We start from the raw sequence: 1,123,029 nt of genomic DNA, 5'->3' as shown, positions 1-1,123,029 counted from the left end.
CATGATGTGAATGTTGTTATGCTTGAAGTTGTCCTAAAGGCTCTTTACACTATCCGCATATTTTTGGAATCTTTTTTCTTTTTATTATTCTGATTGGATGTTTTCTTTTGCTTCCTTATATTCCAAATTGTTGATTTGATTCTCAGAATCCTCTACTATACTGTTGAATCCCTATAAATTAATCTTTATTTCAGTTAGTCTATCCTTGATTTCTGACTAGTTCTTTATTGTGGTTTCCATGTCCTTTTATATGCTGCTGAATTTCTCACTAAGTTTATCTACTTTTCCCCTAAGATCATTGAGCATCCTTAGAAACAGTGTTTTGAACTCTACATCTAGTAGATTTCTAGTCTCCATTTTGTTTAGTTCTTTTTTTGGAGTTTGTTCTGTTATTTAACATTTCTTTTATTTTTAATTAAATAAATAATCCCACTAATATAATCTTTCGAATTATTGCCATCCAGTAACATTTTTTCCCCCTGATGTCCTAAGGGCAATCATTAAAACATTAGTGTTTTGATTGCTAGAACTTGTTTGTATACTTTAGTTGATTAGTTGCAGCATTTTCTAGGTTTTATGTTACTTGTCTTGGCATGCATTTCATTTAAAAAAAAAAAATCTTCATGGATAATGATATGGTGATTGTAATTTTTAAAAATTATTAGTTAAGCAGTGTTTGGAAACTCCAACTTCCTGGAAACTTAACCTTTTCCAAGTTAAGTGAATCAGGTGTGCTCTATTATTTCCTTTGTTTCTCATTTTGCTCCATCATTGCATGGTGAATACTCTGTATTATTTTCAACCCCTGGAACCATCCTGATGAGACCCTACCCTGCAGGTGTTTTATCTGGCCTTGGCAGTACATTGTGTGTACATCATCTTTAGTGCCAGACAGAATGCTGCCTTACTAAGAATGAGAGCATTATTGTGTTTTGCTGTGTTACCAAATTAGAAAGGTTTGGTTCTTCTAATTCATCTGAACCATGAGTATTTTGGGTTTTGCATCACAGTGTTGTTAGGACTCAGCTGTGCCATTCTGTCTTGCAAACAACTGATCAAATAGTAGTTGTGTTCACCAGATTTGCTTTGGGTGTTTACTGTGTATAAGAACCTGCGTAGGGGCTCTGTGCTTACATTGTTGGACCAGGCAGCATAGATTGTATTGGGCACTTCCCATAACTACCGTACACAGTGTAGTGTTTGGCTCCAACTAATTAAACTAATTCACATAAAAAATGGAGAGGTACAGTCATCTGGGTGTGCTTTGGAAAGATAACAAGTAAAAGATTTTCTTTTTTTCTCTCTGTAAATCTGTTTTAAAGTTAGAACTGATATCGATTTATTAGAACAATACAATTTATAGACCTGGCTATATTTATTAGTCATTTTTGTCATTTCCCAAACTACATATTTATTGTGAACATGCACACATGTAACTATGGTAGACATGTAAACATGTTATGTGGTGTTTGTAAACATTTGCTGTCATAATTTTTTCATTTTTTGAAGAAATTAATATTGATAAAATACAACAAACAAGCAACTCTTTAATGGTAGACTGAAACCCTCTAGTAATGCAAGTAAATAACAGATAATGACATCACAGACTTCATCTTCTGGTCAGTAGCATAATAGGTATTGCAGAGTAACCAGACCCACCTGGGCATGGACTCCATCTCTAGAAATACCAGGACAGCTTGGTAGAGGACACACATGTGGTTTAGCTGCATAATGAAGGGCTTTTTCTGAGATCCTGAGATTGTAATTTTATGCTGCAATATTTGACTGTAAAAAAAAAAATAGGCTGGCCGAAACTGGTTTGGCTCAGTGGTAGAGCGTCTGTCTGTGGACTGAAAGGTCCCGGGTTCGATTCCGGTCAAGGGCATTACCTTGGTTGCGGGCACATCCCCGGTGGGGAATGTGCAAGAGGCAGCTAGTTGATGTTTCTCTCTCATCGACGTTTCTAGCTCTCAATCTCTCTCCCTTCCTCTCTGTAAAAAAATCAATAAAATATATATTTTAAAAAAAATAGGCTGGTCCTGGCCAGGTGGCTCAGTTGGTAGGAACAATGTTCTGTACGCCAAAAATATTGCAGATTGGATTCCTGGTCAAGGTACATATCTAGGCTGTGGGTTTGATCCCTGGTCAACGTTCATTTGGGGGACAACCAATTGATTTTTCTTTCTCACATTGATGTTTCTCTATTTCCCTCTCCCTCTCACTTTCCCATTTCCTCTATCTCTAAAAACAAACAAACAAAAAAACAAAACAAAACAAAAAAAACACCCATATTTTTGGATGAGGATTAAAAAAAAGAGTAGGCTAAAATCACTAATTACTCAAAAAATGAGCAGTCAAGTGTCTGGTGAATCTACTATGAACAAACATACAAATACCTCAGGAAAAATGTGTGTGTACAGCCCAAATGTACAATGTAATTGTCACTCTTCTACTTTGCTACATATAGCCTGACTGTTGAAAATGAAGTTACTGATAGTCTTTACGTTTGGAGAAGCTTGAGCTTGTTTGAATTTCTTCCTAGGAAGTTTCTGTGTACACTGTTGAATTCATAGTGAGTCATAAAACTGGAACCAGTTGTCATGGTTATGTTCCATTTCCCCTCAATCCTAACTTGAGATGCAGTAAAGGACTTAGGCAGGTGTTTCTTACTTTGCGGGCACTGGCTCCTTCAGTATTGTCTTGATTATTAAGTCTTTTTTGTGTATTAGTAGATTTCCACTCTCCCTTTGATCTTATCCTATCTAATAAAAGGAGAATATGCAAATTAATCATCACTCCATCATAAAGATGGTGTTGCCCATAGCACCCAGGGTGCTAGACTCCTGGCATCACCCCAGCAACAAGCCCCAGCATCCAGCATGCCCTGGCCCATGGAGGGAGGGAGGGCAAGTGGGTGTGCCCCTGGCCAGAGGCTGGCGGGGGCACGCGGCATGCTGGCATCATTGCAGGCTGGGCTGAGGAACCCCCTCCTCCCCATGCATTAATTTCATGCACCCGGTCTCTAGTTGATGATAAATACCTTATGATAGGCATAAAGCATTAAGGGTATTTGCTGGCCATTTCCAAGAAATGGCTACATTAACTTGTATGAGGAAACAGTAGTAATAATTTTAACATTTTTGTATCTTTTGTTCCTTAATGTTTTGATTGTATAATATTTTTTGCATACCACTTAATTTGTGATGTACATATTTATGTAAATCTCAGAATCTGTCACAATAGAAAAGAAGTAGGAATTACAATTGAAGGGAGTGTTAGGAGATAAAAGTCAACTCTAAATGTTTTATTCTCATCTCCACTAATTATTTTTTCAGAAAAAGCTAAAAACTCTGTTATAATGACTATATTTACTTATTTATACTTTTAATTAGGTTTTTCATATTTATTTTTGGGACATTTGCTTTTAATATTTCTTAATGTGGAAACTGTACAAATATTTAAAAAATAAAATTCATAATATAACATATGTTTTTAAACATTCACAAATTAACAGTAATTCTTTGAATTTTTATTAGGTTTTTAGGTTTTGGACAATTCTGTAAACATTTCTAAATTTCCAGGTGACTCACTAATAAAACAACATGTTAAGATAATGTCATAAAATTTATTATTTTTATTTTACCTTTCTCATTGATTTACCTTATTTTACATATGTATATATAAATAACCTGGATATACTGTTTTGTCACTAGCAGTGTGTAGGTTTTTGTTCATTTGGAAATTTGGCACAACATATAGGAAATTAATAGAGGTTTTCCTCCAATAAAAGAGATCTCATTTGATCTTATGTTCAAAACTATAAAATGCACTTTTTGTTTTATGACGTCTGAAATGACTAAATATTGCCGTTTGGAAAACCTGAGTCTTTGCACATGTTATTTCCAGAGTTTACCTCATTTAAACAGGCTTGCTTGGTTTTAGGTGGGAAGGAAGGGAAATTATTTAAATTCAGTTCATCCCTCTCCCATTAACTCCCCCCCCCCCCCCCCCGCCTGAAACCTTTATTTAAAATATTTGTCTTTCTTTATTTGGCAAAGCCACATATTCCAAAATAAGCTTCTGTGAAATATCTGAATTATTCTTCCCATCTTTGTTATGGCCAGCTTCATCACACATCTTCCTAGTTTCTCATAATTTCATAGGTACAAGCTAACGTGCAACATTAAAAGTCTAGGAACCTAACCTAACTCATATTCATGCTAAGAACCTAAAAACCTCATGAACACACATGGGGATGGACACACATATTCAGCAACAGAATTGCCTTCAGTGTTCATGGTATGGATAGTGTCCAGTGTGATCACTACTTGTTACGATGACTTGTAATTGTTTTTTCGGAATTTTGTTTCAGTGTTTGTCTCTCAGTATTTTTAACTTAAGTTAAAGAAAAAGCTGTTTCTAAATTGTATTTATTAATGATTTTTCTTACATGTTGTGCTGCTACTTTGCTAGTTTTGTGAGCTTAGTTGTGTTTGTTTACAGGTTGTAATTTGTTAATAAATTTTTAGAGTGTTGCTTGTTGTTGTTTTCTTTGTGGTTCATGGTTAATGTACAATCACTGGCCCAGTTAACTATCACCAGTGGTAGTAATAAATCCTCTCTAGTAAGCAATGTCTTCCCCCACATTTTAATTCTTATAAAATAACATATTATAATCCTGACATTTGTGTTTGCCATAGATTATACCAATAATTTAAGGTCAATGCAGGTAAGATGAGTGCCTTTTCAACTATTCTGATTTAATAAGTACACTTTTATTTGTGTAAAACCATTACAAAGTGGATGTCCCTATGGTGAATTTTCCAGATGATTCTGTCTGATTTTGTGAATCCCCCAAATTGTTTTTTTTAATTTCACAGACATTTTTTTTTTTAGCAGTTTTAGATTTACAGAAAAATTCAACAGTGAGTAAGAATCCTCAAATAATTTCTCTCTTCAACCCTCCAGGTTTCCCTTTTATTAATATATTGCTTTGGTGTGGTACATTTGAACCATATGTTGAATTGATATTGATACCTGATTACTAAAGTCTATAGTTTACATTAAGTTCACTCTGAGTTGTACAGTGTCGTGGGCTTTGACCAAAGCACAATGCTGTGTGTCCATTATAGTATTGCACAGAACAGTTTCATTGCCCTAAAATCCTCTGTGCTGCCCTCTTCATTTCTTCACTCCCCTAACCTCTGACAACCCCTGATCTTTACTTACTGTCTCTATAGTTTGCTTTCTTTCACTTAGCAATATGCATTTTAGGTTCTTTCACATCTTTTTGCAACTTGATATTCCATTTCTTTTTTTACCATGGAAAATATTCCATCACAAGGGTGTGCCGGTTGGTATATTTGTTCACCTACCGAAGGCTATCTTGGTTGACTTCAAGTTTTAGCAACGAGGAATAAAACTATTACATCCATGTGCAGGTTTTTGTGCAGGTTTTTGTGTGGACCTGCTCTTTAATGCAGTTGCTGGATGTATGGTTAGAATATGTCACATTTTGTAAGAAAATGCCACACTGTCTTCCAGAGTGGCTGCACCGTTCCCATTCCCAGCAGCAACGAGGGAGAGTTCCTGTTGCTCCACATCCTTCCCCAGTATTTGGTGCTGTTGGTGTTTTGATTTTCCATTCTGCTAGATGTGCAGTGGCATCTCATTGCCATTTTAATTTCCAGTTCTCTAGTGATCTGATGTTGAGGATCTTTTCATATGCTTATCTATTTTTAATTGATTTTTGTTGAAACCCTGCTAAAATGTAAGCACACTTCCCCCCTGCCTTTGTAAAATAGACTATTTGAACTTAACCATTTCCTTCTGATTCAGAGTAACCCCCTCAGACATGCCACCCTCAGCAGGTAGTGGAGGGTAGCAGGGCTTTTCTGTCTGTCACTAAATGGTCTGAGTTTTGGTGTTTGTTTTTGAAGTATTTTACCTTTCTGTTTCTAGGCTGTTGACCTTTATTTCTCTTCCAATTTCCTACCTCCAGTCTTCAGAAAACTTTGTAAAAATAGTTGTTAGAATTATGGGTGAATTAGGAGTACAACTGTTTGGGGATGAGGGGTGGTAGGGTGGTTTATTGTTTGAGCATTAAACATTTCTCTAGGCTGTCTGTGACCTTGCTAGCTTTATTTTTAGTTTCTAGAAGTGTTCCAGGTAGACCAAGTATGAAGTAGAGATTTATGCATAAACATGTTGTCATGTAGTTGTACAATATTTATTGTTAGAAGGGACGTAGCAGCAATTTCATGATCTTACCTTTTGTTTTTTGTTTTTTTTTCTTGCCCTGACCATTAATGAAGACTTGATTTCTTAAAGGTATAAAAGAAAAGAATTAGGTACAAAATTAATTAGGGACCAAAAAAAAAAAAGAAAACTTGCGGCTGGAGCCTTCCCACTCTTCCTTTAGTCCTTTCCTTCCTTTCTCCAGAGCAGATAGCCAGTGCTTACTAGTACTCTGACATGGTCACTGGTTCCTGTGGCAGAGCATACTTGAGTGTTGAGTATTTGCCCAGAGAATCCAGGTATTTACTTGGAAACTGAAATAAGAGCTTTGCCTGGACAGCATCAGCTGCATCTGGCCCAGACAGACTTGGGGATTCGCCTGGGATTTCGCAGCCTCTTGTTCACAGCCATCATGCCCACATGATGAGACAGGTGAGAAAGGGGATCAAGGAGCACACGTGTTCAGTACCTGTGCTGAACACATGATGGTCTCTATGATCAGAAAAGGGTGATGGTCAACTCTTGCCTAATTTTAATTTTCTAAGATCATCTCAGGACCTTCCATGTAAATTTTGAGAGATTCACCACATTGAGACCTGACATTGGGAGCAAATAACTTGGTTCAGTCCCCTCATCTCATAGGTGAAGAAACTGAACCCAGGAAGATTTTAAGGCATGTGTTCAAGGTCACATTCTGAACTGGGGAACAGGACCTACATCTATTTCTGATCTTGAAAAATGCAGATAAGGTGGAAGGAAAGTGAGCCAGGCAGCAAAATGCTTGTTAAGGAGCTTTAAGCCTCTGAAACATGGTAACAGATTATTTACCCAAGTTGATGATAGTTAAGAATAAGAAATATAAGATAAATTAACATCATAGGCCCTAGCTAGTTTGGCTCAGTGGATAGAGCATTGGCCTGCAGACTGAAGGGTCTCAGGTTCGATTCCAGCTAAGAGCACATGCCCGGGTTGCAGGCTCCATCTCAGTAGGGTTGCATGCAGGAGGTAGCCAAACAATGATTCTCTCTCATCATTGATGTTTTTCTCTCTCTCTCCCTCTCCCTTTTCTGAAATCAATAAAAATAAATATTAAAAATAAATAAATTGACATAGTAAGATTGGAACTAACATTTATAATGTTTGCTTTGGGCTAGAGACTTTTATTAAATCCATATGTTATTTCTAAGATGTATTTCCTATTGTTTGCTTTTTGCAGAGGAGGAAACGAAGACATAGAGTGACTTACTCTTGTAATTTGATTCTTAAGAAGTGGAAGGAATGGAACCTAGGTCATTTTCACTCCAGAGCCCATTCCTTTGTATTCTAGCGTTATTTTCAATAATGTTAAGTGAAAAAGTACTCGATTTTTGAAATGATTATGTTACACTCACTCATTTTTCAGAGGTTATTAATAACTCCTTCCCTTCCCTTTTCTGAAATGCTTAAACACACACACACACACACACACACAGCAATCTTTTAGCAGATGACTATGATATATCTGGTTACAGTATTTATGCTTATAACGATAGAGGGGAAAAGTGTTGTGTTGTGAGATTAAAATGAAGAAATGAAGTTGGGAATATTGTTGCCATTTGCTGTGTTTGAGAGTAAATACACCCCTACTTAATTCCACAGCAGGCTTTATGAAATGAGCCAATCATTCTGAGAGTTTCTACCACCAACTTAAGTGACATAAAGCTCTAAGTTATTTTAATTAGTAAGATTCCTTACGGTCTCTGCGCACTGGTGACAGGTCCAAAGCTGTGTGCATTGTCACTGTCAATTACTAGGAGAGCAGCCCCAGTATTATTCTTGGCTTTTGGTTCAATGTCTATATTTGATGCACTACTCCTGAGCTGAGTATAGTTTACAATGTCAAATGCCTTCAATTAGCACATTGTAAGTGTCTTCTTTAAATAAATAACTAATCATGGGATGACTCCTATATTCCATAACATAAATCCTAAACTATAGTATAAGTGATTATTATGAAATCAGATATGGGTGAATCAAGCTTCATTTGGGATTTTCAAAATACACTAAGCTATTTTTCAAACATCTTGAAATATATTTAGTAACATTTTCAAACATTTTATAAGCATATTTTTCCTAATTTCTAAACCCTTGCGTATTTTTTAAAATATATATATTTTTTTTATTGATTTCAGAGAAGAAGAGAGCAGGAGAGAGAGATAGAAACATCAGTGATGAGAGAGGATCATTGATCAGCTGCCTCCTCCTGCATGGGCATGTCCCACACAGGATCGAGCCTGCAACCCGAGCATGCACCCTTGACTGGAATTGAACCCAGGACCCTTCAGTCTGCAGACCAATGCTCTATCCAATGAGCCAAACTGGCTAGGGCAACCCTTGTGTATTTTAATAAAAATTTAATCTATTTGCTTCTGGTTAATTTGCACTCAACTTGTCCAAGTTATTTTTAAAGAACAATTTGTTTTCCAAAAAGCTCTATGAGCCCTTCTCTTGAATTTTGCCAGCCTTTAAAAGCCTTTTTCCCAATCATAACATTCCCCCCCAAAGATAAATGTGGATGAAATGTTTTAGTTCAGTTTACAGTGCAGAGCCCCTATTTCAAAAGCTAATCTAATTCTAATTCTTATCTAATAAAAGAGCAATATGCAAATTGACTGTCACTCCAAGACACAAAATGGCCACTCCCATGTGGTCAAAGATGGCTGCCCCCATGTGGACATAAGATGGCCAGCAGGGGAGGGCAGTTGGGGAGGACCCAGGCCTGCAGGGGAGGGCAGTTGGGGGTGATCAGGAAGGCAGGAAGGGCAGTTAGGGGTGACTGGGCTGGCAGAAGAGGGCAGTTAGGGGGCACCAGTACTGCAGTAGGGGGGGCATGCCTGCAGGGGAGAGCAGTTGGGGGGGGGGGGGGGATTAGGCCTGCAGGGGAGGGATGTTGGGGGGGACCAGGCCTGCCATGGAGGACAGTTGGATGGGACCCAGGCCTTCAAGGAGAGGGCAATTGTGGGCGATCAGGCGAGCAGGGAGGGCAGTTTTTTTTGGGGGGGGGGGGGGCAGACCTGCAGGAGAGGACAGTTGGGGGTAGGAATCAGGCTTGCAGGGGAGGGCAGTTGGGAGGGACCAGGCCAGCAGAAGAGGGCTGTTGAGGGAGACGAGGTCTGCAGGGGAGGGCAGTTGAGGGAGTACCAGGTCTGCAGGGGAGGGATGTTGAAGGTGATCATGCCTGCAGGGGAGGACAGTTAGGGGTGACCAGATTGACAGGGGAGGGCAGTTAGGAGTGACCAGGCCGACAGGGGAGATAGAGGCAATTGAGTTGGCTGGCGAGAAGTTAAGCATCAATTAGGCTGGCAGGGAAGTGGTTAGGGTGTGATAAAGCTGGCAGTGTTTAGGGGCAGTGGTTAGGGGCAGTCAGGCAGAGGCAGGGGAGCAGTTGGGAGCCAGCAGTCCTGGATTGTGAGCGGGATGTCCAACCGCCCGTTTAGGCCTGATCCTGGTGGACCTCAAGAGGTCCCAGATTGAAGAGGGTGCATGCTGGTCAGAGGGACACCCCCCTCCCTGTGCACAAATTTTATACACTGGGCCTCTAGTGTATTATAAGTTATTCTGCACTTACTGTAAGAACTAGCTTCATTTGTTTGTCTTCACTGGGAAGAGCTTGTAATAAGTGTGCTCTCTTGAAAACAGTGCACTGACATGCTATACTGTTTCCCCCAACTCACAGCACAGGTGACAAATGTGGGTTGATTAAACATACCAAATTAAGGTAACTACTTATTGGGAATCTGTCACATATGTGGAATATGTTTACATATCTTTGTACACATTGAGATATATATATAGATATAGAGACGCATAAAATGATTAAATTCTCTGAGGATCTCCTTTTTGTTTTTACTTGTATTTATTAATTCTAACAAGACATTACTGTATTCTGGATTTAAATTAATAAATTATTGTGAAATGACTTTAATTGTCCTCATCTCTCTTCAGAAATGTTTTCATCCTGAGATGTAGTTCAATAGATTTCTGTTGCTTTGCAGTAGGTTTTGAGATCAGCTTTCTAAAATTTTAATTGAACAGGTGGATTGTATGAAATCTTAGAAAAAGTAAGGTCATTGCAATGAAGGTAAAAGGAAATATGCTGACAACTAATTGAACAGAATGTCACACACAACAGAGACTCTGGAAAAGATGTGCAGACACATAGCAACAAAAGAATGGTGTGTGCTCAATGCAGCTAGAAGCTGCATTGGGAAATATTCACCTTAGAAGAACATGAATATTTTTCTTGGATTCCCATTAGGGAATTGTGTGAAATACATACTTGCTAATCACAAGAAATAACCTCTTCAGTTCCTATTCGTTTTTTTCTTTGAATTTTTTGAGTGTGGAATTATTAAGCAATGAAAACATTTTTTCTTTACTTTTTAAGGTATACCAATTTTTAATGTATTTTGTTAATGCTATAAACTCAGTATTTTAAAAGAGCTTTTTTAAAATATATATTTTATTGATTTTTTTTTTTTAAAGAAAGGAAGGGAGAGAGATAGAGAGTTAGAAACATCGATGAGTGAGAAACATCGATCAGCTACCTCTTGCACACCCCCTACCGGGGATGTGCCGGCAACCAAAGTACATGCCCTTGACCGGAATCGAAACCGGGATCCTTCAGTCTGCAGGCCGACGCTCTATCCACTGAGCCAAACCCGGTTAGGGCTTAAAAGAACTTCTATGTTGGATGAATTCCTTTTAAAAATTAGCAGCTAGCAGATCTCCCTCTTCATCCCCTCAGGCATGCCATCTTTACCTGTCTTTGTCTCCTAACCTCCAAGAGCCCTTCTTTTGCCTCTGTAAGTTGTTCAGGCAGAGGTAGCAGTCACCGCCGTCCTGGTGACTTGAGTTCGAGTTGCGATTGCCTTCTTGGAGCGAGTGCTTTTACAGTTGTTTCTTCCCAGCGGAGCCCTGCGAGGGCAGAGAGCACTCTCTTCCCTGCCTCCTCCCAGGGCTTCCTCCTGTAGGTGCTCACAGTCCGTGGGCAGGGAGACCGAATCACACAAGGTCTCCTTTCTTCTTTGTGACCCTGTAAACAAAGCTGTTCTGAAGAGCACTAACGTGAGAACACAGACCTGCGGCTAGATGATGGTCAAGCTTGTGTCTGAGGTCAGCTCTGAAGCAGAAAGCCCGGAGCAAATGTGGATGTCTGGTCTGTGGCCATGGTCTAAAGCAAGCATGTCAAACTCTTGGCTCACACACAACAGATATTTTTGTGGCCCAGCCAATATAACAGTATGTAAGAAATGTTTTAATAAAAATTTTGTAACTTAATTTTTACAATGCCCTGTTATACATAATTATTAACAAGGAACTACAACATTCACTAATGACTGATTACTACAATTGTGTTCAATTCATTTCCCTTATGTGCCTTATGCGCAGGCGCACGATTTCTCTCCATTAATATTATACTATCAGAGAATATTTTAGCAGCCGGTTGCCACGTCATTAGTCTTGGACTGACTTGTTTGGTGTGCGCAACAAGAAATATTTCACTTTTGGAGAACAAGGAAAATAGGTTCATTTGCATTACACTTACTAAATTGTGCAGTTACTCAGTTTCTGGTAAGTTAATGTTGAAGAAAAAATATTAATTTTTATTAAAATGTTCTATTATGTCAATGATTACTCATTTATTAGCCTTTTGTATTCAGCATGTTTCAATTGAAATAAACCCACGTTTCTATGAAAACTGAAGCTTTTGTTTTTTTTGTGGCCCACATAAACTTAAACCTTGTTTATCTGGCCCATATTATCCTTTGAGTTTGACATGCTTGGTCTAAATAAACACAAAACCTCACTTCCTTTCTTTCTTTCTTTCCTTCCTTTCTTTCTTTCTTTTTTTTTTTTTTTTTTTTTTTTTTTTACCTTAAAGCTACCTCATTGTGATGACTGGTTAAGGCACAGTCAATAAAGTGCGTTGCCTGATTTCTCGGGCGGGATGTGGCTTCTGGTGGCACAGCTCTGTCATTGCAGGGTCTCCGCAGTGTAGGAAACCCCTCTGCCTTCCAGGTCCACCTGTGGCTGTTAGCCCTCCTGCAGTGGTCTACAGGATCGCATTTCCCCACATATGAGCAAGCCTACTTCACAAATCAAAGGCGCTTCTCCATTTGCAGTTGAATATTAAGTTTACACATTTCGGATTGAAATTTGTACCACCTATTTTGACTTACACTTAATAGTAATGTCCTTTAGCTATTGACCTCAGGCTATAGAAAAATGAAAAAATAGATGTGAGATCTTTATTTTGACTATGTTCACAGAATGTAAATCTAATTTCTGATTTTTTTTTTCCTCTTAAAGTAGCATACACACACATCAGTCTGAACAACTGATAAGTAGGGACAGGTTTGCCTTTTAACCATGTTCATACTACTTAACTTATCCTGTCAGTTCCCTTGAAAAATTCACCTGTTTTTCTGTCCTAATTTGTTGCACCAAGTTGATATGTGGCACCTAAAGGTGAGGGAAATTGTGTTCAGATTAGGCAATGCTCTAAGACAGATCTATTTCAGAGCTGAAAAGGACCTTACAGATCACATAATCCAGTATTTCTCATCTTGAACTAGAGAAGCCATGTGTTCCATAAGGAATGTTTAAATTCTGTGTTTTCATTTAGACAAACAACTGTGAGTGTGTGTGTGTGTGTGCGTGTGTGTGTATGCGTGCGCGTGCACACTTGATGATCTCTGTGAATGGAGAACTATGAGGTTTCAAAGGTCACGTGACTTGGATCCAGGCATAGGATCAACATTCCTGTGGTCAGGGTGCAGCCTGGGGCTCTAGATGACAAGTATAGGGTCCCTCTTCACCACCTTGAACTCCCAATTAGATATATGGTGTATTAAGGGCATGACCATACTGGCAGTGTTATGTCAACTCCAGATTCACATGCGAGGCAGCTGGTGCCACGTATTTGAATAGTTGTATGTTTCTGGTATTCTTGGTACTATCTGAATTACAAGGCTGCTGTCACCGGAAGCTTTCACTCTAAGAGCACACATTAGCCAAGTCATCCTTGTCATTCTCTGAGTATTTACCATATATGGAGAGTGGTGGATTAGTAAGCTTTCTCTAGGTTAGACTGGATAATGAAATAATTTCAGTGCATTGGAATACAAAGGTATATTTGTTATGCACATGTCATGGGTAGGTCTGCTTTAACTATGATTCTGCTCCCTGCACTGTCTCATTTTGAGATTCCTGATAACTTCAGTAGCCCTTGTTCTCCTGGCATAAGAAAAAGAGCAGGAGGGGTCAGGAGCATTCAAAGGTCTTTAACACTCCCTTTTACAGGTTGCACATATCATTTCTTTTTTGTTCCACTGGCCAAAAGAAGTCATATGGCCAAACCCATTGTCAGTGGAACTGGGCAATATTCTTTTCTCTGGAAGATGTCACATGACAGTGGTTAGAGATGTAGAATCCTGTCCCAGGGAGAGTTAAATAAATAGGAACAGTAATACACTCTACCACAGTGGCCTCCTTCCATGCAACTGTTACCTCACTGGCACTCATCACTCTGGCTGACTGGACTGTTGGGTTTGGCTTTCTGTTTTTATATATTTTATTTTTCTTACTTAGAAGTTTTAGAATTGGAAGGCTGGAAAACTTTATGGTTGGGTGGACTTTTAGGGGTCTTACTTTTCTAGTAGAGGAACAGACATAGCAAGATGATTTGCCCAGTATCATAGGATGGAACTCTACAACACCCACATGTGAAATTGTTAGATCAGAATTGCTGTTTTGCTCATCATAAAAGAAATTTTTTCTTGTTAGTGAAGGTTTATGCCTTCTAGGAGACAGAAATAAAGGAGAATCGGTCTTTGTCAGTCTTTAAAGCAAAACTAGCTCAGTTTTCCATCAGTTTATTTCCAGCCACATTTGCATTAGAGACAAGTTAATCATGTCAGTGTAATTTGTATTAGATTTAAGTTAATCATGCACTATCAGTAGAGCACTGGGAGCTGATTAGTACTAGAGTGAGTCACAGTTCCTGCCAAAGCAGACCACATCTCTATTTTATAAACAGTTTTCACCTTGTCCTGATTTGACTTAAAAACACCTGTATGTAGTATGTGGCATGTTTTTTGTAAGGACAGTAGGTGGACAATTAGTACTGGAAACATTAAACTGGGTGTGAGCTCTTCAGTGGACATTCCATGGGCTTCTGACATTCTCATGATGCTCAACTGGTAAAAAACAAAAAAACAAAAATAAACAAACAAACAAAAAAAAACACAACACAGCACTTCTGTGGGAAATGTGGGCAACCTTTATTCAGCCACTGACTACTAGCACCTCATTTCTGCATTTCAGAGATTTCAAATTCCAAGGTCAGTGATAAAATAGATGGTAGTTATTGGGAGAGGTCCATGTAAGGGACTATGCTTGGGAGACAACAGGAAGAGGCAAAATGGGAACTGCCATTACTTTAGGGTGAAGATGGTTAGCTAGAGGCTTACAAATAAGATTTAAAAAGACCTCGGTAGGATGACTGACTCATTGATGTTTTTAACTCTCTATCCCTCTCCCTTCCTATCTGTAAAAAATCAATAAAATATATTAAAAAAAGAAAGAAAACTGTCTTGCATCTGGAGATGAGGCAAGATCATTCTGACTAAGTTTTGAACAGGCCTCTTTCTGTGGTTTGTTTTTTTTCTTACACTTCCTCTCACCTCCTAAAACATCTTCCTGAACATCAAGTGCCCAGTTCCCTTAGGTTTTCTAAAATGTCATGTTTTAATACCCAACTAAGCCTTCTCCATATTGCATCCACCAGCTCAGAGTGACGGTTTCCTGAGTGATAGGTTAGGAAATCAATCTGATTAAACTTGATCATACATGCAGACAATGGGGCACTTTGAGGATCCTACTTCTTCAGCTTGCATTCCCCAGTCTTTCCTCTCTCTTTGGCCACAATTTCTTATTAACCTAAGATACAAGATTTATATACATAAAGTTTTTAGATGATCAACTAGGGTGATTAGCAGGACACTTAGGGAGCTTTTGATAATGCACATGCCAAACCCCTTCCCTTGAGAGCCATTAATTGGTAGGTTTTGGAGTGATCAAGGTGTCTGAAGATTTAATAAGCTTCCTAGATCATTAGAATTCAACCATCTAGTTCTTTGCCTCCTGGTAAATAGCATTGGTGTAGGAAAGCCTGCTTTCCTCCTATCGTGTGCCCTTTTAACTTAGTGATACTCCCTACAGATTGAGTTGATTTTTTATTCTTAGAAATTTTAAGTGTCTATTCTCTTAGAAGAACTGAACAAATATTCTTTTTTATACTTACATGTTTTATTTTTAAATATATTTTTATTGTTGATAGTATTACAGATGCCTTCCATTTCTCTACCTTTTCCCACCTCCTTCCAGCCCTTATCACCCCCCTCCCTCCTGCAAGGTCTTCACTACCCTATTGCCTGTGTCTATGGATTATGCGCTATATAATAAAGAGGTAATATGCAAATTGACCATCACTCCAACACACAAGATGGCCACACTCATATGGACACAAGATGGTCATCACAAGATGGCTGGCAGGGGAGGGAAGTTGGGGGAGACTGGGCCAACAGGGGAGGGCAGTTGGGGGAGACTGGGCAAGCAGGGGGAGGCAGTTAGGGGCAATCGGGCTGGCAGGGGAGCAGTTAGGCATAGATCAGGCTGGCAGGGAGAAGTGATTAGGGGCAATCAGGCAGGCAGGCAGGCAGGGAAAGTGGTTGGGAACCAGCTGTCCCAGTGGGATCGGGCCTAAATGAGCAGTCAGACGTTCACCAAGGGGTCCCAGATTGGAGAGGGTGCAGGCTGGGCTGAGGAACCCAGTGTACAAATTTTATGCACCAGGCCACTAGTCTCTCTATATAAAAGCCTAATATGCTAAGTGTCCCTCCAACTTTTCAACTGTTTGACCAGTCACTATGATGTGCCCTGAGCACCAGAGGGCAGACGCTCCAACTGGTAGGTTAGCTTGCTGCTGGGGTCTGGCCAATTAGGACTGGGTGATATGCACCGGACAGGCCCTGGAGCCCTCCCTCCATCACTCTCAGGAGTTTCACACAGTTCCCAGAGGACCTCCAGGCAGGTCAGTGGACCTGGGATGTCTTGATGGGGATATAGTCATTGAAAACTGGTTAGAAAAACCTTGGAACCATTGTGCTCACACAGTAAGCTCCCATCCACAGCACTAGGGGCCTCTCCGGAGTCGAGGACTTAGTACTGCATTACAGTTAGGCTATACATCTGTCTTGGTGCCTTTATTGTAAACTCCAGAGTGAGGACCATGTTTCAGTCCTTTCTGAGTTCACAGGGCCAAGTGCCTGACAGACATGAACTGGGGAGTCCCACAGGCAGGGGACTTTTGTCTGCTTGTTTTATTTTATTCATCGATGGGACTTAAAACAGTGCTTGGCGTATGGTAGATCTCAATACACATTTAATGAAAGAATAAATGACACACAGAGATGCTCAGTAAACTGTAACCATTTGTTCTCTATGTGGCTGTGGCACATCCTATCTGTAAGTCACTACCTGGCTATTTTAAAGCAGGAACTTCACATTCTTTCCCTTTTGCTTCTAGTTCATTCCATTCCCATCTCTGATGACATTTGGGGCTTATTCACAAAATCCCAGACAGGACAAAACACTTCAATGATCCTTTGAAAAGATGAACTGCAGTTGCAATGAGCTCATCACCCTTTGGTGGGAAGTTAAATGCTTGGGTTGAACTCAGGTGGGTCTGGGTTCAGGTTATACTGTGGCAGATATTCATGAGATTCACTACTTTGGGAAAATATCCTATTATCTGAAGCCTCGTTTTTCTCATTTGTAAAATATAGATAAAACACTCCAAAGGGTGGATGTAGTATGTATAACACAAAGTACCATCTGAACAAGTGCTGAATTATTATTGTTAGTTCACCAAGGCTTTAGCTCAAATAAATGCTATGAGTAGAAAGGGGGGAAATGCTCCAGGAAAAATCAAGGCAAAAGAAATTAAAAATTGCTAAAGTCTTATCTTCAAAACTTGCCTCTGTGGTATGTCAAAGCGCTTGCTCCTGTTAGAGATGTAAGCTCTTCAGAAAGGGAAATAGAGGCCCTGCATTGCTGAGGGAGCTCTGGTCTCCATGGTAACAGCACATTAGATTCTGATGTGGGCACACCTGGTATTCTCAGGTTGCTCCACCATATGGCACCTCACATATTTCATCAAGAAAAAAAAGCCTACCTTGACCTCCCTTTACTGCACAGGCACCCCTCCCCCACAACACACACACAGTCTCTCTGTCTAATCCATGGCCACTGAAGCACACAAGCCCTGTAAATGCCATTGGAAACAGTTTTAAAAGCCACTCAATCTAACAAAGGGCCAGAACAGTTATTCTTGCTTCTGAGAAGTGCCCAGAGGGAGGTACCTGACAAGTACATTTGCTTTTTCTGTGAGACTGATGCAGAACCAGGTGGTTCCCCACCCCCACCCCAGGCTTGCTAATAAAGCAGCTCCATTCATAGCCCTGCCCCAAGCAGAATCACATCCCTGACCATGACTCATCTCATGACACCATTTGTAAGAGAGGCCTCTCCAACTTTCCCTACATAGAAATACCCATTAAATGCTCTGCTTTGAACTAGTTTAAAAGGAAAAAAAAGAAAGATTTCCTGGTAGGATTAAAAAAAAAGTGCAGACAGCCCGTAGTTGCCATGTGAAGAATTATGGCTGCTTAGCGATTTCCTGCTCTGCTTCAGAAACAGATGTTTAAAAACTCCATGTCAAAAGAGATGTCAGAAATTGGGGATAAAGTCACTGCTCTCTGCAGCATATCAAAGTCTTCCTTTCAATGGGCATCTTATTGATTTGGTCTTTTCACACCGCATTCTCTGGAAAGCCCATTTAAATTCACCAGCTGCTGCTCCTGCCTGCCTGCATGCAGCCACTGTGCCTTGTGCATGCTAGGCTTCATAAAGAGCCTTTGAAGACAATGTTTTAAAAAACCACAGTTAAGAAATGTTAAAATTCAGGTTCTAGAAATGTTGGCTTAGGTATGGTGCTCATGGTGTGTGTTTTCTTAAGTATCATGGTTGCATAGGCCACTGAGCAATAAATAATAATGAGCAAATGTATCTGTCCAACATGGGATGAGAGCTATGCCCTGTAAAGTTGTAGTATATGCTGTAAAACTGGCTCGGTGTGCAGGGCTTTAATCTACGGGAAAGGTATTCTGTTTAAAGCAATAAAATGTCACTGCAACCTTTTGGCAAACTCCCTGCTCTGTCTCTCGGCAGCTTCTGCACCCAGTTGATCATGAAGGAACTTTGAGATTGCCTGCTACCCCAAAAGAACCATAGGTCTTTTGGAACTTTCTTGACCTCTCTTAAACATGCCAGATATAGCCAGACTTCCAGTTCCAGCCAAGATGAGAGAGCCCCTTTATTCCAAGCTCTTCCCTCTTAAAATGAAAAGACCATGGATGTAACACAACAAACACCCTGAAGAGATTCTGAAAGGCAGAAAGAAGAGGGCAGACTCCCAGGACGCTCGGCTGGAGGAACAGCACAGTGACAGGTCGCCAGGGTTGCATTATTGCCTCTGTATATTACAGACAGGGTTCTACATGCATGTCCAACCTGGAATTGCCAGCAGGCACAGACCCAAAAAAATCTTCAACAAAAGCCTGCTCCCTACAGCCAAAAAGACAAGAAAGGGATGATCTAACAACAGAAATATTTCTGGCAATACTCACCTTACTCCAGTAGAACATCAGTAGGAAAACCACACCTCCATCCCTGGAACTGATCCCATCCCACAACCCTCTGCTCTGTAGCAGCCAGAGGGAGCAGTCAAATTCTCCTGCTCAGTACAGCTCAGCCTAATCTTCCCTCACCAACTTGGTAGAGACAGGTGGTTTTCTAATTCCCCAACTGGGTGCTGTTTGTGAGCCGAGTAGGTAGTTGATCTCCCATCCTCTGCACAGTGGAAGCAGGCGGTGCTTCAATTTTCCTGTTGGTAGTGTCAGTGGAGTCCAGTAGCTAGTAGAGCCACACACTTAACTGGGATCAAAATGGTAGAATGTAGTGGGAGGCAGGGTTAACTAGCATGCTGCTTCCACTTCTCCCTTTCCCTGGTGCCAGCAGGGCCCAGAAAGGGGCTGATCCTCTGCACCAGCCCTGCAGCAATAAAGCAGTGTGAGTCAGCTCTCCACTTCCCTATAGAGAACACTGAGCTCACATTCACCTGTGGAGGCAATGAGGGAGTGGGAGGTGTTTCCTGCTTTGGCTGGGAAGGTATCAGTGGTGTTGAACCACACATATCTATCTATCTATCTATCTATCTATCTATCTATCTATCTATATATATAAAAGGCTAATGTGCAAAATGTCCCTTCAGGAGTTTGATTGCTTGCTATGACATAAGCTGACCACCAGGAGGCAGTGCAGAACATTGCAGGTGATCCACAGTGACTGAGGAAGCAAGGGAAGATGGAGATAGGGAGGCAGGGAATTTGATTGGCCCTGATTGCCAGCCAGGCCTAGGGATATATATATATATGCCTAAGTGACCTGTGAATGGACCACCAGGGGGCAGATGCTCAATGCACAGACATGGAAACATGGAACAGACAGTTGAATCTCAGAGGGATGGAGAGGGAGGGCAGGAAGAGATTAACCAAAGATCTTATATGCATACTTGTGTCCTGGTGCATAAAATTCATGCATGAAGGGTGTACCCTCAGCCCAGTCTGCACCCTCTCCAATCAGACATCCCTCTCACAATCTGGGACTGCTGGCTCCTAACTGCTCACCTGCCTGCCTGCCTGATTGCCCCTAACTGCCTCTGCCTGTTTGCCTGATTACCTCTGATTGCCTCAGCCTGCCTGTCTGATCACCTCTAACTGTCCTTCCCTGCTGGCCTGATCTCACGCCCAACTGCCCTCCCCTGCCTGCCTGATTGCCCCTAACTGCTTCTGCCTGCTTGCCTGCTTGTCCCTGACTGCCTCGGCCTGCCTGCCTGATCACATCTAACTGCTCTCCCCTGCTGGTCTGATCTTGCCCCTAACTGCCTTCCCCTGCCAGCCTGATCTCATCCCCCAAATGCTCTCCCCTGCTGGCCTGATCTCACCCCCAACTGCCCCTGCTTGCCTGATCACCCCTAACTGCCCTCCCCAGCCAGCCTGATCTCACCCCCAACTGCCCTTCCCTGCAGGCCTGATCTCTCCCCTAACTGCTCTCCCCTGCTGGTCTGGTTGCCCCCAACTGCCCTCTCCTGCCAGTCAGATATCGCCACCAACTGCCCTCCCTGGTTGGCCTGATCATCCCTAACAGCCTATGCCTTAGCCCTGACCACCATGGCTTTGTCCAGAAGGAAGTCAGATGTCCAGAAAATGGCTCATTGACCCAGTCTAATTAGCATATTACCCTTTTAGTAGTATAGATAGATTAAATAGGATAGGATTGCTTAAATGGGATGGGGAGGAGTCTTTTTCATCAGGAGGAGATGCTCTTGGCAGACAAAAAGACATAATATCTATATCTGGACTTATAGCCAGCCATATGATCTATACTGCCAAACCAGTCATTAAAAAATTGAACTGCTTTCTTAAACCTTACACCAAATAGCTGTTGCCCTTAAAACCCCTTCTCATCCCCCACGTTAGGTTCTGCCTTTGCAATTCACCCAGATTAGGTTCTGATTGATTGGTTTCTATGCCAGTCAGTATCAAAAGATCTGCCTCCTAGGCAACCATTGGCTCCTCGCACTTCACCCTCACCCAGATTTGGTTCTGATTGGTCGGTTTCTATGCCATCAGCGTCAAAAGCTCCACGTCCTAGGCAGTCATTGACTCCATACACTTTACCCAGATTTGGTTCTGATTGGTCAGTTTCTATGCTAGTCAGCATCTCTGGGCCTATCAATGGGCCTGATTAGAGAGGTGGGGCTGATCAGCCAGGCCCTGAGAGAAAGAGAGAGGCAACGGCTGATCAATAGCTGCCTTGGAGGCTACAGATCAGACCCTGCTTCTCTATGGAGGGCTCTCTTTAGGCCTGATCTGCAGTCCCCTCAGCAGTCAATGCTGGGTCGCCATGGCAACCCAGCACTACCTTCTTGTAGGTTGAGCCTTTGGTCATTTTGGATGTTATAGACCCTGTTGTTTTTTTTTAATTATTATTATTATTATTATTATTATTATTATTATTATTTTAATTAGGACTAGCATTCATGAAATTTGTTCACATGGGGGGGTCCCCTCATTCCAGCCTGCAACCCCTCCAATCTGGGACCCCTTGAGAGATGTCCAACTACCAGTTTAGGCCTGATTCCAGGGTTTGGGCCTAAACTGGCAGTCAGACATCCTTCTCACAATCTGGGACCACTGGCTCCTAACTGCTCACCTGCTTGCCTGCCAACCTGGTCACCCCCAACTGCCCCCCCTGGCGGCCTTGTTGCTCCTTACTGCCCCCCCCACCCCATCATCCTAGTCACCCCCAACTGCCTCCCCTCACCAGTCTGGTTGCCCCCAAATGCCCCCCTGCTGGTCTGGTTGCCCCACACAGCCTGCTGTTCAGTCATTTGGTCACCCCTCACTACTCCCCCTGCCAGCCTAGTCACCTCATGCAGCCCTGTGCTCAGTCGTTTGGTCATCCCTTACTAACTCCCCTGCTGGCCTGGTCACCCAATGCAGCCCTCACTAACCCCCCTGACAGCCTGGTTTCCCCACACAGACTGTTCTGTTGTCTGTTCAATTGTTTTGGTTGCCACAGTCACTTAGGCATATATATATATATATATAAATCAGAGGTCTGGTGCACAGATCTGTGCACCGGTGGGGTCCCTTGGCCTGGCATGTAGGGATCAGGTCAAATCCATGCACCAGGCCTCTGACATCCCCCAAGGGGTCCCAGATTGTAAGAGGACACAGGCCATGCTGAGGGATCCCTCCAGTGCACAAATCCATGAACCAGATCTCTAGATTATATATATAGGCTCAAGAAGCTGAGTGAAACCCAACTTGGATAAACCCAAAGAATGTGAAATCCATGTCAAGACATATCATAATTAAATATGTAAAAGCTTAAAAGACACCCCCCCCACCCCCCAAAAAGAAAAAAATCTTGAAAGCAGCTAGAATGAAATAACACATTGTTTATAGGGGAACACTAATTTAAGTAACAGTAGACACCTTATCTGAAACCATGAAGACCAGAGGAGCATGACATAATGTTTTTCAAGTTTTGAAAGAACAGAACTGTCAACTACCAAATTTATATCCAGCAAAAATATCTTTCAAGAATAAAGGGGAAATAAAGACATTCTCAGACAAAGCAAAACTGAGTGATTTTGATGCTAATAAACCTATCCTTTTGGCATGACTAAGAAAAGTTTTCTCTAAGTCACATGTGTCAAACACAAGGCCCGCGGGCCAAATCCGTCCCGCCAGGCCTTGCAATGTGGCCCGCACCGCGCTGTCATCACTGCACTCCACTGCGTTTCCATCACAATGACAGTTTATGACTGTTCAGTAAACCATTCGGCCCGCGATTTAGGCTGGATTTTAGATTTTGGCCCCTTCTCTGATTGAGTTCGACACCCCTACAGTCTAAGTAAAGAAAATAATAGAAAAAGGCTTGGAATTTTCAAACATAAAAAAAGAACATTGGAATGGGTAAAATAGGGGCAAATAGATATCCTACTTCTCATGAGTTTCTTAAGACATTTTTGATGGTTGAAGCAAAAGTTATATAATATTCAACATATAAGGAAAAAATACTTAAGAAAAATTTATTTTAAAAATCTAAAACTGTGCATTCTGGAGCCCATTTGCTTTCTGGCTGCATACCTAAGTTTTTTGTCACTATACCTATGAGATTCAGGGTGAGTGGTAACCCCAAAGGGGGCTTAAGAAGTGTTGTGAAAGTCTGTTGGAGTTGCAGTCTGGCTCACAAGTACATCTCCTCTCTAGGAAGGACCTCAGAAGAATGGGGGGACTGTGGTGACTCACTGCATCAGGATAGACTATACCAACCAGGATGGACTCTGAAGCAGAGCACTTGTTGACTGACTTACTCCTGACTTGAGGGGGTATGTGGACTCGCTTTCCCAAAATACCCTCTTTTGGAATTGACTAGAGTCCCTCCTTGGGTAGCTGGGCCCTAAATGTGGGGAATCAGCCCTTCAGCTGCTCCATGGTCCTCTTTAGCCCCTACAAAGAAACCTGGGAGTTCTTGTGCAAATCACTTCTCAGCCCTCCTGTGGGACGTATGCAGATTAGGCCCCTTAGTGACCCTTCACAAACAACCATAGCCATAAATAACCCCAACTTTAAGACATGCTGAGGTCAATCTGCATGCCATTTGATTAAGTAATGCACAGAAAAGTAATGAGAAGTCCGTTGCATGATTGAACATAAATTTGAGAGACTGGCCAGGAAGAAATTGAAACCTTTCTTGGTTGTACTGTTATGCTACTTAGTGGCTGGAAAGGAAATTATTTGCTTGGGAAATCTCCACAGTGACATGACAAGATCACCGGTACTTTGCTAATGACCTCTGTGCTCTTTTGTTCTATAGTTTTTACTTAGTGTTCAAAATTTATAAGGTGTGACATGGTGGCAGGCTTGTTCTAAGCCATCAGCAGCCTCAGTCAGGAAGGTCTCTGAGCAAGTGAGGCTGTGACTGCTGAAGGGAGACATCCTCCTGGCACCTTTTAAGGAGAAACTTGGAATCATGGCCTCCTACCCAAGGGAGCTCTGAGGTCCAGCCCGAACATTTCCTGATTAGTCCATCCTGGTGGGAACGGCACCAGGTATTAGACAGGTGAGGTCAGACCAGATCTGTGTTCAGCAACCTTGGTACTTGAGTCCTGGCTAGGAAAGAATTCAAAGCTAAGACTCAAACTGTAAGAGAACATCCTATATAAGAAAAGCCTAGGTGGTGTTGCACATATCGTCTTAAGATGGCTGCTGTGATGTAATCACAAGATGGCTGACACCCCACATCATCACAAGATGGCCTCCCCCCTGTCACCACAAGATAGCTGCCACAAGATGGCCACCCCATGTGGTCACAAGATGACCACCACAAGATGGTTGCCCCCACATCATCACAAGATGGCTTTCACAAGATGGCCACCCCCATATCGTAACAAGATGGCTGCCACAAGATGGCCATACTCCACATCATCACAAAATGGCCACCATAAGATGGCTGCCCCATGTTATCACAAGTTGGCTGCCACAAGATGGCTGCCCCCACATTGTAACAAAATAGTCACCACAAGATGGCCAGCAGGGGAGGGTAGTTGGGGGTGACCAGGCCTGCAGGGCAAGGCAGCTGGGGGCAATAAAGCTGGCAGGGAAGTGGTTAGGAGGCGATCATGCAGGCAGGTGAGCATTTAGAAGCCAGCAGTCCTGGATTGTGAGAGGGATTTCCAACTGCAGATTTAGGCCCAATCCCAGGGTCTAAACCAGCAGTTGGACATCCCCCAAGGGGTCCCAGATTGGAGAGTGTGCAGGCTGGGTCGAGGGACACCCTTTCCCCATGCATGAATTTCATGCACTGGCTCTATTTTATTTAGAAAATTCAGAGGTAGAAGTAATTTGTTTCAGAAATGGGCTTAGAAAACAAATTATAGAGGCAAAGGAAGAGCCTTAGAGCTTAGAAGTGAGGAAGGTCAAGGTGACATGCCTTGGCGGGTATGGGGGTAAGATGGAGGAAGGAGCTCTGGGTCCTCAACCTCATCCGAAGGGTTTTATGTGGGAATTTTAGGGGAAGTTTCAGGGGAAGATCTCAATAGAATACTCAGCAAATGTCCAGGTGTGTCCTTTCAGGGTCTAGGTCTCCATTGATTGATTGATTGGTCAGCACCTAGGTTAGGGGTTCATTAATCAATGCTGCTTGTCCTGAGGTCAGCCTAGGTGTCTCTTGTCTGGTTTTGCTGCTTTTGGTGCCTGGAGCTGAAATACAACTAAAGCCTAGATTTCATCTCTAGGAGGAAAGGTCAGGACACCCATACCACATGACCAGCCCTAAGCAAGGGGAGGAAAGGTCATCCTGGGGATGAAATCCCACCCTATAATTGTCCTTTGCTAGGCACCCAGGGCTTTCTGCCCTGGTGACCTTCTTCACCTGGCTCATTGTCCTTGCTTTCCTCAGGTCTGTTTAACTGCCTACTGCACATCTATGCTCTCTTTAGTTTTGACCCTTGACATTCTCTGGGACCTGTCTATACTGGCCCCTGGCTGCTCTCAGTCATTGCCCATCCAGACAGTAGCCTCTTTGAGTCCCCATGGGGTCCTCCAGCTTCTTATTCTTTGCCCTCATTCATCTGTGCCCATCCAAAAATTTAATTTAGCCTTTCTGTAAGCCCACAATGATTGGTGAGCATCCTTTGTCATGCACACCTCACTGTGTGGACTTTAGGATGAGGGTGGGACAGCCTAGTAGTTAAAAGTGTTCATTCTGGAGCCCATGCTGCCTGGCTGGAGACCCCAGCATTTGGTCTCTGTAGGACTAGGGTAAGTGGTGACCCTTCTCAGCCTCAGGTCCTTATCTAGAAAACAGACATCATAAGAGTTCTTACAGCATTGTTGGGAAAATTAAATGAATTAATTCATGTAAAGCATTTAGAACAGGGCCTGATCCTTAGTAAGTGCTATGTATTTTTATTTTGCTAAGTTAATCTTTAAAAACTAAGCCAGCTTTTAAAAGCTGGGTTTGTAATTTTAGAAGTGTGCTATTGTGTTGTGCTTAGCGTGCCTGGCCACCCAGCCTGAGCAGGAAAGCTTAAATCAAAACCAGGTTTCAGGCAGGGGGAGGGAATTCCAGAGGTTTTTTTGACTAATTTTTGAAAAGCATTCTCTTCCCTAAAAATGTGGAACTTAATATCAACCCTGAAGCAGATGACTGACTCTTGAAGAACAAAGTTTAATAGAAGAAGTGCAAGAAATAGTGGTACCACTTTCTCTAATTCTTAGTCTCCTTTGTCAACTGACTCAGGGTCTGAAGAGTGTTCCTGTGCTGCAGGCGTCTCCTTGTGGCTGGGATTGGATTGCTCGGGGTTCATCGCTCCTTCTTAACCACAGGTGGCCTCTACACCCTGCCAAGGATGTTTGCATTCTTTGCAAGGAAGATAATTTAATTTGCAGGTTCTCATGCTCCAGGTTAGTTTCCTTTCTCTAGCAGGAGAGGGAAGAAAGAAGTTCTTCAAAATTGCATGTCTCTATTGAAAGCAGACAAATTCCTGAGCAAGGCCAGAAAACCACAGCCGTGGATGCACCCCCCCCCCCCCCCCCCAGAGAGCCCTGCCTCCCTGGCTACTAGCCACATTGTCTTGCCCAGGGGCCTTTGAGGGTCCACACTCAGCAGGACCACACAACCCACCTTCAGAACCCTGTTTGCTGTGTGCAGGCCACCCATCTGTGCTGCATCTGGGGCTTATGCCTCTGGCCTGGCCTGAGACTATTCTCTGTGATGATGGGAGGACCTGGCTCTTTGCCCCTACTTATCCTGGCCTCACAGCAGGGATCTCTGCAGACTCATCCTACAAATGCCTCCATGGAGTGCTGGGGGCTGTGAGAGGTGGATGTGGAAGAGTCATTTCCTCCTGAGGCCTGTAAGTGGTGGGGGTCAGAAGAGGCTTCCTGGAGAAGGTGACGCCTCACCTCCCTTTTAAAAGATAAGTAGGTGTTCACTGATAGATTGTGGGTCCGTGGGAATGGGAGGAAGAATTTCAGGGACAGAAAACCTGTGAGCACAGGTAAGGAGCCAGAGCAGCTCTGTGCAGGGTGAGGGTGCAGACCATCAGATGGTCTATAGCAGTGGCTCTCAACCTGTGGGTGGTAACCCACAGATTGAGAACTGTTAGCAGGATCGCCTAAGACCATTGGAAAACACAGATATTTACATTAAAATTCATTGACAGTAACAAAATTACAATTATGAAGTAGCAACGATAATAATTTTATGATTGGGGATCACCACAACATGAGGAACTTTATTAAAGGGTCATGAAACCCCAACCCATAAGCCTGCTCAGCTTTATACTAAAAATCATTTGTGCTGGCTTATCAAATTGCCCAAGGGTTTGCCTGTTTAAAAAATCTCCTAGACCCAAAGTCTCCCTCCTTTAGGTCCAGGAGATTTGAAAATCAATCTCTGACAATGACCAGCATTGCTAGGCTGGTGGCTTCTGTACTCAGAAGGAATCTGGAGGACCCTCAGGGGGAAACTTCAGTCTAGAGACAGGTGTTGAAAGGAAGCATATAAGGGTCTATAATTAAATCATGCTGACCGGCTTCTAGGATAAGCCAGACTAAACTAATTTTATCCTCCCTTGAGGCAGGAATTCCAAAGAGCCATGCTGGACAGATCCTGTAGTAATGAACGATTTTCCATTATGATTAATTAGCTAGACATTCACTTAATTAATTAATCAAGCATTGATTAAATGGTATCTATATGACAAGCACTGAACATCCCTCGGGGGATGCAAAGAAGATTGAAACATGGTCCCTGTGCTCCAAGAGCCCATGAGATGGATTCATAAATACATACCACCAACATCCTGTGATATGTGCGTATAACCTCAACTACAGACACAGAGAGGAAGACACTAACTTAATTAGCAAGGTGTTGGAGTCTTAAGAGGAGTGGGATTTTAATTGGTGGATTGGTGGACAGAGTTGGAAAGAACCTTCTAGGTAGTTGCAACAGCATTTTCAAAGGCATAAGTTTATGAAAACCATGGTATGATTGGGGCATGTCTAGGAGAGATTTTTCTTCCCAAGGACTGGAAGTGGCGTGGCAGTTGGGCATGAAGGAGCAGCCATGATTTTCTGCTCCATTACCACCACAGCAACAAAAACATGATGGTGGATGCTTTTCAGTTTTAGGGGCTTTTATTGATATGACCTCAGTCATGTCCAATTCAACAAAGGCACTATTTATTCTGTTTCAGGATTTTTGATCCCTAGCCTTCCTTTTTGGTTCTTTCTCGGTATTTCTTTCTCTTTGCTGACATTGCCCACCTGTTCTTGTATGCTGTCTACTTTAACTATTAGAGCCCTTAGCATATTAATCAGAGTTGTTTTAAATTCCTGTTCTGATAATTACAACATCCTTGCCATATCTGGTCTGATGCTTGCTCTGTCTCTTCAAGTTGTGTTTTTGGTCTTTCAGTACACCTTGGAATTTTTTCTTCATAGCCAAAAATGATGTATCAGGTAAGAGGAACTGATGTAAATTAGGCCTCCAGTGATGTGGCTGTGAGGTGAGGGGGACTGGAAGCTTCCATTGTCCTGTGACCAGGTGTCCGCCTTTAGTGAACTTGTGCCTGTGGACTGTGAGCTTCACAAGTGCTTCTCAGTTTTATCTCTTTCTTTAGGTGGGAGGGATGGCAGGAGTGTGCTGGAGTTGGATATTTTCCTCAGCAGGCCAGGTAGATGCTGATAAACCCTAGCAAGTTAGGTTCTGGTAAGGAGTCTTCCCGAGGGCAGTCTTGCTAAGAAGAACAGATTGCTGTGGAACATTCCAAAATGGCCCCCTTTTCCCTCCTCTGCTGGAAGCCCATGGGAATTTTTCTCCAATATTTTTTGTAGAACCTGGTTAAGTTCCTAGAGGTAAATCTCACATTATTGTGGAGACCTCACAACTAGGTCCCCTTGGATATTAAACTCTCAGGCTTGTCTGCACTGAGCCACCAGCAATTCATCAAGCACACTTCAGATCCCTGTGGATGTTTCTCTCTCAAGTCTCTGCTCTGGTTCCCCACGACTTCCTCATACCTGCTCATCTGTCTCCCCAGGCTTGGGGTGGCAGTGTATCCTGTGTCCCTGCCTCTCCTATGGATCCTAGAAGAGTTGTTGATTTTCAGTCTGTTCAGCTTTTGACTTGTTGTTAAGATGGAGTAGTGACTTCCAAGCTCCCTACATTCAGAACTGGAAACCAGCAGTGCTATCCTTTCCTTTAAACATGGGATATCAACACATTTGAAAAGATATTGAAATAGCACACACAGGCATACTCTTGTATAGTCTCAGAAATCTAAAAAAAAAAAAAAAAATAGGATACTGTGGGCAGGATTTTAAAAAAAAACTACCTTGGTCCTGGGGCCTTCATTTGCATTGACATTCATTTTCCTCAAATTCCTTATCCTCACACCCTAATTACAAATAAGAAAAAGTCATAGAAGTTAGTACTGTGTGTTGGGTGCTCGCTGTGTACCAGGTACTGTGCTAGGTGCTTCACCTGTGTTATTGCTAATCCCTGTCAACAACCCTGCATAAAAATAATCATTTAACCTATTTCCCATATTAAGAAACTGAGGCTCAGAAAGGTTGGGCACCTTGCCTAAGGTCACACAATTAGTCACTTAATAACCAAATTATAATAATATTTTAAATCACTATGGTTAAAACCTAACTGTCAGAGTCCTGTCAGACTTTGGTGACTAGTGAAATGCTTGTTGGCTTTGTAGACAGTAATTTTGAAAGACACTTGGGGTTGGTGGACTGTATGTGCATGTAAGATGACTTTGGGTCATGTTGTTATTATCTCATGGTTCATAGTCCTATTCCAAAATATCTTTTTTCAACCAAGGTAGTTTTTCCCAAAATATCAGAGTCCCTGATAAGTCTGCTTCACCCATTTTGAACCTTAGCATTACAATTTCCAACAATAGGATGCCTGACTTTTAGGTGACATCAATGAATTACGAACGGATTTATAATCGTGGGTTTCTTATTAGGCTAAAAGTTGTTTGGTTTTAATTTTTGGTAACCCCTCATTTAACCATTCTAAAAATCAAATTGTCTTTTTCAACCCAAATAAGCTATTTCCTTCTTAGATCCAAGAGCTTTTAAGCTTTGAAGATAAAAGGATGGGCTGTTTCGCAGTTCAGAACTTTCCATGACATGTTACTGAGACAGGAAGTGAATTTGCAACCCTCGATGGTCAGGTCCAGTCTGTCCTTTCTGGAGAGCAGTCTGTGCCTGCGCCTGCTTTCCTGGCCTGGCAGGACACTGAGTTAGAGTGGGCTCTGCTGGGACCCCGCACACCAGCTCTGAGGCAGAGTCTTAGGGGACCAGCAGCCCCGCTGGAAAATGGGGGACTTATGTTTGTCAGTGACAGCACTAAAAGATTAAAGACCTCATGTGGAAAAACTTGATTAAAATACAAATTTAATATATGAATGTTTTATCTTTTCAATGAAAACTGAAAAGTCCTAATCCACACATTTGTCATGCTCAGCAGAGCCTTAAGAGAGGTTAACATAGAACATTAAACATTATCTATTAAAGAATTATGTTTCACAATAATGACTAAAAGGAAAAAACATTAGCAAACAAAGGACACTATTCTTCCCCACAGTTAATTTCCATGCGCAAACAACACTATTTGTTACAAGAGGAGAAAAAAGGCAAAGTTAAAAGCTCTTAAAATTTAGGATATAATGGAATTGTTTCTTGTGAAATACTGTTTTAAGTCTGTTCCAAAGCGAGGTCAGAATGCCACCCCAAGGTTAGGAAACACAATGGACTCTACTTCTTAGTACAGTTACAGGGATGTGTTTATACAACATATTTGGGCCTTTAAAAGTTATTGAACACAAGACAAATTGACCAACTCACAGTTAATCCATCTTTTAAATGGCTACTAGGGCGCCATCTACCGGTGTGGCATTAAACAGGTCCCTGAAAAGCCACCTGTGGCCAGTTGTTGAACGAGGATAGAGTGTGACCAAGTCATGCCGAATCCAAATGGAAAACTATGGAGAGATGTGTGACAGCTCATGGACTCTGATAACTTCTCTCTGGTAATGTTTTAAGGGGCATGGGTCTTTTCAGTTGAATAAGCTTTAACGAGTTATCCACTGTGGCTGAAAGACTATGTTATACAGGGTTTGGCAAAAGTAGGTTTATATCAATAGTTGTAATGCAATAATACAATAATTAATAAACAATACAAGAATAAACTCGTTTGAGTATTCACAACTGTAAACCTACCCCTGTACAACTGTGTGTGTGAAAACAGAGATGTGGCACATAATACATGATAACCCTATTATTATTGTAATTAATATAATTCTAATCTCTTGCTGAAAAGGTGTTTATGTAGCTAATGAACTCGTCAGACAGTTCACGCATGTTTTGAAGGTATACATGGTGGTCCCTGGGCAGATGTGCCTAATAGAGAAGAGAGGAGTTGAGGGAATCAGACTGCCTGGGCCAGGTCCTACCTTCCCTGCCACTTCCAGGCTGAGTGATCACAGCAGTTTACTTAACTTCACTGAGAATCATTTTAAAAAATCTGTAAAATAATATTTGTACCTTAGTGGGGGTGAGGGTTACATGAGTTGGTACAACTAGAGCATTCTGCAAAGAGCAACCCTGGGACTGGAGGTGTTGGGGTGGGACAGAGTGACTTAGCGCATCATAGAGCTCACTGTTCTACAGTAAATGGAAACGTCCCCACTGCTGCAAGCCTCTGGTGAATTACCAGAGTTCTGGCAAAACTGATTTTGACCATGGATTGCCGGTTTTCTTCTAACATTTTTGCAGGAGAGAATTTTTGAAAGTTCTTATAAGGTTTATGTGTTTTTATTGAATCCTCACCAAAGGATATTTTCCCCATTGATTTCTAGAGGGAGTGGAAGGGAGGAAGAAGAGAGAGATTGAAGGGAGAAAGAAGGGGTGGGGTGAGGGGGATGAAAGAAGCATCAACATGAGAGACACAACAAGTGGTTGTCTCCCACTGGCTCATTGAGGACCAGGGATTGAACCTGCAGCTGAGGAATGTGCCCTTGACTGGGAATTGAACCCACGACCCTTTTGTCCACAGGCCGACACTCTACCCACTAAGGAAGATCAGTCAGGGTAGATTTAAGGGCAGACAGGACAGAGGCCTTCATGGAGGCGGTGGCAGTGGGAATAACTCTCACAGTTTGTGTGTATTGAGTGATTGCAGTTTGCTGATTTCTGTTGCACCCCCTTTTGTAAATACCTATCTTATAGATGATAAAACATTTAGAACAGTTTTTATCTGTACCACGCTTAATACCTTGCCCAACGCCACAGAGCTAACGTTTGGTTAGTGCAGGATTTGGAATCTTTATTAGTTTGACTTTAAAATTTATGCTCCTAATCACTACACTATATGTCTAGTAGCAGGCTCAATGACTATAGTAAAAAATAAATCTTTATGTAAGAAATACCTATTGATGATTAACTATGTGCCAGATACTTTTTGGTGGGGCTAAGAATATATCAGTGAACAAGATAGAAGAAGTTTTCTGTTCTCATAGAGCTAACATTCTAGTTGGCTAAACAAAATATGGAAGCAGAATGCATCTTATGTTAATTAGTAATCAATGGAAAATAAAGCCAATTAAGGAGAGGAAGAGAGAGGACCTTGCTAGAAAGAAGTATCTGAGTAAGAATCTGAAGTTTAGGATCTGAGTGAGGTTCTGTGCATATCTAGGCAAATAGCATTCTGGACAGAAGAAATAGCAAGTGCAAAGGTCCCAAGGCAGGAATGTGTCAGGTTGGTGTGAGGAACAGCAAGAGGCCTAGGACAGTGGGTGAAACTGAATGAACAAGGAAGAAGAATATAAGGAGACAGGGTCAGAGAGGTCATGGGAATCCAGGTTCCATGGGCCTTACAGGCCACTGCGGGGAGTTGAACTGTAAAGAGTGACATGATGAAAAGCCTTCCTGTGGCTTATGTGTTGAGAACAGGAGGACAAGGACAGAAGTGGGCAGCCACAGAGGAAGCTTTCCAGTCATCTATGAGAGGAGTGTGGCTTGGACCAGAGTGTTAGCAGGGGAAGTGAGTCAGGGCCAGATGCTTTGTAAATTTGAAGGCAGAGCTTACAGGTCAGCTGATGGCCTGAAGATGAGGAGTGAGGAAAGAATGTCCTTAAGGATTACTCCAAGGTTTGAGGCTTCAGCAACCGGAGGGCGAAGTTTCAGAGCAAGTGCTGTGTCTGGAAGTGTTGAGTTGAGTTACAGATTCAGCATCCTTGTGCAGCTCTCAAGTAGGCAGTTGCATGAACAAATCTGGCACTGGGGAGCACGTGGAGCCTGGGTGAGCACAGTAGTCTAGAGAACATGGCCAAGAAACAACCATTAGTTACCCAATGGTGAAATGGGGAAGGGGACAGAAATAACAGCTTCAGATACTCAAAAAGCACTGCCCTTTGTATCTCCCCACCTTTATCGTCCACCTTGTCTGACTACAGAATCATCCCTTCTTCGGTAATATGCACATCGAGGTCCTTGAATTCTATTAGTAATCATAAATAAGTGAGTAAAGCAATAAGCATGGGAAGCTGCAAGTGCCCGGGGTGTGCCAGTTCTGAGCTCCATACACGTTGTGCCATCTAGTGAGTTCAATGCACGTTGAGAAGGCAGGGAGGTCAGACATTCATTTTGAAAAGATTTTTATAAAAAAAAAAATTTAAACTTGATATTAATACTAGTAAATGCTTGAAATTTAAATGGGCAACCCTCAGTTTTGGTAAAATGAATTCAGGTGGACTAGCTCTCGCCCAGGGATGTTGCACAAGAGACTTCACTTTAATTCAAATGGAAAGAATTGGGAAGTAGGGAAGGAAGCAGAGCAGAACTCCTCCCAGTCCTCCCAGTCCAAGGTCAATGGCCAGCCATTACTCAGAGCTCTCCCCAGGCGTGACATGAACATAGCTTGCAAGAGAGGGCTCATAGACCCTACTTGGATTAATCTTTTCTTCCTGGGCACTTGCCATTCGACTGAGAAGAACTCACTCATGTCAGCATTTCTGAGTTAGATGAGAACTCTGCTCACTCTGCTCTTCCCAGGGCCGGGCCCACCGTTGCTACACACGGGAACCATCTTTCACTGGGTTGCCACATATGGTTGGCTCAACCCAACAAATCTTTCTCTGTAGCATCCTATTACTGCAATCTGCGGTTACAGTTTTTAAAGACTTAATAAATGGATGTGTTTTTTTATCCCCGAGGAAGGAAATGAAGATTGTCACTTGGCACTGCTTTCCACCATCGTGTTTTTGTTGCTGTGGTGGTAATGGAGCAGAAAATCACGGCCGCTCCTTCATGCCCAACTGCCACGCCACTTCCAGTCCTCGGGAAGAAAAATCTATTGTTTTTGCAAATTTTATTCAGACATTTGGATTTCTATTTGCTGAAACCACCCCCATTCTTTCTTTCTTTCTTTTTTTTTCTTTTCTTTTCTTCTTCTTCTTCTTTTTTTTTCCCTAACCAACCCATAGTTCTGTGATAGAAAAAACAAACCACTTTTCCCATCTCCATGAAATATCAGCTGCTATTGTATCTTTTCATTATATCTCCGCACCTCACTTTGTCATGGGATATTAGTTAAATAGATGCTATATTCTTGCCTATGTCTCATGAAACTTTACATTTCTTAAAAAAAAATTTTTTTTTAATGTTTATGGACCAAAGACAATGCTTACACCGCCCAAGTGGGGACTATGAACCCTCTCTTTATTGATGAGGCAGATAAGGCCAAACAATTTAAATATTTTGCTTAAAGCCCAACACAACCCAGCCCATGCTCATTCTTCACACAGCCTGCTGCCCTTCATGTGATCAATATCACCTCCCAGGAAGAATTGTTAAGTTTATGCATTTTGTACCAGAAACAGAATTTGAATCAAAGTATCTCATGCCTCTTTTTTTGCCAAATGTTTTTATACAGGTTGTGTCAACTACTAAAGAAATACTGTACACATTCCTGTGGCCAATTACATGAAGAGAAACAGGTTATTCAGGGCAGCTGAACCTAGGACTTCTTTTAAATTATTTATTTTTCAAAACTGTTACCCAGATTTAGAGTAGGTATGTTATACAACTTGTAAGTTTTTGATTGTACAACCAACTAATTATTAATGGATCATCTTGGTGCCTCCTGGGATGTAGGCACCTGCTTTGGGGGACCACTGACTTTGTAGTTACTGTGTCTGTCTCTTTGATTCTTATTTTTTTCAAGGCTTCCTCTGGGAACCCACCTGCACTCCTGATTGACACATTCATTCCTTAGATATGAATACCTTCTATCAGATTACAGTCAACTCTTTGCTTGGAGCCATTTTCTGTTTAAGGAGATTTTGTCACTTTACAGTTTACCTTAGTAATAAGATATCCTTCAGTTCTAAGTCTGTGGGGACAAGTCAGCTCACCACTGAACTTTCCATTTGCCACCTAACAATTTTCTCTTTGATAAACTTCTCATTCTTCTTATACATAATTTCTGTCCCCCGACCCAAGTTGTAAACACCCTGGTGCAGCTTGGAGACCACAGGGGCATCACAGATTGTTGATATAACTTTCTACATCTTTAGCTGGTAAAGGAGAAAACTGACATGCTATGTCTGTATAGGCCTTGCAGTTAAGCATAAAGGTACATGTGATTCCAACAATTAAAAAAGTATTAGCCTTCTGGGTTGTCCTTTGAGATAGTCCTGGGGGAGGGGTAAAAGGTCATCATACATGCCTTTGTTAGCACCCCCAGTGTGTGCCTCAGGACTACTGGAGGGGCACTCAGCCTCAACTTTGGCTCAGAGTTGCTTCAGATGAACTGACCCTTAGGTGTTGCCTGGACTGTCATTGACAGGAGGGCAAAGGCAAGATTGGGAAGCAAGAAGTGATCGTGTTGAAGAGGTCATAAGACTACGAGAAGGGGGAAGCCGTGCTGGTGCTGCCTATGGAAGAAAGGAAAGTTTGAGCCGCTATCACGTGCTGGGCACTGTTCTAGTGCTGCCCACCATGCACTTCTTAATCCTTGCAACACCACCAATTAGAAAACACCTGTGTTTCACACACATTGTTACTTAGAGAAGCTGAGTAATTGTTCAACATCACAGAGCTTACAGGTGCAGGGAGGATCTGGATTTGACCCCATGCTGTCTGACTGGGGGAGTCTAAAGATGGTCTAGCAGTGGCCCCTGTTCTGGTATCTTTTCTTGGCTCTCCTATTTTAATTAAATGGTATCTTTGCCCTATTATCCAGTAGAGCTCTCTTCTAATTATTATAGATGGGCTGGCAGTACGAAGGTGGTAATTAGTGAACATGGGCCACATCCCTTTGTGGCGATCTAGGTGAGCTCCGGCATCCTCTCTTGGGGACTCTGTCCAACACAGATGTGGAATCAATATTTGAGGGCAGGCCAGCTTATGGCTTTCTCAGGTTAGGTCATGCAAGGTCTTGTGTCTCATATCTAGGCATGTTGGGTTTTGCCTGGTTTTAGTCTGACAATAGTGGGAGACCATTTATGGGATATCAGACTCTCAGCAGCCCGTACCTGAGGCTATGATGGAAGACCACCAACATACGAAAGAACAGACTCTCTTTGTTGCTTAATTAGAATGCAAAAGGAGTGTGTTCTATTTTAAGAGCATCTCTCCTGTTAATTAAGGATTTGGGGCTGAGGGTGCACTTGCAATGACCTCAGTGAACTTTGCTCCCTGACAACAGACTTCAGCTTCTAGGGCATAGTCACCAATGGGGCTTTGGTGTGTTAGGAGGCTCTCATACACCTCATCCAAATTGCACACTTCAGTCACTGAAGGGAGCCTTAGGCATTTTGACTTTGTATGAAGCCTGCCCTCTGGTCCGTCTAAGGCAAAAAAAACTAATCTCTTCACTCTTTCAAGCTCCATAACAAACCTGACAAAATTTTAACTAATGAACAGTGCCAAGTGAGTGCTTTTGTGCTTTTGTGTGAGCTTATCCCATTGTGGGTTCAGGAGGACCAGTGGAGGGCGCTGGGCTTAACACTGAAAAGAAGCAGATGCCTATACTCAGAGCACTGTTTCCTTTTCTCTTCACATTTTACTGACCTTGTTTTGCAGGTCAGTAAGATGAGGGCCAGAGAGACTGAGTTACAGTTGTTGGCAAAGAAGCCAGGCGCTAAACCCAGGCCTGGTTCCCAGCCTTGAACTCAGAAGGATGTGCTAGCCATAGAGCAGAGGGCCAGTCATGCTAGCTGCTGCATGGCCATTGCTCATGAATCCTAGATTGGCCAACAATTTCTTGGCCAGCAGAGGACTTTATGTGTAGTTTGCACACATATTTCTGTATTGGGAACCATCATTTAGTTCTTTGCTCCATTGATGTTACCCCCATCAATCCAATCCTGAGTCAGGAAACCCAGTCAGGTTGTAGGGTCTGACAGATGTGACCAGCTTCACCTTCCTGTACCACATGGTACTTGTGCTCATATTGCTCTAATGAGAGGGAAATTGCAGAACACCAAAGAGCAGATACTGACTATGTGTTCCACTTCTCATTTTTTCCCCACTGAATTAATGCCAAGTACTACCCAGGTCATACTTGTGTGGCTCCAGCCTTCTCCCAAGGTGGGGTTCTTTAATGCTCTAAGCCAGTGGTTCTCAACCTTTCTAATGCTGTGACCCTTTAGTACAGTTCCTCATGTTGTTTTTGTTGCTACTTCATAACTGCAATTTTGCTACTATTTTGAATCATAATGTGGGGGAATATCTGTGTTTTCTGATGGTCTTAGACTCTACAGCAGCGGCTCTCTCAACCTGTGGGACACGACCATCAGAAAATACAGATATTTACATTATGATTCATAACAGTAGCAAAATTGCAGTTATGAAGTGGCAACAAAAATAATTTTATTATGGTTGGGGGTCACCACAACATGAAGAACTGTATTAAAGGGTCACGGTATTAGAAAGGTTGAGAACCAGCGCAGCTGGACCCTAGAGCGGGCATGGATCCCTTAGTGATGAGAGCAGGCACAGGATTTGCTATCACATCTCAACCCAGTTCTTGCAAGACTATCAGTGCTTTTTCCAGGAAAAGGATGTGTGGGAGTTACAGGACAGAAATTGTAGGAGCATAGTAATATCTCATCATAACTTTATTATCTTAATCCTTGATAAGTTTCTCTCCAATTCATTGACAAAAACATTCTCAAAAGAGCAAACATGAATAACTTCTAAAAGAGGGGATAGGGGTAACTGAGCAGGGAATTTGCCAATTATATTAGTCAGCTTGGGCTGCCATAACCAACTACCATGGACTGGAGCCCTTAACTGCAGACATTTATTGTCTCACAGTTCTGGAGGCTGGAAGTCCATGATATAGATTTGGTTTCTCTTTAGGCCTCTTTCCTTGGTTTGTTGATGGCTGCCTTTTTTTTTTTTTTTTTTTTTTTTTTTTTTTTGCAAGGACACCAACTGTATTGAATTAGCACCCACCCTAGTGATCTCATGATCTTAATCACCTTTCCAAAACCCCGATCTCCAAATGATAGTCACATTATGAGGTACTTGGAGTTAGGGCTTCAATATATGAATTGTGGGTGCACAGTCGAGCTCATCACACTGATGCTATACATCCTCCTTCTCTGATGCAGAGATGCGACTCCTCTGTTGGAAAGGACAGATTCTCTGGGTTTGTGAATGTTGTAGCCTTCCCAGGATAGGGAAGAGTCATCATCTGTTTTTTCATATCATGGAGAAAACTGGGACGAGTGAGGTGGCATGACTTGTCAATGTCACACAGAGTGAAGAGAGCTAGGACAAGCAGGGTCTCCCAGGTCCTCAGATCTCCCATGTGTCTCCAGTGACCTTTGCTTCCCTTGGCTTCCCAGCAGTAATGACAACCGCCGTGTTCACTTCACATCCTCTGGGGGAGTTGGGAGGAAAGCCCATAAAGTTCTAGAAGAAAAGCACAGAGCAGCACTTTTTAAAAGAAACATTTTTTTCTAAAGCAAAGGACTTTTGGGAAACTGGATCTCAGAGTGGCTGAGTGTGGGATGGTGGTAAGTGGAATCAGAACACTGAGTATTGTCCTGGCTCTACAGGAATCATCTGTATGGCTCTAGGAATTCACCTTGTCTATCGGGATTTGGGTTATAAAATGAAACCGTTGAAAATAATGAATGGCTTTCAAACTCACTTGATGGTGGGGCACTTCTCAGATTCCACAGAGTGGAAACCTTTCTCAGGAACCCAGGGTATAACATATTTAAAATGGGAGCTCCATTTGATGAATGTGCGGTAGAGACAGGAACAGGAATCCACTCATTCTGAATACTTCCCCAAACCCCAGCTTTCTGGGGACCCACAGTATTCCACATCCTCAGAAGCTCTAGACTGCTCACCAGGAGATGGCTCCCTAACCTCGTTTCTGAACTGTATTGTTTGGAGGAAAAGTGATCTTTAATTAAACTGGTTTATGGCCTGGATGAGACAACCCCTTCCCAGGCCCTCTGCAGAGAAAATGTCCAGGCAGCCTGAGTGCCTTTTTGTGGCCTTAGCTTTGGCTGTGACAGCACGCCACCTGACCAGGCCCCTCCTCAACCTCCACCTTTCTGCCTCCTGAGGAATTTGATTCTAGACTGAAACTGGAACTATGGATTCCACCTCCACAATCATCCCAGTGAGCTCTTCTTTACCTTAATGAGGCATAAGAACACAGAACAATTAATATCTAAGTATTAAAATCCAATAGAAACTTTTACATCTAATATGGTGGACTAGCTAGTATCAGGTCAACCCCCATTTTGAGAAGAGAAAAAAATGGGTGAAATATTTTTAGAAACTCTCTTGAAGATATCAGAGCCAGATATCAGTTAGCCAGGACTTGAGGAGTCAAAATGAAAGAGAGAAAGGGTAGAGAGGAGAGCCTTCAGTTCTTCTCCCCACTTGGGAGCATTTGCCAATATCTAAGTGCCAGTTGAGTGGCTGAGAAACTGAGTAGAACTTTGAACAGTTCCATAGGCAGGAAACAAACATTTCAGTTCAGGGACTTCCAAGGAGGATGGGGCTTGGTAAACTGAGGGGTTACTCCCAGGTGTAAGAGTGAATTGAAAATGGACCAGCCTTCACCAAGACTGAAACCAGGTTTGAATCGACTGGTCCATGCTGGATTAAGGTAGTCTGTCCCTGGCCCAGGTGCCTACCAAAAGCAAAAGCTACTTGGAGATCATGTCACCTAGAATCTCAGATTATGTTTATAATCTTACATTCAGAATATCTAGAATTACAAATAAATAGGTAAATCTAGGTTAGGATGTTGGCCAGAATGCTGTTACAGTGTTTCTGTAGCTGCGTGTGCTCTTTGTGAGTCTCTCACGGGGGCAGCTCTTGGACACAGATCCAAGTGCTACTAAGAATGATAGTAGCTGAGCTCAGTGTGAGCTCATGCTCCAATTTACTTTAAACAATGACCCTAAGGTGTTGATATTATTTTTCCCAGTGTACAGGTGAGAAAATGGGATGGAAGGTTTGACTGAGTCTGTCTGATTACATTGCCGGGACTCCGAACCACCAAGTGGCCCTGCTTCCGCTGATGTGTTTCTGTTCAGGATTGCTTGTAGGGTGATGTGCTTAAGGCTTGCCAACACAATCACTCATGTTTAAGCCCATATGTAGGCTGACATCTCCTATACTGAAGCATTTGGTTAGGAGTGTAATGTCAACTCTTAAACTGTTAGTGCTTGGTGACAGCTGCCCAAACACAGAATGAATTCTGTGGCCTCCTGGGTAGACTTTGTGGAAAGTGAAGGTGATGCCACCATGCACTTAGGGACCTGGATGTCTCCTGAGAGCCCATGGATTCCGGCCCTATCTCTGGCCTCTTGCTATGTCCGCTTTTCATCCCTCCAGGGAGTCAGGGCAGGAACTTGGAGCCCAAGAGAGCTGTTGGAGGAAAATCTTTTTTTTTTTTTTTTTTTTTTAATTTAAAAAAGGTTCCCACTGTTTAAAAATTATGTTGAAAGACTGCTTTTTAATACCCTCCTACTTGCAAGTCTCATACCCATAGAGGGCAACTGACATGTCAAGGTCATGGCAAAGATAAAGGCAGAGGCACAAACCTGGTTTCCCCAATGGCAAGGCTGGTATGTCTCCCCTGCAGGTCCCATTCATAAGGGTAGTGTTAGAATAAACTGGGCAGTGTATATTGACACTGACACAGAGGACTGAATGGATTGTCCTTTATATCAGACAGAAAAGAATGATAATAAGGCCCCCTTGGTAGTTATGGACTGCTAGTTACAACTCCATTTGAACAGTGGGTCTGGATGAAAGTCTAGAAAGTTCCTCGGAACTAGTTGGCCACCTAGCAAGACTACAAGCTCTGGTCCAGTATGCCTCCTGCCTTTTGTGGGGAGGAGGTTTTGAGGTCCAAGGCAAGCTGCTATGCCTTCAGGCAGGGTGGCCTGCATTAGTCTCAGCCTTCATATCTGCTCTCCTGACACCTGAGCCCCCCACTGGGCAGGTGGCCACCGTCACAGCCTCTTTGAGTTCTCCCTTCAGCCCTCCCCTAAACTCACTGGAGATCCAGCAAAATATCATGACTTTAACTTTGGGATTAATTAACTCAATTTGGGTTAAAAAATCTATTTTAGGGAGAAGAGATAGAATTAAAATTTGCTCCCCTTTCACTGGGTTTTGCTACTTGTTCACATGATGGATGACAGTTCATGGGTGACAATGCTGTGGTCATATTAAGAAGAAATAATTTCAGCTCTTATGAATTCCAACAGTATTGTTGTTCCCCCCTTTCACCTTTTAAAAAAATGAATTTATTGGGGTGACATTGGTTAATAAAATTATATAAGTTTCAGGTGTACAATTCTATAATACACCATCTGCATATTGTATTGTGTTCACCACTCCAAGTCAAGTCTCCTTCCATCACCATTTATTCCCCATTTATCCTCTTCTACCCTTTTTTTTTTTCTTTAATGACATTTACTATAAATTGCCTGGTACTTTAGATATTCAGGTTTGACTGTTTTTCCTTTACCAGATGTTGCCACTCTGGAGCAGGACTATGTCTTTTCATTTGCATCCGAGGGCACCAGCTTGAAACCTGGGCATCACCTCGGACACTCCAGTCTTGCTCACTTCCCACTTGCAACCAATTGCCACCTCAACAGTGTTGCTTGAGTCTATCCATCCTCACCACCACTGTTTCAGATGGCAATCATCTCTGCCAGCACAATGGACAAATGACAGGAGCCCCACACTGTTGTCTGTGCCAAATACTGAACTCCTGCTGACTGCATTGTTGCTCATCCATCTCCTGTCCATCTCATTTATATGAACAGCCCCATGTGGCATTTACTGTACCAGCATCAATGTGGTAAAGGAAACAGACTTGGTCATGTCATCAGGATCTCATAGACTTGCCAGGGAGACCGGTGATAACCAGGAAACAGATAAATCCTTGTCTTCTTACCACTGTGCTGTTCTCTAGACTAGGTGGTCAAGAGGGGGTGATATCTGGGCAGAGAGGGGTAAAGGCAGGGATTCAGTCAGGTGGTGGATAGAAAACCTGGGTGTGTGTGTGGGGGGGTACATGCTCAGCCTACTTTAGGAAGTCCTGAATGAGTGGAGCATGTGGACTTATAAACTGGGAGGAGCCTGGTGAGAGTTGAGGTTGGTGAGGATTTCACAGGAGTTGGTGCAGGATCTGGATGGCTGAGCATAAGGACTCAGGGTCAGACTACCCACATCCAAATCTGGGGTTTGACCCTCACTTTTCTGTGATTTGGGGCAAGAACCTTAGCTTCTGGTGACCTCTGTTTCTTCATCTATAAAATGGAGATTCTATGATAATAGGATTTCATCTCCAAAAGTGCTTTGAGGGTTGTAGAAGTTAATGTATGTGAAGCACTTGGAGCGGTGCCAGCTCATTGGTAAGCCAATCCTGAGAACTGAAGGATTTAAAGCAGAAAAGCAACATGTGTGGCCTGCTTTCTACTTCCAAAGCTCATTTGGTTGTCACGTGGGGAATGCAGGGCAATGACGCCAAGAGTGGAAGCCGAGAGACCAGTTGGCAGCTGGTACAGACTCCAGCTGTAGGCAGTGGTGACTGGCCCAGGGTGGGGGGGGGATGCAGGGAAGGGCAGGCTGGAGAGATGTCTGGAAAGAAGAACTAAGGACACTTGCTGATGGATTTGGTGAGGGGTGGGATGCAGTCAGGGGATCTGACCCCTTAGGTTTGTGGCTTCGGAACCTGGGAATGTGAGGAGATTGTGCTTTGGAGAAGTTTTAGTAACTTGTCCAGGTCACACAGGGTAGGTGGTGAAGCTGAGATTGCGGATCCAGGTTGTTCTGGCAACAGGGGCACAAGCCAATTTCTTGGGCTCACAGATCTGCTGGTCAGAGGGACCTTGGGGAGAGAGCCTGATGAGCCATCTGTCTTCCACAGAACAGTGACAGTGACACCTCCCTGCTTGGAGCCAGCACTCTCTGTTCCATGCCATGCAGAAACTGTTACCCAAAATTGCCATTAGGCTTTCTGAAAAGCCCTTCCCAGCTTTTTTTGTGACAAGCAACCTACCTCCTCAAGGCTCCCCTACCTCTTGTCACAAAGGTTACCTCAGGGCCAAGCACAGTCCAACCATTAGCTGACTGGGAGGGCGGTGGGAGCTGGTAGGGTAGGACAGCCCCTGGCAGCTGGGGGGAGGGGGGGGGAGGAGAAGCGGGGGAGGCACAGCACACAGCCTGCTCATCTTCCAGACCTCGGGGTGGAGTGGGGGGTGAGAACCATCTGCCTGGCGAAGCCCCATTGCAGTTTTCCATTTGTAAAATAGCACAACCTTCCAAGTCCACTGGGGTTTTGTTTTCCTGAGCTCTCTGTGAAGTGAAGAGGGCTGGGCAGGTGTCCTTCATCATGGCTCTCTTTCATCTCACATGTGGCCCCTCTGTCCCCATGCTCAGCTCGGCCCGTGTGTCCTTTCTCCAGCTTGTCATGACATATTCACTGAGAGGCTCTTTCTGGAGAAGGAATGGGAAAGGAAACAGGGGGAACGTGCTTATTAAAGCCGGACCTAGTGAATCTCAGGATTTCAATGGTATCAATGCATTTTATAATGATCTCTCATGAAAAATGAGAAATCCTGTTTTCCAGCTAGCTGCTGGAATTTTGCTGGTACATAGCAACAAAGCATGAATCTAGAATCTATTGCTAATTACAGTACTAATGATAACAATAATTAAATGTGAGTCTCAAAGCCAGGGTCGCCTCTGGCACAATCCATTTGAAAGAATGGTGCAGTTATCCAGGCAATACAGGCAACAGATCAATTTTGGGGGATAGTCAGTGTTCCGCTGATAACAAGCTTATTGTCTTCAACTGTCACCTGCCAATGGCCTTACAGAGTCTTTCTCCCCTTCCCAGATCTCAGCCATCTGTTAGAATGTCTCACTAATACTTGAAAACAATTCTGTGTGAGATGAGAAGGAAAAGTTATCCCTTTTACCCACATTTCACAGACTATTCATTTAGTCCCTCTACAGCTGGAGGGAACTCAGGGAAGTGACCCTGAGGAACCTCAGCATGTCCCACAGAACAGCAGGACCTAGGCTCTGTTTGGACCAGCCATGGTGACAATTACAGACCAAGTAAGGTTCATATTTTCCCTCTTTTTCTATCATTTCTAAACAAATACATGTTCATTGTGATAAATCTAAAAATATATACTTCAAAGCCCCAAAAGTCAAAAATCATTCACAATCCTAATACCTGGTTTATCCTGCTATGGAGGAAGGAAGGGCTTGATTTATAATTGCATAATCCTTGTCCACCCATGCTTGGCAATGGGTGCTATCAGGACAGAGTGCATCCAGAGGAAAGTGAGGGCCAGCCTGGGCTCAGCTGTGTGCTGTCTGGTCCCTGCAGGTCCATGCAGGGTTGTACTCACACTCAACCAGCTGAAGCCTCACCCAGACTCGGGCTGAGTGCATGGATTTGGCTTGTTGGAACGCTGGATGAAGTGGGGACTGTACTTTCCTTGCCAGACCTGCTCCTCTAATGTATGTTGAGGCATTACAAGGAGAGAGATATGAAGAAGCTAAGGTCTCTATTCTTAAGGAACTCACAATCCAGAGTTCAGATGCTTATATTCACTAGTTAGACGAAGCTCAGCAATGTTCTTCATTTTCACAGATGAGCAGACAGAGGTAGAGATGCGACATAGACATAAAAATCTGGATGGAGCAACTCCCAACTTTAAGATCAAATATCATGTGATATTTGTGGGACTCATCCTCCCAGATGGCCCCCAATGGTCCTCACCACCTGGTGTTTACACTTTATGTATTCTCTGCCCACACTGAGTCAGGGCTGGTCTGTGAGACCAACAGAGCTGGTTTCTACAGCACCCAGGTTTCTACCTTGTTCTCTTGGATCTCTCACTCCAGAGAAAGCCACTAACATATCCTGTGGACACTCAGATAGCCCCGAGAGAGGCCCACGTTGAAGAGAACTTTGGCCTCTCACTAGCAGCCAGCACGACCCTGCCAGCCATGTAAGTGAACTGCCTTGGAAGAGGAGCCTCCTGTCCCAGGGAGGCCTTCAGATGAGACCAGGCATCCTGTAGGGTCTTGCAGGACACATCCTGCCCCATGATGTCAGGAGGTGGCTCTGGCTGCATTAGTGTGGCCGTTGGCCTTGTCAGTGCAGGTGCCAGGCCTCTGCTCAAGCCACACCTCTCCCTCACTGCAGGCCGAGGAACTCACCTGATGCCTTTTCCCTCAGCATTTCCCCCATGGGTAGCAGAGAGGCAGTCTTGCTGTTGGAAAAAACACAAGGGCTTTTCTGCTCACCTTTGCCAGCAACACATGGGGAAAATGAAAATAACTAATAGTGAGAAGTTACAGAGATCACAGATGCTCATGATGTTAAAGTCCTGATCCCTCCTGTGACAGTATTTGTTAAGCATCTACCACGTGCCAGGTGCTGTTAGGGGCACTTGGGACACAGCAGTGAAAAAAGCAAAGGTGATCCCTGCTGTGGAACCAAGAAAACTGAGAGCAGAACATAACCCTCCCCCAGCGCCTCACTGGCACATTCATGGTTTAACTACAGCATTGGAGACACATTCTTTGCACCTCTGACCAAACCCATGCTGCTGGCAGATAGGGGAGCAGCAGTTTTCAACATCCTGAGGGATGGTACAGACTGAGTGGTTTGCTTCAGAGCCAGTCTGTGAGGCAGAAGCTGGGTTTCATAGAGCCCTAATTTCACTGGAATATTCTCAGATGCAGAAGGATTTTAAAATATTCAGGTTATAGATTTCATTTTCCTGGGGTTTTAATAGAAGATCCATGAGGGCTGAGATCTTCCTAAATTCATCAAAGAAACTCAGGCTCCCAGAAAAATGCCTGCCCATCACAGGTTTGATAAACTCTTGTTGAATCGAATGTCATTAACAAGCTCTGTGACTGGACCAGCTCCCTCCCAGTCCTCCCGAGGATGCTCCAGTGAAGACTCTTTGCACACAGAGAGGCTGAGGGAAGCTGGCCACTGGCCTGACCTCAGTGGCTGACTCTTCTTCTGGATCCAGGACTTCCTGATTCCTGAGTTTCTAGAGGTCTCCTCCATTCTTGATTATTTCTGTCACTGGGCCTGAGCACAGACCTGGCACAGAGTAGTTGCTCAGTAAATATTGTTTGATTGATTGAAGGAAAGAATAAATGAGTGATGTGGGCTCTGGTCAAGCCATAGTCAACGGCCAACCAAGATGAGCAAGGACATAGTCCTTCACTTGGGCCTGGGCTCAAGAATTGTTGGGTTCTATGTATTTTCTATAAGTCATGCTTAAACATGAAACCTGAGATTGGCTTCTGGATCCTCAACCCCTTGCCTCTTCCCACTTTCAGGCTGGAAATTGCCACTGGATGGCATGGCTGACAGGCTGGGCCCCTGTGAGCGTGCCACCAACACCTCTGGGTGCCAGGTATTTGCTTCCTGTGCATTTGAGGCCAGTGTTTGGAGTGGGTCCACTACTTAGCAGAACAGAACTGCAAGAGTGACAGGCAGCCTCCCGAGCCAGGAGGGCCTCCCTGCCCAGAACGTATGGTGCGTATCCAAGGGCTCTCAAGGTGCCTGAAGCCATGCCAATTTGCAGCAATTAAGCGGTAAGACCCAAGTGAATGGGTGTGCAATCTCTGCCTGACAGCCAGATGCCTGGGGTGGGAACAGAGGCCCAGCATACAGTGTCCAGCCTCATGCTGAAATCCAGCTGGTTGAAATAGTGACAAATCAATGGGAAAATAATAGTGATTTGATGCTAACGTGGCAGCTCACTCAAAGGGCTTCCACACATCATCTCTTTCCCCGACAATACTCCAGGAAGACAGGGACTTGGCCTGGCCTCTGCCTCCCGTTATCCAGACAGACAGCCTGCATAATAGAGCCTGGGTCTCAGCCAGAGAACGTCTGCACAAGTGGGCAGAGACACCCTGCTTTCTGGTCAAGGCCTTGCCTATGGCTTGCTCCTGTGCTCTGGAAGGGCCCACAGAGCTGGGCCCTGGGAAAGTGCTCCTCAAGTATCATCTGTTTCAAGCCTCATAGAAGCACTATGAAGTTGGATATTAGTATCCCCATTTCACAGATGAACAAGTTGAGGCTTAGAGCAGTCACACAGTCAGTCACAGACTGCAGTGGACATTTTCTTTGTTTTCTGCATCCCGCAAGGAAAAACGACAGGTTCCTGAGTGGAGGAGCTGGGGATGAAGAAATTAGAGAAAGAGACAAGAGGCAGAAATAGATTCATAAAGCTGGGAGCTAGGTGGGCGCCATCTCTCTGATGGAGAGACAATCACACTCACCATAGACGACACAGCATATTTATTGGTTTCCAAAGGGGAGTTTAAGGTCAAAAGGAATTTCAGGTGTGCCCAGGTCCTATTCATCAAGATCTGGGTAAGCTCCTCATTTTTTGGTACAAGATTTAGCATATCAAGATCTGGGTAAGTCAAGGTCCTATTTGTTCCTCATTCCAAGCACATGGATAAAGATAAGAAATCAGTACTGATAACAGGATTCTGCCAGTGCCCTCGGGCTCAGCTGATAAGAATTAAAAGAATGTCCATGTGCCTTCTCAAGTGGCTCCCTACAACAGACGGAGTGATCTGCTTGACACCCATGCCCACACTTTCAACAATCATAATCATTGACTCTTTTACAGATGAAAGTGGACATTATGGTTTGGTTTATATTCATTTTCCAGGGCTGCTGTAACAAAGGGCCACAAACTCTGTGGTTTAAAACAACAGAAATGTTTTCTTTCTCAGTTCTAGAGGCCAGAGGACCAAAGTCCAGGTGTCAGCCAGGTTGTGCTCCCTCAAAGAAACTCTAGGGGAGGATCTGTCTCGTGCTCTCATAGCTTCATATGTTGCCAGGAATCTGGTGTCCTTGGCCTGTAGAAGCGTAAGTCCAACCCTCCACCTTCACATGACATTCCCCTGAGTGTGTCTATCTTCACAAGGTTATCTTCTTTAAGGACCAAGTCATATCCACTTACTCCTATGACCATATCTTCATTTAACCAATTTTATTTGTAAGGATCTCATTTCCAAATCAGGTCACATTCAGAAGCACTGGGGGTTAGGACTTGAATACATCCAATTTGAGGGGACATATGCACTCCATAACAGGTGCGATAACTCTCTTTAATCTACATCAAACACAGGACAAGGTAGAGATAACTTGCATTTAAATCTGGATGGCGGTACATGACCCTAAAGAAAGGCATGCAAGCAACCCAACCACAAATAGCAATTTCTTAACCGAGCTGTGCAGTCAGTCTCTTCCCTGGACTGTACAACAACAGTCCTCTGTCTGCAGCCCTCGGGCCATCCTGTCCAGAGCCAGGACCTGGACCAGGGGCCTACAGAGACTCCGCAGACTTCCCAGTTTGACAAAATCTCCTCAGGTTGAATTTGATGTGTTGGCCATGAGCTCTCTTTCCAATAGTCGCCCCCCCTCCCCTCAAAAGAAAAAAAATAAATAAAAATAAAACGCTTATGAGGGCCAGGGTGCTTTGGAATAATGGGGACTTACCAGAATATCTATTTGAAGGGAAGAAAGGGATGACACCTGGAGCTTTGTCAGGAGCAGAAGAGGGCAGAGAAAGGGCAACTTAGAGTTGGTGACATCAGTTTATCTTATTAAGAAGTAATGAACAGTTTTGCTTGGCAATTAATTACCCGAGCCTTCTCCCTGGAGCTAGAAGAAATGGGAAATGCAAACGTAAAGACACCCATTGGAGAGAGTGCTGAGAACAGCCACGGCAGAGGCTCCTGGCTGAGCTGCACATTAGAATCATCTGGGGGGGGGGAGGGGGGATACGTTAAAAAATCCCAGGCCAGTGAGATGAGAACTATTCCACTGGGCCACCTCGGCCAAACCGCTGAGCTGCAGAGTCTCATCCAACATGGCCTTTGCAGTAATCTAATGGCAGGAGGAGTCAGAGACAGCGGGATAGACATAGCGGCCACTTCACCTCTCCTGAGGTTCTAGTACTGTTTTGCTCATCTGGAATAACCCAAGACAGCATTCATTGCCTGCTCCATTTCTTAGCCCTATTTTCTCTGGTGTTGGGGTGGAAAGAGGATTCTGAGAAAGTCATTTTGAGGAGTTCATTTTGAATGGCTATTCTACACAGAGAGACCTATACCAAAAATGTAAGACAGATTTTTATTATCAAGAAATCAGCACAGCAGACCTTCCTGACCTTCAGCCCCTTGCTGAGCCTTAAGCATCCCGATTGCAGAGGGTGGGGCAAAGTGCATGACATGAGACATTCATGAGGTCTCAGCAGGTTGAAGAAGGTCTGCTTCAGTTGTTACCTGGTCATCTCAAATTGTCCTTGGGTCAAGAGTGAAGCCAGTGTGTGGGAATGTCCCTGGTAGCAAGATGACTGTCTTGAATTGTCAAGAACCTTTCTGAGAATCTGTGCCTACAACAAGAAAAACCACACAGTCTCTGCTGATCGGGAACTGTTTCAACAGCTGGGTCTATGCCAGGGACCTGCAGAGTCAACTGAAAGCAGCCAGCTGGTTGGCATGAGTCTTTGTAAATGCAATGAGACGAGGCTGCTCAAGAAGTACACGAAGACCAAGGTCAGCCTTTACCTGTACCAAGGAAGGCCAGGCCAGCCTCTGGCACTGGTGTCCACCACACCTAGCAGCCCCTTGTGTGACAAATATTTTGTAGCTTTCCTTTATTCTCCTGAAGATAAACTCAGAATAAAAAACAAAACAAAACCTATACATGTATAAGTAAAGAAAAACTAAAGGGCAAGTGATTTATAATAACATATCACATTTAAAATATATAAAGGCTCAGAAATGTCTGCCCTAGAAGACCTAACAAGGGCATTAGAGGCTTGCACATACACGTAAAATCATTATGCACCTGGCAACAAATTCAGACCAAACTTTCCCAATGGCAAGTCATATGCTGTGAATAGAATTGTATGGTTAACATGTCTCTGAAATTGTGACCAATCCGGAAGAATTTTGAAAAAAAACTTGACAGTTGTATTCCTGAAATTTTCAGTATATTTAAGCAGATCAAAAAAAAAATTGCTACATTTTGTTTTGGTAAATTATGGAAAATGAAATTCTTTTTTAGACTTAGAAAATTATAAACATCAATGTCCTAAGAGAAAACTCTTCACTGTGTGGGACTTTCCTCACATTTTAGGGTCAGGATGTATAGAATTATTAGTCTCTGAATGCCAGTATTCTCCCCACTCCTTATCCCCCCGGCCCCCACCATGTCATTGTGACCATTAAAAAAGCTCCCCACCCCAATGAATGATAACACTGTCCCCATTGGGAATCCACCCAAGTGGATATCAAGTCTTACTTCCTAAACTTCAGCCCTAAGATGGTCCCAGGACTTGGATTTGCATTTTCCTTCTTTATTCTTCATCTTCCTCATTTTAAGAGGCTCCAGCAGCTCTCTGGCTCCATGGGAGCTGGGTAGCACTTCCCTGCTGTTGGTTCCCGCCTTTCTCTTCCTTGGCCTCACCATGAGGCCGCTCCTGCCTTCACTGCAGAGGAGGAGGCAATAGCAATAGTCTCTCCAATGACTACTGATTTCCATTTGGTGACCAGAAAATGGTAGTCTGCCCCACAGACTGTGGAGCAATTCCTATAAGCGAGGTTAGATGGCTTGTGAATGGCACTTCTGGATGTCACCATCAGTAATCTCCCAAATGCCTTCTCCTCCTAACTCACTAATTCGTGTTAGTTCTATGCTTTATGTTTGGCAGTCTCAGAAGTTTTATTCTTCGAGTTTCTTTGAGATGGACTAAATAGTATACATGAAATTTTAGTGTGCATAAGGATAACCTGGAAAGTATACAAATTGAAGTTCCCTAGGACTCACCCCCAGAGATTCAAATCCAATGAGCTGGAGTTAGGTTCAGAAACCTGCATTTTTACTAAGCAGCTCAAGGGGGTCTATGGCAGGTGGATGCAGACTGCACTTGGAGAAACACTGCTTGGTTAGGACAGGTGGTAGAAGTGTCAAATGTTTTTCATCAAAATAGGTCTGCTGTAAAGGAACCATTGTGATCACTAAGGATTCCAAAAGTGGGTATTCACTAGGCTCTTATACCTTCTCTGGGGCATCGATACACAATATAAGGAGGGGAGGTCTGTGGCAGAGACTCCTATTCTTTCTGTTCTCTTGTTAGAACTTATCCCAAATTTTTGCTGGGCACAGTCCACATGGAATGAAGACTACATTTCCAGCATTTTTTTTAGCCAAGTATGACCATGTGACCAAATTTTGGCCAATGGAATGTAAGCATAAATGGTGACTACAACTTCTAGGAAGGGCCCTTGTTAAGAGGGCTGTCCCTTTTCTGCTCTTTCTCTTTCCTGCTAGCTGGCATGGGGATAGACACACTCAGGAGGGCTTGGGGACTGGTCACACAGGGATGAGCTCTAAGACAGAAGTAGTCTGGATCCCTCATGGTCTCCATTAACTGCATTTGACTGCCACTTCTGCCTCTGGATGTAAGAGAGATGCAAACAGCTATCTGGTATAAGCCACTGTCATGGGTCTTAACTGAGGATTAAACAGCATTCATTCTGGGATCTTGCCTTTGGGAAGAATGGTCTTGTGGGAGGGTCGTGGACTCCTGCTGGCATCCCAGGGAGGAACAGTGGGACTGGCCACACTCCTACTCTGCCCGACCCTTCCACACCTTAGGGCCAAGTCAGAACTTGGGGGTGGGGTGGGATGGTGGTCAGAAGAAGAAAACAAGCCAGAGACCCCTGAAGGCCACTGGCTCGGGCTGGTGGTAAAGCTTTGATTCATTAGCAGGGTCTCAGATTCCTGTGTTAATGGGGGTTAATGTTCTCCACCAATATAACAAGAGCCAATGCCCTTGGCCTGAGTGGTAGCCATACGGCAGCAGCAGTTGCATCAGAAACCACAGGAGCTGACTGCTCAGAGAAGAGGAGGGTGGACTCCACATACAAAGAGGACTCATGGTGAGCACACATCACCAGGCCGTGAAGACCCCAGCAGCCACGGAGTGCAGTGGTTCCAAGTCCCACAGAATATTGGGGAATGAGAGCAAGGGAGACACTGAGGGCCCCAGGGACATGGCCTGGGGCATGTGAGCTCTGTGAGAGTGTGCAGGGACCTCTGCAGGGCATTCACAGCACCATATGTGGGAGATGCCATGGACAACAGCTCTGTTCCCTCCCGCCATGCACTGTGCAGACAGCTGTGCACCGAGTGCCAATGGTACATTGAAAACCAGGCCACTCTCTGGTGTGAAGAATGTACCTGTTTATCAAGGGCTTTGCTTGTTTTTCCTGCCCCTTCTGCCTGTGCCCATACTTGGTGGCAGCAGAGCCCACTCCTCCAGGGAGAAGGGTTTAAGGACTCATGGAGATGTGTGCTTGGCAGCTTCCTTTGTTCCTTTGCACGTGAACAGACATGCACATAGAAAAGGCCCCCTGCTTTATGAATGGAGTTCCTATGAAAACATAGCTTCTGCTGTTCTCTGTGTGGGACTTTCAGGAATGATACAGCTGGATTCAAGGGCAAGGCTTCACAGGGAGCTGCAGAAAGAGGTCACAGCTAAGGGAGATGGGGTGTGGGGAGGCTTTGCAAGCAGGCTAGGTTGGAGCACTTTTGTGGCTCTGTGCCAAGGGCAGTGGGGCTGGGGCTGGATGCTGCCTTCTGGAAAAGGGGTTTGGGTTCTCTGAACACTTCAGGAAACTATGGACTGTACCTCGTGGCTCTTTAGCTGAGCTATTTCAAGATGAACTTGCATTTGGGCTGATGGATTCCCCTTCGAACACACAGACCACAGGAATCTATTTTCATAGCTGGAACAAAAGAATCTATTCTACATAGCTAGCCTTCTCCTTTTTAGTTCTTCCTGTCCACCCCAGAAAGTCTGGGTCATACACAGAGGTCACCCAGTCCCCTGAAAAGCCACTCACTGGCTTTCCGAGCTTGTGACAGTAGCATCTGCTGAGGATTGCTCTTTCCTTTTCTTGGAACTGTCTTTTTTGGGGGTTAAAACTTCCAGGGAGCTTCTTTCAGGTTTCCTGGGATACCAGATGACTTCATAACCCTGATGAGGCTGAGAGGGTATGAAATGGTGATCAGAAGGAATATTTGCCCTGGAGATGCCTTCTGAGCCTGGCAGAGTACTTCATGTGCCAGCAAATGTGTCATCACACATGCTAGCCTGCCACATGCCACAAGCAAAGGTGTGAAGGAGATTGGGCCAGGCCAGAAGTCAGACTGAGTGCCAATCAGGACTCTTAATAAACAGGAAATGTGAGGTACCTCCTGCACAATGCCAAGTCTCTTCAAACTAGGAGAAGCTCGCATTTGTGATTCCCCTCACCTCCACACACACACACACACACACACACACACACACTTTGTTATTTATCTTCACATCCGATTTTACACAGACTAAAAGGAAAGATTATCTCAGTTCTAGTACCGATAAGTTTTCACTTGGGGCTTGCCACCTATCTCTCAGGTTCTCAGTTTTTTTCTGGTGAAAATGAGGGTGTTTAAGTGAGCATTCTGTGGGTTCCCTTTCAGTTCTAAATGTTTATAACTCCTACATTTATTCAAATTGATTTCTTGAAACAACACATATTTATAAAGTCAAGCACAATGATAAGCACTGGGGAGAAACTAAGAGTCAAATACTGACCCTGCTTCTGGTGAGACCAGAAGGGAAACAGACAAAGACGTCATTTTTTTGAGTACAGAGTAGTATAGAGTATACTAGGATAACACCTAAAGCACTGTGGGAGCACTGAGCAGAGTGGCCCACTAATTTTGATGAGGTCAGGAGTATGTGCTGCATCTGGGAGGATGGCCAGGCATCCTTGAAATCATGAGCCCTAAGGACAGAGGGAAACAGGTAGAGCCAGGAGGTGAAAAAGGGCAGAGAGCATTTGGGACACCAATACCAGCTGGGTGTCTTACAATCCAACTCAATTCTGTCACTGTCTACCCAGAGACAGCATCAGATAGGCCTATGTCCCACAGACCACCCTCTGCTTCCTACATCAATCACAAGTCCACTGTTATCTGAGCTTCTGACCAACTGGCTGTGAATCAGAGGTTCCCACAAACCCATCCTAAAGTTTTGTTAATTTGCTAAAGCAACTCTCAGAACTCAGGAAAATGCTTACCGATTAGATTACTGGTTTATTATAAAAGATACTAGAGACCTAATGCATGAAATTCTTGAAAGAGGTTCAGCCCCCCCAGCCATAGCGGCTGCCTCGGCCCTGGCAGCCCTGGCTTTGTTTAGAAGGTCACCTGGAAGATTGTTCTGCTGTCTGGTCTAATTAGCATATTTGCTTTTATCATTATAGACTAAAGGATTGGAATTAACAGCCAGATGAAGAGATACAATGAAGATAACGATGAAGCTCAGTCCCCTTGGAGTTGGTTTCCCAATACAGGAGCTCTCCAACTTCATCCTTTTGGGATTTAATAAAGCTCTCCAAGCTTCATCAGTGCATAGGCATGATCCATGAAACCGTCAGCCTTTGGGCATTGATTTGACTTCTGGCCCCATCATCCTTTCCTGGAAACCAGGGTGTGGGACTTAAAGTTTCAACAGTCCAATCATATGATTGGTTCCTCTGCTGACCAGCCCTCAGCCTTAGGGGGCTTTCCAAAAGTCACCCCATTAGCATAACAAAAGACACTTTATAACTCTTCTCTCATTACTAAGGAAATTCAGAGGATTTAAGAACTCTGCCAGGAACTGGATAAAGACTATATATATATATATATATATATATATATATATATATATAATAAATTACACTGTCAAGTTACACTTCTGAGAAAAGTCAATTATGATCAGAATGAGGGAAATATCAGGACCTGAGGCTAAGTATGAAGGAATCTTGGGCTCCACAGCAAAGTGAAAGGTCAGGTCTGTATTCTAAGATTATTGCATGGGCAGCATGGGAGCCATTTTGGATTATGCAAGAGTGAAAGTATGGAGACCCCGAGGCAAATGGTTTCAGTAATCCATGTGGAAACTTATAAGACACTGCCCTAAGCAGTGGGCAAAACAAGGAGGAACAGATGTGACAGGTACTTAGGAGGTAGAATTTCCAAGATTTGAGTGGCTGATGGGACTTAGTTAAATGGTAAAGTGGAGGAGTCAGGATGATGTCCAGCTTTCAGAAGACCAGCTGGAAAAGGCATAGAAGAGAAGAGCAGGTTCAGGGTATGGGATGGGCAACATGCCTCATTGTTTTGGAGTTTGCTGGGTCTAAGGGGACTAGAGGGCATGCAGGTGAAGGTGTCCATCAGAGATCTGAGAACCCATGTCTGGATATTGGGACACCGATTGGGACAAAAGACACAGATTTGGGGGTTGACAGCACATAGGGGTCCGTGTAAAGATGAAATTGGCCTGGGAGACTGTGTAGAGTGAGGTGAAGGCACTCCCAGGTCGGATCCTTTGGGAAATGTTAACATTTGAGGAGCAGTTTGGATAAGAGCAGTGGGCAAAGGAGACCAAGAAGGTGCAGCCTAGAAGAAGAAGGAAAAAAAAGAGTGACATAAAACTTAAGAGCCAGTTTCAGGAGAGAGAGGATTTGGCAGAAGCAGTTGACTTGAGTGATGGGCAGAGACCATTCAAGACTCCAGTGGGTGGAAGAGGAGCTCTGGCAGAGGAAAGAGAAGGGAGGGTGCTGATCTTCTCTGAATGTGAAGTCTACAGCTCGAGTGCTGTCGAATCAGAAGGCTGAACACATGCTCGGTGTTCTGCAGCAGCCTTGCCTGCCCTGCTTGTGCTCCGCTGCCAGCCTCACGCCTATCCCTTCACCTACCCCTTGCCCCCCAGATCTGAGAACTTTCCTGCTTCTACCCTGTAGAAACTACATTCGAGAGCACTATGGAAAGTTCCTTCCTAAGAACAGAGAAGTGAGGCTTGACCTCTCCTGTCTGGAAATTCTTGTCCAATTGACTTCTGCCAGGGAGAGTCAAGGCCAACACAGCCTCAAATCTCACTCCTCCCATTATCCCCCCCGCCCCCCCCCCCCCCCTTTCCATCTCTCTCTCACACGCACATTTATTTTGAAAAAAATGGGAAACCTATAGAAAAGTTTTTAGAATAGTATAGTAAATATATTGTTTACTGGATTCATCAATTAACATTTTGCCACATTCTCTCTCTCTTTCTCTCTCTCTCTCTCTCTCTCTCTCTCTCTCTCTCTCTCTCTCTCTCGCTTCTTCTCTCTTTCTCTCCTCCTACTCCTTCCTTTTTCCCTTCCTCCCCAGAGAAACCCCCCAGGAAGATCTAACACATTTATTAGCCATGCTAACTTTGGTAAGTAGTGGCAGCCAAATCTTTTCCTGGAAAGGGCATCTTTTACATTTTGAAGTTCATAAGAAACTTGAGGCATGTGAGTTAAGATGATGTGAATATTTTACTCCCCATCCTTCAGCAATGGCCTTAACATCCATTGATGATCCTTTCCTGAGTCAATTATTACACTGGTGAGAAAAATTCAATTTCTTCATTTCGTTTTGGGTATTATCAATAATTTATGGAGTTTTTATTCAGTACGTTTCAATCCATTACTATCATTTTTATTTTTTTTATGGCCTCAATGTGCTAAACTTGGTCAGTGAGAGTGCCTTCAAGCTGGCTCCCTTGTACTTTTGACATATCCCTATGGGTTGAGCACTTCTTTGCTTTCTAGAACTGAAAAACATTCTAAGCTCACCTGGTGTTCTCATTGTCCTTAACCTGGCAAGGGCTATTTCTTTAAGAAACTTCTAGTAGGGAATGATATTTAGGGAACAAAATGTAGGTGTTAGTGTATTTATTGCTACTGAGGTGTGATTGTTTTGAGATCTTTCAGTAACTTAAAAAAATGATTAAGGAGTTAATAGCCAAAGCTGATTGCCAGGCTTTATGCTAAACTATTTGTATGTATCATTATGTAATCCTTATAGCAACCCGGTGGTAAGTACTCTTGTTATTGTCATTCTATATTTAGTGAGTGCACATTTAGTAAACCAAGGGTGAGTGTGTGGAGTAACTTACTGAAATCAGAACCTAACTTGGCTCCAGAGTTCACACTTAACTACAACCCATTTTTTTGAGGGACTGAGATTTGTTTGGTAGTATCTTAACATTCATTATTACTGAACTCACAATAATCTATAAAGACAGGTGTTGCCATTTTACAGTTGGGACATCTGAGGCTCAGAGTAGGTATGAGATCTGACTTGGGCCATCAGCTAGTATGAAACAGAGAAGATTATGGCCTTCGGTCAGAGCCTCTGTGTCTGCTCCCTACCCAGTCTTCCAGTTGTCTTCTATTCTGGCTCTGGGAGGAATGTGGGGAGGGGGCCGGGGAAGGTGTAGCTAGGGGCAGTGCCCATGGCTCTGCTCTCACCCTGCAAGGCTTCCACTTCTGCCTTCTCACCCTCTCCCACCTCCTGGACCATGGGCAGGGCTGAGATGCAGAGGAGTGAGGAGTGCCTGGTCCTGGAATTCCTTGCCGGGGTGGCCATTTGTCCTGTTTGGATCAGAAATTTGCATGGGAAAATGGATTTCTGTGTGCTGGTGGTCACAGCTGGGAAGAACAGGTTGGGAGTAGAAGTTGAGGTAAAGGCCATGCTCATCACTCTGGGCCGCTCCGGAGGCTCCGGGGGCTCAGATCTAAGTGGGAAGACCCTCATGCTGTGGGTTACAGACTTGGGTTTGAATCCCATCTTTGTCCCTTATTATCTGTGAGATGCTGGGTTAGTTTTTTACTAAAAACCTCCAAGCCTTGGCGATCTCATCTGAAAAATGGGGACAATAGTACTTACCAACTTTGTTGGGAAGATAAAATGAGAGAAAACATATGAAGTTCTCGGCATAGACCTGATTAAATGTAAATGCTCACATTAATGACATCTGGCTTATTATTACTTCATTAAGGGAGGGGCCCGAGGCTGGAGCCATGGGGAGGAGACCTGTTACAACATTGCCATTTTTGCTGGCTAATGTGTCTCTAATTAGGTCGGTTTTCTGATAACTGAGCCAATGGCTTTTTAAAAAATTAATTACTTTTTAATAAAGCTTCAAGGGAGAAAGCAGTTTGGAGTTGCCTGTGCCCTAGTATAACTGGTTGCTGTCACAGACAGAGAGGACTGAGAAGAGAGAGGGAGAGGGCTGAAAGTGAAGGGCAGTAGGGGAGAGGGGAATAAAGGGGAGAAGGTTCCTTCTGAGCTGCCAGTCACTGCAGGGACAGCCTGTAGTCCCTATCCATCTCTGCTTGAGCAGTTTCTTGATGTCTCCACTTGGGGTCGACAGGCCTGGCAAACTTAAATAAAAAGAACTCTTCATCTTCCTCCAAATGGGTGCTTCCCTTCCCTCAGTCTTCCTTGTCTCAGCACGTGGTCATCTAGTCACCCACCTGTTTAGGCCAAAAACCTCACGGGCACCCTTAACCCCCTCATCCCTCATGCCTCCAAACCAAAATCAAGTCAGCATGTCCTGGCTGGCTCTCTCCAATGTCTCTCCTGAATTTGTTGATTTCTGTGAATGCTTAGGTGTGGCTGGCTTTCCCTTCTGGTGCAAGAGGCAGGCAGAGGGGCCAAACTGTCAGCAGTGCCCAGAAGCTGAGCTGGAGAGCGGGCTCAGCCCAGCTTCCCTTCCAAGTTATCACTCACCCAGTCCCATGTCTCAGCCTCTCTCCAAACAGAAATCAGAATGGCCTCCTAAAAACATAACTACCACTTTGCTCCCCAGTGTCACAGTCATTCATCCCACCTGGGATCCTTGTTGGTCCCTTGTTGGCTGGGAAGGACCTGCCTCAGGTGGTAGACATTTCCTAAGTGATAGTGTGAACAATAAACTCAGATTAGGCTCCAGTCACTTCCCCCAAAGGCTGTGCTGCACCACACAAAGGAAGGCGGGCCCTGGCGTCCTCCATCACATCACCTTGTTTTCACAGCGTCTCTCCCTTGCCGGCTGCTCATTTATTCAATAGCTTATTTCTGCTCCTCTCTTCTTAGAGCACAAATCCATCAGAGTCTGGGCCTGATCTTGTTCACGGCTGTTCCTGGCATGCAGCAGGTACTCAAACCTTTGTCGGGAGGACAAGTGCACAAGGGCACAAGCCATCCAAGGTCTTTCTTCTTCTGGGGGAGTAAACAATGTCTCTGCAGGTGGTTTTGAGTCTTCCTTTAGGAGCAGTTTTGAGGCTTGATAACCCTCCCGATTAGGAAATTCTTTCTGTTTGGCCAAGTTTACGTTCATTTTGACTGCAGCATCATTTTTCCAGCTAAAACAGCTGGGCACAGAGATTTGAAAGACAGTCATATCTGGGCTTCAGCCTTGACAATATTGGGAAGTTACTAAACTTCGTAGAGCCTCTGTTTCTGTGCTGTAAAATGAGGACTCTTACAGAGTTGTGATGATTCAATAAAATGATGCAGGTAAAGCACTTAGCACAATAAATGCACCTAGAAATGCCATGAAATTTTTTCCTATTGTTATAAGACCTTAAGGGGGGATATTCACAATGACTGGCTTCCTGGGGGATGGGCTGGAGTTTTTGTGGTCAGTACTTTAAAATAACCTCACTGGTGTCCCTCTCTGCTGACAATTGGGATACTGGGCCCCAGGATGCTGCAGTGACCCTTCCCCTTCCTCCTGTAACTGCAAGTGGCGCAGGAATACGGGAACAAGCCTCCCTGGCTGGCAGGAGACAGGAGCACTGTCCCTCAGGAGGCTGTGTGCCTATGTGTCACCACTCTGCCAGCCTGCCTGGTGGCTTGTTACTGGCCTGAATAAAGCACATCTGTTTGGGTCATTAGTTGCTGCCTTTTCAAGATAAAGAGAAACCACAATCCAGTTTGTTGCTCTTCATGGAAGCTATTTTTAGATTTCTGGCTTTACAACAACCTTGGTATTTCCGATTTTCTCCTACTCTTCCCCCACCCCCCTTTCTCCCTCCTTTTACATAAAGAGGATAAGCCAACTTAAAGTAATGAATAACCCAGCAGGGACAGAACAGTAAATATGGAGGAGCAAGCTCAGGATCTGAAGCCAAGAAAGGCCTAGGTCCAATCACACCACTTATAGCGGGGTGATCCAAGGATGTTAGTTAACCTCTTTGTTGGCAGTAGTCTCAGCTGTCAGTGACACCTTCAGGACAGAGTAGGGCTGGCCCTCCAAGTGGGCAGGGGGTGCTGTGTCCGGCCTGAGCTTACTGGCCCTGTGCTACCTTACCGGGGTGAAGGAGCAAGGCAGCCACGCAGGGACAGGCTCTCCAAAGAGAGAAAGCAGCTGGAGCCTCACAGGCACGCAGGGCAGATGGTCCCAATTAAGCAGCCTGCGCGTTCTGATGTTCTGCTCAGAGGGAAGATGAGGGCCAGTCACTCCCCAGGATGTTAATGCCGGCCTGGAACCACGAGGCTGTGTGCTTGCACTAGGACCTGTTCAAAGAGTGCCGACATGTAAGAGGGGAGACCTGCAGCTCAGGCAGCCAGCAGAGGCAGGGCCTTAGGGACACTAAGGACACGGGAGGCAGGGAACCTGTGGACTTACACGTAAGTCTAACGGCCAAACTGCCTGCACCAGGCTGTGGTCTGGATAGATGGCAGTCATGTGTGGCATGCCAACCTGCTTCAGGTAACCCAGGAAGGGAAGTAGAATCATGGCAAACACCCTCCCAGTAAAGAAGAGAGCTACAGGATAGGAGAGGGAAGAAGAAAGGGTAACCAAGATCCCACCTGCTGGCTTTGTTTAATCAAGTGCTGGTGGCAGCGAGGACATTGAGGACTTCTGCTGTCAGGCATCTGGGGGAAGGATGGGTGGAGGCATGTCTTGGAGGTGTAGGTGGAGTGGAGCCCTGGGGTCTTGCCCTAAGCATGGCTCACCCATGGAGGGAATGAATGCCATGCTATCAGGATGCTCCCTGCCCCAACTCACGCGCGCACACACACACACACACACACACACACACACACACACGCACTCCCCGGCTGTCTGATGGCCCCTGGGCTCCCCTTGCCCTGTCCATGGACTGCTCCCTCAGAGCACAGCTGGGCCCATTCATCTTGCTGTCCTCATACCCGGTCCCACGTCCAAACCTCAGTGAGCTCCAGCAGGATCTGAATCATAAACGTATAAGGGTCAACAAAGGCAAAGGCTAAAAAGAGATTTATTTGCAGTTGCTGGTGGGAAGGTCCCTGCTCAGGCAAGCTTCCTTTAAACCTGCATTTTCTGGGAAAAGCTTTTCCTGGTGCTGGACTTTCCACCTTAATCAAGAAGAAGCCTCCCTCTGCTGGTCACACTCAGTAATAGGCCCTGCCAGCCCTGCCAGCCAGGCTTCCCAAAGGAAAAGCTGACCAGGAAGATAATGTACAATTCTTTCGGTTTTAAAGGCTGCAACTTTCCACCCCCATAACTATTGTGATAGGGAATATAATCAATAATATTGCAATAACTATGTTTGGTGCCAGGTGTTCAGGAAATATTGGGCAATCAGTTTGTAAAGTAAATGATTGTCTAACCACTACACTGTATATCTGAAACCAATACAAAATAATATTGAAAGTAAATTGAAAGATAAACAAACAAACAAAGGCTATGACATTATTCCCCCCTTTTTTGTTGTTCATTTTTTTTTTCTAGTACCAGGCCTCCCCGACTCCTGCCAGTTCCAACTGTTGAGGCTGAAAGTTAACAATGAGTATTGAATATAATTCTATCTCTTAAGATAAGAAAAAAGTTAATAGTGATAGGAAATATAAAAGAACCATTAAACCCTCAAAACTCAAACTCATCACCAGGGTGATGAAGTTTTAGAACTGATCATTTATTTCTATGTAACAGAGAAATAGTTATCCTTTGAGGGGGCATATTTCTTCTCTCAAACAAGTGAATATGTTTATTAATAGATATTTGACAGGGAGGCATGTGCATTCCCTTGTGGGTTTGTAGGATTACATTTGAGTCTTTTGATAAGTCTATTCTCCCAGTTTGGGTCCATGTGGTTGGCAGCCCCAGAGCTTTGAGCCCTTGGAGAACCTTGACTTGTTCTTCATGTCCATTTTGAGAACTCAGATCAAGTTCTTATTCTTAAAAAAATTGTAAATAGCTGAAGACGGTTTGGCTCAGTGGTAGAGTGTCGGTCTGTGGACTGAAGGGTCCCGGGTTCGATTCCGGGCAAGGGCATGTACATTGGTTGCGGGCACATCCCCGGTGGGGGGTGTGCAAGAGGCAGCTGATCGATGTTTCTCTCTCATTGATGTTTCTAGCTCTCTATTTCTCTCCCTTCCTCTCTGTAAAAAATCAATAAAATATATTTAAAAAAAATTGTAAATAGAATTTCTAGTTTCACCTCCCCACATCTCAGTAGATGTGCTTGAACACCTGCTTTAGAACCACATCTCTTCAGGGTCTGGGAAGGGTTGAGTTATCCAGAAACTCTCACACCATGATCCCAACAACCTACCATCATCACCATCACAACCATCCTACATTCCGGGAAAGATCTATCTCCCTCATTCTGGGTTGGGCATGTCTTGAAGACCCTTATGAAACTGCCACCCATTTCATCTACTCAGTCATTAATTCTCCAAACATTTTTGGGAATGGCCTATTAAAGAAACACCATGTTGAGCTCTGGGGTAAAGGAAGGGGACAGAGTATTCAGACAGCCTCTCTGACTTTGTGGTCTGATGGCTTCCTCAGAACTGATCTTGAGATTCAGCTGCTATTGTGCATATAGAGCTCAGATGGGGGTTCACCCATTATGAGGATTCTGTGTCAGCAGGACACTTGTGGGCCATATCTATATCTCTATGAAATCTGTTACCGATTATAATACCTACCTGCTCCCATGACGTTTATTTTATTAGTATTTTTTTTTTAAAATTTTTTTACTTGATTTTTTTTACAGAGAGGAAGAGAGACGGATAGAGAGTCAGAAACAGCGATGAGAGAGAATCATCGATCAGCTGCTTCCCACATACCCCCCACTGGGGATGTGCCCGCAACCAAGGTACATGCCCTTGACCGAAATGGAACCTGGGACCCTTCAGTCCACAGGCTGACACTCTATCCACTGAGCCAAACCGGTTCCGGCTTCCATGACATTTAGATTGTCTCCCTAAGGATCACTGGGTGTGACCACACTAGCCAGTAACATTCAAGAATCAATGATCACATTAGAAATTATTAAAATTTTGATATCAGTATATCATAGCTAGTAGTAATTCTTAAATAATTGTATGCATTTCTAGATTGTATTTAATCAAATGTTTAAAAGTTATAAGTAAATAAAATGGCAGAATTGTGTTTTGGAAGTCTAAGAGATGTAGAAATGGCAATCGAACATTGCATGAGAGATCAAATTGACCATGAGAGCAAAATGACAACTTCACCAACAGCATGGAGAATGATTAGCAAGAAAAAAAAGTGACACTTGCACGGTTAATCAAACCTCAGAAACAGATGGATATTATCTAAGTATGGTCTTAGAGGCTCCAAGATAGGAAATAAGGACACCAGCATAAGTAAGGTGAAATATTGGGTAGAACCTGACACCTGATGAGTAGATACAGTGGTGCTTTACTAATAATCATGAGGCTGTTCTACCAAGCCATATGCCACCCCAGGTACAGCTAGTTAGTGTCATTATTGTCATTACTACAATAGCTGCCTCCTTGAGAAGTTAGGGTCTAGTAAGGAAAGTATACATGCATGCGAAATAAAAGCCCAGTACATCCATTAATATAATAGTCTGGAGTCCTGGTGCATGAAATTTGTGCACTTGGAGGAGGGGAGGGCCCTTCAGCCTGGCCTGTGCCTTCTGCAGCTGGGAGTCCTTGAGGATGTCTGACAGCTTAGTTCCACTCCCCTAAGTTGGCAGTCGGACATCCTTAGTTCTGCTATGGAAGTGGGAGAGGCTCTCGCCATCTGTGAGTCCAGCTTCTGGCTGGGCTTTTGGCTGAGGGGTGCTCCCCGTGTGGGAGTACACTGACCGCCAGGGGGCAGCTCCTGCATTGAGCATCTGCCCCCTGGTGGTCAGTGAACATTGTAGCAAACAATCATTTCACTGTTCGGTCGATTTGCATATTAGTCTTTTATTATATAGAATATTTGAGTACCTGACTATGTGATGCATAAGAGGAAATATCACTTGGGGACCAGGAGAAGAGGAAACATTTGTGTTTTGAAGAATAAATAGGGGTCCACAAGGCACAGAAGGGAGAGTTGTGTTCTGTGTAGAGGGAGCAGTGCTGAGGCTCAGATGATGGGAGAACATAGCAGGTCCAGGAGAGTGAAGGGTGTAGTTTGAAAGGAGAGAAGGGAGAGTGTGTGAGTCAGATAAAAAACAAGGCTAGTAAAGTAGGTAGTAAAAAGGCCATGTGTGCTGTGCTAAAGCGTTCAGACTCCAATTCATTGGTAATAAAGAATAATGCTGAAGGTTTACAGCAGGACAATAAGGAAGTGTCATGAGCACTGGCTAACTTCCAAATGAAGTTTTGCCCCAGGCAAGTGGGGCTACTGCTGCTGTCCTGGATGGGCTGGCATCACTTTGGATGCCAGCCTCCTATCACCCAAGCTCAGGAAGTAGCTTACACATGCAGTGGGATTTTTGGCTGGAGGTAGCCCACAAGAGTTCCTAGTGCTTCACTGATTGGCTGAGGAGGCTTCCAGAAACATTTGTCTGGGAGGCCCTTAAAATGCCTAGAGGTTCCAGACATGACTTGAGTCCTCAATCAGATCTCTTGTTCCTCTGACCAATGACTGGCCACTTGGTCTCTGGGGCATGCAGAGAGAGGGAATGAGGTCAGTCTGCCTGCCAGCTGACTTGGCATTCTGCTCCATAATTGAGTTTGGCCTGAAAAGCTGACACTCAGGCTGGGAAGGCCAGGTGGCCAGATGCTAAAGACCTGGGAGTTTCCAGGCTACAGTGTTCCTAGGGGGTGGGAGGAAGAAAAGGTAGTTCACACACCTTGCTGGTCTGATCACCCTTAAATAGAATCTAAGTTTGAATTTTATTTGAACTGTTTGCCAATGATATGACCTTTACTCATGATTTCACTTCCCCATGCCTCAGTTTCCTCTCAGTAAAGTCATATAACAAACTAAAGGCCTGGTGCAGGAAATTCATGCACAGAGGGAGGGGTGTGTTCTCAGCCCAGTCTGCACCCTCTCCAATCTGGGATATCCCTCTCACAATCCAGGACTGCTGGCTCCCAACCACTTGCCTGCCTCTGTCTTAATTTCCCATAACCACTCTGCCTGCCAGCCTGATCCCCCCCTAACCACTCCACTGCCAGCCTGATAATTGCTCTCTGGCTGACCTGATTGCCTGTAATCGCCCTCCCCTGCAGGCCTGGTTATCCCCAACTGCCCATCTCCTGCTGTCCTGGTCCCCCCCCAACTTCCCTTCCCTGCAGGCCTGAGTCCCCTTCAACTTCCCTCCCCTGCTGGCCTGGTAACCCCCAACTTCCCAAAACTGCCCTCCCTCACCAGTCATCTTGTGGTGGCCATCTTGTGTCCACATGGAGGCAGCCATCTTGTGTCTTGGAGTGATGGTCAATTTGCTTATTACTCTTTTATTAGATAGGATAGCTTCCTTATAATGTTCTAATGAAGATTAATTGCAATTTAAGAGAAGCATACATAAGATGCTTAGTCTAGAGACTAGTACCCATGAGTCAAAAAATTGATACCAATTACTAACTTATTTAAGGTATGTTCTACTTAATGATGAGCTTCCTCCTTTCCACAATTCTATGCCATCCCATCTGGCTTTGCTTCTCAATGTGCCTGGCAGCTGGCTATGACCCTTGTGAAATTTCTGGCTGCTCAGTGTTGCTGCCTGGAGAAGAAGAGCACAGCTTCAGCACCTCACAGGGTTCTGATCAGGTTTGGAAGCCTGAACTGACATAAAGTGTGACAAATGGTTCTTGAGCTTGAGTGTGGCACAGACGCTCTGAGGAGTGTAGTGTGTTCAGCCTCCTGCTGGCTGACATTCTGAGCTGAGGTCATGCAGGAAGGGGGCTCTCTTGGGGGCCCGGTTAGGAGCTGTGAACCTGTGAAGGCAGCAGGTGGGGAGGGCAGAGACAATTCTCTGTTTGCATTATACCCTCTGCCCAGGTTTAGGAAAATGTCATCCATGGTAGACACTGGGGGTGAGCTCAGGGGGTGATGCTGTTTTTGGAGGTCATTCTCAGCAGGGACATATACCAGCACCTGCAGGCCTTAGAGTTAAATTGGTGTGTTTTTCACCACCTCCTCTAGGCTATGCATTTAGTCCAAAGCAAGATCAAACTCACAGAAACACTAAGCTCTGAATTTGCCAGGTTCCAGCAGCATGCAAATAAGAAACAGTGATATAAGTGGAAGCCAATCACGATTAAATCCTGATCAATAAAAAGACTTTAATATTCAGAGGACAGGCCTTCTGAGTGCTAGTTAGTTTCCAGACTGCACAGATTCAAGCACAAAGGTAATGAGCTTTATAATAAAAAAGCTGTAAATTTGGGGAGGGGAGGGTGTAGGATTAATTCTATGTTTAAAGTTTTTCTGAACTGAGAGGCAATGCCTATAGATGTGTAGAGAGTGGGGGTTTTTAATTCGTGTGCCTTTGGCTGAGTCTTCACAACTCTGGGCCTTCGTGTTCTCACTAGAATAGGATGGGACTGAATTGGATGACTTCCACAGTCCCTTCCAGCTCACAGACCTCATGATTATGTGCAAGAGTCTGGGGGATGGTGGGAAGAATCAGAGAATCTTATCTTTTCCTAAGAGATTTTTAAATAAAAGGATGCAACAGTTTGGAAAATAACTTTTAGAATAATCAATAAAATATTTCAGCAAAGTTATTTATGTTTATTTCTAGTTTTGATTCTGCCAAATTACTTTTTAAAGCATCCAATTAGAATTTTTTAAAGTATCAGATCCTTCCAGTCCCTGAGCCCTAGGAACACGGTGTACAATGCAGCCCACAGACTTGCTTGCAGGCTGCACGTCTGCGTGCTTTCAAAAGTTGTTTTCATCATTCTGCCATGGCCTCACTTAGCTCTGACTTGTCCTTGCCAAACCTATCAGAATGACTCACATCCAGCCGGCCCCTTTTATCTGTCCATCCCGTAGGCCTTTCCCAAGAAGGGTTTTCTCGGGGAACACTTACATGCTTCGTATGTAAGACCTGGGGTCAGAGAAGCAACTGCAACAGAGAACTCTTAAAAGTTCAACACACACGCACACACCCCAACATGGAGCTTGGGGAAAAATAGCTCACCAAGCAGTTCCTGCCAGCCTTAATTTATGGAGTTCAGATAAGCCTTTCTCTAGAGCCCGAGTGTATACACTGCTGAGAAGCAGACAGGATGTGAGAAATGAATATGAGGAAGGTGTGCTCCATGACAGGAACTGCTGGTCCCAGCACAGAAGTGGATGGAGAAGCAGGCGGGCTTCTTGCTTAGGAAGACAGTAACAGGGGCCATGCAGATTGTGGAGCCCTTGATGTAGGGCTCTGGGCAAGTTGCCCCAGTTTCCTCATCTACCAACTAGAGGTAATGATACAGTAATTCCAACCTTATATGATTATTGTAAGAATTAGATAAGATCATATATGTAAGTAATTCAGCACAGTGTCTGGCCTGTACTGAGCATTCAGTAAATGTTAGGCATTATTTTTGTTAGTCTTCACAAAATCCCAGTGGAATAGGCAATATTAGACCCATTTTTTACAAATAAAAAAACTGAAGATCAGGAGAGTGTGCTAAGGTACCTAGTGGAACCAGACTCAGCTCTTCTCACTTCAGAGCTGCTTCTCTGCCTGCAGCACCTGGAAGGTTCTGACAACCCAGAATGACTCAGTATTAACAGATGGACGGGACCCCTCTGTCCTTTTCACTTCTCTTCAGAGCTTGCAGTTGCTGTTTCTCAGGAAAGGGTGAACCCAGCACCTAATGGCTTCAGCCCCTTCTCCCCGAACCCTGATCTGACTGTCCTGGGAGTAAAGTGCATTCAGCATCACAGAGAAGGCTTTAGAGATCATTTCAAAGGAATCCCTACATTTCTAGGAGAAGAAAATCAGGACCCAGAGAAATGCTCTGCTCCAGCTCCTTCCCACTCTCTTCTAAGCAGAAGGGGGCAGCTCTGATAAGACAGGGATGAAGCGCCCTCCCAGAGACCAGCCGCAAGGCCACACTCACCCTGCACTCATGCTGGAGCTTCTGCTCACATCCATAGGCTACAGCGAGTCACACACACCGACTCACCTTGATGGGAGCTGAGGTAATTGTGCAAACATCCAACCCACTCAGGGAGAAAGGCCGCGCTGGAGACCAGTAAGGAGGGGACTGTGGTGGCTCAAGGACGGATAATGATGACTTAGGCTAGGGTGATGGGTCCACATATGAACAAAAAAAGATGAATTTGGAAGATGTTTGGGTGCGAGAGTCAATATGTTGGGTGTGTGAAGGGGTTTTGGGGAAAGAAAGGCATCAAGAATAATTCTGGCCCTGTCTGGTGTGGCTCAGTTGGTTGAGCATTAACCCACATACCAGGTGGCCCCTTGGAATCCAGTCAGGGCACATGCCAAGGTTGTGGATTCAGTCCCCAGTAGGGGGCGTGGAGGAGGCAGCTGATGGATGTTTCTCTCTGGTCCATGTTTCTGTCTCTTCCTCTCCTTTCCTCTCTCAGGAATCAATAAAAACATATATGTTTTTTTTTTTTTTTTTTAAAGAATAATTCTGGGCTTGCAAAATTGGGTAGATACATGCACTGATGGGAGGACAACTGTGAAAAGTCAAGTTGTGGGGACTAGGGGTCTGTTTGGCCATGTCCAGTTAGGGTGCTGATGAAGTGTGCAAATGGGAACATCAGGAGGCAGCTGAATCAGGAAGCTAGGGTTCCAAGGAGGATCAAAGTTTATAATTAAGAATGTACCTGTTGTGCAGGTTTGGTGTCAACCCTGATGGGTACAGATAGAAGTGGGTGATTTGTCAACATCTTATGCCACAGAGATAGGAGAAACTATGCTTTTAAAATAGGAAAATTAGGAGGTAAATTAAAAATATATTGAAAGTTTTTGAATTATTTACAGTTTAAAGGTCTTTTGGAAGGCTTAGGAGCAAACAAATTAATTAGGTAGGCCTCAAGGTGGAGGGACAGCCTGCTACACAGTGAGGGGTTGGGAGAGTCTGAGTGGGGGTGGTGGTGGGGACAAGAGAGGGACCCCTTACAGGGAGGCTGGTCAGATAAGTGATATAGTAAGGGTAGTGGGAAGCCAGTGGGTCAGTCAAGGAAAGAAAGTATAAATATGGAAAAGGAGGCAGCTAGAATTTCTAGTTGAACTGGAGTTGGAGGTATTTGTCTGAAGTCAGTTTCAATAGCTAAAAATAAATACAGCTGTATTGTGTGCATGCATCTATCTAAATCTACATCATATATATTTACATCTATATCTCTATATGCATCTCTGATTCTGCCTCCATCTCTGTCTCTATCTCTGCACATCTTCCCAGCTCTGTTCACTGGGAGGTCTGAGAGCAGGAACAGCCAAGTAGCTGTGAGCACATTTAACACCCAGATCTTGGTTGCTAAATCTGGGAAGACAGCTTGAAGGGACTCCCAGTAGTAGAAAATGTGCATTACATGTAAAATGGTCATAACAGATGACCTGTTCAATAAAATAGGAAACCACAAAAACATATATATATCAATGGGAGAATATATATAACAGAACACAGGTAAATAAATGAAAAAATACATTGGTGGGGAACATAATATTTATGTAGTTTAAAAATAGCTCCCTATGAAATAGTTATTAATGACAAAGGGGAAATGGATGATATTATGAAGGAGAATATTCACTGCCATTAATCAGGTGATCAAAGTGAACATCGTCAATAATGGAACAATTATAAATTTTGTGTTACCTGATACCTGATAGGTTACCATAGAAAAACACAGTATCACATTTGTGACATTCCTGAAGATGTGTACCTGCATGTGATCATGAGGAGACATTAGGCAAACCCACCCATGTGACTCCTACAAAATAACTGCCTTGTCTTCTTCAAAAGCATCTAGGTCTTCAGAGTCAAGGACAACTGAAGGGGACTCAAGAGGCAGGACAGCTAAATACAACTCAAGTTTCAGAAATGAATCCTTTTTATAGAAAGGGTCAATTGGCGACACATGAACGAGGTCTTAGGTACTGATGAATCCACATTGATTTCCTGATTTTGATGTGTTGTGGTTGTGTAGGCAAATGTTCATAGGAAATACACATGCAAATGGTCAGTGGGTTGTGCATCAAATCAACTGTGATTACTTATTCTCAAGTATTTCAGAAGCAAAAAAAAAAATGTTCTTTGAACTGTACTGATAGCTCATGACTCTTATCCAAAGTATAAGGATATTTCATTTAGATTTCATAATCCCTTGAGCTGAAAGACCACTCAGTCTAAATCCCCCCAATTCCGTAGAAGAGGAACCTTAGGCTCAGAGAATGGTGTGCCCTCTCCAGATTCTGTGGCTACTTAGTGGTGGATCCAGATCTGTGTCCTGTGGCTCTGATTCTGGGATACTCAAGAGAAGAGGAGTCAGGACAGCAGGGTACTGGGAGCAGCTGCAGGACAAAAGCAAGGATCCTGACAAGGCTCCTGAAGAGGGTCCTTCAAATTGACACAGAAGCCCAAGAGCCCTTTCATAGAGGTCTGCTAACTTATTTTGCCTTCATTCTATAAATTCATTATAAATTAACATTTAGTTAAAAAATCAAAACAAAGTATACTCATTTAAAAATTCAAGCAATACAGAAAATGTAAAAAAGGAAGTTTAAAAAAAGTCACCTCAAGTCTCATACCCATGGAAAATCACCATTGTTGATTTAGGGCTCATGTCTTTGTAGATACCTCTTTAGGCATATACATTCTATACATGATTTTACATGAATATCACCGTTCTGCATGTCAGTGACACAGACCTTACATGAGTCTGATGCTCTGCTACACATCTGGTGGAGGCTATGGCGGTGGCTGGGTTGATTCTACTTGGCTAGCGCATCTGCCTTCCCAGTCATTAAACATTTTAGACCACACCATGTGGATGGGGCCACATGATCATTTTTAATGTTCCTCAATGTCATGTTTAATGGCTATTCATAAATTATATGACTGCACCATAATATATTTAATGAATACCTATTGACAGGTTTTTAGATTATTCTTTATTATCTAGCATGAATAACACTGAGGTATTCTTATGCATTTGTGTACTTATCTCACCATGTTCATCCAATTACTGAGTTTTCTTTAAGAATTTTTTTTTAAGTCAACACTTAACACAAAGGCAATGTGCTTTTTTCATGTTAATTCTAAGCAAGCTAGGATTCTAAAGCTGGTGAATTCATTTAAACTAGAGGAGACTTCAAAGGCTAGTTCTACTTCCTTATATCACTCTATAAAATTTTATAATGACAAAAATAATGTAATATTGCACTTATAGGTCATGACTCTTATACAAAGTGTAAGGATATTTCATTTAGATTTCATAAACCCTTGAGCTGAAAGACCAGTCATTGAGGTTCTCCTCTGTGCTGGGCTCTGTAACAAACAGTTTGTTGAATTCTGCCCTCTGAGTTAATTGCTCATATCTCAAATTCACAAGGAAGGACACCCAAGCACGGAGAAGTTAAGTAGCCTGCCCAGGGTCACAGAGCTAGTAAGGGATGGATCCAGGATGTAAACACAGGTTGTCTGTCTTCAAGTCATCCCTCTCCAAGGGGTGGGGCATGGCTCCCCCCAGAGTTTCTGGTACAGTGGCTGCCACCAGCCCAGGCAAGTCTCCTGAGGTCATGGGTATAAGCCCTTGGGAGCAGCTCTTACAAAATTAGGGGGATGGGTACATCTGCTGGTAAAGGATTTGAGCAGGACACCATGGGGGTGATTACAGATAAGAATTGCACCTCCGTGCTAGCTAGAGTTAGCAATTTCCCAAGGAAGGGCTATATATAATTGGCCCAGCTCAGGTCCTGCCCCTGGGGAAAAGTAGACATACAGAGATTCCTAGGCCTTACCATAGCAGAACCCCTTGGTGATGAGGCCTGGAAATGTATCTTTTTGCAAAAGGTCCTCGGGAGATTGTGATGATCAGCAAGCTTTGATCTATCACTTTAGCTATAAATACATATCAAGACACAAATGTCAGCCCTAGAGATTCTTACTCAAGTCTCTATGGTGGCTATCTCTGGCTGCAGACTACGTCTTTGAACTTGGTTCTTAGCTTGAGATTCCCCAGCTCCAAGGGCTCACCACTGCCCTACCCCCACAATGAACATGTAATTTTGTAGATGCCCATATATATTTTTTTGGGAAGAGGGGCTAATGCTTTCATAAGATTCTCAAAGAGTACTACCTTGAAAATTCTTAAGAATCACAGCTCTAGATGTAATTAAATGGATTAATCAAGCTTGACTGGATTGAGTTGCTTAACTAGCTCAAACAACATATCCAATACTTCCTCTACTGTCTGCATTTCTTTGCTCTTCCCACAGAGACCACCAATACTACTCTGAAAAATGCAATGCTATGTTTACCGACATCCCTTGATCTACTAGTTTGGTAGCTGTATACATTTAAAATATTTTTGGTGCAATGACTTCAACTTTATAGTCCATAATAGGCTCCTGGTGGTACCACTTTCTTTATTAATGCTCATAAATTATCTGTTCAATATTCAGGTTGGGATTATGTTAGTAATTGATATAATGCTTAAGAATTCTTTTTATTTTGCTCTCAGAAGCAGAGGTTTGGGTTAATCACACTCCTCCTACACTTCATCATTGGTTTCTACAGAGCCCCATCTCACTCACTCATTCATTCATTTATTCATGCATGCACTATTTTTTTAGCTTCCATTCTCTACTTTCTTTCTCCTTCCCCTCATATTCACCCATTCTAATGTGATGATGTATGTTGCTATTAGCATGTGCCCTACTAACATATGTTTCATAGACAGGCACGTAGTTAAGTGCACACAAGTCCCATAGCCCTCACTGTGTCCTGCTTTCTTGATGCATATTATGCTTAAAAGCTCTATTCAAGTTGCCCTGTGCACATTGCCTCCACCCCTTCTGACTCGGACAGAGTATTGCAGAGAGTGCTTCCTCCACTTGTGCCTGCCCACCCACAGAATGGCAGCCAGCATCTTGTGCAGGGCCCTGAGGACATGTAGGCAGATCTCTCTGGGGCACACACCTGCAGCGGCATTGCTGGGTCACAGGGTATCCGAATATTGAATTTGACAAAGTCCTGCTCTTCAGAATGGCTGCCCACTCTACAAACCTCTAGCAAGGAGGGCCCTGGAATTCCAATTTCTCCAAGTTGTGGCCACCACTTGGCATTATCCAGCTGCCTAATTTTTGCCAATCTGATAGGTGTAAACGACATCTTATTGCTATTTTAATTTGTGTTTCACTAGTTCCTGGTGAGTTTGAACATCTCTTCACATGCTTGCTATTCAGAAGTATCTGCCCTTCTGTGGTTTGCCTCTTCTGATCCTTTGTTCATGGAGGAGAGATAACGCAAACCTTTCAGTTGACTTGTAGGGTTTTTGCATATTCTGGATGCTGGTCAGTGCTGACAGGGCAAGCATCTTCTCCCAGTGTGCCATCTGTCTGAGAACCTTGTCCTTCTCTGAATAGAACCCTTCAATTTTGATGTATTTCAATCCACAAGCTTTGGCCTTTTGCCTCTCACTTTTGAGGTTTTGTTTAAAAAGTGCTTTCCGCTGAAACCGGTTTGGCTCAGTGGTAGAACGTCGGTGTGCGGACTGAAAGGTCCCTGGTTCGATTCCGGTCAAGGGCATGTACCTTGGTTGCAGGCACATCCCCGGTAGGGGGTGTGCAAGAGGCAGCTGGTCGATGTTTCTCTCTCATCAACATTTCTAGCTCTCTATCTCTCTCCCTTCCTCTCTGTAAAATATCAATAAAATATATTAAAAAAAAATGCTTTCCCACTTCTGGGCTACCAAGATCCTCTCTAGAGACTTTGCAACAACATCCAAATTGACATGACAGCAATGAAGCCTTGGTAGTTTGCTCCTTTGCAACCTTTGCTGCAAGCCTACCCTTGGTGTCTGGGCCAGGCAATGGGATCCAGACTATTTTCTATCATTTGCCACACAAACATGACCAGTGTTTGCTGTATTGTTTCAATATAGAATGCTTCCTCGCCTGGCTCCCTCAGCTGTCACACTGTCTCCTCTTTCCACAATGTCCTTTCCATTTCTCTTAACTAGATCTGGCCATCCTTTCAAGCCCACATCCACAAAAAACAAACAAAAACTTTGATGCATCAGGCCTTCTCCGACCCTTTCCCATCTACACTGTATTGAAGGTGCTTCACTATGTGGGTGCTGCTCTTGCCCTGGGGACAGGTGTCCATCTTTCATTTATTTGGCCTTTGGCTCCTGGGTCAATGGTCTCAGTAGGCACCTAATAAATACTCTCCAAATTCAAGCTGCTGCCAAAGACTGATTACTTAAGCCTCCAAAAGCTTTTAAAAAATGCATTCCTTCCTCTCCTTTTTCCAAGCCACATCCGTGCCTGGGTTTAATCATTACACGCTCAGACTTTTACAACGTTTTGTACCTTCTTTCTTCCTGGCAACTTGAACCCCAGTGAGAGCAGAGAGCGGCTGTAAAATCACATAGGCTCAGCGTCTCTGGGTTTAAAGGGACCAGGTCCAGCTTTAACCCATTGTGCCTCTGGGCATGAACTCCCTTTACAATGTCCACATTCCAAACAAATGGCTGCTCAGCCTCTGCTAGAATACCTGTAGCCACTGTGGAGTCATTATGTATCTCATAAGGTTGTTCATTCCCTTTTTCCCAGAAAGTACGCTTTTTTAAAAAATAAATTCTTACCAGAGGATATTTTTTCCATTGATTTCCACAGAGTAGAAGGGAGGAAAGAGGGACACACACACACACACACACACACACACACACACACACACACATTGATTAATTGCCACCTGCACACACTCCTACTGGGGTTAAGGAACCTGCAACCAAGGTAGGTGTCCTTGACCAGGAATGAAACCAGCAACTATTCATTCTGAAGGCTGATACTCTAACTACTGAACCAAACTGGTTAGGGCAAAAGTACCCCTTTAGTTAACTGCAGACCCTAATTAATTTGCATTGGGGCTACTGGTTGCTTGGTCTTGATTGCAAGTTAAGCCCAAACTTGTTACTTAGTAGCTTACAACTACTCATTGTAACTTTTCATTTTGGGACCATTCAGAATAACTCTTATGCCTCTTTTGGCAAATATGTCCCCAAAAACTGTGGTGCCAAGTAAATAATAGAATAGAACTATTTTCTCTCTCTTTCTGTATTTATTTCCTGTGGTTGCTGTAACAAATTATCACAAACATTGTGGCTTAAAACAAGAGAAATTTATCCTCTCACAGTTCTGGAGGCCAGAATTAAAAAATCAGTATCACTGGGCCAAAATCAAGGCATGGGCAGGGCTGTACTCCCTCCTGAGACTCTATAGCAGAATTCTGTTCCTTGCTTCTTCCAGCTTCTGGTGGCTGCTGGCATTCCTTGGCTACTGGCTGCCTCCCTTCAATCTTTAAGCCTACGTCTTCAGACCTCTCTGTTCAATCTTCACATCACCTTCTCTTTTGTATGTAGTCAAATATCCCTTTGCCCCCCTCCCCACGTTAGAACCCTCTGGATAATTGAGGATAACCTCCTCATTTCAAGATCCTAATTTACTCACATCTGAGAAGATTCCCCCCTTCTCTGCCCACCCAGGTTCCAGGGATAAAAATGTGGATAAAAGTATTTTTTAGTCTATCACACTCCCTCTTAAAATATAACACTTGCTTTAAGAGGGCCTAGCATCTCATTAGGTTTTCTGATGGTCACATCATACCACTGACTGTTACACTGAATCTAATGTCATTACAGATGCTAATCAATTGGCACTGGTGCTGCTGGCTCCTTGGCTCCAACTACAACACAGTATCCCAAATAAGTGACCCTCTATTAGCTTAAACCACTGTTCCAATTCTGTTGACTAGATCTATCAAAGAAACATTGCAATTTCTTCCAATTTAACTAAATCTGCTAAAATCCAGTAAGCAGGTGTTTAGTTTTATCAGTGAGGCTCAGTGGCCTGACTGAGAGTAGGGTCCGTGGCACGTCCTCAGGAAACTCTGTCCAGGCTCTGCTGTGTCCCTCCTGTTCCCCTCTGTGCTTCTTCCCACAGTCCTCTGCCGCTTTGGGCAGGATGTCTTGCATTGGGTAGAAGTTGGGAGTGAAGACTCCACATTTTCCAGGCTTTATTTACCATATTTTATACTCAGTTTTAGCTCCATGACTTTTGGTATATACTCTCACTTTCGAACCAAAGTTACACACTTCATCTGACAAGGGAGAGATTACTTAGAGCAGAGGTTTGCGAACTTGAGAGTGCTGGGTCCCAGGCCCAGAGCATCTGTAGGTCTAGGGAGAGATGCGAGAATCTGCATTTCTATTGTTCCCAGGTGATGCTGATGTTGTTGGCCTGGGAATGACCAATGTAAGTTCTATAACATCTGAACAGGTGATGTATAGTATAACTCCATTACACCTTCACATAAACAAAGATATCAGGATTTCCACTGCTTCCTCAAAGAATGTTTGGCAGCAAGTGTTTAATAAATGCTACATAATGATGAAGAGATGTCTTCCAGTTATTCCATGTCCATTCAAATTAAAAATTATTTGCAAACACAGCACAACTTGAATTAATGCTTACCACAAAGTCTAAAGCATAATTGGTATGTTTTTTCATCTGAATTATGTAGACTTATGATCACTCTCCTCACTCACTTCTGAGTCTCTACTCCCCAGGTTCATTCTAGTGCCCCAGGCACCTCTGTTTCTCTGACTGTCATAATGGCAGGCTGAGTGGGGTGGCTGCCTCCTGGGGAGTGACAGAAAGAAAGCCCCACCCCTCCCCACTGGTGGCCTTAGGAATGGCAGACGATGGACTCACGTCCCCAGCAAGTGCCCATGGAGAGACTTTCTTGAGGCCAGCTCAGTGTGAGCCTCCCAGGAGATCCTCATCCCTCTGGGCTCCTCCCTCTGGGTTCCTGAGGTGTCAGGGACATATCCTAACCTTGCTGATTTGGTTCAAAGGAGATATGTCTATCCATTTAGTTTGCAAAGTAAACGTTGTTTGTATTTCTCCCCACTTACCTTCTCCTTATTCTTTTTCTGATTCTGGTGCCAGCAGTTCTGTTCAGAACCACCTGTGTCCCACTGTTGCTTCAGCTAATGTGCCCCCCACATGGCACAAGGGACAGCGAATCAATCAGAGGGACCTCAACGCGGGGGAGCTGCCCGCTCCGGTAAAATCCCATCTTCCACATTTATCCTTTGTGTTTAGGAAGGAAAACACAAGGCTGGATTAGGGTCGCCATTTGGAGTTACAAGCTTTTTTAGATGTTTGTATGAAGATGTTTTATTTAACCAGTTTTGTTTCCATCATACCAAAAAAATAAAAAACTTCTAAAGTTTATAGTGCTTTAATTTACCTCTCTTGTTCATTGACCTTACATTATACATTTCTTTTTTTCCCCCCAGACAAAAAGCCTTTGTGAAATTCAGTGGGATGTATTCAATATATTTAAGTAAACCTGTGCATCTGGAACACATTTGTTCCTAGCAAAGTTGTCAGGTTTCTGGGAGAGGAAGCCACCGCCCCTGTTTGCGGGAATAGGTACCAGCAGGTGCAGATGGATGGCAGTGTTCTGTTGCTACGCAGCGGTCACCAACTGGTGGTCCGCCGACCACTGGTGATCTGTGAGGTTCAGAATGTTGGCAACCGCTGATTCAGAGCATAGTCAGCTGCATTGAATTCTCTGTACTTATCTGGCCTCACCTGCTTATCATTTTTATTGCATTTTTGTTCTTTTACACTTTAGCCAGCATGGATCTTGCCACCAATTTTTCTAAGACTCCCAAAGGGAAATCCCCTACCTCATAAGCCTCCCCCCGCCACCACCGAGGAAGATTACTATCATGAAATGGCTGGGCCATGTTAGGGAGCTGTTGCTGCCCGCCAGGGGGAGGAGTGGAGGTCAGCAGCATTGAGCTCTCTACCCGAAGACTGAGGCAAGGACAGATGGGCTGTCTCCGGTTCGGCTCGGCAGCTCAAGCTAGGGGTTGCAGTCAGAGGCCCTGGGCCTGCTGCAGAGCTGGGTGACAGGCGACAGCTTGGGCTCCGTGGCCTGCACTGCCTGGCAGAGTCCAAAAAGGCCGGTGCAGAGCAGAGGAAACGGCCTGGCTCAAATATTGATCTTCCTTGGAAGTGGCTGACTCGGTGCTGCTGTCCCAGGAGATGGGTCCTTCTCCCAGATGCCCTTAGCATTTCCACCAGCTGCAGCCCTGTGCTTCTATGGATTAAAAAAAAAAAAAAAAAAAGTCATATTTCTAAATGCCTAGCCAAAGGCCCCTATCTTCAATAGGAGAATCTATTTTTCATTGGGGTTCTTGAAATAAAAAATCATTGGAAGCAATTTCCTAAACTTGGCCATTTTTCCTGAGACGTGCACTGGGGACTGCAGCCCAGGGGTAACAAAAGTACTGAATGTCCACTGGGTAGGTAACTAGCTCTCTCCCCTCTGTGTGGGGATTTAAGGTTCATGTCCCCATCTGGAGTGGCTGGTGAAGTGCTGAGCAGTTCTGTTCCAGCGGCTGTGCTAAGTCTCATACCAAAAGAGCACGTTTAATTTTCCTGGCAACCCCATTGCCCTCACTTTACAGAGGACAACGTCAGGGCTCAGAGGGGCCCGGTAACTTGCCGAAACTTTCACAGCCAGTTGTCAAAGGCAGCCTGTCTCCTACTCCCCCACAAAGAGAGGGCACTGGTTCTCTGATCCTCCACCCATGAACCCAATTCCAGGATAGGTTTAACTCCTAATAGCGCCCTCACTGAAAGGAGTGAGAAGTGGGCAGAGTGGGTTCCCAAGCTGTTGCTCAATACACCCAGGGTCAGGATTCGCTGTCTATTAAACAAAGGGTGCAGCCCTTGCTTCGTCACACCATCAGTGTGACCAATGTTTCTCCAGTGTCCTAACATTTGCCCAGATTCTGGGGAAAAAGTAAGTTCAGGTGCTGTATTAGTTTGTTAGGGCCACTGTAGCAGAATATCATACACTGAGGGTTATACAAAAGAAATTGATTGTCCTGTAGTTTGAGGGCTGGGAGTCAAAGATCAAGGGCTGATTTTTGCTGAGGCCTCTGTCCTGGTTTGCAGATGGCCACCTTCTCTCTGTGTCCTCACCTGGTCTCCCCTGTGCCCAGGCTGTCTGTGTCTAAATTTCCTTTTCTTATAAGGTCACCAGTCAGAATGGACTAGGGCCCACTTTAAAGACATCATTTTAATTTAATTATTTCATCTCCAAATTCGGTTATATTTTGAAGTACTGGGTGTTAGGGCATATTCTAATTTTATTTTAATACTAGAGGCCCAGGGCATGAACTCATGTGTATATAGGGTCCCTAGGTTTAGCCTGCGTTCAGGACCATGTTCGACGCACCCCACTATGCCCCCACTGCCTGCCTCACCACGACGCTAGCTGCTGCCACCCCACAACACCCGTGATGCTTGCTGCCTGCAATGCTCACCTCTGCCGCCCTGCAATGCTCTGCGAAGCTCCCCGCTGGATGCTCACCACTGCTCACTGCCCACCACCCGCTGCCGCTCAGCAGTCCCCAGTCCCTCCCCGCTGCCACCCCTTGTTCATCGTGGTTCCCCATTCACAATACCAAAAGAGCACGTTTGGTGAACCTGCTGCGATCAGAGCTTGCAAGATGGGGGGAGGGACCCAGAGGTGGTCAATGCACCTCCCGGTGACTGGTGGAGTGGTCATTCCAGTTGTTATGCTTATGGTCCTGACCTTCTATTATATAGGATCGTTGGGGGGGCACAATTCGGCCCATAACAAGGGCTCAAATATGAGGCCCCACCCAGAAATCTAAGCACTGCTCTGCCACATGCAAATAAGGCAGCTTTTTATGTGTGCACATAGACTTCTTTCCTGAAAACAGACTGCCATGAGGAACTTGCCCAAACACTTTGTCCTCTGTTTATTCATTGCTTTTAAGAGCCATGAGCTTTAAGTTTGGCCCAAGCAAAATCATGTGTGAAATCCAGTAAATTTGAAGTCTTTATTGCTCAACTGCTTTTGAAAAATGTCTATCATAGAGGCCATTTTTTCCCCCTATCAAATCTCATTTTTTTTCCTATGAAACCAGCTCTGCAAGAAAAGGCCTAAGAAAGCGTAGTACCAGCTGGCCGCCACTAGATGACGCATTCCATCATGCTTGACTGTGGCTTCTTTCAATTAAAAAATGAAACCAACTGTTATGACCACAATGGGAAAATCAGGTGTGTGTATGTGTGTGTGTGTGTGTGTGTGTGTGTGTGTGTGTGTTTTGATAATCATAATTCATCTATAACCTAGGACTCCTAATTGAGTAAAGTGAAATGGTGATTATTGTTAGCATTTTTTGCTCCATCAGAAAAGTGAGGCATTCTGTGGCTCTTCTCTTTGGCATGGCCTGTGCCTCCAAATCCCTTTCCTCCCCTACACTCATACTCTTCCTAGGTGCAATCTCTTCCTCCCTGTCTCTGCTGAAAATAGTGGCTTTTCTGTGTGCAAAGGACTGAACCCACTGAGTTTTATAGAAAAATGTCAGAAACAGAGGTGCATCCATAGACAAGCAGACGAATGGATATGATATGGATGCTTATGAAGTCAGATTCTCCAGGCCACCTACTGCCAAGCTGTAAGTGCAATTCCCACAGACTCACATTCATTTGTTCTCCTAAAGCAGTGGTCGGCAACTCATTAGTCAACAGAGCCAAATATCAACAGTACAACAATTGAAATTTCTTTTGAGAGCCAAATTTTTTAAACTGAAACTTCTTCTAATGCCATTTCTTCAAAATAGACTCGACCAGGTCATGCTATTTTGTGAAAGAGCCACACTCAAAGGGCCAAAGAGCTGCATGTGGCTTGCGAGCTGCAGTTTGTTGACCACTGTCCTAAGCTATTGAGGGTGGGGGGATGGGGGACCCTCCCCTTGATGAGAGCCATACCTCCTTGGGTTGTGGAGGATGGTAAGGAAGGACAATAGGTGGCTTTGCGTTACTTGAAAATGTCTCTTAGATGGCTCCCTATTGCAGGGTCTGAAGTCTTGTCAGGCTCACTTTTGCCATCAAGTGCTGGTGTCCTTATGCTCACTAGGAAAGTAGGGTGATACAGTCATTTCCAATCCTGGCTCCACTTTTTTCTCTCTGTGTTGGATGGCCTTCAGTGGTCCCCCAAACCTCAACTTGTTCTTGGCCCCTGTCCACCCTACTCGGTGCCCCAGAGGCTTTTCTCCAGGGACAATGTGCAGCCCCCGGCCCAGCTCTCCTGCCCAATTGCTTCCAGCTGGGCTTGGCTGCCCAGGCTGGAGGAGAGAAAAGTCACAGTGTCTGTTCCTCTGCTCCATTCCTGCGGGTAGTGTGTGTGTGTGTGTGTGTGTGTGTGTGTGTGTGTGTGTAGGGGGGGCAAAGGGGGAAGGCTCCTCGGGGACCCCAGCTCCTATTAGAAGCTATACTAGACTATACTGAAACAGTCCACCTCATCAGGAAGAAGGCTGGAGGGTCTGGAACTGAAGCTCAGAGCCAGCACACAGGCCAGATGGAATGGCAGGACGAGATGGCTGTCAGTCCTATTTGCAGTGTGGAGACACTACTGAGATAATAATCTTTTTGTGTGTTTGTGACAGGGGAGTGGGACTGTTCTGCAGATGAAACTTGTGTTAATAAATTATCTCAATTCTCAATGCTTTACTAACTCTGTCTCCTGGGATAAGGTCCAGAAGCCCCTGTAGGGGACAGAATTTAGCACCGCTGTGCCTAGACTCAGAGAGCACCAGAGTGCTCAGAGGACCAGGCCTGCTGGGAACCAATTCTAGCATGTAATAATTACAAGAGTTGTTGGGACTTGGGTGGGTTCAACAAGGGTGAGCCATACAAATGCAGTTTACCTGTGGAAATGGCTAAAGGGCACTTCCCCCAAATCTGAAGAGGATTGTTAGCTGCCAGACAGCTCAGGGCATTTTATTGCCTCCTGTTGGCTGAACACCTGAACAGCTGTAGGCTATTCCCCAAACTGATAATGCTTCTGTATACCCTTTGAAACCTTACCCTTTGAAGTGTATATCTCCACCTTGCCTTGGGACAAATATTATTTAATAAAAGAAGGGTCCTGAGACAAGGAAAGGAGTCTTTAGATACTTCAGCTGAAGATCCACTGACCCCTAATGCCTTTCAAAACTATCTTTCTTCTCCGGACTCTTTAATCATCTATGAGTAGCACCTTTCTCTAGAATGCTGGCTGGGAAAAGAACCCTGGCACAGACCCTCTCACCTACTTTTGTGTAGACACTTCTGAATTTGTCACCCCTTCTTCATTAGCCTAATTCTCTATCCCCGTAGTCATTTGTTCCCTCTTCACAGGTCCTCTTTAATTTTCCCATGCCATCCCAAAATTACACTAGAAAGATTATTTCTTGGTAAATTCTTTTGTCATAAACACACATTGATTATGTTGGAATTTGTTTTTGTTTTGCTTTAAAATAGTATTTCATTACCAAAGTGTGTTTGACCTAAGATCAGAACTGGCTGCCTTTTTACGTGACCAGTTACTCATAATTTGTGTCTCCAGCGTTCTGCAAGTTTGCTCTCTTTGTCCTTATTGAATGCCATCTTGTTTTTGACAAGTCATTCCTCTGATGTCAGAAAGTCTTTGACATTTCAGCCACTGTGCAGAGAGGTTAATGTCTATTTCACGTCTTCTCCTTAGGTTCCCTGCAATGGGACACTCCTCAAGTCCCCTACTTCAGTTGTGGGTACAAATGTGAAATAGCTTATGCTCCAGATCTGATTCCATTGTAACGACTCCCCAGATCACCTGCCTGGACTGAGCCCTGTGACGTTGACCTCTCCTGGTCTATGGGATCACTGGGCTCCTGCTGACTAATTTCCTTTCCAGGTTAATCATGGGCCCAGTGCCATCTCATGTCCTGTGCCAAGGGGAGTCTGCTTCCGCTCGTGTTTATTATCTAATGACACCGGAGGGAGGAAGGCAAGATATTTCCAAACATCACGGGAGAGTGAGGCCCAGGTGACTGAGTGAGGTCAGAGTCTGCAGCAGTGGCAGCAGCCACAATTGGCAGGTGGGACCTGGGAGGGAGGTGTGGTGATTAATGATGGCCTGCCTCCTCCCAACTGGCTTTGACAGTATCCCTGCTCTGCCTGTGATTTCATCATGCACACCTTTGTAAATAATCCATTTAGCAACCAAATTACACACTGGGTAATTATAGCTTCTGGCCTACTGTCAGGAGTCCCCAGCACAACAACCTGCTGGAGGCGATAGCACTGCTGGGAGCAGGGCACACAGCTTCTGTTAGAGCCCTGATGAGTTATTTAGAGAGAAAGAGATAGGATGGGTGGGTGGGTTGCCTTGACTTATGTTAATTGTTTGTGTCAAAGCTGTGGGTCTTGTTGTGACAGTCCAAAAACTGTATTTGGACTCTTGATTAGCTCAGTATGCAAGCTCACTCTCCTTGTTCTTGTTGAATGCCAATATGGGAAGCTGGGCCCGAGCAGTTGTCTTTGAGGAGAAAACAATCTGGGTAAGATCAGATCCTGTGGTGTGAAGGAGGGAGTCTCTCTTCACAGGCCCTCACATCTTCCTTATCTCCATGAAGCTTTCCTTCTATGCATTCACTTCTCAAAATGAGCCTAGGAAACCCTGGCAGAGGGTATGAGCTGTACAGGTGAGTAGAGTAACAACAGGATTCGAGGTCTACATTTAAGGCCAGCCCATGCATTAAAAAATTAATTTAAGGGTTTATTCTGAGCCCTCCTGTGGTAGCTCAATAGGAAATTGTTTTCATAGGGCATGATGGGAAAGGAGGGGCACAAGGTGGGAGATGGCAGTAGTGATGGCTGATGGAAGTACCACTTGTGAAAGGAAAGTTAGCTATGATGCTTTTATTGATGCCCTTTACATTCACTTAGATCTGATGATTTTTACACCTCTGGAGACTGGAAGATTTCATCATGGGGAGCATGGAGAGCCCAGTGCTGTCTGACTTGTTACATTATAATCAATATGGGCCTAAGCAACCTGCTAGTCTAAGGCTGGAGTTCCCTCTGCAGACCAATGTTCCCCCGCTGCACACATTCATGAAAGGTAACAGTGTACATGGGATGGGAATGATTTAGGCACAAGTGCCCAGGCTTCCCCACCCCTGCCCATCACAGAGGGCTCTGCACCATAGGCGCCTCGCCTGCCTGGTCACCTGGAAAGGCTCCTCATTGTCAGAGTGCGGCTCTGATTGCTCAGCCTATGGCTGGGGAGGAATTCTTCAGGTGCATTTGAGGAGAAAGATGCTGGAGATTAAGGGAACTAGATGGGGAAGCAAAGGAAATTTTTAAGAATTTTGCTGTGGGCCAAGTATCTCTAGTACTGTGTTTAAGACATATATACAAAGAACTTCAATTATTTTGAAGTTACTCGGGTTGTTGGATGGAATTTTTTTTACTCCAACACTGGTCTGTGACCAGACCACTTGGCTCCTGGCTTCATTAGGGTCGTGGAAGTACATTATAATGAGCATGGAAAGGAACCATAACTTTCCTTGTCTTTCTGGAGAGCCTTTCTTGGATCCTGGGCATATCTAGGGATCAGGCTCTGATCTGAATCCAGAAGGCTCAGAAGGAACTGCGGGGGAACACTCATTTCTTTCTGAAGCCGCAATACATGTTCCATGAAAGTTCTTTAAGAGCCATGTCACTAGGGCCATGCTGACTATGCATCGAGGGGACTATGTTCATTGTTTCTCAATATGTTTCTGGAACATTTTGTCAGAATTCTGATCCCATTTTAAAATTTGCTGGAATGTTTCTTCAAATGCAATGAATAATTTGCTTAGCAATATTATTAGCATTTATCTGCATACTTGTTTCAAAATTAAAATGAGTAAGAATGAAAGGCCAAAGTCATCATGATTAAAACACTATAGAGTAATTTTACTGACTGGTCTCAAAATCCTGAGTGATCTGTTATTTGTCGTTGCATATTCATTCTCCTCATGCTTTTCTTGTGTCTTTAATGCTGTGGCAGAAGCACCCAGGTGCCGCAGAGCTGGAATTTGAAGGTATTCCTGAGCCTCAGGAAGATTAGACTCAAATGGAGGAGTCAGCCTGATGGATACATGTTGAAATTATACCAAACCCAGCAGAGGACTGCGCACAGACTCTGTCAGAGGTCTTGCTAAAACTCCAGGTATCAAGTTGAGTGGTGGGTTTTATTATTATGCTTACAATCATATAATATTATTGGCTTTATAGTTATATAAAATGCTGGATTCTTTTGAATGTGCTGAATATAACACTTTATTATTATTATTATTATTATTATTATTATTATATTAAAGACTGAATGTTATGGGCATAGCCATAGGCCAGGGGAAGAGACCCTGGTGCTCTGAAATCACTTTCTCTTCCTCATGAGAGAAAACTTGGGAGCAGTGGTGATCTTTCTTCCCAATAAGAGCTCCCATTTTCTTAGAATAAAGAGCTCTTAGGAGTTATCTTTTAGGGGTGTGGAAAGCTGAAAGTGCGAGTTGGGAAACATTCTTCATGAGGCTCCTGGAGGAATCCTTGGCTTAGGTGTCATGCATAAGTAAGATAATGAAACCCAAGTAGAGTCGTCCTCCTGGCTTCATGGACCCCCTGCCCATGAAGTGACACAAACCCTGCAAGAGCTGCCCCTTGCACTGAGGGAGAGGTTTGCCCTGTCCCTCCCCCAGGCAGCAGGCAGGCAGTGGGGTTGTAGCCATCTCTGTAGGGGACCACTTGGGTTTGCAACGTACTCTCACCTCTACCCCTGTGCACACTCCAGCACCCACACCTCACCTGAGGGTTCAGATCAGCACTACTGAGCACTGACTAAAAGAAAGAAACAGTTTTCACTCTTAGTCTTGGCAAGCTCAACTCAAATACTTTCTCATCGATTGCTTGATTGATTCAAGATATATATCTAAACTAGGGACACAGAGTTGAGTGAAAACCAGTTTATCCCCTCCAGAGACCCCAAGCTAGAAATCTCTCTGGCTTCTGCCTTACACTTTACACTCTTCTTTCCCCCCTCAAGGCCCTGGAGCTCTAGCTTTTCTCTGAATTCCTACAGCTCCATATTAACCAGGATCTTTGGGTGGCAAGAAGCAGATGGTAACTCAAGTGCTCTTACTGTTTAAGGCTGGACAAGACCTAAGGAGGAAAGGCATCTCTACCCCCAGCATCGCCAGAGGAAGGCTGGCCAGCTGCTCACCAGACCTGAATCTCCTTAGGGGCTGATGGCATCTGAGGCAGGTCTAAGGCAAGAAGTTTGTGCTGGCTGCTGTGTGAGATATCCTAGGCCTTGCTTCTGCTGCCCTGTGCTGTCAGCCGCTCACCCTCCCCTCTGCTCTGTGGCTGGTTTTTCTCTGCCTTCTGCTGCTTATGGATTTGCAGTGAGGACGGTGGACTGGGCCAAGCAGGCCAGTGCACCCCTCATTTGACACTTCTGAATTTCCCTTTATCACTCATTCTCTTTTATGCATAGACTTCCCTCTCCCATGCAGTTGTTAACCCCCTAAGGGCAGAAGCTATATTCTGATTTTGGAAGGCAGGAACTCACAAACTTGGCAGAATCACCTGAGGAATTTTTAAAAGATAGATTTCTCTGGAAATCATAAAGGCAAAAGATTCAAAATTTTCCCCACATTAGAACAGGATGAAATAAAACCCTTCTTTATGGCTTAAAACAAAGGAACAAACAGACCCATGAGCCAATCAGAAGAAATACTTAACAAGGGAAGAAATATTTGGAACACAGATACACGAGGACTGATGTTTTTAATTTGAAAAGTGCTTCTAATAAATGAAGTGGCAGAGCAAGAAAAAGAAATACCCATGACTAATAAACACACGAAGAATGGTCAACCTTACTCAGAAGTGAGGAAATGAAATCAGAACCAAGCCAGGCCATTTTCCCTGAATCTAGCAAAAATTGTAAAGTTTCATAATTTCCAGTGCTGATGGCAGTATAGGGGGCGAGCCACCCCTTAACAAGTCTGGAGGGAGTGACAAGTACAACTTTGGCACACCAGTGGGGCATGGTGGGGCAATGGTTCTCACATTCACTCAGAATCACACAATGAGTGTCTTAAATCTTCACCACAGGAGCCTTGCCTGCCTGGTCATGGGAAGGGCTAATCATTGTCAGAGTGCGGCTCTGATTGTATTTTAAAAACACAGATTCACAGAGCCTCCCACCCCTGATGTCACCATTTAAACCACATGTAATTAAGGGCAGCATTTTGAACTTTCCAATGAGACTGGGCTAGTGGACCTCATCAGAAGGTCAGCTTATATCAACATCACTTAAATGCGTATAACTTTGGCCCGGTAGTCCCACTGCTCAGAGCCAGCCCTGTGCCTTCCTTCACAACCAAAGGTCAGACAGACGAAGAAAGATCACTACAGCATTGTCTGTATGACAAATAACATAAACGTCTGTCAACAGAGAACCAGTTAAATAAATTGTGGTCATGTCCTTACATCCTTCAAAAAAGTCTAACAGGAGTTCCATTTGTCAGTGTAGCACAGTCTTGAGTTACATTGTGTGTTGGAAAAAGCAAGAAGCAGAAGACTATAATTAGGATGAACCTTTTCCATCAAATTTAAAAAGTAATATGCTACATGTTTTAGAAAATGAGTAAATTAATGGAAAATATACATGAAACTGATAAGTGATGCATGCCTATAGGGAAAGAAATGGAAAGAGAAGTTTTAATAATTTTATCTCTGATTTCCATGTGCATTGGTGACTTTCACTGAAAACTTCAATAACTCTCTTCTGAATAATAGGATTATGGGACAATTTGGGCTTCCCCTTTAAGGTTTTCTATAAAAAAAAAATTAAAAATTACAGATTTTCAAGCTATCCAGCAGATGTGGGGATAGAGGTGTTGGGGTGGGATGCTAGGAATTGGCTTGTCATGGGATTCTGCTGATCAGCCAGGTTTAAAAATCACTCCAGAAGCTTCTAGAAGAGAGCCTGGGGGGTGTGTGTGTGTGTGTGTGTGAAGTCTGGACAGCTGTAGTCCTTTTGTTTCCATGGCCGACCATGTGCAAAGGATAAGGCAACGCATGGAAGGAAGGTCAGAGACGGAGAGGAGCTGGGACCTTGGTGACATTTTCAGGCCATAGCATCAATCCTCTCCCACAGGAAGACAGCCTGGTCTCTAGACTTTTTGGTTATGAAGCCAATAAATCTACTCTCTTGTTGGAGGCGGCTTGAGATGGGTCCTCTGTCACATACAATATTAAGAGTCTTGACAGACTTTCATTAACTGAGACAAACATTATGTCTTTATCCCTCACAGCCTAAAATTACCTAATTTATAAAGTATTTAATGATATTTTCAAGACAAGTCCCTATCTGGCATCCTGAGCCACATCCAATTGCCAGTTATATTTCTACCTCTGAAAATAAACTGTCAAACCAAGAAGTATGTCCTTGAAATGCATCCTTCGTATTAGCAAAAAAATCATGTGTTTCCATTACCCTTTGTAATTTAACTCTTGAATGAATTTGTATTCAATAGATTAAGGGCATAATCAGGAAATATGTCATGTGATTTAACTTATATTTAGGTTTGTTCATTTGAAAAATATATGTTAAGGGCTCCTTATAAACCAGGAACCTTTTTAGGCACTGAGTGGCTAAACAATGATGAGCCAAAGAGATGGGCTCAGAGAGGTTATAAACTAACTGGAGGTCTGGTGCATGGATTCATGCGCCAGTGGGGTCCCTCAGCCTGGCCTGCGCCCTCTCGCAATCTGGGACCCTTTGGGGATGTTGGAGGTCTGGTGCAGGCCAGGCCAAGAGAGCCCACCAGTGCACGAATCCATGCTCTGGGCTTCTAGTATGCATATAAGTTCTTTGGTTAATCTCTTCCCACCTTCCCCTCTCCCCACTTCCCTCTGAGATTCATCAGTCTATTCCTTGTTTCCATGTCTGTGCATTGACCCTGGTCAAACGGCTGAATGGTCTCTTAGATTTTTATATATATAGGCTGGGGGCCCAGTGCATGAAATTTGTACAATAGGGGTAGGGGTCCTTCAGCCCAACCTGCCCCCTCTCACATACTGGGAGCCATCGGGGGATGTCCTACTGACGGCTTAGGCCCACTCCCCATGGAGCGGTCTGGCCTCCCTGTGTGGGAGGCAACTGGGCTGCTCAGGGGAAGGCGCCAGCCCCATCACCCCGCTGCTGCAGCCACTGCCAGTCACCACAGCCACCAAGGTGTTTTCACCAACACAGACTCCAGTCTCTTCACCGAGAAAAAGTGACAACTTTCTTTAGGCATTTTCAAGATGTGTCTTTCATAGGATATGCATTTCTTTCTTTCTTCTTCTTTATTTAATCCTCACTTGAGGAAATGTTTCCATTGACTTTTAGAGAATGTGGAAGAGAAAGTGAAAGCCAGAGAGAGACATCAATGTGAGAGGAATACTTTGATTGGCTGCCTCCTGCATGAGCCCTGATCTGGGCCTTGGCCAGGGAGGAACCTGAAACCTAGGTACATGCCCTTGATCAGAATTGAGCCCAGACCCTGCTGTCGGCAGGCCGAGACATTATCCACTGAGTCAAACCAGCTAGGGCAGGATATGACATTTCTTATCTCTTCAGCAGTGGGCCTTCATTTTTTCCTCCAGAAGTGTGGTGGGAAAACTCTAGATCACTTTTTTGGATTCTTATTACCCAAGTTACTAAGAATATCACTTGTGGCATATAGGAAATTTAGCCAATGGGCAGTCAGAAAAGGTGTTTACTCTATAGTTCATACCAATTGCGGGCTGGGCCCTGCCCAGGCCTAAAGCCTCTGGTGGAAACTTTAGGCCTGAGCAGGGGCCCTCGAGCTCCCTCTAATCACAGGCTCAGCCTCTACTCCCTGCGATCGCAGGCTCTTCCCCTTGGGCCGGGGACTCCCAGCTCCCTGCAATCAATTATAGGAGCAGACCCCCAATTCCCTGCGATCAATGGCAGGCTCTGCTCCTGAGGCTTTTGGCCTTGGGAAGGAGTGGACCCTCAGCTCCCTGCGATCAATGGCAGGCTCAGCTCCTGCCCCCTCGTTCTGATTGCAGGCTTGACCCTGCATAGGAGCCCCATGGCTCAGGCCCTTCCCAGCCTTACTTCACAGTGACCTGGGTGCCAAGATATTTCACAGGCACTTGGCACCTATGTATGCAAATTAACCACCATCTTTTGGGGTTAATTTACATACTCACTCTGATTGGCTATGGACATAGCGAAGGTATGATCAATTTACATGTTTGTCTATTATTAGGTAAGATAGGTGAGGCACACATTAAGCCAATAGCCAATAATTACACAGATAAAACTAGAAACACCAATCAGAAAGGATATATGCACCCCTATATTCATAACAGCACAATTTACAATAGCTAAGATTTGAAAACAGCCTACGTGCTCATCAGCAGATGACTGGATCAGAAAACTATGGTACATCTACACAATGGAATACTATACTGCCATAAAAAAGAAGGAATTCTTACCATTTGCAGCAACCTGGATGGAATTGGAGAACATTATGCTAATTAAAATAAACCAATCAATGAAAGAAAAATACCACATGATCTCACTCATTTATAGATAATAAAGAACATTATAAACCGATGAACAGAAGCATAGATACAGAGACAGTAAAGCATCAAATAGACTATTAAATTACAGTGGGAAGTTAGGGAGAGGTGGGGAGATAAGAGATTAACTGAAGGACGTGTATGCATGCATATAAACATAACCAATGGCCGAGACCAGTTTGGCTCAATGGATAGAGCGTCGGCTTGGGTACTGAAGGGTCCCGGGTTCGATTCTGGTCAAGGGCATGTACCTTGGTTGCGGGCACATCCCCAGTGGGGTGTGTGCAAGAGGCAGCTGATCGATGACTCTCTCTCATTGATGTTTCTAACTCTCTATCTCTCTCCTTTCCTCTCTGTAAAAAATCAATAAAAATTTATAAACATAACCAATGGACACAAAATGCTGGGGGGTTAGGGCATGTATGGGAGTGGGGTGGGGTGTACAATGGTATGATATGTACACATATAATACCTTAATAAAAAAATGAAAAAACAAACAAGAAATGTAAACGTTTAGATAACCATATGAAAGAAACGTACTGAGTACTATTAGAGAACATGGAAAGAGCGCCTAATCTTATCAAGAGGTTAGAAAAGACCCTTCTAAGAAATTACTTTAAGTAGAGAGCTAAAATAAAAGTTGAAATACTGTTAATTAGGCAAAGAATGGAGAGGAGAACATTCTGCACAGAAAGGATAGCATGTGCAAAGGCCCTGAGGCATGAAAGAACTAGGCTCATTTGAGAGCTAGTGACTGTATAAAAGAAATTTTTGTAGAAAAGGAGGAAACATATTCATGATTTCATTACCCTAGGTGGTCAGTGAAGTGAGTGAGTCTATTGCCAAGAGAAAGGCTAGAAAGACAGGCTGGGGTTGCATGCTCATGTTGTTAAGGATTCTATATTTTATCCTAAGTGAAGTGGGTACCATTGAAAGTGACTTAAAGCAAGAGTGACATCATCTGAGTTGTTTTCTTAAAATATCTCTTTGGCTGTTGTGTGCAGAATGGATAAGGGAGGCCACAGGTGGAAGCAATTGAGTCCAGACTGGGTTGTTGCAGAAATCCAGGCTGAAATTTTGGGGGCCTTGGATTCAGATGGTGGCTATAGGGAGAGACAATGGAAGGATTTGAGACATATCTTTAAGTAGAATCTATAAGGCTTGAGTATAGACTGGTCATGTATGTGTTGGGAAGACTGAGGGGGAGAACATTTAAGTCAAATAAGTCAAGGGGCTTGCAAAGGGACATTGACTATTAAGGGTTCATTTTAGGTTTGATTCATGCAGATACATTTTTCCAGGATAGGTAGAAATTTGGTCTCCCTGTCTCAGCTGATTGACCATACCATATGTTTTCCAAGACAAGCTTTTGTAAACTTGTCTAGAAGTCATCCAAAGGTGAGAAATAAGTTTCACTCCTTTTCTAGAAAAGAAGGGAAATAGAGCAGGCAAGAAGCCAGTGTTAACATTAGGAAAATCAGAGAGGAAAAATTGGGTATAGGGAATGAGAAATTCTCTCAAATCAGTTCCTCCTTGCTACCCCTGTCACTATCTTATTTTGGACCCTCACCATATTTCACTTGGATTTTTGCACTAGCCTCCTGCTCGTCTAGTCTCTTTAGCCCTGGGACGATTGAAGAATAGATGTGGCCAAGAGAGAAAGTCAAGTCCCACAGCCTCTTGGTCCTGGGAATATCCCAGAATCAAAGCTCTTTTATTTTTAATTTTCTTAAGATTTTTATTCCTATGGTATATGAGTTCTAGAGGCACCCAGGAGTCTCTTTTTAAATTTATTTATTTTTCAACTAATTATAGTAATGACTGTATAGAAGAAATTTTTAGAGAAAAGAAGGAAACATATTCATGATTTCATTATCCAAGTATGACAATGGTCTTTCTTCTTATAATTATTTTTTAATTTTATTTCACATATATAACCTTCAATATCACTATACCCATTCAGTTCAATGAGTTCTTATTGAGTGAACAAAAGGTTAGCACGTACGCATATTTCAAACAGTAAATATAGTGCATATGCCATGTTAAAATTAAGTTTTATAAATTTTAAATGGAATTTATATTTTTCTTAATTACCATTTAATGCTTGCATACTAATCAACATGTTAAGAATATAGTTTATTAAAACATTCACCAATTGGAACTGTAGGCTCTTCGCAAATAGAAAACAGAATAATTTTTTGTATCCTAGACCCTAACACAATACCCCACAGATGAAAGGTGCTCAGTGCATATTAGCTGAATAAGTAATGGCTCTTTGTTTCTAGTTTGGGAATAGCAATGTGCTTCAATAATCCTCTTTGCACCTACAGGTTTCAGCTTCTTGATCTTTTTCACCTAAGTGTTCTTAACAGAGTTAGAAAATGAGTATTTTTGCACCTGAGAGATATGTATGTGACTATCCTATCTAATAAAAGAGCAATATGCAAATTAACCATCACTCCACTACACCCACAAGTCATGCCCACCAGCCAAACAGAGCAAGGTAACCCCAGCCAAAATGGCTGCAGCCACAGAGAGCAGGAGGGAAGTTTGGGTATCCCTGGCAATGGAGGAAGCCAAGATTTCCACACACCTTGGCAGGCCCAGGCCTCCACTCAAGTGTACAAAGTTTCAATTATAGAAGGTAAGTAAATTCCAACAAAAATGGCAACAGCCACTGAGCTGGAAGAGCAGGAGGCTAGGGTTTTCCCTGGCAATGGAGGAAGCCAAGCTTCAGCAGCTCTGGCTGGCTCAAGCCTTCACTCCTAACCAGGCCAGGATTATATTCAATTATAGAAGATACATAAATTCAAACAGAAATGGCTGATGCCACGGAATGAGAAGGAGGCTTGGCTCCACTCTAGGCTACAAAGATTCAATTGTAGAAGATAAATAAACCCCAAGCTCCACTTGGGTTGCTGGGGGGCATGGCCAGCCTGCAAATCACCACAGACCTCTTGCCCAGGCCACCCCATTCCCCAAGGGAACACCCACTCTGATCTGGGACACCCTTCAGGGCAAACCAGCTGGCCCCCACCTGTGCACCAGGCCTCTATCCTATCTAATAAAAGAGTAATATGAAAATTGACCATCTCTCCAACACACAAGATGGCTGTCCCCATGTGGATACAAGATGGCCACCACAAGATGGCCAGCAGGGGAAGGCAGTTGGGAAAGACCAGGCCTGCAGGGGAGGGCAGTTAGGGGTGACCAGGCTGGCAGAGGAGGGAAGTTGGGGACAAACAGGCTGGCAGGGAAGAAGTTAGACATCAATCAGGCTGGCATGGGAGTGGTTAGGAATTGATAAGGCTGGCAGGCGGAGGCAGTTAGGGGCAATCAGGAAGGCAGGCAGGTGAGCAGTTGGGAACCAGCAGTCCCTGTGGGATCTGGCCTAAATGGGCAGTCGGACATTCCTCAAGGGGTCCCAGATTGGAGAATGCACAGGCTGGGCTGAGGGATACACACCCCTGTGTACGAATTTCATGCACCAGGCCTCTAGTAATATATAAATTTGTTAAAATGTAATTAAAATTATTTGGAACCAGAAGAATTTTTGTAACCTGTAGTTTAGAGTACTTTCATTCCCTTTGCATACGCTTAGGAACAATAACACCCATATTTGACCTACAAGAGGTTTAAAATACACTATGAGTTAGAATTTTCTAACTCTGATATGTGTGGGCAAAGAATCCTCTTCTTGGTGGTTAGTGTTGTACCTACCATAACACTTCCCTAATATTATATTTTGTAGCTGTGCTAAACATCACTGTATAAGCAGACCCATTTCACTCTAAACATGCCAATGTTGAGTGTTATTAGAAGTGGACTTGTGTCCCCCCAAAAGATGTTGAATTCCTAACCCCCAGGTCCCATGTATGTGTCCTTATTTGAAAATAGGATCTTTGTAGATGATCAAATTTATTTTTCCCCAAACTTTCAATGCTTTAAAAATCCTCCAATTCACTTATACACAGTAGATACAAATTAAAATAACAATGGGATATGATTTAATATCATAATTATTGGCAAGAATGTTGGAGATGGTAATTTTCAATACTTCAGCCTAGAATATAATGATACAACTAATTTAGAAAACATTATTGAGCATGAGTTTATTTTAATCCAATAATTCCACTTTTATTTATTTTTTTCTGTTCAATTATATGCTATTCTTTTTATTTATTTTTATTTTTTTATTTTTATTTTTATTTTTTTAAACATTTATTTATTTATTTTTACATATTTTATTGATTTTTCCCCCCTCCCTTCCTCCCACACATCCCCTCCATCCCCAGAGTTTTATGTCCATTGGTTGTACTTATATGCATGGATACAAGTCCTTCAGTTGATCTATTATCTCCCCCAGATCCTCATCCCCTCCCCACTGAAATTTGACAATCTGCTTGTTGCTTTACTGTCTCTGTATCTATCTTTTGGTTCATCAGTTTATAATGATCTTTATTATCCACAAATGAGTGAGGTCATGTGGTGTTTCTCTTTCATTGATTGGCTTATTTCACTCAGCATGATGTTCTCCAATTCCATCCAGGTTGCTGCAAATGATGAGAATTCCTTCTTTTTTATGGCAGCATAGTATTCCATTGTGTAGATGTACCATAGTTTTTGGATCCAATCATCTGCTGATGGGCACCTAGGCTGTTTCCAAATTCTGGCTATTGTAGATTGTGCTGCTATGAACATAGGGGTGCATATATCCTTTCTGATTGGTGTTTCTAGTTTCTTGGGATATATTCCTAGGAGTGGGATTACTAGATCAAATGGGAGTTCCATTTTCAGTTTTTTGAGGAATTCCACACTGTTCTCCACAGTGGTTGCACCAGTCTGCATTCCCACCAGCAGTGCACTAGGGTTCCTTTTTCTCCGCAACCTCGCCAACACTTGTCGTTTATTGATTTGTTGATGTTGGCCATTCTGACAGGTGTGAGATGGTACCGCATTGTTGTTTTGATTTGCATCTCTCGGATAATTAGTGACTTTGAGCATGTTTTCATGTGCCTTTTGGCCTTCCTTCTGTCTTCTTTTGAAAATATTCTATTTAGGTCCATTGCCCATTTCTTAATTGGATCATTCAACTTCCTTTATTTAGTTGTATCAGCTGTCTGTAGATGTTGGAGATTAAACCTTTATCAGTGGTGTTATTTGCAGATATGTTCTCCCACACCGTGGGCTTTCTTGTTGTTTTGTTGATGGTTTCTTTTGCTGTAAAAAAAGCTTTTTATTTTGATGTAGTCCCATTTGTTTATTTTCTCTTTAGCTTCCATTGCCCTAGGGGCAGTATCAGTGAAGAAGTTCTTTTGGCATACATCTGAGATTTTGCAGCCTGTGGATGCTTCTAGTATTTTTATGGTTTCCCATCTGATGTTTAAGTCCTGCATACATTTTGAGTTTATTTTTGTGTACGGTGTAAGTTGGTGATCTAGTTTCATTCTTTTGCATGTGTCTGCCCAATTTTCCCAACACCATTTATTGAAGAAACTGTCTTGACTCCATTGTATATTTGTGCCTCCTTTGTCAAATATTAATTGAGCATAATGATTTGGGTTGATATCTGGGTTCTCAATTCTATTCCATTGATCTATATGTCTGTTCTTGTGCCAGTACCAGGCTGTTTTGAGAACAGTGGCTTTGTAATACAGTTTGAAGTCTGGCATTGAGATCCCTCCTACTTTACCCTTCTTTCTCAGGATTGCTGTGGCTATTCGGGGTCTTTTATTGTTCCAAATGAACTTTTGGAGAGTTCTTTCTAGGTCAGTGAAATATGCCGTTGGTATTTTAATGGGGAGTGCATTGAACCTATAGATTGCTTTAGGAAGTATGGACATTTTGATGATGTTGATTCTACCAATCCATGAACATGGTACGTTCTTCCATCTCCTTACATCTTTCTCTATCTCTTTTTTCAGTGTCGTGTAGTTTTCTGCATATAGGTCCTTTACTTCCTTAGTTAAATTTATTCCTAGGTATCTTAATTTTTTTGGTGTGATGGTAAATGGAATTGCTTTTTTAATCTCTGTTTCTGTAGTTTCACTGTTGGTGTATAGAAATGCCATGGATTTCTTGGCATTAATTTTGTATCCTGCTACATTGCCAAATTCATTTATTAAGTCAATTAGTTTTTTAATGCAGTCTTTTGGGTTTTTTATGTACAATATCATGTCATCTGCAAATAAGGATAACTTTACTTCTTCTTTTCCAATTTGGATGCCTTTTATTTCCTCTTGTCTAATTGCAATGGCTAGTACTTCCAGTACTATGTCAAACAGGAGTGGCGAGAGTGGGCATCCCTGTCTTGTTCCTGTTCTTAGAAAGAATGGTTTTAGATTTTGCCCATTGAGTATAATGTTGGCTGTGGGTTTATCATATATGGCTTTTATTATGTTGAGGTATGATCCTTGTACTCCCACCTTGTTAAGAGTTTTTATCAGGAAAGGGTGTTGGATTTTATCAAATGCTTTTTCTGCATCAATTGATATGACTATATGATTTTTATCTTTCAATTTGTTTATGTGATGTATCACATTTATTGCTTTGCGGATATTGTACCATCCTTGCATTCCTGGAATAAATCCTACTTGGTCATGGTGTATGATCTTTGTGATGTTCTTCTGGAGTCGATTTGCTAGAATTTTGTTGAGGATTTTGGCATCTATGTTCATGAGGGATATTGGCCTGTAATTCTCTTTCATTGAGTTGTCTTTATCTGGTTTTGGTATTAGGGTGATGCTGGCTTCATAGAAGGAGTTTGGAAGTGTTCCTTCCTCTTGGATTTTTTGGAATAGTCTGAGGAGGATAGGTTTTAGTTCTTCCTTGAATGTTTGGTAAAACTCTCCTGTGAAGCCATCTGGCCCTGGGCTTTTGTTTGCTGGAAGCTTTTTGATGACTGTTTCAATTTCTTCCCAAGATACTGGTCTACTGAGATTTTTAGATTCTTCCTGATTGAGTTTTGGAAGTTTGTATTTTTCTAGGAATATGTCCATTTCCTCCAGGTTGTTCAGTTTGTTGGCATACAGTTGTTCGTAGTATTTTCTAACAATCTGTTGTATTTCGGTGGGGTCTGTTGTTATTTCACCTCTTTCATTTCTGATTTTGTTTATTTGGGTCCTCTCTCTTTGTTTCTTGGTTAGCCTGGCTAGAGGTCCATCTATCTTGTTTATTCTTTCAAATAACCAGCTCTTGGTTTTGTTGATCTTATGTATTGTTTTTTTGGTCTCTATGTAGTTTATCTGTGCTCTGATTTTTGTTATTTCCTTTCTTCTGCTTACACTGGACTTTTCTTGTTGCTCCTTTTCTAACTCTTTGAGTTGTAGAGTTAGATCATCTGTTACCCTTTTTTCTAGTTTTTTTGCAATAGGCTTGTAAGGATATGAACTTCCCTCTCAAAACTGCTTTTGCTGTGTCCCATAGATTTTTCATTGTTGTGTTTTCATTGTCATTTGTTTCCAGGATGTTTTTAATTTCTTCCTTGATTTCTCTGGTAACCCAGTCCTTGTTTAATAGCATGCTGTTTAATCTCCATGTGTTTGATTTCTTTGGATTATTTTTATTGTAGTTAATTTCCAGTTTTATGCCATTATGGCCTGAGAAGATACTTGATATGATTTCTATGTTCTTGAATTTGAAGAGACTTTGCCTATGTCCCAAAATGTGGTCTATCTTGAGAATGTCCCATGTGCACTTGAGAAGAATGTATATTCTGTGGCTTTGGGGTGCAGTGTTCTGAAGATGTCAATTAATTCCATCTGGTCTAGTGAGTCATTTAGGATTGATATTTCTTTGCTGATTTTTTGTTTAGATGATTTGTCGAAGGGTGACAGTGGGGTATTAAAATCTCCTACTATGATTGTATTGCTATTAATCTCTCTCTTAATGTCCTCCAGCAGTTTTTTAATGTATTTGGTTGCTCCTGTATTGGGTGCATATATATTTACCAAGGTTATTTCTTCTTGTTTGATTGTTCCCTTTAGTATTATGAAGTGGCCTTGATTATCTCTTATTATGTCCTTCACTCTGAAATTTAATTTGTCAGATATAAGTATTGCTACCCCAGCTTTTTTTTCATTTCCATTTGCCTGGAAAACTTTTTTCCATCCCTTCACCCTCAGTCTGTGTGCATCTCTTTTTCTGAGGTGGGTTTCTTGTAGATAATAGATGTATGGGTCTTGTTTTCTTATCCAATCTGTTACCCTATGTCTTTTGATTGGAGCATTTAATCCATTTACATTTAAGGTTATTATTGATAGGTACTCATTTGACGCCATTTTTATTCTATACCCGTGTTCCTTCTTCACTTCTTATTTCTTTATTTTTACAGTAGACCCTTTAGCATTTCTTGCATTGCTGGTTTGGTGGAGATAAATTCCTTCAGTCTTTTTTTGTCTGTGAAGCTCCTGATTTCCCCTTCAGTTTTGATTGATAGCCTTGCTGGGTACAGTATTCTTGGATTCAGACCCTTCCTTTGCATGACTTTGTATATTTCATCCCATTCCCTTCTGGCCTGATAAGTTTCTGTTGAGAAATCAGTTGCTGGTCTGATGGGGGTTCCTTTGTATGTAACTTTCTGTCTCTCTCTGGCTGCTTTTAAGATTCTTACTTTGTCGATATTGTTTGCCAATTTAATTATAATGTGCCTTGGAGTCTGTCTTCTGGGGTTCATTTTGCTTGGGACTCTGCGAGCATCTTGGATTTGTGTGGTTTTTTTCTTCTCTATTTCAGGAAAGTTTTCTGTCATTTTTTCTTGAAATACTTTTTCCATGTCTACCTCAGTTTCCTTTCCTTCTGGAACCCCTATTATTCGAATATTATTTTGTTTTGTATTGTCCCAAAGCTCCCGTAGGCTCTCCTCCTGCTTTTTAATCTTTTTTTCTAGAAGTTGCTCTACTTGGGTATTTTTTTCCATCTTATCTTCTAGCTCACTGATGCGATCCTCTGCTTCATCTAGTCTACTCTTGATGCTTTCTATTGAGTTCTTCATGGTAGCGATGTCATTTTTCATTTCTTCTTGGTTCTTCTTCAGTTCCTCATGGCTTTTCTTCAGTTCCTCATGGTTCTTCCTCATTTCTTCTTGGCTATTGTCAAATTTCTCTTCCATTCTTTTTAGCCATCCTATGATCATTACTCTGAATTCTTGCTCTGGTAGGCTGCTTGCCTCTGACTCGTTTACTTCCTTTTCTGGTGATGCCTGCTTTTCTTTCACGTGCGGACTATGTTTTTGTCTCCCCATGGCCTCTCTTTTCAGGATGTCTGGTTATGTGGTGTTCCTTCTCCTTTCCCTGGGTGACCGAAGAACTCCCTTGAATCCACGTGCTTGCACCGATTCGGGCTTCTCATATATGCTATTCTTTTTAAACTAAAACTTTTAAATTGCTTTTAATAACTCAGAGGTTATTTTATTCATAAATAATTTTAAGATAAAAGGCATGCAAAGTCTTTATAAAGATTCCATGTTACCTAAATAAAGGTAGTATTAAAAGTTAGCAGTGAGCCCAGCTGGTGTGGCTCAGTTGGTTAAGCGTCATCCATGCATAAAGAGGTCGCTGGTTCAATTCTCAATCAAGGCACCTTCCTGGGTTGTTGGCTTGATCCCCTTCTTGGGATGCTGGGAGGCGATCAGATGCCTTATTACGTGGAGAAATGTCACCTTTCTGCTTCACGCAGCGTTTCACGGCCTCTCTCTGGCGCAGCCAAGTCGCCCGTCACCACGCTGGTGCTTGGGGGCCATTATTAATAAAATAACGATGACTTGGACGGAAGAGCCTCGACACCGAGACCCAATAATTCCACTTTTAAATATATACTGGAGATTATCTAGTTCAAGTATATAGAGACCTATAAAGATGCCCAATAAAATTAGTACCTAAACTAACTTAAAATAACTATAATAATAAAATGTGTTAATTTCACAACAAAATTGATATGAGGTAACCCATTGACTTAAAGTAGATTTATACCATGCTTTGTGAGAAAGATATATTTCTAGTATGCTACACTCAAAATCTGTGTGTAAGCTGAACAATACAGGGTCTTCATTTTATTTTTTTCCTTTAGGTGATCAAATTAAGATGAGGTCATATTGGGGTTGTGTGGCCCCAATTCCAGTATGACTTGCCTTACCAAAAGGGGAAATTTGGACACAGAGACAGGTACACAGATCCAGGGAGAATGTCATGTGAAGATGAAGAGAGAAACTTGGTGAAGTATCTATACACCAAGAAAAGATTTCAGCAAGCCACCAGGAGCTAGGAGAGGAGATGGGAACAGATTCTCCTTACAATCCTCAGACAGAACCACTCTTCCAACATCTTGATCTTAAACTTACAGCCTTCAGACTTGTGAGACAATCAATCTCTATGTTTAAGCCACCTAGTATATGATACTTTGATGGAAACTCTAGCAAACTAATGCATATCCTAATATATAAAAACTCAGGGTCTGTAACATCCAAAGGCTTGACCAACTGGAAGTCAGCACTGACTGCCACTGGTGCAGGTGCAGCAACCCAGCATTGACTGCTGAGGAGACTGTGGATCAGGCTCAGAGAGAGGCCAGAAGAGAGGCAGGGTCTGATCCACAGCCACCGTGGCAGCTGTTGATCAGCTGTTGCCTCTCTCTTTCTCTCTGGGCTTTGCCAATAGCCATGCCTCTGTTTCTCTCTAGGCATCTGGAAGGGAGGGGGGTTGCTGATCAGCCTTGCCTCTCTGATCAGGCCCAGAGATAGGTCCAGGGATGCTGACTGACATAGAAACTGACCAATCAGAACCAAATCTGGGTAAAGTGTGAGGAGCCAATGGCTGCCTAGGAGACAGAGCTTTTGATACTAACTGGCATAGAAACTGACCAATCAGAACCAAATTGGCCAGCAGGTGAGGACAGTTGGGAGCTAGATCAATTAGCAGGCAGAGGAGGGCAGTTGGGGGCTAGATTAGTCAGCAGGAAAGGGCAGTTTGGGGCAACTAGGTTGTCAGGGAAGGGCAGTTGGGGATGAGATCAGGCCAGCAGGGAAGGGCAGTTAGGGGTGATTAGGCAGGCAGGCAGAGGCAGTTAGGGTGATCAGGTAGGCAGGCAGTTGAATAGTTAGGAGCCATTGGTCCCAGATTGTGAGAGGTATGTCTGACTGGCAGTTGGACATTCCTCAAAAGGTCCCTGATTGGAGAGTGTGCAGGCTGGACTAAGGGAACTCCCCCTCCATGCACAAATTTCATGTACTGGGCCACTAGTGTTTTTTATAGATACTTTCTTTTTCAACCTTGTGAATACCTGCTTTCATTTTTTATTTTATGATTTGAGAGAATGAGCACTTTATTAAGTTTGTTTGCTGTTGTACTTCTACTTTTTATTTGACTGTGTGTTTCCTGGGATAGAAGGAAGTTTCACACATGCATGGACCTGTGTCAATATGTGATCATTAGATGAAGAATTAAAGAATCAATTAATGGCCTAATTGAATATGATTCACTGAAATATTTGTCCTTTTAAGTCTGATCAAAGGAAGTATATACTTTGATTCCTTTATTTGCTGTCAGCACCTATGACTATTCTGAGTTTGCTGAAATATCTAAAAGCTTTGAGGAAATTCCTCATAGCCAGTTACTTTGCTCACACCATCTACAGTGTGTTTTGGAGTGCTTATTGCCTATGTGTTTGCCTTTCCCCAATAGACTCTACAATCCTTAGGGCACTCCATAATCTGAGGCACAAAAGTTCCTGCTCATAGTCAGGGCTCCAAACAAGCTTGAAAAATGAGCTTGGGGTAGTGAAGTGCACCAACAATTCATATTCAAAAGCATTCAGTGGGTTAAAAGTGAACAGTTCACTTCTATTGAATGTCTGAAAACTGATCCCACATTGTTCAGGTTATTATAGTAGATGAAGCCCCACATCTTGGATTTGTATCTCACAAAGTCTGATGTGGGTCAGCTGGCTTTTCTCCAACTCGGAACTATACCACTTGCAGAAAATGAGAGAAATGCAGGCCTCCAGGATAAGAAAAGAAGAGAGGAGGAGTTATACCAATGCTCAACTCCTCAGGAAATGAAAGAAGAAGTTTATATTCTCATATCATTGGTCAGCACAGTCACATGGCACCACCCTAAGATGGGAGGAGCACATGATGTAGAGTAATTTAAGCAAGCATCTCTGCCATAGCTTTCCCAAAAGACAACTGGCCAGATAAATGTATCTGTGTGTGAAAGGATGTTCATAATGAAAACTTATTTAAAAGTCACATTGAAACAATCCAGAGTTTTCACGTTAGATATTTGTAAGTTGCCAATTTTTCCATTTGAAGCAACTCTTTAGTTCCTCCTTTGGAGGACAGATGTGGAGATATGCGAACTGAAACCCACTGGCCAACCATAGCTAGAATTGAGCCTACATTTGAAAATTCAACCAAAATATTCATGTACATATGCAGGTGCTTGAACAGTATACAGGCCCCTTTGAGAGGGTGTATGCCACGGGCAGTTGGTTGGGGTGTGGGTTAGTTGAGTATTAGGAACTCCTAAAGCTCTGATCCCTGGACTTCTGACAACTTTATTCATCCCATGGGAGCTCAATAGGTAGAAGGATAATATATAAACATTTGTTTGTTTGAAAATTAGCTTCTAGGAGAAAGGGTTGAGAAGATAATATTCTATGTCATGTCAGATGATCTTGGTATCCAGAATGGAAAAACAGAAGGAGGGCTTACTACTGACATGCTGAAAATCTCAAGGAATCTGGTCTCAGGAGGCTTGCCAGGCAGTGTCCAAGATTTCCCAACTGGGGACTCACTGGGGCCTGGAGGGATTGCAGTGGGTAATTTCTCCTTGTTGTGGGGGAGGGCGTATGAGGAAGGGGCTTCCTGTTCTCAGTGTAGAGCTGTTGTTCAGCACCCACTTAGCATACAGACTGAGGATCCTGCACACATTCCAATTCCAAAAGCCCTTTGAAACTCTGTGTCCTCTCTTTGAAATGAATGGCAGCTATTGCCCAGCGGAAGTTTGTTATTTCACCCTAGGCCCTCAGTCACCTAATTATGGCTCTGATCTGGATGTCCTTTTAAAACTCACTTAACCAGGATGCAGTTGGTCTGGGCAATAGCAGAAGGGTCAGGGTTTAGGACTCTGAGTCAAATTTATCTATGATTAACTTTGTCAGCCCCAGGGGTCATGGCATTCTGTGACCCTGGAGTTTAAAAGGTGACAGTGTTGGTCTTTTCACAATTCTATCACAAGCCCAAGACTCCTAAAGCCAGAAGTGGTAACAATGAGAACATCTGTGCAGGAGTCTGGCTGAACATCACATTTTTTTTCTACATGTGATTGGGAAACAGTACAAAGTCAGGTCTCTTGTCATCTCATTTTATAGATTAAAAGACTGGAACTCAGGAGGTTAAATACCAGCCCAAAGTCAGATAATTAGCAGATGCTGGAGTCAGCTTCCAAATCCACACGCTTCTAGTGGGTGCCCAGCTTAAACCTCTCTTTTACAGACAAGGAAGGGGCTTCAGAAATACTATGGGACAGAACCCTTCTCCCCCAACCCCTGCCCACACACTTACCAAAAGTGACAAGTAAGAACCAAATTCTGGGGCTTGTGACTCAGTCTAGCTCTCCCCTTTCTTGCTGATTAAAGAATGTTTGCCAAGACCCCTCATCTTCGACAGGAGTAGCTGCATGTCCATTGTGCCAGGTCAAAGCTCTGGGGAGGAAAGTAGACATTTGTCCAGCAGCCTGAGGAGCATAATGACCTCTGTCCAGGAAGCCACACTTTCCGACTGGAAACCCCTCATGACCCTGGACTCCGATGGCCACCATTTCAAGATGAGTTGGGTTTAATAAAAAGAGAGCAGGAAAGTGAGAAGCATGAGAAGGGAGAAATGTTTATAAGACTACTTTCTAGTAGAGTTTGTAATATACTTGTCTTGGGTCAAACATGGTGACCCTCAGACACTGGGTCCTTTACACATCAAAGATGAGTGATAAAAGTTAGTCAGTGCTGTCAGAGGTGTGGAAGTCAAATCTATCCTCCACACTGTCATCAAAATGTCACTGGAGAAGCTGAGGGCAAAGAGCTGGGGACTGGCTTGGGGCTCACCTGTGGAGGTGGGCCAAGAAGGGCCCCTGATCCCAGTCTGGAGCCTTCTCCGGGATGGGCTCTGAGATACAAGAGAGATGGTGTGTTAGTTTCTTTAAAAATGACCAGGTAATGGGAGAAATGCATCCTGGTGCAGTTCTGGAGATGAAAAGCCTGAAATCCAGGTGTCCTCAGCAGAGGTGTTTCCTTCTGGAAGCCTGAGGGAGAGTCTGTCCCTCGCCTTTCTCCTAACCCCGGAGACTCCGTTCTTTCTTTGGCTTGTAGACACATCACTCAATCTCTGCCTCTGTTCCCTCCAGGACTTCTCTCCTCTATCAACTGCCTCTCTCTCTCTCTCTCTCTCTCTCTCTCTCTCTCTCTCTCTCTCTCTCTCTCTCTCTCTTTCTCTCTCTCTCTCTCTTTTTGTAAGGACACCAGACAATCTCATCTCCAGATCCTTAGTTTAATGGCATCTGCAAAGACCCTTTTTACAAATAAGGTCACATCCACAGTCGTAGGGGCTAAGACTTGGACATGCATTTTAGAGGGACATAATTCAACTGCTGTCATTGGTCATCTGGCCTGCAAAATCCCAGGCCTGCCAAAAAGAGCCAGTTAGGATGGCTTGCTCCTTTGGCTCTCCATGAGCTTGCTGCCTAAAGCAATCATTTGTCTCCATGATGAGGAACTCACTTTCATGAGCCAAGTTCCTTCTGACCTCTGGTTAGCTGGGGATCACAAAGAGGACTGCAACGGAGAGAAGTCGTGGAGTGAACCAGGCCTGCGAGGTGAGGGGCATGGGGGTTGGGATCTGAGAAAGGATCTGGGAGCATGGACTGGACGGAGCACCAGGCACCTTAATTGCATGTTGGGCTCTTGTCTCTCACGTGCCCCAGAACCTTCTGGTAACACACTTGAGCAAATTATCAGAGCCTGGTCTTGCCTGGAGGTAAGTACCCAAGGTGAGAAAATAAGGAAATTCAATAAAGAGTAAGAAAATCTTCAGTTGAGCCCCAAATTGCTTTTTGGAACACAGTCAAACAGATGGAGGTAGGAAGTGTTGTGCTTCCAGGTGCTGTGACAAGAGCTGAAATACCAACTGAGCACAGCCTGTGATCCAGACGTTGACAGCTGCTCCCCATCCCCATTGGTCTTTGCTTCAATGGAGTCCAGTGCCCTGAGACAGATGTCCCTTTACTTCCCTGTCCTCACCTACCTTCTTATCTCACTTCTTTAGCAGCATTGCCACTTCTCAGGAACCCCTGCTGTTTTCTCTCTCCCATGTGGAATGCTGGTGTGTGCAGCCCCTAAAGTCCCCTCAGAGGACTGGGAAATGGGGAGCAGCAAGAGGCCTTAGTACCTCCTCCTTCCCAATAATTCTTAGATAAGAGTTTCTTTTATCAGTATATTGAAGTATAATTTATACAAAATCAATGTTACGTGTATAGATATACTAGTAAGCTATTCAAATAATTGTATATAGTCACAATATGGAACATTGTGTCACCCCAAAAAGTTCTCTTACCTGCTTGGCAATCAAGAGCCTTCTCATAACCCAGGGGGCCTGGAGATGACTGATTGGATCTCCCCTGCAGTTTTGGTTTTTCCAGACTTTCTTATACATGGAACTATGCAGTGTCCTGCGTTTTGTGTCTGGCTTCTTTCATTCGGCACACTGCCTTCTGAGACTCCTCTTTCTTGTTGTTTTTATCAATAGCTCCTTCCTTTAAAAAAAAAATATTGGGCCAAAATACACAAATTTACAATCCTAACATTTGTAAGGTCCAGTTCAGTGGCATGAAGTGCATTCGTGTTGCTGTGCGAGCGTCACAGCCATCTGTCTCCAGACATTTTCCTAGGCTGAAGATGACCACCCTTCAGCCGTGGTCCTAGGAGATTCATGGATCCAGCACCCCACTTCCCCGGGCCTTGTGAGGTTCTCAGGCAAGATCAATTTCAGTTGTTTGCAACTAAGAATCCAGACGTATGCACCATGAGTAAAAAGTATCTGCCTGTAAAGAATCTATTTTATGGGTAAATTGCATTGTGAGTCCAATTGTAGTGACCACTGTGACTGGTCATAGTTTACTTGTGGGAGCTGTTAGCACAGCATCATGGGTTGGTGGCTGTGAGTTGTGGCCTGAGATTCATTCTGACTTTGAAGAGCCCGTCTGCAAGGACAACATATTATATACCAAGCACATTCGACTAGTTTCGTGGAGATGGGGAGGGAAGCAGAGATCAGGGAAGGAGAGGGAAAGCAGACTAAACCAGAGTAATAACCATACCAGAAACAGAGCATCTACTGCCCCCAGTCATGCTCTAAGTGTTTTCTGCTCAGTTACTCATTTTATCTATCCTTATGACAGGCTTATGGAGATAAGTGTCTTTTTTACTCCCAGTTAACATAGAAAGAGACCATGCCCAAGGGCACATTGCCACTAATGGTAGAATCAGAATTTAAACCTGCCAGCTCTTACAGTGACTGCTGACGACAATTAATTTCTAAGGGGTCTGCCCTGCTGGGTGGCACAGTCGGTTAGAGTGTCATCTCATACACCAAAAACAGTTGTGGATTTGATTCCTGATCAGGGCCACTTGGGAGGCAGCCAGTTGATGTTTCTCTCTCTTCCTCTCTCTTTCAAAAACCTAAAAAGATATCTTCAGTTGATTCTGAAGGTCAACTCAATTTTCTCTGTCCTTGAGGTATAATCAGATAACTAAAAACAACTAAGGAAATAAGATAAAAGCTGATACTACCTGCCAGGGCACTTGGAGTAATTTGCCTGATGTGATAATTTTCCCTCAGATATTATCAAGAATCTCTCTTTTACTAGTATAGGTGACTTCAGGGAAGACTTGATTGCGGGAGATTCTCAAAATGGTCTGAAGTGTCTCCAGCTCCTTCTGCAGCCAGACTCTAGGCAGAGGGAGCCCCACCAATTAATTTGTGGATAGGAAGCCTGCAGGGCATTTATGGCTCTTCACCCCAGTAAAAAAGTGAGGAGGGACCTGGCGGCCTTTGGGTGCTTATTGGAAGAAAGAACAGAATCATTTGCCAAGTTGTACCAGACCCTAGGAGCCCATTCTCATTGGGGCTGAAAGAGTGGCTCTGGTTGGCTGAGCTCTTGATTGGAAGAATCCAGAACCTTTGTTGCAATTCACTCCACCTCGTCTGTTTCTGCTATAGCACCTGGTGCTGAGATCTCAGAGCTTTAGGGTGTCATGCAGTTTAAGAGCTGGGGTCTGATATAGACGTTTAGGAAGGGAACTCAGGCTTCACCACTCCCAGTTGTGTCATCTCTATAAGTTTTTCATGCCTCAGTTTCCTTCCAATATAATAGTCATTACTTCATAAGGCAGCTATGAGCATTAAATGAGCTAAGGAGTTGGAAGCACTTGGCACATGGCATATGGTAACTGCTAGGGTAGGTGTTCAATATGTTATGTTATTATTAGAGTGGTTTCTGTGTGCAGCAAGAGTGCAAGAGCAAATGAATTAAATAATAAATATGAATAGCCCACACCTGTCTCATGCTCACTGTGAGTCCTCTGCCTCCTCTGTCCCACCTTCCTTGGTTTCTCCCCCTCATTCTTCAAGCCCCTGCTCAAGTGTTGTCTCCCAGACTGATCCATCCCCATAATATCCATTACTTAATTGTTCTTTTTTAAAAAAATTAATTCAGAGAGAGAAAGAGAGAAAGAGAGAGAACATTGATGTGAGAGATACATTGATCAATTGCCCCCCCCCCCCCCCCCCCGCCATGTTCCCTGACTGGGGACTAACAATGCTCCATCCAACTGAACCACCTGACCAGGGCTTAATTTTAATGTGACACCGCTGCTCACACTGGGACTGTTTCCTCTTCATTCTAAATAAGTTCCTAGGGGTTTGGGGACTAGGGACATTTTCTTGTCATATTCTCAGCAGACAATCTAGCTGTATAGTGTGGCTGAAGGAATAAGGAATTTTCCAGTCCCATCATTACCTTGGTTCTCAGGAGAAAGTCTACGAGCCTGGATTGAGCAGCCAGGGGCTGGAGAGGCCTCTGAATCCACAGGCGGTTCCCGCTTAAGGTCATGACCCTGTGAGCAGCAGAAGGCCTGCTGACCAACTCCTAAACTGCCAAGAGGGCTGAGGCATGAGCTTGCCCAGTGCTTGTCCCTGGATCTGGTCATTTAGAGCAAGAAAAAATAAGCTGGTCCTTAATGAAGGTTTCTCGAGATAGGTGTATTGAAATATACCAATGTAATTGGGGTTAGCATGGGGCAGCGGATCTCATAAATGAGAATGCCCATTCAGTCTCATTCTGCTGTCACTGTCAGCCTCAGGGACCAACAGCCTAGCTCTGTGTGGCTGACACTTTAAAAATTTATTTAATGCAAATGGTTACATTAATGCACAAGGTAAGCCATTGACACTATAAATAACTTAAGCTCAGTCCTGCTTACAAATGCAATATTGCACTGTCACCAGCTCTGGACGGGGTAGACACATGTACCTTATCTGCACCAATTCAAAGACAGGGTCCACAGGAGCCTCGCAGAAGGTGGCACACTTCACCACTAACCCCTCAGAAGAACTTTAAAATGTGTGTTATAGGCAGGGTAATGACTCCTAATGACATCCACATCTAATTCCTGGGACTTGAAATATGTTTCTTTACATAGCAAAGGGATTGGGCAGATGTGATTAAGTAAAAGATCTTGAGATGGGGAGATTGTCCTGGATTATCTGGATGGCCCAATGTCATCCTAAGGGTCCTTATAAGAGAAAGAGGAAGGGAGCAGAGTCAGAACCAGAGGAGCTGTGACATCAGAAGTGGAGGTTAAAGAGAAAAGAAATGTTTGTGAATGCAGGCAGCCTCTAGAAACTGGGAAAGGCAAGGAAATGTACCTTCTTCGAGAGCCTAAAGAAGAAACACAGCCTGCCTATGTCTTGATTTCAGCCCAGTGAAACCAACTCTGACTTCTAACTTCTAGAAAGTGAAATAATAAATGTGTTGTCTTAAGCCACTCAGTTGGTGGTAATTTGTTACAGCAGCAAGAAGAAATTAATATAGTAGGCAATTGCCCTAAAATTCTTCTAATGAAATCCATTCTTCATCATGCATTTCTTTCCTGCTTCCTTTGTTACTGGAGCAGGGTTGGGGGTAGGAGGGATGTCTTAGGAGAGATAGTGTAACCTCAGTGTTTCCACCCACCCATCTGTAGTACAGTTTACTGCTTAGCAAAACTTTCAACAGCAATTATTGTTACTTAAAACAAAACAAAACACCTCTCTCTCTCTCTGACTTTTTCTTTCTCTCTCTCAGTAGGTGATAGCTGGTAGGGGAGGAAAAGTGTCTTTTCTTAAAGGTATTACATTTAAAACTATTTTTGCATGACTATTATCTCCTATATCTCCACCTAGTGCTATTTGCTGTCTGTTCTGCCTGGTGAGACTCCAGCTTTTCACCCTGAACCACCAGCCTCTTTTCAATGTGGAAGACATAACATTTGTAAGTCACACTGGGGTAGAGTATTGGGCTTCCTGGGCTAGAAGAGGCTGGTTCAGTGACTGGATGCTTACCACATCTAGAAGTATCAAAAAGTATTTGTCAAAATGTAATGTTGCAAATAAACCTGGGGATCTTACTAACATGCAGGGTTGATTCAGTGGGTAGGGTGATGCTGAGATTCTGCATTTCTGACAAGCTTCAGGGGATGCCTGGGTGATGCTGATGCAGCTGGTGCAGGGACCCTCAGTGAGAACCACTGTGTCCAAGTTAGTCCATACCTCAAGACTGGTGGCCAACGTATCCAACCAGAAGTTCTAGAATGGATGGGTCCTATGGAAATGCTTACTCCACTGTTTGGATCATGAGGTCTATCCATGTTTTTGTTTGTTTGTTTGTTTGTTTGTTTGTTTATTCATCCTTACCTAAGGATATTTTATTTATTTATTTATTTATTTATTTATTTATTTATTTATTATTTTTTTTTTAGAGAGTGGAAAGGTGGAAGGGAGGTGGGAAAGAAAGAAACAATGATATGAGAGAGACACATAGATGGGTTGCCTTCCACATACACCCCAACCGGAGCTGGGAATCAAACCTGTAACCCAGGTGTGTGTTCTTGACCAGGAATCAAACCTTTGATGTATGGTCTGATGCTTTAACTACTGATCCATGTGGGAGAGGGATACCATGTTCTTTAATGATACTTTTTGGTGTGTAACATAATAAATATATATATTTGGTTTTGTCAGGTATGCTGCAGATGATGGTAGATGGAGGTTCCTAGATAGCTTAGGATGGGGACTGGCGGCTAGAAAGACCAAGGCCTGAGTAGAGGGTTGAAACTTTCATCTCCATCCTTTGACCTCCAGGGTAGGGAGAGGGACTGAAAGTTGAGTTCAATCAACAATGGCCAATAATTTAATCAATCAGGTCTCCAAGATGAAGCTTCTATAAAACCCCTAAACGATGAGGTTCAGAAAACTTCTCACCCTATCCCAAACTCCAGAAGGGATAGAAGCTCCTGTGTTCAGGACCCTGCTGGGCCTCACCCTATGTCCTTTTTTACCTGGCTCTTCACTTTTATCTTTTATAATAAACCTGTAATAGTAAGTGAAGCACTTTCCTGAGTTTTGTGAGTTGTTCTAGCAAATTACTGAATCTGAGGAGTAAGTCGTGGAATTCTAGGTTGATAACTAGTTGGTCAGAAGTCCAGGTGGTTCCTGGGGCTTGTGACTGGCATCTAAAGTGGAGTCATTCTTGTGTAATTGGCCCTAAACCTGTAAAGATGTGCTACCTCTACGTACTTAGTGTTGGGATTGAATTGAATTGTTAGATACCCAGGGGGTGTCCAGAGGATTGGAGAATTTGTTATTAAAAAAAACACCACACATTTAGTGTCAGAAGTGCTGGTAGTAAAACACTATGTTGATTTCATATTAATTGTAGGTGTATTTTTATGTTATAGAATTTTTATGAAATGAAAAAATGGGGCTAGCTGGAACTCAACAGGCAACAGTGACCTTGACAAGAAATCCCATGAGTCTGGGTCTCCATTTCCTCATCAAGAAAATGAGGGCATTGAATGAGGGTCAGAAAATTCTCTACTCTAGAGCCTACTTTCAATATCTCAGATCAAGGCCAAAGGATAAAATTACTGAAATTTAAAATTACTTGGCTTTGGGCCATTTATGAAGTCAGGAATGCAACCCTTATAGATGAAATGGTGCAATGAACTAATAGAATCTCTTTTTCTCTCAAGTTTATTTATTATAAAAACAGGATTATGAAATAGTAAGACCATTTAAGAGATTAAAAAATTTAATCCCATCCCAGCACTGCTGTATTTGTTTAACCGTGTTCCAATCATGCACATGGATGATCTTAGCATACACATACACTTGTAGTCAGTCTGCTTCTTCATCTAGTGTTTGAGCATAAAAGTACCACCAGCAACATATAAATAAACTAGTTTCACTTTGAAGTTACTACTATTGGCATTTAACTTTGGCTAATGTGGTAAGTATAATTGTTACCCCAGTGATGTCTTAAATTGTAGTTTTATATTATTAGAGATGTTGAGCATTTTTCCCATTTTTGTTTACTCTATGCATTACCTGAATTTCCATGTATGAAAATTGTCTGTTTATGTTTAATTGAGAAAACTACTGGAAAGTACGTAGGCCTGGCAACTAAGAACAATCTCAGTATATATAAGTTTGCTACCTCTTTGAGCCTCATTTCTTCTTGAGAAATAATGGGGTGGTGGAAGGTTGAACAAGACACTGTGTGACAAGGGCAGTGGCTGGCATATAGAAAGAGGGGCTCTTCTGGTCTTTGCACATCTGTCAGGGGTTGGTGGTCTTCTAAATTTAACTAATATCTACATTAAAGTGAACTTTCCATGAACACATTTGGGGGAAAAGTAAATCTTTGCTTGAATTCAGTAGCTCAGTTTTCCTCATGTAAAAATGGGGATAATAACATACTACTCATTGGGTCCTGAGGATGAAATGAGATGATCCAGGCAAAAACACTTAGCCTTGGATCTGGCATGCAGGAGATACAAATTAGCTTTATTATGTATTCTGTCACATTGATATTCAAAGAGACAATTATTTTTTACTTTTAATAACCTTTGCCAGGTTGATTTCCAAAAATTTGAAGTGGATATTATTTAAATTTAGAATAAAATTCTTACCTTTGAATTGAAAGGCTGATTTGCATTTTAAAAATCTCAAGCAACCACATTCTACTAAGCCTGTTCCCAAAGCTCTTATTTAAGAAACAAAGAAAATAATTGATGAAATAAAGGCATTTGCATAGTGCCAAACAGAAATAACTATGGTTGGGAAGAAACAATCTTTTTAAACATTCCTATTTGTTGATGTCAAGCACTGAGGGAATTTCATTCAACATTACAGAAAGATTTACAAGGAAATTTGGATTAACTATGAATGTTTAAAATTGAACACACACACACACACACACACATACATATTTTCATATGTGTCTGTAATAAAGGGACCCTATAGAGGGACCTTCTCTGTTCTTATGACACACAAACCAATAACACCACCTCATGCATCGTAAGTGCTTTATGACCTACAAAACATCTTCTCAAACATTTTTTAGTTTGAGTTTCACAATGACTCATGAAGAAAGCAGGTTTTACAATATTTTTATTTTAAAATAATTTTTATTTTTTAATTACAGTTGACATACATTATTATATTAGGTATACCCATCAGTGATTAGATATTATATAACTTACTAAGTGATCATCCCAATAAATCCCTGCACCTTTCTCACCCACCTCCTTAACTACCCTCTCATCTAGCAACCATCTAAACATTCTCTATATCTATGCGTATGCCTTATACCAGTCTTGATATGGCTTCTTTAAATCTTTATTTGTAGTACTTCCATTCAGCCAGATTTCATTGGTTCTGAATGACAGTTGTTCTATAGTTTAGTTGTGATTTTGATATGTAGGTATTATAACCTTTAGATTACAGTTGAGGACACTAATCCTCAAAGTTCTGACCTGATCAATATCCCAAAGCTGTAGCAGAACTGAGTCTGCCTATAGACCCATCAGTTTTTGGTCCAGGCCTCTGCTTTTCTCCATGTTACTAGTACTATTAAAACTCATTGGTCTTAAGGGAAGAGAAGATGGCTGGCAATAGGAAGGCAGGCTGCAAGATAGTGTGTGAGTGAGAGAACGAAAGCAGAGTGTGGACATGCAGGAAGTGTCTATTTGTGAGTGAGGGACAGCTATATTCCAAGGGACTGCTGGGGACTGCTGGACTGGGCTCCCATGACTGGGCAGCCTCCAAAGCTGCTGCAATCTCTCCTAGAGCAACTGGTACTGCCTCAGAGATGATGCCATCTTGAGGGGAGAGTGGCTGTGAACAGAAACCTAGCCTTACCTTCAAATGGGAAGAACTTGGATACCTCCAAGGACCCTACAACCACAACACTGAGAAACCAGCTGCAAATCCAGGAACACCAGGTCTCAAGCAGCACAAATATGTGGATGAGGACGAGCCCTGCACCTTCTCCTGGAAAGGTCAAATATTGCCTAGAGAAAGGTGAGGTCTGCTATCCAGGCTGAAGGGAGAAACACACGCAGTGGGATCTAGAATTTCAAAGAAAGTCTACACCCTACAAAATCTGCGGCCATTGGGGTCAGCATAGACCATGAATGTGGAAGAGGGCCCACAGGGCTGCTGGCAGAAGGGAACTCTGGAAGTCAGGGCTGTGCACAGAAAGGCAGCCTGAAGTTCTACCAGTATATCAGCTGTGCAGTGCCAGGGAAAAAGACATGAGCAGAGATGCACATAGTGCTGGGGGGAAAAGTTGCAAGTCTGCGCCCTTACTCTGGCTTTTTTTTCCTCTTTAAATCCTTGTTTTTGATTACTAAGCCCAGTGCATAGGATCTCACAATTAAAAACACTCCCAGAGACTGCAGGGGAAAGTTGTTTTTGTGGAATCTAAGTATCAGAACAGGGAGAAATGGTCAGAAAACCAGCTCTGGGGAAGTGCATTCCCCCAACCCAGTATTAAGTGCAGCAGCACAAACAAAATTGAAATTCTGGGTAGAAAGGACTTAGAGCCCCAAATGTCAATACAGAAACACTGCCACCCAGGGGTTGTATCACAAATTGTTTCTTGTGTAAATACAACTAAGGCAGGCTGAGAAACAAAGAAATACCACTTGCTTGAAAACAGGATTGTGGCTTACAGAGGAGAGGTGGAATACAGGGAACTTTAATACTATCCTGACTACCTGACAGGAAACAGGCATGCCAAAAAGAACAGTAAAGGAAGTAAATGACTTTCACTACTGCACATTTTTATTTTTTACTTAAGAAAATATTTTTTTTTCTCACTTGATTTTACCTATTTAATTATTGTATTTTTATTTTAATTAGTATTATTACTACTCTCAAAGACTCCATCAAAAAACTACTAGACCTAATAAATGAATTTGGCAATGTAACAGGATTCAAAATTAGTACCCAGAAATCTATTGAGTTTTTATACACCAATAATGAACTCACAGAAAGAGAAACAGAAAAAAAAAAAAAAAATCCAGTTTACCATTGCACCAAAAATATTAAAATACCTAGGAATTAACTTAACTAAGGATATAAAAGACCTATACTCAGAAAACTACAGGTCATTGAAAAAAGAGAGACATGAACAAATGAAAGAACATGAATTGGTAGAATCAACCTCATTAAAATGTCCATACTATCTAAAGCAACCTATAGATTCAACGAAATACCTATTATAATACCAGTGGCATATTTCAAAGACTTAGACACAGATTATAAAAAAGAAATTCTTACCAATGGCATATTTCAAAGATCTAGAATCAACTATTCAAAAATTCACCTGGAATAAAAACAGACCCAGAATAGCCATAGCTATTGAGAAAGAAGAACAAAATTGGAGGGGTCACAATACCAGATATCAAGCTATATTACCAAGCCACGGTTTTCAAAATTGCTTAGTACTTGCACAGGAACAGACATATAGACCAATAGAACAGAATAGAGAACCCAGAAATTGACCAAAGCCATTATACCTCATTAATATTTGACAAAGGAGGCAAGACATACATTGGAGACAAAACAGACTCTTTAACAAATGATGCTCGGAAATTTGGTCAGATACATGCAAAAAAAAATATTGAAACTAGATCACCAATTTATACCATACACAAAAACAAACTCAAAATGGCTAAAGGACTTGAATGTAAAATGGGAAATCATAAAAATCCCACCAGACTTCTTAGGCAGCAAAATTGCAGACATATGTCATAGCAATATCTTTACAGACACAGATCCTAAGGCAAGAGAGACTAAGGAGAAAATAAGCAAATGAAACTACATAAAAATAAAAAGCTTCTGCACAGCAAAAGATACCATCAACAAAGCAAAAAGAAAGCCCACTGCATGGGAGAACATGTTTGCCAATGTTATCTCCAACAAGGGTTTAATCTCCAACATTTATAAGGAACTCATACAACTTAATAAATGGAAGATAATCCAATCAAAAATGGGCAAAGGACCAAAATAGACACTTTTTGAAAGAGGACATTCAGAAAGCCAAGAGACATATGAAAACATGCTCAAAATCACTAATTATCTGGGAGATACAAATCAAAACAACAACGAGGTACCACCTCACACCTGTCAGAATGGCTATCATCAACAAATCAACAAATGACAAGTGCTGGAGAGGATGTGGAAAGAAAGGAACCCTTCTTCATTGCTGGTGGGAATGCAGACTGGTGCAGCCACTGTGAAAGACAGTATAGAGTTTCCTCAAAAATTAAAAATGGAACTGCCATTTGATCCAGTATTACCATTTCTAGGAATATATCCCAAGAAACTAGAAACACCAATCAGAAAGGATATATGCACCCCTATATTCATAGTAGCACAATTTACAATAGCTAATATTTGGCAACAGCATAAGTGCCCATCAGCAGATGAGTGGATTAGAAAACTGTGTACATCTACACAATGGAATACTATGCTGCTATAAAAAAGAAATTTTTACAATTTGCAGCAGTATGGATGGAACTGGAGAGCATTATGTTAAGTGAAATAAGCCAGGCAATGAAAGAAAAGTACCACATTATCTCACTCATTTATGGATAATAAAGAACATTATAACATGACAAACAAAAAGATAGATATAGAGGCAGAGAAGCATCGAACAGCCTGTCAAATTACAGTGGGAAAGCTGGGGAGTGTTGGGTGTAGGGTAGGTAAGAGATCAACTGAAGGACTTGTATGCATGTATATAAGCATAACCAATGGATGCAGGACATTGGGGTGGGGGTGAGGGCATGTGCTGGGGGGTAAAGGAGGGTGGGGGAAGATCAATGGGGGAAAAGGGAGACATATGTACTATTTGTAATACTTTAAACAATAAAATTAAATTTAAAGAAAAACTCATTGGTTTTTGTCAAACCACCAAATCAATGTAAATGTGAAAAGAACATTTCTGAACCTCTAAAGGAGGTTCAAAAGATAAGCATTGGCCAAGAGACAAGAATGTGCTGCCATGGAGGATGGTCAGCAGGTGTCTGGCCTGCTTCTACCTGGAGCTCCCACCATGATTTATTTGGTCACTTCACAGTGCACACTGTTAGGTTTTCAGGGATGTGGATGTGTGTTAAAGAGCCATCGGCTAAAAATGCTGATATGGCTAGGAAACAGTATACAAACCCATGCCCTGCAGAGGACCTCCTGCAGGTAAGGATGTTCATAGTCTCCAACTTGATATCTTCCTGTGGAGCCAGAAGAAGGACATACATGCACCACTGCCTGCCCAGTAGATGAGGACTAGGAGCACTCCTGTGGCCATGTGATTTAGAGTAACTTGTGGAACTAGCATCAAAAGCTCCAGATATGATAAAATTACTGGCAAATACTGACTCTTTCAGTAAAAGTTGGACAAACAGCCTTCTGAGATATACATTGTAAATATTGGTAACGGCATATCCAGAAATATGTTATGTCACAGGCAGAGTTCATTCCTGCCTTTATATTGTCCTCCCCTAGAAAGTCACCAAGGGTCACTTTGGGTGGTGCACTGCCTTTCTCCTACTGCACCCACCAGGGCATCTGCTCAAACCTCTGGACTGTGAGTCAAGGCCTGGGTGTAAGACAGGGCTCCACCATTGATAGTTTTGTGATCTTGGGCAAGGCAGTTTGCTTCCTTAACTGAAAATGGAGATAACAGTGTTGGTACATTGGGCCTCTAGTATGCGTATAAGTTCTTTGGTTAATCTCTTCCAGCCCCTTTCCCTCTGAGATTCCTCAGTCTATTTCCATGCTTCCATGTCTCTGGATCTATTTTGTTCATCAGTTTATTTTGTTTATTATATTCCACATAAAAGTGAGATCATGTGATACTTGTCTTTTAATGGCTTATTTCACTTAGCATAATACTGTATAACTCCCTCCATGCTGTCTCAAAGAGTAAGATATCTATTTTTTACAGCTGCATAGTTGTCCATGGTATAAATGTACCATAGTTTTTTTTATCCACTTACCAACTGATGGGCATTTAGGCTGTTTCCAGATCTTTGCTATTGTAAATAACACTTCCATGAACATAGGAGGGTATATATCTTTTCTAACTGGTATTTTGGGATTCTTAGGATATATTCCTAGAAGTGGATTGATGGGTCAAATGGCAGTTCCATTTTTTTTATATATATATTTTATTGATTTTACACAGAAAGGAATTGAGAGGGACAGAGAGTTAGAAACATCGATGAGAGAGAAACATCGACCAGCTGCCTCTTGCACCCCCCCCACTGGGGATGTGCCCACAACCAAGGTACATGCCCTTGACAGGAATTGAACCCGGGACCTTTCAGTCCGCAGGCCAACGCTCTATCCACTGAGCCAAACTGGTCCCGGTGGCAATTCTACTTTTAAATTTTTGAGGGAACTCCATACTGTTTTCTCTACATCCTCATCAGCACTTGTCATTTGTTGATTTTCTCATGGTAGCTATTCTGACAAGTATGAGGTTATACCTCATTGTTGTTTTAATTTGCATTTCTCTGATGATTAGTGACTTTGAGCATTTTTTCATATATTTCTTGGCCTTCTGTATGTCCTTTTTGGAGACATGTATACTTAGGTCCTTTGCCTATTTTTTAATTGGATTGTTTTTCTTCCTTTTGTTAAGTTGTATGAGTTCTTTATATATTTTGGAAATTAACATTTTAAAAGATGTATCATCAGCAAATATGTTCTCTCATACAGTGGAATCTCTTTTCATTTTGTTGGTAGTTTCTTTTGCTGTGCAGAAGCTTTTTATTTGTTTATTTTCTCTTTAGTTTCCCTGTCCTAGGAGATGTATAGGTAAACATATTATGAGAGTTGTCTGAGATTTTGATGCCTATGGTTTCTTCTATGAATTTTATCAAACTCTAACTACTTAATATCTGGGAGAAAACTTGTTTATTAAATCCTGAATAGTCAGATTTCTGTTACATGCAGTAGAATCAATCTTAAATGATGTGATATTATTTAATGATCTCAATGTGTTATTATTTATTTAACTAGCATTCTGTAACTCAAAAAAGTTGGGATTTTAAAAGAAAAACTCAAATTATGCTGTTTTTCATGTATGAGAGTGTATCTATAGGATAAATTTATAGAATTAGAACTACTAGTCAAGGGGCAGTGGTTTAAATTTTGGCAGGTGTTGCTGAATTTACTTCCATAGAATCTTATCAATTATTGGAGAATTCTTAAAGTGACTGAGAAAAGTCATCTACATTAAGACTTCAGAACATATATGATAAAAGTTTAACTCTTTTAGAATTTCTTTCAGTGAAGTAATTTTCTTTTCTCCTTCAGAAATAGAAAGGCTACAAAAGGCTCTATAACCAACCACAAAATACTGTAAAATTCTACCAATGATATTTCTGATAAGGGTTTAATCTTCAAAATTTACAGAGAACTCATACAACTTAACAAAAGGAAATAAGTTATCCAATAAAAAAATGGACAAAGGATTTAAACAGACACTTTTTGAAAGACGACATACCGAAGACATATGAAAACATGCTCAAAGTCACTAATCATCAGAGATGCAAATAAAAACAACAATGAGATACTATCTCACACCTATCAGAATGGTTATCATCAACAAATCTGAAGAAAAAATATACAAATAAAAAGCTTCTGCAACAAAGAACAACTGCTGGCGAGGATGTGGAGAAAAAGGAACCTTCTTGCACTGCTGGTGGGAATGCAGACTGGTGCAGCCACTGTGGAAGACAGCACAGAGTTTCCTTAAAAATTACAAATGGAACTGCCATTGACCCAGTAATTCCACTTCTAGGACTATATCCCAAGAAACCAGAAATACCAATCAGAAAGGATACACTCCTCTATGTTCAGAACAGCACAATTTACAATAGCTAAGATTTGGAAACAGCCAAAGTGCCTATCAGCAGATGAGTGGGTTTAAAACTGCAGTACATGCCGGGACTGGTTTAGCTCAGTGGATAGAGCGTCAGCCTGCAGACTGAAAGGTCCCGGGTTCGATTCCGGTCAAGGGCATGTACCTTGGTTGCAGGCACATCCCCAGTAGGGGGTGTGCAAGAGGCAGCTGATCGATGATTTTCTCTCATCGATGTTTATAACTCTCTATCCCTCTCTGTAAAAAAATCAATAAAATATATTTTAAAAAACAAAACAAACAAAAAAAAAAACTGTGGTATATCTACACAATGGAATACTATGCTGCTATAAAAAAGAAGAAACTTTTACCATTTGTAATAGCATGGATGGAACTGGAGAGCATTATGCTAAGCAAAATAAGCTGGTCGGAGAAAGATAAATACCACATGATCTCACTCATATGTGAGATATAATGATCAACATAATTTTATGAACAAGAATAGATTCAGAGACAAATAGTAGGGGAGGGAGGAAGGGGTTAGAGAGCAACCAAAGGACTTGTATGCATGCATATTAGCTTAACCAATGGACACAGACACTGGGGCAGTGGGGGTTTGCCTGGGGTGGGAAAGGCTGGGGGGATGTCAATTGGGAGAAAAGGAGATACATGTAAGACTTTAGACAATTAAAAAAGAAAAAGAAAATATACTATAAAATTCACTTACTAATTGAGAAGAATTATTTAAAAAATGCTAATGATTATGATGAGCATGAGGTATAAAACCTTTTTCCAGAATTGATCTTAGGACTACGTCAGGTATAAATCATAATCCTTTAGCTAAGGCCCTCATCTCCCCTCTTCTGACATGATAGGCGGTGATGGGGAATTTAATTAAATAAGCTATTTTGAGCATCTATTAGGTATCAGGCACCTAGTTTGGTTCTCAAAAGAGGTGGATACTATAGAGCAGTGTTTCCCAAACTTCTCTCATGATGAGAATCACCTGGTGGAGTTGTTAAAATACAGATTCCTGAATCCTAAAATTGAAAGTATATAATTTTACCTGTATGCTCCCAAAAATTCTAGTTTAGCACTTCTTAGTTGGGATTCAGGAATCTGTATTTTTACAACTCCACCAGGTGATTCTCATCTTGAGAGAAGTTTGTGAAAAGCTGCTATAGAGGGTTGAATTGTGTCCCCTCAAAAGATATGTTCAAGACCTAATTCTTGATACTTGTGAATGGGACCTTATTTGGAAATGATCTTAGCAGATGTCATCAAGTTCAGTTGAAGTAATAATGAGAGTGAAATGTAAGACCAGTTGTTTTTATAAGAGAAAGGAGGAGATCTGAACACAGAGACATAAGGAAGTAGGCCACATATAGATGGAGGCCATAATGGTATCACAGAAGAAAGGCTTCAATAGGCTCTATAAACAGGTCCAAGATACCAAGGGAAAGGATTGCCAGGAGCCACCAGAATCTAAAAATGGGCAAGGGAAGATCCTCTCCTAGATCTTTCAAAGAGAGCATGGCTCTGCTGACACCTTGACTGCAGAATTCTAGCTTCCAGAACTGTGAGGGAATACATTTCTGTTGTTTATAGAACACATTCTGTTGTTTATAGAATAACCAAGTACCAAGTTTGTGGTACTTGGCTATGGAAACCCTGGGAAACTAATATAGATACTAGAGTTGAGCCCCTTCTAGGAAGTGGAAAGGTCACTCTTTCCTTCATGCCCTTAATGATGTTCCTGGCATATATGTCTGTTATTGACCAAGTCACATATGGATCATTATTGGCCGTTTTCATGTCTATCTCCCCTCTAGTTTGAATTTCTTTACAGAGTTCCCATGTTATATTTATCTCCACTGTCAGAGCAGGGGAAAGTGTGCTTACTAAATATGGACATAGTTGATCTATTGACTGATCAATCATTCATATATCTATCTATCATCTCCTATTTTTGGAGGAGGAGGAAGCCTAATAAGGACCTAAGTGTTAAAAGGGTATCATCCATCGTACAGTGTGTACTCACTAATTGGCTGGCATCTATGGGCTTATGGCTCCTTACTTTTTTCTTTCTTACACTTCTCCCTGTCACCCAAGACAAGCTAGTCACCTTTACCTCCTTCATCTCTCTGTCCTTTGCAGTTTCTTCCCACTCTTCTACACCCTCCCTTATCACCTCTTACTTCCCTGTGATCCAATTCTCCTTGTGACCATAATTTCTAGCTCAATGCTGTTAATTTCCAGGTCTTCATCATGGGATCAAACACCTGAGTTTCAGATTCAGCTCTGCAACTTCCTACCGAAATATCTACTTGTTTCTTTTGGAAGTGCTGGACAAAATCTGTCCAAACTGATCTCAGAATTTTCTCCATCAAATCTGATCTTCTCCTAATGATTTCTACCTCAATAGTTTACTCTGTGATCTGCCTACTTGCTGACACCCAGGAGCCTAGCAGTCATCCACAATTTCTCTTTCTCCCTAACCTCCCACATTTTGCTCATTACCAAGTCTTACCAGCCAACCCCTTCAACATATCCAGAATCCATTAACTTTTCCCCACCACCACTGGGTTGAGGCTACTGTACACGCTCATTTGTACATACTGTCCCCTCCTCTCCCCCCTTTTGATCTGACAGACCCCACTCAATCTTCCAGTGTCAGTTTTTAAGTCCCACTTCCTTAGTGAGGCTTTCCAAAATCATCCACACACTTATCCTTCTCCTCTTCACATGCATCACCCCAGCAATTCTTGGTTTTAATATCTATATATTTTTTTATATTATAAACTTCCATTAAGATAGAGAACCTTTGTGTCTCCAGAGTCTAGCACAGACCCCCACATATAATAGAAGCACAACAAATATTTGTTTAACAACTGACGAATGGATGAATGAATGAATCTCTAGGGTACACAGTCATGAATGCAAATAAAATTTTATTTCTTTCAGCCATAGCTGATTTGCTCAGTAGATAGAGCATTGGCCTGTGGACTGAAGGGTCCCAGATTCAATTCCAGTCAAGGACACATACCCGGGTTGTGGGCTCTTGCACACATCCCCAGTGGGAGGTGTGCAGGAGGCAGCCAATCAATAATTCTCTCTCATCATTAATGTTTCTCTCTTTCCCTCTCTCTTACTTTCTGAAATCAATAAAACATATTTCAGTTTTACTGAACATATCAATAAAACATATTTCAGTAGTTACTTCAATCCTCTGTCAACTCAAAACTGGATTTTTACAGTGCCACCCTCATTGGCCTCTCATTGCTGCCTGCACTGCATAACACATCCAGATTATCTATTGCAAAGCATTGTTTTCCTCAGATAACTCCAAGAAGAAAATTTATTCATAGTTCCCCAATAAATTCAGAGCAAAGCCCAAAACCCCATGGCTATTCCAAGACCTGTAGTATATCTACCATAGATTCTTTAGGTGTTTGTCACTAGAGTTAAGGGGTGTGCTCATAAGCTTCTGTGGGCTAGTGTCTAATCATCATTGTTTATATGAAGAAATGCCTCCCTCAGCCCAAGCACACTATTTACAAATGAATTGAATTATGGTCTATTATTAGGGTTCAGTTTGAAGTGCATTGGTTAGACCTAAATATCATCTGTGGGAGGTTGCAAGCAGTCAACAAAGACAGGATTATGAGCTTTCAATAATCCTAAATTAGTGGCAGTGCTTCAAATATCAAATAAGAAGATAATTTATTTGCCTGATCTTTTCTTAAAAATTAGGAAGCCCATCACTCTTGAGCTTGGGAATATCTTAATCTGCCCCTTCTTGGTTTGCAGGATGTTGACTCAGCTTATGGAGGTGGGAAGAGACTTGCTGGTAAGATGTGGGTAGCTGGATAGGAGGTGTATGGAGGGCTTCTCTTAGTTTGGCCAACACTGGCTATTCTTTTACTGAAGACCTGTTTATTCCCAGGAGTTGCTGAGACCTGAGGGACAGATACATGACTGGCCTTTCCATGAGTGTGTCGAGATGTGGAGCCACCCAATGACCCTAAACCCCATCTTAGGACAGATCTTCCTGACTCATTTGCTGAAGGCCACCTTCTCCATCCCTCATCCTTCTCTTTTTCTATGACCTCAAACGTTAGATTTTTGAAATTCAGAATTTGTCTTTACTGTGCCTTGTGCTACCATCCCCAGCTGGCTGTCCCCAAATTAAGTGCTACTATGACCAAGCTAGTAACCCTACCTCAAGCAACACACACACACACACACACACACACACACACACAGAGAGAGAGAGAGAGAGAGAGAGAGAGCGCACTGTTTGGCCAGTGTTTCCATTGATACCTGGACACAGATGCTTAGACTCAAGTTTTGTAAGCTTCGCCCCAGAGCAGAAGTTGGGCACTAGGAGTCTGGAATTGCAGGCATCATACATACAAGGGTGAGAAATGCTGGATATGTTTCAGGATGACCTAATTGACTCTGCTCTGTTGAAAACGCTCAGGATTGCTTATAAAGTTTCCCACCCACAGCACCATGAAGGCACCACCTGGCACCAGATGTCCTCCTGGGCTTATTCCCACCTCCTAAGTTAGACTTGCATTGGAAGCCACACAGAGGTTTATTGTTAATGGTAATAGCACACATTGTTTCCATTTATTAAGCATCAAGTATGTGCTGGGAAGTGTGCTAAGTACATTTATTAAGCATTTCCTTCTTTAATCGTCACAACAAACCAATAAGGTAGCTACTGTTATTATCTCCATTTTTTCAGTGAAGAAAGGGAGGCTGATAAATCTTAAATAGCTTAATGCTAATTAAGGTCACTGAACTACTTAGCTAAGCTCTGTCTGGTATCTATTCCCAGCTGCACCTTTGTCCTGGCCTTCTTCTCTAGGCTCCTGGTCAGCACAATTTGTCCTCCTCCCTCTTCATCATCCCTGGGGCCCTCAGTTGTGACATCACCATTCCTTCCCTCTCTGACAAAGACAATTCTCTGCATCCAGCAGACTAAGACATGGGACCCAGGTCTACAGTGATCATTATACCTTCGTCTTTCCCTTAATTATGAGAGTGTGTATTATAAGAGAGAAAATGGGGTCCACTATGTTTGATTGCAATTACATAAGAAAACTATAAACATTGGTAGCAGGTCAATCCCTTATTTGTTAGTGTACCCATCACATTAATAAATTAGTTCTCTGCACAATTACCATGCATGCAATGAAAAGTTTGTCCTTGAGTGAAACCATGTTAGTTTTGTTAGATTAATTTTTATTTATGTACACCTCTAATCTCTAACTTATAGAATCTCATGTTTCCTGGATAGATAGGATTAACCATATTTACTCAGCCACAACTAAAATAAAGTGATGTTGGTGTGCATGACATACCTGTATTTTGTCTGGGAACTTTCCAGAGAGAGTCCATGGCCTGAGAGTTAGTAGAGGGAGGAACCTCTTTACTTCTTCTCTATAACCAGAAGGTCTGTAGAGAAGTGAAAGTGGACTAAAGCAGGGTGATTCCAATAGCAGCCTATCTAAGCAAGATGTGGAAGGGAAGTGTTTTCCATGATTCTGGTCCAAGCTTTTTCTGCTGGGGGATAAAAACCTTTGTAAATCTATATTATGATTCACGTTGACTAATTAGTCAGGTTTGAATAAGTTAATTTCATTTGTTATTATAGATATCTCATTATGAAGCAATTCAGTTCAGTATTTTATTCTTGGATGAGGACACAGCCTGAAGAGATGGCCACTGTGGCACAGATGGAAGCCACCCAGTCACAGTCTTTCCTAGAGAGCATGGGTGAGGCTGGCCAGGCTGCCCTCTGAATAGGGAATGTTGGATGAGTTACAACCCCTGGAAGGGATGGAGTCCTGTTTAGAGATGTCCTGGGTAAGATGTACCACTGAAAAGGGAGAAAATATAAGGGATCTCAACTAGAGGCAGAGCACTGAGGGGACCTAAGGTGGCTCACTTCCAGTTCATGTTTGTCCAATAAGGACTCAGGCATGTTTTTTGAGGGGCTTAAGGTCTGCTTCACTGAGCCCATACTTTAGGTATTGAGAATTAGGGATAACCTGATCCTTTAATCCTCCTTGATCCTGGGTAGGCCCTTTGTTAAAATAAAAGATTACAGATGTGTGTGAGAGAAATTAGGCTAACTGCACACCATCTTCAACTGTTCATTATTTTTCAGCTTTGGTCAAATTTCTCAATTGAAAGGGAAGCAGATGGCTTCCTGAAAATAAAAAAAGATTTTATCTCCTGAAGTTTTGCAGGCAGTTTGATGGGAAGTAGCTAAATCTGGTGTTTGAAAGATCCTCTCTGAAGATGCACAAGTCTTTTCTATATTGTCATGCAACAGACAGCCAAGAATCTGTGATGATTGTTGGGTAGGGCTTTGCCATCATTTCCATAGGGGACCTCTGAAGGAAGAATTAGATAATCTTGCAGATCAAATGATACTTGGGTTGTCGTCTTCTGAAACATCAGCTGAAGAAAATATTGTTTTGGGAGATGTGCATATTCTTTGAAATGTAGGATGAAAAACCACAATAGAATAACTTACAAGGGAGTCCTAAGTGGGTGGTGGAAAGATGCGATGGAGGCATGAACATGCTGCTGAGGCTGAGAAGTCAGGGCAGCATCAGAACTGGCCATGACCTGCCTCAGAGGCCAGCTGGAGATACAGGAAGTCTGAATGAGGATGGAGAGAGATGCTCAAAGGGAGGGACATATGGCAGTCTTTGTAATTCTAGGAGAAGCCAGAGGCAATCAAGGAGCTAAGGGGGCACCTGTTTCTTCATTTCCTAAATATCCCTCCCTTGAGCCTTCAATGGTACCAAAACCAACACTCCTGACCTTTGAATCAAAGCATTGCCCATGTGCTCACCTGTAAATATGTATTTGGGGAATAACTTAAGTGAGAGTAGGTGTTTTTTCCTGGGTCCATGATCAGTGCTTTATATACATGGACTTATCTGCCTCAGCTCAACAACCCAATAAGGTCATTTTTTATCCCAATTTTTCAGAGGAGGAAACTGAGGCCCAAGGGATAAGTAACTTATCCAAGGTCACAAGGCTAAGTTTTCTGAGTGGGATTTAAACCCTGGAACTTCTAATACACATTCTTAACACTATCTTGTCTAGACTGATATGTGGTCAGCATCCACATAAATATTATGAATGTTTTATGAGATTAGACAAGGTCAAGGGCTCTAAGTGGTCAGGTGTTTCCTACCTGACAGGCAGGTCCATGTGGAATCCCTGGGGGCGGAGAATAGGCTTGTTTGTCAGAGAGGGTCTTGGGAGGGGTGAGGGTGAGTGGTGGGTGAGGCCAGGGGCCAGGGATGGGAATGGAATGTTTCCTGCCCTCTTGGGAGACCAGGGCCAGACCACTGTTTTAACTTCCTTCTGGGTGGTCCACACCCAGTATTCCTTGTATTTTCCTTGGCAATAATCTAAATTAGTAATGTAGAGATTCTCAAAAGGATTCCAGCCACCAACACAAACATTTCAGTGAAAGATCCATTGCTTGAGAACTGGCCAAAGAAAAGCCATTTATAAGAAATGGTTCCATTACCCATGTAAGGAAAATGGGACAGAAGACAGGGTTGGGCATTCTTCCTTTCCCCTTTTTTACAATAACAGGGTGACTTCAAACATATGTGGAAGATAAAAATCACAGCTGATTTTTACTTTAATGTTGAAGTATGGGAAAATCTTTGATTTTTATCAGTCCTGGGGGCTGAAGATATGAAACTTTGCTAAATAGAGTGTACCCACTAAGCACATTTTATTAGTTCTATTGCCCAACAGTGCTTTCAATTTCTAAGACAGTAGCTTTAATGGGCCTCTGGGGGCATGCACAGCGGTCTCAGTCAATCCCATAATAATAGAAACCAGAAGCTAAAGTGCTGCTGTAACAATAATGACCAACACACAGGCTTTAGGATGAACTGTAAGGAGGATTCCCTGACAAGGAGTGTTCAGGTTCACCTCAGCCTCCCTCCTCAGCAAGCAGAACAGGCTCATTCTTCTTGTCAGCTTTTGCTGAGTTTGCTTCAGGCAGAGATGGATGAGGTGCCCTCTCTGCATCCTTTCCCAGCCTATAGTCGGAGAACATCCATACCGATCTAACCCAGTGGGAATTATTGCCTTTTACGTCCTGGGCTGACTGAGTAAAAATTCAACAAAGTTCATTCAACAAGCATTTACCTGGCAACTACCCTGTGTAAAGCCTCAGGAAATTTTGAAGATGGAAAGGATGAAAAATGGGCTATTGGTGTCACCCTGAAAGAACTGAGATCTAATGGGAGACAGAAGGATAAGCATGGAAACCTAAGGCCAAATAAAATAAGTAATATGTTAGAATTGCAGCCAAATGAGGGGGGTTGGAAGAAGAAATAATTTATGACAACTCATGGATAAATAAAAACTTCCAGAAGATGTGGTAGCTGGGATCACTCTTTAAAGATGGATGGGATTTTTGTTAACTGGAGAAGGTGAAAGGGCCCAAGGCTCAGGACACAGCATGAGAAGGGGCACAGCAGTATAGCCTTGTGGGTTTGCTTAGGCTCCTACTGAAAACAACAAAGCAAGAAGAGACATGGAAGAAAGAGGAAAAAAGAGTCAGAACACACATGGTCTTGAAAATCACACTCAAGAGTTTTGTCTTTACCCTGGGATGATGATGAAGTTTTGCAAAGAGGGAATAAACTAAACTTTAGAAAACTAACTGCAACTAAAAAAGAAATCGCCAAAAAATTGTAAAAATTAAAAAAGAGACCTTTTAGATATATATTGCATTTTATCCACAATGTCAAAGGAATCCTGTTTTCTAGATCTAAGACAGGAAGAGAGTTCCAATATGGGAAACTTCTCACTTAGATTGCAATGCCATATTATCCTTTGAGTCCTTTGATAGTCTGTAAAGTAAGATATTTAATGGAATTTCCCAAGGAGGTTCCATTCATATGTGGTCATGTGATAGTATTACAAGCAGAAGGCTGACTTCCAGGCCCAGAGCTTGTGAAATGCCTTTGTGTGGTTTGGCTTCACCTCTGGTTGCCTGCTTTATATCCACTGATTTCACAAGGGCTTTGGGTATTCTGAGGAAACCAGGTCAGCAGAAGCTGCCATGACAAGGCAGAAAGAAGACTAAGTTTCTGGGGTAATAAGGGGAGCGTATCTGTGCAAATATGCTGGCATCATCTTTGTCTCATTGGTTTTCATACAGATTGAGTCCTATTTGCAAGACCCTTGGAACCCATTTCATTTCTTTGGATTTATTTAAAAGAAAAATGTCCCCTGTACTCTTCTTTCTTGGTTGTCTTGCACAAACTTCACTCTGTCTTTGTTAGTTGAATGTATTGCACTTGCATTCATGTTGGGCATTAGGGTTTGGGTGGTTACCCTTGGAGAAAGCAAATCCCTTCTCCCTTTTAGCAGTCAGGGGTGCAGAGGCTTGGATGGACATGGAAACAAAGGCAAACAATCCTCTCGCACCATGTCACCAGTTCAGCTCTTCATGGATTTGTTAAACAAATACCAACTATCTGCTGTGTCAAGGACTGCCTCAGATGCTCAGAGAGAAAGTGCAGGAGAAGCTGGCATGTTCCTGCCCTTGAAGAAGTTCAATTTCAATACATAATTTGTGTGGTTAGTGAGTATCAGGTGGGGGAGGACAGGAGCTGTTGGGGGGAGTAGAGCTGAGTAATATGCCATGTGAAATGAGAGTGGTAAGGGAAGTCAGGGCCAGGCAGACAGAAGAGCAATGACAAGCGTCTGCAGGTGACAGAAGATAGGTGCATCTGAGGACCTGGATGAAATTCGGGCGGGTAAGCAGGGATGGCCAGAGATTATCATAGGGAGGAGGTAGAGAGAAAGCGGGGTCTGGCTCAGTGTGGACTTTGCTATTCATATCAGCAATTGTACAACTGGACCTAGAAGGATTCCTTTACCTCTCAAGCTTTCATTTCCTTTCTATATAATCATATTAGGGTAATAGACGGGGAAGATGAGTTTGATGGAATAATGACATATATGCAGAATGCTTGTATTGTATATAAGAAGTTGTTAATAATGATGGGCAATCTAGTATGCAGAGTTTAGTAACTCCAACTTACATAAGACACATCTCTCACCATATACCATAGGAAACATGCCCACATACACCACAAGCCAGCAAACAGAGCTTAATGCTCAGAAATGTTGGTTGAAGTAAAAGAAACTGTTGATGTTATAATAGTTGCCACAGATGGTGGGAGACAGTGAGAGCACAAGGAGAATTTCCTATGGGAGCCACAGAGTTCAGTTTGTGTGGGACGATAGAGTAGTCTAGTCTTAGAAATCATAATAGACCCAAACCAGCAATGTTCTAACTTCATCATGAATCTGTAATTCAAATGCAATAAGTTTCTAAATGGATTCATTCAAACCCAATTTATTTAACTTTTGTACATTTTAGACTCCATTTAGTAACTACAACTCAGCAAGGATATTGTTTATAAATTTATTGCCCATATATGGTTTCCATCCACTTAGACAGCATAAGGAAAAACCCCAAACCTTGTACATAGGATATTCAAAAATATTGAAGACAGTTTATCATTACATTGGCCTAAAGAGAACCCTAGTGAGCAATATATAAATATTAAGTTTATTTGTATTTCTCTTCATTTGTTTAAATTGTATGAAAATTATGTATACTCTAAAGAAAAGTATTAAAAATTAGCTTAAAGCTATTATAAAATGTTTAAAACAAAGCATAATTTAAAATGTTAAGGAGGTCTACACTTCATGTGGAAGAAAATCAGGCATTAAACAGAAATATTTCTTATTTCAACCCTTGTCATGGAAAAGCCTTTTAAGCTGTTTACTTATTCCTCAGTGAGTAAGACAATGTGAGTCTGTCTTCATATTTCTTTGAGCACAAAGGGTCTTGTATTGTGTTGTGCAACATAAATCCAATGAACATGATGATAGAATCACAGAATTATATACTTTCACTGTAAGGTGTGAGAGAGCCATTTTATAATCCTCTTTTGCCAAAGGGAAAACAGATTTCTAAAGAGGCAAAGTGACTGGCCTCAGATCTAGCTACAGCCAGAAGCCAGGTTTCTCTTCTTGTCTTAGGCTTGTTCTACTACGCATGTGCCCTGCCTGTGAGGAGCATGGTGTATACCTGTCCCAGAGCACAGCCCTGAAAGGTAAATTTCTATATAAATTTTTATCTGTGTGTATGTCTATGTGTGTGTGTTTAATTTTCATCTTGGGTCCTGGAATGTAGCTTTTCAAACTGCAGCGACTTAAAGATTCTTCTCAGTTACATTTGTATTGATTATAGTTGTAGTATATACATTTTACTTTAAGTTCTTAATGTGAAATATTTGGATAATCTTGCTTCTCAGTGTTAAAAGGTTGAAATGATAGAAACTACACAGATAAAACATATCCCAACTCCACAGGCAGCCTCATATTTACATGGCAGGGATGCATAGCACCAAAATATTCTGAAGTAAAAACAATTTAAATAAAAGACAAATTAATTTTATTTTAACCCTCAAAAGACACAACATGAAGTTGTCATTTCTCCCAATTCAGACTTTCCTTTCCTTTGATCACACACATCCTATATGCCAGGCACTGTGCTAAGAGCTTCACACACAGTCAGCACTTTTGTCTTGAGAGCTTGACACCTTGCAGCTGCCCAGGTTGGGGCAGCAAACAGATGACTGGGAGAGTCTGCAGGCCACTGTACACTAGGATCCAGCAACATAGGCTGCCCTGAGAGTGGGCACAGTGTCCACAAGCCCCCATTTGAGGCAGAGAAGCCCACTTTTGACTGTGTGGGCAGCAGTCCCCTGGGCAGGGAGTGGGTTCTTGGTGGTGGGAGAAGGAAATTTTGTTGAACCTTACTGTAATTTATTTTTATAAATTGTTATAACTTAACAATTATTTATTTTAGTTGTGGTAAAATATACACAACAAAATATGCTTTCTTAACCATTTTTAAGTGTATAGTCCAGTAGTGTTGAGTCATTTATGTTATTGTGTGGTCAGTCTCCAGAACTCTTTTAATCTTCCCAAACTGAAATTCTGTGCCATTAAACACCTCCTCCCAGGTCCCCCTTCCCTAGCCCCTGGAAAACCCTATACTTTCTGTCTTTGTGAACTGGACCAGTCTAAGAACTTTATATAAGCAGAAACATACACTGGTGTATGACTGCCTACTTTCACTTGATATAATGTCCTAAGGTTCATTCATGTTGTAACAAGTGTCAGGATTTCCTTCTTTCTAAAACTGATTATTATTCCATGATGTATGTTTATCACATTTTATTTACCTGCTCTTTTGTTGATAGACACATGGATTTCTTCCACATTTTGGCTATTGTGTATTCAACCCTATGGTTTTAATTGCTTTGTGAAATCTGAGGAATCATTATGGAGCAGCAAATATGAGGGCAAGTGCTACTTGGGAGCACTGATGTAGGACTGATCTTCATATATAGGACTGACAAGGGAGAGATAGGTCTAGCTTCAGAAAGCAAGACCCTTGTTCTCCTGCACCTTTCAAAGAGCTATTTTCCTCTAATATGAAATGCTGAAGTCATAAGCTGGACACTTACCACTTCCCAAGGGACAATGTATATCAAAATAAGGACAAACATATAAACATCATAAAGACTAATTTTTATGAATTCTCAAAACCTCACCATCTTCTTGAGCATAGCATGACTTTAGGATAGTAGTGAAGCAGAAGTATGGGTACACTGAGGGGTTCTGGACACAAATTTGTGTGTGTGTATTTTAAAAATTAATTTAATTTAATTATTGTTGAGAGTATTATAGATGTCCCCAAACACCACCCCCATTGTCTCCCTCTACTCATCCCCTTCCCACCCCAGGCCTTCACCACATTGTCTGTGCCCATGGACTATGCATATATGTATATAAATTCTTTGGTTAATCTCTTTCTATCTCCTCTCTCCTCTGAGTTCTGTCAGTCTGTCTCATGCATCCATGCCTCTGGATATATTTTATTCATCAGTTTATTTGGTTTATTAGATTCTACATATAAGTAAAATAATGTACTTGTCATTCTCTGACTGGCTTACTTCTGTTAGCATAATGTAAATTTTTATCTTAATCTTAACTCCAGGTTTCCCAGTTATTCCCCAGCCTCTGCACACCTGAGAAGAGCAGGCATTCATCCTTTCATTCCTTGGAAACCAAGACTTCCTAGCCACCACCTCTGCCCCTGATTAGTTGTGCAGTCTTTTCCTTCCTTTACTCATTCATTCATTTGACAGTTGTTCATCCACTGGCCATGATATTGGAGGTGCATATACAATGCTCCTGTGGTGAAGAAGCGCCTTCACCACAATGCTGTCATATCAGACACAAGCATCACTGCGGCTTTGCTATAAAAGGTGAGAAACTTGAGTCAACTTCAGCCTTTACAGTCATTGGGCTCCAAAATGGAAACCCAAGGCAAAGATTCTATAAAATCTAGAAAAAAAAAAAGAAGTACTTTTTCATAGCCTTCCGGAAGGCTCATGTGGAGAACTGAGCACCTTTAAGTGAAAAGGCATCATGGCCTGCTTCTCCTCCACTGTTGAAATAGATCTCTATGTCCCTTACCACACTTAAAATGCTTTTAAAGACATTATCCTAAACAAAAGTAGTATAGGTAGACATTGTTTGGTGGATTCTCTATTCTCAGGTATTCTCTATTCCCAGTAAAACTATCTATGTATGTAAAATCGTAATATGCAAATAGATCAAACAGCAGAACAACCAAACAACTGGTTGTTATGATATGCATTGACCACCAAGGGGCATACTTGGAACATGGTGGGCATCAGCAGTAGGCAGCAGAGCACAAAACATGGCAGGCATCAGCTGCAGTGGGATGGTGGAGCAGGTGAGTGCGGTTGCCAGACCAAGGCGGGTGCCAGTTGCTGTCATCTGGGTGAGCCTCTGTTGGTTACTGAAAATTCTTTGTTCCCATACACTGCAGTCCCACTTGGAGCTCACACCCACTGCCGGAGTCAGAGCCACTGCTCACACCGGCTGTGGGCACCCAGCACCAGCCCCGATTGCTGGGTGCTATCAGTGTGTGCATGTGGTGGCTGCTGGCCCCAATCACCCCTCAAGGGCTTCTCCACCTCCCCCTGCTCCTGAGGGGTGATCAGGGCAGCAGCTGCTGCAATCACCCACTTCTGGCTCTGGCTCCACTTGCACCTGCTGCTAGCACCAGTCCCAATCGCTCCACTGCCCAGCTCAATATAAATGACATTCTTCTTGAGAAGATAACATTATAAGTCCTATAGAGGTCGCAAGAAGAGGATTTCCTGAAAGGTCAATGAATGAGTAATAAAGATGGCCACATGGCACCACTGCTGTGTATCCAGAGGCTCCCAACACTGATGGGCCAATGAGGGTCCTACCAGTCATTATCTTTGTTATTCATTATCCTTGTTATTCATAGGGATTTTTTAATATATAACTCCACTCTCCCTATGATGCAAATTCAGGAGTCTGGTAAAGGGAACAATATAGTCCACTGGGAGTGGAGTGACTGTGGGGCTGAGGAAATAAGGCACTAGAAGGATTAGAGCCAATTCGTCCCAGAAGCTCACATCTCTTAGTACAAAGTAGGAGCTTGGAACCCTCTTTGTGGGACCATTGCCAAGTCGTGCCCATACTTCCATCTGCTCTGGAATCCTCTATGTCAGAACAGGTTCAATGGTTCTTTGACAAGTGCATTTCTTTGTGCAATTCTTTTCTAGGCTGTAGCCCCAATAGAATTGCCTAGAAGGGATCCTTGCTTGAAGAGTATTTCTGTTCCTAGACAGGAAATAGGGACACACATGGGAAGTTTTGTGTTGTGAATGTGGTTCATTCATTCTTAAAATCCACCCTCCCTCTGAGCAGGCTATGCACAGCAGCCATGGAAGAAGCCAAAGGAATGTTAACGGGACCTTTCAGATTCCACAGCCCTCTCCCTTCTTCCTGTCACAGCCAGTGGGTGCCCTCCTCTTCCCCTTTCTTGTTCTGGAAGGAAAAAAAAATCCCCTCTCCAGGTGGCTTTCACTTCCTGATTGGTATTTGGGAGTTGCTGAGTGTGGCCTCTGCCAGGAAGCTTGAAGGTGTTTCCAACAACTGTCTTCCAGAGGAGCTGCGAACTGCCATGGTTTCACTGCCATAGGCTTGGCTCTGTGAGGTGCCTCAGCCATCTGAGCCAAGTCCTCCACTCACTTCCCTACTGAAGGCCCTTCTCCTCCCCACAGGGAATGGAGGGCTGGTTTCTGCTGGTGTGCTTATCGCACTGGCTCATTTCCCACTGTGGTTACCAGACCATTTGTTCACTCTTCATTCATTCAGTGTTCCTTTAACAAACATCTACTGATGATCTACTTATAGGCCAGACACTCTACTAAGCTTTGAGGTTCAATGATAAATCAGACAGAGCCCTGTCTTTGAGGGACTCACAGTTTAGGGCTTTATCATTAAGGTGGAGTGGCAGGTGGGGAGAAGGGATGGCACATTCAAAAGAGTCATCCAATGTATGGACTACTTGTTGAGGGTGAACAGGGTTAAGGGAACCATGGTGGGACACTCAGGCCCCCTCCAGATAGAAATGGGAGAAGCCATCACTACCCTAGCCATAAGGGGCAAAGGGAGGAAGTAGAGTTTTAGAGCCAGTGAGGACTAGAGCCCAGAAGAGGATTCTGTAGAGAGGGCCCACCCTACAAGAGCTGTCCCCAGAAAAATTCAACCTCTTTTAGAATCATGTAGGGTGGAAGAGCGTGGTGGTGGTGGGTGAAAATGTCTTGACCTCTCCCTCTTCCCACCTTTTGTCTCCCTTAGCTGAGCCCAGTTGGTAGCCAGGTGGCCAGAGAGCCCACATGATGCAGACCTTAGAGTAGTGTCCAGGCCCAGAGCAGTCAGGGAAAGGTGGGGGCCAGGGACAAGGGTCAGCAGAGTGGCTATTGTGTGTCCCCTAACATGGGGGAAAGAGGACTGAATGTTCCCATATTAAAGCCCAAACATGTGCACCACATAGCCTGGAAGGGGTAGGCCTGGTGGGACCATTTGCTGGGCATCATTGCCAGATCCATCTCATACTAACAGTGACCACCTTCATGACCGTCAGCAAACGTGACCTCGCTGACTTCAGGGACCAAATGAAGTAGCAGTGGTGTGTTTGGGAGTTGGGCAGAGTACGAACAAATATTGGAAGAACTGCCATGAAACTGCTATATAATCACATAGAATATGATATGATCTTTGATCTCAAAAAATTATAATCTCACTTGAGAAAACAAAACTGTACAAAAAATAAACAATTACAACAAAGGCACAATCAGTCAAGGTGGAGGTCCAGCAGCAAGTTCTGGGTGGCAAATGCAGCTGGTTCCTCAGCCTGGCAGGTACCTGGGGCGGCCACCAGCAGTGGGTGGCATCACAGTATTCTGTGCTGCTCCTGGTAACTGCTACTTTTGGTGGACGTGCGCACGTGCACACACACACACACACACACACACACACACAAACAGATGCATGTATGCACATGTGCATGCACATACACACACATGAACACACATGTGTACACACACCTCAAGATCTATTTCCACTGCTACCTGATTACTTCATTAGCCCTTTTGGGGAGGGAGAGATGGAGGGATAGGAGGCAGATTGTCATTGTTATTGATGCAGGGCTCCTGTTTCAGTAGCCCTGTTTCTTCTGAATTCTGGGTTACTTTAAAAGAAAACAGTGGCCTGTCTTCCTTGCTGGATTCTTGGTGATTTTATTGACATTATACTGGACTTCATGATCATGGCTTATTCAAGAGAAAAACACCTCCATTTAATGTTTTCTACCTCCCCAGCATCTGACTGACCTTCATCCCATGATGGAGTGTGCAGAGGCCTATCAACAGCCAGGAGGGAGAAATTAGTTTGCCATCACTCTCCTTTCTCTGAGAGGTGTATGCCTCTATACATTCCTTCCCATGTCCTCCTCTTGACATTCAGTTCAACATCTTAATACCTGGGCTCCTCCAGGATTCCAGAATTCCTGCCATGAGGAAGAATTGAAATTACACAAATAGTACACATGTAATGGTTAAATATTTTAAGACAAAGGGGTTGTAACTATCAGTGCATGGGTCTTTCTGACTGGTAGAGAAATGTGAGAGCTCTGGAGAATAAGGGGGAGAAAACACTCACTATAGCATGTGCCCAGTACACATCTTGGTTCTCATCTTCAGAAGATAGCCAGAGGATTCCACCATCTGCAGAAAGTCACAGGTAGGATGGCTAACTGTTGCAGTGGTCCTATCAAAATGATCCTGGTATTTTATTTGTGAAGATGCTTAAAGATTCTCCACATTTTCAAGAATAGCAACTTTTCTTGGGCCAATGTAAAACTTAAAAGAGCAGGATTCAGAAGTGCACCAGAAAATGGTTGGTGACTCTCAGTCACATGATTTCTTGTACTCATTCATTTTCCACCAGCAAATATGGATCCCAAAAACCTGGCCAATGAATTCTGTGCATGAGATATTACCTGCTGGAGACTTGAGAAAGGTTAGTTCCATATGAGACCATCCTCTGTAGTGTCTTGCTTTCCATCATCTCCTTGCTCTTGTTTATGTCATAATCTCATTGATGTAGTCTCTATTTGAACTACCCTGAGCCTCACAAGGGGTATAGACTGGTGAGAAACACCTACTGAGGCACATCATATGTGTTCATTAAGGGACAAGATGTGTCTGGGCACATCATAAAGGAGATACAATGTTCGCATTCACATACAGTTGGGGCAATCTGTCTCTCATCGTCTACTCCAGGGCTGCCCTTCAGAATTACAGGTGGTTGGCTCAGAAGGTAGACATAACTTTCTGAGAATCTCCCAGCATTCTGCCATCTCCCCATCATTGCCACCTTACAATCCCAGAGCCTTTGATTCAATGTTTGGGTAATTAAATAGGTATTTGATGTAACCAGAAACTCCCTAGGAAGGCCATGTGACTCAAGTTTACTATGTTAATTTAAAACAATGGTCCAAAGCCCTTTCAAATTATCCAGGTCACATCTACCTATGCTGTCACCAAACCCTGCAGTGCATCATATATGAAAATGAGGGAAACAGGCCTCACTAGCCACCCCCTACAACCTCATTTGCATACCAGCCAAAATTTTGTGAGTAGGGCTGCATCCTCTCAGGCCTATACAATTTGTATGTCTTCTCTGGGCATCTCATATTCAGTAGGAGACAATGGCCACTTCACCTTTCATAAGACCCAGTTTTGAAAAACCTATCTGCTAGCCCAGACAAAGCAAGACTGATGGAGGAGGCAAGGGAAGTGATAACAATATATAAAATGAAAAAAATTGTAAACCACAGTTTTCCTGTTTTGGATAAGATGTCAAAAAAGCCTTCTTTAGTTATGGACATTTCTTTAAAATAAACAAAACCAGTGGGTCACATTCTTTTGTGAGTTTTTGCTATTCTCCTGTTCATTTTCACTATAAGAATCCATAACCAGGATCAAGACAGGTCTTCCCACGGAATATAAGAACAATAGAACTAATGGTGATAATAATACTTTATATTTATAGAACATTTTTCACCTTAAAGCCCTTTATAAATATTAACTAATTAATCCCATTAGCAACCAAGTACTTTGCTTGCTTCTAGTCATAAAGTCAGTAATGGACTGAATTATAAATCTCGCTGGGGAGTGATTTGACATCTTTTTCAAATACACAACCTTAGTTGAGATGCTTTTTTGTCCAATTCTCAAGTCAAATTTCAAAAATCACTATAAAAGAATGGAGAAAAAAAAAGAATTCAGAATGGAGAAAAAATAAAAAAGAATTCTAGTCACAGCCAATGTACCCCATGTCAGCCTACCTTTGTTGAAGGCAGGGCATGTTTTTAGCACTGAATTTTATCTATGGCCTTCTGGCTATAAGCCATGCTCTAGATGCTACCATCTCTGATGCTCAAACAGAAAATCCTAGAAATAAACACCCTTGGTTCTATTTCTATGTATTTAAAAATAAAACTGACATCAACACTAATATTGTTATGGGCTCTATTGCTTTGAGTGTATGTTTCTCTTCCCTTTTTGAAGCATCAATCAATATGCTAGTAAAAACAACGGGTAAAATATACTGCTCTCCTCTTTCCCACCCTCTCTACACTTCCTCTTTGTTTTAGCTTAGTTTCTGATAAACAGTAGTTGCTCAATAAATACCGAATGAATATGTGAAGCTTTGAGAACTTGAGGAGTTCAGTATTGTACAAAGCACAGGAATGCCAGCCAAAGTCACTGGTTCCCAAGGCATTCCCCTGCCCCCCAATGGCCTCTGCATCTGGAAAGGTGATTAACTAGGCTTCATATGTTCTAGGGCCCATCCTTTTTAACCTAGAAGCTGGGGTGGCAGTTTGTGGGCAGAAGCTGTCTTCCTCAGATGCTACAAGGGAAATACACAAAGGTCATAAAAGTCCTTACTCAATACAAAGGCAGATCAATGGGCCCACCTTTCATGTTTTCAGATCTGCCTGTAAGATACATATTGCTCTTCTTAGAGGCCCCTTCCCTTTTTTCTCCCATCTATGATTCTCTTTGATTTTTATTTTAAGCAGACTTTGCTTTAGAGCAGTTGACTGGGCAGTGGGTTACCCTGGGTGTTTAGTCAGACCCCATACTCCTTTAAGATGACCCTGATTTTGGAACAGATCTGGGAAATTGACAGAGATTCCAGTTAGTCTGGGTTCCTGGGCTACACAACACTGACCTGAATGGCCACTGAATAGTCCTCAAACTACCTATTGGGAATAATTCAAAGATGAGCCAAGCCCCTGGAATCCCTTCCACCGAGATAGTTCTAGGGCAGTGGTTGGCAAACTCATTAGTCAACAGAGCCAAATATCAACAGTACAATGATTGAAATTTCTTCTGAAAGCCAAAAACTGACATCTGCACATGGTCCACAAAGTTTCAATCACATTGTACGTGTGAGCCTGCACATGGTATTTGTGGAAGAGCCACACTCAAGGGGCCAAAGAGCTGCATGTTGCTCATGAGCCGCAGTTTGACTACCACTGTTCTGGGGGAAACCTCAGACATTTGAGAGTTTCAAGAATCTATCTAATTCAGCTCTGTCGTAAAACTGACTTAGCTATCAGCTGGGGGCCAGGGTGTGGATGGCCCCCCTGGGGTGGGCTACAATTTACTTCTCCACTTAGGGCCAAGTTCTTCTCCAACATCTCAGAGGCTGTGGTGCTTCTTTAGTTCTCCCAATTAAAACAGAACTCACTTGGTCCCACCACTTAGATGCCTTTATTTGCTAATCATCTAATAGATATTTTTTATTTTTTCATTTTTATTATTTTTAATTTAATTTTAATACTCACCTGAGGATTATTATTTTTTTTAATTTGAGAGAAAGAGGGAGGGAGGGAGAGAGAGAGAGAGAGAGAGAGAGAGAGAGAGAGAGAGAGAGAGAGAGAGAGAAAGGTGTGCCTTGACCTGGGATTGAATCCACAACCTGGGTATGTGCTCTGACTGGGAATGGAACCTGTCACCCTCTGGATTACTGAACAATACTCCAACCATCTGAGCCACACCAGCCATGGCTAATAGGTATTTCTTTTAAAAATATTTTATTTTATTTTATTTTATTTTATTTTATTTTATTTTATTTTATTTTAATTTTACTGTTTAAGATACATACATCTTTTTTCCCGCCCCCTCCCTACGAACCTCCTCCCTGGCCTCTCCTACCCTCTGGCACTTGCCCTTATCCCTTTATCCCCAGTGTCTTGCATCTGTTGGTTGTATTTATATGCATGCATACAAGTCCTTCCGTTGATCTCTTACCCCCTCAACCCTCCCCTACCTTCCCTCTGTAGTTTGACAGCCTGTTAGATGCTTCTTTGCCTCTGTCTATTTTTGTTCAACAGTTTGTAATGTTCTTATTATTCATAAAGAGTGAGATTATGTGGTATTTTTCTACACTGACTGGCTTATTTCACTTAGCATAATGCTCTCCATATCCATCCATGCTGTTGCAAATGGTAAGAATACCTTCTTTTTTTACAGTAGCATAGTGTTCCATTGTGTAAATGTACCACAGTTTTCTGATCCATTTGTCTGCTGATGGGCATTTAGTTGTTTCCAAATCTTAAGTATGGTAAATTGTGCTTCTATGAACATAGAGATGCATATATCTTTTCTGATTGGTGTTTCTGTTTTCATGGGATATATTCCTAGAAGTGGTATTACTGGGTTAAATGGCAATTACATTTTTAATTTTTGAGAAAATGCCATACTGTTCTCCACAGTGATTGCACCAGTCTGCATTCCCACCAGCATTGAAGAAGGATTCCTTTTTCTCCACATCCTCACTAGCACTTGTCATTTGCTGATTTGTCTATGGTAGCCATTATGACAAGTGTGAGATGGTATCTCATTGTAGTTTTGATTTGCATCTCTCAGATGATTAGTAACTTTGAGCATGTTTTCATATGTCTCTTGGCTTTCTGAATGTCCACTTTTGAAAAGTGTCTATTTTAGTCCTTTGCCCATTTTTTATTGGATTGTCTTTTGTTATAATAAATTGTATGAGTTCCTTGTAAATGGTGAAAATTAAACCCTTATCAGTGATAACATTGACAAATATGTTCTCCCATGCAGAGGGCTTTCTTGTTGTTTTGTTGATGGTTTCTTTTGCTGTGCAGACATTTTTTATTTTGGTGTAGTCCTATTGGTTTATTTTTCTTTAGTTTCCATTGCCCCAAGAGCTATATCAGTAAAGATATTGCTACAACAAATGTTTGCTATTGTTGCCTATGGCTTCTTCCAAGATATTTATGGTTTGTGGTCTAGTTTCTTTTTTTTTTTTTTTTTTTTTTTTTGCAAGTTTTCCCAATACCATTTGTTGAAGAGACTGTCTTGTCTTCATTGTATGCTCTTGCCTCCTTTGTCAAATATTAATTGATCATACTGGCTTGTGTTGATTTCTGGGTTCTCTGTTCTGTTCCGTTGGTCTATATGTCTGTTATTTACCAGGCAGTTTTGAGAACAGTGGCTTTGTAGTATAGCTTGATATCTGGTATTTTGATCCCTCCAACATTGTTCTTCTTTCTCAGGATTGCTGCAGCTATTTGGGATCTCTTTATTCCAGATGATTTTTTGGAGAATTTTTTCTAGGTCTTTGAAGTATGCCGTTGGTATTTTAATGGAGATCGCATTGAATTTATAAATTGCTTTGGGTAGTATGGGCATTTTAATCATGTTGATTCTACTATCCATGAAAATGGTATAATCTCCCATTTATTCATGTCTTCCTTTTTTTTTTTTTTTTTTTTTTTTTTTTTTAAGCATCCTAAACCTTTCTGAGTACAGGTCCTTTGTCTCCTTGGTTAAGTTTATTCCTAGGTATCTCAATTTTTTTGTTGCAAATGGTAAATGGGATTGCTTTTTAAATTTCTTTTTGTGAGTTCATTATTGGTACATAGAAAAGCTAAAGACTTCTAGGTGTTGATTTTGTATCTTGCTACATTGCCGAATTAATTTATTAAGTATAGTAGTTTTTTTGGGGGGGTTTCTATGTACAATATCATGTCATCTGCAAATAAGGACAGTTTTACCCAATTTAGATGCCTTTTTTTTTTCTTCTTCTTGTCTGATTGCAATGGCTAGTACTTTCAGTACTATGTCAAATAAGAGTGGTGAGAGTAGGCATTCCTGTCTTGTTCCTGCTCTTAGTGGAAATAGTTTTAGTTTGCCCATTGAGTATGATGTTGGCTTTGGGATTGTCATATATGGCTTTATTATGTTGAGGTATGATCCTTCTATTCCCACCGTGCTGAGAGTTTTTATCAAGAAAGGGTGTTGGATTTTGTCAAATACTTTTTCTGCATCAATAGATATGATTATATGATTGCTATTGTTTTTTTAATCTCTCAGTGATATTTCTTATTTGAAGTTTTGTACAGATAGGAGAAGAATTGCTAACACCTGTTGATCACTTAATCCCAGGCTCAGTGCAGCATTCTCGGAGACACTCTTATTTAAATAACTTAAGTACCAAAGCTACCCTGCAGGCAGCATAAAGCAAAGCACCTCAAATCCAGCATATCTGACACAGAACGAAAGTCTGGTTCTCCATCAGAATCCCTGTGTTTAGTGAATAGCACCATCTTTCTCCCAGTAGTGTGAGCCAGCCTCCATACTTGCCATGCTCTAATCCCATGTCCAAGGGCTATTGGCTTGACCTCCTAAGCATGTCTTGATTCCATCTGCTTGTTTTCCCTAGTCATGGTCAAACCTTTCTCCACTAGAACAGCTTCTTGAGAACAGGAACCTCTTCTGTCTTGTTTATTGCTCCATCAACAGGCCTAGAACAGTCCCTAGACACGGTAAGTCCAACAGAGTGAATGATTAAATAAATGAGTGAATACTGTGGCTTCCATCCCAGTGACTGCCACCACTTGCTTAGGTTACTGCAGCAGTCTCTTGCCTGGTCTCTCAACATCCACTCTTGGTCCCTCCAATTATGTCTACTCTATAGCCAGTTTGATTCTTTAAAAGCATACCTAATCACTTCCCTGCCTAATGGCCTGCTAGGTTTCACAGTTTAGACCACACACATACAAAGTCAATTATGGGTCTGCCCCACCCATTTCTCAGTGCTTTTGTTCAGGACATTTTTCTCCACCAACCCCACCCTCTATCCCTTCACCTAACATGGCTCCTACATATCCTTTCAATACTACCCATCCTCAAAGCAGTTTCTTTCTGTACCTTTTCCTGGCAGCTTGGTCAGGGTTTCAGGACCCTTTATCCTTTCCTTTTATATGACCTGTTATATAGTTGCAATTATATAACAACTAGAGGCCTGGTGCACAAAATTCATGCATGGGGGTCCCTCAGCCCAACTTGCACCCTCTCCAATCCAGGAGCTCTTAGGGGATGTCCTACTGATGTCTTAGGCCCCTCCCTTTTGTTCTCTGCTCTCTGTGGGACCTGGGGGCTTCGCCACAGCCATGGAGATGAAGCACACATGCCCTGCTGTCCACTCTCTGCCTGCTGCCACCATGCAAACAAAGCCCCAATGCCCTACAGTGTTTTCTGTTTGCCAGGCCTGGGGGCTTTGACAACACAGACACACTAAGGAAGCACCCATGCTCTGATGTCAGGACTCTGTCTGCCGAACCTGGGGGCATTCCTGCTGCTGCCTTGCTAAGGAATCCCCTAAGCCCTGCTATCGGGGATCTGTTTGCTGTGTCTGAGAATTTTCCTGCCACTGTTGGGCTAAGGAAGCCCCTATGCCCTGCTGTCTGCTCTTTGCCTGTCGCTGCCATGCAAATGAAGCTCTAATGCCCTGCAGTGTGCTCTGCCTGCCATGCCTTGGGGCGTTCCCACCACTGCTTTGCAAAATAAGCCCCCAAGCACAGCTGTCTAGGCTCTTTCTGTTGGGCCTGGGGCTTCCCCACTGCTACTGTGAAAGGAAGATCCCAAGCCCTGCTATCCAGGCTCTGTCTGCCAGGCCTGGGTGTGTTCCTGCTGCTGCCATGCTAAGAAAGCCCCCATGCCCTGCTGTCTGGGTTCTGTCTGTCATGTCTGGGGGCAGATCCAGCTTCAATGCTTGGTCCCCAAGAACCCCAGCAGGGCTGCAAGCCCAGACACTCCAGTGACGAGGTTGAGGGGACTGGTAGCTGCCATCTTGTGGCTGAGTGCTGTCATCTTTGTGATGGAGTGAGAGTTAATTTGCATATTACTCTTTTATTAAATAGGATTTCCTTTTTTTTTTTTTAAATAACCAATTGACTCCTCCATTACACAGGAGCACCCTGTGTGTGAGTACCAGCTCTGTTCTAGCTTCAGGCCTACCACAGATTATTTGCTGGAAGTCCTGGCCCACCTCCATTTGATTCTGCAGTTCCATCCTCCACCCTTCCCTGGCCTGGCTCATGCCTGGGAGGCTGATCCAAATGAACTGCATACCCTGGGCTCATCACCCCTTTGTCTCTAACTGGCTTTGGCCCAGGGAAGGCACCCACAGGAGATGGGAGAATGTCTGGAGAGAACTCAGGGTCTTGTTCCCTCCCCATGTGTGGGCTACCATTGCCAGTTGCTGTTCTCCTCTTCTACCTCTGCATTTCTCAGCAGCTTCCAACAACATGCTTACATTGGCTTTTCACTCTGTCCAATCCCTGAACTGGGTGCCCCACCTCCCTACTCACATCCTGGTAAAAAGTCTGATTTAACCTTCCCTAGTACCATTTGGATTGTGCTGTAACTCTCCTGCTAAGACCTGAAATGCCTGAGCAGTGATTTTGCTCTTGCCTCTTGGTCCATCCTCTCTCTAGATTACCCATCCTGGTTCTGCAGCTGACTTGTGCTGCCTGTGTCTGTCCATCCAGACCGGCCCTGTTCTGGTCTTCTTGGTGTACAAATCTGCTCATAGTTGCTGAAAATGGGCAAAACTGAGTCCTGAGGGTAGAGTGAAAACATTGCATTTTCTACTGTTCTTAATCCTTCTATTTCTCTCGAACCAGAATTCCTAGGCATTGTTGCCAAAATTCTCTTGTGTGAATCTTGTGGTTTTCCATACTTTACACAGACACACCACTGATGCTGTTTGCTCAGTTCTGGGAAGTGCAGAACCATACAGCTGTCTGGCTCCAGTGACTTCCAGCATTCTCCTCATTTCTCATGGTTTTTCTGGTTATGGCTTTCTCTGGTTATCTTTCAACCTCCCCTGGGCCACACTTGGGGTTTGAAGTCCTTGATTGTAATAAAGTTTTGTTTTTACAAAGCCTTTTCTTGTAGATATTCCCCAGTCCCATCTTCCTGCTGCATGTAAGTAACAGTGTCAGCACACGCAGAACCCAGATATCTCCCAATCCTTGATAACAACAGGACTTGAATCCAGGTTCACTTGGAAAGCTCCTGCACTGTTTGGGACACTGAAGCTTGGGGGAGAGGTAAATACAACAGCATTGTGGCCGTGAAAGTGACCCGGATCATGGTGGTTGTGGTGAGATGTCACATCCTGATGTCACAGTTGCTAGAATTCGATGGACCTGGTCCTAATGGCAGCTGTACCAGCCACTGGGCTGTCCAGGCACAGAGCTACCCAACCCTTGGAGTGCTAGATTCTCCCTAAACCTTGGGTTTCTCATCCATGAAATGAACTAAGCATATCTAGCATGCAGGGCTGTTGAGAGGGCCCAGTGATTAGTTATGCAGTCATATAATGGTGTTTTAGTCAACAATGAACTGCATATAGCACAGTGGTTCCAGAAGATTAAAATGGAGCCAAAAAGTCCTATCACCAATGACTTCACAGTCATCCCAACATATTACCCACATGTTTTCTGTGATGCTGGTATAAACAGACCTACTGTGCTGCCAGTCCTATACAAGTACAGCACATACAATTGCAGTAGTGGGCTATACCATATAGGTTTGTTAAGTGCTTCTATAATGTTTGCACATAGACAACATTGCCAATGACACATTTCTCAGGATGTATCCCATTATTGAGCAGCTCAGGACTGTGCTGGAAGATGCATATAGGACCTTAACTGGGCACTTAGTAAATACTCATAACAGCCTGTTCCCCTTCTTCCCCCTTCAGATTGTAAATATTCTCAGGTACCTATCCTAGGTTCTTTTTTTTTTTTTTTTTTTTTTTTTTTTTTTTTTTACAGAGAGGAAGGGTGAGGGATAGAGAGCTAGAAACATCGATGAAAGAGAAACATGACCAGCTGCTTCCTGCACAGCCCCCACTGAGTTTGTGCCTACAACCAAGGTACATGCCCTTGACTGGAATCGAACCCGGGACCTTTCAGTCCTCAGGCTGACGCTCTATCCACTGAGCCAAACCAGTTCCTGCTTCCAGGTTCTTTTTCTGTGAATGCCAGCCAAGTGTCTAAGTGGATATTCAGGTGCACTGAGAGAGGACTACCCCCACTGCAGGTACAATGAGCCCACAGCCACACAAATCAAACACATGCTACTTACTGAACAGCATTTACAACCCAGCTTTGTTGCCATGGACAACAGTGATTGTCCTATTAATCAGGATGCTGCTGTATTCTCTTTCACAATGAGGAGAAAGGCAACAAGTCCTAAAGAGGAGTGGGTATGAAGGGACTCATGGTACCAGAACATTCCCAATGCCAAATGTGAATGCTAATGCTGCCAGAGGAAGCCCACTGAGACTGGCATGCTAGCCAGGTGGCCTCATCGCCAACCCCTTGCCAGCTGGTCTGGGGACATCCCCCTCTACTGTTACTGCAGACGTTTGGAGTGGGCCACAGAGCCCAGAGCCTGACCTCTCAAATAGCCAGTGGCTGGGCCTTCGCCTCCTGTCTCAGGCTGCATTGAAGTGTTCTGACTGTAGTGCTGTTTCTCCCCACATACCACAGCAGACAAGGAGGGAATGAGATGGCCACTCCTCAGTCTGAGTCGGGACTCATCCAACTTCAGAGAAACAGCTGGCCCCAGACACATAGCTGGGCAGGGCAGAGCACTTCATCTGGGTAGTTCTGAAAAATATGTAGCCTTAGGAATTCTAGAATAAAGCAAAAGCATCCCCTCCTAGTAAATAGCACAGTGACAGGAACCTGAAGCTGAGATTGAGACCCAAATGTCAAGCAGAGTCTTCCTAGGACAACTTGTGAAGACACTGCCAGGGAGGGGATGAGTAGTCCAGGTGGAAGTCAGGAAGAGGGTCTTGTAGTAAGGGGATCCAGATGGGGCCAATGATCCAAACCCCAAAGGCAGCGAGAGGGCCAAAATAGGGGTGGGGGAGCTAGGACATAGGCAACATGGTGTGGGTGTTATGTGCCCTATGGAAAAGACACAGGAAGCAGGGCCTGAGGATATGAGAGACTGAAGCTGAGAAGGGAAGTGGTTCTTCTCTAGTTCACTCCTGCTGTCCACGCCTGCTGGAAAGAGAGATGTCCTCAGCTCATCACTGGATGGCTTGGGAGAGGGAATGCAAAGGCTGTAATGAATAAAGTGCCTCGTATCTGTCTTCCGCCTCCCTGGGGCCTGCAGAGCAGGAGTTGGCATGGAAACTGTTCTAGCTTCACTGTAGTGACAAGGGGTAATTTTAGGTCAAGAGCACTACCAGAATGGGGCGGGGGGGGGGGGGGGGCGGGGAGGCTGTGCTGTGGGGAGATGAGGCCACACTGCTCCAGAATGGGGATGCAGCCATTTGCTTTAGAATTCCCTCCCCTGCTCACCATCACCACCAAAAAAAGAAACATTTGTAAAAATCGGAACACCCAAAGGCCCACACTGGTGTCCAGCTGTACTCACTGCATCTCCACGTGGAGAGTCAGGCACCATGACTCAGGCAGAAGGAGGCGTGTGGGGGTCTGTGGACCCAGGTGTTTCTCAAGGCCCAGAGTTTAGCTGGGACCTGCCCTTCCACCCCAGACGCTTGCATTTCAATTGCCAGCCAGGCCTATGGACTGGACCTATGCATGAATTTTGTGCACAGGGCCTTTAGTAGATTTATAAACCAAAGCCACAGCTAGCAAGTGTGCTGATGAACTTGAGGTTGGGCTCTAGCTTAATAATCTGTCTTTGGCTATGAACAAATAAATAAGCAAGTGCCTCAGATGTATGGGCTTGGCAGAATATTTTGTGTGAAAGCATATTATTTCATAGTAATATACACTGAGTGGCCAGATTATTATGATCTCTGAATGCATAATACTATGGCCACTCCGTGTATTTTCTATATAATAAAAGGCTAATGTGCAAATTGTCCCCTTGACCAGGAGTTCAACCAGCAAGCAGGCTGACCAACTGCCCATGTCCCCTCCCCCGGCCAGGTTGGCCAGACCCCACCCATGCATGAATTCATGCACTGGGCCTCTAATACACACACACACACACACACACACACACACACACACACACTGAGTGGCCAGATTATTATGCGTTCAGAAATCATAATAACCTGGCCACTCAGTGTGTAATCTTTTCAAATGTCCATTATGTATTTGAAAAGTTATCTCTCCCACCCTCCCCCCCCCAAAAAAAAGAACACAAATAACCTGGACCTTATTTCATTTAAAAGACAAACAAGTCCAAGTATGAAAATTGGATTAACCCTTTAAAAAGAAACAGACATTTGAGGAGGCAGTTGTGATTTTTTTTTTCTTTAATAAAGTGACTTTAAGGTAGAATTTCAGCCCTAAAAGGCAGAGCAGTAGTTCAGAATCTGACACTTGGGGCTAGGGCCTGGGAAGAGAATATTTTCCAGCTGCTACTTAATCCTTTAACTCCATTTTCTCTTTCCTAAACATCCCCTTTAACCTATCAGCCTTTTAGCAACTCTTCCCTGAGTGGTTTTATATTCTGAGCTATTAATTGTCATTTACTTAGCACAATCACTTTGCCAGTGTTTGGCAAATCTGTTTAATATTGTTCTCGTAGATAGATCTTTCTTTACAAAATGTTATCAGGTGCCTACTCCAAGGACCATTTCCTGGATCCTCCCCCACCCCCCCTTCCCTGCCTCTCTGTAGCAAATATCTGATCAAGGATTTTCCTTAAGTTGTACCTCTTCCAACCCCCTCCAACCTCCACCCATCCCCTCGCCCATGCATTTTTGGTGCCTTTTTGTTTATCTGTGTCTTAAGTGCTGTGGGGGCAGAAAGTCTCAAAAGTTCAGCGAGGCCTGTTCCACCTGCCAAGGCCCTTCCCAGGGCATCAGGGATGGTGCCAGAAGGAAAGTGGTAATGAGGATTGTGGCCTCCATCAGAGGATCCTAGCTCTGCTCTCCACATCCCCAGGTTCTTATGACCTTTGAGAGGACCTCCCAGGGCGAAGGATATTGGTGTCTGGGGGAGCACTCCACACAGAACCAAGATGCCCCATTGGTGGTGCAAGGTCCTATTCAGGCACCATCCACCATCTCTCAGGTGAGCGGGGGCAGGGGAGTGGGCAGGCAGTGAGATCTGAGGGGCCTGAAGAAATGCCTTAGCTCCCACAGAAGACACCCAGTCATCACCCAGTCTTCAAAGACCTGAGAAAGGCATTCAGCACTGGTTGTTCTTGGTCTTGGTGTTGCAATGAATCACCACTTCCTCTTTGCTTTCCACTTTAAAATGAATGCATGAATAATACTCTTAATATTTTCTATTTTAAAATAAATGCAGCAAGTTAAGACAGACTGGTTGTTGTGTGGTTTCCATCAAATCTTTTCCCCTTAAAAAAAAAACCTCTCTCTCTCTCTCTCTCTCTCTCTCTCTCTCTCTCTCTCTCTCTCTCTCTCTCTCTCTCTCTCTCTTGCACACGCGCACACACACACACAGAGATAAGTAATTCCACTATCAAACTCTAATCCAGTCACATGGGAGGACAATGAAAACGCAGTATTGATTTTTTGAACAAGATTCCCTTGGAAGAAAAGGAAGACAAGAAAAAACTGAGTGGAAGTTTAAGCTTTTCCTAAACTGCTAGAAGATCCAATAATACTTAATTACCTCTTAGAATTTTTCAGGAACATTGGAAATATGAAATATGAAAGAGCAGAACAAAATTGTTTGTGGTGAAATAAACCAGGCTACCAGCTGTGTGTATGTGTGTTGTGAGTGTGAATGTGTGTGGGTGTGTGTGAGAGAGAGAGAGAGAGAGAGAGAGAGAGAGAGAGAGAGAGAGAGAGAGAGAGAGAGAGAGAGGAGAAAGAGGAGAGAGAGGGAGAGAGAAGGAGAGAGATAGGATGCCTATGGCATTCCTTTCGCTGCTGTTATTTGAGGCTGAGCAGAGGGTGGGACAGGGTGGAGTGCCCTCCGTGTGCAAATCTGAGCCCTGCCTTTTCTCAGGACTGCTAGGGAGGAGCATGTGGGTGTGATCGTTTTGTTCCTTTGAAAGAAAAAAAATGTACTCTGGGTAAAAATAGTATTTAAAAATTTTTTAAAAATAAAAATGCTACATTGGAGCTGATGACGTGGGAGCTGTTCTCCCTGGGTGGCACTTGAATGGGGAAGGCTGGCCTTCTTCTTGCTCCACCTGCCTTCCCCAGGCACCTCCCCCTGCCCTGTGTTTCCTCAGCAGCAGCATTTGGGTATTGAGTCCAAGACTTCACTTCTTTCTCCTGTCATTCACCTTTAGGATCTCAAGGGATTTTCCCTGCTCAGGACATTTCACAGGAGGCAGGGAGACCGTGCCTGAGCTGTGTGGGACTCAGCTGCCTCACCTCTGCTCCTATTTCTCTAAATAGCCCTCGCTGCCTTCTCCATTGCTTGTTGGAGTTTCTGCCTTTGGTTTCACTCCTATCCTATTTTTTATCCTATTTAGTCCCCTCTGATTTTACTTAAGGATGCTAAATCTTTTCATTACATCTCCTTGTTTCTAGTTTACAGGTATTATTTGTCTTATTTTCAGCAGCAGTATCTTCTTCATCGGAATATGGTATTTTAAGAAGGATTCAACTCTATCGGGAAAGAAGGTTTGTCCAGGAAACAATCTTTCTCCATTATGCTGGGCCAGGAGGTACCTGAACCTGTCCCTTCTTTGACCCCCAAAGTACTTTTTAAAAAATGACACTTCACTTTGAGGCAAGAATTGGCTCTTACAATTGAGACAGGATAGAAAGAAGTTAGGAAAAAATTCTGACAAATGGGTTGAGAAAGTAGGAGTAGACATCACAGGCTGATAAGATGTCAGATCATCTCATCAGAGTCCCCACCTCCATCCATGATCAAAGGGAAAACAGTTTAAAGCAAGAAATCCCTATGGTGGTTGAAAGGGCAGAGTAGGACTGACTCCATTTTGTACTGTGTCCTCCATCTTGTGTAATTATGTTCCCGACATGACCCCTTTCAGAGAAAAACCACAGAATGTGTCAGTTACCCAACCCACCCTTAAGTCAGCCAATAGAAATGCAGAGGGAAGTAACCCAGCTTAACTGGACCCTGGCCCTCACCCCACCAATCGAAACCAGCCAACTCAGTGGTCCGAGCATCACCCCACCACCCAACCCTAAGCCCTATAAAAAGGCTGTACTTTCAGAACTCAGGGCTCTTTGTATCCTGCCGCTGCATCGGTAGAGATGGAGAGACCAGGCTCAAGCTTGAATGAAGGCTCTTTGCTTTTGCATTGGACTAGGCTCCCTGGTAGTCCTTGGGGATCTTGAAATCTGGGCATAACAGTGGTCAGAGAAGTCAACAACAGGACTGGCTAAAACCAAATCAAGCCAAGATGGAGGAAAATGGACCAGAGAACAACCCAAAGCTTATTCATTATACATTTACTAGAGGCATGGTGCATGAAGTTTGAGCACAGGTAGGACCCCTAGGCCTGGCCAGTGATCAGGGCACATATGTGGGGCAACTGGTGAGAAGATTGCCTCCCCCCACTCCACTCCTGGTCACATCCATTTTGGCCAGCGCCACCCACTTGCCAGCTCTGCCCCCCACCGCCAGTAGTCTCCCTCTGCAGGGCAATTGGTGGGGCAATTGGGGGAGGGGTCCCTGCTCACACCCACCTTGGCTGTTCTGGAGCCTGCAGTCTGGGGGTAGCTTCTGCATTGAGCATCTTCCCCTGGTGGTCAGTGTGTGTCATAGCAACTGGTCGTTCTGCTGGTCATTCCATCATTTGGTCAATTTGCATATTAGGCTTTTATTATATAGGAGTATAATAAAAATTGACACCACAAGTAGAGGAGGGACAAGAAAGATGAACACTGTGATACTTCTGGAATGGACCATATTAGAACAACCCCCCTCCTCAACCAAAAGGTGGAGTCAGAACTTGGTACCATAAAGTTCAGAAATAACCCAGCTTGGAAACATATAGAATCCCAAGAACTGATGAACCTAGTGCACATCACACTCATAAGTTCACATGGCACCCCTGAGGTGGGCAAGCATGTGAGTGACAAGAGCACTGGAATGTGGGTGGCCAGGATGGAGGGGCAGGAACAGGAGCCCCATAGAGGAGAGACTATGGGGGACAGGGCCACCAAAATTGAGTAGCTGAACACCTAAGCCCTTTATGGTCCCTTCAGAGGTGGGACCTGGAGAAGCAGGAAAGGCAATCATTTGATTGTCTTCAATGTACTATTGTAGTAGTACTCATATACACAACCAGCCACGGCCATTAATCCTCTTCGGTTTATATTATCTGACTCAGATAAGGCCCCAGTTTTCTGCCACTTTATTGCATACTGTGCTCTCCTTTGTCATGGAGACCGAAGAGTGTGGGACACTTTTCAAAGGCCACATAGCATAATAGCTTGCCCTCCATCAGGAGAAGCTTATAGTAACATCAACCTCCCTGCTCAAAGGTGAATTGTGATAGTCATTTTCTGTGTTTTATAGTGCTCTAAGCATCACCAGCCATTTTCACCCTCAGCCTCATTCCCTCCCTACCACCCCTCTGAGAAGCAGATCTGGGGTAGCAAAATGAGTATGGGACTTTGGAATCAGACCATTCTGGCTGTAAACCCCAGCTCTTCCAGTTACTGTATTTTGAGTAAGAAACTAATGAGGCAAAATGTCCTCTGGAAAATGGGAATTATCACACTTACTTTACCAGGACAAAGAAGGCTTTGAGGCACATATGAAACTTTGGGGCAAATTAGAACAAGATGCTTTTTCCACAAGGTCTTTTAGTTCCATTTGCCAGAAAATGACTGTAGCCTATGATGACTATGATGTGAATGCTGCCTCTGAGATGGTATCCCTTTTTCAGTCCCAGGGAGACCCTGGCCTAGGATGGCAAAGGTACACGTGCTCTCTCAGCAGTCAGTAGGTAGAAAGCTCTTGTTTTCAGTCTGTCTCAGGAGGAAACCTGAGATGACAGGTAGGGCCAGGACCTAACCCCAACTCTGCTAACTTCTCCTCCAGCTCCCCTTCTTTTATGATTTAAATCTGCCTTCAGAAAATATTCCTATCTTTTAATAGGCCACCCAGCTATGCATTTTGACAAAAGTAAAAATATAGATACACTTGAACTTTCCACAGGAATCAGTCAGCTTTCTCTAAGCTGAAATACTGAATTTTGAAGAGCAAATAGTTCTCAGAAAGATGGTGAACTAGCCCAAAATGGGGATCCCAAACTTCCAGCTTCTGCCCACTCCATTAGTGATCTTGATGGAATGACTCAGCCTCTGGTGATTCAGATCCCTTATATGTAAAAATGGAACAATGCTCATAATTCTTGCAGAGATATTATCGGATAGAATTTATGAGCTTTTCAACGAACACTGAGAGCCAGAGGTAAATGATTCCATAGAACAGCAGGTTAGCATTGCTATTGTTATCAAAGAATTGTCGATGCTCATGTAAAAACAGTTTGAAGGTCTCTTTCAAAGAATCCTATCTAGTGGAAATAATTAAATTTGCCAAAAGAGGAAGTAAAAAGGACATGTAATGCTTCATTCATTCGGCCATTCAATAATTTTTCTTTGAGATTCTTCTGTGTGCCTAGCAAGGGGGTTGCAGAGATGAACAAGAAACACACAGGCCTTTCCTCTAGAACAGTGGGTGGCAAACTCATTAGTCAACAGAGCCAAATATCAACAGTACAATGATAGAAATTTCTTTTGAGAGCCAAATTTTTTAAACTTAAACTATATGTACGTACATTGTTATTAACTTAATTAGGGTATTTGGTATTTTGTGGAAGAACCACACTCAAGGAGCCAAAGAGCCGCATGTGGCTTGTGAGTTGCGGTTTGCCAACCACTGTTCTATGAGCTTATAGACGAATGGGTGTGTGACATGGAACCTAGAAAGAGCAGATGGAGATGTCCCAACATTATTGGAGGTAATAGAGAACAAGACGCATTTGCTTGAGTACCATTTTCCCTTTTACTTTGATCTTGCTGTCCATGGAGGAAGTTATTACGAGCATCTGTTGTTTTTCTGCCCAACATACAGCTCCTCTCTGGCAAAGCATCTGACCATTGACCACTCCTTACACCCAGCCCATGGGGTTGGGATGGGGAGACCTCAGTCCTGGGATTCAGCATATGGGTGTGTGTCCCAGAGTGGAGCAAGTAAGCTTTTCATCTGCCTGGCTACATGGCTGTTGTAGGAATAAGATTCCCAGATAAAATACAGAATGCTTATAGGATTTGATTCAAAGTTAAGTTTGTATTTAGGCAAATAAATAATTTCTTGTATGTGTCTCAAAAATTACTTGGAATATAGTTATACTAAGAAATTATTCTTTGTTTATCTGAAATTCAAATTTAATGGGGGCTTCTTATATTTTTACTAGAGCCCACCACATGAAATTATGCGTGAATAGGGTTCCTAGGCCTAGTCTGCAATCAGGGCCATGTCTGACACCCAGCAACACCCTGTGACACCCTGCAACTATTGTTGCTGCCACCCCATGACACTCACTTTGCTAGCCTCCACCACCCCAGGGTGCTCTGCAAAGCTCCCTGCCCCACAACGGTGCTTGATGCTCTGCGATGCTCCACAACTGTTATGTGATGCTCATTGCCATCCGGTGATGCTTGCCGCCACCACCCTGCAAGGCTCTGCAAAGCTCCCCACCCTGCAATGCTCCCTGACGCTTGCTGCAGCTGCATGATGCTCATCTCTGCTTGCTGCTGGACGCTCACCACCACTTGCTGCCCATAGTCCACAACTGCTTAATAATCCCCAGTCCTGCTTGGCTGCCACACAGCCAGTTTCTTGTGGTTCCCCTTTGGCCATCCAGCAATGGGCTGTACCTCATGGTGACTGGTTGTTTGGTCATCACAGTTGTCATAGACACTGGATTTTTATATAAACTGAGTGGCCAGATTATTTTAATCTCTGAACTCATAATAATCTGGCCACTCAGTGTGTGTGTGTGTGTGTGTGTGTGTGTGTGTGTGTGTGTGTGTGTATTAGAGGCCTGGTGCATGAATTCATGCATGGTGGAGTCCAGCCAGCATGGCCAGTGGGAGGGGACATGGGCCGTTGGCTGGCCTGCCTGATGATTGAACTTCTGGGCGAGGGAATAATTTGCATATTAGTCTTTTATTATGTAGGACTAGAGGCCCGGTGCATGAAATTTGTGCATGGGAGGGGTGTGTCCCTCAGTCCAGCCTGCACCTCTCCAATCTGGGACCCCTTAAGCAATATTTGACCATGCATTTAGGCCCAATACCACCAGGATTGGACCTAAATGGGCAGTTGTACATCCCTCTCACAATCCAGGACTGCTGGCTCCCAACTGCTCGCCTGTCTCTGCCTGATTGCTCCTAACTGCTTCCTTCTGCCTGCCAGCCTGATTACTCCCTAACCACTCCCCTGCCAGCCTGATCAATCCCTAACTGCTCCCTGGCAGGCCCAGTTTCCCCCCAGCTGCCCTCCCCTGCAGGCCTGGGTCCCCCACAACTGTCCTTCCCTGCAGGCCTGATCACCCCTAAGTGCCCACAACTGCCCTCCCCTGCAAGCCATCTTGTGGTGGCCATCTTGTGTCCACATGGGGGCAGCCATATTTGACCACATGGGGGGGGCCATCTTGTGTCTTGGTATGATGGTCAATTTGCATATTACTCTTTTATTAGATAGCATATACATTGAGTGGTCAGAATATTATGCATTCAGAGATCATAGTAATCTGGCCACTCTGTATATATAGATTAGCTAAATCTGGTAAGCCTATTCAAGAGGGACATTGAGAGCCCTCTCTGGGACATTTCTGAAATTATTAGCAAATAAGCACTTTTCCTCACTAGACTTGTGATAGTTGCTATTACCAATCTCTGGGAAAGTCTTCCTGAGAAAGGGCACGGCAGCCAAGCAGAGCTGAGATGGGAAGAAATGTGCCTGAAATACATGTAGAGTCTCTAGAGATCTAGCTGTCCTGATGGACCCCTAGCCTTTCCAGTCAGGTGAGCCTATCTTGTCCCTTTGCCTTTGTAATTGTTCTGAACATACATTCCCAGTTTTATACTGCTGCTCTAATTCCCACAATTTTAGGGACTTTCTATCAAAATCTTTCCCATTCCTCCAAAAAATCCAAATAATTTTAATCTCTCCAGAAATCATTCTCAGACTTTTCTAAACAGACTGCCCCCATGTTTACAGGTTTCTTTGTATCCTGGAATGTAATATATCTCCAGAAACTTTGCTTATTTAAAGCTGTGGATGCTCCTGGGCTTCAGTCTTTCAGTGTCGCATGAAACCTTGATAGTGTCCTAGAGTGGATTTATGTAACAGATGTGAGCAAAAGCAAGGGGCAGTCATTAGGAGTCAGCATGGTGTCTCTTGAAGTGGCAGCACATTTTGTAAAGCCCTTGTATGTGGAATCACATGTCTAGGCTTTGAGTCAAGACACTGTTACTGACCACCCCTCTGCCCTGGGTGTGTGAGTACTAAGGTGAGTACTCATGCAGGTCTCTTAGTACTCATTGTGAGTACTCCTGTAGCGTCTTGCATAAGTACTCGTTGTGAATACTCATACAGGTGCTCTCAATTCTGTTTCCCCATCTGTGAAGTATTGGGTTGTACAACATCTAACATGTGTTTCCAAGTCCATGGTTCAATGATGCAAAATCATGCTGATAGATCCAGGAATTTCATGGAGGAAGCATATCTGGATTTCAAGGGAATATTTTACAATATCTCTTTAGAAGAAATGTGAGAAAGAGAGAAAGAGAAATTCAATCACAGTGACAAAAGATTGGTACCCTTGTCAAAAGAACTCACAGAGACAGGAATTTTTAAAATGAGATGTGGCCTTTCGCAAAGCTATTCTGTAATCCTGGGCTATATCAACACCTTAAAGTAACTGAAAGCATGCTCACCAACTTTCAAGTGACACAGATCTGGGAGGAAGGACCAATAAGTCAGAAGATAGCAACAAGATTAAACGATTTTAATATTCTGAATTGATGCTTTCAAGCTAAATCAATGTATCTTTTCATTCACCCATCCATCATTTATTATCTATATATTATCTATCTATCTATCTATCTATCTATCTATCTATCTATCTATCATCTATCTATTTATCACTTGTCTTATCTATCTACCTATCTATACATCTATCCAGAAAAATAGACAGGCATTAAAAGAATAATATCCAGCAGGTTAAAAAAATGCACAATAGCAATGTGGTTCATGTAAAAATGACTAGGAAGGTCTGGTTTATGACCAACTGAATACTCATCAAAAATAAATGTCCAAAGAGCGAGTGCAATGTTCATTTGTATATCAACTGGCAGTGCCTCATTCAAAGAGCAGAAGAGTTTCCTGTGCTTTGTAATACTGTAATACCCCCGTCATTGTAATACTGGGACTTATATTGAGGAAGTCAGGATATGATGGAGAAGGTCTAGAAATAACCCATTCATTTGCTTATTCATAGATATATGCCTTTGTTCATTCAGCAAACATATTCAGCCTATGAGCAGTGGCTTTAAATCCTTTTTGACATAAGATAGGAATATAAATGAATGAGTGAATGAATGAAAGGAAAGACTTGAGTTCCTGCCCTCAAGGACCTCAGCCTGGGGAAGAGAAAGTCTGATAACATGGGAATTCCAGGCCCTCCAAAGCTGTGAAAGGAGCACTGGAAGTGAGGGTGGCAGAAAAGGAAAGGTGTGTGTGGAGGAGTGTGTTCATCGCACTCAGTCCCTAGCACTGCCATCTCTCCTTTTATTTGCTGATTCATTTATTTTCTCCTTTAATTCTTCATCATCAAGGAGGCAATAATTTTACTAGGTTAATGTGTATTCTTTGATTTTTATGAGTTCTTGAGAAGCAGTGTTGCTTCTTTGACTACACTTTTACATAATCAATATTGTACTAGTGACTGACTCTTTTTTGCTTTCTTAATTCAGTTCTAGGTTTTGAGATTATTGAGTATAAGTCAACCCTCATTATTCATAGATTCTTTATTTTCAAATTCATCTACTCACTAAAATTTATTTGTTGTCTCTGAATTAATAGTCAAGGAGCTTTGATGAATATTCATGGACCTGATACTTGGAGCAATGACAAATTTGGGAAATGATGTTCTCAACTGAGAAGGACCAAATTGACACTCTGCATTCTTATTCCAGTCCTTGTACTATTAACAAGTGACCATTTTGCAGCTGTTTAAAATAACCCCCAAGCTTAGTGCTGGAGTGTTAGATGAGCTTCCTTCAGGCATGAGTTATAGTGTTGTTGTCAATAAGTTCAATGTTAATCAATCAACAATTCAGATTAAATAAGGTGTCTTTAAATGGGAAAACACATAAATTAAGGTTATGTATTGATATTTGACAAAAATGTTGTGACCAGAAACTTGTAGGAACCTAACCCTTTATTTACCATAGGAGCAATGGTCAGTCTTCCCTAATTCCACAACTTTATGGGACAGAATGATTAATAAGAATAATTTCTGCTTCATGGCTTTTCACTGCTGCATAGTATTTCATGCCATATTTTATTTATTCATTTCTCTAGGGATGGGAGTGGCCTCCAGTCAGGGCTATGACAAGGATCTTCATGCAACTTCTGTTGGAGATCAGTGTGAGAATTTCTCTCCAGGCATTCTGAGAATGGACTTCTGGGTCCTAGGGTAACTGCATTTGACACTGCTGGATTACTCTAAAAAAGTGTTGTCCCCCCTGGCACTCCTACCAGCATCACATGAGGGTCCTATATCACCTCAGCCCAGCCATGACCTGCTGTCATCCAATTTGTAGTCTGATGAGGATAAAGTCTTAGCTCATAATAGTTTTTATTTTATATTTCTAATTAAATTAGTTACAGTATTTCTTCATTTGCTTATTATTTGAGTTTCCCCTTTGGTGAGTTGCCTATTTATATGTTTTGCCTATTTACCTATTAGGTTTTTTTTATTTATTTTCAAAAGTTCCTTATATATTTTACGAATCTGAACCTTATCAAGTTTAGACATTTTGAATATATTCTCCTGATTTGTCATTGGCCTTTTTACTGTGTTCATGAATTTTTCAGTAAGTGGAAATTTTAACATTAGCATAGTCAAGAAATGAAACATTGGGTAGATGGATGATGTGGTGTCTAGTTGTGAGGAAGGAGAATTTTAGGAGTGAGTTTTCATATGAAAGGCTATGTCATTGAAAGAAAGAGTAAAGGCAATTCAAATTCTTTTGGGGGGTGGAGGGAAATAAAATATTAATGGTATGATAGCTATTTTATCTTTAAGGCTGTATGTCAAAGAGTCTTTAGACTGAGTCCATCCCCAAGAGGCAAGGACTGCCCTTTGTTCTCAGAGATGGCCAAACAGGATAATTCAGGAATGCTGCATGGAACTGTGACCTTGATTGGGCAGCTAGAGTCAACAAGTTGCTGTCAACTCTGAGAGTCTATGAATGGCATGGAGATTGTTCTTAAACAAGCAATTCATTATTTCAGCACTAATGCTCACCAGTTAAGCTGGTCTTTCCAGTATCTGTCAAAAGTTAGTAACATTTTCTCACTGTACTTCATCCCCATCCCTTACCTACACAGGCGCTACTCATTAATCATATGGACATGGCATTAGGCAAGCTTTCTGTGACTTATTTCTCTCTTTCTCTTTTTTTTAAACTCAAAATTTAATGTAGACTTCTAGATATCTCCCTTCATTACAGGTCTGAATCTGGAGAGAAGTAAAAGGAATAGGGATGGTAAAGGGTTGAATATACCTCCGTGCAATTACGAAATGGGCAAAAGCATAGTTTATGTCTTTTATTCTTCATTGAATTCATTCACTCACTAATTATACATTGGTGAGTGCTTCATTCACGTCAGGCACTGGGCTCAGCATTGGAGGTTCAAGAGTGAGCAAAACACCCAGACTGTCCTACCTTCATGGAGCAGACTCACAGGGGCATCTACTTTATCCCAAATCTATTGTATAAAATACTCATATTTCTACCTATGTGCTCCCTTTAAAACCAATTAAATGAATAATAAAAATGCAAATTAGAATTAAATAAAAATACCGCTTTCATCTGTCATGAACATTTCATCTGTTGGTGAGCATCCAGAGGTTGACAGACACTATGTTGTTGGTGAGACCATGGATCAAAGGCATTCACCCATCGTTGGTGTGCATGCAGACTAGTAAAGTTACCATGGAAGGGAATTTGGCAATGTTCAACAAAATTACATGCATTTAACCCTTTAATCTAGCAAATTCAATCCTGGCAAAATATCCCTAAGATAGGTTGGCAAAAATACAGTAAGATTTATTTATAAAACAATTTATTACAGTACTTTTTGCAATACCCAAAGACTGGAAAAACAACACAAGTGTCCACCACTAGGAGACTAGTTGAAATCATGGCCTAGTCAAGTCTATGCAACGGAGAACCATGCATTATAAAAAGGAATGAGGGCCACCACCATTACATCCTACTATAGAGAGATCTCTAGGATATACTATTAAGTGAAGTGAAGAAAGCAAAATGAATAGTGTGGACAGCATGATACCTTATAATTTAAAACAAGGGAGATTGTATATATATATATATATACCTACTATAGTAAAACCTCAATATAACAGACTAATTCGGACTTGGGGGTGTCTGTTAAAGCCAAAAGTCTGCTATATAATAAAGTAGGTTTTTTGAATGGGCATGTTAAAAAATTAACAAATTAGTATATCTGTTTCTACTTATGTAGACACGTTTATCTACACTAATAAAAGAGAAACATGCAAATTAACCATCACTCTGCTATACCAAGCCATGCCCACCAGCCAAACAGAGTGAGTATGCAAATTAACCCATGAAAGATGGCAGGTAAATTTGCATATGCAGGTGGGGTGGGCAGCGCCATGGCCCACCCCTGGGGATCCGGGTCCATCGGGGGCTGGAAGAGGCTAGGTGGGCAGCACCATTTGCTGCTGGCAAGGTACCAGTCCATCGGGGCCATGGGAGGAGGGGTCCTGGTCCATCACAGGACCCGGGAGGGGCAGCAGCCTGCTTAGCCATGCCTGGGAACATCGCAGCATGGGGTTGCCGAGTCCCAGATAGGGCCCCTGGCCAGAGATTCACAGCTTTGTGGAGATCAACTCTACCAGGCAGCCCAGTGGCCATGTGGCTGGGCCACAGGGTGCCTGTTCAAGATGTGACACAGAGAAGAGGTGCAAGAGGAAATCCAGAGAATGGGATGGGAAGACTCACTTCCTCTGGGCTTTGTCCTTCTTTGTCTTGGTTCTTTTCTTTCAGGCCTGGAGCCCAAGCATTGCAGGAGAGAGGGACAGATGAAGGCCAAATGTGGAAGAAGAGCCACTAGGCCTGACTGCAGGGCTGCCTGAGAGGCAGCTACAGGGCGAGTGCCACAGCTTTGGCAAAGCAACTGGCCAGGAGGCAGGCATTCCAAGAGGCACTGAGCAGCACCTCGCCATCCCTCTATGAGGACACCTCACACAGGTGCTGCCTTCGCCAGCAGGCTCAGGTGGACATCTGCAAAAGCTACTGTAACCTCTAACATTCTGAGCAAAGAACTGACCCTGTGCCCCTCTGAGTACCAGGTTTGCTAGGAGTGTGCTGTCACCAATGCCACAGATCAAAGGCAAAAACCTAGCGAGGCGGGATGCACCAGAGGGGACTGGGGCTGGAGCAGGTGACCAGCGGGCAGGGATCTGCCTCGCCTGCAGAGAGGTTCTGCAGTGGCCCCAAACATGGGTGGGCCCGGCCAGGAATCAAGGGGCATGGAAGGACACCCGAGCGGGGGGGCACGGACCCGCAGCCCTGAGGCGGGGATAGAGGGGCAGTGCCACCTCAGTGGAGGTGTGCCACACTGCAGTGTACCAGACTATGTGATTCAGAGAAGCTCCCGGTGCTAACCAGCCTCGCCCAGGCAGCCTTCATATTTCAGAGGCAGTGACTCCTGCTCCTGCCTTAACCCAAAAGCAAACCAGCACCGCCCTTCCCCATGGCAGAGCATGCCTGGCGGTGAGTGTGAAGCCATCCACCTGCTCCGGAGAAGGGGGGGGGGGCAGTAAAGAATAGGGGCAGGGGGCTGGGAAGAGGAAAGAATGTGGAGGGTCTGCAATGAAGAGGTGCTTGAGAAAGAGGCTCAGAAGCCTGACAGAAGGTTTGTTCTGTCTGCCCGTCAGTTGCTCCTTAGGAAGGGCAAAGAGTATGGCTCTGAGGGTTCCCTGTGGACTGAGTCAAGTTCCACAGCCAACTGGAATTGGCCTCAGTGTCCTGGTCTGTAAAATGGATTAAGCGTGTCCCAGTGCCTTCATTGAGCTTTGATGGCCAATTAAGATACTATATAAGGAAAATGAGGGAAGAAGTGAGAAAGAAAAGGAAAGGCGAACAACACAGAAGAAAGTCTTTTTTACAGGAAGGAACCTGTAAACCCATTGTCACTTAAACAGGGAATATAGTCAATGTGTTGTAATGACGGTATGATGCCAGATGGGTACTGGAAATATCGGGGAACACTTTGTAAAGTATATGATTGTCTAACCACTATTCTGTAACTAATATAAAACCTGAAAAAATACAAAATAATACTGAATGTAAAGAAATGAAAATTGGAGTGAAATTTTTATAAATTTCAAAGTTTAAATAAAATCTGTAAAGGAAGGAAGAGGGAAAATAAAAATAGTGTTTTTCATTTTACCACTTTATTGTCTTTTCAGTACATGAAAAAGACAGTTGTCTTTATATGGTGCTTTTATACTTTTCTAAGTCATTATCTCATTTTAATTTCAGGGCAACTTAAAGACAAGATAATTATTCCCTCTTCTATTTAAAGAAAGGAAATAATGATGTCTGGTCCCAATGATTCAATTGTCAAACCCTTATTGTAAAGCAGGGTTAGTAAAATTTTCTGTGAAGGGTCATATCTATTCTAATAAAAGCCTTGGGGGTGATCAGGCCATTAGGGGAGGGTAGTTGGGGGCAATCAGGCTGGCAGAGGAGCAGTTAGGTGTCAATCAGGCTGGCAAGGAACAGGATCAAGCCTAAACCTGCAGCTGGACATTCCCTGAGGGGTCCCAGTTTGGAGAGGGTGCAGGCTGGGCTAAGGGACACCCTCCCCAGTGTACGAATTTCATGCACTGGGCCTCTGGTATAATTATAATTAAGCATATTGAAAGTTTAATTTCACAGAATAGTTACCTATATGTATTACTGTAATTTTAAATTTATGCATGCATTCACCCTGCAAGTAAATAAATGCACATGGCTGGGCATGGTTTAGCATATTTTTTTAAAACTCACCCCAAGACAACTGTGTTTACTGGTGGCAACTCTGAGATTTAAATATTAGAGTATAGTTGTAGATATGTAATATTTATTTATGTCAGCAAAATTATTGCACTGTTTTTTCCAACATATGGCCCACTCACTAAAATTTGTTAAAATAATAGTGAATTAATAACAAAAAAATAACCCACTAATTTAATTTTAAGCAAATCTTGTTAAAAGCATTTTAAAATTAACAGGATGCTTTCATATATGACATATGGGTCAGAAATTTTGTTTGTTAAATCTGAAGTCCATTAACTCAAGGTTCAAAATATGGGGAGTTTACTATATTTAAAAATTTTAATGGACCAGGCAGGTTGAGCCTTGACCTATGAACCAGGAAGTCATGATTTGATTCATGGTCAGGACATATATGTAGGTTGTGGGCTTGATCCCCAGTAGGGGACTTGCAGGAGACAGCATATTGAAGATTCTCTCTCATGATTGATGTTTCCATTGCTCTTTACCTCTCACTTCCTCTCTGAAATCAATACAAACTTTTAAAAAAATTTTAATGGAAGGATAGGTCAAAACTAATAAAATTGTCACCTATGTGGGAGGGAGGGAACAGGTGATGAAGAGGACAATATAAGATAGATTATCTGAATGGACTTTATCATACAGATTTGACTTTGGTGTCATCTGAATGTCTTATAAGACAAAATATAATAAAACTAGAGGCCTGGTGCATGAAATTCATGCACGGGAGTGTGTGTTCCTCAGCCCAGCCTGCACCCATTCCAATCTGGGACACCCCCTCCCCCAAGGGGATGTCCAACTGCAGGTTTAGGCCCCATCCTGCTCCCTTGCCAGCCTGATTGACACATAATGGCTCTTCTGCCAGCCTGATTGACACATAATGTCTCTTCTGCCAGCCTGATGGCCCCCAACTACTTTCCCCTGCTGGCCCACAATTGATCACCTACAATTGCCCTCCCTTGCAGGCCATCTTGTGGGGGCCATTTTGTGTTTACATGGGGGCAAGATCTTTGACCACATGGGGACAGCCATCCTGTGTGTTGGAATAATGGTCAATTTGCATATTATTCATTTATTAGATAGTATAGAGGCCTGGTGCATGTGTGTGGGGGGGATGGTTTGCCCTGAAGGGTGTCCAAGATCAGGGTGGGAGTTCCCTTGGGGCATGGGGTGGCTGGGGTGAGGGGCCTATAGTGGTTTGCAGGCTTGCCACGCCCCCTAGAGACCCAAGCGAAGGCCCTGATATCTGAGATTTATTTGTCTTCTATAATTGAAACTTTGTAGCCTTGAGTGGAGTCCAGGGCAGGCCAGGGCTGTGGAAAGCGTGGTTTCCTTCATCACTTGGGGCAACTCAAGCCTCCAGCTCTCTCCAGCTCCGTGGCTGCCACCATTTTTGTTGGGATTTATATATCTTCTATAATTAAAACTTTGTAGCCTTGAGTGGAGGCCAGGGCCGGCCAGAGTGGACAAGGAGCTTGTCTTCCTCCATTGTTGGGGAAACCCAAGCTTCCTGCTCACTCCTTGGCCACAGCCATCTTGGTTGTGTTAATTTGCAAACTTTCTTCTGATTGGCTAGTAGGTGTGGCTGGTGGGCATAGTGGAGGTACAGTTAATTTGCATGTTTCTGTTTTATTAGTGTAGATCACATGTGTCAAACACAAGGCCCGCGGGCCAAATCCGTCCCGCCAGGCCTTGCAATGTGGCCCGCACCGCGCTGTCATCACTGCACTCCACTGCGTTTCCATCACAATGACAGTTTATGACTGTTCAGTAAACCATTCGGCCCGCGATTTAGGCTGGATTTTAGATTTTGGCCCCTTCTCTGATTGAGTTCGACACCCCTAGTGTAGATTAATAAAAAGAAAATTACAGCATGGAAGTAGAACTGCTGCCAGTGCTTTCACCAATTCCAGAGCCAGGGTAGTGGCTGTCATTATCTGTTGCATGAGGAGTGGGCCTGGGAAGGAAGCAATCCTTGAGGTTGGTTGCTTGGGAGCGTCTTTGCCTCCCCACAGTCCCCCCTCAGGAATGACCATGGATAAAAGTAAGCTGATACAGAAAGCCAAGCTCATAAGCATGCTGAGTGCTGTGATGGTCTTTTTGCAGCCCTGAAGGCAATCACAGTTACGGAACAGGGACACAAGCTCTCCAATGAAAGGAGAAATTTGCTTGTCATTGCTGTGTCATCTCCAGCACTGAGCAGAAAACAGAGAGGAATGAGAAGCAATAGCAGATGAGCAAAGAGTATGGTGAAAAAATCAAGCCAAAACTGCAGGAGATCTGAAACAATGTTTTCAAGTTGTCAGACAAATATCTTATTTTTAATGCTCCACAACCAGAAAGTAAGGTGTTCTACTTGAAAATGAAAGCGAATCCTTTTAGATATCTTTCTGAGGTGGCACCTATAGAGATAATAATCAATCCATTTGAAGTTAGTAACAACGAAATACAGCTCACATATCCAGTTCCACTTGGCCCCGCACCGAATTTCTCAGTCTTTTACTATGAGATTCTACAGTCTCCTGAAAAGGCTTGCAGTCTGGCAAAAGTGGTGTATGATTAAGCAATTGCTGAACTGGATACACTGAATGAAGAGTCGTACAAACACAGTGCCCTGATCATGCTGTTGCTTAGGAACAATCTCACTTTTTGGCCATCAAAACTCAGGGGATGAAGGAAACTCTGGGAAGGGAGAGAACTAATGCCTGGTGGGGGTGAGAAGTGAAATTAGTGAATATTTTGGTGACCAGGCCTTGCTTCAAAGAGTTGAGAAGAACTTCCAGAACCATAGCTTTGTCTTCTTCTGGTTCTCAGCATGGCTATTACTCTTTAGTTACACCAAGATCTGAATCAAAAAAGTATTTTTAAATATCCATGACTTCTCCCTATATTACCACATCTTGATAATGCTTGTTAGTACCTGTCACCAGATCTCCCCAACTGTACTCATCCAGCCAAGTCCACAGATGTGTTTAAACAAGGCCTATCATTCAGGGAAGTTGCAGGAACACTACAACAGGGAGAATCCAAAACACAGAGCCTACCAGTCGCACAGTATCCCTGCTTTCTCTTTAACACTCCACATAACTGTGGTACCATCTGTTTGTCCATCTGCTGAAATGAGAAAAAACAAAACAAAACAAAACAAAACAAAAAACCACACTCATGCACTAACGAAAAAAAACCCAAAAGAATAAGTAAGTTCCTCTTTTCTAGCTGAACAAAAAAGTGCAACTAAATACTTGGTGTTTGAAATTGCAGTAGTGAATGTGGAACAAGCCTGTCTGTATATCTGGTAGCTCTTTCTTGCTTTGTTTTCCTTGCCAGTATTTTGTCTCACGTTTGCTTGTGTGATGGTTATATTACTTAGTAAGCACACCCATGGTTGTGAAAACAGTATAGCATAAAAGTAAAACTCTGGTTTTTCATACTAGATTGTGTATGTCGTTTAAACAGTTCTAGTTCCTACCTTATACAGAATAATTAGGAAACGTGTAAAAATTCAAAAGTAAAATAAAAAATTTTATTCATTAAACAAATAAAACTATACTTTCCAAAAATTCTAAAAGCAAAATAAAGGAATGTAAATGTATACAAATTTAGTGGCTTAAGCACAAACAGAAATTATTTCAGATGACTTAAAAAGCTAGTAATTAGTGTATACCTTTAGTGAGATATAATATATTATTCAGATACTCCTCAACTTACAATGGGGTTATGTCTTGATAAGCCATTATAAATTGAAAATATTGTAAGTTGAAAAATGCATTTAATAAATTTAACTTCCTGAGCATCAGAGCTTATTGTACCTCAAATCAGCTCAGAACAGAATTTCCAAAAAAATGCTGGCAACACAATACACTGTAAAGTGGTGGCTGATGGGGAGCTGCAGCTCACTGTCATTGCCCAGGATCACAAGTATCTTACTACGTATCACTACCTTGAAAAGAAATCAAAATTCAAAATTTAGTTTCTACTAAATACATATCACTTTCGCACTATCATAAAGTCAAGAAATCTTAAGTCAAACCAGGGACCATCTGTATATTCCAAGGACTAAAAGTATCCCAGAAATCTTAAACTATTTCCAACAGTATTATTGTTAATAATAACATTGGTATTATTATTTTGAAGTTATCATATATATGTGCACGAATTTCATGCACTGGGCCTCTAATATATACATATATGTATGTTATATGTATATATACATATATATATATATATATATATATATATATATATATATATATATGAGGCCCAGTGCATGAAATTCGTGCACAAGGCGTGGGGGGCGGGGGGGAAATATGCCCCACACCCCAGCCTGTGACCTCTCCAATCTGGGATCTTTAGAGGGATGTCCAACTGCCTGTTTAGGCCCGATCCCTCTCACAATTCAGGACTGCTGGCTCCCAACTGCTCGCCTGCCTGCCTGCCTGATTGCCCCTAACTGCTTCTGCCTGCCATCCTGATCATCCCCTAACCACTCCCCTGCTGGCCTGATTGATGCTTAATGCTCTGACCTGACTGTCTTATTGCCCCTAACTTCCCTCCTCTGCTAGCCTACTCACCCCTAACTGCCTTCCCCTGCCAGTCTGGTCACTAACTGCCCTCTTTGCCAGCTGGTAGCCCCCAACTGCCCTCTCCTGCAAGCTTGATACCCCCCCCCCCAACTGCCTGGGTCCCCCGCAACTGTCCTCCCCTGCAGGCCTGCTCATCCTCAACTGCCCTCTTTTGCCAGCCTGGTCACTCCTAACTGCCCTCCTGTGGAGGCTTAATAACCCCAAACTGCCCTCCTTTGCAGACCTGGTCCCTTCCAACTGTCCTCCCCTACTGGCCATCTTGTGACAGCCATCTTGTGTCCACATGGTGGCAACCATCTGTGTGTTGGAATGATGGTAAATTTGCATATTATCTCTTTATTATACAGGATACATATATACCAGTATAGCTATTGTGTGTTTTAACCATCCTATATAATAAAAGCCCAGAAACCATTAAGGTGGAATGACCAGGATGACCAACGACTAGAAGGTCAGCTGGTAATTATGACACACACTGACCCAGACCTTGCTGTGGTGCTCTGACAGCTCCGAATCCCATTCACCCACACCCTCAGACCCTGACAGCATGGAGAGGAAAGCCCCATTCCTTGCAAAATTGTCCATTGGTAAGCTTTCTGTCCATGCCCTGAGAGCCCAGAATCCTGTTCACCCACACCCCACACCCTGACCAATCTCATGCAATCACAAGATTAGCTATTGATTTGCCAAATGACCAGAATTTGTATTTTCATACCAATGATTTTGCTGAAGTTATAGACAGGGCATAGTTCAACTTTTATGGCTTGGTTTTTATCAAATAGAGAAGATTCCAATGCACATAATTATTATTATTGGGAGATTCTGCAATATGATGTGTTTAATAATTCTTCATAGAGAAAATGCCAAAAGGAGGGGAATAAAGTATTAGGTAGGCTGTTCATTGTGAGCTTTAGAGAACCAGAACGATATTACCATAGACTTTTGCTTCTGCAATAAGTTTTGCTGATCTGCAAACTGTAAGAGGTGTAATTTATGATATATTTCATGAAGCTGCTAAACATAGAGGATTATTAATCAATGACACTATCTGGAAAGATACAATTGAAGATGCTATCATCTTTAATATGCCCAAACAACTACAGCAACTTTTTGCATATATATGTGTGTGTGCTTGGATGTCCTTCTGATATAGACTAATTATGGGCTGAGAATAAATCTCATTTTATTAAAGATTTTTGTTGGAAATTACACCAAAGAGAAGGTGCCTGTGTGAACTGTGAAATACATACCATTAACGAAATTCAAGAAGTATTCACATTGCATGAAATGAAATGTTCACACTTCAAACTTCTGGACTATCCTTTACTAATGAATAAAACTATATGTAATGAATCATATGAGCGACAACAGGCAAAGGTTTTGATAAATTCTCTGAATGATGAACATTTGGCAGCCTTTTAGACTATAGCTTCAGCCATCGAAGATCAAACTGTACATCTCAAATGCTTTTTCTTGGATGGTTCAGGTGGTAGTGGGAAAACATATCTGTATAAAGTTTTAATACATTATATTAGAGGTCCTGGTGGTACTGTTTTACCCACAGCATCTACAGGAATTGCTGCAAATTTACTTCTTGGTGGAAGAACCTTTCATTCCCAATATAAATTACCAATTCCATTAAAAGAAACTTCAATTTCTAGACTTGATATAAAGAGTGAAGTTGCTAAAACCATTAAAAAGGCCCAACTTCTCATTGTTGGATGCATCATGGCATCCAGTCATGCTATAAACTCCTTAGATAGATTACTAAGAGAAATTATAAATTTTAATGCTGCATTTAGTGGGAAAGTTCTCCTTCTCAGAAGGGATTTTAGATAATGTCTCAGTGTTGTGCGATATGCTATGTGGTCAGCCATAGTACAAACGAGTTTAAAGTACTGTAGTGCAGCCCTAACCAGTTTGCTCAATGGTTAGAGTGTCAATCTAGATTCAAATCAAGTGTCCCAGGTTTGATTCTGGTCAAGGCCATGTACCTTGGTTGCAGGCACATCCCCAGTGGGGAGTGTGCAGGAGGCAGCTGATCGATGATTCTCTCTCATGATGTTTCTACCTCTCTCTCCCTCTCCCTTCCTCTTTGTAAAAAATCAATAAAATAGTTTAAAAAATAAAGTACTGTAGTGCTTGCAGATGTTTCAGAAGGCTGTCTCTTAAAACAAATATGAGATCAGAGGATTCTGCTTATAGTGAATGGTTAGTAAAACTTGGAGATGGGAAACTTGATAGCAGTTTTCAGTTAGGAATGGATAGTACTAAAATCCCCCATGAAATAATTTGTAATGGATCTATTATTAAAGCTACCTTTGGAAATAGTATATCTACAGATAACATTAAAATATATATTAACATGCAATTCTTTGTCCTAAAAATTAGCACGTTCATAAGTTAAATGAAGAAAGTTTGGATATACTCAATGAAGATTTTCACACCTATTTGAGTGATGATTCCTTTGACCAACAGATGATGCTGAAAAGGAAAATTTTCCCATCGAATTTCTTAGTATTACTACTTCGGGAATGCTGTGTCATAAATTAAAATTGAAAATAAGTACAATCATCATGCTACTTATAAATCTTAATAGTAAATGGGGTCATTGTAATGGTACTAAATTTATTATCAAAATATTGTGACCTAACATAATCAAAGCTGAATTATTAACAGGATCTGAGGAAGGAGAGATTGTTCTGATTCCAATAATTGATTTGTCCCCATCTGACATTAGCCTCCCATTTAAATTAATTTGAAGACAGTTTCCTGTGATGCCAGCATTTGAAAAGGACAATCTTTAGAAAGAGTAGGACTATTCCTACCTGAACCCATTTTCGGACAGGGTCAGTTATATGTTGCTTACTCTCAAGTTCGAAGAGCATGTGATGTTAAAGTTGTAAATACTTCATCACAAGGAAAACTAGTCAAGCACTCTGAAAGTGTTTTTATTCTTAATGTAATATACAGGGAGATATTAGAATAAGTTTAATCAATTTATCAGTCATATCAATGTTGTTTTTATATCATGTTTTTGTTGTCTTTATATCATGTCTTTGTTGTTATATCATGTTGTTATTGTTTATTTACTAATACATTTATATATTATTTTATTTTAATAAATCTTTATTGTTCATATTATTACAAATGTTCCTCATTTTTTTCGCCCTCCACTGCTCCCCTCCACCAGGTTCCCATCCCACCCTCTGTCCTTTCCCCACCCCCCATTATCTTCATCCATAGGTGCACAGTTTATGTTCAGTCTCTTCCCACATCCCCCATTCTTCTTTCCCCCGAGAATTGTCAGTTCACTCCCCTTCCATACCTCTGATTCTATTACATTCAACAGTTAATATTGTTCATCAGATTTTTTCAATTCCCTTGGTTTTTAGATTCACTTGTTGATAGTTATGTATTTGTTGTTCATTGTTTTTATCTTTGTTTTCTTCGTCTTCCTAAAGAACCCCCTTCAGCAATTCATATAATTCTGGTTTGGTGGTGATGAACTCCTTTAGCTTTTTTTTATTAGTGAAACTCTTTGATTCTGAGTGATAGTTTTTCTGGGTAGATTATTTTTGGCTGTAGTTTCTTGCTATTCATCACCTTGAATATTTCTTGCCATTCCCGTCTGGCCTGCATGGTTTCTGTTGAGAAATCAGCTGACAATCATATGGGTGCTCCTTTATAGATAACTACCTGCTTTTCTCTTGCTGCTTTTAATATTCTCTCTGTCTTTTGCTCTTGGAATTTTAATTATGATGTGCCTTGGTGTGATCCTCTTTGTATTCCTTTTATTTGGGGTTCTGTGCACTTCCTGGACTTGTAAGTCTATTTCTTTCACCAGGTGGGGGAAGTTTTCTGTCACTATTTCTTTCAGTATGTTTTTGGTATCTTGTTCTCTTTCTTCTTCTGGGACCCCCCAGAATTCTGATGTTGGTTCGCTTGACGTTGTCCCAGAGGTTTCTTACACTTTCTTCAACTTTCTGGATTTTCTTGTCTTCTTGCTTCTGCAGAGGAGTGTCTTCTGGCTCTTTATGTTCCAAATCTTTGACTTGATTCTTGTGATCTTCCATTCTGTTTTTAGGACTCTGTATAATAAATTTTTTTTTCAGACAATGTATTCTTATTTCTTGATGATCTCTTATTATTTCTAGTTGATCCCTTATTATTTCTAGTTGATCCATTTTCATATCCTCATAGGTCTTATTTTATTTTATTGGCCTTTACTAGGAAATTCTTGAAAAACAGGCCTTGCTGACACATATTTCTTCTTCAGATTTTGATAGGAGTTATCAAAATCTGAAGAAGAAATATGTATTTGTTTCTTAAGATTACTGTAACAAAAGTCCAATTATCTGAGTACTTTAAGTAACAGAAATTTATTATCTTCTGTTTCCGGAGTCTGGAAGTCCAAGATAAGATCAATGTGTCAGCAAGGCCTGTGCTCCCTCTGAAGGCTCTAGGGAAGGATCTGTTTCTGGCCCCTCCCAGCTTCTGGTAGCTCAGTGGCTGGTGGTAACATGATCCCGTCTTCACATGGCATTGCCCTTGCGTGTGTGTTTGTCTCTGTGTCCAAACTTCCCTTTTCTATACAGACACAAGTCACATTGGATAAGGGGTTCACACTACTCCAGTATGACCTCATCTTCACTAATTCTATTCAATGACCCTATTTCCAAATAAGTTCTCATTCTGAGATTCTTGGGGTTAGGGTTTCAACATATTAATTTTGGGGATATGTAATTTAATCCATAACAGAATGATATAATGAGAATAGCATCATTTGATAATTCTTAATGAAATAATGGACTTAGGCAGTGGCCATCAGTAACTGCTAAAACCACTAAGCAAAAAGTTTACCAGGAACCTACTGATTAATCTTAACATCACAAGTCACAAGACAACCAGGCATCAGGCATCAGGGTGCTTCCTGATATGATGCAACAGGAGGACACATTCTATGAGGTGTTGCCTATCCCGCTCAAAAAAAAAAAAAAATATATATATATATATATATATATATATATATATATATATATATATACACACACACACACACACATATATATATATATATATATATATATATATATATATATATATATATATATATCAGACCTTAATCTGAACAAGCCTTTAGATGTAAAATGTGAACTAACAGTTTAGAGGATTTACAAATGAGAAAAGAATGTATGAAATGGCACTTTGGGAATGCAATCAGCAAAATCCAAAATGTGAGAAATTCTATAGGGAAAAAGATCTGGTTTCTTAACAGATGTTTAGAAAAAAGCAAGGGAAACTTATAAATCAAAAGAGACTTTAAAAAGCATATGAACTGCCCTAGCCAGGGTGGTTCAGTTGGTTGGGGATCATTTTGTGCACAGAGAGGCTGTTGGTTCAATTCCCAGCCTGGGTTTTGGGCTCTATCCCCAGTAGTGGGTGTGCAAGAGGCAGCTCTCACATTAGTGATTCTCTTTTTCTCCCTCTCTCTGTTTAAAATCAATTTTAAAATATTTTATAAAAAGCATATGGAACAAATTCATTGTGTGCACTTCGTTTTGGTTTTGATTTGAATAAGCCAGTTGTGAAAAATAAAAACATGTGAGACAATCAAAGAAATTTGAACACTGATATTTCATGAAGGAATCACTAATTTTTTAGTGTGATTATAGTGTCAAACTCAAAATGAGTTTGGAAGTTTTGGTTGGAAATAAAAAGACTAATTCAAAGGTCTTAGGGTTGGCAAACCAGAAACAGATTTAGGCAATACTCAGTGCTCCTAAAAAGAGAAGAAAAAAGCTGGAGGTTCTTACAGTAAAAGCACATTCTTGAGCAGAATCAGTCCTACATTCTTAGCCTCTGATTGTTCTGAGACACTCAGCCTCTGGATGATCAGTGATCTGAATAATGGGTATCAGCAGTCTGGTTAACAAATGCCAGATAGTCTGGATATGTGAACATTCTTTCCTTAGTCCTTCAAGGGGTGCTTAGAGGGTTATCTGCAGGGTTTGTGTAGATCCAGGCATTGATGTAAGACTGGAAAGTTTAAAAAGTTTAAGTTCTCATGTTCATAAGAACAAGAATAGAAGCATTTTCTGATACCTCAACTGATTTGATTTTAGTAATTTAGCAGCTTGACTTCAGACTATATTTCTTCACTCTATTTTTTAAATATATTTTAATTGGGTTTGTTTTTAGTTTTTTTACAGAGAGAAAGGGTCAAGGATAGAGAGTTAGAAACATCAATGAGAAAGAAACATTAATCAGTTGCCTCCTGCACACTTGCCAATGGGGATGTGCCCACAACCAAGGTACATGCCCTTGACCAGAATCAAACTTGGGACTCTTCAGTCCACAGGCCAACACTCTATCCACTGAGCCAAACTGGTTAGGGCTCTTCACTCCATTCCTCAATAATTTTGCTGTGATTTTTTTTTAAAAAAGTCATTACATTTAGGGACACTACTAAAGTCTTTATGGATGAAAGTTATAGTGTCTTAGATTTGTTTCAAAATAACTGGGAGAATGGGTGGTATTATGAATGAAATGCCATTGGCCATGTGTTGAAGCTGGGGTGATGTTTACCTGGGGTTTTATTATATGATTTTTTCTCTACTTTCATATGTTTTACATTTTCTATAACAAAGTATTTAAAAATTGATAAGGTGGTGCTCCTCTGATAAAAGTCCTATCTCTTTATATTTCTATCTCTTTTCTAGATATTGTCCCATCTTATTATCAAAGTCTTAGCTCTCCATTTATTGCCTTTCTGAGCATTGTAATTATTTCTATCCCCAATGAGTCATCTCCACAGCTTATAAACATGATATACTATCTTCTATACAAAAAAAAAAAAGAAAGGAAAGGAAAGAATATTAGGAAAACTAATTAAATTCCTCCCTTGCCCTTCGTAACTCGTTTCATCCACCCAATTTTCTGTTGCCCTATACAGCCCAAACTTCTCTTCTTATGCACACACTTTCTAATTCCTCACTATCCATTTGCTCCTCAACTCACTGTAATCTGGCTGCTGCCAGAAACATGCTGTAAAGGTCATCACTGGCCTCCACTCCTGTGGTTATTTTTCTTTGTCTTGGCTGCATCGGGCACGGTTCCAAGTCTCTCTCCTACTGCCCGCTCTGGCCTTGTCCACCTGTCTTCCCCTATCTGGTATCTCTCTTTAAGAACACACAACAGTCTCTCCATGCCTTTCAGTTCCTCAAGCTCCATGGGCAGCCCGTTGTTTGTACTTTCATATGCTCATTGGCTCTTTTGTATCTCTTTCTTCTCAGCTCTCCTCATGGTTGGCTCATGTCACTGTTCCAGTCCTTATGATGGCCTTCATGATCACTCTGTGCAATTAAGACCCCCCACCAATCTTTTTCATGGCACCTTCTTTATTCCTTGTACAAAATCTGATTCGTAATCAGATGTTTACTTGTTTATTTTCTACTGGATTATAAGCTTCACAAGAAAAGGAACCAAATTTGTTTTGCTCACTCTTGTAAACAATGTCACAACATAAGCAAGCAACCAGTACAGTTCCTGGTACACAGAGGCCCTTAAAAATATTGGTTGAATGAAAACATGAAATGATACATTAATAAAAAGATTACCCTAATTAGTATTTAAAATTTCTCAAAGCACTGTAGGGGGAAAAAGCACACTAGCAGTGTTAAGCTATTCTGAGAGGATGGCAAGAACTTGGCATTTGAGCTGAGATCTGAAGACTGGAATGGAGCTATGCAAGAGAAGGGGGCAGACATAGTGAGAAAAGATCAGCAGACCCTGATGGAAAGCTGGATGTTTGAAAGGGGAAATTGCCTGTGATCAGAAATCCATAGCTCCCCCCACCACAGGGGTGTGTGTGTGTGTGTGTGTGTGTGTATGTGTGTGTGTGTGTTACTTCAGAGTAAGTGACCTAGTGCAGGAAAGTCCAGAAGTCAGTCTTGTTGGCTACATTTAGCCACTTATGTACCAGCAGCCAAGGCAGCTGAGCAAGTTCTCACTTTCCTGCTCCTTCAAAGCAGGAAGTATGGTTAATGCTTTAGTCAGCAGCCAGGACTGAGCTGGGACCACTGAGCTGGAAGAGGGCTTAATCTTAACCTCACATCTTCCCATGTGATACAAACCATGTTTACCCAAACAAAACCTCAAACACTGACTAATTCAGTTTGTCCAACAGACCTTCTTTGCTCAGCATCTAGGATTGAATCAGAGTTCAAACATGTCTTCCCGAAGGGCAGGTGTCAGGGCCAGGCATCTGAGTACCCCTTGGTCAGCAAGAGCCAAAAGAGGGTGAAATTCCAGGTACTTTAAATTGTCCCCAAAGGAATAAAGAACAGTTAAAGGGGTTCTGAAACTGGGTCACACACACACACACACACACACACACACACAAAATAAAGAATTTTTTTTAAAATATATAACCTGTCCTGTCCTTTGACCCAGTAACTCTGTTTCTAGGAACCTGTCCTAAGTAAATCACGAGAGGCAAATAAGGGGAGGATAGGATTATTAGACTGCTGAAATACTGTTTACAAAAGAAAATTAAAAAAAGGAAAATCCTAAATGTCTAAAAATATTATAGCATGCCTAAATGCACCATTACAATTATGGTTATAAATAAATTTTAATCACTTGGAAAATACTCATAGTATAACATTAAGTAAAAAAAATAAATAAAATTAATAAATAGCAGTGTGTACAGTATGAACTCAAGCGTTTGAGTTTCTGTATATACACGACAGATAAACAGATGCAAAGGAACAGGACTGGAGAGAAATCATAATTATAGTTAAATCAAGCTGGTGAATATTAATTTAATTTTTACACTTATTTTTGTTAATCCTCATCTGAGGATATTTTTTCCATTGATTTTTAGAGAAAGTGAAAGGGAGAGAGAGAGGGATAGAGAGAGAGGAAAATAGAAAGAGAATAAGTGAGAGAGAGAGAGAGAGAGAGAGAAACAAACCGAGAGAGAGAGGGAGTCATCAATGTGAGAGAGACACATCAACTGGCTGCCTCCCACACACACACACAGCCACCAAGGCTAGGTAAGGAACATGCAACCCAGGTTTATGCTCTTGACTCTAAATTATACCTATGATACTTTGGTGTGTGGGACAACACTCTACCACTGAGCCACACCAGTCAGGGTTTGTACTTAATTTTTTAACAAATACATAATATATAGTTATAAATAAACAATAAGAATATTTTTGATTTATTCATTTACTATTTTATTGTGGTAAAATATATATAGCTTAAATTTACCATTCTGATCCTCTTTATGTGTACAGTTCAATGGCATTACGTACTTCCACATTTGATGTACAACCATCCTTTCCAGAAAATTTTCCTCTTCCCATACTGAAACTCTTAGCTCATCAAATAGCAACTTCCCATTCCTCCTGTCTCCAGCCCTGGCACCCACCATTCTACTCTCGGTCTTTATGAAAGGAAGTTCTCTGGGAACCTCAGCTAAGTAGAATCATACAGTATTCACCCTGGCTTATTTTATTTAGCATAATGTATCAATATTTAAGGCCCATCCAGGCTGGCTTACTTTTGAAGCAGCTGGTGTGGTTTCTACATTCTGTTAAGCTGAAGAGCTCTACAGAGAGCTCCACCAAGGTCTTTGCATGGGACCTGGTGAACTCACATACTATGTTTGAAATGTGAAGGTTCCTCTCAAAGGGTCTCAGGAAGCGATGTTAAGCAACAGCATTGGGTATTAAATGCTCACATCCACTGTGCCTCCAGCAGCCTCAAGTAGCTGAGGATGCCAGGGTTTTGTATTAAGTCTTGAGAAGCTGTGAGTAGAATAAGCTAGGACTCTCATAGTAGAATAAGAAAGGCCTAAAAAGAGCTTTAAAATCAACTAGTAAAACCCTCTCATTTTACAGAGCTGAGGGAGTTGAAATCAACTGCCTCCCTGCGTGAAGGAGGCAAAAGTGTCACGACCTAAGACAAAACTGTTCTGAACAACTGAAGATTAAAAAGGATAAGTTTCCTTATCTTATGAAAAGGATAAGGTTTCATGTAAATACATTTATATAAAGAAGAATTTTAAATATGCCCCCTTTAAACCAGAAATTAATTAAGGATTCTGAAGAGTAAAATGTTGGGAGTGAAACATCTATGAATTTGAGATTTTGATAGCTCCTATTGTGTATTGTGGCAAGGCTAGCTGGGAGACAAGAAATCAGCAAACTCCCTGGGTTGACCAAACAGAGTCAGTCTGATTTTTACTTTAGTTCAGAAAAGGACCTGCAATAATCATGGTCCCTCTGAGAAAGAGAACTAGGAGGAGATTTACGATTTGTCATGAGAAATTGGCTCACACGACTATGAAGGTTGGAAAACTCCATGATCTGCCCTCTGTCAGCTATAGACCGAGGACAGCTAGTGATGTGATTCAGTCCCCTCTGAAGGCCTGAGATCCAAAGGAGCTGATGTCCAAAGGCAAAAGATTAGAGGACATGTCCCAGTTCAATCAATGAGACAAGAAAAAATAAAACAGGGACAAATTCCACCATCCTCCCCCTTTTGTTCTCCTCAGGTTCTTAATGGATTGGAGGATGCCCACCCACATTGGGGAGGGCCATCTGCTTTATTGAGTCTCATTTCAAACGTTAATCTTATCAAAATACCAAAATCTGTATTAGGGTTCTTCAGAGAAATAGAACCAATAAGATTTATTTATTTAAAAATAAATTTGACCCTTGACCACTTCATCACTTTTCACTTTTTTTTCTGTAGAACCCTGGACCTTCCAGAGGAGACAGGGAAGGAGGAGAAAGGGTGATAAAAAAAGAAAGGAGGGAGAAGAGTAGAGACAGGAGATCCTATCTACAAGAGTTTGCATCTGCCCAGAAGGAAAGAAGAAACAGGCACAAAAATCACTGTTTTAAAACTTACAAGTAAAGCACAAAGCCTTTTCTTACACACTGGTAGTTAGATGTGCCAAGAAACATCTGTGTTTCTATATTTCATGTTGGAAGGTAAGTCAATCCTCATTTTAACAGGTAGAAACATCTTGGTTATGACAAACCTCTACTTATTTCAAACTATATTTAATATGAAAAAAAAGACCTAGACTTTTGGAACTTTCCATGCATGATACTTTTCAAGATTAGCTGTAATTCTCTTCAAAACCCTAGTGTGTAGCCTTTGGCTCCTGCTCTCTTCTGACGGTGGCTGTGTGCAATTCCTTACACTCTCTACTTGAGCAGCAGCTGCCCCCGGGGAAGGTGTCTTTTCTACTACTCCCGGCCATCTGCTTGGCCTGGCTGAGAAGATACCCGGTTTCCTCCACCCACATGGTCTTGCAGCCAAAGACACAAAACGCAGGGAGTGGCTCAATTAAAAAACTGTGTATGCAAGGAAAGGCAGGCATTAAAGGACAACTCTGTTCTTGCTAAAAAGAAAAAATAAGGTGGTGGGGGGAGGAGGACACAGCATGTAAATATTTTATTTCAAGCTTTCTTGTGCTAATTAAGGGATATAGACAGTTGTTCTTAAAAGGTTTTAGCAACTACTCATTTTGAGTGGAATCTTCTTAATGGACTGATGTAAATAAGAAGGAATGTCCTGAAAGAGAAGACTCATTATACAGGCACAGCCCACAGCCAAGCTCTCTGCAGGCTCCTGCTGGCTGCCAGGATGTGAAGGGTGAGGTGGATGTGCCCAGAGGAGGTGTGGCTCTCAGAGGGCGTCTGTGTGACACAGTGCAGGCCATGGCAGTCACCAGGTGTGCACCTCAACAGTGCCATTTTCATTCTGGAACGTTCAAGTGTCTTATTATTTCTGAAAACATGTGCACCAGCTTGGCATCTAGCTGATTAGACAAAATAATGCAGGAGGGGAGTAAAATGTCAAGAGCCCACATTTTCTAATTTTATCTACTTTCTCTCCTTCTCTCCCCGCTTCACCTCACTCTTTTTCACCTTTCTCTCACTACCGTCCACCTGACCAATTTGGACACAGTTTGAACACTGTGCCATCTAAGCTGTCTCTCTAGGGTCAGTATTTGTCCGCCACTTAAGAATTCAGGATGCAGGGGATGTGCATCAGTGTCTCCTGGCTTGGCTGGAACCACCTGGCTTGGATGACGACTTTGGAATATGTACTCCAGAACGGAAATAATTTCTCTGTTCAGGACAATTGCCCTTGGCCTGAATTAGTCAGACAGGATCTTTGGGGGAAGAATGAGGGAAAGGAGAAGAAGAAAGACAAGCACACAGAGTGTATTAAGTAAACACAAGCTAAGGCATGGCTCAGCATCCCAGGGCAGTGACACCAGTGACATAGAAACTCCTAGGCCTGTTTTAAACACAGCCTGCTGGATGTGATAACAAATGATAAATATTGAGTTACTAGTGGCCTGGTGCACAAACTTCATCCACATTAAAAAGGGAATTAATTAGTGGAAATATCTTAATATTGCTATTTGCCCTTTCTCTATAATAGAAGTGTCAGAGATTAAAGAAAATTAGTAAAATGTATATGAAAATCTTCCTCCTATCAGAGTCTGGGACACGCCTTGGGACCCAGAGTCAAATCCCAGCCCACCTGTGCATGCCTCAAAATCGCTCAAGACCCAGACCCTGTTGGCCCCACCCCTGTCAAGTCCTGCAGGGTGGGGGGCACAGGTCCCCTGCAAAGCCCTGCCAATTGGATGACATGGCCTCAGATCTCCCTGACCCAGCCTCAGGTCCCCCGGCCCCTGCATTAGGGTTTGAGGGTGCAACAACCATTTAGCTCTTTATTGCATAGGATGTGTTGAAACTACTTCCAGTTGGCAGTATTTCTTTTAAGTTATTATTTTTGCTTTGTGGTGTCTTTGCAATTAAAAGATCTTTAATAACAAATTACAATTAGAAGTCTTCCTTAAGTCTCTAAAATAGGGGTGTCAAACTCAATCAGAGAAGGGGCCAAAATCTAAAATCCAGCCTAAATCGCGGGCCGAATGGTTTACTGAACAGTCATAAACTGTCATTGTGTTGGAAACACAGCGGAGTGCAGTGATGACAGCGCGGTGCGGGCCACATTGGAAGGCCTGGCGGGACGGATTTGACCCGCGGGCCTTGTGTTTGACACATGTGCTCTAAAATAAGAAGATTCAGGGCAATCTGATCTGGAGGAAGGAAAAGGTATTTTGGAGCCAGAGAAATCTGGATTCAAACCTCAGTTATCTGGCTTTTTGTTTGTGTGATCTTGATGGAGTTGCTCACAATCTCTAAACTTCAGATTTTTTAATATGTAAAACGGAGACAATCATACCTACCCAACAGGGTCATGGCATTGAAATGTACAGATACATTGTAAGTGCTAAAGAAATATACAAAATAATGATTAAATATGGATTAAGACTTAGAATATTCATGCCCAATTTAACAACCACAAAAATATCAAGCACCTATAAAAGGAAGTCTCTTAGTTAAAAAAACAATACCACATGAATAATTATAGCACTCTTTTAGTCCCATTCAGGCAATGTGTTCTGTGTTCTTGGTGGGGGGTGGGGAGTCCAGAAACCAGGTCTGGGTGTTGAGCGTAAACAGTCTTGGAAGTAGCTGGTCTTTCCTCTGTGGTCCTGTGAGCAGAGCCAGATGTCACACAGGCACGTAGGTAGGGGAGCATCAGGCTGTGGGAGTCCAGATGGGACAGGAGAAGTGTCTCTTACACATTGGGTAGGACTGCGGCTGTGACTTGTCATGAGACTCTAAAACAGTGGTTCTCAACCTTTCTAATGCCGAGACCCTTTAATACAGTTTCTCATATTGTGGTTACCTCCATAAAATTATTTTTGTTGCTACTTCGTAAATGTAATTTTGCTACTGTTAATGAATGATAATGTAAATATCTGTGTTTTCCGATGGTCTTAGGCTCTACAGCAGCAGTTCTCAACCTGTGGGTCTGGACATTAGAAATGTTGCCTAAGACGATCGGAAAACACATATTTACAATACATTACGATTCATTAACAGTGGGAAGCTCTTAGAGGAAATATTTGAACACCAAGAAAAAGGCACCAACTGAGTTAGGCCTCCTGGAGCACTGTCACTGGAAAACAATTCCCCTCGTTTTGTTTCCCTGGCTGCCTTCTTCGGAGGAGCCATGCGCACTCACGGCAGGGAAAGAGGACGAAAGGCCACGGCTGCGCAGAGGGGCTGAGCCTCCTGCCTGGTCTGAGGTTGGCTATCAGCGTGGTGGTGGGGAGGAGGCTGAGCAGTGGTCAGGTCACTGTGTCCTGGTCTACCTACCCCCCACCCCTGGCACTGACCCTGAAGAAGGTCCTCTGCCTCTGGCTCCAGTGGCTTCTCGGCAGATGAGGTTGAGGCTGCCGTGACAGCTACCTGGTAAGAATATGCTTACAATTTACGAGGCTGTGACTTCTTGAGCATTTACAGCTCAGGAAAAGGAAAAAGAAAAAGGAAAAAAAAAAAAAAAAAAACGTGAATGAAAGTGTAAGGTGCTATTTTAGGAAATAGTATTTTGGGTGGCTCTAAGGAAGTAATTTTGTGAAGTTTCAGACAGAAGCGACAAAAAAAGGACTGTATCAAATATAGAGCCCAGAAAGGGTTGGCAAGGCCACGCAGAGCGGGTTTGCCTGGGATCCTGTCACGAAGAGCCTGAGCGGCTCCAGGGCCAACTGCCAGGGCTCAGACTGTGGGGACTGGCTGCTACTTCCTCAGACCGGAAGCACAAAGGAAATATGTTTGGCTCCAAACCCAAGGACACAAAAGAGGGGAGACAGAGATAGACAGAGACAGAGGAGAGAAGGATTCTGAAAATAATTTGGCATTTTATTCATTTTCACTGAGTGCCTACCATGTGCTGGACATCAACAGCTAAGGATCAACTTTTGGCTTTAATGATAGTGGCCCCCTATTAGAAACACCTCCCAGGGGCCTGCAGCTCTCTATGGGGCACACATTGCTCCATTTAATCCTTACAACAGGGCTGTGAGCTGAGCTGCACCAGACAGTGAATCGGGGGGCCTGGGAGCAAGGATGTTGAAGCCGAACCACCAGGGTTCAAATCCTGTCTTGGCCACTTATCAACAGTGTGATCTTGAAAGTCACCTCTCTGTGGCTCAGTTTCTTCATCTTAGGAATAACAATAGTGCCTACCTTAGAAGATTGCTGTGCAGATCAAATTGGCTAATATTTATTAAGCACCTAGGTAAGTGATTAGCGTATAATAAGTGCCTTAAAAATGTTGACTATTATTACCATCACCCCCATTTTACCCAGGGAGGTGAACTTCCCCTGGTACGGAAGCTGGGCTCTGAGTCAGGGCTCTCTAAAATATCACGGCAACGCTCAGGCCGCTTATCCCAAAGCGCTCGTTATTTGGGGTAATTGTCAATGTTGCCTCTTCTAGAAGTATGTGCAGCATGTATCTGTCTCCTTAGGCCACCAGCAGGTAATTTATCTGCATGGAGTTCTATATTGTGGCCTGTGGACATATACCACCACCCACTGAGACCAGGCAGAGATGAGTGGCTAGAACTGGAGCTGTGCCCAGGCTTGGTGAGTTGTGGAGATCACAGCATTCCTGCATTTGCAGGCCATTCCAGACAGCTAGCCCCTCCAGAAACTTCCTTGTGCTCTAATGGGAACGATGTTTCTTGTTGCCTCCAAGTCTCAAAATTGCTATTTTTATAGACGATTTTAAAAGTACTAACCCTTGGCTCTAACCCCCCAATATTCTAAGTTAGTTGGTCTGGAGTTTGGACTGGGCATCAACATTTGTTCTAAGTTCTCCACACGACTCGAATGTGCAGCCAAATTGAGGACCACTAACTTGAGCTGTCCTCTGATAGATGTGACGGTGTCCTCAGACACCATTCTCTCCTTCCTAACCTCCGACAGGGCTGGCTCATGGACCCAAGCCAAAGACTGCATTTCCTAGCCTCCCTCACAGTAAGGTGTGGCTGTGTGATTTATTTCTGTGAATGACAATGAGGTGTGCCTCTTTTGGGTCTTGGCCACCTCTCTCCATTCAGTCCCTTTCCACAGGCTGGAAAGTAGCACGGAGTAAAATCCACAGCTTTGGCCACACTGACAAGAGCTTCTCTCCAGGCAATGGAACTATGATGTAGACATAAGCATTTCCAGGACCCCCCAGGGAGTTTTCACCCACCTTTCCTAAGTTGCCTCTCTCCCTGTATATTGTTACATGGGAAACAAATGAAATTCAATTGCTTTGAACCTCTGTGATATCAGGTCTTTTTGTTAAAGCAGCTAAGCCTATATATCCTAGAAAAGATCCAGTTGATTGCTTTTAAATAGGGATGGATGTCACAGTCACCTTAGGAACTTTTAAAAACTACAGATGCCCACGACGCTCCTCAGCTCTAGCAAGTCAACATCTCTGAGGACAGATCAAGACATCTGTAGTTTCTGTGTGGTTTTTGTTTGCTTTCAAATTCTTTATTCATTGCTAACAACAAAATAAAATCATTTTGACCAAATTAATTTGATAAAGACTCAAAGAATCAATTCGCCACATGCATAGGAAGTGGAATACCAACAGGCTAATCACTAAGAGAGATCAAGAGGAAATGTCAGGTGTGCCTGCTCACTGCCTTTCTTCTTTCCTTCCTCTAGTTATTATTGAGTATATACTACCTTATCTTCTATTATTTTTAAGACTTAATTTTTTTAGGTCAGTTTTAGTTCACAGTAAAATTGAGAAAACATAGAGATTTCCAATATACCTCTGCCCACCACATGCACAGCCTCCCCCATTGTCAATATACCCCTCTAGAGTGGTCTATCTGTACTAATTAATGAGCCTACATTGTCATATTATCATCACCCAATGTTCATAGTTCACATTTCAGTTCATTCTTGGTGTTGTTCATTTTATAGGCTTGGAGAGATGTATCATGACATGTATCCATCATTATAGTATCATAGAGTATTTTCATTACTCTAAACATCTTCTGTGCTTTACCTGTTCATCATCTCCCCAAATTTCTGCCCCATACAAGTCCTGGCAACCACTGGTCATTTCACTAGCTCCATTGTTTTGCCTTTTCCAAAATGTCATGGAGGTGGAATTATATAAAATACTAGAGGCCTGTTGCAGGAGTGGGGTCCCTTGGCCTGGCTGGCGAATGAGGCCTATTGGGGGGCCAGCTGCCCCCCAATTGGGGCCTATGTGGGGGTTGGCCAGCAGGAGGAAGGGGCCACAGGAGGTTGTTCTATTGGGGAGAGAAAAGGGGAAGTTGGCCGTGGGAGTGCCCTGACCACCAGGGGCAGCTCTTGCATTGCATCATAGTAACTGGTCAACCAGTCATTCTGGTTGTCCCGGTCATTTAGTCGTAATGGCCTCTTCAGCTTTTATGTATATCTAGATAACATTTTCAAATTGACTTCTTTCACTTAGCAATTTGCATGTAAATTCTATCAGGCCTTTCTTTGGATTTATATCTCATTTCTTTTTATTGCTAAACTAGAGTCCTGGTACACAAAATGTGTGCACTGGAGGGGGTGTCCCCTCAGCCTGGCTTGTGCACTCTCGCAGTCTAGAACATCTTGGGGGATGTCTCCCTGCTGGTTTAGACCCAGGGCCTGTGGGGATCGGGCCTAAGTCAGCAGTCGGACGTCCCTCCTGCAGTCCAGGACCCCTTGCTCCTTACTGCCCATTTGCTCACTGCTCCTTAGTGCTGCCACAGAGGCGGGAGAGATTCCCACCATCGCTGCTGTTCTTGCCAACCATGAGCCCAGCTTCTGGCTGATTAGCTCTGATGAGCACACTGACCAACAGGGGGCAAGTCCTGCATTGAGCGTTTGTCCCCTGACGGTCAGTGCACATCATAGACCAGTTGTTCTGGTTGTTTCGCTGTAATGGTCACTTAGGCTTTTATTATATAGACTAGAGGCCCAATGCACAAGATCTCCACACAACTTGAATGTGCAGCCAAGTAGGGGGAGGGTTCCCTCAGCTCGGCCTGCACCCTCTTGTAGTTGGACATCCTTAGCATTTCCATGGAGGCAGGAGAGGCTCCTGTCACCACCGCTGCGCTCACCAGCCATGAGCCCAGCTTCTGGCTGAGCAGTGCTCTCCCTATGGGAGTGCATTGACTACTAGGGGGCAGCTCCTTTGTTGAGTGTCTGCCCCTTTGTGGTCGGTGTATGTCATAGTGACCAGTCATTCTGCCATTCGATTGATTTTCATATTAGCCTTTTATTATATAAGATAACACTTCATTGTCTGGATGTATCACAATGTATTTATCCATTCATCTACTGAAGAACATTTTGGTTGCCTCCAAGTTTTGGCAATTAGAAATTCTAATGTATAAAAAGCCAGGGGTTATCACGACTGAAATAACTGGAGGGACGACTGAACAGCAGGTTGTGTGGGGCAACAAGGTTGGCAGGGGGGTGATCAGGCCTGTGTGTGGGGGGTTAGATTTGGGGACAACCAAGCCAGCAGGGGGTGGAAATTGGGGGCAATCAGGTCAGCAGGGGGAGGCAATTAGGGATAATCAGGCAGGCAGGCAGGTGAGAAGTTAGGAGCCAGTGGTCTTGGATTGTGAGAGGCATGTCCAACTGCTGGTTTAGGCCTGATCCCTGACATCAGGCCTAAACTGGCAGTCGAACATCCCCCAAGAGGTCCCAGATGGGAGAGGGTGCAGGCCAGGCAGACCACCCCTCCCCCCCCCACCATGCACGAATTTTGTGCACCAGGCCTCCAGTAAATTATAAACAAGCTTCTATAAACATCCATGTGCAGGTTTTTGTATGGTCCTAGCTTTTGAACTTATTTGGGTAAATACCCAGGAACAGGATTGCTGGATCAGAAATTTGTAATTCTTAAAACTCTATAGGTGAGTTTAATGCCTACCCTGGTGAGTCTCTGGGAGGGAATTAGTCAAGACCGTTTGCTCCCCTAGTCAGATACCCCAGGTCTCAGGCCTCTTGAGGTGAGACACACAGGGTACTAAGCCCAGGTCTGTGTGTACTCTTACTCCCTTCCCTTCTCCAGTAGCACCTCATATAGCCCTGGGCTTCTGAAGGGAACTCAGCATGGATTTGCCAGTTGATTCCAGTGAGCCAAGAAGTGAAGAGCCATGAAGAAGCAGAGAGGGGCATGTGGGAAGTCACCACGAACTCACTTCACGCAGCGGGACAGAACTGTCAAAGCAAGTTGTTCTCAACAGGCTGATATTTTGAATTAAAAAGAGGGCTTACAAGATGCATATATAACACATATGTCCTTTTTTAGTGTAAAGGGTTGATATAGAGACCTGTGATTGGGACATCAATTTATGGCTTAGGGGTATATCAGGCTCTTTGTATGAAGCCAGATAGACTGCTGAGCCTGTGCTGCCACAGCTTCTGGTTCTGGTGGCACCTGCAGGTCCTGGGGATGACAGGGGAAACTTTTCCAGGACTGAGGATGCTACATTCTCTTCCAAAATGGATAATTAGGCAAAGCATGCAGCATCTGTCTTCCCAAGATCAAATCTTCTTTCAAAGCCTTCACATATGTGAGCCACCCTACCCCCAATCTGGTGCTGGCTGTCAGGACTTGGACTTCAGAGTGCCCAAACTCAGATCACCCTCCAGAGTCCAGACAAACGGAACTGCTCCCAGGGCCTTCATCCAGCGCCCGCCCGTGTCTGCTCATACAAACAACCCAATTAACAAGACTATTGGCACTGCTGCTGCCTTGCAGGAGGCCTCCAGGCTGCTAATAACTGCATGTCTCATTGAATTGAGCCCTTTTCTAAATTGTGAAGGCCTACAGACACCAAGCTCCACCTGAACTGCATCTTCTGAAACTCAGATGCCTAATGCAGAAGCAATAGTAAAACTCTAATAGAGCAGAGATGACATCAAGAGAGAAAATATTGCCTTTATCTTCGTGAAAGTGTTTCCTAAACTCTGAAGGCCAGAGTGTCTGCTTTCAGGGCTGATGGCGGAGTCCTTGAATTTGTCCTGCCAGGTGACGTGGGAGTGAACCTCACCTCATGGTGTGTTATTTCACCGGCTGTAATCCAAGTGTCTTGAGGATAAGGACTGGTCTACAATTTCACTCTCAAGAACTATTTCATATTGGAAACTGATTGGCTGATACTTGGTGACATATGGCTTGGCCTCTGGGTCAACTTCTTCCCTCTGAGATTGTGATCAGATGTCTCAGTGCCTTTGAGGATTTGGCATCTCTCTGCCCAGAGTGTTCCCTCTGCTTCCAGGGCAGTGTGAATTAGCAAAGCTCATCCCAGAGACTGGGCCCTCGGGGCCTATTAATGCCGGGTTCTTGACGTGTTGTCCTCCACACAGAAATTAAAGTAGATTAAGAGGTGTGTAGGTTGAGAACTGGCACAAAACACTGACCTTATGCAAAGAGAACTGATGAAAGATCAGTGCCTGGACAAACGATTGAGCTCTCTCTCCACTCCACCCCTCCTGCCTGATATTCTAATCTGTCTGAACACTTCTTTATGACAAAGCCCTGAACTGTTGCTGAGAAGGAGGCTAAAGTTCACTGAAGACACATGCTAACAGAATAGGACAAGGCTAAAGGGAGAAAGCAGTTTGTGGTTCCCAGGACCACACCCCTTCAACAGGGCCCCTTGGAAGCTCCTTTTCATGGCGGCCCGTGGCGTCAGCCCTCAGCCCCATCCTGCTCTCTGTGTGCAGAGGCTTGACCATCACTAATCTATTTACCTGTTTCTCAGAATGTTGCTTTGTCCTAGCAGAACTTTATAGGAATGCCCTTAAATTAGCCAATGATTCATTGTCATTTTTGTTTCCTAAAATGGTAGCCATTTGTTTTAATGCCCTACCAGGAAATTCCTTAGCTCTCTATGCTGACAGCTAACCCAGATCTCACTAAGGACCCCTGCTTAGGGCCTGATGGACTAATCACAGTCTGGCTAGTGTCTTGTGGAGGAGGTGGGGAAGGGTGGTGGGTGGTCAATATAGGGCAGAATAACCACAGAACTCTAGGATCTGACAGGCATGAAATCAGATCTAGGCTCCATCACTTGCTAGCTTTGTAGCCTCTCTAAATCTGTATTTTATCTATGAAGTGGGAATAGCAATAGTCCCATCTCATAGGGGTCTTACAAAGATTATAGAGAAATATAGGGAAGGCAAATGTCCAACACTACAAGATAGCACTAGTGATTAAAACAATTCCAGCTTCATTATAATTCTATAATAATTATAATTGTTTTCAGGGGCACAGAATTTGATTCATCATGATATAATTGTTCCTTTCCTGTCCCCTGCTCCTGTTTTCTTGACCCAGAGCTCCCATTTTTTTCAACATATTTATCCATTCCCTTGTTTTATTTTCTATTGTCCCTATTTTAGCATGTGTATTATATTAACAATAGATTGCTTAGTTTGACTTTATAATAAGAGTACCATTCTCTATGTAGTTCCTGGAACTTACTGTTTTAGTTCAGTGTTAACAACCAGTGTTACATCCATGTTACTAACATTCACCTAGGTTGCGGTATATAACTGTGGTTCACTCATTTTTTCATTTTTATATAATATTCTATTATACAAATATAGTACTGTATAAGTTTAGACTCCTATTTGTGGGATTTTTGGTAAACCTCTCTATTGGGATATACTTCACATACCTATGCACAAGTCATCTATTTAGAGTATATAATTTATTGTTGTTGTTTTTTTCAGAGTTGTATAACCATCACAATTTTAGAACATTTACTTCATCCTAAGAGGAAAGAAACCTTGTATATCTATTAGCAGTTATACACCAGTCTCTCCAATCTCTCAGACCTAGCAACCAAAAATCTATTTTATGTCTGCATTGATTTGCCTATTCTGAGCATTTCTGATACATGGAGTCATATAATATGTGGCCTTTTGTGTCTTGTTTTTTTCATTCAATGTAATATTTTCAATGTCCATCTATGTTTTAGTGTGCACTGGTACTTCACTTTATTGTTAAATAATATTCCATATTTTACGTATTAATTTATGAGTTTACTAGAGACCCAGTGCATGAATTCATGCACCAGTGGGATCCCTTGGCCTGGCCTATGGGATCAGGCTGAAAGCAACTCTACAACATCTCCTAAAGGGTCCCATATTGCAAGAGGGTGCAGGCCAGGCCTAGGGACCCTCTGGTGCATGATTGGGGCTGGGGAGGAATGTTGGAGGTTGGCCAGTTGGGGAGGGATAGTGGGAGAGAGGACTACAGGGTATGTCTAGCTCATCTCACCAAGTCCCAGTCAGCTGGATCCCATCAGGAAGCTAACCTACCACTTGAAGCATCTGCCCCCTGGTGGTCTGTGCATGTCATAGCAACTGGTCAACCAGTGGACTGTCTGCCCCCAGGTAGTTAGTGTACGTCATAGCTAGAGGTTGAGTGGCCTTAGTATATCATTAGCATATTATGCTTTGATGCATTGAATGGATGACCAGAAGACAGAATGACCAGATAGTTAGCATATTAGACTTTTATTATAAAGGATGAGCATTTAGGTTGTTTGTTGAAATCCTTTGCTCTTACTAACAGTGTTATTGTAAACATTACACTACATTATCTCCTGGGAACACATGCAAGAGTTTCTCTGGGATGTATTCTTGGGGTGGACTGTTGAAATATAGGGAAGGCAAATGTCCAACACTAGAAGTTAAAGAAAATTGCCTCCCAAGAATTTTAACAGTTTACATTCCCTCAGCAAAATAAGAGATACCACTGAAGCACATCCTTGCTAATATTTGGTATGACCAGAATTGCTAATTTTTAAAGCTTGTTTATCTTGTTTTGTATTTTTAAGCAGTCAAACTGATGCTCTGTATTGGACTCATTGCTGATAATAAGATTCTAATGGAGATTCTCCCTCCATAATTATCAGTTGTCCTCTGTAATAGTTCTAGCTTTTATTTCCTGGCCAAACTCTCATGTTACTGTTAATGTTCTTTCTTCCTTCCCAGCTGGGCTCATGTTTCATCTCCTGGCTGGTCCCAAGTCCCACTTTACCTCTCCTCAGGCAGAGAACAGACAGGCTGTCCTGTGTGCTTGGCCCTAGTAATAAACACCTCACACATGCACACATGGCACACAATGCATTTCTACCTGGGCCTCTGGCCACGTCTAGATGGGAGGATAGCAGCACAATTAGCTGATTCGATTGCTCTAACCCAGAGAGGAATACCCTGCTCTTCACTGGCAAAAGCTCACCCTGCGAGTTCTGGGAAAGGAGGGACCTCACAGGTTTGCTTTTCTGCCATTATTCATCCCTCTCCTTTGTCCAATCCCTCAAATTCAAGTTGAAATGAATGAAACTAGAATTCCTGTGCACTGAATTTTCTGTTCTAACTTTTATTTTATATAAAAGAAATAATGTAGTTTGAACTGTATTTTTCTCTAGCTTCTTTCACTACATATAACTATTTCACTGTTGCTTCATGGATCAATAATTCATTGCTTTTCATTGCTGAGCAGTATTCATGATATGGCTGCACTACCATTTTTTACTCACTCATCTCTTGATGGAGATGGACATTGGGGTTGTTTCCATTTTTTGCTATTACTAATAAAATGAACATAAACATGCATGTTCCAGAATGTATTGTATGTGGACATATGGTTTTATTTTTTTCCTGGACAAATGCAGTGGCATGGCTGTGCCACATTATGTAGCTGTTTCAGGTGGTTAGGTCGATCCCACTATTTCATTGGGGCCAGAAGCCTACTTCAGCATTTTTTGGAGTACATGTTCTTAAAGGAAGTAAATTAAAGGTACTTGAGCTCTCATGCAGAACACTTAAAAAAATGTTTATGTTCGTACTTCATCCTTTTTTCTGCCTGCACAATTAATTGAATTATCCTCCTTCCCATGCAAGGATATTCAGCTATTGCCCTTGCAGATAAATAGGGTTGTTCCCTTTAGAGTAACAGCCTTCAGTCTCAAGGACTATATAGTCCAGGGGTATGAGTAGTCTAGGCTGAAAGCTTCAGGAAGATCTCCCCAGAACCTCCAAGCTAGGCTACAAGAGAACAGTTTTGGACATGGACTTATAGTCCTCATTGAAGCCAGCTCTGAGCCTCACTTCTGTTCTCATAAAACTTTCATTTTGTGAGACTATTCTGGATACACTAGTACATATCTGAAACCAGAGGAAATGTCTGGGTTTATGGTAAGCCTGTCAATAAGGGCAATTCAAAGATGTTTAAATTCCAGAAAGTTCTGTTAATTTTGGGGTTGCTTTGGACCCTTGCCACTACCCTCCCCTGAATGAATTTGTAACCAATCTAGGAAGGACATGAGTGCCTTTATCCTACCAATCAGAGACTTTATATGATGGACCTAAGGCGAAAGGTCCATCACTCTGCCTGCTCAGCGACAGCCTTGCCTCTATTTCATATCATGCACTAGCCACCATCACCTATCAAATACTTGCCAGACACATACTAACCATGACCTCATTTCAGCCTCACTGTATTCTATAACACATAGCTATTGTTCCCATTATATAGTTAAGGAAACTAACACTCAAAAAGTTTACCCAAGATCATTCCTCTAGTAAATGCAGAAGCAGGATTTAAAATCTAGCCTAAAGTATTATTAGCTGTTAATTTTCAAAAATAAATGACAGGCACCAAACCAAAGGCCCAGAAAGCTCAAAGGATACTAGGCAGTAAAGATACCAAAAAACTACACCTAAGCATATCGTACTCAAATTACAGAAAACAAAGACAGAAAGAACATCTTGAAAAAAAAGCCAGAGAGATAAAAAAAAAAATTTACTTTTAGAGGATCAAGGATAAGAATTATATTAGATTACTCATCAGAATGATGCAAGCAAGAAGAGAGTAAAATAAAATATTTATCTGATATTAGGAGAGCCATTCCTGCTTTTTTTGTTTGTTTGTTTGCATAACATATCTTCTTTTCTATCCTTTTACTTTAACCTGTCCATATTGTTATATTTGAAATAAATTTATTATACATAGTATACGGTTGGGTCATGTTTTTAATCTACTTTGCCAATTTCTGTCTTTTAATTGACATACTAAGATAATTTATATTTAATGAAGTCGTTGTTTTATGTTAGTACTTAAACCTGCCATTTGTATAATTCCTTCTAGTATGATCTAGGGGAATATTTTTACAAACTCTTTTGTAACTGCAGATATTTTGTAGTCCTAAGAAGAAATGAATCCTATGTTGTATCAGTTAGAGTTCTAGGAGGGTGTCTTGTGGCTAAAAAGTCTATTTTAAGGAATGGGTTTACACAGTTGTGGGGACTGGCAGGTCTGAAATATGTGGGACCAGCCATCAAACTGGAAACTCAGGCAGGAGGTAATGTTCAGTCATTAAAAAAAATATACATTTTTATTGATTTTAGAGAGAGGAATGAAGAGAGAGTGAGTTGGAGAGATAGAAACATCAATGATGAGAGAGAATCATTGATTGGCCACCTCCTGCATTCCCCCTCCTAGGGATCAAGCTAGCAACATGGGTATAGATTGGGAACCAAGAACTCCTGGTTCCCTAAGCCACACTGGCTGGGTTCTACAGTCTTTTTTTTTTTTTAAACAAGTTTTTAAAAATTGATTTGACAGAGAGAGAGAGAGAGAAAGAGAGAGAGAGAGAGAGAGAGAGAGGGAGGGAGAGAGAGAGAGAGAGAGAGAGAGAGAGAGAGAGAGAGAGAGATCAATTTATTATTCCACTTATTTATGCATCCATTGGTTGATTCTTGTATGTGCCCTGACCAGGTATCAAACCTGCAACCACTGCACTCTAAACGACTGAGCCATCCAGTCAGGGCAATGCTATGGTCTTGAGACAGAATTCCTTCGTCTCCGAAAGCCTTTGATTTTGCTTTTAAGGCCTTCAACTGATTGGATGAGGCACCATCCACATTATCAAGGGTAATCAACTTTCCTTGAAGACAAATAATTGTAACTATTTTAACCAATCAGGTTGCACTTCACAGATACTGGGTTTTTTAATAAATTGAAGTTAAGACCCTCCAGCAGCAAAAAGATTACAACTTGCTGAAGGCTCAGATGATGGTTAGCATTTATGTTTAGCACAGAATATTTTAAAATTAAGATATGCACATAGTTTTTTTTAGACAGAACACCATTTAATCCACACTTGCTAGACTTTTATATGCACTGGGAAAACAAATAATTTCTGGAACTGGCCTTAGTTTGAGATCTGCTTTATTGCAGTGCTCTGAAACTGACCCGGAATATCTTCAAGGTATTCCTATTTCTCACAGCACACCTCGTTTAATGTTTAGTCTAATAACGGGTACTATAGGCTAGCTGACTTGACACAAAAAGCTAACCATCACATACTTCATCCCTTTTTTTCTCTATTTAGCTAAATGTGAAAGCTTTTTTAGAGGTGAGATCACATCTTAGTTACTAGGACTTAGTAGGTTGTTTTTCTGTTCAAATTAAACATAGCAGGCTATGGAATTGTGAGGGGCTTTGACAGTCTCAGGTGTTGACCTAACATTCCATAAAGTGGTGGGGTGGGGCATTTTTTAAAATCCATAAGGTGAAACATAACTGAATGGTAATTTGGAATCTGAATCTTGTATTTGATATGTCTGGAGCATGTTAATTACTACCCTGTTTCCCAAAAAATAAGACAGTGTCTTATAATAATTTTTGCTCCCAAAGATGTGCTAGGTCTTATTTTCAGGAGATGTCTTATTTTTCCATGAAGAAGAATACGGTACACATTTATTGTTAAATGAAAATAAAGGAAATTTATTACCTGTATATGGTATGGTAATACAATAGTTGTCAACACAAACCAGACAAACTGTGAATCCTACAGTATCAAGAATTTACTCATTTATTCAATGAGAATCATATCATCATCTTCTGGAAGATCATCATAACAATCCAATTCCTGAATTTCCTGGTGAATTTCTTGTGACTCCATTTCTTTCAGAATCAGTGAACCAAATCTCTCACGTTTAGCAATCGCACTATCTTTAAATGAGTACTTTTTGTCAAGGTAGCCTGCTGGCAGTGCATTTGCAATGCAACTGTCAGTGATTTTCTCCCATGAATTCTTCACCCAAGTCACAACTTCTTGCAGTTTAGGTTTCACAAAGTTTCCACGCTGATTTCTCTCCATTCTATTTTCAATGTAGTCATTAATTTCCATGTGCAAATTGTATTTGAATGGCTTGTTTATTGCAATATCAAGAGTCTGGAGACAGGCCGTCATTCCTGTGGGAATCATTGTCTGATCTATTTTTCTTTGGTGAAGAAATGTCTTCATGTCTTTAGTGCGGTGAGTGCTGGCTGCATCCCAGACTAGCAGACCACTTTGGCTCCCTCACATAACAAGCGGCAGCATTAAATTGACCCACTTCCTTATAACTGCTTGTGTGGCCCAGGCTTTTTCAGTTTCAAGAATAAAAACACTCAAAACACGTTCAATCTTTTCCTTCTTGCCGTTAGAAATGATTAAAGGTGGGATTTTTGTGCGATCCAGACGAATTGCCAAAATACAGGAAATAAGTGCACTTTCGTAAGCAGTGGAGGGAATGTACACTACTCAATTGTTGTTTGAGATGGTTGGCCCATAAACACTGCAGTTTCATCCATTGCAATCATGTTGGAAAAATTGTATTTAGAGAAGTCAGCATCATCAATAAAGGACTTGAATGCAAGTGCTCCCTTAATAACTTGAATATCTTCCAACCTAAACAATGTTGTACCGGTAGATCTTCTTAAAGACAGAAGGAAATTATCCAGCCAGTGTTGTGATGCTTTGAAGTCTTCAGGGTCTATGTCAAACTGTGGTGCCATTACAAGGGCAAATTCTTGAATCTGAGTCCTATTCACAACCAAAGCCTTTGCTCTCCTGTCAACAACCCATTCACAGATCAGGTCTTCCAGCTCGGAAAATAATGGTTGCTGACCTGATCCACACTTGTGCTTTTTTAGCATTTCCCTTGTCCACTTGTTCAATGAGGTTACCTTACTCTGCTTGCCATTTTCGGACCAATCAGATACTCAACATCTTCTCTTTGCAGAAAGCAGTAAGAGTTTGGCCCCAAGAGTCTTCCACGATTCCTTTCTTGTACTCCACGGAGTAGCATTTTCTTTTTGCGCTCATTTCTAGGGGTAAAAAAAAGGAATTGGGGTATCAAGGTGGGGGGAGGGGGACCACTTAAAATGACACAGGAGGGTTAGAGGGGGGAATCAAAATGGCACAGGAGAATCAGAGGGGAGATTACCATTTTAGTAGCCCCTTTTGATCCTCCCGTGTCATTTTGATTGCACCCTCTGATCCTCCTGTGTCATTTTAAGTGATCCCCCTCCTCCCACCCCTGTGCCACTGAACACCTTCACCAGACATCCCCCCTACCCCTTTATCAGACAATTACCCCCTGGGGCCTGCCTAGGGACTGTCACTGGGCTTGCTGGGGCCTGGATCTGGGCTGGAGCAGGGTCTGCCACTGACTGAGAACCTTCAGTCATCATGAGGGCGGCCACGAGGTAGTGTCACCAGAGACAGACCAGCACTCAGCACCTTCGCCATGTCCCGTCCTCTTTAATCCTCCTGTTCTTCTACAGGCATCTCCGAAAGTCTCCTCCTCTCTCCCGCCCCGCGCTCACTGCTCACTCCGACCTCCGCTCCGCCTCCACACAGCAGTGACTGTTAGGACTCCGCATAATGTCACTTGTTGCTAGATGCCAGTCAGGGCGGCTCTAGCTACCAGTTTAAGGTAAATTAATTTTAATTATTTTCGGGGGGATGCCTTATATTTCACTCAGAAGGAAACCTGTAAGTAGGTCTTATTTTCAGAGGATGTTTTATTTTCGGGGAAACGGTATATTCTATATCCAAACTACTTTTTTACTATAATTGCTTTTGGGGGAAAAACACTCCCTGATCTTGGCTCTCTCAGTCAGAATCTGGTGCTACTTATGTTGTCTTTTTTAAAGGTAGCATAATTTTTTTTTCTAATACCTTCTGTAACAAACTGGACACTTACAAGTATGTGATGTGCATGATATCCTATAGAATAAAAGCATAGTATGCAAATTGTCCCCTCGACCAGAGCTTTTCCCAGAGTCCTACTAGAGGGTGGACTGGCTGGCAGGAGGAATGGAGGGAGACTCTAGGGGTGGCAGGTAACCAGGGGAAGGGAGGAAGGTCATGGCCAGCAGCCAATGGGGCCCTACCAGTGCATGAATTTCGTGCACTAGGCCTCTAGTTAAATTATAAGTTAGTGGGGCTTTAGAGCAAATGACCTGTCAACATTTGAAAATAGTGGTGGTCAATAACCTCTTTTCAAAGTAAGTTTTCTTCTAAATTTCAGTTGAAGAATAACTATGTGGCTTTGTGGATGTTAGTGCTTGCATTATAAATTATGCATATATTGTTCATAATATCTTTATCATGACAATAAAAAAATAACAACAGTGAACTCTTAGTCAATTCTTAACCCCCCAAAGTTAATAATTTCATTAGGGGAAGTAAAACCTTCTCATTTGAAGCAATTAGAGAATTCAAGAAAAATAAGTGACTAAATGCAAAATATATGCTATGAAAATTAAAGAAGGTACAGGATGCTGTGGAAGTGAGAGATACATTCCCTGTAACCAGAGACCTTGTAAAGGGACTAAGTGGAGGTAGAACTTGAGTGAGGATTTGAAAAAAGAATGAAGGCTTTGATTGGGCTGAAAGTGGAAAGAAGGTGTCCCAGCTAGGGTTAATGATGTGGGCAAAGGCGTGGGAAGCAGAATGTTGGATGGCAACAAGGAGGTGTGATGGATAAAAGAAACACTGACACTAAGGAGAAGGACGCTGCCTTAATGGTGTGATGTGGGTATGGGGGGGAGGGGGGGAAGTTGATCCACCCCAATCAATGCCTCCACTCGAATTTCACTGGATCTCAATGTCACCAATAGAATTGTGTTCCCCAACTAGTAAAGATTTTTCATTCTTCTTGAGATCCCAATAAAACTGCAAATAGTCCTTGTAGGAGGAACACCTTGATAAAGCCTCAGTTGGGATATTCTCTGATAAGAAGCTCCAGGAGGTTGTTGGGGTGTGGATAAAGCCAGGAGAAGAAGTGGAAAATTTCAATTTCACGGAGCCTACTTTGCTTGACTGCTTTGAAGAGAGCTTGGCAGTGAAGACCAGTTGGGACTTAAAGATAGAGACAGAGCAATGAGGGGAGTTGGGATTTAAAAGCATAGTCTGACCCCTGAGTGTAAGAAAGGTGAGGACCAGTCTGTGTAAAATATTTCACTTGGAGCCACAGAGCCTGAGGCATAGTACGGCTTTAATAAACCCCTGTTGAATGAATGGATGAGTGTATGATCAAGTGGATTAGAAAGCAGGCCCCTAGGATAGTCATTCTATTTCAGGAGCATGTCATTTTTTAGGTCCAACCCCTTCTGAGGATCTGATCCAGTTTACAGGTTTCTCTCCACACAAACTCCTCCCCCCCCAAAAAAAAAAAAAAAAACACATTTGCAGTATTATGCATTTCAGAGTATTCAGAGCCTTCTTCTGCCTCAGGGACAATCCATGAAACCTTCCTGATCATCTTCAGATATGTAAAGAAATGCTTTGAGGAAAAGGAACAAGTCTACAAGTTGGAGACTGGGAGAACTGATGTGTGGTTCCCATTCAAATCCAAGCCTGGAAGCAGGAGAAAACTGATGTCTTAGCTGGAGGACAGGGAGTGAATTACTCTTTCTCAGCCTTTTGTTTTAGGCAGGCCTTATTTAGACAAGGCACCCTTACATTGGGGAGGGTCATCTGCTTTACTCAGTTTACTGATTCAAATGTTAATCATCTCCAGAAATACCCTCACAGGAACACCCAGAATAATGTTAACCAAATATATGAGCACCCTGTGGTCCAGAAAAATTGACACATAAAGTGAACTATCACACTCTTCTTCAAAGGCTGTGGGTTGAATTACTAGAAAGGGGAAATATTCATTTTAGTTAGTCAAAGCAGTCTGAAGAAAACTCAAGGTAATGTTTCAATAGGCTGTTGTGTGACATTAAACTATTAATAAATCACCTGCTATGTATGAAATAAGCCTGGGTTATAGAAGAGGTCACTCAGGGGATATGGAGACCTGAAATGGAGAAAAAGGGGGAAGGGAGGGCAAGGGTTGAATGCAGCTTTTTAGAGCATCAACCAGACCCAGATTTTCTCCATGTACATGGTCATAATTTTTAATTTTTATTTTTAATTACAATTTACATTCAATATTAATTTGTATTAGTTTCAAGTGTACATCATAGTGGTTAGACAATCATATACTAGGTGTACCAGTTAATAATGTGGATTTTTTTCAATACACGGAGTTACACATATGTTGAGATATATGTGATTTAATATGTATGCTATTTTGTTGTATTGACAGCAAGCTTCAAAACTTCATATGTCAAATTTGCTGAAGGTGTTAACATCATAGATATTTTTACACTTAAAAATGTCTAATTTTATGCCAAAAAAAAAGCATTTGTAGGAAGTTTTAATTCATTACTTTATTTTGAAGAAAAAGTTATTATATACTTCAGGAAGCTTATGGTGAACATGCTCCATCTCAAGATACTTATGAATGCTGGTTTGAAGACTTTAAAAGTGATGATTTCTATGTGAAAGACAAAGAATGTCCAGGTCACCTGAAAAGTTTGAAAACCAACAATTACAAGCAATATTGTATGAAGATTCCTGTCAAACTCAAAAACAACTTGCAGAAAGATTAAATGTTGCTCAGCAAACAATTTCTGATCATTTACAAGCAATGGAAGAGATTTTAAAGCAAGGAAAATGGGTGCCACATCAACTGGACAAAAGACAAATGGAAGACTGAAAAGTCATCAGTAAAATGTTGTTTCAATGGCATGAAAGAAACTCTTCTTTGTGTCGAATTGTGACTGGCAATGAAAAGTGGATTTATTTTGAGAATTCCAAATGCACAAAATCATGGGTTGATCCAGGTCAACCATCAACATTGATTGTAAGGCCAAATTGCTTCGGAAAGAAGACAATGCTCTGCGTTTGGTGGGATCAGGAAGGTGTGGTGTATTATGAGCTTCTAAAACCAGGTAAAAACATAAATACTGATTGATACTGACAACAAACAATCAATTTGAACTAAGCTTTGAATGTTCCAAAAGACACAGCAAAGTAATTTTTCCTCATGATAATACACCATCACACATTTCAAAACCAGTTAAAGACACATTAAAAGATATTGCCTGAGAAGTATTAATCCACCTGCTGTATTCACCAGAACTTGTTCCTTTAGATTACAACTAGTTCTGATAAATGGCATATGCACTTTCTGAGCAGCACTTCAAAACGTATAAAGAAGTGGAAAATTGGGTCTCTGAATGGTTTGCCTTAAAACAAGAAAGTTCTATTGGGATGGTATCCACAAATTACCTGAAAGATGGGGGAAATGTGTAGCTAGCAATAGACATTATTTTGAATAAAGTGCTTTTGATGTTCCTCTTGAAATTACCATGTTTTCTTTGATTACAAAATCTGCCATTATTAACCTGTATACCTAGTACTTTACATTTCCCTCATAATTTTAAGTATCCACCTGGCACCATACCTAGTTATTATAATACTAGAGGCCCAGTGCACAAATTTGTACATGGGTAGGGTCCAGTCAGCCAGGCCCCAATCACAGTGGATTGGTGCCGGGCCTGCTGGGAGAAGGAGATGGTGGAAGGTTGGCTGGCACACTCACCCCAGTTGAAGCCTGATCGGGGACCAGCCAGCTGCGGGGAGGGACTGAGGGTGATTGGCTGAGGGTGATTGGGTGGAGGGGGCTGTTCGAGGCCAGCAGCCTGGGGCAGGGGCCATGGGTCTTGGCCGGCCGGCCTAGTCCTGATTGGAATTGGCGTTGGGGGGAGGCTGATTGGGGACAGAGCTGACTGAGGAGAGGGGCTGCAGGTTGATTTTGATGAGGCAGACTGATTGGGGAAGGGGCCAGCCAGGGGAAAGGAGAGTGGATTGGCCAGCTGCCAGCCCTCGATCAGGTTGGGAGAGGTCTATCAGGGACAGGGCCAGCTGGGGGAAGGAGCTGTGGGAGGTTGGCTGATCAGCCCCACCCCCATCAGGCCAGTTTGCTGGCCACAATGAGCATCATAGCGACCAGTCATTCAGGTTGTTGTGGCATTCAGGCCCCTGGCTGTTTATATATATAGATTATTGACTATATTCCCTATGCTGTACTTTACATCCCCATGACTATTTTGCAATGGGTGTGGCTGGGTTGCTCTATTTTAAGTCCCAGTGAGCTGGAGTATCTAATCTGGGACAACAACCTCTTCTCTGTGATTTATTTTTTTTTAAACCAGGAACCCAGATCTTTAAGCAAGTTTAAGTGGTCCCAGTGTCCTCATACTTGGCTGCACATTGAGCTCACTGGGAGAGTTAAAACAGACTGATTCCAAAAGTCTTGTGTCCATGTGGAACTTAGTGAGGTTGTTACCTGTTCTGTGGTTTGGAGGATGCCCTTTCTTGGGAAGTACATACTCAGTTTGTGAGGGGCAAAGGACCACCATGGCTCTAATCTTCAAATGGTGTGAATGTGTGTGTGTGGAGGGAGGGAGGGGGAGAGAGAGAGAGAGAGAGAGAGAGAGAGAGAGAGAGAGAGAGAGAGAGAGAGAGAGGAATGATAAAGCAAATAGGTTAAAATGTTCACAATAAAGGACAGATGGATATTCTTTGCCTTAAGAAGTTTGAAATTATTTCCAAATAAAAGTTAACAAAAAAATTTAAAATCCAAATCCCCCAGTTTCAGAGGGTTTAATGTGTCTGCAGTTCTGCAAAGTCCTGGGGTGACACCGGAGTGCCCAGGTCCTGGCGGAGAGGTGCCCCCACCTCCTCTCCAGGCTGCCAGGAACCTGCTTACACAGAGCTGACCAGTTTCTTAGACCCAGGTGGCTTGGTGCCCATTGGGGAAAGGACACATTTAGAGGTAAGCATCCTCTTTAGAGACCTTTGCAACATTGGGGTGTGCAGTGCAGCTGCCAAATTCTTATCACCCTCCTGTTTCCTACAGGCCCACCCATTGTGTGTGACAGCTACCATTTTCTAACTGTTAGCTGTTTGGGCTGGTTTTATCAAGTGGTTTTGCTGGGAAGCCCTGACAGAGGTCACTGGGGTCAGTGATCCTTTAACACCGGAGACAATGGCTGGGTGGGGCAAGCAGGCTCTGGAGAGAAAATGAGAGGCCTGTGAAGAGACCTGCCTTTCTCCTCCTGGACAGCAATTAGAGCTGAGCTGGGGGAAAGGGGTGAGCTCAGGTGGTAACTTGAGAAGTAGCCCCGGGGGACCCATGTTCCAACTGTATACTTTAGCTGAGAGCTGACTTGTCCTGCCCACTTTCAATTACCAGAAATGCGGCATTGTCTAATCTATCCATCATTCCTTTCACCTGCCCCTTGAGACCAGTGACATGCATTTGTGAGGTGAGAAGGGCAGCCTGAGCTGCATAACAGAGCCTTACTCTGGATGCCATTAGAAGCCCTTAGAGGCAGCTCACCTGGAGCTCATTAATGCCTCTTAAAATCAAGGTGGCAGGTGTAGCTGGCTCAGATCCTGCGTGTGGTCCACTAAGAGCCTCCAGATCTTTGTCGGCCCTGTGTCTTCCTCAGCCCCTCAGTGGTATGCTTACAAGATTCCATTTTTGTGTCTAGCAGACTTGGAGGCACTGTCTTTACAGAACAGATGCTCCCTGCTCTGTGACCTGGGGCAGGCTTCAGGACCCAGCAGGTGACAGGCTCCTAGAGGGTGGGGAGGCCCTGTTTCTGTTTCACTTTTGTTTGCTTTACCACAGGGTATGCAACCAGGAAGTGACTACATTGGACCAGAAGAAACCTGGGAGCGAGCAGTGAGAGTACATCGGCAGATATCAGAAGAGAACAGAGGTGGGTACTAGGGAGCAGAGCAGCAAGGCGGACCCAAGCACAAATCAGCAGAGGACAGATCTGAACAGTGAGGCAGGTATTGTGTCCCCACCAGGCAAGAAGCCACCAATAGTGCTCAGCACCCACCCCATCAAAGCAGGTGGAAGGGACACTGAGGAATGCAAAGACAAATGGGACAGTAAAACCTTCCCACAGAACTGGGTGACATAAGTACCGAGAACTATGGAGCAGTTAGTGGAGGACAGGGAAGGGACCGGGCAGGGCTGAGATGAGGTTGGGGCTTTGATTGGGCTGGATGAGGGGAGTGGGATTTTGCCTGTTGTCAGAGAAAAGCTCTGGCCTTGACAAAGGAGACCTGGACCCACCTCCTACACTGGCAGGTAGAACTGGCACAATCATTGAAGGCCGTCTGACTCTTCCCTTTAAATGACTTCCAAGAGTGATGCAGCTCGAAGAGATCTGGGGCTCTCACTGCTACCAAACCACCTTCTTTTTACTCTCCCTCAGGTTCACTCAAATACCAGTCGAGGCTTGGTTGGGGAAGTGAGGAGTTGGTCCAGGTCCCTAACACATTGCAGGAGCACAGGCCATGACATGGGGTGAAATTTTAGGAGGCAGCTTAGCAGCTCAGCTCATTTGAGAATGGCAGGATCTGGCTCTCCCAGGTAGGGCAGCTGCTGGCTCAGGATGGCTCTGATAGCCTGAGGATGAAGAAAAGCACAGCAAAGCCAGAAGGCCAGAAGCAAATCTTACTTTCCTCCTCTTCCCCCTCCCCTTCTCTTTGCATTAGAAATGCACTTGAAAGCTTTCCTAATTCACATGTCAGCCCTTTTATTCCTATTTGGGTCCATAGCTCATTCTTTTGTTGTTTGTACATCTTAAAGGGTTGCAAACTAACCCATTTCTCATGTGCATTCCATCACTGTAGCAAACTATCTTTTGGGGAAATGAAACCATGAGCACAATTCTTGGCTAGGGGAGCAGAGAAGCTGTGAGAGGCCAGCCCTCTGAGGTAGAGAAGAGTAACACCACCCCAACTGAAGGAACACAAGGCAGGGGATGGGGCAAGACTGGAAGCTGCACTGGGGGGAAGGGAGGCCAAGGCTCGCAGGCTGTGTACACACTTCCTATCTCAAGTCCAGGTGTTAAGAACAGAGGTGGGACCATACCTGTGACTGGGTGAGCACTGGGCTCAGTGGAACCCTGGGACCATGGAGGGTGGTGGGAGGGTGGTCATGTCTGTCTCAGGACTGTCTGCCAAGGTTGGAGAAGCAGCACCTCTTCAATGGCCCTGGCACTGGACACTGGCTTCTTACCTGTGACATGGTCTTCGATAGCTTTTTGCATGTGGGCAGGTCTGTGAGCTCCTTAAGGACGGGGCAGAGAGTGTTTTTCTTTTCTGAATCTCCCAGTGCTCAGGAGAGTGTGGAGCCTGCATAAGGCATTCAATAAAATAGGTGAAAAGGATTGCTTGCTGAACTGGTTCACCTTGAATATGATGCACCTCCAACAATGTTTAGAGCTTTGCAGTAGTGTCAGAGTAAGGCGGGAGGGCTCACAGCTGTCCAAGACTTGCTAAAAATGAGATGAAAAGAAGAAAAGACCAAAACATGTTGTTCTTGCTCACTGAGATTAGTACTGAATACCTTCTTTGTCATTTGTTTATGGTATATTTAAGGACCAAATATGGAAAAAATCCCCATTTTGCATCATTTCTCCAAGCCACTGGTGACTATTCTGGCCCTGGTTCCACTGTGAGAAATATTCTATTTTCTTCTCAATTTTAAAGCAGTGCAAGAGTCCTGAACCCATTTGTGGGGAAGGAGTTGGAGGGGCCATCCCCTCACACACTTCCTTCAGAAAATCCCTCTCTCATTATACATATTATACCTGACTGAATGTTCATTTAGGGCATGGTTATTCTGCCCTTAACTGGCCTCTGCTCTCTAAAATGTACTGCATTATTTAAAGCAGAGATGCCTCACAGAAATGGGCAGGATTGATGGAGCGGTCTTAATAAAGTTTCCTTCTCCTGGTTATTTTCTCAAGGTGTTAAAGCCCAGGCATGGTTTGATCCTATTTTTCCTGCTATTGATCTTTCCGCTTGCTCAGAGAGAATCGGACTCTCATTCCCTCCTCACGAGCTGAGCTGTTGCATTGGGGCAAATCTCACAGGGCAATAGAGCTGCTCTCAGCGAAGTTTCTCTGCTCACCATTCTCTGATGTGGAGCAGAAACCTGAGCTGCTGGTCCCCAATGCAGCAGGAGCTTTCTGTAGGAGCAGAGTGAAATACTAACCACACACTTTGCTTACGACTTCTCTAACATAAGCACATGCCATGTTATGAATAATAAAATCAGAGCCTTGTAACTCTATTTCTCTCGTAGCACAGAGAGTTTGCCTACAGGATCACACCAACCTTGGCGATATTTATGTAAGGCAGGCACAACCCCCTCTCTGGGGTCTCCTCCAGCCCCCATTTAAAGAGATGGGGTGAGAATTGCATTGCACCTCCGCCCTCCTGTCTCCGCAGCTTGGGCTGAACCTTGCCCAGTTCATTCTTCGTGTTGCCTCTTTACAAAATATACCGTGTGGGTGAGGATAATTAGGCAATATTAAAATTGCTTGCTTTACCAATTGAGAAAGAGGAAGCAAAACGCTCCCAAGAATAAATCTCAGAGGGATTAAATATGTCACACTAACTGCGTCTTGGCCATCTGCGCCTGTATCCTGGTCTCCTTTGCACTGGGGCCACCCCAAAGTCAGTGTCTGCCATGTGGGCAGGATCCAGCTGGTGACATTCAATCCATCACTGCCTCCAACATCAGGGGACACTTCCCTGGGGACTCAGGCAACTGGACAGCAGTGGCTCCCACAGATCAACAATGTCATGCCTATTTTATAGCAAGTTTCAGCCAGAACTTAGTGACTAAAAAGTTTCGTTCCTCTTTTTGTTATTTCTCACTTCCTCTTCCTTTCTTATCCAAAGTTCCCTTCCTTTCAACCTTTTTCTGACTTCAGTTGTTCTTCGAGCTCTGCTGGATCCACCTTCTTTATGCTTTCTCTTCTCAACTCTGTCCTTTCCATTTCTCTCATCACTTTTTTTTTTGTCATTCTTGTCTACATATATAAGCAAGGATGGCCCAAATTTTTAGTAACAAGATAACCCAATTTATAATCAGATTTTCTGACATGTGTTTTCAGTGACCCTTGCAAATCTCAAATCCCTGAAAAGCAATGAGGTGGCAGGTACAGAGAGAATGAGTCTCTGAACATTTGATAGTCAGAACAATTCCTCTTTATACTCTTTATAACAATGGCTTTGGTCAAGTCAAGTGTGAATGCTGTTTGTACATATTTTACTCTTTTGACTTAAAAAAGTAGTTAAATCTTAGATCGGATCCTGTCAGGATTCCTCAGCCTTCCTGGGCATGGCATTTGTTTGTGTTTATTCTTATTATCTGGACCATTTATTTATTTATTTATTTGTTTGTTTTTATTTTTTTTTATCAGAGACATACCAAAGCACAGAAGACCTCCAATAGAGGTCTTTTGAAAGCTGTGTCCATTCACTATCTCAGTATATCTCAACTGGTCATTTAAGAAGAAAGCTTTTTTTCTATTTAACTGATACTAGATATTCAACCCTCACTACCATTACTCCCCCCACCCCCACTGACACAGGAGGACAGTTTCAGGAAGCAGGGATGTTACTGGTCTTGTTTATGTGTAGCCCAGCCCTAGCACAGTGTCTGGGCAAATAGGGTTCAATGAATGTTTGTTGAGTGAATGAGCAAGCATGCCAACGGAGGTTGTCATGGAAGGTGCTAGAAAACCATATGCTGGATCAGGTGCTTCAGTGAATAACTGTCCATGTGGAACAAAGGGGAAATTCGCTGGAACAACAGGAGAAAATCAGAGAAAATCAAAATCATTGTGGTCTTGCCCAGATCCTTCAACTTACCAATCATCCAAAACATGCATTTCTATTTACTGTACAAAATATTTATTGCAGCTTTTACTCTGCCAAGCACTATGTTAACTCCTGTGATAACAAAAAAAAATGGGGCATGTCCCCGTCTTCAGAGAGTTTTTGGTGTAGCAAGGAAGCAAACAAAAATATTTTTAACTAAAATGTTCTACTTCCATGTATTGCATTGTACTGAATTGAATATATATTTTCAGAGTGGCTCAGTTGGTTGGAGTGTCATCTTGTGCACAGAAAGGTGGTGAGTTTTATTCCCAGTCAGGAAACATGCCCTGGTTGCAAGTTCAATCCTTGGTTGGGTGTGTATGGTAGGCAACAGACTGATGTTTCTCTCTCACATCTCTTTCTTTCTCTCTCTCTCTCTCTCAATAAAAAATAAATAAATAAATAAATAAATAAATAAAACTGAAAAGATAAAAATCTGATGCAGTCAATTTGAATTACTATTCTGTGTGTGTCGTTGTTTCCTACATGTTCGCACAGGCTTAGCACAAAGACAGCAGACCACTCTCATAGTCAGTACTCAGAGAAAACACTCTATGGTGGTTGAGTTCATATGCCCTTTTTTCTTTCAATTGTTTGCTCTTGAGTTTTGCGTATGTCAGCATCATTTCTCCCTAGCTGCACCCAGCTTCTTGGATGGGAGTTGTCACCAGTAACCTAGCAACCCCTCATTCATATTTGTCACAGAAAGAGTACTCATCGCATGAAGACCTGGCCAGTCTCACTCTCTGACCCCATTGTTACTTTAGAAAAAGGTCCCTTGTCCACAACTCTCTCTGAGAAACATGCTAGGATGTAACTAATGAGCCTGAAGTGGCCTATCTGCTGACAGCACGCTAATCAATGAGCTCATGTATTTGTGTTCCATTTCCTGCCCTGGCTACCAATGGTTCTTAGCAGAAGAATTGGAGGTCTGGCCTATTGCAGAAACCTGGAATCCTAGAGAGGGATACGATAAGAAAAAACTTGATTTTCCTAAATTAAATTACAGCAGACTCAAGAAAATGGGGAGAGAAACAAGGGGGGTTAACCAGTTAACAGCTGTGGGCAGAAACAAAAGACTATTTACATTCCTGAGTGGATGTTGAAACTTTGAGTCAAGTTCCAGGTGGCTGTTTCTGGTATTAGCTAGAGAGAATAGCCAACCATCAGAGGCCACTGCTCCTGCTTCAGTACAAACTTCTCACATCGTGGCCTATAGCCAATTAACAAACAACAAGTACTTCCTTTTGGACTATGCACCTATCCCAGGTTCCAGCACCTATCCCTGACTGGTCTCTGCCCCACCTTTTCTGGTCCCGCCCTTAGCCAATGTAAAGGCTTTCAAAACAACTTTCTTCTCCAAACTCATTGTATAAATGAGCCCCATCAGTCCCACGACGGCAGACATGTTCATCTTTTCCACCCAGGCCTGCTGGTGGCTCAGACTGTGAGGCCCAGGACCCGTCCTTCACTGGCTAGCATGTGGCTAAATAAACCCTTTCAGAAAAGCCTTCAGCCGTGAAGCCTTTTGCCTAACAAATAAGACCTTAGACAGCTAACATCTGCCTGTTGCTAGAACTCTTTCACGCTTTCCTCGCCGCCCCACCAAATGGCCACATAACTTGTGTCCAGTTGGAGGACAAAGAGCTGTCTGTCTCTGGAGAGCGCCGTTTCCAGTACTGAGCCCTTTGGTTTGTGAAAAATCTGTTTTTAGAAAGTTATTTCTTACATTGAGCTAAAACTCACCTCCTTACCACTTCCTTCCTAGTTACTTCCTTCTGCCCTCCCCTTGACATTTCCTCACTCTTTGCTCCTATTCTTTTACTAAAATAAATCTCATCCATTACTTCTTCCTCACAACTATAATATTTGAAGATAGTATCTCTTAGTTTTCTCCACACCAACGTAAACACTCAGAGCCTTCCAACATTTTATGTCTGCTGTTGTTTCTAAAGCCCTCAGCATCTACACCCTTCTCTAGATATATGCTATACATCTTACATTGCCTTGAATTGAAATATCTTTCAATTGTTCTTTGACCAATGTATATTGTTATTATTATTACTTATTATTTGACACTATATTTCCAATTAATGCAGCCTATAACTGTAATAGCTTTTTAAAGAAACCACATCACACTAGAAAATCTCCAGGTAATTTGAAAAGAGAAACTGCAATGAAACTAGGCTTTCCCCGTTATGCCAGTATGCAATCAATTTCTGGACCTAACTATGTTGACATAACATCTGCTATATAGACACAAGGGTGTTGTTTTCTTCAATGCTTCCAAGCTCGTTTCAACTTATTCCTCTAACCCCAGCCCTTCCTCTCTCCCCATCCCTGCCAACAAGAATGTGAGGTCTCCAGACTTAGTGGTCCCACCTGGACTCGGACAACATTTCTGCTTTTTAAATTCACCTCATGCCATGCACAGACTGTGGAAGAAGTCAATTTTTAATTGCTTGTTGGGTGGCTGAGTGAATGCATCATATGAAGCTTTATCACCAACAGTTCCTTCCCAGAACAGCTCACTGTCACCATTTAATGCAGAATCTCCTCACATGTTTTTAGATGACGATGGGTTTATTCTGGTCACAGAAACCCCCATACTTTCCGGAAGACTTGGGAGGAATTTTCTCTCTTTAAAGGAAGGGCTGGCTGACAATGCTTATCATTATAATTTCGTTCCTAGAACTGCTCTTTAAGCACCAGGATAGGAATATTATCATTCCAATATGTTGGCATAAGAAAAGATGGAGAGAAAAACACACCAGGCATAATGATAGCCTGAGGCACTAGCAGTTTATATTCTACAATGAGAACCATTCTGTGAGTGTGTTTGTCTTGCTCAAGACCAACCAAGCCTTGAGAAAATATTTTCAAGTCACCTAAACCAGCAAATATTGCTCCAAGAGAGGGGAGGGTGTGCAGAGTTTATTCTCCATCCCCATATCCATAATTGTCAGAGCAGTTCTTTTTTGAATATCATGTGGCTTCTAATACCACCACCATGGCAGCACCATTGAGAAAGCTGGCATTACTGATATTTTAATGAGTTCTGGAATCTGCTCCAGCCACCGGTGACTCTAAACTGAAAATATTTTCAAGGAAAGGCTGGTAATTACTGGGTGGAGTAATGTTTGTGCTCATATGAACCTTTGCCCAGGTTAGAACCAGGCTGCCTGAAACTAGCACGGTGGTCTGCACAACGAGGCCTCTTGTCTTTGGAAACCTGCAAGGGCTGTGCCTTATCTAGAAATGAAAAGGCAACAGGGGATTTTCTTAAACAGAGAGGAAATTGTCAGAGAGCCAGAAATAGATGTAGTTGGCTCTCGAAAGAAATAAAAAACGTAAACGATAGATGATTTTTTCATTTTATTCTCTGCTGTCCAGGCCATTCTGAACCTTGGGGTGGGAATTCTCAACATCTTGGCCAGTTGGGATGAACAAAAGGAGCTTAATTCCCTCTTCTATGAAATTTGCCCAAACCTTAGAGTCGATAAGACATTTGTAACATCAAGGGATATTAAATCATTAATTTGGAGTAAGGCTTACACTGGCTGTGCCTCAATATTTTTATTAGAAAGAAAGCAGGGAGTTTAATAAACATGTAATGCTGCCTCCTGCCCTGCAGTGGCCTTTAGACACTATGGAAGTTATCGGGACATGCCGGGCTAAATTGCAAGAAAGGGAAGCTGCAGGAGGGGTTTGGGATTCCTGTGTTTAAAACAGCCACCGCCTTTCTGTGCACTGCGTGGCTGACTATGTATCCTACGCTCTGGCAAGACCAGGGTTACTTACAGTGGTTGAAGATATAGCTTCGAGTTACGTGGGTTCAAATCACAGACACACCACTTCCTAGCTATGAAATGGTAAGCAACACACTTAAGCCTTCTGGGCCTTGGTTTTTCATACCATAAAAAGGTGATAATAATATCTCCCAAGTCTGCTGTAAGAAATAAGCCAATTAATGCCTATTAAGTTCTCAACACAAAACCTGGCCCGCAGTAAAATAATGAAATGCTTTCTAAAACGTTATCATTTTTAGAGTAGGAGCAGAGATACAATATAGTTTTGGCAACTTGAAGCTAAGCCCAAAGACCTGAATGTATTTAGTGAAATCTACTACATTGTCAGCCCCGCACTGTGCACCCTGCAATGTGTGAAGGGAAAAGCACACCGGCATCAACAGCTCTCCTCTGGGTTTTCTGTGTTCACAGAGTGCTGCTCATTAGGAAACTGAAGGAATAACCAGACTCCCCTTTTGGGGACTATGATGAAATCCTCAGCATGGGTCAATCAAACCTTGAAATGAACTCACAATACCATATTTGTGTTATTGCTTTCAAAATCCTCCAGCTCTAAAACATTTTTATAAGAGCTGTTGCAAGAAAGATCTGACTTTGAATATTCCTTTTCTCCCTGAATATTCTTGTCCACCCACTTTCTGCAGAGCTACTGAGCTGCCCAGTGCAAGGATATGCTGTGGGGCAGCAGTGAGTAAAAGCAGAAAGAAAGGTCTAGATATTCCACATGCTGATTGTTCTCCTTTGGGAAGGTGGAGAGCATGAGGCTGTGAGGACCAACAGGGCCACAGCATAGACTCCTGAAGATTCTTGTGTCTGTTTGGGAGCTAAATAAGTCTGGTGGTTTGGGGCAAATTATGGGTGGTTTTTATTTTGTTTTGTTTTTAGTTACTGAGTAAATTATTTAGAGGAACTGAAAAGAGAATTATGCTTGAGACTGGATCATGGATCATACAAGGAATATGAGAGAAAGAGAGAAGCCAAGACACACACAGACAGAGATTCCTCACAGGAACCCAGATCTGGTCCCTTTAGGACAGAGGTGGGAACCTTTCTCCTGCCAAGGTGGGCCACTTGGATATTGATAACATCATTCGAGGGCCATACAAAATTATCAGCTTAAAAATTAGCCTGCTACATTTGGTCAAACATTTAACTAACTCACCCCAATGCCTTGGCAGGGCCAGACCAAATGATTTCGTGGGCCTCCTGTGGCCCAAGAGCCGGATGCTCCCCATCCCTACTTTAGGACATAAGTCCCAAGTGGTTAACTTTGGGATGAACGAGCAAGGGAAAGAATCTAATATCACCCTTTCCTTAACAGTTAGAGCTTTTTGTTCCTAGACATAGGACACACTCTACTGAGTTCATCCTGAGTTGCAAACACCCTGTTTTCTGTGGGCATACGGACTATAGGGCCGGGTGGGGCTGACACGCACCCATTTGCCAGCCCTGGGTATGTTAGCATGATGAAGATCTCAGGTGCTCCTTGCTCCAAAGGAACGTTTGGGGTCTGCAAAGTCAGAGGCCCTCACAGAGCACCAGACCCCTTCCTCTGAATCTGGTCAGTTGGGCAGGATGACACAGGTCTTTACAAGTCCAAGCCTGTAATGTCAGTGGTCAGGATGACACTCAGAGAACACTAATAATTTAACTCAGCAGCTGAAAATGACACCCATAATTTACTTCTGGTTTCCAGACCTCCCTTAGCTCTCAAAACAGTTACTAGAGACCAGAAATGTCTGTAGACCCGTCTTGGTGTTTACTCCTTCCTGCCTGCGAGTCTGCCCCCTGAGCTGCCTCCTGAAGGGAAGGATGGGGAGGAATGGGAAAGGCCTGCTTTCCCTCAGCAGTGACCTCCAGGGACTTGACCTCTGTTAGCTGCTGCATGGGCCTTGGCAGAGTAAGTCCAACATGTAGAAATGTGAAGAAAGATGCCTCTGAGATATGATGCCTGTTTTCTTTCAAGGCAAGTTTCATTTGGACTAAAAACAAGAGTACTTCTCTCCTTTCCTGCTCCCACTTTAAACTTAGGGATGTGGGGTCTTCAGTCCTCAGCTGTGGATGTGGGAGGATGTTGTAGGAGCCACAGGTCCAGGAGGGAGAAGTGGCCAGCCTGTCCTCTCTGCCTAGAGGCTGACCACAATTTTGACTGGGACACAGCACAGAGGTGCTCTGAGTGCCTGACAGGCCAGTGCGAAGAATTTCACTTCTTAGTACCAGCTGGATCAGGCGGTCTCCAGAGAGAAAACCCAGTGCTCCTGACCATAGAAGAGAACGGAGGAAGCCCCCTTCCCACCTGTTTCCCATCTGAAGCTAGACCCTGCAAGGAATGGGGCACAGGTAGAATGACAAAGATGAGCCAAACATACTCTAGTTCCAGGCCACAGCACATAAGAAGCAGAGCCAAGCCAACCCGATGGGAAGAAAGACAGTGTGAGTGGTTCTGACACATCCCTCCTCCGGGCGGGCTCACAGCAGCTGCTCTTTGCACAGGGCGCCAGGCTGCTCTTACTGGTGTCCTTGTCTGCATGCTGGAGTGACCTGTCCAGAGCACATTGCTGAGTCTCCCCCGCCTGGAATAAGAGGGTCCGGATGACCCTTAGACAAACCATGACGGGTCTAGAAGGTGGGCTGACCCACATGACCTCCCCAGGGGGAGAAATGAGCGCAGCTCCAAGTACAGCCCCATCGGACACAGTGGGCATCACCAACACTGCTCTCTGGGCCCTGCAGGAAATATTGTTACCCAGCTGTCTTTAAAGCGAGTCCACTGCCTCGCTGTGCAGGAGCACAGTTTTACCACAAGGCAAATGGTTTGTCTGTTGGTCAGTCATTCACCATGTGCTTCCAAACATGGCCCTAGACATGATGACACTCAGGGACAGGCCATGACGTGGCTGTGGAAACACAGCAGACACAATGGGAGAGGTGCACGAGGCCTCTCCTGAGGGCTGAACCTCACAGGGGAGCGCGGGGGTTGTGCGGCTTTGACCAGGTCAGTTCTTATGCCTCTCCTTGTGTGAATGCCTCATGGAGCTGACAGTTTAAAGATATGGGTTGTGCCGAAACCGGTTTGGCTCAGTGGTAGAGCGTCAGTCTGCGAACTGAAGGGTCCCGGGTTCGATTCCGGGCAAGGGCATGTACTTTGGTTGTGGGCACATCCCCGGTGGGGGGTGTGCAGGAGGCAGCTGGTCGATGTTTCTCTTTCATCGATGTTTCTGGCTCTCTGTTTCTCTCTCTTTCTCTCTGTAAAAAATCAATTATATATATATATATATATATATATATATATATATATATATATATATTTTTTTTTTTTTAAATGGGTTGTTTTCCCACAGTAAGATGTCACCTCAGGCCTATTAGAATGGCTAGCAACAAAAAGAGAAGAGGATGTGCACTGTTGGTGGGAATATAAATTGATGCAGTCACTATAGAAAACAGTTTGGAGGTGCCTCAAAAAATTAACAACAGGATTAACATATGATCCAGCAGTACCATTTCTGGGTATTTATCCAAAGGAAACAAAATCATTGTCTTGAAAAGGTATCAGCAATTCAGGTTCATTGCAGCATTATTTATAACTAGAGGCCCAGTGCACAAAATTTGTGCACTGGGAAGGGGAGCTGTCCCTCACCCAGCCTGCATCCTCTCCAATCTGGGGCCCCTCGAGGGATGTTCAACAGTTGGACATCCCTTTCACAATCCAGGACTGATAACTCCCAACTGCTTGCCTGCCTGCCTTCGAGATTGCCCCTAGCCACTTTTGCCTGCCAGCCTGATCACCCCCTAACCACTCTCAAGCCAGCCTGATTGATGTCTAACTGCTCCCCTGCCAGCCTGTTTGCCCCCAACTTCCCTCCTCTGCTGGCCTGGTCCCCCCTAACTGCCCTCCCCTGCAGGGTTGATCACCTCCAACTGCCCTTCCTTGCAGGTCTGGTCCCTCTCAACTGCCCTCCCCTGATGGCCATCTTGTGGTGGCCATCTTGAGTCCATATATGGGCAGGATCTTTGACCACATGGGGGCAGCCATCTTATGTGTTGGAGTGATGGTGAATCTGCTTATTATTCTTTTATTAGATAGGATAGAGGCCTGGTACATGGGTGGGGGGCAGCTGGTTTGCCCTGAAGGGTGTCCCGGATCAGGGTGTGAGTTCCCTTGGGGCATGGGGTGACATGGGTGAGGGGCCTGTGGTGGTTTACAGGCCTCCCACACCCCCCAGCAACCCAAGAGGTGGCCCTGGTATCTGGAATTTATTTACCTTCTATAATTGAAACTTTGTAGACTTGAGTGGAAGCCTAGGCCAGCCAGGGAAGATGGAAAGCTTGGCTTCCTCCATTGCTGGGCGCAACCCTAGCCTGTTCTCTACAGCTCTGTGGCTGCAGCCATTTTTCTTGGGATTTACCTTCTATAATTGAAACTTTGTATCCTTGAGTGGAGGCCTAGGCCAGACAGAGTGTGTGGAAAGCTTGGCTTCCTCTATTGCTGGGGAAACCCAAACCTCTCTCTACTCTCTGTGGCTACAGCCATCTTGGTTGGGGTTAATTTGCATACTTGCTCTTATTGGCTGTGTGGCGTGGCTGTGAGTGTGGCTTGTGGGTGTAGCAGAGTGATGGTTAATTTGCATATTGCTCTTTTGTTAGGTAGGATATGGAAACAACAGAAGTGTTTACTATGGGTGATAAAGAAGCAATATGTATGTATGTATGTATGTATGTACCGTATTTTTTGGACCATAAGACACTCCGAACCATAAGATGCACCAGTTTTTAGAGAAGGGAAATGAAGAAAAAAAGATTCTGAAACAAATAGTGTCCTAAAATATTTTATGTGCATTAAAACCCAACATCACAGTCATAAACACATGTAATCAACCCTGTAAAGTAAACAGCAGCATTTAGAACCATTTTAGAGCCGGGCAAGCACACAGAGACCACACAGAGCCGGGCAAGTAAAAAAACTTTTTTTTTAAAGTATACGTGTAGGCTATATTTGGACCATAAGACGCAGGGACTTTTTCCCCCCACTTCTGGGGGGAAAAAAGTGCGTCTTATGGTCCGAAAAATACGGTATGTATTGTGGACGAAAGGAGCCATATCTAACCTGACAAGCTCAGGGGAGGCCTGCATGGCAGTCTTGCAAACTCAGAGACCTAAAGCAACCACAAAAGATGGTTTGAAAATTAAATATTTAACTACAAACAGGTTATAGTGGGTAGTCATGTCCTAGGCCAATATTTTCCCTGACAAAGATCAACTTAGATCTTCTTTACTGAGCCCATTTGCCTTTTTTGCCTCTAAGATAACATATCTGTGAGATGTCTGGTTAACTTGTAACTTCCGGAGCCCCTGGGTCACAACCAAATGTGGTAGGCTCCAGGACAGATGCCTCAAGTTACTTCATTATTATGTTAATTGTTTCTGTACTCACCTTAGTATGTGCCCATCCTTTTACTTTTTATCCAATCCCAGGGGTTTCCCTCTGTTTTGCTTTCTCCTGCCTCCTTAATCCATCACCAATGAATTTCAGGTAACCCACCTATGTCCCTCCTTTGATTGCAATGTATAAATAGAAATGTAACCCCCCATTCATTGGAGCACTATCTCAATGAATCACATTGAGTTACATTTGGATTAAGGAGGCAGAAGAAAGCAAAGTGGTGGGAAACCCCTGGGATTGAATAAAAAAAAAAAAGTAAAATGATGGGCACATACTTAGGTGGGTACAAAAACAATTAACATGATAAAGAAGGAATTTGAGGCATCTATCCTGGCGCTCACCACATTTGGTTGTGCCCCAGGGGCTCCAGAAAAAAGGGAAGTTACAAGTTAACCAGACATCTCACAGATATGTTATCTTAGAGGCAAAATGGCAAATGGGCTCAGTAAAGATCTAAATTGATCTTTGTCAGAGAAAATATTGGCCTAGGCCCTAGGACATAACTACCCACTATAACCTGTTTGTAGTTAAATATTTAATTTTCAAACCATCTTTTGTAGTTGCTTTAGGTCTCTGAGTTTGCAAGACTGCCATGCAGGCCTCCCCTGAGCTTGTCAGGTTTTCATGTGGCTCCTTTTGTCCACAGTATGTATACAGGAAATGGGGAAATACAGTAAATAATATATAAGTAATAATACAAGAATAGACTCTGTTTCACTCACAACTATAAATCTACTTTTGCTCACCCCTGTATGTATATACACAATGGAATATAATTCAGCCATGAGAAAGAAATTCTTTCATTTCAACAACATGGATTGGAAGGCATTACGTTAAGTGAAATAATAAGTCAGAAAGAGAAAGACAAATACTACATGATCTCACCTATGTGGAATCTAAAAGAAATGAAGGCATAGAAACAGAGGACATTGGTGGTTGCTTGAGGCAGAGGTTGGGGGGCAGTGAGGGAAATGGGTGAAGCCCAGGTTAGAACCATGGTTCTTTCAACCACTTAAGACCTGACTGCAACATCACTGGACACCAGCCACATGTTAATGAAAAAAAAAACCACAAACATTGAAACCTGTAAAGAATTTTTTAAAGAAGTTTATTTGAGCCTTATTGTCCACATATGCCGGGAAGCAGAACCTCAAGGGATTGACATAATGCTCCGAAGAATGGCAGGTTACATTTCTCTATTTATACACTGAAATCAAAGGAGGGACATAGGTGGGTTACATGAAATTCATTGGTGATGGAGTAAGGAGGTGGGAGAAAGCAAAGCGGTGGGAAACTCCTGGGATTGGATAAAAAGTAAAATGATGGACGTGTAGTACTCAGGTGAGTGCAGGAACAATTAACATGATAACGAAGGAATTTGAGGCATCTATCCTGGCGCCCACCACATTTGGTTGTGCCCCAGGGGCTCTGGAAAAAGGGAAGTTACAAGTTACCCAGACATCTCACAGATGTGTTATCTTAGAGGCAAAAAGGCAAATGGGCTCAGTAAAAAGATTAAAGTTGATCTTTGTCTGGGAAAATATCTAGGACATGACTACCTACTATAACCTGTTAGATATTTAATTTTCAAACCATCTTTTGTGGTTATCTTAGGTCTCTAGGTTTGCAAGACTGCCATGCAGGCCTTCCCTGAGCTTGTCAGGTTAGCATGTGGCTCTTTTCTTTCATACACGGAAATCCTCCACAGCCACTCCAGAGAGGGGCTCTGCAACTACTTCTGTTCTGAGTTCATCATTTTTTCTTTCCATATTTTACTTCATTTTGTCTGGCCATAATAGTAACACATAGTTATCACAGAAAGTTTGAAAAATAAAATATAAAGAAACAAACAGAAACCCTCACTGTTTCCAAAAGCCAGCTTCCTCCTGGATTTCCCTGACCCATTCGACCCTCTCCCTTCTCCTTCTCCAACCTCCCTGCTCTTAACCCTTGCTAGCAGAAGAGTTCTCCATTTACATTTTCAGGTCTTCCTATCTTAGGGGGGGAAATATTAGCAATCAAATTAGCATATTACAACCCAATTACTTTTCAATCACAAGCAATCCAAACCAGATTGGGGATATTCTTAATTTGCATAAATTTGGCAAAGGGTAAGAGGCACAGTGAGAAGCTGTGGGGTCTGATGTATGTCCAGGTAACACAGCCAGAATTACTGTGGAGAGGAGCATGGCTTGGAAACAACTAAAAAGAAGATGTAATAGGAGCATGTGGCCATTGAACAGCAAAGGAGCAGCGCCTAGCACTCTGCCCCAGGTGAGCCCTGTTCTGCCCAGACAGACAGGAACCATTTGATTTCTCAGGCTCCCTACCAGCCCCTGCCCACTGGAAGACAGTGTGGCTTCAGGGAAATAGTGTTTACTGAAGGGGTTCATTGGAGAGGGGCCATTTGCTGGCACTGTCTTCTCTGTATGTGAAGTTCACTCAGGCAGCCTGCGTAGGTCAAATGGATGTGCTAATAACTTTTGAGACTCTTCACCCCCAGCCTCCCAGGAAGTCATGTGGCTCCTAGGACAATATGTTCTAAATAAAATCTCTGGGCAGATGGCCTTAAGTGGACTAGCACATAGATGGATGTTCAATGTAATAGAATAATTGAATAGCTGCCACCCCAAGCAGGCATGTTGCTTAATTAATTAATTACCCTAAGATCCCAAGACTCTACTGTAAATCTACTACATGGAAAGAGCTATAGTAGGCGTTGCAAATCACAACCACCTTTTTTTTTCTTTCTTTTTTTTTATCAGCAGGAAAATGTATTCAAGAAAATTCCTTTTGAAAAATTCGAATCTAGATATAGACAGCAGGATTTCCTCAGAGAAGCAAAATGGATTTTTCAGTGTTACCCAGTGTTGGCTAGGTACAGGTTTCACCCTACCCCCATTCACCTTGAAACAGCATGATGCACCAAATTACATTCCCAAAGAGAAGACGAACTTCACAAAGTATTTGTGAGCACTGTGTGTTTGACTGAACACTGTTAGGGGTATGCAGAGAAATTTATAGAGCATAACACACACATTTCACATAAAATTTCTTACTGGAGATTTTTTACATTTTTTTGTTCTTGGCATTAAATATTTTCTTTTAAGTTGCTCATTGATTTAACCACCTTAGTCTGGGTTCAAACTCTGTTCCAGCACTGTGCTGAGAGCTCCTGATGTGGGAGCCACATCCATGAGTGGCAGGACCAGAGGGAAGTGGAAGTTGCTGTTAGGACTGGTGAAGGTGCAGACCTGTGTGGAAGGAGGGACCAGTGTAGAAGGCGGCACAGCTGAGGAGGGGCTTGCAGCAAGATGCCAGACTAAAGAGATGGGACCTTGCACGCACTCTGAAGGCACTTTGCCTTCATCTGTAGGGGACAGAAGTTTTACTTATTGATCCTATTTCCATCTACATTTTTTTTGTCCTGGCCTCCATATACTCAGGAAACATCAGACTAGCATCCTCCTGAAAGGAACCTGCAATATGTTTGAGGACAATGATATTTCAGCGTTGATCTTTCCTTGTTAGGTTAAATGGTCCCAAGATTTTAACCTTTCCTAATGAGACCTCTTTTCCATCTGCATTCTCTCTCTTCATGTGTGTCACTCTTTGTGGGCTGTCTCAAGTTCTTCCTTATTTTTCAAAAGGATAATAATCAGATGGCATGTGATTGCATACATGTTCGACAGGAAAGCATAACAAAGTAACTATTTCTCCTTTTCTCACATCCAGTTTTGTTTTTTGTTTTTAACACATTCTAGAATCAAGGTGGGATATTCCCCCACAGTAACATGGTACAGTTGGCATGTGGGCCAGCTTGGCATGACTGTTGTATCCAGGCCCCTTCCCTGTAGTTCTACCAGCCGCCTTCCCATCAACCGGCACAGTTTGGTCACAGCATATTGCTTGCCTTTATCCCTAATTACTATTAACCATTAACCATTTGGTTTTCATCATCTTAGCTTATATTTTACTTTAAATCATAAGTGCTGGATCTCTTGCCTTCTATCCCCCATCCTCAATAATCTGGTCCTCAAAAACAAGGTGCTGGATATGTTCTCATGAGTTGAACAGCACATCGACTAAAAGTTTTTGAAATGGCTGAAAATAAGCTCTCGCATCCTTTAATTGTCAATCACCAGTGTCAAACCTACTTTCTGACTATGTGTCATCCCTCTTTATAGACTCCTGTCACTTTGCATTTCTTAGGGACTATTCTGCTTTTGGGGTCTTTTTTGAAATGTTTCTGGAGTTATTTTGAACCTTTCAAAGATCATGACCTCAGGACCTCTTGATGTAGGACTTTCCATGATCCCTAAAATGATGAATATTAAATTGTTGCTTTTGCAAGGCTATCTTTTTTATATAAATTGAGAAAAATAAATTTCCTTTCTTGCTGGTGTAAATTTAGTTTATCTCATTTACCATGTTGAGAAGCTGTAATTGTGTTAATTAAGTTAAGCTTTCACACTGATTTGGAGGCCCTTACCAAGAGATGTTCTCAGAGACTACTGAGCAAGCTTGGGAGAGATGAAAAGTTAACAGTGATACGAAGACAGAAATATGTGTAAGCAGCCATTAGGTTAAGGAAATAGGTTTGCATATGAATTTTAACTATGAATTGTGAACGTTTTTACCATGTAATGTTCAATTGTGAGGCATTCAGAAAATGATGCTGCCTTTTTTTTTTTTTTTTTTTTAAATCCTAACTAGAGAAAAGTAGAAAAGGAAAGAGCACACGGGTGTTTTTCTCCTATAAAAAAAAAAGAAAAAAAAAAGAAAAGAAAAGGCTTAGCAAGGAGGGAGAAAATTCATTCACTAAAGATCACAATTAAATGGAGGATTAAACTTCACAAAGCGCCTCCAAATCTGTAGCGTGAGAGCCCCGCAGGGGTCCATGAAGGAGCAGCAGTGGTCCTACTGTGGAGGGACTGGGGCAGAAAGGGCTGAGGGAGGGTGTCTCGGGGTCCAGAGGTGGTAGCAGAACTGAAAATGCCTTTGTGCCCATCTTGTTGCCAGTACCACCTTCACTCAGCACCATTACTCTACCTGCGGGTACCCCCTTTCCTCTCCCCCCTCCCTACAACCTTACCTCATCCCCTCAGTTAATTCAAATAGAGCACCTGGCTTCCGATGAGCACTCAAAGATGTCACTATTATGAGGAAGAAAGGCAGAGTATTGGGCAGGCTCTCAAATGAACATGGCACCTCGGCACTTAGCCTCTGTCCTCTAAGAGCCACTGGCTAAGCACCGCCCCGAGGACCTGGGCATTGAACACATGTGCAGATGAGAGTGCCCAAGGAAGGGAAAGGCCCGAGTGGGGCAGAAGCCTCTGACAGCAGATGGGAGTGTGTGTATGGGGGGTGGTGGGGAAGGGGTCACTAAAGAGAGGACCCAAGGGAAGACAAGCTTGACTCAGCCACTGGCACCTTTGTGTCCACTGGCCCCAACAACTGGCTCCATGCCTATTACTGTTCACATTTAGGGTGATTTGTGAGGGTGGGAAAGGTCTGAGACAGACAGGAGGACACGGGGAGCTGTTCTCTGGCTGAGTTGGGCTGCGTCATTAGAGAACATGAATGCTGAAACCCAATCACCAGACTTGCCTGTTGTGCTGAGACAGATTCACAGGACAGCAGGTGCATCTGCGGCGAGAGCTGACCGATTGGATGAGGCAGTTCTCACTTAAGGAGATGAAGTATCAAACTTCAGGCCCCTCCCATCCTCCCTGTATCTGATTAGCTATAGGGAAAGGCACACATGGGATCCCCAAACAATGCCACACACTCTTCAGTACCCTAGTGAGGAAGCAACTAATATTTGTCCTCTGCCGAAAGAGAAAACAGCCAACACAGAGCATCCCAGAGCTGAGCTTGTAGACCATGTTATAAATATATACATGTTTATATTTATATTTTTTACACAAAGAATAATTACCAATTTCATATATCCAAGCAAGGCCTAGGAGGAAGACCCTCCCAGGACACTTCTTCCCCAGATATGTCCCTTCATCTGTGTCTGTCTTTCCAGACCTAAAGGGAATGGAGAGCTTTGCTGACAAGCCTCACGGTCCGTTTCAGTACATGAGGCTCTTATAGAGAAGACGTGGTCTGGACTGAGGCTATTTCATTATTGTTGTCATTTTTCAGAATGTCTCCTGGGCTGGTGACATATGGCTAGATAATAAAGAGTTGTTGGTGAAATTCTTTCAGGGTATGGTTAGAGAAAAAGAAAGAAACACACTATGGGATGGGGGTGAGAGAGTAATGGGAAGGTGGGGACTGGGCAACTCTGATTTTTTGCCTATAAAAAAAGGGGGACAGGAAAAAATATAGTATAACTCATCTAAAGTGAGGCAGATTGGATTCTAAACAACAGCACTTAACTCAGTAAAAGCCATCCGATTCAAACAGCCCTCAACACAGAGTAGAATAGAGTCATGTGTGAGGCAGAACACAATTGAGCTAGAAAGTGTCCCTCTTTATGAGGCTAACAGGCTAATAGTGGTGTTAAAAGTAGGGAAGGCTCTTTAACTACACTCATAAAGTTAGAGGAATCAAATATTTCCCAGAAGTACCCTGGCCAGTGTGCTCAGTGGTTATAGTTGGCCTGCCCATCAAAGGGTCTTGAGGTTCGATTCCCAGTCAAGGGCACATACCTGGGTTGCAGATTTGATCCCTGTCCTTGGTCAACCAATGGGTGAGTCTCTCTCACACTGATGTTTCTCTCTCTTCCTCCCTCGCTCACTCCCTCCTTTCCACTCTTTCTGAAAAGCAATGGAAAAAATAACCTCCAGTGAGGATTAACAACAACAATAAAAAAGACTTCTCAAAAGCAAAGAGGTAAGGAGAGAGGAAAGGGGGTTGGTAAAATGTTGATAATTGGTAAATGCTGGGGCTATGGTGCTGGTGGTGGAGGTCATTATCCTAGTCTCCTAGTCACTTGTATGCTTGGAAATTTCCCTTTAAAAGTTTTAAATGATGGAAAGGCAGAGGAAGGAGAAGAAAAGCTACACTTGTGTGCTTTATTTAAACAATTTCTGCCCTTCCTAGTGGAGTTATTTTGAGCATGTCAGAGACCAATAGTTCATTAGAAATGAGACAGAGGATGGCAAAAATGCTAAGAAGAGAATAGAATTACAGTGAGTAGGGTGGTGAGGATTCTGGAGTAGATAGGTGGGGGACCTTGATAGCCATAAGCAAGAGTGAAAGAAACCACTAGAAGAATGCCAGATTTGTTTGTTCTTTCAGCAAATATTTACTCTGTTTTGGCCCAGGACTAGATCCAGGGGACACAGCATGAACCAAGCAGGCAGTGTCTTTGTCCTCATGGTGCCCACATTCTAGGGAGGTGGCTGGCGAGGAGGGAGCAGGACTTCATGAACGTTCCATTCTGCCTGTCTGCTGAGGATCCCAGCTCCCTAACTCAGCCCCTGCTGCTGCTGCTGTTCACCCCTTGAGTGTTCTAACTGGGCAGCCATGAGTGAAGAAGGCCCTTAAGACAACAAAAGGGATGGGGAACTGAGTTCCAGCCACCAATGTCATCTTAGTTCTACTGAGACCTTAGGTCTTTCTCTCCCTTTCTTTTTAGTGGTTCATTAAAGCTGACCTACTTTCCTGGCCTACACACATTGGCCAAACTCTGAAAGGTTTGTTTAGCATCATAAGCACAGTATTGAAGAAAGTTGAACCAGCACGAAAAGTGGTGTGTGTGTGTGTGTGTGTGTGTGTGTGTGTGTGTGGAGGGAGAGGGGGCGGTGACTGTCCAAGACCTTTAGTGGATGCCTAAAACTGCAGATATCACCAAATCCTACATGTATTATGCTTGTTATACACACCTTTTCACTTCATGGCTTCTCTGTAACATTTCTGAATTGCCAGCATCACTGCTCCTGTGCTTTGAGGCGGTTACTAAGTAAAATAAGGGTCACTTGAGCATAAGCACTGCAATACCACGACGGACACACGACCACTGAGATGGCTACTAGGTGGCCAGTGGGTGAAGTGTATGCAGTATGGGGCATGGAACGAAGAAATGACTTACATCCCAAACAGATGAGGTGGATGCTGTGAGATTTCATCATACTGCTCGGAACTGTATGAAATTGAGAACGTGTGAATTGTTTATTTCTGGAATTTTCCTTTTAATATTTTGGACCCAGTTAAGAGTCGGTAAATGAAACCATGAAAAGCAAAACCTCAGAGAAGGGGGACTGCCACTCTATTGTATTTAATACCAATCAGAACCTCATGCTGGTGATGAGAACATTTCACCGAGGCCAGGGAGCTGCCACAGAGCAGTTTCCAAGTCCTGTCCTCCACACCTTGACCTTAATGTGATGCTCCTAACCTCCAAGAGGAGGCTGCCTCACACCTGCTAGGCACCCCAGCCTCTCTCTGTACCCACTGGTGAGGTGGCCCTCTTACCGGGAGGCTCTGCCCCTCTGCTGTACTTTTGTAAACCCTCCCTGAGGCTTTCCTGTTCAGCGAGGCTCTGATAGAATGAAAACGTGACCAGCTCCCCAAACAGGCAGTTCTGAGAAGGCATCTGCTACCAGTCTGCTTCTGCTGTGCTAGGTCCAGTGGAAATGCTCAAATTAGAGCTTGTCAGCCCATTGTTGAAAAACTGCAATGGGGCCCATTTAAAAGCACAAAAATGAAAAAATCTCAGGATGGAAAGACTGCTTTTATTTTTAACATCTCAGAGTTGACACCTCCAAACATCTATAAAATTGGCTGCTGGCCAGAAGTGGAACAAGCAGAGCTTCGGGCTATGGGTGACACCACTCACATAGTGGAAGGTGGTTTGGGGTCAAAGCATAGGATGGAGAGAATGCTTGGTTCTCAGTGCTCGGGCTTGGATGTAAAAAAGAATAGTATGAGTTATCAAAACCCATAGGAACCCCTGGGGGCACCTATGTTGGCTGGGGCACCCCCAGTGTCCTCTCTGCCACCAGTAGCTTTGTTGTGCCATTGGGTTCAGTGTGGGCAATGTGCTCTGCAGTATTTGGTCTCTTTTCTCCATTCCTGGCTTTGGTGTTTGGCTTGTGGTATGTAGGCTTCAAAGCTAGGCTCCAGCCTGGCTGGCTCATGACTCTGTCACCAGGTACCCAGTCCAAGGCCTTTCTCTCCCTTTCTTTACCCACACCCTGTTCTCAGGCAGGCTGCTGCACACCAGAGCTTTTCTGCTGCCTCCTCTCCTGCCTCTGGGCCACGTGTTCCTCCCAGACAAATGCTAAAGAGGCATCACACTTCTATATTTAGCCACATTGTGTAATATGTGACAATAATACTTTGTACTCAGGGTGCACCTTTTATCAGAGAGACTCCATTCACTCTGCAAACATCTTCAGCACAGCACCCCTGGGTGGAAGAAACATGCCAAGTTGTGATGCCTGAGGAGGGGGGCGTGGCCCAGATCTCCCAATTAGTCAGGAGCCTGTAAAGGACCATGCCCTGCTCCCTAAGTTTTAGGATTTTGTGTGTGTGCATGTGTGTGTTTCTTTCTTTCTTTTTTTTTTTTTCTCTCTTATTGTCTCAAGTCTTACATATGTCTTCCCCTTCCTCGACTGACCACCCCCAACCCAGGCATTCCCACTTTGGACAAGCCCCTACTACCCCAGTGTCCATGTCCATTGGCCATGCTAATACGCATGCATACAATACCTTTGACTGGTCCCTAAACTCTCGCTCTCCCCGCCCCCCCCCCCCCCCCCCCAGCAACCACCATTTGTTTCTGGATCTATTTTTGCTCATCAAATTATGTTGATCATTATATCCCACATATAAGTGAGATCATGTGATATTTATCTTTCTCCAACTGGCTTATTTCACTTAGATTATGCTCTCCAGTTCTGTCCATGCTGCTGCAAATAGTAAAAGTTCCTTCTTTTTTTATAGCAGCGTAGTATTCCATTGTGTAGATGTACCAAAGTTTTTTAATCCACTCATCTGCTGCTGGACACTTAGGCTGTTTCCAAATCTTAGCTATGGTAAATTGTGCTGCTATGAACATAAGGGTTCATATATTTTTTCTGATTGGTGTTTCTGGTTTCTTGGGATATAGTCCTAGAAGTGGGATTACTGGGTCAAATGGGAGTTTCATTTTTTATTTTTTGAGGAAACTCCATACTGTCTTCCACAGTGGATATGCCTGTCTGTGCAAGAGGATTCCTTTTTCTCTCCATCCTTGCAGGACTTGTCATTTGTTGATTTTTTGATGATAGCACTTCTGACAGGTGTGAGATGGTACCTCATTATTGTTTTGATTTGCATCTCTCAGATGATTAGTGACTTTGAGCATGTTTTCATATGTCTCTGGGCCTTCTGTATGTCCTCTTTCAAAAAATGTCTAGTTAGATCCTTTGTCCAAATTTTTGATTGGTTCATTTATTTTCCTTTTGTTAAGTTGTATAAATTCTCTGTAAATTTTGGAGATTAAACCCTTATCTGAAATAGCATTGACAAATATGTTCTCCCATGCAGTGGGCTTTTCTGTTGTTTTGCTGATGGTTTCTTTTGCTGTGCAGAGGCTTTTTATTTTGATGTAGTCCCATGTATTTATTTTCTCCTTAGTCTTCATTGATCTAGGAACTGTGTCAATAAAGATATGGCTATGATATATGTCTGCTATTTTGCTGACTATGGAGTCCTGTAGGATTTTTATGGTTTCTTGTCTTACATTTAAATCCTTTGGCCATTTGAGGTTTGTTTGTTTGTTGTTGTTGTTGTTGTTGTTGTTGTCATTTTGTATGGTGTAAGTTGGTGGTCTAGTTTTCATTTAATTTTGCATGTATCTGACCAAATTTCACAACACCATTTATTGAAGAGACTATCTTGACTTCATTGTATATTCATGCCTCCTTTGTCAAATATTATTTGAGCATAGTGGCTTGGGTTGATTTCTGCGTTCTCTATTCTGTTCCATTGTTCTATATGTCTGTTCCTTGTGCCAGTACCATGCAGTTTTGAGAACAGTGGCTTGGAAATATAGCTTGAAATCTGGTATTGTGATCATTCCAACTCTATTCTTTTTTCTCAGAATTGCTATGGCTATTCAGGGTTTTTTTTTTGTTTTTTTGTTTTTATTCCAGATGAATTTTTGGAGTTTGTTCTAGAACTTTGAAATATGCCATTTGTATTTTAGTGGGGATTGCATTGAATCTGTAGATTGCTTTGGGTAGTATGGACATTTTAATTATGTTGATTCTACCAATTCATGAACATGGTATGTTCTTTCATTTGTTTATGACTTTCTCTATCTCTTTATTCAATGTTTTGTAGTTTTCTGTCTTTTACCTCCTCGGGTAAGTTTATTCCTAGGTGTCTTAATTTTTTTGTTGCAATGGTAAATGGTATTTTCTTTTCTTTCTTTTCTTTTTTTTTTTTTTTTTTTTTTTTTTTTTTTTTTTTTTTTTTTTTTTAGTTTCACTTTCTGTGAGCTAATTATTGGTGTAAAAAAAAAAAAAAAAAAAAAGCCATAGATTTCTTGGTGTTAATTTTGTATCCTGCTACATTGCCAAATTCACTTATTAGGTCTAGTAGCTTTTCACTGAAGCATCTGGGGTTTTCTATGTACAATGCCATGCAATCTGTGAATGAGGACAGTTTTACTTCTTCTTTTCCAATTTGGATGCTTTTTTTTTCTTTTTCTTGTCTGATCACTATGGCTAGCACTTCAAGTACTATATGAACAGGAGTGGTGAAAATGGGCATCCATGTCTTGCTCCCATTCATGGGGAAATGAGTTTAGTTTTTGCCCATTGAGTATGATGTTGGCTGTAGGTTTGTCCTATAAGGCTTTTATTGAGGTATGATCCCTCTATTCCCACTTTGCTGAGAATTTTTATCAATAAAGGGTGCTGGATCTTTTCAAATACTTTTTCTGCATCGATTGATATGATTATGTGACTTTTGTCTCTCAATTGGTTTATATGATGTATCACATTTATTGATTTGAAAATATTGTACTATTCTTGCATGCCCAGAATAAATCCCACTTGGTCATGGTATATGATCTTTCTAATGTAATGCTGGACTGGATTTGCTAAAATTTTGTTGAGGATTTTAGCATCTGTGTTCCTCCTAAAGGATACTGGCCTGTAGTTCTCTTTTTTTGTGGTGTCTTTATCTGGTTTTGGAGTTATGGCAATTCTGGCTTCACAGAAAGAGCTTGGAAGTGTGCCTTCCTCTTGAATTTTTTGGGTAGTCTGAAGAGAATAGGTTTTCATTCTTCTTTGAATGCTTGATAGAACTCCCTATAAAGCTATCCAGACCAGGGCTTTTGTTTGCTGGAAGACTTTTGATCATTACTTCAATTTCTTCAGTGGTTATCAGCCTATTCAGGTTTTTTTATTTTTCCTGAGTTTTGGGAGCTCTTATTTTTCTAAAATTATGTCTATTTCATCTAGGTTGTGTGTTTTGTTTCAATAGAGTTGTTCCTAGTACTTTTTCATAATTCTTTGTATTTCTTTGGGATTAGTTGTTATTTTTCTTTTATTTCTGATTTTATTTGTGTCTTCTCTCTTTGCTTCTTGGTGAGCCTACCTAGAGTTTCATCACTCTTGTTTATCCTTTCAAAGAGCCAGATCTTGGGTTTGCTGATTTTTATATTGTTGTTTTTGTGTGTGTGTTTTTGTTTTGTTTTTTGGTCTCTATTTTGTTTATTTCCATTCCGTTCTTTATTATTCCCTTCTTTCTGCTTACTCTGAGCTTTTCCTGTTGCTCTCTTTCTAACTATTTAAGGTGTAGGCTTAGATAATTTATTAGCATTTTTTTCTCTCTACTTTTTTAGGTAAGCCTATAGAGCTATGTACTTCCCTCTTAAGACTGCTTTCACTGTGCCCCATAGATTTTGGATTGTTGTGTTTTCATTGTCATTTGTTGCCATGATGCTTTTTATTTCTTCTTTGATCTTTTTGGTAACCCAATCATTGTTTAATAACATGCTATTTAACCTCCAGGTGTTTGTTTTTTTTACATTATTTTTATTGTAGTTGATTTCTAATTTTATGCCATTGTGATTTGAGAAAATGCTTGATGTAATTTCTATCTTCTTGAATTTGAAGAGACTTGCCTGTGCCCCAATATTTCATCTGTCTTTGAAAATGACTCATGTGCACTTGAGAAGAATGTATATTCTTTGGTTTTGGGGTGAAATGTTCTGAAGATGTCAATTAATTCCACCTGATCTAGTGAGTCATTTAGGATTAATGTTTCTTTGCTGATTTTTTGTTTAGAGGATTTATCCAGTGGTGTTAAGGGGGTATAAAAGTCCCCTACTATGACTTAATTGCTGTCAATCTCTCCCTTGATATTTTCCAGAAGTCTTTTTATGTATTTGGGTGCTCCTATATTGGGTGCATATATGTTTACCATAGTTGTATCTTCTTGTTAAACTGCTCCCTTTAGTATTATAAAGTGGTCTTCCTTGTCTCTTGTTATGGCCTTCACATTGAGGTTTAATTTGTAAGATATAAGTCTTGCTACTCCAGCTCTTTTTTTTTTTTTCATTCACCTGAAAATCTTTTTCCATCCCTTCTCCCTCACTCTATGTGAGTCTTTTTTTTTTTCTTCTTTTTTTCTTTTTTTTTTCTGAGGTGGGTTTTCTGTAAACAGCAGATATATGGGTCATGTTTTCTTATCCACTCAGCTACCCTATTCTTTTGATTTGGGGCATTTAATCCACTTACATTTAAAGTTATTATTGATAGGTACTTGTTTCTTGGCATTTTTATTCTTTATGGCTGTGTTCCTTCTTTGCTTCCTATTTTTTTTCTTTTTACAACAGACCCTTTAGCATTAAACTCTCATAGTCCTATTTTTGTCTGTGAAACTCCTGACTTCACCCTCCCTTTTCATTGATAGCCTTGCTAGGTATAGTATTCTTGGATTCAGACCCTTGCTTTGCATGACTTTGTATATTTAATTTTATTCTCTTCTTGCCTGCAAGGGAGACCAGTTAGGGGTGACTGGGCCAGCACAGGAGGGCAGTTAGGGGAGCCCAGGCCTGCAGGGGGAAAAAGTTAGGGGAGACCAGGCTGGCAAGGGAGGGCAATTAGGAGCAATTGGGCTGGCAGGGGAGCAGTTAGGCATTGATAAGGCTAGCAGGGGAGTGGTTAGGGGGACATCAGGCTGGCAGGCAGAAGCAGTTAGGGGCAATCAGATAGGCAATCAGGCAAGTGGTTGGGAGCCAGTAGTTCTGGGTTGAGAGAGGGATCGGGCCTAAACAGGCAGTTGGATATCACTTGAGGGGTCCCAGATTGGAGAGGGTGCAGGCTGGGCTGAGGAAATGGGTCATGAGAGAAAGAGCAGATCCGATTCAGGTCTCAGGTAGAACAGCTTCCCAGGCAGAGGATGGGGACCAGGGACAGTGGGGAAGGTGGCCCTGCTGGACCAGAGGGCCCAGAGAAGAGAGAGCAAGAGACCAGCAGAACAATGACACTTCAGCTCTTGCCGGCATGTTGGTAATGTCCATGATCCACCAAACTACATTGTCAGCTGCTAATGAAACCAGAAGCAGAGTTCAGGTTGGGAAAGTGAGCTGGTTCCCACTCTGCCCTCAGCAGGGCTGGCCCAGGTCACTGGCACCTGCAGCAAGAAGGAAACTCAGCACCCAGACCACACTGCTCTGAGCAGCAGAGCACTCACCTGGTTCATTGTCCTAACTGCCCTTGAGCTGACACCTGCTCCCAGAAACCACATGACTTCTGCATTCTGCTTCTTCATATTTCACATCTTTGACTTGATTCTTAGGACCCTCTAGTCTGCTGTTGTATTCTTTATTTAAGTCAGTGTATGTTTAATTTCTAGTTGGTCCTTTTTCATATTCTTGAGGGTCTCACTAAATTTATCAGAGGTTTCTAGAAGATTCTTGAGTAACCTTAAAACCATGATTTTGAACTCTATATCTAGTAATTTGCTTTCCTTCATTTCTTTCACTTGTGACCTGTTTCTTTGTCTCTACATTTTGTCTGCTTGCCTGTGTTAATAAAGTGGCTTTGTGTGCTAGATGTCCTATAGGGCCCAATGGCTCAGCCTCCCTAATTACCTGAGGGATACTCTTGGTGCACTCATTTGTGGGCTGTGAGCACAGTCTTGTTGTAGTTAAGCATTGATTGCTGTTTGATATCACTGGTAGGGATTGACCTCCAGGCCAATTGGCTGTGAGGATCAGTTGTGTCTATAATGGGAAACCTTCTGTTCTGGAGACACCATCATGGGACAAGACTTGCTTCAGTGGGACTTTGGTTCTCACTGAGTCTTCCCCCTGAGTATGTCTCTTAAGGATGAGAATAGTTGTAATCTGGATGCTCCCACTCTGAACACTGGGTATACTGGCTCTTGGATCTCCAAAGAGATACAAAGTCAGCCCCTGCCTGAGGCCACCCAGCAGGAGCTATAGAAAGATCTGCAGATTCCTACTCTTTGTTTTGGGTTTGGAGATGCTCAGATACGGCCCAACTGTAAAGCAATGCAAGCTGCTGTCCAGTCTTGGACCTTCTTTATGTGCCTCTGGGGCTCTCTGACCCAGATGCAGTTTGTTAGGTTTTATATTGCAAAAGGGAATTACCAGGGTGGAGCAAACAGCAATGGCTGACCACCAGACTTTCCCCAAAGAGGTCCCTGGGTCTCTGTGTTTCACAGCACCTTGTAGGAACAATGATCACTGCAAGCATCTCTGAGAGAAAGCCGCCCTTGTGTTCTTTCCCTGATGCCAGTCAGTCCAGTTTCTCCCCAGGGTCTCACCCAGAACTGGAGTTCAGAACAGTCCAGAGCTTGAATCTCCTTTCCAATTGAAAAAGACAACAGCATACCCAGTTTCCAGTCTGTTTCCCTGCATGTCTCCATACTTCTGCATTTCCACACCTCTGAACCTCCACATCTCCTCCCAGTCTCAATGCACTTTTTTATTTCCTCTATATTTTCCACTCACTCATCCAGCCTTCCTGTGGTTCTGGATGATATCCATTTTGTCTTTTAGTTGTAGTTTTGATGTGGTTGTGCACAGCAGCAAGTTAAGGTGTTAGCTATGCCACCATCTTGGTTCTCCTCTCTAGGCAATCTCTAACCTTTCCATCCATGGATTGCCCACCAGCTGTCTTTAATTTTATAATTCCAGGTGGGTGTTATTCGATTCAGCTGTTCCTTCCATCTGCTTTGTGAGAAGACGCAGGACCTATCCACGTATTCAGCTGCCACCTTGTCTCTCCCTGGACAAACTTTTCAGGTTCCCATGGCTGGGGAGGCTGGATTATTGGTGTTCATGGGTTCACAGCTGAGGCAGCTGGTCCCTGGGCATTGTGGCTGTAATGTCCCAGGAGGTATCCAAAGTCTCCCCAGTTGAAGGTAAGGCTGGACTTCTGATCACAGTTACTCTCCCCTTCAAGGTCTCTGTGGCAGAGCAGCCACTCTGGGAGAGATTTCAGCTATAGTAGAAGCTGCCCAGCCATGGGAGTCTGGTCTACAAGACCCCAACAGTCCTGTGGAATATAACTGTCCCTCCCTCATAAATGCAGACACTCCCCTCACATCCACACACTCTCCTTTCACTCTTTCACTCACACACTATCTTGCAGCCTGCCATATCAACAACCACCATTTTGGATCTCCTGCTCTTTAGGTTTTTATTAAACTTTCTACTTCCTAAACTTTTAGAGCCTGCAGCTCTCCAAAAGTTGGTCCTCTCCTCCTGGCACAGCATTCCTCTGTTCACACAGACATCCCTGTGCCTAGACACACTTGTCACTTGACTTAAAACTTACCCATGCATCTCAATATAAATGCAGAAATGCTATCTTTGCTGTGGCCAGCGTTTGCCTCATGGTGGTATCTCAATGCTTGAGAGAGACATTTCTACCCTAATCCACATCTTAGCTAACTCAGGAAGTTGTGGGATCCCCAGAAAAAAGTATTCCAGAACTCTATAAAAGACTTAGCCCAAATTCCACCTATTTATAACAATGAGTGGATGATCAGATGCTCTCCAGGCGTCTTCAAACTACGGCCCGCGGGCCACATGCAGCCCGCAGAGGAGTCTGATCCAGCCCGCCAGGTTTTTTGGGCAGTGAGCGCAGCCGAGGTGTTACAGTAGGAATTAGTAGTTCATATAGTCCGGCCCTCCAGCTCTCTGAGGGACCGTGATCTGGCCCCCACTTTAAAAAGTTTGAGGACCCCTGCCAGAGAAGTGGCTGCACATAGCCAGTCCTGGGTTGAAAGTCACAAGGCTGGGGGAGAGATATGTTGCTCAGGCATGTCTTAAACACAAGAAGGATCTATCTTCTGAAAAAGAGCCAATAACATTATAAGTTAGGCATTCAAAACTAATTGCCCTTTTTTGGTTTATTCTATCATCACTGATAATTGACAATCCCGTTGCAGGGGATTCAGTAGTGGTGACATTTCTCACAGCTGAACAAACGCAGAAATGGCAGAAAGCAATGCTGACCAGAATGGGCTTTGGCTATAGGGTGTTCCATGTTAGGGTAGGATGGTTCTATGGGTAAAGACACAAGCTTTGTGTTTCCCAAAGATGACCACACCATTGGTCTTTAACCCAGTGTCTGACACATGGTTTCTAAACCCCTATAAATTCCTAAACAATAAGAGCACTAGGAACATATTTTTTTCTAAAGAGGTGACTCTAAGTGTGCTCCTGGGTAGCTCCTTGATGGGGTCTACTTGCCAAAAAGACCAAGCCATAATTGGAAACTTGGAATTTTCAGTCCTACACACTTCATTCAGAGACCCATGAATGAAGGGTTTAGGGAAGAGCTAGAAATGGACTTAATAATTGATCTACATGATGAAGCCTTCATAAATCCCAATAGTACTGGGTTGCTGGAAAGGTGATTCACCCAAACTCATGGGAACAGATTGTCCTTCCCTCAAGACACTCCCAGATCTTGCCCCATGCATCTCTTCATTTGGATGTTCATTTATATCCTTATCATATCCTTTAATAAACTGGTAAACTTAAAAAAAGAGATGCCCATATCAATATATAGTTGTCCTTTGAACAACATGGGTTTGAACTACATGGATTCACATATATGTGGAGTTTTTTCAATAAATACAGTTGACCTTTTGTATCCCTGGGTTTTGCATCCATGAATTCAACTAAATATGGATGGAAAATAATATTTTTGCATCCCCAACCATGGATTCCAAACCTGGGATCAAAAATAGTGTTTAAGTTGATTGAATCTGAGGACATGAAGGGCCAACTGTAAAGTAAAAAGTTAAACAAGAATTTTCAACTGCACGGTGATGGGCACCCATAAATTCCTATGTTGTTCAAGGGTCAACTGCACACCTCATTTCACAAGTGATAAATCTCTACTTCATGAAGAGCTGGAGTCTATGTCCTCTCCCATAGAACCCAGTCAGATACTTACAGCTTTCTCAACCACTAAAACGTGAAGGTGATGGGTGTGACTTCCATGTCTAAGGCACAGAAGGCAGTGCAGCTTCGGTTAGGTGTCTTGGATTGCTCCCTCTGTGAAAACTATGTCCAGAAGATACTAAGAAGCCCTGCAGAGAAGTCCATGAAGACAAGAGCTAAGTGTCCCCCTTCCTGCCTATTGCTGCTCCCCTAGTATGTGAGAGGACCATCTTAGGAGCAGATTGAATAGCCCTATCAAGTCTTCAGATGACTGTAACCCCAGCCAATTTAAGATTGCAACTGCATGAAAGACTCTAAGGGAGAGCTGCCAGGCTGAGTCCTTCCCAAATTCCCAATCAACAGAAGCAGAAATTACTACTGGTTGTTTCTTTAAGCCACTATGTTTTGGGGTTATTTGTTATATAACAGTAGCTAACTGAAACACCATGAAAAGATTCTAAACAGAAGGATGCTATGTGAAGATATAGGTGGGGGAAAATCAATGAGGCCACACTATTTATAGATTAGAGGGCAGGATGATCAGTTAGGGAAAATGGCGATAATCATACCTACTTTGTCAAGACATGATAACTGTTCTTTAAGATAGCAGGTGGGTTGTGCCTGACTCTGAGAAGAGGCTCCATCAGAGCTATTATTACTGTTATCACTAGGCAGGCTGGTCGAAGGTATTATGAGAGGCAGGAGTAGGAGGCATAGAAAAGGGAGAGCCACTTTTTAAGGTGGATATGTATGGCTCTCTTCCATTTATATTCTCCTTGCTCTGCACACTATATCATTTACAATAAAGTTTGGCTGAAAGAACAGAAAACCAAAAATAACAGTGGCTAGGTAAGACAAATGCTTAGGTTTCTCTGCTATTAACAGTTCAGAGATGGTTTGTTGACTCTATGGTGACCCAGGATCCTTATGATTTTTGCTTTGTTATATTCATCTTCCCTTCTCAAGGTCCTCTCATGGCTCAAAATGACTACAGGAGTACCATCCATTACATCTGAATTTCAGCCACTGGGAAAAAAGAAAGGACAAAGAAAAGCATGCCCCTTCCATTTAAGGACATTTACTAGAAGACTCACCAGTTCCACTTGCATCCCACTGATCAGAACTATCTGTAAGGGTTAGGGAGGCTAGGGAACATATACAGTCTCTCTCTCTCTCTCTCTCTCTCTTTCAAGGCAAAATAATCTGGCCACTCAGTGATTATATAATAAAAGGCTAATATGAAAATTGTCCCCTCAACCAGGAGTTTGACAAACAAGCAGGCCGGCCAACTACCCATGTCCCCTCCCCCTAGCCACTGGTAGTCCATGAGGTCCAAAAGTTTTGGTGACTTCTGATATAGAAAATCCAGGTCTGTTATAACCTGGAAGTTCAAAATCCAATTCAGCAATGACCATACTTCTGGGAGTGCAACATCCCACAGTTGTTTTGATGTTGCAATCATCCCTTCTCTTCCTTCTGCAAAGGCACCATAACATCTTACTAAAAAGGTTAAAGGGATTTAATGTTGTTTTAAGAATATTTGAAACAAATTTTTTAAACCCACTGACAAAATTGAAACAACCCTGGGGTTTGTAAGACATAAAGTGAAGATCATGAACTCTTTTAAAAAGGTACCATCTTTCTCTAATTTTTCATTATCTGATTTATTTATATATTTATCCTATATAATAAAATCTAATATGCAAATCTACCAAACAGCAGAACAACTGGTTGTTATGATGCACACTGACCACCAGGGGACAGATGCTTAATGCGGGAGTTGCCCCCTGGTGGTCAGTGTGCTCCCACAGAGTGAGCGCTGCTCAGCCAGAAGCCAGGCTTATGCTGGTGAGCGCAGCAATGGTGGCGGGAGCCTTTCCTGCCTTCGAAGCAGCACTAAGGATGTCAACTGCCGGCTAAGGGAACCCCCCTCCTGAGTGCACGAATTTTGTGTACTGGGCCTCTAGTATAATATATTTTTATTGATTTCAGAGAGGAAGGGAAAGGGAAAGAGAGATAGAAATATCAATGATGAGAGACAATCATTGATCAACTGCCTCCTGCATATCCCTTACTGGGGATTGAGCCACAACCAGGTATGTGCCCTGAATGGGAATCAAACCCAGGACTCTTCAGTCCAAAGTCTGATGCTCTATCCACTGAGCAAAACTTGCTAGGGCATCATTATCTGATTTATATAACTCTATTGAACAATAAACTAGATTCTTTTTCTCTAAAAATTTGTTTTCTTAAGTCAGAATAACCAAATCTAATTCCATCTGCAGTTCTGTAGCTTGTGAATTTATTTTGTCACTAGAGGTCTGATGCATGAAGATTTTTGCAAGAATGGGCCTTCCTTCCCCTGGCTGCCAGTAGCACCTTTGCTCTGGCTGGAACTGCCTTTCTGCTTTAGGCCAGAGCTGCCTTTCTGCCTTCCCATGCTCTCCAGAGGCCCAGAGCAGCTGGGGTAGTATGGAACGCCTGCATTGCCGCAATGGCAATGACATAAGCATCCCACCCCGCCCCTGGACACTGGACACCTGTGTATGCAATTAACTTGCTACCTTTGTTTGGTTAATTTGCATCCTCACTCCTGATTGGCTGGTGCATGCCACAAAGGTACAGCCAATTAGCATGTTACTCTTTTATTAGGTACACTCTTTTATATTGGCCACCATAGAATTAATTCAACAAGCCATTCCCTAAGACAATGTTACACTTTTTGATTTGGCTGCATTAAAATCTAAGGAAATATTCAAACTTTTTAATAAAGCATTCATTTTAGTTCTTCCTTCTTCCAGATATAAGAGTTCCTGGCTACCTCCTGAATTACTCCTATCTTCCAAAGCTGATTACAGTATATGTCATTTAAAGAAGCACAGTTATTCCAAGAAGGTATGAACTGCTCCTAAATTATGGCTTGTCTAAACACTCACAATATTACAATGACTTCCAGGTTGGAGTTTTACCCAGTCACGCTTGGTCAGTCATAGCATATTCAGAACACGTATTGTAAACAAAAAGTTCCATCCAGCTGCCAGCGGAGGGTGTGCCTCACAGGACTGGCATCAGGTTCACTTCAGGCAGCGGGCATTGAGAAAGAACAGGGTAAAGCCACGTCATCAGGTTAACAGGTGAATTCTAGCTCTGACTTTTAAATTTATTATTAGAAAAATATATATTTTCTTTCCTCCTCCCTTGGCTCCCCCTCTGCTGGTGTTTTTCTAAACCTAAAAAATGTATTTGGTCTTTACAACGCCTACATTCAAAACAGTCTTGCAACTCAGCCAAATTTTCTGCTGAGCCAGCCAGTGGCAAAAAACACCAGAGCTCACAGCAACCATAAACATGTGCGTGTGTGTGTATATGTGTTCATTGGGGTGTGTGTGTGTGCGTCCAAATGCAATTCAAACTCCCTAAAACATAACCCACATCCCCACCCCTGCACAAGGAACTGGATAAACAAACTCTGCACACAGAGCCCAAGGAAAGGAATTGTGTCTAGATTTAAATCTGCCCTCCCAGGTTTTCATTCTCTGATAATGAAAGAAGGTTGCATTAATTGAATATCAGGCTTCAGTGTGTGATTCCTCTTTATTATTTCCAGTTTTCCTGTTTTATGGGAAGGAAGTACTTCTCTATGTTTAATGAGTGCTAGAGATTTGGGATTCCTGATAGTTGGGTCCTACTAGTTAAGTACAGTTTCCGTGACACAGAGAGTTTGAAAGGAAGCATTTTCACCATTCTCGTGTCAGAAACCAGAGCCTGGGACAGAGCAGATTATGGAGGTATAGTTTTGTTGTTGGTCTTTGGGAGATAGAGTTGTGAAATCCCAGGCTAACCCCTGAGTGAAAATGACGGTGGTGATCTCTGTTCCACCAGCCTCTCACTCATACCAGCAGCATTCACTTCCTTATCTGTAAAATGAGGGTGTTGAACTTGAGTGCTGGCTCACCCACTATGTGACTCTACAAAGTTTGTTAGTATTTGGTTGGTATCACTGGAATGCCAGGTTAATAAACAACTTGATGGCTTAGCATTGAAAATGCCTTGTGGCACAGCTAAGGAAGATGCTAGAGGATTTATAGAGAGGATGACATCATTGGATAAATTGATTTGTTAATACAAGAAGAATTAATTCCAGGCAAAATTATGACCAGCCCCTGCATAATCCTTTTACCTTATCAATCTGAGGAAAGGATTTAAAACTAGTGTGTTCCGCCCAGCTGGTGTGCTCAGTGGTTGAGCATTGACCTATGAATCAGGAGGTCATAGATCAATTTCCAATCAGGGGACATGCCTGGGTTTCAGGCTCGATCCCCAATGTGGGGCATGTAGGAGGCAACCAATCAATCATTTTCTCTTATCATTAATGTTTCTATCTCTCTCTCCATCTCCCTTCCTCTCTGAAATAAATAAATATATACTTTAAAAAAACAACCAAAACCAATGTCTTTCAATTTAGATGGGTTTGAAAGTCATATTTTTTTGTCAAAGACATATGGGCACTTAAGTCTTATTTTCAATTCATCAGATGGAATGCAAATAATCTGTCTCCCTCCCACTGGAGCCCCCCCCCCCCTTAATTAGGAATTGCGCTCATGAATGAGGGACTCAGAGAGTGTATGTGTTTAGCAAGCAGCTTCAAGGTTCTCAAATCTGAATTCCTTATTTCTGGTGTTGAGGCTTTGCAGCTTTTAGAAGTCTCATCTCTCTCTGTCTCTCTCTCTCTCTCCCTCTCAAAGCTGATAGCCTGTTTTTCCTCAAAAAACGCATCCACACTTTCTGTGGCCACATCATGCTGAGTGGCACTGGGAACACATGTCCTGAGCCCCTCAGTGAGACAGCTCCTTCTGAAGAAGGCCCTCCTCCCAGAAGACAGGTGCCAGGAGCCCTGGTGGTCAGACAGTGGCTCTATCTCCCCCTGGTGAACCCAGGGCTGGCGCTGGAGAGGAGGGTATTATGAGCAAGCAGGGCTCGCCTCTCTATTTGTTTACATTCCATCTGATGAGATGGCTGGCAAACCTCTCCAATGTCTCAGCTGCATGGTGAGCACACTGGCCACAGGCTCTAATATGCTAAGAAGTGATGTGTGGAGCTCACGAGAGTATCACCTGCCTCCAGTCAGGAATTCATCTGTCCCAATGGCACCCAGAATATGATGGAAGGATTTCATAATCCGCCCAACCACTCCCAAAGGAATTTCCTTCTTCCTTTGCTAGGAAGATGGAGGAGAGCAGAAAAGACATGGCAGCACTAGGCACTAGGCATTTTAAACAGAGAGAGGCTTCTTGTAAAATACAGAAGGAATCACTATTGGATATGGCAGTCCAGGCTCATAAATTCAATATAAGAGGGGTGAGCTATGGTCACCAGCAGGGGGCGTGGAACTGCTCTTGGCTCCAGAGACAAAGAGAGTAGTAAATGAGATGGTTTGGTTTCTAGCCCAGGAAGGACTTCAGACTAGTTCTGACTCAGGCGCTGTTGTTATTGAAAGGTGTTGATTAGAGGAGTGTCTAAGACTAGAGAAATACTGAATCAGGCTGGGGCACTTAGCTGGCCACGTGGTGCCATAATCATGCACTTAGTGAGATTGTGCCTATGCTCTGAGCCATTTCCTGATACAAAACAAATATTTGAGTTGGAAGAGCTGAGTAAAGATGCAGAATGTTCTGTAGATTCTTCACATTTTCTCGACTGCTACTGGAAGCCTTAGAGAGCCTTATCAACACAAGAGCCTTGTTGCCATGGGTAGTTTACACTGAGAGCCAGGGACTTCATACATTAAGAATGTTCTCCCTGGCTAGCTTGCTGTCTCCACTTGCTCTTCTGTTTCATTTGTGTAATTAGTGCCTAGACAGAATTGTCAAAAGTGTGCCACTCAAAATTGAAGGGCCAGGGGATTATGGCCCAGGGACAGTCTCCTTCCCAGCCCCTTGGGCCATTCTGATGCTAGCCTGATAATCTCCAGCTCAGAAATGGGAGTGAGCAAATACATAGCTATTGCAAGGTTCAGGTACCAGTTCTGGCTCTGCAACAGACATGATATATAATCTAGGAAATTTATTTAAACTCTCTAGGCATTAGTTTCCTGACCTATAAAAATATGACTAAGGTTCCATCCAGCTAAACTTAAATATGTCTGGACTGACCCCAGGGTACTTTTGGGTTGTAGGAACAGCTCAAAGTCTGATCTGGGGTATGAGTCCTCTGGGGATGGGTGTGCTATGTCTTCTACCTAAGCCATAACTCGAGGCTTAGGGTGAATGGAGCCAGTCCTCAGTGCCAACTTCAAAATTTCACAGCCCCTTCATGCAGATTTTTAAGTCATACTCTTGGATCTTCTAACAATCACCAAACACCATCCAGATCTACTAAGAGGACAGGGAAATGCTTCACAGCTGTCATTTACTATCAGATTTCCATTTTTCCAAAACCCACATCTCTAGAACACATCCTCTCTTCCTCCTCAGAGATCAATTTTCCCCTGCCTTTTGGCATTATCTGCCATGTCTCAAATTTAATCAGCCTTTTCTCCCTTTGTCTTGGCAGTATAACCATTGAGTTTGACTCTTACTCTGAAGTTACGTGAGTCCTGTAATTCAAAGAGGGAACAGAGTGAGCAGAACAGGACTGATTAAGCATTCCCAGATTGGGCACAGTGGGTCCAATTCTCCAATTCTTATTTTGACATAACTCCCATTGAAATTCAATGCCCAGTAACAACTACAATCTTTATATATATATATATATATATATATATATATATATATATATATATAATCTCTCTCTCTCTCTCTCTCTCTCTCTATATATATATATATATATATAGAGAGAGAGAGAGAGAGAGATATATAGATATACATATAGGTATATATATATAGATATAGATATAGATATATATAGATATATATATATATAATTATGAACAAAGGTTTTTAAAAGGCTAGAGGGTAAGAAATGGGAATCTGTATCTCTGTATCAGCAATTACTCTGTGCCTATTAATACAATAGACCAATTGTCTATGGTTTCTCTGCTTAGCTGGCACAGGCAGGCAGCCTGTTCCCTCTTGTGCCCTCTCCTAGGCCTGCTCACTCATTGCTAATGGAACCTGGTCCCCTCCCCTAATGAGTTAGAGGGGAGCATGTGAAATGGAGGGTTGGAAAGATTTTATGTGCTGATAATCCCCTATGACTCATCACTGCTTCGTGCTTTCTTCACTTACAGTAGTTTGATACAATAAGTTATCTTGAACAAACACTGTACTATTTTGGTAATAAAAAGAGATACCAAGAGGTATTCAAATGCTGAGTCATCATGGGTGCTTGGAGAGATTTAGAGAACAAAGGAAAAATGGACAGCTCTGGTATCAACAGCAGGATATTCTGGAGATTAGTTCCCCCAAGATTGCCGCTCTTTACTCCAGATATAAGGACTGTAAGAGCATGCGACAGAAATGCTAAACACTCTAATAGTTCTCATCCTTGAGAAACAATTTGGGGAATAAAAATTAGTGACAGCTGGGCCCCACCAATTGAAACAGAATTTATAGAAGGTGAAATCCAGGCATCGGTATTTTAAAGACTCCCTAGATGGGCCCTGGCTGGGTAGCTTAGAGTGTTGTCCCTATATGCCAAGGTTTCAGGTTCAATCCCTGGTCAGAACACATATTAAGAATCAGCCAATGAATGCATAAATAAGTGGAACAACACATCAATATTTCTATCTCTCTTTCTCCCCCCCTCTCTCTCATCAATAGATAGATGATAGATAGATAGATAGATAGATAGATAGATAGATAGATAGATAAATAGATAGGTAGATAGAGGCTCCCCAGATCATATTGATACATAAGGAGGGCTAAAACACCAAATTATAGAAAGGACTATTTTTTTCACTAAATATGAAAGTTGATAGATGCCCAAACACTGAAAAGAGACTATTTTAGCATTAAATAAATAAGATACTGTTGCTATAATGTTGATAGTAGTAGCAATGAACACTTACTATTTCCAAACTGTGCACTAAGCACTTGATTTGCCTAGATGCTTTTCATTGAAGGATACCTGTTATTACCTCATTTTATAGCTAAAGAGACGAAAGCTTAGGGAGATGCAAGGCCAACATACCTCATGAGATCTAATATGTGAAAGGAAGATATGCCTAAGTAGTATGAAAAATGCAAAGACAACACATAGACTTGACCCTTAAGGTCCTACCTTCCAGTAGAGGAGCAAAGACATATATAAATGATTAAGATCTGAATGTGCCAACTGTCAGAGCTTCAAAGTGTGATAGAACCACAGAACCAAGAGAGAGGGAGAGAGAGGATTAGGAAAGGCTTCACAGAGGGGTTAAACTAAGCTTTGAAGAATGAGCCTTGGATGCTATATGCAGTGCTGGCTGGGGGTTGTGGCAAGAAGAGAAGATATCTTGGGGAGAAAGCACAGTGCACAGAAATCTAAGAAAGCATCTGAGAATTGGCAACTAGCCCAGTCTGATTAAGGTTAAAAAAAAAAAATAAAAAAAAAAAAGCTATGTAGTCTCTAAAGTTTACAGCAAAGGAAGGTGAGTTGCCATAAATTGTGGGATCTTAAATGGGATCTAGAAGGCCACAGGGCACCCCTGCAGGTGTCTGAGCAGGGTGTGTTTCATTCAGGAGGAGCCAGGCCAGCCCAGGCCTTCAGGAGCCTTGGGAAGTTCCTCTACAGGGAAGTGAAGCAGGTTCAAGCCTCTGGGCTCTCTGTGGATTGAAGGAGGAACAAATGCCAAAGATACCTGGGAAGATGTTTAGCAGATAGCCCTGTTTTATTTTGCTGGCGTTGATTCTACACTCTTCCTCAAAACTGTTATTATCAGGAACCACACCCTACTGGGTCAGAAAACATCAGGGTACTGATATGTCCTGCATGTTTTATTAGCTGTGGTTGTTGTTATAGATGTTTACTGTGAAAAAGAGGGAGGGCAGCTGTCTTCTCTATATAGATTGATTCCAGTTGCTCATGTATTTATTTAGATATTACACTAAGTGACCAGATTATTATGTCTCTGAATGCATAATAATCTGGCCACTCAGTGTATAACCTATATAATAAAAGGCTAATATGCAAATTGTCCCCTCAACCAGGAGTTCGACCAGCAGGCAGCCAGCCAACCGCCCATGTCCCCTCCTCCTGGCCTGGCTGGCTGGACTCCACCCACCCATGCATGAATTTATGCACAGATACACAGGGCCTCTAATATATATATATATATATACACACACACACACACATTCTCACACTGAGTGGCCAGATTATTATGCGTTCGAGATCATAATCTGGCCACTCAGGGTATATATTTTCATATATGTTTTCTCAATGTCTGTTATGATTCATGATAGTCAATTTTCCCTTTGAAGAACTAAATGAGAACATGAGATGCTGGCTAGGTGTGACTTCCTCATGTTTCCAGAAGGCAGAGCTTTTCAAACTTTCCACTGGTGAACATCCATTAGGAATTCGAATTATGGGGGTGTGGCCAATTGCAAACAATTAAAAAGAATAAATTTCTTTCATTTTGTGTTCTATCTTAAAATTTCATGTAAATTCTGCATTCCCATAAGATATCCATCCCTTCTTGTTACTCTGCACCAGGTTTACATTCCGACTCTGTGGAGCTCTGGCTCACCTCCCTTTAACAAGAGGCCTTGGTGATTGTTCCATCTAAAATGGAACAATTTATTTAGACCTGAGTCACACAAAAAGCAGCCTTAAATTGTCTATTTTGCTATGATCAAAGAAAACAACTTGTCTAACTTGCTTTTTTTTTATTGTATAGGTTAGACATTTACAAATGTTAACATATTTCATACTAACCAGTTGATTGGAAAATGCTCTTCAATTAAGTATCCTTTCATTTACAACAAGGTCCATAGAGTAGATCAATATTAAAGTCTAAGTATCAACAATTTTATGTTGCAAAATTTACATGTGGGCAAACTGAGGAGGAAAATGGAGTTTTAGAGAGGAGGCCTCAGTCATTTAATTGATATAGGTTGAGAGCAGGAAACGCCTTGATTGATTATCCTTGTGAAAATTGGGTACAGTCTGTAGAGCTACATCCTTATACACAATACCACCATTTGCTTCAAAGGGTATGAGTTCCCAAGTCTGTTTTAAGTTATTCCCAAGGTCCTGGCTTTCTCTCAAATCTTCAGCTTTTGATCACTAACACAGTCTTTTCAGTCTACCTTTAAAATATGTATATATATATATATATATATATATATATATATACACACACATACACATATAATTGATTTTTTACAGAGAGGAAAGGAGAGGGATAGAGAGTTAGAAACATTGATGAGAGAATATCATCAATCAGCTGCCTCTTGCACATCCCCTACTGGCAATGTGCCTGAAACCAAGGTACATGCCCTTGACTGGAATCGAACCTGGGACCTTTCAGTCCTCAGGCCAACGCTCTATCCACTGAGCCAAACCGGTTTCGGCTTAGCCTACCTTTTTTATTATTTTCCTTCTTTGGGCCTTTTACAGCTCATTCACTTTTATTCTATCTTGATGAAGGAGTTAAGAGATTTGATTTTCCCATCCTATTTGTCACTTCTTCTTGGTTTTATTTTTGTGATTGTTGTCTTCCCCCCCCCCCCCCCCCCCCCCCCCCCGCCCCAGAGATATTGCCTCTTTGATGGAGTATTAATGTCAGGTTTTCTTCTCACCAGTTCTTGGCTGCTGGCTCACTCACCTGTCTGTGGCAAGGTTGTATGTGGCAGGGCTAACCTTCCCTGGGAATACTGGCTCCTCACTAACAAAGCTTTCCTGCCTGGGAGCCTTAAAGGCTCTTTCTGCCCCAGACCTGCTCTGGGGCACCTACCTGACACCAATACTCCTCTTCCAAGGACTGCGTAGCACAGTAACCACCACGATTGGTGATGGTTTAGAATTTAGAATGGCTTAGGTAATGGAAATGGTATGGTAATGATTCATTCTAAATACCCTTCTTCGTGTCCCAAATGCCAGCCCAGCCCATTTCTTTCCTGCTCAAGCTAAGTTACTGCAGATACAATACATTAGTCACTTATTAAATAGTTCTTGATTTTGATACGCCTCTATCAGAGAACTGTAGTCACAGAAACACTCAAACATGAGCCAAGGAGAAAAAAGAATTATGGCAACTTCCCAACTCTACATATCCTACCATCCACTTCCTGTTTACTGTTCAAGACTTGATGAACCTGTATGTGCTGTTGCCCAGGGCACTTTAGAGTCACCTAAACCCCAAGTAGATGACTATTTGATATGGAGGGGAAGGAATTGCTACTCTCAGACCTTGAGGACAAGTTTAGGACTACCACCTTCCAGGATTATGTCCTGGCCCCTGGTGGGAAGCAGCTGGAAGGAAGGCAAAAAAGAAAGTACATCTGGATTGCCAATGTAGTCTCTAAAGTTTACAGCAAAGGAAATGTCACTCCAGGCAGTTGTTATCTGCTAGAATTTCCTGAACATAATAAACTGTCCTGAAGTGGACACCTTCAGGGGATCACTTTAGGGACAGTTAAAGCCACAGTTTGATCTGTTATCTGACAGTAGGGTTGGTATAGAAGAATGGTTGAGAGAGGGGTTGGAAGCAGGAAGGAAATTGGTGATGTCTTAGGAGAGGGACTTAGGGTACAGGAGAAGGGAAGAAGAAATAAACTCTTCAGTTCAAAGTCCTGGGGGATGGTTTGGTTCTGATCCTGTGCCCTAGCCAAGCCCTTCAATTTCTTGTGGGAGGGCAGAAGCTATTCCAGCAGCAGCTCTCGCACTGGCCCAACCTGAAACAAGAGCAGGGAGTTTGCAGGGCATCATGTGACATCCGAGAGGAGCAACCCAACAGATCCTGCCCAGTAGGGCTTTCCCCAGACTCTGTTCCCCACCAACTCCCAGTGTTCTGCTGAGTGCAATTGAAAATAATTACCCAAGATATTATGGGGAAAAGGCTGCCTTATTTATATTGTAACTGCCCACCATCAGCTTTTCTAGAAAGCAACTTCAAAGCTTTCTACCCAATAATAAAAAATTATGAATGATCATTTCTTTCCAAAAATAAATGCAATTTCATAAGGAATTTATCCAAACTAATGAAGCTTTGTTTCTGAGTTCCATGCCTGTGCTGGATGAACCAGTTAAATGGATCACATAGGGAGAGCCATTTACAGCAGGCCCATTGAACACTCTATGAAAGGGGGCCTGGTGTGATATTATACCAAGATTGTCTTGGGTAGCCAGGCCTTCTCTGGCACTTGTCAGAATGATTTACCATTTTCTACATGTGAATGGGATTTCTTGTTGTCTTGGTCACAGTTAACAGTAATTCATTTCAAGATAATGCCATATATATACATCAATGGTGATATCAGATTTGACCCCTTTATATCTGAAAAGAAGCACTGATGCCTCTCTTTGGAGGTCCTGTTTGGGTTATGAAGCAGCCCTACCCTGCTTTGGGCTTCCATACACTCACTTAATCCATACTTAGTGAAATCTACTATGTAGCAGATGCTATGCTGGTACTAGAGATACTCAAATGAGTAACTCAGACTTTTCTCATAGGGAGCTGGGAATCTGGGAGGAAAAATAAAACTGACCTGCTTGCCATGTAGGTGAGAGAGTTGTGAATTGGAAGGCATAACAAATAACAACTCTGAAAGGGTACATTGTTTAAATAAGCAGGTCTGGCTCTAGTTATAGCAAACAAAGTGCATTAGTTTCCTGTTGCTGTTATAACAAATCACCACAACATTGGGAGCTTAAAGCAACATAAACTTATTATCTTATAGTTCTAAAGGTTATAATTCCAACATGGGTCTCAATGGGCAAAAATCAAGATGTTGGCAGAGCAGGGTCCCTTTTCTGGAGGCTCTAAGAGGAAATCCATCTCCTTGCCTTTTCCAGCTTCCAGCGATGGCCCCCAGCTTCAGCTTGTGGCTCTTCCTTCATCTTCAAAGCCAGCAATGTCGCATTTCTCAGACCACCCTTCCTCAGTCATGCCATTCTCTACGAGAGGTTTTCCCTTTTTAAGAATGCCTCTGATTAGATTAAACCTGCAGGATAAACAAGGCTACTCTTACCATCTGAGGCCTTGACTTAATCACATTCACAAAGAAAACTAACTTAGTCATAGGTTCTAGGGGTTGAGGCATGGACATCTCGGGGGCCACTGTTCTGCCCCCCACACTGAGGACAGACTTGGCAGCATAGATAGAGTACATATTTATTTGGATTTCTTTTGGGTTTTTGTTTTTACAACCTTTATCTCTTGGAGTTCTGTTATATATATGAAAATACCATTTTCTGTGGTGGTGGATGCAGGGATGTGCTGGGTGGAGCCAAGAGGAGGGTTGTTTCAAACTGTCTTGATGGAATATGGAGTTTGAAAAAGAGAAACCAATTTTAGACTTATATTTGAAAGAAACACTTTAAGGTCATACTCTTTCTCTCATAATGTGAATCAAAGAAGGAAAAATTCAACCACAAGCACCCCACTCCTCCTTGGCCAGTGGAGCTAAGCAGAGAAAATGTATGGCCTCTGTCATCTGTCATGGAGTGGGGCCAGGAGGGTTGGGGTGCTTCTCTGGGGGTAATATTAGACTCTTAAAGGAGACTGCAAAGCATTGAGGTAGGCCAGAATAAAAGCCTTTTAACTGGTCTCCCACCCTTCAACTCTCCCCAATTTCTCCACCTAGTTGTGTGCACCTATGACAAGCCCTCTGCAATGAAGTATCCTGTTCATGGCTCAGCTCCCAGGTTGTGTTTGGCAGTGCCAGTTCAGGGCAGAGCCTCAGTAAACGTTTGTTGAATGAATCAAATAAATTGAATGACTGTTGTTTGTCATTCATGCTCAGAAACATGCCAAGGCTCCCTATTTATTATCCATTGAATAAAATCCACTTGTTTCAAACACCCTTTCTTCCCCCCCCCCCCCCAATTCCTTTCCTTTAGCTCTATGTCCCCATGTCCCTTTCTTTTCCAAGCCTGTATTAGTTTGCTAGGGCTGCCATATCAAGTACCACAGAAGGGGCGCTTAAACAACATAAATTTATTTTCTTACAGTTCCAGAGGCTGGAAGTTAGATATCAAGGTATCAGCAGGGGTGGTTTCTTCTGAGGCCTTTCTTTGGCTTGTAGCTGTTTGTCTTCCATCTGTATCTTCACATAATCAGCCCTCTGTGTCTGTCTTTATCCAGATTTGCTCTTCTCATAAGTTCACCAGTCAGATTGAATTAGTGCATAGCAGCCTTGTCCTAACCTAATCACGTATTTGAAGGCCTCATCTACAAATACAGCTACATCTGAAGACACATGGATTTGGGAAAACTCAATTCAGCCCATATCAAAGGCCCATCTCAGTACTTTCTCTATTGTATCCCTGATTTCTCTCTTTTCCTCATCTTCATGCTTCCATCTTCTCTCCATCAATGTTTTCCCACCTTGTACAATACACATATCAGTACACACAGACATCCTAGAAACCATCTCTTTGCTCTAAACAGGCATGGCAATAAATATTTTCCTTCTAGTACTCACCACTTTTACTTTGCATGATATTTCCTTCTGTAATATTTTATCCTGTTTTGTTCTCTCTTGTCTCATATACAAGGTGTGGCAGAAGTAGCTTTTCAGTTGTGAGTATGTGAAACACCGAGTTTATTCTTATATTATTATTATTATTATTAACTAGTGGCCTGGTGCACAAAATTTGTGCACATTAAAAGGGGATTAATTAGAGTAAATATTTTAAAATTGCTATTTGCCCTTTCTCTGTAATAGAAGTGTCAGAGATGAAAGAAAATTAGTAAAATGTATATGAAAATCTTCCTCCTGTCAGAGTCTGGGGCACAGCATGAGACCCAGAGTCAAGTTCCCCCCACCCACATGTGCCTCAAAATCATGCAAGACCCAGACCTGGCCAGCCCCACACCCATTGGGCTAGATCCAGACCCAGCCGGTTTCATCCTTGTCAAGCCCCGCTTTATAGGATTGCAGCCTCAGGTTCCCTGGCCCAGTGCATGTGGGTGCATGCTGAGGTCCTATGTCAAGACCCACCAGGCACAGGGAGCAGCCTGAAGTCCCCCAGCCTGTCACAGACAGGAGACATGGCCTGAGGTACCCCATCAAGCCCTGCCAGGTGGGGGTGTGGCCTAAGGTCCCCCAGCCTGGCACCAGGGTGGAGGGAGCAGCCTGAGGTCCCCTGTCAAGTCCCATAGTGAGGGGCTTGGGGGAAGTGCAGTCTCAGGTCCCTGCTGATGGCTCATTAAGGCTCGTTATGGGAACTCTGCCTCCACTGTGGGTGCAGCCATCTTTGTGGTGGAGTGATGATCAATTTGCATATTTCCTCTTTATTATATAGGATTATTGTATTATTTTTAATAATACAATATGAATAATTATAAAACTACTTTTGCCCCACCCTATGTGTAGTATATGTGCTATTTGCTCATCCAAAATGTAAACTCTTCCTGGACATGGTTTGATACAGTTGAACATAGTAAATGCTCAATGGATATCTGATGAATGAACAAAGACAGTGAAGATAACTATGAAGTAGTCTCTTGAGAATGAGATGAGTTAGGTATATTACAGATGAATTTATTTATCACTTGCTTGAAACACAGTTCTTTGAGGTAAAGGAACCAAAATTATGTGCAAGTTTGTGATTAATAAATGTTTTCTGGCAAGACTAATGTTCATACCAGAAAAGCTGACTGGTCCCATAGCATCATCCCTCAGAATGGCTCAGAGACAAGGGAAGTGAGTGTCATTGCTAAGTATCAGCTTTGGATCTAGGCTGCCTGAGTTTGATCTTGACTCTGTGACCCTGAAAAACCCACATAACTTCTCTGTGTCTCAGTTCCCCCATCTATGAGGAATAGTTAAAAGAAATTTTTAAAATTCTAAATGTCACCTCATAGTCTCTTGTGATACTTGGAACAGTGCCTGGCACATAGTCAGCACTTGGTAAATGTTAGCTGTTATTATCACCAGTAATTTCAGATGTTTTTAAAGTGCCACTCCTTCTGCTACTCAATAGAGATCATTATATTTCAGTGCATAAAAATGAAAATTTCTTAAACATGACACTTCTACCCCAGGCCTCACAATTAACACTGGATATAATTCTCTTCTCTGCTTTTCTGGACATTATGTGATGAAGGCAGGTAGAACTTGCTTGTGTCATGGTTAGGCCTTTGTGAAATGTGATAGCCAAGTCCTTAATTATTTCTAGAAATGTCAGAACACACTAGAGCAGTTGGGCTTGACAGTTTAAGGGCTAATTAATGCCAAACCCTGCTTCTTAGGTTGCCTCAATCACAATTCTTGGTCACTTATTTTCCTAAGTCTTATTTTAAAATGTCTTCTTACAGTTTCATAGAAGGTGGGAATGCCTTGTGCAACATCAGTGGGAAGGAGTTTTGGCAGGCCTGCAGCGGTGGAGGGGAGTTGTAAGTGTTCAGTTGTGGAACTGAATGGGGAACTTAACTGTGTGCAGGACACCTGCAGAAGTCATCCAGCCCAGCATTGAGTTTTTTTGTCTCAAAGGACACTTCCTTCTCTCCTCTCCCTTTTCCCTGTTTTAAATGAGAGCATTTTCTAAGGCCCCACTCTTGAGTACAAAAGCCTCATTAAAAATAAAACAAAAATATGTTAAGTTAAATAAGCCAGACACAAAAGGATAAATATTGTATGATTCCACTCATATGAAATATCTAGACTAGGCTACTTCATAGAGACAGAACGTGGATTAGAGGTTACCAGGAGCTGGAGTGGGGCAGAGGGAGTTACTGCTTCCTGGGTACAGAGTTTCTGTTGGAGGTAATGTGAAGGGTTTTAAAAATAGATAGTGGTTATGGTACACAACATTTTGAATATAATTAATGCCACTGATAGTATGCTTAGAAATGGTTAAAATGGAAATTTTATGTTATATATGCATATTTTAGCCCAATTAAAAAAATGTTCAGAAGCAAAATAAAAAGTCATTGTCCCCATGCCTTAGTTCATACAGAGGACTTTCCAGGCTCAGACTCTGTTGATGCACAAACAGAACCAAATACAAGTAGCTCAGAGCACACGAGATACTTGCTGTTCAGTCTCTGAGCCATTGCACATACTGTTCCCTCTACCTGAAAGGGCCTCTCCCTCCTGTCTATCTGGAAACTCGTGTCATCTTTAGAATTTGCAAGTCAGTTGTCCCTTCTCTCCCTGGCTTCTCTGACCCCCCTCCCTTTCCCTTCCAGGAAGAGCTGGTTACTCTTCCTTGGTGCCACACATTATATTGTGATTTATTTTCTTTTTAAAAATATGGTCAAAATACACACAGTAGAATTTACCCTTTTGAGTGTAAATTTCTGCCTGTTTTAATAAGTACAGTTAGTACCATAACCAACACCAACACAGCTGCATTACCTCCACAAGCCCCAGCCCCTGACAACTGTTCTGTTGTTGGTTCCTCTAGTTTAGCCTTCTCCAGATGTTGTATATATGAAAGATATACAGCACATATGGTCTGTTGTGATGATTTTTTATTTCTGTATCTGTCCTTTGTGCTAGACCTGAGTTCCTAATATCAGGGACCTTGCCTTCCTTATTCCTCTTTCCCGGAACCAAGCAGAGCATGTGGTCCATGGGACTGCCCTGTGCCTGTTGGTGAAATAAACAGATGAAAGCATGATGTTTTACCCTGTTTCTAGTAGTAACAAGCTGAGCATGGTGTCCTTGCTGGCAGATAATGGGCGGTCCCAAGTAGGAGCAGAAGCAGCTGGTAGCAAAATAGTCATAACCAAAAACCTCAAAAGGAGGTGGAGTCAGCCCAGCCCTTCCTTCCAGGTGACTGACAGGGAGCAGAATGGGGGAGGAAATTGGCACCTGGCTACCTGGTGATCACTGGTTACCCCTGAGCCAACCCCAAAAGGCCACACCCATCAGCCTTGGCTCTAGACTGGGCGTTCTGGTCCTCACCCAGGGAATCTCCTGTTACAGGTCACCTGCAGGACTTCAGGTCAGCCGACCTCAGAGCAGCCCAGAAAAATCCAAACCGCATTCCTCCTGGACATGATGAACAATAGCCTGGTGGGGGTAGAGAACACCAGACTGGGAAATAGGGCCCTCAGAACCAGCTACACTCTCCCCCATTCTTACCCACCCACCGCCTACAGCCACGTACAGGATCCTTTGCTTGCTCTAAGACCATCCTAAATTCAGGAGGAAAAGGCATGACAAGTGGCCATTTGAGTTACTATTTTTCACTATGGTTTTCTGTTTGCCCTCAAATATAGCCTTAATGCTAAAGTCCTGTGTTCTTGTTATTCTCTTTTCTTCCATGCTTTATTAAATCTTTTATTATTTCTTCATTCACAAATCCTTGAAGGTGGGACATAACCAGGTCTTCAGATCATTTTGGAAGCATATCCATTATTAAAAGAGATATCATAATAGAGAAAGGCCAGATGGTTAACAGTAAATAAATGTCTGTTAAATAAATGGATTAAATAATTCATGATCAACAAGTATAGATTATTGAAGCTAACTACATCTTTCTCAGCCCTCAGTTTGGAATGGTTGCTGCATCTAGATCAAGTTCTGGGGCAGAGATAGGAAGGAATAATTCATTCCTTATGGTTCTTGTCATTTTGGTTAAATAATTAATGGGCAAGAGGTAGACACTTATGGTTAAAATGGAGGCCTAGTGCATGAAATTCGTGCAAGGGTAGGGTCCCTAGGCCTGGCCGGTGATCAGGGCCAATCAGGGCCTTCTGACTCTCAGCCAGGGCCTTCCTTCATTCTGCACCACCCCCTGGTGGTCAGCATACATTATAGTGAGTGATCAAACTTCTGGTCTTTCAGTTGAACTCCTGAGGGGACACTTTGCATATTAGCCTTTTATGCACTTTTATATATATAGAACTGGAGGCCCAGTGCATGAAATTTGTGCAAGAGTAGTCCCTAATAGTTGCCAGTTGCCAGCTGGGGTCTCCCTTCCCCCAGCTGAAACTGTTTATTTCACCAATAGGAGGGGCTGTGAGTGGTTGGCCAGAAGGCCCTGCCTCCTGGTCGAATTCCCGGTTGAACTCCTAGTGTCGAGGAGACAATTTGTATATTAGGCTTTTATTATATAGGATGCCCTTTGGCAAATATGGCATGGATGCTAAATCTATTTATTATTATTGCAACAATTGAGAATAGCTTTTAAAATCACTTTATTAATTTCTTTTTCTATAGAAGTGAATTTTTAAAGAAGAAAAAAAAAAAGTCTTGTCATTAATCAGAAGACTGTTTTCCAGGCTTTTCACATTTGGAGTGACATTTCTTTTAAAATTTGTATCCCTTGCTTCATCAATCTCACAGACGTGTTTTGACTTTCACTTTATCTTTCAGCAATGTTTAGTCTGCAGGAATGAGGAAATAAATTGTCCCTGACATGTGCTGGTGGTCCTGATCTGGCTGTGCTGCTCCCAGAGGCTCTGCCTGCACGTGACTACAGTGGTGGCATAGAACCAGTGACAAGGCCCCTGATCCAGGTCCTCATCTCAGAACCACACCACTTGTGGGTGCATTTCATAGTAATGCATTATGCACATTAGATTTAATGTGTCAATCCCACAAACATGGACATAAATCCTGCAACCACAATCCTTGAGGACTCCTTAGGGCAGTGGTTCTCAACCTTTCTAATGCTGCAATCCTTTAATACAGTTCCTCATGTTGTGGTGACCCCCAACCATAAAATTATTTTTGTTGTTATTTCATAACTGTAATTTTGCTACTGTTAATAAATTGTAATGTAAATATATGTGCTTTCCAATGGTCTTAGGCTCTACAGCAGTGGTTCTCAACCTGCAGGTCACAACTCACAGGCTGAAGACTGCTAGTGGGGTTGCCTAAGACCATTGGAAAACACAGATATTTACATTACAATTTATTAGCAGTAGCAAAATTATAGTTATGAAATAACAACAAAAATAATTTTATGGTTGGGTGTCACCATAACATGAGGAACTGTATTAAAGGGTCGCAGCATTAGAAAGGTTGAGAACCACTGCCTTAGGAGGTGAAGGCATGTACCAACAATTGCTTGAGCCAAAAGAAACAGGTGAAGACACAGGGCCACTGCCTCTCCAGAAGCCTGAAACCATCACATGTCTGCAGGCACTTCCTGGTGTGACACAGGAGACTGTCACCCATGGTCCAGAGGCTCTCACCATCAGAGGTGGTCAGCAAGAGACTTGGAGAAAAAAACAGGTTGCATAGGTTTCTTACAAACAGAATGGGAATCCTGGTTCCACTCTGGATTGGCTATGATATGTTCCACAATTGTGACCTCTCTGAACTTTTTTTGGAATAAGAACTAATATCCTCTCAGGATGCTCAAAAATATTCCTTGAAGTATTATATATAAAGATTTCACAAAGCACGTACAAGGCACAATTCTTTTTCCTCCCCTTGCCCACCTCCAAAGAACAAAGGCCTGTCAAAGCTGGCTGTGTTACAAGGTGGTGCAATGCAGAACACCACTGTCAGACAGCAGAGGAAGCACATTTCAACAGGGACAGGAAGTCAGGAAAAGTCTGGAATGTGGCACATGAAACCTATGCTGGAGTTTAGAGATAAGCAGGGTAATGGTTGTACCTAGGAGCTCACTAAGACAGTGGGGGAGGCCAAAGAGATGAGAGGGCATTAAAAATCACCCTGGTCTCCCACCTTGCCTCCAGCAGCCCTGCATCTAATATGGATCCTGTAACTGGGACCTGGTGAGGCCACCTTGCTAGCAGAGCTCTTGTCTCCTTGATCAGTCCTGCACTGGCCAGGCACAGGGCTTGGCTTCTCCCCTTGCTCCTCTTTGAGACTGTTAGGCCTAAAACACTCCCAGCCAGATGTCCCAGGGGTTCACTGAGAGCAAATCAGTACACGTGGGAATGAGAGGCTATAAGAATAGGCAAATGGAAGTTTGTGGAAGTAGTCATTCATCAGGCCCTGGAATCTAATTTGAAAAGCCATCTGCCTTAGCCTTCCATCAGGATGCAGAGCAGGAGCAGAGAATGGCCTCAGAGGTACAACTCCTCCACCCTGAATAACATGCCAGCAGATGGTGACAAGGCGGGAGACATGTGTGGAATGGGGGAACAACCACTCTGACCAACACAGGGCAAGGGGCCTGGCTTCAGATCCATTTAATTACAGCTCCCACTGCCCTCAGGGGACCTCATTTCTCAATGTCAGGTCAAGTGAGCATCTTCACTCTGCTTCCTCTTTGCTTTGTGCTTTTGCTGCTCAACTTGAATGCTAGGCCAACCATTGAAATGTCTTTATGTCTCCAGAATGACTCTGTGGGTTATTTGTTGCACCGAGGTGACTTGCCTTATGCAAGAACCAGAAAATGCCTAAGAAGTGGGTGACTCTGTCATCTCAATCACAGAACTCAGAGGGTCATAATTTTACTTCAATTTACACCAAACTCAGACTTAATCATGGTAAGTCAAATAACTGTATGGCTGTTAGTTTCTCTACCTCATTCAATCACACAATCTGGTAACAGGCATGAGTTTGTAAAGGTTGCCAGGGTTTTTTGTTTGTTTGTTTGTTTGTTTGTTTGTTTTTGAATGAACAATTCTGAATGACTTGGAGATAGTCCCAATAAGATATTGATTTCCCTGGGGAAATTTTCTTCTGATGGTTGATATAGAGCTTGAAACCTTCAGACATATGCAGATTTTGAAAAAATTTTTTACCTGTAGCCATAGTTTTGTTGGTTTTACTCTAACAGTTCTGAGTATTTATTATATTAGCTTGAGGAAATTTGCTACCAATTTCTACACTTTTGTGCTCAGTCATCTCATTCTAAGACCTAATGTGAGTCCCCCACTGCCTCTGACCACATTTCTGGAAGCAAGAAATGAAATATGCAGTCAGTGTAATTGGGCACAGCTCCAGAACGCTTATCTTTTTCAGGGGCCATTGTAAAAGGATAACCGCTATAGTTCTCCAGTTAAGTGCTGGCATAAGGCTAATGACTAAGCTGCCACTGTCACCTCCCAGACACCCTTAGGTTTGTTAGCATGCAGCTAGTCAAAGAGATTAGAGGTCACAGAGACATGCTCTTCATTCCACACACCAAGAGTCAATCAGTGAAGTTGTATAAAATATTCAAAAAATTAAGAAATCCAGATGCAAAGTAAATTCAGCCAATATGAGCCTTCCCAGTCCTTTAGCTATTGGTCCAGAGCCAAGTCAAATTGTAGAATTCCTGTAAAACTGTTGTACTTGGACAGCCCTGGGCATTCCCCCTGTATATACCATGTGATTTGCTTTGGGGTGTGCCACTGCCCAGGGAAGCCAGATTGTGTGTTACTGGTAAACGTGTTTGGGAACAATAATGAGTCCAATAGAGGACTGAGGTCTGGGTTTGAGGGAGCAACTCTCAAAGCCAATGAGACAGATGGGCCAGGCTGGTCAAATGTAGCTTGGCTATAGTTTCCAATAGATATATTTTTGTTGTGGTTTTTCTTCATTTTCAGTATTAATAGTATGCTTCAGTGTATGCTTACAGAAAGGAAAAGACAGCAGGGCTGGAAAAGCTTTGGGGGGATTTGGGCAGTGCTGATGCTTGTACCCACTTGCCATCCCCAGCTGGTCTGGCCCCTCTGCAAGAGTTTGTTGGCTTTGATTCTAAGTGAGCATCACATGTTCAAAAAGTGGTTTTGAAGATGAGCTTTCTCCAGTCATTTGTTATACCACTTATTGTCAGAGTATAATAAGTAGTCCTTTTGGGTTGATTTGTGTCTCCCAAAAAGATATGTTCAAATCCTCACCTTGAGTACCTGCCAATGTCATTTTATTTACAACTCAGATCTTGGGAGGTGTAATCATGTTAAGATGAAGTCATTCTGGATTGGGGGGGTGGGGACCCTAACCCAATTACTGGTGTCCTTATTACAAAATCAAAATTTAGGCCCAGATAGAGAGAAGACCACATGACAACAGAGGTTGGGAAGAGAGAGATTGGAGTGCTGCATCTACAAGCCAAGGAACACCAAGCATTGTTGGCAGCTGCCAGAGCTGGGAAAGAGGCATAGAATGGAGCCTCCAGAAGAAACCAAACCTGCCATTCTGTTGAAGGGAACCTTGGTCTTCCAGAAGGATCAAGTCTTTGATCTTGAATTTGCAGCCTCCAGAACTATGAAAGAATAGATTTCTGCCTAATATGCGGCATCACATTATGGCAGCCCAAGCAGACTAATAGAATTTTAATTTCACACACAAGCCAACATAACTATTGAATAGAATAAGCTTTATTAGAGCCTCTATATGTCAAGGAGCATAATTTGGTCTCAATAATGGCAATGTGTGTTTGCGTGCTTGCTTGTTTGTTTTATAAGACTACTGTCTTCAAAATTTTTACTGGGTGTTTTTGGAATGCTCTTTAAAAAATTAATCAATGCATATGCATACAAATATATATTCATCCACTGAGTTGTATTTTTACAAAATATATCTGTGGAGTCATTAAAAATGGTGGCAGAGTAAGTGAATGCTACACAGACATGTTCCCAGGACCAAACTAGAATTACAACTAAAATAAAAAAAATAAAAAAAAAAGTCATCCTGAATAATTACTGAAGACTAGCTAGAGAGAACCCTGATAACCAAGGACAGAAAGTGGAGACTGCATAGAGACTGGTAGGAAGGGAAAAAGGGCTGGCAGGGCTCCCACAGACATCAACTGAAGCTCTGAAGAGATATCTCAGTTGTGGGGAGTTGCCTCTGAGATCTCTGAAGTTTAATTCCCCAGCTGGGCCCCCAGCAGAGAATGCCAGATCTGAGAAACATGCCCACATAACATCTGGCTGTGAAAAGCAGTAGGGTTGCTGTCTGCCAGGGAGAGATGGCTGGAAATGCAGTATGCAGTCATATTCTTAAAAAGCCAACACACAAAATTATGTGTGCAGCCACTTAGCTTGGGCTCTGACAAGGAAGGGCAGAGTGAACTGGAGCTATGAGAGCAGAAGCTGGGTTAGGGGTTGAGGGGTTAGAGCTTGGAAGGAAGACATCCCAATTTCTTGTGCTGAGCCATTCCCCCATTCTGAGGAGCTCAGCTTTCAAAAGCAGACCATTGCTATCCAGACAGTTTTTGCCAGGGAAAGACAGTTGCATCACCCTATTACAAAACCCCTGGCCCAATCCTGTGGAGTTTCTGAGGCCCATTAAGAAACTGAAAATAACAATTAGCCTCTGGGCAGAAGCAATTACCCCCCCCCCCCCCCCACACACACACACACACAAAACCCACCTCTTCTCTCCTCACACCTGTGGACAATTGTCTGAGGGCTACTCAAGACTGAATCCAATCAGTCTGCAGACAGAGGTGGGTATCTGAAGGCTTTGAATCTTTGCCTGATATAATTAGTTAGAAACAGCTTTTGATACTGTCCTTCACTAGATATTGAGAGTCATAGCAGATCTAACTAATACATAGTCACAAACACAAAAAGGCAGCTCAAATGAGGAGAAAAAAAAACAACCCAAAATAAAAGAACAAGGTAATTCTCCAAGAGATAAATGCAATGGAAATAAGAAATTTATTTGATATAGAGTTCAAAATAATGATGATAAAAATGCTTAACAATGAGAAAAGATACAATAAATATGAAAAAGAGCATTCAGAAATAAAGAATGACTTCATACTAATAAAAACATATTGGAAGGAATACACAGCAGATTAGAGGAAGCTGAGGATCAGATCAGTGAGTTAGAAGACAAGGTTGAAAATAATCACTTAATCAGAGAACCAAAAAAAAAAAGGAGGACAGCCTAAGAGAGCTGTAGGACAACATGAAATTTAACAATCTATATATTTAAAAACCTATTCAACCAGCCAACCAGCAGATTGGACAATAAATATGATGCACACTGACCAAGAGTGGGGTAGATGTTAAATATAGGAGCAGCCAAGCAACAGCAACTTTGTAGAGTGCCTTCTCACTCTAGGACCTCTCAGCCCAATGTTGGACTGCCAGTTTTGACCTGATCCTCACAGGCCAGGCCAAAGGACCCCACCTGCTGAAGGGACCTCCACTCACTTTGCAGATGCCCCAGGTGTGGCCAGCCAGGGAGGGATCACAGAAGGTTGTCTCCAGGGTATGTCTGGGCATCATGCCAGTCCCGCCCCACCAGCCACCTTCTAATTAATTTATTTTCAATGTGCACAAATCTGTGCACTGGGTCTCTAGTATTCACATAATGGGGATTCCAGAAATGGAAGAAAGTGAGCAAGGGATAAGCAATGAGTTTGAAAAAATAATGGCAGAAAACTTCCCTAACTTGGTGAAGGAAAAAGTCACACAAGTTCAGGAGGCATAGAGAGTCCCAAGCAAGAAGAACCCAAACAGGCCCCTGACCAGACAAACCAAAATCAAGATGCCAACAATTAAAGACAAGTAATAAAAATTAAAGGCAGCAAGAGTAAAGAAATTTGCAACCTACAAAGGAGCTCCCATAAAGCTGTAAGATTATTTCTCATCAGAAACTCTACAGGCCAGAAAGGAATGGCATGAAGTGTTCAAGGTAATGAAAAGCAAGGATCTGAAACCAAAATTACTATATTTAGCAAGACTATCATTCAAAATAGGTGGGTAAATAAATAAAGAGCAACCCAGAAAAACAAAACAAACAAACAAATAAAACACCGGAGGTGAAGGGAGGGGTGAGGGGGAGTTTATCACTACCAAGCCAACATTGCAAGAAGTGCTAAAGGAATTGATTTAATGAAAAGAAGAAATATTTAGAGAAACCTAGGCATACAGAATTAAAATGGCAATAAATAAGAACGTATCAATAATAACCTTAAATGAAAATATATTAAATGCTCCAATCGAAAGACATAGGGTAGCTGAATGAATACAAAAACATGATTCAAATATATGTTGTATACAAGGACCCACCTCAGAACAAATGACTCACACAGGATGAGAGTGAAGGGATGAAAAAAAAATTCCATGCAAATGAAAGATAGAAAAGCTGGAGTAGCAATACTCATATCTGACAAAATAGACTTCAAAATGAAGGCCATCACAAGAGACAACAAAAGTTACTACATAATACTAAAGGGATTGACTGATAGGAGCACCAAAATATATATATTTTTAAAAACTTCCACAAGACTTTAAGGGAGATATCAACAATAATACAGTAATTTAATACCCTGCTGATTTCACTGGATAGATCTTCCAGTCAAAAAATTCACAAAGGAAAAAGTGACTTTAAAAGACACAGTGGGTCAGATGGATTTAATTGACATTTATAGAACATTTTACCCCAAAGCAGCAAAATATACCTTCTTCTCAAGTGCACATGGGTCATTCACAAAGATAGATCACATGCGAGGACACAAAACAAGTCTTTACAAGTTTAAGACCATTGAAGTCATATCAAGCATCTTCTTATATCACAGTAGAATGAAATTAGGAATCAACTACAATAAAATTACCCAAAGACATTCAAACATATGGAGGCTAAATAGCATGTTATCAGACAATTAGAGGCCTGGTGCACAAAATTCATGCATGGTTGCAGTCCCTAGGCCTGCCCAGTGATCAAAGAGCAAATGTCTGTCATGGAAGGGCAGGTCCCAGTTGACCTCTGGGCCCTGGGCAGCATCTGGGCCCCCAGGTCTCTGTACACCCACCTCTGCCTGAGTCACAGTGCCTGAGTCCCCACACGAAGATGGGGTAAGCACTGCCAGGTGCTGTGGGATGGGGCGCAGTGTGGGCCTCTGGGCCACCCAACAGTGCCACAACAGAGCCAGGCAGGCAGTGCTCTCTCCCTGCCAGCCTAGGCAGACCAGCTCCTGCATTAACCCACAAGCCCAACTAGCCCCTGCAGTCCTGACAGCTGCAGCCCTACTCACCCAGAAGCCTATTGGGTCTATCAGCACTTCCACTGCTGCCTGCTGCCAGTGTCTCATCACTGATGACTGCCATGCTCTGTGCCACCCCATGGTGGTCAGCACACATCTTAGCAAGTGGTGGAACTGCTGGTTGAAGGGACAGTTTTCATATTAGGCTTTTATTATGTAGGACTAGAGGCCCAGTGCATGAAATTCGTGCATGGGGGAGGGAGGAGGTTCTTAAGCCCAGCCTGATTGGGCCTAAACTGGCAGTCAGACATGCCTCTTGCAATCCAGGACCTCTGGCTCCTAACTGCTCACTTGCCTGCCTGATTGCCCCTAATTGCTCTCTCCTGCCAGCCTGATTACCCCTAATTGCTCTCCCTTGCTGACCTGATCACCCCTAACTGCTCCCCTACTCGCCTGATCTCCCTTAACTGCCTCTTCCTTGGCCCCCACCACCGTGGCTTTGTCTGGAAGGATGACCAGAAGATGTCCAGTCTACCTAGTCCTATTAGCATATTACCCTTTTATTAGTATAGATTAGTCAGCTCAGACAGCCATAACAAAATACCATAAATTTGTGTGGCTTAAACAACAGAAATGTATTTTTCTCACAGTTCTGGAGGCTGGAATTTGGGGTCAGGGTACCACCATAGCATTGTCCCATACACCAGAAAGTGGTGGATCAACTTCCAGTCAGGGCACATGTCCAGGTTGCAGATTCAATACCCAGTCCAGTGAGTACAGGAAACAACAGAACAATGTTTCTCTCTCTCTCCCTTCTTCCCTCTGAGCTCAATTAAAATGAATGATAAATAATGTTCTCTAAGAACGGTTTTAAGAGAAAAGACATTAGTGATCTATGAAGTGAAAAACTCATTATAATACATATATACAGCATGACCACATTTAAAAAAATATGTGTTGATTCAGAGAAAGGGAGAAGAAGAAATAGATAGAAACATCAACAATAAGAATCATTGATCAGCTGCATTTCCTATCCCTCCTGTGGCTGCATGCCCCTACTGAGGATCAAGCCCAAAATTTGACCAGAAATCATATCGTAACCTCCTGGTTCATAGGTCGATGATCAACCACTGAGCCCCACCACCTGGGCCCCATTTTTATCAATACCAGGCACATGAAGTACATTGGCAAGATCTCACTCCTAGACGAAAGTCTGAAATTGCCCAAACTCCTTTGCAGCTAGGTTTCTGAATATGAATTTGTTTCTGCCAATTGGATGCACTTGTACAATATTTTGAAGGCAGAAGTGAAGCAGAGACATCTTCCCGCAGTTTGGGCTGTTTGCTGCTGGTGATCATGTTTGCAGAGATGTGGAGGTTTTCTGCAGTGGAATCCAGGCTGTATACATGCAGTTGTGGCAGAGGCAGTGCCCAGTGACCTGTTTTGTGGGAGTTGGAGGGCACTTGTGGGGGTAGCAGTTTCCTGATCCCCAGGTCACAGCTGTGCCAGTGTCCTAGAATTTAGTTGTGGCTGAGGGAGCATTTTCTCCCACTGGGCAGGAAGTCTTTCCTGGGGGCCCAGTCTAATACCCACTCCTCCAGCTTTCTGATGATTTCCCAGCACCAATTCCCTGTGCTAAATTCTTTCCTGCCTAAAATAGAAAGTATCTAAAAACATTTTGGGTCCGTTATTTTCAACAAAAACAATGCTGCACAGGGTCATGTCTGAGAAATGGGTGAAGTGTTGTGGAAAGCTCCCTTCTTTGTGGAAGGCTCTCAGCTTCCTCTTCTACAGAACGAGGCCAAAGATTATCTGTTCACAGTTACTGAAGACCATGGCATCTGTGTTTCCCAAAGATGGCCACATTTCCTATCCCTCCTGTGGCCTTGCTACTTTCCACCATATCCTCTCTCTTGAAATGGGGCTGTCCTCTGAATTCTAAGGCCAAGGCCAAAAAGGCAGGGCTTCAGCCCTGCCCACCCTACCAGGGTTTTCAGTTCTGGCCTCACCCATGCCAATTGGGGCTCTGTCTGGCTCAGGGCCTAGCCCTCCTGGCTTGCTTCCCCTTTTGTTTGTGGCCCAGCCTCTTGCATCACATCATGGCCCACCTGCTGGTGCTGCTAGGCTCAGTGGGTGGGGTAAGAGCCCAAGTTGGGCCTCACACCTCCTGGCTCCTGTGTGCCACTGTCCCCTGTGCCCCACGGCCCTTATTCCTGCTGCTGTTCCAACTGGCCAGATGCCCAGGTGCTGTGCATGGCCCACAGGGACTGCTGTGGCCACCAGGAAAGCCTCCCCACCCCATCCCTGACTCCAGGACCCTGATCCTGGGTCCACTTCTACCAAAGGAGACCTTTGCCCAAGCAGCTGCCCAAGACTGAGACCGAGCAACGTCAAGGTCTCCAGACCCCAAATTTCTGCCAGCCAAGGTGGTTGGCTGGCTAGCCCTGCCCTAATTGGGAGTGTTGGGGGCAATCTGGCCTGGATCAGGCCCATTTGCTGGCTGCAGTGGGTGCCATAGCGACCAGTCCTTAGGTCGTTATGGTCACTATAGCATTATGGTCTCTGGCTTTTTACATTGATATATATAGATATCTTTCATTGATTTCAGAGAGGAAGATGGAGAGAAATATAAACATCAATGATGAGAAAGAATCATGGATCAGCTGCCTCCTGCACACCTCACATTGAAGACTGAGATTACGCCCAGGCTGACAGGTAATCAAATCTTGACCTCCCGAGTCATAGATAGCTCTTGTTCTCATTTTAAAGGAGAGAGAATTGATACTCCAGAAGACGTCTTGCCCAAAACAGCCACATTACTCAGTGGCAGAGTCGAGGGGGGTGAGAGGGCCAGGTCTAAATACACACTCATGAGGCCTTTGTGTTAATTGATTCAGCTGGGGGTGTGGGGGGGCAGATTCTGTCTCTGGCTCTTCAAGTGGCACTTCCTCAAGGCCCTCAGATTCCCCTCCTGAAACCCCCCCCCCCCCCCCCCCCCCCCGCCATTGGAGCTGAAGAAGGCTAAGGATAGGAAAGACTTTCTGTGGTTCACCTGGGAGGGGACATCAGAAGGGGAGGGAGGGGCAGAGCTGGGAGTACCACAGGCCCTGGTGGGAGTTACAAGCAGTGATCTGGATGCTGATCACCTTGTCCCAGTGACTCAGGTGCATTTTTTCTCCAGAAGCACTGCAAGCATTGCCTTAGGCCTCGGGACTTGGGGTTGATCTCGACCGTTCTGTTCTGTGGTACAGGGTCCTCTCTGTCCTGGAAACTGGAGTTTGGGATTGAAGTTGGACCACCTGGGCAAGCCCTTTGCATTAGACCCTGAGCCCTTTTGTGTCACGGGTGACCTGAGTTCCAGGCACAGCTGACCTGTGTGTCCACAAGGGGGCTTAATTATCCTAGTTTGCTTGTTTCTGATAATTACTTGTCATCACTGAAGAGAGCTTTTTGGGGTGGGGTGGAGTGATTAGGGCAGCCAGATGGGAATGATCCATCTCCTGGACATCAGGGTGGGAGACTGGTCATGAACATTCCACCTCCCTCATGTGGAGCTCAAATCAAGGTTTAGGTTTTACAGTCAGACCCTCAGAACGGAGGGGATCTGACCCAGGCCCCCTGCCAGCAGGTGCTGGAAACACTGCCTTTCCAAGAGCCCAGCTGAGCATTGAGCCCCACTCATCATTCCTCAAGCTCTGGATTCCCTGCAGCACACCCCAAAGCTGCCATCTTTTTTTTTTTTTTTAATTGATTTTCCACAGAGAGGAAGGGAGAGGGATAGAGAGCTAGAAATGTCGATGAGAGAAAAACATCGACCAGCTGCCTCCTGCACGCCCCCTACCGGGAATGTGCCCGCAACCAATTTATATGCCCTTGACCGGAATTGAACCTGGGACCTTTCACTCCGCAGATCGTCGCTCTATCCACTGAGCCAAACCGGTTTCAGCAAAGCTTCCATCTTGTCTGCCAGTTTCCACTGTCTCTACATCACCCTCGGGGAGGGTGCTGTCGCCTCTTGCTCTCTCCCTGTTTCCTCTTCCCTTTCAGTCTTCTCCTGACAAAGAAGCCAGTGGGTCCTCACCTACAGCTCTGGCGCCTCCCCCTGCACTCAGGGGATTCCAGGTTCTTACGGGCCATAAATCCATGCAGGATCTGCCCCCCCCCCCCCCCCGCCTTGACCCCCTTTCACTCAGACTCTTGCTTGTCCTGCTGCCCCTCCATGGGCTGTCCCCTTTGCCAATGCTATTTTTCAGGCGTCTGCCTGCTCTCCTCCATCTGTCCACTTTCCCTCAATGAGCTTCCTTTAACCCCTCCCCTTGTAGAGCCCCTATGTGGCTTCATTCCCATGTATTCGTGGTGCCTGTGCCCTCTCATGCTCCACCTCACGTCTGTTCAAGGCTGTTTCCTCCCCACACTCCCCATCCTCTCCTGGCAGAATGTAAGCTTCGTAGGACAGGGCAGCTGGTTGCCTGCTGCTCTGGAGCACCGGGGCATGCCTAGGACACGCGGGAGATCAGTCAGTGATATGGGTTAAGTAAGATGCTCAGGTAGTGGTGTTAGGTGTAAAGGTCATTGGAAGGCAGACTCACTTGGAGCCAAGGTCCAGTGAGCTCTCTGCACAGTGCTCCAGCTGGGGTTTGGGAGCCAGTTGTTCCTTTTCTGGCAAGAAGGCAGGATGAAGAGAATGAAAAAGGAGCAGTGTATGTTTTTCCTCAGCTGTTTAAAAGCTGATGATCTCATTCCATTCTTAAAGCTATGAATAGAAACCCTTAGATCAACCCTGTGAGGCTTTCTGAGATTATCTCATATTCCATGGAAAGTACATGGCCTTCCTCTGCCACAAGGATGGTGCTTAGTAACCACCAGTTTTTAGTACTGTGATCCGTACACTAGTGGGGGGCAGCCTGCTGGGATCAACCCACTGTGGAAGCTTGCTCATCCTGATCAGCCTACTGGCCACACACTGACCACCAGGGGGCAGCTCCTTCATTGAGCGTCTGGCCAACTGGTTGTTCCGGTTGTTCCATTGTTTGGTCAATGGGCTTTTATTATATAGGATGAATGGGTTACCAATGAGATCAAGAAAGAAAAAAAAACAAAACTTCCTGGAAACAAATTAAAATGAACACACAACAACCACAAATTTCTGGGACACAGGAAAAGCAGTCCTGAAAGGGAAGTTCATAGCACTACAGGCCTACCTCAAAAAACAAATTAAAAAAATAATAAAACATTTAACCCTACAACTTAAAGAATTAGAACATGAACAGCAAGAAAAACCCAGAGTAAGTAGAAGGAAGGAAATAATAAAGATTTGAACAGAAATAAATGACACAGAGACTAAAAAAAAATAAATAAGTGAAACTAAGAGTTGATTCTTTGAGAAGATAAACAAGATTGATGAATCATTAGCCAGTCTCATCAAGAAAAAAAGTGAGAGGCCCCAAATAAATAAAATCAGAAACAAAAGCTGTGAAGTAACAACTGACACCACATACATACAAAGGATTATAAGAAAATATTATACTATGAACAGCTATATGCAAACAAGTTGGACAATGTGTTTGAAATGTACAAATTCCTATAAAAATACAATGTCCCAACACTGAATCAGGAAGAATCAGAAAACCAAATAGGCCAATAATAACTGATGAAATAGAAACATAAATAAACAAAACAAAACAAAAACTCTCAGCCATGTCCTGATCTGGATGGTTTCACAGGGAAGTTTTGCCAAACATTCAAAGAAGAATTAACACCTACACTCCTCAGTTACAAAAAATCCAAAAGGAAGGAACACTTCCAAGCTCTTTTCTGAGACCAGCATTATCTTAATTCCAAAACCAGATAAAGACACTACAAAGAAAGATAATTATAGGACAATATGCATAATGAAAATAGATGATAAATCCTCAACAAACTATTAGAAAATTGGATCCAGCAATATATTAAAAATATCATACACCATGACCAAGTGGGATTTATTCCAGGGATGCAAGGGTGTTACAATATTCACAAATGTTAGGCATCACATAAACAAATTGAAAGACAAAAATAACATTGTAATATCAATAGACACAGAAAAAGCATTTGACAAAATCCAACACCCATTTTTGATAAACACTTTTAGCAAAGTGGTAATAGAAGGAGCATATCTCAACATGATAAAGGCTATACATGACAAATCTACAGTGAACATCATACTCATTTGGCAAAAACTAAAACCATTTTCCCTAAGAACAGGAACAAGACAGGGATGCCCACTTTCACCACTCTTATTCAACATAATACTGGAAGTCCTAGCCACAGTGATGAGACAAGAAAAAGAAATAAAATGCATTGAAATTGGAAAAGAAGTAAAACTGTCATTATTCACAGATGACATGATATTGTACATAGAAAATCCTAAAGACTCCACCAAAAAAAAACTTCTAGAATTAATAAATAAACTTGGCAATGTAGCAGGATACAAAATAAAAACTCAAAAATCAATGACTTTTTTATACATCAATAATGAACTCTCAGAAATAGAAACTAAACAAACAATCCCGTTTACTATTGCAATAAAAAATTAAGTTACTTGGGAATAAACATCACCAAGAAGGTGAAATACTTGTACTCAGAATACTACAGGATTTTGGAAAAAGAGATAGAGGGCGATATAAACAAGTGGAAGAATATACCATGTTCATGGGTTGGTAAAATTAACATCATTAAAATGTCCATACTGTGCAATGCAATGTACAGATTCAATGCAATCCCTATTAAAATGCCAATGGCATATTACCCAGATTTAGAACAAATACCCCCAAAATTTATATGAACCAAAAAAGACCTCGAATCCTTGCAGCATCCTTGAGAAAGAAGAAGAAAGTTGAAGAAATCACAATACCAGATATTGAGTTGTACTACAAAGCCACTGTAATCAAAAGAGCCTGGTACTTGCACAAGAACAAGCAGATAGATCAATAGAATAGAACAGAGGAACCAGAAATCGACCTAAGCCATTACACTCAATTAAGATTTGACAGAGGAGGCAACAACATACAATTGAGTCAAGAGAGTGTTTCAATAAATGGTGCTGAGAAAGTTGGACAGATACATGCAAAAAAATGAAACTAAACCACCAACTTATACCATACACAGGAGTAAACTCAAAATGGATAAAAAACTTAAATGTAAGTCATGAAACCATAAAAATCCTAGAAGAAACTACACTGAGTGTTCAGATTATTATGATCTCTAAACACATAATAATCTGGCCACTGGATATATGAGACTTGGTGCATAAATTTGTGCATGGGTAAGGTCCAGCCAGCCTGGCCGGGGGAAGGGACATGGATGGTCGGCTGGCCTGCCTGCTGGTCAACTCCTGGTGGGGGGGACAATTTGCATATTAGCCTTTTATTATGTAGAACGTACACTGAGTGGCGCTTAGAGATCATAATAATCTGGTCACTCAGTGTATAGGCACCAAAATCTCAGATACCATTCATAGCAATATATTTATGGATACCCATCCTAGTGCAAAGAAAACTAAGAAGAACATAAGCAAATAGGGCTGCATCAAAATAAAAACTTCTCCACAGCAAAAGAAACCATCAACAAAATGAAAAAGGAACCCACAGTGTGGGAAAACGTATTTGGCGCCGAAACCGGTTTGGCTCAGTGGATAGAGCGTCGGCCTATGGACTGAAAGGTCCCAGGTTCGATTTTGGTCAAGAGCACTTACCTTGGTTGCAGGCACATCCCCAATAGGGAATGTGCAAGAAGCAGCTGATTGATGTTTCTGTCTCATCGATGTTTCTAACTCTCTATCCCTCTCTCTTCCTTTCTGTAAAAAATCAATAAAATATATATATTAAAAAAAAGAAAACATATTTGGCAATGATACATCTGATAAAGGGTTAATATCCAAAATTTACAAGGAACTCATACAACTTAACAAAAGGAAGACAATCAAATTTTAAAAACGGGCAAAGGGCCTAACTAGACACTTCTCCAAAGTGGACATACAGAGGTTAAGAGACATGAAAAATGCTCAGTTACTGATCATCAGAGAGATGCAAATTACAATAATAATGAGGTATCACTCACACCTGTCAAAATATGTACCATCAGCAAATCAACAAATGATAAGTGCTGGTGAGGATGTGGAGAAAATGGAATCCTATTACACTGCTGGTGGGAATTTAGACTGGTGCAGCCATTTTGAAAAACAGCATGGTATTTCCTCAAAAAATTAAATATGGAGCTGCCATTTGACTATATCCCATTTCTAGGATATATCCTAAGAAACCCAAGCCCTAGCCAGTTTGTCTCAGTGTATAAAGCAGCATCCTCTGGACTGAAGGGTCCTAGGTTCAATTCCAGTCAAGGGCACATGACTGGGTTGTGGGCTCGATAGCCAGTGTGGGGCATGCAGAAGGCCAATCAGTAATTCTCTCTCATCATTGATGTTTCTATCTCTCTTTCCCTCTCCCTTCCTCTCTGAAATCAATAAAAATATGTAAAATATTTTTTTAAAAGAAACCCAAAACAACAATCAGAAAGAAAGTATGTGCTCCTATGTTCATAGCAGCGCAGTTTACAATAGCTAAGATCTGGAAGTGCCTATCAGCAGAATAAAAAAAGCTGTCGTTATTTATACCATGGAATACTATGCAGCAGTAAAAAAGAAGGATCTCTTACCCATTGAGACAATAAGGAGGGAGCTGGAGATGGTTATGCTAAGTGAAATAAGCCAATAAGAGAAAGACAAGTATCACATGATCTCACTCATATGTGAAAATAAATAGAAAGTGTGCATCTCAGCACATGTATTTTTATTGTCTCAAAAGACTTAAACTTTTGAGAAAATAAAAACACAAAATTAATAGAGAAAAATAAAAATATATGTGAGTTTGTTATTTTAGAAAATGAAATAAAGAATTTCTATATTTCTGCAAAAATGTGACCCATGTTTACATCTTTAGCATCATATTTAACAGTGACTATGGAGTCACTGATCCTCTAAGAGTGCTACCAATCCCCAGCCAGTGCCCTGTGCTATCAGGAGTGTCTGCTTATCAGCTCTGGATGGAGAATGAAATTATCCTCTGACAGAATTTATGAGGCACCACTTTACTTAAAGGCAATCTGAAGAAAAGTTGGAGAGTTAAAACTTTGATTTAAATCCCCTGAAAATTACACATTGCTACCCATACCAGAGGACACACCTTAGTTTATGCTGACAACTATTTGGTGATTTTCTATGTGAGTGAAAACTCACCAGACTTGATATTTGGGGCTCAAGTTAATTTTATTTTCGACTTATTATCAGGCTGAAGGATTCATTTTTAACTGATTGTTCTGATTTTTACAAACATGATGTCATTTTCATTGACATCATTGGATAGTCTTAAAATTAGGCACTGAATGAGATTCAATGCTGCGTTTTGCACTTTCTTTCCTTCCATTGTTTTGTTTGGATTTTTTTTTGTTTGGTTTTATTTTCTGTCTATAACCAATTTAAAGAAGAACCAAAGGGCCCAGCCAGTGTGGTTCAGTGGTTGAGTACTGACCTATAAACCAAGAGGTCACAGTTTAATTTCCTGTTAGGGGACTTGTCTGGGTTGTGGGCTCAATCCCCAGTAAGGGGCATGCAGGAGGTAGACAACCAAATATTCTCTCTCATCTTTGATGTTTCTGTCTCTCTCTCCCTCTCCTTTCCTCTATGAAATCAATAAAAATATATATATTAAAAATAAAGAATCAAAGAGAAATTTTAAAAGTAATTCTATAAGAGTTTATATTATCAATGGGAAATATACATAATGTTTTTAAATGAAAAATATAGAATACAAAATCAACTTATGATTCTAAGTAAGAACATTTTTAATTAGCTTTTTTAAATTGGAGAGTTTTAACTTTACTTTATCAAAACAATTTTTAAACTAGATAGAGAGGACTTGTGGCATCTTCAGCCCTGAGAACTTCACGTGCCCTGGGATTAACAAGAGAGACTGAACTACCCCTCACAGTTCAGTTGCTGGGGCAGAAGGAAAAAGATAGTCTTAAATAGTCTTCCATTTCTGTAGAAAGTATGTTTTTCAGAAGATATAGATACATATTCATCATATATAAAACAAAAAATTCTGAGCTTAAAAATTGAACTGAAAAAGAAATACACAGAATGTCAATATCAGCATTGTTCTTTTGGGATATTATGAATATGAGTGATTTGCCCCTTTTTTCTACTCTTCTCTATTGCATATAGAAATATGTTGTTCTTTTCCATTTGTAATACATAATATAATTAATCCTTAAAATGATCTAAGAGCAAAGCTGATGCTATGAAACATGCCCACAGACAGCTGGGAAAGAACCATGGTTGATGGAATCTGCTGTTACACTATTGTCAAGGATGAGGAGTGGCCCAATTTGGTTGAAAAATGGTCCTACCAAGGCCAAAAGACAGGCCAGCAGCAGCAGGTGCTCCAGGTGAAGTCCCAGCTGGCCAATGGCCCAAGACCAACTTTCTCAAGGCTGAAGTGTCATAATGTCCAAATGGCACCATTCTTGTTGCATCAAGCTCATTTTGTCTTTAATCTTGCCTGATTTGCTGTGTTCAAATGAAATGCTGAGAATTTTTAGAGCAGAGAAAGCAATGAAGAGTCTGACTTCCCAATCTGTCCATCTGGATAGACACACTCTGAATCCAGAGAACTTCTAGCACCTTCACAGTTGAGAACTTTGTGTGCCCTGAAATTAGTGAGAGAAACGAACTACTTATCATAGGATATTTGACCTGACAAAATGAAAAAGATCATTTTTCAAATTAAAAAAATTAACCTTCCTTTATATTATTGAGTGCTTATAATATGTGGAAGAAGCTCATTGTAGGAAGTGCATTTGGCAGAGGATATACCTATAGAATGAAAACATCAGTCCTAGCAATATTAAAGACCCTGCTAGGAACTTTCATTCATTCATTCATTCATTCCAAATTTATTCATTCACATACACAAGCAATCATTAATATTAGCTGTGTACACAAATCCTTAAAGCAATGGTTCTCAAAAAAAAATGGGCCCTGGAACCAGCAGCATTGACATAATCTGAGAACATGTTAAAAATGCCAATTCTCAAACTCAACCCCAGAACTATTGAATTACAGTCTCTGGAGTCTAGCAATCTGTGTTTTAATAAACTCTCTAGGTCACATGTGTCAAACACAAGGCCCTCGGGCCAAATCCGTCCCGCCAGGCCTTGCAATGTGGCCCGCACCGCGCTGTCATCACTGCACTCCGCTGCGTTTCCATCACAATGACAGTTTATGACTGTTCAGTAAACCATTCGGCCCGCGATTTAGGCTGGATTTTAGATTTTGGCCCCTTCTTTGATTGAGTTCGACACCCCTACTCTAGGTAATTCCTAAGGCTGCTAAGGTTTGAGGGCCACAGTTCTTGTGTATGGATGTATCAGTTGAGGAGGAATTACTAATAAGCATTTCCATTAAAAGTGACAAGAATTATCTATGGAAGGAGCTTATTGTTCCAGGAAAGCACACTATGGGGGTTTTTCAAAAGCTATTTCCTTGCATCGAATGCCTGATTCTGTGTTTATTTTTGTGAAATTTAGTGATATCACTCTCAGGATGTCAGAAAATATGTGGTTTTTTCAGTCCAATATGGTATTAATTTGAAGTATTCTTTTCAATTAATTTCTAGAATAAGACAAAAGACCCAAATTAAAAATATCTTTATTCTTTCTGGCTGATGTTCTCTGATCAGAATGTCTTTGTTCTCTTATGAAATGGCTGTATGCCAGTCCTCATGGCCCAGTGTAGGTTTGCCAAAAGGTATCCTGGAAACCCTAAATAGCTATCAAAGATGTCATTAGATAGATAATAGATCTCCATAGCTCACTTAGAGCAAATAGTTTCTACCTACTTACAATGACACACACTTCTTTTTCTATTCTCTTCTTTCTTCCTAACTGCATCTTCCATAGTCAAGACAGTAGTAATTTTGCAAAGTAGGCCTCTGATCAAATTGAACAGGCCTGGACACAGCTGTGTGGGAAGCAAGGATGCCTGGGTTGGAAGCCACTGCCAGAATCTCCTGGGTGCAAAAGACTTGTTCTGCTGTATAATCAGTGTGTCTAGCATGTTTTCTGCTTCTCTGGAGAGAGATGTCCAAAGGGGCATGGCTGAGCAGTTAGCACAACCAAGCAGCTACAGCTGGCTACTTACTTCATTACCTCAAAAGGAATTTTGGATCTTGTCCAAAGTCTTGTTTGGGATAGGAGGTGCACAAACAATTCATTTGAGGCTGTTTTTGTTGTATCTGGGGTGGACATCCTTGTTTCAGGGTTCAACTGGAGGACTGAGGATCTGTTTCCACTGACTAATGCACATATTTCATTTAAATCCCATCACAGGAGAACCTAGTATGTATGACCAGTCACAACAGTGAAAAATAATATAACAACTTTCATTTATTGAGTGCATACAATGTGCTAGGCATTATGCTGTTTCTTAATTTAAGTTCATAGCAACTCTCTAGGTTTTACTACCTCTTTTTGTAGCTATGGAAATTATAGCTAAGAAAGTTCAATTTCTTCAGGATTTACAGCAAGTGAGGTGTAAGCACTGAGATTTAAATTCAACTCTGATTGGCCCTTTCATCCAATGGGTCCTCTCTAATGTTCCTATAGTAAAAAAACAGAACTATGACAGTTCATTCAGCTGAAGAACACACTGATTCTATCATCTATAAATTTACCCTGGCCAGGAATCAGATGAAGCTTAATGACTGCATTACTGAGATTTCTTAATTGAAAGGGAATTCACCAATATATGATAGATTCCAGAGCTGGCAATAAATTTCATCTCACTAATTCTGATTGTTAGTGGGTACCTGGACTGCTGTTTTGAGAAAAAGTTTGAGACCATATGTAAGGCCAAGAGTCAGTAGTGCTTTTATGTTTGAGGAATATGAGGTCTGGCCTCAAGCCACTAGAGGCAATTCCAATAAATCTATTGCAACATACTTACCATCTTTGGTGCATCCTGGTGGGTGTCAGGAGTCTTAAAATGTAGGCTCATACCTTGAATTTAAAGCATATGAATTTACATCAATAATTATAATAGAAAATTAAGTATTATGGAGATGGGCTCAGTAAAATGTGGTGGTGTTCACAGTTCTATGTAACATTGGGACAATGGAACACCAAAGTAGATGAGATTGGAATTAATGATACAGGATTGCTTCATTTTTAGGAAGACTAATTTTGAAAACCTGAACTCATTAAGTTATATAAATAAGATTCTCAATTATACAAAATAATTGTTGAGATGCTTTATTGTTTTATCTTAACAAAATTTTAGTTTTTAATTTTTAGTATTTTTATTTCTAAAAATTCCTTATTGTTGAGATTATTATAGATGTCCCCCTGCTTCTCCCTCCAACTGCTTCCCACCATGCCCTAGGCCTTCACCATACTATTGAGGTAAGGCATATATGCATATGTTCTTTGATTAATCTCTTTCCACCTCTCTTCCCTCTGTGATTTATCACTCTATTTTATATTTCCATGCCTTTGGTTTTATTTTCTTCCTAAGTTTATTTTTTTTCACTAGATTCCTTGTTTGTTTGTTTTGATTTTCAGATTCAACTGTTGATAGCTATATATTTGTTGCCATTTTATCATTCATATTTCTCCTCCTCCTCCTCTTTCTTCTTCTTATTATTCTTTTTCTTTTTCTTCGTTCTTCAAGAATACCCTTCAACATTTCATGGTTTTGTGGGAATGAACTTCTTTTGCTTTTTTCTTATCTATGAAGCTCTTTAACCCTCAGTTCTAAAGATAGCTGTGCTCAGTGGAGTAATCTTGGTTATAGATCCTTGCTATTTATCACTTTGAATATTTCTTTCCAGTCCCTTCTGGCTCAAAAAGTTTCTGCTGAGAAGTCAACTGACAGTTGTATGGGTTACCTTGTAGGTAACTAACTGCTTTTTTCTTGCTGCTTTTAAGATTCTCTCTTTATCTTTAACCTGTGGCATTTTAATTGTGATGTGTTTTGGAACCTTTGGGTTCCTCTTGTTTGGGATTCTCTGTACTTCTGGACTTGTAAGTCTATTTTTTTCACCATGTAGGGAAATTTCCTGTCATTATTTCTTCAAATAGGTTTTCAATATCTTACTTTCACTCTTCTCCTTTGGGCATCCCCATAATGCAAATCTTGGTATGCTTGAAGTTGTCCCAGAGGCTCTTTACACTATCTTCATTTTTTTTTTTTTTTTCCTTTTTGCTCTTCTGATTGGTGTTTTTTGCTTCCTCATTTTCCAAATTGCTAATTTGATTCTCAGCATCCTCTACTCTACTGTTGATTCCCTGTAAATTAGTCTTCATTTCAGTTAGTATATGCTTAATTTCTGGCTGGTCTTTTTTCATGTCTTTGATGTTCTCACTAATTTCCTTGAATTCTCACTAAGTCCCTTGAAGTTCTCATTAAGATCTTTTAGCATCCTTATAACCATTTTTTTTAAACTCTGTATCTAGTAGTTCGCTTGCTTCCATTTCGTTTAGTTCTTTTTCTGGAAATTTCTTCTGTTCTTTCATTTGTTACATGTTTCTTTGTCTCCACATTTTTGCTGCTTCCCTGTTGGCTTCTATGTATTAGTAAAGCTGCTATGTCTCCTGGAAGTGGTAAAGTGGTCTTGTGTAGTGGGTGTCCTGTAGGACCATGTGGCTCAGCCTCCCTGGTCACCTGAGCTGGGCACTCTAGGTGCACCCTTGTATGGGCTGTGTGCACTGTCTTATTGTAGTTGAGCCTTAATTGCTATTGGTGTTGCTGGGATGAACTGACCCCCAGGCCAGAAAAGAAAAAGCTAAAGAAGTTCATCACTGCCAAACCAGTATTATATGAAATACTGAAAAGTGTTCTTTAAGAAGAGGAGGAAGAGGAAAAAGTAAAGATAAAAATTATGAACCACAAATACATGTATATCAACAAGTGAATCTAAAAATCAAGTGAATAAAAAATCTGTTGAACAGAATAAACTGGTGAATATAATATAATCAGGGCCATAGAATTGTCAGTACATAGAGTGTACTGACAATTCTCAGGGGAAAAAGAGTCTGGGAGGTTCAGGAAGAAACTGGACAAAAAGAGTACATCTATGGATGAGAAATGTGGGGAGGAGGTAAGGGCAGAGTGTGGGGTGAGAACCGGTAGAGGGAAGCTATGGGGGCAGGGGGGAAGAGGAACAATTATAATAACCTGAACAATAAAGATTTGTTAAATTAAAAAAAAACTAAAAAAATTCAATCAATAAATATAACACAAAAAAAGATTGGCTGTAGAATTTTCTGGTGTTTGACATTTATATGTCAAGGCTGATATAGCTAAAATAATTTAAATATGTAATCCAAAATCTGTCATCTGATGGTGTATAAGTTCTTGATTTTCATCACACTTCCTTTGGAGCAACTAGGTTTTCAACTGTGTTGTTGATACTGTCAGTTCCCTGATAGTTGTGGTTTACCTGGGGACTGAGAATGGGAGAAGGAAAAGGATAATGAGTTTAAACAAAGTTGCATCAATAATAACCTTAGGAAAATGTCTTCTTTGTCAAGAAAAGTGAAGTATTAAACTTTGACTAGATCTCATACAGAGTGTTGGAAATCAATCTGATAAGGGTCAGTGCAGCTACAATCAATTGGTGAAACCAAGAAGGTTGTTACTATCAAGAACAGTATGGGTTCAGAATCAACTTGAGCAATATGCCATCAGCTAGATCCAAGGTCATGGTCACAGGCAACATTAGACCATTTGAATAGACAATGTGCAGTGATCTCTTATGAATACTTCACATAAACCACATTAAGCAGAGGGACCAATATTGGTTTTGAACAATTGTTTCCATATTCATGGGGCTTAGGAAAGTCAGGAGCATCCAGTTTTGATCCAAAAATATTTTTCTTCTCCTTATTTATAACATTTTTGTTGACTATATTCCTTATGCTGTACTCTACATCTCCATTACTATTCTGTAACAACCAATTTGTACTTTCCATTCCCTTCATCTTTTTCATACAACCCCCCCCCCCCCATACACACTTATCTGGAAACTGTCAAATGTTCTCTATATCTATGAGTGCTTCTGTTCTGCTTGTTTGTTTATTTTATTTTGTAGATTCAATTATTGATAGGTATGTATTTATTGCAATTTTATTGTTCATATTTTAAGGCTTTTTTCCCTTCTTCTTAAAGAATACTCTTTAACATTTTGTATATTACTATAATAGTTTGTTGGTGATGAACTCTTTTAGCTTTTTCTTGTCTATGAAGCTCTTTATCTGTCATTTGATTCTAAATAATAGCTTTCCTGGGTAGAGTAATCTTGACTTTAAGTCCTATTTTCATCACTTTGAATATTTCTTGCCACTCCTTTCTGGCCTGAAAAGTTTCTGTTGAGAAGTCAGCTGACAGTCTTATGGGAGATCCCTTGTAGGTAACTAACTGTTTTTCTCTTGCTGCTTTTAAGTGTCTTGCTTTGTTTTTAACTTTGGTATTATAATAAGGATGTATCTTGGTGTAGACCTCTTTGGGTTTCTCTTGTGTGGGACTCTGTACTTCCTGGACATGTAATTCTATTTCCAGGTAGGGAAAATTTTCTCTCATTATTTTTCCACATAGGTCTTCAATTTCTTGTTCTCTCTCTTCTCCTTCCAATAGCCCCATGATGCAAATGTTGGTATGTTTGAAGTTGTCCCAGAGCTCCTAATACTATTTTCACTTTTTTGGATGCTTTTTCCTTTTGGTTTTTCTAATTAGGTGTTTACTGTTTCCTTATTCTCAAAATCTCTGATTTGATCCTATATTTCATCTGCTTCACTGATGATTCCCTATAATATATTCTTCATTTCAGTTAATGTATTCTTCATTTCTGACTGATTCTTTTTTATGTTTTCTAATTTTGTTTTTATGTTCCCTGTCTCTTTGTGGAAGTTCTCACTGAGATAATTAAGCATCCTTCTAACCAGTGTTTTGAAATACGCATCTAGTAGATTGCTTGTCTCCATTTTGTTTCATTCTTTCTCTGGAATTTTCTTCTGCTCTTTCATTTGGGACATGTTTCTTTATCTCCTCATTTTGACCACCTCCCTATGTTGGCTTCTATGTATAATTAGGTAAGGGTGCTATGTCTCCAGGCTTAGCAGAGTGGCCTTATGTAGTAGGTATTCTGGAGGCTCTAATGGCATGGCCTCCCCGCTAACCTGAGCTGGGCATTCCAGGTATGACCCTGTGTGGGTTGTGTCCAGCCTCCTGTTGTAGTTGAGCCCTGAGTAATGTTGGCAATGACAATGGAAAGAACTTACCTCCAGGCTGATGGGTGGTAGAGACTGACTGTGACCATTAACCACCACTGGCCACTGTGGAGGATTACCTATGCAGGAGCTCATCTCTCAGAGCAGGACTTACTTCACTGGAGCTCTGAGGTCCACTGTGTGTTCCCCTTCAGTGTGTTGCTTGTGGAGGTTGTTGAGTGGTGCTTTGATGTGGTCTGAAGCCGTCCACTGGGTGCACTGGCTCTGGGGCCTGCTGGGGGTGCAGGCCATGATCAGCCACTACCTCTGTTCTGCCCAAGGCCACTAAAGTGATTTGCAGATAGCTGCTATTTGTGCTAGACAGAGCGAGGACAAGCTGTGAACCAAGGATCTCTCCTGATTGGGCCTATGGCCACTTAGCAAGAGGTACAGAGTACACTGAGGCCAGATGCTGCTTGTTTGAGAGATTTTAGGAAAGTCTAAAACATGATACAAGAGAGGCCATTTGTATGGTAAATCCACTAGAAACAGCTTGGGTGGGAAAAAGTCTCAGGGAATCACCAAGATAGGGTAAAACAGTTTGAGCCAGGTTGCTGGAGTCTCAGCTATGGTACCTGCCTGCCAGCTCTGTGTGTAGGGGAGGGGTCTGAGAAATGGAACAATGGCCTCTGCCAGTACTTTGGACAGAAAGCTGCCCTCCCCAGCTCTTGTCCCGATGCCACATAATTCAGCTCCTCCCTATATATCCCTGATCCCTTTAAAGCTGCTGCCCCAGTGCTGGAGCTCAAAGGAAGTGAATCTGAGTAAGTACATGCACAGGCCCTTTAAGAGGACCTGTCTGGTTTTTACAGCCAGAAATTATGGGGACTTCTCTTCCTGGCACTGGAACCTTCCAAATTTTTATCCGCCACATGTGGATGTGGAACAAGTTGGTTCCATGTCTCTGCCCCTCCTATCAATCTTGATCTTTTTCTTTAAATCCCTCATTGTAGGAAATCTATTCAGCTAGATTTCAGGCAGTTCTAAATTATCATTGTTCAGCCGAGACCGCTTTGGCTCAATGGATAGAGCGTCAGCTTGAGGACTGAAGGGTCCCGGGTTCGATTCCAGTCAAGGGCATGTACATTGGTTGCGGGCATATCCCCAGTAGTGGGTGTGCAAGAGGCAGCTGATTGATGACTCTCTCTCTCATCGATGTTTCTAACTCTCTATCTCTCTCCCTTCCTCTCTGTACAAAATCAATAAAATATATTTAAAAATAAATAAATAAATAAATAAATAAATAAATAAATTATCGTTGTTCAGCAGTTTAGTTGTAATTTTGATGCTGATTTTCAATATAATTAAAACAACACTAGAAAGAGACTGATGAGCAATTAATATTGCATCCCTTTCTATTGGTATTCTCAAAGGTTCATTTGAATTCTTTGTCTTTCAAGAGTGGAAGAAAAGCTTCTCAAAAAATGTAAGATTTTTAAAAATACATGGGAAGATGAAGGATAGATGGGACAGGATGTACTTATTGCCTTGGTGAAGTACATAGATTATGTCTGTACAAGACCAACCATATGGTAGAAAAGAACAAATTAAGGCTGCCAGATGTTTTATCTCCATAATATGAAAAATTCCTTTGATTAAATTTTTCACTTCCATTTGTGTGTTTGATGTTGAATAAAAAAAAGTCACAAATAGGAGACTATGAGAATAAAATGAAACGTGTGCAAAAATATAGCATCAGAAATGTTTTTTGATGATAATAAAGTTTCCCTTTAATGTTTAAAGTTTTCTTTCAAGCAAGATGTAATGGACTTTATATTTATATAGGATATATATCACCATGTTTTTGGCCTTCAGGAGCTGTTGATCTCTATGCCTAAAATCCAAAGAGGAGAGAGCTACAGACTGAATTTTCAAATCATAATCCTGGTGGTTATCTTGTAAAATAAGCCAGTAAACCAAAGCAGAAGCTAATGCAGGAAAACTAAAATTAAGGAGAAAAGATCATGCAGTCAGAGGAAATGCATGTATCACAGTCAGCAGAAGTAGGAAAATAGAGACACACAACTCTGATAGCCTGAAAAGGTCAGTTGATTGGAGACCTTTCTGTAGAAAAATTTGGATGCCAGGTTTGGGAGCATGTATTTATTTCTCTAGGCCTGGAGGAGCCATTCAATATTTATTTTTAATTGTTTTGTTTATTAGTTGTCAACAACAGAGTCCACTCTGCTAGTCCAAGCAGAAAAAAATTTATCAAACAATGTTAGTAGCTTATTGAATTTTTAGGTGAACCAAACAGCAAGTGCAGTTAGATAACAGGAAAACACACACTACCAACACTCCTCTGAGTTTTCAGAAACTGCCCATGTGGCCTTTGACAGAACAATGTAGCCACCTCCAAAGGTTACTCACTTTTGGTTCCACTTCTCTTGTGAAACCTAAGGTGCCTATGATTTATTGAGCTGAAATCATAAACCTGAGCCTTAGCTGCAAGGGAGTTTGGGAGAGGAGGTTTCTACTTTATGAAGGTGTTCACCCAAAATCTGCAAGGACATACAATGATATTGGGCAATCACTAATGACAAATGTCAACTACAGGAATGAGATGATGGTAGCTTTGCTTTAGGAAAATTAATTCAGCGTAATTTGTGTAGAAGGACAGAAGTAGGAAAAAGCTGGATATGAAGAAGACAAGTTAGGAACCTATTGCAATTGTCAAGGAAACAGTGACAAGATGTTTCACTATAATGCTAATGGTGGGAACATAAACAACAAGGAAGATTCTGGAATCACTAAAGAGTAGGATTGACTACATTTACCAACGATAGTGGATATCATCAACAGAAGAGGAGGTGCCATTCTGAAAAGGAAGGTTGAGTCCAGTCTGGGACACTTTGAATTTTGGGGAAAACAAGATACACCCAGGTGTACAAATCCAATGGGCAACTGGAAAGATAAATTTGGGGCTCTAGAGAGAAGTATCCAGACACAGGTATTAGAATCATTACAGAGAGATAATTGAAAAAATAGGACTCAGAGAGTATAGTTCAGTTATTCCTTTTGAAATTGTTGGGTTTTTTTGTTGTTGTTTTGTTTTGGTTTGGTTTTTTGGAGGGCAGAGGGGTAATATTCCTGATTGTCTACTAAAGTGATTTAAGGAGACCTTAATTCAGAGCTTTTCTCCCATAAAAGCATAAAAGAAAGCTTTACTCTTATTCAAATAACATCTTTCTGTTGGGAGGAACATAGCATCAGTAATATAGTTCTCCTTATAGCTATGTCCTGGGGTCTGGGTGACAGGGTGTATCATGAATAAGGAAAGGCAAGCCTTGTTTTCACGGTAGTCATTTTTCACCTGGTATGAGAAAAAAACTAATTACACACTGGTAGATCAAGGGTATACATCACAAAAGAGAAAGTTCCTGATTCTCTAACCTGAACAAGTCTCTGTGAGAAAAGGGGGGCTTGTTTCCAAGGATGTAAGTACCATAGAGCTCGCAGCACGGGGCCTCACTGTCCCACATTTCCACTTCCAGTCTCCTAACAACAAGGCCTTCTCTGAGGCCTCAGAGAAAGAGACCCTCTGCAGAGTGAATGAGAGGCTTGTTGCCCATAAAGAGTAAACTAAGTTGGGACCAGTATTTTCTTTTAAATCAAGGGACACTTTTGTTTTGAAGGACAAAACTGTCTCAGAACAGCCTGAGCTGCCCCGTGGGGAAGGAGCCTCGGCCTCCTGCTCCACTCTGATCAGACTGCAGGGCCCCTGGCACTGGCCAGAGTCAGGGTCGCCAACATCCCTGGAAGGATCCTGAAATGGGAGCCAATCACCTGCTCTGGATCATTAACTTGGACACCATGTCACAGGTGCCCTCCTTCCTTCTGAGAATTCACCTTCTGATGTGGAATCCTCTGAGACGATGCCAGAGAGAGATGGTCCTACACATTCAAATGGATACCCTGCTACAGAACCAACCCTCCCAACATTGCCATTCATTTTTTAAAGATGAGGAGGATCTGTAGTTGCCCAGTGGGGAGAGACCCACCAACACTGGGTCACTGAGACCAGTGGTGCTGCTTCTCTGTGAACACCATCCTGTTCTGTTCATGTTGACTAGTAAATGGTTGAGTCAGTCTTCAGAACTCCATCTTCCCTAGAGCACTGGAAGAAGCAGGGTGTCATTATTTAATACTAGAGGCCTGGTACATGAAATTCGTGCATGGGTGGGGTCCCTCCATCTGGCCTGCAATTCAGGGCCGATTGGGGCTGGTTGCCAGGGAAGGACTGCAGGAGGGACTGTAGGAGGGACTGCAGGAGGGCTCTAGGGCATGTCTCTCCACCCCTCACCCCCCCTGTCTCACCCAGTCCCAATCAGTTGGACTCCAGCAGCAAGTTGACATACTGGTCAGAGCCTCTGGCCCCTGGTGGTCAGTGCACATCATAGTGACTGGTCAGTTAACCATTCAGTCAGACAGTTAGCATATTAGGCTTTTTATATATAGATTGTAACTCATGGCTCGAAATGCTCAACAAGCACTTACCCTCCAGCCCCTGGTCTTAGAGACCTCATATCCTTCCAAGGTTCTGCTCACCCTCTTCAGCTGCCACATGAAGCAAATTGCATTGTGTGGGAGGAAACCCTTTGCTGGCTCCATGGGTGTGTCTTTACTTCGCTGCAGTTCCGATTACCCCAACATAAAAAGAGTCACCTCATTATCAGGTAACACCATCGTGGTAAGCCCCTGTTCAGCCTACTGCAACAGTTTTAAATAGGCCATGGGTCACCCTAGATTAGGGGTGTCGAACTCAATCAGAGAAGGGGCCAAAATCTAAAATCCAGCCTAAATCGCAGGCCGAATGGTTTACTGAACAGTCATAAACTGTCATTGTGATGGAAACGCAGCGGAGTGCAGTGATGACAGCGCGGTGCGGGCCACATTGCAAGGCCTGGAGGGACGGATTTGGCCCGCGGGCCTTGTGTTTGACACATGTGCCCTAGATGGTTTGGCTCAGTCAATATAGCCACAGCCTGCGAACTGAAGGGTCCTGGGTTTGATTCTGGTCAAAGGTACATTCTTGGGTTGCAAACTCAATCCCCAGTAGGGGGCATGCAGGAGATGGCAGATTGATTATCTCTCATCATTGATGTTTCTATCTCTCTCTCCCTCTGCCTTTCTCTCTGAAATCAATAAAAATATATTTACAAAAATAAAAATAAATAGGTCATGAATCAAACATCGCTGTTCTTCGTCCATCCAGTCCACTCATCCCCTCTTCTCCCCCTTCTCCCCCGGGCCCCACCCCCACCCCCCCACCCCCACCCCCCCCACCCCCCCCACCCCCCGCACACACACACTCCACCAGGGTCTATAAAATGGGGTCAGGATTTCTACTTCAACCAAGGGTGATGCTTCCACATGGCCCTCCTTCCCCACCCATCTCTGTCCCCAGTCCTGTGGGGTCTCTCCCTCCCTCCCCTCCCTGCTCTGCCCGTTCCTCCTGCAACCTTCTGTCTGCAGCCTCCTCCTTTCTCCTCTGGGGGGTGGAGCTCCCCAAAGGCTGTGCTGGGGAGGGAGGGTGGCAGGCCTGAGGTGGTACAGGAAAGTTAGCCAGTGTGGGTGAGGCAGTGCTGGCGTGGGGTGGTGGGGAGCTGTGCATGGGTGAGCCCAGACAGGGCCTCAGAGGAGAGCTGGGGTGAAAGGTCGTGGGGAGGAGGGGGAGGGGCGTGGAGCCTGTCCTGTGGGAGAGGCACCAGGCTCCTCTGCTGCCCCCACCCAGTAGCTTTTTTAGGCCCCTATGCAGCTGTCACCCACAGCCCCTCGCTGTCCCCCTCGCTGTCTCCCGCTTCCTTTCAAGTTTTGGACTTGGTTTCTCTGACTCAGCCCTGCCCCCTCTCTGCTGGTGGGCAGGTGGACCTAGCCCCTCCGCCCCCCGTAATGGTTCTACCCACTCTCCTGGAGTAGTTACTGAAACTTAACAAATAAAAAGAAGGAGCTCTAAAGAGTATAATTTGCTCACTGAACACCACAGCTGCGGAGGCTGTGCAGTTTTCGGCTCTGGGACCACATGTAGCAGCCTCCCGCACCGCCCAGTCCCTCCTGGCTCCTGCCCCTGCCCACCTCTCCCCCGGTGTTGAATCAAACCCTGGGACCTTCCTGATGGCTCTCACTTCACACCTCACTTTCCAGTCCAGCTCACTAGTGCCCTCAGTAAGTTAACTTATTGGTTGTTCAGTGCGCATCATAGTGACTGGTTGAATGCTTGAACTCCCAGCAGAACTCAGGTCAATGGGACAGTTTGCATATTAGGCTTTTATTATATAGGATCTTGGGCATCACAAATGTGTATTGCTCTAAACAGTAACTGACATTGTTCCTGAGACAGAAAGAGTCCTTCATGAGACAGCTCAAGCTGGGCAAACGTGGGGGTTTCCTTCAGGAGGCCGGAGGACTGAGGGAGTTCAGGATGGAATCTCAGCTCTGGTTAGACTCAAATGTCACACTGTCTCTTGGAGGGGCATTCTGCTGCCAAAGTTTTACAGATGGTTCTAGATGTAGCAACAGATTATTAAAGAAAAAGCAGAGTTTGCACTGCTTAGCAGAGTTTACACTTCTCAAGTGTTGACCTGGGTTGTGGGATGTCAGCTCTAGAGGACGTGGGACACTCACAAAGGCTGCCTTAGAGGAGCAGGAAGACAAAGGAAGAGGTGCCGTGACTCAGGCCTCCACACAGAAGGCCAGTTGTAATGCATGGCGCAGGTCGCCAGGAATAAGACAGTCCGTGGGTGTGAATCAATGTGTATTCTTTCCTTCCAAATGGGGGCACATTCTCAGGCCTTTCTGGATCTCTCGGGACCCTAATAGTGATTGCATTAACATGTTGACCTCATGGTGTCCCAGGGCACTAGGGGCTGAGATGGTGCTTCCATCAGCAGAGCCCTAGGGGAGAAAAAACTGTGATGTTTGCCGCAGAAGCCTTCGTCCTCCCATCAGGGCAGCAAATGCAAGGTCAGCTTTTCTACCCTTTAGGCACTAAGCTACGGATGTGAGTGCAAACGATTTTATCTGCTCATTTTCTTGAAAATAATGCAATTTAAGCCTCAAACCATTGCTCAGCCTCCTTACCCTTGGGCTGTGAGCACTGAATGGGGCTGTACAATATAGCAATAAAATAAAATAAAAGTTTCAAAATATGGGAAACCCCCACCCCAAACATCAAAAGACTTTCATTAATAGAGTAATGTTCATGGTGCATTATCTGCATACAACAATTCTATGATAAAAAAAGAAACCACAGACAAGTTTCTGACAGTGACACACAATTGAGCAGGTACTTCAGAAGGCATTGTACAAGATGACGGCTCCATGCTGTGATTTCCCCTGAAGGACCTCCCAGTGGGACAAGATGTGGAGGTGGAAGAACCCTAACTAATGTTGATCCTGACCCTGTGTTTGGCCTAAGCTAATGTGTGTGTTTATGTCTTGGTGTATATTTTTTTAACAGGAACATTTTAAAAACTTAAAAAAAAAAAAAAAAGAAAATAATGCAATTTATCTCAGATGTGCTTGGTTGCATCCTCAGAGGAAAGCTAAGATTGTAAAAGGAACCAAAGTTGTCAGAAGACTGGAATGAGAAATCTGATTTGTCAGTTTAATCAATGATTATATAGGAGGAAAAGAAAAAAGAAGTCTGGGGACTCTAGGACAGAGCTCCAGGATAGTAACCTCCAGCTGCTCCTTGCTTCACATCAGCCAATATCCAACAAAGATGTCATTTACTCACCAGCTCTGAGCCAATTTCCTTTCATGGGTTGTCTGACCCACTGGAAGTGGAGGTGGAAAGAATAAGACAAAGGACAAGATAAAATGAGCCCACTGACATTTCATCTTATCATGCTTGGAGGATGGTCTAGTTCTCTTGGTGGTCCCCGGCTCCTCCTGAGGATTTCCTGCTTTCCAGGACTTGTCCTTCTTCCTCTGTTGACATCTGTAGAAGTGTTTACAGACCACAGACCATGTTTCTGTTAACCCTCATTAGACCCCAGGCACGAGTAATTATTGTCCTCACATTCTCAGGGCAGAACCTGAGTTCCAGAGAGGTTAACAGACTTGTTTAACATCATACCATCCAAAGGAAGAAATAAAAAATCCTAGGATCTAGCATTTATTGAGCATTTATTACTTCCAGCTAAGAGCTTTATTGGCTTTATGATTTCATCGTCATAACAGCTCAGGGATATTATTGTCCCCAGTTTACAGAGGGGAAGCTGAGTCACAGAGAGTAGGGATGTCAGTATTTATCAGGGCAACTAGGCAGTCTGGCCTCAGAGTGCTGGCTCTTCACCCCAGGGTGTGTCTCTGCAACTAGAGTTCTGGTGAAGGCAGAATGTGAATGCATGTCCTAGACCACCTTTCCCAGTACACAGGGGATCTTGTGGAAATGCAGGTTCTGATCCAACAGGTTTAAGATATGGCCATGGTTCTGCATTTTTTAAGAAGCTCTGAGATGACATTGATGTTGATGGCTTGCCAATCCATGGTGAGTAATGGCCTTCTGTATCACAGCTATTTTTTATTGTTCTCTGACTACCGACATCCATTCACTTATCCCTGACTGTCACTGCCATTGCTTCGCAAACACTAATTCAGAACATCAGAAAGGCGGGGCGGGGGGGGAGGGTTGCACACCGATTCTTAGTGCTTTCTAGTGTAAATCAATCCATCCTTTCTCTTATGCTTTCAATTTACCCATTACTAAGGTGACCAGATTTTAACATTGGTAAAGCAGGACACCATTGACGGGGGTAGGAGGGGGTGGGTTCTTGATTAAAAATTTGGTCTATATGGAGCAACAAAAATTTTCATAGAATGCAAAAATAGTATTATAATATATTTTTTTAAATTTCAACATAAATGCAATTTACAAATATAATAAATAAAAAATATGTATAGTATTATTTTATTTTTTGACATATTGCTCATTTGAGTGAATTTTTTTTAGTAGATTGTAGTCATTGTTTAAAAGGTCATGAAATTTTTCACAAGAATTTGTTAAATTATATTTCACACATAAAATGGCTTTCAAAGTCTCAATACTTAATTGTAATGTAAGTCGGGTCACTTTCAAAACCGGCACTAGATTTTTTGCCACCACTATAAAATATAAATAATACGAGTACTGTCTGCTAAATTCAAGAACATTTATGTATTTATGAAATAAATAAATAAATAAATTACTTAAATTATCTGAATAGCTGATTTGTAATGACATCACTTGTTTAACTAGCTTACTAGCACACAATACGATGTGTATCATCTGAGAGACAGTTACAAAATGTTCTCGTCATTGTGAACTTTGATAAGCAGTTCTCAATAATCAGTTCTCAACAATTATTTGTTGTTATTGAAGTTTAACATTATAAAATTAATAAAAATAATATAAAACTCATATCCTGGCTAAATAGCCACATGGCCGCCGAAAACCGTTATATTTCCTTCCCGTTCTCCTGCTGTTCCCTAGCTTGTCTGTGCATTCTTTCCAAAAATCAGGACTTTTTTAAAACACCTTAGGACACGGGACAAATTGTTAAAAATCGGGACTGTCCCGCCAAAATCGGGACGTCTGGTCACCTTACCCATTACCCATGTAATTTACAGAAACAGGCTAGCAAATCTTGACCACTTGTTCTTTCTGATCACACCTGGATAGGTCAATTTCTCTGCCAATCACACCGTGTACATGCACAGAATTGGCTCTTCTGCTTCCACCCCACCCCTAGGGACACAACCAAAGACATTATTTTCTTGCCACAAGTCTGCTTAGCTAATAGGCATAAATTTGAGTCTTTTGGGGAAGGAACAGAATCACTTCTGATCTCACAAGCATAAGACTGAAGGAGCAGAGATGTTTTTCTCTCTCCCCTCAATCTCTGACTTATGTTTTCTAGCTGTTCTCGGCCTTGGCTGAAAAATCAGAACTCTTCAAAAAGAATCTGTTCACTATAAGGATTTTCAAAGATCACCTCCCTCTGTGATAAAGTTTCCCCTGACTTTTTTTTCTGCAATGTCAAAGAAAGCCTCACATTGAGGAGAACTAGAAAGGCATGATTCAGGGATGTTAAATGCTCTCAGGATTCCTTCTTGCAAAATCTTTGTTAATTGTACCCAGTATCTATAGTGATAAATTTAAAGAGACATGAAACAGCAGGATCCCAAAGACACTGGACTATTGTATTGTTCCATTAAGTGGAAACAATGGGGAGAGTCTTGAGCCTATCTCCAGGGCAACAGAAAATACCAGTCACAGTCAGGTGGACTTTCTGATGAATTTTTAAAAATAGAGTTTTATATACTTTGTTAATATAAGGATGGGAAAGTTAACACATAAGGGTTTATGTAAAATTGCAAACCAAAAAAATGTATCTTTGATTTTATCCTAAATTTTCTCTTTAGGTATTTTTTTTATTTGAGACAAAATAAAATTTCTCAGATCAGGAGAAAGACATCATGGTAGACCCAGAAACAACCTATCAGCAAAACAAAAATTAATATATTTTAGCACTGAAGTATGAGCAGATCAATTGGTAACATATTGTAGTCCACTGACATGCTGATGTGTGGTCTTAAAATTTCTGCAAAAGAAACCATAAACAAAACAGCAAGAAAGTCTACTGCATGGGAGGACATATTTACCAATATTATACCTGTTAAGGGTCTAATCTCCAAAATTTACAGGAAACTCATACAACTTAACAAAAGGAAGATAACAATTCAATAAAAAAATAAAAATTAAAAATAAAATGGGCACAGGACTGTGAACGAAATGAGCCACATGCAAACCTGACAAGCTCAGGGGAGGCCTGCATGGCAGTCTTGCAAACTCAGAGACCTAATATAACCACAAAAGATGGTTTGAAAATTAAATATTTAAACTACAAATAGGTTATAGTAGGCTGAGGCTGTTTTCAGGCTGTCCACACTCCCATGGTGACCCAGGCTCCAAGCCCCTCCTTTTTTCCCCCCAGCCCCTCCTTGAGTGGAGGTCAGGGAGGGCTGGAAGCTTGGCTTACTCCATCGCCGGGGACAACCCAAACACTTCAGCTCCATGGCTGCCACCATCTTTGTTGTGTTAATTTGCATCCTCACTCCTGATTGGCTGGTGGACATAGTGGAGGGAATGGCCAATTTGCATGTTTCTCTTTTATTACAATAGATGGTGTCTGCCATTCCACCATTAAAAGTTTATTCCTTTGGGTTTCATAGATACTTCTTTAGTCTCCATCCTGGGACAGGGTACATAGACTACACTGGTGGAAGGAGAAAAAGAGGCAGATCTGTAGGGAAATGGGGGTAATTATCAATGATCTCACTTGACCTACTGCCATCTTAAAACAATCTTATGGTAGAGAGTAAGGAGGCTCAAGAGTGCCTCATTCTACATCACATATCATAAATGAGAAACATTTTTACATGTTACCTGTTATATAGCCAACATAGTTCTGGGCCCATTAAGTTTTCAACACATACCTGATGGGCTTATTATAGATATTTAATTTTAAGAATTGTTTTAAGAACATTTTAGCATTAGAATCATTCCAAAGCATGGTCATCCATCATAAATTTAAAAAAAAAAAAATACAGCAAGTAAGTTTTCTTTTGCATTTTTTGGCTTAATGAGTAAAAATCATCCTTTTCATATTTTTACCTTCATTTTATTCGCTCATTTGTTTATTTATTCATTATATAGCTATTTTGTGTGCCTACTCAGCACTGTCATCTCTGCAGAGGATACAAGTTGAATAATACCCATTGGTCTATGTAAGGTCTGAGGCGCAGGAAACTGACCACCAAGATATTTTAAAGTAAAGTTTATTCCCCAGTAATGAGCGGGACTCATTATGGAGGTAGATAAATCAGAATTGAAGGAGTTGGGAGGGAGGGTGGACCCAGCTGGGCTGCCTCCTGGACATGGAGGATCAGCAGCATGTGGCTGGTCTAGGGGTCTTTTTAAGGGGAGGAACAGGACAGGGTTGGACCCAGGGCAGAACAGGAAGGGGTGGGCTCCAGGACACTTTGGCACGCGCTGATTGGTGGGGATGTCTCTGTGACAGATGCCAGTAATGTCATAACTCCACCCACCAGTTGGGAGGAGGGAGAACCTTATAGTCTAGAATAGGGGTGTCGAACTCAATCAGAGAAGGGGCCAAAATCTAAAATCCAGCCTAAATCGCGGGCCGAATGGTTTACTGAACAGTCATAAACTGTCATTGTGATGGAAACGCAGCAGAGTGCAGTGATGACAGCGCGGTGCGGGCCACATTGCAAGGCCTGGCGGGACGGATTTGGCCCGCGGGCCTTGTGTTTGACACATGTGGTCTAGAAACTTGAAAGGTGACTATGGAATCCAAAATGGGACTCACAACTTCTAGAATAGAAGGTCCTTGCCTTGCTGTTCTTGATTTTTAATCTCCTCCTCAAATTCCTGAATCCCACTCTGTCCATTAGATTTCATCTTGGGTTCCTAATTGAGGAAACCCTAAATAGCAGTGGCTTATACAAGACAGAACTTAATTCCTCTTTTAGGTAAAAAATCAGCTAGCCTCCAGGACTAATGTGGTACCCATGCTCCTTCCTTCCTCAGGGTTTGCCAACCTTACTTAATGACTTAATGATCTAAAGAAAGTAGCAGAAAGAAGGAAAAGGAAAAGAAGAGCATCTCTTCACACTTTCAGGAGGCTTCCTCTTTACCTCCCTGAGTTGAATTTAGTCTCATGGCCATCCCTCACTACGAAAGAGAATGAAAAGTTTCAGCTTTTCCCTATCAGGTTTCTCATCCAAAAGGGCAAGTCTGTTCTGGATGATAGGGTGATACTAACAATCTCTGCCACCAGCCACACACTGTGCCTAAGGCATTTCCTACTGTAAGTGCACCAATGCAAAGGTAATGACCCATGCCCTCTGGTGATGGAAACAAAAGCCAGTAAACCTGAAAGATATTATTCACATGACCAACATTCTTTCAACTGTATATACTGCAAGGTTCTAATCTCCACCTCAAATTCCTGAATCCTACTCCCATCTTTTTGTATGCTTACTTGTTACTATAAAATAGGAGTAAAATGGATGGGCAGCAGACACAACTATTAAAACCTTTCATGTATATAAAGACAAAACACCTGCAGAGGACACAACAAAGCCATAAAACACTAAAAGCTATAAAATTAGAACATATAAGTTTTTATAAAAAAAGGAACAAAACATCAAATTGGTTATATTGACGCTGGTATTTTAAATTTTCACTTATCCTGCTAATTGCAAAATCTTAAACATGGAAAATGGGGAATATAGTAATGTTACCATGAGAACTCAAATTTTTTAGACCATAACTTTAAGCTAACTTTGTGCCTTTAGTTTTGATGCATAAAATGAAGAAACAGAGCAGAGTGAAAAACATTGGCATGTGTAATACTCATGGTGACAAAATCCATGAAGGCTTTGACATTAATATCTGACATAGTTGTTTTGTTGTTGTTTTTTTTTTTTTTTTAAAAAAAAAAAAAAAAAAAAAAAAAAAAAGGACCAGCACAGGCCTGGCAGGCATGGCTCAGTAGTTGAGCATCCACCTATGAACCAGGATGTCACAGTTCAATTTCCTATCAGGGCACATGCTTGGGTTGTGGGCTCGATCCTCAGTGTGGAGTGTGCAGGAGGCAGTCGATAGATGATTCTCATCACAGGTGTTTCCATTTTTCTCTCCCTCTCTGAAATCAATAAAAATATATTTTTTAAGAGGACCAGCTCAGTCCTTACCTTCTGCAGATATTTGATTGGGGATTATTAAACCACCATCAAGCTTCCAGAGAAGAAAAGAGATATTTCCTCAAGTGAAGGAAAACCCTTCTCTAAGTTCTGCCCAAATCATACCCTAGACACATGGAGAGAACTTCTCTTTAAAACTGGGATTAGTGAAGGTTTAATTGTTTGTAGCCATCTTTCATTTGCTTTAACCCCATTGGGTAGCATAGGATCCTGTCCCAATTCTCTCTCTCCAAGTGTTTCTGGGAGTTTGTGTTCCCTGCACGCCCAGAAAAGCCTGGTTGAATTTTAGGGGGCAGCTGTGGTAGTGTTTCTTTTTTTCAGGCTCCTTGGTGTCCTGCCCTATCCTCCCCCACAGAGTGTCACATCTTCAGGCCAGTGACTGGTGGCCATATGGGCCCATGAGTGCTGTGCTTCCTCACCCTGCCAGATCTGATGGTTGCTCATGGGCTCTCCAGTTTCCCACCTCACTGATAGTAATCATAGGCTTCCAGCCAGCACTGCCTATAAAATCGATAGAAATGCTGAGACATGATTGAACCCTGAACATCTGAACCATCATTGATGGGAGCTGGAATCCAGTGGCAGACTCTTGTTTCTCAGCATTCTTTCCCTCACTATTCCATAGTAATAAAATTCATAGTTTTTATAAAATAAAATAAAGGCAACACTTTCTAGCTTCTCCTGCAGTTAAGTGTAAGAACTCATGCCTAAGCTCTGGCCAAAGAGATATAAGTGAAAATGGAAGAGAGGGGTCTAGCCTTTTTTTCTTCCTTCTTTCTGTTGGTGGGAATGTAATGTAGATGCAATGGCTGGAGCTCTAGCAGCAATTATAAGCCTTGAGATGGCCTGGAGAATAGAAACTATACATGCAAAAACAATCAAACAAAAAAGAGTTTGAGTTCTTCTGACAATTGACTCCAGATTTACAGAACTTAAGACAAAAAAATAAAAAAATAAAAAACTTTCTTGCTTAAGTCACTTTTACATGTTACTCAGGCAAATTTAATTCTAACTATATGCTACATTTATAGAGCTAGCCATAATCAAATAGTGACTACCGTGTTTCCCCGAAAATAAGACATCCTTCGAAAATAAGACCTACTTACAGGTTTCCTTCTGAGTGAAATATAAGGCATCTCCCCCAAAATAAGGCCACCCCTAGGCTCTGTCTCAGAATGCTATTGCTAAACATGAGAGATTTGGTCCACTGATTCTGAAAGAAATGGAGTCACAAGAAATTCACCAGGAAATTCAGGAATTGGATTGTTATGATGATGTTCCAGAAGATGATGACATGATTGTCATTGAATAAATGAGTAAATTCTTGATATTGTAGGATTCACAGTTTGTCTGGTTTGTGTTGACAACTACCATACTACCGTACCGTATACTGATAATAAATTTCCTTTATTTTCATTTAACAACAAATGTGTGCCGTATTCTTCTTCATGGAAAAATAAGACATCTCCTGAAAATAAGACCTAGCACATGTTTGGGAGCAAAAATTAATATAAGACACTGTCTTATTTTGGGGGAAACAGGGTAGGTGAATTGGTTTTTCATCTTCTAGGCTCCCTTTCATGATTCTTCTCATAGAGCACTCTGTCCCCTTATGCCCTCTGTCTGCCTCAGCACTAATGCCCTCCATTGAAGTGCCCATGCTCTGCAATTTTTCTAATCACTTTTCTATATGTACATACCAATCCTACAACCTGCCTGCTCTGGGATATGACAGGTGACTGAGTAGGTAATGTGATAATGAACTGTATACTATGTTTTTATTCTAATAGAGCATTCTAGTGGGGGTTAGAGTGACCAGACCACAGGAATGACTAACATAGATCTTCTAGTAGATAACTGGTAGGTATTTTCAGGCAGGCAGGCTTTAAAACATTTTATGTAAGAAATATAGTTCTGGCCAAAACCGGTTTGGCTCAGTGGATAGAGCATTGGCCTGCAGACTGAAAGGTCCAAGGTTCGATTCCAGTCAAGGGCATGTACCTTGGTTGCGGGCACATCCTCGGTGGGGGGGTGTGCAGGAGGCAGCTGATCGATGTTTCTCTTTCATTAATGTTTCTAGCTCTCTATTTCTCTCCCTTCCTCTGTAAAAAATCAATAAAAATAAAATAAAAAAGAAATATAGTTCTGCAAACTGTCAGGCTGCTCCAAGTTCATTCATAGCATGTCAGATTCAGTTAGTATTCTGAGATACTTAACTTTTTTCTTATATTACTTACTTGTATAAAACTTGTATCCTATATAATAAAAGCCTAATCTGCAAATTGACCAAATGTTGGAATGACCAGCAGAACAACTGGCCGCTATGATGTGCACTGACCACCAGGGGGCAGACACTCAATGCAGGAGCTGCCCCCAGCCTGCAGGCCCCAGGCCAGCTGAGGAGGGTGCCAGTGGAGGCTCCTGATCACCCCACCACCTGTAGAGGAAGGCAACCAGTGGTGGGGGGGGGGGGGGTGCCAGCAGGGAGCCCTGATCTCCCCCCCAGTTGCCCCACAGATTGGCCTTCATAATCAGCCAGGCCTAGGAACCCTACCTGCCTCTAGTTCAAAATAAAATACATGGGGGCTGGGTAAGAAGAAATATAAAAATTAACACTTTAAAACTTTTCAAGTTTTCAGAAATGACATTCTTTTGATTTTCCTATCATTTAAATTAGGAACAGTGTTTGAAAAAGGACCCTACATTTAACACAACAATGTTTGTTAAAAAGTCTTTGGTTCCTCCATAATCTCTATTAGCTAGTCCTCTACCATGTAAATAAGCATGCACTCTAAGGAAAAAAGAGTGTGTATCATACAGAAACACCACTTCTGGACAAGTCCCCTGGCTCCAGTTCTTCCAACAAAACTGCCATCCCAATGCTTATGATTTGGAAATTACCAGGCTACCATTGATTGACACAATATTATGCTTTTTGTTCCTTGAACCATAAAAGCAAAATCACTAATTAGTTATGAAATAGTAATGATTTGTTGTTATTTCAGTAGCTTATATTTAATAGGCTTTTCTCTAGCATTGCATAAGTCACAGCTTGCTAACAGTCAGGGAAACATATAAAGAGGAAATACAGGAGACCACTTGAGTCATCAAATACTGCCTGAATAAACATCCACTTTTCCTTAGCCACCACTGGTATCACTTCCACTAAAAATACAGTAATTTGAGCCTGTGTCCTGGACCCCAAAGGAACAGCTTATGACAGACATGTAATTGTAAACCAACTTCCTTGAAGATAGCAGTGCCTTGAAATGAAAGGCTGGCCTTGGAAAGTAGGCAAGCAAGTAACCTTATGGTAACCTCTTATCTTTCCTTTCAGTGCCTCTTACCATCCTCTTCCTCATCCCTTTTTTTCATCTCACTGCTATTTACAATTGTTCCCTGGCAGGAAATGAGTTTAAAAAAACAAACAAAAAAGCTATTAAAATATCTTGTTACTAATCATTATTTTTAAGAATCTTGTTACTTTCCCCTTTTAAGAAATGTCCCTTTACTGTATAATTGCTGTTGTTATTTTGGTTTGGAGTGTGTGTGTGTGTGTGTGTGTGTGTGTGTGTGTGTTTTCTAGGCCTTTACCCTCTAAGCTCACCAAGTTGGAGATCAAAGACCAGGACACAGAGTTCAGGGGCAGAAGCACACTTCTGGGCTGACTTGCACTCTCCTAGGCATGTAAGGGAGTGTAGTCATCTGGAGACATGACTGCCACAGTTAACTGGTAGTCTTCTTGTGGGAGGCAAGACAGAATGATTGAAACAATTAGAAAACAATGTCAATTGAAGATAACTAACGATGATGTCATGTTTGAAGTCAGTCCTTAAAATAACAATGTACATGACTAAAAATAGAGCTCAGGTGAGTAAGGAACTAGGTGGGTGGAGAGGTGTAAGAACTGGAAAGATCCAGTCAGGTGAGCCTACCCAACTTTAGAGAGAACTCTCAGAACTTCTGAAGGCTATTGTTTGGACCAGAACTTGATCTGATTAAGGTCTTTGCAAAGTTTCAATATTGAGTCATTCAGTACTGATTAAAAGGAAATGGACTCTTACGTATGTTCCTTCTTACTTCTCTACGAGTGGAAAAGCCACTCGGGTTACTGCATGGGAATGACCTTCACTCTCTTCTGTGCCCACCTGTAAGAGTGCATGGATTTTCTTCTTCAATAAAACCCTCTGAGTTACAAGGAGAGGAAATAACAACAAACACTTCCACCAAAAAACTATTAGAGGGAAATAAGTGAAAATAAAATGAGGTTTTAATCTTATTTCTAAACCACATTATGCATATACAATGTCTAATCCTTTTGTAAAATGAGTAATAATTTAGATGCACTGTACTCAATATTTAATTACCCATGGGTACAACATAAATTTATCCTTTTGCAAATGTAAAATTCTTGCTATTAGAGGAAAAATCCAGTCTAAGGTGAATAAAATTTTGCTTCTAATTCTAGATATAAATAAAGCTTCCCTCTATACATGATTTAAATGGTTGGGTTCATCCGTTTATGACTTTGTGTTCATTGAGATAGAGAGAAAATGTCCAGCATACTGACTGACCATAGTATGGAGTGCTCAATAAACATTAATTTATTATTTTCAATAAAGCTGTGTAATTAAGCTATAATCTGCAGTAATGCAGATTTATTGAATATTTCAAATTTTTCATTAACTCGGCCCATGTTTTTCCACTTAAGTGAGTTTAAATGTACAATGGGAACTATATGAAAATATTCAGTTTTTTAATTATATTGGACCCTCCCTAAAACTCTTCCTTCAAGGTTCTATATTAGAACTAGTTCTCCCTTGTGTACTTCAGTAGCCATATTATCTCAGTTATGATCTCCATTTGCAATTTATCATTATCTCACCAGTCAAACAGGTCTTCATAGACAGACAAAACCATTCTGCTTCTCAAAGTGGGGACCTTTTAGTGCATGTGGTGGATGTCTGTATGTCATTCATTTTTAAAGAAACTGCTTCCAACCTAGTTGATTTCTGTAATGGTTTTAACAGCTCTTACCTTTCCAACTTTCTTTAAGGATTGGTTAGCTGGCATCTTTGGACATCTGCAAGAGATTGCTGGCTCTCATTATAAATTAAATGTAGTAAACCAACTTATTTTAAATGCAATAGAGCTTTCAAACAAATTCTCTAGTTGCTCCTTTGCAAAGTGAAGGATTCTTTCACAAAGCCAATAATCACTTCCTAATGCATGGGTTTTGCAAATCTGGAATTTAACACATCAGATTTGTTAAAAACAGGTAACCCTTCTTTATTAGTTTCTCTAAGAGTTGGTCTGTTGGCTTAATTTTAATTGAAAGAATAAAAGAATCAAGGCCAGATTGCTCAAATCATGTTTTGGTTTGGGTAGGGTTGATGACTAATGTGTAAAGAGCAATTTGGTAAAAATGGGATGGAATGGAAGGTATGGGAGTGGGCTAGGGGGACTGTGCCCCCAGATCAATAAGTTCAAGATCCTAGCAGAGCTAAAGTTTGAATACCTTATATTTCCTTTTTAAATTTATCAGGCTCTTTGCAAGATTGCATCACACAAAAATAAACAAACAAAAATGCAGTATTTCACAACTGATTCTGTACAAGGAGTGGTAGCAACAAAAGAGGATGACTCCAGTACAGAGACATGTAGGCTGAACAAGGAAATGCCTAAGTTGATGTTGTAAAACAAAACCACGCACGTGGAAAAAGGACAAGTGAGTTGGAGAAGTGTGTTTTCCCAAACTGAAGAATAGAAAACTAAAAATAAGACCTCCTTCCTATCAAGAAAGGCTGGCTGTGTCCTTTATGGTTCCCCTTTGTGCCCCTCACTCCCATGCTTCCGTCTGGTGTGGCCGCCATCCAATCCTCCAGGGAGAAAAAGAATCTTGCTTTGTCCCTGCCAGACCTTCCAAGCAAATACAGCCTTTTGTTTCAGAGTTCTTTCACCTTCACAAAATGCTGAGACAGTTTCTACAAATCAGAGGAAATTTGATTGTGGGAGTGGGGGCAGGTTTGCAGAAAAAGAATTTACCTTCCTCCAACCAAGACAGGATACATTTCAAGTCGCCTCCTCTGGGATAAAGGCTGACATGTAGATGCTCTAGACCCTGCACACTTTCAGGCCTCCTTTCAGTGACTTTGTGCCAAGCAATGTAGGGAGTAAAGAGAAAAAAAATCTATCCCACTTAAATGCTTTGCCTCTCTAGCTGTCTAAGTTTTTCTCGAGATTTTTAGCTGAATGCTCTGTAAGGTGATGCATTTTCAAAAGGAAACCTCCAATTCTGACTGCTCAGCTCAGTCAACCTCGTTGAACTTCCTTTTCCAGTTCTCTGAATCCTCAGTGTGCCTTTCTGCTTGACACTGAGCACGAAGGCATTTCAGGGGATCAGTCAAAGGTAATAAAAGAGCTTTGGGCTTTTGTAGGTTAAAAGAATGCTGTTTTCAGAAATTGTGAACAAGAGAACTATTATAAAATTTTAATTATTTCTATGTATGCATTACAAATTCCTCCATCACTAGAATGTAATAACTAAAAACAGTCTTATAATAAAATGTAAATGAATTTCATTCCATGAAAATGAGACTTCAAAGAGCCAGGCAAACAATGGTATTTTTTTTTTCCTGTTGGCTCCTCAAACCTGCTGTCCCATCAAAACACAGAGGAATGTTGTTCCCATCATGTAAGACATAATCCTATATAATAAAAGGGTAATGTGCAAATTGTCCCCTCAACTAAGAGTTTGACTGGAGTTCGACCAGGGGACAGGGCCAGCCCACCAACCACCTGGAGTACCTCCCCCCCGGCCAGCCAGCCTCCCATATCCCCTCCCCATGGCCAGCCCAGCCTGATTGGCCCTGATTGGGGCAGGCTGGCTGGACCCCACCCCTGCATGAATTCATGAACTGGGCCTCTAGTATTAACATAACTTTCACCAGGGTCCCAAGACCCTAATTATGTAATATTCCAGGGTAAGTCCAACTACTTCAAGGATGTTGGAAAATCCCTTCCCCCTCCAAAAAAAAAAAAAAAACATCCAAAACTTTAAAAATATATTATACATTTCTATACCTCAATCAAAAAGGTAGACAGGTGGTGTGAATAATTTTTGGAGGTGGAAGCATTAATCATCAATTATATAAATACTAGAGGCCCAGTGCATGAATTCATGAACCAGTGGGGTCTTTCAGTCTGGTCTGTGGGATTTGGCTGAAACTGGCTCTCCGACATCCTCTGAGGAGTTTCAGATTGTAAGAGGGTGCAGGCCAGCCCAAGGGACCCCACCTGTGCACAGTCAGGGTCAGGGAGAGACATGGGAGGTTGACCAGCTGGGGAGGGACTGTGGGAGGGCTCCAGGGTATGTCTGGCCCCTCTCACTCAGTCCTGATCAGTCAGACCCCAGTAGGAACATCTGCCCCCCTGGTGGTCAGTTCACATCATAGTGACTGGTCAACCGGTAGACTATCTGCCCCACTGGTAGACTGTCTGCCCCCTGGTAAGTCAGTGCACATCATAGCAAGCAGCTGAGCAGCCTTAGCATATCATTAGCATATTATACTTTGATTGGTTGAACAACATACTGGTCGACCAGACACTTAGTATATTAGGCTTTTATTATATAGAACTAGAGGTCAGGTGCATAAAAATTTGTGCATTGGGGAGGAATCTCTCAGACCACCCTTCCCCTCCCACAGTCCGGGAGCCCTCAGGGGATGTCCTACTGACGATTTAGGTCCACTCCCCAGCGAACCTAAGCCTCAATCTGGCCTTTGTCTGGGGGAGGCTACTGTGCCAATCAGGGAAAGTGCCACCCCCATCACCCCACTCCTGCTGCCACTGCTGGCTGCAGCAGCTGCCAGCCCTCAGCCCTCACAGCCACCATGGCTACTGGCCCTCAGCTGCTGTGGTGTTTTCATCAACAGGGAATCCAGTCCCTTCATCATGAAAAAATGACAACTTTCTTTAGGCATTTTCAAGATGTCTCTTTCATTTGATATAACCTTCCTTTCTTCCTCCCTTCTTTCTTCCTTCCTTTCTTCCTTTCTCTTTCTCTTTCTCTCTCTCTCTCCCTCTCTCTCTCTCTCTCTCTCTCTCTCTCTCTCTCTCTCTCTCTCTCTCTCTCTCTCTCTATCTTTCCCTCTCTCTTTCTTTCCTCACCTGAGGATATTTTTCCATTGATTTTTAGAGAATGCGGAAGAGAGAGGGAAAGACAGAGAGAAACACCAATGTGAGAGGGACACATCAATTGGTTGCCTCCTGCATGAGCCCTGGCATGGACCTGAGAAGCCTGCAACCTAGGTACATGCTCTTGCCTGGAACTGTACTGAGACCCTGCAATCTGCAGGCTGAGGCTCTATCCACTGAGACAAACCAACTAGGGCAGGATATGGCATTTCTTAGCCCCTCCAGGAGCAGACCTCCATTTTTTCTCCCTCCGGGAGTGAGTTGAAAAAAACCCTAGATCACCTTCTTGTATTCTTATTACCCAAGTTACTAAGAATGTCGTGAATGGTTTACTGCAAGCTTAGCCAATGAGCAGTCAAAAAAAGGTGTTTCCTATGCAGCTCACATGCAGAGGCAGACCCTCACAGCAGCTGCAGCTTCCAGGTCCTCTCTAGCCCTTGCAGCTGCTGCAACTTTGTCTGGAAGGACATCCGGAAGACGTCTGGTCTAGTTAGCATATTACCCTCTTATTAGTATGGATATTTGTTCTTTGCCAATTGCCAAGAACCCAAAGGCCTGCATTCTGAAGGATGCTAGATTGTGCTTTGAAGAATGAAAGGCAAAAAAGTAAATAAACATTTATATACATTCAACTTCGACTTTTTAAAGGTTAATTATACAATTGAGAAACCTTTTCTTTTTCTTCCTGATTATACCTGGACCTTGGGCAATCATTCCTTAGTATCTTCCCAAGATGCTGAGTTCAGCAAGAGAGAGGATATGAGCAAATTCAACTGTTCTTGCTCAGCTAAAAATATTAATATGGTGTGTCATGACCTTATGATAAAACAATATGCAGCCACTAACTATGATACTTACAAAAAGTTGTGATGTTTGCAAAGTGTTTACAACCATGAAAAATAAAAGCAAGATTTAAAACTATATATACATTATGAGTCCAAATATTTTTTTAATGTAGAAAACAAGATTAATGGGAAGAAAGAGGAGTTAGTGTTATGAGTGGAATTTGTCAGGCTTTGTATCTTTTTCACATTTTTCATTTTTTCCTCCTCTGGTTTTCTTTTCCACATTTTTACTTAGGATAGATTACTTTTGTGTTTGTGATTTTATACTAAGTTTTAAAAGACAAATTAGTTTCTATGCCTTTTTTGGCCACAGTCACTCTTTTTTGTTGTTAATTCTCACCTGAGGACATTTTCCCATTGATTTTTAGAGAGAGTGGAAGGGTGGGGAAGAGATAGAGAGAAAGTGACATTGATGTGAGAGAGACACATTTATTGGTTGACTGGAATCAAGCATCTAACCCATGACCCTTCAATCTGGAGGTTGACACCCTATCCACTGAGCCAACCTGGGTAGAGCCACAGTCATTCTTAATTAACCTTCTTGCCGGTTTTGCAAAGTTAGAGTTAAAGATGCCCCTTAGGTATTGGTATAAACAGAATTCAAAGGACAGTTGTAGTCCTGACCCAGTTTCACAGAGAGTGTGGATCAGAGTCTAACTTAGATGGAGTCTGTCCAGATGCAGTACATAGTAGAGTGCATATTATATCTCTTAAATGGCCCTCATGATTACTTAGGATTACCTTTGAATGGGTAAACAAAGGACACTTTTTTCCTCTAGGAAAAATTAGATGGCTTAGAAGTGAACAATAGCTTAAAAGGAAAACAGGCAGAAAACAGAGAATAGTTCCAGAAGAAATTTGGTCTTTATTTCAGTAGAAGCTGAGCATCAGAAGAGCCTTAAAAAAAAAAAAAAATATATATATATATATATATATATATATATATATATATATATATATATATATGTGTGTGTGTGTGTGTGTGTGTGTGTGTGTGTGTGTGTGTGTATTATTGATTTTTTTTTTATAGAGAGGAAGGGAGAGGAACAGAGAGCCAGAAACATTGATGAGAAACATCGACCAGCTGCCTCCTGCACACCCCCCACAGGGGACATGCCTGCAACCAATGTACATGCCCCTGACTGGAATCAAACCCAGGACCCTCAGACTGTAGACTGCACTCTATCCACTGAGCCAAACTGGTTCCAATGAGACCTCTTTTTTGAGGTCAGAGAAATTTAACTGGGAGCTCTGCCGAAACTGGGACCAGAATTGAGGACCCAGCAGAAGCGGTGCTCTGGCATTCCGAAAGACCAGTGGCCCATTGCAGGAGTGGACAAAGATGAGTGGGGCTTGCAGGGAGCTGGGCAGCAATCAGGATGATGGTAGATAAAAACAAACAGTCCTGTTTATGAGGCTGGACAGAGCTGTCCACATCATAGAGGGTTGCATCACCTGAATCAAACCAGATTCTATTTTATTACCTCTGACAACCTGCCCATGGACAGATTGCTCCCCTGTCAATTATTATCTGGAAGAAAATTGTTTCCATCGCCACACTTGGCAAAGACTGGCCTGCGTGTGTACTAATATTGCTGGCATGACGATGATGACCTCCCAGGAAGAAAAAAATACAAGGAGGATGATAGATTTTTGGCCAAGGACAGAAAGAAGAATTTCAAGCTCTTAGGAGACAAAAGCAAGGACACAGGTCTGTGCTGTGGTGGCATACTCCAGGACATGGCTGCCACAAACATCAACACTATTTAAACTGACATTCCTTATTGCCACTGTTGAAGCTCCTTAAAATATTTTGGCAGGTAAGTTTGTCCCTGGATTTTTATCACTGTCTTTTTGGTAATCCTTTCCCTTATATGACCAACTTCTGTGGTCGTTGTAGGGGGTCATTTTGGCTGGTCCTGTCGACTCTACTTAAAATATGTCCAGACTCACCAACTCTTCTTACCTATTGTAGTTAACGGTAAAAATCTCCAGATGTATCTCCCTGCTCAAGCCTCTAACACAAGACCCATTCTCCATATAGGAGCTAGAGGGATTCATATAAGTGAAATGTTGGCACTGTTTTTGCTTAAATCCTCTTGTTCTCCCTGCATTAAAATCAAGCCACATTCTCTGCTGTGCTTCCAAAAACCTGCACAAACTACTTATTTCTGGATTCTCTGATGTCAGACTCTTCCAGCTCTCCCATGCATACCAAGCTCAAGCTCCTCTCTTTGTCTCTTCAACTCACCAAGCCTAGCTCCATCTCAGGGTCTTGGCATTTGCTGGTCCCTCTGCTTGGACAACTCTTACCTCTACTCTTTTATTAATTTTTATTTTATGTTTGATTTCATCACAGATATTTTTTAAAACTAAATGTTTTCAAATATAATTACCATTCACAAATACTACGTAAAATGATAATATTTTGCTAGGCAAAGTGACCACAGTGCTTTGCAAGCACGTTAAAATCTGTAAGACTACACAATGAAGTTGGGAATATCAGCAATCTTGACTAGGAAAGAATATAGCTGAGTGAACCTCCCTGCAAGAGGCCTCTTAATAACTTGACCAAACTACAGATTCTGACTTTCACTTTTCCCTTTACTCTTTATGTTGTTTTTCTTCTTGCCATTAGGACTGAGCACAAATGTTTTTCTTCAGAGAGGTCTTCTCATCTGAGCTAACCTCTCTTCCTATCACTTTGTCCCATCTCCCTATGTCATTTTATTCCTAATACTTAATGCAATCTAATTGGTTCTATACGTGTACACACACAGGGAGAGACTATATACAATATATATATATATATATATATATATATATATATATATATATATATATATATTGTTGTATTAATTTTATGAGTTGCATTAATTAGTACCAAAGACTGGGTGGCTTAAACAACAGAAATTACTTTATCTAGTTTTACTGAGATTTACAGCATTATATAAGTTTAAGGTATACAATATAATGATTTGACTTAAACACATCATCAACAGAAATTAATTTTTCACAGTTCTTGAGGCTGGATGTCCAAGATCAAGGTGTGGACAAGTTTGGTTTCTTCTGAGGCCTCTTTCCTTGGGTTGCAATTGGCTGCTTCCTCACATGGCCATCCTACTATGCAAACATCCTCGCTGTCTCTCTGTGTGTTCTAATTTTTTCTTAGGACATCACCAGTCAGATTACAATGGGGTCCCACTCTAATGGCCCCATTTTTAACTTATTTATTTCTGTAAAGGGCTCTCTCTTCAAATACAGTCACATTCTGATGAAGTTAGGACTTCAACATGGGAATTTTGAAAGAAACACAATTATTTATTTGCTTCTTTTGCTTACCCATTTATTTTTGTCTTCATACTAGAATTTCATTATCACAAGAGAAGGACTTTATCTTTTGCTCACAGCCCTGATGCTACCTACCACTGTGACATTTCAGGGGAAGTGCTAGGTGTTTGCATAAAGCAATGATCAGTCAGTGCTTTTGCACAATTTTTATTAACTTTCCCCAAACTATTCAATTTCTCTGAGAGATTTTTATCTTCTTAACTGCACTTACTAATAGATGCTCATTTATTAATAGTTTTTATTAATAGATTCTCCCATGAGATTGTCAATGTCATCACCTTCTAGTCCAAATCTAATAAAGCTGACATTTGAGTCCCATGAGCTGCTCATCAGTCATAAATATACAATTTCTATTAACCGTTTTAAAGTGTTGAAAGTATCTCAAGGATTTCTTTCTCCTCTCTGCCCCATCACCATCTTTTCAGATCCCTGCATGAAGAAACCCAACCTGGGAATCTCCTGGATCAACCCTTATGTATTTTGCCACTCCAAGTTTCTCAGATTTTATGAGGCACTAGAAAATGTCGACTGAACAAAACCTCAAAATGTCACCTTTCTCTCAGGACCATGTTTTTCTTTACTTGTCTGTGTGGGTCAAGTGAGTTTCAGACCCACCATCAGTCAGGTTAGTTGAGCTGAAAGCAAAGGCTGAAAGGAGACTGCTTTAGCTAGATAATCCATGGTGAATTGTCCATAAAGAATGATCCATTCCAAATGGTAGGTCCCTTGATGTGAAAGCTTTGTCATATCTTACAATTAACAAAAGTTTTTATAGAATGAAAACAAACATACTCATGGTACTATCAATAAAGGGTAAAAGAGGGAGCCAGGTCAAAGACAAACCAGCTAACTAAAGCATGGGTTTCACCAGGCAGCTGTTCTGGGAACCACAGCACACTCCTCAAAATAAAGGTACCAACGATTGATAATCAAGAATTTTAATTTCACACTCAGCCTTGTAAGAATCATTGCAAATTCAATTTCTTTGTAAATTGGAGACTTCACATATTTGATTTGCCACAGGGACTAGGACAAAATAGCACATGCACATGTGAAAAGAACATATACAATCTCAAGTATAATTGGAATTTAAATACAGTATTTGGAAGGAAAAACACCTCCAATGACAGCAAAACCTTCCCCCAAATAGTTTTATTTATTCCAAATGAATCATTTTATTCAGAATAAACTGGTCTCTTAATTTAATGGCCAGATGGTATCAGCTCCAAAGAGTCTCCAGGTGGGGGGCAAAGCACATTCAAGTTTCCAGTACTCACATTGTCTAAAGTGCCTTCTGAAAGAAAATTTGACTTTAAAATTTGACAAGTACATTTTTAAAAAATGGGCTTTGGGCCACATGCTTCCATCCTAGCAGGATGGAATTTGCAAGAAAAAGAAGAATAAAAAGTCACAAGACTTGTTCAGGCTACCAAGAATTTCATAGCATCAGAACATGTGCTTAAGCTTGTCATTGTTTTATACCAATAATGTTAGTGGTGTGAGTTGCTTTTAAATAAATGATAAAATTTTATTTTTACTTCTTTTACTATTTCATGATGCAGAGCTACCTATAATTATATTTGCACAGAAAGTAGGAACACCCTTCCAAACATAAGACAAACCCAAGAGTGGATTTGATGAACAAATTATAGCTTGAAAAGAAAGTAAACTCTAGGACCAGCATTTTATTAAGCCAATGCTTATTTCTAGGTTTCTAAAGTTACTTCTCTGTTTTTGCTATTTTATAAAGAAAAGTGCAGATGCAAGAACTCAGAAGAGTGACACTTATAAGTTCTTTTCTTCTGTCTAACTCATGAGCTCTTTTCTTCCTCTGTATTCTGGGACATAATGATATGACCTCATGAGTTGTCTTAAAGATTGTGTAAAGTATATAAAGCCCTATGATGCCTGACACATGGAAGTCACCAGAAAATTTGGGTGGATGAATATTCCATATTCTTTGCCCTTGTGCTACCTGATTAAAGCCATACGCAGTCTGAAAACTTACAAGAGTTTCACAAATCCATTCATGTCCATGATTTTGTAATTGCTGAATTCCCCTTGGGAAAGTCAGCTAAACAGCCCAGGAATAATTTACAAATGCAAAAGTTGAGAGTTAGGAGGATATAGAAAGGGTCAAGAACACTTATCCTGGACTCCTCCTTGGGGAAGAAACAAGAACCTATAAGGGGCCTGCTGCCATCCTCTGCCTCTTGTTCAGGGCATGGCATCTGTGTTGACTGGTCCTGTTTTTCCATTCATTTACTCTTTGGCAAACTCTGTGTCTGGGTATACTGACTCTGTCTCTTCCATTTCTCTTCCGTTTATGTTTGACTTGTATTCTATTGTATGTTCTTTGTTGAAAAGATCATGAATAATGGAAATTGCTGGGGTTCACCATTCAGACTACCACCTGTATGTTGAGAAAATCAAGTACATCTTTGTTCAGATTTCTGCAGTGTTTTGAAGATTTACAAAATAAAGCATTTAGGAGAAATCCCTCATCTTAGATTTTCTTTGATTAGAAAGTAACCTGTTTTCTCAATTTTGAAGTTGGTTTAGAACTCACCTGTGGTTTCATTTTCACACTCAATCTGATTGTTTGTGTTTAATAGATGGTAAGACTAAAATTCCACTAAATGAAATTGTGAAATGTGCTCTGGGACTTTACTAGATGTAACAGTATTTCTGTACTTCCCTCTTTCATAGGCTCTTGATCTCACAGAAACACATATATTCCTAAGTTTATGTCACTTGAGTGTAAGATCAGGAATGGGAAAGTGACAGAGGAAAAATAAACAGTAGGAAACATACAGAGGAACACTTCATAAAATCCTAGCCACAAAGACAAAATAAAAATCCCTCCCCACATAACCATCAGAAGGGCTCATACCCAGGAGCCAGTTAACAGTTGTGTCTACAAGTTAGAAACACGGAAAATCCCCACTGGCTGTATTTTCCTGGCTTACCCAAGACAATTAGAGGAATCTTGCAAAACAATATTTTCACAACAGAGAATGCTAGGTGAGTCCTAAAAGATGCAGGTAGGAGCCTTCCCAGTTTTTTTCTGTTTAACAATCCAACTTTGAGCAACTACTATGTACTGGACTCCAATAACATGCCAGGTAAGATTATGATTTTAGACATTTGTGCATGAAACTTCCTTTAAGTGAGAAGAACTTGGAAGAATCACTAGGTTGACTCCCTCTTTTCTCTCAGGTCTCAGCTCAAATGCCTTCTTTTCCAATATTTCTCTAACTATTCATTCTAGAGCTGCCTCCAGTCTCCTGTCCCATTCACTCTTTATTTCGTTACTCCATTTTAGTTTTATTTTCTTCAAAGATTTTTTTAAAATATATTTTATTGATTTTGTACAGAGAGAAAGGGAGAGAGATAGAGAGTTAGAAACATCGATGAGAGTCATTGATCAGCTGCCTCTTGCACACCCCCTACTGGGGATATGCCCACAACCAAGGTACATGCCCTCGACCAGAATCGAACCCAGGACCCTTCAGTCCCCAAGCTGACTCTCTATCCACTGAGCCAAACTGGTCTCGGCTATTTTCTTCAAAGATTTATGACAATGTGAAATGATCTCATATATGCATTTCTTTATTTGTGGAGTTTATTGGCCATATTCCCAACTAAAATACAAGCTACACTGGAGCTGGGCCTTTCGATGCACTCACAAGGTGTCTGAAACATAGTGTGCAAATGGAGGCAAAAGCAGAGTATATACCTACCAAAAAAGTATCATTCAAATGATTCACATGGCTGTCCCCAGTGTCATCCACTGGTCCTTCTGATGCTGTCTCTATGATTGAAGTTTGGGTGGGATAACAGACTACTTTGGGAGGACACTGAGTTTCTAAGGATCAGTAGCACTAGCCAGGTGATGAGTCAGGAAAAAGAGACACCAGGTGGAAGGCAAAGCTCATACAAAGGTATGAATGCCAGAAAGAATTTACCAAATTTCAGGTTTGCAAGTTTTTTTGTTGTAACTAAAGCAGGCATTTAAGGATGAAAGCAGGTTAAAAAAAATAAATGAGAGAAGGCACAAGTCAAATACCAAGTGAGGCAAGCTAAAGTATTGGGGGTATAATTGAGAGATTTTTAAGCAAGGAGACAAAAACTATACTGGTGATGATTAATCAGTGGCTTCTGAGTGAGTGAACCTAGGTCCAAGTCCCAGCTCCACTTCTTAAAAGCTACATGACCCACTGCCTGTGCCATCTCTAAAGTAGGAAAAGAACCCACCTCACATGCTTGTTGTGATCAAAGTTACTGTGCCCTGTACTAGACACAAAAAAGTGTGCAATTGATTTTAACTCTGATGATAATTATTTGTATTGATGTGATTTATTTATATATGTTAGAATCTTCTAGAATCAGTGCAGAATAGATGTAATAAACTTTCAGATTTCATGACCTGAAAAACATTTTTTAAACTTTATTCAAATACAGTTAATGCATAATAAACTGCTAATTTAAAGTATACGGTTAATAAGAAAATTTAACAATATTTGGAGACATATAATATATAGAATGCTAATTTGTAAAAAAGGAAAAATAATGATGATGACCTACGGTACTAACAACTGCTTCAAAAGCAATTATTTTAGCACCATAAAAGCAGGAAGAACATTCTCTCCAAACAAAAGGTGAACATTTACATTGAGGAGAAATTGCTTTATGAAAACTCAAAACATTATTTTCAACATTTTTTCATTGATCTCTGAGAACTCACAGTGTACTGGTGTGTTGGAACCTCTGATATTCGGATTTTATCATGGAGTATGAACCTAGATGTGGGGAGGCTATCTGGGTGGCAGTTGGTTCCAGGAAAAACTTGTGAAGAGATGAACTAAGGTTGAAAAAATAGGGGCAGAAATGTGGGTGATGGTTTAAAAAACACTCAGAGGGTAAAATCAGTAGGGCTTGGGTGTTGAGTGATTAGGGAAAAGTCAAGGCTAAGGTCATGGGGAAAAGGAGGCACAACGTGGGAGGGGAGGAAGTTTGGTGGAGAAGCAGGTGATGCTTTGGTTTGTAATGCGTTAACTTTGGAGTTGCTGTGAGACATTCCAGAAGAGTGGTCTAACAGGACAGCTGAGATGGATGGATCTGGAGTCCTGGGAAGTAATCTATACTTGAGATATAAAAGTGGACACCATCAGTTCAGTAGGGTATTTGAAGCCACTGGAGTAGAGGGAGTGCAGAGCAGAGAAGAGAGCAAAGGTGAGAGAAAGAAGAGCCATTGGTATTTTTCATTCCCTTCCCTCCAGGGAGTTTTAATGAGCAGTCAGGCAGAGAATCACTGTTGGAGGGAGCAGGTGAGATATTAAACTTGGTTAGTGACACCTCATGTTTATAGAGGTATTTAGAGGTTACAAAGTTCTTTTGCATATATAGTTTTTTATTAAATGTTTTCAATCATTCCCTGAGGTAGAAAGCATACCTAGGTAAGGAAACAGGATAAAATCAACAATTAAGAATCAGATGTAGTATAAAAGCTAGTGGAAAAGATGGAAAGGGAGCAAAGAGGTAGTTGGAAACCTGGAAAGGGAGATATTGTAGAAATAGTTTTTTTAAAAAATACAATGATAGTGAGCATTTCTAGAGTGACATATTTATTAGGCATTGTGCTAAATATTTTACAACTATTTCATTGGGCCCTGACAACAACTCTATGAAGAAGTTACTATTATTAACCATATTTTACAGTCGAGATGCTCCAAGTTTACACAGATTAAGTAAACTTGCTCACATTGTCATGAGTGGTAGAGTTGGAATCCAATCCCATGAGGTCTGACTCCAGACCTATCCAAGAGCAAGAGAGTGGCCAGTAGTGCCAAGGATTTACAGAATTGATCGAAGATGACCAGGCTTAAAATGTGTCCATGGAATTTGGCAGTTAAAAATCTTACCTTGAGAGTTAAGTGTGAGGAACAGAGTGGGTAAGGCTTCCCTATCCACTCATTCATGTGTGGTTGGGATAATTGTGCATCACACAACTCCAATTATGATAGGAGTCACTCCTCTGAAGTTGTGAGGTATACAACCAGCACAGCCTCATGCAGAGTCCTGAGTGGAGGTTAAATGGAATTTATGGGACATGGTCCCCTGTACTCTAAAAAAGCTGATGCTGAGGGAGAAACAAGGCGAGGTAGGAGATAGAGAAATGAGCCTGTATTTTTGTTTGTTGTTTTAAAATATGGGAGTGATTTGACATATTTTCATAATAAAGAGAAATTTGCCTGGGGTCATCCCAGCTTTTCTGAGGGATTATTTATTTTTTATTTTTTTGTTAATCCTTGCCCAATTATGTTTCTCCATTGATTTTTTAGGGAGAGTGGAGGAGAGAGGGAAAGACAAAGAGAACCATCGATGTGAAAGAGACACATCAGTTAGAGGCCTCCTACACGAGCCCCAACCAGGCCTGGGCCGGGGAGGAGCCTGCAACCAAGGTATGTGCCTTTGACCAGAAAGGAACCCGGACCTTTTGGTCCATTAGGCCAAACTGACAAGGGCTGAGGAATTATTTATAGTGCTCCTTTTCCTGGTTAGGACAGCATATTATGTGGTCATCCTAAAGAGAAGAACTTTGGGACAGGAGAGGCAGAAGAAGTAAGAGAGAGAAGGACAGTGTTTGTTGGAACAAGATTCTGAGACAGAAGGAGTGGCTCCTAGGCACATTAAAGAGCTGAATCTTGGAAGGAGGTTGCTAGGGCTTCCGTAAAGCAGGAGGGTGATGAGTTAAAAATAAGTTAGGGACTGGATACAAATTTGTGAGAAATCTTACTTGACTCCTTTTCTGGATAGTGTGGCTCAGTTGGTTGGAGTGCTGTCCCATACAACAGAAGGGGGCAGGTTTGATTCTGGGTGATGGCACATACACAGGATGTGGGTTTGATCTCCAATTGTGTGTGTACAGAAGGCAAGCAATTGGTGTTTCTCGCCCATCTCTCTCTCTCTCTGTTTGCCTTCCTCTCTCTCTCTCCAATAAAAAAGGAAGAATTGGTTCCTTTTATCTGTGAAGTAAGAGGCCATAAAGTCACAGTTTAGAGTTCAAATTCCATGTTCAGTTCACTTTACATTATTAGTCATGAGACTAACAACCTTTTCATAAGTCCCACAATCTTTGCATAAACATGGTTCCTTTGGTCTCTGTAAAAAAGGCAGACAAATGGAGATATATTTGAGCTAAGCATCAACAAATAGCTGAAAACACATGCTTGAACGGAAGTTGGTTTAGTCCTGTCACTATCACATATGAAAATGTTAGCATAGCTGGAAAATAGTGTGAGGCAATCCTACGCAAGTAACAGGTGAAGCATCCACCACTGTATCCCACTTCATTATGTTAACTAGAGGCCTGCTGCAGGAAGATTCCTGCAATAGGTCTCCTGCTGTGGTTGCTGCCCCACATACTTTCTTCCCTTCTCCCCCACCCTGCTTGTTTGCTTCTCCACAGCTTCGCTCCTCTCTGAAACACTTGGCTTCTTTCTACTCTGTCTTCAGTTTTCACTCTAGCCTGGATATGCAAATTAACTGCCATCTTGGTTGGGTTAATTTGCATACTCATCCTGATTGGCTGGTGGGCAGGGCTTGTGGGTGTAGCAAAGGTGCAGTCAATTTGCATGTTTCTCTTTTATTAAGTAAGATTATAATAGTAGCTTATTATTAAGAGCTTATTTTGTGCAAGAGTTTTGTTTTAAATGTATATATTTTAGTATAATATTCTAAATATACTTTTCCAAGTCTTTTTCTTATAGATGAGAAAATTAAGTCACACAGTAATATAGTAATTTAAGTCCAAAGCCCATATTCATAACTAATATGGTATTCTCCTCCCCTTCTATTTCACTAGAATCTGTTGATTTAAGTTCATTTCAGGTCTTCTCTTTTTAAGTCAAAGCTTGTTGTTGTGATAAATTAATCATGTCTGAGTCCTCCTTCAAAAGATGATACAGTAATCTGATCTGGAAGCTCCTGGCATTGTGGACTAGATGTCCAGGCAAATAGAGCAGTCTCTTCCTGCTGCTACCCTTGTAAGACTGTTAGTTAGCTCTCCTGTGAAATCTCTAACAGGCATGCTGGAGGAGGCAGATGCTGACTGGATTACTCAGTTTAGGGAACAAGATCATGAAATTGAACCATATAGGCAGTTGCTCAATGAGGCCTGACTTAAGTACTGAATCAGCATCAATAGAAGCTCCCTGTGGTGACTTCCTGGTCAATGTGACACAGTGCAAGGCTTCAAGATCAAGCACAAGGTTTCAGAAAAATCTCTCCTAGATTCCTTATTCGGCTCTTAAATCCTATCTAATAAAGAGGGAATATGCTAATTGACTGTCTCGCCCTCAAAGATGGCAGCACCCACAGCCACAAGATGGTGGCACTCAGCTCCTTTAGCCCCGCTGGGATGGCAGGCATGCAGTACTGCTGGGCCCACCCCCATGTGGGCCCAGCTGCTCCATGAGCCCGCCTCCAAAGTCCTCCAGTCCCGTCAGCCCCCCAGCCACCGAGGGCCAGCCCAAGGCACAGGCAAGCCTCAGATCGTGGCTATCCAGCCACCACAGGCTGCCCAAGGCTCAGATAACCAGGGCCAGCCGAGGCTTACGCTGCCAGCAGGGGCAGCAGCAGAGGTGTGATGGGGCATCACCTTTCCCTGATCGCCAGGTCACCTCCTGCCCCTGAGGGCTCCAGGACTGTGAGAGAAGGCAAGCTGGGCAGAGGGACTCCCCTCTGGTGCTTGAATTTTCATTCACCGGGCCTCTAGTGTTAACATAATGCACAATATGTTTATTGATAAACAGTAAAGTTACCCCCCTTGGTGAGTAGAAAAACACAATTTGAATAATGTGAAGTAATGATGAATGAATCAATCAATTAAAAAAAAACTAGTATAAAAATGACTATGGTGAAGGTTATCAAGGTAGAAGAAAAATAATTTATAGTTTATGCCACAAGATTAAAGAGAATTCTTTGCCTCCACTTATGTAATGCTTATGTATGCATAATTGTGTGGTTTTTTTAAAAAAAATTTAATTGGGTTGCATTTTATTACTCTGAGTATTCAAATTTTTTTTTCTTTCATTGACTAACCAACCCTATGATTGTGAGACAATAAGAAACAGAAATATTGATTGCGTTTTAGGATATCAATTTGATAATACATTTTATACTTGTTTGGGATATCTGACAAAATTATGTAATAAATCAACAGTTACATAAAGCCAGTAGGGATCATTCTGTCTTTTTGTTTCTTGGAAAATTTTAGAGGCAACTCATTCTTATGTACTCTTGAAAATTACAGAGAAAATGTGGCTGTTTCTCAAGAAGTTTCTATTTCCTCATTTGTTCAAAAAGAGGGATATGACATCATGTGTATAATTCTTTCTAGCTTGAGCATTGGCTGATTCAAAAGTATCAGCAAAAGTGGGGTCAAATCATCAAGGAAAGCATTATGGTATGCCAGTAAGAGGCAAACACAAAAGTTAGTTCTAGCAAAAGATAGTTTCTGACTTTACAGAATCACAGAACTGGAAAAACTTTAAAAGATTCATCTCTATAATACACTATTGACAAGGTTTCTTGGGTGTTATTAATTCATTATGCTAAGCTTTGGAGATACAAAGACCCTTAAAATTTCATGGTCATAACAGTGAGTCTAGATTCTAAAATTTATATATCATTGATATTACTTTTTATTTTAAAAATAAAAGAGAAAATACAAAATACATACTGGGTTAAATATATTATGCAATAGAGTCATTAATAGTCCTTGTTTTTGTGGAAGTTTGTTGGTAGGAGAGGGGATAGTGGGACAAGCTCTGTATTAGGAATAAGGTTGATCTCCTATTAAACTGGTAGCTTCTGATCTGTAATATAAATATTTGGGATTTGATCATCTCTAAGATCCCTGAAGCGCTTTTAAATTATCTGAATCCAAGAGGTCAAGCAAATGACAACTAACTCCAAAAATATAGACAAAATATTCTGTTGAAATTCAGAGACTTTTTCCCATTCTTCTATCAAAACAAATCCTATCTCAACATTCTCTAGTTTAAAACCTTTTATTGGCTTCCATTTGCTGTCAGAGTAAATCCAAACTAATTTACAAAACCTAAATTGCAAAGCCCTTAGTGATTGGCCTCCAGTTTCTCTCTTCTGCCCTTTTCTTATCTTATTCCTGCCCCACTCCCATGCAACATTCTGAATTTCAGCAATTTCCCCTCCCTGTACTCTTTCTCTGTAGTCTAGGTTTTGGCCCACCTGTTCTCTCTTCCTGACTATGTCATTGAATTGTGCACCTAAGAATATATAACAAAGTAAATTTTATATTATGTATATTTTACCATAATTTCAAAAATAAAAAATAAATTCACCCATGTAACATGTTTAATTCAATGGTTTTTCAGTATATTTATAGAATTGTTCTACCATAATCATAATCTAATTTTAGAATATTTTTTATCACCCCTCCAAAAGAAAAACAAACAAGCACCCATATCGTCCTGAGTAGTCACTTGGGGGCGAGATAACAGGCCATGGTTGTCATGTGATAGTCTTCTGGGACTTGACATAGAGAGTGACTTTAGAGATTTAGTTCAACCTCCTCAGATAAAGAAATGAAGGCTCAGGGAGATAGTGTGTTGGCAAAGGTCACACAGCTGATTTGTAAGACCCAAGACTTTTGATTTCCTGTGAAGTTACTTTTCCTAATACAAAAATGCTGACAGATTGATGCTGACAATAGATTAATGGGATTAAAAAGATGCTATTGGATTTAGATATTAAAAGGAATCAAGATGGCTGGTAGTTAAACGCAGGAACTCAACATCTCCCACAGCCACATCAAAATTACAAGTAAAATACAGAACAACCATCATTTAAAATAGCCTGAAATCTGGCTGAATAAAAGTCCTATAACTGAAGAAGTAAATAAAAAAAGAACATTGAGACTGGTAGGAAGGGTGAAGGCATTGAACAGGCTGTACCAAAACCTGCCTGTGATGTTTTTATAATCAGGAGGGATTTCTTTGCTACAGAAGTCTCCCATGAGAAGCAAGGGATTGAAATCACACACTAGCCTCCCAAGGCCAGTGTCCCAGAGTTGAGAAGAGTAACTTCATGCTGTAAAAAAAATTATTGGGAATTATGACTGAGTGACACAGAGGGTGCTAGAGATCCAGGCAGTTCCTCTTAAAGGGCCAGTGCACAAACTTACACAGTCTGCTTTCTCTGAGCTCCAGAGTCAAGCTGCGACTTTGGGGGATCCAGGGCATACAAGAAGGAATTGGATTGTCTAGCATCAAGACAGGAAATCAATGGCAGCTTTCTCCCGGACATGAGTGCTCACAGGAGTCATTTTTCCTGTGCTGGGACCTCACCCATTGCACAGTTTACTGGAAGCTATATATGAGCTTCCATCAGTGTGTCCCCCACTGTCCCTTCCATCCTGCTGATTCCCTGAGACCCTGTCCCATCCAATTAGCAGGCTCACCCAAGCTGTTTTCAATGGATTTTACATATGAATGACCTGTCCAGGCTCAGCCTTCATACTTTGCTAAATTCTCTCAAAGAAACAGCAATAAAAAGCCCAAGACCTGGCATGAATATCAGCCTGCCTTGCATCACAGTTGAGCTTCCCCGGGCACTTCCAAGCTCAATACAAGTAGCAGCCATTTGCAGATTTCTCTGTAGCTCCTGCCAGATGGCCCCAGTCAGTGGCTGACTTTGCATCTCCCAGGAGACCCAAGAGCCAATGTACCCAGTGGGCAGCTTCAGCTCATACTAGGTTTACAACTCTACATATCCACAAGTTACACACACAAGGGTCAGACTAAGTGAGCAGCACAGCTCCACTGAAGCAAATCCTGCTCCATAGGGATGTCTCCTACACAGCATGTGTGTAGCTGTTCCACCATAGTCACAGCTAGTCCTCACAGCTAATTGGCCTAGAAGTCAATTCCTCCCAGCAACACCAACAGCAATCAACTACAACAAGACTGTGCACACAGCCCAGGTGATTGGGAGGTTGAGCCACTGGACCCTACAGGACACCTACTACACAAGGGCACTCTACCAATTCCAGGAGACATAGCAACTCTACTTAAAGCATAGACACAAACACAGGAAGCAGCAAAAATGAGGAGACAAAGAAACATGTGACAAATGAAAGAAATGGGTGCAAGCAATTTACTGGATACAGAGCTCAAAACAATGGTAATAAGGTTATTCAAGGGACTTAGTGAGACTTTTGATAATCTTAGTGTGAATTTCAAATGATCAGTCAGAAATTAAGCATGCAATAACTGAAATAAAGAATAATTTATAGGAAATCAATAGTAGAGTAGAGGATTATGAGAATAAAATCAATGATTTGGAATATGCAGAAGCAAAAACACACTCAAACCTAGGTGGTTTGGCTCAGTGGATAGAGCATTGATCTGCATACTGAAGGGTCCCAGGCTCAGTTCTGGTCAAAGGAACATGCCCAGGTTGTAGGCTCAATCCTAAGTGGGGAGCATGCAGGAGGCAGCTGATCAATGATTCTCTCTCATCACTGATGTTTCTATCTCACCCTCCCCTTCCTTCTGAAATCAATAAACATATATTAAAAAATAAAACACCCAATCATAAGAGCAAAAATAAAAAATATGAAGATAGTGTAAGGATCCTCTGGGACCAACTTTAAGTGTACCAACATTTGCATTAGGGGGTGCCAGAAGGAGAGGGGAGAGAGCTGGATATTGAAAAACTATTTGAAGAAATAATGACAGAAAACTTCCCCTACATGGTGAAAGAAATAAACTTACAAGTCCAGGAAACACAGAGAGTCTCAAACAAGTGGAACCCAAAAAAGCCTACACCCAAACACATCACAATTAAAATGCCAATGTTTAAAAGCAGCACAAGGAAAACAATTAATTTCCTACAAGGGAGTGCCCATACAACTGTCAGCTGACTTCTCAGCAGAAACTTTGTAGGCCAGAAGGGATTGGTAAGAAATATTCAAAGTGATGAATAACAACCAAGATTAATCAATCTAGCAAAGCTATCTATAATAATAAAAGCATAATATGCAAATTGACTGAAAGGCCAGCCAGTGGAATGACCATCTGGATGACCATGCTATGACACACACTGGTGCCAGGCCAGCCAAAGCGGGTGCGATGTGATTAGTTGGGGACCCCACGATCACCCCATGATCATCACATAGAGGGAGGCCCAGGCCACTGACCTGAGGGCTGAGGTGGGTAGGTGGGGCCTCCCTCTGCAGGACATGATCAATTGCCTCAAAGAGGGAGGCCCAGGCTACCTGGCAGCAGTGCTGCGGCAGGTGAATGTGCCTCCCTCTTTGGGGAATCCCATCACAGAGCCCCAGCTAGGCGGGCAGGAGCTCCCAGACTGTGAGAGGACACAGGCCAGGCTGAGGGCCCCCTCCCTCCCCCCCCCCCCCCCCCCCCCCCGCCCCTAGTACAAGAATTTCGTGTTCTGGGTTTCTAGTCATTTATAATTGAAGGCCAGATAAAGCCCTTCCCAGACAAGAAAAAGCTAAAGGAGTTCATCACCACCAGATCAGTATTACATGAAATGTTAAAGGATATTCTTCAAGAAGAGAAAGAAAAAGAAGAAAAATATTAAAAATATGGAGAATAAAATGGCAATAAATACGTATCTCTTAACAATTGAATCCAAATATAAAAATAAATAGATAAGAAATGTAATGAACAAAATAAACTGATGGATAAAATAGAATCAGAGACATGGAAACATGAAACAGACTGACAAATCTCAGAAGGAAGAAGAGATCTAGAGGAGATTAACCAATGATCTTATATGCATCCTAGAGGCCTAGTGTATGAATTTGTGCATGGGTGGGACCCCTTGGCCTGGGTGGCCGGCTGCAGGAGGTTGGCTGTGGGAGCAAACTGACCACCAGGAGGCATATATATATCCTAGAGGCCCAGTGCACAAAATTTGTGCATGGGTAAGATCCCTAGGCCTGGCTAGTGATAAGGGCCAATCTGTGGGGTGACTGGGGGGGCAATTGGGGGGCCCCTGCTTGCACCTGCCTTGGTCAGCCTGGTGCCGGCTGCTCGCTGACCCCACCACCACCACCACCACAGGTCAACTCCCTCTGTGGAGTGACTGGTGGAGTTTGGGGGGCCCCCACTGGCACCCACCTTGGCTAGCCTAGGCCTGTGGTATGGGGACAGCTCCTACATTGAAAGTGTGCCCTCTGGTGGTCAGTGCATGTCATAGCAACCAGTCATTCTGCCATTTGGTCAATTTGCATATTAGGCTTTTATTATATAGCATTATCTAAGAACACAGACAATAGGGTGGTGAAGGCCTGGGGTAGAGTGGGAACTGACTGGAGAGGGGCAATATGGGGAATATAAGGAGACATTTGTAATACTCTCAACAATAAAGATTTAAAAAAGAAAGAAGATGTTATTATTCCCTGCTGTGGACAACTGTGCTCTTTCTGCAGCCTCCTGGCTCACCTGTTTGAGTCTGGAGGCAGAGAGTAAAGATAAGAGAATCTACATAGTGTTCAGTAATTCTCTCATGCCCTAACTCAAATGAATGAAGAGTTACAATGAGTTTTACTAAGAATAAGGTCTCAGCCATTTTATAAGAGTGATTGGAAACACAGCTAGGTACAGTGACTTTACTTTTGAAAAATGTGGTCTCTTCTAGTAGTGCACAGGTAGCTGGCAGCAAACAGGAACATCGTGTTGGAAATGTCAAGGTCATGGGCTCCCTTGGTGGTTGTTATACCCTTGCTGCATGGCCCTTGGAAAGCAGCAAAAGAGGTGTGAGTTGAAGCTTGCATAAGTCCTGCCATGTTATGCCCCTTGCCTTCCTACTTACTGTAACATGGAGCCCAACAAACCTCGGACAGGGCAGTCATTGGATTAAAGTTGGTGTGAGGGGTATGTTGAGGACTATATGAGCAAGAACCTTCTAACTGTGTTCCAATATCCCTTCTTAACTCATTGGTCAATTGAAGCATTTTTTAAAAGCAATCAGAGAGTGTTTAAGAACAAAAATTGAAGCATTTTCAACTGTCCTTATTTCTGAAGGACTGGGAAGGGGGCTCTTTGCTTGCTTATCATGGTGAATGAGGAACCAAGTACTAAGGCCAAGGAAAGTCATGTAGCTAGGGACTCTGAAATGTTCAAAGTCCTGAAGCCGAATTGTGGTGCGATTGGGCCTTTATTTCCTTTGTCCTTTGGTTTCTCTGGGTATTTGCTGTATCCTTTTGCCAGGTTACCAACCTAACTCACCATGGAATGAGGTAGGTTGGAGGAGTGCTTGGAATTTACCAGACTACTTAAGAGGCAGGCACTCTACATGTCCTGTGAGCTTTTATCCTGAATAGACAAACCTGATTGGTTGCTATGGGGAATGACAAACTGTCAGACAGTGAGTCCCCTGTGCACAGTGCCTGGATTATCCATTTTTACACTCCTGATGCCTAGCAGTGCCTGGCACAATTGTTTGCTGAATGAAGGAGTAGTAACATTTCATATTAAATGATGCATTATTACTTACAAAGTAATCTATTTTCCCAGCATGAAGTCATTCTACTTTAAAAGTGGAAGGTAGGCAAGACTGTCTTACAGGTGAGGTCACATAGCTATAGGTTGGAGAGGTGGCTTTCAGACTCCAAGTCTGCTGGCATTTTTACACATGTGTGTTATTGAGACTGACCTTCCTAAGATATGCTGCCAAAGCACTAAAAGAGATATGAATATGGGTTCAAAGAGACATTTGTGTTTTCTGCATTTTGTTCCTAAATCTGGAGTAGACATATTCTTTATGTGTTTGGAATGGTATTATTTGGTGCTATCTGCTAATCACTGCAGGTATATAGGTTTTCAATTGCATTTTGAATTAAATAGAATTTAGAGGCTGGCCTGGTAAACTAGTGAATCATCACTTAATTTGTAGTAGCTATTTCCTGATGTAGATTTGGCATTACAGTTTTTGGTAATTTCAATTAGATCGTAGCTCTATGGCCCTGGGTCTTCAGGAAACATGTGTTCAAACATTTTCCCCACTTAATAAGATCCATGTTCCTGTTGAACTTGTACAGCCTCATTGGAAATCAATGGTTGCCTCTGAACTTCCAAATGTAATGTTGAGACTCAGGAAATCACTACACAAAATGCTTTCAGATTGCAGGATGTGGAGAGCTCTCTGTCATTAAAACAAATGATTCTGCTTAGAAGTAAATCATATTATAAATCTGTATGTATATTGTATATGAGGGAACTTCTCTGTGCAAAATGATTTCCCCCCGCCCCCCTTATCCCTCTTTCCCCCTGCCGCCCCCAAATAATTCTCCAGGTCACACCTAACTTCTGGGCCACAGCTTGGAAAAAGCTAGCTTTCCTTTCCTAGCAACTGTTACTAGGAGGGGCGTGGCTTCGAAATTGGGCGAGGGAGCGTGAACTACACTTCCCGTGATGCTCCGGGGTGGCCTCCGTAGTGATGCACTCGGTGTCCGCGAGGGGGACGGGGGCGGCGGCCGCTAGTGGGGGGCGAGCTCCCGGAGTCCCCGACTCGCGTTCAGGCAGCTGCAGCCGCCATGTTGGCTTGAGGGGCGATGACAGGAGGCGGCTGCGGCGTTTGGCACTGAGAAGTGGAGGCGAGACAAAGCTCTGAGAGGAAGCCGTTCCGGACCGAGGAGAGGGAGGACCGGCCTCTTCCGGGCACCGGCTGGAGTCGGTGTCGCGGGACCTCGCCAGGCCGGGGAGGGGAGGGGAGGCCGGGGAGGCGAGCGGAGCCGCGAAGACGATGCGCCCCGAGAGCCGCTGCGGCCCGGAGGCGCCCGCGGCCTGAGCCCCGAGGGGCGGTGGGTCCCTGCCCGGCCCGAGCTCCCTCCCGTCCCGCGCGTGTCGCCGCGGGCTTCGGGCCTTGGCTCCCAACGAGTTAAATGCCCTTGAGCGAGGCTTCGGGCGGCCCGGACCCCGGCCCCGGCGGCGCGAGGTAAGCCGTTCCCCCGCCAGCCACTCAGCGCTCACGCGTCCATGTGTAGCCGCATAGTTATCTGTGAGCCTCCGGCGCGGCATTGCTGCTTCATGAGGACTGGACTCGGGCGCGAGTGTGAATCACTGCCGGCCCACGAAGGAGGAAGGCGCATTTAACCCCCTCCCACCGCTCCATGCCCGTGTGTCACTCGGCTCTGTCCACCTGGCGCGGCCGGTCCCGCGGCCACTGCTGCTGACGCCGCGGCTGCTCCCTCCGTCCCTGCGCTCCGGCCCCGCTGCGGGCACCGCTCCTCCGCGCAGACGCCCGGCCAGGCCGCGACTTGGGCTCCCAGAGCACTTAGTTTTTGGAAAAAGCACATCACGAACGAATCGAGATCCTTAACGGCGATTTCTGTGGCCTGAAGACCTCTGCACCTTTTGGTTGTGTTTTTGTTTTTGTTTCTTTGTTTCTTTCTTTCTTTTTTTTTTTTTTTTTTTTGCGTGAACGTCTGGGTGTATATCAAGTGGCAAGATGTCCAGCAATGTCCCGGCGGATATGGTGAGTGACGGCTAAGTTACGACACCCTTTGATTTAATTGTGGTTTCCAATCTTATTTAATCAGAAGGGATGCCGATGCGGGGCGAGTTTGCAGGGGACTGTAGAAAAGCCGTCGTGCTGGGAGGTTTGGAGAAGTTGGAGCTTCTGGTTTCCTCCTTTTAGCAAGTAGTGCTTTTAGTATGGGGTTTCTCGTTTGGCTGCGCTTTTCTAATTACTGAAGGCGATGGAGAAGTGGAGGAGTAGGGGAAATGTAACGAGGCAGCTTTAAGTGGAGAAGGTCGCTTTGCTAGGAGCCTCTGAACAGTGTATCTTGTATCCTCAAGCTTCGGAAAACGTCAGTGACGATGGGCAGAGCCGAGGGCGGGTGTCCCCCCAGACACCGAGGTTGATAGGAAAACGGAATCCGTGACACGGACGAGCTCATTAATGCACTGGGCGCAAACTTGATCTTTGCGAGAACCGTGTCGTGTATCTCGTCGAGAAAAAGTCCACGAAAGTTTGCAGACTTTTTTGAAGTCTGGTGAACAAGTATGGCAACAAATATTAAGATGTTTGGGGATTTTCACAAATCTAGGCTCACCGTGTATTGGGATTTTTAATGAATATTACAGGACTTTTAGTACCAAATATTTGTAGTACCTATTACATCATTGGACTTTTAAACGCTAAAGAACACATTATTGAGCTTTGATCCTTTACTGTTGAGAACTCGAAACAAAAAGTATTCTTTAACGTTGCTTTTCTTTTTGTTTGTAAACGTTAAGTTTGGGAGTTTGTTGACCAACAGAAGTAGCCATGTAGACTTACCCTGCTGGAGGTGGGTTTGTGTGAGTGTGAAATTACATTTTGCAGTCCTGGGGACAAACATAATGCAATTAACAAGAGATGATTAATCTTGTTTATAGAAGAATTGCTGTCAACATAGTTACATTCCATTTGAGTGTTCATGTATTCCAGCCAAAAAAGTAAAATTGAACTTTGTTGATTACATTTTAAAATCTCAGATGTTTCTATAGGAGCAAACCTCAGTTACAGATTTCAAAATAATTAAAAAAATTAAATGACCCCAAGTGGTGTATTTTGACCTTGATTTAAAGACATTCTGCTTATGCTGGATTTCCATTTAAGGTGCTATTTAAATGTGAAGGAACCACAACATTCTGTCTTTTGGGTGACCACGCAGCAACCTTACACTCTCCTTCCTGAGTTTTAAAAGTCTTGCTTTGTCCTTTTGTTTTTCCCTTTCCTCCTGCTGTGCACACAGAAGAATATTCTTCTGCCCATTAAGGAGATAACTGGACATGGTTTCCTCTGCCCCTCTCTAGAAGTTTCCTGGAGAGGTCTCTGGACTGAGCTGGGAAATGCTGTTTCTGGTTTGGTAGGTGCTTGGGCTCATCACCTCCAGCAAAAATTTGGTCTCCATAAGGCCACCATTTTATATCATCCTGCACCTTGCAAGATACGTGCACTATTGTATCAGAGAGTTAGAATGAAATAGATTTGTGTCATTAAAACAGTACCATTACTTTCTTTAGTCCCAGTGATGATGAAAAGCTGAAATGTGCATAGCATCAATCACATTGAAATGATTTGGGAAATACTGTTTCCATGTCAGAGGGAAGGTTTGGAAGCTAATGTATGTTTGGATCACGGGACTGGGAAATAGTGGCAAGGTTTATATTAATAGCTGCAATTATAAAATGTAATTATTTCTGTTCTAGACTTTATTTTAAGGCCTTAATGATTCTGTGGTGCTTTGAGATCCTTTGATTAAAGGTGATATGCAAGGGCACAGCAGTATTATTATATAATAAACATATAATAACTTGATGCTGTTTCATCAAGGTACAGTTTAGATGAGATTGTTATGCGTATTTCCTATGTCTTGTTTTCTAGTGTTGAACTTGTTGAAGGTCCATAGATTCCCCCCCCCCCATGTTAGAAAGTCTTTTAAGCCTTTATTTGCTATTACTTCACATTTTAATTTAAGAAATACCTTCATTTGATATGCTCCTAGAATTCTTGACTTTTTGAAATATAACATGGTAAACACTGGTTAGAAGTTGTTGATTAAGTGCTTCATATTTTTAAGCTCTTCATAGCAGTAATGGCAGTTAATTTGTTTTTATTTCTGACTTGAAATGAGAACAATTTTACCATTGTGAAAAGCCTCAGCCTTCCCACCCCCACCACTTTCTACAATCTGACATTTTTCTAGCAGCATAACTCTAAGTTGATCAGGATATGTGCTCTTGCAGGTACGAATACATACATTTTTGCTAGGTGCAATAAAATTTTCACTGTTTTCTAAGTGCTGACAGCTAGTATGAGCTACTTAGAAACAATGTTGCGCTCTTTTCCATGATAATGGTGCTTGTCAGTTGTATAGAAAAATCCTATTTAGAAGATGAGGTGGGCCAGTGAAGTTGCAACCCTGCCATGTTTTCATTAGAGATAATTTATTCTTGAGCTACAGTAATTGCTAAATCAATTGATGTTTTTGGAAAGTCTTGTGGCAACGATTGTGAGTCACTTTAAAGTAGATTTTTAGCATCTTTATTTTATAAATATAACTCACATTATAAAATTTATTTTTAAACATTCAGTAAATTTTTGTGATTATCATCGGGATTCTCTTTTTATATTCCAAATTTAGCAAGTTGATTTTTCAGAAGGGGAGTAGCATTCCTAGGGCATGGATTTGCTGTACTGTTTCAAAAAAATAATTTGCAGTTGATGCTTTTCCTATTAACATTCTATAAATATGTTCTATAAATAACATACATGTGTTTTCATAAAATATTGACTTTTCTTTTGCTAAGAGTGATTGAGTTTGAACTGAGGTTTATTTCCAGCATAATAACTTGTGAAAAAAATCTGAGAATATCTGAACAGAATATTATAATACATTGTATATAAGTGATTCACTGCCTTTTTCCCCCCCAGCCAAATCATAGGTCATGATGGGACAGCATTCATTGTTTATAATTGTAGCGTGAATGATGTTAATGACTGTAGGTTTTCTGAAAGATAATGTTTACTCTATTTGTTAGTAATAAGGCCTAAGGCTTGGTAGATAGCTAGTACTTTTATTTTCTGGATTAGGAAAGTTATTAATAAATAGTATTTATAAAAGTATTATATAAAACATTAGAGTTACTATTTAGTGCTTTGGACTTAAAATTGTACTTGATGATATCTATAAAATTGTAAATTCTACCTGAGAGAAATTGATAATTAGAGAATAATGGCAAAGCAATTTTGGTATTTGGAACATTTTAGCTGATAAATTAGTTTAAAAAGCCCTGTATCCTTTTGAACTGTTAATGTAGAAATTGTAGCAGATGTAAACATTTTAGTCTGGGGTTAAATGAGATAATGATAATTTGAATTTTTTCAGTACTTAATGATTTTATTGCAATGTTATATCTCTTCCATTTATTTGTGGGAGAAATAAATATTGGAGCCCTCTGGTGGACAGGACATTACTAAAATGAATTTCTTTTCAAAGTGAACTTTTATTACTCTTCCAACTTAAAGTAGAATGACAGGTATAGAACATATTAGGAGAAAAGGCCATGCTAGAAAAAGGTCCAGAGAATAGAAAATTGTTAACTTTGACAAAAGAGTATATGCCCCAAATTTTCCATTTACTTATAGTTCCTTTTAATTTTTCTTTCTCTTGCTAGAGCACTTATTTTAAGACTAAGTTGAGAGGTTTTATGAATGAAGCTACAGGGTACCAGTTCTATATATAAGTGTGTGATTATGAACAAACAGCTTAATAAATTATGAGTCTCAAATGGAAACTTTCTCTAAATTGTTTTACTCGAATTGTCTTGTATTTGGTATTCTGAATTATTTGTTTTTATTAACACAAGTAGCAAATTATTTCACTCAGCTTTCAATGCCCTTTCTGGCTCTGAATCCTCCAGTTCATGTCCCTGTCCTGTGAAAATAATTTTTAGTTCATCTTTCCTGTAAAACATTTTCTATCAGTATATTTGAGATTCTTTTATGATGCCAAATTTATATAGATATGTATCTTATATTTATATCTCTTGTACTTTCTAATGCAGAATAGACATTTAAAAACTGGTTGAGTGATTTCTTGACTCATGAAGCATTACTTTGTTGCTTATGGAAAAAGTAGATTTGTTCCATACAACAACAACTACTACTACTACTACTACTACTGGTGTTAAATATGAAGTCTATGATGTTTGCTTCTATTACTACTTTGAGTATTAAAAATATTTTAATATTAAGGTTTGAAGTTATTTAAATTAGTGGATAACGTACTAATGGCTCCAGTGGTTTTCATAATTGGAACAGTAAATGTATTTTTTAAGAGACTGAAGTATGTGCTTCTTAAATATGCTTTTCTAAGAATTCTCATTTGTGGGTAAAGTTGAAAGAGACTATAAAATTCATGGTAATAGGAATCTCTGGGTGAGAGATTCTGAATCAGTAAATTTTTGAATATATGAAGGTTGTTTTTGGAAATATCCCAATTTAATAATTTTGAATGACTGTCTTGTTAATCCTAATATGTATGCATCTTGTGGTGGCCATCCTGTGTCCACATTAGGGGCAGGATCTTTGACTACATGGAGGCAGCCATATTGTGTGTTGGAGTGATGGTCAATCTGCATATTACTCTTTTATTACCGTATTTTTCGGACCATAAGACGCTCCGGACCATAAGACGCACCAATTTTTAGAGAAGGGAAATGAAGAAAAAAAGATTCTGAAACAAATAGTGTCCTAAAATATTTTATGTGCATTAAAACCCAACATCACAGTCAAAAACACATGTAATCAACCCTGTAAAGTAAACAGCAGCATTTAGAACCATTTTAGAGCCGGGCAAGCACACAGAGACCACACAGAGCCGGGGCAAGTAAAAAAACTTTTTTTTAAAAGTATATGTGTACGCTATATTTGGACCATAAGACGCAGGGACTTTTTCCCCCCACTTCTGGGGGGAAAAAAGTGCGTCTTATGGTCCGAAAAATACGGTAGATAGGATAGAAGCCTGGTGCATGGGTGGGGGCCAGCTGGTTTGCCCTGAAGGGTGTCCCAGATCAGGGTGGGGTTTCCTTGGGGCATGGGGCGGCTTGAGCGAGGGGCCTATGGTGGTTTGCAGGTCGGCCACACCTCCCAGAGACCCAAGCCGAGGGCCTGGTATCTGGGATATATTTACTTTCTACAATTGAAACTTTGTAGCCTGGAGAGGAGCCAAGCCTCCTGCTAGCTCCTTGGCAGCAGCCGTTTCTGTTTGGATTTGCTTACCTTCTATTATTGAAACTTTGTAGCTTGAGTGGAGCTTGGACCAGCTAGGGCAGGCAGAAAGCTTGGCTTGTTCCGTTGCCAGAGAAACCCAAGCCTCCTTCCTGCTCTCTGTGGCTACAGCTATATTGGTTGGGATTAATTTGCATACTTGCTCTGGTTGGTGGGCGTGGCTTGTGTGTAGCAAAGTGCTGATTAATTTGCATATTACTATTTTATTAGGTAGGATTATTATAGGCTAGAGGCCTGGTGCACAGATTCGTGCACCAGTGGGGTCCCTTGGCCTGGCCTGTGCCCTCTTGCAATCTGGGACCCCTTGGGGGATGTTGGACTGGTGGTTTCTGCCCAATCTGTGTAGGCCAGGTCGAGGGACCCTTCCTGTGCGTGAATCTGTGACCCAGCCTCTAGTATACATATAAGATCTTTGGTTAATCTCTTTGTACCCCCACCCCCACTCCCTTCCCTCTGAGATTCATCAGCATGTTCCATGTTTTCATGCCTGTGTGTTGAGTGTCTGCCCCTGGTGGTCAGTGCATGTTATTATTACTGGTTGAATGGTTGAATGGTCACTTAGACTTTTATATATATAGATTATATAGTTACTTTTAAAAATGCTTTTTAAAAGTATGTATACTTTATATTGAGATAAGAGCAAAGGTTCACTGTAAAAGTATTTAGAAGAGTTGTATAACTCTAAGCTGCATTATGTCTTTTTATTTTACAAAAGATTAATATTCTAGATGCCGATGTTTTTCAGGTTGACAAAAGCTATCAATAGTATGCTACATGAAATCAAATACTAGGTTGTTTCTTCAAGGCAAAATTGACATTTCAACCAATAAATGAGAAAGTACCTTCTTTTTAGAAGAAACTAATGTTATGGAGAGAATATATTTGAAAACATGTTTAGATATTTCCAGTATGTTGAAAGTCTTCCTTACAGAGAATTTCAGTGGGTTTTGAATCCCATTGTTTTTGAAACATAAAAAGTAACACATTTTGCTTAGTTTGCTAAAATATGTGACATAAAAAAATTTTAATAACATTGACATCAGGTAACTGACTTTTAATAAAAGCTTGTGCTTATCCGGTGATAGAATATAAAAGTGATATGATTTAGTAAACCAGTAAGCCACAAACTTTATTATATTGATTTATGCCTCTTAGTGAGCTAGGTTTTTCAGTTTTGACTATTTCAGCTCTTAAAATCAAATGTCAAAATATATTGAACTTTGCAAATTGGGAAACCAAGATTTTAAAAAACAAGCGTATTCAATAACAGTGCTTTCACTTAACATATAAATAGTATTTTTAGTGATTGCAAGATTAAAACAAATTAGTATTTTGAATAATTAACATTAATATAAATAAATACATACTTTATAAATGAATATGCATATATCAGAGGTATATGCTCAAGTACTTTATAGTTGGAATTTTCAGTCAAAAAATTTCTTGAAACCATTGCATAAGATAACAAAATTGTCGAGTATTTTAAGTTCTTGTGCTTGATAATTATAGTTTTTGTTTGTTTGTTTCTTGCTTTGTTGAGCAATTATATTTTTCTGTGGTCAATATGCCTACTTATCCCTCTCTATTTACAGTTGCTGACTCTTATTTGCTCTGGTGTGGAAACCAGAAATTCAAAGTTTATTAGAATAAAGTGTGTTAAAACTGAGGAAATAGTGTCTGAATAGAATTTTCAGGAGACACCCTTTGGCAGAATGCATCTTTATTTCACGGACAACCAATAGATCTATTTACTTGAGGGGCTTATTTAAATTTTTTTTCCGTTAAATTTCTTTATTAAGGTATTACAGGTGTCCTTATTCCCCTCTCCCCCAACACCCCCATTCATGCCCTTGCCCTTACCCCGTTGTTGTCTGTGTCCATTGGTTAGGTTTATATGCATGCATCAAGTCCTTTGGTTGATCTCTTCCCCCTTACTCCCACCTTCCCCTACCTTCCCTGAAGTTTGACATTCTTATCCATGTTTCTCTGCCTCTGGATCTGTTTTTGTTCATCAGTTTATGTTGTTCATTATTTTCCATAAATGAGTGAAATCATGTGATATTTATCTTTCTCTGCCTGGCTTATTTTACTTAGCATAGTGCTCTCCAGGTCCATCCATGTTGTTGCAAATGGTAAGAATACTGCAGCGTAGTATTCCATTGTGTAGATGTACCACAGTTTTTTAATCCACTCAGTCTGCTGATGGGCACTTAGGCCGTTTCCAAATCTTAGCTATGGTGAATTGTGTTGCTATGAACATAGGGGTGCATGTATCCTTTCTGATTCGTGTTTCTAGTTTGTTGGGATATATTCCTAGAAGTGGGATGACTGGGTCAAATGGGAGTTCCAGTTTTAGTTTTTTGAGGAAACTCCATACTGTTCTTCACAGTGGCTGTACCAGTCTGCATTCCCACCAGCAGGATTCCACATCTTCCCCAGCACTTGTCATTTGTTGATTTGTTGATGATAGCCATTCTGACAGGTGTGAGATAGTAGCACATTGTTGTTTTGATTTGCATCTCTCGGATGATTAGTGACTTTGGACATGCTTTCATATGTCTCTTGGCCTTCCTTCTGTCTTCTTTTGAAAAGTATCTATTTAGGCCAATGCCCATTTTTTGACTGGGTTCTTTATCTTTTGTTAAGTTGTATGAGTTCCCTGTAAATGTTGGAGATTAAACCCTTATCAGTGACATCTTTGGCAAATATGTTCTCCCATGCAGTGGGCTATCTTGTTGTTTTGTTGATGGTTTCCTTTGCTGTTCAAAAGCTTTTTATTTTGTTGTATTTTTATTTTCTCTTTAGTTTCCATTGCCCTAGGAGAAGTATCAGTGAATTGCTTCGACATAGGTCTGCAATTTCACTGCCTGTGGATTCCTGTAGTATTTTTATGGTTTTCCCTCTTATGTTTAAATTCTTGATTCATTTTGAGTTTATTTTTGTGTATAGTGTAAGTTGGTGGTCTAGTTTCATTTTTTTTTTTCTTGTATCTGTCCAATTTTCTCAACACCATTTATTTAAGAGACTGTCTTGACTCCATTGTATGTTCATGCCTTCTTTGGCAAATATTAATTGAGGATAGTGGTTTGGTTTGATTTCTGGGTTCTCTATTCTATTCCAGTGATCTATATGTCTGTTCTTGTGCCAGTACCAGGCAATTTTGAGAACAATGGCTTTGTTATACAGCTTGATATCTGGTATTGAGATCTTACCTACTTTGTTCTTCTTTCTCAGGATTGCTGCAGCTATTCGGGGTCATTTTTTATTCCAGATGAATTTTTGGAAAGTTAGTTCTAGATCTTTGAAATATGCCATTGCTATTTTAATGGGAAATGCATTGAATTTATAGATTGCTTTGGGTAGTATGGACATTTTAATGATGTTGATTCTACCAATTCTTGAACACAGTATGTACTTTCATCTGTTTATGTCTTCCTTTATCTCTCTCTCTCTCTTTTTTTTTTTTTTTTTTTTTTAGTGTCCTGTAGTTTTCTGTGTATAGGTCTTTTACCTCCTTAGTTAAGTTTATTCCTAGGTATCTTAATTTTTTTGTGTGTGATGGTAAATGGGATTGCTTTTTTTGTATCTCTTTCTGTAAGTTCATTATTGGTGTATAGAAATGCCATAGATTTCTTGGCATTAATTTTGTATCCTGCTACATTGCTACATTGCTGAATTCATTTATTAAGTCTAATAATTTTTTTAAATATATTTTATTGATTTTGTACAGAGAGAAAGGGAAAGAGATAGAGAGTTAGAAACATCAATGAGAGAGAGTCATCAATCAGCTGCCTCTTGCACACCCCCTACTGGGGATATGCCCGCAACCAAGGTATATGCCCTTGACCGGAATCGAACCCGGGACCCTTCAGTCCCCAAGCTGACACTCTATCCATTGAGCTAAACCGGTCTTGGCAAGTCTAATAATTTTTTATGGAACCTTTAGGATATTCTATGGCAGTATTATGTCATCTGTAAATAAGGATAGTTTACTTATTTTTTCCAATTTGGAGGCCTTTTATTTCTTTTTCTTGTCTGATCGCAATGGCTAGTACTTCCAGCACTATGTCGAGCAGGAGTGGCGAAAGTGGGCATCCCTGTCTCATTCATGCTCTTAGGGGAAATGGTTTTAGTTTTGCTCATTGAGTACGATGTTCGTTGTGGGTTTGTCATATATGGCTTTTATTATTTTGAGGTATGATCCTTCTATTCCTACCTTCTTGAGAGTTTTTATTAAGAAAGGGTGTTGGATTTTGTCAGATGCTTTTTCTGCATCAATTGATATGACTATGTAATTTTTATTTCTCAATTTGCTTATGTGATATGTCATGTTTATTGATTTGTGAATATTGTACCATCCTTGTATCCCCAGGATAAATCCTACTTGGTCATGGTGTATGATCTTTCTGATATACTGCTGGGTCCTACTTGCTAGAATTGTGTTGAGGATTTTGGCATCTGTGTTCATGAGGGATGTTGGCCTGTAATTCTCTTTCATTGTGTTGTCTTTATCTGTATTTGATATTAGGGTGATGCTGGCTTCATAGAAGGGGATTGGAAGTGTTCCTTCCTCTTGAATTTTCTGGAATAGTCTGATTAGGATAGATTTTAGTTCTTCCTTGAATGTTTGTTAAAACTCCCTTGGCCCCGGGTTTTTGTTTGCTGGAAGCTTTTTGATGACTGTTTCAATTTCTTCCATAGTTATCAGCCTATTGAGATTTTTCAAATCTTTCTGAGTTTTGGAAGGTTGTCTTTTTCTAGGAATATGTCCATTTCCTTCAGGTTGTCTAGTTTGTTGGAATAGAATTGTTCATAGTATTTTTATTTTTTAACAATCCTTTGTCTTTTTGTGGGGTCTGTTGTTTTGCCTCCTTCATTTCTGATTTTATTTATTTGGGTCCTTTCTCTGTGTTTCTTGTGAACTTGGCTAGAAGTTCATCAATCTTGTTTATCTTTTCAACAAACCAGCTCTTATTTTCATTGTTCTTTTGTGTTTGTTTGTTTTTGTTTTGTGTTTTTTTTTGTCTCTATGTCATTCATTTCTGCTCTGGTCTTTATTATTTCCTTCCTTCTGCTCACTGTGGGCTTTTCTTGTTGCTCTCTTTCTAATTCTTTGAGTTGTAGAGTTAGATGATTTATTACCATTTTCTTCTTGTTTTTTGAGGTAGGCCTGTAGAGCTATAAACTTCTCTCTCAGGACTGCTTTCATTGTGTCCCATACCATTTGCATTGTTGTGTTTTTATTGTCATTATTCTCCAGGACGTTTTTAATTTCTTTTCTTTTTTATCTTATTGGTAACCCAATCATTGTTTAATAGCATGCTATTCAGCTTTGAAGTGTTTGAACTTTTTGGAATGTTTTTATTGTAGTTTATTTCTAATATTATGCCATTGTGATCTGAGAAAATGCTTGATATGATTTCAATCTTCTTGAATTTGGGGAGACTTTGCTTGTGCCCCAATATGTGGTCTATTTTTTAAAATATCTCATGCGCACTTGAGAAGAACCTATATTGGGTGGCTTTGGAGTGAAATGCTCTGAAGATGTCAATTAGTTCCATCTGCTCTAGTGAGTAATTTAGAATTGCTGTTTCTTTGCTGATTTTTTGTCTAGAGGATTTATCCAGGGATGTCAGTAGTGTATTAAAGTCCCCTACTATAATTGTATTGTTGTCAGTCTGTCCCTTGATATCTTTCAGGTTTTTTTTTTAAATATATTTTATTGATTTTTTTACAGAGAGGAAGAGAGAGGGATAGAGAGTTAGAAACATCGATGAGAGTGAATCATTGATCAGCTGCCTCTTGCACACCCCCTACTGGGGATGTGCCTGCAACCAAGGTACATGTCCTTGACTGGAATCGAACCCGGGACCTTTCTGTCCGGAGGCCAACACTCTATCCACTGAGCCAAATTGGTCTCGGCTTTCAGGAGTTTTGTTTTTGTTTTTGTTTTTTTTAATGTATTTGGGTGTTCCTGCATTGGGTGCATGTCTGTTTACCAGAGTTATATCCTCTTGAACCGATTCCTTTATTACTATGAAGTGGTCTTCCTTATCTCTTCTTAGGGCCTTTACTTTGAGGTCTATTTTTTCAGATATAAGTACTGCTACCCTCAGCTTTTTTTTTTCTTTTCATTTCCATTTGCCTGAAAGCTGTTTTTTCATCCCTTCACTTACAGTCTGTATGAGTGAGGTGCTTATTTTTTGGCATTTAGCATGTTTTGCAGAGATGTAAATTCTTGATAGTTACAAGCTATGTAGATGATTAAAAATTGAAATTACATGTGTATAGCTTTAATTTATTCTCATAGGGGAGAGAAGCTAATGGTGGTTCTGTACTTGCTATTCACCAGACATGCTTGTCATTTTACATGATAACATTTCCTATAATCCTCAGTGACCAGGGTAAATACAGTTGGTATATATTATACTATATACCGTGTTTCCCCGAAAATAAAACATCCTCCGAAAATAAGACCTACTTACAGGTTTCCTTCTGAGTGAAATATAAAGCATCCCCCTGAAAATAAGGCCCTCCTAGGCTCTGTCTCAGAATGAAAATTAATTTACCGTAAACTGGTCGCTAGGGCTGCCCCGACTGGCATCTAGCAACCAGTGACATTACACGGAGTCCTGAAGTCACTGCTGTGTGGAGGCGGAGCGGAGGAGGTCTGAGTGAGCATTGAGCGCAGGGCGGGAGAGAGGAGGAGACTTTTGCAGATGCCTGAAGAAGAACAAGAGGATTAGAGCAGATGGGATGCAGCGAAGGTGGTGAGTGCTGGTCTGTCCCTGGTGACACTACCTGATGCTCTCGGCCACCCTTATGATGACTGAAGGTTCTCAGTCAGTGGCAGACCCTGCTCCAGCCCAGATCCAGGCCCCAGCAAGCCCAGTGACAGTCCCCAGGCAGGCCCCAGGAGGTAAATATCTGATAAAGGGGTAGGGGGGATGTCTGGTGAAGGTGTTCAGTGGCACAGGGGTGGGAGGAGGGGGATCACTTAATGACACAGGAGGATCAAAGGGGGCAATCAAAATGACTCAGGAGGATCAAAAGGTGTTACTAAAATGGTAATATCCCCTCTGATTCTCCTGGGCCATTTTGATTCCCCCCACCTTGATACCCCAATTCCTTTTTTTTTACCCCTAGAAATGAGCACAAAAAGAAAAATCTACTCCGTGGAGTACAAGAAAGGAATCGTGGAAGACTTTTGGGGCCAAACTCTTACTGCTTTCTGCAAAGAGAAGATGTTGAGTATCTGGTCTGAAAATGTGGAGCAGAGTATGGTAACCTCATTGAACAAGTGGACAAGGGAAATGCTAAAAAGCACAAGTGTGGATCAGATCGGCAACCATTTTCCGAGCTGGAAGACCTGATCTGTGAATGGGTTGTTGACAGGAGAGCAGGAGCTTTGGTTGTGAATAGGGCTCAGATTCAAGAATTTGCCCTTGTAATGGCACCACAGTTTGACATAGCCCCCAAAGACTTCAAAGCATCACAACACTGGCTGGATAATTTCCTTCTGTCTTTAAGAAGATCTACCGGTACAACATTGTTTAGGTTGGCAGATACTCAAGTTATTAAGCGAGCACTTACATTCAAGTCCTTTATTGATGATGCTGACTTCTCTAAATATAATCTTTCCAACATGATTGCTATGGATGAAACTGCAGTGTTTATGGGCCAATCATCTCAAACAACAATTAAATAGCTGGGTGCCTCCTCAGTGTACATTCCCTCCAATGCTTATGAAAGTGCACGTGGTTCCTGTATTTTGGCAATTTGTCTGGATGGCACTAAAATCCCACCTTTAATCATTTCTAACGGCAAGAAGGAAAAGATTGAACGTGTTTTGGGCATTTTTATTCTTGAAACTGAGAAAGCCTGGGCCACACAAGCAGTTAAGTGGGTCGATTTAATGCTTCCGCTTGTTATGCGAGGGAGCCAAAGAGGTCTGCTTGTCTGGGATGCAGCCAGCACTCACCGCACTAAAGACATGAAGACATTTCCTCACGAAAGAAAAATAGATCAGATAATAATTCCCGCAGGAATGACGGCCTATCTCCACACTCTTGATATTGCAATAAGCAAGCCATTCAAATACAATTTGCATGGAAATTAATGACTACATTGAAAATAGAATGGAGAGAAATCAGCGTGGAAACTTTGTGAAACCTAAACTGCAAGAAGTTGTGACTTGGGTGAAGAATTCATGGGAGAAAATCACTGACAGTTGCATTGCAAATGCACTGCGAGCAGTTTACCTTGACAAGAAGTACTCATTTAAAGACAGTGCTATTGCTAAACATGAGAGATTTGGTTCACTGATTCTGAAAGAAATGGAGTCACAAGAGATTCACCAGGAAATTCAGGAATTGGATTGTTATGATGATGTTCCAGAAGATGATGACATGATTGTCATTGAATAAATGAGTAAATCCTTGATACTGTAGGATTCAGTTTGTCTGGTTTGTGTTGACAACTACCGTACTACCGTACTGTATACAGATAATAAATATCCTTTACTTTCATTTAACAGTAAATGTGTACCGTATTCTACTTCATGGAAAAATAAGACATTCCCTGAAAATAAGATCTAGCTCATCTTTGGGAGCAAAAATTAATATAAGACACTGTCTTATTTTCGGGGAAACAGGGTATATATACTCTCTGGGTTCGAATTATTTTAATGAAGGTAGATTGTTTTATTGCTAAAATTAAAGGGAGTTTTCTTTATAGTCTTTGGAACTTTGAGATCTCTTCTGTATCTCATATATAGAAAAGAATTTTTCCCTATAAACTTACCACTTTAAATGCAAAAACTATATTGTTTTTATATGTAAAGTAGATTGATATGCAATGATTTACTGCTTTTAGTATTTCGTTTTTGTCTTTATGCTATAAGTGCTTATGTATGATGCAAATTTTCTATTGATTTGTTTAAATCTATTTATGGTGTAAATAAAATACATGCATGGGCAATTTTCTATTATTAGATTTTGAGAAAGAAATGTTCTTTCCACTAGAGAAAATTGTTCAAGTTATGCATTATATTTTTGTGAATTTAAATTAAGATGGCAATTCATCGTTTCTAGACAAAATGTTCTCTCATGATACATGTTTAATTTTTGTTACTTTCAAATAAAATTAGTGCCTTTGCCTTAGAAATATTCCTGCTTCTTTAACCTGCCTCTTTCATTTAGTAATATATCAGGAACAGCTACCATACCTATAATTTTAGAACCACATGATTTTGAATGGATTCTTATAGATGTATCGATACATAAATTGTTTAGCTGATTCCATAGTCATGGATATTTAAAAGCTATTATAAATGAAATAATGCATATTTTAAAACATATCTCTGTACTTGTCAGATAATTTTCTTAGGATGAAATTCTTAAGAATATAGTTGCTGTGCGTTGGATATGTGTTAAAAATTTGGTGGGTTGGAGGAGACACATATTTACTAATTTTAAAATATCCTTGAATTTCTGGAAAACCTCACTTCATTATGCATTATCTTCTTTATGCTAGATTATATTTCATTTACAATGTTTGCAATTTTCATGAACAAGATTAACTAGTAATTTAATTTCTTGTAAAGTCTGACAGATTTAGGCATCAGGGTTATGCTGACTTCATAAAATAATCTGGAAGATGTATTTTTACTCTTTGGAAGTGTTTATGAAGATTGATTTTATTTCATCCGTAAATGTTTGAAAGAATTCGCTAGTGAAGCCACTTGGAGTTTTCTTGGGGAATATTTATTCAATTTCGTTATTACATATAGGACTTTTCACATTTTCTATTATTGTCAGTTTTGACAAATTTTGATTTTCAAGAGATTTGTCCATTTTATCTAAATTTTCTTATTTGGCTTAAAATTTTTCACAATATTTTTATTATCTTTTTGATGTTTGTAATAGTATCCGCTTTGTAAAATCTGTTGGTAATTTTGTGCTTTCCGCTTATCAAGTCAGTTTTTTAAAGCCAACTTTTAGATTAAACATTTTTTTTAATTTTCTATTGGGTACTAATTTTACCTTTATTCTGTTTTTTTATTTTTAATTAATTTGCTGTTATTTTTCAAGTTTTTTTTAAATTATTGATTAAGGTATTACATATATGTGTCCTTATCTCCCTTTTGCCCCCCACCCCACTCCCACTTATGCCCTCACCCCCCTGGAGTCTATGTTCATTGGTTATGCTTACAAGTTTCTTGAGATGGGTACTCAAATCATTAGTGATCAGTCTTCTTTTTTTCATTTATGCATTTATGTCTGATATTTCCATAGAAATGCAACTTTAGCTGAATCTTACAAGTCTGATATATTTTTACTTATCACTTAATTCAAAATATTTTGAAAATTCCACTGTGATTTCTTCTTTGATCCATGGATTATTTAAAAATAGTATAATGTACAATATCTAAGCATTTGGGGATTTTTTTTTAAGCTATATTTTTGTTGTTGACATTCAGTTTAATAGTACTGTGGTTTTAGGATTATTTTTTCTATGATTCTAATCATGAGTAACTTGTTATTCATAGATAATTTTAGAAAATTGAGTGTGGTGTGTTTAATATTTAAATTAAATTTGTTAATTATGTTCAAAGCCTTATTTTGGGGAGTTTGTAATTTAGAGAAGTGTGTTAAAATCTTCAACTGTGTGAGGATTTTTCTCTATGTTTTTTTAGTTACTTCCAATTTTGCCTCATATATTTTCATGCTAAGTTAATGGCTGCAAATAAGTTTACGATTATTGTTCAGCATCTCTTGATTACATCATTTTCTTTTGTGCTTAATTTAATCTCATGTTATTTTGTACAGTAACATACTGAATAGGCTTGTGGCCTGGGAGTAATAGGCTACAACGTATGGCCTAGGTGTGCATTAGGCTATGCCGTACAAGTTTGTGTAAGTATACTCTGTGATGTTCACACACATTTCTCAGAACCTATCCTGTGGTTAAGAGGCACCTGATTGTATTGTGAGCTTATGCGTGGCTTTTATTGTAATTCCACATGGCATTTGTAGAGTATCTTTAATCTATGGTTTGCTATCTTTTTTTCACTTTGGGAATTTTCTAAGCTGGTATTCTTTAAATGTTGTTTCTATTTAAATTCTCTCCTTTACTTCTGCGACTACAGTTACATGTATGTTAGGTCATTTCACAGTTTCCATCCTCCCTTCCCCCACTGTGTATCAGATTTGATATTTTTCACTGATCTATCTTCAAGTTCACTTATCATTTCTTTTCTGTTCAATAGCCAGGTATACCCAATTATTGAGTTCCTAAGTTTGGATTTTGTATGTTTAGTCTTAAAATTTACACAGATTCAAGTTCTTATGATGTTTTCATCTACTTTTTGGTTATATTAATCATTGTTGTAATATTCTTATCTGATGACTCTAATATCTAGATCATCCATGAGCCTAGTTTTAGTTGTCTGGGTTTTTGATCATTTGATCCTGTTTTGTAGAATGCCTGGTAATGTTTTATTAACATTGTGATGAAAAATTATAAAGGATCAGAATGGTATTATCTTTCTCTCGATAGGATTTCATATTCTCTGGCAGGACAGTTAAAAAATCATGGATCACTTTCATTCATCAGTGATTGATATGACATAAGGCAGAATTCAGGGCAATCAAAAGATTCAGATAGACTCATTCCTAGTGCATAGGGCTCATGAGGTTTCACTTGAAAGTCTGGAGTATTTACTAAGATTTATCTTTTTTGGCAGGCCCTGAATTCCAAGTGGTGTGAAGCTGATACAAGCTGTGCTTAGCTTTTTTAGCTTCTTTGCAGCATCTTTTCATTGAGATTTCCGTCTGTCAGTTCTGTTGTCTGTGATTCAGCATATTCCTTCTGGAAGAGCAAAACTGAGCAGAATATAGGGCTCATTCTTTTATCTGGGAGCTTCAATTTCTGGCTACTGTGGTAGTGCATAATTTCAATTTTTGTCTTCCTTACCCAGTGAAACTGATACCAGGGCCTGGATGTTATTTTCTGTGTGGCTCTGTACCCTGTATTGGTAATTGGCACATAACTCGAGGGGAAAAAGTAGGGATCTTCTCAATGTGTTCCCTTCTCCAGGAGCTCTTGACCCCTAATGACCTGGCACTCATAATTGCTCTCTCCATATCTCAAATAGCAGGGGTTTTTTTGTTTGTTTGTTTATTAGTTTTGTATTTTATTTCACTTTCATAGTTGTTTTTCAGTGGGAAATTTGGTCTGATATTGCTATTCTTTCATAGCTTGACCTAATTGCCCTTTTTTTTTTGTATAGCTAGAATTAAATAATTAACAATGGCACCATCAGCCAAACAGTTTGCTTAAGTTAGATATCTAGGAGTCATCCTTGATTCCTTTCTTTCCCTCATCCCCCAAATTCAATCCATTTCAAAATACAATATAAAATTCTCTCATTACTTTGTAACTATAAATAGACTGTTATAATTAATTATGTATATTTGAATATATTATATGTGTAAAATATATATTTTAAGAAAACTTTGAACCTTATTTGTCTTGTCCAATAAGGTACCTGTGGCTAGTATAACTGAGGAACTGAAATTTTTTTAGTCACCTGGTTAATGGCTACTATGTTGTACAGTGCAATTATATGTAGTTTACATAAATCTTTCAGTGGACTAAAGAGATCTCTGATTTTTGTGTGAAAAGGGGCTTGTATCCCAAATGGTCCCTGATTGCTAAGATTTAGGTTTTACATTGTGATTTTTTTTGTTCTCTCAATGTCAGCATCTATTTTTTGCTATTGTATTATTACATCCCCTGGCTCTTTCCACTCCAGGAGTGGCCTCTTTCCACTTCGGCCCCGCCTTCCCACACTGCCCAGAGGCCCTGAGAGATGGGGGGGGGGGGGGCCCGCAGAACACCTCCGTCTTCGCCATGGCGCCTATGTATGCAAATCAACCACCATCTTTGTTGGGTTAATTTGCATATTACACCTGATTGGCTGGTGGCGTAGCAGAGGTACAGTCAACTCACATGTTTATTATTATGTATGACTAGAGGCCCAGTGCATAAAATTTGTGCACGATGAGGGGGGGATGTCCCTCAGCCCAGCCTGCACCTTCTTCAGTCAGGGACCCCTCAGGGGATGTCCCACTGCCTCTTGCAATCCACGATCGCTGGCTCCTAATTGCTTGCCTGCCTGCCTGCCTGCCTGCCTGATTATCCCAACTGCTCCCCTATTGGCCTGATTCCCCCTAACTGCCTCTGCCTCACCCTGCACCCGGGACCCATGATTCTCTTCTCTGGCTGGTCATGGTCACCCAGGACCTGGGCTTCCCTCTCTCTGGCCTGCTGCAGGCACCCAGGACCTGGGCTGACTTTGCCCTGGCCAGTCGTAGCTGAAGAGGACTGTGGGCGGGCGGCTTTGCCCCAGGCCGCAGCCACAGGTACTGATGCCCAGAACTGTGGGGTGGGCAGCTTGTCCCTCTCCTGGGCCATAGGTGCAGACTCAGCTGCTGGCGCCCAGGACTGTGGGCACCATGGGGACCATGGGGCATGTGGTTTGTCCCCCTCCCAGGCCACAGATGCAGACACAGCTGCTGGCACCTGGGACTGTGGGGACCGTGGGACCATGGGGCATGCGGATTGTCCCTCTCCTAGGCCATAGGCGCAGCTGCTGGTGCCCAGGACCATGGGACAGGTGGCTTGTCCCTCTCCTGGGTTGTAGCCTAGCTGGTCCCCATTCCTCTCTCCTGAGCTTATTTGTGCCTGGCTGGTCTCTATTCCTCTTCCCCGGTTGTGAGTATCTGAGCTGTTATGGCATGATGATCATTTGCATGTTAGCTCTTTATTATATAGGGTTGTTATCAAGTTTATATATATTTTTTTAAAGAATGTTTTTATTGGGTTGTGTTTTTTGTTTGTTTTTTGTTTTTAGAGAGAGAAAGAGAGAGAGAGAGAGAGAGAGAGAGAGAGAGAGAGAGAGAGATCCATTGTCTGCCTCCTGCATGCCTCCTACTGATGACTGAATCCACAACCTATACATGTGCTCTGACCTGGAATTCTACCTGTGACCTTTAGGTGCATGGGATGATGCTTAATCCATTGAGCCACATCAGTGATGCCAGAATCCTCTTTTTAAAAAACAAGATACTCGCCAGGACTGGTTTGGCTCAATGGATAGAGTGTCGGCTTGGGGACTGAAGGGTCCCGGGTTCGATTCCGGTCAAGGGCATGTACCTTGGTTGCAGGCATACCCCCAGTAGGGGGTGTGCAAGAGGCAGCTGATCGATGACTCTCTCTCATCGATGTTTCTAACTCTCTATCTCTCTCCCTTCCTCTCTGTACAAAATCAATAAAATAAATATTAAAAAACAAAAAAACAAAAAACAACGAGATACTCTAAGAACCTGGGAGTCATCACTGACCTCTCTTTAACCCCCAGTAAGAATGTGAAATTAGCCCTCAGAAAAGAAGAGAGGGCTAAAAATATAAATTAGTGTGGGCATTTAATTGAAGAAAAATAATACCAATATGAGAATACATGAATTCACCCAGAGAGGGAGGGCAGCCTATAAATACAGTGAAGAATTTTAAAAGTGACTAAAGTAATAGAATTACAGGAAAAGGAAAAAAAAATAATATATATTATATATATATATATATATATAAAATCTTGAAAGACATTCAAGGAGAAACTCAGGGAGGAGGAGTGGTTGGGTAAAGTATATACTGAAGGGCGGTGAAGAATAAGGATAAAGTCCAGCTTGTGTAATCTGGTGAAGGTTGTATCTTAACTCATCAAGTGTGGTCAAATAGTTTTTTTTGTTTTAATTACTAGTTTTCTTTCATATTGAAGTGTTAGGCATAGAAGAATTAAGTATGTCCACTTTTTTTGAAGTTATTACTGTTTTTGCAGTTCCTGTGTTCATATCTAACTTTTCTCAATACTTTCTATTTGTTAAAATGTTTTGTTTTGTTCCTGTACATAATCTGGACAAGTATTAATAATATTTAATTTTTGCTCTGAGATTGAGCTTTTTAAAATCCTGCAGAAGTACAGGACCTAATAGGATTGTTGGTTCCATAGCAACCATTTAGCTCATGTTTTGGTGCAGGGTTTACAAAGAGATGTTGTGTCTTGTTAAATTCTCTATATCTAGAGCACATGTGTCAAACACAAGGCCCGCGGGCCAAATCCGTCCCGCCAGGCCTTGCAATGTGGCCCGCACCGCGCTGTCATCACTGCACTCCGCTGCGTTTCCATCACAATGACAGTTTATGACTGTTCAGTAAACCATTCGGCCCGCAATTTAGGCTGGATTTTAGATTTTGGCCCCTTCTCTGATTGAGTTCGACACCCCTAATCTAGAGAAAGACATTTTACTAAAAAATTGGAACATCTTGCCTTTCAGAGATGTTGTCAGAATTCCAGCTGGCACAGGAGGCAGCAAAAGTAAAAGGCTCTTTCATTTCCCTGAGTACTGTCTACCTTACTCTTTTTAGACTTAGGACAGACAGCCAAGAAAAATAAAAAGATGGGAAAACATTTTCCTTAAATATTTTTATTATGAAGTAGATGTGAGTTTACTCTTAAGTTTTTTATGGTGCAGATGTAAGCTTATTATTATATCTTTTATTTTCAAATTTGCCAATACATGAGTCATTTGTGAAATGTCATTTCTTTAGAATCATTAGATATACAGCTGAAGTCTTCTTGGACCAGTTCAAGTGGCCATCCCAGTTGGACAAAAGGGAGAGTAGTCTTTCCTGAAATTGTAAAATTATTTTGTTGATTCCTAGGTGAGTTGAATGACTATGTAAATAATAGTTACCTGTGAAGTACACCAAAGATAATCACAAGGACAAAAAGATATCCCAGAATAGGTACATTAGATAGTACTAGTACAAAGGCAAGAACTATAATTCCCTTTTGCTCTATTTGAAAACAGTCACATATGTGGTCATTTATTATTAATTTTTACTAAAGAGTTAAGTTTTTAAGATTGTCCTTATTTTGTTAGTCTTAGCATCTGATAGTTTTAAAAAATAAACTATTTAGATTAAGGAAAAGTAATCATAATAATGCAATATCAAGTAGGTTAATGTGATTGCCACTCAGCAATGGGTGAAATGTAACTTATCTCTGTAGTGAATTGAATGACATTTATTTTTTCTGTGATCTCTTGATATACTTGACCTTTTCTAAAGGGAACTGTTTATTTGGCTTGCCTTATTTTGCCCTTTCTTGGCCATAGTCTATTTATTTTATATATTTGTACTTAGATACAAACCTTTTTTATTGTCTTATTTTAATTGTGTTACTGACTAGAAAAACAATAGGATTATTGTAAAATAGGAAACATTTTAAAACACATAATGCCATTTATAAAATTTTGTTACTAATATAAATGTTGTGAATGTTTTATTCTCTTACCTCTATCTAGACTTGGTGGGGGGAGTGCTTGTACAGTTGATGATTCATTTTTATATGTTTTGATCTGGGGAAGTTTTAAAGATCAAATTAATGTGTAGGCAGTTTATATTTATTCACTCATTAGAAACCTTTAAGTCTTTTGAGTTTTTCCAAATAATAAAATTGGCTTCTTTTAAACACATCTCATCTGTACCATTTTTCCTTTTTAAAATGCAATGTTCTTTCTGGGGATTCTATAGAGTCTAATATGGATGTGCCAGTGACAAGAAACATTTTGTTAATTTTAATTCATGAATCCCTCCTAACGTTAAAGCAAAATAAACATTTGCCTACACAAGAGTGTGTTATTTCAGTAGAATCAAAAGGAGGGGGAGTTTGAGCTTATGTATATTGGAGACTTGCAGAAATGATTATTTTAAAAGTCCTTGGGTCCTCATAGAAGGAATTTTTTTAAAGCTCCTTGCCCCTCATTAATACATTATATTGTCTATCCTACTTATAGATTTTGAAATACATATATATGGTATATAGATACAACATCTATATATGATATTTTTAAAAATAATCATACACTTTAACAAGTTTTATAGTTTATTTACTCCCCCTTCCACCTGTCTAAAATAAAAATAAAAATTAAAATCTCTAAATGTATGATTTATAAAATTTATACATTTTGTTTATAAAGTCAGCCAAATAAGTTAGGACCTCTCAGTCAGATTCTTCTAATCTCTGGTACATCTCTTTTGTAGTGTCACTAACATACCACTATCACTAAGGTCTTCATTAGAGAACCTTCTTTACAGAAACAAAACAAAATTCCTGGTGCTGGAAGTTAAGAAACATTGTTAGGCTTATCTAAACACCATAAATCATTCTATTAAGCTGACATGTAGAATCTGTGACATTTCTGAAGTGGTTGAATTTTACCCTTGCAATTGTCTATAGAAAAATTTGGGGAGTAAGGGATGAGGAAAATGAATTATTCTTGAGTTATCACCTGTGATAGAGGTCTAAGGTCTTTTAATCAGCTTTGACATTAGTGAATGTTGCTCATTAATTCTTTTGAGAGGAGGTCCTTGGATTCTTTCAAAATTATCTCTCTCCAATTTGCTAATATGATTCTCTCTCTCAACCTTTCTCTCTCTCTCTTGTTGTTTTTAAATGATGTCCTTTTTGGTAGAAAGAATACTTTTTATCTTAAAAAACTGCTTATGAAAAATCTTTATAATTTGTAGTACCTTAGTATTTTAATTCATTATTATAACTAAACAGTAATTATCCAAGATTGGTTGCTGAAAACATAATGCTTTTATTAGATCAAATCTAATTCCATGAATAGGTAGGTTAATTTTTTTTCTAGATATATGGTAGTACTGTTATAGCAATCTCCTTAGTTTATGCTCTTGGCTTACTCTTTCATTCATAAGCAGCTGTATTTCTTATGAACTCTATAATTATGTTTTTTTATTCCAGGATTTCTACAACTTTATTTAGCCTTTCTCTTCCATCTTACATTATTTTTCATTTTCTGTCCCAAAGCTAAATTACTAGTTTTACAGTTGGATTTAACTTATTTCTTTATGTACTAGAGGCCCGGTGCATGACATTCATGCACTGGCTGGGCGGGCGGGGGGGGGTGTTGTCCCTCAGCCTAGCCTGCGCCATCTCACAGTCCGGGACACCCCCCAAGGGGTCCTTAGCAATGCTGCAGAGGTGGGAGAGGCTCCTGCCACCCCTGCTGCATAGTCATATACTTCACAAAGTACTCTCCCCCCAATATTTCCAATACCCACCTAACACAATACATAGTTATTACAATCTTATGGATTATATTTCCTCTGCTGTACTTTTCATCCCTATGTCTGTTTTGTAACTACCAATCTGTACTTCTCAATCACTTTACCGTTTTTACCAGTTGAGTTAACTCTTTTAGATTATAACATTGAATCACTTGGGTGGGATTTTATAAGCATTGTTTTTACTTTTATGAAAAATTTCAGACAAACACGGAAGTGGAGAAAATAGTATAATGAAACCCCTTATACTCATGTCCAAGATTTAACATTATCAACTAATGGTCAATAATTTTTTTATCTGTTATCTGCTGTATTTGCCTTTCCTGGATTATTTTTATTCAAATTCCAAATATTATATATGATGTTTTATGTATATGTATAAGATATACACCTCTTTAAAAATAACCCTTCAGCCATTCTAGTAGGTAATAATATGTATTCAGCCCTGCTGAATCCCTAAGTTCCATCCACCTTTCTGATGAAACTTCTCACATTTATGACATGCTGGACTTAGCTTCCAGCAATTTAAAAAAAATTTTTTTTTTAAATATATTTTATTGATTTTGTACAGAGAGGAAGGAAGAGAGATAGGGAGTTAGAAACATCGATGAGAGAGAGTCATCGATCAGCTGCCTCTTGCACACCCCCTACTGGGGATGTGCCCGCAACCAAGGTACGTGCCCTTGACCGGAATCGAACCCGGGACCTTTCAGGCCCCAAGCCGACCCTCTATCCATTGAGCCAAACCGGTTTCGGCTCCAGCAATTTTTTTTATTGATTTTTAGGGAGAGAGAGAAAAAAAAATCAATATTATAGTGAAACATTTATCAGCTGCCTCTTGCATGTCCCTACCAGGGACTGAGCCCAAAACCTGGGTATGTGCCCTCAATGGGAATCAAACTGGCACAGGATGACTCTCACTGAACTGAGTCACACCAGCCAGAGCTAGAATTGAGTTTTGAATTGGCTAAATACTGTGCCAGCTTAAAAGTGAGGGTTTACATGGAGTACAAAATACAGGAGATGAAGAATAGGGAGTGACTTTCAATAAATGAATGGAGAGAATTGTGGACTTCAGGACATAATCCTATGGTTCCCTGGAGAAAATCCTTGAGGGCCACAAGGATTAAACTAGACTCTATAAGATTAGATGGGAGAGCATTCCAAGGATGGAACTAGTATAATTTCAACCGATATTGGAGAAGACATTTTGAAATGAGATGCAAAGCCAGAGTAGTGGAGGAACTTTTGTATACTGAAATGGTAGCATGAAGGCACATGCATATTTGAGAGAAGGAAGGAATGCTTTTAGCTGGAGGAAAAACCCACCTTCAAAAAATAAAGGTTACTCTATTAATAATGACTATCAATAAAGGTATTTATCTTATACTAGAAGCCCGATGCACAAAATTCGTGCACGGGGGAGAGGGTCCTCTCAGCCCAGCCTGCACCCTCTCCATTCCGGGACCTTTTGGGGATGTCCAACTGCTGGTTTCAGCCCAATTCCAGGAATCGGACGAAGACCTGAAGTTGGGCATTTCTCTCATAATCTGGGTCTGCTGACTCCTAACTGGTCCCCCTGCCGGGCTGGTCACCCCCAACTGCCCCCTCCCTGCCACCCTGGTCACCCCTTAGTGCCTCCCTTACATGTCTGGTTGCCCCCAACTGCCCCCTCTGCCGGCCTGGTCGCCCCACACAGCCTGCTGGTCAGTCGTTTGATTGTTCCTTGCTAACCCCTCTGCCAGGCTTGTCACCCCATGCAACCTGCTGGTCAGTTATTTGATTGTCCATCACTATCCCCCCTGCTGGCCTAGCACCCCATGAAGCCTGCTGTGCAGTCGTTTGGTTGTCCCTTGCTAACCCCCCTGCCGGTCTGGTTGCCCCATGCAGCCTGCTGTTTGGTTGTTACTGTGAGGGCATTGTGACCAATTTGTATAGTACCCTTTTATTAGTATAGATAACAAGAAATCTGGAGAAAGCTACTCTGAGTCTGGTGTAACAGCTTAATGATGTCAACAAGCTGCCAGGTTTTTTTTATTATTAGAGACTAGATTTTCACCTTTGTGCTAGTTGCCTGTGGTTTCAAGATAGCTATGTGGTTATGGATATCACAGCCTGGTCAAAGGCAGAGGGCAAAGGATGGAGTGGAGGGCATAGCAGTGACAGCCCAACTACCATTTTCCTTCAGCTCTCTTATCAGCAAAGGATACAATTTCCTAGAAGACCCATCAGTCTTTCTTGTACCCATTGTTGAGAACTAAATCACATAGCCACTACTGTTGCAGTGGAATTTGTTATAGTTCTAATGTCTTCTTTTATTAAACATTACTTCTTTTTAAAGTACTGTTACTTAGGAAGAAATAAAATGATCTAATATGGCATGTATCTATTAATATCCTCTATAGCACTTTCCCACAAGTTGTCTTTTGTTCATTTCTTCATTTACATATCCAGTGTGTCCATAATAGGTATTAATTTGTTATTTTTCTGAGTGCATGATTAATACCATGGAGAGATTCTTATATTATTTGGGGAACACAAAAGTATATTTACATACTATTGAGCATTGTCACACATTGTTAAAAACATTAATATTAATAGTCTTTACCGTATTTTCCAGCATATAAGACGACCCCCTAATTTTACAGCTAAAACATAGGTTTAGGCCTATATTCGCTGTATAAGACTACCCCCCATTTCAAAGAAAAGACTTACTTTGCCGTCAAGATCTGCAGGTAATTTTTGTGCAATTTTGGTCTTTTGCCCCCGATTTTCAGTTTACTTTTTTTCGTTTCAAAAGTCGTCTTATACGCCGGAAAATACTAGATATTAGAGATATTTTCTTAATTCACTTTTCTAATAGCAAAAGAAAACTTCAAAATTTCTAACTTGAACTGACGACTATATATAACTTTAGAGATCATTGAATATAATTACTACCTCCCTAATAAGGGAACATAGAAAATAGTATGCTATTTTACATTTTTATGAAAAGTTTACAGAATACATTAAAATATATGTCTCATTTGAGCTTCAAAACAAATTCTGAATAGGTAGGCTATTATCTGTATGTAAGCCCTAGTTTTGTGATCAGGAATGTGACTTTGGGTAAATCATCTGCAAAATGAGAAAAGGAGAGTAGTATGAGTATCATTTGCATTAAAATATAGGAAAACATTTTTGCAAACAGTATGAGCTGGCCAGTGTGTCTCAATGGTTATGTATCAATCTTGGAACAAGAAGGTCACAGTTCAATTCTTGATCAGGTCACATGGCCAGATTGCAGGCTCAGTCCTCAGTGTGGGGTGTGCAGGAAGCAGCCAGTCACTGATTCTTTGTCAGCCTTGATGTTTCTTTCTTTCCCTTTCTGTCTGAAATCAATAAAAAAAATATTTTTAAAACACACAAAAAGAACAGTATGAAACAAAAGTTGGTAGTAGTGGTATTAAAACTAAGAAACTTAGCATCCAGGACAGTCAGGTATATAGTATGTCCAGGATGTCACAGTTATTAAGTGGTAGGACTGATAACCAAACCCAGGCTACATCGTAAACTGGAAAAAATCTAGGGTTTTGAGTAATAACATATTAGAATGTCTTCATAACTTTGTGTTTTTGGACAGGCAATATCGTACTTTTTTTTTTTTTAGAAACAATACAATAAATTGGTAGTTATTTTCCTTATTCTGAAATTCGTGCACTGGTAGGGTCCCCATCAGCTGCCGACTGCTGGCCGGGGCCTCCCTCCCTTATGGCTGCATGCCACCGCAGCTGCTGGCCAGAGCCTGCCTCCCTTCCCCTGGCCGGCCCCGCCCCTTGTTCGAACTCCTGGACAAACTCCTGGTACAGTTTGCATATTACACTTTTATTATATGGGACTAGAGGCCCGATGCACAAAAATCTCCTTCAGGCCTTGTCCTCCCTTCCCCCGGCACCTGGCTTCCCTCTGGCACCTAGAATCCAGGCTTCCCTCCAGCCACTGCCAGGCACCAGGGACCAGTGCTTCCCTCTGGCTGCTGGCAGGCACCGAGGGCACAGGTTTTCCTCCAGCTGCCACCGGGCACCTGGGACCCGGGCTTCCCTTGCAGCACTGGCTTCGTCCAGAAAGACGTCCAGTCTAATTAGCATATTGTTATTTTATTATTATAGATTATTATAGATAGTAAGATCATGCTTTATGTTTATAAATTGGACAAATATATATGATACAGAATGCATTGAGTATACATAAAGACATAAGCAGTGTGTGGCGCCATTTAATAACTTTGCTAAGTTAATTTGCTAGTTATACATTAAATATTTAATATTAAAACTTGTATCCTAACCGGTTTGGCTGAGTGGGTAGAATATCACCCTTGTACAGAAGGGTCCTGCATACTATTCTGACCATAGCCATGTACCTTGATTGTAGGCTCAATCCCCAGTAGGCAGCTGATTGATGTTTCTCTCTCATTGGTGTTTCTAACTCTAGTCCTCTCTCTTCTTCTCTGTAAAATATATATTTTTTAAAGTTGTATAAAGACTAAAATAGATCATTAATTAAAGCTGCCTACACAGTGACTTCTTTTCTATCATTTTTTTCTTTAGCAAACTCTTTCAGAATTCCATTATATATGCCTGATATCTCCTGAAAGTACTATAAAAGCTATTTAGTACACATTTGTTAATGATAATTGTGGTTTTACCCACTACAAAGAATTTATAAATGCATAATCCATTAAAAATAAAGAATTCTATTAAAAATTTAGAAAGTATAGAAACTATTTTTTAAAGTTGAAGAAAAATCACCCATATTGTTCCCACCCAAAGATGACCAGTGTAAATATTATGGTTTATTTGTTGCTAATCTTACAAGTAGTAATTGTTAAAAGTAAATCTTGACGGCAATTTTGCCATCTTTTCTTCAGAGTTCTTTAGATCCACCTTCCCCCAAACTACACTATACTAAGCAAAGCTGGTTATTTAGTAGCTCAAATACAGCCCTCAAGGAAGCAGTGGTGCAAACTTCCACTTGACACTATGTTCACAGTTACTAAACTAATTTATACTTCAATGTACAACAATAAAAAGTTACTATCACTACTGGAGAAAAAAGAGCTCTAAAAATTAATAGAATTGATATGGCATGCTGGATGTAGAATTGTGGTTAAAAAAACTAGGTGGGGAGGAGAGAGAAAGGGTAAAAGCAATGAGAATTGAAGTATGGAATACTGATTCACAGAACTCAGAAAAAGTATAAGGAGCTAAACTAGCAAAGCTAGATTCTTGTCCAGCTCTCCATTTTATTATGGGCTGAGAGTTAGGCCATATCCTATCTAATAAAAGAGTAATATGCAAATTGACCATCACACCAAGACACAAGATGGCCACCTCCATGTGGTCACAGATGACTGCCCCATGTGGATACATATGGCCACCATAAGATGGCCACCACAAGATGGCCTGCAGGGGAGGGCAGTTGTGGGATGTTAGGGGTGACCAGGCCAGCAGAGAAGGGGGGGTGACCCAGGCCTGCAGGGGAAGGTACAATAGTTGTGGGTGATCAGGCAAACAGGGAGGGCAGTTAGGGGTGGCTGGGATGGCAGAGGAGGGCAGTTGGGGGAGACCAGGTCAGCAGGGGAGGGCAGTTTTGGAAGGGGGGGGGCCTAGGACTGCAGTGGAGGGCAGTTGGGGCAACCCAAGCCTGCAGGGGACAGCAGTTGGGGGGTGGCAGACCTGCAGGGGAGAGTAGTTTTGGGGGATCAGTCCTGCAGGGAGGGTAGTTGGGGGGGGTGGGGAGGGACAAGGCCTGAAGGAGAAGACAGTTGGGGGGACACAGGCCTGCAAGGGAGGGCAGTTGGGAGGGGGGAAGGCCTTCAGGGGAGAGCAGTTTTAGGGGACCAAACCTGCAGGGGAGGGTGGGGGGGGGGGGGAACAAGGCCTGCAGGTTGTGAGAGGAATGTCCAACCACCCATTTAGGTCCAATCCCATTAGGCCTACACTAGCGGTCGGACATCCCTTAAGGGTCCCAGATTGGAGAGGGTCCAGGGTGGGCTGAGGGACAACCCCCTTCCCCCCCCAAATGAATTTTGTGCACTGGGCCTCTAGTATGTTTGTATGTATGTATGTATATATGTATATGTGTATGTATGTGTGTATGTGTGTGTGTGTGTGTGTATATAGCTAAGCAACCATCTGACCAGTAACTATGATGTGCAGTGACCACCAGGGGGGGCAGACCTTAACAGGAGCTGCTGAGCTGTAGTGACTTGGAACGATGGTTTTTGGGTGATACACCCAGAACCAGAGAAGAGGGAGCCCAATTTCAGGGTGCATCACCCAAGAACTGCCCTCCCACAGTCTGGGACCCCCCCTGGGAATGTCAGAGAGCCAGTTTCGACCCGATCCCTGCAGGCCAGGCCTAGGGACTCTTCTTGCAGGAGGGACCCCACTCATTCCACAGACCTTTGAGCTATGGCAGCGCCCCAGGTGCCCATCTCGCCCAGTCCTGCCCCGCTGGCCACCTTCTAATTTTCTTACAATGTGCATGAATCTGTGCACCGGGGCACTAGTATTGTATAAAAGCCAGGATTAGGAGAATCCAAAGCTCCTGACTTCCAGTTTATTTGTTATTCTCCTATACGTAATAGAGCAAAAAGTAGCAGTGACTTTATAGAAAGTGAATTATATAAATGTCGACATTCATTATATGAAATTTGTGTATTCTCTTTAACAGTTGAATCTCTGTGGGGGGAAAATGAGAATAACAGAAACTTTCTAATTCAAAAACCTGAATTCAAATTCTGACCAGTTTCTTTTTGATATCATTGCTCTTTGTGATTTCATCGTTTTAAGGAACACTACATATTAAGTGATATAATATAGTATATATTAAAATTTAATTGGGAAACATAGCTACACAGTAGGTAAAAAAGAGGTGATTATTGTAAGACCTAAAAACTGCTCCATTGATGCACAAGCTACTGCATAAACTATTGCTAATTATAAAACAAAACAGAATTATGAGTATGAAGATGTGTCACTGGGTTAAGGGAGATGACATAGCCAAGGCCAATATATCTTTTCAGTCAATGACCATGTGATATACACAGAAGCAAATTTTGGAATAAACAAAATGTTTTTTATTTATTTATTTTTTTTTTCACATCAGACGGGTCATGTGCCAAAGGTGTAACAAGGTTAATGGGCGGCACACCTCACACAGCCGCGTGAACACCCAATCATCACGCTTATGAACTCCGAAAGGATCTAACAAAATGTTTTTTAATACAGTCAGTATTTAAGCTAAAGAACTCCTCACTTAGTATTCACAATGAAGAAAATATTTTGGTACAGTTTTAAAAGGCATTAGACTGGAGTCAATAAATACGTATAGGGTGACCTCCCCAAAAAAATGTATACACACACTTGGAGTAATTTTAAAGGCAGTGTTTATTAAAAAATGCATTTCATTTTCAAAATTGAGCTGCCAGCTGTTAAAGTGTGTATACAATTTTTGGGGACACCCCGTATAAGGCACCCTTTTACCACCACCTCAGTATCCAGCCTTACTCTTTGCTCATGACAGACATGGATAATTAACCACAACTAGAGTTCCCCAGGAACATTGTCTGTGTCTCAACAAGTTAAAGAGCTTAATCCTGTGATTCTTAACCAAGATGATTTTGCCTAAAAGAGATCTGTGGCCATGTGTGGGGATATTTTTTTATTGCCATGATTTGGTGGAGGGCAGGGTCTGTTAGGTATGATATTATATATCTAAGAATGCACAAAACAGCCCCCACAACAAAGAATTACCCAGTATGAAATATCAATCATGGTGAAGTTGAGAAACCTTAACTTAGCCTAAAATCTTGGACTCAGAAATTGTTAGATCTATATTCAGTCTTCCAGTTCACTTCGCAAGATTTTTAATTTCAGTCTCAGTTTCCTCATCTGGAAATAAAAAAAGACAATATCTGCTTTATATAATTTTAGTTTCCACAGTTCCTGACAAACGGTATTGTTATTATCACCGCCAACAATAATATCAAGCATGTCAAGAATTATTAGAGTGGTAAAGTTTGATGAGTACTATAAGACTTAGAGATTTTCAATTTCTTTGCTAAATTCCCCTGTTTGAGCAGTAGTAATTCACATATACTTTGTGTAATAGCTGTATTACAGCAGAGTGAGACCACTAGAAGTCTTTTGTTTTCCATGTATTTTTTAACTATACAGCTCTGGCTACCTAATTCAGATTTGCATGATTGAAATAATAAAAGTTTTCAAGACTGAAAAATTTGTAGAATGGTTGCAGACATTCCGAGTACCTTGGGTCTTTGGAATGAGGATTGTTCCTTCCTAAGGCTGTGTGCTGAGCAATAGCTACTGCTTCTTGGGATCAGTTCTTCAGTAGTTTCTGGGGCTTGTTAAGATTGTGGTTGATCATGGAAATCATGGTGTTTTCTCTCTTTCTCTCCAAGGGCCCCCAATGATTTTATTGATGCAATTAGGGAGGATGATCAGCTGGTTCAGTACTTGTTCTGTGCCTTCATTAAACATGTATCTGGAGTCCGGCCAGTGTTGCTCAGTGGTTGAGCATCAACCTACGAACCAGAAGGTCACGGTTCGATTCCCAGTCAGGGCACATCCCTGGTGTGGGACGTGCAAAAGGTAGCTGATCAATGGTTTTCTCTCATATTGATGTTTCTATCTCTCTCCCTTCCTCTCTAAAATCAATAAAAATCTATTTTAAGATCACACAAAACACGTATAATGATAGTAGCACAAATACATACTCTCTGTGAAAAACTGGCTAATGATGAGAGAAAACAGCAAGAAGTGAAGACATAGAAGGAGTGCAAGGCTTTGTGATTCCTGCCCTTGAGGAGTGTACTGTCTAATCAAGGAGATATAACTTACACATTTAACACTCAAAGGATTTATAGACCTAAATGTATGGCAGATCTCATATATAAGGTAGTAAATAATTGAGCAAGGTTAAGAAAAGGACAAATCAAAGATAACCATTTCATTTGATTGAAGATAATTACTACTTAACATATAAATATGAGACTTATGGCACTTTAAGGTCTTATAATTTACAGTAAATGTCCATACTTGTTTTATTGGATCTTTGCAGTAGCCAAAAAGATAAAGTAACAATTATTAAAGTGCCTGCCAAATGCATATATATGTGATATAAATTAAGTTATAGATTTGAAAATATATTGGGAAATGCACGTTAGAATTAGAAGAGTAATAGTTTGTCTCCAGCACTAGCCTGGCCAGGAGACCTTGAAGAAGGGTATTCACTTGATGCCCTGTTTCCCCCAAAATAAGACAGTGTCTTATATTAATTTTTGTTCTCAAAAATGCGTTAGATCTTATTTTCAGGGGATGTCTTATTTTTCCATGTGCTAGGTCTTATTTTCGGAGAATGTCTTATTTTCGGGGAAACACAGTAGAACCTTCCTATAGAGACATTGCACTCCTTTAATTCTAAAGTTCTGTCTGAACTCCTTAAACATACTTTTTTCACAAACTAAGCCTGTTTTCTTTACTGTCAGTATTACGTTTCTTTCACAAGTTAGCAAAGCATGTAGAACACTTTTCTATCTCCTTTTTCTAATCTGAAGACATGTCAGGGTGTTTTTTGTTGTTTTTAAATCCTCACCAAAGAATATGTTTTTATTGATTTGAGAGGAAAGGACAGAGAAACATCGATTGTTTGCCTCCCCTTCGTGCCTGGCCAGGGATCAAATCCACAACCTACGTATGTGCCCTACCCAGGAATTGAACCCACAGGGCATGATGCTCCAACCACCTGAGCCACCCAGGCATATCTGATGAAATATCTTTTATATAAAAACCAATAAAATATGGAAAATAAGAAAAATACATCACAAAGTGTTTTACTTTTTTAGCCTATTTAATAGGTTGTGTTTTTATAAGGTATTTATATTAATTAATTTATAAATAATTGATTTATAAATATGTTAACTTTATTTCATGGCACTGTAATTGAAATGTCAATGGTTAAAGAAAAGAGACACTTAACAAACTGTGTTCTCTTACATAACAGGTAGTCCTTGCCCTCAAATTTTTTTCTAACTCTTCCTATAATTTCCCTAAATGTAGAATATGAATACCTTGGGAAATATCAGCTGAATTTTGAACAGCACTTAATGAAAAAGCTGAAAGAATTTGCATATACCTTTCAGTGGAATGATATTACCACTTGTGATCAGAATTTAAGTCATGAGAAGGATTCAAGATTAATTCATTTTCTTTTTTGTCACCTAAATGAACTTTAGCTAAAAAAGATAGGAAATATATGAAAAGATATGTAATCTATCTACCAACTTTGAAGTTCTTGGATAGTATATGAAAAGACATTTTTAAATTTTTATTGTAGACCTTCATTTACACATCTTAAGGTTCAAATAAATTAAAAATCTAATCAGTGCAGTAACCATCTGAGGAAGGGCAGAGATTTCTTTGAGTAGGCAAAAAATTAGCCCTGACCGGTTTGGCTCAGTGGATAGAGTGTTGGCCTGTGGACTGAGGGAGTGGGGAGGGAGTCCCAGGTTCGATTCTAGTCAAGGGCATGTACCTTGGTTGTGGGCACATCCCCAGTAGAGAGTGTGCAGGAGGCAACTGATCAATGCTTCTCTCACTTTGATGTTTCTAATCCTCTATCTCTCACCCTCTTTCTTCCTCTCTGTAAAAAAATCAATAAAATATATATTTTAAAAATTAGGTAGTATATACATCTATATATAACCTAAATATAAAAAAGCCAGTGACCGGAACGTCCAGTGGCTATGATGCCCACTATGACCAGCAAACCAGTCCGATCTGAGGTGGGGACAGCTGTCCTCTATCCAGCCCTGCCCCAGATGGACCCGCCCCACCCCAGTTGTCCCCCTGGCCGGCTCCACCCTAATAGGGGGCAGGACCAGCCACCCAACCTTCTGCAGTCCCTTCCCATGGCCGGCCCTACCCTCAATCAGTCCTCACCAGATGGGTTCCCAACACCCAGATCAGGGTCAGGGACAGCCAGCCAACTACCCATGGCCCCTCCTCCAGCCCTCTGGCCCCTGATTGGCTCCCCCAACCCGATTCATGGGCTGGGCTAGCTGGCCCACAGCCCCTCCCCCTTGGCCAGCCCCACCCCCATCAGCCTCCACCAGCTCCATCAGCCTGTGGCCCTTCCCCCCAGCCAGCTCGACATCAATTAGGGCAGGGCCCACTGGCCAATTGCCCATGGCCCCTACCCCCAGCTGGCCTGGCCCTGATTGACCCCAGACAGGGCAGGCTGGCTGGCCAGGCCAACCTCCCACCGTCTCCTCCCCCTCTCCTTGACAGGCCTGGCCCTTATCCCGTCAATTGGGGCCGAGCTGGCCAGACCCTGAATTCGTGCACTAAGTCTCTAGTTAATAACCTAAATCTAAGGGTTATTCAGATTATCTCACTCAAGGTAAAGGCACCTTTTATATCAAGTGGATCTTCGATTATTTTGAAAGTTTTAAAAATCCTGTATAATAAAAATGTAATATGCAAATCAACTGAACAGTGGGATGACCAGTCAGTTGGGGGTGGGGCCAGCGAGCAGGTGGCACCAGGCCAGCCAAGGCACATCCCAGTAGACAGAAGGAGGGGATGGTGATGGAAAGGTGGAGGTGGCAGCAACCAGCAGAGGTGGAGGGGGTGCAAGGGGTTATGCTGGCTGGTGCATCCCCTAATCGGCCTCCCAGTCTCCTCCCACAGAGGGAGGTTGCTGGTGGCAGCAGCGGTGGGGTGATGGGGCGGCACTGTCCTTTGATTGGCCCACCTGGTAGCCTCCCACAGAGGGAGGCCAGACTGCGGCTTAAGCTGTTAGTAGAACATTCCCCGGAGAGCTTCCAGACTATGAGAGGGCACAGACCAGGCTGAGAGACAATCCCCCTGAGTGCACACATTTTTGTGCACTGGGCTTCTAGTTCTTTATTATAATTGTTGACTGCAAAGATAGGTGATTTGTATATACTTTTTGACAACTTTCTGGCAGATAATAGTCAAGTGTCTTGTTTAGAGGACAGTAAGTGATCATTTAGGTTTGAGGGAGGCTTCTGAAGGACTTGCCTCTTTAAGTTATGGAGTCTTTGATATCTATCTAATAATAAGGTAATATGCAAATTAGTCAGGACACCATTATGTAAGACCAATCAGCAGGCTGCGTGCGCAGCAGGGGCAGGTGGGCAGAGACTTACAGCATCAGGGATGAGGACGGGGAAGATGGGGACCATTGGAGGGCTGCCTGTACTCCCCACACGGTGGTGGGGCTGTGAGTGCTCCCGATGGCCACTGCCGCTTGTCCAGAAGGACCACAGATTCCTTCTGTCAAGTGGCAGCAGAGCTGTTCTGCCGGGAAACCTCTGCACTGGCAGCAAAGGCAGCTGAGGGAAAGTCCAAGGTCCAAGGTTCAGAACTCCTGGCTCGGCCACACCCCACCTTGGCCTCTGGCACCACAGGTCAAGGGTTCCGAGAAAGGCAACTCCTTCCTGTGGTTCCTCATATTTCCAGGCCATCTCCATCAACCCGCAACGCCCCTCAGGTCAGTGTCAGGAATCAGTGGAGGCCTCCAGGTATCTGGGCAATCAATGGAGGGAATTTCCTCTAGCGGCTGGACCTAGTGTCCAGGGCCAGAATTAGACCTACACCCTCCCCTTCATCCAGGAGAACCCTGGACGATGTGGTCTGTCCATCACCGGATGAGTGCACCCGATTGGTTAAGCACTGAGAAGCTCATGGCCGATGGCCACTGCCGCTTGCTTAGTGCCATCCCGGGCCTCTGGCAATCCGCCCATGGCCACTGCCAGTTGCACAGGGCTGGCCCGGGGTTTCAGCAAGTTGGCGATGGCTGCTGCCACTGCGAGAGCCCAAGGCTCAGGCAATGAGGGCTGGGCAGGGCTCGGGCAGGCCAAAGTAGCTGCGATGGCTGAGGCTCAGGCAGCCTTGCAGCTGGCAGTGGCAGCAGCAGAGGTGTGATGGGGGTGTCGCCTTCTCCTGATCACAGGGTGGCCTCCTGCAGAGGGAGGCCAGAGGCAACAGTAGCTAGGGGCTGATGAGTCAGTGCCATCCCTTGATCAGCTAGTCACTTCCCACAGACCTTGGCAGGGAGCAGGCCTAAGCTGTCAGTAGGACATCCCCTGAGGGCTCCCAAACTGTGAGAAGGGGCAGGCCAGGCTCAGAGACCCCTCCCCAAATATCGTGCACTGGGCTTCTAGTAACAGCTATAAAAACAAGTTCAGTCTGGCAGTTGTAGTTGCAGGCAAGATTCATCCTTGTCCTACCAGGGCCTCTCTAGTCTTGAAGAAACTGTAGCAGCCAAGAAGGTCACCCTAAAAGTTTCATGTGAAAGTTTTCTTAAAATTGTTAGTGATGACATGTTTTATTAGACAAATTTCTTTTACTTCCTGGAAGATTTTGAATTAAGTTTTAAAAGAATGCACAAATAAGCAACCTGTATATTTGGCAGTATGTGTAGTTTTCATAGTTAAGAATATTTGACTTTCTATAGCAGGAGTGGGGAACCTTTTTTCTGACAAGGGCCATTTGGATATTTATAACATTATTCACAGACCATACAAAATTATCAACCTACTCATTAGCCTACTGTATTTGGTCAAACATTTAATTTACCTCTAATGCCTTGACCAAATGATTTTTGTGGGCCTCATACAGCCCTTGGGCTGGACATTCCTCGCCCCTGTTCTAGAGTAATATGACTGCCTTATAATTACAACTTTTAAAAAACTTTTCATTATATAAAGTTTCAAACCTTTTTTTTTTTTTTTTAAGTTTCAAACATTCATTAAAATAGGAAAAATAGTCTAAAAGACCTCTATGTACCTATCACCATGCTTTAAAAATTAATAGCATATACTATTTTTTTTATTCACCTGAGGACATGTTCATTGATTTTGATGAGAGAGAGAGAGAGAGAAAGAGAGAGAGAGAGAGACAATCAGTTGCTTTCAGCATGCATCTTGACTAGGGCTAGGGATTGAACCCACAATCTAGGTATGTGCCCTGACCGGGAATTGAACCTTTGACCTTTTGATGTATGGGACAGTGCTCCAACTAACTGAACCACACTAGCCAGGCTATATCATTTTTAGCTCTGTATCAGATGATTTTCTTATCTCCATTTCTTTTATATCTTCTTCTGGAGCATTCTCTTGTTCTTTAATTTGTGGGTTGTTTCTTTGTCTCATTTTGACTGTCTGTTTGGGTTTGTGACTGTGTTTTAGGTAGATCTGCTACACCTCTCAATTTCTAGTGCAGGACAATGTGAAACGCTTTTTCTGTCTAATCAGATCAGGCAAAAACTCAAAGCCTCCAGATACTGCCTCTGCCTCCTGATAGGATTTAGTCTTACATTGCCCTCAGGCAATTATCCACAGGTGTAGGGAGTGTTTTGTTTTGTTTTGTTTTTTAGTAGGGTGGGGCAGTTGCTTCTGACTGGAGGCTATTATTCTCAGTCTCTTATTGAGCCTCAGAAACTCCTCACTGTGGTGCAGGGTGTTTTTCAATAGGGTTGGTCAACTGTCTTCCCCCCCAGGTAAAGTCGCCCTTATAGCTAATTCCTGTGTGATAAAAATGTCCTTCACAGCATGAGGGAATGACTCAGCATAGGAAGCCAGGATGTCTGCCTTCTGAGTTCTAACCCCTAAGTCCCTGATCCTGGCTTCTGCACACACACCTCCAGTCTACTCTGCCCCCCCCCCCCCCCTTCCCCCGTCAGAGCACAAGAGGAGTTACTCTTTAGGGAATTTTGTGCATTGGCTCTTTAAGAGGGTGCCTAAATTTCCAGCCATCTCTCCATGGCAGGCAGTAACCCCACTGTTTTTCACAGCCAGATGTTATGTGGGTATCCTTCTCAGTTGTGGTGCTCTCTGCTGGGACGCCCAGCTTGGGGATAAGACCCTGGAGTTCTCAGTGGCAATCCCCCACAGCTGAGATATCTCTCTGGTACTTCAGCTGCTGTCTGTGGATGCCTGGCCAACCCTTTCGAGCCTCTGCCTCTCCTGCCAGTCTCTTTGTGGTCTCTACTTTCTATCCTCAGTTATCAGGATTCTCTCCCACAAGTCTTCCATTGATTATTTAGGAAGTTTTTTGTATTTTAGTTTTAATTCCAATTTGGTCCTGGGATTGTGTCAGAGCAGCATCCACTTACTCCACTGCCATTTTTAATCTATTTTTATCATTCTTACTACATCTAGACACCACCATCCTTCTTCACCAATTATTTTTTATAGAGTATTTTAAAACAAATATCCCAGTTATCTTGTAATTTCCTCTTAAATTTTGTAGATATGAATCTCTAAAAGATAACATCTATAATCATGACTTCATTATATGACAGTAATTCCTTGGTAAACACTTAATCCCCAGTCCATATTCAAATTTCCTGATTAATAGTTGGTTTGTTCAAATTGACATCTAAAAAGGGTTTGCACATTACATTTGATTGTCACTTAAGTCAGTGGGCAATGTTAAAATATGTACACAGATAATAATTTAATAAAAATAAATAAATAAATAAATAAAATAATAAGTCAGTGGTCACCAACCTTTTGGATCTTGAGGATCACCAGTGGTCTATGGACCACCAGTTGACGACCACTGAAAATATCTTTTATTCTTGAGGCTCCCCCTCTCCTTATCCCCCTTTCTCTCTCCTATGCCTTTGATTTGTTGGAAGAAAAGGACTTATATCCTATAGAATATACTACATGTTAAATTTGGTTAAGTTTTGCTTTTTCATAGTGTCATTTATTTTTTTTTCTCTGTTCCCCAGTTTTCCTACAAACTTAGAGACTCAATTAGATTCAGGTTCAATGTAATTTCACTTCTTAAAGATTGCGATATAATTCTCACATAAGAATTCACCCCTTCAAAGTATATAATTCACTGGATGTTTAGAATATTCATAAAGTTTTACAAATATCTGCTTGAGGTTATGTATTGATTGGTTGATGAAAATGTGACTACAGACTCACAACCTAACCCTGTATTTCCCCTAAAGATGTAATGGTTCAGTATTCTCTAGTTCAATCTTCACTGGACTGTGTAGAATGGAACTACTGTGAATAACAAGAATCAACCATACCTGAGGACTGGAATTATTGGGTTGTAGGATAAATTTATGTTTAACATTTTTTGGAGGGCTAAACTGTTTTCTAGAGTGACTACACCCTTTAACATTCCCAACAGCAATATTTGAGAATTCCAAATTCACCACATCTTTGCCAACACTTGGTTGTCTTTTTAATATATAATAGCAAACCTAGTGGGTTTGAAAAGGTATCTCATTGTGGTTTTGACTTTTATTTCTTTGATGATAAACTAATGATGTAAATCTTTTCATGCACTTATTGGTCAGTGTACTTTCAATTTAAAATATGTAATTTTGAGTTGATGTAGTTTGTGATAAGTTTATTTACATTATTGTAATAACATGTATGAGAATTTAAGGTTCAGTTTTTGTACGTTTATTTTATTAGTTTTATAAGAATTCTTAAGTAATTGAAAAGATTTTCCATCAGGTGGTTGAAATAGCTAACAGGTAAAAAGAGTCTATTCAGTTATGCAATTTAAAATCTAAAGAATTAATGGGAAGCTACTAATAAGTGGTATATTTTGATAGATTTATAAATTGAATATAAATTAAAGGTAACTTTAAAAGCTAGTACTAACTTTTTGAATTTATAATTTTCACAAATCAAGTATTAATTTAATAAGCCAAAATGGAAAACTTCTAAATATAATTTTCTGTGTACAAAAAATTATTTGTGGCACACAAAAGCAACCTCTGTGGGCTCAAAAGCAACTCACATTATTTTATTTATTAGGATATCTTTAAAATGCCTCCTCCTTTGCAATGGATCTTATCATCAGTTCTCTTTTCTGTCTTTTCCATATCCATCATAAAAATTGACCAGCGGAACTAAATTATTTTTGATGTCATTGAAAATAAAAACTTTAACTTATTTTAAAAAACAAAACTCCAACCACCACTACAACCACTCATAAAACTTTTAAAAAAGTGTCCTCAGTATTGGTTTTACATCTCATCCAAAGCTCTGACATCGTAGAGACTGTGAAGTTTTAGTTTAACTTGTGCATGGACCAGTTTGCTTGGAGCAATATTGGACAAGTTATTTATTTGGTAGAAGTATAGTTTCAAGAATTTCGGTATGATTCCCAAGGAATTGTTTTTACTTTTTATTTTTAAAGAAATATTTATTGTTGACAGAATTACAAATGTCCCTCTTTGTTCCCCCCATTGTCCCTCTCCACTGGGTTCCTGCCCTGCCCCAGGCCTTCACCACCCTATTGTCTATGTTGATAAGTAATGCATATATGCATATAAGATCTTTGGATAAGCCCTTCCTGTCGCCTCTCCCCCCCCCCTTCCCTCTAAGATTTGTCAGTCTCTTCCTTGTTTCCATGCCTCTGATTCTATTTTATTCATCTGTTTATTTTGTTCATTAGATTTCTTGTTCATTTTTTTATTTTTAGATTCAATTGTTGATATATATGTATTTGTCATTTTATTGTCCATATTTTTTATCTCCTATTTTTCTTTGTCCTCCTCTTCACCTTTTTCTTCTCCTTCTTCTCCTTAACATTTAATGTAATTCTGATGTGGTGGTGATGAGCTCCTTTAGCTCTTCTTTGTCTATAAAGCTCTTTATCTGCCGTTCAATTATAAATAGCTTTGCTGGGTAGAGTAATCTTGGTTGTAGTTCCTTGCTCTTCATCATTTTGAATATTTCTCATCAAGCCCTTCTGGCCTGCAAAGTTTCTGTTGAGAAATCAGCTTACAATCATATGGGTGCTCCCTTGTAGGGAACTAACTGCTTTTCTGTTGCTGCTTTTAAGATTCTCTCTAACTTTAACCTTTCGCATTTTATTTATGATGTGTATTGGTGTGGGCCTCTTTGGGTTCCACTTGTTTGGGATTCTCTGTGCTTCCTGGACTTGTAAGTCTATTTCTTTCACCAGGTAGAAGTTTTCTGTCATTATTTATTCAAATAGGATTTTAATATTTTGCTCTCTCTCTTCTCCTTCTGGTACCCCCATTAATGCTTGAAGTTGTCCCAGAGGCTCCTTAGACTATCTTCTTTTTTTTTTCTTTTTTGCTTCCTCATATTCCAAATTGTTGATTTCATTCTCAGAATCCTCTATTCTATAATACTTTTGAACCCCTGTAAATTGTCCTTTATTTCAGTTAGTGTATGCTTACCAGTAATTTCTGACTGGTCCTTTTTTGTGTCTTTGAAGTTCTCACTAAAGTCCTTGAAAGTCTTACTCCCTTGAAACTCTCATTAAGTCCCTTGAAGCTCTCATTAAGATCTTTAAGCAGCCGAAACCGGTTTGACTCAATGGATAGAGCATCGGCCTGCGGACTGAAAGGTCCCAGGTTCGATTCCAGTCAAAGGCATGTACCTTGGTTGCGGGCACATCCCCAGTAGGGGGTGTGCAAGAGGCAGCTGATCGATGATTCTCGCTCATCGATATTTCTAACTCTCTATCCCTCTCTCTTCCTTTCTGTAAAAAATCAATAAAATATATTTTAAAAAAAAGATCCTTAAGCAAACTTAAAACCATTGTTTTAACTTTATATCCAGTAGTTTGCTTACTTCCATTTCTTTCACTTGTGACATATTTCTTTGTCTCCTTATTTTGGCTGCTTCCCTGTGTTTGTTTCTATACTTTAAGTAGAGTTGCTATGTCTCCTGGAATTGGTAGAGTGGCCTTGTGTAGTAGGTGTCCTGTAGGGTCCAGTGGCTCAGCCTCCCAATCACCTGGGCTGTGTGCACAGTCTTGTTGTAGTTGATTGCTGTTGGTGTTGCTGGGAGGAATTGACTTCTAGGCCAATTAGCTGTGAGGACTAGCTGTGACTATGGTGGAACAGCTGCACACATGCCGTGTAGGAGACATCCCTATGGAGCAGGATTTGCTTTCAGTGGAGCTGTGCTGCTCACTTAGTTTGACCCTTGTGTGTGTAACTTGTGGATATGTAGAGTTGTAAACCTAGTATGACCTGAAGCTGCCCACTGGGTACATTGGCTCTAGAGTCTCCTGAGAGAAGCAAAGTCAGCCACTGACTGAGGCCACCTGGCAGGAGATACAGAGAGATTTGCAAATGGCTGCTACTTGTATTGCAGGGGTGGGGGAGGCTCAGCTGTGAAGCAAGGCAGGCTGATGCTTGTCCCAGGTCTGGGCCTTTTATTGATAGGTGTGGGTCCTACAGATGCCAGCTGCTGTTTGTTTGAGAGATTTTAGCAAAGTTTGAAGGCTGAGCCTGGACAGGCCATTCATATGTGAAAGCCACTGCAAACAACTTGGGTGAGTCTGCAAATTGGATGGGGTAGGGTCTCAGGGTATCACCTGGACATAGAGAAAAGTGTGGGCAAGGTGATGGAAACTCAGATATGGCTGCCAGTAAGCTCTGTGATGGGGAATATCCCAGCACAGGAATAATAATCCCTATGAGCACCTTTGTCTGGGAGAAAGCCTTTTAGAAGTTCCTCCCAGGATGCCAGATAATACAGTTCCTCTCCATATGTTCCTGGTTCCCCTCAAGCTGTTACCCCAGTGCTGGAACTCAGAGAAAGCAGACTGTGTAAGTTTGTGTGCCAGCCCTTGAAGAGGAACTGACTGGGACACCAGCAGCCTCCATGTCACTTAGCCACAATCCCTGCTGGTTTTTACAACCCAAAATTATGGGACTTCCCTTTCCAGTTCTGGAACCCTGGGAATGGGATCTGGTGTGTGGCTGGGACCCCTTCCTCCTCATGAGAGGCCTCTGCAGAGACAATCTTTCTCCTGATTAAAAATAATGATACATATGGGTGTCAGATTAGCCTGTTATGCATCTCCCACCCCTCTTACCTGTTTCAATGTACTTTCTTCTTTACTTCTCTAGTTGTAGGACTTCTATTCAGCCAGATTTCAGCTAGTTCTGAATGTTGGTTGTTCTGTATTTCAGTTGTAATTTTGATGTGGTTGTGAGAAGCAGCAAATACTCGTGTTTACCTACCCTACTATCTTTGTTCTCTGCATATTGTTTTTAAGCAGAAATGATTCCTTTAAAGTTAAGGCTGTAAGTCATGGGAGAAGAAAGTATTGTCCCTAATTTGTGGGTTATGTAGTGTGACCACAGCCCTATGTTTTCTGCTGCTCCACAGTTGTTCTGTTCACTTATACCTTGATTAAGGGCTAGATTTTTATTTCACACTTGTGCTTCCATAAATGGTAACTAAAGTATCCAGGATTGTTGACCTAAATTGTCTGCAAGTTATGGGATCAACAAATTGTTCATTCTTCGCACCTTCAAGGATTTTTCTTTATCGCCCCTCTTCTTTAGAGACTATGTTTCTTCATTTCTTTTACTTTAATTTGAATCATTATTGAGCTTTCTTCTCTTCTTTCTCCAGTCCTTCACCCATTCCTATTCTTTTCTTCACAGAAAAACTAGTCTAAAAATAGGCCCATACACAACAGTGAATCTTTGTGATTTGAACCCATATTAGTAGCTTCTTTGAATCTTTGTTTCTTGGGGCAAGATGGAGCTACCAAGATTTGTATTGCCAAGATCAGTGGCCGAGGAAAATTGACAGAAAATGAACAGATGAAAATGTCAAGCTATAACCTTGCCCCAGTAAATATAACGTATAAGACAATATTAAAAACTGAAATAAAAATTTAATTCAAGCCCTGGCCTGTGTTTCTCAGTGATTAGAGCATCCGCCTGTGCACCGAAAGATCACAGGTTCGATTCTGGTCAATGACACATACCTGGGTTGCAGGTTTGATCTCCGGCCGCCATTGAGGCACGTATGGGAAGCAGCCAGTTGATGTGTCTCTCTCACATTGATGTTTCTCTCTTTTTCCCCCCCTCCCATCTTTCTAAAAAAATCAATGGAAAAATATTCTTGAGTGAGGATTATTAATAACAAAAAGTTAATTCATTATATTTCTGGAGTGATTAGAAGTCATGGCAATATTTGCCCTTGCAGTTAACTTCTTGACCAAGATTTTTGTTTTGTGTTATTTTTTGTTTGTTTTAAGCCAGACAACTCATTTTTATTAATTTTTTATTTATTTAGGAAACATATTTTGAAATAGGGAAGTCTATATGCTTCAGCTTATCCTGGGGCTCTGACTATATAGACTAGGGGTGTCGAACTCAATCAGAGAAGGGGCCAAAATCTAAAATCCAGCCTAAATCGCGGGCCGAATGGTTTACTGAACAGTCATAAACTGTCATTGTGATGGAAACGCAGCGGAGTGCAGTGATGACAGCGTGGTGAGGGCCACATTGCAAGGCCTGGCGGGACGGATTTGGCCCGCGGGCCTTGTGTTTGACACATGTGATATAGACGGATCCTGAAGTAAATTCTGTTTATATCATAAAAGGCCTGTGGTCGTGAAGCCACTAAGGATATCACAACCAAATATGGACTCACCAGGAGGTGCATTGATGGGTCCTATGGAGGCCGCAGCAGGTGGTACTTCTGGAGGGTCTCGGGGCGCCAGCAGCATCTGAGGAGCATCGGGGGCCGCCAGCAGTGTCTGTAGATATGGCCCTGATGGCAGGTTAGGCCTAGGGGACTCTACATGCACAAAATTTAATCATGTGCTTTGCCTCTAGTAAATACTTCTGTGAGCAATTCCTGAAATAACAATGACTTAGTCTTCAGGAGAACCTTAAAATATGAGATGAATCATTTGAAGTAAAACCATGATGTACTTTAAAAAATTTGGATTCTCCTTATAAACTACCTAAAACTTTGTAATAGTCCTGGTCAATTGAACAGTAGTTAAAAAGCACAGACCTTGGACCCAGAGTTGGTTGGAGTCCCTGCTCAGCTACTTCTTAGCTGTTGGCCCTTGGACCAGTATTTAGTCTCTATTATAGTTTCCTTCTCTGTAAGCATGGATGTAATAATAGCAATTTTCCTGTCGGTTGCTGTGAGGATTAAATGAGACAATGTAGGTAAAATAGCTAAAAGAGAACATGGGTGTTTGTGATGATTAATAATGTTACTATTTTTCACTGCATATTAGGTATACTTTAGTTATGTTCTGAGGTTAAATAAATTTAGGAATTCCCTGGGAAACTAACTGCCATATATAGCCTTTTTCCGTAGAAATGTAATCCAGGTTACAAACAATGGATTTATAAATGTGAAGATTTGGGACATAAAAGCTTACTAGTATACATTAAAATTGGTTAGTATCCAAAGTATTCAGTATTTGCTATATTAAAGCCATTAATAGTAGAGTTGTTCCTGGAAGGCATTAAGTTCTGTGCACATAAAAGCTTATAAAAAATGATCAAAACCATTAACTTTATTCATGAGTGAATAGTATGAATACTGGAATATGAAATGAATGTTTCAAGTCTTATCACTTAAGAGTGCCAAGAAAAGACTATATTGGCTCCAATAGGAAATAATCATATCAGTAACTTTGGGTAGAATTCTGCCTTTGGTTTTTTGCTGCCTGGATACAATTAGTTCTTCCCCACAACTGCTGTAAAGAAACATAATCAGATGCATAGCCAATTTCATGATCTCAGAAGCACATATGGGAAGTTTACCTGCTGGTTTCTATTGCTTTGGTAGGTCTTGAATATTAAAGCATTCACATAGTAGGTCCATGATAAGTGCCTGGTAAACGTTTGTTGCATGGATGAGTTATAGTGCATAGGATTGATTAGAACAAGATGCATGAAATACGGGTACAGAATGCCCAAGAAAAACCAATTAGTGGTTTACTTAACGAGTGATAAGGGTCTAAAATAGGATATTGACAGATGAATATGGTTGTGGGGAGAATAGAGACAGAAGGAAAAATATTAACAAAACCTGGTAACTCTGGCTATAGAAAAATAGTTGTGATCAAAATACCATTTAAAATCATCACTAGCAGCCTCACCTGTTGAAGAATCCATTTTCTTCATTATCTTCTAATTTCTAGAATCATTATTGATTTTCTAAATTAAATTAACGTTTACCTGGGTTTCCACCTGGAAAAGAATAAACTAGGCCACAAAAGGCCAGCATACACATTGGTATGTCCATATACGTATATGTATAGAGCTATTACATATTCCCTTACCATTGTTGAGTTGCTTTTGAAGAAACGGGGGGAAAATAATTTTACTATATTCCTTAAGAAAACATTTTATGCTGTAGTCATACTTTCTGAAAATAAAAATCTGATTATTTTAATGAGAAGTCCAGAAACTCATACCTTTGTCTGAGTTAGAATTAGAATACTGAATTATTATTGATATAACGGCAATTTTTGAAATTCTTCGCATATTGTTGCAATTGTGTTAATAGACACAAATGTAGGCTATTTCATTGATTAAAAATTAGCACATTGGCCGAAACCGGTTTGGCTCAGTGGTAGAGCGTCAGTCTGCGGACTGAAAGGTCTCGGGTTCGATTAAGTCAAGGGCATGTACCTTGGTTGCGGGCACATTCCCGGTAGGGGGTGTGCAAGAGGCAACTGGTCGACGTTTCTGTCTCTCTATCTCTCTCCCTTCCTCTCTGTAAAAAATCAATAAAATATATATTTTTTAAATTAGCACATTGTTCAGCATATAGTCCAAATCAAAGAATTGTCATACATAACTGACCTGAATAAATTTACTTGGATTTCCAACTGTTTTCTGGTTTCTTTATAACTTGAGATAATATTTCTTTAGCTCAAAAGCTAAGTCTAAATATGCAAAAAGAATAATGTGGTATTTTCTAATTCAGTGTGAAGATTCTTTATTTCCTGAATTGTTTCTTTTGTAATGATGCATTCTGCTCTTTTCATATCCATGTCTTTAGATAATTGTCTAATCTGCTCATAACAATCTTTCCTGTTTATAAATATTCCATCTTTTTGCTGTTTGTTAATCATTTACTTTTTCCCAGAAGTTCATCTGTTTTTCTGCTTAACAATTTCTTTGTCAAATTTTTACTTTTAGTTTTAATTTATACTTTACTACTCTGTGGTTCTCTTTATTTCTGATGTTTGCTTTCTGTATTATAATAAAAGGTTTTGTGCTTATGGATTTATATTCTATAACCACTTTTTATGAGCAGTCAGTGTTTTCTTAAAATGAATAGCACCAGTGATTATATTTATTAACATTCTTAGCTTAGATGGTATGTGCTGCATAGTTGCAGGATTTTATGCTCTTTTACTGGTAATTGTATTTAATATTACATACTGATGCTGATACATTTGTTACATTCGCCCATTTTATTTCTGCTTGTACAGAGCTCTGCCTCTGAATAATTTGTCATGCTGATCCTAAGTAAGCTGATAGATTATTTATTATATATTGTTTAATAAACAATAATTAATATAACACAATTGCATTCAAGTGTGAATTCATGAGTATTCAAGAGATATTAATTTATAAATGAGAACCTCAATCTTAAGAACACATGAGGTCATAGCTATCTGGAACACCACTAAAGACAATATCCGTAGTCACAGGTTGATACAGATTGCCTGTGCAAGCTGAATAGGTCTGCAGAACACAGGCAGCTTAAACAATTGTTTTCTTCATAGTCAGACAGAGTGTATTCTTCTTAACTAGGAGAGCTTGCTATCACTTTGGAATAATGAGTGGACTGTCGAGAATGGTAAAGAATAGGATGATTTTTTTTTTCCCCCTTCTTCAGGCCAGCTGATTTTCATTATTATCCTGGGGTCTGTTTCAGTGCCTGTATTTCATGATAGTTGTGTGTGGGAAATAATGTGTGATCACCCACTTTGTATAACAGTAAAACATGTTACAGTGTATGTTATCATGGTAATTATTGGTAGATTCACTTCCTCATTGTACTTAAAGTATTCTATTACCTTTACATTATTGAAATATTTTAGGAATGTTGACTACAGTCTGAAATATTCTGGTACATTATTCATTCATCTTCCAATATGTTAAATACCTGCTATTTTTCAAGCACGGGTAACTATATGATTAATTTAAAATGTATACTGGTGGTGGTTTTTTTTTTTTGTTCTTTTGTTTTTTAATCTAAAAGCAGGTTTTAATTAGGAAACAAAACTCAGCCAAAGGCATGTCATTTCCAAACCAGTCTATAGCCACACATGCAAGAAACTGCTGTTTGTTATAAGTTATCAATTTCTGAAAGAACAGAACTATTAAGGAGTCTTAAGATTGATTTTCCACCCATCAAAGTGCATTATTTAATTGCAGAGTTAAGAAACACACGTAAACTGTTGCTTCAATAAAATGCTATAATATGTGTAGAATGGCCTTATAATTTATTGTCGAGATTGAAATACTTTTGAGGGCCCTGTTCATAATAGTGAGAAAGCAAGTATAAATCAGAAATGTCCCAGGCAAACATAGATACATAGGGTCTCCCTGATCCTCCCCTGTGATTGGGTAGGAATTCTGAGGGAGGAATGAGCGATGTAGGCCAGAGTGGTCACATAGGCTTCAAAGAGGCGTTAGAACTTCAGTGAGGAAAATCCTTCTTGTGATTTTTGCCAGGATATAAGTATATTCATATATAATGAATATATCAATTTGGATGGTTTAGAAATTTGGGTAGGGAAATATTAGTAGTTGGCTTGGGCTGAGAAGTTTGGGTTATGAACTATTATACATGATCTTCATAAGTTACTTAAACTTAGTGTCTCAGTTTGCCATCAACAACATGGAGATAGCAGTACCTATCTCATAAGGTTGTACAATTAATTGTGTCCTCCTAGAAAGTACTGTGTTAACTACCTGTGGCACACTGACAGAATTTTAAACTGTTGAAAGTGTTTGGAATGTGCAGAATGGATTGGGATGAGGGAGGCAGAAGAGGGGATTTTTAAAGAATTTAGTTAAGTGATGAAGAGGAGATGAGAAAAGTAAGTTATGACTCTGAGCTTCCAAGCCTGCATGCCTGGGCAACCAGGAAAATTTAGCAAAAACAGTAAGTCAGGAGGGTTACCATTATTTAGAGACTAAACCGACAGACATCTTCCAAGGATTCCCAGAATGGAGAAGGTGCAGGCTAGGCTGAGGGCCCTCTTTCCTGCGCACAAATTTTGTTCACAGGGCCTCTAGTATGCTATTGATATGCTAAGGTTGCTCTACCACTTGCTATGATGTGCACTGACCATTAGGGGACAGACAGTCGATCGGTCAACGAGTTGCTATGATGTGCACTGACCACAAGGGGGCAGTTGACTGGTCGACCAGCCACTATGATGTTCACTGAGCACCAGGGGGCAGATACTCTGACTGGTAGATTAGCTTGCTCCTGTGGTCTGGCCAATCAGGACTGAGCCAGATGGGCTGGATATGCCCTGGAGCCCTCCTGCAGTCCCTTCCTGGCTGGCCAACCTACTGCATCCTTCCCTGGCCCCTATCGTGCACCAGTGGGGTCCCTCGGTCTGGCCTGTGCACCAATGTGGACCCCTTGGGGAATGTCAGAGAGCCGGTTTTGGCCCCTATCCCACAAGCCAGGCTGAGGGACCCCGTGGTGCATGAATTTGTACACCAGGCCTCTAGTTAGGAACATATATATATATAGATAGATATATAGATATATAGATATAGATATAGATATAGATATAGATATAGATATAGATATAGATATATATACACACACACGCATATATATATATATGATTGACATATATATATAATGTTTATATAGCTACACTAATAAAAGCAAAACTTTCAAAATAACCATCTGCTACACCTACAAGCCACACTCACCAGCCAATCAGGCGTGAGTATGCAAATTAGCCCAACCAAGATGGCAGCCATCCACAGAGCAAGCAGGAGGCTTGGGTTTCCCTGGCGATGAAGGAAGCCAAGCTTTCTGCCTGCTCTGGCCTGCCCTGGCCTCTGCTCAAGGCTACAAAGTTTCAATTATAGAAGATAAATAAATCCCAGATGCCAGGGCCTCTGCTTGGGTCGCATGGCAAGCCTGCAAACCACCACTGGCCCCTCACCCAGGCCACCCCACACCTCAGGGGAACCCCCACTTTGATCTGGGTCACCCTTCAGAGCAAACCAGCCAGCCCCCACCTGTGCACCAGGCCTCTATCCTATTTAATAAAAGAGTAATATGCAAATTGACCATCACTCCAACACACAAGATGGCTGCACCCATGTGGTCAAAGATCCTGTCCCCATGTGAACACAAGATGGCTGCCACAAGATGGCCAGTAGGGGAAGGCAGTTGGGAGGGATCAGGTCTGCCAGGGAGGGCAGTTGGGTGCTATCAAGCCTGTAAGGGAGGGCAGTTGGAGGTGATCAAGCCTTCAGGGGAGAGCAGTTGGGAGGAACCAGGCCTGCAAGGGAGGGCAGTTGGGGGGGGACCACACATGCAGGGTAGGGCAATTAGGGGTGACCTGGCCTGCAGGGGTGGGCAGTTAGGGGTGACCAGGCCTGCAGAGGTGGGCAGCTAGGGGCAGTCAGACCGCAGGGCAGCAGTGAGGCATTAATCAGGCTGTCAGGGGAGTGGTTAGGGGGTGATCAAGCTGGCAGGCAGAAGTGGTTAGAGGCAATTAGGAAGACAAGCAGGCGAGCAGTTGGAAGCTAGCATTCCTGGATTGTGAGAGGGCTGTCCGGCTGCCTGTTTAGGCCTGATCCTACTAAACGGGCAGCTGAACATCCCTTGAGGGGTCCTAGATTGGAGAGGGTACAGGCCGGGATGAGGAACACATACCCTCATGCACAAATTTTGTGCACCTGGCCTCTAGTATATAAATAATTATATATCAAATTCCCATTCTCTAAAAAAATGTTTGCAGAGCTTAAGTTAAATAAAAATGAGAAATTGATAATAATTTAGAATGTGATTGAAATAAAAAACAGAGTTATTTATACTTTAAAATTTCAAGGTTTATATTAAGAGCATCATTGTCTTCTTTCAGATCAATTTGCGCCTCATCTTGGTTAGTGGAAAGACAAAAGAGTTCCTGTTTTCTCCAAATGACTCTGCTTCTGACATTGCCAAGCATGTGTATGACAATTGGCCAATGGGTGAGTGGTTTTCCCAATTGAGAATGAATACTGTTACTTCTTCATGCCCTTACCTTATTTCACAAACATTTTGATAAAGTTTTACATATATAAGAAATAAAAGAACAAACTAATTGAGGGTATAAGAGTTAAAGGTAAAGGGGACCACTGTAAAGGTAAAGCTACCTCACTGCAAAATGGTAAAGGAGCCATAATGCCAACTCCCTGTTTTTGACTTAGAACTGCTTGATGTAAATGAAAACTATTTTGTAAAAGTAAAACACAATGTAGCAAACATACACTTTCATTTATGCTAAGACATAACATAAAGGGAAAGAAAAACTACCTTAACAGATTATAATACTTTCTCTTTGGTCTATTCTATATATAGCCTATTTAAAATTGAGTTTAACATGAAGTTAATTTCTAATTCATGTCACTTCATATGTTTTCTGAACATATGAAGGTATTAATGCTGAAACCGGTTTGGCTCAGTGGATAGTGTCAGCCTTCGGACTGAAGGGTCCCAGGTTCGATTCCGGTCAAGGGCATGTACCTTGGTTGTGGGCACATCCCCAGGAGAGGGTGTGCAAGAGGCATCTGATCAATGTCTCTCTCTCTCTCTCATCATTGCTTCTAACTCTCTATTCCTCTCTCTTCCTCTCTATAAAAAAATCAATAAAATATATATTTTAAAAAAATAATATGTGGAATTCATATAGAGGAAGAAATCCTTATAGATTCCTTAGTGTGCTGACTTAAATTATTTTTATCACAATGTTTATTTTTAAAAATAGAAACATGAAACCCAATTAAAACTCTTTATCCGTATTAACTCATATATTTAACTAAAATAGATCCACGAGGAAAATGCAAAAATAACTCTAAACCCAATAATATTCAAATTAACAACATTACTGTGCCCTATGATGTATTTTTGTAAAAACCAACTTAAGGCTGAAACCATAAGTATGGTACTGTTGAGATGGCATGCATGTGTTCTTGCTTGGGGATTGAGGACCCAGTCACCACAAAACCTCCATTCACACAGTGTACCAAATTGTCATTCAGCCTTCACTCAGCAACAATTGATTGATTATGTGTTAAGTCAACCTCTGTTATTTCATTGTTAGCTCCTTGACAATTAAAGTTAAGTCCTACTTGGCACCAGTTCAATCATGAACTTAAACACATACATGGTTTTAAAATCCCAAGGCTGTATACTTGGTTATAAAGTGATTATTTGAATTATATAGAATATTTCTTCCAGATTATCATTAAAATGAAAACACAATTTAAAAATTCTTGAAGAGGACTTTCAGATCCTAAGAATATGTCTTTGTGGAGTCATAGATCTGAGTTTAAAAAACACTGTGACAAATACTTTAAAATAACTAGATCTTTCTTCCCATTGGTAACCAAGGGGCAATCAAGACAACGTTAGTCCTGAATCAGGGAGCTACTGAAGCTAAAGGTTATAGGAAGAAGGAATTTCAGAAAAGATGAAGTGGGCTAACCTTGGGGCTTAGGATATTGGAATTTCTTCATTGCCAGGAGCCAGGCAGGAAAGATAGCTGTCAGTATGAAAAGCATTTTTAAATGCTTATTTATTAGTGATGTTTTAATAACAGCATTATCTTTGTGATTTTGGAGGAAAAGGAGAGTAAAAAATGACATATATGGATATTATAGAAAAGATCAAACAAGACAAAAAAACAAGTAATCAGTCTCAAAAATTTTTTGAGGGCAACATTTTAATTTGAGCTAAAAGAAATACTTTTACCTTCATAATTATTTGATTTGGGTATTAAAATTAGTTTTAATTCCTTAGAATGTATTGACTAATGGTAAACAAAGGTACAACCCAAGTGCAGGTCTTTGCTATAAGTAGTTAGTTTCCTAAATGAATGAACCATCTACAACATTGGAAATTTATTATATCAATCCTGTGGTATGTACATAAAAAAAGTTAAAAAAAAATTTTTTTTTTTTTTTAGAAGAGGAAGGGGAAGGAAGAGAGTGAGAAACATCTATGTGAGAGCAAAACATACATTGGCTACCTCCCACATGCCTCCTACCCAAGATCAAGCCTGCAAACATGGCATGTGCCCTGACCAGAAATCGAACCAGTAACTTTTCAGTTCATGGGACAGTGCCTAACCAACTAAGCCACACCAGTCAGGGCAAAAGTTTTGAAACCGACCTTTTCTTAGTTTGTCAGTTATACTCAGCAATTTTAGACAACGTAGGGAATAAAAATAATTTTTATTTTCTATAAAATATTTGTTAAAAATCCATTTCTACATTGTATTACATAAATGCACCAAAAATCAACAAATGTAAATATTTATTGATGCTAGTAATAAAACTGTAGTAAAAATGAAATCAAGAAAATATTTTGCACAATATATTTTTGGAAGGAATTGGGTTTTCTTGGTATAATCTTATGCAGTGTAGTGGAATTTTGTTAATAGTTGGATAGTGCCACACATAGCTGTTACTGAATCAGAGATTCAAAATATAATTTACTAAAATATGTTTTTATAGCTGAAATTGCTCCTTGAAGCTTTGTTTTTCAGTTCTCTAAATTTCAAATCCTTTGAGAGGGAAGGGAATTAACATATTAAATCAGTGGTTTTATGCAGAAATCAGGACACTGTGTAAGATAATGAAATTGGGGGGGCTGGATAGGGGCTGGGAAGAGTTGAGAATAGGGGAAAATGGGAGATATCTGTAATACTTTCAACAATAAAAATATATTAAAACAAAACAAAAAGATAAATATGTGGCTTCAAGTTTTTGCAGCACAAAAATACTTTAAATATTTTTAGAATATGTTTTCCTGTGAACTGGACATTTGCTGTAATTTGTCTTTTATATCTATAAAATATTTACATCTTGACCATATATATTCTAATAAACTATAATTTGGGGTGTGATGGATTCAGAGTAATCCAAACAAAAGTGTTCAAGGCTTATTTGACCTTTTTTCTAGAAGATGAGGCATCTAGGAACTCTAGAGTCAGAAGGAGTGAAGGCATGCCTGGGGGAGGGAAGAGGGACAGAAGGAAAGGCTAGGGGAAGGGGGAGAGGGGAAAGGAAGGCGGGAGAAATTACATTCATTTTTTACTACCCAGTTTGTTGTGCTGAGTCACTGAGAGGCACTGGTTTTATCAAATTCATATTCATTATTTTGCATGCACACAAAAATGGCAACAAGAAAGTACTCTACTTAGCCCCATTCTCTGCTATCACTTCCTCCTCAGGATTTTTTTAAAAAGATAACTTTATTGATTTCAGAAAGGAAAGAGGAAGGAGAGAAACATCAGTGAGGAGAGAATCATTGATAAGCTGCCTCCTGCATGCACCCTACTGGAGATCAAACCTGCAACCCAGGGAATATGCCCTGACCTGGAGTCAACCAGTGACCTCCTGCTGCATAGGTCACTGAATCTCACTGGCTAGGCTCTTGGGGATATTTTAAACTAGTGTACGTGTTGAGAGTTATCATCTCATAATAGGATCTTCTATAAGAAACAAACACATTATACTAGAATTGTTGAGAGAGATGATGGAAATCTCAAATCTCTAAAAATCAGAGCTTAATTATATCCACAAGCTAGAGAAAGTTACTAACCCTATACCCTATCACATGCCAGTGTCCTTATACCATGTTAACATGTAGTGTTTCACAAGTTACACACTAAAATGAACTATTCTATTATTCATCCTGCCCACATATCTTCTAATAAATGGGATGTGTTTGTTTGTTTTCAAGTTTCTCTTAAGTATTTTGGGTAAAGTGAATTAAAGTTGTGTCTTCTGTAGTATTATATTTATCAAATGGCTTAAAAAAGACAATAAAGTAATAATTAGTCACCATTGTCCAAAGTAAATACAATTTTTTTGTGATTCTCTTTTAATATTGTTCTCCAGTTTTAGTAAGATTCAATTTTTTGTTATTCTCTATAGCAATATATTAATTCTTTTCAAAATCTATGTGAAACATTGTTTTTAGTCTCATATATTTTAACAGGTACAAATATTAGAATATTAAAATATCCTCTGTTAATTACTGGTAATTGAAATTAATTTTCAAATGGTGTTTCTCTTCACCTGGGATTAGATTTTTTACAGCTTGTTTTTTTTTTTTAATTTTTAAACTTCAGGACTCTATTTTGGCACATGTTAGTGTTCTTAAAAAGCAAAAACTAGTCTTTCTGCAGCTCTGGCTATTTAAGGCAAAGAACTAGCAAGATCTGAGACCACAGTGATTACATGAGTAGTGCCTGCTTTTACTGAAGTGGAAGCTCCAAGTGTCTTCCTTGATGTATCCTATTTGATTTGATCAGAAGTTTAGAATAATGCAGTAGTATTTTAATTTTGTGTTGAAATAATTAACAAGTTCACTGGTTCTTTTCAGACTGGGAAGAAGAGCAGGTCAGCAGCCCAAATATTCTACGACTTATTTATCAAGGACGATTTCTACATGGAAATGTCACATTAGGAGGTAATAGTTCACCTTTCTAATGGGATTTAATGTCTGTCTCATGGCATCATTATCCATTTGTTTATTTAATGATAATGTGTGATTTTACTAAAAAATTTTAACTTCAAACTTAATGTGAATTCTGCCTAGTTTTTTATGTCCACTTCTTTATATTTTGCATTCTGTTACATTTAATTTTAGCATTATAATGTTTACTACCTTGTGAAATAAACTCTGTTCTTAACTATTTTACAAATATAATTTTATTTACTTCTGGATAATATAATTTAAATATAATATTTAAAGTTAAAGTCAGACAATAGGAATCATTTATAATTGGTTTTCAAATATAATGATGAAGGAATGTTTTCAGTTTCACTTTAACTGTTGTAATGGCCATTCATGTGAGAATAATGAGTAACAGAGTCAGTGTCATATAGCGGCTGAAAGAGCCAGACAGTCCACGGCGCACCCTGGCTCCCTGCTCACCGGCTGTGTAACCTTGGCAACTGACTTAACTGCTTTGTGTCCCAGTTTCTGATAGTAAAATGGAATAGCCATAACACCTACCTCCCAGGTTTGGGAGGGTTAAATTTTAGTGCGAAGCTTTTAGAACAGTGTTGGGCACTTAATAAACACTTGTTAGTAATTACTATTCTTTCCATGTGACTGGAGAAATGTAGCTCAATGGTGCCCCCTTATGGGTACATTTTCTACCATCATTAGGGTTTGTTTTGTTTTTAGTACATGTATTTCAAAAATATTCTGATGATTAGAAATTTGTAGGCAAATGAATGACCTACTTCAGCGGTTGCCAACCATTGGTTCATGGAGGTCTGAAAGGTTGGCGACCGCTGATCTACTTTAATATGTCTTTGTTTAAATTACAATCTGACTTTTTTCTCTAAAACTAACATGAAATGTTTAATTTGTTTTTCCTTGAAGGTAGAATATTTTCATTTTTCTTCAGCATGTACTGATTCCTATGTGCCAAAACTGTGCTAACCAATTGAAGATATATCAGTAAAGGGTAAATAAGAGAGGATCTCTTCCTTCAAGGTGCTCTAGTAATACATAGGAACAGATAAAAATCCACTATTAAAATACTGTGTGATCAGGGCTAGAGTAGCTATGTGCAAATGATGAATATAATAATATCAAGTAGGTAGAACATTTCAGGATATATATTCACAAATAACCACGTTCCAGTGGCAGTGTAATAACTGGCTTAAGGGTTGCTGCTACCTACTAAGAGATATCTGCTATTTCAAATATAATTGTTTTGGCTTGTAGTTCTTTTTATAGCTCTTTGGGCAGTTACATGGACCAACTCTTAGTGTAAGAATTGACTATTCATTCCCTGGCTGATTGGACATTCATTAAGGATGGGACCATGCTTTAGTTTCTTTTTGAGTGTCTGTGTCTCACATAAGCTCTTGTACTGTTGATGAGTAAATTTTGAGTGAAGTTAATTTCTTGACTACATAAATGAATCTTGAGACTCGGTTTCCCTTTAAGAGCAATTTCCCACCAACTGAATTCTTTATTTTTTTCTTTGCCCCACAATTCCAACTTCATATTAAAGATTGTGGAATTCGTGTTAAAATCAAACTTGATTAATTTCCACATAAGACTAAATTTTTACCAATATTTTTTGGAAATTTTTTGAATAATTAACAGCCGACTCATTGTTATTATTGTCAATACTGTGGTGCTGCTAGTGTTTTCAAAAACAAAATAAACCATCTTTGGCTTTAATGATTTAGGCAAATAGCATTGGAGCATAACCTTGACCCTTCAAGTTGGTCAGTATTTCTGGGCGTTTGAGAAAGGTTGAGTAATATTCAACTATTTGGTTTTTTGGTTGCAACTTTTCTTTTTAGTCTTCTTTGTCCTTGAATGTGGATAATGAAGAAGACAGCACACAGAGTCATAGCAACTGTCTTCCCATATTCTAATGCAAGTGTAGGGAAGGAAGACTTCGGCTATGACTTGCTCTCTAGCCCGGTGATTTAGATGTTGGACCAACAGCTGGAAGTCAAAGGCAGACAGCTTTCTATTCGGTGCCAAAGAGAATATTTGAACAGTGGCGCTGCCTAAAGACATTCAAGTAGTGGGTGAATACAGCCATGCCATGAGGAGGGTCAGTCATTATGTTAAACCAGGAGACCTGGGCATTCTCTGCCACTGTTGAGATTTTGTGGTTTAAGTTTCAGGTTTAAATTTTTGTTAGCAAGTTTCTTAAAACATAGCCCCGGACCCCTTTTTTTGTTCTCAGTTACATAGAATTTCAGTCTACAAAAAAAAAAAAAAGGTGTGATAACAGCCTTACTAATTGGGGATAAAGAAGGTCAGCTACAGGTTTGACGTTCAATACACTCCAGATCAGTGTTTCCCAAAATGTGGATGAGCTGGTGAGCTTGAGACTCCCTTAGATACTCTTAACAAACATGTTTCTGCATGTCCTCTCTCCCTTCCCCCATCTCCCATCTTCTACTGAATTGAAGTCCTGGGTGATGTTCATGTGAAGGTTGAAAGCCTCTGTTCTGGATATTGCAGTTTCATAGCAGAAAGAAGAAGCATCCGCAGTGAAGGAAATACAAACATTTTGGATCCTTGTACCCTCTTCCTTTAGCTTCTTTGATGCTATTAGTTAGTATCAGTACCTATTCTTTCTAGTCAAAGTAAAATGGAGAAGAACCATAGCCTCCTCAATCCAAGTTTTAGCTTCAAATGGCAAGCTTCTCAGCAGCTTTCCAGGCCTGTCCAACATTTCTGTAAATTGCCATCTCAGTTCTCTGCCCTCTTTCCTGAGATCCATTTTCTCAAAAGGTTGAAATTAATGATGGCCATGATAACACATACTGATTGTTGTTGTTTATTGTACCAAACCTCGAACCAAGTACTGTCCTTGGATTGTTTAATTTAATCAATAGAACCATTAAGGGGCAGGTGATAGAATTACTATTTCCAATTTAGGTGGAGGAAATTGAGGCTTAGGGAGGGGAGCTCAATATATTACACACAATTCCTTTCACACAGTTGGTGAATAGCAGAGGTGTGATTTTTACTTCAGGTCTTGGCATACTAGAGTTTACAAGACAATATGACAGTGATGTACAGCTGGGCATGTGTGCATATTAAATTAAGTCAGTCTTTCCCAATACATTTAGTGAAATTTTTAATAATATGACATCTTATTTGCATCTTAATGTTAAGTCAGGTTTAGGAGAATATCCAAAAAAGGCCCTCCTTTTTCCATTATCAAGTGTATTTATGGGCCATCATGCTTCATTTGAATTTCAGAAGTTAAAAGAATAGACCAAATAATGGCTGGCTAATTTTAAATAAGGTGGAAACTCACCTTGATTATATGAAATATTAAGATTGAAGATAAGCCGGGGCCGGTTTGGCTCATTGGATAGAGCGTCGGCCTGCAGACTGAAAGGTCCCGGGTTCGATTCCGGTCAAGGGCATGTACCTTGATTGCGGGCACATCCCCAGTAGGGGGTGTGCAAGAGGCAGCTGATCAATGATTCTCTCTCATTGATGTTTCTAACTCTCTATCCCTCTCTCTTCCTCTCTATGAAAAATCATTAAAATATATTTATAAAAAAAAAGATTGAAGATAATTGTGACTCTTAAATCCACAAGTTGAATATCGTCCAACAGAGCAGGATTTAAAAGACAGATAGCAAACAGGAGGATAGAATACTTGCTAAGTAATGGTCTAAGCCTGCCTCCCATTTGTAATTAGTGAAGAGCAAGTATCGGGTCTAGTAATAATTAATGTCGTTTTTAACATTCGTTTAAAATCTTGCTTGGCGTTGACTTGTATTGGCATAACCTTCAAACACGTGGTATCTACAGAACGTGTGAAGTGCAATTAACAAGTTTTGCTTGAAAAAGTTTGTGTTTGGTTTGGTTTTTGTTGCAAAACTAGGGCTAAGAAGATGGCGGATAAAGAGCATATTTGGCACTGCATGCTTTACGAGTTCCAATTAGGAAGAAAAGCAAGTGAGTCTGCAAAAAACATCTGTAGTGCTCTTGGTCAAGATGCAGTTAGCGCCAGAAAATGCCAGCTTTGGTTTGAGAAATTTCGCGAGGGAAATTTTTCGTTAGATGACAAGAGTGGTCGAGGCCGTGTGTCCAATTTTGATCAAGAAGCTCTTCAAGCTCTTTTGGTGCAAAATCCTCAAATTACCCAACAAGAGCTTGCAACAACTTTAAATTTTTCTAAAAAAAAAACAATTTCCAATCAATTGCATGCACTTGGCAAAGTCCAAAAGTTTGGAAAATGGGTTCCTCATGAGTTGACCGACAACAACCATAATCAAAGAGTCACAATTTGCAGTTCGCTCCTCTCTCGTCAAAACCATTTGCCGTTTTTAGAGCAAATTGTTACCGAAGATGAAGAATGGGTGCTGTATGTTAATTTGAAAAGGTGGCCTCAATGGTTGGACAAAAATGAGGCTCCGCAGCCCACACCACAACCTGACTTGCATGCGAAAAAAGTGATGTTGTGTGTTTGGTGGAATTTTAAAGGAATTCTTCATTATGAACTTTTACCATCTACCCAAACCATTACAAGTGCAGTGTATAGTGCCCAATTGGAAAGGTTAGCCCAAGCTTTAAGAGAAAAAGAACCCGCGCTGATTAATCTGAAGGGCGTAATTCTTCACCACGATAACGCACGACCGCATACTGCAAGAATCACTGCTGAAAAACTGCGCCAGTTGGAATGGGAAGTTCTCCCTCAACCTGCATATTCTCCTGATATTGCCCCTTCCGATTACCATTTGTTTCGTTCTTTGCAAAACTTTCTTCTTGGAAAAAAATTTAATAATGAAGAATGCCTCAAAAATGCATTGACCGAATTTTTTGCATCAAAATCACAAGAATTTTACAACAGAGGGATTAAAATGCTTCCTGAGCGTTGGGCACAAGTAGTAGAAAACAACGGCAACTATATTGTTGATTAAATTTTGTTGTATTGTTTAAATAAATTCGATTTTAAAAAGTATTAGAAAACGACATAATTATTACTAGACCTAATAGCTTGGGATGTCAGAACTCAGAGGTCACAATGATGGAAATAACTCTAGAAGTTAGATATGCTGGATCTTCTAATTCTATACACTGAATAACAAAGGAACATACCATGAAACTTGATGTTTTATGTAACCCTATACTGTTTTTCATAGTGGCTACACCAATTTACAGTCCCACCAACAGTACCCTAAGGGTCCCCTTTTATCTACATCCTCGCCAACACTTGTTATTTCTTGTCTTTTTGATGACAGCCATTCTGACAAGGTGTGTGATGATATCTCATTATGGTTTTTATTTTCATTTCCCTGATATTTAGTGATGTTGAGCATCTTTTCACTTGTTTGTTAGCCATCTGTGTGTCTTCTTTGGAAAAGTGCCTTCTCAGGTTTTCTGCCCATTTTTAAAATGGATTATTTTTTTAATGCTGAGTTTTATAAGTTTTTTAAATATTTGGGATGTTAACTCCTTATTAGGCATATCATTTGCAAATATTTTCTCCCATTCAATAAGTTGCATTTTTTTTCATAAAAAATATATTTTACTTTATTGAATTTCAAATTTTAATCAGATTTCTTTCAGTAAAACTAGAGTACCTCCAAGTGACAATATGTAAGTACTAAGAAATAATAAGGTCCATTGCAATTGTCTGAAGATCCTTAATATTTTGGTAATTGAATAATAGTTCTTTATTTTTTTTATTTCTTTATTGATTAAGGTAATACATATGTGTCCTTATTCCCCCATTATCCTCCACCTCCCATTCCTGCCCCCAACCCCTCCGTTGTCTGTGTCCATTGATTAGGCTTATATGCATGCATGTAAGTCCTTTTGTTGATCTCTCCCCCTTATCCCCACTGTCCCCTACCTTTCCTGAGATTTGACATTCTGATCGATATTTTTCTGTCTCTGGATCTATTTTTGTTCATCAGTTTATGTTGTTCATTATATTCCACAAATGAGTGATATCATGTGATATTTATATTTCTCTGACTGGCTTATTTCACTTAGCATAATGCTCTCCATCTCCATCCATGTTGTTGCAAATGGTTTATTTTGTTCATAGTTTTCTTTGCTGTGCAAAAGCTTTTTATTTAATATAACCCCATTTATTTATTTTTTCATTTTGATGCCCTTGCCTCAGGAGACACATCCAAAAATGTATTTCTAAGACCAATGTCAAAGAGTTTGTTTTCTTCTAGGAGTTTTATGGTTTCAGGTCTTAAATCAAATCTTTAATCCATTTTGTATTGATTTTTTTTATATAGTGTAACAAAGTGATCCTGTTTAATTCTTTTTCTTGTAGGTATCCAGTTTTCCCACCACCACTTATTGACAACTTTTCTCCATTGTATATTCTTGCCTCCTTTGTTGTAAATTTAATTGACTATATAAGCATAGTTTTCTTTCTATGCACTTTATTCTGTTCCATGACCTATATATCTGGTTTTGTGCCAGTACCATACAGTTTAGATTACTATAGCTTTATAGTATAGTTTGAAATCACAAAGAGTGAAGTCTCCAACTTCAATTTTATTTACTTTTGCTCTGGTCATTATTACTTCCTTCCTTCTACTAACTTAGGGCTTTGTTTGCTTCTTTTTCTACTTCCTTTAGTATAAGATTAGATTATTAAAGATTTTTCTTGTTTCTTGAGGTAGGCCTATATTGCTGTAAACTTTACCCTTAGATTGGCATTTGTTGCATCCTATAGATTTTATAACATTTCCATTTTCATTTGTCTCAAAAATTTTTTATTTTTTATTTTATTTTATTTTTTTAATATATTTTATTGATTTTTTACAGAGAGGAAGGGAGAGAAATAGAGAGCTAGAAACGTCGATGAGAGAGAAATATCGACCAGCTGCCTCTTGCACACCCCCTACTGGGGATATGCCCACAACCAATGTACATGCCCTTGACCAGAATCAAACCTGGGACCTTTCAGTCCGCAGACCGACGCTCTACCGCTGAGCCAAACTGGTTTCGGCTCAAACATTTTTTAAATTTCCTCTTTGATTTCTTCATTGATCCATTGGTTTTTTGGTAGCATGATATTCGATCTTCACATATGTTCTTTTCAGTTTTCCTCTTTTTCTGGTTTCATGTCATTGTGGTCAGAAAAGAAGCCTGATATGATTTCAGTCTTTTTAAATTTATTGACATGTTTGTGGGCTAACATTTTATCTATCCTGGAGAATGTTCATGTTCATTTAAAAAGAATGTGTATTTTACTGTTTGGGAATGGAATGTTCTGTATATATCTATTAAGCCCATCTAGTCTAATGTTTCCTTGTTGATTTTGTCTGGATGATTTGTCCATTGATGAAAATAGGATGTTTTAGTCCTCTACTATTATTGTATTACTGCCAATCTCTCTCTTTTTGTCTGTTAATTTTTGCTGTATATATTTAGGTGCTCCTATGTGTTACTTTCTCTATGTGTTACTTTCTCTAGTTGGATGATCTCTTTATTATTATGTCATAACCTTGTGTTTTGTTACAGTGCTTATTTTTTTTTAAATATATTTTATTGATTTTGTACAGAGAGGAAGGGAGAGAGATAGAGAGTTAGAAACATCAATGAGAGAGTCATCAATCAGCTGCCTCTTGCACACCCCCTACCGGGGATATGCCCGCAGCCTAGGTACATGCCCTTGACCGGAATCGAACCCGGAACCTTTCAGTCCCAAGCCGACGCTCTATCCATTGAGCCAAACCGGTTTCGGCTGTTACAGTGCTTATTTTTTAAGTAAAGCTACCCAGTTTTCTTTTCATTTCCGTTTGCATGGAAAATATTTTTCCATCTACTTTCAGTTCGTGTGTATCTTTAGATCTGAAGTGAGTCTCTTATAGGTAGCATATGTGTGCATCTTTTTTTATCCATTCACCCATCCTATATCTTTTGAATGGAGCACTTAGTCCATTTATATTTAAAGTCAATTATTGTTAGGTAGGTTCTTATTACCATTTTGTTTTCATACTTGCTTTATAAGAGGTTCGTCTACTACCTTTATTACAGGTTTGCCCTTATTAGTGAGATTTTCTTTCTTTTATATATTTTCTTGTTTCTAGTTTTGGATTTTTCAAGCTTGAAGAATTCTCTAACATTTCGTATAATGCTAGTTTGGTGGTGATAAACTCCTTTAACTTTTGCTTGTCTGAGAAACTATTTCTCCTTCAATTCCAAATGATAACCTTGCCTGGTAGAGTATTCTTAGTTGTAGGTTTTCCCCTTTTATCATGTTTAATATATCATGCCACTCCCTTCTGGCTTGCAAATTTTCTGTTGAAAAATCAGCTGTAAGTCTTAAGAGAGCTTCCTTGTAGGTAACTGTGTTTCTCTTACTGCTTTTAAGAGTCTCTTTATCTTTAACATTTAAAAAATATATAGTTCTATTGATTTCAGAGAGGAAATGAAAGGGGGAGAGAGATAGAAACATCAGTGATAAGAGAGACTCATTGATAGCTGCCTCCTGCAGGCCCCATACTGGGGATTGAGCCCACAACCCTCGCATGTGCCATGACTGGGAATCAAACCATGACCTCCTGGTTCATAAATCAACACTCAACCACTGAGCCATATCAGCCAGGCTATCTTTAACTCTTTTAACATTTCATTTATAAGATATCTTGATGTGAGTCTCTTGAGTTCATTTTGTTTGAAACTCTCTGTACTTCCTGGACTTTGATGTCTTTTCCTTCACAAGGTTAGGGATGTTTTCAGCCATAGTTTCTTCACATAGGTTTTCTGTCCCTTTCTCTTCCCTCCCTCTGAGATTCATATGGAATGAATTGTTAATATGCTTGATGTTGTCCCAGGTGACCCATATGCCATCCTTATTCTTTTTAATTCTTATTTTTAAATCTCCCAGTTGGGTGATTTCCACTATCCTGATTGTTGATACATTTTTCTGCATCATCTGATCTGCTGTTGATTCCCTTCAGTGTATTTTTCATTTCAGTTGATATAGTCTTCAGTTCTGATAGGTTTTTTTGTTTGTTTTTTTTTAATCATTTTTATGTATTTGTAGAAGTTCTGCACTTATATGCAGAGTTTGATGCGCATCTTTATGATTGTTACTTTGAAGTCTTTAGTATATAGCTTCTAGTACGTAATGCAAAACAACAGTGATGCATTTTAGTTTAGTTCGGTTTCTGGGGTAATGTCCTTTTTGTGTGTTTGTATCATACGCTTTTGTCTCTTCAGTTTGTCTGTTTCTATGCATTAGGTAGATGAGTTACATCTCCTGGCCTTGAAAAAATGACCTTATTGAGAAAAGGTATACTGTGGGGCCCAGAGGTGGAATCCTTTCTTGTCACCAGAGCCAGATGCTCCAGAGATGTGACTAGTGTCGCCTTCAGTTGTGGTTGGTCCCCAACTGCTATGTACCCACTGGCAGGCGAGGCTGGTCCCTGGCCCATCTGGCTGTGGCCTGGCCACAACTGTTATGGGCATGCTGGTGTGCAGGACAGTTTTTTTGGTGCGAATGTCTTCAAGGCCCAGCTTCAACTACCGGAGACACACTGTACTGTGCTGATGCTGACTGAGGCTGTTCACCAGATGTAGCAGAGCAGGAGTCCCTTTGGAAGGTGGGCAGCTATATGAGTCTTCAGGGAAACACCAGAGTGGAATGAACATTCTTAGCAAGGTTAAAGGAGAATATCAGAAATGACACCTGCCAGCATCAGACCAGCTAGGTGGAAAGAGAGTTTAAAGGGGGGGGGGGGAATGGTGCCCATCAGCACTCTTGTCCCTGGAGAAAGTTTCAGTAGATCCCTATCCCTTCAGCACATGCCCTCAAATTAGTCAGTGTACCACCTTCATATATGGCCCAGGTACTTTTCAAATTGCTACCTTTGTGCTCATTTCCTAAAGCCCTTTGACTCTCCTAGGAGTAAGCCCTACTGGTTTTCATATTTTATGTGGGCTCCTCTTCCTGGTGCAGGTCCTATAGCTAGAACCTCTCCCTCTTCAGAGGGGCACATCACAATTGTGATATTCCTCCCATTTGTGGGTCACCATACTGCAAATGGGGATAGGGTAAGTCCTGACTATACTGAGTCTCTGCCCCTCCTACCCTTCTTAATGTGGCTTTTTCTTTATATCTGTAGTTGTAGAAAATCTTCAGGTCATTCTTTATATTGTTGTAGTTTTGATATCAGGGCAAGGAGGTGAGCTTAGGATCTTCCTACTCCACCATCTTGAACCTCAATTCTGAGCCTTGCTCTTGAATGCCAATTTAGCTTATCTGTGAGATGTTGTTTCTTGCTGTTAGTGCATTGTCCCTGTAACCTTGTCCCTTGTGCATTGTTTCCAGATCACCAAGTCACTGCCTTCCAAATAATTTTTTTATTCCTTTTCTTCTCTCTTCTAAAGATAATTCCCAATATTAACCAGTTATACATTTTCTTTTGTCACCTTCCTTAAACAGTGTGGTTTATGTATCAAGCTAATGGCCGTATCTGAACTTCTGAATTGTAAAAATTGTTTTCAATAATATTAACCTTATTTCATTTTTTAAGAGATATTCTATCCTGGACTCAGTTTAACCTGTTGTGGAGGTCATACAAAAACCAAAAAGTGTGTTAAATGGTTTCAGTTCTGGTTAGTGATTTCGATCAGTTGATGAATATGTAACAAATTGTCTTCTACTTTCACACAGCATTAAAACTTCCTTTTGGCAAAACAACAGTGATGCATTTGGTGGCCAGAGAGACATTGCCAGAGCCAAACTCTCAAGGTAAGCCAGGCACTGGAGAAGGTTCTCACTTGAGCCACAGAGACAAGCATTAAAAAATGGCTCAGTTTTGCCCTAGCTGGTTTGGTTCAGTGGATAGAGCATCGGCCTGCAGACTGAAGGGTCCTGGGTTCGATTCCTGCCAAGGGCACATGCCTGGGTGGCGGGCTCAGTCCCCCAATGGGGGCATACAGGAGGCAGCCGATCAATGGTTTTCTTTCATCATTGATGTTTCTATCTCTCTATCCCTCTCTCTTCCTCTCTGAAATCAATAGAAATAAATATATATAGTTTTTAAAAGGCTCAGTTTTTCTTGAACAAGAATTCTTAGGGAAAGGAAGTTTTCATAGTTTATGAATAGAATGTGTTGAGCAAATAACCAGACATTCTGGAAATAGACTAAAATTAAAAGCATTTATTATAGCTTTTTAATTGCAAAAAAATGCAAACATTAAAAAAACACTATTATAACTCTTGGGTTGGGTGCCTTTCTTCCCACTTCCTCCTACCTCCATTTGAAGCGTTATTATAAACGAGGTTTTTCTTCATTTTCTCCAGGTCAGAGGAATCGTGAGAAGACTGGAGAGAGTAATTGTTGTATAATCTTGTAAACACTGTCTGCTAAATGTGATGTGATGTCGTCCTTGTCTTTCATGCTGCTGGGACAGAAGAGACCCGACATTGCTTCAGAAACCCTTAGAAAGTCTGCCTGTAAAGCCATGGAACTGAGTGATCACATGACACTGTCATATTCTCTCATGAAAGTAAAAAGAACCGAGAACATTTTTCACTATGATTTTCTATTCCTAGAATTTTTGTTTATGTTGAGCAGTTTTAAAATACTGGTTTTTGAATGCAGTCAGTCTCCAAGGGAAAAGTTAACCAAGTTATTTTTCATAGCAAAAGCCTTTCTGCTGCAACAAAAATTTTATCACCAGAACTAACAAATCAACTGTTCCAAAACAGTTTGCACTAAAAAAGTTTGACCTTATTTTTTTCATCAGCAGAATTTATAGTGTACTTTATTGTATCTAGAAATACTCATGTATACAATTCCACACTGGAAAACACTCAGCAGTTAATGTAGTTAATTACTGGGCCAACTGGAGAGAGGGGGAAAATGGAAAAAAAACTAAAATGGGTGAATTCTACCCAAGTCAGCCTGAACTGGCATGGACACTAACCTGGGTGTGACGATCTTCACCGCAGCAAGTGAAGAAACACATGTGCCTGGTGTATGAAGCACTCAGTGGTGAGCTGATGAGCAAATTGTTTTCCTTTCACACGTGCACTCTTCAGTCATAAGTAACCGAGTGCTAGTTCACACAGCACAAAGGGGGTGAGTGTGCTTCCTAGCCTTAATGTGGAGGGGTAAATTCTAATCACTCATAGACTTTCATGATTGGGCAGAAATATTAGAAAACCTCATTTACTGTTCAATTTTATGTATTTGAATATTAGTAGATGGAATTTTTTCATAATTTTTGCTCCTCTATAATTGTGTCCAGTGTCAGACTTACTCATTAGAGAGTTCAGATGAATTCTTAAAATTTAAAAATTCTTCATAATAACTGACGTGTTTCTTTATGTAGTTTGCATTTGGTATCAGTGCTTGCAATTGTATTAAAATCAATTATTTCATTTTAAATCAATAATTTAAAAATGGATATGCTAAAAACAATTTGCACAGCACTAAAGCATGAGCTAGTTTCATCTAAACATGTAAAAATATAAAAGATTTTATATTTTTTCACTGGGGAGAAATTTTCTTCCTAGATGAAATTACAAATATGTGTAGATTATATTTAATAAAAAACTTATAAAATACCTAACTATAGAACTTAAATATAGATTGGCTTGTAGTATATAGAACAATAATCCATATTAATAACTTTAGCCTTTATAAAATGAAGTTGCAGGCTGACGTGTTCTGTACTTAAATTTAAGTGTCCACGATCCTTACAAACATTAAGTGTAAAGGGTTTCAGATTGTCAGCTTTAAAGATAATCAGATTATTTTATTCATTGTTAATGCATTGATGAAAAGGCTTTATATGCAGTAGGTCTACGAAAATATTGTTCATACTGATAGAATTAAATTTGTATAGAGCAGAGTTTTAAAAATGAATGTAAATAGCACTAAACATTTTTTTCTGCAACCTGTACTTATAGATTCTTTCTGTAAACTAAATAAAAAAGTGTATTTCGGTGGTCATTCTTAAAGGCCTTGATTGGGTTAATAATTGTTTTAAGTGCTGTCATTCATGTTATTTGTCTTCTACTTTTCTTTCTTAATCTTTAAAATTTTGTTTAATTACTATTCTGTTGTTAGTTTTGAGAGTTATTTACAGTGTATTTTAGATATTTAACCTGGTTTATTTGAGCACAGTCAAAATAATGGTTAGAATTATGTAGTCTCTGTTATCACTAAAATGTTATATTCAAGAGATGTTAAATATTTATATGCTTTGTCGACTAGCTCAAATGTGAGTTCTGTTAGTGTTGACTAAAGAAGAATCTGGTAATTACTTAATTGGGCAATTTAGTCATGTATGGATCTTCTTTTGTGAAACAAACTACTGGTAATTATTTTTAATACCTAGTTTAATTCTATTTACTTTTCTGTTTTTCCATAGTTAAAAACTATCAGCTAATTGTGATTGAATTTTTACGATTGCTAAAAATATTCTCTACTGGTTTTTAATATATTATCCTGTGTGCTCCCACATTATTCATTTCCCTCTCACAAGACCTCAATTTAAAATTTGCAAAATGGATAAACTTGTTTATTATTAGAAAAAGAATTATGTCACTTAATATGTAATATCATTGTTGTGCAAATAAAAAAAAATAAAAAACAACAGTAAAATTATATACTGAAAACGCCAAAAATATAGATGCCTTAATAGTATATTCATAAAAATACTCACTTATCTCTTTAAATAGTCCTTGGACTGCCTGATGTCTGAAATATGATTAGTCATAGCCATGGCTACTACTGAAGGTCCCTCTGTCAAAACAACAGCTCACTTACCAAAAGGTGAAAGCTGCATAGACCCACTAATGTAAATAAAGCCTGAATTGTGGGCCTGTGACTCTGCCCAGCGCTTGGTATCTATCACACCTCTTTTACATAAATTATCCTAGACTTTAAGTGTTCTGGACAAGGCTCAGTTTTCCTTCACTATTAAACCTCAGCATGTCTCCTTGATCTGAACTATTTGCTTTCTCTTCAAGATAAGTTGTATCTTATCCTGTCATGAAAAACATATTGTAGTATCTCACATTATCATTCACATTAAATGAGGTTTTCTCATAACAAATATTTATCCTTAGTTTTATGTCATCTTGACCTTTGTTACAGTAATTTCTGTTAGTTGATTGTGGTAAACAATGTTTAATGTGAAAAGAAATTAAAAATTTCTTCATCTGTTGTAGAATACTTCCTTTAAATTATTTCTATTCATAATTTTTGTGTATTTTCCTGTTCTTTATCTTTCTACTGTTTTTCTTCCTTCTCTTCAATTTACTTTATTACATTCTTCAGTAAAACCAGTATTGTGTGTGCCAGCCTTTATTCTTTTAGAAAGAGAAGCAATCAACCAAAATTTAGTGTGCCATCTTTAATGGTAACTCAGTCATGTCTTCAAGTTTTCCACTAACATTTCTATAATGATATAGTCTCTTGTTAGCCAAACAGTGATTTGGGTGAGATGAGGGCTTGAGAGAAGAGTATAAAATCTAGAATTATGATGGACACACTAGTGCAGATTGCTGCCCATTATCCAGGCACCCTTTCCCCAGCCTAGGCGGAAAGGGGATGTCACTCACTCTACAGTTCAAGCGATACCAAAGGAGTTGGTTGAGTAAGCGCGCACACAGGTCTTACAGTGATTCTGGGAGGGATTTTACAATAGTTTTACATATGACATCCCTTGTTTTCAGATAGAGTTCAACATTCAAATATTTAGTATCTGATTTTTATTTTCTACAGACTTTTCTTGAGCCTTATTTTGATTATGTCTACAATGTAATGAGAAATTTCACTCTATTTTAATTTTTTTTTTAGAGAGAGAGAGAGGAAAGGAAAGAGAGAAATACAATATCAATGAGAGAGAGAAACATTGGATGATGCTCAACTGAGAGCCACACTGGCCTGGGCAACTTTGCCGTATTTAAATAATATGAAGGAACAGATTCTAGAAGTAGAAACTGACCAGCAGAGCTAGAACCTCAAGGTTCCAATTGGTGTTGCATCTGTCCAGACATTCCATGTGGATGTTTATTCAGTTCCCAGTGGATTGCCTTAACTCACTGTTCAGTTTAGCATTCAGCAGCCTTATCTCACTGTTTAGTTTTTCACTGGGGGCATTGCTTTCCTGAATTCCACTAATTTGCATGCTGCCTCCCCCCTCTCCACTTCTTCACACACTTTCTCAGATGCCCTTTTGATCAATTGAACAGTTCATTTTGACTAGCATTCATTTGTCCTCAGATTTCAGAATCCCATGAGATTGCTGGGCTTTGAAGTCAGGCCTGGTTTCAAGCTGGGTGACTTGGAACAAATTACTTAATCTTTGGACTTCTATTTTGTTGATATCTATACTAATAAAAGAGTAATGTGCAAATTGGTTAGGACACCCTCACAGCAATGACCGAAGAGCAGGCTGTGTTGGGGGACCAGGCCAGCAGGAGGGGTAGTGAGGGGCAACCAGGCTGGTGGTGGAGGGCAGTTGAGGATGACCAGGCTGGCAGAGGGGGGCAGTTGGGGGTGACCAAGCCGGCAGAGGAGACAGTTGGGGGTGACCAGGCTGGCAAGGGGTGGCAGTAAGGGATGACTAAGCGACTGAATAGCAGGCTGCATGGGGCGAAAAGGCCAGCAGGGGAGTTTGTGAGGGACAACCAAATGACTGAAGAGCAGGCTGCATGGAGCAGCCAGTCTGGCAGGAGGGTTAGTGAGGGACCACCAAATGACTAAACAGCAGGCTGCATGGGGCATCCAGGCCAGCAGGGGGGTGGGCAGTGAGGGGCTATCAGGCTGGCAGGAGGGGCAGTTGGGGGTGACCAGGCCTGCTCAGGGTGACCTGGCCGGCAGGGTGGGTTAATGAGGGATGACCAAATGATTGAACAGCAGGCTGCATGGAGTGGCCAGACTGGCAGGGAAGGTTAGTGAGGAATGACCAAATAGCAGGCTGTGTGGGTTTACCAGGCCACAGGGGGGCAATGATGGGTGACCAAGCTGGCAAGGGGGAGGGCAACCACTATAGAGAACAGTATGGAGTTCCTTCAAAAAATTAAATATGGAACTGCATTTGACCCAGTGATCCCGCTTCTGGGAATATATCATAAGAAACCCCAACACAAATCAGAAAGAATGTATGCATTCCTATGTTCATAACAGCAAAATTATAATAGCTAAGATCTGGAAATAGCCCAACTGCCCATCAGTAGAGGAGTGGATAAAAAAGCTGTAGTACATTTATACCATGGAACACTATGCAGCAGATTAAAAGAAGGGTTTCTTACCCTTTCAAACAGCATGGAGGAACCTGGAGAGTATCGTGCCCAGGGAAATAAGTCAGAGAAAGACAAGTATCACATGATCTCACTCATATGTGGAATCTAAGTAACAAAATAAACTGATGAATGGAGTGGATCCAGAGACATGTAAGCATGGAACAGAGTATGGAATCTCAGAGGAAGGCAGGGGAGGGTAGGTAGATGGGAATTAATCAACCAAAGACCTTGTATGCAAATATGTATAAAAAATAGACACAGACAATAAGGTGCTGAACGCCTGGGGTGGGGAAAAGGGGGGGAAAGCTGGAGGGGATAAATGGGGGGGGGGGGTGAAGGGACATATGTAATGCTTTCAACAATAAAGAATTATTAAAATAATAAAAGCCAATTCTCTGCAGAAGAAGGAGGAGGGGGAGGTCATGATACAGTCTGAAGATGGCTTGTTCAATATCTCAAGCCCTTTCTAGAGCATTCCTTCAGGTGCAGCATAAGTGAAAGCAAAACACCCCCTTCCCTGACTCCCTTGCAGCTGGAGTTCCAGCTATAATTTAAATGTCTCCTCCTGGCTGCACACAGGTTCAATTTTGATTCACCTTGAGGTTTGTGGAGCAGGAAACTGGCACAAACCCTTTATTTCGCTGGTCTGGAGTTTGGGTGGCAGGGGTAGGGGTGGGATTTGGAAGCAATAGCAGCATCTTAATCTGACAGCTTTCTGATCACTACAGAGGCTTCAGCCCAGTTTTGCCAGGTGGTTAAGGGGCCAATTCTTGGAGGCTCAGCTTATTTTTTCTGCTTTTTGAATATCATGTACTGTTTAAGTTCTTTCTGCTTTAACTAGTTAGCATGGCTCCTGGATTTCGCAGTCATTAACTCTGGGCAATATGTTACTCAGCTTTAATTCTCACTTTCCCCCAAAACCTATCACTCTGGTTTCCTTTCTGGTCCCAGAAGTGCACCCTTTTCATCTCTGCGTTGAGCCTTACTTGCCCCCTCGCTCCCCCATGTCATGTAACGATCCCCTGGGTCCTGTAATTCAGACCTCGGGCAAGCCAGGTCTCCGCTGGGGCTGCTCTGACCCACCCGTGGTCTCCGCTAGTCCTCTCACCAGTCTAAATAGTGTAGTTTCTTTAGAAAGGAATCGGAATGGTTATATCAACTTGAATAAATTGTCACACCTCTGAGACCTTCAAAAGAACAAGGTTACTTTTTCCAAAACAACTTACTGTACACCCAAGCTGAAGCAGGTTTCTGATTGTTGGTGCTTAATTGCTGGAGTATGGTGTCAGCTCTTCCACCAAACTGTGACTGTTGACAAACTAGTCCTTGGTCTCCTTTGCAACAAAACGTAAGGTTGGACCACCTGAGCACTGCCTTCTTTTTCAATTCTAATGTTGTTGAAACTTAAAGAACAGCTTCTTCCCAATCCAAAAGTGCCCAGACCATTTTGACCCTCTCTTAAGCACCTTTCACTAAAACTCCTGACACCTTTCCCCTTGGTTGGCCAATCACATGTGGATGGTTTCCTGTCACTGGTGGGAAGCAGTTGGTACAGCTGGCAGAGCCAGGCTCCCAGTGATGAGAAGCACCAGCCCTCTTCACCGAGGCAGCTCCTTCTCCCAGCGTGCTCACCGGCTTGTGGGCAAAGTAAACAAGTTGCACATATTCAATTAGCTGCCTGTCAACCCAGACCTCCCCGCCAAGCTAAGGCCTAGTGGGTGAGAGTCCAAAACAAGTTTTTGGCAGAAGTCCCAAAGGAAGCCTGCACATTCCCACGCACAGCACAGAGCACTCGCAGCACTGGGCCTCACTGTGGGCTCTGGAGCTTGGGGTGAGTGCCCGGGCAGATGAACTAGGCCAGTGTGACAGCCCTTCTGCTTCAGAGAAGCCGGCTGGTCTGATCCCCATACTACAGAGGCTATGTCATCAGGGAGATCAGGTTCCTGGAGGAGGAAACTTGGGCTCCGAGTCCATCCCAGGGTATACGAGTTCTGGGAGATGCTCACTGCTCCTGCCCTCATCTGTCCGTGCTTTTAGCCTGTTCTTCATCCCACAGCCACAGCCCATTCCTTGAACCACCCACAGCAATGCCTTCCTACCTGGAGACTGGGGTCTCACCTTTAATAAAGGATAATGTAAAGAGTGGCCAGCTGACAGATGCTTCTGTTTATGACATGGCTTCACACGCTCATCCTAGAAGTTGTGGGTGCTGCTTTAAAAAAATAAAGCAGGTAAGCAATTTACTTGAGTCAGGAATGACTCCAGACTTATCCTGTTTCCATCTGCTTTGACCTCTTCAATCACTGGTCCCTTCCTACACACACACACACACACACACACACACACATATGCCTGGCCCATACTTTGTGGCTTAGAGACCTCACACTGGCCTGTTCATCTGTTCATTTACACTCCAGCCTGGCATCTCCTTGGTGCCTTGTTTCTACAATAGTAATTATCATTCACACCCCACACTGCTCACATCCCCAGGCACCCCCCCAAAACTGAGTCCTAATTTACTTACCTCTCTTGACCCCCATTTTCCAAGAGAGGTAAATTAGGCAGCTCCTGAATGTTGGCAGACTTTGGACATAATTATTGATCCCATAATTACAAAAGATCTTTGTAATTTTTTCAGAAATTTTCACTTTTTCCGGAAAGTTTCTTTTTCTTTATGAATTCTTTTGACGTACTAATCAGATAAGCACCCAACAGTCTGATCCTTGGTTGCCTGGAAACTCTCAGCTCTGCTTTATACCCATTTGCAGCAGCACCTTAGCCTGCTTTTCTTTATTGTCTACACAGCTGACCAGGCTCTATATGACCCCTGTTGCTAAGGTGGAAAAACACAAGCTCAAAGTCTGGTTCTGAGTCCCAGACCTACCATAAACTAGTCACATGAATGTGGGCGCTCATGTGAACTCCAAACATCAGCTTCTCCAAGTGAAAATACCTCGTCTCCAAGTGGGTTTTTCATTAATGAAATTTGATGAGCTGATATCTGCACAGAACCATACACAGGGAGAGATGTGAATTTTCTTCCCTTTTTCTTTTTAAGTGGACTTATCCTGGCTTCTTTTTTTAATTTTTTTTTTTTTCAGAGAGGAATGGAAAGGGAGAGAGAGATAGAAACATCAATGATGAGAGAGAATCATTATTGTCTGCCTCCTGCATGCCCCTACTGGGGATTGAGCCCAAGTTCCTGTTATGTGCCTTTGACAGGAAACAAACCTGGGACCTTCAGTCTGCAGACCGACACTATTCACTGAGCCAAACAAGTCCATCCTGGCTTCTTAATACTTGTGGATGCATGGGAGGCAGACCATCCTGAACAAAGAAGTTAAAATTGGGGGCTTGACCCACAACTGCTAAAATGCCTGGATTTTAAGCAACAGAATGTTCAGAACCTAGTGCTTGACAGGGTGGGGTTGGAGCCTGAGCCACAAATACAAATTTGTTCTCTGGTCTCAGTTTCCAAAATTTTGCTGGAGATCCCCAGTCCAGCTCCCAAGTAAAAAATGTAGCTGTAAATAGCTGAGAACGGGCTCCAAGAGCATAAAAAGCATGAGGGCCAGAACGAATGTGTGCCCGGCCCGGAGACTGGTGCTGAGCACTTAAAAATATTCGTCTGCAAATAAGTTTGTGCTTTTAAGTTTGAGGCACATAGTGTGAAGCTTGTTTCTTCTCTTCTGAAGTTTTATTTTGGGTGTGCATTCCTTTAAGCAAATGACCACTTCAGCAGCACTGAGAAAGAATGAATCCATCGGCTGAAACCGGTTTGGCTCAATGGATAGAGCGTCGGCTTGGGGACTGAAGGGACCCGGGTTTGATTCTGGTCAAGGGCATGTACCTTGGTTGCGGGCATATCCCCAGAAGGGGGTGTGCAAGAGGCAGCTGATCGATGACTCTCTCTCATTGATGTTTCTAACTTTCTCTCTCCCTTCCTCTCTGTACAAAAATCAATAAAATATATTTTAAAAAAAAAAGAATGAATCCATCGGAGGTAGACTGAGGCACTCTGCGCAGAGCAAGCAACAGGCCTTATTCCTGTCACTTACAAACCTATGCAGTCTTGTCAGGAAGAGACAGTGAAAAGGGAACAAGAAACTTAGGAGAATCAAGTCCAACAAGCGTTTATGGGCCGGGGAACCACATGTCCCAGTGATGCCTGTTGTCTGGGCACGTTTTCCCTCTATTTATTGGTACACACTCCAACAGTTTCCTAGAGCTGCCATAGTAAAGTACCATAATCCGGGTTCCTTAAGCACAGAAATTTGTTGTCTCACTGTTATGGAGGATGGAAGTCCAAAGTCAAGGTGCCAGCAGGTTGATTCCCTCTGAGGCTGTGAGAAAGAATCTGTACTTTGCCTCTGACTTAGCTTCTGGTGGTTGCTGGAAATCCTTGATGTCCTTTAGCTTCTTTATGCACCACCCCAATCTCTGCCTTCATGTTCACATGGCATCCTCCCTGTCTGCATGTCTGTGTCCAAATCTTCCCTTTTTAAGAACATAGTCATATTAGATGAGGAGCCCCAGCCTACTCCATTAGAACCTCATCTTCTAATTACATCTGTAATTATCCTATTTCCAAGGACACATTCAGAAGTCCTGGGAGTAAGGACTTCAACATATTAATTTATAAGGAACACTTGTGGCCCAATGCACAAAATTTGTGCACCGGGTTGGGGGGTGTCCCTCAGCTCGGCCTGCACCCTCTCCAATCTGGGACCTCTCAAAGGATGTCCTACTGCCAGTTTACAGGGATCGGGCCTAAATTGGCAGTCAGACATCCCTGTCACAATGTGAGACTGCTGGCTCCTAACTGCTCACCTGCCTGCCTGCCTGATTGCCCCTAACCACTCTGTATGCCAGTCTGCTCACTCCCAAATGTCCCTCCTCCCCCCGCTGGCCTGCTTGCCCCCAACTGCCCCCCTGCTGGCCTGCTCACTCCAAACCGCCCCTTCACTGTCCTGATCACTCCCAAATGACTCGCACTGACTGCCTGCTTGTCCCCAACTGTCCCCCCCTGCTGGTCTGCTCACCCCCAACTGCCCCACCACCAGCCTAATCACCCCTAATAGCTCCCTCCCATTGGCCTGACCACCCACAACTGCCCTCTCCTCTTGGCCTCTAATTGCCTCTACCTTCAGAAGAATGTCCAGAAGGTCTCCCGGAAGGTTTCCCAGTCTAATTAGCAAATTACCCTTTTATTAGTATAGATAGAAGCTTGGTGCATAGGTGGTAGCTGGCTGGTTTATCCTGAAAGGTGTCCTGGATCAGGGTAGGGGTCCCCGTGGGGCTTAGAGCAGCCTGGGTGAGGGGCCTGTGGTGGTTTGCAGCCTGGCCATGCCCACATGGGGTGAGGATCCCTCCTGGGGTGGCTGGCCAGCCTGGGTGAGGGGCTGAAGGCTGTTTGAAGGTTGGCCACATCCACCAACAGGGACTCTTACTTGATGGGGGTATGGCTAGTCTGGATAAGGGGCTGAGGGCCCTTTTCAGGATGGCCAAACCCCTTCAGGGTGGGGGTCCCCACTGGGGTGCCTGGCCAGCCTGGGTGAGAAGCTAATGGCTGTTTGCAGGCTAGCCAAGCCCCCCAACGGGACCCTCACCCCATGGGGGTGTGGCCAGCCTGGGTAAGGGGCTGAGGGCCATTTTCAGGCTAGCTATGTCCCCAGGTGACCCAGGCCCCCAGCCACTCCTTGAGCGGAGGCCAGGGCAGACTGGAAGCCTGACTTGCCCCTGGAGACCCAGGCCCCCAGCCTCTCCTTGAGTGGAAGCCAGGGCAGGCTGGAAGCCTATCTTACCCCTGGTGACCTAGGCTCCCAGCCACTTCTTCAGCAGTGGCCAGGGCAGGTGGGAAGCTTGGCTTCCTCCATCGTTGGGGGCAACCCAAGCCTCCTGCTTGCTCCAGCTCCATGGTGGCCACCATCTTTGTTGGGTTATTTTGCATACTCATCCTTGATTGGCTGGTAGGTGTAGCAGAGGGACGGTCAATTTGCATGTTTCTCTTTTATTAGTGTAGATAATTCCACCCATAACATCTATGTGGTACACTTTTGCTAGATGCTGAAAGATAGAAAGATATGTTGATACACAGCCTGTGCTTGATTTATACACAATCCAGAGTGGACACACCCAGTAGAGTATTCTGAAAACTGGGATATAGTTGGCGAGTGGTACATGGGAACATGAGTCAAGTTCCAAAGGAGGAACCTTAGAGAAATGACATTTGATTATTGGGTTGAGAGGCAATACCTTTAAATTGCATCCTAGTGAAGCTGAGGGAGAGTTTAGAAAGATCTGGGGCTGCATTTACCACTTTTAAAGTCTGGCATTTGTTTGACATTTTTAGTCATCTTCAGTGTATCTTCAGTCTACCTAGAATATACTGGTAAGCTGTACAGCTGATGTTAAATCCAATACACTGTGAAGCGTAAGTAGTCTGACCTAGAATATTAAAGATACCTGTTTTTTTAAATTGATTTTAGAGTCTGCCAGCATGGCTCAGTAGTTGAACATTGACCTGTGAACCGAGAGGTCATGCTCAGAGCACATGCCCGGGTTGTGTGCTGCATCTGCAGTAGGGGGCGTGCAGGAGGCGGCTGACTGACGATTGTCTCTCATCATTGATGTTTCTCTCTCTCTCTTCCTTTCCCTTCCTCTCTAAAATACATAAAAATATATAGTAAAAATTTTTATTTTAAAGGTGGGAGAGAGGGAGAGAGAGAGAGAGAGAGAGAGAGAGAGAGAGAGAGAGAGAGAGAGAGAGAATGTGCCTTGGTCAGGAATTGAAACTGAGACCTACCCATGCAGGGATGATGCTCCAACTAACTGAGCCACACCAGCCTGGGCTGGCCTAGAACTTTAAATGAAAATACTTGAAGTTTCAAATAATAAGTCATGGTAGACTATAATTCTAGTTTAAATAGTTTAGGAAATTTATTGAATTACCAGTAAGTCTGTAATCAATGTTTATAAAAGTTCATGAAAAATTGTTTTCCTAATGTGGTTTATTAATATTGTGTTGTGTTTAATAAAGGAAGCATTAATTCTCATAAAATAAATAGTAAAATTATATAAAAATACTGAATTATGGGCAGAATTGTGTTCCCTCAAATTTATGCTTTATGTTGAAGAATGAGACTGTATTAGGAGATAGGGTCTTCAAAGAGGTGGTTAAAATTACAATAGCCTTTGGATAGGCCCTACTTCAATATGACCAGTGTCTTTTTAAGAAAAGGAGATTAGATCATACAGAGAAAGACCCCTGGATGCATGTGCACACATAGAGAAAAGACCCTGTGATGACATAGGAAAGGCACAATCTGCAAGCCAAAAGAGAGGCCTGGGGAGAAACCTGCTAATTTCTGAATCTTGAACTTCCAGCCTCCAGAACTGTGAGACAATAAACTTCTGTTGGGGAGAATCCGAGATGGCTGCCCGGGTAGGCAACTAGCCGCAGCCGCACACAACAATTTCAATAAAATACAACTAAAATATAAAATGGACATTACCCAGGACTACAGGAAAGTCAACTGACTGGAAATTCTACAACAAGAAGCAAGGAGAAAACCAGAAGGAAGCGCGGAGGAGCTGTAAAAGCCCAAGGTACGGAGACACGCGGCGCGCGCGGAGAGGACAGAGCCGGAGAGGAGGGAGGCCGAGTGCCTGGCTGGCGGTCCCAAGCGGGAAGGAGAGAAAAGCTCCGACTGTGCTGGGCCCAGCTCCAACTGCTCTGAACCCCAATTCTAGGCCAGACCCCGGGGACCCAGGCTCATCCATAGGGAGCCGGGCTGTAAGGCAAGACTCCGGGGAAGCGGCAAAAGGAGGTCCCGGAGGCGCGCACACTGCGCGCAGAGAAGGGCCGGCCGGCTGTGCCGCGAGATTGCCCTGACGGGAAGGAGACAGGGGCTCCAGACTGCACTGAACGCCACCTCCAATCCCACTACCAACTGAACTGAACCCCAATACCGGACTCATTGGGGGAGAGCATAGACAGTTTGGCAGCAGGCGAAAATCGAGGGCACCTTTCTCTCAGAGGCGCTTCCAACAAGTACTGAAGGACCCTGAGTCTCAGGAGTCCCATAGGGCGGGGCTGACGGATGCCAAGGCTGAAGGCTCCACACTGAAACCCCGCCCCATCAGGAAAGCTGCCTGTGAAAATGCCTAAACCAAATAGATCACAAATGAAAGAAATGGAGGACAAAAAGCGACTGGATATAGAGTTCAAAACCACACTTATAAGGTTGTTCAAGAATCTCCTAGAAAAGGCCGATAAAATAAACAAGACCTATGAGGATATGAAAAGGGATCAACTAGAAATAATAAGGGATCAACAAGAAATAAAGAATACATTGTCTGAAATAAATACTATTTTATGGAGTCCTAAAAACAGAATGGAAGATCGCAAGAATCAAGTCAAAGATTTGGAACATAAAGAGCCAGAAGACACTCCTCCGCAGACGCAAGAAGGCCAGAGAATCCAGAAAGTTGAAGATAATGTAAGAAACCTCTGGGACAACTTCAAGCAAACCAACATCAGAATTATGGGGGTCCCAAAAGATGAGAGAGAGCAAGATATCAAAAACATACTGAAAGAAATAGTGACAGAAAACTTCCCCCACCTGATGAAAGAATTAGACTTACAAGCCCAGGAAGCGCACAGAACTCCAAACAAAAGGAATCCAAAGAGGACCACACCAAGACAAATCATAATTAAGATTCCAAGAGCAAAAGACAAAGAGAGAATATTAAAAGAAGCAAGAGCAAAGAAGGTAGTTACCTATAAAGGAGCACCTATACGATTGTCAGCTGATTTCTCAACAGAAACCATGCAGGCCAGATGGGAATGGCAAGAAATATTCAAGGTGATGAATAGCAAGAACCTACAGCCAAAGATAATCTATCCAGCAAAGCTATCACTCAGATTTGAAGGTCAGATAAAGAGCTTCACTAATAAAAAAAAGCTAAAGGAGTTCATCAACACCAAACCAGAATTATATGAATTGCTGAAGGGGGTTCTTTCAGAAGAGAAAGTAAATAAAGATAAAAATTATAAACAACAAATACGTAACTATCAACAAGTGAATCTAAAAACCAAGGAAATTAAAAAAAAAATCTGATGGAACAATATTAACTGTTGAACATAATAGAATCAGAGGTATGGAAGGGGAGTGAACTGTTTATTCTTGGGGAAAAGGGGAGAGGTGGATGTGGGAAGAGACTGAACATAAACTGTGCACCTATGGATGAGGACAATGGGGGATGGGGAAAGGGCAGAGGGTGGGGTGAGAAGAGGGGGGAAAGGAACATTTGTAATAATATGAACATTAAAAATTTATTAAAAATAATAATAATAAAAAAATAAAAGATGCTGCTCCATTAAAAAAACAAAAAAAAAAAACCAACTTCTGTTGGTAAAGCTCCCACACTGTTATTCATGTACCATCTTCAGGGTTCCTCTTTGTTTGCTGTTTGCCTGTTTGTATTTGGTATTATTGATTTCTTAATGTTTAATTAAAAATAATAAATGACTACCTCCTCTTCCTACCCAAACCTAATTTCCTCTCCCAGGTAGCTCTCGTTACAGTTTGGAGTGTGTGAGTATATATGCTGGGAGGATTCTTTTATATATATATATAAATGTTATGATATTGTCCATGTTATTCTGCAAATTTTTTCTTTTACTTTCCATATGATTCTGAAGTATTCTCTATTTCAACATTTTCCTATTGATATACTTTTAAATTGTTTCCAGTTTAAATAGTGTAGTTTCTTTAAAAAGAAAGAGGAATGGTTATATCAACTTGAATAAATTGTCATACCTCTGAGTATTGCCAAAATAAGCAGTCTTTAGTTTCTAAAGAATTCAGCAAAGCCATACTCTTTAATTTCATGATTTCAATGAAAAAATAAATAAAAGACTTCCAATAGAACAATGTTACTTTTTTCAAAACAACTTACTGTACACCCAAGCTGAAGCAGGTTTCTGATTGTTAGTGCTTAATTGCCTAGGAGGTGGATTAAATGTTGCTGATAAGGTTGGTGGAACTGTGCTTCTTTAATCCTTAGCTATAATCATATGAAGGTACAAACTGATCATTTTAATTTTATTGTGCCTTGGTATGGGCCTGATTCTTTTCCGTAAAGTCAAAAAAAAAAAAAAAAAAAAAAAAAAAAAAAAAAAAAGCTGGAGATGCTGGGAAGTCAACCTAGAAACACTGCCCCCAGAGGCTAATTCACAAATTGACTTTAGTGTAATAAAAACAAAGCAAAACCTGCCTAAAAATCAGGACTGGATCATAACAATAGAGGAAGCGAATGACCTTTATTACTGCAAATTTTATTTAAATTTTTAAAATTTTATTATTATTTCTTAATTTTTAAATTTTTGTTTTCATTATTTGCAATGTTTACTCAAGAAACTATTTTTTTCTTTTTCCTCACTTGATTTTATCTTTATAATTATTACATTGTATATGTAATCAACATTATTACTACTACTAATTTACCTTTTTCATCTTATTTTCTTTTGTTTATTTTTATTATTTTCATTTCATTTTAATATATATATATATATATATATATATATATATATATATATATTTTATTTCAGGATTACTGTTCTACAGTCTTTATCTATCTTTTCTTCTCCAACGCTTTATTCTATCTCAACCCTACCTTTATGCCTTCACTCTCTTTCCGACCTTTTCCTTTGGTACCCCGTTTATCTTAACCCTTTCCTGCTCTAGATTTTCCCTATTCCTTCTGTCTACCCCCTCCTAAAATTTCACCCTACTTGTATATATCTAATTTCCAACTCCCTGCTCCAAGCCCATTCACACCTCCCTCGCAGTTGTCCTAAAAACAAAACAAAACAAAAAAAACAAAACAAAAAAAACAGTCTTTCTCTCTAACTCTTTGAAATTGTATGTTGAATGTTAACTATACTAAAGTTGTATGCTTTTTTTTATAAGATTGATTTGCCTATTCTTTTTGTTTGATTGTATGTTTTTGTTAGCTGGGTTCTAGTCACCTTTATTGGTGGTTATTAATATCGCAAACACATTTCTATTCAGTGCCTTGTTGTACCTGGTTATGTTGTATTTTGTGCCTTTAAATCAAAGCAGGAGAGAGAGAACTACATAACCAGACATCCTATTATAAAAAGAGAGATCATGGGGAGACAAAAAAACAACCCGTATATGAAAGAAAAGCAGGCTTCACCAGAAAAGGAAGTAAACGAGATAGAGGCAAGCAAACTACCAGAGCAAGAATTCAGAGTAATGATCATAAGATGGCTAAAAAGAATGGAAGACAAACTTGACAATATGAGTAAGAACCAAGAGGAAATGAAGAAGAACCAAGAAGAAATGAAAAATGACGTCGCTACTGTAAAGAACTCAATAGAAAGAATCAAGGGTAGATTAGAAGAAGCAGAGGACCGCATCAGCAAGCTAGAAGACAAGATGGAAAAAAATACCCAATTAGAACAGCTTCTGGAAAAAAAAATTAAAAAACAGGAGGAAAGTCTAAGGGAACTTTGAGACAATACAAAACAAAACAATATTAGAATAATAGGGGTTCCAGAAGGAAAGGGAATTGAGGAAGGCATGGAAAACGTATTTCAAGAAATAATGACGGAAAACTTTCCTGAGATAGAGAAGAAAAAACCCACACAAATCCAAGATGCTCGCAGAGTCCCAAGCAAAATGAACCCCAGAAAACCGACCCCTAGGCACATTATAATTAAGCTGGCAAACCACCAACGACAAAAAAAGAATTTTAAAAGCAGCCAGAGAGAGACAGAAAGTTACATATAAAGGAATCCCCATCAGACTAGCAACTGATTTCTCCACAGAAACTTATCAGGCCAGAAGGGAATGGGATGAAATATACAAAGTCATGCAAAGGAAGGGTCTGAATCCAAGAATACTGTACCCAGCAAGGCTATCAATCAAAACTGAAGGTGAAATCAGGAGCTTCACAGACAAACTCTATGCTCAATTAATATTTGACAAAGAAGGCACGAATATACAATGGAGTCAAGACAGTCTCTTCAATAAATGGTGTTGGTAAAATTGGACAGATACATGCAAAGGAATGAAACTAGATCACCAACTTACACCATACACAAAAATAAACTCAAAATGGATACAGGACTTAAACATCAGACGGGAAACCATAAAAATACTAGAAGCATCCACGGGCAACAAAATCTCAGACATATGTCAAAAGAACTTCTTCACTGATATTGCCCCTAGGGCAATGGAAGCTAAAGAGAAAATAAACAAATGGGACTACATCAAAATAAAAAGCTTTTTTACAGCAAAAGAAACCATCAACAAAACAACAAGAAAGCCCACTGTGTGGGAGAACATATTTGCAAATGTTACCACTGATAAAGGTTTAATCTCCAACATCTACAGACAGCTTATACAACTAAATAAAAGGGGAAGATGAATGATCCAATTAAAAAATGGGCAATGGACCTAAATAGAATATTTTCAAAAGAAGACAGATGGAAAGCCAAAAGGCACATGAAAACATGCTCAAAGTCACTAATTATCCTAGAGATGCAAATCAAAACAACAATGCGGTACCATCTCACACCTGTCAGAATGGCCAACATCAACAAATCAACAAACGACAAGTGTTGTCGAGGTTGTGGAGAAAAAGGAACCCTAGTGCACTGCTGGTGGGAATGCAAACTGGTGCAACCACTGTGGAGAACAGTGTGGAGTTTCCTCAAAAAACTGAAAATGGAACTCCCATTTGACCCAGTAATCCCACTCCTAGGAATATATCCCAAGAAACTAGAAACACCAATCAGAAAGGATATATGCACCCCTATGTTCATAGCAGCACAATCTACAATAGCTAGAATCTGGAAACAGCCTAGGTGCCAACTGCAGATGATTGGATCAAAAAACTTTGGTACATCTACACAATGGAATACTATGCTGCCATAAAAAAGAAGGAATTCTCATCATTTGCAGCAACCTGGATAGAACTAGAGAACATCATGCTGAGTGAAATAAGCCAGTCAATGAAAGAGAAATACCACATGGCCTCACTCATTTATGGATATTAAAGAACATTATAAACTGACAAACCAAAAGTCAGATATAAAGACAGTAAAGCAACAAGCAGACTGTAAAATTAAAGCGGGGAGAGTAGGGAGATCTGGGGGAGATAAGAGATCAACTCAAGGACTTGTATACATGCATATTAGTACAACCAATGGACACAAAACTCTGGGGAAGGAGGGTATGTATGGGAGGGGAGGGCGATGTTAAAATATGTACACAGATAATAATTTAATTAAAAAAAAAACAAAAAAAACAAAGCCAAAGTCCAGCAACTGACAGTTGTTGGCACCAATTCAACACCAACAGGAATCCCCGAATCAGGGTGGAAAGGAAACTTGTTCAGGGCAAACGGATAGAGCATAGCTGTGAAAACAGCACTGCGGTGGCACAGCTGCATTGTGACGCAGCGAGACTAACCACCGGTTGTGAGGCTGCACTAGAACCAGGCAGCCCTGGGGCCTGGCCCATCTTCAGTGAAGCAGCTCTGCTCCGTCATGGTCGGCTCCAAGATGGACTGGTCATCTCTGCTCTGGTGAGACATCTTCCTAGCCAGGGCTCTTCTCAAGCGGTGGGGGAGTGGGGGAGGAGGGGCTGACTTATCTGTACACTAGAGGCCGGATGCATGAAATTCGTGCAAGGGGCTCAGTTCTTGCAGTCCTGGCTGCCACATTGGCCCTCACAGCAGCCCCTCCTGCCTTGAGGTCCTGCCCCCCACCCACTAGTTGTTTTGGAAGGTTGTCCCAGAAAGTCATTTCTCTGTCCAGTCTAATTAGCATATTAGCTCTTTATTATATCGTATATAAAATCCCAGTAACCAGAACAGCAAAACAACCAGAATGACTGGAATAACCAGAATAATCAGAATGACCAGTGGCTATGACACACAATACAGCAGCCAACAAGCCTGATCTGGGCCCCAATCGACCCTACTCCCAGGTGGCCCAGCCCCAGATCCGTCCCTACTACTCCAATCTGGGGCAGGGCTGGCCAGCCAACTGTCTTCAGCCTCTCTCCCCAGCTGGCTCCACCACAAATTGGCCCCCAACACCCCAATTGGGGGTGAGATCAGCTGGGGTAGGCCAGCCAGACCCCACCCATGCATGAATTCATGTACTGGGCCTCTAGTATTGACAGAAGTTCCCACTCCTGGTCCCTGATTAGTTCATCCTCATGCAAATAAGAATGGTAATCATTTGATTGGTAAAAGGCACTGTCATTATTGGTCAGGATAGAGCTGCCTACTGGTTGAAATAGGGTTCCAGGAAACCTTTATAAGGGCTGGCTCAGATGGCAAAACCAGTTTAGTGGCAGGGAGTTTAGTGCAGAGGCAGGCTTCTCTATGAGTGCAGTTTTCATGAGAAGACCCTTTGCAGTAATACCTCCTAGACTCTACTTTTGTAAAGTTATTATTATTTGAGCCCAGTTAGATTCTAGGAGCCCTTCTTACTCCTCAGGTTCACAGTCCTGAAGAGACCAAGAGAGGTAATAAACTGGACTATGTGGCAGGAGGGGAGAAGTGGATGAGGAGCATGAATACCCTAATATCCATCGACTTCCCTTTCTTCTTTTTTTAAAAAATATATTTTTATTGCCGAAACCGGTTTGGCTCAGCGGTAGAGCGTTGGTCTGCAGACTGAAAGGTCCCGGGTTCGATTCTGGTCAGGGGCATGTACGTTGGTTGTGGGCACATCCCCAATAGGGGGTGTGCAAGAGGCAGCTAGTCGATGTTTCTCTCTCATCAACGTTTCTAGCTCTCTATCTCTCTCTCCCTTCCTCTCTGTAAAAAATCAATAAAAATATATTAAAAAAAAAAAAAATATATATATATATATATATATATATATATATATATATATATATATATATTTTGACTTCAGAGAGGAGGGGAGAGAAAGAGTGAGGTAGAAATGTGTCAATGATGAGAGAGAATCATTGATTGGCTGCCTCCTGCATGCCCCAACTAGGGATGGAGCCCGCAACCTGGGCATGTGCCGTGACTGTGACCTTCTGGTTTATAGGTTGGTGCTCAACCACTGAGCCATGCCTGCCAGGCTACTCCTTCTTTAAAAAAACACAGTTCTTATTGATTTTGAAGAGAGAGGAAGAGAGGAGAGGGGAAAATATCAATGGCAGAGAAACATCTATCTGCTGCCCCCTGCACTGGGAATGGAACCAGCTGCATCTTGGTGCTGGAATGGTCACCTGACTAAATTTTAACCAATGAAATATAAGAAATGTCATGTATGACTTTCATAAATTATCCTTAAAAGGAAAAGGTGTGTTCTTCCTCTCACTTATTTCTTCCTGCTGGCAGGAATGTGCTTGTGATGGGCTGGAGCCCAAGAAGTCATCTTGAACCATGAAGTAAAAGTCAGTCCTATGTTGAGAATGGCAGACCAATGATACAGGAGATTAGTTCAGCTAGTTCCTTGAAAAGAAATACACTTTTTAAAAAAAATGTTCTTTTTTTATTTTTTGAGAGACGGGGAAGGGAGAGGAAGAGAAACATCGATTGGTTGCCTTCTGCATGTCCCCTACTGGCAATCCAGGCTACAACCTGGGCATATGCTTTGACCAAGAATTGAACCAGTGACCTTTCAGTGCACCAGACAATGCTCAACCAACTGAGCGACACTGGCCAGGGCAAGAAATACACTTTTATAGCACTTAAGTTACTGATATATGGTTGTTGTATTTTTTCCTCATATGTAGCCAAACCCAATCTTTACTATTATACGTTGGGATCGGAAGTAGACGTAGTATCTCAGGACCTTGAAGGTCACTTGTTAGGAGAAAATAGGGTGGAAGGTATTATGTTCTACCACAGAAACAGAGCTGAGCATCTGAAATCTGCCATTCCTGACAACACACTGAATTCACAAACTTTCTTCTATCTTTCTTAGGGCAAAATTAAATCCAATGAGAGAAGCATAGGACTCAGTAGAGCAGGATAAGAAAAAGTATGTTCCCTGGGGAAGTAGATCCCAGATTCCTTTTACCTACATTTCTAGCATATGGTTTTTGTTGTCCTGAGAGGAGACTCTGGACACAGAAAAGATGACTTCAGTGTTAAAAAATTATGTTCAGTTTTTTTAAGTAGCACATTCTAAAACCCAAGTTTTCTTAGCCTTTTAAGTTAAACTTAACAGATCTTAAGATTTTACTTATAAATCTTTTTAGATTCATGTAATTGTTTACAAGAAGACTTTGGAATTACTTAATTGAGTTCCCTTGGATACTTCTTAGTACATTTATAATGAAAATATATTTAATTTTCTTTTTAAGCTTCGTATAATAAAGCTTTTCCAGACACTTAATAATGCTTGCAAAATTAATAAGTCAACACTTATACATGTGGTGGGAATTAAAGTCCCTTAAACTGGGGCCACTGGCTGCATCAGACAGCCCCACAGAGCCCGGCAGTTCAGGAGTGGCCTGGCATTGCACACTTCAGGAGAGAGTGGGGATGGATGAGAAGGCAGCTGTGCCCATAAAAAAACAGAGCAGGCTTGGATGACCAGGGGCAAAGTGCAAACCTGCCCAAGTTGCCCGTGCAGTTGGCTCTGCCTCAGGCCACCCCTCGGACAGAATGGCCTGCATGTGCCTGATCCACACATCAAACTTAGAGAGTCCTCCTTCTCTGTCCCTCTTTCTTTTCAGACTCTGCCCACCATGCAAGGCAAATTCAAGACCTCTGTCCTTGACTACTCAGGTCCCACTAATGGCCCCATCTTGGAACTTTGGTTTGTGCATTCTCTCTCTTCTTCCTCTCTAAATATATATATATCTTGTCAAGCAATTCACACATTTCTTAAAGGCCAGTAAATCTTACCTTTAAATTTTTTTGTTTGTTTTTATTGATTTTTAGAAAGAGAGGAAGGGAGAAGAATAGAGAGATAGAAACATTAATGAGAGAGAAACATCATCAATCTGCTGTCTCCTGCATGCCCCCTACTGGAGCTCAAGCCCACAACAAGGCATATACCCTGACCAAGAACCTCTTGGTTCTTGAGTCGACACTCAACCACTGAGCCACACTGGCCAGGTCTTACCTTTTTTTTTTTTTTTAAGGCTCATATTACTTACCACAGAGATAGTCACATGGTAGAAATAGCACTCAGCACACACTCATTTATTGACGGATCCCATAGTAATCCTGTGGGGTAGAACCTATAAATCACATTAAGACAGTCCCACATAGGCCTGGCTGGTGGTTTGAGCATCAGCCTGTGCACTGAAGAGTCGCAGGTTTGATTCCAAGTCAAGAACACCTACTTGGGTTGCAAGTTTGTTCCCTGGCCCCTGTTGGGTGTATGTGGAAGGCAATCAATTGATGTGTCTTTATCTCATAAATGTTTCTCTCCTTTCCTCCCTCCCTTCCACTATATCTAAAAGAAGTGGGAAAGTATCCTTGGGTGATAATTAACAAAACAAACAAACAAACAAAAAACACACAAACAAAACAAAGAAAACACACACACAAAGCAGTCCTGCATAAACTATATGATATTGTGCAGCAGTGGTTAGTTCAAGCTTCAATGCTAGAGAAATCAATTATCCTTTTTGAGAATCCGCACTCCAGAAATACTGAGTCAATATCTAAGCATGATATCCCAGCACTTCTTATGCTGTTGCTCTCCCCTCAACATTTACTGAAAAAGAGATCTGGGCAGGATCAGGAAGTCGCCCTCTCTTGGTTTATGTGAGCCCACAGTTGGGAGGGTCAAACTGATGAAGGGGCATCTGTGTTCAAAAGAAGCTTGGCAGGAAGAATTCATATTGTTCCTTTCCAGTTGCCACAGTCTCCTGATGAACCTCTCTGAGGGAGTCCCTTAAGTCCGTAGAACTCCACAGCAAACGCGAACACCTTCCGGTCAAATGCCTTCAAGTGACAAGTCACTTGGCCTCCAAGAAAACAACCTTAGGGAATGACTTCAAATGGACTCTCTCTGTTCCATATTCTATTCAGTGCTAAATAGCATTTACCCAAACCTGATATGTACAAGGCAATTTCACTTCCTCATTCGATCCTCAATAATGCCTGTGACAGATTTCATCTTGTCACCATTCTGCAACTGAGGAAACTGCAGCCTGGTGTTTTTCTTTGCAGCAGTTTTTGCATCTGATGCTGATAGTTTGTTGACAAGCCTTCTCCCTTCCTGTCATCTCTCAGCAATAACATACAATATTGCTTTGTTTGGCAACCAGAGGACACCCATACCTAACAAGATTAGGACTAGAGGACATTCCTTCAAACTTCTGAATTTGGCCCAAATCACAGGAAAGTGTTTGAAACCCGATCCAGAGGATTCCTTATTCTTTGGTGGAACAGCTTGGAGGTCAAAAGAATGCCGCGGGTGTGGACAGATATTTAAGGAATAATAGTGCCAGCTCCGAGGCCAGCATAGAAGCCTTCTAGCTTATGGCGAGCACATCTAGTAATTAGTCATATTTAACTTGATTGTTACTTAGGAAGAAGGAAAAAACTAAAGTATGCTTTGTTTTGGATGATATGTCAAGTCAGAAGTCTGGGAAACTTGAATCCTGTCACAGCTCAGCGATGGCTCCATCCTAGGCATTCTCCCACCCAAACCACTCCATCAGCAGCTTTGCTCTCCTGCATACACAAAGCCAGGTGCCCAAGCACCCATGTTGTCACTGATTCCACAGAGGAGGCTCAGTCCATAATGGGACAATGATGCATCCTTGCAGGGAAATTCAGAGGCTGCAGGGGCTGAACACGGTAAGGGAGAGGCTACGTCTGGCTGGGTGGGTTGGGGAGGAAGCAGAGGCCCTGGGGTCAGTATGGAGACTCCAATCCCTGAGAAGGGGGCCCACAGATTCCCACTTCAGCCAAGTCCAGGCAGTGGGGGCAGAGCATCCATCTGACTTTGTCTTCTCCATTGTGGCCAAAGCCGGGAAGTGTGGTCCGCTCCAGTGGCTCTGGCTATGGAGCTGAGAGCCCTCCGTGGCAAGGCTGACGGGACTGAAATGTTTGTCCTCTCACAGGGCGTGGAAACCAGAGAGAAGCCAAATGCTTGTGCCCCAAGTCTGCATCAGGAAACAGTGACAATGGCTATTCTTCCTGTCCAGGTATTCCTGTTGCTCAACAAACAGCTAAGGTCTTAAAGCCACTTTATTAACCGGGACCTAGTGGGGTGAAAGAGTAAGCAGTGTGCTTATGATCTTCAAAGGCTCCTCTGAGGAGTCGCTGTGGCTTACTGATAGGACAAGTGGGCTGTCCCTCCTGTTGCTGGAGGCAGTCAGCATTTGCCTGTGCTAGATGCCCCTCCTGCTGCAGCCCATTTGGCTACCACATTTGCTTATTAACAGGAATCTGTGCTCATGCCTTCAACAGGAAAAAATAGGCCTGGGTAGAAACATTAGCTTGTTACTACCCCCCCCCCCCAAAAAAAAAAAAAAAATGGTTCCATGATGAATCTTAGCTCATAGGAGTTGAGATGAGCAGAGCTGGGCCTCTTTATTTTCAATGTGCTCACAATCACCTGGAGGTCTGGTTGAAATGCTGGTTCAGAGGTGGGTGCCTGACCTGAGATTTTTTTTATTTTTATTGTTTAAAGTATTACATTTGTCTCCTTTTTCCCTGCACCCCCACCTGCCCCCCGGCCACTCTGACCTGAGATGTTTAATTTCTAATATGCTTTCAGTGGATGCGAAGGCCATTGCTCTGTGTGTGGAGCGCACTTTGAGGAGCAAGCACTGTGTTACACAGAGTCTTCACAAATGCTGTTCCCTCCCCCAGGAAGGATGCCTGCCTCTGGGCACGCCAAAAATGTCCCTTAAATCCTATCAAATCAGAGAGAGAGAGAGAGAGAGAGAGAGAGAGAGAGAGAGAGAGAGAGAGAGAGATTATAAGTAGTTGTAGGCAATGTTAATAATACCTGAGAGCTAGTTTTATTATAGAAGACTTGACCTTTTGCCCTTCAGGGTTGACCTATGATGTTGGGACAATTGCTAGTGACATTAGATCTCTCTCTTCCTTCAGACCCTTGTGTCAGAATGGAACTGTTTCTCTGCCTAAATGCAGCCTTCAGGGTGGGGAATGGTGGGATGAGGTTGGAGGCAGTGCTATAGGTGCAACCTGAGGGCAGCATGAAAAACACCGTAAGCATTCTGGCAGACAAAGGAGGCCATGCCGCAATGTGACTTCCTGCACCCAACTCCCTTGGGTGCTTGCTTACGATGCAGATTCCAGGGACCCACTTCAACCTTGCCTCACTGACATCTGTAGGTCAGCTGGGAATCCTTTTAAAAGCTGGTTTTGAGCCTTGCTTTCCTCTCGGGAAGCCAGGGAAGACCTTGGTGTGAGCAGGAATGGCAGGGAGGCGTCTGCGTGTGGGCAGCTCCCCCGTTAGCAAGGAACCCTGGGGCATCTGTATTTTTCCCCAGAGACGCACACCTAGAGCTCCAGCTAAGGATTTGGCTTTCTTTCCTGATGGTAGATGATGAAGCTCTTTTTTTCCGTGGAAAGCCATGCACACTCATGAGCAGCCCCTTCCTAGAGCTTTAAGATGAGCCAAGAGGTGATGTCCCATCTTTAACATGCCACATACCCTGAAAATATGGAGGCATTTCTACAAACAGTACCCAAATAAGCAACAAAGTGGGGAGCATAATGCTGACAAGAGAAGCTTCTCAGGCTGGGGGGATCTGGTGGACAAATGTCGGGAGGCCTCTCCAAGGTGCTGAGCCGCCTGGAAGTGCTGTGTGACCAGCTTGTGAGGAACGTTGTTGGCAAAGAGCTGCCAAGATCTAGACCAGACCTGCTGCTGCATGCGACGCTGGGTACTTTGACCAACATCTAAGGTGTTTTCTACACTCACAGGAAGCCACTGCCCTCTTTCCCCCATGAATGAATCGAGGACTATATCAGGATTAGAAAAGTGTCTGAGGGTTTTTCTTAAAGTTTTAAGGGTCTGAAAATCCTGCAGCTGGCTGGGAGCCAACTTTGATTACTTTAAATGCATAAAAGGATATATTTAAGCATCTGGCCAAGAAATCCACCTAATCTGTCTATAGCGTAATTGGTTTGGGAAGAGCTGGAAGACAAATTGAGGCTGGTGGGTGTAAATAGAAGAAAAAGTGGCAGAAGGGGAGCCAGATGGATGAGCTCAGATATGAAACACAAACAAAAGCTGCTTGGGAGGGCAGAGGACTCATTTGCATCTGGGCCCGGAACTGGACTAGGAGGCTGGCTTCCAGAGTCTGCCCCCAAATAGCAGGAACCGACATCAACATATCCACACAATTGTGCAATCCTTGAGCATATTGTGACAGGTGGCCCCAAACTGCCCTTGTTAGTGAATCAAGAACACAAACAAATCATAAAAATTGGAGAATTTATACTCAAGGCTGAGGCAGGGGTATGAGCAGAGCAAAGGTCGAAGGCAGATGACTTCGTGGTCACTTTATATCTTGTTGCCTTTGCCTGTGGCTGCAAGCAGAGCACCATTCACGTGGCGGGCCATCAGAGGACACTGATGGCAGCAGGCGCGTGTTGGGTGGCAAAGACAGCTCCTTGTCTAATAGAGCCTCGGGGCACCAAGGAGGGAACCAGGAGTTAAAAATGTTGATTGCTAAACCAAAGCTCATTTTTTTGGAAAAGTCAATAGGTGTGACTTCTATCTTTACTCAGCAGATACATATAATGAAAAATAAAATTTGCATTGGCTTAAAAAATACTTAAAGCATTTCCAAGAGTATCAAGAAGAGCCTGGGACACACCATAGCCAGTGCTGCTACTAGTAAGTGGTCAGAGTGTTGGCCTGCACACTGTAGCATCTCTCTGGTTTGATTTCTGGTCAAGGGCATGTACCTGGGATTGCAGGTTGGATCTCCATCATAGGGAGGCAACCAATTGATGGGAGAGAAATCACATCAATTTCTCTCTCTCCCCCTCCATCCTCCCTTCCATTCTCAATGGGGGAAAAAAAATATCCTTTGGTGAGGATTAAAAAAAAAAAAAGAAGAGTCTGGGACAGGCCATGGCAGTGAGAGAGGACACTGAGCCAGGAGCTCTAACAGCACAGCAGTAAATAATGCTGAGCCAGAATGACCCAGTTCATGCCGGTTGTCACAGGGTAATCATTCAGAGCACCCTCTCACTCTAAAGTGTCTCAGTTTGGTTGAGAAATAAAATCACCACTCTAATGAAAGTGAAAATGAAATGAAGAGCAAAAGCTTGTCTTGTGAAAGAAGCCAGACCCAAAAAAAAAAAAAAAGGTACACATTACAAGATTTCATTATATGACTTGTCCAGAATACGCAAACACATGGAGATAGAAAGTAGATTCATGGTTGCCAGGGACTGGAGGTGTTTGGGGAGATATGGGGAGTGACTATGAATGGGTAAGGGATTCCTTTTGAGGGTAAGAAAATTGTCCTAAAGTTGATTGTGGTGATGATAGCAAGATTGTGAATATACTAAAAACCATTGAATTGTATGCCATATAAATTATAGCTAAATAAAGTAGCTATGTTAAAACAAAGGTTTAAAAGGAGTTAAACCACAGAAATAGAAGGGGAAAACAGAAAAGCTTGCACTGTCTTTCTGCCAGTGAGCACTCTGCAAAGGGCCACCGGTACCTCCAGAAAGAGGCTTTTCATTTTGAGGGGTGTGGTACCTCTGCTTGTCCTCTAGAGGGCCCCTTGCACACAGCTCCTGCAGGTTCACAGCCTTGTTGGAGCAAGAAAGAGTGTGAGGTTCTCCAGTGTCATTGCTGAGAATCCAGGTATGCCAAATGGCTTTTTCAATGGTCAAGGGTGTTGGTGGGTGACCAGAATCTCAAGGTGGAGACAGGCAGGTACCTTAGGAGCAACAATGATTAGTTGGAGGGAAGGTGGCACACAGTTCTGAGTGGGACTTGTCCCATCTCAGTCAAGGTCATGCCTTTTGTCTGTGGGTCTCCATTTAGATGAGGGGCGGGGGAGATTACAGGGCGAGGGTGGAGCTAGGTGTGGAGATAGGAGTTTGTTCCCCAGAGGAATTAAGTCCATCATCTCACACATGAGTGGGTCAGTCCTGCCCACTTAGGTCTGGAACCCTAGAAAGCAAAGGACAACCACAAAGTGTTCACCTGACAGGAATACCCCTCAGCCAGATCCTTTGAAAAGATGATGGAACCTAGATAGCACTCCATTCCCAATCTGTCTACTAGCACTGGGATCCTTATTCAAGGGAGTTGAACTTGAAATCTGTGAGAAGTCTGAAAATTTATTTTGTACATTTTTATATCCTCAACCCCAGGAAGAGGGGCTAGCTCTCAGCAGAAGCTGTTTGGGTGGATGTATGGATGGGTGCATGGGTGGACAATACACATAGGCTCAGATGAGCAGAAAAGGCAATGTGCAATGTAGTGTCCCAGCCCAAGGCCCTGGTCACCAACAGAGGGCACTCTCTGCCTGAAAAAGCAAAGCTAGTTCCAGGGCCAGAGAAGTAGGTGATTGGGGGTAATAGAGATCTGGGCTCACTGCAATCCCAGAAGCAGAGAAATGGGGTGTCCTAACCTAGGAGCTGGGGCCTCCAATGTCCACACAGTTAGGGCAGGGAGGAGATAGACTTGTTCTCCTGTGTGGGCCTTTTCTCAGCATTAGAAAAGAAAGCCTAGCCCTCAGGTGAGTATAGCATCAATGTGAAGTTTTTTTCATCACTCTATCCCCAAGTGTCCAGCACAACGACTGGCACAGTAAGGCACATGGTGCTTCTCAAATGGAATGAATGAATGAATCTAGGAAAACTAGATCTTTGCTGGGCCATACTATTTTAGACTACAAATGCATGCATCCATTAATAGACTACCTTTCTGGCCTCTATCTAGTCTATGTCAGAAACAGGATTACACATAAATTCTTGCAAACCACCCAGTGATTTGTCCACCAGACACAGCTGAGTACTGACAATGGTGAGCCTAACTAGCTTCACAAGGAGGAAGGCTTCTGGGAGATCCATCCCCACTCCCAAAATCATGTGTACAAACACAGGACGACACAAAGAAGGAACAGTATGGAAACTCAGAGCACAGCTTTTCACAGAGGCCAGCCTGCTAGGCCACAGTGAGAGTGTCCATCTGACACTTGAGAGTCAGATGGGTTGTTGGGCTAAGAGGGGAGTCCAGGAATGAGTGACATGGAGCTGGAGAATCTGCTATTTCAGAGCAGCTCAGGAAACCTGCCAAGAAGAGGGCAGTGAGGACTGCATGGGAGGGACAGCAAGAGGGGCTGCCCCCGGGGGCCAAAGGCTCAGCACAAGCCCGCCTTCAGCCTCCCACTGAGGACAGCAGTCTTGATGCCCAGGAGGACAATCAAGAACAAATGTAAACAAAGTGAGTCTCTCATAGCAGCCTATTCTGCCAAAGAGCTGGTAATTGCAGCCCGGGAATCATTGAAGAAGAGAGTCTGGAAGGTTTCTTTTTCCTTGTAGATTTGGAGTTCTCTGTAAGCTCGAGAGCTGTTGAAAGCACTTGTGAACTTGTTATTTCTTGTTTTAAATTCTTCTGGGACGAACTCCACAGAATCTTAGGATGTTAGAGCTAAAGGGGGGAAGGCTTAGACCAGGGGTCTTCAAACTTCTCTCATTATGAGAATCACCTGGTGGAGTTGTTAAAACACAGATTCCCGGATCCCAACTATAAGAAGTGCTATCAGGAATCTGTGTTTTAACACCTCCACCAGGTGATTCTCATAATGAGAGAAGTTTGAAGACCCCTGGTAGACCTTCAAAGTCTGCCCCTTTATTTAGAGTTAGAGAAAGTGGTGGCTGGTGACTAACTCCCACCCCAACACACACATTCAATCTCTCTCTCCCTCTCTCTCCCTCTCTCTCTCTCTCCCTCTCTCTCCCTCTCTCTCTCTCTCTCTCTCTCTCTCTCTCTCTCTCTCTCTCACACACACACACACACACACACACACACACACACGAGTAATAAAAGAAAACCTGCCCTATGTTAAACACCAACTAAAAGAGATCACTTTGGCATCTCATTTATGGCTTCTCAGCTCACACCTGGAGGACCAGCTCTGACCCATGGTTGGAGACCACAGTGGAACTCTTGTCAGCATTTTGCCATTCAGTGTGGACTGAGAATGAGATGCCTCTCTGAGTCTTGGAGACTTGGAAATTGTTCTTAGACTGAAACTATATAGAAAAAATCACACATAAAGGATAGGAGTAGCCATCTGTGGGAATTATTGGTCAAATGTGACCAAAGAAATTGGAATCAGTTAAAAATTAAGGTGGATCCAAGATGGCTGCCCAGGTAAACACCTAGCCGCAGCCACACACAACAATTTCAATAAAATACAACTAAAATATAAAATGGACATTACCCAGAACTACAGGAAAGTCAACTGACTGGAAATTCTACAACGAGAAGCAAGGAGAAAACCAGAAGGAAGCGCAGAGGAGCTGTAAAAGCCTAAGGTATGGAGACATACGGCGCACGCGGAGAGGACGGAGCCGGAGAGGGGGGCAGCTGAGTGCCTGGCTGGCGTTCCCTAGCAGGAAGGAGATAAAAGCTCCGACTGTGTTGGGCCCCAGTTCCAACTGCTCTGAACCCCAGTTGTAGGCCAGACCCCAGGGACCCAGGCTCAAACAGAGGGAGCTGGGCTGTAAGGCGGAACCCCGGGGGAGCGGCGAAAGGAGGTCCCAGAGGCATGCACATTGCGCGCAGAGAAGGGACGGTTGGCTGTGTCGTGGAATTGCCCTGGTGGGAAGGAGACAGGGGCTCCAGACTGCTCTGAACACCACCTCCAATCCCACTACCAACTGAACTGAACCCCAGTTCTGGGCTCATTGGGGGAGAGCCTAGACTGTTTGGTAGCAGGCAAAAATCCAGGGCACCTTTCTCTCAGAGGCGCTTGCAGTGAGTACTGAAGGATCCTGAGACCCAGGAGCCGCATAGGGTGGGGCTGATGGAAGCCAAGCCTGTAGGCTCTACCCTGAAACTCTGACCCATCTGTAGCTGTGAAATGCGACAACGAAATAGATCACAAACGAAAGAAATGGAGGACAAAAAGCGACTGGATATAGAATTCAAATCCACGCTTATAAGGTTTTTCAAGAATTTCCTAGAAAAGATCAATAAGACCTATGAGGATATGAAAGATCAACTAGAATTAATAAAGACTCAACAAGAAATGATAAGGGATCAACAAGAAATAAAGAATACATTGTCTGAAATAAAAAATATTATATAGAGTCCTAAAAACAGAATGAAGATCACAAGAATCAAGTCAAAGATTTGGAACATAAAGAGCCAGAAGACACTTCTCCACAGAAGCTAGAAGGCAAGAGAATCCAGAAAATTGAAGATAATGTAAGAAACCTCTGGGACAAATTCAAGCGAACCAACATCAGAATTATGGGGGTCCCAGAAGATGAGAGAGAGCAAGATATCAAAAACATACTGAAAGAAATAGTGACAGAAAACTTCCCCCACCTGGTGAAAGAATTAGACTTACAAGTCCAGGAAGCACACAGAACTCCAAACAAAAGGAATCCAAAGAGGACTACACCAAGACACATTATAATTAAAATTCCAAGAGCAAAAGACAAAGAGAGAATATTAAAAGCAGCAAGAGCAAAGAAGGTAGTTACCTATAAAGGAGCACCTATACGATTGTCAGCTGATTTCTCAACAGAAACCATGCTGGCCGGACGGGAATGGCAAGAAATATTCAATGTGATGAATAGTAAGAACCTACAGCCAAAAATACTCTACCCAGCAAAGCTATCACTCAGAATCAAAAGCCAGATAAAGAGCTTCACTAATAAAAAAAGCTAAAGGAGTTCATCAACACCAAACCAGAATTATATGAATTGCTGAAGAGGGTTCTTTCAGAAGAGAAAGTAAATAAAGATAAAAATTATGAACAACAAATACGTAACTATCAACAAGTGAATCTAAAAACCAAGGAAATTAAAAAAAAAATCTGATGAACAATATTAACTGTTGAATATAATAGAATCAGAGGTATGGAAGGGGAGTGAACTGACGATTCTTGGGGAAAAGGGGAGAGGGGGATGTAGGAAGAGACTGAACATAAACTGTGCACCTATGGATGAGAACAATGGGGAGTGGGGAAAGGGCAGAGGGTGGGGTGGGAACCTGGTGGAGGAGAGCAATGGTTGGGGGGGGGAGGGACAAAAAGGAACATTTGTAATAATATGAACAAAAAAATTTATTTAAAAAAAAGGGGCAGCTGATCGATGACTCTCTTCTCATCGATGTTTCTAACTCTCTATCTCTCTCCCTTCCTCTCTGTACAAAATCAATAAAATATATTTTTTTAAAAAGCAAAACCAAAAACAAAAACAAAAAAAACTAAAGGTGACTCGTGAGGTGATCATGCAGTAAGCAGGGTCCTGACCGTGCTGTTGAGAGAATGGTGGTAGAATCCTGGTGACTATGCAGCCAGAAGCCCTGTAGGGAGAGAGGAGGTTGAGAAGCCAAGCAGACTGTGCACCCAGGGGAGTGAGGTGCTCCCAGATGTCCCAAGGCTGCCCAGCCAGGCTACTCCCAGAGTTGGGCTAGGAGAAGGGGGTCCCTCTGTGCCTGAGCCGGTGATGTTCCTGAAGATGGGCCACTACCTGCATTACATGGTCTGCCCTATGCCCTGGGCCAGTGGTGTCCTCCCTTTCTCGGTTTCACTTCTCACTGTGAATAGGTAACCTCTTACTCTGTGGGTGGTGACAACTGGAATGTAACTAGTAAGAGAGAAACCCAGACAAGGAGCTGCAGTTCCCCCTCTCAGTTTCCCAGGGAAGCCTGCACAAAGCACCATAAATTTGGTGGCCTGAACAACAGGCATATATCCTCTCACAGCTCTGGAAGCCACAAGTCCAAAACCAAGCTGTTGGCAGGGCCATGCTGCCTCTGAAGACTCTAGAGGAGGATCCTTTTTTCCTTTTCCAGCTTCTGGTGGCCCCAGTGTTCCATGGCTTGTGGCCACATCACTCCAGTCTTTGTCTCCATCTTCACAAGGCCCCTTCTCCTATGAGTCTGGGTCTCAAACCTCCTCTGCTTTTCTCATTAGGAACCTGTTGGTGGATTTAGAACCCACCCTAAATCCAAGATGATTTCATCTCATAAGCCTAATCTTAGTTATATCTGCAAAGACACTTTCCCAAAATGAGGTCACATTCACAGGTTCTGAGGTTAGGACTTGGGCATATCTTTTGGGGATCACAGTTTAACCTACCACACTGATGCACATCAGGGTCCCTGGCCTACCATGCAGTACCAGCCTCTGGAAGGTGCAAACTTTCTCAGGGATAGCCAACCATGGCACCTCCTGGGGCAAACTGATTTCACCAAGGAATCCCCTGGCTGTCCCAACTTGCTCTTATTTTTAAATTGATTTTTCTGACCAGCTCAGTTCTGTTATTGCATCAGAAAAACACCTGTAAGGGCCTAACTAACCCCAGCCTCCTCTCAACCTTGAGAACCACATCACCTGACAGACAGGTCCTACTTTACCAAACAGTGCTGGAACTTCTTCCTCTGTAGTTACCACCTCAGCAACTATCTACACAGAAGATTCTAGTGAAGGTTGGGTATAGAATCAAAAGGGGCCATGTCGAAGCCATTCATAGTAGCTATAATTTCCTCACCTTTTCCCCAAGGGAACCATAAAGAGGCTTTGGCCTGACACTGCCAAACCTAGGTTTACCTTCTGCTTTGGCCGTCAGCCCTGACAGTGTAGGCTGGCACCTAGGTAATAAGAAATACCATGCTGCTGATGTGTGTGTGGGAAGTGTTGGGTTGGCTGGAGTATAACTGTCTGGATCTCCTAGGTCAGGTGAAATGTAGACTAAAATAAATGGTGGTGGAATTAGGAAAGAGAGTCCTAAGATACCTTTAATTGTGTAGTGTGGGTGAAGTGGAATGTTGCCTAGGTCAATTGAGATTCTTGATGGATTATTAGATCCTGTTTCATGGAGAAATAGTAACTGCATAATTACTAGGGCTGAGATGACAAAGTAAAAATCAAAGAATCTAGAGGAAGTGGCTTTATTAGATGACAGCCCCCTCAGATTCAGTCTGGGAAGCTGGTCCTGTTGCACTTCAGAAGGATGCTTGTCCCCATAGTAGAATATTCCCTCTGAACACTGTGGCATCATTGTGAGTAATAAAATGATTCCACTATTTCATGTTCTATAAAGGTAAAAGAACCATAGGATAGGCCTTGTCCTGCATGAATAAACTAGCAGATACAAAATATAGATGCTCCATTGGTTTGTAAATAGAAAATAATTTAGCCATAATTTACATATCAGGTTACAATGAAAAGGCAGCTATTGTGTCTGATGTATAGTGTATGTCTAGGAGTAGCCCTGTTAGAATTTTAAAAATTAAGCAGATTCCTAAGAAATAGCCAAAATTTCATCATACTGAGAGGGTAGGGCAAAAGTAGTTTTAAAGTTGTGAGTATGTGAAACACAGTTTATTCTTATAATATTATTTATTAATTATTGTATTATTTTTCATATGAACAATTGTAAACTTGCTGTATTTGATGAGGTTTATAAATCCATAAATTGTTGATAATTTGATTAGTGGGTGAGATTTTCAGATATTGGTCATCAATGTTCTCATAGTTGAAATGGAATGATGATTTTTCTTGTCATTGGTCATGGTTATATTTCATATCAGAATAATGACTTGTGTTTAACTATTGTTTCTGAGGATTAAAAATTTTATGGGTGTGGTGGACATTGTTTGGAGAGCAGTTCCAAGGGAGGCATCAGCAGAAACAGCTCCGAGGCCAGAATGACAGTGCAAATTTTTGTAAAGCACAGCAGGCTAATACTGGGGTTCAGCAAATGAAGCTTCACTAAAGAAAAACAATATAAAGTGCATCTGAGGGTTTGAATGGGAAAGATAGACAGGAATGCACCTGGGAGGGTTTTGGTGGAGCCCAGGAAGTCAGTAAGAGGCTAGGGAGCAGAGGCGTGAAGACTAGGATCCCTGCTTCTTGCTGGAGCCAGCCTGGGATCAGGAAATGAGTCACCTGAGGCACCTGGGCTAGTGGGCAGGACACCTCTGAAGTGAGAGCCCTGGCTTTCACTGACGGGAATGCCTTGTTCAATAACTGTTTTCTGAGTGAGCTCATTGGCAAGTCATCTGAAAGGATGGGCAAGCCCAACTCTGGCAGGGCTCTGTCCACCAGGAGCCAAGATCTCTGCAGCTCAGTCATGGGCTTTTCGGTGGCTTCTGTGAGTTTAGGTTGTACTTTTCCCTCCCTCATCTGTCTCCTAAGGAAACCAAGAGGATTATCTTGTTCATCTTTCCAAAGCTATTTGTAGGCCCTCTACAGAACACACTAGAGCTTACTGTACTAGTGATAGTGTATTTTGAATTTACATATCTATTTTCTCTTGAGAACTTTGGGCAGGCTTATCAATGGATGATGGAGTGGATTTTCTTACAGTATAGTTCAACTTTCACTTATTTGTCTCCAAAGACATATAATGTGAACTCTACACACAGGATCTTAATCAGAATCATTTACTCACTGTGTTAGTTGTTTTATTATTGAGTTGAGGGAGTTCATGATATGTACTAAGTCCTTTGTCATATACCCAATATATAGCTTACCTATTATCTTTTCCAATTGCGATTTTTGATGAGAAGCACATTTTATAAAGTCCAATTTATCAATTGGCTTGTGTTCTTTGTGTCTCATCTAAGTAATTTTTTGCCTATTCTAAGGTTGAAAAGATATTCTCCTGTGCATAATTCTACAAGCTTTATAGTCTTGGCTTTTTCATTTAGGTGTACAGTTCATAATTAACTTGGGAGTATGGTATGAAGTAGCATCAACATTTATTTTGTCTATGTGGACATCCAGTTGTTCAGCACCATTGGTTGAAAAGCTTTCCATTCCCCACTGAATTGCTTGGGCAGTTGTAGTGAATACAAACTGAGCATATAATTTGGGGTCTGTTTTTAGACTATATTTGATTCCATTGCTGTATAAACATATCTTTCTGCCAATATCATGCTTTTTTTTTTCTTCTTTTATTAGCATTTATTTTATGTTGAATTTACTCGCAGGCCATACGTTTTTGTTTCCTTGATTTCTTCTGGGAACCTCTTAATTCTGTGCAGCTCCTCTTCTGGTTTAGGAAGCACCTGCTCTGTCTAGAAAGGATCCTCTCAGTGTGGCAGGGAGAGCTCATGCGGGTTAATTAAGAAAGCATGGTCTCTTCCTGAAAACAGCCTGAGGTAACCTGAGATGGCAAAATTCTCTTTTGCGCTACTGATCTTGTGTCCAGCCCTTCTGTTTGGTCTGGGCACAGCTACCAACTCCATTATTGTAATGGCAGAATGACACACATTGCTTCTGTAAAGTGACCTCCTTGTGGTAGGCATACCCTTGATGTTCACTGTGTTCTTAGAGTGAACATGAAGATTTGAACCTCCTGATTGGCATGATTTTGTGGAATTTTCTGACTCAAGTGAATAGCAAACCATTTTCAGAGGTTACCTCTGGCCATTTTTGGGAAGAGACTATACTTTCTTAATTAATGTACTATTATAGTTATTCTTGAAATCTTGTTCAGAATTATTATTACTTTATAGTTTATGGCTATTTACAGTAAAATTTTAGTCTTGTTCAAAATTGTTTGGCTATTCTAAGTCCTTTGTGCATTTTTATAATTTTTAGAGTGAGCTTACAAATTTCTACAATGAAAGCCTTCTTGGATTTGTATGGGATTGCATTGAATCTATAGATCAATGTGGGGAGAAATGAAGTCATAACAGTATTGCCTTTCAATCTATGTACATGATGTATGTTTCTATTTATTTGGATGCTCTTTAATTTCTCTCAGAAATATATGTAAAGGTGTTGAACACATTTGTTCAATTTATCTCTACATATTATATGTTTATATCAATAGTAGTGTGGGTTTATTAAATTTCATTTTCTGTTTATTGTTAAAATATAAAAATATATCTAATTTTTGTATATTAGCTTTGTGTCTTACAACATTACTAAATTCACTTATTATTTCTAGCAACTCTTTGGAGGGTAGGGGTGGAGATTCCTTGGGATTTTCTATGTATGCAATCATGTCAACTGTGAATAAAGAGATTTTTGCTACTTTTTTTACACTCTTACACCTTCCCTTATTATACAGTCTAGGCCTTTCAGTATTATGTTGAAAAGTGGTGTGAATGGAAATCCTTACCTGATCCCCTGGTTTAGGGGAAACATTAATTTTTGCATCATTAATATGGTTTTAGCCTAAGTTTTTTAAAGATGTCTTTTGTCAGATTCTCATGGTTTGGACAGCATTCCTCCACTTCCATTCACATGTTGAAGCCCTAACCCCCAGGACCTCAGAATCTGGCTATATTTGGAGATTGGGTCTTTAAAGAGGTAATTCAGCTAAAATGAGGTTTTTAAGAGTAGACTCTAATTCAATGTGACTGGTGTTTTTACAAGAAGAGTAAATTAGGTCACAGGCATAGAGTGAAGATCATGTGAGGACACACAGAGAAGATGCCTCTGCGAGCTAAGGAGAGAGGCCTTCAGAAACCAACCCTGCTGACACCTTCATCTTGGACTTCCCTCCTCAAGCACTGTGAGGTAATGCTGTCACTTAAGCTGCCCATTTATGGTGCTTAGTTATGGTGGTCCTATAGAAAGTTAATGCATAGTTTGAGGACTAACTCACTCCTAGTTTGCTCAGAGTATGTGTGTTTTTTAAATTAAAAACAGGTTCTGATTTTTGTCAAAATTTTTTTTCTTTTTTGCTTCTACTGAAATGACATTTCTCTGTATTTTGTTAATGAGGTGAATTGCATTAATTAATTATTAAAATAATAACCCAACCTTTCATTCCTGGGATAAACCCCAATTGGTCATGATATGTAGTCCTTTTACATATTGCTGAGTTTGATTTGCTAATATTTTATCAAGGGGTTCTGGGATTAGGTAGTGGTGTTTAGGAGGAATATTCATTTCTGTTTAGGAGGAATATTCATCTGTATTTATTTACTTATAGTGAAATTGTTATATTGTTTTGATATCAGTGTGTATCATTCAAGGTTGAATCAGAGAAACAGAGCCAATAGGAGCTATATAAAGAAATTTAGTGCCAGGAATATGCGACTGTGGGGGCAGAGGAGGCAAATGTGAAATCCATAAGGCTGCAGGAATGGAGGCTGGAACTCTGGGCGTGAGCTAAGGCTGCTTCCACTGGTGCAAGTTCTGCTTCAAGGAAGCAAAAAGACTCTGCTCTTCAGGCCTTTCAACTTATTGAACCCACTCACCCAGAGTATGTAACATTATATCTCTTGCTTTAAGTGAACTGACTTTGACTAGATTTACAAAATTAATGACCAGCAAACTTTGTGTAGCCAGACAAGTCATCACAGTGTCATACTGCTTCATTAAGTGAATTAGAAAGCATTTCCTCTTTCTATATATTTTTTATATAGAAATATAATTCATAGCCTGGCTGGTATGGCTCAGTGATTGAGCATCGACCTATGAACCAGGAGGTCATGGTTCAAGTCCCAGTTAGGGCACATGCCACGGTTGCAGGCTCAATCCCCATTGGGGGGCACACAGGAGGCAGACAATCAATGATTCTCTCTCATCATTGATGTTTCTATTTCTCTCTTCCTTTCTATTCTTCTCTGATATCAATAAAAATAATTTTAAAAAGTAACTCATATACCATAAAATACATTGTTTTTAAATGTACAATTTTGTGGTTTACTAAAGATTTACACACAATTGTACATTTATGTAGCATCACCACTACCTAATCCCAGAACATTTTCCCACCCCAAAAAGAAAGAGTGCCTCCTCCATACTTCCTTCCCTGCTGTGGGAGTGTTCCCTGCAGTGAAGGGACGATGGAAAAGTTCTGGGGTTGAGTGGTGGTTTTGGCTACACAACAATCCGAATGGAGTTAATGCCACTGGATTATACTCTTAAAGTGGTAAGTTTCAGGGTATGTGTATTTTACCCCAATAAGAAAACAATAAATACAATCAAGGGTGCTTCATTCCTTATGTTATAGATGAAGGATACAAAGTACAGATATCAAGGAACTTGCTCAGAGTTGCTCAGAGGCAAAATTAGAATCTCACACAGAATGAGCTCAATTTGATATATTGTCTTTTTCCAAGACACTTACTGAGGCAATGTTTTAATAGCATTAAGTTGTGGGAACACTTAAGTGCCTGGTGTGGTTCAGTTGTAGATAACCCAGTCAGTATGATGTGAAGCCATTAAGATTACATTTCTCAAGACTTTTTTAAGGCATGGTTAAATTATTTTCAATTTATTTATACATCATGTGGAAAATTGGCCTATACAAAAATAAGTTTACATTAAGACCACAGTTTTATGTTTTAAAATTTCACACATGTATAGTTTAAGTATGTTTAAGCATAAATATAAGGGATTATATCCAAATTATAATGAGGCTATTTTGGGATTATAAAACTTGAAGTGTTTTTTTTCATACTTTTCCTAGTTTCTGTATTAGTTACCTAATTACTGAATAACAAATTATCCCCAATCTTAGTAACTTAAACATTACACAGTATATATTCTCTCTCTCAGTTTCTGGGAGAATCTGAGAGCAGTTTGACTGGATAGTTGTGGCTTGTGATTTCTCTTTATGATGAGTCAGGTGTTGGCAAAGGCTGCAGTCATTTGAAGATTTAACTTGGTTTGCAGGGTCTGCTTCCAATGTGTCCTGTTCACATGGTGGGCAAATGGGTTCCTTTCCACAAAAATCCTTAAGTGTCTTTACAACATGGCAGCTGACTTCCCCTAGAGCACCTGTTACCCCCCTCCCACCCACCCTGAGACCGAGACCGAGGGGGAAGCTACGACGCCTTTTATGACCTAGCCCCAGATGTCACTCACAGTCACTTCCACAATACTCTGTTAGACACACAAATGAATCCTGATTCATGAGAGCAGACCACACAAGGAATGAATTCCAGGAGGTGAGTATCACCTTGGAGGTTGGCTACCAGATTTTCAAACTTTCTAAATGAACTATGAGGGGAAAATGAAGTATTGTGATTAGAGGGGTAGATTCTGCGACCAGACTGCCTAGTTCAAATCCTAATTCATCCACATATAATGGTTTCATCAAATATCAAAATGTATATAATCTTGAGTTGATACTTAACCAATATGTGTTATATCCCCTTCATTTATTAGTGAGAATGAAAATAGTAACCAGTTCACAGAAATATTGTGAGCATTCAATGATCAGATATATGCGAGCATACCATCTGGTTCATAATAAGTGCTATAAAAAGCCTTAACTATTATTATTTTTTTTATTTTAAAGTCATAAAACTGATTAAATGGAATAATTATTTAACAGTGATATAGTATGATTTCAATCACATAAAAATCTATATATGTATTTTAAAAGTTTATTATCTTTTTTTTTATGATGATGGCACCAAAAGCTAAGAAGGAAGACCTTGCCCCTCTCAAAGCTGAAGCCAAAGCAAAGGCTTTGAAGGCAAAGAAATTAGCCCTGAAAGACATCCACAGACACACAAAAAAAAGAAAATCAGCACTTCACCCATCTTCTGATGGCCAAAGACACTAAGGCCCCAGAGGCACCCTAAATATCCTCAGAAGAGTACACCCAGGAGAAACAAGTTTGATCACTATGCCATCATCTAATTCCCCCTGACTACCAAGTCAGCCCTGAAGAAAATAGAAGACAACAATACACTTGTGTTCATTGTGGATGTCAAGGCCAACAAGCACCAATCAAACAGGCTGTGAAGAAACTCTATGACATTGATGTGACCAATGTCAACACCCTGATCAGGCTTGATGGTGAGAAGAAGGCATATGTTCGGCTGGCTCCTGACTATGATCCTTTGGATGTTGCCAACAAAATTAGAATCATCTAAACTGAGCTGAGCTGCCTAATTCTAAATATAAAATTTTTACACTGTAAAAATAAAAAATAAAAAGTTCATTATTTTGTTAATGTCATTGGTCTCTGGTATTATAGGGTCATGGTATTATAGGGTGTGACTTATAATATTTTTCTTTTTCTTTCTACTTTTATGGTATTCATATTTTTGGTTGGGAGCCTTATTTGTTTTATAATCAGAAAAAAAATAAATCACTTCATAAACACTCATTGTGTAACAGCAAATACTCAATTGTTGCATATGTTTACATCAACAAACATGGAGACTAACTACATTGAAAGTGATCTAGTCAAAATGTAAATACTAGTTTCCTTTATCTCAAACTTAAAAGGAAAACCTCAAAGCCAATGTCAGGAAAAAAAGGCAAGCTTTATCTACTTTGGCTACATTTTTCCCCATCAAGGTGAGTGTGGGCAACCCTGAACTTGGTTATAGTGCTATCAGATATCTGAGTTTGTTCTCAACACTTTAAATCTGTGCAGTAATAAATGGTCTTGGCTTTTTCTTTTTTTAAAAAAATATTTATTTTATTGATTACTGAGAGAAAGGGAGAGGGAGAGATAGAAACATCAATGATGAGAGAAAATCATTGATTGGCTGCTTCCTGTATGCCCCCTACTGGAGATTGAGCCAGGAACCCAGACATGTGCCCTCGACTGGAATGGAATCAGGGACTTTTCAGTCCACAGGTCCATGCTCTATCCACTGAGCCAAACCAGCTAGGGCTTGGAGTTTTTTTTGTTTTGTTTGTTTTTTTCAATGGTCTTGTCACATCTCATGCTGGGCTAGTTGCAGTGGGAGAGCTGAAGTCACAAAGTCGTTAACATAGGTCCCTACTTTCAAACTCAATTTTAGTTGGAAAGACAGGGTGTTACAAAATGATCTAAACCAACTTGGTTTCACGGTCATCAGGTCCTTTCTGGTGGATGACAGTGGCTTCCAGTGATTAGAGATGCATGGAGGAATACAGATGCCTCCCACCCAACCATCTCCCTACCAGGTGGTATGTAATAATGACAGCAAGTCTTAGGCCACATTCTGAAATGTGAGCCAACTTTTGTTTGCTAACAAGTACAAACACCATGCTCTCTGTTCTTTCAGACATTCCAACAAACATCTTTCATGAAAGTTTGACCAGAGGCAAATGTGACTGTGTTCTGACAATAGATCAAATCAATCACACCAAATGGTAGAAGACTCCAGCAAGTTAAAAACCCAGGAATGAGTGGGGTTTAGACCTCAGTTTCTATTCTTCCCAAGAGAGGACATGCATGGCTGTCTAAGTCTTTCTGGCGCATTGTACAAACCTAGCTTGATCATTGCTCGTTCTTTAAATGAAAGCTAGCCTACATCCCTTATCCAAGGATCAAGTCCTTTGGTAGAGAATTAAGTAAGGATGTTTGAAGTAGGGCAGCCCCCTCTAGACTGTTGAGACTTGTCAGGGTTTTTAAAAATGTTCACTAATCACTCTTAATGTATGAGTTCCTCATTAAGATATTTCAACTACTAATTAAAATTAATTTACACACATATTATACCGTTAGAGACAAATATGAAGTAATTATAATATAGTGTGATAAGAACAGATACAAGTTTGCATGAGGCATTCTGAGAGCCCACATATGGAGCTGGGCTGGGTAAGGGTGGGGTTCATTGTAAGGGGGTTAGAGAAGCTTTCAGAGAAGGCGATCTTTACCAGAGCTCCACAAAATGACTGGATATTCATCAAGAAGGCCAAGGTGAGAAAGGGATGCCATGTGGAGGGAGGTGGCAAGAAAGAGCCCAGAGGGTCCTAGGCTTGGAATAGGCATGATGTGGGAATCACAGCGGAGAGGGTGGCAGTAATGGAGATGAGAAAGGTAAGGGAGTGCAAGTCTGAAAGTTCACCCCAGCCTGAGAAGTGTGGATTTGATCCTATGGGTATCAGGAAACCACTATTCCTTTTTTAATGCTCATCCTCCCACCTCCCCTTTGGCAACTATCAGTTTGTTCTCTGTATCTACGGGTCTGTTTCTGTTTGTTTGGTTTGTTCATTTGTGTGATTTTTTAAAATTCCACTGATGAATAAAGTCATATGGCATTTGTCTTTCTGTCTGACTTATTTCATTTGGCATAATACTCTCAATGACCATCCATGTTGTCACAAATGATAGAATTTCTTTCTTTTTTATGTATATGTTTCACATCTCTATCCAATCATGTATTGATGGACATCTAGGTCGCTTCCATGTCTTGGCTATTGTAGATAATGCTACAATGAACATAGGGGTACATATATCTTTTCAAATTAGTGTTTTTTCATTAGAAAATTTAAAGTAGGATATAAACTACATGATCAGATTTCTATTTTCCAGGGATATCTCTAGCAGCACACAGAGGGAAGGTGGAAGAGAAAAGGAACTGGAATCAGAGTGGCAAGTTAGAACTTAGGGTAATGGTTCTGGCAAGAGACATGAACGACAGTGTTTGGGAGGGAGCTACTAGTATAATAAAATTACCTTATTGAACACTTATTCTGAGCCAGGTTCTATGCTAAGCAAATTCCTCATAACCTTACAAGGTTGGTACTGTTATAATCTCCATTTTAAAAATAGAGGCCCAGATAAGTTTGTCAAATACCAGACACCCAATTATATTTGCATTTCATATAAACAAGGAGTATTTTTAGTATAAATATCTTATACTTTGCACATACTTTTTTATATTTAGTATAAATATGCAATACTTTTTGGAATTTGGCATCCTAGGCCCAGAAAGCTGAAGTGAGTTGCTCAAGGTGTGTTAGCTGCCAAATTGCAGCACCGGAATTGGAACTGGGGCAGGCTGCTGAGAGCTGAGCTGGGCTCCATGGTGCCTCCACTGCACAGGGAAAGCAGGGCGGGATCTCCACCCGCCCATGGGAACCTTGCCCAAGCAGTTGGAGTTAATCACCAGGGAGCCCTTCCTTTGCCCTTTAATCTTCCTGTTCTCTGGGGGCCTATTACTTAGAAGAGGTAGCAAAACTCCCCTAAGCCTTAAATCTTAATGCTTAGAACAAAACGGATGCCCTGTGACTAAGTAACTACCTCTCCCAACTTTCACTGCCTGGAGGGATCTGAAGGCATGTAAGGATTTCCAGTTCCATCAGCAAATGAGCGCTATAATTAGGAGCTTACTCAACTTGATCTTCACACAATGTGCACTCACTGCTCTGCTTTCATGTTGCTACCAGTCTGGGATATAAAACATAATTAAGCAGAAATGTTTAACAGATTTAATAAGGTTTCACCGGAGGCACAAAAGACAACTGTATTTTTAACATTGGAATGTTTCACATATTCAGCAAATGAATCCCAGGTGTGGGCAGTACAATGTGGTCCAGGGTGGGATTACTATCCTTAAGAGTTTTGTGAAGAAGGCAGATATGAGAAACAGACCCAGAACAATTGGGATGTGGAGGGGGCTGTGGGAGTCCAGAGCAGGGAGCTCATGTGCCCTGGAGGGAGATGGGCTCATGAGGGCCAGGCTCTCAGACTTGCCCATGGGCATCACCTCAGAGTGTGTTAGCAATGTGGTACATGCCCACTCCCCACCCTCTGTGCCAGACCTACAGCATCAACTTGCATTTTAACAAGATCTAAGGATGACTCCTTTGCACATTAAAATTTGAGAAGTGTTGCCTTGAAGAACACCAGAGATGACACATAAAATGAATCAGAAAGGATAAATAATTTTCCAAGTGGGGTCTAAAGATGGCATTGGAGAGAGGAATAGCGTAAGCAAAGGCATAGAGTATGAAGAGAAATTATAGTAGCCCTCCTCCCCTTTGTCTATGGGATATATTCCAAGACCCCAGTGGATGCCTGAAAACCTATATATACTGTTTTTTTATCCTGTGCATACACATCTTTTCACTTAAAGAGAGTATTTTATGGTTTCTCTTGGGCAAATCCGAATTGCTGGCATCACTACTCTTATACTTTGAACCCTTATTAAGTAAAATAAGTGTTCCTTAAACACAAGCACTGTGAAACCACAACATGATAGAGCAGGATAGTGTGAGAATTCATCACTCTATTCAGAATGGAGCACAATCTAAAACATAAGAATTGTTTATTTCTGGAATTTTCCATTTAATATTTTTGGATCAGGGTAAAAGTGCAGAAAGCAAAACCACAGATAAGGAAGGGACTCCTGTATTTAGGAAACCACACAAAGCTTTGGTATGATGGTACATTGGGGAGTGATTGATGGATAGGGGACTGGAAAGGCTGGCAAAGACAGCCTTAGAGAGGCAAGATCAAGGATAGCTTGAGGGGAGAAGCAGAGTTTGCCACCTCAAAATATGCCTTTGGGAGGATATCAATTGTTTTAAGTTTGTTATTTTAAGAAACAAGAGGCAAGAAGAACCTTTGCCCTCCCTAACCACCTAAAAGAATTTAGATAGAGGACCTGCTCCAGTAAGGGAGCCATCTTCATTGATAACTATATTTTTATATAAACTAGGTGTGATAAAAGGGAGGGACCTAGCAAGACCCCTTTGATCAAAGTCCTCTCTGTGTCCCACTGTTAAAGTTGGCTCAGGAAACATTTGCTTAGCAAACATTTGCTTTCCATCTCCATGTGAATTGCCTTCCTCTCCTTTGAAGTCCCAAACCACAACAGCGCCCCCCATACCGCATTCCCTTTCTCCTTAGCTCAAGATAGCAAATAAGCCTTAACTGCCCCATTTGTCTTCTGACCCCCTATCTTCTTATTGAACCCCTATATATACATATGCAGCAAATTTGGTTATTTCTCCTGTAACCTGTCTCATGATTAATTTGATTGTTATTCCAGCGGAAGAACTTGGTAGGATAGAAGGAAAATTATTTTTTTCTTCTTTACACTTTTTTGCTTCATCAGAAGGGTTTGATTTTTTTTTTTAAGTAAAAATTTTCAGCAGTTTATGAGCCAAATACAGTCCCAGCTTTCTAGTACTTGGATCTCATCACCTTAAAGATGCCTGAGAAAGTGATGAACCATGGAGAGGAGGAAGTGGAGACTTTTGCATTCCAGGCAGAAATTGCTGAAGTCAGATGACTTGGAGGACCTCTTGGCAGTCAAGCACTTCTATGTAGAAGATCAGTTGGAATCTGGGGCTTTGCTATTCACCCCCCATTGGGCTCCCTTTGACTTCTTTGAGAACAAGAAGAACAACATAAACTCTATGTTCATTATTTATACATCTATACATATAAAAGCCAAGTGACCAGAATGTCAGAACAACCAGAATAACCAGTTGCTTTGACTCACACTGTGGCCCCTAATCATTCCCCCCCCTCATTGGGGGTGGGGCTGGCAGGTCAACCTCCCACATCCCACATCCCTCCCCCCAGCTGGCCCTGCCCCAATTTGCCCCAATCAGGGTGGTCTGGCCAGATACCACCTGTGCATGAATTTGTGCACCAGGCCTCTAGTGTGTTCATAATGGACAGCTATGATGAGTTGATATCAGAGTACCTGAACTTTATCTGTGGTGTAGTTGACTCTAAGGACTTGCCTCTGAACATCTCCCAAGAAATGCTCCAGCAAAGTAAAATCTTGAAAGTCATTCATAATATATATATATATATATATATATATATATATATATATATATATATATATAATTGATTTTTTTACAGAGAGAAGAGAGAGGGATAGAGAGTTAGAAACATCGATGAGAGAGAATCATCCATCAGCTGCCTCTTGCACACCCCCTACTGGGGATGTGCCCACAACTAAGGTTCATGCCCTTCACTGGAATCGAACCTGGGACCTTTCAGTCCGCAGGCTGATGCTCTATCCATTGAGCCAAACCGGTTTTGGCCATAAAAAATATTAAGAAGTGCCTTGAGCTCTGCTCTGAGCTGGCAGAAGACAAGGAGAACTATAAGAAAATCTATGAAACATTCTCTAATAACCTAAAGCTTGGACTCCATGAGAACTCAACTAGTCAGCAATGCCTTTCTGAGCTTTTGCACTATCACACGTCCCAGTCTGGAGGTGAAATGACTTCTCTTTCAGAATATGTCTTTCATATGAAGAAGATATAGAAGTCCACCTATTATATCACTGAGGAGAGCAAGTTGCCAGCTCTGATTTTGTGGAGCGACTTGGAAATGGGGCTTTGAAGTAGTATATATAAAGGAGCCCATCGATGAATACTGTGTGCATCAGCTCAAGGTGTTTGAATGATAAAGCTTGGTCTCAATTATCAAGGAGGGCCTGGCACAACCTGAGGATGAAGAGGAGAAAGAGAAAATGGAAAAGATCAAGGCCAAGTCTGAGAACCTCTGCAAACTCATGAAAGAAATCTTGGATATGAAGGTTGAGAAGTGACAGTCTCCAATAGGCTTTTGTCTCCACCCTGCTGCATTGTGACTAGCACCTATGGCTGGACAGCTAACATGGAGTGTATCATGAAAGCCCAGACACTTTAGGATAACTTTATAATGGGCTACATGATGGCCAAAAAGCACCTGGAGATCAACCCTGACCAACCCATTGTGGAGACTCTGCACCAGAAGGTGGAGGCAGACAAGAATGACAAGGCTGTCAAGGACCTTATGGTGTTACTGTTTGAAACTGTGCTGCTCTCTTCTGACTTTTCACTTGAGGATCATCAGACCTACTCCAACTGCATCTACTGCATGATCAAGTTAGGCCCCGGCATTGATGATGATGAAGTGACAGCAGAAAAACCCAGTGCTGCTGTACCTGATGAGATAGATTCTGAGAGTGATGAGAATGTCTCTTGCATGGAAGAAGTAGATTAAGAGTTTACTTGCAGACCTTGTATCCTCTATGACAGTGGCTCTCAACCTTTCTAATGCTGAAACCCTTTTGTTCAGTTCCTCAGCAGCGGTTCTCAACCTGTGGATCATGACCCACAGGTTGAGAACCACTAGCAGAGTCACCTAAGACCATAGGAAAACACAGATATTTACATTATGATTCATTAACAGTAGCAAAATTACAATTATGAAGTAGCAATGAAAATAATTTTATGGTTGGGGGTCACCACAACATGAGGAACTGTATTAAAGGGTCACGGCATTGGAAAGGTTGAGAACCACTCTCTGGGTAGTGTCTTCATGGCTCTCCCAGCAGCCCTGCATGGCCCTCGTCCACCTGGTTTCCTCTAACTGATGTTTAGTAGTTTTTTCTCTCCTGTCTTTGGCTAAGGCAGGATATAATGGTCTCAAGTCTTCTCTTCTCATATTTGACATTAGGTCTGAATGTTGTGTATTGTTGGTTTTTAAATTTTTGTTTTGAAATTAAAGTTTGCAAAATAAAGAAGACGCAGTTTTTAATTTTTTCAAGCATACAAAATATAAATAAAAATTATAAAACAATTAAGGTAAAGTACAAATTAAACATTACAGATACAGCCTTCTGTGTATTCCCATTCACCTTCATTCTATTCACCTCCCTTCTTCCTGGACCTAACTATTAGTTTGAGTTTGGTGTTTCTCATGCATGCTTTTAGTTTTTATATAATATTTAGATACAGAAATAATATTGTTTTGCATGCTAGGTAAAGATATGTATTTTAAGGTAACTTTTCTTACTCAACATTATGTTTGAAATCTATCTGTAGTAATACTCAAGGCTTTAGTTAATTCATTTTTAACTATCATATAGTACAGAATATCTATATCACTATTTATCTGTCTAGTCTCCTAATGATGGACATTTTGTTTCTGCTATAAACAATATTTAAATGAGGGTGTTATGGATCTCCTGTGCACATATTTGAGTTTCTCTGAGGAACATTTCTAGGAATGGAGTTGCTGGGGCATAGAATGTACACCCCTTCAGTTTCACTGGACAGATTGTTTTCTAAAATGCTTGTACCTACTTACACTCCTACCACGAAAGTATAAAAGTTCCTGTTTCTCCACATCCTAACACTTGATATTGTCACACTTAACATTTTTTGCCAATTTGATGATAGTGGAATGACATCTCATCTTCAGTTCCTCAGTTACTACGTAGAGCATGTTATCAGGTCCCTCTTTTGTAAATTTTCAGTTAATATCAATTGCCTGCTCACCTATTGGGTTGGTTGACTCAAATCGATATGTAGAGTTAATATTTTCTGGAAACAACTCTTTTATTAGTTTTCTGTATTTATAATTCTCTCAGATTTTGGTTGGCTTTTTCATGTTGTTTATGGTACCTTTTCTTGTATGCAAGTTTTCCAATTTCCTTTTTATTTTCTGTGCATATCTTAGACTTTATTTCCTATGCATATGTCCTATATTTTTTCCCTCTAAGAGTTTTTTTTGTTAATATTTTTTATTGATTTTTTTACAGGGAGGAAGGGAGAAGGATAGAGAGCTAGAAACATCGATGAGAGAGAAGCACCGACCAGCTGCCTCCTGCACACCCCCTGCTGGGGATGTGCCCGCAACCAATGTATATGCCCTTGACCGGAATCGAACCTGGGACCTTTCAGTCCACAGACCGACACTCTATCCACTGAGCCAAACCGATTTCGGCTCCCTCTAAGAGTTTTAAAGTTTTGTTTTCCACATTTGAGTCTAATTTTATTTTCTCATATTGACAATCAGTTGTCCCATGGCCACCTATTGACTAGTCTATCCTTGCCCTATGAATTGTAGTGTTACTACTATCAGAGACCAACATTACCTGGGTGCATGTTCCATTGCTGTCCTGTCCCACCAGCCTGTGTGTCTCCTGCTCCTATTGCAAACAGTCCTATTGAAAGAGCTTAATGATAAGGAATGACATCTGAGAAGGTGACATTTCCAATAGTCCTGGTGATTTTGACCCTGTGTTCTTGCGCACACACTTCAGAGTTGTCCTGTAAAGTTACACACAGCAGTCACTGAAGTAATGATTTTCATTTCACTGAACTTATATAATAATTCGAGAGAGATTTGGCATTTTTAAGATGGTCATCCCATCTATTGTACTATTAAGGAATAGCTTTTCATTTATTAGGTCTTATGTCTTTCTATAAAATGTTATTATTTTCTAGTAAAGGTCATGGAATTTTTAGATTTTTTTCTTCAATATCTTACCTTATATTTTCAATTGCTATTATAAATTATTAATTTAAATTATACTCTAGTTTTTTTGGGATTTGTTTTGCAAATGGTTTGTGCTTTCAGAACAAGTAACTTACTAGTTGACCATTATTATTTTAAAATATTGATTTCAAAGAGGAAGGGAAAGGGAGAGAGAGATAGAAGAATCGGTGATGAGAGAGAATCATTGACAGGGGGGTCAAGCCTGCAATTCAGGCATCTGCCCTGACCAGGAATTGAACAGTGATCTCTTGGGTCATAGATTGATGCTCAACCACTGAGGCACATTGGGTGGGCTTGACCATCTATACTAATAAAAGGGCAATATGCAAATTAACTGTCACTCTGCAACAAAGATGGCAACACCCATAGCCACAAAGATGGCAGCACCAGCAGGAGTGATGGAGCTGGCAGGAGCAAGCTGTAATGGACGGGACATTTGGCTTTCTTTGTCATCCTGGCAATGAAGGAAGCCAAACCTCCTGCACACCCTGGCCAGCCACTAAGGGCTGGCCTCTGGGCAGTGGCCACAGAGCTGGCCGGAGCTGGCAGGATGCGTGGCTTCCTTCATCACCCCAGCAAACCAAGCCTCCCACATGCCCTAGCTGGCCACTGAGGGAGTGTCAGGTCCTGTCAGTCCCACCAGAGTACCCAGTCCTTTGAGCCCCATTGCTTGCTTCCTTTTCATTTCTGTGACCCCTGGACTGGATGCAGAAGCCAGAGCATGGGGAGCATCAGGAATGCTGGGATTCGTGGTTCTGGTGCACAGGAATGCTAGGAATCATAGTTCTGGTGGCAGACGCATTACAAGATCTCCTAGATACTCCAGCAAAGTGAGCCTGGAGCAAGTTACTGTTGTGGTTGGGGGAATGGAGGGAAAGCAAAGGTGAGAGACCTAAGTCAGAGTGCCAAGGAAAAATTAAAAGAAAGATATCCTGCAACTTCTAGGAAATCTCCACCAATGGAGCCAAGGGAAAAAAAAAAAAAAAAAAAAAAAAAAAAAAAAAAGAGCTCTATTATTCTGTGAGCACCAAACTAGACTGGGCTGGGGTTTCATACAATTTGCTCATATGACTGCATATGAGCAAATTGTATGATAGATAGGAACTTCACTCTTTCATGTACCCAGGCAGATACAATGCACAACATGCACGTTTTCACTGAAGAGGACTTAACAGCACCGTTTGCTATACACCCTTAGGTAAATCACCTTTTTGGTGGCCATCTTTGTTAGTTAATTGCCACAATCAAGAGTAAAAATTAAAACTTTTCTATCTTTATGACAAGCAGGTCCTTACAACTTGGAGCAAGGCAACTATTTATAATAATAAAAGTGTAATATAAGTGAAAATCAGGTAGGCAGAGTGGTTAGGGGCAATTAGGCAGGTGGCAGAGGTGGTTAGAGGTGATGAGGCAGGCAAGCAGAGTGACTAGGGGGAATCAAGCAGGCCAGCATGTTAGGAGCCAGCATTCCCAGATTGTTAGAGGGTGCAAGCAGGGCACCCCTTCACCCCACCCATGCAAAATTTCATGTACCAGACCTCTAGTTATTTTATAAATATGAGTTGACCATTACAGGTCCTGTTGCTGATTTGCCTGTCCAGTGCTCAACTAATGCAGGCTCTTGCATTAATTGAGCACTGGACAGGCAAATCAGCAAATATTATACTAACTCATTTGCTCTGGCCCATTTTATAAATCATTTATCTCCTAGTTCTGTTGTGTGGCTGTTAACCCCTTCTGCTCTGGAGCAGTTTCTTCTTTCATCCTTGAAAAATCTATATTGCTTTACTTTGCTTTGTGAGTTATAGATACACAAGAGAGTCATCTGAGAAAGCTATGCTGGATCAGTGAACTGGCTCAAAAGGTGAGGACTAAGTAAAGATGGTTCCTTCCATCTCCCAGATAAGCTCACAGGCTTATAGCACATTAACTGCCCCAAATCCATATAATCATGCACTTAAACAAATAGAAAGAGACCCACCCCCTACAGAGTCTTTGATATTTACTTTAGCTTTCCTGAGAATATAAAACACTAGAGTGAGGAAAAGTATGTTTTGTTTTGGCCACAGCCCTATCCTAGGAGATAATCCAGACTCACATCTGTCAAAAGAAATAATGTCACTCCAATCAATTTAATAAATACAATTTTTTTAAAAGGGAATATCAAGAATATCAAGTCCACTCTTGTCCTGCCCTCCCCACACTGGCACTGCCTGCATTTTCTCTTCATTTCCTTCATGTATTAGTTTCTTATTGTTGCTGTAATGAGTCACTAACAACTCTATAGCCTGAACAGCATACATTTATTTTGTGATAGTTCTGGAAGTCAAAAGCCCTATGGATCTCACAGCTAAAGTCAAAGTCAACAGGACTGCATGTTCTTTAGGAGCCTAGAGGGGAGAACTTGTTTCCTTACCTTTCCACCTAGAGAGATGCATTTCTTGGCTCATGGATCCTTCCTCCATCTCCAAAGCCAGGGATGACCAGGTGCACTGCTCTAACTCTGCCTCCCTGGTTGCATCTTTCTCCTCCCTGATTACCTTGAGCCACCGGGATATTCTAAGATACCGTATTTTCCGGCGTATACGACAACTTTTGAAACGAAAAAAAGTCAACCGAAAATCTGGGGTCGTCTTATACGCTGAGTATATCCCGAAAAATGTCTCGATATGCCACTAAACAAATTTTCCAACTTGATCCCGAAAATCGTCTGGATATGCCGCTTAACGAATTTTCCAACCCGATCCCGCACCAATCACTGAAAGGCTGCTCAAACTGCCTCTCTAACTCAGCCAATCCAAGCAGGCTTTTTATGCATGCAAATTATACATGTTCTGTACCCGAAGCTACACTGTGTTCTAGTAAAAAGCCTGCTCAGATTGGCCAGAGTCAGAGAGGCGGACTATTATAATCTTTGAACCTTTGCTTGTTGTGATTGACTCACCGTGGTACATTCACATACAGGACACATACAATGAGTTAAAAGGTACTGTAATGGAACATTCTGTGTGTAGCTGAAGCTACAGTACTGTATAACTCCATCTTAAAAGATTAGTGGGTGTACAACAAATGGCTGGTAGAAAAGAACCCATCATGGCTCCAGCAAGAAGAAGGAAATTTGAAGCCAGTTTCAAACTGAAAGTTGTAAACTTTGCAAAGGAACACAATAACTGTGCTGCAGCAAGACAATATGGAGTAACAGAAAAGATGGTCCGAGACTGGAAAGCAAATGAAGATGCATTAAAGAGTATGCCAAGGAGTAAGTGTGCATTAAGAAGAGGCACCCCTTATTGGCCAGAACTCGAAAAGCATGTAGCAGACATGGTTCTTGAGCATCGTTAAATGGTTATGTAGTGACACAAAACAAAATACGTATGTTTGCACTTCAGTGGGCCAAATCTAACCCACATAACAGCAAAGGATTTAAGGCCACTCTATCCTGGAGTACTAGGTTCTTGGAAAGGCACAATCTGGTACTGAGGCAAAAGACCAAAATTGCACAAAAATTACCTGCAGATCTTGACGGCAAAGTAAGTCTTTTCCATCAATATGTAATACAACAGCGCAAGAAATATGGCTATGCATTAAATCAGGTCGGAAATATGGATGAAACTCCTATGAATTTTGGTATGGTTGGAAATAAACTGTTAATCCAAAAGGTGCAAAAACAGTGTTAATTAAAACAACAGGACGTGAGAAGTCCAGTTTTACAGTGGTACTAGCATGTACAGCTGATGGTGCCAAACTAAGATCAATGATTATTTTAAAAAGAAAAACAATGCCGAAAATCAAGTTCCCTGTTGGAGTTTTTGTACATGTGAATGAAAAGGGATGGATGGATGAAGAAGGGGTAAAGCTATGGCTTGATAATGTATGGAGTAGGCGACCAGGTGGACTTCGTCAAGACATAGCCTACTGGTGTGGGATATGTTCAGGGCTCATTTAACTACCAGCACAAAGAACAGGCTGGCAAGAATAAACACAGATGCTGCAGTTATTCCTGGAGGATTGACATCATTGGTACAGCCACTGGATGTGTGCCTAAACAAGCCATTTAAAGATCACATTAGAGAACAGTGGAATGAGTGGATGGTTAGCGGCGAAAAGTTATTCACAAAAGGAGGAAACATGCGTGCGCCACAATTGGATGTTTTGTGTAACTTTGTCATAAAAGCCTGGAATGATATTACTGAAGAAACAGTAATCAGGTCTTTCAAGAAGTGTGGCATATCAAATTCTTTGGACGGTATGGAGGATGACTTCTTGTGGCAAGATGAAGGGGAAGCCGAAGCTGAAGCCACACCATCTGATTCGGAATTTGATCCACATGATGACTGTCTTACAAATGTACCACTAGAGCAGCGTTTTTCAACCACTGTTCCGCGGCACACTAGTGTGCCGCGAGATGTTGCCTGGTGTGCCGTAGGTGCAGACAAGACAAGAATTTTATAATTTTTCACTATTTTGTTTACTTAATATTTCATAATAAAGTAATTATAAAATACTTTGTGTTTATTTGATTCCTATTCAAGAGAATTACTTTATATATAGTCAATATAGGCACAGAGTTAAATTTTTTAACATTTTCTAATGGTGGTGTGCCTCGTGATTTTTTTCATGAAACAAGTGTGCCTTTGCCCAAAAAAGGTTGAAAAACACTGCACTAGAGGTCATTGATGAACTTATGATGTCAGAAGAAGAACATGATGAGGATTTTGAAGGATTTTAAGCTCACAATGCTCCTCTGCCTAGAAAAACCTCTTATCATCCCAGTCAGTCACAAACAAGCGTTTTCTGCAAGTTCTTCATGTAATTTTCTTTCCAAGTGATGCCATCATTGTTAATGTTCTCTTTTGGATTTCTTGTTTCTCAGCCAAGTTCATGGCATTGCCATTTGTGAAGAGACCTTCCATTTATCGTATCAATGTACTGTATATTACGGTATGTTCGGAAAATGTCATTCATTAAAAATTTAATTTAAAAAAGAATTGGTGTTGCCTCGGAAGTGGGGGGGTAGTCTTATACAGAGAATATAGGCCTAAACCTATGTTTTAACTGTAAAAATTAGGGGGTCATCTTATACTCCGGAAAATACGGTAATCGCCCATCTCAAAATCCTTAATGTTATCAAATCTGCTAAATGCCATTTGCCATGTGAGGTCACACATTCCCAGATTTCAGAGGTTAGGCTCTTGATATCTTTGAGGGGCACTATTCTGCACACCACCCTCTTAGACCAATGATTTTAAATTAAAAATTGTGACTCTTTAGAGACTCACAGAATCAATTTAGTAGGTTGAAATCAACATAAAAAAATCAGAGTAGTTTACCTCTAGTAAGATTAAGTATTGTTTCATTAAGGTTTCATACAATTTCACTCATATATGGAATATAAAACTGAAACTTATAAACACAAACAGCAGTGCGGAGGTTGCCAGATGGGAAGGGAAAGAGGAAGAAAGAAGTCTTAATATGAGGTGATAGGAAAAGATTTGACTTTAAGTGGTGGGCACATAAATACTATATACAGATTTTGTAACTTAATAATCCACACATGAAACCTATATGTTCATGTTGATTAATGTCACCCCAATAAAATTTAAATTATAAAAAAGAAGTGCCCCTAACTGTGGCTTTGGTCTCCACCTAAGTTATCAGAGAAAAATATTCAAAGCATTATTATAAATAAACAATTTTAACCAGCATCTCCATTCAGTTTGCCATTTACAATTCAGAATAATTATAGTGGCACAATTTGAATCAAGGAAGACATATAATAAGTGCATTTATTTTTAGGAGGCTGCTTCAGTTTCATGGGGGAAAAACAGATAGCTAAGAAATACAGTATAATAAAAAGAGGTAAAATTCATAGTCTAGGCCAGAAAATTTAATGCATTCTGATATGAATAAGTATACAGTGCCAGGCTGAAGATTTCTAGCCCATCTTGAGTGGTTGATACACTGACTCATTTCAGTGTATTGCTGGTTCCATCAGGGATGGATTCTTAAGGGCTGCCACGTACAATCAGAATGAATAAAATTCACATCACAGATTCTATTATGAGGATTCCAGCCTCTATTGAGCTGTGTGTGCAACCATGAAGGAGACACTGGGGCAATGAGTAGAAGAGGCAGCTTGTCTAGAATAAAACCTCATATGTCTGAAATAGAATATAATGGCCTCTAAAAATAGGTGCTAAGAAACCATTCTGTCAGGAAATAATATATCACAGAGTTAAGCTTTCCACTTAATGAACTTCAAAAAAGCTTTTCTTTTTCTCCGCTGTGATCTAAAGTGGGGGAAAGCCCTTCAGCATGTGGAAATGTGAGAACTCAGAATTTAGACATGGGGATCCTGAGCCTTCTTTGTCTAGGTCATTTTTTAAAAACGACATTGAATTAGCAAGAGCAATGAGATCCTTTAGCTCAATGTAGAGTCTCTTATGTTCTTGGACCAGGATTCTGGGGACTGGGTTCCCAGAAAACCAGTACCTTCAGGAAAATATTCACTCCCCACCTTCAACCAGTGCTTTCATCCAAGAAGTGCTGTAAAATTATTATTTGGAGTGGAAGATGGTTCAAACATTGACTGCTGCTGATGGTGACTGAGAGGGAAGGAGCATAGGTGAAAGGATAGGGTAAGAGGAAGTGTTCCAGACTGAACTGTGTCCCCCCAAATTCCCATGTTGAGACTCTTATCTTGCAATGTGACTATATTTGGAGATTCAGCCTTTAAGGAACTAATTAAGGTTAAATGAGGTCATAAAGGTGGGTCTTAATTCAATAGGACTGATGTCCTTATAAAAAAAAAAAAAAAAAAAGGGGGAAAAGACACTAGGTCACTCAGAGAAGAGGATGTGTGAAGTCAGAGCAAGAGGACAGACGTGTACCAGCCAAGGAGAGAGCTCTCAGGAGAATCTAATCTGCCCACACCCTGATCTTGGACTTCCACCCTCCAGAACTGTGAGAAAATTAACCTCCTCTGTGTAAGCCTCCAGTCTGTGGTGTTTTGCTTTGACAACCCCAGGAGACTAATACTGTAAGTGACATTTATTAATCATCCATTAGGTGACAAACTTAATACATGCAGTTAAGTTTGTAAATATTTCTCTCTTTTCCACGTCAAGCGCAGCTAGAGAGTGAGTCCAGTTTCTATGAGTAGTGAGAATTGATGTCATAGGAGTTGTCCTATGCTTTAAAGATGGGAATTCCAGAAAATGTCTCTCAGGAAGAAAAGAGAAGGGGTTTGAGGAAAGCCTTAGGTTGCTTTTGTATAGTTTTGTGTCACCTGCAATAATGCTTTCTTCCTTTGGCAAGAAGGTATTAGTTAGAGGATGTCTGAGACAAACGCAGCAGCGTGCTGTGGCAGCTGCCCTTCAGAGCTGTACTAAAGTTGGCCTACTTCCTGGGAGCATGTTCCCTGTCCTGTCCGCTGTGCATGTGGCAGTCTTCCACTCATAATGTGTGCGTCAGCCAGGGCACCTAATCAGCATGAGCTTTGTGACCCTGACGTTAAATGACACTTGTTTCCTGCAAATTGTAATCAAAAGGAATAGAAAGTGCTGGCAAATAAAACATTTTGTGTTCTTTTTCATTAGCACTTGAAATTGAGGGATTTTTTTTCTAATATGTTTTTGCATTCTGCAAACTCAACCAAATACAATGGATGTGTCTGTGGAAATTAATGATGTAATTAAAGAATTTGTTCCCCCTGGATCATTTGCTGGTGGTTACAGATGTTCTTCACTTCTTTTTCTCAACAGAGTTAATGAAGCCCAGGTTGATTTTATGTAAATAAATGATGCAATGCTCATGAAGATAAGATATAAATAAGAACCACAAACTAAACTTTTTTCCAATGGTAAAGACTCAGCTTCTGATTATTCTAAAACCCCCCTTTTTGGGGGGAGGAGAGAGTAATTATATTTTTGAGGTTGTTTGTTTTTCTGGAAGAAATGACATTTAAATAATTCTGAGTATATTAACTTAACTGTATGTTAGTGCCAAGGGATCAAGCTTGCAATGCTCTTCAGGTTTATAATTATACATAGGATGTGACAATTTGTACTTTCTCTAAGAAAGTTCCCAGGGCTCTGTCAATAGGCAGCAATAGCTTTCCATGTATGTCAGTTTGAGTAGATGTCAAGGAACAGCAAACCCACAACAGAATAGTCCCTCTCGTGTCCTCATAATTAGAGAGAGGACACAGTGGGTCTGCCTAATTCATCCATCATGGAGCAAGGATGGGAATGGAAATGTCTTACTGATCAAAATAGCAGAATTAGATCCATCTGCTTCAGAGCCCTCTCCTCAACACATCCAGAGAGTTCCTCTAACTGGGAAAATTAAAAAGATAAAAGGAAACCAAATGAGAACTAAAAGATGTTAACTATCTGTCATTTACCTAAAATCACAATATATGATATATAGTCAGATATCTATCCTACCTAATCAGAGTGAGTATGCAAATAAACCCAGCTAAGATGGCTACAGCCACTTAGAGCAGGGGGAGGCTTGGGTTTCCCAGGGAATGGAAGAAGCCAAGCTTTCCACCTGCCCTAGCCAGCCTAAGCTACAAAGTTTCACTTATAGAAGGTAAACAAATCCAAACAGAAATGGCGGCAGCTGCGGAATGAGCAGGAGGCTTGGCTCTGTTCCAGGCTACAAATTTTCAATTGTAGAAGGTAAATAAATTCCAGATCCAGGGCCTCCGCTTGGGTCGTCAGGTGGTGTGGCTGACCTAAAAACCACTACAGGCCCCTCACTCAGGCGGCCCCATGGTCCAAGGGAACCCCTAGCCTGATCCTGGACACCCTTCAGGGCAAACCAGTTGGCCCCCACCTGTGCACCAGGCCTCTATCCTATCTAATAAAAGAGTAATATGCAGATTGATCATCATTCCAACACACAATAGCTGCCCTCATGTGGTCAAAGATGGCTGCCCCCATGTGGACACAAGATGGCCAGCAGGGGAGGGCAGTTGGGAGGCACCAGGCCTGCAAGGGAGGGCAGTTGAGAGGGACCAGGCCTGCAAGAAAAGGGAAGTTGGAGGTGATCAACCCTGCAGAAGAGGGCAGTTAGGGGTGACCAGGCCAGCAGAGAAGGGAAGTTAGGGGCAAACAGGCTGGCAGGGAAGCAGTTAGACATTAATCAGGTTGGCATGAGAGTGGTTAGGGGGAGATCAGGCTGGTTGGCAGAAGTGGTTAGGGGCAATCAGGAAGGCAGGCAGGTGAGCAGTTGGGAGCCAGTAGTCCTGGATTGTGAGAGGGATGTCCCAGATTGGAGAGGGTGCAGGCTGGGCCTAGGGATATCCACCCCCCTGCCCCATACATGAATGTTGCACACCAGGCCTCTAGTATAATATAAAAGCCCAACGACAATTACAGTGGAACGACCAGAATGACAATCACTATGATGCACACTGACCACCAGGGAGCAGATGCTCAAAGCAGGAGCTTCCTCCTGATGGTCAGTGCACTCCCACAGCAGAAGCATCCCTCAGCCAGAAGCCAGACTCAGCCAGAAGCCAGGCTCAGCCAGAGTGCCATGGCTATGGCTGGAGCCTCTCCCACCTCCAGGGCAGTGCTAAGGAGCAGTAAGCCAAGGAGCGAGCAGGCAGGCAGTTAGGGATCCCAGATTGAGAGAAGGTACAGGCCAGGCTGAGCGCCACCCCCGCCCCCCGCCCCTTGCACAAATTTTGTGCAACGGGCATCTAGTATATCATAATATCTAATATAATTCACTGAAGTTTAACTAAAATATAACCAACTTTACAATGATTTCAAATAATAGCTACATTTTTAAAATGGCTCTGCTGCCAGCCTCTTCTCCCTGACCCACACCTGTGGCCCTCAGCCAGGTGCCGGAGGGGCTGCCCTCCTGGTCTTGTCACTCTTCTTTCACCAGCCTGATTATGTGTCTGCTGCCCCTCTCGGTCTCTGTCTCATCCAGATTTCATGCCAATGTGGTCATGCCATTTGTTCTAACAGATCATATAACAGAGGTGAGCCATAATTATTTTACCCTCGTTTAATAGGGGTGGGAAATGAGGCCAGAGACGCTACAACTTGCCCAAGATTCTGTTAGGCAAGGGCTAACATTCAAAATTCCAAGCCCCCAGAACCTTTCTTCACACCAGATGCTCTTATCTTATAAGAACAATTGAAAGATGCTAATTAAGAAAATGCTAATTAACAGTGCACCTTGGGAAACCAACAGCACATATAGGAATGTCCAAAAGAAATGTACATTTGCATAGACACGATGTATCTTCTTAGAGATTGTAAAACCATATTCTCAGGATGTTTTTACTGAGATTCGAGGAATGACACTTGCTTAAGATGACTGTTTCAGGAGTCCCAGAAACCCTGAAGTCCTGTGGGTTGTACTTTGGATTTGCCATCTGTTTTCCGGCAGATGTGTCAGCATTTCAAGGCAGCAGGAGAAAAGGCAGAAAATTAACTAGAAGAATATAATGCCCTTATTTAATAGCTGCTTTCATGAAGTTAACATCAGGTTCTTTTTTGGCCAGCAATGACTAATTCTTATAATGATTCAGTTTCCTTTTGCCACAGCTTGTTGATACAGTTTTCTTACATAATCTTTTGTCAAAACTTTTCTGTTAAACATACACACAAACTAAGATAACAAATATATAGGAAAATTTTAGCCATTTCCATGGAATGAGGTTAAACTCAGGGCCTGATTTCACCTTCACCTTAAACTAGGCTACTGCCAACAAGGCCCAACTCTATCAGCCAAGCAAAGTATTATCCTATCAGAACGAAGCTGACGGTCCTTTCTCAATTGAGAGAGGGCACTCTGGAGGCAGCTGTGTTTGCCATGGCTCCAAGGTTCATGGGTTGATTCATCCCCATAACCAGAGATTCACAGCTCACACTCTGCTAAATTCCCTTAAAGCTGACCTTTGGAAATAAGTTCTGAGATGGAGACATTCTCTGCTTATACACGGTGAGATTTTTGGTGGAGAGAGTGGGTATACCCTCTGTGGTCTGTTTTTCCTACAACTAACTTTAGTCCAAATGGTACCCTGTTTCCCCAAAAATAAGACAGTGTCTTATATTAATTTTTGCTCCCAAAGATGCGCTAGGTTTTATTTTCAGGGGATGTCTTATCTTTCTAAGCGCTAGGTCTTATTTTCGGGGAAACACGGTATCTAGACTCCAGGGAGGGGTCAAAGTGAGCCTGCTGCCTCCTGCAGGCTTCCAGGGCTCTGGATGATTTTGAGCTGCCACACCCTGTGCTGCATGGCCTCTTCCTAGAAATGTGATATACTGTATGGTGTTGGCATTTTCCTTGGCATAGAAGCCATGCATATCTATATTGAGAAGAGGACTGAAGCTTGCTGGAGGAAAAAAGGCCCTGAGTTTACAAATTCTTGTTCCCACTTGGAGTCCAGAGTCCTTACACCAATGAGGAGGTTTAAATAAATATTTTGCATGATATAGACAGGTCACATTGTTCTGGGGGATCAAAATAAATCCACACATTTTTCTCCTCAAGATCTACTTCTCACTCCTGTTTTATGTGAATTAATCTTTGATTGCAGCTCTGCTGCACATGCCCTCCCTTTGGGACCACAGCTGCCATTGCATTCTCTGCTCAGGACACTGTTGGCTACCTCACCCAAGGGGAGAGAGGACTGAGAAAACCATAGCAGTGGCTCTTATAACTGGAATCAGCTCTCCACCCTTCACTCATGTTTCATTGACCAAAGCAAGTCAGGTGGCCACACTGGTTATCTGTTGGGTTAAGCATAAGGCTCCTCCAGGCAAAGCTAGTGTGTATTTGTGAACAATAAAACAATCAGTGATGTTAATTAAATGTTAGACTCATAATTTCCAACACTTTCAGTTCACAAGAGTTTTGCTAGGCCAGAGACCACCCAGCTTGCTCACCCTCAGGTGTCACCAAAATCACTATTTACTTGGGACTGGTGTCTTTTGAACTATATCTATTTTGACTAATTTTTTTCCTTTAGTAACATAAATAATAAATAAATATATTCTTCTTTTGAAATATACAGACAATAAAAATAGAACAAGAAAAGTCTGCTAGTTCCTAAAATAATTAAAAATTGAACTACCATATGACTCAGCCATCCCACTTCTGGGTATATCTCCAGGAGAAAGGAAAGCAGAGTTGGGAAGAGATATTTTCTTTCTTTCTTTCTTTCTTTCTTTCTTTCTTTCTTTCTTTCTTTCTTTCTTTCTTTCTTTCTTTCATATATATATATATATACACAATAGTTTGCCTTTGACTCTATTTGTGATGACCTTCACCATTAGAAACTCTTTAACTTTTATATAGTCAACTTTGTCAGATTTGCCTCTATGTTTTCTTGTGGACACTTTGTTGTCTCGGTACCATTTATAAAAATTCCCTCCTTTCTGATTCCACTGCAGTGTCATTTTGTTCTTACCAAGTGTCCATAAATACATAGGACTTGGCTGAGCATCATGTTTTTCCATTGTTTGATTTTGTCCATGCTGGTGCTGATACCATGCTGTCTTTGACTATGCTATATTTTAACATCTGGTAGATCATGCACTGTTGCATTTTTCTTCTTAGAGAATGTCTTGGTTATTTTTTATCTATAATATTCCATATTTATTATAGTATCAGCTTTGTCAAGTTACACAAAGTGATATTGCTATTTTTTATTGGGACTATACAATGCTACAGACTACTTTGGGAAGAATTGATGTCTTTACAATACCAAGAACTATGAAGGGTCTGAGAATTTATCTTGTGTGAAGCTAACATAGTGGTGCTTTCCAGCTATGAGCCTGGCTCAGGGCTTCTGGCTGAGCAGCGTTCCCCTGTGGGAGTGCACTGACCACCAGGGAGCAGCTTCTGTGTTGAGCATCTGCCTGCTGGTGTTCAGTCTATTTGCATATTAGACTTTTATTGTATAGGATATATTTTGTTGATATTGTTGTTGTAGTTAATCCTCACTTGAGAATATTTTCCCACTGATTTTTAGGGAGAGGGAAGAAAGAGGGAAAGACAGAGAAAAACATCAATGTGAGAGAAACACATGGAATGGTTGACTCCTGCATGAGCCCCAAACAGGGCCCAGGCCAGGGAGGAGCCTGCAACCAAAATATGTGTCCTTGACCAGAATCTAACCCAGGACCCTTTGATCCACAGATTGATGCTCTAGTCACTGAGCCAAACTGTCTAGGGCCCAGGTATTTTAAATTTTTAAAAATTGTTAGTGGCTTAATATTTTTAATCTCACTTTAAAAAACTCAGTTGCCACCGAAGCCGGTTTGGCTCAGTGGTAGAGCGTCGGTCTGCGGACTGAAAGGTCCCGGGTTCGATTCCGGTCAAGGGCATGTACCTTGGTTGGGGACACATCCCTGGTAGAGGGTGTGCAAGAGACAGCTGGTCAATGTTTCTCTCTCATAGTCGTTTCTAGCTCTCTATCTCTCTCCCTTTCTCTCTGTAAAAAATCAATAAAATATATTTTAAAAAAATAAAAAATAAATAAAAAATAAAAAACTCAGTTGCCCATACACAGAAATGCAACTGATTTTTATTAATTGATGTTGCACTTAACAACCTTGCTACATTAGCTAATTCTAATAGTTATTTATTGATAATTTAAAATTTTCATGTATACAATTATGCCATTTGTAAATAATGGTAGTTTTCTTTCTTTCTTTCTTTCTTTCTTTCTTTCTTTCTTTCTTTCTTTCTTTCTTTCTTTCTTTTTTTCTTTCTTTTTCTTTCTTCTTTCTTTCCTTCTTCCTTCCTTCCTTCCTTCCTTCCTTCCTTCCTTCCTTCCTTCCTTCCTTCCTTCCTTCCTTCCTTCCTTCCTTCCTTCAACTCAAGACTTCTGGCTAAGCAGTGATCCCCCTGTGAGAGCGCACTGAGCACCAGGGGCAGCTCCTGCATTGAGTATCTGCTCCCTGGTGGTCAGTGCGTGTGACAGCTACCAGTCGTTCTGCCTTTTGATCAATTTATCAAATATTAATTGAGCATAATGGCCTGGGTCAGTCTCTAGGTTCTCTGTTCTCTTCCGTTGGTCTATATGTCTGTTATTGTTCAAGTACAAGACAGTTTTAAGAACTGTGGCTTGGTAATATAGCTTGATATCTGGTATTGTGATCCCTCCAACATTGATTTTTCTTTTTCAGGAATGTTTTGGCTATTTGGGATCTTTTTTTTTTTTATTATTATTAAAGATGAATATTTGGAGAGTTTGATATAGGTCTTTGAAATATGCTGTTGGTATTTTAATGGGGAGTGCATTGAATTTATAAATTGCTTTGGACATTTTAATGATGTTGATTCTACTAATTTATGAACTCAGTATATTCTTCTATTTGTTTATGTCTTCCTCTATCTATTTCTCTCTCTCTATTTCTCTCTCTCTCTCTCTCTCTCTCTCTCTCTCTCTCTCTCTCTCTCTCTCTCTCTCTCTCTCTTTTTAATGTCCTGTAGTTTTTTTGTTTTGTTTTTGTTTTTATTACAGGTCTTTTGCCTCATTAGTTCAGTTTATTTTTAGGTATCTTAATTTTTTTGGTGTAATGGTAAATGGATTTTTTATTTTTTTATTTTTTAAGTTTCTCTTTCAGTGAGTTCATTTTTGGTATATAAAAAAGTTATAGATTTCTGGGTGTTAATTTTGTACCCTGCTAAATTGAAAAATTTATTACTAAGTCTAGTAATTTTTTGATGGAGTCTTTGGGGTTTTCTATGTACAGTATCATGTCATCTGCAAATAAGGACAATTTTACTTCTTCTTTTCCAATTTGGATGCCTTTTATTTCTTCTTCTTGTATGATTGCTATGGCTAGCATTTCCAGTACTATGTTGAACAGAAGTGGTGAAAGTGGGCATCTCTGTATTATTCCTGTTCTTAGGGGAAATGGCTTTATTTTTGCCCATTGAGCATGATGTTGGCTGTAGGTTTGTCATACAAGGCTTTTACTCTGTTGAGGTATGATCCCTTTATTCCCATTTGCTGAGAGTTTTTACAAGAAAGGGTGTTGGATTTTTGTCAAATGCTTTTTTTGTATCAATTGATATAATTATATGTTTTTTATCTCTCAATTTGTTTATGTGATGTATCACATTTATTGATTTGTGGATATTGTACCATCCTTGCACCTCTAGAATAAATCTCACTTGGTCATGGTGTATGATCTTTCTAATATAATGCTGGATCTGATTTGCTAGAATTTTGTTGAGGATTTTAGCACCTATGTCCATCAAGGATATTGGCCTATAGTTCTCTTTCTTTGTGATGTCTTTATCTGATTTTGGAATTAGGATAATGCTGTCTTCATAGAAAAGCTTGGAAGTGTGCCTTCCTTTTGAATTTTTTGGAATAGTCTGAGGAAGATAGATTTTAGTTCTTTGAATGCTTGGCAGAATGCCCCTGTAAAGTCATCTGGACCAGGGCTTTTGTTTGCTGGAAAATTTTTTATCATTGCTTCAATTTCTTTGATATGTATCAGTCTATTAATATTTTTTTATTCTTTCTGATTGAGTTTTGGAACCTTGTATTTTTCTCAGAATTTGGCCATTTCATCTACTTTGTCCAGTTTGTTGGAAAAGAATTGTTCATAGTATTTTTTCCATAATCCTTTGTATTTATATGGGGTTGGTTGTTACTTAACTCTTTCATTTCTGATTTTGTTTATTTGGATCTTCTCTCTTTGCTTGTGTGTGAGCCTGGCTAGACATTCATCATTATTGTTTATTCTTTCAAAGAACCAGCTCTTGGTTTTATTGATCTTTTGTATTTTTTTTTGTCTCTATGTCATTTTTTTCTGCTCTGATCTTTATTATTTACTTCCTTCTGCTTACTCTGGACTTTTCTTGTTGGTCTCTTTCTAAATCTTTGAGTTGTTGGATTAGATAATTTATTACCATTTTTTCTTGTTTTTAGAGGTAGGCTTGTAGAGCTATGAACTTCCCTCTCAAGATTGTTTTCACTGTGTCCCAGAGAATTTGGGTTGTTGTTTTTTTTATTGCCATTTGTTACCAGGATGCTTTTTAGTTCTTATTTGATCTCTTTGGTAACCCATTCTTTGTTTAATATTATGTTATTTAGCCTCCAAGTGTTTTATTTTTTGTTCATTGTTTTTATTGTAGTGGATTTCTACTTTTATGTCATCATGGTCTGAGAAGATGCTTGATATGATTTCAGTCTTCTTGAATTTGGAGAGACTTTGCTGGTGTCTCAGTATGAGGTATGTCTTTGAAAATGTGTGCACTTGAGAAGAATGTATATTATGTATCTTTGGGTTGAAATGTTCTGAAGATGTCAATTAAGTCCATCTAATCTAGTGAGTCATTTAGGATTGATGTTTCTTTTCTGATTTTTTGTTTAGAGAATTTATCCAGTGTTTTCAATGGGGTAGTAAAGGCCCTACTATGACTGTATTGCTGTTGATCTCTCCCTTGATATCTTCCAGAAGTTTTTTTGTTTGTTTGTTTTGTTTTTATGTATTTGGGTGCTCCTGCATTTGGTATGTGTGTGTGTATATATATATATATATATATATATATATATATATATATATATATATCAGAATCATATCCTCTTATTGAATTGCTCCCTTTAGTATTATGAAATGGCCTTTCTTATCTCTTGTTATGGCCTTCACTTTGAGGTCTATTTTGTCAGACATAAGTATTGCTACCCAAGATTTTTTTTTTCATTTCCATTCACATGAAATATTTTTTTTCCACCCCTTCACTATCAGTCTGTGTGAGTCCTTTATTCTGAGGTGGGTCTCTCATATCCAGGAGATATATGGGTCATGTTTACTTATCCATTCAGCTGCTCTATGTCTTTTGATTGGAGCATTCAATCCATTTATATTTAAGGTTATAATTGCTAGGTAGTTTTTGTTGCCATTTTATTCTTTTTTTTAATTTTTATTTTTAAAATTAAATTTCTTTATTGATTAAGGTGTGACATAGGTGTTCTCATTTTCCCATTACTCTTCCTATACCCCCCATTCATGCCCTCACTCCCCTGTTGTCTGTGTCCATTGGTTAGACTTTTATGCATGCATACAAGTACTTTCATTGATCTCTCCCTCCACACTCCCCTACCTTCTCTCTGAGGTTTAATGGTCTGATTGATGTTTCTCTTTCTCTGGATCTATTTTTGTTCATCAGTTTAGGTTGTTCATTATATTCCATAAATGAGTGAGATCATGTGATATTTATCTTTCTCTGACTGGCTTATTTCACTTAGCATAATGCTCTCCAGTTCCATCCATGCTGTTGGAAATTGTAAGAACTCCTTTTTTGCCACAGCATAGTATTCCATTGGTAGATGTACCACAGTTTTTTAATCCACTCATCTGCTGATGGGCACTTAGGCTGTTTCCCAGTCTTAGCTATTGTAAATTCTACTGCAATGAACATAGGGGTGCATATATCCTTTCTAATTGGTGTTTCTAGTTTCTTAGGATATATTCCTAAGAGTGGGATTACTGGGTCAAATGGAAGTTCCATTTTTTAGTTTTTTGAGGAAATACCATACTGTTCTCCACAGTGGCTGCACCAATCTGCATTCCCAGCAGCAGTGGGTTCCTTTTTCTCTGCATCCTCATCAGCACTTGTCATTTGTTGATTTGTTGATGATAGCCATTCTGACAGGTGTGAGGTGGTACCAAATTGTCATTTCAATTTGCATCTCTTGGATGATTAGTGACTTTGAGCATGTTTTCATATGACTCTAGGACTTCCTTCTGTCTTCATTTGAAAAGTATCTACTTAGATTAGTTACCTATTTTTTGATTGGGTTGTTTATCTTCCTTTTGTTAAGTTGTATGAGTTCCCTGTAAATGTTGAAGATTAAGCCCTTATCATTGATAACATTGGCAAATATGTTTTCCCAAGCAGTGAGCTTTCTTGTTGTTTTGTTGATGGATTCTTTTGCTGTGAAAAGCTTTTTATTTTGATGTAGTTCTATATGTTTATTTTCTCTTTAATTTCCATTGCCCTAGTAGCAGTATCAGTGAAGACATTTCTTTGGCATATCTCTGAGATTTTGCTGCCTGTGGATTTCTCTAGTATATTTATGGTTTCCTATCTTATGTTTAAGTCCTTTAATCCATTTTGAGTTTACTTTTGTGTATGGTGTAAGTGTTTCATTTTTTTGCATGTATCTGTCCAATTTCCCCAACACCATTTATTGAAGAGACTGTCTTGACTCCATTGTATGTTTATGCCTCTTTTGTCAAATATCAATTGAGCATAGTGGCTTGGGTATTTTTCTGTGTTCTCTATTCTATTGGCAACAGGTGTGAGTGCCATGCAGGAATGTGGCGTGTGGGAACAAAGAATTTTCAGTAACCACCGAAGGCTTGTCCTGATGACAGCAACTGGTGCTCCACCTTAGTCTGGTGTCCCCACTCACCTGCTCCACTGTCCCACCACGGCCAATGCCCACCATGTCTTGCACATACCTCTGGTGTTCATCACACATCATATCAACCATTCATTCCATTGTTCTGGTTGTTCCGCTGTTCAGTCTATTTGCATATTAGCCTTTATTATATAGTATTTGCTGAGTGCTGGAACTTGTATTTGTAAACAATTTTGTAAAATAATTTGAGGTTCCCTTCTGCCAGGTGCCTGAGGTCAATAACAATCTGGAAACATTTTAATGTAGTTTTAGGAGTTGACATGATTCAAAGGGACTCAGAAGGGACTCTCTACATGTATTTCACCTTATTCTTAGGATTTAGCCCTCAAGGTTGCAGCTCAAGGCAGGAGAAGGTCCCTGCAACCCTTTCAACCTTGGTAGCACCTGGGCCCCCATTCTTGTTTAATCAATCTCTGATGCTGTGAAAAGACCCTCTCAACCTCCCAGTGACCCCACTATAAAACTGGAAAATGTCCCCAAGGAAAAATCAGCCTAAAATTCAAAAGAGAAAATAGGCTCACTTCTCTGGGTTTTTCTTATCCACTCATGAATGATCTAGTACTCTTCACTATCTCTTGCTTGTGTTCAAGCAGATACTTTTAATTTTGTCTACCTTATTATCAGCAGATGAATAGAGCTGAGTAGTCTATTATCAGAAGCTTCAATTAAGGTTTAAAAAATGTATTTATTTATTTATTTTAAAATTGTGATGAAGTATATGTAACATAAAATTTACCCTTTTTTTTTTTTTTTTTTTTTTTTTTTTTTTTTTTTTACCATTTTTAAGTGTACACTTTAGTGGCATTAAGTATATTCACATTATTATACAATCCTCACCACTATCCATTTCCAGAGCTCTTTTCATTTTTCCGAACAAAAATTCCATACCCATTGCAAAAGACCCCATTGTCACCTTCTCTGAACCTCTGGCAACTACCATTCTACTTTCTGTCTCTATGAAGTTGACACCACATGTAAGTGGAATCATACAGCATTTGTCTTTTTATGATGGCTTATTTCACTTAGCATAATGTCTTCAAGGTTCAAACATGTTTTAGCAAGTGTCAGACTTTCCCTCCTTTTTAAGGCTGAATAACATTAATTTTGTTATACTGTACCACATTTTATTTATCCATTCATCTATTGACCACCACTTGGGATGCTTCCATCTTTTGGTTGTTGTGAATAATGCTGCTATGAATATGAACTAATCTATGTGAGTCCCTGTGTTCCATTCATTTGGATATATATTCAGAAGTGGAATTTCTAGATCATATGGTAATTCTGTTTCATGTTTTGATTTTCTATAGCTGCACAATTTGACGTTTTCACCAAGAGTACAGCAGGATTCCAATTTCTCTCCATCTTTGGGAACACTTGTTATTTGTTGTTGTTATTTTCTTTTAAATAGCTATCCAACTATTTCAGTGATTATATTTTTAGAGTTTCATTTTTTTTTCAATTTCTCTTGATTTTATTTAATAATAAATTCGTGCACCAGTGGGGTCTCTTGGCATGACCTGTGGGATCGGGCTTTCTGACATCCCCCGAAGGGTCCTGGATTGCAAAAGGGAATAGGCCAGGCCTAGGGACCCCACCAATGCATGATTGGGACTGGGGTGGGACATGGGAGGTTGCCAGCCGGGGAGGAACTTCGGGAGGGCTCCAGGGTGTTTCCAGCCCATCTCACTCTTTCTTTCTTTCTTTCTTCTTTCTTTCTTTCTTTCTTTCTTTCTTTCTTTCTTTCTTTCTTTCTTTCTTTCTTTCTTTCTTTCTTCCTTCCTTCCTTCCTTCCTTCCTTCCTTCCTTTCTTTCTTTCTTTCTTTCTAAATAAATCTTTATTGTTCAGATTATTACAGGTTTTCCTCATTCTCCCCTCTTCCCCCATAGCTCCCCTCCACCTGATTCCCAACTCCAACCCATGCCCTTACCCCTACCCCTGTCTTCATCCATAGGTGTAAGATTTTTGTCCCCTCACCCCTCAGACTGAGAATAGAAAGGGATTGGACAAACAACTCACTCAGTTTCAATTGGCGGGACCCTAGCAGCAAGCTAACCTACTGGTTGGAGCATCTGCCCCCTGGTGGTCAGTGCACATCATAACGAGGGGTTGAGTAGCCTTAGCATATCATTAGCATATCATGCTTTGATTGGTTGAATGGCTGACCAGATGACTGGACACTTAGCATATTAGGCTTTTATTATATAGGATTTTTAAATATAGTTATTTGTTATCTTGGATGTGATATTTCTCTATCTCAACTTTTTGCATATCTTTTTCACTTGTCCCTTGTATACCTTATTTCACTAATGGTGCATTATTTTTCTTCTGTGTTTAGTTGTTTTATTTTTATTATTCTTATGAGTCATTCATTTTCCTTAAACATTTTTCTGAGAATTTGAGATTTCAGTTGATAAATTTCTCCAGGAAGGACTCATGTTTGCTTTTTCTCAGTTCCTGGAAAGAGCTGGTTTAGATTTAATCCTGGCTTGATGTCACTCAGAATCACAAGTAGTATGAACTTGTACCAACATATACATGGGGGTCAGGTTCAGATTATGAATTCTCAGAGAGGCTTTTACTCTCTAATGAACATCGGTTTGAGATAGGCAGGTTTCCCATTATTCCCTTTGTATATGGACTCATATATCTTTTTACTCTAAGTATTGTTCTTGGGACCCCAATTGAATGCAGAATGTTTTCTATTTGATTTACTAATATAAGAAGGCTCTCAGCTTTATTTTTTTGTTTGAACCTTAATTAAGGTAGAAGATGTTTTACATTCCTTGTGGTAAAATGGACCACAGCAAAGGTATAATTCCCTCTCAAATTAACTTGTAGATTAAAAGAAATTCCTTTCAGCATTCCACAGTTATGCATGAGGAAGGAAGAAAATTTGATAAAATGATTCCAAGAATGAATCTGTGTGAAGAGAAAGAATTTAAGAGAAATGGAAAAAGGAAAGAACGTACCTACTTGGTATGAGCTCCATTATAAAGCTGTCCGAGGGAAATGGTATAATACATAATTAGTAGAAGATCAGAGGGTGAGGCAACATGCTCAGAGGCAGACCCTATAGATGTAAACTTAACAAATAATAAAGGATTTAACATAAGTCAATAGAAAAGGGATGAATTATTCAACAATTGATGTTGATAAACTGGCTATGTGGTGGGAATATTTATATTTTCACTTCATTGCATTCATTAGAATAAATTTGGGATAAAATCGCAATTGAATATAAAAGAAGCTGTAAAATCATGTTATATGAGTGACTCACTTATCTCTAGTCAGGAAAAGCTTTCTAATGACAAAGGAAACTATAGAAATAAACCAAGAAAAGATAACTAGATAAAAAATAGATACAAGAATGTTTGTACAGCAAAATAGCAACATTAAAAAACTGTCATCTAGGAAAAATCTTAAATAGTACAAAAAATAAAAAAATAAATTCTTCTGTCCTTATGACATATGACATAACTTCATTATTTTAAAATATTTTAGTTTCTGCTTTTTTCCTAAACTGTCTTGTTTGCTACTCAAAATGCTACTTATAAACCCAGAATTACTCCCTGTAGATCCAAGTCTCAATGTTACGACTTCCTTTGGCCTGAAGAAATGCTGGTATAGGTCTGATGGCAATAAATTGTCTCAATTTTTGGAAAATGTCTTTATTTCACTTTTAGGATATTTTTGCCAAATGCTGAAGTCTGGGCTGACCATATAACTTTTGGTTTTTGTTTGTTTTTTAAAAAGTAATCCATTGTGTGTGTCAATGGCATTTTCTTCACATTTGTCTTGCTTCTTAGATCTGTAAATAGAGATATTCATCAAATTTGGATTTTTGCAATTACTTCTTCAAATACCTTTTTCTGTTAAGTGTGTTTTAGGCAGAAAAAGAGTTTATTTTTGGAACAAATAACACATTACTCTGTTTAGAAATGTGAGGTCATTTGGGGTAATCATTTAAACATAAGGATTTTAGCTTCCTCTGCTATAGGAGAGGAAATTAGGATCTTTACCTTGTGAAATTTATTTGAGAGTTGAACAGAATTGTGCTTTAAATTAGTATTTCCCAAACTTTTGACATATGTGTATCCCTTCTATTATTTTCGTAATGCCTAGTACCCCTCGTACTCATGAGAACGTAGAATTAGGTGCAGCTAAGCACAGTGCAGTGCATATCCCCACCCATTTATAAGTAAATGCTGGACCTTATTTGGTTTAAATCATTTCTCCAGGAGGCCCTGGTTCAAATGTACACATAACTTTGTTAACATCCTAAGACTCGTTTGTTGAATTACCTGGCAAAGAACATGGAATGTGTATAATCTTTGGTTGTGTCTGGAGGAAGCACAGGAAGTTCCCAGCATGGCACCAGGGTTTCTGGAGAATTGGAAAAGTGCAGTGAACATACATATTCCAACATGCATTTATCAGAAACCTGCTTTTCCCCAGTCACTGACCTTTGGGCAGAACTGGTTTATTCATCCTTATTATCAAACTAGAGGCCTGGTGCATGAAAATTCATGCACTGGAGAGGGTGTCTCTCAGCCCAACCTGCCCCTTTTCACAGTCTGGGAGCCCTCAGGGAGTGAGAGATGACTGGGTGATCAGGGGAAGGCGATGCACCATCACATCTCTGCTGCTTCCACTGCTGCAGTGCAAGCCTTGGCTGGCCCTTGGTTACCTGAGCCTCAGGTGGCCCTGGGCAGCTGGGCAGCCACCATTTAAGGATTGCCTGAACCAAGGGCCAGTCCTGGGCAGCTAGGCAGCTGAAGTCTGAGGCTTGCCTGCACCTTGGGCCAGCCCTGGGTGGCTGGGGGGGCTAAGGAGACTGGGGGACTCTGGAGGTAGGCAGCCAGATCCGCCTAGGGGTGGGCCTGGCCTTTCCTCATGCTTGCTCCTCCAGCGGGCTAAGGGCACTGGTGCTGCCATCTTGTGGCTGTGGGCACCACCGTGTTTGAGGGTGTGGCAGTCAATTTGCATATTCCCTCCTTACTGGCTATGGGCACTACCATCTTTGTGAGAGTCAATTAGCATATTCCCTCTTTATTAGATAGGATGTGTACAACACATGAGAAAATGTACAAAATAAGTAATCTCCATGTTGTTATATACTCTGCCACAGCAAAAACAAAACAGTAGAACAGATGTACTGTCAGAAATAATGTCTTTTGGTTTTCTTGATATTATTGGTTTAATCTGACAAGCATTTACTTTAAACCCTGGTGCTTTGTCTATGCATAATTTTCAGCACCAGGAAAACAACAGTTTCAAAACTGTAAGAGGAAACAAGTTTTCTAAGTTACCAGTTTAATTTCTTTATGTTGCTCAGAAAGCTCACAACAGTCTGGAAAAGAGGCTCATTGTGAGGGAATGTGCCTCTGTATTGGAGGAGAATGCTCCTGTTGGTTTTCTGATGATTATTTGCAGTGGGCAGGTGGAAAGCACTCCTGGAAATGAGTTGGACTGAATGAGGTCTGCTGGAAGGAAGATGAGCAGGTTAGGGGGTTAGTGATGACACAGGTTACAAGGCTAGAAAAGAAGATACAGCTTGGGGAAGAGAATGAAATTTTGCCACAATATGAGTCTGCATACTCATTTGCTCATTATTCATATGAGTATCTGAGCATATCATTAGCATATTATGCTTTGATAACGAAAGGGCAGGGTGGGGCTAACTCCTCAGAATGAGAGGGCAGGGTGGGGCAGGGCTAACTCCTGACTCTATTTTGTATTGTGGGGCAGGGCAGACTATCCTCCATTTTGTAACTGTACGCTAGCCCTCACCCAACCAATCAGGGTCAGCCAAAGCAGTGTCATCATATTGTCATCATATACCCCTATAAAACCCCCTGATCTGTTGAAGCTCTCTCTCTTCCGCCACATTGCTGTCGGTGTAAGTGGGACAGAGCCCATACTAGCATGGAATTCAGGTTTTCTGCTATTACACGGGACTCAGCTCCCTGGTGGTCTTTGGGGATCATGAAATCTGGGCATAACAATTGGTAAGTGGCTGGCAGATTGACCAGATACTTAGCATATTAGGCTTTTATTGTATAGAATTATAACCTTTTCCTAAACTAATACCCTGTGGTTATATGCTGTATAAATTGCTAGTGTAATTATAAGAGTATCATGACCAGTAATAATGAGACCTCTTTACTGACCAAGGACATTTGGCTGGCAGGAGGTGTGGAAAGGATCCAAATGCCATGGACACTGACTGATCTATAGGTTTTGGTTTTCCTACAAAGTCAGGAGGAGACTGTCAGGATGAATCTGACAGCTCATCTCCCCCATGTCACAGATTACTGGATTTCTATAGGTTGTACTCCTTCCTTTTTTTTTTTTTTTTTTTTTTTTTTTTTTTTTTTTAGCAAAGAAACAACGAAGAGGTTGCTGGTGAGGTGAGTAGTGTGGGATTTGTGTTCAAATTCCTGTCATCTCTGGGACAGTGACTCTGGGAAGAAAGCCGCTTGACTAGCTCTCTGGCCAGGTGTGCTGCTCCTTCCCTCTAGGGCACATGTGTCAAACACAAGGCCCGAGGGCCCAATCTGTCCCGCCAGGCCTTGCAATGAGGCGCGCACCGTGCTGTCATCACTGCACTCTGCTGCGTTTCCATCACAATGACAGTTTATGACTGTTCAGTAAACCATTCGGCCCGCGATTTAGACTGGATTTTAGATTTTGGCCCCTTCTCTGATTGAGTTCGACACCCCTACTCTAGGGGTACTGGCAGATGCTGGCTTTGGGGCCTTTCCTGGCAAAGGGCAAGGATACGTTATTTATAAACAGCAAAGGCACAACAATAAAAGAAAAGAAAAAGGCATTTGTATAATAATATTTTAAAACCCATTGAAGTGCCTCCCATATCTTTTACTTTTGGAAAAATAAAACTGGTGCTGGCTTGCTGGGCTCGCCGTCCGGGCTGGGCGCGGTACTGCTCGCCTCGCCTGCAGGGTCTGGGCAGCAGGGCCCTCAGGTTGCCAGAAATGGAAAGGGGGCGGGGCTCGGTGCGGGGAAACCCGGATGGCGCCACCTCCGCACCGCGCGCCCTCCCGCCCCCGCCGGCCGCGCCTCTCATTGGTTCTCTGGTGACGTTGACCGCGCGGGCCGGGCTGCCGGGTCCGAGGCGGGCGCGCGGCTGAGGAAACCGGGCGCGGGTCTCGCCGCCGCTCCATTCAGTCCGCGCAGGCAGGTGTGAGGGTCCACGCGACGGGCGGCGCGGCCACCGCCTCCGCTACCCGTTACCGCTCCAGCTCCCGCGCCTTCCTCCGAGCCTCGCCACCCCCGCGTCCGCGTCCGCCAGCTCGGTGAGTGCCCGGCCCGCCGCCCAGGGCAGCGCCGGGTCCGGTCCCCTTGGGCCCCGGGCGCGGGGGGCCGTGGGAGGGCGGCCCGGGCTTCACCCTGGGCGCCGGCATCCTCCGCGTGGCCGGGGCAGGGCGCGCGCGCCATTTTGCGTCCCTCAGGCGCGGCGTGGCGCATGATGCAACCCGAGGTAGGAGCGCGGCACCTGGCGCCCGCGGGCCGCGCGTGGAGCCGCGTGGTGGACGGACGGGTCGGGGCGGAGCTGCTCGGGCGAACTCTTGTACGTGGCGCGGGCACCGCACTGCGACCCGCCACGCGGCCCGTGACGTGACATTCGCCGCGGGCGCCAGGCCCCGCGGTCCCCGGGTCCCCGCGCAGGTGGCCCGCTGGGGGAGCCGCGACGCCCCCCTCTTCTCCCCAGAAACTCCGGAGGCGCGCCGCACCCCTTACTTGGGGCCCTGGGTTTTCCCAGGGAGGTCCCCTCTGGGTGGGCTTCCTTGTGACCGGACTTGGCCTGGAAAGGCCGAGTTCTCCTGTAGCATCCCGAGATCGAAGCTGGGGGAAGTTCGTCGGGCTTCATAACGACCTGACCTGTCTTCTCAGCATGTTCCTTGTAGGTCCGGCATTCCTTCCTTCCAGGATTGTGGGCGCGCAGAGCGGCGTGCCTCCAGCTCCTTCCCTTCTCCGTGCGCGTGGGACCAGCGGGAGTCCGCTTTGACTTGTGTGAGCGGGACAGCCAGACCCGTGCCTGCTGGAAGGAAACTCTGCTTCTCAGGCTCGCATGTGGAAGTCACCTGGAGTTGGGTTTATTCCAGATTTAGTTCCAGGAGGAGATGGTTGGGGGTTCAGCCCGAGGTATAGTCCCTAAAATGTGCTCTTAAAAATGTAACCAGTAGGACTACATATATTAGCCTCCGGCTAAATTTTCGAATTGTGGTTAGTATGAATTTTAGGTTATTTATGATTTGTCTTAACATTTCTTGGCTTTTTTGTTTGGTTCAGCTTTAAAGAAACCATGGTGGGGTTGCCTCCCTGACATTTTTAGTTGGTTTCAGTGGAACTATTATTTTTATATGAACACATCCTTTTGTATTTAAAACAAAAGGTCTTATTTAAATCACACAATCAGACATTTAGGGGATAAGGTCAACAATGGAATAAAATAGTTTTTAAAGGTTTAGCATAGTAAAGTTATGTTTAATCATTATACATAAAATTTAAAAGATGTCACAGGCATTTGATTAAACAAACAGGACAAAATTTAATAAAGGTCAGAAATGTACCCACATGTTTGAATCTGGATTTGAGCCACATTGGGTGCTGTTAGGTGTTATAATTATTTGCTTTAGAAGGAAAAAAAGGCTTGAAGGACAAGATTGCTGACTTCAAGAGCTTGAATTTTAATTACATTTGGTAGAAGGTTCTATTCCTTGATAGGATTAAATGCATATTTTACTGTTTTTCCCTAGTTTTTTTTTTCTTTTTTTTTTTTTTTTTTTTTTTTTTTTTTTTCTACTAAGGCCAGTAACTATGTTGGAGGGCCTAGCATTATGTCTAATTGAATTAATCCCTGTCGTGAGCAAGGGAGCATTCCTGAAAAGAGTCACTCACAGAAGTTTGTATGGGCATATTGCCACTTGACATAACTGTCATGGCTGACAGTGACTCCACATTGGATTGTCAAAGGGTGTCCAATTTCTATTCATTACTAACTATGTATTTGGAGGGCAGATTTGAAACAGGCATTAAGTGTATTTTTGTTACTGAGAGAAATATTGCCTGCAGTTGGCTGAGCCAAAGGCACTTTCTGAGATGTCCATCATTCTACCTGGTCCTTGATTCTCACTCCAAGTGGGACTTGTGGTGGGGCCCTAGTGTTTTTCTTTATTTTTATTAAAGTTTTTTTAAAAATTGATTTTGGAGAGAGGAAGAGAGGGGGGCATGAATTGAGAGAGAAAGAAAAAGAGAGGAAGAAAGCGAGAGAGAAAGAGAGAGAAACATTGATGTGAGAAACATCGGTTACTTCTCATACCTGTCCCAACTAGGGACCTGCAACTTGGTTTTGTGCCCTGACCGGGAATCGAACCTGCCACCTTTCTGGGTACGGGACCATGCTCCAACCAGTTGAGCCACACCACCAGGCACCTCGTATCCTTCTGTGTGATCGGGGCCCTCTACCTCTGTAGAGGGTCCCCTAGGACACGAGGCCTTTGCTTTTACTTTGAGTGAGGGTAGGGAACCATTGGAGGCTCTCATGATTTTCTCCTGAATAGAGAAGATATAAGGAGTTGCAGATATGGAAGCAGGGAGACCCATTCAGAGACTTGCAACTAATTCTGGAATAAAACCTTCTCTAGGCTATTTCTTCACAGGGGAGAGTGGCCGTAAGTAGTTTTGGTGAGAGGTGAGGGCAGTTTGGACTCGAGTAGACATACGAAGAGGTTGGATTCTGCTGCCCTGTAGATTTTAAAGGTAGACTCAACAGGATTGGCCACTGGAATCCCTGTGAGGTGTGAATGAGGTCTGCTATGAGTTTAAGAGGAATAGAGTTGCCACATTAGCAAGATGGGGGAAGCTGAGGAAAGAGCAGGTGGGGAAGGACTGAATCATAACTGCCACTCCACCCACAAGGGACAGGGCTGAAGATCTACCTTCTTGGGGCCCTTCCTAGGCTCGGTGCCTGGTAGCCACCTGCCCCAGATTCTCACCTAACTCTCATGCCTCCTCATGTCTGACCAGAGGTTCTCTGTGCCGGCAGCCCCCCTCTGCTCCCCTGCCGCCGCCTTTCAGTGGCTAGCTTGGTTGTGGGTTTGTCCTGTTGTCAGGATAGAGATCCTTTGCCACTTGGGATTCTAAAGCCACGGGGTGTATCTGCTTTTTCATTTCTGGGCCTTCAGGACCACCTTTAAGGGCTTTCTTGAGCCTTAGGCAATGGCATTGGATCCCAGGCCAAGGTTTCATCCATCTCAAGTTTTAGGTGTCTTCTAGCCAAGAAATATAGTAATAGGATCTTCAGTGGCAGAATATCTGCCTTGTAAACTATAGGAATTCTCTTTCTTTCTCCATAATCCCTGTTCACACCACAACTCCAAAGCAGTTTTGAAAATAACTACCCCTGCAGTTCAAAGGGAGTTATAATTTATCATGGAAGGATTAGTGTGCTTGCCACCTGAGAATCTGCTAGAAGAACAAGCAGCAAATTGGTTGAACAATTCAGTGGGCAACTATGTTCCTTTCACTCCAAAGGCACTCACTCCATCAGATATCCAGTGTCCGCCAAGCTGTGGGTGAAGCATGTACCTTACATGTCGCTCAGAATTTGTTCATCCCAGAACCATAGGCTGGAGGAATGCCATTTCTGGGCATCAGACTACACCCAGTGACCTCCATTTCGCTCCCCTCTCCCCCCGTTACTGTTATACATTTGCTGCAAGGCCTGGAGTTAGAGTGGTGTGCTGAGGGAAGAGCCTTCACAGCTTCAGTGTGCTGAGATGAGCTGCCATGGCACAAGGGCGCGTCTAGGAGCCAAGGGCAGGCGGTACCCGTGGTGGGGACAGTGCAACCTTAGGCTTTGCGGCTGTCGCTGTGTGCAGCCTCCAGAAAGTCCTCGAGACTGTAGATTGGGGAGGGTTCTGTGAAAGAATAAAGGGACTAGACTAAGTCAATATATTTAGATTCCTTTCATGAAATATGTTCTTTCATGAAGTAAGCCTACTGTTCTGTGATGGTAATTTAGAAGTCCAGCTCAGGGAAACCTTTAAAGGCTAAGGTGAGAGGGACTTACATGGAGATAGGAGGAAGAGCCTTCCTTCCCTGAGTAGGACCGGGTACATTTATGCATCATCTCTTCCTTGTTCCTGATGGGCTTTTCTCTCTTTCCTGTGTTTTTGTGTGGAGAGGGGATGGCAGTTTGATTCCTTAACATTCTGTATTCCTCCAATAGTGCTTTCTTAACAAGATTCCGTCGGTTCTTGACTGTGAGAACAATCAAATATGTTTCCACTTGTTTAAGAGTGGGTCCTACACTGCCTGCGTGCTCCATGCACAGTGGGCTCCGCAATGTAGAGAACATCAGTGCTGGGCTGAGCTGCAGGGGAGCAGCCTGAGCTGGTCACAGGGCCAAGCATGATTGGGGCGGAGGAGATGGTGTAGGCCTTCCCGCAAAAAGGGTGGATCTCAAACTGGGCTCCACTTATAGGCGGAGTGCCTGTTCTAAGATCTCTCTCAGAGCCACGTTTAACTTTTCCGTGCTGCTTGCATAATAATTGACTTCTAGTGCTTTCTTTATAGGAGTGAAGTAATCCACTTGCACACTTAACACAGCTTCTGGCACAGATGAAGTGCTTGATATAAACGTTAGCTGTTTTACTGGAAAGAGCTCAGTTCTTTGATTTAGATGTAGAGAGAAACCATATTTATAACAACTTTATCTTGCTAGCCCCTTTTGCCAAGGTGTTAACATGTAGTCCTGTTACCTTGTTGTGTCTGCATTGCAGGGGCAAGTAGTGCCAGGCTGTTGTGAGGACATTGATCCTCTGCTGATCTCAGTCTAGGATCTCTGGATATGGCCCTGTCTTGTACATTGTCCCCTGTGGGCCCGGAGGGCTCTCTTTACCACTGACCTTTCCTCTGCTGATCTCGGTCTAGAATCTCTGGATATGTCCCCTGTAGGCCTGGAGGGCTCTCTTTACCACTGACCTTTCACAGTTGAGATCATGGAGGGCTTCCTGTGGCCTTTTTGCCACATATCTGGGATTGGGCCTCTTGAGATCTCTCAGCCCCATTCTTAGTGCTTGCCTGCGCATGTGTGGGAAAGTATGTGTTTGTGTATTTTTTTGGGGGTATTTGCCCTCATAGTCATCCTGACCCCCCAACAATTTGTCCAAATTACCCTGAGGGCTTTGGGTTTAAAAATCAAAGCCCGATACTTAGGGCCATCTCTGTTTTCCACCTGACTTCTCCTGGGAGGTGGTAACGTGCAATCCTCTAGTGCCTTGAGTTGGGGGTGCATTACTGGGGACAGCAGAAAGAAGGGGAGGGTTACAAAACTGTCTCACCATATTTCTCCATACTGTTCTGTTACCTTCCTATCTGCGATGAAGGTGCTGGAATTGATCTTGTGAAGTTGGCGTGCAGATATGTTCTGTTTCTCGTATCTTCTGATCTGCCTACCAAGCACCATTAACCAGAGTCTTGTACACAAATGGGAAGGAAGGCAGCGCCCTGGGCTGGTGGAGATCAGGAATCATAAGCACAAGCTTAGGACTCATTGTGCACTCTGCACTTTGTTTCCATTTAGTCCTCGCCACCTCTGAGGAGTTTGGGGCTGCTGTTTTGACTGACGGGGAAACAGAGGCACTGAAGTGATGTAAGCTGCCTGCAGGCACACAGGTAGGTAGTGAGTTGCAGAGCAAGGAGCTGATTCTGGGGGCCTGGCCTGAGTCCTACCCAGCAAGTGTGCTGTAGGGCCGTGGGCATCAGCCTCACCGGGGGCCTCGGCCTCCTTGGGACTGTGTTCTGCACGCCATGTGCCTGGGGCAGGGCTGGGCACCCAGGTTTCAGCGTAGGAACCTGAAGGCCCTTGTCCCCACCCTCCTCCTCACTGAGTGAACCTGGGAAGTGCAGGGGTCTGCTGCTCTGCCGCTGGACAGCGCCCTTCTTTTTCCCTCTGTCCAGTTCTCTGTGGTCTTTGAATGCAGGTCTTTCCCCTTGAGCCCCAGCAGCAGAGCTCTGGGCACAGCTGGCACTATGTCCCTGGGACAGCGGTGCTGGGCAGTGGCCAGAACCCGGAGCTGGCATGTGTGAGAGAGGCTGCACGGCATTCTTTTTGGGTCAGTAGCTTGGCATTCACATTCCCAGAGTCAAGCTGGATGGGGGACTTCCTGCCCAGGCCCCGGGGAGCCCAGTTCCATTTGTCTACACCTGGTCATCTGCATGTGGGGACAGCCGTGGGCAAGGATCTTGTGGGAGCTGGACTCTATAGGGAAAAGTTGCTTCCAGACTGTACTCCATCCTTTTCAGGACCAGTGCTAGAGAGGCCCTGCCCTCAGACCACCACCTTGCTGATCGCTGTCGTGTGGGAGGTGGGGAATTCCCTCCTTCCTTGGGAAACACTTCTTTGACCTCACAACGCATGGGCCATCTCTGCTAGGGCGACTCCCCAGCAAGCCCATCCCTTCCTGCCTTTCAACCTACTTTCTCTCCCCCCCCCCCTTTTTTTTTTTTTAAACTTTTGTTAGCATTTATTTTATGTTGAATTTACTCCTGAGCCATACATTTTTGTTTCTTCAGCTTTTCTTCTATGCAACTCTCTCTTCTGGTTTGGGGACCATATGCTCTTTTTCAGTGAGGATCCTCTCCATGTGGCCGGGCGAGCTCCTTATGAGCTGATCCCCCATGAGCTCTGTAAGTTCTGTTACCTCTTGGGGGCTTTGTTCGCCTGGATGAGCTCAATGGACCTTAGAGTCTACATCACATGAGTCAAACACAAGGCCCGCGGGCCAAATCTGTCGCGCCAGGCGTTGCAATGTGGCCCGCACCGCGCTGTCATCACTGCACTCCGCTGCGTTTCCATCACAATGACAGTTTATGACTGTTCAGTAAACCATTCGGCCCACGATTTAGGCTGGATTTTAGATTTTGGCCCCTTCTCTGATTGAGTTCGACACCCCTAGTCTACATCTAAATCCCGCAGTTCAGTATTGCTCTCTGCATTTTAAACCATGTGTAGTAAAATTCGTACAGAAAAAGTGAAAGAAGAAGAGAAAATCACTATTCCAGCACAAAAGCTAGTGCCAGGTGGAGAGCTCATGGAAGGTGCTGGAAGATCCAGCTCAGGGTGTTCTGGTCACCGTAGTCTGCACTCACACACCCAGGCAGCAGCCCAGAGCCAGGACAGGGCTGTGGGGAAGAGAGGGTTCCAGATTGGAGCCAACCCAACTTAATGCCGCTGCCCACCACTCGGGCTGCTGCCCACCTCAGCAAGTGAACTGAATGACCGCAGGGTGAGGCAGGGTGTAGGTCATTATTAAATACCCAGAACTTGTTCAAAACCGGAGAAGTGTTGCAGGTCCTCTCTTGTCTGGTCTATACCCCTTGCTCCCGAGACTTACAAAGGGCAAGGATGGGTATGGGCCCTTGGTCTGGAGAAACACAGCTGGCTCTTGGCAAACATCTCATAATTATGGGCCCGTGCAGGAAGAAGAGGTGACATTCTAAATTGTGTTTTGCTTTTTGTTAGTGACTGCTCCATTTCTAGGGGAAGGTTTAAGAACTGTGTTTGAAGTGTGGCTCTTCCTCTGCCTTTCATGTATGAAGGTCATCACCTGCAATAACTGAGTGGGGCTCCACTTTTTCCTGGCCAGAAAAGGATCTTCGCTGAGTGAGTCTTGTTTCGGGAACGATTCTTTCTTAGAAGTGCTGTTGCGTTGTCCACGGCTCCCAGTTATCTGTATCTCAGTTTCCCTGAGCTGGTAATGCACATTGTGTATGAAAAGAGACCTCTGAAGGTCATGATCAAAAGCCTCAAGTATTTTTTCAGGTGTTTGTTTTTTTCTCCCTCTGCACCAGACCCTCCCCTTGAAGGAGCTGGCCTTGAGAGTGACTGTGGCGGACAGCCGCCCAGGCTGCGCACACCCCGCTGGGACACGGAACACCTAACCTGGACAGGCCAGGATGGCAGGGCTCTTCTTCAAAGAAACCCTTTGAAGTGCAAAGATTTCCTTTCCTGAAAAGAAGGGAAATTGAAATTGTTCTGTGCAGACAATGTTCTCTTAGATCAAAGGGGGAGTGGGGCTTATAAAGGAGATCCACAGTAGACCTACTGTGGCATGGTGAAGATGTGACTGTGTTGATGTCAATGTCCACTGCCCGGAGTGTGAGTTGGTGAGTTGATATTTTCCTTTAAAAAAAGTTTTTTATTTTTTATTTTTTTTATTTTTTATTGAGGTCCTAAATCTAGACCTGACAATGTTATATTTTTGTCTCTCTTCTGTGTTTTTATATTGTGTTAAGCATTTAGAAAGACCTGTTGGGAAATTATGACACCTCCATGATGGAAAATTTGGTGGCTAATAGAAATGGCATTTTCAAAGGACATTTGATCTAATAGGAAAATCTTTACTGTTCAAAGTGAAAAATATCTGGATGGAAATTTTCCTATTGAGTGTTATCTTAATACGATACATGTATTTACACAGAAAGAAGTGTTTGAACGGCTTTTTGTCTTGCTTAGAAAACAAATATTCTTTAACAAGGTTATGTATATAATCCTGAAAATAATTGTAAATAAAGGGAATTGATTCTACAGAACAAGAGCACCGGGACATAACAACTAGAATTAGACAATTTGCCTCCTTTATTAAAACCTACAAATCTCTGTCCTTGTTTCTCAGAAACTTCTTTTATTTACTATACTTTCAATGAAAATAAACTTAGTGTAAGAATTCAGGATACTTAATTTACAGTCTCCTAAAAATTTATCTCTAAGTTATAAATATCATTACCACTATTAGTATTTGAGAAGATTCCTCCAAAACTTGATTTTATGCTGTTGTTAATGGTAATATTCTGTGAAATAAGGGGTTCTTTATCATTGTCATTATATAACATGTCCCCTTGAACCTACAAACTTAATATTTTAGCAGTTAGTTTGTTTTTTTTTTGTTTTTTTTTTTAAACCACAGCTTTTGTTGAAAGACATGTCTTTTCCCCTAAATGGCAATGTTGGCAGGCATTAGGCAAAAACATTTCTTAATTTTTTGAGTAATCTGTACTGAACTGAGAAGAATGTCTTCCTAGTCTGCATTTGATACAATCAGAATTTGGGAAAATTACCAGATAATTTTCCCTAGGACTTGGGCCTTGTTACTGGAAGCTCTCTTGGGTCTATGGTCTGGTGAGATAAGTGCATAGCTTCCTTGGGTGATTTTGAGTGGGGGCAGAGCCTGGGCATGGGGGCTGTGGCGGGAACACATTCCATACAAATTCGGGCACTTTCCTGTTACTCTGGCTGCAGGCCTGTTAGCATCTTGCCTGAGGATATGCACGGGAGTTCTTGTGGAATCACTCTGGAGAGCCTTTGAGTTGATGGGAGATGAATGTGAACGTTCTGGGTTGTCTGGCTGTGACACCCAGCTGGCCCCTCAAAACCCCAGCAGGGGTCTCTCCCACTAGGTGTGTGGCTGTGCAGTAAGGAAACACCATTTGCCCTGAAGAGGAGGCCTCCCTGGAGCCATGAGAGAGGGAGTGAAGCTTCCCTCCACACTTAGCAGCCCTGCCCCACATTTAAATGAGTGACTCAGAAATTGTAGTCCTCTTCCCTTCTTCTGTAATTGCTGCTAGACTGTCTGGAGCTTACAGGACTTTATTACTTGTCTGGTCATGGGAAAGACTCCTTGAAAACTTTGTGCCCTGAAGGCCACATACCTTCTAGGTTTAGACCTCATGAAAGGCCTGGACCTGCACATGCAAACTGTACATGGGTAAAAAAAAAAAAAAAAAAAAATGTGTAAACCCAGGGACAAGACTAACCATGTTATATTTGTTTCTGGAAATTTAGCACACAAAACAGGAGACATTTTCTCTGTATAGTGCATCTTGGGCGACTTTTGTAATTTGCCTCTTCATTATTGATATCTCTTCATCTGTATCTAAAAAGCATATAGGTAGGTATACACAAGGGTTGGACAGACATGGAAATATAGGCAGGTGTTAAGGATAGAGAAAATACATTTTAGTGAGTCTATAAGTTCAATAATTTACATAATGTAATAGGGTCTTTCAAATCCTAAAGTCAAACTTCAGATGTCTTTAAACAACCTAGACCAGGACATACATACACACAACCCCCTTAAGCCTGCATACCATTTACTTACTAATACATTTGGTTCTGGATAATAGGGATGAGTTGCTAACGGTAAAAAGGCAGGCCCATCTGGGTCCCAGAAGTGCTGGCCTCTGCCAACAGGGGAGACCTGCTTTTGAATAGTCAGGGAAGAACTTGGCTTCATTTGTCTGTCATTCAATTAAAAGCTTTGTGCCTCCTGTGTATATTTGCACTGGGGAATTTGAGGTAAGCGAAGTCTGAAAAGCAGACAGTGGTCCTGCTTCCCCAAGTGCTTTACTGAAAGTGTTCTGAAAGTATCGGGAAGTCTCCCAAAATTCCGTGATCTAAGTGGGATTCTTGTACTTTCTCACAGGGGAAGAAGTGGGGAGAAGTAATGGGAATGTGGTGATACTGCATTCAGTTTTATGTGATTTTTATTTTTACTGGGTTGTCTGGTCATTAATTCATATGCTCATTAGAAGGCTTTCTGTTAAGTGACATGGAAACATCATTTACATTGTTCTTCAAAATGTGGAACTCCTGACCCTTCTGTAGAGGGTGGAGAGCCAGGACCGGAACTTCTGGGGAGAGCTTTGGGTGGGTGTGGTCGGATGGATGGGACTGATCATGTGCTTTCACACTTTGCATTCTTCATGTAGTCCCCTTATGAAGTCCCACCATACCATTGTTTCTTTGGGAAAATCAGGTGTAATTTATGGCACCTCATGTGGAAGTGTAGAGGGTAGCTTATAGTCACCTTGTTTACACCTTTCAGTCTCTAGGAACTTGTGCTTTTTTTATGTCTCACCAGGTGTGTTGAGCAGTGTATTGCATGAGTGGAACTTTGCAGTTGGGCCTGTGAATAATTGTGCTGCTTATAACATTCACCTTGGCAGAGAGGAAAATCCACCAGCCAAGGGAAGGTGTCTTGATAGTTCAGCAAAGCAGCCAGGGAGGAATTGAAGCCCCTTTTTAAGGTGTGCAAAAAGGCTATAACCGCCGAAGCTGGTTTGGCTCAGTGGTATAGCATCGGTCTGTGGATTGAAAGGTCCCAGGTTCGATTCTGATCAAGGGCAAGTACATTGGTTGCGGGCATATCCCTGGTAGGGAGTGTGCAAGAGGCAGCTGGTCGATGTTTCTCTCTCATCGACGTTTCTAGCTCTCTCTCTCTCTCCCTTCCTCTCTGTAAAAAATCAATAAAATATATTTAAAAAAAAAAAGGCGCAAGGAACCCCTCCCTCCATGTGTGTTTGTGGTTGTCTGAGTCGGGTGAGGTAACCCATAGATCAGGACGGTTTCGTGAATGTGCTGGGGAGCCGGATATGGTGAACATGCTTGATGAAAGGTGCTTAGAGCCTGCAGTCCTCTGTCCCCTGCTGCCTGGCCCTGAGGTCCTTCTGGGACCCAACACCTCCTCCTCTCAGAGTGCCCCCTGGCTTGCCCAGGATTCCAGAGACCTTTATACCACCAGGCTGTCTATGGACGAATGTGATCCTAGGCCAGACCGAGTAGGCAGTTTTTGCTTTTAGACTTGGAAGACATTGCATTAGGATATTATTTCCTTTGGGGTCCAGCCCAAAGCAGGAAATCGGTGACATTCCATGATTTTGTATTCACTACAGAGCTTTGGGTGGCTTGGTGTCCACACTATACACATGGACGCTGGGTGGAGAACAGTACTAATCTGATATAGTAGAAACAGGATGATGACAAAGATTTTGACTGAGAAGTGCCACTTTGCCTATGTTAGCCCAGAAATGTTGAGCAGGGCTACTGCTAAAAGAAAAGGCCCTGGGCCCAGTGTCCAGACTCTCCTCTTCCTTGGAATGCTCCAGAAGAGCCATGCTAGTCAGAGTGTACATTTCCTCATGCCTCTGGCAGTGAGCAGCGTTGGGTCAGGTCATTCCTAGTCTTGATGCAGCCTCCTGGCTGCTTATGGACAGGTGGGGTCAGGAACTTCCTCCCTGGGCAGCTGGTGGCTGGTAACAGCCCCTTGACAACGGTAACCTTTTGTGTGTGGCATCTGCTGCTGAGGTTTTGGAAAATTGGGATAGGCCCTGAAAAGTTTCAGTCCCAGACTATCTCACCAGGGAGGAAGCTTGAGGGAGGTTACTTTTCAAAAGGACCAGACAGCCATACACATAAAAATATATACAGGCCCCACCCAAGGGAAAAGAAAGCAAGCTGGCCCGTGTTTACACCCGCTGGAATTTAGGATGAAGCGCTTCTGTAGCAGTGCTTCTAAAAGGAGTCCTCTTCTGCCAGAAACATTTCTTTTGGAAAATCCAGAGTTCCTGTCTTTGCTTCTCCCTTCCTTTTCTGACACACACTTTGTCTGCCTAGTGCACATGTGTCAAACAAGGCCCGCGGGCCAAATCCGTCCCCAATGTGGCCCGCACCGCGCTGTCATCACTGCACTCCACTGCGTTTCCATCACAATGACAGTTTATGACTGTTCAGTAAACCATTTGGCCCGCGATTTAGGCTGGATTTTAGATTTTGGCCCCTTCTCTGATTGAGTTCGACACCCCTAGCCTAGTGGGATAGAGACACAAGTGATGTGAGAGAGAAGGGGAGGGGTCTTGCCTGCTCTCAGGTACACATGCAGGAATAAGGGCTATCATGACTCTTGTGAACTAAACCGCTTTTGATGGGCTGAGACCGGAGCCCATCCAAGGGGGTGCTGAAGGACCACTGTTCTCTGTATTCTGGGTTAGACCAGCCTGGAGACGAAAGGGGGAACCCTGTTAAGGGCACTCTGCCCAAGCCCTTTAGATTTGCCTTAACAGACCCGACCCCTTGATGGGAGAGCCTTCTTATTTGGATATGAAGATGCGTATTTATAAAAATAACACGCCCTTGCATTGAGTTCACAGAAGGTTCAAAGGAAGACAAAGGATGGCAAGTAGTCAGGTTTGCAAAAAAGGCTTCACTTGTGATGCTTCAAAAATCTGCTCTGTGGACAGAAATCCGATAAGGGTTATATTACAGAGAAGGGGAACGTTCTGATCTGTCAGTCCCAAGGAAACCTTTGCTTTTGTTTGGGGGTGGAGAAGAGTTCATATGAGGGGTGACAAAGATTTGGGACTTCCCAGTCTGGCAATACCCAGAGAAGAAGTGACCACAGTGTAAGACTCTTGAAGGCTGTGGCAGGTCGATCCATAGATTTATCACCCAGCTTTGGAAGTCAGAGCTTGTCCCTTGCCTGGATTCTCAAATATTTTTAGAATAAATAGAAAGCAAACAGTGCTTTCCACAGCCCATGATAAACTGACAACCAGCGGGAGCAAAGGTGTGAAAAGGAAGAGGCTCGGGAAGAACGTCCTTATTGGTAGCATGGGGGAACCAGGGGTGCTGGGGTTATCTCCTAACAGCGCTGTACCAACATGTCTGCTCACAAAGATTGCCTTGTGGGCTTTCCCAAAGATAGGACTCTTGGCCAGAGAAGACCATGTTTGACTAAGATATTATTTCTTATGTTTTTGGCATTTCAGAGAGGAGCAAGTTGTCATTGTAAAGTGAGTTGCAGCCCAGGATGGACACAGCCCTCTCATCTGAATTTGGAGCCCCACTTGGAACTGAATTCCTGGAGTTTTCTGTGCTCTTTCTGGGATGTCTTCTTCTAGCCCATTTCTCCCTTACTCGGGACCTCCGTGGGCCAGTCCCCAGTTCCTACTAAGCCTGGCATTTTGCATGTTTGATCTGAAATTGGTATTGTTGCTATCAGCCTTTAGAAAATGGGGAGAACTGGAGACCCAAGAATCAATGACATTGCCAGTGACACTAATTTTAAGGCCAGATTGATGGGATTAATTAACTCCCTGCTGTTGGAGGATTGGCCCACCTCATCTGAGAGAGAGGTGTGGTTCTTTCTGCCTGCAGAAAGCATCCTGTTTCTTGACTGCAGTACCAGGCATTCATGCCCTTATTCACAGAGCATTAGGCAAATTGAGCATTAATGATGTTCGGTAAGAATTAATAAGAAGTATATCTTCAGCTCTCAAGGGGGATAGGTCCTCCTTAGGAAGTTGTAAGGCAGTGGCAGGTGACCATTGCTGGCACCAGTGTCCACCATGAGGACAGAAATACATCCCTCTGGGCCAAGTTTGAAAAAATTAGTATTAAGAACATGGACTCCATTTGGAATTTAAACTTTTCAGGCATCGGTAGGGAAAAACTTTTGGTTAAATTTGTACACATAGCAGATCCAAAAGCTTAATACAGCCTTTATTGTGGCTACCCTTGATCTGTTTGCAGATTCTAAATTTGGGGACTTTTAGCAGCATGGAAAGTTGACATTGGCAAAGCACACCTAGTTTTCTTTGTAAAAATTCAAAATATACTGGGGTTTATTCTAGAGGCAGGATACAGTGCTGTATTTTTGAAAATATAGGTCGTCTTTTTTTTTTTTTTTTTTAAGTTTGTTGTTTTGATAAGGCATCCCTGGGATTTCTTCCAGCACAGATCAAGGGAAATTGGCACAGGGTTGAATAATACTTTTATGTATAAATAAGAAAATCGTGGTATTCTTAGATGTTTGTTTAAGTGCTCCCATAACTAAAGAACAGTTGCAACTATTACACAAAGGGGCTTGGAAAAATGTATCTGAACTGGCTTGGCTTCAGTTTGGGAAGTGGTAGCCTAATTCTTCTCAAACTGCATCTGACCATGTGCTTCGTTGGGAGGGAATCAGACCATGTGCTTCATTAGGAGGCATAGCAGATGTTTTTGTTCACATGCTTGCTGGAGGCCCCACACAGTTACTGGTGATTCCTGCTGCAAATAAGCAGCTGGCAAACCGGTAAAATGGCAGACAGCTTTTGAGAGGTGGTGAGTGCTGTGAAATATGAAGATACACCTGAGACAGTATCGTTATATAGGTTTCAAAGCAAAGCTCGCCAGGAAGTGTAGCATTCGTTCCTGTATTCATTCATTCAGCAGTTACTGGTTGGGTGCATGAGGTGCTAGTACCAAGTTACCTGAGGGCTGCCTTCTGGGGGATCCTCTGTAGATACTGTGAAGGTGCAAGCAGTTGGCTGAGAACCCCATTCCTTTATGATGAAGCCAACTACAGAGAGTGCCAATGTCTGCCCACTACTTCCATTCCCCGGAAAACGAAGGTCCTACTGTTAGGCTAACCCTGCTCACAATTGCCTCTTGGTTTATGTAGGCAGTCTTAGGTCTGTCATCAGTCCTCACCCCATCATCTCTGAAATATTTCATTTTTGTTGGCCAGATTCTCTACTTTTATTTACAGGTCCCCAAACTTTCATCTATATGAAGCCCTTCATGTTTGGAAATGCCCTTTTTTGTTATTGTTCATGTTCTTTCTCCCCTATTTTTGTATATTTTTCTATGTTTTTGTGTCTGTCCTTTCTCTCCAGTCAAACGACAAGCCCCTGTAGGGCAGGGACCACCTTGCATTGTCTGTCGCCTGCAGTTCCTACCTGTGTGTGTGCAGTGGACACTCAGTACACAACCCTTGGATAAAGGATTCTGGGGACTCCGGTATATTGGGCTTCTCTGGGTGGGGGTGTGATCCGCATTGGGTCAGGTGGTACAGCTCTGGTGCCTTTCCCACCTACCTTTGTTGTCTGTGCCACGCTCTTTGACCTTTCCTTTGAAGAAGGTTTTGAAGCAACATTATACACGTAAAGATCAGCAAAGAAGAATGGATGATTCCTGGGCAGAAATGCAAGTTAAAAGGCAGGAAGTGAGGATACGTAGTAAACGGGTTTGGAGAGGATGAACGGAAAGAAATGTCCTTGAAATTCTTTTTTAATCATTTGTTTTTAGAGACGGAAAGTGGGACACGGAAAACAAACATTTTTATTCAATGTACATAAAGTTTGGCAAAACAAATAACTGGGCTTTGTGAGTGTCCAGATGGCCGGGCAGTCTTTCTCTGTCGAGTTCAGAGTAAAGTAAGTGGAAGAAGCTGCCCCTGTGGTGAAATGCAAGGTAAAATTCCACATTTGGGATTGAGAGTCAACATATGCCAAGGCCTCTGGGTGGGGTGGTGCCGTCCAGGGGAGTGACCCACAGCCTGCAGTGTGTGACTGGCTGCTTTTTAAAGGGGGCACATCAGTGAACAGTCCCTGGCTCGGAGAGGAAACGCTGTGATCCAGGGCTGTGGTTGCTGCCCGGCCCCGACACCCCCCTCAGAGGACTGTGGTTGTTAGCGCTACAGAAACGGGGATAGTTACATATTCACAGATAAAAATCTGGTTAAAAACTCGGTCATTATTAATTTTATTGTTTATGTTTATTACTTATATTTCTATTTCTTAATAGTTTTAACTTAGTGTAAGCATTTCTAGGGAATTGCCTTCAAATTGTCCGAGTTAGTACAGATGGAAATCAAACAATAAGCTTATTTTTATATTTTAAGCCCTATATTTGTATAGTTATTTGTCAGTTACAGAACACCATCATATAATATAAAAATCTACTTATTTAGAGTTCCTGCTTAATCTCCAAAGCATTTTATGAGTTGGCTATTAATAAGATTTCTTAGAGATGAACAATTGGTAATAATAAGAGCAGCAAGCATACAGCACTTACTGTGTGCCAGGTTCTATATGTGCATTGCATATGTTTATTCATTTGAACCTTCCCAAACTCTGAAGTTACTATTATCATTAGTCTCATCTTACAGAGGGGAAAAAAGGAAGCTCATTAAGTAACTTGCCAACCATATTTTGAATCGTTTTACCTGAGATTTTAGCCTCTGTCTTGCTCTTCACCATGGGGAGCAGGCAGGGATGGGGTAGAGAGGTGTACATGAGATAAGTATCATTATTCATTTTTAGATGGTAAGACTGAAACAGAACTAGGGTGACTTGCCCAAGATGGCACAGCCAGGGGCAGGCAAGTTTCCTGATTCCTCCTCAGATCAGTGAGCAGATGCAAAATGAATCACATGAAAAAAATGTGACACTCAGGGAGTACTTACTCAACAAACTCAATAACGTAGCTTGATAGGAGTGGCCAGGCCTTCCCACCCATGTGCCCTGAGCCATGGCATTCTTCTCCATGCACGGAAAGGTCAGAAGACTTATCTCGTTTAACTGAATTTGTGAAATGTGACTGCAATGTCTGTGGATAGATTAGCTGGAGGCCTTGCTGTATTCACGGTTGGGCTTAGTCAGTCACAGAGGTGGATCGTGGGAGGACCTGGCCCAGTGAAGTGGCTTTGGGATGAGGCCACACCAGCCACTTAGAGCCCTGAATAGCATCATTGAGGTTCTCTGAGGCTCAGTCTTCTCATTTATAAAGTGGGAATTGATTGTTGGTTTTCTGTGTATGTGGAAAACTTAACAGTGTCTGCCACATATCATCTGTGCAGATTTTAATATATTACATTGAGGATTGTGTTTTTTAATTTTTATTTCTTTATTGATTAAGGATCACATATTTGTCCTCAACAACCCCCCATTCCAATTCTCCCCCCCCCCCCCCTTGTGCCCCCATTCCCCTATTGTCTTTGACCACTGGTTAGGCTCATATGTGTGCGCATAAGTCCTTTGGTTGATCTCTCCCTTTTGTCCCCACCCTCCCTTTGAGGTCCAACAGTCTGACCCATGACTCCTTATCTCAGGGTCTGTTCTTGTTCACCAGTCTATGTTGTTCACCATTTCCCCTAGATGAGTGAGACCATGTCCTACTGGAAATATAAGAATCAAAAATGAGACAAGCAATAATCGTTACACTAAAAGGCATATGAATCAGTCTGTGGTGAGCTTCTTTCTGGGCCACCAGTTCTTTTGAAACCCAATTTCAATGTCAAACAGTTCCTTATGTATACATGTCAGCAATGATATTTTAGTTCTGGATGGGGATTGTGTTTTTATAATGCAGTGTGTTGTTGTAACTGGTTACTAGAATCTGGGCATTTTTTATTCTAGGGGAGGTCTGTGTAACTCACTGTAGAGGGAAGAGGGCGAGCCACTAGATGGCTGAAGGCCCCATCCAGCTGTATGAGTATACAATAGAGGCATTGTACCTTGCAGTGGCCTGGACTGCCAGCATTCCTCAGGTGATATCAGCATCATGGCCATCCAGAGCTCACTGCCCATAACGCTTTGCCATTAGGGCCCCTGCAGGGAACAGATGGTGTTCTCAGAATAGGTAGTCTGAAGTGAGTTAATAAAGCTGCTGTTCAAGAAGCCTGTGGGTGTGAGAGCGGACCCTGAGTAGCCCTAGAACCTTAGGCATAGAGGGTGCAGAAGAGAGTTGGTGACCACAGCTTCTGTCAAGGAGGTCACCCCTGCCCCTCTCCTGCCAGTGCCCAAATTCCTAGGAGCCCTAGTGGGAAAGGGTGGAGAGTGGCCCTGGGGCAAATGGGATGTCACTTCAGGCCTCGGAGAACAAAGACCAGCTACATGAGTTGTGTAGCCCCACATTTTGGGTTGTTTCAGACAAGTCTCAGTTCTTAATGTGTAGTCGACATGATCAGACAGAGGCCCATTTTGAAAGCATTTAAGCTGATGGCTTCTTTGGTTAAATTTCTTTAATTATTTGGAGCAAGTTTGTCTAAGTCATTTGGAGTATTTGGACTTCCATGGTAAAATAAAAGCACAGATTAGATCAGGGCTTAGGAAACTGGTCTGAAAAGGATGAGAGAAAATATATTAAGCTTTTTGGGCCACAGGTAGTCTCTGTCAAATAATTGGTCTATTCCTCCTCTTCCTCTTCCTCCTTTTTTGAAACAAACAAACAAACAAAAAAACAATGAAAACCATTCTTTTTTTTTTCCAGTTTGATTTTTCTCTCTCTATTTATTTATTTATTTATTTATTTATTTATTTTAATATATTTTATTGATTTTTTTGCCCCCCTCCCTCCCTCCCATACATACGCTCTTTCCCCAGAGTTTTATGTCCATTGGTTGTACTTATATGCATGTACACAAGTCCTTCGGTTGATCTATTATCTCCCCCAGATCTTCCTCCCCTCCCCACTGTAATTTGACAGTCTGCCTGTTGCTTTACTGTCTCTATATCTATCTTTTGGTTCATCAGTTTATAATGATCTTTATCATCCACAAATGAGTGAGGTAATGTGGTGTTTCTCTTTCATTGATTGGCTTATTTCACTCAGCATGATGTTCTCCAATTCTATCCAGGTTGCTGCAAATGATGAGAATTCCTTCTTTTTTATGGCAGCATAGTATTCCATTGTGTAGATGTACCATAGTTTTTGGATCCAATCATCTGCTGACGGGCACCTAGGCTGTTTCCAAATTCTGGCTATTGTATGATAGATTGTGCTGCTATGAACATAGGGGTGCATATATCCTTTCTGATTGGTGTTTCTAGTTTCTTGGGATATATTCCTAGAAGTGGGATTACTGGGTCAAATTCGTGGTTAGTACAAATATGGGCCAAATGCCATAGTTTGACAACTTGTAGACTAGATATTTTGTTTCCCTAAGTATGTTGTGTGACAGATGATTTTAGTACATGCATACACATTTCCATCTTAATGGTGTAAGTGCAAATGCATATTAGAAAAAATATATGTACAGGAAACATCCAGTGGTCACTACTCATAAGGCTCTGGCCATAGGGTCCCTGTAGAAAACAGCAGGCCTATTATTTGGGTGATGGGGCTGGCCCATGTCTGGTCTCGGATCACTTTGGTGCTTCATTTATGAGAGTAATACAGGGTTTTCTGAAAGAAAATTTAAATAATTGAAGGGCGGGTGCCTTTAAGAAACAACGTTATGAATAATAGAATGCATGTTTCCCTATACAACAAAAATGGACGAAGGCAGTATGCAAATAGGCTGGTGTGGAATGTACTAGGTCATGTAATCAATCCCTTATTACCAGCTTCTTGATTATTTCATATTTCATGCTAGAGGCCCAGTGCATGAATTTGTGTACGGGTCCCTCGGGGTGGCCTGCGGGTCCCTCGGGGTGGCCTGCGGAGATTGGGCTCCAGCTCACTCCCCCAGCCTTGCAGCCCCACAGCCCCACCTTGGCCTGACATCACCCCCTCACCTGCTCCATTATCGAGTCCAGCTCCCTCAGCACCTGGGAGCCCTGCTCCCCCTTCCACCCCCCACCCCCATGCCACCTCTGCTGCTGGTCACTGTCTGCAGGGTGATTGGTGGGATGATCAGGGCCCCACCCACATCCACTTAGCCTGGCACAGCGCGCTCATCTCCACTATACCTCCGAAGTCCTGCTCTTGTCAGGGCCCATTGGGGCTAGCAGCACCTCCACTGCAGCCCACTGCCAGCGCTGTGTCGCTGATGCCAGTCATGTCCTGCACTTCCCCCTGGTGATCAGTGCATGTAATAGCGAGCAGTAGAACTCACGGTCAAACCAATGCCCAAGGGGACAATTTGCATATTAGGTTTTTATTATATAGGATGTAGCCTGTTGGGACCATTTCATGCAGATGAAAATGTTCTCCAGAAGAAATCTTGTATGAGTTTGGCAGAAAAAATGGGAGGACAGAATCATCTTTCAATTACGTCCCCACTGCTAACTGGCAGATGTGTGTGGTTTCCTGCTTCCTGTGCCTCCTTCCCTGGGGGGGAATAGTCTCCTGGGGGGAGCCTTTTGCATCATAAATCACTCCCTGCACATTGCATTTCCCTGACTGTTTATATATAGAATTGCAGTGACACAGCCAAGCAATTTAGCCCCAGGAGAACAAATTAAAGCTATCAAAGCACAGAAACTCAGAACCCAAAGCTTGCAAGTGCTTGCTTAATTCCATTTGGTAATCCTTGGGCTGGTGCAGGCAGGCTCCTCTGAACCTAGCTGCCGCTGGCCACATCTAAGTCTGCTTCAGAGCAGCCGCGCCCTGGGACATGGCCATTGGTGGGAAGACGGGGCAGGCTGACGCCTGCCTGCAGGAAGTTGTACTAGAGCTTGTCAATGCCCAGGAGAGTAGCATGAACTCACCTGTCAGGTGTGCCTGGGCAGACAAAGGGTTGCCTCCAAGCCTTCTGAGCATTCCAGACCTTCAGTGCAGGAAGCATTCCCAAATGTGTCTCCTGTACATCCTGCTTCCCAAGCTGGGCAGGTTTCCCCCCTGCCTCACTGTGTGTGTTCCTTACTGGTCTTAGAAAATACTGTGTTGGAGCTAAGATACTTTGTTAAATTTGTTACTACCTGTGATCCTTTGCCTTCTGATTACCTATGAAAGCTGTCCCTTTTTTCTCTGAGATCCTGAACCATGTGTACACAGAGTGATAGGAGTCCCCTCTCTCGTCTCGTGTTTGTCATCTAAACCAGCCAATGCTGCAGTCTTCTTCAATTTCATTATTCTGTGTCCTGCTGCCATGGAATATTTTAGCTGTGAATTAAAACTGGAGTTTATGTTCACACTGGAACTGGAGATATGGCAGCACCAGGAGCCAGTTTCATGTTCCTGAAACTCAACTCGAAATGGGTCTTCACAGAACAGCTGCCGTGCAGCTGGAGCGGGCATCTTCTTATCCACTGCGCCAAAGCTCTAATGGTTGGTTTGGGGGTAAGCGGTAGAGTTTTGACTTGAAGCAGAATGAAAGTATGTGAGACAAAGTGCTTCTCGAGCAACTGAACTTGTGTAGAAATTATTGTGTCTCCCTTGGCACCTAATAGAAAAACTATACTTTGGTCCCTTATGAATAGAGCACTTCTTTTCTCTTTCCCTCTCCTCCTCTTCCTTCCTCTCTTCTCCCTTTTCCTTCCCTTCCCTTCCCTTCCTTCCCCTCCCCTCTCCTCTCCTCTCCTCTAGTAAATTTCCTGTTGAGTTGGTAATTTTTTCTCCCTGATAAGCATTGTAGAACCACAATGGCTGTCTAGATTATGCTATCTTTCAAACAGCTTTTCTGTTTAAATGTTATTGCTGCCTTAGAGAGTAGACAGAAACTGGTCTCAGTACAGGTGAAATCAGGGTGGACATTGGCAACTGAGAGGAGAGGTGGGACACCCCCTCAAGTAGACACTGCACTCCATTTGTGAGTTTGCCTGGGAGCCATTGGCAGCAGCTGTAGAAACCACTGTCATCAGGCAAAGATACGTATAACTGAGAGACTGGTAAGTGGGAATGTATTGTGCGGTCATAGAGCTATGGAAGTCAGAAAGTGTGTGTAAGGTGGAAGTGAAGTGGAACATCGTATGAAAAGTATTTTGGTTTCTGGTACCATCCATGCCTGCCCCTTGCTATTTAACAAGAGTCTGGTGATTTTTTTGTATAAAGCCAAAGTTCAGAGTTTCAAGACTGGTAGGCTAAGGGACAGGGGAAGATCACTCCTCGGAAAACCTTTTTGGAGTCACCATCCTCACGGTGTCACATGGCGTCAGGGTCACACCCTGACGGTTTCCGTGTGCTCCTGGAAACCCATCAAGGCTGGTATTGGAATGCCGCTTGCTGTATTTATGAAATAAATGACATTGAATTCTTTAGGCATGAGGTGTATTAGCATTCTCTTACTGTTTTTAGCAAGTGAATTTTCAAATCTGAAAAAAATTGAATTAATTGGTCGAACATTCTTGGATTAAAGAGAGGCAGTGTTAATGAATTCATTTGCCAGGCCATTGATCCTGATGAGTTCACCCAGACCAGTTACAACCTTTCTTTCTTTAAGACTTGTAAATTGAAGGGAAGTGCTTCCAGGACAGGACTGTGAATAGAGCAGGGATCACACCGGGCTGCTACGGGCTGCTTCAGCGAGCCTGAAGGAAGTCCCGCTGCCTTCCTGACTTGAGTGGGTGCTAGGCTTGGCTGTGCTCACATCACTGGGCAGCCCAGCAAGCAGCAGTTCTCAAACTGTTGGGCCTCAAAGCCTCCTCACTCCTGTAGACTATTGAGGGCTCCCCAGAGTTACATGTATCGGTATTTATCACATCACAAATATTTATGTATTAATCCACTTAAAAATGACATCAATGAAACCTTTTATCTTAACACAAATAACATTATAATGAAAATAACTATTTTTCAAAACAAAAGAATTTAATAAGAGTGTTGTCTTAAACATTTACACATTTCTTTACTGTTTAGCTTAATAGAAGGCAACTGGGTTCTTATGTCTGCTGTGCATCAATCAGTGTTGATGTATTACTTCAGATGAAATATGTAAAGATGGCCTCAAGAATTCTTGGGAAGCAGGAATACTTTAGTAGCCTTTCCAGATAATTGTGGTTATTCTCTTGATACTACATGAAAACTCACAGGCAGTGGTAGGTTACACTGTGGAATCTGAAACCACATCAGTGAGCTTTTGTGCTGAAAGCTACATAGGCCTGTCCTGCCATTTGAGTTGTCTGTCACCTGGGTATGATCTGTTTTACTGCATTACTGCATAGTTGAGCTATGCAGATCTGACAAGTTGACACATTTCATCATGTCATATATTTTTCTGAAAATCACATTTGTTAATATCACCACCAATGTCATGAGAAACCCCTTTAAGCTTTGGAAAGTGTTGAGCTCTTGGTGCTGGATGCTCGTTTTCCAGGGTTCTGATTTTTGTGTGTGTTAGCTAGAAAGCTCTAATTTTATTATTGACAACAAGATTACCAGTTGTTTGCCTTCCAGATTCTGCTACTTTCGCTCCAGAGTTTTCTTCTTAAGGTACAGATTCAGTCAGGGCTCTTGGCTGCCCCTTGTTATGGAACCTAACATATTCACAGGTTCCTGGAATTAGGGTTTGGCCTTTGGGGCCATTATTCTAGCTGGCACACTCAAGCCTCCACAGTTTTACATTTAGGCCCCCTCCTCCCTTATATCGGGTAAACTCGTCCTCTCTAAACATCACCTCATTGCAAAAGCCTTTCCAGAGGCTCTACGTGGGCCAACTTCCTACTCTTCTACCAAGACAGAGCCTCACATATGAATCCACACCTGGGCGCAGTCGCACAGTAGGGTGCCTGTGTGAGTCTCCTCTGTTAGACTGTGAACCTGAGCCTTAATCATCCTTGTTTTTCTCAATTGCTTTGTGGTACTTGGAAATGCTAGAGTATCAAAAAATAGCAAAATATTGATGATTTTGGGCTATCTTTAAGTGAATGCTGAGTTTCTTTGTTGCGATAATGTCATAGTTATGTAGGCTAGTGTCTTGGGATTTACCATGGTCATTATTATAGCTCATTAGCAAATGGTTCAAACAAAAGCATGTATTTCTACAAAGATAAAGCAAATATGGCAAATGTTAAATATTGGTAAATGCAGATGGAGAGTATATAAATGTTCTTTTAACTTTTCTATAGGGTTGGACCTTTTCAAAATAGAAAATGGAAAAGAATGAAATTCTAACGTGGAATGAATTGCATGAATGTGTCGGTTGGGATTGCTGGGAAGCTGGCTCGCTGCTGGTGAAGTGTTAAAACTAGCTGTTGATTGAGTCTTCATTGCATTTTGGCATAGTGATAATCCTCTCTGGGTCCACATTCGGTGCAAGTCATCTTAAGGAAGCCTATTGAAACCTCTGCAGCTCCTGAGTGTGTATGTGCAAAATAGAAATGATAAGATTGAGAAAGCAGAGGACTTTCTGTGCCACTCTTCCTGGAGGTTCTTCCTAACATGCCCTCACTGCATTCAGACAGTGGCACCTCCAGTCACAGACCCCATTCCTTCTGGGATTGCAGGCCACTCCACCAGGCACGTCAGTGGTGCACATACTACTTTTAGAACAGTCTGTGGCCTGTCTGGGTGTCTGCTCGGTGTCACCCGGTAAAAGAGAGCTCCCTCATGAAATGGTTGACTATACAGAATGGAGTGACTATTTCCTGAGGGAACCATCTAAGGTTTTCTGCCCCCACTGTTCTTGGTTTTCATTGCCAGTGTCAAGAAAGGTTTCACTCCCCTGTGTGGTCCCTAGCAATACCCTGGATTTGTGGAAATAGTCTGTGTTGGAGGATGCTGTTATAGAGGCCCAGTGCATGAAATTCATGCACAATTAGGGTCCCTAGGCCTGGCCAGCGATCAGGGCCCATCTGTGGGGCAACTGGCAGGATGGTCGAGCTCCCACTCCCATCTACCTTGGCCTGGCGCTGCCCGCTCGTTGGCCACATCCCCTGTCGCTACTGCTGGTCACCTCTCTTTAATGGTGACCAGTGGGACGATTGGGGGGTGAGGGTTCCCCACTCTCACCTGTCTTGGCTGGCCTGGTGCCATCTAATCGGTAGAACCGCCGCCACCACCACCGCCTGTTAGGGCCTGCGGGCTGAGGGCAGCTCCTAAGCGTCTGCCCTCTGGTGGTCAGTGCACATCATAGTGACTGGTCATTTTGCTTTTCAGTCAATTTGCATATTAGGGTTTACATAGATAGATGTAAAAGTCTAGGTGACTGAACAACCAAACGACTGGTCACTATGACGTGCACTGACCACCAGGGGGCTGACGCTTAACACAGGAGCTGCTCCCTGGTGGTAAGTGCACTCCCACAGTGGGATCAACAGGTGCCAGATGCAGGGCTTATGGCTGGCAAGTGCTGCTGCAGCCTCTCCCAATCAGGACTGACTGGACGCAAGCCTGTGGCCAATGCACTGGGGCCGGGGTAAGTGGAGCGGCAGGCAGGAGAAGTAGGTAGCATTGGACTGCCAGATTTGGCCCAATCTCCACAGGCCATGCCAAGAGACACCACTGGTGCATGAATTCGTGCACCGGGTCTCTAGTTCAAAATATGATCTTCCATTTATAGAGGTGAGATGTGGTAGCATGCCTGGGTTCAAGGCCATCTTATCAGTTTCCTGTCTTCTGAATTGCCCCATTGATGCCACTGCCTGGTGGTGTTTCACCCTGTGTCTGCCTACTGTAGTGTGACCCTTGCCTCCCCACTTTCATCTGATCTTCAGTTTGTGTTACAGCTGGGAGTCCTTCCTGTTACTGAGCCAAATGGGATCATTCCTCTTGTAACAGCCACAGGCATGGAGATTCTGGGGCCAAAAAGATTCTGTCTAATGTCTCTTCTTTGTCTCTCAGGAGCCTGAAGCCCCCAGCTCATCCCTACTGAGACAGCCTTACTCCAAGACCCAGGTGATCATCGGGTGGCAAGGTGACAAATCCTCGAATCATATTCCAGGTATAGTCTGCCCATCAGCACCCCAGCAGGATGGTCGTCACTTATGTGCTAGAATATGTTAACTTAGATCTTTAATTGGTTGTTGACTTTTTATTTTTATTTATTTATTTTTAAAAAATATATTTTATTGATCTTTTACAGAGAGGAAGAGAGTGGGATAGAGAGTTAGAAACATCAATGAGAGAGGAACATTGACCAGCTGCCTCCTGCACATCCCCCACCGAGGATGTGCCCGCAACCAAGGTACATACCCCTGACCGGAATGAAACCCGGGACCTTTCAGTCCGCAGGTTGACGCTCTATCCACTGAGCCAAACCGGTTTCGGCGGCTGTTGACTTTTTAAGTGAACTGAAAACTAAAACCCTCCGTTGTTGTTCTTTTAAAATTTAGAGCTGCTGTGCTTTTTCAAGATCACTTAGTACTTCCATCTCATCAGAAAACAGGCTTGCTTTTTCACAGTGGTAGGTTTCTTAAATTTCTACATTTCTTTTAAACAGAACTCGATTTTTAAAAAAAGAGATTTAAAAATATTGATATTTTTCTTTAGAGAGGAAGGGGGAGGGAGAGAGAGAGACATCAATGATGAGGGAGACATTGATCAGCTGCTTCCAGCATGTCGCCTACCCAGGATGGAGCCCGAAACCTGGGCATGTGCCCTGACGGTAAATTGAACTGTGACTTCCTGGTTCATGGATCGATGCTCACCCACTGTTTAACACTGGCCAGGGCAAACAGAATTCTTAATACCTACAAATGGTAAGGCCTCTGCGCAAAGGCCTCATCCACAAGGTGTGCTCCTGTGCAGATGGCTAGTGCCTCGTGGTAGGCAGCATGTGGAGGGCCTATGCCCCGTGCGATGGCTGCTGGCCACTCCATGATGGTGTGCACAGTGTGCTAATGACACATTGGGCTGTGTTTCTGTCTGGAGGACTTTGCATTTCTCAAGGTAACAGGCAGGCTCCAATTTTTTTCTTGCTCCTAAACTTTTACTCTTGCTCCTATTTCTCTGCCTCTTCTATTTTTCACTCTTTTACTTAAGAATTATTTTGCAGCTTGTTCTGGGGTTTAGGTGCTATAAATATCTGCTGTAGATCAGTGTGTTTCATGCAGGTCCTTGGGTTCCTAGAGTCCTGAGGGGGCATTGGAGCCAGGAGGGGGTGGTGGGGTTTGGGGATGTCAAGACTAGCTAGTGGGTCTTGGCATACCATTGCTCTTTAAATTAGAATTGCTCTTGTTTTATCTGACTCTTGTATTTGGTTTTGGCATAGGATGCAGTGAGGGGAAAACGTTTTTCTATTAAAATATTTGAAAGCCCTAGCCGGTTTGGCTCAGTGGATAGAGCATCGGCCTAGAGACTGAAGGGTCTTGGGTTTGATTCCAGTCAAGGACATGTACTTCAGTTGTAGGCTCCTCCCTGGCTGGGGCCCTGGTCGGGCTTGTACAGGAGGCAACCAAGCGATGTGTTTTTCTCACGTCGATGTTTCTGTCTGCCTTTCTCTTTCTTCTACTCTCCCTAAAAATCAGTGGAAAAATATCCTCAAGTGAGGTTTAAAAAATATTTGGAAGCTCTTTTTTCAGTTATTCTTCAATTAAGAAAAATGATTTACCACAGGGACTTCATCATTGTCATTATTTTATTTACCACAAAAAAATGGAGGTTGTTTTTTAGGTGTGTGTTTGTATAAAGAATGTCACCTGATTTTTATGCTGCTCTCACATTCTTACATTCCTCGGGAGCCATTCTTAGCCTTCTTCTCAAGTGTGTAGCTATATTAAGAATGCTCACGTAATCAGGGATCAGCAGCCCACAGGGCCTTTCATCAGAGGAACTTTGGGGGGGATCTAGCCAGTGCCCTTTGCCACACGTCAGCATCTCTGAGCAGCTGTCTGCAGTAGAAGGAAGGAGGGGATCCCACAGCTCCTAGTTCCTGGGGGTTTTCAGCTGTAAGCAAGCACCTTATTTTTGAGGCTGTTGCAACCTTGTAAATGTCAGATGCAAAGGTGCAGAGTTACCAGGTGAAGCAGGGCCCTGCTTGCACCCCCATATCCTCACTAAACAACAGGAGTCCATCTGCCTCGGGAGAAATGTGTTGTGGGAACCTGGATTCTTTCAAAGCCGCCCAGGGTCTACAATTGTCTGAACCCAAGCAGCAAGGGGCAAATTCACTCATCTCATACCTGTGCTTGACACAGCCAGTGTTTAAGGAAATGGAACCCACAGTCTTATCCCCAGAAGCAGGGTCAGGGCTGAGAGGCACAGCTCTGCAGAAAAACATTATGTGTCATGATAACTGAGGCTTTTGACTAGATGCAGAGATGTCTCCAGGTGGATTTTCAGACTTTCTGCCTCTGTCCTGAAATTGACTGTTTTCCTATGAAAGTAGTAGCCTCTGCGACAGACAGTCAAACCTTCTCCTTGCCCCATGGAGCCGCATCAGCCTTCAGCCTCCCCGCCCTGACACTGCTTCCAGTTCCTTAAATACTGTGGGTTCCAGTTCCTTAAACACTGGCTGTGTCAAGCACAGGTGTGAGATGAGCGAATTTGCCCCTTGCTGCTTGGGTTCAGACAAATACAGACCCTGGGGGCTTTTAAAGAGCCCAGGTTCCCACATCACATTTCCCTCAAGGCAGATGGACTCCTGCTGCCCAGTGAGGACATGGGGGTTTAGCAGGTCCCTGCTTCAAGTCTAAGTCTGGACCATTTATTTATTTATTTATTTATCCTAGTTTTAGCCTCCTCTCCTCACCCCACACTTTTGGTTCAGTTCTGCCGTGTGAGTTTTCCGTGCTCTGTAGTTTCTGCCTGCACAGGGTTTCTCCTATGAACTAAAAGAGCTGTGGGTGCTCAGAGAGAAAGTGTGGTACAGTCAGCGGCCACGCTGGCCCCGGTGTGTGCGCTCAGGCAGGAGGGCCTCGGTGGTATTCTGGTTGGGGAATTCTGAGACTGAAAACATTTTAGCCATAAATCATAATAAGGGACCTGGTCACTCTCCGTGTTGCGATTAGAGGGGGTGAAAGGAGTGGCAGCGATGAAACACCCTGTTCTTTCTCTTTGCAGATTTAATCAGCAGAATGGGATGCAAGGTGCTGTTCAGCCTTGGTCAGCAGATGCTGAGGCGGAAGGTAGTGGACTGTAGCCGCGAGGACAGCCGGCTGTCCCGCTGCCTGAACACCTTTGACCTGGTGGCACTGGGGGTGGGCAGCACGCTGGGAGCCGGCGTGTACGTCCTGGCTGGAGCTGTGGCCCGTGAGAACTCTGGCCCTGCCATTGTCATCTCCTTCCTGATCGCGGCACTGGCCTCCGTGCTGGCTGGCCTTTGTTACGGCGAGTTCGGTGCTCGTGTCCCCAAGACCGGCTCGGCATACCTCTATAGCTACGTCACTGTCGGGGAGCTCTGGGCCTTCATCACAGGGTGGAACCTCATCCTTTCCTACATCATTGGTGAGTCATCAACTTCTGTCATTCCCACTTCCCTACTTTGCTCCAAATAGACCAAGTCTAGCTTCTGAGGAGACCCTCCTTGCCTGACCGTTATCCATCCTCTTTCTTTTTCCTTTATGGAAGGCAGAGGCACCACTGGTCCTCCAGCTGCTCTTGGTGCTTATGGTCAAGTGTGCTGGGGTGTAGAGGGGACAAGCCAGGCCAATAAGGAGGTCGTTCCTGTTCACCTGGGAGACATAGAACCATGGGATGTTTCTAATTAGTTAAAAAGGATTTAGTCTCTTTTAGTGATCTTTTTTTGACTTCAGTAAAGTCATCATGGACATAGAAAGATGGGGGAATGTAGAAAAGCATGAAGAAGAAAGTAGAAATTACCCAGTCTGAGAACTGGTAGATAGTAATTCTCTCATTCATTCATTCTCTCAACAAATATTTATTGAGCACTTGCTCTGTGCAAGGCATTTTGCTAGATACTAGGGATGTAATGAAGGAAAAAGATAGTCTCTGTGCATGAGAATTTACTCTCTAGGGATTTAACCATTGTTCATATTTTTGTGAACTTAAATGCATATTATTGGCACAGTATCTCTATGTATAGAACAATAGGTAGTCAATATTCCTCACAGTGTTAACTGTTTTTCCGTAGTAACATTCCTATGGTTGTATACCATTGTATTGAAACAAACACCTGAATAAAAGAATAACCAAAGGATTTGCATGGCCAGTTCACAAAAGTAGAAATACAAATAGCCATTAAACATTCCATTTATGTTTCATCAGGCTTTTTTTGTAATATTATCAAAAGACAGTAAGATGTGGTAAGTTGAGCCTGTGAGTCCTGGGAATACTGTGTGTAGTACTGTTCTGTCTGCTCAGAACCAACCTGGCTTACTCTTCCAACTTCCAAAATAAAATTCATAACAATGAAACTTGTCAGCGCAAATGCTCACACAAGCTGAGGCCTCTCGGGGGGAATGCAGCTATTTTAGATGGGCTGTTGTTTTCCAGAAGGTTTTCCAGGGCATGACACAGGAGAGCGCTTGAGGCCTGATACTTCTAGAGTACAGATGATGCTTCTTTGCCAGAGTGCCATTGGCTTGTGTGGGGCCATGCATGTGTCACGTGTCACTCTAGGAACTGCTCACCCTTAGCTGCTGGCGAGGGCAGTTTTTCCAGTCAACATGGGGTTTGAAAGCCTTGACTCAGAGCTGGGGGTGGGTGGAGGAGGCCAAGCAGCCCCTCGGCCATCAGGGTGAGGTTCAGAGCCCCGTAAGCAATGAGCTGGCCTCTGGGGGAGATAGGAGACCATGTTTCCTCACTGGGTTGTGGCCTTGATGGACAGAGCTGCTCAGCACAAAGAAATGTGGTTTAATTTTTGAGTTGTTGGGAAACTACTTACCATAAAACCAAATAGCAAAATTTAGTCTGCAGATCACCCTGCCAAATTCTTGGGTGTGATCCAGACCAAAATCACCTGTAAGGCCCCCTTTGAGAAGAAAGTAAAGGAGCCTGCTATATGTGACTATTGGAATTTTAGTGACATTTCCTGAGGAACAGCAGGAACTTTATTCACATTGAGAGAGAGGGAGAAGGAGAGCACACAGTCAGCTGTTGTTGGCATTGGGAGTGCTGTCGCCATTTGTGTTCCTCGTGGCTGGGGTCCAGGGAGAGAACATTTGTGTTCCTCGTGGCTAGGGTGCAGAGAGATCATCGGTGGAAAATGCATTTTCCCTCCAGGCCCTAGAAGATTCCTTGAATTTTTCACTTCACTGTGAACCCTGGTTGACCCTCTTCTGAGTATGCATGCTCATGCTGAGGTCTGCTTGCTGCAGAATCCCATGTGCCATTTGAGATCCGTATGGATGCATAAACATACAGCTTAAAGACAAATATTTTGTTAATTGCTTTCTTTCACGTTCCTCTGATGTGCGTTGTTTTGTGACAGGTACTTCAAGTGTGGCAAGAGCCTGGAGTGCGACATTTGATGAGCTGATTGGCAAACCCATTGGGGAATTCTCTCGGACACACATGACTCTGAACGCCCCTGGAGTGCTGGCCACAAACCCAGACATCTTTGCTGTGATCATAATTCTCATCTTAACAGGTACACCCACACAGTGAGAGAGCCACCAGGTTGAGGTAGGGGTCCAAGAAGGCAGGTTTCTTCTTGGGATTTCTAGAAAGATCAGGTTTTCTTCCTTTTCTCTTTCTCACCACCCATCCTCATTTTTATTTTATAATTAATACAGACTTTTTTTTTTTTTTTTGTCCTAATGGCTTATGATGGTTTCACAATAGGGCTGGCCTATTTAATAGCTGCCAAGTTGTGTGTCATTTAGCTAACAGAGAACCTCAGGTGTTTATGTGATTATTGAGTATCATTTTTTTTAGTACTTCACGCTTTTTGTGCAAGTGACTCAGGAATACACTGGACTCCTGATGACTATTGGGAAGGGAAGTTGGTCTGTCTGGCACATTAACAGGTGTCTGGGTGTCAGAGACGTCTCAGTTGGTTTTACACATACTGGTGGTCAAAACACCCCTTAAGCAAATAAATTTTATGACAAAATTGTGGGTACAGAATTTAAAAATGCCTGATAGTGTTTGCCCACAGCTGATAGCAGCCCCTTCTACATGCATCTGTGTTTTAGCCACTGGGTGGCAGTTTTGCTGACATAAACATTAAGCTGATGAAGTGCAGGTAAGTAATCTTTTGCAGTTAGAAAACCTTACAAGGGTTTTAAAAATAACCCATCTAATTTTGTCCACTATGTAATTAAAATCATTTTGCATAAGCCAGACTCAGCAGTATTTCTGGTCCAGTGATAGGAACATGTATCAGAAATTAAGTTTGCACTACTCAGATTTTCATAAATATGAGAGGGAGGGACACAAAAGGAAAGATACAGCAAAGTGTGGTGTGTTCCGTTCCCTATGATGAATCACTCTATTCTCTTTTAGTATCTGCATTTCAGACTTCAGTCTGTTATGTGAGTCTCTTTTATTATAGAACTAAAGGCCCGGTGCAAGAAATTCATGTACTTGCGTGGGGAGGTACGGGTAGGGGGGAGGTTTCCCTCAGCCTGGCCTGCACCTTCTCGCAGTCAGTCGGACATCCTTAGTGCTGCCACGGAGGCGGGAGAGGCTCCTGCCACCACTGCTACACTTGCCAGCCATGAGCCCGGCTTCTGGCTGAGCGGTGTTCCCTCTGGGACTGACCACCAGGGGGCACTCCTGCATTGAGCATCTACCCCCAGGTGGTCAGTGTGCATCATAGCAACCAGTCATTCCACAGTTTGTCGATTTGCCTATTAGCCTTTTGTTATATAGGATGTATAAAAGACATACTGCAGAGCAACGATCTCAAATCATACATTGTGTAGTGTGTTCACTGGGTACCTTTTCATGCCTCTTTTCTTGCTGACAGTTTGCACAGAACTCACCAGGTGGCAACTTTACCCCAAGGTCATCTTGCGATGTCATGTGATTCCTGGGCATTTTTATCACCTGGTGTGTTTTTTAATGTGGATTTATGAGCTAAAGCTAGTCTGGCTTAGTGCTTACGGGGTGGCAGTTCCACAACCACAGACACTGTCATTGCTGATATTGCTAACATCTATAAGGCAATATGAATAATTTCTGGATCTGAAAAGCTCATTCTACCAAGAAAGTGAGTATAAAGTGTCTCCTTCTTGGAGAAACTAAAATCCTGCTCTTGAGAGAGGTTCTCAGTAAAATACTTTAATGAGGGGGAAGGTGCAGGGAGAGGTGCTCACTTCATCGCCTGGGGTGCTTTATGTCCTTGTCTCTGCGGTCTGGTGTCCCTGGATGGCGTCCTTATAGCATTGCTAAACGTCTTGATCACTGCCTCTGGAAAGATCATGAGTTTGGCCCCATCCCCAGAAGCTCACAGAAATCTTTAGAATTTGATGCCATGTGGGTTCTTCTTAAGCCATCGCCCTTCTTCCCGTCCCCATCCCAGGAAGGATTTGCCTGGTATGAGGTTAATGCTCCCTGTTTCCTGTGTATGCACATTTTCAGGACTTTTAACTGTTGGTGTGAAAGAGTCAGCCATGGTCAACAAAGTATTCACTTGTGTCAATGTCCTGGTCCTGGGCTTCATCGTCGTGTCAGGCTTTGTGAAAGGCTCGCTTAAAAACTGGCAGTTCACGGAGGAGTATTTGCACAACAACTCGGGTCGCCTGTGCTCCAACAAGTGAGTTGCTCCCTCTGCCCGTCCCTCGGCCTGTGGCAGTTGGTGTATATGGGGGATGGGACTGGCTAGAACCATACGAGTCTTTTTTTCAGTAAAGTGATTTAATTTATTAATTAAAAATTTATTAATTTTTTTGTAGCTGAGGATGTTTTATTGGTTTAAAATAAGTTTTATTTCCCGCAACTAGATAGAACATGGTATGACAAGGACACTGATGGTTAAAACAGTCTTCATTCTAATTCCATCATGTACATAGTTGAGGATCATTGTCAGACTCACTAAATAATCCATTTTTTTCTCATATTCTGTTTCATGACCTTCTTCTCAGTTTTGTGATCAGAAAAGGTTTTCTCTGTAATACCATGGTGATACCACTATATTTCGAAATGTTTAATAACCCAGAAAAAGAAATATGTAGAACTTCTATCTAAGTTTTTCAGAAATACTGAAGTATCAAACAGTGATTTTAGTAATCTCTTTCTCCCACACTTGACTTGGGTTGTATCAGCCCTGAAAAGCCGTGGCCCCATCCCCCTGACCTTCTCTGGCTCAGGACCCTCAGGGTTAGAGGCAGGTGATAGGCGGGCTCTCTTTTTTAGGCTGTGGTTGTAGAACTCCACTCACGAGGGTGTCCACGTTCTTTGTGATTCACAGAGCCCATGGGAGTGGCTGCAGTGTGGACTGTGGACCACACTTTGCTGACTTACGTGTCCTGGGCTGCCTTTTTTGTACTAGGGTTGGTGGTTTATTTCAGTCGATGACAAGCTTCCGTTTCAGCCTAGTGACAATTTTCCCCACATCTATCACTTGTGCATTTCTTGGGGTTTCCCCCAGGTTGCTACTGAACCACTGGAAGTCCCACAATTAGGGTCTTCATGCTTCACGTCCAGTGGTTCCATGGCAGCTTCTGGAACTGAGAAATGTAAGTATCCTAGAGGAATCAGTAAAAGGCTTAATCCCCATTAGGAAATAATTGAGTCCAAATTGTCTGTTTATTCATTAGCTCGTTGATAAACCCAACTGAAAGCAAATTTGCCAAAATGAGTTGCTAACTCAAACTCAGTGCATCAGTGCTTATAGCGTTGGAATATTTTTCTATTCTTGTTCTCAAGTTAGGAGGTGAAGCAGTTTGGGCGGAGGAAGTTGGGGAGACGTGACCAGCCTTGCCCTGGGGGCTCAGTGCTAAGTGACAGGAAACCTGCAGCCAAGCGAAAAATGTGGCCGCAGAGGAGGGCTGGAGCTGCATTTCTCAGACAGAAGGAGCAGGTTGCTCTTCAGGTGGCTGAGGCTTACGAGTAGTTGGTGAGAGGCAGGGCCTATGATAGACTGATGCCAGAGACTGCCGCCCACACAAGTCCTGGCAAGAGCAAGAGCGGAGCGCCACTGTTCAAACTTAGATGTAGTGTTTACTTTAGAGCAGCGTTTTTCAACCGCTGTTCCTGGTGTGCCATAGGTGCAGACAAGACAAGAATTTTATAATTTTTCACTATTTTGTTTACTTAATATTTCATAATGTAATTATAAAATACTTTCTTTGTGTTTATTTGATTCCTATTCAAGAGAATTACTTTATATATAGTCAATATAGGCACAGAGTTAAATTTTTTAACATTTTCTAATGGTGGTGTGCCTCGTGATTTTTTTCATGAAACAAGTGTGCCTTTGCCCAAAAAAGGTTGAAAAACACTGCTTTAGAGTCACAGGTTTTGACCGATTGGGACTGTTTTCTGGATCTTTAAGGACTTTGAGGTTCACAAAATATGCTTCAGTAAACTACCAATCCCAGCCCCTGAGTTCACCTGTGCTGACACCAGCCTCCGCCTGAAGCATCCCACCTGTTTACTTTGTGTGTGGGGGTGCTTAGGAAACATGGTTTTGTTGACTGAAGTTAAGCAGCTTTCAAACCTCAGTGTCTTTGGAAATGCTTGCTTTGAGACCCGAGTTACTGGCAAATACGGAGACTTGCCATTCGTTCCTACATCTGGGGCCCCTGCATTGCCTGGCTCCATTTCTTTCTCCAGGATTCTGTGGGAGAGGCTGCATTTGTTGGTCTCTCTCTCTCTTTCCTGTCACAGTCCCTATATTCCATCCCCTCCCCATGTCTATATTTAGAAGAGTCTTCTGGAAAGGGCATTGTGTGCACCGTTATGGTCCAGGCCACACCAAGTGAAGGCCTGTTGTCCACAGTCAGACACAGTGGCTGGCGACAGCTGCCAGGGGTCATGGCCTGAGGGTCTGGAGCAGTGGTCAAAAGTCAGGTGATGGCTGTTTGCAATGGCTTCTCTTTGGGACCATGAAGCTAGTGTTGTGATCTTTGCTGTGGCTCTTTTTTTTCTAGTGAAACGAAAGCAGGGGATCCCGGTATTGGTGGGTTCATGCCCTTCGGGTTCTCCGGAGTCCTGTCAGGAGCAGCGACCTGCTTCTATGCCTTCGTGGGCTTTGACTGCATTGCCACCACAGGTACGCCTGCTCGCTGTCGGGAGCTTTGCCCCGCCCTCCAGCTTTCCAGACAGGCCAGCCTAATTTACCCATCGGTCACTATTTTCCTTCCTCTGGGCTTATGCCAGTCATCAAGCTTCCACACCTGAGTAATGTGTAGATTGTAGTTTTCCGCTGATCTTTCCTGCCCTTATCACTTCCCCAAGTCGCAGTTCCTGGCAGGAAACTACATCCTGAATGTGACTAACCCTTCTACTAGAATGGGATAATGACAGACATGGCTACAACCTGACTTCCTATCTGTGCATCATCTGGGAGGAAAGAAGCCATTAAAAATATTATCATTCAATATTTTTAATATTGTTAAATAGGTTAGGCTCCATTGTACTTCTCAAATCTGTCTGCCAAAGGAAACAAGTCTTTTCCGTGGCAGAACCATGATGTAAAGGCCAAGAGCACCATCTAGGACCTAGGGGTCATCTGGTCTGTGTTGCAGAGGGCCACCCGGTGTTTCCAGAGCCCAGGGAGGCATTTGTGGTGGCACTGACTCCCTGGACACTGAAAGGCCTGGGGCCTCATGGTTTGTGGTTGTCCCTCCTGGCTGCTTCTAGGTGAAGAAGTCAAGAACCCCCAGAAGGCCATCCCCGTGGGCATCGTCGCCTCCCTCCTGATTTGCTTCGTCGCCTATTTTGGGGTGTCAGCTGCCCTCACGCTCATGATGCCATACTTCTGCCTAGACAAGGACAGCCCCCTGCCTGAGGCCTTCAAGCACGTGGGCTGGGATGGCGCCAAGTATGCGGTGGCCATTGGCTCCCTATGTGCTTTGTCTACGAGGTGAGGATTTTCATCTTCTGGGGTTGATGTCAGGGGTGGTGGGCCAGGTGGACACGCAGGTCCGCTGTTAAAGGTACTCTTTTCCCTGGAAATGGAGCCAGTGCCCCAACCCTGATTATCTGGCTTCTCTTTGTTGCTATTAATCACCCAAGAGTCATTTGTGTTACTGATCTTCTTGAAAAACTTTTTAACATCATCTGCTCATCATCTGTCTTTCTGTCCCTGACTTTGGCACTGGACCAGGCCAGCTCTGTAAACACTGTATTTTGGCCGGGGCCGGTTTGGCTCAATGGATAGAGCGTTGGCCTGTGGATTGAAAGGTCCCGGGTTCGATTCTGGTCAAGGGCATGTACCTTGTTTGCGGGCACATCCCCAGTAGGGGGTGTGCAAGAGGCAGCTGATTGATGATTCTCTCTCATCGATGTTTCTAGCACTCTATCCCTCTCTCTTCCTCTCTGTGAAAAATCAATAAAATAAAATAAAAATAAATAAATAAATAAACACTGTATTTTGGCCTGTTTGGCCATAACATGGAGGTAAGCTTGAAAAAGGAAGCAAGTGCCTTTTAATGAGAGACATTTGGCTTCTTGTATTTCCTATTAGCCCATATGAACATTTACTATAGTACTATTTGTAAATGTTGATTTACCATAGAGACATCCTCGTGAATGCTGGGCTGCTTTTATTTTCTGTTTGAATCAGCTGGAAATAATTGTAGGGATAAATGTAAAATTTCATTTCCAGAAAAACAATGACTAGTTTGTGCTGGTTTGTTAGGCTTTTCCTATTCTTAGATTTATGCATACTCAGAGAAGTGCTTTTTCTGGGGTTGGTGAATGGAATTTTGATTTATATAGCTTGGTGGTGGCAGTCCTGGTGAGAGTCCAGGTCAACTGGGCTGGTCACATCCTGGTGCCTTAGTTCCTGGGAAGCTCTTCTAAACCGATGCCTTTTCTCCCATCTAGCCTTTTGGGTTCTATGTTTCCCATGCCTCGAGTTATCTATGCCATGGCTGAAGATGGACTGCTATTTAAATTTTTGGCCAAAATTAACGATAGGACCAAAACACCAATAATCGCCACAGTAACCTCAGGTGCCATCGCTGGTAAGAACTGGGACTAATTTCACACACTAATATTTCAACAGTTGAGTCATTATTATTCCCTAGGGAAGCATCCTGAATTTTACTGCTGTCTGTGAGGAATTTTAATTTTTTCTTTCTAGCCTTAGACCTGGTTTATTGTAAGGTAACTGCCCTTCCAATACAAGGCAGAGGCCAGTGCTCCAGAGGATGTGATGGAATTCCCAATAAGTTTGAATTCCTCTGTTATTATTATCCTCTCATTGGCCCAAGCTTAGGATACACATGGTCCCTCAAAGCCATTAGTCTTCTCCTTTTCTGAATGTCCCTGAGTAGATTTTGGTAAGATGACATCTTGCATTTATAAACCAAGTGAGAGTTTGTGTTATTACTAGAAATTTAGTGTCCTTGTATCTTAGCCTGTGAATTCCCTGGGAAACGAGGATCCCTTATGATTGGTGTTGTAAAAATGTACCACTTTGCCCTGGCCAGTGTGGCTCAGTTGGTTGGTGCTATGTCCCATGCACCAAGGGGTGGTGGGTTCAATTCTTGGTCAGGGCACATTAGCTGGGTTGCCTGGCACTTGAGCCTATGTGATGATCCAGAGGCCCCAGATTAAGGAATTGGGGGAGGGACGTGTGTGTGTGTGTGGTGCGGGGCTGAAATTTATTTGCACTGCATGCTATTTATTGTATCCTTGCCTCCTTTAATGACTCCATTTTGTAGAAGGAAAGGCAGTGTGATTCCATTGTACAGAGGTGGAAGTGGAGGCACAGAGAGGTGAAGGCAAAATGCATACCCATAGTGTAGATTTGGCTCTTGGTTCCTGGTTTGTTTTTATGCCACAGAGGCTGGCTCCTTCCAGTGTGTGAGAAGAGCATCGAGTCATTTGGTAAATTAGGACACGTGACACCAGCCAGTTTGTACCATAGGGACTTGTCAAATGGCCATTGGTAGGATATTTTATCATCTTAAATGAATGAGTTGTAATTAGTAGGATTTATGCCCTTAGCAAAGTGTGCTTCATTTTGTGGATTAGCACTACATAATGGAAGAAAGCTAGCTTCTTATTATTTACTAAGTTTGCCCTGTAATTAGTAAATTACATTTCTTTTTTATTTGTTTTGCTTTTTGTTAATCCTTAGCCAAGGATATTTTTTTCCATTGATTTTTAGAGAGAGAGGAAGGGAGAGGAGGAGGAGGTTAGGGGAGAAAGGAGAGAGAGATAGAGAAAGAGACAAAGACATCGATGTGAGAGAGACACATCTATTGTTGGCTCCTGTACATACCCCAGTCGAGGCTGGGGATTAAACCTGCAACCCAGGTATGTGCCCTTGACCCTTCAGTGTGATGCTCCAGTTATTGAGACACCCAGGGCCAGGGCTATAATACATTTTTTAGAGTGATCGCAGTGATCAGGCTATGGGGCACCACATGTCAGAATATAACCACTATATTTAAGGGATTAAGGCACTGGAAACCATAAAGATTTTTTTCAGTATTTACATGTAATTTGATTATATAAAAGAATGGCTTTAATTTCCTTCTTATGCTGATTAAAGGAGATGAAACTATCATCTTTAAAGTGACTACAAAGTACATTCACTAAACTTTTTTGTGTGTGTGGAGTGTAAATAAGTATTAGGTTTTCTAAAATCACCTCACATTGAAGAAGCTTGTCTTGATTTCTCTGAGTGGGAATGCAGGTGCTTGTGGCGGATGGGTGGCGGATGGATGGATGGATGGATGGATGGATGTATGAATGATGAATGGGTAAGTGGATAGATGTAAATGGTTTGTCTATAATTTGTCAGCATAATATAGAAGAAGAAACACTGGACTCGGAGTCATAATAACCTAGTTCAAATTCTGACGTTTGCATCTAGCTTTGTGACCTTAGGTAACTCTCCCAACCTTGTCTGAATTTCAGTTTCTCCATCTATAGTGTAGGGGTAGCTTGCAAAGTTACCATCTTGAGGACTGTGTACATGACTTAATCCTGAGCTTTTCTTCCTTTAAGCATCTTTTCATGGAAGGGCCTGGGGTTGGGGAGCAAGAAAAAGAAGCACCTCTGTATGCTGTGGATTACAGATGGGTGGTGGGTCTGGATGTCAGTATGTATAGAGGGCCATCCATGGATCCTGATGTTTGTCTCCTCCCCAGCTGTGATGGCCTTCCTCTTTGACCTGAAGGACTTGGTGGATCTCATGTCCATCGGCACTCTCCTGGCTTACTCTTTAGTGGCTGCCTGTGTGTTGGTCTTACGGTATGTATGGCCTTTCTGGGTTCCATGACAGAAATGCACATGAACCCTCTTAACCTCTTAGCAGTTCAAATTATTGGTTTATACAGTGCAAATTTTAGGTTGTTGATAACTCCTTTGGAAACTTCCCACGAGAGGGTGGGATATGGTGGTTGAGAACCTTCTTATGGAAAATATCCATGAAAAGATTCAGGGGTGGCCCCACTTCCTTTTATAATGTGCCCTCATTTTTCTGGCTGGATTTTGGGGAGAATAGAGACAGGTTATAGCCAAGCTGCTGGGCCTAGATCTTGGGATCAGCTTTTTTGAAGGTTTTGGTGGTGATTTCAATGTGATCCAGTTTCTTGGGACAGGGTCGGCTGGGGTCTGGCCCTTTTTGGGAGTTGGGAGAATCCAATGAAACTTAGGTCCCGGTAATGACTTTCAAAACTCAGGTTACTGCGATGCTTCATTGCACGCTGCTGGAGAGAGGAGTCCCATTATACAGTGTGGGATGGCTGAGGTTGATGTCCAGGAAGACTTTCCAGGTTTTGGTGATTAAAGCAGTCTGGGCTTAGGCTTGTTGTATCGGCTACTCCAGGACACCCCCTCAAAACATACCTCCTGGTGCCAATTTTTCTTTGTTTTGGAAAGACAGGACTCTGCTTCCCAAGTCCCAGAAATTGCCCAAGGTAGCATTCATCATGAGAACATGTACTCATGGAGACTCAGTGTTGACCACCTGATGAGAGCCTCCATATTTCCTTCTAGGCATTTATACTTACAGGCCACTGATCCCATTTCACATGTGCTCAGCATCTAATGTATGGGTTGAGTCTTGATAGCGATTGTATAGGATCAGCTAAAACTAGTTTACGTCCACTTATTGCTTCCCGGTTCAATGCTGGAATCTTCCCCAAGGTCCTACCACCTTCTCTTCTTTTTTAAAAATATATTTTATTGATATTTTACAGAGAGAAAAGGAGAGGGATAGAGAGTTAGAAACATTGATGAGAGAGAAACATCGATCAGCTGCCTCCTGCATACCCCCTCCTGGGTATGTGCCCACAACCAAGGTACATACCCTTTACCGGAATTGAACCTGGGGTCCTTGAATTTTCGGGCCAACGCTCTATCTACTGAGCCAAACCAGTTAGGGCCGTACCACCTTCTTAATTGACCTCACAGTGTTACAGTAAGTGAATCAGTGAAAATATAGTGAATATCTTTAAGCTTATTCTTAGACTGTATGCAAAGTAATTCATAAGGCATTCTATTTTTTAAAACTGGTGGAAAAGATTTGAGCTTTGTTCATTTTGGGTAGGAGGATAAGGAGCCTCATTTAAAATGACTGGGGTAGCTTGTATCTTGAAAATCATGCCACTGAACTCTATAGATTTACTTATGCCAAGGCATTGGAGTTTTAAATAAGTTGATCCAATTAAGTCTCACAAACAATAACTCAAAGCCATCAGCCTGCAGACACATTTCTCCAGCTCTCTGCACCAAATAGGATCCTGATGTTATTGCTTTCTATTTCTGTCTGTGCATTTAGTTCCCTGCAGCCTGCTTTTGTTGGAAGTGGCCTAATATCTTCAAGTTTCCAAGGGCTAGTGCTACTCTCAGAGCCAGAGAAACCATCTCAAGACATTTCTCTGGGCTGGTTTATGGTGGAGGTCAAGTTGTCTCAGAGCAGAGACACCAAAGAAGGCCATTGCCAGAAGGCGAGACCCAGTTCTCCTGTTTCCACTTTGCCAGAGAAGACATCCTGACCATCTTCTCACATTTGATGCCTTGTGTCCTGGGAAATTTACCTTTGAAGGCTTAGTAAGAACTTGAATTATTGCTTGTTCTTTTGCTTAATGAAAACATATCATGTTGGTCACATTTGTCTGCAGGTATCAGCCAGAGCAACCTAACATGGTATACCAGATGGCCAGAACTACTGATGACCTGGATCAAGTAGACCAGAATGAATTAGTGAGCACCAGCGATTCCCAAACAGGCTTTTTACCAGGAGCAGAAAAATTTTCTTTGAAGACTATACTTTCACCCCCAAACATGGAGCCCTCCAAATTCTCTGGGCTAATTGTGAACATTTCAACCAGCCTCATAGGTAAGAGCCTGCCCTTCCTTGGAATGTGTCTGGGGTCCTGCTTGTTGGCATGGTTTCTTGTTGCTGGGTATGGGGGTGGGTGTTAGAAATCCTGCTGCTGGATGCACTGTGCTATCGGTTATTCTGTCCTCATTGCAGGTGATGCCTGCAGAAATAGAGCCTTCCTCTCCATAGGTTTTGGGGAGAGCTGAGGATATCATGGGAACTTGAGAAGTGGTTAAGATGCATCTGTCTTACTCTCTTTCTGTCTTCAGCAATTCTTATCGTCATCTTCTGCATCGTGACTGTGCTTGGGAAGGAGGCTCTGATAAACGTGGAGTGGTGGGCCATCTTTATGCTCATTGTCTCTGCCATCCTCTGCTCAGTCATCACAGCCATCATCTGGAGACAGCCTGAGAGCAAGACCAAGCTCTCGTTTAAGGTGAGCTGCTCTGCCTTGAGGTTCTGCAGGGAGCTGCCTGATGGGACAGAGCCTGCATGGGCTCTCCTAGGTGTTTGGCCGGAGGTGCTTCCTGAACAGCCTCAGGAACATGGGCCCATGGGCACAGACTGGGCCTGGTGGGGACCTGACCCTCGCTCTCAATGGTGTAGCTCCACCTTCTCACAAATGCCTTCCAGGTGGGTTGTATATCATCACCAAGCCTTGGAGGTTCACTTTCAAATATTACAAATAGTAGGATAGTTCAACTTTAGAGGTAAAGTAGAATCCTTCTTTTAGCCCCTGCTTTAATGGGAACATAGCAGGAGTAGAAAATAAGAATAGAGCTTTCTTTGGCAATTAGTTGCTTAGACCCAAGCTCCTGCCTGTTAGAGTTTGCCTGGATGAGGGTGTATTTATGTTGGAGGAGTTGGGGGTGCAGGGGTAGGATTGGCACTCACTTCCTCTTCCCTTATATAAAGATGGTAGCCCATATAGATCTCAGAGGTCCATATAAGTGTCAGGTGCAGGATGTTTTCTAGGTAGTTTTGTTAAATGATGCAAACAGGTGCTAACTCCATCTCTGCTGCAGAGCTGACGCTGCCATCTTGTGTCTGCAGGTGCCCTTCCTGCCAGTCCTTCCCGTCCTGAGCATCTTCGTGAATGTCTATCTCATGATGCAGCTGGACCAAGGCACCTGGGTCCGGTTTGCGGTGTGGATGCTGATAGGTATGTCCCATATTCCAGTGTCTCCTGAGAACTCCCACCCCTACTGCCCACTCATGTCCCTGCTACTCACTTGGCAGATGGCTAATGTCTTTGAATCCCCTCAGTTCAGATTTCAAAACAGTAGAAACACAGATAGTCAACAATTTTCTCTCAGATAACAAGGAGCTCCTGGTAGGTCGTGGATCCTTCCTTCCTTTTCAGATACTTTTCATTTTAATAGCCTCTTGCCTGAAGTAGTTATGTTATTGGGCAAAATCTTGAGGTTAACAAGAGCAAGGCTATGAACATGAGCCTGCTGTCAATAAAGCACCAGTGCTTCTCACCCCCAGTGCGAAAGTCAGGACCTCACCTCTTTTCATGGGCTGTGGGCGCTGGTAGGGCCTGCAGGGGCGTGGCTGTCATCTTGTGGGTGTTGGTCCTGCCTGGGACTGAAGGTGGCCTGGCCTCTGGGCCTCTGCCTCTGAGGATGGCAGGAGATGGATCAGGTTTCTTCCTCAGTGTCCAGTCTGAGTGCTGATGAAGAGCAACTGGTTTTGACCTATATCCCTCAGTGTCCTTGCCAAACGCAGAAATCTCAGGACCAGGTTCTGCTAAACCTCTCAGTTCTGGGCCACACCTTGGGGTAGACGGCTGCTGCTGTGCCATCTCCAGGGTGGTACTTTGCTACTCCATTCTCTGCAGACCCCTCACTCCCCTCAGAGTCTAGCCTGTGTTTAGTTGGACAGGCATCTCCTAAAGAGTCATTCTGTGAGTGCTGGCTCAGTCTGCGCTCAGCCCACTGTGCCCATTCCTGGAGACTGCAGAGCCAGGCGCTTACTTCCTGCCACAGGTGCAGGGACTGCTTGGCTTGGCTTCTGGGCATTCCCTACTTCCTGTGCTTTTGGGAGCTGAGTTAAGTCCCTCCTTTAAGGACCATTCTCCTTATGTCACCAGCAAAAGGGTGGCCCCAAGGCACGTGGGTCACAGTCTCTGGGTAGTAGTTAGAATCACAGATCTCTGGACCGGGCTGGTTCGTATGGTACACACATTCTCAGGTGACCCGAATGCCTCCTGCAGTGGGAACCACTTACACAGAGAAAACGAGCAGCCGGGACTGTGCAGATAGCACAGAGATGCACCCTGGCAGGCAGAAGCGCAGCTGCCGCAGTGTCTGTCTTGTCCCCCTTGGTGGCCACAAGCCCCCCAACCAGGTGGTCAGTGGATGAAACTAAGGGATTAATGTCCCTCCCAGGGGCCCCCAACAGCAGTTCCCCCTGCTCAGGTGCTTCCCTGGTATGAGGCTCTCTCCAGAGGGCCACCTTTGCTGTACCTGTTTGAAGAGTCATGTTGTTTCTTTAAGATTTAAAGTGTAGAGAGTGAGGGCTCAGCTCAGAGCAGGCAGCGTGGCGAGGCTTTGCTAGGCCCTAGGCTGCACTGTCTGCTTCCTCGGACCCCATCTGTTCTGTTCACTGCTTTCTGCTCTTGACCTGCAGGCTTTGCCATCTACTTTGGCTATGGACTGTGGCACAGCGAGGAGGCATCCCTGGTCACTAAACAAGCAAAGACTGCTGATGGCAGTTTGGACCACTGCAAATGACGCACAGCCTCATCCACCGGAGGTGACAGCAGCCTTGAGGGATGCCCACAGAGCACCCAGAAGCACCTCGCTGTCTCCGCCAATGCAACAGGACCCACTCACAATCACAAGGCCCCCGAGCAGCAGAAGGTGCATGGTGCACTGAGTCCTCAGCCCACATCACGATGGGCCTGCCCTGTCTTGCTCTAGGGCAGGCTCACCAGGCTGGTTACTTCTGACAGCTCCCTTCCAGGGCCGCTTGGCTGTGGCTGGCCACAGCGTCTCCTAATTTCCCTCTGAACGAAGAAAGCAGCTCCTCCTGCGTGCTGCTGTGGCCCCAGGCGGGATGGAGATCTCATTACTGGACATCCAGGTCTCTGTCCTCAGGCACCCTCTGGTATTGAAAATGCTGTTACTCCAGACTCATAGTAGCCATTTCTCCACTCAGCCTGGAACAGCCTCCCATAAATGATGAGCACCATAAATAGTATGCCTCCACAGGTCCAACCCTGAGCCAAAGGACAGCTTACTCCAAAAAAAAAAAAAAAAATGTTTTTGTTCCTGCCCCTGCCCTCTGAGTTGCTTCCAGAAGGGGTCTTAGGACTGTGATCCCTTCTCCACTCTGTCACCTTGACAGAGCTCAGCCCACTCTGCCCTGGACCCAGGGCATGTAATTCTGGGAAGACAAGCAGAAGGGAGCGCCACTGTGGGAAGGAGGCAGGGCTCGGGGGCCGGCTGCACTCCAGGACGCGTATGCATGGGGGACCTCCTTCAGCCTCCAGGCCTAGCCTGTTCTTGCTGCTCTGGCATCTCACTGCTGCTCTGTGTCCTGAGCAACTGGAACGTGACAGTTTATGGAGGATTGGCCTCAAATTAGCAGTGCTCAAAACACCCTTTTCCGTGGGTCTGCTGTTCACTGAACCCAGTCCTCTGATGCTTGCAGGCTGGTGTCTGGGGTCTGTAAGGTCCCCAGGACAGGTGTCCACTCGTTCTGAGGCGAGACTGTTCCTCCCCACACTTGTGGCTCCTGCCACGATCTCGTTGGCCCTTCTCTCAAGTCAATCAGATGGAGGCCTGTAGTTGCTGTGAATCACTCCACCAAATAAGTTGGTGCTTAACATTAACTTGGAAAATGGCCAAATGATTAGCCTGTGCCATCAGTGTATTGTTGAGCGTGTGGGGCCCGCACTAGACAGTTGGGGCATATTGTGTACTTGTTGTCCAAATGCCCTGAGCTTGTGTAGAGGTTTGGAACCCGGCCCGACCGCCTGCTCCATAAGTCTCTACAGTGAGCTGCTCTCTGCGACACTCCCAGGCAGAAGCTGGAGAAAACAAACACCAGTCCCTTTGTCCTCGTCAGAGTGTAGTCCAGGAGACAGGAGGCCCTTGTTGACGGAGGTAGAGGGAGACAGACATTTCACACAACTCAGAACATGTAAATGCTGCTTTTAAGGCTTATCTTCCCATTTCTTCCCCTCTGGCCTCTGGCACAAATCTGACAAAAAGAAGCTGGTAAGTTGGTAGCACTTGTCTTTTGTCCTGCCCCAGAAGATTCTTGGACAAAAGTTTAAGAGTTTGTGAAGCAGCCAGATGGCTAGGCTGGCCACTGGAGGACGGCCGGGCGGTCAGCCTGCCCAGGGCTGGGCCAGTGGTCAGACCCCAATGGATGATCCCCAGAGTTCAAAGCTTAGATTTCCAAGGAAAGGTATTTAAATTCATGTAGATTGGTGCTGTAAACTATAATACTTTGATAAATATTAACTTATTTTGTTTGGGTTTGGTTGTCTGCTGTTCTCTTGGGGCCTGTTAGCTGTTTGCTCCATGTGGCTGATATTTTTCCATGTAAAGAACTGGAGGGAAGGTGTGCCTAAGAGAGAATTGTTTTTCCCCCTTCTCTTTTTGACTGAAATTTCCATGAAAGACAGTGCCCAACAGACTGTGATTACAGTTGACTTTTTCACTAGCAACACCCATTGTTCTGCCAACTGAAAAGGTGAGTTTCTTGTTCTGCCTCCCGGATAAGAACCTCCCAAGAGCACCTCCCCTCCTTCCGCAGCCCAGAGCCAGGCCTGCTCCCAGAAGGCTCAGGGGCAGGGTGGGAGAATCCCTGCACCCTCCCGTCAGGCAGAGCCCCAGTGCAGGGCAGGGCCTACGAGGATGACTCAGACACAGTGCACGTGGTCCCTGCACTCCCTGAGAGTAGTTCTCTTCCGTGACAGGGCCATGACGTAGGGATGGTATTGGAGCTAACCTCTCAGTGTGAATAGACTTACCACATCTCTCATCCTGCCCCTGAAATACAAAAAGAAAATCCACCAAAAGTGCCCCTCCCACCAGGCAAGAGCAGGATTGTCAGTTTTGCAGCTCGGCCGGTGTTTTCCTACATAGATATTTCACACATCTAGAGACACCCTTTGGGGATGTTGTGTGTACTCATCTGTGCCCCTGCCCCAATGCTGAGGAGGGAAAGACCCTTTAGGATGAGTAAGTGCCACTTCCTGCCTCTGCTTTCCCATTAGCAAGTTTCCATGGCCTGACAACTCACAATTGGAGCCCCAGGGCCTCTGCTGAAGAGGGAGGGTGGAGGGGTTTCCAAGGAAACAGCCAGGCTCCTGGGACCTTCCAGGAGGGAGACCCTTGGCCTCACCCTGCACAACAGCTCACACTCCTTCACCCCAACTCTGAGCTGGATTTGTTTTTCCAAACCAAGGAGTAGTGATAGAGCCATTTTTCCAGGCTGTTTTGGAAGGACTGTTGACAGAACCCCTCATATCTTGCCCACCTTTGGTTTTATCCTATTGAGTTAGCAGGCAGTCAGCCAACTGGTCTCATGTACTGATGTGTGTTTTGGACATCACAGGTTTGTCTCCTGCTGTATTCCCGCCCCAGCTCCCAAGGCCCTGACACACTGCCCTCTGCGCCTGAGGCATAGCCTGGGTTCACACTTGAATGAGGCACTGGCCCTGCCTGGTCCTTGACCACTGCGTTGGTTCTGCTTGCGTGGGGATGGGAAGGTGGATTCTGCCAGGTATCCCGTCCACCCCCACCACTAAGGCAATCTGAATTGACTGGGTTTTGCTATCCCAATAGGATGGCCTCCAGCCTAACATTGGAGACAGATCTTTGAGTCAGGGAGGGAGGCTGGGTTCCTTGGGTGAGTGTGGACACACCTCATGGAGGCCCTGCCCAGTAGGTAAGCTCACTGGCATTTTGGGGACCTCTGCTTAGTTTTGTACCAGAACCTGCCCTTTCTGATTTGAATGTCCCACTGTTACACATTCCGATTTGAATGCCCCACTAATACAAGCCATCACCATGAAGACAGGCCCCATGACCAGTGTGTTCCAGGATGGATGGAAAGTGCGTGATGCGTATGTGCGGGACTGGTTAATTCCCTTCCAGTGGAACTAAATGTGTTATGTACGGTCTAAATTATATCTGTTTGCCATCATCAGGAGAGTATTGTACTTAAAATTCTTTGGGGAGAGGAGATGGAGATTTTGTCAGACTCCCCTGGACTTTCTGGTAATGAACTGCTTTATTATCATACAGTGATGTAAGAAGCTACATCATTATGATGCCTGAAAATTAGTCTAAAAAATGTCAGCTGACTTTCTTCTTTTTCACTATAATCCAGAGTCTCTGTGCCCATTGCTTCGCTGTAGTAGCGCTCTCTTTCAAGGGCACATGGACTGACCAAGGGGCTCAGGCGCAGTTACCGAGGAGCCACCCTGGATCGTTCTCCAGATGTTGAGCTTGAGATGGACGACCTTGGCCGTGAAGCCTGGGCGGTTTTCTCAGGGTGTGAGAGTGTCCGCAGGCTCAGGAAGCAGGGCTAGGAAGATGCACTCAGGCTTTGCTAATGTAGTAACGAGGTATGATCTTGTGTTTCCTGATGACAGACTTTAATTTGAGAACTTATTCTCCCACTTGAGAAACTATAATATATATTTAAAATAAGTTTCCTGTTTAAGTTGTGCCTTTCAGCATCACTGGGTGCAAGGAGCACCAAGGGTGATGATCCCCAGGAGGGCTGGCTTATTATCAAACCTGAAGAGCTATGGTTTCTCCAGTACATGTTTTCTTCTATTGAACATGGAGCCATTATTAAATGAGTTTTGTTTTTTATTATGTAAATTGTAAAATATTTTTTGTTTGATGCTCTATTTTTCTAATAGTTTTCTTAAAATTATGATACTAGAGTTAAATTTTAATGCTAACTGTAAGTCAGGTTGGTCTCTGCTGGTCCTTCCTGTTTTCACTTTAAGAACAAGCATAGATGTTGTCCATCATTTTTTTAAAATGTGAAACTCTGTATCCTGTTTTTGCTGACACTGCATCGACAACGTCTTACTGTACTTTATGTTGTAAAATCGAACTGTTTTGTGATACATTATCTCATGCTTCTGCAAATTCTAATAAATTCTGTCTATAGCTTCAGTGTGCCCGGTGTCCATCTTAAGAATTCTAGCAGCTTTTGGCCAGGTCCCCAAGAGAAGCAGTGCCCCACGGAGAGTTTTTGCTTCTTTAGTAACTTTCTGCCTCCCCACAGACAGGTGTTCTATCGCCTCCTTCAGCCATTTGGTGGGAATCCTTATTCCAACAATTAGCTGGAAAACCCAGAGCCAGATCCCAGAGCCCTCATTTGTGATCCTCTGTCACTGTCTTCCCACCTCCCACCCTCCAGATGTGGCTTGGGTTTGGCCCCAGAAGTTTCATTTGCTGAAGGACTTGGGTGTCGGATGCAGCTAACCCCCCCACACCAGGACGTCCCTCCACACCCGCCATTCCTTAGGGAGGACGGGCGCATGCAGGGCAGGGAGAGGGTGGGGAGAATTGTAGCTGCTCTAATACTTGATCTTGACCCCATTCCCCCTTGAGAAAGGATCATTTTTTTGCAAGGGAGGCAAATTCAATTTGACCTTAGCTCTCAGACACGGACATGCAGTGATGCATTGATCACATGGGAAAATCTGCTGCGGGAGAGACAAGGCCTAACCTGTGCCTCATCTCAGCTGATGACAGTGCTGGAGGGGACACCCAGGAGAGCAGAGAGGAGGGCAGGGAGTTGCTGTTGGGCCTGGTGCTGGCAGCCAGTCATGAGGAATAAAATACTGATGACCAGGCACTTCACCTCCGGTGAGCGGCTACATGGTAAACTGGAACACAAACCCGATGGTGTGGAAGTGTCCCCAACATGTCCCCAGGGTGTGCGGTGTCTGGGGACACGAGCAGGCAGGAGTCCATTGCATCCCTCAGGGCAACTTCTCAGAGGTCTCTAGTGAGCCCAGTCCCTGGCCTTCAGGACCAGTGGGTGTCAGTGATCCAGAGAGCCCAGAACTGGGACAGGACTATGGTGACGGGATGCCTGTGTCTGCTAAGCACTGGCTTGAGCTGAGCACATGGTGAAGCCTCTTACAGCAGTGCCACACTGCCACCTAGCGGCCTGCCACAGAGTTCCAGCCTTTTCTTAGGAAAACCTTGAGCCCCAGAAAGTATCCAGTTTGCAGACCTGAGGAGTCACCTGAAGCACCTTCTCCAGGCACAGTTTGGTTATAATACACTTCTGGTGAATCTACAGCTGAGCCAACAGCTTGGAATTCACAGTAACAAGAAATCCTGTAAACGCTCTTCACCAGGTGACAGTCAGGGATTCGGTCACTCTAGCCTAGCCTGGCTCAGGCCCCAGAGCAAGGCAGGGTTGGGATACCTACTGGTGGTCACAATGCTGGCCCCTCTTCGAAGGGCACAGTTTTGTTTGTGCAAGTCAGGCCTGTCCACCAAACCATCAATACAGTCGTTGAAAAATGCACTGAGACAAAAGCTCAGGGACCAAGCTGGCAGCACCTTTGCTAATGAGCCGAGCCCTTTGGCCTGCTTTTCAGCACCTAATCCTAGAGGAATCAGGTTGAGTAGGGAAACGGAGAAGCTGTGCGGGTCACCCTTTCCCATGGATACGTTAACATTTTACTTCGCAGAACAATGAAGTTGGCCCCGGTGGGGTAGCTCAATCTGTTTGAGTGCCGTTCCAATACACCAAGGTTGCGGGTGTGATCCCAGAACAGGGCACATCCAAGAAGCAACCAATGAGTGCATACATAAGTGGAGCAACAAATTGATGTTTCTCTCTTTCTCTCAAATTATTAAAAACATTTTTTAAAAACACAATGAAATCACTTGTTGAGTGTCTGCCGGTCGTCTGTAGTCACTGAGAGGGGATGCAATACACCCCCTGCTACACTAACCTGGGTGCAGAGAAGACGGAAACTACCTCCCAGAGAGTAGCAGCTGTGCACAGCCAGCTGGTTGTCTGTGCAGTGGGTGCCCTAGCATGCTGCATCCAGGCAGGATCCCGTGTCACTTGCAGATTGTGACCACAGCTTAGAGCTGTGCAGCATCCCATCCCCCATGTCTTCGCAGGAAGAGCCTCGGAGGCTTGGTGAGCCAGGTGAGGAGGAGAACAGAGCTGAGCTGGCTGAACCAGGGAGCCTGTTGTTTTGTTTTTAAGAGGTTTAGAGAAGCAGAGTGGTTACAAAAGATATTAAGCAAACGTACGTGATTTAATTGCCCTTGTCTTAACAACTTTGGGTGTTTTTTGTGTATATTTAAGCACTTGATCCAAACACTCCAGTGGGCAGAACACTGATTCTTGATAACGTTGTGCAGTCCCAGAGACCTGGTTTGATGCCTATACTCGGAGGCAGCACCAGCTGTGCAAACAGGTGAGACACCTTGTTTTATTGTGCTTTTGATTTATTGCACCTCACAGATGTTGCATTTTTTTTAAAAAAATCGAAGGCAAGGCCCTCTACTAGTTAAAAGATTACAACTTGCTTTATTGCAATATTTGCTTTATTGTAGTCTGGAACTGAACCCGAATATCTCAGCAGTCTGCCTGTCCCCATTTCTGGGTTTCTACCTGAGCATCGCTCCTTCCCGTTGAGATGAGTGACCCAAGTCCCACGCAGGGAGAGCAGGCTGTGCAACGCTCCTTGCACAGAGGAGGTGACTAAGTGGTTGACTTTAGAGGTCTCTTCTGCCTGCTGCAAATCAGCTGTGAGAGGGGATAGTTCTCTGCAGACAGGAGGAAGCGGCTCGGTCTTCACTTCCTGCACATGCCAGAGGCCTCTTCCTGCTCAGTAAAGGTGAGACCTCACGTGTGGAGGAAATGAAATGAAGGTGGTTGTTATAAAAGTGGAGGACACAAGACACTCTAAAGGACAGGCTGGTACAGGTTGACAAGTGAATCGATAAATGGGTAGTCACTATCAACAATCTGGAAGCTGTGTGACTTAGAGGGGATTCTGTGGTCCTTGTAAGTCTGGAAGTGACTCAAGGGGATTTGTCATCCGTGAAAGCTCTCTTGTTCAGCAGCTGTTCAGGATGGCAGACTTGCTATAGTCTCACAAAAGTCCCCACCACTCCTGCATGCCCTGCAAAAGCACCACAGGGAACTGGACAACTAGGGGTCTCCCTTGCAGCCTTAAGCAGGGACAGGCCGGCCAAGCTGGCTGCAACCCAACCAGAAGTCAGGATTGGGGAGCAAGAGCTTTCAGGTTGAAACAAATGTGCTGGCTGCACAGAGTATTGTAGGAGAAGCCACAGAGCTTTGAAAGCCTAACGGGTCATCTGTGAACGACAAGAACTGCAGACTGTGACCATCACACCAGGAGGGCTCCTTGCTGCTAAAGAGAGAGATCTATGGCCATCCCGGCATGAACTGACAAGATTTAGGACACATCAAACTTTTGTTGGGGGTAGAATCATAACCCCGTCCAGGGCTGAATTTGAAATTGATGGTAAAGGGATTGCACTCAATCTTTTGTGTCCCTTTCCCACTGACTCCAGCCCACCCAACCTACTAAAAACAGCTGGGCTGAGCAGAGTCACTGAATCCCTCAAAGCCAGGGCCAGGCTGCTGGAGATCCTGGCCTGCAAACATGGGTGTGGAGGCCTCAGACCTATTGAATCAGGGCAAAAGGTCTGGAGACTCAGTGGCTGACCCTGGCAAAACACAGAAGGAAAAAAAAAAAAAATCCAGCCTGCCAAAACCATCCCTGGCTGCTACAGATCCAGCCTGAATTTCCTCAGGCCAAGAGTTACATCAAGTGTGTGTCACAGGAGCTCCCTCAAATTAACTTTAATACACTTCAAACACAAATATGCAATACAGAAAGTGGAGGGGCCAGGTAAGGAATGTGTGACCCCGTTCAATCACCCAGTGTGCCAGTCCATCAACTCCTTCCCCTCTCTGACACTCAGCCAGAATCCTGCCCCTGCTTGGGGGCCTGGCAATAGGGAAGGACACACACTCAGCTCCCAAATACCAAGAAAAGGTCGGTGAGGTTTGGTGGGTCTGTCTGAGGCAGGCGGAGCTGCAGCATCTGTAAGGGGAAACAGATGACAGGACTTCCATGTTGAGATAGGTCCAAGTCTTGATAGCATGCGGGAGTGGCGAAAGGGAGCACAATGGCTGCCACCCCTCATGTTCCAGGACAACAGCCAGATGTGATGGGAGTCCATGAAGAAGGATGAGGCCATGGCAATGTAGGAACTAGCTCAAGTCCCAAGGTGAGGGCTGGTTGGGACAGAGCTCCAGTCCACCTGAGCGATTATTTAGTGCTAAACACCACACACCTTGGCCACAATACGCTAACACGCTGTAGTACATCTTAACAGAACACTGGAATCGGGATTGCTGTGTGACTGCATTTAGCAGGTGTCCCTGTGGATGCAGTTCCTAATTTGGAGAGCTGAGCTACCTTTGAAACTGTGTTTTCAGGTGGTGCCACTAAAAGAAGACATAACTAAACTGTATACTTTGTGAACGTGGCATAATCTACTCTAATGAAATGCCCAACTCAATATCACAGCATCATGCAGAGCCATGGAAGGAGAAATGTTTCTTTGGTGGGCATCTACTGTGTAAGTCCCCGGATGGGCCAATGCCATCGAAGGTTTGCTAGAAACAAGGTGGACCTTAAGCCAGGAAGCCCAACCTGACTCAGGCAGGGAGCACAGACCAGGTGTGTCTTCATGCAAGCGAAGCAGGCAGGCCTTTGGGCACGCTGACTCCTTCCTTCTGTGGGCCGTCTCTCCCCATCACAGATGTCCCTGCGTGAGTTCACTTGCCTTGGCCCTACTCAAAGACTGCCCAGTGCTCAGGACAATTTCCAGGGGCCTTAGGGGGGAAAGTACAGGGTCTCTGTCACAAACAGGAAACAAAGGCATCATTATCATTATATCAATTGTTCAAGCTACTTCCCTGTCGGGTGTCATGCTCCTAACCTTCCACAGCACTACGGGAATACCTCTCACATTCTAATTCTACCATTTCAGAGACAGATGCCAGTCCAGTAGCCAGTGGCCGCTGGCTGGCAGTTTCAGTGGGCTCCTCTGTGTAGAAGGACCTTTGAGTCTAAGATGGGAGCACTGTCAGTCTCGATCATCATTGCTCGATGATCCTGCAGAAAATACACCTGGGTTCCTGGAGGATCGTGTGATGGTCTAGCTCAGCGTGAAATTCGTCCCCCAGGACGGAAGAATTGGTTTTCTGGAAGCCCCTGCTAGAACCCCTGAGCCACCTCAATGTACAGTGATGGGACTGAGTTACTGTACTGAACTGAAGGGGAGGCTGCTATGAATGGGGGCCTGAAGGTCACATCCTTGGATTGACCATTTGCAGCATCAGATCAGAGCAAACCACATAGAATGCCAGAGCTTCCCTACTCTAGGCTTAGTCAGGGCATAGATCCTGTCAGCAGTTTTCCTTCTTGAGGCCTCAGGGAGAACGGTCTTGGTCAACTCCAAGGTCATCCTCACCCTCCCTCCAGAAGGGCATGCTGTTCCATATTTTCCCCAAGGGTAAAATAGCTGAATGACAGATTCCCAGATGCCAGTTAGGAAAAAAAGCAAAACTTGTGTTTACAAGACTATAGATGATTCACTGTCATGTCGAAACATCCAAAATGCTGCTAAAGCCCGCAGGGTTTCCCTTATCCACTCCTGACAGGAGCATTAATAATTAAAACCTGCAAATTATTAACGGTGACTAAGAAGCTGATTGTTCCAAAGGCAGTTACTGTTCACAAGTCGCTGGTGTTTGTGTTAAACATAGTACCACTTGGTGGCAGGTCGAAAGGCGCTTCTTCTCAGTATCTTTTTTTTCTTTTTCTTTTCTATTTTGGGTAGAAATATTCCTGGGAAGCTAGATAGAAATGCATTTTCATTTCCCAAGTATTTTTAGGCACAAGTTAGAAAACTGCTGACCTTCGCCAAAATATGTCAGCATTTCATGTTATAAAAAATGCAATTTAGAACCACCACATGTGCAGATACGTACCCTGACATACATATACACATCAGGGCAATACTCGATGATTATTCAGTATAGATTCCAAACTGAATGTCACTAACCTGAAATTCTGCAGTGAAAATTTATCGCTCAAAAGCAGTTGGCATTTCTTTCTTTTGGCTCTAACTATGGCCAAACGTTTGCACATCAGACACTAATGTGAACACTTCCCTCGGTGCCAACACTGGGGAGGAGCAGTGGGCTCCGGAGGGTGCCGCTGTGCAGCTGCTAAGCATGCGCAGGGCTGGCCGGTCCAGACTCCCACCAGGTGGCCCCGCAGGCAGGGTGCGTGAGGGCCACAGCTTGCGGGCCGCGGGGCGCTGTCATCTGGGAGTGGGGCCCACTTTGGCGGGCGAGGAGGGTACGGAGGAGGAGCCGCGGTAGACAGGGGACGTGGGGGCGAGTTTAATTGGGCTCGTCGGGTCCCCAGTTTGGAGCTTCCAGAGCAACTCTTCATTGGTGCGGCTCAGCCTCTTCTTCTCCTGGGCCTCCTTCTCCGCATATTCCTGCAGATTGGCGTTCTCCTCGGACAGCTGTCTGCACGGGGAGAAGACAGTCATGCCACAGGGCCTCAGCCGGCCAAGGCCAAGACTGCCTGTGGGACAATGGGGATAAGTCGGACCCCAACCCACAATCTTGGTTAAACCACTATTGCTGCTTGTCCCGCTTCCACATAGATTCTCAGAGCCTCCCTGCCAGTAGCAAATCTGCTCCATCCCTTTGCCCCCGCACAGGCACTGTGACAGAGAGCCCTGCAGGCATGGGCAAGAGATGGCCTCCCATCCCGCTGCATCCAGCCTGATGCCTGGCCAGGTCTCAGGAGCTGGGGCTCAGCCCTCATGTACAAAAATAGCCTCCCACTGGCTGATGAAGCCCCAAAGGCTGTTTTACTGCACACTGACCACAGAGGGGTTATCTCCACATCCTTCTCTGGCAGTTGGGGACCTCACAGCAGGGGACCAAGATGGAGACATGTCACCAGGAGCAGCTACATTCCCCTATATGGCTTCTCTCCGGCACGTTCCATCTCTGCTGTCCTCTGCGAGGGCCACCCTTCACTGCCGGGGCCAGGCTGGCCCATGGCGACAGCTCAGCAGCCAAGGGAGACAGGGGTCTGCTCCACGGAGCTGGCTGCGCACAGGGTGGCGCACATGGTGGCTTCCTTTTCCCTGGGAGCACCTGGCTGGCCCCTCCAAAATCCGCTCTGGGAGCAAACCTGAGCCACACCCAGCCGCATTGGGGCTCCTGCAATATGCTCTCCGACGGTTGGGGAAGCCTCACAGCTCAGAGCAGTGAGGTAAACTGGACGTTGGGACAAAAACAGGACACTCACGCTCAGCAGCAAAACCACTTTGTGGGTGACACCTGGTTTGTGAGTTTGGACACCTGGTCTACCTACCTCGTGACAACAGTATTCTGGTCAATCCTTGCTCTGAGATCTTCGTTCTGCTGCTGGAGAACTTGGATTTTCTCCTCCAGGATAATGTTCTTCTCGGCCTGGAAAGGGTGCAGTGTTAGGAGGTTCCTGGCAGGGCCAGCTGACAGGAAGTGCCCTTGGAGAATTATCAAGAAGCATGTTTTGCAACTACAGTGTGTAGTGCACTGGTGGGTTGTAAAATCAGGTTAGAGGGATGTGCTCAGCATTTGTTGAAAACAAAATAAAGCAGAAGAGAAAATACCAGAATGTGCTATATATAGTAAAAGTAAGTATAGTTATATATATTTTAGATATATAGTTTTATTTTACAAATAGTATGCACATACATACAGTGTGTATGTATATACTGGAATCCTGTGTAGAAATATTTTTTATGGTGAATGTCTCCAGGCCGTTGCCATTGTTAGAGATATGCCATGATCAGCACCGGGACCTAGTCTGGCTAACGGGTACCATGGTCCTTACCATCCCTTGCTGGGTGCACCCTATGACATTCTAAATGAATGGAGATACAGAAACTCGGACACATTTTCTCTTCTGAGCCTATGGGCAGCCAGGAATGCAAATCACAAGACAATCTTGGTGCATTATCAGAAAAAGCACAGCATTCAGGGCTGTTACTGCCCCACAATTCCTACCATTCTCTGTCAGAGGGTCTCACAGGGCCCAAGACCTAGCTGAAGTACAGTTCCATTCTAATATAAAGTTTAAAATAAATTATTTTTTGAAAAGAATGTGACAAGTCATATATTAGTGTAGTTACTCTTTAAAGAAAACTTTAACCTCTCCAAGAATAAGGGTTAGGAATCAGAGCCAAAGAATAGATCTCTATCCCTGCTCTTCATCAAGACACTTTGACACTTTCACCCAGCCCCACCACACTCCCCTACCACACACACACACACACACACACACACACACACACACACAACTGCTTCTGGAATGAGAAGTTATGAATGCCTGCAGAATGACTAAAACATGGCTAAAAACAGCCACATCAACATCTAGGCTTGTCAGTGATTGAACAACTGGATGCAGATGGCCCAGCCTAGAGGAGGAGGGTTGCTATACTCATGTTGGTTTGACTATAGGCAGGAGCAGGAGGGCAGGACTCTGTCCCTGAGCCTCCCAGTGGTCTTAGTTATGGTCTTTCTGGGAAGCTCTGGGCTGCTGAATGGTGCCACGTGGCCAACACTAGCCAGGATGCTGGTAACAGACACTTCCCTCCAGGTCTGTCCCCTCCTAACTGAGGAGCACCAGTGCAGAAAGAGGTGTCTGCAAACGGGGACAATGCTAGGTAAGAGAGGGACGTGACAACTGAATGTGAAACTGAGGCCTCCACCAGCTCCTGATTAGGATAACCAGCTCCACGGATATTTCAGAACAATGGAGAACTTCAATAGCTAGACCAGCTGATCGGTAACTGAGATGGTAAAGATTTGCTCCCTAAACGTGTACAGATGTCTCGGGTATGTACACGTCTATAGATAAAAAGCTCTGGAAAGTGTTAACAGTAGAAGTATATTTTAATTTTCTTATTTCTGTTTATCTTATTTCTTTTTAAAAAATATATTTCTATTGATTTCAGAGAGAAAGAAAGATATAGAAACATTGATGATGAGACAATCATCGATCGGCTGCCTCCTGCACACCCCCTACTGGGTATCAAGCTCACAACCCGGTCATGTGCCCCAACTAGGAATCACCCTAACTGTGACCTCCAGTTTCATAAGTCAATGCTCAACCACTGATGGCCAGGGCTATCTAATCATTTTCTATAATGCACATATTTTCCTTTTATAGTATAAAAATTTGTTTTACATATAGCAATTTATAAAAATGAATAAAACATAACAATTTATCTGAGAGCCTTGGGTCAAATTCTATTTCAGGATGGTATCTCCTTGGAAATCGGCTTCTCTGCTACTAACTTTGGACAACCATCTTCTCAAGCCCTGGCATGGCCCTTGTGCATAAAGGTAGAGAATGAACTCTGGAGTGCTCTGTTCCCCAAAAGGGGTGCCCTTTGCTGGTTCTGTGGGAGCCAGGCTGAAAGGGGAGGCAGAGAGTGATGGGAGCTCTGGGCTGCGGCTCCCTCCCGCCTGGGTTTGGCCACTGATTGGCTTAGTGAGATGCCCTGTCCCAAGCCCCTATCTCTAACTTGTGAAAGGAGACTTCCAGCATCTCCTTCACAGCCCTGCTGTGTGTGGTGTCTGGCACACATCAGTGATGCTCCTCTGTGCTGGCTCATCACACGTGCCCCGGGGAGGAGTGAGGAAACCACCTCAGAGCCAGGGGGTGGGGATGGAGGCTGCAGAGTTGTACAAAATGAGGCCACCTCTGAGCTTCCTGGCTACCTGAGAAAGGCCCTGAGACTCAAGGATAGAATTCTCCACTCAGGTGGAAGCATGGGGTTAAAGGCTCACGTCCTGAATGGTGTCAGTGTTGAAATCAACGATGACAGTAAGGCTGTTAGGCTCTTACCCCGAAACAGACCAACTCACCAGCTTTTCCAGCTCAATAATCTTCTTTTCCTGCTGGTGTATTTGCTGATTCTTCATCTCTAACACCTGCTTCAAACTCTTCATGTCTTCTTCCAAGTGTTGATAGGGAGCCAGTGCAACCTACGGAGCAGAGAGCAGCAAGCTATTTTCCCTGCAAAGGCCGCTGCTCACCAAAGGCATGGATCTCACTAAAGCTAGTCTTCTTTAGCCAGCTGCCCAGTAGGCACTGGAGCATGAGGGAGAGAACATCAGCTCACACTGCCCTCCCTGGTCAGGATGCCCACTGGTGTCCCACTGGGAATGCAACTAAAGGCCCAGCTCCCTGGGAAAAGAAGAGAGGAAGCCATCACCATGGGGAGTGTGGGGCTGGAATGGCTGGTGCTACCAGCCCATCCCCAGAGGGAGCTCCTGCCGTGAAAGGAGTCAGGTCAAAGTTGGCTTTGGACAGCCACTCAGAACACCTGGTTCAGCAGGTGGCAGGGATTCCCCGGTGCTCCCTGTACCTGTGGAGAGCCCCCGCCCAGCATAGGAACAGAGCAAAGTGGTTTTAAAAGCAGAAAAGGCATTTTAGAAAAAGAAATGTTAGATGTTGCCAGATGTGACAACAACAGCAAAAAACCCATAGTAAAGTGGGTTAAGCTTGAATTTTAAATAAACATTATATTTAATATAAGTTTCGAAAGGGACATCCTTAAACTAGCAAAGTTCACTTCTCTGTAAAGCAGAGTTAACTGGGTGTGATGTGCTTTACATGGCAACTGTACACAGAGGGGAGAGATTGTGCCAGCTCTTCCGGCAAAAACTCGCTCAATCTACTACCGTGTTTCCCCGAAAATAAGACATCCTCTGAAAATAAGACCTAGCGCATGGAAAGATAAGACATCCCCTGAAAACAAGACCTAGCGCAACTTTGGGAGAAAAAAATTAATATAAGAAACTGTCTTATTTTCGGGGAAACAGGGTAACTCGGGCCTCAGTGGAGCCTCCCGGTGCCAGCCTCAGGGAGCTAGAGAGACCATGGAGAGGGGGTCCTGGCGGGGCCAAGCATGTCCCAGGAGCTCGGGCACAGTGGCGGGAGCCGTGTGCAGTGTGGCAGGAATAACATTCAGATGGAGAAACCCCACGGTTTCCTGGAGGGGCCTGACCAGCTGTCACTTTGGCAGCAGATTAGCCAGAGGCCCTGTCACGGGGGAGACTGCTGAGGAGCCACAGAGCCCTGCTGAGCCCTGGGTGCTGGAAGCCTGGGAAACTCGACACCTCCAGCTGCTCTTCAGTGTTCTTCTGCAAAGCCTCCTCGAAGCGTCTGGCTCGGTCCCGCAGAGACTGGCTCTGGAAGGTCAGCGTGTCCACCTGGTCCTGCAGTAACGACACAAGGAGCCCAGCTCGGTCCTCAGTGGACACTGCAGCCTGGGGAGCGGTGATGAGATGGCCTGTGCACATGCCATGGGCATCAAGCTGGGGCAGGTACTCAACATGGTGACAGACCTCCCATGTCTGTCTTGCTCATGTTCCAGCTGGGGTTCTCGCTGCCCCCTTCCCCCCCCCCCCCCCCCCCCCCCATTTTATACCCCAGCTCTCCCCTGGCTCTATCGGCCAGGTCCCTCTCTTTCCAATCACCAAGCTCCGCTTGGCCTCCCTGGGCCTCAGGCCTGGGGTGTGTGTTCCTGATGTGAGCTGAGGCCATCCTCCCTTTTCAGACTGTCTGTGCCCTCAGTTTAGAGCTTTTTCTTAGACCCATGGTCAGCAAACTGCAGCTCACAAGCCACATGCAGCTCTGTAGCCCCTTGAGTGTGGCTCTTCCATAAAATACCACGGCCTGGGCAAGTCTATTTTGAAGAAGTGGTATTTGAAGTTGTTTAAGTTTAAAAAATCTAGCTCTCAAAATAAATTTTAATCGTGTACTGTTGATATTTGGCTCTGTTGACAAATGAGTTTGCCAATCACTGGCTTAGACCATGCTCCCGGCCCCCAGCTCACACCAGCCACAAGGCAGCCTCCGTGTGCCAGCTGAGGGAAGGTGTGTCTGAGGGGGCACCACACCCCTTCCCTGGCTCACCCCTCCCTGGCAACCCTAGCAAGAACTGGCCATCAAAGTTCTCTGCCCAATGGCACCGTTTCTGTAACATTAGAACCTGTGGAATTCCAGTGAACTCTTCTCTCCAGAGAAATAGCCTCGCCCCAGCCCACATAGGAGTGAGGGGTTGTAAATTATGGAATTCTAACAGTAACACTGCAATGTATGAAGTGCCTGGCTTAGCTGCTTTCTTCATCATGGCAGACAAGCCTGTTTGGCAAATCAGCTTTCGTTTTTTCCTTGTCCTCTTTTTTTGTTTCTTCATTTCCAGTTACTTCTGTTTCTTTCTTTTTTAAAAAAAAATATATATTTTGTTCATTTTTTACAGAGAGTAGGAGAGAGTGATAGAGAGCTATTATAGAAACGTAGGTGAGAGAGAAACATCGACCAGCTGCCTCTTACACACCCTCTACCAGGGATGTGCCCAAAACCAAGGTACATGCCCTTGACCGGAATCGAACCTGGGACCTTTCAGTCCGCAGACCGACGCTCTGCCACTGAGCCAAACCGGTTTCGGCCCAGTTACTTCTGTTTCATTGTAAGAAACAAAATCCCCCAAAGTGTCATTGAAAGCAAAGGCTGGTGTATTAGGGCAATGCAGTAGGCAGTGGGAGTCTGCACCCACAGACCCTGGCTAACGTAGGCAGTGGTGCTCTGCACCGTGACTGCCACACTGCCGGGCCTCCCCAGGCCGGGCTCCAGCTGCGTCAGCGCCGTCAGAGGTTGCACTTCTTTCAAGCCTCTCTTCCTCCATCAGAAAGCAGAACAGCAAAAGTGCATCAGGCAAATGCCATCTGGGATGGCTCTCAAATATCAAACTGGTGTTTCTGCCATATTCTCTGTGACTCAATTCCAACCCACAGGCCCACGCAGTGGCAACCATTGGATGGTACAGCCTGTTTCCAAGTTGGATTGGCTCCTGTGTGTCAGGATGAGGCACAGAGACCCCATGGGTGACCTGGCCCAGCACCGGCCCCTTAGGAGCTAACCAGCGGCATGGTAACAACAGTGAGGATGATAAAAATAAATATAACAAGTAATAATAATATAAGCCACTATCAGAACAGCAAGAGCTGCTACTTATTAGCATTTGCCAGGAGCCAACCTGGTGCTGCACACTTCACACACGTCACTCCTTTGGGAAGGTGCCGTCAGCATCACGTCACAGGCGAGTAACCCAGGCTCGCAGAGCTCGCACACTCTCCATGGTTTCAAAGCTAGTAAGAGGGGGTGCCATGGGATTTAAGCCCACGAGTTCATGTCTCTTACCACAGCCTGCTTCTCTAGCGCCAGTCACTGGAGGAAGTGGCTCTAGCAACTCCACCCTCCTTGTACCAAACAGCCTCCAGCCCAAATGGGTTCTGCTATAGGGCGCTACCCATGAGGTGGCAGGGGCAGAATGAAGACGCACTCTCAGTGAAACAAAACTCCACCTCTCTGCAGTTTGGGGCTGGTGGGTCTGTTACATTACGGCCTGCTTTCCCTTCCCGGGTGTGCGTGCCTAGGGACAGCGCACCTGATGCTGTGAGAGGCGGTGCATGAGGAAGGCATTGGGGGTAGATTTGCCAAGGATCAGCCCTGTGAGGACTGCGTGTTGCAGGCCCATCGATGGGCTCACTGCAGGCTGTTTCCTGTTTAGGAAACGTGGAATAGTTCACTCCGTAGTGTGGCACTGGTGTCGCACAGTCTGGATGCTGCCTAGGCGGGCCGCCTCTGTGGGATGCATGCTGCCAGGAGAGTCAGCCATCAGAGAGGCAACACTCCTGGCTCTGTATTAGCTAAGGTAATCAATGATGTTCATGTTATTGTCATCACCATGTCCAGGTGTGAGTGTCCCCAGTATTTAAAAATGAACCTTGCTCTGATGGAGATGCCCACAGCTGGGAGCGGAAGCACCCTCGCTGCCCAGGCAGCTGCTGCCCGGGGCTGTGGGCGGCCATCATCTTCTCACAGAGCAGCTGGCCAGGGTCTCTGGAAGGAGGAGGGAGGTGCAGGGGATCTGGGGCTCCTTCAGAAGGAAGCCAGGCTGCTCCCTGGCATGAGACCCACATGCGGTGCAGGTTGGCAGTGGATGAGGGGAAGGTTCTTTCCATCTCACCCACCTCTAGGTGATTGAAGTCCTTTGTTTTACCCCCAGACACATCTTACGACCTCCGCCCTACACAGCCCTCCTCACACCATTCCCTGCCTAGCATGCACTCCTCCCAAGTTTCCCCTTTCTCACACACAGCGCAGTGACTCCTCCGACCACAGCTAGTGAGGCTCAACATTGGGTCTCCGTGGCACGCACTTACGGTATTACACACTCGGTGCAAGGATGTGCTACCTTTTGTGGTTGTCTCCCAGTCTTTCTGCCACGACCCTCTGAGTAGACAATGAATTCCTTAGGGCAGGAGAACGTCTTACATCCCTCTATATTACAAATGTCTGTGGACAGGACTAACGATGCTGCCATTAGCTTGACTTCAGGGTTACGGAGATATTAACCTGTAATGACAGCCGCAGCTTTTCAAAATTGTCTTCCAATTCTTTCTTTTCCAGCTCGTGGGTAGACATCAATCCTGGAGAGAAGACATCGAATTGTTAAGTTAGCCTTTCTTCTGAAAAGGATCATACAAGACTCTGGCCAGACTAAATGAGAAACTCGGGTGGGTAGGGACACTGGTATACAGCAGACTTGAGCCTGAAGAGACTTCTCATTACTTTGGAACTGTATGTGGAGTTATTTAGAAGAGAAATAAAGAGGGGGGCGGGGGGGCGATAGGAGAAAGGGAGAGAAAAAGAGGGAGAGGTAAACAGAGCAAACACACACTCATTTCTATACCCTGCTCTTCCACCACCCTGTTCAAGTCAGCACCTCCATCCATTGTCCTTATTGATTCTCCAAGTTTTCCTAATGGGAAAGCAACTGGGTGATAAATGTTCAGTCTCCATCCCTTCCCCTACCAGGGGCACTCTTTCTTTCCACCACAAAGCAGCCACCTGGGCTGCAGGAAGAAGCGTTCAGAGCGCTGAGCTGTGAGCAGCCCCCATGCTGCCCGGGCTCGCTGGAGAACAACATGTGAATGGGCCAGCGCTGTGTTGAGGCCTTTGAGCCACACTCTGAAAACCACAAATCCTAGGATTTGTTTGAGCAAAGAATCGATATGAAGACATTCAGACAGAGGAGGACTAATTGGATTGGTTCCTCTTGGAGAGTTTGGAACCATTCTATTCTGAGCAAAGTGTCATTCCAGTAACAATTTGCAAGTGAGGCAGAAAGAGATGCCATGTAAGACTTATTAAGCAAATGGATTCTCTTTTCCTCCAGATGGGAACAATCTTATTAACTGGGTGAAGCCCAACTTATTCTGGCTACACAAGCAATTTGTTTGCATGTTACAACTGGAGGGAGGAGAGATCTCATTAATCAGCCTGGGCCACACATGCTTCGGACGGGAGAGTACAGAGACCAACAAAAACCATTCTGGCTTGCCAGAGCTGCAATTAAGAAAGGCTTTTGGTTTTCATTGATCCAAGTCTTTGAAGGTCTTGGATCAATGGAGAAGGTCTGATGATGGAGAAGGTCTCTAAGAAATCTAGTTGGTATAGCTAAAATTTACATTTGGAAAAATTTAATTTGTGCTGATTTAATTAAGATAAAGCCATGTGGCTTTCTGTCTAAATTTCTGGTTTTAATAGCCATTGAACACATTGCCCTGACCATAATAATGTTTTTACTACTATTATATGTGTTATATTGGGTCGGCAACTAAGTAATTGCGGATTTCACACATATATGGCTTCAGTTGAATTTTTAGGTTTGCAGACGTAGTACAAATGTAAAACACATTTTGTTATTTGATAGTTGGCTATTCAGCTGTTAATCAGTAAAAAAAAGTTTTTTGATCTGTTTTGTAGTTTTCGTTTGGCGTTCGTTGAAAAATGGAAAATCAAAAGGAACATTTTCGTCATATTTTGCTTTTTTATTTCCGCAAAGGGAAAAACGCATCGCAAGCTCATAAAAAGTTATGTGCTGTTTATGGTGACGAAGCCTTAAAAGAACGGCAGTGTCAAAATTGGTTTGCCAAATTTCGTTCTGGTGATTTTTCACTCAAAGATGGAAAACGCTCTGGCCGTCCAGTTGAAGTTGATGACGCCCTAATCATTGCAGAGAAGCTTCATGTATCACATACATGCATTGAAAATCACTTAAAACAACTTGGCTATGTTCAAAAACTCGATACATGGGTTCCTCATGAACTGAAAGAATCACAGTTAACGCAACGCATTAGCAGCTGCGATTTGCTAAAGAAACGTAATGAAAATGATCCATTTTTAAAACGACTGATAACTGGCGATGAAAAATGGGTTGTTTACAACAATATCAAGCGGAAAAGATCGTGGAGCAGGCCAGGTGAACCAACTCAAACAACATCAAAAGCTGATATTCATCAAAAGAAGGTTTTGTTATCAGTTTGGTGGGATTACAAAGGAATTGTCTACTTTGAACTCTTACCACCCAACCGAACGATCAATTCTGATGTCTACATTGAACAACTAATGAAATTAAACAATGCAGTTGAAGAAAAGCGGCCCGAATTGACAAATCGAAAAGGTGTTGTATTCCATCATGACAATGCAAGGCCACACACATCTTTGGTCACTCGGCAAAAATTAATGGAGCTTGGTTGGGATGCTTTGCCACATCCACCATATAGTCCTGACCTTGCACCATCTATCTGATTACTTTTTGTTTCGATCTTTACAAAACTCCTTGAATGGTAAAAATTTCAATAATGATGATGATGTCAAATCGTACCTGATTCAGTTTTTTGCTAATAAAAACCAGAAGTTTTTTGAACGTGGGATTATGATGCTGCCTGAAAGATGGCAAAAGGTCATTGATCAAAATGGGCAATACATTACAGAATAAAGTTATTTAGTTCCATGAAAAAATTGTCTTTGATTTTCTTTTAAAAATCAGCAATTACTTAGTTGCCGACCTCAATATATAATGCAAAGGCCTCTGATGTGGTGTCTAAGCAAGGGTTTGCTAGTGAGAAAAATCTACCAGGTCTATTTTATGAAAATCCAGGAACAAAAGGCAAAAATGTGGCTCACTGCATCATTTCCTCTCACATTCGCAGTCAGAGACTGTTTTTCTGCAGCACAATGATGGGCTTTAGGACATTTCCAGATGGTCCCAATACCCCAAGAAAGAGGCAGGGAGTATCTCTTCTGGACATGGTATATACCATGGCTGACAACTATGAACCCATAACATATTTAACTGTTTTGAGGTCATAACACTCTGCCCACACCCAACACTGTGCTCCAAGATAGTGGTTCTCAAAATGTGCTGCATATTAGAATCATGTGGGGAGCTCTAAAAAGTCCTGATGCCCAGGCTGCACCCCAGAGCAATTAGAGTGGAATTTCTGAGGTGGGATTTACTCATCAGTGTTGTTTTTTTAAACTCCCAGGTGGTCCCAATGGGTAGCCCAAGGTGGGAGCTAGCACATGTGCTGTGTCTGCCCAGACGTCTTTGCTGGCTGCCAACATTTTTCCTGTGCAACTAATTGGCTCTAAGGCTTCCGTTCTGTAAACAAGTAAAATAACTGGTTGATAGTTTGGTGTGTGGGATGTTGTTGTTCAGTTTCATTTCTCCACTGATGACTCTCACTGTTACTCCCATCTTTATGTTCTATGTAAATCTTAGCGAGCGCTCATTATGGACTATGTAGGACAGAGTGGACACATGTGGTGGTGGTACTCTTAAACAGTTAGCATTTCTTCCAGATGAGATGGTCTGTCCAAGAGTCAGTTTACTATTTTGAAACAGTGCATTGGGAGGAGAAAGGGAGGCGGAGTGCCCTCTTGAATTCCCCCAGAAGAAGACATGTGCCTACCTTACATCTACAAATAAAATCAGTTGTTTGAGCAGCATTGCTATGAATCAATACATATTTTAAATGAAAGTTTACTTTTGTCATTCCTTTTTTATGTTTCCTTATATCATTTTTATGTCCCTCTATTTGTTGTGATTTTTATCTTTTTAATGGCAAAATTGCCTGGTAGCCAGTTAGGTATGTGGTGCAAATGTGTATGGCAAGAATGCTTGCGGGAAAGATGTCTATGGCAAAGACATGAAAATACCTACAACAGGGGGCGCTGCACTCTGATGGCACCTCAAATTAGTTCTCAGGAAACGACCTCCGTTGCTCCTTGCTCGGGCTGCTTCCTGTACTAACAGTGTTGGGGCTGGAGCTTCAGGGAGCGTGACATGAGTACAGACTATGGCACAGCAAGCTCAGGGTCACAAAGCACATTTAAAGATAGTGAAACAGCCAAAACCTGTTTGGCTCAGTGGATAGAACATCGGCCTGTGGACTGAAGGGTCCCAGGTTCGATTCTGGTCAAGGGCATGTACCTTGGTTGTGGGCACAACCCCAGTAGGGGGTGTGCAAGAGGCAGCTGGTCCATGTTTCTCTCCCATCGATGTTTCTAGCTCTCTATCCTTCTCCCTCCCTCTCTGTAAAAAATCAATAAAATATATATTTTTTAAAAAGATAGTAAAACATGCTCTGGCCAGGTGGTTCAGCTGGTGGGTATGTCATCCCCTACACAGAGAGGTTGTGGGTTCAATCCAGTGTGGGTGAGTACGGGAGGCAACTGAATGATGTCGCTTTCTCTCTTTTACTTTCTCTCTAAAATCAATAAAACATATCCTTGGGCATGGATTAAAACAAAAACAAAACAAATAAAACATGATGCTAATTCCTAAAATTTTTAGTTTATTAATTTTAAATTTATTGATCTATTGTTAAATGTCTGGGAAAAAAGTGAGGGGGAAAAACTGAAAAATAAGTTGCATATAAGTATAAATGCATGTTAAAAGTATAAAAACTTCTTTCACAAAGTCAAAATCTCAATAGTATTTAGTAAATGTTGCTGCTGCTGTTATAACCTACATAGAACCCTAAGTACCCAAAGATAACCCTAAATTACCACAAATATAAAAAGATGGATCCGGAGACTTTACTCCAGCCCCTGGTGACCTTGGTCTTTGCGCTCAAGCTGTGAACCCAGATCCCACCCGTGGCCTGAGAACATCTGGGCACGGGAAAGGGGTGTCCATGGGCCTACTGTGTAAGGCCACGGCGGCCCGGGGTTCCCACGCCTATGTGGGATTGGTGGGTCTTAACCACGACTCCCCGTCACACTCATTCCAGGAGCTTTATAAAACCTAGATGCCCAGCTGCACCCCAGACCAGCTGCCTGGGGGCCGGAGTGGACCTAGGCGGGGACCAGCCTCCAGTCACAGTGCCCAGGGATTCCACCATCTAGGCAAGGCTCAGAGTAACTGCCGCAGAGGAAAGGAGTGCTCCCTGGATCCTGGTTTTCCTTCTTTTCTTTCCACAGCAAGCAACACAGAGAGCACGCCAGGGACGAAAGGAAGGAAGGAAGGAAAGTGGGACAAGCAAGCAGGAGGTGCTCCTGTGCCTTGGCAGGAGGTCGGGCTCCCAGGGCCCACCGTGCCGGCCACACGCCTTGAGGACGGCAGCTACCTTGGACTTTGTGGTCGTGGTCATCCTGCAGGGTCGCGATGGCCACCCTGTGGTCACTTTCCATCTGTAGGAGAGCAGCCTCGTGGCTGGCGGTGATGTCTTCCACCTGCGGGAGAACCACAGTGCCGGTCACAGGGACGGAGGGTGCAGTGATGCCCTCACTGTCCAGAGAACGGATGGAACTCACTGGGTAGAAAGGTCAGTGGCTCAAAACTCAAGGAAACGTCACTCAGCTGCGGTGACAGCCACCCTCACCCCGTGTGGAGGGGGAGAGCGGGGATTTGGCGGGGATATGGCAGCCCCTGGAGGGAGGCTCTCTGCAGGAGGGTGGAGGCTCCTGTGGGAATGGCTGCTTGAGGCCCCTCTTTACCATCCTGGGCCTGGCATGGTCCATCCACTTTTTATATGAGGTTTTCATAGAATCTTTATCCAAGGCATTTCAGTCTCTTGAAAAAATAAATCCTGGTTAAAAAAAATATAAGTATATATTTTTTCAGCTTCATTATTGTATCAGTTGAGCTGATATTACCCTGTTTGTAGATAGAGGTACCCACACATTATTTGGATGTTTGTTACCCAGTTCAGTTTGAAGAAAAATCTTTGATCAGTCCTTGGTGTGATTCTAATTTATAGGCTCTGACACAAATGACCATATTCCAGAAGAGTCTCCTGTGTCTCGGGCGGAGAAGATGCCCTGTCAGGCAATATGACATTATGTCTGAAGCTGAACATCACCCTTCTGGTTTGTTGGGAGGCAGGTCTTTGATTTAATGGTGACTCAATGCCATGCTCAATATAGTAAGCATGATGTAAGGGCACGGTCTCTCTGTTACAGCCCCTCACAGGTGCTTTTATGAATGAAATAAAGATTGCCTAACTCTGAAAGGCCATATGCAACAAGAGGAAACCAATATGAACCAATGAGCAAGACTTGGGCATAAGAATCCTTGCTCTTCAGTAAAGGTTCTATACATCTTCATGGTTTTTGAAGACTGTTCCCTCTACGGGGAAGGAGCTGTTCACTATTGGCTTCCTCCTCTTGTCAGAGTATTAATCCCCCTGACTGCTCCTCCGGGGCTCCTGGCTTCTCTCCAGAGTATGGCCTCACTCTCTGAAGCAGCTTCAGCCTGAGGACACCCTGCAACCCTCTGAGGGCCTTTGAAAGGATTCAGACAAGTCGAAGGAAGGAAAACACCAGATCATCTGATTCATTTTTAGTCCCTGGCAAGCTTAGATGGGAGGAAGCATCCTTCTCTTAGGGCACATGTGTCAAACACAAGGCCCGCGGGCCAAATCCATCCCGCCAGGCCTTGCAATGTGGCCCGCACCGCGCTGTCATCACTGCACTCCGCTGCGTTTCCATCACAATGACAGTTTATGACTGTTCAGTAAACCATTCGGCCCGCGATTTAGGCTGGATTTTAGATTTTGGCCCCTTCTCTGATTGAGTTCGACACCCCTATCTTAGGGCCTTAAGCTACTGGGGACCACTCCTTCCTTCTCCAGGAAGACAGAGCTCCGGCTGCGCATGGAGGAGGAGACTGTGGCTGTGCCCCCCACTGGTCGGTGGTGTGGAGAAGCAGCTGTTCCCGTGGCAGGCTCCATTCCGCAGGGGCTTACAGTTGTGTTGGGCTGAGCAACAGCACAGCAAAGGGTCGGAGAGCCACCCTCTAGATCACATGTGTCAAACACAAGGCCCGCGGGCCAAATCCGTCCCACCAGGCCTTGCAATGTGGCCCGCACCACGCTGTCATCACTGCACTCCGCTGCGTTTCCATCACAATGACAGTTTATGACTGTTCAGTAAACCATTCGGCTCGCGATTTAGGCTGGATTTTAGATTTTGGCCCCTTCTTTGATTGAGTTCGACACCCCTACTCTAGATGGGCAAGGTGCAACTATGGGCTTCCTTTACTCAGCCATTTGCAACACACAACCATCTGACAACTTACATAGAATGAAGATGCACGTGCTTTGTGTTATCTCTGCTTTACTCATTAAACCCAAATCAGATTAACCTCCCATCTACTCCCATCCCAGACACCTATTCCTGGCTGCTGGGACAGAGGGGGCTGCCCATGTCACGCTCTCCAGGGTTCTCTTACGGACTTTCCTTCCCTTCCCTTCAGTGCCTGCTTACGTAGCCTGGGTATCTACTTACTCGGAGTGGGCAGCCAGCCAGCCCAGAGCGCCCAGTCCCACTCCATCCCATTCCAGGACATGCCTGCAGCCCACCACGTGAGCAGGAGTTCAGGAGGCCCCCACCTTCGCACAGCGCCTCGGCCCAGGGTACCGAGACTCTGGGCTGTGCTGGCAGGGCTCTGGAGCTGGAAGACCGAGGGATCCTGGAACTCTTTTTGTTTGAGGGAGTGTGGCTGCTGCTGGTGGCAGCTGTGCGCCTGTCGTGCAGGAGGACTAGGGATGTAATGGCAGAGGATGAACCAGTGCAGTGCTGGATGCTGAGGCTGCCAGTTAGTCTGAAAGCATGCTTTCCTTCAGAAATGAAGTCCTGAATATGAAGTCCAAGGAGGAAGGAGGACTGCTCCCCCGGAGGGAAAGGCACCTCTGCTCAGACTTTATTGAGCAGAGTCCACAGTGACTTCAGGGCCAGGTCAGGGAGGAGGACAAAAGGCCACAGGGTCTTGGGGGAATGGGGTCAAAGGTCACATAATTGACCATTGAATGTCAGGCTCTGTGGTTGAGCATCTTTGGGAAACAGTAGACAGCCCAGAGAGGAGAACTGGAAGGCACTGTGTTTGGGCAAAAAGGGACAAGCCTGTGTGCTTCCAGTGAAAATCCGTTCTGTGTGCTTCGAGATGGGGGCTCTGGCAACTTGGCTTCTCTTCATGCGGAGCTAGCTATGGCACACGTGCTGATTTTGATTAAACACCTTATGATCATTTAGAAATAAAAATCAGACCCAATCTTTAGCGGCGCTTAAGAAAGCCCAAGGGCCTGTGTCTGGGGACACTGCATTTCGAGTCAACTGACGAACAACCCGACCCACCAGCCATTCTGATGCAGTTACTGTGGCATGAGGATGAGGAGGGGTGCTTTGCCAGTGACTCCCATGTGCGGGCAGCGGTGAGCAGACGGCTGGTTTGTCAGAGGGAGACCCTGCGGCAGTCAGAGGTGTGCGTGTCTCAGCACACGAGCTCCCAGTCTGAACGAAGCCACAGGGGCTCCTGCGCTGCTGGTGTGGGTGCTGGGCGAAGAGGCCAGGCTGGTTGACAGTTAAGCTAGTGGAGCCCAACTGCTGACAGATGTCACTCTCCATAGAGTCACCACTGCCAAATGCAAAATTGTCCCAGATAAAGAAGCCTGGGAGTGGGTAGTCCGACCTGGAGAGCTGAAACCGCAGACCTCACAACTCTCCCTCACAGCCGTGCGAATGTGGATTCTACTGCATGAGAAGGGGTGACGTCCTGCCTCTCCTCCCTCACTGCCTGCCCTCTCTCAGGCTGACCGCCCATGCTCAGCAGCGGGGGCCAAGTCAGGCCTGAACGATACACAGATTTCAATCACCCATCCCCCCAGTTGGTGGGTGTCTGCAGGCAAGGTTTACTCAGACCTATAGCACTCAGATGTTATTCTACCAGAAAATGTTCCCTATCCTCACAGCTAGAAGTAAGCTCTCAATTCTAAACACGTCTCTGCTGCTCACCCAGGATCAGTTTCCTCAGAACTTCCCTGGCCATCGCCTGAGGCATGGTTGAAGCAAGCCCATGGTTTATAAATCTGGGTGCCTCTGGCAGGAAGGACCCTGACGTGTGCCTGGTGTGCCATGGGCACTCCATAGATATTCTTGGCTCAGGTGAATGGGTAAGTAGATGAATCGCTTTAAGGATCAAGAAGAACAGAACTCAGAGGCATTATAAGATAAAGCCCTTTTTAAGTGTTCACAGGGAGCTTCTGCAACTCATTCTCAATGTCAGGGCCTTCCTTCCTTCAATCCTGCCCAACACAAAATCTCCAAAACGCTGCTGTGTCCCAGCTTAAAGCTGAGGTGAGGGCTCATCTACCGCTGTGCTTCTGCTCACAGGACACTGAGGGGTGCTGTGTCCACGCCGAGCCCCACCCATGGATAGGCTCTGCCCACCAGTGGCCTCAGCTGCGTGGCTTCCAGACATGGCACCGCAAGGGAGCTTTCACCCCGAGGTCCCCTCAAAGCACCTTCTCCTGCCTGGCAGCCACCTCCTGCCCGCCCTCCCACCTCTTGGCACCTTCTCAGCCAACGCAGAGCCTTGAACCAGAAGTCTCTTAGTGAATAAGGTTATAAACATGTTCTCTGTGAAAAACTGGGAGCTAATGGCCCAGGGATACTGAGGCACAGAGCCGCTATTTGCAGTGAGTTTGGGATGTATCTAAGGCCATGCTAACCCTGCAGACAGCCACAGGGACAAACGTCTGCTTACAGAAGTTATGCTCTTCGAGCTCAGGAGACAAGATGCTGGAAACCTGGTTCTCACATTAGCACCAGTGGTAACTTTAGCTGTAACCTAGTCTGTTTCCTGGTCTCTATGTCTAAACTGCCTTAAGCAGGCAGGTGTGTCTGGTTTCCACAGAAAAGATGCTGAGTGGAATAAAATGCGTCAAATGGAATGTTTTTTAATTACAACAATAGTGCTTATTATTACTCTGAAATTCTCCTTGTGCCCATTAGGCTCACAAGCCTCTGGGGTCTGTCACCATCCAGCGTGTCCACTTGGAAGCAGTGGGAGGGGGCCAGCATTAGCAGACCACGAGAACCAATACACCACTTAGAAGGTGGGTATTAAGGCAACAGAACCTTGGGGACTGAGAGAGAACGGAGTGGAACTAGCTCTCATGGAAGCAGAGTCTCTGGTCAGGGCACACAGTGATGGACAAGGGGCTCCAGCTCCTACCTGCTGCCCCCTGACAGGCTCCCTGGGAATCATCCTTTACTCGTTCCAGATGAACTGCTCTCTCTAGTAAGACTGCTGGGCCAGTGCTTTTTATTCAGCAAGTTCAAACCTACGGCTTGCTCAGTGCAGGCACATTCAGGTACCAAAATCCTAGCAGTAAACCTGGCAGACAGTTCTCACTTGGTGCTTGTAAGGATGGCCATGGAGTGTCTAGAAGGAGAACTTTCTAGGCAGGAGGGAGGAGCATGCTTGGCAGAACAAGAAGAGAGAGGCCAGAAAGGCAGGAGGGGAAGAAAGAAGGCAACAGAAGGCAGAAATGAAAGCAGGGAGGGAACTTTACAAGTAGCTCACCTACGGACAGGACTTCGGGCTCAAGTAGCATTGCTCCCCCACCACCTTCCACCTGGACATCCCAACAGCAGAGAGAGCGCAGCGCAAACACGGACCTGCTCTTGGTGCTGACACCGGATCCGCAGCAGCTGGGCTCCGTGCTCCTCCTGAAGGCGTGTCATCTCTGCCTGGAACTGCAGCTGCAGCCGCCCCTGCAGGTCCTGGAGCTCGGCCTGCTGCTGCCAGCCCAGCTTCCTCACCTCGTCCTCAAACCACCTCTCCAACTCCTCCTTCTCCTTCTGTAGCTTCTCACACCTGGCTGTGGTGAAGGCTGGGGACAGAACAGCGTCTTTGTAAGAATTGGAGAGGAGGCACCAGAAGGTTTCAGCGTCCACAGTAGAGCATCAAGGTTAATGTCACAACCGGGGCAAGACACTCTTGCTTTGGAAGAGCCTCACTGTTTGTAAAGGGCTTTCCCATCTACTGCACGGCACATGCGGGAAGCCCAAGTCACCTGTTGAGAATAGAAAGGGCTGCGGAGGCAAACTTGGGCTTTCTAACTGCCAGCCCCATGGTCCTGCCGCTAGAGGAGGGCTCCTCTGAGGGCCCTGGACTGTGGGCATCAACATCCTTGGGGGTTTGTCCAGCAGGGATTCTCCCAGGGACACTATGGGGAAGCAGCCCAGGACCTAAATGTTTCAGAAGATCCTCGGTGGGCAATTCCTCTGCCCATTGGGGCTCAAGAGAGACATATGCATTCCTGGGAACTGAGACAGGACAGGATAAGCACCAGGTTAAAGGCTGCTCTCCCCAGGCTGAAATGCTGAACTGGACACTCACAGAGAAAGTCCAGGTCTCCACTCAGGGGTGAGGCTGCACAGTAACCAGCATAGGAGACCTCCCTGTCCCCCTCCTGTGTGCTTCCCAGGCCGCCAGCAGAGGACAAGCCAATGACAGCAGCCCACTGAGCCACTGATTCTTCGCATCTGGGCCTCCCTTGGGCTGTGGGCAAGGGCAAACTGCTTTCATTTGCAAGATCTCTTTCTCAACTGCACACTGCTTCCCTGAGGAGAAAAGCACCTTGGCATCTACTATGTTAGGTCACAGGGTGCTTATTTCGACACTCATGGCACAGACGTCCAGGTGCAGGCACACGTCATACGGTCCACAAGGATGGTACTGCCGTGCTCGCCCTCCTGTGTGCATGCTGCAGACACCATCACTTCAAAATCGAGTGAGCAGGTGTACCGGCTGGTTCGTGATAACCTGCACTCCAGGTGCGGGCTATGGTCAAACATACATGCCCATGGTATATGTCTTTGAAACAGGCTTTGAAACACCCTGACCAGAATTCCCGCTGTAAGGAGGAGCTAATTCAAGGGCTTCTTGGACGCATTTGACACTAAAAGAGTTTGTTAATTAGCACAGAGGTGACTTCAAAGCATTTTCCCCTGATGAAATGAGTGCGGGTTGGATGGTAGGCACCTTGCCCTGTGTGGACAGTGCAGCAGCCTAACACTGTCGCCAGTGGTCTTTTTGGTCAATTGCCCCAGTGTTCCTGGCCCCCTTGTGTGGGGGAGACTGATCCACGTCTGGTGAAGTTGTAGCAGGATCTGCCACTGTAATCAGGGTGAACTGAGGGGCGGGTGCTGCTGCTGCTTCCGCCGGGAGGCAGTAAGTGGAGGCACTGAATGCGGAGAATTTCAAAGCCATAATCACTGACTTGAATTGCCACCTCGTGTCAGCAATTCTAAAGAATGTTGGTGAAAAATACTCAGAACTATCCTTTGTTGGTCTACGTCCAACAATTGCTACAACTACCATTGAGGTTTTTCACAATAATTTTCATATTAAAAAAAACAAAACACAGAGAAAACTTGGAAGTATGGCCTGAGAACAAACTTGTACAAATGACCTCCTCCCCACCCCTCCTTCCCAATCATTTGAGAATAATATGCTTGACCTGCCACCAACCCCAAATTTCTTAGTATATATTCCCTACCAACAAAGACCTTCTCCATGATTGTAATTCAGTCATCAAACTCAGGGAGTCAATATCAATCCAATGGCGCCACCAATGCTCAGGCCCACATAAGTCCCACTGATTGTCCTAGTAATGTCCTTTCCATGAAAAGGACCCAGTCCTGAGCCAAGTCCTGTCTCCTTGCTCTCTTTTGATCTAGGACAGTCCTCGGCATTTCCCTGGCGTTCGGGTCATAGACACTTTTAAAGAAGACAGGCCAACTGTTCCACCGAAAGTCTCTGATTTGGTGTGTCTGATGTTCCCACATTAGACCCAGGTCCTGCATGTTTGACAGAAATGTCAAAGAAGTGATGCTGTGTGTACTTTTCATTTGAATGTTAATGAATTTTTAATTGTTGATGTAGATTCAGGAAAATCATGCTTAGTATAATCATCATCATTGCAGGATTATACTGGAAATGATTTTGTCGTAGAGAGGAAGGAGTGTTACAAATGGACTGGCCATTTCAAATATGTTAAATACTATATAGATATTATTGTCACATCCCTTAGGTGAGGGGAAGATTGCTGGGAGTACACTGGGCTTCCCACCACGAGCAGCATAACAACATCTTGCTGGCTTACTAATAAATGGGGACATGATTAGCAGAGTCAGGCTGAGGCTTTCTGATACCTGGCAGTGTGGTCATCGTGGGGGTCAGCATCCTCTTCTACCTCTGACCACTGGAGGCTACCGTCCCAATGAAAAGAACCCTCAGGCCAAGTGGCTCAGGCCTGCAGACAGGGGCATGGAGTGCCAGGGCAGGTTTCTGGGTGTCTGGGGCCTCTTCGGAGGTGCTTTTGCTTTTGTAATTCATATTAACTAACTTCATAGTGACCCCCACTTACCCCCAGCCCCAGGTAGTGTATCATGCCATGGTCAATGGGATAAAACTAAAGCAGTGACAACAATACGTCTTCTTGTGTTTAAAATAGGTCTGCAATACATTGCCCAGAGAGGAGACACACATGGTCAGGAAACACGAAAATAGATGGTTAGTACCAATCATGATAAAATACATGCAACTGAAGCAATACATTTTTTAAATCTAAAAAACCAATAAAAATTAAATATTCTGGTAATATAGGAAGGGTCTGAGGAAACTGACATTCAGTGGACTATTGGTGGGAACACGGTCGATAAGCTGCTTTGAGGGCACAGTTTCTTTAAAACTTTCAATGATAGAATTGGTATTCTGGCCAGTATGGCTGAGGGTCAGAGCACCAGCCTACACACCAGAGGGTCTGCAGTTTGGTTTGATTTCCAGTCAAGGATATGTTCCTGGGCTGCAGGTTTGATTACCGGCCCTCAGGGTGCATGTAGAAGGCAACCAAACCAACCAATTGATGTGTATCTCTAATCTCTCTCCTCCCTCCCTTCCCTCCTCCCTTTAATTCTCTAAAAAATCAATGAAAAAATATCCTTAGGTGAGAATTAACAACAACAACAACAAATAAAAATAAATGATAGATTTGTAGCTTAGGAAGTGACAACTAAACAGTAAAGGATTTCTTTTGGGGAGTGATGAAATGTTTCAGAATAGATTGTTATGACAGTTGCACAACTCTGCAGACACACTAAGAACCACTAGTTGCACATTTTAAATGGGGTAAATTGCATATAGCACAAGAACTATATCTTACAGTTTTTTACAAAAAACGAAAATTTAAAAAATAACATGACAAAAACAATGCTTTAGAGGATAAATTTAGATGTTTTTAAAGAAGGAAAACTATTCTTATTATTTAAAACTCTGCACAACAGTGGTAAAAATATATGATGGCAAAATAAAACAAAAATGAAAAACATCACTATGCTGTGACACACACACACACACACACACACGACGGATATAGGCAAAATGTAATGGAACCTAAGATGGAATAAAACAAATAAAAAGATTATAAAATGAATAAAAACAAATCAGTTACATTGGAGAAAAAAAAATAACATGAAGGTTTTAACCCAATAATTTCACAAGTGCACACAAGAACATTTGGTCAAGAGTTACTATAGTGTGATTTGCCTTAGGGAACTATTGGGAAGTTAAATAAATGATAATGAATCCAATATACAGGAGTGGGCAAAAGTAGATTTATAGTCATAATACAAATAAATAATAATATAAGAATATACTCTGTGCTTCACATACTCACAACTGTAACCCTGCTTCTGCCCGGCCTATATGCATAGAACAAATCCTATACATAATGGGCTATAGGCAACCAGTAAAAAAAAGGTAATTTTTTTGTGATATCGTGGAATGATATCTGTAATATATTATTAAACAAGAAAGACAAGGTACAGAAATAGTATGCTTACATAGTTCTATTTGTAATGAAAATTTATCTATCTTTCTGTCTCTCCTCCCTCAGGAGTTTGTGTGCCTAAGTTACAGGACTCATTGCCCAGTGGACATCTGCAAATATATATATTTAACAACATTCTATTGTTGGTTTACAAGCTTTATGAGTAAAATCATTTTTCACATTACTACTATAATTAAGGAGAGACAGGGTTTGTAAAGGTTATTGTATCTGGAGGTCAGAATTGCCCTGACTCTTCTCCTGCAATATTAGTTATGTCAGTGGCAGGATAATTCATGGGCCTGGCTCCCAATTTGGGGGCTGGGAGGCCATTGGTTTTCATCCTTGAGCTGCCCCTGAATGTGCTGCTTTCTTAAATAAATCAGGAACAGCTGAAACCGGTTTGGCTCAGTGGTAGAGCGTCGGTCTGCGACTGAAAGGTCCCAGGTTCGATTCCGGTCAGGGGCATGTACATTGGTTGCGGGAACATTCTCAGTAGGGGGTGTGCAAGAGGCAGCTGGTCAATGTTTCTCTCTCATTGACATTTCTAGCTCTCTATCTCTCTCCCTTCCTCTCTGTAAAAAATCAATAAAAATATATTTTTAAAAATAATAATAAATCAGGAACAGTGTAGGCCTGTTTTGCTATCTGTAAAGTGGCAAAGTAATCCATATTTTACAGATAGCCCAAATCTCCAAATTCCCAACTGCTATTATTAGTATGTATGAGAAAGGTGATGTTGATCTTCAACGATGACCCCATGCTAAGCCCCAGGCCTGCAGAAGATGCTGGATAAGAAGAGCAGCTGGGGCCCAAGAGGAAGAGCTGTAATAACAGAGTCCCTAAAGAAATAAATATCCACTTGCCTCTGGTAAATCTTCAAAGATGTATCTAGTCAGTAATTTTGTAGTCAGAGATCAACAAAGATTAATTTAATGATTTTAGACAACCTTTGGAGTCTTATTTTTTTCATGTGAAAATGGTACTTTGCTGTAAGAGGCCAACAAAAGTAATGAATTCCTAGAATCCAAGTTGCTGAGAAAATAATTTCTAAAATAACAGGATTGTGACTGGCCAACAGAATATATCACTCCTAATTCATGAGCATGAGTTTAGAAAACAAAAGCAGAATTAGAATCTGTTGTATAGTTTAAATATTTGAATGTATATATATTAGAGGCCTGGTTAATGGAATTTGTTCAGAGGGGGTGTATCCCTCAGCCCAGCCTGCACCCTCTCCAATCTCCCTAAATGGGCAGTCAGACATTCCTCTGACAATCCAGGACTGCTGGCTCCCACCTGCTCACCTTCCTGCCTTTCTGATTATCCCTAACTGCTTCTGCCTGCCAGCCTGATCACCCCCTAACCACTTCCATGTCAGTCTGATTGATGCTTAGCTGCTCCCCTGCCAAACTGTTTGCCCTCAACTTCCCTCCTCTGCCAGCCTGATTTCCCCTAACTGCCCTCCCCTGAAGGCCTGGGTCCCCCCCCCCCCCCCCAACTGCCCTTCCCTGCAGGCCTGGTCATCCCCAACTTCCCTCCTCTGCCAGTCTGGTCACCCCTAACTGCCTTCCCCTGAAGGCTTGATCTCCCCCAACTGTCCTCCCTTGCAAGCCTGGTCCCTCCCAACTGCCCTCCCCTGCTGGCTATCTTGTGGTGGCCATCTTGTGTCCACATGGGGGCAGCTATCTTGTGTATTGGAGTGATGGTCAATTTGCATACTACTCTTTTATTAGATAGGATGTATGTGTGCATGAATATTCATACTGTGTGTATATGATGTTAAAATACTTAAACATTATTACAGCTATATTTAGAACATCCCAGACATATCTACCTCAAAGACACCAGCCTGCCAGGCTATGAGTGTAAAGCACGACCAGACAACAGCCCTTGGGACCACAACACACAATTGCCATGGAGTCGTTTGTAACACAGGCTTAATTTCAACCACAGTTTACAAATCAAGTGAGAAGGAAAAACTCAGTAAGATCAAGTTATTTTAAGAAGACACTCCAAAAGTCTGGGAATAACTACAAGTTTTTATTGGTTTACCAATGAGGTAGTAAGTTTGGTGGTTAACAACACTAGACTTAAACTGGAGAGAAGAATCTGGACCTACAGATCATGATAAAGACATAAAAAAATGATATTATATTGCCTCTTATGTCCCAGAGTATGCTTTAGATATAACATTTACAATAAATCATTGAATATGATGACAAGATACTGTTCCACTAAGTGGAAATATTATGATGTCACTTTTAAGAGCTGAATGCCCCCTATCCCCCAACCCCATTCCAGGACCTCAAAACAGCCTTTGGAGAGGATTTTTACAAATTTTAATTAAGTTAAAATGAGGTCATTAGAGGAGATCCTAATCCGGTATGATTGGCATCCTAATAAGAAATTAGGAATTAGGACACAGATCCCTAGAGACAGAAGAGGATGTGAGGACACAGGGGGAAGGGCCTCAGAAGTCAGCCCTGCCAACAATTTGATCTCAGATTGCTAGCCTCTGGTACTGTGAGAAAATAAGTTTGTGTTATTTGGGTCTCCCAGCCTGTGGTCTAGTCGCTGTTGCTACATATTGCTGACAAGTGATCTCACAGTTAGGTAAATGATTAAATTGTTTCTTTAGGAGATGCAAATAAATAAAAGGGTAGAATTCAAGGAAAAAAATTTAACTTAAAAATTACCCATTAGTTCACTGAACCAAGAAAAAATGGAATTTCCAAGTGTAAAATCCTTCTTCTACTGTAGTCCTGTGACTTCTTTATACTCTGTTGGGAATTTCCCATGTCTTCCCACCTAACACTTTGGTGGCTACCTTACACTCTCATGTTGAGATAGTATAAATCATATGCCCTTTTGCTGGATATTAGTTTGTGTTATGTATAATATATGTTTAATTAGGCTAAATGCCAGAAGCCAATTCCAGCATATCATAATTGCAAGAGTTTCATCGAAAGGTTGATGGCACTTGGGAACTCTACAAGGGCTGAGTCACATATGTTATAGCCTGTTGGAAATGGCTAAAGGCATTTCCACAAACCTGAAAAGGAGGATTGCTTGCTGCCAGGCAGCTCAGGGCATCTAATCTACATGTTATTGCCACCTGGTGGCCAAACACCTGGACAGCTGAAGGCAATTCCCCAATCTGACAATGGATTCTGTACCTAACCCTACCCTTTGATGTGTTAATCTTCACCTTGCCTTAGGACAATTTGTGTTAATAAAATACAAGGGGAACTGAGAGAAGGAGAACTTGGTTTCTTTAGCCAGGCTCCTCTGCGCCCCCCCACCCCCCCCACCCCCAAATGCCTTTCAAAATTATGTTTCTTCTCTGGACTCTTATTTAATTTATGCACAGCTACTGCTTCAGGTTTCCTGAACCCTTCTAGATGCTGGATCAAGACCCCTGGTATTAGCTAAATTCACAGGGGTTAAAGATTACTAGCATCTTTATGCTGTGGTTTTATTGTCTCTCTTTTTCTATTTTTTGATGGCAGCGATCCTGTAACAAATGGGCACTGACCAGGAGGAGCTATGATACCTAAAATGCCCTCTAGTGATGCTACCTTTGTCCAGACTTGACAGATCTCAGCGACAGGCAGGAGACAAGGGAACACACTACCTGGGATCCAGGCCACATTGCCCTCTGCAGCCCAACCCTCTTTTTCTTTCCTTAGGTCCTTTTTTTGGGAAATGTCATGAGGAGGGGCTGAAAATGGACTATGAAAGGATCATGGACCAAGAGTAGAAGTGGGAGTGAAAGAGCCATGTCTGCGGGCCCTGGGGGAGCTTGTGCCATGGAGACAGCAGCTCATGTTTGTAGTGCTTCCTGGGACACCTCGCTCCTCCTAGACAGGCAGTTACCCACTGTCACCCACCTGCCTAGTGTCCTTAGGTAGCCTAACCTCCATGTGCAAGGAGCAGGCAACAAACTGACCCAAGGCCTCCAGGAGTGGGCCAGGCCCTAAAGAGCAGGTGCTGGCGCCCGGCCCATGCGTCTCTCATCTCCACCCGATGGCGGTGAGAGCAGCCTGGCCGGGCTCTGCCAGCCCAAGGAGGAGGCAAGGTGTTGGCATATCACCCTTCACGCACTCACTGTTTTGAACTGAATCTCCTCACCTGTCTCCCTTGCCAGTGGGAAAGGATTGTGGCCAGATAGGCAGGCTGACAGTTAGCAGAGTAATTGAATGTGCCCAGACACACTGTCATGGAGGCAAACAAATGAGAAAGTGTTCGCATGCACAATTGTAGATTAAAAACCTCTTGAGCTAACCGCAGTGAAAAAGTCAAAGAAGGGTAAAGCTGGAAGCCTGGGCAGAGAAGGAGGGAGGAAGTTCTGGGTGGAAGGAACTGTCAGTAGTGGGGACAATTTCAGCATACAAGGAATTGAAACACAACCCCCCTGGAGTGTCTCTGACAGGCCAAGTGGAGCAGCTGAGACAGGCAGCGCCATGTCCCAAAGGGCCTGTGGTCCCAGGCAAGGAGCCAGGGTTACACTCTGGTGACAGTGGGAAGCCCCGGACAGTGTTCAGGCTTTCCCAAGGCCCCTATGCTGCAGCACCAGCACAGAGGCAGGAAGCGAGGAAAGCCCAAGGCGAATTTTCTGGTGTCTTGGCAGGTCTGATGGTGACTGGGAGCTCAGCTCCTGAGGGGTAGGGGCGAATTCACTGCGAGGTATGAAGTATGTGGAGGCAAAGCCACCTTGATTTGCTCCTGGGTCAGATGAGAGAGGCAAAGGAAAGACCAGAATTAAGGAGGCCTCAGGTTACCAGTCAGAAGTGGGGTGTCATTTAGGGGGACTGAACAAAGGAGGAAGAGTCCAACTGGGGAGAAAACCACACATAGACGGGGTACACCTCTGCTGTTCTAATAGAGGAATTCATGGACATCTAAGAGCCCAGGGCCCGCAGTGCTGCTGTGGGACGCTCCGCAGGTCCAGGGTGCCCAGGGAGGGCCTTTCTAGATGTTGTCAATTAGTATGAGAAATGGGAAATTCAGGACTACTCTTTCTGACACTCATTTAAAGTGATTAATGGGATTGCATTTCACAGGGTTGCTGAGGTCTGCTTTATAAAAGTGCCAAAGTCTTAAAAGCATGCGACCTTGGAAGAGACTGTCTCATCCCATGCTGAGGCATTTCTTACCTCTGAGCGGAGGATGTTGGACACTTCTATGGGCTGAAATGTGTTCTCCTAAACCCCCAGCACCTCAGAATGTAACCATATTTCAAGATGAGATCTTTTTTAGGTGACTGTAACCAAGAGCCAGCAGGGATGTGTGTGCTCAGAGGCCGAGAGGACTCGGGAAGCAGAAGGGCACCCGCAAGCCGTGGAAAGAGGCCTCGGCAGAAACCTTTAATCTTCCTGAAAGTTTCAAGCTGGGTAAAGCAGGCATCTTTTTCTGTTTTTGTCTTTTTAATCCTCACCGGAGGATATTTTCCCATTGATTTTTAGAGAGAGTGGAAGAGAGAGGGAAAGAAAAAGAGAAATATCGATGTGAAAGAAACACATCGATTAGTTGCTTCCTGCAGGAACCCAACCGGAACCTGGGCCAGGGAGAAGCCTGCAATTGAGGTATGTGCCCTTGACCAGAATCAAACCTGGGACCCTTGGTCCTGAAGGCAACACTCTATCTATTGAGCCAAACGGGCTAGGGCTAAAGCAGGCATCTTTGCTCTGATTTTACCAGTATAGGGTAGCCAACAGAAGCTCAGAGGGTTTAGAATCTTGTCTGAGGTAACACAGCTGGAAAATGAGATCCAGGACTCCAGCCAGGTGTTCTGAAACCCAGGTGTTCTGAAACCCAGGTGTTCTTCTGAAACCCAGGTGTTCTTCTGAAACCCAGGTGTTCTGAAATCCAGGTGTTCTGAAACCCAGGTGTTCTTCTGAAACCCAGGTGTTCTGAAACCCAGCTGTTCTGAAACCCAGCTGTTCTGAAACCCAGGTGTTCTTCTGAAACCCAGGTGTTCTGAAACCCAGGTGTTCTGAAACCCAGGTGCTCTGAAACCCAGGTGTTCTTCTGAAACCCAGGTGTTCTTCTGAAACCCAGGTGTTCTGAAACCCAGGTGTTCTTCTGAAACCCAGGTGTTCTTCTGAAACCCAGGTGTTCTGAAACCCAGGTGTTCTTCTGAAACCCAGGTGTTCTTCTGAAACCCAGGTGTTCTGAAACCCAGGTGTTCTTCTGAAACCCAGGTGTTCTTCTGAAACCCAGGTGTTCTTCTGAAACCCAGGTGTTCTGAAACCCAGGTGTTCTTCTGAAACCCAGGTGTTCTGAAACCCAGGTGTTCTGAAACCCAGGTGTTCTGAAACTCGGGGAAGCCCCTTTGACTGTTATGACTCTATTCTGCTTTATGTTTTGGAAGAAGCAAAAAAAAGAAAGAAAAAGAAAAAGAAAAACAGTTACAAAGATCCCAATTAGTGGAAGATTCCATTTCATAATAAATAAATACTTTGTGCCACTTTTATGTGTTCTTTAAGACAAAGGATGAGTATTTCAACAAATGGCTAACGACTGACCCCATGTGTGAACATAATGGTAATGCTTCTTGGACTGGGATGGGAAAAGTACAGGGATGATTTATGGGGACAAAGGAGGGAAGAGGAAATGGATTTAAGAGGTTGGTTATAATGATAAGTTTTGAAATGAATAGAAAATGCTGTCTACATGAGAACTAATAACTACAGCCCATAAATAGGAAATGGCTTTCTGGGGAAATGGCTTTGCATCAGCTTGTTTCCCCCTTTCCTCCACATTAACGTGGGCTTGCAGAGTTCTAAAAGCATCTCCAGGCACCGGCTCCCCCGGCACGCTGCCTGGGGGCCGCCCGGAGGCCAGGTAATGGCTCCACATGGGCGCCCTGAGTATTTACTGCTCTGAATTTTTTTATCTTGTAAAAATCGCATTAAAGGTGACCCTATTTGTTACATTAATTGTACCAGTGACATCATACACATGTAGAACATTCCTTTTCGACAGGGCTTTTAAAAACTTCCCCTAAAACACTTAAACAGAAAGGTAAGTGGAGGTCCTGCACCCTTTTCACGGTGGAAGTGACACTACGGAGGTCTAAACACTGAACTCCTATGGCCTTGTTACTGAACAGACTTCCCAGCGGGGCCTATCCCACAGCATGCTGTGAATGAATCCTCCAGCCATAGTTTGCAGCCCCGTGGCTCTCCATATTGGATATCTAGCACGGGGCTGCTAGATAATACATTTTAAGGCACTTGTTGGTCATAGCCTTAAATGTTGTAATTCTCTCTTTAACAATGTCAAAATCATGGCCCAAGAATTCTGTGCTCTCCCTTATACCATTGTAATTAACCTAGTCATTAAAACAAGAAAGGAGTAAAGGGAAGGCCAAATATTGCAGGCATCTTATTTGGGCAGCTTTACACCCCCTAGGCCACATGTGTCAAACACAAGGCCCGCGGGCCAAATCCGTCCCGCCAGGCTTTGCAATGTGGCCCGCACCGCGCTGTCATCACTGCACTCGCTGCGTTTCCATCACAATGACAGTTTATGACTGTTCAGTAAACCATTCGGCCCGCGATTTAGGCTGGATTTTAGATTTTGGCCCCTTCTCTGATTGAGCTCGACACCCCTACCCTAGGCAGTCACTGGTCCATTCCCAGCAGATCCCTGGGGAAAGTATTGGGTCGGGGGGGTGGGGGGGGAGATAGACGCATGCCCAGTGAAGTTGGGGTGACATGGGAAGGTACCTTCCTGTCAGTCACACCTGGGCATAGGTCATTGGCCAGAATGCACACGACCACTTCAGGGGCATGAAATGTGGGATACTTAATCCCCTCTACAAAGCAGTTTGGTCTCTTGCCTCTTGGTTGACTCCAGGCTTTTGGGCGTCTTGCATTCTCCCATGTAGCCCACAGCCATGGGACCCCACACGCAATGAACTGATGGGCCACACTAAGTTGATGTTTTGCCAAGTCTGGCTGTAACACGGAACAGGAACTCTGGACACTGGCTCTGACTTTAGCTTCACTGAAACCCCATCTACACTTCTTCCACAGCTGGACTAAGGGAAATTGGAATATGGAAACCCAGGGATGTATTTACATCAAATTAAAATCACTTTTCCTCCCATGAGAGCCTCAGAAAATTATTTTTTCTCAAGGTACTATAAGGACTCTACCCCCAGCAGTCAGTGGGAAAGGAATACCCCCTTTTCCAATAACAGCTCCAGGCCTATGATTGTTTTTTGTATAAGGGTTTAATGCTTTCAATTTTACACAGGAATAAAGGGTTAATATTTTCAACGTATAAAACTTCATTTTTAAAAAGATGTTTATTTCCCCATGAATGCATCCCAGCCTCTCTCCATAACTTCTAAGTACATCAAATTATCTCCAAGGCACAAAATGGTCCACCTTGAAAGGTTTCTACCTATTAACTTTCAGACACAGACATGGAAGAAGCAGAGTTTATAGGCGATCTACAGTAGCCCAAGTGTGTTTATGATTAACAGATATATTTGCCTAATGCCCTGGCTGGACCCAGTGCTGCCTTCGCCTATGGAATCTCATCACCAAGCACAAGGCCAGGGGGATTTCCACAAAAACTCACAGACAGGGCAAAGCCAGGCCCTCCCTCCCCGTCTTCGAGGAGACAGGCCCCTGGGACTGCAGCATGGGGAAGCGCGCACACCCCTTTCAGAGTTCCCGGTCTTTCTCACCTTGAAAGTGGGGTTGTTATATTGTAGTTCAGTGGTTGACAAACTCATTAGTCAACAGAGCCAAATATCAACAGTACAACGATTGAAATTTCTTTTGAGAGCCACATTTTTTAAACTTAAACTTCTAAGGCCACTTCTTCAAAATAGACTCGCCCAAGCTGTGGTATTTTGTGGAAGAACCACACTCAAGGGGCTAAAGAGCTGCATATGGCTCGTGAGCTGCAGTTTGCCAACCATGGTTCTAGTTGATGGGTTTTGGTCCCCACTGCATGGAAGAGCCCATTTAATTGCTTAATGATTCCTCCTGTGATGTGTCTAGAATATCCACCTCACTGTTTCCATGAAATCATTCCATCTACTCTGGTAGGTGTGACGCTCCTGTGCAGGACAGTACCTCCCCCTAAGCCTTGGGTTCCTCACCTGCAAAATGGGGATCACACCAGGACTTACCTCCTAAATCTAGAAGATTTAAATAGGATAATTCAGAGTAGGTTCTTAGCATCCTGCCTGCTTCCATTAGTCATTTGGTGCTAGCTATGGGTTGTTTTTGAAGGGTCCATAGAATTGCTGCAGTTTTACAAATGGAGCCATTGCCCAGTCTTCCTGAAGGCCAGGGTGGAATAAAGCATAAGACACAAATGTATCTGGATGGGCCCAACCTGACTACCAAGGTTCAGGCTCTGTGCAGACACTGCAGCCTCACTAAGCACTGTTTCCGTGTAGTTGATTGGCCTGCAGCAGCTCTAAGGATGTTTGAGGAAACAGTTATCGGATAAGGACCAGTGAGCACAGTCCTGAGTCTCAGAGACCTGAGAATGACTGCTTGTGTCCAATCCAAAGCCTGAAATAACTGTCCACCTTGTATTACAGGCACAGGGTGGCCAAAGGTGCCCCTGCCAGCAAAGTCTGTGCGACAATAACCTTCATCAGAACCCTGAGGAAGACAAGTTCTCCATTTAGTTATTGTCTGGTTAGAATAATACATGCCTGTTTTCTTAAATACTACAGACCCCAGACAGGTATGGTCCCAATCAGGGCGGATCAGGGCTGGGCCTGTTGGGAGGAGGGGATAGCGGGAGGTTGGGCAGCTGGCCTGCCTGGATCAGGGCCTGATCAGGGCTCCCAATCAGGGCTGGGCCAAAGGCTAGCAGGCCCTGATCCTGATCAGGGTGGGGCCAAGAGGGAGATGGGCTGCAGAAGGTTGGCCAGCCAGCCCCACCCCCATTTGAAGTTGGGTGGTGATCAGGGGTGGGACTGGCCAGGGGAAGGGGCTGCAGACAGATCAGGATGGTGGGGGCCCATTGGGGATGTGGCTGGCCAGGAGGAGGGGATTCAGGAGGTTGGTTGGTATCTCTGCCCCCTATTGTGTTGGAGGGGTGTGATCAGGGGTGGACTGATGGGGGCGGGGGGGGGAGGGAGGAGGGATGGGAGGGGCCTGTGGGCCTATCATGGTGGAGCAGGCTGAATGGGGGCTGAACTGGTGGGGGCGGGGGGAGAGAAGGGGTACTTGGCTGGCAGGCCCAGCTCTTGATTGGGGTGGAAGAGTCCCATCAGGGGCAGGCAGGCACGGGGGAGGTGTCACGAGGTTGGCCACTGGCCCTACCCCCTGATCAGGCAGGTATGCGTCCACAGTGGGTATCATATTGACCAGTTGTTAGTTTGTTATGGCTGAGAGGTGCACTTCCGGTGACTGATAGTTTGGTTGTTTTGGTCATGACACCTTTTGGTCTTTTATTATTATGATAATCAGAGAAGTAAGAAGGGGCTTCATATCACACTAGGTACCAGAAGATGCAAACATTTCTTTCTCTGTCACAGTTTTCTAGGAAAAGGCCTCGGGCAGAGAGGATGGGTTGACAGCACAGGGTCTGACCTCTCACATGCCCGTTGCGCTACTAAGAACCCATGTCAGGAGGGCAATCGAGCATCACAGAAACTCTGAGAAGTAGGTGCGATTCCTGCTTAAAGTCCCCATTTTATCCAAGAGGAGCCTGAGCAGCAGAACCAAGTCAGTCCAGATCCATGGCTTTCTCACCATCATGCTCATAACTGCCACCTGTCCTCTCCTAAGCCAGTGCTTCTCAGACTGAGCGGCATCAGAATCATGTGCGGGTATCAAAACATAGGCTGCCAGGCCCACCCAGAGCTAGATTCAGTGGGTCTGAGCATCTGTGCTTCTAATAAGTACCCAGGTGGTGCTGCTACTGGTGGGGCAGAGACCACGGACCGAGAAGCACTTCTGTAAGCAAAGACAATGCTGCTTAAACTTTGACAGACTACCCTGTTAACATGCAGACTCCGGTTCAGAGGCTGAGGAAGAGCCTGACAGCGCATTTGGACCACTAGTCGCAAGGCCCTGGTGCTCAGTGCTCAGCCCCCAGAACCCTGTCTCCCCACCTGCATCTGAAGCAGAGGGAAGACAGCATCTGCCACTAACTACAGGACCTGCTCGTTGCTGCCATTCTAAAGGTAGGCCTACCTGTTCTCTCAGCCAGCGTGAGCTCCCAGTGCGGACCTGAGCCTGGATCTGCAGACTGAGCTCTGAGGGTGTGTCTTTTTGGAGAGTTAGAGTCCCACTGAATTTCCTTTCAGATTCTTGCATGTGGCTTCCCATCCTCCTCAATCATATATATATAGTGACACCTTGTCCCCCTGCCCACATCATGCACCCCAGGCAGTAAGGAGGCTGGCCCTGCTCACAGCTATTCTCTCCTGCCCAAGTCCTTCCTGGCTCCATCATTGTGACAGAGGAAGCGCTCCTGGGCTCCCCCTGCTGGGATAAATGAGAAAGAAACAGGATTTGGGGATAGAAGAGGGAAATAGAGTGGATGGCAGAGCAGGAATAGAGGTGTTTGCATTGACGTTTTGATAAGAAGAAGAATCTGTAGAAAAGTACTATAAATTTGGACCTAAATGCTGAGCCCGCTGGGTGCAGGGAGCTGAGAAACAAGAACGAGGAGCTGATGCCTGAGATACCTATTGGATGGAGAGGCAGATATTAAAATAGAACAAAACAAAAACTCTCTCTCTGAATAGGCAAGCGAGGCAGAGCACTTATAGGAAAAACAGGCAGGGTCTCCATTCAAACATCTGTTGGACAGCTCGTAACCCTGGGCAAAGCAACCACTGGCTTGCTGAATCTCATATTCCCATCTGTAAAACAGGCACAATACAAGCTAACTTGCAGCAGGGTTATTGGGGGAACCAGAAACCATGAATTTACACTTCCAGACAACCCACAGGCCTGCAAATACAGCTTTGATTATGAATGTGTGGGTAGTCCTCAACATCTGGTGAACATCCCAAAGCAGGAAAGCCTGGCATGCCTCTAGTAAGTGATGGGAAAAAATTCATTTAAATGTACAAAATGGCACAACATTATTTTTATTTAGTCTGCGGTATTATTTTATTTAGTAAGTACAAAAGTATTTTGAGAGTTTTTCTTGTAAGCTCTGTCACCCCAAGTAATTTTCCCCCCGGGGCCTTAAATCCCTGGAATACAATCTCTTTCCCATGGATTCAGGACACAGACCTTGACTCACCAGCACAGCCTGAACCCTGATGGACCTTGGTCTGCTGGCAGGAAGGGAGAATCAGATGGGTAAAGAAACAATGACAGCAATGTGACTGTGAATCACTATGAACCTGTGTATGGAAGCAGAGAGGTGCTCTGAAGCAGGCATTCCTCTCAGGAGAAACGGCCCTGCTGGGGCATTAAGGAGGTGACGGCAAACTTTAGTTTTCCAGGAAGCTTCGGAAGTGGGTGGGTGGGAGAGGGAGAGGTCAGTTCAGGAGGAGGCCATGAAATGGGCAAAACTGCGGTGGAGAATGTGGAGAGGGGGCAGCAGGGGTACATCTGGGAAGGCTGTGCTAAAATGTTTGAATTCTACTTGTCTTAAGAATGATAGAAAGTCACGGAAGGATCTTTCTTTATCTTAGTGTCATTATTGTTTTTTAATCCTCACCCAAGGATATTTTTTCCATTGATTTCTAGAGAGAGGAAGTAGGGAGGAGAGAGAGACACACACAAACACACACACACACACACACACACACACACACACACTGTGAGAGACACATGGATTGGTTACCTCCCACACATGCCCCTACTGGGGCTGGGTAACCTGCAACAGAGGCACATGCCCTTGACCTGGAAGAGAACTCACCACCCTTTGGTCTGTGGGCCAACACTCTAACCACTTAGCAAAACTGGCCAGAGTCTTATAGTGTTTTGATTTTTATATTTTGCATGTGAATAAAATTTTAAGCAACAGGAAAGGAATACCGAGAACAGTAATTTCCCCTTCCTCCCAAGACCCCCTAGCTAGGGACAGCCAGTGTTCTTGTCATAGGTAGACATGTGTCTGGTTACTGATGGATTTTAATCATCAAAGTGACAAGAGGATGGATGTATGGGCAAGCAGAGAGGTAAAGGGTCTAGTGAGGAGGTTTTTGCAAAAAACTAAATGTGGAGGAGAGAACAGAATTAGGAAAAACTTCCAAATTCTAATTAACTGGACTTGGTGACTCACTGGACATCAAGATGAGGGAGAGATGGAGTCGGTGATAGTGTCCAGCTTTCTGGATAGTTTACTCTGTGGATTGTGGCATCAATAACTGAGCTAAAATTGGTAGTTGAGCCTGCTGTCTCCCATCCCTATTTCTGTCTTTTATTGATAATATACTTCAAGTTTTAATTCAAATGATTCCACATTCCAGCCTCCCTAGTAACTCCTTGTGGCCCCATGATTCTGCTGGTGTCAATGGGATGTGAAGAAGTGACATGGCAACATCTAAGTCATGTTCCACAAGGAAGCTGCTTACCATCTGCTCGCTCTCCTTCTCTTTCCCTCTGGTTGAAACGTACTCCTGCCCACATCAGCCTCGACCACACAGGAAGGGACAAAGGCTTTGGGAACAGTGGAGCAGAGATGCATAGCCATCCTGGCCTAGTACATGAAAGAAAAATATCCCTCTATCTTATTTATTCCATAGATAAACTCCTTGTATTGAGGACCACTTTGTTATGGCAATTTAGCTCCTACCTGAACTAATTGATATATAGAAGTAGAGATTTTTTGTTTTGTTTTACTCTGAGGTGGGAAGTGTGGGACAGGTGGAGATAAAATTGTTTGACCATGAAGAGCTGTATTGCCTGTGGAACACTAAGAGGTGACCTTAAGAGCGACCAAAGCCAGAGATGTGAATTTCGGAGGGAGCAGCATAGGCAGTAGTTAAAGCCAGAGCAGTAGATGAAATAGACAGAGATCATGGGAAATGAGAGGAAAAATAGTGAAGAACAGCATCTAGGACAGAAATTTGTAGGAGAGACACATTTACTTTATTTTTATATTATTTGTTAACATGCCTGTTTTCCCAACTGATTATGAACTCTTTGGATTCATGGATCATAGCTTTTTCATACCTAAATAAAATGTCTGGAATACTTTATCCAGAATAGGTATTCAAAATTCTCTTAAGAATGGTGCTCTTGAAATACTTAACATTTTACATTTTAGCAATAGATATACTTTCAATTTTCCTGTTCATTACTATAGACATAGTCCATCCGAGTCTGTCTTTAGGTGCTGGGATTTAGAGGAAAGAGCAGGTGGGCCAGGTAGGACTGTGACAAACTTGAGAGAGTTTGTGTCCAGGTGAAGAGGCAGCTGCCATTCAGTCAAAAGAACAACAACACAATAAAAATGGGCAAAAGCCACTTCACAAAAGAAGATACCCAAATAACTAGTTAGCACAAAAAGTGCCCCAAATCAATAGCAATCAGGGAAATGCAAATTAAAACCATAATGAGATATCCCTCACACCTAGGAGAGTGTCTAAAACAACAACAACAACAACAACAACAACAACAAAATTACTGACAATAGTGAATGTTGGCAAGAATATGGAGAAACTGGAACTCTCAAACATTGTTGGGGACAGTGCAAAATGGTACAACCACTTTGAGAACCACTTGGGTGTGTCTCCTAATGTTAAACTCACATCTGTCCTATGACCTGGTCATTTCTCATGTAGGAATTTACCTGAGAGAAATGAAGCCATCTCTGTCCCCAAAAAGACTTGTGCAAGGACATCCATAACAGCAAAAAGAGTGGAAAGAACCCATCAGCAGATAAATTAATTTTGGTATATTTGTGCAAACAGAACTCGACTCAGAAATACAAAGGAACAGAATACTGATATGCTCAGCAACATGAATGAATCTCTTATGTGGTACAAAAGCATCCAGACACAAAGACTCTACACTGTCTAACCCCATTTATATGAAAGCCAAGGACAGGCAAAGCTAATCTATGGTGCTAGAAGTAAAAAAGTGGTCCCTTCAGAAAGATGGAGGAGGCAGAATTGCCTGGAAAAAGGCACAGGGAACTTTCTGGAATGATGTAAATGTCCAATATCTTGTTTGAGTGGTGATTACATGAATGTGTTCATAGTCAAAGATCATCAATTTATTTAAACAACAAAATAGTCTTTTATATTATTTATCAACATATTTCTTGTAGCTCTAAGTCTATCATTTTGAAAGGGTGTTTTCTTTGGATATGGGGTTCTAGGTTGATATTTTCCCCCTCTTACAGCACTTTAAAAACATCATTCTACTGCCTCTGATCCAATAGCATCAACTGTCACTCACATCCTTGTTCCTGGCATGTAATGTGTTTTTATTTAATATTTCATCTTTAGTTTTTCTTTTTAGCAATTGACTATGATGTGCTCAGATGTGATTTTTCTAGTTGTATTTATCCTGTTCGGGGTTCACTGAGTTTCTTGGTTCTGCAGATTGTTCTTTTAAAGCCAAATTTGCAATGTTTTGGTTATCATTTGTTTTTCACATATTTTTTCTCCCCAATCTCTCTCTTCTCCTTTTGTCAACCCAGTTATGCATCTATTGGACTGCTAATGTAATCCTACAGGTCACTGACACTGTTCATTTTGTAAAAAAAAACACCCCAAAACCTTTCCCCCTCTGTTCTTTTGATTAGATGTCTGTTGGTGTCCTTCAGTTCCTGATCTTTTCTTCTGAAATCTCCAATCTTCTGTAAAGCCCATCCAGCAGGTTTTCATCTCAGAGATTCCACTTTTGTTAGAAATTCTCTAACATTTCTATGAGATTCTTTTTATATATATATAGATTTAACATCTCAGTTTATTTATTATGTTCCTCTTTTTCTAGAAGTGGTTGAATATCTATATATATAAAAACCCTAATATGCAAATAGATTGAATAAGGGAACAACTGAACAACAACCAGTTACTATGACATGTGCTGACCTCCAGGGGGCACGTGCAGAACATGGCGGGTGTTAACAGCAGGCGGCAGAGTGCAGAATATGGTAGGCATTGGTCATGGTGAGATGGTGGAGCAGGTGAGTGGGGGTGCTGGACCAAGGCGGGGCACTGGTTGCTGTCATCAGGGAGAGCTTTTGGTGGTTACTTAAAATTATTTGCTTCTTATGTGCCCAGTCCTGCTAGGTGCCTGCACCTGCTTCAGGCATATGGCGCTGGCTCTGAGCGCCCCCTGAAGGTTTCTCCACCTCCCCCTTCTCCTGAGGAGAGATCGGGGCAACAGCTGCTTGCACCTGTTGATGGAGCCGGCCTCACTCACACCCGCTGCTGGCACTGGCCCCAATTGCTCCATGCCATCAGCAGGTAGGAGCAGGGCTGGTGCTATCATCAAGTGGGAGCAGTGATGGCGGGAGCAGGACTGCCAGCAGATGGGGGATCAGAGGCTGCAGTGGGAGGGGCCAAGTGGGGGCAGTGGGAGGGGCTGGGCAGGGACATGGAGGATGGGCCAAGACTAGCCCTTATGCCCACTGTAGCCTCCTGGCCCACAGTTCCTTTCAAGGTGTACAAATTTATGCACTGGGACCCTAATGTACATAATAGTTTTTAAAATTTCCTAATGCTAGTTGCAACATCTGGGTTGTTTCAATACCTGTTTCAATTGACTTCTTTTTTTGTTTCATTATGGGTCCTGCTCTCTGTATGACTAATTTTTTTTGACAACGTTAATATTTTTATTTGTAATGAATTCAGAGTTCCCAAAATACATAGAAAGTTATAGTGATGAGTTTCCCTCCGCCATACTGTTTCACCCATCTGGTTCCAGTCCACCCCCCACACACATATACAGATAACCACTGTTCACAAATGTCATGTTAAGAACAGCTTGCATAGTTGCTATTGCAGTAGGCTGTGATAGAGAAGAGTATACACAGATTCAATAAATAATCTGGCCCTTCACCCCACGTTCATTTAGCCAGGCATTTAAGAGAATTCTGCCATATTGGCCTTGTTGTATCACCTTATCCCCGTATTTCTGGATCAATTAAACAATAAGTTACGTAGGAACAGCATCCACAATCATAGAATCCACATCATGTTCTTTCTGAGCTGTTGATCCATTGGTCTCCTTTACCTTTGTGCTAGTTTAGTTATTTGAGCATAACTTTAATACATTTACCAGTCATGTTTCTCCTCACAACAGAACTTGCCTTTCTTCAGAAGCTATAGGTGATTCAGGCATTACTTTGGGTTGGATTGGGTTGTGCTATTTCAACGAGTAGAGATGAGAAAAACATCTGCCTTCTCTACCACATCCTCTAATTAAAGAGACAGACAGTAAGTAATTCTTAAATTCTCCTTAGAAAATTCTCTCTTCTTCCACCAAAAATGGATAAAATTTGACATTTCAGTAATGTATCTGATAATGAGTCATTTTCTAACATTCAACACAAGACATTCTAGGAATCTTGCTTATTAAATAATAACATACTTTGGTTGTAGCCCTTTAAATAAGAGAATTTGAAAGCTGTAACTGTATAACCAATTACCCCAAAACTTAGTAGCTTACACCAACAATGTATTTTAAAATTACAGGTTCAACATTGTGGATAACACATTGTAGGAAGTTTGTATTGTGGAGACTTTCTTAAACTCCTTTGGTTTGGTCAGGTGTGGTTTTCTTCTTTATTAGAGTCTTTCAATTTCAGTTTTCTTTAGTCTTAGAGAGACTTTTATTCTAGGTCATGATCTTTACTCCTTATGCAGGACCTTTCTCAGGTCTTCACTGTTTGCTCAAGGTGCTCAGAGAAATGTCTCCGTCACCCCCACCCGTGCTGGGCTGGAATCCCACCTCCTGGCACTGCATGACTTCTGGTACCTCCATTCAGCTCCCAGTCTGCAGCAGCTGCCCTCTGCCAGGCTTCTCTGTGCAGGCGCGGCCCACCCTTCATCTAAGAACAAAGATACCCCCTCCATCCCCTGCAAATTCCTGGGGGCCTGCTCTGCTCAGCTTACTCTTCTCCAGTGGTTGGCCCCGAAATTACTTTAATAGCCTCGAACACTGGCATCTGCCTCTGCAGGTCAGTGAGATGGTGGTTATTTCCTGGAACACCTCTCCGTGCTGTGGTCTGGTCAGAGCCCCAGGCAGAGAGCTGGGGCTAATGTGGGACTCGGTGTGTTTCCCTTCTCTTGTGGTGTCCAGTGCTTGGAAACAGCTGCCTCATATAATTTTTCTGTTTTACAGCGGTGTGGAGTGCAGCCCTAGTTATTCTGTTATGGCTGTACAGAAGTCTAGGCATAAGTAGTTGGTAAAAGCATCCAGGTGATTGTAATAGGCTTCCATTTGCTCCCATGGAGATCCCTGACTAAAAATTAAGGTCCTAGAAAAGCAAGAGTCACTCCATTGTTATTTGTAGCACATGACTGATTTGGGGCCAGTAAGTAGTCTTCCGATTACAACTTTAGCTTTCTAGATAGATCCACTTATAAAGAGATCTATTTCTCATTATAAATTAACAAATTGATATTTTTGTTTTCTCTATCAGGCTCTAGTATAAGATGTTTCCTTGACAGTCAGAGTCACTCTTGGTGCACTACTCTTGGTGTACTAATGAATAAAACAAAACCTGGGCCACAGTGACTCCACCAAGGTCAACACCACACTGTGCTGCCAGCCTGGTCTCTCCATCTGGAACCATGACGTGATTAGCTAAACTGGCCACATGCCTCACCACCACCTTATATTTTTATTTTAAGAAAAGTTGTGTTACAGAGTCCTGAGATGATGACCAGGTTCATTATTGCTGAAATTTAGGAAGTCTTTACATAGTTACTTACAATATAGAATTGGTCTAGTTATCATATTTTTTCACCAGAATTCATTTCCCTAAGAACTGACAGTTGGCTGAAAGACTGTAGTTTTGATTTTTTTTTAAAGTGACCTGCATATTGCATAAGCATATATTGCAACTTATATATTATTTTGTTCAAATAAGCTGCCAAATTAAGCAAAGATTGATAGTACTTGTGAATAACTCTGTGACCTTGGTGGTATCTGAATGAATAAAAATAGTTCATAGTGGCATTAGACAAGAAAATTCAAATGTGAACCCTGATTAGTTTACAAACCCTCCTCTGAACTTCAGACCTCTAGAGCCTCACTCAATTCACTGGATTTAAATTACCTGGGTACATGTCCATCTCTCCAATACCCAGGCACACTCTGAGGTCAGAGACTGTGTCGCATTCCTATTACTCCTGGCACAGTGACGGGGATGTCTCCTGCGTTCCATCAAGTGTACAAAATGAAGCAGTAAATGTTCCACATTAAATGTGATTTGCCCTGGGCTGATCAAGATACAAAGAAAAACAGAGGGTGATCCATGTGCATGAGACACTCACAAGGGGAGGTGATTGCATCTGCATAATTTGTGTGATTGTCATTGAAAATACACGCTTTGCAAGATGCTCTCCGGCAATTTTCACGTTAGATGTGTACAGTATGTCATGTCTCTCCCTTGCTTTTTATTATCTTCCTGAGACACCGACTGAGACCGTACAATCGGAAGACAGCATGTGGTCACGGTGGAGTGAGGTAAGGACCCAGCTCTGTTATTCCTCACAGTTATATGACGTGGGCTTCTCTTTCATTCTCTATAAACATGATTTATTCATCATTAAAATGGTGGTTGTATTATTTAGTTTACCTTTCTCCTAGGGTTGTTGTCAAAATCAAATTAAATAATATGTGAAAGGGCCTTGTAAACTGTACACCACTGTAAATATTAGATTTATGAAGTCACCATTTTATGGAGACAGCTGACGCGGAATTTCAAGAAACTGTTTGTCCTCAGGGGAAGACAGTGGCAGCCCTTGGTATCCTAAGTTATTCCAGGCAGTCAGTTCATGGTAGTTAGGGATAAAATCCACAGATTTAAAAATATCAATGTTAACATATATCAGAAAGTAGAATTATCTTTATTCATAAAGGATTAAATATGTTAGAGAATCACAAAATAGACATCTCCATATAAAATAACTAAAATGTGGTATGTGTATAGATGTCAAAAAATTTTATAAATATAAAAAATGTGTTGCTGCCAATTGGAATGAATCATTGTCTCAAAGAGAGTAGCAGTTTTAAAGTCTTGTAGTTGATAACCTATTTCCCATGGCAACCGAACTCAGTCTCTGGTACATTTAAGGGAGTTTGCAGTTTTGAAGTTACTATGCATGGGTAAGCACCTAATTGGAATAGAAACTGAAAGGACTTCAGAAAATCACATTTATTGAAATAAATCTAATCATGGCAGTTGACATCACTGGTGTGAACATTTTCCAGCTCAGAACAAATCTTTTCCCTACAGGAGAAGCAGGCAATTCCCATACCTGGTTGTGCTGAGTGGTCAATCCTTCAGAGAAAGCAGTATGTTTGGAGCTGTGTCATCACACTCAAATTTCTGACAGCAGGCTAAATCTACTAGATCTCACTTTCTTTAAGATAACACTCCCTGACTCCCTGCAATAGAGGCTAGGACAGAGATGGTATGTATGTCCCTCCGCCCACCTCCACTAATGTTGTTACACAATGAGAAGACTCAACTCTGCTGATCAGATAATTTTGCATTCTACAGATTTTGATATGCTGTGTTTTTATTTTCACTCAAAGTCAACATATTTTCTACTTTGCCTTGGGGTCTCCTCTTTGACCAAAGTATTCCTTAAAAATATGTACCAGGTATTTTCATAGTATTAATTTATAGCCTAATTCTGTTAGTCCTAAACATTTTGTATTATTTCAATTCTTTTGTGTTATCTGAGGTTTGTTTTATGGTTCAGAATATGGTCTATGCTGCTCAATGTTCTGTGTGCATTTGAAAAAGATGCTGTTGTTGTTGGATGGGCTGCTCTCAGTGCCAGTTAGGTCAAGGTGGTTGATACTACTGTTAGGTCTTTTATTCCCCTCCTGACTTCCTGCCTGCTTGTTCTATCGATACTGAGAGAGGAAAGTTGAAGTCTCTAGCCATAACTGTGTGTGTGTCTATTTCTCATTTTAGTTCTATCAGATTTTGCTTCACGTGATTTGAAGCTCCATTGTTAGGTACACAGATATTTAGTATTGTTATGTAATGGTCATCTTCATCCCTACTAATATTACAGGTCTGAAGCTTACTTTGTGTGACGTTGACATAGACACTCAATTTTTCTTTTGATTGGTGTTAGCATAGTACATCTTTCTACCGTTCCTTTTACTTTGAAGTTATCTGACTTTATAATTGAAGGGTTTAACTTGCATGCTTAGAAGAGATATTTTTGTAAATAAGAAAATGTCCATTATGTTTGTGATCCCAAGATTAATTTTCTTTTCTGGGGTAACTTCTTAAAGTTTGCATTTTGACTTAGCTTTTTAAAGCTATGAGAGGAAGGAAGATTGAAGAATCTAATTTGAGGTATAGGAATTGGTACCATATTAAGTCCCCATTAGTCTGCCTAATACTCTGCTAGATCCTTTGCTCTCATCACTGAGTGTGACAGGATTATTTTCCCCATCTTACTGATAGGCAATTACTTAATGACCAGAGCAGAGGCTGCTAGTGGTCCCCCATTTTCATTCTCCCCTTCTTCCACAATAATAACATAATACCTGAGTAAGGTATTAGAGTACATTTACCAATCTTTTTTAATGAAAGTTGTCTTGTACTTCTGGCCAATGAGATCCAAGCTGAAGTGTAATTCCTGGAAACTTTCCCCCAAAGAGAGCACTCTCTGGTTCTTTGCTCATTCCTTCCTCCACCCTACTACCTGCAGTGCCGATACGATGACTGTAGCACCACTGCCATACCAGACCACAAGGACAAGGGCCACAGTCTTGGGCACTAGAACAGTGAGCCATAGCATCCTGGGCCCCTATGCACTCTGTGGAGCACAATTCATACTTGCCCCTGGGTATTCCTCCTGACTTCTATATAAGAGAGAAATAAAAATCTACCTTGATTAAGCTTCCATTCTTAGGGAAGTTTGTTTTCTGTCCCTGAACCTAACCCTAATGAGTTAGTCTGGCACCAATGAACATTATAAGTGTTATATAATCACAATCTACTCCATGTTTGGACAGATCCATGCCAGCATCTGTTACGGTTTTGTGACAAAGTCATACAGAATTGGAAGAAAAGGCTATTTTATTTAACTGATTTTTTTCAATTTACTAAATTAAAAATTACAAAAATTTGGTGGTGGGGCTGAGATGCCATGGAAAACTTACATGTTGTGTGTAGAAGATTTAGACTTGGGTTAAGATTGGATTCTGTCCTACCAGTTGTATGCTCTTAGGGAAGTTACTTAATCTGTCAGGGCCTTAATTTTCTATAAAATAAAGATACCAACACCTACTTCATTGAGTTGTTAGAATAAATAAATAAAATATATGTGACAGAGCTTGCTAAGTACTAAGCACTATGTAAATATCAGGGGTTATAATTATAAAATTGCAAGAAAAGTTATATGTATAACCCGGAAAGGTAAAGTCATCGCACATACAAACTCACAATGGTGTTTGTATGTATGTGTGGGTTACTAGTTACAAATGAGAATTCACTGAAAAATCCATTCTAGTTAGTAACTTAGAAACATAAAAAAAAAAACAATTTGTGGCATATTGTCACAAACATAGATTCCTATCATATCATCACATCAAAGCTGTCAGAATCTTTTTTTTTTTTAAATATATTTTATTGATTTTACACAGAGAGGAATTGAGAGGGACAGAGAGTCAGAAACATCGATGAGAGAGAAACCAACCAGCTGCCACTGGGGATGTGCCCACAACCAAGGCACATGCCCCCTACCGGAATCGAACCCGGGACCTTTCAGTCCGCAGGCCGATGCTCTATCCACTATCCACTGAGCCAAACCGGTCCTGGCAGAATCTTTTAATATCTCTTATTTTATACTACAAAACATCTCATTTTTTACTTTATTTCAATAAGTTGACTCTAGTCAAAATGTAGATTAACCTTTTAAGTTTCTGTACAATACCCAAGAAACTCTGCCAGAATGATTGCTTTGTTCAAAATTGCTTTCTGTTTTAAAATTATTCATACTAAGTGTTATTAAGGTGTTAAATAGGGATAAGAAAGAAAAGTCCATCTTTAGTCTGACAAAAAGGTAAAAATCCAATGGACCTGGCTTGGGGTGGGAATAGCCAGAGTTCAGGTTATAACAAGTTCTAGAGAGGAAGTGGGTTAAGAGAGGGTGATGAAAGCCACGTGTGGAAGCAGACAGCAGCCTTGGGGACTGGGGCTAGTGGTAGGTAAATAAGACCAGGAGGGCAGTTGAAGGACTGAGAACTTCAAAGACGAGAGGCACTTTCACACCAAATTCAGGCAGTTGCAGCTGTGAGCAGCCCCGAGGAAGGAATAAGGCAGGAGGCGTGTACTGGAATTAGTGCTGGTCCAACTCAGGTCTGCATGTATCTCTCCACAGCACTTGTGTCTGGTTGGGAGAACCTCAGGGCCAACCAGGAGTGTTAGCCAGAGGCTCCATCTGAACTACCTATGCACTGCATATTTCTCTGTCTGGTGGAATTCATCTCATATATATTTTTAAGGCTCAGATTTTCTAATAGTTCAGTTTTGTTGGAGAGAGGATCATAAAGATCCACCTGGTGGCAATTAACAACGTGAAGCCTAAGGTCTCGAAAGGAAACCTGCTTCTAGAAAGAACATCTTATAAATCTATTTCAGCATTTACACCTATAAGAGCAACCCTTCACTTATTCAATATTTGACTTCCAAATCTAGAGAATGACTATGAAAAAATCAAGGCTCAGATTTTAAAATTTATAATTTTTTGGAAATTCTAAAATATGATAAAAAAAAATTCAAATGTTAAACCTCTTACTAGCATTTCTGCTCCTCCTTCCCTGGATGTGGTGCTGGATTCTGGCTTCCCTTCACCCCTCAACCACTTAGCTTGGGGAAGGCTTTTCCAAGCACAGATCCAGTAAGGCCAACTCCAAAGACAGGGCAAAAGCCATCATCCCTGGAGGGTGACTTAAGAATAAAGCTTTCAGGAGGATAACCAGAGATCCCTTTCTCCACAGAGGATAACAGTGTAACACACTGACAACAATTTTTAGCCACTCCACAAGGGACTCTACTCTTGGACCACAAAAATATCATCCCAAAGTACACGCTGGTATTATCTGTTTCTTGTCAGGTGTGTGTATGTGTGTGTATGTGTGTGAGAGTGAGAGAGCTAGAGATTTAATTTCCTCTATATGGCAACCCTAGATTCAAAGAGATTAAATACACCATAATCTTTTACCTTTATTGACAGAATAAATATAAAAAAGGACACTTCACATACAGATGAGTTTAGAACAAACATCAAATCCTATCAAAATGATTGGTCCACACTTTTGAGACTATATTGCAGGGAAATAATACAAGAGGAAAAAAGTAACTTGCAAGTAGTACACTAGTTCTTGCATAATAGCAAAAAGTGGTAAAACCCCAAATACTCAAATGGGAAGTGTAGTTGTGAGGGCTCTGATCAGAGTATGTCAGAGGTTAAAGTTCACTCGCCATACACATGTGTATAGACAATGACACAGCAGTATTATTATGTTAAAGGCCCCTTTGCCCTATGCATGTGTGAGGGCAATGACTCAGCAGTAGCACTATATGTACTGCCCAAGCACACCCTTATATAACCTGCTTATGTTAATACAGCACAGACATCATTAATTAGCATGAGGCCTCTTTCGTTTGAGTGAGTTTATAAGGTGCCCCTGACCAGCCAGTTGTTGGCTGCTTTGTTCATAATAAAGCATGTCCCACCTACCTGTGGCCACCCATGTATTCTTCCAATTTCCGGTGTTCAAAGGGGTCAAGTCTTTGGCTGACATACTGGACCCGACAGGAGCTTACTCTAGTTTACAAGTATGATAGAATGTTTTATAACTATTAAATGTCAAGCACAAAGAAGTTTTTTTAACCATGAAAAGATGAAGAAACACATAGTTTCTCTTTCTGTAGGTGTGCAAAATGAGCAATGCCTAAAAATGATCGTGGCACCCGTTGGTCCAGGGCACATTTACCGGGGTAGCAGGTTTCAGTATGTGCTCAATAATTATTCCTCTCCTCACTACATGCATCTACCCAAATTTTAATCATCCTGCAAGGCTCATCTCAGACAGCTGATCCTCCACAGCCTTTGGTTGTAAGCTTGAGGACATGAGTTGAGTCTTAGTCACATAATGGTACAGAGCACTGGGCCACAGCTGGCCCACATGGTGCCTTGTGCACAAAGAAAAAAGCATTTCTACATGTGGGTGGTGGCAGCCCTACGCCAGCTGGGGCGCAATGGGCTGCAGTGGGGCTGCCTTCTAGCCCCCTTTCAGAGGAATGCCCTATTGCAGGCTACCACCTACTTTTTGCAGCTTCCTCCCCTCTTCCAAGTCTGAATTTACAGCCTTTAGAAATTCCTCATTTCTATTTAGAGATAGGCTTGCCCGTCTCTTTGTCTACCATCATCTGTAAGTCAGGTTTGTAAGCTTAATACTATTTTCCTCTCGAGGGAGTACCTTGCAGGTCAAGACACTAGAATTTATGAACTTCAGTTAACACTGGGCCCATATTCCCCTGGCTTTCTACCCTCACAAATGCAGTAGCTCAGGCACTTGCTGCCTAAGTGTCTTCTGGGGCTGGATGCTGGGCTGAGTGGCCCAGGCCACAGGCTGCCAAGGCCTTCCACCCTTTCCCCCTTTTTCATTTGGCAGGCGATTTCTGCTTCTATTCTTAGCACTAATACAGAAATGAAATAAGACAAATACAAAAAACTCAATGTAATCTTTGTGTGGTTCTTGCTGCATTCAGAAGCTTCTGGGAAAGACAGAGGGAAGCTGCATTGGATTTGGCCCACCACATCCAGCTGGGTCAGGGTGCACACCCCCAGATCCAAAGCTTGGCCACAGGGGTGCAGACATCTCTCTGGGGAGGGATTCACCCTAGAGTGAAAGATAACCCCCTCTGTTTTTGGGTGGAAGGTACTGCTAACCTAATACCTTGTTTCCCCGAAAATAAGACGGTGTCTTATATCAATTTTTTCTCCCAAAGTTGCGCTAGGTCTTATTTTCAGGGGATGTCTTATCTTTCCATGCGCTACGTCTTATTTTCGGAGGATGTCTTATTTTCGGGGAAACACAGTAGTTCTGAGTCACCTTTACAGGCTGGAGGAAAAGGTGCTGGATGGCTGGGCTGCTCTGTCCCTCTGCTCCCAAAGGGGAACACCCTGCATGCATGGGCTGTTCCAGGACTACACTGGGTGGAGGACAAATGCTCATTGGGAAGAGAAGAATGGGGAATAGACTACATTTATCTCACTTTTGCTGACTGCTTCTTGGGGGAAAAGAATAGCAGGTTCTCAAAAGAGAAATGGGATCAAGAAAGAGAAGATGGAAAATACTTGGTCTGATCTTTGGCTTCAAGTGAAAGCCCCAGGGTCTGGGGACCGTCCTGTCAGTTGTGAGGTCTCTCATGGTTCAGACTGAACAACACCATCCTATCGGCAGACCAGGAGTTTCAGCATTTAATCCGCCCAAATTTGTGTCACTGATCTAGTGCTCTATCAGAGAGTACTTGTGGCAGGGCAGGCAGCCGCGGAGCACTTGCATCTTTCAGAGCGCCTCATGAAACCCACCACAGCTGGGCTGTGCTCTTGGCGCTCTGCCTGCCCGGGGGGCCTACATGGAGGGCTTCCTGTCACAGCACAAGCAGATGGATGGATGGGCTGCCATCTGCAAGGAGCAGAGTCAGGGACCTGATTAGCTCCACCATGAACTGTTGGGAAGCTGTCTTTATAACCAGAGACGTAAAAAGTATGGCTCCCTGCAGGGCTGCAACAGCCCACTGTCGTGCTGGTGAGACACTTCATTTGTCTAGGCAGCTTTGCTGGGCTTATTACATGAGGCATAATCGCTTTTGTTATACATTCTCAGGTATCAGGAAGCAATACTCTGCCCGCTCCTCATTTTCAATGCCTTACTTACCAACTTCATCCCTGATGTTTGCAAGTTCGATTGACAGCTCTTTTTCTTTCACAAGGGCACTTTCATTCTGAAAAAACAAAATGGACACTGAAAGTCCCCTAGTTTTATGCTAGATAAGCACTTCCTCATGTTTAATTAATGAATCATATTAAGCAAATATTTATAAGCCTAAAACTTAAGGAGAAAATTTTCTCATTATGTAAGCATATAAAAATATACAAAGCCAAGTCTTATTCATTTGGATCATGTTCAAAATGTAAATCTTGCAATATAATATTAATGAAATCCCTGGTTGTGCTTTTCTCCATATTGCTCTTGTATAGATCACCCTTCAATACTTTTTGCATCTCTATGTCTTTCACATTAATCTATTGTTATGTATTATTATACATTGTTAATTATCACTATTATGATATTTTTTTACTATGAAAACATGCACATCGTATTTCTCTGAGGAGCAAATTCTTATTTTACTAACTGCCTTCTTAAACTTGCCCTTTCATCCAAAGATGCACGGTCAGCTCCCTAATGAATAATGAGCAAAACACATAACATAAAACATTTCTCTTTGTAATTAGAGCAACAATAAAATATAAAGCTCCAGAGTTGGTTGTATGTGTGTATGTGTGTTGAATTCTGTATCAATAGAATGAATAAGAAGAAATCTTTCACTTGAAGTATCAAATAATATAAAGTATATAATTTCTAACTAAATAACTGCTAAGCTGGTTGCAAATCAATACATTTTATGACAAAAAAGAGAAGTAGTTGAAGCAATGTTGAACATATAATCTTCATTGTTGAATTACCATAAATATTCACCTTTCTTATGATTTTACTACTACTACATTAATTAAGAAAGATGTGCCATATAAATTCTCTTCAAGTGAGAGATCCCAAGATATAAAGTCTCTGTCATTCTGTAAAATGTACTCCCCTCCCAAAGCAAACATTTCTAAGGAGGAGATAGTGGCTAAACTGTGTACCAAATATCTAGCAGCACTATCACCGTGGCCTTGTGAATGCTCTTTCTTTATTAACCCCCTTTCACTCTGGTTTTAGCACCTGCATCAGATTTGAACAGACAGTTTTCATAATCTTGTTTCTGTGTCTGTTGCGTTTAGACCTCAGTAACACCTGTGTCACTTTGGATTATAGGAAAGGTTTCAGTTTATCCAAAAAGCACTTATTAGCCAAAGTCACAATTTCATAATGTTAAAATAAAACCTTATTTGCAGAATAAGCTGAGAGCTATTTTGGCCAGGTATCAACAATCATTTATTAGCTCATGGTTCTCTTAGGAACAATGTAGGATTGAGAGACAATGGACCCCATCTCATACGTGAAGCTCTCGCCTCCCAGCCCAGCCCAGAGCATTCTTGTCTCTCAGAATTTGAAGGCTAGAAACCCCACCTGCAGCGGTGTGCTTTCCTAATCACTGAGCCTTGCTGCCTCTATGACAAGACCATAGTATAGGGTTGTCATTATGGCTTATAAATTAATATACGTGAAGTAGTTAGAATGGTGCCTGGCACTTAGCAAGCACTCTACAGGGGTTATTTGTTATTATAACTCCTCTGTTTCCTTTTACTTTAATTATAACTAGATAGCATCCTATAGATAATAGGTGCTTTTCATATTAACAATCAAAATGTGTTTAACATTTTTATGCCAATCTCATACTTTTTAAAAAAATTTTTACAGCCAGAACCGGTTTGGCTCAGTGGATAGAGCGTCAGCCTGTGGATTGAAATGTCCCGGGTTCGATTCCGGGCAAGGGCATGTACCTTGGTTGCGGGCACATCCCCAGTAGGGAATGTGCAAGAGGCAGCTGATCGATGATTCTCTCTCATCGATGTTTCTAACTCTCTATCCCTCTCTCTTCTTCTCTGTGAAAAATCAATAAAAAAATATATTAAAAAAAATTTTTTTACAGCACTTTCTTGGCTGCATCCTGATTCTACTCCAAGCTCAAAGACAGAACAGAACAGGAATGTGTTTTAAACAGGCTGATCACAGTAATTATATGCTTGTTCTATACAATATGGCCAGCTGACATACATTCAATTTGTTACTACTAGTTGAGAAAATCTGGTATTCTGGAGAGGGTAAATTCCAGTATGTACTCTACAATAATCATAATCTAATGGGAAAAAAACAGCAACTTGTTTCTACTGCCCAGAATAATTCTGAACACTAATATTCGTAGTTCCTAAGCAGAGCCAGTGGATCAAAATACTGTACTTTTCAGACCAGAAATCGCATCACTCAAATATTCACTCTCAGAGTGCAGAGAGGTGTGGGCACCGAGAGGTAGTGAGGCAGTGAACAAGGAGAACTTAAAAAACAACAAATGAACTTGTATTTCTAACCCAAAGCCGATAGTTCCCTCTGCTCCAGCTGGTAGCCCTTGGAAAAGAAGCCCCGAAGGGAATGTGAACAAGCCTGGGGGATCTCCCTGTCATACCAAACCCTGGACACTTTCTGGCCACAGGGGAATCAGAGGTTTGGGGAAGGAGAGCCCTGAAGGCTCTCAGCAGGGAGGAGGACAGGCCTGAGCTGGGGACAGTGCTGACTGCCATGGAGATGGTCCACAAAGACTCTGGACTTGATTGCTTTGGTGAAAAGCTAATTCTGATATCTGTGGCCAGGCTTGTCTCACTATCTTTGTTGTAGGAGAAACACAAGTGAGAAGGAAAGAAGCAAGAAAAGAACGGGAGGGAATGGGAAGAGAGAAAAGAAGGAAGGGGGAATAGGCAGGAAACAGGTGAGATTGGAGACCCTGCATCTGCTCAGGGAAGCAGAGGCGGCTGAGAGAGACTGAGAATGAGAATGATCTTATCCGCTCTCGTTCCCACCTTTTTACAAGGGCAGGTGATAAAATCAACCAGTTTGAAACTACAGTCATCAAATGGCTTACCTAGGAAGGGTCAGCTACCTAAAATAAGCAACAAACAGGATGGCTCAAATGTTAATATTAACATGAACCTCCCCAAACACTTTCTAAATGCCAGACACTGCACCTGGTAAGCCCTATCCCTCATGACACCTCCAAATTCAGCCAACAGGTCCTGGGTTTTTATTTGCCTTTATGGAGGACAAAAATGGGGCTGTGTGGTCACGTAACCAGTTAAGAAGTGTTAAATACAGGAAGAAAAAGAAGAAGAAGAAAAAAAGAAGTGGCAAATACAGGAGCTTCAACCCAGAGTATACACTCTTCATCAAATATTAACACACCGAGATTCTCCCCTCCTATCCATGCTTATTTAGATGTAACATCAAGGTTCAAATTGTATTGCTCCTCAGACGGGCTCCTAACACTTCTTACCATGAAGATTTCCATATGATGGGAGAGAGGCAGAGTCAGCTTCTAACCACTGTTTCAATAAAAAATTCCCCAGCTCTATTCACACCTCACCCACCACCTGAACGACTTGTTTGTCCTTGATGTTGATCTGTCTGTTGTGTGTCAGGACCTTTGCAGTGTAGCCTGCAAGGGGCTGTAACTTCTGAGAGGGTAGCTATCCAGCTTTCTCAGTTGGCTTTCCCCAGCCCTCTCTGATGGCCTCTGGGTGACTACATTGCTGCTGGACTCTGGTGCGGCAGGCTCTGCTGCCAATGGCCAGCCTGTGCAGTTTGGTGGCAGGCCTTCCTAAGTGCTTCTTCTCGGAATGCCCACTTTTCTAATTTTTGAATTCTCTGCATCAATGATGTTAGCTTTTGTTTTCCGCTGGCCAAACCAGAATGACAGGTGCTGCCCTGCCATGCAGTGGCCAAGGCTGTGACTGCAGGGACACTGTCCTGGGCAAGCAGTGAGCTTAAAGGGGCCTTCACTCTCTACTCCTTGCCTCAAAAAGTTGTTCTCCAACAGCAGATAAACTGATCCCAACAGCTGCTTTGCTAGGCCCTCAGGTTCTGCTGGACACCCAGGACTGAGGCTGTCCCTAAGGCTCCCTTGGAAAGGATCTCATGCCTCAAGCCCCTTTGGTGCCCCAGCTGAGCCAGGTCCACGGTGGTGACACGGGGGATGACTGGAATATGAGCCAGGCCTCCTCTTCGAAAATTCCTACCTGCTGCCAAGCACAGGCACTCCTGCTTTCACTCCAAAGGGCTAAAAACAGAGCTCAGGATTAACCATACTACTGATACAGTCCAGAAATCGCCAAGTCCAAGAAGGCCACCCGCTAAGGCTACTGTTTACCGTGTGACAGGCTTAACTGGAACAGACCCTGGAGAACATTCATCTAAGCCCATACCAGCAGCTGTGTCTTACGAGCTACCTCTCATATTTGGTCACGACCTCTGCTTTGCACTCTGAGTTCTTTATTCTCTCCAGTGTGGTACACTGCAGCCACAGAGGAATCCAAATGAGCTGACTTGAGCCCTCCAGTCTTCCCTCCATGAACCCTCAGAAGACCCCCGAGAGTCTGCTGGAGTGTAGCCCACAGTGCTCAGATATCATTCCTAAGGGGCTGCTCACAATTGCTGGGTGTTACAGAAGCCTGGCAAAACATAGGACCTGCTATGCATTCCATTACCTTCAAGCAACCGGATGTGTGGCCAAGCCCAGGCAAACCTGCCACATGCTCTTATTTTAACCTGTGAACTTCGTGGTAATAGGATGTGAACAAGTCTCTCCTTGTTAACATCATCCACGCGATTCCTAGTGGGCATCAGGAGCAAAGCCCCTCCTTGAATTAGAAACCAATAGAACAGACCCCAGCCACTTTGGCTCAGTGGACAGAACATTGGCCTGCAGACTAAAGGGTCCCAGTTTTGATTCTGTCAAGGACACGAATCAAACCCAGTTGCAGGCTCCCACCCTGGTCCGGGGCATGCGGGAGGCAACCAACTGATGTGTCCTTCCCTTTCTACTCTCTCTAAAAATAAATGGAAAAATATCCTTGGGTGAAGATTGTAAATCATCATCATCATCAGAACAGCCTATTTATTATTAAAACTGAACGTTGGGTGAATCTGAGGTGCTTTCATCCCAACCAAACCAGAAATAGGAAATTTATACAAAACAACACATTTTATTGAGAGCCCACTAAGTGCCAGGCAGACATGTCAGGCAGGATATTTCTGCCTTCAAGGAGCCTTTGAATCTCCCAGAGTCAGTGAAGAAGTGAGCAATTACAAAGCTGCATAATACAACTCGGGCTGAGGGGAAGATGTCTGAGACTAGAGCATGAACAAGCAGGTGCATCTGAAAGGTGCACCCCAGGCAAAGGCCAGGGGAACTGGTGACAAAACAGCACCAGGGGCTATTTCTGGGAACCTGTCACCCCAGCAGAGGGGCCCTTCTCTTCCTCACCAAGGTTCCGCCTTTGGTCTGAGTCTCCCTGCAAGGGTTCTTGGTTGGCTACACGGTTACTGATGACAATTACACAAAACTCTGTCGTTCTGTTTTTATCAGCTCCTCTTCCCCACCTGATATTTTTTTTTATAGGTAGGCATATATATGTAAAATTTAAACATGTACATGTAAGTCAAACGACTCCCAACTAATTTTTCCTATCTTTTTAGTCAGCCCTCAAATCAGTGAAAATCAGGAAAATTCAGCCACATGAGCTGAGCTCCTTTTCCCAGGCTAAACAAAGATCCAGACAGGAAGCTGAAGAAGAAGTCTACAGAATTCTGGTCTTTGAGGAAACATCCTGATTCTTTCTGTTGTGAATTTTTGAAATTCAAAGGGACACACTCATGAAATTACAAAGAGGTTAAGAAATGTTTCATTCTTCCCAGAAACAGTATTGCTTTTCACTCCGGGTTCCAGGAGTTCAGGTTATGGTTTAATTCTGTGAGTTAGAACTGGGTCATGTAGGAAAACATTTTCTTTTGTATTTCAAGACAAGCAGCCACAAGAGGACACATCAGCTCTTCTAAGTCTCCAGCACTGTTTTCAAACAACATTTTCAATATCAGTTTTATGGAAATTGTCAAGTTTCATAACATAGCACTGTGGAAATTCCTTTGGGAGGTGCCTGACCTTTTGTCTTTTATTTTGGTTATTATGGCTTTGAGGTAGCACTGATGCCATGCTTTGACTTAATCAAGGAGTATTATTATATTATTACTTTCACATACAATTATCACAGGCCACTGTATTCTTGTATCTGCCTCTCTATGTGGAAATGAAATTCAATATAAACTGGTCCATGGGACTGTTTTATTCATATTGATATTCTCAAATACATGTCAATGTCTCCTTGTGTGAAAAACCAGCAAAACGTACCTTGTTTTAAAAAATTAGAATGACTACGTTTAAAGGTGCTTCGCTGCAGCCTTTGCCTTGTGCATGGTGGGGAGTGCCCGTGGTGACAAAATGACCAGCTTGCCCAAGAAGCTGCCGTTAATCAGGGGGTGTCATGCCACATCTGGATTGCTAATGATCAATTAGAGATGACAGAAACTTCCTGGGTCCCACAGACCCACTTGTAATTGCTGAGTGCAAAAAATTAATGCTGGGAAATTGTGGATCTCAGAGTGAGAAAAAAAAAAAAAAAAAAAAAAAAAGGAAACTTAGCCAGGACCATGATTTTTAATCCATTTTGTACCACTTAAGTTACTTGACCTTTCTGGATTCTATCTTTCTCTAGTCACTTTCCCAAATTCACTGTTGTCAGACCACATACACATACCTGAGAGGGACAGGAGGTGCCTTCTCCCAACTCCCACCACTACCAAGAATTCAGAGTAAAGGTATATAAGATTAGCTTCTGACATTATAGGCAACCCAGAAAAGATTAAGGTAGAGATATGCCAATTAACCCCAAAGAAACAAAGCAGTAACTAAACCGGCCAGGTGAGTTCTGGTGAAAAAAGCAAAGCAAAGGGAGCTTAGGAAAAGCAGTGACCAAGGTAATAACAATCACACAGACTCTCAATTACATTGATTTCAGGCTAGAGGGGGTGATAGAACAAGGACACACCTGGCTCTGAGGTCACTGAATGCCTACCACATGTGTCAAACACAAGGCCCGCGGGCCAAATCCGTCCCGCCAGGCCTTGCAATGTGGCCCGCACCGCGCTGTCATCACTGCACTCCACTGCGTTTCCATCACAATGACAGTTTATGACTGTTCAGTAAACCATTCGGCCCGCGATTTAGGCTGGATTTTAGATTTTGGCCCCTTCTCTGATTGAGTTCGACACCCCTAGAACAATGTGGCTCAGATTCCATTCCTTTATCAAAGCTTCTCATGAAGCTAGATATTGACTTTAAAAGAAATAACATGTTTCTCAGGCAGATGAGCATTCAGTTGCTTGTTTTTCCACTGTTAAAAAACATGGTGGCATTCTGGTTTATACATCTAGGTTATTTCTCTTAATAACTCCACATCCATAAGAACAAGCAACTCTGGAAGGTTAAGGGTGAGGAAGTCTGAACCCACAGAACTGCTGGCTTGATCCAGAGGCAGGCTGAGTCTGCAGCTTAATGGACTCTTTGGGATCTACCTGGGTGTCCCAAAGTTCTTCCTGGATGATACATTTCCTTTAAAAATACCTGTAGAACACGTCTTTCTACAAATTGTTGCTCTGTTCTGTGGTTAAAAAAGGGCCCTCTAATACATTTGTCCAAAAGTAACCTCACAGGGTGAGCTGATCATAAATACCTAACTGAGCAGGTCATGGTGGGTAATCACTCCCCAGGCCTATAAAAATGTTTATCTGTGCCTTAGTAAACCCTGTTCATTGCTCTTGTGCATCTGTATTAACACACTAGCGGCCTGGTAAACGGATTTGTGCACTGGTGATGTCCCGTGGCCTAGCTTGAAGGGATCAGGCCAAAACCAGCTCTCTGACACCCCCAGAGGGATCCCAGATTGTTAGAGGGTGCAGGCCCTCTAACAATCCGGTGTCTGCTCTCAGGTGGAGGGACCTCACCGGTGTATAATCAGGACCAAGGAGGGACGCGGGAGGGACCACGGAAGAGCTCCAGGGCATGTCCGGACCATCTCACCCAGTCTGGATCGGCCAGACCCCAGCAGCAAACTAGCCTATTGGTCAGAGTGTCTGCTCTCTGGTGGTCAGTGTACATCATAGCAACTGGTTGGCCGGTTGAAAAAGCAGTCAGACACTTAGCACATTAGGCTTTTATTATATAGGATGGTCCAACTAACTGAGCCACCGGGCCAGGCCAAGTAATCCTCTTCTTTAGGCCTCTTGAGGCAGAACCACTCTGAGCATTTAATCTTGGGGACTATCCTGTACCTTACTTTCTCCCACCCTTATTGTAATCTTCAACACATTTCCTCCTTAATTCCAAAGGCATAAGAAAAACTGAAAAACTGTCATTCTCTGTTAAAAAATTATTTTAGCCTAGCTGCTGTGGCTCAGTGGTTGAGCATTGACCTATGAACCATGAGGTTACAGTTCGATTCCTAGTCAGGGCACCTGCTTGGGTTTCAGGCTTGATCCTCAGTAGGGGGCCTGCAGGAGGCAGCTGATCAGTTATTCTTATCACTGATGTTTCTATTTCTCTCTCCCTCTTTCTTCCTCTCTCATAAATCAATAAAAACATTTTAAAAAGTATTTTTATTTCTCAAACTTAAGATTTTAATTTTGCATACATATAAAGTCTGAGGAAATGTTCATTTTTTTTTTTTTTTCTTTTCTAAGGGTTTTTAAGCTGGGCTAAAGTAACCAGAAACAACTTTACCAACAATTTTATCAGGCCTCTTTCAATGACAATGAGATGAACTAAAATATTTTATTATGGGATTTAAAGGAGTATTGATTTCCAGATTTGGAGATTGAATGGAAACCCATAATAATCCTAACATACAATGCCTCGCCCAATAGGAAACATTGAGTGAACAGACGATTTGGGCATACTGCCTGTGAAGTTATTCTGAAAAGAGGGCAACTAAGTAAAATAATAATTTTAAAAAATTTAACAAAAGAAAGCCCTCAATTCCTAAAGTGAGCACTCCACTCATGAATATATATCTACAAAATTTCCATGAAGAATACTATTCTAAAATATGGCAAAGAGAAGTCATGGAATGATGCAGTATAAGCTTTTAATTTTTCATCAGTAAAAAATAATTTGCACTAGGTTGAATATTTCAAAATTAGAATATTTGAAAGTTACTTAAATATTACACTGCTAAAGAGATGAAATAACTTTTTAATATTTTTATTAACTTAAAAAAGGAAGGCAGAGAGATGGAAACATCAGTGATGAGAGAGAATCATTGATCAACTGCCTCCTTCACACCCACTATGGGCTACCGAGCCTGCAACCCAGGCATGTGTCCTGACTGGGAATTGAACCGCGATGTCCAGGTTCAACCACCGAGTGACACTGGCCAAACTAAAAAGAATGACACAGGGTTAATTATTTTCAAGAACTTGCTTTGAAACAAACAAAATATATTTTAAAGTGGTTTCATAAAATTATAACTTCTATTTTTAAAAATTTTGTATGAGGTTTAGGAATAGGAACACAATATTGTACATGTAGCACATCTGTCCCTTGTTATAAAGCTTTCTTCAATGCCTTTTTGTGACCATTCCTTTTGAAAGTCTTAATCACTTAATGTTGGATATGCAAACCACTGAGTGAAAATGTCTTATATTTCTATTTTTTGTTAAAAGCATATAAATGCGTATATAAATATTTTAGTCCATACTCATGGTAGCAAAAGCTAAACCCATTGAAACAGTTATTTCTATAGGAACAAAAGTACTAGGTGAGTTTTCCAATAACAGTTTAATTTTCCTATATGGTACATAACCCGACTTTAGGTCACAGTTATAAACAGACTGATAACTAAGACATTCCCAAGTGACTCCTTGTAATGAATTTTATATTAAGCCATATATTTCCTTCACCTGGTCACATGCTATATCTTACGCCATATATTTCCTTCACCTGGTCACATGCTATTTCTCAAGCTATCTCTATAGCTGATGATTCCCACCACTGTTAACTCCCATTTCATGCATCTTTGAGAAACTCCAATAAGCATGAGAATATATCACACAGACAAGATTTCTGGCTAACATATTTCTAGTAGTAAAATTAAAAGCATATCCTAATTCATCTGCAAGCTCATAAACAAATGTCTAAATCAAAGAAAGGCTTTGTATTGAACTGTCACACAACTCTCACTCTCACGTGTATTGTACTTCCAGTTCCCTGGCTGTGAATTTCCTGCCACTGAAGACTGGAACACAGACTCTGCGCTTAGTATTCTCTATGCTCTTCCCTCCAGGTGATGCAAAGAAGCCCAGAGAGAACTGTACTGCGCTTTCTTCTCCGCACTTACGAATAGAAATTAAAGGTTGGCTGCTGTTTGTAAAGAGAGAGAGAGAGAGAGAGAGAGAGAGAGAGAGAGAGAGAGAGAGAGAGAGAGAGAGAGAGAGAGAGAGAGAGAGAGAAGTAAACTTTCCAAGTTAGCAGTTGGCGGAGAAAGACATGTCTAGCTAATTTAAATTCCTCACTAAAATACCTTCAGTCTCACAGGTGCTTTAAAATGGACTGAGAATATCTCAAGGATTTCTTGGCACCTTGGGTTTCAAGATGTTTGAGCAGAGCCTGACTGTTTCAGGGAAATGCAACAGTTCCAGGTGGGACTGCAGGACACAGAATTATGTAAGGCTCTGCAGAGTGGGGAGACCAGGGCGCTGGAACCAGTAAGGGCAGCCTCCTGCTCAGCAACAAAGCGCACACCCCGGTGAGGGGAGCAGAAGGGGCGGTTCCGGCTTTCCCTCTACCCTTTCGAAAGAGGAGAGGGGAGGAGAGAGAGGGAAGGCAAAGTACCGTTTTGTCCAGGCACTGAAGGCAGATATAAGGCTTGCAGCAGCAGTGGCCCATCCCGGCAGGTTGGCTGGCAGGGAGACCTCCTTCATTCAACGTGTCAGTGGCAATTCCTAAGGCGAGGCAATGGCTCAAATGAAAGGGGCGCGCGGCTGGGAGCTGTCACAACTTCCATGTGGTCCCCTGGGCTACCCTATTTCTCCTAATAACTTCAGGAATCCCAGAGCCAGAACGGCAGTCGGAGGAGGGGCTCCAATCGCGGTGTTGGGATCCTGCAGCGGGGAGAGGCGGCGCGGGAGCCCGGAAGGGAGGGGGAGAGCTGAGGGAGAGTCCTTTTGCCTGGGGAATCCTCGGAATGAAGCAAATCAATAGTCGCATAACAATAGAGCACCCACCCCTGGCCATCTCCCGGTGAGGATGGCCAGCCCGCCCCTACCAGGAAGGCGTGGAGGTGGGGGCGGAGGCTGCCACTCCCATCCCTGCCCAAGTGCGGATGCGCCTCTGCACCACGCAGACTCGCTCGGAGAGGACACAGGGAACACAAAAGGAGCCCGGCGTGCAGGGGGCAGTATGCGCTGAGGATTGTGGACAGGGCTGTCAGGGGCATGGCTCTGCTCAGAACGCGGCTTTAGATTTTCCTGAGAAGTGAACATATAAACATGATGTATCTGGCCTTTCCTTTCCTGTAACTCCTCCTCCCAGGGTATTGGTTGCCTCTGGGGACCACCAATTGCTCATTTTCAAATTTGTGTGCCATGAGCACCTTTTGCCTTATTTGATGAAAATTTTATATTAGAAATACTAGAGGCCAGGTGTATGAATCTATGCATGGGTGGGGAAGGGAGGCTGGATTGAGGGGGGGTGGCTGGCCAGGGAGAGGGGCTGCAGGCAGGCGGTTGGTCAGTGGCCCTGCCCCCCTCCCCCACTTTGAACTCCCAGTTGAGAGAACAATTTGCAATTAGGCTTTTATTATATAGGATAATTGTGAAATTGCTTGCCTACATAGACAGTCACAGACCTTTTAAAAGTGGCTTAAGCAATTAAACTTGGGGGTGGGGGACAAACATTCCCCCGGGGCATAGCAACAGAAAAGCCTTAGAGGACTGGACTTTTCTGGGCAATATGTAATCTTGAAAACAGTTAACAATAAAAAGGGTTTATTGTTTTTTCTAAAGAGACATGGCATTTAAAACATGTATTTGTGTAATCTTGAAAGTAAAAGATGTGAATAATAATATTTACAAGATTAACTTTGTATTTCCTGATACTTCAAAGGAGAAATCCTGAAATGTATCATCTGCAGAAACATACAATTGCATTTTTACCCATTAAGTTTGCCAAAGACTCTTAAGTAGACAATTGTTAAATCTATCTAATTTTACTAATTTGAGATTATCTAACCAGATTTTAATTAAGTAGCACAGACTATTTAGATTTGCTTATAGAGATGGCAAGGATATTTGGTGATCAAATAAGAACAGACTACAATGTCTGCCCTAAACTTGAAAGAATAAACTCAAATCTTCCTTTTAAACTAACAGGTAAATTATCATAGTCCAGTGGTCGGCAAACCTCGGCTCCCAAGCCACATGCGGCTCTCCCACAAATACCAGGCGCTTGCGCACACATACAGTGTGACTGGAATTTCGTGGCCCACGTGCAAAAGTAGATTTTTGGCCTGGGTGAGGCTATTTTGAAGAAGTGACTTTAGAACTCTCAAGGGGCCAAAGAGCTGCATGTGGCTCTCAAGCAGCAGTTTGCTGACCACTGGCATAGTCCATTAGGAGGGCAGTGAAGTATGGTAGCAACCATATTTAGGTAAAAACTGCCATTTGAATTTTAACCCTGCTATTTTGGCTTCGGCACTCACTTACTTGCTTAAACAATAGGGTAGTGGCCTCAGCTTCCAGATTGAGACCTGGAGGCTAAGGCAATTTTCCTGTGCCTGTGGACCAGGACCATATGAGATTGATTCCCACTGACTCAGTAGCTTCAGGAGTAGAAACTGCAGATAACCTTTAGAGATTAACCACTGAGCTCTGCTTCTGTACTACCTGCTTTTGTAAGATAGGGCCACATTCCAATGTCCAGAAGGCTGTGGCTGGAACGACCCTGTGGCTGTTCCCAGCCTTTAGAATTTAGAATTTAGAACAAAGGAAAATTTTTGTGGTTTGGACCTTTAAAAGGACTGCCTATACCTAAAACAGTGCAGTTGTGTGGACTCCACCTGCATGTGGTGCTCTTGTGGCCATCCTGGCCAGTTCAATAAATCCTTGCCTGCTTTTTAAAAATCAATTAGCAGCCTCCAGTGGTCTTATTTTGAACTCAGGGTTTGACCCCACAACAGGCAGCATGCCTGTCCCTGTCAACATTTTATTTATTTATTTATTTATTTATTTATTTATTTATTTACTTTTTTATTAATATATTTTTTATTGATTTTGTACAGAGAGGAAGGGAGAGAGATAGAGAGCTTGAAACATCGATCAGCTGCCTCTTGCACACCCCCCACCGGGGATATGCCCGCAACCATGGTACATGCCCTTAACCAGAATTGAACCCGGGACCCTTCAGTCCCCAGGCCGACGCTCTATCCACTGAGCCAAACTGGTTTCGGCCCTGTCAACAATTTAAATGTCCATACATTTTTAGCCATCCTTTCCACTTCTACAATAATACACACAAAAATATGCAAGGGTGTATGTGTGAGGATATTCAATTTAGCATCATTTATAACAGCTTAGAAATGGAAAATACTCTAGAAACACAACTCCTTCCCACTGTATGGAAAGGTGGCACATTGTTGAGAGAGAAGCAAAATTATATTTATATTTAAAGGGTGGCCCCAAACAATGTATACACACTCTGAATGATTATAAGGTCACTGTTTATTAACATACAGTTCAATTTAAAAATGTAAAAGAATCTACAGATATAAGTACTAGCAGTCTGATCTCTGTATCCATGTCTGTTCAATTTTGTTTGTTTATGTATTTTGTTCTTTAGGTTCCACATATAAGTGAAATCATATGATATTTGTCATTAACTTATTTCACTTAGCATAATACTTTCTAGGTCCATCCATATTGTCACAAATATTAAAACCTCATTCTTATGGCTGAATAGTATTACATTGTATATATGTACCACAACTTCTGTATCTATCCACTTGTCTATTGAAGGGAACTGGTGTTGCTTCTGTAGTTTGGCTACTGTAAATAACACTGCTATGAATTTAGGAGTGCATGTATTCTTTGGAATTAGTGTTTTGAGGTTTTTTTGGTTTGTTTGTGTGTTTTTTTCAGATTTATAACCAGAAGTAGAATTGCTGGGTCATAAGACAGTTCCTTTTTAATTTTTTAAGGAACCTCCATACTGTTTTCCATAGTGGCTGCACCAACCTGCATTGCTACCATACTGTTAGTTTTCTTGTATCAGGACTCAAACTAGGTATATATATCATTAAGTGTCAAATCTCTTAGGCCTCTTTTATCAACAGCAGCCTTCCCTTTCTCCCCCAACTGCCTCCCCACCCAAGTCATTGACTTGCTCAGAAATAGAATGGGTTGGCTTGGAGAATGTCCCACACTCTGGATTTGCCTTTTTGCTTCCTGATAATGTCATTTCACTTTTTCTTACATCCCCAAAAGTGTAATCTAGCTCTTGAGGCTGGATGCGACTCAGGCTCTATTTATTTGGGCAACAGTACCTGAGATGTAAGGCTGTGGGCATTGTATCATATCCCAGCAGGAAGCACAGGATGACTGGACATTCCATTGGTACTGAAGCGATTGTGGATCAGAAGTGAGAATCTCATCTTCTCCATCATAAAGTTTCCCATCAACCTTTCATCTAATGACTTCACTTGCTAATGATTACTACCTGAATCAATTCTTTCATATAAGTTGCAACATGATGTTCTGATTCCATCATCCATTTGCATTTATTAACTGGAATTTTTATATAAGAAAGGAATTTTTTGTTATCAACTAAGGTGATGTCAGTTCTCTGCAATACAGTTTATACAGGAAAGACAGGATTGCTTAGTCCTTTCCTTTTAAGTGTCAATTTTCTGAAAAGACTTGGTGTTGCAATGGGATCTGATGAGATTGTTCGCTTTCTCTCACTTTTTCAAAACATCATTATGAGCTCATATTTTTATGTTAATATATACAATATGTTTTAATCAATTGCAGTTATTCCTTTTACCAGTAGATGCTCAGTTTATCTCATTTTTGGCCAATGGGAGTGCCTTCTTTAAAATTTTTTTTTTTTAATTAATTTCAGAGAGGAAGGAAGAAGGAGAGAGAGATAGAAACATTAATGATGAGAGAGAATCATTGATTGTCTGCCTCCTGCACAACCCTCTCTGGGGATTGAGCCTACAACCCGGGCATGTGCCTTTGACCAGAATCAAACGTGGGACCCTTCAGTTCGCAGGCTGTCATTCTATCCACCGAGCCAAACCAGCTAGGGCAGGAGTGCCTTCTTGTTGGTTCCTGTGTCCTTTGACACAACTCATTAGTCCACATTCCATGCTTTCTGACACAACCTGATTGTAGGCTCTTCTTGAATATTTCTTGCTAAAGATCTAGGAGCAGCTTTCCCCTCCAGGATCCTTGGTTTCTTCTAGTTGAAAATGGAAATTAGATACCACAATCCAGGACTGTTTGCTATCTTTTATTTTTAATCCTCACCGGGGGTATTTTTTCAATTGATTTTTAGAGAGTGGAAGGGAGAGGGAGAGACAGAAACACCAATGTAAGAGAGAAACATCAGTTGGTTGCCTCCTGCATGCCCCTGACCACAGCTGGGAGCCTGCAACCGAGGTTTGTGCCCTTGACCAGAATTGAACCCGGATCCCTTCAGTTCCCAGCCGATGTTCTATCCACTGAGCAAACCAGCTAGGGCTGTTTGCTATCCTTTAAGGACTACCTGGTAGGGATGAGAGTTCCCTTGAAAGAAGTGATTTTTCCCATAGACAAAATATCCTTGAAAGAGATCTCAGAAAAACTCAGATGGGGCCATAGGATGGAGTGAGGGAGTAACAGCTCCTGTTCAGGGGCCGTTAGAAGTGGAAAAATGCCCAATGAACTTCACTTTGAGGGAGATAAACTGGATTTTATAACATGGTAGCAAAACAAGGTTTAGGTGGGAAGGTGCCACCTAAGGAATCCCCAAAGTACTTAGATATCTGTAAAACAAACAAACAAAAAACCCTGAACTTCTTCATGACATATAAGATGAAGGTTTAGACTATTGTGATTTGGCATAAAATGAAGCTGTGACCTCCAGGCCGATGAAATCTGGAACATTCTTGTTTTTAATATTTTTAAAAGTTTGAGACTGTTTTTATTCTGACACATTTTATTGCATTGGAAGAGGAATGAGCATTAGAAGTAATATGAAGGTCTATTGGTATCTCTTCAGAGAAAGCTTTATAAACAGTGCATGTTTTGGAGCAATGACTAATAATGAACAATAATTGATCATTAACAGATGCTAGACACCATGCTTAAGTTTTGCATGAAGTAGCTCGTGTAACTCTCACAAACCAGTGTGAAAGTAAGCCCTATTATCACCCCATTTTTTTTTTTTTTACCTAGAAATTGTATATCTAGGATTTCGCTTTGAAGATACATCTCTAACAATGACGGGCTGTTCATTATAACATTGTTTTTGGTTGGAAAATATTAAAAAACAACCTAAACACACATAGAAGAAATGTCCAATAAATTATGGTATATTTATGCAATGGAGTACTGAGCATTTTTTAAAAAAGGAATAAAGAAGATTTATATGAACTTATTTGGAATGAGTTCTAGAGTATGTATACTGATCAGGGAAAAACAAGCAAGCAAACAAGATGCAAAAGAATATACTGTAGGGTAAGAAAAAACATAAGGAAATAAACACTTTGTAAAAAGAAGGACAGACCAGCAATGAATCCCACATACAAAGGGTTAGTGGGAATGAAGTAGAAAGAACGAGGGAACAGAAGCAAGTGCCTCTTCTCTTAAGTTTATTATCTCGGGTGTTCTTGTGTGTTAAAGTAATGTATGACATACTCATTACAATGAGAAATAATTAAAGTCAACTTAAAATGGAATACAAACAACCTTTTTTTTTAAACAAATAAATAATATACTCACATTAAAGCAAATGGAGAAAAAAAATTAAATAACTTTGAAAAATATTATGTTTACTCTATATTATAAGGCTATATTAGGCTATTAAAATTTAGTTTACCCAAAGGACTAAAAATGAAGTGAAAATCAAGTCACAAACTGAAAGAAAATTATTCTAATACATGTAAGTAATAAATAATTACTATCCAGAATATGTAAAAAGTATTCTAATTGTTAAGAAAAAGACAATAATGGAATAGACAAAGGAACAAAAGGTATTAAGAAGTAATTCTCAGAAGAGGACCCATAAACATACAAAAATATAGTCAATTCTTAAATATTAATTAGTAAAATGTAAATCAAAGCCACAATGAGATACACTAGCAAACTGGCAAAAATTGAGTGTGATAATATCTGTTGGTCAGAATGTGGAATACAGGGTGTAAGCATCATAGCAGGTAGAAGTACAGAATAAATTAGTACATCTACTTTGGAGAACAACATGGCAATATAACAAAGTTAAAGACATATACATACTTTGACTCAGTAATTCCACTTCTGAATATTTACCTTAAAGAGTAATGTGTGTACATGCATATAAGCTGACATGTTTAGGAATATTCAGCTCATTTTTGTTTATTTGTTTGTTCTTATATATTTTGTTGATTTTTTTATAGAGAGGAAGAGAGAGGGATAGAGAGCTGGAAACATCAATGAGAGAGAATCATCGATCAACTGCCTCTTGCACACCCCCTACCGGGGATGTGCCCGCAACCAAGGTACATGCCCATGACCGGAATCAAACCTGGGACCTATCAGTCCATAGGCCGATGCTCTATCCACTGAGCCAAACCAGTTTCAACTTCAGCTCATTTTTAATAGTGAAAAGAGAAAAGCAACTCTCTTTTAACTTAATACTGTATATCTAAATTATGATATACACTGAGTGGCCAGATTATTATGATCTATGAATGCATAATAATCTGGCCACTCAGTGTATATCCTATATAATAAAAGGCTAATATGCAAATTGACCCAAGTCCCCTCCCCCTGGCCAGGCTGGCCGAACCCCACCCATGCACAAGTTCATGCACCAGGCCCTGGCCCTTATTGTGTGTGTATGTGTGTGTGTGTGTGTGTGTGTGTGTGTACACAATGCATGGCCAGATTAGCATTCAGGGATCATAATAATCTGGCCACCCAGTGTAGTACTACAGTGGGATTCCAAAAACAGAAAATGAATGAGTGAGATTCACATGAATCAACATGGAAACATCTCAAAAGCAAAAGTTTGTATGTGGGATGATATATACAGTATGCTATTTGTATAGATGAAAAAACTTGAAAAAACAACAACAATGTTATATAGTTTATGTTATAAATATTTATGTGGTCAAAATATTAAGAAAAAATCTTGGGAGTTGCAGAAATGAGATTTCAGGATGGCAGTCAGAGATTCCCACTGTTTGGTATTCACACTGCCCACCTGTGCATCCTGTCCCACCCTGTGTATGGGTTGGTCTGTGTCATCAGCAGCACAGTCTGACGGGAATAATAACATGTCACCTCCAAATTAGGTTACAAAGACCATGGCTTCCATCTGTGGCACTCCATTTCAATCTCTGGTCTGTTGCTATGGGGGAACAACAAGTTGCCATGTTGTCAGCAGCCTGAGGCTAGGGCCATGAGGTGATGTAGCCTGCACCAGCGAGGAGCGGAGGTCTGCCAATGGCAGTGACAGGAGGCGGCTTCCAGCACCAGTGGAACCTGGAGATGATCGCAGCTCTGAGGACAGCCTGGCTGCCACCTGGTGACAGAGCCAGAGCCAGGACCACTAGCTTCTGCCAGCTGCATCTCTCCTGGCTACCTAACCATCAGAAGCTGTGTGAGGCAATAAAGGCCCGTAGTTCTTAGCTGCTGTGTTTTGTGGTAATTTGTTATGCCACAAGAGATAAGTAACATAAAGTAGTTTATTCTTAGAGCCAGGGAGAGGTACACAGAGGGGTTCAGCTTACAAAAAATACTTTATTTTTGAAATAAGGCAAATGCAGCAATATGTTAAGGTCTATTAAACTTAGATAATGAGCACATGTTGTCATGATCTAATTTTTATGCATTTCAGTGTTTGCAGTGTCTCACAGGCAGGATAGGGCTCTGCAGTGCTGTGCCACCCTGGTAGCAGGACATCGTCCACAGCCAGGGCAAACCTGCAGTGGGTGAGGCTTCTGCTCTCTCGCTACTAAATGTTCCAGGTCTTTTTTGAAAGCATTAACAAGTCACTTATTCTCTGCAGGATTAAAACATAGAACTTCAGAAGCTAACTCTCTTGGGTGGGTTGTGCTATGTACTTTGGGTTTCTGTTACAATAACTGAGAAACAGTATTTAACTTCACATTTTCATTTTAAAAATTGGCCGAAACCGGTTTGGCTCAATGGATAGAGCGTCGGCTTGGGGATTGAAAGGTCCCGGGTTCAATTCCAGTCAAGGGCATATACCTTGGTTGCAGGCATATCCCCAATGGGGGTTGTGCAGGAGGCAACTGATCAATGACTCTCTCTCATCAATATTTCTAACTCTATCTCTCTCCCTTCCTCTCTATAAAAAATCAATAAAATATATTTAAAAATTTTTTTTAAAAAATTGTGATGCTAGCCCTGCCCATGTGGTTCAGTGATTGAGCACTGGCCTATGAACCAGGCAGTCACAGTTTGATTTCCAGTCAGGGCACATGCCTGGGTTACAGGCTCGATCCCCAGTGTGGGGCATACAGGAGGCAGCTGATCAATGATTCCCATCATCAATGTTTCTATCTCTCTCTCTCCCTCTCTCTTCTTCTCTGAAATCAATAAAAATGTATTTATATATTTAAAAATAGATGAATAAATAAAAAAATGGTGATGCTAATAAATGTTCTAAAAGCCCTCATATTTGGATAGTAAAGAAATCAACTACAGGTTGTCAATATTATTTAAAGCTGAACATTTTGTATAGATCCTGGTAAAATTATTTCATTAAGAAACAATTCAAGCCCTAGTCAGTTTGGCTCAGTGGATAGAGCGTCGGCCTGCGGACTCAAGAATCCCAGGTTCAATTCCGGTCAAAGGTACATGTACCTTGGTTGCTGGCACATACTGAGTGGAGAGAGTGCAGGAGGCAGCTGATTGATGTTTCTCTCTCTCATTGATGCTAACTCTCTATCCATCTCCCTTCCTCTCTGTAAAAACTCAGTAAAATATATTTAAAAAAGAAGCAAATTAAAATGCAAGCTACTTAACTTGATTATAAATGCTGATTATTCAAATGAAATTAATTAGTCACAAATTTCTGAAGAACATTAAATTACTTCCCAGTGCTAGAAAAATGGGTGACTTTAGTTTTTTACTAGATATATGCTGGATTATTTTCTTTTCTGGGAAATATGGAAAGCAACTGAAGATTTATTGGTCAGTGTCTAAAGAAGAGCAGGAACTCTGTAGTTCCACGATCAATATAGGAATAGTAACAATAAGAAAAACTTCTTAAGATTTAATGACTATACCTACACAATTTTTAAAAAAAATGACTATACCGGCATAAAAAATTATCATTACTGAGCAGTCTGCAGTGACCTCTCATTTGGGGTTAGGGACCCCAGAAGGGGCTTTCGCTAAGGCAGAGGAAAACCCAGCTTTTCTGTTTATTAGATAAAATGCTACTTTGAGCATATGTTCTTCTTTTTGCCTTGCCAATTCTGTTTTGTAATGAGCAAAGCTCTAAGGGGAAAAGGATAAGGCACATCTGTTTTCTACCCAACCTTTATGTCTTTCTCATTCTGTTTTAAATCTAGGTTTAAACTCTAGAAGTGGTTCAGAAAAGCTGATGAGGCATGGGGCTGACTCTCCCTGCCTCCCACAAGGGCCAGTAACAGACTGGCGTTGGAGTACTCAAGCTCTTTACTTGTAGACAGGACAGTTCTGTGGAGTGATCGGAACATCGGAACATAAATTACCCCACAGAGTCATCCAGTGTTGTAGAGAGCATTGATGCTTTGAAGGGACAATGAAAGATCAGGGCAATCAAACATTAATCAAAATAAAGTATGAACATGCCTTCTGAGGGATGTGGGAGAAAGGACAGTAGCAGACACTGACACTCAACATATGGTACTAAGCACTAAAATGCACCCCTGTAGAGCAGAATAGCCCCCAGAGTAGAGGGAATCCTGGCCCAGGTTCAAATCAAAGTGGATCCGCAGAGTCCATAGACCTCAGTGATCTGCAGAGTCCATCTATCTCAGAGCACAAGTTCCTTAATTCATAAAGGTGTGATCAGAATGGATGTTCTTGGTAAGTGGCAGAGCCCTCACATTGGTCCCACCTGTAGGGTAACAACAATTGTGATAGGAATGTCAAGTAGCAGCTTAAGGAACTGTCTACCCAGGTAAAATAGTAAGTGACAAACACCATTATATCCTAGAAGGAATAGCAGAGGTTAGTGCCACTCTCAACTTAAAGGATGCATGGCTGGTGGTCCTCATTCTATCCCCATTCATTCTCTGTCTGGCCTCTGACAAAACCGGATAGGTCCTGGTGGAAGACACTGCTCCAACACAAATGTGACCAAACAGCAGGCTCAGTGTTCCTAGGGGGTGCCCTTTACTAGAGCAGCTGAACGCAGCCTCTGGTGTGTGCTGTGTGGCTATTAAGTAGGCAACTGGATTGTTCCCCCTGTCAATCAAAACGGAGGCTGAGATAGTTAACCCCACCTGGGATGAACATTATTTATTGAACTTTGCCTCAGGGTCATGTGAACGCTTTTGCTCTCTGTCATAGTCAAGTCTGAGGGAACAATGGAGGCCAGCTGAACATTTGCAGAGTGTTACACTGGTCCACCGCATTGATGAAATCGTGTTAATCCAACTGCATTAGCAAAAAGGTGGCAAGAGCACTGAAGGCCTTGGTAAGACACCTGTGCTCTGGAGGTGAGTGATAGACTCTTTGGTTGTACAGGAGCCCAACACATCGATCAAGTTTTCAGGGGTTCAGTGGTCTGAGGCAAGGCAGAACACTTCCTCCAAAGTAAAAGACAAATTGTGTGATACCTTGCACTTTCTAACACTAGGGAAGAGATATAACAAAAGGCAGCTTTGCGTTTTGGAGGGAGTATATTCTTCACTTGAGAATAAGATTGTGTGACCCATTTGCCAAGTGATGGGGAAGAGCTCTCAGCTATGACACCAGTGGCCTTGCCTCCAATTCGGTCTCCCTGTCCATTTGCTTTCAAAACATGACTCTGCTCAGATCACCCTCCATACAGAGACTTCTTTTCACTCTCAGAAAAAGACTAGGATCCCCATCAAAGCTTAGGGGGTTCTGCAAGGTCTGGCTTGTCAACCACCTCTCTGGCCTTCTCCAGCTCCTTGGGTGTGCGTGTTCCTCCCCTCCACAGTGATTTGTTTGCTTGTTTGTTTTTGTTGTTGTTAACCTTGTTGTCAAGTGGATATTTTTTTTTTCCTGAGAATATTTTTCTACTGATTTTTAGAGAGTGGAAGAGGGGGGGAAAGATATATAGAGAGAAACATCGATGTGAGATACACATCAGTTGGTTGCCTTCTGGAAGCATCTTGACCAGGGTTGAGAATCAGCCCACAACTGAAGTACATGGCCTTAACCAGAATCAAACCTGGGACCCTTCAGTCCATGGGCCAATACTCTATCCACTGAGCCAAACCTGCTACGGCCTCTCCACAGTGATCTTTTACATGCAGCCAACCCCCATCCCCCTTAACCCCCCGCGCCCCCTCACCCTCTTCTCCCCTGCCCCCCCCTGCACCTGGCCAATCTGCTTGCAATATTGTTCCCTGACCTTTTTCATCTATCTAAGAGCACAAGTTCCTGATCTCCCAGACTAGGTTTCAGTCTCCAATACCGCATTTTTGTATTTATTTTTGTGTTGACTTGATAAATTCCTTCTTCAGAGTCAGAGCTCCATGAGCACACAGACATGTCTGTTCTGCTCTCTGCTGTGTTCCCAGTGTTGAGCACATTTTCTGGTCCAGAGCAGGCACCCGAACAGTCATTATCACAAAGTGGTAAAGTACTCAAAGCACACTCACCATGTTATCTCCTCTCACCCTCATCAGTCTCATTTTACAGATGAGAAAATGGAAACATGGATTCTGAGCTGATTAGTAGCATAGTGATAAACATGGCTTGAGTGGTAGCGAGAGCTTGCCTCAGATCTCTATCCTTTTCTGACCTACTTGTGTGACTTCTCTCTGCCCACACATGGGGTTGTGATGAGAATTAAACAGGAAAGGTATAGTGAGCCCCTCCCCACATGCTTGGCACATGGTAAGCACACATAAATGTTAGCGAATATTAATAACGGACAATGTATGAGTCCTCTTAGTCCCAACCCCTCTAGGTAATCCTTATTCTCTGGCAGGTCATTTTCTATACTGCAACTGTGCTCTTTCACTGTATCTTCTGATTATATACCGTAGTTTTCGGACCATAAGATGCACTTTTTTCCCCCCAGAAGTGGGGGAAAAAGTCCCTGCGTCTTATGGTCCTAATATAGCCTACACATATACTTAAAAAAAAAAGTTTTTTTACTTGCCCGGCTCTGTGTGGTCTCTGTGTGCTTGCCCGGCTCTAAAATGGTTCTAAATGCTGCTGTTTACTTTACAGGGTTGATCACATGTGTTTATGATTGTGATGTTGGGTTTTAATGCACATAAAATATTTTAGGACACTATTTGTTTCAGAATCTTTTTTTCTTCATTTCCCTTCTCTAAAAACTGGTGCGTCTTATGGTCCGGAGCGTCTTATGGTCCAAAAAATACGGTAATGTCAAACCTTTTGCTTTATTGTGTTAGAAATTCTAGCCATTCTCTTCTCCTGCTTACTACAGTTGCAAGCTTTCTCCTTGCTATGTCCAGTTTACTTTAGATGGCCCAGATTTGTTCCTGGCATAGAACTTCCTCTCTCTTCTTTAATTCCAGCACCACCTGTACCTGGGCAGAAACCCAAAAACCTGGCCCAGGACCCAGATGTAGATTACTAGCAGCGGAAAGGATTCTAGACAGCTGCAGGCTGCAGTTTGGAAGCCTCTATCTCTTTCTCTCTATGTGCAATCCTCCTAAAATCAATGTGCATTTTCTTTGAAGGAATGCAAAGGCAAAGCCACTAAAATTCTGCAGCACACCAAAAAATGTATTTTTTCCCGACCTGACAAAAAAAAAGTATACTTTTGATTCATTCACACCAAATGGCTATTGTGCTGGCTTTTTAATTTGACAGTTTAAAGGAAAAAGGTCAGTGCCCCTGACTAAAATGTCAGGTGTTGCATGTTTCAAAAATGTTTATGGCACACCAGTTGAAAACCACTGTTCTAGCAGAACTTAAACTTGCAAAAGGAGGTTAACAAGACCTCTAGCACAGTATAAGTCCCTGGATAGGCCAAATCCAACTCAAAGAGAAGACACTGCTCCACACTGTTCCCTTCCTCCTGGGAACTCCCCACTTTAAACTCATCGTTGTATTTCAAGATACAAACAATATAACAATACAAACTCACCGGAGTACGTCAGTTCATGGTCTGACACTATTCTCCAGTGTCAACCAAGAGTAGTCCGCCCAGCATCAGGGCTGGTTTTGGACACTCCAGTGCAGCATTACTATGTCCCTCTTAGGTTCTCTACCTGTTCTGCCATGGGACAGGGCACCCTGTGCACTGAGATACTAGTGACCTGAGAGGCGGTGTGGAACAGAGTGGGGAAGAGCACAGCTGAGGGCCAGATGCCTTCAAACCCTGGCTCTGCTGTGTGGCCTTGTCCACGTAGTCTCCGAGGGCCTTACCTGGAGGCTGGAACATATCGCCCGCTCAAAAAAATGAGTACCCACATTCCTTTCTATGTTCATTTATAATATTTTTTAAAATGTCTGTTACAGATATAAACTACACAATTTCAAAAGTATAATTTCCTTTTTCTCTGAGTGCCTTTATCTCTAACCTTGATCTACTTTTCTCAACAGCAGAAAATGTAACTTGGTTGCTTTTAGGTAAAGAGTTAAAGTCCTGTAATTTCTCAGTTTAGGTTTACATAAATCAGCCACTTTCTAGTTTGAAATTTCCCTGCTAGGTTTAATTCTCTCTGACTGTACCCTGAGTGGATTCCTAGCCCTAGGGGCTCATGTCACTTGCCACAGGGATTTGTTGGTTTCAGGCTATCCTGCCACCTGACTCCTGGCCATGCAGCTTGTGAGCTGGGGTCATCTAGAAAGGCTCTGGGGATGTGGCCCTCACATCTCTGCTGCTGCTGTGTCCATGCACACCTGCAGGGCTGCAGTCTCTGGCTTTGTCTTCACAGAGTCCTGCGAGGACTGTGGTCTCTGGTTGTCAGGTCCGCACAGGCTCCTGTGCCGTCTCCTATCAGTGATGCTCTTCACCCTCTGAAGCTTTCAAGAGACTCGTTTTGCCCCCACCATCCTCCAACATCATCTTCTCTGCCACTGTCAACCCTTTTATGAGAGCTCAGTGGGGTAGGCAAGGCAAGGGTCCCCACCACTTTGGGATCCCCCAAGTTATGGGGTCCACTGGGCTTAAGTTCCTCCTCTAGGATCCAGTCTGTAGCAGATGCAAACAGACTAAGGCTGAAATCTTGACATTCTTCTGGAATATTTTTTCTCCTTCCCAGCTTAGATGATTTCCTTCTAGTTTAGAAATACCAGGAAGTTAGAGATTGATTTCTACCCAGATTCATTGTATTTTTCAAATCTTTTTCTCTCTCAAGTTTTTCAGGTGAAGCTGAAACATTCACCTTGTTGAGCTCTGAGCCTTGTGGCAAGGGGTGCCCTGTGACTGGTTGTTCAAGTCAGAGGCTGGGCAAAAGCACATCCATGGCTGCTCTGAATGTTACTCATCACTAACACGTCACACATTATCTTGTCACAGAGACAACCTATTTCCATGAAGAAGTGAGAACTCACCCCACCAAACACTAAATATATTTGTATTTCTTATAAATTTTAAATGAACAAGACTCAAAGAACAACAGGGAAGTGACCACATAAATTGCGATCATTTTTCAAAATAATTAAAGTAATTTTTAATACTTTAAAAATTAACATACAGTGATCCCGTGTTGTGTATGTGACTTTTTGTGTGCCTAGTTCTAGAAATTTTACAGCAGATATAGATTTACGTAACTATTATATGTCATGGCCAGGACTAGAACAGGTGCACCACTCCCTCAAAACTCTCTCGCACTCTGCCTCCCATCCCTGATCCCTGGCAACTACCAACCATTATATTTTGTCTTTTGCAAAATCTTTCATAAATGGAATAAAAAGTGCATAAGCTTTTGAAACTAGCTTCTTTCACTCAGCACAATGCCTTTGAGAATCATCCAAGTTGTTATGTGTGTCAGTAGCTCAATCATTTGTAACATCTGTGAGGTCTGTAGGGATATCCTCTCTTTCATTCTGATGCTTGTCTTTTTTTCTTTCTTCATTTTTACCATAGGTCTATTAATTTTATCGATCATTTCAAATAACCAGCTTCAGTGATTCTGTCTATTATTTTTTAATTTTGAATGTCATTGATTTCTCCTTTTATCTTTATTACTGATGCATAAAAATTCCTGCACTGTAAGGGGGGTCCCTTAGCCTGGCCTGCCCCCTCTCACAGTCTGGGAGCCCTCAGGGTTGGGAGGCAACCCAGCAATCAAGGGAAGGCAACACCTGACTTGAACTGGATGTTAGTTGTCTATGATACCTCTGTATGACACTTCTGCTACTGCCACTGTGTGGAGTGCAAATCTTGGCCTGCCCTGGTTATCTGAGCCTTGGGCAGCTCTGGGTGGCTGGGCAACCATCATCTGAGGCTTGCCTGTGCCTCAGGCCAGCTCTGGGCAGCAGGGCAGTCTCTATCCGAGGCTTGACTGAACCTTGGACCAGCCCTGGGTGGCTAGGGAGATGAGGGGACTGGGGAACTCTGGAGGCAGACAAGCAGAGTGGCCAGGCCTACCTAGAGATGGGCCCAGCTTTGCCATGTGCCTGCTGCCCCAGCAGGATTGAGGTGACTGGGCCCTGACATCTTTGAGGGCAGGGCAGTCAATTAGCATATTTCCTCTTTATTGGCTGTGGATGCTGCCATCTTTGCAACAGTGTGAGGATCAATTAGCATATTCACTCTTTATTAGATAGGATTTCCTTTCCTTTGCTTGCTTTGGGGTTATTTTTGTGCTATATTTTTTGCTGTAAGCATGCACTATAATCCCTCTGCATCCATAGGGGACTAGTCCAGGACTGTTACAAATATCAAGATCCATGGATGTTCAAGTTCCTTATATAAATGGTGTAGCATTTACATATAACCTACTCACATTATCCTGTACACTTTGAATCATTTCTACATTACTTTAATGTCTAATACAATGAAAATGTTATGGAAGTAGTTGTTATACTGTGTTGTTGAAGGCATAATGACAAGAAAAATCTCTACATTAAGGTGACCAGATGTCCAGCTTTTGGCGGGACAGTCCCGATTTTTAACAATTTGTCCCGTGTCCTGCAGCTTTTTAAAAAAAGTCCAGATTTTTGGAAAGAATGCACAATAAGCTAGGGAATGGCGGGAGAACGGGAAGGGAATATACAGTTTTCAGAGGTCATGTGGCTTTTCAGCCAGGATATGAGTTTTATATTATTTTTGTTAATTTTATGATGTTAAACTTTAATAATAACAAATAATTGTTGAGAACTGCTTATCAAAGTTTGCAATGTTGATCACTTGTTAGAATTTGACCACCATTGTTTGGATTTAATGAAAATGGCATTTTTTGGGATTGGCAATGACGAAAACATTTTGTAACTGTCTCTCAGACGATACACATTGTACTGTGTGCTAGTAAGCTAGTTAAACAAGTGATGTCATTACAAATCAGCTATTCAGATAATTTAGGTAAGTAATTTATTTATTTATTTCATAAATACATAATTTTTTTTGAATTTAGCAGACAATACTTGTATTATTTATATTTTATAGTGGCGGCAAAAAGTCTAGCACCGGCCTTGAAAGTGACACTTACAACTTACGTTACAGCAAATTCAGAGGAAAAATAATACAAGTTAGTATTGTTATTATTTAGAAAGAAATTTAGGATTAAAATTAAAATAATTTTTAAAATATAGTTACTTTATAACAATCAAATTAATTTAATTTATAAACTAACAATAAAATATGTTAATGTAATTATGTACCTACTTACTGTGGTTTTGAGCAATATGTATATAATAAATTATAATATAATATAATATAATATAATATAATATAATATAAACCAAATTTTTATCAAGAACCCCCCCCATCAATGTTGCCCCGCTTTACCAATGTTAAAATCTGGCCACCTTACTGTAACAGGGGAGGTCCCACACAGGAACAATAACCCCTGCGAGCACCCCTGAGTTCCTGCTGTCCCTGAGTTCCTGCCCCAATGCCAGACAGTCCAATTCTTCCCTGTATGTGTCCAGGTTCGCCAGAGCCACCTGGAACTCAGAGGTGTTGAGTCAGAGTTTGTGTGCTGGCACTTTAAAAGGAACACTTGTGTCTCTAGCAGCCTCCATGTCACTCAGCCACAATCCCTGCTGGTTTTTACAGTTCATAGTACAGGGACTTCTTTTTCCTAACTCTGGAACCCTGGGCTAAGGTTCTAGGACTCTTTGTTCCTCATGGGCAGCCTCCACAGAGACCATCTCCTAATTAAAAAAGCAGCACACCTGGTTGTTGGATCAGCCCATTTTGTGCCTCTTTCCCTCCTACCAGTCTCAATGTGTTTTCTCCTTTACTTTTCTAGTTGTAGAACTTCCATTCAGCCAGCTTTCAGGTGGTTCTAAATGATGGTTGTTCTATATTTTAGTTGTAATTTTTATGTGGTTGTGGGAGGCAGTAGACCTACACTGTCATTTTGAATCTCCCAGCCTTTCAGTTCTTAAGTCTAATTTTATACTCTTTAATATTCTTTTACTTTTCCTTTATCTAAGCATGTCTTACTTTACCTTCATTTCTAAAGAATATTATTATTGGACATATAATAGAATTCTATACTGATGGTTCTTTTCTTCTAGCATTTTGAAAATATTCTACTAGATTCTGGCCTTTATGGTTTACAACAACAACAAAAAAACTGCAATTATTTGAATTGTTGTTCCTTTATAAGTAATGCATCATTTTTCTCTGAATGTTTCAACGTTTTGTTTCTTTACTTTTAGTTTTCAGAAGTTTGATTGTGGTGTGTCTGGGCATGGATTTCATTGGGCTTATCCTGTTTGAAGTTCACTGAGCTTCTTGAATCTGTAGTTTTATTTTCACCAAATTTGGGAAATTCAGGATCATTACTTCTTCAAAAATTGTTTCAACACACAATCTCCTTTTTTTCTTTTTATGTAATCTGTCAGGTCCCTGGGTCTTCTCTGTTGTTGTTCTTTTAAAATCTATTTCTTTTCAGTTGTTCATATTAGACACTTTCTAGTTTCTATTGCTGGACCTTCAATTTTACTGACTCTTTGCCATCTCCATCCAGTCAGTTTCTTATTTTAGCTATATTTTCCAGTTCTAAAAATTTCCATTTGATTCTTCCTTCTATTTCCTTGATAATATATTACATCTTCCCATTCATTTTAAGAGTACTTAACTCACCGAAACCAGTTTGGCTTAGTGGTAGAGCATTGGTCTGCGGACTGAAAGGTCCTGGGTTCGATTCTGGTCAAGGGCATGTACATTGGTTGCGGGCACATCCCCAGTAGGGGGTGTGCAAGAGGCAGCTGATTGATGTTTCTCTCTCATCGACGTTTCTAGCTCTCTATCCCTCTCTCCTCCTCTCTGTAAAAAATCAATAAAATATATTAAAAAAAAAAAAGAGTACTTGACTTTACTTCTTGGAGCACTTGAAAGATGGCTGCATTTAATGTTTTTGTCAAGTAAATCCAACTTTAGTGTCATCCTGAGTTTATTATCTGTTGGCTGGATTTTCCCCATACAAGTTGAGATTTTCCTATTTCTTTGTATGCTGAGTGATTTTACATTGTATCCTGAGCATTTTGAAGATTACATTATGCAAGTCTGGGTATTATTTAAATCTTATAGAAAATTGATAGTAGGCAATTAATCAAGTGGAGTGCAGGCTTCTAGTTTCATCATCCTTCTGTGGGCTGTGCTTCTGGTGTCAGTTCACATTTAAAAGCCTTTGAAGTGCTATTAGGATCTGTGCACGTGTGACCAGATCTGAGTCTACATAGAGTGTTAGGGTAAGAGTCACACATGTGCAGCTCAGGGGTAGACCTAGGTGCTCATAAACACTTAGAAAAATTCACCTTTAGATTGCTCTGCCAAGTCCCCAAACCTTTACTTTCCCTACTAAATTCTGTAGGCTTTTCAGATTTTTTGAGATTAAAGCAACAGGGTTCTCGGAATTACAAAAGGAATTGCAAAATTCAGTTCCAAACAGAATCAGTTTAAACTGTGAACAACTACCTTCATGCTTTCTCTGTCTTCTAGAGAATATTACTTGTCCTGAAGTCTGCTTGTCAGATTAATATAGCTATTCCAACTTCCTTTTAATAAGTGTTAGCATGTGTATCTTTCTCCATTCCTTTATTTTTTCTTTATTTTTCTTTATTTTTTTATTTTCTTTATTTGGAATCTTTATATTTAAATTGAGTTTATTGTGGACAACACATAGTTGGGTTCTTAAACAATCATTTATGACAATCTCTGCCTTTTAATTGGTATGACTGGACCGCTCACATTATTGATATAGTTGAATTAATATCTATTATATCTTTGTAACTTTTCTATTTACGGCATTTCTTCCCCCCCCCCCCCTTTCCTATCTCCCTTTCCCTCTGCCTCTATGCTTGTAAAATAAACATAGTTTTCTGGCTATGTGTTTCCTTCAAACTGAAACAAAAAATGGGAAAATTTCAGAAATGATACCACCTCCTATCTATTTTGTCAGCACAGTATTTAGGAGAATATTTCTAGAGAACATTGTCATGTAGCAGGGTCTCAATATTTTTTGCATTTTAAATGTTTTTCTTTCTGTTCCTGATAGAGCTCTGTAGGGGCTGAATTACAGATATAGGTGGTTTGACTCTTAGGTTTGTGCAATACATAAGTGCTTTTGTGAATTAGGTCATAGGCAAACTGCTTGCAGTGTACCACATTAATCTCATTCTTGCTGTCTTAGTAATTTGATTGTCAGGAATAAAATGAAAAACGAAAGTTGTGTGTTTTTCATTTCAAACCTCGTTTCAATTGCCTTTGGGCATGGGTGGGTCTGCCGCTCACACTTCAGTGAACGGGGAGGGAACAGCACCTGCTCAGTGAAAAGGTCCCTGGAACTGGAGGAATGCTCAGCATGTGCTTCCATCTCTGGTCACAGATTGTCACTTCCACACGACGCCCTGTAGATGTCACCATTGCCACTTCTCACAGAGTAAAGTGCCTGCTTCACAGTGGGCAGAAGGGAGGCCAAACTTTGCTAAACCATTAGATTGTCAAGGAGCCAGGATAATCTGTTGCCCATACCTGTGTGCAACCAAATTTGCCAAGTTATAGGTACTTCCTCAAACTTTCTTATGTTCACCCACTGTCTGGTACCTGTTGTTGCAGAGCACTCTCACCTTTTGGCAGTTCTCTTTCCTTGGCTTCGATGCTAGGGGTTCGTCCTTTCAACAACACCTTTTCTCACCAGTTCTTGCTTCTTTCTCCTTTGCTCCTTCCCTGGTCCCTACAGGGCTGTGTCCTGTGTCTTCGCTCTTCTGTACACAATATCCTGTCAACCTCATCCTTTTTCATGTCAGATCTCCCATGTTGATTTTCTAGAGCTTCCTTTCTCTCTCCTGACATCTAACCTCACATTTAACCCAATAATCATAACTCTCCAGCGTTGTAGAGCAGAAAGGGTGCTGGAGATCAACATGGGGGTCAGGGGGGCTCCCCCAGTGTGGACAGTGTGAAGGGATGCTGCTGAAACACAACCAGCACAAGCAGGGTGGTAAGAACCACGCATTAAGTTAAGAGCAGCAGAATTTCAGAGCCACACATTAACTCTAAATAATGAAAGCCCCTCCCACCTGAAATTCCTGGGAGGATGGCACACAGGACATTCCTGAAATGTGGGATGAGATTCCAGGTGGTTTCTTCTGAGTTTCAAAGGGACAGGTGATATTTGAGTTAAAAGTATTTTTTTTAATGAAAAAATGCCCTTATCACCTCTGGAGAGTTTGTTGATGCTCAAAATGTATAGTCCCATCGAAGATATTTAACAAGAGGACCCATGACCCCTTTAAATAATTCTGAGCTATAAACACACACAGGTCCTAGGTTCTTTCTTTTTTTCTTTTTTTTTTTATAAATATATTTTATTGATTTTTTTACAGAGAGGAAGGGAGAGGGATAGAGAGTTAGAAACATCGATGAAAGAGAATCATCGATCAGCTGCTTCTTGCACACCCCCTACTTGGGATGTGCCCGCAACCAAGGTACATGCCCTTGACCGGTATTGAACCTAGGACCTTTCAGTCAGGAGGCCAACACTCTATCCACTGAGCCAAACTGGTTTCGGCAGGTCCTAGGTTCTTAACACTCCAGTTTTGTGATTCTGCTCAGGAGTTGTTGGGGTGAGGTTTTGTCACTTACTACCTGGGCCCCAGAATCAGTTCATGACCCTAAGCCTCACTCTTATATCTGTCCTCCCCTTTCCATCAACACCCAGATCCTCCTTCTGGCCCTTTGCAGCAAGGGTTCAGGAATCTGAGAAGAGGCTGTTACATAAATGGATAGAAACTAGATAAGAAATATAAATTTGGAAGGCATTTTGGGGGAGCCAGATGAAAACCAGTGAAGTGGCTCTCTGAATGTCTAGACTAGGGGTGTCGAACTCAATCAGAGAAGGGGCCAAAATCTAAAATCCAGCCTAAATCGCGGGCCGAATGGTTTACTGAACAGTCATAAACTGTCATTGTGATGGAAACGCAGAGGAGTGCAGTGATGACAGCGCGGTGCGGGCCACATTGCAAGGCCTGGCTGGACGGATTTGGCCCGCGGGCCTTGTGTTTGACACATGTGGTCTAGACCCACAGCTTTTTATTTAGACATTTTGGCTTTTAGCAAAGTAGATATACATATCAAAGGTAAGGTTTGGTAAACAATAAAGGATTACCAGGTTAGGGGAATTGCCCTAAGCTGTTTGGCAGCAGGTAGATCTTCAGCCCTACTGTAGATGTCCATCAGCCTTTTGACCAACTTCTCACATTTATTATGCTAACTACTGTTCTTAACCTCCTGCACCTTCCACCTCTCACCTGGATTATTAGTTATTTTGGCAGAACAACCTAAGTGTTTCCCTGCCTGGAATTTTCTTTCTACCCACCTCATCCTGCTACTACATTTGTCTTCCTCAAATGCAGCTCCAAACATTTTTGTACCATGTCAAAAACTCTTGGTGCATCCCAATTGCATCAAATAAAGTTCCTTCTCTTTAGATTGCTCTGCCAAGTCCCCAAACCTTTCTGCCCCATTTCCAATTCCTGGCAGTCCCACACTCCAACCTTTAGGCAAATTAAGACTTCCCAGCACTGTCCTGCCCTTCCCCAGGACCCTGTCACCTGCAGTGTTGGATCCTCCACCTCTAAGGACTGAAGTCTTACTTACTTTTAAAGGCCAGTGCATGAGGGGGGCCTGGGGCCCTGGCTGGAGGAATCCTCCTTTCTGCCGTGATCTAACAAATGTCTCTTCTCCAGACTTGGAAGTCAGGGACTGAGACCTCATTTTCAGATCTCCCCTTTAACAAATGGGTGTTGAATTAACCAGGATGGCTAGGGTAGGCAGTGAGGTGTCTGTGGATCAGAGGTAATTCAGAGTGTACGATACTGAGGGAGGTGGGGTGGGAGATGTGGAGGGAGGATCTCATCATAATTCATTAGAGGGAACCAGGTGCCTTACATAAAGGGCCCCATGTTCCCAGGTTTAACCTGGATGAAAAGGTATAGCACAACCCACTACATGCACCTTTTGGAAAGTAGATGGCAACTGCAGGCAAGGAGAGGGCTCAGCCTCATCAGGCAGCCACTCCCTCTGTGCTGGCAATATCCTGAGAAGCTGTAGGAGATGGTGATGTCCTTAGAAATTCACTCAGGTTTTAAATGCTACACAGCAACTGGCTACTTAAAAATAGTTTTCCTAAAGAGGAAAATTGAACATATTCTCTAAACTGTGGTAGTCATAGCAGGTACATTGAAATTGGGCTACACCAATGAGCAGGCACCCTGCAATGAGCTCCCTGAAAAGGAGCGGGGCATTTTCTGGCATTTAAGTGGCAGCATTGCCACAGTTAGAGGAACAGAATCAAATCACAAATGCCAGGGCCCCTTCACTCTAGTCTTGTCCCTGAAGTTGGACCTTTAGTCACCACATTTCATAGTGAGAAAAAGGTGAAGATAGGGCATATGTAATAATTAACCAAGCTGCTAAAATTATTATTAGCATTATGAAGATTGAGGCATGAAGAAAAACTCCATCCTTGTTCTAATGAGCCTGGGAACGTAAACTATTTTGAACTTTCCAGTTCTGCATCAATTCCTGGATCTACCTCTGATCATCCCGCAAAGGACTCATGTACCAAGGTGTTATAGTAATATATAGAAATGTTTTAAAAATGTCTAAAACTGTTTAAAAGGCTTTGAAAGGTTTGAGTTAGCTTTCTTGAAACTTAAAGCGTGATATTAAGGACACATTCCCCACTGCCCTGAAGCGTGTGTAACTCATAGAAAAGGATTTGATCTTCAATTACTGACTTAGAAGTGATTTGCTAAGATAACCATATGTGTGAGTGATGCACTCTCCCTAGATAACCACATGTAGCCCCTCGTCCTATTTGAGGTTGACATGTGTGCATTGACGTAATTCACTGATCACTACCTGAACTGCTGCGGGTACAAAACAGGCTTTAAAAATGGGTCCTGACGAGCCAACAGTGCCCACCTGTCAAGAACACCATAAAGACAAATGATGCCGCTCCATGCTCCTCTCCCTGCCAGATGACAGAAGGACAGCTAGTACCTCCCAATGAGACATGACCAAGCTCTTCGTTGAGGAATGCTGGCCCCCTGCATCCTGACTGGGCCAGCTCAGCTGCCAGACCCCAGAGGCAGCACTACCGGGATCCTGTTTAAGCCTGTACCTGCAGCATCAGGAACTTTTGTGAGTAAAAAAGTGCTATGTGATTGGCAACTGCATATGTTTCATGTGGTGTAATTCCTCTGGCAGTTAGTTGAGTAGTTTTGTGTATGCTTAAAATTGAAGTTAAAGCTTCTGGTCTTTTTGGCCCTATCCCTGCCCTTGGTCCTGCTTATGTAGAGTAGCCTCTTTACTAGCATCTACTTGAATGTCCCGGCACCTGCATGGGTAAAGTTTATCAAAAGGGCTGACTTAGATAAACACCCCAGATCCTTTGCCAGGATCTACTTGGGACACAAGGTCATCTGACTATCCCCCAAGAACTCATACTTACATTCACCTGACATCCATTATCCAACCACCAGGCATGACCAGACCTCCTGGCGTCAGTCACTCAGACCACCTGGCATTCATCACCCTGATAGCCTGGCATCTGACTGATAACCATTCTGGACCATCCTAGGGCTAAGAATGCAGGATTCATTTTGCTCAAGAATGTACTTTTTACTATAAAAACTTTTAACGTTTCTTTCTTCTTTGGAATATTTCTGGGTATTTGCCTAACCGTGTTTCCCCTTTGCAAAATCTAACACCCTTGAATACATCTCTATCATTTATTTCTAGCAAAGCCTCCCAGCTCTTTGAATTCCTTTGAAAATAAAAACACTGAAGTTTAGGAAAGTTAAAAAACTGATCTGTCACGGGAAAAAGGTTCTGGAGTTGAGGAAACCATATCTCCTATCTCCTCAGGCAATAATTATTTTTGAAACTTATTGTTCCTTCAACTTTTTTTTTTCTTTGAGAGAGGTTTACAGCATTTAATTTACTTAAAAATAGATTTCCAGTGCATTTAAGTAGAGACATTGGTACTAGTATTTGTCAGAGGACATGGGTCTAGATGGGTTGAATAGTGTGGCCTTGCAAGGTAGCATTCCCACTGCGCTCTGCTGCCTCCCTGGCCTGTAGGAAACGACACTGGCTTCTGCATGTTAGAATATTTTAAAGGCATGCACTTTACTACAGACCACATTTACCCAGCTGCCCAGGAGGGTCTGGGAAAAGCCTGAGGCCGCCTTTACAGAGGAGCAGGTGGAACTCATCTTCCTTCTCCCAGGGTGTCTCTCTGCATGGCCATGGGTCATGCACTGCTTAACGAAGGAGACATCTTCTGAGAAACGTGTCCGTGGGTGATTCCGTGGTGGTTGGAACATCCCAGAGTGCACTTACACCTAGATGGTAGTGCGCACTACTGTGACTGTGTGACTATTCTTTTACACCACCGGCAATGTAGAGGATTTGTTTACGTCACCATCACCACACACACTTGAATAATTGTGGCGTTAGCCTTAACTGTTGGCTTTTCTTTTTGTAACACAAGTGCCTGACTTAAGCTTGGATTGCCGAGACATCCATTTCAAGGAAGGCTATCTGAACAAACACACTGCCACTCACTAGATGAAGAGCCAGGCTGCCTCCCCTCAGTCAGGATCTTTGTTTTAGATTTTGGTTGATTTGAACAACTGAACATGTGGGCTACTTGTTTTTTTCTCTTCCCACTTCAAATTCTGGCTCTTCTGTTTAAATTCACAAATAAAGAATAATCCATAGGAAACCCTAGGTCCGTCCTTAATGCCAATATAAGCAGAGCCCCAGGTACCACCCTCTCCCCTACCCCCACAAACAACTTCAACTTCATACACCTCAGGACCTGCAAGTCATACACTGTTGCTGTTCTCTTACAAAGTTTCCTAATGGTTATCAATGAAGGACCTCTTGAAATGATAAGAACCATAAGGGTGGGTCCAATTGTAACATTGGTTTAGAAAGCAGAGATGTTCATGAGAAGTTCATGGCCTAGGTGAGTGCCCCCAGCTATTTCTAGATGGTAACATTGCTATTGCTAGAAGGAGAGGCACAAAACAGGTATGTGTTGCACTTTGACTTACATTGGCTATGAAGTCACTAAGTGATAGGATTTTTAAATCTCCATTATAATTTTATGGGGCCACCATTATATATATGGTCCATCATTGACTAAAATGCAGTTATGCCAAGCATGAATATATTCAAAAGAAGTGTCATTTAATTAAAAAGAAAAAAAAATTATGATGAAGAATAAGAGAGTTGAAATGAATGGGGACAACTTGTTTCTACCTTAAGTATCTATTCTTAGCTTATTACTTCATTATAAAATTTATATTGTCATCAATGAAGTCCCAGGATTGAGAATCTTTCATAAAAGTAGATAAAAATAGCCTTTGCAGTTTTGAGTTTTATTTCCCACCCTCTATAATGTTTTCCATTTTTGACACCCTAGATCAGGAGTTCATATTACTTCAAAGCCCTGTTTATATTGGTAATATTGTGGTATTTGGGGAGTTATGCTAAAAATTTCCTTAAGTTAGAGTCCTAAGAGTAAAAGCAAATACTCACACCAGCCACATACTTACTTATGTGAAGCAAAACATTATTTCAGAACAACAATCATTGGCACAATTTACTTCACTAACATTTCCCACCAGGTTATATGCTGAACAAATGTCAGAAATGCCAACCTAAATGCTCACATTTTCTCTAAATTTTTAGTTTTTCAACATAAAATTAAAGGAAGAAAAGATAATCACAGGGCCCTGCTTATAAGGGGGAGGGGAACAAAACAGTATATTTAAATGGGCATTTTTAAGATTTAGGGAGCAACAAAGAGCTTACTATTTCCCATTTTGATCAGGTGTAATTACTGCTCTGAGAGCTTCACTCAGTGGGGAAGTCTCTGAAGCACCAAATTCTTTGGCTGATGGGCACGAGGCTTCTCTGCTGCTTTTGGAGCGCTAGGGCAGACATGCAGGCTGGTGATTTACTGAGTTTAAAATCTAAATGTGTTAAATGGCTAAAGCAAGCAAACCTTTATTTTACAACAGGATTCTATCTCTGTCTCTTTGCTTCTCCCCTTCTACACACACAGACTGCTTCTAACAAAGAGCCCATCTCAGGGCTTCTACTGGTAAGCAAGGGCAATGAATCTGGGCCATCTTCACAACCAGGAGCTGGCGATCTGTTTTAGATGAATCATTGCACTTTTATAAAAAGTCCTCATGTCCCTAGAACTCTATCCACTGAACATTAGTTCATTCCCCAAAAGTTTAAAGAGAGGGAGGGAGCATCACTTTGCAAACATCAGGCTCTAGGCATCCCCTTCCCACACACGTTCTTCCTCCCTCGTTATTCATCCCAGATTGTGACCATTTTCCATCTGGGCTTTCAGGTCTCCTTTTTAGACCACTTCTTTCTGAGTCACAATAACTCACCTGAACACATATCATTTTCTTATAGCAATTGGTGAAAACTCACCTTAGGTCATTTTCTGTTCAAATCCTCTTTGCTTAATTTCTGGATTATTTTTTCATTTTTTGTTTTTTCCAATTATGTTTTCCCCCTTAACTACATCAAGAGCACTTTGAAGGCTGGGGAAGAGGAAGAAGTAGCATCATAACATTGTGAAAAAAAATATGGTGTGGGATATATTGTGGCCCATAACTTTCTATTATGCTGTCTTAGGAAGGCTGCACAATCTCCCTGGGCCTCAATTTCCTCAACTGTCCCATGAGAATAATACCTATATCAGGTAGAATTGTTGAGAGGGTTAAAAAATATGTGTAAAGTACTTAAGCCATAGGAGATGGTCAATAAACAGGAGTGATATTTTTTTGAACCCTCTGTAGAACCTTTCATATGGTAGAGGCATAGCTGATAAAAAGCTTTTACTAACATAAGTGAACTGAAGCTGAAAAGTTGAAGTTGAAATATAGAAGAATTATATTTAAAAACAGGTACCCCCCCCCCCCAAATACTAGTAAGTCACCTAACAGCAAAATGTACATAAATATTAAGTAGAGATGATGCATATTTGGGTATTATTCTTTCTACCATTCTAAAATTTAGAAATCCTATATAATAAAAGGCTAATATGCAAATTGACCAAACAGCAGAATGACCGGTTGCTATGACATGCACTGACCATCAGGGGGTAGACACTCAACACAGGAACTGCTCCCTGGTGGTCAGTGCACTCCCACCAGGGGAGCACTGCTCAACCAGAAGCAAGGCTTACAGCTTCTCCTGCCTCTGCAGAAGTGGGATATCCCCCAAGGGGTCCTGGACTATGAGACAGTACAGGCTGGGCTTTAGGAACACTTCCAGTGCATGAATGTTGTGCACCAGGTTTATAGTTTATAATAAAAGATCATATAGTGAAAGTACACACACACACACACACACACACACACACACACTTTGGGAAGAAAGAGACTAATATATAAATTTTTATTAAACTTAGAAAGTACACAAATGTTTGACATTAATTTTCATGCCTTTTTTGCATAAACTAATAATACATTAAAACAATGAAAAGCACCATCTACTGTCACATTCATAAAGTTAATGATAAAATGACACAGATTAATGTAAAAGTACTTAATAACTATAATAATCTCATTAAAAATAAAATGAAAATAAACACACCCTCAAATATAACTTAGATAAAAGTTGATGCTACAGGGTGAGACACACCACTTAATAAGGGACCACCAACTGAATGTTTTCCAAGATTAGCCACCAGGGGCTGCTAAAGAATAGTGTTCTTGGGAAAGAGATCCAAGATGATGTTAGCCTCACCTCCTTCTAGGACCAAACTGGAATTACAACCAAAATATAGAATAATCAACCTGAAAACCAATTGAAGACTAACTGAAGTCTGACAACCAATAACCAAGGATTTACAGAAGAAGCTATGAGACTGTAGAAAGGGCAGAGACATGAAAAAAGCTCATAAATGTGGTGGCTGAGGTTCCAGAAGGATATCTCAGCTGCAAAGGTTCCCCCTGAGAAGTGTGGAATCTCAACCCCAAGCTGGGTCCCCCAGCTCAGAGAACCAGAGCTGGGAAGAGGTGCCCACATAACATCTGGCTATGAAAATCTATGGGGATTCTGTCCACCAGGGAGAGACACAGACACCCTCTTGCTGGAAAGACACAGGCACCCTCTTGCTGGAAAACAAATCAGTTTCACTAAAAAAGAGATGTTGACAGGAAGCCAGGAAGGCTGGTCAACAACCTTAATTGCTCTAACCTTTAGTTGAGATATTGTTAGCTGAAGCAGAATCTAGCTTGTTTGTCCCATGAAAGTTTCTGTTATTTCCTGCTATTGGCTACATGTAAATTTCTGTTTATGTTGCCTAAGATGTTTTCCCCAAAGCCTCAATAAAAGGGGATGGCAGGGCCAGAGCAGGAGTAGTTCTCCCACTAGAGTTGGACTACCGCCTGGCTCCCCATATCACCAAATTGAATTTCTTCAAGTCTCTTTTCATTTGTGTACGCCCTTCTCTAGAACCTGAACCCTGAATTGGAACTCTTTCTCTGTGGGCCATGAAAGAGAGTCCTATATCTGGCGCCTTAAACTCGGGGCTTCTGGAGGAGAAGGTATTTTTCACCTAACAGCGAAGGGAGAAAATTACGCCGGAAAAAGGTGTGGAAGATTCACCAGAAAAAAGGTGAGGGACATTCACCGCACTCAAAGCCCACGGCCAGCTGCAGAGTCGCGAACTGTAAGGGTGGGAACATCTTTTTCAGTCAGGCTAATGGGGAAGAATTAGGTTATAAAGTAAACTTTATTAGAATTTTTGAATGCTTAAGGAATTAAAAAATTTTTTTCAGAAAGTATTCTTTTATAACCTAATTCTTAAAGGACCAGCACACAAAAGTTCATTTGCAACCCTGGGCTCTGGCAAAGAGAAGGTAGAGAGGACAAGTCATGTGAGGAGAGACTGGGATTTGGGCTTTGGGCTAGCCACAAGGGTAACTATGTTGAGTCTCTCTCTTGCACCACAGACACCATCTTTGTTGAGTGGAGTACATCCCTCAATGTAGCATCCACCTGGGGAAGAGCAATAGCTCCACCCTCTGGACTTCCTGTAGGCCCACACTATAGAGCTTGCACCCTGTTGAGGAGTCAGCTGCCTGGGCCTGGGTATAGAAGTCTGGGAAGACTCAGGGGGTGTCAATGACTAAGTTGTGTGGTTTTGGGGTGGGAACCATTCCTCCCACTTGTGAACTTGACAAGTGCCTCCCCATCATGGGCTCTTGATGACCCCCTCCTCCTGAATCCTGGTCACTCCACCCTTTCTAAGGTCTGGGCAGAATCAAGGACAGATTGAGTTGTGTGACTCTGAACTGGGGCCCACTCCCTCCACTGTCCCCCAAACCTGACCTGTATTTTCCAGTCACAGGTGATTCACTGGCACTGTTTCACCTACTCCCAATACCAGGCAGCAAGAGAAAAATAACATCATTCCATTTGATCCTCAGAAATGCGAGTCCCTGAGAGTCACACTCATTATCACACTACCTGTTGGTTCTGGACTCAGATATTAGCAAATTCATTTGGCAAGAGGGGAGAACCAGGCCTAGCCTCAGGGGAAGAGCTGTCTTGAACCAGAGTAAGCAGGAGGCTGGTGCGGGCACTCAAATGTTGTGTCTTAGAATCTCTGGACACTGGACTCAGGCTGTGAGCTGACAACTTTCACAGCTATCCTGCCAGGAGTTGTAAAACATGGGGCAGAAATGAAAGATTCTTATCCAGCATCTGAGTCCTTTTTCTAGTGACTTCCCCTATACTGAGACTTAATGGCATCAGCATATTCTGGAAAAAGTATAAAGCAGCAGTGCAATAGCTGGACTAGAAAAGTACTTATATTCTTATAGTACACCCAGGCCAAAACCTTTATGTACATATAGAATTAAATGAGTGGTTTTTGCTGTTTTTAAACTATATATTGTATCTCATTCATGTTGATCCTAATTGAGAGTAAAATATTTGAGGGTAGGACTTTGTCAGAGTGCCTTGTATTAAAAAAAAATGTTTTATTGAATATTTGTTCAAAGTACCTTCCACATTAATTCACAACATTATCACGATACTCTTGGGGAGAGTTATTAGTCCTATTTGAAACTGAGGTGACAGACTCACACAGAGGTGACTGAATTAATGGGAGTCTGAACAACAGCAAGGATATTATTCCTTTTGTTGATGATGATGAGGCTTAAAGAGAGCCAGACACTTGCTGGAAATCCATAGCTAGACAAAGGTGGAGGTGGAGCCGACCCCTTGCTGGCACTGAACCCTCTCCACTGTGTGGGGCTTTGCAGATGAATATACTACAGTGTAGAAAAGACACGTGTAGAGTTCCAGCAGGATCTCCTAACCAGAAGAATAAAAAAGATTTTGCCGTTTCAGGCTGGCTAGAGAGGCCATGCTCTTCATAGTGGGGATGCTTGGCTATGACCATTTCTCATCCTATATAATAAAGAGGTAATATGCAAATTGACCATCATGCTCTCACAAGATGGTTGCCTATGACCAGGCTGGCGGGGGGGGGGGGGGGGGGAGGATTAGTGAGGGATGACCAAACAACTGAACAAGCAGGCTGTGTGGGGTGACCAGGATGGCAGGGGGTTAGTGAGGGGCTACCAGGCTAGCAGTGGGTGGGGGCAGTTAGGGGTGACCAGGAAGGAAGGCAAGTGAATGATTAGGAGCCAGCAGTCCAGGATTATGAGAGGGATGTCCAACTGTCAGTTTAGGCTCAATCTAGAATTGAGCCTAAACCATCAGTCGGACATCCCCCAAGGGATACTGGATTGGAGAGGGTACAGGCTGGGTTGAGGGGACACCCACCACCCCATGCATGAATTTTGTGCACCAGGCCTCTAGTTTATAATAATGAAAGTGTAATATGCTAATTAGACCAGCTGTTCTTCTGGACATCTTTCCGGATGACCTTCCAAATGAAGCTGGGGCTGCGAGGGCCAACGAGGCCACCATACTGCGAGGGCCAAGCCCATTGCACTAATTTAGTGCATCGGGCCTCTAGTACATAAGAAAAATGCATCAGCTTCCCACATGAGTGACGTTGAGCATCTCAGGATCATTGATCCTTGTCATAGAAGCTCCATCACTGGAGTTTCCAGGTGCCTCTGTCTCTGTTTTCCAGGTGCTTACCTCCTGGTCTCATTTGGTATTACAAGAAATCTCTCAAATCAATCTTCTTAAACTACATAGGATGTATGACAACCTGTGAGGGAGCTGCTGATGTTCAATTACAGGCTTTTTAAAAAATTTAATTTAATTTAATTTAATTTTTATTTTTTTAACATGTCCATTTTTTCTTCTGGGGTTTACCTGGAGAGAGAGTTGAAAAGAAGACATGTGTGGGAGGTAAAATGCCATGGTCATTTGGGAGACCTGTCTGGAGTTGCTGTTTATGATTTACTGAAAAGAAAATGAACTACATATCTATCATCCATCTTGCTGAAATGCCAGGCATGTGCAGCTCCAGCAGTGGAGAGGGCCTGTGGGGATCCTTGCAAACCTCTACTCTGGTTTGAGAGCCATGTATATGCTGCAGAGAAATGAAACTCATGGTCTATGGGCCAGCAAGGAATTTTCCTGGGACACACAAAAATATAAAACTACAAGAACCAACTCTTAATTTTGGCATTAAAACTCTCTTCTCCATGATGCCATAAATGAGGTCCAAAAGTTCCAATGGGAAAACACAGCTCATATTACCAGTATGTTATATCAATGTCCATGTATGTGAAACTCTATCAAGGATTTGCTATAACTGTGAATGATACATGAAAGGAGTAACCCAGAGTAGGTGGAGTTACAATGTGAATATTATCATTGATTTTCAATGAACAACCCCATTTTTCTTCTTTACTAAAGACCTGACAGACAGTGGAAAACATACATCCAGCTGAAGAACAAAAGACATGCCACCTTTCTCTAACAAGAAAAATGCTCAATATTTGTCATGGAGGGAAGGCCTCTTTGGCACCTCAAAAATGTGTTTGTAGCTTAATTCTTACAGGTGGATAAACAACAGCCACTTCAGTGGCTGTAAAAGGTTGTTTAAGGTTGACAAACAGTACTAGACCAATATGAAATTCAGATTGGTCCGTTACTGCCAGTGGTAGCAATCTGGTTAGGAAAGAGACTAAAATCACTAGTAACTGAAATCTAGTCATCTTGTCCTTTATTAAAACAGATTGGTAATCAGTTCTTTCTGCTGAAAGCTTTAAGCAAAAGAGATCTGAGCAACAGAAAAGGACAGATCGGGTTTCTTACACTGGGGATTAGGGGAGGGCAGATGGGTTCATAAAAGGCCAATCCTCCACACTTTAAGGTTCAGATGATAAATAAAACCAGTAGACATGGTTCTACTTAACATTTCTGATTTTCTTCTTTAAATTAGCCAGGAATTTGGCTGGCTCATTTTCTTTTTCTTTCTTTCTTTCTTTTTTTTTTTTTTTAAATCCTCACCTGAGGATATTTTTCCATTGATTTTTAGAGAGCATGTGAGAAAGAGGGAAAGACAGACAGAAATATCAATGTGAGAGAAACATATCGATTGTTTGCCTCCTGCATGATCCCCAACCAGGGCCCAGACAGGGGAGGAGCCTGCCCTTGACCAGAATCAAACCCAGGACCCTTCAGTCTGCAGGTAGACACTCTATCCAATGAGCCATACTGGCTAGAGCCATTAGTCCATTTTCTTATATGGCATTTTTACCTTTTCCATTTATAGATTCCATTTATAGTTTCACACATTTCCATATGTGAAACTTAAAATGTCCTTTGGGTTTTTAATATGCTAATACACAATATTTAACCCTCATTGGTCAAAGTTCAATCCCTAACCACGCACTAACCCCCAAACATGCCTTGGCTACCTCAAGGTGAATCACCAAAGTCTCACTGAGACCCCAGCTTTTACTAGCCACTGTTCCAGGTTGAGGGGAGGGAAGCTCAGCTATACCATGGCCAATAACACACTGTTCCGGATGGCCCTGGAGCCTCTGGACATGTACTTGCTGAGAAGGAGCCAGCTCTGCCTGCATTTCTGGACACAACCCAGGGAGCAGGGAAGCCTCCCCAGCCCCATCTGCCCTGGGAGCACTGGGAGGGGCTCTGTGGAGATGCCCAGGCCCATCCCACTAGCAGCAGCCCTGTCTCCCTGAAAGGCAGATAGTTCAGAATCTGGCTGTCTCATCTCTGCAGTGCAAACAATCATGGGCTCCATTTTCTTCAAAAACTTCACCTTCAAAATGTTCATTTATGTCCTTTTCTTTCCTTTTGACACAATTTTCCCTTTTGGAATCAGGTTACTAAATCATTCTTCCCAAACTAATTTCTTTCACAGGTCACTATAAACTTGGCTCCCAAACATGCTGCCAGATATTTCATGACCTTCTGAAAAGCAAATGGGAAACCCAAAGTAATACACTCATGTGTGTGCAAACACACACACACATACACACACACACACTCTCTCTCATATACACACACACACACACACTCACACTCACACACACACACACACTCTCACACACACACACACACACATACACACACACACACACTCACACACCCCAATGTGACCACCCTCTGCCCAAACTAAGAGCCCTTCAACATTCATCAAATGTGGCCTCACCTTTCCAAAGAAGTGCTGAGTGGACACAGCGAGCGCCTGGAAGCCACAGATGGCCCGTCTCAGCTCCCGCTGCACAAGGCCCAGCTGCCTGGCCTGCTGTTCACTCCTCTCCTTCAGCCGCTGAACCAACTGCCTCTCGGCTTCACGGGCCTGCAGGTCCGGCTTGGGAGAAAAGCCATGTCGGGGAACTGTGCTCCTCTGCTTGGGGTATCCTATTTAAAAAAAAAAAAAAATAGTCACTTGTGAAAAAACCATGCAGCCCCAAGGGGACAACGCTCTTTATTACAGGATTTCTTCAAGAGCAGGTGGCCAACAAAGAATGGTCATGGTTTGTCACTATCAGTATTAGAAAGAAAAAACAGACAGGGACTTAAAATATTTGCTCTGCTTATGTGGTTTTAGGTGCAAGTTTCATGCTTGGAAAAAGAGTCACAGGCCAAATTGCCCAATTCCTTCCAGCTTCCTCCATTTCCTCCAGGTCTGCTTAGAGAGATTAGAGTAGATGGTTTATATTCAAGGGAATTACTCTTGGAAAATGTCTAATGGGAAATAAATCAACCAGTGTAGGTTAAAGTCATGGTTGTAAGGTAGTAACCTTTTAATTGAGCATCAGGGAGTACTGCCCACGTGCCCTTGCCTCCCTTTCTGTAGTCATCTAGTGACCCTTTCTTTGATGTCTGATGCAAGTCATGCCTCTGATGGCCTCGGCTCCAGGGTTTTCTGGCTTTAAATTTCTACAGCATCAATGTCCTCCAAAATATTCCCCCAGGTGACCACTCACACCACCTCCACAACTCTTGGTCCAGTCCAAGCCGCTCCTCTTCATCTCTCATTGCACAGATTATAAAGGATAATTTTTATAAAAATGGAACATCTCATGGCTTGTGTTGACCCTTTCTTCCAATTATTTTCCACTGCAGTAAGACAATGCTCATTCCTTCCCCTGGCCCAGGAAGCCTCTGAGATCTGGTTCTTGACAGGCAAATGCTGGGGCATATGAACGGGCAGGGTGATGGAATGCAGGGAAAGGAATGTGAAACTCTGCCTGGGGTTGGGGACAGGATGGGGAAAGGCTTTAAGGAGAAGTTACTATTAGGCTGAAGCTTAGAGGCTAAAGACAAGGTCCCCAGGAAGAGCACAGACAAGCACTGTATCATGGTCCAAGGCCCTGGGTAAGCCAGGGTCTTCCTCAGAGCTGCTGTCACACCCAGAGAACATCTACTTTGCATGATGTACTTACTTCCCCAAAGTGCACTCTTTCCTTTGCCCAAGTAGATCCTGGGGCACATGACAGACACTGACCACACAATCACAAATACCTTTAATACCTCAAACATTCCTTTGTCTCTTCTTGCTCACCTTCAACATACTATGGAGTAACACATAAAGCAAATCAATACCTGATTCAGACAGAGCAGAGAAATGGGCTTGGAACACACAAGTGGCCTCATCTTTTAAGGAGAAAAGGTGGTTAATTGCTCTAACTACTTCTGATTGGTAATTTCACGGTATCCAAGACAGTTTTAATGATATCTTCCTCCTATTAAGAAATCATCCGAGATTCCATTGTGGCCTCACATATGACATATCTTAAACTGGATGGCTTAAAAGAATAATAGAATGTGAACTTATTGCTTCTTTAAAGCTGTCTTTATGACAGTAACATACATAATATTCCAGAAAATTCACTTGCACATTGTAGGAAATCAATGTTAATATGTACTTGATTTCAATATTCTCAATACTGAACATAAAAGAAAAACAACTACCAACAAATTATGTGAGATTTACTGTGTGTATTAAACTCTAACACACAGTCTAAGACCCCAGTTGGGCTCTTTTCAGATTACTGTTTGCCATTTTATTGCTATGGCTGGTGTTTTCATCAAACACTCCAGTGTTGTAATTATTGAGGTACCAGGTGCCTGACACTGATACTATAGGAGATATTTCTTTTAGAAATCTGAAGGAAATCATAAGCACACTTCTAGCTCAATGAATTAAAGCTATGAAAAGCATAGTTTTTTTGTGCTCTTGAACTAATGTGAATAAATGATGAGATAAATTATCCAGACCATTTCTTTCATTGTATCTTACTGAACTAAATATGCCACAGTGAGTAATACCTCAATATCTATTTGTATAGTTTCACATATACAAAGTACTTTTCTCACCATGACTTACTTATTTACAAATGCTCAGGACATAGATCATGCAGTGTCTTGATTCCCCCAAATGCTTTCCCCTGTAGGCCTGGTCACCCCCAAATGCTTTCCCCTGCAGGCCTGGTCATCCCTAACTGCCCTCCCCTGCTGGCCTGGTCACCCCTAACTTCCTTGCCAGCATAGTTGCCTCTACCTGGCCTCCCCTGCCAGCTCAATTGCCCCTAAATGCCTCTCTTGCTTACCTGGTAAGCCCTAACTGCCCTCTCTTGCAGCCCTGGTTCCCCCCAACTGTCTTCCCCTTTAGGCCTTGTTCCTCCCAACTGCTTTCTCCAGCAGGCCTGGTTCCTCCCAACTTCCCTCCCCTGCTGGCCTGATTGCCCACAACTTCCCTCCCCTGCTGGCCATCTTGTGGCAGCCATCTTGTGTCCACATGAGAGCAGCCATCTTGTGTGTTGGAGTAATGGTCAGTTTATATATTACCTCTTTATTAGATAGGATTACTATCAATATCATCATCATTATCATCATCATCATTATTAGGTTAGCAAGTATATATTCAACTAGGGGTCCAGTGCACAAATTCCTGCACCAGTGAGGTCCCTCAGCCTGGCCTGTGGGATCAGGCCAAAACTGGCTTTCTGACATCCCCTGAGGGGTCCTGGTTTGCAAGAGGGTGCAGACCAGGTCAAAGAACGCCCCCCACCCCCCCACCCTCCCACCCCCCATGCTGAGAAGGGAACATGGGAGGGCTCCAGGATGTATCTGGACCATCTCACTCAGCCAGCCCATCTGGCTCATTTGGCCAGACCCCAGCAGCAAACTAATCTACCTGTCAATTGTCTGACCCCTGCTGGTCAGTGCATGTCATAGCAAGTGGTTAAGCAGCCTTAGCATATCATTAGCATATTACGTTTTGGTTGGTTGAACGGCTGACTGGTTGACCTGACACTTAGCATATTAGGCTTTTATTATATAGGATGGTAAATGGACAATACAAAATGATTTCCTGAAATTCTATTCTTGGTGCTTAAGGAAATCAATGTTTGCCACCCCAAAATATGCCTTTTGGAATATTGATTATTTTAAGCTGGCTTTTATGGAACAAAAGACTCAGAAAGAACCTTTGACCCTCTTCCTTTACCCATCTATGTCTAAAGAAATGTAGGTAAAGAACCTGCTCCAGGAAGTGAGCCATAACCAGATAATTGCAGTTTAATCTGAACCAGGTGTGATAGACAGGGAGGGAGTAAGGTCCCTTGGCTCAAAGTCCTCTCTATGTCCCATTGTTAAAGTTGGCTCAGGACATATTTGTTACCAAACATTCATTTCCATATCCATCTGAGTTTCCCTCCTTCCCCACTTTCTCCTTAGTTCAAGATGACATTTAAGTCTCAACTGCCTAATGTTTTTTTTTTTGGGTCTCATACCTTTTGGCACCCTCAAATGTACATCTGTAACATAACCTTCTGACATTTTTTCTCATGTTGACTTGATTATTAGCCCAGCTAGAAGAACTTAGAAGGTGGGGGAAAAGTTATATTTTGGGTCCCCACAGTGCTTACTTGATATTGATGTTATTACTACACTGAGGCTGGGTGCATAAAATTCATGCACAGGTAGGGTCCCTAAGCCTGGCTTTCCGGCTGCTGGCAGGGGCCTTCCTTCATTCCGTGTCACCCACTGGTGGTCAGTGCATGTCACAGAGAGCGATTGAACTCCCAGTTTCCTGGCCAAACTCTCAAGGGGACATTTTGCATATTTGCGTTTTATATATATATAGACTTCATTTACAGACTCAATAGACTTCTATTGAACACCAGTACACTCAGTCCACATTACTATTCCTAGGATCAACAAACAAACATTTGAGCTAAGATACAGGCTTCCCTGAGAACATCAGCTTTTGGTATCAACACACCAAGCAAAAGTTTAGCTGATTTGTGGCACAAAACCAATGCTTGCTTGGGACTCGTGGCTGGCTGCACATGTGCCACCCAACCAACATCCCAGCATAGAGTAAGGCTCAGAGTGCAGTGCAAAGACTGTAGGAAGGAAGCATGGGGAAATAAGCTGAGACTGTAGGAAACACGGAGAAATAGGCTGGCCATGGAGAACTCTATTGCTTTTAGAGGAAAAGGGTCCTGCCCTTTTTAAACATATCAGATGAAACCTTATCTAGGTCTAATCAGGATTTTACCATCAGTAGCATAGTTTTGGTCCTCACTAAACACAGTGTTCTTTCTTGTGCTGTCACTTTTTGATATGTGTTTCTTTATCTAACATCATGAAGTATTACTCTGTCACTTCCCTGCCTGCTCTATGAGAGGCCATCCCCAGATGGTGTGCAGCAACAGCTGCCCAGGCTCACCTATGGTCTTGGGGATGGGGAACTTATGTTGAAAAATGACTGACACACAGCCAGCTTCACCCGTTTCATTCAAATGTAAGGAGGATTTTGTTTACTTCTGCTGTCTTCTCTTAAAAGTTAGCACATAATGAAGCTAAATAATCTGTTTAGGAAGCAAGATGAAAAACTTGTGGTAGCAGTGAACACAGGGGACGTGTAGGAGTGAGTGGTTGGCACTGGAGGGGATGCGGTGATGGAGGCTCTCTTCTGACCTCTCACACACATTTCCCCGGGAAGAGCCACAATGCAACTTTAAATGAGAGGCCCACTATGTCCTCTGAGGACATGTCCAGATGCTAAAAAGTTTTGTTCTCACTTCCTTCCATGTTCCTTGCGGTATTTACATTGCTTCCGGGGTAGAGGAAGGTTCCCAGCAGGCAAGCATGCCCCTGACCTCCCCCTGCAGTCAGGCAGCACAACTTACATGTGAGTGTTTAGGATCTTTTTAAAAAAATCAAAACTCTGGCCTCCCACACTTCTTCTAATTTCCACTCAGTTGAACTAGGGCACTGACATTAGTGAATGAAGACCTTCAAAATAAGGTCTATGATGGTTTTAGAGTCTTTAGTTGAAGTGAAAAAGAGAGTAGAAATAACAGTGCTTTTACTGTTTGCCCCATGGAAACTTCCCAGCTGTTGCAGAAGCTTATCCTCAGTGCTTCTCTTTGATATGAAATATAGGAGTGGAAATGCCGTGTCTTTCCATGACCTACAAACAGATCTGATTTCATAAGTATACTTCATGCTATGTGCTTTGGAGGGGACTAAAATGCTTGGCAGCTTTTACTGAGCACCTACTGTACTCCCAGGATTCTTAGCAGGTAAGCCCACTGCTGATCTTTTCTCCAACGTCTCTGACCGATCTCATGGGTTCGGGGACACATGCTAAATCTAGAACATCCTGTTATCTCAATCTTGCCCCAATTACAATTTCTCTGTTTCCATCTTACTGGCTCCATAATTCTTGTCAGGGGCAGGGGGACTATGATAACTGCAGTGAAAACTGGCAACTTACAGGGAAAAGCCAGTAACCTTATATTCTCACAAGGTTGAATACAAGCCATGTGCGTGCAGAGGCTAAGCATTGGGGAGAAGAACAGCCTGTAAAGTGGAAAGGGAATATTAAAAATTCATCTGAAGCCATCTGGACACTATCCAGGGATTCTAATGGATATAAATCTTGGTTTAATCTTAAAGCTGGAAGTGTAACTGACATAACAACGAACAAAAAGCAGCATAGAAACCTGTGTATTTATACCAGAGAAGGCCCATGACCATAACACTTTCAAACAAGAAAGAAGAGAATCACAGGATACAACTTTGATAGCCTTAGGAAAAGCACTGCTTGAGAGTGGTCAACATCCTAACAGAAGCCACCCTGCTTCTTGCAGACTGGACCTCATACATAATGGACATCCACAGAGCACGCAGAGCGGTCTTCCCCAGCAGCTGGTGAGATGAGCCCCAGGCTAATCGGGACCTTCCTAATGCAGCTGGCCAGCAAGATCCAAAATGAGCAAACTTTCCAAGTGGCATAATTTTGTCCAAGAAAAAAGCTCAATAATATTTATAGAGATAAAGATATCTAGTACTCAACAAGGAAAATTTACAATGCCCGGCATTGGAAAAATCCTCAGACATGCAAATAAACAGAGATATACAGCCCATATGGAGGAGAACATGCCCTCAATGGAAGCCCACCAAAAAATGATACTGATGATTAAAAACTGTTACAACTACATTCCACATGTTCAAGAGTCTAGAAAAGCATTTGAATATATCAAGTAGAAACAAAGAAGATAAGGAAAAAAAGACCTAAGTAAAAATTCTAGAGATTAAAAACTCAAATGTTTGAGGGGATTAGGTCAATTATATACCATCTGAGTAGATTAAATACTGCATAATAAAATATTAATGTCATCTGAAATTAATATTGAATATCAACTGTAATTGAAAGATAAAAATAAAAAATATTAATGGAATGAAAGTTCATAGATTATTCATAGCCCCAAATTAGAAACAATCCAAATATCATCAACTGATTAATGGGTAAACAAAAGTTCATATATCCATGTAATGGAATATTAGTCAGCTAAAAACAAGAATGAATTACTGATTCATGCTCTGACTTCAAAAGCATCATGTTAAGTGAGAGAAACAAATACAAAAGGCCACACATTATATAATACAATTTATATGAAACATTCAGGATAGGAAAATCCAACTGGAAGCAAAACTGTGGTAGTCAGGGGATGGGAGAAGTGGGGAGTGGGGAATGCCTGCTAATGGGTACTGCTTTCTTTTGGGAGTGATGAAAATTGTCTGGAGTTAGTGATGACAGTTGCACAATCTTGTACCACTGAACCATACACTTTCTTTTTTTTTTCTTTTTTTAATTTTTTTAAATATATTTTATTGATTTTGTACAGAGAGGAAGGGAGAGAGACAGAGAGCTAGAAACGTCGATGAGAGAGAAACAACGACCAGCTGCCTCCTGCACACCCCCTACCGGGGATGTGCCCGCAACCAATGTACATGCCCTTGACTGGAATCGAACCTGGGACCTTTCAGTCCGCAGACCTATGCTCTACCACTGAGCCAAACCGGCTTCGGCTGAACCATATACTTTCAAAGAGCAAATTTTATGCTATGTGAATTATAGCTCAACTAATAACAAGACTCAATAAAGTTACTTTATAGGCTCACTTGAACATGGGGGCATTTGGTTGCCATTTTATCAAAGTACCAATGTCAAAATACTTGCACTAGAATGTCCTATGTCCCTTTAAAATATATTTTCTGATATTAAGATCCTTGGAGTCAAGGAGAATAAATGCTCTGATACGTGGCTGCTCTAAGTGTGTTACCATTAATCTTCACAATACTCTATCGTATGGACTTAATTGCCATTTTACAGAAAAGGAAACTGAGGCTCAGAGAACTAGGTCATACTACACATGAGCCAAGATTTGAACTCAGTTCATTCTATTCTTCCGGCAACATTAGGAAAGTGAGAAGGCAATGAAGTACACGCATTGGCAGATGCAAGCAGAGATCTGGCAGAGGGGGCTGCCACAGAGTTGATGGAAGGGAAGTTTCAGGAAGAAAGGAGTGATCAGAAATATCAAATGACATGAAGATAAGATAAAGAAACAGGACATGTCCGTGTAACTCATGGCCTTTGCAGAAGCAGGGTCAGTGGGATTGTGGGAGCAGCAGTGGGTGGAGGGTCATTTTAAGCAAAGGGACAGAGACAGGGAGCATGAGCTCCTATTTCCCAAACCTGGCTACAAAGGTGGGGAGAAAGATGTGTTAGAAATATGTCAGGGGGAGCTTGTTGTGCTGGCTTGTTCTGTTTTGATGATGATATTAATGACAGAAGATACAGCCACTGTCGTCAATGAACTTATAGATCAACAGGGGAGGGAATTTCTCCTCAAACTGACCACCCAGAAAACACTCCTGAGCCAGATGACTGACGCAGGCCTTTGGTATTCTGTAATCTGAAGGAGGGAGTGTCATCCTCAGAAATGGATGAAGAAAACAAGGAGGGTATCCTGGGAACAAAACCTTCCCTCCGGGTCTCTCCACTACGGTTATGTGGCATTTACAGGTTATCATTTGCCCAGGCTAGCTTGAAATTCACCAATATTATCTGGACTCCAATATTTCTGCCACCTCGTGTATATACTCTGCTGCTATGAACTGAATGTTCATGTCCCAATAAATTCATATGATAAGCCCCTAATCCCCAGAGTGGTGGTGTTTGGAGTTGGGGCCTTTGGGAAGAATGGAGTAATGAGAGTGGAGTTTTCACTAATGGACTTAGTGCCCTTATAAGAAGTGGCATAAGAGATAATCTCTCTCCCTCACATGAGGACACAGCAAACAGGCATCTATCTGCAAACTAGGAGGGTGTTCTTCCCAGGAACCACATCAACTGCTACCTTGATCTTGGATTTCCAGCCTCCAGAAGTATGAGAAATAACTTTCTGCTGGTTAAGCATACCAGTGTGATATTTGTTATAGCAGCCTGAGATGAGATCCCAGCATGTCCTTGAGTGCGAGTGGGATCTGTGGCTATGATGAGATGCTGATAACGTGATTATGCTACATTATACAGCCATGCATTATTTAACAACAGGAATATGTTCTGAGGAATGTGATTTTCTTGCGAGAACATCATAGAGTGCATTTACACAAACCTAGATGGGCTAGCCTACTGCAAACCTAGTCTCTATGGCACAGTCCATTGCTCCTGGCTACAAACATGGACAGCATATTGCTGTACTCAGCGCCGTCGGCAATTGTAACACAAGGTAGGTATTTGCGCATCTAAATATAACTAAACATAGAAAAGGTACAGTAAAAATATGGCATACAATTTCTTTATACAACTGGTCTTTATACAGAAGGTCTATTACACCAGCATCACTATGAACATATGAGTGATGCATTGTGCTATGATGGTACCACAGCTATGAATTCACTGGGCGATAGGAATTTTTCAACTCTGTGGGGAAGCACAGGACTTGGTTGGAATGCCTGTAAACAAGGATTCTCTGAAAGCCAGAGGCTTCTGAGGGGACCTTATGGAAGATGGCAGCCCCTACCTTGACTTTTTCAAACAAGTCTGATTCCCCAGGGTGTTTTGTTAGAATCTCTGTTTAGTCTTTAAAGATTTGACCTTGTAGAAGCATATGCTTTCTCAAGGAAACTTACCCTGCTGATTGTATCTAGAGGTTAATTTTAGTTCAAGCTGTTGTGACAATAAAAGCCTAAGACGGCAGGAGAATAGAACTGCTTTTTACTTCTAAAGCAAACTAGTCCCTTAGCTTCTCTTTCACAGAAATTTGTGTCAGAGTAATCTGTCCATCTCTCGCTCAGGATCTGCTGGTCAGCCCTGGCAGCCGGTGCCCCATGAGGAGGCCAGGACACAATAAAACGCGGCAGAATCCTCAGAAATAGAGGAAGAAAACAAAAGTAACTGCAATAAGTTATTGGAGCCCGCTTGGGACTTCAAATTTGAGGGAATTCTTTCTCAGCTAAGGTTTCATAATGGGACAATAGTTGTCCACAGAACAGCATCAATTTAGCACAGAGCTGAAACAGTTATTAAAAGCATGTGGTGCCTCTGTTACAGAAGTACAACTAAAAATCTTATTAAAATTATGATTTATAATCCTTGGTTCCCTAATGCTGGAACACTAGACCTTAATTTCTGGGAACAAGTGGGCAGGCATTTAAAGAGAAATCAGGCCCAGGGAAAACAAGTGCCCTTATCATCACTAATTATGTGGACTCTTGTTCAAGCTACATTATGCCCACTTTATATGACGATCAAACCCTACAGAGCCACAGGAGGACTTACCACCGCCACTCCTCCTGAAGCAGAGCCTGTAGAGCCTGTAACACCTAAAGCTCCGCCGCTGGAGGAAATATTTTCTGATCCTCCGCCTCCGGTGCGGGAAGGCTCATCAACTAGAAGGAGATCCTCAGTTATGGGGTCCTGTGCCAGGCAAGCCATGTTAGGAGAGCTTTTAGCTTGCCCAGTTATCAAGATCAACAAGGTAGTAGAATTTATGAGCCACTCTCTTTTAATACCTTTAAAGAAATAGGGAAAAGTCTTAGAGAAAAGGAGGCTAACCGTCGATTTACTAAAGGACGCCTTAATGCCATGTCTGAAAATTATCACATGACTCCTTGGGACTGACAGATTTTGGCCAAGACAACTTTAGACACCAGTCAACATTTACTATGGAGAGCAGAATATAATGAGATCTGTGTCCAGGCTGTTCATGGGTGTTCACTAGCCACCCACACCAGAGTCCTCTGGGCCATACCTAGCTGTAACTCCCGGGGACTAAAAAACAGCTTCTGAAAGATCCATGGAAAGGACTCTGGTTTATTAGGTCTTGTCTGTAGGTTGTGCACGCCTATTAACTAATGTTGTTCATAGAGTGTCTCTATTAATTGTTATTGTGTATCTTTGTTGTTTAGTTTTATTGGTTTAAACTTAGATAGGGCACATTTCACTTTACTAGGGGCCCCAGCCACTTGTAACAGGCTGAGCTCATAATAGGGATTACAGGAACTTCCCAACAGCTGCCGAGAATTCATCAGTAAGGATATAGAATACTCGAACAATGCTATCAGCCACTTGATCTAGGGTATATGTGGAATCCTCCACAAGGAACAGAAGTTTACACATTCTTTTTAAATACATATGGAATATTTATTAAGACAGACCTTGTTGTTGGTCATAAAGTAAGTCTCAATAAATTTAGAAGGACTGAAGTCATTCAAAGTATGTTTCCAACCACAACAAAATTAGAAATAAAATCAGATCTCCTTCTGCAAACAAAGAAAAAAATTCATGTCCTACCTCACTCTATATATAAAAATGAACTCTAATGGACCAAAGACTTAAATATAAAACCTGTAATTCTCAATTTTTTAGAAGAAAGGGTAGGAGATAATCTTGTGACTTTTGGTTATGTGAAGAGTTTTTAGATAACACCAAAACACGGTCTAGGAAAAAAAAAAATTATAAATGAGATTTCATGATAATTAAGAACATCTAATTTTCAAAAAGTATTGTTAAGCCAAAACCGGTTTGGCTCAGTGGATAGAGCATCGGCCTGCATACTGAAAGGTCCCAGGTTCAATTCCAGTCAAGGGTATGTACCTTGGTTGTGGGCACATCCCCAGTTAAGGGTGTGCAAGAAGCAGCTGATCAATATTTCTCTTTCATCGATATTTCTAACTCTCTATCCCTCTCTCTTTCTCTCTCTATGAAAAATCAATAAAATATATTAAAAAAAAGTATTGTTAGAATGCAAAACAAATCACAGATTGTGAAGGGAAATTGCAAATCACATAGCTGAAAAAGTAGAATACAGAATATATAAAAACTTAAAATTTAATAAGACAAAAAATAAAATGGCAAAAGGTTTGAATAAAAATTTTATCAAAGTGTATACACAGATGTCAAATAAACAAAAAAAGATGATCAATACCATAACATAATTGATTATTGAGGAAATACAAATTAAAGCCACAACAATATTCCACTGTGTCACTGTGCTTAGTTACCATGTCTTTAATTGAAAAGCTTGACCATTCCAAGTGTTGGCAAGGATGTCGAGAACCTGGGCTTTCACCACTATTAATGGGAGCATAGAATGGTAAATAATTTTGGTAAACAGTTTAGAAAACTTTTTAACATTTTAAGGAAAGAGAAACACGGAGCTGTCATCTAACTCAGGCATTCAACTTCCAGGTGTTTACCAAGAAAAAATGAAAGCAAGTAGCATGTCAAGACATGTACAAATGTGCACAGCGGCTTTTTTAAGTTCGTCCAGAGGTAATGGATTTCAAAATAACCATGCTGAGTAAAAGAAGCCAGATAAAGGTAGACTAGATATTATGTGACCCCCCACCCTTTTTTTTTTTTAATAAAACTTTAGAAAATGGGAACTAAGCTGTAGTGTCAGGCGGGACGGGTGGGGTGCAGAGGAGCAGGTGGGTAGGACTACAAAGAGCCCTAGAACGCTTTAGGGATGGAATCTGTCTGCTCTCATAACAGAGGCGAGGGCTTCACAGCTATACACCCCTGTCAAAACTTACCAAATTATTCACTTTAAACACGTGTAGTTTAATATTTATTAATTATATCACGATAGAGATGTTTTGAAACTATATCACCACAAGCTTTCTTCTGTTTAGTATTTCTTGGTATAAATATTTCAGTAATTTTATTTTAAACATTTTAGTATTCTTATATTTTAAGTGTGTACTTTGTGAACATTTGAAAGCTAGGTTTTACTGAATACAATATGCACTTAATACGTACTTACTGACTATTCAATAACAAGTCCAATATGGTAATCTCAATCTTTGATTTAGTCTAGAGTTTTGTTCATGCATATTCATTATGAAAATTTTTAGTTTATTTCTAATATTTTATTCTTTTGATTTCTCTCATGTCCCTCCTCCCTTTCTTCCTCCCCCTTTTTCCTCTACCTGTTTTTTCTTTTTTTTTCCATTTTGCCTTCATTTGCATTGATTGAAAATACTTTGACCCCTCATTGCAACTTTTCCCACTCTTTTAGAATTATATACTCTATTTTATTGGTTATCTTGGAAATTTTAATATACATATTTTAACATAAAGCCTAAAAGTACACAATACCTTTACTTCCCCTAGAATATAAGGACCTTACACATGGTGGCTTATTTGTATGTGTATGTGTAATAATTTCACTTTTATTCTCCTAAGTAGACAAAAGTCCTATGGTATTTTATATTTCTTTCTTTTAAAATATATCTTTATTGAATTCAGAGAGGAAGGGAGAAGGAGAAAATGATAGAAACATCAGTAATGAAAGAGAATCAATGATAGGTTGCCTCCTGCACGCTACCTATTGGGGATTAAGTATGCAACCCTGACTGGGAATCTAACTGGTTACCTCTTGGTTCCTGGCTCCATACCATGCTGGTCATGCCTTATAGCATTTTAAATGAAATTTTCAGATGACAGGGGTAGCATGGAATCCAGCTCTCAAATTTTGGCAGGGCAGATATGGGGCAAGAAATTCCCAAGGGTGGGCCGGTTCCTCTCCCCACCTTCTCAAGAGCCAAAGCTGCAATGGGCCAGGCTCCTCCTGCAGGATGAGCTTTCTTTTTCTTCTTAACTCAACCAGGGGGATGCTGCCCTTTACAACTTTCAGATTTACCCAGGTCCTCCATCTGATCTCCCACCCTCTCTTGTGGCTTTGACTTATTTCCTATACTTTTTTTTATTCCTCACCTGAGGACATGTTTTTATTAATTTGGAGAAAGAGAGAGAGGGAGAAAGAGGGAGAAAGGGAGGGAGGGAGGGAGGGAGGGAGGGAGGGAGGGAGGGAGGGAGGGAGAGAGAGAGAGAGAGAGAGAGAGAGAGAGAGAGAGAGAGAGAGAGAGAGAGAAACATCAATGTGAGAAATATTGATTAGTTGCCTCTTGCATGTGCCCTGACCAGGAACTGAATGTGCAACCCAGGCATATGCCCTCACTGGGAATTGAACCTACAATCTTTTGGTGCATGGGACCATGCTCCAACTAACTGAGCTACCTGGCCAGGGCTCTACACATTTTTAATTAATGAGAAATATTAATATGTTTTCTATTCTCCAAGCTTTCTGATTAATAGTGCAGTGACTAAGAATGTAGTTTTGGAATTTTGAGTATTTGGGATTCAAATCAAGACTCTACTACTTATTTCCTGTGGCTTTGGGCAAATTAATAAAAATCTATGTACCTTGATTTTCTTACATACAAAGGGAGGGGCAGTGATAGCACCTGCCTTACAGGTTATTGTTGCACTAAATACATTTATACAGTTAAAGAGCTTAGGACAGTCCCTGGAATACGGTAAGAACTCAGGCATGAGCTGTTGATATTGCTACTATTTTTGTGCTTGAAGAAAATGTTCTAAGGTTACATTGCATTCTATTACACAAAAGAGTTAATGCCTTATGATATGAGACATGGATTTCCATAATAAATAATTTTCAACTTTCAAGTGACGTTAGGTAGCTTATTTGTGTCTGATTATAAAGAAATGGCTTCCTCGTTGACAAAATAACAAGTACTTTATATGCATTGTTGTTCTGTTTTTCTTCCTTTTAAAAATTATCATCTCTTATGGTTAGAGTTTCAAAGTCTGTTTTTCAATTATAAATTATTTCTACATGCTGTTGGATCAGCACACAGAGAAGCTTCTACCACTTAAACGTAGCATGATAACACTTTGTTTTTTTTTAAGAGAAAATGATGCCATCAGCTGGTTCATTTCATTGAGAGTCAGAACACATCAGTGTATGTATGCCAGCCCCCAGAACAATCCTGCATATCACACGTGCTAGCATTGCTCCATTAATAACACTTGAACAAATAAATTTCAAGTTCAAATTTTCTCCCCAATAACACAGTTCACAGTTCCCGATTACCTGGTGAATGGAGCTTGGTGGTTGAAGCTGCTGCTCTCTTAGGAGATGAAACAGCAGGTTTATTAGCATCTTGGTCTTTTTGTAGTTCTTTCTTTGTTCCTATATATAGTTTAAAAAAATAGAAAGAAACAGAAAGAAAGCAAATTAATTACACAAGCCATTTAGTAACTGTGGAACACTAACACAAGCCGTTTGTGGAAAGGGATGTTTAACAAAAGGCAAACAGAGCAAAGTCCTATTTCAATGATTTGCTGCTCTGGTCAGACCCCCTGTGCTTCAGGGACAACACACAGCAAAGGGAATTCAGCTGGAGGGGTCAGGGGACTAAGCACACTGCTGCCTCTGATTTGATGAGAAAATCCCTATCTTGGGAGGTTGCGGCACCCCAATGACCCTGTTGAAGTATGTGGGAATTAATATTGTCCTGTCCTTAGCCACCAACATGACCTGCCTGCCTCTTTCTGTAGAAACTAATTTTCAGAAGACTGAGAAGGAAGCTGTCGCTGAACTAAGTACTGATGGCTTCAGCATCATCGAGGACCCAGCCATGGGGGCCGTGGCCTGCCTCTAATTAATTTCCATGCAGCTGGTCCGCACAGGTGACCTGCGAAGCCTCTCTGCTGCAGCTGAGCCTTTGTGGAATCAGAGCTAGTCCCAGCAGAATGGGGTGTGGTGATATCTCAACAGCAAGTGGCATCTAAGAACAGCTCCTCAAATCATGTCCGGGGCACATGGAGCCTTTCTCCCTGTGTGCCAGGCATGGACACTCACCTTCACCAGAAAGTCAAAGAACAATGGATGGAAAATTAGAGAAATAACACAGACCTGGATGGACCTAGAACTGCCTATACTTTAGCAGAGTTCATTATGTCATTTCAAAACCAAACCTTGGTGATGGCTCCTTAGATGCTGAGCACAAACCTCCAACTTCCCCCCAGGCTCTACAGGTAACCACTGCAGGCAATCTGGTGATTATTCTTCCAGATCTTTTTCTAGGTATTTATAAATATATCCACACATATACAAACACAGTTATTAATTAACTAAATGAATCACATACTGCAATTTCTTTTTACCTACCACAATTTTTAAGGATCTTTTTCAAATCATTTATTTATGGGTCTTTTAAAAATGTCACATTGCATTAATGGGCAAAGATGTACCATAATTCATTTACCTATCTCTCTTCGCTGAAAATTTAGATCACTAGCAAGTTTTGGCTATTAAGGTGGCTAAATGTGCTATAATAAAGATTATTCTACCTGTTTCTTTGCACACTCCTACTGGTGTCTTTCCAGGACAAATGCATAGCAGGGCCTTTGCTCATTTACAAAATTGCGAGATGCAGTCTACTGTCCTCTGAAGGAGCTAATCCACATGCCCAACCAAGAGAGCATGAGAGAAGCTCTTTCCCTACTGACAGTAAAGTCTCAGCACTTAACTTTTGCCAGATACTTAAAGTATCTTCATATCAGTCATGTGCATTTTCTTATTTGAAAATTGTCTAATTAAACCTTTTGCCCATTTTTCTTATATTTTCCATACTTTCACTTTCAAAAACTTATTTATAGTATCTTTTACTGGACTGTTGTTTTCTGCAGTTTTAATGTGTTCAAATATGTTAATTTTCCCTGTCCAGTTTTTAGAGCACTATTAAAAGTTATTTGTATGTCTGTGTGCATGCAAGGTTGTGTGTGTGTGTGTGTGTGTGTGTGTGTGTGTGAGAGAGAGAGAGAGAGAGAGAGGGAGGGAGGGAGAGAGAGGGAGAAGGAGAGGGAGAGGAAGGAGAGGGAGAAGGAGAGGGAGAGGAGCTTAGGCAGGGATAATTTATGGTGTTTGGGGAAGGAGGCAGGTATTTGGATCCTATCTCCTTCTCTCTTGTTCTTCTCTGGCCTGACTGGGGCACTGCCTCCCTCACACCATTGCATCTGCCTCAGCCCCTCTCCATCCTAATCCACCTGCCTTCAGCTTTTCCATCACAGACCTGTCTTCATCTCTTCTGTTTTAATGCCTTTGGAGACTTTGTTTTAGTCTTGTTGGTTTGAATCTTCTAAGGCTTGAATTCTCTTTCATAGCCCCCCATTTTTCTTCCCACTCTCAATATGCTTTGTGGCATGTAGTAACATATTGTCTTTCACATCTCAGTAATGGCGCCATCCACTCACTGTGCTCAGGTTAGAAATGCCAGGAGTTACCTTGATTGGTTTCTTTGCTTCTTGCCTCCACTCAGCCTGTCAGCAAAGGTGATGGCTGATTTTATATGTCAACATGACTGTGTGATGGGGTGCCCAGATATTTGGTCAAATGTTATTTGGGATGTACTTGTGTTCTGGGTGTTTCTAAATGAGAGTAACATCTGAATCTGTGTGAGTGTGCCGCAGCAGTCTGCTGAAGGCCCGAATAGAACAAAAGGCTAACAGGGAAGGATCTTCGCCAGCCTGGTTGGCTGAGCAGGACATCAGGCTTCTTCTGCTTTGGACTTTAACTTACCCCATTGGCGGTCCCAGGTCCCAGATTGTTGCCTGGAGACTTTGGGATTTCTCAGCATCCATAATCACATGTATATTTAGTAAATATATAATATATAAATTCTGTAAAGAATACATATTTCACAAGATATGTGATCAGAGCTGGGGCCCTGCCAGCAGGCAAGGGGATCCCAAGGCAGGTGCTGGACGTGGAGGCCACGGGAGCATAGGCTGCCAAGGAGACAGAACTGAACCTCACATCACCCTGTTTGGCCCCAGAGGATGGCTAGTTAGCCAGAGATGGGTAAGATTCCTCAGGGAAGGAACAACCTGAGACAGGCACAGTCAAAGAGTGGCCATCAGGAGAGAATTTGGGGGTCAAAAGAAGTGGGGCACAGACCTTAACCCCCCCCCCCCCCCGCAACTTTGCAGAGGTCTGAACCCTCACCCCTGCTGAGGGAGGTCTCCTGCTCCCGTGCCTGTTTAGCTTCCCATGCCCAGCTCAAATTGGGACCTGGGTAATAGACAGAGACTTGGCTGACACCCCTCTCTGCAGAACCCAACCCCAGCTCAATCCTGCTGTCACTCTCCTCTGAGCACATGACACAGATGGGGTAACTGCAGCCATGTCAGTTCTATTTTTCTCTTCATCTTTTGCATTCCTTAAAAAAAAATAATCTTAAAAAAGCCACACCCAAAGTTCCGCCTCTGTACCTTTCTAGATCATTCTGTAAAAGGCTTTAAATAAAAACAGAATCTTGCCCCAACCTCCATATGCCCATTTCATACTCATCATTTTAACCATTTTAAGTGTTTTTTTCCTAGTATCTAACTCCATATATCAAAGTAACATATGTTTATACTGTTATTTCTTGATATTACATTTTAGACCTATTTTAATAACTTCCTATTATGAAAAATAACAATTTAGCTCTCTGTAGGCTCCCTCATCAGTACAGTTGTACCATAATTTTTGGTTAAGTAAAAATTCATTGTTCAACTTGTTACAAATACATAAATACTAGAGGCCTGGTGCACGAAATTCATGCATGGTGTGGGGGAGTGGTCCCTCAGCCTGGCCTGTACCCTCTCCAATGTCGGACCTCTCAGGAATGTCTGATTGCTTCTTGCAATCTGGGACTGCTGGCTCCTAACCACCTCTGCCTACCTGTCTGATTGCCCCTAACTTAAGGTGACCAGACATCCCGCTTTTGGCGGGACAGTCCCAATTTTTAACAATTTGTCCTGCATCCCGCTGCATTTTAAAAAAAGTCCTGATTTTTGGAAAGATTCCAAAAGATTCTTTCCAAAACTCGGAACTGTTTTAAAACTCCTCAAGACAAATTATTAAAAATCGGGACTATCCCACCAAAAGCGGGATGTCTGGTCACCTTACCCTAACTGCTCCCCTAACAGCCTTATCGCCCCTAATTGCCTCTGCCTTACCCCGCACCAGGACCCAGGATTCCCTCCTCTGGCCAGCCGCAGGTACCTAGGACCCGGGCTTTCCTCCCTCTGACCAGCTGCAGGCACCCAGAACCTGGGCCAGCTTCTCAGGGGCCACCACAGCCGCAGGGGACCATGGGTAGGTGGCTTGGCCTGGGCTGCAGCTGCAGGGGCCTGGGACTATGGGGCTTGTGGCTTGTTCCTCTCCTGGGCCACAGGCCCAGCTGCTGGTGCCTAGGACCATTGGGTGGGCGGCTTGTCCCTCTCCAGGGCTGCAGGTGCAGGCACAGCTGCTGGTGCCTGGGACTGTGGGGCAGGTGGCTTGTCCCTTTCCAGGGTGGCAGCCTGGCTGGTCCCCATTCCTCTCTCCCCAGTCTTAGTGTGAGGGTATGACAACCATTTGCATATTAGCTCTTTATTATATGGGATTATTCACAACTGGGCAATTTCCTTACTTGTATGACTTTTTGTTTTCCCTGGACTTACTAGCTTCCTTGGTTTGTATTTGCTTAGTTTTCTATGTATATTTTGCTGATTCTCCTTAAAACTTTATCAGAGGACAGCTTTCTTCTCACAATATGCAAAAGGTTTTGTTTTGGTTTCCTGGAGCCCTCGATTCTCGACGGGACTGATCATCTCTAGGGCTGTTCAGAGCTGCCATTTGGAATGCCTGTTCATCAGCATTCTGAGAAACTCCTTTGCCTCTCTCCTCTGTCCCTTTTTGCTGGACCCCTCATGTCTTCCTCTTTCTTGGTCTGTTTCCTTCTTTTGGTAGAGCATGTTGTGGGATTTTTTGATTGTTTTGTTTTGTTTTTAGTTTACAGAGAAAGGTATATGAGAGGTAAATTATTGGAAATATTCCATGGCTGACATCTTGATACAATTGTTTGGCTTAATCTAGAACTTTAATGTGGCAATCATTTCCTTCAGATCTGTGCGGCATTTAGCTTTGCTCTTAGTTTCCAGAGTTGCTACTGAGATGTTCGATATCATTCTAAATGTCAGTCATTATATGTGATCTGTTTGCTCTCTTGGTATCTTTCTTTATCCTTAGTGTTGTGGAGTGTCATGCCAATGTGCCTTGGTGTGGGTCTTTTTTCATTTATGATACTGGGCACTTGGTAGGCTCTTTCAGTCTACAAACCTCATCCTATAGTTCTGGAAATTTCCTCAAATATATATCCAACCTATGTATTATGTCTCTTTTTGGATATCTCCTATGCACATGAAAGTCAATATACCTACGATTGAACTGCTTGTCACCTAGCAAAACTTTTTCAGTTCTGTCTTCCCTGACTCAATAAAGTGTGTCTTTTGCTCAAGCCAGAAATGTTGACTTCAGCCTTGTCTAATCCCTCTTTCTTGCTTCTCTACATGCAATAAAATGCTAAGTGTTGTGAAATATGCACCTTGCTTTTCTCTTAAATTTAGTCCATTTCTTTTTTGATAGTCATTGCAGCTTGTTCATGCAGACCAGAGTCACTGCTCTTGTGGAACTTTGCAGCAGCCTCCTGCTTCTTCTTTTCTCCAGCTAGCTCTGCCCCATCTCATCCTTCAGAACTCAACCTAGAGATCTCTGGATGCTGCTATTATGTTCTGTGGCCACGGCTTTATTACACTACTGGATGCCTGGTACATGAAATTTGTGCACGGGTAAGGATCCCTTCAGCTCAGCCTGCATCCTCTTCAATTTGGGACCCCTCAGGGATGTCTGACTGCCAGTTTAGGCCAATCCTGGGGATCCCGCTCACAATTCAGGACTGCTGGCTCCTAACTGCTCACTTCCCTGCCTGCCTAATTGCCCCTAACTGGCCCCCTTGCCAGCCTGATCACCTCTAACTACCTTTGCCAGCTGACCTGATCATCCCTAACTGCCCTCCTTACTGGCCTGGTTGCCCCCAACTGCTCCCCCCTCCCCCCTCAGCTGGCCTGATCACTCCTAACTGCCCCCCTGCTGACCTGGTCACCCCATGCAGCCTGCTGTTCAGTTGTTTTGTCATCCCTCACTAACCCCTGCTAGCCTTGTTGCCCTACACAGCCTGTTCAGTCATCTGTTTGGTTGTTTTGGATGTGAGGACCCCTGGCTCTTTATATATACAGATCAGCTGAATGCCTTTTATTTGTACAGATTCCCTATTAGACAACACAGCACATGAAAATTGCCCACTCAGATAATGTTAGTAGATCAATGAGGTGGTTATTATTACTAATAATGTTCTTCCTTGCTAGAAAATGAAATCAACCTTGCAAGGAGGTGAATTCCTGACATTTGGAAACCTTTTATTTTCTCATTTCTCCTCCAGTACCTCTCTCCTCACATAATAGGCATGTCCTAAGTGAGTAACGAGAAACTGTATTACACACTGCTGGCCACAAAACTAGTGAACTCCCAAAAATGATGGATTTGTAGAAAGGAAATAATCCAGTTCTCCAGGGGAATTGAGACACTGCATGATCTATGTCCTGAGCATTTGTAAATAAGTAAGTCATGGTGAGAAAAGTACTTTGTATTGATATATGTGAAACTATACAAATAGATATTGAAGTATTACTCACTGTGGTATATTTAGTTCAGTAAGATCCAATGAAAGAAATGGTCTGGATAATTTATCTCATCATTTATTCACATTAGTTCAAGAGCACAAAAAAACTATGCTTTTCATAACTAAGATTTTCCTAATATAAATAAAAACACACACAGTCTACTAAGTATTAAATGATTCCCATCATGTTAGTACCAGTAGTTTTACTCCAAAGACTATGTCATCCCTCTTATTTTCTGAACTATTCATTCTTTGAAAGCTTCTAAGCATCCATTTATTCATTTATTCATTCATTCACTCATTCATTTATTATATAGTTATGGAGTGGCTCCATTGTACTTGATATGGTATTAGCTGTTGTAGAATCCAAGGTGAAAAGACAAAATCCTTATCTGCAGAAATTCACCAATTAGTGGGATGTGTAAATAAACAATGACAAAATAGTGGAGCAGTCCAGAGGTCGGGATAAGGACTTCCCTCTAGGAACATGAAGACAGAGCCAGGTAGGGCTTCACAAAAGGTTATATTTGAGTTCAAATGTGAAATATTGCCAAGAAAAAGGCACAATAGCAGAGGGTCATGTGTAAAGATATAGTATATTCAGAAATAGGAGGTAGGTTATGAGATTGTATATTAGAAATAGTAGGTGGGTTATGAGATTGGAGGAGGGTTTTCGTCTTGAGTCCAGCCTACCTTAAACTCTAGCCTTCTATGATCTTGAACTTCATCAGACCAAGGAAAATTTCTTACTCAGTTTCCCTCTGACATATCTGAATTCCTCTGAAAATCCAATTAAAGGCTAAATAAGATTGATGTTCAATTTAATACTTATTATATTATTTATATAGTTTTTTTCTTGCTTTCTTTTTTATAAATGGGAAACTGCAATTGAGGTTGCCAATTAAGGGAAATGATGATTAATGAACAAATAGGAAGTAACCAAGAATGTAACCTGTTTTGGGCTGCTAACTCTTATAGTTCAAACTAAGGTATCTATCTAAGATGACAGGTCAAGAATCACTCATCAAATGGAAACACATATTTAAATGAGTCATTTCCTTATTTATAAAAAGGACATGTACTCATTGTAAAAAAGTGAGAAAATACTTTTTCTTCATTTCACCATATCCTCACCCAGCAATAACCACTATGAACCTATTAAAAATGTATTATTTCAACTCCTATTATGTATATTTATATTTTTCTTAATAAAGTATAATAATACAGTTTTAAACACTTTTATTGTAAAATATAATACTTTAAACTTATTTGTATAGTTTAGCAAATAATTATAAAGCAAATATTCATGAAATTATACCCAGGTGAAGAATAAGAACATTCAAGCTAATGAAGAATTAGAACAGTAATGGCCACTCCTGAAGCTTGTGTCTCAAGCTTCTTCTTTCCCATTCAAGGAAACCACTGGCACTATAATTTGGTCAATTCTTGCTTTTCTTCATAGTTTTGCTACTCTCAGGCACCTTTGAATAATTCCTGAAGTCTATTTGTAAACTTTATATCATTGAAATCATACCATGTGTATATTCTTGTCTTGAAATTTTTATGAAAAATTGTGTCTGTAATATCCATCTGTATTTGGGCAGCATGTAGCCCTAGTTCACTCTCATTGCCAACAGCGATCCACTGTATGCACGTCTTAATGTATCCATTATTCTCCACGAATGGAAGTGTGAATTACTTCCACTTCCAGTTTTTAGCAAATACAAGCAATGTTTCTTTGAACATACTTGTGCATATCTCCTAGTGAAAAGGTGGTGAAAGGCCACTGAGAGCATGGAGGAGGGTAGGCTGGAAGGGGTTAGACTCATTTCAGATAGGCAGGTTGGATGGTTATTGATTAGCAAAGTGTGGGGCCCAAAGTTGTTCTCAATAGAAACATGCAGAGGGTTTAAATATGTAATATATGAAAACTTTGCAGTAACCAAGAAAGGTGTCTGTCTTTTCCAGTTATCTTAGAAAATAGATGACTGGCATTAATCTCTTTCTGTTATGTTTGCATTTCTTGTACCCTTCTCCCCTATGATGAAATACAATGGTATTTCACCAATGTAAGACAGCCAATAGAATATAAAAGAAGTAGAGAAAGAAATGAAGTTTTCAATAGTGACATGTAATAAAAAGTTCCAGACTCATCGTGTTAAGAGATTGGGTTACATCATGGCAAAAATGTGTATAACAATGCATCAATATTGCAAAGTAGGCTGTTCTAAACACCAAAATGTCTGAAGTCACAATGGAAGCTCTAAAAGACTACTCATATTTAATGACTGCTGGACTAGCTCCCACGACTCTCCCAGGCTGACAGGCAGAGTGGGCAAAATACCAGGGCGTGACCTTTCCCATAAATGTGTGTACATATTCAGGAGGGAGGGTTTGGTTATGTGCCCTACTTTTGCAGAGCCACCATGGAATGAAAGGTTTCAGATCAGCCTGTAGATAGCTTGTGGCCCAGGGCCAGGGTAAGTCTGGCATTTTATGAATTCTCCTCTGGTATTCCGGGTGTGGATGTCCTAGATTGCTTCCCAAATTATCTAAAACATGACTATTTTTTCTGTTGTTTCTTTTGGTAAAAATTTTTGTTATTGAAAATATTACATATATTCTCCTTTTCCCCCATTGGTCCCTTCTTGCTGTTGTTTCAGTGAAAGAAAGTGAAAGGCAGAGCAAAGAAAGATAATTGTTTCTTTCCCCATACAGGGATCATTCTGCAGCATTTCAATTATAATTGCTAAATAGCACCCTAGGTTACAAAACTGGTAACAGAGAATGAGTTTTAAACTCAAGTGGCCTAAAAAAAATCAAACTATGTCAATGAGTTGCTTAAGGGACAAGCTTTGTGTAATGATTGTAACTCAGGTAGACTTATCAGTAAAACTGGAAACTGATGAAGTAACTGTGATTCTGCAATTTTTTCCATGCTGTCTGTCTTTTGACCACTTTACAGCCTGTAAGTTCACCCATAAAAGGATTGGAACATAAGAGGGGTACGTTTTCAAATTGACAAGGTATCTAATTGTTAGCAGCCTTAGACCAAGACTGCAAGTGGAGGGGGTCTTGGGAACCTGCACTGCTAATCAAGAGGGAATTTATGTTGCTTAAAATTATGGAATGCTGTCTCCACCATTATTGCTATATGGCAACTTCTACTGACCCTTCAGGTCTGCCTGTGTGTTTCTGCACACTATGCTGTTTCTACACAACATGCCTTTATTGTACACTCATTTCCCTTTCACAGCTCTTAGCATAACTGTAATTAACTAATTGAATATCCTATCTAATAAAAGAGAAACATGCAAATTGACCATACCTCTGCTACCCCCAACAAACCATGCCCACCAGCCAATCAGGAGCAAGTATGTAAATTAACCAAACCAAGATGGCAGTTAATTTGCATATGTAGGCACAAAGCAAAGACTGAAGACAGAGTAGAAGGAAGCCAAGTGCTGCAAAAGGGAGCAAAGCTGCAGAGAAGCAATCAGTGCAGTGGAGACAAGAGGGAAGAAAACAGGGTGGCAGAGAAGGGAGGGAGGCAGTTGTGGTGATGAAGAAGGGAGGGAAGCAGGCGGGTAGTGAAGAAGCCCACAGGAAACCCTATTCTTGCAAGAATCTTCCTGCAACAGGCCTCTAGTATAAGTATAAGCTCCTGTTTTACCATCAGCTCCATCCCTCATGCTTCCCCAGGCATTCAGCAGTGTTCAACTTAAAGAAGGTGCTCAGTAAACATGTGTTGAGTGAGTGGATACCCATCCAAATTTCACTCATCAGTGCCTGGGATGACTGAGAATGTCTGTGAGGTTACAGCTCATGATTCTCAGTGCTTCCTGGCCTGTGCGTGGGACTAGGTACCTCCCCACTGCTGGCCAGATAGAACAGCAAACAGGTACATGACTCTGAATGGTGAAATGCATGGCTCCACACATTCCATACACCAACTACAGTATATTTTCTGTCTTTGTGACTTCATGCAAAGGAATGGGTCTCAAAATGATTTCTTTAATTTTTCTCTCCCAAAGATTCTTCCTCACAAATTTACTCTCCTATTATCTTCTCTATCCCAATCTATTGCAGTTTCCCCTGTTGGCTTCACAATGACAAATAATTGAAGCTGTAACTGCATTTGAGACTCAACTTCAGGGAGAAACAGTTGATACTGCACAGTAACCCCAAACAACCTGATGCAACCTGACTGCTTCAAACATGCCTCCTGCAGGTCCCACTCCAGGGAGGTTTCTGGATGCTCCTGAATCAACATGGACTTCCACATTGTGAGGTGCCACGACTCATTCATTATCAGGAAAACAACACACTCTTAGAGCTATTAACATGGAAGGAGCTTGTGTTATATGCAAGGGTAAGAACCACACCCAAATCATCTAGACGCGACTACCCAGTGGTCATTAAAGCAGAATGTTTAAGGTCTGAAAGCTCTTCCTCAATTTCTTCATTTAAGATGTGCCCAGAACCCAGTTGCTGTGCCTCAGTGAACTGAGTGTCATCCCATGCACCAAGTCATTGGTTCGATTCCCAGTCAGGGCACATGCCCGAGTTGCAGGTGTGATCCCCAGTGTGGGGCGGGGCGTGCAGGAGTCCCATCAATGATTCCCTCTCATCATTCACATTTCTATCTCTTCTCCCTCTCCCTTCCTCTCTGAAATCCATAAAAATATATGATTAAATGTGCCCAGAAAGGAGAGATGATGCTTGGCCAGTCTGGAGGGAGGGCAGGGAGGATCTGTTAGAGCAGCTTTTTCTGGCCCATGTGCACATGAAAGTGCTCAATAAACACATGTTGATGATGTGGATGAAATGCTTCTATTTTAAATTAGAGTATGCCCCAAAATGCCAAAATTTGTGGAATTGAATGCAGAAATAAAACCCTGCTTTTAAAGTAGTAAAATTAATTTTTCTGTAGTCAGTAGCATAGCAGCCTCACTAGTCCCTGGGATTCTCTCCCCCCTCCCCCATAGAGAGGAACCAAAATAGTAAAACACAAGCTGTTCATTTTCTATATAACCACAGGAAATCCTTCTATACCTTAGGCCTTGTCAATATGACAGAATGAGAGGGCTTATTGACCAAGAAGTAATCTATCTTCAGATTACTGTTTTCATCTGAAAATATTTTCCTATTTGTTACAACAACTACAAACCAGTTTGAGGTAAAATCAACGATTCATGTAAAATGCATGGATCAATGCCCAGGAGAGTTTGTGCTTGATATGTGAACAACAGGAGAGCTCTTCATGAAAATTTGGATGGAAAACAAAGGGAAAAACAGTGAAAGACCAAGGCTAAGTTGCTAAAATTCTTGGGAACCTTCCATTTACATAGCCACGCAGAGAGTGTTTAATACATATTTTTACTATTAGCATTAAACCCACAATACTTTCCATTGCCATCATATTGGTGTCAGTGGGGCAATAATCACTATTAAATTACAGGAAGACAATATTTTCAGAGTGGGTCATATTTTATACCTCCAAACATGTTTAAACACAGCTCTCAACCTGTGTCTGAAAACCCAGGGAAGGGGGGACATGGACAGACTACAGAATTATTACAGGTGATCTGGGAAATCATATGTGAGGTCACCAGCATTTTCCTAGAAAGAAGAACTCAGACTCCAAGAAGTATTTCCAATGGTAGTTATTTCAATGACTGTAATTAGTTGGCCTCCCTCTGAGTAAGGGCACCTAAGCAGCAGTGTCAGCCACAGTTAGGTACATAGGTTTTAAGTCAGATGATGTGGATGAATGCCTGCTCTGCTTCATAGAAGCTATAAGACCCTGGGTAAGGGGTTTACTTAATTCCTCTAAACCCCACTTCCTCCAGAACTAAACAAGGTAGAGTACACCAATCCCTAAGCATATTGAGCGGTACACAGATAGTCCCCAGATGTTTATGGCCATTGACCACTCTGCTCTTCCACTGTGTGAATTACACATGAATATCTTTTACCCATTTTTCAAATTAAGTTGTATTTTTTCCTATTGATTTTAGGCATTCTTTCAATTGCATATATATTAATACTTTGTTGTAGCATTTTCTATCTGTTTATCATCCTTTTTACCTCCATAATGTCTTCTGTTGTCTTTTTATGTCTTTCACAAAAGTTTTAAATGTTTGTGTAGTTGAATCTATCATTTTAAAAAACGTTTCCAGGTTTCATGTCATGTTGAGAAAGGCATTTCCTATTCCAACATTTTAAACTAATTTCTAATTATTTCATTGTCAGAAAAGATATTTTAAAAACATACAATTAAAATTATTGTCTATTAGGTTGTTCACCACAATTTTTTTTAGTCAAAAGTTTAAAATCTTAACAATTTGTGCTAGAAAATAAATTTCTCTTTGGATAACTTGACAGGCTCTTCTTCCCCTGATTTCATTTCTTGGTTTGCTCTCGTGGTCAGGAAACTCCAAACCTAGGATTTTCTCTTTTGTGTTACTTGGATTTTTATTCCTGTACCTATGTATTTTATGATCCCTTTACTGCATGCTATCTTGGATCTTTTCTGAAATTAGAAAGTCATTAAATACAAAATAAATTAAGAAATAATTAAATAAATGAAAACAGACAGGGATAAAGTAAATAATAAAACCTATTTATTTTTAATTTAAGCTTTCTCAGGTCACTAGTTTCTCAATTCATCTTACTATAAATTCTTGGTCTGCTAGAATGAACTGGACTCCAGCGGGTAAGATTACAAATATCTTGCTCTCGCTCTAATTATTCATTTACAAATCCGTGCACCTTATTCTGAGCCCCTCTAGGGTAAGGGCAATTCTGATTATCCTCGAATCCAAGTCACCTGTGGCGTAAAGCGAGCACTAAGGTGTTCACTGAATAAACGAATCAGAAAGAAAGTATCTCACAAAAAAAGTATCTCACACCAGGAATCAAGTTTAAGGAGGCAGCCCCAGGACACCCAGGGTATGTCCTATTGTGGGCATATGTGGCACCTAAAATCCTGGATGACAGCAATGAGCAGATGACCCAAAGGTGCCAGAGTTTGCCACACGAGGCTGCAGTCACCAAGGGGAGGAAGCAAAGCCTCACAGTTCGGTTGGCACGACCCAAGTAATTAAAATAACTCAAACACCTCACAGTGCCCAGAAATTCAATTATTTGGGATTTAACTGTATCCTGCGTGCCTACCTTCTACTTTTTTAATTAGCTTGATGATGAACAAACTAGGTAATGTGGAAGCTGACTTCGTTTTAGAAACTAGATTTCATTTAAATTAAAAATTCAAACCACTGGCGTAGATGAAATGCTAAAATTCACTAATAAAATTTCTATTAACAATAATTTTGAAATACAAGGAAGCCTCAGGTGCTGGAGTTAGATTAAAAGAAACGTCCTAAAATCTTTAATATAGAGTTTCCTGCTTTGTTTTCCCAGTTCACACCTGATAACTCAATTCCACTTTCTCTGGGTTTTTCCATGGTGGTGTGGTCTCCTTATCTAAGGCAGCGGAACAAAACAAATTATTGTCCGGCCTTCACAGATCTTGCTCTACAGTGAACTGGGTCCAACATCCATTCTTTCTCCCTGTTAATGTGCCTTCCTAGGTGCTGAAGCTGGAAGGCTAAAAACACCCTTGGACTCTGCTGCAGGTGCACAGTCACCTGTGCATGAGGTAGGGGAGGAGCCAGCGGGGTGGGAGCCACACCTGGGTTGCTCTGGCAGTTTTTGCTGACAAACATCATTGCTTGTCCTATATTTGCATCAGCTGCGTTTCCTGTGTCCTGTCACCAGCTTCATAGGTGTGGAGGGGCAGGGCATGTTCTGGATCCAGCATATAAAGTGTGGGTCAGCCCTGCTGAGGTAGCTGTTGATCCCTGGATTCCAGCTTTGGTGACACAAGCATCCTGAGTCCCCGGAGAGGCAGCGGGTCCCCTTGGGGCTCTGGGACTCTCTCCTGGAGGCACAGCCCGGATCTTGCTCCCACAGCCCTTCCAATGATTTTGTCAGCTTCTGCTTCCCCAAGACAAATGCTGATCTGGCCTAAAATAGCTTGATTCTTGTTTATTTTACCATCAAAAGAGTTAGAGGCAGTTGTGATGACTTAAACATGAAAAATGAATGTGCCTTAAAAACAATGGTATTATAATTGGTATCATAATTATTACTAACTTTAAATGCCATTTAAAACTCACTTATATCATCCCATCTAAATAACTGATGTGCACAGAGACATTCCAAAGACATTTAATGCAGAAAGTCTTACCAGCAGGCGTGGCTGTGGATTTTGGTGCTGGAAGCAAACTCCTGCGGGGGGCAGTGCTGGAGGCAGCTGGAGGGGCAGCGCGGCTGGCTCCCTTGGGCGCATCTTTGGAAGGCAGGGCTGCTTTCAGGGCTGGCTGCTCTTCATTCCCAAAGACTGAACCTGCAGGAGGCAGATAGTGGGCTAATTATAACTTCATGAAAAATGGATGGGCCCCACTGCCATCTGCAGTTGCCAACCAATCCCACTTTGGAACTCGACCTCTCAGTGAGTAGCCCTGAGAAGCAATTTTCCGGGGCCAGCTGTGAAAAAAGTTCCCTTCAGACACCACATAAAAGCCTGCCATTTACATCTCCGGGGAAGGGGCTCCACAAAAGTCAAGAGCAGCCCCAGTCCAGAGACTTTACACAAATGCACACACAAGCCTCCCCCCTTCCCCCCACTCACACTTCTCCACACACACACACACATACACACACACACACACACACACACACACCTATATCTATAGCTATGTGGCTGTGTAACTATACATGATATGCGCTTATCTGGTAACTCTAACCCTTTCTTAGAAACCCATGTGAGGGGCTCAGGAGGAGTGAGAATAGGACTTAAACATGCTCCACTAGGCAGTTTATGCAGAGCTCCCTTGGACATAGCTAATTCCATCTTCAGAATAAGAGGCTTGGGATGAAAGGATACAGAGAATCTCTTTGAAACTCAAGAAACTTTTGCTTGAAAAGCTGAAGCCTCACCAAACTGAAAGGACACCGAATTAAAGCCTAGGTTATTTCCAAGACAGAAGACATTTATATATAATTTCTGTTTACTATTCAACACAGAAGCAGACTCTCTATAAGATGGTGTATTTGTGACTGACTGCTCTGACACTCCGAACATATGGCAAATTGGGGTATGTGTCAGGTCTAAATGCACAATGCAATTGTGGCCTAAACTCTTCTAGATTTTTCCAAACCTACAGACAGTGACACCAACATCTAGTTCCCTTTAAAGGAAAAATCTTCTAAATACACCTCTGCGTACAGCTGAGAGGCCTAATTTACTAAATTAAACAGAGAGTCTTAAGGTACTAAGATTACTGCTTGTTTGGGATAAAGCCATCCAGTCATAGGAACACGACCGTTTCCGTGGAAAATAAGCAATGACAGCTGAAAGAAGTATACAGAAAAGATTAACTTTTTTTGTTTTCATCATTTTAAAAGAATAGTCATCACATTCTATTTAGACAGAGCCTACATGAAAATAACGTTACTAAAATGGCTTTAATGTTCAAACCATCCAGGAATTGTATTAAACTACTTAGAGTAAGAATTTCAACCACCTTCCCCCTTCTGAAGACCTGAAAGTCTGTTTGAAAATGGGTGAAATCTGTTTTGTTTCTAAAGAAAAATGTATTTAGAAAGGAAAAATAAAGAACATGCCATTTCCTAACACAGAACCCACCAGATACCTCTTTTAAGACATTGTGCAAGGATTTAAAGAGCTCTAAACAGTGCTAGCAGAATGCCTTTGATCTATGTAAACAGAACAAATGAATTAAAACTCTACCCAAAGGATGTGCACTGAGCGGTGAATGTCAGATAAGAAAGCAAGCACATGTTTGACCCCCGTCAGGAAAAGGGGCACTGTCACCTGCAGAACAGTGAATGTTCTCTTCTGAATCAGAGCAGGCTCCCCAGTCCATCCTGGAGCCTGACATTCTTCGGGGGGTTGTAGGACACTTCAGATGGACCAGGAACTCAGCCATGAGTTCCCATGGAATTACATCATGTTTAGACCACTGCAGACAGTACTGCTAAAATAATCTATTCACCAAAACGTGTAGTAGAAGCTGAATTGAGCACAAAACCTTTCACATAGACTTTTAAAAAAAAAAATATTTTATTGATTTTGTACAGAGAGGAAGGGAGAGAGATACAGAGTTAGAAACATCGATGAGAGAGAGAGTCATCTATCAGCTGCCTCTTGCACACCCCCTACTGGGGATGTGCCCGCAACCAAGGTACATGCCCTTGACCGGAATCGAACCCGGGACCTTTCAGTCCCCAAGCCGACACTCTATCCATTGAGCCAAACCGGTTTCGGCTCATATAGACTTTTAACAAGCCATTAACATATCTCAAGAAGGGAATTGTTTTGTGTCATTTGTAAAGTTCAAATGTCTTTTTATCAAACCCTCTTGCCACCAGCATAATTCTCATACATGAAATTTATTATTCAATGAACATGTCCATTTTGAGATTTGGCAACTTCCAGGCTGGGAAAGAAATCTGTCTGAAGTATGAAGTGCTAAGAGAGTAAAATAAAATAACATAATAAAACTCTATTCCTGTACATTGTTATGGGACACAGCTGGCAATGAATGGTACCACTCTTTGAAGACCAGCTTAAGAGTGCCAGGAATTAAAAAAAACATTACTGTTAGAAAATGGCAAGTGAAAAGTACTTGAGAGACCTCGGGTCAAGATTTCAGAGTGGTAAACCTGTGCGCACCTCCTCCCCACCGACCACATCAGAATTAAGGGGGCATGAGGGGTGCGGAGAGAGACTGGACAAAAATCGAACACCTATGGATGAGGACAATGGTGGTGGTGGGGGGTAAAGGCATGAGGTGGGATGGGAACCAGGTGGAGAGGAACTATGGAGAGAAAAAAGAAGAACAACCGTAATAATCTGAACAATAAAAACTTATTAAAAAAAAAAAAAAGAATGGCAATGAGGACAAACACTAACCAAACCACAGGGAGATTCTTATGAGAATGGCTGGAGAAGCAAAGAAAAGCTGTTATTAATAGTATGAGGCACTACAGTCAAATTTAAAAAAAACACATTTCACAGATTTTGAATATGTACCCATGTCATAATTATGAAACTATTCTCTTCACTGATATTTTTAAACAACCCCAGGCAATCAAGCTGTATAATGTCCTGGCTGCATGATTGCCTAACTGATGCATATTTCATTGATTGATTTGGCAGCATTTATCACTTGGTAGCAAAATTTAGTTTAATTATTAACATTATCTAGGAATGTTTTATTTCTCATCTTCTGCATATTTTAGCTCAGGTGTTTGTTATACTTCTCACATTAAAGAGCTGAAGTCTTACCATTATAGCCGAGCTCTTTCCTTGTCACATGAAATATGCCAGCTTCAATACTAGGCAGGGGCCCAGGACAGAGAGGGTCTGCTGTCACATACTTGACTTACATTCCAGTGGGGGTGACATCCAGACCACAAACAGACATGGAGTCAAAGAAGTCATCACAAACTGTGATTAGTAAGAAAGAAACACAAGGGGCAGAGCTGAAGGAAAATCTCAAGGGTGAAAGAGAAAAACCTGCATTAGGTGGAATGGCTCAGGAAGATCTCTTGGAGGAGGTTACATTGAGTTAAACATTTCTCTCAGCTGCACACTGGCCTCTTGGCCTCCTTTATCCTTTCTTATTAATGCCATCATCAGTGTTCTATAAAATTAGAATTAAAGCATCTCTCTTGCACCTCTCACTAGTATCAATCAATGCAGTTAGTGTGGCTCCTTCTCCATAATGGACTTCAACAGCAATTCTTTATCCATCTCCCCGGAGACCTGGATCCTAATGAAAAGAGAAACCTGTGAAACAAGCATTTCACTACTCCCACTTCACCTAAAGCAAATGGTAACTTCTCGGTGGCCTAAGAATCCTTCTGAATGCAGCAGCCAGGAGTTCAGTAAGAGATTCCAGCCCTGGACCAGAGGACACATGCTCCTCTGTACTCAGCATCCTCATCAGTTGACAGGATACACTTCTATAGATGGAAGGCAGTCCCTGCTGGGAGGCCTCAGCTGTTGAGCTCTTCCAATTGGACAATATAGCAAGGTCTTAAGAGTAATAATACAAGTACCATATAGGAAAGTCATGGATACCACAGGCTCTGACCAAATTCAACATCAGATTGAAAAGTTATTAGTAATATTCTCTTTAAAAAGTTAAAAAAAAAAAACCTCTGATGAAATTCCTTATTATTTATGTATTTATCCTCTGTTATTAAATTAATCTACCATAATAATTAAATGAGAAAATGCAGATACAGCACTTTGCAAAATGCCCAGTGCTCAATAAATGTTAGTGGTCAACACCAGCACAAGTACCAGCATCAGCAGAAGCAGCTCTTTCATCAGCTGTCATGTCTGCAACCTCCTTTTCAGCCCCACACAAGTCCAAATGGCACCCACTTTGAGATCCTGTCCCCTTAAGACATCTTCAAGGCCACTTGATCATTGATAGGGACTGATGATTTCTGCAAATAGCCAGTACTGATGCTAACAGTCATCTCTGCCTTCACAAGGTCTTACTGATTCAAGTGGCAGTCTTCCAAGTGCCCCAGGCGTAGGCATCACTCCTCCAAATCCCATTCTTTGGACAATGATCACAGAAGAGAAGGAAATCTTTGTCCCCTTACTTTCTGTCTTGCTCCCTCCTGGGCACACTTCTCTTTGAGTCCATTCTAATATATAGCAAAGAGGGTCCTCATTCTTATTTGTACTCTGGGAATGGGGTGTAAGGACACAGGTGAACTGGTAAAATGAGAGTCATAGTCCAGGGGCACAAATGTGAAAGAGAAATTAGACCTTTAAGAATGGTGCCTTCCTTCATCTGAGAGTGTGACATTCTCTGACATGGGCAAGTTTCCCAGTCCCTCAGAGCCCAGTCAAATGCCATCTACTCTACAATACCGCCTCTCAATTCCCCTCTAGGTCACAGAACTACTTTAAGAAAGACAAAGCTGGTTAACAAAGAAATAAAAGGCCAGAAGTGATAATACCCTCTCAAAGACACGGAAGTAATAATGAAAGATGAAAGCCAGCATCACTCAGCTCAAGACTTCTGAATCTTCACCATCCTCAAGGTCTCCTTCTGATTTGAAAAATTCTCTTTAATATCCACCAAGCCACATTCCCAAAGAAGAGAACACAGTCAAATATTGATGGAAGTTAGTTACTTAAAAGACAAAGGACTAATATGACATATCAAAAGCCATGTGAGTAATGAAAAGCAACTTTTATATCAATGAGACCAGTTGTAGTAAATCCCTTCTCCCCATCTGAAATACCTAAAGCTTGAGCAATCCAGAAAAGTCTGGTTCATTGATGTGTGAGTCTTCTAGTAGTTGATACCTTGGGGAAAACGTTTAAAATGAAGCATTTTGATTATATGCTTAATATGAGAGCTGTTAAAAGATATCATCTGATTATAACTTGATTTAAATTCTGGTATAGTTATTAATATGGTACCAAGGGCTTACATATCACCTTTTATTAAAAGAGTAGTTAGAAAATGTAGATGTTCATTTCTATAGCTTGGACTTAGTGGTCTAATATAGTCTCCTTGTGTTTCACAGATCCATTAAATTAATTGTTTTGAGAAGACTAAGGGACTCACGGATTACTCTGTCAAATGCAGATTTAATGAGCCACATTTTAGCTGTAAACCCAGTTCAAATACTAAGAAATCAAGTCAAATGTTGAAATATGGATCATCCTAACTAATCCCCAAACTCCTTTTCTGTATAATTATACACATCGAGGGCTGCTGGGCTGAAGGGGATGTACCATCCAGCTGGATTTCTTATGCTCTGAAAAAGAACCCTTTCCATTCAGTAACTTCTGGGAAATGTGAAATCTTTAAGAGGAGAAGAAGTTGAGGAAATGAACAGCAAATGACTTTATAGAGAAGTGTCAGCTAGTAAATCAACTTAATATTCATCACTTGAACTCCAACAATTTTCTCTTCCCTCCTGGGAGCTATAAAATTCTCTCTCTTCAGAGTTCAAAAGGATAGTCATGTTTCTTTTTGTTGTTTATCCACACATGGGTTTTGTTTCTAAAGAACAACTTCAGGGCTCTTTCCCTTTACCCCAGAGTTCGCAACAGGACAGTGTCCATGCCGTGGACTAGATCAGCCCTGTGCACTGTAGGATGGGGTGGCAGCATCCCTGGTCTCTACCCAGTAGATATCTCCCTCCAGCTCACGTCCAAGTTGTGACAATAAAACAATGTTCTTTGACAGACATTACCAAACTAGAGGCCTGGTGCACGAAATTCATTCACTTGCGGCAGGGGTCCCTCAGATCATGGCCACTCTGGGACAGCCATTAACTATTCTTGATCAGTGTCCTCATGTGGGAGAGGCTCCCGCCACCACTGCTGCACTTGCCAGCCATGAGCCGGCTTCTGGCTGAGTGGTGCTTCCCCTATGTGAGCACACTGACCAGCAGAGGGCAGCGCCTGCATTGAGCATCTGCTTGGTCAGTGTGCTTCATAGCGACCTGTTGTTCTGTCAGTCTTTCTGCTGTTTGGTCTATTTGCATATTAGGGTTTTATTATATAGGATGTCCTTTAGGGGCAAAACCACTCCAGCTGGGAACTACTTCTCTAACTGAATGAAAGACCGATTTAATAAAAATACAGTGAAAAGTGAGATTAGTAACATCTAAAATCCTGCTGGGTTTAGCTTGATTGATAATTCTTGAACAACACCTGATAGCTAATTTTTGATTAATCTTTTAAATGAATGAGGGTTGTATAAATATGTTATTGGCAATATTTAACAGTGCTTTAATGACTGTTTAATAGTCAGAAACCTCTCCTGCTTTCCATATTTATTGTATTACCCTAGTCAGTCTCAGTCAGAAACTGGGAACAGGGTTAAAATATTCCTGATTTTGACAGTTTTTTAAAAAAAATATTTTATTCATTTTTTTTACAGAGAAGAAGGGAGAGAGGAGAGAGATAGAGAGCTAGAAACGTCGATGAGAGAGAATCATCGACCAGCTGCCTCTTGCACACCCCCTACTGGGGATATGCCCACAACCAACGTACATGCCCCTGACCGGAATCGAACCTGGAACCTTTCAGTCCACAGACAGATGCTCTACCGCTGAGCCAAACCGGTTTCGGCTGATTTTGACAGTTTTGATCTAAAACTTTGAACCTGCAGGAGCTGAACTAAAGTCCAAATAAAAATATCTTGTTCACATGAATAGCAACTGATTGCAATTGAAATTCTATGGAGAAAATCCCAATAGAAGACAGATGGTGGATGCTTAGTGAGTGGTTTAAATTATAGTTTTATGGAGAATATCTCATTTGTTGGAAGAACCTCGGCTTCTGTAGTAAAGTTTTAAAGCACCAAAGTTATTGGACTCATAAATAAAAACCAATAAAAATGAGTTCTTTGTTTTGGCTATCTGTGCCTTTCTGGCTATTAGTTCCCATGACTGGGGTCATGGTCACTGAGCCCTGTGCTAGGTTCTGCCCCAGCGCCGAGACCATGGCCACTTTGGGACAGTCATTAACTATTCTTGATCAGTGTCCTCATTTGTAACATCAGGGGCATAAGCCCCAGTGGGACTAAAAAAATCACGTACGTGGTATGTGATACATGGAAAGCTTCCCTCTCCGGGCCTCTGAAAACCATGTGTTCTCGCTATTTAGTTTATAAATATAATTATTTTTTCAAGTCCATTCTAATACAAAAGTTTGACATTGTAAGCCCTATTGTCACGCATTGTTATTTCTGGCTAGTACCCACTGTGCCAACCATCATCCATGCAAAATAAAATCGCAATTGTTTAAAAATCTATCATAAAACCACTCAAGTGAATATTATGCAAACTGCTTTTTGCAAATGACCATAAATGGCCTAATAAATGAAGTTTACAACCCTTTTAAATACTTCAGTTTTTGTGAGATAGAAGCAAAGGTTTAAGTTGATCACTCCCTTGGGGAAACTGCTCATGGAAGGTGTCAACAGCCTCTCACTCAGCCTAAAGCAGGGAAGCTGGGCTCTATCTGGGTCTGGATTTTATGAATCTCTGACACCAAGCTCATGAGCTTCAGCTCATCTGCAAGTCCCTCTCCCACTTTCGGTGCTTTCCCCTTGAGGCCTGCCAACAAAGGCTAGGTCTTATGCTGGATGAAGGGGAGGGTGCAAAGCAGGCACAGGCATCTGCACCCCGTCCGCTCCCGCCAAACGTGCAGCACACGCCTGCCTTCCCTCCTCTTGCAGCCCAGCCCGAGCAAGGCCAGCTAATGACTTCTTTTGTGCTTTGTAGTTTTCATTTTTTTTTAAATCAATGAAGTTGAAGAATTTTTGTATAAATCGAAAGTGACTATTCATATCTATTGTTCATAGAGCTTAAAATTCATAAATAGAGGTTTAAAGCAGAAGCAATTTAATCAAAAGCAAAATCTGGATTTGTCATTCTGAGAGCTTCTCCTTAACTAGGTGGCAGTAGTAGCTTTGGGCAGGTGGGTACAACTAAGATGACTGAACTCTACTTTGTTTTCCATCCTGAAAAGTAAGATGCCAAAGGCTGTGTGCACAGAAAGGAAAGAATGGGCCAGGCTGCTGCCTTGGAGCTTAAGCAAAAGTGGAATAAATTATTTTCTAAAATGTTTATGAAGTGTAATAGCTGCTAAGGTCTCCTTCCATAAGGAGACTTCTGGGTAAACTGTTTGGCAGCAGATAGGAAAAAAAAAATCATTGGCTATTCAAAGGAGAAAATATTTTATTTTAAATAATGGCAAACTCTGAACATAAATGTAATCAAGATGTGTGTGTCGGAAGCAGGATTCTAAGGTGTCTCCAAAGAGCTGGCTCCCCAGTGCACACGCCTTGCACAGTCACCAGGGGGATGGATGTGAAGGACTTGCCTTCTGTGATTAGGTTATGTCAGGCACATGACCTGAGGAAAGGGAGGCTGTATGGGTTCGCCTGACCTAATTACACAATCCCTTTAAAAGTGCAGTGTCTTTATTTCAGACAATGTTTTCTTCATTTCTTGTTGATCCCTTATTATTTCTAGTTGCTCCCTTTTCATATCCTCACAGGTCTCATTTATTTTATCGGCCTTTTTTAGGATATTGTTGAATAACCTTATAACTGTAGTTTTGAACTCAATGTCCAATCTTTTCTTTTCCTCCATCTCCTTCCTTTGTGTCCTTCTTCTTGTCTGCATTTTAGTTGTTTCCCTGATTTGATGGAATAGCTTTGTGTGCTAGGTGTTCTGGTAGAGCCCAGTAGCACAGCCTTCCCAGTTACCTGCAGTGGACAGTCTTGGTGTAGCCCTTTGTGGGCTGTGTGTGCAGTCTTGTTGTTAAGCCTTGCTTATTGTTGGTATCACTGGGAAGCGTTGATCTCCAAGCCAATTGGCTGTGAGGATCAGCAGTGTCTCAGCTAGGAGGGTTTCTGTACTCTGCTTGAATAGGGCGGGGTCTCGGGGTGGCGCAGACAATCTTTGGTTCCCTGTCAGTCTCGCCTTAGAAAAGTCCTGTTCGTGGAGAGTTTTAGAAGATTGGTTGCAGGCGCGCACGCACCTCTTTGGTAAAGGCGCAGATAAGCTTTGGATTCCTGCAAGTCCCTCCTTAGAGAAAGCCAGCCTCTGGGAGAGCTTCTGTGCTCAGCCACAGGTAGGGCGGAGTCTCGGGTTGGTGCAGACAAACTTTGTTTTCCCTTCAGCTCCTCCCCAAGTCCCGCAGTAATGGCCTCTGGCTTCACACACCTCCAGGAGATCTCTGCCCTCTGCCTGACAGTCTGGCCTCTCCCTTTCTGGGGCCGTTTATCAGAGCAATAGGGTGATTCTGTTTTTCTCTCGGACAAGAAAGCCAGCCGCGTTAGCTGTTCGCCCTCTCCGCTCCAGGAGTAAGCCAGTAGCGAACTCAGCCCGGCCCGCCCTCTCTGAGTGCCGGGAGTAAGCCAGCAGCAATCTGGTCTGGCCCTTCCTCTCCGCACCGGGATTAAGCCAGTGCCTTTTCGCGCACACAGTTCTCCGTACCTTCACAGTTCCTGAGGTTCAGCGTGCCTTCTCTCTCCTTCCCAGATGGCAGAGCCTCCTCTCAGCCAGCCGTCTGGCGCTTCAGGGCAATGCCTCCCCTGTTTTTTAGTTCTAAATTCAAATTTGTTGTGGTAGGCTGCATTCGGGTGTCTACCCTATGCCGCCATCTTGGTTTCTCTCCTAAAACAGACTGGAAGATCGCAAGAATCAAGACAAAGATTTAGAACACAAAGAGCCAGAGGACACTCCTCTGGATAAAAGAATCCAGAAAGTTGAAGATAGTGTAAGAAACCTCTGGGACAATTTCAAGCGAACCAACATCAGAATTATGGGGATTCCAGAAGAGAGAGAGCAAGATACCGAAAGAGTACTAGAAGAAATAGTGACAGAAAACTTCCCCCACCTGGGGAAAGAAATAGACTTACAAGTCTAGGAAGCCCGCAGAACCCCAAACAAAAGGAATCCAAGGAGGACCACACCAAGACATATCATAATTAAAATTCCAAGAGCAAAAGACAAAGAGAGAATATTAAAAGCAGCAAGAGAAAAAAAAGCAGCAGGTAGTGACCTATAAAGGAGCACCCATAAGATTGTCAGCTGATTTCTCAACAGAAACCATGCAGGCCAGATGGGAATGGCAAGAAATATTCAAGGTGATGAATAACAAGAACCTACAGCCAAAAATAATCTACCCAGAAAAGCTATCACTCAGAAACAAAGGACAGATAAAGAGTTTCACAAATAAAAAAAAGCTAAAAGAGTTCATCACCACCAAACCAGAATTATATGAATTGCTGAAGGAGGTTATTTAGGAAGAGGAAGAAGATAAAGATAAAAATTATGATCAACAAATACGTAGCTATCAACAAGTGAATCTAAAAACCAAGGGAATTTAAAAATCTGATGAATATTAACTGGTGAATATAATAGAATCAGAGGTATGGAAGGGGAGTGGACTGACGATTCTCAGGGAAAAGGGGAGAGGGGGTGTGGGAAGAGACTGAACAAAAACTGTGCACCTATGGATGAGGACAATGGGGGATGGGGAGAGGACAGAGGGTGGGGTGGGAACCTGGTGAAGGGGAGCAACTAAGGGGGAAGAGGATCACATTTGTAATAATCTGAACAATAAAGATTTATTTAAAAAAAAAAAGAGTTAACACTGGTCTCACTTCACTGGATCATTTGATATTAATGTTCAGAGGACTTTAGAAATTTTTTTTTAAATTTTAAAATAAAAATAAAATGATCAAAAAAAAAAGTGCAGTGTCTTTAGGTACAGGCAGAACAGAAAGTAAAAGATAGATTCAAAGGATTCAAAACTGTCTGGAGCTTGAAGGTGGAAGGGACCAGCAGCAGGAAATGTTGGCAGCCTCAGGTTGCTGAGTGTAATTCCTGACTGACAGTGATGAGAAAAGGGTATCTCAGTCCTACAATCGCAAGGAAATGAATTCTGCCAGCAACAGAGCTGGGATGTAGACTCTTCTCCGGAGCCTGGAGATAGAACTGGACCCAACCAATACCTTGAATTCAGCATATGAGACCCTGAGCAGAGAATTCAGCTCTGCTATATGTGAGCTAATAAGCAGCTGTTTTAAATCACTAAATTGGTGGTGATTTGTTAGGCAACAACAGAAAACTCCTATAGACTAAGGGTGCTTCAGCTTGGGAAATGTGAGCAGAGCTGGTCTAGCTTAGTGTGAGGGGATGGGCCACAGGGGAAGGAAGGCTACATCAGAGGTGGAGACAGATGGAGAACACTCAGCCACAGTGCCCCAGGGAGTCCTGGAGGCTGTGGCGACCCTTGAGGCCGCCCATAGTGGGAAGCACAAAGTCCCACCACATATGTTAGACTGTCTCACAGAAATGTCTCAGTGTTCTTGAATGGAAGTTTCCTAATCTATAAAGTGTTTTCTGGGTCAAATTTAAAGAAATAACTCAGATAAAGCATCCAGCAGAGCCCATGACACATAGAAGATACTCAACAAATGTTACTTTCCTCTCCTTTCCAGTCTCTTTGCCATACTCCTCTTTCAAAAATACAAGAAGATTATTTGCTCATTTGCTAACCTTCTAGTAATCCCCCACATCTTATGAAGTGAAATACAAGCTCCCTGGATATAGAGGAGGCCACTCTCTCCTTGCATCTAAAGGTCCATAATATTCAACTATTGATAATGCTGTGACTGCCCTGCTGAGGTTTGGCGTTGTTACCTTTAAACATGTGGCTCTTTGTTTCCCCAATGCCTTTCCCATTCCTTCCTGCCAGGTGAAGTCTGCTTCATTCTTCAAAATCCAGCTCTGGTGTTGCAACTTTAGTCAACCATTCTGGGAAGGTAATATTATATTGCTCTGATGTACTGGTGTCCTCTGCACATATATTTACATTTGTACTTGCCATATGGCAGTGATAAAGACTTTGGGAAAGATCCTGAGGGCACCAGAAAGCCACTGAAGGGTTTTAATATAAAGGAATTATGTGGGTGTGTACATGATCACCAGGGCTAAGGAGTGGGAAGATAGCTTAGAATGAGACAAGGCTGGTAGCAAAGAAGTGATCTGAAGCTGTGTCAGTGTATCAGTGAGATGAAATAAGGGGACTGGATAAGCAATATCCATTGCCAATAGCACCAGGGTACATAAAGCTGTTTTGCCACAATGAAGGCCTGACCAGAAGGAGGCAACTTCAGAGAGAAAAAGCTTACAAGCAGGTGAGAGAGGCCCATCACTGGTTTGAAAATACCTGCTGGATAAATCTTCAATGGGCTAAGACATGCTAAAGAGCCTGGCTTTGGACCAACTCTAGGGCATGGTGGGATTCTGACTGAGGTATGAGGAAAGTTATTTCAATGAACATAAAGCTAGTTTAGGATAAATTAGGAATGGAACAAATTGTGAAATAAAAAACAACTTAACTGTCCCTTTGTAGTGGAGATGCTGTTTTGCAATGTGTCAAACATTTTGAAACACTGGAATTAAATCTTCTATTTCTTTCCCTCTCTGTTTTTAGCAAATGCAATAGCAGTCTATTCTGCTCACAATTATTCTCAAAGTCAGACACACGCACAGATCTGAAAAGACGTAGGACATGAGCAAACGATGGCAATAAAAGGCACTGCCCTCTCCTCTTACTGGTGCTCTGCTCTCTTCGCCCCCTGTCCAGGCCTCCTGCCCTGAGCAGTCAGCACTGGGCTCAGGCTCCCTCACCTTTCCCTGCAGGATCTGGCCCCAAGGACCACTTCAGTGCCTCAGAACTGACCAGCTCCTCCCTGAGAAGCTGGCCTCGGGCAAGATGTCCCAAGGTTAGCCACCAGATTCCTGTCCCCCAAGTTGCTGTCTGGCAGGCACAGAGACACACCCCTACCAGTCACTGGGCTGATGCTCAGTTCACTGCCTCCGACTGCCATTTTGATAAACTCTGGCCCCAGCTGCACAGCTGGAATATCCAGAAAGTACATTCTGTTTCTGATTATTGCTTGATCATATGCTAATACACCAGACCCCTTCCAAGAGTAGGCTATTGTCACTGCCCAGGCCTGGAAGACATAGGAACTAACATCGACCAAAGGGCTAATGCCTATCATTAAGTATGCACCTACATAGATGAACTTGTGTAATCTGTGCAATCTTATGCTTATTTTGCAAAAGCGGAAACTAAGGCTAATTTGCAGCAGGCAGTAACTGTGACTCAAGTTCTAGTTCGTTCAATGGTTCAACCCAGCCTGCCCAGAAATAGAAGTCTGCTCCTGACCCCAGTAGTCTAGTGGGGACCTGTAGCTGTGGATTTACCTTCTAGATTTCTCCCCTTACTGGGTCCTCTCACAACTTCCAGCCACCCCCCTCCCCAGAGTCTGGCTGGCAACTAACAACAGATAGCCCTGCCACCCAGAGAGGAGTTATGAGTCCACATAAATCTTGGGATTTCCCAAGTTTGGTTCTCAGAGATGCCTTTACTCTGTGATATTTCTTACTTAGTCTTTGACTTTACTTTCTAGACAAATATAAAACCATCATAGAACAATGCCACCAAATGACCCCAAAGAAATTTAGAACCAGAAGTTTAGAACCAAAATATGGGTGAGCTCCTTTTCCTTTGGGTGTAAATAGTCAGAATTTCCTTTCTGGGGTGACAGTTGGACAGATGGACCAGAAGGGGCTGCATGCAATTCCAAAGGAAACCTTCTAACAGAGGAGGGAATCCTCATTTAATCTTGTCTGAAATGGAAAAGCCCCAGGATTACCTCAAAAACAAAGCCTGGCTGACGCTTACCTCTTACCCCTTTCTCGCTCTCCCCAATCTGGACCCTTCCATTTTTATTCTGCTCAGAACGCTGGAGATGTGTCCCCCTTAGCCACATCTGCCTACCTCTGCCTCCAGCTGTGCACAGTGCAGTCACAGTGGCTGCATTTGGAGATGTTCACTGGGGAACTACTTAATCCTGATGCAAATGGGCACTGGGGGCCAAAACAATTTTGCTTGTAAGCTAGGGGACACTCAGAACTTGATGTCTTTCAGGAAAATGTCACAGCACATTTAATTCAAATATAAAATTTTGTGAAAAGAAATGTTTAAGTGGTGGCACGGGTGTTACAACTTTGAAACTACTGAACAGGAGAGACAGAGAAAGCAAGGAAGCAAGTGGTCCATGATTGTATAGTTTGATTACTAGCTCAGCTGGTGGTTATATATTTCTGGATCAACAGCACAAGAAGTTAAAAGTGTGCAGGATGAGGCGAGGTGGAGGTAATCTGAGCTGGCAGTGTTTTCATATTCCTGCTAAGTGCCACTCTATTTTCTTGTTACAAGGAAGGAATCACTGGTGCAAACAGAAAGCTAAATGGATTGGAGGTTTAGGAGATGGAAGAGGCACTTACTTTTAAACTGGGTTGGGATTGGAAAATTCTTCCTTGAGTAACTAATGGCTTGTTTCTCAGGGTGGAAATACCACTGTCTGTGCAAATGAAACACGGAGGAGGCTGAGTGCTTTCCACACACCTGGCTTCCTCAAAGCATCGGCCATTGGTCATGTGGCGGGACCAGTCTCCCCAGTTAGAAACCTGGGCCATTAAGACATGTAAATGTGTCATCACAGTGCTGTACACCCGAAACTAATGTCATATTGTATGTTGACTGTAATTGAAAGTGAATTAATAACTAATAACTACATAAAGGTGTACTTCACCACGGTTCCCAACCTCATCATACCAACCCATGGTCAAAAACTGCTGCCTATTCCTGCATGAAGTACTTCCTACGTCCATTCCACCCCATAACCTGGTTTCAGGGCCAGGCCATCCATCTCTGTTTATTTGTTGGTTTATTCACTTATTCACAGATTCATATATTCTTCTCATTCAACAGAACCCCTCTGTGCCTGGGAAAGACCACACCATGGAAGTACTAGTGGAACTAAATATTTAGCAAAGAAGACATGAAACATTATTATTCACAGTTAGGCCTGCAGTAGTCTCCCCTTATCCGGGGGGATGCATTCCAAGGCCCCAGTGTATGTCTGAAACCGTGGCTAGTACTGAACCCTACACAGTCTATGTCTTGTCCTACACAACAAAACTTGTCACTTAAAGGAAGCACTACCACAGCTTCTCTGTGACACATCTGAATTGCCAGCATCACTGCTCTTGCACTTTCAGGCCACTGTTACGCAAAATATAAGCGACTTGAACACAATTGACAGGGGCAGAAATAGAAAATTGGGGACTAGTTATAACTGTAAAACATATTAATCATCCTCTGTTAACCATGGTTGTTTTATTCTAATTAAAAAAGTACATTCTAACCTGGCTGGGAGTTGCATGTAGGAACTTGGAGCTCATCTGGAAATGCAGCCCATCCTCCCCTTCAGGGAGCTATCATCATGGAAGGATTAACAACCTTGTTGCAGAAACCAGCACAACCAGATCCTTGAAGACCCCCAACCCTTTGCATATTGCTCGTCTTTTGAAGATTCTGCAGGCCTTTGTAAATCTCCAGCCTGCCTTACCTGTAAACTGCCCATTTGGCATAACTTTTTGCCAAATTCTCATATAGTCTTTTTCCTTCTACCCAATATAAGCAGCTGGCTTATGGTGGAGGGCAGAGCAGATTTTTATGGAGACCTGCTGCTCTCCCATACTGCTGGCAGTATTGGAATAATACTGTCCATGCTGAATTGGCTCAAGTAGTGACAGGTAGCATGTACCCACTGATTGGTTACATAATCACTGGACCATAGCAGTTGATCTGATAACCTATAAAGCTACTAAGTGACTAATGGGCTGGAACTTATTTAGGGTTACCCTTTTGGCAGGATATTCTCTGCTTAACTCATCAAGAAAGTTTCTTGCATCACCTAAAACTTGACTTCTATTTCAAACCAATGTGCCCTTTCCAGCCACTCATATTTTCTCAGCACACAATTCCCACAATGTCCCTCACTCAGGATGACCAGGTCTCCGCTCCTGTAAGAGGCTGAATCCCAAAGGCTTATGCTTATATATTGTCATTATTATTGTTGTTATTATTATATTAATGGCATAGTTATTATATATTATTATGTGTTAACTGGGCCTACTTTAAAAGCTCAGTCAGAAAACACATGTCAATTTTATAGTCTTTAAAATGGACATTTATCTTTTGCTCTAACTAATCTGAGACTTGGGAGGACCTCCCCACTCTTTTGGAATCTACCCAAGAGGATTGTCACACCTTTAACATCAGTTTGGACAAGAAGTGACACCCTAAAGTAGTGTTTCCCAAACTTCTCTCATAATGAGAATCACCTGGTAGAGTTGTTAAACAACAGATTCCTGAATCCCAACTAAGAAGTGCTAAACTAGAATTTTTGGGAACATATAAGTAAAATTGTATACTTAATTAGTGTTCATCATGAGAGAAGTTTGGGAAACACTGCCCTAAAGCATGGTGGGTAAATGAATTTTATTTCCATGCCAAGCTTGGAGTGCCAAGTTCAGAAGGATTCCAAAAGCTTTGTTCTAATTTTTCACTAAAACCTTAAAACAGCATGGTAGTTCCTCAAAAAGTTAAACATAAAATTAGTATATGAACCAGTAATTCCACTTTGGAATGAAAAACAGGGACCTGAACAGATATTTTACACTCATATCATAGCAGCATTAGTCACAACAGCCAAAGGTGGAAGCAACTCAAATGTCCATTGACAGATGAATAGATAAACAAAATGTGCTATATCCATACAATGGACTATTATTTACCTGTGAAAAGGAATGACATTCTGATACTTGCTATAATATGGATGAATATTGAAGACATTATGCTCAGTGACTGCCCAAGGGGAAATATATATATATATATATATATATATATATATATATATATATATATGTAAAATCTAATCAAAGGGTAATATGTAAATTAACAACTACTCTATCACAAAGATGGCAGTACCCAGTTGTCTCAGCCCTGCCAGAGTCCCCCAGTCCTGGGGGGGGGTGGCACTGAGACTGGGCAGAATGAACGGCCTGGCAGAATGCTTGCCTCATCACTGTGCCCGGCTCGGGGCAGCCACCCGGAGCCAGAGTGGACACGGACACGGACACGGACACGGACACGGACACGGACAGGGACAGGGAGGCTGGCCCACAGCCTCTACAGCTGAATGTAGGCCTAGAGAGGAGATGGTGGGCCCGCCTCCTGCGAAAACAGCGTGGCTCCCAGCAGCGCACTGTGGTTCCTACCAGCTCCTGAGGAAGCAGCGGGCAGCCCGATATCGCACGATGGGCTACTATATATATAGTTTGATTCAACTTACTGAGTTCCCTAGAGTAGTCAAATTTATAATCAGGATGGTAAGTGCCAGGGGCTAGGGTGAGGAGAAATGGGGAGTTGTTGTTTAATGGGGACAGAGTTTCAGTTTGAAAAGATAAATTCTGAAGATGGATGATGGTGATGGTTGTACAAAATGTGATTGTACTTAATGCTATTAAACTTTACACTTAAAAATGAATAAAATGGTTACTTTTAAAAAAAGCAAGCAAGCAAAGAAACTGAAAATCTGCATAACACCTTAGATAGTAGGCATTATCATTATTATTATTGCTATCCGAATTTCATAACTGAGAAAGCTGAGGCTAAGTGGGAGTACACCTTGGCTCTTATTATTTTTTTTTAAATCCTGACCCAACGATATTTTTTCCATTGATTTCTAGAGAGTTGAAGGGAGAGAGGAGGGGGAGAGAAACATTGATGTGAGAGAGACACATTAATTGGTTGCCCCTCGCATATACCCCAACCAAGGCTACGGAACCTACAACTGAGATATGTGCCCTTGATCAGAAATCAAACTCATGACCCTTGAGGTCTCACCGCTGAGGAAAAACAGCCAGTGAGTCTCAATTTTATGCTACACTAGTGACCTGTTGCAGGAATATTCCTGCAAGACTTCCAGCGGGCTTTCCTCCCACCACCACCGCCACCTCTCCCTCCCGCCCCACCACACCCACCACTGCCACCATCTCTGTGGCCGCGAGCTGCCACCACCACTGCACGCTGCTGCTGCTGCAGGCCCTGCCCTGCCCACACCACCTGCTATGCCTGCCACTCTGCTGCCTCCCACCACCACCGCCACCTCTGTGGCTACAGGTGCCTCGCCCCACCCCGTCCTGCACTCGCTACCAGTGCTTTCCCTCCAGCAGTTGCAGCTGCCTTACTTTCCACTTTCCCTTCCTCTTCCTTCTATGCAGTCTTCAGTCTTCACTCCTCCCTCCCTCTGCAAATGCAAATCAACTGCCATATTTGTTGGGTTAATTTGCATACTCACTCTGATTGGCTTGAGGGCATGGCTTGCGGGCATGGCTTGCGGGCATAGCAGAGTGATGGTTAATTTGCATATTACTCTATTATTAAGTAGGAGGATGTTCAGACTAATTTTGCCAGAAAATATATGCCCTCGATAATTTTCATCACAATCTTACTCACAAATTTAAGTTATAAATCACCATCTAGTCACTTTCTTCTTTTTTTGCACTTTGAATTTTTCATGGAGTACAAGAGAACTGGTGTCCAAATCATGCTTAGAACGTACCCTGGGTGACATAATAGCATCCTTTGTGCTACCCTGGAGTTTAAAGTTGTTCAGTTTGGACGCTTTGCTCAGATCTGTGGAAATCTCATATCTCTGAGCACTGAAGTGTTCTCCCCCACTTTTCAGTTTAACCTAGGGATGTCGAACTCAATCAGAGAAGGGGCCAAAATCTAAAATCCAGCCTAAATCGCGGGCCGAATGGTTTACTGAACAGTCATAAACTGTCATTGTGATGGAAACGCAGCGGAGTGCAGTGATGACAGCGCGGTGCGGGCCACATTGCAAGGCCTGGCGGGACGGATTTGGCCCGCGGGCCTTGTGTTTGACACATGTGGTTTAACCAGTAGGTGTTAAACTGAAATTTCTTGGCAATAAAAAAATTAGAAAGTTTTGGTACTTCACCCAAGAAACTTGCAACATTTATTAAATTTGTAAAGTAGTTTCTGTGAAGAAGACTGAAGATGACAGCACTGATAAATATTTTATTGAGAAGATATATTTCAACTATTATAAAATGTTTGAAATTCTAATATCAAAAGCATTTCCTCCCTTCCATCACCTTTAATTATTTATTTTATTAAATTTGTCTTAATGTTGACATTATTGCAGGAGTTTCCCTTCCAAAGGACAGAGAGGAGGAAAAGGGGAGAACCTTCACATTACAGCAACTGGAACACCGCATTCTCTCTCTCTGTGGTCAGTGCTTCCCTGGGGAGTGGAGCTCATGTGAGATGTGCAGAGATGATTTGGAGGGAAAACTCAGCCATGCAGGAGACATGAAGTGACTTCATTATTTCCAAAGATGTGTTAAGACAATGGGTGACTCCCCATTCTTCAAGTACATGAGAAACACAGTGTTCCAAATAGCTGTAACCAATAGCCTGTTCTGATGCCATTAAAAAAGGTATGTTGATATAGATGCTCATTAATGTTCCTGTTCAAAATCATACTACTTAACTTTGGGATTTGGATAATGGAACGAAATGTTCCCTTGATCAGAGAAGTAAGAGCAAAGATCATCCCAGCATAATCCAAGTATTTCAACATAAAAATTTTTCCCTCCTTTTTCACTGTTTGGAGTACTATTTGCCACCTATTTCCCCCTCTTCATTCTATACAAACTTCTCAATGTTGTCTTTGCTTGATTTTATTGGTTAAAAACCCAAGGCCCTTAGGCTACACTTACTCAGAAACTTGCTCTTAATAAAATGAGGGTTGGGGGGAAGGAAGCCAGAGCCAGGTCACCTCCACAGTCTGGTCACATCTGGGGTTCTTTGTTAAGAACCTTCATAAGTGAGTGCAGCTGGAGAAGGATGTCCTGGGTTAGCCAGCCCTCTGCCTGGTCTCCAAGGTCCCTGCCTTACAGCAGTGTGATATCCAGGCTGGGGTACTCGGGGCCTCTCTCTGCTTTCGGAAACTCTCCTTTGGGGAACTCTGAATTATCTGTGTGATGTCAGTTGCATTCTCAGGCTTCTGCATACCATTCTCCTCCCCTGCATCCTTCATGAGCCATCCTTCCAAAAAAAATCTCAATTATGGGAAGTTATTTCCCACCCACCTCTGCTATTTTTGCCACATTGACTTGCCTCCCTGCTGCTATTCTCTCAATATTTAAAAAATGAACTCACTTAAAAAAAAACTTAAACCTATTTTTATAATGGATTTTATATCACAACATAAACACATCAGTGTCCTTTTCCATAAATACAGGATAACTATTAAATGAAATGCTAACAAAATCATATTAAAATCAAGCTCTAATCCTAAGATCACTCTCTCTGTAGGGACTTTAAAGAATGGCAGCAGCAACAAAGGTTTTTCCTTGATTCATGATAAGGATGAAAGGAAAATCGATGCAGGGTCCAAGTTGTCACGTTTAGAGTCCCTTTGACCTAATGCAGTTCTGGTTACTCAGTGCCAAGCTTTGGGAAATGCTTTCCTTCAGTATCAACCTCTGCTTGGAACACACTTTAGGCTTCCTGGCTCACCCTAAACTGATCTCTCCCAAGGATTCCCTTTTTCTATTCAGCCTTATCCTGCCTACATATGTATTCTTCCATGTAAACTCCATTTCTATGGAGTTTCGTTGGAAGAAAGTTTGACCATTTCTTCTCTCCTCATTCCAATTCAAACCGTTAATTATCCACTGCTTTCCTGTGATACCATTCTACCGTGTTTCCCCAAAAATAAAACATCTTCTGAAAATAAAACCTATTTACAGGTTTTCTTCTGAGTGAAATATAAGGCATCCCCCCGAAAATAAGGCCCTCCCCAGGCTCTGTCTCAGAATGAAAATTATTTTACCTTAAACTGGTTGCTAGGGCCGCCCTGACTGGCATCTAGCAACCAGTGACATTACCTGGAGTCCTGACATCACTGCTGTGTGAAGGCGGAGTGGAGGTCAGAGTGAGCAGTGAGTGCAGGGCTGGAGAGAGGAGGAGACTTTCGCAGATGCATGTAGAAGAACAGAAGGATTAGAGTGGACAGGATGCGGCTAAGGTGGTGAGTGCTTGTCTGTCTCTGGTGACACTACCTGATGCTCTCGGCCACCCTTAAGATGACTGAAGGTTCTCAGTCAGTGGCAAACCCTGCTCCAGCCCAGATCCAGGTCCCAGCAAGCCCAGTGACAGTCCCCAGGCAGGCCCCAGGGGGTAAATGTCTGATAAAGGGGTAAGGGGGATGTCTGGTGAAGGTGTTCATGGCACAGGGGTGAGGGGAGGGGGATCACTTAAAGTGACACAGGAGGATCAGAGGGGGCAATCAAAATGACACAGGAGGATCAAAAGGGGTTACCAAAATGGTAATCCCCCCTCTGATTCTCCTGTGCCATTTTGAATCCCCCCTCTGATCCCCCCTGTGTCATTTTAGGTGATCCCCCTCCCCCCACCTTGATACCCCAATTCCTTTTTTTTACCCCTAGAAATGAGCACAAAAAGAAAAAGCTACTCTGTGGAGTACAAGAAAGGAATCGTGGAAGACTCTTGGGGCCAAAATCTTACTGCTTTCTGCAAAGAGAAGATGTTGAGTATCCTATTGGTCCGAAAATGGCGAGCAGAGTATGGTTACCTCATTGAACAAGTGGACAAGGGAAATGCTAAAAAGCACAAGTGTGGATCAGGTCAGCAACCATTATTTTATGAGCTGGAAGACCTGATCTGTGAATGGGTTGTTGACAGGAGAGCAAAGGCTTTGGTTGTGAATAGGGCTCAGATTCAAGAATTTGCCCTTGCAATGGCACCACAGTTTGACATAGCCCCCAAAGATTTCAAAGCATCACAACACTGGCTGGATAATTTCCTTCAGGGAAGTGAACTGTCTTTAAGAAGATCTATAACATTGTTTAGGTTGGAAGATACTCAAGTTATTATGTGAGCACTTGCATTCAAGTCCTTTATTGATGATGCTGACTTCTCTCAATACAATCTTTCCAACATGATTGCTATGGATGAAACTGCAGTGTTTATGGGCCAATCATCTCAAACAACAATTAAATAGCTGGGTGCCTCCTCAGTGTACATTCCCTCCACTGCTTATGAAAGTGCACGTGGTTCCTGTATTTTGGCAATTCGTCTGGATGGCACTAAAGTCCCACCTTTAATCATTTCTAAGGGCAAGAAGGAAAAGATTGAACGTGTTTTGGGCGTTTTTATTCTTGAAACTGAAAAAGCCTGGGCCACACAAGCAGTTATAAGGAAGTGGGTCGATTTAATGCTGCTGCTTGTTATGCAAGGGAGCCAAAGAGGTCTGCTAGTCTGGGATGCAGCCAGCACTCACTGTGCTAAAGACATGAAGACATTTCTTCATGAAAGAAAAATAGATCAGATAATGATTCCCGCAGGAATGATGGCCTATCTCCAGACTCTTGATATTGCAATAAACAAGCCATTCAAAGACAATTTGCATGGAAATTAATGACTACATTGAAAATAGAATTGAGAGAAATCAGTGTGGAAACTTTGTGAAACCTAAACTGCAAGAAGTTGTGACTTGGGTGAAGAATTCATGGGAGAAAATCATTGACAGTTGCATTGCAAATGCACTGTAAGCAGGCTACCTTGACAAGAAGTACTCATTTAAAGACAGTGCTATTGCTAAACATGAAAGATTTGGTCCTCTGATTCTGAAAGAAATGGAGTCACAAGAAATTCACCAGGAAATTCAGGAATTGGATTGTTATGATGATGTTCCAGAAGATGATGACATTGAATAAATGAGTCAATTCTTGATACTGTAGGATTCACAGTTTGTCTGGTTTGTGTTGACAACTACCATATTACCATACTGTATACAGGTAATACGTTTCCTTTATTTTCACTTAACAATAAATATGTACCGTATTCTTCTTCATGGAAAAATAAGACACCCCCTGAAAATAAGACCTAGTGCATCTTTGGGAGCAAAAATTAATATAAGACACTGTCTTATTTTCGGGGAAACAGGGTAATAATACTCCTTGACTAAGTCAAAGCACGACATCAGTGCTGCCTCAAAGCCATAATAACCAGGTCAGTATGATACACACTGACCACCAGGTGGCAGACGCTCAATGCAGCAGCTGCCATGGTGCACACAGAGAAAGGACACCAGATGGGACCATAGATCTGGTGCTGACAAAGCAACACTCAACTTCCCCCAAGTGGGACACAGGCCCTGCCACTACCCCAGAGCAATAGCCCACCAAATTGCAGCTGATGCTGCCATGGAGCAAAATGTGGCCCACAGCCCCGCCCAGCCCACAAACAGTAGCTGTGGATGCCAAGTAATGACGTCAGGTTTTCGTTGACATTCTGAAGCTGAAATTGTTGAGAGACTATGTCTGAAGACCAACCATTGCCACAACATACCTCCAAAACTAAAGAAGTTGGCATTGTCATCAGAATGTATCTAAAGACCAAATATTGGCACAATGTATCTCTGAAGCAGAAAGAGACTTTGTTGACAGAATATGTCTGAAGAACAGTCATCGACAAGTACTACCAATACTGGTCGGAACTGCCTTCGCAGAGAAAATGAAGTAAATGAAGATGCAATTATTGAACACAGTTGTGGTGGAGTGACTGTTACATATCAATTTTGCCTATTCCTAAATTTCTCTAATGGAAAATTTAGTTGATGCTGTAGCAAAGGCTAAGCTGTCCAAATGTTATAAATTTTCCAGAATACTTGGCATATTAAATTAATAATAAATGAAGATTCTGACAGTAAAAATTTCATGGAAAATATTAATTGTTACATCATGTTGTTATTTTTTATTTATTAATCAATTTATAGATTATTTTCATGTAAATTTTACTTATTTTCTTTCATCTCTAACACTTCTATTATAGAGAAAGGGAAAATAGTGATATTAAAATATTTCTTCCAATTAATTTTTTTCAATGTGCACAAATATGTGCACCAGGCCACTAGTTATAATATAAAAACAAATAAGTAATGTCTTTAAAGAAGCTGGTACAGAAAGAACAGGAAGAATGAGGTATCTGTGGTCAGGTGAAAGAATTATAATTTTTTTCTGAAAGTTTGGATTTTATGTGTAGAGTTTTCAAAAAACTGCCATATCTATTGGCTCAACAAAGAAAGAAAACAAATTAAAAGATTTGACCCGAAACTGGTTTGGCTCGGTGGAGGGAGCATTGGCCTGGGAACTGAAAGGTCCCAGGTTCGATTCCGGTCAAGGGCATGTACCTTGGTTGTAGGCATATCCCCACTAGAAGGTGTGCAGGAGGCAACTGATTGATGTTTCTCTTTCTCATCGATGTTTCTAACTCTCTATCCCTCTCACTTCCTCTCTGTAAAAAAAAAAAAAAAAAAAAAATATATATATATATATATATATATATATATATATATATATATATATTTTCTTTTTTTTTTAAGGATAGATTTTAGATTAAAAAAAAAAGAACACTTTTCATAAAGTGGAATCCTAAGAGATAAAAATTGCATTTGTTTTCTGCGAATGTTCATTTTAATCATACAAGATCACTTAGAACCACCTACTGAAATTTTGATATTGCAATGAGAATCCAGTTGAAATGCATGTTTTATTTATTTTGACCTTACACTTCTGAAGCTTGCTTTTTTTTTTTTTCCTAGCATTCCAGCTGTTATTTGTGCAACAGATGTGGGAGCAAATGTCCTCCACTTTGTAAACAAGGTTCTGATCTTTGATGTCACGCTAACTCTTTCCATCTTCATCACAAACAGCATTAACTGTTCAGAAACCACGTTACATCAGGCAGTTGTGATTTTGCTAAAGTTCTTAGAGTTGAGAAAGACTATAAGTTAGGCCAGAGTTGTTACCATCTCCTATCCCTTTGGGGTCTGAGTTTACAATTACCTCCATGATTTGAGAATAAACCGTGAGAGGTCTATAGAGAGCTTCAAGAATTCAGAAACCATGTGTAAAATAAGTATGTTTCTGAGACCAAAGTCCATAGGTACTTTTTTCAGATTTTCAAAAGAATCTTGAAGTTTCCCAAAATTTAAGAACCTCTTGAGTTCCATCCATATCTGTCTGTTCTGGTTAGTTCTGTCCCCAGAATCCAGCAAGTGGCCTGATCCCTGAGCTTCCTCAAGCACACAGAGGAATACATGTGCTATCTGATCTGTACTCTGCTGTAAGTCCCACACCCACTAGATCATGATGGCCTCACACTGGCCACCAAGACCATTTTTTATATACCACCCAACCCAGTAACTGTCCTGTGTTAGTTCTCAGTATTTGCTGAATCTAATTGAAGTGAACAAATTAAAAAGATTTCTTATGTACTAGCATAGGCCATGTAAGTATATATAAATTGAGAACTGAACCATAGACATGATTGAGTGTAATTAGTCACCAAACCAGATTCCCAGACAAAGATGTGGACAGACTGGCCCTCAGGGATCCTCTCCTACCTCTGCCCCATTATTTCTCACACATGAATATTCTGGATAAAATACAACAAAATAATTTTCAATGACATAGTTGAGCTGAAACCAAGAAAGGGAAATCTCCAGCTGTAAGAAGTCAAGAAGGAAGCAAAATCATAGAACTAAGTAGGAGTGAAAGCCAACCAACTCATGGGACACTCCCTTCTTGTCTGGCATCTTGACAGCTTCATGGGTGCCCAGTGTAGGCTAGAGGCCACAGGGAGCTGTAGACTTGTGAACATGCCTAAAATCAAGACATGGAAGGTTCAGAGGATTCCCCCTTTGGCTTAGAGAAGCAGCACAGAAACTGGCTATCTGCTTTGGGCCTGGGTAGCAGGGTCACCTGAAAAATGGAAGCCCTCTAGGGCTGCAATTGGGTAGATTTTTGGGCACAGGAAACCCAGGCTGAGAAATGATCATAACAATGGATCCAGACCAAATGAGAGCCCCCTGGGATCCTGTTAGAGACACAAAATCATCTGCTAGGATGTGTCTATGATACAGAGCACTGGAACATGAGTGCACAGCCATTCAATTAAAAAATGTTAAAAACCCTTCAGTCACCTCCGGTGCTCACAGTGCTATATAACTTGACACAGATACCTAAAATTAAAGCAAACCAGAATATTGGAAATGTAAAAAAAAAAAAAAAAAAAAAAAAAAAAAAAAAAAAATGGCTTTCAAATAACTCTTGGATCAATTAAACTACTAAAACTATTACCAAGGAAAATAAAAAGGAAAATAAAAATTTAAAGACTACAAATAAAAACAGCTGACCTTCAGGAATAAGCTTATTTTCTGTGTATCATCTTTCTACCTTTCTCCTGCTCTTTCCAACAGATAATGAGACTTGACAATTGGCTACATTCCAGGACTCTGATGGGGACAAACCTGAAACTGACCAATGTTAGGCACAGACTGCAGGTCTGAAGGCTCTGCACCTCCCCGGCACCAGTTCCTGCTTAAAAGTTTTCTCCCTCTTCTCTCTTCCTCCACTGTAGACCCTCCTGTGGCCAGCCCAGCCCAGCACCAGACATTTGCTCAGTGTGTATTGTCTTTCGTTGTTTCCATTTCCCATAGGGCTAGTGGTCATGTATTATGCCCAGGTGAATGTCAGACCCTGAATGAGCGATGGATGAACAGATTATTCTGACACGTTTCTGTGAAAGAGAGTGCTAAGGCATTATTTGGCTGTCACTGCCAAGTAGCCCTGTTTGTTTACCTCCTTTGGCTTTTATTGTCATAACAGCTTGAATTAAAATTAACCTCTAGAGACAATAAGCAAGGTAAGCATCCTTGAGAAAGTATATGCTTCTACAAGGTTGGGTCTTTAAATACTAAACATAGAGATTCTAACAAAGCACCTGAGGGATCAGACTTGTTTGGACAAGTCAAGGTAGGGGCTGCTGCCTTCGGCAAGGTCCCCTCAGAGGACCCCAACCTTTTGGATAATCCTCCTTACAGACATTCCAACCAAGTCCTGTGCTTTACCACAGTATTATACTTTTTTAAATATTGTATTGGATTTGGGTTTGCATGTTGAAAAGAGTAAAGCAGAACATGCTTCACTAGTGCTGCTTATCAGAACCTATTTAAGTCTCTTCTGACAAGGAAAGATTAGTATTCTACATCATTCATCCCAGTTTTCTTGGTTTGGTATGCTGGGGCTTGAGCCCTCGGTGATCCTGTGAGAAAAGGTGATTGACTACAGTCAAGATTCTGTGTCCTTGTAGTCCCAGAAAATAATGTGGCCAAGGAGTCAATCTCACCCAAGTTATTTAATTAAAGCTATAGAATATAGCCAAAGGTATATTCAGAGAAATATATGCCTTCTGTGACAAGATAATAAATGAATTAAATAATCAAGAGAAAAGGTTATAGAAAATGCAAAGAAATATTGCCCATTGAAAGTGAAAAGACTGATTTAAAAATTAGAAAAAGTCATAAATTAGGAAAAAGAAAAAAATGGTTGATTAATAAATTAGTGTGGTTTTGTTTGTTTGTTTGTTTTAGGAAACAAACCCAATATACCACACAAACCTCTAGGTAAGCAAGAAAAATGCAAATATGTAATATCTCTATCTCTATCTCTATCTCTATCTCTATCTCTATCTCTATATTTATAAAAGGCTAATATGCAAAGTGTCCCCTTGGGAGTTCAACCTGGAAACTGGAAGTTTGATAGCTCACTATGACATGTGCTGCCCACCAGGGGACAGCATGGAGCGAAGGAAGGTCCCAGCTGGCAGCCAGAAGGCCCCAAGTGGCCCTAATTGTCAGCCAGGCCCAGGGACCCTACCTGTGCATGAATTTCATGCACTGGGCCTCTAGTTGGATATAAGAGATGAAGACAGAGATACAGATAAAACTTGAATTGTGTGCTAAGGAATTAGGAGATTGGGAGAAGTGGATAATTTTGTAGGAAAATATGTATAGAAAATAACTGGAATACCTAAATAGAAAAAAATCATTTAGAAAATTTTCAATTACTGATTTTTAATAAGCTCCTGGCTAAGATGATTCCACAAGTGAAGTAGAAAGAATTAGTATGCCATTAATTAGTTCCAGAGTACAGAGAAAAATAATTCAATGTTATAAAACCTATTTAATTGATTGTATCAATAAGTAAGGAGAAAAATCACAGAAGTGTGTCAATTATTGGTTTAAAGATTTTTCAAAAGCCAATATTTATTCCTAATTGAAAATAAAGACTGAATAAAAATAGAATAAAGATAATTCCTTAAAAGTATAAAAGCATGTGTTTCATATCACCAACTAAACCATTGAGATTAATAATCACTAGAAGGTTGGGGTCCTCTGAGGGGACCTTGCCGAAGGCAGCAGCCCCTACCTTGACTTGTCCAAAAAAGTCTGATCCCTCAGGTGCTTTGTTAGAATCTCTATGTTTAGTCTTTAAAGACCCAACCTTGTAGAAGCATATACTTTCTCAAGGATGCTTACCTTGCTTATTGTCTCTAGAGGTTAATTTTAATTCAAGCTGTTATGACAATAAAAGCCAAAGGTAATTAATAATAGAAGAAATATAAGGGATAATAAATGTAAAAAGAGAGACCTTATAATAAGGAAATTGGTCCACTGTATCAATTAGCATTTTGTATAACCTTTGATCCACTTTGAGGACTCAATCTGCAAAACGCATCAGTGGATAGAGCATTGGCTTACGGACTGAAAGGTCCCAGGTTTGATTCCGGTCAGGGGCATGTACCTTGGTTGTGGGCACGTCCCCAGTGTGGGGTGTGCAGGAGGCAGCTGATCGATGTTTCTCTCTCATCGATGTTTTTAACTCTCTATCCCTTTCTCTTCCTCTCTGTGAAAAATCAATAAAATATATTTAATTTAAAAAAATCACTAGAAGCTTCTCAGCAAAGCCGAAAATGAGATAAAAGTATTAATTAACAACAATATTATTTAACTAGAGGCCCAGTGCATGAAATTCGTGCATGGGGGTTGGGGAGAGGGCCCCTCAGCCTGGTTTGTACCCTCTCCAATCTGGGACCCCTTTGGGGATGTCTAACTGCCTCTCACAATCTGGTACTGCTGGCTTCTAACCGCTCACATACCTGCCTGCATGATTGTTCCAACCCTTCTGCCTACCTGCCTGATCACCCTTAACCACCTCTGATTGCCTGATTACTCCTAACTGCTCCCCTGTGGCTTGATTGCTCCTAACCACCTCTGCCCCCCCTCCCCCCCCAGGACCCAGGATTCTTGCAGAGGATGTGAGGAATAGAAGAAGAGGTAAAAGGTTGTACTATCACCAGAGATATATGCTATATAAATGCCAACGGTAAATGCTAAGTATTATATAGCATGAAGTAGACAAATCCATAAAGTAGAGAGTCTATGGGGAGAGCTCAGCAGGCGATAAAGGTGGCATTACAATTCAGTGAAATAAAGACCTATTTTCTAACTGTTTGTACAATTGGCTAGTTATCTAGCTACAAATCAAATTTGACCTCCTTCCTTAGTTTTCCACCAAAATAAGTACCAGGTAAACTGAAGATTTATATCTTAAAGACTAGAGGAAAATAAAATGTGGCTGAGCAAAAACCAAGACGAAAATCAAAATAAACAAATAATACCAGGAATGAAAAAAAATCTTTATTAGCAACATTTAAAAAGACAAAACAAAAAACAGAATTAATGACCAAGGTATATACATTTTACTCTAAAAGGTAAAGAAATTAATGAAAATCCTACTGTAAATAAAATCAATATAAACAATAATACATGTGGGAAAAATATATGCAAAATATAAGATACAGCCCAGCTGGCATGGTTCGGTGATTGAACATCGATCTATGAACCAGGAGGTAATGGTTCGATTCCAGGTCAGGTCACATGCCTGGGTTGCAAGCTCAATCCCTAGTGTAGGGTAGGCAGGAAGTAACCAATCAATGATTCTCTCTCATCATTGATGTTCCTCTTCCTCTGTCTCTCTCATCCTTCCTCTCTGAAATCAATAAAAATATATTGAAAAAAATAAAATATACCCAATGGCTTATTGGGCCTAAAATAAAATTTAATAAGTTAATAGAAAGATGAATATCCAAATAGAGAAATAAGCAAAATATATACAGGTAATTAATAATAGAAGAAATATAAGGGATAATAAATGTAAAAAGAGAGACTGATGATTAATTAAAGAAATGCAGATGGAACCTGAGGGTATGTGGAAAGAGGCAAACTCAGCTGTGCTGGGAAAAAGCACAGTGACCTTATAATAAGGAAATTGGTCCACTGTATCAATTAGCATTTTGTATAACCTTTGATCCACTTTGAGGACTCAATCTGCAAAACGCATCATACTAGTATATGTAAGGTCACAGTATCGCTAATAATAGTGGAAAACCCCCTCCTGATAGACACATGCGCAAAATAAAAAAGCAAAACTTAAACAGAGACTTTAGTTTCTAGTCCAGAATGTAAGGAACTTGGAATTCATCACTCCTACCCACACAACAAGAAAAAGCTGAACAAACTTAAAATCAGCAGCTCTTTTTAGATTCATCAGAAACCGAGGTCACAGAACAAACCCACAGAGACAGGCTGGCAGACACAGAACCACAATGCACTAGACCACATGTGTCAAACACAAGGCCCGCGGGTCAAATCCGTCCCGCCAGGCCTTGCAATGTGGCTCGCACCGCGCTGTCATCACTGCACTCCGCTGCGTTTCCATCACAATGACAGTTTATGACTGTTCAGTAAACCATTCGGCCTGCGATTTAGGCTGGATTTTAGATTTTGGCCCCTTCTCTGATTGAGTTCGACACCCCTACACTAGACAGAAACTCAGAAGCAGAAACCTCTATAGAAACCAGTATTTGGGAAAGAAAACCTACACTGTAATTGAGGAGCTGCCGGAGGCTTGGTGGGACCATATTTGAGAATTAAAAATTCCAAGGGGGCTTAGTCTTAGGAGGACCCTCCCCACTTTTCCATGAGTTTTACCTCCAGGAGACCTACCAGGTTTTCACAGTGAAGTTCAGAAAACTATCCCCCTATGCTTTTGGCAGAGAGAAGGGAAGGAAAGGCATTTTGAAATAAGCACACAGCATTCTGTTCTTCTAATGAGGTCTGTCTTCAAAAGAAAGTGTTTCACCAGAAACTAACCAACTGCTGCTAGAAATATAAGCATTAAAGGTACTTCCGGTAGGTCTCAGATGAAAATAAAGAACATGTTATTGGAAACTGGAGGAAAAGTGGTTCTTGTTATAAAGTGGCAGAACACTTGGCTTAACTGTGTTCTGCTGTCTTGTGGAAGTGATGAACTTATAAGTGATGAACTTGATGTTTTCTAAACAAAGTGCTGAAGGTGAGAGCCTGCTGAGCTCTCCTTGTGGCTTAGAGAAAAATACGAGGAGAAAGATAATTTGAAGGAAGAAGTGTTAAGCAAAAAGAAACCAGAACCAGAAGACATGAAAAATTCCCACTCTATTCATATTGCAAAAAATTTAGAAAGCATGAGCTGGAGAGAACACCAACGTGGTGGCTAGACAACCACTGCTAATGAGATGAAGTGGCCAACTTGTAGATGCAATTAACTATCTCAGTAGAAATACCACCAGCTGGGTGTTGGGACTGAAAGGGACAGAGAAGGGATGAATGAAGGAAGACTGCTGTGTTTCTGGGATTCTACGGGAAGGAAGTGGGCAGATGGAGTTATTCAGCTGTAAACATGTGCTATCATGCAAGGGAAAGGAAGAATGATGCCAAAGGCAGTTCAAGGCTGGCTCCATCTTGATACCAGAGTGTAGGGACTGCTACCCACGTGAGCATGGGGGATGTGAGGCTACTATCCAGTAAACCCAGAGCATTAACCAAAGAAGATAATCCTCCAGCCTTAAAATCTAATAGTTAGTGAAGCAAACTCATACACAGTAGGGATCCTGGAAGTAAAATTCATAAAAGTATGCATTCCCCTAAGACTGGGTCCCCCTGGAGCTTTTATCCTGCTAGATTTAAGATTTGCTTGGTACATGTGGCCATTTTTTCTTTCTCATTTTTTCCTTTTTAAAGTGAAATGTCAGTACTATGCCTGTCCCACCATTGTATTTTGGAATAATATAATGTATTACCTGATTTCATATATTCACAGATGTAGGTGAATTTTACCCCACCATAAATCATATATTGAGTCTCATTCATATCTGATTCAGATGATATTTAAAGGAGAGTTTGGACTTAAAGTTAATGTTGGAATGGGTTAAAACTTTTAGAAATTTTGAGGTGGGGGTGAATATATTTTAAATGTGAGAAAGACATGAGTTTTGGGGGCCAGAGGATGGACTGTTATGAGTTAAATTGTGTCTCCCCAGAATTCATATGTTTGAAGTACATTATCTGGATATAAAGTCATTGCAGATATACTTAATTAGAGTAGGGTGGGCCCCTAAACCACTGATGTCCTTATATAAAGGGGGAATTTGGACACAGACATTCACACAGGAAGAATACTATGTGAAGATAAAGATAGCACTAGAAATAATGCATCTACAAAACAAAGAACACCACAAATTATCAACAAACCACAAAAACTAGGGCAAAGGCATAGCATAGAGTCTCTCTCAGAACTCTCAGAAGGATCCAGCCCTGCTGATTTCCTGGATCTTAAACTTCTAACCTCCAGATCCGTGAAACAATAAATTAAAAATAAGCCTCTCAGCTTGTGGCACTTGACTATGGAAGCCCTAGAAAACTAATAATATAATGATCAAGAGGGATTTATTCAAGAGATGTGAGGCTGGTCTAACATTTGGGAAAAATCAATCAACATAATTTAGCACATCAAAAGGCTTAAGAAGAAAAATTATATACATGTTGGAAAGCATTTGGTAAAATTCAACAATGATTCATGATAAAAATACACCTCAGCAAACTAAAAATAAAGGGGTTGCCTTTATTAATTTAATAAAAACCATCTACACAAAACCTACAGTTAACATCATGCTTCATGGAGAGAAAATGGGTATTTTCCTGCTAAGATCAGGAACATGGTAAGGGTGTTCACTATCACTACTTCTATCCAACACTCTACTGGAAGTCCTAGCTAATGCAATAGAACAGGAAAATGAATAAAAGATATACAAATGGGGGTAGAATAAGTAAAACTGATTTTGTTCACAGATGGTATAGAAAATCTCAAAGAATCAAAAAAACGTCTGAAAGTAATAAATAATTATAGCAAAATTGCAGGATACAATGTTATCGATAATATACAAAAGTCAATTGCTTTTGATTCTACCAATGAACAATTGGAAATTGAAATAAAAAACATAATACCATTTACATTAGCACACACATAATTAAATCATAGGTATAAATTTAACAAAATATGCATATAAGATCTCTATGAGAAAAACTCTAAAACACTGATAAAAAAATAAAAGATCTTTAAAACAAATCTTTTAATAGGAAGACTCAATATTGTCAAAATGTCGGTCCTTCTTAACTTGATCTATAGAGTCAATGCAATACTAATAAAAATCCCAGCAAGTAAATTTGTAGATATTAACAAGCTGATTTTAAAGCTTATAAGAATCTAGAGGCCAAAGAATCATGCAATAGGCCTTCCTTCCCCTGGCTGCTGGCACCGGTTTTCCTCTGGGCACCCGGGACCCAGGCCTTTGCTCTTGCTGCCACCTTCCATCTTCGCTCCAGCAAGAGAGCCACTCATATAGCTCCCTCTGCCCCCTGCCCTGTCCCTCATAGCAGGCATTCTGCCCTGCCCGACCACTCTACACCTGCACATGTGCTTCCTAGAGGCCTGGAGCGGCTGGGGGGAAGGGCCACCTCCATCTTTGTCAGGTTAATTTGCATACTCATTCCTAATTGGCTGGTGGGTGTCATGAAGTGATGGTCAATTTGAATATTTCTTTTTTATTAGTGTAGATGGCAAAAGACGTAGAATAGTCAACTCAATATTGAAGAGGAAAAACAGAGGACTGACATGACCCCACTTTAATACTATAAAGGTATAGTAATCAATATCATGTGAAAAAGAACAGATAAATAGATCAATGGAATAGAAAAGTGATCCACATAAATACAGTCAACTGATCTGTGACAAAAGAGCAAGGACAATTCATCAGAGAAAAAATAAACTTCTCAGCAGATGGCACTGGAACAACTGGATATCCAAAAAGGCAAAAAATAAACAAAAAAACCCCCCCCACACACAACAAACAAAAAAAGGAATCTAGACACAGACCTTTCACAAAAATTAATCCAAAATGGATCATAAATATAATTCAAAGTGCAAAACTATAAGACTCCTAAAAGATAACATAGGATAAAGGTAGCATCTAGGTAACATTGGATTTGGAAATGATATTTTATTTATAACATCAAAATTAAGATATAAGAAAAAATTATAAGTTTGGGGAGAAAATATTTTAAAACACCTATTTTATAAAGTACTTATTTCCAAAATATACCAAGAATTCTTAGACTTTAACAGTAAGAGAACAAATGACCCAATTTAAAAATGGGCAGCCCTAGCTGGTAGCTCAGTGGTTAGAGCATTGGTCAAGGACTGAAGGGTCATTGATTTGATTTTGGTTAAGGGCAGGTACCTCGGTTGCCCACTTGATCCCCAACTCTGGTCAAGGTCAGTGTCAGCATGGGAGGCAACCAATCACTGTGTCTCTCTCACATTGATGTTTCTCTCTCTGTATCTCTTCCCTTTCCTCTCACTCTCTCTAAAAATCATGGGGGTGAAATATCCTTAGGTAAGGATAAACAATGACAAAAAAGGAAAAAAATATCTGAACAGATACCTCAATAAAGAAGGTCTACAGATGGCAAATAAGCATATGAAAAGTTGTTCACATTGTATTGCCATTAGATTTCAAACTAAATTAACAATGAAATTGCTATCCATCTTTTGGAATGGAAAAAATCCAAAACACTGCCACACCAAACATAGGTAAGGGTGGTTAAATAGAAACTCATCCACTGCTGGTGAGAATGCAAATGGTATAGCCACTTTGGAGACAATCGGGCAGTTTCTTATAAAATTAAACGTACTCTTACCATAGATCTAGCAATTGTGCTCTTTTGCATTTACCCAAATGAGTTGAAAACGTACGTCTACACAAAAACTTCCATAAAAATTTTTTAGCAGCTTTATTCATAGTTGCCAAAACTTGGAAGCAACCAAAATATCCTTCAATGGGTGAAAAGATAAATAAACTGTGGTACATATTATACTTAAAATGGAATATTATTGAACAATAAATATAAATGAGCTATTAAGCCACAGAATACATGGAGAAACCTTAAATGCATTAATGAGTGAAAAAAAATCAATCTACACACAGTATGATTCTGAGTATATAGTGAACTGAAAAAGGCAAAACTATGGAGACGGTAAAAATTGCAGTGGTTGCCAGCTGTTTGAATGTTGGAGAGGACAAAGAAATGGACAGGTGAGGCACAGGTTTTCTTTTTTGTTTGTTTGTTTTTAGGCAGTGAAACTATTCTGTATGAAACTATAATGGTGGATACCCATCATTACATATGTGCCATATCCATAGAACACTCGATACAAAGAGGGAATCTTGATGTAAACTATTAAATTTAGTTATTACTCTGTCAGTATTGGCTCATCAATTGTAACAAAGGTACCATACTAATGCAAGGTATCTTACCCTATGATTAATAGAGTAAATGAGGGCAAGGGGGAGGGGTACATGGGAACTCTCTGGATTTTCTGTTTGTCCTATATAATGAAGAGCTAATATTCTAATTAGATAGAACAGCCGAACAACCTTCTGGCCGTCCTTCCAGACAACCTTCCAGATGAAGCTGGGGCTGGGAGGGCTGGGAGGGCTGTAAGAGCTGAGCTCCTTGCGTGAATTTCATGCATTGGGCCTCTAGTTTTTCTATAAAGTTCGATCTATTCACAAGGATAGTCTATTAATTTTTTAAAAGAACAAACCAAATGAAATAAATAATTAAATAACTCTGACACAATCTAAATGTTTTTTCATTAAGGGACTGTTTTAGTTAAATAGTGGTGGAATCACACAGCTGGACACTGTGTAATCATTAAAGAATGATACATGGTTATATTCATCAGTGAAGAATCACCTACTGGATAGATCGTATATGGCAGAACTGCTCACATGATATGAGCTGATCTCTGACATAGTCACATCAATCTTTGTTCACTTATACAGAACAATGTCTGCCAGGACCTCCAGTGGAATATGCAGGCAGTGGTGAGAGAGGGCAAGAACCTGAGTCCCTAGCACACAACTGTACATAGTAGGTATTCAACTAATATTGCTAAAGTGAAAAACAAGTCAATTCTTTTGTGTGGTTTTCTGTATTGTTTGAAGTAAAACACACACACACACACACACACAAAACATGAAACCATATTATCCTTATAATGGGATGGGGACTGGAAGCTATTTTCACTTTAGAAAAGTCAGCCCATATACTTCAGGGGAAAAAATCATGATTGGCTCTTGACAACGTTTGAAGTTCACTGAATAACTGCTCAATTCCCCATTTTATCTGACGAATGTGGGCCCAGTTCTACATGGGTTTTCTTTTGCACTGCACCTACAAAAATAATTGCCTATTACTTCTCTCCACTGTGTGAGGAACAGCAGTGGCAATATTCCATTTCAACCTCTCAAATGTCCTTTTCAGAGGAGAATAACTTCTGAAATGGGAACGGCTAATTTTTTTCCTTCCTAGAGCATTCAAAGGAGTTGTTTTCCTTCTTTTCCTGTCACCATCCAGGCCCGATGGTAGATTTATCTCTCTTTTCTGAATTATGGTGGAAATGTTTCCTTGGAAATAGCAATTTCTTAAACAGAATTAAAAAGCCAAGATTGGATCACCACTAACACAAAGTGTCGATGGGTAAGTGAAAACACAGAGTCATGTCTCCCGGCACACACTCTGAATTACAGCACCACGTGGCCTCTCCAGCACAGTGCTCTTAACCACCAGTGATAGTAAAGCTGTTTAGTTTTGTGCTTCAGATAATCAAATTTAAAAGGCATCAAAGCTGGCATAATTTTACCTATTTTTAGGTATGGGTAAATTTACCCTGGGCACACTGTCTCAGTCCCAAGAAATCATCAATGGCATCCTTTGTCTGTCCTTCCCTCAGTGTCTGGGTCAAGTCCAAATCTTTGTCACCTACTGTGGGGCCCTGTCTAAGAACACGGGACAGTCAAGGCAACTCTAAGCATGGGCCCAAGGGGTGCTCAAGGCCAAGATACTATGATGCAAGCGCAAGGTCTCCATAAGCCTTACACTGCGCAGATGTGCCCTTCTGTAGCCAAAATATGGTTGATGTCACTGTTGGCAACTAGCCTTCTTTGTCTCTGGAGTAATATACTGGCCAGTTCATCACTGAAAGAGAGAGTAGACAAAAAGAATTTAGCTCCTATGTGTGCAAGAGAGGCTAGAGAGCTCAGACGGAGCTAAGAGCTGGTACTGCTATGACATAAGGCTACTACCTAGTAAGAGCTGGCAGAGAACTCAGATATAGCCACCATGTTAACCAGCCAGTGTGCTGGGCAGGGGAGACAGGAGAAGATGCTGAGTCAGAGAGGCTATGGAGGCTGAAGCTCTAAGGGAGAGCTCAGGGACTATTGCTATTAAACCTGTACGTCTAGGGGCAGCATGTGGCTGCTCCGATAATAACTGGGTACCGAGACTGCTACTATTGTGTAGGAAATATGTATTTACCAGCTGGTGTATGGCTGCCTACTAGGATTGCTGTGAAGGACTGTCTTGTCTGGTGGCCACTGGCTTCTGCAGTGAAGACTCATTCTTACTAGTATATCCCCACACTTTCTCATGGCTTCTCCATCTAAGACCCAGCATTCAAGACGGTCCAGTTCCAGGCAGAGGGGCTCGGACCCAACACTAGTTACAGGTGAGCAGAGGATAAAGGAGAAACTCTTCCCTCTCAGGCATACATCCCCTAAACTCTAAGGGTCCCCACGTTACCAAGTTCCTAGCAGTTGGTATAGTGGGCAGGGTTTGAGATGGAACCTGCCCTGGTGTAGTTGGGAAGAATTTAGAAGAACACATGGACCCAGAGCAAGTTAGAGCAGCAGTGCTGAGCAGTGATCTGCTGGCTCTGACACCTACCCTTCACCATGCCAGGCTCAGGATGCTTTCGTGTCACCAAAAACATTTTTTAAAACATGCAGAGACAAAACTCTCAATATGTTACCAGGAAGGGGGCCTGGCCTCAGTGGGTTTGTCTAGGTCCCTTAGTAATGTGTGGGTTCTTGCCTTGATAAATAAAAAAATTCACAACACGAGTCCAGGTGATTTTGAGAGTACATTTATTAAACCTGGGGACAGTGAAACAAGGAAGGGCTTAGGATAGAACTGTGGTCAGCAAGCTGCGGCTTGCGAGCCACATGTGGCTCTTTGGCCCCTTGAATGTGGCTCTTGCACAAATACCACAGTCTATTTTGAAGATGTGGCGTTAGAAAAAGTTTAAGTTTAAAAAAAATTGGCTCTCAAAAGAAATTTCAATCATTATATTGTTGATATTTGGCTCTGTTGACTAATGAGTTTGCCGACCGCTGGGATAGAAGAAGCAATAGGAGAGAACTAGGCTGGGCTGCCCTAGCTCACTAGGAAGTTGAAGAGGGGGCCTGGGAGGCAGGTTCAGGGGGTTAGCCTGGGCTGAGATGCTGCTGACCGTTGCTCCCCTGGTTGCAAGTCTCGTGGGGACCCTTAGAGTTTAGGGGATGTATGCCTGAGAGGGAAGAAAGGTGTGGGCATGCTTCTGGGAGAGAGAGGAAATGCTGGACCCTTCTTTTTGAGAGGTTTTAAAAGCTGGGAGTTTAGGGAAGTTCTTAGGGGAGGTCTCAGTAGCATATTCAGAAGCTTTTCCAGGTGTGCCCTTTCAGGGTGGTGGTGTCCACTGACTGGTTAGTGCCGGGGCAGGGACCATTAGTGATTGCAGCTGGTCCTGGTGTCACCCACTTGGTTTTGCTGCTTTTCTGGGCCTGAAGCTAAAATACAGCTGAGGCCTAGAGGTTATCTCTAGGGAGGAAAGGTGAAGGGGTCTAAACTGCATGACCAGCAATATGCCAGGGAGGAAAGGCCAACCAGGGACGAGTCCCATGCCATTTTCCCCATTGTTAGGCACCTGCGGCTTTCTGTCCCGGGACCTTCCTTATCTGGCTGTAAATTGCTCAGCCACTTTGTTCAGCTAGTTGTCTCAGTTTCCCCATTCTACTTGCCAAGGACTTTTCCTAGTTTCTTACTATCCTGCCTCAAATAAATGCCCAGGTTGCAGGCTCAATCCCCAGTAGGGGGCATAAAGGAGGCAACAGATGGATGTTTTCTCTTATTAATGATTCTTTTTTTTTAATGTTTTACTCAAATTTTTATTTTTTAAAAATGTATCTTTATTATTGAAAGTACTAGAGGCCTGGTGCATGAAATTTATGCATAGGGGGTGTCTCTCACCATGGCCTGCACCCTCTCATAACCTGGGACCCCTTGGGTGATGTCTGACTGCCAGTTTGGTTTAGAGGTTAGAAAAAAACCTCATGAGAGGAAAAACAAAAGAGGCCACTCCAGTGAGGGTGGGTTCTGAGGAGCTAGGGTTAACTTTCTGCATGAAGATTTGCCAGGCCATGGAAGAGGGGAGGAAGGAGTGAGAGTGTGTGTGTGTGAGTGTGTGCATGTATGTGTGTGTGTGTGTATGTGTGTTTGTGTGTGTGTGTGTGTGTGTGTATGAGAGAGAAAGACACAGAGAGAGAGTGAGAGAAGAGAGAGAAAGAGAGAGAGAGAGGCTCTTCTTCCTCCCCCCTCTCCTCCCCCCTCATTCCCTGTTCCCCATCATGTGGTCAGGCCTGCCAGCCAGATGACAGACCAGGAGGTTGGCCGGCAGGCCCCAATTAGGTGATCTGGTGGCTAGTGCGTGTCATACTGAGAAGTTGTTCTGGTTGTTTGGTTGTTCATAACCGCCATAATGGTAACTTAGGCTTTTATATATATAGACTAGAGGCTCAGTGCATGAATTCATGCATGGGTGGGGCCCCCCTAGGTGGCAGTGGGAATCGGCTGAAACCCGAAGTCCAATGCCTCTTGCAGCTCCTACTTGCCATTCCTGCTCATCCACTGCACCTGCTATGGGCTTGTGCCCAATCAATCCCAATTGGGAGAGGCTCGCACTGCCACAGCAGGATTCACCAGCTGTAAGCCCTGCATCTGGCAGTCTCCCAAGAGGGGTGGCCTGTGGGATCAGGCTGAAACTGGCTTTCCAACATCCCCAGAAGGGTCTCGGTTTATAAAAGGGTGCAGGCCAGTCCGAGGGACCTCACCAGTGTGCGATTGGGCCAGGGAGGGACCATGAAAGGGCTCCAGGGTATGTCCGGCCCATCTCACCCAGTCTCAATCGGCCAGACCCCAGCAGCAAGCTAATCTACTAGTTGGAGTATCTACCCCCTGGTGGTCAGTGCACGTCATCGCAACTGGTCAACCAATTGACTGTCTGCCCCCTGGTGGTCATTGCACATCATAGCAAGCCGTTGAATGGCTTTAGGGTATCATTAGCATATTATGCTTTGATTGGTTGAATAGTTGACCGATCACAGGACAACCAAACACTTAACATATTAGGCTTTTATTATATAGGATTACAGATATCCTGCCTTTTTTTCCCATTGACTCCCTTTACCCTGTATCTGTCCATCCCAGGCTCTCACCACACTATTATTGGTGTCCATGGTCTCATTTAATCTATGTTTCTCTTCCCCTCTCTCTTCCTCTCTCTAAAATAAATAAAAACATATTTCTTAAAAAAAGCAATTCTAAATTCAAATGAAAAATGTTTCTTCCTCTCTTTAATATAGACATTTCTCCTAGAATAGTAAATGTCCCATGTTGTGAAAAAAGAATTTTCTACCTACTTGAAATAAAGCAAAAAGCAAACAATAATTAATTCTGAATCCTTGGTAATGTGGGGAAATCCAGGTAGTATTAACACTCTCTCCCCTCCTATTGTCATATCTACTGAGGTAGAAGTGAGAAAAATGTGGATAGAACTGCTCAGTTAATTCAGGTAACAAAACAAACAACAGACAAACAACAACGACAAAAAAGGCTACTGATCCAACCAATCACCATTCCTTGAATTCTTTTTGCTTTGACTACCTGATTATAGCTGGATTTTGCATTAATAGTACAGTTCAAAAACATTGTATATTAAGCAGATTAGAAACCTGTAGTGTCCTGAAATGGAAGTTGGGAATCTCGGTTCTGGTTTGAATTCTCAACAGCTATTTATTTATATACATAAAAAGCTAAGTGTCTATCCATCTGACCTGTAGCTATGGCATGCACTGACTACCAAGGGGCAAATGCTCAACACAGGAACTGCCATGACATGCACTGACCATTTAAAAATAAATGGTACCACAGACCTGGTGCTGACAAACCAACTCCTGGCTTCCCCCAAGTGGGACTCAGATCCCACCACCACCCCAGAGTGACACCCCACCAAATCATAGACAATGCTGCCAAAACCCCATGATGCAAAACATGGCCCACAGCCCAGCCCAGCCTGGAAATGGTGTCTGTGGGCACTGGGTAATGATATCATGTAGCAATACCCGGTTTCCTCTCTCTAGTGACTACTATCCTTGGAGTTTCTTCAGCTCAGAAACCTGGCTTGCTTTATAGCCAGGTGCAAACATTTTATAGTTTAACCAAATGCTTTTAAAGCATTTTCTATGCCTCATCTCGTTTGATCCTCACAGAAGTCCTGTAGGTAGATAGGAGACTTTGTGGATCCTATTTTCTTTTCATTAGCAATAACAATATTAAAATATTTATTCTAATTAATTTCCTTTCAAGGTGCTCAAATCTGTGCAACAGGATACTAGTTTATGATAAGCTCTAAGGTTCCTTCCAGCTCCAATATTCTTGGAGTCTATCTTATATAATAAAACCCTAATATGCAAATTGACAGTGGAACAACCAGTCACTATGACATGCACAGACCACCAGGGGGCAGATGCTCAATGCAGGAGCTGCCCTTGGTTGTCAGTGCGCTCCCACAGCTGGAGCTCTGCTCAGCCAGAAGCCAGGCTCTCAGCTGGTGAGTGCAAAGGTGGTGGCTGGAGCCTCTCTCACCCCTCTGTGACAACATTAAGGAGTCAGTAAGAAGCAAGCAGGTGGGCAGTTAGAAGAAAGGGGTCCTGGATTGCAGAGGGATGTCTGACTGCTGGTACAGGCCTAAACCAGCAGTCAGACATCCTCCAAAAGATCCAGGATTGTGAGAAGGCACAGGCTGGGATGAGGATCCCCCCTCCAACCTGCTGCAAGCATTTTGTGCATCGAGCCTCTAGTGATCATATAGACTAGGTTCCAAAATGACACCTGCAAGACAAAACAGTCCAATAAACATATTCTACTTGGCTCATGTACTATTTTCAGAAATCATGGAAGCAATTAACAATATTTGGAACTGAAGGACTTCAACAAAAATCTGAATTTCTGGCTTTTATTTCTTTCAAAACAGAGGTTCTGGAAATACTGACTCTCCAGTTTGCCACAGTCTCCCTGTTCTTTAATGTCTTTACAACTTTCAGGTCAAATGTCAGTTGCCATCAGTCAATAAGCTGTGTCACTGTTTCTCTTACGTTTGATTGAAAAGAAAGTGAAATATTTCATTGCAAAAGCCAAAAAATGGAAGGCAGATCCAAAAAGCTAAATGTGCCACAAAAATGTGTAAGTAAATATTCTACACTTCCACATGAAAATGTTAGGTATCTAATATGCAAATGAGCATGAAAGCACACAACATAGGACACCATTTTGAAATGAGCTACAATAAAAGTTGGCACAGGAATGATTTGGGATGAAAACTTAATCAAGTAAGAAAAACAATTTTGTTTGTATTTGAAACTATCAGACTTGTTTCTGAATGTGAACGAAATAGCTGCTGTAATTGAATAATGACTTAAGTGAAAAGCTGTTCAGTATTCACCTCTTATATTGTATATGGTGAGTTTATAAAACTGCTTATTGAATGTAGGTATAATTAGGTATTTTGAACAGACAGAAATAACCTTTGGTAAATATAAGTATAATCTGAAACATGGTTGTTCACAGTATTGAAGAATTGGTTGAAAATTTACAGGAAAAATTACATGAAAAAGATAAATTGTAATATTTTCTATTACAGCCAATGAGAGAATGTAAGCCATATTCATTGGTGAAGAGAACTTTGATGAGATTGAAAAACTGTTGGATGAAGTGATCATTAAGTAGAAAGCAGCAGGAAATTATTTATTTTGGTGGATTGGGAAACTTTTTAAAGGTATATTTCTTAGAACCTTTAATGCTTTAATGTAGTAAGCAAGTCTAAAGATAGTTCTCCTTTGGTGGTAATTTCATACATGTTATGCTACATAACATTCAATAACATTTATAAGAATAATTTAATTCAATTCATTAAATCATTCAATGAAATTTTTGCACTAAAAACTTAAAAACAGAACATAGTAACATTATGAATTACATACACTTCTATGGCTTAAACCATGCTAATTCAATACATGGCTGCATGGACCAGATGTACAATATGGTATCCAGCTATACTATCTAATGTGGTGGTGCTGTAGTATTTTGTTGTGTTAAAAAGAAAAAAAAATCTTCTCTTCATGTAAGCAAAATGCTGATGGTGGAAAGTGTTTCAGAGATTTGGAATTCTTGGATGCTGCTGCAACATATCAAATACTTTGAATACTCTATAATAGGGGTGTCGAACTCAATCAGAGAAGGGGCCAAAATCTAAAATCCAGCCTAAATCGCGGGCCGAATGGTTTACTGAACAGTCATAAACTGTCATTGTGATGGAAACGCAGCGGAGTGCAGTGATGACAGCGCGGTGCGGGCCACATTGCAAGGCCTGGCGGGACGGATTTGGCCCGCAGGCCTTGTGTTTGACACATGTGCTCTATAAGGTCATGAAGAATCTGTAATATTACTTTTTAATTTGAGAAAGGATGTTTCATTAGGATGTTCTAAAACTGGAGAGAATGATGATGATGAGACATGGGCTAATATTAACTCAGTGGAACTGAGCAAGTATAACCAGCAATATGCCATTTTGGAAGTCACAGCCCTAATCCTAAAGGACATATCTATTCCAGGTTGATTTCATTGTTACACTAGAAGCATGAAGTAATGAACACAGAATTTATTGGAGAGAAGGTGCAATTTCTTACTTATTTAGACTGTTGACAAATTGTTGAAAAATTACACAGACTATTATCCCAGATTAATTATTCTTAATTTATACCATGTTATCATTCTTGTTTCAAAAGGCAAACTAGGTATTTTGGTAACAGAAATTATTCTTTCAGTCAGCACATGAACACAGTAGTAGTTCATAATAAGCAAAACAGTTAGACTTTCTGTCATCACCTAATCAGAACCAGTAAAAACATTTTGATGCTAATTTGGTAAGACAAGAAAACTAAATAGAATTCATTTCAGTTATTTAAGTCCTGTCACTGATGTCTATCCCTTATGGCTCAGAAAAACTACTCAGATGTCTCTTTCTAATCATGTTTCCTGAATTAATCTTTTAGCTGGTGGATCATGATGTGATCACTAAAAGAATATTGCCCTCAATTCTGTGATCATAAAGACAGATGGGAACAGGGGTGGAAAGGGCACATAATTGCACTGTTGTGATAAGAAAATGTTAGGATAATACACACAATTATTAAAAAATATATGAAATTATTTTTTAAATCAGTTTGGGGACTAGTCAAGATGCAAAATATGATCATACTTTAATGTATGTCTTCTGCTGTAACATATGCCAATGACAGATTTAAAATATATATAGAAGTAACCATGGTCACCAAATGAGGACGAAGTTGGGAGTCAGAATTGGAAGATAAAGGGAAGCCATGGGAAAGGCCCATAGGCTCCCACTTTGGTTCCTATGGAGACAAAGACACACTGCAACCCACTCCACGGTGACCATCAGGAAAGGAGCAGCCTTGCCAAGAACACTAGACAAACTTGCCGCTCACTGCAGATCAGAGACTTGGAGGAAGCAGACACAGCCTGCTCACTGCTACCTGGCGACTCCCTACACTAGCACTGTGATTGGATCAGTTAATGTCAGCATGGCACAGGAGTCGTGTGAAGACTCTTTCTAAGTTGAAGGACCAGAGCTTGGCAGACACAACCGCTGAACAGGGAAAGTAAACATGGCAGAAAAGTTAGAACTGATAGTAACAATCATATAGGCCTGTACATAAAGGCTGCAAAACATACAATGCTAAGAAAGGCAGACAACAAAATAGATAGGAATTTACTGTGAATTAATTCATTTTATGGACTAGTATGACAAAGATTTAAAAATAAGTGTGTTTAGGATATTTAGAGAAATAAATGAAAGCATACTCATTAAACACACACACACACACACACACACACACACACACACACACACACACACACACCAAGATATTATGGAATGGAAAAAGGGAGAAATGAAACATATGGATACAGAAGAGAACTAACTGGAATAAAAGAAAATTTTGGAAATGAAAATTTGGTCACTTAAATAAAAGCAGTTCAGATGGGATTAACTCTAGACTTGACAGAGGAATTGAGATTTAATGAATTGTTAGAATTCTGAGGAATTTACCACGGTGCAACACAGAAAGACAAATAGGTACAAAGAACAGTTAAGGAAATTGGAAGATAGACGAAGAGTAGGAGAAATATTTGAAAAGATAATGTCTGAAATGTTATAAGGTACCCAGGACTGAATCACACAAAGGACGTGAAGGGCCTTTTTGAAGTAAATTATGAAATGCTACAGAAAAATATAAAAGATCAATTGAGTCAATGAAAAAATATAGCATGTCTATAAAAAAGAAAACTTAATATTAGTCCCCCCCCCAACCATTCTATTAACCCCCAAAATAATTGTAACAAAAGTCTTAAGTTTGATCCTAAAATTCATAGGTATTATATGTAAGAAAAAGGTCCAAAAATAGGCATGATGATAATAAAGAAAAAAGAGTAAAATAAGTTTCTCTGCCAGATCTCAAAGTTAGTCCAAAGCAATAGTAATTATGACAGAGACTGGCACAGAGAAAATCAGATGGGGAAGGTGGAGCTCAGAACAACCCTACGCATGCATAGGTAGCAGTGAGGTGGTAGTGAACCTTGGCATGTACAGACAATTCAATAAATAGTTATGCTAGACATACAAATCAAATTATAATTTGCAGGAGAAATAAAAACTGTATAAGAAAAGTGAAACCTCAAACCTTATAAAAATATATTAGGGAAAAAACATAGTTCAGGAAGAATTTCTAAAGAAATGCAAAGAGAACAAGCCATAATGGAAAAGATTAATAAATAGATTAAAGTTAAATTAAAATGAGAGTCCTCTATGCAAAAAAAAAAAACAAATCCAAAAAAAACCTATAAGTAAAATGCATTTTTGATATTCATATAACCAACAAAGGATTAGTAATCAGAATATATTTAAAAGCTTAAAATACATTTTTAAAAAACTGAATAAAAACGTGGGAAGTATGTAAATCGGCAATTTATAGGAGGAATCTTAAACAGAAACAAATTTATATATGAAATAGGTTCTCACACAAACTAATAAGCAGGAAAATGAAAATTAAACCAATAAGGTACTATTTATACCCTTTAGCTGGCAAAACCAGAAAAATCTGACAATGACAACTGCTGGCAAGGACAGAGATTGAGCTGCCCACAGAGCCAGGGAACATGAATTGAAACATCACTTGGAATGGCTTTTGGCCAAATCTGGTTAAAGAAAGAACTATCCACAAACCTTAGGACCCAGCAATTCTACTCAGAAAGTTTCTCATTAGTGGTTCTCATTGGAGTCATGGAACAGAATGATTTGTGGGATTATGTTCTCAACTATGCACAGGTGAGGCGCCACTTCATAGCGGTGACGTGGGGCACCATGGCTTCATTCTCTAGGGGCACCCGGAGTGAAGAAGGTTGTGAGGGACATTCACAGCCCTGTTGTTGGAAATAGTGTTAATCAACACTATGTGTTAATCAACAGGAGAATGGATATACACATTGTAGTATATACCAGAACACTGTATGATGTTATCAGGAAAAACTCCAGCTATATGATATAGGTCAATATAGCTAAATTTTAAAAAATAATGAAAAAAATTGCAGAATATTACATAGTCTGATATCATTGGTGTAAAACCTTAAGATATGTGAAAAACAATAGTACTATATTTTAAGTGCAGGTACAAATATGTGCAGAAAAATATAAAGCAAATTCAAGGGACAGCTAAGCTGCAGAATTATGCTGGAAAAGAAGATTGGGGTTGAGGGGATGTTCATAGGAAAATTCAACTCAACTATAATGTGTTACCTCTTTACATAGCAAATTATGGAAAATATTAATATATGTTAAACTGTTGTGGCTGGAACATGGGTATTGGTATTATTTCCTATAATTTCTGCATGTTTATGAAACATTTTAACATATATTAATATTTTACTTTAAAAAGCAGACTAAAGAAATCCATGAAATCCTAGCCTTCAAATTTCTCTGGACCTGTAAGATCCGCATTATTTGTGACCTGTGTCATCTCATCTGGGTTATTTTGAGAGTTTCTCTGAGTCAGGGTTTGCGCATCTCAAAGTCATCTTCCTAGCTTCCCTGCAGCCAGAGCGATCTCTCCAAAACAGAATCTGACCCCAGTCACATTTCAGAGGTCCCACCTTCAGGCTCCACATCCGGCTCACAGGCCTTCTTTGTTGCAGACAGAAACCCATGTCCAGCTTTGTCTCCCAGCCTCCCATCAGTTCATGCTTCCAAAATGCCAATTTCTTTTCCCCCCATATTTTGTTAATATATTTTATAGATGTATTTTTGTTGACAGTATTACAAATGCCTCCTATTTCCCTCTCCCCTCCGCCCCCCCCCCCCCCCCCCAGGTCTTCACCACCCTATGTCCATGGGTTATGCATGTAAGTACATATGTTCTTTGGTTTTTTGCTTTTGTCATTTTGCTCAGGTTGTTTCCCTCATGAAACACTGCTCAGGCCTGGCCTCCACCTGGATGACCTCCTTGATTGACCTGGTTGGGTTGGGTACCCTCTTCCAGCCTCCATAGGACCTTCGTCGTTCCTGTCTTTTGGATTTTGACACTGAAGGAGTGTGATTTATTGACTATTGTAGCTCTTAAGAGTTAACACAATGTCTGGCCAGAAATACTTAACCTAACTGAAAGGTGGGCTTTATATTTACTGCTATTTCCCCCCTTTCTGGCTCTCCCTAACTGATGTAGTATTTCATTTCACTAATAAAACAAAAAATAAGCTCAGGTCACTCACTTATCAGCTCCTACATTGTTTTGCAACCTTAGAGAGCTGGCCAAAGTATATGTTAAAAGAATTTTTGCAGTTAGAAGGCTGGAAACAATCCCTTCTCAATTTTCTGCTTCTTGGCCTAAAATATAAACTTATGATATTGACTCATTATCCTCAAAAAGTAAATCCTGGTGAAAATATAATATGCATTTTTTAATTGTATTATCTCTTGCAATATTTCCTGAGGCACCTTCTTTCCCAGCCCTTCTCTTCATACCCAGGGTGTCCTACTGTCATTCTCTTACATCTTAATTTATCATGTCTGAAATTTACCATACAAGGTCCAGAAGCTATCACACAGTTTTTCAGGGTCTGCAAAGCAGATTCTCATTCAGTATGGGCCTAAATTAATAGAATTAGACTGTAGAGTGGTGTTCCTAGTTATAGTTTAGTTTGCTTGTTTATTACAACAGAGATAATGTATCAGTTTGGCAACTGATAACAAACTATAATTACTTAATTTGACTGATTTACTGCTCAGTAAAAATTTTTCAAGTACCATCAATGCAGTAATAAAATATTTCAGCACAAAGCAAATTTTGAGATTTATGACACCCTTGTGGACTTCCATGCTGACACATCTCTTCCCAGATTTATTTAGTCCCTGGGAAATAATTCTCAGCATTATCCCCACCACATTGCCGACAAGTATTTTTTGCAGATGCCACACAAAGTGCTATTCTACATGGTACTGAAGACTTCGCTATGGAAAAGAGAAATATATGAAAAAGGGGGTGATTATATACTTGCAGTCATTACCAGCTATCACACAACCACATCCATTAAAAAAGATAGGAAACGTACCCTGGACTGTTTCTCTTTCTTTCTAGCCTTGGATATGAAGGCTCTGATAAAGTGTTAATAATTAGCTCCTCTCCCAGGATTCAGCACTCAGTCCAGCTGTGGTTTCTTGGGCAATCCAGCCAGGTACCCCATTGCCCCAGCTCACCATTTGCACTTTAGGTAGCCCTCCAAACACTGAAGAAGAACTTTCCAGAGGTAGAAAGAGCACAGACACATATCCTAGCTGCCAGGATGTCAAAATCTCAGTTAAGCCAGTACCCAGGGAGACAAATTTTAATTACCACCTTTTACCTAACAAAAGCTTCTCATCACTGTTTTCATATCTCCAATTCCACTCCTAAATCTTATTCCCTGTGAGCCAATTGTGTATTGAAGACAAAAACAAAACAAAACAAACAAACAAAAAAACCCCACAAACATTTGCATATTGGAAATTCTAGTACCAGCTATGGAATGTTGAAGCCACCCAGAGACTGACATTCTTCACATTTCCCCATTTTCTGCTGCTTATAGTGGTTTAAAGAGACACTCTCAAACTGAAAGTGGATTTCTGAACCCCCAGCTTCAGCATAACTAATAACACAACTTGAGTGAGCTGCAGCACTGTGAGATTCTGGAGGCACGGGTCTTGAACGCTCGTCTTAGAATGCCTGTGACTGAAACAAACCTCCAGGCTTCCCGCAGACCGCCATGTGGCAGCTGGAAGAGGGTGCTGCCTGCTTTTCGGCACAGGATGCCAAAAGAGTTGAGGAAAATTGTGTGACACCATAACCAATAAAGAAATTTGAAAAAAGAGCTCTTCTTTAATGAGCGTGCCTAGGTTGGCAAACTGAGAGTACGGTATGTCCCATGAATCTAGCTGTTTGGATTAAAAGGGAAAGTCACATAGTTGCCAAAGTCCACTATGGTGATCATGAAGTAGGTCACAGTGAATGTCCCCAGATTAACTGGTCAAGGTTCACAGTCCAGAAGTGCCTGGAAAGCAGCCCTCTGCTCACAAAGTGCCGTCACACTGTCACTCTGATTACCTCCAAAGGGCTTGAATGACAACGAACTAGCTGAAAGACACAAATGCTCCAGCTTGAGAATGACAGCAGAGTCATTGGGGAAAATGCCAAGTGAGTGCATCTTCTCCATTCAGCAGCACAGAACTGTGTCCAATCCACGCACCACAGTGAACACAGTGTGGCTGTCTGTGCTTGCCTATGCCTACCACCCACAGACCCCCAGCTCCCCTGGGAGTCACTGCCAAAGCCACAGAGAGGCCAATTTCCCAACCACCACCACAGCATAGAGCTTGGCAGAGGTGGCAGAGCACATGGAGCCTGGAATCTGGAGCTAGATGACCTGGGTGTGAGCCCCAGCTCTGCAACTTGCTAGTTCATAAATCTGCCCAGCTTACTTCAGCTTCCTCTGTCTCAGGTTTCCCATCGGAATACTAGGGTTAAAATAATATTTACCTCATGGGTGGTAGAAGCGTTGGGTTAATATGTGAAAAGCTCTTGGTATTATAAATGCCATGTAAGAGTCAGGCATCAGACACTATGTTGCTTTTGCTATCACTAGAGCACATGAAAGAGAAAAGAGTGGCCCTGAAGGTTTTCCACTCCATAAGGACAATGGCTTGGGGTCCACATCAATTGTGAGATGGAACTTCTCAGCTTAAGTAAATGGACAATCAATTATAGTTCAAGCGAATTAAAATAAAAATGAACAAAAGGCATATGGCTGAGCAATATAAAGAGGAAAACATTAGTCAAGTAAGTTGGCAAGGTAAATAATTAGAGGTGGAAAATCTCTTCTTCTCCACTGAATTGACTTTGCAGTGGTCCCCTTGGCTGGGCTAGAGAAAATTACTTTCATAGTTTTATGGCATAACTAAAGTAAGGATAGATTCATAGCCTTAATATTGTGAGGATAACATGAAGAATGGCTTTGAGAGTTGAACACATGGGAGCATGTCTCTCTGTGGTGTGAGATAAATATTAAAAATTGTAATTGTCTTTTCCTTAGGAGCAAAAAAGATCTCTGCAACAAAACAAATCACTTTTGGTTTCTATCCTCTGAAGAAATTTCTGAAGTTACCAATAATGAATCTTAATGTTTGTGAAAGCCCTGAACATTCTTTCCCATCCTGTGTATCAGAACCTTCCAGAAATGAGATAAACATGAAGTTGACAAATGCATCCTGGCAGTTAAGGCCCCTAGCGGTTCCAGAACCTCTGCACTTCCCAGTCTCACAGGGTCCTGAGCTCTGGCTGAGGGACAGAGAGGTGCTTCTGCAGGGTCAGAGCTGACTTGCATCTTATCTGGCCACTGGTGCTTCCCAATCTACTGTTTTCTGAATTTCAGAACTAAATGTTGTTCTTTTACCCTAAAATGGCTGTGTAGGGCATTCCAGGAATTTCAGGGCTGAGCAAGGAATGCTAGAACCACAGGGTGGCAGTCACACACACAGGTGTCACAAGATGATGCTTTTTGACAGGCTTGCATACAAGGGAAGTCCCTCACAGCACACAATGGTCCAGAGGCAATCACACAGTTTTACAGGTTCTGCAAAACAGATTCTCAATGGCTAAATGTGTGTTTACTTAGGTTATGTATAAAACAACTGGAAGTGTAAATATTTAAATTTGGTGTTCGTCAGCTTTTGAGCTAGTAAGTCTCAACTCTTAGCTCATTGCTATAATCTGGCTTTCAGGCCAAATGGAATCTAAGACATATATTTTCCTGACTAGTATTATTTATGCTAAATGGCTAAATCATTTAACCTACAACCTATTGATTCTTTTGCTGCTTAATCCCTTCATTTTTCTGAACCTAGTTCCCATATCTGAAAAGTCAGCCACCTCCTCGTGTTTACGGCTCTTCTCCTTGGCATCTGAGATTGAACTAAATCCCAGGGAAGATGCATGGAAAGCCCCCGAGATGTTTGATAAAACATCTGCCTTGCCAAACTTGTATCCCTGGGCGGCGAAAATCAGTAATCAGTAACTTTTCCCAAAGCTCTCCGGGTGATGCCAATATTCTGGAAGCTTTCATGGGAAATGCAAGATGTGATCTCTGCTCTCAAGAATTTTCATGTTGTTTCATTGAAACAAAGCAAATGCACTTTGGGAACAAGAGAGAGGTTCAAACAAAAGAAAATTATGAATAAAGCCTGAGGACTTTGTCTGTGGGGCAATGAGGAAAGTGCCATGAGCTCTATCAAAGATGTGTGTAGAGCAGTAATGAGGAATTAAGGTTGGATGAGTAGGAAGGGTTGGAGTAAGATGTTATTACAGATACCTACATAGAATATATATTTAAATCTCTCTGAGTAAACTATAATATGTAGTTAAGATAGCAACTGAGAAATTTTAGTAACAAATAAGGGAAGAATAATAATATCTTACATTGGCAGAGTAATCAATTATGTTTTCAATTATATTTAATATTTCATCTTATAAACCCTGTGAGATCTATAATCTAATTTTATTGATGAAGCAGTCATTAACTTGCTCAAGGAAAGGAAGGAAATGAACACTTGTGGAAACTCTTAATGAGAATATGGATAAAGTACTTCCAGAAAATTATTTTACTTAATCATATCTAATTTCAACAGCTTATACACAGTTGAAATTGTTAATTTCTAGTTCATGATACAGTCTCAGATGGCTAAGAAACTTGTCAGCAATCACATAATAGTGAGGAAGGAATAAATTACAAATATCAACTCAGTTTTGCTCCATATCTAGTACTATTTTCACTGCAATGAAACTGAGCATGTTTAAGAATTGTATTAATTCTTTTAGTTTCAATGACATTACATAATATGAAAGGTGAAGAAATCAAAACGAGAAGGTAGAGATGAACTAATGTGGAAATGAATCTTTGTATGCATATCTGGGTTTAAACATCTTTATTTGAGGGATAGCATAATAAAACCAGAGAGGGGACTCAATGCATTCAGAGGGACTATAGAAATGGGAAGCTTGTCAAATATCACCTTGGAATGTGGTAGAAGGAGGTAGACATTCTAGTTTCTTCTAATAATTAGTAAGTTTATTATTGAAGACTTTAGGGCAATATAGATTTTTAACATTTATATAAACAGGTCCAGAAATTAAACTAAATGAAATTAATTTTGGTGACAGAAAAAAGTACTTTGCAATAGAAACTTAGTATCTTTATGAAAACATGTTTCTAAATTTGTGATATGAGGAAGACTAGGAATGAATAAGCCTAAGTTTAATAGTGACTAACATTTATTTAGTTATAACTATGGGCCACACCTACAATTATAGTTTTACAAATATCTCATTTTATGCTCAAAGCAGTGTTCTTTAGCCCAGCTGGTATGGCTCAGTGGTTGAGTGTCGACCTATGAAACAGGAGATCACAGTTTGATTCCCAGTCAGGACACACACCCGGGTTATGGGCTTGATGATCAGTTGGGGACATGCAGGAGGCAGCCCGTCAATAATTCACTATCATCATTGTGATGTTTCTTCTATCTCTCACTTTCTCTCCATTCCTCTTGGAAATCAATAAAAATATATTTTAAAAAATAAATTACCAAAAGTAAAAGAGAGGAGAGAGTTCAATCATAGAAGAGGTAAGAATTTTTGAGGCAGACTTAAAATCAAGTGGATACAAATACAGTTGCTTTTCAATTAGGCTCTTAAGACCTATTAGGAGAACATGATTTATGGAAAATTATACTTTCATCAGAAGACAGGGGCAGGGGTACACTAATGAGTCAGAAGGCCTACCCTGAGATATCCCCTCTCACATGTGTTGTCCCACCAACTAAGTCTGATATCCTATGGCCAACCCTGCCTCCCTGAGTGTAACAAACTGGACCAGAGGTGGTCAGCGGACTCAAGGCAAGCCTTTGCATAAACAGGCCAGTGACTTGAGATTTAGAGCAAAAATATGAGTGAGATAATCGGAAGCTAAAGAATACAGAAAATAGATGATGAATGACTGTGTCAAATGTTGCAGATTTACCTGAAGATACAGACACATGTCCATGGATGCACAGAGAAGTCCAGTCTCTCAGGAAAAAGCTTAGGCATGCCCTTTCCCAAATGAGTGACCTTAACACCTTAAGCCTTGCCAATGTAGGCCTGCAACTGGCTGTGCTTTTAATGAGACACAACTTCTGCCTTTACCCTATGTCTCACTGTCCTTTCTTTACCTTAGGGACGTTAGTTTCTTCTCGATTAAAATCAAATTGTGACTAGCTTTGTTTTCATGTGACCCACCTATGTGACTAGAGGTATTGGGTTACATGATACATTGTTCATGCGCTTCCCAGACACACTTCCCCGAGAGTGGAGAGATCAATCAGCCACAGCAAAGTGGTTATGAAAGCCAGCCTTCGAGGAATAACTTCCCTCTCCAATATTAAAGAGGCATAAATTATTCAACCCCCTTAGAAAAGGGTTTTACAGAGTTTTCAAAGTCATTACAAATCATTTTTCTTTATTGAAGAGTGACTTACTTTGGAAACCAACCAAAGACAAAGTGGTTATTTGCCCAAATTTAGGATCTAAAAAGCTATCTTATCACTTAACACATACCCTGTTTCCCCGAAAATAAGGCAGTGTCTTATATTAATTTTTTCTCCCAAAGTTGCGCTAGGTCTTATTTTCAGGGGATGTTTTATCTTCCCATGCATTAGGTCTTATTTTCGGAGGATGTCTTATTTTCGGGGAAACATGGGTATTATGTTCTTGGTTTTGAATAAAGTTGTCCACCTCAAATGCCTACATAGTATTGATGCCTAAAAGGAAAGCAACTATTACTAGTTCCTAAGGAGTTTATTTATAACCCATCCATAAAATTTTTCCTCAGCATAAGAAAAATATTCTTACAGATATTTTAAAATAAAAGGGCCTAATTATTTTTTATATAGCAATTGAGATGAACTAGAAAATATGGAAATCCAATGAACTGGTAAAAAAAATTCATGGGTACAATTTTAAGCAATAGCTTACTTATAAGAACCATTGTCCAATCAAATGTATTTTCAATTTTCCAAACAAGGATTCAAAAAAATGACCAAATTTTTAAAGTTTGTTTTAAATTTTTCAGAAAGATACTTAATTCTTATGTTTTTTTTTCTAGAAAATTCCATGGGTTGAAGACACATAGCATTCTAGCACAATATTTATTTTGCTGAGAGTAGATATATGAATTTTAGAAGACTTATTTGAAAAGCCCTCCTCAGCATGGCCAATACCTCAGTTATCCCATGCAACACAAAGTTGTGGGTTCAATTCCTGATCAGGGCACATACCTAGTTTTCAGTTTCAGGGCGCATACAGGAGGCAAATCAATGTTTCTCTCTCACATAAGTTTTTTTCCCCCTCTCTCTTTCCAGTTCTTCCTCTTAAAATCAATGAACATAATCTCGGGTAAGGATAAAAAACAAACAAACAAACACAAACCCTCCCCAGTCATCCATACTGACGCTTCCCCTTCTCTTCTAAGGAGGAACCTCCCCATAGTTATTACCTCAGCTACTGCTAAATACTTCCAGAAGCATTGCCACCAAACAACATCTTTTGATAAAGTATAGGTCAGTAATTGACTAAAATCTGAACTCCCTTGAAGTTTAAATTTGCTCATTTCTTTCCAGGTCCATACAGTCACTTTGTGTCTTACCACGCTAACCCCTCCTAAGCAATCCTCTGCATGTGTTAATGTGGAGATAATTTGTGGGCTGTAATCAAGGCATATTCTTTCTTCTCCTTAAGTCTTCTCTTTCCCTTCAGGTAGGAGAACTGACTTGACTGACTCTTTATGAATCAGTGATCAGAATCCCTCTGTTATTTCATATTTTGAGCTTTGGTCTACATTATATTAAACTATTAGATATAAATAAAGCACACTACCATAATTTCAGAATGTTTGGATAAAGATTCTCAGTCAACAGCACAGTTTTCTGTAACTAACTAGTGATCTAGGAAGCCCAGGTGGACTTGGAGAGTTCACATATCTGCTGGAATTTTACATCTATCTCAGAATCCACTTCTATGGCTGAGACAATTTCTTTAAATTTTAATGCTTCTCTTTAAATTACCTAGCCTGATTGAATATTATTCCCAGTGGACCACTGGATGCCACACGGTCCTAGGAGGCCACCAGATTTCCCTGCATTATCATGTCAAGTGTGATTTGGTCAATTAAACCCTTCAGCCCCTGGCGCCTTTCACTCAACAAGGAAGAGATAAGGTATTGGGAAACTTCAAACCTACATGTATAAATAGAATGTCTTAAATATATCTCATACAGCAGCAATTTTCAACTTTTTTAATCTCATGGCACACAAACTAATTACTAAAATTCTGCAGAACGCTAAAAATATACTTTTGCTGTTATGATAAAAAAAATAGATATAATTTTTATGCATTTAACTCGGTCAGCTGTTGTTGTGTTGGCTGTTGTCATTTTATTTTTATTTTTATTTGACAGTCTAAGGAAAAGTGGTCAGTGCCCCTGGTTAAACAGTCAGGTACTGCATGTTTTAAAAATTATTGTGGCATACCTGGTGAAAACTGCTGTCCTACAGCAATACGAAGCCCGTTTAGTCCATTAGACCAGTGGTTCTCAACCAGTCTGAAGAAAATTTTCATTGTCATCTTTAGGTTAAGAAAGTACAGGCCAGGCATACTGCTAACCACCCTCTAGTGGGATATAGAATAGGAACAAATATCAATAGTGCCAAGGTTCAGAAATCTTGTTTTACACCATAATTTCTAATTTCATTTTTGAAATTCTTAAAGTATCTCTTGGGAGTTCAAAAATTTTTAAATTCTTTAACATTAATTGCAATTTATTTTAATTTTGGAAAAAAAATAAGCAATATGATCATTTGTCAGAAGGTAACCAAACAAAAGTTGTCAAGGCAGCCGGGACCGGTTTGGCTCAGTGGATAGAGCGTCGGCCTGTGGACTGAAAGGTCTCAGGTTTGATTCCAGTCAAGGGCATGTACCTTGGTTGTGGGCACATCCCCAGTGGGGGTTGTGCAAGAGGCAGCTGGTCGATGTTTCTCTCTCATCGACGTTTCTAACTCTCTGTCCCTCTCAATTCCTCTCTGTGTAAAATCAATAAAATATATTTAAAAAAAAAAGTTGTCAAGGCAATAAAATTTAACACATTTGAGTTTCATGGACATTGATATTAATGTTTTAGCCAGTTCAATAATTTAAGATTTTATAGGATTTATGTTGCTCAACATTGACTATGATTGCTCTGTAAGCCAAATGCCAAATAGTTAAGTTCTATCAATAGAAAACAAACTAACTGGTTGAATGAGCTGTCAGGAAGGACCACAGCCCAGCTTCTGGGCTTTCCAGATGAGAACATAGCTCGAGGACCATTTTGCTAACACTCTTGGATCCTGGAAGACTCATTGTCATTATATTCAAGATTTTGGATCCTTTTATTCCAAGAAGAAAAGGAGGGAAAAAAAGCAGTATATACAGGGATTAAAGAAATTCTGGGAATAATGGTTGAAGATTTCCTTGCCTCTAGATTCCTCCATAGCAGAGGGGCTTCTCCATTCTACTGTAGGCAGCTTGTGACAGCACTTCCACTGGTCCAGCCTGGAGCTGACAGGGACCATCCAGCCTGTGTGTCCTTGCTGGATATTTTAAAGTGTTTTAGGACCAGAAATTCCAATTACTATTCCTCCCACTCTGAAATCTGTTTCAGAGTTGATAAATAAATTTCATTATATGTGTCAGTTTCACTTTATTAATAAAGCATTGTTTAAAGGATCCTGAGCTCTGTGGGACAGTGTTCTGAGATCAATTAATGAAGGATTGGGATAAGAGTAATGGCTGATAGATTTCCTACAACTTTCACAAGTAAGAATTTAACATATCACCCAATCTTAGAGTCTATAATGTTTTTCTTTAAATTATGGTTATTATTTACATTTCTTTTCCATTTTTTTTCTTCTTTAAGTAAAACCATTTTCTCTCTTCACTCTTCTACCTACAGTTATTCTCTTTGTGGTTATATCCAGTCTTATGGCTTTAAGTGTGACTTAATGGTTAATGATTTATCTCAACACAGAATTCTCCCTAAAACTCTAGACTTGCCTATTCTAGACTTTTCTTGCTCGCTTCCCTTATATGTCTCTTAGGCATTCCAAATGCAAGATTTTAAAGAGTGAACTTCTGATTTTCCCCTTGAACCTGTTTCTTGTCCCAACATGATGGCCATAGGACAGTGAGGATGATTTCCAGGCAAATCATGGGCAGAAATGACCCACTGCTCCCTGCTCTCAAACTTGGGCATGGAAGAGATCTGAGCATCTTCCCACCGTCTCTAAGGCAAATAGAAGACAGCTGAGAGGAAAGAGCCACCATGCCAGCTGACAGCCATGAGGCTCCTAGAGAAGACATGATGGTCTTGGAGAAGCAGCAGCGCTGGTAAAAGCCAGGATATGGAGACAGCCCAGCCAAGCCCTGGAGCAGGACTCTGTACCTCCTGCACAAAGAAAACAGACAAAGGAAGCCATGTGCGGGGCATATGACAATAATGCTGGTATCAAACACCAAGCAGGACAAGACAGCTCAGAAAACTCAGAAGACAGAGGAACTGGACAAACCAGAAACTCTTGCTAGGATACATGCACTTTCTAACCAAAAGCCCAGTGTAGCCAGAGGAAAACCATTTAGGGCATTTCAAAACTTCATTACAATAAAGTGGAGGAAATGCTTTGAACTGAGCATTATAAAAAACACACACAAAACATTGTCAACCCCGTAGAAACTGAGCAATAAGTTTGTGCTTCTTTTCTCCACAGAAATGCTGGTTCATGACTAAGCTGAGAAAAATGAAGGAAAACATGTTTCTCTTTATGACAAATTTGAGACTGAAAGTCTCAAACCCAATAATTATATAAAGGGAACATATAAATCTACGTGGCTATTGAGTGAAAAAGCCAACCTAACTCTGTTACAGTTGTACTTCAGTGCTTACCCAAATTATAAATTAAAATTTGTGATATTTAAATAAATGTTCAGCAGCCACAACAGGATGCAAGCAAGTCTCGGATGGAAGTTTCAAGAAAAAAATAAAGCACATTGCTGAGACTGTGCTGAGACCAGCACAGCTGATCTCTGTACAATCAGTGTTTGCTGGCCTCCTGCACATAAAGCCTATTGTCTTGCTCTAAGGTAATTGTTAATAAGTTCAATGTATCCCACAATCTAACAAAACACTAGGGACACTGTAGCCCTCTGCTGCCCCAACGCTTCCCAAAGTCATCGGCACTCTGCACAGGCAGTAATGGGAGACAGCTACACAGGCTGCTTCCTTTGTTACCATCCCCAAGCAATTGTTTTCCAGCACACACATGAAGTGGGGAACATACATTGTCTAATGCCTATTGCAATAGAGCACTGTCATTGTCTGCTCTGTTCCCACCTATGGCTGTAATTATAAAGGGGGAAGCAAATCCACCTTCTGAGGGTCAATGAAGTTAAAGCCCTTTCCTTTATAATCATCCATAAATATTTATGCTTTACTGTCCATTAGTCCTCACATTTCAAAAGTAATACATATATTCCTATAATACGTCTTTCATTATTCCAAGAATGAATTTATACTTTGTGTTTACAACGTACAAATAATATTAGACATCAGCATTAATTTTTCTGTTTTACATTGTTTTCAGCTTATAATAAATTACTGTAATTTTTTGAAAGCATATTAAATAATGATATATTAAGAACCTCAAAATTAAGATTCTCAAAGTCTTGGATATATATGTATAATTTACCCCACTGATTCAAACTATCCAATTGATTTATGGACATGGTATTGGCTGAAAATGTAATTGAGGGATAAAGAGGCTGGATGATTGTCAGCAAATAGACTGGTGGGCTGCTTCAATTTAGGGGCTGGAAAGAAGCTGGCCAGCATTTTACATTGACTCTGAAAATAAATTTTATAAACATAAATATCACAGAACTTAATTTTCATGAAGTACTGACCATAAATAATCTCATTTGCCCTTCAATTTATTTCACCCAAGTTCTGCAATACTATGAAGAAGGGACCAAGGTTCACATGACCATGGGGGTTTAGCAGAAAATTATAATTTGCTGTAAACCCAATTAAACAGGAGTCCCTAATCAATGGGGGCAATATTTTTGTTAGGTAAATTGAGGGTAATTTTAGAATACAAAACAGGATGACGTTTGGCTAATATTTTACTCACATATTATATTACTATTTTTACAGTCCAAATCCAATCCTATTTCCATGGAATAAAATACTTTCAAATTCCATAATTCAATATGGACAACCATGGCCAATACTAATGAACAGATCATGCTAGTGACTGTTCTGGCTCTGCTGGCTCCCTGTTTTTTGTTTGTTTGTTTTTAATTTGAGGCTTAACCAGTGTGAAGGATTTCTCAAGGGCAAAATGGCAAACTACCACGAAGCCCTCCTTCTTTTGTTGTCAGGAAATTGGTTTCTTGATTCTCTCAGAGGTAAACAGAATACATTAGGAGTGCACCCAAACATGAAATATGTCACATTATGCAAAATAATTGGTGTAGGCATATCACAATGTGCTCAGGTGGCATGAAAACATCTGGAATCAGTGAAGCACATTTTCTAATAAATTTTTAAAAAGCTGATTTAAAGAGAAAATGAGAGTGAAACAACAGCTAACTTGTAGGCATGTTGTTTCAAATTAATATAAAATCAAGTGAAATAAGACTGCCTTTGCAAGCACAATGGCATAGTTTGCAGCATGCCTTGAGAGAAAAGAGTTGTAAATATCTCTATTCCTGGAACAGAACAAGAATATATTCTCTAAATATTCATATAAGGAGGAGAGATAAAACATCTCAATTAAATTCTGAGTTTAGGTCTAACAGGCTAACATAAAGTAACATACAAAATATATGTTTTTGCAATTTTAATTTCAAGAAATAGATCAATGGAAAATTTTTAAAATGTAAGTTTACTTGAGCCACAAATTAAAATTAAAAGAGCAATATAATATCTTTGAATGTAGTACCAACCCAGTTATAATATTTTCAGAAGGGTTCAAATAATTTATCATCTTGACCTTCTCTGCAAGAGAATCAATATATTGTTTCCATCCTAGTCAGTCATTCACTCTAAACTATGATTTTCCCTAAGGAAATGAAAGACAGTACTAAAGACCCTAATATCTCTGATTAATTACTAAACACTTGTACTCATATGAGAAAATTACAGACAGCTGGGCAAGAGACCAAATACCTAAATGACAAATACATAAATGAGCTTTATAAACAAATATATGAATGAGAATGTGAGGGTAAACCAACACTTAAATATTTAGTATCACACAGACTTCTGGATTTTATTTAGTTTATTTCCTTCAACCATTAACATTTAAGCCTAAAGAAAACAAAATAAATCTTTATTTAAGAGCCATTTAATAAGGACTACAGAATTCAAACCCACAGCACTTTTACTGTAGTTAGTAGTTACTCCCATATCCAGAGGCTTGAAATGGCCTAGTACCAGCAACTTTCCCTGGTACTTTCCCTTTCTTTTTGCAAACAGACACATTCTTAAGAGTAGAATGGCTGACTTTAAGAAATAAAAATTGAGAATACAGATACTGATTTTAACACGTTACAACAATATCAGTAAAGAAAGAAAAGTAAGTTTTTACAAATTTTTATAACAAAAACAACAGGTACAATGTTGGAAGCTGCCCCTTGCCTTCACTAGCAGAAAAGGGTGGACGAGGGGTCCGGAAGGCTGATCAACCTTGAGGCTCCGGTAAGAGTCAGAGCCAGATACCCACTGTTTAGATGGGACTCGGGCAGCTGAAGCAACTTCCACCTTTTAGTCTCATGTAAATCCTTACTGATAAGATAGTTTACCTGTTACTGGAAATTGCTTGCTTAAGGGCTATAGGTGGATCCCAATCCTGAATAAAAGGGTGGGAGCAAAGCGGAGTCCTCTCTTGGGCTTCCACCTGGCCCAATTCCCAAATTAGTATTTTCTTGTCTTGTCTCTTTCAGTTGTGATTCTGTGTGCTAGTCTGTGACCCACACTAGCTTGAAAATATCTCTTTGTCCCTAATATAGTACCTGTCAATTAGTAGATACTCAAGTTTTTGTTGATATAAACAATCCCCTTGCCTGAGGTCCTTCTTGTAATTTTATCTCCTTGAATGACTTCAAGCTTGAGTGTGCAGTTGAATCTTATTGTAATAAATTATCATGCTAATTTAAGTCAGAGTCAAGAGTGCTAAATTAAAGAACACACTGAACTGGACACTGCCAACATTTAATTCTCCGTGAAATATCAGGTCTGACTAATCTTTTAATTCATTACACCATTTTATTCAGTTTATTAAATGGTTCAATTTGCTGAGTGACTTTTCTTTTCACAGGCCACAGAGCATTCACACAGTAAATCCTTGAGGTATTAAATGCTAAATAACTAAATCATGAATCACTCTGGTTTTGTTTTGGCCAACCACTTTCATGATGCTAAAAAGCATAGCATGTTTAAGGGGAAGTGATCTTAGAGATGAGCACGTTCTGCACCTATTCTTTAAAAATGACAGGTCTGAGGCCCACACTAGTGCTGGAAACCAAATCAGTTTCACTGAAAAAGAGATGTTGACAGGAAGTCAGGAAGGCTGGTCAACAACCTTAATTGCTCTAACCTTTAGTTGAGATTATGTTAGCTGAAGCAGAATCTACCTTATTTGCCCTGTGTAAGTTTCTGTTATTTCCTGCCCAGGGGCTACATGTAAATTTCTATTTATGTTGCTTAAGATGTTTTCCCCAAAGCCTCAATAAAAGGGATGGCAGGACCAGAGCAGGAGTAGTTCTCCCACTAGAGTTGGACTACCGCCTGGCCCCCCAAATCGCCAAATTAAATTTCTTCAAGTCTCTTCATTTGTGTGCGGCCCTTCTCCAGAAGCTGAACCCTGAATTGGAACTCTTTCTACGCGGGCCGTGAAAGAGAGTCCTATATCTGGCGCCCAACGTGGGGCTTCTGGAGGAGAAGGTATTTTTCGCCTAGAGCGAAGGAGGAAAAATACACCGAGAAAAGGTGTGGAAGATTCACCAGAAAAAAGGTGTGGAAGATTCACCAGAAAAAAGGTGAGGGGAATTCACCGCACTCAAAGCCCACGGCCAGCTGCAGAGTCGCGAACTGTAAGTAGGGTGGGAACATCCTTTTTAACCAGGCTAATGGAGAAGAATTAGGTTATAAATATAAAGTAAACTTTATTATAGATTTTTGGTTTGTAAACTTAAAGAATGTGGTTTCTTGTTCAAATTAAAATCTTTGTTTGTATTTGGAATTTAAAATCTGTAATAACAAATGAGACTCCACTGCTGAAACCGCCTCTGGTGCGGAGAAATTCAAAGGTGGCAGGAGAGGGCAGAGCCATCTGCTCTCCGAAAATGAGATTACTTAATGCTGTGTTTAAAAGTTATAAAAGAACTTACAAGTTGGGTGTTATCTTGGCCAAATTGGGTAATAGTTATTACTTCAGAGAGCAAAAAAGAAAGAAAAAATTTAAGACCTGTCTTTATCTTTTAAGCATGAAAAAATGTGTGGCCAGATCTGTTGAAACTTCTCCCAAAGTAAGCTTGATGTGGGGGAAGGGAGAGACCAGGCAATCCTATAAGGAAGACCACTCTCCCAGTAAGCTAAGGAATGTGGTAACTTGCATTTGAATGGCTACAAACTTCCTCCAACTCCTGTGGCAAAAAATTTTTTTGGAAGTTGTCTTAATTATATAAATAAAAAATAAAGTCTAAATTTGCCTCATAAAAAATCTAGAGGACAGAATTGAAGCTCTTAATTGATTATGTCTTGTATTTTTCTTAGAAATGTAAAGTGTCATTAATCTAGGACATGCAATATATATTTGATTTGCCAGCTTTAAAAGTTCAAAGTGCAAGTTAAATTGGAAGAAATTATATAGTTGTAATTAAAATACCTAAAGTATAACTTGTTTTTGAGAAAATAAAAAGTGTGTTTTCTCTAAAAATTAGGAATTAAAAATAAGTTGCTTATTATTGGTCTAATTAAAAAAGAGGATTAATTCTGTGATCTCAACCAAATATTTTCTATGCAAAAACTAGTCTAAATTTAATTGATATCTTAAGATAATAATAAAATTATAAGTATTATAATATTTAAATCATATATGGATATAGATATTTGTTTGATGGGTTTTTTCCATGTTAAAATTTCAAGGCCTTAACAGAGATGATTCTTGGAAAGCTCCAAGGTCCCGGAGAAATACAAGAAATTTATTCTCTTCTTAAATGATTTAAAACAGATTTAATAAACTTAAAATTGCATGGAAAGCCTTATCAAATAAAAATTAATAAATATAAATATTTTAGAAGGTTTATAGGCATGTATTGTTAATGGCAAAGGAAAGCAGTTAACTTTCCTGGCGCATGGTAAAGAAGACGTATAGACGCCTGACACCTGAGAATGTCTTTCTTGCCATGTTAGCAGTATTCATCTGTACGGTAATATTACCTGGGACAAATGTGGAAGTGTTTAGGACTTAGGTTCCTGACCGTTCATGGGTAAAAGTCCTTATGTGGGCTGATCCCTTGCCAATGTAGTCACCAATAATACTAAGCACCTTGGTCATCCAGGAAGAAAATGGGTGGGGCAAGGAAGTATAATTACACAGGTGTTGCCACCCAGCTTCCCTTTTTGTATGACACAAAATCAAACCAATGCTCCTTTGTGTGTAAAATTAAAGAGAGGTTTCTGGCTTGCACCAAAGTAGAGGAATATCACTACTTGCTCCTGGGAGAGGTGCAGAGAATGTAACTAAGACCTTGTCTATACAAAAAAAATTGACAGCCAGTTTGAATTTGAATTGCCATTGGCTTAGAACAAAGAATATCCTTGCATGGTATTATTCTACAATGTCATTATAATTTTTGATATTTTACAACAGCATATTGTACAATTATTCCAAACAAAATTAAAAATTTAATTTTTGAATGTTTGGCAGCAATTCAAAAGGACATGAAAGGATTTAATCCCTTCCACTGTGTGGAGGGCCTCACTGGGAAGGCACTTGAGCATTCTATATTGGCCTTTCTTGCCTTATTTGAGAAGAGGGACCTCTTGTCACAATCCAATTGCCCACAGCTGTTGCCAGAGTTTTCAATTCATACTGAGGTTAAAGCCTCGTGGTGGCCGGTACCATGAATCTGTCTCTCACACAATGGCGTGAGCTGGGACCTCCGTGGAGAAGAAACCTGGGTTCCCCAAGATATGTGATATGTGATCAATGCCGGGGCCCTGCCAGCAGGCGAGAGGATCCCAAGGCAGGTACTGGGCATGGAGGCCATAGGGGCATAAGCTACCAAGGAGACAGAACTGAACCTCACAGCACCCTGCTTGGCCCCGGAGGATGGCTGGTTAGCCAATGACGGGTAAGATTCCTCAAGGGAGGGACAACCTAAGACAGGCACAGCCACAGAGGGTCATCAGGAGAGGACTTGGGAGCCAACAGAGGTGGGGCACAGATCCTCACCCCCCAACGCTCCAGGGGCTTGAACATTCGCCCTTTTGAGGGATGTCTCCTGCCCCATGGCTGCTTCGCGCTTCCCATACCCAGCTCAGATTGGGACCCAGGCAACAAACACATTTGGTCCAGCTCAGATTGAGACTCAGCTACAAACAAGAGACTTGGCACCACTCTTATTGAGACCCAAGCAACAGAGAAATGGCTGATGGCGACTGTCCTACATCTAAATCCAGCCTAAATCTAGGAGTGCTCAGGGCTTTCTCAAGGATGCATATAATCTTTTCCATTAATATTTACAGAGTAAACTAAAATTGTTGTTAAAGTACTAATTTGACAGTAAAATAGTCAAGTTTTCAAATTAATTTAAATTGGCTAAATAAAATGAGTTAATATTCAAGAAAATTTAATTGTACAACAGGCTGTTCCTAAAGTATTAACGAAAATTTCTATTGGTAGTCCATTTCATGGTAAAATTGTTTAACATACAATAAACCCTAAAGCAGTCAGTTTTAGTACAAAAAATTAAAATTTAAAAGTTATCAAAACAGCATTATAAAAAATTTTTTCAAAAGCCTCCTAATAATTAAACAGAAAACAGGGGGATAGTGGAAAATACCATGTAAGAAAAAATGTCCTGTAAGTAAATTACATCTAGAAAAATTTTTCTTCTTTTGAAAACCAATTTTCATTTGTAATGATAACAGTAAGATAGCCATGAAAAACACACATAGTACCAAAATAAGTCAAAGAAAAATTGTTTGGGCAAAAAAATTAAAAGTATCCCAAGTAAAATTTATAGAAAATATTCCTTTATTAATTTTGGTCGAGATATGTTTGTATATTTTCAGAAAACAACTCCAAGACCATGTGGATTCCTGCAACAGAGAAGAATTGATGGGAATACTCCAGCCATAAAGACAAGAGGAAAAACAGACCAGAGATGGAAGATGCTGACGACACCTTGCCATACTAGCAGTCAGCAGATGTGCGTCGCTGCAGGTTGTCCAGGACCAAACCAGACACTAGCTTGAAAATAGTGAAGTGATCTGTCAATGTCACACATGGCATCAATAGCAAAACAGTCATGAGATTCCAGACATGGATCCCTACTAATAGATATTGTGTCCATGACACAACAACCACCCTTGGTCTCCAAACTTCATGGCAAAGGCTGCTGCTGTTTCTCCATGTGCATTCTCTCCTTCCATCTTAGTACCGTTACCCCCTATTTCAGTGGAGCCTGTGACACCTGGAAGAAAGAAGACATTTCCCAGCCTCCTTTGCAGCTTGGTAGAACCAAATGTCTCAGTTCTGATCCCTAAAATGTAAGCAGAACTGTAATGTGCATCTTTTAGAAACTGCTTTGAAAAGAAGGAAACTAGCCCACATTTGGCTGCTCTTCCTTCCCACTGACTCACATACTGGCATAATAGCTCGATTTCAAACAGCCATTTAGAGCAGAAGGAAGAAACCTATATTTCTCAGTTGGCAGAGAAATATAATAGAAGGAGCTTGGGTCCCTAACGCCAAGTCACACAAGCCCTCCAGATTCCTTTCACATGAGAGAAAAATTAATTCGATCTTGTTTAAGCCATAATTATGTTGGATTTTCTGTGGCACACAAACCTATAACCCACATGCCTTATCTTTTTCTCCATTTGACTTCTTTTACTTGTAGATCTTATCATACTTTCACTACCACTAATACTAAATCTATTGTCTTCCTCAGGACTCAGACCAACTCTATATCTGGTCCATTCCATCCCACAGGCCTTATCACTGCTCACATAGAAGAGGACATTCCCATACAGGTCTTCCCATGCATTCTATGTCAACACCCATGTTTTCTAGGTCAGTCAACAGTGCACAACATTCTCTGATGTTAGGAATGAGCATCCTCAGATCCTGCAAGGTTCTTATTCAACAAACCAGGATTTCATTGCACTTGACATTCTATATTTATAAGGCAAAGGAGTACAAAGAAACATTGGAGAAAGGCTTTTGTCTAGAAGATGACCTCTTCCCCTTAAAAAAAAAAAAAAAAAAAAAAGATTATCATTAGCTCTATGTAGGGAGCGGTTATAGGGTTAAACCTTGGACTGACCTGTTGGCAAAGCCACAAACAAGTCCCAGCTTAGAGGGCACAGCCCTCTTAGCATATTAAACTTGATCTTGTGACACATCCTAGATCTTTCCTGGGTAGATAATGGGCTGTGGGAGGTGCAGCAAATGCTGCCAAAACAAGTGAAACTTATAAGAACATTGTATTAATTACCTTATTTACCACTGACTATAAAATAAAGGCTCAGCTTGCAGTCTGAATCTTTCCTGTGGTCTCAGCCAGGCACAGAAGATCCACCTAGGCCCAGCTTATTCTCTTCGTCTGTCTTTTCTTCATCCTTCGTCAGCCCCTCTCAAGCTTGCTGAACCCTTAGCTGTGCTGGTGCAGCACAGCACTACATTAGTCAGAAAATTTCATTCACTAGGACTCTCTCTCCCCAGTCACCAAGCTTCTCAGCTAAGTGAAGATGCTGTGTTTTCAAATTTCCCTGTAAGAATATGCACAACAATCTAGTTTACAGTTGGAGAAGAAACAGCAGATTTCTAAAAAAGTTAAATCAGCAGCCAGGGAACATCTTATTTCCTAATGTGGAGACTGGGAAAGAGTGAGCCTTGCTTCCCTGCCATTCCAGCCTGGAATGGCAGCCACTGTTTAGAAATATTTTTAAAAGTTAATGGTCTCTAAATATAGAAAGCTGTTTCAAAGAACTCCATTACACAACAACAACAACAACAACAACAACAACAAGCACACACTTAATAGAAGGAGAACACCCATCACCTTCCTGGGAGGACAAACTGGGGTCTGTAGCGTTTGTTCACACTGCAGGTTTGCACTAACAGGGGGTGTGAGCCTCCGTGGGCACAGCAGGACCTGGAAGTAAACACCTGCCCCAGCTGGGAGACCTAAGGGTGGAAGGGCAATAAGGAAACCAGATAGGCAGGCTCTTCAGAAATGGGCTTATCATTACTAACATTTACATTTCATTTTACAATGCATAAGGCACTTTTATGTACATTATGTCATTTGATTTTAAAAATTCAGCCCCAGAGTGTCCTTCACTCCACAGGTACATTAGAAGCAGATGCTGATAAAGAGTGGCAGATTACTAGGAGCCTGGGGTTGGTGACCCTAGAGTGGGAACTAAGCTGCACTTCATCAGTGCCTAATTTTATCTCAGATTGTTAGTAGAGTTAATAGTAACAGTCATATCAATAGGTAATCAGGCAACTTCCTTGCATTTTAGAAGTTCTCATTAAGAATACTCTTTTTACACTTGTCCTAAGTTTTCCTTTTCTCATAATAATGACATTCCTAAATCAGTTGGTCCCTTCACACTTTAGTGTCTCCCTCTTATAGGTTATCTGTCCCTGAGTCACAGTTCTCATTTCCACAGGCAACTCCCATGAAGCCTTTACTTACTTCTCCATGCTCTTACTGGTCACTACTACAGCTCTACCTTGAACTTTTTCTAATATACCAACGACATGCTCCTCACAGTAAAGAATCCAAGGGTCTTTCTTCATGCTGACAGGATTGCAGGATCTGGCTACATGTAAGGCACTGACTAGAAAAGGCTCATGGCAAATGTCGATTCTTGGTTCCAGGCCTGTCTGCAACTCTTGGCATCTCCTCCACTTCCTGCAGATTTGGTGAGACAGTTCTTGTGATGTAAGCCAACCTGAGAGCTGGCTGGCATCCACCAGCCTACCCAAATTCAGTAGCACAAAAGAAAATTCAATGTGTATAGTGAAAAGTGATAAATAAAATGAGGATCTCTCAAAATTGAGAATGGAATATGTAACTATTTTATAGGTATAAAATATACACACATAGAATTATCTAACTCCCTGCCTACTTATCGTTATGGCTCCAGTCCCAGCACAGTCTCTGGCACACAGCACATGTGCCCTGCACATCTACAAATGAAGAACACCCTTCTTCCGATAAACACTTATACTAAAATACGAAAGCATGAACCATACACTCAAAGCATTTATTTTGCAATCAACTATTTCTATTTTACTTTTAAATGCTAAGACACTGTGTTATCTAGACATATTCACACTATCCATGTGCTTCACATTTTTTTCTGTAAAAGAGAAGGACATTTCACCATAGGACTTTTAGAGCACCCTTGGCTAAATTCCACTGGCCATTCAACCCCACTTTTATAAACTGCCAAGCATTAGCGTTCAAGCTCTTCAATATGTATGCTTCATTGTAATTGGCCTGGTCTAATTTGGAGTTCATTTGATTTTTGACCCTGACAAGCTGGAATGCAAAAAACTAAGGCAGTATCCTACTGAAAGCTCTGGCCAGGTCACAAACCTAAAGGGAAAGTCACCTCATTGGCGAGTTCTCAGAATTAACATGCACATGACCTAAAAGTGATACTGATGACACAACATATTCCTTTCACATGTACACTTGGATTGATAGAGTGAAAGGAGTCAAATGTGTGCGAGGGTATCTGCAAAACATTAGCATTCTCCCCCTGAGGCAAGGCTTCCATTGCAGAAGCAGGGTTTCCCCGCTCGAATTCTTCCTCTGGTCTTAAACGGTAATACAGTGATCTTGGAATATGGCAATGACGATTAAGGGAGGAATAAAGAAGGGGCAATTTGTTCACAAGGCTGGCAGTAAAATAATTTGGCTGTCAGTAGTTTTGAATTTGAATGTCTAACCCATCTTCCTGCCTGAAAATGAGGCTTCCTTGTTTGTTCTGGAAATTCACAGAAAACTTCAGTAAGCAAAGGCACAGAGGCTTCTAATTGCAAATTCTGACCTTTGCTCTGGCACGGCCTATGTATTAGTGAGTTATTTAACCTGTTCAACTATAAGATGAAATAAAAAGCAATTACCTGACTTGTAAGAGTGCTAGGAGAGAGAATCCACAGAACACCACTGCTAGACTGTCAGACCCAAAACTTTTTACAATAGAGCAATTACCTAATATTATTTCTTGAGGTACAAGATGCTTTCCTGAGTGCCCATATATAGAGCTCAGCTGAAATCTGAAACACCATTACCATCCATGATAAGCAGAAGTCATCCTCGAGGACAACAGTGGGCTTGGAAAGTTCCATGTTTAATGGCCTAAAGTCAAGGGAAGTCATCCTATTTAATAAGAGAGTAATATGCAAATTAACCATCACTCTGCCACAAATATGACAGCACTCATAGCCACAGCCTCGCCACTGGAGTGTTTGGGCCTGTAGGCCCAGCCAGGGGTGACAAGGACCAAGCAAAGAAGCAGGATCTGCCCACTCCTATGGCGGATCCAACCTCACTACTCCCCAGCCTCTGGAAGTATCCGGGCCTGTCAGCTGGTCCAGGGGCCTTGGCAAGCTTCACTCCCTTCTCTGCTTCACTCAGTCCATAGGAAGCCCTATTCTTGCAGGAATCTTCCTGCAGTGGGTTTCTATGGGGTAAAATAAAAAATATTCAGAATATGGTTTCTGGGATGTCATTAGTTGTTTTGGCTTATATCAAGTTTCTTCATTAATTTAAACATTAAATAAATTTGTCATAATAGACACAACACAGCTGGTATAATTTAAAATGACATTAGCTCAACAAAATTATGAATATCACTATGTCCCTTTTCTACTTTGGCAAAAAGGACACAAAAGTACTGGTTTTGACCCTTCCTATCTCTCTGCTCATGTACCCCTTCCATTTCTTTCAGTATTACACAGCATGAGGGCAAATTATTATGGTTTATTCCTAAATATATATCCTGATTTTAACTTTTTGGGTTAAACTTTAGAAAACAATTTTTTTTTTCTAATTATCAAATTTAGAAGCCATGCAGATATTCTTATCAATATTTAGAAAGACTATATTATGATTCAAATTATGTAGAGCACTAAGCTAGTTTGATTTAGAAGCTAGTTTCTTTTTCTTTAAGTGATTAGGTTATTAAAAATACTTATTTTTTTAAAAGCCTAATAATCAGTTCCCGAGAATACTTGAGAATTAAATCTTCAGAACATAAGAACCATCCATGATATTAAAGGTAAAATACAAGGCTTGAGAGATGCTCCTGTTCTTCCACAAAGCCACACATATTACATTATTGGAAAATTGAATTAACTACATAGAACATACTGAAAAGTAATTAAAATTCATTTACCTTTTTATCATCAATTGAGCTGGATTGTTTTAAAACTAAATTAATATTTATGGTCAAACAGTAGGCTAATGATATGATAAGTATTTAAATGCCAAATCTTCAAATAACATTTTTATAGAAGCCAAAGTCTAAAAATATAATCTATTTGTTTTACATGTAAATACTTATAAAAACCATCACTGCAAACATTATGAGTCTGACTTCCTAAATAAAAACCTATTTAGGTACATTATAAACACAGAAAACACAAGTTATATGCTTTTATTTATTTATTTATTTATTTAAAAATATATTTTATTGATTTTTTTACAGAGAGAAAGAGAGAGGGATAGAGAGTTAGAAACATTGCTAAGAGAGAATCATTGATCAGCTGCCTCTTGCACTCTCCCTACTGGGGATGTGCCCGCAATCAAGGTACATGCCCGTGACAGGAATCGAACCTGGGACCTTTCAGTCCTCAGGCCGATGCTCTATCCACTGAGCCAAACTGGTTTCGGCACAAGTTAAATGCTTTTAAACCTAGACATTTATTGCTGAGCATTACTAGAGAGAGAAGAAAGTTTCAGAAAGACAGAGGTGAATAATGGGCCTGGAGCAGATACCCATCAACAGCAAAACTCAAGGGTTGTTTCATGTCTAGAACTGCAGGAGCAAGGAAATCCACATTATATTCAGTAATAAATGACATCTTGGAAACGTTTATTGAAGGTTCATTTGTTGGGAAATTCTACTTCCTTTTTAAAAATATATTTTATTGATTTTTTACAGAGAGAAAAAGAGAGGGATAAAGAGTTAGAAACATTGATGAGAGAGAAACATCAATCAGCTGCCTCCTGCACACTCCCTACTGGGGATGTGCCTGCAACCAAGGTACATGCCCTTGACCAGAATTGAACCCAGGATCCTTCAGTCCACAGGCCGACACTCTATCCACTAAGCCAAACAGGTTAGAGCTGTTAGAAAATTCTTATATGGAATTCTAATCCAACATTCTGTTTGCCTTCCATGATAGCCTATTTTTCCTCTTTGATTCTATGGATCAATAAAATTTTGTTTCAGAGCTCCTATAACTTACATTTCCAATCTAGAAGTATTGCTTCTTACATATAAAATCCTGGGCCTAGAGGAATGAACAATGTATAAACTTCAAATCCTGGGTGCTGCCCTGGCTGGATGGCTCAGTTAGTTGAAGTGCTGTCCCATACACCGAAAGATTGCAGGTACGATCCCCGCTTCCTATGGGATGTGTACAGGAGGCAGCTGATTGATGTTTCTCTCTCACATTGATCTCTCTCTCTCTCTCTCTCTCTCTCTCTCTCTCTCTCTCTCCTCCTCACTTTCTAAAAATCAGTGAAAAAAATTAAAAATAAAACATATCCTCCTTTGTCTCTTCTAATTAGGAGGAGTGGCCAGCCCATTTGTTTGACAATAAGAAGCAGAGTTCTATTTCTCAAGTAACTATACCCATGAGTGTTTATGTTAAAAACATGCTTTATCACTGCATCACTTTTGTAGAAATTCAATTTATTAGGGAATTAGCTATTTCCCCCTCTACTTAGTGAGGGGGGAAAAGCTTCAGAACTTCTCAAATATTTTGCTTTCACCTAGAACACAGTGGACATATTGCTAGTGTTGTATTGGTAACAGAAATATATTGAGAGCCAAATAAATACAGAAGAAAAGAATTGGAATGAGAAGATGAATAAGTCCTTAAGATCTAATTCATAGCATGGCAATTATACTAAACAATACTGTATTATATACATGTTCTCATTACAAAAAAAGAAATAATTATGTGATATGATGAAGTTGTTGGTTATATCAAATTAGTACCTTAAACACAATTATATATGTCAATTATATCCAAAAAAATTTTTCTTCAAAACATTGTATACTCATCAAAACCTTTATCTGAAATACAGCAAAGGTTTTAAAATAAATTTCTTTATAGCAAATAAATTAGCCATTTAAAAAGGACTGGTCTCACAATGGTTGTCTTCATTTCCTTCCAAAAATTTTATTAAGGCATTTATATAGAAAAAAGGGATATCATGATAAGCAAAGCCAGGCTCTTAAGCAACTCACAAGCTATATAGATATTAAAAGGAATTATTAAATATTCTTAAATCTTATCTAATAAAGAGGGAATATGTTAATTGACCCTCATGCCACTGCAAAGATGGCGGTGCCCACAGCAACAAAATGGTGAGGCCCAGTCCCCTCAGCCCCACAGAGGTAGCAGGTACGCACCTGCCTCCATAGTCCCCAAGTTTCCTCAGATCCTCAGCCACCCAGGACCGGACCGAGGTGCAGGAAACCAGAGCCAGCCAAGGCTTGTACTGCCAGCAGTGGCACCAGCAGAGGCGTGATGGGGCATCACATTCTCCTGACCGCTGGGTCGTCTCCTGCCCCTGAGGGCTCCTGGACTGTGAGAGGGGGCATGCTGGGCTGAGGGGCCTCCTCTCTCCAGTGCATGAATTTTCATGCACCAGGCCTCTAGTATAACTATAAAAGTGCAACTCTGATAAGCTGTCTGAAGGAGAGGAATATGAAGGGGGGATTGTGTGTGTGGCTGATGTGGTTGGGGTGGGGAAGTGAGAATTGATCTATTCAAGAAGATCAGGACAGGATTCCCTAGAAATGAGATGCTTTAGCTGAGATCTTCACTAGTGTGAAGACTGAAGGGAAGACTAAGCTTGAGATGGAAGCAGAGTATGCAAAGGCCATGGGGCAATAGGAATTATGGAAGCATCTGAAGGATGGTGAGGGCTATGCCAGTGGAGAGTGAGGGTGGTCTGATACATTAATGACAACAGAGAGCAGAGAGGAAGTAGAGCTCAATGCCCTAATAGCTCCTGTAACCAGTGTAGTCTTTATTCTTTGTGGGCATGGCAGTCCCTCCTTATTGGCTGTGGGTGCCTGGCTTTCACACACTCGCAATCTGGGCTGAGGGACACTCCAAAGTGCACAAATTCAGCCAAAACCAGTTTGGCTCAGTAGAGAGAGCGTCAGCCTGCGGACTGAAAGGTCCCGGGTATGATTTCGGTTAAGGGCATGTACCTTGTTTACGGGCACATCCCCAGTAAGGGGTGTGCAAGAGGCAGCTGATTGATGATTCTCTCTCATCGATGTTTCTAACTCTCTATCCCTCTCTCCTCTTCTCTGTAAAAAATCAATAAAATATATATTTTTTAAAAAGTTCTGAGAGTCTTAGACATGGTAGCAGGGTGGGGACAGTGGGAGGTATAACTCTGGGACTATTCTTCATTTGATCTACTTAAACATGTGTTTAAGAGTCTGCTTAGCTGAAAAGATAACTAAACCGGAAATTATAAATGGTCTTGGTCTTACAAGGTTAAAATACTCATATTTTAAAATTTTAGATGAAAATAAAATAATTTGTCTTTTTTATCTGGTACTTTTTAAACCAATAATTTTAAAACTATGTAAATTGTGTCCTTTCTTGACCATTTATCACAATAGTAATTATTCTTATTGCTGTTATATATGAACTTTACTAAAATAGCATAACAAAGTATAAATTAATAATAAAGCTGCCCATTAACCTAGGTGTTCCAAGGATGTAACCAAAAGGATCAAGAGAAGTGAGCGAATAACAAGACTGAAGTTCGAATTACCTCATATGTGCCCTTTGCTAAGAAGCCTCTAGCATATTACTGTGTCAGACAGATCCTCAGTGTGACCTCACCCCCATAATTTCCACCTCCTGTTTCTGCTCTTCACTCGGAGTGCAACTGGGACCTGTGACTGGCTCACAACCAACAGAATACAGTTAAGATGATAGCATGTCACTCTCAAAATTAGGTTATGTCTCCTAAGTCTCCACCCTACACCAAAGCAAGAAATTTTCCTTGCTAATTTGAGGAAGTGATGGGTCATGTTGAGCAAGCCACGTGGCAAGGAACTTCAGGTGATGGCTTGGCACTGCAGGTGACTTCCAGACAAGAGCAAGCGAAAAGCTGGGACCCCATTCACACTGCCACAAGGAGGTGAGTTCTGCCCACAACCTATGTGAGCGTGGAGGTGGGATCTTCCAAGTGGAGCCTCTGATGAGGATGAAGCCATTGGACACCTTAATTATAGCTGAGACTCTCAGCAGAGGACCAGTTAAGTTGTGTCTGACTCTTGACCATGGAAACTGAGAGATAAAATATGTTGTGAGCCATTAAGTTAGTCTAATTTCTTATATGGCAATTAAAAAACCGGTACATTTACTTTTTTGGTGGTTTATAGCCACATCTGTTTACCTTCCTACACCTCCCACTGGACCCTGAGCAAGTTAAAGAGAGGGATAGATTTGATTGACTTTTGTCCCTTACTCCCTCTGGTGTTTAGCAGCCTTGTGTGATGCTCAGGTCAGTAAGTTTCTGCTGGATTAATAATGAATGAATGAATGAATGAATGAATGGATGACTATGGCACATTAGCATCTCAGGGTATATATTAGCTACAATGATACATTGCTTTTCACCCTAGGATCTCTTAGTTAATCAACATGCTAAGAAAAGTGAAATTATTTCCTTTCTGAGCAAGTCATTTATCTTCGTTAAAATGGATTTGCTATTCTATTTCCTGGCCATACTGTTTTGATTAGATCCTTCTGGAATATTTTGTAGAATTCTCTGTGGTTCTTACTAGCCTACATAATTTTGTGACATCAGCTACTTCATTGAATCAGTTACTTTTCTCCAACTAATTATTTCAAATGCTAGACACCAATTCCTGAGGCACCCTATTAACTTTTTTCTATGAAAAAAAATTAGCACTAATTTATTTTCATTGAACCAATTTAAACCCACATGAGCACTTTATTTCTCATTCTGTCATTAGCAATAATAACCATATTCAGACTTTTGGATGATTAAAGTACTTCATACAAACTATTTTGTTTATCCATGCAATACTCAGAGGTAACCCTGCTATATAAATTCTACATTTTTTTTTTATAATAAAGTGGTTTTTGGAGTTAACCTGTAAGTTATTTTCTAAGTGAACAATTTATTAAGTACTGAGAATATATGGAACACTGTATTTAGAAAAAAATGAAAAGAATGAAGATATTTGTCCTGTTTAACTTTTAAATTATGTTCTCTATTATTTTATCTGTTATTTTTTCAATTTAATAGTTTTCTACTAATATTTCTACACACAAAAACTCGGCATAAGCCTTCATCATCTTAAGCCTAGAAAAACACAACAGCCTTTGTCTGTCTTGGTCCGACTCAGATCAGAATGTCTTGCTAAGCTCTATCTTATTTCTCCCGAGGATCCTACAGAGATTTTCTCGTGCCTGATATTGAAGATACAAACATTTTGCTTTGTCATGAATTAGACACTTTAGCCATTTCACTCAGCCTTCCTTCCTAACCTAATATTCTCTGTTAATGTTTTCATTATTGAATAACAATAAATTCTCTATACCAGCCAGGATAACTATTGTAGATAGTGCCCCTTTAAGCAAAACCTTTGCTATACTTGTTTTTTAATCCTCATTTGAGGATATGTTATTGATTTTTAAAGAGATAAGAAGGGAGAGAGGAAAAGGAAGATGGAGAGGAAGAGAGAGAGAAACATTGCTGTGAGAGAGAAACATCTGTATCCATCCCAACCAGAGATCAAACCCATAACCCAGGTATTTGCCCTGGCCAGGAATCAAACCAGCACCCTTTTGGTGTATGAGATGATGCTCTAACCAGTTGAACCATCTTCCCAGGGCTCTACTTGTTTTTTTATATACTAACCTTCAAGATAACATACCCTCCTGGCCATGTTTGACAGCACAACTTTTCTCTTCTTCTTTAAAAGCAGGTACGATATTCACCTTCTGGTCCCCTTTATCCTGCTCTGATTAGGTCCTAATTCTGTCCTTCAAAGACCTGGACTTCACTGATTTGCTGGCACTTATATCAGCATAGATCAGCATCACAGAGGAACTTATTAGAAACACAAATTCTTGGGCTCTGCCTCAAATACAGTGAAGAAGAAACACAAAGGGTGGGTCCCATCAAATTGTTTTAACAAACCTTTCACGTGATTCTGATGCACTCTAGAGTCTTGGAACCACTGATTGATATGGGTAAATATGTAAGTAAAAACACATATATCCACATGCACACAGTTTCCTAAATAGTATGTCCTTTTGAAAAATTAGTTAAATCTCCATTTAGATTATAAACTGTTGCAGTTGGTAGGAGGCACATGATACACTATAACTATAGTGTTATTATTGCTCCAATACCCACAGCACTTAGAACAGTATTTGGCACAGCGTTTATATTCACTACTCGTTTGGCTAAATAGCACTTGTCTCTTGATACCATCTTGGTTCAATAATGTTTAAGCACCTTTGACCAAAGGAAAGAAAGTAAATGAAGCAAATTATTCAAATTAAGTATGTGTTTGCAGCTCTGATTAAGGCGGAGAAGACCAAAACTAGTTCTGAACACAAAGCTCTGCGGCACGGTGCTCCATGGCCTTCTACAGCGACTCTTCCTCCCAAGTCCCCAGGAACATGCTGCTATCTGTCCATCCCAACAGCATCTCGAGGTGGCAGCTTCTACATGATATGTCCTCCTCCGTTGGTTGCCTGCCTGGATAACTCCTTTATGTCCCTCAAAGCCACCTTCAGGAAGCTTCTCTGGGGACCATTCTGTCATAGTGCGACACCCCTCCCTTGTGCTCCCGGGGTTCCCGCTGCTTACTCCTATCCTACTTTCCACACCGTCTCTGAACAGCATTTTCACCTGTCTGCCCACGACACTGCACCAAGGCGCCTGGCAGCAGGTTTCTCATAGCTGTGTCCCAGCGCCTGTCATGTAACTGCTGCTCAACATTTGTTGGCTGGGAACAAATAATGGGGTAAGATTTAATACTATGTGTAATTACATTTTCTATGTTTCCATTTCCTCAACAACCAATTGGATATATTTTATGCTAACAACAAATTTAGTTCAAAATTAAAACGAAGTTGGTCTCTGCTGGGTCTTGAAGGGTCAGGGGCACCCAGGGCTGGCCCATTCCCTGCTGATACTGTGCACTTGGCACTGACATTCCTCAATGCAGCGATCCAGAAGCACCATGCCAAACTGGAATGAGCAGGAATGCGGACTTTGTTGTATCTTCAAGTGCAGCCTGCAGCTCCCCTGGTGAAGTCAGCACATGGCTGCCTCCAGCGAAGAAAGCCTCCCAGCTGTGCCCCATGGGGGTGCTGTGCAAGGTGTGTCAGTGATGGGCCATCCTGTTCAGCAGAGGAAAAGGTCATTTTCTAGTGACTGGTGTTGCCAGGTCACCTAACAGGTCACTGGAGCAGGCAGATGACCACCTATACCTTTGGGTGGTCATCTTCCAGGCCAGTAAGCCCTAGGACAGAGAAATGTGTGTCAAACAGCACCAAGCTCTAGCAACATGGTTTCTTACCAAAGAAAGCCATTCCAAAACTAGCTACAGCCTTCAGCACGGATTTCCGCTCTCCCTCACTGTCCGTGGCATGCTGTCTGACAGGCATGGCACTGCACAGGCCACTATCATGGCAAAGTCATGTGTGCAGGAGCCACGAGCCTGAGAGCAGAGCCAGAGGAGACAGAGGTGCCCAGAAAAGCCACTGAAGCTTCAGGAGCTGCCGTGGCTACTAGAAGATGGCCTTCCACTCAGTGGGCCTCTAAGTCTGAATACCTGAGTGAGGATGTACTTCTCCATTTAGAAACTGCTCATTTTGATGAAATCAGAAAAGATGTTAGGCATGTACCTATAAATAAATTAAGCCCCAATGTTTTTATGGAGAAAATTAAAGAACTCTTACCATTTGCAACAGAATGGTTGGACCTGGAGAGCATAATGCTAAGTGAAATAAGCCAGTCAGAGAAAGATAAATATCACATGATCTCACTCAATTGTGGATATAATAAACAGCATAAACTGATGGAAAAAAAAAATACATCCAGTGACAGAGAAGCATTGAAAAGACAGTCAAACTTCAGAGGAAAGGTAGGGGAAGGCATGTGTAGGGGGGCAGGGGAAGGTGGGGAGTAAGAGATCAACAAAAGGACTTGTATGCATGCATATGAGCAGAACCAATGGACATAGACAATATGGGGTAGGGGCATGTACTGGGGGACAGGAGTGAGCAGGGAGAGGTCAACGGGGGAAAAGGAGACATATGTAAAACTTTAAACAATAAAGAATTTTTTAAAAAGGAGTATTTAAAATGGCATCTGGGCCCTAGCTGGTTTGGCTCAATGGATAGAGCATTGACCTGTAGACTGAAGGGTCCTGGTTTAATTCTGGTCAAGGGTACATGCCTGGGTTGCGGGCTCAATCCTTAGTAGGGGGCTTGCAGGAGGCAGCCAATCAATGATTCTCTCTTATCATTGATGTTTCTATCTCTCTCTCCTTTCCTCTCTGAAATTAATATTTTTTAAATCCTATATAATAAAAGCCTAATATGTTAAGTGTATGGTTGTCTGGTCATCCATTCAATCAATCAAAGCGTAATATGCTAATGATATGCTAAGGCTGCTCAAGTGCTCACTATGATGTGCACAGACCACCAAGGGGCAAATAATCAACTGGTTGACCAGTTGCTATGACGTGCACTGACCACAGGGCACAAATGGTTGACCAGTCGACCAGTTGCTATGATGTGCACTGACTACTAGGGGGCAGATGCTCCAACTGGTAGTTTAACTTGCTCCTGGGATCTGGCCAATCAGGACTGAGTAAGAGAGCCAGACACATCCTGGAGCCCTCCCATGGTCCCTTCCCAGCTGGCAAAGCTCCCGTGTTCCTCCCCAGCCCCAATTGTGCATTGGTGTGGTCCCTGGGCCTGGCCAGCGTCCTCCTCCCACAATCCAGCTGAGGGATCGCTGCCCCCTCTCCCCCTGCCCAAGTGCATAAATTTTGTGCACCAGGCCTCTAGTACATAAAATAAAATAAAATGACATCTGGTTAACAGCCTCAGGGTAGTTTCTCATCAGTGAAAACCAAGATGCAGGAAACCCTCTATACTGACAATCTGACTGCAGATAACCTAACATTTCAACCAAGTGTTTGGAAAAACAGATGCTAATTAAAAGGCAAGTGATGATTAGCAGAAAATACTGTTCGAGGAGTGAAGTCTCAGGCAGGGAGGAGAGCCTTCCTCAGCCTTCATCACCCACTGTGCCACAGTCCCCAGGCCTCTATTAGCCCAAAATTTAAGATCACAGAATGAGGAAGGCATGGCACACAGGGACTAGAGATAAGTGTTGAAATCAACAAAAACATATATGAATCTAAATAAATATGCTGGACATATTTGCAAAATGGGGCAGTTTCTCCTATATAGTGTAAGAAAATGTATTAAATACATAAATCTGAAACCACAATGATCAAAAAGTAGAGCAAAAAGAACAAGAAAATAATAGGGTAAAATACAACCTTGTCTCAAATAGAAATAAAATTTAAAAATAGATTCAATAAAGATATATGAATTTACATAATAATTTGGTATGGTAGTAAACATCTTAAATCAGTAGAGTGGGGAATTGATCATTTTACATACTGTGTTAGATCCACTAGCCAATCATTTCTTATAAATTAGAATTACAGTCTTGCCTAATTGTGCTCCAAATAACTTAAGTTCAAATATTAAAATATGAAGAATGTGACATGCTAGAAGAAAACAGAATAGCAGGATACAGAAAAGAGCTTTCTGAGCATCACCCAACACAAAATCCAAGGAAGAAAATATACGAATATGTGTTCATGGGCTGAGTTAACATCTGTAAGTTGGTGTATAACTAGAGACCCTCTCTCAGGGTAGTGAGTGCTCACACATATGCAGCCTCCATGAGACAATACATGCAAGACACCTAGCATAGGACTGGCTCATCCTATCATCAAAAAGAGATAGACAGGAAGAAATTAGACATGGCCTAAATATCCACAACTGGAATTTGACTCCATCCATTTGGCAAAGATTGTGCATCTGTAAAAACTGTGTAGGAGATATATATATATTTATTAACATGGTTAGGTATCTATTCCTTATCATAGTTTTCCAAAGCAATTGGGTGATCCTTTTGTAAAAAAATTCAAATGCCTCTGACACTTATTATATAATACCACCTTGATTCTTTTTGATGTTGTTGTTAATCCTCACCCAAGGATATTTTTCCATTGACTTTTTTTTTTTTTTTTTTTTTTTTTTTTTTTGGAAGTGGGAGACAGAAAGACAGAGCAAAACACTGATGTGAGATAAACACATCAATTGATTGCCTCCTGCATGCTCCCTGACCAGGGCTTGGACAGGTGAGGACCCTGCAACCAAAGTATGTGCCCCTGACTGGAATCAAACCCAGAACCCTTTGGGCCGCAGGTCGAAGCTTTATCAATTGAGCCAAACTGCCTAGGGCATCACCTAAATTATTTAAAATAAAACTTCATCCTACATAATCCAAAATATTATTTATATACTTTCGGCTCATTTCTAGCAAAACAGCCTATGCATTTGCATTGTGTTGGCTGAGTATATTAAACAGCTTTATTGCGATATAATTTATATACAATGAACATCACCCATTTAAAGAGTGCAATTCAGTGGTTTTTAGTATAATTACAGAGTTGTGCTACCATTACCATAATATAATTTTAGAATATATTCATCATCCCTAAAGAAACTGCATACTCATTAGTCACTGCCTGCAATCCTACACCAATTAATTTTGGGTAGTGCCCTTCTAGGCTTGTGCTTGACTTATAAAGTTTATATCTATAGTTGTATATTTTAAAACACTGTTGTATATTTTAAAATTACTCCAGAACATGTATATATAAAATACATGTTCTGAAGTAATTTTAATAGTTGAGTTGAAACCTGGGTGCACTTACTAGTAATGTAATTTTGAGAAATCACTTAACTGCTTTGTTCCTCATCAGCAGAGCGGAGAAAATGATCCCTCCCTCACAGGGTTGTGGAGAGAACTTTTTAAATGAAAAAAATTCACACTAAACGCTTTGTGCAGCCACTAGAACACTGTCAGCACACAATAAATATCAGCTAGCATAACTTTGTCATCATCGACATCTCAGGGTGGTAGAATTATGGATGACTTTTATTTAGTACTAGAGGCCCAATGCACAGATTCATGTACTGGTGGGATCCCTCAGCCTGGCCTGCAGGGACCTCCGCACTGCTGTAGCAACCCGGCCTTACCCACCAGGTTATCGGGCTCCAGCCGGTTGTCTGCGTTGATTGCATAATGTAGTACGTGAAGCAGCAGGTAGCCAGGAAGGAGCCAGAGCACACACTGCTCCTGCTCATCCTGGCCCTACTGCGCCTGCCACCACCACCGTTTGGGTGCACAGGGGGAGTGTCTGTAGGAGAGGCTCCCACTGCTGCAGCTGTACTTGCCAGCCATGAGTCCCGAGTCTGGCTTCCATCTGTCAGCTGAGTGGTGCACCTGCTGTGGGAGTGCACTGACCAACAGGGGGCAGATCCTGCATTGAGCATCTTCCCCTGATGGTCATTGTGTGTCATAACTACTGGCCAGTCGTCCAGTCATCTGGTCGCTTAGACTTTTATGTATATAGATTGCATATGCACTGGTATTGTTTTGGTGAGGAGATAATAAACTTGGTTTCAAGCCATCCAGAGGGATGGTCAAGCAAATTGGAAGTGAAGAGAGATGCAATCCAGTATCTTGCAAGGCCATTACATCCAAGAGCTTCCAATGAGCTTGATCCCAGCCCTGATTCTATGCCAAGATAACCTAAGGTGGTCTGTGTTCCTCTGAAAGAGGAAGATTCCTCTCTGCCCGCTGCTGCCCGGGTCATTGAGGCAGTCAGCCGGAACACATCAGGTCAAATTGCCTTGTGTACCTCAACTGGGAGCCTGCGGATTGAGATTGGCCAGCAGCACTGCCACTGTCTCAGGTGTGACAGGTGTGACATCCCCAGTCCAGGTGATATATATATATATATATATATCAATATATATATATATATATCAATATATCAATATATATTGATTACTGTAAAAAAAAAATATATATATATATATATATATATATATATATATATATATATATATATATATATATATTTTACAGTAATCAAACTATGGGCGGAGTAAGTAGGGCTTGAGTTCAAAACCATGATCTGTTACTTTCCAAACCCTACAGACCTCAGCTTCCCTTAACTGTAAAATAAGGATGACAGCAGTACCTACACAGCTATAAAGTGGTTAGCTCATGTCATAAGAAACCAATATTACTATTAATGGTGCTGGGTTGGTTACTATTACTTAATCTCAAGAATTATAACCTGAAGCCTCAAGGACTTTGAAACAGTCCCATGCTTTTCTGTTCACACTCCCATGACACACACTAGGAACACCACTTTAAGCAAATGAGCTAACTGTTGGACTGAGTCTAATAACTCTATTCCACACCTATTTGAGGGCCTACTGCATGTAATGTGCTGTTTCAAGCACTTGAGATTCATCAGTGAATAGAAAAGACAAAGATCATTCCCTTTTTGGAACAGAAGGAGATGAAACATCAATGAGTAGATATGAAAATCAGTGAAGTATATGTATATATTAAGTACATATAATAGATAAGTGTGCCAGATCAAAGTGCTAGAGCTAAATAAGAAATGAGGTTTGGGGGTGTAGCTATGTCGTCAGTGATGTGGGGTGATGGACAGGCCTCATTGGGAGGGGAAAGCTGAGAAAAGGCTGGAAAGAGGAATTGAAGGTCTCAGGAAAGGACCCGGCCTGGTGTGTGGGCGGCACAAACAGCCCGGAGTGGCAGGGGCCAGGGCAGAGTGAGAGGGGGAGACCACGAAGAATGAGGGCAGACACCAATAGAAAGGGCTTTGCTTTACTCCGAACAAAAGAAAATCTGGAGATGTTGGAGTGGAGAACTTGATCTGACCTCAATGTGTTACTTTGCCACTAGGTCCCTCCTCCAAGAGCGAGACCTCTGCCTCTTTATTGAAAAACAATACCGTGCATCCTCCCAGCAGTGGTCTTCAGCCTGCCCGCCACCAGGGCGACTGCATGAAGCCGGTCCTGGGGGAATTACCTACATACTCAAAACCTAGTCGTGTGCCTGCCCTGCATAGGGGCCCTAGGGAGTGCCCAAACCTCCCTCTGCCTGGACTCCTTTGCCCTCCTCACGATGGGGGTGAGACTCTAACTCAAATTTTCAGCAGAAAAGCAGAGGTCACAGTAACAAGCAGAGCTCACAGTAACAGTTTGCAGCAGGAAGGCAAAGGCTCCCTGACAGCGACGTTAACCAGCCCGCTGAGAGGCTTCTCTAAGTGTGAAAACAAAACATGCCTTGTTCTTACCATAACGGACCATGCATTACTTCCCTGATCCCGTCCCCTTTTTCTTATTTTTTAATTACATCCACAGAATGTATTTCAAACTGGAAATTTGTAACTTTTGGTCACGTTCCCTCATTTCCCCCATTCCTGACCTCTGACAACCACCAATGTGCTCTCTGTTTCAGAGTTCTGTTTTTATTTTTATTTTTTAAATACATTTTATTGATTTCTTACAGAGAGAAAGGGAGAGAGATAGAGAGCTAGAAACGTCGATGAGAGAGAAACATCGACCAGCTGCCTCTTACTGGGGATGTGCCTGCAACCAACGTACATGCCCTTGACTGGAATCGAACCCGGGACTCTTCAGTCCACAGACCGACGCTCTACCACTGAGCCAAACCAGTTTTGGCTGAGTTCTGTTTTTAGATTCAATGTGTAAGTGAGGTTATACAGCATGTGCCTTTCTCCCTCTGACTCATTTCATTTAGCACAAGGCTCTCCAGGTTTATCAATGTTGGCACAAATGGCAGGGTTTCCTTTTTTTTTTTTTTTTCATGGTTGAATACTATTCCATGGTATATCTATCCTACGTTTTTTGTTTCCATTCCCTGTCTACTGTAAATAATGCTGAAATGAACAGAGAAGTACAGATATCCATTTGAGATGGCGATTTCATTTCCTTCAGATATATACTCTGAAGAGTGGGATTGCTGGGTCATATATAGTTTTATTTTTAATTCTTGAGGAACCTCTATACTGCTTTGCATAGTGGCTGCACTAATTTGCAGCCCCACCAACGGTACCCTGCATTCCATTTCCTCAGCATCCTCACCAGCACTTGTTTCCTTTGTCTTTTTATAGCAGTCATTCTAATAGTTGTGAGGTGATAGCTCATTGTGGTTTCCATTTACAATTCCCTAATGATTAGTGGTACTGAACACATATTCATGTATCTGGCCATTTGCATGTCTTCTTTGAAAAATGTCCATTTAGTTAGTTTCTCCGGGCATTTTAAAATCAGATTGTTGTGTGTGTTTTTTTTTATTTTTTATTGAGTTATATGTTTTGGAATTTAACCCCTGTCAGACATATTATTTGCAAATATTTTCTCCCATTTCATAAGTTGCCTGTTTATTTTGTTGATGGTTTCCTTCGCTGTACATTACAATTTAATGTAGTTCCACCTGTTTATTTTGCTCTTGTTGCCTTTGCTTTAAGTTTTAAATCCAAAAAAATAAAATAAAATAAATAATTGCCAGTACATATGTTTTCTTCTAGGAGTTTTATGGTTTCAGGTTTTACATTCAAGTCTTTAACCCACTGTGACATGATTTTTGTGTGTGGTGTAAGACAGGGGTCCAGTTCATTCTTCTGCATATAGCTGTCCAGGTTTCCCAGCACCATTTATTGAAGAGATTGTCCTTTCATTTTATATTCTTGCTTCCTTTGTTGTAAGTTAATTGACTATTTATGATCCTGTTTTTCTGAAGAGAGTATTTTCTGCATCACAAAGTCAGGGCACCACCCCATCCAAAGGGAAGGAGCTGCCAGAACCAGCATCTCAGCACAGCTCATCTTCCTCTACCAGCCATGCGCACTTCATCCTCCTCTCCCTCCTGAGCACGTTCCACCAGCTACTGAAAGAACAGCCTTTGCCAACAGACCAAACCTCCCTGTTGAAGCAATGACAACTTGGGGAAGACCAGGGAAATATATCAAAACAGAAAGATCGCCTGTAGTCTACTGCAGAGTGCACAGAATTGGCCTTCACAAAAGCATGCAAACACAATAAAACATTTTTGCTTTATAATTACAATTGTGAAAAGAACATTAGAATATTATTCCACAGAATCTGAGCCCTGACCCAATGACAGAAAAACCGAACAGCCGTTCTCCCAGGCAATAGAGCAAAATGACAGCCAGTCCTTTCTGAATCTTAATGTCATTCAGGATGAAGAAACAGACGGTAAGGGAAAGCAGGTCCATGGCAATCCCTGGACTTATGAGTGATCATGATATTAAACATTTATAAACCAGGGAAAGTGCACAGCATGCCTATCGTTTGTAAAACTGCGCTCACTGCAACATTTACAATCCTATAAAAATGCTCTACAAGGTCCATGTTACAAGGCAGCGGCTTGAACAACACCTTTGTTTTATTGTTTACAATTTCCTTTCAAACAGAGGTCAGCTTTTGAAATTGAACATAAAGACATAAAAAATAAAGACTTTACTCTTTCTAATTTCCCATTTTTATATATGAGCAAAACGTCAAGACATAGAAAGAATTAGAGCTGTAACGGGGTCTTTTTAGATAACCATAGATGAAGGCAGCCGGGCCTTCTTTTACCTATGTGCTAGCGGCATAGTATTGCATGGCTGTCATCACAATTTTTAAATAACAGTAAGAAGAGGAAGATCTAAAATGGCTTCAAATGCCATCATTCAGAAACAGTTACTTCTGTCTTGGGAAACTTTGCTTACCCCAACAGTTTCCCCCCTCTTTTTACTGAGGCATTAATGCACATACTGTAAGTCAGTTTAAAAATATCAACAATACTGAAATTTAATTTCCTTGCAAAAAGTTTTGCCTTTTGTTTTTGTTGTTAATCCTCACCTGAGAACATTTTTTTCATTGATTTTTATAAAGAGTGTGGAAAAGAAGGAGGGAAGGAGAGAGAGAGGGAAATACTGATGTGTGAGTTGCCTCCTACACTTGCACCAGCCCATGCTCTAAGTGGGGTTGGGGACTAACCCAGGTATGTGCCCATGACTGGGAATTGGACCTAAGACCCTTCAGAGCATTGGCCAACATTCCAACCACTGAGAAACACTGGCTAGGGCACAATGAGATTTTCTTTTTAGCCATATATTTTGTGGTACTCTACAATTTAGGAAGTGAGATCATTCTAAAGACTGCGTATAACCAGCCCCTCCTCTGCATCCTGCCACTGCCCAACTACAAGCCCCAATCACCTGAGATTATTCTGGTCTCCTCCCCTCCCAACTCACTCTCTAGACTGCCCTTCATATGGCCTTCTTCAACTCACAAATCAGTTTTCTTGCTGACCCCTCTTTCATGGCTCCATAGCATCCATGCATTACCTCCACGTCCTTTGAGTCCTGACTGTTGTCACACAAGATAAACTTCTGTTCCTTCACAGCCGTACCCTCTTTTCCTATCACATTCTCTGATGTCCCAAGAAAACTACACACTTTTCCAATAGGATCACTTTCTCTGTATACAGCTCCATAATAGAATCTTATAAATATTTGTTTCAATGTTGATCTCATCACCAGACTGTAGGTCTTAGAAAGTAGGATGTGGTCTTTCAGGTTGGGATATATAATCCTTTACAAGGTACATGGCATATAGCAAATAGTCAATAAAGGCATTTGCTAAAATATTCATCTTTTAAAAATATTTTTATTGATTTCAGAGAGGAAAGGAAAGGGGGAGAGAGAGAGAAACATGCAATGATGAGAGAGAATCATTGATTGGCTGTCTCCTGCATGCCCCCTAATGGGGAGCAAGCCCAAAACCTGCTTGTGCCCCAACCAGGAATTGAATTATGATCTCCTGGTTCATAAGTCAATGCTCAACCATTGAGTCACACCAGCCAGGCAAAACCATTAATCTTTCCCCCCAACTTTACTGAGAAATAATTAACAAATATAATTGTATATTTGTGAAGTATATAACATGATAATGTAATGTATATATACATTGTGGAAAAATTACTAAGATTAATCCTATATAATAAAAGACTAATATGCAAATTGACCAAATGGCAGAATGACCAGTCCCTATGACATGCACTGACTACCAGGGGGCAGATGCCAACTGCAGGAGTTGTGCCCTGGTAGTCAGTGCACTCCCACAGGGGGGTGCTGCCAGAGCCTCTCCCGCCTCTGTGACAGACTAAGGATGTCCGAGTGCCTAAGTCATCACTTGGACATCCCCCGAGGGCTCCTGAACTGCAAGAGGGCAGTGTACCAGGCCTCTAATATAATTAAAACATCCCTCATCTCACAACAATTACTCGTGTGTGTGTGTGTGTGTGTGTGTGAGCACACTAACCATGCTTAGAGTCTACCAGCAACTCTTAAGTATATAATACCACATTAACAAATATGGTCATCAGACATTAAATCCTTAGAACTTAGCCTTCTTATAACTGAACTAGTGGCCTTGTGCACAAATTCCTGCATATTAAAAGGGAATTAAGTAGAAGAAATATTTTAGTATCACTGTTTTCCCTTTCTCTATAATAAAAATGTCAGAGACCAAAGAAAATTTGAAAATGTATATGAAATTAATATATATTTATTAATAAATAAAAAATAATATGATATAAAAACAATAAGAACATGACATAAAACAAAAACATGATATAAAAACAACATTGATACAACCAATGACTGATAAATTGATTAAACTTATTCTAGTATCTCCCTGCATACTACATTAAGAGTGAAAACACTTTCAGAGTATTTGACTAATTTCCTTTGTGATGAAGTATTTACAACTTTAACATCGCATGCTCTTTGGACCCCAGAGAAAGCAACAAGTAACTAATGATGTCCTAAAACTGGTTCAGGTAAGAATATTCTTACTCTGTCTAGGGTTTCTCTTTGTGATTTATTAATTGTCATTGCAAATGCTGGCATCCGGGAAACTGTCTTTGAATTAATTTAAATGGGAGGCCTGTGTCAGACGAGGACAAATCAATTCTTGGAATCAGAGCAACCTCTCCTTCTGCAGATCCTATTACCCTGTTTCCCCAAAACTAAGATATTGTCTTACATTAATTTTTGCTCCCAAAGATGTGCTAGGTCTTATTTTCAGGGGATGTCTTATTTTTCCATGAAGAAGAATACAGTACACATTTATTGTTAAATGAAAATAAAGGAAATTTATTACCTGTGTACGGTACCGTAGTACGGTAGTTGTCAACACAAACCAGACAAACTGTGAATCCTACAGTATCAAGAATTTACTCATTTATTCAATGACAATCATGTCATCATCTTCTGGAACATCATCATAACAATCCAATTCCTGAATTTCCTGGTGAATTTCTTGTGACTCCATTTCTTTCAGAATCAGTGGACCAAATCTCTCATGTTTAGCCGATGGGGGGCCTTATTTTCAGGGGGATGCCTTATATTTCACTCAGAAGGAAACCTGTAAGTAGGTCTTATTTTCAGAGGATGTCTTATTTTCGGGGAAACATGGTAATACTTCAGCTTCGATTATGTTAGGTTGCAATCTTTACATAATATTCTAGTACCATCACAAAGACCCATTTACTATTAAGATTTCTCAGTAGCATGATGATTGCACCTACTTTCAATTTTAATTTATGATACGGCATTCCTGAAGGAGTAATACTATTAAGAAATTCAATGAAAAAAATTCCTTTTCGGCATCATCCATTGAACCGATGGAATCATCACTCAAATAGGTATGAAAATCTCCATCAAGTTTATCAAAAATTTCTTCATTTAGCCGAAACCGGTTTGGCTCAATGGATAGAGCGTTGGCCCGCAGACTGAATGGTCCCAGGTTTGATTCCGGTCAAGGGCATGTACCTTGATTGCAGGCACATCCCTAGTAGGGGGTGTGCAAGAGGCAGTTGATTGATGATTTTCTCTCATTGATGTTTCTAACTCTCTATCCCACTCTCTTCCTCTCTATAAAAAAAATTCAATAAAAAAATATTTTTAAAAATTCTTCATTTAATTTATAAATGTGTTCATTTTTTGGACAAAGAATCGCATGTTTAGATATATTTTTAATATTATATATAGATATATTATATTTAAATATATACTATAATATTATCTATAGATATATTATATACTATTGTATATAGGATGTTTGTAGCATTTGGTCTACATATATTATTTCTTTTCCTCCCAGCCTTTGGTAACCACCATTCTTTTTCCTGTTTCTATGAGCTTCTTTTTTCAGATTTCACATATAAGTAATGTCATATATTGATAGTATTTGTCTTTCTCTGTTTAACTTATTTCACTTAGCATAATGCCCTCTAGGTTCATCCGTATTGTCACAAATGGCAGGATTTCTTTCTTTTTTATGGATGAATAATATTTCATTGGATATACTATGTACTACATCTTCTTGATTTATTAATATATTGATGGACACAGGTCATTTATATATCTTAGCTATCTATACTAATAAAAGGGTAATATGCTAATTAGACCAGGAGACTTTACTAAGAGACTTTCCTGACATCCTTCTGGACAAAGCCATGGTAGTGGAGATGAGGCAGAGGTGGTTAGGATGATCAGGCTAGGAGGAGAAGGCAGTTGAGGGCAAGCAGGCTAGCAGGCAGAGTGATTAGGGGCTATCAGGCAGGCAGGCAGGTGAGAGGTTAGGAGCCAGTGGTCCCAGATTGAGAGAGGGTGCAGGCTGGTCTGAGGGACATCCCTCCCATGCATGAATTTTGTGCACTGGGCCACTAGTTGTAAATAATGCTGAAAGGAGCAGATACATTCAGATATCGCTTCCATATCTTGTTTTCATTTACTTTGCCTATATATCCAAAACTGAAATTCCTGGATCATATGCTAATTTTTTCTTTTAATTTCTTGAGGAACCTCTAAAATCTTTTCCATAGTGGCTTTACCAGTTCACATTTCACTAAGAGTGCATGATAGTTCTCTTTTTTCCACACCTTTGCCAGCATTTTTTAAAAAATAATAGGCATCCTACCAGATAAGAGGTGATAGCTCATGGTGATTTAGATTTTCATTGCCCTAATGAGAAGTTATATTAAGCACCTTTTCATGTACCTGTTGGCCAGCCGAACATATTCCTTTGAAAATGTTTATTTAAGTCATTTACCCATTTTTAAATAAGTTGTTTTTGCTGAATTGTATGAATTCTTTGTGTGTTTTAGATATTAACCCCTTACCAGAGGTATGATTTGCAAATATTTCCTCCCCCTCAGTCTTTTCATTTTGTAAATGATTTCTCTTGATTTGAAGATACTTTTTTAAATTTGGTATTATCCCACTTGTTTATTTTTGCTTTTGTTGCCTTTGCTTTTGGTTTTCAAATCCAAAAACTAATTTCCAACACTGATGTCAAGGAGTTTACTCCCTAAGTTTTCTTCTGGAAGTTTCTTTTTCAAGTATTTAACTCATTTTGAGTTGGTTTTTGTAGACAGTTTAAAATAAGGGTCTAGCTTCAGTCTTTTGAATGTGGCTGTTTTCCCAACACTACCTATTAGAGATTATCATTTCCTCACTGTATAGTCTTGGCTTTTTTGCCATAAATTAATTGACCATATATGCAAGAGTGCCAGTTTCTGTGCTAGTACCATGCAACTTTGATTATCAGAGCTTTGTAATATAGCTTGAAATCAGAAATCAGAAAATATGATACCTACAGCTTTGTTCTCTACCAAGATTGCTTTGGCTATCCAAAGTCTTTTATCATTTTATACCAATTTTATGAAAAGTTCATCTATTTCTGAGAAAATGTCATTGAATTTTGATAGGGATTGCACTGAATTTGTAGACCACTTTGGGTTTTATGCACATTTTTACAATATTAATTCTCCCAATCCATGAACATGAAATATATTTACATTTATTTTGTCTTCTTCACTTTCTTTTATCAATGTCTTCCACTTTTTAGTGTACAGGACTAACATCTCCTTAGTTAATTTTATTCCTAAGTATTTTATTTTTTGATGGTATTTCTAATAAAACTGATTACTTATTTTTTTTTCCAGCTAGTTCATTGTTAGTGTAGCAAAAAGCAACTAATTTTTGTATGTTGGCTTTGTATCCTATAACTTAACTGGATTAATTTATTAGGTTTAACACTTTTTTTGGTGGTGTTTTTATGGTTTCCTATGTATTGTATAAGATCATATAGTCTGAACACATAGGTTATTTTGCTTCTTTCTCTCTGGCTTGGATGCCTTTGTTTGTTTTGTTGCTGCCTAGTAACTATTGCTAGGACTTCTATTACTATGTTAAATAGAAATGGTAAGAGTGGGAATCTTGTTCCTGAACTTAAAGAAAATGTTTTTAAATTTTCACAGTTAAGAACCATACTAACTTGGTACAAGTGGGCTTGTTATATATGGTCTTTATCATGTCAGGGTACATTCCTTCTCTACTGAATTCATTGAGAGTTTTAATCATGAGAGGATGTTGAATTTTGTTAATTTTTTTGCATCTATTAAAATGATCATATGATTTTATCCTTCATTCTGTTAATGTGATATATCACACTTATTGATTTGCATGTATTTAATCATCCTTGCATACCAGAGATGAATCCTACTTGATTATAGTTTCTGATCCTTTCAACTTGCTCTTGAATTCAGTTTGCTGGTATTTTGCTGAGGATTTTGGCATCTATGTTCATTAGTAATATTGGCTTGTATTTTCTTTTCTTGTAGTCCCCATCTTTAAAACTGCACTATATAACAGGGATGATGGAATTATTATTATTCCCATTTTATACACAGATGATTCCACAACTCTATAGTGACACAGTTGGTATTCACATCCACATTGTCTAGCTCTAAGTCCACATTATTTGTATAAGACCAAAGTCAGTCTAAGCTGCTGCAGGAATGAGGAAACTCAGCTTAATATAATGGCTCTCTTGCAGACTTTTTAAATATATATATATATATATTTTATTGATTTTTTTTTACAGAGGAAAAGAGTGGGATAGAGAGTTAGAAACATAGATGAGAGAGAAACACTGATCAGCTGCCTCCTGCACACCCCCTACTGGGGATGTGCCTGCAACCCAAGGTACATGCTCTTGACCGGAATTGAACCCGGGACCCTTCAGTCCAAAGGGTTCTATCCACTAAGCCAAATGGGTTTCGGTGTCTTACAGTCTTTGTGTGGCTTTTGAGTAAGTTATTCTATTAACAATTGATAACTAAAAAGATAAAAATAACAATATCAATTAATCCCTTGTCAGTTGGCATGGGGTGATTAGTTCAGAAAGCTCACATTCAAGTGGGGATAACATTGTTTAATGTCCTCTTCAATGAAATAAGTTTAAAACCAAGGCCACCTCCCAGTCTTGAGCCTCCCTTTGCTCTTAGCTACAACCTCACCTCCTGCTTGTTCATTCCTGGATTGATATCCCTCTAAAGCTCAAATGCTCCCCTGGAATTCATCCCTGAACTCCCTTTTGGCACTGAACGCTTCTCAGTTAGACTCAGGGGGCCCAAAGACTAGACAGGATCCTCTGAGGACACAGGAAAACGACCTGTACTGTCTGATGATGATGTGGCTCCCCTGGGACTATAAGTAGAAACACTGTTTCCCAAGAATCATGAGATAGAATGAATAGAGCTCCTTCCAAAAGGAAAAATGCCCAATACATTTCTCTTCCCGAGAAGCTATTTTTAGTTCCTTCAAGTGTTTTTGAATCCAAACAATTCAAGGAACTGCTGGAGTTCATAGTTTCAATGTGTTCCAACTTTGACAAAATACATTATGTCATGTGGTAAGAGATCCAACCAGTCCTAGCTTCCTTGTCCTTGTGGACCCATAACGCCAGCTCCGAAATAGGATCTCTGTCAGCGCTGGCAGAGTCTAGAGATGATTTGTGAGTACTGGTGGCCCCCAAGCAGTAAGTATCAGAAAGAAAAGCAGGGCTTAGGTTTGTACTAGACCAGATCCCCCAACTAGGAAAGGATAGAAACAATTATCAGTGCAATGCACTTCCATTCTGAAAAAAAAAAATCTCATGCAATAACATTAATATGATTTCATTCCTATAATGAACAAAATCAACTTATGAACAAAATAGATCCAGAGACACAGAAGCATGGAACAGACTGTGGATTCGTAGAGGGAATGTGGGGGTGGGTGGGTGGGAAGAGATCAACCAAAGAACTTACTAGTATATGTATATATGTATAACTCATGGGGTGCTGAAAGCCTGGGGCAGGGGTGCACTAGAAGAGTTCATGGATGGGAGAAGGACATATGTAATACTTTCAACAATAAAAAAAAACACACACCTTTATACCTTCAAGTGCAAATTTTAATAAAAAAAAAAGAGTTTGCAACTTTTTGCTCTTTTTTTTTACCCACAGTAAAAAAGGTACATTCCTTTTTTTTAACCCACAGTAAAAATTCCTGGAGAGAGAAAAGAGAGAGAGAGAGAGAGAGAGAGAGAGAGAGAGAGAGAGAGAGAGAGAGAGAGAGAGAGAGAGAGAGCGAGCGAGAGAGATCTAGATTTTAGAGCAAATACACATTGCAAATCTACACAAGCATCTTTGTGAGCATGTCTGGCCTCAGCCTGGGTTTCAAAACAAACCTACTGCCAGAACTTTCAAATAATCTAGTTATAGAAGAGAAAAATTCTAATGAATGATGAAGTAGGGAGAAAAAGCCACCCAGCTCTGAACAGCTGTTTATAAATTATTCTCATCGAAATGATGCATGTGTAGGGAAGTTAAAGAGCTAAGGTCAAATGGGTCATACAGAAGTGAAAAGGATTAACCGTGGCCTCAAGTCAATGGCCGATTCTACCTCTGAGGCAGTGGTCGAACTGGAAGATGGTGGTAATAGCAGTGGCTCTTAGTGGCCGAGCAGGAGGATTGGGTAAAAGAATCACCATCTGAGCGGATTTCATATACAGGGTGATGAGGAATCGCCACCAATTAGGGAGTTATTCTTTAGAGAACCATTTTTATTATGCTCAAGGATGTGGGTTATACATTCTGACTGACTTTCTCAGTGTTCATTCATTGGATATAAATTGAGTTGTAGGACAGGAACATGGAAAGGGTGGGTCAAGCTTGTGCATAGCTATTAGAACTGAGGAGATTCAGAAAGCAAACAGGTGCAAGGAGAGTTTGCACCAGTGAGGCTTCTCCGGGGAAGCAGAACCAGTAGAGTACAGACAAACTTATACCTATGAGTGTAGTCATATATGTACGTACGTGCGCGCGCGCGCACACACACACACACACGCACACACACACACACAACCAAAGGTGTGGCAAATCCAAAACCCAGAGTGCAAACCTGCAGTATCTCAGGTACTAGCTGATGTTGTCAGCTTCAGGTAGGATTTCTTCTTCCTCAGGGAAGCCTTGGTTTTGCTCTAAGGCCTTTGAAATAATTCAATGAGGCCCACCTAGAGTGTACCGATAACACTCTTTACTTGAAGTCAATTGATCACAGACGTCAACCACATCATCAAAATGCCTCTGCAGCAACACCTGGATTAGTGTCCAAGGGACTACTGGGTGCTACAGCCTAGCCATGCTGACTTATAAAACTGCCCATCACAGAGGGGAAGGCTGGGGAGCAGAGGGAGGACTGGGGTGACTTAGGGGCATGAGTATGGTAGGTAGGGAGCAAATGCATACATGAATGGAATCCCAGGTATCCAGGCTCAGGGGCCCAAGACCAGCATCAGAGAAGTGAAGATACGGAGATTACAGCATTGAGCCCTGACCTTAGTGGCTACATGCCAGGCTTGTCCAAGGTGCTTCACACACTTCCTTCAACTCTCACAATTACCCTGTGGCATAGGTACCACTAACCACATTTTGGTGATGAGAAGCTAGCACATAGAGAGGCCAACCAACTTTCTAAGGTCATACATCTCCTAAGCACACTGGCAAAATCCTAACCCAGCCCTTCTAACTACAGAAATGGTCTGCAAGCTGTGGAAGGGGGTAGAGTCAAGGGCACAGATGGAGAAATTAGCTTTTGGACAGAAACAAGAAAGAGCTCAAGATGAGTGTTAAGAGAGGAGTTTATAGCAGTTAAACAAGGATTCCAGAGAGCTGTGGGGGTTTCGAGTTGCCCCTGAGGAAAATATGGTGAGAGAGGAAAGGATGAAAGTATGGCCACAGATTAGTGCAGACAGCAAAGATTTCAGAGGCTGGCCTCTTCCTGGTGCGGCCACAGGTGGGAGTGTTAGCCTGGAAATGAAGAAGCAAGGAACCAAGAAGACCAGGTACCAGATGGGCCAGCCAGTGGGCTCCCCAGGAAAGGACAGAGTTAAGGTGAAAAAGAAGTCCAGGTGACATTTGGCATTTGGAGAAAGTTAATGTCAAAATAATTCACATGCTTAACTCTGTTCCTCATGGGTCTGTCCCAGGCAGAATCAAATACAGTGAAGGCCGTGGTTGGAGCAGAACATGCAGACCTTGCTTTAGAAGGAAAAGAATCCCTTTCTTCTATGGGGATTCTTCAATTTTATACATTTCCTACTGGCTCCATTTCTGTGGGTGACAGACATTTATTAGTAAGGGAATTTCCCCAAAACTCTCTTTCTTTGTGTTCTATTGCCCTGTGCAGAAGTGCAATAAGTAATCTTTTTTCTTTTTCCCCCCCACTAAGTTAAACCAAAAAGAAATCTTGTGGATTAAAAAAAAATTACATTAAAGAAAAAAGTTTGCCAGGCTAAGATATTAACCCTATCAAACAAGGGAGAGCAACTACTTGTTACTTCTACAGGATGCTATAGTCGTCTCTGTGTGGTGAGGGGTGGTGACCAGAGTCAGTTTCCTGGCTATGCAGACACTCCCATCTGGGTGAGGATGGCAGCCTAGGGAATGAAGCAGGGTCTACGGGAGGACTCGGTCGTGCTCCGACAACACTATAGTTTTATTTCCTGGGGAAACTGCCAGCTTAACACAGATGATGAAACATCATCAATTCATGGTCCAGGAAATTATACTCTTCAAATTCTTATGTTCTGAATATTAAAAACAGATATATCAATGTGTTAAGTTAACAAATGGTTTTTCTCCAAGTGAGAAAATGAATATGAAAATAGAAATTAAGAATACAATGTGTCACAGAATAATTAAACTATCCATGAAAAGTGAAACTATGAAGTTAGTAAATGATATAAATAAGAAATGGTAATTGTTAAGTATAAGCACAGTGAAAGGAACCTAAAGAGATACTTATTAAAAAGACTACATCCATGAATACTAATTGTAAGCCTAAATAAAATGTTTCAAGTATTGATAAGAGAATATTAATATACCTCAAACCATACAATGATCACGAATATAGAAAAGGAAGTTATTAATGCTTGCTTTCTGTTGTGATTTGTATTATGCTTCCACTCTTTATGGTTCTCCTTTCTTAAACAAAGAGTTTCCTTAAGCTCTTAGTATTTTTAGTACAAAAAGAAGGAAGAAAGGAGGGAAGGAAAAAGTAATGGAAGGAAGTAAAGAAGGAAAGAAGACTGAGAACAGCTATATGTTTAGTCACTTATTCATCAAGATATAATTGAGTCTCTTCTATTTATGTATATACAATATCTTGTTTTAAAAGGATTTATGGGATTCTACAAAAATATGTACAATATAACAGTAGAAATGAATATAAATAAGAAATGGGACAAAGATAAATAAAACAGGGTAGCTTAGTTGACAAAAATATATATATATATTTTCCTAACATTAAATTTTCATTAAAGATGTAGAAACCTGCATTTTCCTCAGCTTCTCAAATATGATTGTTTTAATTTCTGTAGAATTCTTCTAGATTCTACCCATTTGAGTTTCCTAAACAAGAGATAAAAATTAGGAGTACACACATATTATTGCAAAATTTTTAGCCAAATATCTAATGGACTTACAGAGTTCTTTTAAAAATACCTGACATGTGACTAAATTCAACCATTCACTGCTCCTACGATTATGTTGTGTATAGAGAACTATCTGTAGACTTCTATACAAAGGAATCTCCCCCTCGTGCTACTATTGGGAAGAGTGAAATAATTGGAAAAAGGGGATATATATAAGAGCTAAAACTCTCCTTTGTCATAATGGAAAAGAATGACAGCTAAAATCAACAAGAGAAAGAAGCATACTTACATCACTAAGTGAAAGAGCTGAAGGTGGTTTCCTTTGAGGTGGGGAATGCACTGGTCATTTTTGTGAAAGATTTTTGGACTTCATCATTTTTTATGTATTATAAGCATGTATCACTATAATAAAAGCTAAATTTAAAAATAAAAAATAAGAAAAAAGAAATATTTTAGAAATTATAATAATTTTTATCTTTAATTTTATTTTATTGCTGTTAATCTTCACCTGAGGCTATTTTTTCTATTGATTTTTTTTTTGAGAGAGAGAGAGAGAGAGAGAGAGAAAGAAAGAGAGAGAGAGAGAGAAAGAAGGGAAATAGATGAGAGAGAAACATCAATATGAGAGAGACACATCTATTGGTTGCCTCCTGCACACACCTTGACTGGAGCTGGGGTTCAAGCCTACAACTGAGTTAAAGTGCCCTTGATCAGAATTGAACCTGGCATCCTTCAGTCTGCAGGCTGATGCTCTATACACTGAGCCAACCCAGCCAAAGCAATTTTTATTGTTTCCATAGTTTTTAAAATTACTTACAACTTTTGAACACTTCATTAGCACCTGGACTATTGCAGGCACAGAACTAGGCAGTGGGGTCACAGCAGAGCCAGCAGCTGAGGAGCTGACTGTCAAACCAAAGATGGATTTCTGTCCTTCTCCATCTGATGCATCCCTTTGGCAGAGTTGAAAGGGACTGAGGAAAGACACAGTGATATGTGTTGGGATGTGAATTTGTTTAGAGAAACTCATATCATTTATTTTGTTTTGTGTTTTTTCTTTCTGATGGTTAGGCAGATGGAAATTTCAACTTCTGCAAAGGTAAATCAAAACAGGTTTCTCTTTTGGCCGATTCTTTACTAACCTGCCCACCTCCCTTCCTTAGATTTAGCATAAGTTAGAATACAACAAGTTAGTTGTAGATAACATTGCAAAAACATTTTGTCTCTATTAACAGATGTCACTGAAGAGGGAAGTAAAAGCAACCTACATCTCCCTAACGTAGCTGTGAATAAGGCTGGGCAGAGTATCTTGCATTACAGAGTAGGAAACATATTCTCCATTTACTCATCAGCAGAAGCCAGTGTGGCTAGTGAGAAGGAAACACAGCCATAGCCACTGACAGTTCTCACAGGGTGAGGACTGATCTGGACAGTCCTCCTTCTTAACGAGGTACTCCTAGCAGAGGTGCTCCTGCCACCACTTCCATCAGCCAAAGCTCATGGTCCTTAAAGACCTAATGCAGTCCCACCCCTTCTTCTCCCTCCAACAAGCCTCAACTGCTAACCTGGATGACTGCCCTGCACTCAGGGCTGAGGGGCTGTTTTTAGCATCAACTTTCTGCTCAGGATTTAGTTACATGATACGTATCCCTATTTACACTGCATTTTATATCCTTTAGCCTACAGGGAGCCACAATTACATGCTCTCATTCTCACAGTAGTGTGGAGAATGAGGTTTGGAGACGTGAAATGGTGAGTGAGAAAGTTGAGGAGGGGGGACTTGAAATGCATACAGTCTTCCCTGGGGAAGTACTGTGGTCTTCCATGACTCTGCATTGGCCTCAAATATACCTTGGATGGAACTTAACTTTATTGCTATGGTTCTTTATAAAATTCCCCATATTTATCTGCATGGCATTGCCTGTACAAAAATTAATATGTATAATTCCTTGTATAAAATTAATTTTATATAGTCTTTTCTAATAAAAAATAAATATAAGATCTTTAATATCCAGACCCTCATCACCACATATAGTTCTGCCTTGATGCTCAAGCATCAAGAACAGGAAAATATCAATGGGCTCTTGTTAATGTTTCTGAAGTATTATTTTAATTTATATATTTTATTTATTTTTTACAAGAGTAAGTTAGAGGGATAGAGAGTTAGAAACACTGATGAGAAAGAAACATAGATCAGCTGCCTCCTGCACACTCCCTACTGGGAATGTGCCCACAACCAAGGTACATACCCTTGTCCAAAATTGAACCTGGGACCTTTCAGCCCACTGAGCCAAACTGGTTAGGACTGAAGTGTCATTTTAGTATGAGAGCAATCAAAAACATTTTCAGGGATCCAACCTGATAACATCTGTCAAACTTGTACTGAGACAGCCTTCTCAGCTTTCTTAAGGATAAGAGATAGTTACTTCATATAGATTTATCATAAAACACCTACAGTGTTACTAGGAATGATGGGGAATTTTATGTTCACTGAAATAGCACTTCTTTGAGAATCAGGGAGAGATGGAAAATTTTCAAATGCTCTCACACTTCGTTAGATCTGCATTCCCCCAACCCTGTACCAGTACTGTCTATTTCATAACATGATATATCTTATAACAGAGGCTGACTTTTTTCTTTTTTAATCCTCACCTGAGGATATTTTCACATTGATTTTTATAGAAGATGGAAGGGATGGGTAGAGACACAGAGAGAAAAACATTTGAGAGAGACACTGAGTGGCTGCCTTCTGCATGTGCTCCAACCAAAGCTGGGGATCCAGCCTGAAACTGAGGTACATGCCTTTGACCAGAATCAAACCTGGGACCCTCCAGTCCGAGGGCCGATACTCTCTCCACTGAGCCAAACTGGTCAGGGCTCAAAGTCGTTTTTGGACACAAATGGAATCTGTTCTTTCTTGCTATCCTAGTTATTTTATATTGCCTTCTTTCATCTTCTAATTTTGTCAGAATGTCGTAGAGATTATTTCTGCCCCACATTGATCTTGCTGCCAGGAGTAACTGAATTCAGCAGCAGAGGGAACTGGAAGCACCCAGGCCCCAGAGGCACCCTCGGTGGCAGCTCCCCTCACTTCCCACTGAAGCTTCATCTCCTTCTTTGGTCCCTGGGGACTCGGGGGTCAGAGAACCATTATTTCCCCTTCTATTCTCCTCTGCTTTTAAAGATGTGGCATTTCCATCTTATTTTTTCTTGTTTGGTCTCTTTTCCTTTCTTCTCTCTTTTTCTTTTCATTTTGCCCTCCATGTTTAAAAAATATAAGTGAACAAATGTTTTTAAAAATGTTCAATAATTAAAGTAGAAAGTAACTAGGCATTTATCTTTTTTTAAAGTTGAGATATAATCTACATAATAAATAGGTAATATGCAAATTGTCCATTATAGCATCACAGTAACTACCATTCAACAGGCTGCCATGCAGCAAAGGGACTTGGGTAAGACTCACTTCCCTGCCCCTGGCGCTGGGCCAGGGAATGAGGCTGCTTCCTCTGCATGGCACCAGAGTCCTCTTTTTCTCCCGGGTGCACACACCCGACAAACACCCCCATGACACCACTATTGCCACCCTCCAGGTTGGAGCGGGTGAGGGGTGACACCACTTGGCAAAAGGCCAGCTCTTGGGATGCAGTAGGCAGACACCAACCGGGGGGTGAAGGCATCAGCAGTGACCCCTGGGAGGGGTCTCAGACAGAAATCAAGAGGGTGTGGACCCAACACAAATAAAGGACCTGGGGGCAATGACAGAGAGTAAACACTGAGGTAAGGCACTGGACCTTTCGGGTCACCGTGGGAATCCCATTGCCTCAGACACACAGGCGGCCCTGCAACACCCAGGATGCCTGTCAATCCTCCCAAGCGCACAACCTCAAAGCCTCCTCCCACTGTGTGGACCCAGACCCACCACCGGGGTCAGTAGGAAAAAAGTGTTACATAAAGGAGAGAGAAAAATTGTGTGAGAGGGAGAAGCCAATAAAGAAGTCAAATATAATTGTGTGTGAAGGGGATAAGATTTTTAAAAATGTTAATAGGGATGACCAGGCTGGCAGGGAAGGGCAGTTTGGGATGACCAGGCCAGCAGGGGAGTGCAGTTAGGGGATCAGGCAAGCAGGTAGAGTGGTTAGGGCAGATAGACAGGTGAGCAGTTAGGAGCCAGAGGTCCTGGATAGCAAGAGGGATGTCCAACTGGCACTTGGACATCCCCTGACTCAAGGCTTCTGGATTAGAGAGGGTGCAGGTAGGGCTGAGGGACCATTCCCTTTCCCTCCCTGCCCTCCCTGCATGAATTTTGTGTACTGGGCCTCTAGTTGACATATAACATTGTATTAGTTTTAGGTGTACAACATAAATGCTTGCTAAATTACATATTACAAGATGATTATCACAGTAAGTCTATGTATTGCCATTTTTTTCCATTTTTGTAAGTCTAAAACAAGGGAAACAGTATTGTATTTAATTCATTTTATTCTATCAACTGTGAGGTAAAAAAATTACCATAAGTTTGTTGGCTTATGGCTACTTTTCTTATGAAGGTCCATTCATATCCCATGCCCATATTTGTTGTTGAGAATTGTTTCATTTTTTACTGATTTATAAGAATTCTTTACATATTAGGGATAATAATCACTATTCATAATGGTTACAAGTTGTCCACTTTGTTTCTTTTATAATTATTATTACCTATAGAAGTTTTAAATTATATTTAAACTAAAAATTTGAAACAAACTATTCACTTTTTTATACAGACTGCAAGATCAAAATGCCTTTTAATATTTTCCTTTACAGCTTCTGCTTGTGGTGCTATAATTAGAAAGACCTTTCTCCATCTTGAGATGACATAAACATTTGTCTGTATTTTCAGTGTTTTACAGTTTTATTTTTGTGGGGGTTTTTTATTTACACTTGTAATTCACTCATCTTGAAGTTATGTTTATATGTTGCATATAGAGGTGTAACTTCTTTTCCCCAATTCTTCTTATTTTAAAATCTGCCTTTCCATACTGAAATATGTACATTATACATGCTATATTACATATTTGTATATAAGATAAAGTATATATTTATATAGTATGTGGTTTATATATAAATAAAGAGATTTATTAGATGATTGATTGACTTGGGTTTATTTCTGGATCTTCCATTCTAATGACATGACTGTTTATATTTTAATAATTTCAAATTTTTTTTAAAAATTTATTTTTATTTATTTATTTTTAAATATATTTTATTGATTTTTTTGCCCCCCTCCCTCCCAAACATCCCCTCCCTCCCCAGAGTTTTGTGTCCATTGGTTGTACTTATATGCATGTATAAAAGTCCTTCAGTTGATCTATTATCTCCCCCAGATCTTCCTCCCCTCCCCGCTGTAATTTGACAGTCTACTTGTTGATATACTGTCTCTATATCTATCTTTTGGTTCATCAGTTTATAATGTTCTTTATCATCCACAAATGAGTGAGGTCATGTGGTGTTTCTTTTTCATTGATTGGCTTATTTCACTCAGCATGATGTTCTCCAGTTCCATCCAGGTTGCTGCAAATGATGAGAATTCCTTCTCTTTTATGGCAGCATAGTACTCCATTGTGTAGATGTACCATGGTTTTTGGATCCAATCATCTGCTGACGGGCACCTAGGCTGTTTCCAAATTCTGGCTATTGTAGATTGTGCTGCTATGAACATAGGGGTGCATATATCCTTTCTGATTGGTGTTTCTAGTTTCTTGGGATATATTCCTAGAAGTGGGATTACTGGGTCAAATGGGAGTTCCATTTTCAGTTTTTTGTTTTGTTTTGTTTTTTTTTTAATATATTTTATTGATTTTGTACAGAGAGGAAGGGAGAGAGATAGAAAGCCAGAAACATCGATGAGAGAGAGTCATCGATCAGCTGCCTCTTGCACACCCCCTACTGGGGATATGCCCGCAACCAAGGTACATGCCCTTGACCGGAATCGAACCCGGGTCCCTTCAGTCCCCAAGCCGACGCTCTATCCATTGAGCCAAACCGGTCTCGGCCATTTTCAGTTTTTTGAGGAAACTCCATACTGTTCTCCACAGTGGTTGCACTAGTCTGCATTGCCACCAGCAGTGCATGAGAGTTCCTCTTTCTCTGCAACCTCGCCAACACTTGTCGTTTGTTGACTTGTTGATGTTGGCCATTCTGACAGGTGTGAGATGGTACCGTATTGTTGTTTTGATTTGCATCTCTCGGACAATTAGTGACTTTGAGCATGTTTTCATGTGCCTTTTGGCCTTCCTTCTGTCTTCTTTTGAAAATGTTCTATTTAGGTCCATTGCCCATTTTTTAATTGGATTATTCATCTTCCTTTTATTTAGTTGTATAAGCTGTTTGTAGATGTTGGAGATTAAACCTTTATCAGTGGTATCATTTGCAAATATGTTCTCCCACACAGTGGGCTTTCTTGTTGTTTTGTTGATGGTTTCTTTTGCTGTAAAAAAGCTTTTTATTTTGATGTAGTCCCATTTGTTTATTTTCTCTTTAGCTTCCATTGCCCTAGAGGTAGTTTCAGTGAAGAAGTTCTTTTGGCATATGTCTGAGATTTTGCTGCCTGTGGATGCTTCTAGTATTTTTATGGTTTCCCGTCTGATGTTTAAGTCCTGTATCCATTTTGAGTTTGTTTTTGTGAATGGTGTAAGTTGGTGATCTATTCATAGTTTCATTCTTTTGCATGTGTCTGTCCAATTTTCCCAATACCATTTATTGAAGAAACTGTCTTGACTCCATTGTATATTCGTGCCTCCTTTGTCAAATATTAATTGAGCATAGTGATTTGGGTTGATATCTGGGTTCTCGATTTGATTCCATTGATCTATATGTCTGTTCTTGTGCCAGTACCAGGCTGTTTTGAGAACAGTGGCTTTGTAATATTGTTTGAAGTCTGGTATTGAGATCCCTCCTACTTTACTCTTCTTTCTCAGGATTGCTGTGGCTATTCGGGTCTTTTATTGTTCCAAATGAACTTTTGGAGAGTTCTTTCTAAGTCAGTGAAATATGTCGTTGGTATTTTAATGGGGAGTGCATTGAACCTATAGATTGCTTTAGGAAGTATGGACATTTTGATGATGTTGATTCTACCAATCCATGAACATGGTATGTTCTTCCATCTCCTTACATCTTCCTCTATCTCTTTTTTCAGTGTCGTGTAGTTTTCTGCCTATAGGTCCTTTACTTCCTTAGTTAACTTTATTCCTAGGTATCTTAATTTTTTTGGTGCAATGGTAAATGGAATTGCTTTTTTAGTCTCTGTTTCTGCAATTTCACTGTTGGTGTATAGAAATGCCATGGATTTCTTGGCATTAATTTGTATCCTGCTACATTGCCAAATTCATTTATTAAGTCAATTAGTTTTTTAATGGAGTCTTTTATTTTTTTTTATGTACAATATCATGTCATCTGCAAATAAGGATAACTTTACTTCTTCTTTTCCAATTTGGATGCCTTTTATTTCCTCCTCTTGTCTAATTGCAATGGCTAGTACTTCCAGTACTATGTCAAACAGGAGTGGTGAGAGTGGGCATCCCTGTCTTGTTCCTGTTCTTAGAGGGAATGGTTTTAGTTTTTGCCCATTGAGTATAATGTTGGCTGTGGGTTTATCATATATAGTTTTTATTATGTTGAGGTATGATCCTTGTACTCCCACCTTGTTAAGAGTTTTTATCAGAAAAGGGTGTTGGATTTTATCGAATGCTTTTTCTGCATCAATTGATATGACTATATGATTTTTATCTTTCAATTTGTTTATGTGATGTATCACGTTTATTGATTTGCGGATATTGTACCATCCTTGCATTCCTGGGATAAATCCTACTTGGTCATGGTGTATGATCTTTGTGATGTTCTTCTGGAGTCGATTTGCTAGAATTTTGTTGAGGATTTTGGCATCTATGTTCATGAGGGATATTGGCCTGTAATTCTCTTTCATTGAGTTGTTTTTATCTGGCTTTGGTATTAGGGTGATGCTGGCTTCATAGAAGGAGTTTGGAAGTGTTCCTTCCTCTTGGATTTTTGGGAATAGTCTGAGGAGGATAGGTTTTAGTTCTTCTTTGAATGTTTGGTAAAACTCTCCTGTGAAGCCATCTGGCCCTGGGCTTTTGTTTGCTGGAAGCTTTTTGATGACTGTTTCAATTTCTTCCCAAGTCACTGGTTTATAGAGATTTTTAGATTCTTCCTGATTGAGTTTTGGAAGTTTGTATTTTTCTAGGAAAATGTCCATTTCCTCTAGGTTGTTCAGTTTGTTGGAGTAGAGTTGTTCATAGTATTTTGTAACAATCCATTGTATTTCAGTGGGGTCTGTTGTTATTTCACCTCTTTCATTTCTGATTTTGTTTATTTGGGTCCTCTCTCTTTGTTTCTTGGTTAGCCTGGCTAGAGGTTCATCTATCTTGTTTATCCTTTCAAAGAACCAGCTCTTGGTTTTGTTGATCTTATGTATTGTTTCTTTGGTCTCTATGTCATTTATCTGTGCTCTGATTTTTGTTATTTCCTTCCTTCTGCTTACACTGGGCTTTTCTTGTTGCTCTTTTTCTAACTCTTTGAGTTGTAGAGTTAGATCATCTGTTACCCTTTTTTCTAGTTTTTTGCAATAGGCTTGTAAGGATATGAACTTCCCTCTCAAAACTGCTTTTGCTGTGTCCCATAGATTTTGGATTGTTGTGTTTTCATTGTCATTTGTTTCCAGGATGTTTTTAATTTCTTCCTTGATTTCTCTGGTAACCCAGTCCTTGTTTAATAGCATGCTGTTTAGTCTCCATGTGTATGATTTCTTTGGATTATTTTTATTGTAGTTAATTTCCAGTTTTATATCATTATGGTCTGAGAAGATGCTTGATATGATTTATATCTTCTTGAATTTGAAGAGACTTTGCCTATGTCCCAAAATGTGGTCTATCTTTGAGAATGTCCCATGTGCATTTGAGAAGAATGTATATTCTGTGGCTTTGGGGTGGAATGTTCTGAAGATGTCAATTAATTCCATCTGGTCTAGTGAGTCATTTAGGATTGATATTTCTTTGCTGATTTTTTGTTTAGATGATTTGTCAAAGGGTGACAATGGGATATTAAAATCTCCTACTATGATTGTATTGCTATTAATCTCTCCCTTAATGTCCTCCAGTAGTTTTTTTATGTATTTGGGAGCTCCCGTATTGGGTGCATATATATTTACCAGGGTTATTTCTTCTTGTTTGATTGTTCCCTTTAATATTATGAAGTGGCCTTCATAATTTCTTGTTATGTCCTTCACTCCGAGATCTAATTTGTCAGATATGAGTATTGCTACCCCAGCTTTCTTTTCATTTCCATTTGCCTGGAAAACCTTTTTCCATCCCTTCACCCTCAGTCTGTGTGCATCTCTTTTTCTGAGGTGGGTTTCTTGTAGACAACAGATGTATGAGTCTTGTTTTCTTATCCAATCTGTTACCCTATGTCTTTTGATTGGAGCATTTAAACCATTTACATTTAATGTTATTAATGATAGGTACTCATTTGACGCCATTTTTATTCCATACCCCTGTGTTCCTTCTTTGCTTCCTATTTCTTTATTTTTACAGTAGACCCTTTAGCATTTCTTGCATTGCTGGTTTGGTGGAGATAAATTCCTTTAGTCTTTTTTTGTCTGTGAAGCTCCTGATTTCCCCTTCAATTTTGATTGATAGTCTTGCTGGGTACAGTATTCTTGGATTCAGACCTCTTCTTTGCATGACTTTGTATATTTCATCCCATCCCCTTCTGGCCTGATAAGTTTCTGTTGAGAAATCAGTTGTTAGTCTGATGGGGGTTCCTTTATATGTAACTTTCTGTCTCTCTCTGGCTGCTTTTAAGATTTTTACTTTGTCATTGGTGTTTGCCAATTTAATTATAATATGTCTTGGCGTAGGTCTTCTGGGATCCATTTTGCTTGGAACTCTGCGAGCATCTTGGATTTGTGCGGGTTTTTTCTTCTCTATCTCAGAAAAGTTTTCTCACATTATTTCTTGAAATTCGTTTTCCATGTCTACCTCAGTTTTCTTTCCTTCCGGAATCCCTATTATTCGAATATTGTTTTGTTTTGCATTATCCCAAAGCTCCCATAGGCTCTCCTCCTGCTTTTTAATTTTTTTTTCTAGTAACTGCTCTAATTGGGCATTTTTTTCCATCTTGTCTTCTAGCTCACTGATGCGATTCTCTGCTTCTTCTAGTCTGCTCTTGATGCATTCTATTGAGTTCTTCATAGTAGCAATGTCATTTTTCATTTCATCTTGAGTCATCTTTATTTCCTCTTGTTTTTTTTTCATTTCCTCTCGGGTCTTACTCATTGTCAAATTTGTCTTCCATTTTTTTTAGCCATCTTAAGATCGTTACTCTGAATTCTTGCTCAGGTAGGTTGCTTGCCTCTAACTCATTTACTTCCTTTTCTGGTGATGCCTGCTTTTCTTTCATTTTGGGCTGTTTCTCTGTCTCCCCATGGTCTCTCTTCAGGATGTCTCTCTCCTGTGTTGATTTATCTCTCCTTTCCGTGGATGATTGAAGATCTCCCTTGAATCCACGCGTTTGCACCAATTGGGGTGTCTCAGCTGCTCAATGGTCTCCTCTGTGGTGGTTTTTCCAGGCCTCCTGTTCCAGTCTTACCAGCTAAAGGAGATCAGGCTCACAAGCTGGGAACTGTGGCAAAACGGGGACAAGCCGCCATCTTTCACAAAATCTAATAATTTCAAAATTTTTAAACTGGAAGGGCAAGTGCCTTCTTATGACTTTTCATTTTCAAATATGTTCTGGTATACTTATTCCTACAGATGAATAGTAATTAGCATGCTTTGTCAAGTCCCTTGGGGTTCTGTCTGGCACTTCAGTAGATACAAGCTTGCTGGGGAGGGAGCCCCACAACACCTTTACTCACTGAGTCTTCCCATCGGGATCAAGGCAGAATTTTCATTCATTCATTCATTCAAATTTTCTTTTCTCTCCCTTGGAAAAGTTCTGCAGTTTCCACACATTTCCTCACCGTGCTTTGTTTAATTTTGGGGTTTCTGTCTCTGTTGCTGTAATCAGTGGCTCTTTGTTCCTCCTTCCCCTTTGGCAGTTAGAGAAGGACACTGTTGGTTTTTACCTGCATATTGCAACTGGCCTCCTTACTAATTTGCTCTGAAAAGTTTGCAGTCTTTGATTTTCCATGAACAGCATCTTATCATCAAAATGATTATTTTGTCTCTTCCTTTCCAATGATTGCACCATGTACCTTTTCCTTGAAGAAATGCCTTTGGCCAGCACTTATAATAAAAAACAATGGAAATTAGCAGTGGTAACAGTGGAAGTTCTTCCTCACCCCTGGCCTTCACAGCAATGATCTCCTGACATTTGCTAATTGTGTTCATTGGTTAGGCTTATATGCATCCATACAAGTCCTTTGGTTGATCTCACCTCCTTATCTCTCCCCTCCCCTCCCCTCCCTCTGAGGTTTTAAGGTCTGATTAATGTTTCTTTGTCTCTGGATCTGTTTTTGTTCATCAGTTTATGTTGTTCATCACTTTTTAAAAATGAAGTTCATATGAGAAAGAACACAAAAGAAAACTGCATGGAATCAGCGCAACCTTACTATTACTTAGATTTTTGAAAAATAGCTTTTGAGCAAGTTTTTCCTCAATTAATATGGCTTGATGTATATTCATGTACTAAGACTGAGGGTTCTATCCTCTTAGAATATCTCCTCTTAGCAATTTCTCTTAAATGGGCAAATGCAACATTTGTATTTAATAATACAAATAATTAATTACATTTGTAATTAATAATTACAGGTATATCACTATAATTATTAATTATTGACAAGCATAATTTGAATGCCCTTCAATTGTGATAAAATAAAAATAAATAGGAAATAAAGTGGGTCTTTCCTTACAGTTTCTGAATAAAAATGTGAAAAGGAACAAACTTGTAATTTAGAGCTCAGGAGCCTCCTGAGAAGCTTCTGCTCTGGAGTCTTGGGACCAAGGACACAAGCTCCATGAAAATCAGAAACCACAGGACCACCCTCACCGGAGAGAGGACACGGGGGTTCTGTAATTTGTCCAAGGGGCCAGCATCTAGGTCTGTGTTCTCCTAGACTCCTAGGCACCCTTCATGCCATCTCACTGCTTCTCTTGGAGTCTTTGAGGACCACAAGGTCCTGCATACAGCACACACACCCCCATCCTCAGTCACCTCCCAGGACCCGCAGGCAGTATCTACACACTGCTAATGGGCTCCTGTGAATGTGAGGCTGCTGAACTGAACTTCTTATAGGTACTCAGCAAGAGGGACATCGCAGGAAACAGATTCTAGTAGCTGTCAATATATTTTGTGGGACCTTGACAATGGGACCACTTTGTCCTAAGACTCAAGCTACACGTGAACAGTATACCTTTCTCCCATGAACCCTAGCATGACCTTTGGTGCCTTTTACCCTAGTGTGTGTCACAGGATGAGGACAGAGACCTTTGCTCCAGCCCAGCTCATCACTAACTCACCCTGGGATGGTGGTAAAAGTCATCTCCCTTTTCTGGCATCCAACTCGCCCTCTGGGGATGATGGTGGCCCCTGGGAGGATCTCTCAGCATGAAGAGTCCCGGCTTCTGGGTGGTGAGCACGGCAGGAACAGACCCTAAGGCCTGTAAGGAAGCTGGCGCTGTGCACGGAGGTGCCAGAGTAACAGGGAAGATGGACCAAAGGGAACCTGTCTCCTGGACAAGCGATCAGTCTCTGGCCAGTGAGCACACCTTTCCTCGGCTGCAATAAAAACTAGGAGGACACGGACTGTTTCTTCTGTACTTTCAGGGCCTGTTGGACACAAACTAATAGCACCTGCTTGAAACAACACCTGCTCCTTGGCTTGCAGCTTAATTCGCATGACTATTCAGTGAAACCATTTTGACAGGTCTGTCCAGACTCATTTGCCTTGGTTAACAAACCTGAGTGGTGGCAAGAGAAGTCCCCTCTGTCGGCACCAACTTCTGAGGCCCCTGGGTGACATTCCCCTAGATGTGCTGTCATTTCTCATTTTCTGACCCAAGGGTCAGAGTAAAGGGGTGTTGACAGCTGACAGCTGAGGCTGTCTGTTGTGTCCACAGCATTTCTAATAAAGAGTATGAGGAACCACCTCAAGCCTCCGATTTCAGCCACCGCGGCCTTGGTGGGAGACGCCCAGGTGGCTGCTATTCTGTCGCATTCTTTGTGGCAGGGACAAGAGGTGGGGTGGGAGACTTCAGGGTGGCTTTTGGCAAACCTGTGGTGAGGGTGTATACCACACACCTATGTCTACATATAAACACACACGCTCACTCATGCACCACAATGTTTGGAGGATCCCTGCATAACTGCTGTCACGTTTTTGGTAGCCAATCCTAAAATCAAGGAGAGTGAGTGGGGGAGGGCCACAAGCGACCCTGTCCCCGCAGCACAGCCCCAGTTACAGATGTGGAGGACAGCAGGGCAACCCCCACCCGCGCCAGCCTTGGGAGCAGCTAGTCTCCTTCCATGCCACACTTCAGTGCTAGGAGTGACACAGCCCTGGGCCAGCTCGGGCCAGGACAGAGCCTACTTAACCCAAAGCCCCCAGAGTGGCAGCAGGCAGGGAGATAAAAATGCCGTGACCAAGCGTCCACATTCCTGCCAGAGAAATCCATCCGCTTACCTCCAAACTTTATTATGAACTTACAGGCCTGGGTGATGTGCTCAGCAAGTTGGAGCATCATCCTGTGCACTAAAAGGTTGTGAGTTCAATTTCCAGTTGGGCACAGATCCAGGTTGGGTTGTGGGTTCGATCTCTGGTTGGGTGGGGTGAGTACAGGAGGCAATAGATCCAAGTTTTTCTTTATCTCTCCTCACCTCTCTCTCTCAAATAAATAAAATCATGTCTTCTGGTGATTTTTTTTAAGTTACATAAGAAAGATTGTAAAACATGTATTCTTTACTCAAAGAAATCCCAGCACACAGAAAAAGAACAAAGCACTAAATTAAAGAAAATACCAGGGACAGTAAAGAATGCTCTTGTGTAGAGGAAAAAAAAAAGGAAGTGAGGAAAATTTTCAGAATTTATTGGAAGAAGTAACCATCCTTAGGATCAGCACTGTGACAAATAGAGCCATAGATTAAGGGCCCTGGTATAAGAAATTAAAATAGCAATGTTGTAGCTGTACCAGCAGAAAGTTCTCACCAGTTCCTTAGAGAGGAAGAACTAGGCATTTACAGAAAACATATCACTTATAATATAAATTACTGTATTTACTTAGGGTTAAAATAATTCATAGACACATAGTAAATGTATCTGCTTCCATGTTGTGGGTTTAATTATCCTCAGGTTTCCCTATTGTCTTCACAAGTTCTGAATTGCCTGGCAAGGCCCTAACTCGGCAGGTGCTGGCTGGGTGATCCTGTCAGGTGTGAAGGCTGATTTATGGCTTTGTTTACATCTGGGTGTGCTTCCAGTTAAAATAGAATATTTTCCACAGATATATGTGCATTGACTGTAAAGAGTAACAACCCTATAATGCCTGTTGATCCAGTTGATATTAAACTTTGTTATAGCCCCACAACCATTAACTAACACACATTCTATCATTTAGCTTGAAATTATGAGACTTTTTATACAGAATCATTTGGAGGCAGGGTTGAATATCACCAAATCTGAATGCCTTGTTTCTTCCATGAAGAACCTGAGGCCCAAACAAGTGAAGCAGAAACTGCCTAAGGCCAGGAAGCTAGTTAGTAAGAGAGCTGAGGTTAGGGGCCATATTCCTGCCTACCAGTCCTTCTTTCCTTACCGTTCATTTAAATGAATTTTCATATATTATACATTCATATAATATTCATATACATTCGATAAAAAGATACATTATCTTTGCTATATACAAACAACTATTCCAACATTTAAATTTGTAATTTTTGATAAGACCAAGTAAATTGAAAAAAAAAACAAAAAAAAAAAACAAAGAGCACCCCTATCTTTAAGTGACTCTGGTATTAGTTACCCTGAAGTATGTGGCTGAGGAAGATAGAGCCTGATCAAAATCACCCTTAATAACAACATAGCGCCGAAACCGGTTTGGCTCAATGGATAGAGCGTTGGCTTGGAAAGGTCCCGGGTTCGATTCCTGTCAAGGGCATATACCTTGGTTGCGGGCACATCCCCAGTAGGGGGTGTGCCAGAGGCAGCTGATCGATGACTCTCTCTCATCGATGTTTCTAACTCTCTATCTCTCTCCCTTCCTCTCTGTACAAAATCAATAAAAAATATATTTAAAAAAAAAAAACAACATAGCCACAAAGGGACTTCCAGATGCCAGTCCCAAGTTCACACATGCACACACCACTGCTCAGTCAAATTCAAACTCCAGCAGGGTGAATCTATTTTATTGAAATCACCAAAGCCTTCTAAACTGTCTCATATACAACCTGCACGCATTAACTGTGTGGGAATGTTCAGTGCAATGTTAATTTAGCATCCAAAAGTTACCACGCTCACTAGGAAAAATCTTTTATTTCTACTGGTTAAACAGACTACTAGCAGTTATAGCATTAATGCAATCTAGACATACTTAATCACAAAGTCTGTAATACTTCATTTCGGCTGGTGTACTCACTAGCAGATAAAAATCTATATTTCACTTCACTGATACTGTGTGTTTCTCTCCCTTCTTATCTCATTTTTAATCCAGACTGTGCTTGTTCAGAAAGGTACAATACAAATTGCCTAAAGTTATTTAATAGCTGTATTGTTTCCATAGCAAATTCACAGAGTAAGATATGCATCACACAGACATGAAGTTTTCTTTTTACTTATAAGCACCCATTTGAAAATTTTATCTGAAGAGCTGAATAATATGTCATTAATAGTCTGGCATTTCCCTTACTTGAAAATACAAATATCTGCATCTCAAAATATTTTAAGGATGACCTTGACCTTAACCTTGACCTTGACCTTAGGCTTTCACTTTACCTTTCACTGTGCCCCTACCTGGGGTGGGGTGGGGATGTGGTTCAGAGTAGGAGAGCAGCTGAACCAGAAGAAAATCAATGGAGCACTGATGGCTCCCTGTCTCCTTCTGGATTATTTTCATAACAGACAGGTTAGCATCCGCAGCTCGCTTCCCTCACTATTCTTCTTAACCCTCCCTTTATCTTTCCTTGGCCTTCATATATTTCTCTCCTCCCTACCTTTTCCCTTCTATCTTCGATATTGTCCAACTTTGTCTAGACTGTTGAAGATACCTTACTCCATGAAGATATCCTCAACACAATGCTAAAAGACATGCACTCTGCTGTTCATGTGCAGGAGAGAATGCTCTCTGTGCAGGATTTACTCCATCTCCTGTGACCAGGCCTCTCAAACAACCAGTCAGAATCAGAGACAGCATCTATGTTTTTAGCAAGTCTCCCCAGCCCTAACCCCTATACAAGACTTTAAAGGGATCAGATATGAGATCTCCATGCATCCTGTGTCACAAATCCAGAGCCCAAAGCTCCTGTTGTCAGGGATTCATGTGTGATGCCTCCTGTGAATGAAGAAATAAATGCCTGCCACATAAACCTTAAAGATGTTATGATTAGGAGTATTATTATATCTTTTAGAAAGTCTAAACTGGTAAAATAATCTAGAATTTGTTGTCTAATGGGGTAACCCTAGCTATTGTGGCTACTATAGCAATTTAATATAAAGTCATTAAAATTAAACAAAGTTACCATACTTAAATGGTGAGATGGCCCCAATGGCTATGGTACCAAGAGTGCAGATTGGTGTGCTTCATCTTTGTAGAAAGTTCTATTGGACAGAGATGCTTACAGACACACAGGGGCCCTATTAAACCAACAAGTAAGAAAATGCCCTTTTTTTGGGGGGGGGGGGGGGGTAAAGACCATTAAGAATTTAAATTTTAGAATAGAATTTTCCTCTTTTGACCACAGTAGTAAATTCTGTATACAATTCTTGAGCCAACTAGATATACTTTCTATGAAACCAGTGTTTTCCAATTGTGCTCCATGGAATTTCACAGGGATTAGTACAGCCAGGCAGGCAGGGCAGGGGAGGGGAGGAGAGGGGGAAAGGCAGTGAGGGCTTGAACCCCTATATCCCTCATCAGCCAGCAACTCTGCTTGTATAGAGCTGTTTTTAAATGTCCACTGACTCAGAGTTCCTGAGAAACATTACATATTCACTCTGGATTTTGAATTGTTCTGATTTACAGTATAATAAGGACTATAAGTGAGGGAAGGTGATCTACCACAATCACTAGAAACAGTCCTGAAGTCTGGGAGATTGGGTCCAGTATGAAATCATGCTCTTCAGCCTTCCGTTGTAGTATGCAGCTCTCCAGTTCCCCCCTTCATCTCCCATTGACTCATATTCTATCACTCCAGGACGGTCCAGATAAACACTAAATGCCTTTTACTTTACAAAACCCCAACACCATTATATTCACACTGCCAAAACCCTACCTTTTAATTAGCTGGGACAATTGGAGTTAACTAATGTGATCTCCCTGGAGCTCTTTAGCTTTTGTCCAACATTTCTCTATATTCAGCTTTTCTCACTTTCTTTCTGTCTTTATGGCCACACTCCCCACCTGTAGATTTCATATCATTGCCTCTTATGTGCTCCAGGAATAGCTCCATCCCTTAACAAACTTGCTTTTGTTACAGAATTTACCAGGTAACCAAAGAAGTACCTGGACACACAAGAAAAGAAACATTTATTTCCAGATGTTTCACACGTACCAGTACAGTGACTCGGTGGTCAGTTCTCCAAATCCTCAGAAAACCAATATGAAGAAAGCTTTCTCTTTATACCCTTTCGGTTTCTTTGTCCCTCATATATGGATCAGACTTCCAGACCTTTCACAGGCTTTGCAAAAAGCCCCCGGTGTTGGGATGGGGCTGTGAGACCACACCTAAAGACCTGACCTGGCACCAATGCTGATAAAGGGTTGTGTATTGTTCATGGTTTGTATCTTCTGTGCAATGTGAGTATTTAGGTAAACAGATCTTGCAAGACCAGATAATTAAGGAAGGGGTGGTGACTAGACTATAGGCAAACAGGAATGTGCATTGGGGATGCTAATTAACTAGGTACAGAGTTAGGCTGCTGGTCTCCCCCCAAAACGTGTCTTATTTTCCTCATCACTTTCATCTCCTCTTCAATCTCTTTTACCACTTACCCTTCTCCTCTACTGAGCTACAGTCCTTTGTCTTTCCTCCTCCAAAGTTCTGGACGTCCATCGATATATTCCACTCTCACCTTCCTAACTCTCTGTAACCTGATTTCTGCCTTCAGGCACTTTGTTTAAGCTAACTTGAAAGCTCCCAGTGACCTAATCACTACGTCTGCAGACCCATTTTTCTCAAGATTGAACCCTCTTAGCCTGTGCAACACAGAGAGCGTGGACTGACCATCTCTTCCCAGCAACCTCTCCCTTCTCCAGGCTTTCCTGATGCTCCTCCCTCCTCGCTGATCACACTGCCCCTGGTTGTGTGGTCCCCATTCCCAACCTAGATAGACATGCCCTGCAGAATCTGTGTACACCTCTCTGCCAGTCTTACCCTATTTGCACTTCCCTAGTTTTCACTCACTGTTCCAAAAATCCTTTATCCTCTGTGGCTGCTCTCCATCATTTCAGTCCAGCATTTCTTAAATCTGCTGGATACATTTCTATGAATACCTTTCTGCAAACAGCATGACCCTTCAAATTCATTCTCCTGAACCCACAGTTTTGCAAGTGACACCCTTATCCTTTCAGTTATCCCCCAACCCCCTCAGGTGCTCTTGACCTGTCAGTTTTGGCTTGTTCACGTTTGGCCCTTTCTTTCTATCCCGCTGCCACCCCTGTTTCAGGCTCCCACTGACCCTCTCCTCCCAACTGCCAGTGTTATGGGACCCAAAGGACCCTTTGACATCACCATAAAGTATCTTCTCTTTCTCACTGAAAGCAAAAAGAACTTTCAATATGTGACTCCTATCTACCACCTTAAAAAAAGACATGGCAAGGATCTTTATGAACCTGCCCATAAGAGAGTTTGTATATGTTCAGACACAAGAAAGCACGTCATATTGTCAAAGTTCCTGTAAGAAGTCAACATGCATCTGGAAGTTATTCTTGCTTGCTTTCTAGCTTTTTTCCCTCTGTTTTCCCCTGTAGTGTTAGAGTTGCAACAGGATGTTACCTCTGACCTATCATTTTTGATAAGCCAAAAGTAATAAAAACTATGAAAACAATCCCCCTCTTCCCATCTCTGCTCTGGTCCTGAACCAATAAGCCAAAGTGCCCAGCATTAGGCAGGTGCCAGGGCAAAAAGATGACTTCTAAGAATCTCCTCGCTCTACATTTTATGGAAAAAAAGCAGGGCAAGAAAACCTTTGAGCTACTCTGCTCAAAGTTAGTATCCTGAAATCTCCATCTCCTCCGATAAAGAAAGAATAACAGAAGTAAGGTCTGGCCAGGAGAGAAGCATTTCTAAATTTGGCAGAACTAGGATCTCTCACTTTCAGTCTCTCTTCTCCAAATGGCTGTGTTCACCATTACCATATTAATTTTTCTCAAAAAACTTGTAATTATTCACTTAAGAACCATAAATGGCTCCAAACACTTTCTAGAATAAAGTTATAGGATCCCAGCTCTTGAGAGCCCAAAGTGGTCATTTAGTTCAATCCCTCTCAACTTTATAATCAAGTTCTGAATCCAGTGAGGTTAACTGACTTTCCCCCAATTCATTCTATTATCATAAATCCTGATTATGATGTATATTATGCATGCAAATGTAGCATATTTCTTATCTTAACCACTTTTCCATGGTTCAAAATATCCTTCCTCCATTAACATGATAGAATCTGGCACTTATAAAACTTTTGAGTAACAGTGTAATTGTTAATAATTCTGCCCACATATTTGAGTCTAGTTGGATATACTAAGTGCTACTTAAGCAATAAAGATAATATTTTCACATACAGGCAATGACTAGCACTCAGAAGGGCCATGTTCTCCTTTGTAAACATGTGTGAAGGAAGCAAAGGGGGGAGCAAGCAGAGGAAACAAGAATTGGATGTGTGGAAATAATTGAGAAAATTCACAGCACGATTCAGTGAAAATTATTCTATTTTTTCCTTATAAAGAATGAGTTAAATCGCATAATTATGGATTCCAGGTAAATAGGTATTTAAATTCATCAGTGACATGTGTTTGACTTCCTTATTTCCAAAAAGAATCAGGCTTATTTTGTTTTTTGTTCTCTTTTTTTTTCTTTCTCCCACCCACCAAATAGGATTGAGATACTTGACAAAGTAAAACCCTGGTGCAATGGAAATAGACTCTAACAAAACAAGAAGCTGTGTGAAGCCCTTTATACACCGCAGAGTCAAATGTTCCCATTGTTCCCTCAGACCTTAGAAAGGCACAGAAATAAAATCAGATCCAACGCTCAGCTTCTATTTTGAGCAGAAGTTTGAAATGCCATCAGCTTAGATTAGTGTGGTATGCATTAGTCACCTTGCATAAATATCTTTCATTTAAAGGGAACCCAACTGAATGTATTATCTTAAATAATACCATGCTAAGGACATGACAGAGCCCTTTTAGATAAAGAAATCAAAGCACAATTTTCCTTGTCTATATTTTATAAATACTCAAACAATCACAAGCTTATAGCTCAAAAGTAAGAAACTCCTATGCAAATCAACTGATCGACTTCCAGAATTACCTGCCTTAAAGTTTCATAAATGACATATGTTTTCATTTAATGCTCAGAAAGGTATTTACCATACAGGAGAGGTGATTATAAAAATTTAGAAATGGAATGGCTGCCATCTCCCTGACTTAGATGTATGTTATCACTACCACTTTCCTTACCCCATACCAGAAACAGGTAATCCCTCACAGCCATTTTTCCAACTAAGCTTTTAAATCCTTCTCATCACAGAGCATCATACACATGGCCAAAGTATGAAAATAGCCATAAGAACATACTATTGTTATTATAAAAGGCCTTGCTGTAAGCACTTCGCATTTCTTAATTCCACGTAATGTTCCCATCAATCCTATTATATTTTTCTGGTCCCTCAGCCTGGCCTGTGGGTATAGGGCAGAAACCTGCTCTCCAACATCCCCTCAATGGTCCCAGATTGTGAGTGGGCACAGGCCAGGCTGAGAGACTCCACCAGTGCACAATCGTTGCATGATCAAGGCCTGGGAAGGACCATAGGAGGGCTCCAGAGCATGTCAGGCCCATCTCGCCCAGTCCTGAGTGGCTGGACCCCAGCAGCAAGCTAACCCCCCTGGTGGTCAGTGCATGCCACAGCAACTGGTTGAATAGTCAAACAGTCGGAAACTTAGCATATTGGGATTTTATTATATAGGACTAGAGGCCCAGTGCACAAAATTCATGCACAGGGCGGGGGGGGGGGCCCTCAGCAAGACCTACACCCTCTTGCTCACCTGCCTGCCTGCCTGATCACCCCTAAACCTTCAGGCTACCTGCTCACCCCTGCTCACCCCTAACCATTCTGCCTGCTTGCCTGATGCCCCTAACCATTCCACTTGCCTGCCTGATGTCTCTAACTGCTCGCCTGCCTGCTTCATTGCCCCTAATCACTTTGCTTGCTTGATGCCTCTAACTGCTCACCTGCCTGCCTGATTGCCCCTAACCACCTCTGTCTGCCTGATCACCCTTAATTGCTCACCTACCTGCCTGATCACATCTAACCAATCTGCCTGCCTGCCTGATGCCCCAAACTGCTTGTGTGCATTCCTGATAACGCCTAACCACCTCTGTCTTGGTCCCTGCTGCCACAGCTTCATCAAGAAGGATATCCAGAAAGACGTCCAGAAGGTCATTCAGCTGTCTGGTCTAATTAGCACATATCACTTTTATTATTATAAATTATTTTACAATGAGGAAGCAGAGGCACAGAGAGATTCATTAATACCATATATAATTGCCCAGAGTCACAAAGCTAATAAGTCACAGAAGCAGGATGCAAACCCAGGCATTCCATCACCAGAGACCATGTCCTTCATCACTACACTATGTTGCCTCTTGAAAAATGAAAGCTAATATACAGAGAGAAGATGGAATTTTAATCTTCTTTTTAGAAATTTTCAAACCTGCAAAAGAGTAAAGTTAATAGCATAATGAACTCTCGTAATTCCATCATCCAGCTTCAAGGATTATCTAAAATTTACCCACATCTTTTATCGTGTTTTCTTTTATTGTTGTTTTTCTTATTAGTTTTTGTTTTGTTTTGTTTCTTGGCTGTATTATTTTACCCAAACATTCTCATTACCTAAAACCAGTGCAGAACAATTAGTAGGACTGAGGCAGCCATGAAAGGACCCAGGGGCATGCAGTGTTTCCTCATCCCCTCTCAGGAAGATTAGATGCTTCCTCCTTCCCCACCTGCCCACACAATGCTGTGCAGTCTTCAGCCACAGTCACACTTACAGCTCCTTGCATACTTGCACACTCCCAGCTCCTCAATGGATTCTAAGTTCACAAGGTTGAGGATCACAGTGTCCTAATCACACCAGCTGCCAGCATTGAGTTTTGTTCTTACCCAATAACAGATACTGATGTGTGCAGGGCAGGAGAAAGCAAAATGGGCAATCTGCTCTTCATAAAACAAGACAGTGAAGAAAAAAATAAGGCAGTTCAATGAAGCATTATTTTTAATATAAATAAAAATATCCCAAAATTACAGTTGATATTACTTACAACCATAAATGGTCAACTTACTAAAAACCAAAACAAAATATTCTAATCTCACCTCTAGATCATTGTCTGAGTGTTTTGAAAGAGAAAATACAAAGATGCCAATAAGGATATATCTCAAACTTTGTGCACTCAGGGAGAGTCCCCAGCCCAGCCTGCATCCTCCCACAGTCTGGGAGCCCTTAGGGGATGTCCAACTGGCAGTTGAACATCCTTAGTGCTGCCATAGAGGCTTCCACCACTGCTGCTGCACTCACCAGCTATGAGGCTGGCTTGTGGTTGAGCAGTGCTCCCCATGTGGGAACACATTGACCACCAGGGGGCAGCTCCTGCACTGAGCATCTGCCCCCTGGTGGTCAGTGAGTGTCATGGCGACTGGTTGTTCCACCGGTCAGTTGATTTGCATATTAGCCTTTTATTATATGGGGTAGACAATAGTACCTCTGAAATCTAACATCACAGGTCCATTCCAGCTCCTTTTTCCATGAATAAAGAATGACCCTCTCTTTGCCAATGGAACATGAGATAGGTGAATTGTTGTTTCAGTAAGCATTATTAATAATACTTCTTGTCAACTCTGATCTTATTTAGAATGTATGTCCAATATAAAAACTAAACTGTTATTTATGTAAATGTATTTTATAATACTCACTAGAGGCCCATTGCATGAAATTGTGCATAGATAGGGTCCCTAGGCATGGCCGGTGATCAGGGCCAATCTGTGGGGTGACCAGTGGGGCAATCTTTGGCACATGCTTTGGCTGGCCTGGTGCTGCCTGCTCACTGGCCCGCTCCCTACCACCACTGGCCTGCTCCTCCCACCACCACCACCTCTGTGAGGCAACTGGCAGGGTGATCGGGAGGGTCCCTGCTGGCACCAGTCTTGGCAGGCCTGAGGCCTACAGATAGGGGGAAGCTCCTATGTTGAGCACCTGCTGCCTGGTCATCAGTGCACATCATAGTGACCAGTTGTTCCGCCAGTCATTCCACTGTTCATTTGATTTGTATATTAGGCTTTCATTATATAGGACTAGTGGCTCAGTTCACAAATTTGTGCACATTAAAAGTGAATTAATTAGAATAAATATTTTAATGTTGTTATTTGCCCCACCCCTTGATTACTGTCCCCTCCCTCTGCCTGCTGGAACCTGCCTTGGCTGGCCTGGTGCTGCCTGCTCACTAGCCCCACCCCCTGCCAACTGATCATTCACACTTCTGTCAATTTGCATATTACCCTTATATTAATATTATATAGGATGAGCATAAATGCTGAAATTAGCATTGCAAAAACGCTTTCATATTAACCCTAATTTTCATTGATTAACCTTCCAAAAAGACTAGTGACTTTCCAGTTCAGATTATATTCCCAGAACCTAAATCTTGTTCAATAATTTAGAAAATATTTACTTATTTATTTTAAGTACTAAAACAAGAAATAAAAACTCTAGAATTTAATGAGAATATCTAATCTCTCTAAACTGAAATACCTAATTTTGGTATTCATACGATCATGAAAAGTCTCAAAAGTAAGGGTTAGCCCAATTCTTTTAAAATGGCTAATTATATGCAAGGAGATATATAGGTTATTAGTCATTTGTGAAACTATGAGTTCAGTCTACATGATAAATTATTTCTGAATATAATTACACTTTGAATGACCTATTATTTTTTCTACTCTTTGAGTTGTATAAATTATCTAGAGGTACACCATAGTCAGTGGAAGCAATATTTTAGAGATTCTAGAAAAGTGTGAAAACCACTAAGATAAACTATCAAAACTTGTGAAAGTCTTGATAATGTTAAAATGATTCCAAGTCCAAAATATTTCCAAAAGCTGCCCAAGTTACTCTCAAGGGTCTCTCTAGTCCCATACTCACCTAAGAGAAAATGTTTCTGTTAGGGAAAAATGCTTCTTGAAATTCTACTGTAAAGGCCATGCGAAGTAGTATGAGAGACACTAAAATTGAGACATAACCCTCATCCTCAATCCTTACAATCCATAGGGGAGACAAGACATAGGAACAAATAATTACAATGACATGGCATGTGAAAATTCACAAAAGTGTTAAAAGCAAGTGCTTTGTAGAAGCTCCCAGGAGAAAAGATAACTTTGGGTTCACAGAAAAAGGAAGGCTTTAGGAGGAAGTGGTATTTGAATTGCACTTGAAAATGACAATCTATAGAGAGATTTTGAGGGACAGAGAGCATTGCAGAGATGAATGGTTCACAACAAGATCCAAAAGCCAGTAAGCATAAATCTCTCAGAGAAAAATGTGAATAATTCTGGTTGGCTAGTTGAGGATATATGTGAGGGAATAGTGTGTAGGTAGGGAAGGTGAGAAGAGGGCTGGACAGGTAATGGAGGACCTGCACACCCAGAAAGGAGTAGAAGTAATGACAGGGACACCATGGAACAATCAAACAGGGTCTAAGGGGAAATTATTTAGGATCAAGTGCCTTATGGATTAGAAAATGAAAATGTTCAGTGAATAGTTTAGATGAGAGGTAGTGAGATGATCAGAAGAGACTAGGGTGAAGGTGAGAGAGAAAGAACTGATCAGATTTGATCACTGAATATAAAAGCAAACAAAGGAAGATAACAGAAAATGCTGATTCTGAGATATGCCTGAGGCAATAGAAACTTAGAGAAAAACAAATACCGTAGAATTTAGTATTGGTAACATGCTATAGACTAAAGTATACCTGGCTGTCAAATGAATCAGCAGTTAGGTATAGACTTGATTTTCCCAGTGGGTAAGTAGGTATAATTTAAATTTAAAGCCTTTGAAGCTGTGCATGTGGGTGGGTTCAGGCTGTCTCTGCAATTCCCAACTAGTAACCCGGTTCCTCTGGACGAATTCTGTCCTTTATCTTCATTGTGCTACAGGAGACAGCCCTCGCACATGTTCGCCTCCTGAAGGTTATGAGAAAGACCCATTGAGAACTTCAAATAAAACTTAAAATGACACTAGTGAGCCAGAGCTTTTATAAGATAGAAATTGAACAGAAAAGTAAGTAATTCTTTAATATCCCAAGAAGAAAGATGGAACCAACTCTGATATCATGTTAGCTGCTTCTATGAGCTAAACCAAAAAAGAATGTAATCATGGGACTTTCAGTTTTTCAAGAGCTTCCTTCATATTTTACTTAATCCTTGTCATCAAAGCATCATCTCCCCACTAAGGAACAAAAACACAACTTTCCTTGATATTAAATCTAAGAATAATTGTAAGAATAATTAGAGGCCTAATGCATGAAATTCATGCACAGGGGAAGAGGGGGTGTCCCTCAGCCCAACCTGCACCCTCTCCAATCTGAAACCCCATGAGGAATGTCCGACCACCCATTTAGTCCCGATCCCAGTGGGCCTAAATGGTGGGATCCGGCCTAAATGGGCTGTCGGACATCCCTCTCACAATCCAGGACTGCTGGCTCCCAACTGCTCACCTGCCTCTGCCTAATTTCCCCTAACTACTTTTGCCTGCTAGCCTGATCACCCCCTAACCATTCCCCTGCCAGCCTGATTGACGGCTAACTGCTCCCTGGCCAATCTGATTGCCCCTTACTGACCCCCTGCCATCCTGGTCACTCCTAACTGTCCTCTCCTGCCAGTCTAGTCACTCATAACTGTCCTCCCCTGCAGACCTGGTCACCCCCAACTGCCCTTGCCTGCTGGACCAGTCACCCCTAACTGTCCTACCCTGCAGATCTGAGTCCCCCCTAACTGTTCTCCCCTGGAGGCCTGGTCCCCACCCAACTGCCTCCCATGATGGCCTGAGTCCCTCCCAACTATCCTCCCCTGCAGGCCTGCCCCCGCAACTGTCCTCCCCTACAGACCTGGTGTTCCCCATCCCAAACTGCCTCCAATGCTGGCCTGAGTCCCTCCCAACTGTCTTTCCCTGCAGGCTTGGTCCCTACCCCCCACAACTGTCCTCCCCTACAGGCCTGAGTCCTCCCCAACTGCCCTCCCCTTCAGGCATGGTCCCCCCGAACTGCCCTCTCTTGCAGGCCTGGTCCCCCACCACCACCTGCCCTCTCCTGCTGGCCTGGTCCTCCCCAATTGCCATCCCCTACATGCCTGGTCCCCCCCAACCGCCCTACCTTGCCGGCTTGATCACTCAGAACTGCCCTCCCCTTGCAGGCCTGGTCCCTCCCAACTGTCCTCCCCTATAGGCCTGGTCTCCCTCACCTCCCCCCACAGCACTCTTCTGCAGGCCTGATCCTCCCCAACTGCCTTCCCTTGCTGGCCTGGTTTCCTCCAACTGCCCACAACTGCCCTCCCCTGCAGGCCATCTTGTGGTGGCCATCTTGTATCTTGGAGTAATGGTCAATTTGCATATTACTCTTTTATTAGATAGGATGGTTAACAGTACTAAGATATCTATTAAAATACATGTGAAGTTTTTCTGTGATTCACCAGTGACGTACGAATTTATAATTCAGTGACAAATAAAAGTAAATTCTAAGATACTATTTTTTTTTATTTAAAATTCTGAATAGAAATATTAAACATGCTTTTATATGAAGCCTTTAAACTAAGAGTTATTTTCTCTGGCACATAACCCCAGAGTGTTCAGGGGGTGCCTATCTAGTTTCCTTTGAAGCAGAGGTGATTAGAAATGCCCAAAGCACACCTGGAATTATTCTGTCCACATCTGTCAGCTCTCCTTTAGCAAAAGCTGATGCCATGGGGACATAGTTCAATTCACCTTGAATTTTTTTAAGGAATCAAAATTTTTTTAAGGAATCAAAATCTTCCTTTTTTCCTTAGAAATATTTATACCACCTGAGACATTTTTCCTTCATGCTACCCCTAAAAGAGAAATATGTCACTGGAAGTTTTACTATGAAAAATGATGATAAAGAGTTACTTCTATATTTTAAAATCTTCAGACTGTTATGCACATAAATATCTAAAAACATGAGTTACATATATGCAAATAATTCCTTAATATATTTTCCATTTCAGATTCTGAGACTTCAGTTATGCCATAGTGTAATCCCTAATTACAATGGTATTCTTAAAATGAATCTGATTCTTAAAGTAGATCTGGGCCACAGCAACTTCAGGAAACCAAGTGAGCAAAAAACCTCTTAGAAACTGCTTACAAACACATCGAGATAAAGAAAAATGAAAATGCATGCATTACTTCTAGGTATAACTAAGTAGACTAAAAGTTAGAACTGTAAGTGTACAAATGTTCCACAGATCATCTCTGTAAACACAAGACATTGAAAAAGAAGCTTGGAGGAAGGAAATTTATATATATATATATATATATATATATATATATATATATATATATATATATATTTTTTCAATCTCATTCTCAGTCACTCTTTCTCAGCTTGATCTCCCAATCTCTCTTTTTCTCTCTCCATGTCTCTGTCCCTGTCCCTCCTCCAATCTGATCCAACTACTATAATCCCTTCAAAATAGATCCTCACATAAAAACCTCTAAAACATAGATGAAAAACTCTGGGGATGGAGGGCATGTATGCGAGTGGGGGGGGGATTGGTAAGGTATGTACACATATAATAAAAAAAAAAAATAAAATAAAATAAAATAAAACTACTAGTCTCACACACACACACACACACACACACACACACACAAAACAAAACAAAACAAAAAAAACCTCTAAAATTTCATGGCCCTCAGCAGATTCTTGCTAACCAACATCTAAGATGCCATGGATTCAGATCCAATAACAATAACTTCGAAGTTGATGAGGCGGAGGTGGGATTTGGTCATCAAAGGCTTAGCCAAATGGGCAGCCTCTGGATCTTCTTTAGGGACACTGGTGTTGTGACTTGCTTTGAGACTGTTAGCAATCATATCAGCTAATGGGGACCACCCTGGTCACAGACTTGAAAAAGCTCAGCTGTGTTTTCCAATTTTAACAGCTTGGAATTAACTTTTAGATATCCAGTCAAGTGCTCCATCAATATGAAGGCATTACAGGTAATCACAGGTGATCTTTCCATTAATATTTAAAATATAATATGTTTCATGACAACACAAAGTGGTAACACCTTTTATAGATCTTGGACGTTTTATTTAGAAACCATGAAGCAAAGGGTTCCTGGAACCTGTCCCTGAATAATTCATTTTCTAGTTTAAGTGTAATTTAAAAGTATTTTTCCAGCCTGTCAATTCTCCATAACTGAGAATATGATAGTGTGAAACAGGCTACTTTTCTTCAGTCGATTATTTTTATAAATCCCAATGATGGTATATTAAGCTAGTCAACCCATAAAGAAAACGAAACACTGTTACACACATATGCCGATTCACCTGCTCCTATCTGGAGAGAGAGGTGCATTTGTACAAGAGAACCACACAAGCTGCCTGCCCAGCCGCCCCACTTACAGTTAGCCAGCCGGCTCTGCTCGGGCTGCACGCTGTCCAGGGACTGGGTGCTGGAGACGGAGGTCACGCTGGAGCTCCGCACGAAGCCCAGCGCCGCCAGCTTGGCTGAGGGCAGGCGTGAGTATCCAGGAGGACGAAGTCCAGACTTCGGTAGACAGGATTTGGCAGCATTCAAACTGGAGGCTTTCTTTAAATCTGCTAAAATGAACCCAAACAAAAAATATATATTTCTCAGAATAGATGAAAGCAAAACAGACAATATACACAGTGTGAATATTAATCCAATTCTACCATAAATATGCCATGAGTAACCTTGAAGCACATTCACAAACACACCTTCCTGAGAAAACCCCTCACTGTGGGCCAGGAGTTTCAGAGAACTCAAAGAGAAAGAGAGGAAGAAGGTGGATGGAACCAGAACAGACACTAACCCTGTTGTAGGGTCATAAAGAAAGATGCAAAGTGCTTAGAAGGCTGGATGGAATGAAAATACTTACTGTTGCAAGTTACCCTAGAATTGTGCAGTTGAGATACACCTTAAAATCTGACATAAAATGGGCAAAGGACCCTTGTGGCCACTATTCATTAGTAATTATAACCAGTATGTGTAAGTCATGGAAACAGGTAAAAAAAAAATCGTTGTATGAACTTTTTGTTGGTTGTAGGAATGTGGTGGAAAGGGTCCAGACTGTGGTCTGCCAGGTTCGAATCTAGGCTGTACCAGTTACTAGTGGTGTACCTTTAGATCCATTACCTAACACTAAGAACCACAGGTTCCTTCTCCAGAAGGAACTGAGGATCACAAAACTGGCCTTGTAGGTTTAGTATAAGTATCCCTACCTATAATTCAAACTTGACAGGTACTCAAATTAATGTTAAGCTTCTCTTCTTTTCTATTTCTTGCTTTTGTATTAGTACAAACTTCAAAATTAGTTCCCAGACATATGCAAATCTAGCTATTAAAGTAATAAAACATTTATATATATAAAAGCCTAAGCAACTGAATGACTGGTCAACCGGTTGCTATGACATACACTGACCACCAGGGGAAAGATGCTCAATGCAGGAGCTGCCCCATGTCAATGTGCTCCCATAGCCAACCTCTCATGGCCAGCCAACCTCCCATGGCCAGCTGGCCAACTGCCCATAGTCCCTCTCCATGGCCCGCCAGCACTCATGATAGGGCCTGATTGCCAGTCAGGCTAAGGGACACGGCCTGTGCATAAATTTGTGCAACAGGCCTCTAGTCATGATATAAATCCATCATCTCAGTACCACTATGTCTGAGCAGTATTCTTATTATCATCATTACCTACAAGAAGCCTCTCTGTACCAGACAGAAACAGAATGTTATCAAGATACAGATACTCCATGATACAAAATTTAAAAAGAAAAAAAAGGGCCAACTCACTTAGTATTCCATATATGAGAGAAATATGCTAATTAACTGGGATGCCATAACAGGTGGACCAGACGGGGAGGTTGCACACGCAGTATAGGGGGCCAGGCGGCAGGGGCTCTGCACACCTGTGCTGGGGGAGGGCCTGATCAGCAGCGGCCGCAGCTGTTTCAAGGGCCAAAGAGGGAGGCTGGCAAGCAGGCTGAACTGCTAACCTCTGAGACAGAGAAAGAGACTTGGCTGTCTGGTCACCCTGCTTCTCTCTCTAGGCCTTGCCAGTGGCTGCTGCCACTCTGATCAGCCCTACCACTCCTTCTCTGTGAGAGATCATCAGTTCAGCCCACTCAATGCTGCAAACACACCCTGGCATTCAGTCGAGTCTTTGGTAGTCTTGATTTTACAACCTGGCTCTTTATATATATAAATATATATATAGACTAGAGGCCTGGTGTATAAAATTCTGCTTGGGAGGGGGGTCCCTTCAGTCCAGGCTGCACCCTCTTCAATCCAGGACCCCTCTCACAATCTGGAACTGCTGGCTCTTAACTGCTCACCTGCCTGCCTGCCTGATCACCCCTAACCGCCTCTGCCTGCTGGCCTTGTCACCCTCACTCCCCCCTCCCTCTCCACCCCCGCTGGCCTGGTCGTCCCCACATGCCCCCCTGCAAGCCTGGTTGCCCAACGCAGCCTGCTGCTTGGTCATTTGGTCATTCCTCACTAACCCCTCTGCCGGCCTGGTTACCCCACACAGCTACTGTTCTTTCGTTTGGTCATTTCTCACTAACTCCCCTGCCAGCCTTGTTGCCCAACACAGCCTGCTGTTCGGTGTTTGGTGTTCCATCCAGTTGTTTCGGCCATGAAGGCCCTTGAATTTTTATATATTAGGATAGATTACTAAAAATATGTATTGCATATTGTAACACACATAAATGTAATATATAAGAATAGCACAAAAGGAAGAATGAATAAATAGAGCTACAAAGGAGTAACATTTCTATAGCTCACTGAAGTAGTATAAATATTAAATAGATTCTGACAAGTTAAGATGTATCTGGTAAGCCCTAGAGTAATAAAAATATAACTAAAAATCACTAAAGGAATTAAAATGCTAAACTAAAAAATACCACTCCTCATTACTACTTTCTTTAACACTTGATGCAAAAGAAAGTAGTTAAGAAGAATAAAGAAACAGAAAAGAAACGAGCAGCCAGAAAACAAAAAGTAAAATGGCACTTGTAAATCTAACTTCTAACTCTATCAATAATAACATTGAATGTGAATGTATAAAATGATCCAATCATCAGGCGGAGATTGTCAGACTAGATGAAAAAAACAAGATGAAAATATAAATCAAATAATTCAAATTTGCAATTAATTTAAAAGTAAAAGGATGGCCGGAACCTGTTTGGCTTAGTGGATAGAGCGTCAGCCTGCAGACTGAAGGGTCCCAGGTTCGATTCCGGCCAAGGGCATGTATCTTAGTTTCAGGCACATCCCTAGTGGGGGGTGTGCAGGAGGCAACTAATCGATGTTTCTCTCTCATCGATGTTTCTAATTCTCTTATCTCTCTCTCTTCCTCTCTGTGAAAAATCAATAAAATATATTATAAATAAATAAATAAAAATACTAAAATAAAAGTGGAAGGATGGGAAAAGACACATTGTGTAAAGAAAAACCATCAGACAGCTGGAGTGGCTATAGTCACATTAGACAAAACACATTTTAAAACAAGAAAGAAATAAGAGGGGTATTTTTATCATGGTAAACAAAATATAGCACTTATAAATTTCATACTCCTAACAACATAGTCCCAAAATACACAAAGCAAAAACTTCCAGAATTGCCAGGAGAAATAAACAATTCAAAATAATAGTTGAAGACTCCAATACTCCACTTTTAATAATGGAATGATTAGGCAGAAAATCAGCAAGAATTTAGAAGACTTTAATACTATAAACCAACTATATTTAACAAATATCAATAAAATACTTCATCCAATAGCAGCAAAAAATACAGGATGAAGCAAATGTAGGTTCATATGAAAAATAATATAATAATTAATAAAAAATAATAATACAAAAATAAACTGTTTCACATACAACTGTAAACCTTCTTTTGCCTCACCCTATACATGTTCCTCAAGTGCATATAAACTTGAGGAACTATAATTTAATCTGATAAAGTATAGATTAAGCTATAAAACAATTATCAGTAAATTTAAAAGGATTGAAATGATATAAGTACATTCTATGATCATAATGGAATAAAATTAGAAATAAAAATCAGGAGGAAATTTGTCAAGCTCACAAATATGTGTAAATTAAGAAACACACTACCAAATAATCAATGGTAATAGAAAAAAATCACATGGCAATTAAAAAATACTTTTAAGATAAATGAAAATGAATACATGCCTGAGCAATAAGGCAAGAAAATAATATAAAAAATGCATATTATAATCAAAAGAAAAACTTTATTTGTTAATGATGTTGCTTGTATAAAAAAATCATATAAAATCTAAAAGCTATCTATATACATAAAAAACTTAAGTGACCAAATGACTAGTTGACCAGTTGCTATGACTCATACTGACCACAAGGGAGAAGATGCTCAAAGCAGGAGCTGCCTCCTGGAGGTCAGTGAGTTCCCAAAGTGTGATTGCTGCTCAGCTGTCTAACCCATCCCAGTGGCCCACCAGCTGGGCAGCAGCCACACATTCCCTTAGTAGCCCTCCAGAGAATGGGCCAGGCACCGATGGACTGGTGTCACTAGTACAATCCTGACAGCACTGCCAGACTCCTGGAAGTTGGCCTCTAGCACCATGGCCACTTTCCCTCCCACAAGGGGAAGAAACAATATAAAGGTAATCACTAGGTGTCTTCCGACAACCAGTGCAAATGTCAGCAAGGGCATCCCATCATCTGCCTGGAGGGCCAATTGCATCCCACCCCCACCCCACCCTCCTTGGGTGGGCACCAGATGCAGGGCTCATGACTGGTGAGCACTGCTGTGGTGGCGCAAGCTTCTCTCAATTGGGACTGACTGGGCACTGATCCTGTGGCAAGCATAGCCAGGCCAGGATGACCAGTTTGGCAGGCAGGAGTAGCAGGTGGCGTTGGACTGTGGTTTTGGCCCAATCTCCACAGGTCATTCCAAGGGACCCAACCATGCATGAATTTGTGTATCAGGTCTCTAGTTAGAAATAATAATGAGCTTAGCAAGCTTACTGGAAAAAGTTCAATATACAAAAGTCAATTGTATTTGGACCCACTTGCAATGGATAGTCTAATGACTGAACCCAATAGCTTAAAAAAATAATTAGGAACTATAGTCAAGGGTCAGATTCCATTTTGTTTGACTACTATCAAGTCTCAACCCCCTTCTATACTCCCACCCCTTTCCACCATATCTGGGAAAATTGTTGAAAAAGCCCAGTGCTCCTTCCTTTGACACCTGCAAGAGATTCAAGCTGCATAAGCCACTGCCCACTTCCTGGGAGCCCTATCCCAGTCCCACCTAAATAACAACAACAAAAAACTGAGCCTGTTTAAGACATGCCAGAGAGACCTCAATCCTATATAATAAAAGGCTAATATGCAAATAGACTGAACAGAGAACAACTGGTCAGTATGATGACCACTGACCAGCAGGGGGCAGATGCTAAATGCAGGAGCTGCCCCCTGGTGGCCAGTGTGGTCTGACTGGGGGAGTGCCACTCAACCAGAAGCCCTTGGCCAGGATCATGGCTGATGAGCATAAGTGATAGTGGAAGCCTCTCCTACCCCCGTGGAAGTCAGACATCTGCAAAAGCTCCCAGACTGAGGGATACCCGAGAAAGGGCACAGGCCAGGCTGAGGGACGCCTCCTCCCCACAACGCACAAATTTCATGCACCAGGCCTCTAGTTATGTAATAAGTGGTAATAAATGTCCTCTTGCTTTGTGCATGGTTTAATTGGTCTTTACAAACTGAATTTTGGGTGGGTCCACCCTACTTCTTCAGGGTAACTACAACAATAGGTGCTGTGATCAGGATACTGAGACAGTGACCACCCATGGGGGGTCCTTTGCTTGTTGACGGGCAACTGCCCTCTGAGCTGCTGCTTGCCGGCGAGCTCCTGCTCTGAGCTGTACTGCTCATGCTGTGAGCCCTCCAGAGCCCTTGTAATGGAATTCCATGATCTACACTGGAAGTTTCAATAATTAATTGGATTTTAAGAAATGAATATGAGATTCAGGTGGGGCTATTTCAGAGTGGCCTTGTGTCATGTACTTTATAGGTTGGACCTATATGTGCATTTTAGAATGGAGTTGAGACTAATGCTGAGCTCAGGGGAAAGACTACTGGTGTTAAACACAGGTTCACTGTGTGGTCACTCATGGAAAAGCAGTCACTAGGGGGAAAAAGATAATAAAAAAGGAACCATGTGAAGCGCTGAGGCCTGCAATAAAGAGCAGATGGCTCAGCAGTCCCCTTACATTCCTCTGTTGCTGCTGCTGTCTACATCTCTGTCACAATAAAAATGCTGATCCACAGAGTTATAGAGAAAACTCCATGGCATCTCTGTGGCACTGCAAAGAAGTTAATTCAAACCTTCTTATACCAGCATCCTTAAATCCTATAAAGCAACCACTGCCATGGGGAAGGCCTCCAAACCTGGTGGATATTGATTTGCAGCTCTCTGAGAAATTTTATAAAATACTGAAGGCCCGGTGCAAGGATTTATGCACTGGTGGGGTCCCACAGCCTGGTCTGCACCCTCTTGAGGTCAGGTTTTGGCCTGATCCTCGCAGGCCTGGCCCAAGGAATGAAATAGTGCGCAAAGTGGCAGGCAGCCTGGGAGGAGCCCAAGCCCTGGCCAGGTGCTGCTCTGCTCCCGCTCATCCTGGCACACTGTGCCTGCTGCTACTGCTGCCACTCACTCGGTAGCACAGCACAGAGGCGGGAGAGGCTCATGCCCCTGCAGCTATGCTTGCCAGCCATAAGCCAAGCTTCTGGTGCTCAACAGTGAGCTGACCAGTGCTCCCACTGTGGGAGCTCAGACTACCAGGAGCAGCTCCTGCGTTGAGCTTCTGCACCCTGGTAATGAGTGTATGTCATAGCAACCAGTCAAATGGTTAATGGTCGACCGGATGATTGGTCATTTAGGGTTTCATATATATAGGTAAGCATAGTACAGAGAACCCCCAGTAAATACAATAAACGCTTAAAAAGAAAGAGGGGGTAGAAGGAGGGGCGAATAGAGAGAGAGGAAAAAACCTGGGTATAGCAGAGTAAACCACAAACTAAAACAGATGTCCACAGTTGGACCTAATTTTGGAACTGGAAATCCAAAATTTTCTAAAAGAATTTATACAACAAATGAGAAAGGGGCACTAACTGACTGTTGTACCTCTACAACACAGCTTCCGAATTAATGCTAACATCTGCTTAACAGCACCAATTAGCAAACTTTCATGGCCTTAATCAATACTGAGGTTTAAGTTATTCCTGGGATCTCATTAAATTTAAACAATGTATCCCCTATAATATTCTAAAATCTTAGGAAAATTACTGAACAAAAAATAGAGGATACACATATGCTTCACTTCAACCACAGAATTATCATCTTGCCTAAATTTCCCAGTTATAGCACATAGCACCCATGGCCCTAAAATATCCCAGAGTGAACATGAACACTCAATTATGAATAAATTTAATTAAATAAAATTTGTAACACTTACAAATTGGCTTGACAAAATGGGACTCCAGGGACCATACCTCCAATTAAAGTAGTTATTATGGCCCAATGTAAATTTAAAGCAAAACCTGGAAAGATTGAAACTCATTATACAAGCCCACTGCTTCTCCATTTAACAATCTATTTGACCTGTTTTTAAACCTGAAATAAATGACACTTCACAGTGGATTATGCAACCTTGAGGCTATGGTGCTACTCATTAAGCCCTCCAACACAGTATTATTGAAATTACTGATTCCATTAAATCAAAAACTGGAAAATAGTTTTGCTGTTATAGATCTGGATAACATGTTCCATTCAGTTGCAATTTCAACAGCCTCTCAGCCACAGTTTTTTCTTTTATTTCCAAAGGGACACAATACACCTTTACATGGTGGCTACCCATGAGGTACCTCACAGCTTTGACATCACACACAGTCTTTTCAGGCTAGATCTTAACTGTATCCAACTTTTTCCAGGAGCTCAGGTCTACTGTGACACTGATGGCATCCTCCTCTGCAGACATTCATTTGACACTCACTCAGGAAATACAAATATGTAATGCAAGGATCTGCCATCTTAAATTCCTAAAAATGATTGGGTAAACTGTGGGGTACCCCATCCCTGACACTGTCAAGAAATAGCTAATGATAGTATCAGCCCCCATAATGTTAAAAGAAGCCCAAGATCTTTGGGTCTCTTTTGGTTTCAGGAAGCCAAATGCATTCTGATATATTGACTATTTCAATATTCTTCATTTGAAAAATTTACCTAAAGTCCATTTATGTTGTTATTTGCAATTCAGTTCTCCTTTATCAGGGTCCACTCCAATAAATGGCTCTAGAATCTGTCCAAATTATAATGAACAAGCACTTTCATTAGAGCCCTCAGAGACTCACTCACTGAGCAACTTAGGGCTCTAATGGAAGTGCTTGTACCTCCTGAAGTTTCTAGACCACTTACAATGACTATAATTTGCTCATGGGTTTTAATGCAAGAATTGCCCTTCTTGGCCCTTCACACTACAGCATTAGAGTGGCAACTGCTGGACATATGCTGGTCTCCCCTGAAAAGAGAAGTTCTCATTGATCCTGACCATTTGACACCCAGCGCAGCTACCGTGTTTCCCCGAAAATAAGACATCCTCCAAAAATAAGACCTACTTACAGGTTTCCTTCTGTGTGAAATATAAGGCATCCCCCAAAAATAAGGCTCCCCTAGGCTAAACATGAGAGATTTGGTCCACTGATTCTGAATGAAATTGAGTCACAATAAATTCACCAGGAAATTCAGGAATTGGATTGTTATGATGATGTTCCAGAATATGATGACATGATTGTCAATTGAATAAGTGAGTAAATTCTTGATACTGTAGGATTCACAGTTTGTCTGGTTTGTGTTGACAACTACTGTACTACTGTACAGTATACAGGTAATAAATTTCCTTTATTTTCATTTAACAATAAATGTGTACTGTATTCTTCTTCATGGAAAAATAAGACATCCGCTGAAAATAAGACCTACTGCATCTATGGGAGCAAAAATTAATATAAGACACAGTCTTATTTTCGGGGAAACAGGGTAGCAAGGTTTTCTTGCTATAGGATGGAGCCAAACTAGGGCCTTCTGGCATATCCCACCTACAGGAGTGGGTAGCTTCCCTGTCCTCAGTCCATTGCCTGATGTCACAGGGCTGAAGATCACTCTGCTCCCAGACCCCTTTGCTCCCTGGGAAGTCTCTTGGGTCAACCGATGAACAGCAATGGGAGTTTTACAGATGGAAGCATGGCCATCACATGTAACAGAGCTTGTTGGAGAGCCACTTCTATTCATCTTTTAACCAAAATACCCTTGAGAAAAGATGGGATCAAGAGTCAGAACAATTAGACAAACTTCAGGAAGTCATCCAGTTTGTATACTTTTCCTTTCTGAGCCATTGCCTGGCTGTCTGGTCTCTGCTCAATATTGCCTCTTTTGTGGTAAAAAGCAAAATACCAAAAATTCTGGAACTTTTGTGTAATTGTCAGCCTGAATAAAAATCAAGCTCACACATGTTTCCACACCTCTTATAGCCACAATATGTGACCTCACCAAAGACAGTCCATGTCCACGTTTGGAGTTTCACCCATCTCTGAGAGTGAAAAAGGCAAGCATTTGGCCTATCAGAACACACAGGCTCTTGAACAAGGTGTTTGATGGAACTTTCACCTTCCTTTTACTGGCCTCAGGCCTCATAGACCACCATCCTATCTTACTAAACAAGTTCAAAGTCAATTAAATGATATAGAGCACATTTTTGTCAGTCAAATATCAGGGCTTTCCCTCTTCCCAGATCTAGGAAAGCCCAGCGCTCCGCTCCTTCTTTTGGAAACCATGGGAAAGTTTAAACACACAAACACCTACTGAGACTGAAACATGCACCCTACCCACACCCTGATCACAATAAACTCCAAGTGAATCTCCTTTCCCTGCTCTCTCCAGGCCATTGTGCACTTGCTTGGGAGTGTGGCCCTGCCCTCCCCAGAGAGCTCAATTGTGTAAGCAATAATTTTCAGACTTTCTTGAGGTGTATTTGGCATCACCAACTTCCAGTAGGAAGGTGAGGCACTTGAGGTTTTCCATTCCATCATTGAAGTAGCTATGCAGTCACCTCATTCATGAAGTTCCAATAATGTGAAAGCCAAAATAGAGAGTTTTTAAACAATTTTATTAACCTTACTAGTAGTCCAGTGCATGAAATTCGTGCATGGAGGGGGTTCCCTCAGCCCAGCCTGGACCCTCTCCAGCTGGGGACCCCTTTCAGGCCTAAACTGGCAGTCAGACATCCCTCTCACAATTTGGGATCACTGGCTCCTAACTGCTCACCTGCCTGCCTGCTTGATTGCTCCTGCCTGGTTGCCTGATTGTCCCTAACCTCTCTACCTGTCTGCCTGATCACCCCTAACTGCCTCTGCCTGCCTGCCTGCCTGCCTGATTACCCCTAATTGACCTCCCCTGCTGGCCTGATCTCGATCTCAACTGCCCTCCCCTGCAGGCCTGGTTGCCCTCAACTGTCCTCCCCTGCCAATCTGATCTTGCCCACTGTGGCCCTTCTGGCCAGATCTCATCTTCAACTGCCCTCCCCTGCCGGACAATTTGGTTCTGATTGGTCATTTTTTATTCCAATCAGCATCAAAAGCTTCGCCCCCTAGGCAGCCATTGGCTTCTCACAGTTCACCCTGATTTGGTTCTGATAGGTCAGTTTTTATGCTAGTCAGCATCTCCGGGCCTATCTCCAGATCTGATCGGAGAGGCAGGGATGATCAGTACCCCCCGCGGAGGCTTGGAGAGACAAAGGCGCAGCTGCTGGTAAAGCCCAGAGAGAAAGAGAGAGGCAATGGCTGATCAATAGCTGCCACGGAGGCTGTGGATAAGACCCTACCTCTCTCTCTATGGGCCTGATCCACAACCCCCTCAGCAATCAGTGGTTGGTCACCACGGTAACGCAGCACTGATACAGGACTGATTTCTGATGTTCGGTTGAGCCTTCTGTCAGTTGTTACAAACTCTGGATTTTTATATCTTAGGATACCAAAGTGTCTGGAAGTATGAACTGCACTGCTTCTAGACCACAAAGCTACTTCATAAAAACACTGCTCTGTAATATTTCACTTTACTATTAATCAAATTACCTCAATATTTTCCTAATACTAAATGGACATTCAACCAATTTTGGTATGGGTTCATCCATATCTTTAAGGTGGTTCAGTTAGTAGTATAAAACTTGTTCTCTAAAACTACAAAACATTGCTGATAAGAATCAGAATACACAAGTAAGTGTCCATAGATTAGAATACTTGATATTGATAAGAAGACAATACTTCCCAAACTGATGGACAGATGCAATGCAATCCTTATCAAAACCCTAGCTGGCTTCTTTGCAGAAACTGACAAGCTGATATTAATTTCATAGCACACAGAATAGCCAAAATAATCTTGTAAAACAAGAAGAAAGTTAGAGGGCTTACATGTTCCAATTTCAAAACTTAGTTTAAAGCTATAGTAATCAAGCCAGTGTAGAACTAATACAAACTGAGACATATAGCTTAATATAACAGAATTGAGATTCCAGAGTAGACATATAGACCAATGGAATAGAATAGAAAACCCAGATATCAACCCAAACCACTATGCCCGATTAATATTTGACAAAGGATGCATGAACATACAATGGAGTCAAGACAGTCTCTTCAATAAATAATGTGGGAAAATTGGACAGATACATGCCAAAAAATGAAACTAGATCAGCAAGTTACACCATACACAAAAATAAACTCAAAATGGAGACATGACTTAAACATAAGACGAGAAAACATAAAAATACTAGAGGAATCCACAGGCGGATAAATCTCAGACATATACCGAAGCAATTTCTTCACTGATACCTCTCCTAGGACAATGGAAACTAAAGAGAAAATAAACAAATGGGACTACATCAAGATAAAAAGCTTTTGCATAGCAAAAGAAACCATCAACAAGTATGGGAGTACATATCTGCAAATGTTATCACTGATAAAGGTTTAATCTCCAAGATCTACAGGGAACTTATACAACTTAATAAAAGGAAGATAAACGATCCAATAAAAACAAAATGGGCAATGGGCCTAAATAGAATCTTTTTCTAAAGAAGACAGAAGGAAGGCCAAGAGACACATGAAAACATGCTCAAAGTCACTAATTATCTGAGAGATTCAAATCAAAACAACAATGTGGTACCTTCTCATACCTGTCAGAATGGCAATCATCAACAAATCAACTAACAACAAGTGCTAGTGAGGATGTAGAGAAAAAGGAACTCTCATGCATTGCTGGTGGGAATGCAGACTGGTGCAGCCACTGTGGAGAACAGTATGGAGTTTCTTCAAAAAACTAAAAATGGAACTCCCATCGGACCCAGTCATCACATTTCTAAGAATATATTCCAGGAAACTAGAAACACCAATCAGAAAGGATATATGTACCCATATGTTCATAGCAGCACAATTCACCATAGCTAAGATTTGGAAACAGCCTAAATGCCCATCAGCAGATGAATGGATTAGAAAATTATGATACATCTACACAATGAAATACTATGCTGCAATAACAAAGAAGGAATTCTTACCATTTGCAACAGCATGGATGGACCTGGAGAGCATTATGTTAAGTGAAATAAGCCAGGCAATGAAAGAAAAATACCACATGATCTCACTCATTTATGGAAAATAAAGAGCATTATAAACTGATGAACAAAAAGATAGATACAGAGGCAGTAAAACACTGAACATTCTGTCAAATTACAGTGGGAAGGCTAGGGAGTGTTGGGGAGGGGGGAAAGAGATCAACCAAAGGACTTGAATGCATGCATATAAATAAGCACAAACAATGGACACAAGATACTGGGGGGTGGGGGGAAGCAGCGGGTGGGATAAGGGCATGCGACAAGGAGTAGGGGAGGCTGGAGGAAGGTCAATGGAGAAAAAAGGAGATATATGTACTACTATATGTAATACTTTAAACAATAAAAAAGATAAATAAATAAAATTATATAAAGCTGGAAACATCTCAGTCAACTAGAACTATATTATAGTGCTTCTCAGGTTAAATATTATATTGGTAAAAGATCCATCCATCATTGTCCAACATTACTGATATCCCAGGCAGTAAAATAGAGACTTTAAGAAAATAAGTGCATATTAAACAAATTCAACATACATTCTCCGCACCTGCTATTTGCAAGGCCCTTCTCAATTGGGTGTGGGGAATTCATAAACGAGGATGGAGTAACTTCCAACTGGGGCTCACAACCTGCTAAAGCAGAGTCACCAGCCAAGCAGAAAAGGGAGAGTGGGGCCAAGTATCATATTTGAAAGAGTTAAAGATAATAAAATGCGGTAGAGAAAACATTGTGCTTAGCAAATATCTTGCAGAAAGCTTGCAGTCTTGAGCTAGGCATAGCTTAGATAACCACTGAATATCTGGCACTTGGAGGAACCAAGGAAGGGACCTGCCAGTCAAGTTCTTTGCATCAACAGAAACTACTTGCAACCAGCAGAAGCTAATAAAAACCTGCTTCTCCCTTTAGTCACTGCTGACCCCTTTTTTTGGATTCAGCCCATCTGCACCCAGACACCTGAAATAAAATTTCCTTTGATGCATATGGCCTCATGTCATATTTGCATGATACTGGCCCACTCCAAACCTTTCACTACTATGAGAAGAAAACAATTAAATAAACAAACACAAAATCATCAAGTATACCAATTCAGAGGTTTTGTTTGTTTTTAAAAAATATATTTTATTGATTTTTTTACAGAGAGGAAAAGAGAACTATAGAGAATTAGAAGATGAGAGAGAAACATCGATCAGCTGCCTCTTGCACACCCCTTACTGGGGATGTGCCTGCAACAAAGGTACATGCCCTTGATGGGATCGAACCTAGGACCTTTTAGTCCGCAGGCTGATGCTCTATCCACTAAGCCAAACCAGTTTCGGCCCAATTCAGAGTTTTTATTTAAGGCCCATTGTTTTCATAACAACTTTATTTTTTTTCTGGTGTATTCACATGTACCGGGCAGTACATTATATGAACCAAGTTATTTTTTTTAATGGTTCTATAGTTCTTCCTAGTTGCTTTTAAACAATTTCTTCTTTGATAGGTATTTTGTTGAGAGATGGTGTGTTTTGTTCAAATGACTGAGAAATTCTTGCTTTGCTTGGGAATATGAATAAACAGCAGCTTTCCTTCATACTGAGGAAAGTGACCACAATTCTTTAATAAACTACAATCCTCCCACAGGAGAAAACAAGGACACAATTAAACAAAGCAAGGGAAGTGGCATCTTTCAGAATGTACTAAAGATCTGGGTTTGGTATGATTACCACCAACTGTGTAATCTCAGGCCAGACTCAAACTCTATGAGCCTCAGTTTTCTCACCTGAAAAATTAGGATAGTACGATCTATCCATTTTAGTTACAGAAGAGAAATTGCATATAAAGTGTATATAATATTGCCCAGAGCGTAGTAAACAGCAACAAATTATAAGCATTGCTATTATTGCTATCATTAATCCACTGTTGTTATAATTGCAAAAATAATATGGGTCAAAGTACATGCTAATTACTCCAAGAATGGGCTCTCCAATGATTCTCACCTGTGAATCAGAACTGACATGTGACATCAAATACTGTGTAAATGACAGACTGTTAGACTGTGACCTCTAAATCTAGGTCAAAAGAGATATATTGCAGATTCCTCTTTGGACTCTTGGTTTGCTCTCTCAGGAAAAAGCCAGCTATGCCATCAGGATATTTAAGCAGCCTGGTGAGAAACCTGGTGAAAAATCATGCCAATAGCAGCACCAACTCACCATCCATGTGAGTAATGACTTAATCTTGGAAGTGGGTCCTCCATCCTTAGACAAGCCTTCAGATGACTATAAACTTAACCAAATATGACTGCAACCTTACAAGAGGCTCCAAGCTAGGAGCATCCAACCAAGCTGTTCCCAAATTCTTGACCTATAGAAACCATTAGATAATAAATGACTATTATAATTTTAAGCCTCTATGATCTGGGGTGATTTGTTATTCAGGACTATAAATGATACAGATATTGGTACCTGGAAGAGGGGTTCTGCCATAACAAGAATATAAAGATGGAGAAGTAGCTTTGGAATCGGGCAGAGTAGCAGCTGTAAGGAACTTGAAAAGAGCATTTGTGAAAGCCTAAAAAGTTTCAAAGGAACGTTTAGCATAAGCCTATGACCTTGAAAGCTGGCAGTGAGGGCTTACAAGAAAGTGAGAAACTGATGGGAAGTGAATCCTTATTATTCAGCTGCAGAAAGTTTAGCAACTAATGCACTGTATTATGAAATGTAGAAATCATATCTTGCTAAATAGCTAACTTAGTAACTTGGCTACTGAGATTTTGAGAAAGAGTGCTGAAAGCGCTACCCAGCTTCTCCTTACTCTTGTGGTAAAAGGGAAGAGTATGAGTACGCACTAAATATGTTAAAATAAAGGAGCTAGGCCCAGCCAGCATGGCTCAGTGATTGAGTGTCAACCCATGAACCAGGAGGTCACGGTTCAATTCCTGGTCAGGGTATATGCCGGGGTTGTGGGCTCAATCCCCATTGCGGGGTAGATGCAGGAGGTAGCTGATCAATGATGTTTCTCTCTCTCCCTCTTCCTTCCTCTCTGAAACCAATAAAAATATTTGGGAAAGAAAACATAAAGGAACTCGGACTTATTGAAAACTCGTAGCTTCTGGACAAAGATCATATCTCTGCTGCTATTGGAAAACATGGTCTAGTGATGAAGCCAAAGATACAAATGTAAAATACTTTGATAAGACTGCAGAAATATCTAAAACAGTGCCTTAAATAATTGTTAAATAATAAGGCCTCAAGGAAGTTTAAGGTTATTGTCATTTAGTAGCCTAAGAAAAAGCCCAAGGCAGAAAAAGGTTTATTTTCAAGTTAATTTTGGGTGTATCTGTTGTCAAATGAAGTTAACACAACAAAATTCATAAAAGACATAAAACATTTTAGAGAATTATATTAAGAGAACTACTTCCAGCTTACAATTAAATAGTGAAGAGACAGTACTAAATGAAAGGAGGTCTTTAGACACCCAAACTTCCACATGCAGGAAGCAAGCTGAGAAAATCCCTAAAATGCAAACCTTTCATTGAAGAGGAAGGCAAAGAGAGAACCAAGGGCCAGAGAACAAGACCAATAACCTTAAAAAAAATCATTATCAGACAATAGTACACTTTGCCCTAATCAACGTACCATCATTTTAGAATTGCTATGGACCAGTGACTCATCTCACCGTGTGCCTCACATTATGCTCCTTTGTTTCTAATTGGGAGAGTCTATTGAAGTTATCCTATGCTTGTTTCGCCACTATCTATTGGGTGGGTGGAGGAGAAATTTCTTTTTTTTAGATAAAATATTTTTTGTTCAGGAGGAACTGTATTCAAGGATCTATAATCAACTATATCTAAGTGTTTTCATTCATTCCTGGACCTGATTCAGGTTATGACATTTTGGATGTTGAGCTGATATTGTAAAGGATGAGACTTTGGGAAGCCATCAATGGAGTGAGAGTTTTTTGCATGTGGGAGCGGCATAAATCACGGGAAGCCAGTGGTAATCAGCCTCCAATATGCCCTCTGCTGCAATGACTATCACCTCGTAGTATTCACACCTTTGTGCCATTCCCTTCCACTGTGAGGCAGGACAGACTTTTGTTACTAGTAGAATACTGAGGGAATGAAACTTCTTAGGTTATATTGTAAAATACATTCCAGCTTCCTCCTGGGTCTCTTGAACTGCTCACTTTGGGGGAAGCCAACCACCATGTTATAACATCTTTGTGTAAAGAGAGACCCACATGGAGGGAATCAAGGCTTCCTGAAATAGCTACTACCAACTTGATAGCTATGTGAGTGATCCAATTTGGGAACGGGTCCTCTGGCCATCAGCCTTCAGATGACAGATGCTTAGCTGACATGTGACTCTCTGGATTTAAGGACAGGCTCAATTCAATGGGCTTTCTCTCCATCAGGACAGTGATGTCTCAGCTTTACACACTTATCTTTAAACGTCCCACAGTTGGAAAACCCCTCAGCACCTAACCAGGCTCACCAAAATGGCTGACCACCCAACACTTTTAATGTTTAGGCTTAACTAGCAAATTCAACAGTACATCATAGAATTTCTGTAAGTCTGGATATAGATGGAAAAGTCCCTTTGTGTGAAGAGTGATGAAAATGACAGGCATCCTACAGTAATAACAGGGAATAAACTGCCAACCAGAGGGTAGGGTAAAGTCTCTAATAACTGGTGGTGATTTCAACATCTAGGCCAAACCAATCATTAACCTTTAATAGAGAAACTCCAGTTTTGGGATAAAAGAATAGCCACATACAAAACCATGTGGTTAGACCCCTGCCTTACTTCATGTATGACACTTAACTCAAAATGAATGACAGATTTAAGTTTAAGAGATAAAATTATAAAAATTTTAAAGAAACATAGGCATAAGTCTTCAAATACTTGAGTTAGCATAAGCCTCTTACATATGATAACAAAGGCATAGGCTATAAAAGAAAAAAAAATTGAACATTATCAAAATTAAAACCTTTATTTCTTTTTTTTTTTTGGCACAAACAGCAGGTTCTGGAGGCTAGAAGTTAAGGTGCAGGCAGATTCAGTGTCTGTGGGAGCCCCCTTTCTGGGTTACAGATGGCCACCTTCTCATCATGTCCTTGCATCATCTTTCCAAGGAGAGCATGGAAATTCTGGGCACAAAGCTTTTTTATTTCAAATAACTAAATTAATAAAGTGCAAAGACAGCCACAAAATGGTAAAAGATATCATAATCAGGTAGGTGATAAGGGAATTACACTGAAAATATATAAAATTTCTTAAAACTCAACAAGAAAAAGACAATCCGGTTTAAACAAAGGCAAAGGATCTGAATAAACACTTTTCCAAAGAAGACATAAAAATATCCAACAAGTACATGAATTTTCCAAGAAGCACATGAACACATGCTCAACATCATAAGTTATTGGGGAATGTAAATCAAAACCATAGCAAGATGCCACTTTTACATCAAGAGGATGGTTAGATTTTAACAAGTCTTGAAGAGGTTGTGAAGAAATTAGAACCTTCAAGCACTGATGAGGATATATAAAATGCTATGACTACTTGGAAAAGAGTTGGATAGTACTTTAGAAGATTGAATATAGAATTATCTACCATGTGACCCAGCAATCCAACTCTTAAGAGATATATCCAAAAGGAAAAAAAAATCTACACAAAAACTTGTACACAGATGTTCATAGTGACACAATGGATAATATTCAAAAAGTGACTGAGCAACCCAAGTGTCCATGATCTAATGAATTTATAAGCAAATTGCAATATATCCACACAATGGAATATTATTGAGCAATAAAAAGGAATAATTATGGAATGAATTGGGTTCTTCAAAATTCATATGTTAAATCCCTAACCTTCAATATAACAATATTTGGAGATAGGCTTTTAAGAAAATAATTAAGGTTAAATGAGGTCATAAAGGTAATACAATAGGTCTGGTGTCCCTCACCTAAGGATATTTTTCTGCTGATTTTTAGAGAGAATGAAATGGAGGATGAGGGACACAGAGAAACATCGATGTGAGAGAGACACATTGATTGGTTGCCTCCCACATAGCAGGGGCTGCAGTTGGCTGAAACTGAGGTATGTGCTTTTGAGCAGAATTGAACCCATGACCCTTCAGCCCTCAGGTTGATGCTAACCACTAAACAAACTGGCTAGGGCAAGAGTGGTGTCCTTAAATGAAGAAATAGAAAAACTGGAGATCTCTCTCTCTCTCTCTCGTGCTCCACTCATGCAAATAAAACACCAGGTGAGGATTCAATGAGAAGGTGGCTATCAGCAAATCCAGGAGAAAGGGCTCACCAAATACCAATCCTCTTGGCACCTTAACATCTCGGACTTCCCTAGCCTGCAAAAATGGGAGAAAATAAATTTCTTTTGTTTAAGCCCCTCAGTCTGTGGTACTTTACTATGAAAGCCTAATAATAATACAGGCTGAATAATACAGGAATAAAATACAGACACGTGCTACAAACTGAATGGCCTTTAAAAACATTAAGGCAAGTAAAAAGAGCTAGACACAAAAAACCATATATTACATGATTCCATTATATGAAATGTCTGGAATAGGCAAATCTATAAAGATAAATATAGTAGATTAGATGCCCGATGCATAAAGATTCATGCAAGAATGGGCCTTCCTTCCCCTGGCTGCTGGCACCACCTTTGCTCTGGACCTAGAGCCGCCTTTCTGCCTTCCCACGCTCCCCAGAGGCCCAGAGCAGCTGGGGCAGTGTGGAATGCCTGCCCCTGGCTGTTTGATGCCTTTGTATGAAAATTAACCCACCATATTTGTTGGGTTAATTTGTATATTCACTACTGATTGGCTGGTGGTTGTCATGAAGGTATGGTCCATTTGCATTTTTCTCTTTTATTAGTGTAGATTAGTGGTTGCCAGTAGGCTGGGGTTTGGGGAAAATGACGAGTGTCTGATAATGATTATGTGGTTCCTTTCTTTTTAAAGTCATGAAAATGTTCTAAAATCCAGTGTGGTGATGGTTTCACAACTCTGTGAACAGGCTTAAAACCACTGAACTTGCACTTTAAGGGGATGAATTCTATGGAATGAGTTATATCACAGTCAAGCCATTATCTAAGAGAGAGACAAAGACAAGGCTGGAAATAGCTAGCTAGTTAACAAGCTCTCAGAAAGAAAAATAAAAAGACAAGATAGAAGATACAGAAAATTAGGTGGAAGACAGATGACAGATTGGTCCTTCTGGATCCAAATGATAAATGACTAAAATAGAGGTCTTTGTGGAGTGGGCGAGCAGCACAGCCACCTGAGATTAGCACAAGGGCAGAGAATGAAAACTGCCTAAGGAGAGGGAAAGTGGAGGAGAAGAATAGGACAGCAGATCCTCTGACTTTGCTCAGTTCAGCTGAATTCAAGAAACAACAAATGAACACACACTGATGTCTTGCTATCTCTTGCAAAATGAAAATGAATGGGATCCAGTCCCTGGTAACATGCGTATCAGATGCACATGCAGAAGATGACAATAAAGTGTGCTCTGTGCCATGACAGAGACAAGAACCGGAGCTGTGGGAGCTACAGCATGGGGAGCCCTAAACCCAGACTGGGCTGTTGGAAGGAGTAAACTGAGCTAGATCATAAAGGAGGGATCGAGCAAGTAGAGTGAGGACTAGAGAAGGGAGGAAGATGTCTCAGGGAGGAAGCTGCTTGAGGAAGGCAGGAGGAGCCAGGTCTGCAGGGGCAAAAACATTAAAGTGCTCAATATTCTCTCCTGACAGCAATGTAGAAGCCCTATAAAATATTAAAGGCAGGAGGCTAGGGCTTGATTTTCTATAGAGGACTAAGAGGGGCAAGACTGGAGGCAGGGGAATCAGCTGGGTGCCAGCATGGAGGGAGAGAAGCTCATATCTGAGAGCAGGGTGGAGTGGAACCAATGGATTCCTTACAAAATCAGCAGGTCTTGCTGATTGACTGGGGTGGAGCTGGGGGGGGGGGAGGCAGTGGTAGTGGTAACAGTACGAGTAATCTCTTTTGTTATAGGAACAAGAAAGAGCCTACATACCTGAAAAATCTCCTAGGAGACCATTTTAGTTAAGCCATGTCCCACTGAGATCATGCACACCTGAAAATGTAACGATCTGTAGGAACTTTAGGAAAATCCTCTCACTCCAAGGAGAGCATAGGGAAGCTTTGGTCAGAGAAGCCCACAGAAGGCTGTCCCACAGAGTGGATGGACAGCCTGGGGTCACTTCCTGCGATCAGCAAAGCAAAACCCAGGAAGGCAGCTAAGAAAGCAGAGCAGAGTGAACTCATGATACCTGAATGAAACAGGGAAGGACTAGAAGGAGGGGACTTAGATCATATGCTTTTGATGAAACTCAGTTTAGCCAGAGAGAAATGGCAAAAGAATACACACACACACACACACACACACACACACACACACACACCAAAAAAACGATTGCTAACCTTATTATAGATTGTTCATAATGTAGGAATGATGAGCAGAGGAAAACTTAGCTGAGCTGGCATTATTTAATATCCAGGCCAGATAAAGAAACTAGTGAAAGTTGCTTGGTTTTGTTAATTTTTTTGAGTTGTGAAGACATCGGTCCAAGGTAAAAGAGAACTCTGAGCCAAAAAAGCAATATATAATCTGCAAAAATAAACAAATCTATTTAAGCAGTATCTTTCATTGAGACCTAAATCTTAAGTTTTACTTTCTTTTTTTTAAAAAATATATATTTTATTGATTTTTTTTTTTTTTTTTTTTTTTTTTTTTTTACTGAGAGGAAAGGAAAGGGATAGAGAGTTAGAAACGTCGATGACAGAGAAACATCAATCAGCTACCTCCTACACACTTCCTACTGGGGATGTGCCCGCAACCAAGGTACATGCCCTTGACTGGAATTGAACCCGGGACCTCTCAGTCCGCAGGCCAACCCTCTATCTACTGAGCCAATTCAGCCAGAGCGAGTTTTGCTTTCTTATAAGAACCTAAAAAAACAAATTAGAATTGGATTATTAGAATAACACGGACCTGATTATCCTAATTTGCATTTCTGTTTAGCTCTTGCTTACCACCTAAAGTGACTGCATTTAATTCAGAGATTCACTAATAACTACTGACTTGTTTTCCATCACATTAGAATAAAACAACCACTAGGAGAGTTGTCCTATACATATTCATATTCAATTAGTGTATAAATGAATCAAAGTCTAAGTGAAAAGGAACAGAATGGGGTGGGGGGGAGGGTGAAAAGAGCACTATAAGCAGAAGGAAATGAGCAGAAGATACAGTAATGTAAATGCTGCCTGAGTCATACTATTATTGCTGGACAGATCTACCTATAAATAGAAGCTGTTTAAAAAGCGATGTCAAATACAGGTGACCTTGCCCTAGCTATCTGCCAGAATTAGAACTGATCATAAATATAATGAAGCTGCTAATCTACAGGGTTATAAATGTGGATTGATAAAGTCTACAATCCTTTTTATGTTAGTGATTTTCAAAGAAATCATCAGAGAGTCAAAATTACCAAAAGGAACATTTTTTTGTTAGCCAAAACAGTTGAATCATCTGTTTTCTGGTGAATGGCTTCAGCATTTCAAAATAGGAGAAAAAGTAAAGGACTTGCTCTATTTGCTAAAGAAAAAAACATTATCTGTCCTTTTACAATTCTAAACAGACCACAGAGAGGTACTGGTAAGCAACACTGTCTCGTTTTAAGTAGAAGAAAAGAATGCAGCTCAAGACAGGAAACAGAACACATCTCTATTCAAAGATGCCTTAAAATAAGAATAATTCAATTTTAAGAGATACAACCAATAATAAAAATAGCTAAAGATTTACTGAGGTTTTTTTTTTTCTGTTAAGCACTTTATGTATTCAAACCTAGAACCACAAGGAGAAAAGAGACAGGTACTTGCTGAACCAGCTATTTCAGCAGTTTCTGGAACATGGGACACAGATAGCAGCCTTGGATGATGGGCAGAGGAGGCGTGCAGCCTGTAGCAGATATGAGAGCAATGGTGCAGGAGAGCAAGCGGCCCTCTGACTTCCCAGCCCACTGACCTCACGGCCAGGGCACAGAGGTGCAGACCTAAGGGAAGGAGCAGGAAGAGTGGGCTGTGAAATGCAGTGTCCAGTACTGCTGCCCCACCTCTGCCAACCCCTGTGGGGAAAGGAAATAGATTTTTAAGACGATGAGCACAATATTGTTATATGTGAGAACATGGATGAATTTTGAGAATGCTAAGAAAAATAAGTCAGACAGAAGAAGTTAAGAACTATATTATTTCACTCTTACAAGGGATATAAAACTACAAGCAACAAATGAACAAACAGTAAAAATAAACAAAAACTTGTAGACATAGTCAACAATATGGTGGTTACCAGATGGAAGTGGAGAGGGGGGCAGGAAGAGTAAAGGGTGAATGAGGTAAAATATATGGTGATGGAAGATGATGTGACTTTGGGTGGTAGACATACAATGCAATATACAGATGATGTAGCATCAAATTGTATACCTAAAACCTATACAATCTGATTAACCAATGTCGCCTCAATAAATTTAATTTTAAAAAGAATTTGAACAAATGAACTCCAAGTTCATCCAACTCAATAATAAGAGTGATCACAAAGAATTTGAGAAAATCTTCCTAGCATAAAACAAACCACAAAAAAATGTAAAACACAGAGAAAAGCTGCCCCTGAGGATATAGATAGAAATCAAATAACAAAAGATATCTTTAAAATTTTTATTCTAATTACTATCCTCAGAGAAATTTAGGAAGAAATTGCAGCAATAAAACAAAGAACAATATAATATGGGGAAAAAAATAGTCAGAAACCATGAAAGCATTCTTCGAATTAAAAATACCAAAACAACAGTTCAACAGAAGTGTAGAAAGTAAATCCAATAAGATTGTCTACAATGAAGAAGGAGCACTTGTAGCAGGAGAAAACATGCAAGAAAAAGTCGGCACAAGTAATCATTTCGGGAGGTCCAACAACCAAAAGTAGACATTCTAGGAAGAAAGAGAAAACAGAGAAGTAGAAGTTGACAAGTAAGAAGACAAGATGATCTATTGCGCAAAGATGAAGGGAGAACTCATCTCAAACTGAGTTTCACAATTGCTGAGCAAGTTCAGCTGAGTTGCATTAGAGTTTGTAGTGGATTTTTGCCTATAGAGTTGAGGTAGGGCTGACATTAATCTTCCTTGCTTTTTATTCTATTTTCCCTTTCACTCTATTCTGATGTGAATTTGACTCATGGGCTTATGGAGTTGGTCAAATACACCTTCTAAAACCTGTCTATTTCTCTCCCCACCCACAAAAATATCACTTCCAAGACCACAGATGATGAGCTATCATTATGGCTTACTGCAATAGCCTCATAGCGGGTGTCTCCAATCCTTCTACCCCCACCCCATTCCAGCCCCTCAATCCATTCTCCAAACTTGAATCCAACTGATATTTTTAAAAATGAAATGATCATATCAATCCCTGCTTAACACATTTCAATGGCACCATCTTGGTCTTAGGATAAAATGCAAATTCTTTAACACATCTTGCCATGTAATCATAATCCTCTATCTTTCCTCTCATTCTTTCCTGGTACTCTACATTCCAGTCACACTAGTCTTCTCCTGTATCATTGCCTCTGCCTGAAATAGCCTTTCTTCTACTCTTACCATTTCCTTATCCTTCACACTCATACCTCAATTTTTAGCCATTCATACCATACTACTCTGAGAAACTTTCCTGGGTTCCCTTTGGGGCTAGATTCCCCTCCTGTGTTCTCCTGAGCTCAGAAGACTTTGCCATCACATATTCAATCACAGTGTATCATAATTGCCTATGGGATACCTTCCATCTTTTTCTTAACCATAATAGGGACTCAATAAACATTAATTACTATACAATCTTTGTCCAAATAAAGAAAAGAATAGTTGTTATGCCTATTCAACCCAAAGCCACTGAAGCTGACTCTCTGAGTCTGAGCAGAGGAAACTTGGCATTTTTTAATACATTTCTCCAGGGCATTATTAGGCTTGTTCAGTTGCAATGAAAGTAAGCCAAAGATAGAACAGCTTTGTTTGTTAAATGTGCAGTGAAAATGCAGGCGTTGTTAATGTTAATTTCAATGGTATGTAGCACAAATTGAACAGTGCCTCTGCAGCCTCCAAGGTAAGTCCCAAGGTCAGTCGGTGTCATTAAGGAACTACAGTTAGGCCATGTTCTCTCTTACCAGCTCAGTAATTCCCATGCTTGTCTTATGTGGGTGTCTTCCCATCTGCTTTAGATGTTTTTTGGTAGATGCTAGGGTTCTCATAAAATTAAGTAAAATAGTGATGAAAATAATGACATGGCACTTAGGTGATGTCAATAAACTATTCTCATTCTTAACATAGGAATTAACACTTTGCCCATCCTGTTTTCCATCTATTGTATTTCTCTCCTGGGTCTTACAAAAATCCATGTTCTATTTCTATTCCAACGTTTACCCTTCCACATGAAATCGTGATTTTATTATTTATCACCTCCTAGGGGTCTTATTCTAACAGTTACCACCACCACATGCTCAATTTCTCTCCACAACCCACTCTCTCCCACACATTTCCAACCAGTTCCAATCTCTCCCACTATACTTTCAAAACACAAAACAAAACTCAACCCTGCCTCCCTTCCAGCTGGCACCCATGGCTGTTTTCTCCATCAGTACATTTTAGAAACAGCAATCTATTCTCACTGCTTCCACTTACACACTTCTCATTCACTCCTCGATCTACTAATATATGACTTCCACCTCCATATTTTATTAAAATTGTTCATTCAAAACTAGGTCACCAACTGCTTCATATTTTTCAATCCCAACAATATATTTGCATTTTACCTGTCCTTTCTTCTGTGAGGCAGTTTTGACCACATTCTAATTTGGAAACTCCCTATTCCTTATACTCAAAACACTACATTTTCCTGTCTCTCTCTTATCCTCCACCCCTGCCCACCCACCCAACAGTGCTCTGTACCTTACAGGGTCCTTTCTTGAGTTAGTCTTTAAATGTGGGTATAAAGTTCTCCTCTTGACGTTTTCCTCCCTCCATGTTCTTTTATCCCAGAATCAGTTCATTCCTTTTCATGGCTTCATCTCCAATTTATGGGGTAATGACTCTTTATCTTTGGCCCAGAATTCTCTCTAGTCCCAAATCTGCCTTTTGAAAAATTCTACTTAAAAGTCCCCTAGGTAGACAGCATGTGTAAAATAACTAACTGTCCACCATCACTGCAATCCTACAAAATATACCCTCAGGCTCACTACTGAGTCCTTGGTCCCTGTAAGAAGATACAAATTACCTGACCTGAAGAATTCTCTTTCAGGTATATACTCAAACTTCATCCCTTCTCTGCCTGGCAAACACCTATTTATCCTACAGAGATCCAAGATGGTGGCAGAATAGGTAAAAGTTAAATTTGCCTCCTCCCAGGACCAAACTGGAATTATAGTTAAAGTATAGAATAATCAACCTGAATAACCAACTGAAGACTAGCTGAAGAGAAGTCTTATAAAGAAACAGAAGAGGCTACAATGACACTGGTAGGAAGGCTAGAGATCCAAAGAGTTGGCCGTGCTCTCCAGGCAGCAACTGAGATTCCAGAGGGATAGGTCAGCCTCAAAGGTTCCCCCTGAGGAGCATAGCATCTCAGCCCCAAGCTAGGCTCCCCAGCACAGAGCACTCGGGCCAGGAAGAGGTGCTCATGTAACATCTGGCTGTGAAAATCAGCAAGGATTCTATCCACTAGAGACACAAGAGTTTGCTAGAGACACAGGTGCCCTTTTAATTGGCCAATGAAAGAAATTTCATTTCCAGCCATTCTCCCTGGGCTCTGGCAAAGGGAGGGCAGAACAAACTAGAGTCGTATGAGGAGAGACTAGGCTTTGTGCCTCTGGAGAGAGAGCTAAAGAATCAGCTGCCAGGATCCCTATGCTGAGTCCCTCTCCAACACCACAGATGCCACCTTTCTTGGGTGAAGCATTCCCCTCCTTACAGCATTAACCTGGAGAATGCAATAGCCTCACTCTCTGGAATCCCTATAACCTACACTGTAGAGCTCAAACCCTACTGAGGAGTCAGCTACCAGGACAGAGGTGTAGAGAGTTAGGGGTTCAGAGGTACAGGAAGACTCATGGGGTGTCAGTGACTAAGTTGTGTGGCTCTAGGGTGGAGGCCACACATATCTCCATCCCACAAGCCTGACTGGCCCTCTTCCTCCCAGGAGATGCACTAGTTCCTCCCATCCAACTCCAGGCAGCCCTGTCTTGCTGAGCTTGGGTTCTAGGAAGAATCTGAGGTAGACTAAGTTGTGGAGCTCTAGGATGAGGGCATTCACATGCCAGGCCAGTGCAGAACCCTCCCTTCACATGGCCAAATCTTGGTGCATTTGGAACTGATAAATTCACTGGCCCCATCCTGATGATTTCTTGAGACCCTGCCCCACAACAAAGTACTGTGGATACCCAGTGGGAGGCAGTTAGACTTGGTATTCACTGAGAATTGTGCTGAGTGGCCTCAGACCAAGTACTGGCACCAAGACTAAACCTGAATAAATCTGGTTAATATCACTTGCCCCTATCTGGTGACTCACCAAGAACCTTCTTCATGTAACTCAGTACCACTAAAGGACCTTTCAGTGACTACAGGCCACTGGTAGGCAGAGGCAAACAAAGGATGATCTGAGAATGCCTTGAATCTTTTGCTGACATGCCCCTGGACTTGGTGCTGATAAAAGCAGGCATTGATGCACAGCTTGGTCCTTCCCATGTACACTCAGGCCCAGAATAGGCAGCCAAAAACATGGATTGCTTTGTAGCTTTACCAGGTTGCCTAGGGCCAGTCACAGGTTGTATCTGACATTGACCTGCACCAGAGTCCTTTCCAAGAGACCCAGAACAGACACAACCAGTAGCCAGCTTCAAAAAACATCCAGAACAGAATCCAGTTAGCTTAACAAGCAACATGTCCAAAGGGAGATCTTAGCAGGCACCAGACCCTTTGTGTTATCAGCACCTGCACAGCAGTTCATATAATGAGGTATGGGGTCGACCTTCAAAGTCAGCCAGCCTGAGGGTTGCCCCTATATACAAGCAGGCCAATAGAAATTATGATTCACTTAAAACAGGAGGGCCCACATAGGGACATTCCTGGGTCACCAAGCAAAGATGAACAAGGGGACTGTGCCACCAGATCCCATGAGAAATACCTACTATATAAGGCCACCCTACAAGACCAGGAGACATAGTATTGATAGATCTACCTAATAAATAGAAACAAACACAAAGAGGCAGACAAAATGAGAAGATAAAGAAACATGCCCCAAATGAAAGAACAGGAGAAATCTCCAGATAAGCAGCTAAATGAAATGGACATAAGCAATTTATCAGATATAGAATTAAAAAAAAAAACATTATAAAGCCCTGTTAGGTTGGCTCAGTTGGTTGGAGCATTTTCCCATACACCAAAGGTTATGGTTTTGATACTTGATCAGGGCAAATACCTAAGTTACAGGTTTGATCCCTGATCAGGACATGTTCAAGAGGTGGCACATCAATGTTTCTCACATCGATGCTTCTCTCTCTTATTCTTTCTCTCTCTCTTTTTCTCTACCATCCTCTCTCTCTCTCTCAAACCAATGAGAGAGAATAAAAAAATGGTTATAAGGGTACTCAAGGAACTTAGTGAGAACTACAAGGAACTTGATAAAAAAAAATATAATAGCATGGGGGGGGGGGAGAGAATCACAAGAAGCAATAAAAAGAGAACCAGCCAGAAATGAATAATATCTGAAATGAAGAATACACTAGAAGAAATAAACAGTAGGTTGGATGAAGTGAGGACTGAATCAATTATTTGAAAAATAAGGTAGCAGAAAACACCCAATTAATGAGAATAGTTTAAGGGACCTTTGGGACAACATGAAACATAACGATATTCATACTATAGAGGTACCAGAAGGAGAAGAGAAAGCAAGGAATTGAGAACCTACTTTAAAAAATGACTAAAAACATTCCTAACCCTGTGAAGAAAGAAGGCACATAGGTCCAGGAAGCACAGAGAGTCCCAAAAAAAAGATGAACCCCAAAAGGCCCACACAAAAATGTATCATAATTAAAATGACACCGAAACTGGTTTGGCTCATTGGATGGAGCGTCAGCCTGCTGACTGAAAGGTCCCGAATTCGATTCTGGTCAAGGGCATGTACCTTGGTTGTGGGCACATACTCAATGGGGGGTGTGTAGGAGGAGCTGATCAATGATTCTCTCTCATTGATGTTTCTAACTCTCTATCCCTCTCTCTTCCTCTCTGTAAAAAAAATCAATAAAATATATTTAAAAAATAAAATAAAATGACAAAGTTTAAAGACCAAGAGAGAACCTTAAAAACAGCAAGAAGTTAGTTATCTACAAGGAAGCTCCCATAAGACTGTCAAATGATTTCTTAGCAGAAACATTTCAGGCTAGGAGCAATTGGCATTAAATGTTCAAATGATGAAAAGCAAGGACCTACAACCAAGACTACTTTACCCAGAAAGACTATCTTTTAAAATTGACAGGGAAATAAAGAGCTTCCCAGACAAGAAAAGGCTAAATGAGTTCATTATCACCAAATCAGTATTATAAGAAATGATAAAGGGTCATCTTTAAGAAGAAAAAACAAAAAGGAAGAAGAAAAAAAAGAATAAAAAAAGGAACATAGTTACAAAGAATAAAATGGCCATAAATACATACTCATCAATAATCATTTTAAATGTAAATGGGTTAAATGCTCCAATCAAAAGAAATAGGGTAGTTGAATGAATAAGAAAACAAGACCCACGTCAGAACATAAGATACACACAAACTAAAATTACAAAGATATTTTCTGCAAATGGAAGTGAAAAAATATATCTGGGGTAGTAATACTTATATCTGACTTTAAAACAAAGGGTATAGTAAGAACCAAAAAAATACACTGCATAATGATAAAGGGAGCAATCCAACAAAAGATACAATACTTATAAACATGTATGCACACAAAAAGGGAGTGCCTAAATATATAAAGCAAATCTTTTTTTTTTAATAGATTTTATTGATTTTGTACAGAGAGGAAGGGAGAGAGATACAGAGTTAGAAACATCGATGAGAGAGAGTCATCGATCAGCTGCCTCTTGCACACCCGCTACTGGGGATATGTCCGCAACCAAGGTACATGCCCTTGACCGGAATCGAACCCGGGACCCTTCAGTCCCCAAGCCGACGCTCTATCCATTAAGCCAAACCGGTTTCGGCAAGCAAATCTTGACAGACATAAAAGGAGAGATTGATAGACACACAATTGTTGTAGGGAATTTTAACACCTCATTGACATCAACGTATAGATCTTCAATACAGAAAACCAACAAGGAAACAACAGCCTTAAATGAAACACTAGACCAAATGAATTTAATTTAGATCTTCAGAGCATTTCACTGTAAAGAGGTAAATATACAATCTTTTCAAGTGCATATGGAATATTTTGTAGGATATAACACATATTATGATACAAAACAAGTTAATAAATGTAAGAAGATTGAAATCATATCAAGCAAATTCTCTCACTCCAGTGGTATGAAAGCAGAAATAAATCACACACAAAAACTGAAAAATATACAAAGACATGAAGCCTAAATAATATAGTGCTAAATAATGAATGGGTTACCAATGAAATCAAGGAATAAAATAAAAGATAACTTTGAAACTAATTAAAAAAAGAACACAACAATCTAAAATCTATGGTACAAAATAAAAGCAGTCCTAAGAGAAAAATTCATAGCATAATAGGCCAACCTCAAGAAATAAGAAAAATGTCAAATAAATAATCTGACTTTCAATTTAAAGGAACTAGAGAAAACAATAAACAAAGCCCAAAGTAAGTAGAAGAAATAAAATAATAAAGGCCAGGACAGAAATAAACAAAATAGAATAAAAACACAAGACAGAAAGATCTATAAAACCAAGAGCTAGTTCTTTGAAAAGATAAATAAGATTGATAATAACCAAACTCATCTATAATAATAAAAGAGTAATATGCTAATTAGACCAGATGTCCTTCCTGGGCAAAGCCAGGGCTGCAGCTGCAGGATGGAGGCAGCCACTGTGGCTATGATGGAGGGATCCAGGCAGCCACTGCAGCTGCAAATGTTTACTCTTGCATGAATTTCGTGCATTGGGCATCTAGTCAAGAATAAAAGAGAGAGACTCAAATACATAAATCAGAAATGAAATATGAGAATTAACAATTGATACCACAGAAATACAAAGGATTGTGAGGAAATATTATGAACAACTATATGTCAACAAATTGGACAATCTGAATGAACTGGATAAATTCCCAGAAACATAAAATTTTCTAACATTGAATTATGAAGAATAAGAAAATATGAATAGACTAATTACAACTAATGAAATTGAAGCAGTATTTTAAAAAAGAAAAACAAAACACCTTTCAACAAACAAAAGTCCCGGACCAGATGACTTCACAAGCCAATTTTATCAAACATCCAAAGATCTAACATCTACCCTTTTCAAACTATTCCAAAAAATTCAAGAGAAGGGTAGACTCCCAAGTTCATTTAATGAGGCCAACATTATCCTAATTTAAAAACCACATAAAGACACTACAAAGAAAGAAAATTGTAGCCCAGCTCTGGCTAGTGTTCCTCAGGCAACACACCAAGGGTCACGAGTTCAATTCCTAGTCAAGGGCATATACCTGGGTTGTGGTTTCAACTCCCTGGCTTGGAGTGCGTGTAGAAGGCAACCAATCCATATGACTCTCATATTGCTTCTCTCTCTCCTCCCTCCCTTTCACTCTCTCTAAAAATCAATGGAAAAAAATATCCTCAGGTATGGATTAAAAAAATAAGAAGAAAATTATAGCCCAATATATCCCTGATGAACACAGATCCTAAAATTCTCAAAAGTTATTTCAAACTGGATCCAGCAATACATTACAAAGGTCATACACCATGACTTATTTCTGGGATGCAAGGCTGGTACAATATCCACAAATCAATAATCATGATACACCACATAAACAAAATGAAGGATAAAAATCACATGATCATATCAATTGATGCACAAAAACATCTTATAAAATCCAATACGCACTTATGACAAAAGCTCTCAGCAAAGTAAGAATAGATGGAACATATCTCAAAATGATAAAGACCACATATGACAAACCCACAGCAAACATCATTCTCAATGGGCAAAACTAAAAGTTTTTCCCTTAAGATCAGGAACAAGACAGGGTATGCACTTTCATTTCACCACTCTTATTCTGGAACATAGCACTGGAAGTCAGAGCCACAGCAATCAGACAAGAAGAAGAAATAAAAGTCATCCAGCCTGGCTGGGATGGCTCTGTGGTTGAGCAACCAGGAGGTCTTGGTTGAATTCCTGATCAGGGCACATGCCTGGGCTGTAGGCTTGATCCCTAGTAGGGAGCATGCAGGAAACAGCCAATTGATGATTCTCTCATCATTTATGTTACCATCTCTCTCTCCTTCTCCCTTACTTTCTATGAAATCAATAAAAATGTATTTTTAAAAGGCATTTAAATTGTAAAGACATAAAACTATCATTATTTGTAGATGACATGATACTGTCTATAGATATCCCTACAGAGTATATAAAAATACTACTAGAAATGATAAGTGAATTCAGTAAGGTAGCAGGATCTAAAATAAATTTCCAAAAATTAGTTGCATTTTATACATCAATAATGAACTATCATAAAGGGAAACTAATAAAACAATCCCACTCATAATTGCTTAAAAATACCTAGGAATAAGTTTAACCAAGTATGTATTCAGAAAATTTTAAGACACTGAAGAAAGAAAACTGAAGAAGATACAAGTAAGTGGATGCATATACTGTGTTCATGGGTAGGAAGAATTAACAGCATTAACATGTCCATACTACCCAACAATCTGTAGATTCACACAATTCCTATTAAGATACCATGGCATATTTCACAGATCTAGAACAATTACCCCAAAATTTTATTTGGGGCAACAAAACACACACACACACACACACACACACACACACACATATACACACACACACACACACACACACACACACACACCAGATAGCAACAGCAATCTTGAGAAAGAAGAACAAACTTGAAGGAATAATGCTACTTGATACCTAGCTATACTATAAAGACCATAGTAATCAAAATACCATAATATTGGTATAAAAACAAACATATAGATCAATGAAACAGAATGGAAAGCACATAAATAAACGCACACCTTTATAGTCAATTAATATTGGACAAAGGAGGAAAGAACATACAATGGGGTAAAGACAGCATATTAAATAAATGGTGCTGGGGGGGGAATTGGATAGGTATGTGCAAAAAAAAAAAATGAAATTAGATCACCTTCTTACACCATGCACAAGAATAAACTCCAAAGGGATGAAAGACTTACATGTAAGACTCCAAACCCTAAAAATCCTAGAAGAAAACATAAGCAGTAAAATCTCAAACATTTCTTATAGAAATATTTTTTTCTGACATATCTCCTCAGACAAGAAAAACAAAAGAAAAAAAATAAGCAAATGGGACTACATCAAAATAAACAATTTTTTGCACAGCAAAGAAAACCATTAACAAAATGAAAAGATAACCCACTGAATGGGTAAACATATTTGCCAATCATACATCTGTTAAGGGGTTGGTATCTAAAATTTATTAAAAAAAAACACACACACAAAACAAAACATACATCTCAACACCAAAAAAACAAACAAACAATGTAATTTAAAAATGGGCAGAGGCTCTGAATAGACACTTCTACAAAGAGAACATACAGCTGGGCAATAGACATAAGAAAAGATGCTGCAGGTCACTAATCAACAGAGAAATTCAAATTAAAACCACAATGAAATACCGCATCACATCTGTCAAAATGGCTATCATCAATAAACCAACAAACAACAAGCGTTGGGTGAGGATGTAGAGAAAAGGGTGCCTTTGTGCACAGTTGATGGAAATGCAGACTGGTATAGCCACTGTGGTATGGAGTTACCTCAAAAAATTAAAATGGAACTGCCTTAGGACCCAGCAATTCCACATCTGGAAATATAACCAAAGAAAGCTGAAACATGAATATGCACCCCTATATTCATTGCAGCATTATTTACAATCACCAAAATTTGGAAGCAGCCCAAGTGCCTATCAGTAGACGAGAAGATAATAAATAACAACAGTCATACATTTATACAATGGAATACACATCCATAAAAAAAAAGAAGAAATAAGAAAATGAGACACATGGATGGACCTGGAGAGCATTATGCTGAGTGAAATAAGCCAGTCAGAGAAAGATAAATACCACGTGGTTTCACTTATATATAAAATCTAATGGACAAAATAAACAAACAAAATAGAAACAGACTCATAGAAATAGAGAACAGACTGACAGTTGTCAGAGTGGATGGGGGTCAGTGAAAAATGGGTGGGAAAGGTGAAGGGATTAAGAAAAAGAAAAGAAAAAAAAAACTCATTCACAGACAACAGTATGGTGATTACAAAACAAGGTGAGGGAGGAAGAAGAGGGTAAAGGGGGATAAATGGCAACGGAAGGAGACTTGGTTTGGGTGGTGAACACACAAAGCAAATGGGACTACATCAAAATGAACAATTTTTTGCACAGCAAAGAAAACCATTAACAAAATGAAAAGATAACCCACTGAATGGGTAAACATATTTGCCAATCATACATCTGTTAAGGGGTTAGTATCTAAAATTTATTAAAAAAACACACACACACAAAACAAAACATACATCTCAACACCAAAAAAACAAACAAACAATGTTATTTAAAAATGGGCAGAGGCTCTGAATAGACACTTCTACAAAGAGAAGTTATTTTTTTCTTTTATTGTTGATTAGTGACCTGCAGCATACGTGATATACTATGGAATTGTACACTTGAAACATTTAATTTAATAACCACTGCCACCAAAAAAATTCAATAAAATTATCAGAGAAAGCCAACTCCTATTTATCCTCCAAAATTCATCTCAACTCACCTCATTTGTGGAATCTTTCCAGAGCCCCTGTCTGCCTGGGCTGAGTTAAATGCCTCTCCTCATGTGTCTATCATGCACTTCTCTCTTCTTGTTGTAATTACTGATTTATCTCTGCATCCCCACAAAGACATGGAACACATAGACCAGCACCTGGCCCATATGGGCGCTCAGAAAATCTTTGTTGAGTAGCTGAATAAATACTGAACAAGAAATAAAAGAGTGGATCTAATCATCCCAAAGGCTGAAAGAGTGGTCAGATGGGTCAGCAAACTATAGCCCACAGCCTAGCACTTGCTTTTCTAAAAAAGAGTTTTATTGCAACACAGCCAAGCATCATTACTTACATATTAGTTATGGCTAATTCTGCATTACAACCTCAGAGCTATGTGGTTATAAAAGAAACTATTTGGCCACGATGCTAAAATATTTACAATACTATCGGCATTTAATTTGCCTACCCTGCTTCCAAACATCTCAGAACATTATCAACTTTTTATAATGATGAAAAAAAAAACTATTATTACTTCCACTGCTCCTATTATTAACATTTATTCTATAGATATTGATAAAATAAATCCATCTGTTCTCATATTCTATACATTACAGTGGGTTGAAACGTATTAAATATGTACAAGCAAAGTGAGATGAGTACAGATGTGGATAAAGACAGTGAAGGAGACAAACAGGGTAATCTGTTCGAAAGCATCTGGCTGGGAGGGTGTGACTGTGGAGAGGTGTCCGGGTAGCCTTTCTGGGGCAATGACAATTATGGTGAAACATAAAGAAGGAAACAGAGCCAGGCTTAGAGAGTGCTGGAGAACGTATGTTCTAGAAGACATGTTGAGTACAGAGGCTCTTAGGTCAGGAGGAGGTTGGCATGCCTGAGGAACTGAATGGAAGCCACTGTGGATGGCATGCAGTGAGAAGAAAGGATGGGACACAAACAGGCTTGAGGGAGGAGGCAGGATACCTGGCCTTGGAGGCCTTGGAGGCCAGAGGAGGTGTTCTGACTGGTTGATTACATTCTGAATGCCAGGTGCTATTCTCAGAGCTTCCATTGACTCCTCTCAGCCATCTATTGTTTTAGTTTCTATTAATATTCTCAATTTGGAGAAGTAGAAACTGAGGCTCAGAGAGCTGTGGATTGAGTAACTAATGAATTGAGAGTCTGGGATGAGAACTTAGTTTGTCTGACTCAGAGCACAAGGACTTCCCAGCAAACTACATAGCCTCCCATCTGCTCCTGAACTTACCACATAGACCCTCAATTTAAAAATGAACATGATGACCCAGCTGGTGTGTTCGGTGGTTGCATCGACCCATGAACCAAGAGGTCACTGGTTCAATTCCTGGTCAGGGTACGTGCCCAGGTTGCTGGCTTGATCCACAGCAGGAGGTGTGCAGAAGGCAGCTGATTGATGATGTTTCTCTCTTACAGATATTTCTATTTCTCTATCCCTCTCACATCCTCTCTCTCTAAAAATCAATAAAAATATGTTTTTAAAACAAATGATCATGACCACAGATCTGTCCCCAATCCACTCACCTGGCTTGGTTTCCAGTGGCTCTCCTTGAACTGGTCCCTCTTTCCTAAAGAAACCACACATTTCAGTGTCTCCACCATGTACTTCTGGCACAGACCTCACTTTCTGTGCCACTCTGTCCATCCACGAATTTTCCCATGCCACACCTCCACTTGCCCGCTAACTTTCTTCCCCTGTATTAACACCTCCCAGCAACACTTCACAGTGCTTGTCATGGAGCCAGGGCTGGCCTGTGTTTACTGAACAAATGCCTGCCTCCCCAGGCCTCATTCTTTCTATCCCTGAGCTCTGCCAGACCGAGAAGAGGTGAAGGCTTTCCTGCTATCTGAAGGCATCCCAACAATTTCCTGCTAATATCTCACAGACACCAGCCTTCTCATACAAATCAGAAAATGCAGAGTTATCACATGCTTCGGCACTGAAAAGGAAAAATAGTGCTGTCACCTTAGAATTCTAACTTTAGAAATACTGAGCATATGCTGGCATTTTGCTGAATTTTCTGACATTATCATGACCAGTTAAGACTTTTTAACAAATACTGTGTTTGTGTTTTAAATTGTTCCAACTGAGTTTACTTGCTCTTTGAGACATATTTCATTAACTTCATTGTCTACATTTTTAAATTTGGTAAGATTCATCCTGTCTTTTTTAAAAAGTACCAAAGAGGAAAGTTCACAAAGTATGTTGAACTTTAAAATAAAATTCATCTTAATAATCAGAATTCAAAACAAAACTGGATGTAATTTGAGAAAAATGGTCCCAACTTCTGTTACCTGGTTGAATTTCACTGGTTACTTATATAACACAATATTCTTATCTAATATTTAGATTTTTTTTTTCTATTCTGACACTTCTCACAAAAAAATATTATAGTTCTTTCAGGTAGCATTGCTGGAACAAAACCTTCAGCACCAGAGGCTCACTCATCTCCATGAGTACAAGTTACATTCTGACATGCTATACACAGTCTAGGTTAGCATTTTTTACATAATGCTTAAGGCCATGAGAGATGTTTTTCTGAAGAAATAAGAAAGATCTAATGAAAAGGCAGAACCTTTTTGTACTTCTCAGAACTGAGGGATTTAACAGCAGATCTTTTATATACACAACCTTAGATTCCCCTAATCCAGATTTTACGTCCCCCCAAAGGAAGTAACAATCCTGCTCTATGGTGAGCAGTAAGGCAGCTCCTGAGCATCATTCCCATGCCTGAGGGCAGTACAGCTTTGTTTTAGGCATGATGGTGGAGTCAGAAAACACTGTATATAAAAACACAGAAATGATGTAAGAGGTACAGAAGTAGGTTCATTTATTCTTCAGCAAACACAGTTGCATCAAGATCTGTAAGCCTTAAGAATCATAGCAAAGAGCATTAATTCATGATATAGAAACTGGGAAAGTCTGATTTGTGGGTGGCATGATTTACTGCACATCCAGAGTCCTTTTAGGCCACTCCAAAGTCATGATGCACCTGATGGTACCCATAAAGCCAGCGCAGGTGGAAAGCATCAAGAATATTTCCCAAGGTCTAATCACTGAAATTGCTCTTGTAAAGATATGACTTCCTTGTTGTCTAATTCACAGATGACTTCCATGTTTTCAAATTCATAGATCCCATCTCTGCTCTCAAACTGCTTAGTTCCTCAGAAGCATTCAAAATGACTGATATCTCCCTGCTCCTCTGAGGTCCTTGCTTCTCTCGGCTTTCTGGACACCAGATTCCCCTGGGTTCCCGCTTCTACCCTGGCTGCTGCTTCTCATTTCCTTTGCTAAAGCACGAATTCTGAACATAGGCACCCATCCTGAGATGCCTTCTGCTCTCTAGCTGCACCCCTCTGACTTTTTTTCTTTCTTTTTTTATTGACATAACATTAAATAGTTTCATGTGCACCAAGTAGTGATTTGATATTTGTATATATTACAAAATGATCACTATACTAAGTTTAGTTAATGTCCCTCAGCACACATAGTTGCAAAATGTTTTTGTCTTGGGATGAGAACTTTCAAGATTCACTTTCTTTGCTACTTTCAAATATGCATCTGATCCCCTTGCTTTTAGAGTAGCATCTAGTGAACCCCCAATTTCAGTCTCCAGCCCTAATCTCTCATACAGCCTCAGGCTCATATATCTAATTGCCTCTGTGATGGTTCCACTAGAACTTCCAAATCAGAACTATCTGTTCTTCTCTGAGGCCTATTCTCTCTCCCACTCCCCTGGCTAGTCAACCTATCTTAAATGACATCACCATCCATCCAGTTCCTCAAGTCAAAATTCTAGAAGTCCTCCTTAGCTCCCCTCTTTCTCCATCACCCATCCTCGATGTCCCATCCTACTGGCTCTACTTCTGAAATGTATCCCAACAATTCCATCCCTTTCTCCCTCTGATCTACAAGCTACCATGATCTCTCATCTGGATCAGGGTACCAGCTCTTAACTGGTCTTCCATTTCCACTCTTACCTGTTCTATTCTATTCTATACACACTACCTAAGATGATCTTCAATAGTATAGATCATGTTTGCAATGCTTAGGGGCTGCCAATCACACTTGGATTAAAATCCAAGCTTCTTACTAGGGCATCTAAGGCCCTCTGTGATCTGGACGTCATCTACCGCCCTACTTTCTCTCCCACTGTTCACCACTCCTTACTCCAGCCATGCTGATTTTATTCCTGTTCTCTGACCATACCAAGCTCATTCCTACCTCAGGGCCTTTGTGTGCTGTTTCTTCTACCTGGCACATATTTCTTGTGCAAATAGCTACACAGGTAGATCTCACCTTATCCTAAATAATAAAACCCTAATATGCAAATCAAAAAACAGCAGATCGACCAGTTGCTGTGATGCGCACTGATCGCCCAGGGGCAGGCGCTCAGTGCAGTAGCTGATACTGGTGGTTAGTGCTGGGCTAATGGCTGGCGAGCACAATGGCAGTGGCAGAGCTTCCCCTGCCTTTGAGACAGCACTAAGGACCCCTCGGAGGATGTCTGCCGAGGAGTCCTGGACTGTGAAAGGGTACAGGCCAGGCTGAAGGACACCACCCCACCCCAGCCCCAGTATACAAATGTCATACACCGGGCCTGTAGTGAAAAAATAAGTGAGAGTCCAAAAAGAAACAATATGGCTTAATCTCAAAGATTCTCAAGTTATAAAGTAGAAAGTATGGAACTTCTCCATCCTTCCACTGGGGGAACTCAGCACAAGGGTGGAGCCAGAAAGAAAGTTGTGGTGTGCCACTCTGGGTCCAGCGGCAGTGAGATTGCGTATGGCTCAGGGGGTTGAGAAGATACTGATGGCAGTGACTGGGTGGGCATCAGGGGAGACTGGGAACATTACTTGGAGATATTTGAGAATTGGAAGAGGGAGGACTCCAAAAACATTGCAGGAGATGAGTCTAAAGTGAAGGGGGTGTGAGATTTTTAGAGTGGTTAGGGACTGGATCACTTGTTTTCTAAGCAGCAGGTATAGACTGGACTCTTTATTATCCTCTTGGTAGCTGAAGTGAGCTTTGGAAAATGATTGTACTAGCCCTTCTGGAGCCCACGGTTGGTTAAGGGAGAGACCCAGTCTTTGCATATCATCTTAGATCAGAACAGGCAGAAAGAGGCCCATAAAATTTTATGATCATATGGAAGAGAAGAGCTATAGCAGTAATAATGTACAATGGTAGTAAAAGAAGTAATATAAACACAGAAGAAAATAAGTTTTTTGTTTCCTGGGACCCAGGCTCCCACCTCCTGGACCTAGTGTGTGCTGGTGAGGAAAGGAGGGGTCGGGGGGAGGCGGGTTTGATTCTCACTCATTTTCTTACAAGGTGAGTTCTCCCCCATCTAACTATTTGCATGAAGTCCACACAGGCATTCCCCACTCCACAGCCAGGCCTCTGGTCCAAGGTAGTGTGTGGAGCACAGGCTCTTGTTTTAACCTGTTTATCTATAGACAAAGTTGGCGCCTATAGAGCTGCTTGTATATGAGACTCTTGATGCTCAGCCTTACAGAATGATTATTGTAAAGATTTCTGTTTGTCAGTCAACCCTGCCTCCCTACTGTTGTGTGGTGAAGACAGGGCCATGGACACGCTGCCTCCCACCCTGACTCCCCACTGCTCTAAGCACAGATTCTCCTGGGTGCCTCTGCCCTGTGGGCTCTGCTGACCTGCCCCACCTGGACCTGCAGGCACCCTCTTTAGGTGTCATTTAAAGGACCTTGTGACATAGTAAAATAGTAATGTGTAAGGAGAAAGGGGGTTTCCCTGAGGAAAACTTGAAGAAAAGGGGAAGGATTTCTGCAGAAAGAAAAGAGTGAAGGAGGAGCACTGCTGCACAGGTCAGAAAGCTTGGGGCATCTGGCACCGTGGCCCACAAGGGAGAGGCCACTGCTGGGATAAGCCAAGAGAGTAGGCCAAGCAAAGGGCTGTAGCATGGCTCTGGTGCCCAGGAACCAAGCTCAGGAGACAACTTGAGCTTCCCATTGTCTGGAGTGAGAACTTCTCATCTTCTGTCCCAGTGCTCTCCCCCACCTCTCACAGCAGCACTAGGAAAGGATTTCACATCTTCAGTGTCCTATATGGGTGACACTCATCATAGTCACAGGCTGTGCTGGGACCCCAATGATTCCCATGTGAACACACATCTTCCTCTAAGAGAAGATACCCAGAAGCCCAAGGTAAAGAGTTGGGGTCCTGACGAGGGAGTGCTGGGGCATCTCTCCCTGTCCTGGGGAGGGCTGAACTGCACAGAGGAAGTGGCAGCCACAGCCCAAATGTGAGAGCACAGACTAGAGGCAGCAAAGGGAGCAGCCTGCCGCCCCTGGGCACTGCAGGCAGGATATTCTAAAGGAGCTGCTTCCCTGGAAACTTGATTCTGCAAGATCAATCTCAACTAAGTTTAATTTTAGTAATTTCAACTTTTTCTAAATTCTATACATAAAGTAAAACTATTAACATTTGTTATATCATGATATTTCCGAAGAGTACATAATCCAATTCTACATCAAATGTATAGCTCGCTGAGGAAGGTGAAGGTGAAATGGTGTTGGGTAGCAAGGACCACCCAGTGAGGGGACATCCTGGCTTTAAACACGGTCCATCTGCTGTTTACCAGCACTTCCGTGTCTCTAGTGGCATCCGGTCCTCCCTACTCTAGTCTCCTGAGTTAGCTCCTACCTTCCCCTGTGCACCTCCTCCTGCCCCGGGCCCTGCATCTCTACATGGCAGTTCCATCCTCCTAGTTGCCCAGGCCCAAACCCCTGCAGTCTCCATTCATAACTCTTTTTTGCTCCCAGCTCATGTCCATTCAGTGTGCCTGACCTTCACACTGTCTCTCAGCTCTGCCAGGTCACTGCATCACCTGTTCCCCCTGCTTCTGCCTTTGTCCTCTCACTGTGTGCTCTCAACATGGGACTCAGAGAGATCCTGTTTATACAACAGTCAGGTCACTCTGCCCAGTTCCAAACTCTCCAATGGTCTGCTCACACAGAGTAAGAGTCAGACTCTTGCCATGGCCCTTAAACCTTATGCAGTCACCCCTACCATTCTCCTGCCCACTCACTGCTCCTGCCTCCCTGGCCTTCTTGCCACCTCAGAGCATTTGCACTGGCTCCTCCCTCTGCCTGGAATGCTCCCCCAGGATATGCACACAGCTCCCTGGCACCTCCTTCCAGCCCTCTTCTCAGGGAGGCCTTTTCCGCCCACCTTATTTAAAGCTGTAACCCTCTCCTTCATGTCTCAAACCTCCTACCCCTCCCCATCTTCATTTCCTTCAATACTAGTTATTTCTCCCAATACACCATGTAATTTGTTTACTCTCTAAAAAAAGTCTACCCCCCCCCATTCTACATTTTAAGCTTCTCATGGGCAAGGATTTTTGCCTGTTGTCTGCTTTATCCCCCTCCTTACCTAGAACAGTGCTGACATGTTCAAGTCTCTCAGCAGCAATTGTTGAATGAATGACTGAATACATCACTAAAATGTAGCAGATCTGACAACAATATATGGGTCCATCACATTATCATGAGGATCATCAAGAAATAATTTCATCTTTTATAGAAGCGCTTGTCAAAAAACTAATCATTAAGACCATCAATAATTACCTCAGTAAACGACAATTCACAGAGTAATATAATGGCAAAGAGGTAAGGAAAGTCCCTTTCCACTAATAATAAAACAAATGCAATAATAATAATAATAATAGTAATAAAACTAATGTTTAATACTGGCAGGGGTATGGCAAAAAGAAGCATATAAAGAAACACTAGTATGAAAATAATTATTATAAGTTTTCTAACAAAATTAGCCTGTAAAAAGTTTAGATTTGCATTATCCCATAATTACACTTGAAATAACTCATCCTAAGAAAACAATATAAAAGAAGACAAAGAAGTAATCACAAAGATTCCAAATGTAACATTATTCAAAATGGTACAGAGTAAGCAGAATCCAAGTGCCAGTGAGGACAATGGTTACCTCAGTTCTACTGTTATTCCCCAGTAACTCACTTTCCCACCTGTGCCCCATCCATATTACTCTCCAGGTTGCAATTTCTCAAACACCATTGCTTCGGTGACATTTACCACAACTTATAACTGTGTATTTCTTTTTGTGCTTGTTTTTACTGTTGAGTTCACCCATTAGACTAGGGGTGTCGAACTCAATCAGAGAAGGGGCCAAAATCTAAAATCCAGCCTAAATCGCGGGCCGAATGGTTTACTGAACAGTCATAAACTGTCATTGTGATGGAAACGCAGCGGAGTGCAGTGATGACAGCGTGGTGCGGGCCACATTGCAAGGCCTGGCGGGACGGATTTGGCCCAACGGCCTTGTGTTTGACACATGTGCATTAGACCATCAGCTGCATGAAAGCAAGAGCTCTGTTTAGTTCACTGCTGCCATCCTCCATTATAGCTGCTGGCATAAAATAAGTACCAGAATTTGTTGAATAAATGAACAAACACTATTAGGCTGCCATTAAATATTTCTGAAACATTGATGGCATAGAAAATGCCTATATTATGATATTCATAGGAAAAAACAAAATTCACATTTGTGTTATTTTAGCTACTATGCTGAAAATGCATAGTAGCATAAAGATGCATAGAAAGAAAACAGATTGAAAGAAAAAACTCCATAATATTGATTCTGTCTGGGTGCTAGTAGTATTACTTTCTTCATTCTATTTTTCTACATTGAACAAATTTTAAATGCATATGTATTATTTCTATAATAAAATGATACCTTAAACCTAGGAGAAGAATAATAAAAGGAAAAACAACCAGAAGAATGAAAGGAAAACCAAAGAAGAGCACATTAGGAGGTGACACTGGCCAGCCATTGCAGAGCAGAGTGACAGGGCTAGGAGAGGTGCAGGCCGTTCTGTATTCTAGATTTGTGAACAGGTGAAAACAGAGTGATATGTTTAGTGCCAACCAGCAGGAAGAGCTCTCTGGCAAACTATGGCCTGCAGGAGGCACCCAGCCCGCTGTTTTTTATATTAAACTACTAGAGGCCCAGTGCATGAAATTAGCGCGTGGGGGAGGGAGGGAGTTCCTTGCCTGGCATGCACCCTCTCCAATCAGCCCTTTCACAATCAGGGGCCACTGGCTCCTAACTGCTTGCCTGCTTGCCTAATCGCCCCTTAACTGCTGCCCTGCTGGCCTAGCCACCCTGCAACTGCCTCACTGCCAGCTTGCCTGATTGCCCCACAACTGCCACCTGCTAGTCTTGTCGCCCCCTAATTGCCACCCCCCCCCCCCCGCCAGCCTGCCTGGTCACGCCCCAACTTCCTCCCTGCTGGCCTCCCTGGTTGCCCCCCAGCTGGCCCCTGTCTGCTTATCTGGTTGCCCTCTAACTCCCCCCCGCCCCACTGCCAGTCTGTCTGGTTGCCACCCAACTTCCCCCGTCAGCCTTGTCACCCCCAACTGCCCCTGCTGACCTGATCGCCCCTCAACTGTCCCCCTGCTGGCCTGGTTTCCCGATAACTGCCTCCCTCCAACCTCCCCCCTGCCAGCCTGGTCATCCCCTAACTGTCCAAAAGGAATTTGGACATCCAGAAGATGTCTGTTAATCTGATCTAATTAGCACATTACCCTTTTATTAGTGTAAATATTGGCATACAGCTACACTCAAGTCTTACGTGTAGCTGCTTCCATGCTAAACAGTTACAATACAGACTATCATAGCCCAGAAAGTGTAAAATATTCACTATCTGGCTTTTACAGATAATGTTTCTGAATCCTGGCCACCAGAAGTACTACAGGAGGGAAAAAGCTTAAAGAAGTGGTTATAGGGCCATCATTTTAAAGGTGACATGAAGGTGACAGTTGAAGATAGATAAGTCTTGAGAAATGTCAGATGGAATAACAGAACCAGGGTGAGAGGCATTCATATTTTATACAGTTATCATATGATAACTATTTAAAAGTGCAGCAGGGAAAAGCAGTCTTTGTTGGATGGCTTACCTGAAGGATCAGAATTGTAGAGACTGGCAGCTGTTGCCATGGGTCCTGGTGGGTGGATGGCACCTGCTGAAGACCTCTGACTGGCAATCAGGATCCTGCTCTTTGCAGAAGGTAAACGGGACATCGCGCCCAATCCCAACTGGGGCTTAAGGAGCATGGCCGAGCGGTAAAAGGTGGGAGGAACTTCGTAGTGTGCACAGGGAGGACAAAATTCTTCTTTCCCAGGGAGTTCTGTCACCTATAGCAATTGAGGAGAAGCTCAATCAGAGAACTCACATCACAGGATGAGGACTGCCCCTGCTCAGGACACCAAGCTCCAGCAATGACCACTTGACAACTCTGAGTTGCTCAACCCTGATCACTTACCTTCTTGGGGCACAAGTTTCTTCATTGCCGAGTTGACAACATGCCTGGATGACCTCTCAGGTCTTCTCCAGTTCTAATAGTCTATAAATCCATATCTCACTGGGAGAAAAAACAACTCATTTGGTAACGTTTTTTAACTTTATTGCTACAAAATCATAGGAAAGTGTGCAAGTAGCCAATCTATAAATAAATAACGTTAATGAAGCATGGGAAGAATTTGCAAATGTTCATAGAATTATGAGCTTCATTATTTCTAATAAGAAAAGGCACAATTTTTTATGGTAATATAGACTTATAATAAAAAATGAATTTTATCAATTTATGTTGTTTTTCTAGGTTACTTATGAAATAAAACATGCACTATTAATGAGGGAGAAAAGGCTATTGAAAGAATAGAAATGTTAATGGAAAATAATGTGTTTTCAGGCCTCTGTAATCTATTTACATAATTGAAAATGAGAGACTGATTTACCTCCTCTAATTGTCCTCCCTGCTAAGGGAGGACTGACAGGAATGTCTGGAAAAGATTCACTAGAACGGAAGTCCTAGGAGAGAGTCTTGTTGGCTGCTGAATCACAGACCTAGAACCGTGTCTATACATGGCCCAAATCAGGATGCATCCAACAAACAAACAAACAAACACAAAAACAGGTTTCTATTGTTTCCTAAATTTAATAATGCAACATTCCTGTTAACAGTTTAGACTAACAACTTACAGTTACCTTGCATTTATACAATTCTGAACTCACAGAGGCTGTTCATGTTATCAGTGTTTCTTCATATTTTATTAAAAAGAAAAAAATAAGACAGTTCAATCATCTATTTCCTCTCAGTTTAAAAAGAATAGTGCCAGAGGCCATGCATGAAAAATACATCTGTTAATTAATTCTGCTCCAAATCACAGTATATTTTATGTCACACATATTCAGGAATCATAAGCACTTAACAATATTTTTAATGGGATCTATGAAGCTCTGATGCAAGCTGTTGGAAGAGATAAGCTCTTAAATTGATACTCTTTGAATGTTGAAATAGATACAAATTCTCCTTAAATTGACATTATTGAAATAAAACATTAGGCCTTTAAAGTTTTATCATAATCACATTGTAAAACATGCATGATTGCTATTGTAGAACAGCTGAACTGGGGCCGCAGCAAATTACATTCCTTCAACAGGATAAAAATGCACTCTGATAAAAATGTTTACTATTCTCTTACTATTGATCTTTCACTTTTATAATATTCTCATATTTCCTCTGTTCTTTTATTTTTGTTTCTAAATTTTGATGCCACTGCACATTGCTTTTAGCAGGTGCTCACATGAGGAAATTATAATCATATCTAACCTACTTATGTCAAGTTTTTAGGGTTGCAATATGCTGAGCTCAGTAATTACTCAGTTCTTTGAAACTGGATAGTTTTTAGGAATCAAAACCCATGTGGAAAATGGTCATCAGGATTTCAGTAACTTCAATATCTGTCATTTTGTTGGGTAATTTGTTACTGGTAAGATAACAAATTCTTTACACAGGTAAGAAATATGCCTCAGATGCCTAATCTGTGCATCCTATATAATAAAGGCCTAATATGCAAATTGACCAAATGGCAGAACAATTATTGGAACGACCAGTCACTATGATACACACTGACCACCAGGGGGCAAACTCTCAATGCAGGAGCTGCCCCCAGCCCATAGCCCCCAGGCCAGCCAAGGCAGGTGCCAGCGTCCCCCTCCCTACCTACCTCCCCTCCGTAGTCCTGCCAGTCACCCCACAGATCAGCCCTGATTGCCAACCAGGCCTAGGGATCCTACGTGTGCACGAATTTTATGCACTGGGCCTCTAGTTTTTAAAACAAGGGAATCTACAAACAACTTCACACTTGTATCTTTCATCTTTATTGACAGAACACAACAGGGATCACTGCACAGCAAAATACACATAAAGATCCACCCAAAATGGTATTTTTTCCTCCTTCTCTGATGGAGTTTTTCCCCCCAATTAGCAATAATCATGCCTGGGATAAACCTCATTGGCTACAATACTGCCACTGCACAAAGCTCTAATTGAGTAATTTTAGAGAAATTATTTTGAAAATAAACTAAAGTATGTTCATGGTTTCCACCAAATTCCTAAAATCCATTAAAGCACACAAACAAATCAGTTCTTACTGAATTGTCCCTCTTTGTGCTTGCCCTGTGCTGTTTTCGGTGGGATCCTGGGCTGGGAAGCCGTGGGTAAATGTGGAGGCTTCACTGAGAGACCATTGGGACAGCCCAGGGAGAGGACTTGTGATGTCTAATTGTGTCAACTAACCAGGGCCACCATACCCAGATAAGTGGTCAAAGGTTATTCTACATATTTCTATGAAGGTATTTTGATGAAGGAAGGGAGTAGAGGAAGAATTGGGTCCTAATATATAGTGACAGGAGGTTTAACTTTAGGGATGGACACACAGTGCAATATACAGATCTTGTAACATAGAAACATACACTTGAAACCTGTATTATCATGTTGACCAATGCCACACAATAAATTTAATTAAAATAAATAAAAATAAATATTTCTGTGGCAACATGTCAAAAACATATTCTGTGGTGAGCTGGGGGCACAGTGGTAGGAGAAAGCCCTCGGATCTCCCCGTGCCAAACCTGACCAGCAGACTAAAACTTGCTGAGCTTCACAGAGATAGGAACAAAGGCCAAGGGCAAGGGGGATACATTTTTGAAAATTTAAGAAAGGCTCACATTCACCAATTTAAGAGCCTGACCTATAAACCAGACTGGCAAATTGTTCATTGTTAGTGAGATGCCACTGCCTAGGTCAGACTCTAAGTTCCTCTAGCCAGGGCATGCTTTCACTGCACTTAGCACTGGATGCCATATAGTCCCTACCACAGAGACTAGACCCTCCCTAAACTCTCTGGTCAGCATTCCCTCTCTAGATGTGTGAGGGGGAAGCCTCTCTAGGCACAGAGTCAGAAGATGGGAAGCCAGCAGCATGATTTGGTGCTGACAGGTGGCACATGGCAGGCAGATGGCCAGCTTGCTGGGGCACCTGATCAGTGCTAGCCTTGGTGGAGATCTGCTACTGAGAATGGGTTGACCACTTGCTTTGTGCCAGAGATGACACTTGCTATGATCAATACAGTCTGTATTAAAAGCATTCTTTCTGTACAGGTGTATTTAAGGGAGAATTTCCAAAGGGAGAATATTCTGTTTTCACAATTGAAAATATGTGACAAACTTTAGGTGTTCAACTTATAAATCATATCACAATGATATTCTCTTACCTCCTGCAAAATCTTTTCACTAATCTGACTGAAATGGTGTCCTGGGGGTTTGATCCCAGATACCATCAACCCAGGACTGAAGACCCTTGGCTTCTGCAAGTCTGGCTTGAATTTATCACAGAGGCTAGCAGCCGGCTTCATGTCTCTGCCTGCCACCTTCTCCTCTTTGGGAAGAGGCGTGTTACATGTGGGCGGGGCATAAGGAAGGCCCACTGGGACCAGTGAAGTGTCCACCTGTCCGAGGGCCTGCTGACTCCTCCTGATGTAGGTGATGATCTTGGGCCTCACGTGCTTAGGCTTGGGCAAAATGATGGGCTTGGATTCTGTCTTTTCTTCTGTTCTTTCAGCCTGGTGGCTCTCCTGTGAGGAAGGCGTACCCTCAGAATGTGTGGGGATAGGCTTGGGGATCCCACTGGGGCAGCTGTTCTTGTCAGGCACTTTGGGGGAGGTGTCCAACAACTGCAAGCAGTCAGTAGGAGGTGGGGCAGCCGAGGGTGACCCTGCGTCCACACTCAACATACTCAAGTCCTGAAGACTGGTACTGGGCAGTGCTGGCTGGTGGGTCACACTGACAGTTGTCTCTGGGTGGAGAGGGGTTGGGATACTGAGAGCAGAATCAGTTCTTGCTGTGGAACTTTCAGTTTTAACTGCATTTTCTAGAAGGTTCCTATTTTCAGCAACAGATGTAGTGACCTCTTTGCTTTTCCTGGCTTCTGAGCTGCTACTCTGAGGGTCAAGAGGCTCAGGGACCCCAGTTTCGCTCTCTCCAACAGAAGGATCTGAAGTAAAATCCATAGCAATGGCCCTGCTCCCACTGCTCAGCACCCTTTTCTCCTCACTGGCAGCTGGGGGTCTGCTGTCAGCTGGGACATGAGGAATAAAAGCTACATGACCATCACCTGGTGACAAGTGGCTGGATGAACCTTCATGCAGCTTCCCAGCTGCAATTGATGAAATTCTTCCAGGGAGCTGATTATCAGCAGTTCGCAAGGAGGCAGGGCCAGGTTTGGGGAAGATCTGAAGAGAACCTTGTTCACCCAGGTGGACGGTGCTCTGATCCTGCACACTCCTGCCTCTTGGCCCTCCAAGCGGATAGAGACTGCTCTGGGGCAGGCTGCTGACCACCCTGGTGGGGGCTTCTTGCAGTGCTTCCCCACCAGGGAACTTTCTCTCTTGGAGTAACGTGCCGTCTTCATTGGGACATCCCAGACATTTGGCCTGAGCTGACATGAATTCCTGCAGGGCCCAGGGTTGGACAAATTTCAGCTCTGGCTTGGGCTCTCCCTTTTCCTGATCTAATTGTGCTTCTGGCTTACTCAGGACTTCCTTGGATGCTGAAGTCAGAGCACACCCTGAATGGGCAGAATGTGGTGTGCTCTCATTGCTAACTTCTGGTACATGTGCTCCTTCCATCTGGGTCTCTAAGCAGGTGGTCTCCTTGGTTTCTGAGGTAGATGGTTTAGGATGACACATACCCTTTCCCTCTGAGGTGATGTAAGCTGGAGGACAAGCTGTCCCTGGGGAGTGGGATGTCACTATCTTCTGTTGCCCTTCACCTCCCTTGGGCAAGCAACCCAGGGCTTCTGGAGGTTTCAGTGGGGCAGGCTGTGGAGGTGGCTGAGACAGGCTCCCAGCACACTCCTTTGTGAACTGGTCCCCTGCAACAGCAGAGCTGCTCGCCCTATCCAAAGCATGCCTTCTCAGTTCTTCATTGTCCAGTGTCTTTGCCAATTTATCCTTAGGAGCATGCCGAGGAATTTCAGTGCCCCTTGGAGTCAAAACATCTGGACTGGCCTCACCCGTAACAGACCTCCAACCTGCCAGACTTGGTTCCTGTCCACTCCACGGAGTCTGCAGGAGAGTTGTGCCTCTCTGCATTGTGTGCTCTTCGTTTATTGCCCTACAAACTTTTGAAGACAATTTTAAATCCTTCAAGCTGCTGGGGCCAGCCTGCAATCCCTTCCCAGAGGCCTGAAGTGAGTGAAATTCATTATGGAAATGGGTTCTGTTTTCTGGCTCATGTGAATTTGCATTTCCAGTTTCATCTGTCAGGTCAAGTGTCTGAGACTCATCATGAGAAAGACCACCCTCCACCATGATCTGATTGGCATTTGTATCACCCGAATTTAGGAGACTCTCATTATTATTTTTCATCCCCTGTCTGTTGTCCTGCAATTGAGTGTAATATGATTTCTTTGGAGCCAGTGGGACACTCATCTTCTACCTTCAGTGGGGGCTGCTCTCCATGCAGCCCTCCTGGATGGAGAGGGGCTTCCTCCAAGCTGCTGGGATTAAAAGGAAATTCTGAAGCTGCTCATCGCCCTTAACAATGTTATGTTGAAACACTGCTTTTAATCATTTTCGGAGCAATTTTAAAACCGAACCTTGTCTTGATATGTGGTTGGATGACTTATTTCTTAGGGGCCTGCTGAACAAGAGCTGATTAATCCATGTGACCTAGAGAGAAATAAAAATAAAGCCATGTTAAATTGACACAGAGATTCTCAAGAGAAAAAGGCATGGTAAGCACAGATTTATTCATCACTTTCATAGTATTATTTCATTCATTCAACCCATAGATTTCTAACAAAACCTTTCAGAGAAGGGCTACTACTGCTGGCCAAGTAGGGAGAAATTGAAACTTCAGAATAATTAATGTTAGAAATGGATGGTAAACACCTATTAAATCTTAAATTCAGGTTTTAAAAATCCACAAATCCATACTGATAGTGAATTAAGAGGGTGGAGGAGATAAGAAGGCTCTTCTTTACAGAAGACTACAAACTATTATAGGGAAACTATGCAGTTAGGAAATCATAATTTTTCAATCACCAGTCATCATTACCTTGGGTGAGGGACACAACAGTGCTCCTGGGTGACAGATTGTTGGGGAACAGAATATTTACAGAATCTCAAGGTATCATCCTCCAGATTACTTTATTTCTTACAAAAGAAACAATTTATAGTTACAATTGTGACAAATTGTGGACACCTCCCTAATTAAATGATCAAATTTATCATCATCAATAATGGGAACTATCAGTGTTCCTGAGTTTAGGTAGTTCTCAGTGCTTCATATCACTCAGTAGTATTCTTGCTATAAATGTTCAACCTGAGTGTCATTAAGAGGAAATAATCAAATTTAAATTGATGGGCATTTTACAAAATAACTTGGCCCAAAATGCCAATAGATATCTAAACACAGTGCATGATCCTTTACTAGAACTTTTTGTTTGTTTGTTTGTTTGTTTGTTTTTTAAGTTAGCAAAGTATTGGGACAATTAGAAATTTAAACATGGATTGCATATTAGGTAAAGGTGTTTGATCAGTATTAGCTTTCTTGGTTGTATTATGATCATATCAGAGATAATATTTGGTTTTGGAATATTTTTAAACACAAAATACTTCTTAACATGACATGCTGTCTGTAACTTACTCTCAAATTGTGGAGGGAGCCGAGGCAGAGGTGGTTAGGGGCCATCAGGCTGGTGGTGGGGGGGGATAGTTAGGGGGTGACCAGGCCAGCAGAAGGGCAGTTAGAGGGTGACCAGGTCAACAGTTGAACATCCCCCAAGGGATCCCAAAATGGAGACGGTGCAGGCCTGGCTGAGGGACAACTGCCTTCCATGCACAAATTTTGTGCACTGGGTCTCTAGTATATGCTATAAAACAAAAAATATATAATGAACAAGAAACATGAAGGATGGAAAAATCACCAATAATTTACAACTACCTCCCTATTTAATTTTTCATTTGACAACCTACCATGAGCTTCCCTAAGTGCTCAGCTGATGAAGCTCTCTTTTCTTTTCATTTCTTTTGTATCTATACATAAGCATCTACTTTCCACATAAGTTTCTTGTCAGAAATCAAAAAAGGAGAGAAAACTCACACAAAATGAGAAAAGTAAATTAAAGTTCAATTTCTTTTTGTTTGACCCTTCTTTCCCTCTCCCCAGGACACATAAACATACTGATCTAGGCCATTACCATGTTTACATATAAAAACCTGCACACGTGTGCTCTTTTGTTTTCCTGCCATCTACTCTTCTGCTCTCCCCATGTGCACTCATGGCCCTCATCTTCCCTGCTCCCTTCATTTCAGCCTTGATTCCTTCACACAGGAAACTCTCAAGGAATCCCCTTCCTGTATTCAGATACTTCCCTTATTCGATTTTAAGACTGTTCTTCTTGAAGCTACATGTGTCCCTCAGGCATAAATACAAAAAGCAAATCAATAAGACAGCAGTTTAAAAGAATACAGTACTGTGTTCCCTGGGTTGGAAAACAGGTGTCCCAGAAAGATAGGGAGAGCAAGTAACATCACAGATATGGGCCATCCACAGAAAAATGGCATCTCTAACTCTCTGGGGTTAGAATCAGAAGCATGAAGCTAAGAGCCCTGTTTGGTTTGAATTGTCAAGGCTGGGAGAAACAAAAGAACTTTGATGAGCCGAAACCGGTTTGGCTCAGTGGTAGAGCCTCGGTCTGCAGACTGAAAGGTCCCAGGTTCAATTCCAGTCAAGGGCATGTACATTGGTTGCGGGAACATCCCCAGTAGGGGGTATGCAAGAGGCAGCTGGTCCATGTTTCTCTCTCATTGATGTTTCTAGCTCTCTATCTCTCCCCCTTCCTCTCTGTAAAAAAATCAATAAAATATATTTTAAAAAAAAGAACTTTGATGAGCAAAACCACATACATCACAATCCACAACAAGATGGTAGATTATGACAAATAGGTATAAGACCAGGGTCTTGCTAGAAAGAGTTGTCAGTAAATCATAAATGATGCTCATCGCTGAGGGCATGAAAAGCTGTAATCTTCTAGAGCCAAGAACTATTCTCAGCACTAATACATATTTGTACAGCTTAATTTTTAAATCACATTTCCCTAAACTTTCATTTTAATTTAAGCAAATAATGTTTGTAATGACCTCCATGCATAGGTCTTAACATATCCTTGAACTTTTTGTTCCCTCCTGGTAAAGAAATGAAAGCAGAGAGAGGGTTATATTCCTAAGATCACACAGCTAAGAGTAAGACAGAGACAGGAAAGTAAAAATCCATGCAAAAAGGGAAAGCTACAAAAAGAAAAGCTGCCTGTTGGTGAAATTGTACAGAGCAAAAAGAAAGAATAAAAGGAAAAGTAACCATCATAAGAATCATAAGAATAAAAACAGAAAAGCAAAACCAGAACCCAAAGACGGAAAGAAAGCTCACAGGAAGCAGGACAATCAAATTCCAAACCTTCTCCAATGACAGAGGCAAAATCACATACAGAGGTGTGTTCCCTGATATCTTTCCCTTGCCTGGGCACCCCTGAGCTCCATGGTTCCACCAGAATACAGTCAGAGTCAACATGAACAGCAGTGTTTTTCTGGATCTAGATTTCAATCCCAGTTACTCAACAAGATAAAAAGTATCCCCAAATTAATCATGATCATAAAAATTCACACTCACAATACAGGAGTATGTGAGTAAACAAAAAATGCAAATATGTCAACCAACTGTGCTCACTCCCAACTGAGGTACATTTTCCCAGGGTGAGGAGAGTAACTTTTATGTGCCTCACATCTGTGACTATAGAAAGTTATGAACAATGGCCTTAGAGGTAAATGGTAATTAATCTTGAAAAAAAAAATCTATTCTTTAAGTCTTAAATCAAAAGAAATTTAAAGACTTTCTAGGCTCATGGACTATCTGATGCTTAATAGTCTTCCAAGGAGTTACCCCTACTGGTAGGGTGAAAGCCCCAGAATCAGGAAATCCACCAGCTTCTAGGCAGCCCCCTCCCCCCACCTCTGGACAGGGCCACCATCAAACCAGCCAGCAGCTGGTATTGCCTCCCTAGAACAGAACAATGCAATCCTTCATCAAAAGCTGTTATGCTCCCTTCTTCCCCAAAATTTTATTAAAAAATTCAGATTCTCCCAACTAAGCATCCACACCAGGTGCCTGATTTCTTTTAAGTATGGTGCTCAGAGCTGCACACGGTGCTCCAGTCCAGGGTGCATCATCCAAGGTTTTGTGAAAACAAGATTTCCATTCTCTTAGTTATACCTGCACAAAATCTAAGAGAGTGACCTCTTCATGGGCATATAAATTGCCCTGTTAATTCTATATCCTATCTAATAAAAGAGTAACATACAAATTGACCGTACCTCCACTACAACCACAAGTCACACCCATGAGCCAATGAGTAGCAAGTATGCAAAGTAACCCAATCAAGATGGATGAAGCCACAGAAAGAGCAGGAAGCGTGGGTTTCCTTGGCAATGGAGGAAGCCAAGTTTTCCTCCCACCCTGGAGGGCCTAGGGCTCTACTCAAGGGTACAAAGTTTCAATTATAGAAGATACCAGATACCAGAGCCTCCACTTGGATCGCCAGGGGTCATGGCCAGCCTGAAAACTACCAAAGGCCCCTCGCCCAGGCTGCCCCATGCCCCAAGGGAACCTTTACCATGATCTGGGACACCCTTCAGGGCAAACCAGCTGGCCCCACTTGTGCACCAGGCCTCTATCTCATCTAATGAAAGAGTAATATGCAAATTGACCATCACTCCAACACATAAGATGGATGCCCCCATGTGGTCAAAGATAGCTGTCCCCATGTGGACACAAATTGGCCACCACAAGATGGCAAGCAGGAGAAGGCAGTTGGGAGGAACCAGGACTGCAAGGGAGGGAAGTTGGAGGTAATCAAGCCTGCAGGGGAGGACAGTTAGGGGTGACCAGGCTGGCAGAGGAGGGAAGTTGGAGGCGACTGGGCCTACAGGGAAGGGCAGTTTGGGGGGACTCAGGCCTGCAGGGGAGAGTAGTTGGGGAGGACCAGGCCTGCAGGGAAGGGCAGTTAGGGGTGACGAGGCCTGCAGAGGAGGGCAGTTAGGGGCAAACAGGTTGGCAGAGGAGCAGTTAGGCATAAATCAGGCTGTCGGGGAAGTGGTTAGGGAGTGATCAGGATAGCAGGCAGAGGCAGTTAGGGGCAATCAGGAAGGCAGGCAGTTGGGAGCCAGCAGTCCTGGCTTGTGAGAGGGAAGTCTCAGATTGGAAAGGGTGCAGGCTGGGCTGAGGGACACACCCCCTGTGCACAATTTCATGCACTGGGCCTACAAAGTTATCCAATAAAAAACCAAGTACTATATGAGTTACTCCTAAACTACACTGATTCAATCCTAAAAATTCATAATTGGCTTTCAGCACCTATAGATAGGATCATAAAAATATATCCCTGGAATGTCAGATTGCTGGTCTAGGCCATTGCTCTATCCTATTTAAAAATAGTTGGGTCAACCCTTAATTTTTCATCCAAAATATATGCAGTGCATTCTGTTTTCAAACCATCTTCAAAGAGGTAAGTGCACCTTTATATTATCATCCATTTCATAGTACCAATGTCAGTAGAAAGGGTGGAGGACAAAGTGGCAGCATCTGGTGGCAGGGACAAGTAACTCCATGACACTCCTCATCTGCTTATCAGCATTCTTTGGGCAAGTTCACACAGGCATGCCTCCTTTCACCAGGCCCTGCAGCCACTGCACATCTTGTCCATAAGAACATCATAAGAAACTTTGAGTAATAGCCAAGATATGGAAGCAACCTAGATATCTATCAATAGATAAATGGATGATACACATATTTTATATAACATTCCACATCTTCTATTAATTTTTATTAGATAGATAGATAATAATGAAATATTATTCAACAATAAAAATGAATGAAATCTTGCCATTTGCAATAACATGGATGAACCTAGAGGGTATTATGCCAAGTGAATTAAGTTAGACAGAGAAAGACAAATACCATATGATCTTGTCAAAATTTATCTCTAAAAACAAACAAACAAATAAATAAATAAATAATAAACAAGCAAAACAGAAACAGTCCCTTTGATATAGAAAACAAGCTGATGGTTGCCAAAGGGGCAGGTGTAGAGGAATAGGAGAACATTGAGAAACAAAAAGTAACTACTTTGTCAGACATATTCCCAAAATAATTATAATATCACCTCTCACCCAAAGAAAAAGAGTGAAGATGAAAGTAAAAAAAGAAAAGAAGTCTGATCTACCATAACTTGTTCTACATACTACTCACCATTCTAGGGATCTCTGTTTATTTTGTTATTACTCATAACTCACCAATCACAAATGCGAATTAAAATACAATATGGGCTCCACATCAGGCTCACTGGCATGCAGTTTGAGCACTGCACTCTCTCCTTATAACAATCAAAATTGCCTTTGACCACCTTTAACAATCACACATGTCTTTAGCTCTCCCCAGCTCCCAATCTCTGGGAATGGTTTAACAGGAAAATCATTCAAGCTTCTTTTAGTTTGTTTATTTAGTGTTGTGTTGTTTTTTTTTAATCTAGATCTCTTTAGTGGAATGCATAAACATTTATGAATCATAAAGTGGACTATAGCATCCACATGCTCAGATACAATCTCTTTGTCCATCTTGTGCTTCAATTTCCTATTGCCATGCTTGTTCTGTCCAGTCAGTGTGAAAGGTGTTCTCAAAGAAAAAGGAACTCAGCTGGTCTACCATCTTTGTGCCCTTTACTAACATGACCAGGGCTTAGCCTGGCTCAGGGACAGGTGTCTCTGCTTGACATTCAAAGTCTGATGAATAATGACCCATATGTTTCCAGACTTCATCCCCTTGACTCTTCTACTTAAAACAGCCTGCCCTATAAAGTTGTCCTCCCCATCCAATAGGGAGCTCCACCTTCTGAGCTCAAAAACTTTCCTAAATTTTCTCCTCCATCCCCACTGCCAAAAATGGTGCAGAAGGATCTGGATATTGTCTCTTCATATCCTGAATCCCCAAATATTTCCTTTTGGCACTGTCATACTGTGTTTTTTAATTATAGTAATGTGCATCTTATTTTACTACAGTTAAGAGAGTATCTCCTTATTATGGATCCATATACCACCCTAATTATAGCTACATGTAAGCTCATTAGGCTATAGAATAGTAGACTACTGCCCGGTAGTTTGCACATAGTAGGCACTCAGGATGAAGCAATCTCCTCCAATTGGAGTTAAAATGACAAATGTAGACACCACTTTCAATACAGGACAAACCCTATTGTTTCAATGTTCTAAGATGCAGATTTTTAAGCCACCCTTTCCAACTGGGTAACTGGTGAGGTATCCTCTGCCCCTCACCTCAGAAGGGCTGCCCCAGAATATCCAGGAAAATTATATGGAAAAATACCTTCTGACCATCACTGTTTGATTTACATTTGTCATGATATTTTATTTCTTTAGAAAATAAACAAACTAAAGGAAGCTTGAACTATTTTTTTATTATTAAAAGGAGGCATGGGTTTTGAAAACTGAACATTACTGTTGTACAGCCTTCCTCTGCTGCCAGGTCTGCTGTGTAAGGCTTTATCAGCTGTGGGTTTTCATATAAATATCCAAGCGCTGTGCCCTTAAATGTAAATGCAATTCCATCCAACAGTAGCTACTACCGTGCAATAGATTATCCTTCAGAAGAACTTTAGATACAGAAAAATGTACAGGATATAAGCTCAAAATTTAACAGTAAGTATAACAACATAAAAAAAAGTTAAAATCCCAACTTTCAAATTCTGGTTGACATTTTTACTGAGCATATATTCAGGGTCCATAAATTTACACCACATTTAATAGGATGATTTTATAGTAAGTCACTTAGAATATTTGCATAGAAGTCTATGCATTCACCAGCTTTATTATATAAAGTCTTATGGCAATTGTTCCTGTTTTCTGCCTTTGTAATCATTTTAGAACATCCATGTTATTGGTCCTATTGCATAATGCTGTGAAAGTTTATTCTCAACAGATGCAGCTACAGGGCATCTAAAACGTGGTGTACTGCAGACTGATGAACTTCATGAGTTCAGCTTCACCACCATATGATTAAAACATTGACTTGCTAGTTAGGGGACAGTAAATACCTGTTCCAGGCTCTGTAGCTATCTGTGGTGCTGAATTCTGTGACAGCGTGCCAAACCCTGTGAAATATAACAGCTCTCTGAGTCTCACTTTACCCTCCTTATCCAGGTCCAGACATGAGTATGTCACATTTTTCTAATAACAAACAGGACTGTGTTCAGAAAGAATGTCTTTGGGGGAGAGGGGGAAGGTGGAGAAGCATATGGACATAACTGAAATGCTGCTATTTCCCCTTTATAGAGGGCCAAGAGAAGTAACTTGACTTTTCATAGAATAGACCAATCTGACATTTAAGCAAAATATTATATTAACTAAAATGTAAAGCCTCACCAATAAAAAATATTGCATGTTTCTCAAAAAAAAAAAAAAAAAAAAAAAAGCCTCATTCACCTTTGCCAACAAAAAAGTATTTGCTTTCCCCTTTAAAAGCCCAAATCCTTCCAGCATGAAATTTCAAACACAAAAAATATAGGATATTAATTCCTTGCCTATTATTTTATTTCTTTCTTGAATGTGATTTTTCTTTCAAAATTGCCAATATAAAAGAAATGAATCCTCATTGTATGTAAAAAAATAAAAATACCAATGTCCTGTACTTCCACCCCAAGAAATAGAGTTGATGTGTAATATCCCTTCTTTTATACTCAGAGAATGGGTTTCTATAACCGCTTTTTTAATATTCATATCATAGATACCTCCCCACAGAAATACTAGTACATGTAATAAATTTAATGATCACTTTTACCATAATTTACCTGCCTGTCCCATTATTGTCAAAGAATTGTGTATCTTTATTGTACCCCATATTTCTGTAAGATGGGTTCCTAAAGCTAGAGTCACTGTGGAAACAGGCATGCACATTTGCATTTTTACACAGAATGCTAAGCTCTATGATGGATATTTATTTTTCTCTTTTTTAATTTACTTACTTATTGACTTTAGAGAGAGGGAAGAGAAAGAGAAAGAGAAAGAGAAAGAGAAAGAGAGAGAGAGAGAGAGAGAGAGAGAGAGAGAGAGAGAGAGAGAGAGAAAGAGAAAGAGAAAGAGAGAGAAACATCAATTGTTGCTCACCCATCCATTCATTCATTGGTTGATTCATATATATGCCTTGTTAGGGGATTGAACCCAAAACCTTGGTGTATTGAGACAACACTCTAACCAACTGAGCTACCTGTTCAGGACTGATGGGGGAGGGTACAGTATTTGTTTTGTCTACAGGTGCATCTCCTGTGCCTAGGCTATATGCAAGGGCCTGGCACATAATGGATGTCCCGTAATCATCTGTGAATCAACAAGTGCTGCCCTTAAGAAAAAAGTGTCACTATCCTTCTTTCCCCCTATTTCCTGCTCCATCTCTTCCCTCTCAAAAACTCTTCCCAATTAAAATAACCAGTACATTTACCATTCAAATAAGGACACCTTTTTCTTGCATGAGAATTGTTTCCATTACCTATTAATATAATTTGCATATGGTAAAATTCACTCTTTTTGCTGTACATTTCTACAAGTTTTTGGCAAATGTATACAGTCTTGTGACCACTACCACCACAAGCAAGCTACAGAACAGTTCCATAAGCTCCAGAGATTTCCAAAGTCCTTCAGAGGCTAACCTTTCCCCAACCCCCAGTCCCTGGCAACTAATAATCTGATTTCTGTGCCTACAATTTTGCCTTTTCCAGAATGTCATTTAGTAAGTATAAGTGTACATTGTACAGCCTTAGTGTGTAGCTTCTTTACCCTAGCATAGCAATTTTCAAGTGGTGTGCCCCAAGAATTTTTAAACCATTCAATACCTGAGTTATTTAGTCAGGAGCACTAATCTCTTTTCCATCAGATTGTCAAATAAAAAATAATGCTAATAGCCAAAACAACAATATCCAGCCAGTATGAATAAATAAAAAGTACTTATTTTTTTCAGATTGGCAAATAATATATATATATATATATATATATATATATATATATATATATATGTGTGTGTGTGTGTGTGTGTGTGTGTGTGTGTGTGTGTGTGTATCTCTGTGGAATTTTAGTAATTTGTTTGTGTGTGCTATGAGATGAAAAAAATTGAAAATCATTGTCTTAGCACAGTGCATATGAAATTCATCTATCAGTAGTCAGTTCCTGCCTATAGCTAAATAGGACTCCATGCTACATACCACAGTTTCTTTCTTTTTAAAAAAAAATATATTTTATTGATTTTTTACAGAGAGGAAGAGAGAGGGATGGATAGTTAGAAACATCGATGAGAGAGAATCATCGATCAGCTGCCTCTTGCACACTCCCTACTGGGGATGTGCCCGCAACCAAATACCACAGTTTCTTTATAGTCACCAGGTGAAGGATGTTTGGGTTCTTTGCAGGTTTTGGCAATTATAAATAAAGCTATTACAAATGCTTGTGTATCAATCATTATATAAAATTGGAACACTTTTGAGAGTTCAAAGATGCAAAACCTAACAGATTGTCAGATACCAAGTGCCAACTGGACATATGGTCACCTTGTTTACTACCCAGGGTTATCTGATGGTTGTGCTTATTGACCATTATCTGCCTCCTCTCATCCTACCTAAGCTCCAGAAGTGCAGGAACCTCTTCCTCAGCTCACCACTCTATTCTCAAGCCTAAACAGTAGTTGACATATAAGAGAAACAAAAACATTTTTAATTTAACAAAGTTCAGTAGACACCGGGAAATTATTTTCATCAACACCTGAATAAAACCATTATTGGACTCTGTTTCCAGTGCTTTATTGCATTTAATCCATATAACAACTTGATGGCTGAATATTATTACTGTCCCATCTTACAGATGTGAAACTAAGGTGAAGAAAAGTTCAATTACTTCTGATTGCAAATTGGAAGAGCTGGTATGAGTCCATGCTCTGAAGCAGGGGTCCTCAAACTTTTTAAAGTGGGGGCCAGATCACGGTCCCTCAGAGAGCTGGAGGGCCGGACTATATGAACTACTAATTCCTACTGTAACACCTCGGCTGCGCTCACTGCCCAAAAAACCTGGCGGGCCAGATCAGACTCCTCTGTGGGCCACATGTGGCCCGCGGGCCGTAGTTTGAAGACGCCTGCGAGTGAAGCCACCATTGTGAGCTTCCACTAAATCAACCTTTTTTAAAGTTGATGGGTTAAAATTTTTTATTTTATATATTCCTGGCTGATGAGACTCAGTTGGTTGAAGGGTTGTTCTATGCACAGAAGGTTGCTGGTTTGGTTCTCAGTAAGGGCACATACCTGGGTTGTGGGTTCGATCCCTAGTGGGGTGAGTACAGGAGACAACTAATCCATATTTCTCTCTCATATCAAGATATCTCTCTCTCTCTCTCTCTCTCTCTCTCTCTCTCTCTCTCTCTCTCTCTCTCTCTCTGTAAAGCATCTCCTTAAGTGAGGATTTTTTAAAAATATTTTATTTTGTTTTTACTTTACCTCTAGTGAGGTTATAGGTCATGCCTAGGGGAGGCCCAGCCTCACCCTCTCTAATCTGAGACTCCTCAAGGGATATCTGACTGCCCATTTAGGCCTGAGATCATCCCCTAACCACTCCTCTGCCAGCCGGATTGACTGATGATGCCTAACTGCTCCCCTGTCAGCCTAATTACCCCTAATTGCCCTCCCCTGCTAGCCTGGTCACCCCGAACTGCCTTCCCCTAACTGTCCTCCCCTGCAGGCCTTGTTGCCCCCAACTTCCCTTCCCTGCAGGCTCTCCGCCCCCAACTCCCTCCACTGCAGGCATGGGTCTCCCCCAACTGCCCTCCCTTGCAGGCCTGGTCCCTTCCAACTTCCCTCCCCTGCAGGCCTAGTCCCCCCCAACTGCCCTCCCCTGCAGGCCTGCCTCCCAAAATGCCCTCCCCTTTAGGCCTGGGTCCCCCTCAGTTGTCCTCCCCTGAAGGCCTGGTCCCCTCTCTGCAACAGTCCTCCCCTGATGGCCATCTTGTGACAGCCATCTTGTGCCCACATGGGTGCGGCCATCTTTTGTGTTGAAGTGATGGTCAGTTTGCATATTACTTTTTTATCAGTTAGGATGCTGTGAAACAGAATACTAAATACCACATGACAAGGAGGCACAAAAATTTAAACCAAGGGACCTTGAAAATGAGATCTTTGCTCTTTCTGGCAGTGTGTGTGTGTGTGTGTGTGTGTGTGTGTGTGTGTGTAGTTTACCATAAACTCCAGCTGGCTGCCCAAGGCCGGAGTATTGGATTTGTACCTATAAATGCTTCCCCACCAACTTCTTTACAATCTCTTTAGTTGGAAATGCTAAGGAAAAAAAGCCACTATGAAATTCAAATCTGTCAAGCATTGCTCGCTCTCAAAGATTTCCTGATGAAGTAGAGCAAAATAATAGCAAAAATGAGGAATGGGAATTATCTATGGATTTCATTTATCTTTGCAAGCCTTATGTACTACCAGAAAAATTGAGTTATCTGTTCTGGCCAACAAAGAAAATGTCGACATATAGTTGAAAAGATTAGCAATTTCAAAAGGCAGCAAGAACACTGGCTCTGACCCTCTAGAGTTGGTAATAAAGTCTCTGCCATTACTTCCTAAGACAGGTGGAAAAGCTGATATGCTGATGATTAATATTCTACCTGCAGAACACAGATAAGATCCGTGCTCTTCCAATAACATTATTATATGCCAGTTTTTATTAATAGGAGACTAAAAAGAAAGGGACTGCAAATCTAGATAAAAGCAAATGCTTTTGATGTACAGGAAGGAAATGCATTTCAACATGAGCATTTCCATTGGCATCCCAAGGGCTGCATCAGACATGATTTTGTGATAGTCTTATTAGAAGAAAGGGCAGCACTTTTTAAAAGCTGAATTCATGTGCATGTTTGCAAGGCATGCACTTTCTCCTCCGGTAGCTATCTCAGGCCTGGCTGCTTCACAGTCATTGCCACCTGCCTGACACCTGAAGGCAATCAAAAAGCCACTCTTAGATTTAGAGCCTCTCTTCTTACTCATTCAAATCCTACAAATGGTCATCACACACTAACACCATCATGGACCATAACAGCTCAGACACTGGACATGGGGAGAAAGGAATGGGGACCAGCCAGGCACAAATGAGCTCACAAGAGAGGAATGGGGACCAGCCAGGCTGCAGCCTGGGAGAGGGATAAGCAGCCAGTCCCCCAGTCCCAGGTGCTAGCAGCTGTGCCTGCACCTGTGGCCCGAAAGAGGGACAAGCCGCACATACCGCAGTCCCAGGCACCAGTGGCTGGGGCTGCACCTGCAGCCCAGGAGAAGGACAAGCTGCCTGCCCTGTGGCCCCTGGCACCAACAGCTGTCTCTACACCTGTGGCCTGGGAGAGGGACAAGCCACCCTCCCCGTGGTCCCGGGTGCCTGTGGCTGCAGACTGGTCAAAGTCACCCATCTACAGTCCCCTACAGCTGCAGACAACCTAGGTGAAGCTGGCCCAGGTCCCGGGTGCCTATGACCAGCCAGAGGAAGGAATCCTGGGTCCTAGGTGTGGGGTGAGGAAGAGGTGGTTAGGGGCAATCAGGCCAGCAGGGGAGCAGTTAGGGGTGATCAGGCAGGCAAGCAGATGAGTGGTTAGGAGCCAGCAGTCCTGGATTGGGAGAGGCAGTTGAACATCCCCCGAGGGGTCCCAGATTGGAGAGGATGCAGACCGGGCTGAGGGACTCCCTTTCCCCTTCCCTGCACATACATGGATTTTGTGCATCAGGCCTCTAGTTTTAGTATAAATTAGTAATTAGTTTCACTAATTTATTGCCTTCCTTATATAAATATTCCCAACAAACTTACCCCTTCCTGTCTTTCCTACCACTAGTCCTATGGTCCAGTCAACTTCTGTAGTATGGATGGCAGAATCCATAAATCTACCTGAACAGGTAGGGAGGGATGCTGATTCCTGGGGAAGGTGATTATGGCATAGTGCACACTGAGGTGCAGCTTGAACACATTCTCAAACTCCTCTGGTAGGCCCTGCTCATCTTAGCTTCTCCAAGTGGGTTAATTTCACAGCAATAGGCACACTAGAGCTGGACCTCCCTGACCCTCCTCTGTGTTAGACCCTGGAAGTAGAGGAAGGTTGCACCTGACCCTATTCATCTGTAGGACGGCAGGCTGTAACCTCAGGGATGTCTGCTATCTGAAAGGAAGAAAGAAATCACTAGGGATAAAGTCAGAAGCACCTCCAGCTCAAAAGCCTTCACAGGTCACTATAAATGGACTCTTTCAAATCTTTTTTATTTTTATTTTATTTTATCTTCCATCAGAAACCTTTCTTCTGTCAAAGAACTAAATACCTAGAAGGATAAAACTAAATATTTAACACCATCCTGCAGTCCAAGCAAAAGAATCTGTAACAACCAGAAAGTGTGGTCATAAAGTACCAGATATCTCCAACTCAATGGAAAGGTATATATTTTCATAGCTCAAACCCTTTGGTTAAGAGTCTCTGTATTTTCATTGGTTGTAATTCCATGTAATGAAGGCATTTTGGATCACCATGCTTGAAATAAAGATAAATAGAAAAAGAAAAAATATATTACTTAGGAACCTGCCTGGCCTAAAAGCATGCGATAAAAATAACATATATGCTAGGAAGAATTATTGTTTTTTTTAATACACCTGAGGTAAAAGAGTAATATTGCTTCAGCTAACTTGTAGGAATCATTCAACATTTCACCAAAATTGAAGGGGAAAAAACACCTATTATATATTCTCAATAAAATTCAAGATTGCAAAGGCCAGAATCTGCTCTCTAGGAATAATCACCATGGAAATGATGCTGAAAAGGAATAGCATTATGTCATCTGTCCTTTCAAAATGAAACTATTTTTGTGTCCTGGCAGATGGTCCATAGTAACTCTTCGAATCTGTTTTAAAAATGCAATCCTGCCTGTCTCTTACTATAAGGGAGTCAGTGTCTGGAAGAAAGATTTATATTTATTCTGTGTTGGTGGGCTGTGCAAATTCTAGAATGGAGAGAAGGTGACAAGACAACATAGCTGACAGGGAGGTTGGACTGGGAGCTGCAGAGCTAAGGTCGGCAGTAGCAGAGTGAAGAGCAAGGTGAAAGTGGAGGATGCCCAAGGCTTCTGCACAGCAGAAGATTGACTCGGACACTCTGTCCTGGGTACTAATAGGAACAAGCAACAGCCAACAGCAATTCACTCTTATATCTGTGGGTATTAACCCTACTGTGGCCAATCAACCATGTCGCAATGAGTCTGTGCCTGTTTCTTTTTAATGCAGTGCAATTGTTTTACAATTTACTTAACACCCACCCGTGATACGTGTATTACATACTCTTGGCCCCCACAACCACCCTATAAGTTACTGCTCTCAGTTGTATTAAAATGCAGAGAGGAAACTGGATATGATCAGGGAGTGACCACATAGACAGGGGCTAACAGAACCCGGCTTCAGAGCAGAGGAAGCCACACTCCCTTCGCTTATTCCAGAGGACCTGCTCTGTTTATGGTGGTCACCTGACATTCTGAGGGATCTCACCATAGGCAGAAACTCAGACTCTCCAGTCAGGGACATGGGGACTGGATCTTCCAGATAGCATGTTTCTGACAGAGCCCGCTGGACAATTCAGAAATATCACCAGCGATTGGGAAATATTAAAATTTGCTTCATATGCTATCAAAGTTGATGATACCTCCTGAAATTTTGACTTCATTTTCATTAAACAAGCTCAGCATTCCTTCAAAATCCTCCTCCTCTTGAGCTCAGGGACAGGAGTGTCCTCTCCAGTGACCTGTTCAGGCCACCGATGAATCTGGTGTCTGCTCTTCTCTGAAGGAACCAGAAACATTAATGTTTCCCCACTGATGCAGTCTCTAACGCCTGGTCATTTCAGTCAGAACAACCAGGCACCCAATCAATCCCATGATCGCCTCAGAGCTCTTAAATTTTAATAGAAATTTAAACTGAGAAGTCACTCTGTAGATCTTTTATTAAATATACTTTGGATTTTTGTTAAAATGATCTAAATCTTCACACCTTGCTTCACCTTCCTTTAAACGTCCCAGAAGGAAATGGTGGTTTGAAAGGGTTCACTTTAACTGTAGTGATTAAAGGCTCTGTATGACCAGACCCTGCCGCCCCTGGCCTGTTCTCACTCCAGATCCTGCTCCTCAGAGGCTGCAGATTTCAGATCATTTTTCAGTTCCTCCCGTTGTCCAGCTGCCCCATTCTAACAACCTGCTCTGCTCCTGCTTCTTTTAGGACCTCACACAGTAGTGGGCAGTTCACTTCCCTCACTGTGTACTCCCACGGTTACCTTTCTCAGTTGCCCAAAATATGGATAATCAGTAGTGACTAGGTACATCATTTAATTGCCTATAATTTACTAATGATGTCATAGAGGACTGTGGTGATTCGTTTTCTTTTCAAATGCAACTTTTTCTTTTCTTTTCAGTTTTACCCCTAAGTCAATGATTATCACATGGGGCATTGCCAGTTTTGTTCTGATGTTCACCCCTCTGCCACTTGACTGGTAACTCCTGATTATGTGAAGTCAGTCATCAGGGCCCTGCTCCCCTGCTCTGCAAAGGTTGCTTTGGGTGAAGAGTTCTTTGTTCTTAGACAAATGTGAACAGAATAGCCTCTAGGCACACTCACTGAACAGATCTCCAACACAGCAAGTCATCAGCTACATTTTCTCACTGGGTCTGCCTCCCACTGCCTTCTGTCCCTCTGCCCCAGTCAGATGGTTCATCTCTGGGCCTGAGCACTCTTGTTTTCTTGGCTGACAGGTTCTCAGGCTGTGGGATTTGTGTCTCTTCAGGCCACCACTCTCAGGGCCCTGCACCCAGTATGAGTGCCTGGTGGGGAAGTTCTACCCACTGCTGGGGAAAGGATATCCTCTGATTTATTCCTGTTGACACCAGAGAGTGCTCCCACAAAGCTGTGTCACCGGAATTCCTTGTTTGCTCCCCCACTCAGAGCTGTTCTCACACTTTAGTTAAAAAGAACCCCTTACAGTAAACTTGGAACAGATTTCTCTCATTGGAGGAGGGTAGTTAGTGTGTAAACATGCTTGTTCCAGAAATCAGATGGAGGACAGTATGGGCTGCAGACAAGGGCAGCTGCCCTCCTCAGAGGAGCAGTCTCCAGGGTCCTGGGGTCAGATGTTAGGAAAGGCAAATTTGCATCATTACTCCAGTCTCCATGCCTAAAATATACGTACCCATACATATAAGAGGATGTGATTGTGAATCACTAAACAAAATCTAACTAGCTTTTTGACGGTTGTATTAAACATATAAGAGGCATGAGATGACATTTCTTTGAGAGTCTTTGATTATAATGGATGTTTTAGTATCTCATGTTATTCACAGTGAATTTCTAAACTGTGATTTTAAATACTTAAAACATGCTAATTAGAATTCGTACATATCCAGGTCTGTGCTTTCTTAGGACAGTTGATTCTTATTGCTTACAGAAGTTGTGTACTTTGGTATTTAGGATGAAATGCTAGCAAGCCAAGATTGGAGATTATTCAAATACATGTCAACACATTGCTCTTTAAGAAAACATTCATGACATAATACTATTCCTTTTCAGCATTATAGCATTATTTCCATGATGATTATTTCTAGAGAACAGATTCTGGCCTTCATAGAGTCTCAACAGCACACAGAAGTACTTTGATGTGTACTAGGTACTAAGCTAACAGTATTAAATGAGTTCTGGATAGGAATAAGCAGGGTTACAAGACACTGGTATCATTACTAAAGACCTATAACACATAGACCATGGTATGCCCCATTCATTCCTATCGAAGTCAAGTTCCCTACCTGCTCATCAGGAAGTGGCCACTGACCACAGTCTCTGAAGTCTGTGCATGATCTTTGTCCACTGGTACCTGTTTTCAACTATTTTTTTTTATCTCCTGTCTTTTTTTATCTACTAAATTTTCATCTCCTTGAGACCAGGGTCCCTGTCCAGCTCACCTGTGTAACCTTCCTAACACCTGGGGCAGCTTCTCAGTTCATTGCTGCTGAAAGAAACAAGCCTGTTTAAAAGGCACCAAAAGTCAAGATCCTGTCACTTTCTAGTAACTATCATTGATTTAAATTTCTCTGGAAAGCTATATAAGCAAACACAATGATATATTAGGTACTTTCTGGTGATAAAATTATGTATTGAGTTTGAAAATTACAACTTTTTTTCTCTCTTTGTTCTTTCTTTTAATTCTTACCTAAGGATATGTTTATTAATTTTAGAGATGGAGAGAGAAAAATTTATGTGTGAGAGAACATTGATTGGTTGCCTTCTGTACTCACCCTGATCAGGGATCAAACCCACAACCATGATCTGGAATCAAACCTTCCCCACTTTGGTATCCTGGACAATGCTCCAGGGGGTGGAGTTGGTTGTCATTACACAACAGTTTCATGTTTTTTTCTTCTTTTTTTCTTTTGTCTACTTGTTGCCAAGTGCCTCCAAGGAGCTACTTTGCAAACATGCATTTAAAGGACAGGATTGAGGGGGTTAAAAATGGTGGCAGAGTAGGAGAATGCTGCACAGACATGTGCCCATGAACAAGCTGGAATTATAACTGAAATATGGAAAGACTTCCTGAGTAATAAGTGGAAAACTCAAGGGAGAGAACCCCGATACCCAAAGACCAAAGGTGGGGACTAAATAGAAATTGGTAGAAGTTATGATAGCCCAGAAAGGTTGGTTGGGCTCCTACAGACAGGAACTGAAGTCCTGGAGAGATATCTCAGCTCAGGGGGTGGGTGGGAAGGGTCTGGTGCCATAGAGAACTCTAGAATCTAATCCACAAGCTGGGCTTCCCAGAAGAGAACACCAAATCTGAGGAAGGTATCCACATAACATCTAGTGAAAAGCAGTGGAGTTCTGTCTGCCAGGGAGTGTCAGCTGAAAGTTCAGACACCATCATGAAGTGCCAATGCACAAAACTTTCCTGTAGAGCCACCTATCTGGTACTCTGGCAGAGGGAGAGTGAAATGGAATGGAGCTGTGAAAGCAGAACTCAAAACTGAGGTCTCGGGGGATAGAACTCAGAAGACAGACACCCTAAGTTTCCTGGGCTGAGTCATTCCTTCATGCAGTAGAGGACATCTTTCCCACATACACATTTGCCTTGCCTAGAAGACAGTCTACACATCCTATTAAAAAAAAAACACCTTGCCCTGAGGCCATTTGAGATATTAAAAGTAACAATTAGCTTCTAGGCAGAAACAACTGCCCCACACTGTTGGGGAAAAACAATATAAAACAAAACAAAACAAAAAAACTCTCCTCCCTACACCTGAGTTCAATTGCCTGCTATTCAAGTCAGAATCCTATTAGTCTGTAGTGTAGACAGAGGCAGTATCTGGAGGCTTTAAGTCTTTGCCTGATCCAATTAGTCAGAAACAGCCTTTAACACTGTCCTGAAATTGAGAGGTGTAGAGGATCTACCTAAAACATAGTTACAAACTCAAACAGACAACCAAAATGAGGAGGCAAAGAAACAACCATCAGATGAAAGAACTAGGGAATTCTCTAGAAGAAGAGATAAATGAAGCAGTGATAAGAAATTTATCTGAAACAGATGTTCAGAGTAATAATGGTAAAAATGCTCAACAGTATAAAAAAAGATACAATAACTATTAAAAAATAACAGTCTTGGATAAAGAATGACATAACACAAATAAAGAACACATAGGAAGAAATAAACAGCAGATTAAGGGAAGCTGAGAACTGAACCAATTAATTATAAGACAGAATTGAAAATATCACTCAATCAGAGAACCAAAAAGAAAAAAACAACTAAAAAACAACAACAGGAGGACAGCTTAAGGGAGCTATGGGACGTGAAACATAACAATATTAGAATAGCAGGTGTTCCAGAAGAGGCAGAAAGGAATAGAGAAGGTATTTGAAGAAATAATGACAGAAAAATTCCCTAACTAAGTAAAGGAAAAAGTACAGAAGTTCAGGAGGCACCAAGAACCCTGAATAAGAAGAACCCAAGCATAACTATTCCCAGATACATCATAATTAAAATGCCAAAGATTAAAGACAAAGAAAGAATATTAAAGGCAGCAAGAGAGAAGAAAACTGTTACCTTCAAAGGAATTCCCATAAGGCTGACACCTGATTTCTCATCAGAAACTCTACAGGACAGAAGGGATTGGCATGAAGCACTCAAGATAATGGAAAGCAAGGATCTGAAACCAAAATTACTATATGCAGCAAAGCTATCATTTAAAATAGATGGTCAAATAAAGAGACTTTCAGACCAAAAAAAAAATCTAAAGGAGTTTTCATCACTAAGCTATAATTTTAAGAAATGCTAAAGGAATTGCTCTAAGGGGTTGATGAGAAGAAACAGAGAGAGAAAAACCTAGCCATACTGAATTAAAATGGCTATAAATAAGTTCATCTCAATAATGACCTTAAATGTAAATGGATCAAATGGCATAGGGTACCTGAATGGATTAAAAAACACGACCCAACTATATGCTATCTACAAGAGACCCACCTCAAAACAAAAGACACACACAGGATGAAAGTGAAGGGATGGAAAATTTTTCCCATGAAAATGGAAAAGAAAAAAAATAGCTGGAGTAGCAATACTCATGTATGACAAAATAGACTTTAAAATGAAGACTATCACAAGAGACAACAAAGGTCACTACATAATACTAAAGGGATCCATCCAACCAGAAGATATAACCCTGTTAAACATATATGCACCCACCATACTAGGAGGTGAATCTAAATATATAAAAAACTTCAAGATAACTTTAACAGAGATATTGACAACAATACAGTCATAATAGGGGACTTTAACACCCCTCTGACTTCACTGGACAGTTATACCAGACAAAAACTTAACAAGGAAACAAAGACTCTAAAGGACACACTGGATCAGTTAGATTTAATTAACATTTATAGATCATTTCACCCCAAAGCTACAGAATATACATTCTTCTCAAAAGCACATGAATTATTCACAAAGATAGACCACATGTTAGAACACAAAACAAGTCTCCACCAGTTTAAGAAGGCTGAAATCATATTAAACATCTCTTCAGATCACAGTATAATTAAATTAGAAATCTACAGTAAAAACATTCAAACACATGGAGCCTAAACAGCATGTTATTAAACTCTGAATGAGTTATCAATGATAATCAAGAAAGAAAGGGGGAAAAAAACCTGCCTAGAAATAAATGAAAATGAACACACAACAACCCCAAATCTCTGGGACACAGCAAAAGCAGTCTTGAGAGAGAAGTTCATAGCCTATAGGCATATTTAATAAAAAAGAAAATCAGTAATAAACTATTTAATCCTACAACTTAAATAACTAGAAAGAGAACAACAAGAAAAGCCCAGAGTAAGTAGAAGGAAGGAAATAATAAATAATAGAGCAGAGCCCTAACCAGAGTGGCTCAGTGGATAGAGCGTCAGTCTGCAGACTGAAAGGTCTCAAGTTTGATGCCAATCAAGGGCATGTACCTTGGTTGCAGGCACATCCCCAGTAGGAGGTGTGCAGGAGGCAGCTATTCGATGTTCCTCTCTCATTGATGTTCCTAACTCTCTAGCCCTCTCCCTTTCTCTCTGTAAAAAAAAAAAAATCAATAAAATATATTTTTAAAAAGAATAGAGCAGAAATAAATAAAAAGGATACTAAAAAAAAAAAAAAAAAAAATCAATGAAACCAAAAGCTGGTTCTTTGAACAGATAAACAGAATTGATAAACTATTAGCCAGACTCATCAAGAAACAAAGAGAGGACCCAAATAAATAAAATCAGAAATGAAAGTAGAGAAGTAAAGACAGACATCATAGAAATACAAAGGATTGTAAAAAAAATACTATGAACGACTATGTGCCAATAAGCTAGACAATGTGAATGCAATAGGCAAATTCCTAGAAAAATACAATAGCCAAAAACTGAATCAGGATGATTCAAAAACCCGAATAGGCCAATATCAACCGATAAAACAGAAGCAGTAATAAAAATAAATAAATAAAAACCTCCCACCAAACAAAAGCCCAGACCCAGATGGCTTCATAGGGGAGTTTTTCCAAACTTCAAAGAACTAGCACCTATATTCCTCAAATTATTTCAGAAAATCCAAGAAGAAGGAACACTTCCAAACTCTTTTTATGAGGCCAGCATTATCCTAATACCAAAACCAGATAAAGACTACAAAGAAAGAGAATTACAGACCAATATCCCTGATGAACATAGATCCTAAAATCGTCAACAAAATACTAGCAAATCACATCCAGCAATATATTAAAAAGATCATACACCATGATCAAATGGGACTTATTCCAGGGAAGCAAGGCTGGTACATTTTTCACAAATCAATAAACATGATACATCACATAAACAAACTGAAAGACAAAAACCACATGATCTTATCAATAGATGCAGAGAAAGCATCTAAGAAAACCCAAAACTAATTTCTTATAAAAACTCTCAGCAAAGTTGGAATAGAGGTAGCATATCTCAACATGATAAAGGCCATATATGACAAACCTACAGCCAATATCATACTCAATGGGCAAAAACTAAAACCATTTCCCCTAAAAACAGTAACAAGACAGGGATGCCCACTCTCATAGTACTGGAAGTGCTAGCCACAGCAATCAGACAAGAAGAAGAAATAAAAGGCATCCAAATTGGAAAAGAAGTAAAATGTCATTATTTGCAGATGACATGATATTATACATAGAAAACCCCAAAGATTACATAAAAAAAAAACAAAAAAACTACTATACTTAGCCAAAACCAGTTTGGCTCAGTGGATAGAGAGCTGGCCTACAGACTGAAAAATCCCAGGTTCGATGCACAGCCCCAGTAGGGGGTGTGCAAGAGGCAGCTGACCGATGATTCTTTCTCATTGATGTTTCTAACTCTCTATCCCTCTCTCTTCCTCTCTGTAAAAAAATCAATAAAATATATAAAAAGAAAAAAAACCTATTAGACTTAATAAATGAATTCAGCAATATAGCAGGATAAAAAATTAATACCCATAAATCTATGGCTTTTTCATACACCAACTAGGAGCCCAGTGGGGAGCAGGCCTAAGCCATTAGTCTGACAATCGTAGCACTGCCGTGGGAGAGGCTCCTGCTACCACTGCTGCACTGGCCAGCCAGGAGCCTGCTTCTAGCTGAGTGGTGCTCTCCCTATGGAAGTGCACTGACCACCAGGAAGCAGCTCCTTCATTGAGCATGTGTCCCCTGGTGGTCAGTATGTGTCATAGTGACTGGTTATTCCCAATCGTTCTGCCATTAGGGTCAATTTGCATATTACCATTTTATTATATAGGACAATGAACTCACAGAAAGAGAAACTAAACAAACAATCCATTTACGACTGTACCAGAAAAAAATAAGATACTTAGGAATAAACTTAAGAGGTAAAAGATCTATAATCAGAAAACTACATGATATTGAAAAAATAGATAGAAAAAGACATAAACAAATGGAAGAATATACTGTGTTCATGGATTAATAGAATCAACATCATTAAAATGTCTATTCTACCCATTGCAATCTATAAATTTAATGTGATCCCCATGAAGATACCAATGGAATATTTCACAGACCTAGAACAAACTCTCCAAAAATTCATCCAGAATAAAAAATAAAAAGAAGAAAGAAGAAAAAAGTTGGAGGGATCACAATACCAGATATCAAGCTATATTACAAAGCCACAGTTCTCATAAATGCCTGGTATTGGCAGAATAGACATATAGACCAATGTAACAGAATAGAAAACCCAGAAATCAACTAAGCCATTATGCTCAATTAATATTGCAAGAACATAACATTGAGACAAGATAGTCTCTACAATAAATGGTATTAGAAAAATTGAAACCAGATCACCAACTTACAACATACATAAAAATAAACTCAAAATGGATAAAGGACTTAAACATAAGACGGAAAACAATTAAAATCTTAGAAGAATCAATAGGCAGCAAATATCAGACATATGTGGTAGAAATATCTTCACTGGTACAGCTCCTAGGGTAATAGAAACTAAAGAGAAAATAAACAAATGGAAAGCTCTTCAAAATGAAAAGCTTCTGCATAGCAAAATAAACCATCAACAAAACAACAAAAAAGCCCTTTGCCTGGGAGAACATATTTGCAAATGTTATCTCCAATAAGGGTTTAATCTCCAAAATTTACAGGAAATTCACTCAACTTAACAAAAGGAAGATAACAATTCAATAAAAAATGGACAAAGGACCTAAATAGACACTTTCCGAAAAAGGACATAAAGAAGGCTGAGAGACATATGAAAACATGCTCAAAGTCACTAACTATCTGAGAGATGCAAAACAAAACAATAATGAGGTACTATCTCACACCTGTCTGAATAGCTATCATCAACAAATCAACAAACAAGTGCTGGCAAGGATGTGGAAGAAAAGGAACCCTCTTGCAGTGCTGGAGGGAATGTAGACTGGTGCAACCACTGTATGGAGTTTATTCAAAAAATTAAAAATGCAACTCCCATTTGACCCAGTGATCCCACTTCTAGAAATATAATCCAAGAAATCAGAACACCAATAGAAAGGATATGTGCACCTCATGTTCATAGAAGCATAATTTACAATGGCTAAGATTTGGTAACTACCTAAGTGCCCATCAGCAGATGAGTGGATTAGAAAACTGTGGTACAGCCAAAACTGGTTTGGCTCAATGGATAGAGCGTCGGCTTGGGGACTGAAGGGCCCCGGGTTCGATTCTGGTCAGGGGCATGTACCTTGGTTGTGGGCATATCCCCAGTAGGGGGTGTGCAAGAAGTAGCTGATAGATGACTCTCATCGATGTTTCTAACTCTCTATCTCTCTCCCTTCCTCTCTATACAAAATCAATAATATATATATATATATATATATATATATATATATATATATATATATATATAAAGAAAACTGTGGTACATCTACACAATGCAATACTACGCTGCTATAAAAAAGAAGGAACTCTTACCACTTGCAACAGCATGGATAGAACTGGAGAGCATCATGCTAAGCAAAATAAGCCAGTTGGAGAAAGATAAAATCACATGATCTCACTCATTTGTGAAATATAATGAACAACATAAACTGATGAACAAAAATAAAGCCAGAGAAAAAATATTTTAAAATATAATAGAAGTAATCCTGTTATTTGCAAAGTTCTAATATTTCCTACAACTTTTGTGATATCATATTATGTTAGTACAGTTTTGGTAATATTATTATACTTAAAATACTTCTTATTCTTGAAATATTAATGTTTTCCACATGTAATGTTATTATTTTTAAGATTGTTTTTCTTGGATTGGTGTTTATTGCATGTAACATTATTATATTTAAGATCTTTTTCTTGATATAAGGTTTATGAGATGTAACATTATTATATTTAAAATAATGTTCTTGAAATATTAAAAAAGAGATAAAAAATAAAGGCCAGAATTGAGGAAAGGGTTTGCCTAGTATATAAATAAGCATTTCATTCACAGATGTGCTACAAAGAGATTGCTGTAGGGCAAGACTTTCAAACTGGAACCAATTTAGTGATTCATGACCTGCATATTTTAAAATGAGACAGCACTAAAACAAGATCAGTTTATCACATTTCTATGGACAAGTAATGTTTCCTAAAATATTTTTTAGTTAAGCATATGTGTGTGTGTGTGTGTGTGTGTGTGTGTGTGTGTGTGTGTATGCATGCATGCACGCACATGTGTGCATGCATGGGCATATGCATACATTTACAATATATCCTCCCTGGTCACAGATGAAAATGTTCTGCACCACTGACACAGGATGTCTGTCATTGTTTTTGGCTTCCAGGAACCAAACCAATTTCATATTTGGGATAATTCTCAATGCTGTCTTAGTGGAGGCAGGTAATCTCTATCCCAATATAAAAGCAAAAAGGAGGGAAGCTCCCTGTCCTCCCTTCCCCTAGGAAAGTGAACTGGGATTGGTCAAGCAAATGCTCTCACTTGGGACATTGAATCTCCAGCATCTGACACAGACTGCAATGATGGGGAGGTGAGATGGTGACATGAACTGTGAGATGGCCCCTGTGTGCAGCAGCTGCAGCAGCTGTAGCCAACAGAGGTGGCTGTGCCTGGGGCAACAGCAGGGCCAGTGAGAGCACCCTGTCTCCCTGCTCCTGCTGCTGGTGCTCCCAGCTCTTGCCTATTGGTCAGCCATTGCCTACAGCCTTCCTTTTCTGATCAAAGTCATCAGAGTGAAACAGTTTCTTTTACTCACAACCAAGAATCTCAAATTATACAAATGTCATAAGGAGTTTGGCCTCTGCTCTGTAGGATATTGGAAGCCTTGCATAATATTAAACAAGGAGAATGACATCAGGTTATGCAGTCCTATGAAAACTGGATTGGACACAAAAACAATGGGGCAGAAGAGCCATTGACCTAGACCACACAAAATATGTTAAATTAGGACAAAAAATGTTAAAGAGAAATCCCATTATCACCTCCTGCACAAACTCCACTGGAGAGGGCAGAGGCATGTGACAGAGTATGGCTGTTTGTTTAATTAAAGAAATTTAAAGAAAAAATCTCTCTCCATCTTAATTATTATAGCAAAGCTGTTGCTTTGGGTCCAACTTGGGGAATGAACTTCCAGTGCATTACTCTTCTTAGCTGCTTTTAGTTATTTAGAATTTGGTAGGGAAATGCTCGCAGCAGGATCAATGAACAATGGAGCCCAATCTTTAAATATCTCACTGACTCGAATGACACTTTGTGGATTTATCCACAGTTAAGTTCAGTAACAGTTACTATCTGGCTTCATTGGGGAATTAAGTGTTCCACATAAGCTAATTTTCTAGCACTCGAAGCATATCCAAGATCTGCTGCAATAAAACTTTGATTATAAAAGACAACTTGCAAAATATATCCTATATAATAAAGAGCTAATATGCAAATGGTTGTCATGCCCTCATGCCATCACACCATAATGGCTCAGACACTCAACACTGGGGAGAGAGGAATGGGGACCAGCCAGGAACAAATAAGCTAGTGAGAGAGGAATGGGGATCAGCCAGGCTGCAGCCCCAGAGAGGGACAAGCTGCCCCCTCCACCCCCCCATGATCCCAGACACCAACGGCTGTGCCTGTGCCTGTGGCCTGGCCCAGGAGAGGGATAAGCCACCACCACCACCACCCCCCCCATGTCCCAGGCACCAGTGACTGGGGCTGCAGTCTGGGAGAGGGCCAAAGCACCCACCCCATAGTCCTGGGCACCAGCAGCCGCACCTGTGCTTGTGGCCTGGGAAATGAATGGACAAGCCTCATGCTCCTCTGACCCCATGGTCCCAGGTGCCAGCAGCTGCGCTTGTGGCCTGGGAGAAGCTCAAGCCACCCCCCTGCAGTCCCAGGTGCCTGTGGCTGTGGCCCGGGTGAAGCCGTACATCTATGATCCCCTGTGGCTGAGGTCGGCCCAGACAAAGCTGCTCAGGTCCTGGGTGCCTGTGGCCAGCCAGAGGGAGGGAAGCCCAGGTTCTGGGTGACTGTGACCAGCCAGATGAGGGAATCCTGGATCCTGGATGCAGGGTGAGGCAGAGGCAGAGGCAGTTAGGTGTAATCAGGCTAGCAGGGGAGCAGTTAGGGGCCATCAGGCAGGCAGGCAGGTGAGTAGATAGGAACCAGCAGTCCCAGATTGGGAGAGACAGCTGTGCATCCCCCAAGGAGTACCAGATTGGAGAGGGTACAGGCTGGGCTGAGGGAACTCTCCACTTGCACGAATTTTGTGCACAGGGCCTCTAGTTGTATAATAATATCCTACTTTCTTAAATAATGCATCATAAATAATTTAATACAGTATTTCCCTGTTGAGTCATGTTGAACACTTTGAATGAACATTAGTCATTGGACTAATGCTATAATATAGCCGTGGTCTTAAGGATTAATTAACATGTTAAGCACTATGTCAGTCACTGGTGACTGACACTATACTTTCTGTATGGAAAACAAAACAGGCTGGGTGCTTAACATGTTAATAGTGTTTACAGATCTTGCTAAACTATTGACTCAAATATAACTGTATTGGAATCCTGGTGTCTCCTTTTTACTTTAATTTTCTTGCATCTTTCCTACTATTAATTAAATAATATATCTTATTGTCATTTTACTTCAAAATATAACTTTTCCAGTTTTGTTATCATGTGAAACCACATTGCAACATATTACCATTATCTATAAAGCAAAAAGTATGCAAATAAATGGGTACATAGCCTGCTGGTTACGGTGTGGGCATAAGACTCCAACAAAGGGCAGGAAACTGTGTGGAATCTGTGCAGCCTTCTCTCTAGACATTGTTCCTGGGTTTGTCCTGTTAGGGACAGCCAAGGATGCCAAAGGAGCGTTGTCGGTGTGATTCCCGGTTTGTGACAGTAATGGTGGTACATGTCCCCTGGCGGTTTACTTTATGTTCCACTGTATTAGTTTCATTTTGCTTGTGTAACAAAATACCACAACTTAATGGTTTAAAACAACACAAGTTTATTACTTTGCTCCTGTCACTGCTCTCTTTAAACCTTCCAGTGGTTCTCCATTTCACTCAGAGTAACAGCCAAAGTCTTTGGCTAGGTATCCCAGGAAGGAAGAAAAGCATGGGCAAAGCTCAGAGGTGAGATGCGCAGTTTTCAGGACTGAAAGCCATTCAGTGTGGCTTAAGCAAGGACTGTGAGAGGGATGAGAGCAAGAGCCCACCTTGCACCCAGCACAGAGCGGTTAGTCAATGCATGTCCACTGAGTGAATTGTTCAGTGAAGCCCCCAGTGAGTTCATGGTGCCTCACAGGAAGAAGGTCTTGGTGTTTCTCTGATACACAAGCCCCTTGTTAGCACTGAGGGTGGGAAAGAGGACACAGGTGCATGGGCCAGTTCTGTCCTGTCAAGGCGTTTTATTTGACCCTCATGATGTAACAATTTAGATTCATTATCAACAAGCACAAATCATTATCTAGACCACATGTGTCAAACACAAGGCCCTTGGGCCAAATCCGTCCCGCCAGGCCTTGCAATGTGGCCCGCACCGCGCTGTCATCACTGCACTCCGCTGCGTTTCCATCACAATGACAGTTTATGACTGTTCAGTAAACCATTCGGCCCGCGATTTAGGCTGGATTTTAGATTTTGGCCCCTTCTCTGATTGAGTTCGACACCCCTAATCTAGACTATACTCTAAGGAGGCAATCTTGACATCGATGGCTCAGAAGCCCTTTTTAGTACTCAATCCCCAGTCCACCCGTCCTCCCTCCTCATACTGTCACCCAAACAAAAGGTGAGTCCTCGTCCTGCCAGAAAGCCTCACCCACTTGGACCCCCTGCTTAGCTCCTCTGGGCATCCAAACAGAGGCCTGTGCAGCAGCAGAACCAACCCCATTGCATGGTGACCCAAATCATTGACTCCTCCATGTCTGTCACCAACAAACTGAACCCAAGCCTCTTCGGACCCTGTGACCCTCACCGCAGGCACACTTCTCAGAGTTTGCTGGGGGATGTCTTCCCGGGTGCAGGAAGCTGGAGACGGGCTCTGTTAATGAAGCCAGTGTATAAAAAAATTCTTAGCTGTGTACCTGAATTCCATGTGCTTCCCCAAAATTTCCTCATTTGTTTACCCCTCTATCTCAGCCTCATTTTCATCAGCTTCTTTCTCTGCTTAGCTCTTAGGCAAGATGAGAATTCATCCCCACAGATCCCATTAGCATCTGATTTTCCTGTGGCTGCCTAGCTCCCCTGCTGCTTCTCAGACCAACAGCTGACCCAGCATCCAAATTGCAGCTCCCGCTCTCTCCCAGTTCCCTCCAGAATTAGATAATATGCCCAGCGGAGCGTCTTAAATTACAGGGAATCAATATACATTGACCTCAGCAGATGCGGCTCAGTCAATGAAACTGTTGACAAGAGAGCATTTGCATCTCTTGATGAGAATCTGGTCCAAAACCAATTGAGTCAAAGCGATGCAGAGCTGTCCCACAAACAATGGCTTCTGATTACAAGGAAAGCCGATTGAGCATCATCTGTACGCTGTAGAGGGGCTTGTTCTCCAATTAAACTAATATTTTAGGCCAGAATTTATATCACTTTAAACTACATTCAATGTAGGGGGAAAATGCAACTTCATTTGCCCCCTGAATTACTCAAAGCCTCCTCTAATATTTAGAACACACAAATACACTCCCTTTAATAAAAATGCTCCCGGCCACTCCTCAGGTCTCTGTGTACTCCTAACGAGCTTCTTTGAATACCTAACATTTTAAATGTTTTGTTCTAAAAGTGGTAATTATACTTTTGAAATAAATGTTCCTAATTCATAAATACTTTGGACTTGTCACTAAAAGCTTTGTTGGTGGCTGTATATATTTAATGGTTTTAGATTTGCAGAGACAAAGGTATGTGGTGATGTGGCTGGTGGTGCACAAATATTCCCCCTCACAACCGGAGGAGTGAGGAAGAGTGGGCTCGTGGCTGGACATCAGGAAAGCCTCTGCACCTCCTGCCGCCCACAGCTGCCTGGTGCCTGACCTTAAACACAGCCTGCATGCACCCTCACTTTTGTCCTCCAGAAACTGAGGCTTTCCTGCACCTGGTCCTTGTGCCCCTCCTTCCTGTCTCTTCAGGATCTTATCCTCCAATTATTTAGTGCTCTCAGCATTGGTTGTACACTGGGATCACCTGTTCACTTTAAACATTACTGATGGCTGGGTCCCTCCAGGACATTCTAACTTCATGTTCTGGGAGACATGGCCTGGTCTTCAGGACTCTCTTGTTCTGCCAAGATAGAACTCTATCCCCCAACCCACAAGTCACACACGGTCTCTGTGCCAAAATGGCCCAGAGATATGTGTGTGCATGCACGTGTGTATGTTCATGGATGGAGGTTAAAATACACAGAACGTAGGAGTTACCATTTTAAGTGACATCATCTTTCTGCGATGGAATATATGTTCTGCATGGAAAGAGCACTCACGTTATTTTAAGTGTTCAGGGACATTTCACATAAAATCCATATGTCTGGAATCTGGCAACAGACCAGTTTGGCTCAATGGATAGAGCGTCGGCCTACGGACTGAAAGGTCCCAGGTTCGATTCTGGTCAAGGGCACATACCTTTGTTTCAGGCACATCCCTAGTAGGGGGTGTGCAAGAGGCAGCTGATCCATAATTCTCTCTCATCGATGTTTCTAACTCTCTAGCCCTCTCTATTCTTCTCTGTAAAAAATCAATAAAATATACTAAAAAAAAAAAAAAAAAAAAAAAAAAAAAGATCATTTACATGTCCTCCCAGCAACCGTCAGCTTCCCCTTTGGCATGTGTGTCAGAGCTGGCAGGCGTCCCCACTGCTCCCGCAAGTTGCTCCCAGCCTGGTTCCCACAGACAGGTGTTATCTTATTCTATCAAAAGGGTCAAGCCTCTGCAACCCTGAAAACGTCCTGTCTTTTGATCTCTTTCTATTATAGCTACCTCCTCTCTCTGTTCGCTCCCTAGGCTCCCATTCACTGTTCAAAGCCCTGCCATCCAGCTGTTTCCCACCCCCTGCACCGATCTTCCTGACAAAGATCATCAACCTCCACCCACCAAATCCTAGGGTCCCATCCATCGGCCCTGATTCCTAGCACCGCACTGATTAGTCTCAGATACCGCATCCTTCTGGAACATCAGGTGTTTTTCTCCTCACTTTCTGGCCTTTCTTCTTCCTTGGTTCCCTCCTTGGCCCACAGCAAGGCAAGACACCCCGAGTGCCGTGTCACAACCAGCTGCAGGCTGACAAGTCCAAACACAGAGGGTGACACAGGGTCTCTAGGAGAGGCTGACAGACTGGGTTTGAGTTCCCAGCCCTGTCATTATGAGCTGTGGTCTTGGATCAGTGATTCAGCCTAAGCCCCAATATTGTCATCTACCAAACACTCTGGTCCACGACAGAATGTGCACAAAGGTCTAGAGTAGAGCACTGCCGTCCAATAGGACTTCTTGTGATGATGGCACATTCCCCATCTGTGCTGCCCAATACGGAAGCCACTAGCTACATGTGGCTGCAGAAATGTGGTTAGTGTGACTGAAGGATTAAATTATAAACCTTATAAATGTTAATTAAATAAATGGGGGGGGGCAATTTTTTGCTCTATTCAGGCCTTCAACTGACTGGGTGAGGCCGCCCACATAAGAGATGGGACTCTGCTTCACTCAGAGTCCACCAACTTAGATGTTAATTTCACGCAACAGCGCCCTCTGAGAAACACCCAGAAGAGTGCTTGGCCAAGCATTTGGGCACCATGGCCCAGTCAAGATGCAAAAAATAAACACATCTCTCCCTCCACCCCTCAGTGACTTTACCATGGGGAGTCCAAGAATAGCTTTAAAAATAGAAGAATATAATTTCCTCCATTACTGAAAGTATTTTAAAACATAAGTACCAAATTTTGATAAAAGCCTTTTATCTGGCATGAGAATAGGCAGCACTACCTATTATTAGTATTAGTATCTGTAATTATAACAATATAATACAACGTTAACATTTATGGAGTTATTAAGGACTATGCTCTGTGCTATCTGCTTTACACAGAGTATCACATCCAATTATCACAGCAAACCTATGACATTACTGTATATTTTTGCAACTACTTTTGGTTATATTTTCAAAGAAATAAAACTTTGCATAGCATGCACATATAATCAGACTCAAGGATATATTTGGATTAGCATGTTTTTCTGTCTAAAAATCAAAACAATGGCATTAGGCACCAATCAATATCTGGAAATACATCACTCTGACACCAATGCACAGTACTCTGAGGTCGCTGGCATCAGTATCGACTATGAAAGGTAGACATAGGCATCAGCTTTTTGGAATCTTCTCTCATTCCAGGGCATTCCTCAGCCATTCCAAAATAAACCAAAGCTGCATATTTGCTAATCTGAGTTTATTGCATTATTTTAGACAGCATGGTCACTACCAAAGTTCACAAGCCCTTATCTACATTCTGGATACCAAAAGGTCTGAAAGCTGAAAGGTTGTTTTTATAATTTATTTAACAGCAAAACATTACCTAAACTAATGTGAAGCTATATATAGTTCTTTTTAAAACCCCCAGCTAGTGAGAATGTCCACATGTTTTATTTCAGAAATATTAATGTATTTTTTTGCAGGATGCTATCCCAGACTCTACTAGAATGCCATGTCCTGTAGAGGACAGGCATAATCTAGAAATCTGAAAAGTGTCAATTCCCGCACCTGTTTGGCCCCATGGGTCTTATAGGAAGCATTAAAGACCTACATATCCCCCTTTACAAATGAGGCCACCAAGGTTCCAAAAGAACCCAGATAAAGCTCATTAGATGTCAAAGGTAGGACAGGGGTTCCTGACCACCACATCCCTCCACAGGCAATTGGGAGTGAGCCACAAGCCCTCCGGAGCACTGGGAGCCCCAGCATCTGTCCTGTGAGCCGTGGTTATCCGTGGCACCGCGCATACAAATGATTTGCTGGAATACATGTGGTCTTACCAAAAACAGATGCAGAACTATCTTAAGGTCCCTCTACTGGTACTGTGGGGGTGGGGGACACAAAATTCCTCCCAAATGAAATGAAAGGAGGGCAGGAGAAGTATATTTGGAGTCCCCCAAGAGCTTCTGAATATGTTAACATTTACTGAATTGTTAAGGACATTAACATTTACTGAGTTGTTTCAAAAATCACTGCCAATTCAGCACCCATCCCCTGACTTCATCTTCTGAAGATCTTTCCCTCCTGTCCACCTAAGCAGAATGCAGGTGCCACTCAGAATGCAGCACAGCTCACCTGACTGCCGTGCCATCACCCACACGTGCACCGAGGAGCAGAAAGAGCCTTTGACGGGGAGCAGTGAAAAGAAAAGGCCAACCGTGTCGCCGGGTCTGTGGAACACAGACTGGAAGCCGGGAAAGACACAAAGAGGGTCAGAGGCCACCCGGCAAGAGAATAGAAAGAGAGAGGAAGAGAACCCAGAGCAAACCAAGGGAAGCCAGCTGCTGACATTTTAGGGCACCCATCGGCAACGAGCCGTGACTAAGGGCACTGTGTCTAGGCACGGATGAAGCAGTCTCTCAGCCGTGGTGGCTTACACTGCTACCCGCTACCTCAGCATCGTTCACTGGTTCTGGAGGCTCTTCCCTTCTTATTCATTTCCTCAGTTGTAAATGCTCCCAATTAATAACTGGTCAGTGGCTCTAGACTAGGGGTGTCGAACTCAATCAGAGAAGGGGCCAAAATCTAAAATCCAGCCTAAATCGCGAGCCGAATGGTTTACTGAACAGTCATAAACTGTCATTGTGATGGAAACGCAGCGGAGTGCAGTGATGACAGCCGGGCCACATTGCAAGGCCTGGCGGGACGGATTTGGCCCGCGGGCCTTGTGTTTGACACATGTGCTCTAGACCCTCTGAGTCAAATCTGAGCAGGCACCAGGGTCACCTGCAGGCTTGTTAAAACACAGACTACCAGGCGCATGCAAGTTTCTGATTCCCAGTCCTGGGCTGGGCTAGAGTCTGCATTTCTTACGTGCTGCCTGGTGGTGCCGCTGCTCTAGGGAAATGCTGAGCAGTGGAATTATGTGACTCGTATTTGTAATTTTAGATTTCCTGGTAGCTACCTTTTCAAAAGGTAAAATCCAACCAGTGAAAATTTAAATAATGTACTTTATTTCTCCCAATATATTCAAAATGTTGTTTCAACATATCAATATAAAATAACTAATGAGGTGTTTGACATGTTTTTCATACTTGGTCTTCAAAGTCTGGCATGCTCTTTCCATTCACAGCAAATCTCAGTGTGGATAAGCCGCCCATAAAGTACTTTGTGGCCACGCGTGGTTTCTGACTACATTGGAGGCACAGTGACAGAAGAGGCCACTGGCTGGGAATAGCAATGTGTGTAGCAGCGGGATTGTTTGGGCCCAGTGACAATCACCTGACAACGAGTCATTGTGGAGGGCTGGAGCAGTGGTCCTGCCAGGACTCTACGTGACCTGACTGGATCTCCTCGGAACACACTTTCCAAAGAACACAAGACAGAGCCCCGGACCTCATTCACTGTGAGACAGGAGGGGACCTCGTGAAGTCTGCAATCAGAGTGCTATCTAGTGCAGCCCATGGCTCTGCCCAGGTGCTGGGGGAGGACTATGATGGACAGAATAAGTGAGCTCTAATAGAGACACTGCTAAACATAAACCAGGAGCTCAAGGAGGCCTACTGGGTAACCTGCGGAGCCAAGAGAGGCCCAGTCTGTTGGCTGCTTCCACCTCAGGTCCCAACACAGAGAAAATGAAGGGGGCCGTCCTGTCCTGGATGACTTCTCACCAACAGTTCTAGACCCAGATCAGAGCCCGTGCTTCAGTGGCAGAACTCTCCACGGCAGCCACAGGGCCAGGACCCCAGCAGCGGGAAAGCCCCCAGGACTCTACAGTGCATGAGACCCTCCTTGCGAAGGAGGCAGGGATGGAGAGGGTTTGAGTAGGACCAGGCATTCTAGAGAATGAAAAAGAACAAGACTACCAGCAGATACTGACTGCCGGGTCCATGTGCAAACTCAGGTCTCTCTGCACACACTCTAGTCAATGAGAAGCACTCGCAGCAAAGCACACAGAGCTGCAGCACGTTTGCCTTTGGTGGCCAAGACCCTGTGTGAACAAGACGTGAAAGAGTTGTGCACAGATGTGGGCCCTGTCCTGGCCACTGCAGGTGCCCTCTTCACCACCACCTGAGAGAGACAGTGAGTGACCCCGCCTCAGCGCTGCTGAGAAGCCTGTTTGCTTTAGCTCACTGCCCTCGCTTATTTTTAAGATTATTTTTATGATAAAATGTGCATGACATAAAACCATTTTAATGTCACTCAATAGCTCAGTGGCATCAAGAATATTCACGCCGTTGTGCAGCCATCACCACCATCCATCTCCAGAGCTTTTCTTCTTCCCAAACTGAACTCTATCCCCATTCAACAGCAACTTCCCTTCCTCCTGCGCACCCTCCCGCCCTGGCACCCATCATTGTACTCTCTGTGTCTATGAATTTGACTCTCCCAGGTACCTCATGTATGTGGAATCGTACACTGCTGGTCTTTTTGTGATTGGCTTAATTTACTTAATTGTAATCATCTCAAGGCTTATCCACGTTGTAGCATGTAACAGGATTCCCTTCCTTTTTAAAGCTGAATATGTATAGACCACATTTGTATGTATAGACCACATTTTGTTTATCCATCCATACATCAATGGACACTTGGTTGCTTTCACTTTGGCAACTATGAAAAATGATGCTATGAACATGGCTGTACACATATATGTTTGATTCGCTGTTTTGAGCTTTGTGGGGTATATACCCAGAAGTGGTATTGCTGAATTATGGTGATTCTATTTTTAATTTTTTGAGGAATAGTCTTCATTCTCCTCGGCAGTTGCACCATTCCCCAAACAGTGCACAAGGGTTCCAATTTCTCCACATCCTCACCAACCCTTGTTATTTTCTGTTTGTTTTATAATAACCATTCTAATGGATGTGGCATGTTATCTCATTGTGATGTGGTTTCCCTAACAATTAGTGATGGTGAGCATTCTTGGTTTTCACTCTTAACTGCTTCTGACTGTAGCATCTGCTCTCTAGTCTGGGCCCAGAGGATCAAACTTTTCTCTGTCTTCACTGTCTGCATGACCCTAGACTTCACTTACCTGTGGGACTTTTTGTTCTTGCCCTTTTAAATGTTCTAATTACTTGGAACAGATGCAGCAGAAATGTACTTTGTCCGTCAACTGGCACCCTCTGTCACAGCCAAGATTGATTCAGTACCTACCAATTCCTTCCTTGCCCCAAGAAGAAATGAGATTGAATTCTCAGGATGTGCAAAGAAGGGCTGACACTGGAAAGCAGTGGTGCCCTCCTTACAACCACCGAAAGGAGACCGCCGTGGTTGGCTTTCTCAGTCCTCCAGATAGGACAACAAGCCAGAGCCATTAGTGCCCACTTGAGCCTTGCAGTGATACAGTGAACCAGACTAGCCCCAGACTCCAACACTGGCATCTACAAGAGCCTCAGGCAGGCCAGACGAACACTCACTGTGCCAGAGTGTCTTGAGGCAGGCTAGAAAAATGCAAGTGACACCAGTGGTCATGGGCAGGAGGTCCACTGGCAAGTGCCACTCAGGTCACACACATGTAACAGATTAGGCATGTCATCTTTTCCAAAGCTCAAGAGAAACAGTTCTAGGTGGGTTTACTTTTTTTAAATTCTTGTTTGTTTTGTAAAATTAAGGTTAATGTACATACAGGAAAATGCATCCCTTCTAGTGTACAGTCTGTCAGTATGCATGTAACTACCACCATAGTCAAGATACAACAGTCCCATTGCCTGCCAAGGTCTTCCCTGCTCACTCTCCCTGTAGCCACAGTTCCTGGAAACCACTCATCTAGTTTCTAATTTCACCTTTTCCAAAATATCTTACGAATACAGTCAGATAATATGTGGCTTTCTCATCAATGTGATCCATGTGTCAATAGTTTGTTCCCTCTGTTTTCTTTTTTAGATTGTGGTAAAATACACATAACAAAATTTACCATTTTAATCATATTTACATGTCTATCATTCAGTGGCATTAAGAACATTCACATCACCCTAACTTGTTTGGCTTATTGGATAGAGCATCAGCCTGTGGACTCAAGGGTCCATAATTCAATTCTGGTTGTGGGCACAACCCCAGTAGGGGGTGTGCAGGAGGCAGCTGATTGATATTTCTCTCTCATCGATGTTTCTAACTCTCTCTCCCTCTCCCTTCCTCTCTATAAAAAATCAATAAATGTATTTTTAACAATTCACATCATTGGTTACTTTCAAAGCCTAGCCTTATTAAATGATTACTATGTTTGAATCTGAACTTTATTGAAAGTCCCTTGAGAAATATGTGAGAGTTGACAGCACATTTGGTTGGCAAGACCATGAGTAAGTCAAGATAGATCCCAGATGTCCAACACAGTACTGGCTCTTGCCTGTTGCCCCAGTATGATTATTAACAGTCACTTTTACTTCTCAAAAGTGTCCTTATTTGAACTATAAACCACTTAGCCACAGAGAAATGGCTTCTCTCAGATGTTCCTGGTGGGAGACCAATTTTTTTTTTTAAAGTTTAAAATCCTATGGTCTATTAAATTACAAATGTCTGTCAAATTTACGAACACATTTACCTTAGACCCAACAATCCCATTTCTGAGATCTTTATCTTACAGATATATCTGCACGTGTAGGTACAATGTTGCAACAATGCTTATAAAATAAAAACATTAGCAACAACCCAAGTAGCCATCCACAGAAAGCAGGTTACATAAACTATGGTATAGTTAATACCTTCAAAAGATTTACCACATAATTCACCTATAAAAAAGATGAAGAAGCTCTCTGTAATCTAATATGGAAAGAACTCTAGGACATAGACAATAAGTGAGGAAGACTAGGAAGAACTTAAGTAATGTGTAAGAAGAGGGGGGATATAAATGTGCATTTGTTTGCATATGCACAAAGAAACCCTCCCACAGATGCTGGTGGATATAGGGAAACTAAGGAGTCTATCTGTGGGAAGAATGGGAGGTTGGATGAAAATGGGAGGGGGTGCAGTAAGCTCCTAATGTCATTTAAAATTGTTCAACAGTGTAAATGTATGACCTGTTTAAAAATAAATAAATGTAAAAAAAGAAAGAAATTTGGAGAAATGTTACTTGGAAAAAGAACTGCTAAGTTTAATGGCATGAACTTTTCATTTTAATCAATTTATTTCCAACATTCACAAAATAAATAAATTCACATTTCAAAGACTGAATATACCACAAACCACTCAACTACCTGGAAAGTGATCTCCTTTGTTTGACTAGGTCTGAGAAAGTGCCTTCTAAAAATGAACTTCAAATGTAAACTTGTTGCACAGTTAGTGTGGCTCAAAGGTTGAGCGTCCACCTAGGAACCAGGAGGTCATGGTTCAATTCCCAATCAGGGCCATGCCCAGGTTTCAGGCTAGATCCCAAGTAGGGGATGTGCAGGAGGCAGCCAATCAATGATTCTCTCTCATCATTGATGTTTCTATCTCTTTCTCCCTCTCCCTTTCTCTCTGAAATCAATATATATATATTGATTTCAGATTAAAATATATATATATTTTAAATTAAGCCTATTACCACAAAATAAAAGGTGTTCCTCCCTCTCTAATTCTCTTTGAAAGCCATGTTCAATTCATTTGAGGGAACAATGTATCTTGGTAAGTAGACTAATTTTAAAGCAAAAAAAAAAATGCTCCAAATTCAACACATTTCCTTAATAGTTTATTTATTTCACTTTGTGCATTAAATGTTAGCATGAAAATAATTTTTAGCACCATGAATGTTCTATGAAGTGATGGATACAACAGATTCCTTGGTATTTTATAAGATCAAAACAAGTAAGTATGTCTGGATGCAAAAGATAGGTGTATTAATTTTTTTATGGCTACTGTTAGGAAAACCCACAAATTTAGAAACTTAAACACACACACACATTTTAAAATATGTATTCTATATTGGTTTTAGAGTGATAAGGGAGAAGGGGAGAGAGAGATAGAAACACCGATATCAGAGGGAAACATTGATCCACACCTTCTGCACACACCCCAAACCAGGGATTAAACAAGCAAGCAACCCAGGCATGTGCTCTGACCAAGAATCAAACCAGTGACTCCTCATTGCACAAAATGTTGCCCAACCAACTGAGCCTCACGCACATTTATTATCTCACAGTTCTGTAGGACTGCATACTGGCTGCAGTTCTGGTGCAGCATGGCCCTGCTGAGTCCTCTGCCTAGACAATCGCATGCCTCTGAAGGGCTGAGTTCCTTGCTGAAAACCTGGAGAAGAATCAACCCACCTGCTTGCTTATTGGCCAAATTCAGTTCCTTGCAGCTGTAGGACTAAGGTCCCTCCTTCTTACTAATTGTCTGGGAGCTGGTCCCTGTTCCCAGAGGCTACCACATCCCTTCTCTTCTTCCCAGGTGGCACACAGGCCTTCAGTGCTTTACATTTCTGACTCCACTGGAGAGAGTTCTCTTCATCTCAGGATTTATGTGATTAGATAGGGCTACCTGAATAATATCCCTAATTTAAGGTCCATCATCTTAATTAAAGCATATCTTGGGGAACTAGATGCTTTCTGAGAGACTAAACTCAGAGCCTTTTCCAAGCCTCCTACTTTTCCAGATTCCTTTTCCATTTTGAAACCACCTTGGACCTAATAAGACAAACCCCAAGATAGCCATAAATTTTTTAAAAAAAATTAAATTGATAGTGACTATATTTTACCATTAAACTCTTCTATTAACTTCCAAGTTTTTATTTCTAAATCTTATACTCAAGAGAACTAAATCTTTTTTTTTTTTTAAATATATATAGGGCGTAATATCACATGGTATCTTGCCATCTGTGAGGAGCAAGCCCAAGCTGCTGTTGGATGTGTTTATTACAAAGGAGCCATTCTTCAGGCGCTCTACTCTTTCCACATCCAAGAGAACTAAATCTTTTTTAAAAATAAAATTGTTTTCAGCTTAGAAAAATCAGTATACCTTAAAAAAATCGAGTGTATTCTTTAATTTTTCATAATTTATTCTTTAAAATATAAAGGGCCAGATAATGGCCATTAGGATGAAAAGACATTATTGATTTTATATTATAAGTCTTACTTATAACAATGATTTTTGAAAAAGGATAGGGCAGCTCTAATTAGGCAGAAGTCTGGTTGTATTTAAAAATATAAATATAAGTAAACAACATATATATATCCGTATCATATGTCTATATGTGTATATATACATGCCAACTTGGCCATGAAGTCACACCTCTCAATTCAGAGTACTTAGCAAAAGGTTTTATTTAAGTCTTCAACTATCATTGGTCCTGTTACCTACTCAAAAACAGTCTTTCTCAATTATGCTTCTTTCTAATCTTCAGTTCCTGGGATCCAGAATCAACTAAGTGCCTGTTGGTGCTAGCACCTGGCAGTGTAGTACAAAGCCTACTGAAGCTGTGGGGAGTATGGAGAAGGAGGGATTTGCCACTTTCTGAATGACGAGGGACTTATGAGGGGGTTGCTTTCCACAGACCAAAGGAGAACTGGTCAACTTGGAAAGGTCGTATAAAGTAGAGTAAAACGAATAAAATATTTCTGGGTAGATCCCAGGAATGATGACACCTGGCTGGCTGTCCTCAGTGACCAGAGCCTGATGACCTTTGCTAGTATCCCTGAAAATTATCTAGGCAGATGGTGCAGGGTCCACATGCCAGTCATGAGAGGGACAGTGACAGGCCAGAGAGCCTAGAATAGAGCCATTCAGCCCCTGGAGTGAAGGATGTGCTGCTGTCTACAACAAAATATATTATCTTGAGTCATTTCACTCCACAGGATATGCATTTCTGTCATACTGTCTGAGTCCCTGTCTTAAAAAAGATCTTGTAAACACGACCTTTATATTAGAGTCATCTCTAATAAATAAGAGGACACACTTGACTGAGTTACAAAATGGAAAGACAAGCCCACAAGAATTCCAAAAGAATCAACACAAGCCCAGTGTCAATTTAAAAAGCCCAGAGTAATATTCCTACTCCTTAACTAGGTCAAAGCTACAAATGTATGTCCCCCATCCCATTCTTCTTCCTGCAACTGATTTATTTAAATTCTTCATTTTATGTTGCTTAATCTAAACTTTATATTTCTGAATCTACTCCCTCTGATACTCTATTCTGTTATTAATCATAACTGCCTACATATGAGGGGTCAGGACTCAGTCCAACTTATTCTTCTCTGAACTGTCTTGTGGAACTAGGAAAGTCCTGAAATAAGATCTTTAAATGATAGGAAAGCTTTCACCAGTGGTAGCTGGTGACTATTTGACTATTTCACTAAACTTTCTATGTTCTTAATACATTTAATGAATGTCAAGTGCAATAAGAATGCTTAAAGAAAGAGCACATATGGCAAGAGAAATATAGAAGAGAAAATAGAGCCCTTGAATTTGACAGAGAAATTCTGTCTCACAAAGCAATGTCACCATCCTTTGTGCAAGGTTGATATAAAGGTCATTTTCTATCTTCATGACGGTTGCTTGGCTCTGAATCCTTTTCAGGGAGGGAAATATGGTGGTCTGAAAAGAGAGAGCGAATGTACTACAACCAGCATAAAGTGTGATACTGAGAGAGAACAAGTTTGTAAATTAGTATTTTTAAAGTGAAAAATGTAAACAGACAAAAATGACAACTTTGTAGATGTATAATTTTTCAATTATTCCATTAATAAAATAAATAAATCCTGAACTCCACCAGCTCAAAAACTGAATTAATACAGTGCTATTTTTCTCTGCCTGTATCCCAGTGAAGGGCAATAAACATTTATCGTTTTGATATAATAAAGGTTTTCACTTCTACCCGATAATATAGCAAAGTAACATTCTGATGACTAATGTAAACCTACTAACAATCTATAAGTGTCTGTTACTCGAAATATTTTGTCCCATCAAGTAACTGCTTAATAGAAAGCAAGTAAAGATATTCCCTCTCTTATCAAACAGGTTATATTCTAAAAGTTTAAGTATAAGTGAGATGTTAAGAACTAAGAAAACATTCTACCATAAAAACATAATAACAAATTTTAAATTAAAGTAGTGTTTAAGTTATAATAGTGTTTAATTTTAAAATTTAATTTAAAAATATAATGTTGTTCAAGTTTCCAGGTTAACATTCCAGAATCATTAACTTATTAATGACTGACTATAACTGCTTGGATTCTGGTCCTTAAGAAAATTTTCCTTTCCTTCTCCTAGAGGAGTGTTATTAGCCTTGGACACATTTTTAGAAATTTGTGGTTTCTTTGCTCTCCTCTGAGCTCACTTTCAGTCTTACTCCAACTCTCTACTCAGGAGTTGTTCAAACTCCAGCTACAGCCCCTCTAGGTCTGTCCATTTTCCCCACACTGGTCCATCTTCCAAAGGGCCCATCTCTGGAACTCTTAATCCCGGCGTAGAAACCTGATTCACAGAACTTTGGAGCTTGAGGAACCTAGAGTTCCTCTGACCCAATCCACTCCCAGGCTTACTCCCCCAAAAGTAATCCATTACCAATATAGGTATGCCTAATGGTTAGACCCTAACCAATTCATAATCTATCCAAAGATATTTGCATTGATTAGTTGACTAGTAACCTAAAGATCACGTAATTTGTAGAATTCCAGGAAGTGTGAGCAATAAAAATGAAAACATTTAAGCTGTAGACAAGAAAATAAACAAGACCCCAGGACAGCAGGTCGCTTAGGTCTGCCCCAAGATCAACCCTTCTGTGCTAGCACAGCTTTCCACATCTTCTCCCTCCTCCACTCGTGAACTTACAGACCAGCTAAGCGTTTCCAGGGGTTTCACAACAGCCTTTCCAGCCCTCTGAGAGACCAGCCAGTGCAGAGAAGTGGTGGGCAGGGCAGCCTCCTGCACTCAAGGGGTGGGGTGTGCTGATTCTGTTACTGTCACTAAAAAAGCAGCTCAAGTGCCCATTACCTGTCCTGCAGAGAAAGGAATCTCACTAAGCTGAAAGTCCTACTCCCTTAAAAATTGTTTCAATAAAGGCCAACAGGGTTGAAATATCTTAAAACAAAACTTTAGGCAATATCAAATGAAAAGGAGACATAATATTATTAAAATGCCCTTCTGGTGTTAACTTCTATATGTTTCTTATATCCACTCTCTCATATATTGTCCTACTCTATTCTTCCACTAACTTTATTCTGTGCCATATCATCCCTCCCCTGGACTATCATAAAAACCATGTAATTTACCCTCCTTGATTCTTACCCTACCCCCCATTATTCATCCTCCATAATGCATGACAACCTATTGAGTTAGAATTCTTTCCATATCTGTCCCAAGCTTAAAATTCTTCAACAGCCACCACTATGTACTCAATGAAGGCCAAGGTCATCAGCACCTTTTAAGGCCTCCTTCAATGCCCCACTCCTTAAAGTCATATCAAGTTAGTAAAATAAAGCTGCTTTTAGTCCTCCAACAACATCAGGCTTCTTCAGCCTTCTCGGTCTTTGTCCATGCTGTGCCCCATCATAGAATACTCTCCCATCTTATCTCATCTGCCATTTTCCATTTATTATTCATTTTACCACCACCTCCTCAGGAAGACATCTCTGAACCCTCAGAAGGGACAGTGAGCTTCCATAACCGCCTTCAATCTGTCCTCATGCAAGATCACAGTGAAATCATTACCCAGCTGTCTTCCCCTCCACCATATGCCACAGGAGGAAAGGAGTCCTGCACCTTTATAAAGAAATACAGCAGGACCCTAACTGGTTTGGTTAGACTGAAAGGTTCCAGATTCAATTCCGGTCAAGGGCACATGCCTGGGTTGCGGGCTCAATCCTCAATAGGAGGCATGCAGGAGGCAGTCAATCAGTGTTCTTTCTCATCATTGATGTTTCTATTACTTTCCCCTTCCTCTTTGAAAACAATATATATATATATATATATATATATATATATATATATATATATATATATATATATTTTTTTTTTTTTTTTTTTTTTTTTTTTTTTAAAGAAATACAGCAGGCACTGGTATGGAGACAAAAGAGAAGGTGAGTTCAAAAATGGAGGTGATCAACATGTGTCTTAGTTTTCTCATCACAAAAATTGAAGATAATAGTATTTTCCCCATATTTTTTTGATAAAAATTAAATGAGATAATATGCATCAAATAAGTGAAACAGTGCCTAGCATTTGGAAAGCATTCAATCAATGTTAGTGTGGTGTCAGGAAGAAAAATAAGAATTGCAAAAAGATCACTAGGTTGATTGGTTGATTAACCTCTGTCACCATAGTCTCTGAAAAGCTTTCCTACAGTGTGATACCATGATACATAACGTGGGACTGGAAACTGCCCCTGGAAAAACTGCCTGGAGAAGCCATGTGCTGTGTCAGAGAAAAAAAACAGAGAAGATGGAAAGGAGTGCTGGGCCACGACAAACGTCCTGCTAGCCATGCATGAGTTTCTGTGGCCCAGGCCAGGGGGGAAGCAAGTCAACAGGACATGTGGTCAGAGAAGGGTGAGGTCCTCAGGTGGGGGCTGGGCTGGGGAGGATGGAGAACTATGAATGGCTTTGAATGACTTCTTAGAATTAAGACACTTCAAATATAAGTTATGCCTCGATAGCTCTGACCACGAGAGTTGGACAGGGCTATGGCTAAAATTCCAACCCACTTAACACTAACAATTTCAGGAACATCCTGCTGTCGCCAATCCAATCAGGCTGCCACTGAGTTAAGAGCAGAAGAGTGTTAAGGTTTCTCGAATTTCCTCAGCACTGCAATCTGCTGGGCTTGAGCAAAGGCCCCAGATGGAACTTCATTTTCATCTTTTATGACAGGGATTATCGCTGGGTCCTTTCATTTCCCCCAGGGAAGCAAAGGTTCCAGATGGGCCACCCCCATTATATGATTTCCAACAGCTTTGCATATTTTCCGTGTATACATAGCTTTGCCATTTATTATTCATTCTACTGACTCTAATCTGTTAATGTGCTGAGCTGTCTTTATGAATCATAATTTAGCTTCGTGGCATTGTGGTGACCACAGTTCTGGGATGTGACATGAGCAGTCTTATGCAGCAGAATTTTTCTTCTGCTATTTGTCCTAAGAAAACACAAAACTGAACAAATGTTAACTACATTTTTTAAGACTGTCAATTCTAAAGGAATACAGGAGCTGTATGTTTTCATCATTGTGTATGCATTCATTCAACGAACATGTATTATTATGAACTTACTATACAATAAGCACTTTGTTAGCTGCTAAGGAACAGAGACAAATGAATGTATTATAATTCAGGATTTCACAGCTCCTCCAACACCCATTTATACTCCCAGGAGGAAACAAGCAAAATGACAAATTAGTTCCATGATTTTTAAAATTTAAGCCATTACACAATTCAGTTTTCCTAACACAAAAATTATAAGCAAGTGTTCCACAGACTAAATTAGGATAAGTTTTGTTTCACCAAAACTGTGTTTTTTAAAACATGGGTCTACATTTTAAGAACAAATGAAGAAATTTCACAAAATTAAAGTAATTTTTAAAAATTTATATTTAGAGAGAAGAAGGGGGAGAGAGAACCCTTAATGTAAAAGAGAAACATCAACCTGCGGCCTCCAGCACACACCCCAGCTGGGGATCGAACCTGTAACGTAGGGATCAGTTTATGGGATGACACTCCAAACAACAGCCACACCTGCCAGGGCATAGTAAGCTAATTTTTTTTTTTTTTTAATTTCCACTTTCTCTTGGAAAACACATGAAAATGTGCACCAACTTTGGATTCACATTCCCACAAAACAAAAATCCCCAGAGCAGAGTCACCAGGGTCCCTTTAAATCAGCACACCCTCTCCAGGACTCATCACTGCCCCTCACCTCTCAATCTGGAAACCCACAGTCAGCCAGCACTGGACCATTCCCTTTAGTTCTCCGAATCCACACAGGAGAAAATAAAGGACAATAAGGGCATTTGACTCAAAATACTGGAAAGGAGAATAATTCTTTGAATCTGTGAAGAACTGTCCTATGTGTTAAATGTGCAAATACATTATGCCCAGCACAGTGGAGTCGCTTTCATAGAACTGAAGGCTGCTGCGGCAGTATCTATCTTCTCCCTCTGCCCGAGGTGACACTTACCAATATCCTTCCCATCACAAGAGACAACAGAGAGCACCATAATTCCAGTCTCTTCCTGAGGCTAAAGTACTGAACATCTGATGTGAAAATATTAGATATTTCTCACCTTCCTTCTTCCATATTAGACCAGAAAATACCCCAGCTTCTACTTTTCATTCGCCTTGGTTATTTCTCATTTCTATCCAATACTGTGCTAAAATAAAAATATAAAACTTCCCATTCATTTCCAACACTTAGAGATGACTGTTCTCAGTCTCACTAGTAATCAGGAAAAGCAAACTAAAATTACACAAAAGCCCAAGGCTAGAATGTGGGGAAACAGGAAAGAACACTGCAAATAAACTGCAGTCAATTTCAAGGGTAATTGACAACAATCAGTGAGGCTGAAGATGCGTACACCTGTGACCCAGCAGTGGGACATACAGTAAATGCTCTAGAGTGGTGGCTTTCAAAAGGCCCTCAGTGAGAAATACATCTGGCCCAGAGATCATGGTTCAGTTCCCTATCAGGGCGCATGCCTGGTTGCAGGCTCCAACCCAGATGGAGAGTGTACAAAAGGCAGCTGATCGATGATTCTCTCTGTCACTGATGTTTCTCTCTCTCTTGTGAGCATTTTCTCTCTAAAAAAAAAATATCATAAAACTTTTATCTTCTTTCCCTTTGTTAAAAAGAAGTACATCTGACATTATAACCGAGTGCACCTATATACATACATAGCTAACTAAAAGAAAACGTTAACAAAATTTACCCTTATAATGTGCAATGGATTTTGATATTATTTATATAATATACAATTTATAATTAATCTTTACTATTATTTTTAATGTGAATTGCAATACAGTAAATTGATGTCATGACCCTTAATGTGTAATAGCTTAGAAAGTAGTGGCTGCCAGGCTACTGCCACATGGGTCTATGGAGTCATCCATCAGGAATCTTGTCCTATTGCTTTTGCTAAGAGCAAAAAATTAAAAATAATCTCAATGTCCATCAAAGTAGAGAAGAAAAATAAAATTTCATATTCAGTTTATGTTCATATCATATAATAGTGAAAATGATTAAACTAAATCCATGTATTTGATAGAACTTAAAATTCTGTTTTCTTCTTTTTAATAAAAGCAAGTTTCATATGCAGAGTGGATCTAAACTTTAAACACAAAAAGTATAATTCAATATTTCTTTGGGTACATACATATACAAAGCAAGGATAAACCAAAGAAAGAATTTATACCTATTTCCTTTTTTTTTTTTTTTTCTTCTGAAAAAAGTTTTATTGTTTCCATTTGGTCCAATACAAAGGTAAGGACTTCAGGGTGGTTAAAGGAGTGGCTAATGGTTTGGGGGAGAGACTCAGGCAAAAGCCAGACAACAGCCAGAAATTCAGAGGCTCCCCTCAAAGGCCTCTGGGTTCCAAAGGCTCCTAGTTGTGCTTGAGTATATTCAAAGAAATACTCACCCAGTCCAGCCTGGGGGTCAACCAGCCTACAAGGTTAGTCAGGGGGTTGCCCATCTTCTTGATGAGTTTCACCTCCTCATCCTGGAAGTGGTTCTCCAGGAAGTCACAGAGCTGAGGGTGGCTAGAACCCAGGACATGCAACTCCAAAAGGGCCTGGATCAGGTTCCTCACCACGGCCCTGGCAGCTTCCAGGGCATTCTGAGTTTTACCCACTCGTCTTGGGAAGGCTTCAGCACATACAGGAAGAGCATGTAGCCACCACACTGTTTTGTATCTTTAAGAGACACTCAGTGCCCTCGTGCTTCTTCTTCACCAACTCTCAGAAGAAGTGGCCCATGTCTTCCAGAGCCACGTCATTGAGGTCAAAATAGCACACCTACCTCTGAATAGCAGTTTTCTTGGGGAGAAGGACAACAGGGAAGAATTTAAGATAGGAGTTTGAGGTTAAGGCTACTAGGTATATCTGAAACATCTTCTAAAAATAAAAAATAAAAAAATAAAAATAAAAACCTCCAGCAAACGCAAAAGAAAAAGGCAGCATTTCTTAAATGTGGATATACATGTGAAATTATTTTCTGTATTTTAGGAAGCAAACCTCAAAGGATGCCAAGGTCACTATTCTCTCACACCCTGCAGCTCTCAGATGTGGAGTGTCAATAGGAGCTTAGACTTTAGAATTTCGGTCTTACTGTACCATGGCCCAGAAGGCAAAGCTAACCTAGTGCCTGTGCTTTGCAAATTATTTACAATCTAACCCCTTGAAAAAAACTAAGCTCATTTGGGATTTTTGAACATTAAAATGTTCTACTTCCAAATTCTTACTGCTTATTCTGAATCTTTGGTGGTTGAAATGCTGCCTGGTGCTGAATAGGCATGATTTTAGCTAACTACTCACAAGGCCACCTGCTAAAATAATGTAGAAGGACTTAGCACGACCAATTACTTTGTAGATTAATAACACTATTTTCTGTGGTGGAGGGTCCTGGAAGAATAGAAGGGTTACTAGATCAGAGAAGCCATTCATTGCTGTACCTGGGATTGCAGTGATCCCAGGAGTTAGCATCCTCCACAAACACCTTCCTTGGCAGACAACACTCTCCACCCTCCAGAGATGGCTTTGTTTGTACAGATCTAAGATGCTGTGTTTGATTTAAGCGAATATATTTTCCTCCTCAACAGTGAGTCTGTGTGCCTAGTTTTAACATTCCCAGCCTCAATCCTATCTATATCTTGTGAAATTTGGAAGTTCTCATTAATACTAGTATCATGATGCATATCTTGAACTTCACTTTTGGCTATTAACACTTGATACCCACAAACTGTCTAGCAGAGCTATTTGCATGCAGCACATACATTTCATCAAATTACTACTTACAGAGGAAGCTTTGGTATCAAAGAAAGAAAACCAAAATGTGAGTCCTGTTTTGGCCAAATGAAAGGATCCTGACTGTATAGGACCTCATTTTCTTTGTCCTCCTTTCTCACACTTTTAAGTGAAAATTAAATAAACTCAACAATGTGGGAAATTCTTTGTAAAATAGAAAGCTTTATGGAAACATGAAGCGACGTTGTTATTAGTGGTAAAAGCAATAAATGTAATACCATATCTAATTTTATACACACACCACCCACAATTGCTATGTCCACATTTGTACCTTGTGGCCTAGTCAGTTTTTCTACAGCTCTTTTCTCCTAATGATTTTAATATTTCTTTCAACTATCAATTTGAACTTTTAATTACAATTTCATTTTAGCTTGAGAGGACAAATGGTCTTAAAAGGAAAACCTGGAGACTCCTTTGGATATTTGCTAAGTCCCTGGTCCACCATACATGGTGTGAGGAGTTCCAGGCCAAAATCAAAGGATTTATTATATATTCCTAAAAAATTAGCTAATTTATATTCCTCAAAAATTAGCTAATCATTGGCCCTGGACCATGTGTCTTACCTCAATTCACCAATATTAAAGAAAAAACACTATGATAATGAGTCACCATAGTATTAGAGCATAATTATACTCTAAATCCAAATATCTTTAAAATATTTTCAAAGGAGATCCAAGATGGCAGCCAATGGGATGGCAAGCTGCAAGATAGTGAGTGACAGAGAGAAAGGAGAGTATGTGGACGTGAGGGGAATGTCTATATTTATGAGTGAAGGACAGCTGTATTCCACAGAACTGCTGGTGATAAGCAGACCAGGCTCCCCTGGCTGGGCAGCCTCTACTATAGCTGAAATCTCTCCCCAAGTGGCCGGCTCTGCTGCAGAGACCGCACCATCTTGAAGGGGAGAGCAGCTGTGATTGGAAACGCAGCCTTACCTTCAGTCAGGGAGACCTCAGATACCTCCCAGGATCCTACAACCACAACACCCAGGGACCAGCTGCCTCAGTTTTGAACCCATGAACCGAGACACCAGCTTCCCCAGCTACAAACACCTAATAAGTTTGTCCAGGGTAGACAAGGTGGCAGCCTAATATGTGGATGGGTCCTGCACCTTCTCACAGAAAAGATGAAAGGAACAGCTAAATTGAATAACATCCACCTGAAATTGGCAAATTAAACAAAGCTGGTGAGGTAATCCATGGGTGGAAAGGTCAGAAATCACCTGGAGAGAGGTGGGATCTGGGATCCAGGCTAGAGGGAGAAACACACTCAGTGGTGGCTAGAGTCTCAGAGAGAGACTGCACTCCACCAAATCCAGACATGGGAGGTGGTGCAGATCACAGGCTGGGAGCAGGGAGAGAAGAGACTCAATTTTCAAATCCTTCCTGTCAGATAACACAAATGTAATCAATTCTCAAACTTCAGGTTGACCCAGTAGGGTCAAGCCTCCATGTTCTTGATTCTCTTCATGTTCTAAGTCATGGTTCTAAAGCAGAGGCAGGCAAGCTTTGTTCTGGGAAGGGCCTTGTAGTCAATATTTTAGGCTTTGTGGGCCACATTATTTCTGTATGACTACTCTTCTGCTTTATTGAAAAATAATTTTGTTTAAAAATTAGATACCATGAACTATAACTTGTAATTTATATTTTGTCTTTTTGTTTCATTTTGCTTGGCACTCTGCAGTGCTTTTCTCTTTTCCCACCAGCTTTATTGAGATATAATTGTCATATAACCAATGCAGATATGATTGTTTAAGTTTAAGAGATACATGATGATTTGATACACATATATATTGCATAATCATTACCACAATAAGGTTAGTAAACACCTCCGTCAGCTTACTGTCAGGCAAAAGGATTCCTGGTCCTTAACGTGTCCAATGCCATCTTACAAGGCAAGCTGACAACCAGTTCAGTCTGGGAAGGGTGGGCCTTTATCACCTGAAGGAATATTCTTGCATAGATAAGTGGGTCCATTAAATTGCTCACTGCTCTGGATTATTTTGCCCTTAGCAAGCATGGTCCAAGTGTTACCCATGCCACTTAGCTATATACAACAATTCCTCCTCTTTGGGTGTGAAGATCTTCCTACCATTTTGTTGTTGCCCAAGACCCTGATTTTATTTGTAAGTTCTCTTAATAAGCTCTTGATGTAATTCTAGAGTTGTCTGCCTCTTCCTTCAAAATGTTCTTAATATTTACATAGTTACATGTGTGAGGTGTGAGAATATTTAAGATCTGCTCTCTAAGCAATGTTCAAGCATATGTTGCAGTATCATCCTATATAATAAAAGGGTAATATGCAAATTGACCCTAATGGCAGAATGACGGGGAATGACCAGTCGCTATGACACACGCTAACTACCATGGGTCAGACACTCAACACAGGCGCTTCCCCCTATGGTCTGTGTGCTCCCACAAGGACAGCTCCACTCAGACAAAAGCCGGGCTGACAGCTGTGAGTGCAGCAACAGTGGCAGGAGCCTCCTTAGCAGCTCTAAGAAAGCCTGGCCTAAGCCACAGTTGGACATCCCCCTAGGGCTCCTGGGCTGCCAGAGGGATGTCTGACTGCCAGCTTAGTCCCGTTCCCTGGAAGGTGGACATCCCCCAAAGTGTCCCAGACTGCAAGAGGGCACAGGTCAGGCTAAGGGACACACTCCCCAGAGTGCATGAAGTTTCATGCACCAGACCTCTCGTCTACATTAATAAAAGAGAAACATGCAAATTGACTATACCTCTGTGACATCCACCAGCCAATTAAGAGTGAGTATGCAAATTAACCCAACAAAGATGGCTGGTTAATTTGCATATGCAGGCACTGAACAGCAGGGGGTGGGGCGGGATGCTTGCATCATCGCCATAGTGACAATGCAGGCATTCCGCACCATCCTAGCAGCTCCGGGCCTCTGGGCAGTGTGGAAAGTAAGAAAGGCAGCTCTAGACTGGTAAGAAGGCAGAAAGGTGGCTCCGGGCCAGAGCAAACGTGGTGCTGGCAGCCAGGGGAAGGCAGGCCCACTCTTGCACGAATCTTCATGTATTGGGCCTCTAGTTCACTATAATCACCATGCTGTACATTAGATGCCCAAAACTTATTCACTTTAGGACTGAAAGTTTGTACCCTTTGACCAATATCTCCTCATTTCTCCCAACCCCTAGTCCATGGTAACCACCACTCTACTCTCTGTTTCTGAGTTTGGCGTTTTTAGTGGGATTATACTGTTTTTGTCTTTCTATGATTGACTTATCTCATTTAGCACAATGCTATCAAGACTCATCCATGTTGCAAACAGCAGGATTTCATTTTTTCTCATAGATGAATAATAGACATGAGATATAAATAGAGATAGCACACTTTCTTGATTTGTTCATCCATTGAGGAATACTTACATTGCTTCTGTGACTTGGCTATCATGCATAATGCTCCAATGAACACAGAAGTGCAGATACCTCTTTGAGATATTGATTTAATTTCCTCCAGATTTATACCCAGAATTGGGACTGCCAGATCATAAGATAGTTCTATTTTTAAACTTTTTAGGAACTTCCACACTATTTTCTATAGTGGCTGCACCAATTTATACAATCCCCCAGACACTGCATAGGGTTCCCCTTTCTGCACATCATCTTCAGCACTTGTTATTTTTTGTCTTGTTCTAACAAACATTCCAACAGGTGTGAAGTATATCTATATGTGGTTTTGATTTGTATTTCCCTGATCATTAGTGACGTTGAGCTTCTTTTCATGTATCTGTTGGCTATATGTATGTCTTCTTTGGAAAATGTCTATTGAAGTCCTCTGCTCATTTTTAATTGTATTTATTTTGCTTTTGAGTTATATCTATTTCTTATATTTTTTGGATATTAACCCCTTATCATATATATGGTTTACAAATATTTTCTGTCATTCAGTAGGTTGCCTTTTCATTTTACTGATGGTTTCCCTTGCTATGCAGAACTTTTTAGTTTGATGTAGTCCCAACTGTTTGTTTTTGTTTCTACTACTTGTGCTGTTTAACTTTACTGCATAATTTGAATATTTTAGAGAATATGATTTTTAATTAATTTTAGATTTTTACATTTAATTTTATTTACTTGATTAAAATATATTTATATTTTTCATAATCTCAATACAGTTTAGATACAATTATATTTTATTTTTTAATCATCCACTTATTGAGAATGAATATAAGTGGAGATTGTTTTAGAATTAAAAATTATGATATTTGTATGTGGTTTTGATTTATATGGCTACAACAGAAAAGAAAAATGTTAAAAAATTAAAACTTTTCAAAGAAGCAATTGGCTTAAATGTTTAAATGTTAAAACTAAAAATGAGCAGGCTTCTGGAGAGCATGACGCACATAAAATTTATGAACAGAACATAAATCTTTATTTAACAAAGATTCAATTACTGATCAAAGCACTAAAAATGAGTAAGAAAAATGTCCACATAAGTCCAAGGTCTGAACTGGTAAGATTAAATCCCAGGAACCTCATATGCCAAATAAATTCAATCAAATGTGATATTTTTCTGATATTCACTCACATAAAATTTTTAACATTACAGCCCTGTCTGGGTGGCTTGGTTGGTTGGAACATGATCCAACCAACATGAACAAAGGGTTGTGAGTTCAATCCCCAGTCAGGGAGTGTAGAGGAGGCAACTGATCAATGTTTCTCTCTCTCCCTCTCTCTTCCTTCCTCTCTCTTTAAAATAAACAAAAACATTATTGGGTAAGGATTAAAAAATAACATTACACATTTTTCTTTTACCATCACATCAATATGTTTGTCAAGGTAGGGGAATAGATCATACTTTATTTAACAGGCTGTTACTTCAATTTATAACTTTTAAATACATAAGCATAAACTATGAGGGCTCCATTTGTATTCTGCCTCAGCCTCATGGTATAAAATATACTTTGATTCATTCAAATAATAAAAAAATATGCAAACATTAAAAATTAATTTTGAGTACCATTTTTCCAAGAAACATATTCAAGATGAAATATTAGCTAAATAAAAAAAGGGATCAGTACTCTAAATATTTTATATGTAACTATGCAGCAAAAGGAGACTTCAAGAGAACTAAAGGTTTTACAATGTAGCCAGGGAGTATTTGAATGGGAACCATGGATCATTTTTATTTACAGCATTTTCCATTTGTGCAGACAATAAGCCATTACTTAGATAATAAAAAAACAATAAATGTTTTTAAAACAACAGAGTAAAGCATAGTTCTTTCCATGTCTCCAAAGTTTTCATGTTTATATTTATATCATACAGTACCATGACTATATGATTCTTTTGGAATAAACTGTACTTTCTATATATCTAGACTCATGATTTGTGAGACATATACTGGGCTACTTTTTCAGTGATGATGAAAGATTTGCATAGATCATGTTATTGGTGGCAAAACCAAATGTGAGTAATGTGGGTGGCTTGGAAAAGGGAAATGAGAATAGCCACAGGGCTCCAACTCAAGATCCCACTCCTATTCATACCAATTTCTAATGCCATGAGCCCACCAGACATGGCAGTGCTTTTGGTGAAGAACAGCCAGATTGTTCCTCAATATACAACAAAGGCTTGTTGATGATGATGTTGATGGTGATGGTGACAAGGATCACATAGACAGTGATGCTCTACTCCTGCCAGAATGTCTTGATTGAGTGAATCAAGAGTTTCTTAATAGACAAGATTTTTCCTTGTCCTTCTTACAAATTATGGTTTGTAGATTGCACCCTGTGGTTTATTCAGTAAACCATAATACACCTTGTCACTTTAAACCTTTCTGGAAAGTTCCAGATTGATAGTGAGATAGTATCAACAAGTGCCTCTCTCTCCCTTATAAACAGGAGCATGTTGAACATGTGATATTAATATAGTAGTCAGGCTCAGGGTGTGCTATATGCTGAATGTAAAAAAAGATAAATTTAGTCTGTATAATGCTCATCCTCATATCCAAAGGTGCTATGACTCCTGCCTGTGATGGGATTACAGCAGCAACAACTTATTTGTAAAACATTATCTGGCCGGGACCGGTTTGGCTCAGTGGGTAGAGCGTCAGCCTGTGGACTGAAAGGTCCCGGGTTCGATTCCGGTCAAGGGCATGTACCATGGTTGCAGGCACATCCCCAGTAGGGGGTGTGCAAGAGACAGCTAATTGATGTTTCTCTCTCATCGATGTTTCTAACTCTCTATCCCTCTCTCTTCCTCTCTGTGAAAAATCAATAAAATATATATATTTTTTAAAAACACATTATCTGTACATTGTAAGAATAGTGCCTGAGATATCTCATAGGGAGTTTCATGAAATAGTTTATGATGTCTAGTATGAGGAACTGCTATTGCAATACTATTACTGCCAGATCACAGTAATAGTATGCAGCAGGTCACAACGTTCAGAATTTATCCACATTTACCATACCTAATCAAGGGGAATTTTGCTACTATTTTCAATACAGTCAGCTTATGTAAGTTCCCTTTAAGGTTATTTCCCAAATCAAGAAATACTGTATGATTTGTAAATTTCCTAAATATTTCAGAATTAATATTATTTCTGTGTGGTATATGCCTGTTTGTGATGCAAAGTATTAAATAACTTTCAAGTTTGAGAAATGTTCAAAGAGGTTCATGAACTCTTTTTTTTTTTAATAAATATATTTTATTGATTTTTCACAGAGAGGAAGAGAGAGGGCTAGAGAGTTAGAAACATCAATGAGAGAGAAACATCGACCAGCTGCCTCCTGCACACCTCCCACTGGGGATGTGCCCACAACCAAGGTACATGCCCTTGACCAAAATCAAACCTGGGACCTTTCAGTCCACAGGCTGATGCTCTATCCATTGAGCCAAACCGGTTTCGGCGATTCATCAACTCTTGAATTAAAAGTTCATCACACTATTACCAACTATATTTCCTATGCTGAACAGTAAATCCCCAAGGCTTATTTTATAACTGGAAGTTCTTATCTCTTGATCCCCTTCACCTATTTCACTCGATCCAAACTCCTTTACATCCCTCTAATAACCACCATATTGTTTCCTGTATCTTTGAGTCTGCTCCTGTTTTGTTTTGTTTTGTTTTGTTTTTAGAGTCCACATATAAGTAAAATCCTACAGTATTTGTCTTTCTCTGTCTGGCTTATTTCATTTAGCATAATACCCTCTAGATCCATCCATGTTGTTGCTAATGGCAAGATTTTATTCTTTATATGGCTGAGTAATATTCCATTGTTTATATGTACCATATTTTTCTTATTCATTCATGTATCTATGGACACTTATGTGCTTCCATATCTTGGCTTTTATAAATCATTCTGCAGTAAACATAGGGTTCATAAACCTCTTCGAATTAGTTTGTTCTTTTCTTTTTTGTTTTAATTTTCTTCGGATAAATTTCCAGATATGAACTGGATAAATTGTATGAACGTTCCATTTTTAATTGTTTGAAGAATCTCCATACTGTTTTCCATAGTGTCTATACCAATTTACATTCCCTCTAACAGTGTACAGGATTCCTTTCTCTCTACATCCTCATTAGCACTTGTTATTTTTAGTTTGGTTAAACAAACTTGTAACTTTAATTATATTTTTAAAATTTAAACAAATTTGTAACTGTTTACATGTACAAGATATTAACTTTCAAAGTTTTGAAATTAAAGTGTTTTTTAAAATAGCTAATTAAAATGTTAAAATCAAATTACCTAAGAAGTTTTTTAAAAATCTAATAATTTCCAAATTAAAGAAGGACACATAAACTGAATGTTTTTAAGCAAGTCTCTAAAATAAAAGGTTGTGTCAATAGATCTAGTCTTCTAAGCAGCTCTAGCCAGAGTGGGGACTGTCAGGCCCTCGGACTGCATAAAGCCCTCGAAATCATTTGGTCTGGTCCTGCCAAGGCATTAGGGGTGAGTTAATTAAATATTTGCTCAAATATAGCAGGCTAATCTTTAAGTTGATAATTTTGTATGGCCCACAAATCATGTTATAAATATCCAAATGGCTCTTGGCAGAAAAAGGATTCCTCACCCCTGAGCTAGGGTGTTCTAGGAATTAATAATTTTTGCTATTTTGACATAAAAAGAGTGAGGTCATTTCTTCAATTTACTGAGTACTATTTGTAGGGCACCATTAAGATAACTACATCATTAAAGATTCTTGTTTCTAAGTATTAATTTAGTTATTGTTACTATTATTTGGTTAACAATGCTAGAGTAAATATAAACATTCTGTTTTTACTAACATACTAGAATTCTCTTTGTAACAATGACAATTTCAAGAACTGTCTAGTTAGCCAACATAATGATTCATTTTGTGTGTCAATGTGGCTGGACCATGTTGTTCACTTTTTGGTCAAACACTAATCTACATGTTACTATGAAGGTATAATTAACATTTAAGTCAATGGATTTTGAGCAAAGCAGATTACCCTCCATAATGTGGGTGGGTCTCATACAATCAGTTGAAGGCCTTAAGAGAAAAGACTGAGGCTCTTCTGATGAAGATGAAATTCTGTCTCCAGCCAGCTTTCAGACTCAAGCTGCAACTCTACTCTTTCCTGGGTCTCCACCCTATCAACAGGTAGATATGAGTGAAAAATGTGCCGGAAAGCCCACTGATTACAAACAATGGAAGCTGAGCTGATGACTGATGGCCTCATTGAATTCGGCCTGTGCACTGAATGGGCCCTTGCCACTTCTGCAGGCTCTATAGAGGATCAGGTTACAGAAAATCCCCGCAAATGGTAAGGAAGTACAACACGGGCAAGAAGGGCTATAGGAAGGCAGATAGTGAATCACAACCACCCACTGAACCTCATTACGAGGACACAGATATTGCAAGAGACTCTTCCACTTTGTTACTAAAATGAAAAGTGACACACATTTGCCATAGGGTGACAGCAATTACTGTGCTGCTCGTCAGCTAAAAGGAGCAATTGCACAACCTGCATATTTCTAAAATGGGAGCCACTTAAAAACTGAGAGAACATATGGGACCATCAGATTTACATGCACAGCATAGGACCCTGCCAACATGAAATGGGTTTGAGCTCAGGATGCAATGATTCTGTTCAGAAAAAAATCGAGAGAGGCTGTTACTAAGAGGTCTTGGATCGTGGACATTTGGATTCTTCTAACCCAGCACCAGGAAAGCTTCCTATACATGACTAAGGCTCAGACAGACTGGAACATGGACCCCATTCACGTGAGGCCCCCACAGCAATGCACAGAAAGTGGCCCCAGAACTATTTGTCTCCAATAGCAATTGTAACTCTGTAGAGACACACCTGTAGTTACTGTTCTTTGAAATTTATTCACACACTATTTGAGTATTTCCTAGATCCCAGGTACTATAGTACTTAGGTATTATGGCAACAGCAGAGATCAAACAAAACTGGCAGCTTTGAGAAACGTTTCTCTAAAGAAGGCACACAACAGAACAACAGATACATGAAAAGATCCTCGGGATTACTAATCATCAGAGAAATGTACAATCCAGTAGAATCTACTAATTTCTTTATTTTTTCTCTGTTGTTCATATTGAATAAATTCTACTATTGTATCTTAATAATTCCTGCTCAATGATTAAGTTCACTGTTTGTTTGTTTTTTCTATCCCTTACATTATTCCCTTGAGCCCATCCATTCAGTTTTATTTTTCAGTTCTAAAATCTCCACTTGGTTCTTCTTTATATCTTCCACTTCTTTGTTGAGACTTTGTATTTTATAATTTGTTTTGTGTGTTTGTGATTGCTCTTCGAAACATCACTTGCTTATTGAGATATAATTCAAGGACCATAAAATTCACCCTTTTAAACTGTACACATTGGTAGTTTTAGCATAGCTACAAAGTTCTGCAGCCATCACCACTACCTAATTCAGGACATTTCTATCATCTCCATTAGCAATGATTCATTTCCCTGTCAACCACTAATCCACTTTCTGTCTCTATAGATTTGAATATTCTATACATTTTATTTAAATGGAATCAAACTTAGAAGTGGAATTGCTGGGTCATGTGATAACTCTCTGTCTAACTTTCTGAGAAGCTGACTAACTGTTTACCAAAGTGCACCATTTCACATTCCCACCAGCAGGGGATGAGGGTTCCAGTTTCTGCACATCCCTGCCATCATGTTATTGCCTGTCTGTTTTATTCCAGCCATCCTCGTGGGTGTGAAGTGGGACCTCATTGTGGTTGTGATTTGTTCTTCTCTAATGGCGTGGCCATCTCCTCATGTGCTGTTGAAGAATATTTATGATGGCTTCTCTAAACTATGATGCTGTTGTTTTTTCTTTCAGTTCAACATCTTCCTAGTTCTTGCTATGACCAATGCTTTTTTATTAAAACCTGGGATTTTGGATATTACATTATGATGTTATGAGGACCTGAATCTTCGGACACTGCTCTGATAGAGAAAGGCAGGAGGAAGACACAGCCTTGTTACTGTACTGACAGGCTGGCCCATAAGTCCAGGTTCCCTGCTTGGCTTCCAGTGAACAGCGGAAGAAGTGTGTGTCCTCATCACCACTGAGGGAGAGGTAAGCCCTGGCCTCCACTAGCCTCCTTTGACACACCCAGTCGGAAGGTGGTGCGGCCTGTTACTCTCAGGTCGGGGCAGAGGTCCGGGCTCCTTACTCAGTCATCACCTGGCAGAGGTATCTGGGTGAAGTCAGGCTCCCACTTGGTCTTTGCTGGCATGGGTGGGAATGGGGCTACATTTTTTTCTATGGTGTTTGACTGAAGCACAATGGTTATTGTCTAGGAGTTTTCTATTTTGCTAACTTGCTTGTTCCTGGCCCTTTGGCTAAAAAATGCTGGCTTTTGTTAGGGCTTTTTAGTTTTCCCATTGGCTGTTCTGGGTTGCCAGCTTCTTCTGCTCCTCTTCTGGGATATATGACATCAGAAAAAAAACAGTAACAGGAATTCATCACTGTGCCATTCTCAGTTCCCTAGCTGACCTGCCTCTCACTGCCTCTGAGACCCTTCTCCTGTGTGTTTTACATATAAAATACAGAGATTTTCACTGTTTAGTAGGAGAATAGGGAAAAATATGCCTATGCCATCTTCCCAGAGGTAGCAGTCTTTTTAAAATTGCAACCTGTTGTCTTGGCTGATGTTTCTAAGTGGTTAGAGCAGTGGTCAGCAAACCGCGGCTCGAGAGCCACAAACGGGCTGGCGAGCCATGGTTTGCCGCTCTGTTGACTAATGAGTTTGCCAACCACTGGGTTAGAGCATTGGCTCATGCACCAAAGGGCCTCAGGTTTGACTCCTGGTGAAGGGCTCATACCTGGGCTGGAGGGACACGTGCAGGAGGCAACCAGTCGATGTGTCTCTCTCACATGGATGTTTCTCTCTCTCCTTCCATCCCTCCTCCCTCTTTTTTGCTCTCTCTAAAAAGTAATGGAAAAAATATCCTCTGGTGAAGATTAACCAAAACAATAAATTTGTGACCTATCTTTTTAAAACACTTTTAATGTTTTGATTAAACCTTAAACATAGAAATAGCTTTCAAGTAAACTATACATTTCCATATCCTTCTGAAACATTCAAATTAATTCCACTTGTTGATAAAGTTCAATAATATAATACAAACATCCATGACTAGGTATTTATTTATTGCACAAGACTTGAGTTTCTATGTGATAAGAATTCTTCCCTCACAGCAAATGGCACCTGCTTACTCATTTTTGCAAGTTCCTGTGACAGCCTGCTCCTTGTGTTAGTCCTCATGCTTGCCAAGGTGACTGCCTCCAAGAATCCCCACACCTCTCCATCTGCTACTTCTATTACAAAGCAGGCTGAGAAACCCGACAGTCAAACCCGACAGCTATTTTTAAACAGTAAACAGACTCTGCTTTATACACAATATATGTCCAACATCCACCTGGCTTATTTACATTCCTCACTATAGTCCAGTTAGTTAAGTTGGACAATAAGTGATCTTAAATACCATGTTGTGCTACTACATTATAGATCCATTTCACCTTCACTGAGATCAGATCAAACAAGCATGTTTCGGAGGCCTGTCTAGGCTAATAACTGGTTAAAGGCAGACCTAAAGCTTAGTCTCATACCTTCTGCCATGAGCAAGTTACAAAACATAGAACACTGTGTTCCTAATTCTACCACATGTGGTCTGCGGACACACAGGACACCATGCCAACCACAGATCGCTGGTGAAATGTCCTCCTGGTATTTCTACAAACCCACTGCCCAGACGGCAGGTGTGAGATCCCAGACAAGCTGGATACTGGGCCTTCCAAACTGCTGTGCTAAGCACCATATTTTTCGGACCATAAGACGCTCCGGACCATAAGATGCACCAGTTTTTAGAGAAGGGAAATGAAGAAAAAAAGATTCTGAAACAAATAGTGTCCTAAAATATTTTATGTGCATTAAAACCCAACATCACAGTCATAAACACATGTAATCAACCCTGTAAAGTAAACAGCAGCATTTAGAACCATTTTAGAGCCGGGCAAGCACACAGAGACCACACAGAGCCGGGCAAGTAAAAAAACTTTTTTTTTAAAGTATATGTGTAGGCTATATTTGGACCATAAGACGCAGGGACTTTCCCCCCCCCACTTCTGGGGGGGAAAAAGTGCGTCTTATGGTCCGAAAAATACGGTAAGTAGGAAAGGCATGTTAAATGTGGATACCTTATAAGCACTTGGAAATTGTTTCCTATGTGATTACTTTTAGAGAATAACCAAAGCTGACAATTTTCATACAACAGGTCATAGCACCTGTTAGTTTCAGAAAAGTGCTGGCCTCAGGAAACATGTCCCAGAGGCATGTTTTTTCAGGATGCCTAGGTAATTACCTGGTTAAAGGCAGACATCAGGGCTTAGTCTCATGCCCCCTACCAGAGACATGTCACAAAATATAGAACACTGCGTCCATGAACTCAGTGACATTCAGAATCAGGTTCTACATCGGACCATAGGCTTCGTGCCCATCTCTGCTCTTAAGAGAGATATTTGGGCCTTAAGCAAGAGTGCAAATTTAAAGTCAGAGTTCCAAATTCACCTGTTAGGCTTCAGCAAGTTACCTGAATATTTCCGCATCTTATATAAGGAAATACCTCTGTTTACTGAGCTTTGATGAAACTTTTGGAGAGAAGAGAAAACACAGTGCAAAAGAAATATGATATTCAATGAATGGCAAATATTATTACTGTTATTGATTTTTATGTATAAGGAAAAGTCTGCCTTTCTATAAAGAGAAAGGATACCAAAGACTACCCTTTGGATCAAAGTACTGAATTTACTTTTGGTCTGGTCAGAATCCACTCAGCTCTCCCAAAGCAGATCTCTCTGGATAGCGTGGTATATCCCTTAGCCCAGATGAAGGGCAGACACAAAGCCCAGGTCATAAGATCACTGCATCTTCTAGAGCAGCGGTTCTCAACCTTTCTAATGCAGTTCCTCATTAATACCCTTTAATACAGTTCCTCATGTTGTGGTGACCCCCCAACCATAAAATTATTTTCATTGCTACTTCATGACTGTAATTTTAGTACCGTTATGAATTGTAATGTAAATATCTGTGTTTTCTGATGGTCTTAGGTGACCCTGCTAGTGGTTCTCAACCTGTGGGTAGAATCTAGAGCAAGCATGTCAAACTCATGGCCCATGGGCCACACTTGGCCCGCAACGAATATTTTTGTGGCCTAGCCAATATGACAGTATGAAGAAATCCTATCTAATAAAGAGGGAATATGCTAATTGGCTGCTATACCCTCAAAGATGGAGGCACTCATAGCCACAAGATGGCAGCACCCAGTCCCCTTAGCCCCGTGCACCTGCCTCCAGAGTCTCCCAGTCCCCTTTGCCCCCAAGCCGCCCAGGGTTGCCCAAGGTTCAGGTAACCAGGGCCGGCGGAGGCCTTCACTGCCAGCAATGGCAGAGCGGAGGTGTGATGGGCTTTCACTTTCCCCTGATCACCAGGTCACCCCCTGCCTTGAGGGCTCCCAGACTGTGAGAGGGGGAAAGCAGGGATGAGGGACACCCTCTCCAATGCATGAATTTTCATGCACTGGGCCTCTAGTGTTTTAATAAAAATTCCGTAACTTAATTTTTACAACACCTGGCTATACGTAATTATTAATAATGAACTACAACATTCACTAATGACTGATTACTTTAATCGTGTTGCATTCATTTCCCTTATGCACCTTTCACACAGATGCACCATTTCTCTCCACTAATACTAGCAGCAAATATTTCAGCAGCCAAATGCCACGTCATTTGTCTTGGGCTGATTTGGTGTGCACAACAGGAAATAGTTTGCTTCCAGAGAACAAGAAAAATAGGTTTGTTTGCATTATGCTTATTAATTTGTATAGTTATTCAGTTTCTGGTAAGTTAATGTTCAAGAAAAAATAATAATTTTATTAAAATGTTCTATTATTTTATGTTAATGATTACTCATTTGTTTCAGCCCTTTGTATTCAGCATGTCTCTGTCAAAATAAACCTAAGGTTTTTATGAAAATTGAAGCTTTTGGTTTTTTTTGTGGCCCATATAAACTTAAACCTTGTTTATTTGGCCCATGTTAACCTTTGAGTTTGACATGCTTGTTCTAGAGGGTAGCCTTCTTCCTCTCCACCCCAACACACCTTCTCCCCACCACCTCATCCACCCAGTCTCCCCAGGACTGCCTCCCTCTCTCCCTTTCATCTTCAGGTTATAGTGTCTGGTTTGTGGGTGTTTTACTTTGTTTGTTTTGTTTCCCAGCCATCCACATTCCCCTAGAGCACATGTGTCAACACAAGGCCCTTGGGCCAAATCCGTCCCGCCAGGCCTTGCAATGTGGCCCGCACCGCGCTGTCATCACTGCACTCTGCTGCGTTTCCATCACAATGACAGTTTATGACTGTTCAGTAAACCATTCGGCCCGCGATTTAGGCTGGATTTTAGATTTTGGCCCCTTCTCTGATTGAGTTCGACACCCCTACCCTAGAGCAGGGATGGGGAACATCTGGCCCAAAGGCCACATATGGCCCATGGAATCATTTGGTCTGGCCTTGCCAAGGCATTGGAGTGAGTTAATTAAATGTTTGACCAAATATAGCAGGCTAATTTTTAAGTTGATAATTTAGTATGGCCCTTGAATGATGTTATAAATACCCAAAGGCCCTTGGCAGGAGAAAGGCTCCCCTCCCTGCCCTAAAATATGGGTCTTCGTTTTATATGTTTGCTACCCAGCAGTCATACCCCTTTCAACACAATCCTTCCAACCTTTCATGTCTCCAATTCTACTGGATTCCCCTTCCTTTGAAGAAATTTGGTTGTGAAACCTACAAGTCTTGGTAGGATGTTCCACACTCAGAGGGGAAACCAGCACACCGCAGGGGTGGGTATGGAGAGAACCAGCGCATCTGGACTGCTGCAGACTCACAAAATGGATGTGGAAGGACCGACAGCCAGTGGTGGGACAGAATCCACAGGAAATTACTGCCTGGGCTGGTGGTAGGGTTGGCAAAGGCTGATGAGAACTATGGCAGGAAAAAAACCTAACGAATGAGCCAAGAAAACGCATTGATGTCTAGAGCAAAGCAAGGTGTGCAGTTTCCATGACAGCCAGAGCAGCAAGAAAGCATGCCATCAGGTCCGCACGGGGCCTCTTACGGCTTCCGGATGGGCTCTAGTGGGCCCTTCTCTTCAGGGCCAGGTTCACTGGGTGGTGGGACTGTGGCTGGAATGTGAGGGCGACAGAGTGTTAGCTAAGGCCTCACGGAGAAGGGTAGAAAGGATAATGGAAGATGGGATCTGAAGGGAGATGGGGGTAAAAAGTGATTGACTTGGAAAGTAAGCCTTCGTTTTAGCAGTGAAAACCATTTCATACATGAGCATCAATTTTCCTGACTAGTCACCTAGAAAAACATAGATATGGGTCACTCTGAGCTCCTCAGTTAACTCAGTCTTTTTGTGGCAGCATCATTAAGCTATTTATAGTGAGCAATTAAAGATAGCCTAAGTGGGCCAGCATAGTCCTATCTGGTGGCTCTGGCTGGGGTGCTGTAATGTTAGCAACAAGATAAAGGCTTTCCTTAAATGCCAGGTGACACAAAGGCCTTCTCTAGAAACTTACAAACCTGTCTTGAGTTTGTGTTTACATTTCACTTTTTACAGTCAACGTAATTATTCATGCAGTGCATTATCCATGATGACCTACATTGTAGGAAACTTCTCAAAGTTTATTGCCAGCAAGTGGCTGCATGTGGATAGAACATGTGTGGTAGGAGACAGTGTGAGAAGGCACAGAGGGAACTGGCTTTGGACCCAAGAGGACCAGAGTCTGAATCAGGGCTCCACAAGTAAACAGTGACTGGCAAAATCAGGCTCTTGAGCCTGTTTTCTTACCTGTGAAACCAGGACCTGTCAGCTGACTCTGTAGTACTTTTTAATTTTATCTTTTTTTTATGAAAGACAGAGAGAGAGACTTGTTGTTCCACTCATCCATGCATTCATTGTATGTATCCTTACTGAGGATCAAACCTGCAACCTTAGTGTATGGGGACAATGCTCTAATCAAGTACTTTTGTATACAAAATGCCTCGTGAATTTTGGCATCTCTTTTAGGGACAGTCCACTGAGCACATGGCAATGAAATCAGGGTTATGAAGAGACTTCTACATACACCACTCCACTGCAGCTACTCTCCAGGTGAACTTTCAGAGACAAACTCAGCCCCTATGTAAGTGCCCATGCTAGGATCCGAATGCTGATCATTTCCTTGTGACTTCATCACTCCCTCCCTCTCCTCACATATCTGCTCCACCAAATGACTGCACAAACTTATCTACTTATGCTGCTCATGATCTTGGAAGGCCAGCCTCCTCTATATTCCAAATATGGACCTGCTCCAAATCATGCCTGAGTTTCAGGGCCCCCTCAGATGAGACCTGCAGTCTTCAAGGAGATTTCCACTACCATAGTTTTCAGAACCTCTCTTCTTAGCACTAGCCATGTCCCTGCATCACAAGAACATTAATGAATAAGGAATAATCCTCACCCTAACTCAGTCCAGTATTTTCGTGTAGAATGTGCTGCCAAGGCTCTGGGTGCATGGACTAGCAGGTAGAGAAAGAGACAGAAAACTTGAGCAGTCTATATCATCTGCAATGCTTTGAAATTAAGTGACACAATGGGATCTTAACTCCACCCTGTCAGCACTCATGGTGTGAAGCCATAAAACTCCTGTGACTCAAAGGCCACAATTAACAGAGTGAAAAGATAACCTATGAAATGTGAGAAATTATACATCTATTAAGAGGTTAATATTCAGAATATATACAGAATTCCAAAAGTTGACAAGAAGAAATAATAATCCAATTTTTAAAATGGCAAAGGACAGATATTTCTCCAAAGAAAATATACAAATCTCCAACAAATATATAATAAGATGCTACACATCACTAATCATTAGGGAAATGCACAAAACCACAGTTAGATATCACCTCACATCCATCAGGTTGGCTACTACCAAAATTGAAAATAAGTGCTGGCAAGGATGTAGAGAGACTAGAATCCTTGTGCACTGCTGGTGGAAATATAAAATGATGCAGCTGTGTAGAAGTTCCTCAAGAAATTAAAAACAGAATTACCATATGAATCAAAAATTCTACTACTGGGTTTGTATCTAAAGAATTGGAAGCAAGATCTTGAAGAGATATGTGCACACCCAAGTTCAAAGCAGGCTATCTCAATAGCCGAAAGGGATGGTGATGTTTACATACAATGGGATATCATTCAATCTCAAAAAAAAAAGAAAATTGTGACAAATGCTGCAACATAGATGAACCTAAAAATAAGCTGTCACTGAAGGATAAATTCCATGATTCTACCTCTGTAAGGTATCCAGAGCAATCAAATTCATAGAGACAAAAGTAGAATGGTGGTTGCCAGAGGTGGGACAGGAGGAAATGGAGAGTTTGTGTTTAATGAGTACAGAGTTTCAGTATTACAAAATGAAAAGAGTTCTAGAGATTGCTTACACTATATGAATGAACTTCACACAATACTGATCTGATACTTAAAAACGGTTATGATGGTAAATTTTATTTTGTGTATTTGACCACAATTTAAAAATAAAAAATATTAAATGATAAGAAGGTGGGTGAGGTAATGATAAGTTAGGCTGAAAACAGAGAGGCTGGGAAAAATCAGAATACCCAGAAAAAATTCCTGAGCCCCGGTCACCAGTGCAAAAGAGTATTAACCATTAAAATGAACCAAATAGTAAGGAACAGAAACCCTGATTCCAGCTGTTCAAAGACAAAGCCAGGCTATACTCATCTGGAGAAGAGATGTTACTGTTCCTCCCTGGGGAGGTCAGCCTTCCCATTAAATGGGCAAAGGAGTCCCTTCTATGCAGCAAAGATTGAAAAACAAGGTGTATTCTTAATTTTTAAAGAGTTTGAATGCATATATCCTACTATCTATTACTATGTTCTTTTTATGTCCTATAAAATATACTATAGGTTATAAGTAAAAAAAAAATAAAACCACTTCCATGATTTGTAAAGTTGGTAACCCTGCAGGGGTGTGGGCAGGAGGCCCCCAACCAATACTGAGCTTATGAAATAGAAGCTCCAGGCAGGGCGGTGGAGAGCAGACACCTGTGCCACCTGTGGGACCAGGAAAAGTAGGCTCCTTTCTTTCCACAGGTGTGGACCTGGAAAATCAGCAATGGCTGACATTACCATAATGAGAGCTGTATGTTACAAGATCCATGGTGCTCCAAAATATGTTTCCAACAAAGTCATAAAGTCTTCTCTGAAATTTAAACAGATTAAAAGCAGCAATTTTATGAGATTAATAGAGGCCTAGTGCATAAAATTCAGTGGGGGAGGGAAGGGGTCCCTCAACCTGGCCTGCACCCTCTCAAAATCCAGGACCACTGGCTCCTAACCATTCACCTGCCTGCCTGCCTGATTGCCCCTAACCACTTCTGCCTGCCTGCCTGATCACTCCTAATCACTCACCTATCTGACTGATAACCCCTAACCATTTGCCTGCCTGCTTGATTGCCCCCAACTGTCTCTGCCTCGGGCCCCGCCACCACAACTTCACCCAGAAGGTCATCCAGAAAGACGTCTGGAGGTTGTTTGGTTGTCTAGTCTAATTAGCATATTATGCTTTTATCCTATATAATAAAGAAGTAATATGCAAATTGACCATCACTCCAACACACAAAATGGCTGCCCCCATATGGTCAAAGATGGCTGCCACAAGATGGCCAGCAGGGGAAGGCAGTTATGGGTAATCAGGCCTGCAAGGGAAGCAGTTAGGGGCAATCAGGCCAGGAGGGAAGCAGTTAGATGTCGATCAGGCTGGCAGGGGAGTGGTTGGGGGGTGATCAGGCTGGCAGGCAGAAGTGGTTAGGGGCAATCAGGCAGGCAGGCAGGCAAGCAATTGGGAGCCAGCAGTCTTGTATTGTGAGAGGGCAGTCAAACATCCCTTGAGGGGTCCCTATTGGAGAGGGTGCAGGCTGGACTGAGGGACACACATACTGTGTGCATGAATTTCGTGCACTGAGCCTCTAGTTATTATAGATAGGAATAAGCAATATTAAAATGAGAAAAATAATCTCAGAAGTCAATAGCCTAATTTCCTACATAATAGAGGATTCACACCCACAGACACTTCCACCTGCATGAACACTTCTAATTGTGGGCACTGTCAATACTGAAGAAGACAGCCTGTTTTACTATAGACAGTTCTGGAGATTGATAAAGTTCCTGAAAAGTTGCCTCCCTGTAACTTCTACTTCCTGGACTTAGCCTTATCTTCTCAAAACAAAGAGATTATTTTAAATTACTTAGGTGCTTTAGGATTGTTTGAAAACACTCCTATCCATCATGACATAACATATAATTTGCTTGGACGTACACGCATACCACACAAGTCAGTAAACAGTCTTTTCATGGCAGTAAGGCACAAAGTTCCTGCTCTGAAGAGCTTAGATTCTGGAGATCAGAGTAACAGTAAATTTATTTTCCTAGTGAAAAACAGTTAACATTGTGACCGATACTCTGCCTGCAATATGCTCACTGTGAAAAAAACTGTCATCTTTGAAGAAGGAATAGATAGCCTATGAATTCTGTTTGAGTTTCAAAAGACAATTTCCCTCCAGGCATAATCAATATATTTCAAACTAATTATAGTCTCAACTGACCCACTAAAATTTCCAATTGCCAAGAATAATAAGTTGCTCCTTTCATCCATTATCTTGAACAAATATTGTATAGTTGTTTTTAAAGCGTGGGTAAAAATTTTATCATGTGGTAAATTCATCCTATTTTTTTTAAGAAAACAAAAAATGTTAATGGGTTCTATTTTTAAAAATTCCCTCAACTACTTCCTGGAAGAGTGCCATACATACAATTATTTATTATTTTCCTTTCTCTGATGAAAGATATGAAACATAAAATTAAACAAAAATGAAATATAAAATTAAATAAAAAGTTATCACGTTTCCCTTAAATGTACAGTTTTAAATATGAACTATCCACCTCTGGAAAAGGCTGCAGTGGCTATAGTGCTGGATTCCTTGTGCACAAGGAAGGTACTAAAAGATGACTTTATCTAGGAGGCTGTTTTGGGTCTATGACAAGAGCTCAGTCATCATTTGTTTTCATTGACAGTCACAGACTTGTTTTTTGTAAAAACTAAAAGATCTCATGTAACTTTGGTAGCTACTTTAAATATTTTTTTCTCAATGAATAATTCACTCAAAAACATGTTGGCTAAAGTTAACTTTTTGGTACTTTATCAAAATAAAATCATAAAATAATATTTACAAATTTTATTCTCAAGCAGTTTCCTTCTATAAAACCAACACTGGCTCGTGCATTTCAAGACAATAGCCCAGCCCCTGGTCTTCAATTCAGTCCCAGGTGGCTTAAGCACCAGGGAGCACCAGGGAGCACCAGGCCTTTGAAGGCGCGCCCTGCTTTTCAGAAGCAGACACTGCTTTCAGTGCATTCCTTCAGACCCCAAACACGAAATTCCAGTGAAATATTAATTTAAAAATGCAAAACTCAAATTAGGATGCTCATATAAAGTAATATAAAACCTTATATAAACCATGGTAATGAGAGTAAGCTCAATCATAAGAAAGAAGATATTTAGTTAGGAAGATGACTTTAATTATTGCTACTCAGAGTTGTCTTTAATAGGTGGCAGAGGCTATTCAATAGCCCCATAAACTGAAAAATGAACGGCAAAGAGCCACAGCTTATTTCTTTGCCTTACCATCCTATAGCCTCCAATTAATTGTCTTTCCCCAAATAACTGCTCATAACCAATGCAGTAAATTTTTCTCCACCTCAAAAGTCTATTCCTTTGGCTGTATCAACATCTCAGGCAAAAAGACCAAGTAAGCCACACCTGCCCAAGGGTATCAGTTTGAATCCTTGATAAGTGCCTGTATCCCAGAGCCTGTTAGAGATGCAGGCTTAGGCTCCACCCACCCTGATGAGTCAGGACCTTTCCTTGTGTTCCCATCATCCTCATTACATGTGCCATGCTCTATTTGTCGATGTTTTTATATCCTTTACTAAATTATAAACTCCTTGCCCTGCCTGGTTTGGCTCAGTGGATAGTGTCGGTATTCAGACTTAAGGGTCCCAGGATCAATTCCAGTCAAGGGCACATGCCAAGTTGTGAGCTCAATCCCCAGTGCTGGGTATGCAGGAGACACTGATCAATAATTCTCTCTTACCAGTGATGTCTCCCTCTCTCTCTCTCTCTCTCACTCTCTCTCTCTCTCTCTCTCCCTCTCCCTCTCCCTCTCCCTCTCCCTCTCCCTCTCCCTCTCCCTCTCCCTCTCCTTTCCTCTCCAAAATCAATAAAAATATATTTTTAAAAAATTATTCCTACCTTGAGGGTAGGAATATCTTACCTTATATTTTAATGAGCATACCCAGTCCCCTAATAGAGGGACATAGCAGTTACTTACATATTTTCTGAAATTATTCATATTTAGGGAAAATAATGTAAAAATTATTACAGACACACAGCAACAGCAGCTATCATTACTACTTCCAAACGCCTGACACTTTAAGTTCTCTCCAACCGGATAATAAAACTTCCTTTCTGAGAGCAATTCCTGTGCCAGGCTGACAGAGTGACACTGGTAGCTCAGTTCAGAGGTCCTCAGGTCCCCAGATAAGCACCGTCAGCTTCAGCTGGAAACTTAACTAGGGCTACAGGTAAAATAATAGGCATGAGTACCGGGAAGATTTTCACCACAAAAATGTCATAAGTAGTCCAGCCACCTGTCAGTCATATGCACAGCAGGTTTGAACAATGACAGTTGTAAGTACTGTGCATTTGTTAGGCCTGTTTTCTTTATCCTATTTAGTCTTGTCACAATGAGACTAAATTATCTTACAAAGACCCAAAGGTTATGTAAGAAAATGAGAATTTCTTTCTAAGAGATATTTTACCTTGTTTTTTATTCATGTCTCACTTGCTACACATTTTCCATCAATGATGTTGTTGGTGTGGGATTGTGTCTGTTTTAGCTGTGTTAAGTGTTACCTGCAAACAGGTTCATATTCATGGGCTTGGGATATGCCCATTTAAAATCCATGACTCAGTATAGGAGTGTCGAAATGAACATTCAGGCACAATGAAGAACAGTCAGTCATGAAGGCATGTGGCAATACAGATCCTCTGAAAAGGAGAGCGTTGATAAGAATAATATAAGTGGTAGCAGATTGAAATTTGCTAAACAAAAGAGAAAAAGAGATCAGTCTGAAATCATTAAAAGGAACTTTTAATGAAGCTGGTTCAAATGGGCATGGCATTTCTTTTCTGTTGCCTCCTGTAATACAAATACTTTCCCAACTAAGTCAGAAAGATGGTTATGGGGCTCTACCAAATTACTCTGGTCAGTTCCTGAAAAGACTAGAAATGTGAAATAGAATGAAATAATTACAAGAACAGAAATTGATTTCACAGTTTGTCTCTTATTATTATACTAGAGAGCCAGTGCATGAAATTTGTGCACAGGTCAGTGGCAGGGAGTCCCTTCAGCCCAGCTTTCACCCTCTCAAATCCAGGACTTCTTAGGAGATGTCCGACTGTGACATTCCTCTTGCAACCCAGTACCACTGGCTCCTAACTGCTCCCCTGCCTTCCTGATCACCCCTAACCTCTCTGCTTGCCTCCCTGATTGCACCTAACCTCTCTACCTGCCAACTTGGTCACCCCTAAGACCCTCTGCCTTGGCCCCTGCCACCATGCCTTTGTTTGAAAGGACATCCAAATGGATGTCCAGTCTAATTAGCATATTACCTTTTTATTAGTATAGATACCTGAACTACTGAAATAAGGGCAGAGTTCAATGAAAAAGCACAACTTCAAATATGATCACTTTTATGGATTCCCATTTTAAAGTAAATAAAATTATCTCAGCTGCCTTTCAGTATCTTAAATTGAAATTTTTATTTGCTCAAACTACTTAACCCACTGGCTTTTTTAGCATCTAGTGAGACTACTAATACAATTAAGCAAAACACTTGGCCTTTTTGTGGCTCTCTGTGCCTCAACTTCTCCAATAAGAAATTCCTTCCTAGTTTTGGAAATGAAGACCCCATATACAATGTTGGGAGAAACTCACCTTTGCATATTAGTATAAAATATGCTAGTATAAGAGGGGAATGAGGTAAAATTATTTTTCATATGAAATTTAATTTTTTGTTTCCTCCAGACTATATGCCCTAAAGATTCTAAGCTACTTTGTAATATACTAACTACTGATTTTTTTAAAGAGGGTAAGAAAATATTTCTATAGTTCTAATATCATAATAATCAGAAGAATAGGGATATTCTTCTTTTACTATATTAAAATACATTTTAATGAAGTCAGTCATGTGTAAAAATAAACTTTAATTTTTATATTATCAGTGGCCTGTATGCTTAAAGGGCTAGATTTGGGAGATGAGCTTATTCGTGGGCATATAGGATCGTTGGATAAACAGGGAAGTGTGGATCAGTGGTTAGAGGCTACAAAAGTTGCTTTTCTTTCATAGCAGTAAGGTGGCTAAGGCCCCAGGCCCATCACAGCATGGTGTCTTCTCCCCAAAACTTATTCCAAGTTCCCACCTTCAGTTCCAGGGGTCAGTAGACCCTAGTATTGCTGTCCCAGACCATACTACTGCCCCTCAATCAGACACCAGAGCACTGTAGCCACAAAGAAGGCAACTGCCCCCATGCCCAGGATCACTCTAGGCTTTGCTCACAGAACACCAGCTGTCTACCTCCACTGACCCCACACAGCTGGAAAAGCTGGCGTGGTGCCAGGATGCTGTCAGTAGAGGCGGTAGGGAACCCATCAAACCCTAACTGCCCTCCTTCTCCTGGGCACCAACTTTGTTTTTTTATCTAAAGCCACAAGAATCTGTTTCCTCAATTATCCTTTAACTCAAACTTTATGCCCATTCCTTGCCCTACCTTTACAGCTTCCTTCAGGAAAAAAAGGCATCACCTAGTGAAAGTCACATCATATGTAGCACAAAGGAACACACCGGAATTATCAAGGAGATGAAATCACTTAATATTTGGAAATATTAACAGACGGGCACCCCTCTCCCCACTCCACACTTCCGTTAGCACAGAGTCCCCTCTCAGTGGCAGGCATTCTGCATCATCTCCTCAGGATCAATATCTCAGAAGAAAACAGAGACATCTGAGTCAATGCTTGGCCTTAGGGCTTTCAAAGCCACTGGAGATGCCTGAGGAGGAAGAGGCTAGCTTGCCATCACACACCCTTCCGCCAGCCAGCACCACAGGCCAGAACAGGTCCTCGGCACAGAGTGAGGAGGCCCTGCAGAAGGCGCCCTCACTCTCTCCCCAGGCCACACTGGCCAAGCTGGGCCTCCTGCAAATGAGCTCACCAAAAGGCATGGAGCATGAGGAACACACCAGCACTTTCTTGGCTGTGAGCCACAGACATCCCTGCAGGTTCCTAGAGATGATAAATACAATGGAGGCAAAAACTGGGTCAGGACAAAAGTCAGAGAAATCACTGTTATCTCCAAGTAGGACACGTAGCCAAGAGAAACTCATATAACAATAAAAAGAAAAGAAGTTACAAATCAAGTTGAATTTCAGACTTGTTAGAGGGGCTGGAGCTGATAAAGAGGCCAGAGTGCTTTCCTGCTAATGTCATAGAAACATGTAACTCCCCCAGCATCTCACGGTCTCCAGTGGGGCTGTAAAGGACACAGTGAGAAGGCATGTCAAGTCTGAGTTATTTTTATTTTTCAACACAAAATATGGCCTCAAAACTCCTATCTGGTCTTGAGGCACAGCCCAGAAGGAAAGCAAATGCAACTATAAACACACTGACTCAGTCTCAGGACCCAAGCATTTGGAACATCCAGGGGATGGTCATCAGAGAATAATCTGTGGAAATTAAAGGAAAGGGCGTGCCAGGACAACACAGATTCCAGATCCTAATCATAGGGGACAGCATTTGGTAATTATTACTGTCAACAGAGTCACTTAGGCAACTCAATAAAGGTCTTCAAGAGAACTTGTCTATAATAATTTAAAACCAAATGAAAAGCAAGTGCTTGTGAGAATGTAGAGCCACTGGAACTGCTGACAGGAGCATAAATTGGTAAGCCACTCACAAAACCTGCTGGGCAGCATCTCCTAAAACTAAAGGTATTACACCCGGGACCCAGCCTTTCACTCCTTTGAATATACACAAAGAGAAATTAGTTCTTATGTTCACCAAAAACAGTATTACTTATAATAGATAAAAACTGGAAGCAAGCCAAATGTCTCTCAACAGTAGAATGGATAAATCCGTTCAGCAAGAAAACAGACGTGCTAGGGAGGATCACGCCTGGCTCCCATTCCCAGACGGAAAGTAAGAGCAAGGCAAGCAGGGCTCCGCCCCACCTCACAATATTCTCCATGTCCCCAAGCCAATTCAGTGAACCGTGGCTCCCAGGGAAGGCCCTCAGTCTACCTTCCGGATAAATAACAAAACTGCCTCTGTGCTGCTGCTGGCCCATTATGTGGCCCGGCAACCATATTTTAGTGGATCTATCACAATGCCAGCTTTCTCAAAGACAGTCTTCTACTTAATAGTAGTAGATAATTTCACTTGTAAACAAACCTACTTTTAGATCATCAGGCAAAATAAGTTAAGTAGAGAAGAAGAGAAAATGAAAGAGCACAGTCTATAAATTTTTTCTTTCTTGAAAAGTTCTCAGATTAAAACAACTTCTGACTGAGCTAACCTTCAAAATCTCAGCGATATGTGGGTTATACTCTCCTCCTGCCAGCCCAGGCCCTGCATCTCCTCAGGTTTTTCTCCATCTTCGATGCCCCTGCTTCCACCTTCTCCATCCAACCTTTCCTGCCACAGCTCACCAGACTTTTCTTCATAAAACCCTCATCAGATCATGTAACTCTCATCCTCAGAAACACACAATGGCTCCCTAGTATTTATACCTCCACAATGGGGTTTTCACCTCGCTCACTGGCCAGACCGCACTCCTTAGGAGAGCAGGGCCATGGCCACCACGACCATCTCATCTTGGTGGTCCAAGCAGTAAGCACACACCTCACTCCCAGCAGGAGCTGAGAAGTGCTTGGTACTGAGTGAGTAACCCTGGTTTTTACTCATTTCCTGCTACATACAGCTCTCCCTCCCCACCCGATATGGTTCCATCATTCTCTGGCCGCTCCCTGAACACAACTTGGACTCTCCTCCATAACTCTGCTCACCTGGATTCTCAACCTGCAAGGACATTTCCACCCATTTTCTGTGCATTGATATCCTTATTTCAAGCCAAGCTCAAGCGTCAAGTTTTGGGACTGAAATAGTTTCATCTCTGTCTAGAACTAATTTCCTAGTGCTTTGTACCATTGTTTATCTGTCTGTCTCTTCCACTTAAAAGCAGGGCATTTTAAAAATACATTTTTGTATCTTTCTTGTGCTTAACACAGTTATTTTGAAGACAGTAGTACATAAAAAAAGGTTGATTAAATCCAAACTCACAAGCTGCTGCAAAATTTACAAATTATACTTGTACTTACATCAACCAAAAAATAATTTTGTTCTATACATGTTGTACATTTAAGTAGGAGAAAATTTAATGACAATAAATACTATAACACCTAGCTATATCCCACAAGTATCATAAAATACTGATTATCTGTATTTCCTGCCCCCAATATCCTGGTAAACAAAAATCTAATGGACTAGCACAAATCAGATGCCCATTTATACCCATATCACAAAATGAATGAACAATAAACAGCACACACTTCAATGGTCTTCAGAAATCATATTCTAGTAAACATTATGGTTATTTCAGGAACTAAACAATTACACTAATATAAGTCCCTTAAATCAGATTCCATTTTCATTGCAAATTGTACTACATGTTTTTCCTGTACACTTTTGAAAAGATGATTTGTGGAACTTACTAGACTAAATTTCAAGTGCTACAAAGATGACTGATGATTTTAATTAAAGAGGTTAAGTCAGAATGCATAATCAAGCACAAAAGTTACATTTATTTTTTAAGGCAACTTAGGAAAAGAGAGAGTTAGACAATATGGTGGCTGGCCATTTGCTTTTACACCAACCATGACTAAGTTTATGTGATTAAAATGGGAAGGGGAATTTACCTAATTAAAATTAAGTACAAGTTGTCTTATTTGATTAGCTCTCTCCTTCACACTCCTGGGCCCCGTAACTAAATGCCCTAGTGATGGCTCTTATATACAGCTGTCATTTTAATGGAAATATACTCCAGTAAATTCAGCACATATCTGTATACCCCCAATTGTTAATTCATGTCAATCTCATTTAACAACCAGAAAAGCTATTAGAAGTTGTCAGCACTTTATTTCCCTAAATGAATGTAATTGTTTTTTCATTTCTCATCAGGTATTAACATCATCTTTTCTTAATAACAAAGTACAACAAAATTAACTGTCATAAATGCCCACTATTTTTTTAAGCCATTCATTTTAGAAACAGATTAGATGGGGATTTTGTGTGTTCAGTAGCTTCTCTCCCTTTTGACTGTTATGAAGAACACCATAATGAGGAGTGAGGAGAATCCCCACCCTCGGGAAGGAAGGGGGACAGCATCAGATGTAGTGAAAGACAGTCACCAACCGAAACCGGTTTGGCTCAATGGATAGAGCGTCGGCTTGGGGACTGGAAGGTCCCGGGTTCGATTCCGGTCAAGGGCATGTACCTTGGTTGTGGGCATATCCCCAATAGGGGGTGTGCAAGAGGCAGCTGATCAATGACTCTCTCTCATCGATGTTTCTAACTCTATCTCTCTCCTTTCCTCTCTGTACAAAATCAATAAAATATATTAAAAAAAGAAAAAGAAAAAAAAGAAAGACAGCCACCAAATCAAGGCACTCAATGTGGCATTGAGCTAAGTATTAGCACACAGTATTTTTATTATTCGCCCATGGTATCAAGATCCTGGTGATGAATAACAATGCCAATGTGGTTTTAGCTAAGTGTTTAATTTCCACAGTCCTACCCATTTTTGGGGGGGATTCATAAAAATAGTAACAACTCACCACAGAAAAAGTAGCACCTATTATGTGTTTGCTCTAATCAAGATAGTATTCTAAATACTTTGCATATTCTCTGAGTGGCCAGATTATTATGATCTTTGAACGTATAATAATCTGGCCACTCAGTGTATTTCCCATATAATATTGTAAAAGGCTAATATGCAAATTGTCCTCTCAACCAGAAGTTTGACCAGCAGGCAGGCCAGCCAACTGCCCCTGGCCAAGCTGGCTGGACCCCACCCATGCATGAATTCATGCACCAGGCCATATATCTATATACTAGTGACTCAGTGTACAAAATTTGTGCACATTAAAAGGGATTAATTAGAGGAAATAATTTAATATTGCTATTTACACTTTCTCTATAATAGAAGTGTCAGAGAGGAAAGAAAATTAATAAAATGTATATGAAAACCTTCCTCCTATCAGAGTCTGTGGCACACCATGGGACCCAGAGTTAAGTCCCTGCCCACTCACATGCACCTGAAAATCACATCAGACCCAGACCCGGCTGCATCCCCCAATTGGGCTAGATCCAGACCCAGACAGTCCCACCTTGTCAAGCCCTGCCAGGCAGGGGGCACAGCCTCATATCCCCTGGCCCAGTGCCAGGGAAGGGGGTGCAGCCTGAAGTCCCCTGTTAAGCCCCACCTGGTGGGTGGTGTGGCCCTAGGTCCCCAGCCTGGTGCTGGAGTGAGGGGAGCAGCCTGAGGTCCACTAGCCCAGCACCAGGACAGGAAGTGCACCTTAAGATTCCCTGTCAAGCCCTGAAGGGTGAGGTGGTGCAGCCTGAAGTCCCCTGTCAAGCCCCATGGGGGTGGAGGAGAGTGTAGCCTCAGGTCCCTGCTGATTGTTCATTAAGGCTCCTTATGGGAACTTGGCCTCAACTGTGGGTGCAGCCATGTTTTGTGACAGAGTGTTGGTCAATTAGCATATTCCCTCTTTATTAAATAGATAAGATATATATATAAAATCTGGCCATGTAGCTCAATATGAGGTTTTCATAATTTTCTTTAATCTCTGACATATATATACTGAGTGGCCAGATTATTAAGCATTCAGAGATCATAATAATCTGGCCACTCAGTGTATTGTTCCATTTAGTACTTACAATACCTCTCCACAGTAATACTCTGTCTCCCTAGTGAATATATGAGGAAACTGAGGAACTAGAGATGAGGCAACATGCCCAAAGCCTGAAGTTTTTAAACAGTGAAACCAGGGTTCAAAGCCATGCATGGACTCGGCCACAGGTCCTCATCCATGTGAGAGACCCTCAGCGAGGGCAGAACAAGAGTACAAGGCTTATCCAACAGAGAAACCTGAGCCCAGAGAGTCACTCCCATGGTGGTTTGAATTTTTAAAACATAATTCTAGATAGACATCTGGTAAAAGTTTAAAAGTAGCTAATGATTAGTATTCCTTGATAAAAGACAAGCAAATGTTACTTTATGAAATATTGATTGTGTTTATATACATGTATTAGTAGCAAATTCATTTCCATTTATTCAATAAAAATGTTAGTCTTACACAAAACATTAAATATAGGAACTTAACCAGGAATTCATTGATTATTTAATCATCAGATAAGGGTCCAAAATCAATGTTTCAATTTTTCCTTCAAGAAACTTCAGTCTCATTGACTCTGGCAAATCTACATGTGCTTAGCAGCACCAGTGTCAGAACAATTCACCAAAGCACTCCTTTTGTGTGTAAAATGCAAAGCTGATGCAAAATTGCCCAGCTTGTCCCGAACCACCATAGGACACAAAGAGAATCGTCACATCTCTGTCCCTTCAGCACTAGGAAAAAAAATATCCAAGATAAGAAGCAGGAATAATATTTCCTTTGCAGTTCAGTATTATTAACAGAAACCACCCTGACTGACAGGGCAGATTTGCTGCTGGTCTATCTTCCCGAGCAGAAGTCAATATACGTATCCTTTTCTCCAGGAAAACTGGCCATCCGATAGAGATCTCATCTGCTTCTCTACTAACTCCCACTAACTTTAAAGTAATTTCACACTTTTCCCATTTCTTTTCAGCGCCCAAAGTACAAGAATTACCTTGAGATCATCCAAAGATAGTCCCCTGACTGAGGGCTCTGGGCACTGCTTTAAGTAGTTGAGACCAGATGGCCAGGACAAGCACCAGCTAAAGCATGGTGCCAGAGAGGAAAGGGTAGTGCCAGCTTAGCCTGAAATTGCCATGGAGGGACAGCAGCCGCTGCTTCTTCTTTATGTCCTATACAAGTGGACTAACTTGTCTTTATATTAATAGAATTATATGACTCCACACCAGTAAAATAACTTCGTCCTACTGGAGTTTTTGCCTTGTAGCAGGTCTCCGTGCATCTGTACCCAAGATTGAGAGGATACCCTGTTTAGCTACAGGATCATTCTCAAAGCTCTTCACGCTTAAGGAGGGGAAAAATAAATCCAGAAAGAAAATAACAGCTGAACAAAAAAATATGTGAGTCTGAACAAGATGGCATAGATTCATTTCTTCCTGTCGCTCTCCACTAAGTACAACTACAAACCCTGGAAATAAAGCAAATGTCAGCCAAAGAAGAATTCTGAAAAGTATACAGAGAGGAGGGCAGAGTGGTTAGGGACCCCAGGGCCGAAAGAACAGCAGAGCAGCAGGGTGCCTTAGGATCTCCCACCCAAAAGGAGAAGTCAGCCTAGGCCTAGCATTTTCTTATTTCCAAGCTAACACCAGAAGGCAGCCCTGGGAGACCTAGTGAAAACAAGTGGCCAGTGGAGACAGAAGTCCTCCCTCCACAAACAAAAATATTAACCTCTTCTGAGAAACATGGGGAGAAGGAGGAGGTGGCTCCACCAAGGGGAACTCCACCCCAAAAGGTGACTGGAAAGCCTCTTTGTCCCCTAGGGCCTAAGATTCCCCTCTTCACGTAGAGAAACCAAAGAGTCAGGTAGCATAGGCAAGAGGGAAACCCCCTTTACACACACACACACACACACACACACACACACACACACACACACCAAATACCAAGCCTGGTTAGCATTCTCCAGTCCAGGCAGGGGGATCCTTCCACAATAACTGACTGGTGCAAAGTTGCTTTGTTCCCATGGGCTGAAGACTCCCCTCCCCCATCAAGAGACACTAAGCATCTGGACAGCACCAGTAAGAGGGATCCCAACACAGCCAGGCATAGAAACCTCACTGTCCCCATGAACTAGCGATACTCTTTCCCCATACAGAGATGCAAGGGCTGACATGGGAAAATTACTTTCACCCCTGGGACAGCACCCGAAGGGACTAGTCAGAGCTAGTGGCATCACAGACACCAAGCAGGCTTGAAAATTACTATATGCAACCACAGCCCACTAAAGCAGACTAGGATCGATCTAATAATCCTAAACAGTGTAAGTGCCTTTCAAAATAAAAAATGTAAATAGGATTCAGAGACTCATTAACTTAATAGCCAAAATGTGTAGAAAATAATAAAAATCACTAATCAAACCAAGATCCAGGAAAAGCACTACTTGTATGAAAAAAAAAGAAACAATCAAGTAGCACCAACACTGAAATAAGATATTAAAAATATCTAGTAAGGATTTTAAAGTATCCATGATAAAAATGTTTTAACCACCACTTATAAATTTTCACAAAACAAATAAAAAAAAGAAAAGTTTAAAATCTCAATTGATAGGCACAGTAATAAAATGACATGAGATAGAATCAGTGACCTTGAGGACAGAACAATAAAAGTTACCCAATCTTAACATTGGAAAGCCACATGCAAAAGATTAAAACTAGACTAACCCCATATACAAAAATTAACTCAAAATGGATCACAGACATAAATATAAGACCTAACACAATAAATTACAGAGAAGGAAACATAGACACTAGACTTACAGACCTTGGTCATAGAAAAGATTTTATGAATTTGACCACAAAGGTAAGGTAAGTAAAGGCAAAAATGAATGAATGGAACTATATCAAACAAAAAATGCTTCTGCACAGCAAAAGAAACCACAAACAAAACAAAAAAGCAATCAACCAAGAAAATATTTGCAATCAACATTTTCAAAATGCGGTTAAGCCCTGGCCACTGTGCCTCAGTGATTAGTGTCAGCTCACACACAGAAGGGTCATGGTTTGGAGTCCCAGTCAAGGGCCCACATCTGGATTGCAGGTTCATTGAATGGTCAGGACACAAGTAGGAGGCAACAGATACATGTGTCTCTCTCATATCTCTCTTCTCCCTTCCCCTCCCCTCCCCTCTGCTCTCTTCTCCTTTCTCTCTCTCTCTCTCTCTCTCTCTCTCTCTCTCTCTCTCTCTCTCTCTCTCTCTCCCTCCCTCCCTCCCTCCCTCCCTCCCTCCCTCCCTCTCTCTCTCCCTCCATCCCTCCTCCCCCCTCCCTTCTTCCCTTCCACTCTCTTTAAAAATCAATGGGGAAGCCCTAGCTGGTTTGGCTCAGTGCATAGAGCCTTGGCCTGTGAACTGAAGAGTCTTGGGTTCAATGCCTGTCAAGGGCATGTGCCTGGGTTTCAGGCTCTATCCCCAGTAGAGGGCATGCAGGATGCAGCCAATCAATGATTCTCTCATCATTGGTGTTTCTATCTCTCTCTCCCCTCAATTCCTCTTTAAATCAATAAAAAATATTTTTTAATCAATGGAGAAAATATCATCAGGTAAGGATTAACTTAAACAAATGAACACAAAAAAACAGAATTAATTTCTAAAATATTTAAGCTCATACAACTCAATGCCAAATAAACAATCCAATTAAGAATAGGCAAAATCAAATTAAATTAAAATGGGCAGAGGCCCTGGCCAATGTGGCTTAGTTGGTTGGGTGTCATCCCATGTACCGAAAAGTTTCCTGTTTGATTCCTGGTAGGGCACATGCCAGGTGTTGGGCTCAATCTCCAGCAGGAAGTGCAGGAGGCAGCTGATTAATGTTTAACTCTTAACATCAATATTTCTCTCCCTCTCCCTTTCTCTCTCTCTAAAATATCAATAAAAAAAAAACCTTTTTAAGAAAAAAATGGGCAGAGAACCTGAACAGACATTTCTCCCAAGAAGACACACAAATAGTCAGTAGATATATGAAAAGTTGCTCAACTTCACTAGTTATTAGGGAAATGCAAATCAAAACTACAGTGAGATACCATTGCATACCTGTTAAAATGGCTATTATCAACAAGACAAGTAATAACAGGTGTTGGAGAGGCTGTGGAGAAAAAGAAACCCTCATTCTTGCTGGTAGGAACATAAACTGGTAGAGCCACTATGGAAAACAGTATGAAGGTTCTTCAAAAAGTTAAGAATAGAGTTACCATATAGTCCAGCAACTCATTTGGTTGAGTATCTACCCGAAAAAAATTGAAAACATTTATTACCAAATATTCATGCACTCCTATGTTCATTGCAGCATTATCCATGGTTGAAAAGACATAGAAACAGCTGAAGTGTTCCTCAATAGATGATTGAATGAAGAAGATGTGGTGCATATATACAATGGAATACTACTCAGCCATAAGGCAAGTTGACATACTGCCATTTGCAACAACATGGGTGGATAAAGATAAAATCATGCTAAGCAAAATAAATCATATAGAAAAAGTCAAGAACAACATGCTTTCATTCATATGTAGGATATAAAACTGAAAGCAACAAATGAATAAATAGGAAAAACAAACAAACAAAAACTCATAAACACAGACAATACTATGGTGGTTACCAGAGGGAAGGGGTTAGGGGTTAGTTAAGGATAACATAAGTCAAATATATGGTTACAGAAGAAGATTTTACTTTCGGTGATGAGCACACAGTGAATATATAGGTGATGTGTCATAGAATTGTACACTTGAAACTTGGTCATAATTTTATTAACCAACTAGAGGCCCGGGGCACAAAATTCGTGCATGGGGGGGGGGGTCCCTCAGCCCAGCCTGCACCCTCTCCAATCTGGGACCCCTCCAGGGATATCCAACTGCCTGGGATCTGGTCGGACATCCCTCTCACAATCCAGGACTGTTGGCTCCCAACTGCTCGCCTGCCTGCCTTCCTGATTGCCCTTAACCACTTCTGCCTGCCAGCTTGATCACCCCCTAACCACTCCAATGCCAGACTGATGGATGTCTAACTGTTCCCCTGCTGGCCTGTTTGCCCCTAACTGCCCTCCTCTGCCAGCCTGGTCATCCCTAACTTTCCTCCCCTGCAGTGTTTATCACCCACAACTGCCCTCCCTTGCAGGCCTGGTCCCTCCCAACTGCCCTCCCCTGCTGGCCATCGTGTGGTGGCCATCTTGGGTCTACATGGGGGCAGGTTCTTTGACCACATGGGGGCAGTTATCTTAATCTTGTGTGTTGGAGTGATGGTCAATCTGCATATTATTATTTTATTAGGTAGGATAGAGGCCTGGTGTATGGGTGGGGGACAGCTGGTTTGCCCTGAAGGGTGTCCCAGATCAGGGTGGGGGTTCCCTTAGAGCTTGGGCTAGCCTGGGAGAGGGGCCTGTGGTTGTTTGCTGGCCAGCCATACCTCCTGGCAAACCAAGTGGAGGCCCTGGTATCTGAGATTTATTTACCTTCTACAATGGAAACTTTGTATCCTGGAGTGGATCCAAGCCTCCTGCTCACTTCATGGCCAGCAGTCATTTCTGTTTGTATTTGTTTACCTTTTATAATTAAAACTTTGTAGCCTTGAGTGGAGGCTTAGGCCGGCAAGGGCAGATGGAAAGCTTGGCTTTCTCCATTGCCTGGGAAACCCAAGCCCCCCTCCTGCTCTCTGTGGCCACAGCCATCTTAGTTGGGTTTATTTGCACACTCACTCTGACTGGCTTGTGGGTGTGGCTGGTGGGTGTAGTGGAGTGATGGTTAATTTGCATATTACTCTTTTATTAGATAGAATTTCACCCCAACACATTTAATTTTTAAAAATTTGCCCAATATTTACAACAGAGAAAAATAGACTACATAGTAATAATAAATAACTGAGACTCAGGAACATGTGGAACCAAAATAAATAGTCCAACAGTAGTATCTTTTTGAGTCTTAAAAGAAAAGGGAAAAGAGAATAAACTGAAATAATATTTTAAGAAACAATAACTGAAAACATTCAAATTTGATAAATGTCATGAATCTCCAGAATCATGAAACTGAATGAATTCCAAAAAGGATAAACAAAGAAATCTACACCAAAACACATCATAAACTTCTCAAAACTAAATACAAAGAAAAATCTAAAAGGTTTCAGAGAGAAACAATACATCACCTTTAGAGAAAGACCAATTCAGATTATTCATCTGAAATTACATTTTTCAAGTGCTGAAAAAAAATAACTCAATTGTAAATTCTTTATCCAGCAAAACAATCCGTTAGGAATGAGAATAAAGACATTCCCACTTAAGAGAAAATGAAAACGATTCATTATTTAAAAACCTACCCTTAAAAAATGACTTCAGTAAGTTTTCCAAATTGAAAAGAAGTCATAAAATCACAAAAGAAGGAATCTTAGAACAAATGTACCTACTCCTCATAAACTGCAAACTACCACAACTCACCCAATATGAAAGAGAGCATTTGAATAGCCCTATAACTATTTAAAATTTTAATTCATATTATAAAAACCTCCCAAAAAGGCATTTCCAGGCCCAGATGGTTTCACTGAAGAATTCTACCAAAGATTTGAAGAATTAACACCAAGTCGATATAATCTCTTCCAGAAAACAGAAAATGAGGAACCACTTCCCAACTCAATTTAAGAGGCCTATGTTACCCTGATATCAAAACCAGACAAAGACAGTAGGAAAACAATTCTACCGGCCAATACCTTTCACAAATTTAGTCACAAAAGTCCTCAACAATCTATTATCAAATTGAATCCAACAGTATAGAAAAAGAATTATGTACCATGAGGATCTATGGTATTCCAGTATACAAAGTTGGTTCAATATTTGAATAATCAATTAATGCTATCCATATATATACAGACTAAAGAAGAAAAGCCATATCAATTGATGCAAAAAAAAAGGCTTTGACAAACTACAATACTTATTCATGACAAACTCTCAGCAAGTTAGAAGAGATGAACTTCATCAATTTAATTAAGTGTATCTCTAAAAAAATCTATAGCAAACATCATATTAATGATGAAAGTCTAAATATTTTCCCCCTAAGATCAAGAACAAGTACTTCCATCACTTTTATTTTACATAGTACTAAAAGTTCTGGGTACACAATATGGCAAGAAAATGAAATAAATTTGGATTAGAAAGGAAAAAATAAAACTATGCTGATTTGCATATGGCATGATTCACTATGTTGAAATTTATAAGGAAACTACAAAAAGAAATCTCTTAGAAATAATGAATTCAACCAAGTTGCAAACAAGATGAATATTCAAATAGCAACTGCATTCCTATATACTAACAAAGAACACACAGTAACCAAGATAAAAAACCATTTATAATATCTCCAGAGCAAATGGAGGTACTTAATAAAACATATGTGGGACCTTTATGCTGAAAATTATAAAATACTGATAAAAAATCAAAGAAGATCTAACTAAATAGAGAAACATGTCATTTTCAAGGATTAGAAAACTCAACATAGTAAAGATGCCAATCACCTGAAATTGATCTAATGCAATTACCATCAAAATCCCAGCAAAGTTCTTTCTTGCAGACATTAAAAAAAAAAATTATTCTAAAATCTATATGGAAAAACACAGGTCCTACCATAGCTAAAGAATCTTGAAAAATACATATAATAGGAGGAATCACTTTAGCCCTTAAGACTTACTATATTGTTACAGTAATCATAAAAGTAGATATTGATAGAGGAATAGATACACTGATCAATGAAATAGAATAGAGAACCCAGAAACAGACTTATAAAAATATGCCAACAGATATTTGACAAAGGGGTAAAAGCAGCTTGATGGAGGAAGACTAGTTCTTTCAACAATGGTGCTGGATCAGTTGGACATCCATACACGGAAAAATGAGCCTCAACCTAAACAGTACATTTTAAACTAAGGGTGAGAAACATCTGGGCCTTAAAATCATTAGGTCTGGTCCTGCCAAGTGATTAAGGGGGAGCTAATTAAATGTTTGACCATAAAGCAGGCTAATTTTTAAGTTGATAATTTGTAAAAATGTTATAAATATCCAAATAGCCCTTGGCAGAAAAAAAGGTTCCCCACACCTGTTATACCAAAAATTAATTCAATATAAATCATATGTTTAATGGAAAACATAAAATATATGTTTTATTTTTAAAATATATTGGGAAAATCTTTGGGATCTAAGACTAAGCAAAAAGTTCTTAGACTTGACATCAAAAGCACAATCACATAAAAGAAAAAAAATTGATAAATTAGACTTCATCAAAGTAAAAACTGTTTGTTTTGTGACTCTGTTAAAGGGATGAAAAGACAAGCTAAACTCCTGTGACTTGCAAACCACATATTTGAAAATGAATTAGTATTTAGAATACGTAACATTAAAACTCTCAAAAGTCAACAGTAGGAAAAACAACAATTCCAATTTTAAAATGGGTAAAAGACATGAACAGACTTTTCTCCAAAGAGGTCATACAGATGGCAAGTAAGCACACCCAACATTATTCATCATCAGGGAAATGCAAACCAAAACCACAAGGAGATATCACCACACACTTATCAAGAATGGCTAAAATGAAAAATAGTGACAACACCAAATGCTGCCAAGAATTCAGAGAAATTGCATCACTCACATATTGCTGGTATTAATGGAAACTGTAACATAGCTTGGCAGTTAAAAATAAAAATTGCACATGAATGTTGTGGGCTAAATTGAGTTCCCCTGCACCTCCAAATTAATAGGTTGAAGTCTTAGCCCCCAATATTTCAGCATTGGACTGTATTTGCAAACAGTTTCTTTAGAGAGGTAATTAAAGTCAAATGAGGTCATGGAGGTGAGCCCAAATCCAATATGACTGATGCCTTTATAAAAGAAATTTGGACCCAGATAACATGCAAATGGAAGACCATGTGATAATATAGGGAGAAGGCCATCTACAAACTATGCATAGAGGCCTCAAAAGAAACCAACTCTGGCAACACCTTGATCTTAGACTTCTAAATCTCTGGAATTGTATAAATTCTTGTTATTTAAGCTACCAAGTCTGTGGTACTTTGTTTGGATAGCCTAACACTAATAAAATGAATGCTCATAGCAGCTTGATTTGTAATAGTCCCAAAATGGAAACTTCCTAAATATCTTTTAAACAACTATGGGACATCTATACTATAGAGTATTATTCAGCAGTAGAAAATAACATATATAAATTGATAGACCCAATAGTTTGAACTAATAATCAGGGAATTATGGTAAGGGGGGGGCGGGGGAAGCTAATCCTAAAGGGTTACATACTGATTACATTTATGAATACATTTATTTTGTCTTGAAATAATAGAATTATGGAAATGGAGAACAGATCAGTGTTTGCCAGGGTTTGGTGGGGTGGGCAGTGGGTGTGGTAATAAAAAGGCAATTAGAAGGATCCTTGTGGTAACGGAACTTCAGAATCCTGACTGTGGTGGTGATGCATGAACCTAGACACTTGATAACTGCCAAGAATTAAACACAGATAGACACAAAGAAATACAGGCAAAACTAAGGGGATCCAAATAAGATTTGTGTATTACATCGATGCCAATATCCTGGTTGCAATATTGTGCCACAGTTTTGCATGATGTTATTATCGAGAAAAACTGGATAAAGGGCAAGTGCATGTGAATTGAAAATGAAAAACTAAGTAATGACAAGTAAAAAAGACATCGCCCTTGATGGGTCACAATGACTGTGGTAGATTGAAGAAAAAGTACGAATAAAGGGAATTTGATTTGCTAAATAAAAAGTGTGCATCTTCATCTATTATTATTTTTTATTATTCTCCTTAACTATCCAAGTAGTAGGCAAATATTCTAACTAATCATTACCTGACGGAAGAAAAGGCTATGCAGGCTGATAAACATTTGACCAAAAAAGACACCACACATTGTCGCTCATGTGAAGTCAGAACTCAAGTACTGAAAATTTTCAGTCCGCTATATAGGATTTTTTTAGTATGTCTAAAATAAAAACATCATATGCCTGTGGTCATTTCTAGCTTGTTTTCTTATTTGGCATGATAAATCCCTTTGAGGCTTTTAAACTAAAGGAGGAAGTTTTAGTATAACTGGCACTCAGCTGGTATTTTCTAAATCCCATCACTCATTTTCCTTGAAGAGATGTTGGTAATCAATAGGGATGAAGAAGTTAGCCACATACTCTGATTTCCTTTGTGTCCAGAAAAATAATCCTCCTGCATTCTCATGCTCCAGATGGGGAGATAGGCTGCTCTGACCCCAGACAACAGCCCATGATGAATGGACTATGCCCCTGAGACAAAGAAATGCTTTTAGGTTTTGACAGTGTTTCTGGCCATGCATTTCACTGTTGGCCTTTAAAAGTCTTAAGAACCCTGTCAATTTGACTCACTCATCATCCCTCAAAGCCGGGCCAGCCTCATGAGTGTGCAGTCTGTGCAAGAGCTCATGCTTGGTTTAATCTGCTGCTTGGGTCTGGACATTCTTAGTGATTTTTTAACAAGAGACCCCACATTTTTCATTTGCTCTGGTTCCTACAAATTACATGTGCCTACCTCAAACTGATCTTACATTGCCCCTCTCCCCATCCCCAACAAAACTCTCAACCCATTCTTACTAAATGCCTCCGACTTCAACACTGCCTATCAGGGTCCTACCAGTTATTTGAACTTCCGATAAAAATCACAACTCTTCCCTGACCACTTCAGCCTAACACAGTGGTCAGAAAACTCATTAGTCAACAGAGCCAAATATCAACAGTACAATGATGGAAATTTCTTTTGAGAGCCAAAAACTGACTTCTGCGCATGGGCCACAAAGTTTCAATTGCACTGGACATGCACACCTGCACGTGGTATTTTGTGGAAGAGCCACACTCAAGGGGCCAAAGAGCCACAGTTTGCTGATCACAGAGCTAACATCTTGGATCATTCATTACCTATAAAAACACTCCAATAATTAATCATATGCTGTATTGAGACTCTGCTGATAAAATGTTCTTAACGTTTTATTTTGTCATATCCTTTTCCACATGTTTTTTCCTGGAACTCAAGTGGATTAAAATTTGGTGAGAGCAGAGAAAATGGTCTCACACAGCACTGTCTGATAAAACTTACTGTAATGATTAGAAATAGTCTATGTTTGTGGAGTCACTGGCCATAGTAACTAATGAGCACTAGGAATGTGGTGCAACTGAGTCACTAAACTTTTTATTGTATTCAATTTTGACTAACGTAAATGCAATATGTGCTAATGACTAGGTATTGGACAGTACAGAGCTAATGTTTCCACAAGGCCTGGTGCAGAGCTGTGTGCACAGTTGTTTGATTTGAATTCTCAACAATTTAACACTCACCTTCATGGCCCTATAGAAAGTGAACCAAAATTTATAAGGGTACAATTTTTTAATAAGTTATATACTAAATATCCCTATTGCTTAAATTCTTCCTAGTAGATAAACACTATTAATATTGGTTAATCTGAAAGAATGAATACAACTCTCTAAATGCCTGAATTAATATTGGAACTTATGTGGCTCCAAATTTAAGATATCTAGTTATAACTTCCTTTTAATTACAAAATTCCTCAAAATATCTTTCTAGGTCCTAAAACTCCAACAGAAGCACAGTTGATTTTACAAATTAGAAGAAAAAAAAAAGAAAGGAAAAAAAAACTCAAGTGGAACCCTGAAAATTACCCAGTACAGTATCAGCCTAGTACGGTGATATTCAATCTTTTTCAGCTTACAGCCTACATAAACCAATTACTAAAATTCTGCAGCATACCAAAAAAAAATATCTTTCTGCCAATCTGATAAAAATACAAAAATAGGTATAATTTTGATTTATTCACACCAGATAGCTATTGTTGTGTTGACTGTTGTCATTTTTGTATTTAACAATCTAAGATAAAAGGGGTCAGTGTCTCTGACTAAATATTCAGGCATTGCATGTTTTAAAAATTCTTGTGGAAGACAGTTTTGAAATCGCTGGCCTACTGCAGGAAAAGGCTGATGTAATAATTTGGTCTCTTCTGACGGGCTACTGCCTCAGAGACTCGTTAAACCAAATGCTGGGGAAGTCCGACTGTATTTCAGATCTGGGAGGTGCACAGCACAGCTGGACTATCCCCACATATGGATATGAGCTTATCTCCAGGCTCTATTTTTAAACATAACTTGGTGCACATGAGGCTGGCCTTCAGCTGCTGTGAATAAATGATTTCTAAGACAGCTTTTGAGCTTTTTGAAATGCTTTCATGATTCTCTTGTCCATTTCTTTCTTTTAAACTGTTTGTTTTAGATGTTATAAGATTGTGACATTCAAGATTGATATTAATAATAAATTTACCAATTTGTTAACCTTATTGTACATCAAGAACTCTTACATTTAAACATTAAGCCAGTTAAATACTCAAATGGCTCCAAGTTTCCCTACTCACAGAATAAAATGTCCCAGGCTCCAAGGATTTTATTGATTCTTAAGCAAAGCATGCCTCCCCTTTACTAGAATTTGTCCCACAAATCGACTTGAGTTTTCACCTCCACCTGTCTCTACCAGACATTTATATGATAAAAAGTCATTACATAGCACGACCTTGAAAAAGAATGGTGTGGTACATCTATATAATAAACACTTGGTCTTGAGCCTTCAGTTGTACTTTTATAAATTTTGCTTGTGATGGGACTGTGTTAGTCAGCTTGGGCTGCCCTAACAAAATGTCACAGACTAGATGGCTTAAACAACAGAAATGTATTTTCTCACAGTCCTGGAGATTGGGAAGTCTAAGATCAAGGTGGCACCAATTTGATTTCTGAACTCTCATCCTCACTTGCGGACCGCATCCCTCTCACTGTGTCCATGGCAGGTAGAGAGCATGAGCACATCCTCTGTGCCTCTTCTTATAAGGGCACTAAACCAACCATGAGGGCTCCACCCTCATGATCTCATATAATCCTAATCACCTCCAAAAGCCCCATTTTCGAATATCACATTAGAGTGTATGGCTTCAACATACGTATTTTAGAGGGACAAAGTCAGTTCACAGGAGGGACCATGATAAAGTTAAATAGGGAGGAGCGGCCTGGAATGAGCTAAAGAACCAAATAATCCAAACCTAAAATCTCTCAACAATGTCATAATCTATGTGCCTTTGCCCATCACTAAAAAACAGAGTATGACTTTCTTGCTGTAAATGCAAAATCCTAAGTCATTGGTTAAGACAAAATGATGTCTCTGAATTTTAGCTTTATAGTATATTTCTCTGACTCATAAAAATTTGCAAATTTGCACAGGACAGAAACTAAGCCTCACAACGCAAGGGCATAAATTATTGTAGCAATGCTCTATCCTCATGGAAAACTTGTCTTCTCATTTAGGCAGCTGGAGCTTTAAAACTCATTTAGAAGGTATTTCAAAACTCATACAGTCTCTCTGACATTTCTGAAGCATGAGCTCCTCCAGGGAACCAGCAAAGCACAGTCTCAAGAAGCCCTATGCTTCATGTGGCACTTCTGTTCCTCTATTTCATAAAAAGTTTCAAAATCACTCATCATCAAAACCTAGAAAAATTACCAGCCTATTAAAACTAATAGAAATGTATATAATTAATTCATAATGCAGCTCACACCTAGCAGTTCCAACACTCTTCTAACCACAAATTAGATTAATTGATCAATGGTTTTGCCTTTGACTCTGAGGAAGAGATTACCATTCTTACTGTTTCCTTGGCTCAAATAAACAACCTGACTTTACCCCCTCAAGGAATTAGAAAAAGAAGAACAAAGTCCAAAATTGGCAGAAGGAAAGAGATAACAAAGATAAGAAAATAAATAAATAATATAGAGACAAAAATAATTGTAAAGATCGATGGAATTAAGAGGTAGCTTTTTGAAAAGATAAAATTGGCAAACATTTAGCTACACCCACCAAGAAATAAAGAGAAGGAAATAAAATATATAAAATGAAAAATGGGAGAAATGTTATAATTGATACCACAGAAATACAAAGAATCACAAGAGACTACAATTATGCATAAACAAATTAGACAACCTAGGAGAAATGGATAAATTCCAAGAAACATACCACCTACCAAGACTGAATCATAAATAAATAAATAAACAAATAAATAAAAAGTCTTTGGCATATATTATAAAGCCTGGTGACTCTAGATAAAACACTGTATTGTATATCTGAAAGTCGTTGAAAGAATAGATCTTAAAAGTTCTCATCACAAACATAACTTTGTAACTAAACCATGACTAGATTTATTGTGATAATCATTTCACAATATATATGAAGTCAGGTTATACACCTAAAATTAATATTACATGTTAATTATGTCTCAGTTGAAAGGGAATTGGACACAGTATATAGAAGCACACAAGTCTAGAAGCCTGCACAAGATGTCAGGAACCAGGAAGGGAGATCCTGGCCACAGGAGAGGGGTAGGGTATAAAGGAAGCTTCCCAAGGGGAAATTACACCTGGGCTGATCTTAAAGGAGAAGTGGGAATTAGCCAGACCAAACAGAATATGCAGGAAAAGAGAGGGTACAGCCCAGAGATGAGGTTTTGTTTTCATTTTTATTTATTTTACATTCTCCTTCAGAGCACTACACATATTTATTATCTTTTTGTTCACTTAGGAACTGACCATTGACAAACTACTTCTTATTATGTTTTAAATCTATGTCCAAGTTCCAATAGTCGGATTCTACTTTTCTTGTATATGTATGTGAAGTCTTTTTAATAGGTAACCACTGCACAATATAAATGTTGAAAGGCAAAAGAGTGTACAGTGAAAAGCAAGTTCGTCTTTCACAGAGGCAGCTGTGGCGATCAGTTTCCAAGACTTCTTCAAATTAACATTTCTGGTTTTTAATTAAAATGTTGATTGTACCCACTTTCCATTTGCAACTTTTGCTTCTGAAAAGACTTTGGATGCTTCCAGGCTCCAGGTGCTCACAGGGTTTATAAACACTAATTGGTACCAGCAAAGTGTGTCCCATTAGATTCCACGTATAAGTGAGATCACGTGATACTTGTCTTTCTCTAAGTGGCTTAATTGACTTAGCATAACTTTCTCCAGGTCCCTCCATGCTGGCTCAGCTCCTTTTTGACAGCTGCATAGCATCCCATGGTGTAATGTACCAGTTTTTTATCCACTCTTCTATTGATGGGCACTTGGGTATTTCCAGATCTTAGCTATCCTATCTAATAAAAGAATAATATGCAAATTAACCATCACTCCGCTACAAAGGTGGAGGCGCCCATAGTGCCAGAGCGGGACAGTGGCATCATCACCATGATGCCAGCATCCCACTCCCAGGCCTCAGAGGGAGGAAGGGCTGAAGACAGAACGCTGGGCTGCTGGGCCAGGGGCATGCTCTGAGCCGCCACAGTGTGGCTTGGGATACACCCCCAGCCCAGTGGACAAAAATCCAGTTGACAGAACCTGGCTACTGGGCCCTGGTATGCTCCAAGCTGCCCCTACACAGCTTGGGACATGCCCCTTGCCCAGCAGACAGAAGCCCAGCAGGCACTGGGCAGGGGTGAGCTTTGAGCCGCTGCTGAGTGGCTTGGGACTTGCCAAGTGGACAGACTCTGGGTCTGGGGGCTGCTCAGAGCCACTGCGCAGCCCAGCAGACAAAAGCCCAGCTGACAGAAAGTGGGGCTGCTGGGCTGGGGGCATGCTCCCAACAGCCCCCCAGCAGTGTGGCTTGGGCCATGCCCCCAGCCCAGTGGACAGAAACGCTGCAGACACAATGCAGGGGGTCCTCTGTGCATGAGCTGCAGAGGAAACACCTTTTCTTTTCTTTTTCTTTTTTCTAATATATTTTATTGAGTTTTCACAGAGAGGAAGGAAGAGGAATAGAGAGCTAGAAACATTTATGAGAGAGAAATATTGATCAGCTGTCTCCTGCACACCTCCTACTGGGGATGTGCCCGCAAGCAAGGTATGTGCCCTTGACTGGAATCAAACCTGGGACTTCTCAGTCTGCAGGCCGATGCTCTATCCACTGAGCAAAATCGGTAAGGGTGGAAACACCTTTTCTGAAGGCTCATTGGCTAAGCTCCCTGTAATCTGCCTCTCACAGTGTTCTTGGTAACTTGAGTAATAAGAATGCAAGAAGGTGATCTAGGGTTTTTCCACCACACTCTTGCAGGAAAAACTAAGGTCTGCTGCTGGAGGCACTAGGAAATGTCCTATCCTGCCCTAGCCAGTTTAGCTCAGTGGAAAGAGCCTCGGCCTGCCAATCTCAGGGTCTGGGTTTGATTCTGATCAAGGGCGTGTACTTAGATTGCAGGCTCCTCCCTGGCCAGGGCTCAGGTCAGGTCTTATGCAGGAGGAAACCAATCAAAGTGTCCCTCTCACATTGATGTTTCTCTCTGTCTTTCCCTCTCTCTTCCAAGCTCTCTAAAACTCAATGGAAACATATCCTCGGGTGAGGATAAAAAAGAAAGAAAGAAATGTCATATTCTATGAAAGACACATCTTGAAAATGCCTAAAGAAAATTGTCATTTTTTCATGGTGAAAGGACTGTAGCCCATGTTAATGAGAATACCTTGGCAGCTGTGACAGTGGCAGCAGCAGCAGAGTGATGGGGCTGGTGCCTTCCCCTGATCAGCCCAGTCACCTCCCACAGAGGAAGGCCAAACTGTGGCTTAGGCCTGCTCCTTGTCAGTAGGACATCTCCTGAGGGCTCTCAGTCTGTGAGAAGGGGCAGGCTTGGCTGAGGGACCCCACATCACACCAGTGCACAAATCTTGTGCACTGGGCCTCTAGTTGTAAATAATGCTGCTATGAACATAGGGGTGCATATATTCTTTCAGAAGGAAGGGGGGCTGGAAGAGAATAATCAAAAAACTTATATACTAGAGACCTGGTGCATGAAATTCATGCATGGTTAGGGCTCTAGGCCTGGCAGGTGATCAGAGCCGATATATGGGGCCAGCAGGATGATTGGAGCCTCTGCTCACACCTCACCATCCATTCACCAGCCCCATCCTCTGCTGCTGCTGGTTGCCATCTGTGGGGAGACCAGAGGGGTGATTGGGGCCCCTGTTCACAGCCACCTTGGCCTGGTGCTGCCTGCTCACCTGCTCCACCATCCCAACATGGTCCCTTTCTCATTGGGCCCATTGGGGGCTACATTGCCTCCACTGCCCCCATTGCCAACGCCTTGTTGCTGACACCTATCATGTTCCTCGCCACCCCCTGGTGGTCGATTTCCTTCTAATTCCCAGTCAGTTGAACTTCCACCATGGGGACAATTTGCATATTAGCCTTTTATTATATAGGATATGCATAGTCCATGGCCACAGACAATAATGCAGTGAAGGCCTGGGGAAGGGGTAGGAGCAGAGTGGAGTGGGTCAACTTAGGGAAAAAGAAGAACACCTGTAGCACTTGCAACAATAAAGATCTTTTTTTTTTTTTTTTAATGTATCTGAGGTGCCTTAGGACAAATCTCTTCTCAAACAGCTTCAAGAGTTGTTCCCATGCTGTCAAAGGGGAAACTGGAGCCCATGGGAGGAAGCTCTGGGGCCCCAAGGAGGTGGGCTGCTCCATCAGAGCTGCCCAAGGAGTGGAATCCTTGGTGGCCTTAGACCATGGTGATTTAGGATAGGACCAAGCACATAAAAGCTATAATGTTCCTTCAAGTAAGATACCTGTCCTGTAAGTAGAATGTCATCTAATTGTAGCTGGCATAAGAGTGTGTTTTTAAATGGTTAAAGAGTTTCATGTTTATTAGAAAATATATAAATAATAACAATAGGTAGGCTTGTGCACTTACTACTGTAACTGTTTTACTTTCTTTCTTCTCATTTAATCTCCACAAAGAGCCTATAAAACAGATAGTGTGATTATCCCCATCTTGCACTTGGAGAAACAGAAACAGAGCGAGGTGGAGAGACTTCCCAGGCTATTACACCAGTTAGAGGTAGAGCTAGGAATTGAACCCTGATAGTGTGGCCCCAAAGTTCAAGCTGCAATGTTATGAAATCCACATATTATTCTTAAGATGAAACTAAACCCAACATAGGATCTAATCTAGAGAAAAAGTATTAAGTAACTAAGTGAAATGTAGCTCTGAGATATGGTAAAAATCATGAATACAGCACTCGAATCGCTATGTTTTAAATATAGATGTTTTACAGGCGTCTTCAAACTACGGAGGAGTCTGATCCGGCCCGCCAAGTTTTTTGGGCAGTGAGCGCAGCCGAGGTGTTACAGTAGGAATTAGTAGTTCATATAGTCCGGCCCTCCAGCTCTCTGAGGGACCGTGATCTGGCCCCCACTTTAAAAAGTTTGAGGACCCCTGTTAGTAAGTCTCCTTCCAAGCTATCTTCTGAGATTATGCTATAACCACCAAAAGCTCCTATAATTTAGGCCATTGTACTCTGGGGGAACAGAGAACAAGTCATTAGAAATGAAGCTACATGGCCAATATAAAGGATGTTTAAGGAACAATGCTATGCTTTGTGGTATTATAAAAAGCTGCTATATTGCATAAAAACTTTCCTACTAAATCTTCCCAAACAGGCACTGAATGCAGGTGTGGACAAACATAGCTAAGACACTAATTAAGTATCACTGGAGGTGCCTACATCCCCTCCCCAACCTTCTCTACCCCCACTACAATGAACTGTATATGCCTTCTCACACTCAAACTCCACATAACAGCAGAAAACACAATCATACACGAAAGCGGGGGGGGGGCGGCGGGGGATGCCATTTCCATTTGGTACTCCTTGGAGCTCTTACCTTTATTGCTACTGGTCATTTATTATGGAAACACTTAGAATCACAATTTACAGCATCTTAGAGTATAATATTTTCCCCATGTCTTCTCAGCAATGGCTACCCTCACTCCAAGACCAAAAAAAAATCCCTCACCCTTCTTTTGAAATGAAAATCCCAGCATGCAGCATAAAGTACTGCTTTATGTTCAATAATTGTTTGTAATAAATACTGTTCATAAACTGAAGGAAAATACAGACGCTTCAAACACAAAGGACACCCATGCTCAATGGTGCATGTCAGCTTGGCTGCAACTTCAGATGCCCTACAATAGAGTAATGATATATCAATAATAAGTAGGCTGCTCACCCAAATCTGTGATGACTTTGCTATAATTAGGAAGTCAGAAATAATGAGTATTTACCTGCAAGCCTGAAGCTGGCACAGAAGAGAAAATGCTACTGTGCAAATGAGCTGAAGTACTCTGGGGTAGGCGATGCATGTCTTAATTCAATCATCCTTGAAAGCTAAGTGAACCCCTAAACCCTGCTGACTTTGTCCCCCTTGAATGGAATGCCACCAACTGAGATCCTTTCTTTCTGCCTGCAGCCTGCCACACAAAACAGAAAGCATGTGAAGAGCTATCCCTCCTGGGAAGAATCAAGAACAAGGGAACAATGAGCCTGTCACCTCCATCATCACAAAGAATTAAAAAAGAAATTAAAATAAATGGATTAGATGAAGCACCTCTGTGAATGCCAATTACTTCCAAGGAGATTCTTGGTTATCAGACTTCACTATCAATTACATTATTTTTCTTGGGGAGGGAGTGAATTAACATATAATTTTATTTCTCTTTTTAAAATTAGTCTTTCCATACAATGTGGTTTGTCCCCTACCCTTTGCCCTAGACATCTACAATGCAATTTTAAATGTAAAGGATGAAGCCCCAAAATTGACTATAATATCTCAAGGGACCAATTTTCTCTGGAATAACCAGCACCCCAGATTCAGATGCCAATGGGAAAATCAGATAGATGGGTTTTCTTCATTTGATATGTTCTCATTCTATAATAGACATGATTCTTCCCTGTCTCTCTACTTTCTTTCCTATTTAGAGCATTTTCATCAGTGTTTCAATATTCATTTAATTCTGCTCATAAAAGTTATTTACTAAAACTCTAAGTCCCTAAAGATCTAGAAGGACTCAATCCATTAAGAACACAGACAAATATAAAATGGTCAATAGTACAAATCAATCATGTTAACAGAGCCATGGACAGTGTTTTATAGGATCATAGGATTGATTCCTCTGCCATGAAAGACAGGGGTAGGGGGATAAATAGGTAGAAAATATTCTGCAAGAATAACATTTGAGTTTTATGTTGATAGGAAAGAGTAGAAACAGCATTTGGGACAAGGAGAAAATCCTGAAGAAAAGTAAGGGCACAAGTTAAACATCTGGTATTTACTTGAGAAACGGCAATGTGGGAATCTACTTCCTAAAGTTTAGGACACGCTGAGTATATCATGCCTTTAGGCCCTGCTGGTGGAGGAGCCTGGTGAGGAGGAAGGTTGGATGTCATGAGAGAGGTGAGATGTGAAAATAACTGCCCAGGTAATAGCTGAAGTTTAAAAAAGAGTTGAATTCCCAGAGGAGAGGCCTGAGAGAAGAGGTCCGAGCACAGACTCAGATGACCCTCTCTCACAGCTCAGCAGTTGCACCTACCCTTGTTTTCTTTACTGGGCTCATACCCATCATAGGGCCTGACACATGGCTCCTTCCAATGTCACCCCTGTATTACTCTGACCTCATTCCAACCACCACCACAACCTCACCCCGACCCAGTCACTGTGCTCCAGACACACCAGCTTCTTTCAGGGCTGTTAGACTTGCCATTGCCCTTCCCCAATAGATCTGCAAGCCTTACTCCCCATCATCTTCAGGCGGCCCTGTGAGGCTCTCCCTAATGACCTTATTCAAAATATCAACCTGTCCCAACACTCTTCCCTTCTGATCCTTGCCACCATCTGACATACAAATATTTTATTTATTTTCTTCTATTTTGGTCTGGTTTGTCCACTTCTATATCCCTAGTTTCCAAAATATTGCCTGGAACCAATTAAGGACTCAATAAACATTTACTGAATGTAAATTAATCAACAGATATTTATCTACTCTCTGAAATATAATATTTAATACTCTTTAAGATTGATCCATGCATGTGCGCTATCAACATGTCCTGTTTATAAACAGGGCCATCCAGAGCCAAAGATGAATAAAGGGAATAAAGACCAGCATACTCTTAAATCTGACCCAAAACCTGCCCGTGGCTGCCCACTTGCTGCCTCTACCAAATAAGTCTGGATCCTGGTTCAGGGACTCATCAGCCCTCTATTCTTGGAAAAGACTCTGAATATTTCTGGATTTCAAGTTTCTCTTCTGGAGAACACTTGACCCCCTTACAAAGGACATAAAATAAGGCAATAAAAATCAGTATAAAAGTATCTACCACAGTAGTTGGAGCCCAAGCTTCAATAAATGCTGACAATCAATGTCAGCTCCTTTTCTCCCCCTTTATCCACAAAGTAAACACTAATGCTCACCTCCTTGTCAGCCTCCTGGCATAATTCAGCTGCCAAGAACATTTTTTTTTTCAATCTAGTTGAACACAGAAGTCTGTATTCTTGCCAAATTTTCTCACTAATATTTACCAGATAATGTATTTTTTTAAAAACAGAATCACTTCAAAGCAAGATAAAAAAACAAAAACAACTATCTATGAATGATGCTTTTTTTAAAAAAACACCCAAATTAAATCTGTTAAGATAAAGCCTCATATACAGAAACTCATTCAGCATTTGAAATGTCTGTGAAGTCTGTTCATGTCTTTGTCTTTTGCCTATTTTCAAAGTAAATTGTTTTATTACTGTTGCGTTTGAGAGTTCTTTATATATTATAGATGTTGCCCATTTTAAGATAGATGGTTTAGAAATATTTATCCCCAATCTGTAGCTTATCTTTTCATCCTCTTAAAAGGATCTTTTGCAGAGCAAATTTTTTTAATTGTAGCTGTCTTTTCATTTTCTTATTGTGTCATTTGTAAAGGAGAAGTTTTTAATTTTAGAGAAATCCAATTCATTGTTTTCTTTTATGGGTAATGCTTTGAATGTGATATCTAAGAAATCTTTTCTAATGCGAAGTCACACATAAAAGCAAACTTCAGTAGTTTTAACTCTTGCATTTAGGTAAATGATTCACTTTGAGATCATTTTTGTATTTGGTATGAAGAATCTAAGTTCACTATTCTGCATATGGGTAGCCAATTATGCCAGCAACATTCATTGAAAAGATTATCCTTTCCCCATTGAAATACTTAGGGTACCTTTGTCAAAATAAATTATCATAAATGTGTGGGTTTATCACTGGACTTTTTATTCTGTCCCATTGATCTGTATGTCTATCCTTAGGCCATTGCCAAATTTGGCAGTGTAAATACTCCAACTGTATTCTTGGTTATTCTAGGTCTCCATTTCCATAAGCACTTAATTTTTACTGTCATAGCTCTATTAAAAATAATTAATTATAAAAACAAGTATGGAACTATAGTTTATTTCAGAACTCCTTTTGTAAGATTTCTCTCAACAATAGGCCCTGCTGTTCTGTTAACCAGGAGTAACACTGCCATTGTTCTCTCCTTCCACCATTTGCCTAGTCTTTCCAAGTAACATGAATGTTTGAAACTTACTAAAAATAATCCAACCACAATAAAAGGAAAGAATCTCTACACAGAAAAAAACAAAATCTGGAATAAAGTACTCTAAATGTTATCCATGATTATTTTGAGTAGTATAATTGATGGTAACTGGTTTTTCTTTTCATTTTGTTCAAAAATATGCTTATATTACATTAAAATTTATTTTTCTATAATAAAATATATAGTTCCTCAATACCTAATTTTCCTTTTCTTCTAACTTTTGCTTTTTAGTGGATAAATACAGTGTTATCAACTAAGTTGTTAGCACAAATACCTCAGAGTTTTTACCTGATTTCCAGACTTTGCTCTTCCATTTCACAAAATCCAAAACAGAATTACAAATTTACTAATGCTTTACTTTATTCACTTACAGCTATGTTTCATAAATACTCAGGGACCCACCTTGCTAGATTTATTATGAACTTAATAAATTATATTTTATTCTCTCTCATTAGCCTAAGTAATAGTGATAGGACATGTTGGGATGGATGACATTTTGAATAAGGTCATTAGGAAGACCTCTCAGGGCCACCTGAAGGTGGTGAGAAATAAGCCTAGAGTAATATGCAAGTAGGAAATAAGTATGAGCAGATAGGAGGGAAATGAGCTTTCAATTTCACCAATAGTAAATGCTTTTTAAAATATAACCTTTTTCAAAATTGATGTGAATAGAGCACAATAAACATAAATTTCTTCCTTAAATCATATTATTAATGAAAATGTGTTGAACAGCCGGGACCGGTTTGGCTCAATGGATAGAGCGTTGGCTTGGGGACTGAAGGGTCCCAGATTCGATTCCGGTCAAGGGCATGTACCTTGGTTGCGGGCATATCCCCGGTAGGGGGTGTGCAAGAGGCAGCTGATCGATGACTCTCTCATCGATGTTTCTAACTCTCTATCTCTCTCCCTTCCTCTCTGTATAAAGTCAATAAAATATATTTTTTTAAATGTGTTGAATAAAAAAGATCAAATGGTAAAATAAAGTTTCAGAAAATATGCCTAATTTTCTTTTAATGAATCATTGATTGGAGTCTTTCAGGCTGAATCTCTGCCTTCTTTCAACGTATCGAATTCTTCCTGGTTCTTTGCCTCAACCTCATAACTCATTACTGCAGATATCATTAGTATAAGTACCTTCAACTTCTTGCCCCTGTGTCTCCCTGCCCTGAGTCACTTGATCTACCTCTACCTGCTATGTTCTCCTCTCATGTGTTGTTGAGCACTGACCCTGAAAATCACATAGCCACCCAATGGTGCTGGGATACATCCCTAGTATCAATGTCAACTGGACACTGAGTACTAAGAGGAAAATCACCTCATATTAGAGAGTCCTTTTCTAACTCCTGTCAATTGTCAACCTCTGCTAGGTCATCAAGGGACTCCATTATTTAATGAAAATCATTTCACACTCTCTCTTAAAGAACAACAAGCAATCTATCCTGTTCAGGATGAATTTCTCTCTCAAACTTGCAGCAATGATGTTTTAAGAATGTATTCAAACGAGGGGAGCCCCCACGTAAAGTTCTGTACAGCAATATTTTCATATCAGTAGTACATGAAATAATGGGCCAGAAGTAAAACAGTGTCACACAGACCCTGCCCTACCTCAACACCATGACCCTAAATTCAGGCTCTAAAATTTGAATTTCCTAGTTGAGATTAACAACACAGAGGAACATAACAGTGGGGGGGGGGGGGAGATCTTAAATAATAACTAAATTTCACTCTCCACTGGTTCTAGAAACTAATATTTTTTTAAGCCACAAAGCTCAATGTTTGAAATTATTCTGGGCCATTATCTAAAGGCCACCAGAAAGTAGGTCTGATCCTCATATACATCAATTAAAATCCTTTACAGCCACAAAGCATGCACCCTAATCCACCAAGCATTACTCAAATGATCAAGTACAAACACTGCACATTTGGGGATGTGATGAAACAGAAGCCAGCACTCTTGGACCTGAGCTGCCTATAGGACAACAAGCACCATAGCCAAAAATCAGAATCCATTATCTGGATGCTAAGTTTATTTTAAGTAAACCAACAACAGCCCCAGCAATATAAAGATTTAATTATGGTTTATAACATCAAGAGATAAAATATGCCCATATTGCTACAGATCAGTGGGAAGCTTCTGAATATCTTCCAACTGATTCATTTGCCAAACCATCATCATTACTACATTAGTCACAGGATTTGTAGTAATCTCACACTAGTTCACTTCTCTTCACTGAACAAGTGTCGACAAGTGATGTGATATTTTATGGTTCCTACAAATGTCATTATTATAACATGACATTCTCTGACTTATAAGTTATAAATAATGGATCAGATTTTCTTTCTTAGTTTTATTAAAAATGAGCCTTCAGACAGAAATTGCTAACAAAGTTGTCTAAACATATATCTACCATATTGTTTTAACTATAAATTATTTTTAATAATTCTATTAATTGTGAAAAAGCAACAGGCTATTTTTGATAGCACTTAAAAGTAAGGCAATAATAAGCAATTTAAATAATAAAGAGCAAATATGCAAATAGTCATGGTACACTCACGCATAAGGACCAAACAGCAGGAGGCTGCATGTGCAGCAAGCACAGGTGGGCAGGGACTTGCTGCATCAGGGACTTGCACGTGGCTCGAGTCTCTGCCCCCAGTGAAGTGAGGCTCTTGTATCCGCCCCAACCCCAAGGATATGAGGCTCTCGAATGCCTACCTCTTTGGGGCAATGGATTGCAGGGCTCCTGCACTATGACCAGACACAGGCCAGGCTGGGGGAACCCTACCACCACTCGAGTGCACGGGCCACTAGTGTATAAATATAACCTTCCAGAAAACAAAAACAATAATAAAAGTTGGGTAATAAAACAGAAAATTAATTTAATAAATATTTATTACTAACCTATTACATACCAGGCATTGTTCTAGGTAATGGGGACACAACAGGGAGTGTAGAGGATACTGTTTTGGTTGTCCACCCAGCATGTATTCCCCTCTTCCTAATGCGACCCTGATGTTTTCCAGGTGTTCACCTCTCCTCCAGTGTATTCCCTGGCTGGCCCTACCCCTAGTGGGTCCAACGAACCCAAGGGAAATCCCACTCTGGTCACCAGAGATGGGTTCAGGAATGGGGCTGTGGCTCATCCTGGGCCAAAGACCCACAAAGACTGCTTTTTCTGGGAACCTTTAGAAAAGTTCTTCCTCAATTTTTTTTGGACCTTCAGGAGGTAGCTCTCTTCCTTGTGTGTTGAGATGAGAGGCTTGGATGTGCTGCAGCCATCTGTAGACTGACTTGAGGTCATGGAGGCTCATACAGAAATGGAGCTGGAACCTCCCGATGATGTCACCCTGAATCCTACCCTACCTCTCAGCTTCCATATCTATGGGTGCTAATAAATCTCAGTACCTAGCCCATCTTAATGGAGAGTTCTGTGCAAATGTTTAAAGGCAACTCTTCAAGTTTAGATTTCAAAGGACCAGGCCATTCATATTCAAAAATCTCTGCACACAGCTTGGATTAGGCAGAGTCTCAGGGTGGAGCAAACAGCAATGGCTTCCCATCAGCCCTGCCCTAAGAGGCACCTGGGTCTCAGTGTCCAGTGATAATCACTGCAAGCATCTCTGGGAGAAAGCCACCCTCAAATTCCGCCTGCTTCCAGACAGTCTAGTTTCTCCCCAAATGAGTCTGGGTCCTCAGAATGCTGTTTTTCTGACATCCATTTCCCACTACTCTTTCTTTAAAGCAATCCTGCAAATCCTTCATCCCTGTTTAAACTGATAAAAATAAATAATATGAACAGAAGATGCTTTGAATTTCTTAGAAACAGGTACAAAAATTATGCAGTTGTCTAATTATTTGTGTTGGTCTCTTAGGGATTTCCTTCAAAGGATCATAATATCCAAGGACTTCAAACCACAAGGACCCTGGAATCTGAGCAAACAACTCAGATCTTGGCAATGACAGATGTGCACAAAAGGCCCGGCACTGGCAATCACTCCCCGGGGCCCTAGCACCAGTATTTCAGGAGAAAGAAAAGACGCTGCAACAGTCACTGTGACAAAACAGTAAGCATGGGAAGCAGGTGAAAGAGCTGCCTGCATCCTCGTGACAGCCGAACAGAGTCACTCCACTGGGATCACAGTCAGAGTCTAAGAAGATGTCTCATTCTCTCCCTGACACAGGAGTGTCCAATGTTCTTCATCTTAATATTGAAGGAAACCCATATATACTGATTAAGGGTGACAACAGAGCTTAAATACAATGTGTGTCTTCTGGTGTGAAAAGCTTTAATTTTTCCTCCCACTGGATATTTTCTGTGATGCTTGACAGAAAAGAGAAGAAAATCAGTGGCGAGTCCTTGAATCTCTTTCCTCCTTCTCCAGAAGCACCTGGCACTATTAGCAGGCACAGAACTTTCCCTCTGCATTGTTGGTCAATATGGTCTTCCTTGTTTGTTTCTTATAATTATTTTTTAAATTTTAAAATTTATATTAAATCCAATATGAGGGGAGACGTGGGAAGAAAAGAAAGCTTTGATTATAAATCCAAAAGAGTTAGAGCCACAAGCCAGTGTTATTTAGTAGTAACAATGATTGGAGTATTTGCTTAATATAAAGAGCAAAGTTCCCCTAGAACTTAAATTCTTGGCAACTGTCTTGCACAAGATTAGACCAGCTTATACTCATTCACCACCATTCATTCACCCTCCTCCATCTACCACTGAAGCACAGAGGTGCAATTTAAGATTTGATTGCTGTTTTCATGGGTTTGCAGGAATTTAAATAGTTATAGGACTTAACATTTGCTTAAGTAGCAGGTGTAAGATGCATTTGATTCCTTCATGATCCTATTACTGTCCTTAAAAATTTTATCTACATTTATCTACATTTTATCTAATGTGTCCCCATTGTGTGGCTCAATGGTTGAGTGTGAACCCATAAACTGGGAGATTGCAGTTCAATTCCTGGTCAAAGTACATGCCTGGGTTGCAGGCTCAGTCCCCAGTAGGTTACATGCAGCAGGCAACGGGTGATGATTCTCTCTCATTGATATTTCTATCTCTCCCTTTCTCTGAAATATATATATATATTTTTTTTAAACTTTACCTGCATTTTAAAATTCATATCACAACTTCAATAAATCTTCAATTATTATGTTTTTAGAGGATAGAGCAACTTTCAAATGTAGACACAGAAGTCATATACAAAGAAATATCCAATAATCCTTCTATCATCCTTGTATTGATCACTATCAGACAGAGAAAACTGTCTAATTTTCAACCAAAAATAAAAACTAAATTTAAGTTATTAAGAGTGAAAAATGAAAATTCTATATACTTTCTCTAAAAACCATTCTTTGCAACCATTCTCTTAATCTTATATAAAATCATCTTTAAAATTGGATAACTAAATTTTGAAACCTAACTGAAAACCAAGAATCGGTCATTTTGGTATTTTAACACACACTATTTCTAAACCCTAGTTGTCAGTGATCAAGAAGTGCAGATGCCACAGGGATCAAGAATAAAACCCACAATTCACCACATGCCAGAAAGCAGGAGGCAACATGTAGCTCTTCGTTCCTATCACGCCCTTACCTACACACATTTATAATCATCTGTGCTACCAACTATTTGAATTTCTGGAAAATGATGCTCCAATCATCTGAATTTCATCTGAAGAAAAAAATGTCACACAGCTTAAGGTTGGCTCTGGGTAAATTAACATTAAGCTCAAATAGGGTCAAAGCAAGGAGGCAGTGCAGCAAACAGCACCAATAACAGCCCCCCTCTGGGGCAGACACAAAACGAAGTGCACACATGTGCTCTGTGCAGATAGCAAACATCTCGCTAATTAGCATCAGAATCTAGCTGGGGAAGCACTGAAATGCACTTGTCATGAAAAATTAAACACGCCATCCTGGATGCCCCCTCCTCTCATGTTTCTACTTTGGCCTCTTAAAGACAAGTAAGAAACCCTTAAAATAATATATTAGTTCTTAAGATGAAGATAAGTAGGAATTCAAACGCTATGCAAAGTTTTTCACTAGTCTTGGACAGTTAAAATTTTTAAGGACAGTAATAGGATCTTTTCAAGAAAACATTTTGGCTCCTTCACCAAGGAAATAACAAGAGAAGCAATTACAAAATGCAGCAGCAGCTAAGCATGCAGGAGTTTCACTCCCCTGCACCCTGTCCTCCCTCAGTTGTCACCATGGGGAAAGCCCCTGTTCCCCATGGCACTGCTCTTTCTGCACCCGCCCAATCAATGAGATAATTTTAGGTGGAACACCTTAGAAATGCCATAATTTATCCCATGGTACAGGGATTCCAGCATCAGCCAAAACCCTGCACATTACACAGAATAAGTTGTATTTTCTCCCTCATTTACCTAGTAAAATGTGCATACTTGGTGCTAAAACAATCTGCATAACTAAACTCAGCCTCCATTCTCAGGCACTAACATAGGAATCATAAAGTCATTTGGGAGTACAAATGGCTGAGAACAGCCATTGGCCAACTTGGAGGTTTTGTTGTTGTTTTGTTTGGAGTTTTTTATTATGTTTTTTCACATAATAAAAAGACTGAGAACAAAAATCCCTGATTCTTTGCAGGTAACCCAAAAGCTGGATTATGAATTATAAAAGAGTCTGAGCTTTATTCTAGGAAACTGGATTCAGGATTCCATGCTGAAGATCCTAACACATGAGTTGAACCCCCAAAAAGCTTTCCCACCTCTCTTCTATCACCCCAAACTCTTCAAAGGAGTCTACAGGATATAGTATGCTCATTTTGACATATCTCCATACTGGACTTGTCCTCCTCAATGTTTATTCATTTTTTAACTACCTCATGACAAGAAAAGAACTGAGACATATAGGTCATAATCAATACTGTCACCTCAAACAGACAATGGGCTAAAATAATGCCCAGAGCTCTCAGGTTTATTTTGGCTCAAAATATTTTACTGAGGCCTGGCCAGTGTGGCTCAGTGGTTGAGCATTGACCTGTGAACCAAGAGGTCATGATTCAATTCCTAGTCAGGGCACATGCCCAGGTTGCAGGCTCAATCCCCAGTGGGGGGCATGCAGGAGGCAACCAATCAATGATTCTCTACATTAAACATCATAATGTTTCTATCTCTCTCTCTACCTTCTTCCCTCTGAAATCAATAAAAACATATTTTTTAAAGAAGCTTTTTTTTTTACTGAGACCCTAGAATGTTCTAGTCCCTCCAATTCCTACCCTCCTACACACAGCATTGCAGGAAACAGGGTTTTCTTTTTAGGAGCTATTTTAAAGAGAAATAAACACCTTGTCATTCCTTTTCTCTACTGAAGACTCTGCTGTGGTGGTTGTCACTCTCTAGTCATTCTGTGTCATTTTGAGGACACAACAAGGCCCACTTATTTCTTTGTGTCATGGAACACTCCACCAGGCACTTTGGCCTTTACTTATTAAAGGATAAATTCTAATAAAAATTAACCCAACAGAACATTAAGCTCTATTCTATTATACTATTTTGAAGTGGATTACCAAATCAAATGGCTATCCTTCTTGACAAAAATGTTAAAAAGCAACAGAAACTTCAAATGTGGTTGCCAGTGGTGGAGATTAACTGGACTAAGCCACCCACAACCTAACTTGGGCTTCTTGGTAACCAACAGTGTTCGCTGGCAAGACAGCCAGCTGGAGTCCAGGGCGCTGCCTGGGAACACAGCACAGTGGCTTTAACATAGACCACATGAGGACTGAGTATAGTTCCAAAGGCTAATCAATCCCCTTTCCAACTAATTATGTATAGCTAGGTCCAAGATATTGGGAAGGAGGCATAAGCTCAGCAATGACAATAATAGGAACTCAATAAAGATATAGTGAATAAATGAAATCAATATCTCAAACACCTGAGTATCTTCAAGTACCTCCTGTGTCTATATCCATCTCTCAGCCTTTCAGGTCCATGAACCATCCCCGTGCTGAGTGGGACCCAGTGAGCAGTGATAAGGGCAGCAGCAGAGCCTATAAGTTACAGCAACTGCTCCTCACCTCACCAACCTGAACCGCCTGGGAGAAGCCAGGAAACCTGGAAGTTCAATTGCTACAGGTGCCAAGCACTTGTCATGACAGTCTTGAAGCACAGCTAGCGCTCTCCCATCTAGACATGGTCATGGCTCCGGTTTTCATCTATGTGGGCGAGTTTTATAACTTAAACTCTAAAATCAGGTAACCTCACCACCCCCCTAAAAGAGTGTAGAATATTACCCCACTTGCCTTTCCTGTGGCGTGGACCTTATACTATACTTGCAATGATTACTATGTAGTCAACAATGGTGAGTTCATAATTGGCATCTGTTAATAGGAGAACTTCCTGCATTTGTGAATATGCAATGCGGGGAGGTGAGGACAGTTAGAAATTCACGCAAACAGATTAACCTTCTTAGCTTGTCAGAGTGGGAAAAGTGGCAGAAGACAAAAAGACAGAGTGTGGGGGTGTGATTAGTGACTCTGAACTCCAGAGAAGGAACTGCCTGAGGGCCAGAGACTGGAAATCAACTTTGTGTTAAACACATTGGTTTTCTGCAGAACCTATAACTCTGTGGCACCTGTGAAATATTCTTCTTCTGCTATGTGAGTTCTCTTTCCCTCCCCGGAAGACGTATTCCAAGCAAACACAGAGGGAGACAAGTGTGCAAGACATAGGAAGTGCCACAGCCACAGCGCGGAGCAGAAGTGGGCAGCGTTAATGCTAACCTCTCCTGCCTAAGGTCAAAGCCCCTGAACCTCAGGCTATGTTAGATGCCTGCCAGGTTTGACACCTGAGTTTCTGCTTAACGGCTCAGGGAGGAGACCGCTGGACTATATCATGATTTGTGTCAATCTCCCGTTTTCCAGGGCAATGAGTGTGCCTCAGATCAACAGATTGTAACTGAGTGTGACGGTTGGGGGATGACCTGAAACGGGTGAGTCAGAGCAGGGATTGAATTTTGGTAAGGAACAGCTATGTGTCTGTGGGACAACATAGCCTGTAGACCAGTTTTTGGGAGTCGACAAAGCCAATGCTAAAGGGATGATAAGAGAGCTGGAAGAAGGGGAAAGCAGAAAAGATATTGAATGCGAAGAGGTTGGGGCTCTAATTTAACTACCACCACAAAGCTGAGGTTTACCGTCAACGCTCTCTCCTACAGCTCCAGATGTCAGGGAACAGGGGACAAGACCGCATATGATTTGCACATGCTTGCATTTTTCCACTTTCTTCTCTCTATTCACCCTTAGTGATAATACCTTAAATATATGCTGTTTGAAATTATAAAATAAATAATGTTAGCACCATCACTCTCATAGGAAATATCTATTATTCCATATTCTTCATCACTCATAACATGTTTAGCTGAAGTCATTTCGTATATAAAATTTTTACTCCATTTCTCAGTTAACCATGCATTAAATTTAGCAGCCTGCCTGCATGCGGATTTTGTCTGCTGCCTCTGGCATTGCATTATAATCCTGTTTCCCTGGAGACCAGAGTTATCACAGGCAAGAAGGGTTCTTTAACATGCTAATTTTTGTAAGAGTGAACGTTCTAAACTTCTCAGCTCTGCCTTCCTCAGCCTCATCTGCTGCTGGAACAGGCTTCAGTCTGGCTCGAGCCCCCCGGGGAAGGAGCATACGGCGGGATGGTGATGCACGGAGCAGGAACCGGAGCCTGGCTCCCACCCCCTGCGCCTGTGCCTTAGCTCTGTCTGTTCCCAGCTCTGTGACCAGCGTCTGTTTCTGATGAAAATATCTGTAAAGTGTTAGCCTCTCTCCCGTAGGTTAAAAATTAAAATAACAAGGGTTTCTTTCCCAAATATGCTTGGGATGGGGGTGTATGGGAGAGGTGGGCAGCACAGATCTCGGAGGAGAACCTGTGGGGAGCTGTCTGGGAATCTCTGTGAACAGGATCACGGAAACCAGGCAAAGGCACCATGCCCACTCGAGTGGTCCCTATGGTGACACCATTCACACCTCCACAGCCATTCCCTCCCACACAGCACTGCTCAGGTCACCGAACGTGGAGAACACTGGCCTCCTAAAGTTTCCAAACTGACTCAGTGCCCAGAGAGATCAGATACTGTTCCAGGCCCAGCAAACACAGCACAAAAGAAAGATCCTTAACTCCTGCCTGTGGAGAGTATTGCCCAGGATCATGTTTTAATATAATAGCAACTATTGCCTACTGCTAAGTGTCAGGCATTTTAAAATTTATTCACACACACACACACACACACACACACACACACACTCCTATTTAATTTCAACCATAGGGCTGGCTATTGACTGGCTGTGTCCACATCAGGCCTGTCCAGCCTCACAGCCTCCCAACTACATGTAAACAATGTTTTATACAACCTATGTGAATGTGCAGGCTACCTGCAATTATTTATCTAGCATAATCCTTGCTATCACTTATTAAATAGGCAATTCACCTATATTATCTTATACACACATTTTTAAAGTAAAAATACACTCCACTCCACCAAATTTCTTCCATTTTATATACCATCCTGAGGCCAGGGGACCACTTCCTCTGTTTATGCCGTGGCACCAGGGTAACACCCCCTGTCAGGGCCGACACTCAGCAAGAAGCACCGACCCTGAGTGACAAAGGTTCAACCACCTCTGTCAGCTGGTTCTCTAAGACTGATAAATTCCTCAATAGACTGACTGCTTGATAAGAACATCATTTGTTACTGACGGAACTGCCAAGGGACCATCTGCTGCCACTGGGGAGGGGGCCTCCTCTTATCAGGCCAAGCTACAGCTGTCCAGCCAAGAGCTACAACAAGCACAACACAAAAGGTGAGATGCACACACTGAATCACTGTCACACCCCTCCCATGTGTGACGACTATATTTGCAAAGACTGATCACGCACAGGCTGAGATTTCACATGTACGCTTAGTGATTCTCTCAGAGCAGTACAAGAACGACTTGTCCTAATTTCTCCAGAATCCAGCACACAGAGGAGAACGAGAGAGAGGGAACACACAGACTCCCAACGTGGACTCCGAGCTGAGACACACACACCAGTTTAAGCTGGAGTGGACAGCACACTAAGCGCTCCCTCTTGCTTCTCCTTCAGACCAAGGAAAGATAGCCACCCCCAATCAGATTCCCTAAACTCTCATAATTACACCATGGCTCTCCCTGGTTTCGCGTGGTGTGTCTGAAAGTGTCAAAACCAAGGTTCCGGTTCCAAATATCTGGCTCTAGCCTCTCAGCACAAATGATGGCCCTGAAATCGCCAGGTGTTCTCTGCTCACATCTCTTCACACACTACCCTTTCAGGATGAAGAAAATCAAATTCTCTGATGCCTGCAAAAAGCTGGCAAAGGGGTGGCTAGGAGGAATGCTGCTCATTTCTCTTCCAACAAATGAGCTGTTTGCTTCTTTTTACAGAAATGAAAAGTTACCTGGAAAAAATAAAAGTATTTGCACAGCCCTAACCGGTTTGGCTCAGTGGATAGAGTGTTGGCCTGTGGACTCAAGAATTCCAGGTTCAATTCTGTTCAAGGGCATGTACCTTAGTTGAACATATCCCCGGTGGGAGGTATGCAGGAAGTAGCTGATGGATGTTTCTCTCTCATTGATGTTTCTAACTCTCTATCCCTTTCCCTTTCTCTCTGTAAAAAATCAATAAAATATATTTCAAAAAGAGTACTTGCACAAGACAGAAATGTGTTAATTATAGATTTGATCCTTTAACAACATGAGGGTTAGGAACACAGACTCCCACCCCACCCCTGTGCAGTAAAAAAGCTGCATATAACTTCTGACTCCCCAGAAAGGTAACTACTAATAGTCTGCTGTGGACCAGCTGATTCACACAGATTTTGTATGTTACATATACTACATACTGTGTTCTTAAAATAAAATGAACCAGAGAAAATAAAATGTCATTAAGAAAATCATTTAAAAAAATACATTTGTAGTATTTATTGAAAAAATAATCCTATTTAAGTGGACCGCACAGTTCACACCATGTTGCTCCAGGGCCAGCTGTCTGCCAAATGGAAGCTGTCCTTACAGGTGGCGGAGACCACAGCAAAGAGCGCTGAAGCAAGCTAAAACACCTTGTCCAAGATCTCTATCACTCTGTCTAACTGACCTCAACTAAGCACAATTTAAACTCCTCCTCCCAACTTCCTCCCTCCTCCCCTTATCAAGGTTTGCCAATAAATGTAACAGAATGAAGTTTATGGATCAGAAAGATTAATTCTGAAATGAAACCCCATATTCTGGAGCTCAGGGAGAACCTGCTCCCAGAAAGGCTGTGCCCCTCCCCTACCAGGTCAGCAGGCATTTCCTGGGATCCTGATCATCCCACAGAGGCATTTTTTTTTTAATTTATTTATTTATTTATTTATTTATTTTTAAATATATTTTATTGATTTTTTTGCCCCCCACCCTTCCTCCCACACATCCCCTCCCTCCCCAGAGTTTTGTGTCCATTGGTTGTACTTATATGCATGTATAAAAGTCCTTCGGTTGATCTATTATCTCCCCCAGATCTTCCTCCCTCCCCACTGTAATTTGACAGTCTACTTGTTGATATACTGTCTCTATATCTATCTTTTGGTTCATCAGTTTATAATGCTCTTTATTATCCACAAATGAGTGAGGTCATGTGGTGTTTCTCTTTCATTGATTGGCTTATTTCACTCAGCATGATGTTCTCCAATTCCATCCAGGTTGCTGCAAATGATGAGAATTCCTTCTTTTTTTATGGCAGCATAGTATTCCATTGTGTAGATGTACCATAGTTTTTGGATCCAATCATCTGCTGACGGACACTTAGGCTGTTTCCAAATTCTGGCTATTGTAGATTGTGCTGCTATGAACATAGGGGTGCATATATCCTTTCTGATTGGTGTTTCTAGTTTCTTGGGATATATTCCTAGAAGTGGGATTACTGGGTCAAATGGGAGTTCCATTTTCAGTTTTTTTATGAAACTCCACACTGTTCTCCACAGTGGTTGCACCAGTCTGCATTCCCACCAGCAGTGCACGAGGGTTCCTTTTTCTCCACAACCTCGCCAACACTTGTCATTTGTTGATTTGTTGATGTTGGCCATTCTGACAGGTGTGAGATGGCACCGCATTGTTGTTTTGATTTGCACCACAGAGGCATTTTTTAAGAAGCAGCATAGGCATTTCCCACGCTCCGTCTTTCCTCTACGTGTGATGTTTCACCGTCAAGCTCCTTAAATAGCCTCCCCTGACATCAGTTACAGGACGATTTACTCATGCCTTTAAAATTCATTATGTTTACATTAATAAAGTTTCACCTTGGTAGTTAAGTTTAATAATAGCTACTTGTACTGCACATTACACTGAGGGCCACTATCTCCTAAAAACCTTGATTCCTATAGTTTAGAACCCGGGTAATCGTCACACACCTGGGGCCTCCAGAAGCCAGCATATACCAAAGAACCCGTCCTAGAAAACCAACCATCACCTAGACAGGCCCAGCTTACAATGGGGGCTAGACACATGGTTTTTCCATAGAAGTGGCTATGCTGAAGGGATGCGGTCCCCAAGTAGTCCTTAAAGTCCTTCGTGCATTATGTCTCTGAAGCATCCAGCCAGGCCAGACAACTGTGGGGACTGTCTGCAGACATCCAACCTGGGACAATGCCACCAGCAGGGTACAGACCCCATGGGCCAGGCATCTCTTGCAGCACTGACATCCGAATCAGGACAGCCTGGAGGCCCAACCCCACTGGGCCTCAGCTTCTCCTTCTGCAAGGTGGAGGCAGCGACACCTAACCAGAGCATGAGTGTGAAGGGCACATGGGATGGCTGCGCAGGCTCAGCTCTGCCCCTGGGCCTGATGAAGGCTCCGTAAAGACACCTTTTAAAAAATCACATATAAGAATCTCTTCTTTCCGCTTCCTTAAAAGACGGCCTGATCCCTTGTACTTGCTGCCTCTTTGTATAAGTTCAGAGCCCTTTGCTTCCGGGTTACTCCCCTCCACGTGTAGCCGTCTTCACCTTCCTTCTCCCATCACCTCTGCCACCTGAATGGAGCTCCGTTTGGGGAAGAAGCACTAGAGATGGAATCTGAAGATCCGGCTTCCACTCTAGTTTTCCCACCTCCTCGTCCAGCAAAGTGCAATCTCTGTCTGAGCTTGTCTCCACCTACCCTGTCCTCAAAGTTATTTATGGAAAGGACAGATGGGTGGATGATAACTACTGGCACTAAAAATATCACCTTGAAACTGTAAGGTGCCCAACCCTGGAGCAAACCTGAACTGAAGCAGGCATCTCCCCTAACCTTGATTTCTTTATATTCTCATTCTCTAAATACTTTTTCACATGCTCATCATCAAAACTCTGTTAGCAAGTTTGCTCATTGCTTTCAGATGACTACATATAATTTATTTTCTTTAATTTTTTCAAATTTCTAATGACATAGCTATTACAATGTCATTGACTATATTCCCTATTCTTTACATCCCTGTGCCATTTTGTAACTATTAATTTGTACTTCTTAATCCCCAGCTCCCTAGCCCCACCCTCTCTGGCAATGGTATTTGTCTTTTTCTGTCTGACTTACACCACTTACCATAATATCCTCTCTACAACAGCCAAGATATAGAAGCAACTAAGTGCCCATCGATAGGTGACTGGTACATCTAACATGTTCTCATTCATTATTTATTTAAAAAACTTGAAAAGTTATATAATTTGACTTCCCAAACAGTTACTGGGTCCTCTTTTTCCCAGAAGGCTGCCCCTGGTATCAGTTTAAAGCCTGCTTGCATCCTGCCCATGCTACTCCACGTGTTTTGTATCTTTACCTTCTCTTTCAGGAGTCAATTTTGTTTTTATGTGGTTGGCACCTCCATTCCCCATGTTACATCTGCCTAAAAACCGATCGCTGATTTTTAATTTCCCCAGAAACTTCAATCTTTAAGATTTTTTAAAAAGAATTTTTAGTTGGAAATTCAAATCTCTAAGTTTAAGAGGGCTTGCTTTTATCTCTCAGAGTTATCTTCCCAAATATTCTCAGTTGTTGCAACACCCCTGTAAGAAATCACCAATTCCACACCAGCGGGGCTCTGTGAAGAAGTATTCATTGCTATAAATTAACTCTAACCTTGTCTCGATACACTCAACACCAAGGTCCTCCCCCCAGGTAAGCCAGGCCCTTCAGAAAACACTGACACCTTAGAGCTAGTGGCTAATGTTCTCAGCTGTTTTGATTTGATGGCTAAGAAGTTGTGTTCTGGAACCAGAATGCCTGCTTCCATTCCAGCCATGCCTCTTATTACTTGTGTGGGTCTGAACAAGCAAGTTCACATGAGTCTCAGCTTCCCCATCAATAAAATGGACTCAATAACAATATGCATCTGATAAATTAATGATAAAAATTAAGTATGTTGGAAAACCTGAGCACTGGGCATAATACCCAACCCAGCCTAGTTGGCATGCTGCAAATGACAGGGGTCTCTCTCTCTCTGCATAAGTGCCTGTTTTGGTTTGGGGTTTGGGGTTTTAAACTCTACTGTCATCCCACTTTAATATGAATTAAAGTTGATAATATATTTGCAACTTAAAAGCACAGCAAAAAAGCAAGCATAGATGTTAAATAGTCCTCTTTTGGGGAAGGACTCTATTCTATGATCAATGAATGTCATCCTTTCATAAACCCTCAGCCTATTTTCAGATTAGTTGGCTAGCCAATAAAAGCACAAGTTGATGTTCTGTAAATAAATTTGCCTAAGAGATTTCCCCAGATGAGTGGCAGAGTTCCAAGCCGGCAGCAGATGCAAACAGCATGGCTGCTGACAGAGCAGCCATGTCTCCAGTTGATGGTCCTCACTCCTCAGCTTCCTACAGGACACCTGCTTCTCCAGAGCTCAGCCAAGTGCCTGCCTTAGAAATACACTATTCAGCTGGCTATGATCTGCAGCTTCAGCACACGTCAGACCCAGCACACATTCCTGTAGCTGGACTGAGTTTGGCCCTAGAACTTCTAGCAGCTCTAGCAGATTTCCCAGACACCAGGGATATAGACAGTCATCCACTTGCCCATTTCATGAGCCAGCTCCATGCAGTGTGCCGGCCTGACTTTGCAAGGCAGCATTCTTCAAACTGGGGCACACAGACTTCCATGTAAGGTACCTACTTTAAGGGAATCAGTTTATATATCCTTATCTTTTATTTGTACTTTCCCCAAAACTGTTCTGCCTGACAATACCTTTCCTCCTCCCAGTTTTCAAAGAAAAGCACAGCAGTCCTCACACATCCTGGCTCCTTCTATGCTGCACCGATTTAAATGTTTCCAGTGACAATGGGACCATTCCAAATGTTGGCCTTTTAATAAGAACTGAATGTCAGTCAGAATCTCACCTGGAAAACCAAATCCATGTTAAGCATCTGCCACAGAGGGAAGTGACGGAGGGAATAGGTCACACACCACCCATCCTGCTCCAAAGCAACAAAGGAAGAGGTGTATGACCAGAGCAACAGGACCAGCATCCCCAGGCGGGAGCCAGAACCACCAGGAGCGCTGGAGCCACCACAGGACCCAGGTGCTGCTGGAGTCCAAGGGGCGGGGAGAGTGAACTCAGGCTCCTCCCGCTGCTCAACCCCTCCCTGCAAGGCCATCAGATCACGTGGGATTTTTATTCCATTGGCTAAATTGAAAAGTGATGTAACTGGTTTTGCTTGAAAATATCAATATTTATAATCACCTAGGGATTGCTTTACAACTTTTTAAACTACGCTGAAACTTTGCAATGTTAACTTTTTAAAATGTAAGAGTATATATGATTTTCCACAATCCTTTTAGGAGTTACATGAGCGAAAAGATGTCTGTGCAAGGAGATATAGATAAGCTATCCCCCTCCCATGGGTTTATAGATTAACAAGGGGGAGGGGAAATGGACTAAACCAAGAGCTATGAGCTGTCTCTCTTGGTGCTTCACATACATGCTACCCAAAAAACACCCAGGAGGCAGGTGCTGTCATCTCTGCTTCACAGGTGGTGAAATAAGGTCTCAGAGGTCCAGAGAGCTGCCTGAGTCTGGTTGGTAAGTGACAGGACAAGATTCAAAACCAGACTTGTGGGACTCAATATCACTAATCATCAGAGAAATGCAAGTCAAAACCACAATAAGATATCACCTCACACCTGTTAGAATAACTATCATCAGGAAGACAAAAATAACAAGTGTTGGCAAGGATGTGGAGAAAAGGGAATTGCTGTTGGTGGGACTGTAAATTACTGTAGCCTCTATGGAAAACAGTGTGAAGTTTCCTCAAAAAGTAGTAAAAAATAGAACTACCATATGACCCAGAAATTCCACTTCTGGGTATTTATCTGAAGGAAAAGAAATATCTCTCTCATGAAGATGCAGCATACACCTCATCCACAAGAGAGATGTTCTGAGACCTCCAATGGATGCCTGAAACTGGAGATAGTACTGAACCCTCTATATACTATCTCTTGTCCTGTCCATACACACCATTGCATTTAAGGAAGTACTTTACCACTGCTTCTCTTTGGCATATCTGAATTGCCAGCATCACTATTCTTGCACTTTGGGGTCATTATTAAGAAGGTAATGGCTGCTTGAACACAAGCACTGTGATACCCAAAGGTTCATCCGATAACCCAGCTGGCTACTAAGTGACTAACAGATAGGAATATCTACAATGTGGAGACTAGGAAGAATGGATGATTAGTGTGTTCAGTGGAACAGAGCAAGACCGAGAGAAGTTTCATCATGATACTCAGAAAAAAGTTCACAATGAAAAATTATGAATTGCTTACTTCTGGAATTTTCCATTTACTATTTTTGGATCATGGTTGACTATAGGTACCTGAAATGATAGAAAGCAAAACCACAGATAAGGAGAAACTACCATATCACACCCCATGTTCACTGCGGCATTATTTACAATACCCAAGCCATGAAAACAACCTCACTGTTCTCTGATGAATGAATGAATAAAGAAGATATGGTGCATATACACTCAGCCATAAAAAAGAAGGAAATTTTACCATTTACAACAACATGGATGAAACTTGAGAACCTTATTCTAAGTGAAATAAGTGAGATAGAGAAATATAAATCCATATGGCCTGCTTATATGTGGAACAAATAATAACTTGTAGATACCAGATGTCTAAAGTATAAACTTTCAGTTATCTATATAATAAAGATATAATATTCAAATGGACCCTCATGCCCTCATGTCACAAGATGGCCACCCCACATTGTCATAAGATGGCTGCCCCCATGTCATCACAAGATGGGCATCCCATACCATCACAAGATGGCCACCACAAGATGGATGCCACCACATTGTCACAAGATGGCAGGCAGGAGAGGGCAGTTAGAGGGGATCAGGCCTGTAGGGGAAGGCAGTTGAGGGCAATTGGGCTTGCAAGGGAGTGGTTAGGTGTCAATCAGGCCAGCAGGGGAGTGGTTAGGAGCCAGCAGTCCCGTATTGTGAGAGGGATGTAGCAGATTGGATAGGGTGCAGGCTGGCTGAGGGACACCACCCCTCCCCCCCAGGTGTGTGAATTTTATGCACCGGGCCTCTAGTAAAATATATAAGTCATGGTGATGTAATAAACAACATGGTGACTATATTTACTAATACTGTATTGTATATTTGAAAGTTGCTAAGAGAGCAGATCTTGAAAGTTATCATCACACCCGCCATCATGGCTAGTGATTGAGCATCAAACTATGAACTGGAGGTGAGAGTTTGATTCCTGGTCAAGGCACGTGCCTGGGTTGCAAGCTTAATAATCCTCAGTGTGAGGCATGCAGGAGGCAGCCAATCAATGATTCTCCCTCATCATTTATGTTTCTATCTCTCTCCCTCTCTAAAGTCAATAAAAACGTGTGTTTTTTTTTTAAAGTTCTCATCACAACTTAGAGAGAAGGCAGGGAAGGGGGTAAGAGATCAATCAAAGGACTTGTACACATGCATATAAGCATAACCAATGGACACAGACACTAGGAGAGGGGGTGTGAGGGCATCTGTGAGGAGGTAAGGGTGGCCAGGGAGAGATCAATGCAGGGAAAAGGAGACATAGGTAATACTTTAAACAATAAAGAATTTTTTTAAAGTTCTCATCACAAGAAAAATAAACTATTAATGTGTGCTGTCAGATATTAACTAGACATACTGTGGTGACTGTTTCACAATATATACAAATATCAAATCATTGTATTATATACCCAAAACTAAGATGATGTTACATGTCTATTAAAAAAAAAAAAAAAAACAGGTTTATTTAATTCCACAATTTAATATGTGGCGAATTGCTCCCTGATTTCAAAAGCATAGGAGTATGGTATCAAATATGCCTCAGAGCAGCATTTCCCAAACTGTAATGTGCCAACAAAGCACTAGGACTCTTGGTGGGATACATATTATGACTCTGGGGTCTAATGTGGGAGCCAGAATTTCTGCACATCTAACAAGTTCTCACATTTGGGGATCACACTTTGAATAGCAAGACCCTCAAGCAGAGGGCACCAAACTTTGAGTGGGCACTCCTTAGCAGTAAGACACTTGGAGCATGCATCCCCCAAAATGTGTACACATGTGTATTTATAAAGTGTATAAGCCTCTATTCTAACAGTAACTACTATAAGAAGACATACTATCCAGTTAGGACAAGGTACATTGCTGCAATAACAGTTACAAATCCTAATCCTATATAATGAAAGCCCAATATGCTAAGTTTCCAATTGTTCATTCAATCAATTAAAAATTAATGTGCTAATGATATGCTAAGGCACTCAACCACTCGCTATGATGTGCACTGACCCCAGGGAGCAGACCCTCTGACCAGTAGGTTAGTTTGCTGCTAGGATCTGGCCAGTTGGGACTGAGAGAGACAGGCTGGACATGCCCTAGAGCCCTCCTGTGGTCCCTCCCTGGGTGGCCAACCTTCCACAACCCTCCCCAACCCCAATCATGCATCAGTGAGGTCCCTCAGCCTGGCCTTCACCCTCTTGCAATCTGGGGCCCCTTAGGGGATGTCGGAGAGCTGGTTTCAGTCTAATCCCCGCAGGCCAGGCTGAGGGACTCCATTGGTGCATGAATTTGTGCACCAGGTCTCTAGTTTCTAATAATCTTCCTGGTGATTTTGAATTGTTGGCCATCTCTTATCCAACAGGACTCTATCTTTTACTTGGCTAAGGAACTTCTCATACAACAAGTACAGTAGGTCTTCAGGTTACATCAGAGATCCATTCCTATGGCATGATGTAATGAATTTTTTGCCATAAATTGAAACCCACCTACGTGGAGCACATACACAGCAGTAATAAAGTGAAACAGTAAAAAATTTTTAAAAGAAAGATAACAATTCCTGACCTTTACTTTCAGTAAATAAATAATAAAAAACATAAAGTACATATGTACATACATTGAGATGATGGAACTTTTTTTTTTTTAACAAATAAATGAGAGATGGTGACATAACCATGAAATGATGTACGTTGAGTTTGAGTAACCTGCCTGTAATAGGAACAATATCAAATCTGATGTTTTCTTAATGTTCATTAGTGTTTTGCTTGATAGTAAATAGTAAGTTTGGCTTTTTAAGCCACACATTTATTTTGTGGAGATTAAAACTAGGTCATGTATAATTTGCAAACTGACTTAACCCCACATACACATACTGCTAAAGGGATGGGGAGTGCAGGTGTCGCTGTTTCCATCCAGATGTGACCTCCCACTGCTTCCTCAGGACTTCTCAATTCAGAATGTTGCAGGTGACAAAGCAAAGCTGCCTGTTTCTGTCCTTTTAACAAAATATATGAAAGCTTAGTTTCTGCCTCATTCTGAATCCCTAAAGGGATTTTATGAGCCTCTCTCCCCTTGGCACCCACTTTGGAAAACACATCCTAGAGAAGAAGTTGCCAGAATGAAAGAAACAAGAGCTCACTTTCAGGTCAACATGGTGTTTTCATGATCAAATACATCTTCAAATAGTTTAACAGAAGAAAAAATTGTGTATGAGATTTTTAACCCCTTTAAAATTATACTCCCCCGCCACACACTTTGAACTTTTCCCTTTTCCTACTTCTCATACTTAAATTCTCTTTCAACCAAATCCAAATGAAGAATTTGAAACAATGAAACATTTAATGTGACTGTGAATGACTGCAGGGAAGCACACGACTTGGTTGGAAAGTCTGAAAAGAGGATTCTCTAAAAGGTTGGAGACCTCTAGGGGAACACTGCCAAAGGTGGCAGATCTTGCCTTGACTTTTCCAAACAAGTCTGAGCCCCCAGGTGTTTTACTGGAATCTTTATGTTTACACTTCACATTAATTGCCCAGCCTGTTTTGTCTTCCGGACAGGAAGTTTAGTGTCAGTCAGTGGTGACTGACTGGGCACTTAACGTGTTAAGACATTTTAGATGCATTGTATTTTCTCAAGGGTTCTTACCCTGCTAATAGTATCTAATAGTTCATTTTAGTTCAAGCAATAGTTTCAATGAAAGCCTAAGTAGGCAGGGGCTGTCTGGTTCCTTTAGCCAGGCAGTCCCTTAGCTCTCTCTTTCACAGAAATTTGTGTCAGAGTAATCATTCATCTGTTGCTCAGGGTCTGCCATTCAGCCCTTGCAAATGACAGTATATTATTTGACATATTTCAGTTATTGTTATCTGTTGCTATCTGTCCACAGGTATGAGGCAAGGACATTTTCCAAAGGATTTAGAAATTCTGTAAATGTATGATAAAAAAAAAAAAAAACACAAGTATATTTATAGCCTTTCAAAATATTTAGTCCTAGATGAATGTTAACTTTCCTTTACACAAGCCACTAAGGACAAACCTCCTAACCAATGCTGTCCCCAAACCATGTTTCTCCATTACCTCCATTCACATTTTCATCTAACAAATATCAAATGAGGGTCTCCTATGTGCCAGCAACAAGATATCCTCCCAGAGCTGACATTTCAGGTGGGGAGACAAACAAATGAGTATGTAAGATAGTGATGCTCTAAGAGAGAAAGTTGAAATAAAGAGAGCAGAGAATGCAGGAGTGCTGCAGATCATGTGGTCAGGCAAGGCCCCTCTGAGGCCTCACTGGTGCTCAATTACATGTGTGGGGGTGGGGGAAATCTTGCAAGCAGAGGGGATGGCACGTGCAAACCTGACATAGGATGATGAGTGACACACTCTAAGAACAACTAGGCCAGTGGCTGGTGCACTGGGACTGGGAGGGTAAAGAAAGAAGTTGATAACACGTGGATTGTTCCTTATAACCCATATTTTGCCTTAAGTATAACTGCCATATAACTGTTGAAGTCTGAGCATCTATTAAAAGTATCAAATATTTATTTAAATACGTCTATAAAAAAAGACAAGATTGTGCAAATATTCAAATTTCCAAAAAAAAATATTATCAATCATGATGAAGTACAGGACTTCATTGACTCCAGGTTATGTGAGTGCTCCTGAGGCTATTTGGAGACTTTTTTGCAGTCACAAGATTAGCTATTCATTTGCCAAATGATCAGAATTTGTATTTTCATACCGATGATTTTGCTGAAGTGATAGGGCTAAAAGGCATAACTTGACTTTGATGGCTTGGTTCTTATTGAATAGAGAATATTCCAATGCATATAATTATTGTAATTGGGAGATTTCACAGCATTATGTGTTTAGTAATTCTCCGTGGAGAAAACATCAAAAGAACAGGAATAAAGTATTAGGTAGACTGTTCACTGTGAGCTTTAAAGAACCAGAATGATATTACCTTAGACTTTTGCTTCTGCATGTAAAAGGTACGATAAGTTTTCTGATCTGCGAACTGTAGGAGGTGTAAGTTATGATACATTTTGTGAAGCTGCAAAACACTGAGGATTATTACTTGATGACACTATCTGGAAAGATACGATTGATGATGCAAACATTCTTATAACATGCCCAAATAACTACAGCAACTTTTTGCACATATATGCGTGCTAGATGTCCTTCTAATGCAGACTCATTATGGGATAAGAATAAATCTCATTTTATTGAAGATTTTTGTTGGAAATTACACCAAAGAGAAGGTGCCTGTGTGAACTTCGAAATGCATGCCCTTAATGAAATTCAAGAAGTATTCACATTGCATGGAATGAAATGTTTGCATTTCAAACTTCCAGACATCCATTATTAACTAATACAGCTACATGTGATGAATCATATGAGCGACAATAGGCAGAGGTTTCAATAAATTCTCTGAACAATGAACAGTTGGCAGCCTTTCAGAATAGAATTTCCACCATTGAAGATCAAACTATATGCCCCTAATGCTTTTTCTTCAGGCAATAGTGAAAAAAATATTGATACATTATATTAGGGGTCATGGTGGTAATGTTTTACCCATAGAGTCTACAGGAATTGCTGCATATTTACTTGTTGGTGGAAGAACCTTTCATTCCCAATATAAATTACCAATTCCATTAAATGAAACTTCAATTTCTAGGCTTGATATAAAGAGTGAAGTTGCTAAAATCATTAAAAAGGCCCAACTTCTCATTATTGATGAATGTACCATGGTATCCAGTCATGCTATAAACACCATAGGCAGATTACTAAGAAAAATTATGAATTTAAATGTTGCATTTGGTGGGAAAGTTCTCCTTCTCAAGGGCATTTTTAACTATGTCTCAATATTGTGCTGCATGCTGTGTGGTCGGCCATAGTGAAAACAAGTTTAAAGTACTGTAATGTTTGGGGATGTTTCAAAAAGTTGTTTCTTAAAACAAATATGAGATCAGAGGATTCTGCTCATAGTGAACTAGAGGCTTAGTACACGAAATTCGTACACAGGGCAGGTGTCCCTCAGCCCAGCCTTCATGTTCTCCACATCGGGCAACCATCTTTGACCACATGGAGGCAGCCATCTTGTGTGTTGGACTGATGGTCAATTTGCATATTACTTTTTTATTAGATAGGATGGTTAGTAAAACTTAAGAGATGGAAAACTTGATAGCAGTTTTCATTTAGGAATGGGTATTATTGAAATCTTCTGTGACATAATTTGTAATGGACCTATTATTGAAGCTATCTTTGGAAATAGTATATATATAGGTAATATTTAAAATATATCTAAATATTCTATTCTTTGTCCTAAAAATGAGCATTTTCATAAATTAAATGGAGAAATTTTGGATATACTTGGAAATATTCACACCTATCTGAGTGATGATTCCATCGATTCAACCGATGATACTGAAAAGGAAAAATTTCCCACTGAATTTCTTAATAGTATTTCCCCTTCGGTATGCTGTGTCATAAATTAAAAATGAAAGTAGGTGCAATTATCAAGCTATTGAGAAATCTTAATAGTAAATGGGGTCCTTGTAATGATACTAGAGTTATTCTCAAAATATTGTGACCCAACGTAATTGAAGCTGAAGTATTAATAGGATCTGCAGAGGGAGAGGTTGTTCTGTTTCCAAGCATTGATTTGTCCCCATCTGACACTGGCCTCCCATTTAAATTAATTTGAAGACAGTTTCCTGTGATGCCAGCATTTGCGATGACTATTAATAAATCACAAGGACAAACCCTAAACAGAGTAGGAATATTCTTACCTCAACCCATTTTCAGACATGATCAGTTATATGTTGCTTTCTCTAGAGTTTGAAGAGCATGTGAGGCCTGGGGGTCCCGTGACTCTGCGTGGCATGAAGGAGGCTAGTCCCAGCGTTTCAACCGCCTCATGTGGAGGAGGTGGGTCACAACAGGGGAGAGTAGTTGTGGGCAATCGGGTCAGCCAGGGGAGGGCAATTGTGGACCATCAGCCGATAGGAGAAGGCAGTTGGGGGCCACTGGGCCAGCAGGGAAGGGCAGTTGTGAGTGATATGGCAGACAGGGGAGGGCAGTTGGTGGTGATCGGGCTGGCAGGGGAGTGCAGTTGGGGGCGATCAGGCCAGCAAAGGAGGGAAGTTGGGGGCCATCGGGCCAACAGGGGAGGGCAGTTGGGAGCAATCAGGCCAGCAGGGGAACAGTTAGGGGGCAATCAGGCAGGCAGACAGGCAAACAGTTAGGATCCAGCAGTCCTGGATTGTGAGACGGATGTCCCAGATTGGAGAGGGTACAAGCCTGGCTGAGGGACTCCTTACCCCCATGCATGAATTTCATGTATCAGGCCTTAGTCCAAAAATAAATAAAACCATGTTAAACAGGCAACTGAATATTCTGAATACAAAAATCAAGGTAAATTTCTCTACCTAACGATCTCATGTAAATAGAAAACAAGTACTTGTAGAAAGGACAGGTCTGATAGTAAAATGTTAACACCAGCATGAGGTTTTAATTTTACCGTGTCTGTTAGAGTTTTTGGTGTAGAATGAATCAACTGTCTAAAGACTAGCTTTCTGGATGGTTTAGAGACATCTTTAAGAAATGTTGCACAAAAGAATGAAAGTTCTCTGCATCAAAATTAAACTTCATTTTTACAAGTATTTTCTCCCTTCTATTGCTTAACACTTTACTATTAAGCATATCTTCTGGGCAATTTATGTTTTTAATATTGCTCTTCTAAACACAGCCAATCAGAACCCACTGCTGCTGGGAATTTCATGCAATATTAAAAAAGTTTCAAGGTGAGTCTGGGAAAGAGGGTTCCTGGTGAGACTGACAGGGATGTCTAGCCCAGTGGGGTTGGCTCTGGCCAATTAGCAAAATGTATCTTCTATCCCCAAGTTTGCAGCTGAGTCCAGGGCACATCAAGAGACATACACACCGCCAAAACTGGTTTGGCTCAGTTGATAGAGCATTGGCCTGTGGACTGAAGGGTCCCAGATTTGATTCCAGTCAAAGGCATGTACCTTGGTTGCGGGCACATACCCAGTGGGGTGCGGGGAACAGTGGGGGATGTGGGGGGACAGTACAGGAGGCAGCTGATTGATGTTTCTCTCTCACTGATGTTTCTGACTCTATACCTCTCCCTTCTTCTCTGTAAAAAAAAAAAAAAAAGAGAGAGAGAGAGAGAGAGAGGGAGAGAAACATACACACTTTCCATGTTGTACCTGGGCCCTGAGAAAACGAGGACTGGCTATATCCCCACCTGCCTATATTAGGAAAGCATCCACAGTTCTGTCTGCCTCTGGTCTGCAGACAGGCTAAAAGCACTCCTTCACATCCCTTCTGTGTCCAGATAGGGACAGTCACTCAGATCTTCAGTCAGCAGATCTCAAGCCAGCATCAAAGTGCGGAGTGCAGACACTGGCCAAAACCCCCTTGCCTGGTGGGCACCTGCGGGACAGAGGAGATGCTTTCCTATTTTACTGTCTGCTTCATGACCATAAAAAGGTGAATTTTCCACCAGTGAATTTTTAAACCCCCCGAAAGTTTCAAACCCAGAGTTGAGGGTTGTGGTGCTGTCCTCATCTCTCCCCCTCCTCACTCTGGGGCTCACACTCCAGATGCAATGTGCTGATGGCTGAAGCCCTGGGAATAAGCCATGACTGCAAGTTGTTTCCTGAATTTGGAGGAATGCAGGGAGGGGGGACTCAGAGGGTTGAAGACTTCTCATGCAGCAAAACTTGGGAAGGGCCTCACAAAGGGCATAGCTTGACCTGCTGAATCTTGTAAATGAGTACTCAAGCGTAGAGAGGAGAGGGAAAAGGGTGTTCTAGAGAGAATGTGGGGAGCAAAGACGCAGAGGCTAAGCAGGGAAGCCTGCTGGAGCAGGGCTCACAGAGGAATAGTGAGAGAGCACCTGGGCAGAGCTTTCCTCGCAGAAGCTGCACAGATGGCCCTGGGGCAGGCAGGCTGCCTGGCTCACTCTCATTCTATCAGCCTGTGCCAGGGTTCAGTTGTTTCTCCTCTAAGGACTCTGTGGTATGCTGGCTTTTTTTGTTGCTAGATTTGTGTTGAGTTTGCTTTTCGGTACAGCTGTTTGCTTGTACCCTATTCCTCTATGGCTCTGGACCAAGAAGGCTTTTGTGAGCTTCTGCTGTGTTTCTGCCTGTTCAGTTTTCCAAACAAGCTGATATGAGAATCGATGACTTTCTAGTTTCTCCATTTGGAGGACCAGGTGTCTCACTTTTACTGACCTAAAAATGACTTTTGTAAACTCTGGCAGCACACTTCCTACTTAGCTAGCCATGAAAATACAAAAGGAGTATTTGGAAACAAAAACAATACTACCATCTCTGGGAATATATGCACTTATGCATTCATGTGTTCATCCAATAAATGCAACATTAATTGTGCACTATATTACAGGATCTGTGGAAGACACTAGAGGTACATCAGTCATGTTTTCCCAAACATGCTAAGCAATGCCCAAATAAAACAACTTATCTTATGGATTCATTAATTAAAATTAAAGCTTGATTCTAAAAAAAAAAAAAAAAAAAAAAAAAAAAAAAAAAAAAAAAAAAAAAAAAAGGCATGTATCGATAGCAAAAACCAAAATAAAAATAAAAGAGGCTGATGCCCTGGCTGGTGTGGTTCAGTTGGTTGAGCATCTTCCCATTCACCAAAAGTCACAGGTTTGATGCCTGGTCAGGGCATATGCCCAGGATGTGGGTTCAATCCCCAGTCAGGCGTTGGTGGTATAGTGGTGAGCATAGCTGCCTTCCAATCCCCAGTCAGGGTGCATATGGAAGGCAAACAATTGATGTTTCTCTCTCACATTGATAATTTTCTTTCCCTTCCTCTCTAGCATCAATATAAAAGTTAAATAAATAAATAAATAAATAAATAAATAAATAAATATAGGTCAACAGTAAAAAATCACTGCTAATCATTCCACATCCCACTTAGCTCTTCAACACCCTTTTGTTCAAAATCATCTTTTAAATATCTTTGTGGTCACACTTGATTTGGGATCTCATAAGTGTTCTAGTGAATATGAGCACTATAGGCTAGCTATTCATACAAGGCTCTTTCAACCTTGGCACGCCTGACATTTGTGGTCAGAAAATTTTTTCTGGGGGTTGTCCTCTGCCTTCCTAGCTTCTACCCATTCAGGGTTCCTAGCATCTTCTTAGTGTGGCAATCGGGAATGTCTCCAGGCATTGACAGATGCCCAGTGAGAGAGAGAGAAAAATCACCCCCATTGAGATCTAGACCATTCAGGCCAAAAATATTCTTTCAGCAATAGTAGAAGGATTGATGGGGAAAGGAGGGTGAGAATATTATAAAATGGTAATTAATAGGAAAGCTTACTGGAAGACTCTTCTAATTTAATTTTTTTTTTTAATTCAGCACTCACACACTTCTTTTATTGAAAACTTTTCCAAAATATTAGTCTCTTGTCCTGCCAGACTAGATAACATTAGTGAAGTATAATTAATTATTTTAATTATTATGGTTCTTATAGTAGCTAAAGTTATTTTCCAATATAGAAATTGTTATACTATACCACAGATATAAAACAGCAATAGCAAAGCAATACTGATTAACCCCCAGACATACTGGGAAAGATGGAGAATGAGGCCCCTCCATGCTCCCTGGAACATTCCTTTAAACCACTGTTTACACATTGAGCTATCCCATTATACTACAAATTCTTTTTTTTTTAAGTATTACTTTTATGTCCTCAGCACCTAGCATAGTAAATATCATAAAGCAGGCATTCAATAAATACTTATACACCTGCACTGCAAAAGGAATATGTAGCCAGAAATGCAGGTAAAACACGGGCCCGGTATTTCTGGTAAGAAATCTGGGCATTAAATATATAGAGTGGTCAGATAACATGAGGGCTAATCCTGGCAGAGACAGAAGGCCCAGGTAACTGCCAGGCTCTGTCATGTGAGCAGGCCTCACTACACTCCGCCATCCTGCTCTCCTCCTGGGGCCTAGTTTTACAGACAATGGGTGCCCGAATGCTGGAGTGCTGGAGCTGGCATTGGAAAGCATAACTCCAAAGTGGCATCAGTCTCCAGGGCTACTGTCTTGGTTTCCTCGGATGATGCAGACTGAGGAATTAGACCACATAGGGAAGGAAATGAGGCCTGCCCTGCACAACCACCCTATTGACTCCTTATCGACTCTTTATTGTTTGCCAGAGCAGTGATAAGACAAGACAGTGCAGACAAGAAACAAGAAAGAGAGTGACAGAATCAAAGGAAGTCTTAAAAGTCTCAAAAGTTATCTTTACTGTTCTCTAGAATCCACTCTAGGCCTGATATCCCCCTGGGCACCTCTCCATCCTCAGCGGCAGTGGATCTCGCCTTCTCTTGTGGACCCTAATGCCCTGCTCTGTCAGAGCTCCTGTGGCCCCATCCCTTCTCTCTGAGAGGCAAAACCATAGGATCCACCCTTATCCTCACCTTCTCCTTTGCAAGAACCAAAGTGCCACCAAAAAATTCAAGTGATATTGACTTTACTTACAGAAGCTCCAAACTGTTCATGCCTGTATCAATATATTCTCACTTTTCAAAGACAAAGTTGCCTTAGGTGATTTCCTGGCAAGCTTTACTCATCATCCCAAACAAGTACAGTATAGTGCAATGCCCAACCAGAACCTAAGAAGGTGAACCCTTCCACACCATTCCCATCTTAAAAAATGAGAACCTCAAACCATGAATCCAGCCCACTGTGCTTTCTCAGTGTTTTCATTCAACAAATATTGAACCGGTCCTCTTATATGTGAGACATTTGTCAAGTAAGTTTTGGGCATGAATGAGACATGGATCACACCACTGAAGAAGGATAGTGTTCAATAAGAAAATGACATGTTAGAAAAAACGATAATGTACGGTGGAGGAGGATCACACACAGGGTGCTGATAAAGTGCTGCAGAGCCAGAGCTCCACGGACCACCACTTCTGTTATGTCTGCCCCTCAGGAAGACAATGAGTCCTAACCCGCTTCCCCTAGTAAAATCCACTGGTTTCGTTAAGGGTGCACTTTCTTAATAAATGAAAGGTGCTCTGCTTTCGGAATGCATAACAAGAATGATTCTGCACCAAGAGAAGAAAGCCTGAGTTCTGGCAAGCAGTCTATTAAAAACCTACTAAAGTGCCATATTATCTGCATATTTGTAATAGTCTGTGGAGATTAACCTGTCCAGATAATTTAATTTCTTCTAAAGGGGGGGGGAGAAAAAAACTCAAATATTTAAAGGACAAAGACAGCTTTGGCTTGATGGGCTCAGAAGTGTATCTGTCATTTGTAAAATGCTCACATAAACTAAAGCGCCTTAGAATTTATAATTACTAAGTGTTTCCAATCTAATCCTTTCATTCATTTTCGTTCTTACAGAGAAATACTATTCCTTTACATCCAACTCTGAGGGGAAAGCTGCCCTGGCCTTCTCTCACATGCCTCCACATTTAAGAATGTTGGTTTGTTAAACTAGTTCAGATCAACGCAGTTATGTAAATGCCTAGACTTTCTCCTCAAGGCCTAATCATAACTCCCATATAGGACTCTCTTTAATGTGCTCTATTTGAGGGAAGAGTTTAAAAAAAACAAACCTCCATCTACGTTATTAAAAATATAATAATAACACATTAACAGGTCTGGGAATGTCAGCTTCTGAAGGAGACTTTCACCGTTGCCCTACTTGGTAGGAAGAGGCAGCATCCTCGGTGCCAGGTGCTGTGACGGCCCTGGTGTCTTCCCTCATGATCTCACTGGGTGCTTTCAGAACACAGAACAGGGCTACCCCATTTTCAGGAAAGGAAACTGCAGTGCAAGTCAGGTCATACACTGCAAAAAGGCAGAGCAGGGATGAGACCCAGAGTGTCCCCAATTCCCCATCGTCCTTCGTCATGGCTTGCCATCATCCTGAGCTGTTGATGTAGGAAAGCCTAAAGAAGCCCCCAATTTATCAAGGATACTACTTCAAAATCCATGAATAAAGGATTTTTTCTTTCCAGTTTCTTCAGTGAAGTCCGTCTTGCCTTGATATCTCAATATGTGTCTGCTGCGGAAAGGGCCACGTGGGGAATCTTGCATTGGTCATTCTAGAAACATTCACAAAGCATCAGACGTTTGCTGATCAAGGTACCAGGAAGATAGCAGAGGCTAAACAGACAGAATGACAGCCCTCATCAAGCCTACATTTTGGCCTCATGCTGGACCGACAGGAGCAAGACAACCTGCTGGGGTCCCCGCTTCTCTACACCATGTGCCAGGAGACTCCCCAACCCACACGGTGCCAAGCACTGCTGGAAGGCCCTGCTGCCCGTCCGGGTATCTCAGAGGATCATCCCTATCTCAGCAGCTGAACAGTAAATACAGACACAGCACTTTTTTTTTTTAATCAGGATGCTAAGTACAATGAATAATAACTATAAATGTATGATAAAAATTAAATACAAATTATTTTTAGGCCAAAGCAAATCTTTAGAAAAGCTATTTTTAACTCATTCTCCTATTTTGGGTCGGAACCGAACTAAACCTTCAAAAGAAGAACTAGGAAAGAATCTCCAGCCGATCTCCCTGTACAAAGTCCCAAGCGTCTGCCCCAGAAAATCGCTGCCAAATGGCTGCTGTCAGCTCAGGTTCTCGGTGTTTCTAAAAGGAGAGGGGGAAAGCCACATGGCACTAAGAATGTGCAAGTCGAAGCAATAGCTCATAAAGCATTTGAATAGCCCATTCATTTTTAATTCTGCTGTAATTTCTGTGATAACTTTAAAGACGATGAACTCGTCTGACATCGAGGATGCCAGGGACTTTCCCAGGAGCCCCGCTGTGAGTCTGCATCCACTGGAAGCACGTTCAAATACTGCACCACTCCCGCTATCTGCTGCTAACAGCAGAGTGGAGCCATTCCATCTGCCCACTGGGGTGCTTGCCCATGTATTCAGCAAAGATGGCACAGTGCCAGTGTGATGCAGGTCCCTGTGTGTGTGCTCCGATGACTTAGTTTAATAAAATCTGGCCTTGCATCAAACAGAACCCAGGTTTGATTCCTAGCGAGAGAGGCAAGGTCACAGGTGTGTAGCCAACAGGGCAAGGGAGTAAGGTGTGGGCCCTTGTGCTGTCTTGTGCACCATTTAAAACAGACAACAAAGACACCTCTGTGGTTTCCATCATCTTGACCGACCAGCGCTGCGGTAATTATTGACTCTGCCTCCCTTCCTCCTCCAGCAACCAATTCCCTAAAATGCTGGACTCTGGATCTATGGACTCATACACTGCAGTATGGTTGGGCTCTTTTTCTCTTGTTTTATGATTGGGGAAAAGATTAACCTCACTCTCTCCAAAACATGGACTCCAAGACCATGGTAGTTCTAACCTACTCCTGAGATCATTTTAAAGCAGAAAATAAGACATATGCACAGCTGAGTCTCTTTGCATATTAAAAAATCATAGAGTATTTTCAGTCCTATGTGACATTTCCATATTTTAAAATCACAGGTTCTTTGATAGGAAAACAAACAAAAATAGTCTTTTAAAAAATCTCGAAGGTCTGAAAAACCAACTGTAACTGACAATTCCCTCACATCTCATCATGTGATACCAATTTATTTCCATGATTCCTACAGTCTTGTTCAGCTAGTGCCCTCTAATGATAGAATTACCTGCTCAAGCTAAAAGCAGTTTTGTCTATGAAGCTATCAGGCTTTATAATATGGAAGTAAGATTAGCTAGTCTGAAACTCATAAAATTCAAGAACAACAACATTAACAAAACAAAACAAAAAAACACTTTTAAAGGAGAGACCAAGTCTATGTGTCCAAAGGGGCAGTAAAGCAACATGGTTAAGGGCACGGCTGGCTGCTAGCCCCAGCTCTATCCTCACTCACTCACCACACAATGAGTTGGTGAGTAGGTGTGTGGGCTCAGCACAGCACTGAAGTGAGTACTCACTGCATGGTAGATGTTATTAGCACTGACATGCTGTAAATCCATTTCATCCCATTAAGAACCCATATAGTACAGGCACTACGTACCTAAGAATCTTCACCAGATGATTACCCACTAACTTCCCTGTGTGTCTAAATATACCTTGCTGCAGAGAATGTACATCTTTACATAATCAGCATAAAGAATCTCATTAAAAATAATCAAGACAACAAATTAGGTCTATGGTGATAAAATATTTCAATCCAAAAATTATGACAATTAATGATGAGAATGCTTGATGGTTGTGAAATATCAGTTTCATTTTAATATTTATTAAGTTAGTTTTTCACAAATATTTTCCAGTAGCAAATATCTTACTCCCTACTGAAAAGTAAAGAAAAATGGAACATAAAATTATTAGGTCAATATCAGAGGTGCCAAAAATTAGACCCGGAAAGTCTTCATAGTCTCACTCATTCCTCTGTAATCCAAAAGCAAAGAAAAAAATCAGAAAAAAATATACAAAAAGTGAAACAGGCAGTTAAGCAATTATACAGTAGGGGAAACATTCATAGAGGCCTCCAGAATTCTCTTTCCCTTTTTGTTCTGCCCTATTAATTGATTTTTAAAAAAATATTTTTAATTTATATTTTAGAGAGAGAAGAAGGGAGGAGAGAGAGAGAGAGAGAAACACTGATGTGAGAGCACAACATCAAACTGGCAACCCCCAGGTGAACAGGATGATGCCCAACCAACTAAGCCACATGGCCAGGGCTTAACTCATTTTTTTTTTTAATCCTCATATTTCTTTCTTCAAAACAGAGATCATGTATGTGTGGTAGGAGTAGGAGAGAGGTTTCAGATGTAATAACATTAAGGCCTGTTCCCCTAAATCACATAACCAGGTCTCTTAATTGACCATGTGTCCCTCTACTTCTGTAATTAGAGTATCACATCCCCATGACACACACCCCCATGATACACACACACACACACACACACACACACACAAGTGTGGGCCTCGAGCAGGAATATGGGATATAAACATCAGCATTCAGCCAAAGCCAGTTTGGCTTAGTGGTACAGCATCGGTCTACGGACTGAAAGGTCCCAGGTTCGATTCCAGTCAAGGGCATGTACATTGGTTGCAGGCACATCCCTGGTAGGGGGTGTGCAGGAGGCAGCTGGTCGATGTTTCTCTCTCATTGATGTTTCTAGCTCTCTATCTCTCACCCTTCCTCTCTGTAAAAAATCAATAAAAATATTTTAAAAATAAATTAAAAAAAATAAACATCAGCATTCAGTGGAATTGTAACTCCTTTTCGAAGTCTTGTTATTGTTACTCTTAAGGTTAGGTGATAACCTCCAGGGGTGAAGGGATAAATGACACAGTAAGAAAACCAGCTTAGTGTTCCACAAAGAGGAGCCCCTTAAATTTCCCTCTAATCAGCACCCAAGGGAGTGAAAACGTTTTCCTAGGCCATATATTTTGTGTCTATGGCCTGGCATCTTTTCCATCTCCCATTTCCTCCCTTAATATGAGTCATCACCATCCTGACCACCCCTACAACCACCACCACCTCCACCCATGGCCCCAACTACCATGACCAGCACCACACCTATCCCCACTGCACTGTTTTCCCCCATATCTGTTCTTTTTGTCCTCGGTAACACATCAGTCCTGTCACATTCTCCACCTCAGCCCTATCTCTGGCCCCAAAATATTGCTGCACCTCTCTTACACTGTATTTGTCAATCAATATCCATCATTAACAGCAACATAACAGCTGTTGTCTCATCAGATTAATTACAAAATTTACAAGTAGGGAAAAGCCATCCATTACAAACATTAACGTGTATATATATATATATATATATATATATATATATTTAATAATTATACACAGAGAGGAATTGAGAGGCATAGAGAGTTAGAAACGTCAATGAGAGAGAAACATCGACCAGCTGCCTCCTGCACACCCCCCACTGGGGATGTGCCCTCAACCAAGGTACGTGCCCTTGACCGGAATCGAATCCGGGACCTTTCAGTCCGCAGGCCGATGTTCTATCCACTGAGCCAAACCGGTTTTGGCAACACTAACATTTTTAATGGAACTCCCTATTACTGGGGAAACAAAGTTTAAATAGTCTTTGAGAACAAGAGGTGGTGATGTAGAATAAAGCCACTTCAGTAGTCTTGGGATCTGACAGTACACACTTTGTACCTCTAACATGCAGGAACTTGGTCACAGGTTTGGTTTAAAACATGATTTTTGTTTTCCTTTCCTAGTTTTACCCCTAGAAAGCTCAGGCTTCCCCTTCTGGTCTCCAACCTACAGACACTGCGATCTATCTGTTAAGTTTCTTTAATACAACCTTAGTGTCCAGTCAAAGCCAGATTCCAAACTAGTGTTTCTATCTTCTGTCCCCAATGACCAGAACTTAATAAAAGCCCCCCTTCCTTAGAGTCTGTCCTGCATTGAATCCCAAGAACACAAAGCAACCTTGCAATTGTTCAGGGTGTGAACATTCAAGGCCACCAGAGCTAAGGGGGCACCAATCACATCATTAGTATCCCCACTACCTTTAAAATTACATTTTTATTATTAATATAATTTTAAAGATGGATAATTTATTTAAATTGTCATTTCCCTGAATATGGAAATAAAGTATCTTATTCTAAAAATCAGTAATCTAACAATTTTCCATTAAATAGTAGTAGAATGTCTGTGGAAGAAGTGACTTTGTCTAATTGGCACAAAATGTTATATGGGCTCACAGCAGCCCTCAGAAAAGCTTCTCTTGAATGTTTTAAATGGTCTGGGGTCTTGGCTGTTTGCTAACACTTCTCCTCTTAGTTTAATAAATTCTGTTTGCACTGTATTAACGGCCCTTCCCCTAAATTTGGTCTTTTTCTCAGTAATTTCCGTTTTCAAGCACATCCTCCACTCAAAGCAAGCCCCAAAATGCTACTACATCCCTTTGTCCTATTTCTGTCAGTTGATGCTACTAAACATGTGTCATCAAGAATACAATAACCTTTTGTCGCAGAGAAGATTAATTACAAGGAAAGAGATGTCCATGATAGACACACTCTACCAATTTAAAATCCTTAACAAAATATGCTGTTTTAACTTGAGTTCCAGTCAAGATCTCAATATATTCCTCACATTTTTTAAAAAGCAATATTAAATTAGGCTTTCCTATGAGAATTAATTTCAATTTTCTTGTTTCATTACTGATATTTACAAAAATTGCCACCAGTTATTACTTGGAGTACTATAAAGTATTGAGCAACATTTAAGAGGCAAATGGAATAATAAAGCCAACAAAAATACACATACACTCACCTTGGCCCTCAGAAAACAAGCCTTACTGCCACTGGTGACAATTAAGCCTAGGTGACAATCCAGGTGTGGAAACCTTAAAAATAAAAAGATACAGGAAAATTTAGAATAAATGAGGAAGATTTATGGAAGCATAAACAGTAACTTAATTATAATAGTACTTCTCACTATACAATAAAGTTAGTTCAGGAGTTCTCAAATCAAAGCAATTGTACCACAAATAAACTCTTCAAAACTGGGATTGTGTCATGAATTCACCATTTTTCTACTGGCTATGTCTAGAATTTTAGAGATACTTAACCTTATTTTCAGATTAATCTTCAATGGATTACATGACTTCAATTTTCTTTCTATCTTAATCCCTCACGTCGTTAATGATGTGAAAACTGATTCTTAAATACACCATATAAATGGCATGTCTTAAGAACTTCAGACTTGCCTTTGATCAGGAGAAGAATACTTCTCATACATGAATAATCATGTCTATTTTGTAGATCTGAATTTTTCTAAATTGCAGCAAATTTATAATTATGCTTCCTGTTTCCTTCTAATTCAGAAGAAATTAAAAGTGATAGGACTCATAAATCCTATAATATTGTTAATATTAATATTAATTAAATCCTTAATAAAATTGTATTTCAAAATAAATCAGCAACAATTCTTTTCCTCTCTAAGTTGTCCAGCAAGATTAGTTGTTAGATAGTAGAAAAGATACAGTTTCTTTTCAAATTCTGCTGCAATGGACACCACAGAATGTCTGCTATTATTAGATTGCATCATAGAAAATAGCTGATATCCAACCAGAAATTTCATCATTTTTCCAAACAAGAAAATAGATATGATTTTAAAACCCAGTGATCATGAAACAAATCTTCAAAATTACCAATTGGCTCAGCACAAATCATTTTTCTGAGCAGCACCAGTGGTTTGGGTATTAAATGTTTCTACTGCAATCCAACATATGTTCATGGCACCTAAAAAATAATAAACAAATTGCCTCCAGCCTTGGGGAGGGCATGGGTCTCTTTTCAGTTCTTTTTCCCCACCCAGATTCTGTTTACTGCCAGCTCCTTCTCAGCTTCCTTCTTGTCTGGAAGGGGGGGGGGGGTGCAGGGTAGGGGGGATAGCATGGAGGGGGGTCAGGGGAAGAAGGGGGATATCTGTAATCCTTTCAACAATAAAGATTCTCTTTTAAAAAGTGTCTTTTCCTAGAGCATGATGTGGTAGAGAGAAAAGCTGAGGGCTAGAAGGCATAAAGGTGAGAGTAAGAATGCAGAACTCTAAGAAGAGGCTAAGGGGAAAGCACATCAGAGTAAATGAGGAACACAATGGGAGGGAGGGGGTGAAGGAAAAGGTGCTAGCATCACACCACATGGGGAAGAATTAACAGGTCCCAGTCCAGATGGAATGAAGCAAATATTTACTTCTGCCTAATAATATATTAGGACCTGCCACAATCACCACTCCCACGCCATCCCACCACTGCTATTAACACCATCCCTATCACCACCCACAGACATGGGCAACAACACTGAAACTAAAAGCCAACAGGACAGAGGCCATGTGAGTGCCCTAGGTGTAAAAATGTATGTGTGTACAAAATGTGTTTTCTTCTGAGATTGAAGAACTTAAACAATTTTCACTGTGGCCAGGAGACCTACTAAGCGATCAGCCTACAATAAATCATTTTGTTGTGTTTTCGTGTAAATAAGCAGCCAGTCTCAAAATAAATGTTTTGATCTCTTTTTCATACTGTGCTTCTATTTCTCATTCCCTATTTTTAAAATTACTTGAAGATAAGACATAAAGTCAAAATTAGCAGTCTGGCCACATGAAGGGATGGCAAAGTCCAAGTTGATATGCTAGGTGAAATGCATAGTCTTGTTCCTATCCAATCAGAATTATAAAACAACATTAGACCAAGAGAGGAAATCAAGGAGAGAAAATTCAACATTCAGTAGCACTTCATTATTCCAGCAGTGATTTTCCCCTTAAGACAGAGGTTTTGTGAATGTAAATACATTAATGATGGCAATAGCTGAATGATAGCACTGATAAACCCTAACTGGAACTTTAAGAAAACACAATCAGTTTGAAGAGTCTATGCGAGAAGTTAGAGCTTATGGAAGTCACCTACACAATCTCTATGGGAAGAATTCTATGTTCAGGATGAAGCTCTATGGTTCTAACTTCACCTTCCCTTAACTTCTTCTTCTCTTGGTAAAATACCACCCATCTTGGCTCACAGGGCAGAGTGTGCACATGGCTTGCCCTGGTCTGCAGGCACTGGATTGTAATTCTTTCTCTTCCCCAAATCATTGTTGGTGAGAAGACACATTAATTGATATTAATTTTCAGTTGAAAGCACTACTTTTAAAAGTAGTAACAGAAAAAGGAAATAATAATTATAATAAGTATCACCACAATAAAGAGCTACTGCAAAATAACCACCCTTAATGAACTGACCAGTTGGGCTTGCACTGCTCCTTGTGAGAGTTAGAAAGTGACTTTGTGTTAATAAAATAGCAGAACTAGAGTGTAAGCAAATTTAAGGAGTGCTGGATAAGGTAAACGAAGACTATACATACAGTATGGAAGCTGCAGGTATCAACTAAACGAGGCCCCTCTGTGCGGAGCCAGAGGCTGCCTAAGAAGCAACTGGTCAACCTCATACACAGGAGCCCAAGGCCACTGGTAATTATCAGTGTGATCAGAGCAGGGTCTACAAAACATCCACCATACAAAAGGACATAGAAGCTGACATAGAGGCAGGAGGAATAGGAGTTACCTAAGGCCTGAGGCCTATAATGAAAGTTGAGAAATGCACTCTCTGCACTACCCTGTGCGGGCAAACCTGAAGCAGGTGGTTCACAATAATCACCGAGGGAGCTTGTCAAACACAGAGATTTCCGGACACTAATCTAAAACTTACTGACTCTCAAGAATTTGTATTTTCAAAATACATGTATTGATTTTTTTTTTTTTTAAGAGAGAGAAAAGGAAAGAGAGAGATAGAAACACTGATGTGAAAGAGAGAAACTCCTGCACACCCCCTACTGGGAATTGAGACTGTAACCTGGGCGTGTGCCCTGACTGGTAATCGAATCGGTGACCACACTCAATCCACTGACCCACACCGCCCAGGCTCTTTTTGCCTTTTTAATGTAGTTACTAAAAAAATTAAAATTACATTGTGGCTTCCATTATATTTTTATTGGATGATGCTACTTCATAATGTATAGCCTTTCTCTACCTTAATAAATCTGCTAAAATGATGTTAACTATTGTTAATATCAGAGAGTGTGGGCAGTATTCTACAGCATGGCACTATTGGGCACATAGAACTGGCCCTACATTCAACACTCGGACTATTGCTTTTTTTTTTTTTTTCTTTAATTTATTTTTTCCCATCACCATTTATCCCCCTATACCCTTCTTCACCTCCACCCACTCCCCTTCCCCCACAATCAGCACACTGTTGTCTATATCTATGAGTTCTCTTTTATATTCTTTCTTGCTCAATCCCTCCAACCCAACCCTACACCCCACCACCACAGAGTCTGTCTCTATTTTGCTTATTAGTTCAATTTGTCCATTAAATTCCACATGTGAGTGAAATTGCACGGTACTTGTCTTTCTCTGACTGGCTATTTCACTTAACATAATGTTCTCCAGGTCCATCCATGCTGTCACAAAGGGTAAAATTTTCTTCTTTTTTATGGCAGAGTAATATTCCATCTACTAAAGGACACTTGGGCTGCTACCAAATCTTGGCTATTGTAAAATAATGCTGCAATGAACATAGGGGTGAATATATTCTTAAAAATTAGTATTTTTTGTTTCTTTCTATATATTTCCATAAGTGGAATCACTGGGTCACAAGCAGTTCCATTGTTAATTTTTTGAAGTATCTCCACACTGCTTTTCACAGTGGATGGGCCAATATGCATTCCCACCAGTAGTGTACCATCATTCCCTTTTCTGCACATCCTCGCCAACACTTGTTTTGTTTATTTATTTATAACAGCCATTCCAGCAGGTGTCACATGATATCTCATTGTGCTTTTAATTTGCAATTCTCTGATGATTAGTGACACTGAACATCTTTTCGTGTGTTTTTGTTCAAGTTCTTAATATATTTTTATTGTTGATAGTATTGCAGATATCTCCCATTCCCCCCTACTTTCCTGCCTTCCTACCCACCCACCCCAGGCTCTTCAATACCCGATTGTTTATATTCATTGGCTATGAACATCTATACCAATAAAAAGGTAATATGCAAATTGGTCAGAACACCCTCATAGTAACAACCAAACATCAGGCTGCATAGGGCGACAAGGATGAGAGGGGGGGCGACCAAATGACTGAAGAGCAGGCTGTGTGGGGTGGCCAGGCCGGCGGAGGGGGGAGGGGAGAGCAGTGAGGGGCAACCAGGCTGGCAAGGGGGGACAGTTTGGGGGGGGGGGGACACACCAGACTTGCAGGGGAGGACAGTTGTTAGGAAACTAGGCCTGCAAGGGAGGGCTGCTGTAGGTGACTGGGCCAGCAGGGGAGGACAACTGAAGGGGACCAGGCCTGGAGGGGAGGGTAATTGGGGGAGACCAGGACAGCAGGGGAGGGCAGTTGGGGGTAACCAAGCCAACAAGGGAGGGTAGTGGGGGGGAACCAAGCCCACAGGGGAGGGCAGTTGGGGACAACCAGGCCTGCAGGGGAGGGCAGTTGTGGGTGATCAGGCCAGAAGAGGAGGGCAGTTAGGGGAAATAGGCTGGCAGGGGAGAGCAGTTAGGGGCAATCGGGCTGGCAGGTGAGCGGTTAGGGGTGATCAGACTGGCAGGCAGAAGTAGTTATGGGTAATCAGGCAGGCAGGTGAGCGTTTGGGAGCCAGCAGTCCTGGCTGATTGGGCCTAAACGGGCAGTCGGACATCCCTCAAGGAGTCCCAGATTGGAGAAGGTGCAGGCTGGGCTGAGGGACACTCCCCTTCATGCATGAATTTCGTGCACGGGACTTCTAGTAAGTATATAAGTTCTTTGGTTTATCTATTCTCGTCCCCCCATAACCACATCAACATATACCAGTCTGTTTCATGCCTGCATGCTTCAGGTCTTATTTTGTTGGTCAATTTATTTTGTTCATTAGATTCCACAAATACCATGTTTCCTCGAAAATAAGACATCCTCCGAAAATAAGACTTAGCGCATGGAAAGATAAGACATCCCCTGAAAATAATACCTAGCCCATCTTTGGGAGAAAAAATTAATATAAGACACTGTCTTATTTTTGGGGAAACAGGGTAAGATCATGTGATGTTTGTCTTCTTTGTATTGGCTTATTTCACTTAGCATAATATTTTCCAGGTCCATCCATGCTGTCCCAAAGGCTAAGAGATTCTTCTTTTTTACTGCTGCATAGTATTCCATTGTGTAAATGTCCCATAGATTTTTATCCATTCATCTACAGATGGGCACCTGGGCTGTTTCCAAGTTTTAGCTATCTATACTAATGAAAGGGTAATAAGCTAATTAGACCAGAAGTCTTCCGGACGTCCTTCCAGACAAAGTTGTAGCACCTGTGAGGGCCAAGGGCCAGTGACACAGGAGAGGCACCCATGTCATGCGGCCCCTCCTTCTGCACAGGTGGGTGCTGGGAGAGGCAGGGCAGTGTCAGTGGGCCTCTGCCAGTCCCACCTGCACCGGGCAGCCCCTCCATCCACATAGGCAAGCACTGGGAGAGGCGGGGCAGTGCCAGTCGTGGCCCCTCCTTCTGCAGAGGTGGTGCTAGGAGAGGCGGGGTGGTCCGACTATGAAGTCGGCTACCCAGAGAAGTCACTCAGGAAGGGGCTGGAGACCTCCCTGCTGACCGAAATGACTGCGACTGCCACTGCCACTTTTTTATCTTCTAAGTCTGGTGTGGACCAGCCGCCCACCAATGACAGTGGTCACATTCACAAGTGAAGTATTTCTGGAAAACCAAAGCTGGTGTTGGAGCCACCGAAGGAATTAGGATCTTCTTCTGAATTACAGGTACACTGCATGCAACAGTGCACAGATGGCTTTTCCTTGGTTTCAGGGATTTCCTCCAAAGCAACTGCATTAATATATTTCTAAGTTTGTGATTTACTTTGCTGATAAGGGCTCTGATCTCTTTCTACATGGCAAGTCTTTAAGAGCATGAGGACATTTAATTTGGACAAGAATAACAACAGGAGAAAATGAATGGGAAAAAAAGACTAACCTAAAAAGAATAATATTTCTTTGTCTCTAATTTTTGCATTCTTCATTAAGAATCTTTAGTTGAGCTGAGACTGGTTTGGCTCAGTGGATAGAGTGTCAGCCTGCAGACTGAAAGGTCCCGGGTTTGATTCCAGTCAAAGGCATGTACCTTGGTTGCAGGCACATCCTCAGTAGGGGTGGTGCAAGAGGCAGCTGATCGATGATTCTCTCTCATCAATGTTTCTAACTCTCTATCCCTCTCTCTTCCTCTCTCTAAAAAATCAATAAAATATTTTTTTAAAAAGGAATCTTTAGTTGATTTTGGATCCTTATAAACATGACCTTATTTTATAAGCATTATCTTTCCAGGAATCTCTATGGTATATTGATTTTCTAGAAACCCTTGATTAACTGTAAAATGATGTTTACATGTATATATGTATACACATACACATACATACCCATATGTACACATATTTTTACATATACATATATAAACACATACACACAAATAAACACTACTTTATGTTGTACAATTTGTCTTATATTTCTTAACATTTTTGTTACTATTGCATCTGGCCAGTTTAATACATTTGATGTGGATAGAAAAATAAATTCTATAGATTAAGGCAACTGAATGGCAATTATTGAACTGTCATGAAAATATTAAAATGTGGTGTATTGACAGGTGTAAAGTGTGGTAGATAGAACCATGTTTCCCACACACACACATACCACTTTCCTAGAAAGCTGTTACATCCTAATTCCCAAAACCTGTGAATATGATGGATTAAATGGCAAAGGGAAATGAAGGTGCAGGTGGAATTAAGATACTAACCTTCTGATCTTGTTACAGGGAGAATATTCTAGGTTCTCCGGGTGAACCCAATAAAATCCCCAGGGTCTTTAAAAGTGGAAGAGGGAATTGGAAGAGTGTTACAGTCAAAGAGAAATTAGAAATTGGGAAGGACCGTAGAGAGATGAAACATGCTGGTGTTGAAGATGGAGAAAGGATCCATGAGCCAAGGAATGCAGGCGGCCTCTGGAAGCTGGGAAAGGCAAGGGAACAGATTCTCCCTTGCAGCCTCCAGAAAGGAGCACAGCCCTCCCAATGCCTTGATTTTAGCTCAGTGAAACCCATGTCAGACCTCTGGCCTCCAGAACTATAAGATAATAAATTTTTGTTAAGTCACTAAGTTTTATGGTAATGTGTTACAGCAACAATAGTCGATACTCAGGCAGACTAATTTTTGGTCATCTTCACTTCTATTAATAGTTTCTTTTGGTAATCTTTATTTTGGAGGTACTTCTCTAGTCTGTTATGAATTTCAATAAATACAAAATAACTTTTTAAAAGGAATGAAATTGCTAGATCAAATTGTAACTCTATGTTTATAATTTGAATAATTAGCTATTGTTTTTGCAAAGTGGCTGTACCATTTCTCAATCCCACCAACAATGTATCAGTCTCCACATCTTTACCAACACTGGTTACTGTATTTTTTATGTCAACCATCTTAGTAGATGTGTAGTCTCATTGTGACTTTATTTGTATCTCCCTAATAATTAATGATGTTGATCACTTTTTCATATGCTTATTGGTCATTAATATATATTCTTTGGAAAAATGTCAGCTCATATGTTTTGCCCAATTTTTAACTGGGGTTATCTGTCTTTATATTATTGAGTTGCAACCAATCTCAAGATACTTTGGATGCAAGTTCTTTTTTAGATATATGATTTGCAAAACTATTCTCCCCTTCTATGGACTGTCTTTTCTCTAAAGAAAAGTTTTAAATTTTTATGAAGCCCTATTTATAACTGGTTTTGTGACTTGAGTTTTTGGTGTCATCTCTACGAAATCATTGCCTAATCCATGATATATTTAATTTTCTTTTCTTCTGAAAGACTTTTTGTTTTAGTTCTTACCTTTAAGTCAATAATCCATGTTAATTTCATTTTTGTATACCCATTTTGAAGTAGGGTCCAACTTCATTCTTTTCTAGTACCATTTGTTTAAAAACAAACAAACAAAAAAAACTAACCTTTCTCCATTATATTATCTTGTCATCCTTGTTGAAAATCAATAACCATAAAAATAAAGGTTAATTTCTGGAGTCTCAATTTTATATAATTGATCTATCTATGTCTTCACTTATGCCAGTACCACACTATTTTTATCACTGTAGATTAGGAGTTTAAAATCAGGAAGTACAAGTCCAATTTTGTTCTCCCTTTTCAATATTGTCTTGCCTATTCTGAATCCCTTGTATTTTCACATGAATTTTAGGATCAGCTGTTTAATTTCTGAAAACCTTCAACTGGAATTTTGATAGGGATTGCACTGAGTCTGTAAATCAGTTTTGGAAGCATTGCCTTTTCAACAATATTAAATTTCCCAATCCATGATGTCTTTCCATTTATTTAGGTTATCTTTATTTTCTCAGTGATGTTTTGTAGTTTTCTGTGCACACATCTTGCATGTCTCCTAGATGCATTTATTTATTCCTAAATATTTCATTATTTTTTTATGATATTGTACATAGGATTTTCTTTATTTTCAAAATTTTCACTGAAAATATACAGGACTTTTGTTTACTGACCTTGTAATAATATATTGCAACCTTTGTTTATTAGTTGTGTGTGTGTGTGTGTGTGTGTAATCCTTAAGATTTTCTATATAAACTATGTCATTTGCAAAGAGAGAGTTTTACCTCTCCCTTTCCCATCAGGATGCCTGGTATTTCTTTTTATTTGCTAAAACCTCCAGTATAATGTTGAACAATGTGACAAGATCAGACACCCTTGTCTTGTTCCTTATCTAGAACAGGCAGTCTTTCACCGTTAAGTATGGTGTTAGTTGTGGGATTTTTGTAGATGTCCTTCATCAGACATTTCCTTCCATATCTAGTTTTGTGTTTTACCATGAAGTTAGAACCTGCCAAGTGCTTTTTCTGTGTCTATCTAGATGTATGTGTGGTTTTTGTACTTTAGTCTATTACTGGGGTGTATTACACTGATTTTCTTATATTAAGCCTGCCTTAAATTCCTCAGATAAATCCCAGTTGGTCACAATTTATAAACTTTTCTACATCTTGCTGGCTTGGGTTTGTTAGTTTTTGTTAAAGATTTTTGCATCTATATTCACAAGGAATATTGGTCTGTACTTTTTTGTGATGTCTTTGGTTTTGGTATAAAAATACAACTAGCCTCAAAGAATTAGCTGATAAATGTTCCCTTCTCCATTTTCTGGGAGAGATTTTGCTAAATCGCTGTTAATTATGCTTTAAATGTTGGTATAATTTACCAGTGAAGCCTCCTGAGCCTGGACTTGTCTCTGTAGGACACTCTTTTTTATCTCTAATTCAATCTCTTTACTTATAATAGGTCACTTCAGATTTTCTATTTCATCTTCAAATATTTGAATAGTCTGTTTCTTACTAGGAATTTGTTCATTTCATCTAGATTACCTAATTTGTTTATATAAAGTTACTTATGATATTCCCTTATGATCCTTTTTATTTCTTTAAGGCAGGTAGTGATGCTCTTTCATTCCTGATATCAATAATTGAGCCTTCTTTTTCTATTGGTCAGTCAGCTGAAATTTCATCGATTTTGTTAATCTTTTCAAAGAACTAATTTTTGTTTCATTGGTTTTTCTCTATTGTATATATTTTTTATTCTGTATTTCATTTACTTCCACCCTAGAATTATTATTCTTTTTATTCTGCTTGCTTTGGGTTTAGTTTGCTCTTTTCTATTTTCTTAAAGTAAGCATTAGGTTAATGATTTTTAATCTTCTTTTGTTAATATGTGCATTCATAGCTATAAATATCCCCATAAGCACTGATTCAGTGGCATCCCATAAGTTTTAGTATGTTTTTATTTTACCTCAAGTATTTTCTGAGTTCCCTTGTGATTTCTTCTTTGACCCACTGGTTACTAATTATTTATCTTCCATATTTTGTGAATTTCTGAAATTTCCTCTGCTATTAATTTCTAATATCACTTCATTGTGGTTAGAAAAGATACTATTTATAATTCCAATGCTTTTAAATTCACTGAAAGTTGTTCTGTGGCCTTACATATGTTCAATGGCCTGATATATTCTATTCTGAAGAATTTTGTATGTGAACTTGAGAATGATGTGTACTCTGCTGTGTTTGCCTGGAGTATTCTATAAGTGTCTGTTAGTTGAATGCAGTTGGTATACAATGTTGTTTATTCGATTTCCTTGATGACTTCCAATCTAATGGCCTAGTTGAACTTCTGTCTAGTTTAATCCATTATTAATAGCAGGACATTAAACTTTCCAACCATTATTATTGACTTTTTATTTGTTCCCCTCAAATGTCCTGTCTGGACAGGGCCTATGGGGATCCAGCCGAACTAACTATTCAACATCCCCAGAGGGGTCCCAGAATGCAAGAGGGCACAGGCCAGGCTGAAGAACCCCACCAGTGCACAAATCCATGCACTAGGCTTCTAGTTGTTTACTAAAATTTATTTTGTCCATTATTAGCATAGCCATTCTCAGTTCTCTTTTGGTTACTGTTTGCATATCATATTTTATTCCATTCCATTTGTGTTTGATATAAAGTGGATCTGTTGTAGAAAGCATATAACTGGATCATGTTTATTAATTCATTCTACCAATCTCTGACTTTTTATTAGAGTGTTTACTCAATTTACATTTAGTGTAATTACTGGTAGGACTTGCATCTGCCGTTTTACTATGTTTTCTATATCTCATGGGTTTTGTTTGTTTGTTTGTTCCTGTATTCATCCATTACAGCCTTCTTCTGTGTTAAATAGATATTTTAATGCCATTTTAATTCCTTTGCTCTTTTATTACATTTTTAAATATTTTTCTTAATAGTTTATAACATTTTACATTTACTAAAGTAGTCACCTTTACTGATGCTCTTATTTCTTCTGTGGATTTGAGTTATTGTATACTGTTTTTTTTGTTACAATCTCAATATCAAGATTCCCTTTAAGCTCAGCTAGCATGACTCAGTGGTTGAGCATTGGCTATGAACCAGGAGGTCATGTTTTGATTCCTGGTCAGGGCACATTCCTGGGTTGTGGGCCTGATCTCCAGGAGGCAGCCAGTCATTGATTCTTTCTCATCACTGATGTTTCTAGCTCGCTCTCTCCCTCTCCCTTTCTCTCTAAAATTAAAGTGTAAAAGATTCCCTTTAATATTTCTTGTAGGGGAAGGTCTGCTAGTGAAAAATTATCTGGTTTTTAAGATTTTTTAACAAATTCCTTTGTTTTGTTAATTAACACATCTTAACTTTTTTCTTCTAATTTTGAAGGATAGTCTTGCTGGATATAGAACCCTTTATTGGATGGTGATCGTTCCAGCACTTTCAGTTTTTTATCCTACTACCTTCTGGCTTCTGTGATCTTTGATGAGCAGTCAGATATTAATCTTATGTACATAATGATTCACTTCTCCCTTATTAGTTTCTTTCTTTTTGCTTACAACTTGACTGTTGTGTGTCTAGGTGTAGCTCTCTGTGTTTATCCTGCTTGGAATGCATTCATCTTTCTGTATGTACAGATAATGTTTTAAATGAAATTTGACATATTTTGTGACCATTGTTTCTTCAAGTATTCTTTCTGTCCCTTTTTCTTTCCTCTCTTTTTGGGAATTCCATTATGAATATTTTGATACTCATTATGAATAGTCTGAGGTTCTGTTCATTTTTCTTTATTCTTTAGACTTTCTGTCCCTCAAATTGAATAATTTCAATTGTTCTATTATAAAGTTTCTGATTCTTTCTTTTTGCCAATTCAAATCTGCTGTGGAGCCCCTCCAGTAATTTTTTTTCATTTAAGTTATTAATTATACTTTCCAACTATAGGATTTCCATTTTGTTCTTTTTCAATAATTTTTATCACTCTCTTGATATTCTATATTTGGTGAGACATCATTCTCATATTTTAATTCTTCAGTTTTCTTTTATTCTTAACATATTCATAGTCATTGACTTAAAACATTTATTTTATAAGACCAATATTTGGTCTTTCTCAGGGACACTTTTTATTGTATTTTATCCCTGAAAATGGGTCATACTTTCCTGTTTCTTCCTTTCTTTTCTTTTTTTTTTAAATATATTTTATTGATTTTTTACAGAGAGGAAAGGAGTGAGGTAGAGAGCTAGAAATGTCGATGAGAGAGAAACATCGACCAGCTGTTTCATGCCCTTAACCGGAATCGAACCCGGGACCTTTCAGTCCACAGACCGATGCTCTACCGCTGAGCCAAACCAGTTTCAGCTATATGTATTCTAATTTTGTGTTGAAAACTGTATTTCAAATAATATGGCAACTCCAGAAATCAGATTCCACCACCAACCACCAAAGGTTTATTGTTGTTGATGTTTTTTGTTGTTCTTCTTCTTCCTAATGCTGTTTGTCTATTTTCTAAACTGATTATGTAAAATCTATTTTCTTTATCATGAGCAGCCACTTGAGTATCTGCTCAATTTGCTTTAGTAGTCAGCTAATGATGGAGCAGAAATTCCTTAAATACTTTGAAACAATGTCTCACACCCTTTGCTGAAAGGCTCTGTGTATACTGACCCAGGTCTTCTATGTTCTGATAGGCAGTTTAAAACTCTAGCTAAGCCTTTCTTCCTGCTTGTGTAAAGTTCCAATGTCAGCCAGAGGTGATAGATTAGGGCCTTTCAAGTCTTTGAGGAGCATATACACAAACCTGTACATGAATATGGGCTTTTTAGCTTCTAAAAAATAAGTCAAAGCTTTTCAAACCCTCTATGGATATCCCCTTGCTCAATTATTCCTTTTAAATTTTTTAGTCAACCTCTTGTTAACTCCAATTCATGTATCCACTTCTGGCAACTGTGATGTTAAACAACTCCCACTGATTGTTTTTAACAAATGCCCTACTGCTGTTTACCTGAATGAACTCTGAGTCATTAGAATTCATTAGGTGAAATAAAATCAAACTCTGAGAATGGAGCTTTACAGAGAGCTGCCAGACAGTTCACACAGCTATACTTTTCTGAGACTTTAAAGAGCTCTGCACTTATCTGTTCTCTCCAGCAGTTTTCAGCTTTCAAAGGTCTTATGGAGCTAGAAAGGAACAATGGGATAAGTTTAAAGGCTACAACGTTCAATGTTCTTATCAAGCTCGATTATTTTTTCTTGAATAAACTTCTTGGATGGTTTTGAGAGGTTAATTTCCAGATTTCTAAAGTGGTTTGACAATGTTTGCCTCACTCAATAAACTTTTGTTCTTACTGATCTTTTAGAGAAGAGGATTTATAGAATGTTCTCACTCCAAAATTCTAGAAGTGGTTCCAAGGTAAGTAGTATTTTAAAAATTAATTCAAAAAGCTCATGATGAACAAAATTATCATAATTTTAAATTAAGAAATGATCATGGGAGTCTGACAAAAGAAGAAAAATCAAATACTAACATCTTTTTAGAATTTGATATTTTGTTCATCATAGATTTTTGCATTAATTTTCATTTTTTTAACCTAATTAAAATATTATTTCTAATTATTGCTCAATTTTTTGGTGTCCTCTTAAATTTTGTGCTGAGGCAAGTGCCTGACAAGCCTCTCTCTAGTCTTAACCCTGGAAGATGATGATTTTTGACCACATCTCTCCCTTTTTTTTACTCTCCAAACTAACATACTAGTTTTAACTCCCGTTTATATTCCACTACAGTATTTTGAATTGTCAAAATGATAATCTTAAAATCTAGCAGAAAAATTTTAGTGCGCAGTTTGGGAGTAGAGAACTAAGTAGTCATATTAAACTACTCTCTTAAAACTGCTAGTAGAGGCAAATTAGCTCACTCAATATAAAACTCAGTACCAGCGACCAATTAAAGTAATATAGCATGGTTTAGGTGTGTGGGATTTTTTAAAGAATAAATGCCAGAGTCTTTAGAAAATTAAATATAATGCATGGCATATATTCCATACAAACTTCCTAAGATATTATACAACATGAATAGAATATGCTTAGAAATATCAATTTCAATCAAAATTATTCTGTTGTATGATCTCATTCCTTAAATTGGCTTCCCTTGAAAATTAACTTATAGGAATAAAAGAAATAGAGACAAAAATGCTTGGCATAATATGTATCAAAATTTCCAACCCAAGAAGACAATTGTGTGTAGAGAAAGACTGCCTGTCTTGAAAGTTATTTTGAGTAATTTCAAACAGTTAGCAGAAAGGCAATTAATTATAGATGATTTAAGATTACTTCCCTATACTGTCATTTAAGAGATAATGTTCATATTAAGTTTTTAGATTACTACTTTGCAATAACAGTCTGGTGAAGTATGAAAATTTAACTTCCCTATTAAGTGTTCAGTATTTGTTTCTGCTATTTTAGTGCCTTTTTTCATAATCTGTGGCTCTATATCCCATGCTCTTTTCCACTACATTTTTGTAAAGCATTTTAAAATAACTATATCAATGTTAGCCTATTTCTGGATGAATTTACTTGCCTTATCATAGTCTTTATGGAATAAAGCACTATGTTGGCTTTTCATTTCTGCAGGTGAGTCAAAGTTCCCAAAGTCTATATCAACTTGTCATTAATACTAACTTAGCCCTAATCACATACACTGCTGATGTACCTTTAATGACTGTGCACACAGTATTTTGTTTTTCTAAGGGAATTGAACCTACTGGTTCAATGGATATGTAGGTAAACAAAGGAAGGCAAAACTAATAATAGAAGTCTTGAGGGGTCAAACAGTTTATCCTCTCTGGGAACAGGGAAGTACATCTGCCTGAAAGATAATAATCAAGCACATTTTAAAAGTCCCTCCACAGTTTGGCTTAACAATCTCTTCTATCTAATCTACACTCTAGTAATAAAACATGAAATAGAAATAAGATTAAGAAACCTAAATAATTATTTTCTGCAGATGATATAATTGTCTACCTAGAAAATTCAAGAGAAATAACCACAGAAAAGTTAGAAATGATAACTTGAAAAGTACCTGGTTATACAACTAAATCTTAAAATTAATAGCTTTCTATCTATTAATTATTGGTTATGTATATGCTACCGTACAGACTGAATATCTGTTCCCCCTTAAATTCATATGCTGAAAACTTAATGCCCAAGGTAATGGTATCAGGAGGTGGGGGTCTTTGGGAAGTTATCAGGTCATGAGGTCAGAGCCCTCAGAAATGGGATTAGGGCCTTTATATGAGAGGCATCAAACAGCTTGCTTGTCCCTTCCATCAAATGAGGACATAGCAACAAGACGTCATCTATGAACCTGAAAGCAGGCCCTTACCAAACACAAAATCAGCTAATGCTGTGATCCTGGACTTCCCAGGCTCCAGAACTATGAGAATAAGTTTCATTGTTTATAATCATCCCAGTCTGTCATATTTGTTATATCAGCCTGAACAGACTAAGACAATACAACATGATCATTATGTATAATATAGATAACCAATTGACTATATAATGATAACCAAGGACTAAGACAATATAACCAATATATATAACATATATATTCTATCTAATGAAAGAGTAATATGCAAATTGACCATCACTCCAAGACATAAGATGACCACCACAAGATGACCTTCAGGGGAGGGCAGTTGTGGGTAGTTAGGAGTGACCGGGCTGGCAGAGGAGAGCAGTTGGGGGAGACTAGGTAAGCAGGGGAGGGAAGTTTAGGGGGGGTGGGAACCAGGCCTGCAAGTGGAGGGCAGTTGGATGGGAACCAGACCTGCAAGTGGGGGGCAGTTGGAGGGGGACCAGAACTGCAAGTGGGGGGCAGTTGGATGGGAACCAGACCTGCAAGTGGGGGGCAGTTGGAGGGGGACCAGACCTGCAAGTGGAGGTCAATTGGGAGAGACCCAGGCCAGCAGGAAGAGCAGTTAGAGGTAACCAGGCCAGCAGAGGAGGGCAGTTTGGAAAGACCAGGCCAGCAGGGGAGGGCAGTTAGGGGTTACTGGGACAGCAGGAGAAGCCAGTAGAGGCAATTGGGCTGGCTGAAAAGCAGATAGACGTCAATCAGGCTGGCAGGGGAGTAGTTAGGGAGTGATAAGGCTGGCAGGCAGAAGCTATTGGTGGCAATCAGGCAGATACAGATGAGTGGTTGGGAGCCAGCAGTCCTAGATTATGAGAGGGATGTCCATCCACCCCTTTAGGCCTGATCCTGGTGGTTGGACATCCCTCAAGGAGTCCCAGATTGGAGAGGGTGCTGGCTGGGGTGAGGAACATATATATATGAATAACCAATTAGAAGATGACCCATTCACAAAAGCTAAAGATTCACAATAACCTTAAATCCCTCATTTTCTACACATCTAGGGCATGAGAGAAGCTTGCAAATGCAATGACAAGTGCATAGAAGAGGCAAGACTATCCATTTCCTAATATGCTACATTCCTGCTGTGTCTTATTTGGCTGCTATTAGGCTCCTTCCTGCCAGCAAATAATACAAAAAACCTGTGTCTACATGAAAGATTCCTCCTTTGACTTGTGAAGAATAAACAATGGTTATATGCTAATGGCTTGGAAAGTCAACAGCTGTCCATCTATCCTGTCCCATACCTATGTCTCCTATTCATCCCAGAAGGTTAGGCCTTTCTACCAACAGACAGATCCTGGCTGGTGCTCCCCACTGGCTTCTCACCTTTCCCCTGAGGGATCTGTGACAGCCTGCTGCCAGGCCCATGTGTGTGTTTTCTGGTGTTTAAATGTAGGGCAGCCACCTGGGCATAGAAGAGCCAATGAGCAATTTCCCCTCCTCAAACCCTAACTAACCCCAGAAACCTTCAGGCCATGGGGTTCTCTCTGCTTCAGTTTCACCTAAAAGGATGCTATAAGTTCTCGACATTTTTATATTCTCCAAAGAGGAGTCATGTAGTTTTCACTGTCAAAATCCTTTATTCTTCACAGTTCTATTTGCCCAAGGAGATTTCAGGGAATCCATCCTTAAATGGAACTTTCCTGGTGTACCCTTTCCTATAAGCCAAGGGAAACCATCAATGAAAACCCACTACCTCCTCCTAGTTTATGTAGCAGTCTAGACTGAATTCCAGACGCCCTGAGAGGCCCTTGTTGTACCTGGCCCAAGCGATAACATAAGGCCTCCTGAGCCGCATGTCCATTTGCTGACACAGCCTCAGGTTGCTGGAGAGCAGGGTCCAGGGATAGAATTACAAAGGTAGGCTGCTGTGGAAAGCACTGGTCACTAGCATGTGATTCTCCACAAGTGCCTGCAGCACCAGGCCTCCCTACTCTTCTCTTGAGTGCCCTCAGAGCTCTGGTCTGAAATTCCTGCACTTGTTGACCCTAATGAGTACAATGCTCTTCCCTAGGTGTCCATATGGCTCACTCTGCAATCCCCTTCAGGGCTCTGCTCAGCAGTCCCCCAAGGAGGCCTTCCCTGGACACCCTATATAACACAACAATTCCCCGCCCTACACTCCTTTTCTCCCAGCTCTGATTTACTTTTCTCCATGCACTATCCCTCCTGACCTATTAAATATTTTACTTCAGTTTATCCATTAGATCAGCGTTTTTCAACCGCTGTTCCGGGGCACACTAGTGTGCCGCGAGATGTTGCCTGGTGTGCCGTAGGTGCAGACAAGACAAGAATTTTATAATTTTTCACTATTTTGTTTACTTAATATTTCATAATAAAGTAATTATAAAATACTTTCTTTGTGTTTATTTGATTCCTATTCAAGAGGATTACTTTATATATAGTCAATATAGGCACAGAGTTAAATTTTTTAACATTTTCTAATGGTGGTGTGCCTCGTGATTTTTTTCATGAAACAAGTGTGCCTTTGCCCAAAAAAGGTTGAAAAACACTGCATTAGATTGTAAGTTCCTCTGTTTTGTCTACTGCTCTATAATATCTAATGTCTAGAATAGCGCCTGGCACACACATTCCAAGTATTTGTTGGATGTTGTTAAAAACAAAGCTGGATGTTAACTAAAAACAGTAAAGACAAGTGGTATTCAGAATGTACTCCATCAGGGGAAAGAACTAAAGTATAGAACTGAGCTCAACTTCAATCTGTAGAGGTGAATGGGCATCTTAAAGGAAGAATGAAGGAATAAGGAGGTTACAAGTGGGGCTCAAACAGAGTCAAGGAAATGGAAAATTACAAAGGACTGGTAGGGTGGTCGGTCACTGTCAGTGTGATTAGGCTCTCTGAGTGTGCTAACTGGCATTTGTCAAAGTTATGCCCCTAATCTTCTACAGAGATGGGAGACAGGCCATGACTATATTTCAAAAGAAAGGCTGTCAGGTCCTTGAGAAAGACACTTCTGAGTTGTAGGAGACATGTATACATTTTAAAAGGGAAGAGAAAGGATTAAAATTCTAAATTATTCTAATAAATGCTTAATAAAAGGGGGGGGCTATCATCAGATATTGGCTGGAACAAAGGGTAAATTCTTTTAGCAGTCTTGAGATTTTCCAAACAGGAACTCAATGGGGCTTGGATCATCCCAGGGGCATGGTCATAGGCTGTTAGAAGCTCTGTAGGAGCTTTTTCAAGTCTCTTATTGTTGAGGTGGAAAGGGCTGTTATGAAAGTTGCAGTTCTCATAGGCCAAGGTTGAGGCCTAATCAAGAAGAGAGCTCAGAGGGACCTGACTAACGTGTGATCAAAGAGAGAGTCTCTGTGGATGGATGGATGGATGGGGTATAAATGTTGGTAGAAAGTGGTCAAGATAATAAGATCTGAAGACAGCCAAATTCATATGTCAGTAGAAATCATTTCAGAGCAAAAAAGAAAATCCTCCACTCCTCAACAACTCCTTCTCAAACATTCCTGTGGTGAACAGAATATGGCTCTAATTTACTCATCAAAGCTGCTAATGGGAACAAATCCATTGTTCAACCCATTCCTGCCCAACCTGCATTTGTTTTCTGCAGGATAATTTCCAGACCTGAGTTTGCTCACTGTTTAAAATTCTTGTTAGAGACAGATGCCAAGGAGGTTACAGAAAGATCTCCTGTGGAGCTAATGCTACCTGTTCCTATTAACCTTTTATTAATGAAGCATCTTTGGGTAATTTTGTCTTCCTTTCCCCTTGGCAGCCCACCTCTGAGATGTGGAAGGGCTTTAACCCACTTTCCTCCCTTCCCCATGCTGTCTCAGTTCTTCTCCACCTCCAGCTTTACGCTCAGATCAAAAAAGCCCTGTTTCTGTGGAGATGGTTCTCCAGGTAAATACCTGATCTCTGTATCTCCACACAGCCCTCGGTGATAGCAATCTGCATTTTCTCCTGAGACCAGCTACAATACTGGCTAGAATTACTTTTCTTTTCATAAGACTACAGACAGTAAAATAAGAAAAAGCATTTTTATAAGTTAATATTTGAATGTAATTTGAAGGCAGGGTGGATTTGGGGTTCCAGGAGCCTTCCTATATAATAAAGAGGTAATATACAAATTGATCCTCACATCATCATAAGATGGTCGCCCCATGTCGTCACAAGATGGCTGCCTCCACATCATCACAAGAGGGTCACCCCCATGTTGTCACAAGATGGCTGGCAGGGGAGGGTAATTGAGGGCAATCAGGTCTGCAGGGGAGGGCAGTTGGGGAAGACCAGGCCTGCAGGGGAGCAGTTAGATGTCAATCAGGCTGTCAGGGGAGTGGTTAGGGGATGATCAGGCTGGCAGGCAGAAGCATTTAGGAGCCAGCAGTCCCAGATTGTGAGAGGGAAGTCCAACTGACACTTTAGATCTGATCTCGGGGTAGTTGGACATCCCCTAAGGGGTCCAAGACTGGGGAGGGTGCAGGCTGGGCTGAGGGACACCCCCTCCAGTGTACAAATTTCGTGCACCAGGCCTCTAGTATGTTTATATAATGGGAGGTGAGTGAGGTGCTGAGAGTATCTTCCTCATTTAAAAAAGAATCCAAAGTTACAGACACAAACTTAGGTATGACCGTGTGAGCATGTTGCTAGTAGCCTGCTCAGGGGCTTGGAAATAGCCTGGGTGAGGGGTCCTGAAACTTAAGATTCATTAGCTTTCCAGTCAATTCACCTCCACTAGGCAATATAAAAGACTGGAGAGGTTTATACCGCAGCACTAAAATCCGTAGAAACTCACTAAGTATAACAGTCTTATATCAGTTGTTTATACTATTCTTATCTCTCTTTCACAAACCTCCATCCCTGCTATTCCCTCTAACTTGACTGCAACACTCATTATGAATTTGCGGGCTGAGCTGGGTTTGTCTCCTCCTCCCCTATCTAGGCTCTCACAATCTGATACTGGTCAGTTATGTAATAGCCAAAAGAGAGAGTTTAATGGAATACAAAGCATGGTCAGAGTTCTTACATAAGCCTTATAAACCATCCATAAGATTTGCTCCCAGACTGGGGTACATGGAATTACATAAGGTAGATGAAAAACACTGATGCAGCAGCCAGGTTTATTTCTGACCTCAGATACAATCAAGCATTCTGCACTTAGTTTACTAGTATACAATAATAAGTTTTGAATTAGATGCAAATAATAATCTTTAATTCGACTTGCTTATCTTATCATGTTAACATAAAGGAATCTCTTGACACTGCTACTCAACTTCCCTGTAACCTCTGCACAAAGAAATGTTCCCTTAAAATGCCCCTCTGTGTTCTACATGAAATTATGGGTCCCTAATAAACATCAACCATTCTTGGTTTTTTATAAAATCAAAAAAGATACTTAGACAAAATAAAAAATGTGTACATGCTATAATTCTTCAACACATCTTTCCAATACCAGTTTTCTTTCCCCACATTTCTAACCACTTATTTTTTACTTTCCTTAAACCACTGTAGCCACACCTGGGACTACAAAGTGACAAATTAAAAAAAAATAAAACAACAACAGTGCAATACAATGGGTCTCACCCCTGGCTGCACATTAGAATCTCCAGCAGAGCTTTTAACATTACAAATGCCACAGCATCACTCAAAAGTAATTAGAATGAAATATTGGGGTGGCACACAAATAGGGGATGCCTAGACATTAGTATATCTGATGCTTTCTACCTTCTCTTCTTCGTACCTGAAAAAATAAATTAACTACAAATATGAGAGGAGAAATTTTTGTGGGGGAGATATTTAATAACTGGCAGCTCATAATTACTGTTTCCATCAGATATAAAAATAGTATCATTCTATAGTTTGAAAGCTATCAAGGATATCTGTGAAATCCTTTTTATTACTATCATAATAAAAAAATTTTCACCAACTTCCTTTAGCCTTTACAAAACCTATTTTATTGTCCAGTGTTTTTGCAATTCTACCTAATAAGTTCAAAGCAAAGGCCCTATATTGTCTTAATGGATGTCTCACGCTAAGACCCTGCTTATCCTCAAGTAAAGTTTTGGTTTAAAACAGAAATGACGGTTCTCATTTATCATCAACCTCTCACACCTATAACTTTAACAATGAGCAAATATGTTTTAAAGCCCTTACATAACAGAGTACAGGCGCCTTTGGTGTCCTGCCAAGAGTACTTCTTTCCGTGTTTGTATTTAAAATAGACTGGTAGTAACATCACTTGTGTGCCTGAAATTCCTTCTGTGCACGGGCTCCGAATGAAAAAAAAAAATGGATGTAGCAACCTGCTTTGCTGTTTTGCCATTATGAACCTCAAAGGAAATAAGACATTCTGACTAAATTAAAGCGAAGACACGGAACAAATTATCCAAAGCTGAGGGTAGGCAGTGACTCGGTTTAACTAAACTTACCATCCTTTCCAAGACGGAGAATGTTTAACCTGGCAGCATGCAAGGTGCCTGATGAGCTGCAAACCCGGCCCTGGCCCGGCGGGGGATGTGGCAGGCCGGAGTGAGCATCCCGGTGACAGAAAGGCAAACCAAAGCCGCCGCCAGACTGGGCTGCAGTCACTCCCCAGCTCCGCACCTGCCTGCCCGCAGGTCCGGGAGGCAGGACCGAGCCCGCCGCTCTGTCCTCGCGCGGAGGGATGCGCTCACCTGGGTGGGGCAAAGCCACGAAAAATGTCCAAGAAGCCACCGCTGCCTCAATGAGATCCTGTCCCCGGACGGGCTCCGGCACGCTGCCCCCTCCTGAGCCTGCTCATCCAGCTGGTTTTCTGTTTAAGGACAGGTCTGGACCCACTGACCGGCCGAGGACGTCCGCAAAGGGGGCGACAAAGTTGCCAGGAGAAGCGGTAGAAGTGGCGCAGGTGGAGCCGCCCCCGCACCTGGGAATGGCTCCCCGCCGCCCCCGCGCCGCCCGGCCCTCACTCCCCGCGCCGCCCCGCCCCGGCCCACCCCTCCGGCCCCGGGCAGCGGGGGTCGCACGCGGGGGCGCCACCGGACTGGGGTGCTGTCCGCCCGCCGCGCACGGCCCCTCCAGCGGCGCAGACAAAGGGAAGCCGCGGGAGGTAACGGCGAAGCCGGATCCCCGAGCGCGTCGCGCAGCCCGCGCTGCCAGGAGGTGCGATCCGCGGTGACAGCCGCCAGCGGCGAGTGCGGCCCCGGGAGAGGGTGACGCGGGCGGCAGAGGCGCGCCCCTCGCGGCCGCGGGGAGATGCACACGCCGGGCCCCGGGCGCCTCCTCCGGGCCCCCGCGGTCAGCGCGGCCCGCAGCCCCGGCCGGTGCCCGCAGCGCCCCCTGCCGCCCGCTCCGGCTCAGGGCGGGCCGTGCGCGCTGCGTGGGGGTGGCCACAGCGGTCCCAGGGGGTCCCCATGACCCCGAGGGAAGGAAGAAGACAGAGGGCGGAGGCTACAGGGTAGGGATATGCGAGGAGTGGATCTGCTGTTTTCCTCTTAAAACAGAAGAGGGAGCCCCAGGGAATCAAGAGCAGCTGGAGGGGTTGGGGTTCATCCTTGGGAAGAATTTGAAGGGCGGGAAGATTCCGGATTCACAAGGAGCCCAGAGTTGATCTCTTGAAATGTTTGCAGAAAGGCTAGCGTTTCTTTCTAGAATGGGGTTTATGTAAGTGCCTGGCACTGTCTGGGGGGTTCTGAGAGCCCTGACTGCTGTGATGAGATAATAGATTAATGGCCTCGCGAAGACCCTTCAGGACTCTTTGGCCTCCTTGGCGTGCACCGTGCACCAAGGAGGTTTCCAGGCACGCTGTTCCCTCCGGTCCCCTCAGCAGTGGAGTAAACATTTGCCATTATAGAAATGAAAGGGGCCTGGTCCTTGCACTGTTTCAGTGGTATTGTTTTTTAAGTTGAGTGTCTTATCCCAAACTGCCATGTTAAGCAATATTTTATACTATTTAATTTTTTTGAACAAGTTGATGTACTTGGTGAAGGGAAGTCACGAAACAGTACCCTTTTCCCCCAACCACTGTCTTTTAAAATTATTCTATCAGTTCTCCCTTCTCTGCTGGAAGAATCTAGGGCAGATTTCATAGCTTTTTCTGTCACTTTCAGGTGTTAATCAACAGTCTGATTCTCTGGTATTAAAAAGTCTAGTCCAATCCAAATCAAAATGTCAGTCCCGTTCCACTTAAGCCTCCCCACTGCCACTCCTAACTTTTCCTAACCCCCTAAACCCCTCTCACCGCTCCAGCCCCACCCCTGCCACCTCCCAGCCTGACCCAAGCTCAGAGCCTGCATGGGAAAGAGAAATGTCTGCTTTTGCTTCCTTGCTCTGTATCTTCCCAGCTAGCTCTGTGAAGGTGGCAGCATGGACATGTCCCCTGCACCAGGCCCTGGCTCTCAATTCCAAGTCAGCTCCTCCTCTGGTGGCCTGCCTCACAGAGACCCTCTGCAGGGTCACCATCCCCTGGCAGGCAGACCCTGCTGCCTTCAACCATGTCCATGCAGGCCCCTGTCTCAGCAGATACCTCCTCATTTTCTGGTCACAGGCAGCTCTGACCAGCCTCTCTCCTTTGAGGTTCTTGTGTAGAAGTCAAGCAGCCATCTTTGGATTCATGCATGTCCCCAACCCAGGTGATACATGCCAAGGTCTCGGAGAAGTTTTTCAGAAGCACCCCTTTCTTTGCGTGATGTGGCTGGGCACTCCCTCCTGGTCCTCATGGCACCTTATCATTCTCACTGCCGATCTTTTCCTTGATCCCTCCCCCCCTTTTCTTAAATTTAGTCAGAAAGCAGCCAAACCCCTACAAAGCAAATCATTCAATACCTCTAATTAAAATGCAGAGCCTAGCCGAAACCGGTTTGGCTCAGTGGTACAGCGTCGGTCTGCGGACTAAAAGGTCCCAGGTTCGATTCCGGTTGTGGGCACATCCCCAGTAGGGGGTGTGCAAGAGGCAGCTGGTCGATGTTTCTCTCTGATCGACGTTTCTAGCTCTCTATATCTCTCCCTTCCTCTCTGTAAAAAATCAATAAAATATATTTTTTTTTAAAATTATAAATAAATAAATAAATAAATAAATAAGGCGGAGCCCTGGCTGAGGGGAGCATCATCCAATGTACCAAAAGGTCACCCTTTTGATTCCTCAGCAGGGCCCATGCCAGAAATGTGGGTCTGGACCCTGTCAGGGTGCATATGGAGGGTCAGGATGCATATGGGAAGCAACCTATAGATATTGCTCCCTCACATCGGTGTTTCTCTCTCCTCCTCTTCTCCCTGTCTCTCTAAAAACATATTGTTAAATAAATTTAAAAAAAAATGTGGAGACACCTCACTCTGCGGCCACTGAGGCATGCCACCCAAATCTTAAGGGTACACCTAACTGACAGACTCCTTTGGACTTAAACAGTGCTCACACCAAGGCTGAAGTTCCCAGTTGTTCCCAGTCCATGTCTTTGCATAGTGGGAATGCCAGAACTGGGCCAGTTCCGCCGGATGCAGGACCCCTGTCATGGGCAGGGTTCCTTCCAGAACTCCCCGTGACCCTGCCTAGGCTCTCTTAGTTCTGCCCTGCGGTCTGAGGCTCTTCCTACCCCACCTTCCTCCCTTCCCTCTCCTTCCACAGGTGTCAGCCTTGCATGGCAGACAGAGGCTCTCCTCACCCCCTGCCAACCTGCTTTTCCTCCTGCACTACCCTACGCAGGTGTTTTCTCAGTGTATTTCTCCCGCATCTAACCCTTCTTGGAATCTGCCTCTCGGAGGACCTAAACTAGCATATTCATCCATTGTTCCCAGCAGATATTCCTAGTCCCACTTTAACATTTGGTTGTTTGTATTGGGTCGGCAGCTAAGTAATTGCGGGTTTCACACATATATGGCTTCAGTTGAATTTTTAGGTTTGCAGACGTAGTACAAATGTAAAACACATTTTGTTATTTGATAGTTGGCTATTCAGCTGTTAATCAGTAAAAAAAAGTTTTTTGATCTGTTTTGTAGTTTTCGTTTGGCGTTCGTTGAAAAATGGAAAATCAAAAGGAACATTTTCGTCATATTTTGCTTTTTTATTTCCGCAAAGGGAAAAACGCATCCCAAGCTCATAAAAAGTTATGTGCTGTTTATGGTGACGAAGCCTTAAAAGAACGGCAGTGTCAAAATTGGTTTGCCAAATTTCGTTCTGGTGATTTTTCACTCAAAGATGAAAAACGCTCTGGTCGTCCAGTTGAAGTTGATGACGCCCTAATCAAAGCAATAATCAATTCGGACTGTCACAGTACAACACGTGAGATTGCAGAGAAGCTTCATGTATCACATACATGCATTGAAAATCACTTAAAACAACTTGGCTATGTTCAAAAACTCGATACATGGGTTCCTCACGAACTGAAAGAATCACAGTTAACGCAACGCATTAGCAGCTGCCATTTGCTAAAGAAACGTAATGAAAATGATCCATTTTTAAAACGACTGATAACTGGCGATGAAAAATGGGTTGTTTACAACAATATCAAGCGGAAAAGATCGTGGAGCAGGCCAGGTGAACCAACTCAAACAACATCAAAAGCTGATATTCATCAAAAGAAGGTTTTGTTATCAGTTTGGTGGGATTACAAAGGAATTGTCTACTTTGAACTCTTACCACCCAACCGAACGATCAATTCTGATGTCTACATTGAACAACTAACAAAATTAAACAATGCAGTTGAAGAAAAGTGGCCCGAATTGACAAATCGAAAAGGTGTTGTATTCCATCATGACAATGCAAGGCCACACACATCTTTGGTCACTCGGCAAAAATTAATGGAGCTTGGTTGGGATGTTTTGCCACATCCACCATATAGTCCTGACCTTGCACCATCTGATTACTTTTTGTTTCGATCTTTACAAAACTCCTTGAATGGTAAAAATTTCAATAATGATGATGATGTCAAATCGTACCTGATTCAGTTTTTTGCTAATAAAAACCAGAAGTTTTTTGAACGTGGGATTATGATGCTGCCTGAAAGATGGCAAAAGGTCATTGATCAAAATGTGCAATACATTACAGAATAAAGTTATTTAGTTCCATAAAAAAATTGTCTTTGATTTTCTTTAAAAAATCCGCAATTACCTAGTTGCCGACCCAATATTTAGAAAAATAGGAGTAGTTTCTTTTGAGAAAACAAAAAATAAAAAGATCAGCAGGTAACTTCCTATAGGTTCCCCCAAAACAGAGCCTGATAGGAGTTGGAGGTAGAGAGATTGTTGTAGTAGGTAATCCCAGGAAGAGGGAGTGATGAAATTGAAATACTAGACAAGAAAGTATGAAAATGTGTGCTACAAAGGCCACTGCTATTCACAACAAGTACTCAATATAGCAGGAAGCTTACTAAAGTCCTCCCGAAATGTCATTTCAAAGATGGGGCCTGAGAGGTGACCATCTGGCTCTTATTCTCTGTGGATGGGACTTATTTAACTCCCTTGCACTTCCCTTCACCAGGGCTTTAGGAAAGACCTTGAGGCAGAGAAACAGGACCTACTCACCTCCCAATGACCCCCCTCCTGATACCTACCACCACACTGGGGTTACATTTCAACAGCTGAATTTGGGAGGACACAAACGTTCAGAACATAGCAACTGACTGACACATAGCAGGATGTTATTAGGGATCAGTGTCTATGGGAAGGGAAGTAGACCAGGACTGAACAGTGGGAGTAACTGGATTGTGATTAAGAAAAGTGGCCCATCTAAACAACATTAGAAACAAAGGAATGTAACTATACTGCTAGAGGTAGGAAGTATTTAGAATTAATAAATAACTGACCTTATGCCAGTTGTGGAGGCTCCAGAGAGTTGTGGCCCAGATTCCCCTGCAAGGAGGGACTTGTTGCCTCAGCTGGGGGCAGTGCTGTGAGCCTCACCTGAAGATACCCCTCCCCCAAGAGCACCCCTTCCCCAGAGAATTCACATCCAGTGACCAGTGACCGATGTGGGTGGGGACATAAACATCTGGCCACTTAACCCAACTTGGTTACTCAGGGGCACATACAGAGTGGTGCGCCAGGGCCTGCTTATACTGGCTTGTGAATGTTAGTTCACAAGTATTTTGTGAGCCAGTTGTTAAATACAGCTATCATTGAAGATTGATTAAACTTATAGTTTTATATATATATTACATTAAAAACAAAGTTAACAAATCACTTCCATTATTTTGCTACATTTATATATGCTCTTGAGTCTATTTACAACTCAAATATCTATATGGTGGCAATATTACAGTGTGGGGCAAAATAAGTTAACAGTTGTGAGTACACAAAGCACAGTTTATTCTGATATTATTATTTATCAATTATTATATTACTAGAGGCCCAGTGCACAGATCCATGCATCAGTAGGGTCCCTCAGCCTGGCCTGCAGGGATTGGGCCGAATCCGGCTTTCTGACATCCCCCAAGGGGTTCCAGATTGTGACAGGGCAGTTCTCAGGTGACGTACCCCAGAATCAGGCTCCCTCCTCTCTCTACCTCCAAGTCACCCCAGCTCAGCAGCTCCTGTGTTAAGCATCTTCCACCTGGTGATCGGTGCACCAGCTGGATGGTCGAATGGGCGGACAGTCACTTATGCTTTTATGTATATAGACTAGAGGCTCAGTGCACAAAATTCGTGCATGGGAGGGGGTCCCCTCAGCCCAGCCTGCACCTTTTCCAATCCTGGACCCCTTGGGGGATGTCTGACTGCCGGTTTAGATCCAATCCCTTTATTTTATTACCTCTTTATTCTATAGGATTTCACATGCCAACAACTGTAAAGCTACTTTTCCCCACCCTATATAATTCAGGTGTCTTCAAACTACGGCCTGCGGGCCACATGCGGCCCGCAGAGGAGTCTGATATGGCCCTCCAGGTTTTTTGGGCAGTGAGCGCAGCCGAGGTGTTACAGTAGGAATTAGTAGTTCATATAGTCCGGCCCTCCAGCTCTCTGAGGGACTGTGATCTGGCCCCCACTTTAAAAAGTTTGAGGACCCCTGATTGGGCATCTCTTTCCAACTTCACATTCATGGTATCACTTTTGTAACTGTAAGTCATCCATGGGATGTGTATTTACACCACAGAAATTGGCAAACACTAAAAATCAGGGTTTTCCCCCCAAGGAATCAGGTGTTCAACATTTATAAACACACCACTGCATATATGACATGGTCAGAGCTGTTCCAAGGTGGCTAAATGGCCAGGTTTTTATGTCCCCACCCACATCGGTCACTGGATGTGAATTCTCTGGGGAAGGGGTGCTCTTGGGTGAGGGGTATCTTCAGGTGAGGCTCACAGCACTGCCCCCAGCTGAGGCAACAAGTCCCTCCTTGCAGGGGAATCTGGGCCACAACTCTCTGGAGCATCCACAACTGGCATAAGGTCAGTTAGAATATTTTCTTATTAATTATAAATACTTCCTACCTCTACAAGTATAGTTACATTTGTTTCTAATGTTGTTTAGATGTGCCATTTTTTCTTAATTAATCTTTTTTTTTCTTATTTCATTCTTTCTAAGGTTTGTCTGCATTTTGTCTTTGTTGAGTCTACTGTTTTTTATTTACAATTTTACTAATTTCTGCTGTGATTATTATTTTTTCCTCTCTTCAGTGTTCTTTGGTTTCATTTTATTACTAGTAGCCCTGCACATGAATCCATGCATCAGTCTCTCTCTGTGGGGCCTGTCTGCTCTGCACCTGTTGCCCAAAGGCTCTCCATGGCCTACAGCCAGTTGCGGAATGCTTGCCTCATCACTGAAGCGACAAGCAAGCATTCTGTGAGGCCGCTCACGTTGTCTGCTCTCAACAGTTACCCCTGTGACTAGAGGACTCCAGTGGGGCTGAGAGGACTGCGCACTGCCATCTTGTGGCTATGGGCGCCACCATCTTTGTGATGGAGTGATGGTTAATTTGCATATTAACCTTTTATTAGATAGAATTCTTTTTCAAACTTCTCAAGTTGAAAGCTTAGCTCATTAACTTTCCATCTTTCTTTTTTTTTTCAAAAAAAAATTTTCATACATTTTTCTACTTGGTGCTTTCAATATCATTAAATTATAAATTTCCATTACAATTACTTTTTGCCCAATTTTTTTTATTTATTTATTAAGATACTAGAGGCCTGGTGCACAGAATTCGAGCACAGGGGGAGAAGGGTGTCACTCAGCCCAGCCTGCATCCTCTTCAATCTGGGACCCCTCAAGGAATGTCTGACTGCCTGTTTAGGCCCAATCCAAGAGCTCTTTCCAGCTCTGTGGCAGCCACCATTTCTGTTTGGATTTGTTTACCTTCTATCATTGAAACTGTGTAGCCTAGAGTGGAGGCTTAGGCCAACAAGGGCAGGCAAAAAGCTTGGCTTCTTCCATTGCCTGGGAAACCCAAGCCTCCTTCCTGCTCTCTGTAGCTGTAGCCATCTTGGCTGGGTTTATTTGCATATTTGTTTCTGATTGGCTGGTGGGCATGGCTGTTGGGCGTGGCTTATAAATGTAGCAGAGTGATGATTAATTTGCATATTATTCTTTTATTAGGTAGGATTACATATGTGTCTTTATCCCCTCATTTTACTCCCAAACTCTCCTATTCATACCCTCATCCCCTTGGTGTCTATGTCCATTGATTAGGCTTATATGCATGCATACAAGTCCTTTGGTTGATCTCTCCTCCTAACCCCCATTCTCCTCTACCTTGCCTCTGAGTTTTGATAGTTTGATTGATGCTTCTCTGTCTCTGGATCTGTTTTTGTTCATCAGTTTATGTCAGTGGTTGACAAACTCATTAGTCAATAGAGCCAAATATCAACAGTACAATGAATGAAATTTTTTTTGAGAGCCGAAAACCGACTTCTGCACATGGGCCACAAAGTTTCAATCACACTGTGCGTGAACACCTGAACAAGGTCTTTTGTGGAAGAGCCACACTCAAGGGGCCAAAGATCCGTTTGTGGCTCGAGAGCAGCAATTTGCCAACCACTGGTTTATGTTATTCATTATATTCCACAAATGAGTGAGATTGTGTGATATTTATCTTTCTCTTACTGGCTTATTTTGCTTGGCATAATGCTCTCCAGTTCTATTCATGCTGTTGCAAATGGTAAGAATTCCTTCTTGACCATGAGTTATTTACAAGTGTCTTTAATTTCTAAATGTATGAGGCTTTTTTTAGATATATTTTTGCTGTTCATTTCTTGCCATACTTGCAGTGTGGTAAGAAGACATAGTCTGTTGGATACACTCTTTAAAATTGGTATGGACTGGCTTTGTGGTCTATTCATAAGTAATCTATGTTCCTGAGAAGAATGTATATCTTCTAATTTATAGGTGTTGGTTTTTATGTGTGTTCATTAGGCCAAGCTTTTTAATTTTGGTTCAGAAATTCTATATCCTTTCTAATATTTGTCTCCATGAGCTATCAGTTACTAAGAGAGGAATAGTAAAACCCCCCACCACAATGCTGAATTTGTCCATTTTGCTTTGCAGTCCTCTCAACTGTTGCTTATATGTACTAGAGCTATGTTATCAGGGGCAAACAAGTTTTGAAATGTTATATATATTTTGGTAAATCATATATTTCTTCACTATATAGTGACTCACTAATACTTTTTATGTTAACATATTTTTTCTTCTAATATAAATATTGCTACAGAAGCTTCCTTTTGGTTAGTAATAACCACATGTATTTTCTATCTTTTAACCTTTATGTGTTTTCTTGAGTGTATGTTCCCCATAAATTTGCACTATCCACTTATTTTTATTCAATCTGACAACACCTACTTTTTCATTTATAAATATAACTCATTTAATTGCTTGCAGTATAAATATTGTGTAATTATATTAATTACTTATATAATTGAACCTACTCTTGACATACAATTGTGTACTTTTTTTTTGTCCTCACCCTAGGATATGCTTACCCATTTATTTTTAGAGAGGAAGAGAGAGAGAGAGAAACATCAATGTGAGAGAGAATCATCTATTGGTTGCCTCCTGTACATGCCCCAAATGGGAATCAAACCCACAATCTAGGAATGTGCTCCAACCAGGAATTAAACCCACAACCTTTTGGGGTTTATGATTAACCTCCAACCAACTTAGCCTGCCAGGGCTAGTTGTGTACTTTCTATTGGTCTGCATTTTTGTTTGTTTATTTATTCTTTTCTGCCTCTCTTGAGGGAAATTTTCTATCCTATTTAATAAAAGATTAATGTGCAAATTGACCATACCTCTGCTACTCCCACAAGCCATGCCCATAAGCCATCAGGAGCTAATATGCAAATAAACCCAACCAAGATGGCTGCAGCCTCAGAGAGCAGGAGGGAGAAACTTGGGTTTCTCCAGGAATGGAGGAAAACAAACTTTCCACTTGCCCTTGCTGGTCTAGGCCTCCACTCAAGGTTACAAATTTTGAATGATAGAAGATAGATAAATCCCAGCAGAAATGGCTGCCCCCACAGAGCAAGCAGGAGGCTTGTCTCCACATCAGGCTACAAAATTTCAAGTGTAGAAGATAAATAAATCCCATTAACCAGGACCTCAGCTTGGGTCACTGGGGGGCGTGGCCAGCCTGCAAACCACCACAGGCCCCTTGCCCAAGCCACCCCACACCCCAAGAGAACCCCCACACTGATCCAGGACACCCTTTATGGCAAACTGGCTGGCCCCCACCCATGCACCAGGCCTCTATCCCAGTGGTCAGCAAACTGAGGCTCGCAAGCTACACCCGGCTCTTTGGCCCCTTGAGTTTGTGGCTTGCAAGCCATGGTTTGCTGATACTGCTCTGAGGTATCTCCCAAATCATTGTCCTAAAGCAGTGGCCGGCAAGCCGCAGCTCTATCCTATCTAATAAAAGAATAATATACTGATTTACCATCACTCAAACTCACAAGATGGCTGCCCCCAGGTGGGCACAATATGGTAGCCACAAGAGGCCAGCAAGGGAGGACAATTGGGAGGGACTAGGCCTGTAAGGGCAAGTGGATGGCAGTTGGGGGCGATCAAACCTACAGGGGAGGCCAGTTAGGGTTGATCAAGCCAGCAGAAGAGGGAAGTGAAAGTGATCAGGCCTGCAGGGAAGGGCAGTTGGGGGGAACCATGCCTGCAGGGGACAACTGTTAGGGATGACCAGGCCTGCAGGGGACGGCAGTTAGGGGCAAACAGGCTGGCAAGGGAGCAGTTAGGCATCAATCAAGCTGACAGGGGAGTGGTTAGGGGGTGATAAGACTGGTAGGCAGAAGCAGTTAGGGGCAATCAGAAAGGCAGGCAAGTGAGCAGTTGGGAGCCAGCAGTCCTGGATTGTGAGAGGGATGTCCGACTGTCCGTTCAGGCCCGATCCAAGTTGGATCGGGCCTGAACGGGCAGTCGGACATCCCTTGAGGGGGTCCCAGATTGGAGAGGGTGCAGGCTGCGTTGAGGGACACCTCCCCTCATGCACAAATTTCATGCACCAAGCCTCTAGTATATATATAAAAAAAACAACAATAATATATTAGTGGCTTAGGTTTTTAGCTTTATAACAATGATACCTTGTGTAAGGGAGTACTGCAGCTTGCTATACGCTCAACACTATGTTTCTAAGAGTCATCTATATTATAGCATATAATTGAAGTTAATTCCTTTTCACTGTTATATAATATTCCATCACTTTCCTGTTGGGTTGTTTTCCGCGTTTGTTATTATCAATCCATGTGAATATCTCATAAAAATACCTTTCAAGTAAGGTATAAGAAAGCACTCAAGATAAATACCAAATATTTTTCTAATATACCAATAGAAACATTGGATATTCCTATATACATTTCCACCAGCAATATATATTAGTAAGATAACCTATTTATTCTTATTCTCTCCAACACTTGACATGGTCAGACTTTTCATTGTTAGAAAGCTAGTGGGTATAGAATAATAAGGATAATATCTAACTGTGGTGCTACTTAGTATTTCCCTGATTAATAGTAAAACAAAGCATCTTTTCTATCTTCTCCAAAATGGTTTTTCATGTATTTTGCCCAGTTTTCAATTGTATATAGTCATCTATATTACAGATTTGTACTTCATTCTATACTCTGGATACTAGTCCTTTGTTGTTTATATACATTGTCAGTATGTTCTCCCAGTGAGTTACTTGATTTTTATTTGCTTTATGGTATTTTTTTTGAAGGTGTCTTAATTTTAAAGTAGTCAAATTTATCAACTTCTTTCATGAGTTCTGTGTCTTGTTTAAGAAATTCTAAAGTTAAAAATATTCTCTTATATTTTATTCTAAAAGTATCAAAGTTCTGCCTTTCATATTTAACATATTTCATTGGAATTGATGCTTGTGCTTTGTCAGAGACAGGAATCCTATTTCAATTCTATTAATGTAAATCCAGAACCATATATTAAATACTTCCTTCTTCCCCCAATTATCTGCAGTGCCACTTCTGTTATATATCAAAGTTCCATAAATATGCGGGTTTCTTTCTGAACCCTTATTTTGTTCTACTACTAAATTTGTTTATCCCTATACCAATATCCAATGCATAAAATCTACACCTTTATAGAAGTCATTATGTCAGCCAGAGTCTACTTTATGTTTCTTAACTATTTTTTACCATTTTCTCTTCTGTGTACATTTTAGAACCAATCAATTTGAATGAAAATTCTATTTGGCTTTTATTTGGAATTTGTATAGAATAAACAACTTTATGATATTGAGTATTCCTCTCTGAAAATATGAATATTACTCCACTTTCTTGGGTGTTTTTTAATGTCCTCCAATAAGATCTTATGATATTCTGTATATAGATCTGTCACACATTTTGTTAGAGTTATTCCTAATGCAGCAGGTTGTTGATTATGTCTAAAAATTCTATCTTTCTCTTTCTGGGCACACAGCTCCCAGGAATGATGGTGCAGCTTTCTACTTAGCTCCTACTTAAATACAGCCTTCCCTAACCCCAGCTTTTCCTCACAATGCATTGCTCTCAACATTGACATGGAGTGGTCCAGCTTTGATGGTTCATATGAATATAGTAATGTAGGGCAGCGGTCACCAACCTTTCAGACCTCACGGACTACCAGTGGTCCACTGACCACTGGCTGGCGACCACTGCTCTAGGCAATGATCTTGTAACGAAGTGGAAGGAACCTAGGTCTCTACATGATTTATTGGAGCAGAGCTGTCCCTCCAGCTTGGAAAAGCCAAGCTAACAACTTCTCTTTTATGTAATTCATAATATTTGGGGCTATTTTTTTTTACAGTGCGCTATCTTTTTTATACACTGTTACATTCTGTTTAGTAATATTTTATTTAGGATTTTTACAGGTGTGTGTAAAAATATGATTGAACTGTAATTTTTCTTCATTCTACTGTTATTTTCTTATTTTGATGCCATGAAATGCATTGAAAATATTCCCAGTCATTTAGTCTTCTGGGAGAATTTACATAAGATCTCATGTTCTGTCTCTAAAAAATCTAGTTTGGCTCATAGGTAAAACCCTCTGAATCTCATGCTGCTTCTTGATAGGAGGAATTTTTACTATTGAGTAATTTGATTTATTTAACATTAACTTTCTTTGTTAATAGTAATAAGTACTATCTCAATGCAATTTTAATTTCCATTTGTTATATTACGAAAGAGGTTGATCATTTTCCATATGTCTATTAATTGTGTGTTTCCAATTTGTGGGTTGACAGTTGATTTCTTTATATCATTGTGATCATTTAGATTAATTCCACTTTTCCTCCCACTGTGGGTAGAATAACATTTCCTCACCCAATAATGTTGGCTTGGCCATATAATCATCTTTGGGCAATAGAATAGTAACAGACAAGGTTTCAACTGTGTTTGCTTAGATTATCTTATCTCTTGCACCTTTATCATCACCATGAGAACCACCCCTGAGTGATCATTGATCTTAGAGCAGTGAGAAACACTGGGAATAAACTTCCTCCTATCCTAGAGCCAGGCTGCAGCATGAAGTAGTCACTCAGCCCAGTTCAACCCAAGTCATTCAAATCAGAGTTGACCGGTAGATGTGGGAAAATGAATGCTGCTTTTGGAAGCCACTGAGTTTAGGGGATTTGTTATGCAGTATTATCTATATTAATACAAGGGAAATATGCTAATTAGACCGGACATCTTCCGGACAAAGCTGCAGGGGCTGTAAGGGCCGAGAAGGGCCAATGGCCGGCAGTGGCAGCAGTAGCAGGGTGACGGGGGTGGCACCTTCCCCTGATTGGCCTGATTGCCTCCCTAAGCTATCAATAGGACATCCCCTAAAGGCTCCCAGACTGTGAGAGGGAGCAGGCCGGGCTGAAGGACTGCCCCCCCTCCCCCAACCAGTGCATGAATTTTCATGTACTAGGCCTCTAGTGCATGAAAATTAATATATCACTAGTTGTGGTGATATCTGACTAACACATCTATTTATCTATCAGGATGTTAGAGAATTTCTTATCAATTTTTATGATTAAGTTGTTTAATTTTATATATAATTATATTTAATATATAATTAATTTTATATAATTATTTGCTGTAATTATTTCCCACTGTGATAGAGCTTGTCTTATACTTTGATGGTGTTTCTTTTATTTTTTTTATTTTTTGGTATTTCTTAATTTTACCTTAGGAAACTTATTTTTAGTTAAACTTGTACATTTTTTTCTTTTTTTTTTTAATCCTCACCTGAGTATATGTTTATTAAGTTGGCATATGGGACAATGCTCCAACCAACTCTGCCACTTGACCGGGGCAATCCTATACTACATTTTAACTTAAACAGTCTTTCCCAATTCTGAGATGCAATAAATAATTCCATCTTCTGTTCCTCTAAAACTTTAAAAATATGTAATTCTATCATCTATCAGGAATAACAGAGGAATATTAATCTTTCTTAGATCTTAATTTTTTACTGAGTTTAGTATAATACATCTGAACCTTAAAATTAATACTATTTCTAATTTGAAAAATGTTTAAATTGAAATCTTTTTAAGATTATGTGTAACTGTCAATCTTTTAGCTACCATCTTTGCTTCAAAATTTTAATTTAATTAGCATACTAATTTAACTATTCCAATTACTTTGTGTTTATCCAAGCTAAAATAAGGCTTTTATTTGCTGCTCAATTCCTCTAGAGAATTTAAATTCACCACAATCTTCTAGTAATCCACATCTCTGTTCCTAATTATCCAAAATGATGTAATTGTTTCAAAAAAATTTACTATTTCTGGTATCTGGGTTATCTTATGAGCCTCTTGTGCATACAAGTTGGAATTTAAGAATGCACATTTCATTGTGAAAAGGACTAGAGTAAAGCACAAGCAGCATTGCCCAGTTGAACCTGGTGGACATGAGCGTCTTTTCCTCAATGGGGCCTCTCTGGTTCTCCCAGGTGGAATTTGTTGCTCCTCTTTCTGTAGACCCAGAACAGTGTTCTTATAGGAGTTCTGTTGTGATGTAGTGTTGTGTAGGGTTCGGGATCTGAAGAAGGGGCTGACGCACAAATGAAAACACTAGACAAGAAATATGAATTTAGAAGTCATGGGGAGCCAAGTAGAAACTTCTCTCCAGTGGAGAAGCTCCCCAAAACCTTGGATTTGTCAGCTTTTATCTACTTGAATACACATTTGCTCTTTAGAAATTATAAAAGGCAAAGTTTGGTAAACAGTAAAAGGATTATCAGTTTAGGGGATTGCCTTGAGCCATTTGGCCAAAATCAGTATGCTGATTTTCAGCCCTGCTGAGCATCAAAGTCCATTGGCCTTCCTGTGGGTCTTTTTGCGTTAATATGCTAACTACTGTTGGTCTTTGCCTCCAGCAGTGTTGTTTACATGTTTGTTCATTTTATTTGACTATAAGTTCCTGATTGGCAATTACTTATTTCTGGTTGTCTAGCAACTATCTTGGTACTTGGCCCATAGGAGATGCTCAGTGAATGCTGGCTAATTGAAGGACTGATTGGGAGTTGGCACTGTGCGATATTAAAGTGGCAGTGAGCAGTCTACGTGGTTGGCTTCCTTTCTCTTTCCTTTCTCAGTATGTGGATCATCTATTGTACCAGGTCATTCTTTTATATTGCTCACTCTAGGTAGAGTCTAGGTAGTTATTGAAGGGCTCAAAAAACCACACAGAAGATAGGAAATAGGGACAAAAAAGATTACCCCCGTGTCTAAAACTGATTCATTCTATCAATGTGATGAGCTGTAAAGAGTTCTGAACTAGGGTAAGGAGACTTGGGTCTAAGTCCAGTTCTTCCCCTTAATACTCAGTTTAGGGCTAGTCACTTCAGTCCTCAGGGCTGCAGTTTTGACCTCTGTAAGTTTGTAATGTGACACTACATTACCAAATCTGTTAAATGAAATAAGACATTAAGAATATACATCTCAAATAAAAACTGTTGTTTGAATTTTTTTTTAAAATATATTTTATTGATTTTATACAGAGAGGAAGGGAGAGAGATAGAGAGTTAGAAACATCGATGAGAGAGAGTCATCGATCAGCTGCCTCTTGCACACCCCCTACTGGGGATATGCCCGCAACCAAGGTACATGCCCTTGACCAGAATCGAACCCGGGACCCTTCAGTCCCCAAGCCGACGCTCTATCCATTGAGCCAAACCGGTCCCGGCTGTTGTTTGAATTTTAACCCCTCTTTCATCTGGATCCTTCACCTGATTAAACACAGGATGTTTACCTCAGCTTCCAGGTGGAGACCTGGAGGCTAAAGCAATTTTCCCCTGCCTGGGACCAGGACCACAGGAGATTGATTCCCACTGACTCAGTAACTTTCAGAGATAGAAACTGTAGATAACCTCTGAGCTCTACTTCTGTGTTATTGGCTATTGCAAGAGAGGGCCACATTCCAGTGTTTCCAACCTTTAGAATTTAGAACAAAGGAAAATTCCTGTGGTTTAAACCTTTAAAAAGGACTGCCTACCCCTGGAACAGTGTGGTCCGTGTGGAGTCCGCCTGCGTGTGGTGCTCTTGCAGCCATCCTGGCCAGTTTTTCAATAAATCCTTGTCTGCTTTTTTAAAATCAATCTTCAGCCTCCGGTGGTCTTATTTGTACCCAGGGTTCCACCCCACAATATTAAATCTTACAACTTTAGTTCCCTGCAAAATGAAGCAGGGCTAGAGTCAGTCAGCAGGCAGCCAGCCACACTCTGTAGTGAAGGCCATGAGGCTCTGGAGTTCAGGCAGATCTGTCATTGAGTCCAACTGCCAGTTCACTTGATTACCAACCTTGGGAACATTATTTAGCTTCATTGTTGCTCAGTTTTCTATGGGAAGTATAATACTTGATTGCAAAGTTGCTGTGAAATTTAAATGAGACAAGAAGGGTGAAGTACATGCCACCATTCTTTGTACACAGTAGAGTCTAGACGGGACTTCTAGTGTGTTAATCACACCCTGTCCTCACACACAGAGGCAGCTCATCTTACATACATGAATAGGGAAAGACAATAGAAGCCCACACATTTTAATGGCATTTTTCCTTTGATTTTGGTATCATCATCGCCCAAAAGAGGCTCCCTCATAGACAATGGTTAAATGGTTAAATAATAAATGGTTATGTTCAAAGAAAGAAAAAAATCTCCAGATATATAGAACCTGAAAATTGGAGTGATTAGAGTCTTTAAATCCCAGACAAAGGTACCGTTAACTCAAATAATTTTAAATTATAAAGAATATTTCATACACAGTGGGCAATATTAAAGTATAGCACAATCAACCAGTATAACCAACTGTTCAAAGTTTCTACCTTAGATCTTTATACTAAGGTTTTATTTTGAAACAAAACTCACCTGTGTACAAGGTAATTCACTGTGGAATTTGCTATTCAAACCTGTAATAGCCTGGAGGGAGAGCATCGTCTCACATTGGGTTTTGACATTCTGGATTTGGGAGCATTTTCTACACAAGCCTTGATGTAGAGCTTGAGCCTAATCTGCCCAGCAGAGGGCAGCAGCACCCACGAGAAAGTGCCAATAGTGCTGATAGGGTTTTAAATAAGGCTCCACCAGATAAGCAACGGAGAGGCCACAGCCTACGGATGACACTCCATTTCAGGCCACAAGCAGCACCAGGGATCAAAATGAAAATACTTGTCCCTTGTTCAAAAAGTGAGAAAAAAAGCTTTCCTTTCTTCTGCAGTCTCCCTTGACCTATGCTGTTTTATTTGCTATTTAATGTCAGCTCCCTCTGGCATAGGGAAGGGAGGTGGGGGTGCAGACCCTCAGGGACTCTCCCTGTGACTAGGTGTGCAGAAGGCACAGCCAAGCCTCCACTGGCCCTCTTGCCACTATGCCCAGGCCACCCTAGGTAAGGGCAGCAGCAATCCTAGGCAGGGGTGGGAGCTGGTGACTCAGACCCAGTGAGAGGGCAGCGGGAGGCAGAGCTGGGCCTGAACCCAGGTTCTAAGCCCCTGGTACAGGCTCCACAGGCGCTTTGTACTTCACTTACAGACCACGAATGCAAAAATAAAATTATTCAGAACCTCAAGATGGCTACCACAGAGCCTTAAAGCAAGTAGAGTCCCCTTTTGAACGTGGGAACCTGTGGGACTGCACTGGTACCACCTGTCCAAGGCACTTTTTTACTCTCTGAGTCCAGCCAACACTAACAACCTGGTACTTCTAAATCCAGACTGTGCTACCCTGTGTGTGGTTTCCAGGCTCTGGAAGCAAAGGGGTAACAACTCCCAATGGGCCTCCTACTGTCAGAGCAGAAAACACCACCGCTGCCCAGTCTTGTCCTTCCCTCCAAACTCCAGTCACATCACTTTCAATGTTTCTTGAGCACCCAAAGCTTACACCACCCTCAGGATCTTTGCTGCCCTCTTTCCTGGACTGCTTTTGCTCAGGGACTTCCCTTCATTCAGAATTCTGTTCAGGTGTCACCTTATTCTTGGCAAGCATCTCCAATGGGGTCTGACCATTAACCAGCTTTGTTTTCCTCAAAGTACTTATCACCAACAGTTGATATATTTATTACAGAGTAATTTGTCTGCCTTAGTGGGTATGCACTGACTAGAATGTCCAGAGGAGTAGGATTTGTGTGAGGTTTCTGGCCCGAGACAGTGTATCCAGCTCCTAGACCAGTGCCTAGCAGGTGCACACACTGGAAAGTTGAAATGTCTTGACAGCCCACCGTCTCCTGGTGGTAGTGCCCACTGGTGAGACAAACTGAAGACTAAGGAACAAGCAGGGCAAGACCTGCAGGACACATCTGTTGGGTCAGAGGATGAGATGGGAGAGAAGTTCCCTTTACCTGCATAGTTTGTTCTAAAAGAATGCTGACATATATGATCACTTCATTCCTTTTACATGATAAATAAATAAGGTTCAGAGAGCGAAAAACTCTTAAAGTCACATTGCTTGCAGTGGCAGAGTCGGATCTAGAAGACCAACACTCAGGATTCTTGACTTTTCTCCTTGTGCTCTTTTCCGTGATCATGTTGGTCTGAACACGTGGCCTGCAAACTGAGTCTTTCATTTTAACCCAGGACCAGGGGGTTAGACCTACTGCCCCTACCAACTCTACTCAAAGGCTTAACCACCTTGGGAACTTACTCAGCTTGTTTGCAGAGACCAGCCAGCTTTGCCTTGGATTCAGCACAGGCTCCATATGTCAATAACTTATTAATAAGCCCAAGCATATGATGCTTCTAAGCAATTACATGTCAAGAAAAATTATAGGAGAGTGCATTCTGTGTGGTGAAATATTGCAGTAGACAGGTGTAAGTAATGTGGTTCTGAGTGTATGCTTCTTGAATGATCATTGATCTCCGGGCCCTGAGGAGTTCATTGTCTATCCCCGAGCAAGGCACTTATTGCAGCCCATAGCCCGTAGCCAATCAGCTACAACTACATTTCACTGGAGGGTCTCCTTTATGGTGAACTTTAATGTTCAGCAAGAGAATACACCCTCTCAATTCTTTTCATTGTGTTTTCCTAATTAAATTGCAAATTGTAATTGCTTCTTGGTCTAGAAAAGAAGATCTTAGATTTCATCATTGAGTTCTTAGGCTCACATTTTGTTGTAACTATTTTTTAAATCTTTGCACAACTAAACAACCAAATAGAACTTACATCAGATAATGTTTGGATAAATATAAAATTTCCTGTTTGACAATAATCCTCACAAGATCATTGCCTAATAGTGTCTGATGTATACTTATTACAAAAGGGACCAGGATAATACACTTCAGTGCAACTAGATGAAATGAAATGTATTGTCCCCTTCTCTATGAACCATTATGTTTCTCATTTCCTGGTCTTTAAAATGGAAGAAATTTTATCTGACTCTTCTCTATCTGATTTTGGGAATACCCCTATATCCTCCTGAAAGGGCAGGGCGGAGTTATCCCTGGCCCTCACCCAACCAATCAGGGTTAGCCGAGGCAGTGACATCACCACCGACCAGAGTAAAACCCCTGGACAGGGCGAAATTCGCTCTCTCTTCCGCCATGCTGCCGGCATGAGTGGGACAGAGCCCATGCTAGCATGGAAAAGGCTCTTTTGTTTATTGCATCGGACTCGGTTCCCTGGTGGTCCTTGGGGATCATGAAGTCTGGGCGTAACACTCCCAGAAAATCCTTCTTTAGCCTTGTGTTAAAAAAAAGTTAGTTTCTGTTACTGTTAACTAAAATCTCTACCTGGCACACCTGGCCTCCAGCTATTTTCTGATTTATTAGTTCTTTTGTGTTCTTCCTGCCCCTCCTTCTTCTCTATTAGAGAAGGGACCTTGTCTTCCCTGTTCGTTGCTGGATCTCCAGAACTAAGAACTTCATCTGTAACATAGGAGGCTCTCAAAAAATTTATGTTGAAGAAAGAGATTCCCTAAATATTCCAGTTGTCAAATCCAAGTACCTTGAAATAATAAACTGAAGAAATTAGATATTTTAGTTAATCTATTTCTCTGTAAACATGTACTGATAAAAGAAATGGAAAATGGTCTGAAAGAGAGTATTTAAGACCTGAGCCTCACTCACTAAATGCAAGTCGTGTTTTCTGCCAAATTAGCCTCAGAACTGAGCAGCCAGGTAAAGGGTAGGAGTGGATGGTTCAGCTCACTCTGCCTCTGAGGAACTGGCCACAAGCACACCCTCCCCTCCACAGCTCAGCAAGCAGGGAGAGAGGCAGCTGACTGGAAGTGATCCATATAGAAATGGCTGTGTTTTTGTACTTGTTATGTAATTAGCTGAATATAATGTGGGCCTAAAACTTGTTTTGGTTTAAAAAGAATAAGGAGAGACAGTAAAAAAGGAAGAGTTATGCTGATAGGATTATTATGGCCAATGTTTGCTGGCAGAGAATTAGATAGATACTGAAGATATAGGCACAATAAGAAGATGCTCACAGTCCTAGCCTAAGAGGCTCAGTTGGTTGAAGTATTGTCCAGTACACCAAAAGGTGGAAAGTTTGGTTTCTGACCATGGCACATAACCAGATTGAGGGTTCAATTTGGGAGGCAATTGACAAATGTTTATCATATCCACGCCTTTTTCTCTATCCCCCTCTCCCTTCCTGTCTCAAAATAAAATCATTTAAAAAGTGAAGAATTATAATAGCTTTACAAAATACAGGTATGATATAGAAATCTTGAATTAGTACTTCAGAGACCTTTAAAAACCTATAAAGGGAATGTAGAGGGAAAGCCCTGTCCTATATAATAAAAAGCTAAGATGCAAATAGACCAAATGGTGGACTAACTTGTCGCTATGATGCACATTGACCACCGGGGGCAGACGCTCAATGCAGGAGCTGCCCCCTGGTGGTCAGTGCACTCTCACAGGGGGAACAATGCTCAGCCAGAAACCAGGCTCATGGCTGGCAAGGGCAGTGGCAAGTGGTGAGAAAGGCTTAGAACATCCTTAGCAGCAGCACTAAGGATGTCCAACTGACAACTTAGCAGGCCTAAGCCACCAATCGGACTTCCCCTAAGGGCTCCCAGACTGTGAGAGGGCGCAGGCCAGCCTAACCCTCATGACATACAAATGTCATGCACCAGGCCTCTAATATTACAGAAATGTTCATTGGCTCTTATACCTCCTGGAAACCTCACCAGAGATGCTCATAAATAATGGCTAAGGGTTGTGTAGCAGACAACATTGCTAAGTGATTTGCATGCATTTCAATATGTAATGTCACAGTTTTCTAAGGTAGATACTACTGTATTCGCCCATTTTACAGATTAGGAAAGTGAAGTTGAGAAAGGTTAGGTAACTTGCTCATTGCCATACAGCCAGTAAGATTTCAACAAACAGCCCCATATATACAGCCTGTGGAGAAGGCCATGTGGCAGGGCACTGCAGGCACCTTTAGGAACCAAAAGTGCCTTCCATCCAAAGCAAGTGAGAAGCTAAGACCCTCAGTTCATACAGTAAGACAGTGAATTATACCAACAATCATGGAGCCTGGAAGAGGACTTGGAGGTCCAGATGAGAGCACAGCCTTCTGACTTCATGATTACAGCATGTGAGACCCTGCTGGACCCCTGACCTATGGGAACAGTGAGATAAAAAGCAGGTGTTGTTTTGTGTTATGCTGTGGTAATTGGTCACATGGCATAGAAAAGAAATGCGTAGCTGATAAGATTTCCACTTCCTGATCAGGGAGAAGGGAGCAGGTGATGTCCATAGGACTCCAAATTAGGAATGCTCACTGTAAACTCAGGAATTATAATAAGCCTGAAGAAAAAAAAAAGGGGGAGGTGGGGTGGGTGGGGGGAGGGAGGAAATGAAAATAATTATGCAATTCTCTACCACCCCTAACACCCAAATACATTTTCTGTTGAGGCTTGGCAGAGTAAACAACAATGAGGATAGTATAATTTCAGGAACACTATAAAGCTGGCAGTTCAAAAAGATTTGCCTTCCTCTCCCCCACTCTTGACATGTAAGATATCCATCGGTGGGGTGGGGTATCTTTATGCAATAATAAAAGTGTTTGGAATTCTTGTTTAAGATACTTGGAGGTGCCTGACCCCCACCCCAAATCCCCCAATCCAAATCTACAGTTTCATCAGGGGTGCTTCTGGTATTTGCATCTTGGAACCATCCTTTGAGAAACATGCGTCCACACCTTCAGGAAAAATAGACAACAAAACTGGAGCAATGGTTTGGAAAGCTTGATTCCTCTGAATGATCTCAAATAGTCCCAGAGCCCATCCAGGAACTACATCTGGCTCCACATTCCCTGCCGGGACTTGTTGCCAGGTTTCAGGTTGCTGCCTGGCCAGCTGTAAACCCTTGCCTAGAGCAGGCAGAGTGGACATGCAGGGCCCACTCTGGAACTCTCTCAGCCAATGCCTGGTTTTCTTGTAACTGAAACTAAGGTTGAGCTGCCCACCACCACAAAATCCAACAGGTGCTGGTGAAAAAGGAAAGAGGTTTATTCAAGTGTTAACCACCTGAGAAGATGGGGGACTCTTGTGCAAAGCCTATCTCACATATTAGTTCAGGCAGAGGTTCTACAAGTAGAGAGAGGGAAAGCAGAACAACAAGATCAAGGAGAGGGGCTTGAAAAGTTCTCTACATGCAGACCATCACAGTCTGTTCTAATAAGGATTTGAAACTAGTCAAGTGATAGTCTGGGGTCATCCTGGTTTTGTCATCCTGGTTTTACAATTGAAGGTCAACAATTATCCTAGAGCTGCAATGGCTGAAGGTTGGAATCTGTATCTTCTGAAGTTAGTTCCTAGGATTCTTATACAAACACTAGAGGCCTACCACATGAAATTCTTGCACAGGTACAAAATTCATGTATGGGTAAGAAATTTGTGTGTGGGTATGGTCCCTAAGCCTGGCCTGTAATCAGGAACATCTTCCCTGGCTGGCCACAGCTGGCCCACCCTCTGCCACCCACCACCGGTTCCCCTTTCACTATTTGGCAATCTGGAGCCTGCCGGCCAGGGAGGAAGAACGGAGAGGTTGGCTATTCCACCTGCTTGCCAGCCCCACTGCAGGTTGCCCTCTGTGTATGGGGCGACTGGTGGGGCTGGGGCGTTGGCCTGGCACCACCTGCCACCCACCCCTGGCTCCCCATTCGCCATCAGGCGATTTGAGTTTGCCAGCAAGGGAAAGGGACCAAGAGGGGCTCAGTGTGCTTCATAGGAACTGGTCTAGAGGTTGTTCTGGTTATTCTGCCGTTAGAGTCAATTTGCATATTTTTCCTTGAATAAAATATACAAATCGCATTGGTTGATATTATTGACAAATTTTAAATATTGGGCAGCTATCAAGCTCATGGTAGACAACAAAATTCTAATTCCTCTTGGAAGCTTTCATTTTTATCATAGTGCACAACCCTGTCTGCTGCTTGCTCTGAAATAAGAGGCCTACTTCATTCTTTTTCAAAAGTATGAAATATTCTGGTGTTCAAATATCATATCTGACAAACAATAATCTAACTATTAACCATTCTTTAAATAAAACTAAAAAAAAAAAAGTAGTCAGTTGAGCTCTCAACTCAAACAATTGGACAAGTGCTTTTCCGTATATGCTTTAAATGAATTTCTATTTCAGCACAGAAAATAGTGCAAAGACAAAGTACTCAAGGGCTGATATTTAATCAATTTAATCTTCACCGCTTCACCAGGGACATTCTTAAGACACAGGTGTTTTTTGTCCTGGGCACACATGGTAGTGAGAAATGTGACAGCTGTCAGCACAGCTTAATGCCAATACCTCATTTCAGAGAGCAAGCTGGTTAATCGCTGCTCTTCTACTTAGTGTAAGCATAGCCCTTTACACTTTACATGGATGTTTCTTATATTAATCCCATTAATGCTGACAATAACATTTATCATCATCTCCAATTTACAGACCAGAAACTGGGGGACAGAGAGCATGGGAAATGCCCCCCAAAAGGTTCAAGGTTATCAACTGGCAGTGCCAGCTCTTTCAACATAAAACCCCCATGCTATTTTCACCAGGAGACACTCCTCTCACCACCTCTGATTATTATGACTTTCAGAGCTACTCGATTAAAACTCTGAAGTGAGTCTGTGTCGGGCCTCTGCACTTCTTTTCCCACATTTCTTGACATGTAGCTGTCAGTCTTTCAGGGGTTCACATCCTGCCCTACAGCCTTCTTTCCTCAGCCTCCATCAAATCTATACTAATAAATGGGTAATATGCTAATTAGACTGGACATTTTCAGGATGTCCTTCTGGACAAAGCCACAGTTGCAGGGGCCGAGGCAGAGGTGGTTAGGGGTGACCAGGCTGGCAAGGGGAAGCAGTTAGGCAGTGATCACACCGGCAGGGAAAGCAGTTAGGGGGCAATCAGGCCAGAAAGGAGGGAGCAGTTAGGAGGTGATCATACTGGCATGGGAGAGCAGTTAGGGGGCACTCAGGGGGAAGCGGTTAGGAGGTGATCAAGCTTGTAGGGGGGAGCAGTTATGGGCATCAGGCCAGCAGGCAGAGGTGGTTAGGGGCAATCAGGCAGGCAGGCAGGTGAGCAGTTAGGAGCCAGCAGTCCTGGATTGTCATAGGGATGTCGACTGCCTGTTTAGACCCAATCCCACAGTTAGTCAGACATCCCCTGAGGGGTCCTGGATTAGAGAGGGTGCAGGCCAGGCTGGGGGACTTCCCCCTCCCATGCACAAATTTCATGCACCAGACCTCTAGTCCATGATAATATTCCACCTTTTTCCGTGCACTTGAGTTTTATAAAGCACTTTTTTATTTATCTTCTTCTTTAGATTTTGATCTTCAAACTACTTTGGGAAGTAATTTTTCATCTCCACTTTCCACAAGGAAAATGAGGCTCTCCGAGGTGGTACTCTGCCCAGGTTTGCATAGCTTACCTTTTTTGCATCTCCTTTCTTAAGATCTTTTCAATCTCTAATAATAGACTAATTTATAAGGAGGTTTAAATGATGACTAACTCCTTTCCATGCCCCTTCCAAGAACTATTAGCTTTCTAAAAAGGAGCTTTGTTAAAAAGTAACACTTGTACCTGAGAAATGACTCCCCAATCTTAACACTCTCACATCATGATCATTGGTGTCTCTCCAGGAGAATAACTGTATGTAGAACAGAAGCTGGGCCATGGAGAAATATAAGTTATCATAATTTTGCAAGTGACAGTATCATCCACTGTGTGCCTTTCACCTCACAATGACATCTGAACAAGGCACATGCCCTCTCTGAAGCCCAAACCATAGGCATAATGTGAGATACATGTTCAGATTAGATACACACAGGAGTATTGACAAAAATTAGCAGAACAGAATTTAGTAGTCATGTTCCTCTCCATATCTACACAACAGAAGTAGGACAACTCAATGCCCAATTAGCGTAAACTCATAAAGACAAAAAAAAAAAAAAAAAAAAAAAAAAAGGCTTAGGAACCTAAACTTGAAAGTCTGGGGCCTTTGAAGTTCTTTTGCAAGGCTGAAGCCAGAGAGAGGGTGTTTTATACTGAGGCTACAGGAAGTATGTAGATAAAAGTTTGTTTCACTTCCTAGTGGGGGTGGGGGAGGAGTGTCTTTCTAGAGGCATTCTTCCAGGAAACCAGCCCTTTCCCACCTAGATGTTGATGTTGCCTGACAAAAAGTAAGTAACGTCTCCCTGTCACAGTGTACAGGATCAGTTAGTCAGTAAAAGCTAGAGAAGTTAAGTTTGCCCCCTTGATGATATCAGCACAGAGAAAGGGAAGCAGCAACTTTGAAGACGGGGCCTGGGGACAGCAGAGGCAGTGGGAGAAGGTTTGAGTGAGAGCTGGGTGGCCGTTTGGAGACCTCAGCTGGCCACAGAGGCAGCAGGCAGACATAGGAGGCATGTAGCTGAGTGTTTTCTCCTGTGGGGTTGCCTCTATTATCCTGGGTAAAGTCTAACTGGGCACTGTTCACCTTGCTGATGTGGGCATGAGCAAGGATAGCCAATGAGGACACTGAGACAGTGGAACGGAGTCCTTAAGCCTCTCTCACATCTTTCCATTTTGCTCACAGCTCCACCTGAAGCAGCATGGCCAGAATGGTCTGATTTTTCCTGGGCCACAGTGTCCCCTGGTGGATGTGCGCTTGAACTGATCCACTTGGTGGCTGTGGGCCTGGCAAAGGCAAGAACACCTCCAATGCCAGCAGAGCAGTGGCTTCCCTTACACATAGAATGTATCCATCTTCCCAAATATCAGATGGTTTAGTTAACATATGCTAACTGCAGCCATGAAGCCCTATGCTTCCTTTTTAAAATTGCTACCACCCTCTCCCCTATTTAACCAAAGTGGACTTCCCATCACATGGAGCCTGCCCTGGATGTCCGTTTTTATTTTACCCGTAAGCTCCCTAGTTAGATACCCCTCCCCAGCTTCTTTCCCCTCAAATCCCCTCACGCCTCTTCTGGTCTGATCCAAATGAGCCCAGCTTCCCTGGAACATCTTCTCTCTGCTAAAGCCTGACAGAGGCAATGTGGCCTGGGGAACCCACCGAACTCTCAGTCATCCCATTTGTCAAAAGCTTCAAAAATCTCTTTGAAACAAAGATGTTGCTGGTTTTGCAAAGGTTCCCTGCCCATTCACAATGGAGCTGTGACTGCACAGAGGGCTCACGCAGATCGTCTGCCAGGCCGTGGCTATGCTGCAGGCATGTCTGCGCATATGGCAATGCTTCAGCACTTCCCTGCATGTGGACAGTCTGTGGAGAACAAGGAAGCAAGTGCGGTCCCACAAGGAGTGTTTGATCCTGAAAGTCTGTCAGCCAACATTCTTCCTGAAAACACTTAGTGCCAGTATTTTGAGAGGAGTAAAATTAGTACTTGCCTTGAACCAAGGAAATTGATTATAGGCTTATAATAGTTAAAAGATCAAAGCAGCTACTGTTTCATAATGAATTTATTTCCATACCTACAGATATTTTGAGAGACCTTTTTCATACAGGAACTGAGATAAATGTAGAGTTTCTCAGAAATGTGATGTAAAAATTAATAATGTCTGCCTATTCTGAAATATGTGGAAACTTCACAAAAGAAGTATTGTAATGTTCTTTTAATAACTGTAAAATAAGCATATAGGATAGAAAAACAAGTCAGTGTGGTCTAAATCTATGATATAAGGCAATTCTTTTAAACTCTGGTATAATATAGCCGAAGCCGGTTTGGCTCAGTGGTAGAGCGTTGGTCTGCGGACTGAAAGGTCCCCGGTTCGATTCCGGTCAGGGGCATGTACGTTGTCTGCGGGCACATCCCCAGTAGGGGGTGTGCAAGAGGCAGCTGGTCAATGTTTCTCTCTCATCGACATTTCTAGCTCTCTTTCTCTGTAAAAAGATAGACCTCTCTGTAAAAAATCAATAAAATATATTTAAAAAAAAAAAGAATAGTTTAAAATCTGGTATAATATAGACCTCAAGCTAAAAAGAATGTACTGAATGAATTAACCCAAACAATTCTTATCTCAGATGTCAGAGCCATGCAATTTCTGGCATTAGATCAGGGTGTGCAAGGAAATGCTAGCGTCTCAGAGGTTGGTTATAAGAGTTAGTGAAGCCTCAAATTTATTTTCCCCATTAAAAAACACTGTTTTTTTTTTATAGAATTTGTGAAAAACGGCATTAGATGGTTGGGAAAAAAAAATAATTCCTGGGTGTTGCTCGATTGACAGCCAACATAAATACCAAATCTGCCAGGAGCAGAGACATAACCCCATTAAAGGAAAACAAGATGACACCAGAAGTTCTATATTTCAAACTGTGAGATAAGTATCACTAAAGAAGAGGAAAGCAAAGGATGTTTGGAAAGAGGGTGGTAGATATTTTTAAATGCTGATAATATTTTAAATAATAATAGTTAAGTAAAATAACATTTACTAAGCATTTTATTTGCCCCATACTTTTTTTTTTATTTTAGCTTCACAAAACTCTTATGAGGTAGGTATTATTATTCCCCCCATTTGATAGTCAAGGACCCTGAAGCATAGAGAGGTCATTAACTTGCCTAAGGCTACAGAGGCAGCCAGCCACCCCTCAGCTGGGCTACATTGTCTGCTTTCTGGGCTCCTCAAGCTAACACTGCATACAAGCTTGCTGTTTCTAAATACTCTTCTTAATACTTTACAGGTGTTAAACTCATTTAATGCTCACAACAATAGTCAAGGAAAACACATAGTTATACCCCCATTTTACAGATGAAGAAACCAGGGCCCAGAGAGACTGAGTAAGCTGCCTAACGCATCCATCTAGAAAGGGCCACATTGGAATTCAGACCCAGGCAGTCTGAGCTCTGAAGCCAAAATCTTAATGATTTCACAATATTTTATCTCATGTTGTTACTGGTGAGATGACAAGACCTCAGTTCTTGCCTTCTTGAAGAAAAGATTTCAATCAAGAGACAAAATGCAGTAAAACAGGCAAAAATTTATTGGCTGCAGCAAAAACACATTCAGGACAGTGAAACAAGGAAGGCTGCTCAGCATAGAAGTCAGAGAAAGGGGGCCTTGGAGACAGGTGCTGGGGTAAGCCCGGGACTAGCTGCTGCTCTCTGCCTGGTGCTCCCCTGGTTGCAAGTATCCTGAGGACCCTTAGAGTTTAGGAGATGCGGGCCTGTGGGGGGAGGGGAGAAGGAAGGACTGGCAGAGGCATGCTCCCCAGAAGGAGAATGCCAGTTGGGTCCTTTGAGTTGAGTGTATTTATCTCTCTCTCTTGCAGGAGGGGAATCTTAGGGGAGTTCTCAGGGGAGGGTCTCAATAAAATGTTCATCAGCTTTCCAAGTGTGCTTTTTCAAGGTGGTGTTCTCCACTGATGGGTCAAAGCCAGAGCAGGGGGTCATTGGTCAATTCAGTGAGTCCTGAGGCAGACACTACTTTTCTAGGCCTGGAGCTTAAACACAACTTAAACTTAGGCCTAAATATTATCCTTAGAGAGGAAAAATGGTGGGTAACGGATCCATCTTCTTTGCTCTGCTCACATCTGTCTAACAGCCTAGTACAGTGTAGCCCAAAAAATTCAATCTTACATCTTTGATTTCTGAATTACCTCCTATACAAATAATTTAGTTATTTAAAATCACGTGTAAAATTAATATTTTCTTTATTCACATGAATTTCAAACCTAGGGAGGACTTAAGAAAAACATGGCATGGAATGCCTGAAAGATGGCTTGGTTTTTCATTATCAAATACTGGTATTCAGCAAAAATGAGATATGGTGAGTGTGAGATTTTGAGAGGGCATTTTGATCATGAAGTCAAAGAAGTGGCAGACCATGAAATAAAAGAAGCAAAACAACTGAAACCGGTTTGGCTCAGTGGATAGAGCGTTGGTCTGCAGACTGAAAGGTCCCAGGTTCGATTCAGGTCAAGGGCATGTACATTGGTTGCAGGCATATCCTCGGTAGGGGGTGTGCAGGAGGCAGCTGATTGATGTTTCTCTCTCATCGATGTTTCTAGCTCTCTATCCCTCTCCCTTCCTCTCTGTAAAAAAATCAATAAAATATATTCTTTAAAAAAGAAGAAGAAGAAGAAGAAGGAGAAGAAGAAGAACAAGAAGAAGAAGAAGAAGAACAAGAAGAAGAAGGGCAGCACCTGAGCCTTGGCACTGGCAGGGCTCCAGAATTTATTACTAAATGGAACAGAAATAATAAAATAACCAAGATGGTGAAGTACCTGGTTCTTCCTCCACCATCACCCTTCTACCTACACACATAGAGAGACTTCGGAAGAGAGGGAACCAAGATAGCAGTATAGGTAAACACCTGTACTCACCACCTCCCACAACCACATCAAAATTACAACTAAAGAGAGAAACCAAGATGGCGGCATAGGGTAGACACCCGAATGCAGCCTACCACAACAAATTTGAATTTAGAACTGAAAAACAGGGGAGGCATTGCCCTGAAGCGCCAGACTGCTGGCTGAGAGGAGGCTCTGCCATCTGGGAAGGGGAGAGAAGGCACGCTGAACCTCAGGAACTGTGAAGGTACGGAGAACTGTGTGTGCAAAAAGGCGCTGGCTTAATCCCGGTGTGGAGAGGAAGGGCCTGACCAAGATTGCTGCTGGCTTACTCCCTGCACGCAGAGAGGGCGGGCCGGGCTGAGTTCGCTACTGGCTTACTCCTGGCGCGAGAGGGTGAACAGCTAACCCGGCTGGCTTTCTTGTTCGAGAGGAAAACAGAATCAGCCTATTGCTCTGATAAACGGCCCCAGACAGGGAGAGGCCAGACTGTCAGGCAGTGGGCAGAGATCTCTTGGAGGTGTGTGAAGCCAGAGGCCATTACTGCGGGACTTGGGGAGGAGCCGAAGGGAAAACAAAGTTTGTCTGCACCAACCCGAGACTCCGCCCTACCTGTGGCTGAGCACAGAAGTTCTCCCAGAGGCTGGCTTTCTCTAAGGAGGGACTTGCAGGAATCCAAAGCTTGTCTGCGCCTTTACCAAAGAGGTGCGTGCGCGCCTGCAACCAATCTTCCAAAACTCTCCACGAACAGGACTTTTCTAAGGCGAGACTGACAGGGAACCAAAGATTGTCTGCGCCACCCCGAGACCCCGCCCTATTCAAGCAGAGTACAGAAACCCTCCTAGCTGAGACACTGCTGACCCTCACAGCCAACTGGCTTGGAGATCAACGCTTCCCAGTGATACCAACAATAAGCAAGGCTTAACAACAAGATTGCCCACACAGCCCACAAAGGGCTACACCAAGACTGTCCACTGCAGGTAACTGGGAAGGCTGTGCTACTGGGCTCTACCAGAATACCTAGCACACAAAGCTATTCCATCAAATCAGGGAAACAACTAAAATGCAGACAAGAAGAAGGACACAAAGGAAGGAGATGGAGGATAAGAAAAGATTGGACATTGAGTTCAAAACTACAGTTATAAGGTTATTCAACAATATCCTAAAAAAGGCTGATAAAATAAATGAGACCTATGAGGATATGAAAAGGGAGCAACTAGAAATAATAAGGGATCAACAAGAAATGAAGAAAACATTGTCTGAAATAAAAAATATTATACAAAGTCCTAAAAACAGACTGGAAGATCGCAAGAATCAAGACAAAGATTTAGAACACAAAGAGCCAGAGGACACTCCTCTGCAGAAGAGAGAAGATAAGAGAATCCAGAAAGTTGAAGATAGTGTAAGAAACCTCTGGGACAATTTCAAGCAAACCAACATCAGAATTATGGGGATTCCAGAAGAGAGAGAGCAAGATACCGAAAGAGTACTAGAAGAAATAGTGACAGAAAACTTCCCCCACCTGGGGAAAGAAATAGACTTACAAGTCCAGGAAGCCCGCAGAACCCCAAACAAAAGGAATCCAAGGAGGACCACACCAAGACATATCATAATTAAAATTCCAAGAGCAAAAGACAAAGAGAGAATATTAAAAGAAGCAAGAGAAAAGCAGGTAGTGACCTATAAAGGAGCACACATAAGATTGTCAGCTGATTTCTCAACAGAAACCATGCAGGCCAGACGGGAATGGCAAGAAATATTCAAGGTGATGAATAACAAGAACCTACAGCCAAAAATAATCTACCCAGCAAAGCTATCACTCAGAATCAAAGGACAGATAAAGAGCTTCACAAATAAAAAAAAGCTAAAAGAGTTCATCACCACCAAACCAGAATTATATGAATTGCTGAAGGAGTTTATTTAGGAAGAGGAAGAAGATAGAGATAAAAATTATGATCAACAAATACGTAGCTATCAACAAGTGAATCTAAAAACCAAGGGAATTTAAAAATCTGATGAACAATATTAACTGGTGAATATAATAGAATCAGAGGTATGGAAGGGGAGTGGACTGACGATTCTCAGGGAAAAGGGGAGTGGGGGTGCGGGAAGAGACTGAACAAAAACTGTGCACCTATGGATGAGGACAATGGGGGATGGGGAAAGGACAGAGGGTGGGGTGGGAACCTGGTGAAGGGGAGCAATTGAGGGGGGGAAGAGGATCACATTTGTAATAATCTGAACAATAAAGATTTATTTAAAAAATTAAAAAAAAATTACAACTAAAGCCAAAACCAGTTTGGCTCAATGGATAGAGTCGGCTTGGGGACTAAAGGGTCCCGGGTTCGATTCTGGTCAAGGGCATGTACCTTGGTTGCAGGCATATCCCCAGTGGGGGGTGTGCAGGAGGCAGCTGATCGATGACTCTCTCTCATCGATGTTTCTAACTCTCTCTCTCCCTTCCTCTCTGTAAAAAAAATCAATAAAACATATTTTTTTTAAATTACAACTAGAATACAAAACTACCATCATTCAGACCTGCCCGAAAGCTAGCTGAATAAAAATCCTACAACTAGAAAAATAAAGTGGAAAGCACGTTGAGACTGGTAGGAGAAGTGGAAACAAGGAACAGGCTGGTTAGACACCCAAATATGGCATTTTTTTCCATTGGAAGGACCTCTCCCAGGACTCTTGTGAGATGCAGGGAGTCCTAGCCACACACCAACCCCTCAGCCCAGGGCTCCAGAGCTGGGAAGAGAAGTCCCTGTAACTCTGGACTGTAAACACCAGTGGGGCTTGTGGCTGAGTGACACAGAGGCTGCTGGTGTCACAGGTGTTCCTATTAAAGGGTCATGCATGAACTTATATGGTCTCACTTCCTCTGAGTTCCAGCACTGAACAGTAGCTTTGAGGGAAGCCAGGAACATGCAGGGAGAGATTTGACTGTCTGGCACTGGGGCAGGAACTCAGGGACAGCTTTCTTCAGATAGCAGTGCTTACAAGGAGTCATTGTTCCTATGCTGGGGCCTCCCCTTCATAAATCTGACTGGCAGCCATAGCTGAGTTTCCGTCAGTGTGGCCCACACTGTTCACTCCATAGTGGTGATTCCCTAAGACCACACCCCATCCAATTTTCAGTCCTACCTAAGCTGTTTGCAGCTGCTTTTCCATATGACTGGTCTGTCCTGACTCATGCTTCAGACTTTGCTAATATCTCTTAAACAAATAGCAGCCAGACTCAACATGCACACACCTATCAATAAAAAAAACCATTACCTGGCACTAGCACCAGCCTGTCTTGCTTCACAGCTGGGCCTTGCCTGGACACTTCTGTAAGCAGCAGCCATCTCCAGATCTCTCTGTAGCTCCTGCTGGGTGGCCACAGGCAGTGGCTGACTTTGTACCTTCCAGGAGGCCCCAGAGCCAGTGCACCCAGTGAACAGCTTCAGACCATACAAGATTATAACCCTACACATCCACAAACAATATACTCAAGAAACAGATTCAGTAAGTACCAAAACCCCACTGAAGCAAGTCCTGCTCCCTAGGGGTATCTCCTGCACAGTGACTCTTTCATTGTAGACACAGCAGGTCCTCATAGACAATTGGCCTGGAGGTTAATTCCTCCCAGTGATGCCAACAGCAATCAAGGCTCAACTACAATAAGACTGTGCACACAGCCCACACAGGGGCACATCTAGTGTGCCTAGCTTTGATGACTAGGCTGAGCTACTGGAACCTACAGAATGCCTACAATACAAGGCCACTCTATCAATTCCAGGATGTGTAAGAGCTCTATCTAATACATAGACACAAATACAAATAAGCAGCCAAAATGTGGAGGCAAACGTGTTACAAATGAAAGAAATGGAAGCAAGCAAACTACTAGATACAGAGTTCAAAACAATGGTTATAAGGTTATTTAAGGATCTTAATGAGAGCATCAAGAGACTTAGTGAGACTTTCAAGGATCTTAGTAAGGATGTCAAAGACATGAAAAAAGACCAATCAGAAACTAAGCATACACTAACTGAAATAAAGAATAATTTACAGAGAATCAAATCAATGATTTGAAATATGAGGAAGGAAAAAACACCCAAGCAGAAAAGAAAGGAAAAAAAGAAAAAAAAGAAAGAATTCAACATTCATAGTATGGGGGTCATAGTATGGGGTGCCAAAATGAGAAGAGAGGGAGCAAGATATTGAAAATCTATTTGAAGAAATAATGACAGAAAACTTCTCCTACCTGGTGAAAGAAATAGGCTTGCAAGTCCAGGAAGCACAGAGAACCCCAAACAAGAGGAATCCAAAGAGAACCACACCGAGACACATCATAATCAAAATGCCAAGGGCAAAAGACAAAGAGGGAATCTTAAAAGCAGCAAAAGAAAAGCAGTTCATTACCTACAAGGGAGCACCCATATGACTATAGGCTGATTTCTCAACAGAAACTTTGCAGGCCAAAAAGGAGTGGCGAGAAATATTCAAAGTGATGAGTAGTAAGGACCTACAATCAAGATTACTCTTCCCAGCAAAACTCTCATTTACAATTGAAGGTCAGACAAAGAGCTTCCTAGACAAGAAAAAGCTAAAGGAGTTCATCACCACCAAACCAATATTACATGAAATGTTAAAGACTATTCTTTAAGAAGAGGAAGAAGAAAAGGGACGAAAAAAAGAGATTAAAAATATTAATGCTAAAATGGCAATAAATATATATATATCAACAACTAAATCTAAAAATAAAAATAAACAAATAAGAAATCTAATGAATAAAATAAACTGGTGAATAACATACAATAAGAGGCATGAAAATGAAACAGAATGACAAATCTCAGAGGGAAAAGGAGTTGGGAAGGGGCGAGAAGAGATTAACCAAAGATTTTATATGCATATATGCATTACCTATGGACACAGACAATGGAGTGGTGAAGGCCTGGGGCAGATGGGAACCAGGAAGAGGGATATAATGGGAGGAAGGGGAGCGAAAGGAGATATCTGTAATACTCTCGACAATAAAAATTTAAAATAAAATAAAAAGACCTCAATGTACTTGAGTTCATCCTCCTTCTAGAGAAGACTATTGTTGGACTCTGGTTTACTATGTGTGCCTACCTGTTACCAGCTTTCATTGAAGACAGGATATATCTATTATATATCCAATAAGGATGTATCCTATAGAAAGTTGTTAGAAGAATTAACAGAAATGCATTGTGAACATTTAAACATTCATTTATTAGTAAACAGATATATATATATATGGAGTTCTTTCAATGTACAAAAACTAAAATTTTAGTTCTTGACTGAAGTATTAGCCAGCTGTTTGAGAAGATGAGGAAGTGATTCCTTTGGTGGTTATAACTATTTCCCTAAATTTGAAAGAACTCCCCCTCCCTTGCCACTCCTGATCCTATAATACAAAATGAAGCCCATACCAAAAGGTTGTGTCCTAGCAACTCTGTAGTTACAAATGATGAACGATACCACCAGCTGAATGCCAGTGGACCAGTCAGAACAGAATAGGTTAGACTGCAGTAACAACCACCCTCCTCAACACACACACACACACACACACACAAATACACACACACACACCTCAGTAGCTTAGCACAACAAAGGTATATTTGTAGCTCATGCTCCGTGTGTACTGTGGATTGCAGGATGTGGTGATGGCAGTGCTCTTCTCATTGTAAACATCCAGGGGCCCAGGCTGTTGGGAACATTTCCAGGGGAAGGTTTTCATAATACTGGAAGAATGAGAACAGGTTGTACACAGCCCATAATGATGGCTCCTGAAAGTAACATATGACTTCCACTCACATTTTATTGACCAACACAAGTCACATGATATACCTAACTTTAAAAGAGACAACAAAATACAAACTTAGCATGAACCCAGAAAGGAGGACAATGGGACTGTTTATTTAGGTACAGCCCTAATGACTAGGGTGTCAGAATCAGGAAGTTGTGATAAATTTAAAAGTTCCCCTTTAAATTTGTGTATCTCGAATTAAAAAACCTGCATGACAACAATTCAAAAATGGTGATAAGTCATGTTTCAGTAGGTGGCTGTGTACACAGGGGATAGGCTGGATGGAGCTGGAGGTGGCCATTGAATATAGAGATAGGACAATAAACACACACTGCTCAAGAACTTGCAACTGAATCCAAAGATTGACAGGTGCATGTGGGCTGTGAGTCTCAGAGAGAGGAGCATGTACAGATTTTAGGAAGAGGGGAATTTGAAACTATTTTGCCCACAACTCTGTAATGCTCATTTGAACCTGAATCTAATGAAAGCAAATGTGTAAAAGGTAAAAACAGCCTTGGCTGATTTCAGAATTTGACTATAACCTCTCCACACAGGACTTATAACTTTGGCCTTGATCTTTGACTCGTTGAATTTCCAAAAATACTATTTGCCAGAGCACGGGGTCAAAAACACCTTTCATTCCTGATAAAAATTTTATCTAATGCTTTATATAAAATAAAACTATAGTCACAATTAGGAATATGGGATGAAAAATAGGCAATGTTCATGGCACCATCCCTCTCCCCACCATGAACTTCTCCCAAAAGGAAGATGTCTGAAGGGCCTAGATGCCTCTGTAGAATGGGGACACCCTTGTCTCTGGTGAAGCTCGTACCAATCTCATTTGCACTCCATAACCCACCAGAAAGTATAAAGTACACTTTTAAATCTCAAAACAAGGATTTGGTTTTACTAATAATAGAGCCAAAGAGGTTGGCAGTGGACAGGGCTACTGTTCGTGGCTTGGACACCTCCCTGTCATTAGGGCCCTCTGCTCTACAGCTGCAAAAGGATGCCATGTTGATGAGGTGCAAATTCAATTGCTCCACAATTGCCAAAAGATAGAACAGTCAGAGAGAGCCCAACCAAGTGCTCCAGTCTCAGAATCTCAGGCCCAAGTACAGATGGAAGGTAGGTGGCAGTTTACAAAACACGCATTTCTAGTTACGGGTTTGATGGAATGTTGTCCTTTTTGTTTTGTTTGTTTGTTTTGCTTGGGCAGTCTGGGATGTGTCTTGCTTTCTATACACTTATGTCATCTGTGTCTGAATGCTTAAGTAGAATTCTAAGAGATGTCACTGGGAGAAAGCTCAAGTATCCTATTCTGTATATTTTTAGAAAGTTATTAACTGCCACACTTTACCTTAAAATATCAATACTTAATATCTGAGCATCTTAATTTTAAAATAATGTTTTATTATGCTAAGGAAAGTACCATCAGGATGTATGTATTAATTACATCTCCACCTGCTTTGGGAATTTAAATGAAGTGAATCAATAGATATTGTGCTCAAACTCAAGGCCTGCCTGCACTGAAAAAAGTCTCCTTCAGCTTTTTATTAGCTTACTGAAAGACTTCACTTTCTGAGGAAACTCCATACCATCAAACCTCAGAGGGAAGGTAGGAGAGGATGGGGATAAGGGGGAGAGATCAACCAGGGGACTTGCATGCATGCATATACACCTAACCAATGGACACAGACACCAGGGGGGTGAGGGCATGAGTGGGGGGTGGGGAAGGGCAATGGGGGCATAAGGACATATATGTAGTATCAATAAAGAAAAGAAAAGAAAAGCACTCTACTTTCTGCCTACAAATATGAAGTTGGTCCAGTCGATGCAAATAATATTATTGGTGGCAACACATTATTGGTGTTATCTGGACAGTCTCTGTGACACGCTGCTCTCAAAAAACCTCTAAATAATTTTTAGTAAAAAGGGAGAGGGGATATTTCCAGGTGACAATGGAGCTGGAAGTAGTATGACGTTTGTACGTGATGGCTATTCATTTTTTTTTTTTCTTAAATAAAGAACCTTGTGAAAAGAGGAATTATGACTGGTATTTACAGCAACTTTTCATAAACATCCCCAAATTCCAGGCACAGGACAAAAGCCATGACTCATCACAGCAGGGGAGATAGCCAGGGAAGTGTCCCTTGTGAAGATTGCTTCCCTGATGCCTGAGAGTGGCTTTGAGGAGGTCTGTAGGAAGCTGATAAAGAGCATTTCATTCTCAAGGATCACCAGTAAATATTTGTTTTGTTTTTTTATCAAGAGCATTTCCTTAGCTAAAAATGTCATGTTTACAGACCACGAATTGGTTTTTATTAGATTGTTATTAAAAGACTGAAACGTTGAAAAAACAATGTGAATAATTATAGTTATTTCATTTATGTTGCCATTTGAATCCACAGAATGAGATTATCATGATGGATGTGCCTTGAGTTCTCCCACATGCTGTGGTTTTTAAGGAGCAGGGAAGGTCCTCTCCCCTCAAATCTCTCCTCTCTCATTCTCTCCCCTCCTCCCCGCCCCCGCCCCTGAGCCTCCTGCCAGTGGTGCTAGGAGTCTGCAGTTTTACAAGCAATCCAGATGATCCTGAGAGAGGTGATCTTCAGAATAACTTTAGAGAAGCACTGACTGAAACCTAGTTAAGGCCTCATCTTTTAAAAAACTCATAACAGAACACACACACACACACACACACACACACACACACAAAACAGAAAGTAACAGGTGTTGGCGAGGATGTGGAAAACGGAACCCTTGTGCACTGTTGATGGGAATGTAAAATGGTACACTATGGTTTGCAAAAAGTTAAACATAAAATTACCACATGATCCAGCAATCCCACTTCTAGGTATATCCCCAAGTAATTGAAAACTGGGTCTCAAAGAGATATTTGCACACCCACATTCATAGCTTCACTATTCACAATAGCCAAGAGGGGAAGCAACCAAGTAGTGTTCATTGATGAATGAATGGATAAACAAAATGTGGCCTACCAGTCAGTATACATATGTTGGAATAGTATTCAGCCTTGAAAAGGAAGGAAATTCTGACACATACTACAACATGTTTAAGACTGAGAACATTACAATAAGCCAGACAAAAGAATAAATATAAGATTCCATCTATATGACGTACCTAGAGTTGTCAAATTCACAGAGACAGAAAGTAGAATAATGGTTGCCAGGGACTGAGGGGAGAGAGCAATGGGGCATTTCTGTTTTATGGGCACAGAGTTTTAGTTTTACAAGATGAAAAGTTCTGGGAGATGGATGGTGGTGATGATAACTGTATTATATGGGAATGTACTTATTAGCACAGAATTGTACACTTAAAAATTGTTAAGATGGATAAAACTTTGTTGTGCATATTTTACACAAATAAAGATTATAATTTAGAAATTCAACCCCTGAAAGCAAAAGGACATTGTTCAAACAATAAATTATTGGTTCTGTGAGTTTGTATTTCAGGTAGAGGATGGAAGAACATGGGTCAAAAACCACCTAAATAATTTATAGATTCATAGATTGTTAAGAAACTTGCTCAAGGTCAGGCTATTAGTGCAAGCTACAGCCAGGATCCAAAAGTCAGCTGACTGATGCCCCACGCCCATCCCCTTCCCCTTCTGGCTCACTTCATTGGATGTGAAGGACGATGATAAAAGAGAGTCCAGATGCCTCTGAACTTCAACTTTGAGTTACTGAAAGATATAGCAGAGGTTGCAAAAGTGGGAAATCCAGAAGAGGATGATTGGAGAAGGGAAGGAGAAAGATAAAAGGTTTGATTTAGAATTAGTCAATTTTGAGCAGACAAAAGACAGCAGGCTGTTAGAAATTCTAGCTGGCATTGGAGAGGATGGATTGGCAACTGTTGTTGAACTAATTAGTAAAATTAGGCGGGGGGAGGGGGAGATGGCAAAAACAAAAAAGGCAGGGATGGGGAGAGAGAGAGACACCAAAAGTCAAAGCCAGACCCTGGAAAAATGCCTGCACTGTGTTTAGGAAGCAAACAAGGGAACAGGGCCAGCAACAGACAGGAAAGGAGGAGGAAAGAGGGCGTCACAGCAGCCCAAAGTAGAGCCTCGTGGCCAAATCTTCCGTGGCAAACTGCAAGTTCAGGAACTGGTCATGCAAATTAATCACCGGCTTCACATTTATGGACTCTTTATAACAGCGATTTGAGGTCAGTAGAGAAGTGCTGTCATTTTCATATTATAGATAAGTAAAGTGAGCCCCAACAACTTTGGTCAACTTCTCAAGGTCATGGACCAACATTAAGTCTAAATCTTCTTAGTTCAGATTCCCTTTTCTTTCTGTTATGATGGTGAGAAGAGAGTGACAGCTGGTGCAGGCAATAAAGGCTACATCATTGGTAGGGAAAAAAGTTAAAAGTAAAACCAACTAAAAGTCAATCTGCTTTTTGTAACAACATGCACCAGCCATCCAAACAAAATTCACCTCCCTAAAATATCTTCTAGGGGGTCTAGGTCTCAATAGTTGCTGTAGTTATAGGTGAGTTTTACAAACATATATCAAATGCGCACCCTTGGATTACTTATCCTTCCACAATCATTGCATTCTATATGGAAATTAATTAGGACAATCCCCAGCCCAGTTATCCTGACTTTTGTGCACTCAGACACATGCAAACATTTGGGGAATAAATTGGTAACACTGTGGATGCACTCAAGTTCACTTTGGCCCATTTCTTTCTTTTTTTTTTTTTTTTGGTTTTTATTTTTTTATTTATTATTTTTTTTAATCAACTTTATTGTTCATTTTATTACAAAGGTTCCTCATTTCTTCCCCCCTCCACCAGGTTCCCACCCCACCCTCCACCCTCTCCCCATCCCCCATTATCCTCATCCATAGGTGCACAGTTTATGTTCAGTCTCTTCCTCCCTCCCTTTCCCCAATAGTAAATCCCTTTTCAGATAGTAAATCAGTTACTTAGCATTTTATCATATCAATAATATCTCCACATGCCCAATGATACACTTCACACAAAAGACATTTCCAAATAGGTCAATCAGCCTCATCCAGGCCCCACCCAAGGCACTCACAGATCAACACCCCAGCGCTATACTAACTCAACACATCCAAATCTAAGCCTTCATCACTTGATTCAGCAGACCCTCAAGTTCCCGCAAAAGTTTCCAGCCATGTCTGAGAGGCAGCCGTGGGGCAGGGGCAGGCGAGGAGCAAGCTGTTCTGGGCCTGGCTGCTCCGGGCCTGGCCTCTGTTGCTCTGGTTCGTTCCACAACCAGCTGCTCCAGGTCTGGTCACTGCTGCTCCCAACCTAGTTGCTCTGGACTTGGCTGCTGTTGATCTGGGCCTGGCCGCACCCAACCCAGCTGCTCTGGGCCCGGCTGCTCGGGGCCCAGCCGCTCCGGGCCTGGCCGCTCCCAGCCTGGCAGCCGCTGCTCCAGGCCTGGCCGCTCCCAGCCTGGCAGCCGCTGCTCCAGGCCTGGCCGCTCCCAGCTTGGCAGCCGCTGCTCCGGGCCTGGCTGCACCCGACCCAGCTAAACCGGGCCTGGCCACTCCCAGCCTGGCAGACGCTGCTTCAGGCCTGGCCGCACTGGGCCCATTTCTTGTCTTCAACCCTGTGCTGTGGCATGTTATTGTATTTCAAGACCAGATTCAGAATGGACCACAATAGCGCAGTGATGTTCAAGATGAAGAAACAGAATTTGTGTTACTTCAATTTTGTCATTTTACTAGTATATGACTATTTGGAATTTTTCTTTGCATTTAAAATGTAAGAAATTGCAACAGTGCCAATAGAGGAAATACAATGTTTTGTCTGATAAATGCAAGTTTTAGTTCCCACCTGAAAAAATTTAATGACGTCAGTAATATATTTAATGAAAGTGTATTTTTCTTTAATAGAGAGAATAATGGTGACTACTGATCAGTGGTCAGTAGTGGAAATAATTTTGTCTTGTAAAGGACAACAGTCTTGGTTACTCAGATCCCCCACAGCACTGCCGAAGATAGACCAGAACTCTTCACCGCCTCCCTCCCTCCCACCCTCTCCAACTCCCCCCATAGGGAAGTGAAAGGTAGGGCTGCTATCTGGCTCCAGATCCTCCCCCTCTGCTCCTATACTCCTTTGCAGAGATTCCCAGCAAGGAGGCAGGAGGTGGAGCTATCAGGGCAGGCAGGCAGTCCCATTGTCTTTATCTCTCTACCCTTCTGCCTCAAGAGCAGAGTGCACCAGGCTTGGGACATGCAAAATAGCTTCTCTCACACAAGCCACAGACACATGTTCTGGGCTGGTTACAAATAATCCCAAGGTATAGGAGAAGTAGATCTCAGAGAAGCGTTTGTCCCAAGGAGCTCTTGCAAATAGTGGTTCATTTCTTTAAATGCAGCTTAAAATAGCAATTGAGGAAGTTTGTAGTTTTAAATTCAGTGTTAAAAAAAAAGCTCTATATTCTATCATGAGCACATTTTTTGTTCTTGGATACAATTGGCATTAATGTTCCTATGCTATATTTTACTTAAGCTTTACATATAAAACACACAAACACACACACACACACACCCTTATATTTACCTGCCAATGTTCATATATATCTACATACACAATGTTAATACTACAGAGTTCATGTTCATGTAAACACCCATATTTAATAACTACATTTTTATATATCCACTAGAGGCCTGGTACACAAAAATTCATGCAATTTTTTTTTTTTGGGGGGGGTGTCCTTAGCCTGGCCTGCCCCCTCTCACAGTCTGGGAGCCCTCATGGGATGTCCTCTGCTGGAGGCAACTTGCTCATCAGGGGAAGGCACCACTGCCATCAGTCCCTTGCTGCTGCTGCTGCTGCTACTACCTGCCACCAATGCTGCGAGGCCTGAGCCCCTAGCCTTGCAGTAGCCAGGGCTCATAGCAGCCTGAGTCTACAGCTGCATGAGCCCTGGGCCTTGCAGCCACCACCATGGCTGCCTGCCCTCAGCCCTCGCAGCCACTGCAGCTCTGTCCAGAAGGAATTCTGGAAGACATCTGCTTTAATTAGCATATTATCCTTTTATTAGTATAGACTAGAAGCCTGGTGCATGAAATTCGTGCACAGGGGAGGAGTGTCCCTCAGCCCAGGCTGCACTCTTGCCAATCTGGGACCCTTTAGCCCCAAATGGGCATCCCTCTCACAATCCAGGACTGCTGACTCCCAACCGCTCACCTGCCTCTGCCTGATTACCCCTAATTGCTCTGCCTGCCAGCCTGATCACCCATGACCACTCCCCTGCCAGCCTGATCAATGTCTAACTGCTCCCCATCCAGAATTGCCCCTAACTGCCCTCCCCTACCAGGCTGGTCACTACTAACTGTCCTCCCTTGATGGAGGTCTCCTTCAACAGCCCTTTCTTGCTGGCTGGATCATCCCTAGCTGCCCTCCCTGTTGACCTGATCGCCCACAATTGCCCTCCCCTGTAGACCTGGTCTCCACCAACTGCCCTCCTCTGCCAGATCCCATCCGACTGCCCTCCCCTGCTGGCCTAGACCATTGACAATTTAATATTCAGTTGATGATAATGTCAAAATGCATTTAGTTCTTTTTCATGACTTAACATTTGTGTTTGTTTGTTTGTTTGTTTGTTTTGTTAATTCTCATCCAAAGATATTTTTCCCATTGATTTTTAGAGAGAGTGGAAGGCGGGTATGCGGGTGGGGGGGTGGGGGAGAGAAGAAACATTGATGTGAGAGAGACCCATTGATCAATTGCCTTCTGTACACACCTGACCCCAGATAGGATAGGGCCTTCAAACCAGGTACATGCCCTTCACCAATCCTCAGGCTGACACTCTAACCAAACTGGCCAGGGCTAGGTAAGTACACTCTAAACAAAGATCCAAACACTACCTTATAATTACCTAGAGAATGCTCTAGTCTAGACCATTTGCACATGGATTAAAAGGATCTAGATCAGTTCCATGTGCCCAAGGAGGGCCCTGAACCTGCGAATACATAACAAATCAGCCAATCTTGGGTTTGTGGGACAATGTAGGTCAGACCTTGAATCCCAAACTGGAATTGTAGTTGCTTTAGGAAATCCTGGAGAGAGGGCCCCTTACAGGCCTTGTGGAATCTCTTTAAGTTTTAAACTGACTTCAGAGCGTAGAATCCAACTCAGCCCAAATCTCTCCTCACCCCATATAAAACCCCCAATGGACTTACAGAACCTCCCATGCCCCAGGGCCTAGAACCTTGACCAAACCCAGAGAAAGTGATAGTGGTCCATGCGGACTGGTCTTGCCCATGAGAGCTCCAGAGTTCTGGCTCCAGAGCTGTTTCACAATTCACGGTGAGGCTCCCTGTGGCCTTTCATTCGACTTAGTACCAAGTTCTGCAGGGTGGTTAAGTCTCCCGCAACATTTTACTTCAGGTAGCACTCATGCGAAGAGTGGAGACAGATGCACACTGCTAAGCCCTAGCTCCATTGAGAGGTGACAAAGGCAGGGAATGGGCTCACTAGCTAAATCCTAGTGCTTTTCCCCATCTGATTCTGAAAAGGTTTTCTTCTACATTTTGTTGAGTTTCCTGTGCTCATTATGTAGGTCACATATTTGACTCAATGTGATTTTTTTGTCCTGAGGGAGATATAAAGGACTCCTAGAGGAAATAGTACAGACATAAATATACTTTTTGTTGAGGCTATGGGTTCTGTGAACAATAGTAGCTGCCAGGATGAACAGCACAACTAAGAAATGTGTTACCTTTTTTGTGTTAATAGTGCAAACAATCTTTATTGTTTATTTTATATCTCTTTCTAAAGAGCTCAAAGGCCTTTCAGATAATTTTTAAGAGGTTCCCAACCCACTGGCTGCACCAAGATTAGTGTGGAAAAGCTTGGTTGAAGGTAGCAGGAGGGAAATCTAGTCATCTATATCTACCCCAAAGTCACAGCTAGCAAAGTCAGGACAAATTACATAAATCCTTAACCGGATAAAGAGAGATAAAGAGATGCCCATGCTGGGGTTATCCTTGGTCACAGGCTCTAGATTACACTTTGATTTCCAGAATCAGGGCCTCTATCAGCAGGTCCTCCCCAGAGTGACCATTGGCCTTCTTCTGCCTGAGTGCCTCTCCTATGACAATGACAAGTTTCAGCTGAATATAACTCACCTCTCCATCTGCTTTGTAATGACTTTAAAACAAGAGCTATTTTTTTTCCTATTCCTCTTGGTAGATTTCCATGTATAATATAGATGCTCAATAAAGAGTAAATCTCAACTAAACTCACTCCGTTGTAATTTTCATTTCTGCGATTTCTGTGACCTGCAATTCTATCTAAATTGTACAAGAAGAGTAGGCAGAGAGAAAGTGAAACTGTTTAGGGCCATTGTGGACTTGGGCATGGAGCTATGTTTGGCCTAAGAACATCAGAATATATAATCTTCACCTTTATTTGGGCCTCTGTCCCCTTTGACTATTTTAGTAAGAGCTATCAGGTAACAAAAAGTTATAACAGGGGAGTCTTATAAAAGAGATGTTGGAGACCACCTTGAATTCTTCCAGTGGTGGTCACTCTTTATCATGGGAAACTATGCATGTTAATGAAGCTATATTTATAAGGATAGCTTTCCTGATATGCTGCCAATGTCATATTAACCAGAAGGAAAATAAAGGAAAAGTGGGGGACATGTGTCTTAGGTCTGGCTCCCCAGAAAACAGGCTGTGTGACAGAGATTTGGACACAGGAAGTTTTTGAGGAGTGTTCTAGGGTGGACTCCTGAGAATGGGGAGTGAGGGCAGCAGGATTGGGCAGAGGGAGAATCCGCAGCAGCAAAGACCTTGGCTGGTCTCCAGGGAGCTTTGGAGCCTGGATGGCCCTTTAGAGTTGTTCCAACTTGAGGCAGAGGGTCTGGGGTGTGCCCTCCTTAATTTCCTATGTTGAAGTCCTAATGCTCAGTACCTCAGACTATGACAGTATCTGGAGAGAGGGTCTCTAAAGAGGTAAGTAAGGTTAAATGAGGTTATATGGGCAGGCTCCGAGCCAATATAAGTGATGTCCTTATGAAAAGAGGAAGAGACACGAGGGATGGGCAATTAGAATAAAAGCCATCTGAGGACATAGCAACAAGGCATTTCATCTATAAGCCACAGAAATCGGTCTCAGAAGAAGCCAACCCTACTGGCACCTTAATCTTGGACTTAACAGCCTCCAAACTGTGAGAAAATAAATGTATGTTGTGTAAGCCACCCAGCCTGTGGTACTTGGTTATGTCAGCCCTGGCAAGCTAATAATACACACCCCTGCCGAAACCGGTTTGGCTCAGTGGATAGAGTGTCGGCCTGTGGACTGAAAGGTCCCAGGTTCAATATGGTCAAGGGCATGTACCTTGGTTGCTGGCACATCCCCAATAGGGGGTGTGCAAGAGGCAGCTGATCAATGATTCTCTCTCATCGATGTTTCTAACTCTCTATCCCTCTCTGTTCTTCTCTGTAAAAAATCAATAAGATATATTTTTAAATAAAATACACACTCCTTAGCCAGTGCTTGAATGTGTGTTGTCCCAGGGTAGGGGTGAGGTGTCCCTTCACCTGAAGTATTTATTTTGCAGTCAGAGTCAGAGACAGCAGTCCAGCAGCCAGGTGAGGGCCTGCAGGCTGTGGGCTGTGTGCTGTGCAATGTGGCATCCTCTACAACAAGGCCCCATGTCAGTGCAATGAGCCAGATGAAGGACTGGAAAGATTGTGAAGAAAATATTGTAGGGATGAGAACACTATTTCAGGAACTATCTGAGTGATTTGCCATCTTTCGAGCCTTTAAAATCTAGAATAAATTTGCATTCATAGAGTAGCCCTTCAGAATGGGGAGGAATCCTAAAGGTTACCTGTCAAGCCTTTGTTTTCAAAGCTGGGCAAAGAGGTTCAGGAAAGTTGAGATTTTGCCATGATTTAGAGGCAACTTGAAAGCCAAGCTGGACCCAGGACCCTGGCTTCCAGTGTGCTCTCCAAGATAGCCTGTCTAGAGAAAAATGATTTTATTGTCACCATAACTACAGAGCCTCTAAGTACAATTTTCAAATAAAGGTCCCAGCTTGGAAACAAAGCCAGATGTAAACTGCACTTTCAGCAAACTTGGCAGTGTTATTCAAAAGCTGTGACGAAAATCCACAAGGCCTCATGATCATTTTGCAATGTGCTCCTACTGACCCTCTCTCTCCCCCACTCCCTGCACCCTGCCCCCCAGGAGAAAACAGGGAGAAAACTTTTTTTTGTGAATTTCTTTTAGGGGGAACAGGACAGAACAGATCTTTCTCCCTCCCTCTTTCCTTATTTTCTCTTCTTTCCCCTTCTTCTCTCTCTATGCTATCACATTATCTGTCATCTTAAGTCATAGATCTCATTGTTTTCTAGAAGGGACCGGAGTTTCAGTCATGAGATAATGAAGGCAATGTGCCAAGAAGCTACCAGCCCTAAGTAAATGTTAATTTTCTTTTTAGTTGTAATTTGCACAACATCTCCTTATAAATAATTTTTTTTTTCCTTTTGTAGATATTTCCCTAGAATAATTAAGAAATCCTGACTGAATCAGTGCATGCCAAATCCTAGTATTAGACACTGGCCAACTTGCAGGCATCCTGACAGGAATTTCTTCAGATGTGATAGATGTCAGGAGCAGACCCAGTGGGCTTGAAAGAAGCAGAAAACTCTGACTCGTGTGAAACAGAAACAAATGTCTTTTCTCACATGGCAATGACTCGGAGGGAGAGTAACCCTCCACATAAAAGAACATTTCCTATTTTCATTTTTTGCCCAAATGATTTTCCTCTGGCTTGTTTTGACACCATGTGTGTTTTTCATGGGTGTCTTGCTGTTAGCATTACAATTAATTTTCTAAAGTACAAATTTTCTAGATGTAATTTACTTACAGGATATTTTTCCTTACTTGATATTCTTCTACTTTTCCCCTTTTTTGATTTAAATATTAGGAGGCTTTTGAAAATTTTATAATGTAGTCTTGATAGCTTTTAAATTTTATTTTTTTGCAGTATAGTACGACTGCTTTAGGTTCATTTCCTGTTGTGAGATTTTATCCTGAGATGAACTACCAATAAAAATTTTAGTTAACACTTTAGGAACAACTTTTTGTCCCGTACAATTAATTTTTCTAGAATATTTGCTTATTTCAATTAGCCAATTTAAATTAGCCTGAAAACTTGTCTACTATTTTACTATCAAATTTATTACTCTAAAACAATCTTATTTTATTTTGTAAATATTAGTGGAAAGAATTATTTGCCTTCTTGAGTAGGCCCTGAGCATTCCTGGTGGTAGGCTGGATTTAGATATCAAAAACCCACTTCCCCACACCATGGGTACAAGACAACTCAAAAAAGTCTTGTTGTAGTGAGAGGGCAGCTGCTGTTGGCCAAATCTCTGTCTTTTATCCGGGTCCCGATTTGAGCTGGGCATGGGAAGTTAAGCACCCATGGGGACAGGAGACTCCCTCAGCAGGGGTGAGGGTTCAGGCCCCTGCAAAGTTGGGGGGAGGAGTGAGAACAGAACCCAAGTCAAATTTATAGAAAATATTCCTTTATTAACTTTTGATTGAAAATATGTTTGTATGTTTTCAGAAAACAACTCTGAGACCATGTGGATTCCAGCAACAGAGAGGAATTGACAGGACTACTCCAACCATGAAGACAGAAGAGAAGCAGTCCAGAGATGGAAAATGCTGATGATGTCTTGCCATAATAGCAGTTAGCAGCTGTGTATCACTTACTGCAGGTTGCCCAGAACCAAACCAGAGAGGGTTGGACCTACAGACCACTATTTGCCACCATCCAGAACTGAAATATCATTGCTGACATATACACATAAGAAATTGTTTGACATTGAAATTGGGTCTCAAAAGAACTATTGGCCCAGAAAGAAACTCACTACAAACTGATTCATTTGCCTTAAAAAAAAAAAAAAAAAAAAAAAAAAAAAAAAAAAAAAAAAAAAAAAGAAAAGAAAAGAAAAAGATCATTTCCTAGTTTAAATACAAGAGTATCACCTTAAAAATCAAAGAGCTGCCGAAACCGGTTTGGCTCAGTGGATAGAGCGTCAGCCTGCGGACTGAAAGGTCCCGGGTTCAATTCCGGTCAAGGGCATGTACCTGGGTTTCGGGCACATCCCCAGTTGGAGGTGTGCAAGAGGCAGCTGCTCGATGGATTCTCTCTCATCGATGTTTCTAACTCTCTATCCCTCTCCTTTCCTCTCTGTAAAAAAAATCAATAAAATTAAAAATTAAAAAATCAAAGAACTGATAAACTGGTAGCAAATGCCCAAAGCTGAGGGAAAGTCTGAACCCAGAGATGTTGGGGAAGCAGCTGCTCAGCCTTTTTGCTCCAGGACCTTTGCTGCAACCATCACAGGGATTCTTTGGCTTGGGTCACCAGCCTCCTGAGACAGAGGGAGGAGGAGAGGAGTCGATGCCCAGGCAGGGGCTTACTGCAGTCCCTTCTGGAGGTTGACACTCCAAAGCTCCCTCTGCCAAGGTAGGGGTGAACTAGAAATCAGCCTATCCTATCCCCATGACACTAGGAGACCTAGAGGGAGGTTACTGGGTGCTGACTACAGCTGGAAGAAAAAAGCAGGAAGAAAAAAACTGTCTTGGAGGTGTCCTGATTGTAGCTCCACCCTCATTTCCTTGAGCAGATTTGCAATCTGGAATGGCAAGCCTAGTGTGTGTGGTTTTAGGTTTCCCTGACCAGAAGAGCCCCAGGCACCTGGCAGAAGCAAATGCAAATCCTCTGTAGAGGAAGTACCTCCAGCCCAGGCCTCTGGGAAACTCCAATATCATTTATCTAGGGCAATGGCCTCAGCCCAAAGTTAAATGGCAAGTCAGGAAACTAGGCTCCATGAGAAAAAGCCAGTGGAAACAAGAAACAGCAGAAACAGACCTAGGCAAACTTTAAAAATCTTATCACATGCAAACTATAAACCAACTATGCTGTTATATTTCAAGAAATAATCAAAATGTCCAGAAGACAACTCAACAATTCATTCAGGGGTGTGAATTCTTCCCTAACCCTCAGCAGTTTGTCTGTCCTCCACTAGTTCTCTTCATGGTCATGAGGTGAATGCAGCAGCTCCAGGCTTCACAACCACACAACTTCCAGAGGCAAAACAGGGAGGGGTATCTCCCTGCAGCCCCTTGTAAAAGTGGAGCCTCCAAGCAGGCTTCTCTGCCCACTTCCCAGGCCAGGGTTCCATCACACACCATGGCTGAAGTCACCATCAGGGAGGAATGTGGCTGGATCAAAACAGTAATGATTCAGTCTCTATGTTTCTGTTGTAATTAGCAAATTATTAATAATAGGAAAAGAGCAAAGAGAAGGCATAAGCATGGCCATTTGGGCAGCTTCACCAGGAAGTTGCAACTTCACACTCTCCAGGGAACCACCAGTCCATTCCCTGCAGATTATAGGGGGGAGGTGGGAACATGTGCAGTAAAGTCAGGGTATGTAGGGAAGATGTCTATCAGTCTAACCTGGAAACAAAGATAATTGGCTGGAGGGGGTGGGGCCACTACAAACCCACAAAAAATGTGGGAATACATAATCCCACAGACAAAGGCCTAGAAGGGTAAGTATAGCCCTGAACAAGGATCCCAGAGACTATCCTAAGCCCATATCCAATACCCTGGCTCCCCCAGAAAAGCACATACCAGAAAAGGAGACTCCTATAGGAGAATGAGTGGCATTTATTTATGTGGAATTATACTCATGAACTTACACTATATCCCTTTGTCCTGCCATGGAAAAAGTGTAGTTGTGTCCTTAGCAGAGCTAAGATTTAAAGCCATTGCCTAAAGTTTCTGTCCCATATTTGCATAGTTCAATCCAGCTCAAGCTAGCTTAGCTTGTGTTCCCATCTGTAGTCCATCAGTCCACTGTGTGTGGGTCTGATTGGTCCAAATAGCACTGCTCTGATAAGTAAGAATTGTGCATTATAATTGGTCATTATGGATACTCTCTGTGCAGTTCCAATTGAATGGTGCAAGTTTCAACTCATTGGTTAAAAAAAAAAAAAAATGATAAAAGGTGCCATGGCTGGTGTTCTCAGTGGTTAGCGGGTCGGCCCATGCACTGAAAGGTCGTGGGTTCAATTCTGGTCAAGGGCATGTACCTTGGCTGCAAGCTCAATCCCTTGCCTGTCAGTCTATGCATCCAGCGGATGTGTCTCCCTCAGGTGAGGTTTTAAAAAAAAGATACAAGGAGCTTTTTTTATTTTTTAATATGTTTTTATTTATTTTAGAAAAGGAAGGGAGGGAGAGAAACATTGATCGATTGCCTCCTATTCTTCTGCCAGGGACCAAACCAGCAACCTGGGCAAGTGTCCTGACCAGGAATCCAACCTGCAGTTTTTTGATACATAGGACATCGCTCAGCCAACTGAGCCACATCAGCCAGGCATGAGGAGCTTCTTTATAAGGAACATAATGGGTAGCTCAGCCTGTGACTTTTCTTTGAAACGCAGTGTGTATGAGAGAACTATGTCAACAATGACTGTTAGACTTTAGTTAGAAACTTGGGCCCAATTAACCACAGGAGGTTCTTGGCAGACATATTTCTTCTCGAAGTCCACAGAACTAACACACAGATTTGGGTCGGGGGTGTGGTGAGGGGATGTTGATGTTGTGTAGAACTGCCAGTTCTAAACAAGTTGGTGATAAAAAGCAATTATCATTTTTATTATGTCTTTTCATGCTTCACAATGTGCCCCATATTATCTGCATGTGAGGTGTACCACAAGTAGAAGGAAAACATACCAGAACGATGTGGGGTGTTATGCATTGAATTCTGTCCATCAGAAAAATGTGTTGAAGTTGTATCATGGTGTATGAAGACATGGTTCCTACCATTTGAGAACCCACAGCCTAGCCCAGGACAGAGTAAGTATGATACAGAGTGGTAACTGCTTTGATCAGTAGAGAAAGCATAGCTGACATGTTGGGAAACAAGGGAAGGTTTCTTATGGCCATTGATCCGTGAATTGTGTCTTGAAGGATTAATTAGATGGCTAGAAAAGGCCAGGAAAGGAAGAGAAGGGATAATCCATTAAGAGGAGGGAAGTTAAGTTTCCAAACCAGAGTTCAGCACATCTGTACATAAAAGTCCAGGTAGGGAGTTGTAAAAGTTGCAGGTATACAAGTAAGTAGAGGTCAATGCTGTATATCTTGCTTGAAAATTTGGAATTTATCTCAACAGCAACATGTACCCACTAAAGCAGAGAGAAAGCAGCCAGTTTTTATAGTTGAAGTTTATTTATTTATTCATATTTTGATAGCAATGCTAAGAATCCATTGGCATGGGGCAGGATGAAAAGGTAAGAAGACCCAATGTGAACATTTTAGAGTAAGTGGGAGATTTCAAAAAGACCACGGACAGGACGGGGATGGAGGGGCACAGCAATGATGGGAGGGACAGGACAGAGGCAGACTTGAGCTGAATGGGTGGATTGAGGCAGCTCTGGGACATAGGCCAGCCTGTCCTATTCACTAGCGCCCACACGGTCGGTACCTGGCACACAGAAACACTCGATACGTTTTTATCTTTCTTTAAGTGCACTATTCTCTTCTTGGCCTTGTCCAATCTGCCTTGGAGCCCATTACAGATGTTCTTCATTTCTGTTGCTGTGTTTCTGATGTCTAGCGTTTCCTTTTGATACTTTCTTAGCATTTCCATCTCGCCAATTATATTATCCATCTATTCTTGCAAATTTTCTGCTTTTTCTAAAAGAGCTCCTAAAATGGTAACCATAGGTGTTTTAAAGTGCCTGCCCAATAACTCCAAAGTCTCCACCACATCTACATGTGGTCCTGACACTCTTCACGTTGTGTTTGTGCCTGTCTCTTAGCGTGCTTTGTAATTTTTTTATTGAAAGCCAGACATGATGTATCATGTATTAGGAACTGGGGTCAATAAGCCAATAGTGTAAGCCTTTATGTTAACCTGGACAGGATGCTAGGCTGTATGTATCTTTGTTGTAACTGCAGGTACCAGAGGCTTCAACGGGCATAAAGCCTGTGCCTCACAGCTTTTCCTGGTATGATCCACTATTATTTCCCTGGAGCTCTGTAGGTGGTGGTCAGGTGTGGAGGACAGGAAGCATCCTATCTATTATAATAGAGAGGGAATATGCTCATTGACCCTCATGCCATTGCAAAGATGGCAGCACCCACAACCAATAAGGAGAAATATGCTAATTGACTGACCTGCCCTCAAAGATGGCCACACCCACAGCCAATAAGATGGGAATATGTTAATAGAATGCCACACCTTCAAAGATGGTGGTGTCCACAGCCACAAGATGGTGGCTCCAAGTCCTTTCAGCCCTGCTGGGGCAGCAGGCATGCAGCAAGGCTGCCTCCAGAGTCCCCCAGTTCCCTCAGCACCCCCGCTGCCCAGGGCCAGCCCGAGGTGTAGACAAGCCTTGGATAGTGGTTGCCCAGCTGCCCAGGGCCACCCAAGACTCAGGTAACCAGGGCTGGCCAAGGCTTGTTCTGCTGGCAGTGGCAGCAGCAGAGGTGTGATGCAGTGTTGCCTTCCCCTAATCACTGGGTCACCTCCCACCCACTACTGGACTGTAAGGCCAGGCTGAAGGACCCCCCCCCCCCCTTCAGTGCATGAATTTTTATGCAACGGGCCTCTAGTTCTTATATAATCCTGTAATTAAATATCAGTCTTTTAGTGGAACTGTGTCTCTGAGCTGTGACCTTCACAAGCATTTATTAGCTTTTTTTCCCTCTCTCAGGTGAGACAGGAATGCTGGACAGGCTGGAGCCAGTGGAACAGTCTTTTTCCTCAGACAGTAGGCCTTTGTTATGAGAACACTCTATGCATATTTCAAAATAGTAAATATTTCCATCCTCCACCAGAGCCAAAGAGAATCATTCTTGGCTCTTCATCATGAGAACCTGGTGAGGTTCCTGCAGACAAAACAAAACAGGTGGAAAGGCCTCCTGAGGAGCAAACCGCAGGACTTTCTCATGCTCAGTCTGGTCCATACTTGGCTTCCAGCAGTTTATCAAAAGTGCCATCTCAATGTCACTGCCAGCATATGACTCTAGTTCCTTCTGTGCAGGTCAGGAGACCTTGGATTTGCCTGTCTCCAGATCACGGGGTATAGCTGTGCCTTGTGACCTTGATCTCTGATGGGTACAACATAAGAAAGGCACTGGTTTTCAGCTCAGTCAGCTTTTTTTGCTCTGAGGATGGGAGTGATGACTTCTAAGCTCTTACTCATCAGAGCTGACACTGGAAGTCCCTCAGTACACACTATTGAATTAATGAATCACAAGAACAGGTCTGAACAAACACTTGTGGAGGGAATGCACTAAAGGGAGGGTCTGGGTGACAGAAGAACACTAGGGAATACAATGGGATAACAGAGATTTGAAGAAGGGAAAATTTTTCAATCTCAGGTAAGAATTCTGCTAAATAATGTTCTGAGTACTTGAAGATTATGTTCAGACTAGAGGCTCGGAGCATGAAAATCATGCACTGGGTGTGTGTGTGTGTGTGTGTGTGTCCCTCAGCCTGGCCTGCTCCCTCTCACAGTACAGGGCCCCTCATTCCTTTCCGCCTGCCTCCAGCGGAGGCGGGTGGCTCCCACCACTGTGCTCACCAGCTGTGAGCCCGGCTTCTGACTGAGCGGCGCTCCCCCTGTGGGAGCACACTGACCATCAGGGGGCAGCTCCTATGTCAAGTGCCTCCTGGTTGTCAGTGTGCTTCATAGTGACTGGCCGTTCTACCATTCGGCCAATTTGCATATTAGGGTTTTATTATATAGGATTACCTGCAGGTTTTGTACATATTACCAGAGACACATAAAGTAAACCACAGTCCACCTGGTCAGGGCTGGTGTGATTGCTGACAACACAAGGTACCCCAGGGCGTGGCTCCCCACCACTGTCAGATCCCAGGTGGCATGACTTCACTGTTTGTGTAACCTGGGGGAGTACAGTGGCCTGGAGGACAGAGTAGTAAAAACTAAGCAACGGTGGTAGAATGTAGAGTGAAAAGATAAGAGGGTGCATTGTACCTTCTTGGGGCACATGCATAGATCAGAGCTTCTACTCCTAAAAACTCCTTAAACTTCTTAACAGTCTTCTGAAACTCCTCCTTAGGGAAATGAAGGAATAAAGTCAGATGGCAACAGGTCCTGGATTCCAAGGAGGCTCCTTGTCTCTGTGACCACAGGAGTACAAGGCAGCAAATACATTCTGTGAAGAAAAAGTTATTCATTTTGCTTTCAGTTTTCTTGTGGGTAAAATTAGGGGATTGGGCTGGAGAATATTTATGGTCTGGGAGTCTCCACTATTTTGTGAGACTGGTTTTAAATACATTGGTCCCAGCAGCCCAAAGATTCACCCACGTTCCTTCTTTCATTTCAGAACAGCTAGTTCTCCATTCTTGAGTAACTTTTCTAGATAAAGGGCTCTTGATTGCCTGTTAGCAGTTGGCTTCCATCCTGTTATCTTGGGCCACCTGTGACATTTCAAAAATGTGATTTTGCCATGTGGTTGCTGATTCAACTTTAAAGTTGGGAAAATAATCAACCCTTGAGAGTTTCTAATGCTTTGTAATAAATATGAATGATTTTGCATATAATTGTTCTATCATTTTCCTGTCTTATTTCTTTCTAAATACACTTTTTTCTGATCATAAATAAATACATGTTAATTTTTGAAAATGTGGAGAATACTGAAAATCATGCTATGATATTTAATACACAAATAAAAATTATTAGTAAACCTACCACTCAGAGCTAATTACTATTAGTATTTGATATATTACTTTGTGGGCATTTTTTTCTAGCATTAATATGTATACTTATTTTTTAACAAAGTTGGGATATATTATGTACCTTTTATTTCCTTTTTTTCACTTAATATTGAAACGAGGGGCATGGGGAGCATATCTCCCCCTTGCAGGTTCTTGCCTTACAAAGTTTAGTATAAAATTCTCAAACTAAAAGGACTTGTTAGTAAAAGGGTAAAAATTTATTGGAAGCAAATATAGACTCGCATGTAGAGAGGGGTACTTAGAGAGGGGGTAAACCACTAAGTTTCTTTTTTCTAAGGTTTATAAAGGTTGTAGTTCTTTGTCTCTTCAAGCTTCTTCTCACTGAACCCTTTTAATTTATGATTCTGTGTTTTTCTAATTGGTCATTCTTTTTTGAAGAATGTCAGTTTCAAAGTCTAAGATTCACGTGATGTCCCCTTCTTTCTCTTCCTCTTATAACATATATTTCTCTTATGAACATATATTTCTCATTTTTCAGCATCTATTGACATTTTTTTATTGTCTGTGAAAGTATATTTCTTTTTTTCCTCATACTCTGTGATTTCTCTTTTTTCTCTGTGAATGTATGTCTTTGTCTTCCCTTATTTTGTGACTCTTTTCTATTCTCTGTGAATGTGTGCCTTCTGGCACAAGCCCTCACCTATGCACTCTTCCCCATGGACCCTCTTTATTCCCAAGACTCCCTAAACCTGCCTATTTTGTCCTGAAAACTCCTTTCAATTTCAAAGCATGAAAACTTTTTCATGTAATTAAATATTCTGTGAAATATAGTACAGTGGACTTTCTAGACACTATGTGTATATATACACTCTGTTGTTTTATACATATAATTATACAGTTACATAGTGTTACATATTCAGTGACATATATTCAAATTATAGACAACCTTATATAAGTCCAAGTAGCTCAATTTCTATATTAATGCATTATTATTTCATCAGTGTGACTTGCTGGGTAGACAATATGTGCCAAAATCATTAATGACTTTATTCATGTTAAAGTATTACTCTGAAAAAAATGTTTACTACTTGACTTTTCCAAGCAGAGTATGACTTTGTTCATTTCTCCTCAGGCTATATTTGCTTCCAAGTTATCTTAAAAACAAAATCTTGGGTCTTTTTAATGTGGAAAGTGATACTCTAAAGTTGGTTCATCTGATTACTAGTGGGACTGGACATTTTCCCTCTTTTTTTTTTCTGGTGCAAAATAAAACTTCAGGTAGAATTGCAATTAGTTGGAGAGCTACACATTTTAGACTCACTGTATGAATAAAACTTTTCATTTCTCATCTCAGTGTCTGCGGTCCAGGAGGCAGGGTTGTGGTGGCAGTACTGCCAGTGCTCACGGTCCTGGCGACCGCCCAGTGGGATTTCAGAGCCCGTGAGGACCATCACCAGAAGCACATCAGGGACTGGGAGATGCCCTAAGACTTAGCTTTGGGATCAGACCCTTCTGATCATTCAAGGCCAGCACAAATTTTCCTCATCAAATCTCAAACGGATGTGCGAGAAGAGAGGAAGAGCAATCATTTAAGCTATGTATCTCCAGGGTCACTTACCAGAACAATATTTCTAGATCACAGCCACAGCCAGCCAACCTAACCTTAGAACCCCAGACAAATGTGTGGCCTTGGCAATACATTCCCACATAAAGAGCAGAAATGCAAATAGATCCTTGGATAGTTTCTATGGCAGTCACATCCACTCCCAGGAGTAAAGCTTCCAGAGGAATATTTTATACGTGATCCTGAACACCAATTTATTTACCGATCTATTTGTAATTTTTTTAGTGCCCACAACTAACAGCTGACTGTGCAATAGTAACTTTGACTTAGTTAGAAAGGCTTTTAAGTCATGCTCAGATCTACATTTGTCCCTCTAACTGGAAAAGAATAGCTTTGGGAGCCATTCTTTTGCCTCCAGGGTTTGGGACAACCAGGCTGTATGGAATGCGGCCTACTGCCAGATCCTCCGGAATAAGATGGAAAGGCATTTTTTGGAACTACTTCAGTTTAATATTAATGTTTCTGCCCGTGTACTTTAACCTTTGCTCCTTAGCAGATGACAACCTGAATTTTCTATTTGCTCCTCTTAGCAAAGAAAGAGCACAGAACCCAGAGGCCATTTCTAGATTGTGTGAAGGTAAATATAAAGACTGTGTAGAGCTGCTGTAAGAAGGTCTATCAGTGCTGACAATCTCACTGATATTCAGCGCTCTAATGCCATCCTTTCTTGAGGACAAATGAGGCTTTGTACATCCTGAGCCCCTCACCTATAGGACTGAAGAAATATCACTGCTCCTGCTCAAAAACCAGAAAAATTAGCATTTTCATCTAAAAGTCAGACATGGAATTCAACAAACTCATGGACAGCAAGGACTATGTTCATAGCAAAAAAAAATAGGACCTTGTCAATGCAACACAATCCTTGTCCTTTTAAATGTAAACAGTTATATTTAAAAGCAAAAGCTCCCAACCCATACACAGATACCTACTTATGATGCAGACTGATAGCTGTCAGCTATATGAGGTTTTTTGTTTTTTTTAATTGAAGTTTAAACTTTTAGACTTTAAAGACACTATATAACTTTTATGTCTTTCCTATTTTTCTGAACCCCTTTTCCAATATTGCTGCATATTCCTTTGGAACCGATGCAATATGACCATTAAAACATGGGACTCCTAACAACTCATAAAGCCACTTAGGAACAGACTGTGGTATGTTAGGTATTGAAGGGTTCTTCCTCCCTACTACATCATTGAAGTTGCTAGTCACCATTGGCAATTAGTTTAAACCAAAAGGCTGTGAATAACACTTGTCATCAACTTCTTTGCAAGCACTACTTATTAGCATGTCGGCATATTTTGGTTAAAAGAGAAAGTATCAATCATTGATTTTCTACTTCTATGGGGTCCATGCTGCATATCTTAAGAACTATAATGGTGTTTCTCGTTTTCTGATGATTTTCTTTGTTAAATAAATACCTCAAAAGATATTTTTCATAATTCCAACCAACGTGGTGGTCCAGTGATAACCAGCGGGGAATGGAACAGTAGGTGACCTGAGAGTCTCGGTGTAATTTTGAGCTTTGACAAGCTTGGGCCCCGAGGCCCTGCTCAGAAGGGCAGATGGTGTGGACTTGCGGAGCATCATTTGAAAGTTGAACTAAATTTCTCTTGAACTTACTTAGTTGTGTAGATTTTTGTATAGTGAACTTCTTATCTTGGTTTTTGTTTGTTTCAGCTCTTTAAAGATAGAAGATATTGGCTGAAACAAAAAAAATGAATTTTAAATATTTAACTTAAAGTGGGGGCTGAGGGAAGAAATTAAAAGTAAAAGCTTAATATTTTAAATTTGCAGGACTGGATAAGTTTAAGAGAAATTTGGACTTTCAAATGATTTTTATGAGTTTATAGCATTTATACTCTTACAAGTACCAAAGCTTAAGTTCCACTAAGACTTAAGAAGGATAGCTTGTATCTTCATAGGAATAATCTCCTCTTTTAAAAATAGTTTTGTGGGTTTTTTATTTGTACGTTTGTTTTTTCAGGGCGGTGCTGTATACCTGCCTTGATCACCAAACTTTCCTTCTTCTAGATTTGATAAAGGAAGATTCTGAGAAGCAGTGTTAATTCACATGTAATAAGTGGAAAGGCATTGGACTCTAATAGTAATATGGAAGCAGGTGAACGAACCAACTTTTCTATCCCACAAGTTTACTTGGTTATAGGTGTCCGTTTAAGTCTTGCTACTTAAGAGGAAACATACATGTTAGAAACAAACCCTTACTTCAGTCTTTTAAGGGCAGGAAGATAAGCAATCAATCTTTTAGAAAATTGGTAAAATGTCACCTAAATTTCAAATATTTTTTAAATTAATGTTCTCAACTATGTGAAATATTTCTTCTAGCTTCTCAAATGTATTCCTAGAAATTTTGTCTGTAAACAAAGCATTTCAGGGCCAAAGAATACTTTCTCGTATATTATAGCAAGGCTTCACACTATATTAAATGCTGTAGGTTCCACCATTTTTAAAGGACAGAAACACAAATGATAAATAATGGTACATAAAATATTACAGTCTACCACAAAAATATTTTTTATAAATTTTAGAGTTTCAAGTATTGATTGAAGTTTTATTTTGAAAAAAATGCTACAACTTATGTGTTTTTTCTTTCTCATGTTTATATTAAAAGAAAAGCTAATAAACTCTATTTTAATAAAAACAACATTTCATTTATGTCATTATTATATATCATAGTTCAATATTAATTATTACCATCATTTACTGAGTATTATGGTACATATTTCTTTTAAGTGATTTGGCATGTAGTCATAAACTCAGTCTCTTAGAAAAATATGTCAGGTAAATATTCTCTGTGGTTCCCAAGGACAGATTTAGTGTACAATTCCATAATTCAGGATCACTGAACAAAAACACCTCATTTTATTCTTTTGACAAAGATTAACTGTTTCTACTACAGCTGTAGATGAGTCAGCCATGCTCCTGTGTGTAGGGGGCTCACAATTCTAGCCCAGGGAATAGATGACTAAAAACATCAACATACAAATAAATAAAATCATACAGATGGTGAAGTGCTAACAGAAGTCAGCAGAAAAGAACCCACTTTCATCGTTTGGGTAGGATGGCCAGGAGACGCTTCTCCGAGGTGACATTTAAGCTAACACTGAAAGAAATGAGTTGACCCTGATAGTGGGAGGGAGTTCAGGGGCCCAGAAACAGGCAATAGCCAGGTCATTGGGGCCTCTCAGGCCCTGGCAAGAAGGTTGCATTTTATTTGGAATTCCGTGGGAAAGTCATTGAAGTGTTTCAGGGAAGAGAATCGTGTGATCTAAGTCTATGTACAGACAATCATGCTTTGTAGTCTAGGTAAAGGGTGTGTTGTAGCCGCACAGATTAAGACAATGGTGGGCTGGGATAAGAAGCTGAAGATGGAAGGAGGGCTAACCTCTCAACTTGGTCCACATAATGGAGTCACATGCACATGAATGTAACTTACTCTGCTGGCTTTGAACCCCTCCCTATTCACACACCCAACCCCATTAGGAATAGGACTGTCTCCTTTCAAGAGAGGAATGTGAGAGTTGCTCTTTAGGGTTACAAAAGGAAATGCTAATTTGAAGCAGTGGCCTAGTGGGTGTCTGATCAAGCAGGGTTGAGATCCAAATTCCAGCATTATTAAATCCCCACCAAGTGCCAGAGCCCATTCTAAGAGCTTCATATATATCCTGCTTCACTTGCTGTGGTAGAAAACAAAGCCATACTTACGTTATTAAACAAGTAAATAAAATATGAGCTCTCATTCTTATTGTGAGAAGGCCATTGTCATCCTCTGAGCTCTCTTTTCCTTGAAAAGTGGACCCCTCAGGTGCTTACTTCATCTAAGTGGCAGGCCTGTTTACTTCCATTTTTGTGCAGAAAAGAGACTGAGAAGTCTGATTTGATTGCCTAAGTTTCCAACCTCTGCTCTGCTGAGGGTGGTACAGAAAAGAGGAAGATCAGCTCTCGGGTCAAGGGGTTGAAGGCCTAACCACTATAGACAGCTGCACAGATTAGAGGGAGGTTGGTGAGCCCTGGTTAGCACTGGTCACTCCACAATACAGGAGACTGGGTTCCCAGTTACAACTTTAGTGACAGATATTTCCATTTACAGTTAATCAACTATCTTATGAAACATCAGAGGCGGTGGGTCAGGACAGAGTGCAACATCATGGCTCTGTTCCCATCTGGTTTTCCCCTAAAACAAGATTGGCAGTGGTGTTGGGCCTGGCTTACTGGCCAGCACTTTCACTCCATCACCATCACCACCATCCTGGTCAATTCCTTCTTAAAGGCCATCACTGCCCATTTCTGACCACTCAGCTTAGTTAGGACCATCAAAGCACATCAGAAGAGTTACAATAACTTGAAAACCCAAAGAAAATGAATCAGGATTTCTGATTTACCAGGGAAAGCCTGGGTGCCTTTGCATACTTGCCCACCTTCTCTCCAGCAGCCTTCACATTCCATTCCCCATTTTGCTGATGGTAAGACAGAGTCCCTGCCTTAGCCAAACTGAAAAAGGGCTATTCAACCCAACTGATCCAGATTCAGGGCCCTACCTGCCTTACAGCCATACATCTAAAAGGTGTATAAGTAATCTACACTGATAAGAGAGAAATATGGTAATTGACTGTCACTCCATGACACTCACAGCCAATCAGGAGGAAATACTCAAATTAGCGGGACAAAAATGGTGGCAGTCACAGAACCAGCCAGAGTGGGTGGGAATTGCTCCTGATGATGGAAGAATCCAAGCTTCCCTCCTGCCTGGGCTAGCCACCGTAGGAGGGGCTTGTGAGCAGTGGCCACAGAGAAAGCTGGAACATGCGGGAGGCTTGGGTCGCCCAGACCAGCCACCAAGGGAGGGGCCTGCAAACGGCCCTCAGCCCCTCATCCAGGATGGCCAGGGACCCCAGCACAAACCCCTACCCTGAAAGGGGTGTGGCCAGCCTGAAAATAGCCCTTAGCCCCTCACCCAGGCTGGAACTGTTCCCAGTGGGGACCCCCATCTCAAAGGGGGTTTGGCCAACCTGCAAACCACCACAGGCCCTTTGCCCAGGCCGTCCTGCCCCCAAAGTGAACCCCCACCCTGATCTGGGACGCCCTTCAGGGCAAACCAGCCAGCCCCCACCCATGCACCAGGCCTCTACCTAAACTAATGAAAGGGTAATATGCTAATTAGACTGGGAGACCTTCCAGACATTTTTTAGACAAAGCCATGGTGGTAGGGTTGGGGTAGGGGCCAAGAAGGGAGGGCAGCTTGGGGTAATCAGGCCAGGATGGGATGTCAGTTGTGGGTGATCAGGCAGGTGGGGAAGAGCAGTTGGGGGTCAGCAGGCTGGCAGGGGGCAGTTGGGGCAAGCAGGCCAGCAGGGGAGGCAGTTGGAGGTGAGCAGGCCAGCAGGGGGGGGGGGGGCATTTTGGGGTGAAAAGGCTGACAGGGGGGCAGTTGGGGGCGAGTAGGCTGGCAAGCAGAGTGATTAGGAGCAATCAGTCAGGCAGGCAGGTGAGCAGTTAGGAGCCAGCAGTCCTGAATTACAACATAGATGTCCCAGATTGGAGAGGGTGCAGGCTGGGCTGAGGAACACACACACACACACACACACACACACACACACACACACCCATACACACACTGTGCACAAATTTCATCCACTGGGCCACTAGTATCAGTTATATTTATGAAAATATTTATATTTATAAAAGTTACAGCATAGTAACCAAAAAGCCAGGTATGATTCCTAGATCTCTGGCTTTGCTGACTTGAAGGGTAATAACCTTGACTGTAACAGGGATTTCAGATTTATAAGATATCTATTTTGGATATTTAAAAATCTGCAGTGGTTTTTTAAAATAGTCAGGTGGAAGCTCTAGATCTCAAGTTCAGAAAAGAGTGTGAGGTTGAGATTTGGGAATGATTGGCCTATTTGTGGTAGTTGAGTCACAAGTGTTGAAGCAGCCTTCCAAGGAAACTGAGTAGGAGCTCTCACGGTAATAGAAAGAACTGGATTACAACCCAAAGGGAGAGAACATTTCAAGAAGGAGGAATTTGTTCAACAGTGTTCAAGGCAACAGAGATCAAGAAACACAAGGGTTGAAGTCAGGTTATGAATTTCTCAACTAGATAGAACCTATTCAGGTCTGTTTGGCATATTATTGACCAAGGTCATGTGAGCAGATTACATTTCCTTTCAACAATTTTTACTTAGAATTGTATCATTACACTCTTATCAACACAGTATTGACAATTACCTACTAAGCAGTAGTTGGTGTAATTGAGGTCTTTTCATCACATGTTACTTTGTAGATTTTAACTGAAACCAAAAAAGTCACTGTCTCCTTGATACAGACAAAATCTAGTAGCAACTATATTCTTTTTTTACTTAAATTTTCCCACCACCCCTTAAGTCCTCTTACACTTTCACCCATCACTCCCTGCCCCCTGCAATCACCACACTGTTGTATGTCAAGGAGTAGCTACTATATTCCCTTTTGACTTTGCCACTTGACTCTGGCATTGCCCAGCAGAGCAGGGGTTCTTTTGAGTTCAGTGTATCTATTCACGTATGGGGTGATGGCTCAATTCTCCCACTCTTTTTATTGGAATACTAGGAAAATTTATTTTGAACAATATGTTATGACAGTGTTTGGTCTCACTTAGCTGGGCATAGTGTTTATATGTTTAGTCCACTTCTTTTCTTTTTTCTGAGATTATTAAAGTATTTCTACTTTGAGCCAATGGGATCCTAAGCAAAAATGCAAATATAGGCAGTGAAATCAAGTGTCAGTACTTGATTAAAGGGCAATTCAGAAAATGCTTATGTTAACACTTCTAGGTCATTGAACTGAAAACATAAAATGTCACAATCCTCCTGTAGAGCTTGCCCTGGAGATTGCACTTTGTTGACCCAGGTTTCAGAAACACTGCCAAGGAAGACTGAGCCCAGTGGACAGCCACTCCTTTCATGCCTAGATTTTATTTTTTATTTCAGAGTCTTTGAGAGAAGAAGGCTTAATTGGTAGCCTTCAAGGAGTAACATTAGTCAGTGATAGTTACTGGCCTGTGATGACTTCCAAAGACCTGCTTTTAGAATCATTTTTACTCTTTTCATATGTTCACATTTTTCTTACTATATAAGTGGAAATTTATCTGATAATTAACTATGGGGTATTAACTTTTGCTTCATCTATATTGCCAAGAACAATGACAGATTCCAGCTGACAGTTGGTTGTCTTCTTTTATTTAATACATACTCAAGCAGTTAATATGATTTGGGGGGGAGAGGGGAGAGGACAGGGAAGGCTTGCATAACAATTGCTATCACCACAGAGATAGGCATCGAAATAAATTAAGGAGGCCTGGCTTTCTTAAGAGTAGGCACAGCAAGCCTGGAAGTATATCAGATACTAGTTCTTCCTGCCCATAAGAAAGAACATCTTCTCACACTCTCTTATTTCTATGGACTTTCATGAGAAGTCGTGGTCTGGGGACAAGGAAGTCATTAAAGCTATTTACTGATATTTTCTTTTCTGTCTGAGCAACTAATATAATAGAATTGAGTTTTCCACGTGGTCCTGTGACTCGCTGTGTGGCGAATCAAATGTGAGCAGAAGTGGCATTTATTATTTTTAGGGAAACCTTTAAAAGCTGGTTTCAGATCCACCACATTCTCCTCTCTCTGCCCCCATGCCAGCAATAATATTCAGATGATGGCTCCACTAGTCTGTGTTCATGAGTGAAAGTGATAGGTGTAAAGCCCCCATGATCATAGACAGGTAGCTCAAGAAATAAATAAACCTTTGCTGTTTTAGGGTATTGAGATTTGGGGCATGAAGTTGATTTCTACAGAAGTCAAGCACCTAAAGTGGTCATTGTACAGTGAAGAGAGTTGACAAAAGGGTTTAAGCTAACCAAGACATTTAGAAAGTGGGTTCAGCTAGTACTAACCCAGGTTATTTTAGGGGTACAGTGTCTTACAATTCTCAAAAACATTTTGGTATAGATTATGTCCTTTATTCTTCCTTGTGTTCTGGGGGCTAGTCAGACCTGCACCTATTCCTTCCAGACCAAGTCTTCCTGGTTAGAGTTAGACGCTCTCATTGACCCATTCTAATTTGAATATGCAGGAAACTGCATCTTCATAATTGTATACTTTCTTTCCAATATCCATGCTCCCTGGTTTCATAGTAAGTACTTTATAAATGCTCATTTGAAGAAACTGAGAAATGTGTTAAGTGACAATTCCAAAATTACAAGCTGGTAAATAGTGATCAGGACTCAAATCTAAGACTTAGCTGTCATTTACTGAGTGTGGAGGAAGAGAAAGCAGCTCTGACATCCAGGTGCTGAACTGGGCGATGTTAAGAGCTCTCTGGACTATCACTACGGTGTTCGGTAGAATAAAAACAATTTCATAGAATACCAACATCAGACAAGGCCATTCTACCACCTTGATCCAGACCAAAGCAAGACCACTCCATAGTCTTCTCTGAACATTATCTTAACCACAAGATTGACCAAAATGGCTATGACTGCTGCTTCTTTATCAGTGATGGCTTTTGCCTGCGATGGGTCTTCACTCCTTCTAAATAAGATTTATTAAGGCATCCAGTCACAGAATTACCCCACGTCCTAATAGCACCCCATCCAGTGCAGGTTTTGTTTTCTTGAACTATTCTCAAAATCATAAAACATAAACTCATAATAAATGTTAAACGTTTTATACTGTGATACTCCATGGTTCCCCATGAATGCATTCCTCCCCGCTACAAGCTACCAGATATAAGAAACCCAAATTGGTCAGTCAGGTGTGGTCCCGGTGGGCCCCAGAACTGCATGCGTGCACTTGTGGAGCGTTTCCTTACAACAATCCTGCAAGACGTTTACCCCCACTCCACTGGTAGAGAAACGGAGGTTCACAGACATGAAATAATTTCCCCAAGTTCGCAGCCCCAGGAAGAGCCAGATCAATGCATTTCGGATGAAGGCTAACCTGCCAGGAGCACTCTCTCTCTCTCCTGCACCCGGGGCCCTCCCTCGCCCCCTCCTCTGCATTTCCTCTTGAAACGTTCAGAGTGGGCCAGTGTTGCACCCCTAAGACAAGAGGCCATACTGTATTGAAAGATTTTTATTTCAGACACCTGGGTGCAGGTGGGCTGAGTCCCACAAAAAGGAGTCAGTGGAGAGTGCAGGGAGGGGACGGTTTTTATGAACTTTTGCTGGCTGCAAGCTTTTCTGCTGAGGTAAGGGTCGGGTCTGTCCTTGGCTCCTCCCGTGCCAGCTGTCTAGTGGTTATCTACGCTCTGCAGTGTTCAAGGCTGCAAGCTCTCTGCAAGATAGCTCCTCGCCACAGTACGTTTCCTCTGCCCCGTTTTATTCCCTTTAACCCTTTCACTTCTTAAGGCCCTTGCCTGGAGACTGAATGCTACGGGGAAGCAAACGTGCTATTTTTGCAACAGATGCCCCGAGTGCTTCCGTGAAAACCGACACCAGACCCAATCTTCCCGGGAGTGTGCCCTGTGCGCCCCCAAGCCCCCAGCCAAGAGGGCACAGCTGAGTAGGCACAGCCCCAGGCCTCCCGGGCGCGGAGGCGGGCCAATCAGGAGGCCCAAAGGCCGGCGCGGGCGGGACCGAGACGGCCCCGCGCTCCCCTCCCGGGCCCCGCCTCCCCGGCGGGCGGGGCTGAGTCCGCGCCCCCGCCGGGCCCAGCGTACTGGCTGCCAGGTCCCCGCAGCCTGCGCTGGGCGCCTCCGGAGTCGCTGGCGAGGGTGCGGGACGGCGGGGAGGGTGCGGGGACCGCAGGGGACCGCCGCGGGGCGCGGAGGGCGCTTTCCGAGCTTTGCTTTCAGGTGAGGGTGCGGCCGCCCCGCAGGTGCGTTGGGTCCAATTCCACGGAGCTTGTCCTTCGCATCCCGGGGCCCCGCGTCCGCAGCCGCTGCGAGGGAGGCGCGGCCGAGCGTAAAGTATCCCCGAGGGGAGACCGTTCCGAGCCGCAGGCCCTGAGCCTGGCAAGAAGACTAACTGCGGGGTGAGTCAGAGAAAATAAAAAGTCCCTTCGCGTTTGGGAGCGGTTTTCTAAGTGTCCCTTCCAGCCCGCTGTCAACAATAACAAAGAGTGGCGCAACTGTCACGTCCCAGAGCAACCTCACTGTTTTCCTAATGAAAACCCGCGGCAGGGTACCAGGGGGGGGACACAGTGTGATCACTGAGTCACCAAAATGGTGACAGCTTACTGTTTTAAAAAATTGTCTTAAAGACCGTGTGAGCCCTGCAAGGTTCTGCTCCTTAAAATGAGAAGTAGACAGTCTCCGGTCTACCAGGCACCCTATTCCAGAATAAAAGTTACTCTTTGAAAGTGCTTGTTGCTTTCTGTCCCTTTCCCTAATTTGCTTGTTTGTGCAATAAATTCCTCCAACTTTCCCATCACTGACTGAAAATCTAGCTTCAGAGAAAATGCACCTCATTCAGTGTCTCCTTCTTCTTTGTTGTAGAAGTCAGCTACTACCTAAGCACTATGAAGATTTTCCTTGTAGAGCCTGCCATTTGCCTCAGTGCCTTTGCCCTGACTTTGATCAGCCCACTGACAACACAGTACGTGTACAGGAGAATATGGGAAGAAACGGGCAACTACAGCATTGCACCTGAGAGCAATATTTCTGAGTGTGAAAAAAACAAAAGCAGCCCCATTTTTGCATTCCAGGAGGTAAGAAGTTAAAATACCCCTAACACATAAGAGGAAACGTGTAATAGGGTTTTAAATGAAAGAGTTGCAGGCCGCCCACACCACTGCAAGGAGTTGGATTACTCCAGTGTAAGGACGGCCATTAGAGGATTGTGAGCAAAGGAGTGACAGGAGCTGATAATACCTTAATCTCTCAAGAGTCAGTGTGAAACTCCTAAACCCCAAACCAGGTGCCTGTCTTCAGTTCTTATCCAGTTTGAGGTTCCCTGACACTTCTCATTGGCCTTGCCACTTGAAATCTCCTTCTTCTGTGACACTGATTCTTTGTCTTCCTCTCAGAAAATTTCAGAGCAGTCTCCTCTATGGCCCTCTCCTTCCTCCATCTCCCTGTCAGCCCCCCAAAAGCCTGAGAGCGGATCAAGGCCGGCATAGCTCGAATGAGGGTTCTGTGGACAGACAGGTGGGGGTGAAACATGGTGTTTCTGCCTTTCCCTTGCTCACTTCCTCCCAGCCCCCTTCCATGGCACATACATGACTCATCACTGAAGACTGTGGTGCCAGCCTCTGTCATGGGGTGGGAGGTGGCCATTCATTACTTGGGGATACCACGTCAGCTTTGACTTCTGTGTGTGGGGACACCTGGAGGGAAGAGCACTCATCTTTGCTCTGGACACTGAGATAGTACAGAGCCTTTCCTTCTTCCTCTCCTCCCCAATGTTTTATTCATTTAAAGCAAGAGGTTCTTCACCATTCTCCTGTCCCCTCCGGCAGTTTTTAACAAAGTCTACCAATGTCCAAATGCAAAGGAGATAGTATCCAGATTTGGCACACACACACAATCCCAATGCCTCAAATACAAACATTTATAAACTTTGAACTCTTCCTGTTGGGAATATTTTGTGATGGCAAAAGGGTGGTGCTGCCTCCCCAGTCAAAGGACAAGAAAAGTTTAGGGGAATTCAAGTCACCTGCCTGCTGCCTCTGAGATTGTCTTCTCAGAAAAAGATTGTTCCAGTGTGACTGGGAGAGGAGCTTAAGTACTGAAGGAATGGCAGAGCGCCCTAAAGGAAGGCTCTAGCACTCCCCAAGGTACATATACATATACACGCATTGGAATGAAAAATACTATGAATTTCAAGGTTCAGCTATAAGAGTAAACTGAGATTGCACTTATATTTAAAAATCTGTATGGATGAGTTTTATTTTTCAACCTCTGTGGGATTGAGAGATATATAAATATATACTCTTATACATAAATATTGACAATGAGGTACACCTACACACTGCTCTCTGGCAATGAGTAATCTCCATAGGAGCTCTTAACAAAATGGGGAGGCTGTGGGAAGGACATTCTTGGCTAAGGGTAAAGAGGTAGGAAATCTAGGTGTGTTTGTTGACTTTTGTGGAGTAATGAATCCATTTTTAATCCCCTTACCACTCCCTCCTTTCTTGTTAAATTATTCATTTTGAAGTGTTCAATTGGCCATTGGGGTCTGTTCTCTTTTTGGGGAGAAATGTGTTCTCTTTAGGTAACTTTCAAGATAGGGACTTTGCTATTGGAAGGGACAATTTAGGCTTAGCAACAGATGACAAAGTTGTTCTTGCTCAAAAAATTACATTTAAATCTTTTTTAAGAAAAAGATGTTTTTATTTCTTTTAGAAAGAGAGAGAGCAAATGAAACATCAATTGGCTGTCTCCTGCACACCCCCTCCCAGACACTGAGTCTGCAACCTGGGCATGTGCCCTGATCAGGAATTGAACTTGCAACCCACCGTAGTGAAGAAGTTACAGCTCTGGCCTTCCTGGAGTGTAGGTTAGAGTGGAGGAGGCACACAATGAGTAGATCAGTTAAAACAGTGATCGGCAAGCTCATTAGTCAACAGAGCCAAATATCAATAGCACAATGATTGAAATTTCTTTTGAGAGCTATATTTTTTTAAACTTCTTCTATGCCACTTCTTCAAAATAGACTTGCCCAGGCTGTGGTATTTTGTGGAAGAGCCACACTCAAGGGGCCAAAGAGCAGTATGTGGCTCTTTGTGGTAAGTTTCTGAAAAAAAATGGATAGCAGGATAAGGGGATAGAGCACTTGATGGGGTTAGTGGAATTGCTTTGGATTAAGCGATCCATCACAGTAGGCCTTCTTAGGAGGTGACATTTGAATTGAGGAAGTGAGCTGTGTGACAATCATCTGGAGGGAACAGCAACTGCAAAAGCAAATTAGCATAGAGTGTTTGAGGAGTGAGGAAGTGGAGATGAAATCAGAGGAGTCATGGTTGCAGGCCACCCACACCACTGCAAGGAGTTGGATTACTCCAGTGTAAGGACAGCCATTAGGGGATTTTGTGCAAAGAAGTGACAGAAGCTGATGTGTGCTTATAAAAATCATTGTAATTGCTGTGAAGATCATTCTGTCTGGCTGGATATGAATCAGATTCATCTGACACCAGAGTTCATTCTTAATCATTATGCCAAAAAGTTATACTGGGGAATGGTAATTGTTGTGAGAAAAGGTTCAGAGGAAGAAGAGGCTACATCTGTTTGGGACTTTTAAGGAAATCCAAGCTGGACTGTGCCTGGAGTGAGTAGACACAATGCTGAAAAGTGCGGTTGGACTGCATCTTGGCAGCCTTTGTGTCAGCCTAAGGAGTGTCAACTTTCTCTAACAGGCACGGGAGATCCTAAAGCTTCTAGGCAGGTGAAAGACGAGCTGATAGTGTGTCTATGATCTGCAAAGTGAGAAGACTAGCACTACTTACTGAATTGAATAAAGAGACCAGTCAGATGACAGAGCGGTCCAGGTGGACATTAATGATAGTTGCTGCTCCATTGGCAGCTATGACTATAAAGAAGGATAAAGGCTTGAGAAACACGGGGTGGGCAGAATAGACTGTCAGTGGGGCACAGGTAAAGGAAAGGCTAGAACTACATGACTGAGTTTTAAGTCTGAATGACAAGAACATTTCCTGCACACCTGGAATTGTTTGAATTACATGAATGTGTAAAAATAGAAATAGGCTCACTATTTTTAAAAAATTAATTCAGTATTTGACAATTTTGTGGTTTATCAGATGTTTAGGGTACTTTCTAAATATTATACGAATAAATGTTTTTAATGAGTTTTTTAATCCCCATTATAAAAATTATACATGCTCTTTATAATAAAATTTCAAAAATATAGAGAAGTGGCGAGCAGAAAATGCTTTTAAGTCACCCCAAATTCTTTCTGTCAAATAACTAGTGTAACAGTTGTGACAGCTGCCATTAGTGTGTGTATGCACACATTTTGGGTTTTGGGAGAGCTGAGTTTATATCAGTCCTCAGATTACCAAATGCTTTCATTTTTAGTTAGTGCAAAGCTTCTTTTTGGGTTTTATCTTAATTTTTAGTAAAGAAAGGAATGTTTCTCACTAATCTATTTGTGGAGACACATGTAAAAAGGGCATTGAAGCTCTTCCTACATAAGGCCTATGAAATATCATATTTACACATGATTTTCATTCTCCCTTTAAAGCAGAGAGAAAGATATGTCACAGAAAAGTATATTGCTCTGGTGTTAGAACGGAAATCTGATCTCTCAGTGCTAACTGTTCATACAAGAAGGAAAACTCATTACATGGCCAGTCCCCAAGGCCTTGCAATCTATGGGTCTCCTATGTGAGACAAAGACACATTAATACACACATTTTTATTTTTATTGGTTAAAGTCCCCACCATGAAGTTTGAATGTATGACTGAGCAATGATGATATCACCTTTTGACATGTGCTTTGTGAACTGATGAAGATTTTAGCTGTGTAAGCCCACACCCCAGATTCCCCTACCTGACCTTATGGCAATGTGTAGTATACACCTTGCTATTTTTATATGCATTATACAAACCTCTGTAAACACACTGACTTCTTTTTATTTCTTTGCAGGAAGTTCAGAAGAAAGTGTCTCTTTTCAATCTGCAGATGGACATAAGTGGGTTAATTCCTGGTCTAGTGTCCACGTTCATACTTCTGTCCTACAGTGATCATCGTGGACGGAAATTCCCTTTGATTTTGACTTCTGCCGGTGCTCTTGTGACCAGCGCCTGGCTCTGTCTGCTTTCCTATTTTACCTTTCCGTTCCAGCTTTTGATTGCATCTACCTTCATTGGGGCCCTTTTCGGCAATTCTACCACATTTTTGGGTGCCAGTTTCGCCTACATAGTTGATCAATGTAAAGAAGAAAAACAAAGAACAATTCGAATAGCTATCATTGACTTCATACTTGGACTTGTTACTGGATTAACAGGGCTGTCTTCTGGCTATTTTATTAGAGAACTAGGTTTTGTGTGGTCCTTTTTCATTATTACGATGGCTCTTGCTGTTAACTTGATTTATATTTTATTTTTTCTTGGTGATTCAATGGCAGAGTCTTTATCTCAGAATGTTTCCATATCATGTAGTGAAGGCCTTAAAAACCTATTTTACCGAACTTACATGCTTTTTAAAAATGCTTCCAGTGGGCGGCGATCTTTACTCTGTTTGTTACTTTTCACAATGATTACTTATTTTTTTGTGATAATTGGCACTTCCCCCATTTTTATCCTCTATGAATTGGACTCACCACTCTGCTGGAATGAAGTTCTTATAGGTTATGGGTCAGCTTTGGGTAGTGTCTCTTTTTTTAGTAGTTTCCTAGGAATATGGTTTTTTTCTTACTGCATGGAAGATATCTACATGGCTTTCATTGGAATTTTTACCACCATGGTGGGAATGGCTATGACTGCTTTTGCCAGAACAACATTGATGATGCTTTTAGGTGAGTTAAAAGTGTAGCCTTAGGACTAACTGTATTTGGGGTTTATGTCAAATGTATTTAGTCTGTTAGGTTGGTGAGAAACTTTAATATAAAATTCTCTGTTTAATGCGTTCTACTTCAATTAATGGTAATTTTTTAAAAGCTAGTTTTCCAAAAGCTGAACACCAATTTGCTTTGAAAAAGTAATTCATATAGTAACCACAATTTTCTAAATTTGCATATTTTCAAAAAAATTGTTCTAAGGAACACTCTTCTTATGAATCAATTCTTCAATATAACTTTCACCAATTTAGTATTTTTTAAAATGCTGCTAACAAGGCTATTTTACCTTTAAAAAATGTTAGGACAATTATGTAAAGTATACAGATTTAAAAGTAAAATTCATACTCACAGAATACACTTGAGAAAAATAATTCTCTATGACAAGGGTTTGCATATTGATCTTTTGACAAATTGGTCATTTCATAAACTAGCTTTTGATGAACCGCTTTTGGCAAATTGGACTGCTTTCTACTTACCTATTTCATAAGTGGTTTTTGTAGGGCTTGAGTGAGATACTGCATCCAATTGACTAAAGGATCTGCAAATTGGGACCTTAAAAAGATATAGTCGATTTTCCTCTACAGAAGGCAGTGTCATCCTCTTGGGAAGCAAAGTGACCAAACAGATTGGGGCTTGATTTCCATCTCCAACAATAGGTGATCTTGGGCAGGTTAATTAAAAACTCTAAGCCCTCATTTTTTCACCTGTAAAATGGGCATAGTACTTCCTAATTTAAAGGATTATAATGAATATTAGAAGAGGTTACAGCAAAGCACTCAGCACAATGCCTGATATTTAATAAATCCTATTTCTCCCTTAGAGTTTACAAGGCTATTAATTTATCTATGTGGAAACATGTTGAAAACTTTAAAGTGGTCTGCAAATGTAACACATTACTATTTTATCATATTCCTAAAAATACTACTGACTATTAAGGGTCATAATTTATGGCCAGATACAATTTGTGTCCATGAAGTTTTTCAGCCACAATGATGAACAAGCAAGAAGATAAAGAACCAATTTATCAATAAAATAAACAATATAATAAAATAATGCTAACACTAAAAATGCCAAGTCTAAAAAACAAAAAGTGAAGTGAAAAAACTTATTAACAGTCTCAACTTGCTACACAAGAGATTACTACAATAATTAGGGAAATAGCAGATCAATTCCCATTGGCATATCTGAACCTAAGACTTCCATGAACTCTTGTTCTTAACACTGGAATTAAGAATTTGAGAGTAAACTCACTTTAAACTGACCTGTCTATAGTCTCTTAATTCACTAAGTAGAATTCTATAATTCATTCAATCTTTAGATGCAATGACTTAGGATGCGAATAGAAATAAAATACTTAGAAAGTGTTTTACATAAAACTGACCACTAGTTTTCTGATTTCTAACCATTTCTCTCACAGTCAGACTGCTCTTCCTCTTCACTATTGTGCCACTTTCTGTTTTACGGTCCATGATGTCAAAAGTGGTTCCTTCTACTGAACAAGGTGAGTTTAATTTGGAATATAAGGAATCAAAACCTATCCCAGCTCAACTCTATGCATAGTTGAGTATTCTATAGTGTGTGGCTAATCCTTACGTGAGGATATTTTTTCCCCCATTGATTTTTTTTTTTTTTTTTTTTTTTTTTTTTTAGAGAGAGAGAGAGAGTGGAAGGGAAGGGGAAAGACAAAGAGGGAGAAACATCCATGTGAGAGAGACACATCGATTGCCTGCCTCTGGCATGTGCCCCAACTAGGGCTGGGGATCAAGCCTGCAATTGAGGTATATGCCCTTGACCAAAATCGAACCCAGGACCCTTCAGTCCAGAGGCCAATGCTCTATCCATTGAGCAAACCAGCCAGGACTGCATAGATTCCTTTTGAATTAAGTGGTAAGTTCTGTGTCAGGGAGAGGCTTTTATTCAGACAAGGGAGCCCCTGTCTATGAACTGATGAATAAATAAGCAAAATGTGGTATATCAGTACAATGGAATATTATTTGGCAACTAAAGGTCCAGTGCACGAAATTCATGCATGGGGAGGGGAGGTCCCCCCTCAGCTTAGCCTGCACCCTCTCCAATCTAGGACCACTCGGGGGATGTCCAACTGCCAGTTTAGGCCTTAAACCCGCAGTTGGACATCCCTCTCTCAATCCTGGACTGCTGGCTCCTAATCGCTCACCTGCCTGCCTGCCTGATCACCCCTAACTTGCGCCCTCCCTGCTGGCCTGGTCACCTCCTACTGCCCCTCACCCTGCCAGCCTGGTCACCGCCAGCTGACCCTCCTGCTGGTCTGGTTGCCCCTCAGGGTCCCCCGTCAGCCTGGTCACCCCACGCAGCCTGCTTGTTCAGTCATTTGGTCAGCCCTCACTAACCCCCTGCCAGCCTGGTCGTAGGCAGCCATCTTGTAATGGCATGACTGTCAATTTGCATATTACCTCTTTATTATATAGGACAAAAAGAAATAAAGTACTGACACATGCTACAACATGGATGAGCCTTGAAATCATTATGCTAAATGAAAGAAGCTAGTCACAAAGGCCACATATTATCATATAAATATGATTGCCTTTATATGAAATGTTCAGGAAACGCAAATCCATAGAGATAGAACTTAGATTAGTGTTTCCAGTGGCCTGGGGAAAAGGGAGTGATTGTTAATAGGTACAGTTTCTTTTTGAGGTGAAGAAAATGTTCTAAAATTAGGTAGTAGTGATGGTTACTCAACTCCACGAACACACTAAAAGCCACTAAACTGTACAGTTTAAAAAGGTGGTTTATGGTACAAGCAGGGCAAGCAGAGCTGTTTGAGGAGGTAAAGAAAAGTTTACTTGCTTGAGTTAGAGCCAACTAGACTTATCAGGATGCATAGTTTATTTTGTTTATATTTTATTCCATTTACTTATAAAGGCCTTTAATAAGTCATTTCTTTTTTTTCTTTTTTTTTAAATATATTTTATTGATATTTTACAGAGAGGAAGAGAGAGGGATAGAGAGCTAGAAACATCGATGAGAGAGACTCATCGATCAGCCGCCTCTTGCACACCCCCTACTGAGGATGTGCCCGCAACCAAGGTTCATGCCTTTGACCGGAATCAAACCTGGGACCTTTCAGTCTGCAGACCGACGCTCTACCACTGAGCCAAACTGGTTTTGGCTTAATAAGTCATTTCTTATTGTTAAATGTAGTGACATTTTAAAATGTTTAGTTTACATTTTAGAATTTCCTGTTCTGAATTGTGATAACTTTTAGTTTTATCCTATTGTCACTGGAACTACTTTGCATTGTTTTAGGCCTCTGCATGTAAGGTACTTGAGCATCCATGGATTTTGGTATCTACAGGGGTCCTGGACCCAATGGTGTGCGGATACTAAGGGACAGCTGTAGTTAAGTTTTCGACTGCAGGGGAAGGAGGGAGAGTGCCCTTAATCCCAGTAGTGTTCAGGGGCAACTGTATTATGTTTCCAACATTTCTCACATCAAGTCCAAGGAGAACTGTTGACCTCACTTTCTTCATCCACAAAATGGGTTACTGTCCTCAGGGATTTTGAGGGGATAGTTTCACTCACCAAGTAGTGCCCTCATGTTTGTTCTTATCAAATGACTAACAGTTTTCTCCATTTGTTTTGTTTGTTGTGTAACTCAGTCTTTTCTTTTTTCTCCCCCTGCACCCGACCCCCAAACAGGGACTCTGTTTGCTTGTATTGCTTTCTTTGAAACACTTGGTGGAGTCATTGCAGTTTCTACTTTTAATGGAATTTATTCAGCAACTGTTGCATGGTACACAGGCTTCATCTTTCTGCTGTCTGCTGGTCTATTACTAATTCCAATGATCAGTCTATGGTATGTACTTATTTTTAATCATTTTATCAAAGAATAATTAAATTAAATTAATTCCATTGCCTCGCCAGTATAAGTACATTGGTAGCCTTGCCAGTAAAAATACATAGATCTGTTGAAGTTTGGCCTCAAAATGTACATTTCTCAAACAATTTAGACATGAAAATATCTGTCAATAATTCTGGAGACTTAGGAAAAAAGAGACAGTGACATAGCTGGACCAGAACTAGAAGAAAGAAAGATTGGGTCAGATAGATACTCTGAGAAGTTGGTCCTATCTCTTTAAATATGAATAATTGACCAAATTAGCATCTCAGACTAGGCAGACTATGATTTCCTAGGGTGTAATGTCTCCTGGTGATCAAAGATTACTGTAAGAAGATATACTTTAATCTGGATTCTTGGATAACGAACAGATAGCAGGCACTGAGTGTTAGGCATTCTCTTTCCAGAGAGTTGTTTTGTTTGATGGCTCCCTTTTGAATTGTCAGTATCCAAATAAATATAAAGTACAAAAATGCTTTTGATGAATAGTACACAGAATGAAAAGATAGAGGCATAAACATATGCCTTTCAATTAACAAAAAAGTATATGCTAATTAGGTAAGCGATTGCAAAAGTTCCCAAGCAGATATATTTGACATATCCTTTGGGACCAAAGCCTTGAGCTCTGAGCTCATTCACCTGTCTCTGCTGAGCTTGGTCCATTCCACGTGGTGATAACGTGGCCATGAGGCCTCAGGAGAAGAACTTGGGGCCCAGCCTCCAGGCTTCACTGCCTTCTCCTCAGCACTGTGGGTGGTGGCAGTGGGTACAAGAGGACAGCTCCTGTGTGCACAGGCTGTAGGCATCTCACTGGACTGTGAACTCCTGAGAGGGCTGGCCTTGTCTCATTCATCGTAGGACTACAATATATATTGTCTCAATTAAGTTCTGATACCTTGGTCTGTGTAAGACAGAGTGTAAGTAGTATTTACAGTTCCTCTGCAATTTTGATGAAAAATGATTTTTACTAGGCATCTTTTTTTTTTGCTGGTAGTAATGTTGTTTGGCACTCTTATTTTCAGAAAACAATTCATAAACATGTATCAAAAGCTTTATTAAAAGTTCTTAATATCTGACCCAGTGATTCCTTTTAGAAACCTCTCCCAAGAAAATGATTAGTAAAGAAGTTCATATGGCAGAATTTTTTTTAAAATAAGTGTACAACAATGGTTAAAGATGGTGCATCCATATCATGAAAAATAGTGTAAGAATTGCCTGCATGGGGAGTAGAATAGTGGGTACTTTTCATTTTAGTCTTCATATACTTATAAATATTCTGTTATGAACACATACTTTTTTAACTGGAAAAATCAGTGCAGCTGGATAAAAGATAATTATCCTCTTAATAATGCTTCTAATATTGTCAATGTAGGTGATCTGAGATTTTTTTAACCCTGTACTGTTCAATAATTTTAAAATGAAAATTGCATACTATTTTAATTATTTCTAGATGGCTTCTTATCCTACTTCACTTATAGCTACTGAGCATGCACTTCAATCATAGCTTCAGTCATAATTATTTTTTGTGGACTACAGAGAGCAGACAATGGGCCAAGTCCACATTTTAGGAATCTGGAAGAGAAAGAACTCGGAGTTTTTTTTGTGTGTTTTGTTAATTCATGACCTGATTATACTTTTCAATTTATTTGAGAGAAAATGGAAGGGAGAGAGACAAAGAGATTGAAATATCGATGTGAGAGACACAGATTGGTTGCCTTTGCAAGCCTGCAACGGAGGTATGTGCCCTTGACCGAAATAAAATCTGGCATCCTTCAATCTGAAGCCTGATCCTCTTTCTTTTGAGCCGAACAGGCTAGGGCAGAACTCATGTAGTTTTAAATTCTTTTCAGAATGTTATGGAAGTGAGCCTGTAGGACTCAAAACACCAGTATGTTCGTTCTATGCATAATCTGCATAATTTCTCAGAAGCCCAGTAACCAGGGAAAAGTGAAATACAGACTATTTATTTGTGTTACCTTAGTCACAATTTTTAAATGTCCTGTTTGCTTGTACAGTATTGTCAAGTGTAGCAGTTGGAACAAGAGAAACAGCGCACTTCTTATCCAGGAAGACACCAGTGAAGACACATCAGACCCGTGATTCATTGTGATTTCAGAACAGTGCACATGCCATGTACTCTGACTTGTGCGGCGTCCTGCCCCGCTCAGTCAGTGCTCCAGGAACAGCCGGCGGTTGTGTCCTTTCTTCTGGCCGGAGCAGGGAAAGGAGCGCGGCTCCAGCGTCTGGAGGACCGCGTGCTACAAGCACCTTATGAACATCGTGTGATGTGTTTCCGGTACAGAGAACAAATCTCAAAGCACTTGCCCTTTTTTTTTTTTTTTTTAATATATTTTATTGTTTTTTACAGAGAGGAAGAGAGAGGGATAGAGAGTTAGAAACATTGATGAGAAAGAATTAAAGAATTATCGACCAGCTACCTCTTGCACACCCCCTACTGGGGATGTGCCTGCAACCAAGGTACATGCCCTTGACCGAATCGAACCTGGACCACTGGTTTCGGCAAGCACTTGCTCTTTTGGGATTTACAAAAGAAACTGAAACTTAACAGTGTCAGGAGGGATTAAGACACTTGATATGATCAAATACAATAACCTCCCTGGCATATGCCAGTCGCTCACACTGAGACCTCCATTCTTTGTCTGAAAAATGGCTTTCTGACCTCTCTAGGGTTTTGAAGGACAACTATCAGAAATTATGATGAATCCTTCAATAAAAAAAAAATAATAGAAATTTTAAATATTTATGATTTTACCTCTACTTAGGTAATACTTTGTTTTTGGAGCCCATCTAGGTACTGTTGATAGTAAAAGCTTTTAATCTATGTAAAATCCTTAATATAGAAGTGCTTGAAAGAATACATTATTTTCACTTTTCCTAATATGTTTCATTTGTGACAGATACAATATTTCTATATGCAATAAAAGGTAATTGGAAAAACCAGATTATAAATAAAATTGTTTCTAAAGAAGTGTAAAAATGGAGTAAGTAGTCATTCGGGAAATAAAGTAATATTATAGCACCAGTCTTCACTCCTAATTTCTGCCACAGGGTACCCATTTCTTACTGGCTTGCACCCATCCCGGTCTGCCCTAGTCCCTGAAAGCACTACATGCTTTCATCTTTTACTCACTGTCCCTCCCTAGGCAATCATCAGGGACCTGAGGCTGCATGGTGCCGGGGCAGGGGACCTGAGGGAGTGCCCCCACCCACCCACCCAGCAGGGCTTGATGGGGGATAAAATTGGGTGGTATACACTGAGTGGCCACATTATTATGCTTTCTGAATGCATAATAATATGGCCACTCAGTGTATATCCTATATGATAAAAAGGCTAATATGCAAATTGTCACCTCCACTAGGAGTTCAACCAGCAGGCAGGCAGGCCAACCATCCATGTCCCCCCCATCCTCCCACCCCGTGGCCAGGCTGGCTGGACCCTATCCATGTATGAATTCATGCACTGGGCCTCTAATATACACACACACACACACACACACACACACACACACACACACACATATATATATATATATATATATATATATATATATATATATTAGAGATTATTATGCATTCAGAGATCATAATAATCTGACCACTCAATGTAGAAAGATACTTTGTAAATAATAAAGTATTTGTACTTTTGACTTGGGAAGAGCATTTCATAGGAAGGAAAACAAAAATAAATAAATCTGAGCATCACTCAGTTTTTACATGGGCTCCCAAACCTAAAATGGTCTTGGAAATAAGAACTCCCAGCACTTAATTTATATTAGAGGGAGGGAAGGAGATAGAATGAGAGAGAGAGAGAGAGTGAGAAAAACACTGATATGAGAACACATATCCCATATGCTCCCTCAACCTATGTATGTGTGCCGAGAGGAAATAGGGCCCACATGGGATGATGCTCCAACCAACTGAGCCACACCGACCAGGGCAAGAACACTTTGTATTTTAAATGATGAGCTATTTGCTAGTTAAGCAAGCACTAATTTTCCTACAGGAAAAGTCATAAGCACTGCTATCAAACAGAAGACTATCTGCTTTCAAGAGATTATAAAGAAGTTAATCAGCTAGTTGTGCTTCAAGGCATTTGTGTTATTACATATTAGTGGCCTAGTACACAAAATTCATGAACATTAAAAGGGAATTAGAGGAAATATTTCAATATTGTTATTTGCCCTTTCTCTATAATAGAAGTGTCAGAGATGAAAGAAAATTAGTAAAATGTATATGAAAACCTTCCTCCTGTCAAAATTTGGGGTGCACCGTGGGACCCAGAGTCAAGTCCCTGCCCACCTATGTGCGCCTTTGTACGCCGAGAAACCCAGACCTGGCCAGCCCCACCCTTATTGGGCAAGATCCAGACATGGCCAGTCCTATCCTCACCAAGCCCTGTCAGGTGGGGGACGTAGCCTCAGGTCCTTTGTCAATCCCCCGGAGGTGGGGGGGCATGGCCTGAAGTCCCCCATCAAGCCCTGCTGGGTGGGTGGGTGGGGGCACTCCCTCAGGTCCCCTGCCCCGGCACCATGCAGCCTCAGGTCCCTGATGATTGCTCATTACAGCTCATTACGGGAATTCCACCTCCGCTGTGGGTGCAGCCAGCTTGTGTTACGGGAACCCAGCCTCCGCTGCGCAGTACCATCTTGTGATGGCATGAGGGTCAATTTTCATATTACCTCTTTATTATATAGGAAGGATGGTAACTTAGAAAATGGGAGATATCAAAGGGCCTGTGAAAATATTATCAATTAATTTGAAAAGTATACAGGCTACTATATTTTTCAATTTATTTGCAAGCTGGCTTGACAAGTATAGCATATCTGTGGTTACTTTCCTGAAGCATTAAATATGTAGCTTTAAATTATTTTTACAAGTAAAAACAAAATTTTGTATTAAGTTAAAATTAAGTAAAAACCTACATCGTATATTAAAGAAGGACTGGGTTACCAGAGAAATCAAGGAAGAAATTAAAAACATTCTGGAAACTAATGACAATGAAAACACAACAATCCAAAATCTATGGGACATAGCAAAAGCAGTTTTGAGAGGGAAGTTCATATTGCAAGCCTATTGCAAAAGACAAGAAAAAATGGTAACAAATTATCTAACTCTACAACTCAAAGAGTTAGAAAAAGAGCAACAAGAAAAGCCCAGTGTAAGCAGAAGGAAGAAAATAACAAAAATCAGACCAGAGATAAACGACATAGAGACCAAAGAAACAATACATAAGATCAACAAAACCAAGAGCTGGTTCTTTGAAAGGATAAACAAGATAGATGAACCTCTAGCCAGGCTAACCAAGAAACAAAGAGAGAGGACTCAAATAAACAAAATCAGAAACTAAAGAAGTGAAATAACAACAGACCCCATCAAAATACAAAGGATTGTTACAAAATACTACGAACAACTCCATTCCAACAAACTGAACAACCTGGAGGAAATGGACATATTCCTAGAAAAATACAAACTTCCAAAACTCAATCAGGAAGAATCTAAACATCTCAATAGAGCAGTGACTTGGGAAGAAATTGAAACAGTCATCAAAAAGCTTCTAGCAAACAAAAGCCCAGGGCCAGATGGCTTCATAGGAGAGTTTTACCAAACATTCAAGGAAGAACTAAAACCTATCCTCCTCAGACTATTCCAAAAAATTCAAGAGGACGGAACACTTCCAAACTCCTTCTATGAAGCCAGCATCACCCTAATTCCAAAACCAAAGACAACTCAATGAAAGAGAATTACAGGCCAATATTCCTCATGAACATAGATGCCAAAATCCTCAACAAAATTCTAGCAAATCGGCTCCTGCAGAACATCACAAAGATCATACACCATGACTAAGTAGGATTTATTCTAGGAATGCAAGGATGGTACAATATCCACAAATCAATAAACATGATACATCACATAAACAAAATGAAAAATAAAAATCATATAGTCATGTCAATTGATGCAGAAAAAGCATTTGATAAAATCCAACACCCTTTCCTGATAAAAACTCTCAACAAGGTGGGAGTACAAGGATCATACTTCAACATAATAAAAGCTATATATGATAAACCCACAGCCAACATCATACTCAATTGACAAAATCTAAAACCATTCCCTCTAAGAACAGGAACAAGACAGGGATGTCCACTATTGCCACTCCTGTTTGACAGTGTACTGGAAGTACTAGCCATTGCAATTAGACAAGAAGAGGAAATAAAAGGCATCCAAATTGGAAAAGAAGAAGTAAAGTTATCCTTATTTGCAGATGACATGATATTGTACATAGAAAAACAAAAGACTCCATTAAAAAACTAATTGACTTAATAAATGAATTTGGCAATGTAGCAGGATACAAAATTAACGCCAAGAAATCCATGGCATTTCTATACACCAATAGTGAAATTACAGAAACAGAGACTAATAAAGCAATTCCATTTACCATCACACCAAAAAAATTAAGATACCTAGGAATAAATTTAACTAAGGAAGTAAAAGACCTATATGCAGAAAACTACATGACACTGAAAAAAGAAATAGAGGAAGATGTAAACAGATGGAAGAACATACCATGTTCATAGATTGGTAGAATCAACATCATCAAAGTGTCCATACTTCCTAAAGCAATCTATAGGTTCAATGCACTCCCCATTAAAATACCAATGGCATATTTCACTGACCTAGAAAGAACTCTCCAAAAGTTCATTTGGAACAATAAAAGACCCCGAATAGCCACAGCAATCCTGAGAAAGAAGAGTAAAGTAGGAGGGATCTCAATACCAGACTTCAAACTGTATTACAAAGCCACTGTTCTCAAAACAGCCTGGTACTGGCACAAGAACAGACATATAGATCAATGGAATCAAATCGAGAACCCAGATATCAACCCAAATCACTATGCTCAATTAATATTTGACAAAGGAGGCACGACTATACAATGGAGTCAAGACAGTCTCTTCAATAAATGGTGTTGGGAAAACTGGACAAATACGTGCAAAAGAATGAAACTAGATCACCAACTTACACCATACACAAAAATAAACTCAAAATGGATACAGGACTTAAACATAAGACTGGAAACCATAAAAATACTAGAAGCATCCACAGGCAGCAAAATCTCAGACATATGCCAAAAGAACTTCTTCACTGATACTGCCCCTAGGGCAATGGAAGCTAAAGAGAAAATAAAAAAATGGGACTACATCAAAATAAAAAGCCTTTTTACAGCAAAAGAAACCATCAACAAAACAACAAGAAAGCCACATATTTGCAAATGTTACCACTGATAAAGGTTTAATCTCTAACATCTACAAACAGCTTATACAACTAAATAAAAGGAAGATGAATGATCCAATTAAAAAATGGGCAATGGACCTAAATAGAATATTTTCAAAAGAAGACAGAAGGAAGGCCAAAAGGCACATGAAAACATGCTCAAAGTCACTAATTATCCAAGAGATGCAAATCAAAACAACAATGCGGTACCATTTCACACCTGTCAGAATGGCCAACATCAACAAATCAACAAATGACAAGTGTTGGCGAGGTTGTGGAGAAAAAGGAACACTGGTGCACTGCTGGTGGGAATGCAGACTGGTGCAACCACTGTGGAGAACAGTGTGGAGTTTCCTCAAAAAACTGAAAATGGAACTCCCATTTGACCCAGTAATCCTACTCCTAGGAATAGATCCCAAGAAACTAGAAACACCAATAAGAAAGGATATGTTTATAGCAGCACAATCTACAATAGCTAGAATTTGGAAACAGCCTATGGGCCCATTAGCAGATGATTGGATCCAAAAACTATAGTACATCTACACAATGGAATACTATACTGCCATAAAAAAAGAAGGAATTCTCATCATTTGCAGCAACCTGGATGGAATTGGAGAATATCATGCTGAATGAAATAAGCCAGTCAATGAAAGAGAAACACCACATCACCTCACTCATTTATGGATAATAAAGAACGTTATAAACTGATGAACCAAAAGATAGATATAGAGACAGTAAAGCAACAAGCAGACTGTGAAATTACAGCAGGGAGGGTAGGGAAATCTGGGGGAGATAATAGATCAACTGAAGGACTTGTATACATGCATATAAGTACAACCAATGGACACAAAACTCTGGGGAGGGAAGGTATGTATGTGGGGGGGGGGATGTTAAAATATGTACACAGATAATAATTTAATAAAAATTTTTAAAAAGGTAAAACAAACAAACAAAAACCCTACATCATAGAGAACTTCATTTCTTCATTTTACAGACAAATAGGGTAAGTCCCAGGGAGACGTGGCTTGACAAGCAGTAGTACTGCACCGGGATGGACTTGCCCCTTTTCTCCACTCCTGTACTCACTAACTAATCCTCTGGTTATGCAATCACAGCTAGGTGGACAGCTGACAGGTTATAAACTCAACATCAAGAATTGCGTCAGCTGTAGTATGAGGTGTCCTTCAAAGAATAGGCTAGCATGATCTGTACCCAATTAAAGTACCTACAATATTGCCGTTTTGAGGTTAGCCAAGATGGTCTATAATAAACTCCCTTCCAGATCAGCGTTCCATGATTTTGCACATTTCATCTGAACTGAAGAGAGCACAGATGATACTGTTTTGAAGGATTGACAGATGACTCTCAGTTGACTAAACACTACTTGAGATGTAGTAAAGTACATCAGGGAACTGGATTGAGGTGGCCCAGGGTAAAAATATAGTCTGAGTGAGCTTAGCCATCTCCAAAGTAACTATCCTACAAGATGATTAGTGAAAATGATGCTGAAGAGACTAGGGAAACACACCAGCTGATGGGGTATACAGTCAAGAGATAACTAGGGAAAACTATCATCTAATGTACCTGTGTATCTGATTATCAGAAGAAAGAATTTTTTTCACTTTTTTTGTTTAAAGTATTACATATAGTAGTACATATATCTCCTTGACCTTCTCCCAGCCTCCCCTATCCCTGTCTCATGCCCTCACCCATCTCCCCCTGCCCCTGTGTCTTGTGTCCATTGGTTCTGCTTATATGCATGCATACAAGTCCTTTGGTTAATCTCTTCTTCCCCTCCCCAACACTCCCAAGCCTTCCCACTGAAATTTGACAGTCTGTTTGATGCTTTACTGCCTCTGGATCTATCTTTTTGTTCATCAGGTTATAATGTTCTTTATTTTCCATAAATAAGTGAGATCGTGTGGTATTTTTCTTTCCTTGCCTGGGTTATTTCACTTAACATAATGCTCCCCAGATCCATCCATGCTGATGCAAATGGTAAGAATTCCTTCTTTTTAGAGCAGCATAGTATTCCATTGAGTAGATATACTATAGTTTTCTAATCCACTCATCTGCTGATGAGCATTTGGGCTGTTTCCAAATCTTAGCTGTGGTGAATTGTGTGTCTTTTTTTCTGAGGTGGGTTTCCTGTAGACAGCAGATATATGGGTCATGTTTTCTTATCCCCAACCAGTTCCTATTTGTTTTGAATAGCCTTAAGTGTAAAAGTCCATTTACACTTAAGGCTATTATTTTTTTATATATATTTTATTGATTTTTTTACAGAGAGGAAGGGGGAGGGATAGAAAGTTAGAAACATCGATGAAAGAGAACCATCGATCAGCTGTCTCCTGCACACCCCCTACTGGGGATGTACCTGCAAGCAAGGTACATGCCCTTGACCAGAATCAAACCAGGAACCTTTCAGTTTGCAGGCCAATGCTCTATCCACTGAGCCTAACTGGTTTCTCCAAGGCTATTATTGATAGGTATTTTTTGTCTCCATTTTTATTCTTTTATTACCACTGTGTTCCTTCTTCACTTCCTATTTCTTTTTTTTACAGCAGACCCTTTAGCATTTCTTGCATGGCTGGTTTGGTGGTAATAAACTCTCTTTGTCCTTTTTTGTCCATGGAGCTCCTGATTTCATCTTCAATTTTGATTGATAGCCTTGCTGGGTACAGTATTCTTTTATTCAGACCCTTCCTTTGCATGACTTTGTATATTTCATTCCATTCTCTTCTGGCCTGATGTGTTTCTGTTGAGAAATCAGTTGCTAGTCTAATGGGGGATCCTTTGTAGGTAACTTTCTGTCTCTCTCTGGGCTTTTTTAAGATTCTTACTTTGTTGTTGGTGTTTGCCAATTTAATTATAATGTGCCTTGGTGTTGTTCTTTTGTGGTTCATTTTGTTTGGGACTCTGTGAACTTTTTGGATTTGTGTGGGTTTTTTCTTTCTATTTCAGGAAAGTTTTCTGTCATTATTTCTTCAAACAAGTTTTCTATTCCTTGGTCTGTTTCCTTTCCTTCTGGAACCCCTATTATGCAGATATTGTTTCATTTCGTGTTGTCCCACGAAAGTTCCCTTAGGCTCTCCTCCTAATTTTTATTTTATTTTTTTCTAGAAGCTGCTCTACTTGGGTATTTTTTCCTACCTTGTCTTTTAGCTCATTGATGTGGTCCTCTCCTTCTTCTAGTGTACTTTCTATTGCATTAGAAAGTTGATGCTTTCCATTGAGTTCTTTATAGCAGCAATGTCAGTTTTTATTTCTTCTTGGTTCTTCTTCATTTCCTCTTGGTTATCATACATATTGTTGAATTTTTCTTCCATTCTTTTCATCCACCTTATGACCATTTCTCTGAATTATTTCTCTGACAGGTTGTTTGCCTCCATTTCATTTATTTCCTTTTCTAGTGATGCCTGCTTTTCTTTCATGTGTGGGCTGTTTCTTTCTCTCCCCATGTTCTCTCTTCTTCGGTGTCTAGTTATGTAGTTCTCTCTCTCCTGCATTGATTTAAAGACACAAAATACAACACAACAAGGCAAAATGCACAAATGTATTCGTATTTAATAACCTCAAATAAAGGTAAACACCAGAGAAAGGTAAATTAGAGAATAAGAAAGAAAGAAGAGAAAAAAGGAGTGTAAAAATAAAATTGGGAAAAGGAAAAAGAAGTAAGAGAGAAAAGGAGAATAAGTAAGAAGAGGAGGGAAAAACTATTTATATGAGGAGAAAACTCCAATAAAACAGCCACTAATTCCAACAAATGCCAGCAACAAATACCTAGAGATGAATGCAAACTACAAACAACAACTAATATGAAGCGAGGCGAGAGAAAACAGAAGCAAGAAACAAAACAAAACAAAAAAAAAACCACAAAGAAAAAGCTAAACAATCTTGCAAGCAAGCATTAAAAAAAAAAATGATATAATCAACAATCAATCAAACAACAACAAAAGGAAATAGAGAAAAAAAATTGGATAGAAAGAGAAGAGAGAGGTATATATGGACTTGGAGATGGGATTGGAAATTAGATATATAAGTAGGGTGAAATTTTAGCAGGGAGTAAAAAGAAGGAATAGGGAAAATCTAAAGCAGGAATGGGATAAAAGAAACAGGACAAAGAAAGGGGAAAAGTGAGGAAAAGAGTATTGGCATAAAGGTAAAGTTGAGATACAATAAAATGATGCTAAAGGAAAGATGAAAATAGAATGTAGAACACTAATCCCAAAGTAAAAGAAAAAGAAAAGAAAATGACACTTTTTTAAAAAGGTAAAATAATAGTAGTAATAATACTGGTTGAAAATAAAAGTGTAATAATTTAAAAAAGTAAAATCAAGAGAGGAAAAAAATTAGTTTCTAAAGTAAAAGATAAAAAAATAAAATAAAAATGTGCAGTAGTTAAGGTCATTCACTTCCTATACTGTTCTGTTTGGCACACCTGCTTACTAGTCAGGACAGTATTGAAATTCCCTGCCTTCCACTGCTCCTCCGTGTTGTAGGCCACAGTCCTAATTTTCAAGCAGGCAGTATGTCTTTATTTCTTATATTTTCCTTTATTTGTGTTTACACAAGAGTCAATTTATGATTCAAGCCCTGGGTGGCAGTGTTTCCAGATTAACCTCCAGGTCTATAGGTCCTCTCTAGCTAGTGTTTAGATTTTATTTTCCCTGTGGCACTTAATACCGGTTTGGGGGAATGGATTGCCCCGGAGCTGGTTCACTGATCGTTATTCCCTGCTCTGATTTCTAGGTTCCAGAAAAACAACTTTCCCCTGCAGTCTCTGAGAGTGTCCCCACTATTGGGCTTAGTAATCAAAAACAAGGATTTAAAGAGAGGGGGGGAAAAAAGAGCCAGAGTATGTGTGCAAACTCCAGTGCTAGGCGCAAGTCTGTGCAGTCTTTTTTCCCTTGGGTCTAAGCAGCAGGCACACTTTTAAAGTTTCTAGGCTGTCCTTTTGTACCCAGTTCAGCTATGGGTTGGTTTTTAGAGTTCCCCTCTGTTAGCAAGCTCTGCGGACCCCTGTCCACATTCGCAGATTGGGAGGGCAGGGTGGGGTGGGGCTAACTCTTGACTCCATTTTGTTCTGTGGGGCAGGACGAAGCTATCCTTCATTTTCTGTAACTGGACCCTAGCCCTCACCCAACCAATCAGGGTCAGCCAAAGCAGTGACATCACCACCCCTATAAAACCCCTTGATCTGTTGAAGCCTGGTCTCTTCTGCCACGCTGTCGGCGTAAGTGGGACAGAGCCCATGCTAGTATGGAATTCAGGCTTTCTGCAATTATATCGCACTTGGCTCCCTGGTGGTCCTTGGGGATCATGAAATCTGGGTGTAACAGGATCATGCCAGCCCCAATGGCCACAGACTTTTCTGTGTGGAGACCTCTCCAGATGTTTCAACTCCCATAGTGCGCATTTCTCTCGACTCCCAGGACCACAGACCTCACCTTATCCCAGGCAGAATCTGACTTTTCCTTGAAGGGGTACAGAGCTCCTCTGAATCCACATTCTCATGCCACTTGTGGGGGGGGGGGGGAGCAGTGTTCTTGGGTTCACAGCTGTTCAGTGGGAGCCATAGTTGTAGATTCCTCAGCTTTTAAGGCTTCTAATAACATCCACTTTCCCCTTCAAGATGGCGTGGTCTTCACATCAGAGCCGGCCGCTCCTGGATGGAACCCAGCAGCAGTGGGGGCTTCCCAGTCAGGGGAGCCCCGTCCAGCAGTCTCCCACAATCTCCTTCAACTCACCAACAAACACTCCCCATGCGACCGCACACTCTCCCTTTGTTCTCTCACTCACACACTATCTTACAGTCTGCCTTTCTGTTGGCAGCCATCTTCCTCAGTCACAAAAAGAATATTAATGGGATGACTTGTTTTTATGAAGTCCATAAAAAGAGAAACAGAAAGGAAAAATATGCTCCTTTTTATCCAGCACTGTGCAAGGGGAGTTAGATATACCATAACTAATGGAAATGAATATTGTCATCACTAGAAAGGATATATTTCTATAAGGCTGGACTATTCAATAGGATCATTACAACCTGCATTACACTGCTTCAAAAAAATCCCTTTTCTCCACTCCTATGCTCATTAAATAATCTTCTAGTTATGCAATCAATATCCAACTCTTGCTAATAAGAATAGGGTGCCCTAGGTTCCTGCCTCTTTTAAAGAAATGCCTGTATATCAGAACCATCTGAGGAACTTAAAGAAGTCCCTGATGATTCTAATTCAGTCAGTGTGGAGTGGGATCTTGGAAACTAGTTTTAAAATCTCCCCAAGTGACAGATACACATCCAGGTGTGGAAACTACTGCCCTAGATGAGTGCTTGTCTGCCTAAATGCAAATGAGCATAATTGCAGTGGAGTGGAAAGTAAAACAAACACAAATACCAAGCCAGTGATTCTGTCTTGGCTGCCAAGTGGAATCACCTAGTACCCAGGAAGACTAGGTAAGAATTTCTAGGAGGAGGAGGCAGACATCACTGCCTTTTAAAATGTTCTCCAGGTGATTACAGAATGCGGCTAGAATCGTGAATCACTACTTCAGATGAGAAACCAGAGAGTTAATGTTTTGGGCTTTTAGGGTTAGGTTACACAGTCTGACATACTTACTTACCTACCTTCATGGCACAAGCAACCACAGACCATACAGAAAAGAACGTGTTTGGCCTGTGCTCCAACAAAGCAGTTAGCTAAACTGGACCCATGGGCAGTAGTTTGCCCCAAACCTGCTCTACATGGAGGACACACATATTCTGGTTCCTGAAAAGGTGTGCCTCTCAGGCAAATACTACTGGCATTTTAGAATATACACTGCACAAAGCAGTGTTAATATAAAACTCTTGGTACAGTGCCTGGCCCAGTGGGGGCTTGAAAAATAGGTGTTATTTGTTTAGCTTGAGACAGTCCCCTGAACCAGGTCAATTCTGGTTGCACTGACAGAATAAATTTCTGAATCTACGAGGCCTCTGATCATTCTTTAAGGATGGCTTTCTTGGGAATATGTCCCTATGATATGCTAAAGTTGGGATCTAGCCCGATGGTTTCATTGCCAAAGAAATAAATAAGTCAATTCTATATAAGTGTTCCCAGAAAACAGAAGTAATGAACATTTCTCAATTCATCTCATGAGGTCAGCATTATCCTGATGCAAAAGGAGGCAATAAATTATAAGAAAAGTAAAGTACTGTTTTAAAAAATTAAGAAGACAAATTAGTGATGCAAACAGACTTGAATGCTTCATGGACATCTCCACTTGGAGAACTGTAGTATGGGGTGGAAAAGGAAGTTTCTTAGGATAAAGAATAAGGAACAAGGAAATATAGAGCTTGTCATTTGAGGTTTGGCTGACTAGATAACCGTGTTTCTGGTCAAGCAGATCATTTATAGGAACATAACGTTATCTAAGTTTCTGGTTAATGTGGCAACATGGGCAGGGGCATCTCCATCTTGGGCCTAGAAAGTTATTTCAACACTACAAAGTAAAATCCCTCAATCTGCAAAAAAGGGAATGCACCTGATCAAATGGGGTTTATCCAGATAATGCAAGGCTGGCTCAGCATTTGAAAATCAACACGGTAATAAACCATATTAACAGACTAAAGAGAAACACACACACACACATGATTACAACAACAGGGGCAGAAAAAAAACATTTAACACAATTCAACATTCACTGATGATAAAAATTTTCAAGAAACAGGGATCAAGCCAACAAAAGGCATCTGCAAAAAGCAAAGCAAACCCATGCAACTAACACAATACTTAATGGTAAAAATACTAGATGCTTTTTCTCTAACATTAGGCAAGGATATCCACTCATCTTACATAAATTATACCTCAATAACCTTAAATTTAAAACACTGTATTGGTGCTCTGAAACCAGCACGTGTAAGGCCCTTGATAAAGTTTATCTTCAGAAAGACACTTAGGTGGCCAGGTAATAGGGATTTACATAGGCAAGCCCCCAAATCCAAAGTTCCTGAATCTGAAAGTATTTTACTTCCTCCCTCTATCCAGCAGTTCTGAGTGCAGTTCCAGGTTAGCGGAAGCGCCATCATGGAGGACTTTTTAGAAAAGCAAATTTTCATGTTTGACTCAAACCTCCTGAATCACAAACTGCCAAGATGGGGCCTTGCAGGAACTTTTCTAAAGCCCTCCCATGATTCTGAAACACAAGAAGGTCTGAGAACCAACACTATACTAAGGACTCGTGGCATCTTGGCTTAGTGTGGGCCTGTGTTGATTCCAATTTTGCAAACTATTAAAGCCACATGCAGCTTATTGAGTTCAATGAATGTAGAATTATCTTCTGGAAGAGCATCATTAAAGCACATTCAAAATTTATTCCTTCACATGTTCCTGAAATTCTTGGAGATATAATTTGGAAAAGTTCCCAAATTCTTTTTACCTGTTAGATTTATTTGGATTTGGACTCCAGGGGAGGCATGCTGGGCTCTTAACTAACTGGGTTTGGAAACAAAAGAGTTGCAGTGGTAAAAGGGGAATTGGCTTTCTCCCATAAACTTGAACCCCCTCAAGCAAAAGTGAAAAAAAGTCTTTAGGAAGAAAGAAACAGCTCCCTTCCAAGGTAAGAAACTGCCTTCTTTTGCGATCATATTCCTATTTAATTCAATTCTCAGGGTCCTGATTAGTGATCCAATTTTAATACATGGGATCTGTTAGGGCAGGGACTTTGACAATGGCTCTAATTCTGGAGACTCAGAGTTGTTTTTGCAGAGTACTATATCTGTAAGAAATGACATTTTTTAGGCTTCTGTAGGTTGGTTAGTGTTACGCCCAGACTTCGTGATCCCCAAGGACCACCAGGGAGCCGAGTCCAATGCAATAAACAAAAGAGCCTCTTCCATGCTAGTATGGGCTCTGTCCCACTCACACCTACAGCATGGCAGAAGAGAGAGCGAATTTCGCCAAGCCCGGGGGTTTTACGCCGGTGGTGCTGTCACTGCTTTGGCTGGCCCTGATTGGTTGGGTGAGGGCAGGGGCCAGTTACACAGAATGGAGGATCACTCCGCCCTGCCCCACAGCGGAGTCAGGGTTCTAGTCAGGAGTTCGCCCTGCCCTGCCCTGCTCTCAGTTAGGGGATTTGAACTTGTTATTTACTTGCCTTAGGCAAGAAGCAGCCATCTCAGCATTCTGACTTTTTCATATTCTGGTTGCTCAGAACCTTGCTATGAGTTGCACATGTGATTTCATGTGACCAGTTTGGAGAGTCATTTTACAGTTTTCTGCCAAAGATAGCTAGATTTCCTACCTGGTTTTACTTCCTAGCCTACCTCAGTCAGATAACAACCTGGATTCCCATAATTCTTTAGGAACCAAGTGTCAAATAGATGCCAATTAGGAGGTCACTCAGAGATTCTGACTGCAAGCACTAATTCAAACAAAATAACTGGGTGGGAAAATGACACTTATTGGATCACCAGAAAGTATAGACTGAACATCCTATCTAATAAAAGGGTAATATGCAAAATAACCATCACTCCATCACAAAGATGGTGGCGCCCATACCAGCTGGAGTGCTGGACACTGGTGGTGTTGCCCCAGCCACAAGCCCCAGTGTCCCACACACTCTGGCCCACAGAGGGCGGGTAGGTGGGTGGGTGGGCCTCTGGCCAGAGGCCAGCTGGGGCTCAGGATGCTGGTGTCCTGGCAGTCTGGGCTGAAGGACCTTCTCCACCATGCATGATTTTGTGCACTGGGCCTCTAGTTTAACTATAAGGAGTTATTGTAAATTAGGTATGATAGTACTGTGGTTATGTTGGCTTTATAAGCTGAAATATTTTCACAGAAATTATGTCTGGAATTCCTTTTAAAATAATGAATGAGAACATACTGTTAGTTTTCTAATAAAATTTAAGTAGGTTTTTATTTATTTATTTATTTTTTTCAAGAGAAAAAAAAATGGAAGGATAAAAAACAAACCCCAAATTTTGAAAATGTAGTTTGCTTCCAGATTTTGAATTTATTTCTGGAGCAAGTAGCCATGCTTTGTCAGTTGTACTCTGTCTTTTTAGTGTCTTGACCTTGTGGAGACAGGAAAGTTATGTTGTTCACTCTGATGAAATAGTGGTCATGTAAAGAATATGGCTTTGGGTCATTTAAAGGACGAGGTGGAATTCTGCTTTAACTTTGGTTAGGCTTGTTTACTTTTTTTGAAGAGTAACTGACTTTAACTCAATACTTAACCAACCCTTATTTCCAACCCCTTCTGTATTACATAGAAATCTTGCAAAACAATAAACTACATCATATTTTCACCAACTTTTTATTTTGAAAAACTTTGAACTTAGAGGGACACAATACAAAAACACCCAAAATAACCTGATGTAGACTCATCAATTATCAACATCTTTCTGATTTCCTCCTAAGTAGATAGATTCAGGATGCACATTTTAGCAAGAAGTGTGCAAAGGTGGTGACATGGACTTCTTAGGCAGCACATCAGGAGCCACAGGTGTGTCCCGTTAATCAGTGTTGCTAAGTGTGATCACTTGGTGAACAGGTGGTGGCCACAAGAGCTTTCCATTGTAAAAGTAAAGTTTTCCTTTTGTAATTAGTAAGTTGTAGAGAGCACCTGGGAAGGCACATGAGCATTTCTTTAATTATTGTCAGCTGAATCCAGTGGCGTTTGCAGAGCCACGTCATGGAAACTTGCCTTGCCAGAGGCAGGAGTGATGTCAGCTTGACCTTTAGCCCAGGCTCCAGGGGGTAGGTTTTGTTATCTAAATCCAGTCAAGCATCAGGAATGAATATGACTTGGGCCCACCCAAAAATGCACATAATTTCCTTTGTCTTGACCTTTAGTAAAACTTCCTGGGTTTTGCTGTATAAAATAAACCACTCTATTGGCTCTGGGTCCCTATCTATCAGAGGACAGTGGTCCTACCCAGTCCCAGCTTTACCTACTGTATTTGTGTCTCTTTCATTTTCTCAATCCCCCATTGCCCCTACTCATTCTTTATTGTGATTTAAGGATTTATAAGACAAACTAAAAGTTCAAGTTCTTAATTAAGCATTTGTTGTATGTAAAGGAACCTGGGTTTCAATTTTGAAATCATTAGCTAAACACGTCCATGAAGGGTCATGGCATTTTTGTTTTGCTTTATAGAAAAAGAAAGTTAAATATTGTACTTAGATTTCATATGTGTTGTTTTTTTTTAAATAACCAATTGTAGATACCAGTGGAAGATTACACACTACAAGGTTTTTCCATTTTTCCAAGTAATCTACTTGTTCAGACCATCTTGCACATTCTTGAATGTCAGCATTCCAAGGGATAACAAAATGCAGGAACATGGGATCATATTTATGTGTCCTCTTGGAATAGGGTAATACCTACTGCAAAGGACAAAACTAATGAAAAATGATAAGCCTACCATTTGTATTTTGCACAAAGGGTAGGAGTGAAGAGCCCAGTGTGCTAAATAGTCCAGTGGAAGAGCCACACAGTATGACAAATAGTACCAATTTTTTTTTTTTTTTTTGCCACGTCACAAATACTTCTGGACAACAAAACACACACGTTCTTTTATCATCATACTAGGGGCTCAGGGCATGAATTTGTACACCTTGAAAGGAACTGTGAGCTGCAAGGCTATGGTGGGCACAGGGGCTAGTTCTGGCTCATCCTCCTCGCACTCGCCCAGCCCCTCCCGCCATAGTCCCCCTCCCCCCATCCTCTCTACCAGCAGTCCCACTTCCGCTGCCACAGGTCCAATGTGCTGGCAGCACTGGCCCCGCTCGCACCCACTGACAGCGCAAACAGATTGGGGCCAATGCTGTAAGCAAGTGCGAGTGGCAGCTGCTTCCTCGATTGTCCCTCAGGAGCAGGGGGAGGTGGAGAAGCCCTCAGGGGTGATTGGGGCCAGCAGCCATCTCTTATACCCACTGATGGCACCGAGTGATTGGGATCGGTGCCAGGCATCGGCTGCAGGTGCAAGCGGGGCCAGTGTCAGCAGTGAGTGCAAGCAGCAGCTCTAGATCCAGTAGCAGGTGTGATCAAGGCTGTCTCTGGCAGCAGGTGTGAGAGGTGGCTGCCAGCCCTGACTGCCCTCTGGAGCAGGGGGAGGTGAAGCCCTGAAGGGCAACCAGGGCTGGCAGCCACAGCTCGCACCCACTGACAGTACCGAGAGATCGGGGCCTGTGCCAGGCACCAATAATGGGTGCAAATGGGACCAATGCCAGCAGCAGGTGCAAGAGCCAGGCAGAACCATGGCGCACAGGAACAAAGAATTTTCAGCAACCACCAGAGGCTTGCCCTGATGACAGCAACCAGCACCCTGCCTTGGTCTGGTGCCCCTGTTCACCTGCTCCACCATCCCCAGCCCCCAACCTCCAACCCCCTGCAGCTAATGCCAACCATATTCCATGCTCTGCCATCAGCTGCTGACACCCATGGCTGACACATGCCATGTTCTGCACACCCCCTGGTGGTCAGCGCATGTCATAACAACCAGTTGTTCTGCCGTTTAGTCTATTTGAATATTAGAGTTTTATATATGTACTAGTGACCAGGTGCACAAATTTGTGCACATTAAAAGGGGATTAATTAGCCGAAACTGGTTTGACTCGGTGGTAGAGCATCGGTCTGCGGACTGAAAGGTCCCAGGTTCAATTCTGGTCAAGGGCATGTACGTTGGTTGCGGGCACATCCCCAGTGGGGGGTGTGCAGGAGGCAGCTGGTCGATGTTTCTCTGTCATCGACGTTTCTAGCTCTCTATCTCTCTCCCTTCCTCTCTGTAAAAAATCAATAAAATATATTAAATAAATAAATAAATGGGGATTAATTAGAGGAAATAATTTATTTATTTTTATTTTTTTAATAAATCTTTATTGTTCAGATTTTTACAGGTGTTCCTCTTCCCCCCACCTCCATAGCTCCCTTCCACCTGATTCCCCACCCCGTGCCCTTAACCCCCACTGTCTTCATCCATAGGTGTAAGACTTGTCCAATCTCTTCCCACACCCTTTAGATCCTCTTCCCCCTGAGAATTGTCAGTCCACTCCCTTTTTATGTCCCTGATTCCATTATATTCACCAGTCCATTCTGTTCTTCAAACTTTTTATTCACTTGTTGGTAGGTATGTATTTGATGTCTTTGTGTTGTTCATAATTTTTATCTTTACCTTTTTCTTCTTCTTCTTCTTAAAGAATATCCTTCAGCATTTCATGTAATCCTGGTTTGGTGGTGATGAACTCCTTTAGTTTTTTCTTGTCTGTGAAGCTTTTTGTCTGACCTTTAATTCTGAATGATAGCTTTGCTGGGTAGAGCAATCTTGGTTGTAGGTTCTTGTTCATCACTTTGAATATTTCTTGCCACTCCCTTCTGGCCTGCATAGCTTCTGTTGAGAAATCAGCTGACATTTGTATGGATACTCCCTTGGAGGTAACTAAGTGTTTTTTCTCTTGCTGCTTTCAAGATTCTCTCTTTGTCTTTTGCTCTTGGAATTTTAATTATGATGTGTCTTGGTGTGGTCCTCTTTGAATTCCTCTTGTTTTGGGGTTCTGTGTGCTTCCTGAACTTGTAAGTCTATTTCTTTCACCAGGTGGGGAAAGTTTTCTGTCATTATTTCTTCAAATAGGTTTTCAATATTTTACTCTCTCTCTTCTTCTGGCACCCCCCAAAATTAGGATGTTGGTATGCTTAAAGTTGTCCCAGAGGTTCCTTACACTATCTTCATATTTTTGGATCCTTTTTTCTTTTTGTTTTTCTGGTTGGGTGTTTTTTGTTTCCTCATATCTTTGGTTTGATTCTTGGGGTACATTGATCTATAGTTGAGTTTCTGTAAATTTTTTATTTCAGTCAGTGTATTCTTAATTTCTGACTGGTCCTTTTCCTTTTTTTTATTTTTATTTTTTATTTTTCATTCTCATTAATGTTCTTGAAGGGCTCATCAAGTTTCTCAGCAGTTTTTAGAAGATTCTTGAGTAACCTTATAAATGTGGTCCTGAACTCCATGTAGTCCCGTAGTTTGCTTTCCTCCATTGCCCCCTTTTGTGACTTGCCTCTGTGTCTCTGCATTTTGGCTGCTTCCCTGTGTTGATGGAGTGGCTTTGTGTGGTAGGTGACCCACAGGGGCCAGTAGCTCAGTCTCCCCAATGACCCAAGGTGGACGGTCTTGGTACACCCTTTTGTGGGCTGAGTGCAAAGTCTTGGTGTAGTTAAGCCTTGATTGCTATTGGTACCCTGAGAGGAATTGTCCTCCAGGCCAACTGGCTGTGGGGACCCTCTGTGTTTAATAATGGAAGAACTGCTGTACTGGAGACACGCTTATGGTGCAGGACTTTTTTCAGTGCAGCTTGGTGCTCACTGAGTCTGCCTCTTGAATGTGTCGGTTATGGATGTGAGGAGTTGAAATCTGTGTCTCACAGTGATCACTAGGTACACTGGCTTCTGGATCTCCAATGAGGTGCAGGTCAGCTACTGTCTGAGGTCACCCTGCAGGAGCTACAGCAAGAACTATAGTCCTCTCCTCCTTGCTTGGAATTTGTAGATTATGGAGCTGTCTGAACTGGTTTGCAAGTTAGCAGAGATAGTGAAGGCCATTCATATGCAAAAGCCACTGCTTGGAGCTTGGGTGTGTTTGTAGATTGTGCAGGGCAGAGTCTCAGGTCATCACTAGGCTAGGGCGTGGCAAACAGCAATGGTTGTCAGTGAACCATCCTGTGCCTCCAACCACGCCCCGCACAGCAAATATTTATTCCTCCAAGCAGCTCTACAAGCCAGCCACTCTCACTTTCTGACGATGGCAGACAGTCCCACTTCTCCCTGTAGGAGTTTGGTTGGGTCTTGCATGTCTCCCCTTCGGGTTGAAGAAAGCAATGCCCGTCGGCAGCCGGGATCTGCCACCAGCCCGTATCGTACGCACCCATACCTCAGTTTTTCAGTGTTTGTGCACTGAATGCTACCCTCTCTTTCTGTCTGTTTGTAGAACTTCCACTCAGCCAGCCCTCCCATGGCTCTGGGTGATAGACGTTTTGTTGTTTAGTGGTTTTGAAATTGTTGTGCATGGCTGCAGTTTAGGTGTGTTTACCTACCCCGCCATCTTGGGTTAGAGGAAGTAATTTAATATTGCATTTGGACCTTTTTCTTTAATAGAAGTGCCAGAGATGAAAGAAAATTAGTAAAATGTATATGAAAACCTTCCTCCTGTCAGAGTCTGGGGCTCACGACAGGACTCAGAGTCAAATCCCCGCCTACCCACATGCACCTCAAAATCATGTGAGACCCAGACCCGGCCAGGCCCCCCCCCACCCTCCACCATTGGGCTAGATCCAGACCCGGCCAGTCCCACCCTTTCCAAGCCTTGCCAGGCAGGGGGCATAGCCTGAGGTCCTCCAACCCAGACTGGGCTGGGGGGGCGGGCGCGTGCCTTGAGGTCTTTCGTCAAGCCCCACCAGGTGGGAAACACAGCCTGAGACCCCCTGTCAAGCCCCACTAAGCGGGTGAAGGGGGGCGGGGGGAAGGGGAGGAAGGAGGCACAGCCTCAGGTCCTCTGACCTGGTGCTGGGGTAGGGGGGTGTGGCCTGAGGTCCCCTGTCAAGCCTCGCTGGGTGGGTGGGGGCTGCGGTCTGAGGTCCCCTGGCCAGATGCTAGGGTCGGGGCACAGCCTGAAGTTTCCCATCAAGCTCCACCTCATAGGGGGCATAGCCTGAGGTCCCCCAGCCTGGTGCTGAGGGAGGAGGAAGCAGCCTGAGGTCTCCTAGCCCAGCACCAGGACAGGAAGCACACCTTGAGGTTCCCCCATCAGGCCCCACTGGATGGGGGGCATGGCCTCAGGTCTCCTGGCCTGACACTGAGGTAGGGGAGGTACAGCCTGAGGTCCCCCAGCCTGTTCTCTGCCAAGCCCTGCCAGGTGGGGGAGGGCGTAGCCTCAGATCTCTGCTGATTGCTCGTTAAGGCTCCTTAAGGCCCCTCAGTTGTGGGTACAGCCATCTTTGTGATGAAATGGTGGTCAATTAGCATATTTCCTCTTTATTAGATAGGATATAGATTAAAAGGCTTAATATCAAATTAGGTTGCATCATCTTTAGGTCCGTTTCTACTTTATTATGAATTTTATCATGGTAGTGTTAATAAAATGAATTTTAATCAACCACCAACCTATAAAGTTCCTCTTAAATCCAAAGATTAGTATTTTACAAGCAAAACAAAGACAAGCAAAATACTAATCTATATACCAATGTCTATACTATTAAAGCCTAAGTAGTCCTTGTGCCCTCGCGCAATGCCCTCACAAGATGGCCACCAGAAGATGGCTGGCAGGAGAGGGCAGTTGGGGGTGATTGGGCCAGGAGGGGAGTAGTTAAGGGACTATCAGGCTGGCAGGCAGAGTGATTAGGGACAATCAGGCAGATGAGTGGTTAGGAGCCAGCAATCCTAGATTATGAGAGGGGTCCCAGATTGGAGAGGATTCAGGCCAGGCTGAGGGACATTACCCGCCCCCCCCCCCCCCATCTGTCCCCTCCCCTATGCACTGGGGTCTCTAAATGACCGGTTGCTATGACACACACTGACAACCAGGGGGCAGACGCTCATTGCAGGAGATGCCCCTGGTGGTCAGTGTACTCCCACAGAATGAGTGCCACTCAGCTGACAGGTGCCAGACACTGGGCTCAGGGTTGGCAATCGCAGCTACTGTGGCACAAGCCTTTCCTGCCTCCACAGCAGTACTTCTGAGCAGTGGCATTGGCAAGTGAGGCCGGGATGAGTGGGAGTGGCCCCAGGCCCAGCTTGGGCTCCACCCTGGCCACCTGCTGTTCATCAAACTACTACATCCTCCAACGGGTCCCAGATTGTGACAGGGTGCAAGCCAGGCTGAAGGACCCCACCAGTGCACCAATCCATGCACTGGGCTCTAGTACATCAATAAAATCATAGAATTTAAAAAAGGGTAAAACAAAAAAAAAACAAAGCCTAACTGAAGAGTTGGCACCTAGGCAAGTAACTCTAGAAATTTGCAACTGATTCTTTCAAAGGAACCTGAATAATTACCCAACTCCTGTAGATTAGAAAATTATCTAAATAAAATTGATGAAAATACGTGGTTCATGTTTTGCAAGAGTTCTAAGTAATACCAACAACAACAAAATTATGAGTAATCTAAGTCTTGAATTAAAATCAATCCATCTCTCCAAAAGTAAGCCTTGCCAAAATCAAAGCAAAATTCCACATGGTTCCCCAATAACCCAAAATGAACACTGCAGATGGCGGACATTAAGAAACATCAGCAAACTTTTCAATGCTGAGGTACACCAGAAGAATTAACTGATGCTAAAGAATGTTACTAACATAAAGGCAAAAAAGCAAACAAGTATATAAATCAAACTTTCTCAACCCTGGAGAGCTTTTCAAAAGTACTTCCTGGGACCTATTTCAGAGTAGTCCTATTAGAATTTCTGACCATGACACCAACATTTCTTCACAAGATTCTCAGGTGATTTTACTTACATCCAAGGATGAGGATCACCGGTAAGGTGAAAAGAAAGCAGAAAGTAAACACTAATCATGATTCTTAATTTCCGTGTTTAAAAGCATTAGCTTTTCCTTTTAAACTATCATAATTTCATAGTACCCTCTACTGGTCAGGAAGGGTACCTACTATTCCTAGAACTAAGGGACATCTAGTTTGTTGAAAGGTAATGTATCTAGAAACAATCAATTAGTAAACCTTCATTTCTCTTTCTATATTTTCTCTAACTTAAGTGTAAAATGTGTTGGCCAATATTGTTGGCAAAATTGTTTTTAAACTTAATCTCAACCATCAGAAATGTGTCACTTGGTTTATTTAAAGGTTTGTCAATCTTGACACTACTGAAATTTGAACCAAATGATTCTTGGTTGCAGGGGGCTAACCCTGGAGGTACCGTTATGTAATGTTCAGTATTAACTTTTTTTTTTTTAAAGACACAGAGGGTTGTTTCGATATAAATTAGGAATATTTTACATCATCTTCCTTTAGTACTTTCAATTTACAGTACATGGCCATATGTTGTAAGATGTTTAGCAGCATCCCTGGCCCCTACTCACTATATGCCAGTAGCAACCAAATAGTGACAACCAAAAGTATCTTCCAAGAGTTTTCAAATGTCCCCTGCCCCTGGAGGGAAGGGGCAATATTGTCTTCAGTTGCAAATCAATGACTTATTCAATAGATGTTTCTGAGAACACAAGAATGCCTAAAAATGTGAGGAAGGTGAATACTTCATTGTGGTTTTTATTTGAATTTCTCTAATTAGTGATATTGAGTATCTTTTCATGTGCCAGTTGGCCATCTGTGTATTTTTGTTGAAAAAATTTCTATTCAGATCCTTTGCCCATTTTTCAATTGGGTCATTGTTTTTTTTTTTTGTTGAGTTGTATATCATGTACTTTTGATATTAACTTACCAAATACATGTTTTTTGATTAGTGAGGGATGATCCATTACTAATTAAATTTCAAAATTTTTATATACCAGGTTCATAGAGAATACCTTTTAAAAACCATAGTGAAGATTTTTAAGTAATTATAATGCAATTCGTTCAAGAAATATAGTATGTGTATATATAATACATGAATGTTCCACTCTTTTTAAGATCTTGTGACATATAAATCTATGCAGTACACTTTAACTGACATCTGCTGGTTGCTTTAGTTTTTCATTTTAAAAACAAAGACTAAAATCAAAACCACTGAACTTACTTTTCAATCTTAAGAGAATCCAATGACAGCTATAATTCTAAAGTACCTTCAATAAAGCAAATATTTCTTTTTAAAATGTTTTTATTGATTTTATAGAAACATCAATGATCAGAATCACTGATCCGCTGCCTCCCGCATGCTCCACACTGGGGATGGAGCCTGCAGCAGGACATGTGCCCTGACTGAGAATTGATCCATGACATTAGGGCTCATAGGTCGACCTCAACCACTGAGCCATGCTGGTCAGGCACAGATATTCTTTTTAAAAAAAATATATATATTTTTTTATTGATTTCAGAGAGGAAGGGAGAGGGAGATAGAAATATCAATAATGAGAGAGAATCATCAATTGGCTGCCTCATGCATACCCCCTACTGGGGATCGAGCCCAGAACCCAGGCATATAACCTTGATTGGAATGGAACTGCAGGCCGACTAAAGCCAAGCCAGCTATGGTGCAAATATTACTCTTATGGGTACTAATGGTCTATGGAAACAAGGTAAAATATACCTATCTGATTTTGTACTTAATTTGAAGTGTTATCACTAAAATCAGTTATACATGTATACTCTGAAAGGGCTATGAAGACTAAGGACTCAAATACTGATAATGGTTATTCAAAATTCAATTTATGAAATGCCTAGGAAATAGGTTAAACTGGAACCTGTTGTCAGTTTTATAATATTCATTAGCAACAATTTTTTAAAGATAAAGGTTTTTTCAATATAATTCAAGAGTTTTAAAATCATCTCTAGTGCCTTCAACTGTCACATGAACGTAAACCAAAGACACAAATAATTTCCAATGATGTTATGATGTAGGCAACAATTCTCAGGTGTCAGTATTTTTAATGTTGTATACATAAAATCATAGCAAAAAGATGACTATAAACAAGATGTAGCCTCTCCATTTCCATGGTCAGCTCAGTGCGTTACAGTAAACCAAGTTTATATTCCACCATCAAGTGTGGTTCTCCCATCAGTTCACTTTGTGATGGGTCTGAAAACAAACAGAAACATATTAAAGATGCTGAAAACAAGATAAATTAAATGATTACCTTCACCTGAAAATCTAGAACCAGTGAAACTAATCTCAAGGGACAGAAAACAGACTACAGTGTTATCTGGGGCCAAGAGTGGGGAGGGACTGACTGTAAGAAGCCAAGAACTCCTTTGGCTTTCCAGATGCCTCTAGGAGTCTAGGAACAAGTTCTAATTAAGAGATGAGGCAATCTCTTAATCTAAATTGCAAAAACATTTTCTCTATTGTTTTGTGCTCTGTTGCATGCACAAACATACACACAATCATAAATTAGAATTCTAGAGCGAGAGAATCATAACAATCTTCACTCTCTTGTTTTTATGGATGAGTCAGACAAAAATTTTAATGGTCATAATGCGCATAAAAGAGCTGTTAAAATTAATATAAAAAGAGCTGTTAAAATTAATATAAAAAGTAAGTATACAAATAAAGCCTATTTTCTTTTTAACCTCTTACTCAACATAATAGAAACAGAAACAGAATAAACCCCCCAAAACGGTAAAATCAGTTTGTAAATGTAAGTATCCATTCACATTAAAATAGTGATTACCAAGAGTTACTAATCAATTTGGATGTTCCTCACTGAGTCTCCTAAGAGACTGGAGATTATGCAATCTAATTCAGCAATCTAATTTTGATTCTCCACACTTGTCACTCAACAAAATAGCCTTAGGAACAACTAAAACTGCTACAATTACTAATAAACTACTAGGTATATAACAGACATTCAAAATCTTAACTTAAATGTTTGTACATGAATAGAAGGAATAAGCAAAGACACTTGCTGTAGTCCTGCTTTGTGTTAATGGGAAAAACAGAAGCACATATCAACAGATGTATACTGTAAGACACTCAGTATTATGCCAGTGTTAAAAAATAAACAATGCCAAATATTTTCTGATGATGTGTTTGTATGAAGATACACAGGACATACACTACTAACAGCAGGTAAACAGAGGGAGAGAAATGGGTAATTACGGAGAGCCTGAGTTTGGGCCATATTGTTTTAAATTTATAAACAAACAATATATTCATTTAGATTACTACAATTTCCTTTAAGCTCTGTTTTAAGCTTTTGACTTTAATAAAATATGTACCTGTTAAATAAATAAGTTGCTCAGGAGACAGCATACCATGTGAGAAAGGCACTGGCCTGTGTTTCCAGTGCCTGCTATGCCATGAGCTCGCTGTGAGACTGGGCAGGACTGAGCCTCTGGCTCACTGTTACTTTTCTTACAGTGAGCGTCTGCACTGAATGGAAGGCCCTTTCAGCATTAAGGAAGAGTCTATATTTTACTTTACTCTTGCCCTCTTCACATGCCCTTCCCTTCCTTGTAAAATGTACAGATTGTTCTTGGCCAAGAACTTTACAGATGAGTGAGCAATGCCCTCATCGCCTCCAACACATTACAAAACATATACTGGATAAATACACAGATTTCCACTGGGTTTAACAGTCCTCAGAATTCAGATTAACAAACCACTCCCTCGTAATAGACATAAAAATTCCTCCTGGGTCAGCTGATGAAGAGAATGTGATGAGCAAGAGCTTGCAACACTTACTGGGGATTAAGCACTTCAAAGGCCCCAGCTCTCATAGGTTTGTATTTAAGTTGAAACAAGAAAGAAGAAAAATACCAGATAATTGCTGTGCAAAGAATTAAAGTGAGGTGACAGAGTGAATGGGGACAACTTTAGACTGGATAGTCAAGGAAGGCCTCACCAGAGCTGTAACATTTACACTGGGATCTGAAAATGAGGGGGGTGGCAATATTCTAAGCAGAAGGAACAGCAGAGGCAAGGTCCTAGGGTAAAGCCATAAACTGCCATATTGTGCAGTCACAGTTCCCACAAGGGGGAAATTACCCAAAGTGCCATGTAGTGGTCTCATCCTGACAAAAATCACCTACCTAATTAGGGGATCTTTCCAGCTCATATCTACCTTACAGACATGCAGGATGAATACAAAAACATGTCCACAAGATAGTAAACTTTTTAAATGTGAAATTACATCACATCACTGATTAAAAGCATTCAATGGCTTTCCACTGCATTCTCAATATACCTCTACAAAGCTCTGGCTCCTACTAGCTTTGTAAACTCACCTTATTCCACTCTCTACCCTTCTCAAAACATTCCAGCCACATGGACCTGGTTAACATATTCATATGTCCATTGGGAGACAATTCTCTATAGATCTCTCATGATTCTTAAGTCTTGGAGGCAGATCTTTACAAGGCTATTTCTAAAGTAAACAGCCTCAGAACACAGATCGTGTCTCCCCTGGAGTATACAACAGGCAGCTGATTGCCTATTACAAAGATTCAGGTGCCCTGACCTGGGGTGGGTTCCTCTTCCTGTAACAAAATACACAATCTATGCAGGCATCCTCTGACCCTCTTCTCGCTGCCCTGTGGGAACTGGGGCTCAGGACACCAACAGAAAAGGTGATACTCTGGCTACTGCTACTGCTGTGATCAATCATCCTTTGTCTCTAAGAGTCTTGCGTCTGCCAACTATGGCAGGCTTGTTAGCTTGTAAGTAGGATAAGCATTTTAAACCCTTCAGCGTACTTCAGCTGTTCTCAAGTAGAAGACCCTGAGCATAACTGCTTCTTCTCCCTGACATATTCTTTCCTCTCCTTATAGGTGAAATAACTTTTAGGAATCAACTTATATGTCATATTCGCAGAGGTGCCTGCCTCTTCTACCATAAAAAATAAAATAAACAACTTTATCCCTATCCTTTTTATTCCTAGAATGTAATCACAAGTTTGTGTCTTGTCTAATGTTTACCTCCCTCATTAGAAAATAGATGTTTTTTTTTACCACTGTATTCAGAGCCTCGCCCAGAGCCTGACACAATTATTACCATTAAATTGTATATTACTGCAGTGACTAACTAGGACAAGAATGCTGTGTTTTGTTTGCTGCTGCTGCCTTGCACATTACTGGGTTCTAGAAAAAGTTGCTTACCATTAAGAATATCTTCAAATCCAATAGTCTCATCATTACCCCTCAAAATATCCAGTGAAAAGTTTGAGCTTGGAAGAAATGGAAGACGTTGAACCTTTGGGAAAATATGAAAGGGCAAGATTAGAGGGGAAAAAAAGAAGGTGGGGGGAATGTATAATCTAATTTTATGTTTTTCATTCTTTATTTATAAAATCCACAAAACTAAGTGTTAATTTAACCAGTATGGAGGAAAATAAACCATTCATATTTTAGACCCAAACCCAGTTTTAAAAATTCCTCAAAATATGTAGACACTGAAATTGTACTTTTATAATCCTGTCTGGTTTGCACATAGTTGGGGCTTTGCTTCTTTCTGTTCATGACAATCACAGCATATACCATCTGATGAAATGCCAAATCCCAGAGCCTAACACTTCATCTAGTTTCTAATAAAGGTAAGATGATCAAATTTCTGAAGAAATTCTAACTTAGGGTCAGCATTATTTTATTTAGTAAACTGATTACTTCATTTTGTATGTTCTGTATTGCTCATAGTAGAAAGGTAAGTTAAGACCCTTTCAAACAGTAGTGATAATCAGAAAGGTAGATCAAACTCATTTGTGGGGCCTTTAAAACACACAATACAGTTTTGAATGAGTGTTATCTACTTTTTCAAGTGTTAAGTAAGTATACCACATTCGGGTACCTAAGTATAGTGGAGAAAGTCCAGGTGTGGAATCAGAGAGATCTGGATTCCAATTATGACTTACTACTCACCAATCCTAGGGCTTTGTAAAAATTACCTCATCTGTCTCAACCTGTTTCCTTGTCTGTGAAATAGGATTATACCATCTCCCTCTCAAACTTGTAGTATAGCTGTACTCAACAAACCTTAATGTAGCCAAACCAAATTTTCAATTTTTCTGTTCTTTGTCAATTGTCTGGCAGTTATAATTTGAATCAATGCAGACGATTTTGGATATTGCCAAAAGAATACCAAAAAAGTAATAGATGGTCAGTGACTAAAACTACTATTTTAAAGTAATAACTTCAGAATATAAGGAGACAGTTAATATTTTTTCCCACTGAAGAAAAATATATGCAGGGTGCAGGGTGGAGGGGATTAATGGGGGGAAAAATACAAAGGAAATACTTTCAACAATAAAGTAATACTTTCAACAATAAAGATAAATTAAAAACAAAAGAAAACAAAAAGAAACATATGCAGACTAAAAATCTTTTTAATTACTAAAGGCTTATAGTTATTTCTTTGTGATATGGAATAATTTCTCTAGCTTATTAAAACTATAAAAAAAATAGTGTGGTGAGTGATATAAAAAGAAGAGGAAGAAACAGAAATGAAGCCTATAAATTAAACCAGACAGTAAGGGGGATGGTAGGTACAATTTGACCAGAGATATAACCCTAAGAAAGCATCAAAAGCAGGGATGAGCAGGCAGTAATTATATATCCTGACAAGCAAGAACTGCAATAATATAGGGATCAGGCCACAAGAGCTAAAATCCGGAACAAAGATTTTTGGATCAAATGGCATTAAAAGCTTAGGCCCAAAACATGAGCAATATGTAGCTGGGATCTGAGTAGTAGGAGCATAAAATTTTTTTTTAAATTTTGTGCAAAAGCATGTATGTCATTTGATCTGCAAAATAACTCCAAACTGTTCTCACTGCTAACCCTATTTCACATTAAAATCAAACACACGACTTAAGGTTCAAAAGGGTCTCTAAAGTATTTAAGTTCTCAAGACTAGTAGGTGGTGGAGCCAAGAGTGACATCCTGGTTATTCTGATGTGAAGCCATAAATGTTTTTTTTGGAGCTTTATCCTTGAAAAAAAATTCTAAAACAGCTTTCAGAATGACTTAGTGATGGCATTAATAGAATATATTGAAAAAGACACAATTTTAGCCAGGTGAGAGAAAGGAATCCACAGTAGCAGAAAGAACATGTGCAAAAGCCAAAGGAAAAAGCACAAAATCAGGCAGGATACTTGCAGTAACTGAGGAGGCGATAGAGCATGGTGAAGAGCAAGAAGGCAATTCATGACCAGAGCCACATTAAGGAAGTGGGTTTTACCACTTTTAGGGCAAAGTGAGGGGAGTGATATGATCAGATTTATGTTTCACAAAGATTATTCTGGCTAGAATGTGGAGTGGTAAGTAGCAGGAGTGGGTGTTGCCATAATCCTGATGAAGCATAGTCAGGGTCAGACCCCACACAGCCACAATGGTAAAAAGAGGTAACTGATTGGATGTTGGAGGGTGGGGGTGGCAGGTAAGTGCTAGGTGACATAATCAAGGCTAATGTTCCAATTTCTACCTTAGGAAAAATCTCTTTGTATACGATAAAAAGTACTATGTGAGAAACAATGAGTTATTCTGTACTTGAGTGAAATTTGAAGTGCCTGTGGGATTCCCAACTGGAGAAGCCTATAGGTTTACAGCTCAATGATAACTAAAATCATAGAAACAGACGGGAAATTAGATGAGGAAAGGGCCAGAAATGGGTACTAACAAAACTAGTATTTCAGGAACCAAATAAATAAAAGGAATTTCTAAAGCAACAGCTAAGAATGAGGCTTCAGTTGAGGAGAACATCAGGAAAGAACAGTGTGCTAAAGCCAAGGCAAGAAGGCAGGCGAAATTAGTACTGCATACCACAGGGAGATCAGCACAATGAAGGCATAACAATGTCCACTGCTCACGAAGTTTCTGTGGTGTTGAGAGCCAGAGAATCATTCATGGATTGAGTGAATAGGAGCATATGTAGCAATGTGGGCAACTTTAAAAGTATAGATATATACTTTATTGATTTCAGACAGAAAGGGAGGATAGAAACATCAATAATGAAAGAGAATCACTGATCAGCTGCTTTCTGCATGCCCCCACCAGGATAGAGCCAGCAACCAGGCATGTGTCCTGGCCAGGAATCAAACTGTGACCACCTGGTTCATAACGGACACTCAACCACTGATCCACACTGGCTAGAGCTATGTAGACAACTTTTTAAAGCTCAACTTGCAAAAGCATACTTAGTCAGAGACAAGTTGCTATAAAGGAATTTGAGATTGATACAATTTGTGCATTGTTTTAAAACACAGAGGTTCAAATATATGTAAAAGCTGATGTGCTCCAGAAAGCAGAGAGAGGCTGGAAATAATCAGCTATGGAAAGTATCCACGAAAAAGGAAGTCCCTGAAGTAGTGTGACATGACAATTCCAGAAAGTGGAGGACAGTTCTAACATTCTCGGAAGGCCATTTCTAAGGATCTTACTCCTAAGCAACAGATATACTGAGGTATTTACAAAAATGCCTACTTGATAGCTCCACTTGGATAGTCACACAGGCATCTCAAATTCAACCCTCCAAAAGAAAAAACATGAAAGTGGATGCAGTTATTAAATTTTCAGACACTGAGCCCATAATTTGAAGAAGTTTTCCATTTAATGATTTTTGGTTTTGTTTTCTATATAAAACAGGATTCGAGGTCATGTCCTAAAAGGGGGAAAGTAGAATAGATTGTAGGGGAGAAGGTCAGGTTTGTACAGCTGTTATTAAAATAGAAGCGTCATTCCAATCAGTATCAACACACACGTGGGATGCATACATAACTGACACATATACACTCACCTGTTGCACTGCCTTGAATTCCATTTGCAATTTTAGTGGAGCAAATAGACCCTGGATGTTTCTCAGTGTGGAAAAATTCATTTTATCTTGGTTGAGCTGGAACTACATAAGAGAGCAATTCAATTGTATTTTTAGTTATTTTAAATCCTAACTTATGTTTTTTCATTGATTTTTAGAGAGAAAGAGAACTAAAGAGAGAGAAACATTGATGGTTGCCTTCTGTACACTCCCAGATTAGGGATCGAACCCTCAACCTAGGTATGTGCTCTGACTGGGACTCAAACCCATTACCACACAGGATGATTCTCCAACCAACTGAACCACTTGGCCAGGGCAGCAATATAATTATAAATGGTACACTCAACATTCTGCATTCAAAACAGTTAGCACTGATACACATGTAACACAATACTTAAAGAGTTTTAATGCCCATAACTGAAATAAAAACAAAATACTTTTACTAATTTCTTGAAAAAATATTCAGATATTTATGTCTATATTTTATCCATCAAGCAGGTATACTTCACCAGTGTAAAATTATCATTCAAAGTTTGGACTTATAAAACTAATAAATTAAAGATTATCTTTCACATTGCAGAAATTCATTTTATCTTGGTTACAGTTCAGTACTTTTGGTTCTAATTACCACAAAACTGGTAGAGCAAAGAAAGGGTATAAATAATCTGAGATCCAAAAACAGTTACATACAGTGACAAAAATAGTGACAGTTCAGTACTTTTGGTTCTAATTACCACAAAACTGGTAGAGCAAAGAAAGGGTATAAATAATCTGAGATCCAAAAACAGTTACATACAGTGACAAAAATAGTGAATTTCCAAGTACAAAAGTGCTTATCTCAAAAGATTTCATAAAAAAATAATCAGATTCATTATACCTCCCTGTTAAGGAAACTACAATGTTGGAATCCACTTTTGGAAATAACCGATTCTTGGGTGGGGAAGAACCCAAATCTCCGAACAATCTGTATTGGGTATACCCAAGCAATTTTATTTTTGAACCATGACTTATTATTTCTAAAAAACTTTTATTACAATTCAATGTATTTCAGGCAAAAGGAATCAATTTGACTTTTGGATTCTAAAACATAGTTTCCCAAAATGGCTCTTAAAAACAGTGTTTATGATATGCAAACAGATGGCTGCAGAGATCTGTCTGAGCTAATGAGGTAAAGTGACATCTGTGACTTTTTACATCTGTACTCTTTAAGATTTTTTTTAAAGTCCTCAGTAAAAAAGGTAACTGATTAGGTAAGATATCTAGCAATATGGTTTTTAATTACTTTTGCTTAATAGCAAAATTCTGAAGGATGATCTACATTTTGGTCCACATTTAGGGAAAATCTGAAATATTTTATTATGAGTATATGACCTAAAATTCCACTTGAAGGGTCTCTTTTAAATTTTGAGTTATGTTGCCCAGTGGTTGAACTTTGACCTATGAACCAGTAGGTTTGATTCTGGGCACATACCTGGGTTTTGGGCTCCATCCCTGGGGGAGTGGGGAATGCACATGCAGGAGGCAACTGATCAATGATTCTCTTTCATCATTGATGTTTTGCTCCCTCTCCCTTCTGTCTGAAGTCAATAAAAATATATCTTTAAAAAATATTGAGTTATCCTCTTAACTAAATAGAATTTTATGTAGAAAAGTTCAATTGATAAACTTTGATAAATATAGCCACCTTGTAATGTGATATCAAACTGCAATTAACAATCAACATATATCTAATTATTTGCAAGAATATGCAAAATTAAAATTAGACTCTATGGCAATAAACAATAAAACTTAAAAAATAGTTTACCCTGGAGACAGACCATATATATGTTATATAACCTAGTTGGGAAGATATTACACATAGATCAGGGATTCTCAACTCTTGGCACTATTAACATCTTGGGCCAGGTAATTCTTTGTTACACTGGGTGTAGACTGTCCTATGCATTGTAGGGAGTTTAGCAGCACCCCTGGCCTCTACTCAATAGACACCAGTACCAAAGACCTTCCCCAGATACCACTTATGACAACCAGAAACTACCAAATGTCCCCTCGAGGGCAAAAACATCCCTAGTTGAGAACCGCTAGCACAGATGATGGCCATCTTCTTCACTTTCACCACTGCAGTTCCAATGATAGAGAGCTACTACAAGCCAGCATACGCTGAGGGAGGGCTATAACTCCACTTTACTGACGAGGAAGGAAACCAAGACTTAAAGAGAGATTAAGCTACTTGCCCAAGTTTACTTAACTAGTAAGGAGTATAATGCCAAGCACTTAAAACTTCTATATAATTCAATTACACAACCCATGCAAAAGGACTTACAGTCCTATATAATAAAAGGCTAATATGCAAAAAGACTGAACAGTGGAAGAACCCTATGATACGCACTGACCACCAGGGGCAGACACTCAACGCAGGAGCTGCCCCCTGGAGGTCAGTGTGCTCCCACATGGGAGCACTATTCAGCCAGAAGCCAGACTCATGACTGGTGAGCACAACGGTGGTGGCAGGAGCCTCTCCCACCTCAGCGGCAGCACTAAGGATGTCTGACCACCTTAAGGCCTGTGCCCCCCCAACCCTGGCCTGCCCCCCCCCACCCCCCCCATCAGTTGAACATCCCCTGAGGGTTCATGGACTGCAAGAGTGCACAGGCCAAGCTGAGAGACCAAACCCCTAAGTGCACACATTTTGTGCACTGGGCCTCCTAGTGGATAATAAGTGCTATAGAATTTCAAGTGAGAAGCTGCCATTAAGCTGGTTAAGTTATTAACATAACATAGAATCAATAAATATAAGCTGAGTCTCAAAAGATCTACAAATTCTTAGACTCTTCACTTTTGGCCAGTCTCAGATTTGTCAAAGTTTCTCTAACATATATTATTCAAAACTAAACCAATATTCCACATCTAATAACCAAATTAATACTTAGGAAAATGAAGGGTATAATCTCCCTTGATTTGAGCTCCATTTATTAATATTAATAAAGTCCAAGACTGCATTAACTGTTCTTTTCAGTGGCTAACATAATCTGCTGGCTTATAATAACCATATAGTCAAGTTTTATGTACCAAGTCGATTAACCTCTTCTAAATGTTTATAATTCATTTTTTGAACCTAAAAAATTTCACATTCCCCTGTGTAAGTGGTTTTTTGACTTTTGGCTTAGTCCTTTGATTTATTTTGTCATCTGATGTAGTACACTAATTCACTAAAGTTAGTTATCCTTATCAGTTTTTTTCTTCCATGGTTAGTCTCATCTCTGACAATCTTCCTACAACTTCTGAGCATGAAACTAGAATGCACTTAAACTAAGAGCGATTTTGTTTTCTCATCTAATTGGAACTTCAATTTCACCATCGAATTATTTGTTCTAATGTTTTTTACACAAAGATCTTTTCCTTTACTAAAGAGGATGAAAAAAATGTGGAATAGGTCAGCTTTCTGGGTGACAGTGCACCATGTTCCCCAAATAGTCACGCTTTCTTCTTGCTCTGAAAGTGCATTTAAAAGCCCTCTATACCAGCGGTCGCCAACCTTTCAGACCCCTCGGACCACCGGTTGGCATTCACTGCTCCAAAGGTTTCCTTACGCCAGCAGTTGCCAGCATTTGGACCTCGTGGACCTGGTTGGCGACCGCTGCTCTATACTGCCTAAAGAATACCTGTACAGAATTATCTTAATAAATGAAACCACAGGCTACACGCTCTTTGATAATGACCTTTCCCCATCTACTTAACTGGGAAATATAGGCCTAAAACTATTTTAATGTCCCCTCCTCAAGAAAGCCTTCCACAATCGCTAAGCACAGGTGGGGCGCCATTCTTGATCCTCTAAGCATCTTATGGAGCCCCAATAAACTACTTATCCTCCTATTAAATTTTCAACCCCTTAAGGTTAGGAATTATGTCATATTCATCTGTGTACATACTATGCCAAGTAAGTGGGTATGTCCCTCTGTAACTTGGAGAAGCAAGGTTTGAGAAAGAAGCAAGGCTAGAGCTAGGGACTTGGAGGTCTACATCAAAAAATGGTGGGAGAAAAATAGAAAATGGGATCATAAAATGGAAAAAAAGAAAGAAAAGAAATATCCATAAAAAAGAGAAGAATGTAGCTCCAACCATTTTGGCTCAGTGGATATGTTGGCCTGTAGACTGAAGGGTCCCTGGTTCGATTCCGGTCAAGAGCATGTACCTTGGTTGTGGGCACATCCCCATTAGGGGGTGTGCAGGAGGCAGCTGATCGATGTTCCTCTCTCATCAATGTTTCTAACTCTCTATCCCTCTCCCTTCCTCTCTGTAAAAAATCAATAAAATATATTTTTTTTAAAGAGAAGAATGTATAGAAAGGGAAACTTTAGTGAAGCAGTATAAGAATATTGAAAATAAGGTGCCACACTCTTCATGGTCAAATCTCCATCCAGAATTATCTTAATAAATGAAACCACAAATGTATTATTAAAAGCACTTTTCTACCAGAGGATAAAAATAAATATACTATTAACATACTTACATTTTTTTCTGATAATTCAAGAGGATGACTGGGCAAAAGTTCATTTTTCACAGAAGAAAAACTGAAAACAAACATTTAAAAGAGATTACGTATTAATCAATACTTATAGCTTAAAATCACATCTATCAAAGGTATAACTACAATGGAATGGCACGAAGGATTTTGAGGGAAATAATGAAACTTCTGTCTTTTGACAGGAAATGACACATGTATTAAAATTCATATAATTACTCACCAAAAGGGGGAATAAGGTCAAATTTTAAAAAGTCAAATTTACTATATGCTAATTGTTTTTAAAATGCATCTATTATAAATATCTGAGGTCCACATTTCAATTCACTTAGAAAGATCGCTCTAAAAAATGGTGTTAAATGATGCGTGATATCTAGAAGAAATTTCATAAAGTATATTTTTCACTATTACCCTTATGACATGCTTTCGTATTACATAAAATATCTAAGTCTCTTCTGCTCAGGTCCAATGTGTATTTAATATTTAATGTGTCTTTAATAACAAATGTCAAACAACATGTTTGACATATACTGGACACCTCTATGTACAAAGTACTGTGTTAGGTGATATACAGCTAGAACCAGGCCATTCACCTTTATTACACTAGATATATAAAGATGACTATCTTATTGTCCAAAACAGAATTTGAGAACTGAAAGAAACCTTAGAAATCATACAATAATTTACTGATGTTTTCTTTATACTAGCGGTTGTCATTTTTCACACCTCACAGACCACCAGTGATCCGATCTGCAGAACACCGGTTGGCGACCGCTGCTCCAAAGATTTCCTTAATCCAGCAGTTGCCAACCTTTTGGACCTCACGGACCACCAGTGATCCGCGGGACCCTGGTTGGCAACCGCTGCTTTATACAAAATATTATCCTAAAAGTGGAATTTGAAAATGGTCCTGCTCATGATAATCTTACAGTATAGCCAGAAAGAAAAAATTCTATATAATAAAAGCATGATATGCAAATCAACTGAACAGCGAAACAACTGGTTGCTATGACATGCACTGACCACCAGGGGGCAGACGCTCAACACAGGAGCTGCCCTTTGGGGGTTCAGTGTGCTCCCACAGGGAGCGCCTCTCTACCAGAAGCTGGACTCACAGCTGGTGAGCACAGAGGCAGCACTAAGGAACAGCAAGCAGGCAGGCAGTAAGGATCAAGGGGTCCCTCACTGCAGGAGGGCGCAGGCAGGGCTGAGGACACGGACATGGACACTCACGGACACACACACACACACACACAGCACAGAGGCAGTGCTAAGGAACAACAAGCAGGCAGGCAGTAAGGATCGAGGGGTCTTTACACTGCAAGAGGGCGCAGGCCGGGGTGAGGGGGGACGGACACACACACCCACACTCACACCCACACCCACACTCACACCCACACCCGACAGTCCATGAATTTCATGCACTGGGCCTCTAGTAAATACATAACAAATCATCAGGAATTGGTTACTGGCTACCTTACGAATTTAATTATACTATAAATCAAATTGTATCTCAAATTCCAAAGGCTATATACTGCACCTTTCACTACAAAATGGAAAGATAAAAATGAGGGGTTAATAAATTAATAAATGGTACCCAGACTCCATTAGAATGCCATTCCATTACAGTAAAATCTAAACACATTAAAATTACATATAAAATTCAAAACACAGAATGTGGTGGGGAGGGCATTATTATTATTTGATTAAGTAGAAAAGTAACCTGCCAAGAAAAAGAACATAGAAACCTAAACATAGAAGCATAAAGGAAACCGAGAGAAGGAGCACAATTGTATGCTAAAAGCTATAAAGTGAAACACTCCAATAGTTAATAAGTTAATAAAATGGTTCTCCAAGTTATAAAGAGCAAAGTGAAGAATCCTACTAAATCATGTTATTGGATAACAACTCCTAGGAGGATGCCTTAACCACCTACTCTGATAAGGCACTTCTTCGGCTATAGAAACATCTAAGCCTCCACTCCCTTTCATCCCAAGTAAATACACATTTAGGGCCTAGCAAAATATTTACAGACTATCATGAAAAATAATTTCTAGAAATAGTTTATGGTAACAAAGTCAAAGTCACAATTCCCCATATACCCTTTTCGAAGAAGATCATGACTTTCAAAAGGTCCACTTGCTGATAGCTCAGTAACTGGAATACTGTCCTTGAGCTGAGATCCAAGTCCTCTGGTATTCTATAACACAAATGAAAAAACAGTTTTAAATACAAAAAATTCAAAAAGCCCATACTGAATATCTAAGGAAAAATCATGGTTTAAGCACTAGAGAGAAAAAAATAAGGTCTCTGCCCACAAAGAGCCCAGTCTAATTACCTCAATGAGCATTATACTAGAGTGAAATAGATGGTACAAGAATATGAAATCTATGGGTAGGAAGGATCCCTGAATTATTTCTGAATGCTGTCAGATCAAAAGGAATTCTAGGAAAAAAGAAACATGGGAAAAGGTATAAAAATATAAATGATGTAGCAAGTAAGGCAAAAGTAAAGGCAAAAGTTGTTTTATTCTAATATTGATAGCTTCTGAAGGGTTCTGATAAAATGTCACCCTATACATTTATACAATAAAACATTTAATCATCAAGTATTTACTAAGCATCTACTATACGGCAGGTACTCCTGCTACATGCCAAAAATATATGTCTTCCAGGGTTTAGTCTGAAGATAGATTAGACAAACAAATAAAATATAATAAATGTAAAACACAAGATGCTGATTTTATTTTTTGTTAATCCTCACTCAGGATATATTTCCACTGATTTTTAGAATGGAAGAGAGGAAAGAGACAGAGACAGAGAAACACTGACATGACAGACACATCGACTGGTTGGCTCCTGCATGTGCCCTGACCAAGGCCTGTGATCCAGCCTGCAACTGAGGCAGTTGCTGTGGGCCAACACTCTATCCACTGAGGCAGACCAGCTAGGGCAGAGGCTGACTTTAAATCACTAGTTGCTCAAGTTCAATGTCCCTACAATTCTGCATAAAGATGTAAAAAAAGCTACAGGTAGTTTGGTATGTCTTATACTAGAACAGTATACTGTTCTAGTATAAGACATACCAGAATAGTTTGGTATGTCTTATACTAGAACAGTATAAGACATACCAAACTATTCTGAGAAACCAACTTTTAAAATTAATTTCTAAAATCATTCGTATATTTTATTTGTCCAGGGTTTCTTAGACCTACCACGCTAGTCTATGCTCTCACACTTGGATGACCTACACAGCACTCTACTGGGTCTTACTGCCTACACACTCTCCCATTTTCCAACTCTGCCTATCAAGGTTTTCCAAAAGCACAATCTCTCCCACAAACACTGCTTCAAAACCTTTCACTGGCTCATTAGTCTTGTCTGAAGAATGAAATCCAAAAACCTTAGCCCTGGAACTCAAGAATGTGCACAACAGGTTTCAACTCCCTTACACAGAAAGCATGGGGTCAATCAGGAAAAGGATCTGGAACTAGCGTGGATTGTGATTAACCTACTATGTGACTGTAATCACCCATACAACCCTTTGGCCCTGTTTACTCATCTTTCCAAGTACCTTCCCAAATATACATCCCATTACTTTTCTGCACATTCTCCTCCTCCCAGATTGCTTCACTGTAGTGACAGGTGGAAAGTTTCTCTTATGCACGAAGAAACAGAGAATTATGATCTCTGTATTCTACTGTAATCATCTTCAATTACCTTCTGTAAAATATCAGGATTAGTAATTGACATTTCTAATTAAGTAGCAGAGGAAAACAAATCTATGAAAAATTAACCATCACTAGATACACTGTGAGTGTTTTTAAAACCTCTTTACAATGATCAGCAATTTTCTAAATCCAGCCGTGGTACTCATATCAGAGGCTGGTGATTCGGGGGCTTTCCCAAAATCACAACTTTTAAGTTAAAAAGAGAGAAAGAGAAAGGGAGAAGGGGGTGGAGATGCACTAACAATGCTGACAAATGGGAAGTAGCAACTGCTTGGCTTTTCCCCCTCCAACATCTGGCACAACACAAGCTCCCAAAATCGTTTGTAGGGTAAAGCTGAGTGATCAAAACGCGCCCTATATTTGTGGGTTTGTAATGAAGTCAGTCCCAAGGGTCGGGGTGGGAGAGGAGTGTCTGGGATCCCAAAGGGTCTCCCCTCTGGGGAAGGGCGCCGGCGAGGCCACACACACAGGTTGCACTTTCGATATGTCCTTTCCAGCTCCGCGCCAACTACAAGAAGGGGTCGGGGTCTGCTGGGGGGCAGGAGGGCAAGAACCGGAAGAACAGCAGGTGCTGGAAAAGAATGAAGCCGCGGGGCCTGCACCGGAGCCCGGCCCGCGCGACAGCCACGAACGCCCGACCCCATGACTCAACAGATGGCGGGCCAGGCCGGCCTCGTCCCCCCCGCACGGACGCCGCGCCGGGACCCGCGGGGAGGCGGAGGCCGGGTCCCGCTGGGGCTCGTCCCCAAGCGCGCCGGGACCTCGGGTCACTCGGGGGTCCACTCACCATCTTTAGCTCACTCTGCAAACAGCCCCTCGAGCCCTTAGCGTCAGCCCGCCGCGCCGCTCACTTCCGTTTCCGGGGTTGCTCCCCCCTCCCCATCCGCCGGAAGTGCGTCCGTCCGGGCGAGGAAGGAAGGAGGCCGCGGGTCGCCGGGAGGGACCGGAGCGGGGCCGCGGCTCCCACGCCCGCAGTCCCCGGGGACCGGCCGGGGGCAGGGAGGGGTGGCGCGGGGGGCGGGCGGGGACGCGGTGTGCCCGGAGGGGAGCCGGCTCCGCTCTGGTTTCATAAACAAACGCTGTGCAGCTGACTGAGCGCTGTGCTTCGGAGGATGAGTGTCTTACTTAATACAACAACCCAAGGATAGATACTCTGTTTTTCTTGAGGGCACGCCAGGCTTAGATGGGACGAGTGAGTAGCCTGCAGTCGTTCCACAAGTAAGGCAAAGCTGGAACACAGGCTCTTTAAGTTGTTTAAAATCATATATTGAAGGCCTGCCAGGTTCAGGACCCTGTGCTGAGGCTAAGAAAACAAACGACCCAGCTAATGTGGTTCCTGGGCTACTGGAGCAGAGGAACTGTTAGAGATGGGAAGGGTGAAAACGAATTAAGTGTGATAATTTCTGGCATATATTGGTCTCTTATCTATATAGTAACACAATTGTAAGAGCTTTAAGTGAACTATTTCCTTTAAACCCTTAATCTTTTGAAGTGGTACTACTATTACTTCAATTTTACTGGAGTAGAAAGCAAGACAGAGAAGAGTTTATAAAAATATGTCCAAGGAGCCTGGCTGCCATGGCTCGGTAGGAGTGTAGTTCCCTACATGGCAGGTTCAATTCCCAGTCAGAGCACATACCTAGGTTGTGGGTTCCATCCCTGGCCCCAGTGCAGACCTATGCAGGAGGCAACATGTTTCTCACATCAATGCCCACCCCCTCACTTCCCCTCTCTAAAATCCAAAGAAAATACCCTCAGGTGAGGATATATATATATATATATATATTTCCCCCCCCCCCCCTACATAATAAAGAGCTAATATGCAAATGGTTGTCACTCCCTCATGCCATCACACCGTAATGGCTCAGACACTCAACACTGGGGAGAGAGAAATGGGGACCAGCCAGGCTGTGGCACAGGAGAGGGACAAGCTGCCCACCCTGCTGTCCCAGGCACCAGTGGCTGTAGCTACAGCCCAGGTGAAGATGCCCACCCATGATCCCCTGTAGCTGTGGCTAGCCTGTGAGAAGCCAGGCCTGGTCCTGGGTGCCCATGGCCAGCCAGAGGGAGGGAAGCCCCAGTCCCAGGTGCGGGGCAAGACAGAGGTGTTTAGGGACAATCAGATCAGTAGGGGAGCAGTTAGGAGAGATCAGGCAGGCAGGCAGAGGTGGTTAGGGGCGATCAGGCTGGCAGGTGAGCAGTTAGGAGCCAGCAGTCCTGGATTGCAAGAGGCAGTTGGACAGGCCCCAAAGGGTCCTAGATTGGAAAGGGTGCAGGCTGAGCTGATGGGGACAACCCCCCGCCTGCCCCCCCCCCCCCTGCATGCACGAATTTTTTACACTGGGCCTCTAATATATACATATTAGAGGAAAAGAATGAAGTAAATATATACATTATATATATATATATATATATATATATATAATATTTTATTTATATATATATATATATATATATATAATAAAGGATCCATCTTAAAGGACCCATAATCCTGTAATGGTATTGCCTAACAAATATAATATGACATGATGGACTCATGCTCTGTCACCAAATGATGGAGCTAACTTGAAGGAATCTTCTGGCTAAGAGCCAAAAAATAAGAGTGAACTAGTTTGAAGTAGAAAGTATATGAAAGAATATTACTGGCAGATTTGCTTATGCAAAAACTAAAGTGGGAAAGAAGGTCTATGTGCCCGAAGTAAGGGAGAGAGTAGTGTGAGCTGAGGCTGTAAGATGGAGCCAAATTTACTGTGGAAGCCCTTGTGCACCAGATTAAAGATGAGGGTTTATCTTTTAAAAGCCATTGAAGGATTTTAAGGAGGGAGGTGATAAAGTTTCATATGTTATGTAAATCCAGTGCCATAGTCCGACAGCCTTGAAGATCCGCAGTAATCTAGATTTTAAGTATTGTGCACTGCTGTCCTTTACATGTCTGTTCAGAATATCCATGTTTACTTTGAGATTTGAGTTAGTGTTTCATTTGCATCTTTTCGCTTTTACTCAGCTATATCTAAGGAGCAATTTTAAAATTGTGACTTTTTTTGTAAATCATTTTAATGTTTGTTAATTGCTTGCAATTCAGTCATTAAATATTAGTTGAGCATTTGTTTGGTATTAAAATCTAGAACTACAGACAAGAGAAATGCATTTCCCTATCCTTGAGATGTTTTAGTTTCCCAGGGGAATAGACATGGAAACAGACATTTAAAATGCAGTGTAGTAAATACTTAATAGAGATAGGAGCTGGGCCAGGAAGTGGTTGGGAACTGAGGGAAAATGGCTTTTGAGGAAGAGGAAATGTGGAAAGGCAGATTTGCAAAAAGGCTTGTTATAATCTGATCAATGAACGGCCTTTGTGTGGTGTGCTGAGATTTGGGGCTTTTTCTTGAAGGAAATAGGATAATGAAGGTCTTTCCACAAACACTTGACTTTAAAATTTGTCCTGGTGGCAGCATGAGTATACACTGGAATCAGGAGAAAGTAGGAGCCAGGATGCCATTTAGAGCAGTGGTCGTCAAGCTTTCAGACCTCACAGTCGACCAGAGGTTGCAGTAGTCCAACAGAACGTTGCAATAGTGCAAGCCAGAGATGATAAAAGTGTACATTAATGTAGCAGAGCATATTGAAAGATTTTGAGAAGCAGTGAAAAGTAGGGATGAACTTGAGAAATAAGAGAATTCAAGAGTAAGCCAGAAGAAGGGGAGCCTGCCATGGAGACAGAAAATAAATGGTCAGAGGGGCAGAATGAAAACCAAATCCAAGTGCTCTGTTAGAATCCAAAGGGGAAGAAAGTATTCAGAGGTTGAGAAGTAGTTCAAAAGAGAGGTTAGAAAGTAGTTTTAAAGTAATTTCAAGTCCTGGCCAGTGTCTTTCAGTGGTTAGAGCTTCCAACTGCACACCAAAATGTCACTGGTTTGATTCCTAGTCAAAGGCACACACCTGGGTTGCAGGTGCAGTCCTGCCTGATCCAGGTGCGTGTGGGAAGTAACCAATCAATGTGTCTCTTACATTGATGTTTCTCTCTCTATAACTCCCTTCCCCTCCTTTCCACCCTCTAAAAAAGCAATGGAAAAAATATCCTTAGGTTAGGTTTAACAAAAATAAGTAAAGTAGATTCAAAATGATCTTGAAGTTTTGAAAATAAGCATTTGGTAGCCACTGTGAAGACAGTTTTAGTAGCACAGCAAGGAGGAAAATCACTTTATTTTGAGCAGTGTACATCCATATACGGTATATTTATTTATTTAAAAGGTGTTGTTACAATATTAAGTAAAACAAGGCAGTGTTGAATATTATGACAATTTAAAAATTAGAATTCATACCAGAATAGTTCATGTTTGCTTAAGCTGTATCTGTTCTATACTTTGGAGAATATTAATAACAATACCTCTATATTTCAAGTCCTGTTCTTAGTTCTTTAGATACATTGATACATTGTCCCAGTAAATTCACAAGTATATATGACTATGAAGTATATGTGACTATTATCCATCCACATTTTATTTAAGAAACAGGCTTGTGTGCATTGTAAGGGAGCAAGTACCCTATTTAAAAAAAACAACAAAAAAACCCACAAAAAACTTTTTATTGTCTTCCTTGATTTTACTCTTATGCCTGTGGTACAGATATCCCGAATGCAGGTAGTTGAACACAGAAGAAATGCCCATCTAGGTGCACGCTGGTAATGAAACATGGATGAGAAGCAGTTGAATGACCACAGCCAATTTGATCATCAGGAGATGTAAAAGCATTCTGAGCCTAACAATTCTCCAGAAGTTGCCCAGCCAGTGTGGTTCAGTGGTTGAGCATTAATCTATGAATCAGGAAGTAATGGTACAATTCCTCATCAGGGCATATGCCTCAGTTGTGGACTTGATCTTCAGTGTGGGGCATGCAGGAGGCAGCCGATCAATGATTTTCATCATCGATGTTTCTGTCTCTCCCTTTCTGAAGTTAATAAAAAAAAGTTTTTAAAAAGGTATCCATAAGTGGAGAAAGGGTGGTGTAAAGCAGAGGCATGCACTTCCAAGAGGAGGTGTTTGAGTGATAATAAGCAGTAGCTGTGGGTGGCAAGAGGCTTGCTGACTTTTTCTTGCCCTGTGAGTCAGGGCAAGTGGGAGAAAGAGTCGATACCAGTACACAGCTTTAAGGAGAGCTAATTTAGTTAGGGCTAAGATGTGGCAACGTAGTAAACACTGGAACGGCTCATAGCAATATATTAGGGAAACTAATTGCTTGTTTCCAAGGATATAGTGGCAGGGATTTGTGAAGGGAAAACAAGTGAGCAGCAGGTTCAGGGGCTGAGCAGATACTATAGCAGAGGAGTACATGGGTAGAGAAATGTGGGAAAGAATGGATAATTATGCATAAGAGACAAGACCTACTAATATGGTTGAGAAATAGACTGAAGATAAATATGGGCAATCCAAGGTAACTTATTTATAGAAGTTTCAGAGCTTCTACAATGCCCTGACTGGAAATTAAACCATGACTTCCTGGCTCATAGGTTGAAGCTCAGCCACGCCTGGGTCTGGATCCCAACCCTAAAGCTTAGCACTTAAGCCAAGGGCCTAATACCTTGTTTGGTTCCAACGATCCCTTTCCTCCATGGTTAGACTTAAAAACACACACACACTCACACACACACACACACACACACACACACACCCAACAAACACACACCCAAATAAATAAAATAAAATAAAATAAAATAAAATAAAATAAAATAAAATAAAATAAAATAAAATAAAATAAAATAAACAACTTGGCATCCCAGCACAATCTACAATTCTGATATCCGCTAACATCAAGAGCGACAGGTGTATGGGCAGGTGTATGGACAGGTGTGTGTGTGTGTGTGTGTGTGTGTGTGTGTGTGTGTGATGTGCTCAGCCTACCCTTCCCTCTGCCAGCTACAAATTCTTGCCAGGCCTGCTTAGTCTCTTTCTTCCCAGTCTGAGGACAGTTCTCAGCCAGATGGATTCTTTTAAAAAATATATCTTTATTGATTTCAGAGAGGAAAGGAAAGAGTGAGAGAGGGAGAGAGAGACAGAGAGAGAGAGAGATCAATGATGAGAATCATTAATCGGCTGCCTCCTGCATGCCCCCTACTAAAGTTGGATCCAGCAACCTGGACATGTGCCCTTAAACAGAATCAAACCCAGGACCTTTTAGTCTGCACACCAATGCTCTATCCACTGAGCCAAACCAGCTAGGGCCAGATGGATTCTTTTGAACTTAGAAAACAGAATTGGAGAGGAACTGTTGACAAGGGTTGGTGGCGATGGTCTTTCTTCCCAGTTTAGGGCAGGAGAAGCATGACAGCTCCATTGTCTGAGAGTCATGGGAGGTAAAAATGAAGTAATTAGTATAAAAAGTTTGTAAAACGTATTCTCCCCAAGACCTAATAATTTGAATGTTGTATGGCAGTATAGGTTTCAGAAATTGTGTTCACCTGCAAGGTTGAGGAAAAGAGATTATGTGAGGGGGTGGTACAAGTCTTAACTAGTAAGAAAGTTACTATGCTTCAAAAAATAATCTATATATTATGAATACAATACATCCAACTGACATATATATGTATGTATGCATACATACATACACACACACACACACACACATATATGATTTATTTCATAGAGACAGTGAGAGTCAGAGAGAGATAGAAACATCAATGGTGAGAGAGAATCATTGATTGGCTGTCTCCTCCACGCCCCCTACTTCGGATTGAACCTGCAACACCAGCATGTGCCCTTGACTGGAATCAAACGTGGGCCCCTTCAGTTTGCAGGCTGACGCTCTATCCACTGAGCCAAACAAGCTAGGGCCACTCTTCTTTAAATGATCTAAATTCTTGTAATGCTGGAAAAGTTTCAATGTGCTTGATTTAAGATAAATTACATTTACACATCTTTCTTTGCAAATCCCTTCATAAGTGTTAAGGGATGGAGAAATACTTTACACCAAGTTTATTTGACAGACCCTTTCTTTAACCCTAAGAGATGAGTGTTTCATATTTCTTTTGAAATTCTTTGCTGACTGTGCTTTCAGATGGAGCTGCTTTTAGAAGAGTGTTCTCTGATAATGAAAAGCTGGGTTTGCAGAGTAACTTCTGGAGTGGACTCTTGACCAGGTGTTTTGTTTTACTATTACATCTGCATTGCATCACTCACAGCAGAGGTTAGCATTCGTTTCCTATGCTTTCATCTCCCTACTTCAGCTCTTTTTTTAAAAAGTGGCTTATCTTTTTCAGCATAGAGTCTTTACCCATTTGCTTATGGAAGATACAGTTTGTAGATTATATGCAATGGATTTTAAATTATAATCCTGTTTCTTTTGCCATATCTTTCATTTGCCAGCCCATATGTAGGAACATAGAATCATTTTAATGTTAGCTAAAGAAAAATTTAATTCAGAAGGCATGCCAAAAACATTTATAATATGCATGAATGTCTGATGTTTTCCATTCCCTTCTTTTCAGATACTTTTGTCAATATTCCCCTCCACTGGCTTGATGAATAAATGAGAGAGGGAATTTCTGTGTTTTTGAAAATTCAAAAATTTATTCCCAGAAGATAAATACTTGAGGAGAGAAAATTTGCCTGTATTCCAAACACACTCAAAAGCAGTTTATATTAATTTTATTCAGAATCAGAAAGCTGGTTTGGAATCTAAAAGTTGAAAAAAACATCCTAAGTAATCTGATTGTGCAGTTTGCTTTATTGACTTGTTTTTTCTTCTTTTGGCCCCTTGAGTGTTCTAACACCACTTCTTCAAAATAGACTTGCCAAGGCCAAAAACCAGTTTTTGCGCATGGGCCAGGAAGTTTCAATTGCATTGTATGTGTGCACACACACATGGTATTTTGTTGAAGAGCCACACTCAAGGGGCCAAAAAGCCAAATTAGAAAACACCAAAAAGCAGAAAGAAGGGACTAGAATGCAGAGATCAGCATTGTGAATGTGTCAGCTCAGATATTCTATATGTGACAGAATATATCAATTAAAAAAATAAAGATTGACTCCCGTTTTTAAGTGAACTGGGAGGGTTTCTCCTGGCTTTTTTTTCATGACCATGATATTATTTAATAAAATATATCATTCTGAAGCCTTAGAAAACAGCTTTTACTTCTTCAAGAATGGTGAATTACACGTAGGCTATTTACTCAACATTTTTTTATTCTGTCAACATGGTTGAATGCCAAATGACTGTTTTGAATAATTTTCAAAGGTATGTATTTTTGTTATTTTGCCAGGAAAGTCATAACTCTTAAAATGCCCCATAACCCTAACCATACAATTAGATTTATGGACAGATACCATGTTCCATTTTTTGTTGTTTTCACACTGTTTCAGTATCTGGGATTGATGCCAAAGACTATTCAGCCTTGTTCTATTAGTTAAATTAGAAGGGGGAAAATGCCTTGGTTATTTGTCATTCTAGTTAGATGTCTTTTACATGATTGGGAAAGAAAAGTGTTATTTCTAATACATCTCAGTTAAATGATCACCTGAGAAATCTGTATCGTTTAATGAAACTAATGAACTGATATCTGAGCCACAAGAAGAGTGCCTTGCCTTATTCCAAATCATCTTCCATATTGCTGCCAAATATGTTTTGTCCCTTAAAATCCAAACCTCATACTTCCCTTCTTAAACCCTTTAATGTCTCCTTGTTGCCTGCCCTACAGGATAAATTCCAGATTTTTTCAAATGGCAAACAGGCCTTCTATGATCTGAATGCCAACCTCATTCTTAATTCCTTTACTCTAGTCATATTATATTAGTTATTTTGAATTCTTCAAAAATGTCATTGGTTTTATGCCCTTATACTTTTATTCTTATTTATCCCCCTTTCTGGAATGTTCTATTGTACCATCTCAGGTCAAGTGTCACTTCCTCTATGAAACCTTGCTTGTCCCCCTTCCAGGGAGAATAGACCTTTGTGCCCATTGCATGTGTATATACACTGAGTGGCCAGATTATTATGACCACCTGACATTTTAGGCAAATTACCTGTACGCTGCATCGTATGGGATATGGAAGCCGAAGGCCTGTTTGAACACCTTTGCTGTTTGCAATTACCAAGATAAAACATCTCCAATTCGCACAGGTAACAAGGATTGGATAGTTGAGCATTGGAAAAAAGTCATGCGGTCTGATGAATCACATTTCCAGTTGCATCATGCAGATGGCAGAATGAGAATTTTGTGGAAACAGCATGAAAGCATGCACTCCACATGCATGAGTACAACCCTTCAAGCTGGTGGGGGCAGTGTTATGGTTTGGGGCGTGTTTTCCTGGTATGATTTGGGCCCTTTAATTCGTATGGAGCAATGTCTGAATAGCACAACATACATAAGTATTGTTGCTGATCAAGTTCATCCTATAATTTTGATGGCGTATCCCAATGGAGATGGCTTCTTTCAAGACAACGCGCCATGCCATCGTGCTCATATTGTGCAGGAGTGGTTTCAAAAACATGAGGGAGACTTTACCTTGCTTAGGTGGCCCCCACAATCACCAGATCTCAATCCAATTGAGCATTTGTGGGACGAAGTTAAAAGAGCCATCAAGCAGCTGGTTCTACAACCATTAAATCTCACAGAACTGGACAGTGGTGTTCATCAGGCATGGTGTCAGATTCCACACATCACCTTTGAACATCTCGTGGAGTCAATGCCAAGAAGAATTGCCACAGCACTGAAAGCAAAAGGTGGCCCAACGAAGTACTGAAGGGGTGGTCATAGTAATGTGGCCACTTTGTGTGTGTGTGTGTGTGTGTGTGTGTGTGTGTGTATACATACACACAACCCTCAAAAGATGTCCTACTGCCAGTTTATAAGGAACAGTTCTAAACTGGCAGTCAGACATCCCTCTTGCAAACCAGGACTGCTGGTTCCTAACGGCTCACCTGCCTGCCTGCCTGCTTGCCCCTAACCACTCTGCCGCTGGCCTGCTTGCCCCTACCTCCCCTCCCCACTGGCCTGCTTGCCCCCAACTGCCCCCCTTGCTGGCCTGCCCACTCCAAACTACCCCCCCACTGTCCTGATAACCCCCAACTGACCCCCACTGATGGTCTGCTCACCCGCAACTGGCTCCCCTTCTGGTCTGCTCACTCCCAACTGCCCTCCCTACTCTGGCTTGATCACACCCAACAGCATCCCCCCATCGGCCTGATCACCCACAACTTCCCTCCCCTTTTGGCCGCTAACCACCTCTACCTCTGCCCCGCCACCATGGCTTTGTCCAGAAGAACGTCCAGAAGGTCTCCTGGAAGGTCTCTCAGTCTAATTAGCATATTTCCCTTTTATTAGTATAGATAGAGGCTTGGTGCATGGGTGAGGGCTGGCTAGTTTGCCCTGAAGGGTGTCCCAGATCAGGGTGGGGGTTCCCTTGGGGTATGGGGCAGCCTGGGCAAAGGGCCTGTGGTAATTTGCAGGCTGGTCATGGTTGCCTCCTGCATGAGCCCTGACATGGGCCCACAGTGCAGCAGCCCCTATAGCCACCGCTGGTTTGGCCATGCCTCGCTCCCTGGGCCATAGCAGCAGCAGCAGCCCTGCCTCCCTCTCCACCCTTGAAGCAGCCACAGCCACTGCTGATCAGGCTCTCCCCTAGCGCAGGCTCAGAGAGGCCCCTGCCGCCCCATGCCCAATGTTGCAGGTACAACCTCCTCCTGTCCAGTTGACCCATTATAGCATCCTGGCCTAATTTGTATATTACCTTTATTTATATAATTACACTAATAAAAGAGAAACATAAAAATTAACCATCCCTCCGCTACACCCACCAGCCAATCAGGAGCAAGTATACAAATTACCGTATTTTCCAACATATAAGACAACCCCCTAATTTTTACATTTTAAAACATAGGTTTAGGCCTATATTCGCTGTATAAGACTACCCCCCACTTCCGAGGCAACACCAGTTCTTTTTTTAATAGACCGCCTCTCTGACTCTGGCCAATCTGAGCAGGCTTTTTACTGGAACACAGTGTAGCTTCGGGTACAGAACATGTATAATTTGCATGCATAAAAAGCCTACTGGGGATGTGCCTGCAACCAAGGCACATGCCCTTGACCGGAATCGAATCTGGGACCTTTCAGTTTGCAGGCTGATGCTCTATCCATTGAGCCAAACTGGTTTTGACAGTCCACTAAGAATTTTTAAAAATATATTTAGGTGTTCCTATATTAGGTACATACATGTTTACAAGAGTTCGTTTTCTTGTTGGGTCAATCTCTTTAATATTATGTGGTGACCTTCTTGTCTCTTTTTGTGGCCTTTGTTTTGAAATCTGTTTTGTCAGATATGACTATTGCTACCCCAGCTTTTTTATTTCATTTTAATTTGACTTGAATGTATTTTTTCCCATCCCTTTACTTTTGTTCTGTGTGTGTCTTTTGTTCTGAGGTGAATCTCTTACATTTATGGGTCATGATTTCTTATCCATTCAGCTACCCTATATATTTTGATTAGAGCATTTAATCCATATACATTTATAGTTATTATTGATAGTTATTTATTGTCATATTTTTTCCAGAACTAAAGAAGAAAAGTGAAATATATGGATTAAAATGTCAGATATTGATGTTCTCTGCTGTTTCATTACTGTTGATAGTAGTAATAATTATAAATCTCAGATTTATCAGGCAGAATGTCATGCAATTTGTCAAATCCAGTATAGCTAAAATTAGGTTTGTTGCTTACATAATCAACTTGTTGGCACAATTCTGCTATTGCATAAATCCTCAACTATAAGCTACAATATACATTTTAATTTGCTTACCAACAGATTCAACAAAGAAATGTATTCAGTCATGTTGTAGTTACACTGATTATTGCCATCCAATTTTCCATAAGACTGTTTTTTTTCAAGTTTTAATTCAAATTAAAGTCTGACTGTACCAAAATTTTCTCTAATAATCTTGATATCTATTATTCTGTGTAGTATACATAATCATAATTATTGAGAAAGTGCAATATTTCAGGTGAATAATTTTCCCTAAATTGTATCTAATGCTGTACTTTTCGAAATCATTGTAATAAACCTTTGAAAACATATTAAAACTTTCTCTTAAATTAGAATGTAAGCAACCAAAAACTCAAGAGTCAGTAGTAATTTTACATATTACTTTTATAATGAGAAAATATAAATATAAGTAAATGGACTACTTAAGATTTTTTTAAAAATAATTTAGAGATCAATATGGAATTATTATAAATTCAGCTCAATTGCATGTCATAGAATGTTAAACCTGAGAAAGACTACCCTTAAATCTAGGGGTGTCGAACTCAATCAGAGAAGGGGCCAAAATCTAAAATCCAGCCTAAATCGTGGGCCTAATGGTTTACTGAACAGTCATAAACTGTCATTGTGATGGAAACGCAGCGGAGTGCAGTGATGACAGCATGGTGCGGGCCACATTGCAAGGCCTGGCGGGACGGATTTGGCCCGCGGGCCTTGTGTTTGACACATGTGCTTAAATCACTGATTTTCAAAACAGGAAACAAGCCGAGCCCTAAATTAACTGACTCAATGAATCTTGCAATGTCAGATACAAAACCGAAATAAGAACCTGGATCTACTCATGACCAAGCATTCATTTGACCTTTAACATTTCTTGCAATGCTGGTTTGGTGATAATTTACTAATCTTTAGGATTTCTGTTTGTTTATTTATTTTTTCCTGTAAAGCTCTTTATTTTGCCTTCAATATTAAGTGTTGGCCTTGATAGATAGAATAATCTTGGATTTAGATCCTTGCTTTTCATTACTTTGAACATTTTATGCCAATCCTTTCTGGCCCAAAGTATTTCTGTTGAGAAATTAACTAACAGTATAATAGGAATTCCCTTGTAGGTAACTTTCTGTCTCTTTCTTGATGCCTTTATGATTCTTGCTTTATGTTTAATATTTGTCATTTTAATTATGATGTGTCTTAAATGAGTCTTTTTGGGTTCATCTTGATTGGGACTCTGTGTTTCCTGAACTACTTCTGGTTAGGGAAGTTTTCTGTCATTTATTTAAATAGGTTCTCTATTTCTTGTTCTCTTCTTTCTCCATTTGGTACTCATATGATATGGATGTTGTTACACTTCATATTGTCCCAAAGTTCCTTTAAATGAGCCTCCTGCTTTGTAATTCTTTTTTCTTTTTGCTGCTCTATTTGGGTGTGTTTTTTTCTATCTTGTCTTCCAAATCACTGATTTGATTCTCTGCTTCATTCAATCTAATTTCTTCCAGTATATTCTTGATGTCAGATATGGTATCCTTCATTTCTTTTTCATGGTTTCTGTTCCTTTTGTATGTTGTAGTTCTACCAAGTTCCTTGTCACTTTTACTAAGTTTCTTTTGCAAACTTATAACCACTACTTTGAACTCTGTATCTAATAAATTGCTTGCCTCCATTTAATTTCTCTTTTATTTTCCCCCTGGAGATTCCTCCTTTTCTTTCACTTGGTGATTGTTTCTTTGTCTCCCCATTTTAGCTATCTCCTGATGTTTGTTTCTGTGTATCAGATAGAACTGTTATTCCTCCTAGTCTTCGTGGGGTGGCCTTATGCAGTAAGTGTCTTGTGGGACCCAGTGGTGCAGTTGCTTAGCTCTCTTAAATTGGCTCTCTACAAATATTCCTTGTGAGGGTTATTTGAACTCTCCTGCTGTAATTGGGTCTTGATTGTTGTTTTCTTGTTCCTGGGTGGAAGCTCGCCTCAGGCTGGCTGGGTGTGAAGCTCAACCCCAACCTTGTTGTTCAGGCTATTGTGCAGGTCCTAGCAGAACAAAACAAAACAAGAAACAATACAAAAACATACAAAAGACCCCAACAACAACAAAAACACCCCAAAAATAATAAAAGTAAAAAATAAATATGAGAAAAAGGGGAAGGGAAGAATTGAGAATATGAAAATAAAGAAGGGAGAGAAAAAAAGAATAAAGAATAGGAAAAGGGAAATGGTATACAAAAGAGGAAGGGGAAAATGATTAAAATGGAAAAAAAAAAAAAAAAAAGAGAGAAAGAAGCAGAAAGAAATTAAGGGGGAAAGTGTGTGCTCCCAGGCTCAAATTCCTGTGTGCTGTGGCCCATGCGAGGGCGGGTCTATCCGTTACTATGGCACTGCCCTCGAGCCTGTGGGGAAATAAAAGAAATTAAATGGGGCTCTGTGACTCACAGAAATCTGCAGCCAGGATGTCTGGAATCTTGATGTCTGTGGATCTGCAGCTGTGGTCACAGGTCTCTGTCCCCAGTGGCTGCAGAGTCCTGGTTTGCATCTCCAGGATCCTAGTCTCAAGCAGCTCTGTTTCTCAAGATGATCTGGTCTCTGTGCCTGCACTGCCGCCCCAGAGTATCCATGGTGGGAGTGGGGCTGCACCATCTAAGACTGCCCGGTTTGGCAGCCCTTTGGAAGACCTCAGAATTTAACTGTCCCTAGCTCATATACACACACACACCACATGTCTCTATTGCTCCCTCACTCTCTCATACTTTTCCCCTCCCTACCTTCTTGCCGGTCGCCATCTTAAGCTAAGACCCCAGTCCAACATATTTATTTTAATTCATATGGAATTTATTTGTTAATATGGATTAAGATAATCTAATTATATTTTCCTCTAGGTGGCTATAGTAAAATTCCATTTGTACTAAGATATATTTTGAGACTCTATGATAATGATCTAATTATTTTTTCAAATAACAGAACTACCTAATGTTGTGCAAATATGTGCCAAATACTGTCCTAAGCACTTTACATATTTTAGCCCATTTAATTAATCTTGGCAGCAACATTGTAGGTCAATTCTATTTTTTCACATGAGCATTAAAATGCTTTTATCAAATTAAAAAGAAACAATTGAAATTATGTTTGGAATTACCCTAAATTTGTACATTGATTTTGGTAGAATAGACATGTTTTATATCTTTCAATAACAATTTATAATTTCATATGTCTTAAACTTGTCTTATCAAAGTTAACCTTAAGTACTCTGTATACTATACTCTTAGTATACTTTTATCAGTAGTCCAACTGGAATATATGTTTTTCCATTTAGTCTGCCTTTTCCTATAAGCATTTTTCCTGATTCATTAAGTCTGGTATATGCATATCAGTCAGCCTAGAATAAGTTATGTTGCAGCAGCAACCTGAAATTCTCAGTGATTTATAATTTACTGCTCATGCTACATGTCCATCACAAGCTGGCAGTAGCTCTGCATCACATCTTCACTCTGGGACCCAGGCTAACAGAGTCACACTGCAATGCAGCCTTGTAATAGAGGGAAAGGAAACAAGCTAGAGCATCTTGTGGTTTGTACAGCTTCTACAAAGCAATGCCCCACAGTACCTCCCACCTCACTTTATAAGCCAAAGCAAGAGATGTGCCCATATCTGACAGTGAAGTCTCAGGGATGCATGTCTGATATGGGAATTTTGGACTGAAACGCTCAGTGTTCCCTGAGCAAGATGGTTTTCCCTGGGCTCTTTGCTCGTTGGAGTCAAAGAATGAAACCACGGACCGAAGATGGTGTAGCAAATGTGGAAATTTATTGAAGAACAAGTACAGACTCCCACAAAGGGAAATAATCCCACAGCACAGACTCTCACGTGGGGAGAAGGAAAGCGTCCCGCTGAGTCCCTTTTTTCTATGGTTTATAAAGATTGCAGGTCTTTGTGCCTTGATATCCCCTCTGATTGGTCACCAGCCCTTTCTGATTTGGTCACTATTGCAAATTCCCGAGCAATTCCTGAGCCAAAGGTCTAACTAATCTCACATAGGACATGTGAGGCTCTCCTCCCCTCCCTACTTATTGTTTCTCTATTCTCTCTGGGCTTTCTTCCTCCTTCCCTTTATTCTGTAAGTGTGTATCTTTTGCTACTCCTAGCTCCCTTGTCTTACGGAAGTGTAATTTCTGCTGCTTTCTGTTCACTTGACTTATGGAAATGTACCCTTTTGCAACTCTGTAGCTCTGTGTTTTTCTCCCCCCATGAACCCCTTAATCTTTTAAAATTTCCTAAACCTGCCTGTTTCACAAAAAATAAAATTAAAAAAATCTTATTTTACCCCAAAAACCCTCCTTTCATATCCTCCTACAGGAAAGATTATTCATGTCACCAGGCCACACCTGGCATCAATGAGCTGGAGATGAGTAATATTCCAAGAAGGACAGAAAATATTTTATCAGTAATACGATTTTCACAGAGCTTTTTTTTAAGTTGGCAAGTTTGAGAAATCCTAGTAAATGATGCGTGTATGATACACATTTATCACTGTTTAACAATATCCTGTTCCTCTTTACTTCTAAGTACAGTGGAACCTCAGTTTTCAAACTAATTAGTTCCAGAAGGCTGTTTGAGAAGCAATTTGTTAGAAGACAGAATCATTTTTTTCCTACTAGATATAATGTAAATTGAATTAATTCATTCTAAACCCCAAATGATTCCCTGTTTTAACTTTTCTTGTATGTAATACATGTTAATCTATAAACAAGCACTTCTTCTCTTACATTTATCAAACCACCTCCTACTAGCCTTCAATCACTTTTAGTGCTTGTTCCAGAGGTGTCTTCCAGGTCAGCATGCAGGATCTTTGCTTTCTCACACATCACTGCCTTCAAAATGCTGTCACCACTAACTGCTTTTTGTTTATCCAAATCAAAAACAGTTTTCTGCCTCTTCAATTGCCTGTGGTCACTGTTTTCTTTCACACCTTAGCAACATTAGCACTCTTGATGGCCTCTTTATGTTTTAAAATTGTGCTAATTGTCCATTTCACCAGTAACAAAGGCGGGGAAAAGAGCCCACAAAAAATATTCACAGCATAATTTCCTGAGATGTTAACAGTGTGAGGTTTAGGGGTAAATTGATTTGGATTCTCTCCTTTGTTTGTGGTCAGAGAGAAGCCTTTTGCCATGCTGATGTATCAGCATGAAAAGGTTGTCAAGTTAAGAACTGAAATTCAATAACTGAGACATTTTTTCTGTAGAACAATTTAATGGAGAACCAACTTGTTCAAGATGGGAGATATTAGAGAACCAAGGTTTTACCATAACAAGAGATGATACTTTCTTGTGCCTTAAAATTAGACATTGCTATGTGACTAATTCTGGCCAATTTCATGTACTGGGCCTCTAGTTAAATAAATAATGCTGATAATGCATATTCCCCTGTCTTTTTTTAAATTTCATTGTAATTATATTTAATATTCTCAACAGGATAATGTGTGCTATCATTTTTTTAGTAAAGGACTTTAATATTTTAGGCAGTTATTTTCTCTGTCAAAAACTGGCTACAGACTCACTATGACAAAACTGTTTTCCAGTCCCACTTGTGATTAACTAAGCCTCATCTAATTGAATTTTACTTGTGATTAAGGAATCCCAGTCACACTAAATTTTGGTCAAAAGAATGTGGGTGGCAATGATTTACTATACTTCCAGTTCTAATTGAGCCTCTGACATGATTTTTCAATTTTCCTTCTCTGCCAGTCAGATGCAAAGGATTTGATGGATAATTCTGAGATCCTAAAACATGACAGAGCTAGTGATGGAAAGAGCCTAAATCCCTGATGACTGTGTAGGAGAGCTCCACTGCTGGTCCACATCCTATATAATAAAAGCCTAATATTCTAGGTGTCCAATTATTCATTTGACCATTTTCCCAGTCACTCTGATTTTCACTGACCACCAGGGGGCTGATACTCTGACCAGTTGGTTAGTTTGCTGCTGGGGTCTGGCCCATTGGGCCTGGGTGAGATGGACCTGACATGCTCTGGAACCCTCCTGTAGTCCCTCCCCCGCCCCAATTGTGTACCAGTGGGGTCCCTTGGCACAGCTTGTGCCCTCTCACAATCTGGACCCCTTAGGGGATGTTGGAGAATTGGTTTCAGCCCGATCCCTGCAGGCCAGGCCAAGGGACCCCACTGGTGCATGAATCCATGCACCAAGCCTCTAGTCCTATATAATAAAAGTCTAATATGCTAAGTGTCTGACAGTTTGACTGTTTAATCAGTCGCCTCACTATGATGCGTATTGAGGGCAGACATTCTGACCAGTAGGTTAGTTTGCTGCTGGGGTCTGACCAATTGGGACTGGAAGAGATGGGCCAGACATGCCCTGGAGCCCTCCCACGGCCCCTCCCTAGCCAGCCAACCTCCCACAATCCACCCCAGCTGGCTGGTCCCAATTGGCTCCAATCAGGACTGGG

The 1,123,029-nt window shown here is 41.6% G+C and overlaps 5 protein-coding genes, 3 long non-coding RNA genes, 1 other non-coding gene and 6 pseudogenes across 20 annotated transcripts; 8 read left to right on the top strand and 7 right to left on the bottom strand.

Annotated features, from left to right (window-relative positions):
• Window positions 1–167,197: 167,197 nt before the first annotated feature.
• LOC118730389 lies at window positions 167,198–167,871 on the top strand (annotated as a pseudogene).
• A 156,231-nt stretch (window positions 167,872–324,102) lies between these two features.
• Window positions 324,103–394,546, top strand: UBL3 (ubiquitin like 3). Its single transcript, XM_036455523.2, has 5 exons — window positions 324,103–324,253; window positions 375,739–375,847; window positions 380,250–380,336; window positions 391,030–391,107; window positions 391,663–394,546. The coding sequence occupies exons 1-5, from the start codon at window positions 324,227–324,229 to the stop codon at window positions 391,713–391,715; spliced, it is 354 nt and encodes a 117-aa protein (XP_036311416.1). The 5' UTR covers window positions 324,103–324,226; the 3' UTR covers window positions 391,716–394,546.
• LOC118731110 lies at window positions 354,914–355,017 on the bottom strand. The gene has a single exon (XR_004991803.1). It is a non-coding gene; the product is annotated as a small nucleolar RNA U13 (small nucleolar RNA).
• A 37,625-nt stretch (window positions 394,547–432,171) lies between the features above and the next one.
• On the top strand, window positions 432,172–432,649 carry LOC118730592 (annotated as a pseudogene).
• Window positions 432,650–437,656: 5,007 nt separating this feature from the next.
• Window positions 437,657–439,467, top strand: LOC118729573 (annotated as a pseudogene). Its single transcript, XR_004991246.2, has 3 exons — window positions 437,657–437,728; window positions 438,107–438,255; window positions 438,510–439,467. The product of XR_004991246.2 is annotated as a heat shock protein HSP 90-beta-like (transcript).
• A 26,735-nt stretch (window positions 439,468–466,202) lies between these two features.
• LOC123653082 lies at window positions 466,203–467,094 on the bottom strand. The gene is made up of 2 exons (XR_006742713.1): window positions 466,886–467,094; window positions 466,203–466,683 (listed from the first exon to the last, which is right to left on the bottom strand). It is a non-coding gene; the product is annotated as an uncharacterized LOC123653082 (long non-coding RNA).
• Window positions 467,095–467,262: 168 nt separating this feature from the next.
• Window positions 467,263–516,851, top strand: SLC7A1 (solute carrier family 7 member 1). 4 transcript variants are annotated; one of them, XM_045588482.1, is made up of 14 exons: window positions 467,409–467,482; window positions 493,235–493,333; window positions 493,727–493,777; window positions 496,393–496,776; window positions 498,722–498,880; window positions 500,818–500,992; window positions 503,331–503,452; window positions 504,043–504,265; window positions 505,231–505,370; window positions 507,510–507,612; window positions 509,487–509,704; window positions 509,959–510,125; window positions 510,743–510,851; window positions 512,324–516,851. In XM_045588482.1, exons 4-14 carry the CDS (start codon window positions 496,407–496,409, stop codon window positions 512,425–512,427), a joined length of 1,890 nt encoding a protein of 629 aa, XP_045444438.1. In that variant the 5' UTR covers window positions 467,409–467,482; window positions 493,235–493,333; window positions 493,727–493,777; window positions 496,393–496,406; the 3' UTR covers window positions 512,428–516,851. The 4 variants fall into 4 exon arrangements, 3 of the variants coding, with proteins under 3 accessions (XP_036310521.1, XP_045444438.1, XP_036310518.1); XM_036454628.2 differs by lacking the exon at window positions 493,727–493,777 and having other exon boundaries at window positions 467,263–467,482; window positions 493,234–493,333; XR_006742908.1 differs by lacking the exons at window positions 467,409–467,482; window positions 493,235–493,333; window positions 493,727–493,777 and adding an exon at window positions 494,127–494,280 and having other exon boundaries at window positions 512,324–516,281; window positions 516,381–516,851.
• A 2,389-nt stretch (window positions 516,852–519,240) lies between these two features.
• On the bottom strand, window positions 519,241–987,000 carry MTUS2 (microtubule associated scaffold protein 2). Of its 5 annotated transcripts, none has more exons than XM_045588479.1 (16): window positions 986,388–986,997; window positions 964,193–964,265; window positions 824,296–826,752; window positions 820,638–820,875; window positions 776,221–776,415; window positions 647,874–648,032; window positions 633,163–633,261; window positions 618,600–618,811; window positions 572,935–573,001; window positions 541,659–541,873; window positions 536,327–536,432; window positions 531,264–531,337; window positions 527,960–528,058; window positions 526,703–526,822; window positions 524,160–524,257; window positions 519,241–523,297 (listed from the first exon to the last, which is right to left on the bottom strand). In XM_045588479.1, exons 3-16 carry the CDS (start codon window positions 826,510–826,512, stop codon window positions 523,084–523,086), a joined length of 4,113 nt encoding a protein of 1,370 aa, XP_045444435.1. In that variant the 5' UTR covers window positions 826,513–826,752; window positions 964,193–964,265; window positions 986,388–986,997; the 3' UTR covers window positions 519,241–523,083. The 5 variants fall into 5 exon arrangements, with proteins under 5 accessions (XP_045444435.1, XP_045444434.1, XP_045444437.1 ...); XM_045588478.1 differs by having other exon boundaries at window positions 776,221–776,418; window positions 986,388–986,996; XM_045588481.1 differs by having other exon boundaries at window positions 776,221–776,418; window positions 826,680–826,752; window positions 986,388–986,977.
• On the top strand, window positions 548,912–563,099 carry LOC123653231. Its single transcript, XR_006742909.1, has 3 exons — window positions 548,912–549,071; window positions 561,584–561,589; window positions 563,089–563,099. It is a non-coding gene; the product is annotated as an uncharacterized LOC123653231 (long non-coding RNA).
• Window positions 822,900–823,065, bottom strand: LOC118730937 (annotated as a pseudogene).
• Window positions 866,677–866,796, bottom strand: LOC118731102 (annotated as a pseudogene).
• Window positions 987,001–1,043,380: 56,380 nt separating the features above from the next.
• Window positions 1,043,381–1,044,377, top strand: LOC118728844 (annotated as a pseudogene).
• Window positions 1,044,378–1,053,304: 8,927 nt separating this feature from the next.
• SLC46A3 (solute carrier family 46 member 3) lies at window positions 1,053,305–1,065,225 on the top strand. Of its 3 annotated transcripts, XM_036455749.2 has the most exons (6): window positions 1,053,307–1,053,552; window positions 1,054,016–1,054,227; window positions 1,058,127–1,058,997; window positions 1,060,457–1,060,540; window positions 1,062,721–1,062,877; window positions 1,064,935–1,065,225. In XM_036455749.2, the coding sequence occupies exons 2-6, from the start codon at window positions 1,054,039–1,054,041 to the stop codon at window positions 1,065,017–1,065,019; spliced, it is 1,386 nt and encodes a 461-aa protein (XP_036311642.1). In that variant the 5' UTR covers window positions 1,053,307–1,053,552; window positions 1,054,016–1,054,038; the 3' UTR covers window positions 1,065,020–1,065,225. The 3 variants fall into 3 exon arrangements, with proteins under 3 accessions (XP_045444433.1, XP_036311643.1, XP_036311642.1); XM_045588477.1 differs by lacking the exon at window positions 1,064,935–1,065,225 and having other exon boundaries at window positions 1,053,305–1,053,552; window positions 1,062,681–1,062,766; XM_036455750.2 differs by lacking the exons at window positions 1,062,721–1,062,877; window positions 1,064,935–1,065,225 and adding an exon at window positions 1,060,698–1,060,754 and having other exon boundaries at window positions 1,053,305–1,053,552.
• A 24,522-nt stretch (window positions 1,065,226–1,089,747) lies between these two features.
• Window positions 1,089,748–1,105,802, bottom strand: LOC118728845 (proteasome maturation protein). 2 transcript variants are annotated; one of them, XM_036455754.1, is made up of 6 exons: window positions 1,105,621–1,105,802; window positions 1,103,206–1,103,303; window positions 1,101,092–1,101,152; window positions 1,096,564–1,096,665; window positions 1,092,936–1,093,029; window positions 1,089,748–1,089,918 (listed from the first exon to the last, which is right to left on the bottom strand). In XM_036455754.1, the coding sequence occupies exons 1-6, from the start codon at window positions 1,105,621–1,105,623 to the stop codon at window positions 1,089,851–1,089,853; spliced, it is 426 nt and encodes a 141-aa protein (XP_036311647.1). In that variant the 5' UTR covers window positions 1,105,624–1,105,802; the 3' UTR covers window positions 1,089,748–1,089,850. The 2 variants fall into 2 exon arrangements, with proteins under 2 accessions (XP_036311647.1, XP_036311644.1); XM_036455751.1 differs by lacking the exon at window positions 1,105,621–1,105,802 and adding an exon at window positions 1,104,677–1,104,712.
• A 9,478-nt stretch (window positions 1,105,803–1,115,280) lies between these two features.
• Window positions 1,115,281–1,121,624, bottom strand: LOC118730535. Its single transcript, XR_004991505.1, has 4 exons — window positions 1,121,456–1,121,624; window positions 1,120,845–1,120,848; window positions 1,120,083–1,120,093; window positions 1,115,281–1,115,291 (listed from the first exon to the last, which is right to left on the bottom strand). It is a non-coding gene; the product is annotated as an uncharacterized LOC118730535 (long non-coding RNA).
• Window positions 1,121,625–1,123,029: the final 1,405 nt, after the last annotated feature.

This window comes from Pipistrellus kuhlii, unplaced genomic scaffold (genome assembly GCF_014108245.1).
Source record: "Pipistrellus kuhlii isolate mPipKuh1 unplaced genomic scaffold, mPipKuh1.p scaffold_m20_p_3, whole genome shotgun sequence".
Lineage (NCBI taxonomy): Eukaryota > Metazoa > Chordata > Mammalia > Chiroptera > Vespertilionidae > Pipistrellus > Pipistrellus kuhlii.
Note: the sequence above shows the minus strand (reverse complement) of the source record. Positions and strands in the feature narration are given on the sequence as shown.

What these genes read in the sequence shown, in the direction of transcription:
- UBL3 (XM_036455523.2), top strand. Translation starts at nt 324,227, where the DNA reads ATGTCCAGCAATGTCCCGGCGGATATG. An exon ending in GCAATGTCCCGGCGGATATG is followed by an intron (nt 324,254 to 375,738) that starts GTGAGTGACGGC and finishes GTCTTCTTTCAG; the next exon opens with ATCAATTTGCGCCTCATCTT. An exon ending in GTATGACAATTGGCCAATGG is followed by an intron (nt 375,848 to 380,249) that starts GTGAGTGGTTTT and finishes GGTTCTTTTCAG; the next exon opens with ACTGGGAAGAAGAGCAGGTC.
- SLC7A1 (XM_036454625.2), top strand. Translation starts at nt 494,166, where the DNA reads ATGTGGAGGGCCTATGCCCCGTGCGATGGCTGCTGGCCACTCCATGAT. An exon ending in TGACTGCATTGCCACCACAG is followed by an intron (nt 503,453 to 504,042) that starts GTACGCCTGCTC and finishes GGCTGCTTCTAG; the next exon opens with GTGAAGAAGTCAAGAACCCC. An exon ending in AGACCAAGCTCTCGTTTAAG is followed by an intron (nt 510,126 to 510,742) that starts GTGAGCTGCTCT and finishes TTGTGTCTGCAG; the next exon opens with GTGCCCTTCCTGCCAGTCCT.
- MTUS2 (XM_045588478.1), bottom strand. Translation starts at nt 826,512, where the DNA reads ATGAGTGTCCCACTGGCTCCAAAGAAATCATATTACACTCAATTGCAG. An exon ending in CTACAATTCTGATCCTTCAG is followed by an intron (nt 776,419 to 820,637) that starts GTAAGCCATCCA and finishes GGTTCATTTTAG; the next exon opens with CAGATTTAAAGAAAGCCTCC. An exon ending in GCAGAGCCGGCTGGCTAACT is followed by an intron (nt 648,033 to 776,220) that starts GTAAGTGGGGCG and finishes TGCCTCCTGCAG; the next exon opens with GTTCAGTCTTTGGGAATGAA.
- SLC46A3 (XM_036455749.2), top strand. Translation starts at nt 1,054,039, where the DNA reads ATGAAGATTTTCCTTGTAGAGCCTGCCATTTGCCTCAGTGCCTTTGCC. An exon ending in CCATTTTTGCATTCCAGGAG is followed by an intron (nt 1,054,228 to 1,058,126) that starts GTAAGAAGTTAA and finishes ATTTCTTTGCAG; the next exon opens with GAAGTTCAGAAGAAAGTGTC. An exon ending in AACATTGATGATGCTTTTAG is followed by an intron (nt 1,058,998 to 1,060,456) that starts GTGAGTTAAAAG and finishes TTTCTCTCACAG; the next exon opens with TCAGACTGCTCTTCCTCTTC.
- LOC118728845 (XM_036455751.1), bottom strand. Translation starts at nt 1,104,712, where the DNA reads ATGTGCAGAAAAGTAATGGGATGTATATTTGGGAAG. An exon ending in TGGGATGTATATTTGGGAAG is followed by an intron (nt 1,103,304 to 1,104,676) that starts GTACTTGGAAAG and finishes TTTGTGTTATAG; the next exon opens with AATACCAGAGGACTTGGATC. An exon ending in CATGATCTTCTTCGAAAAGG is followed by an intron (nt 1,101,153 to 1,103,205) that starts GTATATGGGGAA and finishes GTTTGTTTTCAG; the next exon opens with TTTTTCTTCTGTGAAAAATG.